Source organism: Miniopterus schreibersii (assembly GCF_964146895.1).
Source record: "Miniopterus schreibersii genome assembly, chromosome: 15".
NCBI classification, from domain to species: Eukaryota; Metazoa; Chordata; class Mammalia; order Chiroptera; family Miniopteridae; genus Miniopterus; species Miniopterus schreibersii.
Window position 1 is genome coordinate 9,876,425 of NC_138115.1, and position 929,750 is coordinate 10,806,174.

The 929,750-nt window shown below is 43.1% G+C and overlaps 2 protein-coding genes and 4 pseudogenes across 13 annotated transcripts; 1 reads left to right on the top strand and 5 right to left on the bottom strand.

Annotated features, from left to right (window-relative positions):
• Window positions 1–33,395: 33,395 nt before the first annotated feature.
• CEP15 (centrosomal protein 15) lies at window positions 33,396–46,432 on the bottom strand. 5 transcript variants are annotated; one of them, XM_081160456.1, is made up of 6 exons: window positions 46,344–46,432; window positions 45,603–45,710; window positions 44,898–44,981; window positions 43,288–43,411; window positions 35,692–35,766; window positions 33,396–33,801 (listed from the first exon to the last, which is right to left on the bottom strand). In XM_081160456.1, the coding sequence occupies exons 3-6, from the start codon at window positions 44,948–44,950 to the stop codon at window positions 33,670–33,672; spliced, it is 384 nt and encodes a 127-aa protein (XP_081016582.1). In that variant the 5' UTR covers window positions 44,951–44,981; window positions 45,603–45,710; window positions 46,344–46,432; the 3' UTR covers window positions 33,396–33,669. The 5 variants fall into 5 exon arrangements, with proteins under 5 accessions (XP_081016582.1, XP_081016583.1, XP_081016585.1 ...); XM_081160457.1 differs by having other exon boundaries at window positions 44,898–44,978; window positions 46,344–46,410; XM_081160459.1 differs by having other exon boundaries at window positions 44,898–44,978; window positions 46,082–46,345.
• A 7,272-nt stretch (window positions 46,433–53,704) lies between these two features.
• On the bottom strand, window positions 53,705–54,162 carry LOC308567740 (large ribosomal subunit protein eL21 pseudogene; annotated as a pseudogene). Its single transcript has one exon. The product of its transcript is annotated as a large ribosomal subunit protein eL21 pseudogene (transcript).
• Window positions 54,163–67,346: 13,184 nt separating this feature from the next.
• PTPRG (protein tyrosine phosphatase receptor type G) lies at window positions 67,347–707,904 on the bottom strand. 4 transcript variants are annotated; one of them, XM_081160464.1, is made up of 30 exons: window positions 707,185–707,904; window positions 545,764–545,868; window positions 336,361–336,540; window positions 323,878–324,026; window positions 259,257–259,352; window positions 211,714–211,780; window positions 194,650–194,807; window positions 184,126–184,318; window positions 164,058–164,242; window positions 161,050–161,158; window positions 155,621–155,670; window positions 153,522–154,293; window positions 140,664–140,793; window positions 129,251–129,337; window positions 117,995–118,086; window positions 107,429–107,520; window positions 100,356–100,452; window positions 96,545–96,627; window positions 96,222–96,356; window positions 95,156–95,290; window positions 93,149–93,321; window positions 91,663–91,798; window positions 90,928–91,074; window positions 89,050–89,143; window positions 88,167–88,243; window positions 87,538–87,666; window positions 84,363–84,509; window positions 83,580–83,722; window positions 72,375–72,510; window positions 70,951–71,815 (listed from the first exon to the last, which is right to left on the bottom strand). In XM_081160464.1, exons 1-30 carry the CDS (start codon window positions 707,267–707,269, stop codon window positions 71,669–71,671), a joined length of 4,329 nt encoding a protein of 1,442 aa, XP_081016590.1. In that variant the 5' UTR covers window positions 707,270–707,904; the 3' UTR covers window positions 70,951–71,668. The 4 variants fall into 4 exon arrangements, with proteins under 4 accessions (XP_081016588.1, XP_081016587.1, XP_081016590.1 ...); XM_081160463.1 differs by having other exon boundaries at window positions 140,664–140,796; XM_081160462.1 differs by lacking the exon at window positions 129,251–129,337 and having other exon boundaries at window positions 67,347–71,815.
• On the bottom strand, window positions 623,206–623,744 carry LOC308567866 (60S ribosome subunit biogenesis protein NIP7 homolog pseudogene; annotated as a pseudogene). Its single transcript has one exon. The product of its transcript is annotated as a 60S ribosome subunit biogenesis protein NIP7 homolog pseudogene (transcript).
• Window positions 707,905–716,500: 8,596 nt separating the features above from the next.
• LOC308568205 (large ribosomal subunit protein eL29 pseudogene) lies at window positions 716,501–719,242 on the top strand (annotated as a pseudogene). The gene is made up of 3 exons: window positions 716,501–716,571; window positions 717,882–717,969; window positions 718,672–719,242. The product of its transcript is annotated as a large ribosomal subunit protein eL29 pseudogene (transcript).
• Window positions 719,243–854,333: 135,091 nt separating this feature from the next.
• Window positions 854,334–858,109, bottom strand: LOC308568206 (F-box only protein 3 pseudogene; annotated as a pseudogene). Its single transcript has 3 exons — window positions 857,991–858,109; window positions 856,351–857,504; window positions 854,334–854,464 (listed from the first exon to the last, which is right to left on the bottom strand). The product of its transcript is annotated as an F-box only protein 3 pseudogene (transcript).
• Window positions 858,110–929,750: the final 71,641 nt, after the last annotated feature.

The following is a 929,750-nucleotide window of genomic DNA, read 5'->3' on the forward strand; positions in this document are numbered from 1 at the left end:
ACGCGGCGCCCGGCGCGCAGCCGGCGGCCAGCGCTCCCCGCGCCGGGCGCTTCCCGGGCGCTCGCTCCCCGCGGGCCCTCGGGCGTTCTCAACCCGCAAGGCCGGGGAGCATCAGCCCCACTGTACGGACCTAAGGAGTCTGGGGCAGAAATAAGCTAAAGGACACGCCGAGGGTGGCGGGGACCACGCGGGCTGGGGTTCGAACCCCAGGCTCCTGGGGAACCGAAACTGCTCGCGGGCCTGGGCGTTGGGAGAGGAAGCTTGAGGCCGGGGCCCGGGAGGGGCGGGCGCTCGGCGGCGGGTGGAAGCCTTGTCCCGGGCACGGCCAGGGGCTGCGCGCCGGCCCCGGCCCCGGCCCCGGCCCCGGTCCAACTCGCGGACCCATTGCGCCGGGAAGGAGAATCGTGGATTTTGTTTGCACAGAGGAAGGCGACAGCTTCCTCAGGCTGTCGCGGGATATTTTTAGTACCTCCGATTCAGAAATAGGAACGTGTGCATTAGAATTCCATTTCCTGAAAGGAGAACGTCCTCGTTTTGTGTCCTCCGCCCCCCCCCCCCCCCAAGTCTGGGAAGACGCAGCCCGCGAGGAGGGGAGGGGGAGCGAGGAGGAATTTAAATGTTAGCTCGTTCTGGCTGCAGTTCGCTGAGGGGGGATTGGGACCCGGAGGGATATGCAGATTTAACTTAGAAATTTCGGTAGATGCCACAAACCCCAGGAAACCCCAGGATGGGCGAGGAGGACTTGGCAGCTAAGGATTTGGAAAGAGCGCCTTGCTCGTCCCAGACACCTACCCCCAAGGCTGGTTCGAGGAGTCAGCGCCTTTCCCGGTTCTCAGAATGGGTTTTGTGAGCCCCGCCTCTCGCGCACACCCCTCCACCGTTTCTGGGAGATCTTGGGGGCCCCTTGACAGTCGTCTCAACCAAAACCTTTTCCTTCTTGCATTCCTGAAAGTATCCTTTGCAGAGGTGCTTATCGGAGACCAGACAATGGTCAGGGCAAGGCCCCCGTCTCTTCGGAATAGTTCCAGAGCTTTGGGCAAGGGGGCAGGCACCACAGAATTTGGTGCAAAGGGGCCCTCTTGGAGAACTGGGTTTAAAAGTTGGCCTGCATGTGGAAATCGTGATCAAGTGCTTCCCTTTCTCGTGAAGTGATAAATAAAAAATAAGTGGGGCGTCCCATCCAGGGAAATAACTTTCTAACCATCAAGTGAGAGAACTTTCTTTAAACAATTCTCTTCACAGGAGAAAGACTGGAAGGGTCCCCATCTCATAAAGCTGGAGAAATGTTTCCAGGTACAGTTCGGAAGAGGAGTGAAGGTGGCGTGCTTGCAAACTAGATAGCAAATGAAATAAAACTAATGGGTGGAGCAGCAGGCGCTTCTCTCCCCGACTGCTCATCTCAGCAGTAAACCTGGGCTCTGGGGCAAGCCTGAGCGGGGTTTTGCTTACTCCAGCCTCCTTGAGGTTGTTTCCTCAACTTGATTGTCACTTAACCTTCACACCAGCTCCTGTCAATCGCTCTCACCTGAGAAGGTGTCATTTCACATCTGGTGGTAATTGTATGTAAACAGAATTATTCTGTATCTATAGGGCTCAGCGCTGCTTTCCACAGGTTCAAAGTCACTCCTCCCAGGTTTAAGATGTCTGTTTCCTTCAGGTGTGGGGTTCAATAAAGGATCCCTTCACCTGAAAAGTAGTTCGAAGAGAAAAGGAACGTTTTGTCTGAATTACTAAATACCTTTCCCAGACAGTGCAGGTTCTGAGGCCAACGCTAAGTGCTCTTAGTAGCCATCTTAACAGGGATCCTTCTTAGTTATTGGCCGTGCATCGGAATTGATGGGTGAAATGTTCTGTTTTCAGATTTTCCCCCTCTTAATATTAAACTGTTTGCATGACTTGTAGTTTCCAATATTAGTAAACTACTTAAACAAGGTAGTCATCAGCTGCATATTAATATTTTAACCTTGATTAAATTGAAGAGGCCACCCTTAAAAAATATTTGAAAAAAATCAAGTTGCGGGGGAGGGGGGATCCTGTCACAGACACAAAAAGACTCCAATTATCTTTTCCCCTACAAGATGTTTGTTCTGTCCATGACTGCTCACACTTCAGCAATCTTGCCAGCAAAACTCAAAAAAAAAAAAAAAAAAAAAAACCCTCTCCTTCCAAAGCCACAGCCTTGTACATAACAGATTGTACAGTCCTATTGCCTTAGGCGGGTTAGAGGTTCCTCTCTGCAAAGAGCGGCACAGAGAAGTTGCCAGCATCCAGACATATCTGGGGGAGCACTGTGCTCCTTCTTGCCTTGGCTGCAGAAATGGGTCTATAAGGTCCCCATTTTGCTGTTTGGCTCACAAGAGGATCCACGGCTGCCTGAACCAGGCCCAAGAGTTGTAGCAACAAGGCATCCAGGTGTGCTGGTGCTGAATGGGCTGGGGAAGGAGAGGGGAGGAGTGAGTGTGAGGGGTGGGGGGCTGCCAAAGAGAGGACAGGAATCTTGAGAAAATGCTGGGAAATAAACAACCTCAAGGCAGCTGCGTTGCCCTTTTCCCTGCACTTCCCTCTCAACCGTCTGAGCAACCAGTTTGCTCCTAGAAACATGTTAATTGCCAACGGAGCTCATTAAGGCATGCACATGCAAAACACAGCAAGAAAGATTAAATGGACAAAAGCGCAATAATGAACTGTCAACAATCGGGCCCATCTACGAGACCAGGATCACTCAAGAATGAGGCATTTAGAGGCAACAAAGGATTGTCTGGGACAGGAAGAAAAGACGACCTAGACTTTTGTTTAGTCAACACAATTGATTACAAATGAGAGATTAACAGGATAGCTTCAGATTTTTTTTTTAAAAGAGGCAGAAAAGAAAAGTCCAATTAAGTCCACCGAATGTTAACTACATTGCGTTCCATGCCTAGCCCCAAAGAAATTCTCATTAAACCATCCCTGGCGATCCCTTTTGGAAAGTAATTTGTCTCCCTGATGGAGCAGAGAAAGAGAATCGTGTAAAAGAAAGCGTTAGTTCTTGGCACAATGAGCTTAGGAGACACACTAGAAAGAGCCAAAGGGGGAGTTAATGAGCATCTGACAAACTGCTTGGATTCAGGCCTAGAGAACAGCGATGAAAAGATGAAATTGGCCAACAACTATTCTTTATATCAAACATAAAAAGGCCAATCTGAAATGGGGCTGCTCAAAACTGGTTGAAAGTACATAGCCCAAGAAAAGGGAGCCGCGGCTGGGCTCCGTGGTGGACACTGGACAGGCAGAGGCAGAACTCAGCAGGCCACCAGCTAGGAAATAGGCAGAAAGGTGGGCTCTCCACCACAGAGCAAACGCCAGCCACCGGCCAGTCTGAGGGGCTGATCTGAAGCTGGTGGAGCCCCCACCCCTACACTTTGGATATTTCTTTCATGATTGAAAAATGTATCAGGCTAGCCTTTGAAGGTTCCCTAAAAGCTCTCGTATTCTGGTCATTTGGCAAACTATTCCTCTCTTCTAGAGCCATAGCTCCCACCCCCAGGGGTACCATATGTCACCAGATCACATTCAGTTCTTCTACTGTCCCTCCTAGCGACCATTCAAAACCCTCACCCCAGGTGACTGTCTTCCTAGTTCTGCCTAGAGCAGAGGAGCCAAGGAAATGAAAACTGATACAGATCACAAATTATTTAAGTTACTTCTCAGAGTTGTTCATCTGGCTATAAGAAACCACCTCATTTTAATGTTTCCTTTTTTGAACACAGTAGCCCAATGGTATATATCTGAGACAAACAGTACATCTTAATTAAACATAAATGCCCAGGCACTCCAACAGCAGAAACATTTGGAAGTTATTTTACAAAGTCAGGTACAGCCAGATGAACAGAACATAGCGGTGTGGTGGGGTTTTCAGCTGAGTCCACCTGCTAAGGAACCCAGAACAAATTCTGTGGTTTTTTAATGCCTCATTTAGTCCATTTGACATGGGACCAGTGCCATCGCAGATACTAGAGCGCAGCATTTAAATCTTGATGCTAGGTTTTGTGCTCTTACTCTCAAATCCTTGGTAACAACTATCACATTTCTGAGGGCTTGGCTTGCGCTTCGGGTTTGCTCCCGCTTCATGGAAAAAAAAATCTATTGGTGTTTAGAACTAAGGAATGCAGAAGAGATGTACCAATTCAAAATAAAAACAGTCATCTCAAACTCAAGGCTAGTTCTGGTTTTCAAAGCACAGAGGTGTTATAAAATCTAGCAAGGTGCGTTTTAGGAACGAGACTTTTCTATTGCAGGTAAACGGGAATCTGCTATACACAGTTCTTTCCCAAGGCATGCTGTCAAGGCCACGTGACCCATACACCGTCATCATTGTTGCTCTCCTTTCATCGATGTTTTTTTTTAGTCTTGGGTCATACTTAGGGCTCCTTTTCCTCCAAGAGCTTCAATGTCTTCATTTTACTCCTGCAAGTGGGTGGAGGTGAATTGTGTAGGAAGAATAACATTATCTGCAAGAAGAAAGTAGGGTGAGTGGTTAGGAGCCTGGTGTCTGGCATCAGAGCAGCTGAGTTCAAGTTCAAATCCTAGCCCAGCCACTTATCCCGGAAAGCTACTTTGTCTCTGTTTCCTCATCAGCCAAACGGGAATATTAAGCGTGCCTGTCTCATAGGGTTGTTTTGGGGCTTAAACAAGTTAGCACATATAATTAGAACAGGGAAACAGCACCGACACATGCACAGTAAGCGCTCCAGAAGGAAGCAGTCATTATTAGAAAAACTCTCCTAGTAAGATTTTAATGTAGCCCTTTCTCAAGAAACTTTACGTGTGTTATTTTATTGCCGTTTCGTTACATATTAATACGCAGGCTTTCTTAGCCCCATTTTAGAGAGGAGCAAACTGAGCTGCTGCAGACGGTAGGACTCCTTTGATTGCACACCGGAACCCGGCCGGGCGGGGACTCGCGCCCCGGTGACCCTGATCGACCGTGGCCCACGGTTCCAACAGGAGCGTGCGGAAGGATCGCGTAAAGGTTTTGCTGAAGATGCACCTGGATCCCATTGACCGAGATGCTGAGTCAATAGATCCGCCCCGTGGCCGGGGAACCTGCATTTTAACCAGAAGCCGTTGGTCCCCCGAGACTATAGTTTGAGAAACGCGGATCAGCGTCTGCGTTCTTTCCACCTCACCGTGATGCTGCCTTTGAGGAGATAAAAATAACACCGTAAGTTCTTCATAAATTCATTAACACGCGTGGTCGTTCATTCAGCAATTGCGCTGCGAGCCCCTCTAACGCGCCGGGCGCCGTGCCGGGTGCTGGAGTTCCAGGGAAGGGAGGGCATGGCCTCTGCCTGAGAGTTGACGGTTTCGTGGGGGAGAAAATCCCACAGAACAAAATCCCCACGTGAGACTTGGCGGTGAAGATGAAACCGGGCACTCGGGCGGGGCGGGGTGCGCGGCGGGCATTCGTCACTTTTGCCTGCTCGTCACCCTCCGCCTGCCGAGGAGCAACACCTCACACGTCCTCGGGAACCCGCTCCCGCTCTGCGGCCACGCGCTTCAGGCGGCCGCTGTTCCCTGCGCCACAGGGGGCACGTGACCCAGGGTGGCCAATCAGAGCACAGCATCTGCCTGGCCACTCAGTACTGGGCACGTGGCCCCTACAGAACCAATAAAAGCCCTCCCCTGGCCTTGGGCCCGCGCAGAAGCCGTTCCTGCGGGGGTCCGGGGGACGCGGGGGGTTAGTCCCGGGAGCCGGAGCGGAGCCGGTGCGGGAGCGTTGGTTAGAGGCGGTGAGGGAGCAGAGCCCAGAGCCCGCCATGAAGGCCCCAGGGGCCCTGCTGCTGCTGCTGCTGCGGAGCCCGGCGCACGCGTGGACTTGTAGCTATTTGCTCTAAATGGAGGCTCTCTGCTCTCGCCCCGAGACTCCTGACTGACCCTGGGCAGAAGGAAGGGAAGTCTGAGATGCCTCTCCGGAGGAGGTGATGCCTGCCCGACTGGACTCCTCAAAAAGCAGGCCATGTTTGCTGTGGAGAAGCCGAGGAAGCGCTCTGGCAAGCGGCCCAAGTGAAAGCCGGTGAGTTGCTCCCGCCTGGGCGGCCTGTGGCGTGGCTGTGTGGGCCTAACGTCCGCGGCTGTGACTTTGAAGCCGAGGCTACTTCTGAGCAGGGGTGGGGAACGCTCGGCCCGCGGCGGGCCGCGTAGACTGCCCATGAAATCATTTGGTCAGGCCCCGCCAACGCCTCACCAAAGGGAAGCAGTTCCAGCCATCACGTTAGGGGTGAGTTAATTGTTTGAACAGGTATAGAAGGCTGATTTTTAAGCCGATCCTTTTGTATGGGCCTCCAGCGATGTTATAAATATCCAAATGGCCGCCGTTGGCAGAAAAAAGGTTCCTCACCCCTGCTAGAGGCTTGCCTTCTCTGAGCCTCAGATTTCTTCTCTGCAGAATGGGTACAAAAATAACATCCGCCGCCCCGGGCTGTTATGATTCAGTGCAATGAGGCAAGTCAAACACCTGATCCAGTGCAGGCATTCAAGTTAATGATTGCAGTTATGACCAGAAGGGGAGGCACCTGAAGAGGGAGTGAAGGGCTGGTGGGCATTCTAAATTTCCTGCGTGGTCCAGGGGAGTGGTCTAGGGAGCTAGAGATGCCTTAGGAAGGGATTAGCACCCTAGCCCTGCATCAGTACCTGCCCAGCTGCTGACGCCTGCCTGACTCTGAGGGACCTGGGACATGCAGGTGGGCTAGCATAGGCTTCAGAGTCACACGAGCCAGCTGATCTCAACACCCACCAGCTGTGTGACCGTGGGTTCTTCCTCTTAACATTCTGACACCCAGTTGCTTCATCTTTTAAACCTTTACAGAATCATTAGGAGGGTTTAAATTAGGTAATATGTGCAAAGCACCTGGCACATAGTAAATGTTTCATAAGTTATGGCTATTCTTACTAATTACTGCTGTTGCAGTTATTACCATGCAAATAATTTTGAGGTCCTTGGTCAGCAGAGCAAGTAGGACTTGCCATTCTTCAGCAAATAAAGCACGGCAAGCAGTGTGAGGGCAGGGACTGTCTTGCTTTGATCGCTGCTGTGTATCCAATGCTCCGCACATAGTAGGTGCACTAAAATGAAGAATTTGAGATCAGCTTCTCCTCCCCATGGGCAAAAGGTTCCCCTGCTCAGTCTTCTGGGCAGCCACTTGCACTTCCACCTGTAGCAATTCAGTCATAAAACAAGTGTTTATTGAAGGCCTGCTGTGTGCCAGGTACTGAGGTGGGGATATAACTGAGCAAGACAGACTTTGACCTTGTGAGCCTTACATCCTAATGGTGGGAGACAGGCGATACACAGCCCCTTAAAGAATGAAATTCAACCAAGTAAATTTGAAGCTCTAATTGGTTTTATTAAATGATTTGTGAATTGGGAAGCATCTCATCTAGCAACTAAGAAGAGACACCTAGGGTTGTACAAAATGGAAGATTTTTATAGGAAGAAGGGTGGGGCAGGGAAGCAGTAACCAAAGAAAGGATTATTTTTAAACCAAAACAATTTCTTTTGAGGGAAGAGAACCCAAGGTGTTTTTTTCATGCAGATTGCCTCTTCTTTCTATGGAGGTGGTAAGGGAAATGGAGATGGTCCATGTGACAGATAGTTGCTGGTGCTTGGCCAGAAAATTCCACACTGGTTGATTGAGATATTTCCAGGAAAAGTTGAAATAGCAATTAGATCAGGTATTAAATCTAGATTTGGTGTCATTGGCTAAATCATCGTGCTGAAGCACAAGTGACACCATTTTGGGCTAGTGGTTTTCTCTTTAACAAAGCCAAGAAATGGGAAATTTCAGATTATGGTAAACACCAGGAAGGACGTAAAAGAGAGTGGCTTTATAGAACATATGTGGGAGAAGACTGCTTGAAATAGGTGGTTAGTACCAGTGTTGGTGTAATTAAAATCCCTGTTGCACCCAGGAGCTAAGAGAACTATCAGTACAACTCAAATCGTCCCCTAGAATTAACCCACTTGGATTTCATTAAAAAGCCTCTCCTCCTCACAGCTCCATATTACCCATTGGTTGGCCCAGCTCAAATCTGCCTGGAACTCAGAAAGGGGGTTTTCCAAGGTATGCTACAGAAAACAAAGTGTACTGCTGGGCACGGGCTGTTCTAGGCCATTGACCCACATACCATTTTCCCACTGAGTGGTAATTGATCAAAGTAAAAAATTTTATAGAAAGAGATACTGCTGCCATGTTTTTAAAGCATGCGTTTCTCAGCCAAGTCTCCAGATGGAATCACCGAAGCAACACATCCTTGACTTAAATGTGACTGCTTAACAGTTATATTGGGTAGGCCATATTTTTCCACAAGGATGTGGTTGCTTGTCTTAGGAACTTGAGACTCTTAACAGACTTTTGGGTAAGAGCTTTCCAGGATACCACTCTGTCTCTCACACTTCCTGAAGTCACAGAAGTCAGAGACCTAGCTGTGGTGTCACGAGAGGGGAATAAGAGAGTGAACTATTTATTGCACAGCGCCGAGAACGATCAGGTTTGTTGGAAGCCTTAGTGCCAGTGATTGCCACTGTTGAACAATTCATAAGCATAGGGATAGTTCTCTTGTTTGTTTTTGCCTGACCATCATCCACTTTCCCTTCTTCTGGTTATCAGCTTTCTGATTTTGCTTTGAGGGAGCTGCTCTTCTCCACTGAGCACAGACCACTGGACTTGTAACGAAGGGCCCCCGTGACATGTCCACTGGCTACTAGACAGACATGGGCATAAGCTGGATCACTCAGATGCTTTCTTTGGGGTTTGATCCTTGAGCAGAGGGTAGGACTACACATACTGACGCTCAGTCGCTCCAAGGAGACTGCATCAGCCTGTTACTTGCACATCTGGAGTTGCCCTAACCCTTATCCTTCTGCACCCGGCATTTCAACCTTCTCTTTGTTCCCTTAGCTCCTCCATAACATTCCAGTGCATTAGTTTTCCACATAAATTGACCAGAGTTTTTTGTGACTTATAACCAAAGATGTTGACTAGTATAGTAATCTTCCAACACATGACCCACCTCCTTATAGTGCTTAGAAACAACATCTGGATTTTCCTGCCCAGCATTTTTATTGTCTACCAGACTCCCTTCTTTTAGTTCTGAGACTCTTTCAAGTAGGCGTGGACTACTTTACTACATGAAAAAATTTTGGAGGAAGAAAACCCTATAACCCTATCCACACCCCACATTTACATTCAGAATAAAAATGTCTTCAGATTGAGGTGGGGCTAAGGCAAGCAACTCGGGCAAGAGGGAAGTTAAAAATACAGCACAACAATGATGAGATTTAGGGTTGATTGGTTTTGTTTTATTTTGCTTAGGAAGAGCTCTGGCTTGGGGGAAAAAGGGGGTGGGGAGATGTTTGTCAAAGGTACAAACTTCCTGTTAGAAAACGCCCAGTTAGAAGACGAATAAGCTCCAGGGAACTACACACAGCATTGTGAATATAATTAACAATACTGTATTTTATACTTAAAAGTTGCTAAGAAAGTAGGCCTTAAATGTTAACCCACAAAAAAAAACAAGGTAATTATGTGATATGATGGAGGTGTTGATTAATGCTACCATGGTAACCATATTGCAATATATGTGTATCCAATCGACAGGTTGTATACCTTAAACTTGTACAGTATGTCAATTATATTTTAATAAAGCTGGGAAATAACCAAAAGCAAAACAAAAATAAAATACACCCCTCATCCCCCCAAAGAGTTTTCAGGATATCATCTGTTATTTTTCCCAGCACTTCCGTGATGTAGGAGCAACTTGTTAAGTGTGGCCTACTAAGAAAGATATCAACGTAGACTTCCCGAAGAGAGTGGGCTGGGGTGGAGCAGGAAGATGGGAAGAGGGCGGCGTTAACTCCGGAGGTCTGAGCCTAGAAGTCCGTGCTTTGTTTATTGAGCACAAGTCCTAAAGCCTGGTGCTTATTGGGGGCAAGAAGCGGTATTTATCTACTTGTCCCTTTTCAAAAACAAATTAATATAAATTCACCCAAGACAGCGTATATTCAATGAGGTGGTCAATATAAATAGAAAAACAGGAAAATATGGCAGCTACGAGGATTGCTGAGAGGGAGGACTGGCTCTGACAGACACTGAGTTTCCTGATAGCTAAGCCAAAAAGGGGAAGACACTGGGTTGTATTATACTGATGCTCTTCAGGAGACACCAGAAAACAAGTAGACCAGCTTCCTTGATCAATTTTCTGGTAGATTTCCTTTTAACCCTTTGCGGTTGTTTGTCTACTCTCAGCCACCAAAGCTTTTTTACCGTTCTGGTCCTATGTCTACTCTCAGCCACCACAGCAAGGAACTGTACAAATCTTAACTCCATTCATATATCAGTTCATAATTTCTCTGAAAGCTCTTAATTCCGACCAGTACGACACCCATGTCCAAATTTAATACAACCACAAAGAGTTAAGTTACCTCTTCAATCTTGAATATTATGAAGTACGTGCTCATAAGCCTGTATATTGATCACGGTCCTGGAGATTAGCACCTAGAAGGTGCCAGCAGCTTCAGTCATAGCACAAGAGTTCCTGGAACAGGAAGTGGAGAAGGCAATGCCCTGACTACTATTGGCGAGTCATGAAAACACAGGAATTTTAGTAAAACTGCCTCCTGGATGGAATTTTCTCTCATATTAATTTCTCATACATTATACATCTGTAATAAAACATGCAGGTTTTCTCTGGGGATGAAGGCAGAGTGGAGTTGGATGTCTTGAGTGAGCCAGAGTAAATGTGGGATATAAACTGTAGGTCTAAGATTAATTTGAGGAAGATGCACAGGGTCTCCATGGTTTTCTTTTGAATCTATAAAATTGACATAAGACCATTGACTATCTACTGCCAGGGATATTGTGTTAGAAAAAGAATGTACTGGTGTTTGCAATTGCATCCTCAAGGGTGCTTCGTAGAACTCACAAGTGGCTGCTCCGAGCTTAAAGTACTCATCACATCACTTCTGGTTAGATCGTGGGAAATCAGTAGCTTTGAAGTCTGTTATACATTCCGTCCTCTGGGGAAAGAAATGCCACAGTGTCTGCTCTGAGAGAGGAGATCTGGGAGGTTTTAATTTCCCCATGAGTTGTTTCTTTTTAATGCCAGCTGATTTGCCCTCCAGTTTGACCCTTCCCAATTGCTGTTTCCTTTACTCAGCCCCTGGAGTGGTGCCTTCTCCCTCCACCTCACTCTGTGCCTTCCTCATCCTCAGAGTAAAGTTTACTTTGGAAAGGTCTTTGTTGGGAAGGAAGGAGTTAAATTATACAGACTAGCTAGCAACCCTCGGGTTTGGCCTACAAAGAGGCTGGTCCTCAGAAGGGGCCTTGATCTCCCCCACTCTTTATTCTAGATATTCTTCCTCTGTTCTCCCTCTCCAATCTCCTCGCTTCTTTTCCTTCATAGTACTTATCACAAGTTACATTCACTTGTTCCTTTCCTGTTTGCTCCCCGAGTACACTGGAAGTGCCAGAGTGTGGGGTCATGTTGTCACCAGTGTGTGTCCGGTGTCCACCTCTGTTCCTGGCATGTAGTATGTGCGCATTGAGTCCAGGTATGAATGAAGTTATGTACCTTCTCTTTGAAAAACGTGTGTGTTGAGCCCTGGACGGTGTGGCCCAGTTGGTTGGAGTGTCATCTCATGCACTGAAGGGTCACAGGTTTGATTCCGGGTCAGGGCACATACCCAGGTTTCGGGCTCATTCCCCTGGTCGGGGAGTATACTGGAGGCAACCGATTGATGTTTTTCTCTTTCTCTCTCTCCACTCTCTCTCTAAAAAACAAACACACAAATCGTGTGTTGAAAATGGTATGCATGGTTCAGACTGTAATTGTCTCTGGTTCCATGCTCTCACTCAAACTGGGAGCAGAAACTCAAACCCACAGAATGTATGTTCTATCTAGCATGTATTTGGCATTTACTATGCACAGGGAATTCTATGAACACTATTTTTAATTCTCTCAAACCTGCAAGGCACATGTCATTTCATTTGGAGAAAAAGCCTCCCAAAGGCTCTGGCTTGGCCCAGCTGTTACTGGCCGAGTAGGCATTTGAGGCTGGATCTGACTCCCGGTCTCTGCCCTTTCCACCTTCCCAGGGTGTCATCTCCCCTTCTGGACATGACTAAATTCCAGGTACCCTCAAAGCTCAATTAAACACTGCTTCCTTTCTCCAAATGTGCCAGATGAGTTCTTCCAGCCTCTCACAGCGTTTTAGCTCTAGCTCTCCTGTGATGTCTGATATTTTTCTACCTTGGGTCACCAGTTTCTTATTCAGATCCCTTTTCCAGGGTTTACTCTTCCAGCCTGGTCTGGTTCCAGCCGACTTCTACAGTCTCATCCTGTGTTACTCTCTCCTTCCTGCTTTGGGGACAAGCTGTGCCAGTTTCTTTCTGTCCTTGCAACAGGCCACATCCTTTCATTTCTTGGGCCCTTGAACATGTAGTTCCCTCTGCCTGATGCACTCTTTTCTCCAGTACTATATTTCACTCGCTTCTTTGCTGTCTTTAAGACCAATCTATAATATCGCCTCCTTAGAGAAGTTGATGCCTTAGCACAGAGAGACATAGCTTCTAGGTCCTTGATTTTGTTTTCATCATCATTCCAACTAGAATTATTTTTGTGAGCAGGTTTACTTTTCTTTCTTTCCTACTTAGACATATGCTCCATGAGGCAGGGACCGTGTCTGGTGTGTTCATTAGTATGTCCCTAGCACCCAAGTATATGGCCTAGCACAATGCTTCCCCCACAGTAGGTGCTCAGCAAATATTTGTTGAAAAACATTGGATTGTGTCACTCCTCCGCTCAAAACCCTCTAACCCTTTACTATTTACCACTCAGAGTAAAAGCCGTACTGTGACTTACAAGGCCTCCACCCCTTGAATTGACAATTCTGTCCTGTCCCTGAGCTGAAAGGAAAGGATGTGGCCTTCTCCCCGTCACTCACTCTACTCCAGCTACACAGGCCTTCTCGATGTTTCTGACATGTGCCGAGCAAGTTCCTGCCTCAGAACCTTTCTGTTTGCTCTGCCTTCCTCTGGAATCATTTTCTCCATTAACACTTTCTTCCTTTAGGTCCTTGCTCAGGTCTTCTTCTCTGAGGGAGGCCTTCCCCTACCAGTCTGTTTGAAATGTGCAGCTTCCCCTCACACACCCACACAACACTCCCACACCTCTGCCCTTCCCTGCTTTATTCATTGTCTCTCCCCCAACTAGGGCAGATGTCTTTATGTATTTCCTCACTGCTGCAGTCCTCGGATCCCAGAATAGCACCTAACACATAGTAGGTGTTCAGTAAATAGGGGAAGGATGGCTGTCTTTCCCCTTCCGCTTTGCCCTGTTCTTCGTTGCCCTCAGAGCTCAGCAAGCCTTCCCCAAATTGCACTTCCAAGAATGAATGAATCTGTCACCAGACACTAAACATTGTCCCTTCAAAGAGTAAACCAGACACATTTGAACAAAGTGCAGATCTTCAGCAAACATTTGCAGGACTTTCAGAAAAATAATACTGAAATAATACTGCAAAGCCTTAGCTTTTTACTCTGTTGGTGAGTGTAGCTGCTCATTAGTGAAAGAAAATGTCTTTTCTTGTCTGTTTCCCCTCTCACTGCTGATGTCTTTTATAGCTTCCCCTCTGCAGACTCGGCTCTTTTCAGTGTAGACCTCAGCTGGAGGGAGCTGGCTTCTGAAGGCGGGGCAGTTAAGCAATCTTTGGGGTGTGTAAACTTGGTTTAGCTCTACGATTGAGAGAAACAAAGAGTTGGAGAGGTTGGATTCATTAAGCGTTTTACACCTTGTTCATCCACAGCTACAAGCTGTAGTTCAAGAGTGACCTTAATGAGTTTGGCTTTTTAGTAACCGCAGCTCACAGGTGTGGGAAGGTGCCGGCTTCCTGCCACCTGGGCTGTTTGAGTCACCATATTGGAGTTGTCTGAGTTTTCTGTTTCTGTTTAAGAAGCAGCCCCTCCTTTTCGTTTAGAAACCTTTTTCCTTTGGCCTGGATCTCAGGACACTTTGCGGCCACCAACTGCCCTCTCCCTTTCTGCTCTGCCACCTGGAGCTGCTCTCCCAGAGAATGCTGCTCAGCCTCTGCCTTACCTGCCCCCTCCTCTCTGCCTCCCTCCCTCACAGGCTTCTTGAGCACAGGGAGAGCAGGGCTTCCCCAAAAGTTCACTGAACAAAGTAATAAATGAATACAAGGTGCTCTCTTCTTTCCCTTTCATTTGCCCTCAATGTGAGTTCACACCTGCACTACTCTTCTCAGATACTTGAAGATAAAATTTCAACTTTTTAGATAGATTCTGCAAATATTTTTGCCTATATTTTATTTCTCTAATCAGCCTGATTAAGAAAAAATGTCAGTGCAATTTAAATGCTTCTGAGGGAGGCCTAATTAGAAATCCCTTCTTTATTTTGTAAAGTACGAAAAGCCACACAAAAAATTTTAAGAACTAAAAAGCCATGAATTTCTGGAAAAGCTCACCTTTTGTTATCACAAATGCCCTTTAAACCAAATAATTTGCAAATCCTGCCCCAGAATTTGCTTCTGTTCTGCAGCACTTACACTGATCAATTTTCAGAAGTTGTAGGAGAGAAAATAAATTCTGTCTCCAAATGATGTTTATAATCTCAAATCTAAATTAAAACATGTCGATTCCACAGCAATAGTCACTATGGAAATAGAAACATATAGGCCTCGATTCTAAATCAAGAGCGTGTTTAGCTGGGTGGTATATATTTTCCATCATGTTTTTGAAAAATCTGTTACAGTGTATGCATTTTCAAAGGCTTGGATTCGATAAGCTTCTAAGAACTAGTACAAGTGTGGGTCAGATTGGAATTAAATGTACTTTGTATATTTTTCAAATGTAGTTTATAATTTTTTGCCCCTATATTAAAGAAAATTCTGTTGAATTCTTAGACTTATTTTATGGGATTTAAAAAAATAAAACAAAAATATATTTGAAATAAATCCATGGAAATGTCTGTAGCAGGCAGATATGTCTACACATTATCTCCGTTCAAAATCTTCTAAAATTCAAATGTTTTATTAAAAACACTAACAAGTAAGTATAGAATAGATTTTAAAGAGTTTAAATAGAATTGCCACTCACATCTCAATTTACACCTAATTATCAAGCTTTATTTAGTTTTAGAAGCTGTTTAAAAATATATTAGCTAGTTTAAAAAATTGTGAGCTTAAAAAAAGCCCAAAGGTAATAATAGAAATAATTTATTCTAAGATATATCATGCAAAAAAGTCTTTAAATTTATTTAGAACTTTTAGAAGTTAAAAGGGTTTTCCCTCTGTTCAGATGAATGAACAATGTATCTTCATCCCTTATTTATTTTCTAGCAAAGTAACCAACATAAATATTCCTTCAGACAGTAATTGGGTGCCTACTATGTGCTAGGTAATGTTCTAAAATTGAATGTTATTTCTCAAATAATATGAAACAAACATATGCTGTGATTATTTGCTTTAAATATCTTCAGCCAAGCATATAACTTCTTTACATAAAATACATAATTATTCTCATTTTAAAATGACATAGTCCTTTCTTTCAAGGAGCTCAAAATGTTTAGAGTTAAAACAGTTACCTTCACATTACCTTCTGGAACTTAAGGGAAACCAAATCGTACCCATCTTTTCTTGCACCGGGCATGCCTTTCAAAAAAATTAAAAATGGAAAGGAGTAATTATACACTCCGTGGTGAAGAGAGAGTGATACATCAATTCTGCCAGTTCCTTGCCCAGTAATCTCTTATCAATTGCATAATGAGTGAGGATGGCCTAGCCTCCCCTTCCCCACAAAAAGATTTTTTTTCCTTCTTTCCCCAGGCATTAGACTAGATCAGCACCTCTCCCTTTGCTGATACTTAACCTCAGACACCTGTTTATATACACTGTGCAGTATCATGTAACCAAACAGTTCAGCCCATCTTGTCTGTGTGTAGAACTTTAGCCATTTGCACATCCTTTTAAGTGTACAGCTTGTCTCGTAATTAGCCAGAATGCTAAGATCTTTCTCAGTGGCAGCTGACACCTTGTAGTCGTGCCTCCAGATGTATTGGGGATAACGGTGTGTGAAACTGAGATGTGCGAGAGGTTTCCCACCTTGTTCTATTAGGGTTAACCTAGGCACCAATTCTCTTGTCTACCTTTTTGCTCTCGCTGTTCTACTTTACCCCATTTGCTAGAGTACCCCTAAACTTCTCAGACTTGCATAGGAGGGTTTTTCCTTGATCCCATACCAATTCATACACTTAGTTTTTGTTTTTGAGCTGAAGTGACCATTTTTTTTGGAGTCACACAGATCCACTCTTGGTTTAAGCTCACAAATTGTTTAACAAAAAATGGATGTGAAGTTTTGCCTGAAATTCAAAAAAGCTACTGCATCATTTAGAGCTCTTAGCTGCTAGTAACATGCACGTGGCTTAAGTGATAAGGAAATCGGTCATTTTCCATTGTAAGAAACCCACAAGTAGGAGCCAAGTCAGTTTCTGTGTGGTTCTTTAGATTGGCTCTCTATGCCGTTTTCCTTGAGGCTGGTACAGAGGTGCTACAGCCTCCTGTGCAGTTCTGACAGTGTCCAAAGAAACAATCTTGTCTCTTGGGAGCAGGAGAAACTTTCCCAGAAACTCTCCTGGCTGACTTGCTCTCCTGTGTCATTGGCCAGTATTTTATTACATGTTCATTCCTAAACCAATCAGTGGCAAGGAGAAGGGGCTGGCATGTCTGGTTTAGGTATAAACTGGAGCATATGCCTTGGAACTACCAGTTGGGGTGGGACAGCTTCCCTGAAGCACTCAAGGCTTAGGGAAAGGTGATATCTGAATAAAATCAAGTTGCAGTTAAGAAGGGTGTGGAGGAAACAGCGATCTGAAAACTAAGACAGTAGTGTCTGGTATATATCATTTTGTAGAAAAAGGCAAGAAAGGTACTCACAAAGTCAGAATGGCATTTTTAGAACAAAAGGACACTTTCCCCCAGGTTAGCTAAAGGTAGAAAGTGATATATTTATCTTTTGGATCATAGGGTTTTTGGGGGGTTTCTTTGTTTTTTTAAAAGATCCACATCTTAGCACAATAAAAACACTGGGTATAGATAAATTTATTTAATGCTGGGAATTCCCACTTAGTACAAAAATAGAATTTGTCTTTTTAAAAAAATTTAGTAGCTTATATAGTTAACTTGCTTTGTAAATTAGCAATTAGAAGTAACAACAGAAATAAAGCACTTAATAACCTCTGTGTCCAAAGTTCAAAATATTATCACTGGAGAGATTTAATTAGCTGAAGTCGTCTGAATACTCCTTATAATTTGTTTTTCTCTAAATGTGATTTGACATTTATATTAAACCCAGATTTTGAAAAAAAAAAGTTTTTGATGCTACTTGGCATATCTTTGCACTACATTATGTGTTGCTGTAGAATTTACAAGATCAGCATTTCGATGTCATCAGGGAGACGTACAGCCTTGCACTGTGATAGACATTACCAGGCGCTCCCAAAGGAGCAGCAGCTATTTACGTTGAACTTAAATAGGCAACTATGGAAATGTCAAGAAGCATTACATTTTGGGAGCTTGGAAACATTGGGGAGAATTAGGTTTTTCATTATTAATTTTCATTCAAGTGACCAAAAAGTGTCTTTTGTGTTGGAATGACTCCATATGGGTGGAGCAAAGACCAAGGTAGCCAGCAGTCTCATGCATCACAAGCCTTTAGTGCATTGAGAAATGAACTTAGGGGGGTCATTACCTGTATTTTTTTTTTTTTCCTTCTATGATTTAGTTAAGAAAAAAATATATCAAAGAGCATTTTATGTAGTAAGAGTAGATTCATTTCATTTGAACTTAATTTTTTAATGAAAAATTTCAAGCATCTATAAAGGTAGAAAGGATACTACACTGAACCCACAGTACCCATCACTCAGATTCAACAATTGTCAAGATTTGTACCATGCCGGCTTCCGCGTTTTTTTCCTCTTTGCTGATTTATTTTAAAGCAGATCCCAGATAATTACTTAATTTCACTCCCATATATTGTAGGATGTATTTTTTTTTAAAGTATAGATGTTTTCTTACATAACCACAATGTAATCACTGTTGTTTCTAATAAAATTAATAATTATTTGATATCCTATAATATCCAATCTCCAAAATATCTAAATGTTCTATTTCCCCCAATGGACTGCTTTTAAAAATAAATCTTGTTACAGTTGCTTTATTTGAAACATAAAACTTTTGTTTATGTGTCTGTTATAATCTGTTTGTGGGAAATTACAATGTGAAATAGATTTCTCAATATGGGTTGTAGTCAAAAACATTCTGGAAAGTCACTGCTGAGGGCACTGACAAGTTTTTGTTGAGGACTCAGGAGCAAATTTTTCTTCTTGTAGATAGGCAGTTTCTATGGATGCCAAAAGATGATATTTATAAACAACAGCTACGGCAAGGGGTTAATATCCAAATTATATAAAGAACTCATAGAACTCAACACCAAAAAACAAAAAATCCAATTAAAAAATGGGCAGAGGACCTGAACAGATACCTCTCCCAAGAAGACATACAAACAGCCAACAAATATATGAAAAGATGCTCAGTTTCACTTGCTATTAGGGAAATGCAAATCAGAACTATAATGAGGTATCATCACCTTACACCTGTTAGAATGGCTACTATCAACAAGACAAGTAATGACAAGTGTTGGAGAGGCTGTGGAGAAAAGGGAGCCCTCATTTACTGCTGGTGGGAATGTAAATTTGTTCAACCACTATGGAAAGCAGTCTGGTGGTTCCTTAAAAAAATTAGGAATAGAGCTACTATATGACACAGCAATCCCCCTTCTGGGTATCTACCTGAAAAACTCTAAAACATTTATTCACAAAGATATCTGCACCCCTGTGTTAATAGCAGCATTATTCACAATGGCCAAGACATGGAGACAACCAAGGTGTCCTTTGACAGATGATTGGATAAAGAAGATCTGGTACATATACGCAATGGAATACTACTCAGTCATAAGAAAATATGAAATACTGCCATTTGTGACAACATGAGAATATTATGCTAAGCAAAATGTCAGAAAAAGCTAAGAACTATGATTTCACTCATGTGGGATGCAAAACTTAAACTCATAGACACTGATAGCAGTATGGTGGTTGCCAGAGGGAATGGACTGGGGGGATAGTAAAGGGTAAAGGGGACCAAGTGTTTGGTGACAGAAGATGGTTTGACTTTGGGTGGTGGGCACACAATTCGATACACAGCTCATGTATCATAGAAATGTACACTTGAAACTTATATCACCCTGTTAACCAATGTCACCCCAATAAATTTAATTTTAAAATATTGCCCAGCAAAGTGGCTACAACTATTTACATTCCTACCGCAGTATACAATAGGACATTTCTCCCATATCTTTCCAACACTTAATGATATCAAACTTGGTTGCTTTTTCCAGTCTGATGGGTGAGAATTTGCATCTTGGTCTAATTCATACTCCCCTGATTATTGTGGAGATCTAGTAGTATTTCTTACCTTGGCCAGCTGTACTATTTTTTGCGAAGCTCTTGCCTCTGGCCACCCTCTCTCCTGCTGCTTTTCTGGGCCTTGGTTCACTGTTGCAGCTTCTCTCCTCTCATTGTTTCTGGATCTTTGCTGGTTTCTCTTGTTTTTGAGCAGGGCTATCTAGGTATTAACTTTTTCCTCTTTTATTCAAAATATATTCATTGAGTGCACTGTGATAGGGGTCGATGGTATAGTGGTGACAAGGCAGAACCTCTGTAGTGGAGCTTGCGTTTCTATGGGGGAATAAACAACATGATAAGTGGTACTTAGTACAACGTCATGTACTACAAAGATAAAGTAGGTATGATGACAGTGGTTCTGGGGCATCCGGGAGGAAGCATCTTATTTTAGAAGTGGTGGTCATGGGAGGCCTCTACTGAGAGATGAGATGTAAGCAGAGACCTGAATGAAGGGAGGGAGAGGAGAGTCTTCTGAGGAGATGCATTAGCAAGTGCAAAAGCACTGGGGTAAAAGTGGGAAACGGGAAGGTTTGTGTGGCTTGAGTTCAGAGATCAAGGGCAGAGTGTACGAAATGATGTTGAAAAATGGCCAGGATCCAGACCATGAAGGCCTTTGAAGGCTAAGATTGTCTTATTTCAGGGGTAATGGGACACTTTGAGGTTTGTGGGCAGTGCCATTTAGATGACTCTGGTTGCTCTGTAGTGAAAAGAGGGACAGTGTAGAAGTATGGAGAATAGTTCAGGGAGTATAGCAGGAGTCCAGACAAGGGTCTCCAGGATCATGGGGAGCAGGGTGGTGAGGAATAGTGCGGCATGGGACGTATTTTTGAAGGTGGATCCAGCATGACTTGCTGATGGATTATATGTGTGTTGGGAGGGGAAAAGAGTTAGGGATGACTCTAAGATTTTGGAGGGGTAGTGATGGCACTTAGAAAGATGGAGAAGACTGTGGGTGGGGGGTAGGTTGGAGCAGAAAAATCTAGAGCTCTGTATTGGACATGTTAAATTTGAGATGCTTGTTAGATATCCAAGTATTGAGTGGGCATTCAGCTCAAGTGAAAAATTAGGACTGAGAATATATATTGGGGGATCATATTTAACACCACGCCCTGGATGATATCACTGAGCGAATCGCTAGAGAAGGAAATAGGGTCAGAGACTGAGCCGAGGGCCGCTCCAGCACCTAGACGTCGGGGTTGAGGAAGAGAGGCCAGGGGACAGGAGGAGTCGGGGCTGCGGAAGCCAAGGCAAAAGCATGGCAAGAATGAGGGGGGGACTGATTGTTAGGTGCTCCCAAAGGATTGAGAAAGGTGTGTGCTTAGGACAAACATTGGATTAAGAGAGACGACACTGGTGACCTCAACTTGAGCAGTCTGGGTCGGGGGGGAGTTGGGGAGAAAAGCAGAGGTGAGGACGGAGATGCCTCATCTGTAAGGTCGGGTGCCTCGGGAGAGCTGGCAGTACCGCATTTCTGCTGTTTTGAAGTTGGAAGTCTCTTGGCTAATTTCTACTCCTCAGAGCTGTTTAAAATGTAGCACTGTTTCCCTTTCTCTCAGATTCCTACCTCCCCATGCTTGTCAGCCTCATTTCCCAGACTGTTAGAAGTCCTGCCTTGGCCCTGGCCAGTGTGGCTCAGTGGGTAGAGTGTTGAGGCCCCTGCACACTGGAGGGTTGCAGTTTGGCTCCTGGTCAAGGGTTAGGCATGTACCTGGGTTGGGTCAGCTCGCTGCCCCGGGTCCAGGTGCCTATGTCTGTCTGTCTGTCTGTCTCCCCCTCCCTCCCCATCTTCCCTCCCCTCCCCTCCCTCCCTCCCTCCCTCCCTCCCACTCTCTCTGAAAAGCAATGGAAAAAATATCCTCAGGTGAGGATTAACACACACACACACACACACACACACACATATAAAATAAATAAAAAACAGTGAATTTTGAATGAAGGTTACTACAAAGGTTTTTGCTCACAAATGATGTTAATTCCATTTTGGACTCAGCCTATTAAGTTTATGAAGTTAAAACACATGCTTCATGAAAGCAGTGTTTTCCTTTCAACCTAATTTTAACTGGTCCTTGCTTCTCCACGGTTCCCCTGGAGAATGTGTTAGTGTGTGTGTGGGGGGGGGATGGGGAGGAATCAGGACCTAGGAATGTCGAGTCTTCAGGTATAAGAGGGAAGCCCTGGTGTGACTTTGACAGTCACTTGTCACACTGCTTCCATTTCACCGTCTATAATTTGATGATTGATAGTATTTGTAATGTATTTTTTCTATAAAGATGCTTTATTACAAATATTAATATTGCTTCCAATGATTAGCAAGGTCCTTTGAGGAAAAACAAACCTTTGATTCCAGTATCCAGCTTCTTTTTATCTTGTAAGAAAACCAGTGCCAAATTTTATCTGGCTTGTGGTCCCATGCTGTTTCATCTTTAATAAGTGTTCTTACCAAATGTGCTTTAAAAGTCTGGTCAAAATGCAAGTCCTACTTTTAATATTCATCCAAAAATATTAATTGAGCATCTAATATCTCCTAGGCATCAGACTTGAACTTGGCATTCTAAAAATGAACACACATCTAAATACAACTCTGAGGTCAACACACTATTCTAAACTGTCACTTACCTTCTGAAGTATTCTGTTGGAAGTAAAGTATGAAAATGTCAGTTAACTATTTAACCTTAAGTCCCCCCACAAATTCAGTAATTAAATATTAGAGTAGATTTTAAAAAGTGGTTGTAAAGTTACTGATTCAGGGAATTACAGGGGCTCTTAGGATTGATTTTCTAGTTTAATGCTGTTCAGTTAAATATAATGGAAGTCCCATATGTAATTTTAAATTTTCTAGTAGCTTCTTCAGAAAAAGTAAACAGAAACAAGTAAAATTAAGGTTACTATACTTAATCCAATATATTAAAAATATTTCAATATGTGAGCAAAAATTATTAATAATTATACAAAAATTATTAATAAAATAAGCTACATTCTTTTGTCATACTGTCTTTAAAGTATAATGAATATTTTACACTTGGATGAATATTTTCCATTTGGATGCTAAATTTTCATTGGATATCTATTTAGATTTCGTAACAGTTAAAGTTGAAAGAGTAGATTCACATGCCCAAGTTATTCCAAACGTACTTAAAACTTTTTCATCTTTCACCTTCCTTTTTTCTTTACCCTCACCCTAGGATACGCCTTTTTATTGAGATTTATTTATTTATTTATAAATATATCTTTATTGATCTCAGAGAGAGGAAGGGAGATGGAGAGAGGGATAGAAACATCAATGATGAGAGAGTCATTGATCAGCTGCCTCCTGCACGCCCTTGACTGGGCTCGACTGAGCCTGCAACCTGGGCATGTGCCCTGACCGGGAATCGAACCCTGATCGCCTGGATCCCAGTTCGATGCTCAACCGCTGAGCCATGCCCAGCCGGGCTTTATTGAATTTTAGAGAGAGGAAAAGGGCGGGGGGGGGGAGAGAGAGAGAAAGAGAGAGAGAGAGAGAGAGAGAGAGGAACATTGATGCAAGAGAGACATCAACCAGCTTCTCCTGATACAAGCCCCAACTGGAGATCACATCTGCAACCCAGGCATGTGCCCTGACCAGGAACTGAATTCTCGACCCTCCGGTGCAAATGGTGTTGCTCCAACCAGCAGAGCCACACTGGCCAGGGCTAAAATTTTTTCAATAATTGAAATTAAATTAAAGTTAAATTTCTCAGTTGCACTAGCTTCATTCAAGTGCTCAATAGCCACGTGGTTGGGGCTGTCATTCTGGACAGTGCAGATACAGAACATTTCTACCACTTAGAAAGTTCTGTTGTGTAAAGCGGTTTAATTCAACTCGCTGAGGAAACCGAGTGGCAGGTAGTAGCAGACCTGGGACTAGAACCCTGTTTGTAAAGAGTTTCATAGACATTAAAAAAAGCACCCAGAACACCAGCCTTTCAGAAAATAGGTGGTCAAATGAATTGAACATGCTGAGTATAATGTATTGTTTAACTGTTGATAGAGAAGTTCCTTAGGAAGAATAAACCTGCTTATATACATGGTTGGTTGTCACACATAAGATTTAAGTCAAATACTTACACCATGGAAGTGTTCAGGTTGTATTCAGTGAGAATTTATTTTGGCAACACATACATAACATATAATCTACCATTTTAACCGTTTTTAAGTGTACGTTCCAGTGGCATTAAACACGATCACATTGTTGTGCAACCATTGTCACCACCCATCTCCAGACCTTTTCCATTTTCCCAGACTGAAACTCTGTGTTCATTAAACAGTCTTCCTCATCCCTCCCCCATCCCCGGCACCATCATTCTACTTGATGTCTCTGAATTTGACTACTTTAGGTTCCTTGTATAAGTAGAATCATACAATATTTTCCTTTTCTGCCTTGCTTATTTCACTTAGCATAATGTCTTCAAGGTTCATTCATGTTGTAGCATGTGTTGGAATGTCTTTCCTTTTGAAGGCTGAATAATATTACATTGAATGTATATGCCACATTCTAAAGATTGAGATAAAATTGACATATAACATTGTGTAAGTTTAAGGTGTATGATGTGTTGACTTGATACATTTATATATTGCAGAATGATTACCACCATAGCTTTAGCTACCATCTTTATACATCACATAATTATTGGGGTTTTTTTTGACATGAGACCATTAAGATCTAGTCTCTTAGTAATTTTGAAGCATATAATTGTTGAATATAATCACTATGCTTGCATTAGATCTCCAGAACTTATTTATGTTCCAGTTGCTGGTTTGCACCCTTTAACAATATCTCCCCAATTTCCCCAGCCCCTCAGGCCCTGGTAACCATCATTCTACTGTTTGGCTTTTTCATATTCCACATGTAAGTGATACCATGCAATATTTCCATGTCTGGCTTATCTCACTAAGTGTAATACCCTTAGGTCCATTCATATTGTTACAAATGGCAAGATTTCCTTCTTTCTCACCATTGAATAATATTTCATTGTATATATAGATATAGAGATATACCACATTTCTTTATCCATTCAACTGTTGATGGACACTCAGGTTGTTTCCATATCTTGCCTGTTGTGAGTAATGCTGCAGTGAACATGGGAGTACAGATATCTTTTTAATATCTTATTTTCAGTAATTTTGGATATATTTATTCCAAAGTGGGATTGCTGGATCAAATGGTAGTTGTGATTTTGGGAGAACCTCCATACTGTTTTCCACAGTGGCTGAATACTTACAACCCCACCAACAATGTACAGGAGTTTCCTTTTCTCCAGATCCTCCCCACCCAACACTTGTTGTCGCTTGTCTTCTGGATGATAGCCATTTTGATTTGCATTTCTCTTATGGTTGATTAGTGATGTTAAGCACTTTTTGATGTACCCATTGGCTATATGGACATTCTTTGGGAAAATGTCTATTCAGTTCCTTTGCCCATTTTTAAATAGGATTGCTTATGAGTATTTATTAATTTATTATTGAGTTGTTTGAGTTCTTTATATATTTCAGATATTAACCCATTGTTTGACATATGGTTCACAAATATTTTTCCCATTCTGTGTGTTGCCCTTTCATTTTGTTTATTTTTTTTACTTTTGCGATACAGAAATGTTTTTGTTTGATGTAGTACCACTTGCTAATTTTTGCTTTTGCTTTTTGTGCTTTGGGTGTTTTATTTAAAAACTCTTTGCCAAGACCAATGTCAAGGAGCTTTTTCCCTATGTTTTCTTCTAGGAGTCTCACCGTGTCAGATCTTATGTTTAAGTCTTTAATCCCTTTTGAGTTAAGTTTTGTGAGTGGTTTAAGATTGGGGTCCAGTTTCATTTTCCTGCCTATGGTTATCCAGTCTTCCCAACACCATTTGTTGAAGAGATTGTTCTTTTCCTATTGAGTGTTTTTGGCTCCCTTGTCGAATATTAGTTGACTAAATCTGCAGGGGGTTATTTCTGGGTTCTCAATTCTCTTCCATTGGACTGTGTGTCTATTTTCTGCCAGTACCATATTGTTTTAATATAGCTTTGCAGCATAGTTTGATATCAGGAAATGTGAGGCCACTGGTTTTCTTCTTTCTCAGGGTTGCTTTGGCTTTTGGAAGTCTTTTGTGGTTCCATACGAAGTTTAGCTTTTTTTCTAATTTTGTGAAAAATGCCATTTGAATTTTGTTAGGGGTTGCATTAAATCTATAGATGGCTTTGGGTATTATGAACCTTTTAACAATATTAATTCTTCAATTGTGGACATTGGGTATCTTTACATTTGTATGTGTCTTTAATTTCTTTCATCAAAGTCTTAGTTTTTATTCAAATCTTTCACTTCCTTTGTTAAATTTATTTCTAAGTATTTTATTGTTTTTGGTGATATTGTGACTGGAATATTTTTCTTCATTTCTTTCTCAGATACTTCATTGTTAGTATATAGAAATATAACTGATTTCCAAATATTGATTTTATATCCTGCAATTTTACTGAATTCATTGATTAGTTCTAACAGTTTTTTTGGTTTTCTTTAGAATTTTCTCTATATAAGATCATATCATCTACAGATAGTGACAATTTTACTTCTTCCTTTCGAATTTGAATGCCTTTTGTTTCTTTGTTTGCTTACTTGCTCCAGCTAGGACTTCCAGTACTATATTGAGTAAGAGAGGTGAGAGTGGGCATCCTTGTCTTGTTCCTGATCTTAGAGGTAAATCTTTTAGCCTTTCACCACTGAGTATGATATTAGCTATGGCTTTGTTATATATGGCCTTTATTACATTGAGGTGTGTTCCTTCTGTACCCAATTTTTGAGGGTTTTTAATCATGGAAAGGTGTTGTATTTTGTAAAATGCTTTCTATGAATCCATTGAAATAATATATGGTTTTTATTTTTCATTCTATTGTGGTGTATCACATTTATTGATTTGTGTATATTGAATCATCCTTGTATCCCATGGGTAAATCCCATTTGGTTATGGTGTATGATTCTTTTAATGTGGTATTAAGTTCAGTTTGCTAATATTCTGCATCTCAGTTAACCAGAGTTAGTGGTCCGTAGTTTTCTTTTAGTGTCTTTATCTGGCTTTGGTATCATGGTAATGCTGGCCTTGTAAAATGAGTTTGGAAATGTTCTCTCCTTTTAGATTTTTGAAAAGAGTTTGAGAAGGATTGATGTTAATTAGTCTTTCAATGTGTGGTAGAATTCACCAGTGAAGCCATCTGGTCCTGGGGGTTTTTTGTGTTGGGAGGTTTTTGACTACAGATTCAATTTCCTTACTGATTACTGGTATGTTCAGATTTTCTATTTCTTTATGATTCAGTTTTGGTAGGTTGCATGTTTCTAGGAATTTATCCATTTCTTCTAGATCATCCAATTTGTTGGTTATATTTGTTCATAGTAGTGTCTCATGATCCTATGGATTTGTGTGGTATCAATTGTAATGTCTCCTTTCATTTCTGATTTCATTTATTTGAGTCTTTTCTCTTTTTTTCTTAGTTTAGCTAATGGTTTGTCAATTTTATTGGTCTTTTGATAAAACCAGTTCTTAATTTTGTTGATCTTTCCTATTTTTTCTGGTCTCCAATCAATTAATCAATTAATTTAATTGATTTTTAGAGAGAGAAACATTGATTTATTATTCCACGTAGTTATGCATTCATTGGTTTATTATTATTTTAAAAATTATCTTTATTGTTCAAAGTATTATAGATGTCCCCTTTTTTCCCCACCATTGACCCCCCTCCACCCCGTACCTGCTGCTCCCCTAGGCCTTCACCGAACTAGTTTCTGTGTCCATGGGTTATGCATATGTGCATATAAGTTCTTTGGTTGATCTCTTCTCGTCCCCCCTCTCCCCCCTTCCCTCTGAGATTCGTCAGTCTGTTCCATGCTTCATTGGTTGATTCTTGTATGTGCCCTGACTGGGAATGGAACCCGCAACCTTGGCGTATAGGGACGATGCTCTAACCAACTGAGCTATCCAGCCAAGGCTCTAATTCATTTATTTTTGTTCTGAGCTTTGTTACTTCATTACTTCTTTTAACTTTTGGGTTGGTTTTTTCGTCTTACTAGTTCCTTGAGGTATAATCTTAGGTTATTTGAGATCTTTCTGTTTTCTTAATATATGCACTTACCACTATCTAGGAACTCCCCACTTTCTGAAAGTTTGCATTGCACCACTTCACTTTTATGAAAGAGCTACATTAAAACAGTAATGGCTTTTTTTGTAAAAGCAAACATCCTTTTTGGATTTCTTTCAGTTAGCGAAAACAGGTCCTCTGAGAACTGTGTTTGCAGCATCCCATAGTTTTGGATATGTGTGCCTATTTTCATTTGTTCCAAGATATATATATTTTATATTTCTTCTTTGACCCATGGGTTGTTCAGGAGTGCGTTGTTCGGTTTCTACATGTTCGTAAATTTTCTAGCTTTTCTCTTGTTGAGTTCTAGTTTCATTCCATTGTGGTTAGAAACAATACTTGATATGATTTCGATCTTTAAATCTTTTGAGATTTGTTTTGTGGCCTATCATATGACCTATCCTGGAGAATGTTTTGACCTATCCTTGACGAATGAATTCTGCTGCCGTTGGGTAGAGTGCTCTTTAAATATGTTAGGTTCATTTGGTCTACTATATGACTCAAGTCCAATGTTTCCATGTTAATTTTCTGCCTGGATGATCTATCCATTGCTGAAAGTGTGATATTGAAGTCCCATACTATTTTTGTATTGTTTTCTATTTCTCCCATCAGATATGTTAGTATTTGCTTAATATATTTAGGTGCTCTGATGTTGGGTACATATATTTGTGATTGTTATATCTTCTTTTGTTTTCTATTTTCTGTCAGTTTATTTTCTTCATTAGAATCCACATATACATGAGATCATGTGATACTTGTCTTTCTCTGACTGCCTTCTTTCACTTAGCATAATAATCTCCAAGTCCCTCCATGCTGTCCCAAAGGATGAGATCCTTCTTTTTTATAGCTGCATAGTATTCCATCGTGTAAACCAGGGGCGGGGAGCCTTTTTCTGCCAAGGGCCATTTGGATATTTATAACATCATTCGTGGGCCATACAAAATTATGAACTTGAAAATTAGCTATGAATAAAAGCTCCTAGATTTATTGAATTTCGAGCCCTGCCTGCAGTTGCCTTGGCAGGGCCAGACCAAATGATTTCTCGGGCCATATATGGCTTGAAGGCCAGAGATTCCCCACCCCTGGGGTAAATATACCACATTGTTTTTATCTACTCATCTACTGATGGGTATATCTTCTTGATGAATCAACCCTTTATCATTATATAATGGCCTTCTTTGTCTCTTGTTACTGTTTTTTGCTTAAAGTCTAGTTTGTGTGATAAAAGCATAGCTACCCTTGCTTTCTTCGGTACACCACATTTTATTTATGCATTCAACCATGTTCTTTCCACCTTTTGGCTATTGTGATTAATGCTGATATGAATGTTGATGCACAAGTATCTGTTGAAGTAGTGAGGATGTATGTGTTCATTATCATAAACCTGTTCATTAAGCTTATGCAGTCTCGAAATTAGTAGCAGTGGGAATATAGCTTCACTGGAAACCCCCCACTCAAGATCTTTGAATAGGAAAAAAAGTCTTTGTTCTAGTCATATTTTCTCAGAAACTATGAAAACTACTTTGTTTTCTTGCAATGAGAAGACATTTTAGATCTTCGTACTGTATTAGACCTTGTGACAGTTTACTACATCAAGTACTACCTTTTGTTTATCACTGCCTTCAACTTCCTCCACCCACTAACCCTTCAGAATGCAAATTCCATGACAACATGGATTTTTGGGGGGTGCTTTGTTTACTGCTGTATTCTTGGTGCTTAGAACTGTGCCCACTACACAGTAGGCAGTAAATAAGATCTGTTGAACGAATGAGTGGTGCTTGAATGATATCCACCTCTGTTTACTGGATAGCATTTTAAAAGGCTCTTGTCTTCTTTTGAACATCTGAGTATTTGTTTAGGGGTAGAGCATTCTACTACAAGGATGTTTATAAGTGTTACAAATCTTATAAATAGTTGGAGACAGTGTATGAAAAATAATTATGTTGCACTGGGAGATGAAAAAAGATAGAGATGGACTAGAGGAAACATATAAATGGAATTTTGTCTCCCTCTAATTTGACTGGATTGTCCCCAAAGTGAAATTGTGTAAAACATTAAAAAACTTGTACATTGATAACCTGGACTTAGGGTCAAAGCATTCTTTATTATTCCTTCCTAACACTGGAGTTTAAATGAACCAATTATCATCAATAAGATAGAAACAAACTAAATCATCACTTTCTAAAATAACACTTCATTGTTTCCTTTCAAAGCCACTATTTATTGATTTGTATTGTAGTCAGTCAAGACACTACTTCAGCAGAGTTTCAGTCTTTGTCTTTGTCTGAGACACAAATTAGAGTTTTTAAAATAGCAAGAACTTGAAAACATTACTATAAGGGAGGAGACCTGGTCCTTTTTCTCACAAGCAAGGAAACTTGAGTCTGAGAGGTAAGATGATGTCCGGAAGCATTTTTTTAGCCTCTGTCTTTGTTGGAGTCATTTTCCTTGTCTTGGGTTTTAGTCAGGATATAATCTCAGGTCCAGGTAGAAAGGGAGGTCACAATGCCAGGTGTCAAATCCACAAACCAATCCTCTCCCTAATTGCTGAAGTTTGACATGTCCCCATGTTTGCCCCAGACAACTCTGAATGTTTTTTTATTATCAGTAGGGAATTAAATTTCTTACTAGACAAAGTAACGCCTAAATTACGAGAAACAAACAAAAACACCACCAGAGAGAGAGAGAGAGAGAGAGAGAGAGAGAGAGAGAGAGAGAGAGACCCCCTTGTTCCAAACTGAAGCTTTCTAAAAGTAGTTTCTCCCCTTGCCCTTCTCCACACTGCCCACACATCTCTGCCCCTCTGAACTCACCCTGTAGTGGTCGCCTCCTCTGAAGAGTGGACTTTGGTCAGCACCCTAATTAAAGTGAAAGAGGCAAAACAGACTGTTGAAGTGTTTTAAGCCACATAGCTTATATTTGGGCAGTTCTTAAAAAGGAGGAAGAAACTTTAGGGAGATTTAAAACTTTGTTTCAAGTAAAATCCTTTTACAAAAATAAAAGGATGTGAATTGGCTGCGAGTAAAAAGACAGATTAATAGAGTAAGGAAAGAAAATAATATATTTTGTAGATAAGCCCAATTCATGGCCTTGGGCATCAAACTTTACACGCTACAGCCCACCCGACAGTGGTTTAAAGTGTAGTGTCTTCCTCTTGTCTAAAACTGGTGATTTCAAACTCTGGTTTTTCACATGCCCCATCCTCACCTCACCCTCAGCCTGTCTCCCATGATCTTACAAGTGACAAATAACCTCCAAATAAGTTTAATTTTGATTTAAAAATGTACCCACTTATCCAGCTTATTTTTGTCTGATGGAAAGGGAGAAAGGCAGAGGAGACAAAACTGTAAAGAGAGTGAAAGATTAGTATTGTCTAAGTTTTAAGTTGAAGTTAAAATGCCTCGTACACAGAGCAGAGAACTGTCTGTTCGCCTTGTATTTCATTCACGCTGCTCCCTACGCATGGGAAGACCAGATGTCTGGCGTCCAGCGTACTAGGCTTTCTCCTTAGTGCTTAGTAAAATTTATTTTTTCAAGTTTGGAGAAAAACTGCAGCTCTTTCTGATCCTTAGCATTTTATAGTTGAATAATTTCATATACTCGAAGTAGTTCAGCAGAAAATGAACTTTGACTATTTAGAGATGTGCAACAATCCAAGAAAGGCTATGGAAACAAATTCTTGAAACAGCCTTTACTTTGAAAACCCATTGTTATAAAAAAAAAAAAAAATGTAGTTTTAATGAAGATTAAATAGTAGGTACAATGTAGCATATGGAAAGGGGAACAAATTGACAAGGGGGAGGTGTGAGTAGTTGACATTTCCTTTTTCTTGTCTGATTCCTACTGATTGTGTACAAAAACGTGCATTAGATATGGTATTTCTTCTCTCCTTAAGAAAATATTTGGAAATTCCTATGTAGAGCTAATTTGCCATGAGGAATAGAAAGACCTTTAGTGGGGTATCCAGGTCCCTATGGGAATTTTTTTTTTAAACACACCATGTGGTGCAATCTGTTACAGTCTCCAAGGAGAGGAGGGGTGGAGAAAGCTCTGTGGGGGCCGGGAATAAAGTCATCTTTGGGAGTTTTTGAGGTATTAACTAGAAATGGGAGAAATGAGACAGCTAACACCTAGAAACACCTTCCCTTCTGCCCCAAATCCTAACCCAGAATATATTAAATTTACACACTCTTTAAAAACTATTCAGTGAGTTAGTTTAGGGGAGAAAAAACCTGAATTTTTGAGATGGTTAAATTGCTATTCATTTTGTATTTTAATCTAACCTACTGGTGATTTAATTTACAGAACTCAAAGGAAGTGTGCGCTCAAATATTTGAGGACGTTAACGTATCAACCACTGTTTAATTTTGGAATGTGCCTACTTGCTTGACACAATATTTTACCATCTCAACAAATGTTTAGCCTTTTTTTTCACTTGACTAAAGAGAAATAAGTTTCACATTGCCTCATTCACCTTCCTATGTGCATATGCTGGGAAAGATTGGATGTTAAAAAAAAACTCCCTCATGTTCCTTTCTCCTGCATCTAAATCTGTTTACGGATTCAGAGCTGCTAGGAAGCACTGCATCCTCCCGCTAACTCAACTGGATGGCTGGGAACCAAACTGTAATGTAACGGGGAAAATTATCGATTTATTTTTGTGGCAGAACATTCTTGAGAAGGTACAGAATTTTTCTGGCCGCGATGCCAGTTTTCTTTTTTCTTCCTTTTTAAAAAGGCTTTCAGCTTTTACGCTGATACTCGAGATAGTTATATAACAGTTCTAATATTTTGTGACATTCTGTATTGTGACACTATAGATGAAATTGTCCTCGGACCGACTCTGTGCTGTTTATTTCTCCATTGCAACTGTTCACACTGGAGAAGTAGGCTAGCCTGCCAGTGCCTGTGATGAAAACAGCATTACTGGCATCCACACCAGCGCCCACTCAGCAAGACATTTCCAAGGTGGGAGTTTGAAGGACCTCGTCAGCACAGTGCATATTTCAATCTAGTGCACTTGTTTAGCTGTCCTATTATCTTCTTTTTAAAAACACAAACCAGTTTGAAATAGAAAATCTTTAATTGTACCGTAGCAAAGACCCCCTTTCTTAGCAGGAGTTGCCTTTTTAGTCAGAAAAGTTACAATTTTTTGTGTATTCAAGCAGCAGTGCATGGAGGAATCTCAGAGCTGTTGAGGGCTGGGACCCAAAGCCTCCTGACTGACAGTGGTTTCAGAAATAATGAAGGTAGAAGGGAGAGGGAAGGGCAAGTCCAAAGACGAAAGGATGAGAGAGGAGCTATTTGCACTCTCGGAGCTGGCAAGTCGACATCCAGCAACCACCCCCGGCTCTAGCGGGTGTCCTCTTTCAGAACCCAGTCTGAGTGCTGCTGAAACTGGCTACTTACCAAACGCTTTATAGTTCAGTTGTTTCCTGCTGAACTTTGAGGGGTATGATTATTGCAGAGGAACAAAATCCTCCGAACCTATTTTCTGATAAATATTGTTATACTAAAGCTAGTGTCACTATATTTTCATTTGTTATAAGAAAATAGTGAGCTACCAACCACTTTGATCCTGTGTCTTGTCTCCATAATAACTGAAAAGTAAAGATTCTAGAAAATGTCAAATCAGAACTAACAATTGGTATTCATTGTTTAAATGAGAATGACTAAATGATTATTTAAAAATAAGACACACACCACTCATTTAGCGATTTCTTTAATAAACAGTCCACTTTTCAATATTAGTTTTTCCTACTTGCATGGGTTTGGTAGAAACAAAGTCATGACCTTGAGAGAGCAGTAGGTCTCTAGGGCTAACCTGAGACCTTCCAGTAGATTCTCATGTCTTTATTGTCTTCGAGGATGTAATGAAGCAATAAGAATATATTGGATTCTTAAAATTCCTGCAATGACCCGCATATTCTTTAATATTCAGCTTTACTAAACACAGTTTTTGAACTAGAATGTGAAGTTATCACTGTGTCGTGTTTCGAATGGCATTTTCTGCTTCATTTTGATTTTCAACACCAATAGGATATGGTGCTCTTCCTAAAAGAAACTGTTCCCATTTGGGAATATATTCTTCTACTGATGCCCAGTAAAGAGTCTAGGAAAAAAACATCCAAAAGTAAGAAAGCATATCAAGCAATTGAACTTGGCTCTTCATAATAGTCTAAATGTTTATTCACTTAACTGTGTGTGTGCGTGTGTGTACACACACACACACACACACACACGTAGAATGCACTTCCTCCACAGAATATTTTATGTTAATTTTAGGAAAAAAATCTGGCTACTTACTAGTGTTAATTTTCAAATTTCTCAGTAAAACCAGAGCCTGGCAGAATTACAGGTTTCAGAACTTTATTGTGATTTTGCACGCCCTCTTGTGGTCAACCTTGTGAATATTACCAGTATTATCATTTATGGCTGCAGTCATTAAATGTTTTTGTTTAATGTTCCAAATCTCATACCAAGTGATTACCCCCACTAAAATTATTACAATAAAATGATTAAACACTAACTGCTTTAAAGTTAACATAAAAAGATTTGACCTGGAATGAAATCAGAAACTCAAATGTAAATGTAACTAGTATGTTATAGTACAGGATTCAGGTGAATTGACCGCTGAATTACACAGGGGAAAACATTAAAAAATGCATCTCCTGTATCTTTTAACAAAGCATTTCATATGACAAATTTTTATTTTCCTTTTTTTTGTATGAAAAAATAATATCAAGATCACTTAACCATTTTTTAATTGAAATGACTTGGAAGTTGAGATGCTGTGTCGCTGGCCTGGCTCTAGCCAGCTGTAACTTATAGAAGCTCATACAACTTCACCATATCATGTGCATGAGCTTTAATGGTTTCTTGGGTGTCTGTCCTAAGAAGGTCAAGAAAAGTAACCTGCCCAAAGCTCTGTGTCACAGGGGAGCATTTTGTATTAGGTCATCACCAGCAGTCACATTCTGGGAAATTCAGCCAGAGTTAAGACAGCATTAAGAACACATAACGATTCACTCTGAGCATTTAAAAGTTCCAGGGGTCCTAGGAATTGAAAATGGTGAGGGATTCTACATATCTCTGCATCTGTGCATGTGGTCTGAGAAACAGCCTGACATACAAACTAAAGGTCATCCTGCTGTGCGGGACTAGTTAAGAAAAAGACCACCGAGGCCTGTGGTTGGGAGCTTCTCCACCATTCACGGCTAGATTAACCCCTATTGTGTGGGCCCTGTATGGGCCAGAGGAAGGTATTGGAGAACTCAACAAAGAAAGACATGCCCAGGGTGCAACTTTGTACCAGGGTTTTTTCTCTCCTTGATCATGGGCTTTTCTTATTACTCCAGATGACACAGAAAATTAAGGGGCAAATTCTCAGCCTTTAAATTTCAGTCTATTCACATCCCTGATTAAGCAGCAAGCAAAACTGTATTTGAAAAAGGTCATTAAAAATATCAAATCAAACTATTCTATATGTAGTAAATTCCCTTTCATCAAAAATACATTCATATGCCAAATACGGTTTATTTTTGCCACCCATCTTCCCAATCTGTTCTTGCACTGAGCAAAATAAAACAGACAAAAGCCACACTATACTGCATAAAATGCATTTAAGTAGCACTGGTTGAGTTTTTGGTGAAGGGCTGAACTGCTTGCTACATGTGACATCAGACAACAGGAAAAGCACTTTGGCTAGGCATGTTGTCATCTTGACAGTAGTGAGTATTGTCTGTCAGAGTTTAACAGGATAGTTGTTTCTAAGTGACTAGGTAGAAAGGCAGGATCTTTATAAAATTTTCACTTGATAAAATATTTTTTAAAATCAAGATACTTATCAATTGCCTACTATGTACAAAGTATGGCTCTGTGGACATAAAGACCAGACATCTTACTTAATTGAATAAATCAATCTTGGAAATACACACATTTAACCACTAGTTAATTTACAATGAGAGGTCCTTCCTTTACCTTTGTTCCTTAAGATTCTCACCTCAAGAGAAATCACCTCAGGCAGTGGAAGTGGGTGACTCCGGGTCTGCAAAGACTTTTCTGCTGCTTCTATATCCTGTAACAGACACCAGCATTTAAAACAAAATGCATTTACCACTTCTACACCACACACAAATGGCACCTGCAGTAGCTTTATCCATATCCCAAATCTCTCGCCTGGACTCTCCTCGGAAACAGTTTGAACTGATGGAGGGGCACTGAAGTAGGAGAGCTGATCATTGCTTAATTATTTAGTTTCAAATGCAGAGTGCAGGGCTTATTTTAAAGTAAAAGGCAGGGGGTACTTCTAAGTTCTGTCTTATTTTAAACAGTGTCAATAATTCTTGCAAAAAAACTTCCTCTAAAACTGCTCAGAGCACCAACTTAGCTCTCAAATCATTAAAAACAGCCAGATGGATAAAACAGTCAAATATTCAGATACTAAAAACAGTCATATACCCAGCCCCATGCTGTGCTAACCTTAAAAGTAAAGAGATCAAGTCCGTCTGGATCATGTAAATGATATTTTATGATATATCTCACTTGTTCAATATTCCACTTTTTAGCATTTTATACTTATGCAAATACTCCTCGTATTTAAAAGGTCACTAAGGTACCTCAGTGCTTTGCAACAAGAACCTTTTCACTCTGTCTAGATTTCCAGTCCTAGATTTCTGTTATCTTGTGGCAGGTTTTATTGCTCGGTAGTGTATCCTTCAGCCGATGGCATTCAAACACTGTGCTTTAATGTGGAGCTGAACTTGTGGATGTGTGTATTTCCTCTTACTATTGCAGCAACACAAGGGTAATTAAACTTAATTCATACCCTGGGAAAGACTTTACCTTGATGCTTGTATGACGTTCATGCCCAGAAATGTAGCACCTCTATAGCAGTTCTGTTTAACATGTGAGTTCTGTTTAAATTAATGCTCCCCATCAGCACCCGAGCTGTCTTGTGCTTCTGTTTGTAAGGTTCACGGAGGCCTTGGCTGAAGTCCGTGTAAATTTTGTCTCTCCTTTGAGCTTAGTGATTTGATAGAAAGGAAAGTTCTCTGATCCATGTACAAGCACTGGAGCAATCTCAGTACAGGGCTGTTGGACAGACGGAGGGAGAGGGCGTGGGAGTGGGTGTGAAGAAGCCAATGCTGAACAGAAGAAAAGGGATGGCAGATGGCAGCGGCGGGGAGCACGGAATGGGTGTGAAATGCAAAAGGGAAAAACAGGAAATTCCCTAAAGGGACTCCCCAAAGTTGCACAGCCATTAATGCACCTGCTGTCTAGAGGAAGGTGATTTGAAGGGGAAAAGCATCAATTTAGGGATAAAAAGCCCATCTATTAGCATGTTGATCCTGTTCCAGAAGTTTACATCTAAGACATGTGCTAAGGAGCTTTTGATGCCGATGTTCCAGCAGATAAGAGACTAACTCTTGTGTGATTATATTGAGATTTTACAAAGTTCTGGAAAAATTACTTTTTACTTTTATAAAACAAATAGAATAAAATCACAACCCTAAGTATATCATTATTGTAAAGAACAGTTAGTTATAAGGTTGTGTTTTTGTTAATCCTTACCTGAGGATATTTTTTCCATTGATTTTTTTTTTTTTTGGGGGGGGAGGGGAAGGAGGGAGAAACAGCAATGTGAGAGAGACACATTGATTGGTTGCCTCCTACATGCACCCCAGCTGGGAGTGGGGATCAAACCTGCAACCCAGGTATGTGCCCTTGACCGGGAATTGAACCCATGACCCTTTGGTGTGCAGGCTGAGCCACACCGGCTAGGGCATAAAATTGTTAATGGTGGATCTGGGTGTCACTAGAATCTGTAGACAAGACTATAAACACTTTTCTTAAAGATCAGAAAACAAGGACACCAAATATCTCTTACAGAAGAGCAGATACATATGGGGACACGTGGCCTGGTAAAGCAGGCCTGGGTGAGGGATTGTCACCTCTGCAGCATTTCCATGGGAGGCGGTCATCCTCCAGAGGACTTCCTCCTGAAGTGAGGTTTCACTTTTTGGATGTCTTGCTTTCCTCTCTGACTCGTCTTCTCAGCTCGTCTTCTTTTATCCTATGTGTGGGCTTTCTTAAGACTTGTGACATCCATTGTCTTTTCACCTTTTTTCCCTCCAACACTGTCTCTTCTCTAGCTTCAACTGTGCATGTAGAGTAGAAGGATGGGTAACTCTTCTTCTTACCCTTACTTCTCAGCCTAATAAAACCAAACATCTTGCTACTGGATGTACTGTATGTATAATAGTGGGGATTCTGTTCACCCAGCCACCCAGTATCTTCAACTCCTCTTATTCCCTGCCGTTAAAAGTTCAAAGCTTCGGGATGTCTCCTCTGGCCTCTCCACCTCCTTCCCAATGCGATGGCCTTATCATTACACCTATCAGTCAACAATATGTACTGAATACTTACTTGGACTTATGCCTAGACGATCTCTCATTTTACTTCATACTGAACATGAAACTGATTAGTTTTGCTAAAAAATACTTTAAATATGTCCTTACCTAGATTAAAAAATAATTGATACCCATGATTTTATTCAAATCATGCATACCCCTTATTAAGAGCATTCCCAAGTATTTTATAATTTTATTGCTAATGGGAATTTCTTAGCCTGACTGAAAAATGTCTTTGACTGTATACTGCCAGAAGGACTAGCAATTATATCTGAAACAATATTTTATATGTAATGAAATTAATTTTACTAACATTTTAATCTATTTCATGTGACTTTATTAAAAGAGTTTACTAGAAAATTTATAATTACATATGGAGCTCACATTATATTTCTGTTGCACTGCACAACTTTGGTTAACAGTTTATAGGAATTCTGGGAATCAGGAACATACCAAATGATACCTCAACAATGTAATTAGCAGTACCTGGACCATGGGAAACTATAGGGTAAATGATCCAATTCCTTCAACAAAGAAATTAAAAGGGCAGGGGGGCTCTTAGAGATTCAGGACTCTAATCAATCACAGATTGGATTTTGTTTGGTTTTTTAAGCAGGATACTTTTTTAAATTTAATTTTTTCCCATCACCAAAATTTATCTGCCATACCCTCTTCTACCTCCACCCACTCTCCCTCCTCCCACAATCACCACATTGTTGTCATGTCAATGATGGATTTTATTTGGATCCTGATTCAAACAAATGTAAAGACATGTTTATAAGTTAATCAGGGAAATTTGAATCCTGACTGGATATTTGAGGAATAATTGTAAATTTCTTAGATTGATGATATTGTGATTTTGCTTAAATAGTCCTTCTCTTTTAGTGATAAACACTGAAGTAATGTAGAGATGATAAAATGAGCAGATGAAACAATGTGTTGTTGAAGATTAGCTTCAAAATAATCTGAGGGGCCCGGCTGACATGGCTCAGGGGTTGAGCATCTACCTAGGATCCAGGAGATCCTGGTTCAATTCCCGGTCAGGGCACATGCCTGGGTTGTGGGCTCAATCTCCAGCAGGGGGGCATGCAGGAGGCAGCTGATCAATGACTCATCATTGATGTTTCTATTTCTCCCTCCCTCTCCCTTGCCCTCTCTCTCTTAAATATTAAAAAAATAATAATCTGAGGTGCTGGGGTTGGAGGTAAGGTGTATGGGTGAAACATGAGTGGCCGTGTTTGATAATTATTGAATCTGGTGGAAGTACATTCTTCTATTCCCTCTTCTACATGGTTTGAAAATTTTCATGACAATTAAAACACAGTTTCCAGTGTGTATGATGGTGTAAGTGTTACACAGTGGCAGGATTCATCAGCCTGTGTAGATTAGCTGACTCATGATGGCGAACAGTGAAACAGGAACACAAAAATTCATGGACAGATCTTTCCCTTCCCCACAGATGTCCCTCTCTCCCAACCCAGCAATATGTATCGCCCTGTAAATGTATAGCGTATATTCTCTCTGAAAAGCAATGAAAAAATATCCTCAGGTGAGGCTTAAAAATAAATAAATAAATATAGCATGAACCAGGCTATGGCTGGGCTGGGCTTAATCTTTTAATCTGCTGAGGTGCAATTTCTGGGATAGAAAAAATAAGATACTAAAGCATGAGGTCCAAGGAACACTTAAACATTCATTAAAGGTATTCTTCATTGAATTGGAGAAAGTGAGAGATGTGAGGAGGAAAGAGCACCGACGTGGACCTGTGAGTCACTGGCCATCTGGGTGGCAGGCAGTTGGTTGAAGGCTCTAACGGTCAACTGCCCTGTGAAGGCTTCCAGGACAGGCCTGCCTGGAAGCCCTCATGCAGGACTAAGCTGCTGTGGCACTCTCCCGTTCACCCTTGCCCTGGAGTGCTAGTCCACCTTCCTCCCGAGATGACGTCCATTACCACAAAACTGCCCTTTTTGGGTAAGAGTAAGTTTTGTGAGGATAAAGGTAGAGAGAGGAACAAAATCTTCTCTCCTACAAATCCATACCAATCATGTTTGTTTGTAAAAGGCAGATAAATTTCATTTTAATACTAACAGGGAAAGCCCACTCAGCCTGTTCTCAAAGTCCACTAGCTGTTACAGTATTTGCTCTTGAAACCTTCACTGTAAGTTTAGGTCACTACTTTAGCTAATATGTTTGAATCTTTGATGGGATTAGTCTCTCATTGCTCCTCTTTAAAAAATATTGATATTCCTGCTAATTAATTTTGCAAATGCATTTAGAGAAATTTTTGGGGGTTTGATACACATTTTGTTGGGATTTTATTAAATCTAAAAATAACTTTATGATAACTGAGTTTAGAAACGTAGTACTCCCCAGTCAGGATTAAGGCGTGTATCTCCATTTAAGTTTCCTCTTGAGTCTTCCACTAAAACATAATAATTGTTTTTATACAAATCATGCATACCCCTTATTAAGAGTATTCCCAAGTATTTTGTAATTTTATTGCTAATGTGAAAGTTATCTCTCATATTTTCCAGCCTAGCTATAGGATTGCTATTGATTTTATGTTTACCTTTTATCCATTAATTTTGCTCAAATCATAATACACTAGTTTTAAAACAATTTTGGCCTTTAGTATATAACCATCCTGTTTTAAAATGCTAGTGTTACACTTCCTTTCCAAAAGTGAAAGCTCACTCCCTTTCAGTGTCTGTCATGTTGGCCAGACCACCTAAATACGGTCAAGCAGTGGTTGGTGAGATAGGTCATCCTTATGTTGCTACCACTGTCTTCACAGGACTGCTTCCACGTTTTAATGGAGCCATGTTTGAAGCATGTTCTGCACTAAGTACACATCCTGATGTAACTTAACCTGTTCTTGACAAGGGGTATTGGGAGTAGTTACGGTTTCCTCATCTCTAAATTAGTGGTTTTCACAGTTCCTTAGAGCCACAGCAGGCAGGCAAAGAAGGGCTAAATGGGTGGGGCTTTGGACCAAAGCTGTCCATTTTTATCTGTTTTACATCTTTGGAAAAGTTCCTATGCTAAAAAAAAAAAAAAAAAAAAAAAATTGAAAACCTGTAAATGACAATCTAATCTATATACTTTTTAAAGTCTCTCCCAACTCAAAATCCTGTAATCAAGTCCTGCTTATTTTACTTTTGCAATAATTTCTATAATAGAGTCATTAAAATTATTTCCAAAGTTAAAAAAATGTGAGAGAAAGCAGGATAAAAAATTGCATACACAATTATTCAAAATATGTAAAACAAAGACAGGGAAAAGACAGTATCTGTATCTGGGATGTAATAGGTGCTCAATAAATGTTTATTAAAAGACTAAGGAAATATACAAAAATATATTAATTCCTAGATGGGCAGGATAAGTAAGTTATTTCATCTTCTTTGTTCTCATGTTTTTTGCAGTAAGAATATATTACTTTGATAATTGGGGGAAATACCATATCACACTGGTTTCTGGTGACTATGAAATGGTTCATTCTTTCCTTCTAGACATGACAGCTTTTTTATAGCTATTAGATCCAATCTTTCATTCTTGAAATCACTTTGTATCTAAATAGCAAATGAATCCTCCTTAAAATATCTTAAAAGGCCACTCATATGTTTCTTACATAAGTCTTTTTCTTTTGTTCAAAGACTTTCAGTACTATGTTATCTCTATGTATCAAGTCTCAACTTACTCATTTGATCTCACAATACATATCCAGCCTTTTCCTGTGACTTTCCAAGCTAGTTATTAGCTCATGGGCCCATGAACATTCATAGGGCCACTCATTCTGTAGGCTCTTCTGCAACCATCCAGCAGAATGCCTTGCCTTCTTCTGCCTGTTTAAACAGCTCCAGCTTAGCTTCCTCTGAGACCTGTTAGAAGATGTGAGCTCTCAAAGATTTTTTACACTTACTCCTTGAATATGAGTGCTGAGTAGTCCACATAACTTAATGTTTGATCCTATAAAGGGTCATATTTTGTGTGTGACAACCTTACACCATCAACTAAGCCTGTTAGCTACTTGAGGTGAAGAACTCTGATTTATATTTATTTTGTTGTTCCCACTTTCTAACCAGAACTAGCTCAATAGTAAGGACCCTCTCTGGGCATTCATCAAATACTTGCTCATTAAAAGATGCTTGAAAACCAAATATTACCTGCCCTTGCTGGAGTGGCAACCAAGCCTTCAAGCCTTCTAATTTAGTTTTTCTGACTTTTCACAGCAAATTCCAGATTATCCTATATATTTCCATTTAAAAATAAATATTGCAGAAACCATTGGGCAAGTAAGACATATGGCAACATAGAATGCTTTGGTAGCACTATGGCTGTGACTTAAATTACTGTGGCTCAAACTGCCAGAAGCTGAGAAGATGACTGAATTTTCCTCTTCCTTCATCCTCTAGTGAGGACAGGAGATAACTATATCATGCCTATCGATGAAAATATTTAACAATAAAAAGCTGAAAACACTGCTTTATAACTTAAATAATATAGCCTTCCTACCAAATGTTTTAGTCATAGGATCTCTTGGAAGCTTGACTGGAAGCAAACTTTTAGGGTTTTAATTATGGATGAAGCCACACAATTCTGGAAGCAAAGTATAGCAAGCAGCCAAAAAATGTTACACATATGATTTTACTCCAAGTGGGCACATTGGCCAAATGGTGAGGCCCTGCGCAATTGCACACTTTGACCACCCCCTCCATCGCCATTGAGAGGGATCCTGAAAGTCTGTTATCTTAGATACGAATTCTATGTGGACTATGGCCCCACTAAGGCGAAATCAAATCATTCTTATTTTTATATTAAACAGTTTTGAGTTGTATCTAAATACAGTATAGGTACTTGATGGTATTTCAAGGTCTCCCTACAAAGAGAAGATAAAAGATGTATTTATTACTTACTACAGATAAGATGACCTTAAAATTCCTTCTGTAGTCATTGATTTTTCCGGTTGATTGAGAACGTTTAGCTTAGGCAAACTTCACTTCTTTCCATTTAAAAAATGAGAATCCATATGATACTTATCTAACTAACATGGGTCTACAAAATAGATGATGCTTCATTAATTCTACTTATTCCCTCAAAGACATTATATAAATCAAAATTATGAACTTCACTTGAAACCTTTTTGAAAAGGTGTGAAAAAACTCTATACTCAAGTCATGGAAACTTACCTTTAAAAGGCTAAGGTTCCTTTTAAAAGCAGTCTCAGCTGCTTGAATCTGAGATGCCTTTTCCTTGTTTTGATCTCCAAATTTATTCTTCATTTGCTGAAGTAACTTTAATCTTTGTGATACTCTAGAAAAAATGAAGATTACTATGTATAAAGTTTTTTTAGAAGGAGACATTTTATTGCTTGACCAGTATAAAACATTCATTTCTTAATTGTACTTCACTTTGTATTCAATTTTGAAAGCCAATTACTATGTCAATTAATAAGACAGTGAAAAACTTAGGTAGTTCAATAAGTCTTAAATCTGGATAAAATGACTGATTTTTATTAACATATATACCATAAGTACATGCTTCTGTCTTTTATAGCCCCTCTGGTCTTATGCAATTATTTTAAAGTGTTGAAAATATGTTTTAATTTTTGGTGAAAATGCAAACTGTAATACACATCCCTTTGTACATACTTTGTATATACTTATATATACCTACACACACACACACACACACACACACACACACACACACACACACATCGATATAACTTGCTATACAAAACCTTCTGCTTAACACTTCAATACCCCTGAAGCTCATGTTACACATTTAGAATTGTGCTAAACTTCCATATGTTTGAAGAAGCAATAAAAATATTTTTTTCCTCTTTTGCCAAGAGAAAGATGATGGTTCCATAGATGAGTGAGAGGCTATATGTATGCATACTCACAAGGTAAATCAGCAATTGAAGGAAGATGTAAAAAGTTGTATGTGAATTATCAAACTATTTGTTACATATAATATACTTCAAAAGTTTCTCACTGGTCCAATGCTCAGTTTCCAAGTTTTTGGTCCTCTTAAATGATTACTAAGTAAATATGTCAGATGAGAAAAAATAGGTAAGTCATATATATATATATATATATATATATATATATATATATATATATATAAAATAAAGTAACCATTTCCCAAATAGTTGTGGAGATTCTCAAGAAACACTGTTTCATTGTTCCACAGAACTGTTATTGAGGATAGAACTAAAATTTGGTATTTGAACAGTCCTTTTTGTAAATAAAGTATCTTAAAAGGCCAAGGAAGAGGGCCTGGTAATGAACCAAAGGAAAGGAAAATGAGAGCCCACAGTCAGAGGTGCAGAAAGGTTGATACCAAGTGTAAGTACAAGGCTGGCTCTATGATCGCAGAGCCCAGTGCAGAATGAAAATGTGAGGCCCCTTGTTAAAAAGTATTAGCGATTTCAAGAGTGCAACATTAGAGAACTAAACCAAATGCAGGGCCTGTGGCTGCACAGGTCACATACCCATGAAGCTGGCTTAGGGTAAGAGGCTTAGAGAAGTCCATTAATTACCAGTGTGAGGCCTAAAAAGGGTGAGAGGAAGGATGAAATTATCTAGATATTAGTAACAAAAGCAAAAACATATACAATGTAATTATACCTTTTAATCCTTGTTATTCTTAAGAGACAATGACATTCCCTAAGACCAAAATCTCTCAAGTATCAGAAAATTGAAATGACACACTTTTAGATTTTTAAGTCTTCCTGTTTCACTAACAGTCAGTACAATTTATACATTTAGATTAGCCTTTTAAAAAAACTTACATTTCTTCATGTCTTTTAGAAAGGCGAATTTCTTGAGCAAACAAGGAAGTCATCTTTAGTTAAAGCTGCCTTATAAGCTTCCTGCTAAATAAAAACATTTAGAGTTACTTCTACCATGTCCTCAGCTTTGCAACATTTGGTCATTTTAGTACCTCAACCCATTGGTTCTCTCAGAAGAGAAAAATAAAACTTGAGATGTAATAATGTATAAAATGAAAGATTTAACTTAAAAACATTTTTACTTACAATGCACAGTTTTTCTTAAGCCAGATGCATCTAAGAATACTATGCACCAGGTAAATGCAACACATTTCACAGCCCCCTGCCCCACATACACATTTTAACCTTAAACAGAATTCAAAACAAACAAGCAGCTGGTACTAACACTAGTAAACATTTTATTGAATCAACAGAAAGAAAAATATCTACTGTGTAAAATTCAACACAGGAACAGCATCTCTCATGCGCGTGCACTCACACACACGCAAACAAGTCTGAGAACCAAGTGGAAATTCATGGTCTTTCCTTTATTGGAAGTCTGCCCAGTCCTACCATCTCTTGTCCAAATAGGAAAGTGTTTTTTACGTGTAACTGGGGGATGGGGGGTGGGTGGCACCATTGGTCCCTTCACCTTACCTTGGCTGCTCAGGGTTCTCATTTGGGAAGTTTGGGAAGCCCATTTTCATGGCACATGAGCAAGCTCACCTTGGCTGCAGAGCCTGGGCGAATACTGAGGTCTAGCGAGATGTTCTGAAAGGCTTGGGGCCTGAAGGCAAATCATCTGATTGGGTGCGAAAGTTGAGGGTGCCAGCCCTAAGGGAGAAACGACAGGAATAAAGTTCCTTCCTGGAATGAAGCACTGGCTTTCCTAAATTTTACGAAATGCAACACAGGTTGCTGATTGCCCAAGTGTCCTTGTGCTGATGGAAAGATTGAGCACACTCCTCCGAGTGTAGGCACGAGCCCAGCCCGGGAATCGCCAACACCGCCCCGCCCCGCAGCGGTTCCTCCGCGGGGACCGCGGTCTTGTCTTCAGCACCGAGGACAGAAACCGCTCGCAGGGTCTCCCCGCACCCTCCAAGGATCGAGTTACAGATATTCCCCCCTAAAATCCCCGCAGGCCAGTTCTCGCTGCCTCCTTCCCAGTTTCCAGGGCGGCATCAGGGGAATGCCTTAAAGCTGACCCGAGGTAACTTCTTTTCTGCGACGCCCGCCATCGGCGCCTCAGACGAACCCCGCGAGGAATCCGGCCTTTTGAACCGAAGATCCTCAGCTCTCGGTCATCAGCCCTCCGCCCACCCCAGGTCCCGCTGAGTCCCAGCGGACTCAGGAACTTTCCCCGCCACCCCCCCTCTTCCCCGTGGACATCGTCCCCACAGGCCCCGGCAGGCGCCAGCGACCCCTCGGAGAGCCCAGCCCCGCCCGCGCTGTGACCCGGGGCCTCACCCGCTGCTCTCCGACCGCTTCCGGAAAAGCTGGGGCGGCTGCGTGGAGGCTGGGCCTCAGCGGGCCTGGGCGTGGCCACGCCGTGGCTCTGCGCATGCGGGGCTCTTAGTGACGTCATCACGGCGTTAACAAGGCTGCGGGAGCCGGAGGTGAGGGCGGCGCCGCTCTGGGAGCCCTGGGGCTGCCGGTTCAGGACCTGGGGAAACTGCGTTTGGCGGTAGCTCAACTTCAAGGCCGTTATAATGGGATGGGACCTGAGTGTGTGCAAAAGGCTTCAGAGAGGGAAGCTGACTTCTTAGAAGTTAGGATGTCACGATATGGATGTGAAGAAAAACTCCCAATAGTCCAGCGCTTTTGAGTGGACCTGGCGGTCAGTGAAAGCGCTTCACTTGAGGCGCTTCACCTGGTGCCCCTTGCTGGGCAGAGGAGCGGAGCCCTGCCCACTCGCAGTCAGACACCCAGGGGAACGGACGGTCCACGCCCTGAGTGTGCGCGTCTGTCGCTGCATCTACGCGGCTCGTCTCGCTCGTCGGGTCCGCTGTGCCGGCTGATAGGCCCGTTATCCTCACTGGGCAGAAGGGGTGACCGGCTTGGGCTTTTATCCAGGTCGCGGCTTGACGCCAGCAGGGCCTTTATGAAGTTTCCCATTGCCCTCAGGGCACACACTTGGGAGTCTCTCCTTCGTGCTGTAACGTGCATTCTTTTTTTCTTTTTTTTTTATAGTATTTTTTTAAAAAATATATCTTTATTGATTTCAGAGAGAGGAAAGGAGAGGGAGGGAGAGAGACAGAAACATCAATGATGAGAGAGTCATTGATGGAGCCCGCAACCCGGGCATGTGCCCTCACCGGAATCGAACCCTGGTCGCGTGGATCCCAGGTCGACGCGGTGGACGCTCAGCCGCTGAGCCACGCTCGGCCGGGCAACGTGCATTCTTAAATGTCCCTTTTCCCCTTGAAATACCTTTGTGAGGTGCGTGCTACCACCCTTAATTACAGGGAAAAACTGAGGCTCAAGAGAGGTAGAGTTGTCTTCTTCCTAAGGTTCGGGTTGGTAAAAGGCAAACAGCTGGGACTCCAACCCAGGGCTCTTTTATTCTTTTTCTCCCTAAATATCTACGTAAGACGCAGCTTGGGGACTGGCTCTTCTTGTTTCCTTCGCATGGAAAGCCCCTTTCCCGGATACTTGCATGGACTCAGTTCCTCTCCTTCAGTGCTGTTTCCTCAAAGAAGCATCCCCTGAACCTCCAGTGTAAGACCACAGCTCCACCTCCTCTCTGCCCTCCTCCTGCTGCTGTTTCTACACAACACAGCACCATTCCACATGTCTGTATTTTTCTTTCTTCTTATTGTTGACACTATTACAGATGTCCCCCTCCCCTCCCAGCTGCCTATCCCGGCCCAGCCCCTGCATATCTTATAGTCACTTGTTCATTTGTTTACCAGTGCACTCCTACAAAAATGTGAATGCCCTGAGAACAGGTATTTTTTTTTAGGAAATTGGGATCTTTATTTTTGCTTTCTTTATTTAAATTAAATCTATTGGGGTGACATTGGTTAATAATATTACATAGGTTTCAAGTGTACAATTCTATGATAACGTCATCTGTGTATTAGATTGTGAGTCCACCGCCCAAAGTGAAATCTTCCATCACCCTATATTTGATCCCCTTTACCACCCCAGCCCCCTTCCTTCTGGTAACCGCCATACTGCTGTCTGTGTCTTTCAGTTTTTGAAGAATAGGTATTTTCGTCTTCTATTTGCTGCTCTGTCCTCAGCAACTAGAATGGCCTGACATGTAAGTGCTCAGTAAATGTATTTTGAATGAATGGATGAAATCAATCCCCAATTGAAATTTCATCATAACATCAGAAAGGTCTTTCTTCAGGTCATAGGTCCTTTAACTTAACTGTTCCATATTTTTTTTTTAGTAAACATGAAAAATAGGCCCTTGATTGGTCCTGTGTTCTAGGAATGAAACAGAGGTTTCAAGGCATTCTTGTTCATCTTTTACTTACGTTTACATTTAAGGATGTTTCTTAAGTTGCTAACGGGTTGCATGAAATTGAGAACTGAAAGAATGCACATTAAATATTTGTATGTTGCTTAAAATAAACTTTGCTCACCTACCTGCCTTGGAAATTTTCATGCAGGTTTTAGGAGAATAGTAATTGAAATACCTCACAGACACTTAGAGGTTATCTACATAGACAGTGATAATTTTACTGCCTCCCAGAAAAGTACTTACTCTCTCCTTAGAGGTCTGTGGTGATAGCTCCCCTCCTCAGGTCATGACCCACAGCTGAGCCATTCTGTGAGGCACGGAACTAGGGAGGAAGACCCTCTGGATAGTGCAGACTATTACTGTACAGCTTCTGTATTGGGTAAATTTGGGTGTTTCCTGGGATGAGATATTCATGATCTACTTTGCAAATTATTGCAAACTTCTCAGTAATTCCTGGCCTGTAATGGGGGTTTCTGTAAATGTGTAGTGAAGTTAATTTTCCTAACCCTGGACTAGTTCTCTGCATCAGCTTGCTATTATTGTCCCCGTAGCCTCATTACTGAGGAAGTACTGGGTCATTTAGTCATAAATTCTATAAGGATATATTTATTAAAATTTGTAAGGTATAAAAATACAACCCTAGAGGATGACAGCTGACAACATAAAAATGACTAATATTTATTGGCTGTTTATTCTGTACTAGGCACTTTGCATGAATTCCTTTGCCTAATCCTCTAACAACCCTGTGAGCAAGGGTACTGAACTCCTATCTTACTATCCCCATTTTTATAGCTGAGAGAACTGAGGCTTAGAGAAATGGCTTAAGATCATACTGCTAGTAAATGAGCCCAAGTTTGTTTGGTGTTAGTAGTCAAGTAATTACAACTGTTATATTGAGAAAGTACAATTAAAAAGTATCACGCAGACTGTGTGGGTGCTAGAGAAAAAAGAGAGCCCTATGAGTTGGAATTGTCTAGACAGCAGTTTAGAAGACTGGGAGGTGGATTTTGAAACAGGGTGGGATTTGGAGGTCTGTTTTTGTAACCCGGTGCATCAGGGGGCAGGGCAGTTGAGCGAGAAGTCTTCTAAGTGAAGGAGGCAGCGTGCACCCAAGTGTGTGCATGAGACTACATCTGGGGTGAGGGCCAGTGGAAAGGAAGCATTGAGAAGAATGTTTTCTCATTTCCCCCAGTTTTGAAGATTTCGTTTCTGGTGTCAGAGATCTTTAAAATCAAGGTTTGACAGTAATGAGGAGTTATTGGAGAAGGTGAGACTGGTAGGTAGAGAACAGAAATGAAGACAGAGAAGGAAGGTTTGAGGATGAAAAAGGAAAGATAATCTTTAGAGAGGAAGAAATAAAAGAACTTCAGAATCTTTGACAATTTCAATGACTCCAAATTACTACCAATAAATTCTGTTATAGTTGAGAGTCTTTTCATAGTCTTTTTAGACTTCCTTTGGGTTTTCTCTGGGTAGACAATTACTAAGAAAATAAAAAACTCATGCTGGAAATGGAGTTAGTTTATCTTCCTGTTGCAGGAAATCCCAGAAGAAACTTGGTAAAGTGGCTCCAATTGCCTGTTCTTCTGCTTTTTTTCACTTTGAAATAAAATCATTAGAATGTTACCTTTTCCATAATTGTAGACTGTCCATTTTGCTATGAAAAAATATTCCACACTGAAAATATATCTGAAATGGTTTAAATTGGCCCTTGATGGGTTTTGACCAAAGAGAATTTACAACCAGATGCCTCTTTAGGATCTTTTGTCAATGAATCAGTTATCAATCTAGGTCCAATCAGATAAAACTCTGCAAAAGAGAAATATTATCACAGCCCTACTTACATTGTAGATATTCTTGGCTGAGAGAGCAAGGCCATACTGATAACCTGCTCAGTCCTAGAGATTTCCAGTGAGAATCTGCAAATGCCTTTCCTCCTTGAGAGAGCAAGTTAAAAACCTCACTGGTTCTAACAGTTGCTAGAGAAAGCATTAGCATTTTAAAATTGAAATCACACATGATAATTCTTAGCGAATCACTTGTATGTTGTATGCACAGTAAATATGTATGCTTTTTTACTTCCCAAATATCAGTAGTTTAAAGCTCACACATCCCTTTGTTTTAAACTGACACCCTTCTGTATGTAATTGATAAAGGCTTTTTTTTTTTTTTTGCAATCTTATCTCCTTGATTTCCCAGCAGCTCTCATTACATTCACTGGTCTCTCTATAACTCTTTAACTCAGTTTTTCTTAAAGTGAGAATTTTCTCTTTCATAGCCTTCCTGCCAGATTCTGTTTTCCTTCCCCCCCCCCCCCTTTTGCTCTTAGAGTCCTGTAATAACCTTATCATTAGTCCACTATTGAGTAAGTAATTAACAACCTTAAATGCACACTTGACTACTTGGTCAGCATTGTATTCTGCCAGCCTCATCTTTTTGTAATGCTCTGCTGAAGTGTGTATTGGAAACACTGAAGACTTTGCAGCAGCCGTTGTTATCATTATTGTTTGCTATACCCGTTATCATTATTTTTGCTATACCCATCTACTTGAAAACTTTTATGTAATTTTCTTTGAAAGAACAAGAATTGCAGTTTTACTGCATTGCAACTTTTTTTTGTCTCAGGATCTAATGATGTGTAAAAATGTTATTAGAAAAGGCTGTTGTGGTTTCATGCATTGGGGACAGATAATTTTTTTAACAATCCATATCCTTATATGAGAACAGCATGAAAAAATGTTTTACCTGACTTTCTTCTTAACTTTTCATGTGAATACATTTCTTCTTTTGCTAGAGCAAAAGGCCTTGTTTTCAAGTTATATTTTATTTTTCTCTTGAGCATCCCTTTGGTATTGTTTTTGAGCAATACCAAATGACTGTCTTAAATCAGAAGTTGAGCTATTGTACTGGTGGTTTATTCTTACAAACCTCAAGTTTGAATAAAAATGACACTTTTAACATGAGACTATCAAAATCTTTAGTTAAATATACATTTGGGATATGGCTAATTTCAATAATCATGTTTTGCAGAGGTAAAAAATGAATTTTTTAGTTATCTTCATATATGGATCTAAGAAAAATACAAAATGACGGCCACAGGAATAAACTGGAAATTAATTTTATTTTAAGTATTTCTTCAAGTCCAAATGTGTATTAGTTTGCTCATTGGCTTGTTTATACATTCAAAAATAATGTTTTCATTAAATTAAGTGTGACCTTCACTTTTTAGTCAACCTAAACTAACTCCAGCGGGTGGAAATGTTAATAGTACTTTGAAAAATTGGACTTCAGACAATTTTGTTGTCTGAAGAAAGTGGGGGTTAAACATGTTTGCTTATATGTTTAAATTTGAAGTAGAGTAGTGGAGGGGAAAAGAAATGGATTCATTTTAACTCTAGATGGCAGTTAAACACAGCTAACAAAGACCAACTTGTTTGAAATACAGAAACACAAAAACAGTAAAACACACACACACATTCTGTTCTACCATCCAGTTAAATTACATTCTCAAAATGAGGTCTTGGATTGGTATTACTAAACAAACATATATAAAATGTAATTACACAAAAGTGGAATAAATAGTGTAGGCCTGTAATTGCAAGGTTCTTTTTAGCTGGTAATATGGCATACACCTGTGCAATGGTTTATATTGCTCATATTTTATTTTGTCATTTTCACTAACATTTAATTCAGTGTAGTTTTATTTTATGTATAATTATTTACCAATATCAATTCAAACCATATGCCATTGGGAAAACTATTACATATTTAATCTCTTGAAAATTTTAAATATAAGCAAAGCCTGTTTTCATGAAGAAATGTTTTCTATACAAATCCACTCCAAAATCTGATATAGATATCCATGCATGTATATTTGAGATTGCTTTTACTTTACTTTGCTTGTACATTAAAAAAGATTTTTACATGTAAGCATTTAACTCATAGTGTTAGCTTGTTGCTTTTTAGGGTACCAAATTATGTTTCTGATAATATTTATAAGGAAAAGGAAAAGCTTGTCAGATCATACTATGTTCTTATCTCATGCTCTCAGGTGTTTGAATAGACTTTCTATAGACTTGTAGAGGGCAACTATCTCTCGTTTATTATTATTCTACATTGATGTGGTGTCTAGCAAATAAGACAAAAAGGACTTAAAGTATACCTAATTAGTCTCTTCTGATTTGTTAGGTGGCTTAGAAAAGGAAAGGATATGATAGTTTAAAAAAATTTTAAAATCCTTTGGAGAGGACTTACTTGATAGACTCTTTTTTTTCTTGTATTTAGCAATTTATGCCCTGAGTCTCTTTCCAAACAATGGATCATTGCATAGGCAGCAGCTGGTGCCCAGGGCAAAAGTCCTGCATGTGAGCACCCAGGCTGCTAATAGTCATTCCTTGGTGTCTGCTGGGATTTGTTCCAGGACCCTGGCAGATACCAAAATCTGCAGCTGCTCAAGTCCCTTCTATATGGTGTAAAATAATGCATGTAGTTGGCCCTCTGCAACCTCAGATTTCTAACCCTGGGTTGGAAATATTGTTTGTATCTGCGATTGGTTGAATCCTGGGAGGTGAAACCCATGGATACAGAGCCGACTGTTGTTCCAACCCCTGTAGGCCTCGCACAGTGGAGTTGTGCCTCTCAGCACAAAGGAGAGGTTCAGGGCAGCCTACTGGAAGGCAGACTTGGGATACCTCAGATCCTGGAACAAGCATTTACCTTTTGAGTCGGTGGAATAAATGTTGAGTAGGCTCTCCCAGAGTTGAAATCCCATTGTAGAGAGTTTCTGCATCCTTAGAGTTGTTCCCTAGACTCCAAACTCCTAATAGCAGGTGCTGGTTTGTGATAGGTCCTTGATAAGTGCCCATTGAATATAAGTTGGCAACAGGATAAATGCTTTGTTTTTTTCTTTTTAAAGCAGCGTAAAAACTGTCCCATGTTACTCAAAAACTGAAGTAAAAGAATTTATCCATTTATTTTAGAGAAGTTTCTACTAGAGTTTTATAATGATTAATGTACTTGCTGCTCATCCTCTAACAGATTGTTGCCTTGCATGAATACAAAGTTGCCAGAGCTGCTGATTTTTCAAGTGAAGACAGAAATTTGGATTTTCACATGAAATTTTCTGATTTTTCAGTGTTAGTAACTAATTCAAATAAAAAACAACAAAACAAAAAATATATATACCAGCAGACTGATGGTTCACAATCTTCAGTTGTACCACTCTCATGGGTTTTTTTTTGTTTTTTAGAACACAAAGTTTTCTTTAATTATTTTTTTGGGGGAAAGGACACCACACTTCTACCCAATTAAGAGAAGCATTTTTATCAGTACAGAGGTCTTTTTTTTTAAACACTTGTCATGCCATGAATTCATAGGGAGTGGGTTCCAGCAGCTCACAAAGTGAGCTTCCCTGGGTGGAGAAGGCTGGCGCTTCCCCTGAACCCAGGTATGTTTCTCTTTGGCTTCCTTCTTTGTCTGATCACTTTCCTTCACATGTTTCAGGAAGCTGCCTCGGCTCTTAGAGCACTTCATATGCTCAATACATACAGTAATTCTCTTGGCAAGAATCTTGGCCTTAACTTATTTGTTCACAACAATGCCCACTGCGTGCTGGGTGACATTGTAGACTCCTCCACTTTTGCCATGGGAACATTTGTGGGGCATTTCTTTTTGAACAGTGCCCATTCCCTTGGTGTCTACAGTATCACCTTTCTTGTAGATGCGCATGTATGTGGCCAAAGGAACAACTCCATGTTTTCTAAAAGGTCTAGAGAACATACAGCGAGCGCCTCTCTTTCCCTTTGTGTTGGTCATTTTGGCAAATTACTGGAAAATGGCGGTTCCGGCCGAAAGGAAGGCACCACTCTCATGCTTTAGTTCATTTTTTATAACATGGTACAGATTTGATTAATTAAATATTTTATTTATGGTTGCAATCCAATCATACTTTTATGAGGTTATACTTTAGTTATATTAAAATTAGATTTTGGATTCTACCTGAAAGTCTTTACTTTCATATCCACCATCAGTCCCTTGAGTAATATCTACAGATACTTGCTCCTATCTTCTGCATTTTGATCCTTCCTAATTTTATTCTTAAAGAATAATCTTAAATTAAGTTTTGGCAGTACCTTGCTATAGGTACAATGTGCCACTTATTTGGGGTCTAAAAATGCAAATACCAAAGTACTGTATGATACCCTCTTCATTAATTTTTCATCTACTTTTCTCCTTTCTGCAATCTTCTTTACAGTCAGAGTGATTTTTTTTCCAAAACATAAATCAGAACTTGTAACCCCTCCTCCTCAAACCCTGCAGTGTCTTCCCATTGCCATTAGAGTAAAATCCACACTCCTTTGCATGGCCCTGCCTGGTCAAGCACTGCTTGCCTCGCCCAACTCACCCTTACTAGGTTCCCCTCATCCCCTTTGGTCTTGCTCATGCACACTAAGCCCCTCCTATCTCAAGAAGTTTTGCATTTGATGTTTCCCTACTCTGGAGCGTCTTCCACAGAGCTTCCATATTCTTCACGTCATTCTCTGAGAGAGTCCTTTCTTGCCCACCTTATCAAAAATAATTTCTTTCACCATCACTTTCTATTTTTTCACATTATTTTTTATAGTACTTACCTCTACCTGGTATGTGTTTGCATGTGTGTGTATACATGTATACATACATATCTGCTATATTTGCTTGCTTTATCATCTTTCCCACTAAGATATAAATTTCATGAGGGCAGGAACCCTGTTTTTCTTGCTGTTTGCTGTATCCTTAATACCTAAAATAGCACCTAGCCCTATTCTGTAGAATAGAATTATAAAATAATAAGATCTAGGTAGATGCTATGACATTGAGTGGTAGAGAGACCTCAAATTTAGAAAGGGCTGCAGAGGCCAAGTTGGAAAGTTATAACTCAGGTACCTCAGTGCTGCACATTTGATATATGTGCCTATCATTGTAACCCATGACCCCAAATCGCTTTATTTCCAATTAAAATATTTTCGAATAAAAAATGGTATGGTAAACATGCTTTGTAGAACGACATTCATATAAATGACGTACTAAATTCATGGTACGATTTTGCATGTGGACTATACTGTAATAATATAAAAATATATTAGAAAGTTATTGTTTCTGAATCTACACTGTAATGTTAACACCCGAAGTTTGCAATATAACCCTGCAGATGTGTTTCATAGTAATAGTTCAAATTGCTATCAGATAATTAAGGATTCAGAGAAATAGAGTTAAATAATTATTTATATAGTATTTTCTTTGTTTTGTATAACCTTAGTGTATTGTAAGTTCTTGGTAGAGAAGTAATTCACAGTAGAGACAACAGAAAATATGTTAACTTGTTCAAGTATTTCAGCATTGTTAAAATCAAGGTTTTTCTTGGGTAGTTTTTTAAAAATGTTTTTATTTATTTTCAGAGAGAGAGGAAGGGAGAGGGATAGAAATAGAAACACTGCTGAAAGAGAAACTTCCTTGATCTACTGCCTCCTGCACACCCCCTACTGGGGATCAAGCCCGAAACCAGGGCATGTGCCCTGACAGGGAATCAAACCAGGGACATCTTGGTTCATAGGTCGACGCTCAACCACTGAGCCACACAGACTGGGCTTCAGTAGTTTTTAAAAAAAGTAATTTTGTTTTGCATGTGAACTTTTAATCTCTTTGCCCAAAATAATTTTTCTAAAAAGATGATTCAGAAGTATGACAATGGAACATTACATTATTTATTTTCCAAAGCTATATGATTTTATGGTTCAGATGAATTTCTGACAGCTGTTAAATACTTTCAAATTCCGTTTAAGATCACTATTTTGTTTCCATTGATAGTGTAAATATAGTCTGTTGAGAGTACTTACATGACTTTATGGGAAGTTCTGTGAAAAAACGCCTTATTTTATATGAATTTATTTCTCTGCCAACTTGGCTATATATAAATATACCCATATAAAATTTTCAGCTTAAGAGTAGACCGCTCTTAGCATACATAGGAAAAGAAATATAAAGTAGTAAACTCATCTTCCTATCCCAGACATAATAGAAATTTTAACCCAGTTGATGCTGTGAATAATCCTAAGAACTCTGACCTTTGCAACTGAAGAGCCCTGGAACTTGCACTGATATTAGCTAGAGAGGCAGTGTGGTGAAATGGTGATGTTGCCAAAATACAGTGCATGGGTTCTAGCTCCACATTTCCTACCCACAAACTCAGGCTCACCATTGACAAGAAAGGGAAAATATTACCTTCTTTCTTTCCTTCACAGGGTACTTGTGAGGGCCAAATAAAATAATGCATACAAAGTCATGTCAGAGTTGATATACACGGAGAAAAGTATGATTTTCACTTTTGAGCAGCATTAATGATAAAGTGATCTATTTTATTAGACTGTATTACACATAGTCTTGTTAAGTGTGGTAAGATCCTTATTATAAATTGTTTAACTTAGAACGTGGCTCTTCCTCATGGACTCAGTTTCCTTGGCAGCATGGCTCTGGTATTTTAGTTCTGGTTTATTCTGTGAATTTCCAGTTCATATCTTTTCAAAGATAGTGTTTTCTCGCATCTCTGAAATAATATGAGCTGACTAGACTGATAATTGCTAAGTTTATTTAGCATATGAATAAAGGTATTTATGCATTTATTTAACATGCAAATAAAGGTTAATTTTTGAAAGTAAATCTTACAAGAGTATCCTTAGCTTTCCTTTTTTTAATAGGCTTTGTGAACTAATGTCCCCAGACTTTTTAGACTCAAAAGAACTGTCTTCATTTTTCATTCTGAAACAAAAATTAATTCTCAAAAGTCACTGATAAGTAAATAATCTAAAGTGAATTTTAAAATGTTTTTAACCCCACAGAGTAGTTTCTCAGGAGAGTAGAATTAACAAATCTATTGGAATTTCAGGTATTGCTTGGAAGCACAAAATTATAATCCTATTGAATCCCCAGATGTATGAAAAAGATTTAGTTATTTCTAAGTGACTATTAAAAAGAGAGCTGTACTATTTGTATTTAAATCTTGTAATAATTTTTAGGGACACTTCTAAGAAAGAGTGAGCCTTATCTAAAGCTGTACAAGGAAATTCTTATCTATTTTTAAGAAGAGATATATGTTTTCAGGAAAATTGAAAAAAACTGGGCTCAGACAAATAGCCTGTTTTGTAATCTTTCATTGGCAGTAACATTATTAGTATAACTGTACCTTCAATGGCAGAGTAAAAACCAAACTCTCTAACTTGATATTTAAGATCTTCCATAGTATAGCTCTCATCTTTTCATCTAAATTTTTAAGATGAATATTTTGTTTATGTAGGACTTTCTACAACATTCACATAAACAGCATGGCTTTTATCACCTACTTCGTCGCTCAAAGTCTATCCACCTTTTAAGGTTCAACTGAAGTATCATTTCCTTCTTGAACTTTTGCTCTGAACTCCCATGGCACTTATTTATGTTCATAATACTAATCTATTTGGGACCTAATAATATACTGTCATATGTTGTTATATTCTTGATGCATGAGTATGTATGTGTGTGTATATAGAGACTATATATATATTTACGTTATTTCTGTCTTCTATAGGGCTTAGACTACAGAGATAGGCATATAAGTATGCTTAATAAATGTTAAAATGGTTATGATAGTTGCTTTCCCTAGTATAATAATTCTTGGTTGGAAGTCTAACTTAACATTTAAAGATGGACTGACCCCCAATCCACTCCTAGAAACTGGGGCATAGACTCTTTGAGCATGGGTACTCTCTATGCAGAACAATACTCTTATTTCTTATTTTTAAAAATTTATCTTTATAGTTGAAAGTGTTACAGATATCCCCACTTTTTTCCCCATTGATCCCCCAAACCCTGCATCCATACCCCCCAGGTCTTCACCACACTATTGTCTGTGTCCATGGGTTATACATATATGCATATAAGTTCTTTGATTAATCTCTTACCACCCACTTCCCCACCCCTGCCTTCCCACTGAGATTCATTAGTCTGCTCCATGCTTCTATGACTCTGGATCTGTTTTTGTTCCTCAGTCTATTTTGTTTATTAGATTCCGTATATGAGTGAGATCATGTAAAACTGAATCAAGAAGAATCAGAAAACCCGAATAGGCCAATAACAACTGATGAAATTGAAACAGTAATAAAGAAACTCCCAGCAAACAAAAGCCCTGGTCCGGATGGCTTCACAGGGGAGCTTTCTAATTCTTTGAGTTGTAGGATTGGATAGTTTACTAAAAATTTTTTTTGCTTTTTGAGATAGGCCTACAGCGCCATGAACTTCCCTCTCAGAACTGCTTCCGCTCTGTCCCATAGATTTTGGGTTGTGTGTTCATTTTCATTTGTTTCCAGGAAGTTTTTGATTTCTTTCTTGATCTTATTGGTAACAAATTCATTGTTTAATAACGTTATTTAGCCTCCATGTGTTTGAGTGTTTTTACTGTAGTTGATTTCTAATTTCATGCCCTTGTGATCTAGATGCTTGATATGATTTCAGTCTTCTTGAACTTGTAGAGACTGGTTTTGTGTCCTAATACATTGTCTCTCTTTGAGCATGACCCATGTGCACTTGAGAGGAATGTATATGCTGCAGCTTTGGGGTGAAATGTTCTGTAAATATCAATTAAATCCGTCTGCTCTAGTGTGTCATTTAGAGTCACTGTTTCTGTGTTGACTTTTTGTCTGGAAGATCTATCCAGTGAAATCAGTGGGGTGTTAAAGTCCACGACTATGACTGTATTGCTGTTGATCTCTCCCTTAAAGTCCTTAAGGTTATTATGGATAGGTCCTTACTTATTGCCATTTTAATTTTTTATGCCTATGATTCTTTCTCTCTTATTACAGCAGTCCCTTTAACATTCCTTGCAATGCTTCCATTTCTACTTCTAATTATAGCAGTCCGTTTAACATTTCCTGCAATGCTGGTTTGGTGGTGATAAACTCCTTTAGCCTTTTTTTGTCTGGGAAGCTCTTTATTTCACCATCTATTTTGAATGATAGCCTTGCTGGATAGAGTAGTCTTGGTTTCAGGTCCTTGTTTTGCATTACCTTGAATACTTCATGCCATTCCTTTCTGGCCTGTAGAGTTTCTGATGAGAAATCAACTGACAGCCTGATGGGAGCTCCTTTGTAGTTAACAGATTGCCTTTAAGATTCTCTGTCTTGAATTTTTGGCATTTTAATTATGATGTGTCCGTGTGTGGGCCTCTTTGGATTCTTCTTGCTTGGGACTCTCTGTGCCTCCTGAACTTGAGTGACTTTTTCCTTGACCAGGTTAGGGAAGTGTTCTGTCATTATTTCTTCAATCAGATTCTCTAACCCTTGCTTACTTTCGACCTCTTCTGGCACTCCTATGATGTGAATATTATTATGTTTCATGTTGTCCCACAGTTCCCTTAGACTGTCCTCCTGTTTTTTAATTGTTTTTTCTTTTTTGATCTCTGATTGAGTGATTTTTCTACCCTGTCTTCTAATTTGCTGATCTGATCTTCAGCTTCCTGCAATCTTCCTTTTATTCTTTCCAATGTATTCTTTATTTCTGCTACATCATTCTTCATTTCTGACTGGTCATTTTTCATAGTTTCCATATCTTTCTTCATGCTGTTGAGCATCCTTACAGTCAGTGTTCTGAACTCTATATCTGATAGATTGCTTATCTCCATTTCATTTAGCTCTTTTTCTGGGGACTTCTCTTGTTCTTTCATTTAGGGCTTGTTTTTTTGTCTCCCCATTTTGGCTGCCTGTTTGGGTTTGTTTCTATGTATTAGGTAGGCCTGCTAGGACTCTCAGTCTTTTTGGAAGGTCTCTGTCGCAGGCCAGTGTTAGACATTGTTTGTGACTGGCCTTGAGTACTCTGTTTGGAGCTATCAACAACCCACGGCTTGAGGTCCCTTCTGTTGGGACTGGGTGCATTTGGACAGGACCAAGATGTACACTAAAGTCTGCTTTTCCAAGGCCTGGGTCCAGAAGAAGATCAGGCAAAGACACAAAGCACTCTGAGTTCGGCCTCTGCCTGCAGGCTCATTAGTCTGATTCTCTTAATGAGCCCCAGGCTGTAGAAACTCCACAGGGTAGGGAGAGTGGTTTTCCATCAGAGTGGGGCAATTGCTTCCCCCTCAGGCAAAAGCTGCTTGGAAGGTAAATGTCTGCCTGAGAATGATGTCCTCTGCAGTATGGAGGAATGACTCAGCACAGGAATCCAGAGGGATGCCCCTCTGAGCTCTACCTCCAGAGCCTACAACCCTAGATGCTCCTCACACAACTCCAGTCCACTCTGCCCTCCCTCTGCTGGAGTCCATGGTGAGTGTCTGCACACGAAACTCTGTGTGTTGGCTTTTTAAGAGGGTGCTTGCATTTCCAGCCATCTCTCCCTGGCAGACAGAAACCCAGCTGCTTTTCACAGCCAGATGTTATATGGGCACCTTTCTCAGTTCTGGTGCTGGGGTTTAGGCCCCGGAGTCCTAAGAGGCAGTCCCCCAAAGCTTAGATCTCCCCCCATACCTTCAGCTGCTGGCTGTGGGAGCCCAGCCAGCCCTTGCGCCTCCACACTTCCTACCGGTCTCTAAGCGGTCTTCACTTTTTCTCCTTGGTCATGAGGATGCTCTCCAGCTCGTCTTCAGTTGCAGTTGATTATTCAGGATGGTTTTTCTATATTTTAGTTGTAATTCCAGTTTGGTCCCAGGAGAGTGTCAGTTTAGCTTCCACTCAGTCCGCCGCCATCTATAATCTCTCATCTTATGGTTTCTGACCAGAAGTTGGCTTTAATTCTTATCTTTCTCCCTTTTAGGTATGTGTGTGTTGTGTTTCTTCTTTAACTTTGGTTTTCAGCAATTTGAATGGGATATGCCTAGGTGTGATTGTGGCTTTTTTGGTGTGTGTATTTTTTTATTCATCCTTGTTCTCTATGCCATTAGGATCTGTGGTTTGCTGTTACTAATACTGGAAAATCTTGGCGTTTATTTCCTGAAATATTTTTTCTTTTTTGTCTCTTTTCCTTCTGGAATTCCAATAATATATATGTAATATTATTTGGTATTGTCCACAGCACCTAGATTCTTTTTGTAGTGTTTTTTTATTCTTTTTCTCTTTACATGTCATTTGGGATCACATCTATTTACCTGTCTTCAAGTTCAGTGATTCTAATAAGTATATTACATTGTGGTTTTAGTTGCATATACTTAATGACTAACGATACCAAGCAATTTTTAATGTATTTACTTGCCATCTGTGTATTTTCTTTGAAGAAGTACCTGTTCAGCTATTTTGCCTATGTTTAAAGTTGGATTGATTCTTATTATCAAGTGGCAGGAAATAAACAGAAACCAAGAAAGCCAGGCTTTTAGCTTGACTAACTGAGTAGATGCTATTGCTATTTATTTAGACGGCAGAAGACTGAGAAAGGAGTAGGGAAAAATCAGAGTTGCTTTTATCATGTTAAGTTTGGGATCCTTATTAGGCATACAAATGGAGATGTTAAATATTCAATTGGGTATTAACCTGGAGTTCAGGTATATAGGTTGGGATTAGAGATATACAGAGGTAGTTATTGGCATATAAAAATATTTAACTCCCTGGGATTGGGTGGAATGACAAAGACTGTAAATGGAGAGAAAAGGAGCTACTTTAACAGAAGCCTGGGGCATGGCAGCATTTAGAGATTGTAGATAGGAAGTGAATCCAACAATGGAGACTTGAAAAACAGCAGATATTGCGTAGGAAAAAAAAATCCTGCCTTCAAACCCTGAGTAGTTTTCACTTTCTGGAAGTACCTAAGGGAGCCACAGTTCCGAAACCCCTAGTGGTTCTCAGAACCTTCTTTATCAGTGAGGTAAGAGAAACAAAGCAAGAAAAATCACAGAGAGAAAGAGATGTTTCAACTCTTAGACCTGACCACTTTATCTCTCATCCCCCATTACTCTCTGTTCCCCTCTCTGGTTTGGTTTTCTTCTTTGCCTTTTTACCTAACACTATATTAAATATTATTTATGTATTTGTTGTCTATCAGCTGTAAGTTCCATGAGGCCCAGGACTTTCTTTTGTAAACTACTTTATCTATTCCTAGCACCTAGAACACCTCCTAGTACATAGTAGTTGGTGTGTAAATATTTGTTTTTCTCTGAAAGCAGAAGGTGGTATGGTCAATTGCTAACAAATTAGTGGAGTTGAGGGTGAAGAACAAGGTATTTGGAGAACTTGATAAGAACTATGGATGATGATGGATGATGATGGAACCCCAACTTAAACTGGTTGAGAGAATGGAAGAAAGGAATGGATCTTGTGACTATAGACAACTCTTATCAAAAAGTGTTATGGTCAGAGTGAAACACCAAAATGAGATGGCAGTCAAAGGAGTCTTGGTATCAAGAGATTTTTCTAAGTTGGTGGTAATAGAGCATATTTATATATGAAAATGAATGATTCAGTAGAGAAAGATAAGTGTCTGATTCAAGTGAGAGGAGGGCTAATTACACAAATGAAGCCCTTGGGAGGACAAGAAGACATGGGCCACCTATAATTAATGGGAGATAGAATGATTGGCCTTATGTAGGAGCGAGGACACTTCAGCTGTAACAAGGGGGAAGTAAAGATTGTGAGTTTCAGATGCAGGGAAGTTGATAAAATTTTAGTTGACTTTTGCCTGAATTGTTGGGATAGGGCAACCCCAAGTCTGTTTTTTTATGAAAACACTTTACCCAGTTATCACAGAAGGTATCATAGTAAACCATAAAGTTCTAGAGACCATCTATATTCCTATTTTGAGTGTTTTTACAGTGTACAAAACCATGCCTTCCATTGGGGTTTATGTTTAATAGAAAAAGTGATAGGGATGCTAAGAATAGACTGCAGCCACTGGCAGCAGAGTAACCATAATTCACTTTCTCTGATGCATACTCTTTTGAGATGTGGGTTACCTATGAATCTAACCTAGAAACATTTTATAGCACTGAACAAAAGAGGAGCTCTTGAAAGAGGTGAGGGTGAGGTTAGCTACTACAGCATTTTATATTTTGCTCAGTTTTTGGAATTATTATTTTATTTTATTGATTTTAGAGAGAGGATGGGAGAGAGAGAGAAAATCGATTGGTTGCCTCCCACATACACACCCTGATGGGATTGAACCTGCAACCTAGGTATATACCCTGACTCGGAATCGAACGTACCACCTTTTGGTGTATGGGATGATGTTCCAGCCAGCTGAGCCACACCAGCCAGGGCGTCAATGTTCAGAATTTGAGGAGATATTTAGGCCTAAATCCTTTTGAGAATAGCAAGGACTCCTTATCATTTTTTTTAAAGTCTGGGAGAATTTTTAAAAGCCAAGGGATGATTTTGGAACTATATAGCCTGGGTGATCGCATGCATGTACCCACATGAGGAATTTAAGAAGTAAGACAAGCCCAGCTGGGCATAGCTCAGTGGTTGAGCATCGACCTAGGATCCAGGAGATAGTGGTTTGATTCCTGGTCAGGGCACATGCCTGGGTTTTGGGCTCGATCCTCATCAGGGACCGTGCAGGAGGCAGCCGATCAATGACTCTCTCATCATTAATGTTTCTCTCTCTCTCTCGCCCCCCCATTCCTTTCCTCTCTCTGAAATCAATAAAGATATATTTAAAAACAACAACAAAAAAACAAAGAAGTAAGACTAAGAGAAGAAATAGGACATGCCTTATGTTGTGGAGACTGTCTGATTATTAGTATGGGGAAAGCTTAAAGTAAAGAATACCATGCAGCCTGCTGGGATGTTCTGACAGAATCCAGTTTACATGTTCTTAAGCAATGTGAGAATTTTGTGTTAACAAAAGGCGTATTAATAAGCAATAGTAATGATACGTTCCATTTAAGTGCACATAATTATTGTCCATCTTTCCATGAAAAATTATTTTTTATATCTAGTATTCTATTACAATAGCCCATCCTGTATTATTTCTTAAATAATCAAGTTTGAAATGTTTATAGGATTCATGAGTCATGAATATGTTAAATATTGGAATATATATTTTAATTTATTGTTAAAATACCATGAGCTCTAAGATAATTAGCTGTAATTTATTTATTCTAATTTATTTATTTCTCTCTTCAACAATCAGTAAAGCTTTGGCAGAGGGAACAGATGATCTTCATGTAGTGAGATGCTCTGAAATAATGTACGTTACGGGCTTTAAGAAGAAGGAATGTTTCTAAATAGGGCATCTCTTCACAGTACGGCAGTGAGTAGCTGAAGAGGCCAAGTAGGCCTAGGGCAAGAGAAGCTGATGGTTGATGATGACAGATACTGAAAGCAGTGAGATGATACAGGAGATAGAAACTGAGGAAAATGAATTGTCACTGTTTATATTAGTTTATAGGGCTTGGGGGTTGAGATAGGGCAATGTAGCTAGCAATAGAAACAAAATTCATCTTTTTCACAGTACTATACAATATCCTGTACTTGGTCTTTGACATTAGTAAATACTTTTCTGAAATTATGATTTCTTTTTAAAAAAACAAAACCTTTCTTGGAATGCACTGAGATATTTGAACCATTAGAAGAGAAATATGGAAGTTTTGGGGCACCGTGTATGTGTGTCCGTTCCATGCTTCTGCCACTCTTGTTTCTGGACAGTAGGAATATGGATTGCTCTGTGTCCACCTTCACCCCAGTCGCCTGCCTTGGGTCTAACTTGGTGCAGTGAGCTTCCTCATCGGTGAAGGAAATATCTCAGTATTACTGTTTAATTGGGCAAGCTAAGATAGTTGACTTTTTGTTTCATGATTGACAAGAGGTCTGCTAAGAACTGAATAACAAACAAGATTATAGGATAGTTATAATGGTAACAGAGACTCCTGAGCTTTGCTTGCATCTTCTCTCACCCCTCACTGTGCTCCTCCCAGAGGTAAACATTTATTTCTCCACTTTCTAGACAATGAAAGTCGCACACCGAGCAGTGAGGCAACTTGCCCCAAATCACCCAGTAAAATACTGGGCAATTCTGCCCCAAATGGCAGAACTGACTGGAACCCATGGCTTCTGACCCCATAGCCCTCATTTTTGAACATTTTTTTCACTTTGGGAAAATGCTTTCTGCATTCCAGTAACAAATTTAATGCAGAATAAACATAGGTTTGTTAGCACAGTCTATGGTTAGGCAACATCGATGGTTACAGGTTTTACTTGTTTGCTCACACTGGTGAACAATCTCTTTTATTCCTTCCCTAAAAATCATCTTGACTATTGTGTCAATTAAATATCTTTGTATAAATTGAAGAACTAATTTTTAAGATTAAATTGTAATCTTTGCCTCATCTGACTTGAAATGCCTCCACCAACCCGTTCACATTCTGTACAGAGTATAACTAACATGTGGCCTGTGTTAGACATTTAACAAATGCTTATGGAATGAATTCTAATGAAATGCTCAAGATAACTACTGTTTAGAATGCTCTCCTGAGCTCTGCAAGGCCTACTGGCTATTGCCACCAAACCTAACTTTACACCTTGCAGAGGTGTAGTGGGGGGGAGGGAAGAGAAGATTTACAGGCCAGTAACTATACAAGTCAAATTATTTTAAATGACCACAGATGAGTTAATTTCTTACTTTTCAATTTTTAAGCAACATAATGTGATTATTAAATTCAGATAAACTGCTGGTGTAACTATCTTTCTGTCAAACTTCATAATCACAAAAGCCAATTTTACCTTGCTGGTACCCACTCTTAGCTCCTGTCTTCTAGTGCCTCATACTATTTCACCAACTCAGGCAGAAATGAAGCCACGTCGTCAATCCTGTCTCTGAATCCAGACATGGTTAGTAGTGACCTGTTGCTAAATCTCAACGTTCTCAACAGTCTAAATTCACTGTTAGAAAATGGAGTTTTGGGTCAGCAGCTCTTTGCACTTGTTTCTTTGCTCCATTCTTGGTAGCAGAAATGAAGCTTCCTTGTTTAGTTATAGGGTGGTGAAAGCCATGGAGAAGAGAATTGACTTGTCAATTATTTTGAACAGTCATAACTGCTGCTTCATGGAACCATCTTGGGTGGACTTAGAAGTTAGGATGTGGGAACCCTGTTCGCTCCATGCTGGCTTCCTAGGACTGTGATGGCAGACCAGTATAAATACTACTGCTCTTTGTTGCTGGTTTACCAGCCTGAGATGGAAGACGGTCCCAAAATTCTCATTCAACTGCTCGTAGAATCCAGGCAGGTTGTTTCAATGACTGATGATGGGCAGATATAAGGTGATAGAAGAGGTGTAACACGACTCTGGTGAGCTGGAGAGTACATGCCTCACCTAAAAAATGCAGCCAGCCGCTGCTCTCCAGCTTGTTACTGCAATGTATTGAGTCCCGATGGGTGCGATTTGAAGACCAGGGTTATATCATCAAAGATTCATTCTTTTGTGCTGAAATTAGTCTTTCTTCCAGATAGCACTGGAAACTATTAAATACATTTTTTCTTAAATCCCGTTACTTAGGAGGAATGAAATATCAGCTCTTTAATCTCTATGGAAAGAAAAACTGGAACCTTGGTAGTAAGAGTTGAATTCCTGAATGTGGGGCCACCTACAGTTAAAAAACAATGGTGGATTAAAGCTGCCAGTTTTGGGGCTCCTATTTGGAAATGTCAGAATTCCTTGTAAGTAGAAGCCATCATATCGGTCCTATATATTATGTAGATTCTCCAAGTCTTTCCAGGATGTATCCTTCATCCTACACAGTAAATATTAATAGGAAGAAGTTGCTACAACTGTAGTCAGTACACTGGAGAAAAGTCATTCTTAGCAAACTCATAGTCACGGTTTACTCTTTAAAGGAGGAAGACCTCAGAAAAGAGACTTTTTGGCTTTTTGACTTTGTAAAGATGACTCCTAATGTTCATTTTACTACCATGGAAACTAAGACGAAGGGCCAGGGGTTGTAACTGTGGCCTGTGAAGGGAGACTAGTTACCTGACTTTATTGGATATAGATATTTTCATAGAAATGCTCATCACTAATGAGTACATCAAAAACCATACTTTATTTTATGTATAGCAATACAATTTACATATTAAATAACACTATAATAGAATGATTTGATATAGTTTTAAACAGAAGAAAAAAGGGAAAAATTTCAGGTTACAAAACCCCTTCCCCTGGAACAAATTAAAAAAAAAACCAAAACACTTTTTCCAAATGGGTCAATGCAGCAAATGTATTCAGTGACTATGTCTAATTCTTATTGCACAAATGATCAATGGAATTAAAGAAAATCCAACTCTCACAATCACTGCCTCAAAGAAATAACACATGTTGGATTCTTTTGGAATGCAAAGATGGTTCTTGCTACCTCAACACACAGAAAGTTGAATTCACATATCCACCACAAAAACCCAATATGAAAATCAAAACCAAAAAAACCTATGATGGAGTTGAAACTAGAAAAAAATTAGCTTTATATGAAAATATAAAATTCTATGATTATATACCATAGATACAAAGTTCCCAGAAGATGCTTATCCAAGCAACAAAATATTTACAGTCTTAATGATGTTAGCTATTTCAAAATGAAGTGAAAGAAACACGAATTAACATGAAGGCTGAGTGTTTTTTTTTGTTTTGTTTGTTTTTAGTTTTTAGAAACAATGGCTGCTTGCTAGTTTCAAATGTCCTAACAAAAGAGTCACTACCCCAAATGTTGGAGAGTTGCGACATTTTATAAAATCAGCTGTCTCCTTTTCTGGAGATGTTTATTTCTTAAAACTCAAGATATTTTTCTTGAAATTAATTATCCTCTGTAGAAAATGCTTCCCTTTGCAAATATTTAACAAAAATACTAAAAACAGTTTAACAGCTAAGACAAAGTAGAGGCCAAATATCATTATTACAATTCCTTCCTATTTGTAGCATGCCTTCTTTCTAGAGATAAGTAAAGCCAGTATTGTATGTTAAATGGCAACTAAGGGCAAGCGCAAAGGGGTAAGTGAAAATACAGTTGTTTAAAAAGAAAAAAGCAGGCATTTTCCCTTCATATAAAAACTCACTGACACCATTGGAACATAAATTTTAGAACATAGGAGTTGAAATGCATTTTCCAGTATAACTGCTAAATTCTTAAGACAAACTACATTTTGATTATTATTTCTTAAATTACGAGTTTGGGTTTCTTTTTCTTATTTTTTGCTTAGAATTAGTAATATGTATCTTTGGTAAATTGGTACTATATTTTAATTTTTAAATACAGTATATATGCATTTAAGAAAAAATTCATAACAAGGCAGTTGTGCTGTGTCATTAAAAATAATTAAGGTTAGTTGTTGAATTAAATATGTCACTCGGGCTAAAAACTCCCAACAGCCAGGCCTCGAACACCGTAACCTCCTCTGACCTTGCTGGACTCAATTGAAATAGACTCTAAAAGCTCCAATGAATAAAAATTAAGAAAACCAATTCAATTGATCTTATTCTTCTTGAAGTTCAGAAATTAACTTTTTTATATGTAACAAAGATACCGTGGCTTTTGGATACAAGAGAGTTCTCCTGGTGGAAATAAGGTGTTTTTTTCTCTGAGGTCCAGCACAGCCACTTGGTCTGATCATTGCAATTCAGTTTTGTATGATGTGTGCATTCTGTTTACCTAGAGCTGAATTCATACACCCAGTAAGCTTATTTTATAAAATAGTGCATATTAATTTGTAAAAGCTACTTCCTTTCCCGAGTGCAGTGGCGATGACCTTGTTATGTAGTTAAGCAATGTGCTTACGTCTCAAAGAAAACACCATCTCTGAAGCTCTGCCTCGGGAAAGCTGTGAGCATGCTTATGCAGTAACAAACGAAGGGGTGAGCATTCACTGGTGACAGTGAGGATCTGCTGCACATCCTGTCCTCAGTGGTGTGCTTGGATTGCTTTGGCAAGATGGGCAAATGGCAACTGCTCCTAGTTCAGTGGGTCAGGATTTGTAGACTTTGGTTTAAGCCTGTGGGGAGACATGGCTGGCTCACAGAGAACTTTTAAATCATCCTTGTAACACTTCTATTCTGTTTACTAGCTGTATCTTTTATCATGATTCTGATGGCCATATGGGAAGGCCACAGAACTGTGTTGGGGGCATGCAATTCCATGAGTTGAGACGTCTGCAAATAGCACAGAAGGGAATACTTTGCAGGGTGTCTTCTAACCAATGCTTGCTTTTATTTTAAGAAAAAAATTACTGAGGGGCCATGAACCCCAACTTGAACATTACTTCTGAAAGTCAAGTCCACTGTGCCAACTACTGGAATTAGCTCATATCAATACTCTATACAACCAAAGCAACCTACTTAATCAACTAAAATGACCTAGCTCTTGCCATGATCTGAAACCTCTCCCTTCCGGACTCCCTTCTGGAAGGTGTAGTGCTCCAGTATTCAAGCTTTTCTCTTAAGGGTTAGATGGAACTTCCTTATGTCACCTCTGATGGAGGCAGAGGGACTGTGAAGGTGTCTGAGTCACCTGGCACATACAATTGAGCACACTTTGCTCATTTTCACTCCTTTCCTCAAGCCTTAGCCTACAGTTTGTCAGCAGTGGACTAGTCTATGTTGGTGAATCCATGTGATAGAAAGGGGAGATTAACGTAGCCCTAGAAAGTTACGTAGTTCATGAAAACCCCACAGACAGGGCCTGTGCATTGGAACTGCTGGGTTCGGCCTGTAGCCTCTCTGCTTAGTGGCTTTGTGCTGTCCTCACAGAAAGCCAATGCAAGAGAAGTAGCAGCTCAGTGCTGGTTCTCATTACTGATCTAAGGCCTACCAAGATAGTGTGATAATAGCCAGTGCGGACTTTCTGTTGAAGTTTATTGACATAAAAAATAACCCAATGCTGTTTTTTTCTCTTAACAGGTCTAGCTCTGCTGGTGATCCTGATGGCCATGATTTTACTCCTGACAGAAGTTGTTCCTCAGAAGCAAATAAGCAGTAGAAAAAACAGATCGCAGTAGGTAGGTCACTTTTCTAATTCCTTATTAACGTTCCTAACTTTCCCATTACGTACTGGAGGTGACTGTGGCTCCAGAGGCTGGACCTTGGGCTCTGTGTGATGGTCATCAGCCTCTTGTACTGAAGTATGTCTGGTCTTGAGGCTAAACTGCACAGAAACATACAAAGCCATCTCTTTCTCTTAAAAACTATTTGAAAATGTAGATAACACCTTTTATACAAGATTCTAATTTTCTCTCTCCAAATCTGATTTGTTCACGTGTGGGAGTCTAGATGGTCCTAAGGCTTTTGCTAATACAGTATTTTCAGTCTAATCCTAAGAAGAAGAATGTGTGTAATTATGAGATTTATCATGAAACATTTGGCAAGAAGGGAAAGAAAAGAATGTTAACTCTATAGGTAGTTTTTATTGGATTGCTATATGAGTAATAGGGGTTTTAGAGGACTAGTTTCAAAATTACACACCTGCAAAAATGTTCCTATTCCACCTGCCATGAGGTATGGTATTATAAACCAAGAAGCGTTAATGGAGAGTCACTAGAGGGTTTTTGAGTTGTGTAAAACATTGCCATCTATCGTAAAAGAGCCGATTTTAGGGTGGAGCTATTTCAGAGAGTCAAATGGAAATAACACACACTGTCCACATAGCTACTGAGAAAACTCTAATACAGAGATATCCTTTATTTTGACACAATTGGGCATTTTTTAAGCTATGAATATAAGTTGGTAACTAATAAGTGATGTTCACATGAAGCAACTCTTAAACCTTCTAATTTCTTAATGGACGTCTTCACCATCATAAGTGGAACTGTTTCAAGGCCATGAGGCTGACAGACCTTCTTGGTAGCTCCCAATAACCAGCCATTCTTTCAAAGAAAACAGTGCTCATCTACTCCATTCAGATATAGAAGGCATACAGTATGAACACTGTCTAAAGAAATAGTGGAGGACGAGTGAGGGAAATAGAGCATTGCCTGCTAGTAGAGTGCAGCTGCTTTAGCAACAACAGTAACAGAACCAAGATTCACTGTCATACAAAGACCTTCACTGTACCGAAGTAAAGAGTAGCTGGATGTTGTTTCGGAATGTCACATCAGGGTTCACTTTCAGGTTAGGTTATAGGCAGTAACACTGATCAGACAGTGCAAACTAGGTAAATTGCGTTTCACTGGGGGAAATGAACAGAGGTGCGAATGCTCAGTAGGATACCATTAAGACATAAAATGGCAAAAAATAAATATCAAAACTTTTATCAGTGTAAAAAAGTAACTGGGTTATTGTATAACCTAGAGTCTGGCAAAAAAGGCCTCGAAAAAGTTCTCAGTCTTCAGAAGTTTTACAAATTAAGTGCCCTGTCAGGATTCCAGTCACACTAGAGATTCCATGCTCTCGGCAGGATCCGACTCATCTGCAATGAGAACAGCACCATTTTTGTCCACTGTCATGGGACCGTTTCCATTTTCCTTAGTGCTGACCAAGCTGAGCATTGCTTTGTAGACAAACTGGTACTGTTCCTGAAACACAAGAGGAAGACGCTGTGAGACAGAGGAGAGCTTAGTCATTTCATCTAAGGTAGGAATGCTGATTATAAATGGAGCTGTGAGCAGCATACTAGAGAAACAGGCCATCTACAAAACCACGTGAATCCTTTACTACCCAGACCTATGCTGCTTCACATCCTTTTGATTTCTGTTAACTTGGAACTAATTCTCAATGTGGAAAGTAAATTAAGAGAACAGTAGATCTGCAAATTATAACTAGAGAATGCTATACCCAGGAAAACAGTCTCTCTCTACCTCAGTACTGTTGATCTCTAGGCCCGATGATTCTTTGTTTGGAAAGTCTGTCTCATGCACTGCAGGATGTGTAGCAGCATCCCTGGACTCAACAGACGCCAGAGTACTTCTCTCCAACTGCAGTGTGACAACCAGCGAAGTCTCTAGACATTGCCAAGCACTCCCTGGGGGTGGGGTGAGGGGCAAAATCACCCCCAGCTCAGAACTACAGCTCCATAGCGTGAGCCTGAGTTTCAGCTGATGTTGTACAGGCCTCATAAATAAGCAGAGTACTTACAATGTCTGTGAATACTCCAGGCCTCATAAGATTGATCATTTTTGCAACCTGGAAAACATCCACAGCATTCTCATTCTCTAGCTGCTGGGACAGGGTGGTGAGGGCACACAGCATGCCTGCTGAAACTGCTCCATACCTTGGGGAACAAAAAAATGTTATTTCAGATTTACTAAGGGACTGAAATTACCCTCATATATTTTCATAGAAGCTAAGTAGATTGTATTGACACTTATTCTACAGCACAAAAAATGAATGAAATACCGGACAGAGGAAGAAATTTGGAGGTAAAATCTTTAGATGAAGATGACATTTGTTTATGAGTGTGAAATCTCTCAAGCTGGTTTTATGAGATACTTAGCTTGATACTTAAGATGAAACGAGAGGTTCAAAATTAGACTTGGGAGAGAGAGAAGATCTGATGTGAGGACAAGTTAGGTGATATTTTAGAGCAATAATGAGAACCTTAATTAAAGGCTATTGAACAAGTAGAAAGGTGAAAGTCTAAAGAATGTTTTTAAACAATGCCAAAAAGCTAAACTGAACTTACAAAGTAGGAATAAAAATGGAAATATATTGCTCAAATGCAGTCAGAGTGTTCTCAAAACAAGTTTCATATTAAGTAAGTATTTTTGGCACTAAACTTTCTAAATGAGGGCACCTTTTATAAAATTCTTGGAAAAATATGGTTCTCTTTGCTTTACCAAAAGTGGGGGGGGGGGGGGGGGGGGAGAAAAGGCTTAGAAGAGGAAGACTTTTTCATCAGACCAGGATGGCAGCTCCATTTTTACAGAAACCCATGATGGCAGTTTCCACATCGATGAAGAGAAAACAGAGGGATTAAATAAAATTGTTCAAGGTGGCATTTCTGGTACAAGTGAGACTAGAACTCAGATACCCTGTGCCTATTGTCCTGTTAAAAACTATTAAGTATGCAGTTTCTGAATTATTCTTACATGAAATTAAAACATTACAGATGTTTTACATCTTTAAGACAAATAAGACCAATGTCTCCCTAACCACCACCCTGACTTTAGAGGTAAACTAGTCAGAGAGAAAAACTGTTGTAATTTTAGATGCAGCCTTCCAGATGTAGGAATGGCAGTGCATTTCTATCCAGCTCATTATTTCATCCACAGGCATAGTACACTCACTCTACTTTCTACAGATGGATGTTTAGGTTATGTACCTTGTGCGCATTAGAAGAGGTGCCATGTGTAGAAGAGTTGGGTCACAGGTTTGCCTGTTTTAGTTTTAAACATATTGCCATATTTCTCTCCCAGGTGGCTGTTACCTGTTTATACTCCTCCCAGCATGAAAATATTTGTTTTTCCTCATAATTTTATTATTTATTGGTTAACCCTCACCTGAGGGTATTTTCTCCATTGATTTTTTTAAATTGTTCAAAATATTACAGATGTCCCTTTTTCCCCATTGACTCCTTCTACCCCCCACCTCAGTCCCTCACGACACCATTGTCTGTGTCCTTGGTTTATGCATATATGCATATAACTTCTTTGGTCAATCTCTCCCTACCCACCCCCACCTTCCCTCAGAGATTCGTCAGTCTGTTCCATGCTTCAATGTCACTAAATCTGTTTTGTTCATCAGTTTATTATGTTCTTTAGAAGTGAGATCATGTGATATTTGTCTTTTTCTTCCTGGCTTATTTCGTGTAGCATAATATTCTCCAGGTCCCTCCATACTGTCCCAAAGGATAAAAGATCCATTTTTACAGCTGCATAGTATTCCATGGTGTAATGTCCCACAGCTCTTTTATCCACTCATCTACTGATGGGCACTTGGGCTGTTTCCAGATCTTAGCTATTGTAAATTGTACTATGAACATAGGGGTGCATATATTCTTTCTGGTTGGTGTTTCAGGATTCTTAGGATATATTCCTAGAAGTGGGATCACTGGGTCAAATGGCAGTTCCATTTTTAATTTTTTGAGGAACCTCCATAGTGGCTGCATCAGCTTGCATTCCCACCAGCAGTGTACTAGGGTTCCCCTTTCTCCATATCCTCGCCAGCATGTGTCATTTGTTGATGGTAGCCATCCTGACAGGTGTGAAGTGATACCTTATTGTGGTTTTAATTTGCATCTCTTTGATGATTATCGATGATGAGCACTTTTAAAAAAAAAAAAAAAATTCTTTATTGATTTCAGAGAGAGGAAAGGAGAGGGAGAGATAGAAACATCAATGATGAGAGAGTCATTGATCGAGCCCGCAACCCGGGCATGTGCCCTGACCGGGAATTGAACCCCGATCGCCTGGATCCCAGGTCCACGCTCAACCACTGAGCCAGGGCCGGCCGGGCAATGAGCACTTTCTCGTATGTCTCTTGGCCATCTATATGTCCTCTTTGGAGATGTGTCTATTTCGGTCCTTTGCCCATTTTTTAATTGGATTTTTTGTCTCTCTTGTTGGGTTGTATGAGTTCTTCGTACACTTTGCAAATTAGCCCCTTAACAGATGCATCCTTGGCAAATACGTTGTCTTATACTGTGGGGTTCCTTTGTATTTTGAGGCGGATTTCTTTTGCTGTGCAGAAGCTTTTTAGTTTGATGTAGTCCCATTTGTTTATTTTGTCCTTTGTTTCTCTTGCCCTAGGAGATGTATCAGTGAAAATTCCACTATGTGAGATGTCTGTGACTTTACTGCCTATGTTTTCTTTCAGGGTTTTTATGGTTTTGCGACTTACATTTAAGTCTTTTATCCATTTTGAATTTATTCTTGTGTATGGAGTAAGTTGGTGATCTAGTTTCATTTTTTTTTGCATGTACCTGTCCAATTTTCCCAGCACCATTTATTGAAGAGATTGTCTTTATTCCATTGTATGCTCTTGCCTCCTTTATCAAATATTAACTTGACCATAATGGTGTGGGTCTATTTCTGGGGTCACTGTTCTATATGCGTGTTGTACCAATACCAGGCTGTTTTGATTACAATGGCTTTGTAAAGTTTGATATCCAGTAAAGTGATTCCTCCAACTCTGTTCTTCTTTCTCAAGATGGCTGTGGCTCTTTGGCGTCTTTTTTGGTTCCATATAAATTTTTGGAATATTTGTTCCAGCTCTGTGAAATATGCTGTTGGTATTTTAATAGGAATTGCATTGAATCTCTAGATTGCTTTGGGTAGTATTCTTCCAATCCATGAACATGGTATATTCTTCCATTGTTTATATCTTCTATTTCTTTTTTCAGTGTCCTGTAGTTTTCTGAGTACAGGTGTTTTACATCCTTGGTTAAATTTATTCCAAGGTATCTTATTTTTTTTAGTTGCAATGGTAAGTGGTATTGTCTTTTTAGTTTCCTTTTCTCCATTGATTTTTAGAGTGTGGAGGGAGAGAGAGACACATCAATTAGTTGCCTACTGAATGCTGGAATCCAGGGTTTGAACCTGCAACCCACATACGTGCCCTTGACCAGGAATCAAGCCTAAGATCCTTTGATGCACAGGCTGACGCTCTGACCACTGAGCAACAGCAGCCAGGGCTTTCCTTATCATTTTGAAGTTAAATGCTTTTGCCAAGCTGGTGGGTGAAAAATACTGTATCTTACTGTTGTTTTAATTTGCATTTCTTGATTATCAGGGAAGTTGAATATCTTTTTGCTTATTGACCATCTGTATTTCCTCTCCTAAAACTATTAATATACTTTGGACATTTTTCTATTAGATTTGTCTCTTTTAAATGGATTAATAAAAGCTATTTTATGTTACCTATACAGCATATGCTGCAAGTATTTGTTTTCCAATCTCTAGTTTCTCTTCACATTGTTTGTGGTTGTTTTTGTTGTACTGAAGTATAGTTTAGATGTAAACAGGTTTATCAAACGGTCATATTTGGCTTTTTGGAATCTTGTTTGAGAATGCTTTCTCTAGCTCAGTATTTTACATGGTTCTCATTTTATTGTTTTACATTTAATGAATTCATCTGAATTTTATTCTCGTTTTGATGTAAGGTCTGATTTTAGTTATTTTTCGAATGGGTAACCAATTGCTCCAGTATTTTTAAAAAAATCCTCACCCACAGATATGTTTTCATTGACTTTTTAGGGAGAAAGGAAGGGAAAGTGAGAGAGAGAGAAACATCAATTGGTTGACTCCCATAAGTGCCCAGACTGGGGATCAAACCTGCAACTTAGGTATGTGCCCTTTTTGGTGTACAGGGGGCAATGCTCTAAGCAACTGAGTCACCCAGTCAGGGCTGCTCCTGCATTTTTTATTGAATAGTCTCATCTTTTCTCGTTGACTTGAGCTGCCTTTTATCATTTACTAAGTCCTCATGTATGCAGGCCTGTTCCTGAACTCTTTCTGCCTTTCAATTGGTTTGTCCACTTTTTAATTTTCCCACATTTGTTTTATATAGGTTTTTAATGTCTTGATATCTGATCAAGCAAGATTCCATGCTAGTTTTGGCTGTCTCTACATTTATTTCATATTAATTGTTTCTAGTGCTTCAAATATATATTATTATTATTTTTCATTTTTCACTTGTACACTCTTTTCCAAATACCCTTACATCCCATCCCATTTCATATTAATTTTTAAACTGGATTGTCAAGGAAGACAAAACATTTTGTTGCCTTGGTCGGGTGGCATGGACTATATCTATCTGCGGAGATGGACATCTTGAGTGTCTTCATGAACATGTCTTTTCTCCATTTATTCAGGTCTTGCGTGGCTTTCAATTAGAGTTTAGAGTTTTCTTCATAGTCTTGACTAACTGCATTCTGGGTTAACTCCTAGGGACTTTCGAGTTTGTTACTAAGAATGGACTCATGGTATTTCCTGCTTGGTTTCAGCTAATAGAAAGTTGATTTTCACTTGGTGACCTTGGATCCAGCCACACAGCAGAACTCTTTAAATTCTAATAATCTGCGGTTTCTCTAGGAAGTCTGCTATATCTTTACCTGCCGGTCATGCCAGTTTTGTGTCTTTTCAACTTTTATACTTCTTACATCTTTGCTTTACTGTGCTTGCTGGGACTTGATAGCTTTGAATCCTAGCACTACAAGAATGCATCACATTGTATTCTTAATGGTAAAGCTTCTAAGTTTTTAATATTAAACAAAAATGTTATAGGTTTCTGATAAATACCATTGATCAAGTTAAAGAGGATGCTTTATACTTTGCTGAGTTTTTTTGGGGGGAGGGGGAATATGAATAGTGCTATTTTATGCTTTTCAACATCTATTAATTTTTTGGAAATTCCTTTAATAATGTTCTGAATTCACTGAGAGTTTTTTTGGTAATGTTTAACCAGCTTTACATTCCCAGGATCAAGCTTACTTTTTCATGATGTATAGTTCCTTTAATATAACACACTGGGTTTTATTTTATAGTATTTAGACTTCTGTATCTATATTCTAACGAGTAAGATTGTCCTATACTTTTGCACTCTGGTGCTAGCCACCCCCCCTTTTTCTTCTTTAAAAATCAAATTAACATTAAATCTGCTCTCTGTGGGTTTTTGTTCAAATGCAGCAGCCTGTGAGAACTTAGTGGCCTTAACAGTTTTGAGAACTCATATTCAGCTCTTAGTAATCACTAATACGTGGTGTGCTCTTACGATGTTGCTAGGCTCTCTTTTAGATATTTTACATGCATCAACTCAATCTTCAAAATAACTTATGGTCTAGGTACTACTATTACCCATTTTGAGGTTGAAGAAACAAGGCACATTCAGGTGAACTGGACAGTCTCAGAGCTCATGACCAGAGCCTATATTTGAGCTGATAGATGTAAATGGCTCTGGACAGAGACAGCATGTCTACCGTATGTTCAAAGAGTATCGCTTTTTATGCTTATGATTGAGGGTTAAAATTTACTAGTATAAGTAGTTTCAAATACTTATTTTATGTCCTTTAAAATATTTCTATTTTTTAACCTTTTATTATAGAAAATATCAAACAAACACAAAAGTACAATAGTACAGTAACCCTCACGTAGTCATTGATAAATTACAACCACCATCAGCTCAAGGGCAATCTTGTTTCATCTCTACTTCCCCAAGTACTCTGAAGCAAATCCCAAGTATTTTATTCATCAATATTTTGTTATAAAACTCTAAAAGATAAGGATTTGAAAAAATAAACATCATCACACCTAAGAATACTGATAATTCTCAAATGTTTTGATGTAACTACAGATAAATGGTAGATTTTTTCCCACCATTTTTCAAAGTTGTATCTTTCGTTAGACTTACTACCTCCTCCCTGCCCCCATTTCATTACTGTTAGCTTTTATCTTTTAATTCTTTGTACTTTTTTTGAATTTATTTTTTTCCTGGTTTCTTGAGTTGAAACATTAGTTTATTTTTAATCTTTTCTGCAATAGATACAGCTTAGGCTAGAATTGTTTTTCTCAGTGTAGTTTGGCAATGCAGTGCCTTCATCATCATTTAGTTTTAAGTATTTTGTAATTTCTATTCTCAATTCCTCTTTAACCCATGAATTATCTATAAGTAATTCTAGATATAAGGACTTCAGTGTCTCATGATTTGGGCTCTCATTTCATTGTTGGTTTTTAATATTAATGCATTGTAACCAATGGAGGTGGAATTGTATGGTATCAGTTTTTTTGAAATTATTGAAATTCCATTTATGGTCAGTTTATCTAAATCATCTTTATCTGAAGAGACTATACGGTCTCTCAACAGTCTCTCAGGTGCATACTTTTATGTATCACTATTAGATTAGCCTTGTTAATTGTGGTATTCAAATCTCTGAATGTTATTGTCCCAATGTATCCTGGTCGTTCAGTTTAAGAATTTATTTTAAATGTCTTTATTGATTTCAGAGAGAGGAAGGGAGAGAGAGAGAGAAACATCAATGATGACAGAGTCATTGATCGGCTGCCTCCTGCACATGCCGCACGGGATCGAGCCCGCAACCCGGGCATGTGCCCTGACCGGAAATTGAACCGTGATCTCCTGGATCCTAGGTCGATGCTCAACTGCTGAGCCACGCCGGCTGGGCAGAACTTCTCTTTATTCAGTTCTCGGAAAACCTCAGCCATTATTTCTTCCTCTTGAATCTCTCCCTGGCATCATCTCTTAGACATTTGTTAAAACATCTGTATCCAGCTTCTATATCCCAGTTTTATTTCAGCTTTGTCCATCCCACTACCGGCACATGTCTTCTTTTTCTATTTCTTAGGCTCTAATTTGTTTCTGATACACAACACATGTTTTTAATTCATTTCACAGTCTTCCTTCAGATCTCTGAGCATATTTTGAAATCCCGTTATGTTTGCTCTTTCCTCAGATGCTAAGTTGTGCTGAGTTTACCGCCTCATTTTAGCACGGTGCTGATGTTTTCCAGGAGGGGGAGAACTTAACCTTTGCTAGTCTGTTTTAGAGAAGTTGTTAGACTCAGGATCTTTCCCCCTCTTCCTTAGCTCTTTATTAAAGCTGTGCACAGCCATTCAGGTAGAAAAGTCAGATGTTATGTATTTATCATGTAGTGTGCAGGCCATGTGGAATGAGTCTGGCCTCCCTTGTTTTTAGCTACTCTTAAATCAGAACCTAAATAAAGGAAGTATCTGCACATGAAGACAAACTAAGTCAACTCAAATGCACAGACCTTCTGAAGTATCTTCTATAAACCAAGCATGAATATGAAAGAATAAAGACAGAGAAAGGCTGTTCTTTTTTAGCAGTTTGGGAATTAAGTAGGAGTCAAGAATGTGTTTGCAAGTTTCACCGATCTGTCTTAAAATTACAGAGCCTTGGTAAGAAGTGACACAGGTCATTCATAAGCTAGATAAATAAGAATAGTGTATAAAGTCCTCTCTTGGATAGTTCGTTTGCACTTCCTCGAAAGCAATGCTCGTTTAACTAGTGCTGTTAAGAAAAAAAATGAAACATACCTTCACCTTTCCCTGCCTATGCCACAAATAAATCCTAGAAGATATGAAAGCCCTTTAAGATACCAATGGAGTGTTTTTAAGTGTTCTGCCTACACACATTTTAAAACACACTGGGATTCCTCCTACAGTCAGTGTGTATAATATTTACATGCCCATTGAATCATTTAACTATTTCACATAACTACTCACAACAACTATAGCTTTGCCTTTAAGTCGTCTTTTTTGAAATGACAACCAAGAACGCCATCCAGAGTTAGAACCCTGTCACTGTGAAGAAAGCGAAGCTCCCTCAGACATTATTAGGGTGAGAAGGAAAACAGAGTTAATGCTTGGAAACATATCAGTCCTGGGGAAAATGGCAATACAAATGCCTTCCATGAGACTCTAAGGAATTAAAACTTTGCAGTGAATTAAGGAAAATCCTGCAGTCTGACCAAAGGGCAGACATGCACGGAGCGCTCACTATGAAAACCAGCGGAATTAAGACGGGTCTGGGTTTGGCTGTGGCAAGGCCCCCAAGCTTTGCTGGATCCCCTACACAGAAGGGTCCTGCACTTAAGTTTAGTATTCTGCTGTTGCCATCAGGATATTCTTAATAATTTTGGGGCACATGTTCCTACATTTTCATTTTACACTGGACCCCACAAATCATGTGGCTGGTCCTGGCTCTGACACTAACTAGATGTGCACACAGGACCTATTTTCCCATATGTGAGGCAGGGATCCTAAAGGTACCCTCCTAGAGGGGCACATTCGAGGATTCAATGAATTAGTGTCTTTGCAGCAGTTGATGTAGAACATACTCCATATATTTCTGCATCTCCTAGACTATCTTAGAACCAAATTAAAAATAGGAAGTTATTGAAAACCTCCAGAGAGCTTTTGCTTATTTGGGCTCTATCAATATCAGAAATCAGAACTGAGAAAACTGTTAAAATTCAAAACCATGCAAGCACACATATTCCCCTAACCATCAGAGTGAGGGTGTCATCCCAAACGACACAGCTGTGGAACACTGAGCGCTCACGGCAGGTCTGAGCAAGGCAAACAGTGCCTGCATTACCATGAAAATAGTTTTGAGCTCTTCCATGTCCTGGAGGGGCCTTGAAAACTCCTTCCCCTACCCCCCAACCAGGTGTCCTTAGATCACACTTTGAGAACCGTTCGGTGAAATCAGGCGATTATGATACCAACAGGTGACAGATATGTCTCCAGTGTGAAGAACATTAGTATTTGCACAGGAAACTGTTCTTTGTTTTGTTTGTGAAGGCCTGTTCTGTTGTCTCACAAGACTGTGCCTATCTTCCAACTTCTGTAGACACATAGGCTCCATTTTTAAAACTTGATAGTAATGATACAGATCAGCCTCTGAACAGAACTGTCCTCAACAGATGAATATAGGATGCTGTGAAGAGAGCAGTTTGCTTTTAAGCTGTGCCTGTCCTTAAATAGAATCAGTTTACTTTTTGTTGAGGAATTGTTCCTTAGATCATTTATTTAGAAACTTCATCCACCTGGTACACAGCTGAGAACCCTGAAGTGGGTGTTTAAAAGATCTCTATGAAGACCAAAGAGATCTCACGAAGACTGTGCACTAAAAGTTAAACTCGGACTTACAGTGGAAGCACTCAGGTCTTCTCTCCAAGTCTGCTCACTTCTAATTTTGAGCTTAAAAAACTTTGTAAATTGGTTTTATAGTTCACAGAAGAATTTACGCAGGCAACATGACAAACACCACAAAAACAAGGTACAAGGCTTAGAAAGGAGGAGTATGTAGCCTTAAAATTTGTAGTTCACAGTCTGAAGCACAGTATCCACTCATGCCAATACTGCCCAGCACCCACTAGGCACCAGCACTGGGCTTCACCCTACAGAGACTGGGATGAGTAAGTTACCACTGCTGGTCTCCAGGCATGTGGACAAGTGGTTACAGTGTACGATGAATAGGAATGGCACTGGTGAGGATGTGATGTTTATTAATGACTTTATCACCTCTGAAATGAGTTAGACAGTTTCAGAGAGAGCCTTTTGAACCGCGTGTTGAGTGACAGGGCACTCTGAGGAAAGGGTATTTGCAGGGAAAGTGGTCTGTGGGATTGGGATGACAACTGGAAAAGTAAATGGCCCAGTAATTTAAAGATATGATTCACTTTAGTGGGGAAGAACCCTCTAAAAACAGCCCTAAATTTATGCTATAACTGCCTACCCTAAAGTTTCATAGCCAATAGCAACTACCCAGTAATTCTGAGGCTCTCTGTGTGCTATTTATACACTGATGGTGGTTTTCACATTTCCAGGGACCTCATTTGGGGTGCCATTTAACCGTTCAACTGCAGTTTCTACCATAATGCTCTTCTAATCTTAATTCTTAATCTGTCAGGCCAATATCTGTAGTAGTCACTGTTTCCTAGGGGAGCCCACAGAACGGTGAGAGCAGCCAGAACCAGGGCCCACTTCAAACAGAAGAGACTATGTGTCTGAGGTTAAGGTGCTGAGCTAGGCCGAAAACCTCTGTGCTCTCTGATATTACTAGTTCAAGGAGAGAAAAAAAAAAGACAGCAATAAGCTTTACTTTCAAATTTATTAAATACCTATGCTATTAGAGTAATTGGTAATTTAATGAACATGATGGATGCTGAGAATTTGCTACCTTGGAATTAAGAGAGAGGTGAGGATGTGTAACGGGCCATACCGGCTACAGGTTTCAGGGGTTCTGAGCAACTGATGCACAGGCTGATTCCAGATGTCTTTACACCAGAAGGTCTGTCTCTGACCCTTCCCTCTTATTAAAGTGGAAGGGGCTGGGCTTGAACATGGTTGGTACCTTAGAATCTGAGCCAGGAGCAGTGTGTTCTCTGAGATTTGCATTCTTTACCTTTAAATCCCAAAGACAGTACTCCAAACTTCAAAACACTGAGCTCTAGTAGTTTAACTTTTTTACTGCTGATCAACTAAACCATATTTAAAAGGTTTCTTTCCTAATAAGTGTTTGCTGAAGTTCAGTGTAGAAGGTGTAACTGTTTAATCCAGGGGGGGATTATTATGAAACAGAAAAGCCCGGAAAGTGTGCGGCGGATCCACTTTGCCAGGCTGAGCTAGGGGACTTTCACCTTTCTAGAGCATGCACTCTCAGCAAACCTGAGGCCCTGCAGAGCTTGACAAATGAAAATGAAGATGGAACCACACCACCTTGCACAGGTGCACATTCGAAAGGACAGATAGTCACAAGGTGAGAGAGTGAAGAGGTTCTAAAATCTGCCTTCCCTTTCCCCTGCCAGAGCAACACAGCAGGAAAACATGCAAATCAGAAACCTCAGAGGCAGGTACATACTCGTCGTGGACGATGGTGGGGCCGTCCCTGGTTAAGGCCTCTTCCTTGATGACGTTGATAAGCTCAAAGGTGCTGCTTATGGGAGCATCGGGGTTGGGCCATTTGGGACACTGGAAGTGCCGAACTTCTAGGACATAGTCATCCTACGGCCAAGACAACAAGAGTTCATTTCACTTTATCATCGATGGCTGGGGCTTGCTCCTGAGAAAGCCAGGGCAGCCAGCGTGCAGCTGGCAAGAAAGAAAGTACAGGGAAGCTGCCTGCCCTTAAAAATGAGCAGCTCAGGACAGAATAGTGGAATCCTATTTTTTTCAGGCAAACATTTCAAGTGACAATTCTTATCTTTAAAATGAAAGAAAAAGGGGTTAGAAGATCAATTACCAATATAAGCCAGCTCCCCTCTTACCTGCCCCATAAGAAGGCAGTCACTACACATCAAAATGCTGTGTAACCCAAACGTCTTAATATTACCATGTCTGCAACACTGCAAGCTATACAGTTCTGATGACAAAGAAAACACTGAGCTCTGGTATATTGTTTTTTATAATTATGTCAACAGACTTATTTGTATGTGTGCTCAATCAGAGGAACTGGTTACATTTCATCTATCCAGCTGGGAAAACAAATATTGGAAGGCAGAAAAAAGGTGAAGTGTACATACTTAAACTTAAGTCATACTTGAGTGCCTGGGCTGGCCTGAAGGTGAATTACTTCAATATCACTTACTTAGGGCGATCTGGGGCCCAGATACAGCTGTTACTCAGGAACTGAGGGTTAGGTTACCTGTGTAGCTTCCAGAATAAAGTCATGGATGATAATTTGTTCTTCATTAGAGAGGCACAGTCTGTCTTTGCTGATAAGGGTGACGGTAAAGGCCTCACAGTTCATGGATTCTTCTCGACTTGGCCAGTACACAAACTCATCTTCTGCCTACGGGAACAAAAAAGCCCTCCGCAGTGCTGTCAACCATTTATTTATGAATTTCTTGCAAAATGATTTCTTATGTTTGCCATACCTCTCAAGTCGTCTTTTAAACTGGGCTCATAGAATTATATCCTCACCTAATCATGCAAAGTTGATTGGTTATTTATTGCATTCTATTGTAAAACATACGTGATAATAACCATTTCTCGCACTTCTTACCTATGTCACTGTAACAGCCAAAATGCATCTATGGGGGATGCATTACCCACAGTTGAGAAGTGCTTTATAATGTAATTGTCATGGAAAAGACGACCAGATTTAGGTCAATTAATTCTAAGCTACTCACAATTGCTTAAGCAACTAAGACATGCTAATTGTTACTTCCTATGGATTATGTTAATAACAGTTCTACAGTTGATTGGCATTTTGCAAAAGGACTTTCATAACATCTGTTATTTAATTTTTACAATATATTACTGAGGTAAGGGATTTTTATCATCTGTCCATGCAGATGCGAGTACTGAGACTCAGAGACGTCTGTAAGTTGTCTAAAATCACACTGATAGATGGTAAGGGAAAGAGGTTGCGCATAAATAAGCATGTTGGCTGTAAGTATATTGTTCTTTAAAAGAAAGTATGTCGATGTTAGGTGTCAAGAGGGGATAACACAAAGTCTTTTAGCCTTGAATCAGGAAGCTTTAAAATGTTCATCTATTTTAAAATTAAAAGTAAATATTCAGGCTTGGTACTTGAATCCTATCCCTGAAAACTTTGGAGGCCTAAAAAGAGTTAATTGTTGCATAGGTTGGAGACTTTGTGAGAAATAAAATTATTTTGACAATAAGCCCTCCCTTTTCTATCAGTTCAAATGGCAAAGTAAAGTTTGCCTGTAATTTATAAGTTTCTATGGGCATTTTCCTGAAAATCTAAGCTACTACCAGCGAAGTCAGAAATAATTCTGAACAGTGTTCAAAACAAAGAGGGTTTTGTTTAATCTTACAATGTTGCATTAGGAATGAGCCAAGAGTCCAATAAGACTTATCACCCTTTCAAGTTTCGATACAGCTATTGCCAAGGACATTTTTATTTTTAAAGCTCGGCATAAGGGGAGGCAGATTAGCGATTGGGTTTAGGCTTTACAAAAGAAGTCTGTAACTGTCACGTGCTTTAATTCATTTTGTCCAAGGAAATGGAAGTAGGGTCTTTTTAACAGATATTAAAAACAAGGTCATTAATGATGGACAGGGCCATCGTTAAACAATATGCACAGATTAAGCATAGGATTTAGGGTTGGCTGTGATCCTGAATAAATCACTCTACCTGAGCCTCCACTCCACGGCTGCAAAGTGGGAATGATGACGCTTATGGTCTCAGAACTTTCATGATGGTAACACGAATAGGAAGTTACCGAGTTGGTCTGAAGACTGCCAAAGGAATTTAGTTATGGTGGAAGAAAGGCAGAGGGAAACTTCTGACTGCAGGTAATGAACTAGGGAATAAGTGATCACCTTGAACGACAAAGGAAAATAAATGCTGCTACTTAATTCAGTAGGCACTCTGGCCTCATGCTTACTTTGCTGACAAATACATTTGTATAGGTCAAAGATGTCTATGCACTTCTAACAATGCTTTCTGAATTAGGAACCAGTGACTTTTGACTTTTGGCCTTTTCACAGAATTGTGGTCTCATGAAGTAGTAATAACCAATAAAGCAAACACAGAAATTGGGGGACATTATTTCTAGGAAAAACCTCAATAAATGAATCTTTCGACCCTGGAGCTGAGAGTGCACCCCCCTAGACCTCAGCAGTGCTGTGATGACGTGGTCCAGGGCAGTTCCTGTATCCTCACTGTCTGCTGACCATGTCTCCACTCATTTGGTCCAGTCTCTCCGTAGCCCCCCCCTCCCAAAACAATGAGCTTGTGGGTAGATGCTTTTGGTGACTGTCCTAAAACAATAACAAAATACTAACTCATCCAACAAGTGAACGTTTTAACAACCCTAAATGCCTCCAAATTCCACATGCCAAGAGAACAGACCCCCTCCTGCCAGCTAATTTGAAAATTTACACTCCAGTTTTCAGCTTCAGATTCTCAACTTTGTTGCCACTCTCTCATGCAGAAGCAGCCTTGGTATTCTGAAGCTGGAGCAAAATGCGACAGTGAAGTTCCTACTGACTGGGCACACAGTCAAATGCATGTCACCAAGACTCAGGGTTCAATCCCACGCTGTTCCTTCCTGATTAAAAACCGCACTAATCTGACACTTGCAGAGGCAGATCCTCAGTGTGTTTTTGTTTTAACTTCATGTGCTTATATGTCCTTACAGTAACTTTTGAATCCAATTAATTCTGAAACAGATCTAAGCAGAAACATTTAAGGTTCCTTTTATAACCCTGCTGACCCTTCTATGTTTAGAGAGCTCAGTAGGGAAGGTGAAAGGGAAGAGAAAGAGATGGCAGCTTAGTCAAGTTCTTAAAAAATACCTTTAAGTGGGAACAAAATAGCCTTTCCTTATCTCCTTCTCTGTAATGTATATGACTTATCTATGGCAGGGGAGAAGTAATTTCCCTCAGTTTCCCCAGCTATTAAATGAGATTAGGAGTACCTATGCCATACAATTGTAAAAGAACTAATACGCTAGAGTAACTAGTGTCTCCCCAATAAGTTCAATAAAAAGGAAAAAATACAGATTGAGTAATTAATAGTTACATTCTCAAATGTTAGCTGCTATTTACTTTTCAAAAGTGACATATAGCAACTAAGAGGTCAGGTAAAGGATATACATTAATGAGGTTAGTAAAAGGACCTTTCTCAAAACCACCTACCGCATTGCCATGGGGTGATATCACCAGCATTAGAGAATCGAGTACCTGAGTCTACAAGGGGAATCTGTACAGACTTAAAGATGAGAGGTCTGAATGCCCTCCCCAGCAGCCACAGACACTCTAGACAGCCCTGTGGCAAGGTCTCAAAGTAACTTATACGTATGGCTTCCCCGGCTCATTAAGATAGAGCGATGTGCTTGACTCACCAAGCTCTGGTTGTCTGGCAGCATGACGATGATCTGTGCGTTGTGATCCCAAATCATTCGCCAGAAATCCTTCGTGGTGTGTGGCAGAGGATGCTGGGTTATAATAAATTCGTTGCTCCTATAATAGCCCTTCAGTTAGGAAGACAAACAACCATTGATTATGAGTGTTTTATTCTAACTTTGCAGTAGTAAAACATATTCATGAAGTAAGACAGCATTGTTTGGACCGTACTGAAATAAATGAAAAAGGCATTTCAGTGCATTTGGCTAATTTTTAGATGCACTTCTGCTAGCACGTGTAGACAATTTTCTCTCCATGTGCAATTCACTTCTAGTTACCCTTGCTGTTTTTACTTAACAGTAATTTCAACATTTACTCCAAGACTAGATGGGTGAAATTAACAATAAAATTAATTCCTTAACAAGCGGTTTTCTTAATGTAAGCATTTTTGTATTCCCAATAATTAGGTGTCTTTTGTTACAGGTTCCAAGACAGGGAAATCTCTATAATTTTGATATTACATATTGAGAAATCCTTTGAAAAATGAAATCAGTCATATAAGTGGTATCTGCTCTTTAGCACCTTTCACTTTAATTGACTTTATTTATAATTAACCATTGACTCTCACCATGATATAAGAAGCATTAATGTAATCTGTTCCTTTCATTCCAGGCAACGGTGCAAGACCCACTCGAGCACGCTCAGCTGTCACATGGAAAAACAAAACACCACATTTGCCTATTACACACCTGGAACCAACATGCTTCCTGAAATTTACCTAGTGAGTAATACATCCCTTGGCTCCCCTTTCTTTTTAAAACGTACCTATATTTTTAACGAAGCTAAAATGTTATTGGCTCAGGCGGAATGTAAAATGAAATTCTACCACACATCCCAGGACCCAGGCAGTGGAGGAACACAGCTTACTCACAGCGATCACTAACACTCTGAGCAGAGGTGACAGGGTTTCAGGTAAAGCTGACTCTGGTTTGATCTTCCTACAATTGCACCACTATCTTACTTTGCCCTTCTGCCATCCCCTTATCCATATCTTTCTCCTCATAAGGGCTTAAAACATGACGGCTTTTCCCAGTAGAGATCATCTCTCCAGTGATCACCCATGCCTGTGTCCACGGCACACACACAGTATCCTCAGCTGTGTCCCCAGTTACTGTACAAAGGCCACAGCCCTTCATTGGTATTGTTACCATTGTACAGATTAACCTGGGAATCCAAGTTTTAAAGTAGTGTTAATGCCGCAGTGATAATGGATACGACTTGACTTTTCTGTAGTTAAGATATGCTAGAAGTAACCTGGTTCTTGAATTTTGAGGGGGACTGAAACTGAATTTCATGTCATGCGGCAGTGACAGCCCTCTGAGATTGAGCAGCCTTTGCGGTCCTGCGCATACATAATGGGGCAGCCACTACCACAGAAAAAGTTAAGTGATACATAACATTCAGTGAAAAAGATACTAACACACTCAGCCAAACTGATTTTAAGGTCTTACATGGCACGACTGAAGAGTTTCTGTTCTTTTCTTTGTTACACTCTTTCTGAGCACTAAAGCACTCCACGTATTTTGCATTACACTGTGTGACCAGCTGAAAGAAAAACAACATTTCAGTCTTCATCCAAAGGTAGAGTTGTGGACATGCTGTGATTATCATTTCACAATATATACGTTCACCAAATCATTACCTTGTACACCTTGAACTTATATAGTGTTATATATCAATAAAGGTAGAAAAAAACAATAAACCAACCAACCAAAAGGGTATAATTGATGGCATGTGCTTGATCTTAGAAAAAATATCAGTAATCAGATTACTGAGGAATAAAGACAATTTTATAGCCCAGAGAATATTTTCTGTCTCTCACTAGTGGTATTTCTCTATTATCTTGGTTGTCTGTATGCTCGTCTTACTCCTTCTGTCAGCTGTTTGGCTTCTTTGTGAGAGGTACTAGGTAAGTAAATGATATTTACTGAATGAAGGTAGATTTTCCCGTTGATGGCACTGCTTTTGTGAAAATTTTTCTTGGAATTCCTCAGGCACAAGAGCTGCGCTGGAAAACACTGCTTCATGGTACTAAGCGCTAACCATGTTTCTTAAAGAATTGACTGAGTTCTCAGTAAATCAATGTTGAACGGAACTGACATTCTTCTAAGGATGTTATAAATCATGAGCCCAGTAGTTTATCAATTCTATAAACAGGAAGAATAACCAAAGTGGTTGAACCGACTTATGTATTTATATGTTTGGGTCCATCTTAATCGAGTGGGAACAGTCTCCTCCAGGTGCCTTAGTTCGGATGTCAAAGGCCCTGGGTGTAGGTAGTAAGTTTCTGATTCTTGGTCTTTTCCTTCTAAAGTGGTGTCTGTAAAAGGACCAATTACCCGGTTCCTAATGGAATGAACTGATTTCGTCAATGAATTAAAAAAAAAAGTATGTGTAAAAGATTATAGAAAAGGCAGCATTGAAGAAATGCTGGTACTTAATTATTTTTTAAGAACTTATTTTAAACATTTACAATTAGACACTAATTAGCTCAAATGGATTTTAGAGTAGTATGGGCGTCATGGAAAGAGAATTAGAAATATGAAATTGTTAGGACTGAACTCAGTGAAATTAATCTTCACTCATATCACTTGCTATTATTCTCTTGGCTGTCTCATTTCTTCAGGGGGCATTCAAATGAAGGTTTCAGAGTCTATGGAAAGTTTTACCACGAAAACTAAAACTGTACAGATTCATCTCATTCTTTCCACCTTGATACAAAATGAGAAATTACAGAACAATGTGCGAAAAAATAGAAATTTAAGACTGAGAGACTAAGGAAAAGAAAAGCACTTAGTGGTTAGATAGACAGACTTTTACAAGCTGTAATAGATAACTCAGCTTTTCTGATCCTAATTACTTTAATAGCCCGTATAGTCTCTCTTTTCAGAGTTACTGCCTTTCAACTTCGTACCCCTATAAAAGAAAAAGAATAAAGATTTAGGAAAAGTTATCTGCTAGGACAGTCTTCAAATTGCTTTATTTTTTTTGGGATAATATGTCAACAATAACCATTCTTAAAAAGGGTAAAATAGGTTCAAAAAAAATGCAGAGGATATGTTTTGGACTGTAAGGACTGATTCCAGAGTATGATGTCATTGTGGTTGGGGGCTGATGTGTGTGTTCAGATGAAAATACAGACCTGCAATATCTACTTGGACACCAACAATATACACAGAGGTGGAACTCTGTATTTCTTTGCATTATGTTTGAAGAGTATGAATAGTAACCCATTTCAGTCTATACATTCATGCAAAAAAAAAGTGACACCAAACTCAAGGCGTTTACTTCCTTGCTTTTTTACCAAAGAAATGTATGCGAAGCACTACCTTGAATTGTTTTTCCAGTCGTGTCTTTCCTCCTACTCCTGGTATGAGGATGCTGTTTACATAGCTATGCAGTTGATTTGAAGATACTTCCGTCTCCTTTCCAAGAATGGCTTCCAACAAGGCATCGTGGATGAAAATGTACTGCTCCTAAAAGGTTCAGCATATGGCAGTCACTGAGGAGAGCTGAGCAGGGGTGGTCACCTCTATCTCATCCCTCAAATCTACCTTTGAGGAGCTCTTCCCCCAACAGGGCCCTCCCTGGTGAATTCCTTCAAGCATTTACAGCTACGTGGTTTGCCCCAATACTTAGCTTATCCAGTAATTTATGTTAGGGTAGAGACTGTGCTGAGTGTAGTTCTATATTCCATACCATGCCCCAAACGACAGGTTCAGCGTAGCCCACGGTGGAGAAATGGGAGTTCAATGAAGGGCTGTGGAACCATTCTCACATACCATATATGTAGTTTTCATTCCCCACAGCATCGAACCCGGCCCTAGATCCAACTGTACTGGCTACATAAGTGCTGGTGTAGTTGTTGAGAATTCCAAATTTAAGGGCCACACAGAAATGGAAAACTGTGAGCCCAAGAGTAATATCATGGGAAGGATAACTTCTAATACAAACCTGTGAATTCTTTCAGGCCCTGAGAGAATGAATCGGTCTCCTCAATATCATTCAATTTCTGGTTAAAGAAGGTGCCAGAGTGTCAGAGAGCCCTGGCAACCTCTGCTTACCTCAGTCTGGACGAGGTAGTTACGCTGTGTCCTGATATGCTTCAGGAACCCCAGGACATTCACTGTGCTTTTGTCTTTGATCTGCTGCAGCATGCTGTCTATTACAATGTAGGTGCCTGTCCTGCCCACGCCCGCGCTGGAAGAAACGAGGACACGCGACTAGTACCTGCTGCACTGTGGACTGGAGCGGTTACCATCTCAGCTGCTAACGAGCGCAGAAACAGCCCTGATGTTCAGACAGGTTATTCAACCTGGATAGCATCGAAAGACCTTCTTAGGACACTGCCCACTTCACAAGTGTGGATGGGGAGCCAAGGCTGCCTTCATACCATGGGGCTGTAGGAGAATGTTACCTCCCAGCCTCCTGGGCAGCAGCCAGTGCCATGCCAGAGCCGCAGCTGCTGAGGCAGTGTGCAGGGGGTTTTCTTTGCGGCATATGCATGGTTCTCCAACTCTCCCATCTATTCTGGGAGTGCCTTTCAGTAAATCCCCTTTCTGCCCAATGCCCCTGTCTGCTCAGTATTAGAAAGTCCCTAATTAAAGGGGTGCTTTCCTTTAATAATCCAGGTATGGAATAAGAATGTCACATCTGGAAAATTTGGCCTTACTCATTTTTCATTATTAAATAAAAATAGGAAGATCTAAGTTCTATGGTCCTGTGCAGCAAGCTGCTTTTGGCAGGATACCCCAGCAAGTCCCCGATACCCAAGCCCTTTGACAGACACTTATCTCTGTTAGTGATTCCTAACTGGGTTAGCAAACATGCAGAGTTCTCATGGGATTGTAAACAGAAGATAGGTCACAATTTCTGCAAAGGACCCTCATAGCATAATGAAAGACCATAAGAAAATGCTGTGCACCTCTGTGATCTAAACCACAGAACAGGCAACATCCGTTTGAACACCAGAGTGGAAAAGACCAGACCAAGAATACAATTACGAACAAAACTCAATGAAAGCAGTTTTTAAACAGCCAGCTAAGGTTGTTCCAGGTAGCTGAGAGAAAATGGCTTTACAGACTTTCCTAGTGATTTTAAAAAGTTTATATAGCATGTGTCCACATTTTGAAAATCCTTTCGTACACACTGTAATTATTACTTCAAGGAACCCACAAGAAAAGCCATATACAAAAACTCGAAAGCTCTAAACTTGTGTTTAAGATCAGATTTTTACATATAAGCAGCCTGCAATTTCCCTATACACAATGGAGATTTTAAGAAGATAATGTTATAAAAACTAGAGGTTTATCCTCTAAGAGTAGATTTTGTTTTAACCTCAAAAGCAGCAGATGGTTTCTCAGTATCATGGGAATATAGTCATTTTACGTAACAGGTCTTACTGGTCCCAGTAAGTTCCATTGTGAATGGAAGGCTCAATTTCTAAATCATACAAAACAGTGACAGGGCCACAGGGGCCCAGATCCACAAGGCCACGCCCCGCATACCGCATGCAGAATCTGGCAGGAGCAAGGAAAGATGCGGCCCTACCTGCAGTGCACCAACACGGGGCCCATTTCGGGCGTGCGGGCGGCCGAGGATCTCCTCACGAAGGTCAGGACCGGGAGGGCGTACTCGGGGACGCCCATGTCGGGCCACTGCGTGTAGTGGTACTGGATCACCACCCTTTCATTCTGCCGGCCCTTGGGATTCCCCTTCTGACCCTAGGAGGAACGTGAAAAAATGCTACACTGAGCGTGAGCATTCTGGATGAAAAGGCTGGCATGTGGGGAAACAGGACCTCTCTCGCCCTCATTGCTGTTTCTGGGCGAGCTTATTTCCTCTCTGTGGCCACCTCATGCCATAAATGGAGAGGTTTTTCCCAGCTGGCCGAGAAGTATCAGACCTCTCTTAGGAGAGAAAATGGTTTAGGATTGTACCAAGAACGAATGTTTAAAATCTGGTTTTTGGATCTGGAACCATATAAAGCACTATTTGCCCGCCAAGCCCCCACTTCCTGCCCCCCTCCCGGCCCCCGTGCTTTGCTTTCCACTACCTGTGGCCATGACCCCCATTCCCCCTCCAATGCCCAGGCAGGCTTTTCAGGAGCCCATGTGCTGGCTCCTGCTGAGTGTTCTCCTGAAGGGCGGGGAAGACCCTAAGTGACACCTGAGTCTCAATCTCTAGAGTCGGAGCCAAAAATAAATTGATCGCTTGTATAAATGAATTTTTCAGAGTCGTCTTCCTTTAAGTGGCTGAACTTTTCACATTTTAACTACTTTAGATGAAAAATTTCCCCAAACAGATCACTTGCTGTGATACCTCTTTTCTTATACACATCTAAGAACTAAAAAAAGTGTGTGATGACTCGGGGCCGTTCATAAATCCACACTGAAGCCTGTCGGGTGCTTGGCCCGGTGCTACAGAGGCCCTGCTGGCTCTGATTTCTTGATCTCTGAACTCTCATTTTCCTCTCATTTTCAGTTACTACCTTACCCTCTTACCATGTGCAAAGCACCTAAGGTTCCTATGTGCTTCCTCCGCTGATTTCAGCTGTGTAAGGGCCATGTTTAATACCTAAAGGGTTTCCACAGGCAACAGGCTTTGTAAGTATAAAGTGACTGCTGGTTAGCCTGAGCCAGCTCAGTTCTATTACAGAGAACAGATAATACAGTGCCTCTGATTTTTACATACTTCTGCCATTCTTGGGAAAACTATACATAGGAAGGGCTAACCCTTGGACCCCAGATGGGCTTCAGAGCAATTGAAATTGTATATAACAATGTGAGTAAATAAATTCTTCTGCAGTAAGGGGCTACAGTTTTATCACATTCCCAAAGATGTCTAAACTAAAAAATCAAGACCCACTGCTACAAATAACTGCTATTTGGAAGTCTCTGTAGAGTAACTAGTTTACGTTCCTAATGAGCATCTGTGCAGAGCTCACAGTACTGCTGTACTGATCTGAGTCTGGACGGGACAGCGGAGTTTGAACAATAGAAACAGATAACCTGAAAGCAGCATTTCCACAGGGTGGGATTCTCCGGATGTTCACGGTTATAGAAAAGGGTTTTACTGTAAAGTCATACTGGGAAACACGAGGCAAAACGAAGCTGACTGGGTTTCTTAACTCTAGCACTGTGGTCGCTCGTGCTCACTGCACGTTTCTAAGGGGGAATGCGTAGTATGTAGCATTAGTTTTACACCCTAGCAGCATCTTGCAGGCTTAGTACTCCTTTAAAACTGTCAAAAAATTGGAATTAAAAAGCTAACTCAGCACATAGATGCTGCCATACCCACCAGTTAGCAAAACCTAGAGGACCTTTTTGAAAATGAAGCTTTCTTCACAAAGACACTAAACTCAGGCCAGTTAGAGTCTATTATGTGCTTTGCCAGTATCTTTCACACAATACATTGCTGTCAGTCAAAAGAGGTATGAAAAAATGTTTTAAAATACTTTTTAAAACCCAAGCTGGTTATGAAAATTGGCCTTGGTTGTACATTTTCATACACGTTTAAAAAGAGACGCCCCGGCAACCCACCCGACTGCTTCAATACCTTCTTTACTTTTGCGTTTCTGACGGAGAAACGACGGACAGTGTAGCAGGCATGTACTTTTGTGCTCTTCAACGTGACGATAATGTTCCCATACTCCTCACTGTTCTCTGTTGGCCAATACTGATCACATTTTCGCTGCAAGAAGAAAAAGCTAAAAATTGCAACAGCAATTTCTGCCATGATTTTACTGTTGATAATGTAACTTCAAGCGACAGTGTTAAAACGCAGGTAATATTGCCACGTTGTTGACATAAAAGGAACTCATGGGCCACACTGCTTACAAGTGGGTATGACCTCAAGAGGTTCCTCTCAGGACAAGTTTGGCTGAGATCATTTGAGAAGTGAGCCTAGTATTCACAACCATCTTTCAACACAGGATATACTATAAAGTGGGCCTGAGAAAGACATCTGTACGTTGAACCCATGAAAAACGTGGGTAGGATATGCTATAAGGGGAGCTTGAGGGAGGCTGGGCTGCATTCCCAGCTTGGGTCACCAAAGGCAACACAGGGACTCTTAAGTCCAAGTGAAGCTACAGTGATTCTGAGCCACAAACCTAGGACTTAGCCCCTATTCCAGCCTAAATGAGCATCATCTATTATAAGCTCATTAGCTAATACACTCTAAAATATTAACTATCATAAAAGGTTCTTTTAATGATGGTCTAGGTATTTAAACAGTCTCTCTACTTCCCTAGTCTGAACTGTTAGTGGTTCTCTGGCTGCAGTGCGTTTCTTCCACCTCCCCTGCTTTTGTTCTTTCTATCCCAACACCTGGCTGCCCTTCCCGTTCTCTTCAGCCTGTGTAATTCTCCCCCTAACTCACTGCTCAAGTCTCACTTCAAATATGGGTTTCTTTAAAAAACATCTTACTAGAAGACACAGTCATCCATTTGCAGCACTGCCCAGTACCCTGCTCATCAATACCACAGCCAGGTGAGGCCAGAGAGCGCTCCTCATTCCTGTAACCCTTTACACCTGGCCGAGCGCCCGCCCTGCGGCAGGGGCTCCGCAAGCAGTTTTCGAACAAGGACACGTGACTAAGATTAAAGCCGAGCAGCTCTTACCCTTCCTTTTTCCACGAGGTTTGTAATCATGACGATGATCCCAGTGTTTTGTTCCCATATCATCCTCCAGAAATCTTCAAATGTCGATTTTAAAGGTCCCTGGGTGGCAATGTAGGCTTTTGCTTTGTTGTAGCCCTTCAAAGATGACACAGCACAAAGTCAGATGAGAGCAGTATCACAGGCCAGTTAGCATATTCAAGCACCGTCCACACCAAACAGGCAATTTTTAGTGAAAGCTCTGTGCAGCATTAAAAACCACTGAAAAGTCTCCGCGGCACTTTTCAACCATCAGAAATGGGTTTATAAGAACATTTTTAACTTACATCGACATAGTTTGCATTAATGTAGTCGCTGTGCTTGGAGTCCTTTCCTGGTAAAGGTCTTAACTTCACCCTACTGTGATCATCTGTGGAGGGTAAGAAAACAAAAAGGCAAAACCAAAATGTAAATTCAGAAACTAGCAGCATTCTGAAGCACAAAACAAGGCAAACAGGTTGTATGGCATCTCCCAGACTGCCTGAGAGGTCTTTCAGAAGAACTAAAAATTAAAAGCCAGCACTTGAACCCATCTCAAAAACAGAGCCTCATGCTCTGACCTGTGAGTGCTCCCTAAATGCAGATCAAGGTCCTTATTAGTTCATGTAAAACCCCTGCAAGTTGCAGCCCTCCAAAATTTCCTTGTCCTATACTTTAAAACCAGTTTCTAAGGCCTTTGATTACCCACGCCCCAATCCCCTCCCCATTAGTACAGATATTGAAAAGTGATTGTTATGTCAAGTCCATAGCATCTGTTTTCAGGAGGTTTCACTGCTAATTAAATCAGAGTCCCCGCCACGCCAACAGAAAAGTTATTGAGGGAGCTAAAGCTGCTTGTAAGAGTAATGTCATTGCAGGAATCTGAAGCCAATGATCAGATTCTAGAATCCACTTAACTTTACCTATGAACAAAAGGGAGGGGGGTGATGCTCTGGGAGAGAAGGCTTTTCCTACATTGTTTTTCGGGCACATTCATGGACTAATTTTACCTGTTCTATGACATTCCATGCTCTTCTTTGCTATATGAAGATATTAATATAGGGGTAAACCAAAGTGACAAGTGATATGCCCAGAATCTGACCAAGTGACCAAGAGAATACCAAAAACCCAACTCTCTGAACTTAGAAAATCAAACCACATGTAATTTGAATTTGTGAAAGTAAAACCACAATGAACCTGTGAAAGTATAAGCACATCTAGCTGGAGACGGTGGTTTTCCAGCAAAACACCAAGATTCTTGCTCACATTACACAGACGATACTTTGATTTCCTCCCTCTTCTTTGCCATGTATGTTTGGCCGAGGCTGTGAGGTTGCTAGAAGCAGAGATTGCTACAGTGGAGAGAATGGTATGTGTGGACACGTGCAAGACACATATATCCCTGCCCGAGACGTGGTTAGAAATGAGCTACATAGATGGACAAATTCTCCCAGAGTCAATCCACCCAGAGACTTGGAAAGAGAAGGGCCTTCCTCTCTCTTGTTCTGTTTTGCCCCCTCATCCTCAGATAACTGAAGCAAATACTCTTTGACGAGAATGACTTGTGGTTCTTTTAGAAGTTTATCTAGAGGGAGAAGTAAAACTATATTCACAAATGACACAATCTTGTATTTAGGAATCCTAAGGAATCCACAAAAAATAACTTAGAACTAATAAATGGGTTCAGCCAAGGTTGTAAGACACAAGATCAATATACAAAAATTAATTGTATTTTTATACATTCAGTGAACAATCTGAACGTAAAATTAAGTAGACAATTCCATTTACAACAGCATTAAAAAGAATAAAATACTTAGCAATAAATTGAACAGAAGTGCAGCGCTTGTAAAATGCAGACTTATAAAACATTGTTGAAAGACATAAAAGATGACCTAGGTAAATGGAAAGACATCCTATCTTCATGAAATGAAAGGTTTAATATTGTCAAGACGGTAGTGCTTCCCAAATTAATTTATAGATTCAGTGCAATCCATATAAAAATCCCAGACTGCATAGTACTGACATAAGGCTAGACATTAATGGAACAGAATTGAGAGTCCAGAAATAAACTCTTTACACCTATGGTCAGTTAATTTTCATTAAGGGTCCTAGGACAACTCAATGGGGGAAAGAAGAGTCTTTTCAACAAATGGTACTGGGACAACTGGACATCGACAAGCAAAGAATGAAGTTGACCCCTACCTCACACCGTATACAAAAATTAATTCAAAATTGATCAGAGACCTGAATGTAAAAGCTAAAACCATAAACCTCTTGACAAGATCAATATTCATGATCTTGGATTAATCAATGGTTTCTTAGCTATGACACCAAAAGCATAGGCAACAAAATAAAAAATAGATACATTGGATTTCACCAAAATTTTAAAAAATAGGTGCATCAAAGGAGGACACCGTTATGAAAGTGAAAAGGCAATGTACAGAAAGAGAAAATATTTGCAAACTGATCAGGGATTTACATCTAGAATGTATGAGGAATTCTTAAACTAGAAAAAAAGGACAAGTAATCCATTTTAAAAATGGAGAAGTATCGATTCACACTGTTTGTCCAAAGAAGATATACAAATGGCCAATACGTACGTGAAAAGATGTTCAACATCACTAATCACTAGGGAAGTGGAAATCAAAACCACAGTGAGATGCCACTTCACATCCATTAGGATGGCTCTTATAAAAAACACACAAAGTAACAAGTTGACGAGGAGACACTGGAACCCTAACATATTGCTGGTGGGAATGTAAAATGGTGCAGCCACTTTGGAAGTTCTTCAAAATATTAAACTCACCACATGACCTGACTATTGCATTCCTAAGTATACTCCCACGAGAATTAAAACATGTCCTCACAAAACCATATATACAAATGTTTATAGCGTTATTCATATTAATCAAAAAGTTGAAATAATTCAAATGCCCATCAAATGATAAATGAGTAAATAAAATATCCATACCATAGAGTGTTATTCAGCTATAGAGGGAATTAAATACTAATACAGCTACAACATGAATAAATCTTGAAAACATAATGCTAAGTAGAAGGAAGCCAGACACAAAAGGCCACATATTGTATGATTCCATTTATATAAAATGTCAAAACAGGAAAATCTAGAGAGACAGAAAGCAGCTAAATGGTTTCTAGGGAGTTTAGGGAGAAAGGGATGAATTGGGAGTGACTGGTTAACAGGGTTTCTTCTTGGGGTGCTAAGAATGTTCTATAACTAGATAGTGGTGATGGTTGTACAACTCTGTGACTATCCTAAAAGGCACTGAAATTTAAACTGGCTTTAAATGGGTGAATTTATATGGTATATGAATTATATCTTACTAAAGTATTATTAAAGACCATAGTAGTGTTCTAATTTAAATGGTCCAATTTAAATGCACTATTACATAAAATTCTATGTAATGTGTTCCTTACCAGCATGTATCTTTACTATAAACATCTGTGCCCTGCCCTTAATATCAAAGCACCTGCCAGTGACCCAAGCACTTATGTCTATGAAAAGTGGCATTCTAGCCACAGAAGTGGCCTGTGCTCCTAGGGTATGCCTTGAGGCACCATAAGAATAACAATTATTTGTCTGAGTCCAGAATCTCCAGGATAATCTTGACCCTGGAAATATGTTGGCTAGGACTACGCACGTGGGCCACAAGGACGGGATGCTCATCACTTAAGGTACAGACCAATTACCTGGTCCAGGAAAGACGGCTTTGGAACTCAGCTTACTTGATTCATTTTCAGAATTTCTATTTGCTTTAAAAGATTGGGCTCTCATTGGTTTAAAACCATGTCAAGGTAGCCACATGACATTAAACTTTTCATTCCCAGCACTGGATATGGAGTCACATCATGTGAAAACAGTGAAGCTCAGAACATTTTCTTTCAACCATCTTATTATTACACATAATGAAAGACGAAGGGGGCAGAAACTGTCCCGTGTCTTCCTGTACACGGTTGAAGACGGGCTAATGACCGGTGACTTGCAACTATAGCTCTTGGCTGGCATCCTGATTCTCACTGCTGGGCTTCAGCTTCCACCCAGCATGAAGACTGAACTTCCTCGCAGTGGAAGAAGATAGCTTAAAGTTTATTACTCACATGCTAAGATGTTGATGTATCTGTTTTTGTGCTTGTTATCTGGATGATTGGAATGTTCTGCGGTGATGTTCATGTCGGCCGTACAGCGCTGGACTTCCTAAGGAGGAAAACGCAAGATTTCAGAGGTTTTAGACACACACTTGAGACGCTGAACAGCAAGCATAGTGTTCACTCACTCCCCAGCCACTGCCGCTGTTACCTCCCCAAACGCGACTTCAGAAATAATTACTGATGTATTCACAGCTAATGCAGGAAGGATGTGAACCAGATAAAAGGATCTCATTTACTAATTCATCAATCGTCTGCTTTATTATAGATTTGGACCTAGAAATGGGGATTACAAAACAGTATCTCTTTTTAAATACGTCACAGTCTAATGAGTGAGAAAAACATGCAAAAAGATAATGACAGTCAAACGTGATTAACAGGAAAGAGGCCTGAAGAAACTAGGACTGGAACACAGAGGAAGGGTTCAGACAGGAGATCATCCACAGGCCCTAAAGGGTGAGCTAGAATTTTCCAAGCAGAGGTCTAATCTCTACCAGGATTTCCAATATGCTTATTGGTTATATAGCCCCCCTTTTAAAAAATCCTTTATTGATTTTAGAAGGGAGGAAGGGAGAGAGAAAGAAAGAGAGAAAGATCCACTTGTTGTTCCACTTATTTATACATTCATTGGTTGCTTCTTATATGTGCCCTGACCAGGGATTGAACCCACAACCTTGGCGTACTTACTGGGATGATGCTCTAACCAACTGAGCCACCCGGCCAGGGCTATAGAGCCTTGTTTTATAACAGATTGCAAATTGACTATAAAAACTCAGTCCTGCAATGATACTAATATGCAGCCCCAATCAGTTGTCATATCTGGCTCAACTATATGTCTCTGATGAATTCTTTGTAAACTCTAATTTTATTTAAATTACCTTGGTAGAAAAACAGCAGAAGCAGCAATTCTCATTGGCTACCTTTGCCCTGGGTATAAACACCATCCATTAGCCTAAAACAAGTTTGCTGAAAAGTCAAAATTTTCTACACTTTATGCTTCAAATGCAAGAAAGTACTGGAGCTAACTAAGAAGGGAAGTCATTAGCAGAGCACAGCTGCTACAAAGAGCAGGAGCAAAGTGACACAAAATAATCAGGAGAAAAGTTTTACACATGGGAGATGTAACAGAGTTTGGGAGCACGCAGACTTTTTGCACAAAGGAGTTGCAGAGCAATGAGTGTTTTCCACAGCACTGACATCAGGCATAATGAATAAAAGGGAACTGGCTGTCTTTTTTTTTTTTTTAACTGCCCTGACCGGGAATCGAACCCTGATCGCTGGGTTCCTAGGTCCACGCTCAACCACTGAGCCACGCCCAGCCGGGCCTGGCTGTCTTTCATATTCATAGACTACTCCCAGTGAGGAGTCTTCTCTCCTCTCCAAGGAGAACTCACTTTAATCAAAGAACCTCATGTAAAAACAAAGGGGCGCCATCTAGTCAAAGAAACCATATTCATGGACTCCTGATTCTTGGACGCGCAGACGGAATTCTTCATAACTGTGGGCCTTCCCACGTGTCCATTAAAAAAGAAAAAAGCCCCACAGGCATTAATTCAACACACCTCTCTGTGTGTGTTTCATGAAAATTCTTACCTTTTTCTTACTCTTATTAAATGTGATAAACTCTGATATATTTTTGATTCTAACGCTTTATAACCTATGGTTTGGCAAATGCTGGTTTAAAGGGACCTAAGGCTGCCCTTGGCTCTTCCCTAAAACGAGATCAAGTGTTGGGCACAAAGTAATAAGTCGGAGATCTTAACATTGACAAGAACACATGCAACACTGGCCGTACTGGGAGTACTTGGGGAACTGGCCTTTCAGAACTGCCTTGAAAGCTGGAGGCATACTCTTTTGAACAGTATCAGGGCAGAAAACCTTTGAAAATGGATTTGTGTTCCGGAGGACATTAATTTAGTCTATGCACAGATCCCTGAAATAAGTTGGCACCCTTTGTTCCTGGGTTTTGAAGGTCACAGCTTTTGCTTGTACCTCTTCAGGGCTGAGTTGCTGAAATATCTTGTGCTGAGAGATTTCAGCCTTTAGCACTTTAGTTCGAGATTTGCTTTGTTTGTTGGTGTTTTTTCCCCACTGTGTAAATCTGACCACCGTAGCTATGGACTGAGGTCGAGCCTCTATCGTAGTATAATGCAATTGACCAAGACTTGGGAGCAGCTGTCTGCAGTTTAAAGCAGTCATTCGATATGGCCAATCAGCCTCTTAGTTATCCAAAACCCTCGGTCTGTCCATAGCTCTATTTCACTTTTCCAATTATGTGAATGACAGAAAACAAAGAATAGTCATAAATAATATTAAATCTGATTTTATGAAAAACCACAGGTTTGCCTAAGGCTTCTGATTCTGTCTTGTTGATAATAATGGCATCTGTAATTCCTTGCAGTACTGCTGGGCTCCTTTAGGTGCTGATAACCTCATCTGATCCGAGAGTGGCTCTTCTCCATCAGAACTGGCATTTCGAAGTTGATGTGATTTTAATAGGTGTTAAAACTTTTAAAGTGACAGTGGTCGACGGAGCGTGTATAGTAAAGTCATCTATTTAGCACTCTGACAAATAGTTTAAGATATAAACTTATTTGTACTTATTTGTATTTTACTGTCTATATAACAAAGCTGGAACTGGCAAAATGGATATTCTTAGTATTATGAGGCACACAACCACAGAAGACAGCTGACTGGAAACAGGAGGTTTAAAATACAAATCTAAAAATTTTTGTTTGTTCGTAAAACAAAGTTGATATTCTTAGAATTCCTAGATGAATAGGCTGGATCACCTTCTGCCTGGAGCGGATGTGGAGAGGCTGGGAAACGGCACGTGGAGACCTACTGTCCTGCCATTCTGTGGCTCACTTTGAACAAGTAACTAAACAAAAATACATCTAGACATCCTTTGGATGACTCAGCTTCACAAGCAAGCTGAGAAGAAAATACTTTGGGCCTGCTAACCAAGTGTCAGACGGAGTATGTGCAGTGTTCTCAGCGCCTGCGTTCAGCCAGGTGCCGTCCCACGGAACCTTCCTGCCTCCACTCTGCCCAGGCTACGAGCTGCTGCCCCACTGATTTCCTTCCCATGCGCTCTAGCCTTGTTCTGTTCTTAGAAACCTCCGGATGGATTCCAGGTTCCTAGCCAGCCTTTCAAGTTCGCATCCCATCTCTCACCAGCCCCCTTCCTAATCCCAGACAGTGTTAACTGTACCCTTTGAAAAGACCGCAGGACTTCCTGCGCTCCGCTTCCCTGCCATCTACCTAGCTCGGGATGCCTGTCCTCTGCCCTCCCCACCCAGACGTCTTCAAGGAGAGCCTCTGCCTTTCCACTCCCGGAAGTGCCAATCATCCTGTTGCAGGTAAGATAAAATGATCTTTTTATGCAATTTGTGGAATTTGGCTAACTCACTTTTGTCTCCCTTCATAAAAACCTCAACTTAATCAACCATGATTTTCTTCATAATTAGGGTTTAAAAATGTTTTTCATTAGGATATTTAAGATCCACACTGGCATTTTGTCACTCAGGAAGATCTGCAGGGTCATTTTCTGCCACCGTGTAGGTGGTGGTCTGCATGCAGCATCACCCCTCTGATCTCATGATGTGTCCCAGGCCACAGGAATTCTGCATCTAACATAAGGTGACTGTGGCCACCGGTCCCTCAGCGCATGGGCTCAGGAGGACACAGCTGTTCTCTTAAGATGAGCAACCGGCTCCAATTTAGCTCAGCTGCAGTTAATTGTGACCGAGGCACTGCCCCAAAGGATCTGGTCAAGGGGCATTGGACCTCTGGCCTCATCTCTGCACCCGGCCTATTAATTCTCTCGACCCCGAGCCTGGAGCTCCCTCTTTTTGAAGATTAGGCTACACTGCGCCTCTGGGAGCCTCCTGGACCCAATGATGGGGGCTGGGAAGGGTGAAGCTGAAGGGAGCTCAGGCAGCCAAGGGACAGAGTCACGGCCATCCCAAGATACAGATTGATGCTATTTTCAGTGACTGCAAAACCTGCTATAGGTATAATGTCGCCAGCTTTAACAGTCTCTAAAATCTATCTGACAAGGACAGAAAGCTTGCTTTCAGCAGCACTCAAATGACCAGTGCATCATTCTTCTCACTGTCCTCCAAGCAGCAAAGTTCTGAGAATATAACAGCTATTCACCAACATTTTCTTCACTATCATCCGTGATTTTTAAACAAGGTGGGGCAAATAGAACTTTCGGTGGACTACCCATCAAAGCTCACAGGGGCCCTTCTCTGCACGCCCCAGAACCTTGTGTCTATGGGGTGCACTCTGGCCTCCGCCCCCCGCCCCAGCAGACTGAACCTGAGGGCACGGTCGGGCTTTAGCTCACCCTTGGACTTTATATTATGTCCAGAGAATATCAGGTACTCGTAACTCGTAGATGAGTTGTTTCATTTCCTCTTAATGGCCAAATACCAACCGTTAAGTGGTATTTTTCTATAATCTTAAGATTAGTTCTCTAATTTTAAGGCTTTATTCAGATGTCATATAAGATTTTTATAAGTCAGATTCTCAGCGATCTGGGAAGGCTCTAGACCAAAAAGATCATGTAATGGGCCCCTAGTATTCTGGCTGCTCCCCCTACCCTGGTTTTTTATCGCCAAGGCAAGTGTTGGCCTGTCAGCAGCATGGTCAGACAATCACTGGCAATCTTGGCTTTCTTCCTCTGACTTCAGCTCCTTACAGGACGGTCACTGAGATTCTGGAGGGTGTCGAGGTTAAACACATGGGCTGGATTCAGAGAGCGCTGGACGTCACACCTATTTCTGTCATTTCTAAACGAAGCCACCCACAGCCTTAGTTTTCTCAAGGGGCAAGTTTCCTCATCTGTAAAATGGGGACAATTAAGCAGCCCCTCCTGGGGTGGTCCTGAGGAGTGAAGTACGTGCTGGCCACCATTTCACATGAAAAGGTCTGGAAATCAGATGTGTTAACTACTCTTAACATAGTGAGGGTTTTCTTTTGCGGTTTTTAAAATCACACCAGATCTCTTTTCCTGACCTTCTGTTTATAGCCTATTACTATCTCCTGTTTACAAAACTGCCTTAATACCTTTTTATATAGCCCATTTCCAGTTTTACTTTTTAGCAGAGCCACCCAAAAGCAATACTATTACTGTTTTTAAGTACCTCACATTCTCCCTACATTCGAAGCTGGGAGTATGTCCGTGAGATCTCACGCTGGGTCCCATTCCCCCTTCGTGTTGCTGCCTTACTGTTCTGAACAGCTCTGATTTTCAGCCTTTCAAACTGGACAGACTGTGAAATGACACGAGTAGAACAATGCCTCCCTCCTCTTTCCCCTCTCCCCTCCCTGCCTCCCGCCCCCACTACCTGCTAATAAGATTTCAGCTCTGAAGTTCAACATAGGCTCTGAAAGCTCCTAGCCTCCATATTTTTTAGGATAGAAATTGGGTGCAGATGCCCAGGACTTGATAGCAGGCATGATTTTGATGCAGCAAAGCCCATTTTAAGTCCGATCGAGTTTACAGAGGCGGAGCAGATTATTTGAATAATTAAATGGTGTCGAAACCAGCTGTGATGAATAGCACTGGGGTCTCAAGTCATAAATAATTGAGAAACTGGAGTTGCATCTGATCATCCTGATCAAATTCTGTTCCCTAGAGGATAAATGTTTGTCCTGAATGCCATCAACACTGTTAAATGCCTCAATATTCTTGCTCAGTCACCCAGCCAACAGCCAATTGAACTAAATCACTTGAACACCACACACAGTTGCTGTCCTCATGAATACAAAATGCCTCACTTTAAACCATGTTCTTTGTAGTCCAATAGGCACCTTTTCTGGTAAGCATTAGGCACGTTACATACTTGACATGTTTTTATTTGTTCCATAAAACACATGACTTTGCAGGGAAAATTGGAGGGTTCCTTCACTCTATCACCTTTGCTTTGGTATTGCCCCAAAACAAAACAAAACAAAACAAGCAAAAACAAAGAGAAGGGCTTTCTCAATATCATTGCCTTGTGATGGCCTTTGGGGACTCCGAATCTGCATAGAGACGGGCTTTGAAAGGTCCTATTTTTATTTCTTGTTCTCCACGCAAAATCCCCGCACCTCCCAGCTGTACGCCCCGGAGCATCTAAGCGCTTACCTTCCATTACTTCACTTGGTCCTCATAGCCCAGTTTGTGAAAAGAGGAGGGCAGGTTAGCACCCTCCTCATTGCTCCCATTTTCAAGCAGAAACGAGACAGAGAAAGGAACCAACTTCCCCAGAAAGCTAGAAGACAGCTGAGCTGCCATGAAAACTTGGCCTCCCCGGCACAACTGCTGCCAGAGCTGCGCGTCGTGGCGCGCAGTGAAGAAAAGGGCAGTCTGTTTAATAGCTCCCCATCGACACCCTGTCACTGCCGCACTGGCAGGCCCGGGCTGGCAGGCTGCTGCGGGCTGCTCCCCACCTTGCTTCCCGCACACCAGCTCCGGGCACCAGCCGGCTGTTAGCCGCCCTCCCTCCGAGGATCAGCAGTCGCGACATCGACCTTGGAGTGGGCTCCACTGGGAGCCCGGCACCTTCAAAGATCAGGTTAAGCATTCATTTCTCCCACCAACTTTAGGGTGTAGGTGACACTGGCCATATTTTGGGAACGAGGACACTGTGGGTCAGAGATGAGTGACTGGCCCAAGGGAAATAAAGCTCAGACTGCACATCTGCGACGCCAGCACGTGGATGTGGCATCCTGGACGTGACGCACAGCAGGAGCCTGTGCTCCGTGCTCCGGCGGCTGTGCAGTCGGACTGAAGTGGACACAGAGCCCCAGCCTGCCTTCCTGGCGCCACGTTGCTCCACAGACGTGCGTGTGTGGGACACGTGCAACCTAATTTTTATTTGGAAAAGAATGCCTGTTGAAATTATACGTTTAAGGGGGAAAAAAAGATAAAACCATCTCCACTTCCCTAATTGAAGTAAATTCATTTCAAGTTTATAAAAATCCCTGTAAAATAGGAGTTAGGCCTCTGGAAGTTTCGTTTTGAAACATACCTCAAAATCCTCGGAGAAGCCGTGCTGGTTATTAGAATAGAGCTCGCCGATGTGTTTCACGAACTGTTTGACGGGGATGGCCTCCATGTCATCTGGGAATAAAATGACAGAGTCACAGTGTACCCCACAGGACAAGCACCAAAGAGGAGGGATCATGGAAGACAAATGTTTGATTTTTGGAAGAAGCGACACAACTGTATCTCCTGAAATAGACGTCTTCGAGACAGGCATCAGATAAGGATTTATCTTACATTAGGGTTGTATTACGATTTTGAATGGCTATGAGCTAGGTTAAAAACGGTACATCATGAAAAATTACTTCTATTTTTATATTCAAGGCAATTTACATAGTTAAATTACCACATCATACTCTTAAAAGTCTGATCTTATCAAGGGTACCTATTTGTCAGGACATTTTACCACAGTGTAGTTTTTAAAAAATTGCTATTCAATGGGGCCCAGCTTGAGTTGGAGCAATTAAGTTCTATCTCCAACCTCTGAGGTCTTAGCCATCTCTATACACAGTTACAGACAGAGGCCCTTGCACAGGCTGCCTTCACGCACAATGCCATCTATGTTTAATGTTCAAAATTTCAGTTCAAGACAGCTGTGTCTACACGATGCCAAGTAGTCAGTTTGGCTGAATTAACTGGATTTTTCGGTGCTGACAGACTAGGTATAGATTCAGGAAGACTCCACCTTCCTGTTTATTACGCTGTCACTTCACGAGGACGCTCTCAGCTCATGAGCCCCAAGTGTGTTTTAAGCACTTTACCCAGATCCGATCTGATACTTGGGTACGGCCGAAAAACTACTACACCCACAAACTGGAGCTCCCCAACCTCTCCCCTCCCCCACAAATATTTCCTTTTAAAAATACTGTGCTGAATTTGAGATAAACAACAGACATGACATTTACTTTATTCAGAGTGAAAGATCTTTGGCAAACGCACAAACATCTAAACTGCCACAGATGCTTTTCTTAGCAAAGGGTATGAAGATCTGTATGTGTAAATGAGGTCCTACTTTGGCAAGAACATTATAGATCCAGGCCTGACAATCTGATTTCCCTTCATCTGGTGACAGTTAACATTGACTATGTCATTCCTTCTCTACTTTCTTCCGAGAGAGCAAAGCTCTGGGGTGGCTTTTTGCATCTATTGACATTTTCAAACTTGAATCATGCTTAAGCAGAAAATAGCATCTCTTATATTTCGTTCGAGGAAGGTGATTTGTACGTTCATAATCCAAACTGCTTAGCACAGAAATGTTACTGATCAAGTAGGCGGTGCTCTGTAAGCACAGATTCTTTTTGTGTGAACAATTAAAGACCTAACCATTCTAATAGGCCACCTTATGAAAAAATTGCCAAGTTATTTACAAATATTTCAGGATTGAAGACGTTCATGAATATGCAATCATTCTGCACGCCCAAGAAATCTATAGCTCCGTGGTGATGTAACTAGCATTAACCAAGTAAGCGGAGCCAAAATGTTTCCCCAGGATATTTAGCAGAGTGCACAGTCGAAAAAATTTTTCCCAAATTATCTGATCAGTTCACTTAAAATGTTCAGAAGTAAACAAATTCTAAAATAGTGATCAAATGGCAAAGAAATGATCTTAGGTTGGAAAAGGGGTTAATGTGTACAAAACTGGAGAGTCTCTAAAAGATTAACCGAGAATAAACTCATCTTCAGACAAGAGACAAAAAGTGAGATGGGACACAACTAGCCCACAAACACTCTGGGACACAGACTGGAGCATTTCTCTTCTGTTTCTCTTGAAATGAAAGACATGATCCTGTTTCCAAGGACAGAGTGTCATTGTTAATAGTGTAATAGGCTGAGGACAACATTTATTCCACAATGACAGTTCAGAATTGAAGGTTCCTAATAAAGTTATGGTGCCATATTGAGCACATGGACTCTAGATCAAAACAAGAAAAACCACGTTAGCTTTAGAGCTATTTTACTCTGCAAAGCAGAAGCCACAGCATTTTAAAGGTCACAGCCCACCTCACATCACTGAAAACATGCTTCACAGTTAACAATTTATTATTTTTCCTACAAAGTGCTCAGCTGTAACATCCAAACTAATGCCATACATGCCCAGAAACCAGTCTGCCCGCTACCCCACAGCGAGATGCAGCAGAAATGCAGCAGAGCTCTGCATGTTAATCATGGCAATATATGACTCACCAGCCTCTCCAATTTGCTTCTTAATCCAAGGAAGTCTAACCACACCCCTCTGGGTTTCCAGGCACCACCAGTAACCCCATAAAACTGGCAGACAGCCGGATACACCCCCCCCCCCCGCTCACTGTACTGACCACCATCAGCTACCCAGATAACACATTATTTGTCTTTTAATCAAGATAAATGAAACCGAGGAGTCATAAATCTTTTTTCTCAATATTAAGATGAATATAAGGCTATGACTAATTAGAGGTCCTAATAGTTTTCTTCTTATACAGTTTTTCTATTAAATTTCTTTCAACATGAGCCAGATAATTATAAAATTGCTATATCTAGCAGAAGGCCAAGCAATTAGGACATCATCATAGACCTGAGCTGCTCAATTTTCATCTGAACAGACCCCATTTTACAAGGAGATATCCATCTGTAAGATGTTATTTCCACCTAAACATCTGAGTTTCATTAATGAAAAGAATCTTAGCAGCATAACCACAGACCAGGCACTTTCTGTGCCCTTTTATGTAGTATATGTATTATCATGTGTGATTTTCATACTCAGAGTTGAGTAACAAGCTCAGAAAGATTAACTGAAGGAGGGAGTAGGGCTGCGAAAAGCTGGCCACGGACCCAGGGTCCAGAGTGTTCTGGCTCGGAGAGAACGGGTATTGCCCGGGGCGTCAATGGGCAGCCCCTGGATGAGGCCCTGACTGAGCACTGAGGACGCAGCCAGACAGTAGTGAGGTGGTCTCTGCCCAAGGCGACCTGTGTCGGAAAGTGAATGCAGGGACAGAGTGAAATCACAGGGTGAAAACAAGTGCCATCAAAGGGATGGAGCTGATGACTCCGGTGAGAACACCAGGCCCTGATGGAGTGGCGATGGGGGAGAAACAAAGGCAGAGCTGAGCTGGAATCCAAGTGAAGATGTTCCCACTAACTGCAGGCGAGACGGGAGACGTTCCAGTAGACGACAGTCAGTATGGAGAGGAGACAGCCACCATTTATTAAGCCCTTATTGGTTGCCAGAGACTGTGCCAAATGCTTTTTCATATATTTATCTTTATAAGAACTAGGGAAAGGAGACATTGCTATCCTCACATCACACATAAGGAAAATGACACAATTACTCAGTGGCAGAGCTGAGATTTGAATCCTGCTGCACTGAACCCCAAGCCTGGACTCCTACTTGCTGAGGTTCATTCTCAAAGCCCCACGGCTTCAAGGAAAAGCAGACATTAGAATATCTCAGTGAATCTGGTAAGTGGTACTTTAGTTCATTTTATTTATTTAACCCTCACCGGAAGATATTTTTTCCATTGCTTTTCAGAGAGAGTGAAAGGGAAAGAGAGAAAACCGTCGATGTGAGAGAGACACATCGATTGGTTGCCTCCTGCACGAGCCTTGACAAGGGCAGGGGATCAAGCCTGCAACAGAGGTACATGCGCTTGGCCAGAATCGAACCCAGGATCCTTCAGTCCACAGGCCAGCGCTCTAACCACTGAGCAAAACCAGCTAGGGCAATGCTACTTTATAATCCTGTGCCCAAAATTTTACTTATACAATTTTCAGATAACAGAGGTATATTAAATTAGGCAAAAATGGGAACACCATAGTCATCACTAAATCACCCCCGTATAAAATATAGTTTGTTGCGTATCAGCACCTGAAAAGTAGGCTTGCTATTAAACAAGATTTGTTCCAAGATTTTAGCCCTTTGCAGTTGGAATTGAATTCTGTAGGTAAGAGGCCTTTTATTTTGGCCAATCCACAGCAGAACACCCTTGTGGACCACCTCTGATGAAGCTCGAAATTAATCTCTGGTTTGTAGGCACCAAAAGCAGCGCATGGAGGAGGGTGACACCTCCTCAGAAGTACCAAAGCTGAGAGGTTCTAAGGAGGAAAAAATGAGCTGAATACTGCTGACTGCAAATGCACCACTGCAAGAAAAAGGAAAAATGTATTTGAAACTGCAAAAAAGTTGTTTCCAGAACCTGCAGTCATGTCTCTGTTGTGCTTACATGTTCAGAGTCATTAAAGGGAAGCACCCAGACTTTTTCTGTGCTTCTAACCTGCTCACATATGCTAAATTTGCTCAGTTAATCTTCAGGAATGACAAACTAAAAGTAAAGCTTAGCTTTCTTGCCTGCAATTTTTGGGTTGGTATTTGAAAGGAAAAAGCAGCCTCGGCTGTCCCTGAACAGCTACCCCAGGGGGGCCTAGGACACCACTCTGGGGGAGGCTCTTTAGCCTGCGAGTCAGTAAAATGATGTGGCTGCCATTCTATCAGCCGCAGCGATGGATACTTCCTGAGAATCAGGCACCCGAGGCAAAGGTGTGAGTGCAACAGCCAGGGCCAGACTGCCTGCTGGTGTGACTTCACCTCTGTGTGACGCCCTTTCTTCATCTCTAAAATGCGGTAATAACAGTACCTAACTCAGAGTGTTACAGAAAGTAAACTAGACAACATAAGTACATATAAGAGCACTTGGCCTTCAGTAAATGTGTAATTGTGATTTATTGTTAGGTGCTAACTGCCTTGTAGGTATGATGCCCATGAGATCTAGGGGCTGTCATTCATTTCATAGATGGGAAAATGGGCTAAGTGACCAAGGAGCTTGGCCAAGGTCCACTGTCATTATCAAGGATGGAACCAAAGCTGGCTTCTTCCACCTTATAGGACCTCTCTGGACCTTCACTTGAAAATACTTGGCTAGCCCTGGCCAGTGTTGCTCAGTGGTTACCCCAATCCTATTCCAAATTCCAACCAAATCTGCCTGTGGGCAAGGAGAGCCTATCAAGTCCCAGCACAATACGTGGCTGAAGTCACTCCTGCTCAGACCCTCCCCTGCAACCCCAAGTCCCAGGACTGGCCTGATCGCAGGTACCGTTAACCACACCTCCAGCGGACAGGCCTGGAATTCAGAAACTCGGTGCCCTTCTTTCTGCCCGCTCAGCCTCCAAGGCCAAGCTCAGCCTCTCTGTGCTAGGTCGTACCTCGGTATCAACTCAGGACGATACAGCAACTATGAAACACAGGACGTTATCGAGGTTTCAGTTTCTGAGTTAGGACACAACAAGTGGATTTTTGTCCAGGCTCTCGGGATGCAAGGAGTGTTGTGGAGATTGGAACATTTATTTCCTGCCATAAAAAGAAATCTCTTTTCATTTATAACAGTGAAGTCAATAAAGAAAGGGCTTCATTATAGTCAAAAGACCAATGAATCTCCTTTGGAGATAATCTCTGTATAAATAAAATATGCCAACAAGATTGGTTTAATCCCAAGGGTTTTAAACTGCATGTTTAAACCCTTTTATGTGCTGGCTCCTTGCTGAAGCCCGTGACCTTCACATTATTAAGGTCTATTTTAACTACTGGAAGGCAGGGATCGTTTCTGGGTTTCTAAGCTACTGGTTAGCTGCACCATTTTGTTTTGTAATGCTCTTATTAGAAAGTGAGATTTTCTAACTTCCAGAGAAAAGCATTTATAAGAACATTTGTGTTTGACACTATGTACCTTGGAAAAGCCCTTTGTACACGCTCCATAAAGAGGTTAATTTCATAAGCTAAGTTCTGATTTTAAAAAGCTATAAATAACGAAAGTCCAAAGGAATAAGTAATATAATACAGTGCATATGACTGGTAGGTGACATATGTATATAAGGCTTCATTAATAACTGCAGCAAAATTATTCAAGTTTGTTGTTTCAAAACAGTATCCCCAGGTTGGGAACACTAGATTCTTAAAAGTCCTTGTTGCCCAGCCAGACGTGGCTCAGTGGTTGAGCATCAATCTAGGACCCAGGAGATGGAGGTTTGATTCCCGGTCAGGGCACATGCCCGGATTGCGGGCTCGATCCTCAGTAGGGGGCGTGCAGGAGGCAGCCGATCAATGACTCTCTCGTCATTGATGTTTCTGTCTCTCTCTCTCTCTCCCCCCCTATCCTCTGAAATCATAAAAATATATTAAAAAATAAAAAAATTACAGCACATGTAGATTTCAGAATGATGTGGATCTTGCAGCATTTTAGAGAATGGGAAGTGGACGAGGGGACTGACGGCGAGGTTACTGCGTGCGATGTGCTCCATCCTCGCCCGCTGGAAACGGGAAACCAGTGACCCGAACACTCCACCCTCAAAACTGCTGGTGGGAAATGAGAGTCAAAGCCCTTTCAGTCTCCTGCAGAAGCCACAGTTTCACTTATCAGAGGTGGGGGGCTCACTCTTCCCAAACACCATAAGGGAGCAGCCACTGCAATTCACGATTTTCGTGATAAAAGAATCCCTGTCCCTTGTACAGTGACTGGCACGTAACCGCGAAGGCCCTGCCTCGCGCTGGGGCACCTCCAGTGCTGCTGACCCGCCGCCGCCCTGAGTGCAGGCGAGTCCAGGAAAACCGCCTGCGCCGCACGAGACTGTGGGCGCTGCAGAGTCTACATTCCTGTGTCAAAATTAGTAAAGTTGATCAACTTAAAATTCCTTAAAAATACCTGTAAACTGCTGTTTCCAAGGGCTATCAAAAGGTTAGCAAAGCTGTCCTTAACCACTTGCCTATTTTATATTACTTTCCTAAAGGCAGTGCAACTTACTGATTCTCTGTATGCTGTGGGATAGAAAGATCAGAGCTTTTAATTTATGAATTTTAACCACAGCAGAATTACCCAAAAGTTGCTGATGTAGTGTCTAAATTTACTCAACATGGGACATGTTTAGGAATCCTCCCCAAGTCATTTAAGTCACATGGGCCGATTTTGCACCGGGAATGAAGTTTTGGGGGCTGAGTCTCTTCCTTAGGAAGCGAGAGAATGAGCATGACTAGAGAGCAAAGCTAATGCGGGAGATTCTTTGATATGCAGGAAACTTTAACAGAAGAATGATGAACTCCAAGAAGATGAAAGAACTTAATGCAGAAGCAAATCGGTCAGTGCTAGTGAAAGAAAGTAATGATAAAGGACAACTCGGAGAAAACTAGAGAGCAGTCACATTTTGAACTTGAAGACGCCTTGTTTGAATGAAGCACTATCCAATGAAGAGCCTCAAGACTTGAGACATCAGAACGGCCCAAACAGCACGCCAAGAGGTGGCAGGGCCATTTCTAAGCATCTGTGCTTTGAAGTCACACAGAATTACAATGCTTGCTTGGCCACTAATCTGTGTCACCTTAAATAACAACTCTGAGCCTCAGTTTCTTCATCTGTAAAATGGGAATATCAACTGCACCAGTCTCTACAGGACTATAGTGAAAATAAACATAAAGCACGAAGTTGGTAAATGCTCAATAAATATTAGACGGTGATGATGTTTTCTGAAACAGGTTAAATGTAAAGTAAGCTCTAGAAACAGTGTATATTCCACATTCTACAACCCTGGCCCAGGAGCTCTGTTTTACAACAGTTTGGTACCTGAATTTCCAATTTTACAGTGTTGCACACATTTTTAACCAGGACGATGGTTTTTAACCAGTTTCCTGGTAGTTGTCTGTAAATACATTTTCACAGATCAGTTATAAAAATGAGGCATTCCAGTGATAAAATAAGTTGATAAATCGGGGCCTATCAGTGGCCCTATCATTAGGTTTTGAACAAGGATTAGGGTGTAACGGACCCAGTGGGCAGAATGATCACTGTACACGGATTCGATAAGGTCCTGTTCTTCCTAAAAACCGGGACAACCGGATCATTCCCAAGGTAAGTCACTTTAAAGTCATCCCAGGGAGGTCTCCACTGCAAAAAGCTGCACTGAGGGTTTGAACAGAGTGAAAATAACTCGCAAACTTATTAACACTGTAGCGTTCTAATAATTAACTTCCCCACGCAGGGGAGCTGGTGCTGTAACAACTGGAGGAAACCATAGGAACAAAGGGAGTGATGGTTAAAGCGCTTCATCGATTACATTTTACAAACATAACTACTAAATAGAGGGGTAAAGGGGTGTTATTTAAGAGAAGGGATCAAGTTGAAAACTCTTTAAAGAAAGGTCCTGTAGGGACCCGCTTCCCAGTTAGGGCACAGTGAGCTTGCCCAGGCACCTCTTCCTAGAAAGGCCATGCTCTCTGTACACACCCGAGAACACAGACAGGAACGTCGCCTGCTTTCACTAGGCAGGTCCTCCGACACCACACTGCATGACAGCTACAGCGATTTGTTTTTACGAATGTGTAACAACTTGTCGAGGACGCTTCTCCTATGCCCGCTGAGGTTCCTCCAAGTGCGCGGATGCTCACGGGTGGAGGATCTGAGGCTTTTTCTCCCCAGGGCCCTCCGAGAGGGGGGAGGGAGGGAGGGGCGTGTAAAGGGAGGCCTCGGGCCGTATTTTACTTGGTAATGGAACAGGCAGCTGGCAAATGCATCAGAGAAGGTTCGAAAGTGCCTCTGGCCTAAGACGGCTCCTTGGGGGGGTGTGGCAGGGTGGCACAGCCGATGGCATTTCTGAGGGTCCGGGTGGTCTGGAAGGCCAGGGCCCAAGTCCACGAGCCTGCAGGCGGCACAGCCAGTGGGTGCGGCTCCGTTGGGGGCTGTCCTACCCGAGCGCCCCGCGAACTCCCGCTCTCCAGGGCTCCCGCAGTGAACAGCACTAGGGTTTGGGCAGAAGCCTAGAGATGACGCCTGGGCTCACTTTCTGGTTCCAAAGGGCTTTCACACGTCACCTCGGGTGAGTTTCAGCGCTGCCCCACGGGCAGGCCAGGCAGGCATCCCGCTCCCGTTACAGACTCTGAAACCAAAGCTCAGAGAGGTGAAGTCCTCGGCCACAGGTGTCACCGTGGGGCGGGTGAGACCTCAGGTTTTCTAATTCCTAACCCAGTGGGAGCCGAAAGTGAAGACAAAGACAGCACAGGAGTCCCTCACCATTTAACTCTTAAAATGGATTTCAACTGCACAGCCACCGACAGCTGTGTGTCACATGAGCCAGTCCAGGGGAGACAGAGGCTCCCAGGCAATTTGCAGAGGTCAGCAGACGTTCTAGGTGACACAAGCGCATCCGTAGGCTGGACACAGATCCCGCAGATTCCACAAGACCGCTCACCCCCTGTGGTGAAGCCTGATGCTTCCTCCCTCAAGGCAAGAGAGCAGTTCCCCCCACCAGGAATGAAGGGCAGGGGACAGGGTAACACCCGACCTATCCCAACGGCCTGGGGATCGTGCAGTGGCCACAAAATGGTCCATCAAGAAGTTAATCAGAGACTTTCCTGCTCCCCTCTTGTTCCTGGGTGACGAGCTTTAGTGAGAGCAGCTGACTAGGTGGGAGACCATGGCCAATTCCAGTATCTCCTGAGTAAACAGCCACACAAAGGGCCAGGCGAGTCCCCAACAGCAGCTGCACCTAGGGAGGGTTTGCAAACAGTAGAAGCCTTCCTTGTGCTCAAAGAATGGCTGCCCGCCTCTGAGCTTCACAGCTGTGGCCTTTCAGTAGCCTTCAGGAGGTTCTCTGACATCCGCATTCTCTCTGTGAGTTAAAGAAAGCCTACCATGTGCCAGGTAGCGAGGCGCCCACCTGCCTCTATGAAGTGCTCCTTCTAGAGTGGGGACACCACACACAGACAAGTGTGACGGTGACGGGTGTTGTGGAGAGTGAGGCAGACGAGTTCGGGAGCCTCGGCTGTGTGGAGGGGGAGCTATAGTAAAAGGAGGACCTCTGTTTACAGAGGAACAGTTACTGTCCAGAGGGATACAGAAGATACCTAAAGATAGGCACAAGCACACAATGAAACCAGAGAAAGAAGTTCAAGTTGGGCAAAAAAGAAAGGACCCCAAATAACGGTGGGGCCACCTTCAAAACCCACACGCTGACTGTCACAGCTCAGCCACCACCAAACTCCTGAAGGGCCCGGCATTTACCGCTGCGCGCCACCAACCCCACGCCTCGCCCGGCCAAGGGCTCCGTCTTTCTCCTAGAGGGCGAACGGAGTACGTTCCCGACCAAGAACACGTCCCAGACCCCCATGCAAACATCGTAAGAACCAACGCTTTCAACTCTCGCATAAATGGCGTTCAGAGTGAGGAATCACAGGAGAAAACTCCACTTTAAAAATGTATCACCAATTATGACTTTTAAAAAAAATCTAAGCACAACCACCTATCAAAATGAGATGCGGTGCAGGCGGACGGCAAATGCGCAGGCTCCTCCGCTTTCCCGCGGCACCCGCCCCCCGCGCGGCACCCACAGGGCGCTGCGTCCTGGCGTCTGTTCCTCCTGAGGGGTCAGCTGCCGGCGCTCGAGGAGCGCAGCTTTCCTGAGCTCGCCCCGAGTTAAGATCCCCGAAACTGGGCAAGCCTTACAAGGCCACACAAATGATAACTCGTCATGGCTGTCACACAGAGCTGAGGACAAAAGAGGGAAACAATCAGCCCGCTGGAAACGGGAGCCGCGCCTCACTTACCCGGAATAGGAATAATAGGGATACTTTCATTGGGGACCACCCGAGGCGAACTGCTGTCTTCCACATAGAAGTGAGCTGTCTGGAAACATTTTCTGTGTAGGAAAGAGAAACACATGCCAACAGTGAGACCAAAGAAACGCACTTTGTCCGAGCTCATAATTTTCCGGTTCTCCCCTGGCAGATCTTCCCGGCTTTAAACACCACACAGCACCCGGCACCGAGCAACAAAGTAACAAGCTCCAAAGCAGGACAACACTGAGCCCATTGGAAGAGCCCCAGACAGCTGATGAGTATTTATCATCCCCACCTATCCTGATAGTCAAGTGGGGAACCATTAGTAACAAACCACTCAGGTACCTGAAAACTTGGCTCAAACCGAGTCAACTTCCTCCACAAACTGCCAGGGTTCACCCCACAGCATTTCTAAATCTGACATGTTCCAGAGGAGTAACCTGCTATTTGCAACCCCCAGCACCACGCTCAGACCCACACTTCACACCCTCCCAAACGCAGTCATCCAGCAGCACATTGCTGGTGCTTTGCAAAGCCCCCCAAAGCCGCAGACAGCTCCCCAAGGGGGCCAGAGGGCTTAAGGGGGCGAGCACTCAAAACCAGAGGCCCGAGCCAGACGGAACGGGATGAAGGCCAAGCCCTCGAGCGTCACCTGCTGGGCTCGGTGCTGTTCTGTTTTTACCTGTACTTGAGGCAGAGCAGGGAGCAGACACTGGTCATCACAGGACAGGCAGAGCACAGAGAAGCCGCCAGCCGCTCGCTCAGCCTCTGCCTGATGCTGGCCGGCCCGGGCTCTCCAGCACCCACGTCACTGCTCATCGCGGCCCTAATGAGCTGCCGGAAGCACAGGCTGAATATTTAATGAGGCTGCTCAGCGTGAATGGCCATTGTGACCAGAGAAGGGTCCCCGTGCATCTGGCGAGGGCTTCACAATAGCGGGCCCTACTGCTGGGTCTTTCACCCGAGCAGGCGGCTTCCTTCTGGTGCTGTGTCCCTGGGACGCCCGCCCTGGCGTCTCACACCGAGCCCCCTTTATCAACACCACAGCGTGGCTTTCCTGTACTCCAGCCACCGGAGTGAGTCGACTTTCCTCCGGGCTGTCTCTGCCCATCTAGTAAAAAGTGTCCTGGGACGATTCTGCTGGGCCACCATGTTTCTATGAAGCCACAGAAGGGAGCTGGGGGGCTGGAAAAATCAAACGACTGTAAAGCAGAGGTGGGAGGGGGGAGTCTCTGAGCGACACAGGTTACTCCACCTTAGCTGTCACAACCACATGCCTTCAGGAAGAGTCACGTCTCAGTGTGAAGTGGTTCCTGAGTGGGGCCTCTGCTGAGAGGGAAGGAGCTCTGACAGATGGTACAGCGGGCCCTGCTCTGGAACAACCTGGGCTGCAGGTCCATGCCCCACGGGGTCCTGGACGTTCACCGCCCCACGGGGTCCTGGATATTCACCCCCACACACATGGGGTGCTGGAGGCTCACTCCCCCACACAAAGGGTCCTGGACGTTCACCTCCCCCACATGGGGTTCTGGACATTCACCCCCCACATGGGGTCCTGGACATACACCCCACTCTTGGCACAGGTCTCAGAGGACTGCTCTTACAGAGCACTGAACGATAACATTTTTCTATGAATTGCCTGGAATTGTTAATATAAATAATAAATCAAGTTTTCATCACTTATTTAGCTGCCTTTACCTGAATTTGGAAAATTGGTCAGGCTAACTTAAGGTCCAGGATATAAATACACAAAACACTAAGTTTCCGGTGGTGATCTGCTGAATGTGAAAGCATAGAAATCCGCATGAAAAACACACCATGGTTTTGATGATTGAGGGAATATCTTGTTTCTAAACTAGTCATAAAGTTTTGTATTCTTGAGCTCCCCGCCCCCAACTTCCAGAATGTAACATTAGAGTTAAAACACTGCTTATGGACTTCACAAATGAACGAACTTGAATGCCCCAGCATCAGAGCTAAGGAAAGCCTGCTCTTGTGGAGACACTGGGCCATTCAAAAGTACTTATTAACCCAAAGAAATGTTCTACGCCACTGAAAGGAACAGCATCAATTTACCAGGCCATACTTCAACTAACTGGAAAAAAAAAGTCTTCAAAATAGAAGCCTTTAGTGCCAAAAATGACTATGCCTATTAAATTTCTAAAATATAAAGCTGTTAGTAAAAGGAATCATTACTGGCCAAGGAACTGTGGATGTCATGTGACTTGGGAAGGACATCGTGGACTGTACATCTTTCTGCAGAAGAGGATAAGCAGGAGTTCCCCCGGCTCTCGGTTACACGTGGAAACAGACTCCACACTCTCTTTGGAAAAAGGCCGTGTATCAAAGGCAATCACAGTCCTGCGCCCCATGTGCTGTTTGTAATGGCTTTTCCCCGGAGCGGAATGACTGTGGTTGCCCGAGAGGAGCACAGCACTGGGGATGAAGGTCAGAGCGGAGCCCGCTCTCCACAGCTGCACCCCCGTGCCCGGCACACGCCTGCCTCCGGGGACACAGGCCGGGGGGCGGGGCAGCTAACTGCACAACCTCAGGGGGACCGTCTTCCCTTAGAATAAAAGTGTCAACGGACTTGGGAAACGTTCACTCGGCGCCCACTGCACAGCACGGTGTGCAGATAATTCTCTGTAACTGCCCAGAAGCCTTGAAACCACTTCCTTAAGTCTGGGTAAGCATTCAAGTAATTTAGAAAGAATTATCTACATCATACATGATCAATGCACAAAACTAAGAAATATAAATGAACACAAAGAAAAAATCCACTGAAATGATCCCAAATCCTCCTCATAGTGATCATCAGTATTAACACTTTGGGATACACTGTCCCACACTATTCCCTATTTACTATTTCTTGATCACTGACGATGAGGTGCTGGGAGCAGACGGATAAGACAGGCAAGGTTCCTGCCCTCACGGTGCTTAAGTCTGTCTGTCTGTCTCTCTCAAACACACACACAGTTTCAGTCAAGCAGTGGCTATCGACCAGCAGTGCATAACTCTCTGGTTTGGGGAACTTTAAAAATAAAAAGGTGAAGGGATCAAGCGGTATAAACTGGTGGTTACGGAAGAGTCACAGAGATGTGGGAAGCCCAGGGAATGCAGCCAATAATACTGTGATAACTAGTGTGGGGCAGGTGGGTACCTGAAGTAGTGGGGGGACCCCTCTGGACAGTCCATGGTTTTCTAACCACTTTGCTGTGCACCTGAAGCTAATACAGAATAATGTTAAATGTCAACTATAATTTAAAAATTTTGAAAATTAAAAAAATACCCATGCTCTATGAGCCCCACTCCTGGTGATTCTAGAGGTCCAGGGTAGGGAACAGGCCTGTGTATTCTAGAAAATTTCCTCAGATTCTGGCGTGCACTGTGTCTGGTTAAGGACAACTGTCATAAAGGGAAAATGGTTCCTGAGAGTCTCCAGTTCTCACCAAGAAAGCCATTAAAGAAATAAGACAGTCTTGAATGGCAGGCAGGCACCGTAAAAGTGTCCATACAATTTATAGGGCCCATATGGAACAGGAATCTGTGGTTAAGAATTCAAGGATGTTGCCCTGGCCGGTGTGGCTTGGCTGAGCGGATTCCGTGCACCGAGAGGTCACCGGTTCGATTCCTACTCAGGGCACATGCCCGGGCTGCAGGCTTGATCCCCAGTAGGGGGCGTGCAGGAGGCAGCTGATGGATGTTTCTCTCTCATCAGTGTTTCTCTCCCTCTCCCTTCCTCTCTCTAAAAATCAACAAAAACTTATTTTAAAAAAAGAATTCAAGGATGTTAACATAATCACCTCAAAAACAAAGAAAAATGGTACTGCACATACTCTGGTCTTCTGCTCCTCCATTTCCGTTAGGACCTTGGTTATTAGAAACAGGATGGAATTCTCTCAACTGGAGCCAAGTGTCCCACCACCCATATGTAAGAAAAGTCTTAGGTCCCCCCAAAAACCTTACATTTCTCAAATGAAAGCTTTTCCTCCTAAAGCTACCTTTTAAAATACTTTTGCAGACTGCTCTACTTTTCTTCCAGCAAAAGAAATTTTAGTTCCTATAAAGGAATTGGATTTGTCAATATTTACTTCAATATTAGGTAGTTCATGATGTTCTGAATTGCAGGTGTCCTGCCACTTGAACGAATTTGAAAACTAGCGAGTTGGATGGCTTTCTAGACCCAGCCCAAGGAGGAAGGGCTAAAATCGAGTCACATCCGACGTTCGCTCCCACATGCGAGCGAGAGAGACCCCCTGTTCGCATGAGAATCCCCCCGTTCAGACCCAGCGGTGATATGGGCCGGAGTGAAATGAAACGGGGCACGTGAGTGTTGTCCCGAGTTGGTAGCACTTCTCATGTGACTCTCACAGAGCAGGCACCTCCCACACTGAACGCGAGCCCGCTGCTGAAAGGTGCGCGCTGCTCATACAGCCCGGCCCCGGGTGCAAGCGGGGCCCCTGCTGCTCGCCGAGGGGCCGACACAGCGCAGCTCCGCGCCTCACACACGCCCTGAGCGAGACGGAGACGAGCTCTCCGTGCCGGCTCCATTCGCTCTTCCTTCCAAAACCACCTGGGCTCCGTGCTTTCAGATTCCACGACAGGCCTGACCGGGGGCAGGAGGGTCATGTGCCATATCCTCTCGGGCAGCTGATCAATCAGCGTGGACGGTGGCCTGCAGCTCCACACCCATGACCGACGGTCCAGGCCCCGGGGCGCCTGAGGCCTTGAGGGAGGAACGTGGCCTCTGTGGACCAGTCTGGCTTCTACAGACCATGTACACTTTATGCTTGCAGCCGTGACTACTTGGTCTTTGACTGAAATTTCTAAAAGTAATTTTCATTCTTTCAATAGGGAGGTATTTTGGAGAGAGACTTTTCCAAAATAAAAAATTCTGCACTTGAGAAAGCACAGCACATGTCAGAGTACGTCCTTTAGTCGGGATGCAGTAAATAGCGACCCAAATCAGTGAAGCCATCAACAGCTCCGCACTGGGACCCAGCACGTGACAGGCCCTGCTGACTAATGACTGACACACACACACACACCCCGCAGCTGCTGACAGTGCTTTCTAAGTATTAGTAAATATTCAGGCTACAGAGGCTTCCTATTCAAACACAGCAAACAACAAAGACAAGCAGGAAACCTCTCGACTCTGCACCCCCTCCTCACTTCCCTCAGGAATCTGCCACACCCTGCAGGCAGAAGCCTCTGGTGACCAAACTTCTATGCAAAGACTCCTTTCTGCTGCTCCTGTTTTCCAGGTAACTGCTCAGATAACTCTGGTTCGTCCTAACAATATTCTTCCTTCTATCTCTTTCTGCCCCTCCAACAAGAATCTGGGAATAATTTAGGTGGCTGATACTTTTCAAAATCAAAGTGCTGGTCTTGAGCCCAGAAAGACTGAGTATTGGGAATGTCTGGAATTCCACTCAGCACCGCTGTGCATCCAACAGGCTCCTCCAAAGGGGGCGTCCAGTCCTGCACACAGGAGGGGTGTCTGAGGTCTGCAGGCATGTGGGTCAAAGTGGACAGCCCTAGGACGAGCCTGAGATGTCACACAGTCCTCACCCAGGTCCTTGGCTTACGATGGCGACACTGCCCTCGACATCACTATGCTGGGCAGGGGCCAGAGCAGGGTCACAACACAATGTTCAGACTCTGATGAAAGCCCCTGATGACGAAATAACCAAGTGTTGATGATATAAGGATTAGAAACCAAGTCACTGTCTTCAAATTAAGCTCAATGATTTATAATCACATCAGGGTGACAAGGAGTTTGTCAGTGTTGTGCAGCTCAAAATGCTAATTGCAGACGAGGACAGGGCAGTGGGCTGCTGTTGAATATTAATTAAGCAATCTTAACTGATTCATAGACTGCCCTCATTTAGATGTACCATGGCACGCCCGCTAATACTCCCATTTATTCTCATGCCGTCGAGTGCAGAAACCACATTAATACTTACTTTTGTAAACGGATCTGTTGTAGTAAGCCATGTATGAATGAGAGCCGCTTACAAAGATGCTGAAAACGCTCCCACGTCTCCAGGGAAGACGACTGAGTTAGGAAGATGTGGCTTGTTTATTAGGGCAAAATGTTTTGAGAAACTGAAGTGATAAAGACAATAGAAGGAAAAGGCTGTGGGCATTGTTGGGCTTTTTTATTTTTATTTTTATTGATTTTAGAGAGAGGAAAGGAGAAGGAGCGGGAGAGGGAGGGAGGGGGGAGACAGAGAACCATCGGCGAGTTGCCTCCCACTCATGCCCTGCCCGGGGATCAACTCTGCAACCTGGGCAGGTGCCCTGACCTGGAACTGAACCCGCACCTTGTGGTGCGTGGACAACACTCTAACCAACTGAGCCACCCAGCCCGGGCTTGCTGGGCTTGTCAAAGAGGAGAAACTGCTTGAAATGACTCGGGGTCCTGCTTGGACAGGAGCCCAATGTGAGTTCTGAGTTGAGGTTTTTTAAGTGCAGCCACTCACTCGCTGTTAAGTTTCCTTTACTGTCAGTTAAATGACGGTCCACAGAACTCAGTGTGTACTTGCAGTATCTCTATCTTTTTCAGGAAGGAGTCATCTACAAAGAAGAATTCAGAACTGCTCTTCTCATCTGCATATGACCCAAACCATAAAAGGGACATGTGACCTGACAAATATGAACGTGCATTTGGGGACAGTCAAGTGGCATATTTCACATGAGGGCTGTGCTGAAGTCCTGGGACATCTGGTCGTCAGACCTTGGACACATGGGCTCGTCAGACGTGAGGAGATAAAGGGGGAAGGGAGAGTGAGCAAAATCAGGCTGGAGATGGATGTGGCACGAGAGGGCGCAGAGGCCAGACGAGGGGACAACGCTGGGGTGCTGGGGCTCACGGGTAGAGGCATGTCCCATTCCACTCTCCTTACGCCGGGCAGTGAGGCAACCTGACCGCCGGTGAGAACTTTACTGCAGGATACAGACTGCCTGCAATTAGCATCTTAGGAAAGTGGGAGAAAACACATTATGTACACATAAGCGGCCTCAGGCAATATACTTTCTTGCTCAGGAAATCCCTGCGGGCATTTCAGGAATGACTGAAGTACTGGTCATACTTCCCAGGAGGTAAAAGAGCAAAGTCATTTCATGAACCACATTTTGGCCAGACAAGCGCCTGAGCAGGGACGTTCTGATGAGACGGCTGCTTTAAGCAGTGAGCTCCGGACAGCTGCTCCCAGTGCTCCCAGCTGTGACCCAGAAAAGGCGGCTTGTAGGCTGGGCTCTGGGGGGCGGCTCACACTCGGTCAGGACCCTGGAGGGCTCTGAATTTCTGACAGAGGCTAGAAGGCTTCTCCAACTCTAACCCCCCACTTATTGGGGAGGTAAATGGGGACATGATGGTACAAACTCCTAATTTTAGGCAGTTGGTAGGAAATGGAAATTCACATTTTATGTACTGCACGCAAGATTCAGCCTCTATATCTTAAAATGGTCTGGTAAAAAGCCGTTTGGCAACTACTTATTTCATTAACATACTGACTGAAATAAGTCAGTCAGACTTTTGCGTAGTGCTATTTTAAGGAGGGATTACGTGCCTCCTCCGAGCAGCCCCAGATTGTAGTACTTTTTAAATACTTGGGACCATCTGGGGGAAAAAACTTGATGCAGACGTCACACTATTAACCAGGTTATATTCCAAATGATTAAATAATTAATATTAAAATTTGAAACCATAAAAGTATCTAAAAGGAAAAAGTAACCTCAGAATAAAGACTTTCTAATGACAAAGAATCCAGAAAAGAAACTACGGATAAACCTGACTCTATAAAAGCAGCAATGTAAACATAGTTAAAAGGGAAACCACAGACTGCGAAAAAACTTTTGCAGTCCATACTGCTGACAATGGGTCTCTCTCCATGACAGACCAACAACGCAGAGGAATGGACAAAAGACAAGCAATTTACAGCCAAAGAAACGCTAACGACCTGAGCATGAGAGCTGCTCTCCCTCCCTCATCATCAAGAGCGAACACATGACAACTACACCAAGGCACCTTTTACTTCCCACCTGTGAGGTTAGCAAAACACCAAAGTTGGCAACGCGCTGTGCTGGGGAAGCTACAGGGAAAGACAGGCTCCTGCGTCGCTGACAGGGCCACCCTGGTGACCTACCCGGGAGGGCAACGTGGCACCATCCACCCCAAGTAAAGTGCACGTAGCTTGTGATACCACCAATTTCTTGAATTTACCCCACAGAGAGACCTATCTACTTGAAAATGACACATAAGGGTATTCACCAGGGTATTGTTTGCAATAACAAAAGGCTCCCACAACCAAAATGACCACCACGGGGGACTGGTTAAGTAAATCACAACACGTCTGTACAGAGGACCACCACGCTCCTGCAGAAATGAACGCGCGACTACAGGTGCACAGAGAAAAACCGCGTTACGTGAAAGTTTGCGGCAGTGTGTGCGGTATTGTACCGTGTAAAGGAGATCAGGGGAGACGGATTTGTACAGCGTGGGTGAAAGCAGGTTTACAGCTGTTCGTATGTTAAGTAATACAATAACTAATAATAATATAAGAATATACTGTTTCTCATACTCGCAACTGTAAACGTGCTTTGGCCCTGCCCTGTATTTGCACGCATGTGCGCGCACACACACACACACACACACAACGTCTGGAAGAACAGACAGCTCGCAGCAGAAGTCACCTATGTGAGAGGAGGCAGGGAGCAGGGAGGCTGGGTGGGTGATGCGGTGGAGATCTGGGGATATAAATATAATTTAAAACTTTTTCATTTTTGAACTGTGTCAAGTACTACCTATTCAAAAGCTAACTTTTTGGAAAATTAAATACTTGGGTGTGACTTTTATTGTTTTTCTTCTGCACTCTGGGCAGATCATCAGCGCTCACTCCTTGCAGCCCCACCCTCCTGCGGCGGGAGAGGGTTAGGCAGGTGAGGTTGACAAAAGGGGCAGAGGGGTCCTGCCCTTGGGTAACTGCGTGGACTTTGCAACAGCCACTGCAAATGCCTGGAGGGCTGCCAGTCAAGTGGCTTTTGAGGCTCTTCTCTTGGTTCTCTGTCACATTTTGGAGGGAGATGCAGACCTGGAGAGGAAGGGAGGGTGGGAAGAGAGAATGCCTCCCCCTGCACCGTGCCTCCCGCACTCCAGCCCCCCTCAGCGCCCGGCAGGGGGGCGGGGGCTGCCTGTCCTCCTGAAGGCTTTTCGCAGAGCAGTGGAGGGCGAAGCTCCTGGGGTACAGTGGGGGGAGGCGAGGGGCAAGTGCCTGGTGGTTGTCAGCACACAGAATCCTCAGGAGGGTAAGGGCTGTGGCTCCGGAGGAAGAGAGTACAGCAGAGCAGCCAGCATGAGGAAGATCGGAAACTCTGAGGATGGATCGTCTCACCCTGGAGCACGTGGAGAAGGGGAACCACGCAGGACACAGACCGCCTGCTGGTGGCCCAGCTGAGGAACTTCTCAAAGCCTACGCTTCCTCACCTCTCAGTGGGGTCATCTATCCCACACCCAGCATTTTACATATACGACCTCACTTAATCTTCACAACAACCCATGAGAAGGAACTATTATTAGACCCATTTTCTAGATGAGGAAACTGAGGCCCAGAGGGCTTCAGTAAGTTGCTCCAGGTCACAGAGCCAGAAGAACTGCAGCTAGATCCCATGTCTCCCAGTCTGTCTGTCTGTCTGTCTTAGCCACTACATTAAAAAAGTAAATTACGTGATTCACAATTAGGTGGGTCCCATAAACACTTGTAGCTTCCCGAGATGGTTCTTGAGTTCTAGACCCACATGAAACTGAATGTGCTTCCCCCAAGCCTCTGGCTCTCAGAGGTAGGAAAGATGCCAGGGGGACTGAGTGCCCTGTAACAAAATACAGCCCCCCTCAGGACAGAGAATATGTCTATAACAAGCCCACTCCTGCTTTTGGGCCAAGCACATAAATTAGTTAACACAGCCCATGGCTAAGGTATCATTTCCAGAGAGTACTTAGAAATTGGGTGTGTGACTGTCCTTGTGCTGTGCATGAGGCTTTTTTGAGTTACAGTAAAAAACTCATATTTGTAACAGACTAGGCATGAAAGTTAGGCATTGAAGTGATGTCCAAGGTTCTCTCCTAAGATAAGATCTTTGAGTCTAAAGCTATACAGAGGGTTTCTATTTCAGCATTCACCCTCGGAGCTTTGAAAACGGATGAGAAATTGAAGACTTCAATAAGTACAAAGAGGTCATAGAAAGAAGAATGGCATTACCAGCGTCGGTGGCTCCTGCCTTTCCCTGCAAGGCCAAAATTGCACCGTGCAGCTTAAAAGAAGATAGATCAGAGAGTTTCTCATTAACCTTCCATAAGTTTGGTACGATCTCACAGGCAGACATGATTTAGTGCATGGACAGTCAAAATGTCACCAATTATCTGATTCACCTACAGATTTTACATGGAGACAGATCATTCCATGTAAAAATTTTAATATAAATCCTACCAATTGGATCATTGAAAGTAAGTAATAAGGGATTACTCACAATATCAATTAGTAAATTACCTTAACTGGCAATTAAACATTAAAATATTAATTACCATATTAATAGTAAGTGAAGTTTGCCTAGATAAGCCCTACAGAAATCTCATCCAGAGGCTCCGGCGTGGCCACTAGGACTGCACAATCACGACTTCTAAAGGTTTAGTATAAATTTTCCAGGACAGTCATTTTTCCAAGCAGTCAAGCTACCCAAAACATGCGCCTTTATTTTATTTTTATGGGAAAACACACGATATCCCCATTTGCTCGCTTCACTCTTACCTTCCTACTCCTTTCCTAATGTCCCTATAAACTTAGGTTTCTAAAGGGTATTTTTTGCTTGTACAGCTAAATGCATGCATAATGTTTTTTTTTTAACTTCCAAACATGCAAACATCTGAAATTTTGAAAAGAAAATGGATGCAACAGACATACAAACAAACAAAGAACACCCCCATTATGTACTTTAGAAACAAAAAATGCCCCCAAAATGGCAAAATAAAGCAAAGCAAGCACGCACAGCACAAACTTCCACTGGTACCCGCTACCCCCAAGCTGCACTGGCATTTGCAAGTCTGACTCTGGGGCTGGGTGGGTTAGAGACAGGTGAGTCTGAGCATGTGCGGTCTAGAGGACTGTAATCCCCATGGCAACAAAGCAAAAACCCCGCCAGCCAGCCCCAGCAGAGACGCCCCGCCCCCGAAGCCTGACTGCCCCTCACCTGCTCCCCTGCTCTCCTCTCTCCCCAGAAGAAGGCACTTCACGGAAACGTCTGGGAAAGCCCTTCGCCTTTACTTTGTTACACCCTCTAAATGAACAAAACAAACAAAACAAAAAAGACAACAGGTGTAGAAGACAGCGCTTTCAGTTGGCCATCAGTTCCAGCAAACGCCTCCCGCCTCGCAGGCCCCCCTCGCCGGCCGCCTCTGGTACGTTCTCCAAAGAAAGCTGGCACACAGACGTGCTGCTTTTACGAAAGCGTTTTATGCTGAGGTAAGAAACACAAAACGGGAACTGCTCTTAAAGAGCCGTCTGTACACATGTGGAAACCTGTATCATGCAGTGTTAGCAGGTTACAGGGTCGCAGACCCAACAAAGACCCTTCTCACGCGTCCACCTGTCTTTCCACCTCTGACACGCTGTCCTGGCCAACAGGACGGCTGGAAATACCACCGGAATGCACAGAACTGAGCAGGCGTCCAGTGGCACCTTCCGAACCTTCTGCCACGCATTTCTCCGCCTCTGACGTCAGTCCTGTGGCCACGCTTTCCTCCCACTGCTGGGCACTTTCCCGCCTCTCGACATGGACTGTGGGAGGCTGGGAGAGACGGCGAGAGAAGGGCGGCGGGCAGCTGCTGTTGCGTTAGCACGAGTCACCGAGTCTGATATTTAGTCTCCCCTTAAAACTTAACTGCCGCAGCTGAGACTTGGCTCCAGCATTCGAGGGATGCCCCCTTTTGTCACAAGAACAAGGGTTTAATTTTATTTGAACCCCTAAGCACCTGGGCTCTAGGATTTCACACTGACATGACCTGTGATTCCCAAACTCCGCCCACAGAACCCCAAAGACAAACAGGGCTACGTGGAGGGTCTCTTTTGGGGCAGCTCTGATGAATCCCGCACAGAGCTCCGTGTTCGGGGGTGCGATCCCCAAGAACACCGGGGCTCCCTGAAGGACTTGGGGGCTCCTTACTTTAGGAATGAGCATCCTCTAATTCTCAGCGGTTAAGTGTTTCTCCTTCCTTAGCCCAGGCCTTCCTTTATTTTGCTAATTATTAGTCCCCACACTGGGTAAAAGCACTTGGCACAGGAACCGCGTGGGGAGAAATCCTAACCTGGAGCCTGACTGCCGAGCGGGAGCGGGCCAGGGGAGCGGGCCAGGGGAGCGCTGTACCAGGACTTCTTGTCTCCCTCTGTTGAGCACATTGGGGAACTACAACTGTCCCCCACACACGCGAACACGCTCAGTGCGGCTACAAACATTGATCGGAAGGAATCACGAGTGTGTTGGAGTGTTTTTGCAAATTTTCATAAAAACTTGAAATTTGCAGCTTCCTAAAATATTTAGACTTCTTCTCAACCCTTAGCCCTACTCCGAATCCTGCCAGATTCACTGTTGCGGGAATTTTGGAGCGGAGCCGGCATCTCCGCAGTTTTCCCTCACACACAATCACAGGCGCTTAAAACTCCCACCCGTAGACTGACAACACTTTGCAGAGAAGCAAATGCCAGCAAACCAATAACTAATACCTCGAATAATCGAGGGGCTACCAGAGCAAACCCACCACAGACAGAAGGAGTCCTGGGAGAGAGGGCATCTCATTCTAAGAAATCCAAAGGAAGGTGTTGGTTATGGGCACTGAACGAGCATATGCGGAGTCTGCGTTTCCTGAGAAGTGAGCTAGGTTTGAAAACGTGTCCATTCACTTCTTCCTTCCCAGAACCAGTCCGTCTTTTAAATGTCGTGGAATATGTTTAAGTGGCAACCTTTAACAGTGACTCTGTCCCTGCTCTTGTCTAATGACTACACGTTAGCCTGTTCCAAGAGCTGTGACTGGTATCTCAGGGCCAACACGGCAGCAGGGGGCCGGTTACTATAACAACTGACAGTTCTCTTGCATTTTGAAAGGCCCCAGAGTAGCCATTTGGGAAACAGTTATTGAGCAAAAAGTTGTCTGGGATCGGTGGCATCAGCAGCCACTTGCCCAGACCTCCCAGCACATGGCTGCAGGGGAAAGGAGAAAAGGTGCCCACCTCCAGGCACAGCTCGGGAAACCAAGGCTCCCCACCCCCCTGCCTTTCGGCGTCGCAGAGAAAGACGGGCAATCATCTGAAGTCAAACCCTGAGACAAGCCACGTTTTGACATCAGGAGATCCACCTTAGCTCTCCCCACTGGCTCTCTGTCAGGTTTGGAAGAGCTGAACTGTAAAAATCATCCCCAATGATTACAAAATTATTGAAATGCAGCCACAGAAAGAGGGCTCCCAGAAAGAGAGGAGTGTCAGGTCCCTCACCGGTTTTAAAAGAAAAAATGATGCCGGAATACCTGTGGTTCTGTGAATAGTCTGTTTGAGGCAAAGATAAAGGTGATCACACAAAACCACCAAAAACTATGACTGAAAGCTCCGACTGTTCTAGACCTGAGAAAAGCTGCACATGAACCTACCTTCCGTTTCTTATTCCCCCCTCGCAGGAGCGGCTGGGCCTGACCCAGCTCCTCGGCACCGGCAGAAGCCCCTGGGAAGAATCCGACTCCACCTGTCAAAGCGGACTTCACTCTGCATGAAGGGCAGTGTGCGGGCGTTCTCTCCCCGACACTCCTGAGCCCACCGCGACTCTGGGTCAGCTCGGACACAGGTCCCTCTGCCCCGAGCATGTTGCCCTCTGTTCTGTGAAAATCACAGCCGCGCACTCTCTCCTCCAAGCCTTTCCTGGCTCCGTCTCCCCCTCCCCACCTGGAGGTGGGCAGACGCCCTCCCAGAGCAGTCTGATTGCCACCCCCCCCACTGTGACTGGAATTTAACTGCCCACAGAGGGAGGCAGGCAGGGACGGCGGGGAGGGCAGAGATGGCCCACTGTCGACAGGGGCTGCCCTGGAAAAGGGCCACCTCGGTGCACTGCGGCCAGCCCTCCGGTGCCACAGGGACGGGATGCGAGAACAGAGTTGCCAGCTCTCCCAATTTACCACCAGAACCCACACAGCTGGGGTTTTATGTAAAATCCTCCGATTTTTAAAATAATCCAGATTTTTAAAAACAATGTCAATCAAATAAAACAGGCTGGAGGCCACCAGTTTTTGATCTCCATTTGGGATAACCGCGGTTTACCTGCTCGTCTCCCCCGTGAGCTGCCAGCTCCTTGTAGACAGGAAGCCGGTCTCCTCACCGAGGCCCCACTGGCTGCACAAACGGGACGGCTAAGAAACATCTCCGAATGACTGAGCAAAGGGAGGAGTAACCGGGTCAGCGTGGAGGGTCTTAGTCAACCAAACCAAACCAAACCGAACCGAACCGAACCCTGGGTGCGAGTGCCCCCAAAACAGGCCAGGTGTGTGACCCTGGGCACGTCATTTCCCTGCTGGGAAGAAGGCGGTGCAGTCCCGCTGCCTTGGCTCTCACACCCGGCTGTCTGAGTAACGTGACGAGGGCTTTGGATTAATTTTACCCTTGTGGGCCGTTGTGATTAGTGATGTTTCCGCTTTGCCGGCTGTTCACAGTCACCTGCATGGAGAAGTCATTCCTCCTGCACCTGTCTCCTCTGTGGCTTTGCTGGGGGGAGGGGAACACGTGTCTGAACCAAACCCGGTCCCCACCGAGTAAGCTGGAGTGTCAGCTGCTGGAGCAGATGGGTGGAGAGTGAGCCCGGCCGCAGCAGCTCCGAGTGTCACCGCTGCTGCCGTGGGAGCACAGGCGGGAGCCGAGCGCCACCGGGACACTGTGGTCAGTCATTGGGGCACTGTGGTCAGTCATTTGAGAGCGAGCGAGCGAGAGGGGCGCTAGCACATGCCCACACGCGACTTTCACATGCCCCCCTCTGCTCGCTGGAGCCTTCATTATGCTAACACAAGCCCCCCCATATGCAGTCTGCACCCCTTCGTATTTTACTGTCTCCCACTGAACATCCAGGAGAGAAAAAAATGGCACTGTAACAAAACTCACTCGTCTGCGTGAACAGCATTCTTAATGAGGAGACACCAACACACGGCAAAAGAGGGGAGTAAAAGAGGCTCCTTTTTCTATCTGCCTCTGAAGCTAAGCTGGTATCGACTAATTTACTACAGAATTTGCTGATGGTGCGGTCATGTGCTGAGTGGGGACATGCATTTCTCAGTCAGAGCTTCCTCTAGGACCAAACTTTAACAAACCTGCGTCAGACGTTACAGTTCCCACTTAGAGTTTCTACTTTTCTGCGCCCGAGTCTGTGCAGTTAGTTCAGCTCCATCTGAGTCTGAGGGGCACAACTGCTCTATCTTTCCAGAAAGTTCTTTTCTAAGCTAGCATTATGGTCAGTAAGACACCCAATTTGTCCTCAAGGGAACCAGCACTGAACAGCTGGGACTAAGATAGAACAAACAGATCATATTACTTGACATCGAAATCTATTCAGCTTCTAAAACACCCGAACATATAGCTGGTCCTCTGAAGTTTTTTCCCATAAACGTTGGCAATTCCAAACCACAGGATCCTTGGACACACAAGTGCTACAGAAGCTGGCTGTGGGAGGAAGTAAATGCTCCCGGGCATGCCGCTCCTCATCCGGGCAAAACAATGCCAGGGTTAAGACAGTGGGCTACGCGGGCAAATTGGCTGGCTTCAAATCCAGGATCCACCAAACACGAACCCTCCGGCTTGGGCATGTCACCAAGCCCCCGTTTTCGGATCTGCCAAATGGAGGTTATAACTCCTAGGATCTGAATGCTGATCAGGTGGGAATGCAGTGTGCTCAGCACATGTCTGGTAAGACAGATACTCAATAACAGAGTCTTGGCTAGTAGGCCTCCAGACATATAAAATCTCAGGGGTGAGACTCTGCTGATCAGAGAGGACTACGTTCAAAGCTTTCCTCAAGACTACAAATAAAAACCCACCCAAGTTAAAAATGTCTTCGCAGTACTCACAGTTTTAAGCGGACGCTCCTGTCTCGCTCACAGTCGCCGAGCTGTCCTCCGGAACAAGTCAGTAAGTAAACAAGCTGCGTGTCCTACCACGCGGACTGGACACCCTGCCCACAGCACTTCTCCCAGCATCTACCGCAAACCGTGCGAATCAAAAGGAAGCCTTCCCCAAAACGTCCCCTTGCGCACGGCTGTCACTGTGCTAGTCCAGTCATCTCAGGAACACCAGCACATTAGTGCGCAAAGCAGCTCGTCCTGCGTATGGCAGGGGAGCCAGGCTCTGGGAATGTACTTCCCAGGGCAGTCATTCAAAGGTGTGTTTTTTTACCATCTTGAGTCGCATGGCCAAAAGGACACACTGCCACAACTATGAAATTGGTTTCTTCTCCCTCATTTCAGTGTAACTACTATAGCTCTGAACCACCGCAGGGCTGACAAGGAATGCGATCGGTGAAAGGCAGACACAAGGTGTGATCTACAAAAGCAGGCAAGCTCTCACTGTTAGCTGATTTTCATTAATTTTATCTTCACTAGCTGCCCCACAACCCCCAACACTCTGCATGCATTTCTTCCTAGCAACTTCTGCACTGTTGTGGGCTCGGTTCCTATGTCTCTTTCAGACACCCCTGCGAGGAGCATCGAGAGAGAGCTACAGCATCCTCCCCGCAACACCTCGGCTAGCAATATTTTAAAATAAACTTCTCCCACGAACCCATGCTGCTGCCTGTAAAAACACTGCTCAAGTCGTCCCTCATGGGCCTCTGTATATCTTTCAGTTGACAAAAAAATCCGAGGTCTCTACCTGTTCTGGCCAAATGTGAAAAAAACGAGACTAAAAATGGACCATCTTCCAAAGGTGTCCCTCTCAGGAACATACTCGACCAAATGACACCAGTGGGTCTGGATATTTCAGGAGACTCTGGCAGTGGCTGCAGAATTCCCGTGTGCTTCCGTCTTACCCTGTGTCCTTAGGGCTGTGTGACCGGCTCTGGCCCATGGGGAGCGAGTGGAACTGAAGGATTCCACTTCTGTGCCATGAAAGTAACAGCTGGGTGCCTCCTGCTGCAGCAACTCGGAAGACACGTGCTCCAGAAAGCCACACGTGGAGGACGGCTGCCCGACCCCATCAGACTTCCCGTGGGTGACGAATAAACTCCGAGTTGTGAGGCCACTGGGGCACTGGGGTGTGTCTGCCGCAGCAGCTAATGAAGCTTATAGTCAGCCCCAAGTCCATGAAGCTGCCCACTGGGCTTCAAAGTTGTCTCGGGAGGGAGGTGAGGGCGGGGGCAGGTCACGTCTTCAGCCTAATGACTGAGGGATGTGCTCCTCTGGATCTCTCTTCAGGCCCACTGGGAGCATCACCCAAAACAATGTCACTAACTTTCCTTTTTTGGCCCAAAGTGCTTCTGCTCAGTTGGTTCACCTACATTTATATTATATTTAGCTCCAAACAAATAACTTTTAACTATTTATAGGATAATACTTTGCACAGCTTAGATCATTCAAAAGAATGAACTCTAGAAAAAAATTTCAAAAGTTACTTCCAAGCCAGCGTTTTAAGCAGTGGAGATTGGGTACAGCTTACGACCTGACTACATTTAAGGGACACATTCATTTAGAGCCACGCCTCGGATTTTCCTTTATTAAAGACTTTCTAGCCACACGAGAATTACATTTATAATTTTCTCTGCAGTCAGGGATAATACCACACCTACCAATGCAGGCCAAGCACTGGGGTGAGCATTTCCCAAAGCTCAGGCATAACCGCACGTGAACCCAAAGGTGCACTTAACTCCATTCTGCGGGTGAGAGCTGCAGGTGACGGAGGCGCCTTGTCTAAGGCGCTGTTTCCCAACTGGGTTTTCCATTGGCACCTCTTCAAGGGGCTCTCATAGACATTTTTTCCCCCCTAACTGCCACCTCCCGGTGAAATTTTAGTGCCAGTCACAAACTCGACATCTGTGTGTATCTGTGCTTTATACACAGAAAGAGTTTTTCACCTCCCAGGAGCCCATTTTGCCCTCTGGGGATGACTGCGTCCTGTTAACACGTGTTCTAAGGTGACCAAGGTAGTAAGCGAGCGGGGAGCTGGGCTCCGGACCCAGGCTGTCCGACCCTGGTCCGTGGGCCTCCTTCACACACACAGTTCTCCTTGTCTTGCCCTCCAGCAGCCTTGGCTCCTTCAATGCCTTTTCACTGTCCTACGGATAAGCCCATATCCCTGCAGGTGGCATCTGTGGCCTTCAGGACCCAGCACCTGCTGTCCTCAGACTTGCTCCTGTGACACTACCCCACATATACTTGCTCACACTAGGCCAGGCTCTCCCTCTCCAGACCCTGCCTCCACGTCCCCCGCACTGGCTCCTGGGCCTCAGGACCCTCCAGGGAGCTTTCCTGGGCCCTGTACGCGGTCACAGCAACCTGGACTTTCTCCTTTCAAACCCGCTCCACAGCCTAGCGTATCGACTCCGCTGTCTCTGCCACCGGACTGAGGGCTTGAAGGAAAGACCCTCACCCCGAGTCACCGGCCTAGCACGGTGGTGGCAGGTGCCCCTAAGCACCAGGTGAGCAGTAGGATCGGCAGGGGGTCCGACGCCCATGCGGCAGGAGAAACAGCTTTTATACAACAGAACAGTTCAGACTGCTCCCTGCACTCTGACCTGCAGTTGGGATGGGACTGCGAGCGACCCCCGCTTTTCCAGTCCACAGCCCACGCAGGACACCAGCGTCCTAGCAGGGACCTGAGGCTGGCCGCGCTGGGCTCGCAGGCCCCTCGTTTCTTTCCCACTGTTCATGCGTGCATTTCCCTGCTAGCCAAGTGGGACTTTCATTTCCTAGTGGAAATCCCTTCCCTCCAGATCCAATGTGCCAGCCGATTTTAGAGGGGACAGAACCATGTCTGCCTGCCTAGTACCTCTTTCCGGGCCTTGGTGGTCCCTTTGGGAAACCACCCCTTATCCAGCTTCAGCGCATGTGGTGCTGACGGCAGTGACCTTGACATTAACTGGAACATTTGGAGATGAATTCCCTTTCTACTGGGATGGGGGCACCAGGTGGGAACAGCGGGCCTGCCTGGCAGAGCAGACCACACAGAAAGCAGGTCCCAGAGGCTGAGACAGAAAACAGAGACGGCCAGAGTCCTGCTGCCCTGGCGCCAGCTTCTGAGTCCATCTGTGCCTGAGGCTCCTGAACTTTTTAATTCCATGAATCACACTTTTTTTCCTTCTTGGGGTTATGACAGTTTTAAATAGATGTTTGTTAATTGCAACAGAAATGGGACCAACACAGGATGAGAACTCTGCATACTGCTTAGCTCACAGTTGGCATCCAACAAATGTTAGTGCCCTCCCTTCCCTGCGCTGGTCAAAGCAAGCAGGTGAACATGACCGTCAGGCACCGGCCCACGCGCCCACGATCCCCACTCCGCTGACTTTGCTGAACACCAGTCACGCTCAGCCTTCACAGTATGTAGGTGTGAGGCCTACATCCTGATAATTAAATAAGCTTTGTGTTCTAGAGCGAGGATGCCCTGTGTCAAGACCAGGTCCACCACCTCCTGCAGTACCCTGGGCAAGTCACTTAACCTTCTGCTCCCTTACCTGAAAATGGGGACAGCAAGAGCCCCTACCACACAGATCTGTGTAACAATCACATGAGATGGTGCCACCCCAATGCTTGGCACGGGGCCTGGTACTAAACGAGAGCTCGGAGGACACTCACGAGCACTAACACCATCGTACCAGGGGAGCTAGTGGAGAAACAACTTGAGAAATCAGGTTTCGTTTTCTACTATTTCACGAACCATGAAACTGCAGTGTCGACAACCCTGTGCGAACACCCTCAGAAACCAGAGTAGTAGCCGCAAAGGGCCAGCCTGTAGGAACGGCCACCACAGCGAGCTGGTTTCAACCCCCGGGCGCCAGGCCAGGCGGCTTGGATCGGCCTCAGCGCCCTGCTTCCGTCACATCTGTCCACCTGCCACCCGCTCTCGCGGGGCCTCCAGTGGAGAAGAGACGCCCTGTCGTCGCCGCTTCAAACCTGCTCCGCCAAAGGGAAGCACACGTCTCTTCTGCATTTACCAGTTTTGTCTGTGAGCTCCCGATGCTTCCTTCTTTCACATGAATGAAAAGAAAAAGGCCGGACAGAAGAAAGGTCCCTGGCCCCGCGAGGCTGCTCCCATGCTCGGCCAGCGCTCGGCGCTGGGGCACATTCTCCACTCGCCTTGCGTGCGCCTTAGGGACCAGGCAGGCTCCAGGCCGAGTGTACTGGATGATGTTTAAAGCTCTGGCTACTTGAAATCAAGCTCCGAATATACATATCTATACGGAACAAAGTACAAAGAGTTGTATTCTTCTCGTTAGAAAATGACGTCTTGAATGGAAGCTCCTGAAGCTCTCTTTAGTGCATTTCACAGCCCCTTCCTATGAGCAGTCTGCAGTCAGCATGCACGCTCAGGCCAGCCTGGTCTGCTCGCCTGCTCCGCCAGAGATCTGTTCTGGGGCAGGCAGGGGACCAAGGTGTGTCCATCAGGAACAAACCTGAGGTTTTTGCCAGAACTGCTTGGAACATGAACTTTTTAACACTGAGGCTGCTAAACTAGGGTCACCCAGCCTGTGGCAGCTGTGGCACCTTGGCTCCTGCCTGGGGGTCTGAGACTAAAACCACACAGCACTGAGCAGAGCAGAGAGCTGCTCGTGCAGACCTTTTCTCTGCTTCCACGTGCTCAGTTAAACCCACATAGCAGCCTCCGTTTACCAATGGGCTCCAAATACTTGTCTATAAACCACTTTGTTTGGAGAAGGGATTACAGAGGTGAGTCTAGCGATCCCAGGCTCACCCAGAAACACAATGCAACTCATAATCTGGCTGCTCTGTAGCATTAACAGTGTTACGGTTACTGTTAGATGCCTGGGGAAGCCCGAGATGACCCTTCCTGTTCCTGGTCCTGTTCCCTTGTTCTATCTGAAAGCAGACCAGAGCACCTACGATCAATCTGTCAGCAGCTTCTGTTGATCTTCAGTCAATTCCCATCACCGGCACTGCTACCCCCATCTAAGCACCATCACTTCCTTCTTGGACTAGTTTAGTAGTCTCCTAACTGGTCTCTCCACTTCTGCCCCTGGTCCAACTCAGTCTCTTTGCAACCCAGCAGCCAAGTAATCATGAAGTCAGATCACAACACTCTGTGTACCAAACCCTACTTATCTTAGAGTAAAAGGCAATGTGTTTACAATGGCCCACAAGGCTATACTTGACCCAGCTCCCCTCCACCTTGTTTCTTCCTGACACCCTCCCCTACCACTCTCCCCATACTCACATGCTCCAGCCACACTGATCCGCTGCTATTCCTCGAACATGCCAGGCATGCTCCTGCCTCAGGGCCTTTGCACCTGCTGTTTCCGCTGCTTGCAACTCGTCCCAGGTGGAACACATTTCCCTTCTCCTCTAGGTCTCTGCTCAAATATCGCTTGCCAGTTAGGCCTTCCTTAACCACTCTGAACACTCATCCCTAGGCCCTAGCATGCCCCTCCCTTTTCAGATTTCATTTTCTCCATTACACACTTAACACCATCTTGGGTATTATATATTTTACTTACTAGCTTTGTTTACTGCCTGTCTCCCTCACTAAAATGTAAGCTCCATGAGAGCAGGGATTTTTGTCTAGTTTGCTTAATTTTATATCACCAGGGCCCAGAAGAGTGTCTGGCCCATAGCAGGGGCTCAAAATGGACTGAATGAACAGAAAGCAGGGAGGGATGGAAATAAGACCTGTTCCTCGCTGACGATGCCTGTTTGATAAAGGGCAGAACCCTTCTACATTTGTCTGAGAGGTGAAAGCAGCCAGGCCAACCAAGTGGGCTGCCTGCCTCACTCAGATAAAACTGACTGGGAGGGTAACTGAGAAAACACCGAACTTCCAAGCAGGAGCTGCCAGCAAGCAGGCTTCCTATGGGAAGCAGTGAGAACTGGTACAGGACAATGGTGATATAAGGATGGCTATCAGCTGCTTTTATCTTACATATATTAAATGCCATATAATATGCTAACTGTGTTCCTATCACTCGATTTTCAGCAATAAGCTATAGAAAAAATGAAGGTTGAAGAGTTCTTATGTGGATATAATAGTGAGGCACTGTCTCAGAGAAACTAGAAATGCTGTGACACTTATTAACTCATTTGGCAGGTTTAGACACTAAAGCTCAAAGTGCAACTGGGATTGTATCCAGCAAGTAGCAGGGCTGGGATGTGAACCTGGATCTCCCTGGTTCCCAATCATAAGCCCGTTGGGTACTTTCCCCCCAGAAGCACATGGTAAGTGCCTTGACCTCAACAGTGGCTCTACCTACCAGCTTCTTCCAGATACAAGCAGCTCTCCCAGGTGTTGACACAAGCAGCACTGCAGCTGCCTTACCTTTCAGAATAAAGGGGCTACGGGTTCTGCTCCCCGCAGGCCCCCCAGGGCAGCGTGCTTCCAGCAGACCCCCTCCCCTCCCCCCAGGCCCTGCCCAGCTCACTCACCTCCAGTAAACGAGCACAGCAATGAGGAGGATGAGGCACACGAAGGTCAAGGCTGACACCACAATCAGCGGGATGATCCACTCCATCCGTCCTGGAGAAGGGCGGCCTGCCATCCCAGAGGTGTTCTTTTCTGCTGCAGAGAGAGACCACGCCAGTTAGAGGACAGCCGGCAGAGAGGGGAGCCAGGGGACCCAGAGTCCTGCTCGGGTTAGGGTCTGGATGGCAGCCCAGCCCAGCAGGGCACCCACAGGGCTGCCATCAGCTCCCAGCACCCAGATCCCTGGAGATCCTGTTTCTCCTCAAATTGGGCCCTACAGCGTTTCCTCTGATTTCATTACCCCCACCCTCACCCTCCTAAAAGCTCTGAGGCAGCCGAAGACAGGACAGGACGCTCTGCCCCCGCACATGCCTGCCTCTGAGCAGCAGCCAGCCGACAGGGGAGCTGTGAACCGCTCAGGGTTCTCTCCGGCCACCACTGCCTCTTACCGGGGCAGCTCCTTCCCGTGTCTCAGGCCCGAGGATCTTCACAAGGCCCCGGAGCCTCAAGGGAGAACCTGCTCTCTTGTAGCCTGGGGTAGGTGCCTGGAAATCTCCAGGTGGCCCAAATCGAGCTCAGGTGTGGTGTGGTGAGGTGCGGTGAGGTGCGGTGTGGGAAAAGCACAGGTGAGCAGAGGCAATCATGGGAGGCAGGTGGTGAGAAAGCCAAGGGTAACTGTGACCGCAGGGAGAAGCCCTTGGAAAGATCCGAAGCTGGCGGCAGGCTGCTGTGCTCGGCGAGGATCCTCCTGCTCTGCAAAAATGAGGCCAGAGCTCTGCCAGCAAGTCCCTCTCCGGATGGACCCGAGGAAGGGCTAATCAGGCCGGTTTCCAAGAGAGAGAAGGTGGGCCAAGCAGAGAAGTGGCCCTGGGAGCAGATTTTAAAGAGGCAAGGCTGAGTAAGGAGGTGTGTCACAGAGCCGTTCACCGGTTCCCTGAAACATAGCTGGTCCTGGTCACCTTTGTTTCGTGCAGGGCCCTGGGGGACAGGCAGGGCCACATCTGTCCCAGGGAGGACAGGCAGACAAGGCAGGCAGGCAGGTACACCCCGATTAAGCCACAGCAGAAAACTTAATGGTTATACAGAGCATTCTCCACAGTGGCAGCCCTTCCTCGGGACCCTTAGCTGCACTGTTTGTTGTTAGACAGCTACCGGCAGACCTCGGAGGCATAACAGGTTCGGGTCCAGGTCACCACAATAAAGCGAGTATCACAATAAAGAGAGTCATAATCTTTCTGCAGGTGGTGGAGAGTCTTGCCTTCAATTTGTAAAAAGCATAACACCTGTGAAGTTCAATAAAGCAAATCACACAAAATAAGGCCTGTGTTGGCCAAGCCCTACTATGTGCCAGGCATGGTGCTAGGGGCTGGGGATCCTCCAGAAACACCCTATGCTAGGCAGGGGGAGGGGTATGAACCACTTAAAGGGGGAGAGGCAGACACAGGAACAAGTAATTAGAATAAAGGGAAGGGGGGAATGGCTGTCTTAGCGCAGGGATTCTGGAGGGAGTCACTCCGACAGCAGTTTGATCTCGACCTTGAATGCAAACTCCCTGACATTAGGGTGAGACCTGGGTGTGAGCCAGGCCAAGTGCAGGAAGGACGTGTTTGGGACAGAGAGCACTAAAGCGGTGGGAGATGAGAACAACGGGGAGGGGACCAAGCTGGAGAGTCAGAGGCCACATCAGCCAGGGCTTTGTTGGCTGAATTAAGAACAGGTTTTAGTCCCAAGGGCAATGGAAACTTCTGCAGGATTGCAAACCAAGGCAGACAAGGATCAGATTGCGTTCTCTCCCTTCACATAAAGCTTTGATAGCAAAGCTCTGGGGACTGGCCAGAGGAGTCAGTTGCAAATGAGAATAATTTGCAGGGCTCCATCAGGGGGCAGCCCAGCCAGGCAAGTACCTCAAAGACCTGCAGCTCCTGCTAATGGAAAATAGGGCAGGAGGGTTGACGAAATAGGCCAAGTGTCCAATGAGCTGAGAATCCACCCTGGGAGGCCCGTGTTCTAGAGGGACTCCCAGTGTCGTCTTTCTCTCCCCACCTCCTTACAGAAAGGGATTCCAGCCTGGGCTACTACAGGACAGACAGGAAGGGGAGGCGGCAGAGTGCAAACTCCACGTCCTGCTCATCTCACCACTGAGAAGGACTCTTGGCCAAAACAGTCCCTTTACATTGACATCTCTACACAGTCACTGGAAACAGCAGCTCCGTGGGATTTCTGCCACCCTAAACCAGTCCACAGTGGCCACTCCAGCATCTGGGCCTCAGAGGGGCTTTGGGAGGGTGAATGGCATATTACCTGGTCCCTGAAACCCCATGCATTGGTCATGTCTGTTCCTCTCCCAGAGAGTGAGGGTAAAGCCTCCATTAGAGTCTCAGAGTTTCAGCAGATAAGACTGAACTGTCGATGTGGACTAATCACTATGGGAGGAGAAACTGAAGGTCTGCAGAGGGTGAGGGTCTGGGTGAAGTCACAGCTAGCCTGGGGCAAGGCTAGGCTCAAACTCAGGTGTCACACCAAGTCAGTCGTCTTTCTGACACGCCCGGGTGCTTGTGTGAGAATTTGGGGGGGGTGAACATCATCTGAAATCCCACTCTGGACAGTCCCCAATGGTTTCTGTGGAGATCACAAGTCGACACCAACTTGCAGGGTGAGCGAGAGACCTGAGGAAGTCACTCCGACTGCCGTTTGATGACCTTGACTAAGAGCAGGCAGTGGGATCTGCCCGGGTCTTTTACAGAAAGGCCAGGCAGAAAGGTGAGTGCTACTGGATTACCATGTGGGGCACGACAGAGTCGGTTTCACTGTCAAATTCACAGTGTTGATTTTGTCTTCATGGTACCGGGACCCTAACGTCATTGTATCCCCACAGGCTCCTGTCCCTCCTGAGGACTTCCACTGCCTTCAGGGACAGCAAGGCCCTTGCCTTGTCCCGCTGCTGCCACCATTGTGTCCCAGCCACACCCAGACAACCAGTGACCATGCTGGGCCACAGTCCCGCCTCTTTGCCTTTGTCCCTGCCAATCCCACTGCCAGGAATGCCTTCCCCTTCCCGCCTCAGAAGCTCCTACTGCTCCCTCCATCTGGCTCAGGTGCTACCTTCTCTGTGGGGCCTCCCCAAGCCCCAGCCTACGGTACCTCTGAAGGGCAGAGTGAAGATCACAGGTTTGAATCCTGGTTCTGCCACTTTCTATGTGACCTTTAACCAATAAATTATATCAGTTTGGGCCTGGAGATCTTCACCTATACAATGGAATAAAAGAACCTACTTCATAGGCATGTGGGAAATTCAGTGAGAGTAGACTGCTCAGAGGTTAGCCTGGCACCAAGGCCATGGCTCAGTAAATACCATCATCATCATCACTTCTCTTAGTGCACACACCACACTCAATTGTCTTTTATTATCGTAAGGTCTCCAAATGGGTGGCTGACTTCCATCTGTAAGTGAAGACCTCTGTCTCCTAGTAGCTACACAACTTCAGGCAAGTTGCTTAACCTCTCTGTGCCTTGGTTCTTCCTCACTTGTAAATGGAGATAACAGCATCGCCTACTACATCTTAGGGTTGAGGGCATTGCATGAGTGAGTACATACAAAACACTCAGAATGCTGCCCAGCACGCAAGCCCCTGGTTAATGCCATCCACTGTGACTGTCATCACTGCACCACCCATAGCATTGCTAACCATCACCATCAGCAGCCTAGCACAGCACCGGTGCACGCAAGGCAATCACACAGGACCTCAGACCTGCTGGGCATTGAGCGCCGGGGCTGCAGGTGAGGAGACTTCTGCGAGGGGCCAGGACCTCAGAGTCTGTGCGCAGACTCAGCACAACACACTTGCCTCCTTCAGAAAAAGCGCCTGTCCTGCTGCCTGGCTCAATCTGTGGCCCAGCAGGCCCTCAGAGGGGGAGGTGTCATAAAAAGTAAACTACTGGAAACCACTAGGAACAGATAACAGCCGCCTGGGCTGGCTATGCTTTCTCTCTCCTCCTGAGCCCTCAGTCCCCAGACCAGAACACACTATAAACTTTGCAGTGCAACCACGGTCCTGCACTCCACAGTCAGGCAGACTTGACTACAGATTCCGGCTCAGGCCTTCTAGCTGTGTGTCTTTAGGTAAGTGACTGCCCGTCTCTGAGCCTCTGGTCTCCCCTCTATCAAGAGAGACAGATGATAAGCTCATCTCTCAGGGGACTTACAAGGATTAAATAAGATAATCCATTGGAAGCTGACTGTAGATTGTGGCTACATAATTTACAGGACCAGATGCAAAATCAAATCACTGTCCTCTTTTTAAAAAATTACTAGAGTTTCTAGATGGCAACAGGAGGAGAGCATGGAAGCAAGCGCAGGGCTCTGGGGCTGCACAGGTCGTGTGCGCACAAGGCCGCCCTGACCTGACCCAGAGGAGGTGCCAGAGAAAGTTCATTTCTCTTCCTTTCAGTGGAACCAAGCAAGTGCTGACAGGGTGATAAAACAGACGCTCCTGCCTGTGAGCAGCACCTTGCTTTCTCTTAGCTTCATTTGTAACCCAGCTGCTCCTGAAAGCTCCAGGAGTACCTGATGCCCAGTCACTGGAGGTTCCCTTCACTCTGGGAGGCCCCCAGTCCTGACACCAGAATGAGCTAATGCAGCCTCCTGTCTCCATCTCTGATTTATCCAGAGGGCTCGGCTTTCCCAGCACGATTAGCCCTCCGACTCCTGCTGCCGTGGGCTGTGTGGACTAGTAGCCCACAGATGTGTCTGGCTTGGTCCCCTCCCCTGCAATTATTACTAACTGTTAGTGGGCTGCCAACACTTAAAAAGCAATAGAGTTCACATAAAAATCAGCAGTGGAATCGAATCGCCTACCGGAAATGTTCAGGTTGCTAACAGGCCTGAGTTTCTGGGGCGGTAACATGAATGGGACCCAGCAGCACTCTTCACACAAGGTGTGTGTCACCAGTTCACCGCAGTCCTCACCGCTCCCCAGTGTCACACACCAGACCTGCTTCCCCACCCCCGACTCCAGCTGCCAGCTCACTCCAGCCAGTCTGACTTGGGGCCGCAGGGTGGCACTCAGACCAGGGAGTCGGCAGAACAACACAAACGTGGGTCTTTTCAAAAGGCCTCATAATCAAAAGCAAAAATCAAGGTCCTGAAGTCACAAACCTGGCTCAAGAAAAGAGGCCATTTCTGTATAACAAAGCTTTCCTAATTCAGTATTGATTTTCAAAGAGGTTTTACCTTTCAACCAATCAGAAACCAACCACGCTCTCACTGCATGGGTGTGACATGGGTATTGCCCTCGGTGAATTGGTGAATCGGGACGTTTCTCTTACTCTTCCCAGAGCTGCATCTTGCTGGTTTGCGTGTGAGGATGAAGTGGGAGGGGGTCACGAGGTCCACCCCGCGGCCCCCACAGAGGGAGAGGCAGATGAGAGGGCTGCTAGGTGGGGAGGTGGTCAGAAGACGCGAGGCCAGGGGGACCGGGAGCCTCAGAAGCGTCTTCCAAATGGAACTGGGAGCGAGGCGCCAGCTAACCCTCCGTGAGCCTGGGCGGGGGCGGTGGCAAGGTGCGATGACCACCCTCCTCCAGACACACAGCTTTTCTTCCCCCAGGTTTTATGTCAGAATCCAGCAGAATCTGAGTCAAGTGCCTCCATTCTGCCTTTTAAAAATTTTTAAAAAAAAGAAAAGAAAAACAGTTTTCAGTGGCATATGTCATCACTGAATTAATGCTGTTTGCCTTTTACTGGCTTGGCTCTCATCCCAGTAGAAGCAAATAAAAACGGAGTACAATGTACTATAAATGCTACAGGCGGCGGTGCGTCAGATGGACCCATCTGAAACGCTGCCCAGCCCGTGGCGAGGGCGCAGCTTCCGCTGCAGGACAGCCGCCCCGACGCTGTCAAGAGGAAAAGGAGCTTGGTGCCGGCAGGCCACTAGCTGGAGAGGAGAAAGCAGGGCTCTTTTCCTTTTTGAGACAGATCCAGAGGGACAATCTGCACACTCGTAGCTCTCTGGCCTGGTTTGATTGCAGGCAACTTGACTGCAATCCGAGTGAAAACCACCCATACCCATGAATTAAGGTGGCTGCTTTTTTAAAAAACTATGGTAAAAACACATCAAATTTTCCATTTTAACCATTTCTAAGAGTCCAGTTTAGAAAAGTATATTCACACTGTTGTGCAACCAATCTCCAGAATGTTTTAATCTGCAAAACTGAGTCTGTCTCCATAAACACCACCTGTCCCTGTCCCCCACTGCCACCACTCCACTTTCTTTCTGTGACTTTCACTGCTCTGGACATCTCAAATAAGTGGAATCATATATATTTGCCTTTTTGTGACTGGCTTATTTCACTTGGTGTAATTTCCTCAAGGTTCATCCACATTGTAGCATGTGCAAGAATGTTCTTTTTCAAGGTTGAATAATATTCCATTATACGTATAGACCATGTTGTGTTTGTCCATTCATGTCAGTGGACATCTGGGTTGTTTCTACCCCTTGGCTACTGCAAATAATGCTGCTAGGAGCATAAGTGTACGAATATCTCTTCAAGGCCCTGCTTTCAATTCTTGTGGGTATATACCCAGAAGTGAGACGGCTGGATCTTACGGTAGTTCTATTTTTAATTTTTTGAGGAACCACCAGTGTTTTCCATAGTGAATGCACCATTCTCCATTCCCACCAACAGTGCCCAAGGGTTCCAATTTTTCCACATCCTTGCCAACACTTATTTTGTTTTGCTGACTTTTGTTTTTTGATAGCAGCCCCTCAACAGGTGTGAAGTGAAAAGGCAGCTGCTTCTTTAAGGGACCATGAAATGTGTCTTTATCATTCTCGGGCCCTGACATTATCTAAACCATTGTTGCAGAAACACGATTGTCAGTTACATATACACACACCTTCCTGCAACGGGACACTGGTTCCGTGTCCCATTTCCTGTCTGAGCTGGATCAGAGCATCACATGTCCATTTCCATCGCCAGCGGCGTTCTTGCAAATACGGACACACTCTTGACTATTCACACAGACTCAAACGATCAAACCACAGTCTATCGTGTCTATTTCAACGAGGTGTTGGAAAACTGAGGGTGTTTGGTAAATTCCAAGCCCCACAAACAGGGCTGGACCTGACCTACCAAACCGCCACCGCAGACACTGAGGACACTGCCATTAGTAGGGATGGAAGCTGTGTGCATACTGCTATATGTCACACACACCGCCCCTGACACCCTGAACTCCTGACTACGACGACCCCCTGAAAACCTGCTTGCTCTCTACGTGTCCGGTTTCCCACATGATGAGATATATATAACCTGCCCTAGTTCAAAGATCACTCAGTAGGGACAGAATCTTCCAAGGTCGCAGATACTTTCTGGGAGGAAACTAAACCACACTGGCCCTGAGTGACCCCAAAGCCACTCCCAGCTGGTTCCTTCTGTCACTCCTAAGAAGCAGTCTCCTGACAAGCGAGCTGGCCAACAAAACCAGCCCAGCCGATACTGCTTCAGGCAGTCACCACCCCAGTTGGCTGGGATTTGTTTTAAACAAAGCAGGCTAGCTTCCCCGCCTGCAGTCCTCCAACGGAGGCTCACACTCCTGATTTCTGCCCTCTCTTCATGAACCTGCACTACTACTTGATTTTGTCCTTAAGTTAATACTGTTTTTCCCCCTCAAGTCAGCTTCTTCGAAAAGGAAACTTTCTGTTAATACTATGAATCAGGCTCTCAGCTACGGCCCCACCAACATTCTGGACCAGGAAATGAGTTTTGGGGACTGTCCCGTAGGGTACAGCAGTCCCCCCCAGGCATGGCCACCGAAACGCTTCCAGATGTTGCTACGGTCCTGGGGGGGAATCATGTAGGGTATACCAAAAAATGTACACATATACTTTGAATAATGATAAAGGCAGTGTTTATTAAAATCAATTTCATTTTCAAAATTGAGCTATCAGCTGTTAAAGTGCGTATACATTTTTTTGGAACACCCTGTAGATGGTTGAGAAACTCTGCCATTAATGGGAAAGTGGTGCCTTTTTTTTAAGGCACATATTCAACTATTCACTTAATAATTAATATTTCATCTGAAATCATCCCATGATGCCCACTCGGGGAATGAGCCTCAAAGCATGGGAAAGGAAGCAACGTGTGGGGTGGCCTCCCTTGAACTGCGGTCAGGGCCCGAGTCAGAGCCCTGCCTTGCCACAAGCTGTGTTGCCCAGGGCACGTTCCTTAACCTCCTGGGCCTCAGTTTCCTCGCTGGCCCAAGAGCAGCAATGGCAGCACAGCCCTCACGAGGCAATGAAGGGTAACTGACATCGCAGTTGGCTTTTAGCACAGGCAACCCCTGCCGGGAACAAATGTTAACTGGTGGTGGTGCTGTTTCCCATAATCAAAGGTCTCCAGCTAGCTTTGAGAGTCCCAAAGAGGTACCTCGGGGTTTGTCCAAAGGAGCGGAGGGGTGGGATGGAGCTCAGCCCCCTCCACTCCGGCTGAAAGCAGAACAGCAGCCCCAGGGCTCTGCCCAGCTCTGCTCAGTGTTAGCTCCTGAGCCAGAAAAAACCTTCCAGGGGCCATATCTGGCCTGGAGACTATAGTTGCTGACCTGAACTGGACCACTCCTTTAGCACCTGGCTCAGGGCGGACCCTGAGGAGGCTTTCAGGGAATGAGTGTTTACACAGGGGTTCTGAGCAGGATTCAGTCTGGGGGGGAAAAAGAGTTTCTTGATTTGTGAAGACAAGAAAGGAAACCCCTGGCACTAAGTGATGAGTTTGTAGACTATGCCCACTTGGAAATGCATTTGCCACGCATTCTGTACTGCACCCTACCCCAAGAACATTTTCCGCATCAAATGGATTCTCGGGGTGTCTCCATCACATTCAGGCTGTGGCTCCTGATGGAGGACAATGTTGGCTATCCATGCAGCACACATCCCACTGAGGGCTTCGCACTAAGTAGATGCTAACAAAAACACTTGGTGAGAGACAGAGTGACTGCATATAGGCCTCCAATCCATCTGATCAGCTTCCAGGGCAGGTGCAAGTATAGCAATCAATGCTATAGTACAGGCCAAGTACCAGTGGTTTCTACCTATCTGTTGGCACATATGAAGAGGAAAAAAAAAATTGTTTAAAAAATTTGAACTCCCTGAAAAATTGCAAGATTATGCTCAAAGACCTAGATTTCTGGCTCACTAGGCATTCTCACTGACTACAATCAGTTGGAACTGAGTGAGGTGGCCCTCTTTAGAAAGGACACCTGCTATCTAGTTTGCTACAGTCCTCACCACTCTCTAACGTCTAGCACCTGGTCCTCTCCTCTCACTGATACTACCTGCCTGGTTTCTGTAGGTGTCTGAGTTTGCCATTTCTTCAACAGAAAAATGCCTCTTTCTCTCCTTCCCTGTGAACGAATATACTAAAGCTTCTACTCCCAGGACTTAGAAAGATGTTATCAAACATCAAGAGAATTTAAACAAACCTCTTGGAGATCCTGGTAAAAACATAGTTTGTAACTTTAAATGTTAACAATTTTTCACAGATAGTAAATATTGACTGAAATAGTTTTTACTTAATGTGAAGAAAAAACAAATGTAGAAGAGATTTTTAAAAAATGTACATACAAAGTCTTTAAAATAAGTCACAACTAAGATAAAAATGATAGTGATTTCATTTAAAATGATAAAAATGATAGTGATTTCATTTAAAAAATAAATACCCAGCTGGTGGAGGTAAGACGAGGGAAAAGATGGGATGGATGGAAGCAAACTGAGTCCTTCTAGGGGATTTGAGGGTTTTATCCTCAAGTTACTCACATCCTTCACTGACAAGTAGGCACAGACATTTCTGCTTAAACTATGGGTCCGCTGGCAAATGACAGAGTGCCGGTCAAATCCGACCACTGTCTGTTTCTGTAAACAGTTTTGTTGGAACGCGATTGCATGTGCTCAGTTACGTGTTGGTTGGTTACTTCTGCTCCACATGGAGGAGCTGAGTATGTGCAACACAGACCTACGGCCCACGAACCTGAAAATGCTGTTGGCTGACTCTGGCTTAAGCAATCACTACCCCCTTCTCAAAGGTAAACTGCCTGGAATTCTAAAGCAAGGTCACCTTCCCCTTGGAAAGAAGCGAACCTGCCCACTGAAATGAAGGTGGTGAGGGAGACGCCCTGATCTGCAGTGTGGGGATGGAGCAGAGTTCTTGGATGTCACTTTTAATGCCAGCTCATTGGGGACCACTGTCTCCTCACGCTCTTTAATAACGTCCAGGATGACTGCAAAAAAAGACCTGCTAGCACCTGGTCCTCTCCTCTCACTGATACTACCTGCCTGGCTCCTCATAGCCATCTTGATTGTGTGGCCTTTGGACTCCTCCCTCCTTGTCATAGACAGCAAGGTGACTCCACTTATCTACACCTCCTCTGCACCAAGGGCTGTTATCACCCCCACTTTGCAGAGGACACTGAGTAAAGACTGGCCTTAGGATGCCGAGTGGGTAAGGGGCAGAGCCTTCTGGGTGATCTGCCAAGATCGCACTCTCAGATGCCTGACGTTTGAAGCTGGGGACCCACGTGCCCCACACCTGGGGTTGGGAGTCCCCAAGATTTACCATCTGTTTCTCTACTTTCTCTGGAATCTGGAACTGGACTCCAGCTGCAATGGCTCATTCCACTCATCTGGAACATGCCCCAGGTCCTGCCCAGTCCAGTCTCTCAAGGTGTAAACACTCCCAACCTAAGTTCTCAGCACTCATCTTTTTCGGGTGTGGGCAAAGCGGTGCTTAAGAGGAGCTGCCTGACCACTGCTTTGCCAGCCCTCAGCCCAGAGCCTGAGCTGCTCAAGCTCGAAGATCAATTCCAGAGCCACCACTTGTCTGGGGAGAACAACACTGGCCCAGCCATCATCACCATCAACTCCTAACTGGGACCTCTGTGTCCACGCTGGCCTCCCCTGTATAATCTCCAAACAGAGGCCTGAGTGACCTCCCCAAAAAGTTCATCAGATGAGTGAGTCTCCTACTGAAATCCATCACTGGTTTACCATCTGTTAGAATCGAATCCTCGGCATGGCTGACAAGCCCCTTCCCGCTCTGAGCTCTGCCCTTCTCTGAACCCATCCCATCCCCCTCCTCCTGGCTCTCTGGGCCACACTGGCCTTCTCACGGCTTCTTGACTGCTCCAAGTTAACCCCCGCTTTGGGGTCTCTGCATCTGCAGCTCCTAGAATGTTCCTACATGATCACCGCATGGGAGCTCCTCATCATTGGGTCTCTGCTCAAACATCATTCCTCCACCACTCGAGGCTTCGCGGTCACTGTGCCCCACTTAGCACTTACCAGTCTTTGAAGCAATGCATTTGTGTGCTGGAATACTCTCAAGCTCCCCACCAGCACATAAACCCCCGAAGAATGAAGGCCTGTTTTGATCTGTGCTCTATTCCCAATGCCTAGTTCAGTGCCTGGTACACACCGGGTAGTCCATAAATATTTCTGTAATATCTTCAAATCTAAGAAATTCACTGTTTTCACAGCAATTCCGAGAGGGAATGTCACTGTTCATGTAGGAATGGCTTCAGACAGCTTTGCCAGCGGCCTGAGAGTCCCTGCACTCACTTCCACAGACGGCTGCTCTGCACTCTCCCTAAAACCAGGACACACGGAGCAACACCCATGGGAAGCCCACACTCCGAAGCGAGTCCACACCAGCTCTCAGGAGCACGTAATTCAAAACATGAAAATTTATTCTAAGTTGTATCTTAACATACGAGATCTCAGCTTTAGATGAATTTTAATGTTTACAAGTGTAAAAGCAAATAAATATTTACCAGTTGCTTTTTTTTTTTTTTTGCACTTTTATAACTCCAAAACAGCTTAGACGCAAAAAATTGTTGTTAAACATCTTGTAGTTTGGCAAAAGGAAGAATTTCTTATTAAGAAAACTCCTCACAACAATAACAGCCCCCGATGCTCAGGGTTCCTCGCAGAAACCATCAGGATGGCTTAGTAACATCTGAACGTACGACAGAGCAAAACTGCCGCTGGCCAGGGTGCTGGCGGTCACATCTCACAGCGGAGGCCGGACCAGCCATGCCCTGGTCTCACCACCTATAAACCGGGGCTCTGGTGGAAGGCCCTATTTCTTGGGATGGGACCGTGGGCTCCTACAGCCCTCATGATGCAAGAGCCTCTCACCCTGTAGGTTTCCATGTCACTTCCCCAGAGTCCCTGCCCTCCTCACGACTCTCTTTGACAGCAGGCTGTCTACGTCCTTTATCACCATTTCATGGCCTCCAACTTCAGTGAGTTGGTTTTCTGGCTTGCCAGCTGACTTTCTTGCTTGCTTTCTAACATCTTGCCCCCGACTTCCTGGCGTGAGCTCGAGCTACCTGCCAGCACCTCTGTCTCCTGCTTATACCGTGAGCTTCCAGACGCGGGGCCAGGCTCCCCTGGGTTAGCACCCAGCCCAGTGCCTCACACCAAGAAATATAGGTGTTGAATAAGCGAACAAGGAATTAAATCTTAATAAATTTAATATCGAGGCCATCTTCACTCATTTACTCCATTGCGTGGTTGAAGTCCTTGGAGTTACTCTGAGGAAAGTATATTTTACCAGGAACAAATATCAAGGCAAGACTTATTCCAGCAACAATAAGAAAGTAGGTTACTTTTCCTGAAATAAAATAGAGAGACACACACATGTGCACATGCACGCATGCACGCCTTCTATACCAGGGACACACACTCCAGGAGCACTAAGCACTTTCTGGATCCGCACCCCCGAACCCAACTACTCAGAGCAGTGTGGAGCCTCAGATGCGGACGAGCCACCTACCTGGATTAACCGTGATAAATTTGCTATCCTCGGAAAATCGGTCCCCTCGGGACACAGGCTTTTTAGACGGCATTTCGGGACTCTTGCGATCACTCGCTTCGTCATGTTCCTCTGTGACGGTGGGGGGCACCTGGGTGGAGGTGACCGAATCGGAGTCCGGGGCGGCACCCCTCCTGTCATCGGGCTGGGCGGTGGGGACGGCAGTGTGGTCCTGCTGGGGCCCAGGTATAGTCCGACGCCCCCCGTCCTGGGCGGTTCTACCGGGAGACGAGGGCCCGGGCGCGGGCTCGGCCTGGCCGCGGCCCGGGGCGGTGTGGGTCACCCCGCTCCTGTCCCTCTTCCCGGAGTCCTTCTCCCCCTCCTCCTCGTGCTCCCGCTCCCCATCCTCACTCTCGCTCTTCTCGTCCTCCCCATCCTCGGTGCCCTCGCCGTCCTTGCTCGGCGCCGCATCGCCATCGGGGCCCGGGGACGCCACGGCCTCCGTGGTGGCCAGGACCGGCCTCACGGCCTGCTTGCTGGCCGCCGCAGCCGTGGGGAGGCGTGTGGGCCACACGGTGCTGGGGAAGGAGGAGATGCCGCCACCGCCGAACCCCAGGCCGGCCAGCAGCGTGCTGGTGACCACCGAGGCTACAGTCGCCTGGCTGCCGCTGGAGGATGGGCCCATCCCAGTCGCCATGGAAACGAATGAGAAGGGGATGCCAGAGGATGTCCAGGTCGAGGACCCCGAGCTGATGGGGGCCATGTCGGCCGAAGAGGCAGGAGATGCTGTGGGCTTGAAAGGGCCACCCAGGTGGTGGAGGGGAGGGACAAAGAAAGAGAAAGCAGAGAAGCGTCAGTCATTCGATTGGGAAGGTTATGGCCTGCAAAGGGCTTTCCTGGTTTTTAATTTTACTCGTGGGGTTTGCCAAAGCTGACCTTAGTGATCATGGGTGACCATCTCTGATTAATGAGATGACCAGCTCATGACAATAATCACTGCTCCATTTAACAATTGCCAACGATGTGCTGGGATTTCCCATGGTACCTGACAAGGTCATCACTCAGTTTTACAGATGGGGAAACTGAGGCACAGAGATGTCAAGGGGCGGAGGCAGGGCAGGTAGCTTATGTTCAAGCCTTAGCTCACTCTTCCCACCGTACCAAACCGGGGCTCAATTGTGGGACTGTGCTAAATACGACAGCTCGGGAAGACAACCAGTGTTGCTCTTAGTTCTGAGCTTAATTTTAGTTCTTAGATCCTGGTGTGGAGAATCCAGAAATCCATCTGATGGTCTACACAGTTCAAAACAGATGGCCAGAACACCTTTATCGCTTTATCGCAAAGTTTTAGTTTGAAACTTTTGTAGTTTAAAGATGATTAAGGTAGCAAATGCTGAGATCTGAAGCTGCTTAATGAAATGCCAGATGCCATACAAGACGAGGCGCTCGGTCCACGAGGGTCAGGCAGCCTCGGCCCCTCATGTGCTCTCTGGGTGATGCTGGGCACATCACCCTAACTCATTGGGCCTCGGTTTCCTGAACCATAAAACAGAAATAATGGGAACACCAATTTTGTGGGATGCTGTGAGGAGTAAGAAAAGTAATAAATAATCTTAAAATAATCTGTGCTTGAAACCCAGGAAATGCTTAGTACGTTTTAGGCTTTTACTGTTATTACCAACTATGTGGTCAATATTATAATTATTAGTTGCACTAGAAATGGTAAAACTTAGATATTGACTGAGGCTTCAGAAATTTTCAGATCCACCTAACTCTGGGCAAATGACAACCTCTGAATTTTAGCATATGCCCAGCGAAGGGCTTGGAGCAGCCCTGTGCAATCCCACATCCTATGACCCTACAGGTAGCAGATCATTAAAAACTTGAGAATTTTTTCCTTGACAAAAATCATACTGTACATAACACTACTGCTTTCACGCTGTTGCGCAGCTTGTTTTCATAACATACTGAATTATAAACAGTGAATGATGTAAATTTTTCTCTATTTTAACGCCTTTACATTAAGCCGTTTAACAACATGATACTGCCACCTCGTGGCGGCCGCTTTAACTACATGCAAATTAACAACCAGGACAAAACAATTGCCCCTCTTCACTTACCACGCCCGTTTTAACGATTCTGGTCCCTTGGAATATTCGAGTGGTGTTAGCTGAGAAACGAAAAAATTACATTGTAAACTATGAATTTTTGTTTTTGTGTTTGTTCCAAAAAAATTTTACCCACAGACGTAAATGTGAATTACATACAACTTTCATGTTATGAAATATTATTCCTTTGTAGATTTCCCCCCCCCCAACCACTTAAGAATGACAAGCCCTTCTTAGATCGTGAGTCATTAAAAAATATGCAAGGCTAGATTTGGTCTGTGGGCTGCAATTTGCTGAATCTTGTCTTAAGCTATTAGTTTAAAATTTTTTTTAATTGTTACTGATTTTGGATTTATTGAGGCAAAACTTAAAGTAAAATGTACAAACCTTAAGTGTATAGTCCAGTTAGTTTTTACCTCTGTAAACACCTGTGCACCTACCACCCATTCTGAGATACAGACATCCTCCCGCTCCCCAGCAGGTCCGCAGGTGCCCCACCCAGTCAATACCCCCCTCCCCTTCCCAAAGGCACCCACCATCCTGGCCTCCGTCAGAGTTCTGTTCTGAACTTCATATAAGTGGAATCATATTATTTCACTATTCCTCTCTATTTGATTTTTGTTTAAAATTTTTCATAGGATCCTTTCAGTGATTACAACAGACATCCTAAATTTACTATAGTTTACCTTAAATTAGCATTTTTAACACTTCCTAAGGATGTAAGAACTATACGATTATTTAACTCTACTCGTCCACCTCACCTTTGGTGTGTTGTCATACATTTTATTTCTTCTTAAGTTTTAACACCCAGCGTTGCTTTAAACGGTCAGATTATTTTATACTAACCACACACTCCTCCTCCTGGTGTTTGGATATTATTATTAAACAATATTACATTATAACTTTAACATAACACAAAACTTACCATCTTAACCACTTTTGCGTACCCAGTTCAGTCAAGGACGCTCACAATGCTGCGCGACGGAGCCCCAGACTTCTCCTCTCGTAAACCCGACGCTCTGTCCCCATTAAACAACTGCCATTCCCGTGCCCCAACGCCCATTCTGCTCTGTTTTCTAGTACTTCATAGAACCGGAATCACACGTTTGTCTTTTGTAACAGGCTTCTTTCACTTAGCACAATGTCCTCACAGTGCCTCCACGTGCCGGAATTTCCTTCCTTTTCAAGGCTGAATAATAACCCCCCGCACGTGTGCGGCACTTCACGTCCTTTCATTCCTGATGGGTGTCTGGGCTGTTGCCACCTTTTCGCTGCCGTGAATAATGCTAAACAGTATAACTTTAGAAAAGGACATCAAATTACGTTTTTGTCGTTATCTCGAAAACCAATAATGCTGCATAAACTAAAGGTCTGCTTCCTCTACATACATGGCACTGAAAAATTGGTAAGAAACGCTAAACAATAAATAGCATTTGTGCCTGCTGTTATTTTCATCTAAACCAGAAGTGGCAGGTGACCAATATAACTTTTGTTGGGCCTGCAGGCTATTTTGAAAAACTGAATTTGCTGCCATTGTACACAGTAGCTTTGTCAACACTGCGTACAAGGCAGCTTTAGCCTAAAAAAAAAAAATCCCAAATTCCAGCTTATCCTGAAAAATCACAGTATTTGGCAAAACTGAGCTCACCTTCCTGCAGGGCAACATTCTGCTGAAGCTAAGTGTCAGTCACCTGCTCTCAGTGGGCACAGGACCTCCACCTTCCCACGGGCAGCCGCCCTCCTTTGTGCATGTCCTCTGCCGGGCCCTGCGCACCAAGTATGCATCTCCTGGCCTAGCCAGATATTCATTCTGGATAGTTGTAAAGTGAAATGTGCAGAGACAAATGCAGGGACAGACCGATCGAGAAGTCAATGCCACCAGGTCACACGAGGCAGCCTATGCAGCAAAGGGCTCTCGGGACTAAGCAGAACCTCAGACCATCCTTTAGTTGTTGAAGGATCCTTGCTGCATGGACTGTCTCAGACAGGTCTGCGTGCCTCCCTTTGTTAAGACAAAAAGAGAAGTTCCCAGGAGACCTGCTCCACCTGCCCTTTCCAAAGGCTCTGATGAAGGCCCCTCCATCCGCAGGCCTGCCTTTCATTAATCTTGAACAATTTCCAGCGGGACAGTTCTGGTCGTGGTGGCAGGAGTGCTGAACCTGGGTCCACGGGCCTAATGGAACTCACGTACAGGGAAGGTGACACCGCTCTGTCCCTGAGTTCTCACTGAGATGCAGCCCTTCCTTCCACCATGAACACAGCAACAGACCTCAGCTTCGTGAACAGGACCTGGGGCTTTGTCTCCAATGGAAACGAGATTTTCTTACTGCCTCATATGTGCAGGTCTTTGGGAATAATTTCTGTTCATCCCTCAGAAATCACAGCAGCCAACAGGCCCACCACTCGTCACTTAATTCTTTAATGAGAACACGCGCATATTACTGCAGTCCAAATTTGTTAGTTTAAAATATTTTGACAACTGCATTTGAACATAATTGGTTTCCTTTCCTATGTATTTTATTTTTTTATGTTAAATCATTTTAAGAGACAGTCCATCAGCTTTGCCTCCAAGGTGCCTAATGGGTTTGTGACTCAAACAAAAACTCAAGAATCCCTATTTTCCAGGACTGTTGAGCGTTACAAAAAGGCGTTGAACACTTAATAAATCAGTACTGTTATCTGTTTGTTGAAGACTGGGGCATGGGGCTAATATTTATTCTTCAGGGTGGTCCACTGCTGTGTAGAAATGACTGGGCTTTGAAATAAGGAATCCAGACCCAGCTTCGTAGCCAAGTGATTTCTCACAGGTACTCACTCACCTGCCTCAAACGCCATTTCCCTTCTGTAAATAACACCTGCATTACCAGCTGCCACGAGGTCAGATAAAATAACTTATGGGCAAACGCTCTGTAACTGTGATTCACTCCACAGCTACTGCTTGCTACTATTACTATTATATTTATCACAGTAAGGTAAATGTGACATATTTATATAGAATGTAAATACTGGTATATTTACTATGATAAGGTAAATATTCCCTATGGCTTCCTCATGCTCCCAAGTCAGAGGTAAAAGTTATCACTCAGAAACCTAATTCTCTAAGCTTTTCTCCTTTCCCCGCTAAAACTTAATTCCTAAGAGTTAGTTTTGTGCCCTGGCCTCTACTGCTCACCAGAAAAGGTAAGCTAGCTTCCTCCACTAAGATTTAGTTTTCACTGGAGGCTGCAGGGCAGATGCTGAAGCCATTGTGGGGAGGAGAAAAGGGTCCGTGCCCTTTGTCAACATATGGGGACAAACACAACACATAAAGTTTGTGAACTCATGTCCACCTCTGAACAAAGGAAGTCTACAGACAAACGAGACACCAGCCATTTTCAACAAGTCCCTGTGATCAGACATTTTAAATATCCCATGCTTAGAATTTATAGCTGACAAGGCCTTTTTGAATTACATTACATTACAAACATTTAATTTTTCAAAGTCCATGCAGAAGCCAGCAAGCTCGGGGGCCCATTAGTCAGGAAAGGCAGTTCTATGGCTCCCAGGCTCCTGGTTGGAGCACACGGGAGACCTGATCATGATATATGTGTCCAGGGCCCTGGCCTCAGCCAGCGCCCACTCTGGCCTCCTGTTCTTGCTCCCCTGGGCTGGCACAGACCTGGCCTCGAGACTGCGGTCCCTCCTCAACGCTGGCAAAGGGGCAGAACATGAGTGGACACGGTGCATGATTTATTTGTGAAAAGCATACAGCATGCTCATTTCAATTAGTTTAAATGGAAGGGTGAGATAATGTGGACATTAGCAAAGAATACTTAAACACTAAATGCAGAATTATAGAGCTGGAAGGGAGCCTTGGAGGGAATCTAGGCTGGAGGGCTTCTTACCCTGGGTTCATCATTTATGACTTTTTAAATCTAACCTAATATAAGGGGATATTTATAGTCGGTGCCAGACACTATGCGAATTGCTTAGCATGCATCACCCCATGCCGTTCTATAAGGACGCTGGGAGGTTGGTACAATTAATATGGCCACATTTTGGACTGTGAAACTGAAGCTTAGGAAAGTTAATAAAAATTCTCAGAACTGCAGAAATACTATGTGCGGCCAGGACTCAAACTTGGGACCCTCATTCCAGGGCCTCAGTTCTCAACCAGGACTTCTGTGTTCATTGTGCCTGCCAGTCACCGGGCTCTCTGGTTAAGACTCAGACTCCTGGGCCCCACCCTCAGAGATGCTGAGGTGACCGATCTGGGGGGCCCTGAATGTGCATTTCTCACAGGCTTCAGATGCAGCTGCTGCTGGAACTACACACTGTAGTAGGGGTCCTGAAGTTGTATGCTCAGTTTTGGCATTTTCTAGGAAAAAGCCTTCACCAGATACATAACTCAAAAGGTGGAGAACCACTGCCTGGTAGGGAGGTTTCCCTGAAACTGAGGACCCAGGAAGAGGAGACCCTCCTCAGGGAGGGCCTCGGTCCTGCAGAGGGAAGCTGACGCCCTGATCCCTCCACGCTGGTCTCAGCACACATCACAAAACCAAGTCCCATAGGCTGGTGGCCTGGTTTTGTAAATAAAATTTCATTGGAACTAGGGCTGGAGTTGGGTTAGCGCAGTGATTTTCAACCTTTTTCATCTCAGGGCACACACAAACTAATTACTAAAATTCTGCAGCACACCAAAAAATGTATTATATTTTTGCCAATCTGACAAGGAAAATCAGCATATTTTTGCTTCATCACACAGGACAGCCACTGCTGGGTTGTTTGTTGTCATCTTTTTATTCGACAATCTAAGGGAAAAGAGGTCAGTGCCCCTGACTAAACAGTCAGGTGCCGCATGATTTAAAAACTCTCCGGCACACCAGTTGGAAGTTGTTGGGTTAGGGCAAGTAAGACAGAGTGGATCCCAACTTTATTTAAAATTCTATTATGTTGTTCATGAATTTTTTTGAATTGACTTTGCTTTTTAAAAATATTCCATTAAAATTTCATATGTCTTGATTATTGAGTTTTTTGCAGCCCTTTAAGTTTTGCACCTAGGTGCCTCACCCTAGTCCTGGCCCTAGAACTTTCTGCCAATCCCCCAAATCAGCAGGAACAAATCCTATTTCTCAAGATGCTGAAGGGTCCTGCCAGCTGGAAGGGGGAGCTGTGTCTGCTGGGCCCTAGTTTTTGGATCACGCTAGAAATCCCAGCGGGGACTCTGTGGTCTGATACAGCGTCAGACAAACAAGTATAGTAACAGTCACCACTCTGCTCTGCCTCCCCTCTTCTGGCCTATGAAACCCCCGACCTAAACAACAGGCCTAAATCCCTGAGGCTCCCATTGTGATTTGAAGCCCCACAGAGCCTTAGCCAAGGCTTGTTTTCTTCTGTCCAAGCACCTGCATGGGAAAAACACACAGACTGGGGGGAGGGGGTCTGCAGCATCCCGGCCTCACCTTGAAAGAGCATGGTCTGGCTGAAGTCGCTGCGCATGTCGTTCCGGCACACGGCCTGGACGCGGAACAGGTAAAGGCTGTCCGGTGAGACGTGGCTGATGGTGGCTTTCTGCAGGTGAAGTGAGAAAAGCAGTGAGCAGGCCCGGAGGCCAGTGCACACCCACCTTCTAAGCCAAATCTAAAGCGATGCAGAGCACCGTTCTCAGGCTTGTGTGGCCACGCACAGCCGACAGGCGTGATGCTCCCGCGGACCAAAGACCTGCTCTGAAAGGAAGGAGCGGTCAGAAAGAACCTGGCCTGGAGTCTGCTTTCAACAGGGAAATATACAGGGTGAGAGGTAACAAAACCAGCCCGGACTCTCCTGGCTGAGGCCTGGACTGCGCCTTCAGCCCTCTTTATACTTGTGAGTCTACCTCTCTTCACTAATCTACCTTCTAGACTGTAATTATTTGCCCTAGACGGCCTCTGGAATTAGCAAGTGCACCAAATTTCCAGAGCCACGCAGAGTTTAAAACATCAGCAGCAAGATCTGCAGTTTAAAGGCCTCGCCATACCTCGACCATGGGTAATATGGGGCACGATGCCAGGAAGGATACCCGGCTGGAGGTCAGGTAAGGTTAGATGCAGCCTTTCCCCCACTCACAGGCTGTGATCCTGAGCCAGGTGCTCAGTGTCTTTGGCCTCTGCTGCCTTCCCGCGTAAAATGGGGAGAGAAACAGCTACCTCGCAGGGTCCTTGTGAAAGCCAGATGACACAGCCTGGCAAATCTGTTCATATGTAGCCCACAACATGCGATGGAAAGAATGGCCCTGGTCTAATACAGGGCCAGCCAGCCCCAGCTCACAGTCCAAATCTGGCCCCGTCTGTTTTTGTAAATAAAGTTTTACTGGGACCCTCATTCCTTTCCATGCTGCCTATGGCAGCTTTCACCCTACCATGGCAGGGCTGAGTTGTTGCCACAGTGACCTTACAGGTCATGTCCCGTAAACCCTAAAATCTTTACTATCTGGCCCTTTCTAGAAAAAGTTTGCCAATCCCCAGTCATTAGACACCTGCTAAATCCAGGCTCTCATTCCTCAAAGCTTTATTCCAAGAGTCTTCAAAACTGAGAAAAGAGAAAGTACCTAAAAAGCAGACCGCGCCTGCTTTGTGCAGAAACAAACAAAAGCAGCCGATTTCAAAGACCCCTAATGGATGAGGTGTCGTCCCTGAAACGGGTTCTGGGCCAAGTATCAAAAGCAGCCTTGGGAGCTCAACCACCGGGCGGGCTCTCCCGCTGCAGCGACTGGAGACCTCTGACCGACGGGCATGAACGGGGCCGTGGCCACGCCTGCGAGGAACGGCTCCGGGGACAGCAGCAGGCGGCCGCACCCTGGCTCACTTTCGGCCTCACCTCTCCCTCTTGGAGAGGCCGCAGTAACGCCCGGCCCGGGCCTGAAGTGAGGATGCGGGAGGGCGCGTGCCCCGCAAACGGCCGCGCCACCGTTAAACATGACTTAGGTTTCCGGGCCACGGTCACCCTCAGCTGGAGGACAGTTTTCGTGCCGCTAAGTGCGCCTGACTTCCTGAGGAATTAAGAAAATTGTGTGTCCCCAGAGAAACTAAGCACCTCTAGACATTCCTACGGAAAAGCACTTGCCGTCAAAGCGCGTTTCCTCTGCATCACTCTCTCTCTGAACCGAATTCATGCCTCGCTCTCTGAACCCCTGACCCCGTCTTCTGTTAGAGCAAAGTCTCCGCGCCATCTGCGCGGGGATTTATTAGGTTCACGGCAAGCCAGCATCTATTCATCTTGGCGTGTTTAATTATTTTTCACTTAGAACAGGAAACCGCCTAAGTGCCTACGCAGTCTCTGCTGATTAACGCGGCAGCCACCTCTCCTCCAGGAAGAAAATCCCTGTGGGCTTCCAGTGGTGACAACCGAAAGGTTAAAATACATCACAACCTTGGGGGATTTTCCGGAGATTCCTCTCGTTTCATGAAGCTCATCATCCCCTAATGTGACCCAGATAACAACGTCTGGTGGGGAAATGGAAGATATAAATGAAAACGAAGCTAAAGGATCTTCATCTAAGGAATACAGAAAGTATTCTTCCATCACCGATTGAATGGGCCCCGGGGGACTCGCCCTGGGAGGGGAAAAAGTGATCGCCGTCATTAAGAACCCCACTCTGCGACTGCATTTCTCATGTGCACACACAATCATGGATTTCATTATTCCAAAGCCTGCCTTTGATTAATGATAAAAGCGCAGGCTTTCAAACCCAAAGGCGCCACTCTGAGTTCTGTGTGAAGACGTGAAGACTAGTGCCTGTTGGAGGGTTTGCTTTCCCAGGGGGGAGACGCTTCTGCAAACATCTGATCTCAATGGCTTTGCTGGGTGTTGGCCACTACACATTTTATGCAAATTTTAAGAAGAAATGTGGAGCTGGGCATGTAGCTCACAGTGAGGTCAGATGTCTGAGGGTCGGGGGACAGGGGTCACAGGGATCCAGCAGGCAGGGATGGGTGAGGCGGATCCGGATCAGATGGGAAAGGGAGTGTGGGGACAGCGGGCAGCTGCCTGGTGGGGGGGACAGTAGCAGCAGGAAGAGAAAGGGGAGGAATAACTGTAGCAATAATAACTGCTGCTCACACAGTGCTTCCCAGGCGCCGGGACCTGTGGCTCATGCACACAGCAGTTAATATTTACAACAATCCTATTGGATGCAAAGGGCTTAACAGAAGCTTTCTGTGTCTATACGAATGAAAGACAAAGGAGTCGATTTTAAAGGGCCCAATTATAAAGAAATTAACCAGCTTTCCCGGGTGGCAATGGCCAGCAGGTGTGAGGGTGGAGGGGGCCCAGGCAGGCTTGGCCACAGCCCACGCCGGGGGCCCCTGCGGGGAGGCAGAGCGGTGGCAGCGTGGCGTTGAGGGGACAGAAAGTCCGCCTGCAGTGCCTGGCAGAGAGACGTGGTGAGGACCCCTCTCCAAACTGCAAGGGGAGCAGGCACCCCGACTTTTACCAAGTCTTTGTCGCTGTCCTTGGTAAACGTCTTCTCCTTCTCGTCTTCGTTCTTGGTCCAGCTGTAGGAGATCATGTAGTTAATGATGGGCGGGTGGTAGATGGTCTCCGGCTGGCTCCAGGACACCTGCAGCGCCGTCTGGTTCAGGGGCTGCACCTTCATGTGGATGGGCGGAGAGCTGCAGACTAAAGACACACAGCGAGCTCAGCGGGCTCCCAGCACAACGCGCCACCCACAGGTCTGCCCCGCGTCCTCAGAGCCCCGCCTCGAACTCCTGACGGAGGCACACAGAACACCCCCACTCCCTTCACCTGAATCTGCCCATCAATGTTTTGCCACCTCTCTCCTCGCTCTCTCTTTGTACACGACACACACACAGCCGTTCTCCTGCTAAGCCTTCAGCAGCAGTCACAGACATCCTGACACTCACTCCTTAATTTTCCACCCTGCATCTCCTAGGAGTAAGGATATTCTCACATCTGAGTGCAAGAGGCTGGATGGTTTGTCCCCCCAAATTCGTATGTTGAAGCCTAATCCCAAATGTCATGGTCTGTGGAGGTGGGGCCTTTGGCAAGGGATTAGGTCATGAGAGTGGAGCCTTCATGAATGGGATCAGTGTCCTTATAAAAGAGCCCCAGCGAGCTCCCTGCCCCTTCTCAGCATGAGGACAGTGGGGAGCCGCACTGCGAACCAGGAGGCGAGCTCTCACCAGGCGGGGAACCTACTGGGCCTTACCTTGGACTTCCCGGCCTCCAGGACTGCGAGAAACAAATTTCTGTTGTTTCTAAGCCACCCAGACTATGGTAGTTTGTTATAGCAACAGGAGCTAAGACAAATACCCTAATTCCACAATCATACATAAGAAAACAAACATTAAATCAATAATACTATCTGATGCACGGTCCATATTCAAATGTCTCCAAATGTCTCCAAAAGATTGTTTAAACACACTGGCCAGGGCGCCTTGAACTAGCACAGCCTAGCACAGACGTCTGGCCTTCTCCCCTTGATGACTTTTTGCAGAAGCCAGGCCATTTGACCTGCAGGGTGTCCCAGTGAACTAAAATTGTAGATCCAATTTTATTGTAAATAGATCAGAGTAAATACAATTTAAAATGAGACATTAAATAAGTTTAAAGCAAAGGCACAAATAAAAGGGATGGCTTTCTCTGACCTGTAATAATTACCTTGATGCGGACATGGAAAAGTCAGGCCCACCCTCCTCTCTATTCCTGTGGCCAGCAGGTTTGAAGGGTCATGTGGTTCTACATCTACCTATGAAAGGGCTGAGAATATCAAATCAGCCTTTAATAGTGACATTTTGCTTCCAAATGTGCTTTCCCAGTAGTTGGGGTTCCTGCTTCCACTGGGCTCAGAGTCCAGGGCCGGGGTTCTCAACCTTGGTACTATTGACTTTTGGGGCCAGATTGTTTGCTCTTGGGGGCTGTCTTGTGCGTTGTAGGGTGTTTAGCAGCATCCCTGGTCTTCACCCGCTAGATGCCAGGAGCACCCCCTGCAAACTATAACAATCAATAATGTCCCCAGTAATGCCAAATATCCCCTGGACCACTGGTCTAAATGGGGAGACGGGATTCACCAAAGGATCCCACATGTGGAGCTGATGTTGCTCGTCTGGATGGGATGGATGGAGGGGAGGAGAGGTACTCGACGCTGTCCAAGCACAGTACCGGAGGGTCAGACCCAGGCCACGGGCCCAGGGAAGACTGAGGAAGGCACCCCTGGGAGGTGAGTCAGGGGAAGAGAGGAGGGCAGGCCAAGGGACCACAGGAGGGAGAGGCCTGAGGGACTGAAGGGAGGCCAGCAGGCCTGGATCGGGCGCAAAAGGCAGGGAGGAAACAGTGCCCAGTGTAGCTGAGGGAGAACGCGGAGGCCCCGCTGAAAATTCTGGTCTTCATCCTAAGGGCACCTGGAGGACGCTGGGACGATCTGAACAGAGAACGACACAAGCAGGCCTGCACTTTACAGAGATCCCTGCGCTTCAGCTGCGCACAGAACCTGGAGGGGCCGGGGTGGAGGGGGGAGGCCTGGGAGGAGGGGCTGAGGCTGCGGCCGACAGACCAGGCAGGTGGGAGCAGGTTCTAGACTGAGGTTGGAGCGATGACGGCACTCAGGCTTTGAGCGGAGGTGAGCCACGCTGCAGGTGAGCCAGGGGCCACGGCGTGGTTGTGCCGTCTCCCAGGAGCCCAGCACGGCCAGCCTCCCCAAGAGCCCCAAGCCCAAGCCGCCCTGGGGAGCAGGATGGCAACCCTGCCTCAAGCACGGGCCCTGCTTTACAGAGCTGGCTGCTGGAGAAAAGAGGAGATTGGTTCTGACAGGGAGGCATCCTTTCGCTCTTCAACTGCCAAATCGCGCCGCAGCCGGAGAGCTCCGCTCTGTGTGACTGAGACGGGAAGGAAGGGATAAATTAATGAGGCATCCCCACTGCCCCAAAGAACCCCGAGGCATGGCGCTGCCTGCCACACAATGCCACCGGAGCAGGGACATCACACACAGAGCGTGCATGGAGGCTTCCGCGGGGAGAGGGGTGAAACGGCACTGCGGACACTAGGTGGCACTAACATACCATTTAAAACGCCCCCAAACGTTGAGTTTCTCAAGATAGCATAGAGCAGGGGGAAAGTCAGAAGACCTGCACCCCCACCTTTCCAGATGTCAATAATGAACAAAGATTTATACACTGGAAGCTCCTGTCCCTCGCAGTGATGGCCGTGTCAGATTTCCCGACCTCTCTGTCCCCTTACCTCCTGCCGTATTCTCACTTACCCCCTCGTTCCGAGGCCTTCATTCCTGTTCCAATTAGTGGAGAGCTGTACCGGGACGCAGGTACCACTAATGGCTGCACGTCACCACATAAATAATTCTGTCACCCACATGCAGAGGCAACCACTTTTATTTAGTCTTTGAAATTAAAATAGCTGGGTTTTCTTTGCTGATTAAGGTGATTCATGCTAATGTTTTGAAAAAGAAACCCAAGTAGTACATAAAAAAGTAAGAAGGAAGTTTTAAAAAATCACCCCAAATTCCAGCACCCAGGGGTAAGTCCTGTGAACCTTCTGGGGAGTCAGCATCCAGGTACCCCTTCCTACATGTGTAAAGGCACAGACATACAACCTGATGTAAGTGGGGTGACGTGTTACAGCCCCACTGAATTTTTATTGCTGCCGTGTGTTCTGCTCAGTAAGTCACGGAGAAATTTCCTTGTCAGTGAACGGAGCCTGGTGCCCCTGCTTTGAATGAAGGGACAGAGTTCCACGGTCTCAGTGTACCAGAAGCACTGAGTTGAGCTCACAAAGGAGGCAGGTCTGGTCTCCCTCTATCAGGACCACATACCAGGATAGGAATTCAGTACCCCAGGGGCCTCCACAGAACCATGTCTGTCCCAGACAGCACATCAGAGCTGCAGGCCAGGGGTCTGAGGCTGAGGAGCCACATCCAGACCTATGGGCCAAGCAGGAAGAACAGAAACTCCTCTCTCTCTCTGCCATCTCCCTCCATCACCTTCTGAGGGAGGAGCTGTCTGGCGGACTTGGAGGAGGCACTGGCGGAGCACTACGAGGACTTAGAGCAGGGCTGGCCAACATTTTCTGTCAAGGGCCAGTAGTAAATATTTCCCGTTTTGTGGGGCATACAGTCTCTGTCACAAATACTCAACTGTGCACAAAGCAGACCAGGCAACGTGTATGCAAAACGGGTGGCTGTGCTCCAACCAAACTTTACTCGTGGGCACTGCACGTCGATTTCATATGCTAGTCACGTGGTATTAAATAGCCCATTGCATCTGATTTGTCCAACTGTTAAAACGTAAAAACCATTCCTAGCAATGGACGTAGACAGTGGTGCTGGTGGGTGAGTCTGGGTGTGCTGACACCAGGCCTCGAACATTAAGGGAAGCCATGCCTTGACCTGACCGTGTGTCATTAGCGCTGAATTCTGCCCTCAGCACCCTGTGGCCCACCCGTGCACGCAGCGCAGACCCTCCCATAGGCTGTGCCTGGAACCACATTCCTGACTTCACTGACCACCCGTAATAAACAACCTAACTGCCCACTAGAAATGGGAGCTTGTGAGGTCGGCCACTTTTGTTGTTTGCTACACGATCCGTGATGCTGAAACAAGACCTGGCACAGAGGGGGCTCTCAACAAATACTGGCTCAGCGTAGGGATGCTGGGTGACAAAACACACTCCTATTCTGGTCCACAGGCCTTGTAGGACGTGACCCCTCCACATCTCGACTTCGTGGCTCTCCATTCTCATTTCTGCATCTCCGCAGCCCACCCGAATCCAAGGCACAATCCGACCTGAATGTCATGCTTCCCCTCAGAGGTCTCCTCTGCGCCCCTCCTCAGAGTGCCCATCACATCGAGTCCTCACTGCCCGTCCACAGCCATTCCCTGACCGAGGTCGGGCACCCCTGGGCGAGCACCAGGCCTTTTCACTCCACCTGCATGGGGCCTCAGATTTCCCTGATGGAATGAGAGAAGACATGTTGCTCTTCCTATCTACACAATCGGTACTACTCAATCCATCCCTGGGCGCACCTTCAGGAGCCTCAAGTCCCTGTGAGGAGCCTGTCCCAGCCTTGACCTCACGCCTTCACCACGGGGACGTTTGCTGGTCAGAGAAAGCATTGGACTTTGAAGGTGACGAAACCCCAGCATGCTCAGTGCTGGGGGAGGAAGGATGACCAGACGTCCCTCAAAGATGTGAAACCAGGTGGACAGCACACCAGCGAGCCTTGTGCTGGCAAGTTCTGCCTACTTTTTCAGTGACGGAAACTCTTCCTTCAAATAAAACTCCCTCAAAATTCCAAACATAAAACAGACAAAAGCACGAGCCATTGGGAAAGCTGGCATAACCTGAGTGGGCTCTGGAGTCAGACTCATACAGACCCCTTGGGCTGTTATCTGTAAAATGGGTGGCTGGTCCCCAGCAATATTCTCCTCACAGGATGCGCTGAGAATGACAGAATTAGTGGGCCTGAGGCTGATGGCACACATAGGGACAGGCTGTTGGGCCCATGCGATGTTTTACAAATTGGTATATTTTACATATGAAGCTGGACTTCTACATCTGCCTGCATCCACGCATGGCAGTGGTTGCCTGCGGTAGCAGAGCAGCTTCGACTGGGAGTGGGTGCTCACATTTGCCTCAGTCTCCACCACTCCCCACTGCCTGCCTTTACCCAGTTCACCTCACCCACAGCTGCCTGGCCCCCATGGCCAGGTGAGCTTTCTCCTGGTCTATATGAGCACCAGGAACCCCGTCACAGGCACACCGCCAGAGCCCAACACCCACTGCAAACTGCATCTAACACAGGCAGCCTGACAGTTACCTTGACATACCCTTTGCACAAAATTGAAGCCTATACTATGTGGGAAGTGCCACACCCAGCAGGCTCTCCAAACAATACCCTCTGCGAGTTGCTCCCAACACCAGCCTTCCCCTTCTCGCGCGGGCTTACATCCCTACTGGTGTCTGACAGCTTTTCTTACAGCCTCTCGGATGATGCCCAGGTAGCCCTGAGAATTTCTGCCGTCATCTGAACCTCCTTCGATTGTGATCCTAGACTTTGTTAAATAATGAAGAGGCTGCTAGCAGGGCACCCAAGGCCCTCTACCTCTAAATCACTGTCAGGGATGTTTTCTCAGTGGCTCCGCAGTACGTGGGAGGTTCCCCCACCCCGCCGCACTCCTCTTCATTTGGGCCAAGGTGGTCCATTCGGTGTGGAGGCAGAGTAATTTCCAAGTGCCTTAAACTATTTGGAGTTGAAGGTCCTCCCGGGCACCCTGCCGCCTCCATTTCACACCTGAGGCAACAGGCCAATTATTGACCAGAAGTCAGAGATAGCACTGCTCAAACACAGCAGTTTGGTGCCAATTCACTATTTCACAATGCTTGTCAACAAAAATGGAACGTGTGTGTTTGTGTGTGACATCATACACCACACAGGGCGGTGGCGGGCCAGCCTGGCCTGAGCCAGCAGACGGGATCGACAGCGAGAGCGGGCAGGGCACCATGCCCTCAGGGCAGCCGGGAACGACTCATGTGCAACAGTCCTCAGCCCTGCCTCAGACAGCTCAAGTCCCTGTCTTTTCTTTATCACCCCAGCTTAGTTCACAAGACCCTTGAATATGGAGTCCTTTACGGGAAACTTCCAAAGAAATGGTAGCAGAGAAGGATTTCTCCCTTTGAAGGGCTGGATCACAGAGGGCTAGGTAAACACGAAATCCCCCAAAGCAGACCACGTAGGCCTTCAAACCCGGAATCGTGGCGCTCTGGGTGTCGCCTCCCTCCCCCGCCTGCCGAGATCTCAGGAGAGGGAATGTGCAGGGCAAGGGCACCAGGTGGGGAGGGAAGAGGTCACAGTGGGACCCCACTCCAGCCTTCTGGGGATTTACAGCACCCAACAGCATCTGGCTAGAGCTTCCAGCTGCCTGGGACATGCCATGGACCAGGCTCCATGTATTTCTCTCAGACGATCCTAGCACACAGAACTGAATCCAGGGGGTGGCTTCAAGAACTCTCCCCATTAAAGATGAGTGAGGACACTGGTGTCCAGAGAGACCGCATCACAGGGCTGACCAAGGGCACAGCGGGGAGGAGGGTTTGGAGCTGGAACCCAGTCTGTCACATTCTACACCAGAGGGGGTAGTGTGCCTTCCATCCACAGACACCTCCCACATCTGTTTTCCTATCTGCAAGGTGGGAGTAAAGCTGTCAGGAGGGTGAGCCAAAGTGCTTACAGAAGGAAGACCATCCCACACAGGGCTATGCATCTACTGCAGCTTTAGGTCCGTGGCTTCTGCGGTGGGTTAACGATCCTTTGCTCAAAAAAGCTTCCTTCCCACTCCCTCTCTGCCCTCCCGAGCCTCTCTGTTCTCAATGACAGATGAGAGCGCAGGGTTTGACGATTTCCAGAACAGCCTTCGACTCCTTCAAGGCCCTCTAAAACTGGACACAGCCTAACCACCATCCTCCCCTATTGGAAATGCAAACTAAGCCCACGGCCACTCAGGCTCTCACGGGGATGCTGGGAATATATGCAGTGGTGCAGGCTGACCACCCCCAAGGCCGTCACGCTGTGCCATTCTGCGCTGACACAGCAATAGTAACAAGTCCCTGAGCCTGGCTCGGGGCTGAGTTAGCACATTTCACAAATTATATCATCAAATCCTCACTGTAATTCAGTGGGGCTGCTGGCTCTGTCATCACGTCTGTTTTAGAGACCGAGATCCAAGAGGGTCATCCATCCACGTATTCACTCGTGCGTCAGACTACTTCAGTTCTGGACATCCCAGCTGCGTGGTCTTGGATAAATGCATGACACGTGAGCTCCTGCTGACTGATGTGTGGGAAGTGTGCTGTAAGAAGTAGCTACTGTTAAATACCTGTTGAGGACCTGCTGCTATATGCCAGGACCCTGCCCAGGGAAGAGCCTTAAAGGTGAGCACAAGTTGACATGGTTCTTGACCTCCTGAAGATTAGAGCCCATAGAGGGAAACCCACCAAGCACTTAATCCCCACCAACCAATTCTCTATCTATAAGCTTGTTTGTTTTTAGATTCCACATATAAAAGAACTCTTACAGTATTTGTCTTTCTCTGCCTGACTTATTTCACTTAGCATAATACCTTCTGGGTCCATCTATGTTGTTGCAAAGGGCATGATTTCATTATTTTTTTTTATCACTGAATAATATGCTATTTTATATACCACAATTTCTTTATCCACCTATCCATCCATCCATCCATCCATCCATCCATCCATCCATGGACAGCTAGGCTATTTCCGTGTCCTGGCTATGGTCACGAATGCTGCAGTGAACATTGGGGTGCAGGTATCTCTGAGTGTTTCTGTGCCCTCCTAATGAACACCCAGAAGTGGAATTTGAAGGATCATATGGTAGTTCTACTTTTAATTTTCTGAGGAACCTCCACACCGTTTTCCACAGTGGCTGCACAATTTGCACTGCCACCAACATCCTTGTCAACACTTGATATTTCTTGTCTTTTTTATGATAGCCATTCTAACAGGCCTGAGGCGATAGCTCACTGTGGTTTTGATTTGCATTTCCCTGATGATTAATGACGTTGAGTATCTTCTTTTCATGTACCTGTTAGCTATTTGTATGTCTTCTCTTATTCTAATATTTGGTCTTTGTCCGCAGTCCCTCACAAAGGGCTCCTAAATCCCTTGTGATTCCTCAGTGATAAGAGCACTAAGGAACATCTTTTGTTTTATGGAGATCATTCTATATAGGCTCCTGGATAGCTTCTGGATTATGCTTGGTCTCTGGAAAAACCAAGCCATGATCAGAAGCTTGGAATTTTCAGCCTCCCCCAGCCCCTCTTCTCTAGAGAGGGGAGAAAGTCTGGAAATGGAGTTAATAATTGATTATGCCTACGTGACGAAGCTTCCATAATAATACCAACAGTATGGGGTTCAGGGAGCTTCCAATCTGGCTGTTCATCTGTATCTTTTAATCAATTGGTAATTGTGTTTCCCTGTGTTCTGTGAGCGATTCTAACAAATTAGTGGAACCAAAAGGGGGACCTGTGGGAGCCTCAGATTTGTACCCAAGTCAACAGAAGTTGCGGGTAACCTGGGGATCTATTACTTGTGATTGGCCTTGGAAGTGGGGTGGGAGGAGTCTTGTAGGACTGAGGCTTTAACCTGTGGGATCTGACACTATCTCCATGTAGATGGTGTCAGAACTGAGTTAAATTGTAGGGCACCCAGCTGGTATTGCAGAGGATTGCTTGGTGGGGGGAAAACCTCACACATCTGGTGACCAGAAGTGTCAGAAGAGAAGTGTTCTGTGTGAAAATAGAGGAAGAAGACACAGGAGATGGACAGGCGGCTATTTCCCTACTCAGGAGGAAGAATGTTTTCCTACCACACTCGTGGAGTTTTCTCTCACCACCCGACGGCATCCGCTCCACTCCATGAACAAGCCCTGGTGTGCAATTCTGTTTCTCAGCCAACGACTGAGTACTAGGTGCTCTGTGTAGTGACTGCCATGGAAGACAGCAAGGTGGAAAACTCCCTTATCCCGTCAGCTGTCTCCACTGTGCATGTAACAGAGCCACACGCTCAAAATCCAACAGCAGCAGCCTGGCTGGGAAGGCAGAAGTGGACATTCCTTTCTCCAGTCCTCTAAACACGCTGTGCTGACTTTCCCACGTGAGACTATTCCTGACCTCTCCCACCTCCTTAAAGTCTTTTTTCCTATGCAATATCCCTCTTCCGCTGAGAATTAATGGCCATGGGAGGTGTCCATGTCCTGTGCAGGAAAATGCATTGTTCGGCTTGGCGCTAAGGGAGGTGGCAAAGTTCAGAATGATGCGTTTTCCCGGCCCTACTTGACGACAGCTGCTTCTGGAATAGTGGGTGGAAGGCTGGGTTCCATGTAACCTAGGGTCCTCCCTCCCCATCAAATTGAAGATGCTGTGATTTCCTGCCAAAAGGGCAAAGTGGATGTCTCCCTCTCTCACTGAACACAGCATCCTTTCCACGTGGTACCTCTTAACTTCCACCTTCTCCCACTCCCTTGCTCTAGACTAGGCTCTAATTCAGGGACTGTACCAGAGACCAGGGCGCAGGTCTAGGGTGGGCAAATACCCAGCACCCTTGTACTGGAGCTGAGTTTTCTCTGGCTGACTCCTATTTCCCACCCCTGAGATGATGTTACAGCCTGTTTATCATGAAGAAACACAGGGGTCACTTGGAGGCTGCCCTCAGGAACTTGAGACTGTTACCTAAACACCACCCCAGATCCAAGGTCCCAGGAGCTGTCTATATCAGTAACCCAATGGCCACACTAAGGATCATCAGTGGCTCACACTGACGGGGTCAGCCAGGCCTCATTAAACCACTGACTGATTATGACACAGAGGTCAGGGTACCCTCGTTGATTTCTATTTGGTCCTTAAAATATTTTTTTCCCTTAGAATTAGGTATCACTGGGGCTTGGTACCTAATATATTGAAAAGGAGTGTCCTGGATCTTGCCTGACATTCAACTTAGTTTTGGCACCTGCCTCCGTTATTAGTTCTAGTTCAGGGAGGCCTCAGGATGAGCTCCATTGTTTGGATTCCAACCTTGGTCTGACCCCCTAGATGTGGAATCTGCACCAGCTGGTCTTTTGGTAAGGATGGTCCTCTACAGTATGGCTCCAGGGTCTCCCACACCTGGGAACTGGTGTCCAGCGGCTCCTCTTGGGCTTGTTAGAGGACCCAGAGGAAAAGTGGGGCCTGCCACTCGTATGCAGAGACCAGGCTATGAACAGCGCCCTAGTGGGGAACCACCTATGCAGCACCTGGGAGGAACCAGTCACTCGCCCTCCGGCGTATGGGTCCATGTGCTCTGAGAAGCGTGGGCTCTGGCTGGCTGGTGAGAGCCCACAGCTTTCAATGGTTATTACCCTCTTCCCTGAGAAGGCTCCTCCCTTCCCGGAAGCCTTTGCAGGTGTAAGCTCAGGAGCATGGAGAGCTCAGGGCACCGTGCACTTGATGATACCCGTCAGCACTTAGTGTCAGACATATGGACAGCGCTTTCAGGACATAGGCATAGATTTTCAACAAGACAGCCAACGCACTCAAAACAGCCAAGCCAGTGCTTTGGAATCACAAAACCAGTCCAGAGAGGGAACAAGGGTGATGCCAGCAACCATGACGACCACTAGCTGTGCCGAGAAGAAGACAAGAAAACTCCACAGGGGATCCCACTTTACAGATGGTCTTTGACTCTCACTTGAATCTCACGCCTCAGGGCAGATGAGACGAGAGTGTTTCTTTATATTCTCTCCTGAGGACATGTTTACTGATTTTGAGACAGACAGACAGACAGACAGACACACACACACACACACACACACACAGAAACACTGATGTGAGAGAAAAACATTGACTGGTTGCCTCCTGTATGTGGCGTGAGCGGGGATCGAACCTAAAACCTTTTGGTGCACAAGACGACGCTCTAACCAACCGAGCCACCCGGCCAGGGCGAGCCTGCTTCTTATGAGAGGAGAGAGGCAAGGGTTCTGCCCCTGAAGAAAAGCAGCCTTAGCTAACGCGTGTCTGGAATAACGGGCAGGAAGCGGGGAGACAGTGTGTCTCCCGCTACGCCCCTCCCGCGATTCCAGGGAGACACGCGCCTTGTGGCCTTGTGCTTCGCGGGCTGCGGGTTCTACTTAGCAAGAGACGGGAAGCGAGTTGCTCTGGGAGCAAGAGTGCTGCTGGCCTCTGCTGATTCCCAGGCTGCTGTTCATGGGCACCAAGAGCCCACAAATAAACGCAATCTAAGGAAGATTTTTCTAGAGCAAAGGAAAGCTGCAGCCGTAGGAAGGTGGCTAAGTCGACCTTGAAGATCAAACTGCCCAACCTGCCTGGAGACAAAGAGGATTAAGTAATTGGGTAATATTTATAGTGTGAAGACGACAGACGGCCCTTGGCGTCTGTTAAAAATATCAGTTCAATAGCTCCCCAGCCGTAAAGCAGGTCCGCCCGGGAGCATCCTGCCACCAGCACCTGCAACGTTCACGCCTCCGTTCTCTACTGTGAGGCGGGGCAGAGTGGCTGTTCCCTGGGATGGAGAGGAAAGCCCTCTCCCCATGCTTTTATGAGATGAATGCTTCCATCCACATGGCTTATGGTGAGAGTGAAGATGGCTTCCCAAATCCCAGGAGTCTCTCTGATCCCTGGGAGTGAGGAGGAATCCTACTCCAAATGCCTGGCCATCCCTCTCCCACAAGAGCACGCAGCCTGGGCTAGATCGCAAATGCCCCAACTGTGCCACCTCTTGTGAAAATAATCTTTTTATTCCTGGCCATGTGGCATGTGTGGGTGAGCTCAGTCCACCTGTCCGCCCATCCCTCCCTTCCTCCCTCCCTCCATCCAATCCAATATTTACTGAGGAGCTAACAGTGAACACTCCCATTCCAACAAAAAAGAACGAGACAGTCTCACCCCTGGTGGAGCTTATGTGTGTGATGGGAGAGCTAGATATTAGAAAAACATCACACAAATGAACGCATATTCCAACTGTGATAAGTGCTGTAAGAGAAAAGCCCTGGTGTTTTGACAAAAGGGGCTGGGCCAAGGCGTCAGGAAACTTCCCTGGGGAAGGGACCCTGGAGCTGAGATGCGAAGGCTGGGGAGCGGCTGTTTAGGCACAGAGGTGGGGCAGGGGCCTTCCAGGCAGAAGTAGCAGCCAGCTGGGACTGAAGGGGACTGGCGGGCTGAAGGGTGGGATGCCAAGGGAAGTAAAGTGCAAGGTGAGGCCAGGGAGGGAGACAGGATGTGCAGACCACGTTAATAATTGTGGATTTCACTGGAAAAGTTTTAACAATTTCTAACAAGCTAGCTGTGCACTTCTACTAGTTAGAGAGCATGGTCCCCTGTTCTGAAAGGTGTTCTCCAAAGATCATGTCACATGTAACAGGTTGTTCTGAACATACAAAGAAGCTACTGCTGACCTACATACAAGAAAGTAGTTATTTGCAGACTACTTTTCATATCCCAGGCTCTGTCATATATGTTCCCTATACTGATTCACTTAAAGGTCCACAAGCCATGGAGGGAGCAGTAATTATTATGTCCATTTTACAGACAAGGAAACCATGAACTTGAGTTCAGGTTTGCTTAACTCCAAAATCTATATTCTTACCCAATGTCTTACATTGTCTCGTCTATCATTCACTCATTCATGCACTCATTCATTCAATGAACAACGACTGTACACCTTCTATGCCCTAGGCATTCTGTTAGGCTCTGTTGATCCAAAGATACAGAAGGTCTTCAGCTAGAAGTTCCCATGGTCCAGATCAAGGGGATGCATTGACCCTCCCAGGGACTGAACCCATGGTCAAGGCCACAGTAGCCTGTGCCCTGAGCACCCAAGTTAACCTGCCAAAAGCAAGCCAAGCAAATAAAGACTTGATTCCTTTTAAAAAGATAAACCTGATCTTTAGGAAGAGCACCCTATCCCCGCAAGAACGTTTAGTTGTAAAGCTCCTTCATTTGGGGAAGGAGTAATAAACTGTGCTGTTTGAGCCACCCGCAGACATCCAAAACAAAGAGGCCACCGTGCTGGATTCATTGGAACTGGCAGTTGCTGGGAAAACTGAAAGAATGCTGCGTTTGGACATAAGAGGTTCTTGGTTCACAACTGAGCTCTGTCACTTCCTGGCTGACAGATTCTGGATAATCACTTGCCCTCTCTGGGTCTCAGACCCCTCATCTGTTAGAGAAACAATAACACTGCATTTCTCTCTTTGCACCCCCATGACCCTCCATCCAAACTGTTAAAAATCTCAGAGGCTCTAGTGTAAAATCCATCCCTAAGGATCACTTCTACCTTGGCCAGGATCACCGGCATCCAACCACTGGCATCCTGCCTGGAATATTTCTATCAGCCTCCTGCTGGTCTTGCAGATTCCACACCAGGTCCTCTGCAAACACTCCTCACATAACAGAGTGAGGGTTTAAAAACCTGTTCAGATCATTCTATAGCTCTGCTCCCCACTGCTGTAAGAATACAACCTTAAATCCTTAGCAAGAAAAGTCTTTCCCATACTTCACCCTTGCTTGTCCATCTCTCTGTGCTGGTTCGCATGCCTCAGGGCCTTTGCAAATGACCTCTCCAAGAATTCTGCAGGGCTGGCTCCCTATACCCACCTGTCCTGTCCAGGGCAGATCCCTTCCCTGCTGTCTCTTACCTTCTATCGCTCTTAGTGCACTATCTAATGTGATCTCAGAACAACACGGAAGTTCTGACATTGGTTGACTTATTTCTTCCTCACCACTAAAATGTAGGCTCACGATGAAGAACTCTTCTCTTTCCCTTGTTTCTAGTGCCATAGTAGACGTTCAACAAATATTTGATAAATGGAAAGTGAGTTCTGCCCTAGCCAGGTGGCTTGGTTGGTTGGAGCATGGTCCTGTACACCAAAAGGTTGGAGGGAGGTTCGTTTCCCGGTCAGCTCACATACCCAGGTTGTGGGTTTGATCCCCTGTCTCTTTCTCTCTCTCCCTCTTCCTCTCTCTCTAAAAATAAATAAATAAATAAATATATCCTCAGGTCAGGATTTTAAAAAAAGTGAGCCTTGACAAAGGTTGTTTTGGGGATTAAGTGAAACATGCACGCAGCAGGAGCTAGCACAGCGTCAGGTACACAAAACCCTCATGCAGTCTCCTAACCAAGGTGCTTCAGGCCAGCGCCCGGAGCCAAGAAATCCTTCAGTGGTGGATGGGGCTGCCTGACAGACGAAAAGAAATTAACCGGCTACAGAACATGAAGCCGAAGCAGTTAATGTCACATGAAGTGTCTATGAAATCAACCTTATGCCAGTCATTAAAGGCAACTTACACCAACCCTTTATATATTTACATAAAAGTATAGTAATCATGGGATGCTAGAGCATGTACAAATGTTGGCTATAATATGGCATGACCTTCAAAACTATGAGGAACCCAGAAATCTGGACAACCTTAAAGCCAGTCCTACTTTTTGCCTTCATTCTAAACCACTCTCAAGGTAAAAAGTAGTAGCTAAATGATAGTTATTTTTAAAAGGGGGAAGTATAAAATACTCCACGGGGGCTGCATTAATGTGTGTTTTTCCTGGCACTTTTCTGTGCTGAAAGTTTCTGCAAGAAACAAGATAACTTCTGGGGTGAGTTTCTGGGAGCAGGTGCCTACAAAGGAATTAAGTGCTCCTATCAGAGCTTCCTTTAGGAGAAAATAACACAGGCTCGTTAATCTGGTGAGTGGGAATGATTATACTGAAAATAGAACAACATTAATATTTCCCCCCAAACAGCAGAAAACCATGATTTCAATGTCAAACTTTGACAAAGCAGCTGCAGGTTTACTTCTTAGCTAATCTGGGTGAAAGCGCAAGGCGCTCCTCAGGGGACGCTGACTTAGGAGGCTCCTTCCTCAGGCTTTCTCCTACGGTGGCCCGGCCTTAAAAACTGCCTTTCACCAAAACATGAATTGCAAATGTGGCAAAAAGGCATCCCTCCATCAACAGAAGCAAAGACCATTTTCCAAGAAGCATGACATTGGCTTAGGAGACCGGAGGGTCCACAGGCAGACTGGTGTCCCCACCACTTCCTCTGCTTTCGGTACATTGTACAGTGAGTGTCACTTTAATTAAGTCATCAAATCAAATGATCAGATCAAGTGGTTTTGATTCCTACAGGTTTTGTTAAATTAATAAACCATATGTTTCATGCTGTTGGAAGGAAAGCTATTTTTCTCTGTTCACTGTTCCAAAAGTCTTCACAACAGACAGTATTCAGCACTTAATCACCAAACGCTTTTCCGTGTGCCTGGGATGTGTTACAGAACGGAAATGGCAGCCCATTAAATCCTAACGTCCATCCACGTTATTTACTGACACAGGGCAGGCTGGCCAACTGGATGGCCCTTGAACAAGCCTAAATACTGTTTCCATTTACTGGAACTAAAGCTTTATACTTTTTTTGGGTGACATCCATTATAAGTCCTTCTTCGACAACAATACAATATGAAGACGACTTTGCCCCCTTTTCCCTGGTGTCTCACATGGCCCTGTGTCTCATTCTTGGCATCGAAAGGCTTGATTCTGTTCTCTCTATTCCAGTACATCCAATCATCCTGACAGAGGGCAGGATGGGGCGCAGTAACTCAGGCACCCCCACAGGGCTGCTCAGTGAACAGCGTTACAGACCGCAGCAGGGGAGCGGGGAGGTGGGGCGCTGCATTCAGGCCCCTGAGGCTCTGCTCACACCTCTGGTGGGAAAGATGACCAGGCGCAAGGTGAATCGCTAAGAGGTTGGTTACCAAGTTACCAGACCTCGAATTGGTCCTAGGGTCTGGTTGTGGAAAGGAAGAGTAAAACCAACCAATGGACACTTTCACAGTCACGGCCACTGTCACCTTTAAGACAGAATATAGTTACTTTAAAGCAAATTTAAGGCTATCCATTAGAGCAGGGGTCATTAAACTGTGGTCCCCAGGCCAAATCCAGCCTGTCACCTATTTTTGTAAGTTACGTTTTAATTTCTACATCCAGTCATTTTTATGTGTTGTCTATGGCTGCTTCATGCTACACTGGCAGAACTAAGTAGTTGCGGCAGAGGCCATAGGACCCACTATCTCTTACTTAGACAAAGAAGTTTACTGACTCCTGTCCTATGTAATTTAATTAATTTTTCTTTCTTCTGTGACAAGAGCCCAATAAACGCATAGCTCCATGCTCAACATCATGGCTCTCCCAGGCACTGAAAACTTCCAGTAATGATCAGATAGAGACTGTCAATCAGATAGGACTGGTTCCTTTTGAATTACCTGAAAATTACAGAATGCCACTCTCCTCTTTTTGAAATCTTTTTTTCAGAAGACCGAAGAGAAGGGAACTCTTCCTGTATTGGCGCTTTGTTCCTCAGCTCTCTAAAGTGAATAATCTAAGTCCTCCGGACCACCTGATGGTTGCCAGCATCTGGGGTTTGCTTTTGGCCTACAGTGCCCTGGAGCTGAGTTTTCTTAGGTGGGAGAAAGGAGAAGCATTTGGGCATGTGGACCATGGTTCCATGGCATGTGCACTTAATGGGAAATCAGGACACCATTAGTTATTAGGGAAGTGCAAATCAAAACCCCCAAGAGATACTACTTCACATCCACTAGGATGGACAAAATAAAAGCCGTATAACAAGTCCTGGGGCGGATGTGGAGGAATCGGAGCCCTCCTACACTGCCGATGGGAAGGGAAACTGGTGCAGCCGCTCTGGACAACAGTTTGGCAGTTCTTCAAAGCAGTAAGCCCAGGGTTACTAAATGACTCAGCAACTCTGCTCCTGGGTTTACATCCAAGGGAACTGAAAACTATGTCCGCACAAAAACTTAAATATGAATGTTCACAACAGCACTATTCGTAGCGGCCAAAAAATAGAAAAAACTCAAATGTCTATCAACTGATAAATGAATAAACAAAGTGTGGCATATCCATACAATGGTATAGTATTAAGTCATAAAATGGAATGAAATTCTGATACATGCTTGAATATAGGTGAACCTTGAAAATATGATGAAACAAGCTAAAGAACAAAAAGCCATGCATTGCAGGATTCCATGTATAGGAACTATCCTGAACAGCCAAATCCAGAGAGACAGAAAGCACATTCGTGGCTTCCTGGGGCTGGGAAGTTGAGGGGATGCAGGGAAAAGGAAAGGAGGGAGAACAGGGTGACAGCCAATGAGTATGGAGTTTCTTTGTGGGGGTGACAAAAATGTTCTGGAAGTAGATAGAGCAGTTGTGATGAGTGTACAACTTTGTAAATATACTAAAAACCAATGAAGTGTACACTTTCAAAGAATGAACTTTATGGCATGTGAATTAAATCTCAATAAAGCTGTTATTAAAAGTATAAAACAAATAGACTATTAGCAATAAAAAGCAATAAGCTACGATACATGCATACACATCATGGATAAATCTTAAACTTCCAACACCAAGTGCAAGATGAAGCAGGTCAGAGGCGGCCTGGAAGAGAGGACAGGAGAAACTGGCTGCAAATGGGCAGGAAGGATCCAAATGGCTGTAAAACTATAAACTTACTAAAAATTATTGACTTGTACGTTCGTAATAGCCAAATTTTATGGTATGTGGAGTATGCCTTTAAAAAAAAGCTGCAAAAACAGGAACTCTCATAGAGTGCTGGTACACACAATCACTTTGGGGAGCTCTAGCCATTTGTAACCAAATCTGAGCATGTATATGTACACTCCTGGGTGAGTACCCTACAGAGATGCGTCTATGTGCTCGTTACAAAACATGTTCAAGAATTTTCATAATCACCAAAACGTGGAAATAATCCACATATTCATGCCTACTGAAAAATATAAACACATTCAGGTACAGTCACACAATGAAATTCAGCAAAAAGAAAGACCAAACTACAACTACATGTAACAACATAGATCTCTGACTCTCAGAACCAGGGAAGAACCCAAGGAGCAAACAGGAAACGACATCCTGCTTGGCTCTGTTTCCATGGAACTTGGCAGCAGCAAAACTAAGGCATGGTCGTGGTCATGGTCGTGGTCATGGTCATGGTCATGAGACCAGGAACAAGGAGACAGAGGTGCTCCTGGGAAAGCGGGTGATGTGAGCTCCCTGATCCGGGTGTTTGTTACTCAAGCGTATTCAGTTTGTGAAAATTCATCACATTGTCCACGTACTATATGCCTGCTTTTCTGCATGTTAACACCCCGATACTATGTTCAAAAAAGCAAGAGGACTGTGCTTACATCTCCCTCTGCTTCTAGAAAGATCACAAAACATTTTAACATTCACACGTCTTAGGAGTCAGCAATGGGCACTGTGATAATTGCCACAAACCTTGCAGAATGAAGAACTGACTCCCTACATTTAAGGGCGGGCCCATGGCTCTGCTCCAGTTCAGAGAGAGCCCTTTCACCGGAGGCTCTTGCCTACTTGGACAATTTAATGCAACGCAAACCATTATCACTTTCTTGAGAACTAAGGGCCATGCATTCTCTTTGCGTCGCTGGTATGTATCATATCCGCAGCCCCTTTTTAAGGAAAGAACTTCGTAACTGTCACAACCTCAGCAATTCTGAGCTACCAGATCTGGTGCTCACTTGTGACATAAACTCCTCACCCGCCACACATCCTCTATAACCGTGTCTCACAAAACAGCCCCGAAGAGCCCTCTGTTTCCCAGACAAGTTCTCTGGGGAAAAAGCTTTTGAGTTCAGTTGTTTTCTTTTATTTTTAGCTTGGTTAAAAAAAAAAAAAAATTAGCCCAAGTAAGGTTTTCTTTGCTGGCCCAACCTAAGATATTTTAAGGTTTGTGTGCTGCTTAGGCCTCCTATTGTTCCAAGCTGACAACTGAAGCCCTTGACAAAGCATCAGCCCCAAATTACTTAAATCCCTGACGGATCCTGGCCAGACCAGCTTCTCCTCCCCATCCTCAAACAAAACCACACAGACGGGAAGGACATGGCCACGTTCTTAAACTCCCTTTCCTCTTCTCTTAGCTCCTCTTCAGACGTATAAGCCTGGAAAATGGGATTGTTCTTATCATCAAAGTGCACTCGATGCGGTTATTTGTGGAACAGAATCTCATTCCCCGTTCCCACAAAGGTCACTGCCAGCAGCCTGTCCTTTAATTGGGGGTGGGGGCACTCTTGAAACAAGCCCTCCCATGTAACTCACCCCACTAAACATTCCAGGGCTGATAAGCGACCCAAGCTCATCTTGGATCACCCCAGTTCACAGTTTTGAAGGAGAGCACTGGCTTGGGAGAGATCATAAAAACACCCTTTCTCCGTCCTGCCTTCCGAGTACCAGGGCTTCGATCAGCCGTACTCCTCTAAGCGCTTCCCAAGCTCTAAGCCACAATTACGACAAGTCACAGAGCTGGAGAGGAGGGCTGCCAGGGTAGAGCCAGACTTTCTAGTTTCCTGGGAGAGAAACTCATGTTCATTTCACATAAGAAAGTAGAAATGGAAAAGATGAGATGCCTGAAAATGATAAACTTAAGCTCATCAGGCATGGGAATGGAGCTGTTAAATAATCGCTGTAAAAGGCCACGTGGTGTCTAGTCGGGGTACAGGTGGATGGAGTCCCTGCCTGGTGTGGGCGTCGGTAAGAACGCTGCCGACCGGGGTCCAGGGCGCAAGTCCAAGGTCCCGGTGTTGAGCTGAGGCAAACTCCTGACCTCGGCAGGGAAGCAGTTAAAAAGTAAGACACTCAAAAGCTTTCTTTAGACACGAACTAACTAGTGTTGATGTCGCAAGGTATAGAATCAGAGAGAACGACTAATGTATTACTAGTCAAAAGGGCAATTTTGAAAGATCGATTTAACTGAAGTTATTCCCACAACTGTTTCTACTTAGCATCTAGACGAGTCTCTTCAGCAGAGAAACATACTCAACACCAAGTTCCGATTCTCAGCTGCTTTTGAACCCCTTTGGATTTAACGTAATTTGTGATTAGGAATCTTCCTCAGGGAAAGGGCACTTTATCCAAATATACCTTTGGAGGCTTCTGTCCCCAGTGGGTTATCGAGGAAGTCGGTCATGTCATGGTTCCAGGCGTCACGGACGGCGGACTTGGACACCACCCTGCCGTTCAGATCCTGCTGTGGCCGGAAGTTATTTCTCAGATACTCCACTGACTTGACATGGTCTTGTTGCTCCGTGGTGAAGATGGAATAAAAAGCCTCGAGCTGAAGAGAGAACAGAGAGAGGAGGAAAAAAGAACATCAGTTAGAAAAGCTCTGTGGTCCAAAGCGGGTGGGGGTGACAAAAACACAAAAATGACAGGATGTGCCTGATGCCAAGTCTGACAAACCCCACAGGACACAGGCTGCTGCTGGCCAGAATCCCGGCCAACAGGCTTGTCCCACCAGATGACTAGGAAAACACTTCATCTGAGGGTGTCAACAACTCTTAGCTTGTGTCTCAGACAGGAGTCCCAGCCCGTCCCCCGCCATGACCTTCAATATTATGGGAACAGAGTTTTAGTGAAACTGGTAGGCTCTGGAGCCAGACTGTTTGGGTGAGAATTCTTGCTCAACCACTCTGACCCTGAGAAAGATGCTTAACTTCTTTAAGCCTCAAAATTTCCCTCAATAAAATGGTGATAATCACAGCAGCATCTACTCAGGAGGGTTCAAGTCAGCATTAAATGAGATAATCCATGTACAGAGCTGAAGACAGTTCCTGGCACATGAGACCTCAATCAATTAGTGACTGATTCGCCCCAAGCATCTTCTTATATGTTGGAGATCCAGGGCATCGACGTCACTAAGTCGCAAAGTTGCTAAATGCATGGTTTGCAAGTTAAACTTCCCACCAAGGTAAGCAATTGCCAGGTGGGTCATCACAGTCAGAGATTCAAGCTTTTTACAACTTGTTTCCTCAGACACAATACTGGTATCTATCTTATCAGGTCATGGAAAAGATTAAAACTGATGTAAATCACTTAGCACCTTGCGAGCCCTCAGTAAAGATCAGGAGCTATCTTTTTTATTAACATTATTAAGAAACATTTTCTGCAAGACTGCTGACCAAACTTTCATGGGAAAGCAAGGAAAAAACCATTCAGACCTCCAGGATCATATTTCTAGGCCCAGAAAGCATTCCCACGGGCCCTCAGCGTTCTGCCCAGGAAACAGGTCATAAGCAGAGCAGGGGCTGTGTGGCAGACTTTAGTTCCCCTTGGGCCGCAAAGTTATTCTTGTCACCAAAGAAATGGACTGTAACCTAACAAGCCAGCCACCAGAAATACTAACTCCTTCATGTGGGGTTAGAGAATGGAGTGAAGAAGAGAGAAACAGAACAAACTCCTCCTGGACCATCTCTTTCTGCAGGAGAGCACAAGGTGTGACGGTGGAAAGGGGCTTCCTGGCAGGCACGGGCGGCCCCCTGGGCTTCGGGGCCGGGGGTGACTAACAGCAATGTTTAAATAAACAAGAGAGTGCTACTTAGGTTTCCGGATGGTCACCTGGAAGCCCGGAACCAAGCCCAGTGTTCCTCAGACAGCTTCCGAGAAGCAGGCAGAAGACAACCTGCTTCGTCTCCAACTCGCCCTCCATCAGCAAGCAATGGGCCCGTGAATAAAGGGCGCAGCGCTTTCGGCCCAGAATCATTCAAGTACGTGGGTTCGCCTATCGCTCCCCCTTCCCTCCAGTTCTGCAAATGCGAAGCCCCAATAAACCTGAAACCTCCTCTGCGTTTTCAAGGCAATGGGACCGGGCGGCCTCCCGACGCCTAAGAGCAAGGGCAGCGAGTCATCCTGGCGTCGCCCCAGGTCCTCACAACCGTCCCTATGAGAATTCACCCGTATGTCCCATTCCTCCCTCAGGCGTTCCTTCTTTATTTACAGCGAGAGCAGAAAGGCACTAAAACCAGGAAACTTTTTTAATATCGGATGCTTTACTCTCTCCAAAGGAGACCCGTGCAGACGAAGATAACGGGAGGGGCTGGAAGGAAAATCGCCAGGCGGGTGCCCGCGCTTGAACGGACAACCAAAATCCCAACTGAAAGGACCCGAAGATGAGAGCTTTCAGATTTTCTCAAAGCAAGGAACTTCTGAAAATCACATGAAGGGAAGCAAAGACCCTCTGGAGGCAGTCTAGGGAAAGCCCAACCTAATGATTAAAGGGTCGGAGAATAAATCCTGTGGACAGGTCAGAGGAAGTGGAGCTTTGCAGCGAATGAGAGTAATTTGATTAAAGGCCTTGCATGTGGAAGATGCTGACGAGCTTTTCTCCAAGCCCGGGGAAGGCCAAGGAAGAAACTGGTTTAAATTAAAGCCTAAGAGACGTGAGTTGAATAGAGGAAGGGGTTCCTTAACTTTTAGACTGATTTAAAAAAAAGAATAGACTGGGCTGCCATACATAGCGCATGAGACCGGAAATTTTCTGGAAAAGACAGCCGTCTGTCCTGAAATAGTTTAATCTCTGAGATGCCAGGAGGGGCTGGCCTGGGAGCTGTCTCAGCGACAGGATCCGAGGCTTGTTTATGCTCTAGAATATTCACTTCTTCCACAAGATAGCATTCAGTTCTCCTGAAAAGTTTATTTCTGATGCCTCGGGAAAGAATTAGTCACATAACTATAAAAACAGGCAGGTTCTGAACTTAACACAAAAATGCTTTTGCTTAAATGGCTTCTTACAGCTTAATGACACGCTATGGCTTAAAAGCTCCGCCACTTCCTTGTCATTAACTCAACTCACCCAAAGATCTCGAAGGGAGTATGTGATGGTTCTCAGAGTGAACTAATGACCTGAACGATATTATATTGTCAACTGGATCACACCTCTGCTTGACGGTCCCCAGGAAAAAGGGGACAAGCCTAGCAGGCTCATCACCTGTCCTTCGGTAGGCCGGCAACATCACTGAAACCCCGTCATTCCTCTCCGCTGAGTGAAAGCTGCCAGTGGCCTCTCTCGGTAACCGGCGCGCCTGCCTGGGGACCGGAAACCTCCAGGGCCCCTGGATGGGCGAGGGGAGCCCATATTCCCACTTTGGCAGGTAAGCAGGGATCACCTGGGTCAGGAATCTCCTGGAACAATGGTCTCCCCCGCTTCCCAGCTATTTCGCTTTCTGAGATTTCGGTTACTTGTGTTCACCTGCAGTCTGAAAATACTAAATAAAAAATTCCAGAAATAAACAATTCGAAGATTTAAATTGTGCACAGTCCTGAGTAGTGGGATGAAATGTGCTGCCCTGCTGTCCTGCCTGGTACATGAATCATCCCTTTGTCCAGCGTCTCCACACTGTAGACGATGCCTGCCTGTGAGTCAATTAGTAGCCTCTCAGGTTATCCGATCAACTCTCAGGGTATTGCAGTGCTTGTGTTCAAGTCGCCCTTATTTTACTTAATAATGGCCCAAAGCACAAGAGAAGTGATGCTGGCAGTTCAGACGTGCCCAAGAGAAGCCATAAAGTGCTTCTTTATGTGAAAAGGTGTGTAGATATAGGAAAAACCCCACTGTATAAGTAGGGTTCAGTGCTATCCGCAGTTTCAGGCATCCACCGTGGGTTGTGGAACACGTCCCCGCAGGTAAGGGGAGACTGCTGCATGTCATTACACAGACACTCCAGGTTGTCCCCTGCCTTGTGACCATACTCACTGAAGGGGAAACTCACCTCCACCTGGGCCTCCAGTTTTTTTGACTCCCAGGGATGCCACTTACAGACCATGAGAAGGTGCCTCCTAGAGCTGTGCAACACAGCCATCCCACATAACGTTGGAGCCACAGAGCAAACTATACAAAGCGGTGTTTCCTGGGCCTTTGACCCGCTTAATCTGTTCCACTCCTCTAGGTCTGGCTAACAGCCACCCAGTGGTCCTTTTAAAATGCGGGAGATCACGCCACCTGTTCGATACCTTCCAACAACCTCCCATTCTCACCCTGGGGCCCTAAGGATCTGGCCTAATCTCCAACCTCAAAACTCCTTCTCTTGCTACCTGGGTTTGAAACACTGTTTGTAATCCCTACTTGTTAAATGTATGACCTTGGTCAAAGTATTTAATGTTTCTGAGCTTCAGTTTTTCTCATTTGTATAACGAAGATGACATTGCCACCTACCTTGTGGTTTTTGTTCCTGTTAAATGAGTTATTACTATACATGATGTGTTCGGCATAATTCCTGGGGCACGGCGGACACTCAGCAAACTTTACTATGACTCTATTACTATGATTACTATTTATGGGGCATGTGGGCATCACAACTGTACTCTAAACTCCCAACAACTCAGACGCTCCGTCTGCTTCCCCTTCCCTTCCTCGTTACAAGGTGTATCTATCACAACCGCTGTCCAGGTGCTTACAAACAGTATTGCACTTTACAAACAGTGTTTTGGTTTCAAACTTGTTTTCAGTTTAAAATAACATTAAAGTAACATTATTAATGATTTTATTAAGACGTCGTTAACACTAGCAGCTAATCCTTACCGAGGGTCTATTACATGCAAGTCACTGTCCTGAGTGTTGGCGCTTTCTCTCCCCGAATCCCGTCAGGGTGGTGGTACTACCATATCATTATTATTTTTGACTGGTGAGGAAGCTGGGCTTAGAGACATTCAATAACTCGCCCAAGATCACACAGGAACCAAGGGGTGCCTCTCTTTTTCCTGCTCTCAGCGGCCGCATGCCGAGCGCGTCGCAGGCCCGCAGCACTGCTCGCTGAAGAGTCCCAGTGCGGAAGACCCTGAATGGGGTGATCGCAGACCCCCAAACAATTTCCGTAAGCTAATCCCCAAATACCACTCCTGCAGGAAGCCCCCGACTGGCCACTAACTGCCTACACTTCGGTGCTCTGCAAAGACCAGCCCGGGCCCAACGCAGGAGGGACAGGGAGGTGAATAGGCCGGTGGCGACGGGGAGACGCGCCCCGCCTCACCCTCCTGCATTTTACTAATTCTCTGCCAGACACAGGTAACAAACACTTGAATTTATCTTCACTTTACTATAACTAATGAAGTCTTTACCAGTGAGTAAAAATAAATGAAAGTTTTTATTTCTATGATATTAAATTGACTTTTTAACTTTGGAGGTGAACATGTAAAACATTTCTTTCCTTTATCCCTGCTCGGGGAGTTGTAATTGCATTTTAACTGGTGCTGTTTCAAGAACAATTTTAACCTTGAATTGCAAATGTGTTAGCTGGAAGTGTATATAAATCACTTCAACTTAGTTTTTATTATAAAAATATTACAGAGAATAATTAGTTTTTAATCTGTTGGTCCGAATGAAAGGACAGCTGAAATGTACCCGAGCCGGCCGCGTCCACGGGGCGCGGAGACCACGGTGGCTGGGGGGGGAATGAGAGAGAATCCCAGTGACACGATGAGCTGCGAAGGCCGATGTGCACAGTATTTTACGGAATGGGTATATGATGGCAATTAGACGATGCCAGTGTCCATTATGAGCAGAATAAGAAGCCCCAGGGTAAGCACGAGGAGCCAAAAGGTCACACCTATGGTCAAGGGCGCACTTTTCACCAGACATTTGAGAGGTGATGGGAGGTGCTGCTTTGTTGGCTCGTTATTAAACAAGACAATATGACGGAATATTAAATTCTCAATAGCCTGGAGCATCAAAGGTTTACTTACTGAAACATGGCTGCAAAAATAAAATCCAAGAAGAGCTAGCTAACGACAGGACCGTGCCCCGCTCCCCCCAATAGCTACAGACAGCTTCTCATGAAGGTGGTTAGAGAAAGGCCTTCTACAGAAAGGAAAGGATTTAACCACAACTCACAAAGAAAGCTATCTGCAGTGGATTAATAATGACACCTTTGCTCACTATTTAAAACACCTCTATTCACATGCACTGCCCATTATGTAGTGCTGGAACGGAAACTTTCTGAATTAAGTGATTCATTGGTTACTGTGGCCTTGAGATAAACATTAGAGCTTCAACAGCTAGTAGCCATGTGTGGCTATTCCACCAGGAATGGGGCTAGCTCCACATGTTGAAATAATAATAATTATTTAGAAAAATTGGGCTAAATAAAAAAAAGTAAAATTAATTTCACCTGTTTCTCTTTAGATTTTTATTGTGGTTACTAGAAATTTTAAATGAGGTACGTGGTTTTTGTTTTATTTATACTGGACAGTGCTGCCCTAGAGCCTTGGTGATCATTCAGTAACAGCAACAAAAGCCCCGCCCAGTACCTCCCGGGCACCTCCTGTGGTGCCAGGTGCCAGTCCCAGCGTTCTGCACACATTCCCATTTAATCTTTGTAATGACTTCATCAAATGGGCATTGGTATCACCCCCATTTACAGATGGAAACCGAGGCAAAGAATAAATTGTCTGAAGACTAGGGCCAGGAGTGGAAACCCAAGCAGCTTGGTTCCAAACGGAACATGGTGTTAGAGTCGCTCCACTGTTTGTGAGAGAGAGAACACTGGTTAAAAAAAATAAAGTCATGCAAATAAACCTTCCCTATCCACTCCAGCTTAATCTTAGGGGGAAAAAAATCAAACATGGAAAAGTAAACAAACTAGACATATTTTGACATTTACTGTCTTTTTGATAGTGTCCCCAAGAAGCACTTAAATAAAATTCATGCCAAGGAAAATTATAGGCATTGTCATATTTTAAACTACAGGAAGCAAACAGTCCTGGAAGGGGAAGGTTGGGATATTCTTGAATGGCCAAAGCACCGTCATTTGAGAGCCACCGTTCTAGAATAAAGCACATCCTAGTTCACTGGGCTCAACAGGACGATGTCCTCTGACTGGCCGTGAACACGGTGTGGCGCCCGTCTCAATGTGCCAGTCCTGCTCCTTTGACCTCTGACACTAGGAATGAGTGTCACCATTTTGTTTGGGTGACAAAGTCATGGCACAATTTTTGCCTGGTATTAACAGTGGATGTTTAATGGAGCCACATAAGCTACCCCGACTGCTGGCCAGTGAAGCCTGCAGGGGGTTCCATTAGCAACAGCGTATTTAGTTCTAGATTATCACCCAAGCCAGAGTCAGGGTTCACTGGCTACAGGGCTGGCTTGAATGTCCAAGCAGACTCACAAAAGAGAAAAAATAAGTAGTTGCTCATATTTACTCTGGAAGGTTTCAAAGAACTCCACATCATACGAGTCAATAGCTTGTGCCAACCACAGTATTTTATGGTGAACATGCTCTCATTTGCACCGCTTCAGGCATGCACACTGGAGGGGGGGAGGGGGGAGGGGGGAGATGGGAGGGGGAGGGCAGAGGAGGGGAAGGGAGGGGAGGCCAGGGCAGGGGAGGAGACAGCAGGAAAGATGAAGGACTGGGCATGTCCTGTTTCTGACAGTCGCCGACACGGAATTGTCTACTTGGCTCTTCCGAACTGGCGACTTGCCTTCCTGAAATGAACATGTTGTGCTAACTTCAGAAAGAATGTTGGCAGGGCCGGAGGGAGGTCTGGAGCGGCACTACTTGGCCGGCTCAGGCCTTCCTACCGGGGCTGACACAGCTGTGACCTCCCGCCGCCAGCCAGCAGGGATCCAGTCTGGCCACACAGAAACGAGCTGCCTTCCTCCCTTGGGAGACAGACAGGAATATATGAAGCTGTCCCTGGTAAAAGGAAAGCTTACCTGAACACGGTTTATAGTAAAGACACAAGGAAGCCAGAATGATTAATTTATCTCTTCACTATTTTCTTAAAGCAATAATTAACAGCTACAGAGAAGTCATCTACTGAAAGTCAAAGAGAAAACGTCATCATTTCTTCTTCTCCTTAGAGTGTATCGGTGGCAGGGAGTTTGAGGGTAAACCAATCTTAACAAAGAAAGGCCCAAATGTCAAAATGCTTCTAACTGACAAACACTTGAAAAGACATCCAAGCCTATGTAGGACCTGAGACTGCAGTAAAACCCAGTATGTGCTAATGGTCCTTACTGCTCCCCAACTTAACAACTACCACTCTTTGTCTCTGCCCTTCACAGGGTCAGGCTTGTATTTCTTTTTTTCCCTTTGAACTTAAACTTTTTAAAAAATTGATCTTTATTATTGAAAGTGTTATCTTTATTGTTAAAAGGGCCCCCTCCCCCCCACCCCCCCGCCCCCAGGCCTTTACCACACAATTGTCTGTGTCCCTGGGTTATGCATATATGCATATAAATTCTTTGGTTAACCCCCCCCCCATTCTTCAGTCTTTATATTTTTGAAGACAAAAGCATTTATCTTAATCCACTAGGAGGATTTCTTTTTAAAGCTCCTCCCCCAAAGCTGAAGATGTAAGCGTGTGGATTGTAATTCTATTTGAGTAAAACAATGCTGGCTTTACTATTAAGAAAACTCGCTTCATAGTTCACTATCTCCTTGAGGCTGGGCGAACCTGTTCAGAAACCAAATTGCTAGCCCTTTTTCCTTTTTTAACATGTCTTCATTGATTTTTAGAGAGAAAGCAAGAAATAGGGGGAGAGAGAGAAACATCCATCGGCTGCCTCTTATACACACCCCAACCAGGGACTGAACCCAAAACCTGGGCATGCGCCTGGCCAGGAAACAAACCAGTGACCTTTTGGTGCACAGGATGGAGCTCAACCAACTGAGCCACACCAGCCAGGGCACTAGTCTTTTTTTGATAAAAGCTGAATTAAAAGAAAAAAACCTGTAGGTCAAATGTTTGCCAACAGCAGTGAGGCCAAATAAATCTGTTTCGCCAGGCCTCACATCACCTAACTTTCTTAGTGAGATAAGGTGTCTCTCCCGCAAGTAGTTCCTTCTGAATAACCTGCTCCATTTACCCCCCAGGGGCAGCCCTGATGTCTCAGGAAGCAACTCTGCTGATTTATTCAAATTGGGCACATGACCCAAGATCAGCCAATTTGTTGGTTGGCCAATGTCTACTGGATCTCTTCTTGAATACTATCTGACAGAAGATCCAGACTGTTGTCAGCTGGTAGCTAACTCTTGAGTTGAAAGGTCAACAGGTACTATAGTAACCATATGGGGGGAGGAACCTGGGAGAGAAGGGACCAGAATTTTGCAAAAGTACACAATCACAAAGCCATGGCAGAAACTCCAAGATTTAAGAGCCCACGTGGCCCCCGAAAGAGTGAAGCATATACCTCACTTTTCAGTTCCATTCCTGGTCACGATGGCTTCAACTCAAGATGTTCCACTATTGTTTCCTGAAAATACTGCCCCTGCATGAGCTCCTTTAAGTGGGTTTCTGTTTCTTATATCCTAAACAGACCTGACCAGCACACCATCGGCCCTATTTCCCCTGCTACCTATTCCACATCCTCTGTTCGTGGTGGGAAAGCCTCTGGACTGTTTTCATAATCTTGTTGCCGGTGTCTTCAGTTCTACTGCTGGTGTTATCACGTCATTCCAAAACCTCCCCGTTCCCTGTACTACATCCCGACCCCTAGCTGTCGAGCTCTGGGGAGGCACTTCTATGCAAGGTTGGAGAGGAGCCTTCCATTTTTAGACACTGAGGTTAAGGGCTCAAATTGCCTTTCTTACAAATCCTACCCAATGTTCCTGGCTCCACTTCCTGCAGTTACGGAGAAGAAATCTACGCTCTGCTACCTCAGTGAACGCTGCATTCTTGGCGACTAAGATAATCCCTGTAAGAACTTTCCTCTTTCATCTATTATTCCTGATGAGGTGATTTCAAGACCCCTAACTAACTCCCCTGGTGGCTCCTCTTCCTCTGACGATACCCCCAACCCCATGTCCATGTCAGCAATTCCTACCCACAGTGATGGGCTCTGCCTAAATGCACCTTTCTTATGAAAGCTGCCCAGGCCACACGCAGAGGTAAGCAGTTCAGTGGAGTGGTTAGCAACATGGGTTTTGAAATCAGACAAACCCGGGCCTGGTTTCTGGCTTCAACATTCATGAACCATGAATCCCTGGGCATGTTACCCAGTCTTTCCACACCTCAATGGCCTTATGTGTCCAATCTCAGTGTCATACCCATCTCTCAGTGTTGTTTTGCAATTAAATTGAATATATGTAGAGTATTTAGTGGTGTGCTTGGGACACAGAGAGAGCTCAATCAAGGGTTTTTTTCTTTTATTTCTTCATGTATATAAATCTCTCTCTTTTCTGACTGTTGGGTAGGTTTAGTGGTTCTGAGCATGATCTTAGGGATCAGACAGCATGGCTTGGTAACAGGTTGTGTGATCTTAGGCAAGTAACTGCACTTCTGTGTCTCTCCTCTACAAAGTGCGGATACAAACAGCCGCCTCATGAGACTGCTGTTCATGAGGATGAACTGTGTTAACACATGTCAGGGGCGTAGATTCCCTGGCACAAGACACCATCATCACTGAGGAGAGCTGTTAGCTCCTGGAGGTCAAATACCTATACAGTCCATGATTTCATGCCTGCTAGTCTCTTTAACAAATTTGTAGCTGATAAACCATGTTTTATATTTTATAATTCTTAGTTTCAAAAACATGTTTGTTGGAAAGAATGAAATTATCAATGAGGATCAGAAGATCCAAAAACATTTTTTAAATCCTGCCGAGCAATGTTAGTGAAGACAACACAACACAAACACACACACACAGAAGCCCCACCGGGGGCTATCTACCTGGTGGTAAGAGATGGGCACAGGCTTCCGGAAGACTATCCACTCCACAATTTCGCTACACGGCGGGGTGGTCAGGGAGCCTGTGTACCGGTAATAGCTGCCCAGGGACGCAGGCAGGAGGTCCCGGAGGACGAAAGGGTCCAGAAAGGTCTCCTTCTCTGTGGGGGGAGAGGCAAAAGAAAGCACAGTGGTGAGTGGCAGGCTGCAGACAGGCCAGCCCCTGCAGGCGGAGCCGCAGCACCGCCTGACGCTGCTCGCGCCCCGGGAGGCGCTAGCACCTGCCGTGGGAAAGCCACAGGAAACAGTGGCCTGTCCCAGGGTGTGTCCGAGGCGCCAGGACCGCACTGTATCTCATGAAAACAGGTTCCAGGATAAACATCGGGCGACACTGCAGTCCCTCCCTCGTTCCCCAGGAAATGGACATAATGCCAGCATAGCATCCTGCAGAGAAGCAATGGGCTTGATTTTATTTCACCCAAACCCTCACAATCTTGATTCACCAGAGAACCCTTCTCTATCTGATACTTAAAAACGAATAACCAGTGGGGCACCCATGAGAGAAGCGGTGTGAAAAAAGCACTGTGAATCAAGGGCAGAGTGCAGCTCCGAAGTTGGTCACATCGCACTTTGGTTTCAGTCAAGGCCTAAGGAGATCGAAGTGAAACCCAACCAAGGAACAGCCCTGAACTTATAAAGTGGCAGCCCTGAAAATAGGCTTCTTTCTTTTACAAAAGTGCAGGGGTCTTCTCTGGAGTAGAAAAAATGGCATTTAAGCTGAGATCCAATGATGATACGTCACAATAACTCTATGAGGAAACAAAGTACAGAAGGGGCTAGTACCTTCCCAAGGGCACAGAGTTTCTAAGTGGCCAAGTGGGGGTCTGAACAGAGGCACCTGGACACCAGAGCTTGCACGGTCTGACTCACCTAAAGGAGTTGAAGTGAACTAGATGAATATTGAACAGTAGGGGCAAAAGAGGAGAAGAACATTTTAGGCCTTGGGAACAGCATGTGTAAAGGCCCTGGAGCAGGAAGGAGTAGGGCAACATAGCCTAGGGCTCTGTGTTACAGTTCTCCCAATTAAGCTCTGTAGATCATTCAGCTAAAAATCAGAGAAAGCTCTCATCTCTACCCAAGCCTCCAAAGGTCTAGTCCTGACCTGACTTCAAGACTGAGACTCCTTCCTCACCCCTTTTAGGTTATTACAATCCTGCTAATGGCTTGCCTGAACTCCTTAATGGCCTCCACCCTACCTGGGCCAGAGCACATTCCTGGGGGACCCAGGTTACATCATGGACACTCCTGTGCCTACAGGAATACTCTTCCCAAGCTTCACGCTCCTCCCTCTTCTTTCTTGCAGAACAGTGTAGGTATTGGGCAAATGCATTTCCCTAAACTCAAGAGCTATGGAACTGGGAATGACACAAAGGCTCCAAAAGAAAGCAACTGTATTAGAATAATTAAAACTGCATTTCCTTTTAGTAGAGACTAGTTGAATAAAACTTTACATTTACTATATGCCAGGCTCTATTCTGAGTATTTACATGTTGAAAACATTTAAACAGTACTTGCTGTATGTGCCAGGTCTGGTTCTGAGACTAATTTTATCTAATATTTAAAATAGCCCCGTGAAGTAGGTCCTATTACTAACAATTTACAGAGCTAGAATGCAAAACCAGGTAGTTCAGAATCCAGCTTTCCCTTCTTCTTCTTTTTTTTTTAAAGGTTTTTAATTGATTTTGAGGGGGGGAGGGGAGAAGGAATATCTATCGGGTGCCTCCTGCACGCCCCTCACTGGGGATTAAGCCCACAACCCAGGCATGTGCCCTGACCGGGAACTGAACCAGCAACTTTTCGGTGTATCAGACAACGCCCAAGCAACTGAGCCACCCGGCCAGGGCAGACTTCCATTATTCTAAACCATCACCGCACACTCACTTCATGACCCCATGAAGTCCATACTTTTAATGCCACAATTTCACACCTGTGAAAACAAGGCATGGAGAGGTTAAGTAACTAAAGCCCAAGGTCACCAGTGAACAGTGAAGTAGCTGCAGTTACCCATGCGGCTCAGAAACCTTGGCTGATTCTTATATAGGTTTTCAATTTGGTTTTTAAAAGGAAATATTAAATATTAACAATAAATGCAAAAGTCCTCAAATTATAGGGCTCTATAATCAAAACGACAAAAGCGGTTTCTGTCTGACAACAGGCTGGACATAATGGATTTGTCCCTGCGCCCACTGGGAAGTCTGGGCTTCAATTTAAGCCTGGTTCCCGGCAGCCTAATGATGGGGGACCTCTGCAAGCGTGCCTGGCTGGGACTGGTCTGGCTAAGAGAGGAAACGTTTTGGCATCTGCTTGCACTTCCTGGGCTGTGTAAATAGTCAACACAAGGCCTGAAGCAACTGAGGGTGCGTAGGGCCTGACATCGCAGACCAGAAAATCACCACCTTCATTTCTCCCTCATGTTGAAAGTGAACTTGGCCTCACAGCGCAGCACACAACCTGCCTCAGGATCAAGGGCTCCAGACTGAAGGAGCAGAAAATCTCTAGTTTTCCCAGAGGGGCCCAACCCAACATTAGGGTTGCAGTTAAGAAGGCCACAGGCAGACAGGAAGTCACCAGTCCTTGCATGTCACACAGAGACAGAGCCCCACAGGAAGCACCCACTCCGGGAAGAGGCCGGGGCTTCACAGAACATAAAAGATACAGCAGAAACGCCTGGGCTGCCAGTCTCAGGAGACTAGGTTTCAGAAGGGAACTGTTTCAACAGGATCTGGAGAGTAAGTTCCTGTATGGGCTCCCTTATTAACATTATTTAAAATGTTAAATAATATTTAACATTATTAAAAATCACTGAGGTTAATTTTTTAAATATGGATCTTCTATAATACGAATGGAATTATTTTGGGGAGAAATGGCATTTCATTTCGTTAAGGTGCAAATGTAAAAACCATTCTTAGCTTAGGGACCATACAAAAACAGGCAGCAGAATTGATTTGGCCCTCAGGCCATATTTTATCTCCCTTATTATTATTATTTTTATCCTTACCTAAGGGTATGTTCACTGATATGAGAGAGAGAGAGAGAGAGAGAGAGAGAGAGAGAGAGAGAGAGAGAGATGTGTGAAAGAGAAACAGATTGCCCCCCGCCCCACCTCAACCAGAGATCAAATCCGAAACCCTTTTGTGCACAAGACCACACTCCAACCAACTGAGCCACCCAGCTAGGGCACCTCCCTTATTTTAAGCCATGCTGGGGGTTGGGGACCAAGGTTAGAAAGTCACCTTGACAGTCATAACCAGAATTGGGGAAGTGTGCTATATGTTCAGGTGTCTCCGTCACTAATGACAGTCTCTTTTGTGAACATACATTACAGAATTAACTCTTGAATTGTTTTCTTTCCTCCTTGAGTTTTAAGTTGAAATTTAACATCAGCTTTTACTGATCTTCCTGAAAATACCATTTCCTGCTCAGTCCCACCGGTAGTGCTCCGCTGACAAGTGGGGCGCTCATGATACTTAATTCTAAGTCAGAAATAATTTTAGAAATGGTAGCCCTACATTTCTAGCACCCTGCCCACAAAGCTCACATAAGCCACGAGGCGCTCAACTGGCTGGACCCCAAACTGGAAGTTCCTGAGTACAGGTACCGGGAAGAAGGAAGAATTCACTTTTCAGCTAAAAACTCAAACTATTCCACTAAGAAAATCCTAATAAACATAGATACTGTAAGACGGGGAGAACTGCTAGGACCAGGCCTCCAAGATTTGAATCCTAACTCGTCTACATAAAGGTCTGACCTAAGACAAGTTATTGAACCTCCCCGGTGACTGAACCCTCATCTGTAAAATGGGATTCTAATACTATCGACTTCATAAGGAGATTCTGAATATTAAACGAATTAACACTAGCTACAGGCTTAGGCACAGGACAAGTGCATATAAGTGCTTATTATGAAAGGGCAGTTGGACTTCAAACCCATCCTGATCAGTCTTCTGCCTCCAATTTTTATCCTAAGTACTAATTTGAATTCAAAACATTCCTATCCCAGCCACTGAACTAGTTGAGAAAAATATTTGAAACCCTCTGCTTACACCACCACTCCTTCCACACCACAATGAGTAGGCACTGTGCACCACCAGATGAGAGAACGGAAAAGAAATGCATCTCATATCCACTCTCAGCCATCCCAGTGCCGTACGTAGACAATATTATAGTTTAATAATTAATTGTTCATCAAAGAGAAAGATGAGGAACAGGGATGCTAAACTCAAAGTTATTCAAATTGCAGAAATGAATAATGAATGACTTTTATATTAAACACACACTGTATTAAGTAGTCTACATTTCACCCAACTCTGTCTTTCACTTTTGAGCATTCTGAACGACAATATGAATAATCCGTTAGGGGACATTTATTTAGAAAAAGAAATACCTATTAGAATGCCAACAGAGTATAACCGAAGATGATTAAATTTTTCTTATCAATTAGAAAATTTTGTCTGAGGGCTTTCAAGTCATGGTCAGCCATTAAGCCTAGCGCAGCTCAGTTATCCTGGCAGTTTCCTTTCAACATTAAATTATATCTGGCTCAATTCTGCTCAATTTCTTATTTCTGATAGCAGTGCCAGGAGGCAATCTTTAATTAAAGAAAATTTGAAAGATTCAAACATGCATAATTGGATTAAAAATGTGATCATTAAAACATTAGATGATAATCATCTGATTGATTGCATTTTTTCAGTGTGTTAATAACCTAATATTTTCAACGCCTTAGTTATATAAGAAAAAAGGAAAAGCCTTTATAAGATATGATGAATAATCAACATACAGACAAGACCTATGCAGCAGTAACCAAGAATTGTGGAATTACTCAAAAGCATACACACACACACACACACACACACACACACATCCCCACAATGAGCAGTGTTACACTGGAAGATGTATGGACAGCATGTGGTGGTCTGCAGGGAAGGACACCTATCCCACCCCCAAACCAAGCAATCAGCCAGTTTTAGGGAAGTGCATAAGATAAACTAACAACAGAAAGCCCAAGCTTCTATTTTTAGCCTAATGATTGCTTATTTACTCAGGATTTCCCAAAACTTTTATAAGAAAAAACTATTAATCTTTCTTAAACACTTAAAATTACTGGGGTAGGGCTGCTTCGTGTCAGGAAGGGTAGGGAGGGGGCGACAATGATAAAAACTGGGTATTAGGTCACCCTAAATTGGGGAAAGTTTATGACAGTGCTACTCAAAGTTAATATATGCATGCAAATCACCCGGGGGGCTTGTTAAATGGAGATGCTTACTCAGTAAGTCTGCGGAGGGGGCTGACATTCTGCATGTTAATAATGCTGACCACACTTGAGTAGCCAGTTTCTACCAGGACTATATCGATGGGCTCCTACACCCTCCCTTTGCAGGCCTCATCCACTGCTACTTTCTGAGTCCTAGGTAGAGCCACACTGGCCTCTTTGCTGTTCCCTATCACGCTACCCCAGGCCCTTTGCACTGGCTCTTCACTCTGCCTGGAACTTTGCTTCACTGCTCTCTGTTCATGGCCGATTTTAGACCAAATGCCTTTCAGCTGCTAACAACTTAGTCATGTTTGAACGACATGTTTCTCAGTGACATCTCCCCTGACTACTGTTTAGAAAATGGCAATTTTAAGGGAAGGATCATTAAGAAGGAATCATTTGATTAAAAACCTGAAGGTGGAAGTGAACCATGCGGCTACCTCAGGAGAACATGACAGACTCTAGGATGAAAAAAATCAGCTGCCGGTTAAGTACCACTGGAATTTGGCTAAAAATTGTGAGGCAGCCGAAACACTAGACATAGAGGCAGCAGCTGTGGGTTAAGTCTGGACCAGCCACGAATGGACTCTGTGACCTGAGAGCAGCAATGGGTCCGACTGGCTGGTGACAACACAGGAGCAGAAACGGGAGGTCAGGATGGAAAGAAAGAGCCTGAGGACCAGACCCAGGGATTTTAGGAGCCTGGCACTAGGAAGCCATCAGGGAGGTCAGAAAGCATTATATTATAATCAGGATGCTGGCAAGGCCTCCCAGCGGGAGCCAAGGAATTAATTTTATGATCTAAATATAAGCACTGATACTAGCTGTACATAACTGGATGCTGACCATCAGGCGCGTCATCTCTGTGATAAATAAGGAGGGTGAAATGGGAAAGACCGGACAATGAAATGGGGCTGGCCCGTGTGCAAGGTACAGCTACTTACAGGACTTCACGAGAGATGATTTTAAGGAACAAGCACTAGACTGACATCATGAGGAGATCCCAGGGAAGTTACCCAAGAACCACAGAGAATGTGGGGCTCCAAAGGGTTTCAAAGGACACTAGTTCCATTTCATTTTACAAATGAGGCAAACGGGGTCCAGAGAGGAAAAGTGATTGCACCAGGATTATACAGTGAGGTCAGGAGTGAATCTGGGTCTTCCAATGCAGAAACTCTCCACCAGTGGGCAGAGATTAAGTACACAGCCCTTGGCCTTCCCTGTGGGAACAGTCCAGAGAAACCCTAGAGGCCCATATTATGGCATGAGTTACTAGAATTATTACAGGGTCGGAGCAAGAGAAGGTCCACCTGATTACTCAGATTCCTGTATTCAAACATACACAGGGGGCTCCAAGGTCATGAAACAGCCACTCCACCCTGGTTTAAAGACATCTAGCCTCCTTGAGTTTATTGGTGGCTTCAGTTGGCCAAATATGGCATTTAAGAGTTGACATTTGAATAAAACATGTGTTGAAATTAATATTTCCAAAGAGAAATTATATGAAGAACAGAGTCTTGTCAACAATTAAGGAAATAAACATGACATTTAAGTGATAGAGTCAAATAGTGACCGCTCAGTGTTATCCCTGAATGGTTCCATTGCCTGCCTCTCTCCCCTGCGTGGTTCTGGTGGCCATAACTGGCACGGTGTGTACATTCCTTTGGCTTCCTTCTGATACTCAGTCAATGATTTAATTCACAGAGGGGAAACTGAGGCACACAAGAGTTAAGTGATTTTGCCAATAATCAGGAAGTTTGTCAATGCTAGAAATAGACACTGGCACAGCAGAGCTAGGAAGAGAGTGCATTTTTGAGTCCAGTAACACTGGGCTCAAATCACTGCTCTGCTGCATGAGCAGGGACAAATTAGCCAATCTCTCTGAACCTCAGTTTACCCATCTTTCCCATGGGATTAGAAATTCCTATCTCACTGTGCTGCTGTGGATTAAAAAGACTGCGTGTATCGAGCACCCTGGCCGGGCCAGGTGCACAGCTAGGGGCTAACAGGAGAGAGGCTGCTGCTCCTTCCTTTCACCCGCTTTCTGGTTCCCCACCCACTAGCCTGTTCTCACAGGGACTCCCTTCACCAAGCCCCAAGTCATCCTTTTTGCCACTGTCTTCACCATTTCGTTTTATTTTTGCACGACCCAACGGAGTCAAGCAGCTCACATCCCATCCCGATAGCCAGGCCGTGACGGAGACAGAGCTCGGAGCTCCACAGTCATCCTGTCTCTACACGGCCTCCCTGCTCGTTAGCAGCAATAGCAGTGCTGGTGGTGGCAGGCGTGCTGTCACGTGCCAGGCACGAGTGTATACAGTGTCACCCACTCCTCAGGACAAACCAGTAAGGTTGCCGTTATTACTACCTCATTACACAGTTGAGGAAACTGAGCCATAAAGGGCTTAGGTGATTTGAGCAGGTTGTACAACTAGTAAAGAGCAGGACTGCCATTCAAACCAGAGCCCGTGCCCTTGGCCACTACACACTGCCACTCTGCCACCACGGAGCAGGTAAGAATGTCACACGGCAGCCTCTGTGCTTTAGCAAGCGCTCTTGCAACAGGTAACCGGACAAACATTTTTACACTCTCTGCTCTCCACATCCCATCGGAACAACCAGGAAAAGCACATTTCCCTGCACTCTTGTAACTCTGTTCAAATAACAAAATATTGACAGAGAAGGCTGGCGAAATAAGAACCAGCCTCAAATTCAAATTTAACCCCAAAGGAATCACCTTTGAAGTCTTTTTCTGTCTCAACACTAGTGTTAACAACACTATTAATGATATAATAGAAGCCAGACAGCATCCCATTTCCTGGCTTTAGCTAAGAAAAGAAATGGAAATAGCTAACATGTATGGTGGAGGTTTGGACACGGCCGAAATCCAGGAAACCGTGGAAATGGCCTAAGTGCGCCTGTTTTGAGAAGATTTTGAGATCAAAAGTGTTCAGATAAGCATCTGCCCTTCCCGGATCCACAACAGACAGAAGCCAATTAGTCAAGACCAAGGTGCTGCGTATTTTTAGCTCACTTCAGGAAAGTTCCATCTAATTCAATGATGCAAACATAAACTTCACACGGGAAACTCTGTCACATGTTAAGATGCTCAAAACTACCAGTGGGCTGTAGATACCACAGCACTACCTTTCTTTAAGGTAAACACTAAAATAGAACCCTCTTGAGTTCAGTTGAAATACATTTCGATCACATGATGACTTGGGCAAAATCAAGTCCATCTCCGTAAAGTCTATCAAATGGTAAGTAAGGACCTGAGGGGGTGTTTACATTGTCCTGACATAAACATACTACTGCGTGAAGACGACAGTATTAGTAGAGCTACTATAATAGCCACTAAGACAAGGCAGGGTTGACACACATTTTGTGTAGAGAGTAAATACTTAAGGCTCTGCAGGCCAGACAGTGTCAGTTTCACAGCTACTCTGCCCTCGCAGCGTGAAAGCAGTCACAGGCAATATGTAAACAAACGAGTGTGGTTGAGTTCCAATAAAACTTTATTTACAACAACAGACTGCAGGCCAGATTTGGCCAGCAGATTGTACTTGCTGACCTGTGATTACAGAAGACAGTGAATGCATGCCAGTAGGTACTTCCCCTGTCTCAAAGCATTTAGCATTAATACCCATGAGGCAGATACTTTTGTTATCCACATGGCGGAACCTCAGGGACAGAGAGGTGCAGCAATCTGTACAGGATCACACAGCCCTGAAGTCAGAGAGCCAGACTTCAAACCCAAGCCAGCCTGGGCTCTCAGGCACTGTTCCAGAGTCCTTGGTCAGTAGCATCAACAAAATTCCATTTCTTTAGAAGCACTCCACCATGCAGACTTTTTATAAAACTCCTTCCCAAGTTCTAACTGCTTATTCCTGTGCACACAAGATTACTCTGCAGGCAAATAATACTAGTCTTCTTGACCTTTAGCACCAAGAATAGCAAGGCAAAATAAAAAATAAAAAAAATCCTCATGAGATTAAAATTTTCCCAAAGGGAGGGGAAATCTTGTTCATCAGCTTCCCCTCACCACCGTGACCAGCACTTACTAGGCTCTGGATGGACAGGAGGGTGCGCAGACGCTGTGATTAAAGGAGCCTCACGTTCACGTACGCAAAACAGGCAAGCACCCCTCGAACCCTTAACTCATCTCTGCTCCATCTTCTCGCTGCCAGACTGCAAAGACGCAGACTACTATTTCTGCCTAATAGTTCAATTTTTTTCCAAAAGTTCCTTGTTCTAGGACTTGACCTTTTCTTCCAAAGTCCATAAAATATATTTTTAAGAAACTTTAGCCATTTAGCCTCAGACAGAAAGTTTACGCCACTATGTTCAAGCCCAGGGACAACGGCAATGTTGCTGGAGTGATGATGACAGAATAAGGGCCATGAATTTCTCAAACACTTGCCCTGTCAACAGCCTATATGACGAGCCTCAGTCAAGACTGAAAGATGTGGTGGTGACTCGGGCAGAGAACGGACAGCGGGTGCCTGGGAGTAATGAGGGCCAGTCCGAAGTCAAAGACCTTGGTTCAAGCCCCCCAGCCTCTGCCTGCTTTCCTTGGCATTCTCTATGACGGGGGCCATGGCAGTGCTATCTCAGAGGGTTCCTGGAGGACTCGGCCTTGCCTGTCCGGCTGATTAGACCCTCACTCAGTACAAAGCCAGCGAACAGCACAGCAGCAGCGAAAGGCTTGTTTTCAGTCCTGTCACCTGACACCCCACCCCCTCAACTTCTGACTTCCTTTCTCTGAATCCTGAAAGGAGGTATTGGCTTCCCAATTCATCTCTTAATGATACAATCCCAAGGCAGCCACAGTTCTTTCTTTGGCCTGAAATCAATTTGTAGAGAGAACAAACAACCTGCCAAGGGTGCTTATGGTAAAAAGTTTATGAGAAAGTGCTGTCACTTTCCTCTTTGCTTGTTACTGGGCCACTTGGTACTTGACGTGTCCCAGAGGGAAGCACCGTTTGAATCTCCTACTCTGTAAGGCTAATCATTGTCTGCTTTGATTCTGAAATTTAACACATGTGCAGAAAGCTGCACAAAACACAAATGTGCTGTGGACAAATAACCAAGTGAGCTCCCGTGTGACCACCTCTCAGGAGGGGAGAAGCCCTGGCCCCTCCCCGGGCCAGGCCAGACCCTCCTCACTTCCCTATCCTGCCTAGAAGTAACCCCAGTCTCTTTTTAAATGATCGGTGCTTTGCATGGCTTTTAGTTTCACCACCTGCATGTGCACTCCTAAACCACAGGGCAGGGCTTCTCAGTGTCTGAGCTTCGGGCTGAGGAACACTCAATGGTTCTCAGTGCTGCCCCCGTGGCAGGCACGTTCTCGCTCTTTTCATGGGGTGAAGTGTTTTGTTGTATGAAGACACTGGGCTGTATTTATCCAGCTTGCTAATGACAGCCATGTGGGGCGGTTCCAGGTTGGGGCACTTGGACAAAACAATGCCACAGACATCTGTGCACATTTCCCATGGCACGCTCGTGTCTGGGTTTCTCTGGGGACACCCAGGAGTGGGACCGCTGAATGAAGATGGCTAGATACCGCCGAACTGTTTTCAGCAAGAATCAGAGACCCGGGCATTCATATGCTCACCCACACTGGAGCTGTCAGGACTTTTCATAGTTAACTATCTAGTGCATGCTGCTAGATTACTTTTGAGCTCTGTGCATGAAGTACCGCTGAGAAGTTAATGTATAATACATATGGGCTATTCCTTAATTTACAAATAGTCAAACGCACAAATCTAAGGGGTATTTTATATTTTTATATTATATTTTTATATTATTCCTATGTAGTCACCTTCCAGATCAAGATATATACTTTTTATTATGACCTAAAAAAAGTTCCCTCATATCCCTCTCTCAGTCAATATATCCCTCCACCCCACTTTCTGACTTTTGTCACCACAGATGAGTTTTGCCTGTTCTTGAACTTTACATAAATGGAAGATTTTATGTAAAACAAATAGTTCATTATTTTCAATTGCTGGGTAATAATATTCCCGGTATGAATATACTATAACCTGTATACCAGGAAACACCTGGGCTGTTCCCAACTGTGGGACTGTTACAAACAAAGCTCCAGGGTACAAGTCCTTCATGGGTATTTTTCCTGGGTATCCACCTACATGTGCAATTGCTGGCTCGGCGGGTAAGATGTATGTAGCTGGCAGAAATGGCCACATGGCCTTCAGAAGGCTGTGCCACCTGCACCCCCACAGCAGTGTGGAGTGCCAGGAGCACCGCCCCTGGGGTGGGTTTCTTTTGACAGAGTGTATCTTTGGCCCGTGATGCAGGGCAGCTGTGTAAGATAAAGCCCACCCTCTGCGTGAGAAGGAATTCAGATTGCTCCAGCCCAGAGTCTCCTCAGGCTGTTCTTGGTTCTAGAAACCTCCACTCTAGCTGGTGGGACAGACAAGGCGCACCCGCACTGATGCCACGTGAGAACACTTGGCCACATAGGCACTTGGCAAATTCACTCCATCTCTTTCCCACCTGGAAGATGTCTGGACTGACTCCAGCTGTTCTAGGACTCTGTCCACAGATTTGGGGAGTTGATGGTGAGCACCCAGGGCAGGAGAGAAACCAGGTGGAAAACACCACAAAAGTGAGCCCAGAGAATAAACCAGTTAGGGAAGCTACTTGGCAAAGAAACTTTTGACCTTGTCATAGTCCATGAGTGTTAACAAGGAAAGCTTCCGAAAGCCTCATTTTGTGACACTCATAGAAGGGTGTTCTCAGGTAGTAATTTACTTGTACTTTCACTGATGGGTTTCTTGGAAGAGCCCAGGGAGCAACGATAGGAAGACGAGTCATCTCACTCCGAATGGTGTCTTGGGCAATTTCTAACTGCCCACACACACATACACCAAAGTGGTACATTCGGGAAGAGGGAAGTGGTGGCGAGGAGGGGGACAGGAAAAGAGGGACAGGTAGTCAAAGCTCAACAACCAGCAATCACTATTAGCAAGTTTCCTTTCAAAAATAAAAACCTGGTCTTTCTTAGCTAACTGATATGAGGAGTGGTTAGTGTTTCGATGCCTTTGGCAGTATCCTAGAATCTGCACACACACAGCCCGCTGGAATTTTTCTGGCTGGACACTATGGGAAAGAACAAAAGTAGGTAATCCAAAAACTTGAAAGAAAAAAGTAAATACTTTTTAATTGACATAGGATATAATGTACATTTCTTAGCACTGGTCAATTGCGTAAAACGATGTATCAGGGAAGGCCACGTTTCCATACCAGTTCACACACAAGCTTGTGGAGGTGGATTATGGACGCAAGTAAAATGGATTTTTAAAAATTAGAACTTGACAAAGTATTTTAGAACATATATATGTGTATGTATGTATATATACACATATACATACATACACATACACACACACACACACACACACACACATATATATAGTTAATCCTCGCCTGAGGATAGTTTTCAATTGTTTTTCAGAGAGAGGAGAAGGGAGGAAGGGAGAGAGAGAAACAATGATGTGAGAGAGAGACATCAACTGGTTGCCTCCTGCATTCGCCCCGACAGGGGGCAGGGAGCAAACCTGCAACCAAGGTTATGTGCCCTTGACCAGGAATCGAACCCTCAACCCTTCGGTGCATGGGCTGATACCAATACTTTTAAGAGGTGCGGCTACTCGCAGGGGCTGGTTCTTGTATATAAAAGCCCTGAAAATGACTCAGTCAATGCAGCAAATAGGGTTCACATTTTCTCCCTAAATCTTTCCTCTGTAATGGATGCTGGTAGTAAGTAAAATACCTGATTAGATACTTTGATGTGCTCCCTTCTATTGCTCAATGGATAGACAGGACCAGAATCCATGGCAAATCACCTCTCTCCATTCTAGTTATATTTCTTCATGGCTCTCGAGTTTGTAAAAGTCACAATTTATATAGAAAAATAAACACGTAAGAAATAGTACTCTGTTTTGCCAAGAGGTATCCCCAGCATTAGAGAAGCAATGTCGCTGAGCTCAGCGCCTCAAACGTGCCACCTCTCACCAGCAGGCACCTTCATCTATGCGGGTCCTGCCTGAGCCCTGTGCTCCCTTCTCTACCTAGACAATCTCTGCGCGCTCTTTAAGTCTCCCTCCTGCCACCACTCCCCTTCTTTAAGTCTTAGTGGTCGCTTTGTCTGAGACTCCTTCCCTAAACCCCCACGTCTGAGTTGAATGTTCTGCTCCCCAATCTTTGATTATATGATTAACTGTATGTCTCTCCCAAGAGTCCATAAGCTCCATGAAGGCTGGTCTATGTCTGTGGCGCCCTCGATACCGGGCTTCATGGTGTACTTGGATTAAGTACTTTATAACCACGCACAAAAGGACCCAGCACTGCTGTATGAACCACTGAGCCTTTTAAAAGCGAGAGGGCCAAGATGTGATTTGGAAAATGTCTTTGAGGAACGTGAACCGCTGTGCCAGGCATGGAAGTGCACCCCTAAGATCTTCCTTCCATGGACAGTTGCCTCGAGGAGCCTTGTTAGCTGACGGCCTGTAGCCTCCGCGCCTCGGGATCCACCACTGTTTCCACGTGGACACCGTGCTCACTGGGTGCTCCAGCCAATGACTAAACATGCTGGGGGACCAGGGCTCAGCCACTCCTCCCCTGGCAGCCTTGCCTGGCCATGACTTTCTTAAAGCTGCCTTCAGCCACACCCCTGGCTCCCCTGACCCCTCTGGGAGGTGTCAGGCCTGGGTAGCGGTCCCCACACTTGCACCACCTGCTCTTAATTCCTCTCTTCTGCGTCCTTTGCAGGAAGTCCCTCCCACCAAAAACTCTCCTGCACTGAAAATTCCATCACAGCGTCTGCCCCACAGAGAACCCTAGTGACCAGGGGCCAAGTGTGCTTGGCTGATGTGACCAGACTGCTCATCCCCATCTCAGCTGAAGGAACAGAGGAGACTCTTCCTATTAATAAAACATTCACTTAATGGGAAATTAATATTCTAAGATATGACTCCCAGAGCTGAAGAAATCAAAGCCAATTCTGAACTACAACAAAAATCCATATTGACTTTTTTCTCTTTACACATCTCTACCATCATTCCCAAGCCAGAGATTCTGTGAAGGGCACAATTATTTATGTCCCATCAAATGAACAGATCATTCAAATCCCTCACAGGACCTCCAGCTGAAAACGCTTCTAGTTCCAACAACAACATACATATTTTTTAGCTATTTCAAATGTGCATTCTCTGCTGCAAGGACAGAGTGAGGAGGGTTACCAACACAGAAGTCAGCAACAGCCCGGGAACTGAGGGCCAGTCCTGCTTCCCAGACATCCTCCCACTCAGTTCTCTTCCCAATCGAAGCAAAACCCGGGGGCTCTTTGGTGTCTCCTCCCTTCTTTGGGTTTTACACTTTGATATCGTCACTTACTTGTACGCTTACTTCGTTCACTCATTTGGTTAATTTTATTGAGCATCCACTTTTTGGCCACACAAACCTGGTTCCTCACCCTCATGAAGCTTACACTTTAGCAGGTAATATATGAGTGATGAACAAACAAGGTCATTTCAGATATTTTTTAAACGCTTTGAAAAAGAAACCTAAGATGACGTGACAGGGAGTGGGGAAAGGGTGGGTAATTTGATGAGGTGATTAAGAAAGAACTTTCTGAGGAGGCAAGGTCTGAACTGAGAACTGAAATAGTAAGACGGTGACACCCTTGCTGTGAGCTAAGGGTCTTCAGGAACCTTCCTGACAGAGGAAACAGAAACAGCAAAGGCACCGGCTGAAAGGGGTGACACCTGGGCAGGATGGACCGAAGGAGGCAGCCCTGCACCTCCTTCCCAGGTCCCCGAGGCTGGCCTGTGTCTGTCCTAACCGATACGCCAACCCTGTGATCTCACGGAGCAGACGTGCAACACGCTTACTGCAGAAGTCAGTGAACCGCCTTTGCGGGTCTCCTCAGAGTTCCCAGTTAGAAGCCAGGGTAGAACTGGGGCTCAGGCGCCCGCACCCTCCCAGTGCCAGATGAAGTCTCCCTAATACTACAGCCTCTTGGAGGGCATGGTAGACAGGAGGAAAGACACCACGCTGCCGGCACACAGCCCATGAACGAGTGATGCCATGCGGTGAGCTCACTGAGATGTGGGGGTCTGAGCGGTAACAGAAGCCTGCTGTTACCTTTAACACACGGAATCTCCTTAACAGTTATCACTGTGGAAATAAGAACACCTGGATCTACTCAAATGCCACAGCTGGTGGGGCACTTCCTCTCTGGCTGAAGAACAGGGCCCTGTTTTGAAGTTTCTAGAACTCTCTGCAGTCTGTCTGTTTTTAAAAAAGAAGACTAGTCTGGAGGAAGGAAGATCTATCCATCATTTACTACGTTTCCAACTCCCAAACTCATAATCTACGCTGTGGACTGGAATTTCAAGGAGCCTGATCAATTGCGTGTTCAAGGGGATCTTCGGGGAAAGGAGCTCAGAAGAATACACAACGCGTTGCCCACGACATCAGCTCTCTCTGCACTGCCGAAGCTGCCCAGAGCACAGTGCGAATTTCCCAGCCCCCAAACTCTACTCTCGATACCAACATCAAAACACAAATGTGCAGACAGAAGCAGTTCTGGCAAAGGTGCCTTGTTCCCTAGGGGACCTGTCATATGACCTACTTTCTAGCTCCGTGAGGTTCGCTTCAAAGACACAACAAACTGAAACTGAGGAAACAATGGAAACTTCCTACAGTGAAAACCTCCATGGGGTATTTTCAGTCACCTTTACTACTGTGACTAGGTTTATTCTTGTCACCTGCTGCATGATACAGGAGCAGAGTAATTAATCCAAAATTTCACTTGCTTCAACCGAACACTGACAACTGGTTTTAATTTCCCTTAAAATAAAGGGGGGGGGGGAGGGGGAGATGTTAAGTTCTGCAGAGTTGGCTAATGTCTAAAGACAATCCTCCCAGAAGGTGCGAAGACATTTAATCACAGCTTGGAGATGAAGGGGAGATTTATTATGATTACTAATGCCATTTCTGTCAATGTCTTTGAAATTCTAATTAGATTATTAAACCTTTGAAAATCATTACATTACATCTAGACTCCGCCCCTCCCTGCGACAAGGGTACTTTTGAAATTAGAGGATCCTGATGTCATAGGTAATGATGTATTGCCAATAATAAAGTTGCAGGAAAATCTCTCCAATAAAAACCAGTTGGGAAAGACAGAACCCATTTATCTTACTTTCTCTCCCAGTTTTATGCCTGAGGACAAGACTTCTGCCGCACAGAACGACAGCCGGGCTTTCTGCATTCAAGGAGCTGGTAGTGCTGTTCACTGCTCACATGTGGCAAAGTTTAATGACTTGTCACGGCTACTTAAATTTTTACCCTCAATCTGAGAGGCAAATCAAGAAATTTATAAATTAAAAGATACTTGAAAGGAGAATATTTTTAAAGAGATATGAGACAAGTGGCAGGTTCAACGCATATGAACGGTAGATACATCTTAGGGCACTTTGATTTATGACATAGGCATTCAAAGTGGTACCTGAAAAGAAATAAATTGCTTACTGTTAACCCAGATCCATTTGTAGGTAATAAATGGGCGTGCTCTTTACCCATCAAATAATGGCTCTAATGCCCTTCAACATCAAGGGATGAGGAATGAGTGTCACCCTCTGTCCTCGGCAAGATAACCCCATTTCTTTAGGTAGAGATCTTAGCCCTTCACCTCCCAGCCAAAGGAAGTGTGCGCGGCTTACTTACCATGATGTACGACGCCCTTCAACCCATGGATAATAGGATCCAGTGCAGAATTGTCCCTTGGACTGACCTACATGTAAAAGAAACATGATTGGTTAAATCTATTCTGGCATCAGACACAACAGTCTCAGTTTAATCTTCTAAAGAGAAGGAGGGAAAAACAGATGTTATCTAGCAAGCTGCTTAGGTCTCACATACACCATGGCTCTCTCCAAACATAGATTTATGGCATAATAAAATCAAGTGAGGAAGTCTAAATCAAAAGAAAGAAACTTCTCAGAATACATGAGAACAGGAGAGAAATACATAGTCCTAGCAAAATTTTAAAAAGCAATGGCAAGACTTTCTCCCCTTGCTTTGTTTTATTAAAAGTAGACAGACACTGATCGGCTAAAGTCGTTGAAAGTCGTCAGAGAGCAATCCATCATTGACTGAATATTTCAATACCTTATTGTGATTGTGTTTATTTCCCTTCTTTTTAGAAAATGATCTGTTCCCTGCCAGCCTACTCTCCTTCTAAGGCCCTGGTGTCTTGTGTCTTATCACATACTCCAAAGGGCATCTCTAAGGGTAGCTCAAAGCAAGAGAGGGGAGAGGGGAGAGGGGAGAGGAGAGAGAAGCTTGAAGAGACAAGTCTCTCCCACCTTCATTTCCTTCTGTATTTTTTTTATATATGTTTTTATTCATATCAGAAAGAGAAAGGGAGAAGAAGAGATAGAAACATCAATAATAAGAGAGAATCATCGGCTGGGTGCCTCCTGCATGCCCCCTACTGGGGATAGAGCCCACAACCCTGGGAATTGTGCCCTGACTGGGAATTGAACGGTGACCTCCTGGTTCATGTGGCAATGCTCAACCACTGAGCCACACCGGCCAGGCCCCCTGGGGTTTTTAATCCCCTTTAAGTCGAGCTGCTTTGATTTTGGTCCTCACTGATTCTTTCCCTTAACTTTCTGATACTACTCATCAGATAAATTCTCCCTCTTGCCCTTTCCAGAAGATTAAAACTCCACCAGCATATTATAATTTTGGTTTTTAGGTAATTTCTTTTAGATGCATATTGAAATATTTACAAGTGAAATGAAATGACTGGAATTTGCTTCAAAATAATGCAGAGAGAATAGCAGGGGAGGCGAGCAGGATATAGATGTAACAAGACTGGCTACTCATCAGTCATTTATGACCTTGGGTGATGAGTATTTGATGGATCATGTTACAATTTTCTCTACTTTTATGTATATTTAACTTTTCCCAAATAAAGAGTTGTGTGTTTTTTTCCCAAAATCCATCATCTGTGATCAGCATAGCGCCTGAATTTTTTTTTTTTTTAGGGATGGTATTTATTTTTAATTATAATGAAGTTGAGATATTGATGAACCTTTCAATGTGTAGCAAGATGCAACTTGATGTTTCCTAGTTATCCAGAGGACTCGAGGGCCATCTTAGGTTAAATTTTAAAGTAACTGAAAAATGTCTACTCTCCTTCCCCACTTACAGTCTCCCTGTTGGGCTGCTGTTCTGTTTGCTCTTCGATAATAACCTGTACCTCACACATTTCTTTTTCTCTTCTGCTTCAGTGTCTCCAGGTTAGAGTAGTGTTTCTCAACTGGAGGCAATTTTACCTATCTCCCACTCCCCATCCCTACAGGGGACATTTGGCCATGTCCACAGACATTGCTGGTTGTCACAAGTAGGGGTGGAAGAGGAGGGGCTATTAGCATCAAGTGGGTAGAGGCAGGGCTGCTGCTAAACATCCCATAACGCTGAGAATAATCCCCGCACCTCCAACAGACGTGTTCAAGATAACAGTGTGGAAGTTGGGGTGGAGCAACCAGGTTAGATGCTCTATGAGTTAACAGTGATTATATATTAATGCCTGGAATTTTGAGTGGTAACTATATTCAGTCTCGGGTGTCATTATGTATGGTGTTATGTTTACAGACTAATAAAATGATGTGGGATTTGGTCCTACATAGTAACTCTCCACTCTTTGAAACTGGGTTTGACCACGTGACTTGTTTTGGCCAATGTGAGGTTAGCCAACCTGAGGCAGGAAGAGGTTTATATAGAACGTAAGTTCAGGAGTTTATACTCTCTTGTTATTCTTTGAAATCCTGAGACCGCCAGGTGAACAATCCCAGGTTAGCCAACTGGAGGATGAGAGACCACATGGAGCAGACACAGGCAGTCTCAGCTGAGGCTGTTCTAGACCCACTAGTCCACTCAAGACCCCCCAGTCTCAGAAGAAACTGCAGTCTGCAGAGACCAGTCAAGCTGGCCCCAACAGGAAGACCTGACCAGCCAACCTATGGAATCATAAAGTAATTGAGTAACTGTTGTTTTAACTAATTGGGATCATTTGTTACAGAGCAAAAATTAGCTGTCAGAGTTTCTACGAATGTGTAGACATAGAGGACAGGAGACAGGCTAAGATATAAATATTTTTCTTAACCAATACACTTTGCTTATGGTCGGTCCTCAAGGCTTCTCAGTGGAATTCCATGCCACAAGACACAACATGTGCTGTCAACCTGATCTTCTCCAAAATTGAATTACCCTTTCTCTCCCATGGGAACATTTCACAGATACTCTGATTTTCGATCCCATCTGCGGGGGAGTGTTTTGTATTTATGGGGACCCCTAAATGCATTTAGTCTTATTTGATAATGTGAAAGCTCAAAAAAAGTGTTCCTAATCCTCCATTACTATGTCAACCGATAACATCTATAGACCAGGCAAGAGGGAAATAAGCAGACAACCTAACCCAAGTTCAATTTCTGGTCACTTCTGACTTCAGTATCTCTGTGTCTGATTACGCAGGCCTGGTCTCATTCAAGATCAAGGGACTGACCCCAGATTCAAAGCAAGCCCATAAAAGGAATGGCTTCTGCAGTCTCCATTCACCTGCATGGCCACCATTGCTAATTTATATGGCCGGGGTTGAGAAAATGTGTGAGGAGAAAGGGAGAGAAAAATGGGGATTATTGGCCAGTGAAAGTAACTTAGTAATAATACTAAACTCATTCTCTAGTTGATGTCTTGGTTGCAAAACTCAGGGTGAGAAACCAAAGAGCATGCTAATAAGTGGATTTGTTCCAGTAAGGCATGACCCTACCTGAAATAATCCGTTCCACTCGCTATTTCAATTAACTTGACACTTTAAAAAATTCATGGACATAAGCTAAGCAATTTGGGCAGCTTTAAAATGTGCCTACAATAAAGAATAAACCTGAGTTTACAAATTCTGGTCTCCATCCAGGGTAGAGGAGGCCAAGGGAGAGGGAAAACATGGAATTCTGAGTCAGAGATGAACCCTTAGAGCTTCAATGTTCTCATCTGTAGAATGGGGATACAATCTCATAATGCTGCTGTGAGATGAAATGTGGAGAGCTCAGAGATAACGCTGAGTACAAATGCAACATTCATAGGGGTAGATGTGACTGGGAAACAACTTGACCCAAACACTCAAATCTGAATCAATGTCAAACAGCAGCAATTTTACCCCTGAACTTCTTCTCAGTGTATTTAGCTCTAAAATACCTGCTTGAGTTCAAATTTCAAAAAAATCCAAATTTATTTTTATTTGACATCTGCTCAATTTCATAATATGCTACTCCTTCTAAAGCCACATGAGGAGTGTTCCTGGCTCTTGATATTTGCTTCCTTCCACTTTAAGATCAAAGGAGTTACGCAGCAATGCCGAGAAGGCAGCAATTGCACAAATGAGCTTCACACAGATGAGAAGAAATGGACACCCCTTTCCCTGCAGTCCCTACTCTCCCTGCAAAACTTAGCTTCTGGCACTTGCATTTCGGAGCAGCTTTCACGACATCAGTCATCTTCAGAAAGGATGGCAAACAAGTGCAACACAGGGCTCTGAGTTAGAGCTTTTAAGTGTCTTTGGACATAACCAAAACACGTACAGACATCAGTAATACAGGGAAGCGTGACACGCAAGTTTGGGTAAAAGGCCAAATTGATATAAATGCTGATGAAATCTAAGCTTCACAAAATTTTCTTTCCAAATAACAGCTCACCATAAGGATTCAACCAACTATCAAATTAATAACCAAGTTATCAACAATCTCTGGTGCTTCTATAATCCATGCTCGAGGAGGGTCTGTGCTCACTCAAGCAAAATGAAACGGAGGCGGAGAGGCCCCGTCAGACTGCGCGTGACTGTGCCCCGAGATGCGCTGCCATTTACTTTTCCCGTCCACTGTGCCATTTGGCCCTTGACTTGGATCCTAATAATCTTCCATCTATCAAGTCCTGGCCATCTGCTACATAGGACGTCCAAGACAACCCACTTGCCTTGAATCCGACATCGCCAGCTGCTCTTATAGTCCTATAAACGTCACACCAGCCAATACCCTCTTGTGGGGGAAGGATTTATGCCTGCTGCGGGTGATGGCTGCACCATTAACCACGGCTGCAGAGGACAGTGACGAGCAGCAGGGCTGGAGGCTCTGCACGGCCTTCCCGAATCGCAGCGATGACGATCTGTCCTCGTTGACGGTGAGCAGGTAGCTGTGCTTTCAGAAGCTACAGCATCTGACCAGGACAAGGGCCAGCACTTCTCATCGGATCTGATTTCAGATCTGACTCTCCTCTCCTTCCACTGCTCTTACCTGAAGAGCCTCGTAGCCAGGATGCTGCAGCTGCTCTCATTCTGACTTCAACACCTTGGCTACCATTCCCCAGATTCGAGTTCAAGTTGCCGCCAAGAACCTCCTGGCACAAAAACCCTTTCAAACTTGGCTATTTGCACACAACTGCGTTTCAGTCAGGCCTTACTTGAGACAGAGCACAGACCAGATTCCTTTAATAATAAACACTTGTCAATAACTTAGGAAACGTGCCCATGTACAAGAAGACAATAACAGCATCAGACTACCAACCACTGACCTATATTGAAAGCATTGCTCTTTTCCTGAATTTCCTTTTTAATGCTCACAAATATGACTTTTCTTGTCTCACTGTTTCTAAAGCACGGATTTCTGTTTTTCCTTTTTGAGACCCAGACAACATTCCTATTCTCTCCTGACTGTCACTGCTGCCGTGGGGTGACATAAAGAAGAATCAGAGGGTGTGGTGCACTAAGCATCCCCAACTGCCCGGAATAAGACCAGAGGAGGGCAAGGTGCATCCAGAGTGAGGCATGGCTCTGGAACGCTGGAGGACTTCTCAGAAACAAAGGGGTTTAGTGTCCCAATCAACTAAAGGCAAGTACCCAAGTGTGGACTCCCGGCCCAGGGGCTTGGTTTAACTTCACTAACGCATTTCCAGAACCATGCTTTCAGCCCAGTCTCACAGATACGCAAACCATGACAGAGGCAGTTCACAGGAGACAAGAGCCGTCAGAGGGACAAGGTACAGCGGATCTTCATCCATTTTCCAGCACTTGACACACACTCTCCTGGGGCTGGTTACCACTCACAGACGAGAAAACTCAAATTCCTCAGGCACGGGATGCGATTAGTATGAAAAGGCAACACAATTATAACTGCTAATAGGATTCGCCCTCCCCCTCTTCAAAGGGAGCCTGAGCACTGACACACTTCCTGTTAATTCATAATATTAGTGGAAACCAGTCAATTCACAAGTTACTCATCTCCAGAGAATTGAGATTTATGGGCAGAGAAGGCCACAGAGGAAATGAATTTAATGTTCCTGGTTTCCTTACACTGACCAGCCTCTATCCCTCTGCCCCCACATTCCCAGCCCACCTGGCCTGGAGGAGCCTATTACTGAAAAAAACCAACGTTGCAGGGTGGCATTGAGGCCCTCTTGCCAAGCAATAGGCCTGCTCGTTGTCAACACAGGCCATTTCTCATTTTCACGAGGATCAAAGCATCCCGTGCTGGGTATACAATGCTATTTCCTCTGGCTTTGGACTCTCTCAGCACTCAATTTCAAAGCCAAAGCAGGAGAGGAGGGAGTGGGCAGGCTGGGGCACCTGGCAAATGACACTATCATAGGGGCCCACAAGGTGATTTTTGGCCTCTTTTGTCTTTCTAAGGCATTGTGCTTCAGAGCCAAGAAGGTGGCAGGGAAGCCAGGTCAAGACAGCGCCCCAGAACCCACCTGCCCCTCCCTGGCCAGTCCACTCAAAGTAAAGGTTGCTCTTGAAATGAAAAGTAGCAAAAAAGAAATTCCAACCTAGTAAACTATGATCTGGAGTCTTAAGCTACAGTGCAAACCATTTCACACAGATATCGTTCATGACCTTTGAATGATAATAAAAAAAAAAAGCCTGTGATGTGGGGAAGCCTGGGGCAAGAGAAGCTTGTTTCAGGTTCAGCGACTCGCCTGCGTTTCTCTCAATTCCGTGTGCAGTGTGGGACACCACGTTGACTTTCTCTTGTTAATAATCCGGCCATGCACTGAACAGCCCCAACAGTATCAAAGGCTTAGGGGAGAAATGGAGCTGAATGTCCGCACGGAGCAAGTGACTTCAACCAAAACACAGTCGATGTGAACTCTCACCCTTGTATTTTCATCGCCCCGAAACAAAACACTGCTCAGGGCATTCCATTTACAAAAGACTCGGGATCCAAAAGCACTGTGTGGGGACTGCTTTAAATCTCCACCACGTATACAGCACGGACAATATCAAGAGACAAGGCATACAGGATCAAAAGGGTCGCCGGACTGATCCTTCTCTTGAAAAATTTTTTTTCTTAGCAGTAGGTAAGGTCATGACTTTGGATACAACTGAAGTTCGGTAACCGAGCATCCAGATGGCATTATGAGGGGTGGGGAAGACCTTTAAGTATTATGTGGGTATCATATATAAAATGTTAAAAGAACCTTGCTTTCTCATAGAGCTGTGTAAAGAGGTGACGGAGAAAATGGTATGGTGTCCTCAATTGAAATCACAAGAAACAGGCTCTTACCACTCATTCATGCAACCAACATGCACAGGATGCCCACAGCATGCTGTGGGGGGCTGACTCTAACAATACTTCCAGTGATCTCCTCCCCTGGAGGGTGGGCTGATCAAGTAGCTTACTTTCAGCCAGCAGAATGTGGCAAAGGCAGAGGGAAATCGCTTTGGTGATCAGGTTACAGAAGAGCCCAACCTCGATCTCACTGCCTACTCGGCTTACACACCTTGGTGAAGTAAATGGCCATGCTAGGGAGGCCCACATGGAAACTGAAGGGGAACCGAGGACCTTGAGCAGCTGAATTCTGCCAAGAGCCTGAGTGAGCATGGAAGTGGACCCTTCTCCACCTGACTTTCAGATGAGACCCAGCCCCAGCTGACACCTGGACTGCAGCCTTGTGAGAAACCGTGACGCAGAGAACCCACAGAAACCGTGGGATGGTAAATGCGTGTTGTTTTAGCTGCTAAGCCTGTAGAAATGTGCTTCACAGCAATAGATAGCCACGTGCCAAAAACTGGGTACTGGGATATGACACTGAACAAATCACGGCGCTCCTCCTTACAGAGCTGACAGTCCAGTTTTAGCTCTCACAGAGGGATGAGGGCCCTGACTTCCACGAATTGCCCATGCCCCACGAATTTCCTTACTCTGGTGTGTCAGCTATTAAAAGTTGGTTCTGATCCTTCTGAATAAACTCTTACCCCTCACAAACCTGAGCTGCTATGCTAATTCCATTTCTAGAGTTTGAGGGGAAACAATGTGTTTAGAATCCAAGTTCCAAGCAGGAAAATTGGCAAAATTAATGAGCAAACCCCAAGTGATGCAAACAGACATCAATAATTCTGGGACAAAGAGTTTTCAGTAGCTTTTATGTTTAAACAAACACAGAAAACCAATAAATCACAGCATCAAACTTTCTTAATGAAAGATATCCCTAGGCAAGGTGTACAGCAAAATGCACTGGCGTGAGCAGCTGCTGCTCCTAATTCACAGCAACCACGCTAGGTGCAAGCTAATTACACAGCCCGATGCCTTTTTTGGGAGGCGTCTCTCCCTGGGCCTCCTCGGACTGCTCCCACACTACCGCCTCTGAAGACTGATCACGTCAGTCCACTCTCCCCGGCAGGACCTCGCAGGGCTTTCTCTATCCTGAGCCACACTCACGTGAGGACTCTGGGGCCTGATATCATTACTGTAAGGGGGATGGCCTTCAGCTCCCTGTCACTGCACTTCTGAAATCAACCCGTTAACTCGTCGAAACATTCTAATTCGTCCACCAACAAACCGGTGAAAAATGTTTCTTCTTAACAGCTTTAAAGCCATCAGAGTATCTGCGACAAGAGCCTGCAGTAAGCAAGGTCGGGGGGGGGGGGGGGTTTACAAAAAGATTGTAAGCAGACAAATGTCTTCAAATCCACAAATTACGGAAATTCCTTTCAGTGAGTGGTAGTCTAAACTAAGGCTGGGGCGTCTCAAGGAGGACACGGATTAATGCTAAGTGAATGGTTCAGCTTTGCATTTAAAACACACCTGAGTTCAACAGGGGATAAAATTAAATCGCAACGCAGACAGACAAAATCTGTCCCAGCAGGCCCTGATTGAGAGAATGTGCCCTTCGTAGCGGAACAAAATGGAAAACCAGAAAGTTTGTTCCCAGCCATCACTGCCTCACTGGGCCAACTTCCTCTCCTTTGAGAAAATAATATGATTTCTTCATAGAGCACATAGTCTACTAACTTGTGCTCAGGATCTTTCAATTCCTTTAACAGCTCAGTTGGAAAAAATGGCCCCAGTGTGGGAAGTGTAGGTAACACTTAAGCAGGAAGGAAGAGGCTTATCTTATAAAAGCTGCCTCTGACAATAATTGAGAATAAGTCTCTCCTTAGAAAACACTGCAGATGGATCTCCTGCAGTTCAGTGTGATGAGCTCATTTTGAACAGTGACTTGGGTCTATAAGACCAGTGTGGTGGTTAAGTGCAGAGTTTTTGAAACCAGGTTAAAATCTCGCTTTTCCACGGAACAGCTGTGTGATCATGGGGAAGTAGGTTGCAATCTCACTGTGCCTCAATTTCCTCATCTGTAAAACAGAGATTACTCCTGCATAACCTCATAATGTTATTAAGAGGAATATATATGTATATATGTATTTTGTTACTCCGCACCTGAGGATATTTTTTCTATTGGTTTTTACAAAGAGTAGAAGGGAGGAGGCAGGGAGAGAGAGAAACATCGATGTGAGAAAGACACATCGATTAGTTGCCTCCTGCACTCGCCCTGATCAGGGCCAGGAATCGAACTTGCCCTTGACGGGGAATTGAACCTTCAACCCTTCCGTGCATGGGCCGACACTTTAATCACTGAGCCATACCAGTCAGGGCAAGAGGATTAAATATTTCTCACAGTGCCTAATACATCCAACTGTCTTTTAAAATTTAGCTATAACCACCTGGTCCCAAAGAGGCAGGCAAGCCCTGCTAGTACCCAGCCAGGCACACACAAACACACAGTAGTAACTACTCTGGTTAAGGGCAGATGAATAGTTTTGGGGTTCTAAGCTAAATTCAGGTAACCAAGGTCCCTACACCCCACCCCAATCTTTCATTTTCCAATCTTTCATTTCAATAAAATGAAATGGTGCCATCTTTCAACGCAGCAGACCAAACTCCAAACCTAGGAATTCTTTTGATTCCTCCCTTTCTTGACACACCCACATATGATGTATCAGAAAGTCCAAAAGATTCTGCCTTCTAACCATACCTCGAAGCTGTCTACCACCTCTCTCCAGCTCCTCCCTACTAACTCTAGCCCAGCCCACACCTCTCTGAACCTAAACGTCCAGCAGCCTGACTTAACTGGCTTCCCTGCTTCCTCTACTGCCTTCTGCTCCCTTCTCCACACAGCAGTTGGACCAGGGAGTCTCCTCCTGGCTGTCCACTAAATGCACCTTTCACCAGCTTTAAAAGAAAAACAAAGGGAGACAATGAAAATGACACAATACTGTTCTGATTAACCTGGGTGTGGACTGGGCATCTGGGTGTTTCCAAGCTTCCGTAGTGATTGTGAGAGAGAACCACTCAGTTAGAATGAGCTTTCAGAACTTAAATTTCACACCTGCCTGCATATACGCTCTCTGGATCCGGGCCCAGGCCACCTGCACATTCTTCCTGCTGTGATCCCCACGGTTCACTACAGTCTGGCCCCGTTGGCCTCCTTCCTTTCTCAAGTAATCTGAGCATTTCACCACCTCCAGACCTTTGCCCAGCGGACCCCTCTGTCTGCCTAGAATGCTCCCCCTTCAGCTCTCTGCAGGGCAGGTTGTCACTCTTCAGATCTCAGCTCCAGGTGACTCCACCAAGAAGCCCTCCCTGACCACGCACCCGAACCGGCCCATCCTACTACGTGCTAGCTTATCACTCTGGATCCCTCCTGGCGCCAGGCTCTGCCTATCAGTACCTGAAGCTCCGGGTACAGCCCAGGGGGTCGGTGCCTCTGAAGGAAATCCAGGCTGGAGGGTCCCAGAGTTTAAGCAGGTCAGAGGTCCTGGTCCCCTCCAGCGTCACCAGGATGCCACCTGTAACATCCTCGGTAGCACTAACCACACCTGACTCCAATCACCCACCTCCCTGACTTCCAACCAGCTGACAGCTCCCGGAAGGCGGGGCTCAAACTTCATTTATTTTACTTTTCTATTCCCAGCGCCCCGTAAGTGTCGGCACAGAGGAGACACTGATGAATGCTTGTTTTAAAACGGAGGGCGGGTGTGACGAGAGGCGCCACATGTCCAGCGGGCGGCCACGGGAAGAGTGCACGGAGGGGAGCTTCAGTTTTACTGCCTTTCAATTCACAACCACAAAGAGCGCAGAGGAGAGAGGCCGTGGCGGGAATAAATAGGAAACATTAAGGGAGCTGCGACAGCAGGCCTCTCGCCTTCCGCCCCAACTAGGTAAACACACAGCTGTCCAAGCTGCGCTGCCTTGGTTTAGATCGAAGTTCCATCGCTGATGATGTGTGACAGGGGTCAGGGAACCACGGCCACTGGGACAATCTTGCCCACTGACTGTGTAAGTAAAGTTTTATTGGAACACAGCTATGACCATGACTTACACATTGTCTTTGGCTGGTTTTTCCCTACGACGGAGTTGGGGCAGAAATCTCATGTCCTTCAAAGCAAAAATATTTACAATCTGGCTCTTTATAGAGTCAGCTTGCCAACCCCAGGTTTGAGCAAATAGATTACCTAACTTCCCTAAGACTCAGTTTCCTCAGTCTATAAAATGGAGGTAAATAACAGCATTCCCTTCAGAGTTGTTGAGAAAGGCAAATGGGATAACCCACATATAATACTTGGCAGAGTGCCAGGGAAATACGACCAATCCAATAAATACTGAATAGTGATTAAATATTTCTGTTAAATGATCAGCAGTAAGTGCCATCCATTCATCCACCCACCTACTAATTCATTCACTCACTCATATATTCCACAAATATTTACTAAGCACCTAATAAGTGCCAATGATTGAACTAGGATATATTTTACTGCAAATATATCTACTAGATGAACAAAAGCCAAAAGAAAAAAAATAAAGTTTTCTGTTCCGAACGTGCTCAGAGCCTACGAGCGACGTGGCAGTGATGAGTCTTAGTGGACACAGGATCAGTACTATGCCATCCACACTCTGGGTTTGGTTTTGTTCGCAGAGACACTGAAACAGGAAGCCCAGTGCATGGCACATAGTAAGCCTTCAAAAAATCTGAACTGAGCTGTGATTTACATATTATGCTAATTTTTAATTCAGGTATATAATATAAAATAGTAAAGTACAGAAATCTTAAGTGTACAGTTGCATGAATTTTCACAGACGCAACCTGAGTCCAGAGGAAGACAAACACTGGCAGGGCCCCAGAAGCCTCCCTATGCCGCGCCCCAGTCACTACCCCCATGTATACAATAACGGAACCACGCGCCAGTCTCCTGTTTTATCTGCTTTCACTCGTCACGGCATCTCTGAGAGTCACGCATGTTCCAGGTAGCAGTGGTTTGTTCTGTTTTATTGCCGTAGAGAATCCCATCATATGAAAATACCATGATTTATTTATCCAACAATTTGCTGTTTTAGTGAGAAAATATTTCTCTTTCTGTCATATAAACCATCACTAACCAATTTGATGCAGTTATGGAAAGGTCTTCAGCCAATAAAGCACATTAGAATGGATGCAACGTTTCAGGAATGCAGGAAGCACAGAAATGATACTGAATTTGAATTTTACTCAAACGTACCGAAAGGCATGACCGACACCATGAGAGACTCTCATTCTGTTCCATGACCAGGAGAATCAGCAGAGCATTATGGGCAAGTGCAAGGGCCTGAAGGGTCAAGCAGACCTTCCGGTTTCAGTTCCATCTACCTGGCTGACTTTGGGCAAGTCGCTTACCTTCTTGAGATTCAATTCTTTCAACTTTGAAATAAAGATAGCACCAATAACCTCTTATAACTGTCATGAAAACTGATACAGTGATCCACTCATTAAAAAACGCCCCCAACCACTGGTTATCACTGTATTAAAACACTACAATACGTACAATACAATATGCTTAGAAAATTGCTTTCAATATATGGGAACCAAGATTGGCTAACTAACAAAATCCCAGTAAGCTTATTTGTTCCCTCCCACTATGAGAATGTGCCTTGGGTCAGTCGACACAGTGCCCGGTACAGCTACACTCTATAACCTAAGTTGGACTTCTCAGGTAATAAAGATAAATTAGTGATACTGACTCCAAGCACATGTGTAAGTGACACGTTAATTCTCTCCTTTGGGCTTAGCTGTCAGTGAAGAGCAAACCTGAGTTTCACAGTCTCCCCTCCATTATCGATCACTTATCACAGAGTAGTAACCCACACTCAAGACGACAGAACAAAACTTTAGTTGGGGATCTGTGCCCAAGATTACTTTTTCAGTCTTCTGAGGGAAAGGGAAATTTTGTGTTTGTGATTTTCAGTTGTTGGCATTAGTGTGCAGAAGATAAACCAACAGGAGGTTTATCTGTGAGTTTTAGATCCTCCATATACCACCTCCCATGAAAGCGGAGGGAGTTAAAACCCCATTTGGTTGGAAGTCGGACCATTGGGATACACAATAATGAGGAGGAAGGACGGTAAGAGAAGAGAAATATGCGATGACGGCCTGAAAATCTGTATTTTCCTGATGGCCTGAAACTCTGCCGGCCTAGACTGAAGCGTTCGGCTGAGGGCCATTTTAGCAAGGTTCTGCTTACTAGTACTAGTCCAAGAGTATAAATTACCATGTTTATTTTCTGTTTAACAAAGTTACCTTTTAAATGAACCTAGTATCTTTAGAGTTCAACATTTCCTTTTGTTTCCTACTGACGTTCTTATGTAACCTGAACAGTTGAAGTGCATGGAGTCGCCGGGCTACTGCAGAGAGGAAGGCCAGTGAGACTCAAGAACAGCACAAGACCTCGTGAGTTTAAACAGTGGCCTCCAAACCTAAACGCCCCCTGCAGATGGGAAACCCGCCAAACGGGCGCAGGCACACTTGGTTCGAGAGTATTGCCCTGGGGTAGCCTATCAAAACTAACACTGGGCATCCTCACCGACCCAGGAAACCTACTTCCAAGAATTTATGTAAAGAAAAGCTTGGATAAGTAAACAGGGGCACGACGTGTGAATACAGCACTCTGGCGTTATTCATTACAGGGGAAAATTGGAAAGACCCCCCAAAAAACCAAAACGAAACCAAGGCATTAATAGCTAAGAAGTTAAATAAATTACAGTATCACCTGTTCAATATAACACTAGCAAGTGGCTGAAAGGGATACGGAAAAGCTCTCTCTACTAACATCAGGGCGTGACTAAGACACATTCTTAGGGTCAAAATCTCTTTATAGTGCAGTTTCATCCCACCCAGGGGATGCAACGTATGAAAGATTTTAAAACTTATGACAGCAGATAGAACAAATATTGGAGATTAAAATCAAGGGCATCTTACTTTACCCTTCTTTTAAAAGTATATATATTTTTAAAGGAAGGGAATAGGGAGAGAGAAACATCAATGATGAGAGGGAATCATTGACAGGCTGCCTCCTGGACGCCCCCTACTGGGGATTGAGCGTGAAACCCAGGCATGTGTCCTGACGGGGAATCGAACTGTGATCTACTGGCTCACAGGTTGATGCTCAATCACTGAGCCACGCCGGCTGGGCTACCCTTCTTCTTAACGGAACCCCGTGCTGTCTGAAATTTGTACAATATAATTATTTTTAGAACCAGAAAAAATTTAATTGCATTTTGCAAAAACACTGTATTCAAATGCTGATAATAGTTGTATGAATCTATTTTGATAATACTTTTATATACATCAAATTTGGTATATTTGTATCAAATATATAAATGACAGATGAATTAATCCGCACATGCCTGTAGTGCAGGGAGCATTCTGGCAAAGACCACCCAGGCCAGGTGAAGGCAACATGACCGTTCCACACCACTAATCTTTAATCCCTTCTTCCAGGTGGGCCTGGGTGCGAAAGAAAATGAGGATAATGAATAGCCGTGTAGACATTAGGGAGCCCAGCCTCACCCTGACGTGGGCAAGGAGAGCAGGAAATGTTTTCCCAAACAGGCCCCAGGGTGAAATCAACTCTCAGGCAGGAATCACTGTTTTGATCCAATGGCTTGAGATGCATGTGATTCTTTGTACTGGAAAAGGGTTTGAGGAGACACGGTCCACACGGAAAGGCAGTTAAGACCCGAAGAACTACACTGAAAGCAACTGCCAGAAGACGGTCATAGCGGAGGGTGACACCAAACCAGAGGAGCAACCTTCACTGAGAGTTGTTTCTTTCCCAGCCCTCAAGGACATGAGCCCCTCCTCACAGACATGAGCACATACACATCGTAGGGATTCAGTAGTATTTCTGGCTTCACCGGGTGTCAGTTCCAGTCCTCCTCCATTTCACCAGCAGGACCTGTGCAAACCCAGTTCAGAATGACTTCTGTCACTGCCTCTGTAACGCCCAGGCAAGGTCCGTGGAAAAACCATCCCAAATGCTGGCCACAATTTAATCTCCTTCAATGTAAGAACAGTTCATATCTCTTAGTATCTACTGGGAGGGTATGATGCACCACACACCACACACCACCGAGTGCTCTACACTTACTTCATTTTGCCTGCAACAGCCCTAAGAGGTAAGATCAAGTAATTCTCATATAACAGATGTGGCAACTAAGGTTTTGTGAAACAAGCAATTTGCCAAAAGTCACAGCTACAAGGCAGCAGTGTAGGTTTCACACCTGAGATCATGTTCTTTCTGGTACAACCTGAGCCGTTGCCTTCATCAACATAATCACGACACCCATGTGCACGGTTCCCCTTCCAGGCCCCACGACCAGGTATCCAGTCCTTCTGATTCTTAAGGATGATGGGAGCTACCAAAAATCCTCTAAAAAACCATACAGGTTCACATCCCGCCCCCCCCCGCCCCCGAAGGCTTTACAGGTAGATATGCATGAACAACAGGTGTCCTAATTATTGTAGGGAAAACAGTATTTCGGTGGAACAATAGATATTTGAGGGTAAAAGTATCCAGGGTGACCAGTGTTTCAGGAACACCATGGTGAAAAGGAGAGGGACAATGTACCGGGAGGCATTTCCCAGGACTCCATGCAGGCCAAGCATCTTCCAGGACCAGTGCTCCTCGAAGCACGTGGGTAAGGCTGATCCAAAGTGCTCAGGAGCATCACCTGCAGCAATGGTTCAGAGCTCCCAAAGGCGAAGGCATTGGCTGTCGATGGTACTTAATGTCTCTTCAAGATAAGGGCACACAATTCCACTGGAGGGTCTCCCTAGAACAATCCGGAAGGACACCTTTGATATTATTCTGTAATGGGTACTCGTATGAAGGGACACCGGGCTCTCAATCTGGCTTCCTGAATGCTGCCGGTGCAACGCTTCCAGAACTAGCATGTCCTCACGCGGAGCCTTGCAATCTCCAAACTAATGACACTCCACAGAGCACTCCGGCATCATCCCGCACAGCTGGCTCCCAGTAATTCATCCAGTAAAAGATATGCCTCCAAAAGCCCCAAAGTGTGCACATGCAGACGCCATTCCAAAGATCCAGTGCCATAAACTATTTTCACTGATTACAGGGGACCTACCAATTTGCAGCCCTTGAAATTCCTACGAGTAGTATTGTGTATGTAGAGAAAATGGGAAACGATTGAGAAGACAAATGAATGCCCAGGCTCTTAGAAACGTGGCTGGAGTGCACAGCACAGAATACCTGTGTTCTGCAGCATTACTCAGTCCAGAAATACGAAGCAATACAAATGTTAATGGGGCTGTGCACCGCAGCGCCAACTCTATGGCACTGCTGGTGAAGTTCGCACACACCCAAGCCCCGTCTCCCTGACACCCGTGCGCAGCAGGGCCGCGGCATCCTTCCGTTTTTAGCACCCACTCCAGTGCCAAGCCTGCCGACGGTGTGAATAAATCTCTGCTGAGTGGATCGATGCCTTCATATTATGGAGGCTAAAGGAGTATGTACTTATTCCGTGCTCAAAGCAGCAATGCTGGTGGGAATATTCAGCAGCCGATTCTGGAACATATGATGTAATCCATCCTGAAATAAAATCAGTTACTGAGCATGTCGAAGAAAATAGGGTGTTGGTCGTGAGCTGGCAGTTCAGAGGCAATTAATTGTTTTGCAAGTGGCTCTTTTCTTGTCCCTACTCTTTCAGCCAAGGTCCAGTCAGGAGACAGAAATCATATCAGTAATTAGAACGTTAAGAATTGCTAACAAGTAAAAGGTGGTCAGCTAACGAGATGGGAGATAAAGAGAGCTCTATGGGGAACAGGAAAAGCAAAGGCAGAAAGTGGCCACTGCCTCAGGGACAGAAAGGAAGCGAGCAAGAATGAAAGAAAGAACTCCAAAGAGGACCCTGCCCCCAACGCTGACATTCAGACCTCTTTAGGGACGGCATGGACATCAGAGGACATGCAACCCAGGGAAAGGGACCTGCCAGAGGAGGTGGGCTGACAGTGATCCAGGGGGCAAGCCTGACCACACTGGACAACTGGTTTGTTTGGTGGTGGAAAGATTTACCAGAAGGCATAGAGAGAACACGTGAAATGCTAAGACTGTAGTTGGGCAGCCTCCCTAGCGGTGAGGAAACTTGCTGGAGTGTGTAGCTGCAGCTTTGTGAGTGTTGCCATTGGGCCTCCTTACTGCTGATCAGTGCCCACCATGCCCATGTGAAACGCAGATGCAGTGCCCACCACTACCCTCTATTGAGAGAGCTTACCCTGTGCCAGCTACCAAAGGAGACATGTTTCCAGGGCTCGGATCAAATATCACAACAATGGGCAAAGAAAGGTAGATTTTAAACTGAGGGGCTATAAATGGCTAAATGGCATACTTCCCATTAGAGCCTGAGTGAGAAGCGAGGGACTGCCATCAATTTATCATCAACAGATGCCAAAAACTCTATGAGGCACAGATTGAAAGTGTTTTGTCTGTAACAGGAGAAGTAAGAAATGGTAAGTACTTACTACAAGGCCTGATACAAGCAGGTGCTCAATGAACGTGTAATCAAGTAAGTGAATAAATGTTCTCAGCGTTTTATCTTTGACCATGACTCTGGCTAGTTTGCCAGATTCTGGAGGGAACGTCAGCATTCAGACGCCAGAAAATGTATTCTGCCCATTTTCTGTTACGAGAGCAGTTAAGAAAACTTCCATATGTAACATATTACTCAGAACTCAATGAACACGGAACAAATCTCGAGAGATGTCTCAATCCATTTTATAAAATGGTACATACAACAGCCAAAATAAACATTTCTTCAAGTTAATACCAGTTGCTGCTTGGAACTTGGAAACATTCTCGTGGAACGTTAAGCAACTGTCTTTCCCACGGTGAGTGAGGTGGCAGTGTTTCGTGCATGGGCCTTTATGGTACAAGCACATCAGTCCACCTTTACTGGCCCTTTTTATGAAAACAAGGGGACATGAAAATCTCAACTGAAGTTTGGAAGTGAGTAACCATTTAATGGAAGTATGTGCTTCCATGTATAAATGCTCTACTATACAAATCGCTGGAACAGCAGACTCTCATGATGCACTAAGAATCTAATGCTAGTAACAAAATTTTTATTGAGACATAATCCGTTACAGGCATGTCCAGTGTGAAAAGGGAGCTATAACCAACCATATGCCTGTAATTTCTATTTCTACAACTAGCTGTTTCACGTTTCTCTTGGTCTTAAAATTAACTGGAACACCTCTAATTTATAGGTAAGAGAGATTAAGGTTTAATACTGTATAGGAAATTAAGTACTTAATGCCGAGAGTAGCTGACGTTGATATTTCTAGTGAAGATAACCAAGAATAGAGACAGCTCTACCGATTCTCTTTTCGACAAAACTCTGATATTATTAGCAACCATTAAATTCTTCTCATAAAACCATGTGAACCCTTAGAAAGGAGACTGGGCGTAAGTTGTACACCCACCCAAAATTCAGTGCTATAAAAACAGATCAAATTAAGAAGATCTTTTCTACATGAAACTACCACATCACAGAGCTTGCTACCAGAAACACATCAGTATGTGTTTCAGTGCACAGCATAATTTTACTAAAGACAGTGTAGGGGACCAGATAAAGTCAGGACTAGGACTAGAAGAGAATCACACGCTGACACTCCAAGGAGACCACACTCGCTCATGGACACTTAATGGAGTCTCCACTGCCTGGTCTCACTTTCCTGCCCAGGGGAGAGCTGTCAGTACTTCTCTATCTAGTGTGTGGTATCTGCTGGAATGGTCCACAAACCTGCTACCTCACTTTGATGCTAGAGTCTACCAAACATTAAAAAAAAAATCACCCACCATGAGCCAGTGATTCGTCCCTGCCCCTCTCTCTAGATTCTATCTCTGTGCCTAGGATGGCAAAACTAAAAAGGTGGTAGAAAATCTGCCCATATCACCTCCTTTTCAGTTTTAAAACAAAGAATGTGATTTTACCTGGGTGAAAAAACATATCCATATACACATATGTATAACAAATATAATTAGATTCAATAGGGTTACCATGTGAATAAAATCTGGGAATTCTCTTTTAGACACATGATGACAAAGATCAGTTACTGTGACACAGCCTCGACATTGATAAGAAAAGTAGCAATAATCCCTAAATTTGTGACTATTACTTCAGAAAGTAATTGTACCAGAAATCCTCACATTAAAGCAGAAATTGCATCTGTCGTGTTCACTGTTATATACTAAGCAGACAATGCAGTGTTCATGGAACATTTATTAAACGAATAAATCTGAGAAGAGACCCAGTTCCAAGTTGATGTGCGAATGATGGATGACTTGCTACTAGAAAAGTAATTAGTCCCATATTATCTCTAGAAGTCATAGGACATGTAACTATAGACCCTCTACCGCCCAAACTGAAAATGTTGAACCCACCCAAATTAAGTCTCTACCAGATGCTCCTTTAAGCTAGTTTCTTGAGACAACCCCACCAGTCCCTTCTCCAGAAAGTCCTCCCAGAACCTCTGGTCTTACACGCCCTTCTGGGCTAGTGAACTAACACATTTCCAAAGGGACTCAGACTGAAAATGAGGCCTTCTACGCTGAGTCTGTATCAGGAAATCTTCCCCCTCCCACTGACAGTGTACAGTTGCTGGTTTTAGTTTTTCATATCGGAAATTCATTTGCAGCATGATAGCTAATGCTAATCCTGAATTTCCTCAAGTTTTATTTGCTGAAAAATAAAGTCATGTCAAAGCCTAATAAAACTATAACAGTAATTAACCCAAATCACACACCAGAACATTAATATAGCCCTTCGGCCAATGCTGCTAATACAGATGCCCCAGAAATACAATGAATTTTCTTGCAGACAATGACTAAGCCATGTTATTTGTTTTAGTGAAACTCTAGCCATAAATTTCTGTGGACACAGTTTCAACCCTCCAATTCCACTATAATAACTAAGTTCCTACATTTATTAATAAGAAATACAGGTACTCCTAACTCCAAAATGATCACAATTCTTTAACTGAGGTGTTTCCCCCTAAACTATAGTTAAAATAATTATTTCTTTATAATAATCACCATTAACTAAGACATATTAATTGCAAAAAAAATTAAAAAATACTTATAGGTAAACTAAGAAAAAAAAAAATCAAAGTTTATCCTATCAATTAGATATAAACAACTTTAATATTTTGATATATAGACTTCCAGTCTTTATTAAATGCAACGTCCAATCATTGTGTGGCAAGTACTGTGCTAAGCTCTTTATGAGAATTATTAATTTTCACAATGACCCTATGCAACTGATAAAGTATTACCATTTCAGAGAAAAGGACATTCAGGTTTATGGATGTTAAGACTTGCCAAGGGTCAATAGAGGTTAGAGTCCCAAGTAACCTCTACATAATTCTGTTTCCCAAATGTATGAAAAATATATGCACAAAAGTTTCATTTTTCAGGTTATTAAATATTCTTCAACGTCTTTTAGTAGCTGCTCACGATTCCACTGCACAGATAGATCATAATGTATGTAGCCCATCCACTACTGGAACACAAAGTTTATTTTTTAATTTTCACTACTATTATTTTTTAGAGTTCAAGTGAACACCTTTACAGCTATGTGCATATTCACGTTAACTTCTAGAGGCACATTTTTCAGATTTAAAAAAGTCAGTAAAGCCCTACAATTTTGGACTCCTGGTCACACTGCCGCTGCACACACTGGTCCAGATTTCACTCACAGAAGCCATGTACGGGAGGGCCCTTTCCCAATGAAGTGTCTGCGTGACCTCTGCTCCCACCGAAAGCAGGCCTAATGAAGCCACAGAGAACCATGCTTCAGTCCACTACTTTAAATGGTCCTCTATGCCACGAACGCACGCTCATCCCCACTTGTCCACTGGATATGAAACAGCTATGAAATAGTGCAACAGTGCCTGGTGCACACCAGGGGTGTCATCATAATTTCCTAAGTGAATGACTGAATCAACAAATGAACAAAGTCAAGACAATCACCATGAGAACGATCACTTGCAGCTAACAAGGCAATGAATGGACTGAAAGGCCTTTAGGTCAGACTCCTCGGGATCATGCAGAGTTGCAACTTAATTTGGCTATTAGAGAGGAAATCTGGAGTTTCCAAAGCTGTAGGATTTCATGCCCAAATCTCACATTTGGCTCACAAAACAAAGCAGCACAGGATGAGAGAAACTGGTGCTCATATACTAATTCCACCATGACACGGCGCCAGAGCCCAGGCGGTGGCTGGGACGGCACCCTAGCCATGTCCTTCTGTAATTTATAATAATAAAAAGAGCCCTGCAAGATTCCAAACCAGGGCTGTCATCAACGGCAACGTAGCGGGGTATGGACTGTGGCGTGGTGCGTGCCCTGAAGTGAAGGGCATCATGCAAATGATAGCCCGAGTGAGACAAATATGCCACCGAGCTTCCTTCCTAGTCCGAAGCAGGCCAGGCGCACTCTCTGCCCACAGGGCCAGGGTACAGCAGCCATGCTGAGTCAGTTTTACTGGGCAGAGTCAGAAGAGCGTTGCTATAATTTGAGAATCTCAGAATGGACTATTGTTGACATTCAAGAGACTCTGCGTAGTTAAATGATATATACACGCAATTATGACAGAAAGAGAGGAGAGGAGGAGACCAGGAGGCCCACAGAAAGACACAGCTGATTACAGAGGAAATTTAAGCTTACTCTTCCTTTCTTTGCCTTGTGTCAGAAAAGCCTAGAATGTCTAAAGGTAAAAACATCAGCTGTTCTATTTTTGCGACTCCTCCCAGAATATCAGCTGGGCAAGAAGTTAAGGGCAGAACTTTGCTGGTGGGTCATTCTAGGTTGGACAGTCTCGCCTGACATGAACGTGACATGCGGGTTTGCTACTGGACAGATGTAGGGAAAAAATTTCAGCCGGCTCTCTACCAAAGCACAGTTCTGAGCTGGGGAATCAAAAGCACACCTAGTATTCTGGAACCTGAGACAACAACATTGGTTAGTTAGAAGGATGGCAGGATGCTGATGGCACCTTTATGTCACTGATGATTTTATTAAAATAGGATCCTGCACCTGATGGTGAAAAAGGGAAGAGAGAGAAAACATGACTCAAATTACAACCAACTCTTGCAAAATGCAGGTTGCTTAAAGGTTCGGGTCTGGCTGAAAAAAATCACATAAGCTTTTTCTCTTGAATTTTAAAAATTATTTATTTTCATCCTCACTTGAGGATATGCTTTCATTTATTTCTTTATGAGAGAGAGGACCGGAGAGAGAAACACCGATTGGTTGCCTCCCATATGCACCTGACTAGGGATTGAACCCGCGACCTAGGTATGTGCCCTGACCAGGAATTGAACCCGCAGCCTTTCAGTGCACAGGATGACGACCCAATCAACTGGCCCACCCGGCCAGGACAAAATCACATAAGCTTCTGAGACCCCAACACAACTCAGCTGGTGAGGTATCCTCTGCCTTGCCCCTGGGACACTATGTCTCTGTGCCTAGATTCTCCAGTGACAGGTGTCATCAAAATGTAGACACGGGGACTATAGCACTTGCCCTGGGCTCGCCACTTTTACTCACCATCTGTCACAAAACGACATCAGAATGGACAGAAGGAGAAAGCATCCCAGGATGGACTGGGGGTAATTAAATATTCCTTTCTGGGGCTGGCTTTTCCAGAAACATTTCAGAGTACGGAAACGGGAAAGACAGTTTTGTAAAAAATGAGACCGGAATCTCAGGTGTTTCAATGGGTGTATCACTCTTATTTTACTCCTTTAGAAGAAATCCGTGTAGACATGTGTGGGAAGAGAGGCAAACTGTGCTGAGCACCGTGGCTGGTGGGGAACGGGGAGAGCCCGGAGTACAGACCCATCAGGAGTCTGAGCTAAAGGACGTTGGCTAAGAACAGTCAGAACGCAAAGGACTGGCTTCCCGTGTTGTGCGAGTTCAACACGCCAGAGACCACAGTCTTTAGAGCGAGCGTGCAACAGCTGGAAATACAAAACAAAGAAAATCTGATGAGAAATCGCTAAGAAACAGGGTTTATGAAACAATCTCTACTTGAAAGAGTGATTTTATAGGACCAAAAATCATGGAGAAAAGAAGGGAAGCAGGATACCACAGAAGATCGACAGTAGGGTTCAACAAAAACACTTGCAATTTAACCCCTACTTTTTAGTACCAAGATTGAGAAATGAAAGAAAAAAAAAAAAAGCCACTGAAACAATCTAGAGCAACAAGCTAAAAAACACCTTCTGAAAACTAGCTAATCACACTAAACCTTCAATATAGACAATGAGCTGAGCGCAAGAGGAATTCCTGTGAGGTACCACATAGTAGGGCCGACCGATTTTCACGTTTTAGCCCCATACACTGCCTTTTCCTACACAGAGCTCCTGGTATAGGGAGCGAGCTTACAGATCAGGATGGTAATTATTCTGAGGGCAGCCACTGCCCTGCCCCCTCAGACCTCTCCGGGGGTCGCCTCTCAGGAGTCGCAATGAAAAATAAAAGGTTTCCTAGCAACGAGTATTACAGAAATTCCTACTCAAAATGGACACAGTTCTATGCTTTTCATTTTTAAAGGAAGGTGTTACAGATATTTAAGGACCTACCCTGCACTAGGCACTAGACCAGGTACCGAGGATGCAAAATGGGTCAGATAACAGGACCCCTCAGGAAGTTTACACTTGAGAATGAAGGATGAACCTGTATCCTGCTGTAAGATATTACTATAGAATATGACAATAATAAAAAAGCAGACGTGAACCAATACTTTTTAAATGGAAAAACAATGAGTGTCAATGGAAATCTGAAAAAATGTCCATCCTCAATGATCATTTTAAAAACAGAGACTTTCGTTTTTTGGGGTTTTTTTTGCCTGTCATATCAGGTGACATTTTTGAAAACTACTAATGTCCACTATTTATTTGCTTAGGGTGACATGGGCACTGTTACACATGTGGTGGGAGTATAAGGTTGACATAACTCTTTCAGAAGATGGTGTGGAAACAAGTCTCAAGAATCTGTTTCCCCATCACCATTTATCCCCCCATGCTCTCTTCCCCTCCACCCACCCTGCAGGCAGCCCAGGCTCTTCTGACTATGTGGTTCCACCTCTAGGAAATGGTCTGTAGTAGAAGAGATCGATCTGCAGGTTTGGGCCACAGTAACACATCTGGATTTTATGTACAGGTACCTAGAGATCCACTGCCAAGTTCTAGGCAAGGACAACCATAAAGGCCAGTTTCGAGGGACCATGTCGGGTGGGGCCTGGAAGGTTGACTGTGAAATCAAAGTGAACACCTCAGATACCTCTACAAAAGTCGAAAGGTAAGATAGATAGTAAGGGTTTGCAAAAGGCTTACAGCTCGAAAGCCAGACTTATACATGTCAAAACCATTAATATTATTATTATTGTAAGATGAGTTGAGTTAAAAACACCAAATTATTCTTTGGCATGGTTTACGCCCCGTATGCAAACAATGTGAGAGACCGTCGGATTTCTTCACATTTCAATTGCTTGCTTTGGAATTCCATAGACTAAAGTTCTATGTACTTGCCCTGGAAATTTCCCTTACAAATTAATTTTGTTTTGTTTCATGATGCAATAAAATTGCTAGGATAGCAGCTAGGTGTCTGCTTCATTTTTTAAATAACTTTTCAACATAAATAAAAGCAGAAATAGCCTAGTGAGCTCCTATGTACCCACCACTCAGCTACATGACCAATCATCTTTCATCTGCATCTTCACACTCCTCTGATTATGTTGAAGTAACTCAATCATATTTTATTGGTGAATATTTTCATATACAGTTTGAAAAGAAAGGGACTCTTTCAAATGTCTTTTAACGGCTCCTTTAGCATCTGAAATGCTCCTTTATCTTTGCTCAGTGGAAAGAGCGCCCCACTGTTTATTCCCTAAGGCCTTCGCTGGTATTTATGCCATAGCTCGAATGCCCAACATTTAGCCCGATCACCTATAAACGTGTGAGATGAGAACTGAGGGGTTATGAATTCAGACTTATACATTCCTATGTGTCCCCTGGGCTTCTGCTTTAGGGCTGGAAAGCAGAAAAGTGTCCAGGCAAATTTGGTATGTGTCCAGATACTAACGTGATGCCAGAGAGGGCTAGAGGAAGCCTGGCCACCGGGGTTCAACTGCACAGAGGCTGGAAGTCACAGAAATGACAGTGTACGGGTGGGTTTCACTCAGTGACAAGGACATTCTGGGAGGTGTAGAAAAGTTTTCTATTTATTAATCTGTTTACACTTGCCTGATGATCTGTAACACAAATACCACACACTCTTTATAAGACACAGAAAAGGCGAGAACACAGGTCACCCAGTGCTGGAGATGGGGTCAGAGACCCTTCCAAACCCCCCCCCCCCACACACACGCAAGGTCACTTGCTATGCACACTGCACTGGAGAGAAAAGGCGTGGTGGCTAAGGTCAGAGGTTCAAATCCTCACTTCTCCACTTGTTAGGTATCTGGACTCGTTTCTGAATCTAAAAATGAAGTTATCAAAGTATTTTCCTCACAAGTACAATGAGTACTTACCTCAAAGTGACTTGATGTATGACAAGTGCTTAGGTGGCTGCTTGGTCATAGTTTCTATGGATGTGCCTGCTATTCTTCATTGCCATGTTCCCTTATGGTATTAACACATTGTATGCGGGAAACGTATTTATACGTTTTACATTGACTGGTAGTAGAGTGCGCGATGAAAACTACCCGCAAACAATGTGTTAACATCATATCAATAATAACATTAACTAATAATGTGCCTTATGTCATTAAAAGTCTCCAAAAAGCAGGATTTTTAATGGCTACATACTATTCCAATTTCAGAATGAGCCTAATTTACTTAATCCTTTCCAAAATGTGGGGAGTTTGGACTTGTTCCGCCAATCGCGCGACCACACGTAATAGTGTAATCAACACTTTTGTGCCCCCAACTTTCCCAATATTTGAATTAGCCACTTTAGATTATTTTTCAGGCTTAAGATGCCATTCTGGAAGACTAGTGTAAGGAGTGATGGGTGATAAGTTTTCAAAAAACTAGATTCTGCAATAAGAGTTTGCTTAAACCAGAATCTGTGGGGAAAGAAGAAAGATGCTTATGGAAATCCCAAACTAATCCAACTTTGGATTCTAGTCACAAGTACAAGCAAATCCTCTTTATACAGTCAAATCCCAGACAAGGACCTCAATTCTAACAACAATTAGGAGAACTCCTAGGTGTGGGAATCTTAGGAGTAAATCTGAAAACACAGCTACATGTATAGGCTGGCGGCCGTCAGAGGTACTCCAGGTCTCAAACAACTCTAACTTTGGATGAAAACTCACCATCTCAGAATTTTTCCAGTGACACCAAAATAAACCCTTTTGTTTCTAAGAGAGCGTATGTTTGAATTCTGCCATCCTTACTATCAGAATACAGTCTGTGGCTCTGACCTTTCAAGTTCATGGATCCAATTGCGTTCTACCATCTGTTAATAATGAGCTATAAGCATGGGAGGTTAGGAACTGCCCAACTTTGCTATCTTTCTGAGAGTAAATATAAAAATAGTTAGCATGCCTTCCAGAATATTCACTTGACCTGTCCACCCATGAAACCCTAGAGAAGGCCAACAGCTACAGATAACATCAGCTTTCCTGGAAGGCAGTAAAAGACACGAGCATAAAAACCAGAGGTCTGGGTGCTAGTTCCAGCTCTGTGAACCTGAGCAAGTCACTTAACTTCTGATCTTTCTTTTCCCCAAGTCTGTTAAGAAAGTGACCAGGAAAAAGCTAGGGCCAGGATGGAGGGTGGGGTGAAATCCACAGTGCCTATCTGTCTACTTGTCTTAAGGCTCAAACAATTTAAGTAAAGGCATGGGATAAACTGCCAAGCACTGTAAAAAGGTGTAAATTGATATTAAACTATTTGTTCTAGTTCTTTTGTCAATTAGCCATGTAATCTCTCAAAAGCTTAGTATCCATAATGAAGATAATTCTCTAATTAGGATTAGTAAATCTCTGAGATAGCAACCATTCAAACCTGGGAAACTATGATGGTGATAATTATTACTCTGAGCTATTTATATCTTACTTTAATGAGTGGAGTTAATTTCCTAGCATTATACTGTGGATTTGAAAATGTTTTAAGAAAAGTGTTTCTGAGGGTGTCAAATGCCTCCTCTTCCCGAGAGGTCTTCGCGAGTTCATGATGCTTGGCCGTGCTGGTCACCCCACTAAAATCTTTCTAAAAACATCAATAATACTTTATCTACCTTATAAGATAATATAAAATTGAAAGAGAACTGAAGAGGAAAATCAACACCATATCTCTGTATTAAAAATGCATCATTTGCCTGGCGGGCATAGCTCAGCGGTTGAGCATCGACCTAGGATCCAGCAGATTGCGGTTCGATTCCCAGTCAGGGCACATGCCCGGGTTGCGGGCTCGATCTCCAGTTGGGTGAGTGCAGGAGGCAGCCAATCATTGATGATTCTTATCATTGATGTTTCTATCTCTCTCCATGAAATCAATAAAGATATATAAAAAAAAAATTAACCCAAGTTTCAAAACAGAAAGATATAATACAATAAAAATTCCACAGAAGAGACTCTTTAAGAAAATGAATTTCTAGTTTTTAGGTATTTTCTGACTATATTATTCCATATTTATTATTTATTAAAAATATAACTTATTATTTTCATTATTATTTAATACATGGGTGCAGTGAATTTAACTACTGGACTATTGGGATTCTTGAAAATTCTATTTTCTGAGCATTCTAGATACAGACAGTACAAAAGACTAAGTGAACTTTATTTCATACAATTCATTCAAGGGATACCATATAGAAATTTATTTTTTGAACAGATCACTACTACGCTATGGTATTTTCTAACTTGGGGGAGGGGTGTAGAGGAATTTTGCCTCTAAAAAGATGAGTACCCCCCATTCCACTTACATACCAGTAACATGAGCATGTAAAAATGCACCATTACTCACTCATGAGTGTTTGTTTACATGGACATGCTCAGACGAGGAGTCCTTTAGAGAACACTCGGTGCTGTTGTGGGTTTATTTAGGTTTGCATTTGCTCAAACAGTCAGCCTGTAGCAATATCACCTTTGGCAGAACATCATGACCTGCGCTTTATAGGAGTCACAGTCTCACTTCTCAGCTGGAAGGTTACATGAGCAAGATCTATCTACAGGACCGGGGAGGGCCGCCCTTTACCAAGTCCATTTTATACCACTGGGTTTTTACAACCAATATCTCCTTTACAGTCCTAACTGGAACAAGGCAATCAGTAACAGAGACAACCTGAGCTCGCCCTTTGCTTGAATTAGCACAGTAACAGTAATGCCCAGATGGGGCCCTTTTTGGTGTTTCTGACAGTGGATTCCTATCCTAATCCTACACTGGCTTGGCCCAATAATTTCCGTTTTAAGATGAATGGCTTTTTGCTTTGTGTTTTTAAGATGACCTGGTAAACTGTGTACGTTTCAAAATCCTGGTGCGCTATCAACGAAACCTACCTGCAACCTCTTAGGAACTGTGCATCTTAACGGGGTATAAAATGTGATCAGCAGTAAAGGGCACACCAGGTGGGGACCATCCACCTAATTTGTTCTTTTATTCTGATCATTATAATCAGGCTTCTGCCTGGTCATCAATCTGTCCTAAAACACAGAGAGTGGAGACATCATGTGATACTATGAAGAATGACTGCAATTGTTATATATTAGGCATCTAAGGACTATTTGCAAACACACTAGTGAAATCCCCAAGAAGTTCGATCTACGGGTTTACCGATTTTACAATATGGCTGCAAAATTAACTTTCACAATGGAAAGTAGTCAGTTGTATTTGCAGAGGCCACAAACAGCAAAAGGTCCACATGAGCTGATCATCATTACCATGCTCCTGTCCAGCCCTCCAAAATTAAAACGGAACCAGAAGACAGGAGGCCCATTCAATGCACGCGTACAATGCACATTACACACGGAAAGAAATAAACACAACAGGAGAAAACATCGAACGCAAAAAGTGAGCACAGAAAAATTGCCAATATCAAAACAAAAATGAGGATGTTGCCACAAACCCGACAGTGAGCAGCATTTATGAAACCCGGTCTGACCTGCTTTCTTACCCCAGAAGTGTTATTTTCATTAGTCACCAAGTTGCTTCAAAACGCACGCTCCCAGAGCCTGAAACTAATTTTCTTCCTCCTACATAAGAACATAAAGTTCCTACAATCTTGGTAATAGAAAGAGATCATTTTTCCCCAGGTCCCAGCTACCACCATCTCTTTTCTTTATGACAAACGGATGGCAGTGTATCCTCCCGGCTTCTCTCCAGCTGCCTCTTCTTACCACATCCTTCCTGATCTGCTCCAAATGCAGCCAAGTTAGTTCCCTGCCCACCCAGTTTTGCAATGGCCTCCCTATAAGAGTCCAGAGTCGATGTCCTTCAAGGCCCTGGAGGGTCCAGCTGCGGCCCTAGTGGCCTCCTTTCAGGTCCCCGGACACGCAGTTCTCCTGCCTTGGGGCCACCTCATATGCTGTTCCCTTCGTGCTGAGAACTTCCTGATCCAGCTAAATGCTGCTCAATCCTGTCTTCTGTAGTCTTTCATGACCCCCAAATTGGGCCTGGTCCCTGTCACATGCTATCGCAGCACTGAATGCCTCTCCCTGTCACTGACGTAACATGTTAATCATATGTGTACTGGCACCTACTCCCCTAACAGACTGTGGTTCCAAGGACCAAGGCCACATGGCTGTGTCCTCACTAGAGCTGCCCAGAGCCTAGCAGAGTGCCTGGCGCACACTTGGCTACAAGAGCTACCTGGTGAATGAATACCGAGAGGCTGGGCTATTCTCTGTGTGGACATGGGGAAGGCCTGGACAGTAACACTCTTCTTTCAATGAGAATGCAGGACAGTCCATGGCCCACTGCACTGCTCTAATGTTCAACCACTGTCATCTGTACCCAGAAGAGCCTTGGAAGTACCCAGTTAGGTGGTGCCTAAGCCAAGTCACAAAAATTTCCTTTTAGACATCCTTCCCTGGCGTCCCTGAAGGCCACACTGGGATGTAGCTGTGGCATTCTTCATAACTGATGGCATCGCTGCCTAAAAGGGCCCTTCTGACACCCGGACTGCCTGCTCAACAACGTGTGATGGTAAACACCTCTCTTGCTTTGCTTTATGGCCCAAGAATTTTTAAATGAAGCTTTTAAAACAAGGATGTAATTGAAGGTAGTTTGCTGGGTACCCGGGCTGATTTTACAGGTCTGTCCGACAGAAAAACGCTGTGCAACATTTCATCATTTATAAAGCCGGAGAGGAGATTATCACACTGAAGCTGGAGCTGTGGCGGGAGTGCAGGGAAGGTAGGTGATCATTCTGTGCGGTGAAGCCCGCGGTGGACAGCAGTGCTCCCGGGCGGCAGGCCACGCCTCCCTGATCCAGAACAGCAAGCCTGCCTCTGGCAGAACACAGCCAGATGTGAGCAGAACTGTTCTGAGCTTCCAGAAAGTTTCAGCAGCAGCCAAGGGGTCCGGCAGCCAACAGAGAACCCCCTGAGCCTCCTGGTCTCAACAAGAAAAATCCCTGTCTTGGCCCAGTGCATTGTTGGGTCCCAGCATCAGCCCCCAGATGGCCTCAGTGAGGATGGCGGGGCGGGCAAGGCTGGGCTCTGCCACTGAGACTTCTAGCAGGTGTTGCCTGAGCTTGGAACATTCTAGCAAAGAACAGCCACATCTTTTACTGAAGCTGCAGGACTGGGAGAGCTGTCTGGCAAAAACCATAGCAACCCAATTGTGATGAACTTGAAGCTGGTTCCACGGGCAGCCCATAAAAGCCCTGTGCTCTGGGAGGCAGGCTAGTAAAAAACATAAAGCTCTCCTAACCTTAGCGCCCTCCCAATTTTAAGGGAGCTGCTGGCAGAAAAAGTGGTTCAAAAGTACAAGTTTCCCAATAAAGACTTTTCCTTAAAGTTCTAATTGCCTTAGGTCCCAAGTACTGTCACCAGGGCACCCACCCCAGGTCCATACCCCTGGGGACAAAAACGGTGCTATGGGTCTAAGGACGGTGGGAGCAAGAGAGACTAGGTAAGGAAGCGGGGCAGAGCCTCCAGAGTAAGAAGCACATGGGTTCAAATGCCACCATTTTCAAGTCGTGTGACTCTGGACAATTTTGAGTATGTCTGTGACTTAGTTTCCCCATCTGTCCGTTAGAAACAGGGGCTCCTGCTGCACGAGTCTGAGGCAACAAAGGAGACAATGGGTATAAACTGGCCCAAAGATGCACAAGAGTCTTCTCTCTAATGTAATAGAAGCAACAGAAGGAACAGGAGCAGGGGGCAGATACAAACTTGCTCCCCTCTCCCCTACATTCCCTCCTGGGCTCACAAAAGTAGGAATTTGTATCAACAAGAATTTAGTAATAGTGCTGGGGAAGTTCTCCCCTCCCTCCAACTCCCAGCTCTGCTCCACTGCCCCCACCCCAAGGCAGGGGGAGCCCCCTTATACCTGGGCCACTCAGAGGAAAGCAAGCCCAGCCCCCTGCTCTGGGGCTGCCTTCCCAGTTCCCCAGCCGCAGCCTACAGAACAGGTGCCCTGGCTTCCAGCCGCCAGCACCGGGCAGACCCAGGGCCAGGCCAAGACCCCAGCGGGGGCCCGCCCCGGGGTCAATAAATGGCTTGGCCTTCGTCTGCTGGCTCATCCTCTGCAGCTAAGAACTGTGGAGACTCAGGTGAGCTCCAGGCCCAGTGGACTCCTCAATCTACCTCACCACCCACAAATCTCCTCCTGGACTTTCTCCTGGCTGAAACTAGGAGGAGGGACAAATGATTAGGCTCCCTGACACCTAGGAGAATGCTACTATTTTGCCTAACACAACAAGGCGGAGTCAGCAACAGATAAGGGCACCTCCTGAAACCTTTCACTACAAAATAAGAATAGAATCCAGGAGGGACTGGAGGACCCTGAGACGAGGAGGCAGGGAGGGTCAGGAGCTAAGAACAGGCTCTTGAAGGAAAGGTGGAACCCCACAGGGTGAGGCCCAAATGAATCAACTGTCTGGGCAGTGAGCTGGTGGGGCAGGGTGGGCGCGGAGGACAGCTGCGGCCTGGCCGTGCTAGCAGGTCTCAAAACTGCGCTGCACTGAAGAATTTCCTGAGCAGCTGCTGAAAATGCTGACGCTCAGGCCACCTCCCAGACGGTGACCTAAATTCTGGGAGTGAGTTCCAAGCATGAGTATTATTTAAAGCTTGCTCAGTGATTGCAACCTGCAGCCACTGTTGAGGACGACTGTTCTAGGCTGTCTCAGCCCAAGGAGTTGAGAGAAGAGAAAATGAAATTGCAGGTGACATGATACAGCCCCGGCTCAGGACAGAACGCCTTGCCTCTCACACAGCCGGGCTAATCACGCCAACTCCCACGTAACTAAGTGTCACTGCACTTGGTAACTGGTGTTTATCAGCATAAATGACAATACCTGCTAATGTTTAAATTTTGAGAGCTCACATTTATTGAGGACTCACTGTGTGCCAGGGGTACGTTCATTTCACCTAATACAAGCCTCACGACAACCCTCCGAAGCTGGGTCTTTCTCCACCTTCCCCAAGAGGAAACTGAGGGATGGAAAGCTTAAGTGAACATGACCGAAGTCTATTACTACTGATGGGAAAACTGGGGTTTCATCCAACAGTATGGAGCTAGTCTCTCTTCTTCACCAAGCGGATTCAGGTGATCGCTTTTGCCGCTGTCATCCAATCTCTCTCTGGTCAGCACTGAGATTATAACACCAAACAAGCAAAGGTCCTGGTCCTAGGGAGCTTACAGGTGTGTGTGTGTGTGCGCGCGCGCACATTCGTGCATGTGTGCGCACGTGTGTGTGTGTATGTGCACACGCACACCAAGTAACCTCCTTGATGAAGGGATGGTGCTTTATTTATTACTTATCCTCTGGACACTGTGCTGACCACTGTGTGTGGGACACCAGAGTGACTCAGTAAAGGGAATGGACATAGAAGTCAACAGAAGGGTATCCAGAGAGGAGGGAGGGTGAGCAGATGGGGTGATCTCATCCCTTTGGATAAGGGGGACACAGTCACAACTGCCAAAGTACAGAAGGGAACGCATCCCCCACTTACAGGCCCAACCTCTGGTCTACACTGACATGGGGACAAGTGACATGAATCGCCAGGACAGGTGATAACTCACCCGCCACATCACTTAAAAACTTCTAACGATCACATTGTTACTGCCGGCACCGCCTCCAACCAGGACGCCACCCGGCAGGGCTCATGAAAGGGAACCCGTTCCCAGCACAGACAAGGCACCAGGGGCTGCCTGGTTTACAGCTCTAACACCGGAAAGGAGCTCACCATCATGAATCAGGCAGTCACTTGGGGTCCAGAAAAAAAGGCGAGGGGACTTTTTACTTCCAAATGGTGTCCCCGCCACATGCAGGCACCTGAGCCCATGTCCATGTGTCACTTCTTTCTCTCCCAGCTGACCAGCTCCTCCAGTTAGGTAACTAGTTATCTCACCATCCAAGGTGCTATGACTAACTGCTTTAGCTTCTCTTCAAAGCGGTGAGAGAAATGCTCCTCGAGAAACCTGAACTTGGTTGCCTCCTCCCTAATTGCCGAGTCACAGCACCAACGACAACACTGACTTCAGAAGCCCGCTTCCCAGCCAAGGCGGGCGGAGAGCTGGAGCTCCGTGGCCGAAACGCCCGTGGACCGGGAGGCGCGTGTTGGATGTACCAAAACAATGTGCTTCTTCTAACGCGTCTGTTCCGGGCCACGCTTATGGGAAAGGAATCATTCAAAACATCCCCGTTTATTTTAGCATTTCAACTCTAGTCGGGAGTAATTATCATCACTTATCAAAACTATTATTATTTCAACACATTTTTCGAGCACGTTGAAGTCTGCTCTAGCCCGCTTCACACACTCGCTTTCGCTAGAAGGCCAAGCGCACTTCAGATATCAGTATTTCCACCTGACGCACAAAGGGATGAAGGCAGAGAGGGGCCAGAAACATTTGTCCCAGAGAACAAGGCGGTAAGCGGCCACTCAGGATTTTAGCACAGAGCTCTTCACGCCAAGCCCCAACCCTTTCCCACGCTTTTCTAGATGTTGATTTCATAATCGAGGGGAGTCTAAGCATCTGGGGAAGGTTCTGGGATCAGAGGCTCCTTCCCAGAGAAGGGCAGGAGCATTAGACAGGATCATGTGTGAGGAGCGCTTGGCAGAGGTGGCAGCAGGCTTGATACATAACCAGTGGAACTATCACCTATGGTTGCTTTTTTTAATTTAAATTATTGTTTATATTCAAAGGAAATCAGAAACTGGAACTCTCTTTTTAGAAGACTTGGGATTTTACCTACCTGTCTGCAGTGTTTACTGGGATGAGGGCATCTTTGACGCACACAATTCAAAATACAGAGGAACCCAGGCTTAAGGCTGATTTCCATGAAAAGGCAAAGAAAAAAAGAGGGAAGCCAAGCTACCAAGTTCAGATGTGACCCTGAACATTCATTTCCTTTCTTGAAGTATTTGGAAGCTGGCTTTGTGTTAGCTAGCTGCTGGCATATCTAAGCCAGCTGGTGCTAAACCTTACGAAGACATACCTCAGGAGAAATTGTGACTTTGGCTTCAGGCCACACAATAAAGTGAGTAATTGCAATAGAGCCTGTCACAAATTTTTTGGTTTTTCAGTACATAGCGAAGTTACATTTACACTATATGGTACTACCAAGTGTGCAAAAGCATTATGTCTAGAAACACAATGTATGTACCTCAATTTAAAAGCTGTGGGGCACTTACACCATGGAATACTAAGCGGCTGTAAAAAAGAAGGATCTCTGACCCTTTGGCACAGCATGGAGGGACCTGGAGGGTATTATGCTAAGTGAAATGAGCCAGTCAGAGAAAAACGAGTGTCACATGATCTCACTCATATGTGGAATCTAATGGGCAAAATAAACTTACAAACAAAATAGATCCAGAGACAGAGAAGTATGGAACAGATTGAGGGATCTCAGAGGGAAGGTGGGGGTGGGGGAGTGGGTGGGGAGAGATTAATCAAAGAACTTTTATGCATATATGCATAACCCATGGACACAGACAAGAGCGCGGTGAAGGCCTGGGGAGGGGTGCAAGTTGGAAGGGGCATGGGGAAAATGGGGGATATTTGTAATACTTTCCACAATAAAGATAAATTTTTAAAAATGCTTTATTGCTAAAAAATTCTAACCATCATCTGAGCCTTCAGTGAGTTGTAATCTTTTTGCTGGTGGAGCGTTTTGCCTCAACATTGATGAAAACGCATTATCAGCGAAACTCAGTACAAGGAGGTATGCCTGTAATCGGTTCAGTTTAACAAAATAGAACTAGCGCCAGGCAGCCACCTTTGGAGAGTGCCTATAAATAGAAATAATTCGTTGAAACCACATTAGAATGGTGTCCAAGGATGCCTAGCTATCAGGGAAACACTGTAAAAAGTCGAGTAAGACCTCAGTAATATGGATTGAGAAATCCCAGGAATTAAATTATCAGAGTCAGAACTGGTTATTGCTTTTGAGATAAATAATTTTATTTCATTATATGTGGTTCACACTAGTAGTGTGATTCTAGGAGTATCCCTCACCAAATCCATTTATATGATATAAGAGTTCTCTGTTATGACCAAAGGACTAATATCAAATGAATACTATATAAAATCAGTTGATTATATCCAACTGATACACACAAACTGAGCAACTCCCTTTCATTGCAATGTGACCTACAGCACTGATGTGCCTAATTAACACTTTCTTAAGTAAAGTAATTCCTGGCTTATTTCAGTTTTGGACAAACCCAAATTCCAAACAAGCAAGATCTAAAATTAATTAGCTTTACTCATCATTTTATATACATAGGAATTTGCAGACACACCAAAATCATATAACTTAGTGCGTATTCAGGAAACACGAGGGGCTGAGAATGGAATCTGCCCTACAGGTGCGCCCAGGCAAGTCAATGCACAGCTACACTTCACGGCTCCCACAAAATCCCAGACAGGAAGATCCCTGCTAATAATTTTCTCAAAAGACACCTGGGCAGGCAAAAGAAAGAAAGAAAATTATATGAGTCCCAACTGCTGTGCCTTTCACTATATCACATTTGTTGTAAGTTAAAAGGAATGAAGGATACAATATTTCTATTATGGAACTTCTCCCAGTCTCTCTATCTCAATCCCTCACAAACACAGGAGTTGCCCTCTTGAAAAATACCACAGTTGGCCGAACAGTCCCCCCAAGATCAAGGTGTTAGAGAAGAAAGGGGTGCTGGGTAAATTATAAAAAGTTTCACATAGATAAGTAAATTAAGTGTCTTCCTATTTTGCTGTCACATCACATAAGAATTATTGAATGGATGTCCCCCAAACAGGAAAGATCTGTGCAAACTGCTCTGTCTTTATAGTTAGGCCATGTGGTGTGCGTGGCACGTGCTTTGGGAGGTCAGAGGTCCACTCAGGAAACTGGCAGGCATCATCTAGAACAAACTGAGGAACAAAAAAGCTCTGGGCTTCGGATGGTACAGAAGTACTGTATACTTTAAGATGCTCTAGACAGAAAAAACCACCAGCAGTTTAGGGTAAACCCTAAACACAGAAGAGAATTGCAAGCTTCTTCCCGTAAGGGCAACTCCAGGCCAGCAGCACCCCGAGTGAGTAGCATCAAGATTCATACAGTTAAAGATGGTTAATCATTTCTGAGACAATGCCTAGATGGCCAGAGAGAAAAAAAAGATTTGGAAAGACACAATAACAAACCTCTAAAATATAACCAGCATGAGTAGCTTTAAAATTCTGCCCTGGGAAATTTCTTCTGCAACATGGCCATGGGAACAGGGGAGTGCAGAGATTTGGGGGAGGAGGGAAGATTTCCCTACAACCGCCAAAGGGGGTTTCATTGATCTTCGGGTTTTTCCAACCAGCTCCCACTGATTTCTAGTTCAAAGGCATCTGAACATGCTCTTATCTTTGTTTACTTTTTTTTATGGCTAAATGAATGTTCTACTAAATTGGTGCTTGTTTCACAAATCACTGCAGAGTCTGGGAACAAATACCCGTAGGAGCTTTAAGGGCCCCAAGATGAAGCTGGAATACCCAGAAAGAGGGCCACCTTCAGCACCTTGGCCTGTAAATTTATATATTTTTCTATTTATTGCCTTTTTTAAAAAAGTAAGTTATAATTTTCAGTTTAAACAACTTGATTTTTTACAATGGCTGCATTTAACAACAGGCTATCAAACTTTCCTGACAATTTAACTAATTCTGTCCCTTAATACTGCTGTTCCAGAATGTTCTAGACTTGACCCTTTTTTGTTTGACTTCAAAAACTCTCCTGATCTCAGCTGACGCGTACATATACACTCATGATTCCATGTTCTTTTCGAGCCCAGGTTTTCCCCGAGATTAAAATTCACACCTGCAAACAGCTACAGAATATCTGTATTTAGAAACTTCACCGGCATCTCGGAATCATCTCCTGCATTACTCCTGCTCCTGTGGTCTTCATTTCATCCTGGGATCCATCTGTACTCTCACACACCCAGTCTGGCACCAAATCTGCTGGATTTATTTGCTGCACGTCTTGAATGTATTGTTGCTGAGGTTCCTACTGCTCTTACCTACCATTCTCGTTCGGGACCCTGAGCCAGAAGGCTAAGAGGTTTTCTGCTCCGCTTCACTCCTCACCTCCACCCCTCTCCTCTTCCCGGTTACCCTCCACATGGCTGCCGGAGATGTCCATTTAAACGGCTTTTAGATCTTTACACCTGATCTCACAGTCCCTGGTTGGCAGGGACTAGGGGACTTCTCAGGCATGAGACTGTTATTTTTATTATTGGTTATTCCGGTCAGCCCATGAACATCCCAAATAGCCCTCGCTGCCTCCCCCAATCTACTGGGATTAAAACGTCTGGGTGCCCTCAAACAGCCGATTACCACGAAGCAGGGCATCCCAACCTCAGCACCGACATTTGGGGCCAGGGCATTTTCTGTTGTAGGGCACCCTGCACATTGTAGGATGCTTAGCAGCATTCCCAGCTGCTATCCATTGGATGCCAGCAGCACTCACCCTCGGGGAACAACCGAGTGTCTTCATTTTCTTTTCTTTTTCTTTTTTTCTAACCCTAACCCTGACCCTGACCTTGACCCAGTGTCTTCAGATATGGCCACCTGTCCCTCGCGAGGCAAAATCCTCAGTTCCCTCCCTCCTCCTCTCCATATGCGCTACTGCCATTAAAAAAGTTACTAAATGACAGTTTAAAGCTTTCCCCCATTCATTCAAGCTGTCCCTATCTAACCACACAACCCATTCAATACTCTTTATGGCCTTTTCATAAAAAAGAGAAAGCAAACGCCTCCCTCCCACCAAAACAAACAAACAAAAACCTGTCTCCAGATCTATAAAATAATTACAGATGCAGAGCCGGAGAGAATTTAGAATAGGAGCAAAATATTTAACTATGGGCAGAAAAAGAGAACAACACCATTTTAAGTTACAAGAAAACAACAACGCAGGTTCCAGCGTAATGGACCAAGTACCTAAAGCACTAGATCCACATGGTGATAACTGGAACCATCAACAGGGACTGAACACGGACTGTTCCAATTCCACGCTCCTCTAGGAGCACACGCCCTGGAGATACACTGTTGAAATCCCATCTCCAACATTTATTGGCCTATGTAATCTTGAGGACTTTATACTGAAAAAAGCTCCAGGCCTCAGCTTCTGCACCTGTAAAATGGACGGAAGACTACCTTTAGAGAGCTACATTAAGTAGGATAATACTTAATGTAGGGACTTCATTTTAGCATTTTACATACTGTTATTAACAATACTTGTATTCTATTTAGAAGCACCTTTTCAACTAGTTTATCTTGGGGAGGGAGGCTGGGGTGAGGGGAGCTGCCAGTCCCCTTGACTCTTGGGATGCAAAGTGCTTTATGGGTAGAGTTCTCCCAAGATGTCCAATAAGCCAAGGCATCCACTAGATCACACTCCAGGGAGGACAGTTGGGAAAAAAAAGGCAACTGGATTGGGAGTCATGAAACTAGAGTCCTCAGCTTGGTAGATCCCAGGACTGAGGGATCGTGGACAACCGCTTAGCCCCTCAGAGAGCCAGGTGTCTCATCTCATTTTAGGGAGATCGCTGTGGAGTTCCTAATATTTTCTCTGAGGCTGTGACAACTAAATTCTAAGACTTGTATTAGAATTAATAGCCAAAACAAGTAAATTCTAAACGAAACGAAGATACTGAACTATCATTTAGTTATGGATGAAGACGAAGGCCGAGTACTTGCTAACTGTCCTTGAAGTGCAATGATTTAATTAAAGAAGATTTTCACACGGTCACATTTAAAGAACTCAAAGTCTCTTAGCTATGTGATGCTTTGGCGATTATCAAATCATCTTCTGTAATGTCCACTAAGAGGAAATTTGAATCGCAGGCCATTTGCGGACAGGAGATGCACTGAAAACACCTGATAGGCTGTAAATTCAATGTTGTACGTCCCACAAATCGGTTCCAGAACTGCACCTGAACATTAAGAATGACTCCGGCCTTCGCTTAATGACAAGTCCTATGAAATCAATTAGCTGTTAAAATAGTTTAATTGGGACATATGTATTTTAATTTCTGTGTGTGTATAAAAAAAAGTCTTCTTAATCAGCCCAAAACATTCTGAAATTACGCTTCTAGGTAATGTAGTGAAAGAATTGAACTTATAACTGGATAAATCCAAGGATGTGGAAAATGTGAGAAAGATGATATTCAAACAGCAGGAGCTGGGAAGAAATAAATTAAGAACCACATCAGTTTACTGCAACTGTCCTGAAAAGCAGTGTAAGATGGAGGTTTTAACAACCTACCACTACTCTCTGGCATAAACTCCTGTTATTCAATTTGAAAATACTTATTGGGTTTTCTGTGGTGGGTGTTTGGTAGATGAACGTAGTTACTATTTCTTTTCTTTTCCCTCCCTCCCTCCCTCTCTCCCCTCCCTTCCTCCCTCTCTCCCCCTTCCTCCCTTCCTCCCTTCCTTTCTATGGAATAGCGATCCTGGTCTCACGTTGCCAAGAGGACCACTCAAAAGTAAAAAGAAAAAAAATTTGACCTACAGTAAAGACAGAAAAAGTATTCTTCATTAAAAAAGACTCCTCAGGATGGTTAAAAAAAAATCAACAAGACCAATTTAGGTCACTGTGGGATGATTTACACTTTGATAGTGGTGCTTTGCTATGTAAAGTATGTTAGACAATGAAGACAAACAGGGAAAGGAGAGTCCAATTCTACAATTTACAAACAGGGACTCCACACTCTCAAAATAAAATATTTATCACTTTGAAATTATACACAATAATTTCAAATAATTCTTGGAATCATTTTTTGATATTTCATCTTCCCCTATCTCCCGATGACAAAATAATGCTACTGTCAATGAAAGAATTCAAAGACTGATGATTCCCCAAAAACTTTGAGGTCAGGCTGCCAGCCGAGGACATATTTGTTACGTTCAGGGAGAGCAGTGCAGAGAAAGTGCTTAATGAATACTGCAGAGTGAGCAAGAAACACACATACAGGTGCGCTGAGGCCCACAGAAACTAATCCATTCGCTTCCACACAGACCCTGGGCAGGAAATACTCAGGGCAGAGGCGAGCCGGAAAGAAAAACAGCAAAATAATCAGTGTCTCCACACACCATCTACGGGATAAAAGCATTTTGATAGAAAACTTAAGACATTCAGAGACACAGGCATATCCAGATTTCTTGGCAATAAAGTCTGAATGCACTACTATTTTAAGACCTTTAAAGCCCTGTTGCTTTCTCACAACTATAGGCATAAAAGGAGATAACAACCCTTTAACAGCATGTTAGCCCCAATGGAGCCCAAGTCAGAAAGTTACTTCGTCAATAAATCAGCCGACCCACGACGTTCAGTTTAACGTCCTTCCTCGGCTATCTCAAGAGTCTTACACTTCTGATAAAACTATCATTTTAGGTGATGCTTACATATCCACCTAGACATATGCTTTTCCAAAATCCAAATCATTAATGTGGCGCCCTGAGGAGTTTCCTATAACTCAGTCCTACTCAGTCCTGAGCCCCAGTTTAGGTTAAGATGCCGATGTGAGGGCTGGAGAAAGGTTGGTGATGGGGTACAAAGGGAAGAGGGACAGGACAGGGACCACAGCCTCCACAGCTCCTAGCGCCTGTTTCTAACGTTCCTCAGCTCATAAGCTAGCAGGTTGTTCCTTTCGAATCAAAACTACAGAACCTAAATATGTTTTCACTGAATTCAGTTAAGTGTTTTTGCACAACCAAGGCCCAGAGTTAGCCACTTGCAAGATATGCAGTGATGACTAAGTTAAGACCCTAAGTTAAGATCATTAAGATCCTCAGTGATCTCAAAGTACAAAGGCAGAAGGCGGCAAGTAAAATTATAGGTTTAATGCAGGATGACAGGCTAAGAGAAACAGGGGGTTAAAGGAAGGACAAATCACATCTATCTTTGGGGGGGAGGGGGAGGGTTAAGGAGAAGGTGAAATGCGGGGAGTGGAGAGAAAGGCCTCCACCCAGCCCTGGACGGATGAGTCATCAAGAAGTCCCCTGGCCAGCTCCAGGTCTATAAATAATCCCAGGTGCTGCCATTTCATCTAATTACTAAGCCGCTCCAGATGGAGCAAAGTAATTAAGCAGTCTGTCCCCGCACGACATAAAGAATGGGGCGGCGACTTGCGAAACATTCCAGTGTTTAAGTTTGCTTTCCACTCTGAAATAAGGGCAGAAGTGAACGGGGGCAAATGGCTGAGTTACACAGACCTGAGGGAAAACCAAATGACTGCAGTCAGCTTCTGGGTAGAAATCCAAATAGAAATTTTAAAAATACTGGTGCAAAGGGGCTCAACTCTCCCAGCAGAAGTAAAACTGTTAACGCTGAATGAAGAAGCCTCAACAGAACTGTTGAAGACAGGTTGTCAAAAGAAATCTGTTACGACAACCTTTAAATAAATCAGGACGCAATTTATTTATTTCTGAAATGTACAAGAAATATGCTACCGACTGGGCCTCTGGACGCAGACATGATGAAAATTTCATATCTTTGAGTCTGATGCAAATACTCAGAAGCGGCAGACAGGTCTAACAAGGAAGCCAAAAGAATATCACAGAAGAAAAGTTTCTAAGTCTAGGTGCTCTTACAGAATCATGCATTTATAACTCCAAAGCTCACCGGAATCAGGAAACATAAAGAAAATTTTAGATATTCAAATAACAATGTCAACTGAGCCACAAAATTAATGAGATGTTGACCTCCAAACCAAAATTCAAAGATGATCATGTGCTTCTTGAAAAAACTACAATAATCAAGCCCGTACAAAGGTGGGGCTGCCCAGCATCTGCGAGCAGCAGCCTGAACGCCATCTAGACGGCTGCTCGGTTCGGAGGCATTTCAGTCCTGGTGGGAAAACGAAGGAAGCGGTCACAAGAAACCGTGAAGGGAAGAGCGTAAAAAAGAAAAACCAAATCAGAGCCCAATTAATTCCGAGGGTGATGACAGAAAATTCTTGGTCTAAAAAAATATAGGCCTAGCTAAAGGTAAGGTCATTGCGCTAGCACTGGGTACTCTTTACTCTATAATCTTATATCAGACTGAATGGAATTTTTTTTAGTTATTTTCAAAGTGAAGTATCCTTCTACAAACTGCCAATCATTCCACTGCTATTTCAACTTTCCTGTAAACATGTTTTCTTATTTATTACTTCTTTAAACCCACACAGAGTATTATCAGAATAGTAAAATAAAGAGCATTTTAATGACTTCTGGTATTTGACATTTTTACAGGAATTCAAATCAGACTAATGATGAAGAACATTGGAGATTCTACCTTAATAAACAGAAAATAATCATTTTAATTTTTGCACTGACATAAATTAGTTAAACAAGCATTTAATCATCTTTTCAGTGGATTAACAACAAATACCTTCATCCCTTGCCAATTTCTTAGCATACTTAATTAATTAAAAAATCCTTTAAAAATCAAACATTACCCTTCCTTTCCCCCCAAATTTTCCAGAGGGCTGCTGGCCCAAAGGTGTGTATGAAACAGGTGTTCCTTCCTCCAGACACACTACTGACACGTGTTGGAAGGTTGTAATAAATATTCCAGTCGGCAGTGGCCATGAAGTCAATGCACCTTGTAGAGCTGTGTGGGCCCAAATGCGCAACCATATGTGGCTGCCACAGATCACTCTTCCACATGTGGAGGTGGTCCGTCCTTCCTTTCCTTCCTTCTTTCCTTCCCTTCCTTCTTTCCTTCCCTTCCTTCTTTCCTTCCCTTCCTTACTTCCCTTCCCTTCCCTTCCCTTCCCTTCCCTTCCCTTCCCTTCCCTTCCCCTCCCCTCCCCTCCCCTCCCCTCCCCTCCCCTCCCCTCCCCTCCCCTCCCCTCCCCTCCTCCCTTCCTTCCCTGGAGTTCACACTAAGCACTCAGGGGAGACCTGGCTCACCTTCTTCCCGCACTGACACTGACCTTCAACTCTGTCTGGAACTGAAAGATATCAGTTACCACTCAAAGTTACTGGGGTCCAGGTCAGGATCCTGATCTTCAGATCATGTTCACATGAAGGCATGAAGACTGTGCTGCAATGGGAAAGCAAACCCCCTTCAAAGTGGACTATAGCCACTACTCAGGTTTTGACTGCTGCTACATCATCTGGACAGTTTACAGAAAATCTGCCATATTTAACTGAAGAGAAGAATTGTAAACACTATGTACGTTCAACAATTAGTCCTGTGAGCCACACAATAGGATCGCTTATAAGCAACCTCTAGTCAAGGTCAAAATATGGTTCTTTGGTCAACCATGCTGTGCCTCTTAGGTCTGTGTTTCTGTGTTCTGGCAACATGAACATCCTCATATCTAAGTCACAGCAAAGGCAATGAGAGAGCTAAAATTACCTGGGAATAATAGGCACATGAAGAGGAAGAAAAAAGAAACAAAGATGATGAAAAACTGAATGTAAAAAATTATTCAAGTGTCAGTCAGGCATCAAGGCTGCAACACCTACGCCGGCCTTGGCCTCGTCTAGACGTGGGCTTGGGGTCACTTGCATCACGCCCCTCTGGATAATGAACATGTGGGCTTGTGGGCACCAAGTTGGAGCACAGCCTCTTCACCAGTGGGGGCGTTTCTCCACGCCCCTCTGTCTAGCCATGATCACGTGGGCTGTGGGGTCCTAGTGGGCAGAGCTATGACATTTATTGTATCTAATGGAGCAACCGGTACTATTCTTGGCTCTGAATCAGTGCTGAAGGGATGGTAAATGCTTCTTCAATACCAACATGTAGGATGCCAGGTTTGAGCTGGGAAATATATACCAAGATTTACCTGACTACTTGGGGGAGAAATACCGAACTCCCAAATTTAACATTCTTACAGGAAGACTCAAAACACAAAGATCTCACAATATGGAATCTAACTAGACTGCGGAATTAAAATAACAAAAATAAAGTTTTCCTTTCCATTGCATGTCACAGTATGAACTGAGATGCATTAATGCATGTGTGCACTTATAAGGAAAACAAAGAAGCAGCCCTATCTACTATCTAAAAAGAATTCTGTCCCATTTCACAGTATCTGCCCTCTACTTTGTGTCTGGAAGACAGCAACCCAAAATTTAGAGACTAACTTACTAGATAAAATGCACCTTCAGTTTCTTTGTGTGTGAGCTACTAGTCCAGCCCTAGAAAACCTTTAAATTTCAAAATCTAGATTTCACACTGAGGTGTTTTGCAGTTTGTACACCAACGTTCCCTGCCTAAGACTAACTGGTCTTATATTTAACAAGAGTTAACAGGGCTAGAAAAAGAAAAAGCTTTTGGGTAGAGCATGCTGTGAACCAGCCCTTTCAGTACTCCTAAAAACATTTTTCAAATGGATCTTCCCATAAGAGAGGTGACCCATAAAGTTGGGCCTGGCCGAGCAGTTCATGGTGGGTACGACAGAGGGGGGGGATTAGCTTTGACGGCAGGGTTACGGGAGTAGAGGTCCAGCTACCTGAAAAGCAGCATGCCAAGAGGACAGCAGCAGAAAACAAGGAATTAACCACGTAAGTGGGACCTGTTTAAGAATGTTTCAAGTGGCCCCAGTATTGTCAAAGGCAAATCAATCATGGTTTAGAAGCAGAAAGGGTCCAGACAGAACCCAAGTGAGCTGCCAACAGGACAGTGTCCAGAACAGTCTTCTGTTCATGCAAAGAAGACACCCACACCGGGGTCTCTATCCCAGTGACAGAGACGGAACAACGTGCTTACATACTATCTGTCATTTCCCAGTGTCAACTATGTGCCAGGATCGATACTAGCCACTTCACGTAATGACTTCTGCAATCTTGATAGCCCAGAAGTTGCTATCCCCACTTCTCAGATAAGGATATTGAGGCTGGAAAGTTTAAATGATTACATCACCATTATGCAGACGTTAAGTAGAAGAGGCGGGGTTCAGAGCAAAGAGTTTTTCCTCCACTGAATTAACTCTTAAAACACTCTACTACGGTTCATGAAAGTCATTAGGAAATAAACACTTGTGGGAGGACTATGGGCACAATGGAGAGACCAGCCCGCTATATAACACAAACAGATGAATTTGAAAATATTTGTCTGTACCTCACAATAACAAATACATTTTATAACATGGCCCAGTACATAGTCACTACGTCTCTGTATATAAATAATTGAAGAAAAGTTCTACAAACATATTTAACCTTACTATGTGTGATATACTAATATTTTCTGATTTTTTTCTATTCTATTTCATTATTTTTAAAATGCTGGTCAGGACTCCTGTAAATTACACCACAGCCCACCAGTAGGCCAGTACCCATAGTTAGAAAACAAGTACCATAACCAATGCTGATGACCACCACTCTTTTTGTTTTTGATGTCTGAGTAGAATATTTATTCAGTTTTTCTGTCTTTCTTTTTTTAAAAAAATATATCTATTGATTTCAGAGAAAGGAAGGGATGGGGGGAGAGAGAGAGAGAGAGATAGAAACATCAATGATGAGGGAGTCATTGATTGGTTGCCTAGCCTGCAACCCGAGCATGTGCCCTGACCAGGAATCGAACCCCGATTGCCTGGATCCTAGGTCGATGCTCAACTGCTGAGCAACGCCCGGCCGGGCTTTGTTCAGCTTTTCAATTTTTCAGATATAATCTCCCATTTATGTGCCTTTGTCCAAGAAAAGGCAAGGGAGAGAGGGTAGTTAAGAGGGAGTGATAAACAGTGGAGAAAATCGTCCACCATATTATTTTTATCACTAAAAAGAGTAATGAAATCAACATACTACAAACAAGAATACTGTAGCTCCATCTCAAGCCCGGCCAGCATGGCTCAGAGGTTGAGCATCGACCTATGATCCAGGAGATTGCCGTTCGATTCCCCATCAGGGCACATGCCTGGGTTGGGGGCTCGATCCCCGGTGGGGGGAGTGCAGGAGGCAGCCGATCAATGACTCTCTCATCACTGATGTTTCTATCTCCCTCTCCCTTCCACTCTCTGAAATCAATAAAGACATAATAATAATAAAAAGAATAGCTCCCTCTCAATGACAAAGGAGTCTGCCCCAAAGGGCAGAGGTTTAAGAACCATGTTGGAAAGGTTCTGATGTCTTTAATATTCCTTTGAGTTATCAGAAACGTAGCTTTTTCTAACAGTTAGTCACTGGTAAAAGGAACACTTTTATGTAGTCTTTGGGTAAATTTTAAGACTGAAAGACCAGTCACATACCTACCACTCAGGTTACCTTCCCCACAAAAAAGCACCAGGTCTCTCTAGGCTACTTGGTCAAGGCACTAGATGATCAATATTACTTTAATTTGATTTGACTTATTAAAAAGTTTGGACAGCATTATCTATGGAAGGATGAAAAGTTTGAATTCTAGGTACAGAATCAATACACGAGCCATTAATGCAGACATAGCCCACATTAAAAGAGAGAAAGGATGGCAAATCATAAACGGACTAACTTAGAAATGGTCTCAATAAATAGTTTAATTGGGAATTTCTGGAAGGGAATAAAAAGGGGTCTCTTTAGAGAAGTGACTGATGCTATTCATTAATCTACTTGCAAGTAATGTCAAATTTTAAAGTTGTTCCAAAAAAAAACACACCACCTTTTTTTTACACCAGCCTCTTAATATGCTGAAGGAACCTGTTCAAAATGCTTCAGCGGTGAAGTAACTTAGATGATAAATGTGTTCTTCAATCTGTGTACCAGTCAAGTAGCAATAAAATCAGAATAATTCATGCAAAAATTTTCATTATGTTTCTAAACATACTTATTTACATTTTAAATCACACATTAGACAATATGAAATATCTTTCATTTAGACAGGTGTGAACTAGAAAACAGATGTGTTCATTATACGTAGAACAATTCAGTGAATTAAAAAAATATACCCAAAGAACTCTCTGGTTGAAGTACTTGGGCCACTGTTAACTTACTTGGAAAAATATGGCCATGGCTCCGATGATTCTGTTCTCAGATATTGCAGTTTGGAAGCTGTCAAAGTCATCCGGATTGTAAAAGAAAATCTGCATCTGTAACAGAACAATTAAAAATGTATTGGCAACATTTTCACACCTACACAAAAGGAGAGAGAACAGTACAATGAACCACTTACTAAGATTAACCATCTACCCATATTTTTCTTTGCTAAATTAGTTGAGAGCAAAGCCCAGACATCACATCATTCTACGTCCACGTACTTCAGCGGGTACCATTAAAACTCACGTCTCCTCACATCACAGCGCCTCATGGCACCAACAGAAACCCACCAGCACTTCCTGCGCTCCAGTGCTCATGGTGTGGTGGGAGCTCCCCATTAGGAAGCACATTGTTTTATGGAGTTATACGCCCTGAAATAGAACACTGAGCTGCGAGGTTCAGTCCACATGTTAAAATTGTAAATGTTCTGTTCACATGGGCACATCTTTCTAAACACCACCCATTCTAACGATGAGAATCTGAAGGGGTTTCTCCGTAGCCTTGGGAAATAGCCTAAATGGAATATCAGGGACTCCACAAAGGACTATAATGGAGATGATAACGACGCCTTACACTTCAGTGTGGGAAAAGCCATCACGTGCGTTATTTCACTCAATCCATCTAACAAAGCCTGTGAAGGGAGGGCAAACATTACACACTCAGTTAGAAATGAGGAACTAGTGCTTCAGAAAGTTGATGTTATCTTGGCTAAGATTAAACATCAGAAGAAGAAGAATGTAAAATCCAGGTGCTCTCATCCCAATCTTAGATAACTTCTCCTATATTTGGCTAGGATTTCTTACTCAAAAAGAATATAGGTAAATCAACTTAAAATCATTATACAATTTTAATGCCTGAACACTGATAATCCACGCAATTCAGAGAACAAAAAGAGGCCACAGAGTATTCTCCTGAGACCACATTTATGATAAAAATAGATCTGGGTTCCCATTCCAGTTTCTTCATTTACTTGCCTATGAGACCTCAGGTAAGCAAGCTAATTTCTTTTTCTTTTTTAAGTTTCTTTTATATATATATATCTTTACTGATTTCAGAGAGGAAGGGAGAGGGAGAGAGAGAGAAATAGAAACATCAATGATGAATCATTGATTGGCTGCCTCCTGCACCAACTGGGAATTGACCGGGAATCGAACCTCGATCTCCTGGATCCTAGGTCAACGCTCAACCGCTGAGCCACACCCAGCAGGGCAGCAAACTAATTTCTGAGCATCAGCTTCCTCATGTACAGAATCAAGTATTTACCCTTGGTAGGAGAGGTATGGGGACCAAACAAGTCAGCGTATGTAGCACCATGCATAGACTTCATCAGTGCTCAACAAATTACTAACACCACACCGTCACCTCTGTCACTGTTACCACCACCACCACCACCACCACCACCACCACCACTACCACCATCACCACCACCACCACCACATCACCACCATCATCATATTATAAAGGTAATATTTGGTAGACATCTTAAAATTTCTAACACTAATGTGATTTCACTTAATCTAGAATAACCCTGCTCCTTACAATAAATCAAATCTCCTGTATCATTAGATCTCTTCTATGACCTCTTTTCCCCCACTTTTCCAAATGCCATGATACTATTTTATGTAACAGACTGAACAACCACACCCCAGATGGAGCCTGGAGATTCGAGGCCGAATGACAAATTCGCAGCAGGAAAAGCGAAGGAACAGAGACTAGCAGAAGTACAGGTCAAAGGTAAACAGTCCTGTCGACTGAATTAACCAAGATGTTGAGAACAAGGTGACATTTCTTCTCTGAGGGGTGAAATCTGGTAACCCAAATCAGAACACTGTCTAGGGCAACTCAGGTGCCCAAGGGGATGCGAGAAGGATGGGCAGGTTCTTTTCGCGGATTTTCTTTCTTAAGGTGAATTATTTTTCTCAGAGTGTGAATTCCCACTGATCCGGCAGCTTCTCACAAATGTGTTGCCTTTACATTTGGACAGCGTCAGACATCATGAATTTACACAGAGAAAAATCCTTTCAATGACGTGCAGATTAAAACAGTTTAATGGGGGGTAAACTGCTTTGCGTACATTGCTACTATCCCAAGGAAGCTACTCCACACAAGTATATTCAGAAAATTACACTGCACTTTCCTTTTAAAACTCAGGCCCTCAAATTAAGTTCACAGAAGGTTTTCCTACTCTTCAGCGCATGAGCAAGAGGGGCGTTGTTTAATGCATTGCCCGAATAGCGTGTGATACAAAATACTTTAAGTCTTCTTCAAGGGCATTTCATTTACAATTGGGTGAGAAATTCACTTTCAGAAAATGTCTGAGTCATGGCTCCGCCCATCAGGATAATACAATCTCTCATAAAAAGAAGTGCAGCACAGTCTGAAATACCAATCTTCCTGGCTATTTCTCTCAAGCTGTAGTCTCCTGAATTAGGTTAACATTTGAAGCTACCTTAAATATGAGAGGAAATAAGTAGATGGGGTTTTGCTGAGAGAAATGGACTTCAAGTTATTTTAGTGTTATTCTTGATGAGCGATATTTCAGCAGAGGCTAGAAAGCTATTTTCCAAAACCACCGGTGGCAGGTGTTGGGGTGGCTACTGAACACCTTGAGTAGCCCATCAATGTTCTGCACCTGTTCTCAACAGCCACACTCGGGGCACCCCCCAGTGAGTTCTTCCTAACAGTGTGAATGTAAGTGACGCCTACTGTATACCCATCACCCTCCTAAAGAAACGCGGCGCACATAAGCCAGGAGGATGTGGAAAACTCAGCAACCAAGAGGTCGACTAACTGCTGCACATACATCTTTCACCCACTACTACCAGCCAGTGACATTTTACCCCCCCCCCGCATCCCCTCTATCTCCCTCCATGCAAGAGTTTTTTCTGAGTAATTTCACAGTAAGTGGGAGAAAATATACCCCTCTACCTATAAATACTTAAGTGTATAATGTTGAAGAATAAGGATGTTCTCTTAAACGTAACTACACTATAATTATTGAAATTAGCAAATTTCACTTCTGATACAACACTACTCTCTCATTTACATGCCTCTGCAAATTCCGGCAGGTGCCCAAGTAAGCCCATGGTAGCTCACTATTTTGGTTCTCAGTCCAGGAATCCAATCTATGATCAAATTTTGCATTTAGTGGTCATGTCTCTACACTGACCCTTCTCACCCCCAGCTTTCACCTGGAGCAGTCCCTGAGCCTCTCCTCACTTTGGTAGTATGAGGTGTGCAGGACAGTTATTATGCAGAATTGGGGCCTGTCTTGTGGTTTTTTATGACTAGATTACGGGGTAGATTTTTAGGCAGGTTACCACGGTGGTAATATTGTGTCTTCACAGTGCAACATATCAGGAAGCACAGAAAATGCGCATTTAACCTGATCACATGCTTAAGGATGATGTCTGCTAGGCTTCTCTACTATAAAGCTATTAATTTTCCTTTTGTAATTAAAAAGTACTTTGTAGGGAGATATTTTGAGATTACATAAATATCCTTTGCCTCATCTCACCCTCATCCATTAGTTTTAGTATCTGTTGATGATTTTCTAGCTGCCATACGACTATAGTCATTAATGACCTTCTAGTGTAAGAAGTAGCCTTCCCTTCTCCACAGTTTATTCACTCACTCATTCACTGGTATCAATAAGGAATCCCTTATTTTTTGTTTTGATTTTACTCAGTGGGTTGTAATCCATCACTACCAGTACTGCTGATGCCCAAACCGTCTCAGATTTGCCCAACAGGAGACTCTTCAAATAGATTCCTTCATCACTGTGCCCCATTCCTACCCTGTCCAGTTTTAAGGCCTCCTCATTAGCTGGCAGGGTTCTGTGCTCACCTTGTATTTTCCCTGCTCTAGTCCTAAAACTGGTCATTTATTGAGTGCACCCTGGTCTCTTTAAGTGAGGAATGGTATCTAAAGCCCAACTATCATTAACTCAGTGTTTTCCACATATGTCTAAGATTAGAACGCTTTGGATCTTCCAGAAAACTATATAGCTTAAGGCTGTGTGAGTCTATTCCAAACAGGACTCTTTGCTCGGGAAGGAAGCTGGGTCAATTTTATGTAAGTGGGTGTCCCTCCACCAGGCAGCGTGCTGTGAGATTTGTAAGTCTCCCTCCTACCAACACAAACCAGCTGCATGAAGCTCAATTACAAAGGCACTGGTAGACTGTTGTGAACCAGGCCACAATCTAGGGACCAGTTCTAAACAACCCTTCAAACGCATGAGCAAGAACCACAGGCCTGGACGCATCGTTCATTTCAACCTTGTGAAATGGCTGCAATGGGAAAAACTCCAGGCATTTCTCCAGCTAGATCAAAGTGACAGACGACGTAGAGTATAACATGGCCTAATCCAAGAGTTGGAAAACAGAATTTTACAGGGGGAAAAGGCCCCGTGACTGGGCAGGACACATGTGCTAAAATACAAATATGGAAACTGCCTGAACAAGTGGCAACATTGCCAAGTAATGAGAAGGAGATGAAACGGGTACTGTGAGCACAGGGCTGCGAGCCACCATGCTCTATTGTTTGGGTACTAATATGATGTAACAGAGTTCTGACAAAACGTCTACTTAGCTTCCCCTTTTGTCTGCCTTACACTTAAAATGACTCTAGTTGTAATTTGATTTAAAAACCATGTATATGCCTGGTTTCCAATTTGTATCACTCTCTATATTGAGCTGAATGAATAGTAAAAGGACAAATCTGAATATTAACGTCGTCTATATTTTTATTAACATTATTTTTCAAACAGTTAGTGAGTTCCTACTGTATGCCAGGCACTGTACTATTTTCTTTAACACTTGCTGAGGTCAGCACCACCACGATCCCCACTGTCAGCCAAAGGAGCCAGGGATTTCTAAACATACAGGCTCATACGCAAGGAGGGTGGGTCGTGACAGAAACCCAATCTTTCCAATCCTGGTTGATCAAGACCGTCATCACTGTGCTTCCTCCCAAAAGGCAAAAATGTTTACTTAATGTGTATTACGTATAAGGCACTATGACAGATAAAGACATGGTCTATGCATGGGAAGACCAAAATATCAACAATGAGACTAGGTTAACTTTTTCCCCCCTTGAATGGCAAAGTTGAGTCAGGTAAATGCATCAGAAAAAAGCATATGGCAGAAATGGCTCATGGTCAGGCAACAGATATATTAAATGAATACCAAAATCCTAATGGCAAAGGGCAAGAGGACCCATTTCATCCAAGGTGGACTTTCTGTCCTCTAATGTTGTATCTGCACGCACTAGTCAGCTCTCACATCTCTGGGAGAATGGTGGCGAGAGGAAACATCCCAACATGAGGGTGGAAAATCCAAAGGGGCCTTCTTCTGTGATTTAGAAGATGCTACATTTTCATTTCCTCTCAAAAAACCTTGTACTTCTTCAACATGCACCCCACACACATCCATGGCCCAAGAAAAAAATCATGACAAAGTAAGAGAGGGAACAGCACGCAGCTAGTTCAGAAGACAGGCAGTCTACTGGCAATTCACGAGACGGTGCCAGGACGCTCTCGGGCATCGTTAACAGAGTGGAAGGACCCACAGGAAAAGCTGCAGGGAAATAACAGATGAGATGCGAACACAATGAAGATGGTAACTGAAAAGGCAACAGCAAGAACTGCAATCACATAGGAGGCAGCAGGTCAGAGAGGAAGAGGCGAGACTTTTTCCCAATCACACCTGGCACTCGCCTGCAGCAGGCCAGTTGAGGACATGGCAGTGGGTGAGAAACAGTTGCCTGAGAAGAGAAATGTGTCCTGAAGGCACAGTGGAAACCCACAGTGAACGACCTGCTGGTCCCACTTTGTTGGATGACTTGCACAGGATAAAGCCAGAATTAAGGTTTTTGTATAGTGGGTTAAGACTACTTAAGTTTTGGATTACATGGTGCCTTTACTACTATTGGCCAGATCACACACTTGACACAGCCCGTTCTAGATATTTAATTCTGCCATTGCCATCAGAAAGGAAGATCAATGCAGGCGGGATATCTATCTGCCTAGTTCAAGGCTGGTCTTGAACAGTGCTCTTCATAGTAAACACTAGTCATTTATTTCTGGAGTCAATAAAATGAGCGGGGGCTCTGGAGTGACTGGAAGCAAGGACTGGCAAGTGATAAAGCCCAACTGCTATAATGAGGTGCTTGCTATCTCTAGGAATACGTCACAAAGTGAGCCGCAAGGAGAGATCAGAATACTAAGAGAAGAAGTGGATTTAAATGCAAGAGAAAATGCTCAAGGAGGTGCAAATATGTGCCAAAGTCACTGGGAAATGGCTGAGTGGCCCCAGGTGTGGTTATGTGAAACCCAGATTATACTTCCTCTGTAACCTACAGGCAATTCAAACAATTTCCTACCCAAGCAACTCTAGCCTGAAATTTTTATGCTCCAACAAAAGGAAACCTATTGATGTATATTATGGAGGAAAAAACACACTCTCTATATTATACAAAAATACGTATATAACCAAACCCTCTGAATTCAGAACTATAACATCAGTATTTTTTATCAGTGACCGGTTTTTACAAGATCATTATTATATTTTTACCCCCATGATGGTTAACTTGATGGTTAATTTCATGTGTCCACTGGCTAGGTTATGGTGCCCCACTGTTTAACCAAACATCGTCCTAGACGTTTAAGTAGACGCTGTAAAGGCTGCAAAGGTATCTGTTAGATGTGATTAGTAAACAGCCGACACTGAGTAAAGCAGATCGCCTCTAATATGTGGTGGCTTCATCCAATCAGGTGAAAGCCTGTGGTCCCCCCTAAGAGAAAGAAATTCTGCCTTGAGACCGCTACACAGAAATTCCCCCTGCGCTTCCAGCCTTCGGCCTTAAGACTGCCATATAAGCCCTTCCTAGAATTCTCCATCTCTCCTGCAAATTTCAGGCTTGCCCACAGCCACAAATGAGTTGGCCAATCCCTCACAATCCCAATCTCTCTTCCTCCCTCCCTCCCTCCCTCTCTCTCTCTCCTTCCTCCTCTCCACTCACCCACCCACACACAATAGACATCTCTCGGCCCCTCCCTCCTACAGATCTATATAACTACAGCTACATCTACAGCTACCTCTGGAGAACCCTGACTTACAGTACACTCCCAAGGTCACCCCTGAGTTTCAGCAAACACACCCTGACATACGTACATGCGTCTGTGCATCGTATTATAAAGCCATTCTTCAACCCACTTACTTTCTGAGCTTCTCTGAGCTCCTGAGCTCTGTCCCTCTCATTCACCTCCTCTAACAGGCTTCCCCCTAGAGAAAGCAGCCCCCGTCACAACCCGTTTCACACCCTTGTGACTTTCAGAAAATGTCCATGAAGTTTCCAGCCCACACGGCCGGGTGATATTAAATGAACATCAAGCAACACAGGCTACAGCAGGAGACCTGGTGAGTCCATGAAGACAATGCAGATGGCCAAGGCTCAGTGTCCCCCCTGCTGTCAAAGGAGGTAAGGCTCACCTCATGCGTGGTTATTATAATCAACATTCACCGCTCACATGCTATGGAAAAGTAACAACAAACGAAACAGCTCTCACTTTTTACTATTACATATCTTCGTTACAGATCTCTTCTGGTCAGGAAGAAAGTAAGTTAAGGAGAAAACAAATTGTTCCACGGGCCAGGCAACATCCCATTGAGTCAGGCCACGAGGTGTAGCCAAGAAACCTGCGTGTGGGCTCCACCCAGCCTTTGCTGGAAGAGCATTTAGAGAGCGGGGCTCTGAAGACCAGCGGGTATGAGCGTCTCTGCAGGCAAGGGGCACTGAGATGAACATTTGGAAACGGTTCCTTTATACAGCATCAGCAATCATAGTGCACGAATCCGTCCTCTTTTCCCCTTTTCCCCTCATCTGTAACATGGAACTGTCTTCAACTACTTTCCAGCAGGAATCGGACACTTTGGGGGAAAACCCCAAGTGCACACCAGGGCTGTGACTCGCACACACTCAGGAGTCTCGATGTTTGGGGATCCCTTTTAAAGGTCTTAGTGGGTAACTTGTTTATGCCCTGATAAGTCTGTTTATTAGTTGTTTTTGGAATTTCTGGCTTGGTGATCCACCTGATTACTCAAATGAAGGTTGAATCCCTGGAGTTCTCCCTTGGTAGGGAAGACTTTGGGCTTTTGCTTATAATAGTTTGAGTCTGTCAGGGATTTACTAGGTCTGATTCATGAGTTATTTCTTACAGCTCAGCATAATAAGTCTGGACACAAACGAGGGAGGTTAGGTACTGGCTGTATGTTAGCTCGACACCCTTATAACGTACTCAGGAAAGAGGGCAGTAAGCTATAGCTCTCCCACTTAATACTGTGGGACCCGGTTGAAGTTGGTCACCCTGAGTCTTAGTAGGTCCAGGAGTAAACTGAGGATAACGAATGCATCGCTGGTCACAGTAAGGATTAACCAAAATAACTCAAGCAAAGACCTCCTAGGTCTGCATGCTGTAGCTTGATTCACATCTTTAAAAATTAGTTAAAGGGGGAAAGGAAAGGAAAAAATACAAATAAATCAGTGAAAGGGCTATTTGCAGTGGCCCCAAATTGGAACCTACCCAAATGCTAATTAATAATGGCTGGATAAAAAACTGTGACAGTCACACAATGGAATGTCTACTGGGATGCAGTACAACCATAGGTAACAATACACGCAGATCTCACAATACTGAGCTAAATAAGCCAGATACAAAAAACAAACAAAAAAAACCCCAGAACAATATGAGTCCCCTGGAATGACATACAAAACCAGGAAAACTCATGCAGCTAGAAGCCCACACAGTGGTCACCATGGGGTGCAGTAACTGGAAGTGGGGTTCTGGGGCTGCCAGTAAGTGCTCTTTTTTGATCTGAGGCCTGGTTACAAGAGTATAAAAATTCATTCATTTGGACACTCAGCATTTATGAATTTTCCTCTCCACATACTATACTTTAATAATATATAAATAAAATTAGCGAAATAGCTGCACTTTTAAAACCTGGATAAACAACAGTATCGTGTCACCTGAAAGCAGAACAGGGCTGAGTGTGCTTCTCTGTCCTGCACCCATTTGATTCGACAGAGGCGACTCTGAACCACCGGGCAGGGCCAGAGAGACCTACCTGCTTGACAGAGCAAATTACAGTGCGTGTATCTAGTATGTAGAATCACGTTGGCCTAGGACCCAACAACTATGGACCAAACCCTGCTTCTTCCCTGCCCTGTACCTTCTGGCAAACACAGCAAATGAGGCCAAGAGGCAGCCTCCTTCATAAAACAATCCAGGAGGGTTGTTTCAGTGTATCCCAATCTACAATCCTTTTCATAAATTAATTCCTTCAATCCTTACTTTCGTTTTTTGGGGTAGCTACTATTCTTTTCCTCATTTTATACAAAAGTTAAGTAAGGCTGAGATTTCTAGGTCTTGCCTAAGAAGTAATAAAGCTGGGATTCAAACTCCGGCATCTGATTGCAGAGCCCACACGTGTAACATCCTCTCCGTACAGCATCCTGACCAGAATTCCCACTGGCAATGAGAACTACCCATCCATTATCTCTGGGACCCTAACACAAAGCTTTTAGAGCCACGGTTCTCAACCAGGGGCAATTTTGGACACCAGGGGACATTTGTCAATGTCTGGAGGCATTTTTGGTTATCATACTGGGCAGGAGATGCCACTGGTATCTAGTGGGCGGAGGCCAGGGAGGCAGCTAAACACCCTTCAATGCACAGGGCAGACCCCTTCCCCACAAAGAAATAATTATCCTGCCCAAACTGTCCATAGTGCTGAGGTGTAGAAACCGTGTCTGTGCCCACGGTCACATGAAGCCTAGTCGATGGACGTGGTACAGGGCTTCACTTTCTTTCCCGTTCTCCCTCCTGGACTTTAAGGGGGCAGGTACTAGGCTGTAATGGGGCCCAAAGGCTGGAAGAGCAGTCTTGCCCACACCTGTAAACCAGTAACTTCAAGACTACTTTTGCCTATTCATACAGTTGCTGTAATAACCTATTTTCTATTGAAACAAGCTTTCCTTGCTGCACAGCCATTTCATACATACAGTTGGTTCTGAAATGCAATGGAGCTCAACACCTTGGACACAGTAGAGAAGGAGGGGTCCCTAGGTGCATCTGGAACTCATTTGTATTTCAAACACACGAAAATAACCACCGCAGTGTTTGTGCTCTTTGTAATATGAAACTTTTTAGAAATTGCTTTGTACTTGGGAGTAACAGCCACATGATTCACCATGAAATGAAGTCTGGAAAATCATTTTGGATAAATGGACCTATAAATTCAATAGAATTTCCATGACAACATAGACTGCAACACTCAACCACAAATAAAAGGTTATAAATCATTCAAAACCAACTAGGAATCAGCAATATGTCGCCCGTTTTAAAATACAAGAAACCCGAAATGTAGTTTATTTGTTACTAACTCACCCTAAGTTCCCATTAGAGTTCTTTTCTCACTTCTGATATTGTATTTCTACCCCATAATCGGTTTTGGGGAAATGATGATGCCAAGAATTTGCAATTAAGCTAGATAAAATTAACACAGGTAGAGAGCCGGTTGCATCCCTCCCTTTCTCCCAACCAGAAGCCCACAGGAGAGTTTGTGCACCAGGATGTGCAGTTTTATCCAGAAAATTGCATTCTCCCTGCACAGCTGGACGTTGCCAAACCAGGCTCCATAAGAAAAGGCTTTATGCAAAACATTTCTGAGAACACACATGCAAGACAACCTGGACACTTCCCAAATGCTGCTTTTTTCCCCTAAACATTTCCAAATGAATGTATTAGTTACTGCCAAATGCTTCGGAGTTCTGTAAATCAAAACCACACCCTGTCGTGTTCTTGGGACAAGCTTCAGATGAGCCAGGCTGAGCGAACTAGAGAGTATCTGTTCTTTAAACAGTTCTCTGCCCCTCAGGTGATGTTTCATTCCGGTGGAGGTTCCCTTAGGATGCCCTCTTCCAGGTACAGTCTGCAGGGCCCTCTCCCACTGGGTGGTGCTGGCCCCAGGACCAAGCACATAGTAGGCACTCATTAAATGACTGTGGAATAAACGCGTGGAAGTAACTTCTCCCATGGGAGGAAATGTGTTGATTCCTCTATTCGGAACTTCTCTCATTATTAAGTCTCCCTTAAAGCCAAGAGCTTTGGGGAGCTCACAGATAGAGGGGGGAAACTTCGTGGAGCTACAGATCTGGCTTCCAGAAGGCTGCACATCCCCTGTAATGCCGCCAAGGGCGTGCATGTGTGTGCTGGACAGTGTCTATCATTTGGCACCAGATGAACTCTCAGGGTCCCACCTATTACCACATGCTGATGACTCGTCACAAAAGATCCGTCAGCCATGAGCTGCAGTCTGTGGCTTTCATCAAAACCTCCAAGGGCTCTGCAAGCCATAAAGGTTAGGACTCGTTGCTACAGAGAACATATGTGAGCATGCCTCTGTGAGCACAGAATGCTTTTGAGACAGACCCTAGATCCTAGACGTGGTTCCAACTGTGCCCTAAAAGGGTCCACACCTTTTGTACTCTAGACAGCAATGCATGAGAACACTAACCCTCCTACACTGTTGTTCCCCATCAGCTTATGGATCCTTTATTTTTACCCATTGAATGGAAACTTCTTTTCTCATTTTTAATTTTCCTAATAACCAATAAGAAGTGAGGATCTGCGTTTATTTTTTCTGATTGTTCTTTTTTATAATTTAAGGAGGCTCTTTATTCAGAAAATTAAGGCTTTGTCACAAGTGTTGCAAATACAAGGACAAATATCCAAGTACATTTGCCCCACCATTGTTGGTACCAGGGGGAAAAAAAGACATACACAGTATAGAGGGGAACTGGTAAAATAACCTATGGAGGGGAGGAAAAAAATTGACAAAAAGGCACTGACATTGAAAGTTCTCAAAGATATATTGCTAATGAAGAAAGTCAAGATGCAAAGTAAACACACATTTGAATGAAAAAAGAAGCCCTACAACAAATGCTACAAGCGCTGTGCATGCAGCTACCCAGAGGCACAGAACTGAGGGAGGGAAAGAAAGGCTCTGGGAAGGAGCACAAGCCAAGAGCAGTTCCCTCTAGGGAGGGGCCTTGGATTGGTTTGGGGCCAAGAAAGGTGGTTTGTTTTACTGTAACTGCTGAAAATTACTTGCTGGTTCTAAATAATAACTCATATGGGGGTGGGGGTGGGGGGAATCACCTTTAAAATGAGAAAAAAAGCAAAACTGAAAAAAAAAAAAGGGCAAACCAAAATCCCCACCACCGCTGCAGAGGGTGCAGGTGAAGCTCATGGGTCCATTTGGGGACCCAACCAGAAGGCCAGTCACCAACAAAGTGCTCCAAGCGATGAATCTCTCAGCTGCTGGCAACAGACAGCACAACATCCCACAGGCTATGGACCTGATCTTCCCTTACTCCTGATCCCACTCAAGACACCATTCACTCTTCTGCTGCAGTGAAGCACACAGCTACTCAAAACTGAGCTACTGTTTCTGCCTACAGACTACTCAACTCATTTAATGCAGCTACTGTGATGAAAAGTATTATTTATTTAGACTAATAATAGTTTCCCACCTACCTAGCCGTAAAATTACAATGTGCACACTCAGTAGACACAAATTGCTAATTTTCCCAGACCATACCTTTGGTCAGAAAAACACCAGTCAATTAGGGAGCAAAATAAGGCTGCCCACAGCTGGGCAAAGCACCAGCTTTGCTGATGGACCGGGTACGACCTCAAAGGACGTAGGGAGAAGCCTTCGGAAGTGGTTGAAGGCCCCAGTGGTGAGGAGGGCAGAGCTCTGCCACCATCGCTGCTTTGACCATAGTTCAAAACACTCTTGGCTAAAAGAGCCTCCTTTTCATGAATTCCCTAGACTATGATTTTAAATGTTAGACTCTTACAATCAGAGCAAACACATGATGGAATAGCAAAGATGTGATCAGAAAATGTAAGTTCAAGTTCAAGCTTCTCCTCACCAGGTATTAAGACCGTGGACAAGTCACTGAATATTTCTCGGTCTCCGTTTCCAAACATGGAAATTCCAGATGCTGTTACTAGGTTAGTTTTGATGACTATGAATTAAGAAAGGTTTGATGATCGAATATAAACTTACAGGTTTGGTGTTAGGATTAAACACCATAGGAAAATAAGAATGTCATGAAACCAGTGAGATATTATCAATATTTTCTCCCTCATTACTACTATAACTATTACAGTTATTATTTAAAACTTCTTTTCAAAAACATTGTTCAACTCCTTACTTGGTACTGACTTCACTGACTTAGATCAAGTGCTTTGTCGACTGGATTTTCCCATTTCCCATTCTGTTTGATTATTTTTTTAAGACTATAATTCTTTTTTTTTCTTTTTCTTTCTTTCTTTTTTAAATCCTCACCAGAGGATATTTTTCCCATTGCTTTTCGGGGGGGGGGGAGGGGGGAATCTTGATTGGTTGCCTCCTGCACACGACCTGACCAGGGCTGGGGAATCAAGCCTGAAACACAGGTACGTGCCCTTGGCAGGCGTGAACCTGGGACCCTTCAGTCCACAGTCCAAGGCTCTAACCACTGAGCAAAACCAGCCAGGGTTCCCATTCTGTTTTATAGTCTTCCCCCTCTGCAACATTTTATTATAAAAATTTTTAAATATAAGATCAAAGTTGAAAGAATTTTACTGTGAACACCTTTATATCACCGCCTAGATGCTACCATTTCTATTTTAATATGCTTGCTTTATCAAACAACAGTCCGTTTTCCTACCCATCCATTTAATCGGGTACTGAGTTTTAGAGAATGAAACCCATCAGCACTCCCCGACGGCCAGCCATCGCCAAACTAGTAACCTCAGCATTTCGAGAAAACTTAGCAATGTGTTCCAGGCTTTGGGCCCAAGCCAGAGAAAGTCTTGCTGGTTTGCAAGTGGGTTAATAGCTCTATTAATGAAAACATCTTGAAATTCTGATAGCTACATCTCAGTGGGGAACTGTTAATAATTTGGAATAAAGACAGAGTTTAAGGAAGGGGACCACAACAACAAAATATCAAAGCGATGGCTTTATGAAGCCCCATCTACAGGAGAGTGTGTCAGCTAACAATTGTGTCATCCACTGGCTCCATTCACAGCGCATGCTGATTAGCTCCTATTGGAACACATTCAGAGAGACTATACATTAAATGCAATTGTGCTCAAACACTTGTTTATCTTGTCTGGAACCTACATATATAATGTAACAGTGAACACACCCAAAAGTCTACCCAGTAAGCCTGGTTCATTATCTCCAAATCTGAGATTCAGCCACCATAGAGAGTCATCCCCACAAAACTCCAACCCAAAATCTTCTTAATGAGTAAGATACTTTAGATCAAAAGAAGGTTAAAATTGGCTGCCGTTAGCTGGGATGCAAGCAGTGTTACTACTAGGGAGATTTACGGAACGCAGAAAGCATTATTTGTAGTAACAAAATACTGTAGACAAGTTCACTGTCAAGTAATACAATGACTAAGTAAGCTGGGTGCACCCATACTGTGGAATATCATGCAGCTCTTAAAAAAGAATGATGTCAGCTCTGTATCTGATATGCAAGGATGCCCATAATATATTACTGAGTTTAAAAAAGGCAAGTTATGAAACACTATGTACACGATCATCTCATTTTTCAAGTACAGGAAAAAAATACAGAAATATATAGGAGGAAAAAGAATTGGAACAACTACAAGAAGTTTAAATGTGGTTACCTCTGAGAACTGAAAATGAAGAGAGAGGGAGGGAACAATGGCTTCAATTTTTATGTCATATAATCAGTATTACTATTTAAAGATTTTTCAATGAGAAGAATTTCTATTGTAAATATTTAAAATAATCAGTAAACAAGAGCAACCTCAAAGAGGAAATAAAATGAAACCAAACAGAGCATATATGACAAGATTTGTTATCAAACTTTAGGAAGTACTGACGCATAAGTACATCAAGGTAAGTGACCTTGATGAAGTTTCAGAGTGATCCCAGAAGCTCCTGTGCTCCTGTCTGGTCACAGTCCTCAATCACGAGTAAGCACCTTCGGATTTCCACCAGCAAAGACTCCTTCTCCTGACCTCATTCTAAACAAGAGATTCTACGATGCTTTAAAGTAGATCCTGTTTTCATACCACGCCTCCTTACAAGGTTGACCAGTTATCTCTTACCTTCTGGTCTGTTTTATGGATGTTGGGGGGCCTGTAGGATTGGTTTCAGAGTCTTTAGAGGGCAATCTATAGAGGTATTTTCAAGGTGACTGCTGGTAAGGAAGATGGAATAGGGTTCCAAGGAACCAGAATTTGAAAAATTCCAAGTCTAAACATCACAGTCTATACTTTTGTGAGCTCCATGTGCTTCACAAAAATTAGGGAATTTTATCTTCATGACAAATCCATGGGGGTGGTGTGACGTCATCCCCATTTTACAGACTGGGAAAGGGAGGCTTAGAAAAGTGAAGGAACCGTGAGCAGTCAGGGACCCAGACTTGTTCCTCCCCAGCAAAGCAGATACCCAGAAATGTGCCCCACTGGGCCAGTCAGACCCTGCAGGATTATTCACTTTGCCCATCAAGAGCAGAGTTCTGCCCTGGAGCCTGCAAATGGCAGGAAACACCCAGCAGACACCACACAGAGCCCTTGCTTGGGGATCAGAGCTCAGCTTCTGCGGGTTCTGATCACTGGGGCTGCTTTCTTTCTTTAGGGAGCCTGGATCTGGTTTCTCTCACAACTGCTTTGGTCAGACTTCAAGCTCTGTCCCATCTTCTAGACGCTGTCAGTGACTCTGGTCCCTTCCCTCTACCAGGGTCACGGCAACCAGCAGCACCTAGGCGTGTACAGACCCACTGCCCTCATACCTGGCATACAAATTCCCCCGAATCATAAACACGGGGCAAGAACAAGGGCAGCAACATCCCTAGAAGATACTAGCTGGACACTGACAAATGGGGGCGAGGGGGCAGGCTTTACAATAAAAGAACAGGGGTATTTAAACTGAGCATCTAGTTGTCATCATCTGTCAAGCTCTCTCCCCACTATCAGGCAACTGAGGCTCACCCCCAAAGTTCCTAGGCAGAGGTTAGGAATGGGGTCGCCTCAGACACTGCACGAGAAAGACACACAGCTTACGGGAAGAACCGTGGGCGGGTGAACACACTTCCCCACCACTTCTGAACTGCAGAGAAAGGCTGGATCCACGGGGATCTGCGGGCTAGGAAAACACATCTGTACATGCATTGTCTGTATTTTCAAAGGGGTGGCCAGTAGGGGTTTTATTTTTATTCAGAGCATTGTATGCCATCTTAATACACCCCATGTCCTGGTCTGAAGGTCGGAGTACCGAGCTGTATTATTTCTTCAAACGCCTACACTGCAAGTGTTTCTAACGCGCTGGCTCAGTAATTCCTCCCCCCAGATTCCTCCCCATGACCGTCTATTTGTGCTTCACGGCGATACCTTGTTTTCTGTTCCCAGCATGGGCATGCAGGGTGGTGCAGAACACACAGCTCTCCGAGTTCCCTGCCTCTTAAGCAGCACATCAGGACCCATCTGGAGTTCGTGGGCATTATCTCCGTGGAACGCTGACAGCACAGCAGATGGGTTTCTTCCTTTCTCAAAACCGTTCCACTGGCCTTCCAGGCGGTGAGCACCGGGCCCTGGGAGCTGGGAGCCGGGAGCCTGTCCGGACACTGCTTTGGCAGCTGTCTTTGTCAGCTGGCTCTCCCTGCTGCGGACCTCCGAGTGCATGTCCCAGTTTTTTGGGCTGTTAGTAGTGTCTACAACCACATAGGGTGGGGGACAAATCAACCCCACACAGAAGCACTTTCCCAAAAAGCAGCACAACACTTCTTTTCTACTGCGCGAGAAGATGGGGAGCACGGACTGAAGGGTGAAGGGTGCGGTGCGCCTTAAGTCAGGGTTTCTGGACAAAGCGCCCACGTCCGCCTGACAGCAGCGAGGCTTCTCACCATGAAGGCGAGGATGAGCTGCACGAGGCGTCCCACAGGTGTAACCAGGTTCCCCGCCCCCCTCCCTGAAACGGAAGGCCCCTTAAAACCCTGATCTTAATTGCATTTCTCTCCCAAAACAGGAAATAAAAACATTAACTTCTGACCTGCCATCAGAGTCATTTGCTTTTCTCTGGAAACACGGATAACCCCTTGCTGTTCAGGTGAAAGATCTTTACTTATATCTCAAATTCATGCCAAAACCATACCGTGCCTTGAAAAATCGCAAACTATACGGACAGCAAGTGTAAGACGCTTTGGTCTTTACCTCTCCGTTTGCTCTGTCACCTTCCACCCCATGTCCACAGATGCCACGGGGCCTCAGCACATCTGAGGGGGCTTGTCTTCCTCACACGCGTCACCTGCAGCCAGCCCACATAAGTGTGAAGTCTAAGCAAGGCTCAGCAAGTGCCAGGCCAGCAGTTGAGCCACGATGCCATTCCTCCCTTTCTAACCAGTGGTTCTCAAACACTGCCCTCGCCCACCCCGGCACTCCTGGGGTATTTGGCAATATTTGGACCATTTTGGGTTGTCATGACTGTGGCAGGGGTGCTACGGGCATCTAGTAGTGGAGGCTCAGGCTGCTAGTTAACACACTCCAGTGTACATGGCACTGCAGAATTATCCAGCCCATCCATGCCAAGGCTGAGAAACTGAGTGCTGTTTAGACTAAACTCGCATGCTGTGTACACAGCACAGGGCAGGGAACTTCCATCTCAGGGGAGAGCAAACACCTCCAGTTCCATGGCAGCTGGACTGCCTCTTCTCCCCAGGGCACATTCCCAGGTCAGCCTGTCCAGACAAGATGTTCGTATCATGAAGTCTGCCTACCGACTGCGGATTAAGAGAGCACAGCGCACTTGGATATGGACACATTCCCTGCGTGAGGGCCCTGCTGTAAGAGCCTTGGGCTGTGGTGTCACATGGAGTTGAGTTTGAATTCTGTCTCTACTGCTTACCAGCTGGGTGAGCTTATACAGTGTTATGGCTTGAATGGTGTCCCATAGAATAGAAAAGAATAGGATAGTCCTAAACACCAGTGCTTGTCAGTGTGACTTTATTTAGAAACAGGGTCTTTGCAGATGATCAAGTTTAGACAGGGTCATCAGAATGGCCCTAATCCAATTCCTTCTAAAAGAAGAAATTCAGCCCGGCCGGGTGTGGCTCAGCGGTTGAGCATCGACCTAGGATCCAGGCGATCGGGGTTCGATTCCCGGTCAAGGCACATGCCTGGGTTGTGGGCTCAATCAATGACTCTCTCATCATTGATGTTTCTATGTCTCTCTCTTCCTCTCTCTGAAATCAATAAAGATATATTTTTTTAAAAAAAGAAATTCAGACACAAAGGCACAGGGAGAACGCTCTGTGAAGAGGAAGGCAGGTGAGGTATCTACCAGCTGAGGGATGCCAATGATTTCCAGAAAATCACCAGAACCTGAGAGAGGAGCCCAGGACAGATTTTCTTCCACAACCCTCAGGAAAAACCAACCCTGCTGACACCTTGATCTCTAACTCCCAGCCTCCAGAAAATTTCTGTTGTGTTAAGCTCTCCTGTTTATTGGCATTGTTACTGCAGCCCTACAAAACAAATACAGAGAACTTTACAAGTGCCTTAATTTACTATTAAATGAAATTAAACATAATAGTATATAGTTCTTAAGGTTGCTTTGGAAAGCAAATGTGAGAGAGCCATGCAGAGTGATTAGCCAGTTTAGATGCTCAACAAGCAACAGCTGTTCTTGCATTGGGACACTGGCCTCAGTGCTCTCAGCCCTTTTAAGGCCACTCCTGCTGTATTGTCGCCTTTTTTCCTAACACATTCTACAATTCTAATAAAAAATGTAAAAATAAAAGTACGGCATCATCTTGAAAATGAGTGTAATGCTGTAATAATAGCCCTTTATTAATTACTGCTTTGAATTTTGTAATGCAGTAAAAGCGTGGACTCAATTCCACTAGTACTTGAAACATAATTGGGCCTTAATTACAGTATTAGCCACAATAGCAATTTATGATGTGAGTGTATCAATTCAGAACCAGAAACAGGAAAGCTGAAGATTAATTCTACCTGGACAACTCCTACTCATCTTTCGAGACTCAAATTAAGTATTAGCTGCTGTGTGAACTATTTCCTCACCAACGAGCAATCACACCCATGATCAGACCCCCAGAGAACCCGAGAGGCAGAGGCTATTTTCTGCTCCCTACATGGGCTGTGATTCAGCCCTAAGAACCCATCTATGAACCTGGTTGGCAGCTGCAGGTCTCTGCTGAGTGAGCACTGGCTGGTCAGAGCCACTTTGTTTTCATCTCTGAAAGCCCTGTCACATGCTGCCGTGTGATCAGGAAGTGAAGGAATCATACAGTTTGTTAATACCATTAAATGTGATTTTTAAAAGGAACAAACATAATAGGAATTCCCGCTTTTACTTCCATTTCCATAAACCTAAAATAATTCAAATGTCCCAAAGAGACGGTGATTAGGTGCTGCTCTGACCCTCACTGTTAATGCTGCCTCTTCCTCCTGGCAACCAGGTGAAGCCGAGAGACATCCGAAAGAGTAGAACTCTCCTGATTCTGTTCTCTTCATCAAGTTACCTGGCATCCCACTACTGTTAGGAAACAGCAAGCTAATCAAACCATCTGATCCTCACAAACGGGTCTGCAGACACTAATATCTTAACACATTACACTGACCTGGTGGCATGTACATTAAAGACCAACCGCATAGAGACCAAATGGAGGGATAAAGCCATAATCCCATATAGTGGCTAACAATGGACACTTCAAATACTACTGAAGGCCTTCCAGAGGATTCTGTAGGTAGACAGGACTTTTCCCTGGCTCAGAGCTATTGAAGTTTGAGTATCTCAAGGACAGGCAAAGGGCGACAGAAGACCAAAGTCAGAATAGCAGTAAGTTTGGGGTAAAGCTGAGGTTCCCAGGGAGGGGCACAAGGGAGAACCACGGGTGATGGAAATGTTACATATCTTATAGGCAGGTGGTTATGTGGGCGCACACATGTGAAATCTATTAAGCTGTATACCTACTACTTGAAAACATTACTACAGGTATGTTATACCTCAAAACTTTAAGGTATAAAGTTTTAAGTGAACCTTTAAAAACTCAGCGCTGTATCAACAGCTGGCTGGACAGACCTACGAAGACAAATTATCTAAGCACCAGTCTGAGCCTCCTGGCCCTTTAAAAGACCTGAGGGTGAGGGAGAGCACAGGGGTGTCTAAATGTTAGTTTACATTTAGACGAAAAGACATCTCAGAACAGACCATTCCCTGAAGACCCAAGCAACAGACCCTGCATATAACTTACTGCACACTTCTGATCCCCAGCACCGCAGGTGTGAACCAGATGTCATGCTTATCTTCCTTACAGCAAACAAATTCATGCCTTCAGAATATTAAGCATCAGCTAGAGAAATTTCAAATATGTAAAAGGCAGTGAAATTCAAAATACAGATAATCGCTTACAAATTACTGATTTCCTCTAGAGAGCAATTACATTTATAAATATGAATACAGTCTATATTAAACCAAGAAAAATGACACTCAAATCTGTCAAAAGTTTGATGTATCCTTAGAAAAAAAGTTTTTCAAAACCAGAGAAAGCACACTAACCCCTCCCTTTGTCAAATGATAATGAAACTGGAAATGCACATGGATTCAAGAGATTCTGATCTAAAGATTAGGTGAAAATTAATGTGTGGCATGAGCTGAGCTTCCTGGCTACTCTGGGTATCTCCCTGTATCCTATCAACAAAACAATATGCAGAGAGGACACAAGCTGGCGGCGTAGGTAACAGCTGCACCCCCCGCCTCCCGCAACCACATCAAAATCACAACTAAAATACAGAACCACCATCACTCAGAGCCTCCTGAGATCTAGCTGAATAGAAGCCCCACAACCAGGGAACCGAAGAAACACTGAGACCCGTAGGAGGTGCGGAGATGCAGATGCAGGCCGATCGGGGCTGGATCCCGGAGACGCTGCCATAGGCCCACTCCCGGTGCCACGGGTTAAAACGGGGGGGGGGGAGGTTTCCCGGAGGAGTGAGGGTCCCAGCCCCTCAACGGGCCCCTAGCCCAGGGCTCCAGGGCCGGGAAGAGACGTCCCCACAACTCCGGGCTGTGAAACCAGCGGGGACTGTCCCTGAGGGTCGCGGAGGCTGCGGGAGCCCCAGCAGCTCCTCCTAAAGGGCCCGGCACGGACTCACTCGGACGCTCCCTCTGAGCCCAGCGCCGGGAGCAGCCTGAAAGGACCCGGGACACTCGGGGAGGAACTAACCTGCCTGAAGTCGGGGCGAGAGCTGGAGGGGCAGCTTCCTCCCAGGCAGAAGGGCTGGCGGAGGCCATGGCTCCTTTGGCAAGTCCGCTCCGCACACAGCCGGCAGGCAGGCGCCATATTTGAATCCCCAGTGCCACACTCACGCCTTTGGCCCCGCCCCGTGATTCCCGGAGGCCCCGCCCCTCCCCACCTGCAGCTCATCCAGGCCATTTCCAGGGGCTTTTCTGTGCAAGTGGCCCCTCGAGCCCCATGCTTAGGACTTTCCTAAAATCTCTCAAACAAGCAGCAGCGGGCCCCATAAGACTTGATAAGCGGCCCCAGGCCTGGCACTAGCGGCAGCTGCATTGGCTCATAGCTTGGCCTCTCCTGGACACCTCCAAGCCCAGCACAAGTAGCAGCCAACTATGGTTTGCTGAGTAGCTCATGCTGGGTGGCCCTGGGAAAGGCACTGGCAGAGGCTGACTTTGCACCTCCTGGGAGCCCCAGAGACAGTGCACCTGGTGGTCAGACTCGACCATGCTGGGTTACAACCCTACCACATCCACGAGTGACACACTCAAGGGGCGCACTTGGTGAACACCAAAGCTCCACTGAAGTAAATCCTGCTCCACAGGGGTGTCTCCAGCACAGCAGCTCTTTGGCTGTAGTTGCAGCTGGTCCTCGCAGCTGATTGACCTGGGGGTCAGTTCCTCCCAGTGATGCCAACAACAACCAAGGCTCAACTACAACAGGACAGTGCACACAGCCCACACAGGGGAGCACCTAGAAGGCCCAGCTCAGGGGACTGGGGAGGCTGAGCCACTGGACCCTACACGACACCTACTACACAAAGCCACTCTACAAATTCCAGGAGATATAGCAGCTCTACCTAATACATAGAAACTAACACCTGGGAGCAGCCAAAATGTGGAGGCAAAGAAACATGTCACAAAGGAAAGAACAGAAGAAAGCTCTAGAAGAGGAACTAAATGAAATAGATCCAAGCAAGCTAACAGATACAGAGTTCAGAATTTTGTTTATAAGGATGCTCAAGGATATTAGTAAGAGTACTACGAAAACAACTGAGAAAAATTGATGACATAATAAAGTAGCAATTTGAAATGAAGGCTACACGAACTGAAATGAAGAATAATTTACAGGGAATCAACAGTACAGTAGAGGACGCTGAGAATCAAATCAGCAATTTGGAACATGAGGAAACAAAAAACACCCAACCAGAAGAGCAAAAAGAAAAAAGAATCCAGAAATATAAAGATAATATAAAGAGCCTCTGGGACAACTTCAAGAGGCCCAATATTCATCTTATTGGGGTGCCAGGAGGAGGAGAAAAGAGGAAGAAATTGAAAACCTATTTTAAAAAATAATTACAGAAAATTTCCCCTACCTGGGGAAAGCAATAGACTTACAAGTCCAGAAAGCACAGAGGGTCCCAAACAAGAGGAACCCAAAGAGGCCCACAGCAAGACACATCATCATTAAAATGCCAAAGGTTAAAGACAAAGAGAGAATCTTAAAAGCAGCAAGAGAAAAGCAGTTAGTTACCTACAAGGGAGCCCCCATACAACTGTCAGCTGACTTCTCAACAGAAACCTTGCAGGCCAGAAGGGAGTGGCAAGAAATATTCAAAGTGATGAAAAACATGGAACTACAACCAAGATTGTTCTACCCAGCAAAGCTATTATTTAGAATTGAAGGTCAGATAAAAAGCTTCACAGATAAGAAAAAGCTAGAGTTCATCACTACCAGACCAGCACTACAGGAAAAGTTGAAGGGTCTTCTTTAAGAAGAAGCTAATGAACAAAAGAATCTGAAGAACTAAATAGATCCAGAGACATTGACACATGCAACAGACGATCATATTTCAGAGGAAAGAGGGAAGGGAGGTGGAGGGTGGGAAGAGATTAACCAAGTAAGTTATATGCATATATGCATAACCCATGGACACAGTCAATAACGGGGTGAAGGCCTAGGGAGGGGGTGGGAGCAAAGTGGAGGGGATCAATTGGAGGGAAAAAATGAGACACCCTGTAACATTTTCAACAATAAAGGTAAGTTTAAAAAAACACTACAACAAAAAAACCGCAATATGCAAATCTGACAGAGTAAAGGCAATTTATGAACATGAAAGTACAGGTGAGGTCTTTTCCTTATGGCTTAAATCTAACCCTAAATGGCAAGTCACTTTTTCTTCCCTTTTGTCTTTTTAAGTTCAAGCAATAAGGAAATAAAAGGCAAACCAATTGCACCAGAACTCGGGAGCCAGTGTTCCAAAGCTTGGCCATGTCTTCCTCTGCAGAGAAGTGATCTGTTTTTCAGATCATGTGCCTACCCCGCTGGTACAAATTTTTGCATGTGTATGCATTCCCACTACTTTTGTTTACTGATAAATTATATCCTTGGATTACAGTACTAAACAACACAATACGTTCTTCTAATACACACAAAAGTAGAAATGAAAAACTGATGCAGTAAGGGGAAGATGAACATTATTTTAAAACATCATGTTACCTTTACTATCTGATAATAATTTACAAAATATATTTTAGGTGAGTTTGATGATTAATGACAAGGGACTTAAAAGCACACATCAAAATTATCTTGATCATTTATAATTTTTGTATCAGAACTGATTAGATCCTCATTAATTTGTATCCATAAGATGGTTGATAGAGGCATGTTAATTAAGCCATTTGTCTATTTTGGGAGTGGAGGCTTAGTTAAAACATAGTATTAACACCTACATTTACTTATGCAGCCACACATAAAATGCAACTGACTGCAATATGCTGAAAGCAATTGAGTGCACATGCAGTTTGGCATTCCCATTCTCTCCACTGATACCTGCACAGAAGAGGTGACCTCCTGGCACACAGACCACCTGAGGGTGCCAGCTGTCATACATATATCAAACATTAATGAAGCTTTCTTTAATTGACAAAACATAAAAGTAACATTCTATCAAACACTCTTCCCTGACCCCAATGGTTCAATGCCATACAGCCCATTCTGGAGAGTAATTTCATCATGTATCAGAAATTCCCAGGGTAGCTTAAAATAGATAGATTCCTAAGCCCAAGATCCGAAATTCCAACAGGCCCAGAGTGGGTCCCTAGAATCTGAAGGGTTTAACATGATAATCCCAAATCAGGTTCGCAGGTATGACAGACATAATCTGCACATGATTAGTAGGAAGGCACTTGCTCACAGTCACTCCTTCCTAACACAGTAGTTCCTCACCTCGGCTGCATGCCAGGTTCTGGGCTCCCAGGCCAGAAATCCTGATCAAGTCAGTCCAAAGCAGCAGAGCCCAACAAATCCCATGGCACCCAGTAGGACCTAGCACCCTACTGCCTCTCCAATCCAAGCTGGAATCAGTTTGGAGTGAGAGTGTTGCTACTTTCTACATCTGGCTCATGGAGTACACTCAATAAATACTTGTTGGATTAACAGTCCCAGTGGAAAGTATGGCCACCTGATGTGGAGTCAGGAAGCCTGGAGGCTTATGTGCTGCCTATGGGACACCTGTGGCTTTAACGCCCTTGGGTAACCAAGTGCCAGTATTCTTTAGGTAACAACTCCTTCCTCATCCTTAGAAGAAAAGCTTCCTGTGAAGCCTTGGGCTACAGGGATGGAAATGTGATCCATTCAGACACAGCAGCAATTTGAACCCAGGAAGATGGAAGCTGGAGCTGCAGGAAGGAACCCCAGAAGACAGGCTGCTTTAGAAAGAGGAGCTAGGCCAAGGAGAGTGTTTATTATCATAAATCAGTCCTACCCCTGGACTTTTCAGATATGTGAACCACTAAAGTTGCACATAGTTCTTAAGTTAGATTGAGATGGATTCTGTAGTTTCCCCTCAAAACAACCCTGACATCCCTGTGCAAACCACATAGCATCCCTGCCTTCTCCATTCCTTCTGTAAAAACAAGGCCGCTGGGCTGCCCAGCCAACCCGGACAAGCCTGTACTTCTATTATATTCTGCATAAGTCAAGAGCCTCTATATCTTATTTTTTTATACATGATAGATTTATTGTTTTACCCTTTTTCTAATGCTGTTGACATTCACTAAAACACCCAACAAGCTTAATTTTTCAATTGATTGACAGCTTTCAAAAACTCCTTGGTGTCACTTTAAGCAGACGCTCAATTCTTTCTAATATTTCCCCAAATTAACACTATATTTTTTATGTTTTTCAGGGTCCAGGAGAAACAATGCTATAGAGAGCCACATGAAAATTACCATTTTACTTTATTAACCATTAACACCATTTTACTTCAACCAACAAATTCTAGCTTTCCTCAGAATTTATCTGAACAGCTCAGATATTTTTCATTCCCTCTGACTTACCGTGCAGGCTGAGGACTGTGGAATTCACAAAGTGTTCCCAGTGCAAGTTTCCCCACAAGTCTGTCCACCAACATGCTATGTACTCAAAACCTATGCAAGTTCAAGAACAAGTTACCTCCCAGCATCACCTGCAACTTATCTAGCCATCCATCCAGTAGGTGATTTTCACGGGCACAAAACAATGAAAATCCTGCCCATCCTTTGGAAAGTTACTGAGTGAGGCACATTTGATTACGGGAAACAACGATCACCTTCAAAGCAAACTTTCATTATACGTGCACTTCCAAGTAAATGCATCAAGTAAGTGAGACATTTTTTACCAGACTGGGACTTTGAAAATTACTTCTGAACAAACACATCATTAATATACTGTACTTGGAAATGGTGAAATTCTATAATCCAAAACTCATTTTCAAATGGAAAAGGCTTGCATTCTCTGGGGTGAAACCTCAAAAAGGCACCCGTGCCGCTCACATTGCCTAGATCTCAAGTGGACAGGTGATAGCCTGAGCACTGAGTTAGCTGCAGGATACAGAGGGGGAAGAAGGAGAGCATTTTCTTTTCCTAGATTATTTTTTAAAAAAACACTTTTTGAGGATCTTCACCTTCTCACTCGGTTTCAAGGTTATCAACTTCAAATTCGCGTTAAAGTCATGTCTCCTTTTTGATAATTCCTCAATCAATTCACAAAATATTCCGTTAAACATGTTATTCCCTTTGAAAAGGCCAGAGAGAAACAGGCAGCAGGCCACTTGTTCAAGCTTATCTCAAACTTCCTTTGCTCAGAGCCTTTAATCAAATGAAAGTTATGTGCCTTCGCTGGACCAATTTTTGGATCACACGTATTCTCCAGCTCTGTTCCTCGCAGGAGGGGGAAGAGAACACATTCACCTTTACAGATGAAATGAAATGTGATGGCCCGGCAGTTACGTAAGGCAGGCAACCTGCATGACTCTAGATGGAGAACTGAGGCCCGCACCACTTTTCTTCCATTTCAGGCTACGGATGTTTTCACAAAAGGATGTCCTTCCTACTGTTAATATGACTGTTTTCCTCCACATCTCCACTTTTCAAGAGGTGATTATTAGCATCGTTGTTTTCCATTAAACAAACAGGATCTACTTTCTACCTTTCTTGTCTACACTTAGCAGTCACAAAATCTGTGTCTTAGGGGAAATAAAGGTACACTCTAGACTGTTTTGTTCCCCTCATCCCGCTCCCTAAGAATCGATGGTGAGGAGGAGAGAAGTTATAAACTGCGGAACAAGTAGGTCACAAAACCCATTACCCACTTGAAAATGATTAGCTTTTTTTGGCTTGTGTTACGTAGACACAGTCTCACGTGGGTGTGTTTTCTCTAATCCTGTGTAATCTCTAATTGTCCCATTCTTCTCTTTCTTTTAAAAACATTTTAAAACAGGCTTTTTATCATCAGTATATATATTCATCCTTTCTCCATAAAACCACATTATTACGTTAACATGTTACATTAACTATGAAACACTCAGAGGTGGCTTACAGGGGTCTGTCTTACTTTCAGCAGGCTTCTAAGAAAAGCAAGTTTAGCTTGCCAATATGAAATACAGTAATTAATGCAGTGTCAGGTCACTAATGCACATGTAAAAAAAAAAAATGAGTGAAATTAGCTATGCATCCCACTGTTTTAAATGCAGACTGGAGCTAAATAACTGTGCTAGCTTTTGTTTTGCATTCACGTACATCTAAACCTGAAATCCACTTTTAAAAGGCGGTGGAAGGCTTGGTAAGGACAGGAAAGGAGAAAAGCTTGCTGCATTTCTGAACTCCAAGGCCTCTGTGTGATTTCTATCTAGGATGAAGCAGTCCCACCATCCTGCGGCATGTGCTATCTCTGAGGTAACAGCTGAATGAGGTAGAAAAGTATTATATAAAGCTTGAACTGTGAGCAAGGCATTCAGGGAAACTAATTAAATAACAGGAAGTTGGGTATGTGAACCAAGGAATCCAAATACTCCCTGCATTCTAGAAGCTACTTTTAAATCAGCGTAAGGCAAATATATAGATGGGCGTGGGGTCGTGTTAGACAGCATATTTTAAAAAGAAAGACTATGATTTAAGTTTGAGATAAAGCTTGTAAATCCAGCAGATATGGGGTCTAATCTTGAGATCCATTTGTGACACTGGCACTTATACACATGGGCAAATAACCCTGTCCAACCCACTTAGAGCATCCATAATATGGGATGGTGATGTTACCTACTTAGCACATTTGTGAGAATTAAGTGACCTAATGTTCATAATTAGCTCAGCACATAATGTTCCACCCAGGTAAGTGTTCAATAAATTATGAGCATATTTTCCCAGTGCATACAGCAGGTTGACGACATCCTTTAAGGAAGGGTCAAAACAATCCAGATAAAGAAACATCTACCACTAAACTTAGGAATAATGTTCCCAAAAGATCTTATTAAAATATTCTTCCTATGAATGAAATCATATGAAGATTTTTGCATGAGAAAATGTGACTAGTTCTGACACAAATTCTGAAAGTTTGATTTTTTTAAAAAATTAGCACAGAATGATAAGAGATAGAATATGAAGAAAGACTTGAACTAAAATCAAAGGTAGCTAATAGGTTTAACCTGGCCTGCAAATGCTGCCTAATTCATGGGGGCTGCTTGGCTCCAATCTAAGAAGGATTAGGAAATCCTCAGTCTCAGGGTAAAGAATTCTAGAATGCATTAGTGAGGTCCAGCAGGGCCCAGGTGTGCTCATACGATTTTTGTTATTCCTTCATTAGAGACTGCTGTTCCTCTCCCTAAGAAAAGGTCATTGGCAGATGGACAATCACATGGAAGGGAGAACAGAAGAAATCCTGAAGGTTCATCCCCACGGGCACCTTCAAAGCATGGTAGGGGGAGAGTGGATGCGAGTACACAAGGATATGCTTTTGGGGAGACAGCCTGGTATCACCAGTCATCATTTTCATCCAATTTATGTCTTGCTCCAATTCCATTCTTACCTAACAGGTTATAACTGGCCCTCTGTAGAAGGTTTACAGAGGGGAGAGGCTACACTGATGAGGTAAATGGAGCATCCCAGTTGACCAGTTGACAGCTATGTCCTTCAACAACGCCTGGGAGAGGTGAATGCTGCTTTATGCAACGGTCTCCTGTGGGAAGGTAAGGGAGCAACCATCTTGGTGAGTCAACCACCTTCTTTTTTTTTAATATATCTTTATTGATTTCAGAGAGAAGAAAGGAGAGGGAGAGAGAGAGATAGAAACATCAATGATGAGAGTCACTGATTGGCTGCCTCCTGCACGCCCTCAACTGGGGATCAAGCCCGCAACCCGGGCATGTGCCCTGACCGAGAATCGAACCCCGATCACCTGGATCCTAGGTCGACGTTCAGCCGCTGAGCCACGCCCGGCCGGAGGAGTCAACCACCTTCTAATGGAAACTCTGACTCTGTGCTGGCCCAGCTGGAGAACTGTCCTTGAGATGCCCTGGCTGAATGGTCACTCAGCCTCTGGTTCTATGGCTTGGTCTCGTTAATTCAGTCTCATTTCAAAAATGCTGTCTATGAATTAAGGCAAAGCTTGCTTAAAGAACAGGTAAAGCTTGAGTACAATTTCAATGGAATACCACTAGGCCTGGGGGGAGGGAGGAGCTCAGGACCATGACTTATAGAGGCTACAGCCGACTGAGACAAGACCTAACATATTTTATTCACGGTAATGACTGCAGAATGATGGTAAGCGCTGAGTGACTGCTCCTACTCTACACGGATTAAGGTATTGTAACTCATTACTAAGGGCACTTGACGTGGTACAGGAAACAAGAGCTTCCAGGGCAATGCAATCTACTTACATGTGCAATGTGTATGCTTCTGATTTGTAGAGCTGTAAATCTAAATGTTGGACAAAATGAGGTTGGACTCTACATAATTCATGTCATTGGAAGAATTTAAAAAAAAAGAAATTAAAAGAAAAAGTCCAGTGAGAAAAAAATGCGTCAGCTTCCTTTCTGTTTCTTGGCTAAGGGCTGTACAGCTAACTCAACACCAGCTTTGGAGCCTCCAAGTGGGTAAATTTAAATTTCCTTCAGATAAATGTTTTCCCAACTGAGAAAATGCTATTTTTAATGAAACCAAATAGCCTTAATTGGTTGTGATGGGAAGTAAACGCAGAGATAAACACTGCATAAATAATTCAAGGCTTTCCATCTGGGGAAACTTCTTCCTGAATTGGATAATGAATATTCGACCAAAGACAGAGTTTGCATCCTTTGAAAAGCAACAACTGAACCTAAGCTACCATCCAAACACACAGCTAGGAGTGAAGGCCGCATCTGAGACACCTCTTGTGAGTTTCGCCAACCGGCTACCTCCATCTCCAAACACCAAACACCGCTCCCCCGCAGTCAGCAAAGAAAACAAATCCCTCATCCCGGCCACACTCCTTTAGCCTCTCCTCTACCACAATGCTGTTCACCGTAAAATAATCATTATGTCAGGCTTGATTAAAGGATGGGTAAGAAATGCTCCCGAGTTTCCAGGACATACATAATAAAATGCATTAAGCATTCAGGGCTGCAATAAACATACAGAAAAATACAGAAGGGTAATTAACTCCGGGGGGTGAAGAGGGAAACCTTAATGGGAGGGTTGACAGATCTGAGATTAGAAGGATATTAACAGTGGTGACAATATGGCTGCATAATGTATGCTACTGATTATTTTTCTTTTTTATTAATAGCCACAGCTAAGATTTCAGGAGTATTTACTGTCACCCTGAACTAATTGCTTTAAACACAATAGTCATTTAATCTTACAATAATCTCAAGAGGTAAGCATCACTATTAACTCAATTTTAAAGAGAGGCAGAGAGAGTACAAAGAGGTTATGTGACTTGCTCACTGCTGCACAGCTAGTAAGGAGCAAAGCTGAGAATCTGCATTTGTGATCAGAGGTCAGCAATTCTGCCTCTGAAAATGGCAAGTATTTGAAATGTGGCCTTAGAGTGGAAAGGTTCCCGAGAGAGACGCGAAGGAAAGTAAGAGGGGCTCATTGCCTGGTAGAGGGTGCCGGCTCCACTGTCACCAGGAACTAATAATCCTCTAAATACCTTATCCAAGAAAACTGAAAATTTCCACCTTAACCTTCCATGTTGCTTCTAGCTTTTTGTACATGTAACCGTCTGCACTGAGCCCTGACAATTTGAAAAAGCTGTCCTGTTTTCCAATGGCCTCTGATAGAGATTTCAAAACTTTATTTCACTGACAATTTTGTATTCTCTTTTATGTGTTCTTTCTAACTAAATTACACCACCCTTGGGCAGGTGGTGGGTCTTTTACTTTTTTTGAGACTCTTGAGAAGCTATCACAATCCCAACAGTAAAAAACTGGCAGAATTTGAGGGGAAAAATTGCGCTTTGACTAAAGTTCATTTTTCTATACCTCCATCCAGACACCCTAAATTCTAAACACATAATGCACTGCCCTGATTTAATAAATTTTCAACACAGGGCCAAAAAAGATTTTTTAAAGCAGAGGACAATATCTTATGTGCCCTTTAAAAATAAAACAAAGCCACTTTCCCTCATTGTTGTCTCGATTCTCTTGTGCAAAGGGTTCTAAGTGATGGCATGAGAGAAAAATTCTAATTCCATTATCCCAAGGCAGATAGGAAATTATTTAAGAAAGTACTGCCACATTATTATCATTCTGAAATAGGCTGAAAAGTCATTTGGTGATAAATAAATGTTGATTTAAAAACCATAATGTGTGCTACTGGAGAGAAAAAATAGCATATGAAAATAAACAATACTGTGTTTTGGAAGACAAAACGATGGAGGTATATATAGACCTGATTCTACAAAATAAATACTGAAGACTAATGAAAAGACATATTGGGCTTCCTTGTATTTGTCGATATAATTTTATGAGATCAAATTAAACGGGATAGGAAAATGAGTTTTGCCTTTCCTTTTGCCTTCCATATGTTAAAAATAAAAATTTCAAATTGATGACCTTACTACCCCCACTTGGCCTAACAACCTCGACACATGTCACTCAACAACAAAAAGTGTACCCTAAAGAATACGTTCCAACTGGAAGGTTTTTTGTTTTTTTTTACTATAGTGGATTAATTGTATGTAAGTAAAGGATTTGACCCTCTTAAGATGTAGGTCAAACAGTAAAAGGTCACAACCCTAATTTCTTATCCTGTGCTCCCTGACTGGGTTCAGATGTGCAAATATGACATGAATTCATTCCAGCCAGATGACTAATACTTACCGAGCACATGCCCTGTGCCAAGGCATGTGGCTGAAGGCTGGGCACAGGGATGAAATGAAAACCACAGGAAGAGTTCGCATCTCTGGAGGCTCATGGTCTCAAGAGAAAGACAGAAGAAAACAGCGCTTCCGTCACAGTGTGACAGAGGCTAAGAAGGGAAGTCACCATAGTTACACCTGGGATGGGCACCGGAGTGCAAAGTTGGAAGTCTAAAGGCTTTTAGGACAAGGCAATTAAGATGACGCCCAGAGGATAATCAACAGTAAGGACTGCCATGTGGTGTGAGGGAGCAGAAGGAAGAAAGCTTCAGGCAAAGAAACATCATGCGTAAGGGCCAGTAATATAGAAAGAGTCCAGGAAGGCTCAATATAGAAAGGGTTCCAGCATCAGCAGGACATACTTTAGAGATCATGTCTTTAAAACAGGGGCAGTGAACCACCCTGGGGCTTGTTGGGAAGGCAAATGGTCACAGGGATCCGGCCTTCCAAGTCCAGGTTTACTCCACACCAGTCCTTGGGCGTGGCTTTAGGAGAGGCCATGCTAGAGCTGGAGACCCTGTCCACATCGCAGCCTCCACACCTGCAGGGGAAGTTCCAGCCCAAATTTGCCCATCTCCAACTTCACTTCAAATCCTAGGAGCTCCAGAAGTAACTGGCATGCCAGACTCTCAGCGACCCTGGGAGGCAGCACACAGAGCAGTCAAGAGCTAGAGCAAGTCTGGTCCTGACCTCGGCTCACCATTTCCTGGGGTAAAGCTTTGGATAAACAAACGCCTGTCCATGCGAGAGGAATGATGATGATGAATTAAGAAGAGGCAATAAGGGTTAAATGAGATAATGCAGGCAAAGTACTTAAAAATGTGCCACTGACACGGTAACAGTCAACACAAGGGAAGTACCACCCTCACTTTCACCAGCATCACCAAAACCAACACAAAGGCCTCATCATCAAAGTCCTCATCACCACCACCGTTGCCATCACCATCACCACCACCATTATCTCCATCCACAGCCACAACCATCACCATCACCATTATCTCCATCCAGTTACAACCATCACCACCACCATTATCTCCACCCGCATCCACAACCATCACCATCACCACCACCATTATCTCCAAGCACAGCCACAACCATCACCATTCACCATTAACTCATCCACAATCACAACCATGACCCTTACAACTATCACCATCCCCATCACTTCTGGGCAGAAAGGGATAGTGGAAGTTTTGCAGGAAGAAATGGGAAATTTCTTTTAGCTCACTGCTTTAATCCAAGAGAATCTCCCAGAATTTTACATGGGGGAGGAGGGAATCAATGCCAAAAGGTTATTTCTAAGCACTGTGGTAGAAATCTGAATATTCCAAGTAAGGAGTAGTAGGTTTTATCTGCAGGGAGAGATTTTGGAGAATTTCCCTGCATTACAAAGGGCAAGATATCCAAGGACATCCTCAATCCCTTGTTAATTTCAGGCCGAGAGTCCTATATATTCCTAGAGTTCTCGAATGGTATCATCTCAACCTTCTGACACCACTCCACTCTGAAGTGGGAAAATATGCTGGTGTTCTTCAGGTGCTACAAGAGAAGCAACAACATCCTGTGCTCTAGATTCATCAAATTCGGCATCCAAAGAGGCTTCTAAGTCTCCAAATCAATCCTTCCCTGAAGTAGCGCTGTAAAGAATTAACTCTGCTATTCAAATACACACACACAAAATAAAGACTAAATATTTAATGAATACTTAATATCTGGGGGTGCTAAGCAGGAAGCTGCATTATGCGTCAGCTCATTTAATTCTCACAACCACAAGAAGGAGATGTCACTACTCACACTTGACAGAGGAAGAGACACATACTGAGAGATTAAGTGTCTTGACTCAGACCTACTCAGCAAAGGGGGCAGAGCCAGGCCTCCAAGCTTGGTCTGTCCAACATCATCACCTGCGCCTAATCTCTACATCTGTCTCCTGCAGCATGGCAACCCCAGAGCTTGCCTAAGGAAGCCTCCCAGTCTGCAAAAGTATCGAAACTAGTAAATATGCAGAGTTCTACACTGCAGAGACTAGAATGAAGCTCTCCCAAAACAGAAGTCAAGGTATGGAGCAGGCTCGACCTGACATCACCGAGCAAGGTCTAAATTGCTGCCTCACTAGCCTATGTCCAATTTAAAACTCCACTCATGAGAGCCATGTGCAACTATGAATAACTGTGAAGACAGATTGACTTATCTGTAATGTCTCCGAGAGCTTCCGTGGGAAAGGAAATGATGTCTTAATCATTACCCACAGCACATTCCCCGTAGTTGCTCAATGCGAAATAAACATCTCTCTTCAAGTGTGCCTTTGTGTCTGGCATCTTACAAGACATTAAAACTGATTTTGGGGGGAAATTGTCTCCAATTTGTGAAGCTCAGAATCCACTTTGGTGTATGAAATATAAATATGCTTAGAAAATAAAAACACTTTCTTCTTATGTTCATTAGGAGGAGTCTTTCAAAATTTAGAGGCAATGCTCATATTATGTTTTATACACAGATGCACCAGGCAGCTATAAAAGCAACTCTTTAAATATTAAAGACTTGAAGCTGGTTGTCAGCTGGAAAAGTAACTACCTATAAAAAATACTTAACACTGAAAACCATCAGAAACCAACAATTTCTTATTTAATCTATTTAATGTCAAGCGTGTCCCACTGAGTAAAACAACTTTCTGAAATATTTAACGCGATGCTCTAATGCTGGGGGAAAGGCAAGCGGCGTAACTGTCACACAGCGACGGCGCCAAGTGTTTACAGCTGCGCTGGCAGCAGACGGCGATCCTTACAGAGCATGCTGAAGGCTCCGCAGCTGCAGGAGTCCCTACGTAGCTGATTGCCCCGAACGCATTCTGAAATCAATTTAACACACAGCCATATTTGTTTAACTATCATCTATGAAATTAATTGCCTAGGATGGAAATAGCAGTTCTGTACAGAGACACTCTTCAGATCTACCAAAACATGGGCCTGAAGTTTAAGTTTATGTAAATACCATGATTTGCCTTAAGTGAAGGAAAATGTGGGACAAATACCAATCTTTGGAAAAACATTTTATGCTTTCATGTTGCTATTACTCATCCTGTTTCCACAATTTTATTAGAGGAAAAGAGATTCCCCCCCCCCCCCCAATTGCATGAAACACTGATTCTTACCAGATATGGTAAGGAACTTTCCAGAAGTTTCTAACTTAATTATTTTTACTTCATTAGTACAAATAAACTTTCCTTTTTTTCTTTCCTTCCCCCTCCCCCCCCCCGCCCCATTTCAATTGTGATAATTTTGGCAACTGAGAAATAAAGCATAATTAGTCACTGGTTAAATTATAATACATTTAATCAAATGCTCTGAAAAAAACTACACCAAGTGCTACAAACTTCCTTTCGTGTGGTTTCCTAATTTTGAAGGGAGGTTGGTCTGTATCACCCACCTAAGGGTACATATGGAGAGACTTTTGAAGAGAAAAAGAAAAACAAAAATCTCTTTCCTGTTAAAAATTGCACATCACAGGATAGATTGTTTCATTTACTCTCCAAAACAAACCAATGAGGCAATTATCCCCATTTAGCAGGTCAGGAATTAGGCTAAGAAAGGTTAAAGAACGTGTCCAAATAATAAGCTCAAACATGAGTAGTCTTGCCTGTCTGACTTCATGCTCACAGTATGATGAACTGAATGTTTGTGTCCCCCCAAAATTCATATGTTGACTCCCTAACACCCACAGAGATGGCACTTGGATCTTGGGAGATAGAGGATTGATGTCATGAGGGTCAGGCTCTCAGTGCCCTTATAAGAGAGGGAGCTCGCGCTCTGTCCAAGGGCATGAAGATGGGGTCACGTGAGCAAACAAACGGCTGCTACCAAGAGCAGAGGCCTCAGAAGGAAACTCATCTTGCCGCTACCTTGACCTTGGACTTCCCAGCCTCCCAAACTGTGAGAAATAAATTTCTGTTGGGTAAGCCATCTGGTCTCTGGTATTTTGTTATGGCAGCCGGTGCTGACTAATACACTCAGTCACGCTGCACAGTTCCCAGATGGATCAGAAACTTGACCAGAGATAAAGACTGATCTGGCACACAAGGGAGGGCAGATCTGTGCAGCCTGAGTTTCTCAACCAGAGGTTCTCAAACAGAAGTAATTCTGCCACCACAGGACACTGAGCAGTATCTGGGCACACTTTTGATTGTCAAAACTTAGAGGGGGTGCTACTGACATCCAGTGACTAGAGGCCAGGGATGCTACTAGACATCCCACAAATCACAGGACTGTGGCTCCCAACACAGAATTACCTGGCTCAAAATGTCAGTGTTGTTGAGTTTGAGAACCCCTGCTCTGGAGCACTACCTGACATATAATAGGTCCTCAATAAACACTGTTGAATAAGTACCTGGATGAATTCCACAGTTACTTACTGAGCACCCACTCTGCCAGACACTGCCAATGTCTACAAAAAAAAATAACAGGTACTAGACATTCTCCAGGTGTGTTCATATTCAGCAAAAGGAAATAATTTCCCCATAAATACTGAGAAAATTATGGCAGGAAAGGGTGACCTATTTTATAAACAGACTTTTAGATAAAAGAGACATCTAAGCAGAAAGGCACATGGGCCAGGAGAGTAGATTAAAGGTAAGAGGTGAGGATTGGAGATGTTAACTAGAACATCAAGAAACAAATTCCATCAACCCTATAATCCTGCTTTATGCCAATAAGAAGGACTTGCCCTCTGCAGCCACACTGCCTGGATTCCCACCCTAATGCCATCACTTAACTAGCTGTAAGTGCTAGGGATCACTGAGATAACCATCCCTGGCCTCAGTTCCCACATCTGCAAACTGAAGATAAAAAGCCGCTGCTCTCTAATCAGGTGAGATGAGATAATGCCCGGAAGACTATTATCCTTAGATAATTACCACTACCAGCTCCAGTACACTAGCGACCCTAAGGGTGCAGTACCGAGGAGGGTGGTGGGAAGTAAGGGCCAATGAAACCGAATTATCTGAGTGCAGGGCTGTGCACTTGCCTGTGTCATCCCACAGCAGAGAGGAATGGAGTGTGCCCTGGAGGCCCAATGACTTGCTCATGGCCATTTAATCAAAGCAAGGTACAAATTACCCAGCATTTGTCTTCTGGCTTGTTCTGAGCACACTGCCTCAGCTGTTTTTCTTGCTGTTTATTTACACTGTTTCTTTTTGGACCAAAATCTCAGTAAAACTGCTCTGGGGACGCTTTTATCTTTTCCTTCCCAAGAAGTTGCATATATAAGTGAACCATTAGAACTGAATCAGGTCAGTGAATCACACTGAGCGCCAATAAAAGTGAGGCAAAGCATGCCCGAAGCCAATACCCTCCATTTGTTTAACTCTTGAATGGATTTCATGACAAAGTATAAAAGTCACACACAGATGTCACATTCTGAATTCTCCCAATTCAGTCCAATTCCCAGTGGAGTGAGGGATGGCAGGAAGGTCAGCCACCATCTCAAAACAATGCCAGGGCATGGACAGGAGGAAAGAGGGCTCAGAAGTTAGAAAGGGGGGGAAAAAAGCATTTTTAGTTTCCAATAACTCAGAATTCTATTAGTCCCCAGTCTGGACTTTTTTGCCAACCTAATCTGGGATTCCCTGTGAGAGTTCTGAGATGTTCCAGGTCAGACTCACCTTCAAGGCTTTCCTTCAATGTCACTTTCTTGATGAGGCTATCAAAGCTGCAACACCAGACCTCCAACAAATCCACAGCCCTCCTGATTTTCCTTCACCTACCTTATTTTCCCCCAAGTACTTTTCATCTTTCTAACATATGATAATTTATAATGTCTTTTGGGTTGAATATCCCTTGCTGGAATGTAAGCTTCATGATGCCAAGAAATTTTATCTATTCACTAATATATCACCCCAAGGCACAGGGGGGCGTCTGCCATACAGAAAGCAAAGGTATTGAATACATGAGTGAATTCACATGGCATGAATCCTTCACTCATAAAGTGTATAGTTAAAAAGTATTAACAGTGCTCCTGCTGTTTCGGTGAAAAGTGTGGGTGGTCTTTCCCCATTGCGAGTGGGAGTGGGGTTCTTGGGGCACTGTTGGAATATGCATTTCTGGAGGCCCCACGGGAAGATGAAATATGGTAGAAAGCTTTATTTCTGTGAAATTATGTTCCTGGAATTCCACTCCATGTTGCAGTCAGGTCCGGCTGGAGCCACTAGTGGACTGGTGGCTCCCTGGGGAGTGTAAAGATTTAGCTTCCTGGTTTCCAAAGTCCCATTTCCTTTAGTCCAGTTATAGAAGTGTAGCTGGGGTTTCAGTAGAGCTACAAGCAAAGCCAGTGTCCAGAGCTTCCATTCCATGTTGCAGTCGGGTCCAGTTCGGCACCAGGCTAGTTGCAGTCCATTACTACACTGCGTGCGGGGTCCACATGGCCATGGGCCCATGTGGGCGAATGTAGGGGAGCCAAGAGAGCGCACCCCAAGCAATGAGAGTCCCAAGAGAGTGAAGAGGAACCAAGAGAGTGAACTCCTTTGTTTAGGAGATTAACTATCCCAAATTTCGTGCCCCTGTAGTGGCCACACCCATTTTGGCTAATGACCTGTTCCCAGGTATGACTGACAGCAAGCACCTTTCCTATGTCACCCCAGCTTTACTGGGCATGCGTCTAATTCTCCACCTTGTCCAGTCCCTTCCCCCAAGGATCTGTGGGGAACAGATCTATGGCTCCCTGGGGAGTATAAAGCTTTAGTTTCCTGGTAAAGCTGCCCAAATGACATGCCTATAATATTTGGGCTTCCCTTTGCTCCTTTCCTCATATTAATAACTAGGTTAATTACAATGGTATCACTGCCAATGGCTGGCCATGCAGTTACAAACGAGGCGAGGCTGCAGCTACCCAGGGCCCCAGAGAACAGCTACTCTCAGCAAGGGCTGCATTTAAAACGAGTCATTTCGCACTGGATGCACCCGCCAACTTTGCACCTAGAAGCTACAGCTCTTCCATTAGAGAATGATAAATGCCATTGTCATAATCAGAAATTTCCCATGGTTTTCAGTGCGCTGGCTTTTATGCTGAGGGCCAAGGCACTAATAAAGCGACTGAAGGAGGAGGGTGCTGAGTCTATGAATGTCAGTGGCCGGAAATCACATGTCACTCTGCAGTAATAAAGGGCTTCAGAGAGAGTGCTGGGACTGGGCAGGGAGGGACTACTTGTATTTTTAATAGAGGACAGTGAAGACAGGACCAAAAGCAAGTAAGTGAGAAAAATGGCAAATTTAATTCGACGTTCCCCTTACTGACGTTACCGATGCTTTAATGTGTTCTTGTTACAATTACTCTGAAGTTTCCTGAGAATCCTGCCCTCCCGCCCCTGCGCCGGCGTTTCCAGGCCAGGGCGCCAGGCCGCAGCCTGTCTGTCGAGCTTCAGGCCGGAGCCGCCTCCGCTTGCAGGCGCTGCTGAGGTTCAGGAGGAGCAGGCCGCCCTTCCAGCTTCCACTTGCACTTGCACTTGGAGGGCTCTTCAAGTGCAGAGCTGAAGACAGTGCCATTTCCAAGCTCCACGCAGAGCCTTGGTGCTCTGATTTCAACTTTAATTTACCCCAGGGCTGTGCTGTTCCCATGGGGTGACGCCGAGGTCCTCAGGGGCCAGGGGCTGCTCAGTGAGCCCAGGACGCCGGCTCCTGATCTGCCTCGGAACCTGAATCAACACGGCGCGTCCTGCTCCCCGAGAAGGCGCCATGGGCCAAGTTCATCTAAAAGGAACAGAACGAGATGGCTCGCCTTCCACTTATGGAACCAGCCCCTCCAGGGACAGGCGCCGCGGGGCCACGTCCACAGACCATCATCGGGATACCCAGCAAGGCCACGGTGTCGATTTTATTTATTTTAAAATCGTTCGTAGTCTTCTTCTGCCGGGATGGATATTTTTGAACTGGCTTTTAGGGGAGGGGGTGCTGACTTCGGGCTGCCCTAATTCCTTTCTCTCAATCACTTGACTACAGGGTCGCCATCACAACAGAAATCGCCACCAGCTGTGAGGAATCTTAATAAAGGCGACTGCTAGGTAAGTGGAAGGGGGACAGGCTGGGAAGGCTGGAAGGGGGGGCTGGAGAGAACCCTACAGGAGACCCCAGCGGGGTGACCCGGGTCTGGAGACTTAACCTCTTTGTGCCTCAGTTTCCGCACGTAATACACATGAAGATGATACTGTCATCACAGGGTGCCCCCTGTGAGAATTAAAATAATCCATATGCTCAGCACCTAATGAGACTTGGTAAACACTAACTAGTATTCTCATTTTCTCCATGACAATTATCTATTAACAAGAAGGGTCCCTGGAAACCTCAAGGGAGGTCAATGTGGTTGTTACTGAATTCTCTCCTTTCCTCCCTACCTCCCTAATTTGCATTTACTCAAAAAACTACAGGGGACAATGAGAGTAACAGCGACACTAGATCTCAGCAGGCCTTGAGAGGAAAGGCTTCCCCCAAAGGTGACAGGTGAGGTGAGACTTTAAAAAAGGGGAGGAGACTGCTCTGAGGTAGGACAAGCCCCAAAATAGATCCACAGGTCCTGGGACAGGAAGAGCCACGGCGTTTGAAGGCAAAGGTCACTGGAACTGGAGCAGTGAGAACAGGGAAAGAGTTTCCAGAAGCAGCCGGGGTGGGAGGCAGGAGTGGGTCACGCACATGGGGTACTTTACAGGTGCCAGCACGTCACAGGGGAACTGAACATCCACTGTGCGATTAGAGCCAGATGGCCTCAGCGTGTCTCTATCTCAGAACCAGGTCAGTCATTCACCTATCCCACTATGATCTTGCGGGAGCGAGTTTATAGAAAAGCCCGAGCAAATTCTGCCACCAGACTGTCCTCAGCACGAACAGTGCTGCCTGACAAAACCAAGACCTGGCCTAACGCTCCACTCCAAGTCTCTTACACATGGAGAGGCATCATGATTTTTCACTGATCTGAAATTAAAATTTCCAGCCATAAAAAATATATTTAGATCCAAGGCTACATGTCACTTCTGAAATCTTGTCATTTAAATCATGTTAGGTGTTGAATGAGATACAGGCAGAATTTAACTTTCACTGCATTTTAGTCTCGATCATGGCGAATTTATAACCCAGGAGTAAATCTTGCTGTCAAGGAAAATGTCTTCACTAAATCAGATTTGTTGCTTCCCTCCTTCCTTCAATACTTTTGTAAAATTGAAATGCTCTTCATAAAATCTAGTTGTTTCATTCCTTCCTGGGCCACAAAAGGCCTATTGGCGTTGCCAATTTAGCCACTGGAGACTTCAGAATTTCCTATAATGATACCAATCAGTATTCAGGTTTGTTCAGCAAATGGATGGAGTGTTGGATATTTCTATTTAAATTTCTATTTATTAAATCTAAATAAAGCAAGTGATTGGGGAAAGGCCACCAGTAAGTTTTCTTGTAGCTGAATTCCTTCACAGACCTTATCCTCAGGTGACTTTGAGGGAACACCTGACGCTTTGACTGCTCCGTCCTCAAAACAAACATGTCTCATGCCCTGTGTGAGCACAGGTCTTCTTTCCACTTCTCTGGCTATTTCACACCTGTCTTCACTGCAGCCCCTCTTCCTCTAGGTGTCTCCTAAAATCTGGTGTGACTGCCGGCTCAGGATGACCGGTTCTCACTCAACCCAACTGTCCCAGCCACTCTCATCATCACAAAGGCATGAATTTCTACACGCATGCTAACGCCTCTGTATTTCCAGTTCAGACTTGTCTCCCGAGCAGCAGATCCATCTAATCGATCGGTTTGTCAGACTTCTCCAATGGATGTTCCCTGTGTCTCCTACAGAATGTATCCCCCCCACACTAGGCTCACTGACTCAACGGAGCACAACCCTGGAAGCAACTGTGTAAACCCCAAACCTCTACACCTTCTATCTTCTGCCCACTCCAGCACTAAGACTTGTCACCTTCATTTCCCAAATGTCCCTCACATCAGTTCACTACTTTCCCTGGCCCTGCCCCTGTCAGGTCTAGGTAAGTAACCATCATCACTTACCTGTGTAACTTCAGGAGCCTCCAGAGGTGACCTGAGACTGTAGGCTGCCTCAACCCATTCCCCTGTCCCCGCAAGAGTCCCAGTCACTGCTGGTAGATAACTCTGATAACATCACTCTCCTGTCAAGGATTCTCATTTCCCTTAGGATAGAAGCCTAACTCAGCACTGCCATATCCTCTGACATCACGAGTCTTCCCTCTTATTATGCTTTATAAAAAATTATTGATTGATTTTTAGCGGGGGGGGGGGAGAGAGAAACACCAGTTTGTTGACTGTAACAAAGGCAGTGGGGTTCCACTTATTTATGCATTCACTGGATGATTCTTGTATGTGCCCTGACCAGGGATCAAACTCACAACCTTGGTGTATCAGGACAATGCTCAAACCAACTGAGCTACCTGGCCAGAGCTCACTTATTATGCTTTATAACTTGGTCCATTAGCTATCCTGAGCATTTTCCACAAATGTGCCATTCACTCCCTAAACTCTGGGCCTTGACATGCTGTTCCCTGTCCCTGGAACACACCCTTCCCCAGGTCCCTTATCCAACCCTTCTACATTGATTAGGTTTCAGAGTATGTTACTCCTCTCAGGAAGTCCCAGAGCTTCTAGGCTAGGGAAACTACTCAGCTCATTTTCTGCCGATGTAGCCTGTAGGTCACCAATTACCCTCTAACTCCCATTAGGGTACTTGTTCTGCCTCGAGCACCTAGCACATAGACTGGCATATACTCAGGGCTCAATACCCCTTTGTTGACTGTAACAAAGGCAGTGGGGCTCCAGCTAAATTCCTGTCTCATTCCAGAAACGAATCAGCCTTCATCCCCAATAAAGCCAACGACAATTCCTTGTCTTGCCCAGATTTTGCACAATTAATCCCATTAGAGACACTCACTCCATATCCTTGGATTTGTCTGTAACCCAACACTCTTCATTTCATACTGTTTGCTGTTTTTTAACTGTTCATGAGTGCACCACACATCCCAAACTGTATTTTATGATTTATGAATCTCCACCACTCCAAGACCTACGCCTCCTCAATACTCATTTGAAAGTCGACCGATTGACCAATGATGGCATTTCCAGTAAAAGCCTGATTCCCTTTACCCGTAATTATGAAACGTGCTCAAGCTAATACCCATTTAACCACAACTCTAATAATAAATCCCTAGGCTGAAAGTCTTAACTTACAGAAATGTTGTACCATTTATTAAAAATATTAATTCATCTTATGTATATTTTGCCCTCATTTCTACCTCTAATAATTCCCTAAAGCAATATTTCAATTAGACTGTCTTTACAAGTAATTTATGAGGATTTTGACAGATTAACATTAGGTTAATATTTAAATATCAATAACAAAAATTTTTTAATAAACTTCTTTTGGTAATGTGTCAAAATGGACTTACATAAAAGTGTTGAAAAAGTGACTTAAGTGAGAAAAATACAGGGAAAAATTTTCCATCCTTTTAGAGCTGTGAATATATTTAGAACACATACCTGCATAAAATAAAACCTGTGTTTGGATACACATGATTTCACTAAAAGCCTCATGCAATTTAAAACTTAAGTCGCTCAGATTGAGGTAAATTGTAAACAATATATTTACTCATCAAACCCATACCCTTTAACAGTAATGTAAGATTAATCATGAAAGCAATTTATAAAGCCATTCAACCACAGCCAGAAAATGCAAGTTGGAAAATCAGATGGGACAGTGCCTTGTGACAAGTGGAAGGTGGCCAGGCAAGAGGAGATGCACTGTGTTATTTAATGAACATTACTCTTGCATGGGAGTCATAATTCACATTTTATCATCGTCCATAATAAAGTCTAAAGTAAATGCAAGGTCTTATGAAAGAAGACCTGATCTCACCAAATAAATGGCAGTAGATATAAGAGTGTGTGTGTGTGTGTGTGCCCGCGCACTGTGTGTGTGTGTGTGTGCCCGCGCACTGTGTGTGTGTGTGCCCACGCACTGTGTGTGTGTGCCCGCGCACTGTGTGTGTGTGTGCCCGCGCACTGTGTGTGTGTGCCCGCGCACTGTGTGTGTGTGTGCCCGCGCACTGTGTGTGTGTGTGTGTGCCCGCGCACTGTGTGTGTGTGTGCCCACGCACTGTGTGTGTGTGCCCGCGCACTGTGTGTGTGTGTGCCCGCGCACTGTGTGTGTGTGCCCGCGCAGTGTGTGTGTGTGCGCACTGTGTGTGTGCCCGCGCACTGTGTGTGCGCGCGCGCAGTGTGTGTGTGTGCGCGCGCGCACTGTGTGTGTGTGCCCGCGCACTGTGTGTGTGTGTGTGCCCGCGCAGTGTGTGCGCGCACTGTGTGTGTGTGTGCCCGCGCACTGTGTGTGTGTGTGTGTGCCCGCGCAGTGTGTGTGCGCACTGTGTGTGTGTGTGCCCGCGCACTGTGTGTGCGCGCGCGCGCGCAGTGTGTGTGTGCCCGCGCACTGTGTGTGTGTGTGTGCGTGCGCGCACGCCCGCGCACGCATCTTCCCTTTCTCACCTCCCCTTTCAGCACAATCAGAATAGCAACTGGCTAGCTGGGAGGAGAGGGGGTTTGAAGGTCACCCACGTTGTAGTCTATTTGCCTTGGATTTTAATTTATGTGTTTTTAAAATGTGGACAGCATCCAGATGGTAAGTTTTCCAATGGAGATGGATAAATTAATAAATAAATAGCCCAGGCATCCCTTCAGAGAACATGCTGCTAATGCGACTCGTTCATAAATAATACCTAGTGTTTTAGGCGGTTTTCAGGGCGTGCTAAGAATGTGAATTGGAGCTAGGACACCGTGGTCACCTTTTGATAATGAGCCTGTCTTTAAATAACAGACGCCGATCTCTTCTGTTCTGGGGGGCAAAGTTGAAATTTCTGAAGATGGGACACGGATCTGTGTGAATGACTCCGAAGAGACTCTAACTCAGACCTGTGAGTCACACTTGCTAAGCCACATCCAGATGACAACAGAGTTTGTGCACAATTAACCCCATTAGAGACACACAGTCTTGCAGAGGTAAAAATGAACAAGTTCTTAGTGTGTGAGAAGGAACATTTTAGAGACTCAGCCAGCTCCCTCCGCTCCGGAAACACCACAAGAGGATGGCAGGTGTAAACCCTGGCCTGCCGTGTTTGTTCTCTACACCATGGCCGGTGCCAACTGGACCAGGTCTGGACCACCTGACCACTGGGCCAACCGGGCGTCTTTCCTGGGTCTTTGGAATCAGGACCAAAGGACTGTTGGTACTAACCCATAATCTAGAAACTCAAAAAGTATCAGGAACCAGAAAGCATCACACTGGCTGCAAGCACTGCTCATAGACAAGATACAAAAGGAGCCGGCAGGAAGACACACACAGCAACTGCAGTAGTGAAAAAGCTTTCTGTCCGCTTGCCAGCCCTTTCTAGCCCCATGCGTGCCCTTGAGTTCCCTGAGACGCTCCTATATCTGTATAAGAAACTATTGTTTCATGTGTAAGCTGACTTGAGTTCTGTTCAATACAACCCACGGGTGCTAACAAAGCGACAGTGTGCAACAGCCTTCTGCTCTCAGACCCTGACGTGACTTCCTTTCCCAACGGCTTCCAGGCAACAGAATGTAGCAGCGAGGCCTGACCGCGCGTAGTAAGGTGTGCGCAGATTTGGAAACGCAATCACAATGCCTCTGCCTCCTGTGCTCTGCTTCAACTAAACAATTTTCTTCTGACTGAATTAACACCAGGCTTTAATGAAACCGCAGATTTCATAATGTGTTTGGTCATGCATTTCCGTTTTGTTTGGAATCAGAAACACTTCTCTCCGAGAATATGACAGATTAAACTATTAAAATGTATAAGCAGCAATTAATGCATCACTGCTAGAAACGCAAGAATGTTTTCCAGTATAATGTGGATGTCACACACAAAGATCGTTTTGAAAGAATGCTCTATAATAATTTTTAAAATGCATATCTTTCAACGGGCTATTAAAAGGGTACCTTTAAAAGTGGTTGTTCTTTCTACGGAGACACCTTTCCTGCCCTCGGAACAGCGCACCATGCACATTCTGACTTCCAGTAAACCACTATCTTTTATCTTCTGTAATTAATGGATGCTTTCATAGCGAGGAATCCTAACGAACATTTTTCAAGCCTTAAATGCAGGCTGGGCTGATTCACACATGGCACATCTAAAAAGATCAGGGGAATAAATAATCACAAGTTGCAAACACTGCCTGGAGCATTTGGGCACCAACCAGGTTTCCAAGAAGAGATGTGATTTTTTATTATAACAAGGAAAATTACTTACTGAAACACGAAAACGTGCCTCTCTTCTAACCCCTGGCCTTGTCCTATAGATGAACGCACATGTTTCCCAACTGATCATTGAGCAAATCCTTTCTTTAAAAATCACACTGGCTCTGGGGCACGTTTTTTTCTGATGGATTTGAAAATCTGTGCTCATGAAGTAAGTTTATTTCTTTGGTGCAGCCTCTGACTAGGTTAAAATCTGATTAAACTAGCCTACAGGTAAATTTTTGTCAGTTGCTTGGCTTAAAATATGAGTCGGCACTGGAAAATATTTGGGGAAATTCGATTTAGCATGGCAGAGCAGCTTTTTCAGGTAAGGGACAAATTATCTTTAAGCAGACACTTGCTTCCAGCCAAGATTCTGCACATCTAAGACCCTGGCTGCTGAATGGGCGTCTGAGGAGCTCGTTTACTTTGACACAAGCCCACTGGGTGGAAACTGCATTTTCCAGGGGAGGGGTGGGGAGATGGTATAAGAAGGCTGAGGCAGGAGAGCAGAGGTGAAGCAGCCTTTCATCTCTCTGACCAGAATCAGAATGAAGTATACAGGCAGAGGAGACCGGTTTAAGGGGGACTGTTCTGGAGAGAGCGAGGGAGCACCATGGAACGCAGACCTCCCTGCCCTCACAATGCTCATTAGGCCCGCAGGGGAGGTTTTCTCTGCCCTATTAACTAGTGATATTTTAATCTTCTGCAGAAAAACAATTTTGAATGAATATAATAAACTTCATTCCCCAATTACCCTATAAAAGAGCCGCTGAGAAATAAACACTGTGAAAAAGGGAAACAGAAACAAAATTTAATCAGTAAGGGGCCCTTTTCCTTAATACCTATGCCCACTCTAAATGATTCCTGTGAATGAGTCTTGTTTTGACTCAGTAATTTTAACAATAAGAGCGGATAGAGTCATTGTTACCATTTATTTGGCCATATATCAGCACCCTGCCAAGTACCAACAACACATATTTGTTTTGTTTTATAAAACAATCTTCTAGGTAGGATTTTCATTCCCATTTTAAAGATGAGAAAGCTGAGGCTTGCAGAAGTAAAATTACCTGCCCAATTCATGCAGGTAGGAGTGAAGGGGCTGGCGTCCAAACCCCGGTACAGGTCAGAGTTCACATCTCATGCACTTAACCACGTATTACTCTTTGTGCCTCTGCGGTGAGCACAGGGAGGTGTCCATGGTCACCATAATACTTTACTGAGCTACAGAAAAGTCAAGATACATGCAGTGCAAGGACTTGCCTAGGAAGTAAAATACATGGATAAGTAGTTAATGTAAAAAAATTTCATGCCTAAAATATTATATTTTCAATCTTTAAGTATGAAGTTTCTAAAACCTCTGCATTCAATAACAACTAAGGCTAATCCAGGCCCAGCCCCAGTGTTTAACACAGTCATCATCAAACCCTTGTGGTGCCCGGCCGGGCGTGGCTCAGCCATTGAGCATCGACCTACGATCCAGGAGATCGGGGTTCGATTCCTGGTCAGGGCACATGCCCGGGTTTCGGGCTCGATCCCCAGCAAGGGGTGTGCAGGAGGAAGCCGATCAATGACTCTCCCATCACTGATATTTCTATCTCTGTCCCCCCCCCCCCCGAAATCAATAAAAATATATTTAAAAAACAAAAACAAAAAACCCCTCTGGTATGTGGTAAAATCTGCTTCGGCCTCAGAGATCAATTCCATCGTGGCTATTTATGCAGCAATGCTAGTAACTATGGGAAATAAACCAGCCTCACTCGTACCATTGATCACCAAGTCTTAAGACAAACGGCACTGCATAGTTTATTGCACGGGTTGCAAACTCATTTCTCTCTTTAACAGCATACCCTTTATTGAAAAAGAAATCATTTAAACATCATGACAATAAAGCACTGCAATTTCTATTAACCTTTTGAAAAACTTGTTATTAGAAATGCATCAGTAAAATATGAGAAAGAATATAAAAATGGCTTTGCCTCCTAAAAGCCAACACGTGAGGAAGACACCACACCTGAGGTTTCCTCTTGTAACTCTGAGAAAAACCAGGTCTTCACTGGTATTTTACATAGCCTATCCCAACCGCTTTTTCTAATCAGATTAATTTCTATTGTGTCTTTATGCTAAAACATCGATAAGTTTTACTTTAGTTCAAAAAAGAGTTATTCTGAAACTTGGTGATTTCTAAGGACAGAGAGAAACTTAAGGGGGAAACCATTAGAATAACTGTAGTCATAAGAAAAGAATTCAAAAGAAAAAAAATGACTCCAGAATGGTTCCATTTTTACATTTGTCAACAAAACAAAATCCTGGGTCCCTTTTGAAACTCTAATAACTTAAAGCCAGGTGGTGTCAATTAAAAAAAAATATCTGAAACTTTGGTTACTATAGTAAAGCATAAACAGTATTAAAAGAACTAGAAAAATAATTTTCCATAGTATTGAATTGAGAATTCATACAAATTAATTATAGATAGAGGAACACAAACGCCAAACATTCGCAGTCCTTCCAAGTCCTTCTGCCAAAGTTGCAAAACTAAGTTCTCAAATGCCAAAGCAAAACCATGAGGCAATGTTCCCCGTAGTAAGGTCAGTACATCCGTATCAAGAGTATGTGTGTTGCTATATATATGCATTGACCTAGTTTTTTAAAAAATCATTTTTTTTTTTTTAAAAATTTTTTCCCCTAACCCTCACCCAAGGATATGTTTTTATGGATTTTAGAGAGAGAGGAAGGGAGAGGAAGAGGAAGAGAGAGAAACATCGATGTGAGAGAGAAAAACCTCAATAGGTTGCCTCCCGCACCCCAACCAGGGATCAAACCTGCAACCTGGGCATGTGCCCCGGTCGGGAATCAAACTCAAGACCCTCTGGTGCACAAGATGACACTCCAAACAACTGAGCCACGCCAGCCAGGGCCAGACCTATTATTTTTCCCTTTACAATTAAGTTCTTCTTAAGCAGAGAGGTGGGTAGTGACAGGTAAGATACCACACATTAAAATTTCTTAGTGCTTCATCCCACTCCCTGTTGGCGCTGCACTCTGACCTCACTGCCCACATATGAAACCTCTGGTCTAACTCCTAGCCTCGGCCCAAGAACTGAAGGGTCTCAGGTTCAATTCCTGGTCAAGGGCATGGACCTGGGTTGAGGGGTTGCTCCCCATGCCCCGAACAGACCATAGGCATTGTTGTTGGTTTTTCTGTTTAAATAAACTATTTAGAACAGGTAACATATGCAGCAATATAGTTAAACTGCAGCCTTTCGAGGTTACACTTAATTAATTAAGGAAGCATCTTCCTAAATAATGTGTCCATTTTGTTTTGAGTTTATTTATCATATTATTTTAATAAACATACAATAAGGTTGAAGAACAAATGTTAAAAAGAGAACAGTCAAAAAAATAAAAGGTTTCAAATAAACACATCACCAAGCAATTAATTGTGTTTTTATTAATTGCTTTATTTTTGCAATGATAATAGTTCTACAGAAAAACCTCATATAGTTTACATGTAAAATACCTTTGAAACACTAGTACGATTAGGTTTTTTATCTTAAGCTGTTGCTGGGTGAATTTCAGACTCAAAGGGCATTTCATTCTAGCTCTTAGCAAATCAATTGGCTAATCCACCCAAGACTCTATCAATCCTGGAGCCAATCCTTCTACCTATCACCAAAAACCAGGGTTCCAGCCCCATTCATAAGAACATTAGGCATGTCAAAGAAATTGAGGGTCCTATTCAAATCCGAGCTCCCTGCCAGTTCTGATCTCCAGCTCTATCTTTCACACCATAATCTACTTAAATTGAACAAAGCCTGTTGGGTAAAACGTGCTGAACTTTCCACCCTCTCCTGAGCCAGCAGAAGGTGAAAAGCTTTGTGCCTGCCAGTCAGTACGTCTAAACAAAATGACCATCAATACTGCTTGTGGTATGCCAAGTGCTGGCACTAGAACTAAGTTTGACTAAAAGATAGAGACATTTTATGAGCTAGTTCTCGTAAACCTAAGCTAAAAGAATCTTAACTAAGTAAAGAGGAGTGGATTCGTTCTTACAAAAAATTTAAATATGTTTCCTACACGGTACTAGCTGCTGTGTGTGACCCTGAGGTTACAGAAGTTAATGGGAGGGCCAGCTTTGGTCTCTGACCATTGAGGCTGGGAGAATAGTCACTTATGGCAGCCTGCATTGTGAGCTTCAGAATTCTAGAAAATTCATGAGACTAGTAACGAGGTTATGCATGACATTTTACGTAAATTTTATATATTCTGTACATTGGAAAGTAAAAAACAAATTAGTCCTATAGAAAAAAAATGGTTTCTTTCCAGATTCTTTACTATTTTGGGGAGTGGGGTGGGGGAAGGAGTATCAGAAAACAATACTAGAGTCTGAAGCATTAAATGCAAAAAAATGAAGAGACTCCTAAATATACAAAACTTTCACATGCAATTTCAGGAGGTTTATTATCCCCATATTAGGAACTCTGCTACCTGGTGGGGAAAAGTAATTATTATTACAGACAGCTTCAGAATTTATATACAAAGCCACCAAATGATACTACATATAATACCAAACCAATTAACTTCATATGGCATCCAGAACATTCATAATTCATGAGGTAAAAACACTGGGAGCTGTAACCCAAGTACCTTTGGCTTTGAGGTTAAACGTCCCGGCTAACTGATCACCAGTTCTAGCCAACCAATCAGTTGTGAAGGCCACGAGAGTGTGTTTTACATAAAGGGTGTTGTACAAAAATAAATACAGAGACTTTGGCTTTCTCAAACAGAGATTTCCAGTTTCTTTTGAAAAAGCCAGAAGTTCTGACTAATGTTGGCTTATGTTCCCAAATGTCAACAAACCAAATAGCATGTGAATTAATTCCTACCTTTCACCTTCATGTCATATGGCTGGTCCCAAGAGAATCGGAGTTTATCACAAATATATACTGTGCATAGCTGTGATGTTTATAACAGAGAAAAGAGGAAGTAGCCAAAATGTCCATCAACAAGGCATTGAGAAAATAAATTGTCTTATCCACACCGTGAGGAGAAGCAAAAATTTCTTGATCACCTACTATGTGACACTAAACTAGGCACTTTCTAAATATTATGCTTTTAATTCCTCCAAAAACTCATCAGGTAGATATTAAATATCAGATAAAGGAACAGGGTAAACAGATGCCCCAAATCTCATAGCTAATAATGAAACTTGCACCCCAGTAATCTGGCTCAGAGCCCAAGCTATGCAGCATTTAAATATCATGAAGTAGATAACTGCTTAATCACAATGGAAGTGTCCATCCTCTGGGAAGTGGAACTGAGCCTATAAAACTATGTGCAGCAAACTGGCATTTCTATGTGTGTTGTGTTTACAGTAATAACAGACTTGGCAGAAAAAACCGCATACTTTCTTCCTAGCGCATACATTGTTTGAATTATTAGATAATTCATAGTCATTATGTAATTATTAGATAATTCATAATTCATAATTCCATAATAAACATATATTACTTTGATAATCCAAAGACTTTGAAACCATTTGCATTTTGAAAAAAAATCATTTTTTATGCTTTCATATGCTACCTTTGTACTTTTTTTTGCTTAGAAAAATAAGGCCTCAGAAATGACACCGGACTCAATGTTCCGTTATTCTTTCCCTAATCTTTCATAAAAATATTTTTTAACTGACTCTAGAGAGCGAGGAAGGAAGAGAGAGAAACATTGATCGGTTGTATGCGCCCTGACTGGGGATCGAACCCGCAACCTTTTGGTGCACAGGATGACGCTCCAACCAACAGAGCCCCGGGGCCAGGGCTCCTCCCTAATCTTAAAGTAAAATGCGTTAACTGTGAAAGATCTGGAGAGTGCAGCAAGATACACGTAAGGAAACGATGTCATTTCTGAAGAAGTGGAGCTCAAGATACGGAAAATATTCTTAAGTGCAGCAATAAAGCGGGCTACGACCAGACTCACTGTGATACTGACTTTTCTTTTATCTCCCCCTAACCCCTGCCAAACATCGGAAGAAAATGGATCGAAATGGTAACAGGGATCACTCTGTGATCAGTACAAAGTGGTATCAGATGCAGCTACTCCAGGCTCCTCAATGATTCCTACCCAAGGCAACTTTAGGCTCCACTGAGATTTCCACGGCGATGACTCTCTCACTTACCTCAGTTTTCTTATCTGACAAATGGAGATACTGGTTACTACCTGCTGTTTTCATGAAAAGATGTTTTTTAAGTGATGACTGAATGACACAGTGTGTGGAATGGTCCAAGTTCACACATAAGTACTTTTTGAAAAGATAGCTATTATTGTTGTCCCCAGTTGTTTCTAATAGAAGCACTACAGGGGAATGTTGTTTACTTTTCGACACCTGATTCAGGAGGTCCCCAGGGGGACTCAGAAAATGAGATTTTGAAAAATCTCCCCAAATTACGTGAAAGGGACATGTCCCTGGTAAGCATCTGCTGCGGGCCTGGGTGCTGTGCCAAAGTTGTAACCAGTTTCTTTAGAGAGTCTACGTTTATAGGTGCTGGTTCCATTCTGGGTCTCCAAAGACTAAGCTGATTCCTTCTCCCACAGGCATCCCTTCAAAACTATCCAGACCCCCCCCCACACACCCTCTCCGCACACCACTGCTCAGTCAGCTATCTGCTCTCCAGGCGAGGCACGAAACGTGGGGCCCTCCTCCCCTGGGGCGCGCCTCAGCCATGCCACGCTGTCCTCCCAATGGTGCTTGTTTCCTGGCGACCACTGGAGCAGGATCTGATGAGTTTTATTAATTTGTTCGATAAAGATAAAACTTTCATTTTGCTCTTTCCCTCCTATTAGCATTTGATGAGGCAGCGATACCTGAATTCAACAGGTAGAATTTCAGGCGTTTTTGGAATTTATTTGGTTGCCCTCAATTAAGCATTCAGATATACTGATCTGGAAAGGGGGGGAGGGGCAACACCCCCGGAGTCTATAAATCTGTTACTTGACTCCAAATCCAGTTCCTGCTTAGATCACGGCATTCTATGAAACTTTGGGAAGAACACAGAGACTGAGCACAGTGGAGAGGCATGGTGCTCACAGCATTTTACTTGGAAGTGGAAAACAGACTGTCAAATGGGTTTCTGTTTTGTGTTTTGTTTTTTTGTTTTCCAATTACCAGTAATAAGGAACGAGTTGAAATTTCTTGAATTTGGTTTTGGGAAATAAATAAAAAATCACTCACAATTCTGATGTAAATTCTGGCTGAGATTCACTCTGATGGCCTCTTAGGTGCCATGAAGCCCAGGAGCTTGTTTTTCCTGTTCACTATGAAACTGAAATGCTGATCACAATGCCTAGCTCTCAGCGAATGCAGAGGAAGGTGATGTCTGGGCTAAGGTGAGGGTGGGGCACAGGAGAATGTGGGAACTTCACTGCTCTGTGTGTATGGGCCCTGGAGAACCTTCCAGTGAATGAACCTGCACAGAAACTGCAAACAATTCTCAGGGCTCCTGCCTTAGCTCATGAATAAAACTCATAATCACAACATAAAATCCCCAAAGGCGTGCCTTTTAACTCCACTTAAGCAACTGCTCATGTACATATTAATGGCTCTCAAAAACCTGGACCTTATAAACAATCGAAACAACCTGTCTTGACATGTAACAGCAATGGCTGTTAACCAAGCTACCCTCTGGAAGCAGAGGCCTTAGAAAGATCACTCTGCTAGCTCATGACAACGCCCGGCCTCAGGATGAATGTGTTTATTTGTGAGTAACCAATTTATTTGGGTCTTTCACATCCTTAGTACAAGAGGTAGTTGTGGGGGAGGATTTGCCTCTTTAAGCGACTCTTTCAGGAACGAATGACAGGTCCTCCTTCTCGGGGATTAGCATGCCTTGCCTTCTAAACCACTGAGACGCCGAGGGGAAGACAGAATGCGTACCGCCGCTTTCCCTTTCTGGGACTGTCGCCATCAGCAGCCAAGATCCAGCAGGGGCCACGGACGGCCCCTCTCTCCTCCAGAAGATTACATGCAGTGTGAGTGCGAGGGAGGAGGGGGCGAGTTAATAAACAGGTAAACAAATCAATAAGTAATTTCAAAAAGTGATGATGGGTGCTATGAAGAAAATGAAACTGGGTACCAGGAAGGAAAGCGGCTGCGTAGGAAAGGGAGAGAGTGGGCAATGTTCTAATGGGCAGGTCTGGAAGGGAAGGAGCCACAAGAAAGGACAAGAGGGCAGAACACCCCGAGCAGAACAGGGGTGACGGGGAGACTCAGGAGCAAGATGAGGGCGGGCCCTGCAGAGCGAGGATGTTTGGATTCACTCAACATGTGATCGGAAATCACTAGAAGATTTTAAGCAGAGGGAAAGTGTAATGCAATTCATGTATTTCAAACTCTGGTTCCTAAGTAAGAAGTAAATTGTGGGGTCAACAGAAACGGTTTAGGGATCTACATGATGCTGATGGCTCGAACCAGGACAGAAACAGTGGAAAGGAAAAGAAAAGAAATGGATGGATGGATGGATGGATGGATGGATGGAAGGAAGGAAGGAAGGAAGGAAGGAAGGAAGGAAGGATGGAAGGATGGATGGATGGATGGATGGATGGATGGATGGATGGAAGGATGGATGGATGGATGGATGGATGGATGGATGGATGGAAGGAAGGATGGGTGGAAGGATGGATGGAAGGATGGGTGGATGGATGGGTGGATGGATGGATGGATGGATGGATGGATGGATGGATGGATGGGTGGAAGGATGGGTGGAAGGATGGGTGGAAGGATGGGTGGATGGATGGGTGGATGGATGGATGGATGGATGGATGGATGGATGGATGGATGGATGGATGGATGGGTGGGTGGATGGGTGGGTGGATGGGTGGGTGGATGGGTGGGTGGGTGGGTGGGTGGAGGATCTGCTGCCAATGGAATGAAGGGTTGCAGAAGTGATGCTGGCAGCTGACACTGAACTTGGAGCACGCCCGGTCCTGCTCGCTGGAAGCACGGTACATCTATTGGAAGTGAGCCTCCAAGAGGGGTTTACGATCACTGTGTTTAATCATTTCGCTATGTCTCGTTCTCTATTAGTGTGCATCATTATGTAAGGAAAATTAATATGTGATACACATTACACAATAAATCCTTAATATTACATAATCAAAAATTTAAAACAAAGTTTTTAAACTGAATGAAATGATATATTATAGATTGGTCAGTTATCCATGATTTTCTCTCCTTGAATTTCAAAAATGAAGAAATACAGGAATTTATCGCCTGAGACAGCACCACTATCATACCTACCTCGATTAGCATGTTCTTCCTTTAAACCAGGGAAGATAACACCAGATAAAGTCATTCACATCTGCTGAGAACACTCCAAGGGCTTCCCATCTCTCCTGGAGTAAAAGCACAGAGCTTCCCATGTCCATAAGGCACTGAATTCCTATCTCTCTGCCCCTTGCTTGCTCTAAAGGCCAGGCAAGCTTCTGCCTCAGGGCCTTAGCACCTGCTGAAATAAAAGTCCCTTGAGACTGAGGCGGAGGCAGTTTGCATCAAGGCTCTGTTAATCCACTGAATGAGCAAACACTGTTGATAATTTAGAAACTGGAGAGGAGTGTAAGGAAGTAATTTAAACATCCTACAGAGCAGCAGAGCATTGAAGAGGGCTCTCCGCTGAACTACAGGGGCAGCACTGTAGTGTATTCCTGCATTTATTCAACATGTGATTAGAAATCACTATGTACTCGCTTCATCATTAGTCTCGGGATACACAAATAGAAAGAATTTTATGGCCAGCTGAGTTTGGGAGATTCCCGGTTAAATGACCATTAAGCAGGCTGCTCTACTGAAATATTTCTTAAAAATTTTACTGTTAGCCCAATATCAAGCTGTAAGAGGAAGACACATTACACAGCATTTCCTAAACATAAATTGACCACAAATCACCTTTTATGCAGAGGATTTAGACCAACTAACAAGAATCCAGAAAATATACCAGGAGCATAGTTTTCTGAGGGTGCTGCCTAAGTATGGTTATGATATCTCCGCCCACACTTACCCTGCCAACAAATAAATTAAATAAAGTGGTGAAAAAGAGAGGGTAGGGGGAGAGTGAAAGAAGACAGGGAGGGAGGGAGGGAGGGAAGAAGCAAGTTCAAAGGCAGAAATGTCAGAAAAATCACAGGATGAATTTTCTTTCATGCCAAGCCTTAGGGTGAACACTGAGGCACAGACTAAGAAAATTCCCCAAAACACTGAACTTTATAAACCAATGCAGTGAAGGTTTTAATAGGGAGATTCAGAAATCAAAGCTCTACGTGTGTGTGGTAAGAGCTGGGATTTAGAAGTTATTTTACTATTAACCCAAATATCTTTCATGTATTAACCTGTTTTAAAGCCCTGTTTTCTAAGACATCCTCAAACATCCATGGGATGAAATTTATATTTTTAAATAAAATGAGGTCTTGGTGAATTTGCCCATCTGATCTCTGTATATCACAGTAAAGGAACCCAGGGCTCAGCACAGGGCTCAGCACAGTGCCAGGCCATGCATCCTGGAGAGCTCCGCTTTGGGAATTTCTCCCCCGTTCCCTTCAGTGGGGCACTATGACATTCTAAGCTGGGGATTTAAAGGGGAGCCAGGAAATAGACTTTCATTCAATCTTAACTTCTTTCTATTCCTTATAAATCTTTCTGGCTGTCCTTTCTGAGTGACGATGATACCAAAGTACTTGCTAAAGGCTTTAGATTTAAGATGGTTTGAAACCTTCCTGCTCAAATTTTGACAGGACAAAAAAACAAGCGGAAGGAGGGGCGGTGTCAGAGCCCTCTGCCCATAAATCCCCTGACCTACCTTACAATGCACCTGATTCGGCCCCCTGAGGAGTGGACGTTCAGGCCACAAAGGGCTCCCCAGCCGGCTTTATTGAGTTCCTCACTTGGAAATGGATTCTCAGAAGAACCGTGTTCAAAGCCCCAGGAACAAAATGTTCAAAAGATAGATAAATAGAACTTCAAGTCATTTATAAAGAATAAAACCTATACCTCATCTAGATAAAGGCTTTTCAACAAGCAAGTCAGATCCCAATACAAAACCTCTGCATTTCTCTGTTGGTGGAGAAGCAGTGTGATAATTACCACAGACGCAGCATAAAAATTCCCCCTAAAGAACCTGTTAGTTTCCAGGCGAGTTTACTCTCTGAATTCCCAGTGTGGCCGGGCACGCGCGGTCTGCCCATTTCGGTACAGTAACCTCTAGCTGCACGCTCCTGAGCGTGTGCAGTGCGGCCGGTCTCAGCGGAGTCTGCGGCAGGACATGCGCCAGACGCCAAGGCAGTACAACCAAGGAAAGTGAAACGCTCCATAATGACTTTTTGTATTGATTACATATGGGAACAGTAATACTTCAGTGTATTAGGGTAAAAATAAATCACTAAAATTAATTAAATTTTAATTGATTTTTGTAATTATTATATAACATAAATTGTATAAAATAAATTATTAAACTCAAATAAAATCACTTGTTTCTTTTCATCTCTTTTAGTGTGGCTAGCAAAAAGTTTAAATTGCAATGGACGGCTCACATTATATTTGCTATCAGACAGTGTTGCTCTGTGTGATTAAAAGCAGAGCAAAGTGCTCAATCCAGACAAATGTGCAGTGTTTCCTACAGATATCTCGGGCCAGGAGCTGAGAGCACTTTCTGTTTCCTTTCCCTCGCTCTCTGTATGTTTTACTACTGGTTCAACCATCTCTGGACAACTAAAGCTCTCTGATTTTTTTTTCTTTCCTGTTATACAATAAACAGCAGTTAAGCTTCCAACAAAATTATTTCCACTGCATTGGTGATTCTAAAAACAACTTAAACCGATATAAAAAGCATGCTGGTTCAGGCTTTGGAGACATTGGAGCCTAGGTTCCAGAGCACTCAGAGCAGCCTCAGCCAAGCCACTTACCTTCCCAGAAGCTCGGCTGCCCATCTCCAAGAGGGATATTGTAAGAGCACCTCTCTAAGGCTGGTGAAAATGTCATGAGGTGACACCTGGAACATTTCTGACATAGCTAATGCTTACCACCCGGGGTCTACAGTATTATATTAGCCTTACAGTCACAACCCCCAGCACCAGCCCTGCCACCCTAAGCCTTCTCTTCGGTTGTCTGAGGGCCCCCCGTTTCTCTATTGAGAATATCTCTAATTTCACCGGTTTTCATTTCAGAGAATGTCATCTGCTTGTTTGCGATCCTCAGTACAGTTCAGTGACCCACGCGCCCCATGTCAGCGACACGCCCCCAAGCAGCCCGAGCCAAGTTCACATTAAGGATCGCAGCGTGTGGGGGACTGTCAGACGTCGCAGAGACTCACCACACCAGGGGCCAGAGCCGCTTCTAACTCATGCAGCCAGTTCTCCAGCTTTGCGGGACCAGGCACTAACCTCCCAGCCTAGCACAGGCTAAGTGACGGCTCTGCAGGTGTCCTTACTTAACATGGGACAGACACAGAAGGTGAGCCACGCAGAAACTAAGTATTTCATGAGCAAAGGGTGGAACATTCCACTCTAAAATGGAATCTTTATTTCAATAAAGTCATCAATTAAATTTCAACCAATTCCCTTGCCACTTGGTGGAAATCACTACAGAGGCCAGCACGATCGACTGCACCCCGGAGAGGTCTCTGACACTCGCAGTGTCCCACGGGGGGCAGGACAGGAACACAGGCGCTGCCATGAGCGCCACCCACAAAGGATCTGTCTGAACAAAGCAAAGCTGCAAGGAGCATGCACATGAAATTCCAGGACTTGAAGTAAAGGACAGGCAGGGGAAAGAAGACGTGATGTTGCAAAAGCTATTTTTAACAGAAAGTGCTCAATCTCCCTTTAATGACAGTTCTAATGACAAAGAGAGAGAGTATCAAGTTCACAAAGACACTAGACAACTGTCCTGTCAACAAGCCCAGCAGGTTTTACAAACTTCAAGATAATTAAAATCCAAATCATCATCGGAGTCGTCTGAAAACATTTACTTGAACAGGACTCCGTTTCTTACATGGAAGATGCACGAAAGGAGGAGGGGAGAAGGTTATGAGCCTCAGTTCCAAACGACTGATACTAACTTGCGTGAAAATAGGAGAGGGACAGTGGTCATGCAAGTCTGGAAACACCGAGTTAAACGAAGATAAACAGAAGTCTTCAATGGAGGACTCAAAGACTTTTAACATGCCAATGTACAAAATAAATCTTCAGGAAGGCATTTAACAAGTCTAAATTTCTTTCCAGCAGACAGAAGAGATACATAAAAAGTGCCAGTTAAACTGAACATGTAGTCCCTGCTCTAGAAGCTCAGGCTACTGAAACCAGGGACCAGAATGGGAGCCCAGCCTCCTGGCCACAGGAGTTGTGCAGTAGCCTGCCACGCCTGCATGTGTGTAGAGAAAGTGACACTGTGTGATACCCCTGTGTGTGTCACAAGGGCATGAGCTTACCTGGGAGGAGGCAGGCAGGTGCAGGTCACTGGAGACACAACCTAGAAATCCAGCGCCTCTGACCAAACCTTACCTTTGCCACACAGACAAATAATTTAATGTGCTTGTGTCATGTTGCAGCGAACCCATGCTCTTTGGGACATAAATCGGTGGTGCCATGCTATGGAACCATTTTTAAAACACGGGTCCATAAATCCTGTATCAGTAATTATGAAATCTCAAAAGCGTCTAAGACCAAAGGTGTTTTGTTAACTGTTATTTATGATATTGGTGCAAAAAGTAACTCGAGGGTAAAACCTGATGTGAAGAGATGTGGAGCTACTTAGAATATTGATATTTCCTACTTAGTGTGAATATTCATCTGTACGTTGCAGAGACATTAATGTCTTCAAGAGGTATAGTCCCAGACCCTACTTTGTGTCCTATGGAATATATATGGCATAGGGCAACATATATGGCATCTGGAAAAAAAAATTCTGAACATCTGGCCTCAAGGGTTTCAGCTAAGGGACCGGAGACCTGTACCATATGGTAATGTGTACTTGGTAGGTATTAGGAAAAAAGTCTGCCTCTATTCACTTACTAAGACGCCCTAAACAGAGCTGAAATGAAGCAGCTGTGAGTCTCACTGGAAAGGGCACGCACAATCAATTTGCATCATTTAAGCTTATTGAGGACTTCAACTCATAAAGCACCAATAAGTCTGAATCAACAACTCCTGCGATCTCTTATTGTAATAAACAAGATTTTAATTACCTCAGACAACAAGCCTGCAATGAACCTGCACTTTAATAGGCCTCTCAGAAGTTTTATCTGGAGATTTCTCTTTGCATCAACTCCAACTTGAGTTATTAGTGGGAATACATGATTCAATCCCTAGTCGTGTCCCGTGAACATTTATTTAAGTTACCAATCGCAGAACAGGAGTATGGGGCAGGGAGAAGATTTAGGGGATAGAAGCCACACTAGGTAACTGTGATTAGACAGATAACACAAAGTCAAGTTGCCAAGCAAGAACTAGAACAGGACGCTGTGACATCACTGTTTTAATCACTGGAATATCCTGAGCCTTCCAACTTCAGGATAAGGAATGACATCTGCAAAGTCTCTTTTGTCATGTAAAGTAAAACATCCATGGTTTTGGGGATTATGGGGTGGGTGTTGTTTCTTTTGGGAGGGGAACATGATCCTGCCCACCAAAACCCCCACTGATTTTTATTCCTTAAATTTACCAAGCATCACTTGCCTCAAGGCTTTTGCATATCTCTGTTCTAAAGGCAAACTCCAATTCATCTCTTCTATCTGAGTAAATATCTTTTAGTAAGTATCTTGTATCTTAATAAACATCTGCCTCCACAGAGGTCTTCTAGCTTGTGACAAAATGTCCACCTTTCAGAGATCACAACTGATATTACACAGCTATTTTCATGACTACTTGTTCAGTTTCTGTGTCAGGAATAGACTGTAAATACCTTAAGGGTAGGGACTGTGTTCTTCTGGTTTACCTTTGTAACCTAGCACCTACAGAACAAAAGGCACTTAAGGAAAAACTGCTGCAAGGCAAGAAATAAAGCTGAATAATAGGAGGTAGGGACATCTGAGAATCCAAATTGGGTCTAGTCTCCTAGGTATGGCTTGCAATCTAATTCCTAATTTCTTTTCTAGCTTTAATTGAGCTGTAAAGAATGTTGGCTATTGGAGGGGCTTTGGTTTTATTTTTACAAGGACATTTATTTTTCTATTAGACTGGATATTTTTAAGTGTAGGAACTACAAGACCAAGTCTAGGATTGCAGCCAGGAAAATGTGGAGAGGTTTAATTTCTGGATGTGTACAAAGTTGTGGATGACCTCAAAAAAATTCCTGGGTAGCAGCAAAACCTACAAAATTGGGTTTGTTGCAATTTACCCTCAGGGAGCAGATCCAGACTCTTGTAGGGCATATGCTTCAAATTCCACCTGCAGAGCCGAGGCACAGAGGCAGCTGTTGAAAACTCAATATCATGACTTTATCTCAGGAGGAATCAAGAGGAACCAGGCGCAGCAATGCTCGTCCCCATAAGGCAAGGTACAGTTCCTCTCTAAACGCCACAGGAGGGTGGAACGACTCTCAGGCTATGAGTCCTCATTATTCAATTGTACCTAAAACAATGCCACACACGTAAAGGCAGGTTCATTTCCACTCAACATACTGCTTCCTCTATTCCAGAGACTCACAACTGTGACATCAGGGCAGGATAATTCTTTGTTGTGGGGGCTGTCCAATGAATTGAAATTTCCAGCAGCATCCCTGGCCTTTAGCCACTAGATGCGAGCACCTTACCATTGCCCACAACAGTGACAACCAACATTGTTCCCAGACAATATGTAATGTCTGGAGGTGAGGTTGGCGTGGAGGGGGAAGGAAGGGGAAGACATTATCTCCAGTTAGGAACAATACTGTATTCTACCAATCCCAGGGCAACCTTCAACAATGACTCTTTTCTGACACCATATACAAAGCAAATAAATATGTCCCCAACGCTGATAATTTACTACTTGATACATTAAAATGTTCTTACTTTTATTTTACTTCCTCAAAAAAACTGTAGTTATATGGAAAGAAATAAACCAAGTCTGAGATGTTAAACAGGGCAAAAATCTCAGGAAAAGCTGGTATTAATAAAGAGCTCAAGTACAGCAATATAACATAAAATATTATAGACGTGTCTTGGGCAAAAGTGAGCAATTTTTCTGTGCATATTTTAAAGTTAAATTTGACCCATTTACCTTTGATCTCTGAAATTCAAGTTCCTCTAAGTATATCCACTAAGTAATTTAACATGTTTATCACATAAGAAAAGCAAGCTATGAACTAGATGGTATTGGATGGGAAACCCAATTAATACAGGCAGCCTTAGCATCTGACATTACTTGAAAGACATAAATTCAAACGAGTTGGTCAAACAGTAAGTCTGGGCGTTGTAGCTGCTATTGTTCATTAGCTTCTGAACTTCATGGCACTCTTTGAGTAACAGAAAATCAAAATATTCATTTAAAGTAATGTTTCCAAAAGAATATGCATTTTTCCTGAACCAAATACAAGGAGGAGACCTGAGTGGATGTGATTAGGAAAAAGGTGAAAGTGGCAGTTCCTGGCTCCAGAGTCCTTCTTTTCCAAGGCAGCCACCAAAATAAGTTTTCAAACTTTTAAGCACAAATCTTTTGTCTGAAACAACAGTAGCTGAACAAATGGCAACTTGATTCTAAGATAAGGAGGCTCTGGAGCAAAGCTGTTGGGTACAAACTATCCCTTCCACTCACACTGCCCATGGGAACCGGTCAGCAAGTGCAGAAGGGAAAACCCAAACTTAAACAATATGATGTAAGCTTGCTTCTAGGAATCAAGCTTTCCAAGCAGAAATAAAGCTAGGATTTCTAAGAAATGACTCACTGAATTTAAAGGGGGGGAGCAGAGTCCATTAAGTAGAAACTCATGAGACTTATATGTTGTTTTAGTAGGACAAGAAGTCCCACAGATAGATGAATCCCAGGAGAGTAAAACTTTGACAGTGAGAATTCTCAGCTAAACTAGGAAAAATATGAAGCATTTCGCAGAGTAGTTATATCTTGTTTCCCCAAGAATCATGGATAAGGAAAGAATCTATATATATTTATATATATATATATATATATATATATATATATATATATATATATATATATATAGGTATCTATAAACAAATAATATTGATTTTCTCATTCTGCAGGGATCTTCACCCAAGGTTAAGGTTACCTAAAGGGCTTGAGGAGCTAAGGTGAGTGATGAAATCCTGTAAGTTATGTGCAAATCTGTGTGTATACACATGTATTTTCTCAATGGAGGGAGGGGTCTCAAGCAGTCATCAGATTATCAAAGTACCTCACGATGTAACAGAAGTTACAAAGCACTAAGCGTTATTCCACGCTTGGGTCTAGCCACAGGCTTGAACAGCCGTTCAGTTTTTCCGCAAACAGGTACAGCTCACCACATGGGGAACCAAACGACCCACAAACATGTTTGTCCCAACACAAGAGTATCACATCCTGATCATTACTAAGGGCAAAATTAAGGTGAGCAATGGGCGGGTATTCTGTCCCCACCCAACGTAATAAAGGAGTTTGGAGACTTGCTCTTTCCCCTCCCTCCTTCACCAAAAGGATGGGCAGAGCCTACTGTGCCCAGACGTTTTGTCTGTCTAGCAGCACGGATCTTTCAGAAGACTGACCCGGGGAGGCAAAATGTCACCATCGATCCCAGCAAAGTTAAAAGGGAGTCATGCCACCAATGGCCACAGCCTCTTTTTTTGAACAGCTGACAGGAGCAAAGAGACCTTAAAACAGCTTTCCTACTAAAAAAAGTTCCTGAGATGGTTTCTCATAGAACCACCAACTTTTCTCTATTCCAAGGGGCAAAAATAGAGTCAGCTGAGTTTCCTACTAAATTTCACCCTTAGAAAGCGGGGCTTCAGAAATAGACAAGAAAAAGAAACTGTCAAATGAAACGTGTGCTTGCAAATCACTGCCCAGGCCCGACCCGACCCGACCCGACCCGACCCGACCCGACCCAACACGACCCGACCCAGTCCAGGCGCCCTCGAAGTCTACGTGCTTCTCGGGTTAAACGGAGTGAGAAAGCGAGGCTGGAGATCCCCCCATCGCGCTCACACGAAGGCGTTCGGAGGCAAAGGCAGGGTGGGTGCGAGTCTGATCTGCAAAGGGCCGGAGGAAGGCCCCGCATCTCACTAAGGTGCCGCCCGCAGCACAGCCCCGCCCGCCCGAGCGGCGCTCCTCACCTCCACCGGGAAGCGCCTGCCGTTGACGCTGTGCTCCGAGCCCGCCGAGCCGTTGCTGTGGCCCCAGTGAAACTCCACCTTCTCGGCCTTGAATCTGCCCGGCAGGCCGGCGCCGCTGACGAAATAGTCGTCTTTGAGAAGGATGGCAACTGTGTAAAACGCAAGGGGAGAGGAACAAAGTGAGTTTCAACACCAAACCCCAAAGGTTTCTTCTGATGCGTCCAATAAAGTTGGTCATTGCGCTTCCTCGCATGCCTGCTGAAAAGCCAAAAACCAGCAGCCTAAATAAATTAGCCCGTTCCAGCTGCAGAGTGCTCTCAGCACCAGCTGGCTCGAGATCGTGAAAATAACCAGGGGATGGTCTCAGAATTTATCCATTTAATGGGTGAAGAAAATGAGGCAATGACAGAGTCAGTTGCTCCGAATTGGGTCTCGTAACACTGCCTGGTGATCACATTATCTGGAGAGTGAGGTTCCTGGGACTACCCACCGCAAGACTCAAGGTCTGGAATGAGATGGAAATATATATAAGCCAGAGGTAAGAGGCACGTTTCTTTAATCAGAAAATAAAATGTGCAGGTTCTTCCAATGATGGCGGCAACCACACTGAAAAGGTAGCTGGGACTGGGGACTGTATTCACTGCATTTGATAAAGGTGCTCAGGAAAGTGCAAACTACGAATTAAGTCACTCAAATCACTGCAGATTAACTTTCCTGTTTCCATTAATTTCCAGGATAAGAAAATTCCCTTTGCCCATCCAGAAAAACACATATGAATGTCCATGTCCACAGGGAGCCTCAATCAACTCACATCCAAAAAACTCTTCCTTGAAACATGGGAAAGGCAGATCGAGACCAAATAACGTGGACTTATACTAACAAAACATTTTTTCCAAAAGGAATGTAATATCCAAATGCATAAAATACAGATTTTATTTTATAAGTGATACATCTCCCCCTTTCTTGATTTCTAAGGTGAACTGATTCATTCACTCCAACGCTGCTAAATAAATGTAAGATGCCAACCAATACCTAATGGTCTATGCGCTAAAGCCAAGCCTGCTGAAGCCAAGGAGGCTCTCACACCCTCACTGTTTCGTCTTCCTCAAGAAGTAGCAGTTCAAGCTTCGTAGACAAAGCCTGCATGAGAAGTCGGTCTTCGTGGAAGCCAGGAACTGGACCAATAGCCCATTTCTAAAACAGTGCAGTTATTTTCAACACTTCTCCACATAAAGGAAGCATTAAAAGCAGGTGAAAGAATCCTGCTCATATAAATCCCTTTTCACTGCATTCAAAAGGCAGTTTCTCTCGAACTTCTGAAAACTACACAATGAATGCTCCATTAGTGGGACTGCAAACTGAATAATAAAATGAGGTAGAACAAGTGTTCCTTACACTGATTACACGCACGCCAGCACTGTCCCACCTTCACCGTGTGCCAGGCCAGGTGCTACGCGTGTTTTAGGCCAAGGGTGCAAAGCTGTTCCTGGAAAGGGTGAGAGGGTAAATATTTAAGGCTTTGTGGGCTCTATGGTCCATGTTGCAACTACTCGACCTCATCTTAGTAGCAGAGACATAGCCAAACATACTACGGAAGTGAATGGGTCAGACTATGTTGAATAAAACCTTATTTATCCACACTGAAATTTGGGTATAATTTCCACATGTCATGGAATACTGTTCTCCTTTCAGATGTATTTCAGCCACGAAAACATGTAAAAAAAAAAAAGGGGGGGGTGTCATTCGGTGATCTCTAAAATATAATACAATCTTTTAGAAGATAAACTATTATAATAAACCAATTATATACATTTAGTTTCAAACCTGAGTACATAGGAATAAGCCCAGTAGTGTCTTAAGTACCACTGATTACTCTCAGTCTGTTATAAACGTTAGAGACAATATTTTACATCCAGAAGACGAAGGCAAAGAATTTTGAGAGCATCTGTTATAGTACACCCAGGGACATCGCAGCATCTTATTAATATTTGATTTTACCTAAATCATTTATGTCTCTGTCAGGGGTCATTTTACTTGTTTTATATGAATAATTAAAAGCATAATTAGGAAACTGTACAATCTGAAACATTAATCTCATTTTTCACTTTACAATATTTCTCACTGGCGCACACAGCATGCTACACGCATGCACTGCCCTCCCGAAAGAGGCTTATATTTTTGTTCACATATAAAACTGGGAACAGAACTTTCCCAGCGATCATGGAACAATTCTCTGATGACCACTGATGACACGACCGTTTTGAAACAAAATGCACCAAAGGTAGTGACTTCAGAACACAGATGTGTTACCACCATGAGCTCATGAGATGGGCAAACCTGGGCGGGAATCCAATCCTGTCGTGTAACGCTGGTGTGACCCCGGCAAGTTACCCCACTTCTCGGTGCCTCAGCTTCCACTGCTGCTCAAACAGCAGCTACCTGGCAATCACATGTGTAGGAAATCACACCTGATGGAAACCACGCCCGAGGGAAACCCCACTCGGGAAGCATTAACGCAGCGGCAGAAGCTCAGCATGTACACACCCGATGGCGGTTCCCGTCAAGCTCATTTCGAGAGACAGGGACAGAGCTGGAGCGCAGCAGAGACGCGCGGCCACACAGGTGTAATCTTCATTCTGAGAGAACTGAATGTTAAAGCAAAACTGCTTTTCCCATAAAATAACAAATGTACTGGGCAGGGACAAAGCAAGGTGGGTGTGGCCCAAACAATGGGAGGAGACCTGAGTGCTAAGTAGATGTTTTGAGATCAGAAAAACGCAGAGAAAAATGATTTTCCTTTTCTTGCTTATTTCTATCCTCTAGTCACATCCAGGAAAATAAAACCCAAATTTGGTTCTAATATGCCCTTCTCATTAGCCTGACACTCATTCATCCACCCTTCACCCAAGAGCATTCTGCTAGAATTCAATAACTTTGGTAAATACGGTTTAATTTCATAGATTACAGACCTACTTTTTACATAAGTCTATCCATGTCATATAGCACAGGTTTTCCCATTATGGTGTTGATAAAAATTTTTCCCTTAAAACCAATTGGTTTATTTAAAATAAAGTGAGTCAATTGAAAGAAACATTGAAATTTTAAAACAGTAGCAGTTAAGAGTTGAATTTGGATAAGGTGACAGTTGGGAAGGTGACAAGGAACAGCTCCAGACTGAAGAACAACAGGACAGGAGGGAGGAAGGAGAGGTAGCCAGGAGTGAACTTTCTAGAACTAGGCCCTCCAGCTGTTAAACTGCTGACAGGGATTGTGATGAAATCAAAGCACATGATGGAGGGAGTGGAAAGAGCTGGGGCCTCAGATTCAAGGCTCTTTAACCAAGAGACCAGAGTCCATATCAGTAGCCACCCATGAAGCCGGTTCTGCACCCTCCTGATACAGAATGTAAAATTCTGAGCGTGTGTGTGTGTGTGTGTGTGTGTGTGTGTGTAAAGAGAGCGCACGTGCTAGACTCTAGAGCCAGTGAGCCTGAATTGGAATCTAGATTGACCACTGTCCAGTTGTGGCGAAAGTGTTGCAGTCCCTGGTGCCTCAGGTCTAGCTCTGTAAGAGAAAAAAGTTCTGTAAGGGGAAAAATAATACAATAGTAACCTCAGGAATTTGTTATGAGATCACAAGGGTTGATATAGGAAGACTGTTCAGAACAGTAATTCTCACAGGCCTTTATAGCATAAACAATGCATTTGCTGTGTTGCTTAGAAAGTAAGAGGAGCCGCAGCTTTCCCATGTCCCCTGTGCCCGGGGCCCCGTCATGTGAAACTGCTGTGCGCAGGGGCAGGGGCGGGGCAGGGGCTAGAGGAGGTCGAGTCACACCATGGAAAAGAAATGAGTTGTCTCCTGAGCTTAAAGGGATGACCAAGGACCCGGCATTCATGGCATTCTTTGCAGGTCATCCACCAACTGTTTACACATTTAACTCAACATGTCTATGTAATGCTGGGCTAAACAAACGTCCACAAAAAATCTGAGTAAACAGCAATAGGTGTCAAAAGTTAAATACAAATTCATGAGACAGAAAATCCTACCTCCACGGCCTCCGACCAATTTTTGACATTTTCTAAGATGGGAAAAGACAACCATTATTGAATCTTAATGGTGGGACCCAGACCACCGGCAATACCAGTGTCCCTAGTGAAAAGGGAATCACTGTGGCCTGAAAGGCAAGACACCTGAGTGCTAGTTCCAGCCTTCTCCTAACTTCTGGGTAGGCACTGACATTTACTTTTCAAATATTTACCAAGTAATTATAGGGAACCAAAGGTAAGGAAATCAGACCCAGCTTCTGCCCTCATGCAGTATATGGTCAGCAGGCGGGAAGGACAGGCCCCAGCAACTCAACCGACAGAAGCAAACCTGCAAGTGGGACAAGTGGAACAGGTGAGCTTCCAACCCCAGGCAGGAGGATGACTGAGGGAATCTCCTGAGTGCGGACAAGAGGGGGCACAGCGGAGTGGGGTAGGAGGGTAGGAAGCTCATGCAAAGGCCCTGTGGTAGGGGAAGTAAGAAGGAAGCCAGGGTGAACGGTGCCCACAGAGTGAACTAGAGACTAGAGAATGAGGCAGGGACAGTGAGCAGTCGACCTTTATCCCCAAGAGAAATGGCTGGGAGGAAAACCTTGATATGATAGGAAGAGAGGGAACAAAACTAAAAACAAAAGCGGGGCAGAGGTGTGTGACTAGATTAAAAATGAGAAGCGCATTCTCGCACCTGGCAGAGAAGGCCTGGGAGGAAAGCAGCCCTGGTGAGGAGGTTACCGCAGTCACCTGGTAAAGAGAAACGGCATGCCGAGCTGGAACGAGCTCAGATTCTAAGAGAGGTCAAGCCAGGGGATTATCCTGGGTCTCGGTGACCTCGCTGCTAATCTGAACAAGCTGGACAAAGTGGACTAGCTGACCCTTTAATCATACAAGATATGACAGATGACAATCTAGCAGAGGGCTCTGTGCCCCCCAAAACAAAGATGGGCTTTAAGAATGACCCTCAAATTCAAAGCTTACATAAGTCTCTCTGGGTGATAAAGCACTTGTCCTCCCATTATGTAACTGGTAAATCAGACTTCCCTCTGCCCAGAAACTAGTTTCTGTCATGTGAACCAGGACCTGGGACTGTGGGGATGGGAGAAAGGAAATGACCTCAGCGAACATGAAACAGAGCTCGGAGTGTGTCTTGCCAACATGAGACCCAGGGAAGTAGCTCCGACTGAGATTCCAGGGTTCAGGCAGGACTAAACAGTAATAAGACGAAGAGACCTAAGAATTGGGGCATTTAAAACGGAAACTTACGCCCAGCCGGGCTTGGCTCAGCGGTTAAGGGTCGACCCAGGATCCAGGAGATCGAGGTTCGATTCCCGGTCAGGGCACATGCCCGGGTTGCGGGCTCGATCTCCATGACTCTCTCATCATTGGTGTTTCTCTCTCTCTCCCTCTCCTTCCTCTCTCTGAATCAATAAAGGTATATTTAAAAATAATAATAAAACAGGGAAATTTAAAAAATGAAGACCCAAGGACACTTAGCATGCTCCCAAAGAAGAGCAGATCTTTCAAAATTAAATTTAAATGTTTCTTTTGGGAAACCTTGAGCTGCTTCCGCGTATTATAAAGTTAGAGGTGGGAATGCCTAATGTAAATGGTGCTGAACACACAGATGTTTCCAAACATCTGTCTACTTGACCGATTGTGTACTTTTACTCGAAAAGCTTGGCAGCCCCTTTGTGAGCGAAATGGCCATTTCATTAAGTGACAGACACAAAACTCAGAGCTAAAAAAAACCGTGATCCAGAAATGAGGACCCGGGTCAAGTCCAACATCAGTGCCCACATTTACACCTGTGAAGGATCACTCAGAATCGAGGTGTGGGCTAGGGGGACGACTGAATAAAAATAAGTTGATGGCTTGGCATCAAGCACATTTGGACACTCGGAGAACATACACTTGGGGGCTCACTGTGTATTTCACTTGCCCGGGCCCTCGCCATCAATATATCACGGATAGAGAGGTTTCACTGAAATGAGAACATACTCAGGTTTTCATCATCAACATCAAAATCTCTAGTCCATAGGTACAAGAAATGAAAACACTTTTAAAACTTTGGTTCTCATCTGTGGCCAGCTGAAAGGAAGGACGACTGGAATGGGGGGAGGGGGGGAGACCAAAGAGGGGAACAGAGAGTGAAAACCGATTAACAGAAGATAGACAGAGACATGCCACAGGGGAGGGAAATTCAAGATGAGACATTAGAGGATGGTTGAGAGAGGGAAACAGCAAGAAAGTGGATGCTCGTGGAGAGATACAAGGAGAAACACACATTTAGACCATCAAAGAATAAAAACAGAGACAGCCCAATGGAAAGACAAACACACACACCCAAAGATTTCCTAAGCAGCAACGTTCAACCTTTTTCCTCTCAGGACATACATATAAACTAATTACTAAAATTCTGTGGCACACCACAAAATATAGTCTATTTTTTGCCCATCTGACAAAAAAAAAAAAAAAAAGGTACAATTTTTTTTTATAAATATGTCTTTATTGATTTCAGAGAGAAGAAAGGAGAGGGTGGGGAGAGAGAGAGAAACATCAATGATGAGAGTCACTGATCGGCTGCCTCCTGCACGCCCCCGACTGGGGATCAAGCCCGCAGCCCGGGCATGTGCCCTGACCGGGAATCGAACCTCGATCGCCTGGATCCTAGGTCGACGCTCAACCGCTGAGCCACGCCCAGCCGGGCAAGGTACAATTTTGACTCACTCACATTGAATGGCTATTATTGTGTAGGCTGTTGTCATTTTTTTTATTTGGCAACCTAAGGGAAAACAAGTCTGTGCCCCTCACTAAATAGTCAGTAATTGCATGTTTTATAAATTCTTGGGGCACCACCAGTTGAAAATCGCTGTCCTGGACTCCTCTCCTTACCAATATCAAGATTGCTAAAGGCTTTTCCATGTGCTACCCTTGGGCTAGCATTCAATGCCTGAGAAATCAAACATCATGGAGACGGCCACTGACTGCCCCGTAAGGTGCTCGCAATGGCCTCAGGGGCTGAAACTCAGACCTGGGGCAGTTTCCCGCCAACCCTGGGACAGAACATTGATCTTCAGGGCAGCTCAGAGACAACTGTCAGCTGGAGCTGGGAGCTGGGAGCTGCAGGGACCCACAGAACCAGGACTCGCAGTTTCTTTTAATGTCAGACACCTGCTTGGCCCCGGGGGAGCCTTGCCCGGCGTGGGCGGGCAGAGGCGCAGGGCCAAATGCTCCTTTTCCACGAGCAGGGGCCACATGCCCAACTAGGCAAGCAGCACGTGGAAACTGAGGTTAAGATTTTATAACTCTCTTTATACCAGCCAGCAATGACTTTCTTTTCTTAGTTTAAGTCTGTGGGTTCTTAGGGGGCTGCTGCACTATAAAAGTTCCAAGGGCCAGCCCTGGCCAGTGTGGCTCAGTTGGCTGGAGCCTTGTCCTGTGCACCGAGGGATCACTGGTTAGATTCCGGGACAGGGCACAGGCCCAGGTTGCAGGTTCTATCTCGGGTTGGGGCACCTACAGAAGTCAACCAATCGATGTTTCTCTCTCACTTTGATCTCTCGATCTCTCTCTCTTAGCCCCTTTCCCTCTCCATTCCTCTCTCTCTAGAATCAATGAGAAACCCATCTTCAGGTGAGGATTTTGTTTCAAAGCCAGGTAAAATAAAGTGAATGTGACAGCCCCCTAAACCTTATCTAAATTTTTATGGGCTCACAACACACTAGGACATGATTCCTGACCTACTGATCCACGCCTAGTTTCCCCACCATCGATCTACTTTTATTAATTTAAACAACTATTTCTTGAATCCATCTAAGCCAGACACTGTGGTAATGGTATTTGTCCAACAGGAGAGAATGCAGGCTCTGTGTGTGTGTGTGTGTGTGTTGTGGATATTAGCAACCCCCACCTTTAATTTATATATATATATACATATTAAACAAATATAAAGTGCAAAAGTGGAAGTAACATGCATTATGACAAATGCATTTACTACTTGCTCTTGATGTGGGATGAAAGAAAAAGTAGTAAAATGAAACAAAAACCCAAAGCCCTCAAATGGTTAAAAGTCATAGGAGACCATGGCTTATAACATACACCAGAAGCACCACCTGAGCCTTAAATTATGCTCACTTTGCTATAAGGTAATGCTAGAAACAGCAAGATTATCTTGAATTGTTGTTGATGAATGTATTATCTTTTCATTCCACAAAAATGGAAGGGAAATAACTTTAGATGAAATCGAATGAGAACTGGCACAATAGACAGTTATGGCTCCTCAGGAAGAAATAGAGAGATGCTATCTGTCTTGTAAAGATATTTTAGACAACTTTTGAGAAGTGGGCTACGTACAACCAACCTGCTCTATTGATTAAGCTGGATTGGATATATAGCGCTCTCCGGGGGTGAAGACAGATATAAGCACTAAAGCTGTTTTATGGGAAAGTTACTGTCTGCATGAACTGAGCCACTTTAAATATTAACTTTCTACATTCATATTTTAATATCCAAAAGACAGTCTATTTTACAGATAAGTGGCCTATAAATTTCCATCAGGAAAAAAAACAAATACTACTTCCTGAATTTATTTTCTAAAAGTACAAGTTTCAGGAAAAGACTTTGAAAAGAAAAATGTGTTGCTTGAAAAAATCAATGATTAAAGTTTTTTCTTCATCTAAACAAGCAACTTAGACATCAAAGGAATGCCAGTAACAAAGACAGGCCATGTGGCTTATGACATGATGTTTTGTTCATTAAGGTTTCAATTTTTCTGATAATTGTAGACTCACAAGCAGTTGTAAGAAATAATACAGGAGCTCTAAGTCCCCTTTACCTAGTTTCTCCAATGGTACCATCTTACAAAACTATACTACAATAATAGGACTGTGTGTTTTTAAGTGATATTCTCCAGGCTGCCTATCAACCGCTATCTATCCACTGTGGATACCAGCAACCCCCACCTTTAATTTGGACACACTGCACCTTGCTCTGCACATGTACTGTTTAAACTTATATGATCCATACACAACAGGCAAAGCGACTAAATCTTTGTTTCTCTAAAATACTGGAAAATTTATGAACTCACCAGGGACTTTAAAGATTACAAAATGAGAGAAGTTTCTAAGGTTTGTGCTTATCAAATAAATACAAAGAGCAACACAGGTTGATTTCTGCACCCAAGTTTCTAAACCACCATCTACTGAAATCTTTCTAGGAAAACAATTCCATGTCCTCATTTAAGACTGCCTATAAATGGTTGCCACCTTTAAAAAACGAGTCCTGTAGAATCACCTTAGATCATTTATGAGATATTGGCCTGTCTAGTACGATGTCATGAATTTCATAGTAGTAAGTACTGTTTGGGAAGTAACAAGGATTTTTCTCCTTCTCAGAGCCGTGCTTCTTCTGAAGTTTATGAGACTGTGTTTGTATTTGGACTGTTATGTCTAAAATCAGATCAAGCGCAGGCACTCGCAGATATGCAACACGTTGTGGCTCACGCCGGGATGTCAGCAGAGCGACAGTTTGATAATCAGCTCCTGGAAGAGCAAGGTCATGAATCAACTTGCATTGAATGAACCCTCTACTCCTCTAAAACCTGTCATTGGGGGATACCAAGCAGAAAGCTGTCACTGGAGTGTGTTATCTTTGCAGAAGGCTGTCAAGCATTGCAAGTCAAGAAGAAAACCCCATCAGAGAGCCCAGTGAATTGCCCTTGGCAGGCTTCCAAGATTTGGCCCTCAGGTAATACTCGGTTCCAAGATCTGATTACACATCCACCACATTCAGGTAGTCTAGGGGGTCATACTCCCATCGCAGGTCTCCAAAGGACACTCCTATCTGGAACACAAAGCAGGACTCCTGGTAGAGAAATTCTGAATGGTGACAGTAAGCACGAATCTCCATTGGGAGAGTGGAGGGGGTGGCTCTGAAGAGTTGTGCACAAATAACATACAAGTACACATGTTGGTGCTTAAAGCTATTCAAATGGGTGAATCAAGGACAGGACAGGGTAGGCTGCGAGAGGAGCACGAATGAGGCTTGCTTATGGGGACGTTATGAAAAAGCGCCCACAGCCACGAATCACTGTGCTGAGTGAGGGGAAGAAGCAATTCTATGAACAAATCAGGCCAACCCAAAGCAATCAGCCATGAAAAATCCCAGACAAATGCTGCTTTGTAGAAAGAAAATGGATCCCAAAAGCTGCACGTGCAGCCAGTTAGGTTAAAAGAAAAGGCAACTCTTGTGGCCCACAACATGAATGGGACCAAAGGGCTGATGGTGAAGTCACTTTAGCCCAGCATGAGGGCTCCAGGCAGCCAGGGCTCCTAAAGGGGTAAGAACAAAGGAATCAGAGAGAGAGAGGGGGGGGGGGGGGAGGGAGGGAGGGAGGGAGGGAGGGAGGGAGAGAGGGAGAGAGAATGTTTGATTTAATGAGTTAGGGTTATAAGAGCTCAGAATTAAGATATGAAATATATCTTAAGTATCAACAGAAGCCCGGTGGCACTAGGCAGAGATGTCTCATAACATCCCAATGTCCATTTTCAGCCCAGACAGTGGGGCACAGCAAAGCACTCTCTGCTGCTTCAGCCTATAATAGTTGCACAATAGTGACTAAGAGGGAGGCAGCTCTTTGCATTAGCAACGGTGAAAACATAACGTTTCACAGTCACGTATCCCAAAGCCCAATTCACAGAGGAGGGTAAAAGCGGACAATCAAACTGCTGGTCTGAGGGCTAAGACCAGAGAAATGAGGGCATGTCCGTCTGCATTCTAACGTAGTAAGAATTACTAACAAAGCAAAATCTCGAGGAAGGTAAGAACTTTACTTTTAACTTGTGCATCTGCACAGCACAGTCCCGCAGAGACTCCTGCAATAACAGAAGGCCCTCTGTCTGTCCTGTCTGAGATGGTGGCTGCCACCCGTGTGGCTACCAAGCCCTCGAAATGCGGCTAGTGAAATACTAGTCAAAGGGATATACAGATTCAATGCAACCCGTATCAAAATCCTAATGGCATTATTCGAGAAGTAGTAAAATCAATCCTAAAATGCCTATGGAACCACAGATGATCCCAAGCAGCCAAAACAGTCCTGACAAAAAAAGAACAGAGCTGGAGGTAAACTAGCTGCAGTAATCAAACAGTACGGTGCTCGCACAGAAACAGACGCAAAAACCAACAGCACAGAATCTAGACCCCACAAATAAACCCACAAATAAAGCCAATTAATATTTGACAAGAGAGCCAAGACTACTCAATGTGGAAAGGATAGTTTCTTCAATAAAGGGTGGTGCAAAAACCAGGATTTGCACATATAAGGAATGAAATTGGACCCCTACCGACACAACTCACAAAAGTTAACTTAAAATTAAAGCCTTAGGGTTGGGGGGTGGGTAAAAAAGATGACGAGATTAAGAAGTACAAATTAATAGTTACAAAATAGTCACAGGGAAATAAGGTTCAGCATAGGGAATATAATGAATAATATTGTGATAACTATTTATGGTGCCAGGTGGGTACTAGACTTACTGGGAGGATCACTTTGTAAATTACATAAACGTCTGCCACTATACTGTACACCTGAAACTAATATAAAATCATATTGAATGTAAACAGTAATTAAAAAATTTTTTTAAAGAAAAAAAGTGGATTAAAGCCCTAAACCTAAGACCTGAAACTGCAAAATTCAGAGGCGGTGGGGGGGTAAACATAGGAAAAGCCTCCTTGACATTGGTCTTGTTAATGATAATTTGAAGATGACACTAAAAGTATAAGTAACAAAAGCAAAAATAAACAAGTGAGACTACATCAAACTAAAAAGCTCTGCATAGCAAAAGAAATCATCAACAAAATAAAAAGGCATAATATTATACGTCAGTTATATTTCAATAAACCTGGAAAAAATATATAAGTGAAGCGACCCCCCCACACACAATAACCCCACAGAGATCTAAATGTGCACCTTCTGTGCTTTCAAACATTGCAAATAGACAATCTAACAAAGCTGGATGAGGGGAAGGCTGGTAAAACCGAGGGAGTGAATTTTAATCTTACTTCATTTTAATTAATTAAAATTTAAATATCCACATGTAGCCATTGGCCACCATATTGGACAAAAAAATTTGAAAAGCCATTCTATATACTTTACATATATTGACTCATTTAATCCTTACAACCCTGTGAGGTTGATACAATTTTATCCACATGTATCATATTTTTAAAATCTGAGGCACAGAGTGGTTAATAAAATTGCCCAAAACCACACAGCTAGTAAAGCAAGAAGCGGTTTCTCACTAAGGGCTGATTGCAAAGCGCTCACTCAGCCAGGCATTTTTGTAGCTCTGTGCAGTACCTAACAGGTAAGTCATGGTTAAGGCAAACACCAGGGACATCCAGAAATGTGTCATGTTGTTTGTGGACAGGTAAAGAAGACACAGCCTACCTGTTTTCCCTGTGTTTTTCATCCAGGTTTTGTTAGAAGACTCATTGTCGAAGCCGTCAAGCTGCAGCTCCTGGTACTCCTCGCCGACCCGAGCATGCTGGTCTGAAATGTCTATCGGAGACTGGTGGTGGCCCCCGCAGCTGACACTAGAGGTCACCCAGTGCTCAGGCCCATAGGCACCTGTTGAAAGAAAACAATACTTCAGTCCTCAGGGCTCAAGGGTCAGGGATGGAATAAATTAGAAGTAGGAAGACAAGCCCTGCACCTCCCAGGTACATTTTCCTACATGTCCCCACTCCCAAGACGTCAGTGCACTGGGAACGGATTGTGGCTCCAAGCCCTGTGCTCGACACGGCAGGAAGATTTGAGAAAAGACAGATTACTTAAGATAGTTGGCTTTGTGATTTGTAATCAAACATTTGCTAACTTTATTGCTAATCAGATTAAAAGAGCTGATTTTGAAGGGTTGTCAGAGTTGTTCATATTTTTTTTAAGTTTCCTAAAATAAGCAAAGCATTTATTCACCAGAAAATGCCTTCCCCAATTTAGCATGTTTTGCTATTGTGAACAGTATTCAACACACAACTTTTTTCTTGGTTTCTAGGAGTTAGTGAACTGGAAAAAGAAAAAATTAAAAACGAAAGCAACACAACACTGGACAAGAGTCATCACCAATAATGTCAGCAAGGAGGCCGGGTGTTCCTTTGGCAGACTGGGAGCAATTCGTCAATGTGGCCCGAGTTTGGACCCTTGTGAACTAAGGAACACACTCTCCTTCCCTCTCTGACATGGGAGACAGGGACATAAAGTTACCTTTGCACTGGGCTCATATAAAGACTCTTTGGGGACACATGCCACAGAAATAAAGAAGAGACTGCAGCTGTAACGCAGGCCCTAACGGGTGCCCGTCAGAGCAGGAAAACACGCTGTGGATGTTCCTCCGCCCTCTTTGGAAATGAACTCCTCTGGGGGCGGCGATGTCTAATAAGTTGATTACTAGTTCTGAGATTTTTCCGTCTCCAACCTTTAACTTTCTTGACATGACAAGCAGGACTATCTTGTTGGAAAAAAAATAAGATGCTTTCCTAGAAAGATTAAGATAAATCTCTTTTTGAGAGTTTGATATAGTGTTGTCTAAAGTTTACAACTTTTAGAAGATAGCACTTGGGCTATCTCAATAAAGTGTAGTGTGTATATATACATACACACACCTACACATGTGCTCCTAGGTTTTTAAGCCTCACATTTCTTCACATATCAGACCAAAGGGATTTTAGGAGACAAGACCAACCCATCCAACACCCCATATATTTGTGCCTTGCTGTATACCAGCCTTGTACAATGGACAACAAAAATACCTTACGGCAAGTCTCTTTCCTACTAAATAAGAGCCCAAACCTGTGCCCAACGCACCATCACATACTTATTTGCCACGGGTTTCCCCATCCCCCTAAGTCTGATTGAGCTCACCGCTGTTAAAAGCAATGGAACAACCAAAAAAGAGGCAGACTCAGAAAATATTTTCAGTCCTGCTAATGGAAGCTTCATGATCGCAAGAACAATTGACATAGCTCCCTAAAAATGATTCACAGTCTTGCTATCTGGCAAATAACCTGATCCAAACAGTAAGATAAAAGACACGATTAGGAAAAAACTGTTCACCAATTGGCAAACATTTAGCAACCTTGGGGCATCTTTCAAAATCATTTACAAGTGCCATAACACCCACTAGAAAAAGTTAACATCGCCATTTAGCTGCTGTAAGGACTCCAACTAAATGCGGAATGATCAAGGTCTTTCCACTCATGTTGCTTCGCCTCTTGGTCAAATTCCCTGTAGAGGGTGATGAGTCATATAGGAACAGAGCGTGTTTGCCTGTGTTCCAGACCAACTTGATTTTCATGATGCATCAATATATTTGAAGAAAAAAAAGGAGGGGACAGAGGACTTAACGAGCGGCTCCAATTGTCCTGACCACTCTTTAAATTTTCTTCCAGATGGCAAAAAAACACATTGAAAAAGTGGATAAAGTGATTGTTGATATACTTGGTGGCTAACCAAAATGTAAATTTGGTTAGCTACAATTGGGCATGTATTTTTGAAATATGGAAATTAATGTTTTAAATATTGTGTGTGTGTATGTGTGTAATGCCTTTTGGAAACTCACTAGTACAATGAAATTACACTCTGTGGGGAAAAAAATGCATGATAACATAAATCTAAACATGTTTGGCCCCAAAGAAGCACAAATGCAGCCCATCACCTGTAAACACACATAGACACCTGACAATTAACAAACTAATAAAAAAGGATCCTTTGCAACCTCTGAAAAGTCCTTAATGCTCATCTTACTTCTCATAACCTTAGCACTCTATAAAACTATAACCAGGGCTCCTACCAGTGGGATTCATTTATTCACTGGTAACAATCTGAAGATTTAAGTCGACTACATGCTTGCTTTCACACTACCACCCAATATACGCCCAAATTCAATTTTAATTGAAACTGATCTTCCACTTCAGATTTTAAATTAATTCTTCTTCGCAGGGCTTCATGCTCCAGACACCCTTGCCTTGCAGAAACCCCAGCATCATGAGTGGAGGAAACAGAACACCTTTCCCAAGCGTGGGAGTATTGATTACCTACTCTCACATCGAGGCTCCACGGCCAGTCCACACTGCATAAATCTCTTCGGTGTTAAGACACTTTATAAAGGACTGGGAATTATGTCATTAATCATTTGCCGTTGCACAAGTCTCACAGTATTGAATGCTTTGTTTTTCAAAGTGTTGAATAAATGCTTTTAAGTTAAAAACACAACACTAAATAAAGACTGTGGTTAACTTAAACCTAGTTTTTTTGGGGGGGGTACAAACCAGCAAGAAGCCTTCCTCTCCCAGGTATGACATTACCCATCAAAACAAGACAGAAAAGTCATTTGCACTTTAGATTCCTTATTGACTGCTGCTTGAAGGAGCAGGAAATTCGCATTTTGGCAGCTGGACCCAACAAACTCCAAGATAGCAGCCGCCTAACCTACAAGGCTCCGCTCTCAAAGGGGGTGGGTGAGGCACAGGGTGGAGCCCACAGGGCAGTCTGGGCTCTGCCCAAGGTAGCTTCCCCTGCTGAGAATCTTGCAGGAATGAAGCCTTGATGGAGACATGCTGCCAACACATCAGTACCAAAGAGTCTAACGGTTTAGAGTGAGTTTCTCACTCAACTATGTTGAGAAATATTTTCTTCTTAACAAATTCAACAAATGCATCTGCAACCCCTGGATCAAGGTCTGATCTCAGAGTAAATGTCCCCTTGTCCGGGAGGCTTCCCGGGGACATGGACAGGGGTCCTGCACAGTCCCAGCAATGGGCTCTCGGTTTCCTCTGGTTATTACTGTGTCATGTACTGTTTATTTGTCAGTGTCTGTCTTCACCACAAGGCGGTTACTTTATGAGAGCAGGTTCCTTCTCCATCTGTTCAGATTTATCCCAGCCTAGCACAGGGCCTTAGATAAAAATACTTTTTTTTGTGTGTGGCACAAATAAATGAACTGGAAGATGAGATTAAAGACTTGCGTAGTTCTGTCCTCTAATGATAATACAGCATGTTATCTGTGCATTGTTTTGGTTTTAATTTTATACTTTTAGCTTCTGATGTCTTACTAACTCTTTCTCACTCCCTTCATCTCAAGTTTCAGGACATCAAACAGAAAATTAAATATTCTCATCCCTATTTGTTAACACAATGAACAGCGATAAGGTAAAATAAGCTGAAAATATGCACTGTGCGTGCTGGAATCTGTGTGCCAGTGTAACAAGCAAGCCCAAGGGCGACTATAATTTGTAAAAGAAAGGAATGTGATAGAACTTTGCTTTCAATGCCTTTTGTGAAGCATAATTATTTTTAAAGTTCTCTCTCTTTTTTTCTCTGTTTTAACAGAGCTCCCTAATCAAAGAAGGTCAATCAAAATGAAAACTTAAGTCTTGTTAATCAATTCATCACTGTATTCATTTAAAGATTGATTCGACACTTGCTCATTGCCAGCCCCATGGCTGAGAAATGGGCGCCAGGGAGCAGGGCTGTCCCAGTTCCCTCGGGCAGCAAACGCTGCCTGCGGCTCTGTCTTCTCATCTGTACAACACGAAGAGTTAACGGTCCACCTCAAAGGATGTTGTGAAGATTATATGAGATAATCCATGTAGTTTTTATATATATATATGTCTTTATTGATCTCAGAGAGAGGAAGGGAGAGAGAGAGAGAGAGAAACATCAATGATGAGAGAGTCATTGATCGCTGCCTCCTGCACGCTCCCAACAGGGGATCAGGCCCGCAACCCGGGCACGTGCCCAGACCGGGAATCGAACTGCGATCTCCTGGATCCCAGGTCGATGCTCAACCGCTGAGCCATGCCTGGCTGGGCCATGTAAAGTACTTTTAACAGAGGCAAACAATAAAACTCAGTAAGGGGTGGCTGCTACAATTACGGTCATTGTCATGGTTATAAAAAGTGCTTAAGTCCTGGAGAGCCTGACTGTACCATGGAGGGAACAAACGTGCAGTCCAACCAAGGGCTAAGGCAGGTGGGGGCAGGCATTTTGCGGGATACAAAGAGAGAGGGGGGTCTCCCTGAGGAAAGGACTTACAGAGGAGGGGACACTAGAGGCCACCCACTCCCTGAGTGCCGAGAACTTTACTAGGCCCTGGTGCTTCCCACTTGGGCAGAGGGCAAGAGTCAAAGATACAACTGACCGCTCCGTGAGGTGGAGTTAATCCAGCATCAGCTGGACTTAGTGACCCGCTTCCAAAGAAGAGGGCAGGAAAGAGAAAGTCAGCAACTTCCAGAGGAGAAGGCTGGTGAATAGATGCCACCGTAGCCAAGCCGGGAAGGTTCACGTCGCGTGCGCTATCACGGACCATCGTGGTAAGAAGGGCAGGGCACTTGGCCTCCATGGGATTCTCTCTCAAAATCCATGATCCTAGTCCAGTCACCAGGGAGCCCCCCGAGACACACCCAAACCAGAGAACATTCCACAAAACACTTGGCCAACGCTCCTCAAAAATGCCACATCCATGAAAAACAAGGAAAGACTAAAAGAACTGTCACAGACCAAAGACGACTAAGGAATCACGACAGAAACTGCAATGTGCTATTCTAGATTTGCGGGGCCAAACAGACACACTGGCGGAAACCTCCAGAGCTCTGAGCGGAGCCTGGAGTTCAGTTAACGGCCACACAAGATTGTTGGCTTCCTCACTGACCCTGTTCTATATGGTCATTTTTGGTGGTTACTTTGTCAATAAGATGAAGACATATTTATAAAACTAGACAGAAGCTAAATGAAATCTAAGTTTGGTTAAATGGGTTATATTTTAAAATCCAAGTTTTACTGGGCTCACTGTTAGATGCCTGGGGGCAGACCTAAAGCCTACGAGATGAAGGAGACCATCACTGGTGCACAGATAATGCCGGGGCGGTGGTCCTACCCTCTTTGATAACGCCGGGGTGGTGGTCCTACCCTCTTTGATAACGCCGGGGTGGTGGTCCTACCCTCTTTGATAACGCCGGGGTGGTGGTCCTACCCTCTTTGATAACGCCGGGGTGGTGGTCCTACCCTCTTTGATAACGCCGGGGTGGTGGTCCTACCCTCTTTGATAACGCCGGGGTGGTGGTCCTACCCTCTTTGCATAACAACATGTGCACAGAGCAAAGCCCAAGGAAAAGAGGCTGGCTACAGAGAACACAGCCAGCTGGGGGCTGATATTTCATTAGATAAAGTTACATAAAAACCGTACAAAGTTGGAGAAATTCACTTTTAAAAATTATAGTTAAGCAACAATGTTGTTACCTTAATTTATGGCTCATTCGTACATTAAAAGAACCCAATTCACCTCCTTGGGGTACCATTAACCAGTCGCTGTATTTTTCCCATTTTCAGGTGCTCCGATTCAGTAGGCCGGCAACGGGAAGACATGTTCCTACGGTATGGAGACGAAATCACACGGCTGGAGGTTAACTCTAACGGGCCCGTTCAGGCTGGAGAATTCCCCACGTGCAAATTATGGCAAATACCGTAAATCTGGGCTCGAGTCTGACACCCCACTTGCTGTTCGGTGTTTCTTTAAAGAAGATTTAGCCCAAAGAACTTGGGTGACATGCATACATTTTGAACCAAATTAGTTATTTTGTTCAAAGAAAAAGAAAATAAAAATCTGAGAAACATTTCATTTTGCCTACCACCTCGAGCACTACCGCTTGAAAAGTCCAAATATGAACAAATATAACTGGCTGGCAAAAGGCTTCTCTACAATCTGACAGTCTCACTTTAATATAGTTAGCTTTTAATACCTACCCTGAGAAAAGAGATAAAAGGGCTACTTTTAGAGCATATAAATCACACTTTTGTCTAAAAGCAAGGAATTTCAAACATCTACCTATGATTTGTGTCCCAAACAATGGTTTCTTTAAATACATAAGAGGTTCTTTGCAGAAAATATGCACACACCTTGAATTTATTTTGCCACAATACATTTAAATAGTGGTTTCTATTTACTAATGAAAAGCCATTAAAAATAATGAATTCCGTCTAAATCTAATTAAAAACCAAACTAATATACACGTTATGTGTTGTTTCTAGTCAAATATGCCTATTAATGCCTCCCTCAAGGAATTTATATTGAAAATATTACCTAGATCCAGGGTTATTACCCTGCATCTTGTTGTCTACTTTTAACCAACAGAAACAGTCCAAAAATATGTGTTCATTTTGTTGCTTAATAGTATAATTAATGCTTTTTCTTCCAAATCAAAAACACATCTTTAAACAATTCCATTTTTTAATTAAAAAGCTTTATGGGATTTAGCTTAGAATTCTTTTACATTATCCACTACTGGTAACTTAATTAACTTTTGTACATTAATTGTCATATATGAAAAGAAAAAGTGTTAAAAAGCATCTGTATTGCTGATCTCTACTGTTTTCGTTTGTTCGTGTATAATAAGGAAGTTTTTCAGTGTTGTTGGTAGGAAAAAAACTAATTTTTAAGCCAGTTAAGGTACATTTTACCCTGCCAAATAATAAAATAGTTTGGTAAATTTTTCATTTCTAAATTTTAGGGATAAACACTTAATTCCCCCCTTTCACGTTAATGGTGTGTTTTAAGTTACTTAATCATAATACCAGAAATGCATCAGACAGTAACACCAGAAATGGGAACTACTTTGTTGATTTTTTGAAATAACAACTATTATTTGTTTCATTTCCCAGGGTCGCTATTTTAGGACTGAATGTTAAAACTAATTTCAGGTCAAATGTGAAACAGCACAAATCTCAAGACTGGGATTCTCCAATTCTAACCCTGATGCTGAAGATCTCTCTGGAGCCTGTTTTACTGTTCTAAAAACTGAGAGTATTATAAAGAGTGAAGATGCCAATAATAAGTACCTGGGAGGTCAGAGCCATAGACCTTCAGGCTGATTGATAGTGACATCTGCATGGGTGTCAGATGACAGTAGTCAAATTTGCACCCTGCGCATGCAATTCACAGCCTGGAGGATCTTAAATTAAAGACAAAGTCCTGTGCATGTTTAGATGTATCTGAGATTTACAAGGTTTATCTCTCCAGTTGAACCTACCCACATCCAAACATGCAATCAAAATTTCTACTACTAATTGGAATGGCTTATTCACTCAAAATCTAACTAATATTATTTAAAGTTGGGTCAACTTTAATTTTGCTTCTTTGTGCATGTTACATGGAATTGTTTACAAAAAGCATCTGAGCTATAAACAAAAAAGTCACAGTTTTTATTGTCCAATGCCTAACATCTGAGGTGTTTATAAAATGTTTGTTCCGGACCTGAAGTTTTCAACCTTCAAGTCAAGTTTATGTTCAAAGCAGCCAACACTCTCCATGTGACAAAGATCTGTTCTTTCAGAATACTGACTGTCCCCATGAAACCGGACATAAACTATCATCCAGGGACTAAAAAGGTCCCAAGGCAAAGTAGAAAGAACACTGAGTAAGAAGATTAGCACCTTGAATTCTAGTTCAAGGATGTAAATAAGCTTTAACTCACACATTAGTGCTAAATGACTACATGATGATTTATCCATAACGACAAGGTAATTAGCATCCTCCATCAAGGGTACCAGAGGACCAAGTGGTGACAGCCAAGCCACAAATCTGCTCCTTCCATTCCAGCTTCAACTCTGGAAGGTGGAGCTGAATGAGGCAGTGTCGATCTTTGTAACGATTCAATTTCCTTACACACAGATTATAAGATTATATTATATCATCTCTAAAACTCAAAACAGTTCTACATTCGATGGAACGCTCCTTACAGCATCTGGAAGAATCAAATAGGCACAGAACACATTTTGTTAATATTCTAGCAGACATTCAACCCCACTGGATACATTCCTAAAAGTACCCACAGGGACCTGGTGAGGAAGGACTGAGAAACTGTAAGAAACAGAGCACGTCCAACAGTACTCTGCACATACTGACTGTTCAATCAACAGGATTCGCTCCACCATCCCCTGGAGACCACAGCCAGCCCCTCAGTTCTGGATGGCATAACCCTGCTCCTGGGATCCAGAAACAGCTCCCCACTGGTACTTGGCAATCAGTTTTGTTCTTTCCTCCTAGATAAAGAAATTGACTCGGAAGGGATGTTAATCCAGGACTGAGCCAGTTAGGTCGGTACTTTGCGAAACAAAACAGCAGACTTTTTGTTCAGAGCCTGAGGGAAGACCCCACCTCCCTCCCCAAAGGTAAATAAAGGAAGAAAGTGGACTGAAGGGAAACTGGAGCCAAGGCTGACAAGTAAAAAAGACTGGAGGGGGCAAAAAAAAGGGGGGGGGGGATACAGGGAGGACCTGATCAAGCCATTCCTGAAATTTAAATTTTATCTTTAGACTTTTCCATTTTAAGTCTTTGTATTTAAAATAGCTCGAGTAGGCTTTCTGCTATTTGCAACTTAAAAATATAAGATATAATCAGGATGTTGGTATAAAAAGACCAACACTAAATTATTCAATTCTTTCTACATTCATCACGGGGCCAAACATGTCACATTATAAAGATAAAAATCGAGAGTGCACGCGGGATGAAACACAGACGGATAACATCTCCCCCGTCCCCTTTCTTCCGGCCCTTCCCCTAGAGAAGAGGAATGAACTGGGTAAGGTTTAAAGATCTCATTTAGACAAAAGGAGAGGGAACAGCTCTGAAGTCCCCGGCTGTACAAGTCTTCCTCCTGGTGACACCGGAGTCACAGGACAGGAATCCCTAAAAGGCTTCATGGGAACCGCTGCCTCCACCAGTCTCCTGCCTCCGAGCAGAGCCTCAGCACAAGTTTGCACGCAGGGAAGGCTGGCCCAGGGGACCGAGGGGACCGTGCTCTACTCCCCAAGGTCAACGCTGTACCCGAGGCAGGGAGGGCGCAGGGGGGTGACCAACACCCTCCCGAGGCGCCTGCAGGAGGAGGGCAGGCTCCCAGCGCACCGAGTGCCAGCAGAAATGCTCTCGGGGGCGCCGTGTACACATAAAGTGCCACGTTTCTGAGGTGAGGCCAAGACCACGCGACGGATCCTGTGCCCGTCACACTGGGACTAGTTGCCTTTAGCTGGCACTTTCCTCTATTTCAATAGGTTTATAGTGTAAGTGACTTACAGTGAAGGGGGTCCAGAAAGAAGACTGGAGAGATTTAGCAGAAGTAATGTGACGAGAGAACATTAACTCCCTTCATTCAACTTACCCCTGGACCCTTCACTAACCTGCTCCTATCTCTGCTCCCCTTCCTCGGCCTCAGGCACTTCTCTTCCCAGGGGCTAGGATTAGGGTGAGGCATTCACCAAGAACTCAGTTACAAAGACAAATAACATTTTAATGTAATATTTTAACGTTTAAAATGATTTACCCCCCCTAAAAAATCCATGATGAACAAAATATTTAAAAATTAAAGATATTATCGGTAAGAGTGTTGCTATACAAAGTCATAGTGAAGTCTGAGGCAAAAGGAAAAATCAGTGGTCAAAAATATTGCATTAAAATAGTTTATTTTGATCGATGAGTTTTTTGACACCTAGTCCCAGCCCTACGATAAGTGACTGAGTGACATTTAATAGCGCACATCAAGAAAATGACACCGGTAAGGCATCATCCACTGGAAGAAAATTCACTATGTGCCAGACATCGTGATGAAAACTTTCTACATTTTATCTTCTTAAATCTTTCAACAACTCATGTCAAGTATGTACTAGTTTCCCCATTTCACACATGAAAAAGTTGAGGTTCTGAAGCTAGAAAACTTGCCCTCACACAGTCAAGGACAGACAAAAAAGTGAATTCTGTCCCTATGAAACTAACCCACACCCTAAAACAGGAGTCTGCAAACTACGGCATGGGAGTCAAACCAACCTCACCACCTATTTTGTAAATAATAAAGTTTTATTGAAACACCAACGCATCCATTCTATGGCTGCTTTCATGCTATAACACCAGAATTAAATAGCTGTGAAAGAGACAAAACCTGAAATATAATAGGAAAGAACTGGCAATCATGTAAATATCCATCAGTAGGAACTTGTTAAACAAACTATATCCATTACTTACTACCATACAATGGTTCCAAAGTAGATCATCCTAAGCCCTGGCCCATGTGGCCCAATGAGCATCTCCTGAGCACCGAAAGGTCGGGTTTGGGAATGATTCCAGGTCAGGTTGAGACAGGTCAGTAAACCCAGAGAAGCAGAATAGGGAAACTGAGGCAGGTAGCTGAACAAACTGACGGTGCATTTTACAGCAGATACAGGTCACCTCCCTAGAAATAACATCTAGGCCTCAGTTGTATTTCATCTCCAGACCCAGAAAAGCAGCAAAACCATGTGGGTGACACCAGGAACAGCTGCAACACTCACAGTGACCAATCAGTGAAGACCACAACCCTCAAGGAGCACACCTAGAAAAACTGACTAATGTTCTGTTGAAACCCTCCCCTAAGATTCCCACCTACAGGAGAGAAATAAAAGCCTCAAGGCAAAGGACTCAGTGCATTGGGTCCCTCTGGGGAGCATCCCCCCAACACACACCATTCCTTTTCCCCTCTTCTTCCCCCACATGCATACATCTCCTAAACCCTAAGGGACCCATGGGACTTGCAACCTGGGGAGTAATGGGCAGCAGCAGCTCCTTACAGGCTAGTCCCCTGAACCTGACCCCAAGGCCCTCTTTTCTTTAACTTCCCAGAGACCTAGGGCAGCCCAGCCTGGCTCTCCTGTTGCTTCTTTTATACTAAGTACTTTTTTGTTTTATGTCCCCAACTTTAATAAATATTCCCTCATAGTCACCTGGACTTATGAATTTTTTCCTGAACGAAGTCAAGAACCCACACACTACTGGCCAGCCCTAGGCAGACCTGAGCAGGGCCAGGTCCCCTTTCTGCTAACAAGGTCACATGCCCAGGTTGCAGGTTTGGTCCCGATCGGGGTGGGTACTGGAGGCAACTGATCCACGTTTTTCTCTCACATCACATCGATGTTTCTCTCTCCCTCTCCCTTCCTTTCTCTCTACAATCAATATTTCTAACAACTATAAAAAAAAAAAAAATAGCAGATAATCCTACTCTAGATAAATTCCAAGTGAATCCAAATTTAAATATTTAAAATAAATAAAATACAAAAAGTGCAACCACGCAGAAACCTTATTTTCTTTAATCTGGCTTTTTACTTTGATTTTTTCCCTTGGACTCAAACCGGCCTCACCTAGAACCCTGACTCACCCACTTCCCTCTCCCTTGCTTAATTGTTAAGCCCTCAGGGCAATGAGGTTCTGGTCAACAACCAGTAGGTTTAGAAACAAGGTCCTGGGTCTACTGACTATTGAGACAGAGTTTTCAGTCAAACTAAACTTAGTATTTTTGCCTCAGTTGTGTTTTAGCTCCAGACCCAGGAAAGTGAAAGGATCCCACAGAACAAATCCTTGTGAAACTGGACAGAACAGCTCCATCGCTGATCAGGACCAAGTGCAGTGATCATTACCCCTACCCTGGCACCAGCCAACCAGCAGAGGCCAGGACCTAGCCCTACTGGTCACCATGATTAATGATTTTTTCTCTATATATCCATCCTCTGGAAGCCATCAGGGAAGCCAGGTCTTTGAGCATGAGCTACCTATGACTCCAGGCAAGGCACAATGTCCTTAAAAAATCCTTACTTTCTTGGCTGCAAACTCCTATCGGTGTCTTATTGGGCTTAGAAACACGATGGCAAATGGGCCCCTTCAGTTTTGTAACAAAAGCAATTGTGAAAAAATTTGGAGTTGGGAAAGCATTTTTACATATCACATTAAAAAAAACAACGGAAAACCCAAAGGCAGAAAACACGGACAACATCAAATACTTTAAAGAAATATTTAATTTTCTGATTGCAGAAAGCACCATCAAAAACATCAAACAAAAGTCAGCAAAAACATTTGCAACTCATACCACACAAGGGAAAGTTCTTTAATATATCAAGAGATTCTAGGAATTGATAAACCCAAAACACTACATAAAAATGGGCAAGGGATACGAACCAAGAGTTCAAAAAAGGAAGTTCAAAAGGTTCCTTAATGTAGGAAAGCTGCTGTACCTCACTAATAACGAGAAACACAAATTAAAATGGTATAGATGCATTCTTTCATATACTGAATGCAAACATCAAGGTGTTTGATTGATTACACACTATTAGCAGAGATGTATTCAAATTACTTTCATTGAAGGCTACTGAGAGACTGATATAATCTTTACGAAAGAAAATTTGGCAACAACTATTGAAATTACAAACGTGCCCTCCTGTGAGCCTGGTGTTAATTATACAGACACACCTGCAGTCACGCAAGGTTAAGGTGAGTCATGGCAGCATCCGGGGAACATCCAAGGCTGGAAACAAGGTAAATACCCCTCACCAAAGGGCTAATTACCTGAATTATGGCAAACCGATGTAACGGAACAGTGTAAAACTGGAAAATAAAAAGAAACCCCCTGAAGCTAAAATGGTAAAACTTCAAAGTTATATATTTTAGTGTAAAACCCAATATACATAATAATATGCTACCATGTGTTCAAAACATCCAAGATAAATGACCGTCTGTGTACTTACTGTATGGCCATAATGCACCTCCGCAAGCACACAAAAGAGGCCGTACCATTAGCAGATGAAGGTGGGGGAAAGGGAGGGGGGATTTTCAATGCTTACTTTCTTTTGCTCTTTGAACTTTAAACCATATTAATATATTATTTATTTAAAAGCTAAATTTTAAAAATTCAAAGAAATTTTAAATGGAGGAAGAAACATCTGATACTATTCGGGGGGGGGGTAGTTGCAAAGCAACTATTAGGACATTACATCGTATCACATGAGAAAAAAATTACATACAAGTCAAACCAGAGATGGAAAAGACACAGAGATTAATAAGAAACTTGCTAAACTGTTAATGGTGCTTATCTTTGGGATGGGAGATCCAAAGATGTTAGTATGATCTAGGAAGATATTAATTTTGTGAATGCATACACACAGCACTTCTGTAATTAACAGCAACAATGTACTTTTAATAAGTGGACACATACAGTTCTAAGTCTTGACTGGGAGCATTCTCCATGCACTCCAGACCCCCGAGGCCCTCATGAGTCACGGCAGGCACGCTCCACGTGTGGAATGCTGCCCAGCAGAGTGGAAGCTGGCGCTTGAGGGCAAAATGTTACTCTTTTTTATCTTTAAAGCACAGATATACATAGAGTCCATGATCAGATATAGAACCTACCTACGGTATTCAACTGTCATGGGCTAGGGGAATGATTAGGGGAGAAAATGTCTAAAAAGGCACCTCTGGGGAAGGGGCAATAATAGAAAACAAGGTTGAGAAAAAATGGAATATGGAATTAGGTGGGCAAAAAAAATCCTCGGGTCTTTTTCATGTGACTGTTACGTCAGACCCCTATTAAGGCAGATATTCTATTTTAATCTTAAATCAGACAAAGATTTTAAAAAGCCAACATTACTAAGACATCATTATGTTCCTCACTGAAATTTTGTATTTTACCCAATATGAAAACCCTGTAAGTGAATAATACACCTATTACTACAAATGGAAAACTGAGACTCAACTTGGAGCAAACACTGAGCTGTGGTTTGCACCAGACTGCACAACTCTACCATTTGGATGCCCTTCCTGCTGCTTCTCCACTAAATCATATTTAATTTTCACCTGCCACTTAGGAACTGGGGAGATCCTGTTTTTGTCACCTAATTTCACACCTATGCCTCCCAGCGACCTGCCCTTCCCAAATTTAATAAAGCCATGTCCTTTGTTCCATTGGTTGCTAAAAAGGCTCAGAAGGCCTCGGGCAGTGACAGAGCTCCCCAGGAAGCGGTTCTCAACCTGGTCCGAATCCCCTTTTCTTCGTTGCACCTCTGAGACTATGGAGAGACACTGACACTGGGTCCAGGTTACCTGTGAAACCCAGACACCCATGTTGGTTGCACTGGAAATTTTCATCATGTTTTCAACACATGGCAGAACTCTAAAATGGGGGGGAGGAGGGGGCGTGCAAAGAACCTACTGGAAGAACACACCCGTCAGTGCAGGCACCGGATAAATAAGGGTTGCGTGAAATAAATGAGCCAGAAGGGAAATATAAAAAAACAAATCTGTGAAAACACCCAAAGGGCCAGCTTTCTTCTTTTTCATTCCGTCAAAAAATTTGTGGTGAAATAAAATGTTTGATAAAACCCTTCATAAATCTTAAGGTCACGATTATATTTTTAGGGACTCAGTAGATCACTGGAGAAACAATGCAACTGTAAGACTTACAAATGGCATCTATTTGCATTGACAGCAAAGAAAGTGGCACCATAAACAAAAAAAGGCATCCTGTAGAAAGAGACCAGGAATTTTTTTGGTAAGTGAAGCTCTCTTCCGTTTCAGGATTTAAGTGGCAAGATGTGCCCATGGACAATGACAACATTGGCTCCCAGATGCTGAGCCAACTGGAGAACTTGATTAAAAATAAAATCCACGTTCCTGAGCACAGTTGCAGCATCTCCAAGAGTGGGGTGGGGGAGCTGGGTTTGGGGAGCAAAGAAAACAGCCATGAACAGTGAGTACCAAGAGCTGAAGTGGTGCACTCAGTGCTTTGCAGGAATCGCCTCGCACGGTTCTCTCACATCACGAGCTTCACTGTTATCCCTGTTACACAGATGAAGGGAGGCAGGGGTCAGAAGGTACCCTGTCCACGGCCACTCTCTAAGCAAGCAGCTTGGAACCCTCCGCTTCTGGCCCACTCCCTATATACACTAACATTTACAGGCCACTGACAATGAACCAAAGGCCATGGATGACCTTGTTTGCTCCTGACAGTGCTACCCCATTTTAGGGAGGAAGATAGTACAGCCTAGAAAGGTTAAATTATTTGGTATTTAGATCACACCACTAAGCAAGTAGTGGAGTGAGGCTTCAAACTCAGATAGTTGGCTCGAGAAACGCCCGTTGAAATACCTGCTAGAGTAAAAGCTAAATGGGTAGATACTTCTGGGCAGTTCTGGTATCAGCCAAATCTGGAGATCAGTATCAACTTGGACTGCACATCTAGGCCAGACAGCTGCTCCACAAAGAACCGAGTCTCTCAGCCAAGGTGATACACTGGGGAAACGGCCTGGGGGGGCACAAAGCTAAGTGGGCGGATAAAGGAACATGACCGAGTGACCATCTGCTTTTGTTGTCTAAAGACAGCTATTCACAGAAAGACACAACGTCCGGTAATTACCACACTAAATTTGAGAAGACCCATGTCATAAACTTTGCAAAACTGAGATGGAAGGAAAAACTGAGGGAAAAATTACATGTATACCTACTGAAAATCACACAGCTTTGTGTTCTGAAGAGTGTCTACCCTAACAAAGGTAATGAAAGACTTAAAAGTATTTAAAAACAGTATCGATTCACTCTAAAGAAAACGGTGGTGAGGCAACAGAGGCGAGAAGCCCAGGAAACACTAAGAGGAAAAGAAAAATTTTTGGCTGAAGGTGGGGCTGGGTGGGACTGGCTCAGGAAGTCATTACCTAGCTGATTAACTATCACTAATACCAGGAGAAAAAAATACCCCCGACCACATGCGTAACACATTCTTAAGACGGAGCACACGTTGACAGTTAAATGGGGGACTCCTCTATGTCTGGAACTCTGAAAAAAAGAGGAAACTACCCACTTTTTCAGAAAGTACAATGAAGAATCCAGTTTGGGGCGAAATGCATGAAAAAACAGAATTCATGAGAAAACAAAAGTTGGGATCCATAGCTTGTGACTAAGCGGGAGACGGAACGTAACACTTTTTTCCTGGATTCTAGAACAACACACTGAAGCTGCAGCATATTGGACTCCTGCTCCCCACACTAATGACTTAGGGGCGATCGTTCAGTTCAGGGGCTCACATCCCACAGGAAGCGTTTTGTGATTTCCAAAGCAGTAGGATCCTGGTTGTAAAAAACAATCTCTGTAATTAGCAAATTAGAAATCCCTTCCTTGAAGATAAAGCTGCTAATGCAGACAAAGCGTCACCATAAAATCATCATTTTCAGAAGACACTGGGCAGAGGGGGGGGAAGCCTGCTGCAATCAGCTTTCATTCTTTTTTGCAGCCTTTGCACTCGACTGTGGGATCACTGCTGAAGGGGGGTACACCTTCCCAGGTGGGAGAGGTTGTTTTCATTTTTTAGCATTACATTTTCTCCCCAACTCCCTCCAAAAACACCAAACTCAGAAAAACAAAGGGAAAAGCCCCACCATTTGATAAAGAATAAACATTTCTTTAAGCAGCAGACTCTTAACCATCCCTACAGGGTCGCATGAAGAGGCATGTAAACCACTGCGGTTCCAGGCATCACTTAAAGCACTGTTCTTACTATTTCATTCTGAATTTGCTTTATAATGGGTCAAACTAGGGCCATCCCTTCTCTTTGGGTAAAGCACCAAAGAGAAGCAGGTTGCAGGACACCAGGAGAAATCGAACTACTCCAATGCCTATTTGCACTCTATCAAAGAGAATGGTGAGAAAAACTGATTCCCCACGTTGCTCTCGGCCTGAGGACTTCATCTGTGCACAAGGGCCTGGGTCCCCAGGGGCGTGCCCTGCAAGCCTGGTCGGCTGCTGCTCTGAAAGGGATGTTGATTCCCCACCTTGGGGCTATTACCAACACAGTAGCCAGTGATCTCGCTAAAACATAAGTCAGGCCGTGCCACTGGCCTTCTTAAAACCCTCCATGGTCGCCCGGCCGGGCGTGGCCCAGTGGTTGAGCATCGACCTAGGATCCAGGAGATCGGGGTTCGATTCCCGGTCAGGGCACATGCCCGGGTTGCTGGCTAGGCAGCCGATCAATGACTCTCTCATCATTGATGTTTCTATCTCTCTCTCTTCCCGTCCTTTCCTCTCTCTAAAATCAATAAAGATATGTTTTAAAAAAACAACAACCCTCCATGGCATCCTTCATCATTCAGAGGAAAAGCCAGGGCCCTGGAAAATAGTCTGCCAGGCTGAACACACCTGCTCCCGGCCCCCATTACTTCCCTGATCGCAGCTCCTACTTCTTTCAGCCTCTATCCCCCGTAGGAGCCAAACAGCCCGCCTTGCTTGCTGCCCTGGAGCGTGTCACGCATTTCCCTGCTGTCCTACCCAGGGTAACAAGTCACCCCTCACTCGCCTCCTTGAGGTGGTTGACCCCACGCCACTTTTTCGAGACCTGCTCTGCCACTCACATTACACCCATCCCAATGTGCTTTCTTCCTCTTCATGTTTTCCCCCACAGCGCTCACCTTCTACAATTTTACATACTTATTTGTTTTGTACATTGTCTGTTGTCTATCCAGGGCACCCAGCGACCGGAATGCAATCTCTGAAGGACAGCGACATGCCCCCGACGTGCACTGCTGTATACACGGAGCTCAACGAAACGTAACTCCGACAAACACGAACGAGAAGGAGGCCTCGTGTAAAACAGGGAGGCTTTAAACATCTCCACTGAGATACAACATATGTGCTTAAATTCAATCATTTCAAGTGCACAATCGAGCGAGTTTTAGGAAATTTGTAAAGTACAACCCTAGCGACAATTCGGTTTCAGACGCTTCCATTACACCAGCTGGTCCAGAGAGGAGTTTTTAACTGGAAAGGTACCTACATCACATTTCCTAGCTGGCTGTACACCAATGCAATCAAACTTCTAGGGACACATTTGTTTTTTAAGTACTTGCTCAGAGACGGCTGTTAGTCATCAATCTATGATTTCCTTTTGTTTCAAGACATATTTTTTAGTTCATACGCAGTACTCAGCCCTGAGACAGCAATGGGAAGAAGATGAGTGGAATCTGAATCCTGCTCTTTTACCAGAAACATTAAGCAACATACACAGGAAATCAACAAATACTGATTTCCTAGCACTGGCTCGACACCCCAGGAAAAGATTTTCTCCGCGGGATGGCTTGAAACAGCCCCAGCGGGCCCAGCTTGGGCAGCTGCCTCCGGGCCGGCTGTGCCCGCTCTGTCCTTCCCTGACGGTGAGCCTACAACAGCACCCGGACTTCTGGAAACCAAATGCCCCTTGAAGCTACGATTCACTAATATTCAAACCACCCTTTGATGTTAATGAACTAATGGGAGAACAGAGAGTAAAAAAAAAAGCGAATCAACCTCTCACGGTTGACCTTAGGTTGTGGAAGGCTTCAGGGAACTTGGAGTAAGGGGCAGGTATAACTGCCCGCATCCGAGCTACTTGGCTCAAATTCCCTTACGGGGCGTTTCTTTCCTAACTTGCCACTGCGCAAGTACCAAGTTCAAGGCCAGGAGTTCAATATGACTTCAAGATGCAGAGCCAGATGACAGAATTTTCTTTGAGAGTTCAAAATAAATCCTGAACACCTGCCATAAAAATCACAATGAGGACACTACTACTAATCTACCTTTACTATTAATGTGTCAAAAAAGTCCTAATCCCAAAGGTGCTTTTTCCCTTCCAAATTTATGGATAATTTGTTACACATTAACAAGTAGAATCTCAAAGCAAAAACACACACTGGCTATCTGTCCTTTCAAGTATTACTTAAGTTTGTAGACAAAGCTATTAAATTAGCTTCCAAAAGCGTAAACGGTTAACACCAAATTTGTTTCTCTCTACTTTAAAAATTTTTATTGATAATTTTTAAAAACAAAAAGGAAAAGTTAAAAATTATTTTCTTCCTAACACTAAAACACAGACAGAAATCAGGAGATGACAAAAGAATTAAAAATCACCTTTTCCTTTTCCTCATGAAAGATGGAGTTTCTCAACGCCATCCAGAAGTCACCCCGATACTCTATGTTGGTGAAACAAATTAGCTCAAATTGACATTATTAATGCCAACAACCAGAAGAAATACTTCACATGGCTCCAAATAATGGCATTTCATTACACCGCTTACAAATATTTATGATTGAAGCCAAGTGAACAATCATCTGGGCTAACGAGAAATAACAGGAGCCTACAGCTGGAGACAGACCTGCCGCAAAATTATCTCAAACTTATTTTGAAATGCAATCTTAAAAACCACCGCAGAGATTTCAGATTAATTTGCACACCCATGTAGATAAATCTGTCCTGCAGATATAACTGGCAAAGCACAGGGGCGTGCCAACCTTCTCGCTGCAGCTTTCCAAGGGAGAAAATGAATCCCTTATCTCTCCCCCATCCCAGCCCCGACCCGAGGCCTACCCACGCTGGGCTGTGTGTGTGCAGCTGAAACACGCAACAAGTTTCAGTCCCGAGTGGTCAGATGTCCTACCTGAGTCCACAAATGACGTGCAAAATGGGAAAAATGAAGGACTCGGTCTGCAGTTTATGATAGGAAAATCACGCTAAAAAGAGGAGTTTGGGGAGCCCAGATCCACCCACCTCACCCTGGTCCCTGAGCACCACCCCCAGCCAACCTGCCCACGCCCTGCCCCTCTAAGTGATGCCTTCCCCGACCTCTTGAAGTATGTTTTCGGAGAAAGGTAATGTCCATCACACAGCTAGGTAGTCGATTCCTGTGTGCCAACTGTTACTTTTTAATTCATGTATTTCATTAATATTCCCTAGGAAGAAGAATTAATTCATTATAGCACACTGATAATCCTTTACTGATATATTGATAATTCATTCAAGGTGTTTTTTTCAGGGCTCGTTGTTACTGAGCTCTGCATCCAGTATACTCTGGACCACCACGGAGGGACAAGGCATGCGACCACTGCCACTCTTGCTGTGGCTGCAATGAACCTTTAATGAACCATTCGTCCAATCAGCCAATTGGCCTGTAATATTTTATTTCACTTCACATCCCATCCTGTGTCAAATACAGTATTGCATTCCCACTCTACAGAGGTGGAAACCAGCGCCTGGAGAAGTGAAGCCACATGGGGTGGGGATGCAAACTCTGGTGAATCTGAGATTCATTTGTACTCTCAAGGTTTAGTCAGACGTGACATCAAGTTCTCAGTAAAATGTGCAGAGAATAGACTTCCTGTCTCAGAGGAACTTAAGGGTTTAAAGGAAGGTGAGCTATGTGATGTTTTTCTGTGTATGTGTTTCTCTCTCTCTCCCTTCCTCTCTCTAAAATCAATAAATATATCCTTGTGAGAGGATTTTATTTTATTTTTAAATATGGTTTTATTGACTTCAGAGAGAGGAAGGGAAAGGGAAAGAGAGAGGGAAACATCAATGATGAGAGTCATTGATCGGCTGCCTCCTGCACGCCCCCTGCTGGGGATCAAGCACACAACCCGGGCATGTGCCCTGACCGGGAATTGAACCCTGACCTTCCGGTTCATGTGGCAATGCTCAACCACTGAGCCAGACTGGCTGGGCTGGGAGAGGATTTTTAAAAGAAGAAAGAGAAGAAAAACAGATGAAGTTAAAAATCCACTGTGATTATAACAACCACCACAACCACAGAGGGTTGTTAGTGAAATGCAGAATTTACTCATGATCAGAATGGCATCAGCCATTTAGCTTAATGTCAGAAGCAATTATTTCATGGAAAAATACGATATCCTTGTGAGGAATTTCTCTTATTCAGACTCAGCTTTAGTAAGGCATGCCCAATATGTTTCAACACATGCAGTCCCCACTCCTGCCTTGTGAACACATATGTGTATGTATATGCATATACATGCACATATGTATTCACAAAACAGCCTTTTGTTTACATATACATCTTTTAAAACACCCATTCACTTTGAGCCAGGAATTACACTCCAAAGAATGTTTTCCTACAGCAAGAGTCAGAGACAGACAGCTGTCTTAACCAGCATGAAAAGCATTTGTTTAAATGAAATAAATTAATAACCAGTGTTCAGTGACAGTCACGATCACTAAATCTGGGAGCGCGTCACTCGTTTCTTACCAGGAGGCCATGACTGTCAGTTATTGCCATCAGCCCTTTTCCGCTTCTAGCTATCTACCCTTTTCTTCTCAGGAAGGGGATGCATTTAGACATCTAAAACACAGCTAACATAGGGCTAGGGGTTCTGATGCATTTTGAAAGGAGGCTGGAGACCATTACTATGGTAGACTAACATTTCTTACTTCTTGGGACAAGAAGAACAGAGATCAGGGAGTTGAAAAGGCTGACAAGCACTGAAGACCTTGCTGATACAAAGCGTAATAGTAATATTTTTCTAATGGAGGTTTTAAACACTTCATTCTGCCTAGTTTGTTGAAAAGGCTTTACAGTTCCACGTGGGAGATCAAATCACAGACAATCAGAATCCCCACTGACACCTGCGCAGGCCATGGGTCTGGTGTCAGAATGGCCAGGCCAGGCCTGGGCTCTGTGCCACCTATTCAAATTGCGGCAGAAAATCACTTTTTCAAGAATTGGGTCCTTGTGCCCCCATTCTAGGTCAATGCACTTTCTCATAAGCTTCAAACAGCCACGTCGCTTTCCTCCAGGACGACAAATCTTAGTTTTATTCATTTCCTTCAAAGAACTTGAGCCTATGTTTTTGTCAACTCCTATTTTCCACCAGCCCAAGAATAAGTTTCATGGCAGCTCCAACAAATAGCTAGGAGAGAACTTTGGCCATGGACCTCCCCAAAGTTACCTAAATAAACCTACAAGTTAAGTAAAAGCAAAGCACATGCTACGTAAGTATTGCTGTAAGACGGATCCCAATAGCTCCAACTCGCACCCAGACTGCAGTGACTGAATCTTCTGTAGAAATTCTAGAGCCCGCCTGTCTCTTTTGGTCTCCAATGTTCCCATAGTATAGCAAAAGTACCTGGCACATCATAGCACCCAGTAAATCTTTCTTGAGTGAATGAAGTGAGAAATGAACTAACAAATGAATGGGAACTAAGTCAGTGGCTCCATACATCTTAATGCATGCTGTCCCTACGGAACTGATGTGGCATTATAAATTCTGAATCCCTGTTACATAACTCCACTGGTGCCACAAGCAGGCAACCTCACAGCAGCACACAGACCTAAAACAACGGATAGGGTCACAGGCTAAACATCCCATCAGAACAAAGCCATGCTGGCCTTCTTGACATCCCTGTTTCCTACTGAGCAGGATGACTCAGGAACAGCCCAATCTCAGGTGTCCTCCTATTGCCTGCCCATGGCCACCCGCCTGTAGCACCGCTTGCACGGCTCCAAGGGCTCCCACACTTTCCAGGGCATCGGGAAATTCACAGGCAGGCAGTTAAGCCTGCGAGCCGCTTCCCCAGCTGAACTCGGTAACCAAATGCCACATGTAAGTGTGAGTCACTATGGAAGGCCTTGCTGACACTGACACACAAGCCACATGTCAGGTGAGGAGGCATGGGGGCTATAATTAAATCTCACTCCTTTGAACTCCATTCGGGTCCTGCGGTAATGCAGACAGAACACGAAGAAAGACTTGCTTCTTGCCATGGAAAAAAGGTTTGGTTTGCGAGTGCCGAAAATAGAGCTGTATGGATCAGGTCCGCCTAGGTGACAAGCTCAAAAAGGAAAGACGCCAAACATACATACTTGCATACATACACAGCCCAGTGATGAAAACCATTCATTCTAGAACCTGGCCGCTGAATCTCGCCTTTGCCATTTGGTAGGTGAGTGACCCTGGGCAAATCACCTGACCCCCTCTGGGCTTCAGTTTCCTTGTTTGTACAACGGGGGTAGTAACAGTACCTAACTCTTACCCCTACGATGAAATAAAGTGCTCAAAACAAAGCCCTGCCGATGACGAACACACCACGTGTGACACAGCAGCGGTGAGTGCTCTGAACACACGGACGCCCACGAGATGGCTGGCTGGCTGCATGCACCTGCAGCTTGATTTCTGCCCGCACTTGAGGAGGAAAACTTACAAACGGCTCAGACACTCTCCGCTCATGAATGTGGGCCGCTCCTAAAAGCTTCCACTTAACAATGTACGTATTCCCAGTGGGTCTTTATTAACTACACAATTATTTCATTTTTTTGGTAGGATATAAAAAAAAAAGCTGAATAATGCAGAGAGACACTAATCTAGACTGCATTTTCTTCTATAAGTCAAGGTCAATGAGACAATATGCGGTCAAGTGACAATGGTGGGTTGGAATAATCCAGCGACTCATCAAATGGCTTTCAAAAGCAGAGAGAACACAGTCTCCAGCTCAGGCAGTCAGGACAGACAAAGGAACTGCTGCAGTGAAGAGTGGAACGGGGCTGCGGTAATAAAGACCAGAGGAGATGCACACGGGTGGAGACCCACTGGCTTTATGGGTGCCTGGAGGAACACAGAACCGTCCCCTGCAGCGAAGGGCAGTTCAGCAATTTGAAGTCAACGTTGGACGTGGGGTTTTCATCTCCAAATAACATGTTGCTGTGGCAGAGGCAGTGGAGTTGGGGGGGGGGGGGGAATTAGCTCACAGCCCCACAATGAATACACACAGGTGCAATGTTGCCCAGGACTGGGCACCATGGTGGGAACCATCCAAAAAGTTCCCCAAATGTTCAAGCAGGGACCTTTCCAGGGTATTTCCCACCTCAGTCACCACTTGATGCCTCAGTGCAGGGAGCTGATTAATTTTAGCCTCTCCAAGTCACGGTTTCTGTTACACAGTCACTCTGCCAATATCTATGGGAAAGTCTCCAAACCACGTTAGTGATTATAGGATAAAATCATTCTCTCTGTCCTGTCAACTTAGTTTTACATTCTTGAAGAGATAACACGTTAACCGCCGTGGTCTACATCTCCTGAAGCCAATTCCACATGATACCTGCAATTCTGTTTACACTAATAAAGTTTGCTTTCCAGCTAGTTCCTGGAAGCACTGAATGAGCTACCCTCTCCAAAGTACCAGATAGGATACTATCTGAACAAATAAGTGAAACCGCAACATTCATTAATTCATATGCTGTTTACTGCCTCTTCTCCACGTCACCATAAACTCATGGGTCTTGTCTGAATAGCTCTGTGCTGTTGCAGCTTCTAGACTAGTGCCTGATACATATATTGTGCACAAGAAAAACTAACTAAAAATAATTCACATCCTTTATTATGATTTGATACGATTCATAATTTTATACGATTTATTACATACACATAAATATAGTTAAATAAATGACAATCAACAAATAAGTTCACCAAGTTTGACTATATTCCTAAGGTCTGTGTTCATTCTTCAGAAAAGCTTGATAAATTTGATTCTGACTATGAAACATGAACCTTAAAGAACAAGTTTCCTATATGCACACCACACGACTCTCACCCTTTCTTTTCAAGTGAGGTTGTAGTATACCCATTTCACAGGTGAGGAGAACTGTGTTCAGAGAGGTTAAAGAGGTTCATTCATGCCAGTCAGTTTCAGGAGCAAAGATGAGGTTTTGCAACCAGGTGCACCTGATTTTAAACTGCAACCAGTTTTCTGGTGCCCTTAGAAAGAGCTGATCCCCTTACAGCTTAAGGAATAAAATAATACATTCCCTTTAGACAGTCTGTTATCCAGATCTTGTCTTGAGAGTCAACACAGCTGTCAACAGTTGTCCATAATGTTAAACATACTCTGAGAGGCACATCCTCTCAAAGTATATTTCTTACTCAGGCTTACAGAAGCTTAGGGGACTTAAAAGCTTAAGGTGTCAGATCTATTTGAGGCAGAACACACATACAACCCAACCCTAAAATCCACACCAGTCCCCAGGCTAAAATACCTCCAGGTACCAGGGAGGTAACTTCACTCAGTGATAGGGCTGGGGATATGATAACAGGGAAGGCACAAGCTCTGTCCCAAAAGGTGCTCCTCGACTCTAGGTGTGACTCTAGGTAGGGGAGCACCTCCAGAGGGGACTAAGAGGCCTCTGCACTACCCTCAGGCTTTCTCATTTAGAAGCCTTGAGGTGAGACATGGAAATCTGCATTTCTTATAAGCTCCCAGGTGACACTGGAGCTGCCGGTCCAGAGACCACACTTTGGGAACAATTGGTGTAAGGAGAGCAATTTCCACTCAATGCCAGCCCACGGCTGCAACTGAGAAACCTAGATCCAAAGAAACCCTAATATTTTGCAAGCGGAGCTGCATTTTTCCCATCCTATTTTCATTTTTGTAATAGTATATAGAGCAAATAGATCAAGACCAATACGCCCAACCTTTATTATTTAGGGGCCGAAACAAAGCATTAGGGCCACACTTTCCCAATCCAATGTGGGCGATAAAATGAAGTAAAATGGCTTGTCTTTGCTGAGCTTAGTCAAGCAGAGTTTAGAATTTTAAGATGTCCATATGCACCTCAGCCACAGACACCCCCGCTGAGGGTAGCTGTGGCCATGCCCTTCTCCACACCCAGCCCCTGGAGATACCATTCGGAACAAGGGGGCGAGCTGGATTCGGGGCAATAAACAACGAATGAACACGTTTAGCAGTGTTTATCTTACCCAAGGTAATGTGTACAAATAACACCTTTCTCCCTTCCTGGCCTCCTTCCAGGTCACACCCGTGGCACCTTTTAAGGGTCTCCTGGAGAGATGAAGGTGAAGAAGAGAATGTGACGGCACATACTCAGTGCTGAACTGTCGTCTGGCTCTGTGCTGAGAGTATACAGCATCCTCATGAACCCTTTCCAGATCCCTGCATAGATGATACTATTGTTAAGCCCATTGTACAAATGAGGAGTGGAAGCTAATGGATCAGTTAACTCGCTCAAAATAATACAGGCCCGCGTGTTTCACCGTGCACTTCACAGATGCTGTATCTCTTATAAGTTGAAGGCAAGACCCCCCCCCCCGCCCCCGCCAGCAAAATGACCGTGGCTCGCTCTGCTGCAGTGGTCGGGACCCAAACCCGCGCCATGTCTGAGGTATGCCGGGAGAGCTGACCAGTGCAGGGGCTGGACTCCTCACCCAGTCTTCAGTGTGCAAGCTTTCACCCCTGCCATTAGCTGCCCTTAACTGTAGGAATTGTAGAAGCTGGGGTCCCTGTGTGTAAGAGACACTAGTCGGAACATAGGGATGTATGATCCCTCCCATGTCCCACTATAAAGCTGTAATTTTTACTACCAAAGTAACAAGCTAAAACCCATCCTGTCCTCTGATCCAGAAGCAAAGCGGACAGAACTGCCTACCTTGCTGATCGAAAACAAACAAAAAACCACCCTTGTCACAGATGGATGATTAGTCCTGCATTTGGGGAACAAAAACAAGGACTCCCGCAGCTGTCAAACAGAGTCTATTACCTTTCTTGTTCCTGACACAGATCTCATGACCTGTGTTACTTAGTCTTGGTCTCTACAGTTGACTTCATAACCTGGTTTGATCAAATGATGCAGAAAAACAACCCAGACGCCAGGTGATTCTACTATGCACATCGCAGAGTGCTACGTGCCTGGTGGGGCAGCTGACTACACAGACAGGGAATGTATCACCCTGGTACAGGCGGCCCGAGGCGGGGTTCAGCTTCAGTCCCTCAAGAAGAGGCTGTGTCACGCCTCTGGGAGGTGTATGACAGTCAGACAAGACATTTATGGGAACCCTACTGAACACCAAGCACTGGGGTCCAAGGTGAACAAAGCAGAGCTGGCCCAAACCTCGGGGAGCTTGCATTCTAGCAGCAGAGAAAAGCATAAAAAAAGAAACATGAACAAATGTGTGCAGCTGCACCTGGTGAAAGAGAACATGAAATAGCTGAAGGTAGAGTAAAACGATCAGGGGGATTCTGTAAAATACAGGGGCTCCTGAGGAGGTGACATTTAAGCTGAGCCCTGATGGATACAAAAGGTGAGGGAGAGCCATTCCAGGCACATGGAACAGCATGAACAAAAGCTATAACACAGAAGACAAGGGTAAGACTAGCACAGAAAGCTGGGGGGGCAGGGCAGGGCTCGGCTCTAGTGGTCCAGGAAGAGAAAAGCATCTATAGACAGAGACAGACTGACAGACGCTGGGACCCGGGCACGGCAGCATCATCAGTCCAAGAGTGGGGCAGGGTCTCCAGGACTTTCCCCCAAATGGCCCTTTCCAGCCCTGAGTCCTGGCTGACAGTGCTTCCAGCCTTCAGCCTCGGACACACCTGTATTCTCCAAATAAATCCCTGCCTTTGCCTACAGAAAGTTCACGTGGATTTCCATTCTTCCGCCCAATGATCCTTGACTGATACAACGAGGGTTCCGAGGGTATTTAGTCTAGAGCATTTGACTGTCTCCAATTTAACAGGTAATTATCAAGTGCATATTCCGTGTTCCGCAGACCAGAGCAAGGATGAGGAAGACTGGGCTCCCGTCTCCGCAGACTCTGCCATCCGGTAGCCAGACGATCATTAAGGCAACTTGCGCAAGGCAGGCTCATAAAAGAAAACAACAAATGAAACCCGTAACTATGGAAGCATACAAAAGAGGGTAATTAGTTTAGGCGAAGAGAACCAGAGACGGCTTCAGAGGAGGGGCACCGTCAAGAAGCCCTGACCCTCCTCTGTCCTCAGGCACCGGCAACAGCACTAGGTTGCCATTATTTTACCTGATTCAAGAAAATCCCTTGAATATTTGTACCAGCCCAGTGACGTGCAGAATAGAATAGCAATAATAATAAGGTCTGCAATGGTCTGCTCGGGAAAATGGAAAGTGTATCCGACAAACCAGCGAAACACATAAACTTCATTAAGGCAAATCCTCCAAGCCCGATAAGGAAAGGAAAGTACAAGAGTCACAGGTTATTAACTGGCTACAGACATCTGCTTTCAGATTAAAAAAGGGGTGGCCTCGCCGCCTAAGTGCCATTGTTTCAGCCCAAAGACCCTATCTGAGGCTTGCAGGTGGGCTGATTCGAGAGTGCAAAACTGGCTGCTGAAAAGTCCATTAAAATGGAGTTGCACGCCCGGCCGGGTGTGGCTCAGCCGTTGAGCGTCGACCTAGGATCCAGGCGATCGGGGTTCGATTCCCAGTGAGGGCACATGCCCGGGTTGTGGGCTCGATCAATGACTCTCTCATCATTGATGTTTCTATCTCTCTCTCCCTCTCCTTTCCTCTCTCTGAAATCAATGAAAGATATATATATATAAAAAAAATGAAGTTGCACAAAAATTGGGGCTCCCTCCTCACTAACAGATGCAAAGGAAAAACACTAAAATTGCCCGGGAGAGGCAAGGTGCAATTCCTTTGGCCAGGCACTCCAGGAACCTGTGGAGTGAATTTCCTCCACTTTCCGACAGAGAACCTACAGAATGACACCTGCAGGAAGCACGGGGGGACACGGCATCAGGCTGCAGGCCTAATGTTCACCTAGCTGTTCCAGGAGATGGCAAAGAACCGGCAGTGGCCTGTACCCGCGGACCATGCTCGGTGTCGGCGCGTCCGCACGCTCTCCATGCAAGCGCTGCCTCCAAGGCAGCGGGCCTGTGCAGCGCATTATGCAGCACCGTGCATCACTCACCCAGAGCTGCACAGCCAGCGAAGCGCGGCAGATGGCAAGTGAGAAAGAAATATTGATCACCGTGAATAATTTTTACTAAAAAGCATATAAAAAGTGGATTTTAAAATATTTCAAACTAATTTATTCAATGTGGTCTCACTGTTTTACATTTCTGTTTATAAATATTTACAATGCACTACCTTCATAAAATAATTATTATTCAGTGTTCACAGTCGAGAGAAAGGCCTCGGAGACTGACTAGTGAGGATGCCTCTACTAATCTGTGTGACAATATTTTAATTTAGCATTAATTCTCAACTCTTCCAAGTTAAACATATACGGCTCTATTTGCTCTGTTTCAGGTGATATTTATAGACAAACAGCATGCGTCACAGTACCAGTTTTTATTTGTAGTGATTTAGTGATACAAGGGAGAGACTTCAAGTTAATATTAATGTGGAATACTAATGAGCTTTCAACCCAACTTCCTTAAGCAAGTCAACAGAATGAAAAAAGCAGATCACAGGGCTGGGTATGACACGAAGCAACTTCATTGATGAATGCTTAAAAGGAGCCCGAGGCACAGTGAGGTACTCTTGGATGACAGAGACAGGTACAGAGCCGGTAACTAAAAACCCCTCCTGAAGGTCATAACCAGTCAGATCAGCAATGCCAATAACCCTGAAATGGCTCTGAAAGGAAAGGTATGCAATTATACCCTTCCACTTTGGACAAGTAAAAAATCTCAACATATGGATGGATATGGCAGCCTTAGTATATTCTTTCATTTTAACACATCAATAGCAACCCTTCTTACTCAGCTTCACCCTCCCAGGTCATTAGCTTTCAATTTCTACACTTGCCCTCCAAATGCTGAGTTGAATATTGAACTCAATTTGAGAACAGGGATTGGTAAATGATCAGTCTCTCTAGATCTCTCTAAACTAACCAGACTGTGATCTATGAGATCCTCATTAATACTTTTTTTAATAAACAGCAACGCTGAGGGGCAATGATAGTTAAGTCTGACCAAAAGTTGCAGTAAGAAGGTTCTGACATGATTGTGTGTAGTTGGAATGTTAGTATCAGTACCTGCGTCTTCTATTACTGCCCTGAAAGATAAATTTGTCAGTATGCAGTGAGCATGGGCACATGTGTATGCAGGCTGGGTGTCGCAGTGATACATGCAATACACATAATTAGGGAAACAAAAATATAAGATAACTCGTCCAGGCACTGTTTGGAGGACGGGAACCACATGTCTGTTGGAAATAAAGACAGACAAGACAACTCTAAGACAGAAAATTCCATCTTTTAATAAAAACATTTCATTAGTTCACATGCTCTTTCATTTTCAGGTTAAACTAAGGGGTTGAGATTTGTTTCTTTCCCCAGAAGTAATGAACTTGGCAACCCTCTCTATGAAACTGGAATTCTGTTCTTTAATTGAGAATATTATGTTGTTACCTATTTTAGGAGTGAAGAAAAAATAAAAATTCTGTGACACTACATAGTAATATGAAACAAGGCATTTTTATTTTATTTCAGACACTATTAAAATCATCTCTTGTTAAAGGAGAGCTTTCGCAATTGCGTCTGTATATGCACATAGATATGTGTGTGCCTGGGAAGGCTATTATGTCAGTGGAACTGAGACATTATATAAATCTTTAATTCCCCAGAGTAACACAGTATGATAATCACCAAGCACATTCCCTGCCAAAGTAAATTTAGGACAAGGATATTTTTAATAATGGGTAACCGTAGGGAAATTTGACATTTAGTTATAATTGAGCAGGCAGGTTTCTAGCCAGATACCTACCTATGCTGCTCAGATTCCAAATGTGCACATAAATATATTTAAGCCACAGTTGCATTTTTAATCCATTTTTTTCCTGGTGTCTAATGCACATACATTTATGTAGATATTCATAAGTTTTTCCTAAGTCTAAAATAAAACAGCATAGTATTACAGGTTATAAATATTATTTTAAAATTAAAAACAATTTCAACATTAACATCATCATTAGCTAATGGTTTTCATCTCCCTCTGGAAACAATAAAAGCATTAAAATTCAATTTATACTAAACATTTACTTCTCATAAAAAATGATCATTAACATTTTTTCAGTTAAAACATCTAACATCCTACTGGGCCACAAATAATAAAGGAGATGAAGGTCTGAAAAAGACTGAAGTGGAACAACAAAAATCAAGTTGAAGGAGATGACATATAGGACACAGGTCGTGTGCAGCCAGTAATTCCCATCCATCATGTTTTCAGGCTAAACTATAGTTTACATCCAAGAACTAAGGTGGGGGTTAATGTTAGATTAATTGCTGGGAGATGCTATTATGCATGGTCATTAAATTGAAATAATACTGTGATTTTAAGAGTGTATCACAAGTAGATTCAATCAGACCATTACTAGAAGTTTCCCAGGAAATGTGGGTGTTGTTCAATCGAACTCCAACGCAGGCCTCCCCTTCACCTGAATTGATTTCCCTGCAAGCGCCCCCTTGCCCATCTGATTTGTTAAGCCCTCTGCTCCACATCTCATTGAGATGTCCTCTCCAATACATCTCCGGATCTTTCTAATTTATGCTGCAGAATTCCCATCATTTCACCACAAGATATTTCCAGCAGACCTCTGCTATAACTTAGCTCAAGGAAGAAAAATGGGATTTCGTAAAGAATAAAAGGAAGTATGTTACGCGTGTCAGCATCCGAGAAATCTTCGCCTTAAATTCTCTGCCTGCATCTCTTGAGTCCACTCTCCCCTCTCCAATCTCGCCTGCCCAAGCTGGGCCATTCTTCAGGGTTGTAAGAATCATCCTCCCCATGAATCTCTGTGGGCCCCTATTGCTTACTTCATTAAATAGAAAAGCTCTACAAGCTTTGCTTTCCCCAGCGATCCAACCCATCACTGTTTGTCCCGGGAGCACTAAATACAAGTTGGCTTACAACTTGGCCTTGTGTAGGAACTAGACATGTCTTTAAATTCAGAATCATGTGAGAGTCACTGTATGAACACATTGCAATCTCTGAGAGCAGCGGATTCATACATCACCCCTCCGATTTTCTCTGGAGTGTATGTGCTTTAGAGGCCAGTGGTTTGTACAACTACATGCACTATTTACTTGCAAGGGCCTTGGTTTCCTCTCCCCCCACTTTCACTCAGTGCAGCTGAATGTGATGAGTTAAAGTGTATGCTGGTGAGAAAGTAAACCCTTAGGAGGTTGCTTGGGTTCCAGAAGTGTTCAGGTTCCTGAAGAGTGAGACTAGGGATTCTACTCAGGTTTTGGAAGGGTTTTTTAGAGCATTTTTAGGTTCATAGCAAAACAGAGAAGAAGGTGCAGACATTTCCCATATACCCCGTCCCCACAGGTGCATAGCTTCTCCTGATACCAACCCCCCACACAAGGGTGGTGAGTTTCTTATAACTAATGGGCATATATCAACTCATCGTCGTCACCCAAAAGCCACAGTTCACCTTAGGGCTCACTCTTGGTGCTATATAGTTTATGGGTTTGGTGTAACAATAGGTGCAATAATAGGCAATAACAGTAGCACACAGAGTATTTTTACTGTCGTAAAAAGCCTCTGTGCTCTGCCTATCCATCCCTTCCCCACCCTCCAACCTGTCAACTACTGAACCGTCCCTTTAATGTCTCTAATAGTTCTACCTTTTCCAGAATGTCATGCAGTATGTTGCCTCTTCAGGTTATGCTCAGGGTTTTAAATATCAAAAGACAACGTGAATAACAGAAAGTCAATTACCCTCGATTCCTTTTCTAAACATTCCTTCCGCCTGAAAGCCTATGCCAGCACCTCTTTGCTCTTTTTTCTGCCCCTCTCCAGTAATCCTTAACCAGCAGTAGCAGAACAAAGGTGGTGCAAGATGTTGGGGGAGCGAGGAAGGCTCTGCCTTTACTGTGACAGAAGCCTCCCAAAGGACACAGTTTAAGCTCAGTCCTAATGCATGAGGTAGGACCTCGCCACTGACGGTGGAAGGCAAGGCTGGGAGGACCAGAACATCTTCAAGTTCACGCGACTGTAGATGTAGAGCTTCCTGGGAAAATTGTGGACTTGATGTGGGGCAAGGGAGGAAAGCAGGGCCAGATCTAGAAGAAAAGCCATTTCTGGGTGACTTTTTAAATCCTCTCCCGAGGAGTGAGGATATCTTTCGATTAATTTTTAGAAAGCGTGGAAGGGAGGGGGGAGGAAGACAGAAACATCGATGTGAGAGAGAGACATCGATTGGTTGCCTCCCACACATGCCCCCACCGGGGCTGGGGATCGAACCTGAAACCCAGGTATGTGCCCTGGGCCAGGAATCAAACCTGTGACCCTCTGGTACGCAGGCCGATGCTCTAACTGCTGTGCAAAAGGGTCATTTCTGGATCTTGGATTGTATCCTCAGACCAATGGAAACCCAACAAAAGGTTGTCAAGAAGTAACACAATAATATTTCTATTTTTAAAAGATGCTCCAGATTTCTGTGCAAGAGTGAGGTCACAAGAAAGTACACCGTACAGAGATGTTCTGAGGCTTCCACAGTCACTTAGGCAAGAAATTAGGGTGGGGGCAGTGAATATGGGGAGCAAAACCGGATTCAAGAGACATTCAGAGGCAAAGCTAACATAAGCCAGCTAATGGTTAATGTAGATGGAGGGACACAGGAGTCCCAGGATTGGCACTAATACAAACAAACTTATAGTTCTGCCATTCATTGGGACGGGAGCGACAGAGAGGGCAATAGGTCAGAGGTAAAAAAGTGGCGGGCGCCCGGCTGGCGTGGCTCAGCATCTACCTAGGATCCAGGAGATTGCAGTTCGATTCCCGGTCAGGGCACATGCCCTGGTTTCGGGCTGGATCCCCAGTAGGGGGCGTGCAGGAGGCAGCCGATCAATGACTCTCACCATTGATGTTTCTGTCTCTCTCTTCCTCTCTCCCTTCCTCTCTCTGAAATCAATGAAGACACATTTTTAAAAAAAACCAAAAACAAAAAACAGTGGAAGGCATGGATACTGAGCTCAGTTTCAAGGTCCCCTGAGGAACCTCCATGGTCCCATGTCAAGAAGGAAGTAGGCTACCCAGGCCTTAAGATCAAAAGGGAGATCGCAGCCAGAAACATCCGTTTGAGAGTGCTCTTAGAAGAGATGGTAATTTAAGCCATCATGAGGCTGCCTGGCAAGATAGTGTACAGAGTGAGCTGAGAAGGGGCCTCCAGATGGGTCCTTAGAGGAATTCCAACAGTTAACTGAGTTTAACCAATGACAATGATTCAACCCTTTTATCATTCGGAGCCTTGATGTGTCTAAATGTGGCTAGTCACTCACAGATCACAAAACTGCAAAGAATCCCCCTTCCCCACTCAAAGCAAAACTGTCCACAGAAACGTTTAACTGCTGGCTGATAAGCCAGGGGCCAAGAGGGTCCTAGGAGGTCGGTGGTGGCTTCCCGGGGCCCCAGGCTTGAAGTCCTCTCTCAGGCTGCGACGCATGAGCTGCCTGTCCAAGAGTCTGAAAAACAGTGGGATTCTGATTCTACCACTTTTGATTGGGGTTTGAGTAACAGCAGTCAGACAAAGAGGACTTCAAAGAAACAAACAACTCCGTGAGTAACAGAGAACATACTTTCTACACTTAGGGGAAGACCAGACGTTAGAAGGTGCTGCCTAGAAGAAATTCATGCACACACGTCCCCTGCAGACACATCCTATGGATGCCTCCAGGCAGGCACCGAAAGGGGCGCTAGGGACAGGCCGGACACCCACTGAGTCCCCTGCGCTCCGGAGGGCAAGGACTGTGAGTGGGGTGCATCCTGCTGCTGCGTGGTCCAGGTACAAACACGTGAAGGGTCCCTACCGCCACAGAGGAAGGATGTTTCCAAAAAGGCTGCCTGAAGACAACGTGCTGCCTCGATGGGATTTCAAGCACTAAGTGAGAGGATGTGTTTCTAAAATAAGTTCAAGAAACAGGAATCCCAAGCAAATTTTGAAAAGAGAGGATTATCATGAAACCAAGAACACTAAAAGCTATAGTCTGAAGAGCCCAATAAGAAACCAGTAGGAAACGGCACCACACTTCCTACACAGTTATAAAAGAGGCCTCGTAATAAACGCTGGACAGACTCAATTAGTGATGACTGTCATTTCCAAGCCTAGTAGCTACGATGGAGTTCAACTGGGAGGGGAGAGGACTCTCCAACAGCAAAGATCAGAAAGAGCTGAGAAAGACTCAAGCCTTCCTATCTCCCGCATTATCACATCTGATGGCGATTACTGTCCCTCGGAGCTAAGGGACAACCCACAGCCTCTTGCACTACTCAGGAAAATGCTTTTTTATCTAGATCCAAGTTCCTTCGATGTGAGTTCTGCAAAGACAGCGGCCTGGAAGGGAGAGGTGGCATGGCTGGGAGACTCAGGTTCCCCCGCACGGAAAGTACTACCCACACCACAGGACACAGAAACGGTGCAAAGCCCCCGGGTTTGTCCCAGGACGCCCCATTCTTAGACATGAGGATGTTCGTGAAGACCGCATACTAGGAGCACCAGAACCCTTTTCAGTTTTGAATCCTGGTATTAATAGTTTGAACTTCTCAATCTACAATGAACTGACTTCACATTTCCTGTGGCAGGCATAAATACGGTGCAATAATTATGAGGGCTGATTCGGCCGGTTCAGGTATGAACCAAGGTCTCCCAGGTGAATGGAGACTTTCTCACCCAATTACAGCAGCCTCCCCATATCAGCCGGGGACACGCTCCAGGATTCCCGGTGGGCACCTAAAGCCACAGAGAGTACTGAAGCCGATATATGCTACCTGTGTTTTTTCCTATACATACATACTTACGATGACCTTTAATTTATAAATAAGGCATTTCATGGATAGAAGATTTGTTCTTCCCAATGGATCTTAGCAACTTCTACACACTACATACTACATTTCTTCTTTCCTTATTAAGTCGAGAACTTCCACCTTTTCACTTAAAGGAAGCACTTCACGGCTTCTCTTTGGCATGTCTGACCTGCCAGCATCACTAGTCTAGCACTTTAAGGCCATTATTAAGTAAAATAAAGGTGACTCGAACACAAGCACCGTGATGCCTCAACGGCAGATCTGATAACTGAGGCAGCTCCAAGTGACTCCGGGCAGTGAACATGGCGGGGAGGCACTGGACAAAGGGATGACCCAGTCCCAGACGGGACACAGCCGGACAGCACGAGGCTTCATCGCGCTACTAAGAACAGTGCACAATTTCAAACTTAGGAATTGTTCATTTCTAGAATATTTTTCCATTTAATATTTTTGGACCATGGTCGACCACGGGTAACTGAAACCATGGGCCAGGAAACTGGATAAATGGGGGGGGGGGGGACGGGACGGGACTGCCATACCCGAGGAGCAGGAAAGCAAAAGCAACCTGTTCCTAACACAACCATACGAAACAAAACAAACAACCAAAAAAACCTGTACTTGGTGATTTTAAAAACGTATTAATAACAACCATTTAAGGGATGATCGCTGCTCCTCAAGTTCTTCTTCGGGCTCAAATCTGAAAAGAAATACTAAGAATTATTAGCCCCCTCAAACCTACCCTTTACACTTTTTCTTTCAGCATGCACTTCATTAATCCCTACTCTGTGAAAATAAATGACAAGATACAACTTCTACAAGACAAACTCCCAGAAGTTTCACAGCCAAGCAATAGAAAAATACAACCGGAGGCACGGTCCTCCCCCAGAGGCGTGAGCGAGACCGCGCAGGAAACGGTGAAAGTGAGCGTCAGGAGAGGCAGCGCAACTCAGTGCAGGCCGGGCCGCCTCCAGGAGCAGCTCAGAAGGGACTCTGTGATCCCCGCAAAGTAACTGAAGCCTCTACCGGAGGGGCCACGCGGAGCCATTCAGGGACTGTGGGGCAGGGTCCTGACCAGCTTCCCAAGGGCTAGCAGATGATTTGAGACAGTCAGGGTGGGGGCTCAAAACCGAAGGCTTGGGGAAAAGAAACATCCTGGGTTTCACTGCCCGAGCTGCCATCTGCCAGCCTTGGGAACCTACTTCCTTAACCTCCCTGTCACACACGAGGAACATTAGGACAACACTGGTTCCCCGCGGCCTGAGCTGTGCGAGAGGCAAGGAGCACGCAAGGAACGGTGCACAAAGCATCTCCTGCCCTCCCCCACAACAGCACCCGGACCTGGCTCCCTTCCACATCCTTAATTTCTGAAGCTACCCTCCTTCCTCAGACGGCCTGATTCAGGTCCTCCCCTTCGTATCTGTACCCCTCAAAAAATAAACAGCTACAGGATCTTCACTGTGTTACTACCAATAGGAAAAACTGTGTTATTTTAATTTTCTACCGCCTCATTTAAATCCCACTTTTTTTTGCCATTACAAAAAGCCCCATCACACCATTTTTTGTGGTTTTTAAAGTCATCAGGTCATACTCTAAACAAGAATGGCCAAGGGGGGAAGGAGAAAAAAAAAAAATCAGGCCTTTGGCGAGCTCACTGGGGCCCTCCCGTTAAAAGCACCACACGATATGGTCTCGTGGCGTTGTTTCTCTTATTTATTTTGTTGAGTGCCTTTGAGTCTCTGGAGCGTTAGCAAGTTGAGCTCTGTTACTGAAAGTGAAAAAGAAATGCCTGTTTCTTTCCCTGACAGCTGTATTCCCACTGTGACAAAGATAATCATAGACATTAACAGTGGTAACAAGCTATTAGATCATCGGCTCGGTGCTTCTTCCAGGGCGGGCAAAGCATCGAAAATAACACAGTATCATGACTGCATTCTCAAAGGTAAATACATTAAATCTCACTCCCAATTAACAAAAAGGCTCTTTACACACACAAACTAAATCCCTCTGTGCTTTATAAAATACTCCAGGTGTCTACTAGCAGCCTCCTCTTCGGAGGCAGTCAAACCTCTCTCAATCCTTTCTCTCTGATACACTCAATCTCCTGTTCCCTTGATGATTTTTGCCGCTCCAGAACCAGTCAATCCCTCTGCCCTTCACTATATCTATAGCAGCCACCATTTCCTTTCTGGAGAATATATCCCATTCTTAACCCCTCCGACAATAGCCTGATGATGTAATAAGCTAAATGAAGAAATGGGTTTGGGGGTGTTCCATGCATTGTTGAACTCCCAACACCTAGAATGATGCCTAGATATAATAGGTGCTCAATAAATCTATGCTGAAAGGATGAGTGAACAAGTGGATTAACGAGTGAATGAATGAATGAATGAATGAACCATAGTTTCCTTCCTAAGTCCTTACACGTCAGGTGCTGTTCTTGCCTAGCCACACTGATCACATGCAGACTTCCTTCCTTTTGGGGAACATTCACCTCAATCCATGCTCAGTCTTTCTGAAAAAGGCAAACAAGGCGTCAGAACCTCTGAAGACAGAGGGAGGCAGAAATCCAGACCTAACAATTAGACCCAGTATCCCTCCAGATGCAGGAGAGACTGGCCCAAGGATCAGAACTTCACAGGAAATGATAGGGAAGGAGCTCTGTTCCACTGGTGTTGAAAGCCATAAGGACAACTTCGATCAACCTGTGGACGCTGGAGACCACCACAAAAGGACCCACCCGGAAAGGAAGCCAACCCAGGCGGACACACACAGCACCCAGCCAAGCTGAGACCCAGAATCAGCCCCCGACTTTTAAGCTACTTCAGCCCATAAAATCCAATTTCTGCTTCAGTGCAGTTTGCTCTGGATTTCCCGTTACATGCTCCTGAACGAGTCCTAAAGGATATATGTAACTCCTCGCCTTCATCTGGACACGCTCCACCAGAAGACTTCCTAAATGTCACTGACATTCCTCCACCGCATACCTCTGTGCTCCGCCTCAATCTGTCGTTCCCACATTGCCCGGGGACAGCTCGGAACCATCACTGCTGAGATTAATCCACCTTTGTACCACAGACTTCATATGTATAATCCCTCAGGCATAAACTCACCAATGTCCATTCCACCGGGAGATGTGAATTTTTGAACAGTCATTCCATATACTTTGAAGAGATGCTCATTACAGAGGCCAACCACAGAACTGACCTTCAGTCCACAAAAGTTAATCTCCTTCTGCAGGCCCTCAGATAAGCATGGGATCAAAAGCCCAAAGGCTGACACACTTAAGCTGCACTAATTATTGCAGTTAATAAAAGCATTGTCATTCTGGTCAGTCTGCTTTGGTGATTTTTAAAAGGGACCTGGGCCTTTTCTACAAAGGAATGAATCTCTGCTGGAAACCTCTGAACTCTTCCTGACTCAAGCAGAGCACACCCCCCCCCCCCCCAAGAACAGATGTTGGCAGAACACACGTTCTTTTATTAGGAGCTGTCATTTCTCATCAGACCATGTCTAAATTTGTTCAGATGTTTTCACTAATTTGCAATCATTTGGTAAAAATGTTCTAGAAGAGATAAGATACCGAAAGGAACTCTAATGGAAGAACCTGTTCGTGCCCTGCATATTTAGTGTGCTTGAAAAGTCTTTCAGGGTTGAAAGTAAACAGATGTCTTCAAATTTCTGCAACAGAAGAGAGTGGTACCAAAATAACACACTGACGCAATAAGCGGTACTAATTACTGAGCACAGGTATTTTTGGCCTCTCATTTACAAAATCAAGACAGAGCTAAATCCACGGTAATGGAATATACCTGCGCGTGGCTTACCTGCAGATCCGCATCCCACTGGGAATAAAATCTCCTGCAATTCATGCGGTAGGAAGAACACTCCTGAGGGCGGCAGCAGACCCGTATTAAGTGGTCCCCCAGAACAGCATGGGGTTGTGGACCTGACGCTCTGCCTGCCTTCTTCTTAATTATAACCTAAGTCTCTTATGAAATCATTTCTAAATTAGACATTTCTCTGCTCCCGAAATTAATTCCTTTTCTGTTCCCCATTCCAAGCTTCTCAAACATAGTAGAAATTAACATTTTTATTTATCACACTGAAACGTATATTTTGCTTCTTAACTTCTGCCAATTGTGGAGTTCCTCTCAGAGCCCAGCCTTGATTACACATCTGGCAGACAGAAAATTTGAAATTTATCCTGTGTGATTTTATTTACTGCTAGTGAAAGGGTGGAGCCGATTTTGGGATTACATGAGGAAGACACAAAATACTAATCCCCAGCTGAACCTTAAGGACCTTCCAACAAAAAGAGTTTTTAATTCTGTGCTGTCTGAATATTTAGTAACTAAACCATAAGTCCACTACTCTAAGTAACAATTCAGTTTCATACAAGGGAAGAAACAATGGTAAAAATACAACCAATGAATTAAAAAAAATTGGCTAGATGGAGGAAAGCTCATTTCAATAGTGATGTTTATTAAACTGATCGTCCGGGATAGAAACAGTAACCATGTCGACCGCTGGGCCCACCCTCATGGTCTCAGTTTTAATTTAGAGTCCTGAGGGACATAGCCAGGGTACACATTACGTGCTCAATCAAAGGTAGTCCTTTTTAACTTTATGAAATTAGCAAAATTACTTGAATAGAGGAAATAAGTGTACGATTACAGCCTGCGGCCAAGGTATACCAGAGAAACCTGCAGATGAAATTGCTGTGGCTCAGATGAGTTCCTGCGATCTCCCAGATGGGCCTCAACTTAACATCTCCTTTTAAGGACTTTCAGTGTCAGCTGGATCAAATGTCTCAATAGATGTCTGTCATCAAAGTATACAACACTTCCCACTAGATTAAGATGTTTCTGGTACTTGGTTTATAATTTATTGCCCAAGACTATATACCTTAAAACATGTGCTGATTTTATGTTTAATAGCCACAAGCTCAGCTCTGCTGCTTGGCGATCCACTGCAGGCACACTTCTCAGGATGGCCAGGTCTCCATGATATACACTGTGACTTACTACAATCCCTGTCTTCCTCAGCAAAACCACTGCAGTCTGTAGGACAGAGCTCAGAGAGAACTTGACAAAATACTACCTCTAACAGCATAGGGAACTTTAGGAAGGGGTGGGGGGGAGCCAGCTGGCCAAAGATGCCACCTGCTGCCATAGCTGAAACCATACAGATACATGTGAGACCACGCAAGTAAGCCAGTCTACTGCGGGTAATAGTACATTCCAGGGGAAAAGACTGTAGATTAAAATTGAAAAAAAATTGTTTCAAGATTATACGTTGGCAAGGCAAAGCCTGACAACTACCCCAGCCATTCCCTGATGAATTCAAAAGGCTCGAAATCAGACAATTTTATTATAGTGTAGCATGAGGCTGTCTGGCCCTTTGGAAAAGGGAGATTCAGTCTGTCATAAAGTCAACCTGAGAGGGACTTAAATTCACCTTAATGGGTCTCTAGACTCACTGCAGCCAGATGACTGTGAGCTCCGAGCACAGAGCTAGAGGAAATGGTAATGACGGCAGAAGCCCTGAAGTCACCTAACCTGCGATGCCACCCAAACACCAGCCCTGCCAATCCTAATTACAGGAGGTCATCAGTCACAGATGCATTCTAAGTACGGGGGCACTAACACGTGAAAACCGCGCCTCATAAAACTCAGCAGCTCTCAACCCAAAGTGATTTTGTTCCCCAGGGACATCTGCACAAGGTCTACACAGACTGTCACAAGTGGGAGGGGATACTCCTGGCATCTAGCGGATAGAGGCCAAGGACGGTGTTAAACTCCTACAATGCACAGGACAGCCCCCCAAGATGTCAGCAGTGCTGAGACTGAGAAACCCTGATACTACTGATGAAATATGGTTATTTTGTTTACTACTGTATCCCAGGCATCAAGTACTTGCTCAATATACATCAAATTAAAAAATTAAATTACTTCTAGTGTAAGAGAACTAAAGGAAGTATGGAGAGAGCCCCAGGTTTGAAACTGCCCCAATACCTGCTCTGGCTCGCTCTGTTCCCAGACCTGGGACCGGTGATGATCTCCACCCGTCAGGTAAACATCAGCCACCCAGTCCTCTGAGAGCGTAACTCCTCTCGTTTCACCCACGTGTTCTTTAGGGCCCACACTAAGTGACTGGCATGAACAATGTGAACTATCCCATCAAGAGAATAAAATATTTTAGGGCATGATGATGACAGTGGCAAACTAACGACATGATGAAATCTACTCTACCTTAAACATTTATCAATTGTTCAGTGTTCTTCAGAACTGCACAGGCATTGTAACCCTACACTGTAAAAATAATATGTATTTTTACTAGCATTTATATATCAGCATTTTCAGAAAGAAGGCTCAGAAAAATAAAATGATACAGCCAAAGTCCCAAACAAGACTGTGGTTAGGCCCCAAACCCCAAAACTCTGGCCCCCAATTCAATACTCTTCAAACTACAAATAATCATTTTTAAATTTAATTTATTGGGGTGACAATGGGCAATATGAACATACAGGTTTCAGGTGTGGGTTCCTATGTTACAAGGTCTGATGTATCTGCTTTTTCATGAGGACACCTCTGCATCTGGAACCTAAACATCCAGGGATGAAACCTGTCCTGGAAACACAGTGACTTATACACAAATCACTTGACCTTCACAATGACCCACTGGCATAGCTGGGGCATTTGATGTCGCAAAGCAAAGTCAACCTTCTGCAGCTGGAGAGCAGACCTGCTCCAGCCACGTGACACAAATCTGTGTACACCGATCCCCACAAGCTAACTATGGACGCTGCCTTTCTTACTACTGGTAAACAGAATTCCAGAAGTCTGAGCTGTCTACTTGAAGGAGATTCTACTCTTATCATAATTTATGTTTTGGAAGAAAGCTTATTCTAGGTTTTATGTTTTTTACATAACATTTTCTATATGTAGAAATAGTTAAAAAATATATATTTAATAGAGAAGTAATATTTTCCTGGTTACTTTGCACATTTAAATGAAAACTGACCATATCTTTGTTTCAAGATTTGGGACAGAGTTTCTATGGTGTAGCAGAGATGAAAATAACCAAAAACTGCCCAAGTCTGGGTGAAATGCCCAGCTCTTCTACGTCACGGCTGTGTAACTGAGGCTGACTCACAGAACTTTCAGAGCCTCAGTTTCATCTCTTAAAAAAGCTGAAAAAGTGATAATGACCATTACTATCTCAAAGACAGGCTGGGAGAATTAAATGAAACATGTGAATGAACCTAGCACAGTACTTAGCATGGGTGGACAATAAATATCTGTTGAGTCTGATTGGACCTGTACTAATGAAGTTTGCAAGCTCAGAATGACCACAGGCCAGGCAGTAACAGAGTCAAGGAAACTACTAAGCAATCTTGGTCTAATTTTTGTGTTAACTTATTTAATGGTTATATAAACAAAGCAGGCATCTCACTTCTTAGTTCTGCTATTTGGAACTCAACAGCAAATGTGTGGTGACAAAAGCAATTCACATCTGATCTCTGAGTTGGAAGGCAGCAGGGACAGGGGCAGGACACAGCTAACGCAAGAGCACCCAGCCCCGTGAAGGAACGGAACAGCACCAACTTGGCTCTGGCTGGTTTTGTCATGATGCAAAATGTCCTGATTTTTTCAGGAAAAATAAAATTAAAAAAATAGGTTTCTACGTGTTAGGTAGCACATCAAACATTTCTTTAAAAATGTTATGTAAACCAACAAAGTGTGAGCCAAACTGCTCCACACCACCCTGTCACCTGGAAAATTATTTACTCAGTATTGGCCTATGGAATAACTATTGATGTGCTCACTTCGGCAGCATACACATGAAATATTGGAACAATACAGAGAAGACTGGCATGGCCCTGCAAAAGGATGGCACGCAAATCCGTGAGGCATTCCATAAAAAAGATTAGTGATAAAGGCAAGACTTGAACCCAGGCCAGACTTCTTTCCATTCAATCTGAAAGGTCTCAGCACTTCTTTTGCTCTGTCTCTCCATCTGCCAGGGTGGACACCCGATCAGCTGCATTCTGGTCAGAAGGTAGCCCATGGAGCTGCACATATGGTTACTTCTAGGCTCAGAAACTCCTCTTCATGAGAGGGCAAGCTAGAGTTTCCTTTGGCTTTCCAAAGGAGATAATTATTATTTCATAAACAAAAAGCCAGCATCATATAGACCCTCGGATCAAAGCAAGAGTATAAACACACCTCCTCTCCAAGGTGTCATGTACTGTTAACAAAAATGGAAGCCCATGATTTCAAAAATAAAGTATGATTTACTTTCTCCAAAATGCAGCACCTCAAAAAACTCTTAGGCAATTTCTCTGTATTTCCTTAAAATTTGCTATGACAATACATGAAGCCATATCTCTTCATTCACACTGTGGTTTCACCAAGCATTGGCTTTTTCTATGGGTTTCAAGCGCATGGCTTTTTATGAGCTCTACAGGTACTCACTCAATTTTGGCACGCAAGGATCCTCATTCTAAACCTACTGGACGTAAGGAGCATGTCTGAGGTCTGCTCAGGGGCACCTTATGTCAAGTTATTCCACTGAGATCTGCGATCCTAGTATGAATACATATAGAGCTGCTTTGCCTCAGTAAACAACATTTTATTTTTAAAAGCACCCCCCTTCAAAAAAAAAAATGCTTCCAAACACTGCAAATGGGACTATTAGTTTTGTCTAACTGGCACAGTATCCAAACAACTGGCAAAACCAGGACTGTGGACACTGCAGCTGTACTAACTTTGGTTTTTCCGGTAGGCTCGGTAATTTCTACATATAAATGAATGAAATGACACATTCACAGTCAAGTTCAGCGGGCCATCTCAAGTAATTATTATTGATGTCTGAATTTAGTTTCCATTCATTGAAAAAGAGCTGTTTTTGCATTAATGACTTTGGGGATTAATACCCCTTACAAAATTTTTGACACCCAAAGCAAAAATCTGGACATCAACGACGCTGGACATTAAATGTTGAAAATGTTAACCAAGGCTAACACCTATTCTCAGTCCAGAAGGTCTAACTGTTCATTTCTTCTAGAAAAATAGACCATTGTAATAATAATTGCTATTTTCTACTTTATATTCAGTTTTGTATAAAGTTGTAGAGCAACAGTAAATAGCCTAATTGACCACACCCTAAGTGAAAAACTGGTTAACAGCTTTCATTTGCAGGTTCTTCTGAAAGGTTATTAATAAAATAAACCTAATATGAGTGGGGCCTTTACACATTTCAAACACAATATGCACTATAGAGTGCTGAAAGCTAAATCAATTTCCCTTCCCTACTGGCATTTACACTATTCCTCAAGAACACCCAAAATAGAACCTGATTCATAATAAATTTCGATTTACATAAAACTCCAGGGAAATAGATGAGGCATATCAAAAGCCTTTTTCCAGATCAGAAAATCTCTAATTTGCAGAGTAAGATGATGCAAATACTTTCTTTAAATCTATTTTCAAATTTTATGGCCATACAAAAAAGTTTATACACCCATACCAGGTGGTTATCCAAGCAAATCTGAGGGAAAAATTTAAATGTAAAAAAGAAAATAAAAAGATTGGAAATGGGAGGAGGGTTTGAACATCCAGGAAAAAAATATATATTGAAGCTTTGCTAAAATGAGTCCTTCAGGTTTGGTGAACTATAGAAAAAAGAAATTTAAATTAAAAGGAAGAGCTTTTATTAAGATAAGATAGATAACTTCAAAGGCAGCCTTAGAACAGTGGGAAACCTTAAGTCCAGACAGAAGGAAAAGGTGATGTTATGGTTTAAAATTCCAATAAAAGCACTCACGGCAAAACTATTCTAAGATAATTCACAGGAGAGAAAAAGAAAAAAAACCCCAAGATCAAATAAATGCAGGATTGTTTTTCCTTTTCATTTACAGCTTAAAAGCTTCTTGGCAGCACCAGTAATCTGTCAGAGAAGGTGAAAAATTATGCTTGATAGATAATTTTAAGACTTTACTCAAAAGATGTTAATAAATAGACTGGAGCTGGTGGCCGGGAGCAGCAGCAGCAGTTCGATGAGCACAATGTTCTCCCTTTGCCGTCACCTGCTATAAATCTAAAAATGTGATCGCTCCAACTGCATGTTTCTTGCCTCTAAAATAAGCAAGAAGCTGTGAAAATGTTAACAAGTTTCCAGGCCTCAAAGAAGAGAACAGAGAACTCACAAAGGGAGGTTTCTTCCGAGGCCTTGTCAAAAGGCAAGTTGGTTTGGCCTTTTGAAGTGTTTGCTCGGGATAATGGACACGCGATGAGCTTTAAACCCGTCATGAGGATACGGGTTTCTCCGATGGTTCCTCAGACCCTGCATCTAGTGATGAGTATCTGAGGGTGGCCTGGCCCAGGGTCCAAGTGCAGTTTACAGCAGCTGGCGCTTAGCGTGGCCACGATGTGAGAATGCAGCAAGCCTTGCACCAGCTCCCTTGGGATTCAAGAGGCCCACCTGCAACAGCGACGACAGGAGGGCAGAAATGAAATGGCCAGTAATTTTCCACGAAAAGGACCGGCAAGGAAGCCAAGTGTGTTGGGCAAATTCAATCCCTCTACTTTCTGACTCTTGCAGGTTAGGTCTCCTCCAAGACTCAGGTAGCTCAAGGAAAGACACAGCTGAAATATCCTGAGTGCTTTCTTTTGATTCTATTTCTCAGCTAAGTGACTGGGCAGTGATGCACTGTCTTTTTTTAAATTTTTTAAAAAAATAGCTCATTGACTTTTAGAGAGAGGAAGGGAGACGGAGAGAGAGAGAAACAAGGATGTGAGAGCGTAACATGGATCAGCTGCCTCCTGCATGCCCCCTACTGGGGTGCAAGCCCACAATCCAGGCATGTGCCCTGACCAGGAATCTTACCCGCAACCTTTCGGTGTAAGGTGCCCGGGATGATGCCCAGCCAACTGAGTCACACGGGCCAGGGCGATGCACTGTCTTTAGAGATGAAGTTTCCTATTTTGGCTCAGAACATGCCGAGGGATGTCTAGAAAGAAAGCCTCAGTGGGCGTGGGCACTGGATGTGTTTGCCAGATACCTGAGAGGCTTAGGCAAGAATTTCTGAAGTGTACCCCACTTTTCTGAAGTTCTTAAAGGATCAAGGTGGGCTTCTAAGACAAAAATCCTATTGCTCTGTATGGCTTTGTTAAGGGGATACTTTTGCAGTTGTTTTTTTATAAAGAAAAACCACAGAAGGTATTCCTTCCCCGTTATCACTGCTGATAATTCGCTTAACGTGTCAACTATATATGTAAGACACAATTCCCACATCCAGAACTTACGGGTCTGAGATGTACCCTAGAGCCCTCGCCGTGTTAGCAGAAGTTAAGTGTGATTATCCCCCCTTTGCTGCAGACACATTAAGAAAAAGTAAAAACGCCTGATTTGAGCGATGCAGCGGCGATGGAAATAAGATCTTCTCAACACACACCTCTCTCCACTGAGGCCCTCATTTGTTCCTCTAGCAGACTGGGCACAGTTCTGATCTGACGGTATACACATGCTCTTGTGGGGTGCATGTGTGGGGAGGGTGGGGTGCTGTATCTATTTTCTGGCTTTCAATTATAATTTATCTAATGCAAACTAAACTATGATGCAAGCCATGGGTTGCCCGGGTAAAAGCCGAGCTTCAAAGTCACAGTGAATACAGTAGAGCTTAATGACTGCTCAAGATCGTAAAGTCTGGACTCGGACCTCCTGGTACCGAGTCTCATCTCTGAATAGCAAAATTGGGGGAGGTACTTGAATAACCTAACCTCAATTTTCCTGAAGAGAATGAAAATGGTACCTACTCTGAAGGGCTATTAAATATTCTAAATGAAGTGTTTAGAGAAAAATGCCCAGGTCAGAGAAAGGGTTAGGCGAGGGTGGCCAAGAGTAATGTAATTTTTAGATATACATACTTGATATAATCAGTGTCTCCTTGAATTTCAGACATCTTGCAAATGGGTAGAAAATATAACATTAAAAAGGGGGGTGAGGGCATCTGAGAATGATGGTGGGCAAAAAGAGATAATATCAGCGGCAAACCCAGTGGTCCAGACAAACCCCTACACTGGTGCTACCACACTGAGAGTGGTGCAAAACGCTCCACTGACCCAGCTACTCAATGTGCCTGGACTCTCTGCACACTACGTGGGCAGTGCTTCTTCCCGCTTCTAGAGAAGGGTCAGGAAAGCTCATTCCTTATTGCATGTGTATTTCTGGTAGGGCAACATGTGGGTATGTATGCACATGCATATCTTTGCCACGCTGTGCCACTCAGAAAAGAAGCTGCAGGCATGAGTTTGGAGAAGAAAGGGTGCCCATGAAAAGCTCATGAAGCAGACTGCTTTCTGTCCATCTGTTAAGGGCAAAACTGAGAAACAGTGCTCCATTCTGTAGATCACACTATTAAATGAGAAGTGAGCAAAACTGGAAGGTGCTTGGAGGTGAGAGACAAGTATGGGGAACAGCCTCAGCTTACAAAAAGGTACAACCATTAAAAGATTTTGGGTTCTGAGCCTGGTGGTGGCAAGGTAGGAAGAGTTGCAGTTGGCAACTGTCTTCAAAGCAATAAAGGCAGCATACTTGGAATGGGGAATGGGGTTGTTCTGTACATCCCTGGAATAGAAAGAGCAATAAGAGGGAGGTGAAAGAGAATTGCGTGGAATTCAGAAACTTCCAAAGATGAGACAGGCTCCATTTATTCATTCATTCAAGCAATGCACTGATGATGTGCTAGCCATTTATCTGAGCATTCAAAAGGACAAATAGGCTCCTCATGCTGAGATAATACACTATGTTCACTTAATTGAAAAAACTGAGTAATAGAACCCCAACAGCCACCCAAATGGCATTTCCCAGCTTCCCTTGCAGCTATGGATGCATATGTGAATAAATTCTGATCAATAGGACAAGAGTGGGAGCAGCATGTACAGTTTAAGGTACTTGTACTCAAAGAAAATGGGACATATCCTGCACTTCCCCTTTATACATTTCAGCCAGCTAGAGAGCATCTATGATGGCAGGAGCTAGGGCTCCAACTTGAGATCATCAGACATGCTGTGGCTAGGGAGTAACAAGACAGAAGGAGCCTGGGACTCTACACTTCTACAACATTAGCACTACATTACTTGGGTGTAGACTATTACATGAAAACAAAATTCACCAAATTCTTTAAGCCACTATTACTTGGTCTATTGTTGTAGCAGATGGTCAGGATTCCAAATACACATGCCTATAAAAGATACTTTGATTTTTGTGAATGGCAGATCAGTATTAGAAAATCTAAGTCTCGGAGCAAATGCAAGAATATTCCACTCTGTAGATCACTTAAGCAAGTAACTCCAGGGGCATTCTGACATTCATCAGAATACACAATGTCAGTGATTCTAATGCTAATTCATATATTATATATGATGAGAGCTGTGTATAGGACTGACACCTCTCTTTTTACTCTAACTAGGAAATATAACTTGGATACACTGAGAATCAAAACACCTACCACTGAGAATCAAAACACCCAGTAAAAGAAGCTAATGTTTTCACAAAGCAAGGAAACGACAACTGCATCTTTGAGTCCATAAAATATGCAGGAATGAAAACACAGGTGCAGGAGTGAAAGTCAGGCCCCCCAGCCCGATCCACATGTGGCTCACTCGGAGAGAGGAAATTTCCTTTCCCTGGGCTTGATGGCACAGATATCTAATGGGATGAATTTCTAAAATGGAGACTATTTTCAAACTGGCTGATCAACTGATTACATATTTGAATATAAATGCCAAATAAAGAAAAGACTGGTATCAATGAGGCGACAAGAGGAAAATCTATGAGATTATCTCATTGCTACTGGTGAGATACAGAGTCTAAAAAGCACTCTAGAAGATGTAGAGAAACAATGGGATTAAAAGAGCAGCAGAGCCCTAGTCAGTTTTGCCCAGTGGTTAGAGCGTAGGCCCAAGGACTGAAGGGTCTCGGGTTGATTCTGGCCAAGGGCATGTACTGCGGTTGTAAGCTCGATCCCTGGCCCCTGTTGGGGCATGTGCAGGAGGCAACCAATCAATGTGTCTCTCTCACATCGATACCCCCCCCACTCTCTCTAAAAAACAATGGAAAAAATATCCTTAGGTGAGGAGTAACAAAAAATTTTTTTAAATAAAAATAAAATAAAAGAGCAGCAGGAGAACACTAGAGATGCGAGGGAAATAGGTGGATATTACACTCACCTCCTTCCAGGACCAAACTAAAATTTTAACTGAAATACAAATCAACCAACCTGAATAATCAAGTGAAAAGTGGCAAAACAGAAGTCTTATGACCAGTGATTTACACCAGAAGCCACAATAAGATGCGTAAGAAGGGCAAAGATGCAAAAAGGGCTGGGCCTGCACCCATGGGCTGCAGCTGAGATTCTAGAAGGATATCTCAGCTGCACAGGTTCCCCCATGAAGTGTGGGGTCTCAACCGCACCTGGACTACCTAGCCCAGAGCACTACAGCCAGAGAGAGGGGCCCATATAACATCTGGCTATGAAAATCAGTGGGGATTTTCTGTCTGTTCGGGAGAGATGGGAGTCTGCTAGAGACACAGGTGTCCTCTTAAAGAGCCAGCACACAAAATCTCTTTCACAGCAGCTCAACCTGGGATCTGATGGAGGAAGGGTGGAGTGGACTAGAATCCTGTGAGGAGACACTGGAATTTGTAGCGCTCTCTCTCTCTCAAGAGCTGAAGGGACAGTTGCTAGGATCCCTGTGCTGAGTCCCTTTCCCACACTGCAGATGCCATCATTCTTGGGTGGAGCACTCCCCTGCATACAGCATTAGCCCAATGGAATGCAATAGCTCCACACTTCCTTAAGATCAGGAACAAAACAGGGATGTCCAGTTTCACAACTCTTATTCAACGAAGTACTAGAAGTCCTAGCCACGGCAATAAAAAAAAATAAAAGGCATCCAAATTAGAAAGAAGTAAAACTGTTATTATTTGTTGATGACATGACACTGTATGTAAGAACACTAGAGTTTCCACCAAAAAAACTACTGAAACTGATAAATAAATTCAGTAAATAGCAGGAAATAAAATAAATATGCAGAAATCTGTTGCATTTTTATAAGCCAATAATGAACTATCAGAAAGGGAAACTAAGAAACAATCCTTTACAACTGCATAAAAAAATACCACCTAGAAATAAATTTAACCAAGGAGGTAAAAGACCTGTATTTAGAAAATTAAAAAACACTGAAGAAAGAAAACAAAGAAGATAGAAATAAATGAAAACATATACCGTGTTCATGGATAGGAAAAATTAACATCATTGAAATGTCCATACTACCCAAAGCAATCCATAGATTCAATGCAATTCCTATCAAAATACCAATGGCATATTTCACAGAACCAGAACAAATAATCCAAAAATTTATATGGAACCATAAAATACCACAAATAACCACAGCAATCTTGAAAAAGAAGAACAAAGTTGGAGATACCAAGCTACCTGATATCAAACTACACTACAAGGCCACAGTAATCAAAACAGCATGGTACTGGCATGAAAACAGACATATAGATCAATGGAACAAAAATAGAGATCCAGAAATAAACCCACAACTTTATGGTCAATTAATATTTGACAAAGGAGGCAAGGGCATACAGTGGGGTACAGACAGACACTATAAGCAAAGTGTACTTTAAGAATCTCACTTTATGTCTCAAAAATCCTGAGCTGTGAAGTGTTATCATGACCATTTTACAGAAGAGAAAACTAATGCCTGCAATTTATGCAAAACATATTTAATGAGTGGCAACAGAGTACCAGGTACAATTATTAATTGAGGTCAGAGAAGAGCCCTAACAGACTAACACCGTAACTGCAGAGGGCACGCTCTCATATCCCGGCAACATTCTGATCGGCTGCCAAGTTTTAAGACTTTACTATTGTTCTTTTCTTAACCTGAAGGGGAGAGAGCATGAGCTTTTGATAAACTCTGTGTGGCACAGGGTGGCAAAGGTCTGTAGGGAGCGTGTAGGCCCAGGCGCCACCATTTCCTACTGTCGTCTACCTCCCCGGTTTGACGTATTTATAACTCCTGACTGGCTTCCTACAGATACTGGCTTTTGAGAAAGAAAAAAAAGTTTTTCTCAAACAGCTTTGCTTGTCTGACCACAAATTCTTAGCCATATGGGTTTCCTAATTGGCAGTCGCCTCTCCAGACGGCAAACATAATAACCTTTCTGGGCTTGAGCTTCTTTAGCTCAAAGTAGTAAGTGGGGGGTTTCACTGCTTTCCTCTAGTTCAAATCTTAGTCAGGACGTGCCTCTGAAGGACTGCTGGCTCTCTAGAGACACTAAGATGGGGGAGAGAACGGGACACGCAACCCCTGGAAGTATGCAAGGGAACGCAAAGATCAGAGAAACGGTGGGACAGTGAATTGTCTGACCCTGGGACCAAGATTTCTGTGGTGGTCACAAGTTTTGGAGTCAAAGGATATGGGTTCAAATCCCACCTCCTTCCGTTCCTGTGTGATTGTGCCAAGTCTCACGACCTCTCAGGGCCTCCATTCTCCCAGTTGAAAAGTGAAACTTTAAGACACCACAATGCTGAAGACTAGCTGGGATACAGCAAATGAAACCACGAAAACAGTGCCTTGCACACACATGGTAAGAACTCAGCAAATGACAGAATTAGATGTTTTTATATTTGACCCTTTTAAAGGCTAGTAGTGCCAAAGGCACTCCGTAAACTCATGCTGGGAAACTCATAATGCATTTAAGTATTCATATTTTCCTACATCCCTCTCCCAGCTAAGATGCCCGGGGCTGCCAGAAATAATCACACTATTTGTGATCCTATGTTTATGCAACAGAAACGAAATGGAATTTTATGGTCTGCTGTGTTCAACACCGATGCCCACACGGGGATAATTCCATGCAGTGCTGGGTAACAAGAATTTATGCAATATCCAATCCAAAGATGCAGCTCCCAGGCCAGCAAGGCTCTCCCAAACTAGCGGCTTAAGAGGGGCCCACCAGCCCCACATCTGCAGACCTCATCTTGCATGCACTTGGTGGGTAAATTTGATCTTCTGGTGGGAAAAATATGTTTCAAATAACAAAAAATAAGTGAAAAAATGTAAATGCAAATGAAGAATAACTGCTGTATTTAGTGTAAAATAAATGGTGCTGGTTGATGAGAAAGAAAGAGTAATGTTTCAAACATAATCTTAGAAAATACTTGAGGCCCAAAGGTCTTCCTTTGGAGCTAAGGGCAGGAACAGCATATTGTTGATAAAGATGAGAGCTTGTTAGGCCATCCATCCAATGGCTCTCAAGGACTAAACATTGAAAAATGTTAACGTGAAAATCCCTCTTGAACAATCTCCTGGCACTGTTTTTGTAATTTTCTTTTTGACGGAGGGCATAGTCTTTTTGTTTTTAAGCTCCCACAAAGCAAGCAGACTTGAGTCCATTGCTAGGCTGGCTCTCCTCAAACCATGTAATCAGGGTGGATCACTCCCTGCACTGAGGGCCATGAGGAGGCAGCGTGGTCAGAGGTGGCTGGGAAGGCAGCTGTCGGAGAGAGAGGGCTTGTGCTCTGAGCCATAACCCAGTTGGGGCCAGGCCCACACAGTGCCTTCCAGAAGATCCAGTGAGTTTAGCACGGAGGACAGAGTGGTCACAGCTTGGAAAGGAAGGAATCTAATGACTGTGGACATGCCAGCACCTGGTTAGCATAAGATGAAATGGAAAAGCAATGTGTACTAAACAACAGTCTATTTATCAAATACTGTCAAGCAGAATTCCAGAAAAATGGATGTCTGCTCCTTTAAACATTAAATTTGCAATCTCATAAATTATTTGGGGTAAAAAATATTTCATCCATTCAACAAATATTTACTGAGTGCTCAATCCATGGGTAAGGGGTAGGAGAGAGTAGAGCATAGGGGAATGGGGAAGGACAAGCTCTCCCCGTACAGGATTTACATTCCAGAGGTGGAAATTGTAATAAATCATCCTAGAGCAACTGAGACGTCAACAAGATCACCTGCAGTTAGCCCGAACGGGGAATGCACTTCTAAGCAGAGACACTGAGGGTGAAAATAAACCAGGAGGAGAGCCTCCCAGGCACAGGGAGCAGAGAACAGAAAGGAAGGTGAGAACACTGCGATGTGAAGCAGGAGAGAGTGTGACAGACAGACAGACAGAAAAAGACAGAGCGAGACAGAGGCAGAGAGGGAGAGCACATCACAATTCTGATCTTCAGAAAATCACCAACATTCTTCGGGGTGAAATTCTTTGGACTAATACTCTGGTGTCCCTGGGTCAAAATTTCTTTCAAAGTCACTCTTGAAAATAAAAAGCCACACAAAGTACAAAAGCCAATTTATATAAATACAAATGTTTCATATTCAAATCTTCCTAAAGACAAGCACATCTGATACTGTCAAGGAGACTGTAGTCATCCTGTTCTGTGCGCACGGCTGTATTTATAGACACAGTGTAGGTAGACCCATCTTTCTCCTCTATAAATACGTGTGCTGGCAATTTGTCAACCTGATCGTGAAGAATTCGTAGGACTCAAATAAGACCACGTTCTCTGCTATTATATCATTGAGTATGTACCCAATATCCAAGAACCTAGGGCAAGAAAGGGCACCGCTAAAAACTTGGAAACCTGAGGCTTCACTGCTGACAATTCAATGCCTTTTATTTATTACAAACTGGTATATATGAATCTGTATTCACATGACACAAGCCAAAAGAAAATAAAAATTCAGGAGCTGAAACTGTACACGTAAAACTTTAATACAGTTCAAGGTCAAAAGGACATCACTTTGCAAAGAAACCAGCAATTGCTCTTCCTACTCAATTGGCACTGGCCACAGGGATGGCGCATGGAGCGATGGCCGCACTGAGTCTGAGGGTGAGGCTCACATGGTCTCTGGGAAACAACCTGTGCTTCATTTATCAAACACATTTGTGTTAATCTCAGGTCAAAACTAAAATGAGTTTAACAGTCTAATTCATCACCTTTTGGGCAGTGATCCACAATGAAAAACTCACATCCAAAGGACAATTTGGCTCAATTAATGGGCTTTTCTCTAAGGAAGCTCATGATGAAAACCATACGGAAGCAGAACGAGCTATTCATTTTACAATTAAATGCTGAGTTCCAGTCTAGGAAAGAAACCTTAGGACTAAAGAGGGGATCATTTGAAAATCACTGAATTAAAACAGAATACTTCTTCAATAAACTAGGATTTTATAATGTGAAATAGATCCTGGCTCTTCATTCGCACAATCAATCTCGAGGAAAAAACTGAGCTCAGTAAGCTCACATTTATTTTAAAAAACAGTGCTTTTTGCATGGGATAAATGCATTTCAGACAAGTTTATGGTCATGTGTTAAAGGTCACATGAAATAAATGCTGAGAGGCACAACGTTTGGTTTGGGTTATGCCAGTCCAGGGCTTCTCAACAGTAGCACCACTGACTATACGGGCCACACAACTCACTGCGTGGAAGGCTGTCATGGGCACTGCAGGATGGTTAGCAGCATCCCTGGCCTCTGCCCACTAGATGCCAGCAGCAACATTTCTCCCTGTTGTGACAAGCACTAAGTCTCCAGACATTGCCTAATGTCCCAGGAGGGGACACAAAAGCCACCTTCGGTTGAGAACCACTTAGCCACCAGAGGCTGTCACCATATAGTCAATGCCTTCGTATAAATATATCAAATCTGAAAAGAGCTAAGACACTTGCAGCCTCCTTATCGCCAACATTTTTGTAATTTTGAAAATAAACCTAAAATGAAAAAAAAAAAAATTAAGCCACCAGTGCCTCGGTCTTCTCAGAGTCATATTATCACAGGGGTATAAAAGCTTTAGTTTTATGGACACTTCCAAACAATGTCCCATAATTTAAAAGCTCATAAACTTCAGAAACTTATTCTGGGAAATGCTCGTCCCATCCATGGAAGATACATAAATCCCCTCCTCACGCAGTCTGACAACTGCTATGGTTTTTCTTTCAGCAAATTCACGTTACTGACTCTTACCGGTGGAAAGCAGGGGGTACAAAAAGAATGAGCAGGGAGGCAAAGTAAAGTTTGATTTGAAACTGTGCCTGGTTTTCATTCGACGTCCGCTGGAGACTGAAAATGGTCGCACTCCGCGTGGTTAACAGACACGCTCGAGGCACGTTGGTGTCTTGTGAGCTCTCGTGGTGGGGACGCCTCCGCTGCCACACTGCGAGGCTTCTCAGGCAGGTTCCCAGGCCAGAAAGGGAGAAAGAACCATGAGGGACCCCCTGAGCAGCTGGGTGTGGACATCCGAGGAAGCTCGAGGGGCCGCAGGACCCTGCTGTGTCCCCCCGTTGACAAATGAAGTGACTGTCTGTCAGTGCCTCAACCTCTTGCCTCCTACTCCTTTAGCTGAAGGAAGGTGGCAGATAATCCATCACCTGGCTAATTTATCTTTCTCCACACTTCATGAAAACTCTCCTTCAGATGCAGATGGGTGGCCGACAGGCTAAAAAGCACCCAAGTTATAAATGGCCCCCGACAACCCCTTTCCCTCCCAGCGACCCCACCGCCCGGCCTTTAGATGTGAGCGTACTTCCCTTGAAGAAGGGAGAACACCCACCCCTACCGAACAAACAATTACAAAATCTTTACAGGGGAACCTTATCTCCAGTTTCTACTAAACATTAAACTGCCACCGTTACAAGAGGAAGATAATCCGATTTATAAACCACAGAAAGGACACAACTTTAAAGAAGGCCTCAATTTTATAAAGCAAGAAAATCCTATAGCGAGCTTTTAAACCTTACAACAAACCACACCAAATACAGCCCCAGGCTTATTTTGTCCCGGCCATGCTTAAAAAGGCATCATTTTTGCAGACTCAGAAGGTTAGCAGCAAACCACAGCGAGTTCCCAAATGGAATCATGCACTTCTCAGAACCCGGCCAGCACAGCCGCATAAATGGGATAGAGGGCTTCTGGCCGACACTCATGGCCAAGTTCATCCTGTTTCAACAGGACAGGATATAACCATTCTCCAAACAGCCAAGTAGGAGACCTGCCCAGCTGGCAAGAACAGCCTTCAACAGGCCTCTCCCCAAATTTAGCTCCCAAGAGCACACCGGTTATTGAAATTCCAAGGGACACTTGAGAGCTCTGCCTTAGGACGTGCAGCAAGTCTCGCAAAGATAACTACAGGCACAGACCTGTTGCTTGGGACCTGAAGATGTACCATGAGACCAACCACATTTCCTGTTAGCTGGGCGTTTAGTTCTTGGAAAAGCCCTCAGTTCTGAGTAGAAGACAGACGAAAGAAAAAAATACTCATGCTTTGGAAGCTAATGTGTCTACTGAAGGAAAAGATCGAATGAGCAGGACAAAAAATAGAAACTGAATTCTGAAATGGAATTTGGTTGCTTAACTGTAGAGTTTCCTGTGGTCAAAAATAGAATCCAGACACTTGACAGTCATATGCACTCCTGCAGTTGCCCATCGTGGGTGACGGCACGTTATGCTCAAATAAGAAAGGGTCGCCCTGGCCGGTGTGGCTGTGGTTAGAGCGTCGACCCTCGGACTGAAGGGTCCTAGGTTCGATTTCGGCCACGGGCACGTACCTGGGTTGCAGGCTTGATCCCCGGCCCCGGTCGGGGCAAGTGCAGGAGGCAACCAATCGATGTGTCTCTCTCGAATCAAAGTTTTTCTCTCTCTTCCTCTCTCTCTTTCCTTCTCTCTCCCCCTTCCACTGTGCCTGAAAAGCAATGGAAAAATATATCCTCAAGTAAGGATTAAAAAAGGAAAAAAGAAAAAGCCAGGGTCATGTCACCTGAATGCACTATAATATGAATATGGGTAAAAAGAACAATGTTTACAGACTTTGCCTTCTTCCTCTGGACTGTTCCACCCCTCCCCCCTGCCCCATAACATCATGAACACTGCTAGGACTTGCTGGGGGGGGAAAGCAATGGAGTGGGTCCTCTAAGGAACTGTGGTCCACTGTGAACACTGAACACCAGGAAATGAAGACTTTAAATGTGAAATATCATTACGAACTGGAATTGATAACAGCATTATATGAATGAGTCAGGAAGGGGCTACCAGTCCACTCTCTCTCCAAGTCTCTGTGTAATCATCCTTAAGCTGGCCTTCCATGACCCTGGAAGCACCCCTTCAACTTTACTGTCTCTGCAGATCACCTGAGGATCTTGTAAAAATGCAGACTGGGTTCTGATTTGGTGGTTCTGGGCAGGCTGTGAGGTTGCGCTCTTCCAACAAGCGCCCAGGTGATGGACTGGGCTGGTCAGGGGACCAAGCTGAGAGGAGCCAGGAGCTCGTTCCTATGGAAACACTGTAGGCCACCAAACCAACAGCCTTCTCCTTTCTTCTCCATCAAGGATCCTTGATTTCATTGGAACAGCAATGTACTCCACCCAAAGGGTGACTCACGCTGGAGCCAAGCCATCCTGGGGGTGCTCTCAACTCCTCTCCAGTGTCGGGGAGGGAAGATGATCCAACTTTGGCAAATGATTTGTAAAGAGAAGTGAGCTGGACTTCCTGGGATGAAAAAGGCCTTTCCCCTCCCTCCTTAGCTCTGGTTTTGCCTCTACCATGAGAGGTTGGGCTACAGGAGGCTCTACGAGTCATCCTGGAACCACAAGGTGACAAGGAGGAGGGAGGAAGGGCAAAAAGAGGACACTAGAGTGACAGTAGAAAAAGAGCCAAGATCAGGGGCCAGCAAGCTGTGACCCACAGGCCAAATGAACACTGCCAGCTGTTTTTGTAAATAAAGTTTTATTGGAGCAGGGCCACATTCATTTGTTTACTGACTGTATGTGGCTGTGTTTGTGCTATGGTTGCAAAAATGAGTATCTGCGGCAGAGACCATATGGCTCTTGAAGCCTAAAATATGTACTCTCTGGCCCTTCTCATAACTTTGCTGACCCTTAGCCAAGATCATTAAATCGCCTATCCATATGCTTTCTTCCACCCTCCAGTTCACCTTCGTAGCAGTTCAGCAGCAGGAGTTACTTCTTCAATACCTGTCTCCCATGTTGGGCAGTCGACTCCTTAGCTACTTTGCTCACTAGTATACGCCAGTCTTTAGCACAGTACCCGGCACAATAAATCAAACAAATCATAATTAAGGCCATACGTTTTAATGCAGATGTTTTGAAGTTTCCGTTTCCTTCTCTGGCTCTTCAATGCAAGGCATTTAGAATATGCTAAAAATGACAGTTCTTAATATAACCTGCTATTAATAACAACCTGCCTTTCATCGTCCACAAGCTCCATTTCCTTCCTCCCAGGCCTCGTAAGGCAGGGCAGGCTGGAGTTTCCAAATGTGGCCTGGCCTCTTCCAGCAGCAGGAGCCCAGAGGCCTGGAAGCCCACGTCGGAGGTCGCATGACCACCAGGCCCCTGGCAAAGGGCCAACCTGACTCGCCACCAGAGACAACACACAACAGCGGGCAGCTTCTGTGAGCCCAACAGGAAACATAAACTTTGAATAAACGTAAAAAAGATGTGGAAGGGCAAGAATGATAAAAGCCTCAGCTTCCTACAGCAGCGATTTTTACTTCTTCCATCTCATGGCACAGACACTAATTACTAAAATTCTGCAGCACCCCAAAAGATGTAATTTTGATTCATTCACACTAGATGGCTGTTGTTGTGTTGGCTGTTGTCATTTTTGTATTTGACAATCTAAGGGCAAAGAGGCCAATGCCCAACTCAATAGTCAGGAATTGCAAGTTTCAAACATTCTCGCGGTGCACCAGCTGAAAAATCCGTGGCCTACATCATTAGAGCAACTACAGTTATCTTAAAAAGACCTCTACAATTATTTTTAAATTGTCTTATAGCCTTTCCCCTTACACTACTGTGACATCAAACCCTTCTTTTCTATATCGCAACCCCCCCCATATTATTTACCTATGCCTGAACAAGATATTACAAGTAATTTATAAGCTGATCATTAATAATCGACTGCAGGCTGGGTCTGAATCTTCCGCTCAAGGAAACCTGAACGAGAAACCAACGGTTTCAACATGCGGCCTTGCCTTCTGGGGAACCCCGGGTGACTTCGCTCAGGGGGAAGAGTAAGTATGATACATTTTTAAATCCACCCTTAGCACTACTCTAGAGTCGTTATTTAGCATGATGGAGCTCCGGGCCTCCAACTACACACCTGCAAAACACATTTTAGTTTTGTGATGTTTGGAAGGGAGGGAGGGAAGGGGGAATAGAGGTGAAAAGAGAAAAAGAAGAAATCAACTCAATTATTTATGATAACAAGACCCTCTTAGTGTGCTGTGACATAAAGTTACCTGCTATAAGCCAAGATTCGTGGTGCTCAATGGAAGAAAAGAAAGCTTTTTTTCCCAGGGGGTGGGATGTGGAAGGGGGCTTATAAATTGAACAGAAGAAACCAAAGAAAAACATCATAATTCACCAAATCTAAAATGCCATCAGTTCAAAATTCACCTTTATTAACTCTATCATTATAATTCTTAAAATACTGCCAATGCTTTAATGAACAGCACATCAATATTTTAAAAATGCACGTATTTTTAAAATGTTAAAATGTACACCTAATTTTTTTCCTGTTATTCATATTATAGCTGAAAGTTTGTACCCTTTATCAACCTCTCCCTATTTCTAGCTTGAAATGCCTTAACTGTCTTAATAGATCTAACTTAAAATGGAATACATCTATCAAAACACTCAGCAAATATACTTATTAAAATGGCCAAAATCGCCAGGCCGGGCGTGGCTCAGCGGTTGAGCGTCGACCTAGGATCCAGGCGATCGGGGTTTGGTTCCCAGTCACGGCACATGCCCAGGTTGGGGGCTCGATCAATGACTCTCATCATTGATGTTTCTGTCTCTCTCTCTCTCCTTTCCTCTCTCTGAAATCAATAAAGATACATTTAAAAAATAAATAAATAAATAAAATAAAATGGCCAAAATTGAAACACTGGTAACAACAAATACTGACAGGGATGTGGAGCAACAGGACCCCTCATTCATTGCTGGTGGGAATGCAAAATAATTCAGCCAATTTGGAAGGCATTTGGGCAGTTTCTTACAAAACTAAACATACTCTTACCATAAGATCCAACTATCACACTGACTGATACTTTACCCAAAATTCGAAAAACTTATGTCCACACGAAAACCTGCACACGGATGTTTATAACAACGTTATTCATAATCACTAAATCCTGGAAGCAACCAGGATGTCCTTCAGTGGGTAAATGGATAAATAAACTGTAATACGTTCAGACAATGAAATAATATTCAGCACTAAAAACAAATGAACTATCAAGCCATGAAAAAATATGGAGGAGCCTTAAATGCATATTCCTAAGTGAAAGAAGCCACTCTGAAAAGGTGATATAGTGTACAATTCCAACCACATGACATTCTGGAAAAGGCAAAGCTATGGAGACAGTAAAAACGATGAGAAGCTGCTAGGGCTTGGGAGGGAGGGAGGGTGCACAGGAGGAGCACAGAGGACTTAGGGCAGTGAAGCTCCTCCGCGTGACACTAGAATATAGGTGAATACACGTCACCATGCATTTGTAGAAACCCAAAGAACGCAGAGCACCAAGAGTGCGCCCTGATGTAAACTGGACTTTGGGTGACTACGATGTGCCCATGTAGGCTGGTCATTTGTAACAAACGTTCCACTCCGCTGGGCAATGTGGATAATGAAGGAGGCTACGTTTATGTGGGAACAGTTGGTACACGAGAAATGTCTGTACCTTCCTTTCAATTTTGCTGCTCCAAGAAGAAGAAAGTCTTCAAAAAATTTTAAAAATACTCAGCAGAACCTCATCCGTGTACAAACTATGACATTCACACACTTGAGAGGAGCTTGCAAATGATGAAGGACATCGAGTATTTCTGGACACCGCCTCCCATACACACAGAGCTGGAAATACTCTGGAAAGCGTATCTGACAAGTGAGGCTGGGCTTGTTCCAGGACTGAGATGTGGGGACAGGCCCAGGCATGCATGATCGCCTCACTGAGAAAAACCTCTCCTCATCTGAGGACCGGCGCCTCTCCCGCAGCCGAGTTCACACACACAGCACCTCCTGATACGGGCGAAAAGCAGGAGAAATCCCGAAGTGGTGCCTGCATCCCAGCACCTGCGTGTCATCATTTCTTCTCCTGACAGGTAACTAACAAGATTAACAGAGAGCAGCTACAGTGACTGCTCCGAAGGCAGGCGCTGTGACGATGACTGTGCCCTAGCGCAGGCTGCACAGCTGCCACGGGGTGGGTGAAGGGAAGCAGGGCAACAATCTTTTCACCAGTAACTGAAGCATTTGTTTTTAAACTGCTGCTTTCTCCCACTAGGTGGACAGGTAGTGTTCAAAGATAAACTGAGGCATATTAAAAATGTTAAGAGTTTATTTGAGCAAAAGTCGATTTGACTGGGGACCAAACGGAAAGCAGTTACCAGCAACCCACCAACAGAAGCTGGGGAGACAGTTTTATAGGAAAAAGGTGGAAGCACCTTTATAGAGGTAAGGAAACTATTTCTTGGCTGCAGCTTAAAGGCTAGTTGGCTGTCTGCGACTGGCTGACCTTAAGTTTCAGTTTTGTAACCTTGAGGCATCTACAGGCTTAGATTCTGGGTCGGTCCATAGGCGGCCAAGGCATCAGAGCCACCTCACCGTAACGACCTCCTTGTCGGCAAGTGAACATGATATTGTCTGGCTTTTTATTTGCTTTCTACTTGTTGCAACATAAACAAAGAGTAACCATTTGACCACTCTCTTGGTTTAAGGAAGGCCCCAAACACTCCCCAAATTAATCCATGCGCATCTCCAACGCTCCACGCAGCGCCTGCAATGAAGCAAGAGCTAAGCGACTACCTGATGGGTGTAGACGCCACATAAAAACCACACTCCTTTTGCAGCTCAAGAACTGTGCTTACCAAGGACAGCACCAGTCCACTGTAGCTCAGGGCTCTGACTTCAAACGCAGGGGACCACGAGAAGTCATGCACCACTGCCCTGACCTTCCGGGAGCGTTTCCACCACTGGGAACCAACTTAAAAACCACCTCGCCCACTGCAGTGTGGGAGCTGACTGCAGAGATTCCCCAGTCCCATAATCACAACCACTGGACTCTCCTCCAGAGGCCATTAACAGCATTTACAGAGAAATAAAAGGATATTTACAGAACCAGGCTTTCCCCAGGAAATGAGGTGGCCTTTTTGGCTCACAGTGTAAAAGAAATCAATGAGGATCCGTTGGCCGGCGATATGAAACGTATGTGAGACAAAAAAGAACAAGAGGTACAGAGAAACGGTTTCAATCACTGCTGCATTCAGCTAGTGGTGAGGGCATTTCCCATCTCCCGCCCCCAGCCCAGTCTTGGTGTCTGATTCAAACACAGGCCTTTCAAAATCTTAAAAGGACAGAGGAAGCTATTCCAGGCACCTTCCTTGTGAATGTGATTTCTGAGCTAACAGTTTCAATAAAAAACAGACAACATTTATGGATTCTACTAAACGCAGGTGGTATTTACATACTATTTCCTATCCTCACTACTATTTGTACAGGGGGATGTTAAACTGATTTTGAGATAAAGCTCTGAAGGGTTCACTGGCATGCCTGTCTCTAGTTGGTATGTCACACAACTAGAAAACACTGGAGCTGAATGTCAAATCCAGGTCGGGAACCCAAAGGTTTTCCAAGAGTACGACAATGCATCTTAGGGTAATTAAAAATAAATTTTAAAAAAGATATCTCCCCTCAATAATGGACTGGTTTTCTTATTTATGGCCTGCTGAGTCCAAATGTACCTGTGTCCTTACGACATCAGTTTAGAACAGCTGATTGTTTCTATCTGGGCGAGTCTCCCAAGAACGCTACACTTTCACACAGACACCAAAATTTCTGCTCATAAATCTACCACCATATCTAGAAACCAACATTCTATCCGAGACTCAATGAAGCACTCTCGGTTTAGCATCTTTCTCAGATCATCTCCCCATCACACTATCCTTCCCCCCACTTCCTCCCCTTTCACATTTATTACTGGCCAAGTCACAGAGAGGAAAATTCAGTAAAAGCGTTCTATTTGACTGCTTCCTACTTTAAACCTTTATTTTACAGATCTCTGTGCTGCAGGACATCTTTGTTGCAAGATGCGGCTACCTCTTTTATCTACGCTTGTTTGGGTTCTTGACTTCAATCTGAAAACAAACCTTAATTGAATGTCCCTTGTTAGCAAGATATGTAACCGAGCTTCTGAGAAGTGTTTGTCAAGCTCTCAGGAGCCTCTAAATACTGACACATCAAAAGAAAGCTTGGGTGAGAAAGGCGTGTCACCAAACTTCATATATGGCTCACACCAAGGCAGGGTGTCATTTTAGCAAGATGCACAAAGAACCTGCAAGACAAAAATGAGTTAGACATGGAGCAACCGCCAGGCAACATGGCATGTTCATCGCTTAAACACTCCATTTCATTCCAAGGTACCAAAACGATAATAGACTTTATTCTAATTGGATTGTCTGCAATGAGCCAATTTAAGTGCTAAATGCTGCGAATTATTCAGCCTGACATAGCAATGCACTGATGTGAGCCGCTGCAGGGCAGGAGGTTTGAGCAAAGTGTGAGCTCCCGAGCCGTAATGAGGAGCCGAGAGTTTAACTTGGCAGACCTCCACGGCACAGACTCGTATTGTCTCAACAGCTGGGGGGGACGCAAAACGCACTGGCTGCCACCTTGACCCAAAATGCAACTGCCACCAGCCAGCCAGGACAGCGATTCCGTAGCGTTCCAGCGCCCACCTCACTGGGACGAAGACAGGTCGAAGGTGTCATAGGAGAATGGCTCAGAACACAGGAAAAAAATCACCCACAGCACAGACTTCATTCGCCATTGCTCGGGTTCCCTTATTTTGACACTTTCAGACTGTTACAATTTTTAAACTTATAAAGACACTGCTAGAGGCCAGAGTTTCACAAATAGTGATTAAAAGCTTGCGATCTGGAATGGAAATGCACTGACAACATTTAACCACAGTTAACTGATCCCAAAGCAAGTTATTTAATATTCCTACATCTCAGCATGTTCATTTTCAAAATGGGCGTGATACAGTGCCTATGTCACACGACTATTATGACAATTAAATGCATATAATTTAATTGGGACTATGTATATGTATGGAGCCCAATACAAGTTAATGACTAAAAATATATAATAAATAAAATGTATAGATAAACATAATAAAAATAATGTATACTTACAAGTTTTCTTCCAAAACAAATTTAAAGAGACCTAATTATACAGGCACCTACGGAACTCTACCTGTGACCTAAATTATCACCATCTCATATTAGCGTCACATAAAAAGGTGCCTGATTTGAAAGTGAGATTTTATTCACAGCGCAATTCTGCCCCAGCCTCACTTCCAGAAATCAATTTTAAAAAACACAGGGGGTCAAATAGATGGTCTCTTGGGTGCCATCTAGCACTAAAATTAGGATTTTCAAGATTAATTTATAACTGTGATAACCTTATTACTAAAATAATTCTCAATGCTGCTCTGTTTCTAAATCAAATTATATTTTCATTAGATACTATGGCTCTCTGTATAATGCCAAAAATCAGTCTAGAACACTATGAAAACCTCAATTTACAAATGCCAACAAAGAAAAATATTGAGCCAAGTTTTAATGGCTCAAGAGGAGAATGTTTCTTCAGCTTCCTGACTAAAAGGTAAATTAAAATCTCTCCCGTGTCAAATGCAGCAACTCCGTTTGGGCTGAGGAATTAAAGTGCCAAGTGCTCACATCTGACTTCACAGTGCTCTGCATATTTCCTATTCATAAGAGTTAACAACAGTTGAATAGTTTACTTGACTTTTCCCTCCTGTGCATTAAGCCACACAGGCCCAGACACGTTAATTCAACAATGAGCTGCAATTACTCGTGCTGTTCGGCCGAGAGTCATAGACGTAACCCAGGCTGTCCTATGACACTGTTATTCTGGGTTTCCTATATTACTCGGGTCGGGTATTTGACTTCAACTCAAGTGATGATATGACGCTTTGTATTCTAATAATACCCCGTAAAATTTAGTGCTCTTGCTGAAAATTTAATTTCCATTTACATAGAATATCTGAAAACTAACCAGGTAATCAGACACAAGTGTTTCCTGGACTTTGGGGAGGTTGGGATGGGCACAGACACACTCCTATGAGGGGTCCCTAAGCCTTGGCAGAGGCTCCTGCTACAGCTGCTGAAGGGCTCACGCACTTCGTCCTGCCCGTCTGCAGGACAGGCCAGGGAGCCGGACGGTGACAAGGTCCACTCCGCAGCTCTGTCTGCAGAGCAGCGCTGCCTTCCTCCAACGTGGAGCTTCCCCTTGCTGAAAGCGGGAAAGAAACAGAAATGCTTCCACACAGACCAGAGTCTCAGCGCCACTGCCCCGGCCATGCTGAAGCCACCGGGGAGAGGGAGAGGCGCCTGGAACAGTCAGAAACGACCGGGCAGAGTGGCCGAGCAAGGTCGCCTTGTCGGAACGCGTCCGAAGGAAAGGGACCGCAGGATGACCGACGGAGACATTAAGGTCAAAGTGATTTTTTAAATTTTGCCCATGTGAAAAATGATTCTGTAAATGAAACAGATTCTCATTTTCAATGAGTCGAACAATATAGTAACTTTGGTGAAACAAAATACATCCCTGAGAAAGCGGGTCTGTCCCTGCCCATCCCTCCCGGGAACTACTGGGTTTACGCCTATGCGCCCTTTCGGGTCCCTTTCTACACTGACTCGCGTGCCAGGCAATCATGCCCCTCTTTAGGGACAGCCTTCTACCTCCTTGGTGATAAGCTCAGAGGAAAATGGAGCTAATGAAACCAGGGAGAGATTTCACCCTCAAAAGAAAACACTGATGTCATTTCAGAACACATCTTTATTCATAAAGACAAAGACTGTTCTGACTTATAAAGAATACTTTCAGATGCTTAAACCTGGAACAGGGAAACCAGAGAGAAGCGAATACCCCTGCTTCCACTGCTGTCTTCACAGCGTGAAGGGGACATGGACAGTGATGACCGCCGGGCAGCAAGGAGCTGCCCACCGTGGCAGAGAGTCCCAAAACACTTCTCTAAAACTGAGCAGGAGGCAGAAATGTGAAGTCCCCAGAGGGCACTGATTTGCCCTGGGTCTTAAAGTAAAAGGCCTGTCTCCAAGAACAATGAACGTTATACCTGATGCCAGCAGCCAGCATGGAATCCTAAAGAAATGTTCTGTCGAGTAAAAATTAACCATTTCCAACTCAGGAAAGGTGGGTAGGAAGAAAAACAGACCGGGATCAGTGGAATCTCTCTCTTGACCTCATCAGATTTCTGATCTGGAGTCAATCACAGGACCATCTACCTGAAGTCCTGTTCCACTCCAGGGAGGGACTCAGGTGCTTCGGATGAGACGAAAGGCAACTCCATGACCCAACGTGTCCCTTCGGATGGGAAATAAACCAGAGCTTCATTCCCAGTGATCCCACTGTGACACACACTCAATTAGGCTGAAAAGCGAGGAGTGCTCTTTTGTTATAGCACAGACACAAAAGAAAGCTCTTTAGGAAATTCGTGCTAATCTCTGAGAGCTGAGCTCTTTGCTAAAACTATGCCTCTCAGTTTACATGGCTTTGGAAAATCTGACCTTCCCACTGGTGAGAAGAAAGCAGCAGAAAGAACTAAAAGCCGGGGAGAATTCCCTCAGAGCTTCAGGAACACAATGGGGCACACCCACCTGAGGTTAAATGAACAGGGTAACAACGACTCAGCCAAGGGTGCTGACTTCGTGAGGTATATGCTATAAATAAGAAAGTAAGGGGGAAAAAAGGCCCAGACAACTGGATATCTCCTTTTGACTATCACAAAAGCAAAGCTATACAAAGACAAAGGATATTCACGTAGAAACACAAAACCTAGAAGACCCTCAGCACCTACTTTGGTCCCACACCCACAGCGAAGGCTATGTGTGCTCTGGAAAGCGGCCACCATTAGCCCTTGGCCAGTGCTCTCGCACAGTGAGCATCTTCCCCAGCCGTCCACGGCAGCCCTTCACCTGTGAAAGGTCACGTTATCTTCCGCATGAGAAACACCAGCAAGAAGAAGAGAAACTGGAAGAAAAAATATTTTCAAGTGGTGCAAAAAGTAACGTAGAACCTAAGCATCAAGCTATGACTTGCTTCAAATCCATGAAGTCCGACTCCTCCCAATAAACACAAATACCCTTATCAAACCACTCTGGAAATAATTCTAGGCTCTGCATAATTTAAATGCTTTAGAGAAAACCCCTAACTGCATGGGGAAGAAATGCCAGCCTCCCAATCCTAGCTCCCAAATGAAGGGGGACAAGGGGATTAAAGACCAAAACTGTAGATTATTCAAGTATACCAAAAAAAAGGGCAAAAAGATTTAAAAAAATAAACCACAAACGTTTGGAGAAAGGTTGCTAGTCCTCTGCGCAAAAGAATCAATCATAATGACAAATGCTGATGGATTTTTTTCCTTTGCTTTTTTTTTTTTTTGTGCATTAAAGGGTAATTGAGTCACGCTTAAGTGGACACTTGCAGTTTGAGTTCAGTAAGCAAAGTCTAATTCTAAATGATGCTGAGACACTATGGAATGCAAATCCATAAATAACTTTAAAATTTTAAAAGGAACCAAGAAAATACACTCCATTACACAAATTTCTGTCTTTTCTGTGGAAATATTTCTCAGCCAAATGAAGAAAAGTGTTACTGGTGTGGTTTGGTTTTAAGAGTGCTAAGGGGCCATTACTACATTTAAATGGGATTTATTTATAAAGAAGAAGTATTTCTAAAGCTGACTCTATATTGTTGCATATTTTCTAAGACTATCAAAGATTACAAGCAAATTCTGCGAAGCTTCAAAAATACTCCATAAAGTAGGAAGCTGGATAATATCCTGACTACCTGGTCCTTATGCCACTCACAGAAAGCAAAAGTTTCACTGCATTCGAACATGGAGGAGGGGAGAGGAAACTGAGGGCGTAAACCATCGCGATGTAAAATGCACAGATGTGCCAGCAGAGAAAGAAATGTGAACTGAAACAACTTCAAGTTACACTTTGGAGCTATTAAAACACAAAGAAGTTATAAAACTCAATTTTGGTGGAGCTCTGGATAAACAGGTACAGTCTGCCTCGCAATGAAACCAACTTCAATCTTTCTAAACAATCTCTCAGCCTTTAATAAGAGCTGTTCAAAAGCAGTAATTCCAAAGAAATAACTTAGGGGGAAAGGAAATTAATTTATACCAAGAAATATTATATTTCATTATAAAGTAATGAAACTGGAAACAACCTAATGCTTCAAAACAAGGAAACAATTATACAAACCAGGACCAAGCAGCACAGTATATGCTACTTATGCCAGTAATATGCACACACATCACTATTAAAAATAAACCTGTAGACAATGCTAACACAGAGGAATGTATTTAAATATATTTATTTGATCAACAAAAAATGCAAATAAATGTATTTATATAGTGAATGTAAAAGGCAGAATCAAAAGTAGGTCCAAATGGACTAATGATCCCAATGTTTATTGAAAACGTGCATACACATTTATCTCTCTGTCAACTAATATTAATTGCATTTCTGTGTATCAAGTGCTTAAGCTAGAAGCTCGGGGTACAGTAGAGAGAAACAAAGATGCAGTTACTGACCAAATGCCTCTGCTCCCACCCTTTTATTAAACAAAAATTTATTAAATATTGTAAGTATAGAAAGTTTCAAAGAAGGAAGCAGAAGTGGACATGGGAACACAGAGAGATCTAACGTCAGGTGAAGGTGCTATGAGAAATGAAGAGTAGACATTACCCAGGTAAAGGGGGGCAGCGATGGAGCAGAGGGAACAGCATGTGCTGGGCCCGAGAGGCATCGGAAAGGTAAGGAAGAAATCTTTTGTGGCTGGAACACAGAGCACAGGGATGACCAGAGTCAAGGATCAAGCCAAGGTTGGGCGTGAGATCCAGCAAAGATCCAGGCCTTTCTGCTGAATGCCAAAGGAAGCCCTTGACGGTTTCAAGCAAAGCAATGACCCGGCAGGGTTTGCTTGTGTTTTCTTGGCTACATTGCAGGGAGGCTGGACCTTATGTGGGAAAAGCAAGCGGGGAACAAATGCACAGGAACAAGCAAGACTTTAGCTGCTAAAAGGCAAAAACAAATGTAAGGAGTAAATGCAGGGGGTATTTCACAGTGACAAGGTCTGTCCCAAGGGCTCACTTCATGCTCAACTTCTTCAGCAGTTAAGAAAACAGTAACCACTCCAAGGAAAGGAAAGGAAACAAACTTTAGAACAGAAACAGATTTGAATAGGCAATTTCTAGGAAGGAAAAATCTAATGGTTAAAGATACAGAATGATCTTCAACCTCACTAGCAACAAGAGAAAAGGTGAATTAAAAGAGCAAGTTACCCACTGGGTTGGCAAAACTAGAATATCAGGTTGTGCAAATTATTGGTAAGCTCATGTGAATCCATATACAACCAATGGCAGTGTACAATTCTACATTCACTCCAGCAAGTGACAGAGCTGATCTGGGTGAAATTCAGCAGGAAGCAAATTTGCGAAATGTGCAAAACTCATTTCACCAAAAATTCAAGAAACCCATTTTCCGATGGATGGATGGATGGATGGATGGATGGATGGATGGATGGATGGATGAATACCCATACATTCACACCTTTATATATAAAGATGCTAAAGGCAACAGGTTATAGACAACCAAGGTGTCCTTCCAGGTGGGAATAAATGGAATGCGACTGATGGATGAGTGGAAATCTACACAGCAATCGAAAGCAATTAAGAAGATGTACATAAAACACAGTGAACAGATTTTCAGACTGTGTTCATTAAAAATGGATAATAACAGAGTAAGGCCTATAGTATAAAAACATGCAGGGGAATTAAAAACATTACAAGTGAGGATCTTTAAAGAAAAAAGAATGAAATCAGAGTGAAAGAGAAAAATAATTAAGATGATACAAACCACAAGAGGTCTCTTCACAAACCCAAAATGGTAATATACCTGGAAGTATATAATAACCTCTGAATCTTATGGCCAAATTTTTATAATAAAATTCCTAAATGATTTTGAAACAAATTTAATCTTATGATAAAAAAGACCACCTTCCCTTGATATTTTATCATATACAAATATCACAGCCGCAATAATAGCAATTATCTTTTCTAACAAATATCAATTCTAGCTGATTTTTTTTTTTAATGATTTTGCTGTCTTTCACATTTGAACTGCGCTGTCCTAAAGGTTGGAAACCTGAGTTGACAGATTCCTGTCAGCTGGCTGGAAAGGGTACACTGAGCCTCGAAAACAGCTTTTATCATCCAAGAAACATTTATGTTACTTGTGTCATTTTCATGACCTCTTGTAACAAGAAAGCTGGAATTCTTGGTAACTCATCTTTGAATCTTCTACTCAAGAGCGGCCACTGAGCATGTGGGCTCCAACATGCTCAAAATAATCACAATATTAGCCAAGAAATGAAGTAAAAAATAGCCTTACTATTAAAAGTACCTGGTTATCAAAAAGGGGAGGGGAAACCCAGTCTATTTCTATTCTTTGAAACACAAAAGCCTTTTTAGTCTTTCTGAGAAAAGATGGTATTATTTAGTGAAAGGGTAACATAGTGGAAGGAAATTTCACTCGGGAGAGGCGGGGCAGTGTTTCAGACCCTCCACCAGCCCGGCTTCTACATAATGTCCAACAAATTCAGGGCTGGAGACCCTTAAATGTAAGCATAGCGCTTGAAATGATGTAAGTTTGCAATCACAACATAACTAACGCCCTTTCGTTCAATGTCAGTATTTCTCATTTTTATGCAGGTAACTTTTGCCACACCAACAGATTCTCATTATGTCTGCTTAAGCACATAAAATAAAATTAACTCGTGTTTGCTTTCTTCCGACCTGCCCTTAATTCCTGCAGAGAAGAAACACAGGAGCAGAAGGTTCCAGGTTTTATTACTGCGCTAAGTCACTAAATTACACAGGATTTTTTAACTGTTGATCCTAAATTACTGAAAACTCCAGCCAGAGTGGACACATAGAACTGGAGCCAAATGTAGCCAGTGACCTCACAGCATACACAGGGAGGGGCAAAGGAGGTTTACAGTTTAGTTATTCGTATGGAAAATAATACAATTAATAAATAGGACAAGAATAGCCCGGCCGGACATGGCTCAGCGGTTGAGCGTCGACCTGGGATCCAGGGGACCGGGGTGCGATTCCTGGTCAGGGCACATGCCCGGGTTGGGGGCTCGATCAATGACTCTTTCATCATTGATGTTTCTATCTCTCCCCCTATCCTTTCCTCTCTCTGAAATCAATAAAGATATACTTAAAAAACAACAACTGTAAAACTTGTAAAAATAAAAAAAATAAAAAAGAATAAACTCTATTTCACATACCGACGATTGTAAACCTACTTTTGGCCCATACACTCTCTATCACAACTAATTTTCCATTTTAAAAATAATGATTTTAAACACAGGTTCAAACCTGTATCTTGGTTCTCACTCAAAACTTATAGAGAAAACAAGTTTTCTAGCTCTACCACAATTGAGAAAGAAGTTCCAGTGACAGTCTGATTTTAGATAAAATCAAAGCAACTCAGGATCTTCCTGGGCGGACAGTGATCATCTGTGTCCTCTTAACTACAAGAGCTTTTATCTGCACTTCGCTTATGGTTCTACCTGGTGTTGGAATAACCTTCTGAACCAAAAATATAAATTTCTAAAGTAAAAAAACTTCTTCAGTACCTCCCTTCAGCACAGGGTGTTGCCCACAAAAGGACCTTCAAAAAAGACACCCTCATTCAAAAAGGAGAGACAAAGCTCCTGCTGGCACGCCTGCTGGAGGCAGCTGGCAGAGCAGTGGGGAGAGGGCTCAGGAGGGCGCTCCGGGCCCTGCCAGGGATACTGGCAATGGGGTGTCCCCCATGAGCATGGAGACAGGTGAGGCACCTGTGATCCACATTAAGGCTGTCTAATTGTTGGGCTCTCAAATAGTCTTAGATTTGAGAGTCACCCTTAATCTTTTCTTAACAGCAATACAAAGCAGGCATATCGTAAAACAATGTTTTTTTAATGTAAACAAGGAGGGAAACTGGGAAGGAAGGTCTGGTTGCACACAGTAACGCAAAATGTTACCCCAAAAGACAACTGCTCAGGAAAATTCTTTATAATTTCAATATTGTATGTTTTAAGTTGTCCAAATGAAAACTGCAATAATTTCATTTAATGGTTCAATTAATTCCATTTTCTATTAAGGAAGAGAAATCGAGCTCTTTGCCATAAAGAAAGCTACACATTTTTCTAAATGCATTAGCTAGGAGCAACAGTAAGCATATAGAACTTTAAAACCAAAACTCAAATATGTCAGGTGTCTATAATATAAACACAGTCCCATGGCTGTTAAGTAGCAGGTGTTCAAATGTTTTCATTGCATGTGGCTTCCCTTTCTCCACGGCAAAAAAGAATGTGTCCAACTTTAATGATTACATTCGCTGCTCTGCAGCTAAATGAAAACCTAAAAATAAGGCTAAACACATTCATGGGCCTCTAAAACGAAACACATTAATGGAAAAATTAATATTTCCATAATTATTTCTGGAGCATATTTTCTCCAAAACACAAGGGAACTTTTTCCTAGACACACAATGAATCTGAAGCGAGCATTAAATAGTGAATATTCTTGATTCCCTCCAGAGAAGTGTTTGGAAAGTCACATGGGCAGAGGTGAGGAGTGAAGAAACTTTGCCCTTGCTTTGTTATTGATTCAGTTGAAAATTTTCTAATATCACCATGGTTTATTCCACCAGAGTAAGACCAAAGATCTGCCAACTCGGGCTAGTACCTGATCCTGCCCAGTGTGATTTCAGAAGTTCTCCCTTGAATGTGTAGATCTTTCATTCAGAGACCAGCGAAAACTGAGAACCTTCTGGGGATACACTGAAGTCCTCTGAGTCCTAGGATTTGTGTCAAGTGTATAACAAACAGAAGGGAGAACCAGTAAACGATGCCAAGGCACTGCTGAAAGACCGCCTCCACCCGAGGACATGAACGTGCAATCCTGGGAACGAAGCTCGGAAGGAGCCCTGAGGACTGATAAACGGTGCCCAAAGTCAAGGCCTCCCGGCCATCAGATCTGTTCTGAGCCATCGGATGCCTACGTGACTCCCAGAACGTGTATGCGGGCCACCCATGGGCGGGGAACCGAATCTCGGAATCCTGGCCTCACGACACACTGGCCGTAAGATCAAGGGCCCTCTCTAACCTCAGTTTACCTCCACTGAAGTACACGTACCCTGCCTGGCTCTCATGGAGTAACACGTATGTGAGTATAATATAAACTACATGGGTCAGGGAAGTCAAATGATCAAAATAGCCTAATTATTACATCTGGTTTTCAAATATCTAATTATATATAGTGCGGCAATCTTTACAGCAGGGAGGAGCTTGCTCACTGGGGAAAAAAGCAGCTTCTCTGAGGTCTTCCGTGTGCCAAGAAAAGACCTTCCTTCATCAAATGTTGGAAAAGGCAAGACAGCAGGAACCAAATGTAAAATGTTTTACCCATTCACAAATTTGCTCTTGAGCATCAAAAAGAAAGTCTTTCTGGCTAAAATCAAAGATCACCTGACACTTTGGTAATATTTAACAATTTACTTTCCTGGGATGAAAACCCAGTCTAAAATTACTAGGCTGAATTTTGTCAACTGGAAAAATATATGTGAACTGCCAATATAAAAATACCAAATGTACTCATATACATGCCTTTCGAGGCTTTTACAGACTGGATTTGCACCTTTTTAAACAGCCTAGGGGGATGGCATTTTGAAAAGACATTAAATTCTCAGTAACAATTTAAATGCAGTGAAAAATGCAGCTGTATGCTTGTAGATTATGTAAGAGGTGGAAAGCTGACCACAAACCTAGCTAGATATGAGCCAGCCAGGAAGCCTGTGGGCATCGAAAGGAAGGTTTTAAATCCTGTAAAGAGGCCGTCTATAGTCATCTCACAAACAGTAAAACCTGTATCACTCCCAAAGTACCCTGGGGGCTGGTCCAGCACTGCCCACATTTGCTCAGGCCTGTAGGGAGATGGTTAATGAAATGACATAAAAAAACACCAAGTGGAAACCACTGGCCCTGCTTTAAAGGCAGAAACAGAGGGTGTTTGCACTTCTTTCTCTTGGCACAAAAGTTTTCCTTTTCATGAGACTTTCACAGTCTCTTGAGTCCTGAGAGAAAAAAATCTGCTCCCTCTGGATGGAGACTTAGAATCAGAGCAGGGCCCAGTTTCAAGTGGTGGGTACTGGCACGTCGAAGCGGATGAAGGGCCCCACAGCTGCACTTGGGTGTTGAAAACGAGCAGGAACAGGATGAGGTTATGCAGAGCAGAGGAGCAGAGCAGCACAGGCTGTGTCTGTCCTGGATGTGGAAAAACACCCAAGCTCATCAGATTCCCTCAGCCTGAGCTGGAGAAACTCAACCCCCAGATGTGAAAAAGACTATTTACAGAAGCTTCTTCTCCTGCCAATACCTGAGTGACATCCATCTTTCTGGCTGACAAGTTTAAGTGGATCCAGAAATGTGAGAAGATAGAAAAGACACATATTAAAAGGAAAGGGGTGGGGAGAGCCTTCATATTTCAATGACATGCTTCCCGTTAATAAAATATAAAAATAATTAAGTGCAGGGCCATCGTATGACCTAACTGGAAGGCTCTGGACTTAATTTGTTTAAAATAGAGAATATGAGTTTGTATAATTCAATGTGACTTGCTGATATGCATTAATAAAAACATGTATCTCTGGCCTGCAATTATTGTTGACTGGGTTTCCCTTAAGGAGCCTTATTCACTATAGTACTGTATTCAGAGAGGACATCAAGTAGCAAATGCACAAGAGTACAGTGAGGAAGGCCCATGGCAATAAGTGATATCGGACGGAAGGCCTAGGAAAGGCATCAGGAAAGAGGCAGCTACTGGGATGGCTGCGAAGCTGCATGTTCACGGCTGAGGGAAAGAAACACCAGATGGAGAGCAAAAAAGGGGTAAGTGGGGAGGAGGGCATGGCGTGGTTTATTTGAGAGATCTGGGATAAGCCATCAGCTTAGCCAGAGTGCAAGGTACACAGAAGATGCTGGAGGGTAAGGAGCTGGGCAGATCTTCTACATATATGCTGCTGACACACACATTCAGTCCCAACCACAGGGCCAAGAAAAGCAGCTCTTTCTGGTGGGAAAGGAGAGCTGAGCTCAGGGGCAATTCTGCAGGTTACTTATTATGTCCACAGGGTTTGAGACAAACTCCACCAGAACTAGGGTTTATGTCTACTTTGTTCTCTGATACATAGAACAGTGCCAGCTATGTGTTATGTGTGCAAAAAAAAATGTTTTGATTGCCCTGGCCAGTGCGGCTCACTTGGTTGGGAGCTGTCCCATGCACCAAAGGGTTGCTGGTTCGATTCCTGGTCAGGGGCACATGCTTGGGTTGCAGGCTCGATCCCCAGTGGGGGCATGCAGAAGGCAGCCAAGTGAGGTTCTGCTCTCACTTTGATGTTTCTCTCTCTCTCCCTCTCACTTTCTCTCTCTCTAAAAATCCTTTAAAAAAATATGCAATTACTCACAGTTCATATACCATAATAATTGAAATTTGAAAGCTATATAGGGATTGGTATTATTTAACTAATCCTGGTAACTGAAATTCATGTAAGTTGGAACTATTCAAAGAAAGGACTGTCTGAATATTTTTATACTTGAAAATCTTGTATTAATCACCTCAAACTTCTCTGCAATGAAAATGTACATAAATTATAATTTTAACTGTTTTATGTCCTTGATTCTTAAGTAGTAAATAAAATTAAAAAAAGATGGGCTTATTAACATTACTGTAATTATTATAATTTATCAAACAATATAAGTCAAGTAAAAATTTACCAAAAGTTATTTCAATCTGACAAAAAAAAAAAAAAAAAGACTTGGAAGAAAACAGCACTGGGAAAAAGGAAGAAGAAAGGTAATGAGTACTGAGCACTCACTATGTGTTAAGACACGGCTCATATGTTACAGGTACTAGCTATTATGGTCATTACAAACCTGTGATCGCTTCCATACTATACAGCTCGCATCTTTATCTCTGAAATCAGGAGAGAGCCAACACTGATGGCATCCTTAGCAATACATGAAATTTCTTCCTTAGTGGTACATTAAAAAGTGGTAAGTTTTACAAACAACTGTGAAATAAAAGTATAAGTAATAATCAACTTGATGAAAGAAAAGAATTAGTAATCTCAGGTGATAGAAACGAAGGTTCTGTGAATTTAAGGCGGCTCCCTTGGACCTCTACGCATCTGTCTCCACTCAGCTCCACAGCATCAACAGCTACATGGAGGAAAGTTGCTGTCTGGATGTTGTCCCACCTAACCCTTTCCTCACGTGCAGGCGGAAAGAAAGACGCACCGAGGACACCCTGACAGCCATGCAATCCCTCTTCAGTCCCAGTCAGCCTGGGGACAGAGCAGAGCGGCTCTCTCCCGGCCTCCAGAGCATGCGAACTGGTCTGCACATGGACCACCACACGGAGGGACAGAGGGACAGTCCACACTGGGTCATAACCAACCAATCTGTGTACCCTTAATATTTCAGTCTCTCCAAACTGTGCAAAATAAAGTACCTTCTCACCCAATCTGCTCTTTATTGCCATGTTTCATTACAAGATAACAATCTTCGTGGAGAAAGAAAAAGGCATAAAAATAGGCAATCATAACGATGAGATGTTACTTTAAAACGTCATTTTTACTAAACAGATTCTTTTTGCCTTTTTAATGGTGCAAATATGTGGCAAAAATATCGATGTTAAAAAAACACACACAGAAAAAAGGCATTCTACAAAACTAGGATCCTGAAATTGTCTGAAATAGGATGGTGCAGACCCCAGGAACAGGTGGTCACCCTAGGAAAGCAGTTGGCAAATTGGCTTATCTCAGAGGCAGTGTGAAAAGGCTCTCAGCTCCTGGACTGCAGGCTCTGCGATGCTATTAACACTTTCTGCAGGCTCAGGGGGCAGTGCAAAAGGGGACCGCTTCTCGGGGGGTTGAGGGACCTCCACTTGAAGTGGGGGAGCATAAAAATTGTGTACGTATCATGCAGCTTTATCTTCTTATTCACAACTTCCGAGGCACCTAAAACACGATCTTAAAAGTTTTTCTTATTTATTTCCAATTCTACCTGACCTTGGGGTAGGGATTGGTATTATTTAACTAATCCTGGTAACTGAAATTCATGTAAATTGGAACTATTCAAAGAAAGGACTGTCTGAATATTTTTATACTTGAAAATCTTGTATTAATCACCTCAAACTTCTCTGCAATGAAAATGTACATAAATTATAATTTTAACTGTTTTATGTCCTTGATTCTTAAGTAGTAAATAAAATTTAAAAAATTAATAAAATTAAATTAAAAAATTACCCAGAGTGAGCAATTAATCCACTTTGCCTTCATGGGCAGTCAATAGACAGACACGTCCACCAACTCAGATGGAGGCAGCTCTCTACTTACCAACCCAACCTTCAAGCTCACTGTCCTACAAAAACACATTGTGAAACACCACCGAGCAGCACTTTGTGTGGCTTTATCTGTACAAAAACTACAAACATACACTGGCATGGTAGCAAAATATAAAAGAAAGAGAAATTAAATTAAAGAGAAAATCCCACAAAATGTAAACAACACGTAGATAAATTTATTGGTTTCTGGGTTTAATGATATTTAAATGCAGGCTGCTATAACCTCTCATGCCCACATTCATTCACCTGCTCTGCTTTCGGTTTCTACAAGGCACCGCTGCCTTTATCAGCAGATTAGACTGCTCAGCTAGGTGGACACTTCATATGAGCCAATCCCCCAACTAAGAATTTTCTGTGCTCATTTCCATTGCCCTTCATAGCATCCCTAGACTGGAGACTAGTGAGGTTTGATCTGTCCCCCAAGGCCACAACGGGGCTAGGATATGCATCAGGCCAGACAAACTCTAGAACAATTAGTCAATACTGCCACTGTCATTTTTTTAAACTACAGGGCATGAATATACTAACAACTGCCTAAAATAATGTGCTCTGAATACCTATGGACTCTACCTTCTAATGCAGGGGTGGGGAAGCTTTTTTCTGACAAGGGCCATTTGGATATTTACATGATCATTCGCGGGCCATTCAAAAATTATCAACTTAAAAATTAGCCTGCTATATTTGGTCAAACATTTAATTAACTTACCCCTAATGTGATGGCTGGAACTGCTTCTCTTTGGTGAGGGCTTGGCAGGGCCAAACCAAATGATTTCTTGGGCCCGACGTTCCCCACCCCTGCTCGAACCTGTCTGACCGTTGCTGTCACCTCAAGGATCCCATCACCAATTTTTGAAGCAGAAAATGAATTTATAAGCTGGAGATCCTAAACTTAACTGGTACCTCTGCCTGAATGGGCCACCACGTCTTAGCACAGGAGAAAGGGTGGGCAGCCTGGGAGCTGAAGGGCTGCGTACTTGAAGGGGAGCGCTTTCTGGGACCCCCTGCTTGGGATGGATGAAAGACAGGAGAACACACCTTCCATCAGGGACCAGAATGACACTGTCCTTGCCGACTCCGCAGGTGTGCATCCATTTACAGACTTCTAACAGAAAGCAGATGTGTCTGTGGCAGAAGGAGCAGGCCTTTAATTGAGAGATTGGGGGAGGGAAGATGAACAGCACAGCAGCCATGGTAGAAGTCATTTATTTTTCTAATTAAATTCTCAAATTGGTGGGAGTAGCCTATTAAAAATACAAAACAAACCAAATGGGAAAATGTGGATTTTAGAGGTTAGCGTCAGCATTATTTTTTTAATGATGATACAGATAAAAAAAAAAAAAGCCATTACAACCTTGTGTTGTTTGCTTAATGCCTCCAACTTTGGGTCCTGGCCATCATGATACCAGATTATCTGATGCCTGTAATTTGAGCTGATGCAACTAACAAGACTATTTGTGTTTAAACATGTGTTAGAAAATTACATTTCTTTAAAAAGGCATTTATAGAGTAATTTCTATTTGCAAAATACTTTCCAGTTATTTTTATAAAAGTAATCCCTAACAACAGTAATTCTTAACAATCACCATGTAAAGTAGGTCAGAGTTTTTATCGGTTATGCCTCCTTTCTCAAAAGGCTGCGGCGAGGAAGCACACAAAGGTTAAGTGATTTTCCTGGGCCTGCGCACAAAATCGGCGGCAGCGCTTAAAATGCTACTACAGCTGTTAAACCTCAGATGGTGACTTCATCCCACTGGTGCCCATTCCTCTTCTGGCTCCATTTCAGAACCTCCTGGGGTCTTTGTCTCAGTGAACATGTAGAGAGTCCTGGGCCCCGCTCCAGACCTGCTGACTTAGCATCCAGGAAACGGGTCCTGGGCTCTACTCCTGTAACAGCTGTTCCCCAGATGAGTCTGCAGGCCTCTCCAGGTTGGAACCTGCCACTGGTGGGTCTTCTGGCAGGCTCGACCCGCTGTCCCCAGGCTCGGCCCAGTGCGCTGTCCCCAGGCTCAGCCCGCTGTCCCCAGGCCCGGCCGGCTGTCCCCAGGCCCGGCCGGCTCTCCCCAGGCTCGGCCCGCTGTCCCCAGGCCCGGCCGGCTCTCCCCAGGCTCAGCCCGCTGTCCCCAGGCCCGGCCGGCTCTCCCCAGGCTCGGCCGGCTGTCCCCAGGCCTGGCCCGCTGTCCCCAGGCCTGGCCCGCTGTCCCCAGGCCTGGACCGCTCTCCAGCAGGCAGCTGAGGGCAGACAGCATTGTTGGACCCAGGCTGAGACCTCAGCACACCAGAAGCTGCTAGCTCTGTCCCAAGCATCAGCCTTTAAAAATCATTCGAAATCACTTTCCCTTCACAGTTTCCACCATGTTCCCTCTCAAGCACAGTGGTTTCTGGCATTGTGGCCTTTATCCTGAAAAATGTTCCTGTAGGTTCCTTTTACCCCCAAACAGCAGCAGTTGCATTTCAGCATTCATTTCACAGCCACCTTCTACGTGCTGTTCTTCCTCGCTAACATTACTCACCGTTCTGTGTGTGGACAGCACACCAGGACCAGAGCCCACCGACCACGACTCGTGGACAGCACGCTGGCTCCCGGGCGCCCGGCAGGGCGGGGGGCCTGTATTACTTAGTCATTTAACCCACCTCCAGAGAGATGTCCCCATTTCACAGATTACACAATTTATAAGGAATTGAGCCAGTTGCCCAAGAACACACTAATACTAATTCTCAAAAGCCACGTCCAAGATATATTTAGTCTGACCTCAGAATCAACAGAATCAATGTTTTTGGTGTTGATATTTTGGTTCTTTATTTCCCTGTATTCAATCACTTCAACAGCGAGCCATAAGAAACAGACCCCTCTGCATGTAAAGTCCTTCCCCACAGGCTCCGGCCAATGTTAAAAGAAAATCCGCTGCAAACTCGGGGTGAGGAGGGGCAATGCCTGGGAGAGCAGAGCAACGGCACGCACAGCAGCGACGTCCGCCGCCAAGCCCGAGGGGCGGGGCGTGAGTATGAGCGCAGGTGACCCAGGCGCACCAGAGAGCAGCACCTGCGCCAGCAGGCACGGCCCGGCGTCTGAAGCGTAACTTGTAGAGCCATTAACAAGAGCAACAAAGGTAAAGCCAGAAGAAGAGGGCAACAGAGACGGGCAGGAGGGCAAACAGGAGCAAGTTCGCCTCTGGGCAACGTTTAAAGGGCTCCGCCTTTCCTTTCCCAAGCCCAGGGTCATGAAAACAAAATGTAAAACCAGAGGATTAAAAGAAGAAGGGAAAGATGTGGGCTACGCAGTCCTCCATACCCACCATCTAAATAGGAAAAACCGTGTGATCGTATCAATGCCTTATAGAAAAAGCATTTGAGAAAATCCAATATTCATTCATGATAGAAACTCTCAGGAACTTAGAAATAAAGAGGAATTACCTCAATGTGATAAAAAGCATCTGAAAACGCATCTGTAAAAAACCTACAGCTAACATCATATTTCACACAAAAATGAATGTCTTCCCTCTAAGATGGGAAAAAGGCGAACATGGCTGTTCTCCTCACTCCCGTTCGACATAGTACTGGAAGTTCTGGCCACAAAAATAAAGAAAGAAAAGGAAGAAATAAAACTATATTTGCAGACATGACTGTCCACATAGGAAATCCCAAGGAAATCTACAAAAATCTCCTAGAACTAGTGAGTTCGGTAAGGTATCAGAGAAAAAAAGATCAGCACGCGAAAATAATTCACATTTCCATACAGCAACCATGGACAAACAGAAACAAGAACGATACCATTTCCAATTACTCCAAAGAAAATGAAATACTTAGGCATACACAAGACAAAACATGTACAGGGTCTGCCTGCTGAAAATTCCAATGGCGTTGAAGGAAATCAGAGACCCCAATAAATGGAGACACGCTGCGTGGTTCATGGACAGCGTGACACAACATACTAAAAACGTCGATGCTCCACACGCTGATCTACAGTGTTCATGAAATTCCCGTAAAAATCTCAGCAAAGCTTTTGTAGACACAAAGAGACTTCTTATAAAATTTATATGGAAAGGCACAACCCTAGTATCGCTAAAACAATCTTAGTAATGAAGAATAAAGAGGGAGGTGTGCTCTGCCTGATGCAGAGACTTACTACAGTCACAGGAATCGAGACAGTGCGGTGTTGGGGGAGCGACCGGCACACAATCCAGTGGAACAGGAAAGAGAGCCCAGAAAGAGACCAGCACAAATATGCTCGACTCTTTCTAAGGAAGATTTAGAATTAATGAAGGGAGGCTAGCCTTTTCAACAGATGGTGCAAAAGTAACCAGGCATGCACGGGGAAAAGAAAAACACACACCAACCTTACAAAAAAATTAACACAAAAGGGATCACGGATTTACACGTAAAATGTAAAACTCTAAAACTTTTCAGAAAAAACACAGGAGAAAATTCTTGGGATCTAGGAGGTAAGCAAGGAGTTCTCAGACTTGAAACCAACAGCATGATCTACAAAGGAAATGCTGGCAAACTGAAGGTAAGCAAACTTAAAAACTTCTGCTCTCTGGAAGCCCACATGAAAATAATAAAAAGACCAACTACAGACCAGGAAAAACATCTGCAAACCAAAAGCCTGACTATACCGAACACTCAAAATCCAGAAGTGAAAAACAAAAAACAAAAAACATAGTCCGATAAGAAGAGAAAATGGGCAGAAGACAAGAAAAGATGTTTCACTAGAAAGAATACACGGATGAAAATTAAGCGCACGGAAAGACGGTCGACATCATCAGCCACCAAAACGAAAATTAAATCTGCAACGAGATTACCACTATATACCTAACAGAAGGAAAACTGGGAGGCACGCAGGGAGCCCGGTACGAGCCCTCAGCGCTGCGCTATGTGAGACGGTACAGCTGCCCTGGAGAACCGCCCCAGCTCCCTAGGAAAGGACACGGCGACTGCCACGCAACCCAGCAGCGCACTCTTGGGCACTTATCCCAGGGAAATGGAAGCAGGGTCACACGAAAGCCTGGACATGCGAGAACGTTCACGGCAGCTTTCTTTGTAGCAGCGCAAACTGGAGTCAGCCCAGACGCCCTTCCGCAGGGAAGAGGCTGAACTGTGGCACACACACCTCGGAGTACCACTCAGCGGTGAAAAGGGACAAACCAGTGATAAGGTAACAACGTAGATGAAGCCCCCCAAATTACCGATGAAAAAGTCAGTCCCTAAAGATATACACTGTATGAATCCATTTGCATAACACTTTCGCAGGGAAAACCTTTGTAGAAATGGAGGGCATAGTAGGAGTTTCCAGGAGCTGGGGACGGAGGTAAGAGAGGTGGGCATGGCCATAGAAGAGGCTCGCGAGGGATCCTGATGGTGTTGGACCATTCAGTATCGTGATGTGCGGGTGGACACATGAACCTACACAAGCAGCACAATTGTATAGAACTTAATACACACACACACACAAATAAGCATAAATTAACCTCAAGAAAGCTAAATAAGATCAATGGGGTTTATATGTATAATAGATCCTATAATATACTATAGTTTTATTAACTGTTCCCATGGGGTAACTGGGAAAAGTATGTAAGAGATTACATATAAGAGATTATTCTGTATTATTTTGTACAACTATATGTGAATCTAATACCTCAATAAAATATTTTCTTTTAAAAAGGAGGCTTCTGACCAGGACAGAGATTTCTGAATGGCAGTGACCCTAAAATATATATGATGTCACTTTTAAATTGATCAAAGGCAAGCCCAAAGCAGTATTTTGAAACACAAACGATGCCTTTTTTTGATGCCTTTTTTTGAAGAGCGCGAGGGTGAAACATCAACTTGTTCCACTTATTCGTGCATGCGTCGGTTATTTCTTGTATGTGCCCTGACCAAAGATGGAACCTGCAACCTTGGTGGCATATGGAGACGATGCTCTAACCAACTGAGCTACCTGGCCAGGGGGCAAATGATGCCTTTTTAAAGTGAATGACCACCTCTCAATGCAAAGCCTTCTAAACTGAGATTTTGATAGAAGACACTGAATACTGAACAGTAACAAACCCACCCAGAGAACCAACTCTTGCTTACCTGTAGCAACAGGACAGGAGCGCCACCTAAAAACTAAATCGCATCGCTAAATCCCAAACTTCGTTTTCATCAACTGTTCCAGCCCCTATTCACAATAAAACACTGCCTTAAAACTGCTACCAAGAAGCTCAATAAACAGATATTTAGAAACGCAAAACTTGACTTCCTAAAATAAAATGCCTTCCTGGTGATATTTTCAAAGTCAAAAGGTGGCCCCCTCTGTCTTAAGATATGCAGATAACTGCTCCTTGGTTTATAAGGTCAAAATCCTACACATTTACATGCACAGCATACGATTTTACAAGCTGGGAAACCGAGAGCAAATCATGAGCTGAACTGTAAACTTAACCGCCGGCAAAACAGGCCAGGAGATCAGAGGAAGATGAAAAAGTAAGAAAGGGAAGCAAATAAATACCCACAAAGGTACTACACTCTGTTGCTCAGTAGAGAGCATAGCTGGCTTTTACAAAAGCACGGGGAGCTTCATTTCCTGTGGTTATGTCCTCTAGAAGTGCGGTCCAGCAAATAACCCAGGTCAGTCACGCTGCAGCTTTCCTTGGCTCCTGCCCAGGCCTTCTAAGCCAGAGTAATGCTGAAAAAGAAACACTGTGAACCAGACTCACACACAGGAAGTTCCAGAACCCCTGCTAAAGTAATTACGCGCTTACAGTTCATTGCTATCTTCATCACAGAGAGTAGTCTGCAGACACTTCGGCTGTTACGGGCAGGGAGAGGAATGAGGCGGCTGTGCTGCTGGCCTCTAGTGGGCAGAGACCAGGGGTGCTGCTGAATGACCTACAATGCACAGGACAGTCACGAGACATAGAATCACCGGGCCCAAAGCGTCACTGGTGCTGAGGTTGAAGCTCCCTGACATAGAGGTTATTTGCATTGGATTTAACAAGAGGAATCCTCACATACTATAAAAATATGGAATAAACTTAGTAACTGGGAGCTACTAGGTGGAGGTGACCTCCAAGGGCACAGGTAGATCTTAGGCCTTCACCCTAATCAGGCTGGTTCCGCCCAGGTACGAGGATTCGCTTGGTGGTCACGGTGCTTTAAGAGCATCAATTCCAGAGCCACAAAGCCCACGTCAGAATCCGCATTTTGCCGCTTAATATCTGGGTGACTTGAGAGTAGGTAATTACCCTTGGTGAGTATCAGTTCATTATCTGTAAAGGGGAATTCACAATGGCTCTTCCGTCTCAGAGCTGGTAGGAAATTGAAAATAAATAAGATATGGCCGTCTTGGAGACTCTGCATCGATCCCCAACAAGAAATGCTTTTTATTGTTGTTAATGAACTCTCACCCTTTCTCAACCCCATCTTTTTAACTTCTCAACTGCCAACGATGTGAACCATTTCTGATTCTACATCTTTTTCAGGTTAAATTTCATTACTCTGTAAACTAGTTTCCTCTCCTCTAACACTAGGTAAGGGCTGGCCATTTCTAACCCATCTGTAAACTCGGTGCCAGCTCTGTGGACAACCTGCCCAGCTTCTTCATCAGCCCCTTAATTCACTTCCCCAGGACTCTCAGCCAAGGGATACCCTGCGTTCTAAGGAAACCACCTTACCTATCATCTAAGCCGCAATTTACCACATTGACACCAAAGAAATGTTTGGCAGACATATTCCTTAAGAGTTGTCTGCATAATCAAAATGTTTCTCTGGGTCCTTAACCACACAAACTAGATGCCTTAGATCAGGCATGTGAGTCTGGCCAACAAATGCTTCCTGCACAGCACTGAGACCCTGGCTGTGCTGGGCACTAAGAAGAAAGTGGTGACCACACAAGCTCTTTCAAGGTTCAGAAGGAATTGTCTGTACCTACAGACTCCAAAACACACCGGAGCCTAATCAGATGAAGGAAAACCTTTCTGTTAAAGGAAATATTATCCAATCTTCAAATGGATCTTTGCAGGAGCCATCAAGCCTCTCTGTGGACAACCTACAATCCATATACTCTAACCCGCCGGGTCCTACTTGCTCAGAATGTTGATAAGAGGGACAGCAGTAACTACCTCATGGGGTTCTTACGAAGATTAAGTTAGTTCAATGCAGGTGAACAGCACCTAGTGCTGAAGTAGAAGTGCTTTCATAATCCTCAGGAGCAAAGGAATTTCAATTTTGCCACCTTGCACCTCCGAGTTCTTGATTCTCCAGCGTGTCTACCATAACGTTTCTCAGCAGCCTGCAGACACACTTGCCACCTCCTAAAACCCTGGTAAGTTCTTAAATTTTCCGCGCTCAGAGCACTCGGATTAGAAGGCCCTCCCCGCCGCACGGGGCTCCTGGCAGCCTTCGTCTGCACCTCAGCAGCAGCTGCCGATAACGACGCGCCACCTATCGAGGTGACAGTCTAAAGGCAGAAACATCTGTGCCGTCTCTGTGCTGGAAGCTGGGAATGGGGGCTCTGAACACATCCAGTTTGATTTTTACTCTGCATTACAACTTCTGCTTGGTTACAAGCCAGCCTATACCCTAAGACCGTCTTATTAAAAACTGAACAATGTATCCCTAATTTATTACCCCCGTTCATTAATAACATGTAGAGATTGATGACCAGCTAGAGGGCTCCAGGCACCTATCTACATACAGTGAATTTCTATCACTTCAGCTTCAGCTAGGTGGATTAGGGAATGTTCCCCAAGCTGAGATACAGTTTCGCGTCTATAAAACAGAGATCACAATAGTAACTACTTCAAAAAGCCGCTGAGGGCACTGAATGAAATTCTTAAAACCAGCACAAAGCCGAGGCACATTATCATGACTCAGTAAAACTACGCTATTATCATTTTCATACTGACGGCTAGGAAATTACTTTTTAAATCAGCTAAATTCATTTATACGGAAAAAATGATCAGTGTGTGTTAGAAACTTAGCAAAATCACACAACTGCTCTTTGCAAAGCGCTAACTTCCAGAGGATTGACACTCGTGGGGGAGACTGTGTTGCATGAAGTGAGATACTGAATGTCTCCCCACCACAAGGTAAAGGGTCAGAAAAGTATCAGTAAGTACCTGGTGTACAGTGGCGTCCCAATCACACCTGCCTGTGCTAAAACCATCTCTTTAACGCTTGAGATTCTAGATGACGTGCATTTTCTATTTTAAAACCAATCTCTAGTCATCACCACTGCTCTCAGTCACCCATGTGCTTCCAGAAGGCAAGTGTCTACATAAAAACACGTCTTGATCTATAACTTTATTCTTCGAGTAATGTATCTACCCACCAACATTAGGCAATTGCCAGGTCGACTCGCCAAAAAAATGTGTAAGACTGAAAGGATTCTTTTAAGTCTGCAGAGCTGTGTTTCCACTAAAAGACAGAATTAAACGGGTTTCACGTGGAACCTCCGTGTGGCCTCGTGTCACTCAGGAGTCAGAAAAAGGTCTCTCAGGGCATAGATGTGAGTCAGCTGAGATCAAATGCAGAGTGAGATGAAGGAAGAGAAAGGTTACTGAAATATTAAATTTTAAAATTTCTAAACAGTTAAAACAGGCACCAGAAACCAACAGTTCCTATTCATAAAAACAGTCATTTTTCAAGAACCAATGAAATGATATTAAACGGGTCAAAGTTTGTGAAAGTGCATTACTAATTACCAAACGAAGAGCTATCTTTTTATACTGATTTAAGAGTTTAAACAATATTTGTAGAACATGCCTCAGCTCCTCCCACACTGACATAAGCAACATGTTTCATCAGAATCTCAGAGCTCAGGTTGGGTTTGGATTTAAAAAGCCAATTTTTATAGCAAACACCCTTTCTCAAATTCCAGAGTTCGAGATGAAGACTTGGTTTCAACCCTCGGCACACTTAGAGCAAAACAGCTATTTCAAGGAATGCCTGTAATTCCACTGTTGCTAGAGCAGCCAGATGTCTGCACACAAAGACTATAGAGCTACTGAGTTAAAAGCCGGAAAGAAAATTGACAAGACCTTTTCTGACTAAGTAAAGGCCCAAAAGCAAAGAACAAAGACAAAAAAAACTCACAAACATTTCCATCACCCAACGCCTTGTGCGGGAAATGCTGGGCTTGGTGAACCCAAAAGTCTCAGACAGGTGATCACAGAAAAGGGAGGCAGGAAGAACCAAAGGGTTAAATCTGGCAATGCAGTTAACCTGAAATATCAAGCTATGCATTATTTTCCACCCAATAAACACCTTAAGGATATTAATGGAGCTTCAAGTCTGACCTTCAGACTGCAAGATGCATCCTACTCCACTACTAAAAGGGATGCAACAGCTGTCCCCATGTAACCGGCAGGAAAGCTCAAGTGGGAAAACGGAAAATAACTTCCTTCAAAATGTATGAGAAAACTTAGGTGCAGAATCTCATGATTCGCCTCCTGACAGAACACTTGCTAGGAGGATTCCAGGTATTTCACGGAGAATCCTCCCCGCCCTCCGTTTCTCTGACACTGATTCTTGACTTGTGTGTAGGTATGGCTCTGTACTCTAAGTCTCTGTTTTTAATTAAACCCAGATTATGAATACGGGCCGCTGCAGCAGTGACAAGGGAAATAAGCTAAATATTAAAATGACAAGAAAATTCTCACTAAATCGTATCTGCAGTCATTATGCAAATAGTTCAGCAGGGCATGGCTGCATGGCCGACTCCTGGGGCAGAATGGGATGCCATCCCTCTGAGAATCAGCCACTCAATGGAAGATTCCATTTTAAGACAATATTAATTAACTGTAAGTAAAATGTAATGTTGAGACCAGCTAACAATTCAAACATATGCACCAGAAATAATAACAGCCTTTGGTATGAGGGACATAAAAATATTGATAGAAGAAACAGAGTATCATTATAGCTGTTCATTATTCACATTGTGGAGCATATAAATATTACACTGTTGTGTTACGATTTAACTTGGCTACCCAAGTTAGACATAATAGGGAAGTGTACAAATGACCCAGGAATCAGCTGGAAGGGATCCCACTAGCCAAATCGGGGACAATTTATTTGAACACCAAAATAATGAGAGTAATATATTATAACCCACTGGATAATGCAATGCGTACAAATGATAAACATCAACGAGTGAATAAATATATAATTGGGAGAGAGAAAAAAGTACTTCCTTCCAGTGAAATGCCAACTAATGTAGAGAAATAGTGTAAAGGAATCACAGAGTTAGAAAATCACCCTTTGACAATCACCATAGTACCGCCAACAATTATCAATGGGTGTTAAAACTCGTGGGTAAAAGTTTGATGAAAAAAAAGCATATTTACCCAGATGCAAGTCACATCGTCAAATACGTATTAATAACCTGAGAAAATAGTAGCTTTATAATTGAGAAATCTGATGGATTTCACCTGACATCCAAGGCACTGAGGAACACACAGCATCACCCGGGATAATTCCAGCCAAAAATGCATAACCGAAGTGTACTCATAAGGAAATATCAGAGAAACCTAACTTGAGGGACATGGTAAAAAACAAAAAACTAGCCTTTACTCCTCAAGACACCAATTTCATAAAATGCAAAGACAGACTGAGAAACTGTTCCAGAGGACAGCAGACTAAAACCAGGAACAACTAAATGCAACACGCCGCCCCCTGGAGTGACAACCACGGAAAGGACATGCCAGAAACGAAGGGCAGAATCCGAATATGGAACCTGGACTTGGTAAGAGAATCGAGCCAAGGCTGAACTTCCTCATTCAGATACTTTACTGTTGTTACGTAAGAAAGTATCATTTTCCTAAGATTCAGACAGTGAAACACTTATAAGCAGTGGGAAACAGTGTTCAAAGCTTTATAAAATACACACACACACAGAAAAAAATAATTATAAAGTCGGTGAATCCGGGTCAAAGGTACACAGACGGCTTTGTTTTACTCTTTCAACTTTTTTTTGATGTTTGAAATTATATAAAAACACAAAGGTGCCCCAAAATATTCTTGAGGATAGAGAAAGACATGAATAATTGACTTGATCATGAAACACATTATTTGAGTATCTTCTGTCTCTTTCACTCTGTTTTTTTTTTGTTTGTTTATTTGTTTTTAACACATCTCCCTTATTTGATATTACCTTAACCCATTTTTGTATTTCCTGGAATTTTCTGATTGAATCTGTAACATTGTCCCGATGAAGAATTAAGATTTTGAGTACTCTTCCTCTAATATCATTGCATTTCCAGGAATGTGACCTCAGCGATATTTACGTAAGTGATGTATTAATTTTTGTTTAGGAGTAAAGGATAAGTGAAAAGATACTGAGAGGTCCTCTTTTTTGCCCTAAATAAATATAGATGATTTAACGGCCGGCGCTTTTTCTTCCCCTCCTATTTGTTAGCCGACTGAAGGCCATCACCCACAACGCCTGCTAAGATATGGCTTGGACTCTGCAAAACGGCAGCAGCCCCGCCATGTACTGCGGTCACTGTGCGAAGCCACCGCACAGCAACCAACCCTCAACACCGGTTCCCACGCAGAGCTCCAAGAACTTCATTAACTGGGAAATAAATGTCCCTCCCGGTGTGTGTATGTTTTATTTTTTCCGAGCCTGAAGATATCTAAATACTCTTCGAGAGAGAGGACATGCCTGTAAATAGTGCACTGGGAAATCTCCAAGTGAGAAAATCTTCTAAGTTTTGCTGGACTCTTTATTCTTAGCATGCATTCCTCCCTGCGTCTAGAGGTCTTGTTAAAACTGGTTTAATGGCTCTTGGTTAGAAATACGAAATGGCTGCCAGGGGTTTAGAAATCACAGTAGAGTCTCATCCCGGAGATTGGTTTCCAGCTCTCCTTCCTCTCCTCAGGAAGGGCTGGATTTGTTTCTCCCAGCTGAAATGAGTATTTAATGAAGGCACTTAAAAAAAAAGATGTTCCAGTTATTTATACTTGAGAGATAGTATTTACAGACTATGTTTAAGTGGAAGACAATCAGAAAATTGGAAGCAGAGAGTTTTTTCCTCTTATTAGGGAGGCACACAGGATGCTTCGCTGCTCTGCTTGGTCGTCCGCGGACACCGAGCGCTGTTTGACTTCGGGCCTAATCAAAACCTCACTTAAAAAAAGAGAAGCCCAGTCCTCTTACCGATCAACTGCCCAACAGCAGAAAAATGCCACGATACTCAGAGCCGGTGCGGCGAACATGTAATCAATTGTGTACGCTCAATTAAGCAGGAAATAAAAACCCTTCTATTTCAAAGAAGACACAGACCTGAAAAGAAATAGAAAAAGGAAGGGCTGCTTGGTGCAGCTCACGACGGTCTGGGGTCATGACTCAGCAGGAAGTATTCGTCCAGCAACAGGTCCTGGATCAAACCACCCTTCCCTTCAGCTTCCTGACGGCCTGATTCAAACGGTCCACCTTCCCCCCGAGACTCCTGGGCGCCCTAACAGCCCCCGTGGGCCGCAGGGGGCGCCAGGCGCGTGGGGCCAGGTGCAGAGCAGCCAACATCAGGCACCAGTGGCCTCAGACACTACCCTGCCTACTCCAGCGCACCCATCTTCGCAATGGTCTCCTTGGCACCTCACACCAAAATAAAACAAACACAATTACCTTTCCCCATAAAAAGGCATAAGAATAGGAATCAGGTAGCCATTAAACAAGACATCAAGATTTGAAAATTCCAAGAGGAAATGCTTCCTTTTATGTGTCTCCTCAAAGGGCCATGGGAGGAAATGGTTTTATACTCCATCGCGTATAAGAGATAATAACTTTTCCATATCAATCCCCCCACCCACTTCTCGCCCGAGGAAGGAGATGATTTTTCTGATTTGTGCCAGAAGGAGGAACCCGATAGGTACATTACAGTATCTCACAGGCTCTCTAAATTCAGGGACAGCTTGTCCATGAGAAGTTCTTCCCTCTCCCCTCTTCTCTCTCTTTCTCCCTCGCCCTGGCATGGGACATGCCACTGCAGGGTAGTGTCCTTGCTCTGTAACTGCTCTGGGTCTGCCTTACACACCCTGTCTCCCCGGGGAGAGGTCCCAGGAAAAGGAACGCAGCTGCTCCACTGCTGATCCCCGCGGTGCCGTTCAACTCAGCATCGCCACTGCTGACACGGACGGTCGGATCCGACACCTGGTCTCCCCTCCACCGCGGACGCGTGCCAGGGGAAGGGTGGGACCTGACCAAGGGTGAGCGCCGCACACACACGAGTTCTGCGCAAATTACTATGAATGTGCACCTACAGAAAAAACCAAAACAATCATTCTAATAGCTAGCTCTTAGTGGCAAAAGAACCAGTAACCTTTTTTTTTTTTGCTTCTTTAGGCTTTACTATATTTCCTAAATATTCCATAGTATTAAAAAGAAAAAACTCGCACACGTGTTTTTTGAAAGCAAACGGCAGAACGGAGATTTACAGGCAAAAACTCAGAACCAATTTTACCCAGTCTGGGTCTAAGCAAAGCTGTCAGAGTTTACCCTGTTATATGATCTATGAAATTTATAAATTGGTGGAAGAGACAGCGAAAACCCCACCTCCGCACCTCATCTACTTGTATTTTCATAAAAGAACATGGTTTTCAAATTGGCAGAGTGAAATAAGTGACATTTTGCTCCAGCCAACAATGAAAGCAAACACCACATGTCAAGATTATTTACTGACTACAAATCCAGGACAGCTCTCCGAGCGGCCGTGGGCAGAGGAGCAGGTATTCTGATTAAACCTGAAGCATGCCACTTTCCCAAGCTTTAACCGTGCTGGTCTCTGGGGTTTTCCGTTGCTAGGGGCATTTTCAGTCTGTCGAGAGTCACACCTGAAGATCCCTCCCCAGGGCACGGTGGAAGCGGAGCGTGGGAACCCGAGGCCCCGCCGAGCCCTATACAAACACCTGCTTTTTCAAATCAAAGGTACGAAGCTCATGCCTTTAAAGAATTTCAACATTTCCAAGGAAAAAACTCAAATTATTAATCCAGATTCATAGAGATGGCTCATTTCTTCAAACCTATCAGGGCAACGCCAGCCCTGAGGCTCTGTAAACTGCTCCCTCGCCGGAGACAACGCCCCCAACCCGCCTCAACAGCCAAGAAACACCTGTCCCCTCGCTTTTCCAGGGGGCAGCTTAACCGCGACCCTAAAAATATCTCCCGCAGCCTCCGTTCAGGAGAGGCCAACCGTCTCAGACCGGTGTGTCCTCCGCAGGACTTGGCACAGCCTCTGACCGGTTAGCGCCCTGGTTTCCTACCGTCCGCGGCCCCCGGACTAGACTCAGCCCTCAGCCCCCGTGGGCACACTGGGCATCTCCCGTAATCTTCGCGCCCATCAGGCCTCGCCGGCGCCCGCGGGCTTTATGCCAGGCCAACAGCACCAACTTCAGCGCAATTAGGCAATCAGTATTCCGTCCCCCGCAGCGCTTGCTGGCGGTGACACGGGGATCGGGGATCAGTTAGCAAGCACGCAGGTAAGTTTCAAAGGGGGGAGGGAAAAGGCAGGAGAGAACTACGGGACATGCAGGGAAAATTAGGAGGCGACAGGAAAAGGGCTGCAAACGTCCCAAAGATGTCTCACAGTTTTTAGTGTTTTCTGCTGTTTTAATCGCTAAAAGCTTATAAGTGAAAAAAGAATACGACTAAGACAGATGAAGGTGGTCAAAAGGAACAAACTTCCAGTTGCGAGTGTAAATGGAGGGACCTGGAGAGTATTACGCTGAGTGAAATAAGCCAGGCAGAGAAAGACAAACATCACATGATCTCGCTTATACGTGGAATCTAAAGAACTTAATAAGCTGATGAGCAGAACAGATTCAATGACATGGAAGCATAGATGAGACTAAAGAATATCAGAGGGATGGAGGAGGGCGGGAGGGTGGAGGGGGAGAGAGTAACCGAAGAATTTGTTTACAGATATGCACAACCCGAGGACACGGACAGTGGTGGGGAGAGGGACTGGGGAGGGGGTGGGGTGGGGTAGAACGGGTCATTGGGGAGAAAAAGGGACATCTGTAATATTTTGAACAAAAATTTTAAAAAAAAAGTACTGGGGGTGTCAGGTTCAAAATGACGATACAGCCGACACTACAGTGTGACACAGAGGACAGTTGTTAAGAGAACAGATCTGAAGTGTTTTCATCATAGGGGATGAAGTATTTCTTTTCTATATGAAACGACAGATGTGAACTAATTATTGCACGTGGTAATTACTGCATGTAAGTCAAATCATTATGCTGTGCAACCTACACTTATATAGTGCTATATGTTGATTCTATCTCAATAAAACTGGAAAAATTAAATAAAAAACGAAGCAGCAAAAAAATACAAGCCAAGTACTTCAAACTTTATAACACACGTTTTTATATTAAACTCATTTCTGTGTTTTCTGTCCTAACCCTCAGGGATACTGGTTTTTGCCTTCATGGAATTCTTATTGAATCTTACATAGCCCTATAAATTAATCTTAATTTCTTTTCTGGAATGACCTGAGTTTTGAATTACTAAATGAGAAGAAATGCTATTTTAGAGGTATTTTAAAAGGACATTCTAGCAGGAGAAATTATCCTGCCTGGAGAAACCACGCAAAGGTTTCCAGGTGACAGGATTTGTGGAATGGACGGAGAAGCACAGGGAAGGACACACAGAGGGGAACACAGGACCCTCTGCAGCACACAAGTGTTAAAGCGCCTGATACACTAACGTGAACAGAAAGAAGTTGAGGGGTGATTTAGTTAGAAGACAGGATATGTTGTTCAGCACATAAGTTTTATATAATTTTTCTCTTATTCTCCAAGGCATTCTTACCTTTACAGAGGTTATTAAAATTCTTTTGGAAATCCCCAGCAAGGATATACAACCTGGCGGCCCAGCCTCAGAAACCCTGTCAGTATGAACTGCCAAGGCATTAAACTGCTGAGGACACTTGCAGACATGGGCAGCCTTCCTGAGAAGTTCAGACACCAGAGTGGAAGGTTACCAAGTGAGCTCTGTCTGCTAAGAGGGAGAGTGGCATTGGAGTGACCATCAAGCAGCTACTAGAATTGCCCAGCCAGGATGGCAGGGACCTGAGGTGGCAGGAGAGGAAACCGAAGACGGTGGGTAAGTACTGAAAGTGGTTTGGAAGGAAGAACTAGGACCTCGGGCCACTCATGTCATCAGCAGCCATTTCCTGCGTGTCATCTACTTTCTTTAGGGGCATGCACGATATAGAAATAGACAAAAACAAGAGCTTAGCACTACACAATCCAGCAAAAAATACAAGTGAACAGGCAACTGCAACACAGTGTAACAGGGATTCTGACAGAGGTAAACCCCGAGCACCCTGAATTCGTAGAACAATACTCTAAAGATTAAGATGTTGCCCTGGTCAGCGTGGATCATTTGGTTGGGTGTCATCCCATGCACCAAAAGGTCTCCGATTCGATTCCTGGTCTGGGTACATGCCTAGGTTGCAGGCTCGATCCCAGGAAAAAGGGGAACAGGAGGCAGCTGATGGATGTTTCCCTCTCACATCGATGTTTCTCTCTCTCTCCCTCCCTCTCCCTTCCTCTCTCTCTAAAAATCAATAAAATCTTTAAAGTAATTAAAATTAAGATGCCAACTGGCATGAGGTAGAAAGTATCTAGATGCATAATTCTATGACAACGAATTTTAATATTCATAAGAGTGTGTGGGACTTGTGGGAAAATACAGATGAGTGAAATGGCGTAGACCTTAAAAACCCAGAGTTACCTCCTCCTCACCGTGTTACCAAGATCGGGCCAAGCCAAATCCTCACCTCCAAGATCAGTAAGTCATCTACCCAGTGCAATTAGGAGTAAGCCCATATAGTAAGTGCATTAATGCAACTTCAAAGTATGTCATATCAGAGAAGTACAGTTTCCAGGACATTTTGGCTCCCAAAGTATGTAAACCTATTTTACCAAACCCAGTCTTTCAGAAAGTGCATCCATCTGAGTGAGCCATTCGGTTCAAGAAAAGCAGCTTTCCGTCTAGTTACTGGCGCTGTGTAAAAAGCACATGCAGTGACTGACCCGCAGTTTATGAGTTACCCAGATGCTCTTTAATTATGTTTCAAAATGCCAAATGATTTTTCCATTCGGAAACTTGTTCCCAGCTATGTTCTCAGGAAATGAAAGATTTGGCGTGTACTTTATTGAGAAGGAGGGACACTATCAGAACTGATGTCATGTAAGTGGGAGTTAATCAAACATGGAATTCCCATCCCACAGAGCTCTCACGCCCAGCATGAGACTCCAAGAAGAAAGCAGCAATTCTTTTACACGTGTGTGTTGTTGTGTGTGTGGTGAGTAGGGTGAGGGTAGGGGTTTGCAGAATATATTTCATAGGAGTGGGTACCAGGAGAGGTGATTAAAACCCTAAAATGATCATTTATTTCAAAGGAGTTACAGAAATATTTAGAAACAGCCTATGCAAAAATAAAAATAAATCAGAAATAAACATACTAGCAAACAATCAAGATAATGTATTGTAGTGTTTATACACCATCTCCATATTTTAAACTGCTACAGGCTTTGTCTACATTTACTTTCATTAGTCCTATGAGAAAGGCTAATAAAACCATTTTACCAATAAATCATATAGGAGTCTAATACATCAGTCTCCAAAGTTGACGCTTTAGCACTAAAAACTGGTAAGTTTCTGAGGTGTATACTTAAGACTGGAAAGACATACCACACTAATATAGACCGAGTACTTCTAACCAGGGCCAATTTTCACACAAACACACACACACACACACACACACACACACACACACACACACACACACACACACACACACACACACCCCTCCACCCCCATCACCACCCCCAGGCACATTTGCAATATCTGGAAACAGTTTCCATTGTCACAATTTGGGGAGAGAAATGATACTGGCACCGAGTGGGTAACGAGGCCAGTAATGCTGCTAAACACCCTAAAATATAGAGGCCAGCCCGCACATCAGTGAGCGATATGGCCCCAAATGTGAATAGTGCCAAGGCTGAGAAACGCCACTGAAGAGAAACGCAGATCTCCAGGGGGATCAGAGCCAGTGATTGTCCTGCTCTGTCCCTGGTCCTTCGGGGTCCATCAGGAACTAACAATGAACAGGAAGCCAAGAGGACCAGATCCGGACTAAGATTCTCTCTCAGCTTCTGTGCATTGGGGGTAGAAGGGGAGAAAGAGATATTTTGTAAAAATATTTGAGTGAAATGTTCTGTGACTAAAAGTAATAAATCTAGTCAACTAGAACCTTCCTTTAAAGAAAGAAACTATCGCTTTTTCTTTCACTAACTTCCTTCCTGTCCTGCTCAAATAGCTAGAAAAATCCCCTGTAAAATGGTAAGGCAAGGACACAAATGACATAAGGCTGCAAAAAAGGTAACAAATGAGCATAACAGGCCAAATGGATACAATAGGGAATGGTAGGGACTGTGGCAATAAAGAGGTCAGTGGCTACCAGGTCTAACCTGTTCCAGTGAAAGAAACACTGGAAATCTCCTGGTATTGAGACTATAATCTCTCTCAGTCCAACCTCCACCTACTGGCCACCAGTCTGCATGCTGATCAACATGCTACTGTGTCCAAAGGACAAATATTTGCAACTAGTATCATGTAATTTCCTTCCTCTTCCATATTCCAAGATTCTTGGCTAAACATCATGCAGTTACTCCCGGCTCTTTGGCTCTTCTCGTATCACATGGTTTCAGGGCTTCTCACCCTGCCATATGTCTGTTTCTGAATGCATTATAAAATAGGAATTCTAGAAAAGGTGGTGGGGAGGAGACAGTCTAAATAAATTTTATATTTATTAATTTAGTTGTTCACTTGTCTGCCTCTAGCAACTAGACTCTAATTTTCGTATGAACAGCTACTTCGGAACACCAGTTACACCCGGTGTTTGGTAAGCACTCAATAAATATCTGGTGAAGGAATGAATTAAAATATCCTTATTAGTTCCCCTGATGTGACCATTCTATTAATAGAGCCGGAGAAGGTGAAGCTCCTTTTCACACTACAATGCACTGAAGATGCAGAAAAGAAACCGTCACCGGGTCAATTTTCTTGTAAACACCTAACAAGCCAAGTCCAGGAAAAGGTCAGCGTTTTGCAGCAGAAGCCCCCCCCCCCTCCTGCCACACCCTCAACTACAAAACACACTGCAGTTTGTTTCATTATGATGTCAAGACTTAAAGCATCATCACGTAAGATTGTATACACAGTTCAAGGTGAAGAAAATGCACCTTGAAAAATATTAAAAGGCCAAGGATGTCCGGTCTCAACACTTGTAGTCAACCCTGTACTAGAAGCTCTGACAAGGGCGATTAGGCAACAACAAGAAATAAAAACCATCCAGATCAGAAATGAGTATGTCAAACTGTCTCCACTAGCAGATGGAGTGATCTTATCTATAGAAAATCCTACAGGAAACCACCAAAATACGAACAGGAGCTAAAAAACAAATTCAGCAGGTTTGCAGGTTAGATCAATATACAGAACTCAGTGGTTTTTCTATCAATTAGCAATGAACAACCCAAAAATAAAATTAAGAAAAAAATCAAAAGAAATAAAATATGTAAGAATGAATTTTACCAAAAAAGTTCAAGACTTGCACACTGAAAACTACAAAGTATAATGGAAAGACATTAAAGACCTAAACAAATGGAAAGACATCCCATGTTTACAGAACAGAAGATTAAAAGTGTTCCAGCTTTCCAGTCTCAACTAACTGATCCTGAGCACTCGGATATGAACAGCCCAGACGCCAACAAAAAAATCTGTCCATCCATCGAGGTTTCACTGCCTTATTAATCAACATTCATGTCTGATCATCCTGTAAAGTAAATAGCTTTATGGACATCAGCTCACACTTTCCAATTATTTTTGTAAAACATTTTTAGAACTTTAATTTATTTCTTATCAAAAAAGGAAATGAGGTAAATTCCACAGGATTTATTCCTGATGAACTTATGTTGATTTTTAATGACTACTGTTCAGTTTTGTATAGTCTTGATCAGCTTTTTTTTTCTATTACTATATAAATAGTTGAAAAGACCAAAGAACCCTAATATGCACAGGTTAGTGATCTTATGGCATAACATGCATTACCAGTTAAACCATGTCACTGGTACATCAACAAACTGTCAAATCGTATTAAAATATCCTGCACTCCACCTCCAAAGGTTGTAGAAGGGTTCAATTGTGTTTTACAAACACAAGGAAAGGTCAAGACATGACCAAAACAGAAATGCAAGCCAAAGAAAACTGGTGTCCACATTTTATATTTCCTAACCTGACTCAGCAATTAGCAATTATAGAAAACCAACCCCCAGAGATAAAAGAATTAAATCCAGCTGGCTCACATTTACTACCCAAGTCACTGAACAAGGCAGCTCTGCTGGGCAAAAGGATCTATCACTCAGAAGACTTGATTTCTTTCCACGTGATGCAGTAAATTCCCAATATTCATAAAAGGCCCCATCCATAAAACAGAAAATGTTAAGTGTTTCGCTGAGTTTTAGTGATAAATGCCAGAATACGCTCAACAATTCAGATACCCTGACACTTCTAGTGAAAATGATCTCATACAGAAAGTCCCAAATTTAACAACAGAGATCTCAGGAAGTACTTCTCTCACTTAATAAGCTTTGGCAGCATTTCAAATTAAATACTCTATTGTGCAAAGAGGTAATTAAGGTTAAACTCAAAAAATGATGAGGACATTTACTATACTTTCAGTAATTATGCAGTCCTTCTATATTTAAGAACACAATTTCTTTGCAATTTTGAAAAGTGTCACCAATAACCCAATAAATTGCACAACACACACAGCTTGTTCAGAGTTTGAATATTTTGGAACTGAAAACATAATTTTCTTTCACCAACAAGCATTCATATTATATTTTCTCCTCAGTGCCATCACTTTCGTTATTAGTGCCATCCCATTGTATCAGGTGTTTCTCTATGTAAACATGTTAGCATCCCACAAGCATGTTTGTGGCACGCAATGAAATAGTTACTGCTGCTTCTACTAAGGCCTGCGCACAAACACTGAAGTTTATTCTGTTTAGAACATCTTTATTAACCACTCAAATATGCTAAATTTCTACAAATTGTTCAGTCAGTTTTTCCCCTATTTCTGGTCTAATGATAAACTACAAAGAAACCAAAACTAGGCACCTGTGTGGCTTCACTGTGGTTGACTTACTAACCCCCTGCTGGGGGCCGAATCATTTGCTGCAAAGTTTAAAAACACAAAATTAACTTCTGATGGATGGGCCTGCATTCGGATAAACCTCTCCACTGCTGCAGAACACTCATGTTCTCAATACTCAGGGAGTAAGTATCCAAACTCTGAAGTCAGCTCTGGGCTCCCTGCATGTTCACATTGGTCTAAAAATTGCACACAAGCTGGAAATTGCAGAATTTAAATATGACTTCTAAGCAGGTTAAATGTAAAACATTTCCATATGTGAACCCGGACATTTGATGTCTCAGAAATTACACTTTAGATATAAAATAATTTAAACAGATTGCAAAGGCAAGGACTCCATATTCTCTTTCTGATACAAAAATGTAGGCCCAAATTAAAAGCTATATTTGTTCATATCAAAAAAGAGGAATACACAGAGATGTTCAACACTTTGATTTCCGAGGCAGTTGAAATTTTCATAAATAAGTAGTTAAATATATTATGACACAAAAAAAGGAATGTTTTCCAGCAGGTAAATGACATAAGGTAGAGATGTATGTACTGAAGAAAGTGATGAATTACTGATGGGTGGGGAGGAGGGAGGCAAGTTTTAGAAAGGCTTACACAGAATGATCACACTGAGTAATAGATATCACCAAGACTCGTGTTTGTGAACTTGAATTCCTGGACAGTGGGGGGTGGTAAGGTGATAATGTGAGAGGCAGTGAGGATAGGAATTTACCAGAAGGAAAACACTACCTTATATTACTCAATTTTTCACTATTACTTTTACTGTAAGTCTATTACTTTCAGAATAATATTTTAAAATGCCAAGCACTAACCTCAAAAAGCTTACTAATGTAAATCCCCTCAATTTAGTAAATTAATTTGCCATTTAATATTTGGATCCAACACTCATGGTTTTGTAACTCATAAAACACATTTTTGAACGATTTATGTGAAATGCTATTGAGATTGCTATCTAGGTTGGAAAAATAACAGAAACTGTTTGTTTTGTTATACAACCTTTTAAAAACAACCAATTTGTATCGAACTAATTTTAGAACTACAGAAAAGTTGTAAAATTGCATAGTCTCACATACCCCTCTCCCAGCTTCCCAAATGCTGTCATGTTACATAACCATGATACAATGATTAAAACCAGGGCAGGAACATTGGCATGATATTACTGACCTGAAAGACAGAGCGTATTTGAATTATACCAGGTTTTCTCTTAATGTCCTTTCCCAATTCCAGGATCCCGTACTGCATTTACTTATTTCTTCTCCTGGTCTTTCATGATATTAACAAGAGTCCTTCCTGATCAGTTTCTGTAGAATGTTCCTCAGCTGGCCTGTCTGATGTCATCCCAGGAGTGGCGTGAGGTTAGGCATATTTGGCAAGAATACCATAAAAGTGATGCTGTGTCCTCCCAAATTGCTGTTTTTAATTGTAAAAATGCCTTTCATTGACACTGAGCTATCAAATAATGGAATTTTTAAGCAGCATTTGTAGTGATTTTTTTTTTTTTTTAAACTGCTTTTAGTCAGTCATGATTAAGACTTGAAAAAGTAGGGATTGGATTTCAATTACAAGGTTTCCCTGCTGCCAGCTGTGCCCTGAACCTTGGGTTCTTACCAAAGGGGTCAAGAACCAAATGGAATCTGACCTATGTTTCATCTTGCATCTACGCTTCTAGAAGGTAGGAGTGAGAAAAAATTCAACTATCTCTGCGAGCTTTGTTTCCAGTTACACCTCTGCAAGGAACAGTGGCATTTAAAAAAATAAGGATAGAAAGACTGATGGTCTAACAAAGTGTGTGTGTGTGTGTGTGTGTGTGTGTCTGGGCCACAAATCCAAGCAGACAGCCCTGTGTGTGCGTGTGTGTGTGTGTGTGTGTGTGTGTGTGTGTCTGGGCCACAAATCCAAGCAGACAGCCCTCCATCTGATAGCTGTCTGAACTGCTAGCTACCCACGTCCCAAAATCTAAACACAGAGCAAACAGTCTTTCAAGCCACTACGTCCCTTATACATAAGGGGAACACCTCCCAGTTCCCCTTATATATAAAGGTGGGAGCTTACTGACTCATCAAGTAGCCTGCATAACTAACATTAAAAACATTATGATTCCTTTAAAAAAAAGGATCCTCTCTCTCTCTCTCTCTCTCTCTCTCTCACACACACACACACACACACAAGCCTTTTGCCCTGAGGATGGAGTTCAAGTGCTTCTGAAGCCACGCCAGGCACTCCCCTGGCCCTTCTAGAAGGGCGCCCCGAATTCTGTCAACAGGAAACACTTCAGGCGGCAGTGCTGACCCAGGATGCAGCCGACTTATTAACACTCCATAGTCAACACCGGCCTGCACTTTGACAAATGATTTTAACACAAAGAAAAGGAAGAAATGAGAAGAAATCAAAAGCCAAAGCAACAGGTTTCATCAGATCTCCATGTACTGTGAGCCCTCCTTCCTCAGAGATGGCCCGTGGCAGTGGGAGAATTCTCCAGAAGCGGAGGGAGAATCTCCAACGTAAGGACTGTCTATTCCTGCCCACCCTGCCCACCCGTTAGTCCCAGGACATGCGGGAGGGAACCGGTTTGCTGCTCGTCTGACCTGCTTTGTCTCTCAGCTCTACGTAAGAGTAAGTCTTTGACGCCAGGTAAATTTTACACTGAAATGACACTAATGCGATGAGGCCTCGAAACTCCAGCTGTGGGCCTCACCTACAACTCTCATGAGGCCAAGCGCAGGCTTTCTGACCTCAGCACTAGGGCCGTTTGGGGCTAAGCCAGCCTTTGTGGCAGGGGAATTCCTGGGCACTGGAGGGTGTTCAGGAGCATCCCGGGCCTGACCCACCGCAGGCAGAGCACAGCCTCTGCCTCACAATAGAAACCATCTCAGACGTGGCCACAGGCCTCCCAGGGAGCAGCGCTCCCCGCTGCGAACCCACCACCGTCCTAGACCAAGCCCTACAAACCTAAAGTGAGTGTGTGAGAATAAAGAGAAGAATAGGAACAAGCACTATGTGCATTTAAGGGAAAGGGGAGGTGGTTACCTCTCTGACCCAAAAGGCACTGCCATCCCAGGAGTGCCCACAAGTTTGGCATTATCCTGGTGCCTTGAAATACCCACTCCATCAGCAACACTGAAAGCATATTTGCACAAGCTAGATAAAACCCTGGAGAGAAATGCATCTGATGAAACTTTAAATTTATGACAGCCCTAGGGAGAGCCTAGGGGAGGAGCCCGGCCTGTGGGCAGAGCTCCCGGGGAGTCACCTGCCGGGGCACACGGGGCTTGCACAGTCTGCCTTGGGCCACAGACCCAGGCTGTGAGTTTGAGCCTCGCCTGAGCACAGACCTCCACGTGGTGTGTCCCTGCTGCACGTACAAGACTGCAGCCCTTTCTTTTTTCCCCGAATAAATCTTTCTTGGTGAAGGAACACCTGGGAGAGTTTTACAGCGGACAGGACGCGCTCCAACTTGAGAGCATGAGCTTCCTAGAGTTGGCTAAGGGAATCCAGAGGAGGTTGCCGGGCCACCCCGAGGTCCGGGGGTGCACGGGAGGGAAGGTGGGGCGGCGCCTGTTTGCTATGCCCCCCTGCCCGCCCAGGAGAGCCCGAGCTGCAGCGCGGAGCGGGGGTGCGGGAGGTGCTGCGCCCTGGCCCGCGTGTGGGGTTCCTTTCCCCGCAGCGAACTCGAACAAGAGCTAGCACGCAGTCTGTGTCCAATACTGTCTGACATTTGAATCAAAAGCCATCCCATCCCCTGCCTACCGCCCTGGAAACTGTTTGACAGGCAACAGGGCAGAAGAAGTCTGGCCCTGGCGCCCCATCCCCGCAGCCCCACTGTGCGCGGGATTCCAGACGGCCACCCAGGGAGGCAGAGTCACCTCACCGCCTGCTGACCTGTCCCTCGGCTCCTCTCACATTAGCTAATGCAGGGAAAATGTCCTCATGGGAAGCAGACCATGGGGTCCCCTCCCACAAAAACATAGCCACATTCACACAACACGCTCCATGGGCCGCACGTTATAGATTTATTTTCCTCAAGGAAATAATATTTTATAACATAAAAACAGATACCAAATTCAAGCCATAACGCATCCTGCTGTATTTTCTTTTTTTCTACCAGCCATAGGAAACTAAGAAATGTTTCAAACGCCCAGAAACGATATAACTGACAGTCACACAGCCACTACTATTATTTAATAGATTTACTGTTTTGCTATACTTGCTTGAGATGTTTTAATATTAAAGATATAAGATATAGAATTTATAGGTAAAGCTAAAATTCTGTCCACCTTGATTTGTTGGACTTATTATTTTAGCAGCTACATGGTCCCCACCCAAGGGAGGAACACAACACATATATTAACCTATCGCCTGGTGAAAGTCATTCGGGTGGTAGCCGGTTTCGCCATCTCACAGACTTACGAACATTCTTGTACATGTCACCCAGGCTGCAAATATCAAGAGTTTCTCTGAGCTACAAATGAAATTATCTGATCGTAAAGCATAGAAATGTTGAACTTTACTGAATTACTAAACAGCTTGCCCAAAGGGCTGTAATCAGTTGACTCCCACTCAATGGCTCTGCTAAAAGAAAGAAAAGCCACACCCTCCAACTCCATTATTTCACTTTGTGACTCATCTTTCCAGCGAAGGATGGTCCTGACTGCAAACCACCTCCTCGATTTCTAAGGATGGATCTTGACTGAGAAATACAGTGTCAAGGGAAGCATCGCCTTTTCCAAATGTAGTGATTTTAGCAGGCGGTGTACTTCGGCTCAATTTCTGGATTTCTCTGGGAATACAAAGACTGGATATGCAGAAGGCCTCACATACAAACCAGCCCAGAGTCTGTTCACGTCTCGAGGACAGCACACGATAGCTCGCTGAGGCAGACAGCTTGAAAAACTCCCAGGAGAAATGACTGTGACCCTTTCTATAAATATATATGATGATGCACCTCACAGACGTCAAGAAAAGTGTGGTTCCTGCGGAGTGAGCACTGAGGGCCCAGCAAGCTCTGCCTGCACCACCCAGCCATCCTCACAAGGAAGGGTGGTCCATTTTAGAGATGGGAAACTTGGGGCTTAGAGACAATAAGTAACTTGCCCAAGTTCACAAGGCTAATGAGCCCCAGAGCCAAACACCAGAAAAGCAACTCTTTCTACCTCCAGAACCAACACTCCTGTAAGGCTACGCTCCAGCAACTGCCCTGTACAAGTGCCTTCTTTTCCACAAGAAATACATTTATTTGGCCCGATCCTCTGCATAACAAGACACTTTGAAAAGTGTTTGCCCTTCTGAGGCTCCAACAGTAAATGGAGTACGTGAAAAAAGCTCCGTTACCCCCGAATCAGCAGCTTCCACGTTGGTTGAATACAGTGAGCTGCTGAGTTTGAGTTTGGCTTTGGAAATGTTGGGCAAGAACACCCAGCTTTAAAATACAGACCCTCTGGTTCCTTAATGCTTATGGCCTTTAAAGTTAAACAGTCTTGCTGAGAGAGAGAGAGAGAGAGAGAGGGGGGGGGGGGGGATTTATCCCCTTCAAAAGGGAAGGCGTGCAGGTGAGGTTGCCTGGGAGCCGCATTTCCGGAAGGCCCTGGTGACGACTAAAGCTACCACCCCCAGAATCAATGGGAAGTGGGACCCACGATGAATTCGAAATATAAGGCTAGAGAGAAACAGGTTAGTTACGTGGATCCTAACAGAACAGTTAGGTCCTGGAGATAAAATAAAACTATTTTTAAAAATCAACAAAATTCTCTTCTTTTCACAGAAGTTACTACAGATTCTGTCAAACAATATACCTCAGGATCCAACAGGGCCCAGAGGAGGAAATCTTTGTACCAGAATCAAATTGCGAGTGGACGGTCAGCATTCCTATGCTTTTTGACAGTAAAAGGGACTATGGAGACAGTGGAGTGCCGGAAGGGACCTTCAGGATACTCTACTGATTGACCTGCTCTGGAAACAAGAAAACTGAAGCAGAGACAGACTGACAATCTAAATAAACTATTCTCAGTTTTTCCTAAAACCCCTGAATTGAATTTTCATCTAAACCTCTATTCTGCTGCTGATTTCTAAACAGTGATTAAAAAAAAAAAAATTCCTAGTCACATTCATTAATTGAGCTTTTGGTAAATGCCCTAATTTATGTCACAAACAGAATCCTAACCCAACCCCAGTTATTATGATGATGACTGCCTCTATTTCAGCCAACACTTCAGTAGAACTTTATGGTTTGTACAGCACTTTTAGAGACCTTATATAATCATCTGATGCTCAAAACTGGAAGGTAAGAATCATTTTCCCACTTTGCAAAAGAAAATTTGGCATCAGCAAAGTGTACTATGCACAAAAACTATTTATATATATTCTCAACAAAAGGCAAGAAAACGAAGATATTTGTACAATAGCCTATATGCACTTTTTGTTCTAAAATGATGGGAACAGTGCTGGGCATTTTTACTTTATGTATATCTTTGCTTGGATGACTTTAAATCAGAGTATTATATTTTAATGAACTAAGACAATACGTATCATCACTGTTTACTCCCTCATTTAAAAAGATACTTGCAATATTTCCAGAATTACATATTAAAGGGTATTTATCTTAAAGTCTCAATATGCATATATCCGGAATAAACCTAACTCTTCCACAGTGGCTCTTAAACACGCCTCCAATATAAATATTCCGATCTCCTCTACTAGAAATAATACTAACGTACATATCAAAATGAAATAAAAATATATACGTGCACGAAAAATAACATTTGCATTTATATTTAAGTTCGCAGCAGCTGGATTTACTCCAGCCTCATAACAACCCAAAATGCCCAACGACAGAAGGAGAAAAATAAATTGTGGTACCAACATACAATGGAACAGGACACAGCAAAGAGAACAAACTGGTGTTACATCAACGACACAGATGAATCTCAGGGATATGCTGAGAAAAATCCAGGCACAGTAACGTACATATTGTACGAGTCCAATTTTAGGAAGACTGAGAAGAGACTACACTTGTGGGTGGTCACAGAAATTAGAAGAGCAGTGGCCTCTGGGAGAGGGCAGTCGGTAGGTAAGAAAAGTGCACGACGGATATGTGTGAGGTGCTGGAGACAGGCTCTGAGTCCACGCAGACAGAGGCCCTATGGGAATCGGCACGTGCTCACTGAGCCGATCACTGAAGGAGAGTGACGATATGCACACCTATGCACACCTTCAGAAAAGAGAAACAGCACTCACATGCGTAAATATGCAGTGAGTGGCATATTCTTACTACACTGCCTGACTGCTCCCTCACGTGAGGCACAGGTGACGAGTCTGTGCTCCGTGAACGGATACACTCTCTCAGAAGATCTGTAAACAGTCAAAACATCTCTTTGATCAACATACACTTCGATCTATACAAAGGCTAATAAATACGTAGGTCTGTGTTTTTATTCAATAACATACATAAGTGATATTCTATGTGCTAACTAGCATTTCAATAATTAAAAGTCAAAAGGAAAGGCTAAATAAAAGTTTTATGTAATCGTTACTGATCAATTAGAAACCTAGATTACTTTCTATGGAACATTATTCATTCACTCAACAAAGCCTTTCCTATATAATGTTATTTAATTCTTACAATAACCCTAGGAATATATTAGTAAGTATATTTTCCTAGGAGAAAAGAATTAAGGCCCAAATGAGTTAATAAGCAGTCCAACAGGTCTCTTGTGAGGTGCACAGAGAGACTTTAGAATTGGACTGTGGGGTTCAAATCTTACTCTGGGTACTTACAAGCTACCTTTGCCTAGATAAGTCACTTCTCCAAGCCAGAGGTCAGCAAACTACAGACTGTTACCAAGCAGAGCCTCCTTCACTCATTTCGTGCTATCTCACGGCTACTTCTCTGCTGTAGCAGCAGAGGTGAGTAACTGCAAACAAAACCGGGGACCACAGAGACTCACACATTCTCCATCTAGCCCTTTCCAGGGAAGGGTTAGCAATCCCTCTAAACAGCATGGCACACACCTGAGAAGATGTTGAGAAGGTGCTCAAACAGAGGGCCTGGGGAAGCTCAATCAGCAGTGGTGACAATCAGAAGGGGCAGAGGAGCAGGAGGGCAGGGGTCCTGGTGGCAAGAAGAGCAGAGGAGGAGGGGAGAGTCACAAGGGATATTTAAGGGACATGGTCAAGAATGGGCCCCAGGGCTTTGGAGCACACTGCAGACAACTTTGGGATGTTCACAGATGAACACACTAAAGACTCTACTGGTGTAATCTGAAAACCATGCAGTCACTTGACTAGAGAGCAAATATTCATTCTGAGTTTTGACATTTTTTAGTCGTGCAGCCAAAATACTGATACATGATTTAATTTTTCACAAATATCTGCCCACAGACTGACCTCAAGATGTTCTTTTTGTTCTGTGCTTTTCACAAAAAAAGACCCAGGGATTTGTGCAAGGACACCCCAAAAGAGGAAATAAATTCTGAATTCCATGCAGATACTTCAAAGAAGTGGGAAACGGCTGTGTAGAGAGATCTGGGCATATTTATCACGTGATCCAGGCCATCACAGACAGCATCATCGCTCGGGACTAATGGTCAATGGACCAATGACAGGTATCTGAGAACACCAGTAAAATCAGTGGCAGGAAAGTGACTACAAGTGAAATTCCGTCCCCCTCATATCTGCAAAGCAGGGAGGCAGGCCACAGAGAACAGATTTTTCTTTTACCAAAAAAGTTTTCAGAGATGACCAATCCAAAAGCCAGAAACCCCATACTCTGCTGAAATCTAAAAAAACATTTCTGAGCAAGTCATCAAACAGGACCTTGTTATAAATGGGCATGTTGAATTAAATATGAGGATATTTCAGGTACAAAGGCCCATGCCTGAAGGAACTCAAAATAATAAGAGATCTAGAGAGCCTAGCCCTAAAAACCGCAAAAGCTGTAAGAAACTGTATTTGACCTTGGCCCTGGGTTGTTTGCCTTGCCTGTGCTCACTCAAACAATAAGAACATCACTTTACAAACAATTTTCTGTTACAAATTAACCTCATGGTAGTTCTATAAGCCAAATGTGCTCCCTCTGCCCAGCAAAACCTTCAAAATCAGTCACACAAGGAGGAGAGAGCCGGGAAGGGGAGAGAGGGCACTGAAAGAAGAGCCCAGGTAGGATGTGCACAGCATGCCAAGGGACAGCGGAGAGCCACGGTGCCGGGGCAGGTGGCAGGAAGTGAAGTCAATGAGATAACAGGGCAAGGTTCTAGACGGCCTTTCTTCTGGAACGCAGGGATCCTGAAATGGATTTTCAGAGAGACGCAGGATCACAAGAGGGCTGTGAGCAGAGAAGTAACAAAAGATACGTCACGCTCTCCGGTCTTGGGGCTCTCCCGCAGCAAGATCGGAACACAGCCCACTGCACGGAGGCTTTATGAGAGTGACGTGAGATAGCTAAGATCTGAAATGCCCAGTCCAGAGCCTGGCACAAAGCCAGGTCTCAAGACACGTTCCCGCTCTTCTTTGTACTTTTTCACTGGTTAAGGGAGAATTCCAGAGGCGGAGAGAAGAGGCTTGAGTGAACAGGAGGCCTTACGCATAGGTCCCGCTTATTAAAGCGCATCTACAGGACAGCCACAGAGAAAGGAAGCCACACCAGCTTCTGGTGCTCCGGGGTTGCCTGGAGAAAGGTGCTCAGCCCAGCATGGCCCCAAGGGCTCAGGCTCCCTGTGGAAGCAAGACCACAGCCTCAGGATTGACACCCCACCCCCCCCCCCCAGGATCTCAAGGCCCCAGGCTCAGGCAGGAACTCCAAGGGTTAGAAGCATTTGCTTGTCCTCAGCTCAATGTCAAGTTTCTTAAGGGGTGGCCTTGTCCGCTAGCTCTGGAACTCCATCCCCAGCCTGACACAGGATGGACGCTCAAAGAATCCCTAAGGAAAGAAGGCAGAGAGAGCTGGGACGTGGCGAGGGAGATGGAGAAGAGGTACAGAGTGCAGAGTCTGACCTTAGACTCAGACCTGCCCCGAGGCCCCTCTTCTGCCTCTTACCAAAATGGGTGACCTTGAGCACTTGGTTTTATTTCTCTGGGCTTCAAGTGCCTTAGTTTTAATATAAAAATAAGTCATGAAAGGATCAAATAAGTAATGGATAAAAAAAGCTTAGTGTATGGCTCAAAAAAGCATTTAATTATTGGATTTATTAGTATTATGAAACAAAAAAGGGAGAAAGAAGAGAAGGGGATACACTCACAGGCTTCTGATTCTGGAAATGTCACCACCGTCAGCCCCGCCATCTACGCACCACCTAAGAGGCTGGGTGACCTAACCAGTTACCCAGCAGGCTCCCCTTCTCTTGGCTTTTGGCTTCCATCAATTACCCATTTAACTATTCTCACTTCAGGCAAGCAAGTCAGCTCTGCGGGGGCCGCTGCTATGTCTCCACGCCCAGTCGCTCCTTGGCCACGGAGGGGGGCTGCAGGGGGGCAGCAGGAGGTAGGGGGGATGCCAGGCACCCAGCAGGGGCGCCATCAAAGCCTGCTGCCGCTGAATCGCAGCGACGAGAAAACTCCTGGAGCCAGGAGGCCATCTGGTACTGCTCCCTTTCCAATCCTAGCTCAAAGGTTGACGCCCTACCCAGTCAACAAGAATCCTTGACTCTCCCGTCAAACTCTTCTCTGAACTCGCTCCATCACTCCCCCGTGTTTCTCTTCCATACAAACAGGATCTGCTGGAATAAAAGAGCCACCAGTTCAAGGAGGCGAAAACTCTGCATAATTGTTAATTTTTATAGAAAGGAGCTACATCTCTCCCCCGCCTCCCACCAGGGGTCCTAAAATGGGGACATGTTCTGCCTTTTTCCTGCTGGTCTTCAGCTACACCACAGTCCCCCACCGGGGCAGTGGTCTCAGAAGCTTCCCAGCTGACCAACATCGTCTTCTGCTCTTTTATGAGTCTAGAGTTAAAGAAAATGATCATGGTCAAGTGCAAAGAAAAGTGTGTGTTACTGTGGGCAAAATGAACAGCTTTTTTCCGTGTGTGTCAAGACTGGGTGGTGGTGGTGGGGGGGGGGGTGGTATGCAGGTGTTTAATAGGCAACACAGAGTAACAAAATGATACCCAGTGAAAGTAATTGGAGGAAGTGTCCGGAAATCGTGGACAGATCAAAGGCAGCCCGTTACCGGATGCAGCAAAATGATATTTGCATGAATTATCCACGCCACATGTAAGCAGGCACAGAGGAGCCTCCTGGTTCTTTCATAAAACTGTCGCTAGGGAGCCTTCCCAATATCCTTACGAAACAAACAGAGCCCCTGTGGCTGACTCACCTCTGCAAACTTGTTATGGCAGCAGCCCAGAGGATGATAATTAGATGCCAGGGCCTTTGGAACAGCTGCTGGGCCTCAGCACTGCCTAGAAGGGCACAGAGAAAGCCGAGCAGTGTGACACCCCAGGCCTCCTGCGGCTGCTCTGGCTACAGGAGCACCACAGGAAATACATTTGATCCTTGGGGCAGTGGGCTCAGAAACCTGGTTCCACTGGCAGAAAAGAAGGGGAACGGAGTAAATGAAGGCAAATGGGCTCTGCCAAGCTCCCGTAGTGGGCGCAGCTCACTGCCACCTGGCCGGTCAGCAAGGGGGCTGCCCAAGTCCAAACTAGGATGATTTTATTATGATGGAGTGAGATCATCCCTACTAGGAAGGAAACCCTTCCCCCACCAACTCCACACCTGAGTGACAGTCAGGGAACGATGCACAGAGTGCAAACTTGGGTACCCGGTCAAGATGTCTGAGTTCAAGTCCTGGCTTCACCACTTACTAGACATGTGTTTGGACTGAGACCTCTGGCACGTACGTTTCTCAGCTAGAAAACAGGGAAACAACAGTGCTTTCCCACGGGACTCCTTAGAGAATGAAATGAGAGGACTGAGCGGTGCCGCTCTCTAACGGAGCTGCTGTGTTTATTAGCTGCCATCACTACGGTGGTGGCTGAAGGGACAGAGCTGAGAACAGACACTGAATAGTAGCACCCTCATGTGCACTGTCCTGACCCCACAAAGACACTGGCCATAGACACAAGGCAGCTCCCCAGTCTGCCTCTGGACAAAAGCACCATCATCCCCACCGATCAGCAAAAAGGGCCAGGTCTCTGGAAGCCCAGACATCGCCAAATGCTCCCGAAGGAGTGAGGCAGGGAACAGCCTAGAGCACGTGAGCAAGGGAATGGCTGATGGGCCCCTGTGACAGTGGCATGCTACAAGGAGGGTCCTTCTAGGACACCTTAGCCTCAGCGCAGAGCTTCCACAAGGCCCATTTAAACAGCAGCGCAGAGAGGAGCGCTGTGCGGCAATCTGGAGAGGGAGAGAAGACAGATCCCAAGGAGACAGACCCCGGGCCCTGCCTGCCTCCCTCGCAGTTATTCCAAAACCCTGGTCTCCTCGCAATTTGCAGAGCACAGATGTTAAAGTGAAACCTTAAAACGCCCGGGTTATTGAACACTCTGGGTGGCTGGTGAAGCAGTTAAAGGCGGCAATGGCAGCCGGAGGAGTCTAGCTACAAGGTGAGAAACCAAGAGCTGGAACAAATTCAGTTCACCATGCAAAGCTGAACTTGGGAGTTCATTAGCGAAAGATCAAGAGACAAGCAAATGACTCTGGTTCCCTGATGCCCCTGGGGTTTGCCTGCATTCTCCCAGGAACCTCAGCTGCTTTGCTTACAACTGGGCTGCATTAGAAGGTTTGGAGCCTCCACACCCAGGGACCAGGAGTCCCGGGAAGCACTATCCTCTCACCTATTTATCAGACAAAGAGGGACATCCTTACAGATCACTGCCACAAGACAAAGTGCCTAGGATGCTGTGAGAATAGAATACCATTGTCTCCTTGGGAACTGAATTAAACCTGGGTGGATAAATAAAGGGGTAAAATGATAGAAAAGATCTTCATTAAATGGGTAGCAGGACGAATTCTACCACCCAGGTAACACTTTATGAGTATTGCCAATGACATGTGCAAAGAAATATTAAAGAGATTGATTTGGTTCTCATAATAATTCCCGTGTGGTAGATAACGTTACTATCCCCAATTTACATAAAGAGCTGAGGATTCAAAGAAATCACAGGACCTGCCAAAAGATAACTTAGGAGAGGGTAAGTCTAAGATTTGGACCCGAGCTCTGTCTGGTTCAACTGCCATTTTCCTTAACCAGCACACACCTGATGTAGAGCAACCTGCTCAAAGCTGTTACAGATACGTAAATGCTGCTGACCACGTAAGAAAGCTCCGAGGTTCATTGCAGGTAATCCTCTTAATATGCTGAACTGCCTCTTTTCCAGTAAAAGTGAAAAAAAGATGAACTACATATTCACTATTCATGCAAAGCTGGCCTTCCCATTTACCAGTTTAAATGATATGCTCAGAATTTTAAGGCAACCCAGGGAAAAAACTGCACTCATCCAGGACGTGGAAAGAGCAGGAGGGATCAGAGTTCTGACTTAGGAGCCCAGAGTCACGCTGCCCCAGGAAACACAGAAGCTCCCCAGCCCCACAGCAAAAAGCTGGACAAAGTGCCCTACAGAGCAGACACACAGAGCAGGGAGAGGGAACGTGGGTGAAGACTCGTCACAAATTCCTGCCCTACAGGCACTTGTTGCTCCAGAGGATTACCCTGAAGAGCCTACAGGGGTCAGAAACGAAGTCTATGCTACTGGAACCTGCAGCGAAACACACACTCTGATTTGCTCCCAAGGTTCAACCAATAAGTTCCCACTAGATTTTCCCCCTCCATATTACCAAGAAAATGTTCAAACGTACAACAAAGTTAAAAGAATTTTGTAGTCAGCACCTATATGCTCACCACCTAAGTGCTTTCATTGACCCCACCAGGGCAGGCATACAGGCGAGGCAGGTGAAACTCATCCTCGCTGAAGGAGAAGACTGAAGAAAGGTGACTACGGTACCAGGCCATCCACTGTCAACCTTTCCTCAAAGCAGGTGAAGCCCTGGCCTACGCCTGGCCCTGAGCACTGGAACCCCAGGAGACCCGGCTCCATTCATTACCCAGGCAGCTGCCGAGCCTGCAGAGGAAATGCCAGGACTCAGCGCTGCCTCCAGTCTCGCATCAGAAAAAGGCACCTGGTCTTAGACCAGGGGTGGGGAACCTTTTTTCTGCCAAGGGCCATTTGGATATTTACAACATCGTTCTCGGGCCATACAAAATTATCAACTTGAAACTTAGCCTGCTATATTTGGTCAAACACTTAATTAACTCACCCCTAAAGTGATGGCTGGAACTGCTTCTCTTTGGTGAGGCCTTGGCAGGGCCAAACGATTTCAGCCCCCGGGGCCGGACATTCCCCACCCTTGTCTTCTTAGACTTTATACTCATGGATTTCACTGACTGCTAAAACTGAAGGGGAGGTTGGGGGTCACCTAGTGAAACCTAATCTTTTATTTTTCACTTGAGGCAAGTAAGGTCCAAGAGGTTAAACATCATGCCCAGAGTCACATGTTAGGAGGGAACTTAGAAGCTTCCAATAAACCACCTTGAGTCTTCCCAGAAATACTACTTGGAAGACGACAGACAGAAACTAAGAAAACAGGAAGAGAATTCCTTGAAACAGATTTTCACAAGTGGGCCTAGAAAACGAAGTCCAGATAAGTACAAAGTAACTGCATTTTGCCACTTTAAGTCTGGGAAACACCTACATGACCCTTCACTGCTAATTATGGTTCCCTGGCCAACATTCCAGGGAGACCATTCTTCTAGGTGACATTATCAAAAAGTTTTAACACCTCATGATACAACTTCAAAGTATGATAACTTTTACCCTCTGCTTGTGCCATATCCTAATTCTGCCCCCATAAGATTTTTTCATTCTAATTTAACAACTCAAGTACATCTAAAATCCAGGGCAGGCCCACCACACATGGCAGAAAATTTAAGTAGCACAATAAAACCCACAGGTATCCCCACGCAATGAGGGCCCTCCTGCAGCAATGACTGCGGAGCAGAGCCCCAGCTACTGAGGTGCTGCAATGATTATGCCAACAATGTGCTCCCTGCCCTGTCCCTAATTAGCACCAGCCCGGGCCTCCCCACGGCTTGTGAAAACCACTGTGACTGCTCTGGGTTCACCTGGAGCTGTAAATTACTTTGCCGATAGCACAGAATAATATTTTCCACGTAAAACAACAGCAAAGACGAGCCTCTAGGGTGGCCCCTGTGCCGTTTTCTTTTATGTGGAGCGTTTCTCTGAAGCTCTGAGGACAAAGGACAGGACTCCACTAACAGCAAACCAGTAACGGAAGACAGCGTTTTTCTGCCCCGCAGGACCTCCGCCTACAATACCTTTGATGGAAGTCTTCCTGGCATTTTGTTTCCAGCCCCCAGTTTGACAAAAGCTTCTAGGGACCAATGTCTGTGCCCATTTTTTATTTACTTATTTTGTTACTTGAAAGAAGCTACTTAGCGCAAAGTCCAGAGAACAACAATTGCTGCAAACAACCTGCCTTCAGCACCTCAGGTCACTGAAAATACCGTAATAAAAGCCTGGCTCCTGAAGCACTGTCTTAACGTGGCCTCGCATATTTTAGCTGGCAAGTAAAAACAACAAACAAACAAAAAAACCACTTATTCATATACTCTAACAATATATGGATGATTCACCAGAAAATCAGGCTGAATGGAGAAAAGCCAATTCCAAAAGGTTACTTACTGTATGATTCTCTTCTATTAAGTATCTTGGCTACAGTGGTAAAAACGGGTGATAAAACTGTATAGAATGCAATACATCCATACGTGTGCATGTGTGGTGCACGCACACACACACATGACCAAGAAAACTGTCCAGCCGGGGTGGCTCAGTGGTTGTGTGTCGACCCATGAACCAGGAGGCCAGAGGTTCAATTCCCAGTCAGGGCACATGCCAGGTTGTGAGCTCGATCCCCAGTAGGGGCGTGCAGGAGGCAGCCAATTGATGATGTTTCTCTCTCATCAATGTTTCTATCTCTATCCCTCTGCCTTCCTCTCTCTGAAAATCAATTAAAAATAAAAAGAAAACTAGGGAAATCTGCATCTGAATAAAATAGGTAAGTTGTATTAATGTCAATATCCTGGTTGTGATATTACACTATACTTCTAAAATGTTACCATTGGAGGAGTTGCCCAGTTAACTAGCAAAGGTATATAACTACATGCAAAGCACCAGTTACCTCAAAAGTTTTAATTTTAAAAAAAGAGCTACACTTCTATGCCGGGGTGGGGGGCGGGGGAAGAGGAGCTATTTTTCATTTTTCTCCCTGATGGCAGAAAAGGAATCATCTAAGAATCTATCACAGCTGAAAGGACAAGCACAACTGCCAACAGATGGAATGTGGTGATTGGGGAACATTAAAATGTAGGGAAAGGATTTCCTTTGCAGTCTAGCACTCTTATCAACTTTCTCGATTTCACATCCTACCTTGAGGCAGAGCTTTTCACTTTGAAATGTACACAGGTTTCCTTCCCTGTATCTCAACATCTCCAGTAACATGACAAAACACTCACACGAGATTTTACGCATTGATATACAAATTGGAATCCCTCAGCATTTTTCCAGAGTTTACTAAATTTTAAAAGGAAATCATCAAGGAAATAAAAAGGAAACAAAAGGCTTTATTTCCCGATGGCGCTGATTTTTTCCTGATGTGACATTCTATGATTTTAGATAAAGGGTAATTTAAAACCAGACATGGAGCTGAATCTCAGCTCTATGATGTAGTAACACTGTGATATGAGCTACTTAATAATCGTCCCTGTGACTCAATTTCCTCGTCCCTATAAATGTATATAGATTATTAATTACAATGAGAAAATCTCCTTAAGGTCTTAAACAATGCCTGGCACATAGTAAATATATAATAAATTATCAAAAGTATAAATGATAAAAATGTTCTGATAATAAAGAACCCAAGTATCTTTAAATATTTAAAAACATTATTATTAAAATGTATTTAAAATAGAATCATTTTGAAAAAGTAGATTATCATTCTTTTTGTTCAATAGGTTAACCTTTATTCCACTTGAAGTTTTTAAAAATCAACCTCTAAAAAAGTCATAAGACAGAACCATAAATATATAAACATTCATTCAGGAAATTTCTGACCCCATCTTCTAATTCTTTCATCAAAACCTGGATATGCAAATCACTGGAAGTGATGTTTAGTAAATCAGGAAAAGCAAGCGACAAGGTTTATGTTTAAATTTACTAGTGGACAATATATTAAAAGGAGTTTGTAATGAACTACTCTGCCATGCTAGATATAAACATTGTCATTATAACCTTTAAAATTCAATTTATAGTCTTCTCCAAAGGCACATGAAGGCAGCATAATTAAAAGTGTAGGATATTTACTTTTCCCGGTAAAGTAGGAACTGGGCTGCCATAATTTCAGCTCCCCCCAACTGGTATCTCACGACCTGTTTTTAACAGAAGCCATACATAATAATAGTGAGCTTCTTAACCAAAGTACTAATAGTCAAAATTCACCTACCTCCTCAAAAAGACACGTGGAACGCCTAATATCCCAGGAAAGGTTTTTTTAAAAAAATTCTTATTCTGTACCACACTGAGAAAATAATTGACACATTAAAGTTACTTGGTTTACTCCCATGAAGATATACTCTTTGTATTATAAACACTGTATTGATTATAGGTTTTTTACACTAAATGGCAAGTTTGTACTTATTTTTAAGAATAAAATTGGCTGTAGAAGCACTGTTAAAGTAGAATATCCCTTAAAAAGAAATAAAAGAGTTTGTAATATTGTTAATAAAAATGGATTGCAGCGCATTCCCTCGGAAAAGCACCTCCCCGTCAGCATTCTGCAGGAGCTCCTGACAGCAGTGTGCCACCTATTGTTGCAAAAGCAGCTTCTGTGTTTGTGGTTTTCCTACTCAGTCCTGCTGGGAAGCAAAGTGTCCCACTGTCTTTCTAAAGATAGAGTGTTTATTTTCCTTCCTGCTTTCTTGGCACTTCTAACACCTGAAATACAAATGGACCACAGAGAAAATAACCTTTAAAAATTTATTACAGCCCATTTAAAGCATGCCCCAGTTTAATCCAGCGGGTTTTACACCTTGGTGATTTTGCCCCTGAGGTATCTGGCAATGTCTGGAGAAATTCACAGTTGTCACGAATGAGGTATGTGTGCTACCAGCTTCTGGTAGGTAGAAGTCAGGGATGCTGTTCAACATCCTTCAATGCACAGGGCAGCACCCACGACAAAGAATTACCCAGTCTGTCCATAGTGCTGAGGTTGAGGCAGCCAGGGTTAACTAAAACCCAGATCATTTCTTTTAATGGAAAGAGAAGGCGATATTTGATTGCAGAAAAAATAAAGCCAATTTCAGAAGCCCAACATTCAACAGCAATATTCTAGTTAAAAGAGTATAAAGCATTAGGAACTACATCAGTCTTCCCAAGATTAGTACGAAGACACCAGTGCAGCACCAATTAGCAACTTATAATTCAACCACTTAAAGAGACATTAAAGCAACACTAAAGCAATGTTAGAGAAGCAGTCTCACAGCCTTCCCACTCATAAGACCTCACCCTGAGTTTGTGACTACACCCCGCGTTGACTCTTAGAACCCTGGGAATAGAATTCTCCAGCCATACTCAAGAAATGTCACTGTCAGCCCGGCCGGGGTGGTTCAGTGGTTGAGCATCCACTCATGAACCAAGAGGTCACTGGTTCGATTCCTGGTCAGGGCACATGCCCGGGTTGCGGGCTCCATCCCCAGTGGGGGGAGTGCAGGAGGCAGCTGATTAATGTTTCTCTCTCAACAACGTTTCTATCTCTCCATTCCTGTCCCTTCCTCTCTCTCTAAATAAAGAGGACTGTGACTGTCAGTATGCTGCGATGGAGCACACGTATCACCACTTGGTCATCTCCTCTCTGCCTCTTACAGCAGACATAATCAACCAGAGTCAGAATCTTCCTCACATGGTATTCCAGGGGACGGAATTGGCACGGGGAATGTTGTTGATCTGGCCACGGTGGGATATGACTTCAGGAGGGGTGGGTTCAAGTCCTGCGGTGTCCACTGGAGGGCTGTGTCAATGTGAGCAAGTCACTTATCTCTTCTGGGTCTGGGCCCCTTCTGGGTCTGGGCCCCTCATGATATAACACGCACTAAGGGATCTTAAAAGGGTCTTTTAATTCTAATTCCAAACAGATGTTGTACTCTAAGACCTCTGGAGTGATGAGGTTTTGTACTTCAACTGCAAAGCTGCCAAATGCTCAAGGCGTGAATGTACATGAAGGGAGTGAAGAAGATGAGACGCACAGGAATATGCCAGAAGGGCAGGAACTGGCCAGAAAAAAGAAAGAGCCAAAAAAGGGGGAGAGGGGCTTTATCTTTAAAAATAAAGGAACAGCACGCAACAGAGAAAATGTACTGGAATTCCTTCGTGAGACCTCGTGTGAGTCACAGCGTCGCAGAGCAGCACTGAGTCTGTGATTTCAGGCACACGACTTAACCCCTCTGAGGTTCAGGGTCCTAACATACAAAAGGGGCTAACTCTTCCTGCCTGACCCTCCTCACAGGACTCCCTCTAGGTTAATTACTAAATCTTCAGGGGCCCCAAGAGCAGCGTGACTGAGTCATTTCTGGACTCCCCATGCCACCAAGTATCACAGGAATCCAGAGTCACAGTTGGTCACGATCCGCAGGGCTGGGCAGAGTATGTTCGCAAGAAGCTGGTCGCGGAGGGAAGTGTACACTACATCCCAGACTCACAGGCAATAAGAGAAGGAACCAAAGATATATGAATGCATATGTGTGCATGAAATGAGGGGAAAGGTCTGGAAGGACACACCCCAAAGTGTTTAGCACCGCGGCTGCGGCCGGGTGGGAAGCAGGCAGGAGTGGAAAACAGGAATGGAACTGGGCTAGACTGTGGGCTTCATTTCAGCGTTACCTGCCCTTTGGGCTTATTCTTACGGCCCAGCTTAGAAGGCAAATCCTACCATTTTGAAGCACTATAAAAAGTTATTGATCTTAGAAAGAAGATTGGAGACTGCCTGGGAGTGGGGGGAGCAGGCCTGGAGAGCGGCTGCTAAGCATGAAGTTTCCACGGGGGGTGAGGGAAAAGCTCTGGAACCAGACAGGGGTGCTCGTTGCATCAAACTGTGAATGTACTAAGTGTCACTGATTTGTACAATTTAAAATGGTTAAAATGTTAAATATATGTTTGTTACGTGTATTTAAAGTTTTTTTAAATTCTTGGTCTTAATGTTCTATATAAGTAAAGAGACTAAGACCATGATCACTAGCACTCCACCAGCAGACATTAGAGCAACAAAGAAAACTGCTGGAAGGAAAGGAAGGGAACTCTGAGAGCTCTTCCAGGGGTAGGAAGGGGTGGACTGAGGTGTGCCCAGAGAGAACACACATCTGCTTCTCCCTGGCTCCAGGGAACCCCTTCCCCAGGCTCCACGCCGACCTGATGTCCAGCAGTTGCCTTGCCCTGAGCTTCCTTGGTTTTACGTCTGTCAACCCCAAGGTCCCCAAACCCCCAGCAGGACAGCGTTCAATCACTCTGAAGTTTTCACCCCAGCAACCTTCCTGTCGGGAGGCCTGAAGCACTATTCAAATCACGAACATGGAAAATAAAAGTAAGAAATTACAATAATTTCATATGAGCTTTATTTTTAAAAGGTCTACCCTATTATATTATTTCATATCCCTATCTAAAACCTTACAGAGCTAGAAAATGTACTTGACACAAACTTTTTAAAGCTATGTCAAGTCTTTCTTCAAAATGAGTTTTGAAGTTTTATGTGGAAGACCAAAATACAGAAAAGAAACATTCGTAATGCTCTAAGGAAACACAGAATTCTAGAACACACTTTGAAAACCAAAGACCTGGATAAGAACCTGCTGTTTTAGAGGGAATTGTTTACAAAAGGCTGAAGGTGGAAGTTGCAATGAGTTGACCTCAAAACCAGTGGTTCTCAGGAAATCACTTGGGAAAATTCCAACAGGGAAAAAAGGGGCAGAGATAAAAGATGAGAGTCCAACTGTCCAGCTGTGAAATCTTTATATCACAATGCTGCCCCTCCACCCCCCATCCCGCTCACGGAGTAAGTCAGCAGCTGCAATGACAGAGAGCTCAGCAATCTGTTTAGGGCCCTAAAAACGGACCTAGGCACAGAATAGACAAGACAAGGCTTACTGTCAAATGTGAGAACCGTACGGTAACTACGCTCCTTCTAGTACAATGAAAATAAAAGAAATAAACAAATCACAGCCATCTCCAAAACACTTCATACCTCTATAAACCGGCAGCTCCCCAGCTTCACTAGAGAAATTAATGCAAAAATTTAATTCAGTCAGAAAAAAAAACACAAGTGGAATTTTGAATCTTAAATTCAAAAGGGTAACATGCAGATATAGCTACAACTTTCTTGATGAACCAGAAATATAAAACATCCCTCCCTGCAACACTGTCCCTACTGTCTTCCTGTACACACCCCACATCCCAGAGGGTCAGGACACGCGGTTGTCCAGGGAGTGGGACCCGACACCTGGTTTAAACCCCAGGTCAATAGCTCATAGTGCAGGAAAAGACCTGCTTGGGGCTTATCAGTGTCAGTCCACTAGAACAGCTCAAAAAGCCTGCAAATATATATACATACACACACACACATACACGCAAGCATGCACATACACACACACACACACACACACATATATATACACACACACACATATACACACACACATATATTCAAGAGGCACAGGCTTAAGAGAAAATAAACCTCAGTGCTTTGAAATGGAGTCTACGGTTGGGGAAGGGAGAAATAAATGAACAGAGGGACCAGAGAAATGTCTTACATACCTTCCCTCATTAACGTCTCATGACACATAAACTAAAATAGGTGAAATCAGACCCATTTGACAGAAGGAAAAAAACAAAATGAAACAAACCCACCTCACAGTGGCTTAAAGAAGACAAAACTAAGGGTGAAAGGGGCTTGCTGGCTCCCCTAACTGGTGTTCAGGGCCCACCTGTGCACATGTTACAGGACCGCTGACCCGGCTCTCAGTCGCTCACCACAGTGCTCTCGCTTCCTCCAACTCGCTCCCGCTTTCCAGGGCGGCTCCACTCTCCAGCAGGCCTTCCTTTCTTGATGAGCCCTAGGAGCTCCTACTTATGGTCCAACGATCACAGAAACCGCAGCACAGAAAGGGCTTCTGGTCATGGGAGCTTGACGAAAAATATGGAACTGAGTCTCCAGTCAAAGCAGTAAGACCCTGAATGCCCAGGCCTGGGTCACACAGCCACCCCCAGAGCCCCGAGAGAAAATGGCTCACCCAGAACACATCAACCTGGAGGACAGGACAGGGCACAGTTATTTCTCCAGAGCCTCTTTATGTGAGAGCCTTCCCACCACCCTATGTTGCTCATCAACTGCTGTGTAACAAAAACCCCAAAACTCAGTAGCTTAAAAACATCAATAAACATTTATTATCTGTCGCAGTCTCCATAAGGTATTTGGCAATGGCTCAGCTGGCTCGTTCTGGCTCCAGGTTTCTAGTGAGGTTGCAACCAAGATGTCAGCTGGGCCTGCAACCACCAGAGACCTAACGTGGGCTGGACGGTCCATTTCCAAAGTGGCTCACCCACGTGTCTGGCGAACAGTGCTGGAGGTTGGCAGGAGCCGCACTCCTTGCCCAATGTCCCCTGCCTGGTGGTCAGCGTGCTCCGCAGCACACAGGAGCCGGTGCTCAGTAGGCCTGGCCTTAGACGGGAGGGACAGGGAAGGAAACGTGGCCAATTCCTATTCCTTGAAGCTTACGCTCTGCTGAGGGCAACAGACAATCAGTAAGATGAAAGAATAAAATAAGCCGTGGTAAGTTCGACAGAGAAAAAGTTAAAGCAGAAGCTATGAGAAAACTGAAATTTTAAATAAGGCGCGTGCCAGCCCAGCAATGCCCCCACCCGGTCCTCACTTTCCGGCTTTCACACACTTTTCTGGTATCTTCCCACAGTGAGTCAGAGCTGGTCGGTGTGATCAGTAGAAGATGGCAGAAGTGACAGAGTGTGACTTCCAAGAGGATGAACGCAACGCTCTTCCCCTCACCTCTGTGGGACTCGGCTGTCAGTGCTCATAAGACGCAACATATTTATACCAAGGAACTCATCTCTACAATTATAGCATCGCCGAGGCGAGAGGTGACAGTTGTCTGACTAGGATTTTCCAAACACTGTTCAGCTAAGAAAATCAGGATTGTGCAAGTGGTGGCATCTGACCACAGGCCTGCATCTGAATGTCAGGCTCCATTTTTAATTATTTTCCCAGGTACTGGGCCCACCTTTTAATCTCGGTAGGACGTGCTTGAAATAAAATCCACCAGGACGGAGTCTCTCGAGAAGTCAACGTAACCCTCGGTACAATGTCAGAATTCACCATAAAGCCAGGCCTCTTGGAAAAGCACAGTGACAAAAAGCAAAATGCATCCCTTTCCAAGGTTTTGTTTAGGGAAGGGTGGAGGCGGAGAGAGAAGAACAGTACCTAGTGTTGTCTTTAAACATCTTAAAAAGAAGAAGGCTGTTAACAGAGGGTTTTGTTAAACTCTCTAAAATCTAGTCACAAAATTATCAGAAATCTTTTCCACTGACCAAAAGTATAGCCCAATTGTGTCCATCCTGTATCTGTTGTTAATTATTACATAACAAATTACCTCGAAATTTAGTGGCTGGAAACCATGAACATTCACTACATCACAGTATCGGAGAGAGTCAGCCAATCTAAATAACCGTAATCAGAAAACATTAGTAATCATGTGGCTCCACTGTAAGGTGACCATTTCTTAACCATGCCTTCCAAGTTTTCACTTTCAACACGATGCTATCAAAGGCCAAAGAGAAGAGAACTGATTGTGGAGCCACACCAGAGCCCCAATGAGAATGCTTTTCTGTCACTGTAAATAAGAACAGTCTGGTAGTTCCAGGCCTCCTAGTGCCAATTCTCAGGTATTTTGAAATTCAAATGTTTTACATACACTTCACCTTAATCTAATTTTTTGAAAATAGATATGATATTTAATTCAACAACCAGTTCCCCACCGTGTGAGTAAACATGTATTAGATGTGAAAACCAATTTGAAAATGATAGGTATTGATAAAACACGCTGCGAGATACAAGGCTAAATGTATTCAGGGGCAGCGGATACTGTGCTTTCTGGCCGTGCAGCAGCTATATTCCCCCTCTGCTCAAAGCAGCTGGATTCCTTTTGCGTTACTAGGTTTTCCTGACTAGATCTTTTCTTAATGGACCATTTAAGCAAGGTATGTATTCCCTTTCCCCTTGACTAGGCCCATGATATAACCAGGAGACTTTTAAACACCAGCAGTGAAAATAGGTTGGGAGCAGACCCATCCCTGAATCTAACCCTTCCTGAGCTGGTTTTTCAGCTTTCTCAGGGATTTCACCAACTCCCCCATCTTCCTGCACCAAAGTCCATCTCTGCTCACGCTCAGGCAGAGTACACTCTGCTGTCCGTGACACTGACTGATCGGGCGCTAAGTTGGTCTGGAATTATCTGCGGACTCGATGGAAGTACCAGGCAGCAGCTGTCCACGGCCAGGGCACTGTGCTGTCAGTGAGCAGGCAGGGAGGGGACAGTGCTGTTCACATGCGGACAGGAGTCCACCTAACATGCCACCGAGTCCTTGGTGCCCTGAGCTCTGAAATGCCTACAAAGCACGCCTCCACGTCAGCTTCCTTTTGTTAGGCCTATCACGGGAAAGCCAAACTGACAGCTACTTTTACTTCTATCCTATTTCAAACACAAGTTTTGCTTTCCAAGAAGGGTCCCTAACACATGTGCTCAGAGGCGGTGTTCTCCTTTTTGCAGCGTCTGTTAAAATGTTAACTGTACAAGGAAACAGAAATGTTGCAAAAAGATGTTTAGTCAAGTATCAACCTTAATGTCAACAAAATATAAAAAATCTAAACATCTAGTAATAAGTAAAGAATCACAGAAGAGCCACAGTAAGAAAGCACTAGCAGCCGTTTAAAACACGAAGCAAATATACAGGAGCTAACATGAAAAACATGCTCAAAGCACAAATGGGGCAAACATCCGTTTTTAAAAGTATAATATTTATACACACATACACAGGTACCTGGGACCTGCTCTATAAATAGTTTTGGCTACTGCGCTGTAACAAGTGCAGCCACTTTTTGATTACTGTGTAGGCCTCCCTCATACATCGCTGTGTCCCATTAAGTTCATCACATTCTCTCCGGTAGCAATCAGCAGGACAGTGGCACCTCGTTTTTTTAATGTGATCCCTTCCGGAAGCCCGTTCGAATTCTGAAGCATTTGGAAATCGAGGGATCACAGCCGACAGCCGGGTCTCAGGACCTCGCCCTCAGCAGAAGCCGCGTGGCCTGTTCGACTTCCGAGGCGTGTTCGAAAACCGAAGCATTTACTCCCAGGTTTACGGTGTTTGTAAACTGAAATGTTCGGCAACGGAGACATTCGAAAACCGAGGTGCCACTCTGTACACCTTCAGGAAGCCACAGGAAGCTGTTCTTATCACTTAAGGTGCAGAGCCTTGTTTGATTTCAAATCCATTTTCCAGGGAAAGTTCTCAAATTGTTTAAATCATATAGTGCTCTTTCCCCTCAACTGTACATATCTTTTCGCTACATTTCTAGTTTATAAAGTAAAGCCCTATAAAATTATTCACCAACTTCCTATGTGGCAGGTTCCAGTAATTTATTCAGTTAAGAAACACACAAATCAAACCATCAGCCCCTGTGCCCAATCTGAAAGCACTAATTGCAGCAGTGGTTTTAGGGAGAATGTTATCTACTCCCATCCTGTACACACTCAGGAGAAACCGTGGTTTCCTGTTCCAGGGTGTTGTCCAAAAACGACTCCACAGAAGTCTGCGAAAATAATCCCTGGCGTTTTGTTTCCAGGGGAATATTGGAGCGTTTCCCGCTGAGAAAGGAAATGGGCTCGTCCAGACTGCCAAAGGCCCCGTGTGCTCCCAAGACTGCGAGAACAAACACAACTCTGGCTTGAACAATGCTGCACACAATCGCTCTTCCTGGGGCCCCCTAGGAGGGGGCTGACGGACTCCCAGTTCCTCCGATTCCTCAAATGGTTAAAATGGCACGATACCCGCCTCTTTATGAGATTTACTGTAAGGATTAAAGTGAATGCCTCGCACGCAGTAGGGCACCATGCTGGTTTTATATAACACACAAACATGCACAGATATGTAACTTTTCATAAGTGGAGTTTGAGATCGAGGGCAACTCGAGACACTGAGCTATTCAGGGAAGAGCGGCTCTCGATGCCCCACATTCAGCTTAACATAACGCCTAATGAATAAAATAATCTGAAATGCCTCTAACAGGGAAAGATGAAATAATTGTTCAAGATCCTATCAGTTGCTATAAAAAATATATTAAAGATACTCTACAGTATAACGCCACTTTCAAACGGACATCCTTCACTTGAAAAGGTAAAAACTGCAAACGTCCCTGCAGCATTTTCCCTTTCGTGCCGACCCGCTGAAGGCCACGTTTGCCAGCACGGGCATTTCAGGGCTGAGAGGAGCGGCTCGGGGTCAGGTGCACGAGAGTTCCGTCTCGACCAGGGACTGTGAGAGCCCGCCTAGCATCCAAGGCAAGGCCTCTTGAAAAACGGGCAAAGGCTGCAGAAAGGATGGTAACTTCCCCCATCAGAGGTCACAACCCCCGCCAGCAACTTCAAATCCCCACCCAGGAGGAGGGGCAGTGCCCGCAGGGAGGTGTTCACCTCTCCGCCAGCCTGCGAGGCTTGCCGCTGCCAGCCTGGGTCCTGAGCCACTCCGGGACAGGTTCTCTGGCATCCGCTCTCCAGCCAAAAGAACGGGTGCAAAGAGCTCCGTAACGTGCCCTTGGCCGCGGCTGGGAACTACGAGCCCTGCACATCCTGAAACCGCTGGAAAAGTAGAGCAGCGAAGCCTCATCTGCCCATCGCCTGACAGCTCACCGAGTGGCGCACGGAGGCCCTGCAAACACTTTTGTATATTCTGCAGAAGAAAACAAGGGGAGAAGCAGAGCCGGATACAAAGGGAAGCTCTATATATAGAATGTAATTATGTTAAGAGTTGAACTGTGGAAGCAGAAGCAGAAACTCATCCTGCACAGAAGACAAGGCTCTTGGCCACTGTCTCCACCTCCTCCAGAACAGCAAGTCCCCACGAACATTTGGCTGTGTGACCAGCCCAGTTTTAAGGCAGAGTTTTGTTTTTTTTTCTTTCCTTTAAATAATTTATGTGTTTTGCCCTGGGTTTCAGGACAACGAACATGCTTCATATAACTCATTCAACCTTTCATACTTCTTTTTAGCTTAAGCTGTCAAAGCTACGAGCAGCCTTAAACGCTCCCAAAGGTGCTGTCCGAGGGGACTTCCTGCGGTGAGAGCAACGTCCGATACCTTCGGCACCCAATGCAGCAGCCACCAGCCACACGTGGCTACTCAGAACTCTGACACACGGCCAGGGACACGGCTAGCTGTGCCACGGCTGCATACCACAACGCGGGTGACTTAAAAAACTGAAATTTCTTATCTCACAATTCCAGAGGCTAGCAGTCCCAGATCAAAGTGTGGACAGGGTGGTTCTTCTGAGGGCCGTGAGGAAATCTGTTCCACGCCTCTTTCTGAGTTTCTGGTGGTTTGCAGGCAATCCTTGGCACACCTTGGCTTGAAGGAGCGTCACACTAATATCCACCTTCATGTTCCAACGTTCTCCCCGTGTGCATGTCTGTGTCTAAATTTCCCCTTTTATACAGCCACTAGTCAAACTGGATTAGGGGCTCATCCTACTCCTATATGATCTCCTCTTCACTAATTCCATCTGCAATGATGCTATCTCCAAATAAGATCACATTCTGAACTACTGGGGGTTAGGACTTTAACATATGAATTTTACGGGAACAGAATTCAAAACAAAAGACTGGGGAACTTATTTTTACTTCATTCTAATTAATCTGAAATTAAGTGGCCGCAGGTGGCTGGCAGCTACGCATTCACCAAGGGCTCACTGTGGCCCAGGCACTGCGTGAAGCTCTGTGCGTACTCTGCCATCAGTTACCCAAGGAGGAAGTCTCCGTTCACAGAGAGTAAGCACTTGTGTTTTGTTCAAGGCCAAAGAGCCTCTAAGTCAGGACATGAATCGGGGCATGGAGACTTTTTACTCCAAAGCCTACCCAGCAGTGTTTCCTTTACGATGTAACTTCTGGGTCTGTCCTGAATGCAGTCCCAAGGATGACTGCACTCCTAGCTGCCTCTATGGGAATTCATCGCTCAGATATTAATTGCTATTATAGGGATTAATTACTTGCTACTGTACCACATCGGCTCTTAATAATGTTACAATAATTATCCTGTAAAGAATACATGTATAAATAACATAACAACTGAAATTTTTACAGCATTTATCAGATGTTAGACACTGAAGTGAGCGCTTTATACAGATATTCTTCAATCCTGACACTAATTACTATTATTATCTGTATTTAATAGATGAGCAAACGGAGGCTTTGAAAGGTTAAGCAATTTGCTTCAGATAACAAAGCACATGAGTGGGCCCCAACTTATACACCTGCCTGGATTCCAAAACTCTCTCCCAGACCCACTCTGCCTCGTGAGCTCATACAATTTATTAATATACGTGCTTACGTAACAATAAAAATAATGGCAAGTGAGTTATATGACATGAAGGTTTTCACAGTCTCCATGCCATGTTAACACAGAAAATCCAAACATTTTCTTTCCTAATATTCCACAACATATACCCCTACACTGAGTGTGTTCCTTATAGATATTTCTGGTGAGAAAGGTTTGGCTCAGGTAATAGGTTTGCATGAGAGTTTAAGGATAAAGCATGTGATTTTAAATAACAACATCATGGCTTTTCAAGGGGAAAATTGAAATGTTATTTCAAGTCCTCAGATAATAAGATCAATAGACAACTTCCCAGTGGAGGCATCTGCCTTTGACTGACTGAAGCAAGTCTCTGCAGTCGCCTCAAAAGGCCACCCCACAGTTTAATCACCCTCACTGTTAGGTCTTCCTCATCTACAGTCTACAATTCTTTCTGTTAAATTTCAACAGGGTAACCGCAAGCTGTTCTCCCAAATAATCACTTCCCCTCAGTGCTGTGGGGAGCCCCTCCCAGTTACCTATAAGGCGCCTTTCAAATCGCTCATAATTCCAAAACACAAAAGAAGAACATGAAACAACCTCCACTGACAAGATGCTTAAAACGGGATGCTAGGAAAAATGTGACAAACCTTAAAAAACCCCAGAATGAATGGATCAGTTCTCCCTTTATTCCTATACAATCAAATAAGAAATGGATACTGGGCACATACTATGTGACAATCATTGTACTAAGACTAGGAACAGAGCAACAGGTAAGTCAGATGTAGCCTTACTCAGCACATAGAGACTTAAAAATCTTTCAGTGTTATAATATTTACTGTAGTTATCCCCAAACAAACCATTTAATATCTTTTTTGAGTTATATAATGATACAGTTCCAGAAACTACAGTTGCCAGGTTTAGCAAATAAACATCAAGTGACCAGTTTAATGTGAACTTCAGATAAATCATATTTAGTACAAGTATGTCTTATATTTTACCTGGCAAACACAGCATATATTCTTGTCATTAATATTAAGTTGCAGAAAAAATATGAAACATATATTTTTGTATCCAAGCTCTAAGAGTTAACAACTTCGGGCAAATTATCGCATAACAATCCTCATGTTAAAGTGTGGCAACCAAGAGAACCTGGACCACCATGCGATTCCAGGACAGTTGTGAATGGCAGCCCCTAAGTGAACAAAAAAATGGAAGGTTTAGCTAAAGTACTGCTTATTGTGGTTTCTGGATTTACTTGATAAATATAGTTACAGGAAACAATGCAGTGTTGAGCAGGGTGAGAGATAAATAAACGTGTCTTTGAGTGTGCTATCACACTCTATACCACATTTAATCCAAAAAAGTCAAGGTTAGCAACCGGCCCTTCAAGACATCCATCAATTCCATGTGCACCCATCACTCAGTAGCAGGAAAATTTCTTGTTTCTAGAGGCAAAGCCAGGCACTCAAAAGTGGTGGATTCATTGGGACGCATACGCATACGCACACACAAACACATTCTCTCACCAGCCTGGTGAGCAGCATTCCTTGACTCGAGTCTTCAGTCTTGACCCCAGTCAGCATCAGAAATGTCCCCATGGAAGGATGGTCCAAATCTACCTTTACTACGTGTCACTTGTATTCCACAGGCAATATTCTGAGGGCCCACGTTAAAGCAACCTGATTTATAGTTAATATGTGCAGGGTGCTTATCTAAATGCTGCCGGAAAGACTTATACTGCTACAGTAAAACTTGTTTCTTTTTCTTCTTGATGACACGAGTATAGTGACACTCCCAAAGTTCCTAATTCCAGGGCAGGATTACAAAACAGAAACCATGTAGATCAATGGGATGTGGCAAGTGACATGTACCAATTCTAGGCCCAACTCAAGCTAGATGGGGATCTGGAGCTACAAGATGGAAGGAGCCTGGCTCAGTGAATGACAACCTGCACCTGCATGACTTACCTTTGCATGAGTTAAAAGCAAACTGTTTTATCATGTCCAACCAATGCGATTTAAGAACCTGTTTCAGTCACCATTGTTATTAATATGTGCCCAAGCCATTGCCATGCAAATGAAAATTCTAATTACATTTAATGAAATGAAATTTAATGAAATCTCTCCAGAGAAAAACTTTTTATCTCAGTTTGATGTTGACTCATTCTGCAAAGAAAATCCAAGTAATGCTGAATATATCAATTTAAACTTTCATAAACTACACTACCATAATATGTGAAAGTGGCTAAGTTTATATAAAGTTCATCTAGAACAAGAATCATCAGAAAAAATGTGAAAGAAGAAAAATAAATACTGAGGGTTTGTATTACAAGAAAAAGCATACCCTCCATTGTGGTGCTACCAAAACAATAGAGAAAAACAAAATATACAAGCAGGGCCTAGAAACAGACCCATGTACAAATGGAAACTAAGAGAGATATAAATGAATATGAGATAGCACCTGCTCTCAGAGAGTGTTTCGAGACAACTCACAGTAGGAAAAATTAATTGAAATGTTTTATTGAAGATGCTAAAATGCTGGTTAAACTTGTATGTAACATATTTTTAAAACTTTGGCAGTTCCCAAATTCTTCAGTCCTTTCCAAATCCAAGAGGTATATATCCCTGGGGCAATTTTCCTCTCTTTTCTTATTACTATACCAAAAATATTTATTTTATATGCAGAATTCCACTGACTAGAAAAGGCTTTCTTTACCACTCTGAAATCTTAGCTTGAATCCTCCTCTAATAGGGCTAAAGTGAAATTCATTATTAGTTGATGCCAATACCTGATACCTGAGGTACTCTCGCAGAAAATCTCGTAAAAATGGAGTGCCTCTTTAAAAAAATAAAATTCTCCAAGTTATCAATTCCTTGCACTTAAAATGCTGCAAAACTCAGGCAAAAAATAACATTGTAGTTTATGTTCATGTCATATATAGCTTAGAAAATTCATATCCTCGGCTACTAAAAGGAATCTTTCCAAACCTTCCTTCCACACATAACCTCAAAGAAGTTAGGAGATCTAAGTACTCCTCATTTTCATTTTCAATCAACTTAAGGTACAATTTATATTAAAAATCCACTCATTTTAAGTGCACAATTTGATTATTTACTAAAATATAACTGGCACCACAATCAAGTTATAGAACATTTACATATCCCCAACATGCTCCCTCAAGCCCCTCTGAGTCCATTTCTTCCCTGATACTTAAAGACTACCAATCTGATTTTCATCAGTATAGTTTTATTTTCCCCCAAATTTTACAAAAATGGAATCACACATCATCTTTTATGTCTCGCTTCTTTCACTCAACATGTTTTTTAGATTCATCCAAGTATTGCATGTGTCTGTAGTACATTTCTGTCTACTGCTGACTTGACTTTCACTGTATGAATGTATCACCAGTTCAAGGATGTTTGAGTTGCGTCGTTTTTGCCACCTTTGTGGACCTCATTGCTGTGGTGACTGTAGCCATAGAGTAAGTTTTGAAATCAGATCATTTCAATCCTCTAACTCTCCTTTTTCAAATCTGTTTGGCTATCCTAGGCTCTGTGTACTTCCAGCACATTTTAGAATCGGGTTGCCAATTTCTATTAAAAAGGCATGGCTATATTTTAATTGGGTTTGCCTAAAATCTATATACCAATTTCTAACTCCAGTTTTAAGAGCTTCCATCCAGTACGTGGGTTCCCAGTATAACCTGTCTTCCATCCCGCGCCTGTCCACTCTGACACGACGCTCAGACAGGGCTCCTAATCCAGCAGGCCGCCGTGTCGTAAAAGTAGCCCTGAGCGTCCCAGAAGGCTACACCCTTCTTCCAGTTCCCACTGCGGCTCCTACCCTTCTCCTGTACCTCCCCTGCTACACAGCCTTTGCCAGCCCACATTCTCTCCTTGGTGCCGCAAAAAATACTCGATTTACCCCAGCTGTGCCTCAGGAAAACTCCAAGGGGTTCAGGCTTCCGCTGCCTCCAGCACCTCAGAGGAGCTTCCCAGGGAGATCAGGCCTCCGAAGTCAGCCTCACACGGAGCTCCCGTCACACCATTCATGGTCATTTGCTTACACGCTTACCTGGACCCCAGCAACTTTACCATTCCATGCTATTCGCTTTGTCTCCTGCTTTTAGTTAATTTCATTGAGTAAACTGCCAATGGATAGAACGACATAATTGTCCCTTTTTGTTGCTATTTCCTAAGCATGGAAACGTTTCTTGGAAACAGAAGGGTGCGGGAGTAGGACTACGTTTAATCACACCTCCTTCCACCAGACCCTACAGTCAAAAGGATTCAATAAAAAGAGTCCATCTTGTACCTCCAGTTAGTTCAATGCCCCACTAGTCCAAGTAATGACTTTATAGTTACAGGACGAGGTTTGTTTTCTCTTTAAAAAAAATAAAAAAGAAACCTCACAAAACTAAAATCACTGTAAAAAAAAGCAATAGGCTCTAACTTTCTCCTCTTAAGAGCATGCACTGAAGCCCTAAATTTAACTCTTATTTTTTCAATAAGCACCTGGCTTGGAAAGCCACATAAAAGGTTTTTCCCAGATCTCTACAATATGGTTATCTTAAATATATATAGAACACCCCCTGAATATTTTTTGTTTTAACTTCAATAACAGTAACACTGTATGAGCTGGTGGTTTTTTTTGTTTTTTCTCTTTGTTGTATTTGATAAAATAATCAATGAAAGTATCAAAAGTATTAGAGAAAAACCAGAGATACCTGTCTGAAATTACCTAGAGCCTGTATATCTGTTTACTTACATAGTATCTCAACACCAACCCTCCCTCCTTCAATGTAAACTCTAAATAGTAAAACACAGTCTCCGTCCCATTCGCCTGTGCCCAGAACGTGCCTGGTCAGGAGGAGACACACAATGATTCTTTGATGAAAACAAGAACATTTATCTCAGGCTTAAATCATCACGGCCAAAGCAAACCTAGTTATACAATTAATACTCCGACATCATTTATTATAAAACCTAAATCATCCTCATTGCACAATTATTAATTGCTTATTAAGTCACTTAGTTTAAGAGATAAAAGCCTCACGTTTTGTCGCCTTAGAACAATAACATTCATTTGCCCAAATCATAATTCAATATGTGAGACATTCACTTTTTAGATAATATGGGTTTACAACCCTCAATATTTTAAACGTTAAAGGTTTAATAATTGGAAGAATACAATTCAAAATAGGTCCTGGATATTCAGACAGAGAATTAACAAAGAATATTCTTAAGAAAGTCAATTCTATTTAATCAAAAAATTAAAAGCAGCCTAAACAACGAAAGCAAAACCATATCAATTAAGGCACAACTGCACAAAGTAATATGATTTAGCCTTTAAGTGCCAAACCCTTCATACAGCAAGGAAATGCTTAAGATACAATATCCAGGGGGGAAACGAAAGCACGCGTCTAAATATACATGTGCATATAAACTACAAATGTACACATAAATATATGCGAGAGGGGTGAGTTTTATAGTGAATAAAATGCTGTGCAGGTACAAGGGTGAGAGTGGAGAGAGAACCCAGTGGGAGAACAGTACTGGATAAAATCCACAAAATGTCAAAATAATTCCTTTTCTTTAATATAATTAATAATATTTCTCTCTTTTCTTAATTTTGTAACTTCTTTATATTGAGCACACATTGCCTCTACAATCTTAAACTTCATCAAAACCATTTTTAAAGTTTTTTTTCAAACAAGCAAGTAATGTTGCTACATAAAGCTGCATTCGGCGAATTCCTATCTTTTCAGCCCAAGCCTCAGTTCTGTCACGCGCGGTTTGAAACATTTCAGGCCAAGCTTTTGGAGCTGGTCCATCCTAGAAATTCTACACTTTTCTGGCACCTGGAGAGTATTTACCATTTTACTTTAGTTTGTTTTTGCATTTATCTTCCTTGATGACCTGGGGCGTCCAGGAGCAGCTGGACACATTTTTAAAGAAACAGAACAATATCACAGAACAATATCACAGAAAGTCCTACTTTCTACAGAGGCCAAACTCATATCTATCTAACAATAAGTATTTTTCAGGTGTAATCAACTCAAGGGCTATTTAATATAGTTAACACATCAAATAAGCTTTTCCTGTCACCAATAAAAATGAAAACTTCCTGTGAAACAAAAATCCTTATTTATTTTCTCAGTGGCGTTTCTTATTACAATTCAGCTTTTTAAAACCCATGAATGAAAGTTACTTATAATCTTACAGGAGATATATGTTGTTGGTTTTGGATTTGCTTACAACATTAAAAATTCTGATAATAACACACAAATCAGAAACCTGCTTCCTTCTCTCAACGCTCAGTGAATTCATAAAACACTAGTTTTCCAGACATTTTAATTAATATGTGCTAACTTCACACGATTGTTCACTTAAAGGCTAGCCCATTAAGTATGAAAAGCTTGGATTTTATATAGCTCCTTTTTAAATGCAATCTCTCAGAATCCTGGTAACAAAAGACACTGATAACATGCTATCAATTTTATTTACAGAAACACAAAACAAGAACCAATTACAAATGACAGTTTTAGCAAGAGAAAGTAAATGAAGAAAAAGCTTAGGGAGAACTGCAAGAATACTCAATTTTGACCAGTCATTTCACACAGAATATTAAGGTACTATTGAAATAAAACTTACTAATTTTTAAGTATTTCTAAGTTGGTATTTGGTTCAAAAGGTCCAGTACACACACGGGAATGTAACTCATCACTTACTTAAGGAATCTTCTTACTCAAGAAATTCACAGCCATAAACTATAATGCAGAGGTTTAAAGAGAAAGGCTGGTTTTAATCACCAGGAAGCCGGACTAGGACATCGCAGACACTCTGGCTTGTCTGTTTTAGGCCAGGTTCACAGGGGCAGTCAAACTGACTGAGTCGAAAACAGAAAATTGAAAGGCATGCTAAAACGTACTAACAGGTTAAATTGGACAACCTTATTTTGTAATTAAATCTAAAATGGTCCTTTCAAAGAAAGAAAAAGTATGTATTCCTTTGTAGTTTTGGTGGCTTTTACTTACAGTCAGGGCCAAGCTCTAGAATTAATCATTTAAAATAAAAATAACTCTCCAATTGATCTGAAGTAGGCCACCCCACAGCACAACCCTCCCTAGTGAACTGCTCCTCACAAACTAAGCTTAAGACAAGCCCATGGTTGTCTGGATTCTTGGTCTAGTTCCCTCCCACTCACCATATCTGGAATCTCAGGTCAGTCATTGGACATCCCCTGCTGTTACGGACTGAACTGTGTCCCCCCAAAATCCGCATTTTGAAGCCCTAATTCCCAACGTGATGGTGTTTGAAGGCAGGGCCTTAAAAGAGATAATGAAGTGATAAACAAGGTCAAACGGGTGCAGCCCTAATCCAATAGGACTATAGGAAAAGGAGACACACGGGACGGCCCATTTGAGGACACAGAGAGAAGGTGGCAGCCTGCAAGCCCAGGAGGGAGGCCCCAGGAGCACCCAAACCTGCACACACATTGACCTGGGACTTCAGGCTCCCAAACTGTGAGAAAACAAAATCTGCTATTTAAGCGACCCAGTCGGCAGTATTTTGTTACTGCAGCCCTAGCAGACTAATACACCTGCCTTCAGCTTCTTCACCTATTTTTGATGATCCCTCAAAACTCAACACTGAAAGCGCCTTGCAGCTGAAAATTAAAAAGGAGTGAATGAAGCAGGGTGTCGGGAAGACAGAGCACAGTAAATAGTGGCACCCTGAGTAAAGGCGGGAAAGGAGAACACCTAGTAGCTTGTTCTGGGACTGAGCCTACCTGCCCTGCACACCAACACCACCAGGCCCCAGAACACTGCAGCCTCAAATGCATTCATCCCAACCATTTATTTCCAAGGTGGAGAGTGAGGCGTGGCTGTACTGGAGAGGACAGAGGCTGGAGAATGAGACAGGTGAGAGGTGCATGCCACCACAGAGCCATCCACAAAGAACCAGAAGAGGCTGGGAAGGTGAGGACTCAGCCGTGGTTCCCACTTACAGCTCTGAGAACAAGGCCCGAAAACACCCAAAGAGCCATCAATTCGCAGTGAGGCCCAGGTATCTGCATTTTGAACAAATGCTCAAAGTAATCCTGATGGGAAGCCAGGGGTGAGCCACTGATGTGGACTTCAGGCTGCCAACAAGGCCAGACCATCAATGACTTGCTTGGTAACAATGAGAGGACCCAACCGAGGAAGAAAACTGACTTCAGCACAGAACACTGGTCGCAGGAACGGCTGACTGGAAGCCGATGCAGCAACCTAAGCCCCTTTTGTGGAAGAAAACCTTAAGGACTAGTCACTGTACACGAGCCACCAAAGGCAAGATGGCCTGCCTCTCACCCCAAGCGAGAGGGAACTGGAAACTCCCAAACGTGACAGCATCATTCTGAAAACAAATGCAAATAATCTTTCAGTAAATCTGACATTTAGGATGCTGGACCTGAGGTGTACTTCTCTACTTAGCTGAATTAAAGATGGAAAACAGTCAAAGAAAATGTCAATATGAAACAAAGCCCAAAGTATAAATAAATAAGCCTACAAAGTAAGGCTTCATTGGCTACGAATGATGATCTGGCCGAAATAAAGTCCAACTGTCTCAGCCCTGAATGGCACTCCTGGTATGTCCACTTTAAAAACACCTTCAGGATGAGAAATCAACATCAGCATCATCGCACATCAGAGCCAGATTCTTAAATGAATTAAGCCCAACCGAAAGGAAAGTTTTGTATTGTAAATTGTCCCCAGGGAGAATACAGTTGAGAGAAAAATAATCTCAAGGTCAAAAAAAGAAAAATTCATGAACAAACTTGACAATAAAAATCTTCCAGATGATTCTATACCAATTTTTATCAAAGCTCATTCCAACAATGTAACTGCAGAAGGTGTGTGTGTGTGTATGTGTGTGTGTGAAGAAATGACTTGAGAGAGGCAACCTGTCAAAAGATGCTATAACAAATCATTTCCTTTCGAGGCAAATCTCTTTTTTGACAAATATGGTAAAAGAAAGAACATAAGAATCAGCTCTCGGAAATGTTTACCTGCCCTAGAAAAATACCTCCTGAAATCCTAAAGCTGACCTTCACTTCATTAATCACATTAAGTTACTGTGCTGGGACTAATTGAAGCAGCCATGTACATAAGAAAGAAAACCCATAACCTTCAGGATAATAATACCTAACATTTAGACAGAGTTCTCCTCTCACAGATGAGCCTGCATGCGAAACACTTCAGCACTGAAGTCATGAAATACAGAGAAATGCAGGAGAAGGGGCGGGGGATGAAGGTACACATCTGGGAATGGGTACACGGGTTCGGTACAATCCCGCAGGTCTCTCTATTACGTCTAGAATAACTGCAAACACTACTTCAGGCATAAAATCTGAACTTCTGAAATTAAGTAGATTAAACCAGTATAAGCTCTTGTGATTTCTTCTGTGAGTTTCTAAGTAGATTTTCAAAAATCAAAAGTCCGCATGCCAAATTTTGATAGGTGTAAGCAAACTACCCTGCAAAATTGTGTTAAAGTACATGCCCTACAGAATATGTAGGAACGCATGTAGAATTCATTTAAAAACTTTCCATCATGAGACTCAGGCTAATTCTACTCCATCTGGCCAACAGAAAAAGAGCAGGAAAATAAAACAGAGGATAAGATAAGAGTACCAACTCTCTAGTCCTGGGGAATTACTCTGGGCCTCAGTTTTCTCAGCTGTAAAATGAAGACAAGACCGACTGGGGAGAAGGACTGGGGGAAATAGGTGAGATGTGTGAAGTAAGGGCCTGATTCCCTGAAGGTAGTTCATCACAGTGGTTCACAGTGCTAGCTCCAAAGTCAAAAGGCCTGGGTTCAAGTCCACCCAGTCTCTTACCAGCTGGGTGACCCTGGCTCAAAGGCTTAACCTCTCTGTGCCTCAAGATTTCCATCAAAAATGAGATTGTACCAGCACCTAGCTCTTAGGATTGTTAATAGAATTAAATGAGTTAGCAAAGACAAAGGCTTCTGAGCAATGCCTAGCATGTAGTAACATTGTTTTAAAAAAAGAAAGGGGGCGAGAGAGAGAGAGAGAGATCATCATTATTTTCGGCAGCAAATTCAGTATTCCAAACCCTATTTGCAAATCCAGTAATTTTGAAAGTGGAGCTTCTATCATCGTGTCAAAACTAAAAGAACAGCTGTGGAGAGAATATGCCGTCACAGCTAGATGGAAATGTGAATTCATCTGCATGGAATCGTGCATGCAGAGTGCCTCCTCCTTGTTAGGCTAAGAAACATGATTACACTTATTTTGGCTGATATAATTTCCTGATTGACTCTTTCTGGGGGATTTTATAAGATACAAATGTAGAAATCAATGTATGAATAAAATTCTTCATCTAGAAGTATTATTTAAATACTGAATTTTAAAAAATAATTCCATCTAGAATACTTAAAAACAATTAAGATGTGAGTTTATTCTCTTTTCTCACTGAATAAGTAATTTTTTAGTCTTCTATCTGAGGCAATTAAAAAAATTTACCACCATAAATATACATCATGTTGATGTATATATATTGTGTGTCTATGTGTATAGCTATATGTATATACACAGTTAGCACCAACAATTCCTACTAAAATTATATCTTCACTTTGCAATGGGGGAAACGTCTCAAAAATATCATCTCTCATAAGAGAGAAGTCAAAAAAACACCCAAAATCTGGTAGTACTTTGTCTGTTTTAATGGTCACTGGCATTATCCCAACTCATCCATTCTTGAAATTCCCAAATGAGAAACACATAGATGGAGCAAGTAAATTAATGTAGTAAAAAGATAACAGATGGGTGGAATTCATGAAAGAAAAGTGAAGAGCCAAGAAAGAATGAATGGAGCTTGAGTCTAATTTCACTTTCACCTGGGTTAAGCATCAAGCAAAGGAAATGGTATGAGATAAAAAAGACAGGTGTCACCTGAATTAAAAAATGAAATAAAAAGTTTGTACTGGGCAAAAATTACCCTAATGAATTTTTGCAAATTATATGGCTTGATCTTGTTCACATCACTGCTTTATTTTTTAACAACTTCTCCCTTCTCTTCACCATAAATGCATATTGTGTTCTCTCACAAATTTTGTGAGACAGATGTTTACACACATTATTAATATATTTCAGTGAAAAAGTTTGCAACAACAGCTAGGAGCCTGCTGAGCTGTGCCTGAATCTGATCCCTCCATAAAAATGATAGATAACCATATGGCATTCCTCAGCCTTAAGCATAGAGATGACTGAAGAAACGTACCTCACAGCTAAATGTCCACCTCTCTCCTGCTACGTCTCAGAAACTAGAGAACAACAGACTGTGCAAGCTAGGGCTTCAAAGGGCGAACTGGAGTATTTGTTACTTAAACGTGGCCATTAGGTTTTTTTTGTTGTTTTTTAATTTATCTTTATTGTTGAAAGTCTTACAGATGTCCTCTTTATCCCCACATTGACCCACTCATCAAGTTTTAATGACAGGAAGCCACTAAGCAAAAACAAAGCCCAAACTTCACTTTGGCCCTACAAAGCTTGAAATGCTGTTAGCTCCTGATGAGAAACATCACCAGTTTTAACCAACGCAGCCACAGTGCAGAGAAAATTATCAACAAACCTGTCCAGGATCAGCCAACGTAGAAAAGACCCAAAAGTCTGCTTTCCATTAAAAGAATTAATATACATATACGTATATATAGCATACATGCCCGTTTCATATATGTATGTTTGTATATGAGATATTTACAGAAATTTTATTTTATAGTTGATATACAATCACACAAATAAATTAAACATGACCAACTTAAAAAGACGACAGCATCCTTCAATACAAGAGAGTGAGACAGCTCACACCGTGTAATTCTAAAGCACAGCAAAATTCACAGTGAAGTTTCCAAAAATACGGCGACTGTGATTTGCTACACAGGTTTCAGAACTGGCAGTGTTCCTAGGGTTATGCCAGATGACATCACAGCATTTGTCAGAGCCAGCTGTTAAAAACATTTTTAAGTGAATAAATTTGACCAGCATTTGATGTAAATCTCACTTTTATGAATAACTACTGTGTGGAACCAAGGTGCCGTCTTCAAGCTGCAGTATTATAATCACCCCATGCAAAGGCTTTGTCTTCCTGTCCCTGGGAAATGCACCATCTGGAGGGTGAGAGAACCTCGCAGCACTAACAGGCTACGACGGGTGACCCGGTCCTCAGGCGCAGGCTGAACAACAGAGCCAAACAGACCCCAGCAATCCAGTCTTGTACTCCAAGTTCAGTACCATGATAAACCAGCAAGTTAAGATTACTGAGTGATTTTGTGGACCGCAGGCCACTTACATGAAGATTGATAGAAATTTTTGGTGCCAAAAAAAAAAAAAAAAGGTAAATTTGCCATACACAAACAGAACAAAACCCTGCCGGAGTCATCAATGTTGGAAAAACACTTTTTTTTTTGGTGGATTTATACAGTCTCCCTGACAATACTGTCAAACTCTAGTAGAGTAAAATTCGGGGGGGGGGGGCACAGAGGCAGCAGGGAGGATCTGACGGGATTTGCCTCTGACAGTTAACCCACGAAGGCTTTCTCTGAAACGGATCCCTTAAGCAGGAGTACACCCCTGGTGGCGTCCTTTAAGGCAGTGGCTGGCTAAGTGACGCGTGGTGAATGACCCCCAGCCTGCACAGGGGCGACAGAGGTCCTCTGGCCCTGGCCAGGGCAACAGAAAGGTCACTCGCTCCCCAGCGCGCACCCCACGTGCAGGCCGGTGATGAGGAAGGGCCGCTGCGGGCTCCGCGCTCTGGGCCTCAAGGCGCTGCGGCCGGAGGCCCCGCGGGGCTCTCTACCGTGTTTAGTGCTTGGTGTTTGTGTGGATGCCAGAGACACTGCCTTCTCCTTGGCTGGGAGGCATGTGTCTGAACAAAGGCTGATGTCCTCACTTCTCAGAGTGCACACCGGGTCTCTCCCTCCTCTCCCCCTTGTACACACACATGCGCGCACACACTGCGTGTGCCACCGACGCGTGTCTGTATCGATGCAAGTCGGTACCAACAAAACACAACGATGAAAATACTGGAGAAACGGTCTGCGGCACGCTTTGTTTCTTTCGGAGCAGAGGATCAGTCACATAGGTAAGCACCTTACACCCACGACCAAGAGAAAAAAGAAACAAAAGATGTTGGTCCAAATAGAGAGATCTCTCAGGGAAAAGAAAACCACAGCTCACCTATTTCACACAGTCCTTGCCACTGTGCCTTCTTCCACAAGCTGCTGTCACTGGGAGTGAGACAGGCCCCTCTCCCCGAGTCCTCACCTAGCCAATTCCCACTGGCCTGAGGCCCAAAGCACCCTATTTGAAGCCTTCCCAACACACTCACCCCACCACGCACATTCTGTCACCCCCTCCTTGGAGACTGGATGCAGACCCGCTGGGCGCACAGCAGGTGTCGGCGACAGGTCCACGCACTCACTCAACCACTACCTGCTGTTAACACACGCCAGGCAGTGTGCAAATAAGGAAGAGGTCACACCATGCCCAACACACGCCCTGTCCACCGTGTTCCAGCCTGGTGTTCTCCTCCCCACGGAGCAGGGAGGACTTGTGGCTTCTTCCGTGGAGTCCCAGATGCCACTGACTACGCCTCCACGTGCCCACTTGACTATGTGAAAGGATGCACCATGTATACACAGACCTAAACACCTTTCCTACCATGTCACCAGGTGTGATTATTGCACGTGGGAACGTGACTTACCCCTCTCCCAGGCAAGGATCTTAAACCTTTAAAATGTGAATGGCAATTATTTTATTTCATAGAAATGCTTCGAATGTACCATTCATACAACCTGAGTAGATATGCTGAAAAGAAAGGGCACATAGAGGGTAAAATCATATACTTACCATAAAAATGCAGCAATGGCTCAGTACTAAAAGTTTTGTACAAATTAAGCCCAAAAAGCATAACTGCTTTGATCTAATAATCTTGAGTTGATTTAAGGAAATGATTTAAGGAAAAATCTACAGTAATGATAAGAAAAGGACCTACTATGTCCAAATAAATAAAGTAAGTATCTCCTCAAGTAGTACACGAGATAATGTGATATTTTATTATCTCTTAACATACACATTAAGGCACTTATAATGAGCACAACACATACTCTATTCTTGAAATAATTCCATATGTAGATAATATTTCTTTGGACCTCCAAGCTAGCTATATAAAGAAAGGACTACTAGTGACAACCAGGTCTTTAGAAAATCTTTGTATTTTACCTACTTAACACATAGATAGATCCTTCTAGATACAAAAAGAATTTTTTATATATAAACATATACATATACACATATATATGTAAAGAAACTATCCCTATAGCCAGGGGCATTTCCACGGACTGAAGGACAGACAGGTCAGGGCTGTCACTGGATGCCAAGAAGCCAGGAGACGAGTCTTCAACAGTTAGATGGGACCTAGAAAACGCCTGTCCTTGAACCTCCGAGTGAGACTGGAACCCCTAGGCTCTGTCCACCCATGTGATGTGGGCTGCCAGGCGGGGGAGAAGATGGAGCCCAGTTAGGAACAAAGTGTAGAAAGATCACAATGGGAACCAGGAATTAAACCTTTTCTCTAAAATGTGTATTGAATTGTATTAAATACTAAAAATGGAAGGTTTCATTTTGATCCGTATTTCTCAGGGTAAACTAAGTTATGCTGCAGAAACAAACAGTCCTCCAAAGCAGAAACTTAAAAAAGGTGTTTTCTTGCTGCTGCTGCTGCTGCTGCAAATGCACCCTCTGGGACACTGGGTTCAGCATTTCCCTCACTCGGGTGCTCGGGCTGAGGGAAGCCTGACCTTCACACTTGCCAGATTACAGAGGGCTGAAAAGGGGGTACATAGCAAAGCATGAGCCCACCCTTAGAGCTTCCACCTAAAGGTAGCACCACTCACACCCACTCATATTCCAGCTGCTCGATCCAAGTCTCAGGGCCACGTCCAACTCAGAAGAGGGCAGGAAGTGTGGTGCTACTATCTGCCTAGAGGTGCAGAGCTAAAAATATTTCTTGAAGTGTAATAATTGCTACTTCAGTCACCAAATGATTTTAGAACCAAGTTTTTAAAACTTTGCATTTTCAGAACATTTTACATTTGAGCATTGCGTCTCAGGGACTTTAGGCCTATAGCAGTTAACAGACGAAGAATGGAGAAGTCACTCATCTTTGCTTAGATAAAAAGTTAAACAGGCTGGTGGAATAATCAAGTTGGTAGGGTGAGAAACAAGTGTTTTTATCACCATAAAAAAGAAAACAGACTTAATTCCACTAACATAAACATTAAACATCTAACGTTTCTTAAGTTTTTAACAAATTAGCAGCTGCCAAAAGTGGGAAGGGAAAAGAGTACAGATATTCAAGTTTTTAGTCCTGGAAGATGGGGAGAAACAGACTGGGGAACATCAAGATTACTGTCAAAAACGTTTGTGTGGATGGGAGGGTCAAGTGAAGAACAAATGCACTGCCCAGAGATCCCCAGTGACCGGCATTAATCACCAATAACCTCCATGTCACTATCACGTTGGACCCACTTAGCATCGCTGCAGGTTGTTCTCCTGGTGCCTCCAGGATTGCAATGTATTTGCAGTGACATCCACCATATGCAACACACCATGGGGGGGAGAGGTCCCTTTCCCAGAAAAAGATGAATGTTTTAGCAGATAAGACTCTGAATCTCTGGGGGGGGGGACTTCTCCAGGCCACAAGCATCCAAAATCCACACTCACCAATTTTTTAGTTCTTAATAATAATTAAGGCCAAAAATTAGGTGCCATGCACACTGCTACGTAATTTACGTGCATTATTCCTCTGAGTCTTATGAAATTGTTTTTATTATCCTCATTTTATTAACAAGGGATCTCCAGTGATAGGACTGTGATCAAACCTTGGTCTTACTTCAATTCTATAAAATTTAGCTACCATGCAATGTTATCTCTTTTTCAAAAATTAACTATAATGAACATCATAAAAGGACCAATTCAATAGATATGGAATATTTAAATGTCCTTTGTACGTTCCAGTTCTTACTATTCCCACAGATTACGACCGGAAGCAACTCATCGCTTAAGCGACCACGAGCCCCTCCTTGCATTTCTCTTGTTGATCTATTTATTCTGTGCCAATCTTCTACTTGCAGCATTAAACTTACGGGTTTCAGGGTTACACCCGAGAGGATGGGAAGCCCACCGGGCTCCTCTGAACTGGTGATCTGTGTGATGCGTGATGTTATGGAGGTCTGACAAATAGCCCAGAAAGTCTCTCCAGACCAAAGTTTTCTGGCGCATCTTCAGTGTCCCGACCCTTCTCACAAATTCCCCTCCCCGCAGCCACAGGAGCCAGGTTGGAACGTCTCCTTCAGCTTGCTGCCGCCCACCTCTCAGGACAGGCCCGAGCCACGCCTGATAAATCGATTAAATGTCAAGCACATTTCCCCCACTGCCCTGGGCTCTGTCTTAAGTGGGTCAGGAAACCAAAGGAAGCCAGCTGAACCCTATATGGCTTATGAACATGAGAAGCAGCTAGTTAAGGGGTATTAGTTTACCTCTTGCAAAATTGTCTTGATTGTGTAAAATCAACAGCATCATAGTTTTACTTTATCACAGAAAGTAAGATGATCTTGCCCTATGCGTTCCCTGCCACAGGGGAAGCCATCGTCTACGTAAACGTCAGTGTCCTTCTACACGACTATCGCCTGAGCAGCCAGCGCTGCCCTACTATGGGGTTTGTGACCGAAAGCTGCTTACTGTTTTCTGAAGCACAATCTTACCAGCCAAGGGAGCAAACAGATACTCAAACTGGCTGCCCAGGCAGAATGAACAAGGTCATCTAGAAATAGAACAAGTATTTTCTGTGGAAAAGTCTACAAAATATTTTAAAATAACTCAGCAGGAATACTTGTTACTAGTCTGCTTTGTGAAACTATTCAAGGTATCTGACCCAAATCTCCCAATGTCAACAAATTTTTCAAAATCATGAAAACACTGATATAGTATATGTATATCAAATCATCATGACACATACTTTAGATATCTTATGATTTTATTTATCAATTATACCTCAATAAAGTTGAAATTAAAAGAATAAAAAACTTTAAATCACACAGATTTTAAATTTGTTGGGTAGACAAACCCAAGAAGTGAAGATATTTCTCTGTTGCTCTACTTTATCAACTTCTACTTGGATTGTGATTCCATCTGAATTTTATCTCCAAAAGGAACAGATTTTGGAGTGGGTTTTCTGGTGGTTTCTGTTTATTTTCCTTTGTTTCACCTAATTTCTAGCTTACAAAATAAAAATAATATAAACGACCACAGTATCTTTGCTTTCCATTGCTTCTATTAAGTTAAAATTTATTTCATTTTAATTACAGATTTCTTACACCAAAAATGCATACCACAGTTAATTTCTACTTACTCTTTTGCACTGAGCAGTATCATTTCACTAATTAATAACTTTTGTGCAACTGGTGCATTAGCTCCAGCTCCATCCATCTCCCCATGTAACCAAACTCCCAGGTGCAAAGTGCACTGAATGGGATCAGGTAATGGGTGGAAAATATTCATCAAATGCCTCAAGAACTCCCAGTTGGAAAATACAACACAAAGACTATCTCAGGGATGTTGGTCCTCAACTGCCAGAGAGAATGGACACTCACCCTTGTTCTTCTCTTTCCCTTGAAGAGAACAGCGAAAGTGCTCTCAGCCACCCTCAGCCTGGCCATATAAAGGACCTGTCTAAAACAAATACTGCCTTTCCCGGGTCTTCTTTGGGGGAAGACGGGGGAAGCTCTGAGAAAAGTCTCCTACTATGTGTGGCTGGAAGAGGATAGATTGCTACACCAAGGACCAGCAATTATTTTCACACCAAAAATACCCCGTTAGTGGCCACGTAAAACATAATCTCATATTGGAAAATTCTTCATTGCTTAAACTGGGAAGTAAACCTCTAGGCTATTAGAATTTTTACAAATGTAGCATTCTCAAGATGTAGCTCCTTTCCTTCAAGTGCCTGATTTATTTTTCTCGTCTATTTGGTTTTTCCCAACAGGAAGGATCCCTGTGAGAACACAAAAGATTTTTTTCTTTCCCTTTGGACAAAAGGTTGCTGTTCCACACTCATTACCAGGGCTGGCTGTGAGCGCTTCCATCGGTGAATTATTAGCGAATCAAGTTCAGGGACAACATTAACGTGTGACTCCTCATTAGCAGAAAAGTTAGGTCGAAAGCCAGGGACAAGAAAGCAATTCTCTAAGCATCAAGCCAAGATTCCCAACAGGCCAGATTACTTTCAGGCTGCCTTTTATTTTCTCCAATTAAACTGTGGAGCCCAGCGGTGACTTCCTTTACGCTTGGGAACGCGGGCGGGAAGCGAACTGGGGAACAATACGAGGCGGGCGCGGGAGCCAAAGAGACAGGGCTGAAAAGACAAGAATGTCGCCTTAGAGGAGCTATTCCAAAACCAAACTCCCCGAACGAGCTCATCAGGCTTCCCGGTCAGAAAACAGAGAGTCTTTTCTTGGCTCTGCCACTGACGGAAACGTTAAGCGCTTAGGGCACTTACTTAGCCCGTTGGGGGTCCCGTTACCTAAGCCCTGGGGGAAGAGGGGGACACATCACCCTGATGGTGGGGCGCAGGTGATTATCACTGGGTCTGGGTCGTGGTCCTGCACGGACCCGGCTAAGCCTGCCCTGTGCGAGTTGCATAATATCCCGGAGGCTCTATTTACTCATCTGTAAAATGGAGCCCATGATGACGACCGCCTCAGAAAAGTGCTGCGAAATCCAGCGGCGCACAACCACAAAGCTCCCAGCACACTTCCTGGGAGAATGCTCTAGATCAGTTATGATCATTGGCAGAGTCATTATTCCTACTGTTGTGCACATACCTCAACACAGCCCCCTATTGTTTGTACCTCTAGAGCCTTCCTGTCTCCCCCTCTTCTTACGCCTCTTTCTCGCACCCTTAGGGTCAGCCTGTTTTTCCCTCTTTAGCTCTTAACTAGGAACAAGTCCCTCATCCTTTCCGCCCCTGTTTTCTGGCATTCGAAAGGAAAGAAAGAGGGCCATAAAGGGTGAAAAGATGCAGAAAGTGTAAAGCGTCTCTGGTTTCCTTCAACCTGAGAAGAGCATACAAATGAGAACTGATTAAAAACAAATGAGAACAGAACAGGGATGATTTTGTTGTTGTTGTTATTGTTAATACTATTTAAAAATTAAAGAGTCTTATGGCTAAGATTAGTTATCAATAGTTGGAGTAAATCTGCATGGAGCTGGATACTAGAAAAGGTAGACAAGGTCCATGAGAAACATGGCGTTTAAAAAATTTGACTATGAAAGTAATCTTTTAAAATTTTGGTGTACAAAAAGGAATAAGCTTATAAATGTGCACAGTGACGCAAAAAAAAAAAAAAAAAAAAAAAAGCCATGTGTTATAAAGGTGTTAGAAGTAACAAGTAATTGAGTCCTTAAAGGGCCCGGAACCCTAGGAAATCACACTCACATACGATTTCTCACTCCCCTAACAGAAGAAGTGCAAAAAGGAACCCCTGCAGATGAATACTGCAGACGGCACTGGAACAATCCCCAGCGACTGGGAGCCTCGAGGAACTGAACAGCGAAGCCTGCATTTTCCATTTTGACGACCACAGTGGTTCAACACCAATGAATTACTGTCTGATCACCTATGGCCAAGGGGACAAAAGGAACGCAGGAACAGGAAATAAAAAATGTGCTTTCTATTGTGAAGATTAATTTTATGTGTCGACTGTACAGGTTTTGGTAAAACATTACTCCTAGGTGTGTGTGTCTGTTACGGTGTTTCTACCTGAGATTAGCATTTAAATGGACAGATTGAGAAAATCGGACAGCCCTGCCCAACATGGGTGGGCATCCTGCAATCTGTCCGGGACCTGGATAGAGCTAAAAGGCAGAGGGATAAAGTCAATCTGACTACTGGGCTTAGACACTGCTCTTCCTAGGCCTTGGGACTCCGATGGGACGTACACCACCGGCTCTTCTGGATCTCACGGGATTCTTCAGCCTCCAAAATCACCTGAGCCTGTTCCATGTAACAAATCTTTCACACTGATGTTCTTGGTTTGCTTTACTTTGATTTATATGTATCCTCTTGGTTCTGTGTCTCTGGTGAACTCTAACACACACACTAAAATTTCAAGTGAGTTATTCAGCATCCGTGTTCTCTATTTTGTTATTCAAACCTTTTTCCCTTAATTTATGATTTTTAATTATTACTAATAAAAGCCAAAACATCTTAAAACTATGAATTACCAATTCCTAACCATCCAATATTCACATTTTCCCAATTACATTATTGTTTTTTTCTATTTACAATTTGGTTGCTTGATTCATGTCCCACAAAAGGCCCATACATTAAGGTAAACTGATGTGCTCCTAAATCCTTTTAATCTACTTTCCCTTTTCATTTCCTTTACCCCCTATGCTTTAAAACTAAATCTCCTGCATTGTAAAGTTTCCCGTGGTCTGATTTCGCCTGTTTTGCTGATTACAGCCCCAACTATTTCCTGTAAGTTGAAAGACCCAGAGGCCTGATCAGACCTAAAGCTCCATATCTTTCTGACAAGACCACTTCATAGGCAGTGCTGTGTCCACGCACCTACAAAGAAGGGCATCATGTCGAGGTGTCTCCGTGTCTGTAATGCTAGTGGCATTTAGTTATTACTGCCAAGGCCCATGCATTTATCCGGGGTGGTAAATCACTTTCACCACTGGTGTAATCTTCCCTGAATCCACCAGAAACTACAGTTAGGATCACAAAGATAAAACTGAATAAAGCTAATAATGCTGAAATGCTTCTACAAGGAGAAAGATCTTTCGTCAACCATTTAGTGACCTGCCTGTACTCAGATCGTCCACGCTTCCTCCCTAAGTGTTAAGGTTGTTGGAAGCGGACTCTGCATTAAATTCTACAAGAAGAGCTCACAGGAAAAACATTTCCTGATTTTTGCAACATTCACACCAATTTGCCTGCTAGTTTATATTTGAAGATCAGTTTGGCTGGTTTTAACTTTCATGGCTAACACTCTCTTTCCATGATTATCTTAAATGAGATACTCCACTGTGTTTTTGGCATAAAGCATGCTGTCCAAAAAGTGTCATGAGATTCTAATTTTCATTCCCTAATTTAGTGATAAAGTCTTTCTTCCTGGATGCTCAAAGGTTTTTTTTTTTCCTTTCATTAAAGACAATACTTTGACTATACTATGACCACACTAAAGACTGTACTTTGAGGATACAGTGATTCCTTGATATTACTTTCTGAGGAACGAAGTGGACCTTTCAATACGTAGCTTCAAGTACTCTTGTTTCAATAAATTTTATATGGCTTTTAAATTGTTTCGTTGTTTAATTTCAATTTCTTCCAGCAGAACTCCTAGTATATATGTTTGGTTTACTTTCAGGTAGTTCCTATACAACTTTTCCTCAAATATTTTTAATTTCTATATTTTTCTTTGATTATTAAAATGTTCCATCTCCCACTCTACTTTTAAGCATTAACATCTGTGTTTACTTCCTCTTGCATTTTTTCTACTTTACTCTTACTTTCTGAAATCACAGTTTTACTTCTAAATTTTTTCCTGAATTCTACCAGCTTTCTTTTCAAATCTTCCTTCCTCAGTTTCTCTAATACTTATGTATAATGCTCCTTCATACCTCCTACCACATGTTCTTAATAGTTTTGTTGTTTTAAAATACCAAGTATATAGTTTTCGACTCTTGTGGGTACTGTTCCTCATTTTCTCTTTAATTATAATGACTTTGTATGGAGTTATACTATAAATCCTATTGCTCATTTTTTATGTAAAATAAATATGCCCAACCATTGGGAGGAGTGGGGTTTGTAGTTGAGATTTTCCCATTCAGGGGTCTAGATCCTTTGCTTTTATTGTCCTCACCAAGTGACTCTAAACACTGTGTCTGTGCTTTCACAGGTCCATCCTCCCAGCTGCCACGTCTTTCCGAGCCTTGTCTTTCCTTGACCCTCACTGCTCCATCTTGCTCAATCTGGGTCCGACTCCCAGGACTTCCTCCGGCTGCGAATTCTGCCATGAAAGGGCCATTCTGTTTGTTAGTCTGTAACATGGTGGAGCCCAGACATCACCAGACCTTGCTCCACTACGGCCTGCTGTCCTCACTCAGGAACTGGACAGCCTGTGACACCGTCTCAGCTTCGGACGCTCGCTCCCGTGGGCCCGGACTCCCTCCTGTGGGACCCTGATTGGGGAGGCTCAGATCTTCCCTTGATTCCCTCCAGGGTCAAGTCCACACAGGTCTCAGCTGTTCGGTGGTTTCCACCCTTCCACACATAATCTGAGACTGAATAGGATACCTAGTAACCTAGTTTTAATGCAGATAGTTTGTGACTTTGTAGTTTAGTTTTCCCAGTTGCTCTATTGTTTTCATGGACAAATTTGAGATTTAAACTCTGTCACCACTGGTGTTCTCTTACCAGAGTTCATGCAAATTAAAATTATAATGATTCTCAAGCCAAAAGAATCTTTTTGTATTTCCTATAAATATTAATAAGTACATAAAAACATTTCATCTGTCCCTCAAAATAAAATACTCTCATCTACCAATGTATTCCATAAATTTTTTTCAATCACTTTTAAAATTTTTTTATGAAATAATTTTAGTGATTTAAAAGAAAAAGCTTTAGAATTACTTTTTTTAGATTATCATAAAACATATACACAAAAAAGAAAATCAATTAGTGAAACCCTTTTACCTTTATGTACCTATCACCAAGTTTCACAGCATTAAATTTAAATTAATGTTATCAAAAAATCACCTGCCCCCAAAAGCTCCATTTCCACATGGATTTATAAGTGAAACTGTTCTAACCCACACAGGAGATATCAACTGTGTCTCACCAAAGCCTTCAAATCTGGTCACTTCTCTGTATGTCCTCCATGATCACCCTCAACCAAACTTTCGTCATCTCTCACCAAGGCCACTGCAAAACAGCCATCGATGGCCCTCTTCAATTCATTTGCAAATAATGTATAAACAATCTGAATGTATGTGATCAGGGTATTTTTCTGAGGACAAGGAGACCTTGGCCCCAAAACCATAAGGACCAATAGAGCTATAACTGTCTAGTATCTAGATGGGATACAGTGAACAGCCCACCTTTTTTTCTGGGCCTATGAATTCTCTTTGGGAATGCCAAGGCACAGACTAGCAGCGAGTCTGAAGCGCTACTTTGAACTAAGTTACCTGGCCATATGAACTTCACCTCTGTGGGGCTCAATTTCTTCACCTAACAAATACAAGAGCTTGACTAGATGATCTTGAAGTCATCTTACAGATTTCATAACAAAGGTAAAACAGTTACTTGACAGCAGGCAAGGTATCTCCCACAAACTAAAGGCATCAGTTTTGCTATCAAAAAAAATCATCATTTGCAGTGATATTTTCAGGGGTTAAAGATGGCCAGTAACCAGTGATTTTTATGACATAAAATGAAAATAATGCAAAAAGTCTCTTCTAGAATTTCTAAACACTAGTTATGTTTCTAGGGAAAACCAGGAAACTCACCTGCTTTGTGCACTGGGTCTCCCCAGTGCCTATGACAGTCCAGGCAGGAGACAGGGGCTTGATAAATATTTGTTGGGTAGATGCATGGGCCTCCCTTAACCTTATAAACAGCCACCGTATCTTTCATCTTGCCTGGTAATGACTGAGACCATAGAGCAATACGGTTCTCAATAAGCACTGGCAATAAAGAAGGTATAAACCACTTCTGCTCAGTAAAACAATGAAGCCCATCATCCAGGTCCCTACAATCTTGCCAATATATAAGCTCGTATTCTCCTATTACCTCAAATGAGAGATGACACCGGAAAATGGTTATCCCCATTATAATGTATTCCATCTCTAGGCTGCATTGGAAACAGGACTACAGCCAGTAAAATGGGATTTCTTTTAATAATAAATGAAAGTAAATCTGAGAAAGAGGCACCGTTAACAACCAACTTGCAGGCAGGTCACACAGAACCTGAATCTGAGAGAGAGCCCTGCAGAGGGGGAAAGCACTGGATTCACAACAAGGCAGATGAGAATCTGAATCCTGTCTCCACTATTGGCCACCTTAAGCTTCAGCATCTTTATTTATAAAATAGAAATAAAAACTGTACTTCTCTGACAGGGCTGTGCCCCAGGTAAATGAGATCAGGCACATAACGCACAGGTATGCAACGTACTTGGCACAAAGCAGTAATGCAATGAAATGCATCCTCCAGAGCCCCTCCCAGACCCTCTTTGAGCTAATAGGCGAATAAATTGAGAGAGAGAAACACAGACAGAGACAGAGACAGAGAGACAGACACCCATAAGGCCACCCCAGTGTTTACATATGTTTTTTTCTCCTAGGTAGCTAATCCTAAATTTATACAATTTTAAGCAGCCTCCCATGTAACTTGAAGTTCCCTGAGGTCAGAGAAGCTTTTTAAGAGCAGATTTTAAATTACAAAGAACAACAAGTAGAACACATAGGAGGCTACTAGACAGAGGCCGAATTATGCCGAATCTCAACAAAGCAGTTACTGGCAGACACAGATCTCCGGGTGGATTTCAGATCTGCTCTCTGTTAGGAACACGCAAAGCTTGTCTTTAATAAAATCCGTTCTTCTACACAAGATCCGTGGGATAGTCAGGGCTGCTGAACACAAGCTCAGAAGCAAGAAAGTCCAACTGCACACCCAAGGGCCACCGCCAGGCTGGCAAGGTTAACACGGGGCACAGTTAAGAAGCCCCGGGAGGAAGTGGAGGCCCAAGTTCAAATCCTCCACCACTTACTGAATGTGGCCTTTGGACAGGTGCCTTAACTTTCCCTTCAATTTCCTCACCTGTAAAAATAATCTCTCTGAAGAGTTGTGCAAGGATCAAAGTCATAGCTAAAAGGCACTCAGAAGTATGCTTGGCACATATAAAAACACTACATAAATGACTGAGACACTAGTTTCTTTCTTCCCTGTCATGTGAAAAAATTAACAGCCCCTTCACCATAGGATGGCTGGAAAAAAATGACCAAGATATTCCCTGTAAAGAATATAGCACTGGGCCAGGAACACAGTATGCCTTCAATAAAGGACTATTAATACTATAACTACAACTACTAACGGCATCTAGAACTCTTCAAGCCACGATGGCTGGAAAACAAACAGGACGATCACACACACACACACAAGCAGATTTTATTTCTTATATTCCTCACTCTCTCGAAAACGACGGTCCCCATCCTCTGCCATTAAGCTGAGCCCCATGCAATTCTTCATGCTGGAGATTTTTCCTGTGTTCTACCTCACTACCTGTCCTAGTATCTCAAGACCCAGGTCTTTGCTAAACAATAGTGGATGGGAAGCTGTTTAAGATACTCTAAGCAATTATTCATTGCATATAACAATACTGATCATGGGATTTAAAATTTAAATGTGCCCGTAAACTATGGGGCATTTAAGAGCCTAAGACAGGTATGCACAATTAAATGAATCCAGCATCCTGAACCAGTGGGTGTACATTAAATATTCATCAAAAACAGCAAAACAGTTGCTGACCGCCTTTTCTCTGCCTCAATGCTATCAAACACTTCCTCCACTCCTATTCCCATCACTGGATTTAACTGGGGGCTGGACCAACATGGGCAGGACCCAGGGTGGGTATCAGAGGAACCCTAAGGGCACAGTAACTGTTTAAAGACCCAGAACCATTTTGCTGCTATTGTTGCCACTTTAGAATCTCTACTGCGGAAAGCAGCTAATTGAGGAGCTACCTGGAAACCTAGGAGATCTAATGATCAATCTGAGTTTTAAGTCGGTTAAGTAAAGGTTTAAATTATTAAATTATTTCTGTTTGTTTAGAATAATCCTCAATCTATAGTGTAGAAAGCCGCTGAGGCACTATGTGGAAACTTAGGATATTTAATAACATATCTGGGTTTTAAATGATGATTTCTCACTGTACTGTGAAATATACATATCCATTTTGAATAATCTTCAGCCTCGTATGAAAGATTATTACGTACAGAAGGAAAACTGATCGTGCCCTGAAAAGAAAGCAGAGAATAAGTATGTGTTGAATGGCTGACAGGTGGATTGACAAAGTGAATAAAGAATGTCAGTACAGTTGCTCAATTACCTGAGACAGTAAATCTAAAATCACGGTTTCGACACCCTCAAAAACAACTGAAGCTACCCGAAAGGAGCTGCCAGAAAAGCTGTTCTTTGCAGCAAGGTTGTGCCGTCAGGGTGCAGGAACCTCTTCATGCCACAAAACCACTTGGTTCCCAAACCTGTTCCACCCGAACGAGTCTCCTTCTGAAACACTGAGGGTAGGCTCGCGGTTTCCCCACGCTGTCCTCAAGCAGTTTGAAGTGAAAGCTCCCTTTGAAGAAGGGCCCACTAATAAATTAAATTATTTCTGGTATGCCACAACCGATGAAGAGAAAGCGCTGCCCTCCAGGTGAACAATAATCTATCCCCGATCTGATGGGCAGGCTGGGGCTACTCCGCGCTGGCAAGGAGCAAAACCAAGGTGTGCTGCCAGCCCCGAGGGAGTCTGAGTATTTTAGGCCTGTGGGAATCTGGAAAAGGTCTCCGGTAGAATTTTTCCCTTATCTGACTCACCCAGCCATTACACCTTCAAATTCAGTCTAAAACTGCGTCTCGCCTTTGTTAATCAGAGTATGAAAGCTGAAGGTCTTCTGCGAGGGGAGGAGGTCACTTCGCAACACTGGTCGCGGCCTGACTGAACAGGGCGTTCCCTGGAATCCGGCGCTGGTCAAACAGGGCGGTTATGTGACCCCAGAAGGGACGGACTCATTTCCCACACTGCTGACCACTCTGGCTCCTTCCTCAGTTTCGGGAAGAGCAGATCCAGCAGTCACCTTGGCTGCCGTACAGGTCAAATTTCTGCTATAATAATACTGTGTGACACCTCCGCCCCCAAAAGAAAAGAAAACAAAAGAAAATGTTGGTGGTGACAACAGTAAGGTGTGCTGGGTGACAGCTTGAGGCTGCGGGTTAGGCCGGGCCCTTCCACACACCTCGCATTCTGGGGCCGCAGCAACCTGGGCGCTGGGACACGCTACCTCGTGGCGGGTGGCAGAGCCGAGGCCGCCACGTGCAGCCCTGCAAGCACAGGCCAGCCCTCTACTCACGTGCTTCTGCCAACCACGTGCTTCCCAGGACCAAACCACAGAGCTCAGCCCAAAGTCCACGCGGCAGCCAGGTACCTACCCTCCAGGGACACACCCGAGGCACAGGGCAAAGGCTCGGCCTGGCTATGGCAGCGAGGGACTATCAAATCTGCCCCATAATCAGGTCGACCACCCGTGAGCCACCAAGTTCACCCCCACCTGCCTTCCCGCTGACAGCCTCTCAGTCCCCACCGCAGGGAGGTGGAAACAGGCTAAGGGGAGACTTGGCCTGCAGGAAAGATCATTCGTAGGCCGGCAGGTGACCGGTCAGATACTCATTCTCTCTGGGGCGTCACCTTGACAGTAGAACACTAAAGATCCACAAAAACTTCAAGAGCCCTGTTTATAGCCTTCTTGGGGACGACATTTCTCCACTGTCCTTGAATTCCTTATCATGCATTATAATAAATGCCTGTTTCATTCTGGTTGGTTTGATTTAAGTGAGTCTCTGTCACTTGCCAGGCGAGTGGCCACGGTGGAGACAACTGAATGTCTACACTGATGGAGCTGAGAGGAGAAATCTGTCCAGAGGAGCTGAGCGTGGGGGTGGCAGCCAAACCTAAGACTCCTCTTCACCATTTGCTGTGTGACAGACACGGCACTATTTCCACTGAGTCACATGGCCCAGAGGAGACGGGGCTAATGGACAATGCAGAAGGGGCTGGTTTTTTAAAATGTTAAATAAGACATCACTGGCACTGCTTATGACAGACCCCAAAATAGAAATCATTCTGCTCAGCTTGTTATTTGGTTCTTGCCCCACGGTGAAGAATGCTTCTGGAAAAGGTCTGACGCTGACAGAAAGAGGGGTGAGGAGAGAAACTGTTCTTTCCCTGCTATCTGTCCAGGAAAGCTAACGAAATCACGAGGACAGAGCTCGATGCCTGCGCACCTGCTCGAAAGGCGGCCGTGGTTCCCAACTGTCAAGTGAGTAAAACCTACTCTCCCCAGCTCAGTATTAAAATGCCGTCGTCATGCGAATCGCCAAGCGATGCCTTTCTACCCCCTTCAGGCCAACAGAGAATAATTCTATGACTGGCCGCTGGTGCTGAGAGCTGACGAGGTGCCAAGCTGCCCGCTAAGCACATGACATGTAGCGCCCACCTACTGCGCACCCATTTTACAAAGGCGCCAAGACCAGGGCGCCCGCGCCAGCTCCTCTCCATAAGGCCCCATCCCCTTCAGCCGTATTTCCCGGGGCCTCTGTGTGTGCCCGACACCACTGCCCCACATCCCCGCCTCTCCCGTTCCTTCTGTGCTCTCTGAAGATGCAGCCAAAAGCCCTCAGCCATCACCTCCTCCTCCCCAAAAGGGCAGTCACTTCTCTCTTCTTCCCTCCGGCCTGCGGTCCTCCCTGCTTGTGCTATGGCGCTTTAATCACGCCTCTGCCAAACCTCAGGCTGCGAGCTCTTAGGGAGGTAAGATCCGAGGCTCATCCACCTGCGACTCCCCCGCCCCTGGTGGAAATGACGACAGACAGCGGCGAGCGAGCCCTGCGCACGGCCTTTGACCGATTCCGGCCGTAACTTTACGATTTCTGTTACCCTCGGGCTACGGGGGGGAAACACAGTGAGGCAAGACTGAGTCACTACCTAAGGTCACACACCTAATAGGCAGCAAAAGCAGGTTCAAATCCAAGAGGTCCAGTAAGAAAGAACGAACAGCCCTGGCAGGACTGACTCAGGGGTTAAAGCCTCGGCCCGCGGCCTCAAGGGTCCCGGGTTCGATTCCGGCCACAGGCACGTACCTCGGTTGCAGGCTCCATCCCCGGCCCTGGTTGGGGTGTGTGCAGAGGCAACCAACTGATGTGTTTCTCTCACATCAAGGTTTCTCTCTCTCGCTCTCTCCCTTCCACTCTCTCTGAAACGCATTGGAAAAAATATCCTCAAGTGAGGATTAAATATAATAATAATAATAAAAGAAAAGAAATAACGAATAAAATTTAAATGTTATGCTACTCCGTTTCCATCAGCTAAAATACAAAAGGTCTAACTCTAAAGCACTTGGATCAAGTCTCCACCAGGCGTGGACCCAAGTTTAAAAGCCCTTTTCGCTGCCAGATTTGAACAACAGGCTTGGATTTGAGAGAAAGCTTCACTGCTGGACCCTGGCCAGCTTCTACGTGGGAGGGCAGGAAAGGGGCCCTTTCGTTCAGTGTTATCTAGGCAGCGGATCTGTGCCCGACGCACTGCACGTTCCAGAGACTTTAGGCATAACTTAGTCTTGTGTTTTGTGAACAGGACGGTGTGTCTTGCATAAGTAAATGTGCTTTAAGGCCCAGGATCACATCATGGAATTTAAATGACTTACATTCAAAGAAACTGATTCCTCCTTGGGAAGGTTATGATGCGGTTGACAACCTATTTTAGGAGTTTCCAAAGTGGACCAAGGGACCACTTGAATAAGAATTGTCTGGGGTGCTTGAAAAGAATACTTGATATCACAGTTACAGAATAGGGTAAGTGCACTTAGAAAGGGCCCCGGGGGTTTCTGATGAGTTGTAAAACTTGAGAACCACTGAATTCAAGTTCAGTCCACACCTCAAGTGCCAAGATTTTGGTAACTTAGTTTAAAAATAGCCCAACAAAAAGTCAGTGGGTTCTCTCATGGTTTTTGTCCTTAGTCTCCAAAGGCTGCAATTCTGAAGTGCTCCAGACTGCGCTTGTTACATCTCCTCCACATTTGGTGGCATCCACACAAAAGGCCTGGTCCTGAGGAGCCCACTCTCTGGGTTTTGGCGGTGCCTGTCCAGAGTTCTGCTCGTACAGCGATATCAGAACGGCATCCAGCAGGATTACATCAACTCGGGAGGAGGAAACACGTTCTGAGGAAAGCAGCTTGACTTTCAATAATCTGATAAACAGGCATTAACAGAAGCACCGCAAGTGCAGGACGCCTGAGCCTGCACCTTTGCAGAGCCATATGTCAGGGCGTTCCAGCTCCACAAAGGATGAAAAGTGCAGCCTCCCAGAGGAAGTCATTCTCTGAGCTTCCTGCCGGGATCCAAGGGGAAGAAAGGGCCTTGCTTATAAGAATGACACATCTCAATATGCAGTTCAGAGTTAGAAAGAATAAACAGCCTGATAACATTCAATAGTATACATATGCACACATACATATGTACACACATATTTGATTCTGTTACCAATATGATTTTTATCAATATGGTACTTACATGTGTGTGTATGTGTATGCTTATAGGATTTACATACATGCATACATACATATACTAGTTATTTCCTGGCAGTCTTAGACTACTTCAACTTGAATCAGTGTAGATAAAAAATAAACGAAAAAATAAAATAATACAATAAAGTTAACCACCGGGTCTTACACTGCTCAGGATTTGTGAAACAGAACTGATCACAACTGAAAGATATCTGCTAGCTCCTAAATGATGAAAGAGAAATGGGAAGAGAGTGAAAGATAAATCCACAGTTCTCAAGGTCAAATCTAAGTTTTGGCAATGTCACTGGAATAACATAGACTTCTGTCCCAGGGACAGAGTGGAATCGGCAAACTTGAGTAATAACAAGTAACTTTAATTAAACTCTCCATCAACTTATAAGCTTAATGAAGTTTAAAATGCACTTGCTCACCAAGTCAGGGGCTCTTCCGAGCAGTAACCCTTTCTTATTAATCTTTGACAAACTATTAAATTTCCCGTTTTCCCCCTGACCAATGGTAGAATGCCCTCTCCCCTATGGTTTACAAACAGTCCCAGAAATTAGAACATGATGTACAGCTCATGCAATTCATTTTAATAGGAATCTGAATGACTTCTCTTTCCCTTTTTCAAAATACAATATCCTGAATTGTCCTCTCCGTGCATGTGATAAACAACCTGGGTGCAGAAAATGAAGAATTGTAAATGGCAAGATAAAAGGCAAGATTTTGTATTCTCTGTTTATGAAGGGCCTGTGCTCTGAAGTGATGAAAGCTGCGGCCCTGCTGTGTTTCCACCTGCAAAACTCTATTAAATCTAATAGAACGTACCGGGTACACAAGCCACTGAGAACAAAACCTAATTTCCATCTCGGTTCATTTGATTTCCTAAAATTACATCAACAGAAAAATCAGGTAGAGGGTGGACACTGGTTTTATGGGGCTTCTAATAGGTAAAACCCTCTTTTATATTTAAAGAATGATTCCCTTCTGTGGTTCACCCAGGACCTATCGGAACCTATGCCGTCCCCTCCTTTTCCTTCCTTTGCCCACAGACGTAACCAGCGCAACCTGCTAACTCCTCTATCACATTTTAAAGATAATTAAGAAGAGAAAAATGATATCCATTAAGATGTGCTGTAAACCCAGAAGTACAAAAATTAGTACAAGAATTTCCATGACTCAGAAATCAAAGGGCCTTAATCATTCAACTCAAATTTTCCACTCATTGCATCTAAAATGAGTCGCGAAGCAGAGGGACGCGTGTACGTAGAAGCTGGATGATGAAGACTGTGAAACAAAGGCTTCAGCCCACCCTTCCTGATACCCTTTCAACTATTCTGGGGAGACAGTGTCTAGAGAAGACACACTTGTACATGGGCCCACCAACTTCTGAAACCAACTGCTTCTAACCGGTACCATGATTGCCCACAAAGTCCATGCTAAGGTTATTTAATCAGGTGTGTTTGCTATAATGGATTCTCCCTCCCTCCCTCCCTGCACTCGGAGAGACGCAAGTGGTACTGCTGAAAGATCGCTCCCGTTACCCCTGCCCCAGGAGCTCGGCTAAACACGGCAGGTGAGCGCTAGCAGAGACCTGGGCACACAGGACTGTATTCAGCACACTGGATACTTGTCCATCCAAAGGAAACTAGCTCCGAAGGCCTGGCCCAGAACTTAAGCAATCATCCCACCAAATTTTGTCACCGTGTACTAACATCCACAAAAAGGCCTGTGTTTTCTTTTTCTTAAATGGCAAAGAGGGAACATGATCGACGGCTTAATAGAAAACATAGTCCACAATATAAGAAACAAAAGGTCATGTCATACTTTGCAAAGTACAAGATTTGTAAATTCATTTCCCCCTTCTCACTACCCAGCATCTACCCTTCAAAAGAAATCACATCAAAATGAAAGATGTGAGTGTTCCTCTGGTGAAGATAACTAACGAGCACTCCTTTAGTTTCTTCTCCTTACAAAGTAAATACACCGTGAGACTTAACTGCAGTTCATATGGTCGTACATCCCAGCAGGGTAGCCCATCTGGGGACTGACTCTGTGACACCCTTTAACACAGACTTCACAACCTTCTGGGTCTGTTAATTACCCCAACCCAGGAAACAGTCCTCCGAGGGAGATATCATCGGTGGGTAACTCGTACCGTGGGACCACTTTGATTTTTTTTTTCTTTCCTTTTTGCAGAAAGAGCAGACTTTGGATTTTCTTGAAGAGGCAATTTGTTATGAATACAGTTGGTGGCTTTTCATTTGTTGGCTTTGTTTTTTAAATATATATTTACTGATTTCAGATACAGGAAGGGAGAGGGAGAGAGATAGATAGAAACATCAATGATGAGAGAGTCACTGATCAGCTGCCTCCTGCACACCCCCGACTGGGGATCGAGCCCGCAACCCGGGCATGTGCCCTGACCGGGAATCAAACCGCAATCTCCTGGATCCTAGGTGGATGCTCAACTGCTGAGCCACACCCAGCTGGGCTGGCATATTTTTTAAAGGGGAAAAAAAAGAGAGAGAAGGGAAACACACTGGCCACAGCTCAATCCTAGAAACCAAACCATCCTTTAATGAAGGGTTTCTTCACACCGGTGATAATTTAGGCCGGATAATTTTTTGTTGTGGAGGCTGTCTTATACACTGCAGGGTGTTTAGCAACATCCCTGGCCTCGATCCTTTAGAGGCTGGGAGCTCTGGCCCTATCATAACAACCAAAACTATCTCCAGACACGGTCAAGTGTCCCCTTGAAGATAAAATTGCCCCCAGTTGAGAACCACTGTTTTAGACCACAAGAGAGAGCCCACTTAACATGACTAAGGTAAGAGCTGCATTGTTGGTGGAGGAGCGCTGTGGGTCTGTCCAGCCTCTGTGGGTTTCCAGCGTCTGGGTCCCCATCACCAATGAAGCTGGGAGCTACCATCACCAGCAAATATTTCTACAGACCTTTGTCTCAAGAGATCTGTCAAACCCTTCATAATGTGCTATCATAAAACTAAAACCCAGAAGGGAAAAATGCCTGTGTCTGCAAAGGGGGGAGGAGAATTAGCATTTATACACCAGGAAAGGGAAGAATCCTAGGCGTCAAAACTGCTGCTTTAGCAAATGCCTGATGCTATGAGACCTATTTTTAAAAGCTGGGGCGGGGGGAGGGTTGAAGCAAAGAATCAGAAAAGTCAAAGTATGTTTATAACATCTTTTGATCTTTTTGACATATCAATGAAGGGTTTTTTTAGAGAGACAGGAAAAAAAGTGAGTAAGTCCTGGAGTAAAAATAAAGAATGAGAGTATGAAGAAGTAGAGCTAGCCATCAGCACTTTTAAGCTACCCTTAAACAAAAGGACTCTGAGGAAGCCGATTTATTTTAACCCCTTGGTAGAAGAGGTTGCTGAATACAGCCTACCTATCACAAGGTCCCACTGGGAGAAAGGAGGTTCCAGTACAGTTTGGGGATTTAAAAGCAAAACCAAGTTTGGCAGCTTGAAAACTAAAACCTGAGATTATATTCCTTGCCCAAGAAACTGGGTTACTCGTGCCCCAGTAAAAAGGGTGCTAAGCTAGTTCTAACCATTAAGTTAGCAACTTTCTAACAGGAAAAGAGGGGTGCTCTGGGCAGTCGGTCTTATACATCAAATCCTGAGGCAGTGGAAACATGGGACTAATCCAAAAATACTTTTAACAGTGACTTGGGCCCAGGGTAATTAACACTCCTCCCCTGCTCTTATAAGCAAGATGCTAGAAAACCAATCCACACATCACCAGTTTGTGGTTACAGAAAGTTCATGGGAATTTAAGTGACCAAATGCTTCTTCCCAGGGGCCTTGGAAAATGTCATTTTTCTTTACTTCCAAACTGCATTCCAATCTTTCTCTGTGAAAAAACATGGTCATGTTTGCACCAAGCATTTTCCAGAACTTCCCCCTGAACCGTAAATCAACTCTAAGGGAAAGGTAGTGATTAATACAACAAATGGATTTAGCCACAGTAGATTTTTCATACCTGACAGCTATGTCCTAGAGGAAGTACAAAAGACCCAGGCATTGCAACTTTTAACTTTCCAAATGCTTGGCAATTATTCTAACAGACCCAGAAGATCCACGGCAAACAGGTGGGAAGAGGCAACTGGCGAGGACCAGGAAGCTGGAGCCTAAACACGCCATCCAGTGAGAGGGCCGAGCTGACTGACCACCAGACGTTCACATCCCAACACCCAGGAGGCAACTAAGAAAATCCTTTGGGCAAAAAAATTGCCATCGGGTGTGCGATAAAACGTGAACATGAGTTGAAATGGCAGTGTACCGTGAGCTGTAGTATTCTCGGAGAAATGCTTCAGGCATACCTTTTAGAGCCACATTGTCCAATACAGCAGCTATTAGCCACATGTGGCCGATTAGACACTTGAAGTGTGGCTGAGAACTGAGATGGGCTTACAGTGTATAATACACACTGGATTTCAAAGACTTAGCAAAAAAAGAGAATGTAAAATATTGCACTAATAATTTTTTATTGATGAGATGTTGAAATAATATTTTGGAGACACTGAGTTGAATGAAATATATTATTAAATTTAATTTCACCTGTTTCTTTTCTACTTTTTCAATGTGGCCACTAAAAAAATTTAGATTACATATGTAAATCACGTTTATGACTCATATGATATTTCTAACGGCAGAACTGTTCTAGAAGAGAAGTCAGCAAACTTTCTGAAAGGGCCTGATAATAAATACTTTAGGCTCTGTCTCTGGTGCTAAAGCAGCCATGGGTGTGGCTGTGTTCCAGTAACATCTGATTGACAAAACAGGCAGATGAATGTGGCCTGTGAGCCCTAGTTTGTCTTCTTGGGTCCAGATAATTAACAGCTCCCTGCAAGAGAAAGATAAATACCAGGGGCCCATGGTATGAATTCAGCCTGAGGTAAGTTTTTGCACCCAGCTGGGGTTTTTGGCAAATCTGAACTTGAATGCTTTTAGGCTGGGCGTGGAAGATCCACTCCACAGTCCCCCATCACCCTCGAGGGTAACTGGCCTTCTTCCTGCAATGGCCAAGTGCATTTACATTCCTGCTGTAAAACTGGCGTCACACAAGGAGCCAGGCAGTAATGCAATCAGATAATGGGAGTTTCTATCAGGGGCCAAGTTGGTTGACCATATAATTTATCATCCAAACAAAATCAATTCTGAGAATGAAAGGAGACATAATTAATAATTATATCTGGATAACAGGCATGCACCAGAATGTACACAGTTATCCTACTGGTAAAGGAAGCTAGGCCTACAATAAAAAAAAGAGTCAACTTTCTCCAAAATGCAGACATAACAAGGATGGGAACAGTTGGTGGCACTTCCCCTAAAGTACAGTGCGTCAAAGGAGCCTGCCAAGCGTACCCAACAGGCCTGCCTCCCTTCATGCCCACCGAATGAACACTGGCGGGCTTCACCTGCTCTCGGCTCCGCGCCCCCACTCTATTTCAGCATCTCTGGGTAACAATCCTGGTTTTAGTCTAGAGGTCACACCTTCCCTCTCCAAGTCATGGACTAGTGATTTTAAAAAGCTCCACCCAGGCTGGGTAATGAGTATATGGGGCTTGTTAGACCACTCGCTCTACTTTAGTTGTGACAAATATGCCATACTAACATAAGAGGTCAGTAACAGCAAAAACAGGACACAGGGTTATGGGAACGCTCTGTACCATCTTCACAATTTTTCTAACAAAAAGTGTTTATTGAACATAAATAATTTTTTTAAAAAACTGTTTTTATCCCTAGTGGTCGGAGGGAAGGTGTAAAAGACCAAGAATCAAAGCTTCCAGATCCAGCAATGATGACAGTTCAGCTCAGGAGCGGAGGCTGGCTCTGTGCTATGGAGCTCGGCCTCTGGACAGGCAGGCACCCAACACTCAGCGTGCCTCTACTGTGTCCACTGACCACTCCGTTCACTAGCTGCTGCTCATCCATAAAAGCATATTATTGAATTCACTAGGCAGTCCTTGCATTGTACCACTCTTGAGCTGTCAAACTGGCTATTTTTGAACCAATTATTAACCAAAAAGATTTTACAAATTTAAAAAGAAAAACTTCATTAAGGAGCCCTTTCCAAAGGTAAAAATGAAAACATTCAAAATCTTACAAACGTTAAAACACACACACACAACACTAACTAAAAAAACCCACCCCAAAACACCACCACTTTGAATGCCTTAAGAAAATTGGAGCCCGGCTGGGCGTGGTTCAGTGGTTGAGTGATGACCTAGGATCCAGGCAATCGGGGTTCGATTCCTGGTCAGGGCACATGCCCGGGTTGCGGGCTCGATCCCCAGTCGGGGGTGTGCAGGAGGCAGCCGATCAATGACTCTCTCATCACTGATGTTTCTATCTCTCTCTCTCCCTCTCCCTTCCTCTCTCTGAAATCAATAAAGATATATTTTTAAAAAAAAAAGGAAACTGGAGCTGAAATCATGGAACCCAGAAGTGGAAATGCAGAGCCCTCTTATGACCCCTTCTCCCACCAGGCTTGCAGGTGTCAGCGCTGAATGACCCTGACAGCCGCCTCCAGACCCAGGCCTTGCCTTCACAACTGAGCACAGAGCTCCAAGGAGCCACTGGCAGTCAGTGGCACTAGAGAGGAAACCTATTTGCCAACCCAGAAACCAAAAACCTGACTTACAAAGAAGGGCAGAGGGTGGTAAAATGACTACTAATTAATAACACTAGAATGAAAAGACCCAACCTCCCAGTTCCCAAGCCTGGGCTTCATCCACAGGAAGGCGACTTCTTTCTTGGAGTGATGCCTGTACTGAAACAAACATTTATTATACACCTAAACTGACACACCTCCCATCATTACATTTCATGAAGTCAAAGACTTCAGTGATGTTCAACTGTGAAAAAACAAAAACCCCAAAACAATCTTTAAACACTACAAAACGAAAATTACATCCTGATTTTAGAGATGCTAAAATGTGAAGAAGAAAAAAATCTCAGCATCAATGAAATCTACATCATTTAATCCTCAGGGGAAGCCAACAACACGGTGAGCATTTCACAGAAGAAATGGAAACCAGATGTAAAGAGTCAAGTAAAGAGTCGACGATGGCCATCTTAGCCCCTGGGGTGCAACATGCACATGACAACTGGCCTTTAATAACCTGACAGATCCGGGATGTGCCTTCCACCTTTTCCTACAGTCCTTCACTTGATCTCTTATTTCCATACATATAAAGTTGGGTCCAAAAACTAACCTGTCCTCAGGGAGAAAACAATGCTTATGTGGAAAAAAGCAACGATTGATGTTTGCTCTCTAAAGAGTTTTGACTGCTCAGTATGTCCCACCAGGCCCTGTGTTGAGCCCGAGTAGATAGAAAACACCCTACACCTTGGTGTCTAGTAAGAGAGACAAAACCAATAAAAAGTTCTGAGCAAGAACACAAAGAAGGTGACATACTAAGGCAAAAGTGCTCTCTGGAGGGGCCACACTTAAGAACAAACATTAACCCTGTAACTTGAACAGAGAGGATTCAACCATGAAACGAAGAAAACAAAGGGCATTATGCACCCAAAGGTCCAAAGTTGTGGTCAAGAGGATGCAGGAACAACTCCAAGCTGACCTCTAACTGTTGCCAAAATGTGCATCTTGCACACAGAGGCTATGCGGGTGATCGTCCTCTCGAAGCAACTACATAGCTTCATTTGCCCAAGGAAACAAGTTCTGCCCCTTCAGGCTCTTGTACTAGCAACCGTCAGATCTCCTGGCTGCTGGGTTCAATGATAGCCCCAAGGATCAGAGTCACTACTTAGTCCTCTTGTTTTGAGTCACGTAAGAGGGGAAAATATTAATAATCTTTGCTCCAGGACAGGTTTCTACAATCTCCTTTTCTATTTCTGCAGCTAACATAAAAGGGCCACCACACATGCTCTGAAAACCTCACACGAGTTACCTGAGTGTGAGCTATGGGATTATTAACACCAACCATCGGCCTCCCGAGTCTTCTGTCTCTTTAATCTTGTTCAGTGGTTAACATTCGGGGAAACACTCCCTTGTCTTCAAGAGACATTATTTTCAATTATAAGCTATGGGGACGTCCCCTCTGGTCATCAAATTTAATGTGATTATTATTAAAGGGAATGTGCTATTATTAATGCCCACTTTCAACCTGAGCTCCTGAGCTACAAATTCCTCCTCATTTTAGCTGGGGAGGAATGAGCCAAGGACGAAACCTGAACAGATTTAAGAGGAAATCTGTTGCTGTTCAAGTTTTTTGCTATATCATGTAAGACAGGGGTAGTGATGCATTATCTATCCACAGATATGACTACACTCAAAGCCATAATGAACTTTACTATCCAAAGGTTTCTTCATCATGGGGGCTGGGGGGTATATCAAATATGCACAAAATTCTACACTGTAACACTAATCAATAGCCTTAATAATAACCATAGTTGGTATTTACTGAGCACTGACCAACCAGGCATTTGTACTTTGTCATTAAACTTCTCAACACTTTGAATGTAGATACTGTTCCCATCTACTCTTTACTGACGAAAAAAACTAAGATCTAGTGATTTTAAGTCCTCTTGACCTTCAGAGCATATTCTCCTAAGGCCGATGCCACAAAGAAATGCAATTCAGAGGGTAAATCACGAACAATGGACTCAGACCACCAAGGCTGAAATCCCAGCTCCACTACTTATTAGTTGTATGACTTAGGAAAGCTAGTTAACCATTCCTCAGCCTCAGACTCCTCACCTGTAAAACGGGATCATCACAGGGATGAACACATAGAGTGGGGTGAACGACTAAATGCAACACCTGGCACGCTGTCAGGAACACAGCAGGCATACAATGAATGCTGGCTCTTAGTACAAGCCGCTACTAGTACTAAGAGTGACGTCATGTTTCCTACTTGACTTGAGAACACCAATAACTTACTATTTGTTTATTTTAGTCTTTCATATTATGACAAAATGACTCCAAATACCCTCATCAATACAACATGAACCAGAATTATAGAGTATAAAACACACCCAATTCGTTTCTCATTCCCATGGAGAAGCCTAAGGTCCCGTTGTTGTAATAAACTAATTCAGAGAATAGAAACATGACTTTTTAGACATGCCCCAGATGCCACAAAAATCTTATTATAACCTGATTAATGTAACTCACTTTTCAGAGTACACAACCTGTAGATTATGGTTAAAATGCAAAAGGGAACGCTCCATGTTTTAAAGACTTTTGCATATTCAGTTTGCAGGCAGCAATCTGCTCTATAAGCAAAACATGCTATCACTGACGTCTTACATTTCAATTTTCTTTACACCCAAACAACCAAATATTTAAACAGTTAACATCTGCTCAAAGACCTAAGAGATGAAAAGCATAGGCAGTGTGTTGACTACGAAAAAAGTGAAATTGCATGGGGGCCAGATTTCTGAAAGCCTGACCCACTGTGTCAGAAAAGGAGAGCCCCGTGCCAGAAATGCATGGAGGACTGAAACCATAAGCCAGCTGAGCAAATGCAAACGGACAGATGGCAACAGGAAACTAAAGACAAGGAGAAGTTTAAAAATAACAGGAAATCTAGTGCATCCTTTAAAATAAGAGAGATCTCCCAAACACAAGTTCATAATTACTGATCATAATCAATTTTACTCTGATTTTTTAAAAAGTACAGTGAGGACAGGGGTAGGAAACGGGAATGTAGTGGAAAAGACAAGATTTAGGTCAAAACCTGAATCCAAAATCATCTTCTGTGCTCATACAGTCTTGAGACTCTTGAGAAACCAAACACAAAAATGAGCCTCCAGCACAAAGCCATCGACCAGCACTGCGTCAGCACCCACTTTCTGGATCCACCTCCTCGACCAGCACTGCGTCAGCACCCACTTTCTGGATCCACCACCTCCACGGAAACCAGTTTACTCACCGAGATCACTGTGCAAACAACCTCAACGTGTCACTGAGAACATCAGTTTTGCTATAATTGAATAGTTGAAAGAAGATGTTTATTTCTGTATGGCAGAAAGAAACAGAGCAGATTAATAGGCCCTGTTTCCCTTTTACAACCTAGCCAAATTTGGGGATTAATTTCAATCCTTTCATCTAACAGGAAACCAGGGGAGAGGGGGTGTGGGCAGGGGCTGGGGGAACACAGAGGAGACAAGGAGCAGCATCCAGAAAGCTGCCCCTGGACTCCTGTGCATCTGCAGGTGGCCCTGCCTCGTAAGAGTAGCTTGGTGTTCTGTTTTTTAAATCAGTGACTTTTTGTGCCCCTCTCCCAGTATATTAGTTGAATGTCTTTTGACTGAAAAGGACCTAAATCTAAGTAAATAAAGAAGAGATAAAAAATTAAATGACTTAAATAATTGGAAAGTTTAAAGCATGAGGCTTCAGGTGCAGCTAGTTCCAAGGACTGCAAAGGTATTATGTCTCTGTTTCTCTCTCTAATTTTCAGGCCAACAAGTTGCCATCACAAGGCTACATCTGCAACACACTCCCACTGGGTGAGAAGCACGTCCGAAAGAAGAGAAACTCTCTGTTGGTGATGGTTCATCTAGCAAACTGAAAGAAGACACTCACTGGTCTTGCTTAGGGGACATGACCATTCTTGAAACCACCACTATGGCTGGGTAGTCTGACAGCCTGGGTGACATACCCATCCACGAGAGAGACCAGGCTGGGCAGGCTGCCCACGCCTGTTCGAATCACTGTGAACAGCCCTACAAGAGCCGTGTCAAGTCGGGATGGGAGGGAACCCGGGGGACGGATAGAGTGGACCAAGGGACACTAACCTCGAGATGCCTCCAATGCTCATGACGGCTCCATCTCATAGATCTTTCCTCCACTTGTTTACATTTCTGTGCCAGCCTCAAAGCCTTTCAGTTTTTTAATTTTATAAATAAATACTAAGCTATGGGCTGGGAGAAAAACAGAGATATAAAAACATTCCGTGGGGAAAAGATTGAGGAAAATGTGAAAAGTACACCTGAGATTTGAACCCAAACTCCTGAATTCATTGGTGGGAAGTGGCCAAGAACTGAGAGAAATATGGTTTGTGCCAACATGAGGCCATAAAGATTTGTGTGCTGAGGAAGGGGAGGGCTCAGCGCCATGTGCTGGCCAGAGGCCCCATGGTGACACTGTGGCGGCTATTAGATTATTATAGCCCTTTCACCCTCCCCCCTCTCTCAAAAAGCTCTGTTTTCTGAGGTCACAGCAACCCCAGCAGAAAGATGAGCTCAAATAATTGAGGAATTCCAGCTTCCCAAAATCAAGGTTCTACTTATTATTCATGAGGATGCATTAAATATGTACCTTTCTGCCTTCCTGTCCTCTTAAAGCTCTGCAAATAGTTAACAACATCCAAAAAGTTAGATGAGATTAAAGTAATTCATTAATAATAATACCTCTGAGTGCAGAGAGCACCTTAAAAAGTGACCTAACTAGCACAGAGATTTGCAGTTTGTAGAATAATCACTGAATAAGGGTTACAAATAAATTTATTATAACTACAGCAGTCTTGGGCACCTGAAACTTACAGATACCCGCCCAATCTCTGCCTCAAGCAAATTACCTACATAACAGGATCATCTTTGTTCCTCAAGTTACTTGGGGATGTTAAATCAAAGCCCGGGACAAGTCTCAAGGAGCTCTGCTTTCCAACACGAAATGATTTCCCAGCCTCTGTGAAAGCAAGCCTGAATGACATCGAAGAAGCAGAATATCCTAATGTACTCGGTAAATGCTGACTTCATTTGTCCTGCCCTAACAGATATGCTTTCTGATTTCCTGAAACCATCCTCAATGTTTCAAATGTAATAGCTCAGGATTAAGTAGTTATATACAAAGATATACACGGAAGTAAAGTCAAATAAAAATTACATCATATTTCTTCCCACTTCATAAATAATTTAGCAACAGGGCAACAACTGATTGCATTGTTGCTGTTTTAAAGTGATGACCCATGTCTCATCTTAACAGTCAAAGAAAAAACAGAGGTTCTGATTTATAGTTTGTTTTAACCAAGCATTCCTTTGGTTATATATAACAGATCCAAAGATCAGATTTCACATATACTTTATCTTATTGACATGCAAAGACTGAACAAATCAATCATCGTACCTACTCATGGCAGAGATGACTGACTTATTCAGACATGCTTACCTAGAAAAAAATAATTAAATCACAATGTGAATTTCAGGGGAAAAAAATTTACGGGAAAAAAAAAATATCAGAGAAGCCAAAGAATTTTAGAGATGGAAGAGATTCTGAGACTAGGAAGTTGCCTCTGCGAAGCTAACTAAAACCAACAGCAAAGCAAGTAGCTATAAAGGTGCTTCTGTTCAGTACTTCATCACATGTAATGTAAGGAAAGTGTATATTCGTGAACTTACAAAAGAATGTTTTACACAGGAAGGTCCGTAACACACCATGAGCAATTCTGTCGCTCATGATCCTTCTTACTCTACCTGAAAAAGCTGAAATAAACTGATGTTTTCAGTAAAATTGCATCTGCTCTCAGTTTTGTCATGGTGTGATTTTAATCCAAATCACTGAACTAAAACACTTTCCATTCAACTGCAAGTTCATGGTAAGTAGGCTGTTGGGATGGCTATGAGGGCAGGGCGGCTCTGACAGGTCCCCCGTGCTTGGGGAGCAGACGAGAAGAGTGCAGGGAAGACGCCAGCAAACCCTAACGGTCCCCGTCCAGCAGGAAGCCCAGCAATTTTAGGGCAGGAGGACTTTCTAAATCAGTAGAGACACAACCGGCCCTCAGGCTTCCCCCAGTGCACGTGTGAGACCCCCGGGGAGAGGGCCGCCACCCTCAGGCCTCCGCTGCCCATGACAGACGGGTTGCCATGGGTATTGCCGCACCAGTGCAGGCCACTGAGCTCAAACTCGGGTGACACCATCCACCGCAAACACAGCAAACAGTGCCCACCCGCCAGCTGACCCTGATGGCACCAGGAAAGGGTTTCGGAAAGTTAAGTCCTAAATGAGGTGCTGGACAGGATCTCAAAGGGGAAGCACAGGCCACTCGCGGAAATTCACTCCTCGCACAAAACTCACCCTCCAGATTCAAGGACTGCGCTTCGGGCATTACCTCTACACCTCACACCACACTTAAAACAGAAGCCTATGACAAAGGGGGCAGGTATGTGGCGACGGGTGAATGCTGGGCTTTTAGTGGGAAGCCTGCTACAGAGTGTACAGATCCTGAATTGCGATGTTGTGTACTTGAAAGTTACATAATGTTAATAAGCAATGTTACCTCAATTTTTAAAAAGCAGATTGTAGCAGATTGAATGCAGAATAAATATGAGAATCCAGCTATTTTCTCCTAAGCTAAACATTGAAGAGATTTGCTGAGATGTAATATAATGTCATTCTTCTCGCTAAATATGTTTTTGTGATAAGCATTTATGTTAACATGTAATGATTATAATTTCAATGAAGTAAATATATATACACATATTTTAAAAAACAAAAGCCTAAAATAAAAACCAACTCTTGAAAAAAGCACAACCAAAGTAATATGTTATCACTATCTGAAAAAAACTTCCACTGCCATAATCCAATCACTTATGATTTCTGAACTCTCTGCCCTTTTCAAATAAAATACTTACTTAAATATAGACACGGTCATGAAAAGAATTAAAAAGCATCTACATAAAGTATTGCGTGCAAAGCAAGCTTAGAGGTTTCCTCAAGGGGGAATGTGGCATTATTTTTGTCTTCTTCCTGGATCCAGTAACATTTTATGCTCAACTCTGTAGCAATTATAACATTATATTTGAAGTCATTCATTTATGTGCTGCTCTCCCCAACTAGCATGACGTTCTGTAAGGGCTGAAAGCATGTGTTAATCACCTTTGTATTGACCACTCTGTAAATTATATTACTTCCTAACCACTATGCTGTACACCTGAGACTAATACATACAAAATAATAGTGAATGCAAACTGTAATTGAAAAATAAAATTTTTTAAGTCATCTTTGTATTGTAAGAAACCAGACATACTAGTACTACCAAAACATATACCGATTAAACTGAATTGAATATATAAGTAGTATAAGACACAGCATCCAAACATGAGAAATAAGAAAGACACATGAAAATTACAGAGTGTGGTATTAGTGATTAAGTCTCAAAGTGAGCCTTTGTCACCCAGGGTGGGGATTGAGTCTTGGCACCAAGAGCCATCTTCTAGAAAAGGGGTCAACAAACTATGGCCCATGGGCCAAGCCCAGCCCTCTGTTTATATAAAGTTTTATTGGAACAGAGCTGCCCCAACCATTCCTTTGGGTACTGTCTATGGCTGCTTTCATGGGGCAGAGTTGAGTATTTGCTACAGGAACTATATACCTCCTACAAAGCCAAAAGTATTTATTATATGGCTCTTTACAGAAAAAAAAAAAATAGGTCTAGAAAAAACTGTAGCTAAAATTCCAGTGATCTATAAACTTGAAACAGAAAAAAAAATAATAATTTCTATTCAACAATGTCAAACTGGTTGTTGAATTCAGCATTTCCTTCAATTTAAAAACATGGGCAAAACCATAGCACTCTTAACAGTACCTGACAATATATAATCATCAGAATTCGCTCACATTACAGTTGTTGCAAATATCTCAAAATATCCTATGCATTCATGACAACTTCAATATTGCAATAGTTGTTACACCCGCTACTAGATCTTATTACGTAATAGGTTAATAAAATGTTCAAGTACTGCAAATCACACATTTTAATATTTTAATAACATTTAACTGTCTTAATATAATCAGTTTCCTCTGTAATCCAACGTACTCTGATTTATGCAGTTTAAAATAATGATTATAAAAAGAGTAGTCCTAGGAACGAAATGCGATCCTCTGCCTTAGACGGCCCCGTGCAGAACACTGGATGCAAAACATAAGTCTGAACCATGTGAACAAATTGCTATTAAACTGGGAAAGGGAAAGAAGTTGGCTAACAAGGCAAGTTTCAGGACAGAGAAGTAAGCAGTAGGAGGCTCTGAACCTGGGAGCTGCTCTCTTAGGATAGTGCTACAGATCCTTTCTTTTTCTCAGGCAAGCTCACAGGTTCGTAGTCTCCCCCACATCAGGAGTCATCTTCAAGACAAAAGTACAACAGGAAAGACAGTGTCCTCGGGGAACAAAACCTAATTTCAAGACTTTTAACAGAACCCCACTGGGTAATGAGGGGTATTACTACAACCATCATGGGCACGAAAGCCTACCAAAAAGAAGGTAATTCTTGTAACAGACAGAAATAGCTTTACAGCCCATCGAGTCAATAAATTGACCTTTTAAGGAGTTTCTAAGAACAAATTGACTTTAACAATTCCATAGGAACCACTGTGATATAATTGTGTCCATCACACCAAAATTAAAGGCTTCTAATAAGCCATGAACATTAAGGTCCTCTGCCTTGATCAAAGGGAGACATTCATGGTCCATGGGGTCAGTGATGAAGCATTACCAACGAGCTCCCCAGAAGGGCCTAATAAAGCAGACGGTTACTGCCTTGCTGTCCTGCTTCACGTAAGGGCCTCTGGCTCACTGAAAATCCAAACAGAAATGATACCACTCAGAATCCTTACAGTTTCGAACACCAATGACATAACCTGTCCACTGAAACTAAACGCAGGATAGTTTTTTCAAACAAAGACAAAATGATCCTGTCAAAGCTGCCGGAGGTCCATCAGGAACAACAGCATAAATTAAATAATTCCTCATAGGAAGGTTACCTTGTTTCTGGATTCTTTCCAAAGTAACTTTCCTTAACTTTAATCATCAAAAGGAAATGTAACTGAACACTGAACAGCCACTAAGAATTACTCATCACTGAGAGTCCCCCTGTGACAGTCTCCTCATTGGAGGTGAAGGGTGGGGAGTGAACACACTGAAAAGTTCAGTTAAACGAGCAACTTGTTTCTCAAGTTAAACAATTCACTTTTTCACTTTTCCATATAAATAATCCAGCTACTAAGAAAGGATTGGAGATTCTTTTTGGCCTATGTCATAAAACACTTTGAAGACGCACATAAGATCACCTAAAAACGGAAACTGTCCTTTGCTTCAAAAAGCCGGCAGTGAGACGTGAAGCCCTCGGTGGTAAAAGAGAAAGAATTCAGAACACGTCTATTTCCTCTCTGTCGATTCCGCAGAGCTACGTGAGCAAGGTTCCCATCCCCCCGGGGCCTTTCAAAGACACTGTGCTAATTTTCCTCAGATTTAACGTATTTTAAATCTGCATGATCTAATCAGAGAGAATAATCATTTTTAAATATATTAGTTCCAAAACTTGACAGGCATATGGCATTTCTGATGGTTAAAAAAATCATTAGACACAAATCTAAAAACAGAAGGGCCACAAAGGTAAAAAAGTAGGCCTTTGCTCTACAATTAATACTCCTGCCTAATCCCGACATGACCAACGACATATACCCCTTTTAGTAGGAGTTTTTCTCCTCTCCTGATGCTCCAACCACCCTTGAATTCCTCCAACAATTATGACAAGCAGCCTAGCCACTTACAACTTTTTCTTCAAGTTCTCTGAAGATAAAGGACCCTGACTCATGACCAGCTGATAATGAAATGCATCAGAAGGTTAGACAGCAAGTCAACCCAGGGCCAGACACTGTGCTGAAAACTAAGTTTGGTTCTACCATAATCCCTCTCATCAGGAGGGGAGCCCAAGCTACCATCTGTGCTCTTTCCTCCCGCTGAAAGCTAGGGAAAATCAAGACAAAAGAAAATAAAAGGAATTTTCAGAAGCTAAAATACAGTGCCAACTGCCCAAGAAAAGCCTTCCTCTTTTAATTTCTGAATGACCACTGTGACGGGCACCTCTGACACCACCTTCTGCACCTCTCTCGGGTAACAGGACGGGGGAGGTATGTTTTTTAAATTCCATAGAGAGTGTGGGGGGGGGACCACCAGAGGCACACAGGATTTGGGGAACCTACATGCGATGTTCAGTTATAAATCTAGTTCATGGTTGTCACTTAGTTTCAAGAGGCCTTAGGGGAAGAGGGCAATGGATAGTGGGAATGGGAAGGAGTGGTTCCTTCCAGGCCAGAGGAGTGTGAAAATCAAAGGAAGGGAAATGGTGGCACAGAACTGGCTCTGCTCGGGGGGGTGTGTGTGTGTGTGTGTGTGTGTGTGTGTGTGTGTGTGAGAGAGAGAGAGAGAGAGAGAGAGAGAAAGGGGGGGGGGGGGAAACAAGCTGTTCACTACAGTATCATTATCATGACCCAACATATGTGTTCAACACTGTTCACATGATTCCTAATGACTTCTCTACCGTCCTACATGTATTTCTGAATATAAAGATGCTGATTCCAAGATCTGTCTCTATGAGTGCCAGCATGCTTTCAATTTGATGTACCATGTTTTTTATTCTCTATTTTATTTTCTCCCTGAAGGACACCTGTTTATCAAGTGGGCACTGCCAACTGAAGCCAGATCTATACCAGCAAAACAAAGCAAGGCTAACATGAATTATATAGCTAACTGAACACCAAAAAATCTGCTTTTACCGGAAACATGCAGCTAAAGAAAGTCTGAGGATTTGGGAAGGACTTTAATTAACTTGAATTATCTGGATTACATTGATTTTTGCTAAAAGTAAATCCATTCTTAACCGGTAACGTAAATTATAGAAATATGCATCTCTTCTATAATTTTCTAGATTTTTCAAATGAAAGGGTTCTTCATTTCATTTTTCTTGGTAAGTAATAAATTCCCCACTTAATTTTACAATTGTATAAACAAATCCCTGGTGTGGACATGACCTAAAAAGGGACATATATTCCCTGAATTGCCCTCCCTCTAATTACATCATTCTAAAAACCAAATACGAAGGTTAATGTGCAGAAACTATACCTAATTCACAAATGTGGCTTGGAAAAATGTTTAGCAGTTGCTGTTAGAAGCACAGCCATGAAGATTTCTGTCGCATTTCTGCATGTAATTAGCCTCTTTTTTCCCCCTCAACTATTTATAAATGCATAAACATACCAGTGCTCTACGTAATAATGGCAGACAGTGACAACATACTGATGTACAGTGCCACTCCGTAGTACTTGGAAATGAATATTTCATTAGCTGGGTTATCACTGCTGGGTTGTGACCTTCAACTCTCTAATTTTAAATTCATCCCTTTTCAGACTATTAAGCTGTTCTTGAGCACACCACAGAAATTACAGATGTAGAGGTAAATTTTCAAGATAATTTTTAATTCCAAAAAAGGTCAAGGATATGCATACTAAATTCTTTAAAAGAATTGTATCTCATAATGAGAGCAAATGGGTCATTCCGGTTGTTAATGATATTTGCTTCTACGTGTAAAACTGGAAAGGCAGAAGAAACAGATCATGATCACTGAATGAACTTACCAGGCTCCTAATTTCCCAGTACAACCCACAAGAACTTGAAAAAGCTTAACTACCCAGAAGAGCAACTAACTAGATGTAGCGTGTGCCTCAAAGAAGATGAGAGTAAAACACAGATGTTAGTTTCTAAGTCAACCTCAACTGCCTCATTCCCAGTACCTCTCCCAGGAATAAGTAACTTCTGTGATTCCTTTAACACACACACATACCTCTGAGGTTATAAATATGTCTTTTCAGACTCAAAAATATTTATATATTATGGTATACATTAAGGAAACTATTAGTTGAAGGACAGCAACTTCTTGCCCAGTCAAACCTCCACCCACCCCAATCAGCATGTGGCTTCCCTGTTCAGAGAAGCAGCTAAGAACAGGCTGTCGAGCTCCTGAGAGTGAAGCCCCATTGACAGGATCCATTATTCTCAAAACTATGGAAGCAGTTTCTGGCTCATTCCACACTCTTAACTTCACTGTGCACTTTCCACCATTCCTAGCCTTCCTTTTCTGGGTTCCTCTCGTTTACAGGCTCTTTAAAAATTGGCATTTCTCAAGAGGATGTTGCTCCATAAATTCTGCAATTCAACTCAGCTAATCCCAAATCTTCCTTCCACTCCAAACCTGAGACTCAAAAAGTTAACGACCACTAGACTTTACCAACAGGATACCCCCTGCACAGATCCCTTTAACGGCTCTCCATTTCCAAGTTCAAAACATGGCACAAAGGATCTCAAGGATGGGGCCGCTGTTGGCAATCCATGCTCCTCTATCTCCACGGCCTGCCCTCAAGTTCCTTCCAGGGCTCAGGATCTGCCCGTGGTTGCCCGGCAGGAGCCAGGCCAGTGCAGACCTCCACACCCGCCTTGCACTCTGTCCACTGCCCCAACATGCTGCCACCGGCCTCCACCCCCCCAAACATCTGTCTCTACCCTCAATACACCTTCCTCACCCGAATTACTCTATTCATTCCTTATGATTCAGCACAAGTGTCACCACCACCCCCCCATAAAAACGACCCATTCCACCAAACCCCATCTTAGGATGATTATAGCTAAGTCCCACAACTGCATCTACATCCCCTGTTTCTGCAGTTCTCACAAGATGGTCATTATGTGAACTGTCATCTGTGTCTCTCCCACCCCAACTACAATGAACACCCTTTAAGTGCATTGGTACTCAGGATAGGGCTTAGCACAAAGTGGATTATCAGTCAGTATACTCGAGAAAGTGAATTACAAAATGATATAAACAATAACACTCATGTAATGACTACCTTGGAAAAAGGAGCAGGCCCTGGCTATAACCCTCAGCCTAAATATCACATCAGCAAGGAAGGGCTCAATGATGCCCCAGGTCATATCAGTTACAAATTCCTCTTCAACCTCTTTGGCCCTGGTCTCTCTAGACCACTGCCTCAATTAATACCATCAATTACTCCCCTCCAAAATTTCACAGCTCTGCCTCACTCAACAACTATGTTTAGTGCACACTGAATTTCTTCTTTGCATACACCACACTTTTAAATCAATGAGTGGTGAAATTATTTGTCTCCTACCTGTCTTTCATACCAATTGAGTGTGAAAGCAGGGATCATCAGCATGGCTGACAGTTCACACTCAGTTTACTGACTGATTTAACACATGACTCAATTGATGAATAAAGCACTGTCCTCATCTATTACTAAGTGAGCACTGACTGGTTTGTCAAATAAGCCTACGGATATTTGAAAAGTAAACAGCACCTGACATTGGGGAGATGGTGAGACAGGTATATTTGTTGGGGGCAGAAATATTAATCATGTTCTGTTAACTGTGATTGTGAAAGGGGGAGGGTACCTAATAGGAATGTCTTAGGATCATAGCTGTTTAAGGATTATTCCCCTTACTAACTCTAGGTATGAGGTTTTTCCTGCAGACCCTGGGAAAGTGCAAGGTGTGCTTCCCCGTGGCCTGCAGCCCTATATAACCAGCCATTTAATTAGGGAAGGGCAAGCAGATTTTATGTGGACAAATCCCACTGCTCTCCCATTTGCCGGCAAAAATGGAATAAATGCTCAAATCATTCAACCTTGTCTCTGCTTAACTGGCTGAAGTAGCCACAGGCAGCCCAGACCCATTGCGTCCGCTTTCACATTTGCCTCACTTAAACCAAGTTCAAGCAGCGCTCACGGTCTCAATGGGCTGGGCGTCGTCCCCTGCAACAAAAGGTCGCCGGTTCAACTCCAGGTCAGGGCACAGGCCCGTTTCCCGTTTTATCCTCAGGTGGGGTGTGCGGGACGCAGCCAATGTTTTGGTCTCACACTGCCCCTCAGTAAGATTGCACACTGGTCAATGCGTGCTGAGCAGAACCTCAGGAAGGTTTAAATCACACTTATTAAGAAAAATGGGAAGAGTAATTACTGCTTAATAAATTCAGTTACTTCAAGTAATCCACATTCTCATAATAATGTAATTAAAAATATATTGTCTGTCTATATTTAAAGTTGGATGGAGAAATTGTACTGAGAAAAAGCCCACCTTGATCATGGATAAAACTGTCCTCAGCAGAGAGGTCAGGAGATGGGAAGAGATGACATGTGTCTAAATACATTGTTCAAAAAAATGTAACATTTCAAATAATTATCATCCAATGATAATCATCAAACTGAAGTTACATTTTTTTCCTATCATTTATTCCTAGAAAAACGTTCAATCTGAAAAGCACACACACGAAAACTTATTTTACAAGTTTCATTTCATGGGTTCTTCTACTCCCAAAGGTTTATGAACTTTTTAAATGTGGGAGAAAGGAGAGGAATCGATAATGAATATCCCAGCAGATACAGTCACAGGACATCTTTCTGCCTACAGAGGTCATCACTGAAAATTTCCTACCCAAATCCTTTTAATATCCACTTGTTCCCTCAATCTTTGGCAGATACTCAGGTCATCTGAAATTAGCTAACATAACTACAGAGACCCAAGTCAGATACTCTAAGAGCTACATAATTACAAAAATTCCTCCCATTCCCCCTGGAGGCACGTTCTGGGAGACCTCTGAGCTAATCGATATTTTGTTAACAAAATCCCATTAACTTATAATATCACAGCATCAAGTAAATCATGTTCTAAAACAAAGAGGATGGACACAGGCACACATTTTAATTTCATAGATCTTTTATCTTCATATGTAAAGCTAATTGGCAGGAGGGCCTAAGAATTAAGTTTTCAAATAGTTAATGAACTGAAAACAAATTCTTAGATCATGGATGCAAATTCAACTGTCTCATGGGGTCAGGCACATAATATAAATGGCAGAGTGCAAGGAATTATTGAGCAGCAGGGTAGAAGGAAGCTGTTCTCAGCAGGAATTCAGGCCCAGTATTGCCAGACAGCCTGATTTTACAGTTTTGTTTAGAGTGTGTGACCTGTGATTTTAATTTAAGGAAGATATTAACATTGATCTTTTAAATTAAAATCCCCAATTTCCAAATGTTGGAAACTACTTCAAATACATTACAAACACCATGTAAACAAAAACAATATCTGTAGAACAAATGCAGCCCAAATAGAGACAAATCTAGTTGGCCTCTGATTTAGTCACATGCAAGAAACACACAATAGTTTCATGAAGCATTCCAACATTTTTACTCAGGGCCAAAGTGTCTGCCTGTCCCCCATTCAAGATTCTATTTGCCAACTTATGTAAGGTCCTTCCTGGAAAACAAAAAAATAAAGTCTGACGGTCATTACCTAGAGTTTCTGAAGATTAAATGACTAATTTCAAGCAACTTGATTATACTTATTAATAACCCTGACTTTGTCTTACTCAGGGAAACATACTTGGCTTTTATACGTGACTTCCATGTCTGGTAATGAAGCTTTGTGGTGATTAACTTGTTAAGCCAACTTTTCTTAAAGTAGAGTGTCTTAGTTTGGGGGTTGTTTATTGTAAGAATATGGAATAAAATACATATAATATACAGAATATTAAGTGTTAATCAACTGTTTACATTATCAGTAAAGGCTTCTGGTCAACAGTAGGCTATTAGTAGTTAAGTTTGGGCGGAGTCAAAAATTATACATGGATTTTCGGCTGGGCTGGGGATTAGTCCCCCTAACCCCTAGATTGTTCAAGGGCCAACTGTACTAGTACTTTATATGGGAGGTGACCCAGGGGCAATTAAGGGAGTAGGACCAGATAGAGAAGTATTATCCAACGCCAATCAATCAGTGCGTTAAAGCTGCTGGCTAAGTAGCGGGAACTTGCCCACCCCTTTCCAAATGCCAGGTGCAAGTTTTTACAGCCACAGAGAATCTTCAAGCAAAGACCTGCAGGAGGCAGCAGGTACCCAACAGGCCAGTGGGCAAAAAAAAAAAGTCTTTGAAAAGGAGAAGAGGAAATATGGGCAGAGTACCAGCAGCATCTATGCTACCAAAACTTCTTGGCATTACCCTATTGATAATGAGAGTAAAGGCCAAAACAAGAAAAGTTAATAAATAAATTTTCCCAAAGCTAGAAGGTTTGGTGGAAATTGCACACTCTGAACTGGCTCATGCCCACCTACCTACAAAAGACCCTTTAAGTAACCCAGATCCCTCAGCCTCTCCTATCCGGATCTCCACGGCCTGGAGGGCTACAGAAAAAGGTTCATCCTTGGGAGCTATTTCAGTCTCATCTCTCCAGGGATCAGTCATCTGTGATGTACAGTGCCAAGCACCAGGCCGTGAGCCCCCAACACCAGCGTGTGTAATTAGGAAGGCAATTAGGAGCAATCACACTCTTCTGGCCAATTACTACCTCTCGCAGCGGGCTCACTCTCAAAATTAGACCTGGAGTTGAAACCTACTTGTGCAGCATTAAGTTCTCCATGTCTGTCTCCCCAAGGATCCATCAGATGTTCCCCGAGTTTACTTAGCTCCAAGCACACACAAGAGATCACAGAACTCTGTGCAGCTTCTTAATGGATTTTAATCTATGGCCAAGAGAAGGAGGGTATTTCGAATAACAGTGCGATTGACCATAAGAAATGTTCAGTAACTTGTAAGATGAACGAAAACTTCACAAATTTCCGGCCCCTAGAGTGTGTGTGTGTGTGTGTGTGTGTGTGTGTGTGTGTATGTGTGTAAGTAAATCTTCCTTTATAAATGTAAATATCGCTCACCTTTAATGATTGCTCGTGATCCTGAGGATCTTTGAGAGATCCTACGCGATTCTGTAGAATCTGGTTCCTGCTCTCCTCCTTCCTTCCTCACCATCCAGTCGAAAATAGATCCCTCCTGCTGCTATCTATTACAGGCCCATTCATTTCCTTTCTCCAGTTTTAGGGATGTCTTGCCTGACTACCCCCCTAGATGGGTCTCATGGGAGCGAGGACCAAAGGGGTCGCACTCTCCATAGAGCCACAGTGCCTGGCATGGAGCAGGCCACGAAATACTTGCTGTATGAATAAATGGATGGACGGATGAATGAATGAATGAATGAATGAATGAATGAATGAATGAATGAATGAATGAATGAAAGTTTCCCACACACCTTCTGCATGACAGGTATTGTGCTGGGCACTGGAGATTCAACTTTAAGCTAAATATACCTGACAACTAAAACCCTGAATATTTAAATGTCAGGGCTGAGAGTCCAAAAAATGGACAAAGTAACGCAACTGAAAAGCCCTGTCCTTTGTAGGGCACTTTCTTCAGATACAGTTAACAAACACATCACTTGATTACCATCTACCATGTTTCATGTATCTAGAAACATATCTACGCTAATGCCCTCCCACCATGCCCCACAAAATATGCTCACCTCAAGTGATCCTTGACCACTCCAGTCTCGCCCCTGATTCCATTGTTTGGGTTACAAACAGTCCCTGGCTTTATACCACCCTTTTCTATATGTCCCTAATTCTCTGATCACACTGACAGCATCACACATACCGTCCTGGATTAATGAGTAATGGGATCTTACCAGTCTCTGCAGTACTGTGAAAGCTTTCCCAGTCCTGGAATCAACAAATTCTTCTTGGTATCCCCAGGGCTTAGACAATGTACTGTCACCTAACAAGTGCTTAATAAAGATTGCTTAAAGGAAAGAGGAAAAGACCCAGATTAAAGCAACTTATTTCCCTGACTGTGCTGTCCAATACAAGTGGTGGCTATTGAAGTTTAAACTAATTAAAATTAAATAAAATTTAAAATTCAGTTTCTAGGCCATAATTTAAATCATCAATGGCCATGTGTGCTTAATGGCTACTGTGATAGCACAGAACAGAACACTTCCATCATTATAAACAACTCTATTAAATAGACAGCACTGGTATGGCTCTTTACAAAATAAAGCTAAAGGTAAACACTTTGTTATTTATTAACTAGAAGAAATGCTGTTTCTTTGCTACACAGAGACATGTAATTCAATAAAACACATCAAATCATTTAGGAATGTCTCTATGTGTGGTACCAAGTTAGGCACAGCAGGAATTCAAAGAGTATTGAAACTTGTGGCTTGGCCCTCAAGAATTTCACAAACCAGGCCCTGGATGGTATGGCTCAATTCGCTGGAGTCTCGTCCCATACACCAAAAAGTGGTGGGTCGGATGTTGGGTCAGGTTGCAGGTTCAATCACCAGTCAGGATGCTTGGGGGAGGCAGCTAATCAATGTTTCTCTATCACATTGATGTTCACCTCTTTCTCTCCCCGCCCCCCCTCCTTTCTCTTTCTAAAAGTCAATATAATAAAGACAAAAAGTCCTGGCCGGTGTGGTTAAGTGGTCAGAGCACTGGCCTGTGCACTGAAGGGTCATGAGTTTGATTTCCAGTCAAGGGCACGTACCTGGGTTGCAGGTTTGCTCCCCACCCTGGTTGAGGAGAGTGGGGGAGGCAATCAATCGATGCGTCTCTCTTTCTCACATCAATGCTTCTTTCCCCCCACCACTTCTTCCCTCCCTTCCACTCTATCTAAAAGCAACGGAAAAATACCCTCAGGTGAAGATTTAAAAAAGAAAAAGAGAAAGAAAAATAATTTCACAAACCAGTATGCAAAGAAAAGGAGACCAGTAAGCTGAAATTCAGTGCAAAAATAATACACAAGGAAAGTTATAGAGGCACACAATAATTAATTCAAATTGGGTGGTAGAGCAAAATTAAAAATCTGGCAACATTTAGGCAAAGAAGTGGTTTTTGAGATACATCTTCAAGACAGAGAGGATTTTAACAGAAAACAAGAGGCCATCCCAGATTCAAAATCTGTGTAAATTAGGATTCAGGTGCAGGAAAAATTAGAGAAAGCTCAAGAATGACAAATGTTGTTGGTGCTGAAGTGTGAAGTATCCGACAGAAAATGGAAAAATAGAAGGCTACAGATCATGGCAATCGGAGAACATCAAGAACCTGCAGCCTCCAGTCCAAGGAAGGAATTTCTTTTGTAGAAAATGCTGAGCAGCCCAGGAAGGCCCAACAGTAAAAGGCACCTTGGGTCTCACTGCTGATGGGAGAAGCTTCTCCTTTTGTTCCTGAAGCTGAGGAACTAGTCTGATCCAAAGAAAATAAGAGGAAACACACACAAACTGGTTCTTTCCATAACCATCCACTGAAACAGGAGATCTCTACTCATGTTTGGCAAAGAGGCAGGCAACTGTGTTGACATCAATCTGTTTGATAAAACTAAATGTAAAATTCCAATAATGATGGGGACATGGGGCCCCCCAAAATTAATCTAACCCTGGAAGGAATTCAACTTCATGGCCCTAACTCATCCAAGGAAAAAACCGGCAAAACACTTTTAGATTGGACAGCAGTTCCATTCTCTTAGCAAATAGTATCCCTTGGCCCCCAAATCACTCCTCATAATAAAGATAAAAAACAGGAGGTGCAGAGTTGTGAGGTATTAGGACCTTCAACTCCCTGGCCAGGACCTTAGTGTTTATTTTATATACACATAAGCCACTTACTATGTGAAGCTACTTTCAAGAGTGCTGAACATTTAATAAGACAGTTTATCTTTTTATATCAACTAAATCATCAAAAGCATGATTTCCTTTATGAGGCAAACATTTCTCTTCCAACATTATTTGAATGCTATTAAAAAGATACACCCATACTCAGAAAATAGGGCAGGCCATAAAGTATATCTCTATTGACCTCAGAGAGAGGAAGGGAGAGGGAGAGAGAGAAACATCAATGGTGAGAGAGTCATTAATCAGTTGCCTCCTGCACGCCCCCCACTGGGGATCAAGCCCGAAAACTGGGCATGTGCCCTGGCCAGGAATCGAACCTCGATCTCCTGGATCCTAGGTCCATGGTGAGCTCTTCTTTATTCCTGCAAGTTTCAAATATTAAAAATTTTTTCTTTAAGGGACAAAATGTCACAAACAATCACAAGCTGGTAAAAACCATTAATTGGGGGTCAGAGGAGAGGATACACCCTGCAACTGAGAACTATAGAAGGCACAGGAAAGGGGCCCAACCTGGAACTGGAGGGAGTAGGGACAGGGCATGCACAGTGCAGTCCCTGGGTCACTTAGGCATCCATTTCAATCTTATTTTAAACAATAACCTTTTTAGGATTGTACTTTCGTAATAATCTCAGGAACTGCTCAACAGCCACATGCAAATGGGGAGTGAGGCAGAGGCCAGAGCAGGCTCCTATCCACTCTCTGCTGCCTGCATTCACAAATCCATTCATTTCTCAGTGTCGGTTATATTCATGCTAATTATAAAATAATTTCAACTTTAAAACCTCCCAAGAGAGTGGTCAAGGCACACCTACCTTATAAACAGAAACAAACTGAACCAGACTTGAGATCTGCATCAAAGCGAGGCAGCCAGGAATTGTGTGCCCTGATCTCACACAACAGCGCCAGTACCAACGCATATCACTTATATGAAAAGCCAGATTTTCAAGTGCCAGGAAACGAAGTCCAAATGGGATATTTATATCCATACTAATTTCTGCAACAAATAAATAGTTGAAGCATATAAATGAATAACTACGCAATCTGGTCCCGGGCACTTTCCCAGTGTACTGGCCAGATTAGCATGAGTATCTCACATTATGGAGACCCCTCCATCACCAAGCTCATTCAGACTGTGCCCTTGTGAATTAACTAGGTTTTAGAGAAAAATCTTCCTCCAGCATCATGTTTTACTGTGCTCAAGTTTGCAGAAGGATTGCAATCTCTTAAATGCTCTCAAAGTCTGGTATAAATGAACAAGTTGACAGGTAGAAGTTTTGAAGTTTTTCATTCATGAACAAATTTTTATTAAGCACATACTATATGCTAGGTCCTTTTTTTGGATGTCAGGATACAGCACTGAGAAAAGGGCATGGTACTTAACTACGTTCCTTGACTTTCACAGTTATAAGTAACAATAATAACCGCACCCTCTTCTCAGGATTGATGGTAAAAAAAAAATAAGGTATTATTCACCTAGCCGGCCAGGCGTGGCTCAGCAGTAGAGCATCAACCTAGGATCCAGGAGATCACAGTTCGATTCCCGGTCAGGGCACATACCCAGGTTGCGGGTTTGATACCCCCAGTCAGGGGCATGTAGCAGGCAGCTGAACAGTGACAACTCTCTCATCAACCATGTTTCTATCTCTCTCTCTCTTCCTCTCTGAAATCAATAAAGATTTTTTTTTTAAAGGATATTATTCACCTAAAATACCTTTATACAAAGGAAATGCTCAACAAATTATTATTTATCCAATAACAACATTCAATCCCACAAGTCTCTCATTTGGCCACATGTATCAAACTTCCAAATCTGCAGCATCCCTGGAACTTTCTTCCATTTCTTTCCCCAAAACTGGGGTCCTTTATTATTTTGCCAACACTGGTCAATAGTTAGCTATTCGTCTTCCTCCTTCCTCCCTCCTCTTCCGCTCGAGCAAATAACATTTTGCAAACCTATGAACAATATATATCAAAGCAAGCAAACTGGATAACTTTTATTTCTCAAATATTATATCTGGCAAAATTCCACCTCCTAAGTCTCTAATTAATAAGTAATTGTTATTGTGTGGCCTTTGTCAATTTTCTTGTGAATAGTTTGAACTTGACTACTTTTACTAGAAAACCTTCCAAAAATTATACAGATACAGGATAGATTCAATTTCCCCACACACAAACCTACCACTACACCACCAGCCCTCAAAACACATACTTGTTAAGAAATGCATCAGCATGTTTTGATTTTAAACTCTGCAAACCAACATCTGATGTATTAAATGTCTTTGCCTATAAAAGCAATTCCTTTATGGTTGATCAATTCATTTATTTTCAGTCTATATATTATGGAGCTGTTCCTTTCATTTCGCCCATTCTTTGTGATGAAGAAATAATCAAAGCTAAAAAGCCTTAAACTAAGGAAACAGGAAAAAGAAACACCATCTTCTTTGATCTAGCAGCCCCATTTTTGACAATTCCTTCCACAAAAATAAAAGCGCGCCAGAACACAAGGATGAATACTAGAGCACTTTGGAAGGGTCAAAAGCTGGATACAATACAAATGTCCACCACTGCGAAATGTCTGAGTAGGTTATGGTGTACCTACCTACACTATGGAATGACAAGCAGTTATTAAAAAAATCATGGATCTGTATGTATTGGTTCAGATGAGTATCTACTCTACGATGTTAAAAGAATGATATTACCAAAAATAAAATGGTTTTAAAAAAGATGTCTGTGTATGTATGTGTACATGTGTGTTTATGAACAAAGGTTAGACTAGTTATCACAGTTTTCATATCAGTTCAAACAACCCCAACACTACTTATGGTTCAGGAAAGAAAAGAGAAGGAGACAGGGGAGTGGGGACATCATCTTAACACTATTCCAGAAACATTTCACTGAAACAGGAAGACACTAAGCCAAGGTATAAAATACAAATTGCATATGCATAATAATTATTTTTGGTACTGGATTTACCTCTCATCTCCATGGTAATTAATCTTCAAAAGAAAAATAACAAAGCTAAAGGACTCAAGTAATAACCCTAAACTTCTTAATGACCTTTAAGTGTGAGTTAACACATAGACCAAAGGCACACGTAAAGGTCAGCTCTATGGTCTAAATGAAACTCAAAGAACTACCAGAATAAATTTAAAAAAAAAAAAAAAAAAAAAAAGACAAAAAGGTAAAGCACTCAGGTTTCTACAACCCCTCTTTCTCTCCTCTTTTAGGTGCCAGAGCAAACTCGAACACGGAGTAAGAAGTTTGGCACATTTTCTGGCCTCCACTCAACATTATGGAAATTAAAAGCTTAATTATGAAAGTGTCAAAGTTTCATCATAATGCATCTTATTTTCTCCGTGTTCTAACTTTTTTTAAGGCACTGTACAGTGTAAAGGAGATGAGGCCACTTTCTTTTCACTGAACTTGACTCCACCTCCACCAACCTTGCCAGATATGAAATACACACAAAAGGAGAAATAAAGGAGGCCATGACAAGGCGTGAGTTCAGCTGGCCCAGAAACAAAGCCAGAGGGAGAAATGCCTACTCTAGGTCCAATGGAAGGGAAAGAAGGGAGGGGAAATTCTGCCAAACAGAATTTAAAAGCTCAGGACATACAGAGAAAAGGTAAAAAGAGGTGTGACAAAGGGCACCACTGTCCATGCCAAAATATATATATTGCTTCGCAGGTACAAGACAGGTTAAAAAAAAAACAGACCTTTTCTGCTTTGAAATTTTAAAAAGCACTTTTAAATACATTAAAATATGAAGTTGAAAATAATATTAAGAGTTATTAAGCTATAATTCTAGGTAAAATTCTGAGCTGGATAAATGCAATTTCTATTTTTTAAAAGAAGATCTCAAATCACAGCTCATTTTAAAGTTATTCTGAAGCCATTTCCACAGAAATTAGAGATGATCTGAATAAAACAAAATTGAATTCAGGGAGAAAAAGTATATGCGAAGTTAAGAAAATCATTCAAAGAATGATAAATTCCATGCAAGCCCATTTGTTATAAAAAATGGTTAAAAAACAACACTTAAAATCACCCACTTACAATAAGGAAACTTTTACAATTACCTGTGAGCTAAAACATCACAGTCAACCTTACTGTCTAATGTGTCTACACTACTATGTACTATTACTACCTATTATTATATGTCTTACATGCTCTATAGCGGTGATTTCCAACCAAGAGCAATTTTGCCCTTCCTCCCCTGAGGGGACACGTTGCACTGTCTGGAAACATGTTAATTGTCCTGATTGAGGGAGGTGTTACTCTTTACAGTCAGAAAAAATAAAAGGACAGTGAGAGAATTGTGTAATCATTTTTCTTTCTCTCTCTGTGACAGTGGGGAATGCAACCCTCCCCACCATTTTTTGACATTGCTTCTGTAAATGCTGACTCTGACTAATATGTAGCTTGTAGATAAACAGCATGTTTGTATAAGAATCCTAGGAACTAACTTCAGAAGGTACAGACTCTGACCTTCATTCCAGCTCTAGGAGAATTGCTGACCTTCAACCATAGAACCAAGGTAACGTAAAACCAGGATGACAAAGACCAAGATGACATACATAAGACCATCTCCTGACCAGTTTTGAGGTCCTTTTCAGAATGGACTATACTGGTGTGCATGTAGAGAACTTCTCAATCCCCTCCCATTTATCTTTGTTCTCCTTTCCCTCTCCCTCCTTATAAAAACCTCTGCCTACACTGTGATGTTAAGATGGGCTTTATGACAAAAGTCCCCCATCTTCTCAGGTTACCAGCACTTGAATGAACCTCTTTCCTTTTTCACCAGTACCTGTTTCATGAGCTTGGCTTTCATGTCAGCAGACAGGGGACCTTGGTTTCGGTTACAACTCCATGCTCTCCAATCCCAGTTCATTCCCTCTTCTCTCTAAAAATTTAACTTTCAGCCTTAACCTTTCCAGGTACCCTCACTGCTGAGGCCCAAGCACAGGCAGTCTGGCTAGACTAAAATCTTCCTTGTTGTGGCAAATTCAGTTCTTGGTGGGTTTATTCCTTTCATCTAATCATTTGTTGGTGACAATTCTATCATTCCGAAATTCAATGACATAAAACCATCCCACACTTCTTTAGGAAGGTATTCTATAAAACACATGTCCATACATTTAAATGTAGTTGCTGCTAGTAAATATTTTCATTCATGGTAACTTAAATACATATTTTCATCACATTAAACTAAATGGGATTTCATCCCCCAAGGAATTCTTTCATTCACAAATGTGCCATTTCTAATAAATAAGGAAGAGTGAGGAAAACATTTCTGATGTACACTGGCAGGGTTTTTCCCTTTAATGAAGCATATCTTTGCATTTTACTTCATCACTGATGTGTGAATCATGTGAAACTCATCGTTTCAGACTAAAATTTTCCTGTACCCCATACTCTCCAAGACCAACATAGACAACCCAAGGCTGTTAGAAAATAATGACAACAGAAGACACTAACTCAGCTCATGATAACCACTCTTAACCACACGGCCCCCTTTACTCTTTTCTTGTCCCTTCCCTCCCTAATGCAGTGTATGAGTGCACAATGGAAGTGAAGTGCCCACTTCGCTATTAAGAGTAGAATGTTGAAAGGCTCTGAAAGTCCTGCAGTAAAGAAACCTGCATTAATATGTTTACCTCTGCGATTCCCAGTCATCCCTGGCCACAGGACCTCCTGCCATAAAAAGCCTACTAACAGCCTACTGAACTGGTGTTCCTGGTCAACTTTGGGACAAAACTCTTTGAGCAACCATCTTTTACTTAGCCCCTTGTCAATGCTTGAACAATTCTGGACGAATCATGTTTTTTTGTCCATAGAAACTCTACTCCCAGAGGCTAACATCAAGAAATCAGTGAAGTTATTTAAATCTTTAGGTAACTGCCCGGCCGGGCGTGGCTCAGCGGTTGAGCGTCGACCTGGGATCCAGGCAATCAGGGTTCAATTCCCAGTCAGGGCACATGCCTGGGTTGAGGACTCGATCAATGACTCTCTCATCATTGACGTTTCTGCCTCTCTCTCTCCCTCTCCTTTCCTCTCTCTGAAATCAATAAAGATATATTTAAATAAAAATTTAAAAAAGTTTTAAATCTTTAGGTAACTAACAGTTAAAATGGCTGTAAAAGTCTCCTAATGTCTAAAATTAATCCCTGTAGTAAATGTCCCTACCCCTCCCCAAAAAAACATATATATCACAACTGTGAGTTACAGAGATATAATTCACAATTCCTTGTGATAAATGGAAGGACTAGTGCTGCTTTTCTGATGAATAAATAACTGTCTCAATCAAATTCTAATGCCATAAACATGGACTATAATAACCATATTCATGACTAGTATTTTACAGGCAAAAATCTGAAATCAATTGATATATTTCTAATTATTTTATTTTCTGTCATCTGAATGCATAAAACTATTCTGCTCTGTAATGAGAGCTCAAAATCAAATATCAAATATTTATCTGAACTTGAATTTTAAGAATTCTGCAATCTACTGTAGTGCCTTTAAACCCTGAATGCATATATTTTCCACTTTTATATTATAACTGTACCTAATTAATTAAAATTACCAAAAACATCTAAATGCCAAGCAATTACTATGAAAGAATACTTTAAATGCTCTTAGCATCCTATAAAACATATTCTGCAAAAGGCAGCACTCAGATGGAGCTACCTTTAGACAAATTACTTAAATGAGATATACAAATGTTGGAGTTATCTATTTGAGGAAAATTAGAAAAAAGTGTTTACTACAGTGAAATCATTATATATTTGAATAAGACAAACGCAAATAAAGTAAATGAGCCTGGTGTGCCTTTTCTACCACTAAAAAAAAAAAAAAAAAAAACTTTATTAAAAAATGGAGTGTGGCAATCCTCCTATTCTAAGTAACATTTTAATAATGAATGCCTGTTTTATAACAAGAAGTTTTAATTAGGAAAACCTATTTTAATAGAATGGTGTTAAATAATACATTTGTGATAGGAACATACTTATTTTTGTAATGCAGTCTGTATTTCCACCAGAGAAACTGGAAATCCCAAATCTACTCCTTTCATATACAGATGGAGACTGTAAAATGTGGTATCAATCAGAGATGTCAGACTTAAAACCAAAGAGAAAAAAACCTAAAAGAAAAAAATACTCCAAAAATAAAGTATCTTGTCAACAGCAATGACTGAAGAAAGTCCTTTGGAATTAATATGGAATGCAAAAAAAAAAAAGATTGCTGCAATAATTCCAACATCCCTTTGTGAGGGAAAGTGGGTCTCACATGACCTTGCTCATCAAGAGGAGTGTAGATTGGAGCTCCAAAACTATAGGGACCCAGTGAACTAGAACAGCACACATCTGAACACAATTTAAATAGATATGTCAATACTTTGGTAAGACGTTATCATTCCAATGTAAAGAAAGAGTATTTCTGAGCCAGACTTTTCAAACTCTTAGTAGACCTACAACAAGCATATCAGAAGAAATGTATTAGATCTTGGTATATTTAACCTTCAAAGTCACTGACTATCATTGATAATGAAATTGTTTTCAAAACCGAAAGAAAAGAGCATACTGGGGGCAGGGACCACATGAATCTGCTTTATATCCACACAAGTACAAGACGAGCTGGGACAGAGCAAGCACATAATAATCATCTGCTCTCCAGAAAGTTAAGGGCACCATGACACGTGGAGATAAATACACATGCATTTATACCACACACAGTGCAATTTTGGTTTAATCACTACACAGAAAGAAGGTGAAGAATCCATTCTGGGGGAACCTGTGACCATTATCATAACATTTACATAAGTCATATCAAATATTAAGTTGCTAACACTTGAGAGAAAGCTGGATCATGGTGACCTGTCAGTCACACTCATAGCTCCATTTTCTTTTCCACTCTTTTTGTTTAAAATGACCGCTTAAGAAAGTGTGCTATGCTCTGCCCAGCTTTTAAGTGGCTTGTCGGGGTTCACACCGGATAACTATGAATTTTCTATGGTGCTGCCGTGGCTTGATAGGCTATTCTAGAGTCCTTCATGGTAAGCAATACTAAGAAAAATATTTTTTCATAGCAGCCTCTTAGAGCAAAGGGTTGACCCATGGAGTAGCTAGCAAAGACCTCGAAAATAAAATAATAATAATAAAAACAATCTCATCACCTCTTTACTGGGGCAAGGCTCATTCATCGCCTTCACACAACATGAGAGGTGGGCTTTTCACCACCACCAGAGCTGTGATTCTTTCCCTTCTGATTTGTGCATAACACCAGGAATGGGCAAGCTGCCAAGCTTTCAATTTCTCCTCTCCAATTTCCAAAGAGGTCTGACCACCATGCCACTCACTTGATTCTGTAATACCTTAGTTACCCTGCAAACACAGCCTGCTGTGCTCCTGCCGTAGATGCTCGATCAATTAAAGATTTGGATCAACAACCGGTTAGAAAGCTGGGACTCTCACAGCATCATGGTGACAGACTGTGCAAAAGCAATGAACTCTGGTGAACCTCTAGCACAGGGCTTTCTCAGCCTTGACACTACTGACATTTGGGGCCAGGTAATTCTTTACTGTGGGTGCTGTTATGTGCACTGTAACAGGCTGTACAGCATCTGGGCCAATCAAGGTTGCAGAGTAAGATCAAATAAAATTAGCAGAGTGATTTCAGGTTCAGTTCATCATTTCATCTTTCTGAGTTCCATTGTCTCCTCTCTTCCCTGTGACTGGAAGGCCTGCCCCCATCTCCACAGGGCTAAGTCTCTCATTAGATCCAGGTCTCTCCTCAAATATCATCTCATCAGAGGACTTTTCTGGCTTAAAATATCACCTCACTCCCCTTCATCCCTCTGGGTTGCCTTATCATACTTTACTTTTTCCCATAGCATTATCTGATGATATTTTATATTATTTTGTGTACGTTTCACTGTGAGTCTCCACCAGGTAGCAGGGGAATTTTGTTTGTTGTGGTCTCTTTTGTAGTGCAGGTGTCTAGAACTGAGCCTGCCTCACAGCCAGTGTTTGATAAATACTCTTTCAGTGAATGACTGAAGACTGGCAAGAGGAACACACACACACACAAACACAAACACACACACACCTTGCTCACTGTTAAATCCCTGATTTATTTAGCCAAAGATACAGAACCTTGGCCAAAATGAAGCTCAGTAGCTAGAGCAGCACAACCTCTGGAGACCACCAAAGGGAAGAGGGGCCTACACGGGGTCTTCCTGGATTTGCGAAGCTTGTACACTTGGAGCACATGCAAGTTTTTCAAAAAGATCTTAAATCAACATCTGCCCCTAAGGCTTTCTACTTCAATGAATGTTTGCAAATATCAGGTTGTCTCACTTTCAAACTGAGCTCAGGTGGCTAGGAGGGTGGGGGGCAAGCAGACAGGTGTCAGTACTCAGGAGAGGTCTCTAACTTGCTCCCAAGGGAGCCCCTACTCCACAAAAAAGGTTTCCCTTTCTGCAAAAGGAGCCTATCTCAGAGGGCTGGTGTGAGAGGCAATTACATGGACAAAGCAACGAGCCCAGGGCCTGAGACACAGTCAGTGCTCAATAAATGCAACCTGCTGACTTCCCTGTAAGGTCTAAATCCTCTGAACAGCCCTGGAGAATAGAGTAGAGGCTCTGCTGCAGGAATGGGAAAGTTCTAAGCTTATAAAATGGTGGCCATTAGCCATCTGCAGCTACTAAAAATTTGAAATCTGGCTAATGTAACTTTATTTAATTTTAATTATTTAAATGTAAATAGCCATGTATGACCAGTGGTGGCAGGACAATGCAACCCTGAATACTATAAAGAATCCCATATTCATGGAGCTTTATTATTTTATTTGCAACCATGTCAAGCGTCTATCAAATTTTCATTTCAAAAGTAATTTCTTTCCTATAACTTCTTGTGTTATTAAGCCATGAGGTTGCTTACCTGAAAAAGATAGCAAGGACAGCAGGCACCATGGGCTACTAATCCAAATCCTGATTTGGGGAAATCCTGATTGATCTAAACCAATCATGCTAATCCCATTTCCCTTGCCAGTGACTGGATTAGACATGCATAGGAGAGCCAGTTCTGACCACTGAAATAGAGGGGTTGATTGGCCAGAGGTAGGGTCCTCCGAGGAACATTTTATTTGCTCTTAAATAGAGATACAAGAAAGGGAAGGGATGCTCTCTCTTCTTTCTCCGGACTTCATACCCCAGCATTTGACTTCAGGAACTGCTGAGATATCAAAGCCATGAGAAAAGTGGTTCTAAGATCAAGCTGCTGACCATGGCGGGTAAAGTGGGAACAACAGGCATGCTCCTTAAAGATGGCAGAGGCGCGCAGATGCTGCCCGGAGGTGCCCTGCCTCCGGATGGCACCACAAAATGATAAATCACCCTCATCATTAAGCCAGGAGGGCCAGGAGGTCTCTTCCAGAGACAAAACATGGTAACTGGTGCAAAACAAATCCTTATACTCAAACGTGCTCCTGGGAATGACTTCTGTATGAATCTGGGGAGGAAATCCTGGCATTCCTGCGACCAGGAGTGCTGTTATCACAAAGGGGCGCAAACCCTGAGCAATTCCTTCCAGCACAGCAGGTCCCTGGCCCAACCGGCCCAGGGTGTCGAAACTTCCTGTTCGCGCCCCAGTGCATGGTGAGAGAAAGGACAATCTTTACACGGGAAAGTGTTGTAAGATAGCTCATTAGGAGGTGGTGTAAAAATATAAAAGCCACAGGACCTTCAAAAAGTGTCAAAATCTCTCCCCAACAGTAGCGTGGACTGTATAGGAGAAAATACCTCCCATTATCACAGCAAGCCCCGGAGCAGAAACACACTAGAAGAGGCTCCTCTCATTTTTGCAGGTACTAGGCAAACAGCCTAGTCGTAGAGGCTCATATTTCATTTTCCTGCAAAAATTTCTCAATCAATCGATACCAAATGTACTAATGGCATGCACACCCTGCTAGAGGAAGAGCAGAGCCCTACCACTTGGAACTAGGGGGAAGGGTGGGACAGAGAAAAACGGGTTCCAGGAGGGAGAGACGCCAACAATAATTGGGGCAAAGCAACGAAATGATACCTTTGGGAGCAGCAAATATTCATGCAACTTCAAGAAGGAGCTTGTTTTCCTCCCAGGGAATGGCCTCCAAACTGGAAGAATGTCGATCAGCATAAACAGGAAATCTGGGTCAAGTGGCTTCCCAAGCCCAAGGATGACCTCAAGGTCAACTAAACCCACGAACTGGGCCACAGAGCACAATACATACCCTACAGGCCTGCCACAGCCGGCCCTGGTCCTCTCTAAAATTCCCTCCATCGTGATTCGCAGAGATAATATTTAAAACACTCAACAAATCAGAGGCAATAACCACTAACAGTGGACAGTGGAGCATGAGTTAGAGGCCCACTATCCAATCCTGGGAAGGTCCCAAAACAGGAGGAGTGGCCGGGGGGGGGGGGGGGGGCAAGAATTCAGGGATTTGGGCCAGTGTCTACTTTAAGATTTGTAATAATCTATATGGCTGTCACAGAAACAGGACATACAATGAGCCATATTCTTTAAAATTAGGACACAGAATAAATTTCCTTAATTCTTAAACCATTCAAGGAAAAAAACGTCATACCCTTTGCAAGTGTTCACGTAGCAGAGGTAAGATCATTGTATGGCACATAAGAGGCATTTCAATCCTTCTATGGTGGTTATCATGCCTCCAAGAGATAAAGACTTATGTTTCCATATTGGAATGCCAGCTGTACAATTGCTGAGTTAAATTTTTTCTTTAAACTGAATCACTTTTTATAAAATCTTAAACATATAATTAATAGGACACTTAACACGCTAAAATGGAAAATTAGCATGGCCTGCAAGATGTGAAGGTTACCAACAAACAATGAGAACCACAAGATCAAATTCTAAAAATACTTTACCAGAAGTCTCTGGGTAAGACCTATCTCTGTTAAAAGAGATACTGGCAAGTGACAGAAGTGTTATCCTATTAGCACCAAGCTGTGAGTTTCTCCTTGATGAAGAACGGAACACAAAATGACTTTATTATGTTAAAGTCAAGTCCCTAAATCAGAGTAGAGTCATTTTTTATATGACATAAAATCATATTCAACACTACACTCAGGGAAAACATTACTATACACTATAGCATTATTAATGAAAAGTAAATTACTAGGAAGCATCTAATAAAGTTTCTAAAGTTACTAGACAGAATCTCTAAAGGAGGCAATGTTCTACATTATGTACATACCACTGATTTGTTTTTTAACCTAAACAAGGTTCTAGTTATGTAACAGAAAATGGGGTTTAATATAAATGAAACAGAGGACAGGCTAAATTTTAATAACAAAAGAGACAACCAAGAAGATACACTACCCTTAATGCTACTGATCTCAAACACAGCAATGGGAGATTACCCACCAGGAGATGGAGGGGGGATTAATTTCAGGATCACTTAAGAAAGCACTGAAGACTAACATCACCACTCTACACTGTCATTAGGCTGGAAGAACACTCAAGGTGGACTGACCACAAGAGGACTATATAAGACATAAACTTTTGCTCAGGTACAAGATCACACTTAACTTTGTAAACTGAGTTCCCCCCTTTGCATTTAAACAGAGAGAAAATTCATCTTTACACACATTAGACACTTATTCCAGCTATGTACTGGCATTACTAAAAATTCACAATCCAGAGACACAGTTCTCCCATAGCTTGTATTGTTACCAGGCCCATCCCATCAAGAGAAGAGACAAGATAAGCAGTAAGAGTCTACACTTCAACTTAATATTTTCAACAAGGGAAAGGTCAATGAAGTGCTACTCAACATGATACATACCAATCATATTTTATTTGCCAAAAAAAATTCCACGTAACACAACTTAACAATATCCAAAGGGAAAGATAGAATGTTCCCCTGTTTTATACAGTCAGAGAATGGGTTTTATGAACCAAATCAAATACAATAAATGAGTACATTTTGTTAGGTTAGAAAGGAAGACGAATAGCCTTGAAGTAAATCACAAAGCACATGCAAATCATCGCTTTCCAATTATAGGCATGTATGGGGCTGGGTATATTCTCCCTTTGAACCTTTGGATTAATCATGCCCCTCCACCCACACTCCCTCCACCCTGTCCCCAAGAAGATAGTTCCAAAGGAGATAGCATCATCCTTCAAAATTTATGACCAGGAAAAAAGATGTTTGATTTAGATCTATCACAGATATGAAAAATACATACTTATAGATAACTCTGTAAGCCTTCTGTAGATCCACTAAATTTATAGGTTACTGAATATTAGGATTTATGGTATATCAAAGCAAATATTGACCTTATCTCTGCCTAGGTCCCATATTTACTGCTTTGTTCAATAAATCTTGATGTTCATTTTCAAGCTGAGTCAATATCAGTTCATTAACTTCTGCATGGTTCATATCAGCATTTTATAAAACTTGAAATGCCAGTGAAAATGTTTTACCTAAAACAATTTAGATACAGCCAATTAAAGAAACAAAAGGCTTTTGCTTTCCTTTTGGCTTTCTCTTCTCTCGAAACTATTACAAAGAAAACTGCATGAATTCTATACAATTCAGCCATTTATTCGAAAATTTTAAAAAATTACTTAGAAAATATTATGAATGTACTGGCATAAGCAACTGAAATATTCTAAATATAATCCTATCTGATATTAAAATGTTATAGAAATATAAATGGAAAAAGGCAATATCTCATTTCTCACTGATAACCACAAAGAACTTTTGTGTAGAGCCTCCAGATTTCTTATCTCTCTTCATGAACAGGACCTTATTACCCCTATTATTTTACTATATCCTACAGCTCAACCTGTTTCATTTTGGTAGACATTTAGTAAGCATTTTATCATGAGGATGTACCTACCGATGGTCATTTAGGCTGTCAACCACAATGCCACTCTGGGGATATATACAAGAGTTTCTGAAAGACCAATTCCTAGAAGTAGAGGTGCTAGATCAAAGAATATCAATATTTAACATTTTTACAGATATTGGAAAGGAGCGCTCCAAAAAGGCTCCACCAATAAAGAAGATGTGGTACATATATACAGTGAAATATTAGCCATAAAAAAAGAATAAAATCTTGCCACTTGTGACAACATGAATGGACCTAGAGGGTAGTATGCTAAGTGAAATAAGTCAGAGAAAGACAAATACCATATGATTTGGCTTAATGTGGAATCTAAAATGCATAACAAAACAGAAACAAACCCTTAGATAGAATAAACTGATGGTTGCCAGATAAGGGAGCATGGGCAAAAAAGGTGACGGATTCAAAAGTAGAAACTAGCAGTCATAAAATTAGTCATGGGGATGTAAGGAACAGCATGGGGGATTCAGTCAGTACTGTCCTTATTGCCGTGTATGGTGCCAGATGAGTACTCGGCTTACTGGGGGGCTCACTTCATAAGGTATATAAATGTCTAATCACCTTGTTGTACACCTGATACTATTGTGTTACTGTATATCAACTATAATTTAAAAATAAAATTTTTGAAAGATCAAAACGGCTCCATCAACTCACTACCATCAGAGCCGATTTAAAATCGAAAGTCTTAGCCTTCCGCTTACCCATGTTTTAAATGTCCCATCATAGCAACTGAAATTCTTACCCGATATTTACCGCTTAATATCAGGCCAACATTGAACACTAGTTCGTCTCTCTAATATGCTTTTCCAAGGGTCGCAAGGACCCTAAGAAATTTACTGATATCCTCTTATAACACCTTTTATAACATCCAATGGCATCCATTAACTTCACAAACACTGGTGAAACTGTCTCGAGAGAGAAAATGCCAAGAAACTTTAGAGCTCAGGCAGCAAGGATTAAAATAAATTTTTATAAGAAAAAAGAAAGACATCTCTAAGATGTAAAAATAATTTCTTTCCAACAGCGCAGGGGGGAAAAAAAATTCAGCCAAGTATTGAAAAATGCTCAAGGTATCCTAAGCATATGGCAACACATTTTTCTCTTTTATACAAAGTCCTGATTAGTGTGTAACCATGTGCGTTTTTCTCACCTTTTCTCACCGATCAAATGTACAGGGAAAAAGAGCACCTATAGGAAAAAACAGTTTGTTCCACGATGCATTCTCTACCTTGAGGCCCTCCTGCTCCAAAACATTTAAGTAAGAACAAAGAAACACAAAGAGTAATTACACACAAAGGTGCTGCTCAAAGACTGTAAAGTTTAAAGGGTGTAAGAAATATGAATAAAACACTACACCACATCTTAACAGATCAAGTCCAACTTTTTTGTCTCTGTATAAACCACACCACCATTCTTCATTTACTCATTTTAAACTGAGATCGGTGCCATGTCCAATCGTCCTTGGGATCATTCTAGAAAATTCATTTTATTTTCTCTGCCATGTACTAGTGGTAATGAATTCCCCTGGGCTCTTGGCTTTTCTCTCTCAAATCCTTGATGATACAACCGCATCATTTTCTATCCTGCCCTCTCCCTCACTGACCATCCCCTAACCCTGCAATGAATGGCTTCACTCAAACATAAAACCCACTTAGCCCACTCCCACCAGGAAACCCTTCACTCCCTATCATCCTCGGAAAGGTGTTCCAGCACACGAGGAGATGTCAGGACCCTTCATGGGCCAACACCAACACTGTAATGCCCTTCACTCTCTCCACCCTACCAAATGCTCCTAGGCCAACCGAGCTGCCTCCAGGTCCCTGGTCACTGCCAGATCATTTCATGCCTCAAAGCCTTGCATGTCCTCGAAAACACCTGCCCATCGTTAATGTCTCGGATCTGGCGGCAGCAATTCTGAGGAGCTCCTCTGGCCCCTCCCATTACAGCACACCTGGCATATGGTACGCAATTAATAAGTATGTTGAATGAATAAGTAAGTAACTTCTGTTAACGAACTGTAAATAGGCTAATAGCGAAGTGTAGAGTCCAGACAAAATTTAATTGTAAAAAATAAAGTGGAGGCTAATGAATTAGGAGAGAGGGGCCAAGCTAAGCATGAAGGTGGGAGCACCTTTGAGCTGGGGCTTGGGAAGATGAATCTTAAGGCTGATTCCCCCCCAACCGTGCGGTTACATCAGATCAGGTCTCTTTGCAAAGGAAATGTCTCTAGGAAAATGACCCCCTTAGGAGACTGTGGAGAAGGTATAGGAGAGGGGCAAATAATAAGACTATTAATACAAAACTTTGAGGTTCTAAAGTGCCTTCCATTCCTCTAATGACAAAAGTCGACTTCTGCAGGCATGTGTATTTTGCTTTACCCCGTATAAATATTATTAAAAATAGCCATGGAAATGTTATTTTAGGAATTTAATTATATCTTAAGTTCACCAGAGGAGCTCATTACTTAAAAGGGTCCAACGGTGAAACCTTTCATAAATCACCCACTAATTTACCTGAATGTCATGGCAGGAACCCCTTAGTGAGTTCCTAAGAACAGACTCTGGCATGAGTCCATTTATCCATTCATCCACTCACTCATCCACTTGAAAAATACGCACCAAATATGCACAAAATGAAATACTATGGCACACAGTAGGAAAAACAAAAAAATTATAAGCTATACAAATCCTTGTCCTCAAGGTTTCCACATTTAGCTGGGGAAATGAGACATACACCTACCTACACACACAACGCAGGCGTGTGTTATAGAGCAAGATGCTTACGTGAATAGAGTGCAGTGGCATATGGCTGAGAGCCAGATGAGTAATACCTATTCCTCTCCAGAGTAGAGGCCAAGAATCACACCAGGTGATTACATACATTACCTCCGCTCCTCAAAGCCACCCTGCCAGGTATGTCCTTTTATCTCCATTTTACAGCCGGGCAAGTCATCAAGCCCCGGGACAAGTAGAAAGGACCTTGCATATATCTCCTCCCATGATTTCCTGGCCACAGTAGGAATGCCTCTTAGAATAATCCTACTTGACCTTCACCCAGCCAACACCGGGCACTTCTTGCAAGACACTTCAGTCACTGCATGTCTCAGTTTTGGGTTCCTCTAACCATAAGAAATGTTCCCCTTGTTTCAATTCATAGAATCTTTCTAGACAGAAGGAACGTGAGATAGGACATGCAGAAAACCAAGTAGAATACGTAAAAAAGGGGTGGTAGAAACCACAGCCTGTTTTTCTCCAAGTCTTTGAGGGGGAAGAGAGAGAACAAAGAACTTTATGAAAATGCCTTAACTTTCCACTTGAACTTGCTCCAGATTTGTTTCCCATTTCCCTTTCTGCCAATGATGACCTACCTAAGATGTGTTAGTTTTGTGCAACAGTTAGAGAAGTTCTGGGCAAAAGCCAAAAGTTCATGAGCTGTCATAACCTCAGGTAATACAGAAAACTGTCTGTATCTTAGTCGAATAAAATTAACAGAAAAGAAATGAGTTTAGTGCCTGGCTGGGAGTGGCTCAGCAGTTGAGCATCCACCTAGGATCCAGGAGATCAAGGTTCGATTCCCGGTCAGGGCACATGCCCGGGTTGCGGGCTCCATACCCAGTCAGGGGCGTGCAGGAGGCAGCTGATCAATGACTCTCATCATTAATGTTTCTATCTCTCTCTCTCTCTCTCTCTCTCTCTCGCCCTTCCTCTCTGAAATCAATAAAGATATATATATATTTTTAATTAGTATTTACAATAAGATACTCTTATTTGAACTATTGTCCCCCCTTTTTTAGTGTAATTCTGCATGAAACACATAAAAAGGTCTTTCCCCTTTTTTCCATATCTTGGTATAAGGAAAATAAATCCAAACACATAAAGCAATCTTGAAATTACATTGCTATTATTATGTTAACAACAATATCTTACATTTATGTTCTGCTTCATGTCTCTGATGAATGTTATTTTCCCACTGAACTCAGATACTAAGACCCACCTTTTTTCAGTAGACAAATTCACAACGGGACTAGAACACATATATCTGGGCTCCTCCATTCCTCTACGCTAAAGCTGTAGGTGTTCGCAATGGCACTGTGTGATAAGCCTCTGGAAGTCAAATTTGTTGGCACTTCGCAAACAAATAGGATGTGTGCATTATCCAGAATGATGCAACTTGTCCAGTTCTAAAGTGCAAAGTTACACTAATATTAATGAATTACTACTGTAACAATACCCTACAAACAAGCTATCCACAGCTCAAATACTTCTGCAACTCTCAAGTAACTGGGGTGGAAGGCGCCTGGAATAACCAGACCAGCACCATTCACCAAACCCCATGCACAGGAAGGCAGCCTAAGGAGCAGGGGGCAGGAATATGGGCACCCAGGAGGGCTACCGCCCACTCATCGCCCTGATCCATCCCCTCGCCATCCCACTCCCTCGTCTTTGTTCCTCCCAAGTCCTCCCCAAAAGCAGGACCACCAGAATCACTATGAATGCTAACTGAACGTTTCTCAAAAATATTCCAGCTCAAGGGAAATGCAAGGCCCGAGAGGGAGGCCGGGGGTAGACGTGTTCCAAATCTCTGAACGTCCTGGGTCAGGCTAACGTCTGCTCCAAAACCCGGGCTGTATCAGTGTGAGCAGAAGTTGACAAGTCTTTTCTGTAAAGGGCCGGAAAATCCTATGCTAAACATTTCGGTCAAAGGTGTATATAAACTACTCAACTCTTCAGTGTCAGCATGAAACCAGTGAAATGCAACACACAAAGGAATAGGCATGGCTGTGTTCCAATAAAACTTTACTCTCAAAAATCCATGGTGGCTTGTAGTTTGCCAACCAACCCCTGAACTTGAGGATGGTTGGTTTGCATAGCCCTCATTCTCAAATCCCAAATGGGAAATTCTGGTGAAATACAAATGACAGAATACCACCAAAGAACCGACAGCACTGCCTCAGGAGGAACAAAGACAAATCTGTGAATTAGAGGCATGAGATTAAAATCTATACCATTAAACCAATCTTTCAGAAGTGGCCTGCTTTGCTCTTGCTGAATGTAAAAGCATTTCCCTCTACAAACAATGAGTCTTTCTTTTGTCAGCCTCATTTTTCAAGGAACATTTCTACCTAGAGGTATATACCTGCAGCTGAGAGTCCAACATCTGGTTTACCATAGTTTCAAGGCCCTGGTCTGGCTATGGCCGGGTAGCTCAGTTGGTCAGAGTGTCATCCTGATACACCAGGGTGGCAGGTTCAGTCCCTAGTCAGGGCATATACAGGAATCAACTAAGAAATGTGTGAATGAGTGGAACAAGTCAACGTTTCTCTCTCTCAAGTCAAAAAAACTTTTTTTTTAAATTAATAAATAAAATAAAGGCCCTGGTCTGATGTGCCAAAAGCAGTAGGCAACAACCCTTACTGCTTCCTGCCCTTCTTTGTCTACTTGCCAAATGCTAAGGAATATCTCTGACAGACCCCAGGTCCGGACATGAGAACCAATATTCCACCACCTCGGTGTCAGGGGAAGCAGAACCTGCTAGCCCGAAATATATCTTTTGGGATATTGATTATTTTAAGCTGGTTATTTTTAAGAAACAAAGACTCAGGAAAAAACTTTGACCTTCCCCCTAACTGCCTAGAAGAATTGAGACAGAGGGCCTGCCCCAAGAAGAAAGATATCCTCGCATACAACTATAGTTAAATATGAACCAGACTGTGAAAGACAGGGAGGAGCCTAGCAAGGCCCATTTAAGCTGAGTCCTCCCTGTGTTCCATTGTTTCAAGATGGCCCAACAAACATTTGTTTACTAAACATTAACTCTTTTCATCCCCTTACTTCCCTTTGAAGTCCGAGACCGACCCCTAACTCCTCCTACTTCCTTAGTCCAGATTGACATATATACTGCATTTTGTCTTATTGTCTTTAAAATGTTGGTGCTTATGTGAATTCCCATGTACTGGTATTAAAACTTGATTTTCTCCGGTTAATCTGCCTTATGTTATTTTGATTATCAGTCCAGCCAGAAACACTTTCTAGGGTAGAGGAAATTCTATCTTTCCTCCCCCACAGGTGGGAAGCAGCCTCTGCTGGAGCCAGCACTGTGTACTTCTCAGGAAAAACTGATTAAAGCCTGAGGACTGCATACCATCTACAGATGCCACTCTCATTCTCCCCCCCTCCTTTTATTTTCTGAATTATGACTAGCAAGTGGCCTCACTGGTTCTCCCAAATGAGTCCAAATGTTTCTGGGCATCCACATGTGACTGTCCCATCCCAATTCCAGAAAAAAAATCAATTAGAACAGGTTTGAGGAACTATATAGCTTGTGGGCCCTATCCAACAGGCCAACTATTTCAGTATGGCCTACAAAGTAAGAATGGTTTCTATATATAATCTATGTGTATATGTATATTTTTTCCTTCCCTTCTTTCCTCCCTCCCTCCCTCCCTCCCTCCCTTCCTTCCTTCCTTCCTTCCTTTCCTTCCAATTGTTAATCCTCACCAAAGTTCTTTTTTCCAATGATTTTTTTTTAGGGGGAGGAAAAGAGGAAGGGAGAGAGGAGAGAGAGAGAAAGAGAGAAGGAGAGGAACACTGATGTGAGAGAAGAAACACATAGATTGACTGCCTCCTGCACATGCCCCAAATGGGGTGGAGATCGAGCCTGCAACCCAGGTACATGTCCGTAACCAGGAATCGACCTCTTGACCCTTTGTTTCGTGGGCTGATACTCTAAGCACTGAGCCACATCGGCTAGGGCTGGTTTCTATATTTTTAAATGGTTGAGGGGAAAAAATTAAAAAGAAGTATAAGACTTCCTTACACATGAGTATTATATAAAATTCAAATTTAAGGGTTCATAAATAAAATTTTATGGGAACACAGCCAGTTTGTCCAGTATTATCTATCACTGCTTTCTGCACTAAAATGGCAGAGCTTAATAGCTGAAACAGATACCACATGCCTGGAAAAGCCTAAGATATTTACTATCTGCATCTATCCAGAAAAGCATGAACCCCCTGAAGTTAAACTACCAGACATTCCATCAGTAGAAGATGTTCCGAAATCCAGATATAATGCATTCTAGAAATAAAAAATGGAGACTCATTAAGTCCACCAAAGTTAACAAAATCAACAATTACATCATCCCGAAGACCACAGCACTGTGTCCACTCTAAGTAATGAGAAGAGTGTATAAGCCTTTCATTCCCTCACTGCCATTTTCAACTGGAGATGCTGATGGGATGTAACTTACAATTTTCAACTAGCACCGTCAGTATTCTAAATTGATGAACTGTAAATAGCAGGCCACTTTTTGCCTCTTCTTAACTAAATTGGAGCCACGGAGTACAAAAAGATAAATTTTCTTTGGATTTCTTGGCAAGAAGCTATATATATATATGTAATTTTGGCTTTCACCTCCCAATTTCCTTCATTTATCAAAAATGTTGACAAAAAACGCTCTAATTAGATCATTCTAATCACAAGAAACTGGGTGTGATGGAAGACTTCAGAATCACTATCTGTTCTTTGCAAAACAAAACAGATAGGCTATTCTCTCTGTAGGGGCAGGAGATTTATCAAGAGACAAAAGGATGCAAAAAGCCAATAGATAAGGTGTAATTAAAGATCAGGCCTATAAATTTTACACTGACATAGATTTAAGAGGATTTGCAGGTAGAAATTCAGGATTTAAAACCTGAGTATCATTATGAAAATAATACCATTCAGTTCTATATGCAACAACATTGCATAATATATAGATTTATTATTAAGACTAATACTCCATGCCTCCAAGCTCTTTTTCAAACAAAGAATGTGAATTATTCAGTGCCAAAGGAATTTCCAAAGCAGTCTATCTTCTTCAAGTATTCCTCTTCAATTAGCTACATTATCTATGTATTGAGCATCAAAATCTATTTTAGAAACAGAAATCACCTATCATATTTTTGTTAGTTGTCAGAGGCATAATTTAGAAAGGTCTGTGTATTCTTATATGTCTTTGTTATTTTTCCCCCTAATAATGTAATAAAATTATTTCCAATGTAATATTCAACCTGGTTATAATACAGGGTGGGGCAAAATTAGTTTTACAGTTGTTTGTGTAGAAAATAATACAATAATTACTAAATTATAATGCAAGAATAAACCCTGTGTTTCACGTACTCACTGGGGTGAACCTACTTTTGCCCCATCCTGTAGTGTTCTCTCTTCACTGGTTCAAAGGTCAAAAGCAAAAATAAAAATGAAAAGAACTACAGAATACCATACAGTAGAGAGTTGAAGTATATTTAACGAGGATCTGGTTTAAAACTAAAGTTTATAAACGAAAAGGGGCGACATGCTAACCTCACAAGCTCAGGGGAGGCCTGCATGGCAGCCTTGCAAACTCAGAGACCTAAAGTAACCACAAAGGATGGTCTGAAATTAAAACTTTTTTAACTAAAAGCAGTTTATGCTGGGTAGTCATGTGCTGGGCCGGTATCTTCCCTGACAAAGGTAAATCTTTACCTTAACTGAGCCTGTCTATTGTCATTTTGCATCTAGGATAAGATATCTTTAGAATGTCAAAGTAATTTTCCTTTTTTCGGACCTCTCATTGTCACTGAGTTAACTGTTGACTGTTTACTATCCTGCACCCACCTAAGTCAAAGAAGTGTGTGTCTATCATTTTACATTTTATCCAATCCCAGAGGTTTCCCCACTTTCCTTTCTCCCGCCTCCCTAATCTATCACCAGTGGATTTCATGTAACCCACTTGTGTCTCCTCTTTCGATTGTGATGCATAAACTAAGGTGCAAAACTGCCATTCTCCGGAGCAGTATCTCAATCCACTGAGACTGTGCTTCCTGGTCAGTACTTGTCGGCAGTTTTGGGTCAAATTCACAAAAATTCTTCACAGTTTTGAATGTTTCTTATGTTGACAAGTTGCATTTCTTAAAGCATCAAAGATCATTTTGATATGTGATGCTCTGTAATATTTAACAGACATTTAGCAGCTCACGACCAGCCTTATATTTTCTGCTCTCTGAAATCACAGCCACTGGAAAGACAGAAAAGAAAAGGCTGCACCTTTTGGAAAATGACAAGTTTGGTACAATAACTCATTAACAAGTTCAGAAAATAAATTTCGAGGGAAAAACAGGTTGAGAAAACAGATGCGAGAGATAAATTAAGGTACTTTAATAACCTCGAGGCAAAATAAGGTTGAATATTTTAACTTTTCCGGAACTACAAGAGGTTTGAACAAACAAAAGTCACGCGTGAAGGTCATTCAAAGTGAACCTTCCAGTGAGTTTAATAGGATGTTAACTGACCTGTGTGACCAGGGTCAGAACAGGTCACTTACCGGAGTAGGCCCAGTACGGGTCCCCTGAGGCCTTGCGCCTGCGGATCTGCGCTGAGCTGCTGTGTCTGGTGTCCTGAAGGGAGCCAACATAGCCTTCTGTCAATGCTGGAAGACAGGGAGAGCCACTGTGAGACAAAGTCATCACCCACCAAACTCAGGAAGGTGTCACATGCACACTGTTAAGTGACTTCCTGGAAGCACAGGCCTTGGAAAAACTGAATAGAACCTCTTGGTTTTACAGAAAAACTACTACAGGAGCTAAAGAAATTACCGTGGTTACTACTAATATCAATCACAGCTTACAGTGAGCCTTTATTTTGTGCCAAGAAGCACAATGCACTAGGAACTTTATACACACTCTCCTATTTAATCTGCAAGGCAGGAGATACAATGGTCCCAACAATGGGAACATTCCGTAGATAGGCAAATTGGAGCTTAGAGAAGTTAACTTGAACTTGCCCAAGGTTATACAACTAGTAGACATGGAACCTGCGGTTTGGGTTCCAACTACATGTATAAGCCTATGTCCTAGGTGCAAAGAGCCTCTAGCCTTATTTCATCTTCAAAGAGCAAGGGTCATTCCATCTCTTTTACAGATGAAAGAATTTAGGCTCCGAGTCCCAGGTCACCAAGACAAGTGTGCAGCCGATCAGGCACCCGAACATCAGCATGCCTACATCAAAGCCAGGGCTGCTGCCATCCACGCCCAGCACAGTCTGAGGCCAGGGGACTCTCAGTGTTGAGTGTCAGACTTCCACATCCTTTGGACCCCAAATAGTCAGTCACCTGTTATACTTGAGGATATGAAATGTAAAGTCCTCCAAGGACAACAGAAAAGAAACACTGCCCTGGCTGGGTGGCTCAGTTGGTTGGAGTGTGTCCTATATACCACCAGGTTGCGAGTTCCATTTCCAATCAGGACACATACCCAGGTTGCTGGCTCGATCCCTGGTCAGGGTGCACATGGGAGGAAACCGACCCATGTTTCTCTCACATCCATGTTTCTCTCTCTCTCCCGTCCTCTCTAAAAAAAATAATAATAAACATATCCTCAGGCCCAGCCAGCGGGGCTCAGCGGTTGGACATCTACCTATGATGCAAGTGATTGTAGTTCAATTCCCGATCAGGGCACATGCCCAGGTTCCAGGCTCGATCCCCAGTGGGGGACATTGCAGGAGGCAGCCGATCAGTGACTCTCTCATCATTGATGTTCTCTCTCTCTCTCTCTCTCTCCCTCTCCTTTCCTCTCTCTGAAATCAATAAAGAAATATTAAATGTGTGTGTGTGTGTGTGTGTGTGTGTGTGTGTATTTCCTCAGATAAGAATGGAAGAAAGAGAAAGAAAAGGAAGGAAGGAAGGAAGGAAGGAAGGAAGGGAGGGAGGGAGGGAGGGAGGGAGGGAGGGAGGGAGGGAGGGAGGGAGGCAGGCTGCTTAATGGTGTATTTTTTGAAAGCTCAAACTGAATCCAATCTTCTTCCCCACTGAGGAGGGCTCCCATCTGCCAGCTACAGTGTTCAAAGCCTGCCCCTCCCATCCCATCATGGATGCAAATTTCTTTTGTTGTGAGCCCACACCTAAGTGCACTGATGTGTAAAAAGACAAATTTCACAGGTGCCCAGAATCCAAAATGAAATGGAATTACACTTCAAACAATACATCCCATCTGTCTATGTTAACATTTAAATGCATCCAAACAAAATCAAATGTGCTTTTAAAAGCAAAGAAAGTGGTCAGGGGAACTATACAGTCAATTAAAGATTAAGATGGCAACAGGAAAACACATTTTCTATTCCAAATTAGTCAGAATAATAATAATAATCTCACCATGATGACATTAGCTTTGCAGACACTGAGACAGTCACGAAGAAAATTAGGAAACGTAAAATACTTTATGCTTACACGTCAATCGCAAAGACTGGCTTTAAGAGAAGTAATGCTTGAGAAAAGAACAAAGATATTCCATTGATATGAACCCTTCCGAGAGAAATAACAATCTTTTAAAAATCTAAAACACATCTAAAAAGCAAACCTGGTGCCATTTATGCCTGCTCAATGGTCCTTTATGACGAAGTCAAAATCAAAGTCACTACCTATTTTTAAAGTAGGATGAAATGAAGATTTAGGTTCCTACCACCCACTCCATACTACTTTTTACAGGGAAGCCATACGAAGCCCCAGGAAGCTGACCATTCTAAGCGTGGAGGGATCAAAAATAAAATTTCCCATCTCCTAGTCTCCTAATCTATTTTTTCGCATACACCAAAGCACACTGAATGAGTAAGTGTCAGGGGGTGATTGAGGGTCAAGCAAGGCATCAGCAGAGGAGCTCAAAATGGAACCAAGCCTGACAAAGCAAAATCTATGGATGATTTCTGTTGACAAATTTTAAGCCAGGGACAAAGCCAATTTAAAACCACCCCCATGGAAGCTTTATATTCACATGAACCAATTATCTGCCAAAGTTTACTTTTCTCTCTTTTATAAGCAAAAGATCCACAAATGAAAAAAACTGTGACCTGTGATTTTCAAACAAGTCACTTCATCATCAAGTTCTCCATCCATAAAGACCACTAATAAACCACAGCTCTGACTCTCAACTCTGGCTGCTCTAAGAAATAGAAAAAATTAAAGAACTCTATACCCTGACCCCTATCTGCAGATACTGGGATTTAATTAATCTAGGGGGAGACCCAGATATCAGTATTTTTTAAGTTATCCAGAGATAAGCAGCACAAACCTCCCTGATGAGGCAGACCTAAGGTCCTGTTCAGCTGACATTCTCAGCTCCTACCCTGACACCTGTAACTTCACATGACAACTTTTAACATGAGTAAAGAGCTGGCCGAGCAGAAACAAACAGCATGCTGCAGAAATCACTCCAGTGTGGTGTCAACCTCAGGATTCAGAGCAACAAACCTGAACTGAGCCAGACTTCTAGCCCGAAAACTGACCAACAAATGCACCAGGTATCACAGTAAAGGGAATGAGGTTATCCTTAAGGATAGTAACTCCTAGGCCTTCTACAGGAGATGTTGTCTAGTATTGCAATCTCCACAACCAGTCCCCCTCCTGAAAAAGAGACGCTTTGCATGTCCCAGAATCTTTGAGGACGTCCGGGTGAGGCAAAGAGGGTCAGAGGCTGCCAGCATGTCCCTCATTTGCGTGGCTTCCACACTGGCTGGCAGATGCATTACCCATCCTGCCTGGAAAGCAAAGCGACGGGGCCAGAGGTTCATGGGGTAAGCGTGACAACCTGCTGGCACTGAGAAGTAGACCTTAACGCCAAAAGTCTTTAACTACACTGCACAGAGGCCGTCGGTTTGGGGTTCCAACACCTGCCAGCTCCCCAACCTACTAAAATATTAGTGAAAAAGGAGAACTGCAAAGATGTATTTAATTCAAGAAACTAGGGAGGAACGTGTCAGAAGGTCTTCCCTGGCTCTGCAAATCCAAAGGGCAGATACTTCCCAGCCGTCCGCACACATCACACTGTGGTGGGAGCAGTGGACCTGCCTGTCTAAAGGTAGTTCAACTGGGGACAGAAGTAAGAGGTGTGGTTTTGCTGTATACTGACCAAAGAACAGGGCGTAACACAGGGGACAGGGCCATCTCGAGGAAGGCGGGTTACCCCTGGTGGGTTTCTGAAGTGCAGCGTGGGTTGGACGCGGCCAGGGAAGCGCGGGCAGGAAGCCCGGCCCGCGCGGCTAGGATGCTGCACCAAAGGGCTGCGGGGTCAGTCCCCAGCTGGGGCGCCTAGGGAAGGCAATCTACTGATGTTTCTCTCTCACAAGGATGTCTCTCTCGCTCTCTCTCTCGCAGCATGTCCTAGGATGGGGATTTAAAAAAAAAAAAAAAGGCAGGGAAATCTGCCTCCGAAGAGCGTGCTGCATGGCCCGTGGAGGGCTCTGAGCTCCCTGGGGACGAGGGACTCCCAACCCGCCACGCACGGTGGGACTCGGCAAGTGGAAGGTGTTGAATAAATACATGAAAACTCGGGAGGCTGATGGTGTCTGTGCTGGGAGGAAGATCATGCGCTTCCGCGGGTATATGCGTGTATATAAGCCATAAGCAAAAACACCACCTCTCATCCACTATCTCACTTTCTAGGCACTGGCCCCCTAGAGAAACAACAAACATCTGCCACGCGAAGCTGGATGGAATGACCCCAGGACCTCACAAGCAATTCTTTGGGGAGGTGGCTCAGAATGAACAGGGTAGCAAAGGACTGGACCGCCCTGGCACCAGATTTGTCTTGAGCACATAAACTATGCATTAAAGATGTGCTCCCTTTTGCTTCATCTATGTCGGTAATGTGTGGTTTCTTTTTCCCTAAATAAAAACATAATCATGGGCTACTGGCACTTGCATATTTAAAACAAAACAAACTCTTAGTCCCAAATGTATTTTAATCACATAACAAAGTTTTCATTTTTAAAAACATTTTAAAATTATTATGTGAACAGCAGTCAAAAAGGTATATGCAGTATATTAAGGCACTTAATACGTACTGGCAAGAAGCAGAGATTCGCAAAAAGAAACAATCTGTGGTTCCCAAGTAGATACAGACTCAGCACACCAAATTCAATCAATTTTAATACTCTTTGTAGTCTTCTAAACTCTAACAGCCAACCAACAGCGGCATGGCAATGATATGTATGGTAAGGCTATGAATCATGCTATTGATTTTCAATATCGCCTGTGCAGAAAATTAAATTATGCAAATGCTTGCCTTTACGGATCCTTACCTTAATGTAAAATTGCATCCCTGTTTATGTCAGCAACTTAATTACACAATTAGAAAGGGAGAATGCTTATGAAAATATGTAGTTTCATTCTTTAGAACAGACAATAAGTGTAAATCTGCCCTTAATTATCATGTGTCTAACAAAGAGGAGGAGCTGGTGTTATGCAAACATATATTCTACCAGGTTCTACAGCTCCAAGCCCACTGCCGGGGCTGAAGCTGTCGGTCAGCAGAAAGCGCAGAGGGGCGTTTAGTGGGGTTACCACCCTTTGAAGAACTGGGACCGCAGTGACTTGGCAAAGGTAGAAGGCACAAAGGACGTTCAGGCCTGTACACTGACGTGGACTCCTCTGCAAAGAGGTCGTGTCTGGCGTGAGTTTAACAATACACACACATGCGTGCACACACAGGTGCACACATGCATGCACGCGCACACACACTCGGGGCATGAATGCACACGCACCCGGTCTGGGCATGAGGAATATTAAATTTGGGCCGCCTTCAAGGGTCTGGATACTGTAATACTGAAGTGAGTTTAGAAAGGAAAAACCCAGTACTCCCACCATCCAGGACAATTTGAGTCTCTCAATTCTGACAGGGTGAGAGTGGAGATTGCAAAACCAAGAGCATGAACTACCCACCGCTGCTTAGGTCTCAGTCAGCAGGGGAATCTGGCCCCTCTGCACAGAGCTAAGGAGTAGCAAGTATTGTTGTTAGGACGTTTTCATAAACTCTGTCACCTCTGAGAACTTCTACCAAGCATACCTCATTTCCAGCCTGGAGCGAAAAAGATTAAAAAGTTTCCAGATGCAAAGGCCAAATCCTTTCCTATAAAAATATCCTACGAGTTACCTACCACTGAAGATATCAACAAAAGTGTTTCCTAAGTGCATGATTTAATTTCCCAGAGCACCGGACATAGTTTATAACCAGAAATGTTTTTATTCTGCGAATATAAACGCAGATGTGTACCCCATCTGCCTCAACCGTAATCTCAGGAAGATTCTGTGTAATCCTTACTCTCAGGGTTTCAGAGAAGCTTTGACTTGGGGGGAAAGAAGAGCTAGTTTCACGTTGTGTTAACTCTGTGTGTTAATCTGCAGGCTGAACATTTTTCATACGGAGAAACCAGCTCCTCTAAACACTACATAAGACAATGTTCATGACATAAATGTATTTTCTTAGGTTTTACTGTCAAAGAGAAGGGTCACTGAATCTACGTGGGATAAAAATAAAACATATTTTCCCCCACGAGTGCCAATGCATGAATTGAAATTACTGAGTACAACAACTGTCTTAGTGTTCTTAAAAAAGCTGGTACGTCTACATGTGTGCTCCTGTATGCCTGAAAACGAGTGGGAGTCTCAGGTGCCCACCAAGAAAGGAAGACATGTGGTCAGGACAAGCTTTTCAGAATAACCACAGCCATTCCTCCACCTGAGGTTTCCTACCATCTTGAACCTACAATGTCCACCGGCCCCAGCTATGCCATGATCTCCCACAGGGTAAAGTAGATGGCAGATGATCCGGAGAGGTGAAACCAGTAAGTTTATGATGCAAACAGCCTACAGTCCCAGCTTACAACCTGGTCGCACAGCTTATACTCAAAGCAAAACAGTGTAGTGACACTTGAGGGTATTTCCACGTCTAACTGTATGTCCAATTCTAGGCCGTTCCAAAGAACGTAGATGCCTGGGAGAACTGGTCAGCTTCCATCCAAAATTGAAAACATCAATATAAAGAAATTCTGGTTCCCTGGTGCCAGAATGAAAATTACTTAGGCTGATGGATGGATGGCTCCCATATAAAAAGAGTCCTAGTTCAGTGCCAGAGTCACTGCCAGAAACCAGCCCACTAAAAATAAGTAATAGGCACTCGCGCTTTCCAATCCAGAATGCATGCGTCCAGGATGGCAGACAAGCAGTTAAGCAGGCTGTTTATACCTATTATAACTGCTCATACTACAAACTAATTAAAGATCCCTCAAGGATGGCGAAATTGCTATCAAGCATAATTTTCTCTAAATTTTAAAGAGCATTTAAGAAAATTTAAAAACGCACAATAGTCTAAAATGAATAAATCTTTATCTTTTTTGTGTGCCTACAACGGGCAAAAGTATCAGATTATAGTTAGAGTAATTAAATATTCCAATCAGCTTCTCCTCTCCTTTGAGCCTGTATTTCAATTAATTGTAGTAAAATGTACTTAGTGTCCCAAAAGGTAAAATCAAAAAGCGCATTCCTCTGTAACCACTTCATTACAAATAGCCCTTCAGTTATTTGTGATACTGAGTTGACCTCAAATATAATAGATTATACTTCAGTAAATTACCTATTTTATCACATTCAAATGCACTTATTATCCCACTATAAAAATATTTTTTTTCATCATCTGAAGTGAAAATTTACCTCATAGAGCTGTGATTTTTTTTTTTTAAACTATATCTTTATTGATTTCAGAAAGAGAAAGGGGGGAGGGGGGAAGAGAGATAGAAACATCAATGATGAGAGAGTCACTGATCAGCTGCCTCCTGCACGCCTCCGACTGGGGATCGAACCCACAATCCAGGCATAAGCCCTGACTGGGAATCGACCACGATCTCCTGGATCCTAGGTCAATGCTCAACCTCTGAGCCACACTGGCCGGGCGAGCCATGACTTATTAAAACAGACAACTGAAGCTTACAGGCAATTCAAGGGAAAGAGGAATCACACCCCCAATGTAGCATCCTAGCGAAAAAAAGAACACAAAATGGGCTTGTAAAAATTACTTAAGTCAGGGGGAGAAGCAAAATACTGAAATTCTCTCTTCATTATTTTATTCTAAAGTAACACTGATTCCAAAGGTAGAATTTATCTTTGTTTTTAATCAGACAGGACTAAAAGAGACAAAAAATCAGAGCCATACCTCTGCTATTTAACATCACAGTTTAAAAACTTCAGAAATAAACATACATGCTTCCCAACAGGTCCAAGAAAAGGTACACTAAAAAACGAATTTATACAGGGGCTCAGAGGCACCCTCCTAAAAAAGAATTATACACCTGACTTCAAATATTTTATAATATTGGATAAAAATAAATCAATGAACTCTTTCAATCCACTTTAATACTGTTTGGTTATCAAAGAATCATCTCTCTTGATTTTATAAGATTCCTAGGAAAATGATTAGTCATGGATAGTGTTCTGCTAATGTCAACTGTCACAAAGTCATACTTCCAGTTTGACAAATGCACCATCTCTTTGAATCCTTAACAATCAACAGAACTGGAAAATACAGATCATACAGATCCCAGGTTGCATACTGGTGGCCCCCATGCTAAATAGAGGCATTAATCCAGATATTTTGTTTCACCCACCTTACATGTACATGTGTGTTTAATTAATTGCCACCATGGGAAAATCCAAGAGAGAGCTCCGATACCTGTATTTTTTAAATAGGAGAGCTGTTCTTTGTTTCCAAAAAGCAACAGTATGCCAGGTGAATGGCGGCCAGCTTTTTAGAGAAGAATCATGACCCCGTCCAGTCCCATTTGATCATGTGTATTTCCTGTCTAGTCCTTCTGGCATTTCAGTTTGCCACCCATGGCCTGGCCCAATAATAACTTACTTACTAAATCAATTATTGCCTGTGAGGTAGGCACTATTAAATGTACCATTGCCCAGCCGGTCATAGCTCAGCGGTTGAGCATCGACCTAGGATCCAGGAGATCGCGGTTCGATTCCTGGTCAAGGCACATGCCCGGGTTGTGGGCTCGATACAGGTGGGGGCGTGCGGGAGGCAGCCTTTTGGTGACTCTCTCATCATTGATGTTTCAACTCTCTCTCCTTCTCTCTGAAATCAATAAAGATTTTTTTTTTTTTTTTAAAAAAAGGCCCATTAATACAATGGCTCATGTAATTCTTCACATAATTTTGTGGGTTAGGTACAATTATTCAGAAACGGTATATAAATGCCCAAGAACACACAGCCCTGAACTATGTATTAGCATCAAACCTATATAATTGACATTATACTACAACAATTCTAAGCAAAACTGAATTTTAGAAATTATAAAAATCTGTGTTATTAGCTACTCCACATGCTCAAAAGTAAACATCAGTTTACAAGTAAAAAACAGTTTATGTTGGTCTCAGAAAACTAATGTAACAAATTCAAGTCTACTGTTCCCAACACTATTGGAAATTGTCTAATATAAAATCATGGTACAATAGGACTAACAGAAAAATAGAGAGTGATTTTTGTAACATGATGTGAAGAATATATAATTAGAATTATACAAACATTGGTTATTTTCTATCAAACAGAAAGTCACTTGTACGCAAGAAAAAACATTAAGTTACAACTAGAGGTAGAGAAACAAAATGATACATTAATTAATAAATTCTTTTTATTTAAATTTCCTTGCCCAGGCCAGTGTGACTCAGTTGGTTGGGTGTCATCCCATGCACCCAAAGGTTGTTTGGTTTGATTCCTGGTCAAAGGCACATGCTCAGGTTGATGGCTTGATCCCCGGTAGGGGGCATGCAGGAGGCAGCCAACCAATGTTACCCTCTCACAGTGATGTTTCTCTCTCCCTCTCCCTTCCTCTCTCTCTCTAAAAATCAATCAACTATCCTTTAAAAATAAAAATAAAAAATTTGCAATCGTGACAGCCTAATAAATTTTTATCCCTGAGAAATAAAAGATAAGCTTTATAACTTGGGCTTCTTATACTATAGTTGAGTCATTTATACATACATAGTCCCTGTGAAATAATGAATGAACAATATTTAATAAAATAGGTATATTTTTATATAACAAAAAGAAATGGACAAAAACAAAAACAAAAACCTAGTTAAATGTTGCTGGATGCCCATTTCCAAGCCATGGCACATCTACCAACCCCAGCAAAATGTGCCTGCACTGAGCACATGACTCATGTTTCAGAACTCAGACGTAATGCGCTTCATGGTGACAAAAATACCCACACCAAGATAATTCCCAAACCATAGGAGATGGTAGAAAACACATTGCAGGCACAAGCCCTAAGGCCCTGATTTTGGGGATCAAATACAGAGGGCACTCCAACTATGGCACCCCTTTGCTCAATATACCAAGCACAATTGTGGATAGACCTGAGTGGCTTAGTAAACCCAGAAACCTGTGACCTCTAGGGCGAGATCAGGGACACCACAGTGAAGGATGACATGACTGGAGCCATATGACAACAGAGCCGGAGGAGCCTCTTCAGAGGAACTGCCCTGCACACCTGTTTCCTTCACCCTCCTAACTGGACCAAACCACCAACATTCCGCGACGTCAGTAAGAATGAGAGTATCCTATTTGTAAGGCCCGATGAAAACTGGGCTTTGCTGATGACCAAATCGTCGTTAACTGATCAATGAAGTGCAAACGTAGCCTTTCGAGTCTCAAGCCAGTCTGTGAAGTAGACATCTAGCCTTACCTCACCTAGCACCAGTGGGCTCTCCTTTAACACAGCTCACCTCACCTTCCTCCTCTCTTCCCATAAAATCCCAGAGTCCCTCTCCTGGGGGGGGGGGGGGTACCACTCTTTGGGTGTCTGCCTGAACCTGTACTCCCTGAATTGCAATTCCTTTAATCCCAAATAAACGCTTTATGTTCAGTTATTGCCTCCTAGATTTTTAGGTTGACACCACTTAAATCCTGGCCCCCCAGTGGCCTATAATTGTCTGTCTATTCCCCAGAACTCTGAGTGTTTGGTCAGCAAAGCATCTGCACCTTCAAGTTCAATAGTTCCTAACTCCTTCTGGCCAAAAAGAGAATTCCTTGGGAGTTTGGTAAGACGTATAAAACTATTCATGGTCGGATGCTACTCCACCAAGGCCTTCAGGGGCGCTTATCCCCACAGGGCTCCTTGTCCTCTCAGACCTGCAGCCCACGAGGCGGGTCAGCTAATAGCTACATAAATTATAATTTCTACACATGGTGAAACAAACATGAAAATTAAATGAAACAAACATGATAGAGCCACAGAGAATACAAGCAGGCGAGAAATGTACTTGGAGACAATAGTCAGGGAAGATGTCCTTTTAATTGGAGGCACAGGCAGGATGAGACGAAAGAAAAGCACACGTGAGGAGGTCTGGGCAGGAAAGGTGTGGCGCAAGGAGGCCAACCTGGGGAGGCGGGGTGAGCCGGCTGGTGGACAGGGGACAGTAGGGGACCTTCCGGGCCTTGAAATGAACTTGAAGGACTCCAAGAGGAGTCAGTAGGTCCAATTTCCGCTTTCCTTTAAAGCAGCTTTATTGAGATACAATGGTTTGTAGTATATTTACAGAGTTGTGCAACCATAACAACAATCTAATTTTAGAACATCTGTATCAAAGCATGCTTTAAAAAGGTGATCTGCAAACCAAGGGAACAGACTGAAGGGAGGCAGGAGAGCAGGAAACAGTAGGTCGTCACCCTGGGCCCAAGGTCAGTTAAGACAAACCATTCATTACATGTGTACTTGCACCTGTGTGCAGGGGGCCGCTGCTCCTCCAGGCAAACTTTGGAGAGCAAACAAATAGTCTGACGTTCACCTGACCAAATGCCTACTCACCTTGTTTTTAGTTTTATTTGCTATTATTTTCTACAATTTCCCCTTTGGCCTTTATCACCTGAATTAGGATCTGCACTAGTTAAATCAGGGAATTAATTACTCATACACTTCAATAAAAAAAGTCAATGAGAGACAAATAAGATACAACTATTTGCAAAAACAGACATTATCAATACATTTTCTGTTATAGCTATATAGTAAAGAAAACTATACCCTTAATATCATGCAAAAAAAAAAGAAAAATTACCTGCCTGTATGATACCTACTATGGATGTTGGAGAAGCTTAGGTTGGTGATTTTTTTTTTAAATAACAATATTTTTCATTGTTTAAATATAGACATCTGCATGGCTTTAAACCCAACTCTGCCTCTCCAAATGATCCTTTATAAATAACAAAAAAAGCAAAAACTCTCTCTTCCACAGGTAGATGTGAGCAATGGAAGAGTAAGTGACCTAACTAAAGGGTAATTAATAAATCAAATCTATGGTAATTCACCTCTGAATGATGACAAAGATTTTGTCTTTAGCAACTCTTCCGAGCTGTCTCTAATCATGAAAATGTATTCAGAAACAAATATGCTCTGTGGCTGGCAGAGAGATAAATTACCAAATATACCTCTCTCTGTAATTCGAAGCCCATAGGACCATTTCTCCCTCCTGAAAACACCGAAAACAGGCCTCCCACAGGCTTTGTTTAATTCAATCAACACAGACCTGTCCGAAATGTAAAAGAAAGAAAATAATAATAACCCAAGGAGTTGGGTAGAATTGCCCAGGCAACCACTTCAGTGCTGCTGGTGAGAAGAGCCCAGGGCTACGGGCTCAGTTTTGTTATATCCCTTTTCATCAGGTGTTAGCTTTGCTTGCTTTCCAGAAAGAATGAGGTTTGCTTTGTTCTCTAGTTTCAGACAAAAATCTTCAGAGGAAACACCCTGCATGCTGCTTTGCTTGAAGAGGAATTATTCACCTGAAATAACCAATGCAAGTCTCGACAAAAATAACCTAAAAGGGATATTAAAATCTTAAATAAAATGATGTCATTAAAATTCTAACTGCATAAAAACTTTCGCCAGCCCTGGCCAGTGCTGCCCAGTGGTCAGAACGTCGGCCCACGCACCAAAGGGTCGAAGGTTCGACTCCGGCTGGGTCATGGCATGTGCAGGTGGCAACCAATCGATGTGTCTCTCTCACACAGATGTTTCTCTCCCCATCCCTCTTTCTCTCCCCCCCCTTCCTCCTTCCACTCTGTCTGTAAATCAATGGAAAATATATCCTGGGAGTGATGATTAACAACAACAAAACCAACAAAAACTTTCACCAGATCACATCAAGATGGCCAAAGCATTTATATCTAAGTCTGCTTTAGCTCTAAAAGCAGCAGTTTCTTAAACTAATCATATGGAGGTAAGCATGGGAGTGGAGGGTATTTTTTTTTTCTCCTTTTTTGCAAAAAGAGCTATTTCACCGAAAGTCCTCTCCTGCTGAAGAAACGGCAGCTATTAAATAAGCAGAGTTTTTCGTTTGTGCTTGTGCTTTTTCTAAACCTTCCGATGGACCAATCATACCCCAAAACATCTGAAGAGTCAAATGGAAGAGCAGTTTTATGACTTTAGAAGGCGCAAAATCCAAAACTGAAAGTTTCAGTTCAATTCTTCTTTTTGTTCCTCTGTTACAAGAATTTGAATGAAATCAATGGCAAGGAGTCTTTTCAACTCTGAATTTTTCTTCTATAACTCTGCAATACAAATGGGATCCGAAGAGGGATGAAAAGACATTTTCCTTTACTTATTTTAAAAAATGTAACGATGCTGAAAGGAAATTTTGTGTCTTTCGAAGCTTCCCTATCAGGCAAAACTGAATGAAACAATGGTTGGTCTGATTTTTAGACAGCAGATGACAGAGATGCAGCGGATCTGCAGTGGGTCCTCTGGAACAAATCGGTACAATACACGTACCAAAGCTATAGGGACCACAGATTACAGACATCCTGAGCGAATTCTGAAAAATACACTCCTTTAAACAGAACTTACAAAGGCTTATTAGACACATTTGCTCCTTAAGTATCAACTCTGTGCAGTCAGTGAGTGAGAAGGGTGGCCTTAGAAGCAGGGGAGACCCCAGGGTTTCCTTTGTGCATGGCCGTGCCCAGGCTAATGCATATTTGCTATTTTACACAACCGAATCAAAAAGGCTGCAGATTTGCCCCGACTGGCGTGGCTCAGTTGGTTGGGCGTCGCCCCATGCTCCGAAAGGTTACGGCTTCTACTCCCAGTCAGGGCCCGTGCTTCATTCCTAAAATTCCTCTTGCCCTGCTTCAGTTTCTCAAACTATCAAATATAATTAATAAAGATGCTGAGGATAGCTAGTTTGTCTTCAGCACTTACTGTGTGCAGAGCTCCGACGCTAGATTATCTCATCTAATCCTCACTGGTCAACGTTGAGGGGTAAACAAATCTTCTCAATCTCCCATTTCCCCAGGCTCAGAACAGATAACTGAGCACCATGCCAGTCACATCACATTGTACAAGACACGGAAAGGAAGGGTTAGGATTACCCACTGAGCTTCCCTAAAAAGTCTGAGAGCCTGAAATATGGAAATGGATGGCATGTATTCAGGTTCTTTTAAAAACATATATAAAGACCCAAATATAAAACATTACCACAGAATATATTTGCACTGATTCAAAGGGACCTTTGCACCAGGACTCCCACAGACTGTTGTAATTTTTACATATTCTATCTCAAGGACCCACTAGGTACTTAGATGTCCCAGTCCTGTGTCCCCAAAAGAAACAGTGGGCTTTCGATTGTCCTTTAAAGAGATTTCACACTGAAAGAATCCCCACTGTAAAACCTCTCTAGTTATAACTAAAAATACTACAATAAAAGTGATAATTCCTGAAAATTATAATAAGGCTTGCAAAGAGAATTCTAACACTGCAGCCTACAGAGGAAGGCATTACGCTAACACCAACTAACTGCTGGGAAAACAATTTCCTTTCTCTAAACAGAAGAAAAGAATGCTCCATGCAGGCATCTGTTCACATTTTAGCTGAGAACTGGGGATTACAAGAAGCCTTTAAAACTGCTCCGTCCAATGCAGTAGCCGCTGGCCACACAGGGCTACCCTGAGCCGAGATGTGCTGTGAGTGTAAAATACACACAGGATTTCAAATACTTAACGAGAAAAATGACTGTAAAATAGCTCCTTAGTATTTTCCATTTTGATTACATGTTAAAATGATACTTTGGATATACTGGATGAAATAAAAAACCAAATCTCCATGTAAAGTGCCTGAAACACCTTACGTTAGCACTATGGAAGTCAGCTTCTTTGTCTTTTTTGTGACATACTTCCTATAACGCTCCTGGCACCAGGTACAAAATGTGACCTAGAATATACTTTAGTGAACCCCCCTTCCTTCTGTCTACCCCCTTCTCACAAATCAAGGGAGCTCAACTTCTTCTGTTTTCCTTCTTCTGTAGGAGAGACTAACTCAGTGGGGAGAGGCATAACTCTGATGGAGGCATATGGCCCACTGGTCTCCTCTCTTCACTGCTTCAGCTATGAAATGTAAGGCTCATAAATCAACAGGAGGCCTAATGGCTCGGCACTGAAGAATTCAGGAACATCGTCATAGTGCTTGGCGTGTGAGCCATTCTATTTTTCAGAAGGGCCTAAGTTAGGGGGACACAGCATATACAGAGAACAGTTTGATTTTAGACATTACTATTTCTGGGGGGGAAAAACAAATAAATCATTATGTTGAACCTGAAAATATAGTTCCTTTTCTCACAATGACCATGAACATTTTCCAGGTAACATGACTTTAGGACCTTTTCCAAATTTCATATCCAAAGGCAAACTTTCGAAGAAGCCTAGGTATTCCTGGGGTGCCCAGTTCCCCACACAACCACTCTTCCTACTGTCTGCTTTCAAACTCCATGCCTGCCTGTCTGAAAGAGAACAGGATATGCCCTGGAGCACAAGGCCCAAATACCCAAATGACTGATTAAAGTGCTGGTGCAGGAATACACCCCTAAGATCGTGAATTTCTGGCCTACAGTGAGGCTTCAGAATAAATTTTTTAAAAATTCCTTCTGGGATCAGATGCAGGTGGTCAACAGATCACATTCTGAGCAACACTAATTTGCTCAAATCATCAACAATGAAAATCCACAGTTAATGGAAGACAAGGAAAATGAAAATCTTTTATAAAGTAAGTTTAGAAAAATATTTTTAATTAAGCCCTCTAAACTGATGTGTCTGCAGAAAGCCTGGAGATAAAAAGGTGTTTTGCATTTCTTTCTGCTCTGGGTTTTGAAGGTCACGGGACTCACGACAGATGTGGCCTGGTTTGAACCATAAAGGTCTGCATGGCTAAGAACACTTAGTGTAAAAGGGTAACAGCTGAGGAGCTGTGGCTGCAACAGTTGGTTAGCTCCAGCCCAGCAGGATAAGCCCCTGGCTCTGCCAAAACAGACCGTATCCCTTGCAGGCCAGATGCCCAGGGGTGGGACCAGCAACTTCCATGCCCTGCGGTTGTCACAAACCCCATTACATCAAAGAAGTCCCTACAGACGTAAGGAAGAGCCATCTAAACATATTTCAATGGCACAGTAAGATGCACCATCATTCTGCCGGAACAAATGAATAATGAACCATTACTCTGCTGGCAACAATCTTGGGGCCATGAAACTGATCAATAATCATATCACACATCTAGGCATTTCCACTATAAATTCTTTTTTTAATAGCATTTACTGCTTTTTCTGATTATAAAAGCAATAAATATTCATTGTGGAAGTCCATTAGGTAAAGTACATTAATGAGCAGAGCACATTAAACAGACAGGAGAGTACATAAAAAGCATAAAAAAGAAAATAAAAATAACCATAACCCTGTTAAAATGTGGGTGTATTTTCCTCCTCTGTCCAATAATCAATGGTGTTTGTTTTTTAAACCTCACCTGAGGATATTTTTTCCATTGCGTTTTCAGAGAGAGAGAAAGAGAGAGAGAGAGAAACAGCGATGTGATAGAGGCACATCGACTAGTTGCCTCCTGCATGCGCCCCAACCAAGGCGAAGGATCCAGCCTGCAACCGACGCACATGCCCTTGGCTGGAATCAAACCCAAGACCTGTCAGTCCGTGGGCCGAAGCTCTAGCCACAGAGCCAAACCGTCTAGGGAAATAGAGTCTTTTTTTAATGTATGGTGACTCTTTCAAAAATGACTCTGTGTTTAAGTTCATTAACTCTCATAGTGGAAGAATATGCAAAAGTAAAGCTCATTTCCATGAGAATTAAAAGTACCATCACTAACAGGCCATGTGACTCTGCCCAAGTCCAACTGTTTTGTCTGTAAAAAGGAGGGATTGGGGAAATGACTGCTACGGTCACTTCCAGTTCTGACATGGTCTAATGTGAACAACTCTGCACTTCTTATTGAATTTTCTAAATCAACCAAGACCGAACATAGCAAACTGGTGGCCCTCTACCTGAACCCCATAAACATAACATGTCATGTCAATCAGTTGCCAACATTTGACAACATGTGAAAATCCAGACTTTAGTATTCTCTTTAAAAATTTTTACTATCGAGCCATACGGAACCATATGGCAACAATTGGCTCGAAATGCACAATTTTTGGTCACCTTCATTCAGCATGAACTTTACCACCATCCCTGCCAATCACTAATCTGTCCCCAGGTATCAGCTGTCAGCTGACCCTGCCTCTAAGCTTAATTTTATAAGTTACTTCAGTTATTTATGGTGTGCCTCCCTGGTCCTTAAACAAGTGGGTCTGCAACCCTTTAGAGAACATCTACTATGTAAATAACAAGATCATATATGTGTGTGTGTGTGTGTGTGTATCTTAGAAATAATCTTAAGTGAAACTTACTATATGCTAGTCACCATTTTAATCCTTTAATTTAATCTTTTAATCCTCATGACATCCCTACAAAGTAAATACCATTGTTGAACCCATTTTAGGTGAGGGAAATGGGGGTTTGGAGGTTCACTAATTCACTCAAGGTCACAGAGGCAGGGTGTGGCAGAGTCCTGCCCTAGCTCAGAGCACCAAAGTCAGTAACTAGTTGGGGACTCCTTATTTACTTCAGTCTTCTCCAGCCATAGATCCTGCTCTGCCAGCACGCTGGGACAGGGATGCAAAAGTGCCAAATGCCAATAGAGAGGGAGAAAAGCAAAGAAAATATCACCAATAGTTCAACTGCAAGCTGGTAAACAGCTTCACCTTGGAGACAGGTAGATACGCTATCAACATTAGACAAAAGCAAAACTGTAAAGTTGGTGAAATTCAGCAACTGTAGGTCTCCATGAAGCTTCACAAACTCCTGATAAGGAAAATGATCCCAAACAAGGAAATACGGTAAAGAGAATGCAGCATTTTCTGTCAATACCATATTGGGTCAAATTTAACAAAGTCAACTAAAAATTGTTTAATCACCTAGGGGAACGCACCATACTTTGACTTGCTGTTCACTAAGACTAAATGCCAGACCTGGTGAAGTTAAACATCAACCTGTATGTATATTGATGTCCACTTTCAAAAAAGAAAACAAGAGTTTTTGTAACTCTGCAGGATATTAACCAGTGTTGTATGTAACCTAGCAACTATATTCTGGCATTTTATTAACTAAAAGCACCCAGTTCTTCAACCCAGCTTTACTATATTATTATTTGCTTTATTAATGATTTAAATTCGGTATGTATTAATTGTGTAAGAGTCACAAATTTTGTGACAATTACTATTTGCCTGCACTTACGCGAACCCCTCCTCCCGAACAATTTGGGCTCCAGGCCTGTATCTCTCCTCTCTTCCATTTTCAAACGACTGCACTAAGAAACATGCCACAGAAAATCAAAATTCAATTCTACAGCTCAATCTTAGTAAGTAGGAACAACTTAACGCATCACACACTCCGGGGAACAATCTAATATAGAAGATTTCTGGGGGTGCAAATATACAGTAATAACCACCCTTAACGCTGAAACTTCAGGCATCAAGGCAGGTCACTGAGAAGGCAGGCATTAAAGGAAATACAACTCAACTACCCGTCTTCAGTGGGTTATCAAATGGTCGTGTCTTCAGCAGAATAGGATCTACTTTCAATTATTCTGGTGTTTCCCATTTAATGATACTGTATTTTCATTATAAACATTCTTAATGCAGTGAGATTTGGTAATATAGTCCCCAAATAATTATTCACCCGATGCTTCCAGATATACTCTAACATCCAAATCCCATATGTTTTCGACCATTAACCCATGTCCATTCCCACCCACGGTGGGGGAAAAAAATCCCACCAAGTCACAAATCAGGAGATCCTTTCACTTGAAAGGGAGAGTAAACAGTAGACGTCAGGAGGACCAGAGCCCAGAAGACAATGTGGCTACAGGGAAACCACAGTGATAAGATAAGGACTGATTGCAGCTCCTCTGGATTTATGCTGCAAGGTCACACAGCCTGAGGACCCACTGGAAATGCTTAAACTAGAGAGGTTACAGATTCAATGGACGGGGAAGGTCAGTCCTCCAACACCCATCCCAGCCGGTCATAAACGCCTGGCTGTTCTCCAGCTAAACCTCAACAGTGCCTTATTTGAGAACAGTGAGAAAAACACCCAGCCCTCACCCGGCGGCTCAGCTGACTGGAGCGCCCTCCCATACACCAAAAGGTCGTGGGTTCGATTCCCTGTCCGGGCACATACCTAGGTTTTGGGTTCAATCCCTGGTCAGGGTGCCTGCAGGAGGCAACCAATCGATGTTCCTCTCTCACATCAATCCCCCGCCCCTCTCTCAAATCAATAAAAAAAAATGTCCTCCTCAGGTGAGGGTAAAAAAAAAAAATAGAAAGACACCCAGGATGCTTCCACCATGCGCTTATCCTAAACCCAAGGCTGGTGTCTGTGAAATGTCTCGGCACTCTCCTGCTGAGCCAGGCCTCTGTCCTCTCAAGGCTGCTCAAGCTTGGATCCCAGAAAGAGAGTAAAACAAAACCGATCACGAGCAGACATCACCAGTCTCGTGGAGCTGAGCCTCAGGACAAAATGTGCCACGTTAAAGTGAAGGCTTCTCAAGGGGCACTGAGGTCATCTGCACTGAACACAGCGATCACTCCACGCAACAACAACAAAACCGTAAGGTGGAGGGTGGGGGTGGGGGTGGGGGTGGGGGAGAAGTGGGGGAATTAAGTCTCCAAAAGAAAAGGCCATCAGAAGGAGAGAATGCAGCGAGGGGAACCCCTCTACCCCACTTTAGGACTTGTTATAAAGCTACGGTAATCAAGACTGTGAGGTATTAGCAGACAGAAAGAAACCCAGATCAATGGAACAGTAGAGAATTCCTGCGGAGATTGAGACAATGCAGCCAACTGATTGTGACAAAGGTATACAAAAGCAGTTCAATGGAGGAAGGAAGATCTTTCAAGAAATGGTGCTCGGTAGGGCAACTGGATATCCAAGGGGGAAAACAGAGAAAGAATCTTGACCTATACCTCATGCCTTATAGAAATATTAATGCAAAATGGCTCATAAACTTAAATGTAAAATGTAGAGCTGTAAAACTTTTAGGGGATAGAAAAAAAAGAAAGTCTGCTGGACCAGAGGCTTGGTGCAGTTCTTAGGCATGACTCCAAAAGCATGACCCAGGAGAAGAAATGAATAAATTAGACGGCTCGGAAATTAAGAACTTTTTATGAAGGGCCTTGTTGAGAGGAAGAGGGGACAAGCTACAGAGTAAAAAAAAAACCAAAAAACATACTTGCAAACCACATATCCGACAGGGAATTACTATCTAGATTGTGTGGATAACTCTCAAAACTCAACAGTAAAAAAACAAGCAATCTAATTAGAAAGTGAGCAAGGGACAAGAAGAGACATTTGACCAGAGAGGATGGCAAATGGGCACAGGAAAGGATAGTCAACCTTAGCCATTAGGAAAATGCAGGGCACGCCCACAGCGAGGTGTCACTGCACACAAAGCCGGCGGGAATGTGGAGCGGTACAGGAATTCTGGAAAACCCTTTGACGTTTCTTAAGAAAACCAAACATACATTGAGCATACAATGTAGCAATTGTACTCCAGTCCCAGAAAAGTAAAAACTAATGTCCACACAAAAACCTGTCCGTGATTGTTAATAATTGACTGTTTTGAAGCAACCAGGGACTAGAGGGAAAAAACCACCTGCCTCACAGGTGAATGGTTAACAGACTGGTGCAGCCATGCCCCCAGCACTGCCCCACAGTGCGGCCAGCGAGCTGGTGACACAGCAGCCTGGAGGACACCAGGGACACTGTTCCAGTGGAACGAGCCGACCTCAAAAGGCCACGTACTGTATAATTCCATGCACAGAACATTCTCGAAATGACAAAATTATACAGATGTCAAACAGCTTAGTGGATGTCAAGAATTGCGGATGGTGGGGGGAGGAGTGATTGTAAAGGGGGAGAGGATGAGGGAGATCTGTGTGCTGATGGAACCAGGCTGTATCTTGGTTTCAGTGGTGGTTACACCAATCTACCCATGTGAAGCGACAGCCGAGAACTGCACCCAAGTCAAACTCCTGGTTTTGATACAGTACTATAATTATGGAAGACAAACCCCATGAAGAAAACCGGGTAAACGGTACGTGGAACTCTCTGTACTATTTTGCACCTTTCTGTGAATCTACAATTATTTCAAAATTAAAAGTTAAGAGTATCCCTGACACTCTAAGGATGGCCGTGATTTTTGCTTTCTAGCCAATTCATTTTGGTAGCTCCACATAAAAATAAGGAAGTCGCACAAGGAGAAACATGCATGTTTAAAGACAGTAAGACCATTAGAGTTTCCCCTTTTCTTGTTCTCACCCCATTTAACACATATTCCATTTACAATAGTAATATTGGGAGGGGGCGCACAGTAGGTGAAACTTAGCAACTTCTTGGGAAGATATTCCACAAATAATATGACCATAAAAATGAATGGTGTTGTATAAGGAAGAAAATAGAAAAGCCACCGTTACTTTAACTTTGTAATTGCCTGTTGATCATCTGATAAAATAGTAGGAAATAAAATAAAAGTTTGTTAACATATTACCAGGCCTTGAAACAATGTACAATTAAGGGATGGATTATGTAATTTCTGAAACAAAGACATTTCCTGAAAAGAAAGAAGAAAGGAAATAAGCATAGTCCCAAATATTTGGCCTAGGTTGAACACCGAATACTTCTAACCCAGAGACGAGTTATAAAACCAACTCCTTCAAATTAATCATCCACATCTGTCCTCCCCACAAGCCCACTCCCCAAGTTCCATTTCTCTCTCAAATCGTTCCAACTGAAACGTTCCTGTCATAACTCTAAAACGTGCACTGGCACCTTCATACAATTCTTAACAGAAAATAAAACATGTATCCATATACTCATGATTAAATAACTGTATAGTAAACATTTGCGTTACACAGTACAGTAAGTCTTTTTTTTTTAAAGCAACCTAAGTTTAAAATTTTAACGAAAATAAACAGACTTAACATTTAAAAACTGACCATTATTAATTCCCCAATTATACTGTATCACTTTGAGGTTGCAATAATGAAATTAAGGGAAAACAGCAATATAAATCTGACACTGACTTTCACATTTCACATACTTGCTTAGAATTTGAAACTTACAGGGGAGACTTCTGCATTAGCAAATCTCCAAAAGCCGAGTTCAAATTCCAGCAAGTGGGCAGGACACGCCCACCCTGTATCTGTTCCCCACTGTCACCAGGCTGCTTCTTCCTCCAGATGGGAACCCACACTCAGTCCAGACCCTCCCTCCACCACTCAGCTGTGAGCCTCAATCAGGCTGCTCAGTTCACAGCACCTGTTAGATGGTACAGATTGGTCTAACCCCCTTTCTGCTGGTCTCAATGTGACACTTTATGTAGCTCAGCTCCATTTTGGCACCTTGAGGAGAAACAGTGATGACGAATCTGATATACAGATGACAAAGCAAAAGACTGGAAACAGCCGTAGTTCCCAGCGAAGTTGGCTGGCCACTGATTACCTGGAAATCCACGACCTCTGGATCTCTATTAGGGACAATAACATTTCTTTTTCCTCATTGCTCAGAGCTGGGTCTCGCCTCACTTGCAGCTGAGAGCATCCTAAGTGATACAGGGGTATTACTCATATGGCAGCCTGACCCAGGGGATGTCCTCTGTGGTTTCTAAGGGAATCAAGTACTCTAGGCATTTCCTGACTTAGGAAAATATACAGGGCATGGTGTAAAACATGAGAAATAAAACACAAAATCTGTTCTAAAATGTAATACAAATCTTTTTTAATGATTGTATAATATTCCATCATATAGATAGTCAAACCCTACCATCAGCTGATACGGTGACTTTGTGTGAGTTAGAGAAGGTATCTCCTCTCCACACTTCCTGGCCATCTGCTGGAATAAAGACCCAATAATTTTACTCATCAATTACACAGTGCTTCTGTAGTGAACGGCACATCCTTGAGTTTTTAGACATCTCTGCAGCTAAAAACAGCTCTAAACCAAACTTCTAGGAAGCACCTGCATCCTTAAACTCATCAAATCTCAGATGGTTAGCTAGCAGTGCAATCAACTCTGAGGACACTCTACTACTTCAAGCACTAAAATAATTCAGGTTGCAATTCTAATGTGGGCATTCAGCTGGAACAGTAAGCGAAGTTACAAAGTAGGCAGTGTGCCTACTGGTCACAAAGTAGGCAGTGACCAGTAACAGAAATGTACAACTACTCCAGCAAGGAAAGAATCAAGTCCAAAGGGTAAAATTTGGTGGAAATTTATGATGCTTGGCTGATTTACAATGTAATGGAAAGGGAAGAAGTTAACAGATGACATGACACTGTATACAGAGAACCCTAAAGATTCACCAAATAACTACGAGAACTGACTAATGAATTCAGTAAAGGAGCAGGAGACAAAATAAAAACCCACAAATGAGTTGTATTTTTTTACACCAATAAGGAACTATCAAAAAGGAAAATTAAGAAAATCCCATTTACAATTGCATCCAAAAATAAAATAAAATAAAATACCTAAGAATGAACTTAACCAACAATGTATAAAGACTTGCACTTGGAAAATTATAAAGCACTGAAGAAAGAAACTGAACAAGATACAAATAAGTGGAAGCACATACCATGTTCATGGATAGGAAGAATTACATCATTAAATGTCTATACTACTGAAAGCAATCTATAGATTCAATGCAATTCCTATCAAGATACCAATGGCATATTTCACAGAACTAAAACAAATACTCTGAAAATTTATATGGAACCACAAAAGGCCCTGAATAGCCACATTGATCTTTAGAAGGAACAAAGTTAGAGGAATCACGCTACCTGATATCAAACTATATTACAAGGCCATAATAATCAAAACAGCATGGTAGTGGCATAAAAGCAAACATATAAATCAATGCAAGAGAATAGAAAGCCCAGAAATAAAGTGACGCTTTTACACAGCAATCAATTAATATTTGACATATTAATATCAACTAATATTTGACAAAGGAGGCAAAAACATACAATAGGGTAAAGACAGTCTATTCAATAAATCGTTTTGGAAAAATGAAACTAAACAACCTTCTTATACAATACACAAGAATAAACTCAAAGTGGGTTAAAGACTGTAATGTTAGATTCAGAACCATAAAAATCCTAGAAGAAAACATAGGCAGTAAAATCTCAGACACTTCTTGTAGCAATATTTTTTCTGATATATCTCCTGGGGCAAGGGAAACAATAAACAAATGGAACTACATCAAACTAAAAAGCTTTTTGCACAGCAAAGGAAACCATCAACAAAATGAAAAGACAGCCCACTGAATGGGAAAACATATTTGCCAATGATATATCTAATAAGGGATTAATACCCAATATTTATAAAGAACTTATAAAACTCAACACCAGAAAAACAATCCAATTTAAAAATGGGCAAAGGACCTGAACTGACACTTCTCCAAAGAGGACATATAGATGGCCAATAGACATATAAAAAGATGCTCAACGTCACTAACCATCAGAGAGATGCAAATTAAAACCTCCATGAGATATCACCTCACAACTGTCAGAATGGCAATCATCAATAAATCAACAAATGTCAAGTGTTGGTGAGGATGTGGGAAAAGGGGAACCTCTTGCACTATTGGTGGGAATTCAGTTTGGTGCAGCCACTGTGGAAAACAGTATGGAAGTTCCTCAAAAAATTAAAAATGGAACTGCCTTATGACTCAGTGATTCCACTTCTGGGAATATATCTGAAGAAATCTGAAACACTGATTCAAAAAAATATATGCATTCCTATGTTCACTGCAGTGCTTTTTACAAGAGCGAAGATTTGAAGCAGCCGAAGTGCCCATCAGTAGATGGGTAGATAAAAAAGCTGTAGTACATTTACACAAGGAAATACTACTTGGCCTTAAAAAAAAAAGGAAATCTTACCTTTTGTGACAGCATGGATGGGCCTGGAGAGTATTATGCTAAGTGAAATAAGCCAGTCAGAGAAAGACAAGTACCATATGATCTCACTTATATGTGGAATCTAATGAACAAAATAAACAATCAAAATAGGAACAGACTCATAGATACTGAAAGCAGACTACAGGTGTGTGAGTGGAGGAGGTGCGTACCTGGTGAAACAGGTGAAGAAATTAAGCAATCAACAAACAAAGAACTCACAGACAGACAATAGTATGGTGATTCCTAGATGAAAATGGGGATGGGGGGAGGAAAGGGTAAAGGGGAGGACAATGGTGATCGAGGAAACTTGACTGAGGATGGTGAAAACACAATACAATATACAGATGATGTCTTATAGAATTGTATACCTAAAACCTATATAATGTTATTAAACAATGTCACCCCAATAAATTCAATTTAAAAAAATGTGCATCCCTTACAGATTCCGTGTATAAACTGGAGTTTTACTAGAGTTACATGTCATAATTTCTTCAAGGTGACCCTTGCTGTTCAACTTTGAGCATCATGCAAAGAACATGTGACTTTTGAAATAAAAACTGTAAGTTCGTATTTTTCAAAACCTTGTTTTATCCCATGTAAAGCAAATTATTGCAATATTATTTCTTTTTAAAATGCATTTAATATATTATATAAAAGGGGGGTAACCTGCAAAACATCGTTGAAGGAAATTAAAGCTCTAAATAAATGGAAAAAGTAAGACATCACCAGAGGGATAACTAAGTGCTAGCAAATAGAACAGGCAATAAATTAAAATTACAAACAAGAAGAGAGAGTACAGGTAAAATGCTTAAATAATCAAGGTCAACAGAGAGGAAACAAGTGACAAATCTAACTGGCTAAGTTATAGCAGCCAGTGTCTTACAACCAGATACTTCAAAAGCCTCTAATTGCATTTTCCAATGACTGGGATTAATTCACAAAAGATATAACCTTTAGTCTTGTCCAGGTGCTCAGTTGCCTGGAGCACTGTCTCGTACACTGAAAGGTTGCAGGTTCAATACCCAGTCGGGGAGCATATGGAAGGCAACTGATCAATGTTTCTCTCTCGCATTGATGTTTCTCTCTCTCAATCAATTTAAAAAAAGAGAGAGATCAGCTTTAGAAGTCCACCTACATCAGATGTACAGGTTTCACTTCCAATATTGTTTTAATTCACTCAACCAGTGTTTGCTTCATGCCTGCCGTGACCTCTGGATATAGCACTGAAAGAAACAAACAGAAGTCCCTATCATCGGAATCTCAACCATGATGTCAGAAGTCAGACCCTTAAAGTGGGAAAGTGACTAGAAGGGGACATGAGGGGGCCTTCTGTAGTGCTAGTGACATGCTGTTTCTTGACCTGGGGCTGTTTCTATGGCTGTGCTCAGATTGTGAACCTTCATCCAGCTGTTCACTGCAATGTGTGTGCACCTTTCCACAAGCACGTTACCATTCAATAAAAATCCCTTTGCCTTTACAGTGCTTCCAATCTAAGGTGGGGGCAGGGAAGAGAGCATAAGTGAGATAAATTAAAGTAAAATATCTAGAATGCCACATGGTGCTCTAGAGGAAAAAAATAAGTCTGGGAGAGGAGACAGAACAAGTTGTGAGTGGGCTGTAGTCTGAGACAGAGCGGCCAGAGGAGCCTTACAAAAATGGGACATCTGTGCAGAGATCCAAAGGACTCAGGGAAAAGAACATTCCAGGCAAAGTGAAAAGCACACACGAAATGCTGAGGCCGGAGGGTGCCTGGGAAAATGTGCGGCACAGCGAGAAGGCCCATGTGACTGGAGCAGAGTAAGGGAGGGGTAGAGAAGTAGATGGACTCAAAGGGGGCATGGGGACCAGATGTCATGGGAGCTAGAGGCTCCCGACAGAACTCTTGCTTGGGAAGAGGGCGTCCCTCAGAGGAGTGGCAAGATCTGAGAGTTAATGGCTTAACAATACTCAGCCTGCTACTGGTTCCAGATATACAGAAATCCTTTTTTTTTTTTTAAATAATGCACTTCAACTTTCACAGGGATAGCTCGGTACACATGCGAGTGCTTACAAGAGACACAGAGGCTCCGAATTCAGAATCATTCACTCAACCCACATGTTTGATAAGTGAGAGGCAGAGAACAAACACCAAGGCACATTTTCTTACTCTGAGTTTCTATTTTTTCCACTATAATGCGGTTTGTAATTAAGCAGTGTTGACTTTCAGTCTTCCTTGAGTTGTCATTTCACAAGTATAGGGTGTCCCTCAAAAATGTATACACACTTTAACAGCTGATGAGCTCAATTCTTAAAAGTAAATGTATTTTAATAAACATTGCCTTTATAATTATTCGAAGTGTGTGTGTGTACATTTTTGGGACACCCTATATTTACAGAGGTACTACTATGTGTCCAGCAAAAGTGAATTATTGGATGGGAGGGGCTGACCCTCAAAGTCAAAAACAAGCCACTGTGATTCAAGGAGTTAAGTTACCAGAGCAATAGGTGCCTAGGAGGGGCATGTGACTGTGACTTGGAGGCTTAAAGTAAAGGTTCCTGGAAAAAGTGACAGCCAAGGTGAGCCCCACAGGAGAAATTGCTTGGAGCAACAGAGACCAGAAAAAGAACACAGCACCTGGCCTGGCACAAAATAACTGATCAACCTAAGTGATCACAGCTACTAGCTGGACCACCAGGTAACTTCAAAATCTCTGCCTTACTCACCAGCCCACATAATGCTAGTAAACTACACTGTGGATTATCAAAGCATCTTTCTCTAAATGATTTATAATTGCCATGTCTCCCAAGGAATAAAATCTCTAATTCTGATTCCATTGCTTTGGAATGTGTGATCCTTTGGGGCAGCAATTAGTTTGGCCTTGTCTAGAAAAAGAGTTTGCTATCCAAATTTTTTTAAAATGATTAGGTGGTTTAGGAAACCAGACTGATTCACTTCAGATGAACAAATCAGCAAGTGATGCACATGCTAGGCGAGACAGGAGCCTATGCTGGCCAGGGAGATGGCTCAGGAAAGCAGGGCTTCTGCACCTGGGCATGAGTGACGTTTGGGCCAGGACAGTAATTTTCGGGGGGGGGGGGGGGATGTGCACTGTAGGATGTTTAGCAGTGTTGCTGGCCTCTACCCACTAGATGCCATGAGCAAGACCCTTCCCCAAATGTCTCCAGACATTTCCAAATGTCCCGAGTAAAAAATTGCCCCCTAGTTGAGAAACACTGCAATAGACAGGAAACTGCAGCCCTTTTGGAGTTTCTGAAGGAATACTTGGGAGAGTGGAAGCAAGGATGGAGAGAAGGGGCTGCTCCTCCTGACCCAGGACCCTTTTGTGTCATTCAACAGAGAACCAAAGTGGTGATGGTCAGAGAAAACCAGTCCCCCGTTAGCCCCACTTTTCCCAAGCCTTATACAACATAGACTCAACTCAGGCAAGACTTCAGATTTGAGGTGATGAAGAGATCACTGCTACCAGGAGGAATTGGGATGAGGGGCTGAGAGGAGTAAAAAGAGGAAGGAATCAAAATGGGCAAGGGTGAGCTGCCACACAGGTTTATTCTACCTCATCCAGGTTCCTTTCTTTGCTATTACTGAGCCTGCCACCCTACATCAGGCTGCACCGCAAGAGGACCGAAAGCTTGTAGAAGAGCCTACAGCAATCAGGAAGAACAGAGAGAAAGGTCCTGAACTCTGAGGATGCCACTCCCCAGACACCGCTGTAGTTCTCCATAGCTCAGTCATCCCCTCATCTCCAAGGTCAAACGGCCCTTGAGAAATGCTCGAGACTATCTGGAGTTGTTTGCTCTCTTAAAGAAACTGATCCCAGGACCACACTTCAATTATATCTTCATGTACAACTCAAGTCAACAAACAAATTCTTTCCCCCAAATTTCTGCAATTCACATTCAACTGTCCTCTTTCTCTCTCTGAGGTTAAGATTTTATGGTTTGGTAGTAGGCAAAGCAACACAATGTTTTAAATATGGAATCCCTGTTGCTTGTGAAAGCTTCGGCAAGAATAGAAGTGGACATCCTTGCCTAAAATGAGGTTCAGGGATTTCTATGGCTTTTAGTAAGACAGCTAACGGCTGGTATCTGTACCATTCTTGAGGGATCGTTGGGGACAACTTATGAAGCCAATAAAGCAATTAACAGGTAAAAATTCAATGCAGATTATTTATCCCCTTTCAACTTAAGACACAGACTTCAAATGCACTGTGCATATCACAATTCAATGACTGCACGAAATCAATAGCATTGAATGCCATGCTTCTATTACAAATGGGAAAGGGTGAGAGGGGGCGGGACACCAAGACGAAAGGTTATCAAAACCTTGCTGAAAATCTGGCTCTCCACGGTGCACTCATCCTCATGTCCTATGAGCCCCCAGGTCCCTTCAGTGTCCTCTGCCTCCCAAAGGCCCTGGTTTCTAATTGCCAAAGAGAAGCACGTAAGTCACAGGGGCACTCAACTTAGTACCCAAGATGTTCAGAGCACAATGAATTTTCTTGACTTGTTTCAAAGCAACAGAGATACTGGCAAATTTCCGTCTTCCCTGTTTCTTCCTCAAGCCCAATAACAAAAAAGAGTCCAGGATTTTAAAGCTAAAGGACAGTATCAAAACATCATACCGCCCAGCCGGGCATGGCTCAGCGGTTGAGCGTCGACCTGGGATCCAGGCGATCAGGGTTTGATTCCCGGTCAGGGCACATGCCCGGTTGTGGGCTTGATCAATGACTCTCTTGTCGTTGATGTTTCTGCCTCTCTCTCTCCCCCTCCTTTCCTCTCTCTGAAATCAATAAAGATATATTTAAAAAAAAAAAAAAAATCATACCATTTTAATTCACTAAAGCCAAAAAATGCATTCAAGTGGATTCACCCCTTCTCCAGCATGCAGCACGAATCCACTTGGCAATTTTCAGTTCACTACCACAGCCCATTACAGTGGGATAAAGTGAAAAGAAGCCCATGATATGGAAAAAAATAATTTAATAAAATAAATAATGCACCCAGCCAGCATGGCACAGTGGTTGAGCGTCAACCCATGAACCAGATCACAGTTCGACTGCCAGTCAGGGCACATGCCCAGGTTGTGGGCTCGATGCCCAGGAAAGGGTGTGCAGGAGGCAGCCGATCGACGATTCTCTCTCATCATTGATGTTTCTATCTCTCTTTTCTCCCTTCCTTTTTCTGAAATGAATAAAAACATATTTTAAAAATATACAAATAAATAAATAATGCCATTAATATAACAAATTCTTCCCTAAATGTAATGTGTCAACAGGAAGAGAAGGAAGTTGGAGTTTCTAAATCTGTTACGGCTCTCTGAGTCTTATTTTTCATAAGCTGTATTTGGGCCAGACAGGAGCTTAGTATACATTCTAATACCTATAATAAAACACAAATCATTCCATACAATTATACTTACTGCTTCTCCATCAAGCATAAAAGTATATATCAATTTACTATTTGTGGAAAAATGGAAGAGTGGTTTTGATTTCCCACTGAACAAGTTTTGAAGCAGACATCTCCCAAGGGCTGGGTCTGTTTGCCTCTGGCCTTGAGAATTTGGGCCTTAATTTCCACATCTGTAAAACGGGAATAGAAGTATATACCTCAGTGGGTTGCGGTCAGAATTATGCATTGCATTTAGGAAGCACTTAATAAATTGTGACCATTACAATTATTACCACTATTCTACTTTCCGCTGGGCATTCAGGGACTAATAGCAGGAGGCACAGAAATAGCTAGCATAGACTGTTCAACTGAAGGGGCACACAACTTTTTACATGTGATTCCAAGAAATATTTATAAAAATTGAACAAGAGCATCAATATATTTCTTGCAATAAGGGCTAGAAGAGCTTAAGACAATATAGCCACCAACAAAGGTTATGGAGTTAATGTCCCCAGGAATTTTTATAAAAATACTAGGGAAATATTTTTAGAAGATTGTTTAAGCACAGGTTTGTTTTTTAGCCCTCAAATACTGTGAATATAGGCTACTTCATAACCCCACAACAAGAGTAGATGGAGAGAAAACATATAAAGAGAGCAATAAATATACCATTTTCTTTATTAGAAGGGACAATAATTTGTTTATATATCCATGGGTTTCTGACTCAGATAATAATAGTCCAATATGCTTATGAAACACACTGCTTTCCCATACTGTAGATGATCTCATGTTTTGCTGTGTTTTGTAATAAGAAATTGATTTCTCTCTTCTAGTGAAGACATATCCTTGATAAATACCAAAGTTCACTGTCTTACAAAGATATTCGGGCTCTACAGATAAATTATTCATATAGAAAAACCATAAAACTACCACAAAATAGAACTTCAGAGGCAGAAACATACCTCTGCAGGGTTCAGATGACGTTAGACCCTTCAGAGTTGACACATAAGCCCCAATTCTGGGGGGAAAAAGCAAATAAACCTTCCTAAAGAGTTATAAAGGAAAGGGCATGGCAGGTGGCCTGCAAAGCCATTTCTGCAGCTTCCATGTGACCCTGGATGTCATTATATAAAAGGCATTACAGATGCCAAGGCTATGTCACCACAGGGAGGACCCTCTCTATCAGTGTCACTGTGCCCCTCCCACATCTAGCACACTGCCCTGAGCACAGTAGACAGTCAGTAGGATCTGCTATGCAACCAACCAAAAATCCAAAGGAACACTTACACAGAAAAACAGTGATACATTATCAGGTTAGGTCCAGGTACCAGTAATAGAAATGCCAAAACAACAGTGGCTAAAAGAAGATTAAGGGTTACTGCCCAGCCAGGTAGTTGGGACAACCATGGGAGGCAATGGATTGATGTTTCTCTCTCATATCTCTCTCCCTCTCACCTCTCTCTCTCTAAAAAAAATAAAATAAAAATTAATCAATAAACATATCCTTGGGCGAGGAATTTTTTAAGAAGATTAAGGGTTACTTCTCTCTCCCATTGATGAAGTTCAGGGGTTGAGAGGTCTGGGATGGTGAAGTACTCTATAGTAACAGGGCTCATGGAGTAACTTAGAATAAATTAGGAAAGGTACCCCTCTGGGTGAAAGCAGCCTTGTGTGAGTACACGGCTTAGTACAGACACAACCCTTTCGTGGAAAGTAAAAGGCCCAACCTTTGTCCAAGTACATAACTTGGGAAGCAGAGCGTAAGCTGAATTTTGGGCCCTTAACCTCTCAGCCAGAGGCCCTTCTCTAAGAAACAATCGGCACAACTCTATCTATAATGCGGCCCAGACTCTCCCGGCCTTCTGCACATAATACCAACTGCTCAAACTCAGCCATCATATTGACACCTTCCGGCCAACAGCAAGAACAGATTAAGGACCTGCCTCTTTCCCTTTAAGGAAACTTCCTAGAAATTGCATGTCATTTCGAATTCTATTCCATCAGCTTAAATTTAAATCACACCTAACTCGGAGGCTGAAAGCTGGTCTTTATTCCATGCAGCTTTGCATCCACCTAGAAAAAATAGAGCTTCTAATATTGAGAAAAGAGGAAAATCAGAAATCTCTAGTCCATGATCCAAGGTTCCACTGAAACACTGGCATATGACAAAAGGCAGGCTGTGGCTTCTCCTTGAGGCTTCCAGAAGTGCGACACAGTTGAAGTCTCACAAAATATATTAATAGTTGTAGAGCTCATACTTTGGAAAAATCAGAAAGAACCTATAAGAAAGGATTTTAGAGATCATTCAGTTCAACTCTCTCATTTGAATATTAATGTTTCATAACATATACCACTTTGCACAGACATACAATGCTGTATTTTAAAAATATGGCATTATCATTCATTTGTAACCTGCCAGTCCTTTGTTAATTATTACAACAAATGCTTTAATGCCTTTTTAACATTTAAATCACCCATGCAATTAGCACAATGTTTAATCACAAATGAAAATGAGCACATAACTTTTGCAGGCCATTTAAAAAGAGCGGGGATGCCTCATTGCCGCATAATAGATAAGGTGACCACTTTCTACAAACCAAAAGTGGGACACACTGCCTGCCACACATAGGAGTGACTGTAACCACAGCTGACTGCTGAGGCCAGCATGTAAAATCTGACTCTATATAACTACAAATATTCCTTTCAGATTCGTAGTACACTAAATGGAAGGGGGGATGAGATAGAGAATCACCTAAATATAAGCTCGATGGGGAAGGTTATTTATCTCTCATTCTCTGCTGTCCCCAGCCCCCTCGCCTATCAAGTACCTGAAGGGTACCTACGGGAGACTTAAAATATATTTGTTGCTTCAAGGAATCTGTGAAAACTGTGATAGGAACTTAAAGATCCAAAGACAAGCATTCAAAGAATCTGCAAGGAAGTGGAAAATCAAAACAAAACAACAAAATGCCTAGAGGATGGAAGGCGGGACTTGGAGTGCTCGAAAGGGATTCCTAAATTTGGTAAAATGTTACCAATACACGGCATACAAAAACCCCAGGAACATCATTCTCTAATCTTATCTCCCATGGAGATAATTTTAGTCAATAAATTGTCAGCACAAAATTTATTATAATTGCTGAAGTTCCCATATGATTTCCCGGGCACGTGTTTGTAGTTTTGCTGCATATATATATTATCTGTATGCTTATGCAAAACAAGGTGTTACGTTGGGTAGGAAAGGGTATAGATGTTTAAGGATTTTGCAATTCACTAGTGTTTTCCCTCTTCTATTTAATTTATTTAATTTTTTATTGATTTCAGAAAGGGAAAGAGAGGAAAGGAGAGGGGGTTGAAACATCAACTCGCTGTCCCACTTACTCATGCACTCACTGGTTGATTCTTGCATGTGCCCTGGGTGGGGATCGAACCTGAAACCTTGGCATGTGGGGACAACACTCTAACCAACTGAGCTAGCTGGTCTCATTCCCCTGGCTCTGTGCTTCCCCTGGCATGGTCCCAGGAACAGCAGCATCAGCCCTTGGGAGACCGTTCGCAATGCCACTGCTCTGGTCCCACTCCAGCCCTCCAGGATGAGGCCCAGCTCTCTGAGTTGGAAGGAGCACTCCACAGGATTCTGACCCAGACTAAGGCTTGAGAGCTGCTGGCCTGACTGACTCTCCCATATAAGAGAAGATGTCTTTTCAATTATAGGTAGTTAAGGAGTAATCCTTAAGAGCAGAGATTGCAAAAATGTTTCCATAATGGTGGAACAGTGGACACCTTAGGCTAGCCTGCAAAAACCTCCAGGTAGGTAACCATTTAAATGCAACCATTTAAAAATGTAAAAACCACTCCTGGCTGAGGGCTGTCCACAGGCAGTTGGCTGGCCACACTTGCTTATACTGGTCTAGAGTTTGGGGTCCACATTCAGATAACAAGTATTTTCTGGCTTCCCCTCTTACTAGTTGTATGTCCCGCATGCAGGCTGCTTCCCGCTCCCTCAGTGGGCTCATCTGCCAAATGGAGGTAACAGCGGCTCTGAGTCCGGGGGGTGGAAAGCAGCCCCAAGGGAGTGGACTTAAAGCCCAAAGAGCCAGCCCTACGTGCTCATGGTGCTGAAGCGGCCTGCCTGCTGCTGGCTGCCTCCCTTCCACGGTGGTCTCACTACCACTGTCAACTTCCTTCTGACACTTAGAATCCAAACTGGACAGATCTCGTGACAATTTTTTATTTTTACTTTTTTTCAATATGTCTTTACTGATTTCAGAGAGAGGAAGGGAAAGGGAGAGAGAGACAGAAACATCAATGATGAGAGAGTCACCCAGAGGCTGCCTCCCACACGCCCCCCCACTGGTATCGAGCCCGCAACCCAGGCATGTGCCCCAACTGGAATTGAACCCCGATCACCTGGATCATAGGTCGACGCTCAACTGCTGAGCCACACCAGCTGGGTTCATGACAATTTTTTAAATTATCCTGTCTGATGTGTGTTCCTGGGTAAGTCCCTCAAAGGTGGATTGGAAGTAGCCACATGAAAAATAATCCATTTTTTTCCCTGGCCAGGTGGCTCAGTTGGTCAGAGCATTGTCCTATACACAGAAAGGCTGCAGGTTCAATTCCCAGCCAGGGCACATGCCTAGGTTTTGGGTTGGATCCCAGGTCAGGGCACAAATAGAGGCAACTGATCAATGTTTCTCTCCCACATTGACGTTTCTCTCTCTCTCTCTCTTTCTCTCTCTCTCTTCCCTCCCCGTCTCTAAATAAAAATAAAAATAAATTAATAAACATATCCTCAGGTAAGGATTTAAAACAAATAAAAGAAAAATAACCTATTTCCAAAAACATCTTGAAGAAACCCACACTGATATTCTTCATTCAGAATTACATTTTTATACAATGCTTAACTGAAGTAAGAGCCAGCTCCTTAGGAAAGACCTAACAAGCCAAGGTTTTGGTGTATTAAAGGGACTCAGGGTCCCTGGGCTTCTGCAGCAGCTCCTAGAGGCAAGTCACTGCTCCAGTGCTGATTTAAACCACAGTGCTCCCCTCACTCATAGAGAAGATTGACAATATTTAGGTCATCCCATTGTAGTGACTCAGCATCTTTTAATGGGTTTCGATCACCAAATGCCTGGGACATGCAGAATGGAGGGCAGTCTTTCTCTGATGATGGGAGTAACACAAAAACTGAGAAAGCATTTTGGGGGAAACAAAGTATGCATTTAAATAAAAAATACCCGTTAATAATAACCAATCTATGTATTTAATCAGATAAAAATTCACATGTGCGTGAGGATGTATGTACTAAGTTTTATTTCTTTACTGCAGCATTTTTTTTTTTGCAATAGCATACAACTAAGAATAGCTATGTGCTCTATGAACTATGGAATAGTTCTCCTATGGACTACTATGCAGCAGTTAAGAAGGGTGAGGACATTATTTCTGGAATGACCTGCACAGATCTCCAAGATATATTAATGGGGAAAAACAGGCTAACAGTACACATATATCTTTTATGTAATATGAAAATTAGGTATTTTCTATATGTAAAAGTGCAGCAAATGCACAAAACTCACAACATTTACCTTTCAGAGGCGTCAGGAATTCATATATTGCTTAACAAAATAAAAATAAAAAATATCAATGGCAGAGTAAGATAAAAATTAAAGAAATTGAGTTAATGTAGTTTTTACACTCATTCTCTAAAGCCAGAAATTAGGGTCTCCCTTGCTGATAGCTTTACAGATACTGTATCACTATATACTGTCCAATTATGAGTAAAAGAAACAGGTCAGGGCCTTGATTAAGATTGAAGATGGAACTCATATTGAGTACTTAGTCGATGGCACAGTTCCCAGCACAATCATATGCATTCTCCCAGATTTTAACAAAGGTGGGGAGGTTTGTTGTTGTGGTTCTAGTCAAAGGTAGTCTCCAGTTCTAAAAGATCTCTTTAAACCATCGTGCTAAAGCATTTCAGAATGTCAACAGACTGCAAGCATTTAATCTCGTCCGCATGAGCAAGGATCACACTCCCCCCTTTCAATCAGCCACCCCTCTTCAGACTTAGGGTGGGGAGGTCACTGGGCGACTCGCTCTTCTACAACGTAACTGTCCCTTAGGAGATAAGTAAACAGCATGAAAAAGCAGAGTGAGAAATGCAACATCTTGGGAAGTGAGAAGACACGTGTGTTGCTACAATCTTGCCGGCCACTTAGGGAAAGGCCAGAAGCAGAGGGTGGGGAGAGAAGGGCAGGAAAACATAGGGGCACCACAAAGCCCCTGCTCCACCACCATCCTGGCCAAGCATGGCAAATGTGGGATACCACCGTGCATTAATTCGGTGGTCATTCAACAATGTGCATCAAGCTCCTACTACGTGCAGTAAAATAAATGTGGTGCGCTAAGGTAACATCTGCTCCTGGCCCTGGAGAAAGAAGAAAAAATAAGGACCAGTGGCAACCTTCCATAACCCCAAATGTAGTCCACATGAGCAACTCCTCTTTGTCCTATGGTGTGGTCCTCCTGCTTCTTTGGTGACAAAACATCTTTCCTTTTATACAGTGACAGTCACAGTAAATATCTTTTTCTTTAAACATCCTATTGGACAACCTTACAGGGAGTTACTTTATATCAGCCCTCCCGTTTTATTTCAAACTGGTCCACAAAATCCAAAGCTGGAAGGCAAATGACATCCATCCTCGAATGAAGGAAGGGAGAATTAAGAATCAGAATCTATGTACCCTCTTTTCCAACCTCCAGCTTCCTCCCCCAGCAACCAAACCCCCCAGAAGCTGCTCCGTCCCTCTCCCATTTCCCGTTTCCACGTGCTTCCTCAGCGGCGTTATTTCCCAGTTGTTCACGCCCATCGCAGGCATCCTCACCGACTCAACTCCAAGCCTCAGGTGCCCAAACACAGCTTCTTCTTAGTTGATACCTCTGAGGTGTGTGGCCATTAACAGGTGAGAAGAAAATATTAAGGACTTGTGTCTCAGTCACCCAAAACCCTTCCTGCGTATCTTTGATCACCATCAGCTAAGCTCACCACTGCCTGGCACCTGTGCCCACACCCCCAGCAGGCTATTGCTCTTGGCAGGGATGCCTGGCTTGATCATGACTTAGCAGGTCTGCTCTGAGCAAGGACCAGAAAACAGCCTGTTTGCAGGGTGCCGGGAAGCTGGGCTGCAAATGGCCTGGGAGGAGAAACCACCGCTTGGCAGGGGCCGGGGGCAGCTCAGGAAGCAGGTGGGTGATAATCCTACCTGAATGCAGCTCATCTCAAAGAGCCCATCAATAATTCAGCAAGCAGGGAACAGACTTTTGTTACCTGGGCTTTGTTAGCTTTTTGCTTTTGTTTCTATCTGAAGAGCATCAGGTGGAAAATTATGGCTTAGTCACGGGAGTTTTTCTTTAAGGCAACAGTCCCCAACAGTTTTTCCACAGCATTTAGACAACTGAATTTAATATACTACCGCTGGAGGGGAGGGGGGTGGCCCTTGGCCTCCTCCATGGGACATTTGACAATGCCTAGATACATTTTTGGCGGGTAAAACTGAAGTAATCTAGGGGGTAGAAGCCAAGGATGATCCTAAACATCCTATAACGCACAAGACAGTCTTCCCAAAGCAATGATCTGGTCCAGAGCGTCAACAGTGCCAAGGCTGAGTAACCCGGCACTGACTCATTTAAAGCCCCACCAATTCTCAACGCTGGGTACAGTTACTATACTCTCTTTGCAGATAGACAAACTTGCACAGAGAGGGTTAAATAACTGGCCCATGCAGATCTGAGACTCCAATCTGGTCTACCTCTGTCTCCCTCCAGAACATGCCCTCTTCAACAGTATTACACTACCTGGCCTCCCACACATCCAAGGTTTGCCTCTCCTCTCCAGCAGCCATTCACCAAGTCACATCCCATCCCCTCACGGTGAACCCTAGGAGGGCAGGGCTGGGGTTCACTTCTCCACCCTCACAGCACAAGGCAGCCTCAGAGTGGCAGCCCACAAGGAAGTTACTCAACATGTGACCAACCTAGCATCAAGCTCACTTTTGTGACTGCGGAGCAACATTTTATTTTGGCTATGACAGTATATACTGGCATCCAGACAATAAACCTGATGCAATAAAAAGATTTCCACTGCAAAATGCAGAGAGGTGAACTTTTATCTAATATTAAAGTTGGAAATATCCTTTATAATCAAGGAATCCTGAGCAAATGTGCATGAACAAGCTGGTATGAAATTTGACACAAATCTGTATTTGATTTTCAAAGGACAGAGTCACCCTTCGAATTACCAAAGGGATTGGAAAAACCATGAAAACATTAAGAAGCCCTGATGCAATCCCTCACACATCCGCTTTTGAAATTGAACAAATCAAGGCATGAGAACACAAGGTCACACGACCAATTAGCGGGAAGGGAGCCTAAGAAAGATGATGTCAATTCCAACTGTGGAAGTTCTTAGAAACATGTTTCTGGTTTCTGAAATTGGATCACCCAAGCTTTAGTAACAAGGCCTAATAATAAATAAAATAAAGTCAAAACAGAAGAAGCGTCAGCCAGGTTAAACACCGTTACTCTCAATCCCAATCTTGTGGAATCTGACATTATTGTAACTGAAACTTCTCTACAAAGTTTTAAGCGAGCAGTAATGATAAGATGCATTCTTATCAGTGCCCTTCATCTATTTTACAAAAAGGCATGGGGCTGAAAGCAAACTAAAAATGAAGGGCAGTTTAATGGTCTGGCACCTGATAAGTGGGCCAAACACAAGTTGCTAAGAAACATCTGGTGATATTGTGCTTGTAATAAAGAATGTTTCTTCTTTGTCTCAGTTCTTGACATTGAACTCCTAAAACCAAAGGACTGTCTTATTTATAACATGCCCCTTTCAAGCACACCTGGGTTTATGTTGATGAGGTGACTTTTGAAAAGCCTCAATGAAAATCCCAGAAGTACGCGTTCAGAGTTTTCAGGTTGGTTAACCAGAATGACACCCCCCGCAAAGCTACACAGGGACAGAAGGCCCTATGCTCAAGACCCAGGCCCCGTCCTATGTATCCCTTCGTCTGGCAGTTCACGTATGTCCTTTAATACATCGTTTGTAATAAACTAGTAACCCTGTATTTCCTCCAAGTTCTGTGAGCTATTCTAGAAAATGATGGAATCTGAGGAAGGGGTTCTGGCCAAGTTGAACAAAAGTTCTGGGTAAACCTGGGGACCTACCATACAACTGCCATGGGGGGGGGTATGTTTGTATGTGCGCACGGGGGTGGGGACAGATAAAGGACCAAGGCTCAGGTCCAAGCTCTGCACCCACTTTCTGGTTCCTTTCTGGTAGGTACCCAAGGAAATGGCCTACGAATGTGCACCAACACGCATATACACAAGTGCTCTCAATAGTTTATTCCTGAACATCTAAGAGCCTGAAACTTGAAAGAACTGTAAGGTCTACCCCTAAGAAAGAGGGTCAACTGTGGTTAGGTTTCACATAATCAATGAAAACTAAAGAACGAGCACCCCACACAACAACATGAGTGAATCTCACAGACAAGTCAGACACAGAAGAGTATATAACTGGGTGGTGGTTCCATTTCCTCGAAGTTCTAAAACAGGCAAAAGTCTCTGGTGAGTGAAATCCTAACAGTGGTTATTCTGCTGGGAGGGGAAGACATGGCTGATGTGGACGGGAGGCTGGACATGGTCTGAGTTGACCCTTAAGGGGATCACCCAGATGAAAACAGTCACACACCTATGTAAGCGTATCCAACCACACACTTAAGATTTGTGCATATATATATTAAATATTGTCAGTAGTCTTTAATATTATATTTACATATTATACATTTATAAATATATTTATAATTCATTGTTCTACATATAGTATTTTAATGTAGTAAATACTATGATTATAATTAAATTACATGTTAATATATATGTAAACTGTTTTATGTATGAATTTATGATATAACTCAATTACCAAAAAGCTTTCAGTTGTTTTTTTTAAAAAAGTAAATTTAAAAATTCCAACTCTGACACTCATTAGCTGAGATACTTAAGGCCAGATATTTAACTTCCTGGGCCTCAAATTCCTCTTCTCTAAAATGGAGAGAAAATAACCCCTATTCTCATCAAGTTGTAGTAAAATAGTAAACAAGGTAAGGTCGGGTGAAACCTTAGCACAGCACTTCAAAACCTGTAGGCAGCTATTATTTCTGCCATCATCATGATAATAACCACTCTTAAAAATGCATCTGCACTCATTTCTCTTCATTCATATAGTATAGAGGTCAGAACTAGCCACTGAGTGTATGGGCCAGGAAGGAAAGAAGGGAGGGAGGGAGGGAGGGAGGGAGGGAGGGAGGGAGGGAGGGAGGGAGGAAGGAAGGAAGGAAGGAAGGAAGGAAGGAAGGAAGGAAGGAAGGAAGGAAGGAAGGAAGGAAGGAAGGAAGGAAGGAAGGAAGGGAGAGAGAAAAAGAGAGAAAGAAACATGGACCAGTTGCCTCCCCCACACACCCCGACCGGGATGAAACCCGAAACCTTTAGGTCTATGGGCCAACAGTCCAACCAACTGAGCAACATGGGGCAGGGGGCACTTTGCTGTTTTTTTTAACCCTCACCTTCTAGTCCACAAAAGCCACAGAAAAATACAATAAATAGTATTAAAAGGGTGGGCAAAAGTAAGTTTACTGTTTTGACTACATGAAACAGTTTATTCTTGTATTATTCATAAATCATTGTATTAATTTTTCATCCAAACAACTGTAAACCTACTTTTGCCTACCCTGTATGACAATAACCTGCAACTAGAGACATGACATAAATTAGAAAATGTGACCTGGGCGTCCTCAAACTCAGGCCTACCAGAGATCTGAAAATGAAACGGCCCTCGGCCCGTTGCAACCTGCGTCCCGCATCCCACATCCCAGGTGCTGGGGAGGAGCTGTCAGGGATGAGATGTATCATACTGCTCCTCTGCATGTTCTGACAAGACCAGAGGAAACAGTCCCCAGAGAAGCAGACAGCCCAGCATGCAGCCTGATTAACCACCGAGGGAGAAGCCCATATGGTGTGGCGGTGGGGTCTCCGTGAACGCACAGGAAGAAATACGTAGCTGGCAGGACACAGGACACAGGGTCAAGCGAGGGGACGGGGTGGGGGGAATGGCAACTACTGAATCTCCCACCACATACGTGTTTGGAAAACCAGGAGTCTTACCCTCCCAGGCTTTTCACTTGGTTGCTAACTGTGCGGGCTCCTTACAAGGCAGGGTCTTCTGAACTGGATGGAGGTCAAGCTCACTTACATCACCTCGGGCAGCTCTAATGAGACGGACACACGTTCACCTTTATCGGAGCTGTTGGGCTGTTTTGCGAGTACTTGCTGCGCAGTGCGGACGCGGGCAGTTCCAGGGTCAGAGGCCCCAGGCGAGCGCACTAACGGGGACCCTGCGCACACAGAGTGCAGGCGACCCAGCTGAACACGAGTCTGAGGAATGGGGTTACTCACCCTTCCTCTCTCAGAAGAGAAAACCCAAAATGTGAACGTTCTGGGACGAGGTAAGACTCTTTCAGTACTGGGCTTTTTGTTTGTTTGAGGGTCTTTTGGTTTTTGTTTGTTTGCATTTTAGGGAGAAGCCCTAGAGTTCAACCTCCAAACGATACCATTATACTTAACTAGTTATTAATAACAGGAAAGGAGTAAAAGGAAGGCCAAATATTACAGGCATGTCATTTGGGCAGCTCTGCCAGGAAGATGCAGTTCAACACTCCCCAGGGAGCCACAGGGCTATTCCCTGCAGATCACTGGGGGAAAGGACAGGGAAAAGAACAGATGCATGCCCAGGGAAGTTGGGGTGACACAGGGAAGGTACTTGCCTGTCAGTCACACCTGGGAACAGGTCATTGGCCAGAATGTGTGTGGCCACTGCAAGCGTGTGGAAATTTGGGATACTTAATTCCCTAAACAAAGAAACTTACTCTCTTGTGCTCCTGGTTCCTCTTATGTTCTTGGGACTCTCTTGGCTCCCCCGTGTTCACCCACATGGCCCATGGCCACGTGGACACACACACACGATGGACTCATAGACTGTCAACCAGCCTGGTGCTGAACAGGGCTCGGCTGCAGCATGGAACAGAAACTCTGGGCACTGGCTTTGCTTTTAGCTTTACTGAAACCCCACAGACACTTCTTCTCGACGACTGGAATGGGACTTTGGAAATCCAGGGATGTAATTCCACACAAATAAGGATCGCTCACCCTCCTGTGCGAGCCTCAGAAAATTCTTTTTCTCAAGATATCATAAGGACCTCCACCCCCAGCACCTAGTGGAAAAGAGGACTCCCCAATTTCTCGGATAACACAAAGGCAGTCAAGTTCACTGCACCATCTTCCAAATACATCGTCACATCCTCACCAAAGATATCACTGCTATTAAGAGGTAAATTAAACATAAATATGTTATGATGGGTAATAAAAGTAAGCAACCAGGGAATTCATGGAGCCCAATTTAGTTATAAATTTCCCTTAAAGTTAAGCTAAATATAAAGAAAAGGCAATTAGGTACAAGCTTTTAGCACTCTGCTGAATTACTTTAATATTCATTTCTACCTAGTTGAGGCTACAAGAAATCTTGCTGTTGAACATTCTCAGCTTATTTGCAGTTTTATCCCCCAAGCTATTTACTCACAGGCATCTGTGAACAAAACAGACTTGGATAAAGTTATTTTGCCTCTCTTTCATGAGGAAAAGCTCACACATATGGATTTTTATTAGGAGCTCACAGTATGGTTTTAGCGATGTGTGACTCAAATTTTTTTTACTTGTTTTAAAAGTCACATCCTTAGAAGAATATGGAAATCCTTGGGGGGCACAGAGTGCACAGAGGAGTCAGGACACCTTGGGTATAGAAAACGCCAAGGTTTCCTGAGCTCCCTGTTCACTGAATAAAAATCATTTCCAAGGAGAGCACGGAGACAGTCGTCCCCCCCCCAAAGAATCCAGAGTTCCAGGTATCTCTGCCCTAGAGTTCAAGGGCCCTCAATACTGAAGTATGAAACATTTGTTCTTGAAAATCCTGAAAAGTTATTTCAAAAGCAGCCACACTAAGGTTGGGTCTCCGTTTATATTTAATCTTATTTTCTTGGAGCTTTTCAAGTGTTTCTGTTTTATGCAAATCATTCTTTTAGGCTTCTTTGTCATCGGAGGCACTTTCCTGTCTTGAAGCTCCCTTCTTTTGTTCCCCTGTGCTCCAGTGAATTCAGACTACCTCCTGGCTTTTGTTTCTCAGCCGTAGTGGAATTCTATTGTGATGCAGTGGCAGACAATTTAAGCTAAGGTGACACTCACTTCAGAAAATAAAGCAAACCCGCTTTCATAAACTCCTACCACATAACTAAATATGCCTTCTGCAGCAGGGGGAAGGGAAAACATGGCAACCTTCACTTCTAGCTCAGAATACTTGCATATCTTAGGTGAAAGCAGCTGGCATAAAGAAACACCTAGCCTAATCTCACTTAGTGACGAGCTGTTATTCTCAAAGAGTGGTCCAGAGATGCCGGAGGGTCCCCAAGGTATTTTTGATACCTTTGTAATTAACTAATTATTAATAATAGGAAAGGAGCAAAGGAAAGGCCAGACATTATAGGCATGTTCCCTGCAAAACATAGGGGGAAGAGACTGGACAAAGGGAAGATGATGCATGCCCGGTAAGGTTGGGATGACTAGGGAAGGTGCTTGCTGTCAGTCACACCTGGGGACAGAGATGTCTGCCCAGAATGGGCATGGCCACTGCAAGTGTGTGGGATTTGGGGATATTTAATCCACTGAGCAAAGGAATTAGCCCTCTTGTGCTTTCTGGACCCTTGGGACTCGTTACTTGGGGCACACATTCCTGCATTTGCCCACATGGCCCATGGCCATGTGGACCCCCCCCCCAATGGACTAAAGGACTGTAACTAGCCTGGTGCTGAACTGAACCTGTCTCAACATGGAAAGGAAACTCTGGGCACTGGCTTTGCTTTTAGCTTTACTGAAACCCCAGCTACACTTCATCTATGACTGGACAAAGGGAAATTGGACTTTGGAAACACAGGGATGTAATTCCATAAAAATAAACCTTTCTGCCCGGCCGGGCGTGGCTCAGCGGTTGAGCATCGACCTAGGATCCAGGCGATCGGGGTCCAATTCCCGGTCAGGGCACATGCCCGGGTTGCGGGCTCGATCCCCAGAGATAGAAACATCAGTTTCTATCTCTCTCTCCCTCTCCCTTCCTCTCTCTGAAATCAATAAAGATATAAAAATAAATAAATAAATAAATAAATAAATAAATAATAAAGCTTTCTACGATATCTCATCCTCACGTGGGGGCCTCCAGAAATGCTTACTTCAGTGGTACCCCAAGAGCCCCACTTCCAACAGTGATAGTTTCCCAGAGACTACATGACCTGGAACATCACAACAGATTGGATGCGAAAGCAGTTAGGAAAATCCAGCTGTCTTCTGTTGAACCTGACATTAAAGGTATTTGCAAAAAATGTAAAGCAATGTTACTCTTCCTACTAACATCTCGTTTTGAAAAATAGTTACTTTTCATTAAAGTGTTATGTTAACATGCTCTGGTTTTATTAGTTATTTTTAATTCATTAATAGGTTTTGAATCTCAGTTTACAGTAAATATCAATAGATATAACCCACATAAATAAAAGCTCTTTGTGGGGGGGGGGGGTCCTCCCTCGATTTTTATGAGCATAAAGGAGACCTGCAATTAAAAGATTTGAGAACCACTACTACAGAAAAGACATTGGCAGACGACATCCCAAGGGCTAAGTCCAACCTGCCTGGTTTTGTAAGTAAGGTTTTATTGGCACACAGCTACGTTTGTTTGCATATTGTGTATGGGCCAATTCCAGCTTTTATAAATGGTTTTATTAAGAAAGTTTTACTAGGAACAAGTCACACCCATTCATTTACGTATCACCTATGGCTACTTTCCTGCTCCCTAAGTTGTGGCAGAGACTGCACGACCTGCCCAAAATATTCGTATCTCCCTCTTTACAGAAAAAGAGGGTGATGATGATGATGACGATGATGATGAATCTTAACTGACCATCTCCCGTAAGCCAGACACTGTGCCATGAGCACTTTATGTGGTTCAAATCAATCACCTCAGTAATCCCATGAGGGCAACCTATCACCATCCTCATTACGCAGAGAGAAAATGGGAAGCTCCAAGTTCAAGGGACTTTCCAGGCCTACAACTGTATCAGTGGGTCAGGCAGCATTCAGACCCAGAAGCAACCACTGCCCGGCTGAAGCATGAAAAACAAGTATGCCAACTTTTCAAAAGACCTACAGGAAAAAAGCAAAAAAATATCATGGCAGGCTGCCCTACCCTGGCAAAGGCGGAGAAAGCATTTCTCCAGTGACAGACGCACAGGACTCCAGTCACTTCCAGCACACACTGGCTCTCAGGCTAGTCTCCTGCTTACTGGTGCACCGGCCCCACCTGGCACAGACACGCAGCTGTCTTCATGCAGCCCATCAGCGAGCGCGCCTTATAAAACCCAGGATACGTCTGCATTACCTATGAGCAGGTGCCTTTCTGTGTATCGATCACACCTTAACAAAGCTGTAAAAATAATGACAATGCAAATCCTATTATCCTTTCTGATCTCAGAGGAAGGACTATGACGTCGGCCACTGAGTGTGATGCTTGCTGTAGATTTCTGGCAGGTACTGTTTATCGAGTTAATAAAATTTCATCCTATTGCTGAAGAAGAAACGAAGTGAGCACATGGTTAGAATTTTATAAGTGGCTATGCATTTAAGATGGGAATAACAACAAAATATACTAAGCATGACCACCTAGAGGGAATTTATGGGCACACACGGTGAGAAGAAGGGTGTGTTGATGAGGTTTGTTCTCAAGGCAACACCGTCAAAATCTTGGTTTTAAGAACCTGTAGTTATATGCCAATCAGCTCAACCCCATATTAATGGTGCCACAGAACGTTCTCAAAACGTTTCCTTAAATCTCTGACTCTCGCCATCCCTCTTGCCAAAATATATACTCATTCACTCATTCTTTCTAACATTTTTGAACTAGGGATGTGTTTATTAAAAATTAATGTACATTTAATAGTGTTTTTATATGAAAACTGATTGACTCTAAATATCATATAATCAATATCACCTTCTCAGGTACACAACCACAACCTGGGAGCCTAAAGCCAATGCAAGAAGCTTTATTTTTATTTTTTAAATATATCTTTATTGATTTCAGAGAGAGGAGAGAGACAGAAACATCAATGATGAGAGAGTCATTGATCGAGCTCACAACCCGGGCAAGTGTCCTGACCAGGAATCGAACCCCAATCGCCTGGATCCTAGGCCGACTCAACCGCTGAGCCACGCCCGGCTGGGCAGGAAGCTTTATTTTTAAATTTTGAAAAAACGGAGACTATGTAACAAAAATCTGGATTGTTCAACACAATGCATACAGTGAAAAGTAGCCCACTCCCCAGAAGATACCTTTGGCAACAGCCCTTCCACATCCTTTCAAAGACTGTGTGTGAGTGTGTGTGTGTGTGCATGCATGTGTGCATGCGCATGCCTGCCTGTGTGAATAAATAAGACAGAGAGAAAGACAGAGAGCAAGAATGGCCCTCTCTTCCACGCCTCACTGTGGAAAAAACTTAGAATACCACACAAATTCTACATGTGGCCTGTTTTCACACAGTATCTAGATCAGAAATCCTTCTAAACCAACATATACACAGTCGCTTCCTATAAATGGCTACATGGTGATCCATGATACAAATATGTCACAAGAATTGAACTACGAATATTAAGGTTTGTTTCAAGTTTCATGCTATCTCACTAGTCGTTCCATTTACTATCCTATACATAAACCTGGGTACGGATGTGTAGAGAAACTTGCACAAGTGGGACTTGGGGTCAAAAGAAATGCAAATTCTTACTTTCTATGGAAACTTATATTGCCTTCCAAAGATTTCTAAATGAAATATATATTCCCATTGACATTACTTTAAGCTAGTAGATATTACAGTACTTTTATCCCTAATCTTACTGATATGATGTTTTATCAAACATGCAGATCTTTACCAATCAATACAAGATAAACGATATTATCTCACTATGGTTTTATACGTAGGGGACCCTATAAAACCTATTCCTATAATGGTCCCTTACTATCATCTTTTTTAATGTTAAATAATATTAAAGACCAAAGCAGTAAAAAAAATCATGTTAAGCACTTTTGGCCTTTTTTATTAACCAAAACATGTGGAATATTTACTACATTAAAAAGAAATCCTTCACCCGGCCGGCGTGGCTCAGCAGTTGAGCATTGACCTATGATCCAGATCAAGGTTCGATTCCCAGTCAGGGCACATGCCTGGGTTGCGGGCTCCATCCTCAGTCGGGGGCGTGCAGGAGGCAGCTGATCAATGACTCTCTCACCATTGATGTTTCCATCTCTCTCTCTCTACCCCTCTCCCTTCCTCTCTCTGAAATCAATAAAGACGTATTTTAAAACGGGAGGGGAGGGGAGGGGAGGGGAGGGGAGGGGAGGGGAGGGGAGGGGAGGGGAGGGGAGGGGAGGGGAGGGGAGGGGAGGGGAGGGGAGGGGAGGGGAGGGGAGGGGAGGGGAGGAATCCTTCAGGCATTAGATTCCCCAGGTTTCATCACCCACCGGTCATTTTTGGATCAGAAAAATGAGAAAGTCCCTGGCAGGTGCGGCTCAGAGGTGAGAGTGTCGGCCCCAAGCACGGAAGGGTCTTGGGTTTGATTCGAGGTCAAGTCTATGTACATGGGTTGCAGGTTTGATCCCGCATGCGGGAGGCAATCAATCTATGTGTCTCTCTCACATCAATGTTTCCCTCTCTAGCCCCCCTCCCTCCCTTCCAACCTCTCTCTAAAAATCAATGGAAAAAACATCCTTGAGTGGAGTAAAAAAAAAAAAAAAAAAAAGATGAGAGAGAATGAAGTCAGAGAAAGTGGAGTTGAAATAAATGAGCTGTAGGTAAATGTGTGTAGGCAGGGGTGTGGGTGTGTGTGTGTGTGTGTAAGTGGAAAATGAATCATTAAATTGATTGCTAGCTTAAAAATATCCTACCTTCTCATGGCTTCATTCTGTTCTCTCCAGCCTTCGACATGTTCTAAAACATGTTCATATTAATTATTGAAAGCAATATTTATGTGATTAGACTTCATTAAAAATTATAATAATATGTTTAAACAGTATGGTAAGACTCAACTTTAGTCGAAAGGAAGAAAAATCTCTCATTCCTTTTAAATAACCAATTTGGAGAGGGAGAGACTACAAATCAACAGTGTATCATGTCAGGAGAGGGTAGAGTAAGGAATACGGAAAATTAGATCTACCTAGCAATTCTATTTAAGCTTTCTTGGGGTAAAACTGACATATAAGATTACAAGATATCTCAAGTTTGTGTCATGGTGATTGGTAAAAGGATTTCTCACCCCATCTCCACCTACTTAATTAACACATCCATCACTTTACATATTTCTCTCTCTCTTCTTTCTTTTTTGGTAAGAACATATTTAGTTCTACCCTTTAAGAAAAGTTCAATCGTACAGTACCAATACAGTGCTATCAACTACAGTCTCCATGTTTTACGTTAAATCCTCACGCCTTTAAAAGACTCACGGGCCCTTCACAAATTGGCCTCCTGCCTACCTTATTCCACTCTTGTGTCTCTTACAGCCTCAGCACTTCCTAAAGGACTAACTGGCATTTTTACACCCACATGTCTTAACACATGCTCTTCTCTCTGCTTCTCTGAAAGATCATTCCCTACTCAACTCAAACACAGCCCTGCGTCTCTCACCTCCTCTCACCTGACACAGGAGCCCAGAGTCGGATTTCCTTGCATTTTCTTCTCCCTACCTATCCCCCAACACAAATACCTTTTAATATCTTTGTTCTTAGCAGATTATACCTCTGTCTCTTCCCCTGGAGTATTTGAGCATATGGTTTGAGAGCAAGGACTGAACCATCTTTCGGTGATTAGCACTACGCCCACCACCTAATGGGCAGAAACTACCTGTGAAATCTACTGGATGCTGTCTAATGGACAACATGGATATGACTTACTCAATTATAACACATTACCTGGGCATGTAACCATACGTGTTCCGAGTTTAACAGCAAAAAATACACACACACATATATATATATGTATAGTGCTAAGTTTAAGGAAATCTCATAGGTAATAAGTGGAAGCATCTGAATATTCCCGTACATAAAATATATTTCCCATCACAAAACCCAATAGAAACATAAAAATCATTTATTCTAACAAGTCCTGGACAGGTATTAAACTCAAACTTTCTCACATATTAATCATTTATACATCTTGCTAAATAGTTGGATACTAAAATTATGCCTACCTCTCCATAACACCAAATTGTCTGATATAATGAATGGGCAAATTGCATTTTTTATATTCTTCCATTGTTAATCTTTTTTCATTTTTATTCCAAGGAATACCAGCCAATTAATATAAGTTCTTATTCTCACATCATCTCCAATAGCTATAAAAACAACTGTTAATAGAAGTGCTGGGAAGATACTGAACAAAATGTACAACACACTCAAAAGTGTTATACTTGTTTATGCAGATTTTTCACTTCTGACCATTTCCACTGTATAGTACATAGTAACAGCAGGTAAAAACTATCAAACTGTCGTTAGGTTATTTTGGTCACTATTTCATTTAATACCCATCATCCACTGTTTATAGCTGCTGACTACCCCGAGCGGAAAGCTTCAGAGAAGGGTGTATTACTACCAGGTGGCACAATGGAAATTTGAACGCTGGGTTGTCCAGTTCCAGGGGGCAGGCCTTTACCACCATGTACATCTCTGCTCCGCGTGTCTTCCAAATGACCGTCTATGTTTTGAATTTCAAAAAATGTCATTTGCAACTTACATGCAACACAAAACTCTTCATCAGGCCATTAATTGGCACCACACATACTAAAGGGCAACTGAATCCTTAAAGAGGGAAGGACACACAGTAGTAGCAGAAAACTCATCACTTATCAGCTATTATGTACAGTTTACACTGGAAGTATACCAAGAAGAATACTGCCGAATACTGCCTGAAATGCTCACTCTTCATCCTACATACCTCACACACTCTCCAGAGCCTAACCTGTATTTACTTATCTCCTACCTGTGTGTCATTTAGCACCCTGTCTGTGCCCCCATCAATAAGCTCATGAGCCAGGGCGCAAACATAATACCTCTTTACTCAATGTGACTCCACTAAACCTACCAGCCCTTGGAAAAGCCCCATCTGCCTTTCCTGGTATTAAAATTTTACCAAAATACTTGATGCTATATATCTGTTCTTGCTGGAAATCCCAGTGGTGACCTCAGACAACATACTGTCTGCACTGATCTTGTTGGGATATTTTCCAGAACTTGTATGTCCACTTGTAAAAACAAGCTCTCGTATGAGATCAGGATGAGATCAGGACGGGCTGTACATCCAAACAAAACAGGACGGTCACCCTGTGTCCCCTTCCACCCAATACTACTCCATGCCCCTAAGGGAACAGAGTTTTGTTTATAGCTTTTTAGTCTTTTTTTCTAAGTGAATACATGTACGTTCACAAAGATGCATGTACAGAATAGGCAGGTTCTTACACTCCTTTAAAAAACACAAGTAGGATCACACTCCATGCTGCTCCAAATCGTGTTTTTACCACACAAGAGTCAACATTTTTTCACGTCAGTATACATAGACTTATGTCATTTGAAGGGGCCTGATGTTCCACAGTTTTGCTGTGCCATATTGTATTTAACCATTCCTGTATTGACAGATAATGTTATTTTATTTTGTCTATGTAAAAACATAGCAATTCTCTCCAAAAATCAATCATCCTCTAAGCGGTTTCATCTGAGAGATGTAAAGATAATCTAACCTGCCTTTCAAGGAAGGCTGCTGAGATCCAAAACTGTCTGGCATGGCGTGTATCATTCATTCTATTAATTTCCTTGAAAAAGAGAGAGAAATAGAAGGACACTCTCTAGCAAAAGCCTGACACAAACTCAAAAGCCAACAGAAGATTCACCAGAACAAAGCTTTCGAATAACAGCAGAGTTAGAAGGGCATTTCTGGTAGGAGTCAACTACCAGAAACCATCTGAGTGAATGGTTTTCTCTTGGGATGTGGAATCTGTACAAGGCCCAATGCTGGGCTCAATATGCAATCATGGGGGAGGAGGGTACATTTACCCCTTCATGGAGCTTCAGGGTAAAAACACAATGAGCCCTGGCCAGGTGGTTCAGTTGGCTGGAGCATCACCCTAGACACCAAAAGGTTGGGATTCGATTCCTAGTCAGGGCACATACCTAGGTTTTGGGTTTGATCCCTGGTAGGGGCACCTACGAACCATTCGATCTCTCTCTCTCTCTCCCCCTCCTCCTCTCTCTCTAAATATCGATAAAAACATATCCTCAGGTAAGAATTTAAAAATGTTTTAAAAGCACTGAGCATTTAAGGGTCCCGGGGTTTCCCTGAGTTTGTGTGTGTGTGTTCAATCCGTCTTCGGCTCTTGTGCACATTCCCTCCACTTAGCCTATATCATGTCAAAGAGATGGAAAACAAGGCAGACAGTGACCTGAACAGGTGTTGTATGTAACACATGTCCCCATCAAGCATGGGGACAATTAAGCACTTGCCTTTTATCCTGGAGAGAATCAGTAAGCGAGTTGGCCTGAAACAAACACTCAGAGAGGGATCTGACTCTGCCCCTTCGTGGCCTCTCTCCCTCCTGGGTTTAGTGGCCCGAAAGAACCAGGAAGCCCTTGCTCTTCCAAGAAGGGACAGCAACCACTGGGAGTTGCTGGTTTGCATTCCAAGCCATCTGCTCTGAACGATGAGAGCTGGTGCCACTGCCATAAGTCAGACCCACTGTCTGACTGTGGGCTAATGCCAGAACAAAGTCCGGCGAGGCTCTCCCCCATCGCCGAACCGGGGGAGAACCAGGACTGTGCCCAGAGGAAGGGGAACAATGGAAGCAGGACCACTGTATGGGAAGAACAATGACACCTGCTGGAAGGTTTGCCCCTCGCCTGAGTGAAGGGCCTTCGCCGACGGGCTTTCACCAAGAGGAACACCATTTCTAACTCTACTAAAGCTTCGTTAAGCTGGAGAATTTTCAGAACCCAAACTGAGATCCCCGAAACACTTCAGTATAAAATAAAACGACGCTGGTTAAACGCTCGGTTTCTCTGATGAACTAATCTCAGTGATGGAACAGGCACAGTCTAAACAACAAGACAGGCTTCTTTCTCCTCTGTCGTCACTACGATCATCATACCAGTTTGTTCGCCTCCACTTCTTGAGAAAATTATGCACTATCAATAAACAGAAACACTAGAATTTTTGGTGCTAGGAAGTGCCCACGGGAAGCAGATCTGATGCAGATCCATGCCTGCGACTCACACTGGCCCTTCGCCACATTAGCTCTGGCGCCTAAATTCCCAAGGCCACCCTGGTCGGTTACAGCTGCCCCAGAGGAGGGTGATTACCTATTTACCTATTTGAGGTGCTCTCCCGAGGCCCCCTCCAAAGTGAATTTCATATATGCCGTACAGTCTACATTGAAGTCGGGCCATCATAAATATGCATCTAGTCTTGTTGAAAATCTAGTTTCTGTAAATCCAGTAAACGCACTATCGTGTGTGAACACATGTGTGAACATATACATGTAATTTCAACTTTTTATTATGGATGACAATAGGGGAGCAGTTGGTTATATGAATCATGCCCCAAATAAGTCCCTCCAATCGCCCAGTCACTCTGGCTGGCATTAAGGGGTCTTGTTTATAGCAGTCTCAAATATGAACTGCAAAATGCTCTCTTTAGGCTAACGGTAAACATAATTTTTACTCCTAGAAATAAAACCCAGAGAGATGGAGTATTATGGTAAAAGGAGTCCTCAAACAATAAGTCATCAGGCTTGGGCTAAGTCACGTCTGATTTGCCAGCATGGTAGCCGATTGCAATTCCATCGCCAAACCTCAAGCTCAGCCCTCTCTGTCAAGCGAAAGATTGCAGGAGACACAGGACAGTTTCCTTGGTGCCCTGAGAAGAGCAGTCCACAAAAGCAGCAGGCAAGTCAAAGTCAACCTGCCCTGTCTAAGGTTCTGCTAGTGACAAGCCTTGCCCAAGAGAACCTAGAAAGAGAAAGCTGGACATGGCAGTGTTTTCCATCTGCCAGCCAATGACCCAGAAACAGGAAAAGGACTCCGAATTTAAAGTAGAAGCTGGCAAGGGCACAAACAATTTAATTTTGCAAATGTAGGCGTTAAATCCTTTGGTATGGAAGACACATGGGGCAGGATGGACACAGGCTCCTTTCTTTTACTCAGAGTTGCCACATCCTGCTCAGTGAGGGGCCAGATTAGACTGCTCCAATCCACCAAAGGGCTCCAGGACCAGGAAAATGCTAAGAGCCTTCCTGCAGCGCTGCTAATCACCTACAAAGCTCAAGACGTGCTTCCACAGCTGGTGGCCTCTGAGTCTCTGGAAAGATGGTGGCAGCCGGAAAGAGGGCCTCTGATGAGCTCATGCTTTATCTAGCTCCGATTCCTCAAAGGTCCCCAGCTGCGATGGCAAATGCCTGGATACAGTGTCTAGGCTGCCACTGGGAAGCCTGCTCTCTAGGCTGGTTAGCAGACAGCCCCTTTTGTGGCTTGAGGACAGAAAACAATTTCCCAGAGCAACACTGAGGTCTATAAATCCCGGTCCCTGCCTAATCCCATGCAAATAATATAAATCTGGTTAGAAACATGGATTACTCCAGGGGAGGCCTCTCTCCCCGTCTGTCTCTGGAGACAACATTCCTACCTGGCAGCAAACCTTCTCTGACAATCACCTCTATGGACTGAGGTAGAGCAGGGGATGTCAGCCACCACGCAGGAAGGTCAGATGCCCTTAGAAGAAGGGGGGCAGTGGGCACATCCCTGCCTCATGTAATTACTGAGGAGCTGCACTTACGTGACTTCTGCCAAGAAGCTGCCTTTAAAAGCCCAGCACCCAATTCCACCTCTGGAAGCTGGTGTGAGCTTCCCACACCCATATGAACATAATGGCATGTGATTTAAACTGTCTTATTTTGTTAGCCCTTTAGCAGATGTGGAAACATAAAAAGTCATAATCCTACCTACCATAAAGCTGTTATAATTTGAGAAAAGTTTAGCATATTGATTTCCGGAAAAGGAGCAGAAATCCTTGCACATTACACACCACCCCCACAAAAGTTTCTCTAAGCGAATGCAAATGGGCCTCTAAAGAATTCGTCTGATGTGTTAAATAGAGATTTCTAAGACCGTCCATTGAAGCTACAAAGTCCCACTTAAGAAATAATTTATGCTCTCCTAACTTACTCTTTTTCATACTTTTGTATAAATATGAAAGGCAACAGATTCATTTTCATTGCAATCACTTTCTGAGAAAAAAAGATAAAAGAGTATTAACCAAAACGGTCCCAGAGCTACATTTATAATCAGGTCAGGTCAGGTCTCCTAATGCCCACCCCCCGGGTGGCGTCCATTTAAAGCCTTGAAAAATCCATCAGAGGGTGGACTCCCCTGCACCGCCCACAAGAATCATTAACTGTCATTACATGAATAGATGGCTGTCACCCTGAGCAGAGCTAACACAGAGCACACGTGCCCTCCACTTCGAATCTGGGTTGGTGGGGGATGGACAATAAATGGCTAAGTACAAATTTACGTGCCGCTGAAGGCCCCCTAATGCAAATTCCAGATAAGCCAGATGGCAAGATCTTCAAGTTACAGTGTTCCCAACATTTCCTCCAAATCTGGTGAAAATCCACGTGGTATTTTCCTCTCAACAGGAAAAAAACAGATATTTTGTTTTATTTCCATGTAGGCACCGTCTAACTAGTAAACTTTATACGATCGCTTCTCCTTGTTCCTAATGGCCAATGGACAATTCATTTTTGCTAAGTAGGCTTTGGGGATGTATTGAATGTTCTGAACTGATAGTGCATAGATCATAACAAAGTCAAAGGTAAAACAGGATGGACAGTGAAAACTACATCTTCCCTCACCTCTTCCAGAAACCGCCCAAGGCAGCGCCATTACCACAGGAGTGATACTCCTGTATGTGTCCCAGAAAAAGGTGGCCTACCTAGATACTGTTGTGCACCTTACCCCCTCCCACCAATAAACAAGATATGCAGGGAAATATAGGTACAGATAGAGTCAAACATATGTACCAGTTCAGATAGAGCTGCTTCACTGATACAACACATATAACAACTGTATACATGCCATTACTTAGCATACCATCATTTATTACAACAACCCTATTAATAATGGACCATCGGGTTGTTTCTGATCCTTCCCAAATCCAAACTCTGCTGTAATGAATAACCCTGACATAAGTCATTTGCACTTGTGGAAGTTCATCTGTAGGATACGCCTCTGCAGGCAGAGCTGCAGGATCGAAGGGCATGTGAGTAGGTAATTGTGAAGGAGTGGCCTGGTACTTTCACAGGAACTGTAACAATTACAAGTCCCCAAGAGCAATGCCTAAGATTACCCAATTCCCCCCAGTCTCACCAACTATTTACAGCACAGGCCAATTTTTAAAGGCCTTTACCCCTGGCACCTTGAACAATGAGAGTTAGAAGGTGGCTGGTGTGGGCAAACTCCTCCTTACATTGGTTACCGCAGGTTCCCTCTACCTGCCCCATGGCAGCAGAGCAATTAAGATCATAGGTTTGGTGCACAGAAGAGCAGAAGCCCCAACTCTGCCACTCCAGAATTCAGTGACCCTGGAGAGTCCTAACATCTAAGGTCTCTAAAGCTCAGTTTCCTCAACCATAAAGTGGACTGCATGTGTGCATGCTTCTGGAAAAATATAAGCTAGTCCCTCCCCATGCAGGAATGCAGGAAAGATGAACTGAGATAACCACAATGCGTGGCCCCATGAATGCTTAGCAAATGTTTACAATGACTGCATTCCCACATAATCTGACAAGAGGGAAGTAACCTTTACAAAGCCAAACAAGATCGTAGCAATAAGACACCTGACTCCTTGTATGCTGGGCTGCCAGGAAACGCCCTCCTCCGGTCCACTGGTGTGCTGGTGTGCTGGCAGACAGTTAAAGTGTACACATTTTTATTACAGTTGATGATAAATTGCTGTGAAGGAAATAGACAAGATGGGAAATAAGACAGGACAGGGGCCCCAATTTAGGTGGTAGAAAAGCCTGGCTGGGAGGTGAAGGGCATCACTCAGATCTTGACGCTCAGCTGCAAGGAACCTTCAGTATCCAAGCAGCTTTGGGACCAAGGCAATGCTCTCATGAAACAGTCCCCAGACAAGGGCTGCAAAAGGTGTGGGGGTAAACCTTTGCTCCGCAGCTTCCCGCTGTCTTGGCTGAGACTGTGTCAGATCTGCAATGTGTTCTGAGGTTCCCCGTGTCCAGTCCTGCCTCTTCCCCCATATCTGCCTCAGGCATTAACCCTCAATAAGCTCCTTGCACCACTAACTCAGCATCTGTATCCCTGAACTGACATGGACAGGGTACCCTGTTGGGATCATCAAGAGCACTCCTAACCCTAACCAAACCCCATCACTTCCCTCATCAGGCCTTCCTTTCCAAGCAAGGTAATCGGCAGTCCACAAGAGGGATTAGTGTAGCCCCTCACCTCCCAGCCTCCCTAGCTTGCATCTTTCTCTGCCCGCACTGATAACTCCAAGTTCTCAATTAATAAGGGCAGGCACTGTGCCCAACTCTTCACAGGAACTGTCCCAAACAGTCCTCCTGAATGTTACCTCACAGGGTGGGTAGGTAGGCACTCATGTAGTTAAAAGAAAGAAGGGGAAAGGTGGGGGAGAGGGGTGTCATTGCCAAGAGACTAGACTTAGGTAAAATAATTGGTCCCAAGGTCAGTCAATGCCAGAGAAGGACTCACCCAGGTGCCTGTTATCATAGATCATGGTTGTGTTCCCCACCCTACACTGATTCTTTTTAAACCTGGTTCCCAAACTCAACTACTCCAGCAAGCCTCTCCCCTAAATTATAAAATTTAAATCTCCTAGTCCCTTGGAATATTAGAGGCAAGCTTTAATCTGTATTTATTGACTCTTGGTTTCGAAACCGTTCCAAGTGATTTCACATGACCCACTTTGGCTCCCAATCGAAGCTGTAAATGTCCCGGGATCAGAGGCCACCACTTTCACAACTTTTGTGCTTCCTGCAGCACTTGGGGTGAGACTTCCCACACTCACAGCCACAGCAGGTTCGGCAGTTCCTGTCACATGCTGAGAGGCCCCCTGGGCTTGGACGCGTTTCTCCCAGTATCACTGGTGGGTGGCAAGTACTGGCTCAGAGAAAACCCACACAAAGATGACTGCATTTCCAAAGGGCTTTCAATGCTCAGACAAGACACTCAGAGGAAAATCCAACCATGCACTCACTTGAAAGAGCTGTCAACAATAAATGAAAAAATTTTGAAAAGAAAGAAGAGCTGACCACTCCTGAAAGAACACAGAGGCACATCCCGGTACCCAGACAATACATCCTGCAGAAGGCCTAGCGGCAATGTATGTGCAGAGACACAACAGGGAAAACACATCCCCCTCACCACACACACACACTCAGAGGTGTGAAACAGAGCATGCTGTGACTGCCTTACAACCGGAAGGCAACACTTATGTCTGAGCCACTCTTAAAAACACAGAAAACATCTCCGGTAACCTCAGGAAACAAAGGAGAAAACAGTGGCAAACGGAGGCCTGACTTTCCCATCGCCGTGTTGTCTCCGGGGAACGGCAAGTGCGAGGCCACGGTGCGTCCTGCCTCCTCCTGCTGGTGCCGTGGGGCTGCCTCGCCTGAGCCACAGAGGAAGCCACGCGTTTCTAAATGTTACCATTAGAGCAACACGTTCCAATCACAGCCCCGAGATAGTAATCACGTAATTTCCACTTTCTGCATAAAGGCTGTTATTAAATGCCTAGACTCAAAGGGGAAGTCTCCTTTACAACTAAATTTACCGTGTTTTTAAAATGTGGGTTTAATTATTTGCTGTGCTCCTAATGCCAAACTGTAGCCTCAAGTCTTTCACCGATGTTTTTCAAGAAGGCTTCCAAAACTGAAGTGAAGGTTAAGTTCAGTCTAGAGAGGGCTCCCACAGCCCCACACGAGAGAGCTAAATATAACACACGGGAGAAGGGAACACTGTGTCCTGTGAGGAGGACAATCCAAAAGGATTTCCAGTTTAGTTTGGCTACCGTAACCAGGGTTTCAGAAAAGGCCACATACTCAAAAGTTCTCCTGAGACAGCCAAATAACCCAAGGATAAAGGAGCTCTCAGTGCCAATTTGCAGGGGAGAATTTGGATATTTGGTTAACCAAACAGCACGGGAACCACACATTTCCTAAAAGGGAAAAAATATATCCTTGACTTGGAATTGAAAATTACAGTTCCGCAGAGAATTGACTACTAATTCTAGGCCAATCCATAGCAACAGCTGTTGCCACTGCTTCATTTACATGTAACCCATTCAGAAAACTGTCCTGGGCCTGAGTGACTGATGCCATTCCCATTCTGCCCTGGCCTCACCCAGGGTTCCAGGCTGGGGCTGCCGTCCATGATCAGCCCACCTGTCTGCAGCCACTGTGCTGATCTTCACAGCCTTTTTCAAAGCTGCCTGCAAAGAGCAATTCAACTGTAAGGAAAATAAAACAGCACTCTTCAGGCCAGGTGTGACATCCCTGTAATTAGTCAGCGAGACACCTCGAGCTTTGCTACACTAAGAACAAATCCATTTGTCTGCCATAGAGGAGCTATTCGTGCCACATGGAAAATTAAGTAAGAAGGAGAGAGAGAAAAAGTTTTCCACTTAAAGACAATTTGGCTAATAGATCACATATGTTCAGCTTTGTCTTCCTGTTGCATTTTTCCGGCTTTCAATTTTATTACCCTGGGGCATTTGCACCAAACAGAATCTCCTCCGTTGCTTAGAAATTAATCCGCCCCTGCTGTTTATTCCTCATTTGAGTCATAATCTTCCTTTTGTGACATCACAATTAGCCACTCGTGGTGATGATTATAATGTCATGAACAAAGGATTATGACTGGGAGTTGGAAAGGAAACAGCAGGAGCACTAACTGCTGGGCAATGAAGTTCCTCTTTTCCAATAGCCGTGCCCAGCAATTGGAACTGGAGCGTGGGAAAGGAGAGTGGGCGGGGAGGACTCGAAGGGAGAGAAAGAACCTTCGGCTGGGAAACTGAGAGAACCCAACCAGCGGTTCCACCTGGTTTCACAGAACATTTACCAGCTACATTTTTTCTCACCAGCCCACTTTTATAAAAAAAATAATTATTTTGAATAATACAAAGATTCCTATAATCCTTCACCCACACCCATCACCGTCAGCATTTAGCTGCATTTGCTTTACGATTCCCTATGCGCACATTTGTTCCCCATCCACCTGAAAGTTGCAGGCATCGTGCCTCTTTAACTACAAATACTTCAGCAAATTTCTTAAGACCAAGGACGTTCTCTTACATAACTATAGGACACAATTATCAAATTCAGGAAATTCAGCATTGCTATAACATACTCTAACTCAACTCACAGTCCATATTCAAATTACACCACCAATTAGCCCCCAAATTTCTGTCATTTGTTTTCATTACTAGCTCATTTTACAATAATCAAGAAAATGAAGCCAATATATTTTTTCAACTCTCTTCAATGGTCAACAAAATTACTTATCCAAAATTCAGGGTTTTTAAAAATTTAAATCCAGAGTAAGAAAAATCATAATGGTTACCAATTGTTTGGTGCTTAGTAAGTTGTCATCAAGCATTTTAAACGAACTATCTCATTTAAATCTCATAAGAATTCCATGGGGGGGTTCCTAGCATCCACATTTTATAAAAGAGAAATGGAAACCGGTCCCCAGGAATGAAGAATCGACTGGAAACTACATCAAAGTAAAACACACATCCCAGACTTCTCCCTATGACAATGCTTCCCCTGAAGAACTGGTTTCACGCTGGGCCTGGCAGGCAGTCTGACAAGAATCCAGTCAACCTTCAGGACAAACTGAAAGCAGATCACCCTGTATGTGAAGACTGTAGTTGAGAATGCAGATTACAGGGCCACGGCTGGCTGCAAGGCTTCAGCATTGGATCACTGCAGGATATTCCAGCACATGTCTTGTCCTCTGAACAAGTTTTATGGTTGGCTATACAGTGGGCAGCTTCTACGGCATTATTAACTGCCTATTTAACAGATCCAAGAATGCCATTTATTCTAAACACAGAGGGAAGGTTTTAAAAGCAAGAAAAGCAGCTTTTCACAGGCTAAAAGCTTTTAGGATGAGATGGACCTTAAATCGCCTATTTCACAGAGACAGAAATGGCTCCAAGGGAAGCTTGGACATTATTACGTGTTTTTTTTGGTTTTTTTTACGGGAACATAAAGATATAAGATTAACTCGACCTGACTCAAAACCAAAGCTATTCATCTAAACTGGTTACAGAAAGGAACTAAATTCATGACCTAAAAGCCATGACCACATTTGAAAATAATCTCTATACCACTCATTTCCCATTAAACGCATCCCATGGTGCACTTGACTTATGTCACGTACAGATTTCCATCACCCACCAAGCTGTAGTGTAGACACCAAACATCAAGCAGGTACCAATTATTCTACTGCATCCTCAATCCCTAGTCATCCCTGCCCAGCAACCTGGACTGGAACAGCCAGAGGGAAAGTTTGCTCAGCAATGTATCCCCCAGCCCATACCTGAGCTAGTATCTCGAAGTATTCCTTTCTTCCCCTTTATCACCTGTGGTGTGTTTTTAAAAAAAAAGAATAGAGAAATTCCTTCGAAAGCAGCCAAATGATCACCCACATACTTTGCCTGCTCCCACAGTATTCATTATAAAGGCTACATTTTTAAATTGGGACAGTCACCTACAAATCCATATTTCTGCCTTCTTTTGAGACTCACTATAGGCATTACTGGTGGATCAGAGAGCCAGCCACCGCGAGATGAGGGCCTGCCCATCACCCACCCTGCTTCATCATTCCTGTGTGGCCTCATAATTAACTGTCTAAATGGGACTTTCTGAGAGAGAAGGGGGAGCACTGTTAATAATTACACCAGGACAAAGGGCATTAATGGGACACGTGGTTACCAGCGTTGGCTCCAGCTTCAAATCTCTCAGGTACAGCTTTGTTCTCTCCTAGCCCAGCTGCTTTGGTTTGCTGTGTTCATCAGCTTTGCCTTGGGATTGAGAGGATGGAAATTTTAATGTCTAATTAGTAAGTTGCTTAAGGGGACGATCAAAATTGAGAAAGAGAAAATGTGCCACTATCGGGCATTTGAGGGAAAGTAGGGCAAGGTGTCAGGGGTTTTACTTCTCTGGGGGGATCATCCCTCACTTTCCATGAATTTCACTGACCCTCGTAAACCCTCTGCTCACTGGAGGTTGCATCAGCTGGAATCTAACGAGGAGACGTGGGGACCACACTGTCAAGGTTTTCCAAGGGCTTACCAGAGACACTCGGGCCTGGCTGGTGGTAGGGGTGCTAAATGTCTGCCACTTTTTAAGGAAAACAATACAAGTTCCTCTGAAACTGAGCAACTACTCAAAATCCTCACATGCCTTCTGTCCTCCTGAAGAGCCATCAAGATCTCCTTTTAAAATGAACCCAATGTGCGGTTGGGGTCGTTGCCAAATGTGGCACCATTAGTTTGAAAACAGTTTGAAATGTTCAAGCTTTGGAGTCACATAATCAAAATCAATTAATGTACCGTTTGGGGCTTTGTATATATGTCCAAACCCGAGGCAGCCAGCTTTCCAAGTCATCCCATTTGACTGTGGCACAGTCTTGCAGCGTTTCTACCGGTCTCCCAATCACAACAGGCCGGCGTTCTCTCCTTCTCTTAGTGAAATAAACTTAACTTAGAGATAACTGTCTTAAGAAAAATAAAATTAAGAACCACTACTCCAAGTTTAAGAGAAAAAAAAAAGGGAAGTAAATGTATCTCCTACAGAGATCCTTATTGAGGGGTGGACATTCAAAGGCACCCCAAAATTAAGGGGTGGGGATGCGATCTGGGAGAGTGCACTGGGTGTTACAACGGGCATTTACCTTTAGAAAGCAAAAAAAAAAGATGCAGTCAACCAATCAACAGAGAAAGTGGGTAAGTTTGGGTTATTTGTAGTAGTTATTAACAGGACATGGTTAAAACAAGATTATTAAATAGCTCAGGGAATTCTGTTCTAGCACCGTGGGATGCCAAGCCGAGAAACCTGGAAGCCAGGATGGCAAATTCGCTTTGGGTTCACAGCCAGTACCATTTTATCAAGGAGGTGACCACCTTGTCTGGTGGTACTCCAAGCTGGAGGGACCAAGATGCAAAGACAGAGGGAGAGGCTATGCTGGACTGCACATCTTTGGAAATGAGAAGGGAAATATCATCAGGTTGTACCTGACAATTCCAATCCCACCTGCTCCCCCATTCTTGACACTCCCTTCAGGTTTTCAGCCATTACTTGTAAAGACTAGGCCTCTAAGCAGATGTTTTAAAAGACACGTGGACTATTTCTTCCCCAAGCCAAACAGAAACATCTATCCCTTCATTTGGGAAAACTCATCAGGCTATTCCCTTCAGGTATTCCAAATGGTTTCATCAGCTGTTGGGTTTTGAGGGTTTTTCAAAAAGACATTTACATTCATCATCCGTGACCCTTTAGCTTGGGCAGCACGTCTTCACCCAGGCCTTGACTTGCTCATGAGACTACAACAGGAGCTGAGGGAGGTGAGCCCAGGGATCCCAGCCACAGCCCCTCCTTACTGCGTCGCCAACACCACTGTCTAACGATGATAAAGCATCCAAAACTACTAGGCATCCGACTCAGCTCAGGCTCTGCGCAGAGCATGCTGTGTTTACAAACGAGGTGTCTGTACCTCTGGGTATCAAATTTCCCAAAGAGCTTTCATAAATTTTAATTCATGAGAGAGAGCTGTACAGAAGCTACCTCTCAAAACTGCCGGTCACTTCCATCCCACCAGCATTCTTTATAACCGGCTCGTGCTCTAGGTCTCCCACATCAAAGGGGGCTGCCAGTTTTCAGAAATTGCTAACTTAAAAATATATATATTAAATAAGCAAGCCACTCTATCGCTCTGGGACCCTGCACATTGGAAATTGGGTTTATTCCAAATCAAATTAAGAGAGACTGAAAATGGAAAATCGGGAAAATTTACTGAGGCATATATAAGAAAGACACTTTCAGACACATAAAATGGGCAGATTTTAATCACAGCCCTATATCTAGGGCTTCCATTTGCATATAATATAATTACTAAGTAAATACACTTCCACTAAAAATTCACCACTCATCCTTTGGGATCTTTATCCAAGCTACACAATGGATTGACCATGGTGTCCAAAAATCTAAAGTCAGCATGTAAATTTCACTGAACAGCTTACTTTCTCTCTCTAGGCCTTACTCCCTTCCTTGTAAAATGGGAGGGATACTATAAACTGTCTCTGTAGGTTGCTGTAAGGATTCAATCAGATAAAGTAGGTACCAGGTATATAATACGGAACCTATGCCATACTTACACTCACGAAAGACGTAGTGATTAAAATTAAATGTATTTTTCTTACTCAAATTAACCTGAAGCTCAGAGAACGACGATACTCCTCACTCAGGATTCTCGATCTAATGAACTGAGGGTGCAGGCAAGAAAGAAATTGTTGATCATGTTCACAGTTACCCAGTCAGTCTGGCTCCACTGCCCCCTGACCAGGGAAAGACCTAGAAAGCCCTCAGCTGAGAAATGGGACTCAGGAGCTTGTGATGAGTAAAAACAGGAAGATGACAGAACATGCATGAACTACCCAATCTCCACATACACAACAGACGTCTCCAGAAGAGTCAAATGCAACTGCGTCATAAGTTAAAATATATCATTGCACTAAGACATCTGGCAATAAAAATTATTTGATGGGTTAAAGAATGTGTGTGTGAAACTACGATTCATTTGAATTACAACTCAGCATTCAGATAATACACTGATTTTACTTTGATAATTTTTCCAATTAAAGATTTCTGGTTCTCATCTCTTCAGTTATCATAACTCAAGATTCCATGTTGAATCATTAAAGAAATAAAAATTTAACCAACAAAGACTTAAGAAGATGACCAAACAGGTTTGCATCCATTTGCAAAAATGATCTAAAATACTGAGAGCAGAGACATCCAATAATAGGGTCTTGGTTAAATTATGGCCATGCTACAATGGCACTACATGTGCCTCCTAAGAATGATTACATCGATGTTGATCGGGAGACCTGAGAAGATATTTATGACTAACTGACACAAAAATAAACTTTCTATTAAGGAAAATTAAAAATTTATGCAAAATCAAGAGTATAGTGAATCCTCGTGTACCTATTACCTAGCAGAAGCTTTCAAAAATTTAAGACTAAAACCTTGTTTCAGATAAAACGCTAGCCATAACCTCACCTCTCCTCTCAATTATTTGGAAACCAATACCAGATACTGTATCAATCATGATTTACTATTATATGGGGGAAAAGATAAATAAGACTGCCTATAAAGCATATTCCTGTTTACTTAAAAAAGTCAAAAGTATACACATATTAGGGGGAAGTCTATACACCTGAAAGGTAACAGTGATGCCTGTGGGTGAAGAGAATACAGGGGTACCTTTCTGCCAGATGTGTTTTTAATCAATTATTTCTACAGTGAACCAACCATACATTACTTGTATTATAAAGACAAAGTATGGGGTGCGGGAGGGTGACGTGGGTAAAGGAGATCAAATATGGTAACGGAAGGAAACTAGACTTCAGGTGGTGAACACACATAGAGTAGACAGATGTCAAATTATAATGCTACACACCTGAAATCTATATAACGCTATTAACCACTGTTAAACCAATAAATTTAATTTAAATAAAAGGAAATAGCTTTTAGGGAAAATTCTTTTTAAAAAGATAAACTCAAACTCATCCTGTCCTTAAGAACATTTTAGTACTAAAAAGGAAACAATCTCAATTTTTACTAAAAATACTCAATTTTATTGCTACACCTTATGTTTCTACTTTTTGTTTTCCCAAACTTTACCACTCTAGACTAGTCCCCTGCAAAAAAATGATCCACGTCAACAATGTAAAGTTATAAGAGGAAAAAAAATGTACACACACACATACACATGCGCGCACACACACACACCTACATGTGAAGTATAAAGAACACTGTTTGCTATACATCACATGTCAGTTTTACTAGAAAAAAAATAGTTATTTAGAAAAATGTTAAGAGTTGATGCAAATTTCTAGGGCAACAGTGCTGAGTGACAGACATCTGCGGTGGGGTAATGCTGGGCTGTTTCTCGCTTTGTTGATTCAACAATCAGCACTGAATGTCTTCTCTTCTAATTTATTTTAACTTCTGCTTAATTAAATGCATAAAAGAACTAATGTGTTGGATTTGGGGATTTAAAATGACTTTCACCCAGCTGTTTTTAAATGCACTAGAAAATTTCTTCAATACAATTGTTCTTTTAGAGGCAAAAAAAGCAGACTGTAACCATGACATTCACACAGAGGGAAATTATCACCTAGTGACACTATCTGACAACTTACAAACAGTAATTCCCATCCAGAGTTTAAAAGACATTCCAGAACTTCTCCAGCTACCTCATAAGGTGATGTAAAAATTGCAAAAAGGAAAGCTCTATATAAAATTATTATTTTTAATATGTTTTTATTGATTTCAGAGGGAGGAAGGGAGAGGAAGAGAGAGAGAGAGAAACATCCATGATAAACATGGATCGGCTGCTTCCTGCCGAAACCTGGGCATGTGCCCTGACCAGGAACTGAACTAGCGACCTCATGATGTATGGGATGACATTCAACAAACGGGGCCACATCAGCCAGGCAAAATTATTTTAAATTCATTTTCAACCAATTCAACAAATAGGTGCTCAATAACATCTGCTACCTCAAACAGAATCAAGCAAGCACATCAATCTAACTTTTTGGAGAACTGAGGACTCTTCTCCTCCTACTTCCCGTTTTGTTTTGTTTGTTTGTTTTTTAAATAGGGCAGTTATGGAGTTCCATTGTGGCTTTAAATATGTTAGGTAATAGCCCGCGGCCGGGCGTGGCTCAGCGGCTGGACCAAGGATCCTAGGCGATCGGGGTTCAATTCCCGGTCAGGGTACATGCCCGGGTTGCGGGCTCGATCAATGACTCTCTCATCATTGATGTTTCCATCTCTCTCTCTCCCTCTCCTTTCCTCTCTCTGAAATCAATAAAGATATATTTAAAAAATATATATATGTTAGGCAATAGTAAAATTCAAAAATGAGAGAGAGGGAGGGTGGCGATCAATGCCCAGATCTTCATACTCAAGCCAACTCGTACGCGTCTCTCTCGGAGATGCTCTATCGGTTTTTCTCTTGCAAACCATGTTTCTTTTTCCTATGAGATGTAGTTGACATAAAAACATTATATCACACTGGCATTATATTCAGGTGTACAACAAATGCAAAATGATCACTACACTATGTCTAGTTAACATCCATCACCACATGTGTCCTGTGATGAGAACTTTTAAGATATACTTTCTTAACAAATTTCAAATATCCAACACAGTATTATTAACTATAGTTACCATGTTGGACATCACATCCCTGGGACTTATTTATTTTATGTGTTAGTTTGTAACTGTCAGTTATGGGTTTTTTTTCTTTAAAAGACCCTGAACATCTTAACATAGAGAATTTTCATTCTACTTGCTCCAACTCTCCCATCCAAGTGTTGTTCAGAGTTCCATATTTCAAAAGGAGAACATGTAGGGAAACATTTTCTACTCGATCTCATGCCTAATGCAGAGTTTGCCCTCATTAATAGAGCTGAATTACAGTAGCATGTATAATGTAGTATCCTCACTTTACAAACTGAAATATCACAATGAGAGCCCAATATTGTAATGTCTCAATCTGGTATTTTATCCCACGGGAACATTCAGGTTCTTGGTTATTTACCAAAAAACTCTAAGCCAGAGTTTTAGAAAGAACCATGGTCGAGCTGTAAATCCACAGAAATCCCAGTTACATCAGAAAGCACAAAGAGCTGGCTGACATGCGGGGTGACTTTTGTTTTACACATGACAACTTTTAACTTTTTAGACTCCAAAATATGAGGGGCCCTAAGAAAGTTTTCTCTGCAAAGCATTCACACCGTATTGGGGGAAATTCTAAGACCTCAAACACAATAATTAAGCCACAGGAAGAGTTTTTTATCATAGACATAGAACTTTTTTCCCCCCACCGGTCTATCCTGGACCCATTTCAGCCTGGAGACGGACATGTTCTCAATTGTATCATGTTATCACTGAAGCTAACTAAGCATTGTCTTACCCGGCCTAATTCTTATGGTTTTACAATATTTCTACTTTAGCCACCCCCAAGCTGGGGCAAGCCCACTCTGTAGAGGGCTGGATTCAATGAATACAAAGGAAACAAAAAAATATCAGTAAGAAGGTCTTTTCTAAGGTTTTACTTAATTATTTCTCAAAGAACTAAGTAATAATTTTCAAATGACAACAAAAACTGGACCATGACAAATTCCTGCACATAATGAAAACTTGTACTAGGGCAAATGAATGCAGTGGGGTTGCCAGTGATTTTAAACACAGTGCCTCCCAAGGCTAGTTCCCTTCTGGAAAGTTTCTGCTTCATGTCGCAGAGGTTAATGAGTTAGCGGGTCTCCTCTGGGTCTAGCTTTGGAGTCTGACCGTATGGGAAGCCGAGATAAGCAAATAAAAAGATGTGGCGCTGATCAATAATGGGGCAGGTAACGCCATTCTGAACACAGATTACAAGTCTGCCATGCTCCGTAATACAATTTAAACAAATATTACAAAATGGACTCCTACCAGGCAAAGAGCTCTTAAGAATAACTTAGGTATGTCTGACAGGCATAGTGACATTTTCAGAGCCCTAGGAACTAGTTAATTCCCTAACATCTTTAGATGGCCTCTTGCATCCTGAAAAAATTGACAAATTTTCAAAAAGAACCTGGTTTAAAAAGTAAGTCAATCCCCTCCTGTGTCTTCCCAAGTTTTGGAACATTAGCCACTGACCTACAGACTGAGTCCCAACGCAATTCAATTCAGAGAATTTCCTGTATTCCATGCCGGGTGTTGGCTTTTCAACACCTTCCAGAGAGGCTTTTATGTATGAAACAGGTATTTATCCCCATGAAAGAGACAAGGAGACTGCTATGGTCTAAATGTTTAGTGTCCCCCAAAATTCGTATGTTGAAATCCTAACCTTTAAGGTGATGGTATTAGGAGTTAGGAGGTAGGGCCTTGGGAGGTGATTAAGTCATGAGGGTGGGGCTCTCAGGATTGGGGTAAGTGCCCTAATAAAAAAGATCCCACAGAGCTAACTTGCCCCTTCCACCATATGAGAAGACAACCAGAAGGCACCGTCTATGAACCAGAAAATGGCCCTCACCAAACATCAAGACTGCCAGCACTCTGAGCTTGGACTCCCTAGCCTCCAGACCTGAGACATAAATTTATCTGTCGGACACCCAGTTTACAGTATTTTTGTTACCAGTAGCCTGAAGGGGCTAAAACAAAGACTTAAGCTCAAATGGGTTGAATAAAGTTGTTCAAGGTCAACCAGTGAGTCAAAATTTTCACAGAAGTCTAGGTCAGCTGGACGCCCTATCAAGTGGCCTCTTGGGCAAAAAGACCAGGCCCCCCTCACTGCACTCGCTGACAGCACACCTTCCAGCCTTTGGGACTTCTCAGTCCCATCTGCCACCTCCTTGCTGCCCTACTAGTTGTCCACAATGCCAGGATATGCCACAATCCCTTCTCAATCTATGCCAGCCTGTCTTGGATACAACTGATTTTTTGTGGCAATGGAGGTCACATGCCTCAAAAAGTAATGTGTGCCCCAGAGAACATTAAGATAAACCTGTGTGATGTGATTCCAAGCAGGGAATTACGTGTGTGCTTCAAACGAGAAGCAAAAAGCAAAACATTTCTTCATTCAATAATACATCGTAGGCACTGGGTCCCATAGTCAACTTACACGAACGCTCTACCTGAAACAGACAGAACTGTAACCAACGGTACGGGTAAGTCTGTGAAGAGCAGAGAGGAAGGGCGGGAGGAGCTGCTCCTACAGCCCGCGGGGGCCCGGGGTGTGCCCATGCGGCCATCGCTGCCGCAGGCGCTGTGCTGCACCCAGCCCCACCGAAACCGGCGCCCGGGCCTCCCCGCGGCTTGCAGTCGGCCCTGCCCCCAGTGCTGGGACTCGGTGAGTAACGCGTGCCATCTCGAGCCCCAGCCACAATAGCTACCCGTCAACCCCGCAGCAAATGAGGCGCCGAAAAACCTCTGCCCGAAGCCGATCCTGGAGAGGGCGGCCGGCATCCTTCACTCACGAGCACCTCGAGGGAGGAACCGATGATAAAAACGCACAGCGCGGGCTTTACCTCCAGCTGCCGGGCCCCAGCTGCCGGCGCGATGCACGCTGGGAAAGCGGCAGAGGGCGCGATGCACGCTGGGAACAGGGCACCAGGCCCAAGATGGCAGCCGCAGGATCCGCAAATGCGGGGAAAAACTCCGGTCACATCCCGGTGACGAAGATGACTCACGGACGGCAAGGGCTTATTGTTCCTGACAACCCTCCCTACGGTGAGAGGGCTTCAGAGCTGAAACCGTCTTTCCAGCCGCGTGCCCATTCCAACCACCAAAGACCGCATTTCAAACGCAGCTCTGTCACCGCAACATAGGGGAAAGGGGCGGGTGTGTCCGCCAGGAATTCGTGCTGGAAACTGGAGGTCGGCAGCCAAACCGGGCCAAGCGGCCCAGCCCCTCGTGGCACGCGGTGAACGACCCCCGGCCCGCGCTGGCTTCGGGCTGACCCGCCTGAAGAATAGTCTACGGGCCGTAAAAGATCCTGTGAGAGCGCCGGCGCGTCTGCGGAGAAACGCGGAGCAAAGCGGCCTGCGGGCCGACGTCCGCCGTGACGCCCGGGGAGCGTGAGCGGGCCCCGAGCGGCGCACGCACACCCGCCGCGGGCCCGGGGCGGGCGCTGTTACTAACCTCCAGTCTCCTTAATCAGAAGTGGTCTTAGGTAACCTGTCCAGCAAGGATTAACGTTTTAGGGTGTTCTTTAAAAAAAAAACACAAAAAAACAGAATAAGTATAAAGCATTTGTATATTAACTAAAGCTCAGCATAATAAGCGAGCCTAAAAAACGAGGCCACTGTGGATTTAATACATAGTAACGAGGCCTCCCGTGAATGAGGCGCGAGCCAAGAGCCTTGTTACAACCCATAGCAATTTCAGATTAAAAGGGGCTTGTGAGGTGGAGTGAATCTTCCTAATAAATGACAGCCTAGTGCAACATACTTTTATTAGCCCACAATAAATACCATCTCTTGAAAATATCAAAGAATCACATTTGTTGTGATTTTACTCGAATCACTTTCAATAACTTCTCGAAGTATCTACAATGTTCATTCAGCAGAGGCTAATGCTCACAAAGTGACCTTATAAAGAACACCATAAAACCAATGAAAGGCTTGCACATTTCCTCTAAGTCTGTAAAACTCACATACTTTCTTTGACAAAAGAAACTCATTTCTTGCCCCCCCACCCCCAAACTTGATGTTAAGCCATTGTGTTGTAAGGAGCCATCCCCCGTTGCCATTTGCTTTCCATAAAAATGGGCCTGTCCATTTCTATTTCGAAGCTGTTGCAGAAGAGCAGGAAGAAGAATGAAAATGTGGAGTGCTGTTTTCAAGTGCTACGCTTTGTGGAGTAATACCGTCCACACTCAGTTTCCTTCTCTGCAGCTCTCTCCCATTTTCATGTGTTTACCTTCATCTGCAATTTTTTCCCTCTAACAAAAGAAATTGTTAAGAATGTCCTGAGGCAGAGGTGAGTCCTATAAATGTTTTCATATCCACTATAACACTGAGAATGAGGCAAATACTTGCACCCTCAATGTGTGAGATGAAGGTTAAATAAACCGTATTTATAAGTTTAGGGAAATATAATTATTTTTCTTTCCCTACCTTTCTGAACCACACATATGGATGAGAATGGTCTTATGCAACGGTGAGCAAAGAGTAAAGAGCCAGATAGTAAATATTTTAGGCTTGGCTGACAACCCCTCAACTGTTACGACCACTCAACTCTGCTATTGTAGCAAGAACAGCCACAGACAGTAAGTCAACAAACAGCATGGCTGTGCTCCAATAAAACATTTACAAAAGTAGGCACTGGGCCAGATGTTTGTCCATGGGCTCTGGTTTAAGAACCATTGGGTCTCAGGATCAGGCAGCCACTTATTAGCTGGGTAATTCTAGGCAAGTCATTTTAACCTTTTGCTTCAGTGTCCTTGTCCAGAAAATGCAGAGGGAGGTGCGGGCATAATGGAACCCATTGCACAGGAGAAGCAAGTGAATTCCCATTGTTCTGTTCTCAAGTGAATTAATATGGGAACAGTAGCTGGCACATTTTAAGTACCACAAAGTTTGCAATAAGTATTATTTTTAATACGACTAATGTCAGTATCTCAGAACCAGTACCAATATACATATTTTTATTTCTAGTATACTTATGTCAAAGATGCCAAACATTCTAGTTAAAGTTATAAAGAAATTTTCTCTCCATCCCTGTGTCAATGTCTACGCATGTCAGAAACAAATTTTAAAAGAGATTTATAGAAGTTAAAATGTCAAATCAAAAACATAACCTATGCAATCCAAATTTAGCTTGTTGGAAGCACATTTAAGTTTTGAACTTATTCCTAAGCTTTTTGTGGTTCTCTTAGGATCTGAGTTCTTTTATGAGTGTCAGGACACCACTGCTCTCTTGTTTTCAATGTCCATCCTAAGGCAACTGATGCTGATTCTAGGGCAACAGGAAGGAGCAGATAGCTGAGCCTAAGTTTCAGAAACAACACCTTTTAAATCATTAATTCAATAAATGGGTAAGAAAAGGGAGGGAAAGTCAATACCATTATATAATTTATTTATTAAGGAAAAGATAATATTAAATTGAAGTCATTCATTCCAAGTACTGTTCCACACCATTTCTGATCAAACAAGAAACCTGACATCAGGCTTCATTAAGTACCTTTCTAACAGTGGTCAGGGGCAAAATTTGGAGACATCCTTGGTATCACAAGTAGGGGGCTGGGGTGCTACTGGCATCTAGGGATATAAATCAGCAATGTTGCTAAACATCCTACAGTGCACAGGGCAGTCCCCCACAACAAAGAATTACCCAGCCCCAAGCAGCAATAGTGCTGAGATGGAGAAACCCTGCCTTAGACCTAGAGAAACCCAGTAACAGTAAAACCACCTGCCAGGCCCACTGTGTTTATCATCTCGTTTCACCTACAAACAACTCTCTAAAGCTGGTTTTCCTTCTGTCCGCTGACGACAAAAAAAGATGGCACAGGGAGGTCCGGCTGCCTGCTCTAGGCCCCACGGCCTCAAAGAACTGAACACAGTCTTGTTGGGTTTAACACACAGGCTTCCCAGAAGTGGAAATTATTTGGCAAATGAAGACTGGTAGGTTTAACTTAAAGAAAATAAGATATCCCTGTCTCTGAGCTACTATCAAAAGAGAGTCCCGTCTCCGTTGAGCCAAGAAGTAATTCAGACAGATAGCAGGAGAGGAGAAATCTCATCACCTTCACACCAGTAAGGAGCCTTCCTGGCTTCGCAGCAGTGCCCTTGATCTTGACCAGCCAACATAAGAGGAACAGGGGTTTTTATCGAGCACCTGGGAGTTTATTACACTCTGTAGCTCTTTCTCCTTTATAGGATTTTCTGCCTAAATTCTACAGCCACCAGCATTCTGGAGAGGTTAACATCATTCTTTATTTACCAAGTAACACAGCCACCTATCTCTGGTTCCCAGTGTAATTAGCCATTTTCTTTGCCAAAAAAAAAAAAGTAAAGCTTTAAGAGCTAGGCTTCTAGTTCTTCCTAAAATAATCCTTTTTTCTTTTTTAAATTAAATTTATTGGGGTGACATTGGTTAATAAGATCATAGTAGGTTTCAAGTGTACATTTCTATGATACATGATTTATATGTTACATTGTGTGCCCACCATCCAAAGTCAAATCATAATCTTATTTTATTTCATTTTCAGGACTTCTCAAATTCACATGCAAAATTACCACTGAAAGAATTTCATGTGCGCACTTCATTTTTTGAAAAATAGTGTCTTTCCTTTATATGTATAGATATATATAGGGAAGTATTTATTGCAAAAGGCAAGACAAGCTCTTCTAGGTCTCAGGTTCTGAAAAGTGGAAAAGCAGAAGCTCATGTGGTCACGAGGTCCCAACCTACTACACAAGATTTCCTTTCCCCAGAATCTCACCCCACCCAACAACAGCACAATTCGAAAACAGCAGAACAAAACCTGATCTCAAATATGAACTCCCTCGTGAGAGTCTCCATTCAAACAGGAGTCAGATTAATAGTAGCACTAAAATTTATCAGAAAACTGTATTTGTCTAACACAAAAATAGAGTATGCCCAATTGGTTAAAGTTCACATAACCCTTTAGACAGAAAATTCCTACTCAGTAGCTTCCCATAGTGCCCCTTTTAAGCCCCAAACTATCGTTCATAAGTATTATTTACAGCACAAAGATAGAATTGCTTTGAATGAATATCCAGATCTACACTAGGTCCCTTTATTGAAACAATCTCAATGAAAAGAAAAATAATCTGAAAAGCTCTTGCACCGAAAATTACAAGAAGAGAAGGGATGGTCATCAGTATCAAGGTCTCTGCCACCCCGATACCCCACGGGTGAGTCCTAGGAATGTGGCTTCCTGCCGGATAACTATGACTCACCATTGCAACATTATCATCTTGGAAAGGAGAGGGGTGTGACATCAGCTTGACAATAAGAGGCATGTAGAGTGGGAACTTGGAGAAAATCCACTTAATACATATGATCCAGAAATGAAGCCTAATCCAACAGTTCACTTTCTGAATTCATCACTGACAATTTAGAAACTGAACTTCCCAGACCAATTCTACCAAAACAGAAAGTGCAACATGACCGAAATCTCATATTTATTCCCTGACCAAGACAATCGGGATTAATTCTAAGGATTCTGAGAAATAGGTGCCCCCCTCTTGTACACCAGACAATTTAGCATGTGCTTTAAACACACTATCTCCAAGCTTTACACTAACCTTGTAAAATGGAGGTTATTTATCCCCATTATACAGAGCAGGATACTGAGGCTCAAAAATCGCATGATGTTCACTCATTCCCTCATTCACTCAACAAGTATCTACTGAGAGCCTTCCATGTTCCACAACAACAGGCACTTGGAAGTGAATGACAGACACATCTCAGCCTTTGTGGAGACTACAATCTCTAAGCGGCAAAGTTGGATTTCAAACCCAAATGTGAGTGTAATGCCAATGCCTTTGCTCTTCCCAATGGTTTTGAAAACTAAACAACTGAGTCACAGTGAAAGCTACTCAACTTGGAGATGAGTCAGAAGCAATTTTCTGCATTCTACAGCTACATCACCTACAGTCCTCTAAGATGAGGAGACATCAGATCTTCAGAACTCAGGTTTATTCACCACAAATCTAGACTTAAGAGGTAAGTTTAGAATTGGTTTCTACTGGTGGGTCTGCTAACCGATCTAGTAAATGGGTCAGCTACACAGAAGTGTGAAAATCACACTTGATGAGGCATGAGGCCTAATACTTATTAAAATTGAAATTATCAATATTTGAAAAGAAACTGTAAGAAACTGGTTTTGCTGATGCAGTGTTCCTAAATCATTATTCTCTTTTCCACAATCACATTTCAAAACTTGTCTCATAGGTGCTGGGTTTTTATGTGTCTAGGGCTGTATTTTTTATATAAGAATGTTAATATCTATGCAAAAAATTAATATCTTTCCTTTTACTAACTCTCTAAAAAGGAAAAAAAAACTAGGTGATTTACAAAGTCCTTTATCCATGGCTAAATAAAGAGGGTAGAATTTATAAACAAAAATGAAACAAACTTATTATTTAATTTCTAGTGTTTCTGATATTTATTGCATGATAAAATGCCTCAGGCTAGAAAGTCATTCACCAAAGATGCCATAATTCTAAGAAATAGTCAGTTGAATAAATGTTTACATATTTTAAGCTCCCTCAGGCAGCCAGATAAATAAGATATACACAAGCACAAGAAAGAGCATGAAATAACATATTCACCAAAGTCAAGATTTGCTACTTCTCCATCAGAAATAACTTTTCTTTAAAAAACAGGAAAAGCCTGGTCAGAGTGGCTCCATTGGTTGGAGTGCTGCCCTGTGCACCGAAAGGCTATTGGTTCGATTCCCAGTCAGGGCACACACCTTGGTTGCAGGTTCAATTCCTGGTCGGGGCAGGTACAGAAGGCAACCAATCAATGTTTCTGTCTCACATCAATGTTTCTCTCTCTCTTTCACATGCCCTCAGGTGAGAAATAAATAAATAAATAAATAAACAAACAAACAAATAAAAAAGAAATAAAAAGGCAACTTCCATTTAAAAAAAAAAAATACCTAAGACCAGACTTCAGCGGAGTCTCAGCAATCAGTAAGGCCAGCCACCTCCTTCTTAAAACGGGGAGGGGGCAATATTCAAACCTGTTCAATGGATTAAGGTTTCCTATGTCCAATAACCAACACTACCGTCAACACCCGGACACTGTGCTGTACTGAACCCAACGCTGCTCTGGAGACACCCTCTACATCGAGCCCTTAACCCTCCTGGCGGCAGCATGAGGCAGGTATGGCTGTGCTCCCATCTCAGTGAAGAGGAAACCAGGCTCAGGGAAGTTAATAACGTTACCACGCATCAGTTACTTGAACACTCGGCAATTCAGCTTCAGCGCCCACACTTTTTTTTTTTTTGGTAGTTAAAAAGAGTTTTATTTTTAGAGATGCCACCTTTGGAATTTAAAATAAATGGTATATTCATTAGCGACACTGTTTTTCAATACAGGTAGTTTTAAAAACACTTCTCTGAAATGTTTTTCATTTAAAAAAATATTTTAATAATTCTAAAAATGATTTTGGGAAGCGTGGAGAAGAACAAAGGAGGAAAATCATTTCAGGGTCTCTGGTTAGTGCTTTTTGTCCAGTCCACTAAGGTAAGTAAAGGTTCATGAGGAAAATGTTTTAGGAAACAAAGGTGATGAAAATAACATTCAACCTGAGATACCACCATCCAGGAAAAAGGCAGATTGAGAAAACAGCTTGGAAAACCAAAAATAATATCATCAAATTATATGCATTAGATCCTGCTCTTAGCAGCAGAAACACCCACTATATGCAACATAAAAATAATTCATATCATTTGTTCCACACCTGTCATTTGCCAGAAACTGTGCTAGGTGCTTTACAATCATGATTTCTAATTCCAAAAACCATTCTTAGGTAGATGTTTAAAGCTGTTTTTTGAAACAGAAGAAAATGAAACTCATTAAAGCCTAATAATTCATCTAAAGCATCACAGAGCTGGTAGGTATTAGAACTAGGGTTAAAATCTAAGTTTTCTTCCACACCACACAGCACTTACCATAAGGAAAATTAGAATAAATAGCTTTTAATATTTTATCCAAATTTCATTTGTAAAATCCTAGACATGGCCTACTATTCTCATACTGCAACATCTATCTTGCATTGTATTAATAAGAAAACCTGTTGTGTTCTTATCATGAGTTTGGAAAACAGTGTCATCACAGATAACAATAAGCTATCTTGTCAATTCCAATGATTTAGAACCTTTTCCTGAAAATAAGAAGCCGTTCTGATTGAAATATAAAATACGATATTCTATTTAGTAACAAATACAAAACTCCATTTTTGACCCATTTCTGCGTAATAAGAATCCAGTCTGCATTTTTCCATAATAGAGAAAATATTAAACTAAGAAGTCCCCGGAGAGGTCACAGTGTTGACACAATTGAACATGATGGTGGAGCCTACACAGACACAGGAAACAAAGCTGGGCCCTTCCACACAGCCTTAAGTCCTTGCTATGATTTCTTTTAAGTCAGTGTGTCTTCATGTCGCACATATTCCCCAATGACTGCTTGACGAAACACCACAATCACCATGGGGTCTGCTTTCCTGCAGTCCTGTGTAGACTTTGCCACCACCCCAAAACCCGACGGGACGCCTGCCATGGAGCACAGGCCCACTCCTGGTACCGAGAAGTACTTTCAGCGATTCGACCCAGTCCAGGTTTCAACCCATGGTTCCCATACAGGGGGGACTGCTCTGCTCCAGGCTTTATCCACACTTTGTACTGGGCATAAGGCAAAAGGTAATCCAGATGTGCAAGCGGAATTTATGGGTCTTGGTGAATTTCGCAAAGCAGGTCCCCGGCGACACCAGCTTATCACCGGAGCCTGACGTCGGCGGCCACCTTCAGTCTCTTTTCACTCACGTAGTACCCCCGGGCGCTGTGCAGCCTGAAACAGGGGGCGCCGTCCGGCCTGCCGACCAGCAGCTGAAGGTTCTCCCCGATGTATTTTGCCATCTTCTCGAACATGACATGGGTCTCCTCTTCGGTCAAAGCCGGCATTTCCCTGCTGCTGGGATACCGCATTCTAGTGCCTCAGGTGCCGGAAGCGGAAGTCAGCCGCCGGAAGCGGAAGCCGCAGGCCCACACGTTTGCCCGCCCTTCCGTACTGCTGCTCACACCCAGTACACATAAGGCCCCCCTCGGAGAGCGCTTGGGAGGCTTTGGCTCAGAACGACCGCCTGCGGAGAAACTGACTACGCAGCATCTCTGCCTTCGGAACGCGTTTCACCTGCGTTGAAAACCCCAAAGCAATCTTGCCAGGCAGGCTAACATTCCTCTACTAAAATGTTCCAGAATGTCTTTCTCTCGCATACTATGTTCATGGTTTCTGCCACAGCCACATGCCCCCTACACCCTAATCGACTCTTATTTTAAAAATCAACTCAGTTCTTCCAATTCAATGAACTTGTTTTTAAAGGAAACTTTACATTAAATGTAAAATGAAAAAATTGGTATCATCTAGTTTAGGTAAACAGATCCCCCCAATAATAAGTGGATCATTACACGTTCCCGCTGGAAACACACGACTTCAGGATCCATCTCAACACACGTGTTGTAAGCAGCCTCTGCCTCTCAGTCACCACCGACACCAAAATGAAATCTACTGGCCACACCACGTGGAATCTCAACTTCTCTCTGGACAGAGGAGGAGCTTGACACTGAAAAGTTTTGGGTTTTTTTAAACGTCTATCCGCCTAAGCTTTTTAGAGTAGCGAATGCTAAAAATCAGGACCCAGCCCTCTCTTTTCTGACTCTCCTTCATGCCTGAATAAAGCATCTGCAAAGGCTTTGTCACTCTGAGAAGCATGCACAGCCCTGGCCAGGTAGTTCAGTTGGTTAGAGCGTCACCAATGACTGCATAAGTAAGTGGAATAATAAATCAATGTTTGTCTGCCTCTCTCTCCCCCTTGAAATCAGTATATTTAAACAAACAAAAAAACCAGGAAGCATACACAGCACCATCAAAACACCCTCCTCTCCGCTGAAACACAATGCAATCTCCTTCAAGAGCTACCGAAAATTGAACTCAAAAATACTCAATTGAACAGCACTGTTTGGACTTGCACAATCATAGCCTTTGTCAACGAAAGAAAAAATACATTTTATAGGCCTATACGAAACCCCAAGATCATCTATTCAAATTGACAGTTGTGGAGCTAAAAAAATAAAACAACCAGCATCCTGTCTTTGATGTTCATCAAGGGCCAGGCCTTGGGCATTGTCAGAGAAAGGGGAACAGGGAAAGGGGCAGAGGCAGGAGAAAACACAGCAGAGCTCATGCTCCTGAGTAGAGGGCTGTCAGCAACAATTCCCAAAGACATCCCCCAAAGCCAGCCACAGAACAAATGTTTAATTTTTGGTCTAAAAAGACTCAGAAGTTAAGTGCGAAGGGCACAGTGGGCAGAATCCATGATGTCTACAATACATCTACTGAGTTCCTACTCGGAGACCTTTTCTTGGAAGCAGCAAAGAAATACGGTCCAAGGGGCAAAAGATAATGACCACAAGCCTCTAGCAAACGTATTGCTTCATTCTGCAAATACTTCATCTCTTAGGTGCTGGGTGCTGGGATAAAACAGTGACAAAAAAAGAATCAACTTCCTGACTCTCAAAGAATTAGTATCGTAGGTTGGGAAATAAAAAGCAAAACAAAAACTTACCTCAGTATAAGAGATAGAAGGAAAACAGTATCTGAAAGCACAAATGTGGTGAGGGTGACGTGGGGCAAATAAAGCCAGGGTGGCTCAGGTTGACATTTGACCCCTATTTTAGAGACGGAGAAATAAATTTAAATTTTCATCCAACTTTGCTAATGTCGCACAAAATAGTTAATGTCAGAGCTAGTACCTGAACCCTTAACGACCTTACTGTAGGGCCAATCTAAGCGCTTGATCCTGACGGTACATTGCCCCCTCTAACTCCTGCATCTGCTCCTGAGACCTCACCTACTCACTCTCCTGGGGCACCCCCTTGTCAGGGCCACATGGACTCACAATGTCCACTGGCAATTCAGAGGCACTGATACCTGCTTGGTCCGGGCTGGAACACTCCTGTTCTGAAGCCCCTGAAAGTCTGGTCCTCCTTCCATCCCACCCCAGGGCCTGAAACTCTTGTATTTCCCAAACATCTTCATGGAGCTCTCTGTCCATGGGGTGAGCACGCAGTGTGTGCCCTGGAAAGCACAGTGACCGCTGTGTAAATGCACACTCACCAAGAGCAGCAAGGCCAGGACAAATGGACCCCAGCTGCTCAGCAGCCCACTTTCCAACAAGCAAAGCACACACATCTTCCCAGCTGATGGCTGTTATCAATCAACTTAATGACAAAGACGGCACAGCGCTCTCAGCAGCCCCATGAACAGCACTCTTTCAAAGGGAAAATCCAAATGCTCCTTGTGAATAACTGCTTTAAAGCCTCTGATGTTCATTTCATTTTTAATTTAATAATTTCATTGTGAGCTAGGAAAGTTGGAGGGATGGGGCGCAGTACATACAGGAAGCATGAGAGTACAATGAATCCCAAGAAAATAAGTCAAAGGCATATGCAATGAGTTAGCTACAAGCACATGCATACTACAGTGAAAGCTCCATGTGGGCAGGGATCTGTTTTGTTCACCATTCTATCCTCAGGGACTGGGAACAGGGGTGCCTGGAATACAGTAGGTGTGAATAGTACCCAGGCAGTAAATAAGAATTCTTTACAATAGCAAAAAATAAAAACAAAGGCTATGAGACCAGAAAGCAAACATCAAGAAACTAAGGAAATCTAAGGAAAAATAAGATGGAAATGCCTCAAAAAATTAAAAAATAGAACTGCCATACAACCAGCAATTCCACTTGTGGGTATTTATCCGTAAAAAACAAAAGCACTAATTCAAAAAGGTATATGCACCCCTGTGTTCATTGTAGCATTACTAGTAATGGCCAAGACAAGGAAGCAACCTGATGTCCATCAACAGATCAACGGATATAGGTGTGGTACATACTCACAATGGAGAGTCTTTCAGCAATAAAACAGAAATCTTGCCATTCACAACAACCTGGATAAACCTACATGCTCAGTGAAATAAATCAGAGAAAAACAAACACCATATGATCTCACTTACACATGGAATCTGAAAGCAACAAAACAAATGGATAAACGAAACAAAACAGAAGCAGACTCATAGATACAAGGAACGAGCTGATGACTGACAAAGGGGGTGTGGACAGAGGAATGGAGATTTTAAAGAAAAGAAACTAAGGAAAACGATTTCAATATTCAAGAATTTTGGACAAGACTCAGCCAACCCATCTCCTACTTTGTGGGACAGTCAGCTCTTAGTCGCATGTAAACTGTGGGCTATAGAAGCATTTCAACTCTACATTTGCTAATAAAGAAGACTAAGGCCATTTCTGTGTCACCTCAACTTTTGCATCAGGTAAGAGATGCTCAAGAAACACAAACTCAAAAGGAAGAAAACCGTTTCATGAAATAAATGATACCAATACTTAAAAGTGAAATAGCCAAATTATGCAACTATGCATTAGCACATAGCAACCTGAATATACCTTCGACAGAAACAACTGCATATAACTAACGTTCCTTCTCTTTTTTTTTTAGCCTCACCTGAGGATATTTTTTCCATCGATTGTTTTTATTCCCAGAGTGAAAGGGAGGGATTGGGGTGGAGGGGTGGGGGGGCGGGGGCGGACACTGGACATCAATTGGCTGCCTCTGGCATGAGCCCCAACCCCGGCTGGGGATCAAACCCGCAACCGTTGGGGCTCCAACCTGCAACCAAGGTACATGCCCTTGACCAGGAATCGAACCTGTGACCTTTTGGTCAATGGGCCAACACTCTAACCACTGAGACAAACAGGCCAGGGCTGACATTCCTTCTTGACTGAGGTGTTTCAGCAACAAAATTCGTTCAATCTATATTTTTAAGCACCTACTACGTGCCAGCACTGTTCCAGGACCGTATAAGAATAACTAAAACTAATACAGTTCCTGTTGATCTCACTTTAATCTACAGAGTAATGGAAAACAATGAACAGAACAACAAATGAATGAAAATGTAACTTGCAAATGTAGCTGAATGTTGGGAAAGCAATAATCAGTAATAAAATGAAGATAAATGGGAGAGAGAAAAAATACCTATTCCCTGTTACTGAGATGCAGTGCTGTGCCCATGTGCAACTCTGGACCTACCTGGCATGGGACAAATACTCAACCATCGCACTTTCAGGATGACTCACTAAGCGACCAGCGTCCCTTCTGCCCACATCGTGACCAGCTGATAACAAAGCATGAGGAACCCTCCATGAAGTCACTAGCAGGAAGTTTAAACCATGCAAGAACCCCGGATAGCCCTGGCCGGTTGGTTGGCATCGTCCCCGTGCACCGAAAGGTTGCTGGTTAGATCTGGATCAGGGCACATGCCTGGGTTGCAGGCTCGATCGCGGGCAGGGGGCATGCAGGAGGCAGCCCACAGAAGTTTCGCTCTCACGTTGATGTTTCTCTTTCTCTCTCCCTCTCCTTTCCTCTCTCTAAAAATCAATTTTAAAATCTTTAAAACAAACAAACAAAAGAACAGGATAGAATGGTGAACAGACCAGAAAGATATTATAAATGTATACCCATCTAACAACCAAACCCCAAAATACATGAGGCAAGAACTACAGAAGTCGACCTGCATCTATCCCCTAAGTGTGCTAAAGACCTGAGATCACATGTCAAGTTCCTGGCGGGCACCTAGCGGGTGCTCAGAGTGACTCAAAGGGCTCTCAAAGGTGGGGTGGCAAAAAGAGCAGTCTCCATTCTCGAGTGAGCACCGCTTCCTAGACCCCATGCCAAATGCTGCTCACACACCAGATCCACTTCTCAAAACAACTCTCTGCGGCACAGAAGGAAAGTGAAGTCCAAAGATATCAGCAACTTGCCAAGGCCCAAGACTTAGGAAGGGCACACAGCCTCACCCCCTTTACGCCCCCTCCCGCACCGCACCCCGCTTCCCATGAGGCCAGCCGTGAAAAACATGACGAGAAAGACACCATTCTGTCAAATTCTCTGTGTAACAGATTAAATTCCTTAATTAGCCTTACATGTTCCCAGTCAACAAAGCTCACACATGCTGTTTCTAGGAGATTCTGGGCCCGTGCTGATTTCACTAGAAACTGGGAGCCGTCTGAGCCAAGGTTAACTCTAATTTAGAGGCAAGCAGATTCTAGAGTTTCCCTCTCATAGAGGCTGGCTCCTTACGCTGGGAAGAGGTTGCCTGGATGAGCAAGGAAAGTTGGAGCAAAAGGAGACAACATACACAACAGCAGGGCACCGTGATTCCCAGCAAAACAACCCAGACATTCACAATGACAGGGCTACCAGGCTGGAGCTGGGCTGTGAGGTCCTCGAGCACAGGGCTCTGCTCTGCTCACCTGCTCTATCCTGGCTACCAGAAACCGGAGCGTTTGAAACACAACACATCATAAAGAAGTATTTGAAGAGTAAATCAAAGCATTAAAAAATGGAAAGAAATGAAATGTGCAACATCGAAACAATAGAAAAATAGACATTGGTCAATTAATAGAGGGCTGCTATTGCAGTTGTTAAAAAAATTATGTGGAATAGCAGACAATAGGCACTGTCCATTATGAACCAGGATGGAAAAGGGGCCTTAAAGGAATGGGAAATGCTCACAATATAAAGTGAAAAAGTAGACTGCGGAACATCATGGACAGCGGTATCCTTTCTGTCCCTGGACGGATGCCCTGTCTTTCCTATATACAGTAAGTATAGATTAAAAAAACCTACAAGGATGGAGAGCAAAACGTCAAGTCACAGCTATCTCGAGATTATGAGATGATTTTCCCACCTTTTTTAACTTTTACCTTTCAATTACAGTTTACATTTAATATTATTTTATATTGGTTTCAGGTATAGAGCACAGTGGTGGACAGTCATACACTTTACAGAGTGATTCCCCCCAATAAATCTCATACCCATCTGGCACATACATGGTTATTACAATATTATTGACTGTATTCCCTATGCTGTTCTTTACATCCCAATGACTATTCTGTAACTACCGATTTGTACTGCTCAATCCCTTCACCTTTGTAACAAGCCCCACAGCCCCCTACCCTCTGGCCTCCATCAGTCTGTTCTCTTTTAGATTATGAGATGAAATTTTTATGTTCTTTCTTTTTTTGTTTATAAGTTTCTTTTTCATATAAGTTTCAGGTGCAAGATACTACATTTCGGCAATCTATCAGGGGTTTTTGTTGTTGTTGCTTGGAGAGAGAGAGAGAAAGGGGGGGGGGGAGAGAGAAACATTGATGTGAGAGAGAAACATCAATCAGTTGCCTCCCACACACCCCCCGACCTGATATCTAACCTGCAACCTGGGTATGTGCCCGGACTGGGAGCTGAACCTGCGAGTCTCCGGTACACAGGACAACACTACAACCAACTGAGCACGTGGCTCAGTCCTTTTAAAAACTGCCTTTTCCCTATCTTACATGTATTCATAAAATATTCCACAACAAATAGGAATTTGTTGGTTGACATAATTTCTACCTCGGTGACATCCAGCCGTTGTATTGTAAATCTCCCTTCCTTTGACAAGGAGATTCTGCCGCCAGCCAAAGACGCTTCTGACCCTTTACCCGGTGACAAACAGCTGGCAGTCACTTTAGAAGAGTGGTTCTCATCTGGGCTGGGGTGAGGAGTGGAGGAATTTGTCCTCCAGAAAACATTTGGCAATGTTGGAGATACTTCGGGTTGTCCCAACTGAGGCAGGGTGCTAGTGGGATCTACTGAGCAGAGGTCAGGGAGGCTGCTGAAGCCCCTACAATGCACAGGACAGCCCCCGAAACACCAGTAGTGCCTTAGAGCATCAGAATGAAAAGCATACTGTGGGGAGCCGCAAAGCCTAAACTAAATATAAATAATAGAAGAAGAATTAACAGTCCTTAAAATGTTTTCAGAAGCACAGAGATGGGGAACATTTGTTCTTCCGAGGACCCCCTAACCCTAGCACTGTGCATGCATGGCACAGAGCAGCAGCTTAGCAAGTGTCACGTCCAGCAGGGAACTCGGAGCTAAACCAGGGAGGAAATTCCGACTGCAGAGTCAGGCAGAGATAAAGCTGAAGATCAGCCCTGCCAATGGCTAACACTTGGCACCTGCAAAAATGAAGTTTATAGTGCTATTTATTTAATTATGGTATGACTGACACAGGACAATGTATATGAGCCTTTTAACACTGTCCAAGACACACCAGAGCCACAGTATTAGGAGGTGGCCTGCTAAGTACAATGTATACATTCAAAAAACTCCCAACGTGTTGGTAGGTACATGGCAACTGTTCAGCGTCAAGCTCACTGCCAGTGAAGCCAGGGAAGGTCAAGACCCGTGTGGACCAGTTACCATCTTCTGGAGAAAGCTGTGTCCCATGAACTAAGCCTAGTCCTCCAGCCTCATCAGGCCTGTTCAGGACACGCTAGGGCCAGTCAACTGGTAACTGCATGCGCATATAAATAAGCAGCTAGTACCATCTACCACCAATACTTTTGTCAAAGTTCTATAAAAAGATCAACAATATGACAAAGTATAAACAATTTTTTTAAAGTAAAAATCCAAAGGGGTAATACCTCTGCTGAGAGTGGAAATCAGTACACAAGAACTTAATCAACTTAAACCCTACCAAGACACCAGATGGTCTGTTAAGTATTTTGGGATTTTTATCTTATAGCCAACACATCCATCTGGTAGCATATAGAAATTATGTTTTTCTTTTTAAAAAAATGAGACAGAGAATGTCCAAATACACCCGTGTAACTGAGGTTGATGAACAGGGTTCTAAAAGTGCAGGCGATGCAGAAAGAAATATCAATGTTCACACCGATAAATGTGTAATTTGTGTGAGCCATTAGTCAACAGAATCATATAAACTTTTTACTAGACAACTCCACAGCGGAAAATATAGGTTCAAGTTGCTGAATCATTGTTCAGATGTAAAGAGGATTCCTAAAAGTTTTATTGGTAGTTAAAATTAGTTTACAACACAAAGTAAACAAGAAAAGCAAGCCATAAAGCCCCTTCCAGACCTCACATCCGACAAAGCCGTGCATTTGCAAATCAAGAGTTAAAACAACACAAAGCAGTTGCAATGACTGCATTAAGAAATCCCCAAATAAAACTCGACTGTGCATTCGATGATGAAATGTTTATTTAAGCTGAATGAATGTTCACAGTACTGCTCAGAAACATTTATTCCGCAGAAAAGAACACTGCCGGCTGGAAGCGCATGGACTCCAACCCAAATTTCTTCCTCTCTCAGTCGCCGCCCCCAGGTTCACGGTCTCCCCCGTGAGAACTGCAGATGCATCCAAGGGCTGGCTAACTATTGCATCCTATTAATTCAGGTGCCAAATTTGCCTGCTCCTGGCCAGGCCTCAATCATTCCTCAGCCCTCTTTTGGCTGCTTCTCAGCAGTTTTGTGCAGAACTCTCCACTCTGCTCTTCACACATGAGTCTCACTCCGCAAAAATCTTGTATGGCACAGCCCCGCTCGTGTTCCCAGGTACGTGGCCGTTTCCCTAAGACTCTGCTGGCGCCCGAAGATTTGGGGCTACGGTACATGCAGCCCCCACCCTTGGCTTCCTCCATTCAGCTGCGGAACTCTCCAGCATCAAAAGATCATTTCTCAACAGCAGTGCACAGCTCTGTTTTTCATACTTTCACTGGGTAGCACTTCATTTCCACAGGGAAAAACAAAATTACAGGCGTTGTAATCCCTGGTGCTTAGAGGGTTTATTTCCCTTTCGGTTAAAAAAGAGAAGCAAAGACATTAAGAAATGGAGAGAAACCAGAGATGCCCCTTATTAAGCCCAGTAGGAAAGCCCAGAGCCCTGTTTATTAGGACCTTCAGGCTACTATTTCTAAAGAGTGTTCTTTATTCATAGTCGGGCCTGACAAGGCCTAACAGGGAATGCTGGCTAAAATAACCGGCTTAGGGACATGAAGCAGGATGCAAACCCAAGCCCAGACTCTCCCAATTACAAGCTGTCACCAGCCATATGATCTTTAGCCAAAAAAAAAGTGTAAAACTTTCTTAAGTGTCACTTTACTCACATAGAATATAGGACCATCTACTTCTGAGACAAAGATACAAGCAAAGAACTTTGCACTACACTTAACATAATAAAAAGCCTTGTTGTTATTCTGGTCAAGCCCCCAAAGTGACACTGGTTTCTTTTAAACTCGCATCTGAGTGCTCCCTGCACAGCACTACACTGTAAGGAACCCGCGTGCGTTTCTCAACTTGTGGGCTTGCTGAGGCAGTTCCAGGGCGACATCCTTTATTTTCTCGTTTAAATAAATAATTGCTTCAGCCAAGATCAGAATGTTCAAAGCGGAGATTCACTACCCAGTCCCGCCCCACATCCCACCACCAACCATTCCTCCTCTTCTCATTTGGAGTCTGAAATCCACAAAGAGCGCAGGAAACATTCTCTTGGGAAACATTCGAGCAATGCGCCATTCCTCCTCCAAGGGTAATGCAACCTAATAGGGAGCCTAATGGGATGATTTCTACCCCCTCTCTTTGGAAGCGTATTCCAGATGGCGGCCAAGTGAGTGTGTCAGGAGTGTGTGTTCTGCAGCAGAAAGCCTAGGAGGTGCAGGCATTCCCTTGGTACATTAGCCTGGGTTCACCCCAATCACACACCATTTAGCTACTGGCACAAAATGAAATGCTTTTTGTCTCAGGACAGAATAATTGAGGTATTTCAAGATGTGTATTCCAGAAGAAAATGTCTCTCATACTGCAAGAAGTTGGGAGTATTTCATTCTTTCCCCGGATCCTCGCTAGCTGCCCCGTTTTCTTCTTGTGGAGACCATGTGTACCTGCATAGGGGTAGGCTAAGTGTCTTATAGCTGCATCCTTGGAGCCTAGGACTATGCCTGACACATATGATGGCATTCAAGGATGGGAAGGATGGGTTCCTTGGAGATGTCAGAGAATCTTTAGTGGTTAGTTGCTGTGGAGTTTAGCTAAGATTCAGTATGAGGGCCTGGCCATGGAAAAAGGCTGGCGTGGGTAACAAACCTACTGCTACATGCATCTGTTGGGATTATTTTAATCTCAGAAAGTCTTCATACGCAGTGTGTTCCATTATACCCTACAACAGTTTCCTTTACTACTTCCACTGTTAGAATATTCTCAGGTGACATGCCCAGGATAGGTTTAGTCAAACATTGAGCTCCCCATACAAAAAACACACAACAACAACAAGCCATGATCAGAACCGGGATACTTGATAAGGGAGCACCTCAAGGCGTCCAGTGCATACAGTGGCATTTAAAAGGCAGTCTAGCAGGGCGGCTAACAGCGCTAGCTCCAAAGACAGTCCGAGTGTGAACTGCTATAGCATCTTAAAGACCTGGATGAACTTGAAAAGTTAATTCCACACTTTGTGGCTCAGTTTCCCTCTCTACAGAAATAATGGTACTGACCCTCCTTTGGGGAGTTATCAGGATTAAATTAGATAGTATGGTGTTTGGTATATCTGGCATATGGGAGAACTGCAATTACTGCTTAAGGAAAATTAACCCCCATTATGGTTTGAATGAGAGTAAAATGAAAGGCAGGAAGAACTGTTCAAAAACTACCATCCCAAGTCATCTGTGCCTAAGTTAAGAAAAATAGTTTGGCAGATGAACAAAAAAGTGCACTTACCACATGACCCAGCAATTGCACTCTTGGGCATACATCTCAGAAAAATGAAAACTCAGGTTCACTCAGAAACTCATGAATATTCATAGAAGTTTTATGTGTAAAAGCCCAAGACTGGAAAAACCCAGATGTCCTTCCACAGATGAATGGTCAAGCAACTACATCCATACCACAGAATACTACTTAGCAAAGAAAAGGTGCCAACAACTTGGATGAGTCAGGGGAATTATGCTGAGCGAAGAAAGCCCAAAAAGTTACATACCGCGTGATTGCAATCATAAACACCCTTGAAATGACAACGGATCAGTGAGAACCGGGGGTAAAGGAGGGAGAGGGCTCACTGTGGCTATAAAGGGGGAGCACATGGGATCTTTGTGGTGATGAAACAGTCCTGTATCTTGATTATGGTGGTGGTTACATGAATTGACATGTATGATAAAAATGCATATCACTACACACACACAACACACATATAATTGAGTGCATGTAAAACTGGTGAAATCTGAATAAAGTTTGTGAACTTGACAGTGCCAGTTTCCTGGTTTTGATATGGTCCTACAGAATGCACCACTGTGGGAGACTGGTTAAGGAGGCCACAGCACCCCCATTGGAAAAAAAATCTTTCAAATGGAAGTATTTCCAGATGTGAAATTCCAAGAAGAGTTTTGAACAAAGAGGCTAAAGTTCAGTCAAGAATTAAGTGATCTACAGCAGATAATCAGGAGTAAGCCATATTACCCCAAAAGAGCTGCCCCTTCTTTAGAGGTAGGTGCAGCCCCTACCTGTGTCTATATAAAGCAGGTGGGGTTTTATGGCCCCTACTCACAGTAATGTAGGACTAAGGAGTCTGGAAGTAGGAATGAGTATCCTAGAGGCAAGCAAAATAAACATACTCTGCCTGAGTCAAGAAAAACTATTTATTGAAAAGTATTAGGTAGCTCAGCTTCCAGGATCACTAGGTAGGAGAGATCAGAGCCAAAACCACATATTGTCTATGGCTGCTCTCACAATGTAAAAGCAGAGTTGAGCAATTCCAAAAGAAGACTGCATGACCCACAGAGCCTGTACAATTTTCTATTGGGCCTTTTACAGAAAAAATTTTGCCAGCACCTGGCTAGATAACCAAGTTCAGGAACCAGACCAGGTTAGGCACTGAAAGCCTTCCACTACCACCACTGTCCTTATCAACAGGAAGTTGCAGCCACTGCCAAAAAGGCTTTTCCTCTGTCCCTGTGTCTTTGCAAAACTAGCAACAGATCCAAAGTCTGGCACAGATGAACGTGACTGATGGAGTCCAGGTCATATGCCCCAGGAACTAGCTGCAAGGGAGGCTGGAAACCTGAACATCAGACAGACTGCCTCCACCAGGACTCACAGAGCAGAAAGGCCCAACCCAGAAAGGTGGTTCAGACAGCAGGGAGCCAAACACAACATAGAAGGGACATGTGGAGTGTGGACAAAGCCATCAACCACAACCCAACTGGATAGTTTTTATTTTCTGTGGTTCAACCCAAACACTGGTTTTTCTGCCAACTTAACCAAAAAGAGGTGTTAATCGTTGTCAATATTTGCTAAGCCTGGGGTTCTATTTGTTTACTTTCATCTTCAGTTTTCCCTTATATCTTTGATACTATATTTTTATCCCTGGTCTGGAAATGCTTCAATACTTTTAAATGCTCTTAGTTTGGTAGAAGAAAATGCAATACTCAAGCTCAGGATCCTCTTCAATTGTGTGCATTTATGAAGCTAATTTTAAAAGACAAAGCAAGCCTGGCAGCCCTAATGCTCTAACAACTTCCTAGCAGAAAATGGATTCTGTCAACCATAAAGCAACGCCACCTTCTCTCCTTGGATTGACTTGAAGACAAATGAGTATCTTGCCTGTTCAAAGCAGGAGGCAAAAAGTTCCAGCAATCTAAAGCTTACAAGTAATGAGAGATAAAAAGGAGGGAAAGGGGGGTATTTTCAATCATTATCTCATTCAAAATATCCCTTTTGATTTTATATAGTTCCATAAATCTTGGATATCATGGATCATTCCTAGCATGCTGACTTGCACCCAGGATTTCCAACTCCAAGATTTTTTATAGTTTAAGAAGGACAGCCCAGCCGGCGTGGCTCAGTGGTTGAGCGTTGACCCATGAACCGGGAGGTCACAGTTCGATTCCCAGTCAGGGCACATGCCAGAGCTGCAGGCTCGATCCCTGGTGGGGGGTGTGCAGGAGGCAGCCGATCGATGACTTTCTCTCATCGTTGATGTTTCTACCTTCCTCTCCCTCTCCCTTCCCCTCTCTGAAATCAATATTAAAAAAAAACAACACAGATTAAAAAAAAAAAAAGGCCAAACTATTACCAACTGAGAGAGAGTTTGAACAATTGGGGTGAAAGGCATGGGGTGAGGGGGGTGGGGTGGGCATATCCATAGTGCTGAAGCTAAATCTTGCAAGATCCAAGTTCAAGGCCCACCAAAAGCAGTCATCTCACAAAAACCCACTGGGCTTTAGAACCACTATTGAATTCCCTTCCGCAGCTTTTAGTTCTTCCCTGGATTACATAGTTCACTTAGTTCTATCCCCTAAATGAAGGCCAACCCCTTCTTTGGAAATAGTATTCCACCCCCTTCTTTGGAAATAGTACAAGGAATTTCTACCTTACAGCAAGTCACATCGGTTTCACAGAAAGGTTTCACAATGCACAAAAAATAAAACCGAGACTTGTGGGAGACAATGTTTGAAATCTAACGCTCAAAAGTTAACTTCAGCACATCTGCCACGAATGATTTTCCAGAGCTGAACAGAGGCCTGGCACAGAAGGTGACACCTCTTTATCAGCTCCAAGAACTCCAGGGCATGTAATTAGCACCCAATTAGTAATTAATAACTTAATATCCACACATCTGCTGAAACTCTGTAGGTGCGCAGTATGATTTAAATGTGATTGTGATCATTTCTGTCAGAGTAGGTGCTATATACATATGGATTTGATTCCACAGAGCCCAAAACGGAAAAATCAGAAGCCTAATCTGTTCCTTTTTCTAGAGGGTGTGAATGGTCAACTCAGAAAAAAAGGGCACCCTAGTTTACCTGAAAGAGTTAATTAAACTTACCTATTAGAGTACACATACTGACCAGGTAACAAGCATTTGCTGACTGCCTATTAATGCAATCACTGTGCTAGATTAGATAGATGCCTTAAAATGCTGCTAAGAAGGCTAGCATATCAAAAATTATTATTTATAAAGCCATTATTACATACCAGGAACTGCTGAATCGCTTTAAACACACGTATTACTTCATTTATTATATTATTTACTCCTCGCGGCCACCCTGTGAGGTAGATCCAGTTACTATTCACCATTTCACAAATGGTGAAACTGAGACACAAGTTCATGTAATTTGCCAAAGATCACAAAACTGCATGTAGCACAGTTTTCAAACACGGTTCTGTCCACAGTACAGCCTTTGCTTTTAACCAGTAAACTGGAGTTAACAGCTTTCCTCTAAGGCTTTGTACATCGGTGGGCTGTAAGACTAAGGAGGGGTCCCGAGTACCTCCGTTAGCGGGGCTACCCTCACAGGGCCTGGGCGCGAGTCTCGTTTTCATCATTAACACTGACTTCAGATGAGCTGCTTCATCTCCGCATCATATTGTTTCTCATTTTAAGAGCAGAACTCGTATTTCTGTTATCTGTAGGCACAGAGAGACCTCTCCCAATACCCCCTACCTACTCACCTCCAAAATCAAACAACTCAGTCTGTAGTTCCTGAAAGTTCTCTTACCCAGAGATGGGACATGTGCAGGCCTTGTGTGGAATTTGCAAACACAATGTCACGCCCATCCCGGGGAGGATGGCTCCAGGGCTCCAGGGCGTCACCACCCTCGGGAAGGAAAGGGGCAAGGGATGGAGAGGTGGGGGAGCAGAGCCCAGCCTCCTGCTACAAATGCAGTCTCTAGACAACCCTAGCAGGTGGCTGCACCCAACTCTGCCAGCCCAAAGCATTTTAAAACACTACTAAGGACAATATTAAGTTATTTTCCCAGACGTGCATAGAACACGAACACTCACAGTCATCTTCTATTGAATTTGCAGTGGTCTCTGCTTACAAGGAAATTTTTACCTTCAGACTAATAAATGTCAAGAGCATAGGGTGGGATCACCATGTTTAGCTTGATGAAAATGTTACACAGTCATTGTATTTTACAGATGCTACATGGCCACACCTAAGGTATAAAGATGGCAACTTTACTATATCTATGTATTTAATATATCTATAAGCAAAAGCTACCTAAAATATTGGAGATGGGTATTTCCTTGGCACTTCCAAGGAATTTATTTAAAGAAAGAAGGATATGTGTTAAGATTCAGTGAGCAGGATTTTCATCTTGGCACTCATCATAAGATCCAAAGTTGTAAGCACCCATGTATTTAACAATACGGAAATAGGTAAATAAAACCACAGTGCAAGCATTAAATCAAACATTTCTCTACTGTCAATTCTAAAAGTTTCAGAAGAGTATTTAATGGCCTAGGACACATGCAAAATAAACAGTTCCATGAGAAGAGCAGATTACAACAGACTACAATATATTCATTTTCATCCCAAAAAAACCTGACCTATATATGTACACACATATAAACAGGTATTCAAGGTAACTAACTCAAAGAAAAACTTAGCTTACCCGTACTTACTGTAATGAACATATGTGGCTTTTATATTAGAAAAGGCTTTTTCAGAGATACCTTCCCATAGCTCCCCTTTTTGTTTCTAATTATGGAAAATTTCTAACAAATATTAAAATAAACAGAAGCCCTACCCCTACCCACTCACTGCCCAGGGCCAGTATTACTTCACAATGCCCACCCACATTCTCTCCTTGTACGTTATTTGAAACCAATCTTAATTACATTATTTCATCCATAAATATTTCAAAATACAGGATTCTTTTTAAAAAAACCCATAAAACTATCATCACTCTTATGAAAAGTTTAAATGGTTCCCTAATACTGTCCTATTTCCAATCAGGGTTAAATTTTCCAAACTGAATCAGGATTAAAACACAGTTCATACAGAGATTGGCTGGCAGGTCTTTTAAAATCTTTAATCTATAGGTTTTCCTCCCCATTTCTCTTTATTTCCCACTTGCAATTTTTCCATTAAAAACTCCAGATCTTTGGCCAGTCTGGTATTTGCCTACTATATTCCTATGGTGCTATTTTTACCAAGTTTTTCACTCCTTTGTAATTACTGAAAATTGGTTCTTAGACACTTGAAGAGACTCAGGTCTTTTTTGGTTTTGGTTTTGTTTGGGAGATGAGGGTGTGGAATTTGCAAGACTACTCCCTAGGAGGTAAAATGCTGTAGCCTCAGGAGCTCATAATATCTGGTTGCCCCTTTTTGCAACGCCATTAAGTGCTAAGTGTTGATGTCCTACGCCTACATCCCGGAATTCCTTAGTGGAGTGCAAAACATCCATCTTTTATTTTCATCACTCAGTCTTCATTTTTAGTTACAATTCATGGAGTGAAAAACCTCCCTTCGCCCCATCTACTCAGTTACTCAGTACTGAAAGCTATTCTCAATTTTTAAAACCCATACACATTTAGACATCTAAGCTTCCACCACATAGGGAATCACGGCAAGTCCCAACCAAAAGCTTCCTTACTGTCAAGTCAAACCTGGAGTTCAAGGTCTCCAAAAGGTCAGGGTGGCCGCACCTGGGTTTCCCTCCACTCAGCTACAAAGGGCACCAAAGGGCGGCCATGTGGGCTGGGACAGGTGCCCCCCACAGCAGGGGGCAGGATCTGGCTAGTAGGACGCTCCAGGCTGTGAAAAAGGGCCAGAAGAGCCGAGTTCATAACCCAGGGTGGGCACTTGGGTTTCTGCCTCGGCCCTTTGATTTTTATAAACTAACAATCCCGGAGAGTGGGGAGAAGGGGAACAGCTCTGCAGGTGAGCCCTGCCACGGCCTCGCCGGCGACCGGGTTTGCTTCTGGGACTTGCAGACCAGGAGGCTGGGCATGACCTCCTATGGCCAACAAGGTCTCCTCTGAAGGTATTCATTAGCTAAATGTGCACCAGCCCACAGGAAAGGGCCCTGAGCCATTAAACACAAATGCAGATCCAAATTAGACCCATCCATCCTAGATCTCGGATCTTTGCAGCAGGCAAGGTTTCCTGCTTTTAATTTTTCTAAAAGGCAGAAGCACTGAAATTGCAGCCTAGGACTACACTTCTGCATTTGGGCCCCACCCCTCCCAAACCAAACAAAGGAATTGGTTTTTTCTCTTCATCGCTGTCAGATTTCATAAAGCATCTGTTGACATTCCTACACCCGGATTAAGTTTCTAGGCAAGTACTAATGGCCCATCTCTTAAACAGAAGCAAAGCCCACCTGTAGTGGGACAAAACACAAAAGCAGATAAGCCCTTAAATGAATTAGAAACATTACCTAAATGAGTCACAACGAACTCAGTGATTTTCCTTTAAAGACACTGAGTGGGGGAAAAGCAGGTTTACAGTTTCTTTGGAAAATAATACAATAATTAATAAATAATAATAAAAGAATAAACTCTGTGTTTTGTGTACTCGCAACTGTAAACCTACTTCTGCCCCATCCTGTATCTTAATAAAAAGAATGGCTCAGAAGGAGAAATAAACGTGCAAAATTTCTCCCCCCCAGATTAATAAAAATAACTACTGCCAATGACCTACCCACCAAGTAGCTGTGGTCCGCAGGATGATAACCATGTGTGGTGGCTGCCTGCCCTCCTGAGGTTTCCTCTGTCCCACATATAAGGGCCCAAAGGGACAAGGGTTTTCATCATTTGTTTCTGTTCCCTGCTGTATCTCCAACACCAAGAATAATGTTTCACGGTGAGAGTTCTATACATATTTGAGGAAGGGAGGGAAGGTAGGGTGAAAAAGGAAAAGAGACAGGAATTTTACTCATTTCACTAGAACCTGGGGTACCTCAGAGCTGACAGGACGCTCCAAACAGATGACCAAAGAGTAAAGCTTAGATTCTTCTCGGTAAATATGCCCCTGATTTCACACCAGCAGGAATCAGCCTGCCTGGATCTCCTCTGGCCAAAGCTGGCGGAGCTCTTCCTGGCCTCCTCGTATCTCCACGCTGAGGTCCTCCGAGGCCTCCCGAACCTCCCCTCTGCTCTTCAGACACCTTCCCACTGACGAAAGAGAGAACAAACTCGAAAGACTGGGGATCTGTTCATTCCAGATCCATTATATTCTGAGCATGAACCAAGAAGAAACCAGAAGAGCCATGAAATCTCCAAAGACAAGAACACCTTGAGTCAGGCAAGACACTGCCTTTAAAATAAGTGCAGTTTCCTTAAAACCCAAAAGCCCGTTTTGCAGGATGAGCGAAGGGGCAGGATGGTTTAACAGTAAAACTCAGGCTCCGGGTCAGTCCAGACAGGTGCTAGCCACGGGAATTTAAACAGGTAACTGCTTTCCTCTGAGGCTCGCTTGCCATTAACTGGGGTGATAACAGTGTGTAGCTCCCTTCGGGGGTTGTGTGAGGATTAACTAGAGTAATGCGCAAAAGGTACCTGGCACAGGGTCTCACCCCTCGAATGTGCTCAACAAGCTGTGAACGTGAGGAGAGAGCGAGCTACAGATGACCAAGCGTATCATACCTCGGGGAGAAGGCCCACCTAGGGTTGGGAATGCCAGGTGACATGCCCACGTCCTACTCTGATTTCTCCGGAGGGCAGCTTGCTTTCTGGGGAAAGAGAAGACAACTATGGCTGTTCCTCGCCCACCTACTTCATTAGCTTCATTTCCTCCCATAAGGCTGCTGTGAATTTTCACGTGCACACAAAGTGCTCACCCAGGAAACGGAGCTGTCGAATGTGGACTGTGGGCAGGAATCCCCGAGGGGACAGGCGAGTGAGGAAACGTCTGGGTGGCTAGCGGGTGGCAAGGGTTCAAAGTAGAAGGCCACGCAGTGAGCGTCTCCAGTGGAACACAAACCCAATTAAAGGCAGACCCAACATTTCTAATGCTTTGAAGGGTATCGCCCCATGTCTACCCTGTGCCTAGTGTATGCTAAGTTTTTATTGAATGAAAAACAGAGAATGATGCCTAGCTCTCTGGGAGGAAAAGTGCCAGCTCTCGAGAGAGAGCGATATTCTTCTGCTGAGCATCCTGAATTGTGCATTTATGCTTTTGTCAGCTAAAGCAGTCTAGAGCTTTAGGTTCCAGTAGTGCCCCCCAAAAGATAAGTCTATATCCAAATGTGCAGAACTTGTGAATATCACCTTATATGGTAAAGAATAAATATTACTTTACATGGCAAAAGGTGTGATTAACTTAAGGATTCTGAGAGGAGGTGTTTATCCTCGATTATCCAGATGGATCCTAAATCCAGTGACAAGCATCCTTACAAGAGTGAGCCCCAGGGCGATTTGACAGGCAGGAGAAGAGAAGGCAGTGGGACCATAGAGACAAACATGGAGCCACAAGTCAAGGTATGCGAACAGCCACCAGAAGCCAGAAGAGGCAAAGAACAGATCTTCCCTCAGAGCTTCAGAGAGATCATGCCCTGCCAGATTTGACTGCTGGTTTCCACGGCTGTGAAAGAATAAGTTTCTGTAATTTTAAGTTTTGCTGTGGCAGCCCTAGGAAGCTAATAGTTTCCTCATTCACCGGTAAGTACACACCCAGGTAACAGTTGAGTCAGCACCTCCTCCTGCATAAGTGGTCCAGGGGCCACAGACGGAACCAAACCAGGCAGGTCCCAAGTAAGAAGCCACGTCAGGAACTGACAAACCAACAGTGCAGCTCAAGGCAGCGGGAGCAAGGCAAGGAGGCAGGCAGAGCAGTCATCACGTACGCGTGGAAACGTGGCTGTCAGCTGTAACTAGGACTGCCTGACACTTACAGATGATAAGTCAAATATGTATTTAAGTTATACGTACATATACATACACACATAATTTTTTTTAATTACCTGCGGCCTGGCGGGTGTGGCTCAGCAGTTGAGCATGAACCTATGGTCCAGGAGATTGCAGTTTGATTCCCGGTCGGGGCACATGCCCGGGTTTCGGGCTCCATCCCAAGTAGGGGGTGTGCAGGAGGCAGCCGATCAATGACTCTCTCATTACTGATGTTTCTATCTCCTATCTCTCCCTCTCCCTTCCTCCCTCTGAGATCAATAAAGACATATTTAAATAAAAATAAAAAATAAATTTAATAAATAAATAAATAAATTACCCGCAAACTTGCAACCAAACAAAATCTCAGAAGAAGAGATCGCGTCTTATAGCCTGACCCAGAATTTCATGAATATACAACCTGCAACCTTCTAGAAATAATCAGAGCCCCTCACTTCCTAACAGTTGGCTCACAAGGTTTCTCAAAATGAGATTAGAAAACCACTTGAGTATTCTCCAAAGTCACCAAGTTCAAGGTTTTTTATATCTATGATAAACTAAGAATAAAATATTATCATTTATGAACACCAAACCAGGCACAAACCCTGATAACTGGCAGTCAAAAGACACTTTCATGCAATAAAACGTAAGTATCTTATGTTTGTGGGGCTTGGATAAATTCACAGGGTTCTTGCAAAATGTTTCCCCCTTTGTTAAGGTGTCTATACATAAATCTGAGAAATATACCCTACGCGATGGTCCTGACATTCTGCTCAACATAAAAGTAAGAAAACAACTATATACAAATAACTACATGTAAATATGAACTTAAATAGCCTTCAACTTGAATACAGAAAACATCAGAATCGTTTCCATAACAGCATCTGAAAAGAATTAACAATGAGGATGCCTGTCTTCCCTCAGCCTTTTTAGTTTTTCTAAGGCCTCAAAGGGCTGGGCTGTGGAATATCTTCAAATAATAACTTGGTACCACAACTTTAAACATAGTGGCCAAAGTTTTGACAAATCAAAGGACAAAAACAAAAAACAAAAACAAAACTGTAAAGGGCTCCAACCAGGAATGTTTTCTTTAAATTATCTCCTTAAAGTCCCATAAGACTGATTCATAGCTCCAAGTGATAAGTGAAATCTGATTATGATGTGGAGATTACACACAGTTCTCTTAAGATGATTCCAGTCTGAGTAAGTAATAATTCCCGGACTTGAATGATGACTATCCTCAGCACCATCACCGTCACCATCACCATCACCATCACTGGGTAGGCAGATCCTCAAAGGGCTGGACTGTGTTCATGTGCAGGAGTTTTGTCTGCATGGTGACCAGCCGGGTTTCAGAGGTGACTGACATCTGTCTTTGTGGTTCATGGCCAACAATGACAAGCACACACATGAAAATGTCAGAAAAAACTGCTGAGGAAGGGCAGTGCGGAACCTGGTCAACTCCTGAGAAATCTAAAGTTCTACAGGTGTGTGCTCCAACATCACAGCTTCGTTTCCTTCAAAAACAGATGCCTTCTCAAGAAGGCTCGGAAGGAACAGGAAGGGTTGTGCTTGGTCTGTGGAGCTCCAGCTCTGGCACCTAAAAGGTCAAACACAATTCTCTGGCACAGAGCAAGTCTCTTCCTTGAAATACAGCCCTTAACAACATGCCCTGCACACGATCAGTAGTCTGCACGAATTTCTTCATTCAGTCCTCTCAGTAACTTTGTGAAGTGTGTGCTACTATTGTCCTCATTTTCCAGATGAGAAAATTAACCAAGTGAAGCTTCCACTATCTTGCCTAAAGTCAATCTGATAATAAGTGGTGCAATAGCCAGAATTCAAATTCTGATCTGAGTTGGAACATGAAACAACTAACTAACCTAACTAGAGATGAGAAATTGGCATGTAAAACCAGAACATCTTGGTACCGGCAGAAATAAAAGGATGTTTTAATAACCTGAAATACTTCATATTAACATAAAAATGTGTTAGTCCCCTAACTGTACATAGACCAGTGGCAAGGAGGAGATGGCCTTGCCTCTTCCATAGTAACAAGCCTTGTGGTAGAGAAGACACCCCCACCCCGTACAGTATTTTGATCTGTAATATGGATGAAGACAGAGACAGGAGATTTAACCAACTGGCAAGGTATACAAAGGTTGGAATGAACAGATCACGCAATCTATCAAAAAAACAAAATTTCAGACATCCAGCAAGGTGGGTCCAGACTAAAACCAACCATATAAGATTTTACCATGTAAAATACCATATTCAGATTAATCAACAAGTAAATACGGTATAGGAGCAGGGAGAAACCAGACTGTTCAGTCAACAAGGCATTTGGAACAAAACAAATGTGCATCCCAGCATTATTCATAATAGCCAAAAAGCAGAATTTACTCAAATGTCCATTAAATGATGAATGGATAATCACAATGTGGTATATGCTCATAAATGGACTATTTTTGTCCATAAAAAAGGAATGAAGCCTGGTCGGGCGTGGCTCAGAGGTTGAGCATTGACCTGGGATCCAGGAGATCACAGTTCGATTCCCAGTCAGGGCGCATGCCGGGGTTGCGGGCTCGATCCCCGGTCGGGGGCGTGCAGGAGGCAGCCGATCAATGACTTTTTCATCACTGATGTTTCTCTCTCCTTCCCTCTCCCTTCCTCTCTCTGAAATTGGTGAAGATGTATTTAAAAAAAAAAAAAAGCAACACAGTTCTGACACATGCAACAAGATAAATGAACCTTGAAAGCATTATGTTAAGTTAAAAAAAAGCCAGTCACAAAAGGCCACATACTGTAACATTTCATTTTGATAGTGTCCTAAATAGGCAAATTTATTGAAGAAAAAAAAAGATTAGGGGGTATGAAGGAGGAATTGGGAGGTGACTACTAAAGGGTACGGGGTTTCTTTTGAGGGCGATGAAAATGTTCTAAAATTGATTGTGATGGTTGCACAACTCTATGAACATAAGAAAACACTTTAGAATGTAAAAACACTGCATGGTATTGAATTCTATCTCAATAAAGCTGTTAACAAAAAAACCTGGATCATTTAGTTGCCTGCATGTTTAAATAAAGATAGCAATATACTATAATTGCTAGGAAATCTAACCTGACCTTCAAATTGGCTCAAAATAAGAAATAACTTATCCAACAATGAAAAAGATTGCCAGCATGACTACCTGACTTTTTGGTCGAGACCAAAAGGATTTATTTCAACTGTTAGCGGAAAGCTTGAAAAAAACCATCTCAAAGATACTAAAATCCTAATATTTGTGATGAATAACACTTGAGTGACTAAAGAATTAGTCACCGAATTAGGAAGTGCTTAAAAGTAAGTACACAATGTGGAGGTGGGATGCCTAGAATTAAATCCATATTCCACCATTTAACAGTATGGCCTCAGGGAAGCAATCAGCCCAAAACTCAGCTTTTATTCTGTAAAATGGAGTAAATAATTATAGTAATATAAATCAATACTTTATAGGCTAATTGGCAATAACTAAAGAACATAATGACGAGGCCCTTCTCAGAGCATCTCTGTGGATTTTGAGCCATATGAGCCATAGCCATAGCATCTCAGCATTTTTAGTAACCAGAGATGAACTATAGTATAAAAATTTCCAACTAAAACTAAAATACCATCCAACAGCATTCAGCAATTAAAAGGGGCAGGATCCCCTCCTAAAAAGAGATTCAAGCGTGTATGTTGTTTTCCAATAAAGATCCAAAGTTCTAAGAAATATTAGTGCTATTTAATGCCTTAATGAAGGCATGGTGTAATATTGGACAGTAGAAGTCTCCCAACAAAGAAACTCATAGGCTTCAAACTATTGAACTTGCTAAATTAACACTGCAATTTTTGGATATCCTACCTTTTCCTTCACTCATGCTCGACAGCTTGTTTTTCACCAACTCACTTTATGGGATGTTAATTTAACATCAAACATAGAAGTCCTGTGCAACCAAACCGTGCCTGTAATACGGCTGTTGAACAAGGCGCCCACGAGAAGTCTTTCTTACAGGCCCGGGAAGTCCGTATGTGTATTTTACAAGGTCTCGGCACTCCTCAGAACCTTGTCTATTATAAATACCAGCTTTAGATATATTCTCACTTTGAGATCACTTACACCGCTGACTATTTGCAGGGCAACAAATGCAATCAAACACTAAAGCTTCAAGGAGATTAGAGAACTGCCAAGGTCTGAACTATATCAACAGCCCGCAATCAGCTCATTCAGCAGCGCTTTGAGAGCATTACACCTGCAAAACAAACAGGCGACGCGAGCACATCAGATACGGCGTCGCGTCCCGGCACTTCGTTTCTGAGACTTACAGGGAACATCTGTCTTTAGAGGTGTCCCCAGAGGACAATCGCAGGCATCTTCTGGGACAGGTCACCTGCACAGGCTGCTCCAGGCAGTCAAGAGTGCTCACAGAGGAAAGGAGGGCACCCCGAAACCTCTGCTCAGTGGGGGTCAAAAAGAAGAGTCTGGCCTTGCAATCTGTGCTTTAAAAAGAAGAAATCGTATCTAAAAGTTTCGTTTTCCACAGAAAAGCCATTTTACAAAATCCAGCATTCTCCGGTAATAAAAACACTCAACAAACTAGGAATAAAAGGAACTTCGTCAGCCTGATAAAGGGCATCTTATGACAAACGCACAGCTAACATCGGACTCCAAGGTAAAAGGCTGCACGCTTCCCACTAAGATCAAGATCAAGATCAAGGCGTCTGCTCTCCCCACTTCTATTCACTTCTACACTCAAAGTTCTAGCCGGGGCAATTTCGCACGAAAAAGAAGTAAAAGACGCCCACATTTGAAAGGAAGAGGTAAAACCACTCCTATCTGCAGGTGTCATGATCTGGTGTACAGGATAGGCTAAGGAATCTTCACACACATGAAAGAAAAACCTCTTAGAGGTAATAAAAGAATTCAACAAGGCTGAATAATAAATACATAAAAATCAGTCACATTTCTATACATTAGCAAGGAACAAACCAAAAATGAAGTTAAAAGTTTGTGTTTCACCATCGTATGGCATATAAACGTCAAATCACCACGTTGCACACCTGAAGCTAATATAATATTGTATGCCAATTATATTTTAATATAGAAATATTTTTAAGTTTGTGTTTCACATAGGCTTGTCCCAAATAAATTCTAGATTTCCAAGCTATAAGCTGGAAATTGCAAAGTCATTCCAAGCATTCTCTTTTCTGGCGCTTGGAAATCAAGCAATTAAAGGTTCATTTGTTCATTTAATAAATACCTATTAAATGCTTCCTATATTCCTAGAAACTAGGGAAACAGCCGTGAAAAGATATCCCTCCACACCCCCCCCCCCATCATGAAACTCACATTGTAGTCGGGAACACAAGACAACCAACAGATGAGTTACAAATTCTGACTTCTGATAGTGCGAAGTGTCACAACAAAAGCAGCACAGAGAGGAGATGGAGCTAATGGGAAGGCGGGGTGCGCTTCAGAGGCAGAGGTCAGGGAAGCCTCCCGGAGGAGGTGGTATTCTAACCATGAACAGAATCAAGAGGGGGGCTTCCTATGCAACTAGAGTGTAGGAACGCTGGGGAGGAAATAAGCCTGGCGTGTTCCTGACTCAGGCAGCACAGAGTAAGCAAGGGGGCCTGTCCAAGGCTAGTCCTGGGGGGAGCATGGGAGGCGACCACAGGGGTTTTGCAGGCCATGGTCCAGAGTGAAAGCTTCACCTTAATATGTGAGGGGAAGCCACGGCGGGAGGACAGGAGGGATGAAGGGGCGTGATTTGATGTGATCCCTCTGGTTCTTTGTGGAATAAATGGTCAGAAATGCTGAACTCAAACATATGCTGTGCGATCACACGCGGAGCGGCCCTGGGTATGTCGCCCTACCTCTCTGGGCCAAAACCTAATGTATCTCGATTGCCTCCCACATTTTCTGTGGGACTAGCAGAAAGCTCTTTGTAAATTGAAATTTGTAAAACTACAACCATTAGTTTTGATTCCTCAATCCCAATAACAGTTCCAGACCCCAAATAGTCAAGATTTGAATTTTAGTTAATCCTAAAGATATAATTTCCTTCTATATTGAAATATATTTGACATACAACATTGTGTTCATTTAAGGCATACAACATGTTAGTTCTATTTATATATTATAATGTGATTATGACTGAGGTGATAATTAGTACCTGTATTATATTACATAATTATCCTTTTTTATTGATTGAAATCATTAATTTCTAGTTTCTTAGCGAGTTTATTGATTATAATGCAATACTGTCTATATTCACTATACTGTGCATTGGATCTCTAGGGTTTACAGTATTTACAACTCGTAAATTTTTACCCTTCAACAACCTCTGTCCCCTGGTAATCTCCGGGTAACCATCATTTTACTTTCTGCTTTTGAGTTTGTTTTATTTATTTAAATAATACAATATGGGAGATTATTTTATTTAAGAACACCGATTAATTAATTTGATTTCATGTAGGACTGGACAACTAATTTAAAATCTAATGGCTTCCATAAAATGATTAAAATTCAAGTCAAATTCTTATTGTGTGATCTCTACCCCACAGAAATAATGCAAACTGAAATCAGCTTTTGTATTTTTTTGAAAATATATTTTTATTGACTTTTTAGAGAGGAAGGGAGAGGGAGAGATGGCTGCCTCCTGTATGCCCCCTACTGTGGATCAAGCCCGAAATCCAGGCATGTGCCCTGACTAGGAATCTAACCGGGACCTCTTGGTTCATGGGTGGATGCTCAGCCACCAAGCGACATCAGCTGGGTGGTTTTTGTATTTTTGATAAACACATCAAAGTACCTAAAGACTCAAAGCAGAACATAGGAATCTGATGTTCCTTTTTCCTTTCAAAGGTAAAAGTCTGCCATTCTGCTTCCTCCTCTGGATTCAAAACAGCTGGTTAGCAATTTTGGAGAGGACGACAAAGCCTGGAGTATATTTCTGTCATCTCTTTTCATACTCCTTTCTCTCTGTGTGGGAATCCGTTTCACACCTGATGGTCACTAGTTCATCACTCTTCATACTGAAAACTTATTAGCAACTTGTCTTGAGAAATAAATAATCTAGAGTAAGGTGTTGATTTAACATGATTTTATGTGTCAGCGGATACATGAGTGTTTCCCAAATTGTGGTCCAGGAATATCAACATCAACTTGATCTCGTTAGAAATGCAAATTCATGGACCCCGCCCCAGACCTGGAGGGTGGGTCTCAGCAGTCTGTGTTTGAAGGAGTCGCCATGTTTCCAATGTGTGAAGTTTGAGAACCACTGTGCTATAAAGATTTTTAAAAAGGCATCTCACATGCCACAGAACTTACAGACTTTAAAATAATTTTGAAAACATCTGTGTTTCAGTGGAACCAAGTGCAAGATTCAAGGGTCCTAAGGGGGAAAAGAACTCGCTTTTTTTTTTTTTTAATATGTTTTTATTGATTTCAGAGAGAGGAAGGGAGAGGGAGAGAGAGATAGAATCATCAATGATGAGAGAGAGTCATTGATCGGCTGCCTCCTGCACGCCCCCTACTGGGGACTGAGCCCGAAACCAGGGCATGTACCCTGACCGGAATCGAACCCGTGACCTCCTGGTTCATGGGTCGATGCTCAACCACTGAGCAACACCAGCTGGGTGAACCTATTTTTTCTGAAGAGATAGGAAAGGCTTCAAAAAGGAGAAGCCTACATAAACTTCCATTAAAACCTGAGAGTAGGAGCCTCCCCACACCCAAAAAAACAAGTGAAACAGGCATTTTAGGTAGAACCAGAATGAGAAGACTCACACTGTAATCAGGCAGAGTTTGTGGTAGCTGACGCTTTAAATCATCCATAGAATCCTCTGCTCTCGATCCGGTTTTCATAACTTCACGGTTCAGTCCTTACCCCGTCTGAAAAATACGCTGGGGACTATCCCAAAAACAAAGCAGAGAAACCACAGCCCATAGGACAGGAGCCTAAAACAGGGTTCAGGGTTTGAGTCAGATCAAGAACTGGCACCAGTGTTAATTTTTCTGTACCTGCTTCTTCATACTTGGGTATTGTTAATACTTTTGTGTCCACAAACAAGTTGCTTCATTTCTACGGTTTAGTTACACGTTCAGTAGAGGTGACAGTGCCTACTCCATAGGGCTGTTGCCTGTTGGGATGATTAATTAAGACAAAGAGTTTGACTTTTTTACATTCTACATATAAGTTACATAATATAGTACCGGTCTTCCTCTGTCTGACTTAACCGAGCGTGCTCAGGGTCCATCCACGTTGTCACAAATGGCAGGAAGTCCTCCTTTCTCATTAAACATACATGCTCTATATCTAAGTGGTTGACAATTACTATAGCCCTTAGGGGAAATTACACTAATATTTCTTTCTACCCTTGTTGTCCAAGAAACTTGAAATGATAAATATTTTGAACCATGCCAAACCACAAACACACTGCAAAAAACGTCAGCTGGCCCTGGCCGGCCTGGCTCAGCGGTTAGAGGCAACCAATCGACGTGTCTCTCTCACATTTGTTTCTCTCTCTCGGTCCCCCTCCCCCCTCCCTTCCACTCTCTCTGAAAATCAAGGGAAGAAAATATCCTCGGGTGAAGGTTAAGAAAAAAAGTCAATTGAACTGGAAAATTCCTTTGGCTTTAGAAAGATCCTCCAATGGACTCTCCAAAGAGACGGTCACTTTTTTTTCTGATTGGGGGTAGACGAAAGGACAAAACATCTTTGACTCAGAAAAGACTCACTACTAATAAGAAAGCACAGAATGCCCAAGTGTAGAACCTAAAACACTGGAGGAAACATAAAGGTCTTATTTCTGTGTGGCTTTCGTGTTCATATAAGGTGGACAGCCAGAACAGTGGACTCTGCTCCTATTAAGTGAGTTCGCTCAAGTAAACTACTGCAGAATGAAGGTCATGACCACCTCCTTAAATGAACCCTGCTCTGGCCGGCTTCACGAAAGATCTGGTATGAGGTCCAGGAAGCACGGCTACGGCTCCTCCCATCACTTCATTTCCTACCGGTAAGACTGGCCGCCTAAAGCACGCCCCCAGCTGACCAAGTCCCACCGCCCCGGGCCCGGTAACTCCAGGTAAAGGCGCATCTCGCTCACTAGCTAAGCCCAGTCTTCGGGCACCTTACCGCGGCCGGAGGACCGTCTCCAATTCTGTGATTTACTGTCCATTGCTCGAAAAGCTGTGCTCCATCCACCTTCTGTTTTCAGGTGTTTTGCCCCAACACCAGACATCCTTCCTGGCACAGTGCCCCTCCCAGAAGAGCCCTGAGGGCCAAGGAACCCCGGACACACGTACCCCCAGTTAACCCAGAGAGCTTCCCGGTCAACGGGAACCCGCCACTTGTTACTGCTCGGCAAGGTCCACGTGCCTCCAAAAGAACCTGCAGTGCACCTTCGCGCTTTTCCCCTCCTCTGGTCTGAGCCCCAGGACGCTGGGCTGCGCTCTGGGAGGCCGGCTTCCCTGCCCACGCGGGCTCGTGGGCCGCCCTGCTCACGAGGGTCTCTACAGGACATCCCAAAGACCTTTCAGCGCAAGGGTCAAGCAAAGCGGCAAGGCCGACAAAGGCCAGCCAAGCAGTTTCAGAGTGACCAACCCTACCGGTGTCTGTCTGTCCCTCCTGTGCCCCTTTCATACGGAAAACAGCTGAAGTGTAGATGTAATTTAGGCAACCTTGAAGCTCGTGCAGGTGTCCAAAGTGAACTGATTCAAAACACAAATGCCTGACTCCCAAGTGCCCTCCTCTCTGCCCCTCAGCTTCCCACATGGAACCAGTGAGATGCAACATCATGGTGAAAATAGATGGCCAGTGTTTCCCTGGAAACATACATGGCCAGCGTATGGCCCTGACCCAGTTACTCAAGCGCTCTGGGCTTCCTTTCCTTCCTTGTAAAAATGGGAATGATTCTCACCTTGCAGGATTTTTTAGTGGAATAAATTAAATGTTTCTTCCTGCACATAAATAGTAGCTATTCACCCCACCCTCCCTCACCCCACTTCCGAACTGCTTCAACTTAATTACGCCTTTCTCCCACATCCAAAAAATTCACCATCACCATGGGCATTACCTCATTAGAGGCTGAGAGGGCAATGTTGCCAGAAAAAGAGAAAGGTAATAAAGACAAGAGAACGGGGGCGGGGGGGGGGGGGTTGGCAAGGGGGAGGTTTACAAGTGGGAGCATGAGGCGGTTCACATTCAAGTTCAACAAAATAGTAAAACCTGTAAGTCTGGCTGCCTTGCTCCTCAGTGACCGGCACAGAGCTGAATACACAGTGGGGACTCCAAAGAAATCCTTGCAGCATGAGATAAAGATGCAAAAATTGAAGTAATGGCTCAACACTGAAAGTGGGGGTAGGTCTGTCAGCAAATCCTGGCTTATCTCAACTATCTAAACCTAAGGGCTAAGGTATGACCCCAAAAGACCTTGGCCATGTTCCATGCAGCGCCTGCTCTCTTCACACAGTAATGTTTGGCAAAAGGGGAGAAAGATTTTTTGTTTGGCTCAGTTTACAATGAAGGAGCAAAACATTAGACTGCACCTCATTTGACCCTAATAAGCTCAGGACCCAAGAGAACAGATTTATTCATTTCCTCCAAGTTCTCCAATTACATTCTTTCATATTTTAAACTTCTTTTAATGACTTTCTACTGCATTCAGCAAATAAAGAATCCTCCCCCCTTTGATAATTAAACACCTGCTAATTCCTACAAAGGCAACATTCAAAAACAAAAGGGACTGATGAATTAAACATCCCGTCATTCCACAGGGTTGAGTTCAAATAAAGGAAAATGGGTCATCAAATTAAACTTGTCAATTATTTGAGACTTGGTGGCTGAGGTTAGTGACCATATTTCTATTTAGCTTACTTTTAGGTAAAAGGTTATACAGTATATTAAAATATTTATTATCCCAAGAATATTTAAAAAGTAGGTCTTGTAAAGTCAGCAGTCATCATAAAGAATAGAACACAGGTAGGTCATTATTATTTTTGAATTTTCTACTATGAAAATGTCAAACTTTCAAAACTAGAAGAGTCCTCACATACCTGTCTCCTATCTTCAACAACTATCATATATGGAAAATCTTATTTCTTTTTACCTGACCCACTCTCTACTGGAGTAACATAAAGCAAATCCCAGACATATAATTCCCCCATAACTAAATCAGTATCTATCACTAAAAGATAAGGGCTCTTTAAAATATAATTCCAACACTATTATCTTGTCTATACCTAAAAAATAACAATAATGCCATAAATCAGATAACATCCAGTATCCAAATTTCCCCATCTCAAAAAAACGTTGAAAAGTGATTTGATCAAATCAGGATCTAAAGCCTGCACACTGCATTTATTTGATGTCTCTCTAATCTTTTAATCCAAAAGTTCCTCTTTGCCTCTTTAAACTGTTTAATATATTTGCTGAATAAATGGGTCACTTGAGGTAGAAATGAAATTCCCCTCACTCGGGGTTTTGCTGATTGCACTCCAAGTGTGTTGTTTTACATTAGGCTCTATCCCCAGCATTTGATCGAGAGGCTTGATCTGATTCGAAGTATGGTCCTTTTTTCCAAAAACACATTATAGGCGGTGAGATGGGCCACGTAAATTAAATTGGATAACAGTTGAATGATTTGCCAAGCAGACTTCCTCACCCCACCCCCGCCAGCATTTACTCCTGACCTTGCTGGGAGGCTGGCAGCCAGCAGCAGGCTCCGAGGGCACCAGTTAAAGACTGGGTGGGGATCTTCCTTCCTTGGCCGAGTTCCTGACTCTGGAAGGTTAATAATTTGGTGGGTGCAGAGGACTAACCCTAATATCATCTGTTTTCTGTCTCACATGTAAACATTTCCAAATTCCTAGCATTACACAGGTTTTGAACAGTAAGTAACACTCTAAATGAAAAAGACTACATTCAAGTCACCTCTCCATTCCACAATCTGCCAGTATGGAAAATAACCCCTTGTGTCTTATATTAAATAAAAAATTAAATTCAGACTACAAAATCCCTTTTTAATGGCACACCAGTAGGTAAATATAGATTTTCAAGCAATAAGTAATTTTTATTATCACCTCTAAAGGGGGAGGAGGGGGCAGCCTTTCTATTTTGCCGCTGTCAGGATGGACGACTAGAGCGTAGGGAAATGCATTTTTAGTTTTTAAAAAAGCTTTATCAGGAAATAGGCCACCATAAAGTAATTCATCTATAGAGCTCTAAGGGCTGTCACCAACTTTACCTTACACTCGAATCACACTCTTCATCCCTGCTCAGCTGTACTTCAATTATGTCTTTTATTTGAAGACAAGTCCCTACAAACACATAATGTCACCTAAAAGTGATCATGAAAAAAACCCTGTCAGGACAGGTAAGTTATTATTTAATGCATAAACTACTCTGCTTCATTCCAGAGGTAATGGTCTCAATGCATAAAATATTTGCAAAGGAAAGCAGCTGTACAAACACTGGGTTAACATTTTCCCCCCAGACTTAAAAAGAGTTGAGAATAGTGGAAATTTCAGCATTTTAAAATTCTTACATTTGGAACATGATGTAAGCAAGTACCAGCCTACTGAACTTACTGGGGAGGCTGAGCTTTATAGGAATTATTGTCGCAGATACTTTAGCTTGAGGCAGCGTGCCCTGGGGTCACTGCTAGGGTGAACTGTCATGAACTCACCAGGAGCACCAAAAGGCCCACAACAGGTATGACTGTGACCACACTGATAGTTATTCTAAGGAATTCTAAAGAATGTGGAATAACCAATAGTACATTCTTGTGTTTCTCAGTCACAGGCTTGAATCTGTCCCAAGTCAATACCCATATCCAAGAGAACAGATAGTCACCGCCCTAAAACTACAGCTGATGGTCCCCTCACAAGACCTGATTCATTCTGGAATCTAGAAGTCTAAGTTAACAGTCATTTGCAAAAAAGAACACTGTTCTTTTTTTTGGGGGGGGGGTCAGTTTTCCCTAAAGAAGTATTTTATTTTCTTATGAAAATTTGTTGTTGCCCTGTTGCCCTGGTCAGCATGGCTCAGTGATTAGATGATCAGCCCAAGTACCAAAGGGTATCAGGTTCAATTCCCTTTCAAGGGCACATACCTGGGTTGCATGTTCCATCCCTTGGCCCAGTTCAATGTGTCTCTCTCACATCAATGTTTCTCTCTCTCTCTCTCTTCCCCTCTCCTCCTCCCTTCTATTCTCTCTGAAAATTCAATGGAAAAAACATCCTCAGGTGAGAATTAACAAAACAACAACAACAAAAATTTGTTGTCATCAGAAAAAGGGTGAGACTAAAATTTCATTGGTAATATGTTGTATGTGTACTGTTACGGGTTGAACTGCATCCCCCCACAAAAGGATATATTGAAGTCCTAATTCCCGGTACCTCAGAAAGTGGCCCGGTTTACAAATAGCGTTTACAGAGATAATCAAGTTACAACGGCCTCCTTAGAGTGAGCCCTAATCCAATATGACTGATTTGACTGGTGTCCTTCTAAAAGGGGAAATTTGGACAGACAGATATAAAGGGAAGTTGATGCGAAGACATGGAGAGAAGAAGGCCTCAGTAAGCCCAGGAGAGAGGCCTGGAAGATCCTTCCCTCGCACCCCTCAGAAGGAACCATTCCCGTCAACATCCTGATCTAGGACTCTGGACACCAGAACTGCCAGATGGTAAATTTCTGCTGTTTGGGCCATCCAGTTTGCAATATAGCAATGTAGGGAACTAACACAAATAACAAATATACTATGTGATCACGGCAACTGTAACTTCAAAAGAAAAGTAGCAGCTGCCAGTCATGATGTCATTAAACCCTTAGCCTGACCCCACAAAGCATAAACATTTCATCCACATTTTGCAGGTGGAGAATCTAAGATTTGTTATCAGATGCTATCAGAGATCCATTACAGGGCTTAAACACATATGGGTTGGCGTCTTTCCAATACAAGGCTGGAGATAGGTTGCTGTACTCGACACTCAGCAGCTCAGATACCTCAGTCTCTGCAGTTCTCTTGGCCTTCCCCTCACGGTCCCAAAATGGCTGCTGTAGGTCCAACCTTCACATCTGTATTTCACATCTATCCTCCTGGGTGTGTATTTGCATGATATGTATAATTCTCAAACAGATGAATCCTTTAACAGGTAGCCCTTTACTTGGCTTCTACAAACAGCAACGGAAGTTTTATGCACCTCGTCTTTAATGGCTCCTTTCCGGTTACAGAAAGCCTGTATTTATACGCATTTGCTCCATTTCATTGTCAATACAATCTCTGCTAAATGAAAGAGATTTTCTTTCCCAATTTTAGACAGCATTGTTATCGGTGAAAGTGGGGTTCTTGAGGTGCCGCTGGAATAAGAATCTCCAGAGGCCCCCCTGGGAGGATGAGGTATTGCAGAAAGCTTTATTGCTATGGAATCACACACCTGGGTTTCCAAAATCCCGTTTCCCTTTGTCCCACCAAGGAAGAAGGCCCATTTTGCTTTCAGCAGAGCTAAAATCAAAGCCAGTGTCCAGCATTCTCACTCCAAGTTAAGGCATAGTCCAATCCAGCATCAGGCTAGCTTAGTTTGTGCTTGCAGCTGCAGTCCATTAGTCCACCGTGTGTGGGGTCTGCACGGCCACATGGCTATGGAGGGAACACGGGCAGGAGCAAAGCCAAAGGAACCAGAGAGCCAAGAGAGAGCCACAAGCCAAGTGAGCAAGTTCTTTTGTCTAGGGGATTATGTATTCTCAAATTTCCACAGGCTTCCATTGGCCCTGCTCCCTCTGGCCAATTATCTCTGTTCCCAGGTTTGACTGGCAGCAAGCATCTTCCTGTCAGCACTCCTACTCACTGTGCATGTGCCCATCTTCCCCTTTGTTCAGTCCCTTCCCCCAGTGATCTGTGAGGAATGGGCTGGTGGTTCCCTGGAGAGTGCGAAGTTGCAGCTTCCTGGTGCAGCTGCCCAAATGGCATGCCTATAATATGCCTGGCCTTCCTTTTGCTCCTTTCCTATTACTAATAATTGGCTAATTACAACAGTATCAGCATCGCTCAGGAACAACATTTGCTAACCTGATGCTAAGGTGAGGAAAATTAGCCTGAGCTCCCACAACTGTAGCAACTTCTGAGAAAGCCACTCACTCATCAGGGCTTTCTTGATGAATTCGGAGGCCCTGACTGCTCCAGCACTTGGTAATTCAGTCTCTGAATGAAACCAAGTAACAGATAACCTGAAGAGAATGTTCTCTCCAGCTGCAGTTAACCCCATGGTCCTTTCCTCCCACTTCTCCAGTTTATAACCCTCCAATTTACCTCTCTATGATCCATTCAGGCATCCAATCTTTCCCAGACAAGCCAACCAGAATCTCCCCCAGAGACAACCTAGCTCTTTTTATTTTTTTTTCAACCTAGCTCTTGAGTGGAGTGTCATCTCTAAAAACAAGACATGATAGGAGTCAACTCGTTCCAACACCACTTGGCCATTAACTCCTTCTGTCCTGATCCCTGCCCTATCCAAGTTGGTTATCCCACTTTTCCTTCATCCTGAGAATAAATCTACAGTACCCTTCCAAAGCCAAGTTTTGACTTAAATCAGAATCCATCCAATTGCTAGCAATCAAGGAAACCCTCTTGCATCAGCTTGATATGCATATGAGATATTTCCCTAATTTTAAGACACATAGTGGAAAATTAGTCTCTCCTTCAACTTCAGGGGTGATGCCTAAAATTCCAGATCAGGAATATAAGGATATTATTACTTTTAGTTAAAGTAGCAAAATAATAATCTCCCTTCATTGTACTTAGTGTACAAATATGCCTTCCTGAAGACAACCTGTAAAAAAGGAAGCAACTAAGGCACTTAATCTGATTCATTAAGAGGCAGTTTGCTAACTGGAAATAACCAAAATATAATGGCCTTCATCTTAGCTCAGTAAGCCACACAATTTATATCTCTTGCCTATTAAGGTAAGCCTGTTACAGAATGAACAAAACCAGGAAAAGGAGTCTAAAAGACATGAAAATTTCATTTTGTTCACTTATAGGATTTACAATTATTTGCATAATAAATCAGAGAAAAACACTTGCAGTAGCAAGAGGAAAGTAATTTAGAAGATTCTTAAGTCCCTGTTATTTAGTAAAATTAGGTCTTTACCTGCAATGTGTAAAATTCCAACAACATAATCTTTCAAATCAAAATGGGTGGCAGCTCTTAAAATATGTTCTGTAATCTGTCACTTCAAAAATAATAGCAAAAAAAAATTATCATCCAATGCGACTGACAATGGAAAATTACAGACAGAAGTGTACTAACTTCTGTTAGGCACTAATTACAATTAGCAAAATCTCCTTTCTAAATTCCTTCCAGCTCCCCCTTCCTCTAATTCCAAAGCAAGTATTCTGACTCAACCAAAAGCCGTCTTCTAATCTGACACAAAAATGTCTTTTACCCTAACAACTAAGACTTAGTTCTTTGATTATATACTCACTCAGCATGGCGTTGGGGAGGGAGGCAAAAAAAGGCAACAAACCACAAAATAAAGTTAAGACTTGGTTTCCACCCTCCAAAACCAAATTTACTGGTAAATAAGCATAGAAACGTGCCCAGCAAATACTGTACCACTTGCCATTTTGGTATCTAAGAGCTCTGAGGTTGGGGAAAACAGTGTTGACTGGGGTGAGTGAAGACTTTCGAGAAATACATTCAAGGATCCCAAGAAGGACGGGACCACTGAGATAATTACACCATAACTGAATGGGCATTTGGCCCTGTGCTTTACAAGCACTCTCCTTAATCTGATAGGGAACTACGTGTACATGGTTAGCAATGATCCCCATTTCACAGATAAGAAAACAGAACCAGAGGAATGTACTTGCCCACCAAAATCACCTAACCAATAGTTTAGACTAAGAGTTAAATCTATTGCTTCTTTCATTCACTCATTCAAATACTACAATTATTCTAACTTCAAACCCCATACAGAAAGAAGACCTCAGAGAAGAAACATATATGGAAAACACTGTGTCCCAGTTTTCCATGGCACAAAAAAAAAGAGAAAAAAAAGGGGGGAGGGAAGGAGGGAGGGAAACAAAGAAGGAAAATTATTGAGATAAATCAAGAACTTCTAAGGCTCAGCATCCAGATAAAACTTGAGATGTCAGCTTTAGTTGACATACTCTATTTCTATCCTACACTTCACACCTTGGGCAGAGAACCACTTCTCAATGTTTAGTATATTAATCCAATCCCATCTGCAGCTCACGCCACACACAGTCAAGGTTCAAGATTAAGGACCACTATATACTGAGATGCCTGCAACATGGAAGGAAAGAAGCCCAATCTTCTCCATCACCTGACACTGCCCATCACCTGGCAGTGTAACCTAAGGCGACACTTGTCATTTCCAGCACTGAGCACCCACAGGCGCATAAGATGATTCCTTGGGGATGAGAAAAATACTTAACCTTCCATCATAATAGTTTTTACCTCATGCTTTGCATTTTTTATGTTTTATAATTCGTATAATATTTTAGTATAAAACCACATATACCAAATTGATAAAAAATAAATATACATGTATTGGGGGCACAAATCCAAATTTTACTGATAGGACATGAATGAGGTCAGTGAAAACCACTGATACACACACTTATTAAAAGGGGTCCACTGTTAACTTCCGGTACCTTCAATAGCCAAATTAACTGTCACTTTGCAATCGCTCCATTAGCTAGAGAAAAAAACAACAAATTCAAGTTTCATTTCTGTCTCTCTTTGAAAGGTCTTTGATTCCTAGCTGATTCTGGGCACAAACAAGGTTTGAGCATTACAAATCTGTGGGGCCACCTCATTACGACTTCATACTGCAACCAAATCCCATTTTCCCTCTGCAAATTCAATTCCCATCAATAGCACCATATATCACTGGCTACTGCTGTTGGCTGCCTGATTTTGAAACATAAAATTTTTTTTGAAAGATTACTGCCAACACATAATAGGCAAACTGCAATTTCAATTCCCTACACATGTGCTTGAAGGAGGGGGGGCTACACAAGCTACGAAATGTAAATGCAGCCTGTTGTTATCAGCTGTTTATAAGCCCCATGACATCCTCCTCTCTCATTCCCCCAGTCACACAAGGCAGAAAAAACACATCAAAGTGCCGCCATTCAAGGAAGTCCTTTTATTATTCTACTCAATACTAGTTCCCCGGTCTCTTAAATTTCTGAGCTGTGCACACAAAATGCAACAAAATTAAGCAGTGGTGGCTCCACACAGCCGATCTTCATTAGGCAGAAGCAGTGGGAAGGAGTAGCACAGCTGTGTGATGTTGTTTATTAAGAGGTTTTTATCACCAATTTTTTATGAATCCATCACCTCCTAGTGCTAACACTTAAGGACAACATCTACTCTAACAAAGGTAGACTTCCTGGGAAGGGGGGGACAAAGCAATTCAAGTTCCCCAAAGCCCGAAGCAAATCCACTACCTGGTCTGTGGCAAACTCTGGGTCTGTCCAAGGTACCACCTCCTAACACACTGCCGGGCCATGACTCCCAGGTGCCACCTCCTAACACACTGCTGGGCCATCCCTCCCAGGTACCACCTCCTAACACACTGCCGGGCCATGGCTCCCAGGTACCTACCACCTCCTAACACACTGCTGGGCCATGGCTCCCAGGTACCATCTCCTAACATACTCCTGGGCCATGGCTCCCAGGTACCATCTCCTAACACACTGCTGGGCCATCGCTCACCTCTGGCTTTTGGTTGAATGCTTCCGTGTTTCATTTCATACACTACCCACTGGTACTGTGATGGGAAGATAAAATACAGGAGGTCCATGGCGAATCCACGCCCATTTTTACAGTGGGAGACAAAGGGAGGCACAATGAGGTCACTGTTGAGGGCTAGACTTCTCAACAGCCTCACCATTGACATTTTGGACCAGATAATTCTTTCCTCTAGGCAGCTGTCCTATGCTGTAGGATATTTAGCACCATCCCTGACCTGTACCAACCAGTGACAGCACCACCTCCCAGTCCTGACAATCAAAACTGTTTCCAGAGACTTCCAAATGTCCGTGGGAGCAGGTCGGGGAAGGGGCAGGGTGAGCCCCTAGTTGCAACCCACTGGTCTGGTGGGTTTACATACCCATCAGCAGGCAGAACTTTTATGGATATGGTTCGTATAAGCAGGGAGCAATGTAGAGAAACGCACTGCACACCCAGGCAACAGTCGATCATGCCCATAAACCTTTATGGGACACTGAACAAAGTCAAGTTTGCCTACCAAACAGAAGGCTATGCTGAGGTTCTAATTTGGATCATTAAAAGTTTACTAATAATATAATAATAAAATAATAATAGTCACTTCTGCCACTTTATTATTTCATTTGCTCAATAACTATCCAGAACAACACCTGGGAAATACCTGTCATGGGTTTTCCATATTCATCAACAGAAGGCCTCTAGAAAGTTCACTTTTATGGGCCAAAATTCTTCATCTAATCAATTGTCAAAAAAAGCCTTAAGAAAAAGTTCTTCAGCGTCAAACCCCCTGAATGGATATGCTGTGATATATAGTTCAATGGAAAAAAAGGCGAAAGGGTTTTTTCCCCCTAAACAACCACCGCTGAGCTTTTGCAAACCAATACTTAAAAAGACAATTTTTATTTAACAGTTAAGGAAACCAGCTTCCAAAAGCTCAATTGCCATCTGCAATTATAATCAGGCCTAATTTAGAACACCCCACCATGTTTTAGTCTTAATTAAAAATGGCACATCCTTGCAAGGGAATGCCATGTGAATGCATAATTCAAATGTGAGCACAACATATAGACAGACAGACAGACACACACACACACACACACACACACACATACACACACACCCCTAACACTGCAGTCTGGGCTTGGGAGACTTTATTTTACCAGTTTTTAATAGATATAAATAACTTCAGTATATACTTTAACTTTCATATTTTAAGTAAGAACGGTATGTGGATCATGTTAAGACAATTTGTCAAAACTACAAATGGACTTCTAAATCTGCCACCTTTCCCATAGCGCATGGCTGGGTCCAGGGTTCCAGCCACTGCCGTGTTTATTCTATATAAGTACACTTCTGATGCACAACAGTTTTTCCACCACACTAAATAATAAGATTTACCAAGTACCACTTGGCCTCATTGTAAGCTTAATAATTAGTTACAATAATGTGTCCCTGCATGTTGATAATTCAGTCTAATTTTTACATTACAATTCCTTAATATGGTCTCCAGTACAATCAGCCTTTTGCATACGGAATATTAACGCAGACGTTACCTGAAAACCACTATACAAGCTCCTGCTGTCAGTCAAAGCCTTTAAAATAAGACAAATACAAAGAAGACATAGAATAGAGAACCTAAGAACAACAAAAGCACACCTCTAACCTGCAAGATTAAAGAGAAGTGTTCTCCCAGCTACCCACTCTGTGATGACTCCTTATAAAAATCCACTTCTTCCAAAATTCGTTGGTATTAGATGCAGGTTGCGCTGCTGGAACGGAGCCTCTAGCAAGGAAGGCAAGAGGGGGTGGAAAGCTGTAAACAATGAATGTGCCTCCCAAGCAAGCCTGTAGAATTAAGCCTCTCTCAGTTGGACAATTAGCTTTATATAGTTAATCAGAAAGAAAGAAATGAAGGCCATCTGGTTCTTGGAAGTAGTTCCTTATCTGATTAACAGTATAATCTTGAAAGTAAACTTTCTATGTACAAGAGGGCAGGAGAAAGCCAGAGACGAACACCCTTTTAAATTGCCTACACACCCTCATAAACCCCCATGGGGATCAAGACTGTGACTGTGTTATCCAAAAACAACAGAACAGAGATTAAACACCAACGCCCGAACTGAACAGACCTAATTTGATTCTTAGCTCTGCAGCTTAACAACCGGTTAGTCTTTGGCAAACAATCTGACCTCTCCAAAGTAGACTGGACCATTGTCCCTGTATCCAGGTCCTTTGCCAGGCAACCTGCAATTCCTCCCACAGGGTACTTCCCTGTCTCTTGATTTCGCAGTTGGCCACGTGACTTGCTAATTTGGTAGCTTGACTGCAGCTCTCCCGCATTCACACAGCGGCATGCCCTCCGCAGCAGCAGCCCCGCAGTCCCAAAGTGGGACACAGGCGGATTAGGAGTCCACCATCGACCCATGCAGTGTCGCCAGGGCTAGTCACCGTGTTGCCCCATAAAGTTGGGTACTTGATGTACAGCACATGGGTCAATCAGCAGAAGTGAAACCCAGCCCATAGAACCCTCTTGCCAAGCCGAGTGGCTTGGCATGGGGCTGCTCTCTGGCAGGAGGAAGAGGTACCATTTGCTTTGCACAAAAGCATCATTTGTCCAGAAGGGGCACCCAAGTATGCTTCTGTATGTGGCGGGGAGAAGGGCATGGTGTGAAGTACTGACATCTTAATAGAGTTGAGGAGGGCGTCTGCATGGAACAGTGGCCCAACATGGAGTGGAACCGATTGAATAAATATATATGTTCGAGATAGTAGAAGCCAGGTTACTCACTGTCAGACAAGGGAGCTAAAAATACAGAAAGGAGAAAAACTAAATTTAACTACCTAGTGTTGAAATATTTGGAATTAAAGGTAGTGAATTCATGATTTTTAATACATGAGTTAAAAAAGTAAGAACATGCTCAAATAATGATGGTGACACATGTCAAAAGGATGCAGGAACCAGCTGGAAGAAACTCCCACTATCTAAAACTGGAGGGAATTTGAGCATCAAAATAATAGTAGTAATAGTTTATAACTCAATAAATAAAAGAGAAATTCATGAGTCCCATCGGATGTAATAAACAAGATGACAGTTAAGGAGAATGGTCTTAAAATACCTGTCCACAAAATACGTATTACAAAGAGCGGGGGGAAATGAGTAGCCTTACAATGGAGAAGCCAGGCAGATGCTTCCTCCATCAAGTGATCAAAGTTGACATCCTCAGCAATGGGACACAGGAAAATCAGGTGATCAGATGCAATGAAAGGAACAGACTATCACTTCTGTGATATTTCTCCCCTGATGCATAATCTGAATCTAATGAGGGTGCCTCCAACAAACCCAAGTTGACAGTCTACAAATAACTGGTTTCTTGTCTTCAAAATTACCAAGGTCATAAAAGTCCAGGAAAGCCTGAGAAATTGCTCCAGAAACAAACGAGACTAACAAATAGCAGATGATCCCAAATGGCTTTTTTTTTTAATTAGGACAATCAGGGCAAATTTGAATGGGTCTGAGAATTAGATAGCAGTGTTGTATCAAAGTTAATATCCCGGCTTTGATGTGATATTATAGGAGAACGTCCTTGTTTGTAGGAAATACACATACAAGTGTTCAGAAATGACAGGCACCAGTTTGGCAATGAATTCAAACTGGTTGAGGGAAGGGGAGCTTCCTTATTTGTTGTCGCAATCTTTTCTATGTTTAAAAAAAATTTTTTTTAACTTATAGGTACAGTGCAGGGTGGCTATGTTAAGAGTTGGGCCCTTTCAGAAGGTAGACGGGGAAGATCACTCAGAAAAGACACTGGAGCTGAGACTGTACAAGAGAAGGAGCTGCCATGTAAAAACCCAAAGGGTATAGATAATCATGATGTTCATTTTAAAACAAACAGCACCATCATCTAACTCTTGTACAGGGCTTACTGACTACAAAGCAATGGTCTAAGTGCTTTCCATATTAAAACTCATTTATTCCTCACAACCACCTATGTAGATTATTATTGAGTATTATCAAGTAGAATTGTTACTACGCCCAACTTAAAAATGAGGAAACTGAGAAACAAAAAGGTTTCAGTAAGTCATCCAGGCTACAGCGAGTGAGTGAAGCTGCTCATGTTCGAAGCGGAGGCAGGTCCACTGTGAGAGTCTGGAAAATGGGGAAGATGTTTCAGAAGGCAGAGAGACCAACTGAGAAGGCCGTCACCATATTTTAACTGAGACAGGATGATGGCCTAGACCAACTCAGTAGCAGAAGAGATGAAAAGTACTGGCCAGAGAGATTCAAGGTTTATTTTGGAGATAAAGCCATCAGGACTTGGGTGACTGTTCTAGAAAGCCAGGCCATGAAACCACCTTTTAAGTAAAACTGTATTAGTCACCATCCAAATCCCTCAGATCAGACGGCATACGGAGAGGTCATCGTATATTGCTGGTGGTTTTCAATTCTGGTAGCCTGACGATTCTCACAAATAGCAAAGAACCTACCCCTACCCTCTTCTTTCTGAGGCCTTCAGTAACTCAGTAATGCTCACGTATTAGTGAGACTACACCATGCTCAATGTATGACCTTTTTTAAAAAAATATATCTTTATTGATTTCAGAGAGAGGAAAGGAGAGGGAGAGAGAGAGAGAAACATCAATGATGAGAGAGTCGTTGATCGGCTGCCTCATGCAGGCCCCTGGCTGGGGATCGAGCCCGCAACCCGGGCATGTGCCCTGACTGGGAATCGAACCCCGAGCGCCTGGATCCTAGGTCAACACTCAACTGGTGAGCCACGCCCAGCCAGGCTGTACGACCATTTTCACACAATAACAAACAATGTCCAGTTCATTCTGATTTCACAGCGCTCCTCCACATGAAGAGAATGTCTCTCCCACTGGTTAAGTCACTTGTCCTCCCTGAATCTCATCAAAGATTGTACCTGGCGCTGTAATTGGGAGGGTTTAAAATAGATAATTTAACCTTGAGAGGATGTTCATTCAGCTCAACCCATCTTTCCAATCTAAGAAACACACAAATTCCCTTTCACCTCAGCATGTCTTGCTTTAATTGTGACAGCAGTGCCGAGAATTCCATTTTCAAAGGGCTGATTGAGCCACAAGGGAACATTAATACCTAAATATTGAAGCAATCCTCATGCTTTGCTTAAAGGGAAGCTGAATTTGCTAGATGAAAAGGTTCCAAATGTCTCTGGTCTATGCCATCAAAAAAACAACACCACATGTCATTAGCATATTTTATCTCTCTGCATTAAGTCAGAAAGTATAAGGCACAGTTTATTTCTCTTAAAAATGAAAAAAAAAAAAAAAAAAAAAAGGCTCTTTGCTTTCTATTGCCAGTAATTGCATTTGCTAAGACTGCTGCTAGGTTTCTGAGTGTCGTCGTCTAACGGGTGTGATTTTCTTCACTTTTGAATATGGAATAAATGTCCTTTCAACTCTTTGACAGTCTAAGTGTATTTTCTTCTGCAGTGCTGGCTATGGCTGTAGAAAGCGTTCCACATCGCAGGTCTGAAATTATACAGGGTCGGCTCGACCAGCTCGGCCTGGAGGGACGGTGAGGGACACAGCTGACCTGTTCTTTGTCAGCCTCTCATTCATCGCAAAGGCTGTTCCATCAAATGAACACAAGTATTAAAAAAAATTAATTCCAGAAACCAGAGAATTCAAAATGGGAGTAACAGGATCCCAAGCTGATATCATCAAATTCTCTCACATGATTTATAACCTGGCAATCTATCTCTTTCCATTGATTATCCTGCTAGCATGGGATTTAACTGCTCCCTGCCCATTCCCAGAACCCTGAAGTGTTGCACTGAGAATACACTAATGCACCTTTAACAAAGAGAAGGCAGGGGGACAAATGGGCTGCACAGGGCGTAAACTGAAGTTCCTTTCAAAAGCACTGGAGGAGTTAACAGCGTCTCAGGGAGGCAATCAGGCAGTTCATGCCCAGCAGTGACCTGGGCTCACAGCATCAACAGTTCTAACTGGAAATAGCCCAAGAAACGTGCCTGGACCTGATGAAATTGCAGAGTCACGACAAATGTTACAGAAGGATGCTTCGGATCCCAAGACACTGGCCAGACCAGCTCTGCTGCATGGATTATTCATAATACAAGGTTTATCAAGACCTAATGCCAGGGTTGGCAAACTCCATTCCACTGTCTTCTTGTATGGTCTTCAAATTAAGAATGATTTTTACACTTTTAAATGATTAGAAGAGTATTTGAGACAAATGAAAAGTATATGCCATTCAAATTTCAGGGCCCATAAGTAAAGTCTCATTGGAACACAGCCATCCCCATCCACTGGCTGCCGTCTACGGCTACTTCCAAGCTGCAACTCAATGAGAAGGTCCAACTGCGATACATCACCTGCGAAGCCAACAAGGTCTATCTATCTGGTTCTTTACAGAAAAAGTTTGCCAATCCCTGTCTTTTCTTTCCTTTTCAATTTTTTCACCCTCACCTGAGGATATGTTTACTAATTTGAGAGAGACAGGAAGGGGAGGAGAGAGAGAGAAAGAGAGAAACATCAATAGATTGCCTCCCATATGCGCCCCAACCAGGGATCGAACCCACAACCTTTTGGTGTACAGGACCGATGCTCCAACCAACTGAGACACCTGGCCAGGATGCCAATTCCTATCTTAATTCATTCACAAATTTCAGGAAAACAGCTCCAAATGAACTGAAAGCCCACTAGAAAAATGTAGTTAACTAAGAGAGAACATTTTTTTTACCTTCTGTACAGGCTCCCTTCTCAGAAAACTCAACAGAAATTGCACAACATACATAAAATCCCCCCAAAAGCTTTCAAGTTTCTCACCTTGGTAGCCAAGATGGTGGTTAAAAATAAAACAGGGAAAAAATGACAATAAAAAGTGATGAGGAAGGCCTGTGCTGGTCACTTTGCCTGCATGATTCCACTTTATGTTCTGAGAATGTCATCCCCATTTTACAGAGGAGGAGACTAAGCCCAAGAGAGGCTGTCAACGGTCCTCACAAATCACAGCAGTACATGGTGTCTTCAGAGCTCAAGCCCAGTTTTCATTGGCTCAAACCCTGTACTTTTAAACTACTGCAAGATGATTAGGACTCCTGTTCAAAAACTCATACTGCTTTTGCCACTCGGAAAAAGAAAATAACATCGTAAGAGAATAAATAACATTTAAGTGAATGACCCGAGAGAACCACCTACCTCTGAAAGCAACGGTCATCTAACAGAATGTTCGTCTTATTAAATGCTACATGCTTTGGTGTTTGAGCTCTTAAGTAACAATCAGTTCCTGTACTTACTGTCACCCTGAGTACAGCCAAATCCATCTAGGCAAACACACTATATAATCTCTTTATCCATCTGCTGTGAGGATGGCTGGCTTCAGCCCAGCATCCTTGCCCCATGGACACTCCTTCCCCCACGCTTGCCTCCCACGGCAATTTTTTACATACAGCAAATAAATCACTTGTAATCTCAGAGACAGTGACACTACATCTACCAAATGATTCAAGTCTTTCAAAACCTCTTAACAGAGCCTGATGCCACAGCCAGCAGTAGCCTTGCAGATTTTATTACCACTGTGCCTCGCAGTGAGCGCACACAGCATCTACCGTGTGCCAGACGCTCTTCCAAGCACTTTAAGTGGACTCGTGTATTAAATCGTTAATCGTCACATCCCTACAAGGTCAGCACTGTAATCACTTTTATTTTACACATCAGGAAATTGAGGCACAAAGAAATTAAACAATTTGCCAAGGTCTGACTGCCAGAAGGTTACAGAGTTGGGATCCACACCCAGGCAGTGTGGCATGGGAACTCACTCTCCTCTCCACTTTAGATCAAATCCAAGCATTTCAATGTGAAAATCAGTTGTGTATGAGCAAGCCTGCCTATGCTATTAATAGTAAAATGGCAGTCTTTAATTGTTACAATCGAAGAAAGGCTGGGAAAAATAACCTGCATAAATGGATAAAAATAAGAAAACATTTTAAAACGCAATGTTATTTCTTCTTAAGAAGAGACACCTGGGATGTTTAGAGATGGTGTGATGATTCCAGTTGATTGACCTTCACAGCAAAGGTCAGGCAAGGACCCCTTTCTGTTTTGTACGTCTCTAAGGTCCTGAAACTTTTTGGATTATACTAAACACAAATCAGTCTTTACCAGAAGGATGAGGCTCTTTCCATAATGAAGGCATCAACCAGAAGAATAATTTCCATAAAAGTTTTGATTTAATAGTTTAATTATTATGGATTTAATATCTAACCCTTTACAGACGCCAGAGGCCTCAGTACATGTTCAGGCTGAACCTGATCACAAGCATTAATGGCAAACACGTGGTACACCAGCCACTCCTCACTCGGAGCCCCCATGGCAGATGTAACTGATGATATTCCCCTTCCCCATGAAGTCCATCCTTTGCAACAGAAACACGGGAGGATTACCCAAGATAATTATGCAAAGAACCAATAGCAAGGGATCAGAGTAAAGACATAAGATGAAATCGCTCCATCGCCTAACCCTAAATCAGTGACAGCCCAGCATCAAGGAAGGCTTTCTTTTTTGCCAATAGTTCATGGGGTATAGAAATAGACTGGGGTTTCTCCCCTAGTCTGCTTCTCAGGCCAACTCATCCTGTCTTCACCAATAAAGAATGACTCATCTCACACAAAAGAACATCCAATGGAGGGACAGGCTTTGGGAATGGTTGATTCGACAGCTCAAGAATACGAAAGGAATCCAGATTCTTCACCTTCGGGCTGGCAGTGTGACGGCTGCAGCAGTGGTGGGTGGCGCATCCCAACAGCCCCCAGAGCAAGTAGAAAGACCACAGCCTCCCCCGTTTCAAGGTAAGATGCAACTTTCCCCGGGAGGGCCCAGCCCACACATCTCCTCATTCTACTGGACAGAGTCAGATCACACGGCCAGTCCTGAACCACTCACCAAGAAGGAATGCAAACCATATAAAGCCAACCCTGAAGCCAGGGTCTGGCCTCATAGAGGAGGGTGGCACCTCTGTAAAACTGAGGCTCTATTCGGAAGGAGACAGATGCTGCAAAGGCATCAAACAGCATCCTCAACAGGTCTTCCAACCTGAGCAAGATGCAGACCAGAGATGAAAACTGGACACCCAGAGGACAAGCGTAGCCAAAAGACAATTACTTCAGCCCTCATAGTGCAACAACAATGGAAGTCGTTAACAAAATTTTTAAATTGGGAGTACTTAGGTGAAATTTAAGATCTCTACTTTCTCTTGAAACATTGAAATGGTCTAATACTGACTCAAAGTCCCCCAACGCAACAGTCAGCCCAAGCCAAATAAAGCTGGCCTTGGAGAAGAGACAAGGGTGACTAGTTCTCCAGTCTCGCCAGTCCCTGTGGCTCACCTACCTGGCTCCTTTCCTCAGCTGCTGAGCCCAGAGGGCATTTAGTTTACTACCTCAATATTGGTCATCACAGAAACCAGCTGAAGAAAGTGGGCCCACAAACTGGGAAAACCCAACAGGGGAACGTCTACGTATAGGCATTTTCAGAGAATTTAATTTCAAGTAGAAACAGAAAGGAGAGTCAATTAATAATCAAAAAATTTTAGCTAAATTCTCAGATCCCTCTACCTCCCAAAAAAGTCATGTCAGATTTAAAGAGTTTGTGGAGCTGCATTTTTGTGGTAAAGGAAAAAAACCCTATCAAATGAGAGCATCAGAGAGACCCGGCTTGGTGCAGCCTCAGACTTAATGCAGCGTTTGATGCATCTGCCTAGCATTTGGCCCCAGGCGTTTCAGTTTTAATGAATCCCAAAGAACATAGTTTGATCCGACTTCTGAATTCTCACAGCATTCTCTCAGGACCATATTCATAAGTCTTTAAAGGAGACCCATTTCAAGAAGACAGAGGATTTACACTAAAATGAAAACCTAGCAGGGACTGCAACCTACCCAAAGCTTTTACCTCACGTATGGCTGCCCACACCACTTGTTTCAACCAGCTACAGTGTTGAAGGAGGGATAAGAAATACCAATTCTAGACCCCTGAAATTATTCCCAAGATGATCCATTTAGGCTGTACCTAGCATTCCAGGTTCCAAAGTGGGCATCTGTTGTTTCTACCTGTGCGACAATCTTGGAAAAGATCGCTCTTCCCTAAAAGAAAGCCATTCCAGAGGTTATGGCAGGAGCTTTCACTCCTACATCAATGACAGTGTGGGGACATTACCTAAACCTGTCCAGTTATTGGTTCAGCCAAATGTGACCCAAGTCTTGATAAGAGTAAGGCATAATATCTAGACTTAAAGAGAGGTTCTTTCCTTAGAAATAAGGAGCTCTGTATATCATGTAAGTATACAGGTGTCAGGGAGGTGACCTGGATCTAGCCATAACTCGCCCTACTACACTCCTGCATTATACCACCAGTAAGTTCTATCTGCTTCAGCTGCTTTGTATTGATTTCTCCCCCTTTCAGCTGAAAATTGAATGCAATATTCCCTAGGTCTAGTTCTGAGACCTGAGCTGTTAATATCTACTCACAACCCATCCCTTAACAGAGTCCTAAGCACACCATCAGGGCTCTCTCAACACTTACTAACTGAATGAGAAAATAAATGTATGCATGATTAACACCTCAACCAACAAGAAGGATCAGGAATGGGATGTGCCCACTTATCAGATGTGGGATTTGTTGAAGAACAGAGTCTAGTAGGGCCCAACAAGAAGGGTCTTTAGGTCTAGAGAGACCTGGACCCCTCTCTTAACTGTCTCTGTGATCCTGGCCAGTGAACCAAGTTCACCTAAGTTTCCATCTTCTCATCTACACAGACAGGAAGGTGGCCCTGTGAAGACGCAGAAACAGGGCGACCACCATGTGAAGATGAAGGTAGAAATTGCAGTGATGTACCTACTAGCCAAAGAACACCAAGGACTGACGGCAAGGCCAGAAACTAGGAAGTGGCAGGGAACAGATTCGCCCTCAGAGCCTCCAAAAAGGAACCAGTTCTGCCAGCATCTTGATCTTGGACTTCTAGACTCCAGAACCATGAGACAATATAGCTTTGTTGTTTTAAACCACGTAGTTTGTGGAACTTTGTTATGGCAGTCCTAGCAAACTAATCTGGAGGTTGGCCCCAGTCAGTGAATGGATTCGTCGTTTACCATCCAGCTCTGGGAGGAGCCAGGGTTGTAATTTGCTGATTACCATGGAGTGAATAGTCCCACCACAGCTAACTTCAAACTACCAATGTACCATCACTACATGGGAAGTAGGAAAAAGCTGCGTGGTAGCTCACTGTCATATTAGCATTTCCACCGAACAGATTAACAGACAAAGGCTCAAGAGCATCGGTAACAGTGAAATGTATTAAGATAATCAGAAAGTGATGCACTTGGGGTATTTACTACTTCTTAAGTATAACTTAATTATAAATTTACATAAATTTGTGTTTAATAACCAGCTCAATCAATTCCTGAAAATCTAACAACCAGTCCTCACCAGCCTGCACAAGCAGCCCCCTGGCCCAGGAAAGGGTGATTGCAGCAGAGAAAGCACACAGGGCACAGATCCTCCGGCCTCACGGGTCTAAACCACTCACAGCCCTGGGAGTATGGTCTTCCAAACTGAGCCCCTCTGCAGAAGAGGGGTCGGGTCACGCCTGCTGTCAGATGGTAATAGACAGTGTCCGGTTAATTAAGCAGGTTTTAGTGCAGCTAAAACCCTGGGCCTATCTTCTCCCTGTTCCCATAAAGCATTCGTGGCAGTTTGGTTTTTAAGCAATACAGGAGTAATTTGAAATCAATTTCTCCTCTCCTTGATGAACAAGGGACTATTTAGTGTGACCCACAGAGAAAATTAGAAGCAGTGTACGTGCGGCAGCTAACGGGAGCCCCAGCTGCAGCGCGCTTCATGATTCCAGCTCAAAGCCGAGGCTTGACGCTGGTCTTACTCCTCTCGGAACTGTGGTGTCTATCAGCCCTGGCTCGGGATTCTGATCCTCTCTCTCAATTACAAGGGCGGAGGAACCATATTTATCCTTCTAATTCAATCAACACAGGTATAATGAGCAATACTGTGAGCTAGGGGCTCTGGAGAGCCCAGTGAGCAAGGCCGACAGAGCCTCAGCCCTCTCGCACACACAGGCTGGCAAGGGCTGGGAGGGCGTGAAACCGAAGCTTAAGACGGTCCCCATTAAACACTGTCACAGAGAGACATTTGTCCAATTAGCCAGCTGCATTTCTCAGCCAAAGGCTGGAATTCCACCACTATTGCCTAGACACTTGATCCTGGACAACTTTAGTCTGAGCTTAACGTTGATCACAACAGTACCTCCTCTCACAGGGTTACTATGGAGTCCAAATGAGATCATGCAGGAGTGAGGTGTCTGTCCCCTCTGTCCCCTGGTACCACATGCTAAACTTTACCTCCCTCACACCTTTACTCCATGGCAACTTTACCCGATGAGGTCTATTTAAAATAGGTGACATCCACCCGACTTCCCATTTCCCTTAACCTTCTTTCCTTTTACCTCACGCTCATTACCTTCTTACATGTTAGTTCCCCCCACACCCCTCACTATACACAATAAAACAAGTCCCAAAAAGGCACTGATTTGAGCCCTCTACATGAAAAAAACCTCTCATCACATGGCAAACATGTTCACATGGAGACACCTCAGTGTCTTTTCTAACTATGCTCTGGTGGACAGAACTCAAGCAAGGAAGGGGGCAGGGAGGTTGACCAGAAGGCTCCATCCTGATTCAATGAGATCTTATGAAAAATCTCTTTTATATAGTATTAGGGTATCAAGTAAGATTTGTGCTGTTGTTGTTTTGAACAGAACATTTTTCTCTACAAGCGTTTGTAAAAAGTATTTATGCCTTTTTTTTTTTTTTAATCCTTACCCAAGGATATATTTATTGATTTCAGACTGAGGAAGGGGGGAAGAGAGAGAGAAAAAAGAGAGAGAGAGAGAGAGAGACAGGGGCATGGATGTGAGAGAGAAACATCGATTGGCTGCCTCCCCTATGTGCTCTGATTGGCAATGGAACCAGAAATCTAGGTACGTGCCCTGACCAGGAATTGAACCCGAAACCTTTTTGGTATACAGGACGATACTCCAACCAACTGAGCCACCCAACTGGAGCTCTAGATGCTTTTTAAAACTGAGGTATAATTGACATACTTGTATGTTGGCTCTTAAAAAAAACAACAAAACAAAAAACAAAAAAAACAAGCTCATAGATACAGAGAACAGACTGGTAGTTGCCAGAGGCAGAGGGTGGAGTGGGCAAAATGTGTTGAAGGGGGTCAAAAGGCACAAACTTACATTATAAGATAAATGAGTCATGAAGATGTACCATACAACATGGCAACAATAGTTAATAATATTATATTTACAGTGAGAGGAAAGGTAGGTTTACAGTTGTTCGTATAGAAAAAGATGTGCAGGTTATGATTATTCTAATAGCTTATTAACTCAAAAGAATGTCACAATGACACTTACAAGATTGTACCTAAGTGCACTGTGCCAGGTGAGGGGAGATTAGAATTACTATACCCTTCAATACCCAGAAGAAAACAGAAGATGGGCAGAAGGCTCTAAAGTGTTCCTGCTCATCTACAGGGATTACTCTGTTATAAAGTCACTACAACCTTCATAAACATAAATACATTTGTTGTGATAAGGAACACAGGGTATGTGAAAGCACCTAGAAAAAAACTGTAGAACACGGATGTTTACTAATTTTGAATCTGCAGGATGCTTGATTGAAACCACACCTAAGTTGAGATTTTAGAGACACAAAACCAGCCACTTATCCATCTATTATGAGTTGAATTGTGTCCCCCTAACACAATATGACTAATATCCTTATAAAACGGGGGAAATCTGCACACAGACATGCACACAGGGAGAACATCACGTGAAGATGCAGGCAGAGATCAGGGTGATGCTTCTACAAGCCAACAAACACCGAAGATTGGAAGCATACCACCAGAAGCCAGGAAGAGAGGCATGGCACAGATTCTCCCACAGAGCCCTCGGACGGAACCAGTCCTGTCCACACCCTGATCTCAGTCTTCTGGCATCCAGAACTGCGAGGTAAGTTTCTGCTGTTTAAGCTACCCAGACTGTGGTGCCCTGTTAGAGCAGCGCTAGCACGCTAATAGGACACCCAAGCTCACCCTGCACCCAAGCTCCTGGGCACTGGTCTCGTGCCTTTCAGTGCAGTTACAGCTTAGCTGATTCCTGAGTTGAATGAGTGGATCACACGCATCTCCACTCTATCATCAACTAATAAACCGTAAAATAGGAGACAGCAAAGGGGCCGCACAGGATGACCAGCCACACATCTTGGTTCACGGATAGGAGAAAAGGAGTCTCCTCGATAAAAAGACAGACACTAGCTGTCTCATTCAAGCAAGAAAAGCCGCTCTCAATTTCTCTCCTTTGTTGGCCCACTCCTCTCCCTGGTAAATAAAAACGCCCAAGGGGAAATGCGGCCTTATTCATCAACATTCCTAGCCAGACAGTGAGCTGCTTAATGGCTTTATCGATTCCTTGTTTCGCTCCACATTATGTGTTACATTGGCTCAAGCAGTCTGTACATGAAGAACCAAGATGGTGTTGGCAAAAAGGCACTATTTCATTTTAAGCTTGTTACCACCGACACCAGTCAACTCTAACAGAAGTAGCCGAGTTTCTAAACAGGCATGTGCAAAATTCCTATTCACTCCATGCCAATAGCTCCTTCCCATGGCCAGTGTCCCTTGATTTCAAAGCCCTATCTTAGCTGGTAAAGAAAAACAAACTGTGGCAATAACTGTGCCCTTTAAGTGGATTTTGCATGCTAGAATAATGTTTTGTTTTCTTTTATACTCCAAGATAATGGTTCCAAATGCTTTAAGGGGATAAACTTCATATTAGTGAAATGAGTCTAATTACAACTAACACAACTCTGTCTATCCATTTCATATAAATATCAATACATGGCAAAAATAAAACGACTCTCAAAACCCATCAAAGAAATACAGGATCGTCAATGTCCTTGCCAATTCATCCATTTTAATTGGTTATATTAAGCATGATATAAGCAAACAACACATAGGATGTTAAAACAAATCTACTGAGTTTAGGACAATGACAGAACCCCAAACTCAACATGGTAAAAAGATTAAATCAGACCCTTTAACAAATGAACTTGCCACTTTAACAATGCTGGCAGTTTGGCAGTACCCTAGAGCTAACAGACCCAGGAAAGTGAAATTTGACATTAAGTGTTCTCTACCATTTATTTTAATCATATATACAGTGACTAAAAGTTGGGTTAAATGGAATTAAAACCTTGAGAAAATTACTCAATTCAGAAAAGCAGTTAAGAATCCAAACTCTTGCATGCAATTACCATTTTCGTTTGTCATTCGTTCTGTCAAAGAGGAAATGATCAGTAACCAGCAACTGAGAGATGTAGATTTCAAGCCCACTTCTACCACCGACTCTCCACCTTGAATAGGGCCCAGGCTCCCCAAACCTCAGGGTTCTCATCAGGAATGAGAGAAGGGCTGGACTCCATTTAAAACACTTTGTTTTAAAGCCTCATGCAAGGGCCTCATGTGCTGGTGAAATTTCTTTTGTTTTGTTTTTCAAAATAATCCTATTACTTATAGAAATGAATGTCTACATTGTTTCACACTCACACAAGAAACATGATGTAAACATCAAGTAAAATTCCACTTATTTTTAAGCTAAACGCAGATATCCGGTGGTTTAATATACAAAGGGAAAACAAAGCTGAGATTAATTTTAGGGGATTCAAGAATATGGAGTTGACTATAAATATATTTTTTGCCTTAATCTAAGCTTTTCGAAATAAGCAACTATTGAAGAATACTTTGTCTTAAAATACCTTTGGCCAAAGTTACTGAAAACTAATATAAAAAGTATCTATTTTCCATACCTGCTGAAACCACATACAAATTGATAGTGTTCAAATTGATTTTCAAATCTTGTTGTCCTCCTGCCTAAATAGCTTTTGCCTTGAAGGTGGGCTATGTATACATTAAATGGGGAGGGGGGGGGAAGCTTTCTTTTCGAAAGTATTTTCAATTTTTCAAGTTTTGCTAAAGAATACAATGGTAGTGATTGCTGTTGGGAGGCTCAGCACCATGGTCCTGGGGGCAAGCTGGTCACAGGCTAGTGACTGTGAGTGGCAGCCGGGGAGGCAGGGTGAGGAGATGACCCTGAAGGCCCCGGTGGCAGCAAACGGCATCAGTGTTTTTCTGTCCTAAGTCCTCATTTATCAGCTACGGAAATGGAACCAAAAAAAGTCAACTTGAGTAAGAAGCTGAGCACTGGGGGCTGGGGGCTCAGCCACCCTATCCAGGCAAGGCCAAGTACAGCAGCCTCTGCCCCATCAGCCATGGGGAGCACCGAGGAGTTCGGGAGGACCCTTCTCTGCATGGGCCCTGCTCAGTGACCTCTGCTGAACCAAAGGCCTGTGTGTTGCAGAACCCCCGGACATCATGCACATCCAGGACCTGCCAGCCAGCAGTCGGCGTGGAATTAAGCTCTCCAGAGTGTTCTTGTCATCAAGAGGAGATGACGGAGGAGAACAGGATGACTGTGTGTGTGATGAAGAAAGTTCTAGAAGACCCCACAGGGAGTGATGACAACTTTGGACCACTGAAAAGGAAGCTCTGCACCTTCAAAGAACATTATGATGACATTTCCAGTCAGATCAATTTTGTCATATGCCTGGGGGGAGACAGGACCCTGCTTTTCCAGGGCAGCCCGCCTCTGGGCATGGCCTTCTACCTGGACCCTTGCCCTTCCTGACCCCTTCAACTGAGAGCTTTCGGTCCCAAGTTATTCAGGTGATACAGGGGAATGAAGCTGTTGTTCTTCACAGCCAGCTGAAGGTCAGGGTCACGAAGGAGCTCAGCGGGAGGAAGGTGGCTGTACCCAACCAGATCAGCAGGAGCAGGGTGCTGGCTGCAACCTGGACAAGGTGGTCAGAAAGCAGATCACGCAGTACCATGTCTTGAACAGGTGGTGATGAATGGAGGAATCTCCTTGTACTTATCCAACGTGGGCGTCTTCCTGGCCTGGCATCTCATCACCACGGTGCATGGCAACAATGTGGTCATCTCCACCCAATGGGCGGCATGGTGCATGCGCCCACAGCCAGAGCCTCCATGAGTCACTCAACGTGTTGGCCATCATGACCATGTCCATCTTCTCCCCATCCTCGCTGTCATTCCAGTTCACTGTGGTCCCCACAGGGGATGAACTAAGTATCATGCTGTTCCTGGAAGCAAGAAACACTGGGTGGGTGTCCTTCAACTGACGAAAAAGACAAGCAACCCTCCAAGGAGAGAGCACCCGTATCTCTACCTCTTGCAACCTGCTCCCCTCCATCTGCGTCTGAGACCCTACAAGGAACTAGTGTCTGCACTGGAACATGTGGGAAAACGCAGGGTCACTTCACGGAGGGGAAAGCAAGGAGCGCTAGGCCTGCACTCCTGCTGCCACCACGTGGGGACCTCAGAGCCCCAAAGCCTCTCTGGGGTCCTCTTTTCCTTTTCCGCCTTTCTTCCCACTTGCTTTGAGGGGTACAGGCTGCCCCAAACACATGTGCACCTATCAGACATCAGGGCACTACTGTCTGCAGCCAGAAGAGAGCCTGGAATCTGCCTGCTGTCGTCCAGATCGGCCATTTTTAACATTTAAAATCTGACTTCTTTTTTGCATTTCTTAATAAGCCAACCCAGCAACGGCCAGAGCTCTGAGCAACAGCAGCACACCTGAGTTGTTGGTCAGGGACAGCCAAGCTGGACAGGTTCTTTGTAATTCCCTGTCAGGAAGCTTTTCCATCAATCAGTCTACTTGAAATTCAGAGGGGATCAGAATGGAGTGATCTATCCTTTGTTTCTGAAAAGAAATCTCTCATGGCCAGTAATGTTTAAAAAAATAATAAAATGCTGCTAACACATCAGTCCGTGGCTGCCCCAAACTTTGTTTAAAGGATCAGAAGTATGAAAAGAAATATGACATTAAATTTCTAATCTTTTACCTTGGTGTGAACATTAGCTAGACTTCTAGCCCGTTATGTAAACCAGTTACCCAAACCTACAAAAACAAGAGACTCTAAGATCCAAATCCAGTGAGTCACATGGAAATCTTAGACCCAGGTCCACCCAGAGCCTGACCGCTGCGGTGTGTACGTGAATGGTACTCTGCCTACAGGCGCATGAATATGACAGTAATTATTTCATTTAGTAGAAGGGCCAAAGCCTTCCCCTCAAGTAGCCATAAGAAATGCCCCTTTACCCCAATCTGCCAACTAGCCCCTTTCCTGGAACTGCTACACTATTGACACATCTTAGAGAACACCCAAACTTTGAGGACACATTCCCAGCCCTAAGAAAAGACACCTTGGGGTTTCCATAGTTTTAGTTCAATCAACTTGTTTGAGCATGTAAGTAATACTATAGAATCAGACTTTTCTCTCCATCTGCAAAATTAATAAATTTCTTAAAATGTGAGTAAGACTATGCTGGTCCCACATCCACCTACAGTGGAAGCAAATGGTTCATGGCCTGATGGCAGAGCTGCGACATTTGTGCGCAAAGGTTCTTTCTGTCCAGGGAGGTGGGAGATCATCAGGGCTCAGTCACGTGCAGCAGGTCCAGATGGAAAGCAAAAAGTGGAGACTGTCATCTGTGTGTTTTGACTAAACTGCAACATCTGTAAACAGACAGGCTTTCTCACTTTTCACCCGGATAAAGAAAAACTCCTTCATTTTCCCACAACAGATTAAGAATGGTTTAAATAATTGTAACAATCCCGTCAATCTCAGACCTTAGCTATGCACAAATCAGGCCAGTTTTGTTGTAACATCGTGTTTCTTCCTGTAAGCGATTTCCCCAAACACAACTGTGCAGATTTCTCTGTCATGCTCACTTGATGAAAGTCAGGCTTGAAAGCAGGGCTGCCAGATCATTAGCATAGTATAAGTTACGGACATGCAAAGTGCTGATGGATGTTGGCTCCACTGGCACAAACAATCAAACAGCAGATTTGAGACTTAAACTGCTATACCCAAGACCTGGCACAAAGTAGATACTTAAAAAATACTTGCCAAACTGAGTAACACTCTACCTAACAAACACAAAACATCATCAAGTCCTGGGTGCGTGCTTTAGCAGAAATAATTGATTTGGATGGGGACTGGGGAGGGGGGATGCTCGGGCAGCCCTGGGAGGCAGCTCTTGTCCTCTAAACAGACAGCATTTGTAATCACTGCCTCTCTTCTACCAGGACTCCCGACATCTGACGGCTACAATGAAGGCCTATCAGCACGTTAGCCACCATGTGAATTCATACTTGGTCTGCTCAGAATGGAAGAAATGCCCATGCCCATGTAACTAACAGCCCACAGCTGCACTCTGCCCAGGCAGAGATGCAGGCCCCTGTGCTGTAAGCCTCCAATGCCCTCCTCCCGGATGTTCATTCTCTCTTTGTGTTTAAATCCATTCTGATGAGTCTGTGCTGGGCAGAGAACAGGCTTCCAAAGACTTATTGATTCCATCCAAATACTCAGGAAAAGGCTGAATACTCAGTTAAGAACCATGCCTACTACATAGTTTAGACTCTGGTTTCAAAATCATATATATTTTTAACGCAATTCTATCAATCAACACACATTCATTACATGCCACAGTGAACATTCTGAGCTGCGTTTAATTTTTTTAAACACAGCTGTCCATCTGCTGCTTACATTGCTGATAAAGCTCTAAGTGATTAAGGAAAAAAGAGAATTCGTTTGCTGTGATAATACACAGATCTGTGTATCTTTCCAACTGCCTTCAAGGTTGAAAGAAATGAGGTTTTGATGAGTACCAGCTAGCTATTAATTAGATTTAGTCACAACAAAATATTACTTTTCAAGCACTTTAAAGAACTGAGAAAACCTAAAGCTCAGCAGAATTTTTCTTTCTGTGTTTTGGTTTCCCTGACCCCCTTTTAAAATTCCTCTCCTCATTAAAAATGCCTCCATCTAAAAGGAAATGAAGACAAGAGCTGAAGAGTAAAGCAAGTGATGATTATAAAAACCTCATTCATCTATCTCTAGTTTTCAAAACCCATTTCATTTTGTTTTGCTAAGAAAAGGAGAGCTCTGTACACAGCTTCCTTTTAAGAAGGGCTTTGAGCCTTAAGCAGAATTTCCAAGCATGAAACCACAGCTGTTTTGACTGAGGAAAACGTAGACCACCATCTGCCCTTTTTTAACCTATTTTCACATAGTTACAAAGGAAATGCTGATTCCTGGGCTGAAAACAGAGGCCTCCTTAAAAGCTGTCAACCAACGGTCACTGGCAGCAATTCAACATCAACAGGAATCCCCAATTTGGGTGTGGTGAAGAGCACTTTACTCGGTGCAAAACAGCTCGAGATGCAGCAGGCCTCTCTGGCTGGACAGCCCTGCGCCTCACCGGTCTGCTCTGCTCCTTGGAGCTCTGCTTTGCCCTGCTCTGCCCTGCCCTGGTCTGCCCTACTCTGCTCCCATGAGGCAGCTTTGCTGGTTCAGCTCAGCTGCAGACACAGAGCGTTCAGTGGTAAGAGAAAGTGCTCCTAGAACCTACGGGGGGGGGGGGGGGGGGGCTGGCTTATATAGACATAAGTCCCCGCCCCTGGTCCATGATTGGTCCTTCCTCATGCAAATGAGGACTCCAAAACCTTTTGATTGGTCCAAACGCACTATCCTGATTGGTCAGAATGGAGTCCCTCTGGTCACTAAAGATACTGATGGGGATACAGTTGCACTGCTCTGAGAGTAGGAAAAAGCTTCAGCCCTATTGGTGGAAACAACTCCAGGAGCTCAGCCGGCAGGAGCACAGGGCGGGCAGGCAGGCAGGGCGGGTATCCGTGCAGGCCGCTCTCTGAAGTGCAGTGTGCATGACAGGCCCTTGTGTAGAAACGGCTGCTAGCCTCTGTTTTTATTTTATTTTACTTTTAATTTGAGCCCAGTTAGCCATCAGGAGCCCTTTTTGGTGGATTATCTTCTTTGTTAGGGTTCACAAGCAATTCACCACAGTAGGGCTTTTCTTCACATACAGTTTTAGAGTTCCAAAGGTGTCTGTCCTGATGGGGACAGTGGTGCCTGGGGTATATGTGAGGAAATACTGCAAAGAGGGGTTGTACAGGTGTGAACCAAGTTGCCAGGACTTTGTCATAGGCGGGCGCGTCTCAAATTTCCATGTGCATAAGAATCACTGGGGAATTGTTTAGTACAGACCCAGAGTGGGGTCTGCAATTCTGAGATTCTGAATTTCCAACAACCCAGGTGATGCTGATGCGGCTGGTCAGAGGATGACACTTTGAATAGTAAAATATAAAATATCCTACAATTGCCGGGCCGGGCTTGGCTCAGCGGTTGAGCGTCGACCTGGGATTCAGGCGATCGGGGTTCGATTCCCAGTCAGGGCACATGCCCGGGTTGCGGGCTCGATCAATGACTCTCTCACCATTGATGTTTCTATCTCTCTCTCTCCCTCACCTTTCCTCTCTCTGAAATCAATAAAGATATATTTTTTAAAAATAATTAAAAAATAAAGATTTTTTAAAAAGAAAATAACTATATTAAAATTAATTAATTAATTAATTAAATATCCTACAATAAAACCCTAGATCCATTCAGAGCTTGCTGTTTTTGCCAGTCCAGCATCCACTGTGGGACTGCAGAGAACCAACCAGACTTCAGGGAGGTAAGAGGGTGATTTTTCCCTTTTACCCCAGCTTCACCAGGGTGTAAATAAGGAAGATACAGTGATTTTCAAAGACGGCATGAGTATCCAGTTCACAAGTCGGGCAGAGCCACATCTTTCCCCCAGAATTGGTATTTCTTACAATTACTACTTAGAAAACAACTAAAATCATTGTTAGGCATAAAGTTTATATAAAAACAAAAACAGTATGCTGCAATATCCACTTGCTCTAGCACGGTTTAGGCTCCAGAGAAAGGGAAGCTTCCTCCATGGTTGTTTCCTCCAGTGCCTCTTACTGAGGAAACCAAGCACTTTCATCTGTCCCTCTTAATTTGTACTTCGGGAATGTTTTATGATGTACTACCATGCTGACGCCCTATGTACATCTATGCTATGTAATGAATTCTGTTCCCCCAAAATACATATGTTGACGGCCTAACCCCCAGTGTGATGGTATAAGTGCACTTTTTTTTTAGAGAAAGAGGAAGGGAGAGGGATAGCAAGATAGAAACATGGATGAGAAACATCATCGATCGACTGTCTCCTGCCTCCTGCACGCCCCCTACTGGGGATCAAGCCAGCAACCCAGGCATGTACCCTGACCGGGAATCGAACCAGTGACCTCATGGTTCATGGGTCGACACTCAACCACTGAGCCACACTTACCAGGCAAGAGTAGTGCTCGTATAAGAAGACACACAAGAGAGATCTCTCTCTCTACCTTGTGAGGACGCAGCAAGAAGATGGCCATTGCCAGCCAGGAAGAGAGTCCTCATCAAGAACCAAATTGGCCAGGCCAGCGTGGCTCTGTGGTTGAGCGTCGACCCATGAACCTGGAGGTCACAATTCCAGGTCAGGGAACGTGCCCAAATTGCAGGCTCGATCCCCAGTAAGAGGCATGCAGGAGGCAGCTGATTGATGATGTTTCTCTCACATCGATGTTTCTATCTCACTATCCCTTGCCTTTCCTCTCTCTGAAATCAATAAAAACATATTTATTTATTTTTATTTTTTAAATTTGTCTTTTAGTTGAAAGTATTACAAATGCCCCCATTTCCCCCATTGATTCCCTCCACCCTGCACCCACCCCCCCTCCAGGCCCTCACCACACTATTGTCTGTGTCCATGGGTTATGCATATATGCATTAGGTTCTTAGGTTAATCTCTCCCCACCCCCCCATCCCCCTTCCCTCTGAGATTAGGTCTATTCCATGCTTCTATGTCTCTAGATCTATTTTGTTCATCCGTTTATTTTGTTCATTAGATTCCACATATGAGTAAGATCATGTGATACTTGTCTTTCTCCTACTAGCTTATTTCGCTTAGCATAATACTCTCCAAAGGGTAAGGGACACTTCTTTTTTACAGCTGCATAGCATTTGAAAGTGCAAATGTCCGAGAAGATACTTGATATGATTTCAATCCTCTTGAACTTGTAGAGACTTGTTTTCTGTTCTAACATGTGGTCTATCTTTGAGAATGTCCCATGTGCACTTGAGAGGAATGTATATTCTGCAGCCCTGGGGTGAAATGTTCTATAAATGTCAACTAAAAGAACCAAATTGACCAGCACCTTGATGTTGGACTTCCCAGACTCCAGAACTGTTGTTTAAGGCACCCAGTCTATGGTCTTTTGTTAAAGTAGCAGGAACTGATTAATATAATATATAATTTAATGCGAAATAGGTGTGCATATTCAAGACTTTCTCCCCCAAGTAAAAATACCAGATCAAAAGGAGTTGAGGCATAATGCTGGGCGTGGGGGGATGACTTGAGGCAAGTTCTGCATGCTCCTTCTCAGAAACAGGACACAAAGAGAATAATCTAAACCTAATCACGAGAAAACATCACACAAATCCAATGGGAGGGAAATTTTACAAAGTAAGTGGCCTACATTCTTCAAAGGGCAAGCTCATGAAAGACAAAGGAAGTTCCAGACTTAAGAAGACTACAGAGACAGGGTAACCCCATGCAACATGCGATCATGTATTGGGATCCTGACCAGGAAAAACTTTTTTAAATACTTAAAATTTTTCACTTTCCTATAAAGGACATTAGTGGGGTAACTGACTAAATCTGAACAAGGTCTATAAATAATAAGAACTATATCTATGTTAATTTCCTGTTGATGAATGTATTACGCTCATGTAAGAGCGTTCTTGTTTTGAGGAGATACACTTTGATGCAATTAAAGGTAAAGAAGGATCATGTCTGCTGCTTTCTTTCAAATTGTCCAGAAAAAAATTAGTGTGCGGGGACGGGGTGGGGGTGGGGGTGCGCAGAGAAAGAGAAAGCAAATGTAGTAAACTTAGTATTTGGGGAATCTTGGCAGAAAGGGATGCAGAAATTATTTGTACTATTTTTGCAACCTCTCTGGGAATCAGAAAGTATTTAAAATTAAAAAATTAAAGGACCAAGAATAAATGATAGCTACAAGTTCCGTGTTAAAAGCTCTTACGTAGAAAGCATGCCTACTTGCTGTTTCTATTTTACAAAATAATGGAAGGTGATATTTGCCATTAGCGCTTCAAGTAAGCTGCAATCAAGACTGTGTCTGATGTCACCATAGGACCTAAGATCAAAAGGAATCAAAACACTTCCCCTACCCATGTAACAGGGGCCCTATCAGTGGCCCATAAACAGGCAACCTCTCTGCCCTTGGCACCTAAGAGAAGAATCACATTCCCTCTACATCCCTCCTACTGGCAAAGGACTGATACTGGGGTACAGACATACAGGGGTGATACTTTGTCCTACAAATGATAAGAAACAGAAAGAAACAGGTTACCCAGTCTGTTTCTTGATGTCCTACCATTTCTATATCAACACTAGTGAAGGAATCCAAGTAGACTCTTCCCAGGGAAGGGAGAGGCCCCAAGACAGTTGGGGCATCCGGACCAAAGGGATTGTCAAGAAAGGGTCCCACACCTCTCCCATGTTTGCTGACTGTGGCGACCCTCCTGGCCTCATCACCATGGCCAGTTCCTCCGCAGGAAGGCAGCCTCTCTCAAGGGTACCAACTTTTTAGTACTATTCACCCCGTAGACAGGTTAACTTTAGAAACTATTAGTTCGAATGAACAGAAGGAACTGCAGAAGTTCAGTAACAGAAGAAGTTCAGTTTCCTACCAGTGACCTGTGGCAACCCAAGATGACAAGATCTAAAACCAGCCCCAATTCCCCTGCACTGGGAAGGTGCTCACTGGTTGCCATATCATCTCCACACACCACAGTCCAATCCCAAAACCACTACATGAAAATGACCTGCTAATTGGGTCCCCAGCGCCTCCATCATAAATAGATACTACAACTGGCAGTGTAATTAGCAAGATCCCGCTGCCAAGACAACCACCTTTTTTACTCCTACTGAAGGTGTCCTTTCTGACCTTAAGTTTCAAACCCTAGATATTTTCAGAGGGAAAGGTCTGCTCAATCGGAGGAATCTATCACCTAATGAAAGCAATTCAAGTAGCAATTATTCAAAATTCCTATTAGCAAAGCAAGGCATAAAATAAAATCAAGCAAAAAGCAAGCCATGCTAATAACTCCCTTTGTCTCAACTGTCCAGAAGACAAATATTAGGATTCAAAAGCCCAGTGCCTTAATTTGCGTCTTCCTCTGAGATTACAGACTTAAGGGCCCCACAGCAGGTTGCAGTAGCTGGCACACAACAGGTCCCTAACAAATGATACAGGTTCGGAAGAAAGGAAGGTCTCTTCCTCAAGAATCTTCTGTCATTAACCCCTTGCCCAAAAAACTGGGATCTTAATCTTTCATCTCCTAAGAATTAAGCTTTATGCTGAATAAAGATGTTTTAATATCTTTCACAATATGATTCTAGTAGATTTTTTAATGTTCCAACGACACACCAAAAAGCTACAGACCAACATGTAAGTCATTAGTTATGTTTGGTGTTGGGATTACAGATGATTTTATTTTCATCTATGTACCTTTTTGAATTCCTCTATTTTTTACAAAAAATATGTTACATATGTACATATGTTACATGTTACACTTCAATAAAAAAAAATATGAAAAACAAGGAGATTAAAATAACATTCCCATTCAAACACAGAAAGCGGTCTCCAAACTCCAAGGTGCTCAGATCACCTGGGCATCTTGTTGAAAAGCAAATTCTGGTTCCATTGGTCTGGGGTGAGGCCAAAGTCCCACATCGCTAACAGGCTCCCATGTGACAGCCGGACAAATCCAGTGGTATTTCTATTGCCAAATATCTATAAAACACAAAAGTAATTCAGACGCCTACAATCCCAGTTTTAAGGAGATGATGATGGTAAGTAACATGGTCTTAAAGCAAAGCAAGGCAACATCAGCAAAGTCTTACACTGGAAAAAATTAATGCATTCTGGGCCCCAGCCAGAAAGGAAAAAACAAAACAAAACTGAACTTTACTGGAAAGTACAGTGCTCTGTTGGAAGCACTTACCTTCACAGTTAAAAACAAATGAAATTGCTTCTTATTGATTTTAATTTAGGTTGGAACACTTGCTGTCCAATAACGCCAGCAAAGGAAACTGCAAGTGGGGACAAGATATGATGAGAGAGAGGAACTCTGGAGGCCATCAGACACTCTGCCGACCTCCAGTCGAAGCAGTAGTTAAAGCGTGACAGACAGGCTCCGGTGTGGGCAAAATATACGGCCAGACGCATGGCTCTGCATTAAACTCACCCTCCAGGGCCTCTTACCATTATGGACTCTTTTTTTTTATCCCGGCTCTAAATGTTGTTCAATTAAGTTTACTTGTCTCCTTACAGATCCTCAGGATTCTCGTTTACAAATAAAATCAAGAGCAGCCGTTAAGGCTAAGCATTATCCGCGTGTCTCCTCAAGAGAGGCCGTCCCTAGCTCCAAAACAAAAGTCCTGGTCTTCCTGGAGCTAAAAAGCTTAAAATGAATGAACTCGAAAAACCAAACGGGAATAAAACCATTATTAAATGACTATTTTGGGCAGGCAGGGGAGATGGTTCCTGTCCTTCTCAATACACCCAGTTACCTACCCTTTCATGTGCTTCCAGATGATCCTGGTGCCCTTTGTTTGAAAACGATCGAATCAGCCCTTGGTTAACACAGGCAGAAAAAGAAGGCATTGAAAGGGTCTTGGACATTTCAAAGAATCCAATCAACAGCCGAACAGCCCAGCCTCTGAAAGGGCAAGGATCACAGTGGCTCTGGGGAGGCAGGCAACAAGAACAGAGAGAGATGTCAATCCTTGCGTCGCTGGACTCGAGCCTCCAATTCCAGGGAGAAAAAGTGTGACCAGCCTCGCCTGGGTTTTGCACGTCAAATAGGGGTGGACAGAGCCCCTTGATCAGCAGAAGGCCCAGTTAAGACCATGGATGAGGGATCACCACCCAAAGAGTAGCTAAGATGCTCTTAGCCAAACATGGTAACAGGATGCTGGGCGTGCGGAACGAGAACAATATGGTAATAACACCACCAATAGCTGCGTGATTGCCAGCGACCAGTGCCTTACTTACATTCACATTTAATTTCACATCAACTCTAAGAGAGAGCAACCATCATCTCATCTATGGATGAGAAAACTGGGGACTGAGGTCACAAAGCTAGTCCATAACAAAGCAAGAAGGCACTAGTTAGTACAAGACCACTGTGAAAAGGTCACTGGGCCTTTCCCTGTGCTACCTGACAGCCTCGGTGGACAACAAAATCAAGCTCAGATGTCTCAGTCTGGCATTCAAGGGCAGTCGATGCATCCACCATTGGTCCCCAGGCCTCTCAAACCTCTGCAGTGTCCACCTGCAAAACGCCAGTCACTACAGGCTGGATGCCATGAGGAAGCAGCTAAGATACAAGGCAGACATGGGTCCATGGCTTCGCCCTTGGAATGAGCCCATTTACCCACCGGTCAACCACCTTAACAGGCGCATTATTGCCTCTGCTTACTAGTTCCTCCTATTCCATGTGTACCTATAAAATACCAGCTAGGAATTCAAAGGTTTATAGAGCAATGACTCCCAGGTAGGCATGTTTCTCAAAACACTATTGCTCCTGAACACTTAGTAACGGAATCAGTATTTCAGCATTTTATTATATCTTCAGCCTTTCACAGGTAGGCAAGCTGTTTTAGGGGGCTTTATCTCATTTCTCCAATTCACTCACATTTTTAGAACCCCCCATACATCAAGCAAGTGCTAAACACATGGACTTTCCGCTAATATTTGAATGGAACTCATTACTAGCCTTTAAAACTGGGCTTTGGTTGAAAGACAACCGATGTGACCTTCTTTCTCACCCCTACGCTCCTGCACTTGTTGTCTGATCAGTTAGTGTCTGGAACTAATTAGCAGGTGTAGCAAGAAAGAAAGAAGAAAACAAACCTTGGCAACTTTCTCTCAGGGAACTTGATGACTCTAGATTTACAGCAGTTCCTCTAGGACCGAACTAACTAAGAGCTCAGAGAAGTGGGTTCATTATTCAAAGTATCCACCTATCCAGCCTTGGGGACATATCCACCACCAAGAAAGAAAAGGTACAAATTCATCCCCAACTACCTGGTTTCTTCCTGGGCTGTAGATGGTGCCCAAAACATCATCGACAAAAACACAGGAGTGAACCAAGCCCCAGAGTCTTGGAAAAGTCAGAGGTGGAGAGCGTGTGTTTGCTATGCTCTGGGACTAATACAGCAGTGAGGGAAACACAAATATTTTCCCTGCACCAAAGACATTACTTCTCTGTAACCACCTGGAAACCTACATAAACCAGTAGAAACCACACAGTGCCTTGAAAACATGTCCTCTGGATTATATCTCATTACCCAAGGTAATTCATGAAGTGCTCCTAAAAGGTTTCTGCAGCCAAAAGGAAATACAATAGTTCCCCCCTTATCCACGGGAAATATGTTCCAAGACCCCCAGCGGATGCCTGAAACCGCAGATAGTACTGAACCCTATATATACTGTTTTTTCCTATACATACATACCTATAATAAAGTTTAATTTATAAATTAGGCACGGTAAGAGAGTAACAACAATAACTAATAAAAATAGAACAAAGTATAATATACTGTAATAAAAGCTATGTCAATGTGGTCTCTCTCTAAAAATATCTAACGGCTAATCTGATAACCAAGACAGCTACTAAGTGACTAACAGGGAGGTCACGTAAACAGCGTGCATAAGCTGGACAGAGGGATGATTCACACAAGATGCTGCGAGATTTCACCACCCTACTCAGAACAGCACACAATTTTAAACTGACAAATTGTTTCTGGAATTTTCCAGTTAATATTTTTGAACCCCAGCTGACCGTGGGTAACTGAAACCACAGAAAACAAAACCGCAGATAAGGGGGTACGGCTGTAATAATCTTTTAAGTCCTTTTACTTTATTCTTACCCAGGAAGGCTTTTTTTGGTTACCTTATTAATGTTTCATTTATTGGATTTAAAATCATTCTAGCATTTCATCGACCCCATGTCAGAATACATACAAAGAACTGACCCTATTCTGTGGATCCCTACCATAGTCCAGTGGGGGGAAATTAAGAGATCTCTTCCAGTTAGCCTTCAGGCCTCACTTACCTGGCCTTCCCCCTTTTCAGAACTCAGCTATCAGCCTTCAAGTACCCAGAGTTCAATCCACTGAGTGCAACGCACAAGACGTGCAGAGCTGGTCTTCTGCGTATCAACAGAAGCACTATGTTGTTAAGGAAAAGAACACTGGCTTTGGAGTCAGAAGCCTGATTCTACAACTTTTAAAACTATCCCAGCTGGGCAAGTTTCTTAACGGAGCAAAAATTCTTTTTGCCCACCTGGTTAATACAAGGATGAATTTGAGTTAAGTCCTGTCCAGCCCCTAGCGTGAGGCCTGCTGTGCTCATAGTAGGTGTTCAATCTACGGTGCTGTATGTTAGCCCTGCCACGTTGTAAAAAGGCCTATAGGAGGAGTAACGCCAGAATTTCCAGCTACCCTGCCTCACCCCTGCAAGACTGGCTGGGGAGGGAGGTGTTCCTCCTAGAAATCCGGGCTCACTGTGGGGACTACTACACAGGAACAAAACCCCCAGATCCAGCGGAAGGACAGGGAGGAGGCAGCGGTCAGTACACGCAGGTGACCAACCAGGTGATCAGGCCATCCCTAAAAAGGGGCCTGCCTTGACAACTTGGCAAGGGGAACACTAAAGCTCTGTGGACAGACAGGCCGGAGGACTATCTTCCTTTCAGAGTCACTTCTGAGATCTGGCTCTGCTGCAGGGCACAAGAAAGTCCTCGAACTTTTCCTCCCCTTCCCATGTGGGCCAGGCACAGCTGCTCTCATCGCCCCTCCCCTGGGTTTCCAAGGCAGGCTGGGGTGGGGACTGGGGACCCAGGGGCTCCTTCAACACCCCAAGTCTTGAAGATTTCAACAACCTTGTTTATCCTCGCAGAAGAACTCACAACTGAAACTCAGATTCTTATCACCTGCATGGAACAAAAGGCATGTGTCCAGCCTGCCAAGGAAGCATCCCCATCCAGAACCTGAAAACAACTACTGGGGGTGCGTCTTCCAGGCTGGCCCGCCACCTCCTCCCTGGCATCGCCACCCTTGCCCAAGTTCTCTGCCTGCAGGTGCAAACCGAGGCACAGGACCCAATGCCAGAAACCCTTCTGGGCAGTCCTGACCTTTCGGGTCAAAGTGTGTTTTGCCAGTCTCACAATCTCGTTTTCCATTTCAAATTAAGTAGCAGGTTGGCGAGTAAGGAGTATTTACTCCACGTGGAAGAGCAACCCTGTTTAACATTTCGTTGGAAAAATGAACCAAACATCCTCAGAGGGCTGTCTGCACACCTCTCCACTGTACGGATGCAGATGCCACCACCCGATCCATGTCACCAAGTCCACAGCTGTGGCCAAGCCTGCCCCACTGGTAACAACCTGCAGCCCAGCGCTCGGATCTGGTATTGGCTTGGCTGTTAACTAGAAATGGGAACTCGGGCCTCAATAAAGCAAAACACCCAGGAGAGCAAATGCAAGGGCCCGGAGTGCCGTGTGAGGCAGGGTTCTAGCCTCCTCCGCGAGGCAGGAGGGAACCAGGGCCGCAGTGGGTTAGCACTTTCAAGGAGCTTCTGCAGACGGTCCAGGGATCTCTGAAGATCTCCAGGGTCCCTTCTACCCTTCAGGGTGCTGGGGAAGAGCTCAATCAGAATGCTCATGGTATTCTACACCGCTCTGGATTTCCCAGCAGCCGAGGCCAGCGTTTTAAAAGTTTGCAACCCTCCATGAGTCCCACACAGTTCACTGGAACAGGGAGAAATCAAAGCCAGGAACTCTACTAAATGCCCACTCAGGAGCCAGTAAAATAACAACAACGGCTATTATTTTCAGGAGCTTGCTATTTGCCAGGCTTGTGCCAAATGCCCAACGTGGCTTACCTCATTTACTCCTTAAACAACCTCACGAAGCAGGGACTGTTACTCCATTTCACAGAGGGGCAAACTAGCCCACAAAGCTAATGACCCCAACTCTCTATCCTGACACCTGGACTCCAGTGCTTCCTAGTGAGGTGCCTTCCAGAAGGCAACCCTCCGCATCAATGGCAAGTCTCTCCTGGACTATGCTTTGAAAGGACCAGAGGAAATCATTGTCAGAGGGGATGACAGCAGTGAAAGGTTCTTCTGGAAGGTGAGAAGAGGTCAGAAGGAGGGATAAAAATGCAATGCAAGCTGCGTCTGTAATTTTAAATTGTATGGTATTCACATCAAACAGTAAAAAAAATGTGATAATAATTTTAATACGTTCCACTTATACCGATATGCCTAAAATATTGTTATTTCAATAGACAATCAATATAAAAATTAATGAGACAGTTTACATACTTTTTTCATGTCTCTAAAATCCAGTGTGTATTTTACACTTAAAGCCCATCTCAATTTGGAGAGGCTACACCTCCAGTGCTCATTAGCCACATGGCTACCACACTGGACAGCACAGCTCCACAGGCTTTTCACAGTAAGCTAAGGCTCAACATCAGAAGGTACCCCTAAGAGAAAACTTTCATATCGACGAAAAAAAATGAGATTACTTGATGTCATCCAAGTACTTGGAGTATTAACCAAACACCACAAATTTACCTGGTATCAACTTCACAGCGGAATTCCTTTCACCTTTTATCCCTACTCTCCAATTTCCTTAACAAAAATAACACTAATCAGAGGACCACTCAAATTCTGAGAAACGAGCTACCTACCCTAAGGTTACAATGAATTTATTCAGTGTAAACACAAGATACTTGTTGTTTATACCAGGTATAAACAACAGGGGGAAAGGATCCATTTAGTCAGTCACAGTTTTAAAAACTGCTGTCACCAAGCCCATACTTAACACTTACGTAAATAACTAAGAATTCAGAAAGGTGTCACTTTGGAACAGAAACAGTCTTACAAGAGCCATAATCTGATGCAAAACCTCTGGGCTTTGAAGAAAGGAAAAATGAACCACTAATTTTAGATCCCTAAACCTCCATTAGTAGAGCTCACCTATTAGCATATGACGCTCAAGAGGCTGGATTTCCTCCCCCATATAAATGGATGAGTCAACTATGAGCCCAAATCAGTTTCATGGATCAGGAAACCTTTGCACATGGTACTTGCTATTGATATCTGCTCTTTCAAATCAATTGCAAAAGAGCTCTGTGGTTCAAAAACTGTCCATGTAGCAGCAAACCTATTTGCAAGGACGTAAAAGCCCCATGGAAGCTCTCCTTATATTTTCAAAGGTTGGCTAATGTGTCTCGGGATAGCAAGAGACGGCACAGAAGTCCTCTCCCAGGCCAACTCCCAGGCAAGGCGTTCGAAGACACAGTGCAGGTGTTAGCAGGAAAGAGCTCTGTGATCATTAGCAATGTCTGCCAAGGCTATGGGAACGGGAACCTTCATTTCAAATGTTAATCTCCAATCCCTAGAGTAGAAAAACTATAAAATAACACAGGGGCAAGAAGACAAAATTTGTGCTGCAGATGTTCACTGAATGTCTTCATCTATATGCACACAAGGGACGTGACGGGTCCCATGTTAGCACAGAAATATATGGCAAGACGTATACTTTGTACCCACACAGGCAATTTCAATAATGAGACTATCAAAAGTAGCTCTAAACCTGTTCTTTCAAGCTGGGGGCATACAGAGCAAAGTAGAACCTAACAGCCATCTTCAGTAAATCTGTCAATAGAAAACGTCCCCGAGTGGCCACATGCACCTTACGTTCATCCACCACCCGCTCTGCTGAGAAACATGACAGCATCCAGAAAGCCAAGTTCATGTATCAGCTCCACCTTTCATTAACTGTGGGGTTGCCACTCTCCCTGAGCTCCAGCTCTATCTCCTCACAGAGTTGCATGGCATTAACTGAGAGCATACATTTGCAAGCACTGGTTTCATATATGTTAAGCAACAGCTATTAAAAACAGGTACCATTTGTAACATCCTGCATACCTAATGCTATTCTGGTGCTTTGCACACGCCATCTCATTTAATCTTCCCAAGGGAGCTAGGAGGTCCAAATTCCCCATTTTACAGACGAGAAAGCCAATAAAGTTAAGTAACTGGTCCAAGTTAGTGAAAGACAAAGCTCGGATTCACTAACTTGGGCTGGGTGCTTCATTTGATTGACAGATCTGTGCAATTCAAAGAACATGCATTTGCCACAGCCTCTTTCATCAGAATCCTGCCTCAAGTCTCATTTCCTCAAAACCCTATTAAAGTCCCAAGGCATAAAAGAGTTATTTCCATAAACTCCTTTGTTTAGTCAGAGTGCTTACATTTCGCTCAGATTCTCCAGAAATCAATTTTCCTTCCACTTGGCATAATGAGTGAAGGCAGAAACCTCAAGAACCAGCAAAGCAATTCCCTTACATCAGTTAAGATGCTTCAATAACAACAGAGAAGTTTTTCTTTTAAAAATCACGTCCTAAAAATGTTCAGAAAGAACTATAAGGCCAGAGTTATACACCCTCTACCATATGCCAGATAATTTCAGCAGCGTCTGCACAAACCGACCAACAGAGAAAATGGGGGGCTGATGCCTAAATCTGTCAAGTGATTTTCTGCACCCTCCACTCATGGCTTTTGTACACATATAAGCAGAGAAAATGACTAGTTTATAAAACAACTGGATGGGAGAGAAATAAAACAGGCATCTACTAGCAACGTGTTCTAGAAAACAGCTCCATGATGAACCAGCCAACATCTGTCAAATTGAGGGCATTAGGCAAGGTGGTCAACCAATACTTGTCAAGCAAGCAAAAGCGGTAGGTTCAGGCAAGCCCTCCTCCTCGACCAACCTGCCCAAAGCCTTTACTAGGCAATAGATCAATGTTCATCTTCACACTCTACAATCAGCTCAAGCAAGCTCTGCTGCCCTTTATGACACCTCATGTCACAATCTCTACAACCACCAAAGCACAAGTGAAAATGCCTGCTTCTCCTGGATCAGCCCTAAAGCCAAGCCACTTCTGATGCAATGAAACCCAGATTCACAAAATTTAGCCTAAATTATTTCCTAAGAGAATAAAAAGGGTTTGAACCATGGAAACATAACCCAGCTGCCTCATTTGAACTCTATTAGAATGTACCTTACTTTCAACAATAGATGCCTTTATGACCAGCAACTGAGGGTAAAAATTCAGCTTCTCCCACTTCAAAGATGGATTTCAAACACCATGACAAAATAGACACTCTGAATTCTCTTAAGGAAGATGTTAACCTTCACTGTCATCTCTCTTAAGAGGATGCAATACACAAATGTGAGGTTTCTGGGAACCGCACACAAGGATATCAGAGTCTTATAAAATGTCCTGTACTTGTCTCAGAGAGCATTATCTGCTCATTCTATCAGTCCTCAAATAGGACCACCTCCACCTAGATACAGAAGGCACAGCAGGTGGAGGGAGGAATGAGCTCCTACCCTGTCTAATTAGAGCACTGCCTAATTAGGCTCTGGATCATATGTGAGGAATCCATGAACATACCATATACTTTATAGTGACCACTTAAAAAACACACAATTAGGGTGAATCTTTGATCTGTCCATGCCAAGAACTGGTCACTCTATCAACTCAAAGTTCAGGTTTTCATATGTTATTTTGGGGAAAATTAAGATATGTGATATTTTCACCATATATTAGAAACCCATGCATGGATTTCATATGCAAAAAAAAATTAGTGGGTCGGGGATGTGATGGAAAAAATTAAGATCTTTGGCAAGGGATCAACTCTCATATGACATCTCTAATATTAATCTACTCAAATCCTACTCCACTGGCCAGTGTCCTCTCTTTTCTCCCCATCATCACCCTCTTCTTGGGTAATTTGATAACAAGAAAGTTACCAAGGGAGCTATTTCTTAAATCAAATAAAAGATTTTTCAAAACACAGCCAACAGCCACGGAAGTCACCACATTATTGTGAAATATACAAGCAGCGGACGTCTGCAAAGCCAAAAAAAGGACACCACCAGGATAACTGGGCATCAGACTGAGAGGAATGAAGTCATTTCATCAGCCAGTGATTCACGTGCTCGCAGTAGCACATGCGCACAGACCCATTTACACATACCCAACCCAGACAAAGCCCCAAACAAGAAAAAAAAAAATCTGTCCCTAGGGCCCAAATGTAGAAATCACCTGTATGCGGGTGGCAAACACCTCCAGGGACCAGCTGAGTATTGTAAATAACCACTGTGGGCCAGGCGAGCGCCCATCTCAGGGGGCAGCCACCATTTAACTCCAGCGAGCTGCTGCTGGCGGGCAAGAACACAGGCCCTCGGCTGCAGCACCTTCTAACTTCTCCAGGAGCAGCTCGGACTTCTACGGGAAGCCCCGACCAGGGCAGGAGTCTCCATCTGTTTTGGTCATCACTGTCCACCCCAGTGCCAAGCATAGTGCCTGGCACACTGTGAGTATGCAAGTTGACAGCAATATGAAATGCCCTGATTTTTAATTCACTTTTTTCTTTTCAACACAGGATGGCCAAAGACAGCATCTGCAGGCCAGATGCCCCCTGCAGAACTCCAGGCAAGTCAAATGACTACTTCATCATTTCTCTTGACCAGCGTAAGACAGAAGATCCAAAACTAGCCTCTTTTTGGGTTAACAAATTCTGCCACCACTATCCCGATCGTAAGTCACATTCGTTTTAAAGGCCGACATAACTTTGTTGGCATGAGCAAACCTCCATTTTCTACCTGCACTCCAGGTGAAATAAGGTTTAATGTTAAAAAAGTAACTTAAAGGAATTCCACTAACCAAGATCCACTCACAACCCTGTTTGCTGCTCCCCGGGGCTATTCTGCAGGAAGGTTAGCAAGATAATCGAAGGGTTCTTAGTGCCCTAGGAAGGAAACTCTCAGAAGAAAGTCAAGGCGTACACGTCACAAATCATAATCTAATATGCACTGGGCATCTGACTTGCATGTTGCAGAAAGGTCACAAGCCTTCCAAACTGCCCTGCCTGGAACCAGCAATCCTAAATTCCAGTAGAATTTGAGAAGCCACTTAGTTCAGGGTAAAGAAATCAACCCCAAAGGAACTGAGGGTCTTGCCCAGCCAGATCCCACAACTGGCTTGGCTGGTTCCCACCGCAAGTTCTAAACTCCAAAGGAAAAATCCAGAACCCAAACCACTCCGGCAAGTACAACTGCCCCAGACCTTTTTCCGAATGGTGATTCAGAGCCTGCAGCCCACACTTAAATGATATATGGGATAATAATACCACCACAGTATTATAATGTAACCATTTTCAATGCCCCAAACAAAAGTTCGCAAATTATAAACTAAGTCAATTTAGATCATTTTAAAGAGGAGTCAGAAAAACCACCAACAAACTCACTCTATCCACAGTTATTATCAGCCTATTCAGAAGCTAACATGGTTTGCTGAAAGGTCATCCCTTCAATGTAACCAAATAAAATCCTACATAATTGCATTACTTTGTTATTTAATTGTAGCAAGTAGGAAGACACCTGTACTTCACCCAGTTAAATGGTACTTGCTTACATGCAACAAGACCAGACCAGACGTGGGGTGAAATAGCCTAGGCTGAGTGTCTGTCTTTTCATTGGCCTTCCTGTAAAGGAGGGGAAAAAAGCTTCCAAACAGCAACCAGTCTGAAATTCAAAATAATCCTGAGGGAGGCATATTATAGCCACCCCCACTTACTGCAGAGGTGACCTTGCACAAGTGACACCCCCCCTCAGTTTTAGTTTTCTCACCCATGGTCTAGGCACAGCACCTAGACAATGGCAAGTACTTGGTGAGTGTGGGCTGTTAGAACCACTGTTCCCATTTTAGAGATTAAAAACACAAGGCCCATTTGCCCCAGAACACTGCTGCAACAGATCAAGAATTTCAACCTGGGCCCGGCCGGGCGTGGCTCAGCGGTTGAGCATCGACCTAGGATCCAGGCGATCGGGGTTCCATTCCCGGTCGGGGCACATGCCCGGGTTGCGGGCTGCAGCCGATCAATGACTCTCTCATCATTGATGTTTCTATCTCTGTCTCTCCCTCTCCTTTCCTCTCTCTGAAAGATATATATATTTTAAAAAAAAAAAAAAAAGAATTTCAACCTGGGCCTGAATAACACATGTGTGTATATCTGGGACTGCCAGGCCCCCAACCCCACCCAACCCCACTTCCACAAGGTGCTGGGTAATTTGTCCGAGGTAGCCCAGCTACCCAGTGGCGTAGCCAAGGCTGGTTCTGAGCCTTCACACTCAACTGAATCCAAACACTTCAGGACAAGTGATATATATTTTTAAATGAATAGAACTCTTTTATGAATAACTACTGCTTTTTAAATAAATCCTTTGGACAATTCAGAACTAACCTGACTCTTGAAAAGTCAATGACGTTTCCTCACTAATTTGGACTATGCTTTTGTATTTTGTAAATCGCTTACGGCTCGAGTGCCCCTTATCCACATCATTCCAAAGGGATGAGTTTATCTGATTTAAGTGCACTGTGGAATTTCTGGGGCTGCAGTGGTGTGAAAACTCCTCTTGCATTCATATAATAACTGGTATAAACAAATTCCTCAAAAGTATACCCTCTGCAGTATCAATCGACAACCTGCTTCACTCTTCTCAGAAAAATAGTACCACATAGTGGGTGTTAGGGGAATGGAGGAATTGAACAAAAAAGAGAAAAACTCATGGGCATGGACAATAGTGTGATGAGTGGGGGGTGGAGGTGGCAGAGGGTGTGAGGGGTGGGGTACGGTGATGGAAAACAATAAATTTCATTAAATTTTAAAACAATAAGCCAAAGAGAAATGTATCATTGACCCAAAAATAAGACCAGTTGTCCCATTTTCTTACATGGGAGTGTTACATATTCCATGAACTGTGCTTTCATTTCTTCTTTTTTAGTTGCTAGATTTCTGCAGCCAACTGTGTCACTTTGCCACAAAAATAGCTAAGTCGAGTAATTTAAAATCACACATTGTTATTTGGCCAGAAACCCATCATTTTGATTTCAGTTTGCAAAAAACTGATTAGAGGGCAGGCACTCTGCACGGTGTGAGGTTCTCTCATATGCTCTGCAAGTCTGACTCCACGAAGGTATGGAGACAGGGACATTAGTGTGTTCACCAGCCACACTGTACAAAATTAAAGCAACACCCAAGTACTACTGTTTCCTTCCCACTAGAGCCACGAAATGAAAACCCAGAAAGGACAGTAACAGGGAGACCCATTCTCCTTGGCTACCACACCATCCGGAAGGCCTCTGGGGAGGAACGGGCACCCCGGGGTGCAGGGCCAAGCAACCCCTGCTAGGAAGGGAGCCGAGACTCACCTGGCGCACTGGAGCCTGTGGGAACACCTTTCCCACTTGAAGCTGGAAGGTGGACTTCCCCTGGGCTTTCTCACTTCTTTAAACTTCAAAACGTAATCTTTCTAATTTTACGTGGGATGCCTTCAGGCCAGTCCCCATTCCTCCTCACCCTCAACAGCAAAGCCACGTACAAGAAACATCCTTTACGTGTATATAAAAGATGGTTAAGTGTTTCTGTTTTGTATACAGTTGTCCTTTTCATTTTCTTCTTCCCACACACTCCTATTCAAATCTGTAGTACACATAAAATAAAAATGGTTAATTTATTGAGCACCTACTATTTACCGTGCACAGTGCTGAATCCTTTAGCAGGCACCTCATTCAACCCTCAGAAAACTAGGAATCGGGGTACAATCACGAGACCATTTCACAGAGAGAAAAAATAAAAAGAGGTGGCGTGCAGAGGTTAAGTAATCCGTCTAAGGCAACAAAGCAAGTAATGGCAGAGGCAAGCTGGCTCCAGAGACCACATTCTTAGACATACTTCAATATATTCTGTACAACTTTCCATATCTACCTGATTTTGAAAGAAAAAAAAAGTACTAAGAAGTTCTTGGCTCCTAAAAGACTTTTTTTTAACCTCACCCCAGGATATTTTTTTCCTTTGCTTTTCAGAGAGTGGGGGGGGGGGGGGCGACAGGGGACATCAATGTGAGAGATGGAGCCTGCAACTGAGGTACGTGCCTTTGGCTGGAATCAAACCCAGGACCTTTCAGTCGCAGGCCAACCCTCTAAGGACTGAGCCAAACCGGCTAGGGCCTAAAAGACTTCTCCTTGTTATATGCTTATAAAACAGTACAGTCACTCATAAACTGGTTGACAGGTATCAAAGTTCTTCAATGTGAGCCCAGCCAGGCGAGGCTCAGTGGTTGAGCGTCGACCTAGGATCCAGGTGATCAGGGTTCGATTCCCGGTCAGGGCACATACCCGAGTTGTGGGCTCGATTAATGACTTCTCTCATCATTGATGTTTCTATCTCTCTCCCCCTCTCCTTTCTTTTCTCTGAAATCAATAAAGATATATTTTTTAAAAAAAAGTTCTTCAATGTGAAAGTTACCTCCCACCTCCCATCCCCACCCTAGGCACATCGGTACCACCACCCAATTCAGTTACAGGGGTTTCTAAAAGAGAAACCAGGCATATCTGGAACCTGGTCAGCTGGCCCTAAAAGCACTTTGTATGGTTTTCTAAATGGTCTTATCAAGTGCTGTAGTCAAACTTCTGTTATATATTTTAATCATGGAGACTCTTCTGAAAATGAAATTCACCAACATTACTTCCAGATCTATGTTTTAAAAGAGACAATTCTGTGGTCTTGGAAATTTGAGACAAAGAGGAATTATAGGGAAAAGCAGGGGGAAACGAGGGTGTTTAAAAGGCATCTTTTTTGGAGTGGTTTTTTGGTTACAATTCACATAAACACAATACCAAAAAAAAAAAGTTCAAGTCAGATGTGCATTTGATCTTGTAAGTACACAGAACACTGCCATCGTCCTGTGTTTGGTTCTTTGCAAGCGCGCTGGGTCACTCCCATTTCTCAGGCAGGGAAACCCAGATATCAGATGTTTTAATCATTTGCAAACGTTTACTGAAGGCCTAACAGTGTGCCCAGGCAACCTCATTCCCGAACAAATTCAGTTACTGCTGCGGATTTCTCAGTGCCTGTTGGGGGCAGGCTCTTCCACTTTCCTGAGCCCCGCCTCAGTAGCTACCAGCTTTGCCTGGATCAAGCTCCAGTAAAGACCTAAGAGCGGGGCACACTTTCCCTGGCTTTGTTTGTATCATTACATATGCAGACCTTTTATTCTCTACACAGATAGTCAAAAATGCAGTTTCAGTGATTACAGCCTGTCATCTGATAGTAACCTGGAACCAAAGCACAGACAGAGCTTATTTGGGGGGACATCAAGTATATTTGAGATAATTTTAGGTACTCTGAATTTCTCCCATAAGCTCAGATTTGTGAAATTGACCACATGAAAGATGTGCCCCAGGATGAAAGTGTTAATCATCAATTTTTTTACGCTTGCAATTCTGAATGCACACCCACGCCGCATGCTCCAAGTTAAATGCTGAATGAAAATTCAGAATTTTTTTTAAAAAACCACCTTTCACCATGGAAGGAGAGGTTAAAGCAACCAGTCACTAGCAACACTTTAAATTTGCTTTCTTTCACATAGCTAAGTGTCCAGACTGTCCTTTCGATCATGGAGTTTCCAGGAAAATGGGGAAAGGAGGGTGGATAGTAAAAATTGCTCTGGGACATCTTAAATGTTCTTACATGAATGACAAGAAAGTTCATTCCATTCGGTGTACTGATAGGTAACTGATTACACCACACTAAACTTGGGCGTTTTTCAGAACAGAAGGATGAATCTATCTGAAAGGGTTTTTGTTTTGTTTGGCTGCATGAAGTCATCAGCATTCCCTGTACCACTTCCATATAAACAACAACATAATCTTTTATTCAGTGAAAACAGGTCCATAACTAAGGGGAGATGCTCAGCGCTTCACTCTGGGGCGGTTCTTTTTCTCATTTCAGCCACCCTTTCCTATAACCCTTCTGCCACGGGCAACAGCAACTTCCTCTATTTCCAAAAAGTCCCGTTATGTAGTTATGCTCTAATTTCATCAGCTCTGTAATGTGAACACTGTTTGGAAGAAAGCATAAGATTTTATTCCTTAACTGAATCAGAGAAACCAATTTAAAGTCTGGTTAAACAGTCTTTATTTTCACCCTGGCCGGTGCGGCCCAGTGGTTAGAGCCTCAGCCTGCTCAGCGCAGGGTTTGATTCCAGGTCAAGGGCACCTACCTGGATTGCAGGTTCCTTCCCCACCCCACCCATGTGAGTCTTTCACATCCATGTTTTTCTCTCCCCCATGTTCCTCACACACACACATACACACCCTGTCCCCTCTCTCTGAAAAGCAATGGAAAAAATATCCTCACGTGAATATTCACAAAAGAAAAAAAGATTATTTTCAAACAAGACACTTATGGGGGGGGGGGAGGCTGCATGATTTCTCCCCCCATCCCTAAGAGTAAGACAGCTGACTTACAAATATTTCTTTCACATTTTTCTAAGAAGGCCATAAAGGATGTCTGTCAGGACTGAAGCTGTGCATGCAAACCCACAGAGGCAGCTAGAGGGAGAGGCAGCTGACATCAATCATGGATCCTCAGAGTCTGACACCTCCAAAAGTACACCGCGGAGCTTATCCATCTAAAGTGTTTCCAACGTCAGCCTCCTGGATGTAATCTAATTAGGGTACAAAACATATCAGAATGAGAGAGAAGGGTTTCACTCTGAGGACGGAAAGAGAGAAGAAATCAAAAAAAAAATTTTTTTTAACTTTCTGCTGCAGAGCTTAAGCATGTAAAATACACAAAATGTTAACCCTCTCAAGTAACATTTTATATCCTGTAGGAGGCACTTACATTCTCAGTGATAAGCGAAAAATACCAAATGCTTAATGACTAGGCGTGAGATGTGCTTTAGAATAAGGTGTTGGGAGGGGCGGGGTATGGAAAAGGGAAGACGGAGCTGAGCGCCGCAGCCGGGCAGGGGGTCCCCAGAGGTCCATTCCACTTTCCTATTTTCATACACTTCTCCCTAACAGTATTTTTTAAGAGACGTACGAAGAGAGCGTACAATGTATGCGCTGTATCATGTTTAATAACACCAGCTCTGGGAAGTGGAAACACCACTTGAAACACTAACTGCAGCGCGGGTCCCACCCCTGCCGTACTTTCCCGTCGCGTTCCAGGTCCGCGGGGATAAAACCAAGCCAGGGCTGATCCCCAAACCCTCCCACATCACAGCTCCCCTGGATCCTCAAGAGCAGCCGGGAACTCAAGCTGGTGCGATTCTGAGAAACACAATAACTAACAAGAGATTTCGGTTAAAACCTCCCAAGAAGGACGCTGATCCAACAGCAGAAGCATTTGTATCCCTCGTGTCAAGCACGTAAACGCCTCCCGGATGATGGCAAGCGAAGGGGGGGAGGGGTCCCCAAACGAACTCGCGCCCGCACGGGGCTGAGCGCGCGCCGGGAGCGGAGCGCGGAGCCGAGGCCCCCGCCCCGCCGCGCCTCCCCCGCAGCCCCGGGCTCCGCGTCCCGGCTCCCGCCGCGGCCCCGCCGCACCGAAGTGGCAGGAGCCCGACCAGCGGTTCGGGGGCGCCCCCTGAGGTCCAGCGGCGTCACCGCACCTTCGGAACACGGCAAGCTGGCGGCTCCCAAGGCTCTGACATTTTAACTTTGCCTGGTTCCCGGCGCGGCGGCACCCTCTCCCGCTGCACTTTCCCAAACCGCGTGCCCCGCTCCCCTGCCGCTCGCGCTCTGCCCTGCCCCCTCCCGACACCTCTCCGCTCCCGAGCCAGGGGATGCGCTCTTTACCTCGCGGCGTGGGCACGAAAAGAAAATGTGGAAGACGGAAACTGTCCAAGCCCCACTAAGCGGCCTCACTCGCGGTCCCATTTTGGATTTCAAGCTTCCTCAGAGCACGAAAAAAAAATTTATTTATTTTTTTTAAATTACGGCTGGCCCACTCGCTGACTGCATGCCGAGCGCAAGGAGAAGCCAGAGTGGAATTAGGAACCCCTCCTATTTCGCAAGGCTGCTCACCTGCTGCCTCCCGCTGCCCCCAGGAACGCGTGACCCGCACAAAACTCGACCCCAGGGTGCGCCTGAGCTCCCTCAGCCGGCAAGTCCGCAGCGGAGACGGCTAGAAAGAGCAGATGCCTAACACCATACCGAGCAGTGCTCTTTCACGGGGGGGGAAGGGTACTATTAAGGGGAACGGTCCACGCCGCCCCCAGCCCGGCCCCACGGAGGCAGGGCTCTGCTGGGCAGCCCGCAGGCCTCGGGGTGCGTGCGGACGCAGGTCCTCGCTCGGCATCGAGCTGCGTTTCTGGGCTGTGGTTCCAGAGGCAGGAGAATCCGCAGAGGGAAAGAGGGTGCCGGAGAGAGGAGACGATGCTTTGCCTCTCCGCCCCTCGAGGCCGCCCCAGAGCCTGCAAAGGAGACACTCGATACCGGTCCCCGAGGGCAGCAAAAGCGCCGGAGCCCTCCCGCGGGGCGCACGGCAGAGCTGAAGGACCCTCTGCACCAAAACCCAGCTCTCGGGGCGCCCGGGGGCAGGCGACTGTGACCGGGGAAAGCAAAAAACACTGAGGCACGTTTCCTTTTTTTTAATTTCAGATAACCCCCGCCTCCGGGTATCGTGGAGCTGCTGGGTGAGAAAGCAGAAAACCGGGATTCTCCGTCCTGAGGGAGATAAAAGGCCTCCTAAGGACAGAGTACCCCTTCTCCAGCTAGGGCACAGGACGTGGCCTCCTCCCCCGGGGAGCTCGGGGCTGCAGCCCAGAGGGCCTGCACTGGTGGGAGAGGTAGGCGGCTGGCCTCTTGCCCTCCTCGGGGGGGGGGGGGAGTCTGCCGGTGGAGGGCTAGAAGTGGAAGGTCGCCGAGCAAACACCCTGCTACGTGCGGCTACTTATTATCGTCACCAATGGCCATTACTGTCCTGGTCTTAACCCAGCCAGAAAGGAGCGGGTCTGGGTCTGCCTGCCGGGAACATCCTGCAAAGGGCAAAGATGAAGGTAGGCAGGCGCGCGCGAAAGGAAAAAATCCGCCCCTACAAGAACGGCAACCCAGAGGCGGACGCGCCCCCGGCGCCCAGACCCGAGAAGCCCAGCCGAGCAGAGTTTCGGGGTGAAGGGGCCGCGTGACGGGGCTGGGGAAGCCAGAGATCTCCCTAAACCGTCCGCTCCCTGCCCTCCCACCGTGCCCAGGTCCCCGCGCCCGGAAAGGCTGCCTCTCGCTGGCACCGGAACGAAGCCCCGCGCTCTAGCTCCGAGCGGGGGGTCGCCCCTGGAGCACGCGAGCAGAATGCAGACTGCTCCCAACATCCCCAATCGTCCGCGGACAGCCTCCAGCTTCCCTCCCCCGGGACCCAGCCTCTCCAGAGAAAGGGTCGGGGAGCAGCAAAGCAAGTCCCTCCCTTCTGAGCTCCTTAAAACCCTCCCTAGCGAGGGGCGCACCATGGGCCCCTCAAACCCACAGAGGCATTCTCCCATGGTCCCAGTATCCCCCAACAGCCCCAGAGCTCGAGCTCTCACGAACGGCGGCGGATCTGCAGAACAAGTCCCCCTTTGCTCCCGACTCTGGCTCCCCAGGCCTCCCAAACCCGAGCGAGAGCAGACTCCTACGGCCCCTGTCCCCCTTTCCCCGCCAGCCCCTTCTTCCACCCTCCCCAACCATAAGCCTCCCTAAACGCCATCAGAACCAGCGGAGTGGGTCCCTCTCTCCTCCCCGGGCGTCCGGCCCCCCTCCACTGTCTCCGGGGTCCCCGGGACGGGCGCTCGAGCTCCGTGCCCCGGCTACAACTCCGCATCCCCCGCGCGCGCCGGCCAGGGCCGCGTCCCCTCGGCGGCCGGCACTCACCCGGGAAGCACACGACATAATGGAGCACGGAACTGGAGATTTTCAGGAACAAAATCCACCAACACGGTTCCAGTAACCTCCGCATGTCCGAAAACGCACATCGAAAAGAGAAAAGCAGGGGGGTAAACTTGTTGAATAAGTTCTTGCCTCCGTGTGAGCCTCCACTAAACCCGGGCTCTTCCCCTGCTCGCCCGTCCTACGGGCCCCCCGCGCTCAGCGGTCCCCCTGGAATCCGGGAAGCCGAGCGTCCTTAGGAAAACCTCAAAAAGTGACCAGGAACGCGGAGCCACGCTGGGGTCGATCCTCGGCTGAGGAGGGCTGCTTTCCGTTCAAAAAGGAGCGAGGCGAGCGAACGAGGCGAGGAGGCGGCGGGCGGCGGCGACGCCTGGGGCCCGGGGCGGGCAGGGACCGCGGGCGGCAGCGGCGAGCAGCCGAGGATACCCAACTTGAGTCGGCAGCGCAGCGCAGCCCGAGAGCCGGCGGGCGGCGGCAGGCGGAGCGCGGCGCGGCGTCTCCGGGCTTCAGGCAGGCAGCTCCTTCCAGGGCCCCGGGAAGGAAGGAGGCATGTTTGCGAGCGGGGAAGGGGAGGGGAGAGGCGGGGGGAGCGCAGAGCCCCCCAAAATAGAAACGGCAGGAGGAAAACACAAAGGATCTCAGAGGGACGCTGGGGCCGGGGCGCCTTCAGTCCATGCTCCTGAAAGTTGTGGCTCCGGCGCGAGCTGGGGAGGAACGGAGAGCGCGGGGCTGGAAACTGGCCATGCCTCCATACAGGAAGTAACATGTGAGCATGGATCCTGGCAGAGACTTTAAAGCCGGCGAGCGAGCGAGCAGGGGGCGCGCGGCGGCGGCGGCGGCGGGGGCGCGCGAGCAGGGGCGCGCGGCAGGGGCGGGGGCGCGCAGCCACAGCGGCGGGCGCGCGCCCTCCGCGCTCTTAAAGCGGCCACGTTCTGCTACCACCCAGGAAGGGTCCCCCAGCCCAGTTCTCCCCGCGCGCTGCCCCGGGGTCTGCGGGCTCGCCTGGGGCAGGCTAGGGGCGGCTCTGGCCCGGTCTTGGAGAAAGGGGGAAGGGAGGCTGCCTTCTGGGGCTGGCGAGTCTTTGCCAGATTCCCGTTCTGCAAGCTCTTAAAGACGCCGCGCTTTGCGCGGGCTTAGCGAGGTCTCCCCCGGTCCTCGTTGCTCGCGGATCCGGGACTCGGGGGACCTTAGTTGGGGTCTGAGGAGAGAAGGGCGGCAGGCTGCCTTCTTTGGGCTCCAGGGTATCCCGTTGGGTTCCATCGCCCTGGCCGCACCGCGGCGGGGCGCGCCCTGCTCGCGCCCCCAGCCGGGCCCATTCCCCCTCCTGGAAACAAAGCCGAGCGGCCTTTGCACTCGAGCTGCAAGAGGATTTATTTTTTTTTTTTATTTTCGGGCTTCCGTTGGCCCGGTCCACGGCTGGTGAGTGGGGGTGGGGTGGGGGGAGGAGGACTATCGATCCTTGACTGGCAAAACCCAGCCCTCGGAGCCCCACACCCCACTTCCCCGCGCCTCGGTGGATGGTGGCAGAGTTCTCCCAACTCGCGGCCCCACCGGAGGGGGAAGGTCCCCGCACTCGGGCCTGGCGGCGGGCAGGGCGCCGCGGGGCGCCTCTCGCCCCCGCCGGGTGAAAGCAGCCCCGCGGGGCAGCACCGATTTCCTGGCAGCTTCCCGGGGCGCGGCGGCTTCTATAGCAGTCGGAGAGAGGCGTCCGGGGGAAGTGGGAGGACTGGGCTTATCTGTAATGAGTTTTGTCCCTTGGCTCTTGGTGAGAAGATCTTTATCGCTTAGGCTTCTATGCGCCCTATTTTTCTCTTACTCTAGTGCTAAAAGGGGGGGAGGCGAGCTTTTGATTAAACATGTAATTGAGCCAAGGTAATTAGCCATTTATAATTTTTGCCTAATTTTTCTGCCTCTATTTAAAACTATCTTGACATGTTTTTAACGGCGCCTGCTGTTTCATCTCACCATGCAGGGTCCCCCCACCCACCCAAACATCCCAACCGGATGCTAAGTTTTCAAATAATATACAGATGTTCGGAGATCCTCCCGCAAGATGTGATTAGGGAAGCAGTTTCACACCCACACTCTCAAAAGAAAAGCCTTTGAAAAGTTACCTTTGGGATTATAAACTAATAAAAGCCAGGAAGTTCCCGGGGAGGGCCCTCCTCTATCTTTAGCAGACCGGAGTGAACACCCTGCCCCCCCCCCCCAGGGTAGGTAATGAGTCGACTTTGTTTGCTTTGGAATTTGGCCCTTCCTGGTTTTGTTGAAATCCTTACTCCCGCATAAATGCTTGCCAGGGTCAGTTTTCTTGGGGAGGGTTGTATGCAAGGGATGTCCATCCTCAGTGAGAGCTTTGAGTGCGTTTAGAATGACCCTTGTGTGTCTGACTACCTTATTAAAATTGAGTGATAAAGGGGAAATCTGTGGAATTTGAATGAGAACAGAACACCTGGGTAGACATCCCCAGGTGAGTTTCTTCCTTTGCAAAATGTACATCATAAAAACTGCCATTTGTGGAATGTTTACTCTCTACCAGGCATTGTGCTCAATTCTTTCCATCAGCTGTTCATTCAGCAGATTTACTGAGCACTTACTGTGTGCCGGGCATACTGGGGACACAGGCATAAACTAAAAGGACAAGGCCTGTGACCTTTGTGGAGCTTACCTTCCAAAATAAAGGACACATTCTCTCATGGAGTTCTGTCAGTGCTAAGAATTATTACCCCTGTTTTATAGACAAGAAAACCTGCTCAGAGGAGCAAAATAATGGATCTCCAGCTAGTGAGTAGCAGAGTTAGGATTCTGAAGCCTGTGTGCCTCCCCAATTGTGAAAGGAATGATGGTTTGTTCGAAAAGACACTGAAATGTGGATGGGAAAAATGGCTTAGGAGTGGGGGAAACCTCACATGAGTTTGGGGAGTGAATTACTACTACTCTTACAGTATAGGAGGCTCACACTAAAAATAAACGTCAAGTTGGGTCTGGCCTGGCCACTGTCCTAGGGCCCTAGGCTGACGTTTAAGGCAAACTGCTCTTGCAAGCACCTCCCACAACCTCGGCCTACCATTTTGCATAACAAAATAGGATTTTACAGGAATACGACACAGGATGCATTTTCATTCATTCTACAGCCAATTACAGAACAGCTCCTACACACGAGACACTGTATCAAGTTTTTGCTGCACAAAATGAGCCCACAGTTGTGCCTGTCCTGCTCCCACCTGGTGATTACCACCCCCAGGGGATGTGGGGGCTGCACAATACAATGAGCACCCCTGGAGAGTTGGTGTGAGGGGCCTGGGAGTGCCAAAGAAAGAGGGGCTACCCTGATGCCAAGATAAGGCTGCAAATGGAAGGTTCTGGTACTATAATAAAGCACCCCCAAGCTCAGTGCCTTACAATACACATTTATGGTCTCACAGCTCTGTGGGTCAGACGTTGAGACACAGTGTCTGGGTCTCCGTAGGCTGAGATCAAGGTGTCGGCCAGGCATTCTCATCTAGAACTTGGGGTCCTCTTCAAAGCTCCTTCAGATTCTTGACAGAATTGAGTCCTTTGTTGCTGTGGGACAGATCCCTATTTTCTTGCCGCTGTTGGCCAGGGGTCAATCTCAGCTGGAGGCCACCCTCAAGTTTAGGCCACGTGGCCCTTTCACAACGTGGCAACTTACCTCTTCAAAGGCAACAAGAGGCTCCCTGCAGTCAGCTACAAAGGAGCCTTGCGAGTGACAATATCATCCGTTTTGTCATATAATGTAACCTAAGGAAGAGAGTCCCTTCCTCATCACATTCACAGGTCTTACCTGCTCTCAGAAGAGGGGATTTTACCCCTGGGGTAGGAATCTTGGGGACCATCTTAGAATTCTGCCTACCATTGCTCCCGTGGTCTATTTTGAGTATAGACTAGTGGTTACAGGGAACAGCAACGGAGCCAGTATAGCTGGGTTCTGATTGACTATGGACAACTTAACCACTTTGTGTTTCAGTTTCCTAATTTGTAAAGAAGGAACACTAGCTGTATCTACTCCTCACTTGAGAAAATTAAAAAGGAGTTAAAAAAGAGTAAAGTACTTAGGACAGTGCCAGGCACCTGATAAGCTTTTAATAAATGCAAGCTATTACTGTTACTTGCTCAAAAAAGCCTATGCAACGTGAAGCGGATGTGTTATTTTCTCCCTGCTCAGCTTCCATTTATTTTCTCCTAGTGCTAGCACTCCAGCTTTCCTTTGTGTTCATCCCCCCCTGATGGCCTTGGTGAGCCAGCCACCGTCCTCCATCACTACCCTCTGCCTCTTCCTCTCCACCTCCCTGGCTTTGAATGGACATGTGTCCCAGCCCTGACTATTTGGAGCATCTCAGCCTTCTGGCCTGCTTGACTTAGGGATGGCCTCATGATTTTCCACATGATTCAGTGAGAGTCAGACTTCTTCCTGGGTTTGCCATGTTGGATAAACTTAAGACTTGAGAAGCAAGGAGGGTTCCACTTGGCAAGAGCCTGCTTGAGGATGAAGTTGACACACAGAGGGAAACAGAGGAGAGAGATGGAGCAACATCTGATACCATCACTCGAGTCCTTGGATTATGTTGTACCTGAAGCCAGACTAGACCCTGCAGTTTTTAGTTACTTAGGCTGATAAATTCCTTTTCTTCCTCTTGCCTCTTTGAGTTGGGTTTTTATTAAGTTGAAACTAAAAACTTGAAACCTGTAACTGATGGTGAGAGATAAGCAAAATACTGTATTCATATTTTACAAAGAAAGAAGCAGGAGCTCTTTGAATTAGTGAATTAGCGGGGGTGATTGAGATAGTAAGCAACGGAAGACTCAAGCTTCTGACACCAGGTCCACTGTACCAATTATTTATTGTCATCTAACAAATCATTCCAAAACTTAGTAGCTTGAAACAACAACCATTTCATTTGTTCTTGATTCTGTAGGCCAGCAATTTGGGCTGGGCTCAGCTAGGTATTCTTTTCTTTCTCTCTCTTTTTTTAATTTACTGGTTTTAGAGAGAGAGGAAAGGAGAAGAGAAACATTGATTTGTTGCTCCACTTACTTATGCATTCATTGGTTGAATCTTGTATGTACCCTGACCTGGGATCGAACCCACAACCTTGGTGTATCAGGACGACACTCTAACCAACCGAGCTCCCCAGCCAGAGTCAGCTAAGCATTCTTTCGCTAGTCTTACTGGCAATCACTCATGCAGCTGTAGCACCAACTTCTAGAGGCTCATCTGGGATTGTACAGTCTAAGGTGGTGTCACTCACATGCCTGGAAATTAGTGCTGGCTCTTGGCTTGGGCACCTCAGTTTTCATCGCTGACATCTCCAGCAGCCTATCTCAGACTTATTCACAAAGAGGTCGCAGGCCAATAGGAAAGAGTGAGACATAGACTAAGCAGTGGCATAACATCACTTCCACTGCATTTTATTAGTCAAAGCAAGTCTAAAAGCCCAGATTCAAGGGGATTGAGAAATAGACTTTAGTTCTTTAGGGGAGGAGCAGAAAAGTTGCATTGCAAAGAGGCATTAAAACAAGGGTGGGACAAATTGTGGCCTTTGCAAACAATCTACTTCATATTAAAATTAAACAGTGCCTATATGGATGGAATTGTGTCCCTCAAAAAAGATACACTGAAGTACTAATCTTTAGTTAATCTCAATCAGTGACCTTATTTGGAAATAGGTTCTTGGCAGAGGTAATCAAGTTAAAATGAGGTTATCAGGGTGGGCCCTAATCCAATTTAATTGGTGTCCTTATAAAAAGGGGAAATCCAGACATAGATACAGACAAGCACAGCAGGAAGACAGTGTGCAAACACCAGCGAGGGAGATGGCCGTGCAACAGGAGGGATGCATCTATAAGCCAAGGGTTCATGGCAAACACCGGAAGCTAGGAAGAGGCAACGAAGATTTCCACTCCATGTTTCAGAGGGAGTATGGCCCTGCCAACACTTTGGTTTTTGACTCCTAGCCTCCAGAACTGTGAGACAATAAATTTCTGCTGTTTTAAGCCACTCAGTCTGTGGTACTTTGTAACAGCAACCCTAGGAAACTAAGAGAGCTCATTAACCTTTTGCCCTACATGGTTTTGATGTGTAGGTAAACCACACTAGTGACGTTTTCAACCTCACGAGTGAACGATTGCAGAACAGTAACAACAGCAAAGCTATTCTAGTCAGTATAGAATATACTGTCAGTTTGGGGCAATGTTTATTTTAGGATAAAAGAAATTAAGACTAACAAAACACGTTTATTCTGAAACATGGAACAAAGAAAAACCTCAAAGTCCTGTAAAAATGGTATTTGTCATTGCATGAAACCCTCTATTCAGTGGCCTAAAGCGAATGAATGCGTAAATACACTTTTTAAAAAGTAGGATTAAATACTAGTAGCAAACATGACTGATAAGGCTCTCTTGGTTGCAAGTAACAGGAGCCCAAAGTAAGCCAACTGGAACACAAAGAGGAAGTTTTTGATCATATCCTGCTGGAAAGTCCAAGGCTTTAACACTGGATCCAGGGGGTCCAGTGCTGACTCCATATTCGTTCTCAAGCTCCTGTGGCTCTGCTTTTCTCTCCTTTGACTTCCTTGTCAGGCTCCTGGTGATTCCTGTTCTCAGAAGGATATCTTTCCCAGTGTCCAAATTGATTCTCCAAAATGTATTTGGATTACCCTTGATTGGGTCCTATACCTCTACCTGGACCAGGGTATTGGACTTGACCAACCTGGTGATGGAGTCACTCCTGATTTTCAGCACATTAGAAGAAAGGGGAGTAGGAGAAGGAATGGCAGGTAAAAATAGCTAAAAATATCATTTAATCCTTGAGGTAACTATTATTACCTCTATTTTAAAGAAGTGAAAACTAGCCCTAGCCGGTTTTGCTCAGTGGTTAGAGTGTTGGCCAGGTTCGATTCTGGTCAAGGGCATGTACCTCGGTTGCAGGCTCCATCCCTGGCCCTGGCCAGGGCATGTGCGGGAGGCAACCAATATCTCTCTCTCTCTCTCTCTCCCCCCCCCCTTCCACTCTCTCTGAAAAGCAATGGGGGAAAAAGCCTCTGGTGAGAATTAAAAATAATAAGAAAAATTGTCATTTAAAAAAAAAAGTGAAAACTAAGACATTGTGAGTTTAAGTAATTTGAATGAAGCTACCATGGACTAGAGAATAAGGCTGGGACTCAGGTGATGAAGTACCCTAGGCTCAGAAATAAGTCCTGAAACATAGTTATAAGACCTAAATCCTAAAGTCAAAGCATCACAGTAACATGACTTACAAGCATTGTAGGCCCATAGTAATCAGAGATGATGACAATAATTTATGAACAAGAATCTTCATCACAGTATTTCCAGATAAAAAGTGGAAAAACTTAAATATTCAAAGATAGGGGATCAATTAAATAATTACATAGCCATTTAGTGAAATACTATGCTGTTATTCACAATGATGTTTTTGAAATTCAACATGTTAAAAACCTAAAATCATTTTCCTGCAGCTATAATAATGTTATCACAATTGCAGAAAACAAGAGGACTTCAAATAAATATGAAATGTGCGAAAGCACTGGATTTACGTTTTCTGTTTATAATTTTATGTCAGTGAAGAAGGCTTCAGGATCTACTGAAATAGCTTATTTTTTTCATTTACTACACAATTCCCTAAAAAGCAAACAAAAACAAAAAAAGAATATTCACATGCAAAATATTCCTTGGTAATACTAACTGCTGGTATACACCAGTACTCATTTGCTGCCCTTGGAATGCAAATTGGTATCAATGTTCTGAAAAACAACTTGTCAGTATGTATCAAGAACCTCAAAAACATTTGTATCTTTTGGCCTAGAAATTAAACTTTTTACAGTCTCTCAAAACAGAGACAATCAGAAACGGAAATCCCTCAAAAAATATCTATGAGGGTGGGATGATATATTCGAAGTCATGAAAGAAAAAACTTCCAACCAAGAATATTTTATCTGAAAAAGCTGTCCAGAAATAAAAGAGAGATAAAGACTTTCCCAGACAAACAAAAGCTGAGGCAATTCATCGCCACTAGACTTGCCTTACGAGAAATGCTGAAAGGACTTCTTCAAGCTGACATGAAAGAGTGCTAATTAGTAACATGAAAATATACAACACATTGGTAAAAAATAAGTATATAGTCAGATTCAGAACACTAACATTGTCATCTAGTGGAGTATTAAACACTTAACTCTAGAATAAAAATAACCATAGTTACAATCATTTGTTAATGAATACACAATATAAAAGAGGTAAATTCATAATTCAAATAAAAAACATAAAAGGGGAATAAAAGGATAGAGTATTAGCATGTGATTGAAGTTATTATCAAGCATGAAATCAACCGTTATAGCTTATGTTTTCTATACACCTCATGGTGACCACAAAGCAAAAGCATACAGTAGAGCCACAAAAGACAAAGGGAAGAGAGTCAAAGCATTCCACTACAGAAATCAATCAAATCACAAAGAAATGTAGTAAAAAAGGAAGCGAGGAACAAAGGAAATACAAGACAGCGGAAACAATAAGATGGCATTAATAAGTCTTTACTAATCAATACTTAGTCTAAATGTAAGTGGATCGAATTCTTCAATCGAAAGACATAGAATGGCTGGATGAATTAAAAAACAAAACAAGCCCAGCCGGGCGTAACTCAATGGTTGAGCATCGTCCAGGATCTAGAAGATTGGGATTCGATTCCTGGTCAGGGCCCATGCCCGGGTTGTGGGCTCCATCCCAAGTTGGGAGCATGCAGGAGGCAGCCGATCAATGATTCTCTCATCATTGATATTTTTGTCTCTCTCCCTCTCCCTTCCTCTCTCTGAAATCAATAAAAATATATTTTTAAAACACACACGCACACAAAAAAACAACTATATGCTGCCTACAGCAAACTCATTTTAGCTTTAAGGACACATATAAGCTCAAAGTGAAGGGGTAGAAAAAATATTCCGTGCAAGTGGAAACCAAAAGAGAAGAGGGGTAGCTATATGTATATCAGGCAAATAGACGTTAAGCCAAAAATGGTAACAAGAGACAAAGAAAGTCGTTATATTATGACAAAGGGCTCAATTCATTAGAAAATATGACAATCGTAAATATACATACACCCAACTAAAGAGCACCTAAATATGTTAAACAAATAATAATAGATCTGAAGGGAGAAACAGACAACAGTACAATAATAATAGGGTACTTTAATACCCTACTTTCAACAATGGATAGATCATCCACATAGAAAATCAGCAAGGAAATACTGGACTTGAACCATACTTTAGGCCAAATGGACCTAAAAGACGTGTACAGAACATTTGATCAAAGCAGCAGAATACATATTCTTCTCAAGTGCACATCGTACGTTCTCCAAGATAGATTACGTGATAGGTCTTAAAACAAGTCTTGGGAAAATTAAGAAGATGGAAATCATACCAAGTATCTTTTCTGACCACAGTGTTATAAAACAAGAAATCAGTAGGAGGAGGAAAGCTGGAAAATTCGCAAATATGTGGAAATTAAACATTACACTCTGAACAACCAATGGGTCCAAGAATAAGTAAAAATTTAAATAAAAATAATCTTGAAAAAAATGGAAACACAACATACCAAAACCTATAGGATGCTGCAAAAAATAGTTCTAAGAGGCTAGTTTACTGTGATAAACACCTACATTGAGGAAAAAGAAAGATCTCAAATAAATAAACTTGCACCTCAAGGAACTAGAAATAGAAGCCCAAACTAAGCCCAAAGTTAGCAGAAAGAAGGAAATAACAAAGATCAGAGTAGAAATAAATGAAACAGAGACACAAAAACCAGAGAAAAAATCAATGAAAGTAAGAGCTGTTTATTTTGAACAGATAGACAAAATTGACAAATCTTCATTTAGACTAAAAACAATAGAGGGAAGACTCAGACAGATAATAGCAGACATACCAAATACCATAAGAAACTACTACATGCTGACAAACTGGATAACCTAGAAGAAAATGATAAATTTCTAGAAACATGCAACCTGCTAAGATTGAATCACACGAAAAATAGAAAATATGAACAGACTAATAATAAGTAAGGAGAATGAATCAGTAATTAAAAACCTCCCAACAAAGAAAAGCCATGACCAGAAGGTTTTCCTGGTGAATTATACCAAATATTTAAAGAAGCATTAATATAAATCCCTTTCAAACTCTTCCCAGAAAATGAAGAGGTAGGAAAACTCCCAAGCTCATTTTATGAGGCCAGCATTATCCTGATACCAAAGACAGAGAAGGACAGTAGAAGAAAATAAAACCACAGGCTAACATTCCTGAGGAATACAGATGCTTGAAAATTCTCAACAAAATATTAGCAAACCAAATTCAGCAGCACATTAAAAGGATTATACAGCATAATCAAGTGAGATTTACCCCTGGGATGCAAGGGCGGTTCAACATACGCAAATTAATAAATGTGTTACACCACATCGACAGAATGAAAGATAAAAATTACATGAACATCCCTATAGATGCAGAAAAGCATTTGACAAAATACAATATCCTTTCATGATAAAAACTCTCAACAAGTTGGTCATAGAAGGAACATGCATCAACAAATAAAGGCCCTATATAACAAGCCCACAGCTAACATCACACTCAACTGTGAAAGTTTGAAAGCTTTTCTTCTAAGATCAGGAAGAAGACAAAGGTGCCCACCCTCATCACTCCTATTCGACATAGTACTGGAAGCCCTAACCAGAGCAATCAGGAAAGAAAAAGAAACGTAAGGCATCCAAACTGGAAATGAAAAGCAAGATTGTCTTTGTTTACAGATGAGATGATTTTATGTGTAGAAAATTCTAAAGACTACACCCAGAAACTGTTAGAACTAATCAACTAATTCAGTTAAGTTCCAGGATTCAAATTCAACATACAGAATTTTATTTCTATATATTAACAAAATATCTGAAAGGAAACTAAAACAATCCCACTCAAGATAGCATCAAAAACAATAAAATACTTGGGAATAAATTCAACCAAGGAGGTGAAAGATCTGTACGTGAAACTACAAGACTTTGATAAAAGAAATTGCAGACACAAATGGAAAGATATCTCATGTTCATGAACTGAAAGAATTAATATTGTTAAAATGTCCATACTACCCAAAGCCATCCAGAGATTTAATGCACTCCCTGTAAAAATTCCAGTAACATTTTTTTCACAGAAATAGAAAAAACAAAATCCTAAAATTTGTATGGAACCCCAAAAAGACCCTGAATAGTCGCTGCAATCCAAGAAAGGAAAACAAAGCTGGAGACATCACACTACCTGATTTCAAAATTTATTACAAAGCTGTAGTAATAAATCAGCATGGTACTGGCGTAAAAGTAGACACGTAGACCAATGGAACAGAATCCAGAGCCCAGAAACAAACCCTTGCATATTTGGTTAGCTAACACTTGACTATGGAGTGAATACTCAATAGGAAAGAACAGCCTCTTTGATAAATGGTGTAAAGGCTTCAGGAGCCGCGGGCTTGGGTGCAGAGACGGCCAAGTGCAAGAACCACACCGGGCACAACCAGTTCCAAAAATGGCACAGACATGGCATCAAGAAATCCCGATCACAAAGATCCGAATCTCTTAAGGGAGTAGACCCCAAGTTCCTAAGGAACATGCGCTGCCAAGAAGCACAACAACAAGGGCCTGAAGAAGACGCAGGCCAACACTGCCAGGGCCACGAGTGCACGCGCAGAGGCTACCGAGGCCCTCGGAAAGCCCGAGGGGGTCAAGCCCAGGATTCCAAAGGGCGGCAGCCACAAGCTCAGTCGACCGGCCTACATCACTCACCCCAAGCTTGGGAAACATACTCGTGTCCACATCGCCAAGGGTCTCAGGCTCTGCCCGCCAAAGGCCAAGGCCAAGGCCAAGGCTCCAACCAAGCCCCAAGCTGCGGGTGCAGGTGCAGCTCCAGCTTCGGTTCAGGCTCCAGCTCCCAAAAGTGCCCAGGCACCTGCTCCCAAAGGTGCCCAGGCCCCCACGAAGCCTCCACAGTAGAGGCCTCTGTCTGCAGATATGAGGACAGAAGGACTTGTGTGACCCCTGGGCTGCTGTCTGCATGGAGCTCGTGTCTTCCTGTGCTATTTGTACAAATAAACCTGAGTCAGGAAAAAGAATTAATTAATTAATTAATTAATTAATTAATTTAAAATTATGTAAATTGCCCAGCCAAGTGGCTCAGTTGGTTCGAGTGTCATCCTATGCACCAAAAAAGGTAGGTTTGATTCCTGGTCAGGGCATGTACCTTGGCTGTGGTCCATCCCCGGTTGGAGCATGTCCGGGAGGCAAAGGCAACAGATCCATGTTACTCTCTCACATCAGTGTCCCCCCCACTCCATGTCCTCGAGTAAGGACTAAAAAGAAAAAAATTAAAGGAAACAAAACCTCCATTAATCAAGTCACTATGTTATTAGTGGAGGTATAGCCACACACAGCAATGAAATAGAATAGAAAGCTCAGAAACTGATACACATAAATATGGCCAATTTTTATAAAAATGCAAACAAATTTTATATAGTAAGGATAGTTTTTGTAACAAATGGTATTGGAACAATTGGAAATTCATATGCAAAAAAAATAATAATAATGCTCAGCCAATACCTCACAGCTTTTTCAACAATTAACTCCTAATAGATCATAAATCTGAATGTAAAACATAAAGCAATTAAAAATTTTAGAATAAGTCACCGGGAGAAAATCTTTGTGATCTTGAGTTAGATAGAGTTCTTCAATAAGATACCCAAAACAAAATTTATTAAAAAGAAGAATGACAAATATGACTTCATCAAAATTAAAAAAAAAAAAATTGTTTGCTCTGCAAAAGTTACTGTTAAGAGAATGAAAAGCAAGCTACAGATTCTGAGCAAATATCTGCAAATCACATATCCAACAAAGGGCCTGTATCTAGAATGTTTAAAGAACTGAAAGCTACACAATAAGAAACTAATCAAAAACAGGCAAACAAATATGAACAGACACTTCACCAAAGAATATATATGAATGACAAATAAATACATGAGAAACTGTTCAACATCGTAATCCATTATAGAAATACAAATTAAATCACAATAAAATATCACTACACACCTATTAGAATGACTTTTTAAAAAGAGGCTGACACCACCAAGTGCTGTGTAGGAGGCATGGTAAATGGAACTTTCTTTCATTGTTGGTTAGGATATGAAATGATGTTGCCACCATGGAAAACGTTATAAAGTTCAACACATACTCACAGTATGACCCAGTCATTTTACTGTAGGTATTTACCCAAGTGAAATGAAACTCGCCTTCACACAAAACTCTATATATGAATGTTCGTAGCAGTTGTTCATAAACACTAAAAACTGGAAACAACCCAAATGCCCCTCAGTGGGAAATGGGAAAACAAATTATGGTACATCGTGTCAATGGAATAGTACTCAGTGACATAAAGGTATGAACTCTTAATACTCGCTACAGCTTGGGTGAGTTTCAAAGGCTTTACCCTGAGTGAAAGAAACCAGCCTCAAAAAGGTATGTTTGTATGGTCCCACTTAGATAACGTTCCGGAAAGGGTAAGACTATAGCGATAAAGAAGAGATCAGTGGTTGCCAGGTATTAGGGGTATAGAGAGGGTTTGACTATAAAGGGGCATCATGAGGGAGGGGGTTTTGGGGGGGCAATGAAATTGTTCTGTATCCTGAGTGTCATGGTAGGTATACATATTCATATGCATGTGTTAAAACTCATAGAACTGTGCACCAACAAATACATCAATTTTATTGTATATAAATTTTTAAAAATAGTGGTTCAGGAAACACTGACTTCCGGAATCAGGTTCCTAAACAATGTCAGCAAGAGTTAGCTCCTCTCCAATTCTTGCCTCTGTTACTGCAGGCTGGATTTACTCTGACCCTCCTTTCTCTTTGGTGGGACCGACTCCCGTTGGATCAGCTGGGGTCTTGTGTCCATCCTGGAATCAGGAACGATGCCGCCCTGCGGTCAGAGGAATATAATGTGCTGATTGGCTGGGCCTGGGTTATGTGCCCACCCTGGCTGGCTGAGGGTCTAACTGATCCAATCCACAGGGACTGAAAAGGAGGGAAATGTTGTTCCTTGAAAAAAAATAAAGTTGCTGTTACTGGAATGAAGAGAATATACGCTAGCCCTGGCCAGTGGGGCTCAGTTGATTGCCTGTTCGAGTCCCAGTCTGGGCACGTGCCAGGTTTCGGGCTTGATCCCCAGTTGGGGGCTGCAGGAGGCAGCTGATTGATGTTTCTCTCTCTCTCTGTCTCCCTCTCGCTCTTAAGAAAGACGTTTCTCTCTCTCTGTCTCCCTAAGAGGGAGAGGGAGACAGAAAGAAAGAGGGAGAAAATATATGCTAGACAGTCAGAAACTATAGATGTCTGTGGCTCCCACCTGGCACTTCTTTAATTCTGGATTATATTAAACTCTGTTCACTATGTGCTATCTTATCTATAAACCACACATTTCTTAAAACCAAGGGCTCTGACTTATTTTTCTTTTAGCTCCCAGTACCATACACATTTTCTTACACATAGTAGGTGAGAACAGAGTTAGCAGAATGCACGAATGATAGAATGAGCGATGACTACCTGTTTGTGAGTCTGTTTATAAAATGATACACTGTGTGTGCATCAAAACCTGTAAAGGCACATGATTTCATGCTTCGCTGCAGCCACATTAATAGGCACGTTCCCGTTCAATCTCGCTTCTCTTCACCGAGGTTTTAACATGTACAGCTCAGTTTTCCAACAAGGGCCAATCAGTCATTACATCATCATCCATCACGCCTGAGCTCTCGGAATGAAGGTGTCTTTCTTTCCACATTAGCAATCTGGGTGGGCAAAAGAGCCTAACGATGCCTGAGAGAAGACTGAAGGATTGGATTAAACAAGGTTAAACAAGATTCCATCTTCTGGGTCCCTCTTTGCTGCAGGAATTTTGTTGATCTACAAAATGAAGGAGCCAATTGTTGGGAAGTTTTTTCTTCTAGCTCTCAGAAGAAAATCGTACTGAAATCTTTTTTTGCTCTCTTATTGGAATAGCAGAGAGCTGGGGAAAGCAACCCAAGACAATAAGTTCTTTATTTTGAAGCTATTAAAGGAAATATTTTATCTACCTAAAAATCATAATTTGTAGCAGCTGTGGGGTTCAGGTTAATTGCTCGAAAGTGCCCCAACTTAGGGGCCCTCATCGCCACAGCCACAAGGCCCAGTATGACTTGGTCTCCGTCTCCCTCATCGCTGTCCACTTCCCAGGCCTCAGAATATTTCATCCACACCGGCCTTTTGTCTATTTCTCAGGCTTAACATTTACTTCCCACTTCAGGGGCTTTGGGGCTTCCCATCCCTCTGGCTCAGGGTTTCTTAACGTGGGCACTATCAACACTCTGGGCTGGATAATTCTTTGTTGTGAGGGGGCCGTCCTGTGCATTGTAGGATATGCAGCTGAATGGATTAAGTCAGAAGCTCTGGGGGAAGGACCCTGGCATCTGTAATTTGTAAGCTCCCAGGTGTTTCCCAGGTGGAGCTCCAACGAGCGTCTCCAGGACCCAAGTCTCATCAATTCTCCAGCAATAAATGCCAGTTTGTGTGAAATATGGGGGTTGAAGAACAAATGAAATAAGATCATCGGCCAGATCAGGGAGTGACAACCTAGTTTCCCCAACAAACACACCGATGGCATTAAAAAGGAAGAATCCAATATTGTACTTTCTCTATTTGGGGGTACGGATCTGCACTTTCTTTTTAAGTTAAAAATCTTTGGGGGTGAAGCCCAGGAATACACATTTTAACCCTGTCTTCAGGGGTTCCTGATGCATAATTAAACTTGGAAGACTCCTGCTCTGGAGCAGGGAATCCTTTATGCCCCTGGGCTTTTTCCTTCCCACTCAAGCGGGTTCAGGTACTAAAAGTGTAGTGCCTTATTTATTTATTTATTTATTTACTTATTTATTTAGAGAGAGGGGGAGAGAGAGAGATATCAATCTGAGCAAGAGACATCAATCAGTTGCCTCCCACATGCACCATAACCAGGGATCGAACCTGCACCCTAGATATGTGCCCAGAGCAGGAATCGAACCCGCCACCTTTTGGTGTACCAAATGACACTCCAAACAACTGAGCCACGCAGGTCAGAGCAAAAACACAGTTGTTTTCCGTCTGCCAACAGCATTTGGATGGCAAAGTTTTTCCTGGGGTTGGTCTGCCCAATACAGAAGCCACCAGCCACATGTGGCTGATCCCAAATTATGTCCTGTATAGGTGTAAAAGATACACCAGATTGCAAAGCCTGTACTAGGGAAAAAATGTAAAATATCCCATCAATGATTTTTATATTGATTCCATCGCAAAATATAATATTTCAGATATACTGGGTTAAATAAAATTTATTCAAATTGATTTCTGTTTCTTTTTTTGTAAGCTAGCTACTAGACATTTTAAATTACATATGTGGCCTCATATTATATGGCTATTTAACAACTTAACTCTAGGGCTTTGCTACTGAAAATGTAGTCCACTGACCAGCAGCGAGCGTCCTCTGGGAGCCTGTTAGAAATGCAGGGTTGAGCCCCACTTAGGAGTAGGGTCAGGCTCCGCATTTGACACGATCCTCGCGCCTCCGCCTGCCTCTCGGGCCTCACCTTTCACATTTTGCTCTGTCTGAGACTCTGTGGCTCGGAGAGGCTCGGCTGACTCAGTTAGCCCATTCCCCTGTCCCAGGCAGCTGTTGCACTCGAATTCTCTAAGTACATCATCATCATCATCAAGTTATCCACCTTTCTGTGCAGAGCCAGGAAACCGAATTTCCTCCTCTTTTGACCCCTTTCCTGCAATTTAAGTCTTTTAATAGCCAGCTCTGTTCTCAATGACTATAGAATGCCAGTTACTTTTTTTCCTTTCTCATTAATACTTCCTCTTCCAGGCCTTCTTTAGATTGTTTTTCTTTTCTCAGCTCATTTCATATTTGTCTCAGAGGACCCATTTCCCAGCCCTTCCAATCATCCCTAGCCCCCTCCCGGCGGACCCTGTCCCCCTTAAACAAATTCACTGAATGCTGGGGTGTCACCAGCCTGTTCTTTCTGGTAAATCTGGAAATGGCTGGTGCCAGTTAAAGAATCTGCAGAGAGCACTTTGATGAATGCTCTTGCCTTTGGAAGGTCAGATGAAAGAAAAGAAGGCCAGGGAGGGGCTGAGCTCCGCCGAGACCAAACAGGACGCAGTAAAGTGAAGGGCTTTCGCCTGCACTGAGTGGGTTCACTGGAGCAAGGAGAGTAGGCAGGAACTTAGTGATTCTAATTTTGGCTCTTTCATTAGCTTTCATGACAAACTCAGGAAAAGTCACCAAGCCCAATGGCCTCAATTTCCTCCAGTCGGTGGGGACAATGCAGACAATGCTACCCTTCTGCCCTACAGGGGACTTTAAAAGGCTGGGATAAAAAATAATATATAAAAATGACCCAGCTTCCTAATCCATGAGCAACATTTACTTCAACATGGGCCATGACAATTATTTCCCCATTTGGAGTATCTATGTGCATTTTATTTTAGGTCAGATGGACAGTGCGTCCATTTTGAAGAGTGAAATAGTTCTTTGAGCAAGCCCTTATTCTAGAACACCTTGCTGATATAAGCCAGTTCATAAACTCATTACATTGACTTGGTGACCCAGGGACCCTCACTTCCACAAGTGAAAGGAGCAATTTAATACCCTTCGTGACAAAGAGAAAATTTAGGTGCCGTGATGCCCATATCAAAACTAGAACTATTCAGTAGTGGAAACCTTGGGAAAGTGGAAACAAAACTCAGTTTTTACTAAAGGGATCTCATGGAGAAAGCAGTCGTTTAAAATTCCTTGTGCCTTTTTTCCTCTGATATTTAAAAACTTACCTTCTCTCTCAAGGCTCTTAGCTGTGCTCAAAATTAACCCAGGTCTCTGAAAACTAAACCTCATCACATCTAATGTTTTCCTGCAAAAAAAAAAAAAAAAAAGTGCCAGAACAGATACATTCCCTCTATAGTGTGCTAAAACTCCATTGCACTTAATGTTCATATTTGACCCTTTAAAAATTACCCATATTCTGCATTTCCAAAAGACTTTACTTTTACTAATTAATATCACAGCTGGGAAAGTGACTTTCATGCTTTTCTCCAGGCAAATACGTTAAGAGTTTAAGTGATTCACCCTTTCTGAGCGAGGAGGCCAGAGTCGGAATTTCAGGATTTGAGCCTGTACGAAGACCATTAAGGCAATTTTTCGGGAACTTAAAAATACCTACTTGGCGATGTTCAACCACCTTTGAAGATAACAGCTGTTGGCCAAATTTGAGGCCTACTAGGAACCCCATGGATTTTAAGGGTATGGAAAATCTACATGAAGCAGGTTGACTTCTCTCCCAAGAGGTGCCATATGGAAGGCAAGTGGCCCCTTGATAACAATAAGCTGACATTTCTTAAGCAGTGACAATATGCACAGGGCTTTACTTGTGTGATCCCATTATCTCTCCGATACGTTGAGTTGTGTATCCTATTATTTCTGTTTTACAAATTAAAAAATACAAACCTCGGAGAGATGTCATAACTTGCTTCAGGTCAAAGGTTAAAATTTGAACCAAGAAGCTGAAGTTAAAAACTCACGTTCTAACAGATATCCTCCTGATGTTAACTCTGTAATTAAATCTGCAGAAGTCATTCACCTTCTTAAAGCAAATATCCACACGCGCTCTGCTTCATTTACAGGATGTCAGTAAATGACTTCTTATTGAAGCTTGAAAGCCTGGTAGACTAAATCTTTCTGACTTCAAAGTTCACATGATTAAATCTAGACATGCTACATCATTTCTTCTAGTTCTCAGTTGTAAACTGTGTCTTAGAACAGAATAAACAATTTGGAAATAAAATGACTGACAAGGGCATAGATTAATTAAGAGTATTGATAGCTCTTATTTTGAAATCACCAAAAGCAAAAAGCTGAGTTTAGGGCATATCTGTATCTCCATATCTTTATTTCTATCTATCTATCTATCTATCTATCTATCTATCTATCTATCTATCTATCTATCATCTATCTATCTATCTATCTATCTATCTATCTATCTATATCTATCATCTATCTATCTATCTACCTATCTATCATCTATCATCTATCTATCACTTGTTTTTTTAAATACCGTAATTGCTTTCTTTTCAGTAAGAGGAAAGGGCAAAAAGTTATCCAGGATATTGTGTGCTTGACTGTAAATTCATTTTATTTAAACACAGACAGGTCCAATTTCCTCCACTATATAATTTTTTTTCTACTCTATTTCTCAGAGATTTTGTTCTAAGCCTTAAAAAATTACTAACACCATTTAAAGATATATGTACCTATTAGTATGTAAGCTTATCAGTAACTAAGATAATAGCAGAACTTTCTGTAAATTTTTTTGTCTGTTTGGTTTTGTTGTTGCTGTTGTTAATTCTTACCTGAGGATATTTTTTCCATTGAATTTTAGAGGGAGTAGAAGTGAGGGAGGGGTGGGGAGAGAGAAAGAATTGATGCGAGAGAGACACACCAATTGGTTGCCTCCTGCATGTGCCCCGACCGTGGCTGGGGATCAAACCTGTAACCCAGTTACGTGTCCTTGACCGGGAATTGAACTCATGACCCTTTGGTGCCCGGGCTGATACTCTAACCACTGAGCACCGCCGGCCAGGGTTATCTATTTGAATTTATACATGAAGGTCTCATCTTTCAGCCCTTAGTGGAAGTATTACTCTAGCATTTAGACCTTGATTACCATTTCCCTACTTTTGCTCACACCATCCTGAAATCATCAGGGTTTTGTTTTTTATTAAAAACTTAGACTTTGTAAAATGGTGAATATTGGTTGAATTAGGCCCACTGACTTTTTTTTCTCGTAGTGTTTTGGTAACATTTGACCTAATTAGTAACTTTCAAATTCTGGAAATTTTACACATGTACATATTTCCACCTTCTCTTGACAAATCAGAAGGTCTGGATACGCTGGGCCTGTATTCCCCACCCAGCTTTGCAGCGAATGCCCTTTCCCACAGGCTAAGTCCCCGCCACGAGTCCCCACTATTCTGTATTCTCACACCTGGCAGCTCCCTTCAGGGGCACTTCGGTTTGGCGTTGACTGGCAGCTCCTCCACCTGCGTCGCCCCTTCCCTCACCTCATTGGCTTTGTTCAGAGCTCTGTTCCTAACATCTATAGCAAAGCCTTGCACATAGCAGGTGCTTGATAAATGCTATATGGACAGAACAAATTCCATTTGACTTGCAAAGAGGAAGACCAAGGAAGTGCCTTGTGGAGGTTTCAAATATCCACAAATTATTTGTTCTTCTTTTTATAAAAGATGGAGACTAACCCCTCTCCCCTTTCCATGTGGGACAGACTTAATCACTCACTTTTAATGTGTGGCGGGGAAAGTTTGTGCTATTCTTGAGTCTGGATCGTGCGATATCTTGAGTCAAGATATTGCCACTTTCACCTTGCTGTCGTTTGGATCACTCACTCTGGGGAAAGGCAGCCTCAGTATCCTGAGGACACTCAAACAGTCACACGGAGAGAGTCATATGGTAATGAACTGAGGCCTCCTGCCACCAGCCGTCACCACCCTGCCAGGCATGTGCGTGAGCCACCTGGGAAGCGGACCCAGCAGCCCCAGTCAAGCCTTCAGGTGACTGCAGCTCTGGCTGACAGCTTCACCTCACTAGAACCACCCAGCCAAGCCACACCTGAATTCCTGACCCAGGGAAACTGAGAAAATCAATGCTTATTTTCTTAAGCCACTTTGTTATACAGCAACAGATAACTAATACATGCCTCGACTGAACCCAAGTAAATGTGCTAGTTCACAACTCGTGTGTTCTTTTCGATTGTCATTGAGGACCTCCATGATGAGGGTAGGTGAGGACCCTAGGTCCCCTTCCTGGCGATATTACTGAATGAAGAAACAAAGGCAAGTCTCAGATCTAAGTCGGCCATGCAAACAAGCAGACATCAAACCATCACACAGCCAGTCTGTGACCTCAGCAAAGTCCCTGTTCTTTGTCAGTTTAGGTCCTTCAATAGCATTGTGCATGAAAGGTTTATTCCAAGACAAATGTGACGGTTCTGTGACAGCAGGACCTACTAACCTTCTCGTTGGATCGGAGGAAAGAATCCTCCGGTAAGCCAGCTGAGCTGACTCAGAATTGAACTGAGGTGTGACCTTTGGGTGTCACTCAGGAGGTGCTGGGCTTCTGGCTCAATAGATAATTATATTTCATCCACGCCACAGGGAAGGTGCCTGCACAAAATTCCCTGCTAACTTCACATCATTTCACACAGGAAAACTTTTAAAATATCTCTTATGCTAATTAATTCAGCTCGTGGTGCAGATGTAGATAGGGATATGTGAAGCTCTGGGGAAGGGGCTCCTCTGGTGTGTTGATTCCTGATTAAGAGCCTTCAGATGCTGACTGAGCATGGATTCTTGATTAGGGCACCTTGAATGTTAAGATGGGGCACATACACAAAACGTACCTGAATGTCTCCCCTGATGTATTGCGAACAAGTTACAGACAATATAAAAATAGATGTTGTGATGCAATGATAGCACCTGATGCAATGATAGCCTCCAGATAAACGGGCAAACTCAGAGATTACTTAACTGAAAAGCTCACAAACCAAATAAGATGTTCAGATCATATGGGTTATTGAAGCACCTTAAAACACACAGTGCAAAGCAAGCGGGAAGAGATGGGATACATTAACATACTTAACGTAGGGTGCCGAAGGGTGAAAGGCCCACAGTGTCTGAATTCTGAGGTTGTTTACATATTCTCTCTCTCTCTCCCTCCCTCTCTCTCTCTTTCCCTCCTCACATCAGTGTTCCTGGTGATGGTATGTCTATGAGAACCAGAAGTGAGGTTTGAGCAAGGTACCCAAAGATGGCACCTGAGACCATAACACACACTGGCTCTACTGAGACACCTACAAGCACTGCTGGTCAACATCTGAGCTTGCCAAAAAGCCAGATGAACAGTTGTTGGTGTTTCTTGGGCAGAAACCCTGGGACCAGGATGAGTGTCACCAATAGGAGCTAATTTAAGACCTCATAGATTGACTACTGTGTGATTCATGTACTTGGAGGCAACCATTGCATTAATATAATTTCCTACACAACATCCTTAAAAAGAAATCTTGTCTTTAACACATGCAGCAGGCCTATCTGTGCCTGTTGGTTTCCCATCCTTCCTACGTGTGGCACGTGGATTCCTCTGCTTAGTTTATCTGTGTCTAATGTATCTCACAAGCTAAGGGGCTTCTATGTTTGGTGTCATCTCTTCTCTCTATTTGCTTTTCTTATTTTCCTTGCAGAGTTGAATAATCTTAAATAACATAGCAAACACACATTACAAGAGATTATCATAAAATTAAGAGATTTTGGGGAAAAAATGTTGGTTTTAGAAATGATGATGGAACCTATTTTACAAAATAGGGCTGAGGATATCATCTATCTTTGGAAATAGCCAAGGACAAAAACCTTTCTGCTGGCGGTTTGTTTATCTAGGGATTTTACCTCTAAAAGGAGAGGGCAGTGAGGAAAACAGAGATTGCAGAATTAAATTCTAAGTAGGTTTGTGCAAATGAAAACTGGAAGCTGGCTAATTCAATTAATTTCTATTTGTACCATCAGTGAAGTAGAAGCTGCTCAGATTCAAGAAATCAAGTGAAATAGAAACTGATCAGACTCAGGAAACCAAATGGCTTTCCCAGGATTCCAGCTTGCGCAGCCCGAGAATATTCTTGGTTGAGCGTGTCAATCAGCTCAGCATCGAGACCTTTGCACGGTTCATTTATGAGGCCGGATCTGCCATAGAGCACATGCCACAAGGGGGAGCCGATTTGCCTAACTGAGTTATTTCACTTCATAAATCACTCTGCTGGCATTTCACCTGTTTTTCTTGAAACCGGGAGCTTTTCAGTCACCTCTGACAATTGTGAATTGAATATAAAAACAGTCTCCCTTGGAGTGAAAGAGAACAGTAAGAGTGGAAAGAAGTTATAAAGAAGTTTTATTAATACAGAATCTCATAAATGGGTTCTCATTATGAGATTCGACTGGGCAGTTTATTCTGCACACTCTTGGCCTCATCCCAGACCTAACCTACTGAATTAAAATCTCAGGAACTGGGGTCCAGGAATCTGCAATTTTCCTAAGTGGCACAAAAGGCGCTTCTGCACACTGAATTGTAATCAATAGAGCTAAGGAATTATTTTAACAACACTCACAAGGACGGAGTAGTCTTGTTTGGATTTGTGTAGAAGTTAAGCCTTTTCTTGTAAGTTTGCAATTAAAACCACAGTGGGTATAGCTGAAGTGCAATGAATATTTTTCCATTTTTGTTAATAAAGATAATAAGACAGTGGACCAATTAAAAAAACTCATCAGACCCTGCTCTGTGTGCTCAGTGGTTAGAGCATCAGCCCACGCACCGAAGGGTCTTGGGCTCAATTCCCGGTCAAGGGCAGGTACCTAGGTTGCAGGTTCAGTCCCAGCCCCCTGTAGGGTGCATGTGGGAGGCAACCAGTCGATGTGTCTACCTTACATCGATGTTTCTCTCTCTCCCCCTCTCCACCCCTCCCTTCCACTCTGAAAAAACAATGGAAAAAATATCCTCAGCCCTCTACACCACAGTTGTGGGTTCGATCTCCAGTCAGGGCTCATAATAGAAGCAATCAATAAATGCATGAATAAGTGATACAGCGAATTGATCTCTCTCTCACCCCCTTCCTTCTCTCTCTAAAATCAAACAATCAATCAATCAATAAAAATATCCTCAGGTGAGGGTTAACACCCCCCCCCCCCAAACCTCATCAGGTGACACCAGTAGAAAATTTAGGATATTTGGGCTTTGATAACTCTTCTTGGTTAAGTTGAAATGGTAGTAGAAGCTGGAAGCTAATTTCCTTTAGAGTAGGTTTTTCTCCTCTTAGCTCAAAGCCTAATGATTTTTAAAAGGCCTGAGATAACATTTCCAAATTGAGATTGGATTCACTTAAATGCCAATTTCAAGCTCAGGCTCCTTCCTATCTCTTCAGCTCCCATTTGCCTCATTACATACTTGATTCCTCACCAAGTTACTCACCTGTTTGGGTGTTGGCATGCTCATCTGTAAAATGGGATAATAGCAGTGCATTCCAGCTACTGTTTTCATGACGATTAACATTAGCAACTACAACGTGGCCCCTCATCCGCAGTCTTGAATTTCCTTCTTACGTTGTAGCCACTAAGGGTGCAACTCCTCCTCACCAATGTCTAGGCAATTGGCCGGAAGATTTTTCTTTGGAGAATATCCATTTGTCTCAAGAGATAATATGTATGCCAGCAATTTGCCCACCCAGGTAACACCTACTTTAATGGCCCTCCAAACATTAAAACAAGAACTGCCCTCGGGGCAGGGTTTTTCAAATGAAAGGGCTCAGAAGAATCACCTAAGGCATTTTTTTAAAAAATACAAATGTTAGATCTATTTTTAGATAATCTGATTTAGTATGTCTAGGAAGAGAGGATGCAAGCTTAGAATTTTAGATGAGGCCCCAGCCGGGTAGCTCAGTTGGTTATAGGGGTGTCCTGATGCACCAAGTTTGCAGGTTTGATCCCCGGTCAGGGCACATACAAGAAGCAACCAATGATGCATAAAAAGGTGAACAACAGACTGACCTTTCCCTCTCTCTCCCTCTCTCTCTCCCCTCCTTTCCTCTCTTCTTAAAGATCAATAAATAAAAATAAAATAAGAAAAAGAATTTTAGATGAGATTCCCTGGGGTACCTCGGCAGGGTTAGGTTGGGGGTGTTGCCTTAGGGTATTGTTGCCCTTATTAATCACATAACTGATTTTCTTGCCCTGGCTGGGTACTCAGTTGGTTAGAGCATCATCCCGATATGCCAAGGTTGTCGGTTTGATCCCCGGTCAGGGCACATACAAAAATCAACCAATGAATGCATAAATGAGTGGAACAACAAATTGATGTTTCTCCCCACCTCCACCTCTGCCTAAAATCAATAAAAAGCTGTCCATTTCAAAAAAAAACAACCTGATTTCCTTGGTAAAAATATCCAGCAGTTTTCTTCTCTTGAGACCAACTGGTTTGAAGGGGATTGGGCAGCCAGGGGGCTGACTTTTATTTGACTTTGACCCCTGCTTGGATGATCCCTTCCTTGTCATGTCCTCAGCTGTGAAAATAAGGGTAAGGTGGCCCCATGCAAGACTGTGAGGAGGTTGAGCTAAGAGTAGGCACTTAGGAATAGAACTGCATAGGATTATAAGTGCTTTTGAGCATTACAGTTTCTCAGAGTTTCTTTCTAAAGGAGCGCTTCCTTCTGTCCCTGATCTGGCCGCCAGGCTTGTCTGCGCTGCTCCTATGTTCCAGGATTAACCTACATTAAGTGCAGGTCGGATGGGCTGAGTGAGTCCCTCTCACCCACTGTGCTTGCTGTCACCCTCTCTGTGTCAGCTCACCGCTAGAGATTAATAATGACATTAATCATGGCCTGTTGGTAAACTACATTCCAGAACTTGTCTTGACCTTTTCTTGTGTTCTTTGATGTTGGATGACCTTGGCGAAACTGTTTGGGGAACCACACATGTCTTCTGCAGCGCTTCCCAGACTTATTTGGCAGGTGGCAGCTCTGGGCACCGTTCCCACTGACACTCATTCTCGAACATTGTCTCAGACACTCCACGTTGCCTGCTGGGCATTGTGAAGGACACGCTGACCTTTTCCAAGCTGACAGAGGGTGGCCACAGAAAGAACACTTGGGTGCAGACACCTGGTTCCAGTGGCTCTCCTGTGATCTTGTGTGTGTGCTGGGGAGGTTTCCGAGCCTCACAGCACCCTCACCTGTGAAAGAGGGAATGTGGGGCTCCCCTCACAGGGCTCTGAAGAGTCAATGCGATGAGAAAGGCCAAGAGCACCTAGAGGACTGCCTTGCCAGTGGAAAACACTACAAGTTCCATTCTTCTTACTATTACTGATTTTTTGTTGTTAACCCTCACCTGAGGATATTTTTTCCATTGATTTTTAGAGAGAGTGGAAGGGAGGGAGGGAGAGAGAGACATGGATGTGAGAGAATGAGAGACACATTGATCGGTTGCGGCCGCTCCAACCACTGAGCCACACGGGCCACAGCACTATTTACCAATTTTATCAATTCTTAGATACACATAGCTTTTCACATTTTAATCTCTTCAGAAATGAGGATGTGTCCCCCAATTGGTGGTGTGTCACAGTTTAATTGGCAGTGCGCTCTCTTGGTGGCACATTAAAAGTGGCGTGTTCTAAATTGACGTTGTTTTAGGTTAGATGAGAAATCGCGGGGCCGTCGTCAGAACAGCGCTTGGATTATCTTACCAGGGACCATGTGTGCTCTACGATGGAACCACTTAGCAACGTGCAGGTAATTTTTTCAGTTCAGTTTTTGGAATTATGGCTGGACAGACAGTTTCTGTCTCTCTTTGACCTAACGGATACGTCTGCAGAATGACCCAGAATCCCTAATTCCCGGCGCCTGCTTCAAGAGAATGCTTTCCACACACTGAAGTGCTTACGTTTCTTTCTCAAAAAAGCAGCCTGCTCTTTCTGCCGGCAGGGACGTGAGCTAAAGTCTTTCTTGGGTTTCAGGACTGCAGCGTGACACCGGATCCCTTGTGGAGCCCCCAGCTGAGGCCTACGAAGGCTTGAATAAGACCCAGCTGGGACGGACCCTGTGGCGAAGGAGGAAAGAGGGAGTTGGTTGTGGCACAGACTGATCACCACGCAGTGCCACTGTTGTACCCTCCTGGAAAATCAGAAAGCCCCCAAGGCCTGAGCACTGGTGCCTGTCTGTTCTTCCTGAGTTAACCATGTGGACATTCTTGGTCCCACGGTTAGTAAGAGGCTACCTTTACTAAGCACCTACTGATCTCACCTCCGTTTATATCATGTCATTAAGCATCTTCATGATTTCACTTAACTCTCCCAACAGCCGTGTGAGACAGGATGTATTGTAACGAGCATTATATGGAGCAGCCCTAGAGATCTGGGTTCAAATCCTGACTTCCTTACTTACTAGCTGTATAGCTCTGGGTAAATTACTAAACCTGTCTGGGTCTCAGATTCCTATCTTTAAAACAGAGGTAAAAATAATACTTGCCTCTGAGAACTGGTACAAGGATTAAATGTTGTTGTTCCTGTGGGCTTCTAAGCACCGTGCTGGCACACTGTCAACACTCAATCACGATTTCCCAAAAGCGGTCACCACAGTTTCCCCAGCACCCTGAATGCTGCCTGGCACACAGTGGGTGCTTAATAAAAGTCAATCTCAGAGAGAAAGAGAGAGAGAGAGAGAATGAAGGGAGGCAATGCATCTGTTGATCGCTAAGAATGAAGTACCTCCTCTTAAGCTTTAAGCCTGTGCTGGGAACTGCAGAGGCCCAGGCAAATAATAACAGCACTTTGTATCTACGCAGTAGTTTATAGCTTATGAAGCACATTCATATGTTTCCCTTTAAACCTCCCAACAAAACCGAGGCAGAAGGGTATTCTTACTGTTGTTTCCTGAGGCCCAGAGAGGTTAGAGGACAGAGGAGCACCTAAGTGCCCTCAAAAGCCAGGAGAATGGTTACAGAGCAGGGGTTGTGGGTTTAGCCATAAGTAGGCCCTTGGTGACCTCCCAGTGTGGTGGGGAGGGTCTCGCCACACCTTGCTGACCGAGGAAGGTAAGGAGAGAGAGGAAAACAGGATCAACCTCTCGGCAGCAAAGTAAAGGAGAGAAATGAGATGCAGGTAGGATCCTGTAATGGCTTTTTCAGAATATGGGTGCCCTGTGTACGGTTATCCCTTGGAAATGCCTGGTGCAGGCGGATCTGTGATGACCCGAACTTAGAAAGGGGTAAATCATGGCAGCTGAAGAATCACTTTGAAAAATGATTCTCTGTTTTGCAAAAGGATTCTCAATAGACTGGAAAGAAAATCACAGTGGTCAGTAAACACAAAAAAATACACTCTGCCTCCCTTATAATAAAACAAGTCAGCTAAAGTAAGAATGAGAGGCCATTTTTTCACCAAAGGAATGAAGCGGTTTGATAATATGAAGAGGAGGTGAGAACGTGGGGACACGGGGACTGTCATACACTGCTGTTGGGAGTGGGAGTTGGTGTGCTTTTGGGGGGAATATGTTTTGAGAATATTTACCAAATTTAAGATGCACAAACTCTTCCACCCGGAAATTTCACTTGGAAACTATTCTATAGACATGCTTGCATATATGTGCAAAGATGTTCACTGGAGCTTTGGTTGGGGGGTGGAGGTGGGAAATCACCTAAATTTCCATAAGTAGTGGGATAGTTCTGTAGATCATAGATATATGGTACATATATTTATGATGTATATTTATGTACCATACATATATGGTACATCCATTCAGCAGCTGCAAGAAAGAGGGGGCTCTCTGTCTCCTAACATGGAGGGGAGTCTATCATGTAATTATAAGTGAAAAAAAGAAAGGCAACTAAAACCATGCTGGAACGTACAACAGAAACGGCTGGTAGACTAGAGACGACTAAATTGAAGAGAAGCGACTTTTTTTTTTTTTTAATATATCTTTATCGATTTCAGAGAGAGGAAAGGAGAAGGAGAGAGAGAGGTAGAAACATCAATGATGAGTCATTGATCGAGCCCACAACCTGGGCATGTGCCCTGACCGGGAATCGAACCCTGATCGCCTGGATCCCAGGTTGATGCTCAACCACTGAGCCATGCCTGGCCCGGCAAGAGGAGCAACTTTTACCTTTCCTATTATTTTCCTCTCTACTATGTGTGAATTTATTTTTAAACTGTGAGCATGTGTTTCTCATAGCATTTAAAATAAAATACTGATTTGAAAAATGCCCTACAAGATCCCTTTAAATCTCTAGGTCTCCTAGGACACTTTAAAAAACTCCATTTATAAAAATTTGATTTATCCACTCTTTTTTCTAGAACACATTTACTGCATTAAGATACACCAATACAGTCCAATGACCCATCACCAATGGGTTTCTATAAAGACTTTTTTCTCCACTGGCCATTTCCTCTGCTATGGAGACTAAAATTGCCAGGGAGATAGAGTCTCCCAGCCCAAGTGATTAGAAACCTTTCAACACCCTCAGTGCAATCAGGCTCCGGTGAAAGGAGCTTGATTACAAAAGATTGTGGAGGCCTCTGCCCCATTCCGGCTTAGCAGATGGAGTCTCCCAAATCTGGCTGATCATTGTAAGCTCTGGCTGCTTTAAAAAAAAAAAAGATAGAGTCTTGTATTTCTCCTCCCCATTCTGACCTAAGAAGTCAAGTTTAGTGCCCTGAATCTTCTTGTTTTAATTCTCAAGAGCCTTGTTAGGGAACTCCTCCTGTCTTGCACTGTTTGGAAATTCATTCTTTTCTTCTTAGAAATTCTTATGCAATGGTGCAAGTCGTTTTCTCTAGAACAGGAGTGTCCCTATTTATTGGCTCAGCAACAGGGAACATGTTTACAGTTGCCAGAAGTCTATTGACATGCAGAGGGAATGTGCTAGGGAAGACAGGTTTCCTTAAGCTTCTCCAAGAGAGAGTGTCAGCCACGGAGAACGCCTTCTAAGAGATCACAGCTATGACATCTGCAGAGCCAAGACTGTAGGAGGCAGGACTGGTGAGAGCTGTTTAAAGCAGCACTTGCCAACAATCAAAAGACACGCAGAGCTTGTCAAGGTGGTCTAGGTAAAAGCAGGCGCCATTGCTGAGATGATTTTCCCTAATGCCTACCTTTGTCCAAGCCTCGCCTATGGCTCACTGAATACAGGTGGGTATCAGTCTTGGAAGAAACTCAGTTTGGTCCTGAATGTAGATCTCTTCCCCCACCCCGCCCTCTACCCAGCACTATCAGAAACATTATCCAGAATCCAGAGGTTGGCCCAAACTGGACTTGGCATTAAGAGAGCTGCCTATCGAGACCTTTGATAGCCCCCCCGCCCTACCCCATGGAAACTTGGTCTGTTTTTCCCTGGCTGGTACTCATTTAAAACAAACATTGTGCTGGCCCCGCCGGTCTCTCCAGATCAGCCTCTCACTGCCCTCGCCGTTCTTGCACCCTTAGCTCTGTCCTGAACTGCTTGCAGTTCCTTGGGTGCTCCAAGCTACTCCACGCTCTGTGCCTTTTCCCATGCTGTTCCTATGGCCTTCCTTGCCTTTTTGACTCGGTTAATTCCTACCCTTCAACTCGAAAGGCTGCCTATAGGGTGGCCTTTTCTGACCCGGCACTAGGTTAGGTCCCCTGGGAGCACAGGCGTATGTCTTTTCACCTCTCTGATCTCATCTTCAAGAATTATCATTTTATTCTCTAAAATTCTATTTTTCTATTTATTTATATTTGCACAGACTATCTCTGGGCAATGTACTAGAAATCAATAACACTTGTTTGGGCAGCTGAATGGCTGGGAGACAGGAGTGGGAGGAAGATGCTTCATTGTATATACACTTTTTGTTCCTTTTGAACTTTGGAATTATGTAAATTTATACCTATTTCAATCAATACAATTCAAATTTAAAGACAATGACAAATCTCAGCTGCAGAAAAAATTCTCTTCTCTTTTCAGATTAACATTTTGTAGGCATATTTCCAAATCTGTCTCTTTTTTAAAAAATCTATAATTTTAATTTCACAAATAATATGTAAGTTCTCTTCATTATAAATGCCAATGCAAATTAGTCTTTCTGCTACCAGGCTTCTCTAACATGATGCTCATGTAATTTCCATCCTACTCTTAAATATGTTTTAAGTTGAGTGGTTTTTGTTTTGTTTTTTAAGTATCTGGTGTATACTCTAAACCTGAAGAGAGTCATGTGTTTTAAAAATGTGGACTTGAGCTTAGTAATGTTGGGTTTTGCTGAAAGGGTTCATTAGAGTGACCAGCTGCCCCAGTTTCCCCAGAACTGGAATGGTTTCTAGGATGCTGGACTTTTGGTGTTAAAAGTGGGGAAGTCCCACGCAAACAGTCCCACATCCAACCCGTCAGACTGAACCCGGGCCCAAAGAGAAGGGACGCTTGAGGGAGCGCACTATGTGTGGGCACCTGGCAACTGCTTGCCAGCCCGGCTTTATAGCTCTTTCCTCATCTTTCCAGAAGAATTGTTCATCAATTCGATGACATTTTTAAAAAGACCTTAAATTCTACTTTAAATTTCATAATGAAATAAATGGCATACAGAAAGAATTTCTATGACATTTGATGCTGTTATGCTGGGAGATTTATCACCTTTAATGGTGCATATAAAGTAAATCTTATTTTTAACTTTAGACCCAGAAAGCAAATATACCATTCTGACACTTTTTTTCTGAAATACTCTGAGACTTATTAAATCAAGAATCCCTGAATACAATTGTATAGTATGGTAGAAATAAGTAATTAAAAAGTAAATTAGCAGATCAAAATAATGAATTTGTGAGGGAGAGAGGCAGAAAGACCTATAAAAAGCCCTCAAGCTGAGAAAAAAGTGAAGATTTATTTCAGTTAGAAGTTGATATAGAGAGCTGGCTGCATTTTCAACCTAAAACTGAAATGCATATGGAATACGGCCGTTCAGGCTTCATTAACCAGTAATCTACGTGCGTAAGAATGGCAATGAGCAACTAAATGTGGTGGAGTAAAATAAATAAGTTTTCCAAAATAAATGTGTTTTAACAGCAGTTCACTAATTAGTGAGAAAACTGAACAAGAGTTTTCCTCTTTGATGTTTTCCCCCTACTCACAATTTCTTTTTCTTAAATATGTCTTTATTGATTTTAGAGAGAGGAAGGGAGAGAGACAGGGAGAGAGAGAGAAACACCAATGATGAAAGTCATTGATCAGCTGCCCCTCGCTGGGGATCGAGCCCGCAGCCCGGGCCTGTGCCCTGACTGGGAATTGAACCGCGATCTCCTGGATCCTAGGTCGATGCTCAACCGCTGAGCCACGCTGGCCAGGCTCCACTCACAGTTCAGGAACCTACGAGTAAAGGGAGCAATTTCACATATTCTGTGGATCTTTGTAAAAAGATGGAAACTACAGGCTGGAGGCCTTGTTCTCAGACAGGTGAGTCAGATCACTTTAAAATGGTTTACTTTGGTAGCTACAGATGGTCTGGGGCACCCAGGGTAGGAATTCTTCACCTGGAAAAATTTCTGGACCTACAAAACCATCTGAAAGTTAGAAACCACTTGCACAATTTTGTGTTTTCCTGCAGAAAAAGTCTTTAGTTTTCTTTAAGTTTTCAAAGGGGTCTGTCGGCCCCAAAACGTTTAGTAAAAATTGAAGTGCTAGAGAAAAGCTCTCTCTGTGTCTCTTTCTCTAATCTTTTGGCAAAAGGACTTGGTAGGGCTCTCTGTTTGCTTTACTCGTAAAGGGCAAAACCCCAGCTCTGTAGGCAGAGGAAAGGATAGAACTCTTATTGTTCACCCACTGGTGACACAGATAATATACCCCACAGACAAGGAGATAGACAGACCCTGAATACAGATGGCATGTTGGTTGCTGGGAGGAGGTGGGCAAATTTGCAGAAGGGGTAAGAAATCTTCAGGGAGGGAAGAAATCTAGACCCCAGTACTTTCCTTTTGCAGTTTAATACAACATTTCTAGTGGGATGGAGAGGCCCTGAATGAGGCCAGCTGACTGGGGGGAAAAAAAAGGCAGCCCTCTCCAAAGGATAAAGTATCCCTCAGTAAGGGTGAAGTTGAAACTGGTAACTTGGACTCTATATGATGTCAGGAAAAAAATATCCAAAACTTAGAAATAGGGAAATGCTTGCTGGGTGCTCTTCAGAGCACTGCTGGGTTGCCTCTCTATTGTCAGGGCTATTTTATAACTCATGGGAGGCAGACGTTAACTTACAGATTTTTGTCTGGTTTTAGCCAGAAGAAATTCAATTATATATGGTAGAAACGATAACCACAAAGGTTGCAATTTATGATCATGCTGGACATTAACAAATTCTTTTAAAAACTGGGGTAAAATTCACAAACATAAAATTAACTATTTTGAAGTATACAATTTACTGACATTTAGTACATTCAGAATGTACATTCCCTTTATCCACTCTAAAACGTTTTCTAGAGAGAGAGAGAAAGAGAAAGAAACGCTGATTTGTTGTTCTACTTATTTATACATTGGTTGGTTGTTTCTTGTATTCACCCTGACCGGGGACTGAACCTTGGCACATGGGGACCACGATCTAACCAACTGAGCTACCTGGCTAGGGCGCACTCTAAAACATTTCCATCAACCCAAAGGAAACTTTGTTCCCATTAAGCAGCTACTCCCATTATACCATACTCCTAGCTCCTGGCATCCACTAATTTACTTTCAGTCTTTATGGATTTGTTTCTTCTGGATGTGTTATGTAAATGGATTTTACAATATGTGGCCTATTGTATCTGGCTCCTTTCATTCAGCATAATGTTTTTGAGGTTCACCTATGTTGTAGCATGTATCAATACTTCTTCATTACTTTTTATGGCTGAGTAATATTCCACTGTATGGATATACCACATTTGTTTTTCCTTTAATCTGTTGATGGACGTTTAGGTTGTTTCCACCTTTTGGGTCTTGTGAACAATTGATACTATGACCATTTCCATAAATATTTGTTTTAATAAATGTTTTCAATTCCTTTGGATATATATTTAGGAGTGGAATAGCTGGGTCATATAGTAATTTTATGTTTAACTTTTTGAGGTAGTGCCAAACTGGTTTACACATGGCTGCCCTATTTTACATCCCAACAGCAACATACAAGGATTCCAATTTCTTTAATCCTTGTCAACCCTTATTTTTCATTTTAGGAGGTTATAGTGAACCTAGTGGGTGTGATCTCATTGTGGTTTTGATTTGCATTTCCCTAATGACACTGAGCATCTTTTTATATGTTTGTTGGCCATTTGTATGTCTCTTTGGAGAAATGCCTCTTTAAGTCCTTTGCCCATTTTTAAATTGGGTTGTTTTTCTTTTTGATGTCAAGTTATATGAATTCTTTATATATTCTGGATATTAAATAAACCTTTATCAAATATGTAATCAGAATATTTTCTCTTATTATGTGGGTTGTCTTTTCATTCTCTTGATATTCTCTTTTCATTCTCTTTCATTCTTTTTCTTTTGTTGCTTGTCCTTTTGGTGTCATATCTAAGAAACCACTAACAAATCTGAGGTCGGGAAGGTTTACTTCTACGTTTTCTTCTAAGTTTTATAGTTTCAGCTCTTTTGGTCTCTGATCCATTTTGAGTTAATTTTTGTATATGGTACGAGTTAAGGGTCCAACTTCATTCTTTTACATGTGGATAACCAGTTGTTCCAGGACCATTTGTTAAAAAGACTGTTCTTACTTCGCTGAATGGCCTTGGCATTCTTGTAAAAAATCACCTGACTACAAATGTATGGGTTTGTTTCTGGACTCTTCAATTGCATCGAGATATATGTATTTGTGTGTGTGTGTGTGTGCATGTGTGCACGTGCACCAGTCTCACGATGCTTTGATTACTATAGCTTTGTAATAATTTTTAGAATCAGCAAGTATGAGTCTTCCAACTATGTTCTTCTTTTTCAAAATTGTTTTGCCTACTCATGGTCCCTTGCAATTCCATGTGAATTTTAGGATCTGTTTTTCTATTTCTGCAAAAAAGACATTGTGATTTTTATAGGAATTGACATTGAAAATTATCTTTTAGAAACGAGGTCATAAATTATTTTGGGGAAGTGTTTTTCAGTCACATTGGAGCAAGTTGGGAAGTTTACACAATACTGTTGGGTTCCACCTCCAGAGATTCTGGTGTAATGATCGGGGGCATAATGTGGACTTTTTTTTTTTTTTTTACAGTTTCCCAATGAGTCTAACTCCACCCAGGTGGAGACTCGCTGTCTTAGGGGAAGCTCTAGTGAAACCACTTCTGATCTAATCTCATTGGTGCTTCAGGATCTTCACTGGGAAAAGTGGCTGTGAGTGGGTATCATTGAACAGATGTGATGAGTTCTGTTGACCGTGGGTACCCTTATGTGAGAGAAACACTAGGGAAAAGGGATATTTTTCTTCTATATCTTCCCATCCCTGTGACTCCTCAGAAAGCTGAAACTGAGTCCTCGTCATATGACAAATAAGACAGGAACTTAAAGTGCAACTCCATCAGGTGGTAAATGCGTTATTAAACAAACCAAGAAAAAGTAAGGAAGGAGTGGATAGAGTAAAAATAGGAGCTTTGGGAGAAGAGGTTGGTAACCTTGGCAGGCTAGCAAGGGAGACGTTTGGGCTACAGTGATGACTTCTGTGCTTTTGCAGAAAAAAGGTGAAAATGCAGGGGGATTGGAATGATATGAAGACATAGGGACAGTCTCTTACAGTGTTAATCGTTTTCCTGGTGTTCCTTCTTACACTCGTGGCCTCTTTCTCTCTTCCTGCACGTCTGTCATTCGGTTTAATTCCTCTCCTCTGTCTCTTCCCTTAGTCTCCGAATAAAGGTTATTTCTAAGAGGCAGTTTTGTGTAGGGACGGGGCACACAGACTTTGGAGCCAAACTTTCAGGGATTGTAGCCCAGCTCTACTACCTACAATCTATGGGATTCTGAGAAAGTTACTTAGCACCTTAGTTTGCTCACCTGTGAAATGGGGGAAATTATAATATTTTCTTTATAGAATTATTGTGAGTTAATACATGAAAGCACTTAACATAGCTCCTCTCACAGAATGAGTGCTCTGTAAATGGTAGCTATTTCATTGTTATATTATTATTATTGCCCTGGAGATAGAGTCCTCGGCTGGAGTAACAAGGAGGCACCGGAGTGAAGTCCTCAGGGCCCTGGAGGAGGAAGTCTCTGAAGAAGGGTTCTTGGGGGAAGCGTGTAGGACACATGGTCTTGATGTTAACAGAGAGAAATTCTGCACAAAGAATGATTTGCACAGGAGGCAGATTGGATGGATCTGGCACCTGCTTTAAACAACCAGGCAGGAAGGTTCTGTCTCACTGCTGATTGGCCTGGCAAATGCAGTTCTTCCCGGTAAATGTGGTTCTGTCTAGGGGAGAGGCAACAGGCTCCCCAAGGGGATTTCGTTCTCCGCTTTCAGCTACCATGGCTCCAGTACCTTCCCAGACCACAGTGGTTGACCCACAAGCTTTCCTGGTTCACATGCTGTGGCCATTCTCTTCACTATGCCAAAGATGTGGATGACACCCGACCCCTTCTCTTTCCCCCCAATTGCTGCTCAACCCTTCCATGGACTGAGGCAAAGAAGACAGAGTACAGAAGTAAGTGATTCCAAAGTGAGGCCCCCAGCTGATTGATGGGCCCAGATTCTTTCCTTCTTTCTGCTCTGCCATCCACAGGTATCAGTGACATGTATTCCTTCGGTGTTAAAGTCGGCTGCTGCAGCAGTAAAAATCGACAACATCCAAAGCAGGAAGGGAGGGAGAAAGAGATTTATCTCATTCATTTCTCCGTTTATCCCAGGAAACTGCCCCCTCAAATCCCACTGAACATAATTGGGTCTCATGCCTACCCCTAACTCCAAGGAGGCTAAGAAACTGAGTGTCCGGATTTTCAGCTTTCTTTGGAAGGTTCTGCTAGCAACAAAGAAGGGTAGGAATGGCTGTTAGGTTGGCAACTAAAAGTGTCTGCTACACAATACCACTTTCTGTTATGTGACCAGACTTGAGCAGGCTGGCGTATCTTGTTGGGACAAAATGGATTTGCTTAAAGAAGCTACTGACTGCAAGCAAATCCTGTGTCTCTCACGGGCCACCTCATCAAACTGAGTCCTGATTCAATGTTGCTGTGGCTAGGGAGCCCTATGTGCCTTCTTTCCTCTAGGCTTCTGTAGAATTTGTGATCCCCTAAGAGTCAATTTAATTTAATTAATCTAATAAAGGACAGCACAGTAGAAAGCTGCTATTGTGCTGCAATGCTCAGGAGATAGCTCTGTATTTGCTTATTTTTTAAAAGTTTGATTAAAAATCCAATAAAACAAACAGGCGACAATGTATAATTATCATTAATCTCAGAACAGATTATCTTCACTCACTTATGAGAAAAATACTTCCGAATTCTTACCCAGTCTCGCATTTAGAGGTGAACTCACAGAGCTGTTCCTCTCTGCTTTGCTTCAAGCTTCTGCTCTGTGTCAATATCAGAGTTTAACTTTTTTTGTGTGTGTGCATATTTTCCATCTTTTTGATTTATTTTTTTCGCCCAAGTTTTTAAAAAATGATTATTGTTCAACAATACAAATTGGTTGCAAAAGAATATACAAATAATATAAAACTATAGAAAGTCCAAAGAGAAGGGGTCCTGTTCTCGTTCCCACCCACTCCCTAGCCAGTTCTCTATCTTGAAACACCCCTCTCTGAGTTGTCCACAGTTAATTTCATCCTTGGTCTAGGCCCACACAAATATATATACATACATATGCACATAGAGACTTGTGAGCTTTGTAAAAACCACACGTACAGTACATTACATGCAGTATTGTTCTATAACTTTTCTTTTTCATTTAATAATATATTGTAGTCAACTTTCCATATGCTCGTATATATGTATTTATTTTTAACATATTATATTTCACATAATTTACCTTTTGTAATTTGCAGTACATTTTTATTTTGCTTTCCATTTTCCCACACACACACAAAAAGCTCCCCTTGACTAACACTATAATGACCATTTAAAGAGTTTTTAAAAACAGTTCTAATAAACTTTAGGAATATTTAAGTGTTTATAGAATACAACTTGCTCTAGCATGGAATTGGGTAGAAGAGGACTCTGTGATTTTATAATGATGATGATTATGATAACCCCTACTTGTGTTTATACATTTTAAGACGATTTTCTATAAAGGATCTCATTTAAACCCTGTAAGGCTATTTTGTTCTGGAAGTGCCTGCAGATTCTCCTGATAAAACTATTTTTATTGTAATAAAGTCTTACAGCTTGAGCTGGGAACAGCATGATAATGCTGTTATTACTACCATGCAATCAGTATTTAATATAGATGAAAATTAATGGCTCTGCCATTACTTCATGCCCAGCCTTACTCAGCTCTCAGCATGGGTTTCCTGACTATATCCTGCTGTTTCCTCCTTTCAAGCTTCAAAATACATGAGGAAAACCCGACAGGATTAAAGGGAGAAAGACAATTGCACAATTATAGTGCTAGATTTTGATACTCCATCACAAGAATTAATAGAAAAACCAGACCAAAAAAATTAGTAAAGACCTGAAAATTCTGAACAACACTATCAACCACCTTGACTGAGTGATATTTACAAGATACAATACCAGGAACAGAATACATACTTTTTAAGGTTTCATGATAGATCATAAAAATAAGTGTGTCATAAAGCAATTCTCAATAAAGTTCAAAAGAAGTCACACAAGTATGCTTTCTAACTGTAGAGGAATTAAATTAAAAATTACTAACAATACAATATCTAGGAAACCTTGAATATTTAGAACTTACACAACATATTTCTAAATAATTCATGAACCAAGGAAGAAATCACAGGGGAAATTAGAAAATATTTTGAACAATATGGTAAAGAATGTATAAGATGTCAGAATCTGTGGGATAGCGCTACAACAGCATTTAGAAGGAAAGATAAATTTTTAAATGCTTATATCAGTGACCAAAGATTACATATTTACAAGAAGCTAGAATAAGAGGAACAAAGTAAATCCAAATAAGAAAAAGGAAAAATAATAAAGATAAAAGCAGATCAATAAAATGCAAACTGGTAAACAATAAGGAAAGTTGCCCAATCAAAAAGTTGCTTCTTTGAAATGATCAACAAAACTGACAAAACACCTCGCTAGAGAGATCAAGGGAAAAATAAAACACAAATCACTTACGTCAGGAATTAAATAGGTGTTTTTATTACAGATTTTACAGGCATCCAAAAGATGATATAATATTACAAACAACTTAATGCCAAAAAGCAATAAGCTTTTTTATTCAACAAGCCAGATAAAACTGACAAATCTCTTGAAAAATACAATCTACCTAAACCAATAGCAGGTGAAACAGAAAATCTCAATAGCCCTATATCTAGCAGAGAAATTAAATTTATTATCAAAAACCTTCCCCCACAAAAAACAGCAGGTCCAGATGGTTTCACTGGTGAATTCGATCAAGTCCTTAGGTAAAATATAAAGCCACTGTCACGTAATCTTCATCGGGACAGAAAGGAGAGAATACGTGTTAGTTCCTTTTCCAAGGCCGCAAAACCCCACACCCACCCCTGAGGAAGACTTTTAAGAAGTTAGTTACGGGTCGATGTCCCTCAGGAACTTTGATGCAGAATCCTTAGCAAAAAATCAGCAAATCAAATGCAACAATATAAAAAGGCTGAGGTACCACGACCAAGTAGGGTTTATTCCAGGAATACAAGATTGACTTAACATTATAAACGCAATTAATGCCCCTTTTTTCTTGCCAGCCCTGATACTGCATTTCTGCCAAGAGAGACCAGGGCAGGCGTGTGGAGGCCTCCAAGAGAGCCTCGGTGACGTCAGGAGGCCTGGTCCCAGAGCAAATGCTTTTCCCCATTGGCTCAAAAAAGTGTGCTCCTTCAGGACAGGAACCATGTCTTAATTATCTCTGTCTTTTTTTTTTTTTTAATCCTAACCTGAGGATATTTTTTCCATCGCTTTTCAGAGAAAGTGGGAGGGAGAGAAAGAGAGAGATCGGTGTGAGAGGGACACATGGACTGCTTGCCTCCCACATGCACCCCACCCCAGGCCGGGGATGGAGCCTGCACTGAGGTCCGTGCCCTTGGTTAGAATCAAACCAGGGACCCTTCAGCCCAAGGGCTGATGCTCTAACCACTGAGCCAAACCAGCTAGGGCGTAACTCTGTCTTTTTAAATTTTAATTTATCTTTATTGTTGAAAGTATTACAGATGTCCTCTTTTCCCGCCATTGACGCCTTCTACCCTGCACCGCCCCCCCAGGCCTTTACCACACTATTGTCTGTGTCCTTGGGCTATGCATATATGCAGATCAATTCTTTAGTTAATCTCTCTGCACCCACCCACTCCCACCTTCCCTCCGAGATTCCTCAGTCTGTTTCATGCTTCTGTGTCTCTGGATCTATTTTGTCCATCAGTATATTCTGTTCTTTAGATTCCATATATGAGTGAGATCATCTGATACTTGTCTTTCTCTGACTGACTTATTTCGCTCAGCATAATACTCTCCAGGTCCCTTCATGATGTCCTAAAGGGTATGAGATCCTTCCTCTTTACAGCTGCATAGTGTTCCATGGTGTGAATGTCCCACAGCTTTTCATCCGCTCATCTACTGATGGGCACTTGGGCCGTTTCCAGATCTTAGCTATTGTAAACTGCGCTGCTATGAACATAGGGGAGCATATATGCTTTTTGATCGGTATTTCGGGTTTCTTAGGATATATTCCTAGAAGTGGGATCACTGGGTCAAATGGCAGCTCCATTTTTAATCTTTTGAGGAACCTCCACACTGTTTTCCACAGTGGCTGCCCCCATCTGCATTCCCCCCAGCAGCGCACTAGGGCTCCCCTTTCTCCACACCCTCGCCAGCACTTGTCATTTGTTGATTTGTTGATGGAGCCATTCTGACAGGTGTGAGGTGATGTCTCATTGTTGTTTTAATTTGCATCTCTCTGATGATTAGCGAAGTTGAGCATCTTTTCATATGTCTCTTGGCCATCCGTATGTCCTCTTGGGAGAAGTGTCTATTTAGGTCCTTTGCCCATTTTTTAATTGGATTGTTTGTCTTCCTTTTGTTGAGATGTATGAGTTCCTTATATATTTTGGATATTAGCCCTTTATCCGATGTTTCATTGGCAAATATGTTCTCCCATACAGTGGGTTCCCTTTTCATCTTGATGCTGGTTTCTTTTGCTGTGCAGAAGCTTTTTATTTTGATGTTGTCCCATTTGTTTATTTTCTCCTTCATTTCTCTTGCCCTAGGAGATGTATCTGCAAACATATTGCTATGAGAGATGTCTGTGATTTTACTGCCAATCTTTTCTTCTAGGATTTTTATGGTTTCATGACTTACGTTCAAGTCTTTTATCCATCTTGAGTTCATTCTTGTGTATGGTATAAGCTGGTGGTATAGTTTCATTTTTTTTGCATGCACCTGTCCAATTTTCTCAACACCACTTATTGAACGGACTGTCTTTACTCCATTGTATGTCTTGCCTCCTTTGTCAAATATTAATTGAGTGTAATGGCTTGGGTAGATTTCTGGGGTCTTTATTCTGTTCCATTGATCTATATGCCTGTTCTTGTGCCAGTAGCAGGCTGTTTTGATTACAGCGACTTTGTAGTATAACTTGATACCTGGTATTGTGATCCCTCCAGCTTTGTTCTTTCTCAATCAAGATTGCTGCGGCTATTTGGGATCTTTTTTTGTTCCATATACATTTTTGGAGTATTTGTTCCAGATCTGTGAAATGTGCCATTGGTATTTTAATAGGGATTGTGTTGACTCTATAGACTGCTTTAGGTAGTATAGACATGTTTTTTTAATCCTTACCCGAGGATATTTTTTTCTCAGAGAGATTGGAAGGGAGAGAGAGACAGAAACATAGATTGGTTGCCTCCTGTATGTGCCCTGATCAAGCCTGGGGATAGAGCCTGCAACCGAGGTACATGCCCTTGGCCAAAATCAAACCCAGGACCCTTCACTCCATGGGCCAATGCTCTGACCACTGAACCAAACCTACTAGAGCAGTAAAATGGACATTTTAATGATGTTAATTCTTCCAATCCATGAACACTATATATACTTCCATTTGTGTCTATCTTCTTCTATTTCTTTTTTCAATGTCCTGTAGTTTTCTGAGTATAGGTCTTTTACCTCCTTGGTTAAGTTTACTCCAAGGTATCTTAATTTTTTTGTTGCAATGGCGAATGGGATTGTTTTTTCAATTTCTCTTTCAGAGAGATCACTATTAGTATATAAAAATGCCATTGATTTCTGGATGTTAATTTTGTATCCTGCTACTTTGTCGAATTCACTTATTAAATCTAGTAGTTTTTTGGTGGAGTCTTTAGGGTTTCCTATGTACAATATCATGTCACCTGCAAATAATGACAGTTTTACCTCCTCCTTCCCAATTTGGATGCCTTTTATTTTTTCTTTTTGTCTGACCACTGTGGCTAGGACTTCCAGAACTATGTTGAATGAGTGGTGAAAGCAGACATCCCTGTCTTGTTCCTGTTCTTAGGGGAAATGGTTTTAGTTTTTGCCCATTGAGTATGATGTTGGCTGTAGGTTTGCCATATATGGCCTTTATTATGTTGAGGTATGATCCCTCTATTCCCACTTTACTGAGAGTTTTTATAAAAAATGAGTGTAATTATCTCTGTCTTAATCATCTGTTTTAACACAGAACAAATGTTTTTAGTAAAATGTACTGAGCTGGTTAACATATGATGACTATTTTGTATTTAAATGACTTTAATTTGAGAAAAACAAAAGACTGGGCATCATCTAAATCACTGAGCATTTGAACATGACTCTCTGGTGGTAACTTCAGAAATGTAGCCAGCTTTTTCTCTTTCCAGGAGCAAGGTCCAGAATCTTGGGACTCTGGTTTCCATTTAACACATGGGAAACTTCCTGGAAGTTATTCAGTGAGTTTGGTTTTACATCAAAGATTGGAGTCTGGCTTCAGTCAATTCTAGATTTCATTATTCATGGCAAATATAGCTTGCTAATTGACATCTTTGAATCTGATAATTCCTATATTTGATTGCATGTGGCTTCTCTCTCTTCAGCATTGTGTATCACTCAATCCTTCAAGGTGAAATAGGTGAACCCTTTTAACATTTAAGGTAAAATCCTTGGTTCTAGGCAACATCAGTCAATGGATTTTATATCTTGCCAATTCTCAAATACTTTGTTCTTAATTCACAGCCCTGTGGACTTTTATAAATAGCTTTGATAAATCCAAAAGGACATTCACTTTCTCTTCACAGAAGTGCAAATTGGTATTGGTCCATATTTGCATATTTCCAACCATTCTTCCTAGCCAAAGTTGTTTATTTGCAAGGATAGAAGTCATTTTCCTTCTTACATGTTGTAAATGTTACATACTAAAATTTTTGTTTATTTTAAATATTGAAACATCAATTGGGGCTGACAGTATTCAGTAGTTGAACACTGGGTTTCAATAATCCCCTTCTCTGCTGTTTTTCTGATGTTCTTATTTCTAAAACCTAATTCTCTTGGGGAATGTGTTACTCCCTTAAAGCAGCCGAACAGTTTTTATAATTTGAATATTCAAGAATTTGAGGCAGCTGTGGGGTGGGAAGACTGTAGGGAGAGCTGCTATTATCTTGGGGACACCTTATTAAGAGGAAATTGGATTCTTCATTCCCTTCTGGAAAAAGGAACTGGAACTAATATTTTTTTGAGCACCCATTAGCATCCATGCTTTGAGCAACCATGCTGGGCACTTTGTACATATTATTGCATTTAATTCTTATGGGACAAAGATAACAGAAAATATATTTGCTTATAAGAGATTGCAAGCATTTTCCTCCCTTCATTTCTGAAGAGGAAGGAGTCTCACTGCTGCATTAATCAAGGAGCCACCTTTGTTGTGCAGGATCCAGGAGTTCTTAAATGCAAAGAAAATCAAGAGATGGAGAGACTTAATTTGTTTACAGCATCTGCACCTTGGTATTTTGTGCCCAATAATTCTTCATACTGGGAGCTGGCCTGTGCACTGTGGGATGTTTAGAGTATCCTTGGCCCCACTTGAGAATCACAGATATATATGTTTAAAAAGTGTTGAGGCTTGGAGGGGAGAGGCAAACTAGAGTAGAGAGGTGATGGAGCTGGGTATTGAGGACAACTTTGGGGCTGGCGGGGAAAGAGGTCACTGGTTCGATTCCCGTCCAGGACACCTGCTGGGTTGCAGGCTTGATCCCCAGTAGGGGACATGCAGGAGGCAGATGATGGATGTTTCTTTCTCACTGATGTTTCTTTCTCATCAATGTTTCTATCTCGCTCTCCTTCTCCCTTCTTCTCTCTTAAAAAAAGAAAAAAAAAAGAGATCAATAAAAACATATTCAAAAGAAAGAAAGGAGAATTTTTTGCACTACTCCTACAGGCAGAGAATGAATGAAGCTCCAAAGGATTTTAAAGAAGGTGTCTATTAAGAGTTAATTTTTCCCCTTTATCATTTTCTTGAGTTTGAATCAAGATTTGAGTTGGTCTGAATTGTGCTTTTCTATCTGGTTTCTTTGAATGTGATTCTGTGTTGAAGCTCAAGTACATGTAGGGGTTTGTGTAGACTTTATATGAGCTTCGCTCACAACAGTCTTTTGCATTCGTGTTGTTCCTGTGGCATGGACAATGCCCTGGCCTCTTGTACATTGTACCACTATGTCTCCTTTCTCCCCTTTGCCTTTGCAGAAGGGACCATGTTTAGTTTTCTCAAGATTCCAAAAAGACTAGTATGAAAAGACACTTCCTTTAAAAAAAAAAAAAAGTGACAGGCTATCTTTCACTCAGAGGTAATTTAACATCTATCATGTGACTCAGGACATCTGTCTGCAAGTTTCTCATTGCTGTTGTGAAAAATTACCACAAATGTAGTGGTTTAAAATAACAAAAACTTACTATCTTACAGCTCTGGAGATCCCGAATCAGTGTCAGTGGGCAAAACTCACGGTGCCAGGCGGGCGCAGGGGAAGCCTGTGCCCTGGCCTCTTCCAGCTTCTGGAGGCCGCGTGCATCCCCGACTCACCGCCTCGCATCCCATCCCTTTAACCTGTTTCCTTCATTGAACCCACTTCTCTCTTTGACCTGCGTAAGGACACTTGAGATTGCTTTGGGCCCACCCGAGTAACCCCGGCCAAGCTCTCCATTTCAGGGTACGGAATGGACTTAATCACATCTGTGAAGCCCCTCTTGCCATGTGCACAGGTTCAGGAGATTAGCACGTGGACGCCTGCCGGGGCCTTTAGTCTGCCTCCCGTAGCCGGGGTGCGAGAACATGCAGTATGTGTGGCCTCATTCCGGCAACACGCTCGAATTCTCCTGTCTTGACATGATTTTTTTTAAGTGTGAAATTCATAGGCTTAGCTGACATTTAATTTTCACATTAGAAAAGCGATAAAGATTAATCAAATTGTAATAATATTAATGGAGATACTGACAACATTTTAAAAACAAACTCGAGTTCCTCTTTTAACGTCATTCCTAGTAGCTAATTACCAGGCGGCCCAGAAGAACAAAGCAATGGCTATAACATAGCCAATGGGCTTCCTAAAACATACAGCACATCTAATAGTTAAATATGGGGCATAAATCCCCTTTCAACAGATTCAAAAGTGTCACATACCTAGCACAGTGCCCGGCACAGAGTAGTGTTCCACAAATGTTGGTTAAATGATCAAAAGACCACACGGTCTCATCAGGTTTTATTCATGTTGGAATATGTTGGTGGGAGATGAGACTGAAAGCTATTCCATCACATGAAGAAAAGCTATAATACTAAGCAATACAGAGCAGCCACAAACTATGGGGCACCGACAAGAGGCAGCTCTGGGAGCTCACAGTAGGGAACCTAGAGCGCTTGTGGAAAATGCCATCTAGTCTGGATCTTAACAACAAGGAGCCATCAGAGACTCCAAGGAAATGGGTGGGGTTTTCCACATTAGCAAGACATCCTAAGCAAAAAAGGGAGGAGAGGAGTCTTCAGGCAAGGGGCACAAGAGGTTTAGTTTCCATGTGTCCTCTTTGATTCATTGACCCGTAATGGTACTAGGTTGAGAATCCTGAGATAAAGAGCTGTGCGTTTGCGTAGGAATCGCCTAAATAAATGGAACTGCCTTATGACCCACCGATTCCACTTCTGGCTATTTGTCTGAAGAAACCTAAAACACCAATCAGAAAGAATATATGCGTCCCTATGTGCATTGCAGCGTTATTTATAATAGCCAAGCTATGGAAGCAACCCAAGTGCCCATCAATAGACAAGTGGGGAAAAAGCTGTGACACATATCTACAATGGGATATTACTCAGCCATAAAAAAGAATGAAATCTTACCGTTTGTGACAGCATGGACCTAGAGGGTATTATGCTAAGTGAAATAAGTCAGTCAAAGAAAGACAAATAGCATATGATTTTACTTATATGTGGAATCTAAAGAACAAAACAAACAAAATTGAAACAGACTCATAGGCACAGAGAGTGGACTGGTGATTGCCACAGGGAAGGAGTTTGGGGGACTGGGTGAAAGAGGTGAAGGGATTAAGAAGTACAAATTGGTAGTTACAAAATAGTCTAGGGGATCTAAAGGACAGCATAGGGAATATAGTCAATAATGTTGAGAGAAGTATGTCTGGTGCCAGGTGGGTACTGGAAATATCGAGGGGAACACTTTGTAAAGCATATGATTTTCTAACCACTATGTTGTACACCTGAAATCAATACAAAATAATATTGAAAGTAAACTGTAATTGAAAAATTAAAAAATAAATTAATTTAAAAAGAATTGCCTAAATGACTGAGACTGCATAATTCAAGTAAAAGAGAGCACAGGCAGAATTTGATTAGAAAGGCATTGAAACTGCCCTTGGGGTTTCTTAACCTCTCATAAGATGTGAGTTAGTGATGAAAATAGCAACAGAGGTAGAATGTTACACCTGATCCTGAAAACAGTCTCGTGATTTCTCAGTAAGTTAAACATTAATTTAGCATGTGACCCAGCAATTCTACTGCTAGATATATACCCCAAAGAATTGAAAGTAGGTCTCCCAATAAAAATTTGTACATGAACATTCATAACGGCATCATTCTCAATAGCCAAAAGGTGGAAAAAAAACCAAATGCCCGTCAACTAATGGAAAAAATGTGATATAGCCCTGGCTAGGGTGGCTAAGCGGTTAAAGCATTGGCCTGAACACCAAAGAGTTGTGGGTTCGATTCCCGGTCAAGGACATATACCTGGGTTGTGGGTTCAATCCCCACCCCGGTCTGACTGCATGCAGGGGGCAACCAATGGATGTGTCTCTCTCACATCTATGTTTTTCTCTCTCCCCTTCCCTCCCTCCCTTCCAATCCCTCTAAAAATCAATGGAAAAAATATTCTCAGGTGAGGATCAACAATCACAACAAAAGTGGTCTATCCATGCAGTAGATATTATTCAACCACAAGAAGGAATGAGGGACTGATATATGCTACGACATGGACCGATCTCTAAAACATTATGCCAAGTGAATGAAGCCAGGCACGAAATGCCACAGATTGTATGATTCCGTTTATATGAAATGTCCATAATAGGCAAATCCAGAAAGCAGATTCCTGGTTGCCAGGGAGTGGATACTGAATAGGTGTAGAATTTCCTTCTGAGTTAATGAAAATGCTTTTGGAACTAGATAGAGGTGGTGGTTGTACAACACAGGGAATGTAATAAATGGTACTAAACTGTATACTTTAAAATGACTCAAATGGCCCTGGCTGGTGTGGCTTAGTTGGTTGGAGGTGGTGGGGTCGATTCCTGGTCAGGTACACACCCAGGATTCCAGTTTGATCACTGGTTGGGAACCTATGGGAGGAAGTCGATCGATGTTTCTCTCTCACATCGATGTCTCTCTCTCTCTCTCTCTCTCATCAGTAAAGAAACATATCCTTGGGTGAGAAATTAAAAAAATAAAACAAAATGGTTAAAATGGTAAATTTTATAGTATGTGTATTTTACCACAATTAAAAACAAACAAACATGGGGTGATCTGAAGGTCTTCTTCTGAATTTTAGGGTACATGGATGTAAGGAAGTACAGGGATATTTGCATAAACATCAGGCAAGGCTTGGGTTGTAAGGTACGCAAATCAGAAGTTAAAAATTTCAAGAATAATGCCCTTAGTGTCCCTTCAATTTATTTTTTCTATTAAAGTCAGATAAAATAAAATTTAATATTTTATTTAAAAGCCATCTAACATATCTGACTTTAGTAAAGTATTTCTATCCACCAATCTAATCTAATTATCAAACAACTTATCTATGTCGCCAAACTTCTCTCTGTACAGATATAGGAAAATTTCCATAATAAGGTCCATCTGATATAAACAATAGTAATTTCTGGATGGTAGAATTTGTGGTAATTTAAATAAACTTCCTTTTATTTTTCTGCAGTGCTTGGTTTCTTTATATTGAAATATGTCATTTTTATGAACATCATGGTGTCATTTTCTTAAATCAACCAACTAGCCTAACAAGCAAACATAGACTACGGAGGCAAATAAAACAAGATGTAATGGCAATTAATTCTGGGGTAAATATAGTTAACCATTATTTTTTTCCCTTGTATTTTTGGGGGTACATTTAAAATTCCCAAAGTAATATTTTAAAAATTCATAAGACTTAGAAAACCATTAGAAAATTGTCCAATGTCACAAAGCTGTTAAGGGTGGAGCTGACAGGGTTTCAAATCAGATTTGCTTTCTTCTACAGCTCAGTTTTCAGCCTTGAGTTCATCTTGCCATAAGCAATATGGTTTTATTTTTCAAAAATTCAACCTAAATACATTCCCCCCCTGGATTCTACACTGACTCCTACATCTGTCCTTCAAAATGCCAAGACTGCAGAGGAGGATACTGTGTTACATCTCAGGAACACGACGAACTCACTGCATTTCCAGGAAAGTATCCACCTACTATCAAAATGCCCAGAGATGAAGCATCTGCTGTGTACAGGGCACAAATAAGAAGCATTGTTCAGAGAATCTGAGTTTGAAGTTGTCATGAATGAAGATGCCCCCTGCAAAGGGGACTTGGTGGTAACCAGACAGTCATTTGTTCATTTACCCATTTCCTCAGTGGTTATTGAGTCCTTGGGAACTCTGTGTTGAGCCTTGATTGTCACTAGGGTGCTTCTTAAGAGTTTTTGGTTGCAAGAAACAGAACCCAACTTAAACTAAAGAAAAGGGGAAACTTTATGACAGAAATATTGGGTGATTTTGCAGGATTCGAACAGAGAGATGCATCTGAATCTTAGACACACAGTGGCACCAGATTTGGAATTTGGTGGTTTAGACAAATGCTCTGAAGACACATTGTTTGAGTTTGACTCTTCGTTCTGACATGAGCCTTCTGATCTTGGACGATTTACTTAACCATTCAGGGTGCTCCTCTGTTAAATGGGTGTAATGACATGAGCCTTGGCATTGGTGGTTCTGAGCATTAAGCAGTAATGCATGTAGGGACTTGTCACAGGCCTACTACTTAGTAAGCACTCGGTAACTACCAGTTCTTTGTATTGTTTTTCTGATTATAATATGTCACTGCAGACTTGATTTCTTAACTTTCTAGTCCACATGGCTAAAGATGACCACTCAGTCCTACTGATTTTATATGTTCCTGGTCCAGCCACGGTGAACAAATTAACTTGACATTCTCTTGGTTCCAAATCCAAATTTCTAGGGACGAGATTGCTTGGTTTAGCGAAATAGCCATCTATCCCTGGTCGAACAAGCCGAATCCAGGAGGCGGGGACCTATTGACTAATATGACAGCCAGGAACCCAATGCTGTAACCACGTGGACAGAAGGAAGAAGGACAGGCCGTGGGCGCCGGCCGGACAGACTTAGAAGCATCTGTCCAAAGAAACCTCCACGGGTGCAGCTTCCCGGGGGTATTCAGCAGGAACAAGGAAAAACGAGAAAAGAAAAACCCCCACCAGTCTTTGGTTTATCTTGAATGTATCTCTGTGAATTCTCATCTTTCTTCCTAAAAACAAAACAAAAAAATGATGCTCTTGGATAAAGCGTTTCATGATGGTAACTGTGCAAAGTGCCATGGAGATCCTGGAGAAAATGACACCCTGGTTCATTTTCCCTCACAGCCTGTGCAGGGCACTGGCCGAGCTCTTAGCCGCAGCTCTTTCCCACAGTGAACTGTCTTGACAAAATCTGCCACTGTATCAGCAATAACACACTTCTCCACGTGTTCATGTTAAACTCCTTTTATTGTAATCGGTTGGACTTTTTACTAAACACCAGGCTACATTTTCTTGTCGAGTCAGATGCCCTACACTGTTGAAGCTGTGACTTGCTAAGATACCTGTATAATTTTATTCAAGTCTGGTTTTTAAAGGATGTTCATCTTCTAATCTGGTTCCAGCCTCTATTAGTAATTAACTAGGTTGTAAGCATTTTTTACTTATAGTCATTTGGTTATAAGTGACAGAAAACCCAGCTTAAACTACCTTAACCAGCAGGGGAAAATCAGATTATTTAACTGAAGAGCCCAGTGGCAGGGCAGGCTTCAAGGCACAGACTGATTTAGTGGCTCAGCACTTATCACTAGGGCTCCAGTTTCTGTTTCTCCACATTGTCTTTCCCATTATCAGTTTCATTTAAAGATTGGCTTTTTTTTTTTTTTTCCAATGGCCAGAAAAGGCTGGCAGCAGGAATAAGAACCACACTTTTTTGTTTTACCAGAGAGAAGAAAGTATTATTTTGGTAGCTTTTACAGAAAAGAGAGGACACTTCTTGCTCAGAATTCTTCCGAAAGGACATTCACTCTGACTGCAGGAAGATTCAGGCCCTGGGTGACATAGCTAGTCAGGGCCTGCCTTTGGATGCTTGGAGAGCCCCATGCCAGCCAAACCTTAAGACTGAGAAGTTTGAGATCCTGCTAAAAAGAGAGAGTCTACAAGGTTTGTAGCGAGACAACCAACAAATAATGTCTCCAAAATGCTTCTTTTTATTTCAAGGTATACTCGTTTTATGTTCTTCCCTAAATTGCAATGCAATATAATCTTTTTTTGCCAATTTTTGGTGAGTGTGGCTGGATGACTGACTTTTGTTAGCAAACAATCATCTACCTATTGACTACGGGCTGCCTTAGAAATCAACGGAGAGGGTGAGCTCCAGCTTTTCCTATTGAAGACTCCCACCAGAAAGACGAGACCAGTTTGGATTTACTAAAGCAGTGCCTTTATGTTTAATGACATACTATGCAGACCTATTTTCATAATTTGAAGGGAATCATGAGGAGACATTTTGATTTTGGATTTCAAAGAGATCCAGCCTGACTACTAAGCCCAATTCTCACAATAGAGCTACTAATTATTTAGGGCATTGGTGAGCATTAGCCTCATCTCATTGTCTGCCAACAGCTAAATTTATGGTAATGCTGAAATTACTTGAAATTATATCTAGTAGGGATGTCTGCAAGAAGAAATGCTGAAGGGCGGGCAAATTGTACAGCACAGGAAAGAAATTAATTTGGATGAAATTTGGTGCCTATTTGAATGATGTACTTTATGGCCTTAATTGGTTCCCTTTGAACAAATAAAGCAAATTTGAACATCTGGAAGAGTGAGGTTGACTACCAACGGAAAACATTGATATATCAAGATAATTGTTCCCCTTACACTGCTTTCCCCTGGCGACCTGGGTGTTTACCGGGATCTAACTTCTTTTCCTCTTTCCCATTTGTCTTTTAAAGACTTTTGAGGTCCTCAGTGTTAAATGCTTGACTAAGTCCCATGGTATCCAGCGGAAGTCTAATACCATTTCTGGTGAGCTTGAATATTGATATAATTAAGGAAAGCTACTGGCTATCATTAATTTAGCACATTAACAAGGAGCATCATATTATTTTGTTTCAAAATATCTCCACAAGCTTTATCTAATTTTTCTCATATGAACTTCGCCCCCAAAACAAAACAAAAACAAAACAGAAAGTGAAAAAACCCCAGAGTTAAGCAAATAGTTAAAACAAGTAATTTTTTACATTAAGCTACTTGCAAACATTTTGCTTCTATAGTTACCTTTGTTTGCTGTTCTTAAAACTCTCTATATTTTCATTCATTCAAATGCACACAAAGAGTTTGTTGAAAATTGTTCATATTATTTCTTCTTTTTGTATTTTCTGTTTTCAGTTTTTAAAAACATATGATAGTTATCTATGTAATAAAGTTTTTAAAAAAAATTGTTATAATTATGGATGGAAAGACACAACCTTGAAGTTACCCTGTCCTGTTTTGTGTCAAATTTTATTCTGGAAGTGTTGTGGGATCACACAGGTGGAATTCAGACTGTAAACCTGGGTGAAGCCTGGCTTGTAGTTACAAATTCTCAGGGCAGGTTCCCCCCCCTCCCCCCACTTCACTTAGAGCTGCTTCCTTGTGATTGCTTTCAGTACAGGAGGTTTATTTCTCCTTGCTCTTAGTAGCCTTTTTGGGTCTCTAGTTTATGTGGGAATACCAAATTAGAACCTTTGTGTGCTCCCCATAAACCCACCCCTCATGCGCAGCTCTGAGCAGCTGTCAGTGCCAGAGTTCAAGGTCTCTTGTCTCAGAAGAATGTCTCCAGAAAGCCTGCTTTTCGGTTCCTGGCCTCCAGAGAATCCTTTCATCCCAGCCCAGCGGAGCACTTAAACAGATGTTTTTATAGTTTTAATCCAGCTCTTCACTTCTGTTATTCAGCAGTGTTGTTTATCTAGTGTCTGCCCTGCTAAAGGAAAGTGCTGAATTGCTTTCCAAAATGGTCTTTCAAAGATTTGTTTACAAATAACATGACTTGGATTTGTGAGGTTATACATTTAGGAACACTTTCTAAATCTGTCTTAAATCTCTCTCTCTTTTTTATTTATTTTCCAAAACAATATCAGGCGGCCCCCATAACCATCCCACATCAGCATTGTTGAAGTTGGTGCTGGTTCAGTAATTCATTCTTCAAATTAAAATACAGGAGCACATGTCCTGTAACGAGAGATTTAATAAGGACTCAGATATAAGGCACATCTCTTCTTTCTGGTGGATAAATGTCTGAGAAAATTAGAACTTACCGCATATTCAGGCATACGTGGTGTTCTAACACGAGCCCCCGTAGCTGGTTTGTACGGGCCTTATCGCCTCTCAGGCCTTCGTGTCTTGGGGTCAGGGATCGTCTTACTTACTACGCTGTCTCTCACCACAGCCGCACAGCTGGGCCTCGCATCCAGCTGGCTCAGGAAATGACTGAATGAAAGAACTGCTTGCCTTAGAGTTGGTGCTGTCTCTCTATCATGTTTTGTATATTCTTGACTATTTCCACGTCCCTCTTCATCAATTTTGGCCATGGTTGGAGCCAGAGTTTCCATCCACTCAGGGAGCCGTGTGTTTCCCCTCATCTATGCAGACGCGTGAGAGAAAACTGACAGAAGGGGTACAAAGATGCGCCTCGCTTAGCCAACTATAACTTTTTCCTTTCTGCCGACAGAGGTAGAATAATCTCCTGTTGCTACTCTCTGTGCGGCTCCCGTCCCATCTTTCCCAGGGCCCCCGTTTCGGGGGTGAACGGACTCACAGTTACACGTACATTGCTGAGGGCGCTAAGTCCCACCCTCACCTTGTCCCTAGTTGGGGCCAGTCGCAGTGCAAGGCCGGTTGTGTTAGTCTCCTGAGCAGCATGCAGTTCAGAGCCTCGGCCACAGAATTCACTCTCGATTTAGAATCAATCGACCCACAGACAGAGAGAGAGAGAGAGGGAGAGAAAGAAGGAAACAAAAAGGGAAAGAATTGGGTTCAAAAGTCCTGGCAGCTCTACCAAAAAATTTTAATCTCAGTATCATTGTAGAAGATCATATTGTGGTTTTACTCGTCTTCATTAAGGGCAATATTATTGTTGTTATGTTTGAATGCTTCTGATTGATGTGGTGAGCACTTGAGATATGTCTCAAGTTGGGTCCTTCAGCAGCAGATGCTCAGATGGAGTTGGGTGCAAGATGCTCATTAGGGACCAACGCTAAAGGGAAGGAGATGGAAGAAGGACTGGGGGAAAGAACCCCTGAAAAATCCTTAGCCAACCGGGGATGGACTTCTCTGCTGAGTGCTGGCCATTGAGGTGACCTGCACTAGGCTGAAATAGCTGAGCCCTTACAGTCGGTTCTCAGTCGCAAGGCCAGGCTGCCCCGGGCAGGGCGTGCAGGTGGCGGGGGTGACTCGGGGCACTGACAGCTGGAGCGGCTGCAGCCTGCAGCCCTGCGGCTGGACAGTCAGTCTTCCCTTGAAGGGGCCGTGGGTGGCCCACCTCCATGTTTGCTGTGGCATACATTAGTGGATTTAATCAGCACAGCATCTCTATAAGCTGGATACTGTTAATCTTCTCATTTTTCAGATGAAGAAATTGTGGCTTAGAGGGGTAAAGGAACACGTCCAACGGATGGAACCAGGATATCTATCTAGATCTGCCTGACTCCCAGAGCTGGGGCTTCATCACACTGGATTACATTAGCCCACAGACTGAATATTTATTAGATGCTTAAAACCTCAGATTGGGAGAGAACCATATGTTTCCTTACTAAGTCAAATTCTAAGACTTAAACTGTTTTTGCCCATGGAGGCCCAGGTGGGTGATTAAAATTGGGGGGTGAGGTTAAGAAAAAGATATTAGAAATAAATGCATCAAAATGAACTTTTAGGGGAGGGAATATGTATTAAAAATTTCAATCAGAATGACACAGTTCATAAAAGTCTTATTTCTGTGTATTCTCCATCATTTCAAAAACACGAATTGAGCGCCAATTCCACACCATTTGTTATTCCGGATTTTGACAATGCCACTGTGAACAAAGGAACAAAGCCCCCGCCCTCATGGGTCTTTTTTTTTTTTTTTCTAGTTTGAAAGGCAGATGTTAAATAATTAGAAGATGGATAAATTTGTTGAAAATCTTAACTTCCTACCATGGCCTATGAGGCACCACGCGGTCTGGCCTCCATGCATCTCTTGCTGTGTCTGGAACCATCCTCCCTGCTCTTACCAGCACAGCTGTGGTTATTCTTACTCGGGGTCTTTGCATTTGCTTCTTCCTCTGCTCTCGCTCCACAACATCACTTGACAGATCTTTTCCTGTTATCTGGGTCTCAGCACACATGTCAACGCCTTGGAGAAGACTTCCTTGACCACACTGTCCCATCACCCTGTTGTAGGTGTTCATTGCTGCGCGAAGTCTGTTTCTCTGTTCACATAGCTTCATGAGAACAGAGGCTCTGCTCATTTTATGCAGGCTTCCATCTCCAACACCTACAAAAATGCCTGGCACATAGTAGGCATGCAATACAGTCTTAATGAATGAAGGAAGGATTACATGACAGGGAAGTGCTGTAAGCTATGGGAATCCTTAGAAGGGCCACTACCTAATTAGGGGGTCAGGTGCATAGTGGACATACTGTGTGCACATGAAATTTTCTTCAAGTCAACTATAAACTCCCGAAAGGCAGGAAGCTTACTGTATATTTCTCTGAATCTTCTGCCAGCATATATCACTGTACTTTAAACTCTGAAGATGCTCATTAAACTAAGGCTACCCAGCTTTCAGAATCTGGAACAGAAGCTCCATAACTTTTGAGTCCTTCAAAAGTTGAACATATTACACCTTATGCCAAATTTTAGTTACAAATCTGTATCCTTCTTTTGTCAGTGAGCCCCTTGAAATCTTCTTCTGCTGTGTATCTTAGACCTTAGCACAGAAATGAGTGAAGGAATGAGTGAATGAATGCATGCCTCTTGGGACTCCCTGTTTTCAGCTTCTTTGCCAAGGAAGTCAGTCATAATATACCAGCTACAAAGTATGCAGCACCTGGAGATGCTTCACAGCTACTGAAGGAGTGAACTGGGCAACCTGGCACGGCCTGGCGAATTCGCATGATGCAGCCACAGCGAATGCTCACAGTGCTGTTTTGGTGACAGGAGGAATCCTGGGTTCTAGTCTGGCTCTACTGCAGAGCGGCTGAGTGACTCCCAGCACCCTCCCACCCCTCTTCTCAGTTTCCTCATCGTGAAATTATGTGCCTAAGCTGAGGGCTGATTTGTCAGGTTGTCTGGATTCTGGTCTTGGTTCCACCTTTACAGGCACCTGTAAGCCTTGGGCAAGAGCGACCACTCTGACTTCCAGTGTCCTCATCTCTAAAGAGAGGAAAATAATAGTCTTAACCTTTTAAGGCTGTTACCAGGAATAGGGTACAAGATGTAAGGAGATGCCCCAAAACTCAGCAATCAAGATAAATAACATTTAATTATGTATTTTCTAAAAACAAAGATTAATGCAAAAATTTCATGATGAACAAAATATCAACATTTTCAATGAGGACGGATCAGTAAGAGTGCTCTGCCAAGCCACACCGGAGTCAAAAAAGAATAAATGAGACCATGCTCTCAAGGCACTTAGCACAATGCCCTCCACACAGTAAGCACACAGTAAGTATAAAACAGTATTAGTAAGGAACCTCCAAGCTTTCTTCTAGTTACGAAATTGCTTAGCTGCCAATTATCCCCACAATTAGGAATCTTTTAAAAAATGGCAACTGCTGATTTAATTTTATGCAAAAACGCTGTTACAGGCTTGGCGCAATGCCTACCCACCGTCCTCCCGTAATATTGAAAAACTAGTGCTAGGGAGAAATAAAATAAACCACACTTGAACCTTCTCCTATGTGTACTTAGGATACAGCTAAACGCACTGTACAGTTAAAATAATTTCACGACAAAGGTAAGTCTATATGCGATCGGAATCAAGTCAGATGAAGTACAAACAGGCGCCAATTGCTCGTGGTCACCCGGATCCCCCCCAGGAAGCCCACTTAGAAGGCCCCTGGAGCGAACCGAGCCAGGGACTGGGCACCCCAGGGGGAGGGGGCTGCAGATGCTGCCCTGGGGCTGCTCCAAGGGGCGCAGGGGCCTGCGGAGAACACAGGGGGCCGGGCAGGCGAGGCTACCTCTCAGAAAAAAGGCCACTACCATGCAAAGACTGGGAACGAGCAGTATTTCCATCCGAATTGTTTCAAAATTCAGAATCTAGATACATACTCGGAGCCTAGCCATTCAACACTTTTTATCCATTAACACTGACCTAAAACACATTAAAAACAACAGCAACACTTAAAAGGCATTATGTAAATACTGAAGGAATAATAGAAGGCCTTGTGCATTTGTACCTTGGGGTATTGACCTTTGGCGGGGTGGAGGGATGACAGGGACACAGTAAGATTTGCACAAAACAGCAGGGCCACAAAACTGCTGGGCCCTGCAGTGAGGGGGCGGTGAGAGGGAGGAGGGAGCGGAAAGCGCTGCCCAAAGCCACCTCTTTCAGCTCTCCCACATCAGCTCCACATCTTTGTTGGGGAGGCAAATGCAGGTAGGGGGCGGGAAGGAAGAGTTTAATAAAAGGCCAAGGGGAGGTCTTGCCTCCAGTGTATCCTTCAAACAATAAGGAAGGAATAAGGCATCGACTGCTCTTTATGTTCAGTTTTAGAGTTGTGTGTTGAAGTCTCCTGAGGCTTGTGATGAGATGGGTGTGGGGAGAGGGATGTGGGGTGGTCTCCCTGACACGTCTGGAGAGCTGAGGCTCACCTCTCAGCTGTTCCCACTATGCACAGGCATTCTACCAGAAATTCTTCCTGGTGAATCCAATTCTCCTTTTTGTTACACTGTCAGGAAAGTTAACATGACCAGAGCGACACAGAGAGGTGCCTACTGAGCCTATTGCTCACCTCCACCCCAAGTTTCAAGAGCTGAGTTAAATACCCTAATTTTTGTGCTTTAGAATCTTACATGAGCCACCTCATGTGTTTTGATGTCTGTGATTGATTTTATTTTTAAAAACTTTAAAAAAATATATCTTTATTGATTTCAGAGAGGAAAGGAGAGGGAGAGAGAGAGAGAAACATCAATGATGAGAGTCATTGATCGGCTGCCTCCTGCACGCCCCCGACTGGGGATCAATCCCGCAACCCGGGCATGTGCCCTGACCAGGAATCGAACCTCAATCTTCCAGATCCTAGGTCGACGCTCAACTGCTGAGCCACACCCAGCCAGGCTGTGATTGATTTTAAATTATGCCAGCAAGGTTGTATGACCTAAATATGTGGTTGATTAGTTTTATGCTACACCCTAGGAGCAGTCAGTGTATCTGATTGGAAATATGGCCAGTTTGCATTTATTCATAAGACCACATTCCAGATGAAGTTAGCTACAAATTCTTACTATATTTATCCTTGACAGATAACCAAGGTCTTGTTAATTAGCATACTAAATGTTAGTTGTGATAAAGACATTAGGAAAGTACCTGGGTGTTAGAGGACAGAGTCACTGCCTTGCGCTGAGAATGATTGGGAGCAGCCTCACCACGTAAGTGGCTTTTGAGCTGGTTCCTAGGCAGTGGGTAGGACTTGGATACACACTTACATTTGTTCCTTTTTATTAAAAGTACAGGTGAGAGATATGAAGTTGTTGATGTGCTTTTTTCCAAAAAGGCCATTTAATATAGTCACATATGTAATAGAGCAACTGCTCATTTCTCCATTAGAGGGAAAAACCTCTTGTGAAAATCCAGATGGTGGGGAGAACCACGGACGGCAACACAGTATACTTGTTAAGGCTGGTGAACATGTGATTTCACTTATATGGGGAATCTAGTGAACCAAATAAACAAACAAACAAAATAGGAACAGACTCATAGATACAGAAAATAGACAGCTGTGTGGTGGGGGTTGGAGGACTGGGTGAAATAGGTGATGGGATTAAGTAAATCAGCCAACCAACCAACCAACCAACCAACCACGCAGACACCAACGACAGTATGCTGACTACTACACTGAAAAAGGGGCAGGAGCTGGCAGAAGACAGTACAGGGGGGATAAATGGTGACAGAGGAGACTAGACTTTGGATGGTGAACACACAATACTATATACAAACGATGTATCATAGAAATGTACACTTGAAACCTATATAATTTTATTAACCAATGTAACCCCAATAAATTCAATAAAAAATTAAAAATAAAACTTTTTTGGAGAGAAATCTGACAGTGTATCCATCAGGTTATACTGCAGTGACTAACAACCCCCAAATGATGGTGGCCTAAAACAACAAATGTTTCTCATTCACGCTGTGGGTCGGCTGAGGCTCTGTCCTGAATTGTCCTCGATTCAGGACTCAGGCTGGTGGAGCAGCCATTATCTGGAATATTGCTGGTCACTGTGGCAGAAGATAAAGGCGGCTCTGGCAGGTTTCAAACTGGCAATTAAATGGTGACGACATATGTTCCCTGTACTCACAATTTATTGGCCAAGTCACCTGGCCTTTCTATAGGCAAAGGGGCCAGCAGGTGCAGCCCTATGAGGCCCCTGAAGGCAGAAAGCTAGAAATATGCTGGGGGCTGAATAGATGACTGCCTTGGGCCACAACTATTAAAATAAAAAATGTCTATACCTGTTGACACACAATTCCATTTTCTGAATTCATCCTAAGATACTCCCATAAATACCCAAACCTGTATGTTCATGGATTTTCCCTCCAGCATTGAAAAGCTAGAAACCATCAATAGTGAAACGATTAAACAAATTATGGGAAACGGACGCACTGGAACTCTATAAAGTCATTAAAAAAATAAGATGGATGTTCCAGATAAATCAAATGACTTAAAATATTATAAAAGCTTATGCATAGAATGATACCAAATGTTAAAAATCATGTTATGTTAAAAAAATGATGACCACATTTGCACCGAGGAATGATAACGCAGCTTCAACAGTATTACCAGAGCCCAGCGGCAGCGGCTAGGTTGGTGGAGCATCATCTATCGTCCTGCGCCCCGAAAGTTTGCAGTTCGATTCCCTGTCAGGGCACGTACCTGGGATGCAGGTTTGATCCCTGGTTAGTGCGTGTACGGAAGGTAACTGATTGATGCTACTGATCTGCGTTTCACTCTCCCATCAATGTTTCTCTCTCTCTCTCTCTTTCTCCTGACTCGAACAAGGATTAAAAAAATAAAACAATGGTACAAACATAGCTATTATTTCCTGAGCATTTACTACGGCCAGGCATTGTAGTAAGTGTTAAATGTTTTATAAACATGGTTTCCAGCTGAAGTAACTGGAATTATCACTCCCATTTTACAGATGAAGATTCAAAGGCTCAGAGAAGTTAAGTGGCTTGTCTGAGATCACACATGTAAGCAGTTCTGTTGCTAGAGGCCCAGGCTACCTCTGGGGGTGGGGGTTGCTGGTGGGACACAGAAGGGAGGAATTTTACAGTCCATTTATGGAGTTTAATGAGCTTCTATTTGTTTTTCTTACAACAAGCCTGTATTTCTTTTGCAAAGATAATTTTAAAATTAAACCTTTTTTTTGTTAAAGTGAAATGATACAAGCAAAAACAAAAAATAGAAATTGTGTACACAAGATGCAGAGAGCCATGGATAAACAGAAGTTGAGGATTCTTGGGGGGGAAAATCTACAAATGTACGAAGTATTTGAGTTCCAGTGGAGGTAGAAGGAAATCTTATATCAAGATGACTGAATGTCTAAAACAAAGACAGGGTGAAGATCCTGGCGAGAGGCCCTGGGAGTAAGGGTCTCTCATCGAGGTGGGGTGGCCTGGCAAGTGGCTGTCAAGTGTTTCTGACAGCCTCCTGGAGGAAACCATGAAGGCATCTTGAGAATTCTTCTGAGGACTCTGGATCGCTGAAAACAAGCAGCAGGGTTTTTCCAGAATAACTCATGTCAGCAATCTGACAGTCCTTTAAAAAATAAAATTATGAGGTTGGTGAGTAAAAGAGTCAATAAGGTTCCTCTGCAATGGGAGCTCAGCAGGACTGTCTCAAGAATCCCTCCCATGTAATTTTTTCAAATGGGCTCCTGCTGGCGACAGGGGCGTGGATTTACAGATAGATGGAAGATAGTTACACCTTCAAAGACACACTTCAAGGATGTTCATCCCAGCACTGTGTGTAACAGGGAAAAACTGGAAACCATCTAAATGTCTCCAATTGGGGATTCATTAAAAACATTTTGAAATATCCATGGAACAAATTATTATGCACTTGTTTCAATCAGAAGTTGGCAATCTATAGCCCATGGGCCAAAACTGCACTGAGTTAAGAATGATTTTTATAGTTTTAAATGATTAAAAAAGTTGAAAGATGAATAATATTTCACAACACATGAAAATCATATAAAATTCAAATTCCTGTGTTCATAAATTAAAAAAAATTTTTTCTTAACACATCCATGCCAATTTGTGGTGTTGTTGGCGGCTGCTTTTATACTGCAACCTAACTGTGGCAGGGACCGTGTGGCCGGGAAAGCCTAGATTTACTCTCAGGCTCTTTACAGAAAACGATTACTGACCCCTGTTCTGAGGTAGATTATTAAACGAGATCCTTAAGAACAGCAGATTCATTTTAATCCATGCCCTTCCCTTTTTATCCTGTTTCAGCTTTCTTTAACCGGTTCATTTGTACTTACTTGTTTTGTGTTTTTGCTTGTTTAGCTGTTGCAGATCATTCATTATACTAAAAGCAAAAAAGTTATTTTGGTATTAGTTGGGTAATACCTAACCATTATTTTAAAACAATCAAACAATGTGTAAGCATATATGATGCCGATGCCAGTCTCTGCCATTGGGATGGAAACGAGAGGACAGCGACTGTTTCCTCCTCCCACCCCCAGCACGCGGCAGGCACACGTAGGCCCTCAGTAAGCACATTTTAATGAATGATTCTACGAAATATCTGTATGGCGCCTTTTATGCAGCATGCTGCCTGCGTGCGCTTTTTCCTCCATGATGGTACCTGCGGAGCATCAATGCCCCGAGACAATGCTGCCCACGCCGCGAGGCAGAGCGTTTTCCTTCTTGGGAACCGGAAACTCAGCCCAGGCGCTTGCAGGAACCTTCTCCGCGGGGCCCAGCTGTAGCCGCGGGCAGGAGGGATCAGTCTGGAAGCCTTTCGTTAACCCGATTTAGGGCGACACCCCGGGAGGGAGGCCGGAAGACCAGCGTGGAGCACCTCCCGGGCGGTCTCAGGAGGGTACCGGCGCTTCCGTGCTCCGCCAAACCCGCTGCCCCGCCCTGCTCAGCCGCCCTGCCTGTGTCTGCCTCCGGCCCGGCTGCCGTCCTCTCCGCCCCGCTTTCCCGAGGCGCTGAGCCTGCGCACGCTGTAACACCGCATTCCGCGCGGGGCGTGGGCATCTTCTTTCTTGCCTCGGACTTACGGGTTATGCTGAGCAAGTTTCATTCCCCCTATTTTACGGATGAGGAAACTGGCCCAAAGCAGGGCTCTAACCACTTCACTCGGCGGCCTTTCCTGCACCCATCGTGCGCCTCCCACTCCCGCGCGGCTCTCCACTCCTGCGAAATTCTGTCACTCCCGCGATATTCTGCCACTCCCGCGCGATTCTCCCACTCCCACGGGATCCTGCCACTCCCGCGCGATTCTCCCACTCCTGCGCGATCCTGCCACGCCCGCGCTATTCTGCCACTCCCGCGATATTCTGCCACTCCCGCGGGATTTTCCCACTCCCACCCTAATCTGTGCTGCGCTGACGGCTGTGTTCGCCTCCGCCCTGCGCGCGGCGCCCGGGAGCTGAGGCAGGTAGGCCGGCTGGGAGGGTGCGCGGGAAGCAGGTTCTCGCGCCTCCCCGGTGCCCCGCGAGTGGCTGCGTGAGGAGCGAGTCCGCCGAGTGCTGGCGGCGGGGCGGGGCGCGCCTGGTTGGAGCTTTCCTGGAGGGCGCCTTGGCGACATGTAGCAAAGTGGTCTGACCACTGGGACCAGCGGTTTCTAGGAGTTTGTCTTAAGGAAATAATCACAAGTGTGTGTGTAAAGATGTATATTTAATAATGTTCCTTGCAGTGTTATTTTTAGTAACGAAAAATAGGCAAAAGTCTAAATGCCTAACAATAAAGAATTAAGTATAGTATGATTCATGTCGATGAGGGAACATTATGCAGCCAGGAAAAAATTACACTGAAGCTGCAGAGGGGAGAAGAGACTGTTGCCGGAGGCGCGGCGGGGGCGGCGCTGCCGGGGGGGGGGGGGGGGGGGGGGGGGGGGGGCGGCTCCCGGCGGCTCCCGTCTGAGCGGGTGGCGGGCGCAGGCCGCTCACGGTGCTGCTCCGTATGCCTCTGTGTGTCTGGAAATATGGAGTAATTAACTGAGAAATAAATTTAAAAGTTATGTTTAGAATGCTTAATGATGTGGAATAATAATAATGAAATATTACCTTTGGACAAACGGGTTGTCATAATCATAACAAAATCCCAACTTCCTAAGTCAGTGCGGACGTACTGTTCATTGTATTTGTCCTTGGGCAGTGTGGTCGCAGGCGGCTTCTGTTCCTACAATGAACCGGTATTATTTGTAGGAAAAGGACTACTTTTAAATTTACCAGCTCTGAACCGTGGTACTTTCTTTCTTATGTCTAACTTCTTAAGCAAGAAACTCTAGCACAATCCCCAACTTGTCCTTTTCTTTGTACTCACACGTTCGGTTTTTGCTAGATTTTATGATTTTTTCTTTCACATTTTCTCAGTCTTTTTTTTTTTTTTTGGTCTTTAGTCATTCTCTGCAAGGTTTAGACTTGGTTTTCGTCATATATCTAAAGCAGAGGATCTTCGGGTGACCCCACCTGGGCCCAGTGGTGTTGAAAACCTGTGTGCTTCCTTTTAAGCAATGTGAGTTTTAGTTTTAAGCTCCTGTGGGCAGAGATCACGGGGTTTGGCAATAAATGACTTGTGGGGAGTGGAGGAGGGTGTGAGAAGCTGCAGATTGACTTTATCCCTTCACCCTGGCGAGGCCTGTTGGGCGCTCGTGGTTTGCACACTGGGGTGCGTCCAGGAGGCAGCCCTGACCTGTCGTCTTTGAGGCTCTCTCTCTCTCTGATTCATTCTGATGGAGAAGTTGCTTAAAGTATTGGATGGTGGTGCTAGGAAGGTGTTCTTCCTTTTTTTTTTTTTTTTAAATCTATCTTTATTGATTTCAAAGAAAGGAAAGGCGAGGGAGACAGAGACATAGAAACATCAATGATGAGAGAGTCATTGATCGGCTGCAGCCCGCAACCCGGGCATGTGCCCTGACCGGGAATCGAACCCTGATCGCCTGGATCCTAGGTCGACGCTCAACTGCTGAGCCACGCCCGGCTGGGCTGTTCTTCCTTCTTAAAGAAATCACAGCTGAAAGAAAGGCATCAAGGTCACAGGAGAGGCCACACAAAATGAAATGGCTTCCATAAGAACGGGAAACAGCAGAAGTCAAGTTCATTTGGAACGTCTCAGCATATGTTCTGAATTTGAAAACATTGTGCAGAAGGGAGGCAAGGAAACAAGATTTGCCGCATAGCTTAGGAAATGTGTGGGAATGTGTTTGTAGCAGGAGAATCCAATCGTAAGAGCTTCCTGTCCTCCTCTTACGCTGCATCACTTTCCCTCCTAGAACAGAAAGGGTAGTTCCAGATGCTGGATCAACCACCTCAATCAAATAATCTTTGTGGGGGTCAGCCGACTGCTTCCCATGTGTATTACTCATTATTTTTGTGGTTGCAAGTGACAGAAACCCAATTTAAAAATAACTTAAGCAAAACCAAAAGGACTTTATTGGCCAATGTAATTGAAAAGTCCAGTGGTTAGTGCTAGCTCAGTCATGGCTGGATTCAAAGGCTTGCAGAGGGACCTGTCTTGACTTCGCTTTTCTCTAAGTTGGTTCAGTTGTTAAATTGGCTCTCTTTTAATGGTGGCAAAAATGGCCTGGATCTAGGTAGCTTAACAAACTCAGCAGAAAGTACCTTCTCATAGCTCCAGCAAAAGGCTAGGTGTGAGTTTCACCGGTCTGGCTTGACTCCTGTCCACCTCAGATCCATTATGGTGGCAGGAAGACTGAATACCCTGACTAGCCAGGCCTAGGTTCTGTGCCTACCCCTGGAGCTAAGGAGGTGGTGCCAACCCCACTGATGCTACCCAGACTATGATTGGGAAACGGAGGTCCCCCAGAGGTATCCTGGAATGCCGTCCTCAGAGAAGGGGGATAATGACACTGGTCAGTCAAAAGTCTCAGAGGTCCACTCCCCACTGGAAGTTTATTATTCTGAAGATCAAGCTAACTGTAGCATTTAGAACTAGCTTGTTAACAACACTGTCTAGGATTGCCTTAACTGGGAAGAAATGGTCACAGCCCTTCTTCTGTTCTGCTGCAGTTTGTTCTGCGATGACTAACTCTTTAGCCAGAAATTTGTGAACCAGAGGCTTATTACCATAGAAACTTCCTTCGAGTGGACAATTAGCATCCATTTGTTATCACTGGAATGTCATCATTTCATCAGGAGTTTCTAATTGCACTCTTTCCGGTTTTCCATGCTCCACTGTGGACCTTCACATTGCATTCCGTTCTTTGAGGTCAGTGGCCCACATCAGCACACTATTAGGCAGCTCATTAGTGGCCTGTTAGGTGTTCACTTGGTTCTACCAACTCTTCTTCTACTTGCAGGCTGACAGAGGCTCCTGAGATGCACAAATAAAGAAAAGCCAATGAAGGTAATTCCAAGTTTGCCAGCCTAACACAGCACTTTGGAGCTCAAATAGTGAAAAAGGACCCTTATTACATGTAGAGTCTACAGGCATGGGGTGCAGAAGAAGAGTAAGTATATACAGGGTGGGGCAAAGGGAGGTTTATGGTTGTATGTAAAACACAGAGCTTATTCTCCTGTTATTATTTACTAATTATTGTGTTTTTCATATGAACAACTGTAAATCTATGTTTGCCTCACCCTGTATTGTGAAAACAGGGTCGTCTTATGCTTTTGAAGAGATTTGACAAGTTTACTTACGTGGGAATGATGGCTGGAGATAGCTAGTAGTGGTAACATGTCCTTTCCCCAAGTGGTCAAGTAGGGAAGCACTGAAAATTAGAGGCAGTATTTTCAAAAGTTGGCCTTTGGATCTCTTGCGTTAGAGTTGCCTGAGGTATCCTGGAATATCTCCTTGGTTGCAAACATGGGAATCTGACCAACTAACTTGAGCCAAGAGGTATTTGTTGAAAAGATTTTTGGACAAGTTGGATAGGGAGAGAGGGAAGGAAGGAGAGAGAGAGAAAGAGAGAGAGAGATATCAGTTTTTTGTTCCACTTATTTATGCATTCATTGGTTGGTTCTTTTATGTGCCTGACTGAAGATCGAATCCACAACCTTGGTGTATCAGGATGACACTCAAACCAACTGAACTACCTTGTCAGGGTCAGAACCAATCTTACTGAATCAGAATCCCAGAATGTGAAACCCTGGCATTCCTGTTTTTAACAAGCTCCTCAGGTGAGAATTACATACACCAAAGGTGGAGAACCGCTGGACCTCATAGGAAGGGATACCTGGGCATCACATCTGAAAAAATTGTAGCAGTTGCTGACACATTAGCTTGAATGGGTGAGTGGGAAAAGAAGAGAAAAGCTGGTGCAGTTAGTAATCAAAGTTCTAAATAAGGATTCCCCCTTCCTCCATATTTATTAGGGAGCACAAACATTTAAGAATTGCAAAAATCCCTTGAGTGCTCGGCATGCAGTGCCTACGGTCAGTCTATGATGTCACAGAGGAGGCTTGTTGAGGATGAGATTTGGAAGGGGTTTCATTCCCCACACGTACATTCCCGGCATCTATACTCAGTCATTTAAAAGGTAGCAGAGCTTTCAGTGGTTAAGAGCTTGGGGTTAAAGTCAGACAGAACTGGGTTCAAATTCTGCTCTGCCAGTGACTAGTTTGGTGATCATGGACAAGTTCCTTTACATCTCTCACTGCCTCACTTTCCTCACGTGTAAAATGGGACTAGTAATGCCAAGCTCACATGGTGGTTCTGAGAATTGAAATGAGATAATGGATGTGAAATTCTTAGCACACACGCTTTCTGACATACGGTCTCTACTAATTTAATAGTGGCTGTTACAATTAAGTAACTAATACCAGGTATTTATGGATTTCTTACAGGGATGACCAAGAGAAGTGGTCTATTCTCAAAAGAGTCTAGGGAAGGAGAAAAAAAAAAAGATAACTTTGTGGTCTGTAAAGAGTCCACCAGAATTGGAGGTGGAGAACCTTCTCATTGGTCTCCCTCCTTCTTTCCTTCCATTCATGGTCCTGACATCAGGTCCCTGAGCTTCGGGGTACTGCTTCCTTCAGTCCAGGTGGTAATGGCATGTTCTTCCTGTGCTCTGCGTGAGGGAGCTTTCTCTTCCTGCATGTTCCTCATACTGACCAAAGCAGCACCTCTAAGAAAGGCAGACCTTCTGGTTTTCACATTGATATTTCCTCTGACAATGTCTACTCTTTTTACTGTTTTGCAAAGACTGTATCTCACAAAACCGACTCCGGGAGAAAAGGAAAGGATGGGGGTGGGGTGAGACAATCACACCAGGCCCCAGGCTCGGGAAAGGAGCTCCTCTGCCAGAGCCGAGTTAGGGTACAAAGTGGTGGTGGGAATCATTGCTAGTTAATAAAAATAAGACTGAAAAGAAAGCTGATACTAAATGTGGGAGAAGATGTGGCATAACTAGAACTCACCAGCATTGCTGGTGGGGATGTATAAGATACAACAATTTTGAAAAGTAGTTAGGCAGTTTCTTAACATAAACACACATGTACCATACAACCCATCCAGCCCACTCCCAGGTATCTAGTCCGGGGAATAAAAGCTATATCCCCACAGACTCCTGTGCAGGAATGTGTATTGTGGATTGCTTTCTAATAGCTCAAAACTGGAGACAACCATGTGTCCATTAGCAGGTGAATGGCTAAACAGCTTGTGTTATACCCATACAGTGGAATACTAGTAAGCAGTAAAAAGCATGAACTATGGATACACACAACACGGACAGATCTCAAACTAAATGAGTAAAAGAAGCCAGCCAAAGAGAGTACACACTATATTATTCCATTTCTATAAAATTGTGAAAATGCAAACTTATAGTGATAGAAAGCAAATCAGTGGTTGTCTAGGAACGGAGGTATAGGGAGGGATAATAGAAATATTTATATTTATTGCAGTGATGGTTACACAGGTGAATCTGTCAAAATGAATCAATTGTACACTTTAAACATGTGATTTAGTATATTTCAGTTATGCCTCGATAAAATTGTTTTAATTTAAAAAGAACATTGGATTAGGATTCAGAAGGCAAGGGTGCCAGTCCTGGCTCCTATACAAAGTGTGTGTGTGCCCTTGGACAAGTCTTTTTTACTTCTATGTGTGTTCATCCTTTCTACTAAAATTGAAAGTGATAGATCAATTTATGTCGAAGGTCTCACCCAGTTGGAAAATTCTGATTGTTAAATGGCCTTTTGGCCAATAGGAATCAGTTCCTTCAATTGATCTTCTTACTCTGGATTAATTTTTTAATCAATTTACTGAATTATCAGATCCCCAACACAACACACAAATAGAATGAAATTTTTTAAGCTTTGAAAAGGGATCGATATAAGTCTAAAGTCTTCATGTTAAGTCTGTTATCAGCACCTGCAGATTCATAAGCAGCTGTCAGATGAGGGGTGTGTGTTAACCATGATTCTTGAGGGTGACAATCACAAGAGAAATATGATCACCTTTCCTTAATACGACCTTAGTAGACTACAAAGTAGCTGACCAGCTCACACACTGTCTCTGCTCTCAGACCTTCCTGGTACTCTTCTGTGTGACTAGCCTCTCTTTCCTGGAATCCAGAAGTACTTTGCCCTCATTCTTACTGTCCTAACGTCATCTGGGGAAATTATATAATGTCTCCATGCTTCTCTATAAAATGGGTATAATAACAGAGCTACTGTGGGGATTAGAGGAGCTATTACATGCAAAATATTTTAGAACAGCTCCTGGCACAATGTAAGTTCTCAAATAAATGCTAATTGCAGATGTTCTAGTTAATAATATCACTGGATAATATAGTCATTAAAGTACATGTGTCATCTCCTTGAGGGAGCAGCAACTGCTTCAGATTCATCTTTGAGGCCCCTTGGGCTGGGCACACAGTAGGTATTCAATGAATGCTTTTTGGATGAAGGCACAAATGATGACTAATAGCAAATGTAGGGACTCGGGATGTTAATTTCTTTATTGGACACACAGCCTCTGTACAAATCTTGCTGACTGCAAAGGAAATGTCACCAACTGTCAGAAATACAGCAACACATTGCTCAAGCATATGTGCTAGGGAAGCCAGAACTTGTTATTGTATGTGTGAGAAATCCATAACCAACAGCCGAAGAAATGCTCTTGGACTCCAGTGGACTCCAACAGTGTATGCATATACATTTCACTCTCATGAGTGCACAAGGATCATTTATCACTGTGCACCTTTGGGGCAGGGTTATGGGGCAGGATTCTAACTCCCAAGTTGGAGGTGTGCCGCCCCCTGTGATTTCTTTCTTATTCTCTGAGGGCCATTTTCTTCCCTCAGGCTTGACTCATTCACTTTGGAAGCTGCAGCAAAACTTTAATCCTCAGAGAAAGTGGCTTCTGCCCCAAAGATTTTAGATGCATGTTTTGGTAAATTTTTCTACTTCCCAGAATTTGGTAAGCCTCTGGTTAGGGAAGAGGGGAGAGGAGACGGGGGCACCACTCAGACCAGAAGCTGACGCAGTTCCAAGGTCAGCTTTGGTGCTACCCAGGGGAAACCACTAACTGCGAGTAGCTGGCCATCTGCCTGTGTCCAGCTTAAAGTGATAGTGGTGGGTGCCCTGGTTCTCTGGCTGGTTCTACTCACAACTCACTGCTTATAGGTAACTTCCATGTTTCTGCTCTAGGAGGCCCTTCAAACACTTCAAATAAAGGGTATGAGGCATTGGCCCATTGTGATCTGAAGGTGGTGGCTACATTGGTAAAGCTTTGATCAAGGTGGGACAGTATAGAACCTGCTGAAATGTACCCCCTGAGCCACAGCACCCGGGACGCATCGTGCTTGTTAGTAGTGAGAGTCTAGAATCAGACTGCTCTCACCCAGCTCTACCATTTTCTAGCTGTTTGACCTTGGAGACATTTCTCAACTCATTTTGTCACCTTTTCAACGACAATTAGTATTCTTAAGTTGTAAACAACAGAAACTGATTCTACCTTAAGCAAAAATTATTTATTAGAGGGCTATCAAGGACTCATGAATTTGAAGACAGCATATATAGGATGTTAGGAAGAAGGAAACCCTGCTGGTCTCCTGATTAGAGGAGTCTGGTCTGAATGTAGTCCCTTTCAGTCCCAATATTCAGACTCCAGGGAGGGAGCACTTGCATGGCCTAGAAGCCTGGGTTACACCTTGACATTTGGTGGAGAGGGCAGAGCCTGTGTCTAACAGTCCCAAATAGAGACTATCTCCTGGGAATATCGTTTCTCAAGGGAAACAGTGGTGGTTAAGAATTGTGGATTCTGGGAAGTCCTCAAACAAAAATGCCCATTATGCTAACTTACATGATTTTTGTAAGTATTAAAATGAAATCATGCATTTCAAGCTCTTAGCACAGTGTTTGGAACAAAAGTATACACTTAGTATATACTAGCTGTTACTCACTGGATTGTTGGTCCCCATGAAGCCAAATGTTGTGTCTATGTTTGTCCCCCACTGCTGGGCAATATTAGTGAGTCACTAGGTAGTTGTTGAAAAAGATGAGTTAATATCAATACATAATTAATGTGTTTTATTGTACATTTATAAGTTACATAGTATATCCAAAACCAGACAAAAGATGTGAAAAGTGGAACTTACCATTTCCCTTGGTTTATTTTTCTTTTTAAAAATATATCTTTATTGATTTCAGAGAGGAAGGGAGAAGGAGAGAGAGATAGAAACATCAATGATGAGAGAGTCATTGATCAGCTGCCTCTTGCACGCCCCCTACTGGGGATGGAGCCCGCAACCCGAGCATGTGCCCTGACCAGGAATTGAACCCCGATCGCCTGGATCCTAGGTCGTCGCTCAATCACTGAGCCATGCCCGGCTGGCCCTCTTGGTTTGTTTAAAGATAAGGAAACATTTAATGAAAAGGTCTGTATGCTTGGCCCCTGAAGTAAATTCCACAGTGACAATCTCTGGATATTTAACATCAATGCTTTTAATTATACTTGGAAGCATCTGCTGGTCACTGCAGTTGGGCATATGTGGTGCTGATTTAGTGACCTCTAGGTGGGTTATTTTTTAGAATGAGATAGGATATGTTAAGTGATCTTAGCACCTATTGTTTGTTTGAGAGTCATTATTATTGTTTTTACTACAGGGAAGCCAGGACACACTTGATGTGTTTGTTTTTTCTTTTAATGAAAGTGCATTTTTTTTTTTTTTCCGAGGGAGGAAGGGAGGGGGCCACAGAGAGCAAGAGAAACACTGATCAGTTGCCTCCCACAGGTGCCCCAGCCGGGGATCGAACCCACAACCTGGGTATGTGCCCTGATCAGGAATTGAACCCACCACCTCTTGGTATACGGGACGACGTTCTAACCAGCTGAGCCACACACTAGCTGGGGCTCGATGTGCTTATTCTTTGTGTGTGTTTTTTAAATCCTCACCCAAGGACATTTTTTCCATTGCTTTTCAGAGAGAGTGGGACAGAGAGAGAGAGAGAGAAATAGCGATGTGGGAGAGAGACATCGATTGGTTGCCTCCCGCACGCATCCCACCAGAGTCGGGGATGGAGCCTGCAACCATGATACATGCTGTTGGCCGGAAGCGAACCTGGGACCCTTCAGGCTGTGGGTGGACGCTCTAACCACTGAGCCAAACCGGCTAGAGCTGATGTGTTTACTCTTTATCAGAGGCTTCATCCTTGTGATCTTTAAGTCCTTCAGCTGTGATCTTTAGTAATATTTAGTTGTTAGACTTACCCTCTCGAAGGAGATTTTTTTGTACCAGTCACTTATTCATTCTTTCATTCATCCAACAGGTATTTATTGAGTGTCTACTTAGTACTGTGGACAGTCCTAAGGTCCAGAGAGTTATATGATGAACAAAAGTAAACATATTCAGGTTCACGTGGAACTTAGCATTTTGGGGTACAGATTGACGTGTCAGATATTCACAAATACATGTAAAACCATCTATGATGAGTGTTATTAATGAGAGAGATGTTTTGTCTATAAAAGGGACCTAGCGTTGTCTGGACATCAGGAATGTCTTCCCTACTAAATGATGCTTGAGCTGAGTGTTGATGGATGAGTTGGCATTAACTAGGCAAAAAAAGAGAGGAAAGAGAGTTCTGGGGAGCAGGAGCTGAAAGTACACATGTTCTGAGGCCAGAAGGAATTTGGTGGAGACTCGCTAGGAAAGGCCAGAATGGCTGGAGCAGGGAACTGGGGAAGCACAGTCTAGACTGGCTGGAGAGTTAGGTTGAGTGTCAGTTCACATAGGGTCTTGCAGGTTATGTTAAAGAGTTTGGTCAGCAATGGATTTTAATCATAGACCCAACACTATTTGCATTTAAAAAGACTACTGAAATCCAAAATGCTAATTAAAAAGATACATGCATTTCTATGTTCATTGTAGCATTATTCACAATAGCCAGGATATGGTAGCAACATAAGTGTTCATCAGCAGATGATTGGTTAGATAAAGAAAGGTAATATGTTCAATGGAATATTACTCGGCCATAAAAAGAATGAAATCTTTCCATTTGCAAAATATGGATGGACCTAGAGGTATGCTAAGTGAAATAAGTCAGAAAAGATCATCCCATATGATCTCACTTGCATGTGGAATCTACAAAGTAAAAGAGCAGGCCCCAGCTGAGTGGCTCGGTTGGAGCATCGTTCCGTACATCAAAAAGGTTGTAGGTTCAATTCCTGGTCAGGGCACATACCTGGGTTATGGGGTTGATCCCTGGTCAGCATGTACAGGAGGGAGCAGATTGACATTTCTATCTCTCCCTCCCTCTGTCTAAAAAAAAAATCAATAAAAACATATCCTCAGTGAGGATTAAAAGAAAACAAAACAAAAAACACACAAATAAATGAACAAACAAAACAGAAAGAGACTCATAGATAACAAACCACTGGTAGCCAGACAGGAGGGCATTGGGTGGCTGGGTGAAAAAGGTGAAAGGATTAAGAAGTACAAATAATTGGTACTTACAAAACAGTCATGGGGATGTAAAGCACAGCATAGGGAATATAGTCCATAATATTATAATAGCTGTGTATGATGTTGGGTACTAACTTATGGGGGGAGCACTTAGTAAGTTATGTGAATGTCTAACCACAATGCTGTACACCTGAAACTGATGTAATATTGAATGTCAACTGTAATTGAAAAATTAAAATAAAAAAAAAGACTGCTGAAGTGGTGGTTTGGAAGAGGGACTGGAGGGGGCTGGAGTGATGGCAACACTCCAGTGTATTAATTGTGACTCAACTCTACAGAGACATATCTTGGGTTGGTGTGTTTAGCAGATGACAACTGTGGTGAGAACTATTCCACCAGGCATGTTGTCTCCCTTTTATTACCAACATCTGATAACTGACAACTCAAATACTGTTTAATGCTGGCTTCCACAGAGGCCTCATTAGCAATTAGAATTCGACATCATCTCTCAAATAGATCACAGTAACTTCCATAAAAAGAAATGTGAAAGAAAAAGACATAAAACAGATGATACTTTATCTCTGCCCCAGTGAGCTTTTGTCCTTTCCATGTTTGTTTAAAACAAACAAAACTGTTGTAACCTTTCTACCACTCTTCCATTCAGTTATTTTTCACTCACCGAACAGTTGATGCTTACTGTGGCCACTCTTGCTCTAGGTGTTGGTAAATCAAATATGAATAAAAGTCTCTTCCTCCTTCAGAGAAAGCACATTCTAACAGGAGGGGAGATCAAAATGTCAACACTGAACTTACACACTGTGATGGGTTCTGTGATAGATACACGTGTCTTGGAAAAGGAGTGGTGATTGTTTCTACAGAGGGGACAGGGAAAGCTTTCCTGACTTGGTAATAATAGATGATAGCTATGATTGAAGAAAAGGGGAATTTGTACTGGAGGAATATTTTAGGTTAAGTATTAAGTATGTGAGATGTATTTGATTAGTTGGTATATAAATATATCATGTGTGTTTTGGATATATGCTGGGAAATATCCTCTAAGTTACATTGGTGGAAATAGAATGTTCGACCCCTGTGTATGTCCAGTGTGGTAGTCACCAGTCACATTCAGCTATTTACTTTCAAATTAATTAAACAAAAATAAAAAATATCAGTTCCTCAGGAACTAGCCACATTTCAAGGGCTCAGTAGCCATCTGTGGCTAGGGAGTACCACATTGGACGGCACAGGTTCAGAATATTCCATCGCAGAAAGTTCTGTGGAAAAGAGCTGTATTAACCTAGCTGGCTTTAGGAGAACTGAATTGATCAGAGTAGTTACAGGAAGACCTCAGTAAGGATCAGAAAGGAAGAGGTTGTCGAGGGTCTAGATTCTTTGACCACAGAGTGAAATGAGCCAGTTGGCAATAAACTCAGTGAAGCAGAGGATTTGGCGGAGGCCCTTCTGATTGTCCTGACTAGAGGGGTTTTCATCTCATGCTGATGACATTATAAGGAGGCCATGTGCAAATAAGATAAACAGGAATTGTGGGTGGTCTGGCTAGTTTCATTGTGGGGGAAGTTGGGGAGGCATTGGAGGGGTCGTGTGCCAGAGAAATAAGGGTGAAATGTCAAGGGGATGCTGGAGCTGTAAACAATGGTTGATCCGAGCCTCAGCTTGTGAACTTAGAGGGCATCGCAGACCCGGGTGGGTGGTTCTGACATGGTCGCAGCCACCAGTCACCAAGTAGGTGGTTGTAAAAGAGTGCAGCGCTGCCTGTTGACCTGTCAGCCTCTGCCCGGAGGAAACAGCTGAGACAGGAGTGCTCTTTCTCTGGGAACTGGCTGGGGTAGCTACGTTTTGTTAGCGTGTTTCTCAGTACGTCCCACCTTTGCTACCAACAAAAATCCTACCCGAAAGTGTTAAGTCAGGTGGAAGAGAAAAGGGTGGCTTGGATGTACTTTAAAGCAGCAGGAAAAATTTGTTCAAAGCATGAAGGAGGGAAATACATGGCATACTTGGGAAATAATCCTGTGAACTGAAACACAAAGAATATGAAGACTGTAGTGGCAAATGAGGCCGGTAATTTAGGGTGGGCCAGACTTCCAAGCGTCTGATGGAATGTCCTGATAACGAGGCACAATGGAAAGATCCTGGTCTTTGGGGCCAGAGGTGTCCTATCTACTGGCTCTGTGAACTTGGGCGAGTTACTTTTTTGAGCTTCAGTTTCCTCATGATTATACCCTGTAAGTAGGGGTTTCTGCTTAAATGAGCATCAACATTTTAAATAGTATAGTTTAGATGTGCCAAAAATCATAGCTTGTTTATTTCCCATAATTTATCTAAACATTTTGCGTGCCCATCCCCTTAACTTTTCTTAGACATTTGGGTAGATCTTCCGTTCTGTTGCTCTTAAAGGGTTGCTTTTCTTCTTCCTCCTGAGCTGGTGCCTGTGTATACAGGTGACATGTATTGTTATGGACTGGGGCCTGGACTGTTGGTCCACAAGGCTGGTCCGTTGGGGTCTTTGCTGGCCTCAAAAAGATACCCTTCCTTTTACTTGGTAAATGCCACTCAAGTTTACAGATGGTAAAACTTTTGTCGTCTTTTCTTGATTAGTTTTCTTTGGTGTTTTTTTCTTCCTTCCTATGCTATTGTGGGCCTTTTTGCTACAGATTCCACGAATCTCAGCTGTAACTTGCATCTGAGCCCAAGATCTGGTCCTCCGCTAGCCTCTACTACATAGTCACCTCTCAGAGGGGTGCTGACTCTCACCCTGATACTTACCTTTTTGTATTCCTCACTGAGTGCGTATGGAAACATCTGGATACCTTCCAGGCCTTTTCTTTCTTTTCTAAAAAATTTTTTTTTATTTGATTTTTTTTAAGAAAAGAAGGGAGAGAGGGAGAGAGAAACATCCATGTGAGAGAGAAACATTGATCAGGTGCCTTCTGCACACCCCCTACTGGAGATCAAGCCTGAAACCTGGCATGTGCCCTAATGGGAAATCAACCCGGACTTTATGGTGCACAGACGATGCTCAACCAACAGCCACACCAGCCAGGGCTCTTCCATGCCAAAGCAACCCTTTAAAAGCAACAGAACCAAAGATCTACCCAAATGGCTAAGCATGCCAAAAATATGCCATGCTTCCTTTTCCTCTATTGTTGTCTATTTGTTAGAGGCACCCTAAAAGTAGTGTTCTAGAATTCAAGTGAAAAGTTGGTCCCAAATCCCTGAGGTTTTCAGCTCCCATCTCATCTCTACTGCCTTTCACTCAGCTTCACCTAAGCTCTTGACTCTGAAGGGAAGTCAGTGCCATTGTGCCTGACCTCTGACCTCTTATCTTCTTCTTCCATGCCCCCCCTCCCCCCACTTCCTTACAATGCAGATACCCTCCACTTTCCGTCTGGGCAGCTGGGACATTTTCTTATGTCGTACCTTGATTTCCAGGCTCCTCTGGCTTGTGGTAAAAAATGTACATTCAGATCCTAAAAATCTTTACTTTTGCTCTGTTCACGGGAGTTCTTAGAACTGCTTTTCCTTTCTCAACTAAAGCTAGCTTCCAAAGGCACTGTTTCACTGGTGCGTCACTGTCCTAGGGATGGTGATTCATGGAAACCCAACAGATGAAGTTGGAGGATGTAAGACTCTTAAATGGCAAGGGACGCAAGAACAGACTGCTGGTTAGAGCAGACTTTGTTTCTGCATGTTCTCAGGGGAATGGCTTCTCAGGTCCCTCGAGTTCTTCATAATGACCTACAGTTGTGAATGCTCTTACCTGTGCTGAGTAAGGAGTTTGCCAGGTATGAGGTGCTCCTTGGCCATTCTAACTTTTAAAAATTCTTCTGACCTCTTATCCTGTCTGATTTAGACTCTGGCCCACCACCTTGGCTGTATATATTTTACAATATAGTCCCAACTCCTTCCTTAGTGTTTGCTGGTACCCTCTATGAGGCAAAGGTCAATTCCCACAGCTTCTGAGGTCCAATCCTGTACCATGAGACTCCAAACCCGAATTTTGTGGTCATAAGTGAGCACTATTTTTTATTGTCTTAGCATAGGGTTTCTCAACCTTGGCACTAGTCACATTTGGGGTTGGATCATTCTTAAATGTGGAAGGTGGTCATGTGCATGTAGGATGTTGAGCAGCATCCTTAGCTTTTACCCACTAGACAGCAGTCATCCTTTCCTAGTTGTGAAAGTCAAAATGTCTCTAGACATTGCCAAATGTCCCCTGGGGAACAGATTGTTCCTGGATGGAAACCACTGTTCTGTGAATCTGCCTACTTAGGAAAAATGGAAACCACTTACTCAACAGACAGACAGCCACAGGGCACATCATTTAAGAGAAATTTTTAAAAATCTTTGTTTAATAATTTATAAAGCATCATAGTTGTTCTGCTATTAAATGAAATGTTTATAAAAGGCCCAATATATAGGTTTTCTTAATGGTTATTATGAGGATTTTGGACTTAGTTCAGTAGGAAAGTGTTTGTCACTGAAGAGTTTTAAAACAGGATCCTGACAATATCAGATTTATATTTTAGAAAGATATCTCTGATGGTACTTTGGAGGATTGATCCAAGGAGGTAAGGTTGTTGACAGCAAGATTAGTCAGAGTTTAGAAGGAGAATTCTGACTTCCCCATCACTGGTAGGAGAATCCAGGCTGGATATGTGTATATACAGGTGGGGCAAAAGTTGGTTTATAGTTGTGAGTATGCACAACATAATTTATTCTTGTATTATTGTTTATTAATTATTGTATTATTTTCCATACGAACAACTGTAAACTTGCTTTTGTCCTACCCTATATACTGGTTGGAGCTGAGATAATTAGTGGCAATCAGGAGTTATTCAGACATTTTTTTCCAGAAAGACTGGGAGGCCAGTGGCGGGATCACCTACCTGTCAATGGGTTTTGTTGTAGGACACTAGCATACAAGATTGTGAACATACTGTAACGTAAAGAAGCCTTCTATTTTTCACCCCCTTTGTGAACCAGACTTCAGTCATAAATATTTCAAATGTGTTAATATAAGAATCCATTTCTTGAAGATGGCTTTCTACAGGTATAGAAACATCATTTACAAGGACCAGAAGTCTCCTCTTTGTTAGAATGGAGTAACTCATTGGCAAAATCCTTTTGAAAGTTTCCAGGGAGAAATGATGGATTGTTTGTGTTCAGTTTTAGCACTGGTACCCTCTTCTATTCCATAATTTACCTGCTTTCGCAGAATGCTTGGCTCCTGAGCATCCTAGGACATAGTTCCATTTTGCCACCTTGTACATTTTGTATATGTTGCATTCTAACAGATGAGAAATGGCCATGGCACTGCAAACATGAATTTAGAACTTGAATGACACGTGGGTCGTAATCTGTCTTTAAGAGAAGGAGCAGCAAGCTACGGAGTTCTGGAAGCAAGCAGTAGTCTTTCTGACCAATTATGGGCTAAACCTGTTGTTTCCATTTTGAACTGGTAACATTGATAAGACTAGCTGTTTATCCACCGTCAGTGTTTATGCCATGCTCTCATTGGTTTTTGCAGTGTAGTTTTCAACAAAAGACATTTATGCACTTCCCCTCTCCTTTTGTGTTAGGAAACAGGAGAGATTTACCCCCCCGGGGTTCTGCCATGTCCTTCTCCAACCTGCAATCATTATTACTCTCCCCTCAATAATTAGAAAAATGAGCTTTTATGATAAATTTGCTCTTAAATTAACTTGAAGAATGTTCCTATACAGATTGCAGTGTTAAATGTCTTCCTAAAAATCAATTAAACCCTTGAAAAGTTTCAGTGCACTGAGATATGGTTCAAAGAAAAATCTGCAGCATTTTCGTCCAGAGTGGGGTGTTTGCAGAGCTCCCTCTTCCTTTGTACTGCACATACCAAATCTCTTAGGTTTGCTTATGCTGTACTGATCTGCCACTTCTGATTTTTTTATTGAATCCCAAACTAGCTACTGATATCCCGCTGCTCAACCCATGTAGTTTCTCTGATTCAATGCCAGACAACCCCTCTCAATACAAAAGTCGTGTCTATAGTCCCTTGGCAAAAACCCAAAGTGGGTTTTTGATATCTTGGAGTTGTTTTATTGTACAGACACAGCCTCTGGCTTCAGAAAACACAAGTTTCATAACAGTTGTAATTGCTAGGTCCATTTTTAAAATACAGTTGGTCAAGGTTTTCTGGAATATGTTACTTTTCCCATATTAATGGGCTCCCTTTCTCCTCCAGCTCTCATCCTCGGACTCCCTTCTACCTCATACCCTCAGCTAGGGAATGTATTGGAAACTCAACTATAGTAGAATAACCTTTTTCTCAAGGAGAAAATAAGGCTCATCCCTGCTTAAAAAGAGAGCAGGACAGATGGCATTTGCATTCCAGAATGGTAATGATGATGTTGGCAGTGATGGTGATGATAATGGTGATGATTATGCTCCTGTTAATGGGAACAGCTAATATTTGTTGAGGGCTTACCAAGGGCCATGCTTGATGCCGTGCTTTACATATTCGACATTACTGAGTCCCCACAACGGTTGTACAAAGCACTGTTGCTATTCCCATTTTACAGATGAGGGAACCAAGAGTTATTAATTAGTGGTAATTATAAATAAAGAGAAGAAATAAAATTTGTCCTGGATGTCAGTGGTCAAAGGCAATATCTGGTGACATCAATTCATTCATTTATTAATTAATAAAATGTTAATTGTTACTTATATACCAGGCCCTAAGCCAAGTGCTAGGCTGTAACACTCTCCTAGGTAATCCTTAGTGTGCCTAAAGTGATGATTATTTCAGACACTCATCAAAACCCTGCAATATACAGGAATTCTCTGTTGACATCTAAATGACGATTTACCACTTTGGAACCTTGGTGACTTGAAAGTATAAAGGACACAAGTCCTTGGTAGGATATTGAACAAAGTAGGAAAGAAATTTTGCCCTCTAATAGTATTTAATCTTTTTTTAAAAATTAAATTTCCTGCCATTATAATAAATATTTTAGGTGTGTTTAATATAGAGAGTGAAAACCTTTTGACTCATTAATTTTTATTGATGTGATCGGATCTTTTTTAAAAGTATCATAATCTATTTTTTTAATGTATAGTAGTGAACTCTGTTTTGAATACAGTATGTCCCTATAAGTTTGTTAAGTTTTACATGTATGTTGAGTTAAGAATGGATTTATCTAATCCTGAAATATTGGGATGAGGGGGTCACTGAAATATAAGTGGGACAAAAGGATATCTATTTTTTTTACACGAGTACTAAGCTAATGGAACCCATTTTCTGAGGGATGGTATAACACAAACATATAAATTATTTAAAGAATCTATATCAACGTTTATACATGGACCTCAGGAAAACTGCTTTTTGAATTTGATATCATGGAGGCTACACTCTCTTGGAGATATTAATAGTCATCATTTGTTGAGCAATATTGTATGTATATACTGTGCCATGCAGCTGTTTGAAATTATACATATACTTTCATCCAAGCTCCCTTGTCAGTAGTGTTATGGAAATGAAAAGCTGCATAATCATAGATATTAAGGATCATTTCTTTAATATGAAATAAAAACACACACAGGTGTACTCATCAGTGTAGCTATAAGGATGTTCATTGTGTTGTTTTGAATGGCTGGAAATTAGAAATCACAGAAATGTCCAACAGCAGATAATTTTTTAAATAAATAATTGTATTGGTCAGGATTCTTGAGAGAAACAGATCCAATAGGATCTATATAAATGTATAAGGGGAGATTTATTGTGGGAGAAGACCTGAGAACCAGGGGAACTGATGGTGCAACTCCCAGTTCAAAACCGAAGGTCCAAGAACCAGTAACTCTGATGTCCCAGGGCAGGAGAAGACGAATGTTTCAGCCTACGAAGAGAGAATTTGCCCTTCCTCTGCCTTTTTGTTCTGTTTGGGCCCTCAACAGACGGGATGTTGTCCAGCTGCCTTGGTGAGAGTGGATCTTCTTTACTCAGTTTATTGATTCAAATGATGTTAATCTCTTCCAGAAACACCCTCACAGATAAACCCAGAAATAGTGTTTACCTGCTATGCGGGCATCCCTTAGCCCAGTCAAGTTGACATAAAATTAATCATCACAATGATACAGAATGTAGTCATTAAAATGGCAGTGAGGAAGAGTAATGAAGACATGGGGAAATGCTCACAAGCAAATTCCTAACAGTATATACAGCGAGATTCCATTTTGTAAAGTTTTATGTGTGCACAGAAGATTGATTGGAAAAGACACATTCTAAATGTTATCAGTGACAAAAATTAATGTTAGCCTTGGCTATCTTGTATAGTAAAGCGATGGTGATTTTATGTTCACATTTATTCTTACCTTTAGTTTTAAATTATTCTACAATAAACATGTATTACTTTGGTAATTTTGCAAAACTGGTAAAAGATACAAAAAAAGAAGGAAAGGAGAAACATACACACAGACAGAGAGTGAGGAAGAGACGAAAAAACTAAAAATAAAAAGAGAGTAAAAGAAAGAAAAAAACCCAAACATTAGTTAGAGGATTTTAAGACAGGTGAGGAGCACAAGAAACATAAAAACCTGACATAGTGTGAGTAGGTCAGTGGCTGAAAAAAATGGAGAACCATATTGTACTATGTGATTTAAGCTTTACTTTCTCTTGTATTTCTTTTGTGGACCCAATTGTTTTGAACAGAGATTTAGGTTTGACAACTAAATATTGTGGTTTGCCCTATGCTATAAATTTCTTGACTCTTAAGTTGCTCTGCTATCGGGATAGTGAAACATTTTCTAAACGTTTTCGCTGTAATTCTCACTCCAGCCAGGTGATCCAGCATCAGGCACCGTCTTTGAAACCCTGGTCACAATTTATGAACTTGACTGAATCCACTTCCTGTGCCATTCCCCTCCCAGCGTACATGCGAAATACATAAATAAATGCGAACAACTGGCGAGGACAGTGATTAAATCACATGAGAAATAAATTGTAGCTATTTTACTTGAACCCTGAAGAAACTTTATTTTGTTATAAAGGTGGGATAGTGTGCTTTTAACTACAGATAAATTATGTTGGAATTAAAACATAGAGGCTGTTATAATATCACTTTCTCTAATATTAATAGGCTGGGGTGGTCAAAGATGATAATGTAGATATGGAATGTGGTTAGAGAAGAACATAATTTGTTGGGTTGAGGAGGCTGTGTGGTTGGTACCACGAGAGGCTACATAATTTTTGGGTCCCAGTGCAGAGTGAAAATTCAGGGCCCCTTGTTCAAAATGTATTAAGAATCTCAAGATTGTGATAACAGCATTAAACCAAGAGCAGAGTCCTTCTAAGCAGGCCCTGTGCAACTGTGAGGTTGTACACCCAGGAAGCCAGCCTACATGGCAGTGAGCTGAGACAGGGTACCATGGACTGGTCCAGTGTGACCAGCCAGTCTCTCATTCCCTCTAAACTTCATGTTTCTCATCTTTAAAATCAAGAGGTTTTTCTGGGGAAACCCTTTAGTGTAAGTGATAGAGATCTAACTCCCACTAGCTTTTTTTTGGACTCACCTACCAGGTCAGGGCTGACACTGGCCTTATTCTAGGGCAGGAATCAGTGAACTTTTTCTGTAAATAGCCAGAGATCAATATTTTCAGCTTAGTGCACCTGTAGTCTCTGTCACAACTACTCAACAATGTCGTTGAAGCACAAACGAAGCCACAGCCACAGACCAGATGCAAATGAATGAGCATGGCAGTTTTCCAGTAACACTTTATTTATGGACACTATGTATCAGGTTCATGCAATTTTCATGTATCATGAAATATTCTTCCTTTGATTTTTCCAACCGCATAAAAATGTAAGTCATACTTATTTCTCAGGCCATATAAAAACAGGTGGAGGGCTGGATCTGACCTTCGGATGTTTGATGACCCATGTCTAGACATAGAAGTCATTATTAGGTGTTTGTGTCTCTGTGTGTTTATTTCTCACATGGTTCTGTTTCTCTTTCGGTGTCGGTCTAATTCTTTTCCAGTATAGATGGATTTCCTCCACATGAACATGTGAGTGGAGGGGGGATGGGGAATGATCCACAAGAACTCGAGCCTGACCACCCCAACTTAGCTACCTCAGAGGAAAGAGTGGCTCCCTGTCTCCCAGTACCTACAAATACAGGGTGTCCCAAAAACATGTATGCACACTTTAACAGCTGATAGCTCAATTGATGTTTCTTTCTTTTCAGCCAGACTAAGCTTTGAACAAAGGAAAGTCATCCTAAAATGCTACTGGAAGTTTGAAAACGCAGTTGCAGTACAAACGCTGCCTTTATAATTATTCAGCGTGTGTATGCATTTTTGGGGACACACTGTGTCAAACAGGATTATATAGGGTGTCCCCCCAAAAATGTATACACACTTTAACAACTGATAACTTACTTAGTTTTCACTCCTTTTCATGTTTGATTTGAAATAATGGGCGAAGCCAGGCTAAGCTTTGAACAAGGGGGATTTATCCACTAGACTTTCTTATGGGGATACATAAACGATAAAGTTTATGGTACAAAACCGGCAACAGTTGATGAATTGAGCGTGCACAAATACTGAATGAAATGATTCTTCCTTGATGTTTGCGATTCTATTGCTTTACGTTATCAGCAGTTCCTGGACCAGAATGGTCATCAGTTTGAAAAAGGCATTGACAAAATAAATTATTCATTTCTGTAGGTTCTTTTAAATTTTGAAAATGAACTTATGTTAATAAAAACTGACTTTATATTCATTCAGAGTATGTATACATTTTTCTGGGACACCCTAAGTAATCCTGTTTGACTCGATTGATTTGGCTTATACCATTATCATGGGTCAACCACTGCGGAGAAATGGGTAGAATATTCTGATTCGCCAGCCAGTCCAAAGCCTTGTGGCCACACACTCCTGTGGCCGTTGTGAAGAGCAGATCCCATAAATCCGACATCCCCAAAGAACCACACAACTTCCCACGACCCTCTCGCCCTTTCAGATCACCACTAACAAGAGCTTGAAAGCTGCCTTCGTTGTCGCCAGCTTGACTCCCTCCCCTTCCAGCCGCTCTTCAGCGGGCGGCAGCCTGCACACCACGCCGCCTCTGCTGCGGAGGAGGCTTCCCTGGGCACGAGGACTCCAAATTGCTGCGTCTCTAAGTTCTTACATACTGTGCCTGATTTTAAATATCTGAGCTTGCCCTCCAGCTTTATCCCTCTTTTATTGGCTCTCATAATTCTATAAAGACAGCACATAGCGGTTTATGATCACTTCATTATCCCACCTAATCCTTACAGCAAATATGAATGTAGAAAGGATAGGTCCTGTTGCCCCCACTTTAGAGATGACATTCAGAAACATTAAGTGACTTGTTCTAGATCCTTGATATCTGGCAGAGCTAGGACTTGAAGGCTGGTCTTCTGACTTTCTGCCCAGTGTGCATGTCGACACCTCACAGCAGTCAGCACATTCTCTCCTTGTTCCTCTACCTCCTCTCCGTCTCCCTGGCTAGGTCCTGTTCTTCCTCTCTCAGGCAACCTGAAGGTCATCATCAGGAGTCTTTACCGTCTCTGGCTTATCTTCGTGGACAGTAATTTCCACTTGAGCTAATTCTTAGGAGGGTTTCCCAGTCCCTGTTGTTGACATGAACCATCACTTCATCTGTCCCTTGCTCCCAGCACTTCTAAAAAAAAAATCCTTATATGGCTTTAATCAGATAATGCCTCTCATGTGCTTCACTCTCTGATGGAGAGGATCTCTGTCACCCATTTTAGCCTTTCTTCCTGACCACAATGCTGTGTACCCAGTTGATAAACATTTATTTTTACTAAAATGCAACCAAACTTAAAAACTTTTGCGCATCAAAAGATACTATCAACAGTAAAAAGGCTACCCGCAGAATAGGAGAAAATATTTGCAAATCATGTATCTGATAAGAGATTAATACCGAGAATATATAAAGATCTCCTATAACTCAACAACAACAATATAACCCAATTAAAAAATGAACAATGAACTTGAATAGAGATTTCTCCAGAGAAAATACATAGGTAATGAATAAGCCCATGAAAAGATGCTCGGCATCGCTAATCATCGGGAGTGCAATTCAAAACCACAATGAGATGCCACTTCACGCTCATTAAGATGGCTATTTTAAAAAGCCACCCTTCCCTCAGAAAAGAACACATGTTGATGAGTGTGTTGAAATTCTTGTGAACTGCTGATGGAAATGTAAAATGGGAAACAGTATGGTGGTCCTTCAAAAAATTAAACATAGAGCTCCCATATGATTTAGGAACTTCACTTCTGGGTATATCCCCAGAAGAACTGAAAGCAGAGACTTGGACAGATATTTACACATGGATGTTCATAGCATTATTCACAATAGCCAAACAGTAGGAAGAACCTAAATGTCCATCAATAGATGAATGGATAAGCACAATGTAATACATATGTGCAGTCGAATATCATTCACCCTGAAAAAAGGAATGAAATTCTGATATATGCTGCAAAGTAAATGAAACTTGAAGACATTATGCTAAATAAAATATCCAGATACAAAAGAATAATTATTGTATGTTTTTGCTTTTATGAGGTACACAGGATAAACAGATTCATAGAGATGGAAAGTAGAATAGTGGCTGTCAGGAGGCAGAGGAATGGTGAGTTATTGCTAAATGGGTACTGGTTTTAGTTTGGAAGGGTGAAAAAGTTCTGGAGATGGATAGTGGTGATGGTTGTACAACATGGTGAATGTAATTAATGCCACTGAATTATACTCCTAAAATGATTATAATGGTAAATTTTGTTATGTATATTTTACCACAATAAAAAAATGAAAAGAAATGCAATGGAACCAAGTTGCACCCCAGAGGACATCCTTGATGTTCTGCACAGTCTCTTGTAGCCGGGGGATAACACATGGTGGGTGAGTACCTCATCCCTGAGACAGCTCACTGGCCATAACACTGGACCCCAGCCTCATCCTGTGTGAGTTGTATGCTTCTCTGTGCCTCGCTCTGGGATCTGCATGATTAAGAACAGCAGCAGCCTGTGGGTGGTGGTGAGGGTGAGATAAAGAATGCAGCGTGCTTAGCAAAGCGCCTGGGCTACCGCAAGCCTTCTGTGACTTGAACAGATCAGTATGATTTCACACATTTTAGATATGCTAAATAATGAGGACGATTTATGGAGTTTCTCAATGAGTTCTTTGCCTCCCAGGCTATCACTTGGGGTGGAATCTCTGTGCAGTTACTCATTTTCATGGACATTAGGAGTCTGAATATCTTCAGTGTGCTTTAGCCTCCCTCCCCCATCATCTGCCTAATGGACTCAGGCTGAGCAGGGATGAGTGATCCAGACAGGTGAGGCTTGTCAGTCATTCTTGGCAGAGATCCACGGCCGGGTGTCCCTTAGCAGCTCTTTCCGGGCTGCACGCTTTCGCCTCGACTGCGGAGCTGGTCTTCATATGTCTGTGTACTTTGGGGCTAATGATGCTTGGGGTGTTCTTTGTGATATGATTAAGCCAGAGGCTACACAGGGTATTGTTTAATTAGTACAGCTGTGATTCCATGCTATTTAAGAGGCTGTTTCTTGTCTTACTATATAATTCCACAGAGCATATAGGAGGGCAGAGTTCCCTTTGAACTCTGCGGGAGGTTGTTCTTAGGTAAGAATCGCAGCCCTCGGGACACGAGCAGAACGTAGGCTTTTTAGTGTTCATTAACTAGTGTGTTAAAAAAAAGCTATGTCATGATAGAGTAGCAAAGTGGAAAAGCTTGTCTTAAATATGAAGAAAAATATGTTGATTTGCCTTTGCTCATTAGGAATTTGGGCAAATTTAACCATTCTTCTGCTTACCTTTGTACCAGCAATGAAGTATGGGGTTATAAAGTAAATGAGTCACATAAATAAGACAGTTCAGGTAAATGTTTAACTCATTATTGAGAATCAGCTGTTTTTAAGGATTTAGCTGAACCAGTTTCCAAGAATTCTCTAAAATCCTTTATTCTGATGAGATTTCATTCATTTCTCCCATCCCCTACAATCCCCACTACCCAGTTTATTTTCTTCCATGCCATTTTATTATATGCTTTTGTCCATTAGGTAGAAAAGCCTGTTCTTCCTCCTCTAATGCAGACTAATTCATAGAATATGGACAGAACACCCAGCATGTGTCAGAGCCTATGTCAAGCACTGGAGACAGAAATGAGAAATGGAGGTGATGACTGTAGCAGCTAAGAGAATGAATGTTGATGTTAGAGGGACATGGATTTGAGTCCTGGCTAGATCACTGAATAGCTGGGTCACTGGACCAAGTTCTTAATCTTTGTGAGCTTAAGATTTCTGAGGAATAAAATGTAGAGAACTACAATATCTTCCACAGAGAACTGTTATAGTAATCAAATAAAATAGTGTATGTCTATTAAGCAGATACTGTATTCCCAGTTGCAAGGGTCAGAAACAGAACCCCAATACAGAATAAAAGGCTGTAATGGCTCATGTAACTGAAAAGTCTAGGAGTGGATTTCAGGTATAGCTGAGTCCAGGGGACTTAGTTTTATCAAGAATCGGCCCCTTTTTCCATCTCCCGATTTTGCTTTCTTCTGTGTTCTTTCATTCCCAAGACTCCTCCAGTTTTACACTATCATGCTTATAGCTGATTGCCACAGCAGAAAGAGACCGCCTGCCTCCCAGCAGTTCTAGCAAAATAGGGACTAATTCTCATTGGATCAATTTGGGTCATCTTGACCAATGACCGTAGGAATATTTTGAGGTTTTGCCTGGGTCACCTAAACCAAAACCGTTAATAAGTGTGCTTGTGTGTAGAGGTGGGGAGTGGGAAGAGATCCTCAAAGTAAAATCTGAATGCTATTTCCAAAAGAAAGGGAAATGGATGCCAGTAGGCAAAAATCAGGAGTCCGCCAGAGCGGGTTAGCACAGGCTGGCATGTAGGAACGTTTGCTATTACTATAATTATTGCTTTGAAAGTGATTAAAATGAAAATCAATTAAAATTGAATCATGGTTGGAGTAATAGCATGAAAATGATTAAAATGAAAGTGAAATGGGAAGTGGCCTGGTCCCCATTATAGGGGAGAGGGTAAACAGTAAACTGGAGGTGCTGGGGTTGCTCCATGAGGCCGGCCAGCAGCAGTGGGGGAAGACCGAGTCAGAGCGGCCGGTGATACCTTAAGGACTTGCCTGCTCCTTGGCACTTCCTAAAGTGTCATTGAATGACAGTACAGGCTCTCAGCAAATGCCCCAAATAATCACCCCTTATGAAATAGGTTATTTTATAATGTGGGATGGGTCTCTGACTATTTTAGAAATATTTGACCGTCTAATTCAGTAGGCTGCTCAATAAATTAATTGCTCCTCTAAGAAAGCCAGATTTATGAAGTTCTCTTTTATTTCTTTGGTGTCCTCCCCAGCATTTTGCACAAGGGCAGGCATGAGGTAAGGAGCTCAATAAATACTTGTTGATTAATACAGGTAAAAAAAGCAATTAAAGCACATTTATTTATTCATTTAGTCCTTACCAGAGGATATGCTTATTGATTTCAGAGCGAGGGGAAGGGGTGGGGGAGGAGAGAGACATTGATGTGAAAGAGGGAACGTGGACTGGTTGCCTTTCGGACATGGCCCAGCGGGGGTCGCACCTCGGCCCGGGTACGTGCCTGACCAGGAGCATAACCCATAGCCTTGCAGCAGACGGGTGGCACTGCAGCCAGCTGGGCCACCTGGCCAGGGCCAGAGCACATTTCACATGAGCCTCAGTTACCAACGAAACCAGTCCTAGCATCAGGTCTAGTACCTCATTAGCCGTTTTTTTCTTTTTTAAATTTCAGGGGTATGTACTAGAAAAACAACATTAATTTTTATTTCCAAATATTTTCCAGTTCATATTTTACTAGTTTACATTGGCTTTATCATTAATCCAAATTATTGCCATTTTACTGTATACACATTCTTTAGTAATTATTCTTCCATTTCTACACTATTTAAAAGCTATTTTCTTGCTTTAGTTTTCCAGAAATGTGATTATTTCCAACTCTTCCATTTTAAATTCAGGTATCTTTTAAGTGGACCAAGATAAAGACAAATATCTTGCATAGAAACCCTTAAAGACAGACACCTCAGTTCCAGACTTTATTTTGTTTACAGCCCTCCTCCCCTCCACAAAATAACATCAGTATCAAAATCTCATTACTTATAACCCCATTATGTGCCTAAGACATTGGGCCAAGAAATGTTTTGGACTGATTGATGGGTTCCCCCCCTCCCCGATTTTTTTTCTATTAATGCAGGAAGATCAGTATCCCAGCTTCTGAAAAATGTGTTTCAAGATCTGTTTCACTTAGGAAGATCATATGATAAACAGGAATTATAAACAGTTTATCATCAAAATCATTTCATTTTTGCAATGAACTTTTAATAAGTTCAACCCATTGTTTTCCATCATGACTTGAGGAACATGTTCTGTGTGATTTATGATACACAAGTTTATTATTTTCCTAAGTTATAATCAATACCTCTCTAGTGCTCTGGTTAATTAGGAAGCATTTTATCATTTGACTCTGCATTTAAGAATCTTTTTTTTTTCCTGTTCATTTTTAGATACCGTGGGCAGTGCCTTTGGATTTTTGCTATCTTTTGGCACTCTTTTTTTTTTTCTTTTTTCCCCCCCTCTATCTGACTCTGGGCTCTGCTCTGTTGCCTTAAAAAATTTCATTAACTAGTAGCTCCTATCACTAACCTTGCTGTCTATGACTGCTCTTTATAATGTGAGGGTTCACCATAGGGATTAATCAGATATTTACTGGCTTAATTTTATCATCAGAGGAAAACATCTTAGAGGTACACCATACATATATTTATATATACATTAAAAAAATTAAAAAACTAGATAATCAGCTTGTCTAGGGAATCCACAATGTGTTTTAAAAAATAAGTCAGTTTTATTGAAATCATACCTGGCATAACTTATGATCCATCTAGGAGATTGGGCAAAAGCCAAGCATTTTTTCTTTTTTTTTAGAGCACAAGTCTCTTTGGGAAAGGGTGATTCCTTACTTCAAATCATGTATTCAAGCATCCCGTGAATGGCAAGGATGGAGTTATGGTTACTTGAGTGTATAGATTAATTTTTTATTAAACTGGATAAATATAAAATATGTAGTTATATCTTTATTTTTTAAATTGTTATTTACTGAACATTATCCTCCCTTTACCACTCAGGAGAGAGGAGGATACTGGTCGCCGAGAGATATTTAGACTATTCTTTGTCTTTATGTCATCTGCAGCCTTAACCCCAACCACATGGAAAGGTTATGTTAAGGAGATGATAGAAGTATCACAGCATGCTTTGGTGAAGATGGTAACATTAAGCACTCTCCAAACAGTGATACTACATTCTATATTGAGCAGTTACATCATAGTTTTTATGGATACCCAAAATGACCAGCTGGCTCTATTTTCTGGAGCAAATAGTCCATATAACAACAGTGTGTGATCCCTCCCCAAACGAGTAAATTGTTTGTATGGCAGGGAGTGGTTTTGCTGGTCATCCAGGTCATGAAGGGCAAGAAGAGGCTGTCACAGCCAAGGCACCGTAGCTTCTGCTGCTGGTGATATCTGGACACATTTCTGTTACTTGCTATCGCCCAAAATGAATGGGTTAACTACTCTGATTCTGCTAGGATAATTTTTTGCATAAGCCAGATTGCAAGTAGGATGGGGAACGTAACAGTGGATTGGGTGCAAATTTGTTCAGAAAGCAGAGGGAGATAAAATTAAAAGTCAGCCAAAGGGGTTTGGTTAGCTATGATAACATATATGGCTATTTTTAGTCTCACAGATTTTCAAAAACAGCATTATTGAGGTATAATTTACAAACCATAAAATTCACTCATTTTAAATGTACAATTCAATGATTTTTAGTAATTTTACAGGTGTGTGACCATCACAGTCTAATTTTTGAATATTTTAGTCACTCCCAAAGAAATGCCCATTTGCAGTCTCTTCCTGTTTCCCACTCCACCCTCAGGCAACCATTCATCTACTTTCTGTCTCTGTAGACTTGCCTTTTCTGAACATTGCACATAAATAAAATCCACAATATGTGGTCATTTGTATTTGGATATTTTCATTCAGCATAATGTAGTTTTTTTTGGGTATATCCACGTTGTAACATTTATCAATACTTAGTTCATTTATATATTATTCTTTCTTATGATAACACGTTTTGTTTACTCTCCAGTTGATAGAGGTGTCAATTATTTCCACTCTTTGCCTGTCATAACTTGTGCTGTTGTGGACATTTATGTGCAAGCCATTATATGGACATATGTTTTCAGTTCTCCTGGTTAAGATACCTAGGAGTCATTTTGCTGTGTTATATGGTAAGTTTATATTTAACATTTAAAAAAATTTTCAAACTGTTTTTCAAAGAGGCTGCACCAATTTATCTTCTCACTAGCGATGTATGAGGGTTCCAGTTTCTCTGCATTCTTGTCAACACTTGTTATTGTGTGTCATCATGATTATAGATATTCCTGCATGTGTGATGCGGTATCTCATAGGGTTTGGTGGAAATTCATTCTCATCCATTCATCATCCAACCATTCATCAGATAATTACTGAATATCTTCTATTACCAGCCCCTATTCCAGGCGCCAAGTGTACAATGAAGAATAAAGCAGCATCTCTAACGCCAAGAAGTTCATAGGCTATTCAAGTACAAAAGTACTAGATGTGTTTCATTGTCTACCCCACGCTTGAAGCAGCCTAGGTGATAGGTCCCCTCCTTCCTTGCCTTAGCCACTGCAGGTTGGACTAGAGATGCACACCTGACTCCGAGGTGGCCCCTCCATTGGTTGGCCACCTCTCTTTGACTTCTAAGGCACCACCAAAAGTCAGGTGACTTTGGCTGCTCAGATACCCTCTCAGAGAGGTCGTCATAGAAGATGAACAATAGAATGAACAACTCACATCGCCTGGGGTCTGAGGATATCACTGCTGGACTGTGCCCAAGATGAGTAGGTGGAGGAAGAAGCTGGTTTTAAGATGACGAAATGAGGAGTCATATAAAGAAATCTTGGTGGTTGTCCTCTCTATGTTCTGGTTTGCATAACTCTTCTTGGATTCTGTAAGATTGCTGTAGCATTAAAGTAACTCCAACTTCCATTTTCACTTGAGCTACTTTGAGTAGGTTTCTTTTGTGTATAATCAAAAGAGCTCTGAGGAGAACACCTATAATGCTAACTCATGATCATTTTGTGAGTGTTTTCACTCTTAGGTCCTTGAAAACAGGCCTTTCCAATTCAGCATTATTTATCATTTTTTTCTTTCTGACTATGGACCCACAGGCAGTGCTTAATTCTCCATATTAGTAAAGGTAAACAATGAAATGTGTAAGCTGAATCTTCTTGTATCTGCTGAGTACTTCACTATTCTTCATTCAGCAAACAGTTGTTGACTGCCTTCCTATTCCAGACACTCTCCATAACTGGAAAGATGTGGTCCGGGCTCTCTGTGAGCTTTCTGTTGGATGTTGCTGTATGCTGAGTAACACAGACGGATTAAAAATATATGTGGATTGTTCACAAAATGGATACAAGAAAAGGGATATTATTGTGCCTTATCAGGCACGTTATGGTATCTCCTTTGTAAATGGTGCTGCAGTGAAGATGGCTGTCTGAGAGCTAACCCACAGCCAGTCCCTTCTGTAGGCCTGAGGTATAAATTATGGTAAAAATCAACAAAAGTAATTCAACTACAGCAACCAAACAAACAGAGGAGCTTCACTGAAGGCAGTAATACCCCATGAATGGTGGCCCCAGAGGAAAAAAAACAAAAGCAAAAAAACCACTCCCCAAAACAAAACAAAAAACAACCCTCCAAGATCTCAGAGTGACTGGAAAGATGAAGTGGGGTGTGTATGTCTTGCCCCTAATGCTGTCTGACTCCTCAGAAGTTGACTGGAGAGTCCACAAAATCTGAGACTTCTCATGGACACTCCCAGCTGCAGACAGACCCCAAGAGGTCTTTTGTTGCTCCCCTGACTAATGCGCTTTGGAAATGGCCCTGGGAAACAGATGCATTGGCTGTGACTGACCCAGTTGCCTTCCTTAAGAAGTGAGAGTGCCACCGTGGGATGGGAGGAAACAGCAGCCTGAGTGCACCCACTCCTGGGGTGGCCACGCTCCTCCAGCAGGTGCTGTGAAGTGGGCTCAGGTAGTTGGACGGCATCAGAGGAGCGCACATCTCAGGATTCTAAGGGGAACACGGGAGGGAACACGGGGGCCTGAGTGAGGACGTCCCCTCAGGGGCCTTGAAGGGAAAGCCTTGAAAGCTCCTAGCTGGGGGCAGACCTCACCAGTTCTGGGACAATGGAAAAACCTGGAGCTTCTGAATTTGCTGACCTGTTTGAGCTGAGGTGGGAGGGAAAAGCAAAGGCTCTTAGTAAACGATGCTCCTTAATCTCCGGTGTGTTACTCAACCACAAATGAGTGGAATTGCAGTCTTCGGGCCGTTTAGTGAGCTTTTTTATAGCAGGCCTGGCTCCTGCCAGCGGACCATCAGCCTGAAAACGCGCTAGGAGCAATTACACACTCAGTAACCCCTTATTAAGGAGCCGTTTTACCCAGCCTTCCCCATTTCCTCCTGAGTGGGAGAGTGAAGGGAGAGGTGAACTCACACACGTCGTGGGGCGCCAGCTGCTGCGCAGGGGCCGTGCGGAGAGGCAGGGCGGCCCAGCGTGGAAGTTGGGGTGGGGGGTTTTGTTTCCACCACCTACTCACGGTTCAGATCTGTCTGAATTCCCAGAGCTGCCGAGAAACGGGGAGGAGTGGGAGGGAAGCAACGGCGTGCTGGCACCGTCCCCATTTCAGGCGGCACGTGTGTGTGTGTGTGGCACTGATACTGTTTCGGAGTTGGGGTCTTAACCCACAGCTAGAAACCACTGAGAATCAGCTTGGCAAGGTCTCTTGGGGAGGGGCTATCAGCTGTTTCTCAATTCTTGTTTCTCTTAATTCTTGATGGGAAGAGTCTTTAAATTTTCTGAACAGACCTAAATTAATTTATGACAGATGATACCTGTAATAGGTGCCGAAACAAATGCATACAGATAAGTAGGGAGATAAAATGGACCCAGAAGCAGAAGACCCCAGAATGATGCGTTTAAAGTGTTTTTACTGACATCTCTCTTTACCGCGTAATGATTCCAAATTACCTAACAACAAATGGGTTTCCCCACTAAGCCCTTTCTCTACTTTTCCTGGCCAGTGAAAACAGTGAGTAGTGTAAATAAATAATATTCCTAGAATCCCTCCCCTTTTACTTGCTGCTCTGTCTTAAAGTATTTTCATGCAGGTTTTGATATATGTTGCCAAATTAGGGGTTATGCTCCTAACTGGATTTTCCCGTGGATGTGTGCTATTCCAGAATGCTGTCTTAATCTCTTCAGTTCGCCTTTGCCCTGTTTTCTTTTAGACTTCTTCAGTGGTCTCTTTGTTTTTTTCCTTTTGCCAGACGGTAGGTGGAGGGGACAGGCAGTTAATCAGGGCTGGCTGGAAACAAAATAACCCAGCTGGCACCCAGCCCCTGCTTTTGCCTCCACTAATTTACACTGGTGGTATCATAGGCTCTGAGAACATTCTAGGTTCCCTAGTTGGGAGAAACACTGTAGCCAAAGCCTCACAACTCAGTGTTGAGTCACACTTCTTGCTCATCTCCAAGCTTCACTTCTTGTTTATTTTGATGTGATCTTGTCACCAGTTTGAGTAGCAGGTTCCTACCTTTGCCCGCTGCCTGTGAGTCCCTGCTTTGGTTCTCAGTTTAGCAACCCTGCATCCTTGACCAATTTTCTAGATTCTACTTCTACTCTCGGGTTCAATCTGGCTGCCTCTTTTGCACTGTGGGCGTCAGGCTCATCTCCAGGTCCCAATCAGCTTCTGTCTGGCTGATTCTGCCAAACCCAATTCTGACATGAAAGAAAAAGAAAACAGCCAAGTCACGTCTTATCTCCTTGTTCTGATTATCCACTGCTGTATAACCAATCACCCTGAGACTTAGTGACTTAAAACCACAATAAATTTCCTTATCTCTCATAGTTTCTGTGGGTCAGTAGTTTGGGAAGGGCTCAGCTGGGCAGTTGTTATTTGGGTGCCCAGTGCAGCTGCAGTCCGAAGGTGGCTAGAGCTAGAGCAGCTGGGGGTAGCCAGACATTTCTCTCTCTCTGTAGTCTCAGGGCTTGTCTAGCAGCCTTTGTTGGGTGATGCAGTATGAAGGGGCCTTTGTATGGTCCCCTCAGGGAAATGGGGTGCTTACATGATAGTTCAGCCTCTAGCAGGAGTGTGCAGGTGAAAGAGGCGGGAGTGAAATTTTATGACCTAATCTTACAAATAGCGTTGTGTCTGCCATATTCTGTTGGTTGAAACAGCCACAAAAGATAGCTCACATTCCAGAAGAGGGGATTAGACTCCAACTTTTGATGAGAGGTGGCTGTCTTTGGAAAACGAGTTCTCCACATCCTTCTACCAGGTCCTCTTCAGTTTTTTTCCAATGTAATATGCTAAGCTCTTTGGAGAAGTGGGTGGGCAAAACAGCCTCCTTCCTGTGTCCCCCCACCCAGTGAAGGGGTTCCTGCTCACTGTGAGACCAGACCAGACCTCCTCTACCCTCTGAGGCTTCCGCAGTTCTCCACAGTGCTGTCTCCTCTCCTGACCTATAAAGTAACAATAATAGAAATAGTGCCTTACATTTTACAAATCACAGTGCCAAATATTCCACTTCCTATCTTCATCATATTGTATTAGTGTGTATGTTTCCCCTACCTGTACACAGGAGTCCTGTGTTATGAATCTTGGTGTTCTCTTTCACCCCACCAGCACCCTAGCATCAAGACCCAAAGTAGTTCCTCAGGAGTATCTGCTGAATGAATGAATGAATGAATGAATGAATGAAAATAAAAGACAGGACCAAGGCATAAAGAGTTGTGCTGAAAGAAATTATAATTCACTAAGTAAACTGAATTTAAAGAATGCCTGTCACCTGGCTGAGTGTGGCTCAGTGGTTGAACATTGACCTAGGATCTAGGAGATCGAGGTTCGATTCCCAGTCAGGGCACATGCCCCGGTTGTGGGCTCCATCCCCAGTCGGGGATGTGCAGGAGGTAGCCGGTCGATGACTCTCTCATCATTGATGTTTCAACTCTCTCTCCCTCTTCCTTCCTCTCTCTGAAATCAATAAAGATATATTTAAAAAAAAGATTAGCTGCTACCATGCTTCCCTAAATGCTGCCTTTACTAACTGTTAGTTATGATGAAAAAAAAAAAAGCCTGCCTTTGAAATTGCTCTGCGCTTCAGATGTCTTTCTTGGGGGTGGTTAGTGGCCTAGTCACAAAGTTCTAAGTCCCCTCAAAGGTAGGAGTTCACCAAACATACCTGTTATTAACTCTGAGCATCCCCTGGCCTGTGCCGCCTTCTGTGCTCAACAAACCAGTTAAAAGCAGAGTTGTTGACAGACCAAAGTGTAAATTAAAGGGCTGGGATGCATCATTAGACATATGGTCTCCAAGAAATTGAGAGCTTTTTGTAGTAGGTGGAATTTGTAACACTCTGGCCTCTAAGACCATATGGTTGTATTTAGAGGTGCCAGCAGAAATAAATACTTGACTTCTAGTGCAAGATTCTTTTTTTGCTGGCCCTCCCCTACAGCTATAGAGAGGTAGCCTGTGTAAAATTTAAAAGCATAAAATTAACATTTGGTTCAAATCGTTTATTGATTTGTAAGTGATAATTTCACCCTGTGTTTGGAGTGGGTTAGACGAGGGCCATCCCTGCTGAAGGTCAGTGACCCTAGGCGAATCCTGAAGTGGGCAGGGGCATGGTCTCTACTGTATGACTCTGGACTCTTAGCTACAGCAGATAGACTGGGTTGGTTCCTCATGTAGGACAACTACTCAGGCCAGTGCCTTAAGAGATAGTCTGCCTTTATAGGATCTTCCCTAAATAGAAATAAAACAAAAGAAACCCCATTAGCAACGAACATTAATAAATTAAAATTGAAGCCCTGGCTGGTTTGGCTCAGTGGTTGGAGCATCTGCCCTTGGACTAAAGACTCCCAGGTTCGATTTCAGCCAAAGATGTGTACTTCGGTTGCAGGCTTAATCCCTGGCCCCAGTGATGGAGGCGTGTGCAGGAGGCAAACAATCAATGTGTCTCTCTCACATCAATGTTCACTCTCTCTCTCCCTCCCTCCCTTACACTCTCTCTGAAAAGCAATGGAAAAAATATCCTTGGGTGAGGATTGAAAAAAAAAAAAGAAATTAAAATTACAAAAACAATGCTATTTACAACACTATCAGAAAAATGAGATTCTTAGAGGGATAAATGTGACAAAAGATGTTCAAGACCTGTACACTGAAAACTATAAAACATTACTGAGAGAAACTGAAGATGTTATAAATAAATGGAAAGGTATTTGTGGATTGAAAAACTAGTTATTAAAGTGTTGATTCTCCCCAAATTAAACTACGGAGTCCATGTAATCCCCCCAAATTTGAATAGACTGTTTCTTAAAGAGCCAAATTAAAACAAACCTTTGAAAAACACGAAAGGAGTTGGACAACTACCACCACCTAATTTCAAGACTTACGTACTGTAAAGCTATAGTAGTCAATTCAGCAGGGTATTGGTGTCAAGATAGACAAATAGGTCAGTGGTAAAGAAGAGAGAGTGCAGAAATTTACCCACACATATCTAGTCTATATATTTTTGACAAAGGCCATTCGAAAGGCAATTCAGTGGAAAAAGAATAGTTTTCCCAACATAGGGTGCTAGAACGATTGTATTGTATATTCATTCATATGCAACAAAATGAACTTCAATCCATACCTCACACCGTATTAAAAAAATTGGCTCAAAATCGACCACAGACCTAAATGTAAAAACCCCAAACTCTAAAGCTTCTATAAGAAAATAGGAAATCTCTATGATCTTGACTAAGGCAAGATGTTTTAGATACAACACCAAAAGCACAAAACATGATGGAATCAATAAACTGGACTTTATAAAAATTAAAAAATCTTGCCATTTAAAAAACACAGTTAAGCCCTGGCCATTGCTGCTCAATGGATAGAGCCGTCACCCACACACCAAAGGGCTCCAGTTTGATTCCCTGTCAAGGGCATGTAACTGGGTTGCAGGTTCAATCCCTGGCCCTGGCCGGGGCACGTGCAGGAGGCAACCAATCGATATGTCTCTCTCACATTGATGTTTCTCTCTCTCTTTCTCCCCCCTCCCTCCTTCCCTCCATCCCTCCATCCCTTCCACTCTCTCTAAAAATGGGAAAAAAATCCTCGAGGATTAACCAAAAAACAAAACAAACAAATAAACCACAGTTAAGAGAATAAAACTTGGAGACTGGGAGAAAGTATTTGCAAATCACATATATGAGAAATAATTTTTATCCAAAATACATAAGGAATTCTCAAAGTATAATAAGGAAAATAAACCTGATTAAAAAAAAGTAGGCAAAGGATTAGAACACATACTTCATCAGCGAAGATGTATGGGTGGCAAATAAGCACATGAAAAGGTGCCTATTATCTATTATACATTGTTATTCATTAGAGAAATGCAAACTAAAGCCACAAGTAAATAAATGCCATCACTCCTGTTAGAATGGCTAAAGTTAAAAAGATGGACACACCAAGTGTTGGTGGGGATGTGGAACAACAGAAACTCTCATACTTTGCTGGTGGGAATGTAAAATGGTACAACCACTTGGGAAAACTGCGGTCTTTTAAAAATTTTAAATGCACTTACTAGGAGAAAACACACATCTGTACAGAAACTTGTAACAAATACTCATACCACCTTTATTTATAATAGTCAAACACTGAAAATTCAAATAGCCATCAACCGGTAAACAGAGAAACAGATAGTGGTATATCCCTACAGCAGAGCACTGCTTAGCAGTAAAAAAGGCTGGGCTATTGATACAACGTCATAGACGAGTCTCAAGATAAGTATGGTGAGTAAAAGAAACCAGACAAAAGGAGTGCATATTGTGTGATTCCACTCGTAAAAAGTTCTTGGAAATACAACCTAATCTAGTGACAGAAAGGATATGAGCAATTGTCTGGAGATAGGGAGTGGGAGTGGGGAGGGGCAGAGGTGACAGATGAGTTCACTCTTTTGATTGTGGTGATGAATTTGCAGGTGTGTACACATGTAAAACTTATCAAACTGTGAATAATAAATATGTCAGTTATACCTCAGTGAAGGGAAGGAAGGAAAAAAGAGAGGAAAGGAAGGAGAGAGAGAGAGAAAGGGAAGGGAAGGGGAGGAAGGAGAAAAGATAGGAAGGGAAGGAAGTAAGTAAAGAGAAGCAGAGACCAAGAGTGGCTGAGTCTTGCTGAGAGCAGAGCACTAGGGACCGGCCTCCACCCGCTCCCACTGAGGAGGCCACAAGGTAACCAGATGGCTAAGCTGCCTTGGATCCTGAAGGAGCCTCAGTTCAGTCCCCACGAGGGCCAACAATCAGATCTACTGTTCTTTCTGAGATTCCTGTCTCCCTCACTGCCACACGTATCCCTACAATCTCCTCAAATTAGTGAAAACAGCTTCCATACAACCTAATGGGAGTGAGTGCCAGGTAGTCAGCCTCACCACTGCCATATAGACTTGAGTTTTGTTTTTATTGAGTTTAAAAACAATTTTCATTTCTTCCCTCTCTCCTTATTTAAACTGTATCTTTGTCTTTCTGGCTTGTCTAGCCAGTTTCCAGACTGGGATATTTATGACTCTTCACTGAGTTTATGGATCAGCCAATACATATGGGGAGGGAAGGAGGGAGAGGAAGACAGATGATGGATGGATGGATGGATGGATGGATGGATGGATGGATGGATGGATGGATGATAGATACTTAGGGAGCATGCAGGCTGGCGCCCTGCTTCCTCTGGATGGATGTTCATACTCCAAAGCTGGCTGTTCTCCCACCGTGTCTGCTCGCTATTGTAAAGATGGGTAGTGCCAAACTGCAAGTTACTGGAGGGCAGGGACTGCGTTTTTATTTACCTTTGTGTTTAGCACATTGACAACCATTGGTAGGTGCTCAGTAAGTGCTTATGGAATAGATGTGTGAAATTGGGAGAGAAATTGCCTCATGTTAGGCCACAAGGAAACTTTTTATTGTGACTCTCTAGCTGGGCCTTTTCTATGAGGGTCAAAAGCATATCCATAGAAACCATTTGGGACAGTTTTAGTTGCAAGTTCTCTTATTCATTCATTTCACAGATAATACCGTATTCATTGAACTAGTTCGTTTCAGGGTCATTCCAGGTACCATTCAAGGGATAGCTGTGAACAAATAGGCAAAAACTCTTCCTTTATGGAATTTACATTTTAGTTGGGGAGACAGGAAATAAATAAGACAAATAAGTTTAATATATAGTGTGTTAGTAAGTGCTCAGGAAAATAAGTAAGGGGAGGGGCTTAGGGAGTGCAGGGGTATGGTGGGGCATAAATTTTATTAAGAATGAATAGGAGAGGCCTATAGAGAATTTGAAGGTCCATACTTCCAACTTGAATGGGTTTATGCTACAAAGGCAATTTATTGCTTCACGCAAGTGTAAGAAGCCCATCCCTAGGCACAGCTGGATGCAGTGTCTAAAAAGATGATTCCTAGAATCTGCTTCTTTTCATCCCTTGGCTTTGCTTTGCTTCTCCTTGGCTTCAGTATTTGGCCGGTAGCCTTCTGGTGACAAGACGGCTGCTAGGTTTACACCCGCTCAGCTGAGGAGCCCTGGGGGAAAGAGAGATGTCTTCTCCAGTGGTCCCAACAACTGTCCTGATACTGGGTCTTGCTGGTGTAGCTTGTGTCCCATGTACCAGGGAATATGCTGACTATCCAGGCTCAGCCAGGTGCCTGCCCTGGGACAGAGCTAGGGAAGTGAGTTCTGCAGACCCAAGGCCCGGGTACTGGAGGATGGGGGTGAAGGGCTTCTAGCAAAAGGAGACCTGCTGCTATCAGCAAGGGGAGGATAAGTGCCAGACAGTCAGTTGCAACAGATGACTACCCCCAGCCCTCACTTGGGGAGAAGAGGCTGCCAACCCAGGCTCACCAAGGATCTGCCCTGCGTAAAAGCATAGAGCAGTCACAGGGGGGAACTCGGGCTTGGTACAGAGCACCGCTCTGATGCGCATTCGCCCGAGTGTGCATGCGGAGGACCCTTCCTCACGTGCGGACGTGATATTCTAAGAATGCTTAATCCTCAGGACCTCAGAGCATTCCCAGGTGATGCTGTATGAATGAGACTTAGGTATTTGAGGGAAGGGATGCAGGTTATAGACTCTACGTCAGGGATAGACTGTTTATAATTCGTTCCCTATAGAATTCTCCAGGATGATTTCCAGGTGGTGAAGTGACTAGTGTACAGGTAAGGATGAGAGGTGAGAGGGCTGGACTCCCATAGTTCTTCTCAACTTCTGTTCCAGAGAGGCAGGAGAGTACAGTGGTTAAGGGCGTGGTTCAGGGGGGAAAAAAATCTAGATTAAAAGCCAAGTTCTACCACTTCTATTGACCTTGAATAAGTTGGTTTACCTCCACTCCTGTTTTCTCATCTATAAAATGGAATGATCTTAATATCTACATCATACTGTTCTTATTCCATGTAAAGTCTTAATTGATGTGATCATCATTGTGTGTGGCCCTACAGAGGGCTAATCAGGGATTGTCTGTGGGGTATAATTTGGGGACAGTAGAAAGCATGTACTCAAAAACATCAGACCTACCTTTGGTTCTAAGGTTCCCATGTTCCTTCAAACCTTTGGTTTAAGGAAGACTTTGTTACATTTTCTGGAAGTTTTAAAAGTTCCAAGGATGTGTTTCAGCCACTAGGAAGGGGAGGGGAGGCTAGCGGAGGGGAGGGGATTAGATGATCTAGTCCCACACCTCCGTCTAGGAGTTTTACTTCTATTTTACATACTGACTTTCTCATGAGAGCTTTTTTGTTGAAGTGTTCTGTGGCTGAAGAAGCAGTTCAGAAATGGCTGCACCAAAGCATCAGAGCTCTGTACTAAACATCATTATGACATCTGGTGAGGGATCGAGGGTGCTTGGCTTGAAGAAGAAAAACACCACAGGAGGATGCTGCTGACTCTTCATGTTTCTGAAGGGCCTCCACGTGGGTCCAGAGAATCAACAAGAGCCCATTTCAGTTTAGTGCAGAGCAGGAGGAAGACGTTTCTAGCAATTCACGTTCTTTCAGCGACCCGTTTTTGGGGCAGTGGCACACTGCTGTCCCAGCAAAGGCTTTATAGGCTGTCAGGGACAATACTAAGGGCATTCCCTCAAGAATATAATGATGGACTCTGATTGCCAGGATTACATCCAAACTATAAATTCTGTGATTCTGAATAACAGCACACTATTAATATGTTACATGCCCAGTGAACTTCTTGGTAACATTTTTTCACCTTATTAGATTCTAAGAGTATTGCTTTAAAAGAATGTGCCATAGGACAGTTGTACTTTGAACTAATTTTAGACTTACAGAAAAGTTTTAAAAGTAGTCCAAAGTTTCATTATCCCTCACTCAGCTCCTCCTAATGTTAATATTTTACATAACCGTATGCAGTGATCAGAGCCAGAAAATTAACATTGGTATGATAAAACATTGGTATTGATAACTGCATTAAAGACCTTACTTAAGTCCTTTTTTCTAACAGTAAAAAACCTGGATTTTATTAATGTACTATTTAGTTATTTGATCAATGTTAGTAGAAACTACATAAGGTGGTTTTAAAATTATTCACCTATACCCCTAAACAAACCATTTCCTGGCTAAATCACAGCTGTATCATCCAGAAGCACAATTTTTAGAGTTTGACTGCAATCTTAGCAGTCACAGTTCATCTTCCTCCTCTTGAGGGAATCGTCTCAATACTGTCCCTGATGCCCATCTTGGGGATCTCTTGGCATGGTTCTTCATTCAAAACTATGTCGCATTTATATGCATATATGCAGAACTCAAGGACACAAACGGTGGGGAGAGGGACTGTGGAGGGGGAGGGGACGGGGTGGAATGGCTCATTGGGGAGAAAAAGGGACATCTGTAATATTTTAAACAAAAATAAAATAAACAAAAACCAAAAACTGTGTTGCCAGTCATTCAGCAGATATGCATTTAGCACCTATGTAAAGGTGTGTGAGACACTAGAGATACAGAAATAATAGACATGACTCATGCCTTCTAGAAACTTGTAGACAACTATAGTGGAGCAGGATGTGAGATAGAGAAGAGAAAGCCAATACTAATTACAATACATGATGTGAGTGCCATGGTAGGATAAGTACTGTGGGAGCAGGGTGGGCACCTCACTCATTGTCTGGTATCAGAAGGACTTACTAGAAGATGCTGATGGATGAGCTGAGTCCAGAGGGATTGGATCCCTAGATTCAATTCCTCCATCGTCTCCTCTGGATCCTGCAACTTCAAGAAATTTAATTCTGAAAGTGACCAGAGGATTTATGTTTCTATCCAGTGAGCTAATGTGTTACATTTGTAAGGCTCTTCACTAAGTGTTACTGCTTGTTATTTCGTTGATTCTTCGTAACCTTGGCAGGTCTATAGAACAGGTATTTGACTGCTGTATGGAGAAAACTACAAGAAGGCAAGAATGGAAGTCATGGTCCAGGTCAGAGATGATGCAGCTTTGACATAAGGAATGAGAAGTTAGACCAGTGTCAGCTGGATCCCTTACTAGCTGTGGAATTTGGTCAAGTTACTTAACTTCTCTGGGCCTCAGTTCACTCATCTATCAAATAGGGATTAAGAATACCTATTTCGTGGAATAAATGGGCGGATTAGGAATAATATATAAAGTGAGGTTGTGCGTAAATGTACGGCTGTTATGTTCATTACATATGTCTGCCACGGTCCCAGCAGGGAACAGATTGTGCACTCAAATTATAATAATTCAGGGTGTAATTATGGGACACTTTTCAAAGATATGGGCAGGGTTTATGGAAATCCGCAAAGAATAGTGTAGTACCCCAGAAGTCTTTACCATCTCTAGGCCTAAAAAGACAAGTAGCGCCCGGCCAGGCGTGGCTCAGCGGTTGAGCGTCGACCCAGGATCCAGGCGATCGGGGTTCGATTCCCGGTCAGGGCACATGCCCGGGTTGTGGGCTCGATCACCAGTCGGGGTATGCAGGAGGCAGCCGATCAATGACTCTCTCATCACTGATGTTTCTCTCTCACTCTCCCTCTCCTTTCCTCTCTCTGAAATCAATAAAGATATATTAAAAAAAAAAAAAGACAAGTAGGGAGTGATTAGCAGGGCCAGGAAGGAAAGTGGAGTATAGAGGGCAGCGTAAAAGGGGAGCTGATGCACAGCACGGTGACAGAAGGTAACAGTCCTGCATTGTACACTTCAGAGTCGCTGAGAGAGTAGATCTTACATGTTACCACCACCACCACCACCACAGAGGGAAATTATGTGAGGTGAAAGATGTCAATCTTATCGTGGCAATGTATCTTTCACAATATATAGTGTGTCACATCATCATAGTGTACACCTTAAACTGACAGTGTCACACATCAGTTATATCTCCATAAAGCTGGGGAAATGAGGGGCTCTGATGGTTGCTTGAGGGATATAACTGGACTGAAAGGACCCCTCCCTCCCTCCCTGAGATTCCAGCTGGTGTTCCCCACTCACCAAACCCAGCCGAAAGCTACGGGGCCCAGGAACTATTCCTCTTGTCTATTTAATTCAGCCTTCTCTGATGGAAAGCAGGGTTAGAAGGGGCCAGACTGGCTCTAGAAAGGTAAGTGGAAGGTATTTGGCTCAACCTAGGAGGCAGATGGAGAAATTCTCAGAGAAGGGTAATTGGCTGAGAAGATACCCCCAGAAGGGTCCACTGTACTTCCCAGCTTGTCAGATTGCCTACCTACTGCCCTCTCTCTTGGCCCAGCTTTTAAGTGTAATCTTCAGTGGACATATGTGATTTTCCCTGCCAGCCTCCACTGTCTTATTTTCTAGCAACAATACCTTCCCCTCCTGTTGGTCTTATTAATCCCTTGGTGGGATTCCGTCCTTCCTGCTGGGGCGAGCATGTGACCCAGACCCGAGGTAATCGACATGCCTGATCCTGCTGGCTGGGGTGGTTGGCCCAGGACAGAGAACATGACTCAGTTAGAACCTGAGAGCCACAGTGAGTCTTCTGCTAAGAATTTGGGGAGAGAGATGGGAGGAGTGGCTGCTCCCATGTTTCCATCAGGAGACAACTTGGAAACTGAAAATGAAACCAATCTGCCAGAAAACTGGCCTGAGAGCCTAGAATCCAGATGTGCCTGAAGGCAGCACCACCTTTGAACTTTGCAGTTAGGAAAGTGCAAAACCGTATTTTCATATGTGCTGTTTTGAGTTGGACTTTCTGTCACTTATACCAAAAAAAGTTCCAATGTAGAAAATGACCCTGTGCACTAGTTCCTCTTCTCTAGATGATAATTTCAATATTAGCCAGTGTCATCATTGTTAGAGGCTGTTCCCTGTATCCTGTATGTTACACTGTACTCCTTGAAAGAAGTGTCAGTGATATTCCAGTATAGCATCAAAGCAATTCATGTGGTAATCAGCTATAAATGTAATAATAGGGTAGTTGAGATTTGTGTTCTAAAACACGTTCTTGCACAGTTGAATTCCCTGTTAAATTCATACCAAAAGCTGTGGTTGGAAATCAAGATAGATATCACATATACCTGCTAAGTAGCTGGCTGGGCAGAAAATCGTGCTGGAAGTTAAAGTCCACTATTTGACTGAATTGACAAACTAGTAAAATTCCAATTGATTTAATTCCGAGTGGCTGGTGCTTTTATAATTTTTCTTAACAAAAACTATGATTTGGGAATTATGAGGCTCTCTAAATCATTGATCAGCTGTTCTTGTTTAAATGCCTCTATTTCGATACAACTCTTAAATTTTAGCTAATTGACATTTAGAATGTAAGGAGCATTTTAAAGAACATGGCTTTGAAATTGAGAATTGTAAAAGTCAGCTCTTAAACTTGTTTTTACTTAGGAATGTAGAACTTGTTTTCTCCTAAGACATAATAAGAGGATTTTTTAAAAACAGCTTTATTGAAATATAATTCCAAGGCCATAAAAGTCACCCACATCAATTGTTTAATTAATTGATTTTCAATATATTAGCTAAGTTGTGCAACCATAACCACTATCTAATTCTAAAACATTCTCATCTTCTCATAAAGAAACCCATTAGTAGTCACCTCCATTCTCTTCTCACCCAGCCCCTAGCAACCACTAATCTACTTTCTATCTCTTTTGGTTTGCCTGTTCTGGACTTTTCATATAAAAAGAATCATATAACATGAGGGCGGTTGTGACTGGCTTCTTTAACGTAGCGTGGTATGTTTAAGGTTCATCCATGTTGTAGCACAGGCTATCTTTTGCCTGAGTTTTCAAGGAACACTGAGGATCTTGATATAGATAAGATGCTGGTCTCCCTACATCCCCCCTGTCCTGATTTGCCAATTCATTCTCTGCACCACAGCCAGAATGCTTTCTTACACCTACATCTGTTGCTATCTCTTCCATCTGCCCTCAACAAGCCCCAACAGGCCGTGCCCGGCTGCCCTGGCCTACCTCCCCAGCTCCACCAAGCTCCTCTCTTCTCTTTATTCAGTCCCTGACATACACCCCCAGCCGAGGGCATCTGCTCACGCCATCCCCTCCGCCTTCGGCTGCTCTTCTGTCTCTTGTAGTTAATTTCTTAGACCCCTTCTTCAGATCTCAACTCAGGTGTCACTTGCTCAAGTTTAGGTCATGTTCCCTAATTACTTTCCTCCGTAGCATTTATTCATTTTATAATTATACCCCCATCAGTGTGACTATTTCATTAATTTTTATGTCTAACCTACTAGATCATAAACTTTCAGAGAACAGAGATCACAGCTGTGTGGCTCATTTAAAAAAACCTCACAGTTCCTGGCTGATAGGAGGTGCTCCCTTTGCCTCAAAGAATTTCTAAAATATTTTTGCATAGTTTTCATGTTCGGTGTGTTTATGAATAGTAGAATACTTAGAATATTGGAAACTCTGTCAACTAGAATATTGGATTGACCTTTGTCTGACCAGACTGTGTAATAGAGTTCACTGTTCTTTGTTTAATGTTGACCACACTGGTCAATAACGGTGGGTTAGAATCATGCAAAGAGCAGAGGAAATGAGGAATTAACATAAAAAGATCCCCAATTTTTCTAGTAAAACAATCCTCTCCCTTTCCCTCCCCCCCCCCCGTTTCTCTTACAGCCAGAGGAAAGCATCTTTCAAATTAAATTATAGACCTCTCTCCTTTCCAAATGAGAATCAGCGCATATATATATATATATTTTTAAAAACCCTACATTTTTATGGAACAATAAATGACAGGATCTCATCTTTTTATGGAGTAATTATATTAGAAAGTCTCTTAAAAGTTTTACATACAGTTGATTTAAATACCTTTAAAAACATATGATAAACTGGCCGATTCCCTCTTAGAGTAATTGATGTCCCAAGGGACCGAGTGGCATGTTGTGGGAATTCCTGCCTTCACAGTATTTTGAAGTTCAAAACATACTGAACATCAGTCTATATCAGTGCTTTAAAGTGGGGGTGGTTTTGTCCCCCCTTCCCTGCAGGGGGTACATGGCAATGTTCGGAAACATTTTTGGTTGTCACAGGTTTGGAGAGCTACTGGCGTCTAGTGGATAGAGAGACCAGCGATGCTGCTAAACAGCCTGTAATGGACAGAACAGCCTCTGCAACAGAGACTTCTCCAGCCCAAATGTCAGTAGTGCCAAAGCTGAGAAAACCTAGTCTATGTAAAATTAGCGTTTCAAGATGTCATTTTGAAAATAGATGATGGTCCTTTCTTCCTTTGTTAGTGAACAGTTTGTGGAAATCCTTGAATAATAAAACACGTCTTTCTTTGTTCACACAAGCAGCCTTTCTTTAGCACCTACTTCATGCCAGGGACTGGGCTAAGCACAACAGATACATGGTTTGAAAGACATGACATTCAGCATTCGGGTGCTTACAGTCGGAGAAACAGACACCCCACCTGGGATTGGGAGAGGCTTCATGGAAGACCTGAACTGCCTGGAATGCGTCCTGAGGCTGATGAAAGTCAGGAAGAGGGAAAAGACATTCCTGGCAGAGAGACCAACACAGCAGAGGAAGAGAAGCATGAGCAAGGGTCCGCAAGCTGTTTGATGTTAGTAGTGAGGCACTGAAAGCAAGGAGAGGCAAGAGACAAGGCTCAAGGGGGGGGTAGGGCTGGGGATGGAGGTTCTTGTGTGCAGACTGAGGAGCTAGAGGGAAGGGGAAGCAAAGTCTGGGCTTCAGACAGCAGGTCAACGTAATCAAATTTGCATCTTATGTAAATATAGCTACCCTGGAAATGATGATTTTAAGAGGTCAAGATTGGATGCAGGGGGACCAGTTAGTAAACTGTTGCAATAGTCCAGGTAGAGATAATGAGTGCATGGACTTAAGCATTGGCAGTAGGCTGGAAAGAAGGACTTGGGTTGAGAGATTAATGGAGAGAATCATCAGGGTGGTGAGGGAGTGGGTGTGAAGGCTGAGGGTGAAGGAACAGTGGGAGGGAGCTCCCGGGCTTCCAGCTTGGGTGTCACTGGCATGTGTGCAACCTCATCTTGACTGCATCTGCAAAGACCCTATTTCCAAATAAGGTCACATTCACAGGTTTTGGGGTTAGGACTTCAATGTATCTTTCTGAGGGACAAAATTCAACCCATAATAATATGCTTTACTTTTAATTATTTTAAAATGTCAACAAGGTTACACAAGCTTAGGCAGGGTGCATCCTAATCGAGTAACTTGTCTTTTTTTTAATCCTCACTAGAGGATATGCTTTTTTCATTGATTCTAAAGAGAGAGGAAGGAAGAGGGAGAGAGAGAGAAATATCAATTGATTGCCTCCTGTATGCACCTGACCAGGGATCAAACCCTCAACCCTTTGGTGCAGGGACTATAACCACTGAGCCACACCGGCCAAGGCTCAAATAACTTGTGTCTTTATAAAATAAGGAAAATTTGGACACACGCGCAGAGGGGAATTACCATGTGAAGACAGAGACGCAGGGAGAATGTCATGCGAAAACAGAGACAGAGATTGGAGTGATGAGTCTACAAGCCAAAGAATGTCCAGGATTGCCAGCAAGGGCGGGAAGCTGGGAGGAAGGCAAGGAAGAGCCCCTTCCCCAGAGCCTCCCAAAAGGAGCCAACCCTGCTGACACCTTGATGTTGGAGTTGTAGCCTCCGGAACTGTGAGAGAATAAATTATTGTTTAATCCACCTAGTTTGTGATAATTTGTTATAGTTGCCCGAGGAAACTAATGCACATATCCATGGCTAGGATATTTAATGAAAGATTTTAAGACAGCAAACTGTAAGTGAAACACCTTGTTTTTTTGTGTGTGTTTTTTCATTTCATTGGATATTTTGGGAGTCCATCAACATCAGCACATACGGAGCTACCTTTCTTTTAAGCTGCTGCCTAGTGGGAGTACCAGTGTTTGGTGGTCGGTCGGGCAGAGGAGAAGCCACAGAGAGGTAGGAGGGAGGACTGGCTAAGAGTAGCATCTTGAAAGGGCAAGTTTCAAGGACGCTAAGTCATCAGCTGGCCTGACGGAGAAACAGACCCAGCAAAATCCGGACTGAAGAACATTTTGGTTATGAGCATTGTGGAAGTCCTAGGCAATCAGTGTAGGACCCTTTCAGTGGAGGGAGTAGCAGAAGCTAGTGTTAAGTGAAAGACCCCCATTCTCCAGGTGCCCTTCTCTGAGATAGGACAAGATAACGGATAGGACAAATAACTCTGCAGAACGATGCATAGGTGGGTGTGAGGTACAATGGTAGAACTGGGGCTGGAAGTAATTATAAAAGGTATAAAAAGGCAATATTATATTTGAGTGTGGCTTCAGAAGTCAGCATAGGAATGCACCCTCCTTGGACTCTGTCTAAAAGGCGTCAGATAATAAGACTTCTAGACCAGTGTATTTCACCTTTCAAAAAGTTGCCCGCTGGCTGGGTCAAGAACCATGTTTTATAATTATGTAACCATACCCTCCTAACATTGAGCGCTGATAACACTCTGAGCATTGTGTCTGAAGCATTACCTCATTTAATTCTTACAGCGTCCCATGAGGTAGGTTCCTTTAGTATCCATATTTTATAGATCAGGCAACTAAGGCCCACATTAAATTCTTTCTTCCTAAGGGCGCTCAGAAAGAAGAGTGCTGGAATACAGATTCTAGGCTCAGAACCCAGGCTGTAACCACTAGGCAACAAGCTTAGTGGGTGGAGGGGGGAAGGAGAGGGCACTCCCCTCTTACTGTTTCACAGAGAATTGCTGATAACTGGAACCAAGTTCTAGCTGCATTGTGTCCCCCAAACAGCACTGTCCAGCCAGACTGAGCTGGTAGGGGTAACGGAGAAGTAAGGGTGCCTTTGGGCCAGGTAAAAAGGGTGCCTTTGCGGGTAAAAGAACAGTAGAGGCTTCCTGGAACATGGTAAAATTTAAATTTGTGTCTTATTACGTAATACTATATAACGATCTTATTGCTTCCCAAAAATGTAAGCCATTGACGGAGGAAGTGAGTTTGGTTCTCAGGCTCAGCATAGAGGACAGACTCTCAGCCACGTTAGTCTAAGACATGAACTTGGTGAGAAAGACTGTGGAGGTCAGACCTGGGGGGCCCTGGAGGAGGGACCCTGATGCAGCGGTCTCCTCCCCTTTACCAGCCAGATGACATGCTTTATAGACACCTGCTTATCTTGTAAAAATCTGTATAATATACATGTTATATATGTCTGTATATTACATACATATGCACATAGGTACAACATATATATACATATACACACACGTGTGCACTCAGGCCTGTGTGTAATTTCAAGCGTATGCAGAAGTACAGAGGATAACATGGCAAACGTTTATGTCGGGTGGTGTGTGAATGTTTACCAGGCAGCAGTCATGAGACAGTCAGGAGAAGGCTGGTCGAGAGCAAGTGCGGGGCTCCTGCTTGGCACAGCTGACAGCAGCTCTGCCCACCCGTCTCCTCGGGAAACGGTTCCCTTCACCTCGAGGGAAGGAGCCCCATGGAGGGTGAGCTAGTGTGTTCATAAGCAACACTTTTATAAGAAAATGTTTAAAATAAATTTTTATAAGATTTCTTTAATCTGCCTGGTCTCTTAGCATTCAATAAATGTTACTCATTTATGTTTCTAATAAGACGCGGACTAAGCAATGCTTACATTAGCCTTAAATTGAATAGAAACACAAGCTCTGTCTACACGGGGCAGTTTCTATTTATCACACTGTTTCATCCAAGATGTTCCTGTCCTCTCCTCTTGATTTTTGATCTTCTAGAGGCCAGAAATAGGGTTAAATAAGAGAAAGAGGTAAGAAGAGAGTAAGAAATGATAAGGCAGTGCCTCTGCTGCACGTAGCATTGGGGTCTGCCCTTTATAGTTATGCCCTGTGCTGGCAAGCCAGAAGTGGTTTTTCTGCAAATCTCCACTTCGATACAGCAGAACAAATGTGTTTATTGCTAATTTTGCTGGTGGAATATTTATAAGGGAAAGCCAACTCCCAAGTTAAGAAAGAGTGTCCCTCATAAGACATACTCGTTAATTCATTTTTCCAGTTCTTGTGAGTCACCAGGTACGGCCATAATGCAAGAAGTACTTCTCTCCAGATCCATGAACCCTATCTTAAAACACTAGTGGCGAGAGTGGTAGATAAATCTTGGAGATAATGAAAGCTGACTTACCTGCCTCATAGGTTTCTTGGGAGATAAAATGAAATAATGGATGTGAGTGTGTTTTTAAAAAGCAAAAAGTGCTATAAAATTCAAGGTAGTATTTTTTTGTGCCTTGGTTGCAAAATTGTTTTCTATGACATTCATTGTTTATCAGCTCATCTCCTCATATATATACATATGAAAAAAGCACTCATGATCCTTTTTCTCTGTCTTCAAAATATTAGAATTTTTTTCTGTTCCTTTATGAAGGTGATATCACTTAGATTTTCATGAAATTCTCAGTCCCTCATTTACTGTTTTTACACTGTCCAGGGTGAGTTCAGGATACGTACATAGTTCATTCTCTGAGGCCTGGTAATCTTTGACCAAATCTAAACAGCACAAATGAAAGTATCTCTCTGGGAGCAGCATCTCCAGTCCAATTTGAACATCTATGGATCAATCTGTTGATAAATTAATACTGTGATGTACCAACAGATTATGTCAGCCACATGGATAATAACATAACCACAGTTAACTTACAGATGTCTCTTTTTTTTTTTCTGAAATGGAGGCCATAACCATTTCAGACTCCCCATTCAAATGTATCTTGTTAGTCTTTCTTCTAAGGCATCATTAATTTTTTTTTATCTTTGCTAGTAATTTCTTTAACTCCAATAGCTGTCCATTTATAAAAAGGGAGATTGGAGAAATAATGTAATAATACATATTTGAATGGTTTTTATTATCTAAGAATGTGTAGCTTTTTATAAATAAAACCAAAGACATGAAACTAGAAATAAAATGAAAATGTGAGCTGTATATATTTGTCTCTGAATGCTGCTTGGATAAGGAATGAGTCCCCAGATGAAAGCAGTGTGAGTCATTTCAAATCTAACAACCTCAGATTATCATAAAATTGCATTGATGTGTTTGTAAAAATCCATGAAGAATTCTATAAGGAACTTTTGATCTTGGCAGGGTCCAGGGGTAGAGATGAAGACTGAAGAGGGAATATTTGTGTGTTTTTATCCAGTGGATTTTGCAACATAGTCACATTTAATTTGCTAATAAAAGAGGTATCAGATTTTTAGGCGAAAGTAATAAGAATGAGATTTGCAGACAAAAATAATTGCATTTTCCTGCATAGAATGTTAGAACTAAAAGAGGCTTAGCAGCTAGTTTAGGTATAGCTCTTTCTACATTCCTCTTACATTGCTAATTAGGCCCTGCATTTCTTCTTGCTAAACCTTTAGATCTCAGAATCCTTCTCAACACAGACCTCCGTAGCCATTACTAGGCAATTACAGGTGGCATATGAGCGACATTTTTATCAATCCCTCTACAGAGCATTTCAGATAATCTTTAATTTCCTTCAAAAATATGTTACAAATATTTCTTATGCATTACTGTATCCAGACATTGGACATGTACACAAATAAAGAGGTCTCACCCTCAATGAGCTTATAGTTTAGAGAGGGAAAAGTGAAGTTGGCAGGTGATCAAAACACAGTGTACTAAGAGCAAAGGTGGAGGTGCACATAGGGAGCCTCATAACACACCCTGAGGTGGGGCTCGACACTCTTAGTAAGAGATGATGCCTGCCTTTATCTTGAATAACAAACAGGAGTTATCCAGGCAGTGCTCACATGTTCTAGGACAGCAGTTCTCAACCTTTTTTTTGTTTTGTTTTTTGTCTCAGATTCCTTTATAATCGTGAATGTTATTGAGGATTCCTCAAAAAGTGAAACATAGAATTATATGAGCCTGCAGTTCCACTTCTGGGTAAAACTCCAGGTCCCTCTATGCTGTCACAAGGGGTATGAGATCCTTCTTTACAGCTGCGTAGTATTCCATGGTGTGAATGTCCCACAGCTTTTTATCCACTCATCTACTGATGGGCACTTGGGCTGTTTCCAGATCTTAGCTATTGTAAATTGCGCTGCTATGAGCATAGGGGAGCATATATTCTTTCTGATTAGTGCTTCAGGTTTCTTAAGATATTTCCTAGACGTAGGATCACTGGGTCAAATGGCAGTTCCATATTTAATTTTTTGAGGAACCTCCACACTGTTTTCCACAGTGGCTGCACCAGTCTGCATTCCCACCAGGAGTGTACCAGGGCTCCCCTTTCTCCACACCCTCGCCAGAATGTGTCATTTGTTGATTTGTTGATGGCAGCCATTCTGACAGGTGTGAAGTGATACCTCATTGTCATTTTAATTTGCATCTCTGATGACTAGTGAAGTTGAGCATTTTTTCATATGTTTCTTGGCCATCTGTATGTCCTCTTTGGAGAAGTATCTGTTCAGGTCTTTTGCCTATTTTTTAATTGGGTTGTTTGTCTTCCTGGTGTTGGGTTGTGTGAGTTCTTTACATATTTTTGAAATTAGCTCATCAGATGTATCATTGGCAGATCTGTTCTCCCATATACTGGTTTCCTTTTCATTTTGTTGATGGTTTCTTTTACTGTGCAGAAGCTTTTTATTTTGATGTAGTCTTATTTGTTTATTTTCTCCTTTGTATCTCTTGCCCTAGGAGATGTATTGGTTAAAATTCTGCTACGTGAGATGTTTGCTATTTTACCGCCTATGTTTTCTTCCAGGATTTTTATGGTTTTTGTGACTTACATTTAAGTGTGATGTACTGTGATGGGGAATGTTGGGGTATTAGCATGTATAATATGGGAAATCATAAAGTCTGTTTGGGACATTTAAGTCACTTTTTTGAATGTGTATTATGAAATTTAGGGAATGACCCTCTGATATCCGAAAAGAAATTTATTATTGTAGTTTCTTTTATGCTAGAGTGTACTTATGGAGTAGGCAGGGAGTGCTCACCGGCTACACCACCATCAGAAGAGAATTTATCATGTGGTCCTCGACTTCTGTTTGATTATGAGTAAAGATTTTGACATTTTCAGAAATTAGTAATGTAACTCATAGTCCAATTAAGTGTCATAAGTTTGTCTGAGGAGGAAATAAAGGGTACATGATGTGCTGTCAGTTATGGGAAAGGACAGTAGTGACACTGACTGTGCCTCACCCGCCATGGCTACCGTATGGTTCCATTACTGGAAGAGCACCAGAAAAGTAAAATAGCAGCCAAAGCAGGAAGAGTGGGAATCATCCTAGATGTGGATAGCTCTCTCTCTCCAGTATGTGATAAGGTTTTCTTGGAAAAATCTAATAGTTTATGTCTCAGTTCATCCAGTTGTCTTGTTAGAACCTTTGTGAGATAAGATGACAAACTTCAAGATCTTGTTATCTTTTGAAAGTGGGTATAAGCCCAGTTAATGTATTTTAAAAATTCAATTAACTTATTAAAATTTTGCCACAGTGAAAATCTTCCTACCCATTTCATGCCTAAATCCAGTTTTCCCCTAACACTGTTCACCAGATACCACGAATTTCTGGTGTCTTTCCAGAGTTTCCGTAATGCACTTGCAACAAGTATCAATATAGATTTATTTTATCTCCTTTTTATACAATAGAAGTAAATTATTCACACCCTGCTTTCTCACTTAAAAAATATATCTTGACATATTTTTCTAGCTGCATATTAGTCCCTTGTATAAATGAACCATGCACTATCATTTATGTAACCAGTTTTTTACTGATGGACATTTAGATATGTAAAAACACTCTGCTGTTAAAATTAATGCTGCGATGAGTGGCCTTGTACATAAATCATTCATCTGGAAGATAAGTTCCAACAGGTGGAGTTGCTATATCAAACAATATTTGCATTTGTAAGTTGTTAGATACTGCTAAGTTGTCCTCCACTGGCAATCCCAGATATTTCAAGATCTTTACTCAAAATTTTATTTCGGAAGTTTTCATTTTTAAGTCCTTGAGGGTGTTTTACTTGCTGCAAGAACTTTTCTTTGGACCAGAGGAAGGAAGAAGAGAAATAACATTTTTTTGGAGGCTATTTTCATCTGCAACTTAAAATTCTTTATGAAACAAAGAAGGATATAAAAGGGAAAAAATCATTTAAGGTTTTACATCTGTGTGTTATCCTTGGTTATTTATGTAGATGAATCCTCACCACCATTTCGCTTTATCCAGAGGTTAAAAACTCAGGCCCAGAGGGTTAACAGTCCCAGCCAAGCCTGTGCCAGTGGCTCTCCAACAGTACCCAGGTGCTTTCCTCCCTCTTAAGAGGGATGCATCTGATATTGGAAGGTTGTGTTTTTTATCACAACCAAGCTCCATATACCCTTTTAAATTTTTTTAAATTTTATTTTTAATCTTGTTGAAAGTATTACAGGTGTCCCCCTGTTTTTCATATGCCCTTTGATGGTAAATCCATCTCATCCCTGATTCTTGCGTTAGAATGACCTGCTGAGACACATATGCTGACCACTGAGTTCCGAAGCACCCAAAACTTGGTTAAACTATGAAACTCACTGTTAGAAAATGGCACAAAATTAAATTCTCTAGGATAGATTTTTTTTTCATAGTTCTGTAGAATATCTTATCTTACAATAGAATTTTTAGTTACACACTCTTTAATACAGCAATCAGAGCTTTTGCTTAAGGATATAAATTAATTGCTGGCCGAAGTCAGTCCAGAGAAAGAAGGTATGTTTTGACCAGAGCCCAGTGACCAGGGAGTCTGAATTCAGGCAGGCCAGTGATTCCTACTTGATCTGAGACAAGATGTTTAACCATGACTGTTCAGCATTCTATCTGTGAAATGGGGGCGGGGGTCATTATTGATTAATAACAATCACTAACAACATAGTTGGCGTGAAATTAGTCATGATTTCTGATGCAACGTGAAAAGTGAACTGGATAAGAGGACAGACCTGGGTTTGAACCTCCCTCCGTTCTTTGCTGGGTGTGTGACTTTGAGAACTTCAGTAATTAAAAAAAAAAATTTATTTGCCATAGCTGGTTTGGTTCAGTGGTTAGAGCATCGGCCTGTGGACTGAAGGGTCCCAGATTTGATGCTGGCCAAGGACACGTACCTCGGTTACAGGCTCGATCCCTTGCCCTGGTCAGGGCGAGTGTGGGAGGCAACCAATCGATGTGTCTGTCTCACATCGATGTTTCTCTCTCTCTCTCCCACTCTCTCTGAAAAAGCAATGGAAAAAATGTCCTCGTGTGAGGATTAGAAAAACAAACAAAAAAACCAAAATAAAAAATAAAAAAATAAATAAACAAACATTTATTTTATTGTTGAGAGTATTACAGGCGTCCCCCATTTTCTCCCCTCCGCCCCCCTCCACCCATCTCCCTTCCCACCCCAGGCCTTCACCTGTCTATTGTCTGTGTCCATGGGCTATGTATTTATGAGTATAAGTTCTTTGGTTAATCTCTTCTGCCCTCCTTCCCGCCTTCCCTCTGAGATCTGTCTGTCTTTTTCATGTTTCCGTGTCTGTGGTCCTGTCTTGTTCATCAGCTTATTTTGTTCCTTAGATTCCACATAAGTGAGATCATGTGATATATGTCTTTCTCTGCCTGGCTGTCCCAAAGGATAAGAGATCCTCCTTCTTTACAGCTGCGTAGTATTCCATGTGTGTGAATGTCCCACAGCTTTTTTATCCACTCATCTACTGCTGGGCACTTGGGCTGTTTCCAGATCTTAGCTATTGTGAATTGCACTGTTATGAACATAGGGGTGCATATATTCTTTCTGATTTCTGTTTCAGTATTCTTAGGATATATTCCTATAAGTGGGATCACTGGGTCAAATGGCAGCTCCATTTTTAATTTTTTGAGGAATCTCCATACTGTTTCCCACCGTGGCTGCACCAGTCTGCATTCCCACCAGCAGTGCACTAGGGCTCCCTTTCTCCATGTCCTTGCCAGCATGTGTCATTTGTTGATGGCAGCTATTCTAGCAGATGTGAGGTGATAAATATCTCATTGTAGTTTTAATTTGCATCTCTCTGATGATGAACAATGTTGAGCATTTTCTCATGTGTCTCTTGGCCATCCGTATGTCCTCTTCGAAGAAGTGTCTATTCAGGTCCTTTGCCCATTTTTGAAATAGGATTATTTGTCTTCCTCTTGTTGAGTTGTATAAGTTCTTTGTATACTTTGGAAATTAACCCCTTGTCAGATGTATCCTTGGCAAATATGTTCTCCCATAGAGTGGGTTCCCTTTGCATTTTGAGGGTGCTATCTTTTGCCGTGCAGAAGCTCTTTATTTTGATACAGTCCCATTTGTTTATTTTTTCCTTTGTTTCTCTTGCCCTAGGAGATGTATTGGTGAAAATTCTATGTGAGAGGTCTGTAATTTTACTGCCTATGTTTTCTTCTAGGATTTTTATGGTTTTGTGACTTACATTTAAGTCTTTTGTCCATTTTGAATTTATTCTTGTATATGGTATAAGTTGATGGTCTAGCTTCATTTTTTTGCATCTATATGACCATTTCCCAACACCATTTATTGAAGAGATCTTCAGTAATTTCAGTAATTTTTTTACACCTTTTTTCTTTATCTGAAAAATAATGATATCAGTGGTACCTCCCTTAATAATAGTTGTTGTAAAAATTAAATGAAATCACATGGATAAAATGTTTAGTACAGGGCCTGGACATAATAAGTACTCATTAGCCCTGGTTGGTGTGGCTCAGTGGTTAAAGCATCGGCCCGTACCCCAAAGCATCACGGGTGTGATTCCTGGTCAAGGGCATGTACCTGGGTTGCAGGTTCAATCCCCAGCCCCTTGTCTGGCGTCTGCGGGAGGCAACCAATTGATCTCTCTCACGTTGATCTTCCTCTCCCCCCTCTCCTTCCACACGCTCTCAAAAAAACAATGGAAACAATATCCTCAGGTGAGGATTAACAACAACAAAAAGTAAGTACTCATTAAATGCTAACTGCCATTATTATGATGATTATGATTATTTCATTTTACTGCTCATTCCCATGCTGGGCTTTCTTTAGCACGGATTGTTGGGGCAGATTTCTGTGCTGTGGGAACCGGCTTTGTGTGTTGAACATGGCTCTGTGCTCAGCTAAGTGAGAACACCGAGGTAAAGATCTCCCCGACCTTGTCAGTGATTAGCTTTTGCCCATTCATGCATGATACTTGATGATCTTTATCATTGTCTTCGCTTGTGTTACCTACATATCATAAAATTATCCCAACCTTTTAATATCCTGTCACAAACAGTTATCTTTTTGACCTCTGATGGAATTGTGAAAAGCTTGCCTGCTCTTGAATACATCTATCTCATGTAATGTAAAATTACCAGTATTTAAGTTCAATATTTACAACATGGTCATTAAATGCCATGAGCCCTGATTCCTCCTTGCCACTAGATAGCACTGTAATTGAACAATTTGTTACAGTTATCTTTTACTATCTAGGAAGACGTGCCATAGAATTAGGAGCTAAAGCGTCGTCGTCACATATGAAACTGAAATTGGGAGGGTTAGGAATCGGGACATTTTACAAGTTGAAGAATTTAGGGTTTGAGAATTATGTGGTTTGCCTTCTTCCAGAAGCATTTCCGGAGACAAGGAATGTGTGTGTGTTCATTTGAGAGGTGACCTTGGGGGTAGGAATGAGAGAGCAGGAAGACAGAGATTGGAAAGGAGAAAAAGTAGAAACATAAGGGTGGTATTTCAAGACCGTCACTGTGAGCAACAGCGCTAAATCCTACTGAAGTGTCCTAAGAAGCACATAGAATGCCTCCCAGAATTGTCCCCCTAATGGTTAGGATGCAGGAATGTTTATCCATTAGCTCTTGTTCGTTGGTCAAGATTGCCCCTGATCTGCCCTTGCACATATGTAAGGGCCCAGAAAAGTCCTGCTAATGCCCAAGATAGCAGTGGGGCAGAAAGTAAAGAGACTGTGTGGGCTACAGGTGGGATGCCATCAGGTGAAGCAAATCTAAGCTTGCACTGAATTACCTATTCCAACCTGGCTAAAATCAGATGTAAAGCAGGCAGATGTGACTCAGGGCGCCAGATGTGTTTGCTGCAGCCACTAATAAATCGTGTATTCTGTAAATTCTTCCATTTGAAATAAACAAAGAGTCCTAATGAACCATCTGCATCTTCGTATCCTTAGGGACTACCCAGGATACGTTTAGTGCATAAAAATATAAATGGTTACTTTATGAAATGCACAGAGAGGAGATCTCTTGCCATTTATATCCCAATATGGAAGGATTCCAAGATCTTTTAATCCTTGTGTACTAGGACATAGCAGTAGGAGGTGTTTATTGTTGCAGGGGAAAAAGGTGGGTTGGGTAGTATGTAGAGGGGGAATTGTATTGGGCTGGGAGTTAAGAGAGTTCAGAATCTACGTGTGATGTTGGATAAATAATGTAGGTCAGTCACCCTAAACTAACTTTTGGGACCTGAATATCTTTATTGTATGGCTGACTTCAATCGTCTTAAGGTTTCTTTTAGTCCTAAGAGACTATGAAAATTATACATGTAGAAAAACATTTGACTTTTTTTTAATCCTCACCTGAGGATATTTTTCCCATTGCTTTTTCAGAGAGAGTGGAAGGGAGAGAGAGAGAGAGAGAGAGAGAGAAACACCAATGTGAGAGGGACACATCCACTAGTTGCCTCTTGCACACTCCCTGACTGGGGCTGGGGACTGAGCCAGCAACTGAGGCACAGGCCCCTGACCAGAATCGAACCTGAGACCCTTCAGTCTGCAGGCTGACCCTCTAACCACTGAGCCAAACCACAGGGCCAATTGACTTTTTTTTTAGTTTATTGATTTAAGGGGGTGTGGGGAGAAACATCGATTTGTTGTTCTACTTATTTATGCATTCATTGGTTGATTCTCATATGTGCCCTCACCAGAGGGATTGAACCCGCAACCTTCGTGTGTGGGGACCACACTCTAACCAACAGAGCTACCTGGCCAGGATGCAAATGAGCATATTTTACTCATATGTATATGTATGTTTATATGATGCTCCTATGAGTTTTTAGACATTGGAAGTGATTATCCACTCAAAGATGTGGAAATCTCTTTGATCTTTAAACATAGAAACTTCATGTACAAATGATATATATGAAATCTCTGTTCTTTTTTATTGTTTAGCGTATGGGATTCTTTACTCTTAAAAACTGGTTAAATAATACTTATTTTAATGAATGCAGGAAGAATGATGAAATTACCTTTAGAGGTAAAGGAATCATATAATTTATTGAACATACTGAACACTTTTTTAAAAAAAATATCTTTATTGATTTCAGAGAAAAGAAGGGAGAGGGAGAGAAAGGGATAGAAACATCAATGATGAGAGAGTCATTGATCAGCTGCCTCCTGCACGCCCCCAACTGGGGATCGAGCCCACAACCCGGGCATGTGCCCTGACCGGGAATTGAACCGCAATCTCCCGGATCCTAGGTCGATGCTCAACCGCTGAGCCACGCCTGACCAGGCCATACTGAATACTTTTGAGAGTGAAACAAGGCACTAGTAATATTTATTCTAGGATAAAAGTCATAAATCAGAACTATCCCAGGCAAACAGGGATATAGTATCATTCTATTCAAATGTTGATTTCAACTTCCTTAGTGGTTGAGCAAGCAGTAAGATGAATTAAAACCCAGTTCTCTAGTATTAGACTAATCTTCTCCACTGAGAACAACCATAAAGTCTCAGTAAAATACAAAATAACAACTGTTTGAAGCCATCAGACAATAACCAAGGTGCCCAAATGTTGAAGGACCGGCATCTCAAGAAGGGAAAAGCATAATGTGAATCCTACATTTACTGGTGCTTTTGCGTGTGGGCCATTTGTTAATTTGCCTTGCAAGGCATAGAGACTGAAGAGAAAGCAGAAGTCTGTGGCTTGCAGCAATATCACTGTAATGGGGAACCCAACTTTAACTTCAAGGCTATTAAAGCAGTCAAGACTTAAGGGCCAAGATCCTGAAGAAATGGGAACTTCAAAGAAGTGATGCCACAGTTCTCTATACAATTTCTCTTCAAGGCACTAGCAAATTCCTAAGCTGGGCATGAGTAGGGTGAGAGGCTAGGAAATCAAGAGAAAAGTAGTTGTTAAGGGGCTAAAAAGCTAACCAGAGCTTTTGGCAGTCTCACAGTGCTAAAGAGGGACAAAAATTATAATTTAGAACCTGCCAAGGACAGGAAATACCAGTAAATTCCGTAGGCTTTTAAAATAGACCCAGTCAAAGAAAGACAAATACCGTATGATTTCACTCATATGTGGAATTTAATGAGCAAACAAGCAAAATAGAGACAGACTAATAAACAGCAGGCAAACAGCTCTGTTGGGGAGTGTTGTTGAGGAGGGGTGGAGGGATTGAGCAAAAAAGAAAAAAAGAGAAAACTCATGGACGTGGTCAACAATGTGGTGATTTCTGGGAAAAGGGGGTGGGTGGAAGTGGAAGAGGGTATGGGAGGATAAATGGTGATGGAAAAAATAAAATAGACCTCTGAAGTGTTATGCTGATGATAAGGATAAATCAGTGATAGATCAGCCCTCTCAATGTCTTAAAAATAGCCTCCAGTTATTTCAGTTTCTCACTGGATCAAGGTTTCCTGCCTGTCAGGCAGAAGAAAATAAAATATTCCCTGGAGAAATATAACATCATTCATAGTCTCTATAATCATCATGCATAATGTCATCAGTCAATCCAAAATTACTAGCTATGCCAGCAAACAGGACCAAATAACAAAGCTAAGAGAAAAAATGACAATAAAAATATGCCTATAGGTCATGTATGATATTGGGGTTAACAGAAATATAATTTAAAAATAAATATGATTAATATGTTAAAGAAAGTAGATAAAAAAAATGGATGTCACCAGAAAATTAGAATTTATGAAAGTATAATCAAATAGAAGTTCTAGAGTAGAAATAATTAAGAAATCAAAAGATGAGTTTAACTGCAGATTAGACACGGCAAAATAGAGAATTAGGGAGCTGAAGGTAGGTAAGTAGAAAATATTAAGTTTGAAGATCAGAAAGGAAAAATAAATGAAAAATTAAGATAGGAGCATAGTACACATATAAGACTTGGTAAAAATGTCTAATATGTGTAATTGGAGTACAAGAAGGAAAGGAGAGGGAAAATGGTGCCGAATAAATATTTAAAGATGCACTGGTCAAATAATTTGCAAAATGAATGAAAGATATCAAACCACAGATTCACAAAACTATCATAGCAAAAAGTGCTAACACAGTGAGAAAATCTGAATCATATGCAGAGCAAAAGGACAAATTGCTTTTGAAAAGAGCAACAATAAACTAACAGTTGATCTTTCAAATAATGATAGCTAGTAGATAATGGAATATCTGTCTATAAACTGCTGAAAGAAAATAACTGCCAAAGAATTCTATGCCCAGTGAAAATATTCCTGGAAAATGAAGGTGAGCCCTGGCCAGTAGCTTGGTGGTTAGAATGTTGGCCTGTGGACTGAAGGGTCCTGGGTTTGATTCTGGTCAAGGGCACACACCTCGGTTGCAGGTTCAATCCTCGGCCCAGGTTAGGGTGCGCACGGGAGGCAGCCCCAATCCATGTGTCTCTCACATCGAGGTTTCTCTCTCTCTCCCTCCCACTCTTTTTGAAAAGCAATGGAAAAAATATCCTTGGGTGAAGATTAAAAAAAAGTGAAATAAAGACATTTTCATTCAAATAAAAATGAAGAGAAATTGCTGATAGAAAACCCACACTAAAATAAGCAGTAAAGGGAATTCTTTAGCAGAAAGTTAATGATCTTAGATGAAAGTGTGGAAATGCAGGAAGGAATGAAGTACAGCAGAGAAGACGAATATATGGGTAAGTCTAAGTAAATATTGACTCTTTTGCCCGGCTGGGCGTGGCTCAGTGGTTGAGCGTCGGCCTAGGATCCAGGCGATCGGGGTTCGATTCCCAGTCAGGGCACATGTCCGGGTTGTGGGCTCGATCAATGACTCTCTCATCACTGATGTTTCTATCTCTCTCCCTCTCCTTTCCTCTCTCTGAAATCAATAAAGATATATTTAATAAATAAATAAATAAATAAATAAATAAATAAATAAATAAATAAATAAATATTGACTCATTAAACCAACAATAATATGATCTAATGGGTTTAAATTGCATACAGAATTAAAATGCATGACAATTGCACGAAAGGCAGGAGAGGTATAATTGGACTTAAAGTGTTGTGAGATAATTGCACTGAGAAGTGGTACAGTGACTAACTTAAGGCAAATTACTAAGTCCTGGATGTATGTTGCAATATCTAGGGTAAATACTAAATTAACAAAATAATGTATAAATAAGAATCTAATAAAAAGGCGACAATGAAATGATAAAGTAATTACTTGATTAATCAAAAAGAATGCAAGAAAGGAGAAAAAAGGAACATGAAAGGTATGGGACAAATGGAAAACCATAAAGTGGTAAATTTAAACTCAAATATATTAGTAATTATATTAAGTGTAAATGGGTGCAACATTTCAATTAAAGGAGAATTTTAAAAAATTATCTTTATTGTTGAAAGTATTACGGATGTCCCCCTTTCCCCCCCACTGACCCCCTCAACCTGCTCGCCCTCCCAGGCCTTCACCGCACTATTGTCTGTGTCCATGGGTTATGCATATGTGCACATATTGTTAAACTGAGTTTAAAAAACAACCAAATATATACTGCTAAAAAAAAAGCATGCCTTAAACATAAGGTAACAGGAAAGTTGAAATTAAAAAGATGGGAAGTGATATGGCATGCAAACGCTAAGCAAAAGAAAGGTGGTTTATCTATAGCAGTCGTAGACAAAATAAACTTTGATGTAAGAACTATTACTCGACATAAAAAGGGTCATTTCCTAATGATTAAAGGGACAATTCAACAGGAAGATTTATCTTTTCTCTTAAATTTTATGCACCTGATGGCATAGACTCAAATATATAAGAACAAAAGCAGATATAAATAAAAGCAGAACGAGACAAATCCACAATCATAATAGTGAGAGATTTTCACACATCTCTCTCAGACAGGAAACGTAGTAGAGACACAGCACATTTGAGCAATATAATTAATGAACTTGCATGCGCTCGCGCGTGTGTGTTGTGTAACACTGCACCCCCAAAATGCAAAATACACACCTTCTTTTTCAGGTGCTCGTGGCACACTAATTAAAAGCTATCCTTGGAGTCATGAAGCAAGTGTTGACAAATGTCAAATTATTCTTTCCCAAACCCATAATCCCTATCAAATCATAGGAAATCCATCAGACAAATTCAAATTGAGGGACATTTAACAAAACACCCGATTGATACTACTTAAGCTCTCAGGATTTTTAAAAGCAAGAAATGGCTGAGTAACGTACAGACCAGAGGAGACTAAAGAATCATAATGACTACATGTGATGTGCTACCCTGGTTTGGACTCTGAAAGGGAAAAAGAACATTACAGTGGAAAAATTGGAGAAATCAATCCTGAAGTTTAGTTAATAGTAACGTGCCAGCGTGGGTTTGTTTCTAAGGTCTGACAAGTCCTGGTAATGTCAGGTGCTGACATCAGTGAAAGTGGGTGAGGGGCCACAGGAAGGCCTTGTACCATCTTTACAACCTTCCTGTAATCTAAAATTATCATCCCCCCACCCATGTAGTAAAAATAAAAAAGGAAAGCAAAAGTGGATGCTCTGTACCAAGATGGGCAAAAACTCGGAAGGAACTTAAGAAAGATGATATTCAAATGTCCAGGACAGGCAAGAAAAGGTGGTCAACTTAGTCACAAGAAAAATGCAGCTGAAAGCCGCAGTGCGTTGCCGTCGCACTCTCCCCAGCGTGACTGCGATGGAGAAGGTGGTGAGCATTGTACTGAATTTTTTGGTGGTGTTGACTAAGGACACATGCGTGCTCAAAAAGGACAAGAGGAGGGCATGGGGGGATAAATGGTGATGGGAAAAGCGTAAAATAGAGAATAAAAAGGCATGGACAAGAATGCTGAGTCACTTTATTCACAATAGTCTCAGACAGACGACCTCAGTGTCCATAGATAGATAATTTGTGACACGTGCATACAATGAAGTACTACATATTGATGGGAAATATGGACCACTGTTACAAACAAAAATATGGATGCATCTCCCAGACTTCATGTTGAAGAGGAAATTTAAACTTTATGATTCCATTTACTTAAAGTTTGAAAGTAGCTGAAATTCATCAGCGGGGGTGCAGGAGTAGTGGTTATCTGTGGGAAGGTCAAGATGACGGAGGCTGGGGAGCCCTCTGGGATGCTGGGGTGGCCGAAATCTTGCTCTCCGTGCTGGTTGCAGGAATGTGTTCACTCTCACAGTTATTTGTGCCCTTAAGTGTGAGAATGTTACATATCAATAAAAAAGTCCTAACAAAATGCCCTGGAAACCTGAATCTCAGTCGGAAACCCTTTTTCATTGCTCTGTTGTATCACTGTACATTTATATTTTATTATTGTATATGCAGTTGTATTGACTGCAGCGTAATGTTTTAACAAAGTCCTACATGGTGAGAAATGGAAAACCCAGCTATTACATTATTAGATATGTATGACAGTGGAAAGAATCAGTTTGGTGTCAATTCTTGTGTGCGTGTATGTATCCTTTAAAAATCAAACATCTATAGAATGTTCTTAGTAGAAAACATTAGCGCAATACTTCGATAACTAATGAATTGGTCTTCTGTGGTTTGGGATTAATTTTAGTCACGGCATGCATGGATTCAGGGAGACCAGTTACAGTTATCGTACCAACTAAGGTCAAATTAAGCAATAGACAGCCTTGATGTTCTGATATTTTGAAATGTAGAGAGAACTGTTTGAATGTCTAATAATGATTTTACAAAATTTGGGGACCTCAAGATCAAAGCAAGTAAAGATTAATACTGATGGAAGATTTAACTACAGAAAACGAGACGTGAGTCAATATTCCTGAGAGGACATAAGGAGTGGAGAGCGTGGCAGCAGGGGGTTTAGAGCTGCGGGCTGCCTCTGCTAAAGTTAGAAGTAACACCAGCAGGGTACAGTTTTGGAGCATTTGCTTCATGGCGGGCAGTGTGGTAGGGCTCTCTCTCATCCTATGGGGACAAAGTTGGTAGGAACTAGTTAGCCTGTCAATGTACCATGTTTTCTGAAGATCTCTTGGTTCCCTTGCTAAATGCAAAATTGCCACAGACATTTTTTCTTTTTAGACAGTAGTTTTCCCCCTTTATACAAAGAATGTATATTTAATATACAAAAATTGAAAAGAATGAAAAGTAAAACTATAAAAATAAATACATTTTAATTCTAAAGAAAATTACAGTTAACATTTTCGATTATTGCATATCAACTTTTTTCTCTCCTATGGAATATATATATATATATATATATATATATATATATATATTTTTTTTTTTTTTTTTTTCTTCTTCTTGCTAACAAACAAAACCATATATAGAGTTTGTATTGTCTTTTCTAAGGTAGTATCATAGATATTCCTCATCATTGAATATTTTCCCTTCTTAGTTACTTTTCATTGGCATCTACAAATATATTTGAAGGCCCTGACCAGGTAGCTCAGTTGGTTAGAGCATCACCCAAGATTGCGGGTTTGATCCTCAGTCAGGGCACATACAAGAATCAACCAATGAAGGCATAAATAAGTGGAACAACAAATTGATGTTTCTCTCTCCCCCTTCCTCTCCCTCTCTAAAAATCAATAAAAATATATTTGAAGAGAATTAGAAAACTCTAACACTCAATTGTGATTTTATTATCTTCTGACTTAATTTTTAAAGCTTATTTATTGATTTATTTATTTTTCAAATACGATGTGCCCACCACATGCACATCACAGGTCCACTATTTGGACTTTTGTGGGCAGGAACTTTGGTCTTATTCACCTTTATTCCTAGTGCCTGGAATTGTGCTTGGTATGTGGAGATGCTCGACAGATAGTATTGGATGAGTGATCATTGAGTGAACACTTATTAGTACTTCTACTAGTGCCCACCTCAACCAACAGGTGATGTTTTTAAAAAAATAAGCCGCTTCCCTGCCATGAATGTGTCTTTTAGGCAATTCTGGGCTTGGATTCCGACGTGGGGGCCTTGACCCGGTGGATGCCTTCTTTTTGTTCAAGGTCTGGGAAAGAGGGCTTGCTGAGATCCAGACTCAACTTGTTTTATGGTCTTGGGCTGTGGAAAGAGGCTCACACACATGACGTTTGTGTGTGTTTGTATGTGTGTATCTAGAAAAGTACTTCAAGAAAGTTCTTCGCATACACATTTATTCTTTGAACTGCAGTGCTTTTGCATTCGGTCTGCTGAGACCTCTCCAGTGACTTGCATCACCCACCTGTAAGTTCTCCCATCAGCCTCCCCTACTTACTCGGAACACAGTGCCCTCTCAGCAGAGCACTTCACGTGTAAACTCAGGCTGGAGCTAGGCAGACACTGCACTTTCTATCTGAGAGGTAATTTCCTCTCTGTGATTCTAAAATTTAAAAATAATTGGGGCTCAGGAAAGGTCTCTCCTACAAGAAAAATGACTTTTTCCTTTGTGATATTTTCTTGTAGAAGGTTAAAAGTAGGAGTTGGCTGGGAATGTGTGTAGTGGGAGCAGGCAGGGGAATGGGACCCACTCCTAAACTTGTTTAGATCAATTCATAGACATAACCAACACCTCGGAAGTCCTAGAGCAGCAGACGAAGACTGTCTTATGGATCCTGGCAATATTTTTGATTCTCTCAACCCCATCTCCGTGCCAGTAAAATATGCCTATTAAGCTGTGACCTTTGTGTTTGTGCAATGGGGATGGACGTAACTTTGTTAACTCTGTATTATATTTTCAGGGCTAAATACAGAAAGAGGAATGCCAGCTCTCCTGATATACACAAAAGTTGGGGAAATGGCCCAATAGCCACTGTGTTGAGTGTTAATAATATTTTAAAAATGTTTTAATATATTTTATCAGACTTAGCGTGAAATGCAGTTGTCCCCTGCTTGACCCCTCCCCACCACCAGAGGGAGACTCTTAAGCATTTCCTTATTCAGGTGATCACTTCAGTGTCTCTAAGTGATGTTCATTTCCCACTACCTTTTAATTTATCCGCTTTAGGTTGTTGGCTGCAGACTCCTCAAAAAGATCTCCAGGAAAACCTGTTGCTCAAGCAAAGCTAAGTTTATTGGGTGTACTGCAGTATGCCGAGTAACTTCGCACACTCTCACTAGCGTCTCAGAAGGGGAGGTTAGAGGATCTTTATCGTTTTGGGTGATTTAAAGACAAGCCTTGCGAGGCAGGAGCTGGTTGGCATTGGGCTGAGTTCGTGGGCTGCTAATTTGGGGTGGGTGGCACAGGGTGATATTTTGAAGCGAATGCTGAATGGAGAAGCCAGGTAGTTGGTTCAGTCTTATCTTCCAGGAGGGGCATTCCCTGGGGTTATGTACAGTTCAGCCGCAGCGCCGTTTAGCACAGAAGCAGAAAACAGGTGGTTGTGGGCTCTCGGGACAGGAGTGAAGTAGATCGTTTACATCACCTCCTTGCCCCATTCCTCACAACTAGTCCCTCCGGTGCCCTGCTCCACTTTACAGAAGAAAATTAAACTTCCTATTTTTTGTTCCAGCACCAGACAGCATCTCTTTGTTATCCTTTCTCATGTCCCTTAACTTCGTAGTATGAATTTATTCTATGATTCTTCTTGGTTACAAGGAAACATATTTCTTTAGTTTGCCACAATAAACTGCATCCAACCCAGACCTCAACATCTAGTTGGCATGATGTGTAATAAGCATTATCATTATTTTTTATTGATTTGAGGGAGTGAGAGAGAGAGAAACATCGATTTGTTATTCCATTTATTTATGCATTCATTGGTTGATTCATGTATGTGCCCTGACAGGGGATTGAACCATCAACCTTGGAATATTGGGATGATACTCTAACCAACTGAGCTACCCAGGCAGGTCTAATCAGCGTTATTTTGGGCACCCCTCCTCCCAGGGCTGGAAATGGTCCCAGGGACTTATGAGTGTCCAAAAAAATCAGTTGGTGGCTCTTCTCTTTCTCCCTAACCTGGGTTCATTTGAGGGAGGGTAGTTCTGAAGCCACCCTCTTCCGTTTGTTTCCTGCCAGTCTTGGCTACTGGGGCTTCGTACCATCTTTCAACACCATTAAGCTTGTGCTTAGTCCCCCAGAAGTCCACATACTCACCCCATCAAAGCTCTTCCAACCCAGGGGTTCAGTGTGGGTGCGGGGCACGGATCTACATCTTCATTGAGTCCTTCCATTTCCCAGGTTTTATGGGAGTCCAGCTTCCTAAGGGGTTGGGCTACTTTCCTTCCACCAGGTCCTGGCATTTTACTACATGCAGCAGTTTAAGTAGCAGGCTCTGCCCGGTTGAAATCGTTACCCCGTTCAGAGCTGTGTATGCCTCCCAGCTCTCAGCCTCGGTTTCCTAGATAATGGAAATGACAATAAATTCTACTGCATAGGGTTGTGGTGAGCATGGAGTAGTTTAATTGTCATGAAACATGCTTTGCACTGTGTCTGGCACTTCATAAACCTTCAGTAAATGTCAGCTATTATTATAATTATTATCATATTGCTCTGTGACTTGAGGGTTTTAAAAAACAAAGTCTTTAACTCTACCCTGGGACAAGAGAAGCTGAGTTCTCCAGGATGCAAAGCCTTGGCTTCACCCTCGGGAACAGAGGGTAAAAATACCATGAAAAGTAGGGACAGATTATTTCTCCACCTGCATCTACCCTACCACTTTGGAAGGCTTGGTTTTAAGATAGTACAGCATGCCCTAGACCAGGAATTGGCAAATTGGTCTGGTGGGCCCCTTTCCTGATTTTATAAAAAAAGTTTTATTGGAACACAGCCACAGCCATTTGTCTAAGTTATATTGTAGCTTGAAAGCAGCCATAGACTATATAAATATGTGACCCACAGGCCTAAAATGTGTAATCTGTCCCTTTAAGAAAAAGTTTTGCTGATTCCTACCTCAGACCACTTAGGTTGTGTTCGGTTTAAGTTAAGAACATTGAATTCTTTACCCAGGTGCTTGGGTGAGTAGGGTGGGAGTCAAGGGAACTAATCTAGTTGGCAGTGCTGAGCCTTCAAACAGGAGGAGGACACTGATAGGTCTTTCATCGTCCCTGAGTGCCAAAGGGAAATACTGAGTGTCCAGGAGCTCCCGGCTGCCTTGTCCATGTGCTGTAGTGGGCCTCCCAATGTTTCTTCTGGTTCCACCCAAAGACACAGGTAGGAGAAAAACCCAAGTTTTAACAGACATATGACAAAGTTTTCTTTTCACTCTTGTAAGAAAAAATGAACAAACAAGAAAACAAACAAAAACTCATAGACATAGACTTCAGTATGGTGGTTACCAGAGTGGGGGCCAGAAAAGGGTAAAGGGGGTTAAATATGTGGCGATGGAAGGAGATTTGACTTTGGGTGGTAAACACACAAGGCAATATGCAGGCGATGTATCCTAGAATTGTACACTTGAAACCAATGTGATTTTCTTAACCACTGTCACTCAACAAATTTAATTTAAAAATAAATCAATTAATTAACTAAAAAAGAAAGTTGAGTAAAAAATTGAGTGTACGGTAACTAAGGAAGAATGACCTTTGAATCTTTGTGCCCCTCACTCCCCCCAAGCCTGAAGATGCTGGACTGAAGGCTTGGAAGTGTGGGAGGTGTGGGATGGGGAACAAAAATTGCAGCCTCTGTGCTTTTGTTTCAAGTTGGCAGCCCTGAGTCATTATACACAGATGTCTAGACAGACTGGGTTCCTCAGATAACTGGGTGGTATAGTTTTGGGCTTTTTAAAAACAGCTTTTTGAGATATATTCACATACCACACAAATCACTCATTTAAAGTGTATACTCCAGTGGTTTTTCATATATCCACAGTTATCAACCATCACCGCAATCAATTTTAGAACATTCCGTCTTACCAAAAAGAAGCCCATACCTAATTATATTAGTGATTGCCGACCCCCTCAGTCCTAGGCAATCACTAATATAATTTCTGTTCCTAGAGCTTTTTTTTTTTTTTTTTTGAGCTTTGTCTATTTTAGACATTTTATATAAATGGATCACACAGTGTGTGGTATCTTGTGAATGACTTCTTTCACTTAGCATGATGTTTTTCAAGGCTCATTTGTGTCATAGCGTGTATTAGTACTTTACTCCTTGTTGTCAGGCATTCCGTTGTCCATTGATCAGTTGATGAACATTGGGTTTTGTTTCCACTTTTTGTCTACTAAGAATAATGTTTCTGTGTGAATATCTATGTAAAAATTTTTGGGTGGACATGTATTTTCACTTCTCTTGGCTCCCTAGGAGTAGAATTTGTAGGTCATATGATAACTCCATGTTTGACTTTTTGAGGAAGTTCCAAACTTTTTTCCAAAGTGGCTGCACCATTTTACATTCACACCTGAAATATATGAGAATTTTCATCTCTCCACATCCTTGTCAATACTTACTATTGTCTGTGTTTTTTGGTTATAACCGTTCTAGTGGGTATGAAGCGGTATCTCATGGTGCCTTTGATTTACATTTCCCTAATGAGTAATGATGTTGAGCATTTTTTTAAGTGCTTATTGGTTATTTGTATATCTTTTTGGAAAAATGTTACTTTGAATCTTTGCCCATTTTAAAATTAGGTTATTTGTCTTTTTATAGTTGAATTGTAAGAGTTCTTTATATCTTCTGGATATAAGTCCCTTATCAGATACAAGGTTTGCAAATATTTTCTTCTATTCTGTGGGTTTTCATTTTCTTGATGGTGTCCTTTGAAGCAAAAAAGGTCTGAATTTTTGATGGTCTAATTTATCTTTTTTTTTTTTTTTTTTTTTGTCATTTGTGCTTATGGTGTTGTATCTAAGAAGGCTTTGCCAAAGATTTACTCCTATGTTTTCTTCTAATATTTTTATAGTTATACCTCTTAAATTTAGGTCTATGATCCATTTTTGAGTCAAATTTTCTATATGTGGTAGATATTAAACATCATTCTTTTGTTTGTAGCGATCCCAACACCATTTGTTGAAAAGGCTACTATTTGCCCATCAAATTGTCTTGGCACTCTTGTAGAAAATCAATTGACTATAAATGTTACGATTATATTTCTGAACTTTAAAGGATATTTCATTGATCTCTATGTCTATTCCTATGGACATATACCACACTGTCTTCATTACTGTAATTTTATTTTTCAATCCTCACCTGAGGATATATATTTTTTAAAATTGATTTTTAGAGCAGAAAGGAAGAGAGAGAGAGAGAGAAACATCGATGTGAAAGAGAAACATCGATTGGTCGCAACTGGGGACTGAGTCTGCAACCTAGGTATTTGCCCTCACCAGGAATCGAACCCACAACCTTTTGGTGTACATGACGAGGCTCCAACCATCCAAGCCACCCAGCCAGGGCTGATTACTGTAACCTTGCAGTTAGTTTTGAAATTAGTATGTATGAGTCTTCCAACTTCGCTCTTCTTTTTTCAAAGTTGTTTTGGCTGTTCCGAATCCCTTATATTTCCATGTGAATTGTTGGATCAGCTTGTCAGATTCTGCAAAAAAAGCCAGCTGAGATTTTAATATGGGTTGCACTGAATCTGTTGATTTATTTATGAAATATTACCATCTTAACAATATTGTCTTCTAGTCCATGAATATGAAATATCTTTCCATTTATTTAGGTTTTCTTTAATTTCTTTCAAAAATGTTTTATATTTTTTAGAATATACATTTTACACCTCTTTTGTTAAATTTATGCCTCAGTTTTTTATTATTTTTGATGCTACTATGAATGGAATTGTTTTCTTAATTTTGATTTTGGATTGTTCAGTCTTAGTGTCTATAAATACAATTGATTTTTATTTATCGATATTGTATCCTGCAACTTTGCTGAATTTGCTCATGAATTCTAACAGTTTTTTAGTCCAGTTACCACTGATAGGTCCTGAGCTGAAGCCAAGGTCTAGCTTCCATCCTGCCCTGCTCAGTGTATTGTGCTACCCGTGGGCCTTTAAAATCTAGGCTGGGGGAAAGTCTAAGATATTGGGTTGCAGGGCTTTGAGAGAGAGCCTGGAGGGGATAGGTCAGTTTATAACTTCTGAGTATTTCAACATGCTATGTAGTCTCCATTTGTATTCTTTCCCCGGGTCCCACAATAATTTTCTATCTACAACTCTACTGCCTCAGTACTCCCCAAATTACTCACTTGCCTCTAGTTTAATGGCATAATATTCTATTACCTTGATATTCATTCTCTTGGGCAAAGGCATTATTCCTTTAAGGTTCCCCTTTATCACTGATAGGCTGTTGAAATGAGGCAAGGTGACTGACGACTTGTCAGGCATGGTGTGAAGTAAATGCGATTCAGCTGAGAATGTGTCTCTTTTTGGGGGGAGGGGAGCCAGGCATTAGTCACTGGAGCTCTAATGCCTGTCCCAGTTTAAACAGAAGAAGTAAAAGGTAAACTGTATTTCTTAACATCTTAATTCAGGAGAAACGTAGACTTTTCTCCAAAATGTCTTTTTTCCCTACCCATTTTATTTTCCTCTCTTTGTTATTTTTATGATGTATTAAATAGAACCATTTACTTGCAGTGTGCTAGTTAAGACAATTTCCTTAGCATTTTCTGAATGATTTGGCAGGCTAGACACCCTAGAGCTAAATTGTAAAATCCCATTAAAACCTAGTCATATAAAAATAAAAGATGCTGCCTGGTGCACTCCATGACATGTTATGGTGAGGCCTTCTCACATTACAACAGCAAACACCAAAAAGAAGTGACTGCTGTGCAGTGGATATGAAGAAGAGAGAGGAGTAGATTAGGGACTCAGCCAGCTGCATTTAATTAAACTCCATGTCCAAATTACTTCCCCGGTTGGCATGTTTCCTATGACAGTTCAAGTAGCACAATTGTTGTTCTAGCACATAGGCCTTTTGGCCTCTTTGTTGTTGTTATGTCTTCAAATTTCTTGCCACCTCAAGGATAAAGTAGGTATTACTGAAGTCACTCATCTCTCTAGTGAAGAAACAGATTCGCATGGAGTAGGTAGCTTGCCCAAGTCACCAGCTAGTAAAGAGCAGAGCTAGTATACAAACTTAGGTCAAGAAGATTCCAGAGTATCTGTTCTTTCATCTATGCCGAGGGTTGGCCAACTACAGCCCGTAGGCCACGTCTGGCCACTGTCTGTTTTTTGTACAGCTCAAGAGCTAAGAATCATTCTATTTTTAAATGGTTGAAAAAATCAAAAGAAGAACAATATTTCATGACGTGAAAATGATATGAAATTCAAATTTCATTGTCCGTATGTAATGTTTTATTGGAACATGGCCACGCCCATTCATTTATGTGTTGTCTGTGGCTGCTTTTGCACTACAGTCAAAGAGTACAATAGAGATTATATGGCTGGCCAAGACCAAAAGATTTATTTTTGGCCCTTTATAGAAAAAGTTTGTCTGCAACACCCCTCACATCCTAAATTAAACATTCCTCTGCAGGCTGGGGACCAGGGATTCATGTATTTTTAATAAGTTTCCAATAGCATTGTTAATACTTCTCAAAGCAGTTATTTTTACTGTCATACATGATGATTATTTGTGCATTTCCTCCCCTTCCCCATCAATCCTTAAGGGTTAGGTCCATGCTGAAGTACCTTTGAATGAATAAATGAGGGTACAGTTCATCCGTGTGTTATTTCATTAGACATATACTTCTGAGTTTCTACTCTATGCCAGGTATTCCTCAGTGATAAAACAGAATACCTGCAGTCGGAGGACATAAGTAAAAGGGCTGTGATAAAGCTACATAGGAGAAGCCCATGTTAATTGAATAGAATAAGACTTACTATTTATAATGGCAACTCATTAGACCCTTCTAATTTCAAAGATGAAATTATTTTGGTCCCTTGGTAGTGTTAGATATATCTTATAGAATTCAAGGGTTTATGCATTGGAAGTGCAGAAGTAAGCTATCATGGATAGGTATCATTGGGATTGGGAGGCCAGGCAGTAGAGTGTTAACTGTACTTGGAATGGATTGGTGAAGTGGTGTGAATCCTTAGGACTGATTTGTACAGCTGTTGTCTGGCTATTAGAATAAAAACAGATGGATGTTGCTATACCATAGGTGGAACTAGATAGAGCTCATTTTAACTTCAATGGGAAGTTAAAGATCAATTTTAGCACTTAGTATCATTATGATATGAACAATGTTGTGTTGAAAAAAATCTAATGGATTTTTTAAAGTATTTTTAAAACTGAGTTAATTATAAGTTTCTAGGAACTGTTTAAAGCTCTCTGTCAGTATGCTAGGGTACCATAGTAGAATGGGTAAAGAAATTTTCCATTGTAATATTACCTCTATCCTTCGGTCATGGAAGGAGCAACTGTTATCACATTGCCAAAGCACAGTCATTAAAAAAAATTATTGATTGATTTAGAGAGAGAGAAAGGGGGAGAGAGAGAAACATTGGTTTGTTGTTCTACTTATTTATATATTCATTGATTGATTCTTGTATGGGCCTTGACCAGAGATGGAACCCACGACCTTGGCATATCAGGATGAAATTCTAAGCAACTGAGCTACCCAGCCAGGGTAGAGCAGGGTCAGTTTTTGAGAGACACTAGCACATTCCATGAAGAGCAGAAAGAAAAAATTGACAACGCCATTAGAAAAACCAAAACCAAAACCTGACAACTTAAAAACCCCACTTTCTATAGATTTCTGTATTAGTTATCTATGGCTGTGTAATAAATTATACAAATTTATCAGCTCAAAACGACACACAATTTTTATCTCATAGTTTCTAAATGTCAGCAATCCAGGCACAGATTGGGTGGGTAACTCTGGCTCAGCATCTCACAAGATTATATGGCCAGCAGTGCACTTACCTCTAGACTCAACTGAGGCTGGAGAATCTACTTCCAAGCTCATTCGTATGGTTGGTGACAGGATCCAATTCCCCATGGGCCAGTGGATTCTCGACCTCAGTTTCTCCCTGACTATTGGCCAGAGGCATCCCTCAGTTCCTGGCCACATGGACCCTTCAGGAGGTAGCTCACAACATGGCAGCCAGCTTCCATCAGAAGGAGCAAATGAGAGAGCGATAGAGGGCAAGACAGAAATCCTAGTTATTCTGTAACCTAGTCTCAAAAGTGATACTCCATTACTTTCATTGTATTCTTTTTATTAAAAGTGAGCCACTAGGTTCAGCCCAGCCTAGCCTTAAGGAAAGGCACTTACAGAGGGGCATGACTACCAAGAGGCAGTCAACCACAATTTCTTTTTTTCCGATTAAAAATGTAATACATGCATAAAAATTCAACCATTGAGAAATACCATTTGCTGCTAAATATGTATTGAGTATGTACCATGTGCCAGGCCTGAGGGATGCAATAATATTCAAAACAAGCCAGCACCCTGCCTTCCTGTAGCTTACGTTCTGGAGGGACTAGAGCACATAGAAGCTCACTGCAGTGTTTGCACACAAGGAAGCTCTCAAAAGATGTTAGTTATTTTTATTTTTGCAGAGTAAACATCCTGTCACAGAAATGGAGCCAAGCCACCCAGTCTGTGGCATCTCTAATCCTATTGTAGACAAATATGATTTGCTTAACCAGAGCACAAATAGCCTTTCTTTCACTTATGCTTGAAAGAGGCAATTCATAATAGTTTGCAACACTACACACTTGTTACTGACTTTCTCATATTTGTGTTTTTAAAGTGTCTTTTGCCAGAAAAAAACTATAAAAGCACTGAAGAGTCCAACGAAGGGAGCTGTGCTAGTAGTTTTCCTGGAGTGTCCTCCTGACCACTTTTCCTTTGGTGCGACACTCACCAGGCTGACCTACTGTCTTCCAGCTCTGAATTATTTTAATTGCTTTCGTTTCTGGATGTATCTTTTCAGTCTCTCAAGTGCTCTTTTAAAAATGGCTTCTTGAACTACAGACAAGATTTCAGATGTGTGCCCAGTTATGCTAGTATTCTGTAGTTGTTTCACTAATTAATATTCCAAATCTCAGAAACTGTCTCTAGATTTTAATTGACTTTTATCACCCCCATCTCATTCAAGTGCAGCGCTGGCCCTCCGTGCGCATTATTAATAAACCAGGCATACTGTGCTTTTCCCTCCCTGCGTGATGTTTAGTTCTTTCTTGAACTTTGTTTTGAATGACAATTGCAGGATAATTTATTGTACTGGGCTTCTACAGCTAGTACAGTCAGCCATCGTTTGCTTTACTAATTAGGACAAAACTGTCAATCAAGGCACTTACTCACTTGTGAGAATAGACATAGCTTATTTGCCTTGTATATAAATTCCTTCATATAGTGTAGAACTCACACCCCACACAGTGGAGAGAAATATACTAACAAGTCCGAGTTACAAAATGGTTTTATAGAATTGTTGGTTTTGTCTCCCTGGTTTAGAAATACATTGCTAAAATATAGTAAAAGGATCAGAATTTTAATGATTAGAGTATTTGTTCACCAAAATGGATTTTTTAAAAAGCATTCTTTAAAACATTTGGCTTTACAAAGTTCTTCTGTTCGTCATTCTTCGTTGTTAACGTCATGGATTCTGCTGAGTTAAACTTTCTCCTGCATCCATCCCAAGGAATTTCACAGGGTTGCTACCAATTGAACATCACCGATGCAGTGGTACATGCTCGTCCGAAGCCTGTTGATCTTTCCTGTGGATTGACCTACTCACAGGGCTTGTAGGCATGGGACATCTATTTGTGGCCATGTTGACCTCTCCCTGGTCACACAGAGCATCTTCTAATGGTCGTTCTAGGTTTGTGGAGCCCTCTGAAAGGGGGAGCGTAGCCAACTTCTACTTGGATCACCCAGGTGCATGGAAATGACATCACAGGCAGTTATTTTCACTACTAAATGACAAGAAAACACGGTTCAAGGACTTTAGCCCAGTAAGGAAGAATCAGAGGGAGGCACACCTAATACCTTTAGGATTATTTCCCCTCCAATTATCAGATCAGAACATTGGAGTTTAAAGATAGAATAGTCACAAGAATAAATATTTGGGATTTATTATCTTTCAAGTGAGGTGCTTATAGCCAGAGGAAAGTGGGTGCATTTTAAGGAAATTAACCGGATGTCTTAGGGTATGTGAGGCTGGTCTTCTTCCCACTCCAAACACACACTGGGCCACCCAGTAAGGATATTTTTCTGTGGCCTCTGACATATTCTCCGTGTTCTTGCTGCTATCCCATACTTCTTTTAGGAAGTCTTGACTCCAAATCCAAGGCATGACCGCTGCAGACGGCATTTCCCAGGCTCATTTGAAAAGTGACTTCTGGCTGGGTTTGGCCACTGGGAGGCACTGGAAGGGGAATGGAGGGACGGAAGAAGGGAGAAGCCGATGTATTTTCTCTTTCTTTCTACCTGGGGTTGGGAGTCCATCACTGACTGCATCTCCTTCATGGTTCATGCTGTCTGTGGGACAGTCCCCCTCTCTTTGGTCCAGTCTCCCATCGAGCAGCTCCAGCCTTTGGGCTCTGGGAACATCCCCTCCTCTCGGTGTGCTGCCAGTCCTAGGGTAGTCACCACTTCCTGCTATTGCAAAGCTTTGGGTGGCCTCACTGTTTATCTTTTCAGCTCATCCAACCTTTTGTAACTGGTTCTCTGTATTAAAGTTTTCTTTTTTTTAAAAAAAAAATTACCTGACAAGAATGCCCTAGCTGGTGTGGCTCAGTGGTTAGAGGGTCTCAGGTTCGATTGCAGTCAAGGTCACGTATCTGGGTTGCAGGTTCAATCCAGGCCTCAGCTGGGGCCCCTGCAGGAGGCAGTCTCACATCGATGTTTCTCTCTCTCTCCTCCTCCTCCCTCCCACTCTCTAAAAAAAAAAATTCAATGGAAAAATATACTTGGGTGAAGATTAACCAAAAAAAAAAAAAAAAATTAAAAAATTTACCTGATATGAAGACTTCTGCTTCTGGGAAGATGGACTAGACCAGCACTATACTATTCCTTCTGCTAAGTGTAAATGAAAGCCCTGGAAATAATATAAAAAATTATGATATAATATCATAATTATATAATATATAACATAATAATTACATATAATATAGTTTATAAATATGTTATATATAATTATTACAATACAGTATATAATATATAATAATTATTATATAATATATATATCAAACAAATATAAGAAGATTGTGCAAGGTGGAGGGAAGGCAGATTGGCTCGGACTCCATGACCCAAATAACAAAATGTCAGTGGGTCCCCTGGGTTTTCTTTTTGTCTTATATGTCCCAGACTGGTTACTAAAGAAACTGGCAACGCCAAGCCACCAAATGGGTGCAGATAAAATGAACCTCAACCAAAGCCTACTGTCTTTAACCAAAAGGTAAAGGAAAGGGCAACCTAGTAAGACACAAAACTTTTAGAAAACAACTGCTGTACAGAAGAAATTATTGTGCCACCCTTATCCCCACCTGCAAAGATGGATTGGGAAGCAAGCCCCGTCCTTGCCAGGCTGTAATGGGGGTGCCAGACAGCAGGGGTGAGTCCACAGTTACAGCTGCAGACCGAACGGATAGAGCACCCGGACGGAAACGGGCGAGGGTGCAGGGCTCAGCAACATCGTCGGCCAGCAGAACCTATTCTGCGTTTATACAACTGCCTATTGGGCCATAAAACAGACCTCAACTAATTCAAACTTTTAAAAGGACTGAAACCACCCAGAGGTTGTTCTCTGGCCACAAATCAGACTAGAAAAGAATATCAGAAAGATAACAGAAGAATCTCCCAACACCTGGAAACTAAACAACACACTTCAAAATAATCCAAGGGAAATGAACACACACACACACACACACACACACACACACACACACACACCCATACACCCATTACCAAATTTATGGAGCATGGGAAAACTGGTGGTGAGAAGAAAACTTATAGCATTAATGCTTACACTGAAAAGAGGAAAGGCCTCAGTTCATAATCTCAGCTCTCACTCAGCAGCGAGGCTGAAGAGAGCTCAGTGGAGTGACTGGTGATGAAGGTGAGGGCAGGGAGAGAGGAAACTAACGGGGTGGTGACGCACCTCAAGCTCAGCAGTGTGGGAAGCACTCCCCCCTGTAGGCCTGAAGGCACAGGCACAGGGAGTTTCTGCTGGAACCTGGTGGGACCTGCAGCTGTAGGATAAGGTGGCCTGGAAGGGACTTCGCATTTGTTACAGAAAGGCAGCCACTGCCAACTTGTGGGAAAGGAGTCAGGGGAATAAATACCCTGACTTCTCTCTCTTTCTGTCCTCTGACCTCCTATGGTGTTGCCCTGTGACTGAATCCAAAAGGAAGCCCGAGGGCAAGGAAGGCTGGTCCATAGAGGCCTCCCAGGACATAGAGCAGGGTGTATGACAAGAACATTCAGCACAGTTTCTTCCAGCGTTATTTAAGAACTTCAAGTATAAGCCAAGTATTTTCTAGAAAAAATATCTAGATTAATAAGAGAGCTATTCATAATCATCAAATGTGTAGGGATTTGAATAGAGGTGTTAAATTTTAGAGAGCCTGATCTACTTGAAAATAATCGCCTCACTCATATTAATACCTGCCCTTTCCCCAACTACTATACAAATCAACAGTCTATGAAGAAATATTGCTAAGCAGTGTTGACATTAGCTTGCGTCTAGGAATATCAGAATAGTGTGTCACGCTTGGCTCTGCCCTTTTCTCACTGGGTGACCTTGGGCAAGTACTTAACCTCTCTGAGCTTCTGTTTACTTATCTACAAAATAGGTGTGATAATATCTACTTCCCGGAATTGTTGTGTAGCTAAGAGAATTAAATGAAAGATGCATGTGAAGGCACCTGGTAGGAACTCAATACATGTTGATTGAATTTGAATCACAAATTCCAAATTAGTGGCTTTGCTACTCATGAGGGAAGGCCACAAGTTAGAATTAAGAGTGAATTTTTAAAAAGAGAAGAAAATCTGTGTTTAGACTATTAATGTCATCTATCACTCAATTATGATAATATGATCAGCAAACTTCTCTATTGATGGATTTTCACTACATTTTGATTGCAAATGTGAAATCCTATCAGAATTTAGCTCATATTAAGAATTCACTGAATGTCTTAATTATCTGATAACCTGCAAAAAAAAGCAAGTCCTTTGGTGTAGGATGTGAGTTACATCAAAAGTTTATGCTTTAACCATTTATTCAAAATTGAACATTATTGATGAGTATTAGCTATAAAGAAGCCTAAGGTGCATCTTTTTTGCAGCCCCTCTCAAACAGGTTGCCATGGTAATACTGACAGTCACAAATTCTTAATAGAGACTACTGATGGCTTGAGAAAGAAAGAAATATTGCAGGTAGAATTTCAACTCAGAAATATTTTAATTCTTGTGGTATTAGCCAGGTTTCCTTTTCAGTTGCAAGCTCAGATCTGGGTATTATGAATGTTGATCAATTTTAGCATCTTTCTTTCTTTTAATTATCCATCTATCGGTATGCTTTTCAAGAACAAGCCAGCTGTAGTATTCTAATAGGAAGGTGTATTTTATCCATGAGAATTATCCTGGTGGGTTAGAACCACGCTCTTTGTGACTTGCCTGTGACAGAGGTCCTAGAATTATATCAATTGCTTCCCCTTTCAAAGCAATTAATTGATGCAAGGCTCTGCTACTAGATTTTTTTAAACAAAGGAATAGATGTAAGGGAACATCTATATTTAAATGGTCAAAAATTTTAGCAGCAGAACATTGCCCCTCTTGGTGCATGTATGTGTGTACACACATACACACACACAATATTTTGTAAAATTCATCATATAATTAATTATAAGCACCATGACTGCAGGAGCCTCCCTAGTTCTGTTTACACTGTATCCCTAGTGCCTACATTGGTGGCTGGCATATAGTAGATAAACGCAGTATGGGATGGTGGTTGAGAGCATGGCTCAGCACACTTTTTCTATAAAACACCAGGTAGTAAATATTTTAGGGTTTTCAGGCTTATGATCTCTGCCACAACTACTCAACTGCTGTTGTAGCAAATGCAGGCATAGACAACACATAAGTGAACGAGTGTAGCTGTTCCAATAAAACTTTATTTACAAAAACAGGCGAAGGATCAATTTGGCCCAATCTCCAGTTTAGAGCTGGACTGCCTGGGTATTTACCCTGGACTGCCCCCCTCATTAGCTGTGTGACCTTGCTACTAAGTTATTAATATGGGGAGTCATTAAGTTCCCTGTGGCTCAGTTTCTTCACTTGTGAAAAGCGGGGCAATAATAGAGTTTTTCTGCAACTGTCAGGTTTCACGATGAGTATGTGTGTGATGAGCTTTAGGACAAAGATTTGCCTTGTGTGTCTATATTCATTATTATTATCATTGGCTAAATCACCATTAAATAGACAAATCAGTCTTAAGAGTACAAAACACAAGTATGCCATTAAATATATAGCATGTTACTTTTTTTTAAAGAGAGTCAGTGACAAGCTGGGGAACACAAATGTGAAATGCAGATGTTGGATTTGGATAATTGTTACAGTTTTCTATTGGTCCCAGCATGCCATTACTTTTGTCCTGTTTGTACAGTGTTAGGAAGCACCTAATAATGGTTTCAAATAGTGACGGTGTTGCCCTGGCTGGGTAGATCAGTTGGTTAGAGTGTCATCCTGATACACCAAGGTTTCGGGTTTGATCCTAGGTCAGGGCACATACAAGCATCAACCAATGCATGCATAAATAAGTGGAAAAACAAATCGATGCTTCTCTCTCTCTCCCTCCCTTCTTCTCTCTCTCTAAATCAATCAATAAAAATTTTTTAAAAAGTTAATATTAAAATAAATAGCCCTGGCTGGGTGGCTTAGTTGGTTGGAGTGTTACCCCAGACACCAAAAGGTTGGGGATTCGATTGCTAGTCTGGACACATACCTAGGTTGTGGGTTCAGTGCCTGGTTGGGGCATGCAACAGGAGGCAACCAGTTGATGTTTCTCTCTCTCCCTCGCCCCCTTCTTATCTCTCTCTAAAAATCAATAAAAGCATATCCTCTAATGAGGATTAAAAAAAGAGAGATAATATTAAAATAAAAAAAAATAAAAAAATAGTGATGGTGTTAATCATCTCATCATGCAGTCTCAGGAGACTCTTCAAATACGCAGATATGGCAAAGGAATTTTACATCTCAGGTTTATAATATGAAAAGGAATTAATCCGGCTGCACAAATTAATACATTGGATATCAGTTGGGAATATGATATATCTGTGTGTACATATTGTTTTTTTTACATTTTGTTTTAAAATATGTGTATATTAATATGCACATATGAAATGTGAGTCAGTTTTATGTGGGTTCTCCAGATGCCTTATAAATGTACACAGAGGTATTTGCACACACACATGCCTGCACATGCAGTGTGCATCAGTTATGTGTCAGTTATCTGGGGGCGGTCCTGGAATCCTTGCATTCGTCCAGTTGGCCCTGTTGGTGTCTGTGATGTGTCATGGTGGGGTATAGTTGTGACTTGTTCTGATGTCGCCTGCCTGCCTCTTACCTGTTCCCCACATGATAGCCTGAGTGATGTTAAATGTCTCAGCTCCTGTCACTCCCTTGCTGAATATGCTTCCTTGGCCTCCCAGGGTAAGGGCATCAGATCTAAGCCCTGAGCACGGCCTAAAAGGTCTGTGTGACCTGGTTTCCGACTGACTCTCAACTTCCCCTGGCACCTGTCCTCTCACTATCCTCGGCTCTGTGCCCACCACTCAGGTGAAGTAACTGACACTCTTTCTGGCCCTTCAGCAGGGCCTCCTCTCTTGGTCAGTTGCCCTTGTTACCGCTTCCTTGGCCTGAGCCCCTCTCCAGAGTCCCACCAGCCTGGCTTCTCCTCTGCCTCAGGCCTCGTTTAAGTGTCACCTCTTGGAGGTGACCACCCCATGTAAAGTAGCGCCCCTTCCACCCCCATTTACTTGATCATGTCACCCCATTTACTTTCTTCATTGCACCCATCATAATCTGTAATGACCTTATTGTTATCTTGAGTTGTTAATTTTCTCCCCTAGTGGAATGGCAGCTCCACAACAGTGGGGACTTGAACATCTTGTGATGATCCCCTCTGCCTAATGCAGTGCCTGGTACACACTGTGGAAGTCTTTGTAGGATAGATGCCTCCGGGCAGGGCCCGCTACATTATTTGCAAAGCCCAGAGCAAAATGAAAATGCAGGTCCCCTTGCTTAATAGTTATTAAGAATTTCAAGATGATGATACTAGAGTATTGAACCAAGTGCAGGTCCTTTCTAAAGTTGCACTCCCACAAAGCTCACCTGGCCTCCTGGTAAGTTACTTAGTCTCCCTAGATGCAGATTCCTCCTCTGTGAAATGGTAAAGGTAGTAATAACCAGCTCATCGGGTGCTTGTGGGCATTAAGTGTGATCATGAGAGCATCAGGCTGAGCAGCAGCGGCCTGCCCCTGTCATCTCTCCCCCATGTCAGCGTTATAATTAATTATCAGCCTCGTCCACGTGAGGCGATGCCTCCGAAGCACGAATTTTCTGGCATTCCTCCTCTAAATAACCTCCCTGTCAACTCTGCAAGTGACTAACCCAACTCCGTGGAATAGGGTGGGGATGTGGGTGTCGCTTGCAAATTATTTTGACACATTCAAGGTGTATGGACCGACAGCATGTTTGGCTTGCTGAAAGCAGTGTGTCAAATGGAGTTAGGCTCTTAGGAAAACTCGTCTGACAATAGGCAAGTCATGTCACCCTTCTGAGCCCACCAGTGACACTGGAGTGATAAATATCTGCCACCCACCTTCCTGACAAGAGCGAGGCGAGCATGAATTGGACTACGCAGCAGACAGTCGAACACTTTGATTTGCTTGGAGAGGGGCCACTCGGGCCCTGCCTGCTGGGGCACGTGCGTGTCGGCAGGCTCCCTGCTCACTTAGTCGGTGGCTCTGGTCGCCGTGTGCACTGTGTAACAAATCAATTGCACCTGGGGTGGAAACCGTTCACAGGCTCTCACATTTTGATTTATTTTCATTGTACAGCCAGCGATTCAGGTTAGTTTAGAAATGCAGAGAGGAAAAGCAGCATCTTTTACATTTATATTGTATTCTCTAGGGGCGCGCGGAGCTGTGTGGACTGAGATGTGGTCTGACTCCCTGGGACGGGGCCTTAGTTATTTGCTGGAGGGAGCGCCCTGTGTGGGGAAGATCTGGACGCTGATTTAATCAGTGGTTTCTCTCTGCAGTTGAGGCTAAAATGAAGTGAAAAAAATAACACCTGTGGAACATATATTATACAGTGTACAGCACTGTCTGTGTTTTACTGGCTCTGACAGATTGCATAGTATAGTGACTAAAAGTATACGCTCTGATTTGGCAATTATACCTCAATAAAGCCGAAAAGATAAGAGTTTATGCTCTGGACCAGACAAGTGACTTAACCTGTCCAGCCTCAGTTTCCTCATCCGTACAATGGAGTGTGTTGGAAATCTTCTCTCCGTGCCTCCAAATCTACTCTCCACACTCTCTACCCTGATTTCTGCTCCAAGAGGCTTGTTGTATGGGTATCATCAGCAGGCTACGGGCCTGTACTTCCCGTTCAGGTTGGCCAGTAGGGAGCCCACACCATCGCTGAGAAGGGGAGAGTGAGTTATGGTATTTATTTCCCTAGCTCTCTTTCTACAGAGTTGCTTTGGGTTAACTGAGCCCCTGGCCAAATTTCAGTATCTCACTACAACTCACTTTGTCTTTCAGCTTCTGGTAGCTCCTCCCTCCCCTTGCCTCTGCACTCTCTCTTCTACTTCCCTACACCCAGCCTACATCTTTGTAAATAACCCCTTTACAGATAAGCCCTGCTCAAAGCACTTTACTGTGAGTGACTATTTGTTTTCTGTTAGGATCCTGATTGATACCTGGGGATAATCAGAGCAGCTACCTCCTGCAGTTGGAATTTACATAAACGTAGAGCTGATAGGACAGTATCTAGCACATATCTGAGACTTGGGTCAAATAACTTGCTGAAAGGCCCAGGTGTGGTGAACATCTGGTGGTTGTCTCACCAGCATCAATTCATCTTTCCCCATCTCTTCTATTCCAGGTTTCAACTGGGAATTGATAGGAATTTGGGGAAGCTGATTCCACTTCGGGAATCAGCCTATAACTTAAGCTATTCAGCATATTCCACCACTTTGCTGGCTGTGATTTGGTTTAAGTGTAGGCACATGACTTAATCTAGTCCAGTCAATGTGGCTCTCAGGACTTTTGCAGAAATTCTGGAGTACAGATGTGCTGAGTGCCAACCGCTGGGTGTGGGTGCAGTTAGCCTAGCTAGGAGGAGCATTTCATCACTAACCTTGCTTCAAATTGCCACTGCATTGTAAGGAAATTAATAGACCCACTTTTGCTGGTCTTATTATTGTTTTAAAATTCTCTATAGATAATGCTCCTCCTATTGTCTGTGCCCAGGATAGAAGGCTCCCCTCTCCTCGCCTTTGGACACCACTGCACCCATGCTGTATGCTAGCGTGGTGGGATGGACCCACACAAAGCTGCTATGGAAAGCAGTCCGAGGGTGGAGCTCTGCAGAACAGAGCAGAACCTAGAAAGCAGCAACAGATAGGAGCCTGGCTCAAACCACACTCACAGCTCTCCCTACCACTGGACTTATGCCAACCAATGATTTTCTTCTTTCCTTTCTTTCTATTTTTTTTACAGTGTCAGAACCAACATTTATTTTTTCAATGTGAGTTTTTGACACTTGGAGGACTTCATTCCTTTATGTAATTACCCAAAAAAATTCATGTTTCAGGAAAACATACTTAATCTTAAAATTCATTTTATTTATCACAAAGTTAGTTAAGTGTATAAAGGAGAAACAAAACAGAAGAAGTTTTTACAAATGTAGACTACATGAGACACTGTGAATAATTTTTTGTTAATAAACAACACAATACACACTTTTACACTCAACATTTCAAAACCTATGCATCTGTGAACAATATGGTATAAGTCATAGTGTTGAAGATTTTAAATTAAATTCGAGGTTGGGAGAGTTGACCACTAAATTTAAAGTCAAGGTCATAGTGGTAAAGACTTTAAATTCAAGGTTCTGGTGATAAAAACTTGAAATTCAAAGATAGATTCTCTAAGAAAAGACAAAATAACTAGCATTCGAGCTACTTAGTTAGTTCCCTGTGAGTACAAAATATATAGGAATCACTAAATGGATTAGCCTGATTACAAATTATGTGCATTTCTAAATAACTCACAACTGCAAGAGGTCTTTTCACAGAATTCCTCAGTCACATAGTTTCTCTCTACCCTTGGGTAGGTCTATCTTCTACCCTATTTCAAATCCTCATTCAAAACAATTCCTTCCTACTTCCCATATCTGTATGAGTATAAAATAGTTTTAAACAAAGAGATGTCTGTTCCTTAACTAGAGAACTGTTCCCCCATTGACTTCTAGAAGAGAGAAAAAGATTCTGATTTCGTTTTCTACCTCAACACAAAGTAACCCGAACCGTCCAGTTCCTAACGAAGGGCTGCATAGATCCCAGATAATGTTCTAGCTGTGTGCTGAGAACAGTTTAGTCATTTCCATTGTTCAGAAATCCGTTGTACAGGCTGGATTCACCCCAGTGCTTCCACCAGCAGAGGTGGCCGAAAGCGCGAGAATGGCAGCGCCTGCCCGTGGGAACATCCCAGCCTCCCGGGCCTCTCCCCGGCCTCTCCCCTGCCTCTCCCCGGCCTCTCCCCTGCCTCTCCCCGGCCTCTCCCCGGCCTCTCCCCTGCCTCTCCCCGGCCTCTCCCCGGCCTCTCCCCGGCTTCTCCCCGGCCTCTCCCCGGCCTCTCCCCTGCCTCTCCCCGGCTTCTCCCCGGCCTCTCCCCTGCCTCTCCCCGGCCTCTCCCCGGCCTCTCCCCTGCCTCTCCCCGGCCTCTCCCCGGCCTCTCCCCGGCCTCTCCCCTGCCTCTCCCCGGCCTCTCCCCTGCCTCTCCCCGGCCTCTCCCCGGCCTCTCCCCTGCCTCTCCCCGGCCTCTCCCCTGCCTCTCCCCGGCTTCTCCCCGGCCTCTCCCCTGCCTCTCCCCGGCCTCTCCCCGGCCTCTCCCCTGCCTCTCCCCTGCCTCTCCCCGGCCTCTCCCCTGCCTCTCCCCGGCCTCTCCCCGGCCTCTCCCCTGCCTCTCCCCGGCTTCTCCCCGGCCTCTCCCCTGCCTCTCCCCGGCCTCTCCCCTGCCTCTCCCCGGCCTCTCCCCTGCCTCTCCCCGGCCTCTCCCCTGCCTCTCCCCGGCCTCTCCCCTGCCTCTCCCCGGCCTCTCCCCTGCCTCTCCCCTGCCTCTCCCCGGCCTCTCCCCGGCTTCTCCTCGGCCTCTCCCCTGCCTCTCCCCGGCCTCTCCCCTGCCTCTCCCCTGCCTCTCCCCGGCCTCTCCCCGGCCTCTCCCCGGCCTCTCCCCTGCCTCTCCCCGGCCTCTCCCCGGCTTCTCCTCCTCCACATCTTCAGCAGACTCTGCTGCGTCATGACCGTCACTTTCCTCCCCTCCTTCTCCCTCTCCCAGCTTTTCACATTCATCGGGACCCACTTCCAGTCCAGCTGCGGACACCCTGACCGTGGGACATGCACCGGGAATCGGGGAATGACGGCGCTGAAGATCTCTCTTTAAAGTAGAGAATGTGGAAGGTGCAGTCTCTCTCCACGTATCCCGATGTTGTAGAGGGTGTGGTACGGCTTGTGTATTTGTGTACCCAACCAAGCCTGAGGAGTGGAAATCCACCGATGCCCCGGGTCCTTGAACTTGGTCTCGGCCACCTTTAACACGTGTTACCTTCCAGTAGCAGCTGCCCGAGCGCCAGGCTTCTTGGGGTGCGCCCTGGGCGTTTCAGCCCTGACTCGGCGGGGCGGGTGGACAGGGCTAGGCTCTAGCAGAAGCGATGTGGAAGCGGAACCGGTAACGTTCCCAGTTGCTGCTACACACTCTGGATCATGAACATACCTGAAAATTTGGTCCCTGACAATAGGGAAAGCACCTGATACAACATTGTTGACGTAGAAGTAAACGAGTCAGTAACAGTAGCACCTATGATAAACATGCCAATAGCAGCTGGATTCTGAGCCATTTGGTCAGGACATCGGTAGAAAACTTCATTTTTGTTTCGGCCCCCTGCAGCTTTTACTGCTTATGTACTGACTCAAACCAGTTAGTATGCAAAAAGTTAAAGGGAGACAGTATTTCAGTCCTGTCTCTATTGGAAGCCTCCAGAAGCTGTATCGAAATCTAATAAATCCTCAAGAGGGTAGTGATTAGACAGTGCCATACTTTCCAACAACCCAGGAACCACTCACTTCTGCCCATTATGGATATGATATGAACACCGACGATCATCAGAAAGCTTGCAACCGACCTGAGCTTCCACAGCACTTAGGTCTTCCTCTCAAGCACCCTCTTACAGAACAAAACTATCTGAGGACGTCTGGGCTCCAAATATTTTTTGAGATCATCCCAGGCCTTTTTAATAGCAGCATAATGGTCATTGTATCTTCCTACATCACGGTAAGTCTCAATGAAGAGAGATTTCCAACACTGATTCTTTTGTTTTCTCTTCCCCTTGTGTGTGTCTCCTTTACTTTCACACAAAACATTTCTCTTCTGACACTTCCAGTCACCAAATCTGTGGGGTTTCCCTCACTGAGTAACTCTCTGCGACACCAGCTGGGTGTCCTACAATATAACTCAGTTCTGACACCATCTACCTGGAGATGGTGTCAGATCTCACAGGTTAAAGCCTCAGTCCCACAAGACTCCTCCCACCCATGTGGGACGCTAATCACAAGTAATAGATCCCCAGGTTACCCACCCCTTCTGTAGGACTTGGCTACAAATCCGAGGCTACCACTATCCCCTCCTTGGGTTTTATTAATTTGTTAGAGTGGCTCAGAGAACTCAGGGAAACACTTATGTTTACTGGTTTATTAAAAGATGTAATAAAGGATACAGACAGCCAGATGAAGACATACATAGAGTGAGGTCTGGGAGGGTCCTGAGCCCAGGAGCTTCTGTCCCTGTGGCATTGGAGTGTGTCACCTTCCCAGAAACTCCCTGGACCCTGTACTATTGGGATTGGTATGGAGGCTTCATCACCGAGGCATGATCTATCATTAGCTCCATTTTCAGCTCTTCTTCCTTCTCAGGAGAATGAGGGGTGGCTGAAAATTCCAAGCTTCTAATCATGTTGTTCTTTCCAGTGACCAGCCCCCAACCAGGAGCCATCCAGGAGCTCACCCAGAGTTAGCTCATAAGACAAAAAAAAATTCTATTACTCAGGAAATTACAAGGCTTTTAGGAGCTTTGTGTCAGGAACCACTGGGGGCAGAGACCAATATATATATTTTCTATTATCTCACAGTACTGCACTGTAATGATCTGTTTGTCTCTTCCCCAAATTCCCAAGAGAAAGGATCAGGCCTTTCTTTTTATGCCCAGTGCTTGTAAGATGTCAGGCACTTAGTAGATATTAAATAAATGTGTGAACGAAGGATGGAAGGAGCATGTGGGAAACATAATACCAAGCACAGAGGAGGATTTGAAGAAATTCTATTGAATTAGATGTACAGGGGCCCCATTCCATCCTTTGTTATGCATGTGGTTGTGAAAATCATGTGTAATCAAAGCCTGATATGAGACTTTGAAGCAGACTAGTCCTTCATTATCTAACAAGCATTTATCAATTGACCGTTTTACATTTTTGAGGGTGGAGTCCTTATCTTTTTCACATTTGCATCCCTAACGCAGCATCTGATAGTGGAAAAGTACATGATAATATTTTTTCCTCTATTAAATTGAACACAGGTACAGATCAGTGCTGTGTGTTTTCAGAGGAAGGAGGGGACTGAGAAAAGAATCACAGAGGACAGGGCGTGGGCGCTGGGTGAACAGGGATGGCGGGGCCGGGACTGCAGCACCAGCACGTGCATGGGCGACGCTGTGAAGACGGACAGGCAGAAAGAGGGGTGGCTGGTCCTGTTTGATGGGATTCAGGAAGAGCGAGATGAGTCAGTTTGAGGAAATCTTAGACTAGTAAGCCACTCGGTGCGCTGTCAGTCTTGTGATCTGTGTGGGGGTTGCTACTTGTCTTCCCAGTGTCGGTTCTCTCCATTCAGTAGCAACACCTTGATTTTAGCTCATGTGCATGTGAATGAGGTCTGGTCAATGAGATGTAAACAGAAGAGTCACCTGGGGCTCTAGGAAATCTATTTAAAAGGATGGGTGTGCTCCTCCTGCCCTTTCCTCCATCCTGCTGTTGGAATGAGAATTTATAGGGATGGGGTGGGGGGGTGGGGGGCTGCCCTCTAGGCATCTCCCTGAGGATGGATAGGAGGAGCCTGGGCCTGGATGACATCATAAAGCTGCCAGAACAATCCTCAAACGACTTCCCCCTACACCAGAATTCTGCATGAGGAATAAGCTCATTTTCCTCTACGCCAGTGTTTTTTGGTGGTTTCCTGCTTTATGTAGCTAAACCTAATCCTAATTGCTACAGAACCCAACTTTAGTGTTATGGGTGTTGGGGAACCAAGGTGAATTTTCCAGAGAGTTAACTGTTAGTCCTGGACACTCTCCCCATGCCTGGCTGCTTTCTCTTTACAAAGCCACACAGTCCGTTTCGGGTCTTCTCTTCCTAGACTGACTGTGGAATGGGACCAAGGGTCCCAGCCATCCCCACTCGTTTCCTGTGTCTGAAAATAAGCATATGATCCCTTCCTATTGTGGATGTTTATAGATAATCACCCTCAGGAAATGAGGCAGGAAGTAACAAACAAGGCAGTTATAAGTGGTCTTAAACCATTTTCATAGCTGCAGTTCCTCTTTATTGTCCTTATTTCACTGGAAGTTATCAGGGGATGTATTAGTTATTTATTGCTGCATAACAAATTACCCTAAAACCTGGCATCTTAAGACAATAAATATTTATTATTTCACAGTTTCTGTGGGTCAGGAATACAGGCATGGATTAGCTGGGTGCTTCTGGCTCAGGTCTCTCATGAGGCTCCCGTCCATCTGTTAGCTACAGTCATTTCAAGGCCAAACGGGGGTCTGGAGAATCCATTTCCAAACTCACTTGTATGTCTGTAGGCAGGCCTCTGAAGATCTATTTCCAAGCTCCCTTTTTCCGTTGCTGGCAGGCCTCAGTTTTTCTCCTTGTGGGCCTCTCCATAGGCTGCCTGAGTATTCACATGACACATGACACATGACATGAATGTGGTCATCTAAATGGGGGGGATGGATGGGAGCCAGAAAGAGAGAAATACAGAAGACTAATCCAGATTAGATTTATAATCTAATCTTGGAGGTGACATCCCATCACTTCTTCCATATACTATTTATTTAAAAGCAAACCTGTAAGTGTGGCCTGCAGTCATGAGAGGGGATTACACAGGGTGTGATTATCAGGAGAAGATCTTTGGGGGTCATCTTAGAGGTTGGCGACTACAGGGAAATTCACTTATATTCCTGCTCCATCTAATTCCTGAAGGTAATAGCTCTTCCGACATTCTTACCTCCTAAGAAGGTTTCTTTTCTGAGTTGGTAAACCCAATGGTATATTCATTCACTTAAATATTCATGGAACATCAGTGTGCCAGGGCCTGGGGATAGATTGGTCAGTGTAATAGACGTCACTGCTCTAAAGTCCAGGGCGGTGCCTTGGGCACCACAGTAGATGGGAACTCATTATACTGTATTTCCCCATGGATATGAGGAACTCGAGACAGTCACACATCTTGTCTCTGTACCTCCAGCCTTAGTCATTCGTCTCCTCCAACTTGTCATTAAGGGTGCCCTGGACTCAAGTGATTGATTAGGAATTTTTCCTCCAGCCCAGACACCTCCCACCAGAAATGTAGTGAACAGCAGTTGGTAGGGAGGGAACTTTCTGGAAAAGCCTTGCATTCCAGTCTCAGCTTTACCCCTTGCTAATTAAATGCTGTTGTTAACTCCATTTCTCTAAACCTCATTTTACTTACCAATGAAATGGGGACAAAAATAGTGCCTACTCGTAGGGTTGTTTTGAGGGTTAACTGAGAAAATGTGTGCAAAGTACTTGGCAAAAACTCTGGCACATGGCAGACAGTGGAAGGATGTGAGTGATTCTGAATCATTATGTTATTAATTTCACTATTATTCATTTGGAAGTAGCAATCAGCATAGGAGAGAAAAGGTTCCTGGATAATCCAGTCTTTCAAGTTGTGTTTGAGCTACCTCAAATCCTCTTGCCACAGGCAGGGCTGGGTATAAATAGATTAGCTAATGAGGAAAAAGGGCTGTGTATTTTGACTTGGTATAATTGCAATCCCTTCTGCAATTGGGAAATCATCTTTTGGTAAATAGAGAAGGTGGAACATGTTCAGAATATAGCGTTTAGTCAAAATGCCCAAATATTTAGTATGCCTGATAGCAGCGCTCGTCAACCTTGAGAGCTCACAGACTACGCCCTCCCCGTGTAGCGTGCATCTGGCTTCTAAACGTGCGCCCAGCTCCCTGCTTTAACTGTAGTTTTCCGCACAGGCACACACGCTGGGAATGATGAACAGCAGTTGTGAGAACACATCGTAGAAATGCCAGTTTCCAGATGGATTTGTTTTGCTACAGAGTGAGTTAACATTTGATTCCTGATGTAGTGGGTGGAGATGGAGAGTGGGTGCTTATACCCACAGAAGGTGAGACCCGCCAAGGCATGGATGGCCTGAAGGAACTGAGAAAGCTGAAGCAAGCACTCGGCTTATTTTCTGAAGGTAGCTCATCAAAGCTACAGAGAAAAGGGGAAAGGCTAAAACCAAAAACGCATGCAAGCTGGTGGGTAAATGTTAACCCCCTTTGCATTAAAGCTGTAAAATAAAGCTGTGACTTGGTTCTGTCTGAGACTGCCTGTTTTGCTCCTGATTGTTTAAGTGTGTAGTTAAACAAAAGCCTTGAATCTGTTAGACTTTCCCTTCCCTTTCTTCCTTTCATCTTTTCTTTTTTTTTTTTAAAGTAACATCTCTTAGAAAAGGCATGACCCAAGAACACATGAAGACATTAAGAGGGAATCCTTATCTAGCAGACACATTCTGAATTTAGACATGCTCTAACTTAAACCCTGAAGCTGTGGCTATGTAGCTGCTCTGAACAGTAACTTATTGGCTCACTTTCCCTAGGACATGCTCAATAGAAATGTTGAAATAGTGAATAAAAGGGCCCTGGCCAAGTGAGTCAGTTGGTTGGAGCATTGTCTCCTACACCAAGAAGGTTTCAGGTTTGATCCCCAGTTGGGGTGTGTGAGGGAAGCAACCTATTGATGTTTCTCTTTCTCATTGATGTCTCTCTCTCTTTAAAATAAATAAAAACATATCCTCAGGTGAGGATAAAAAAGAAAAAGAAATAGTGAATGAATGGTGCCTGGGAATCAGTCTGGCTATGGCATTCATTCATTTATTTTATAAATATTTATTGAGCACCTACTATGTGCCAGGCCTCATCCCAACATTGGAGATACAGAGGAGACCAAAATAAAATTCCTGCTTATCAACACAAAAATAAATGTCTACGCTGTGTAAGAATTTCTTTACAGTAGATATCTGGGAGCAGAATTAATTGCTGTCATCTATTTAACTTGACTAAATCACTCTTCATAATGTCTGCACCTGCCTACCCTCCCCTCCCCCCCGGCAAATGAGGATGCCTTATATCTGTATCTCCACCAACTCTTAGCATCATCCAACTTTGTGATTTTTTTCGGGGCTCAGAGATTTTGTTTCATATTTTTCCTAATTAGCAAAGATTTTGAGCATCTCTTTGTATCCTAGAAGTGTTTCCTCTACTGTAAATTGCGTATTCATATTCTTTGCCAATTTTCCTATGAAAATTGATATTAGAAGTTACTGTTGCTGATTTGAAGGAATTCCTTGTGTGTTTTAGACCTGTGGTGTCCAACATGGTAACTACTAGCCATGTGTGGCCTTTGAGCAGTTAAAATGTGGCTGGTCTGAATTAAGATATGCTGCAAATTTAAATGCATGTGGGATTTTGTAGACTTAGTATAGAAATGTATAGTATTTCAACAATAATATGTACAATAAAAGATTGATACAAGTAAAATACATGGTTCAAATTAATATTGTTCCTATTCTTTGATTCTTTTGTAGCGATACCATCAGTGATCTTGCTGTGTGGTTGGCACTTTCGAAGTTTTGTTCAACAAGGCTTCCAGGCCTAGTCACAAAGATCTTTCCCTACATTTTCTCCTGTTGCTTTTATTGTGTTACCTTTCACATCCTTATATGAGGTGTCATCTCAGGATTCGGTTTTATTTTTCTCTGTGTGATAAGCCACTTTCCCCAACACCATCTGCTAAGCTGTCGATATTTCCCCCATTGATTTGTGGTGTCCCCCATGGTTGTATGTTATTGTATGTTAAGTTCCCCTATACATGATTCGATTACATTAGTTGACAACATTGAAAAATTGGGGAGTTTCATATAAGAGTTTGGATTTCTAGTTGCTCTTGAAAAATTGGAAGACCTGGCAACACTGGGCTTGCTCCCCCAGGCAGCCCATGGCTGGCCCTTCAGAGGGGCAGGAAGGAGTCCATCATTTTCCGACAGTCCCCAACTATCCCAGTGGCTCCTGACACTGAAGCTGGGGTCAGCTGCCATTTATCATGGCATGTGCTTTCCTGTTTTCCCTGAGGTCAAATTAAGAGGAAATAGAAATAGCTTTGCCCCCTGCATCTCTCCACAGTGGGGGAAAGAGACTGAGAAAGCCTGCTTGTGTCCTTTCTGCTTGTGACCTTCCCAGCTCCATAGGTATTTGAGTTTACCTCTTAATCTAGACTAACATTTTAAGTACTATATAAAAATCCTTTTCTAATGAAATTTTATGTGGAACCCCATGTGGAACTGTTCTGGTGGAAATGGACAGGGCCACCTTCCTGGGTGTATGAACTGTGCAGTCCACAAGGTCCTGTGTTCAGAGGGCCCCAGGACTTAAAGGTCTGCTGCCACCACCCTGAAATTCTTATTAATGTTATTTTTGAACTTCTGTTTTTTAAGTGAAGTCTGAGGGGACAGTGGAGCACATGTGTGAGCAGAGGAGACAGGCAGAAGACTCCGTTTCTTGCTGTTCATTTGCACATAGCATCTGACGATGCTCCGTGAGCACACAGTGCTAGTGATCCAGGATGCATGGGAGCTCAGCAAGGCTCAAGGCCATTCCCAGATAAATGGGTTATATCTGTGACTCAGTAAGTAGGGGCTGAGGTCATATTTTTCATTCAAACCATAACTTGCTTCTAACACAGAAAGAAGGCAATCCTAAGAAACACGCATGACCAAGGAACTCTGTAGTATCCTTTCGTACTCATGTTACTCCCTGTATCTGTCAACCACTTCTGCTGGAAATGATTGAGAGAGAGAGAGAGAGAGAGACAGAAAGAAAGAAAAGAAAGAAAGGAGGGAGGGAGGGAGGGAGGGAGGGAGGGAGGGAGGGAGGGAGGGAGGGAGGGAGGAAGAAAGAAAAGAAAGAAAGAAAGAAAGAAAGAAAGAAAGAAAGAAAGAAAGAAAGAAAGAAAGAAAGAAAGAAAGAAAGAGGAGGGAAGGAGGGAAGAAAGGAAGGAAGAACGGAAGGAAAAGATAAAGCAATCCGTAGTATTGGTAGAAGATGTGAAAATCAAGAAGTAAAATAAAAAACCATTGAGTTCGTTTTGTGCAGCCATTCCTTTGCTCTTGTAAGAATAAAATACATTTGCATGTATGAGCTACAAAATGCAAATTGTGTAATTTCGGGTATTTTCCACAAATGCTCTTATATTTGCCCTTAAAACTGCATTGCACAGTATGAAGGCAAATGGTACAAGTCATGCTAATAATTTAAATTTCTTATTTTTCTTTACATAAAACAGCACTAAAAAGCAAATAAAAATCACTAAGACAAGTCAAAAGAGAAACCTCAGAAGAAAGAAAAGAGTTTTATGTTTTAATACTGTTAGGAAAATTTTGACTTTACACTATTAGGTTCAGTGCTTGGAGGCCTGCAAGTTAAACTGACAACAGACAGGTTAGCACGAGAAAAGAAAGATTTTTATTCATGTACCTACTTGAGTACTCTTCACAGAATAGGGTGGCTGGAAGTAGCTAGAATTTGGGGCTATATACCCGCTTAACAAGGGAAGGGGGTTAGGATTTCAAGGGACCATAAATGGTGAGTAATGACAAAAATATGCGGGAGGGAGGGGACTAATGGAAGCTAAGGTTTGTTTTACTAAAAAGCCTGTTTATGCAGTGTGTCTGTGTGTCCCCCCCCCCCCCCAGATTCTCCCCTTTGGTGACAGAAATAGCTCTCCCTCCCCCCTCCCCTATGCAGAAGCCCCCTGGAGGGAGATTCACAAGAAGTTCTGATTTTAGGCAGAAAAGGGGAGCACATAAAAAACCTCTCCCTGCATCTGTTCATTCTTAAGTGTCTTCAGCTCAAAATAATTTTTATGCTGTAGTGGTATATTTTGGGTTCTTTCAGATAACTTGCATGTTTTCCCTGCTTTTTGAACAAGGGGTCTCACATTTTCATTTTGCACTGAACCCTGCAAACTATGTAGCTGGCCATAGGAGTGGGGCTGGAGGAGGCTAGAAAAGTCCAAAATCCCACTTTTTAAGCCTGTTTCCAACAGATGCCCAGGATGCATCTTGGTGAAATCCTAGGTTTCTACTGATCTAGACCAATAAAGTGGTTGGATTTTCCCTGGCATTTATTTATATTTACTTATTATTTATTTATTTATTTATTATTTATTTATTTTTAAGGCAAGCACCCTAAGTTCTAGAAGGAAGAGAACTTTGTCTCCAGGGCTGTAGGTTGCACAACTCCAGGGGGGTCATTTACATGGACTGTGATACGAAAGGTGCCCCTAAAGGTCGTGTAATGGCCCTGTACGGTGTGCGCGTCTACTGTGAGGCCATAAGAAGGGAATGGTTGCGAATACGGTGACTGACATCAGTGTGACTTCAGTTCTCCTCCTTCACTGACCAGCTCTAATGCCCCCTCCTCCAGCTCCACCCCCTGATTTCCATTTGCTTCTCAACTGACATTCTCTCCCTCTTAAATTTCTCTATTTTTTGCCTTTTTAAAAAAATTATTTTTTGCCTTTTGGCATATTGATTATTTTAAGCTGTTTTTGTTTGTTTGTGTTTTAGAAAATAAAGACTCAGAAAGGAGCTTTGACCTTGCACCTGACTGCCTGAAAGAATTTAGATACTAGGCCTGGTCCTGGAGGGGTGCTGTCATCACAGGTAACTATGGTTTAATATAAACTAGTGCAGTGATAGAGCGGGAGGGACGTAGCAAGGCCCCTTTGATCAAAGTCCCTCTGTGTCCCATTGTTAAAGAAGGCCTAATAAATATTTATTTGCCAAACATTTGCTTTTCAGTCTTCACGTGAAGGTTCTTACTTCCCTGTGAAATCTCAAATCACAATCCCCTTTCCCCCTTCTCCTTAGCTCGAGATGACATATAAACCTTACCTGCCCCATCTGTTCTTGGGGTCTCATATTCTTATGGGACCCCTGTGTGTACATACGTAACATTTGGGCATTTTCTCCTGTTAATCTGTTTCATAATTTGTTTATTAGTCCAGCCAGAAGAATTTAGAAAGGTGGAGGAAAATCATTTTTGCTCTCCTATGTTTAAATAATGGAGTGAGATTGTATATACTATTTGGTTAGCTGAATTTTTCTTAATAATATTTCAACAGTTTTCTAAGTTCTTAAATATTTTCTTCAACATCTTTTATAATGATTGCAAACTATTCCATCATTATTAATAAGTACTTTAAAAAAAGTATCATTCTTAACTACTCCCTGTTTAAGACATTTTTTTCATTACAATAATAGTGTGGACCAAAAGGGGGCCACATGCTAACCTGACAAGCTCAGGGGAGGCCTGTGTGGCAGCCTTGCAAACTCAGAGACCTAAAATAACACAAAGGATGATCTGAAATGAAAACTTTAACTAAAAACAGTTTATGGCAGGTACTCATATCCTAGGCTAGAATCTTCCCTGACAAAGATCAATTTTCACCTTAATTAAGTCTGTTGTTTTTCTCCATCTACGATAACATACCTTTGGAATGTCAAAATAATTCCCTTTTTCCAGATGCCGCAGAGCATAGGCACTGCTCTGCGGGGGCCACAAATCCCCTCATTATTATTAATTGTTGACTTAACTGTCCTGTACACACCTGTGTAAAAGAAGTGTGTCTATCATTTACTTTCTATCCAATCCCAGAGGTTTCCCCGCTTGCTTTCTCCCACCTCCCTAATATCACCAATGGATTTCATGTAACCCACTTACACCTCCTCTTTTGATTGTAATGTATAAAATAAGGTGCAAAACTGCCATTCTCTAGACTCTCAAGTCTAGAGCATTTTCTCAATTTCTTTAGATTTTGCTTCCCGGAATTGTCGACAGTTTGATTCAAATAAACTCACAAAAACTCTCTACAGGTTTGAATGTTTCTTACGTTGACAATACTTCCATAAAATCCCTGTAAGCAGCTTTTTTTCACACATCTGTGATTATTTCTGAAAGTCTGTCTTGTTTAGTCTTGTACATGCACAAGTCATTTCTCTGATTAACCAAACTCGGAGCTTCTTGAGCTCAGCATTCGGGTCAATCCATGTCTATTTTCTTCAGAGTGCTTTCAAATAAGGAGGCCTTCCGAAATGCTTATCAAATACAACAATTCATTTGTATGCATTCTTCCTTAAAATAAAAGGGTAGGAAATTAGGAAAAGAGTCCAGACAGTTTACAGCTGACTTAGAAACGCCCTGTCTCAGTGGCCTGTTGCGTGGGCTATCTGTGGATGCTCCCCTCTCCCATCATCCTGAGTCAGAAGCGTCTGGCTGCGTTTTAAATTGATTCACACAATTTATTTCACCAGCCTCTAGGCCCCATGCCTGAGCATGGGAGAATGTAATCTACCCTTGAATCATTATGTTCAAATGATGCTCCACTTTGAATTGTTTAGGGTGAAATAGAATTGTTTGCCTTCCATTTACTCTTTACTTTGTTAATTAGAGTGACCTCCAGCTTGAATCCACCAACTGTTGGATTTTATTATATCTTTCCAGGCATCCCTCCTGTAATAAGGTTAACTTTAAATACCGCATTTCCTCGAGGATGACATAAAATTCACTCTTCTTTAGAGAAAAAAATTGCAAGTCTTCCATAAATGACTCCAGACAGAATTCTAGGAATATTGGAGTCATGTAATTTTGGACTCTCTTCCCTTTGTTGCTGCATATAAATATTGCTTAAAGCAGCCCTGCCAACCTTCCAGGAGGTTCTGGGGTTAGGACCTGTCCCCAGGGGAAGTCAGGACATTGTTTACTTGATGAAACTTTACTTACTAAAGAGGCCTTTTAAATGTGATTTCTTTCGAGTGCAGAACTAATGTGTCCCTGCCTTTCTGTACTCTTCCCATAAAAGAACCAGAACACAGTGGTGGGTCAGATGTTTGGGGGCCTTGTTACATGGGTTGGCAAATACACTTGGTCTTTGAATTTCTGCCTCTGGATTCAGCTTCCCCTGCTCCCCAGCATTCCAGTTCAATGAAATGGTGAAGTCCTGGATAAAGTGGCCAAAATAATTATTGGGACTCTTTCCCACCCCCACCCCCACCCCCAGTTTCCGAAAGGTCAGAGAGCTTCTGCTTTGTAATTGATGTCTCCAGCTACCACCAGGTCTTTGCTCCTTGAATTGGTGTCTCGTGCTCACTTGACCTCTTGACTCTTGAAACCTCTGTCCTTGTCTGTAAGCGCCGGTTCCTTCCCCACTGCTGCCTTGGAGAGAGATGATCCTGGTGGTGACTCTCACGGTTCTGAAGTCCTGTACAAACAGAAGCATCGCCTTGTCTTGAGACGTGGTCTTCCCTCCCCTCCGCCCTTCATTTTCCTGCTCTACTCGCACTTGAGTGATTTAAGCCAAGGGCCAGGGGCCATTTGTGTGTGTCCCTCCCTCTGCCTGGAATGTTCTCCCCAGTTCTCCCAGTGCTGAGAGAATTCTTTCTCTGTGCTTTTGGACTTCGCCTAAGTGTCATCTCCTTAGAGAGGAGTGATGTTGTACATACTTAACTCCTTAGGCATAGGTACCAGCAAATCAGATCAGACTCCAGTGTTAACAAGTCGTATCTTTGTCCTGGGGCTAACCAGGTGATAGCAGGGCTCGCTGACCCACCTGATTATTTGATTCACAGCAGCGATTACGACGTGTAAATATTTATTTGCTCTTTATGTGCATATTCCCTGGTAGAATGCAGTTTCCATGGGAGCAAGAAGTTTTCTGTTTGCCACCATCAGGGAAGAAAACCTTCTCTACACTCTTATGTCCAGGGACCAAGGGCCTGTGAATTAAAATGGCAAAGATTAGCACGAAAAAAGACAGAATTTTATTCACTCTTGGGTGTGAGAGTTAATATAAAAATGCAACTCACCAAACAGCCAAATATAAGGGCTTATATGTTGTTTACTTAATGGGGAAAATGAAGAGGGGAAAAAATGCTTTTATGGGAAAAACAAGTGAATTTCTTTAGGAAAGAGAAATGGGCTTTTAGGAGAATAAATTGGGAGATGAGAGTTTGTGGTTATGCTTGTTTATGCAGGTGCAAGTCCTGGGCTCCCTCGTCTGTCTGCCCTGAGAGGAGAGTTATGGAAATTTTACTCTCTTTCCTTCCTGGCAGTAAAGCTGCCCCAAAGAGGGGATTTAGGGCAGCCTCATTCCCAGAAGTTTCTGCCTTTAGTCAGATCATGGAACCTCCAAAAAGGCTTCTTTCTGGATCTGGTGAATCATAAATGTTCCTTAGCTTAAAATAATCTTCATATCAACCCAGTGGGTTCCCACATCACCTCCCAGTACTCAGTAAATTCTTGTTGGAACATGAATGAATGAAGTGGTGAGTAGAGTGCTCCCCATTTGCTCACGATGGACAGTCTTTCATTGTGGTTGCTTGACCCACGTAGAAGAGAGAGAGGGGGGGAGAGAGGTCATTTATGTGAAAGCTCAGGGAAAAATACAATGCCCTGGAGAAAATGGATTCCTTAATTTTATAATTTAAAATACATGTTTCTTTTGTTGGAAGGTTGGTAAGTCCCATGTTGTGATGCAGATGCAGCTTGTAGGTAAGATTCTTGATGATATGAGTGGTCTCTGGCATTTTGCTTTTGGTCCTGAAGGGTGGAACACTTTTCTGTACATAGTGGTCCAGAAAGAGCTGCTTTTCATCTCTCTCAACTCTTGAGGTCACCACAGTGGGCAGCTGCTGATAGTAAAGGCTCTAGGAATTTTCTAAGGGACAAGGAAGGTGAAATCCTTATTGGTGGGCAGTTGTGTATGTGGAAGGCGAGGTCTTCTCAGCAGCTTTGTGGAATAAACCGAGGGGGCAGCTTCTCTGTATGGCCCTGTCCCTCTAAAGTGTTAATAAATACGATGGAAGCTGCTGTCCCGTTATCTACTGGGATGACTTTAAAAAATTTTTTTTCTTTATTGGGAAACTTCAAGCATACACAGCATACACAGAGTAGAAAGATTTGTCCTGCACCTGTATACACCATCACCTGTCTCTAACAGTTATTTACATTTGGACAATCTTGTTTCATCTCCAGCCCATCTTCCCTTTTCCTCACATTCCTCACCCCTTCCCTCACTGGATTAGTTTAAAGTAAACCTCAGGCGGCATGCTCTTTCATCTGTTAACACTTCAGATCTTATTTCTAACAGATGAGCACCATTTAAAAATTATTATTTTACTTATTTATTTTTGGTGATTTTGTTGGCTTACTGTTTGATTTTTAGTCTAGTAAAATAGCAAATTTACCATTCTAACCGTTTTAAGTATATAATTCAGTGGCATTAAATACATCCACAGGGTTGGGCAACCGTCACCACCATCCATCTCCAGAACTTCATCATCTTCCCAAATTGAAACTCGGTACCCATTAAACAATAACTCCCCAGGTCCCCCAACTCCCAGTGCCTGGAAAACACCATTCTACTTTTTGTATGATTTTTTTTGGTATGAATCTGACTACTCTAGGTACCTCATATAAGTGGAATCATACAACATCTGTAGTGTTTCACTTGGCATAATGTCTTTGACTTTCATCCAGGTTGTAGCATGTGTCAGAATTTCCTTCCTTTTTAAGGCTGAATAATATTCCATTTGTATGTATTCATCACATTTTATTAATCCATTTATCCTTTGATGGACACTTGGATTGCTTCCACCTTTTGGCTCTGGGTGTACAAGAATCTGTTTGAGTCCCTGCAGTCATTTCTTTTGGGTTATATACATAGAAGTGGAATTGCCGGGTCATATGGTAATTCTATGTTTAATTTTTTGAGGTGAGCACACATTTAAAAAAAATCAACCACAGTTGTATTACACACCTAAAATTTTAACAATAATTTCTTTGTCGAATAAGCTTTACAGCTACCCAAGAGACTGCACAGAGTCTTTAAGCCTGGCTATCTGAGACCTTGGGCAGGTCACTGAAATATTCTGTGCCTCAGGTTCCTCATATGTAAATGGGGAAACAGGCTAAATGAGTTAATATGCATGAAGTACTATAGGCAGTGCCTGTCCATTTTAAGTCCATTTGTACATGTTGGCTCTACTATACACTTGTCAGGTATCAGTGCTGCCCATGAGAATGCTCACCTAAGTCCAGTTCTTGTTCTGTGTGGGTAGCCTAAGGCTGAATCCAAGATTTAGGAGCCTAAAATTTAAAAAGACTGCAAAATGACACACACACGTGCAAAACTTGGTATGAAATTTATGTAGAATCAGGGGGAAAAAATCACAGCAAACAACCAGAGTTTTGGAGATCCAAGCTTCTGTCTCCTGTGAGACCTCTTTACCCAGTTGATCTGACATGCTTATGGGGAACCTTGCTTATTTCAGTCTGGCTTCCCCTCTCCCCTAGGGTTGTTGTGAGGTTTGAATGAGTTATTATTATATGTCATGCGTTTAGAACAGTGCCTGCATAGAGTAAGAACTCTGTAAGTGTTAATTATGATGGTTGGTAGGCCCATTCTCCGAAAGAGAATGGAGGAGGAGGAGTTTGGGGGGTGGGAGTCTGGGGAGAGTATAATCAGCCCAGTTTGGGGCAAGAGTTTGCAATGCCTTTGAACCATCTGAGAAGTGATGTCAGGTAGCGCTCAGTGTTTGATGGTGGTGATGATGGTGATGGTGGTGATGGTGATGGTGGTGATGGTGATGATGGTGATGGTGGTGGTGGTGATGATGGTGGTGATGGTGGTGATGATGGTGATGGTGATGATGGTGATGGTGATGATGATGATGGTGATGATGGTGATGATGGTGGTGGTGGTGGTGATGGTGGTGATGGTGATGGTGGTGATGGTGATGCTGGTGATGCTGGTGACGGTGGTGGTGGTGGTGATGGTGGTGATGATGATGAAGGCAACAATATCAATGACAACTACAATGACTATGGAATTGACTCTGGCCCAGATGGGTTTCTATACTGTTAGCCATAGAATAAGATAGTCTGCCTGGAGCTCTGAGTATGAGAGCAAGGATTACTGCTTACCTGATTTCACTTCATGGAGGGAAAGAATTCAGCATGGAAGGAGCTGGATTCTCAGCTGGAGGCTCCCAAATGCCAGGAGATGGAGGTGTGTACCGGAGGAGAGCCTGCACCCACCCCAGCATTCCTTCCTCTTTAGGCAGTTACCCAGCTTCTCTAGACAAGAGTCCTGTGGTTTTTCGGCCTAGGGGTAAAATGGGGGTAGGTCTTGGCAGTATAGCAAGACCCAGCTTTGCTTGCTTGGGGGTGGGGGAACGGGGAGGGCAGTGTGGGGGCCACAGCTGTTCCATAAACCAAGCAGTGCAGTGTTTGCAGCAGGACTGGGGAGGGGAAGGCGAGGGAGGGGGCTGATGGAATAGTCCTTTCAGTGGTCATTTCAGTTAACCTCGTCTTCATTCCTAGCCTCTGCTGACTCTGCCCATCTTGACTGTGGTTTCTCTTGGGCTCCCCTTCACCACTTGTCTCCTATGGCGTCTCCTCCTACCTACTCTACAGCTGCTTCCTTGCTCCCTCTCCGTCATCCAGCACTACACATCCACCCCATCCATCCATCCATCCATCTGGAACGCGCTGAGGTGCCTCATTCACTGATGACCCCCCTTCTGTGCTGGTCTTGGTTATGGGTTCATCCTTTTACTATCATTTATTGGGTCTTGGCAGGAAGAGATGACAGATGCTTACAGTCAACCCTTTGTTTTTAGACATTTCTACAGATGTCTAAAAATACCTTTCACTTGAATATTCCATTTCTAAGAAAACAATCTATTCTTTGGTGTCAAAAGTGAAAGGCAAGGCTATACTGCTGGCAAAGAATTATCTAAGTCAAATATGAGCAGTGACAGTGTCCAGGGCAGGTTTCCGTTATCGTTAAATTTTCTTCCTTGCTGCTTTTGTTTATGATTTGAGCACATACGGGCTCTAATTCCAGCCTAGTTCAGGCCACTGAAGATATTTCAGTTTGCTCTCTGCCTGCTGATCTCACCAGCCTAAGACAAAGTTTTCTCTCTTTAAAGTAAGTTGATTAAAAATGCCCACGTTTTCCAAATACACAGTTAACCAGTTTTGCTTCCAACTTTTATCACTTTGTTTTAGAATGGCCAAGAACCTGAAATAGACTCAAGTCATCCATGGCCAACATAGCACCCGTCCTCCAGACTGTGGGAACTGCCACAAAAAAGGTAGAAAACCCTGACCCCCAATGTCAGACACTTACTTCTTTATTTGGAAGGCAATATGAACTATGAGCGGAAACACAATGTAGGCTGAAGCCAGCGTTAACTGAAGTCATTGCTTTTGTGGAATCAATTTCCAGCTTTCTCTCAGTTTCAATTAAACATACAGTAAGTCCTCACTTAATGTCGATTCATTCTTGGAAACTTCGACTTCAAGCAAAATGACATTTGACAAAATCAATTTTACCATAGGCTAATTGACATAAACAAGAGTTAAGCTCCCATGGTGTATTTCTGGTCACAAAAATATCACCAAACTGCTAAATAAAGCCTCCAAACACCGCTAACAGCTTAGGGTACAAGGCAGGACTCAACCCTGGAGGGTATACCGTTTCATCACAGGGTGCATCACACACACACCACACTCACTCAGATTTGAACAATTTATATATATGTATATATTTTAATTCTCACCTGAGGATATTTTTTCCATTGCTTTTCAAAGAGAGTAGAAGGGAAGGAGGGAGGGGGAGAGAGAGAGATGTGAGAGAGACACATGGATTGGTTGCCTCCCACACATGCCCAGACCAGGGCCAGGGATTGTGCCTGCAACTGGAGTCAAACCCGGGACCCTTCCGTCTGCGGGCCAAGGCTCTAACCATTGAGCTGAACTGGCTAGGGCCAGATTGGGACAGTTTAGACGCGCCAATTAACCCAACTTGCACATCTTTGAGATGTGAGGGGAAACCAGAGTACCCAGAGAAACCCACGCAGACGTGGGGAGAACATGCAAACTCCACTCGCACAGTGGTCCTGGCCGGGAATCAGGTTCTTCATCTATGCTGGAGTGTCATTCAAGGACCTGCTGTCATCGGGAGTGTCTCTTCCTGGGTTTGGATGTTATTTCTACATTAGTATTAAAGAGCAGGAACCAAGGGAGGGGAAGCCTAATAAGGAATAAATAATGGGAAAGGGTGAAAAAAAATCTTTGTTTGTAAGTGTACCAGACCTTATAAACTTACATAATCCACGGATCATTTCCGTGGTAGACTGTTATGGCTCCAAGGAGCCATTGTGCTAATGTAGCAGCTGATGCTCGTAGGCAGAGACTTTGCATACTAAATGCCCTTCTGAAATTGGGAATGAAATATGGGAACTGAACATAGCCAATAACCATTTTTAAAAATAATGAAGTACTCTACCACCTCACTCTCTCCCAGCTCCCGCCAAAAGCATGAAGAGCTGAGTCAATGTAATGAGCTAATTGCCTGAAAATGTAATTAAAAAAAAAACAGCAAAAAAAGAATTCTGTATGTGTAGCAGGACAAAACCAAAACGAAAATAGGGTTTATATTTTGAAGCATAAAACATATTTTTGCACTCGGAAAAAATGGATGAGCCTGTGCCACGTTTCATTTCAGCAGCTGATGTTTAAGCTACTGAAATTAAATCATAGACACCCTGGGTTTTAGAGGAGGGATGTAGGTGGAGACTTGGCTTTGCCAAAGCACTTTGGGCTTAGGTAGCAACACCCTGCTTGGTCATGCTGGAGAATAGACTGCCAATTGTGTCAAATTATATGACGCTTTTGAGATGTGCACAAATAGCCCATTACACTTCTCACAGTGTTCCTTCATTAAGCCTGCAGGATTGTTTCTTTATGTTTTCCCCATAATAGCCTCCGAAAGGTCAAGAACTGCTTACTTGACTTTCCTGTGCCCTTTGGGGAATAATGCCATTAACCATTTGTGGTATCTGCTCCTTCCAGATGACATTTGTCCAAGGTCTCCCATTGGTTGCCAAGACTGGGTCACCTCTCTCCTTCAACACACACACACACACACACACACACACACACACACACACACACACACAGAGTTGGGGTTAAGGAGTACAAGGAGGATCCTGGAATCCTTGCCAGTTGAGATTTTGTTTGATTTTCTCTTGGAGTTGATGTTGAGCTCTGTTCCCATTTGGAAAGCAGTAGAGGGTGCTGGTTTTCAGAGTGGATCAGAAAACCTGAGTTCAAATCCAGATCTTCTTCTGTGCTGGGTGGCCAAGGGCAAGTCATGCCAGCTCTCAAAGCTTGGTTTCCAAATGTGTAAAATGGGGCTAACAGTAGTACCACCTCATATAGTGCTTTCCTGGCATAGAATAAGCATTAAAATGTTGACTCAAAACAAAAACAGCTAGCTTTGGAGGCCGCAAAGGGTAGGCCTTGATTGGCAGCACTGCGTCCACACAGACTTCCGTTACCAGCCTGAAGGCTCAGTCCCGGCTTCACTCGGATCTGTAAGGAGGCAGTAACATTGATCAAATGACTTCTGTTTGCCAAGGGCTTACATATGCGTCTCATTTAGTTCTTTATATAGTCCTGTAAAATAGGTATTCTGATTTGCCAATAACCATTTGTTAAGTGTTTACTATGTGCCAGGCACTAGCTTAGACATTTTCATCTATCTTCTTGTCAACGGGCATTTCAGTTGTCCCCCCCTCTTTTTTTGGCTGTTACGCAGAGTGCTCCCATGGACCTTCTCAAACATGTCTTCATGCACACATGAACGGGATTTTCTCTTGGGACTACGCACACGGGACTAGAACTGCTGGGTTAAAGGTATGTGAATGCTCAGCTTTGCCAGATAATAGGAAATTATTTTCCAAAGTGACTTGTCCTCCCACCAGCATGTGGAAACCTTCCTGTTGAACCGCACCCTCCCCTACATTTGACATTCTTATTTTTCCTAAGCTAATGGGTATAAAATGGTATAATGACCTTGATCTGCATTTCTCTGATTACTAATGAAATGGATAATCTTTTAATATTAATTGGCCATAGATGTATTTTTTTCCTGTGAATTATTCCTGTTTCTTCCCCTAGCCCAGGGAGTGGTACCCTGTCAAGAACTGTCCCTCTAATGGTCCCAGTCCCATGGGATTCAGGAACACAAGCTCCCCTGGGCAATCAAGGGGCATCTCCTGGATGTAGCCACAAAAACGGAGTCACCAGATGTAAAAACTGGGCCCCCAAACGTGGAGAAGTTCCCTCTGGGAAATACTGGCACTCTAGAGCCTGGCAGAGAGGAGTGCAAAAGTGGCACCTACTGGAAAAAAAGGGGGAGGGAGAAAGAAAAGAGAAATGTAGAAAAGGGGGGGGGGAGAAAAGAAGAAAGGGAAAGAAAAAGAGAAACAAGGGCGCCCGGGGGCTTGGCATCAGAGGGGGCGCAGGAAGAGGGCGCCCCTGGCCTCCAGCCCTGCCCGGGAGGAAGGAGTCTCATTCGCACTAAATCGGGGAGCTTTGCAAAGGGCTGCGTGTGGCTGGGCCTCCTAAGAGCCCTTTCTCTGTTCCCCTCGCCCTGCAGGTCCCCTGGGCCTGGGCCCCTAGTCTTCTCAGCCAGGTGTTTAGGTGGCTCCTCGCTCGGGTGTTGGCCTGACAGGTGGGGCAGCCGGCGTGGGCCATGAACGCCTTGCTCCTGAGGCAGAAGCCCAGATTTTGAGCTCCCTCCCTGTTGCGGGTGGTTGTGTGTTACTGCGAGACTGTGGTTGTGTCTCAGCCTTCCCCACCCACTCTGATGTGATTCCTCTCTCCTTTGCCTGATGTGAAGGGGTCGCTCCTCTGGGTTTAGTTTTGTTTCAGAGAAAACTGTTCCATACATAGCTATAGATGTGGCTTGTCTGTGGGAAGAGGCAGGTTGGTTCAGGATCTTCTCAGGTTGCAGTTTTGAACTCGACCCAGGACATCCATCTTCTGCTCTCAGCCCCCTGTGCTCCCAGTTCTCCGTTTCCAGGCTCCGAAATTCAGGCTCCGACTGAATTGTCACCAGCTTTCCAGAGTCTCCAGCTTGCAGAGGGCAGATTGTGGGAATTTGCAGCCCCCATGATCACGTGAGCCGATTCCTATAATAGTATACATCAAATATATACATGATGTATACATATGTGTCTCCTTTCTGTTGGAGGACCCTGACTAACAAACACAGTGGTGGTACCTTGCAAATGTTTTCTCCTTGCTTGTGACTTGCCAAGAATTGCAGAGTTGCCAAGAGTATTAATAGATTTACCTAAAAGCCTAAGAAATACTTGCCAATATTTGTTTTTTAATTTTAATCAGTCTTTGTTTTATTACAAAAGTAATATGAGTTTCTTATAAATTTTTGAACAGCACAGAAGGGTATAGTACAGGACAGGTAAAAACTAGAAGTACCTTCCCTCCAAATGTATCCTGTTTTCCTACAAATCAGTCTCACTTTCCTGGAGAAACACTAAATTCTCAGGACATATATTATTAAGAAAACTCTAAGGTTCTGTGACAGGGAAAAATCCTTGAGGTCCTGTATAAACATATAACAGATAAACTAAAAATGTCCAGAACATTTTGTTTCATTAAGATAGATTTTATTTTAAAGTTTTTCTATTTTCAAACAACTTTTTGAATTAAGAAGGTTATTAGAGTCTGTCTTAAAACTAACAGTAAACATTTGGTTATGGCTATTTATTTTTTAAATTTTTTTGTTATAATAGTAATGCATTCTTACAAAAATGTCAAACAATAGGTATATAGAGTAAAAAATGAAATTCCTTTTTCACACTTCCCCGATCCCACTCCCCAGAAATAAGCACTTGAGACAGTTTTGATGTCTCAACTTTCATATTCTTTACCCACAAGACTTGAAAAAGTCTCAGCTTAATTGCAAGGTTCCACTCTTTTCATAACAGTATTAATTTTGCTTTGGTTTGCTTGGGGCAGCATCCATTCATTTATTCATCCCTTTATTAAGCATATACTAATAGGTTCCTGCTCTGGGCCAGGTACCAATGAGGGTGCTAGAGACTCTTGAAACGTCAGGTCTAGTGTGCTCATCCCTTACACAGATAATTATAATACTGTGTCTTAAGTGCTTCATTATAGTCAATTAGTGCAGAATGCTGTGACTCAATAAGGAAGGCACACTAAACCCGGGTGATCTGGGAAGACTTCCTGGAGGAAGTGTTTTCTTGGTTGAGAGCTGAAAGCTGAATAGGTGGTAGGTTGGTACAGTGGCCAGAGCTGTGGCACAGCAGCATACTGGGGGGTGGTGAGAAGATGGAATGAAGAGCACAGCTGTATAGCAGCGAGAGCTGAGGGTATAGGAGAGGGGAGGGGGGGGACAGAAGCAGAAAGGGGTTAAATCATGAAGGGCTTTGCAGGACAGGCTAAGACGAATGAGATCTGAGGGGGGGTGACATTCCATGTCTCCATCTGCCTGCAGCAGGGAGGAAGACTGGAATAGGTGAGCTAGGAGGCAGAGCCAACGGGCAGTGACTGTAATAACCCAAGTGAGAAGGGATGGTGGTCTGAAGTGGCCGTGGGAGTGGGAGGGGGGTTCACTCGGGAACAGAGGAGGTCTTCATCCCAGGGCGATTGATACCCAGAAGGAGTCGCTGGAAGTGCAAGCCGTTTAACCCAGGGACCAGCTTTTCAAGAAAATAGCAAGGGCAGAAGACGTGGGTAAGACTCTAACTTGAATAATTAAACTTAGATTAGTTTTTAAATCCCCATTTTAATATTATAAATAATTATTTGGTTTATAATCATAGTTATGAGCTAACGTTTAGAATGAAGAATGAATCAGGGGTTCGGGAGACATAACTGTTCAACACAGCTTTACGGTAGTATGACCGTGGCACCTTTCCCTTCATGTTGAGGTTTTGTAGCAAGATCATAATAATTATTTTGAGGGAAATAGCTGGTGTTTGTCAGTTTTCCTAAGGGCATCTTCTTTTGATATTCAGATCATTTTTTTTCAGAGGTGCTATTATGTCACCCATCTTAGGGGTACAATTGACATATCACATTATACCAATTTCAGGTGTACAAAATAATAATTCTATATTTGTATATATTGCAAAATGTTCACCACTAAAAGCCTAGTCAACATCTGTCACCATACATAGTGATAAATTTTCTTTTCCTGTGGTAGAACTTTTAAGATCTGTTCTTTTAGCAGCTTTCAGATATGCAACATGGTTTATTAACTATAGGCACCGTGCTGTACATTACATCCCCAGGACTTAGCTATTTTATAACTGGAAGTTTGTATTTTTTGATCCGCTTCACTCACTCATCATTTAATTTTTTTCTTCCCTCCCTCCCTCCCTCCCTCCCTCCCTCCCTCCCTCCCTCCCTCCCTCCCTCCCTCCCTCCCTCCCTCCCTCCCTCCCTCCCTCCCTCCCTCCCTCCCTCCCTCCCTCCCGCTGTTAACTGGTTTAACTAGGCCAGTTTGTCATTTGCCACAGGCTTTGCTGGTACTTGGAGCACTTCTTCCAGATCACTTTTATTGACTTCCTGAAAAACTCTGTATCCTTTAAAACATTTTCGATTGATCTTAACAGTTGGTTTGTTTTGAAGTCATAGTTTCATATGGGTTTTTGTAACTGACAGGTATTACTGTCAAGGGTAATATTAGAAATGGTATGTTCATTAGTAAACATTTTTGTGTTATGGTGACTTTTACCTTTCTCTGCAACCTGTTGCCTGTGGAGACTGGGATCATGAAAACTTGGATAATAGAAAACCCTATTATTATTTGTCATGTGCTCACCAGGATCGTGCCCCAAAAGGGAAACATGGAACAGAGCTCTTGGTGAGAAGGAAAGGAGTGAAGTCTTATTTTTCAGGATAAATCCTTTGTGTACATCAAAGACGCAACAGAGGGGTACAAGAGATGCCTTCTGCAAATATCTCTTCCACACTTGCTCAACGGAAGGTACTTTCTCAGCAGTGCTCACGTCAAAGGCCACAAGATTTACTGGAAGCATCTTCGTCACTCTCTGGAAGGAAGCCCGTATCTCATTACCAATGAGAGAGCATCATCTTACCCACTGATGTTTTTTGAAGGGAAATAAAAAAACCCCTTTTTCTATTTCCTTGATGGGAACATAATGTTCTCTCCACCGCTCCCCAGCCCCTCGGTCCATCCCCAACCACAGGATCCAAGGAGATCCTGAATTACGTAATGTCTTCATTCTCATAAACATTTAATTCACTGGGTTCTGTGCATTGATCCTGATTTTACACCATTGTTAAAAGCTTTTGATTGATAGTGCATTGATCAATTATCTAACGATCTAATTCTCTCCCTCCCTCTTTTTCTTCCTGATAATCTTTTATAAATATGTGTTGGGTACCACTGTGTGCCAGGCACTAACTATGCTGGGCGCTGAGGCTCCAGCGCAGACATCGTCTCGATATGATGGGGAGCCTCATAAGGGAGTGATTGGCTCTAACTCCAAATCGTTCTTCCTGCCTTGCAAGGCACACGTTGTAAATAAGTAGTGGTTTTTAGAGAAAAACCCCAGCAAGGCATTTTATTCCACCTTTGCTGTTTGACTTCTCATTTACTGTCCTTAGTTTGATAGGGATCTTCTTGAGTAACAGCGGTTCCCAGGAGGAGCTCAGATTGGAGCCACAGAAGTGACTCTGAAACCATGGTCCTATGTGCATGGTCTCAGGAGCCTGGGAGGCAAATGGGCCCAGTCTACGCCTGGGAAAAGCTCAGGGGATTTTATATCAAACCACCCAGCATTCCTTTTTCCAAAAGTAATTCTCAATACCCAGATATTTTCCACCTTCTCCTCTGCTCACCATTTTTCCTTTCCATTCTTTTATTATTTAGACCACAGATATGCCACAGGTGTGCCAGTCCAGCCTTCTCTGCTCCTGGATCTTCCCCTTCCTCACACACATTTCTCTCTATATCTTTAGGAAAGCCATTCAGCTCTGACCTGGATGCTCCAGTCTTGCATGCCTACATCCAGCATTTAATAACATAATCAGATAGGTTAAAAAAACCCCAAACTCAAACCATTGCACTATAGACAGTGGCCCTGTGCATAGCCAACAAAAGACACTCTAGTTCATAACCTTGGCCCTAGTGTCTCCTCTGCATGCACACATTCATTCATTCATTCATTCATTCACTCACTCACTGATATTGTGTAGTGGTATCAATACCCGTAAAAGTAGAGCCTGAAACAAAGGCTTGGGTGCCAGGAGTCTATTTGGGAGGTGATCTTAGAAAGCAGAAGCGAGGAAGTGAGGAGAGTGAGCCAGAGCAAAAGCCTTAAATCACCATTATTGAGCTGGTTATTGCAGTGGACACCTAGAGAAACATGTAGAACCATGTAGAACACCTGGCAGAATTGTCCTTAAGAAGGATGAGAGGGTGGGACATTTACCCACCAGCTCTCATCCCCCTCTGGTTGAGGGTTAGGGTTAGGGGCAGTCACACCACTCCCTTCAGGGCTGCCCTATCCTGAACTGACCAAGCTCCCCGAATGGGAAATCTGGGCCCCAGGGAAGCGGCCATGGGCGCAGGAGCTGTCCCCGCAGCTGCGGCTGGAGCCGGAGAAGGGCACAGGGCCGTTAGCCTGGGGCACCAGCCGCAGCTGCTACCAAAGCATCCGTCTCGGCTGTGTTGTCACCATTCCTCCTGGCTTGGTCTCTTCCATGGAATAATGAACCCCCAAGGTCCAGGACAGCTGCCTCCCGTTTGCCTCCACGCAGTGCCCAGTGAGGTGCCACTCACACGGGACCCTTCAGGCCTCATTTGCTGAAGGAATAAAGGAGCGAATGAAGGAACAGTGGACTGAAACCAGAACCCCGAGTTTAGTCCCTGCCGAGTCAATAGTTACACCTTGAATGGATCAGAGCCTTGCAGCTAAGGGCCTGCTTACTTATGAAATTACAAACTTGTATTAAAAATAAGTCTATGCGTCCAAATATTATTGCAAAAGGAGATCGTTTCCCAGCAGTGACTAACCTAAGGAAATGCTGCTCTCTGTCCTCACGGCTCTCTCGGACTCTGGGTCAGGCCTCTCCGAGGCGTGCAGATCCCCCTCTCAAAGCTGGCGAACCGAACTGGTTTTGCATTCTGTAGGATCCCAGGCGTGGGAGACCGTCGCTAACGCTCCCGTGTGGAGAGTGACAGAATGCTAATTTCCACAGATTCATTATCAGGTTCATTATCACCGGGAAATGAAATCTGGGGACGCAGCCGAGGCGAATGTAATGTGCAAATGTAGAATTCAACAATTCGAGTTTCAGCTGCCTCGTGTTTTTACACCTGTGTCAACAAGACCCTCATTAAAGACTTTTCCCTAGTGTGCTACTTGAAAAGAAAACAGAAGAGATTATTATAATGTCCAGGGTGAAGGGATGCTCTTTCCAGTTAACGCTTTATGAAGGGAGTCCATCTGTGTATACATTCCTAATTGTTTTTTAACTGATCACAAATATTTATTGTGCTTGGTCCTGTGATAGGTCTTGGGGATACAGTCCTAGAAAACTCATACTCAGTCTCAGGACTATACTAATCATTTAAAATGAATATCAAATTACATGCTGAAATAAACACTTCTGGAAAGGAAATGTGATTTTATTGGAGCAAAATACAACGGAAATCATGTGGTCTGGAAGGTTAAAGTAGGTTTTCTCACAGAAGTAGGATTTGAGTGGAAAGCTACAGAATGAATAAGTAAATGAAAGGCAAGGTGGCATGTGCAAAGGCCCGGCAGCAGGGGCAACAGGGTAACCTGCGAGAATTGAGAGGAGGCCTGCAGAGCTGGCTTGCACAGAGTGAGGAGGAATGTGATGTGAGTGAGGCTGGAAAGGTGAGCACAGGCCAAACTGGGCAGGCCTGGGGCAAGCTGAAGGGCCTGGTGTAAGAACAATGGGAAGTCATTAAACAGTTCAGCATGGCGGCTTACTCAGATCTACTTTTTTTTTTTTTTTAATTTTTTTTGGTTTAAAATATTACAGATGTCCCTTTTTCTCCCCAATGACCCGTTCCACCCTGTCCCACCCCCCTCCCCAGTCCCTCTCCCCACCATTGTCCATGTCCTTGGGTTGTGCGTATATGCATATAAATTCTTTGGTTACTCTCTCCCCCTCCACCCACCTGCCCTCCTCCATCCCTCTGACATTCCTCAGTCTGATCTATGCTTCCATGTCACTGAATCTATTCTATTCATCAGTTTATTAAGTTCTTTAGATTCCACGTATAAGTGAGATCATGTGATGTTTGTTTTTCTCTGCCTGGCTTATTTCGCTTAGCATAATATTCTTCAGGTCCATCCATACTGTCCCAAAGGGTACGAGAGTCTTCTTTACAGCTGAGTAGTATTCCATGGTGTGAATGTCCCACAGCTTTTTATCCACTCAGCTACTGATGGGCACTGGGGCTGCTTCCAGATCTTAGCTATTGTAAACTGCACTGCTATGAACATCGGGGTGCATATATTCTTTCTGATTATTGTTTCAAGATTCTTAGGATACATTCCTAGGAGTGGAATCACTGGGTCAAAAGGCAGCTCCATTTTTAATTTTTTGAGGAACTTCCACACTGTTTCCCATGGTGGCTGCCCCAGTCTGCATTCCCCCCAGCAGTGCACTAGGGTTCCCCTTTCTCCACACCCTCGCCAGCACAAGTCATTCTTTGATTTGTTGATGGAGCCATTCTGGCAGGTGTGAGGTGACACCTCATTGTGGTTTTAATTTGCATCTCTCTCATGATTAGCGACATCGAGCATTTTCTCATGTGTCTCTTGGCCATCCGTATGTCTTCTTTGGAGAAGTGTCTATTTAAGTCCTTTGCCCATTTCTTCATTGGGTTGTTTGTCTTCCTCTTGCTGAGTAGTATGAGTTCTTTGTATACTTTGGAAATTAGCCCCTTATCAGATGCATCCTTGGCAAATATGTTTTCCCAGACCGTGGAGTTCCTTTGTATTTTGAGGCTGTTTTCTTCTGCTGTGCAGAAGCTTTTTAGTTTGATACAGTCCCATATGTTTATTTTTTCTTTTGTTTCTCTTGCCCTAGGAGATGTATCAGTGAAAATTCCACTACGTGGTATTTCAATAGGAATTGCATTGAATTTATAAATTGCTTTGAGTAGTATGGACATTTTAATGACATTTCTACATATTCTTAAAGGGGCCTTTGTTTACTGCCTATGTTTTCTTCCAGGATTTTTATGGTTTTGTGACTTACGTTTAAGTCTTTTATCCATTTTGAATTTATTCTTGTGTATGGTGAAAGTCGGTGGTCTAGCTTCATTTTTTTGCATGTATCTGTCCAATTTTCCCAGCACCACTTATTGAAGAGACTGTCTTTACTCCATTGGATACTCTTGACTCCTTTGTCAAATATTAACTGACCATAATGGCGTGGGTCTATTTCTGGGGTCCCTGTTCTGTTCCATTGATCTATATGTCTGTTTTGTACCAATACCAGGCTGTTTTGATTACAATGGCTTTGTAATACAGTTTGAAATCCGGTAATGTGATCCCTCCCACTCTGTTCTTTTTTCTCAAGTTGGCTGCAGCTATTCGGGGTATTTCTTGTTCCATATAAATTTTTGAAATGTTTGTTCTAGGTCTGTGAAATATGCTGTTGGTATTTTAATAGGAATTGCATTGAATTTATAAATTGCTTTGGGTCGTATGGACATTTTAATGATATTTCTACATATTCTTAAAGGGGCCTTTGTTTTCATATCCTTTTATATTTTGCATTATTATATGAGCAAATCAAGGAAAAACATTCATTTTTGCCTGAATTTTTCTGGTAATTGCAGATAAATGTGTGCATACACATACACACATACACAGACACACACGCACACAAAGGTATCAGGCAGTTGGCTCCAGTATTACCTATATTTCTCATTATCATTTGGGTAAAATTTAGTTTGCACTTCTGAGTGCTGACTACATTTATCCAATAGCTAACTTTCATGCTGAGAGATCATGGGGAATAAATGGTAAGTCCTATCCCCACATATTAAGTGTGTGAGTAAAATTGCCCTTTTTTGTTGGAAAGGGTAAGGACAACAGCCATTGCATCAAAAGATGAGTCCAAAATAAATTGCCTGGTGGTATCTGCAGGGTACCCTAAACCATGTCTGTAACATTCATAACCTTCCCCAAATATCTTAGCATATCCAAAAATGGATTAAGTTGCTTTGACAGGCTTTATTTTTTATGAACCTCTTTGGCTATTACTTACTATGTTATTTTCCTCAAGGTGCTCATGGACTGATTTATGATTTCATTTAGGGGCTGACTGGTAGTTTGGATACGCTAACTAGCCCACCTTTTCCCGGATCTGCTTTTGGCTGCTTTATCTCCAACACTAAATCAGCCTGCTTAAATTTCCCTGGTACATAAGTCTTCATGACAAACACTAGTGTTGGAGGTACGTCCTGCCTTAGCCGGTTCATTGAGTATGTTCAAATGAATCTCATCCAGCTCTGCTGATTTATAAATATTTAAATTGTATAAATATTCTTTTACCTGCCTCTTATTAATTCTGTTTCTTGATATTCCCAGAGACTCATTAATATTTATCTTACCAAGCGCCTGCTTCCTTCATTCTTTGTGTTAAAGGCAGAGACAAAATAGTAGTTTCCTATTCACTCTTCTCTGCATCTTGCACAATATGTTCTCACCGCTGGTTTAGCAAAAGTAGCCATTGTTTTCTTGGGCATAACATCCTATTGTGTTTTTAGAAGGCTTTGGCAGAATTTCTTGCTTCTCTAATTCTGCCCTTTGAGCTATATCCTGGAGTTGTATTTTCTTCATACTGTGTAATCTTTCCCCAAACTCTCCACAATTGGATTTTTGCTTTTTTCCCCCCAAAAGGAAACATTTATACTTTAAACCTTGTTACCAGAATATGCTCGTTGGCTATGTAATAGCACCCACCAGCCACTTGTGTGTTCTTTTTCTACAGGATGTACTTTGGTGCCCACACCCAGGTTTTCCTTTCAGTAGAATGACACAAGTAGCAATCATTTAGCTCCTGAAGGATGGTTGGATACAGTTCATTAATCTCAGAGCATGTCCCGAAAATCGACCTGAAGCAAATAGCAGGTGAGTATAGAACCCAAACGAGGGATTTCCAATTACAAGCAAAAAATAAAACAAAACCGGGAAGAGTCCAGGAATATACTTCAACAGAAACACCCTGGAAATCTTATGTGTTTTCAAAAAGAGTATGTACTGTTCACAGCAATTTAAAAAAAGAGTATATATTGTACCATTTTGTGAGTTGCAGGAATAGGCAAAACTGAACTATGGAGATAGAAGTCAGAGCAGTGGTTACCTCTGGGGGTGAGTATTGACTGGAAAGGGCCTGAGGATGCTGGAAATGTTCTCAATCTTGATCTGGGTGTTGGGTACATAAGTGTGTACATATGTACATGTAAAAATTCAGCAAGCTGTACATTGTGGTTAGTGCACTTAAAAAATTAGCACACTTTACTGTGTTATACCGCAATAAAAAGTAAAGCAAAACAATTAATGTGTTTATAAAGCCAGTTGCTACCAGGTATAATATATACTTGCATTAATTGTAGACTATATCTGAGGCTATCCGAAATACAATTATTTTTAAATTTTGATATATACCCACATATATTTGTTATTGGACAAAATTTCCTGCTCAGGAGGTTGGCAGAATGCGAGTGATCGTGGTTACCATTTCCTGAGTGCTTGCAGTGTGACAGCACTGTACCCGCAGTTTGTCATCTCAGTATAGGGAAAGTGATATCATTCCCATTTTCCAGATGAGAACCTGAAGCCAGAAAGATCTTAAGTCGTTACCAAAGAACACACAGCCAAAGAGAAGGAGTCAGAGATTTCAACTCAGGTTTCTAAAAATCCAGAGCTTATGTGCTTTCTCCCTTTTTATGTGGCATCCAGGTATCCTAAATGATGATGAATTAGTATTTTAATTAGTCTTTTCTACTAAAGTACTCTGCTATGGGCAGCGATTACATATTCCCATCTCTTCGTTTAGGAAATAAGTGAATGTATTTTTTTAGTATTTTTTTCTTTCTTTATTTTCCCCCCTTTTTATTGAATTTATTGGGGTGACATTGGTTAATACAATTATATAGGTTTCAGGTGTACAATTCTATAATATATCATCTGCATATTGCATTGTGTGTTCACCACCCCAAGGAAATAAATGAATGTAGATAAATGAGTTATCAGATAAGTAATATTAGCTGATGTTTATTAGGTATCTAGAATATGCCTGGTCTTATGCCAAAGCATCACCTTAAATTAGCAGAGGAAGTCTGGGAGATTCAAAGTATTCCCTTTTCCCACTATATGGGTGAGGCAGCTAAAACGCAAGAGATCAGATAGCTGCAAAATCTCAACCTCTGGTAGCCTGACTCCAGGGCACACCCCCTTCACCAGTCCATTATGTTGTGTATTAATGATTTTTGAAGACTGCAACTAAAAGAAGAAATAGATGAATCAGTTTTTTTAAATCTGAAAACAATTTGCAAGAACAATAGACACGAGTATAAGGAATATTTGTCAGATTTGCATCCATTATTAATATGATTTTGAGAAACAATATTGGCTTATTGGATCTTTCTGCTGCTTAGAAAGCTTATGAGTTTAGCAATTGCATAGTATTAGGCATTTTTGCAGGAGATCATGCAGTTGATGCTAGTGCTACAAGAGCAGCTGAAAGCTGAGGTTCCCGGTTCTGCCATTCATCTGTCTGTGGACTTGTCACTTAAGAAGACAGGTCTAAGATACCTGTTCCTCTCTCTTGTCTTGTTTTAATAACTATTTCTAGTGCTTCTGTAGCTGTCTTGGATCATTTCACTCCAGTTCCATTATTCTAAAGGTATTTTTTATGTGCAATAAAATCTACTCATATATTTAGGGTCAAATATTATCTCTATGGAAACTCATCTTATGTGTATGCTTTTGGTCCCAAAAGAATTTTTGCACAATTTCATACACCCTCAGATCATCATATTCTCCTGTTACCCAATTACCACATCTTTATTTTTTGCCATTTCTCTCCCTACAGATTTGAAGCTTGAAGCTCTTTATCATAAAGGACTTCACACCACCGCTTTTTATTCCTAACAGATAGGTTTCGCAAGAGTAGCACAACATCACCTTTATACCTTTCACCTAGATTCATCAATTGTTAACATCTTACCACATTTGCTTTCTCTCTCTCTAATATATACATATGTGTATAAATGCATCTGCATGTGTGTGCAACGTATGTATATAAAAACACACACATAATTTTTCTGAGCCATTTGAGAATTAGTTGTAGACACTGCAACAAATCCTTTAAATAGTCATCTCTTGAGAACAATAAAATTCTGTGTAATCACAATATGACTATATTTGGGGCATTTGAACTTAATTTAACATCATTCAATGTTCAAATTTCTGCTCATATTCAAATTTCTTCAATTGTCCCGATAATGTCCTTATAACCACTATTTCTTTCTAATCCAAGATTCAACTGAGGATCCCACATTGTATTGTTATCATGTCTCTTTGGTTTCCTTTAGTCTAGAACAGTTCCTCAGACTTTTTAGTGTTTCATGAATGAAGGTCTTTGTTTTAAACATCTTCATTGAGCCTTCTGAGTTCCAAGCATGGTTCTTGGTGCAGTCACTCATCAAATCCCTGATCTACTTCATGGATTATTCCATTTGAGCCATGGAATATTTTGAAAGTAAAATATTAAAGCAGTTCTTACGCACTTTGGAAAAGATGGAAATAATTCTGATATACGTCTGGGAATTTCAATGATTCTTTGTCTCTCATCCAGTAAACATGTTAGTGAGACCAAAGGACACAGAAGAGAGAGCTTCCATCTCAGCTTTTGAGATGCTCAGTGTCTGATTGCAAATGGATGTAAAATACCTTTTAAGGAACAAGATGATTTTGGTGTTCTTTGCCAGCCTGGGTTTTAGAAAGAAAGCAGAGTTCCACCCAGTTCCTTTATCGCTAGAGTCTGAGGCACCGTGGGAAATCAGGGCCACTGCACATGCACGCTGAGCAGGAAAACAAATTGAAATGCTGAGCGTGACTAATAAAATATTTTTCTTCCAGAAGTTATTGTTGTGAACGTTTCTGTCACCGTCATACACGATTTCCTTTGATACCAGGATGAGCCCTCTGAGAAAGCAACTCGGGGCCTTACAAAGTGAGGAAATTAGCAATTGTTCAGTGACTAAAAAGACAGTTGTGTGAGAAGTTGCCTTACGACATGATGAAGCTGTCCCTGTGGCTTAATTTCAGTCCCATTGAATTGGGCTTGACATCGTGTTTTAAAATGAGTCAGTATTTTAGAAGTTTTGAAGAAAAGATGTAAATATGAATTGTATGGACTGAGTTCCCTTCTGCATGCAAGTCTGCCGGTAGGAGACTTTCCCATTTCCTCTCCTCATTTCTCCATCAAAGGGAAGTATTTTTCTATGAAGCAGAGCTTAAAAGCTGTTTCTGGAAATCTGCTTTCATCGCACAGAGAATTTGACAAACTATCAGGTTACACATTGCCATTAAGCAAATCAATATTGAGTCTATCATCCATGAACAAATTAGTAGAATTTCTGAGTGTGTCTTCTCCAAATGTTGAAGGCAGTGGCAGTCATGATCATTTTTGAAGATGCATCATTTTATTGGCTAAAATAAAAACCACCTTTACGATAAGATTTTTCTATTACTGTTTTTGGGAAAATAGTATAATAGTACTTATTGAGTTCTTTGGGTTATACTGTAAGGGTGACATCTTTTATGTCATTCTTGCATTCGATCGCCCACAGCCAAACTATGAGGTAGGATTTTATATCACTACTGTCACTTACCGATGAGGAACCCGAGGCCCAGAAAGGTTAAATAACACACGTGGGGAGTGTTGGAGTTGGGATCCAATCCCGGCTGCTGCCTGCGTTGGGGTTCTATTCGGCAGATGTAGGGTAGGGCCTGAGAGTCTAAATTTTTTATTATTTTTTATCTTTATTGTTGAGAGCATTACAGATGTCTCCCCTCTTTCCCCTTGCCCCATGCCACCTGGTTCCTGCCCCCCAGGCCTTCACCGCTCTGTTGTCTGGGTCTGTGGGCTGTGCATATATGCATGTAAGTTCTTTGGTTAATCTCTTCCCGCCCCCCCTTCCCTCTGAGATCCCGCAGTCTGTTCCGTGTTTCCATGCCTCTGGTTCTGTTTTATTCATCAGTTTACTGTGTTCATTAGATTCTACATATAAGCAAGATCATGCGATATTTGTCTTTCTCTGACTGGCTTATTTTGCTTAGCATAAAAGTCTAAATTTTTAATAAACCCCCTAGAGGTGCCGATGCTGCTGGTCCAGGGACCATACTTTGAGTAGCAACGGTTTGATCTACTACACAGTGGTTCCCATACTTGAGTATTTTATTTGTACAGGAAAAAGTAGTGGGCCCCCAGCAACACATCTGAGGATTGTAAGTGCAGAAACAGTAGACATAGAATCTAATTCTGTTAACAGTCTTTCAATTAGGAAATAGCACACAAAAGTTAAGTTTTATTTTTATAATTGGTAAAAAAATTTTTAGGTTATAATTTACGTGAAAATATAAAATAGTTGTATAACTCATGAACTGCAACGTAAAGTCTATGAACTCTTGGGGTGCTCATGAAACTCAAATTGAGAGGCTGTACATTACATGTTACATGGCAGTTTGTAAATCTGTTGCACTGACTAATCCATGTGTATAAAGTAGCTGTTCTCCCAGATTCCCCAGTTGTTGCTACATTAGTAAAAAGAAAGACTATTATTTAGAAAAGCCTCCATAGATAACTTCTTTCCAAGCAGTTATATTGGATTACTTGCAAAACAAACTTACATAATCTCCATTTTACATGCTTCCGTTCATAAGTATATAAATAGATACCACTACAGATACGACTAGAAGGCAAGTTTTTCCATTCTTTATATTCTATTTAGAATGATTCATAGAAAATTCTGAAAAAAGTTCTTATGGCTTTCCTGATTTGTCAGCTTAGAGACCATGGCACTCTCTAAATGTAGGACGAAGCTTTATATGATAAAGGCTGGTGCACTAACTTATTTGATTGGTATTTTAACCTAAGTGACCGTTTCATTTGGTGAGAATGTTTATGTGAGGAAAAGAGCCTGGGAAGGAGAGAAAGGACGGGGCCCTGAGCTCTCGTGTAGGAGTGTGTGCATCTCAATCTTTTTTACCATGCCCTCTTGAAGCAGTTTAGTATTTTAGTTTCAGAGATTGGCTCTGGAATTAGACAAACCTAGATTTGAATCTTGACTCAAGCACTGATCAACTGTATGGACTTGGGCAAGTCACACTGGCCTCACTGACCTCTTTGGAAAGAAGAGGAACTAGGTCCCTAGCAGACAGTTAGTGCTCCCAGGCCCCACCCCACCCCAGCTGCCAGTGGCATTTCTCTCCCCCCACACAGCACCTGCATCTCTGACTCCATGTTCCTTCAGCCCAGCCACCCAGCCTTGAACCAGTGATGGAGAGATGTGGGATCTAACTATTCTGGCTCTCTGGCCCAATTAGGACAACTGAGGTGCGCTACACCTACACTTTAGTGTGCATCAGAATCCCAAGAGGGTTTGTTAAAAATACAACACGCTGGGCTCCTCCCCAGAGTTTCTTATTGAGCAGGTGGGGCCCGAGAATTTTCACTTCTAACAAATTCCCAGGTGATGCTAATACTGGTGGTCTGGGGACCACCCTTTGAGAACCACTGACAGTCTCCAGAGTTCCCTGGGATTGAGCCAGTTTCCTAAAAAGCCTTTGCTTATGGGGCACTCCTGTTTAACTCCCTCCCCTCCCCTCCCCTGCTTTCTCACTTCCCCTCCTCACCCTCACCTGTCATGGGAACACTTCTGAACACTTCCACACAAATTCTTAGTTTGGGAACCCAAACCTCACAGGGGTGTCCTGCGGAGCAAATACATTAGCTCTTGTTATCAACACTCCTTGCCTTTGAAAGTCACCCATCTTGCTCACCTTCCCAGCACCCAAGGTGATCTCATTGTCTTTCACATAGGTCATGTTATAAATCAATATGTAAAGTGTGCTGCTCCAAATAAAAATAGTATGTATATATTTCAAACTACCTCTATAGTAAAAATATCTCCATATATGTAAATGTAAATATTACATAATTTATGTATAGCCAACGACCTCTTCCTCTAAGTGTGATATCTCTTCCTAGGGAGCTGTCCCAGCCCGCACCCCAGCCCTTGTTGGCAGTCACTGCCGCAGAGGCCTGGGTCGTAGGAGGAAGAGCGGCCCCGTGGTCACTGCGCTGCAGGTGTGTGCCTGAAAGGGAATAGCGTCCACCTGGAGACGGGGGAGAAGGTGCGGAGTGGTTGTCTTCTCTCCCATGTGGGAAACGGGAACATCAGGGCGTGACAAGGTTTGGCCTGTCTGGGTCTTTGTGGTTTGGAGAGTAAGTTACACCATAGCTGGGACCATCTTTGAACACTCAGAACTTCCTGTTGACAACTGCGTATTAAGGAAATATTCTGCAGTAGTGAAAAGCATGGGCTCTGGAGTCAGACTGCCTGGATCACAGTCCTGCCTTGACCACATACTTGTTCTGGGATCTTGGGTAACTTCAAAACCGTCCTGTGTCCATTTCTTCATCTGTGAAATGGAGATAATGCATGTCCTCTTATCTGTAAAATGGTAACTTGAGAGGTGTGTTTTTTTTCACTTCACTCGTCCATGTAAAGAAGTGAGTACATTCTCTAAGAAGTAAGAAGTCAGTAATGTTAGCACTATTGTCTTATTTATTATTTTCATCATTGCTATTATTGGGTTTGTTGCTATTATTAGGACTAATGGGGTGCCAGTCACTAGGCCGCGAGATGGTTACAAAGTCGAACCATAAATCCCAGCACTGAAACGAATGCCTAAAATGGGGTGCTGACATCTGACTTGAGTAGTCAGGCAAGTTGGGGCTGAAGAAACTGCTGGATGTGGCTACCGGTGGAGTGTCCTGCTCTCAGGCTCCAAATTGTAGCCCCACGTGACCAAAGTCAGGAACCTCTGCCCTGCAGCAGGGCTGGCGTTGGCATCCCCGTGCCCTTGCAAGCTCTGCATGGGTGCACTTCCTGCAAAGTGATCTTTACCAGCTCACCTGGCTTTACTGAGTGATAAGTGCATCACCAATTGAGGACTTTATTCTTGTTTGCAGTTTGTAAATCAATCTGTTGTATCGGGCGTGACTCTACCTACAGTCCCACAAGTGAGAAAAATGATTGCACTTCTTAATTTTCTTAAATCTTTGCTTAAGTTTTCTCATCCTGACAGAACGAGCCCAGTTTCAGCCTTGGTCGTGATTAGGACACTTTTCTTCTCTATCTTCTCTCCTCCCACCCTTCACCAAGGGTGCTGTGCAAAAGCCTCCTGAGTCTCACATGGTCCCCAAGAAAGCACAGGGTACCCTTCTACCACACTGAACGGCCTTCTTGGGCTTGGGGCACTGGAATTGGGGCAGAGGTTGAACGGGGGGCTTGGCTCTTTGAGCCCGTTTGAGCGTCCTAGAGTAGTCCCCTCTGAGGTCTTGGTGCCCCAGAGCACTGCCAGGTTAGGCCTTAGGTCCTGGCTCTTCAGAGGGTCCCCAGTATTTACAGTCTTCCCATATTCCCTGTGAAAGGCCTCCCTTTCCCCTCCTGTGGCCTCTGAAGGCAGTCCTGTCTCCCCCCCACCCCCCCCAGCCAGCTCCAGAAAACCCATAATAATCATTTCAGTGGCTTTGGGTTTCCACATAAGACAGGAATTGCTGTTGACTTCAGACTTCCCCTGAAAAAAGGACACCCCAAAGGACACCCCATGATTCTATTCGAAATGAGAATCATGAAATTATAAGAAGAATCTACAAAAGTGAATACCATCCTCAAATTATCTTTCATTTTTCGGGGGATTGGGCAGCTTCCTTCGTTAGCTTGATTTATTGAGCTTCCAGTGTGTGCCAGGCAGTGTGTTGGGCACCGGGAGTACAGGAGCGAACCAGACATAGATCCTGCTGTCGTGGACCATTTAGAAGCAGAGGAAACCCTGGACTGCGCCCAAATCCCACAGGTGCTGGAGACCAGAGCCAGCTGCCATTGCCAACTTGGCCGTATTATTACCTAATGGTGATGAAACTCACGGTTGCTTTTATTTCTTGGGTGCCACTTGTAGAGGCAAAAAGCTTGTGAAGACAACCACTTGGAAAGTCACAACAGGTTATTATCAGGGCTTTATTGAGCTGGAAGTTCCCGGCTGAAGTATGCCACTTTTGAAAGGTGGCATTAACTGATTTTCACTACCTCTTGGCAGGAGTCCAGCTTTTCTTAGAGCTTTCATGAAGGAGCTAGAAGATTGAGGCCAATTATTAATCAGCATTGTCTTTCTCACCCAGAGGCCCCTGAAACACTTATTGTCGGTGCTTCATTATGTTTGAATGATTTTTTTGCCTTTACTGGTTCATCAAGGAGAATTTTTAATTTTTGTTGTTGTTAATCCTGACCTGAGGATATTTTTTCTATTGATTTTCAGAGAGAGAGTGGAAGGGAGGGAGGGAAGGAGGGCAGGATTGAGAGAGAGGGAGGGAGAGAGAAACATTGATGTGAGAGAGACACATCGGTTGGTTGCCTCCTGCATACACCCCGACCTGGCCAGAGATTGAACCTGCAACCCAGGTATGTGCCCTTGGAACTGGGAATCAAACCTTAGACCCTTGAGTCCGAGGGCGGACACTAACCACTGAGCCTCATTGTCCAGGGCGTCTAGGAGAGTTTTCTTTCTCTAGTGAGAGCCCGAGCTTCTTGAGAGCATAGAGCACATTGTGTCCTCGATTCACTCTTACCTGAATGCTTAAGGAGTGGAACTATTTGCATTGATTTGCAGTTTAGACTTTGGGTGAATGCAATTTTTAAATTAAATTTATTGGGTTAACACTGGTTAATAACGTTTCATGTTTCTGGTGTACAATTTTATAATACGTCATCTGTACATTGTATTGTGTGTTCACCACCCGAAGTCTAGTCTCCTTCCGTCACCAAGCGTTTCACCCCCTTTACCTTCTTCCTCCCCGCCCACCCCTTCCGCTCTCGTAACCACCACACTGTTGTCTGTGTCTATGAGTTCGTGTGTTTTGTTTGTTAATTTTTTGCTGTTTTCTTTAAATTCCACATAAGGGTGAAATCATATGGTTCTTGTGCTTTTCTCTCTGACTTATTTCACTTAGCATGATACTCTCAAGATCCATCCATGTTGCCACAAATGGCAGTATTTCATCTTTTTTATGGCTGAGTAGTATTCCATCGTATATATGTACCGCATCTTCTTTATCCAATCGTCAGTCGGAGACACTTAAGTTTTTTCCATGTCTTGGCTATTGAGAATAATGCTGCAGTGAACATGGGGGTACATATATCTTTACAAGTAAGTGTTTTCAATTTTTTGGATTGCTGGGTCATGTGGTAGCTTTATTCCTAATTTCCTGAGGAACCTCCCTGCTGTTCTCCACAGAGGCTGCATTTACTTTCCCACCAGAAGTAGTTCAGTTTTCTTCACATCGTTCTCAACACTTGTTATTTATTTCTTGTCTTGCTGATAGTAGCTATTCTGACAGGTGTGAGGTGGTATCTCATTGTGGGTTTGATTTGCATTTCCTTGTAGCTAGTGAAGTTGAGCATCTTTTTATATATCCGTTAGCCGTCTGTATGTCTTTTTGGGAAAAGCATCTGCTCAGAGCCTCTGCCCATTTTTAATTCGCTTGTTTTGTCGTTGTTGCTCTTGCTGAGTTGTAGGAGTTCTTCATACATTTTGGATATTAGCCCCTTACTGAAAGTATTGTTTGCTCAACCTTCTCCCACTAAGTTGGTTGCCATTGTGTTTTGTTGATGGTTTCTTTTGCTGTGCAGAAGCTTTTTGTGGTGATAATTTGTACACCTTTCCATGTACAGTATCCCATATCATGTATGTCACATTTAGCCCTCTTGATCAACATGGCCTGTTCGGGCTGTTTATATCTAAATTGCCTTTCTGTGACTGAATGATTACTTTATTTTCAGTAACTGTTCAAGGAAATACATAAGGAAGTGACTTAATATAATTGGCACACAGTAGATGGCTTGGCTGGGTTTCTTTCTTTCTTTTTTTTAAAAAAAATATATCTTTATTGATTTCAGAGAGAGGAAAGGAGAGGGAGACAGACAGAAACGTCAATGATGAGAGTCATTGATCGGCTGCAGCCCGCAACCCGGGCATGTGCCCTGACCGGGAATCAAATCCCGATCGCCTGGATCCTAGGTCGACACTCAACCGCTGAGCCATGCCCGGCCGGGCTTGACTGGGTTTCTTAAGTGGGAAAACAGAAGAGAGAGAGGTAGGGAGCAGACCAGCAACAACCCTCAGCTTGTCACCTCCTCTATTTGTGCCCCAAATAGCACAATTTATTTGTAGCACACAATTGGTATGTGCCTGAGAATTAGTGAAAGAAAACAGAGATGCAGTCTGCCACGGTGTGCGTGAGCATGGGCTTTGGGGGTCTGTGGACCTGGCTCTGAGTCACTCTTCTGCCTCTTCCTTTCTGGGTGCTCTTAGGCTCGTCACTTCTCCCTTATGGTCTTCAGTTTCCTCACCTGTGAAATGAAGATATATTACTATCTCCATCAGAGGGCTGTTAGGAAGATAAATAAATTAATGCATGGAAAATGTCTAGGCCTCAATCATTATTAGCTATTATTATCCATTAAGCTATCTTTCTGCCACCTCCCAGACACTTCACAAGGTTCCCAGAGCAAAGCTATGGGAGTCAGGATACTCAGTGTGGACCCGCCCGGTGCTTTGGGCACATAAGGAGATATGTAAACCAGCTGATTAAAAGGAAACAGACCTAAGCTAATATGCACAATATTAAGCTTTCTGCCCTTCCCTCTCTCGCCCTTGACGTGTGGGAGCTAAAAAAAATATTAATACTTTTCCTTTTACCTTCTAAGTTCTTCTAGCTAAGCTAATAATCAAATTAACAGAGACAGATTAACAGGAGAAAATCAAATTTTAAGACATGTGCACAGGGAATTCACAAAGCATGAAAATTCCAAAGACCGTGAGATAAAATTGGGCGTGTAAGTTATTTTGGACAAAGGTGGGGGTGGGGCACTGATGGGATTTCAAAGGCAGGAGACAATTCACAGGCAGTTGAGGAAGAATATAACGTACATGGCAGGTAAACTTTTGCTAGGCAACCCAGAAAGAACGATACACAGGGCTAATCTAGTAAACAGGCCTCTGCTAGGCGCCCTCCCCTCCACCACACTCAATTAAAATTAGGCTGCCGGGCCTAATCCTCAGATTCCCTTCCTGAAGTAGGTCTTTCCTTCTGAATCTCTGAAGCAGGAAAGGGGAGAGGGCCGAAGTTTCTTTCTGAGTCTGTTTCTTAATAAGCAGCTTAAATATCAATATCCCAAAAGGCAAAACTTTCGGCCCCCATCAGACTCAAGCTGCAACGTCACCTCTTCCCTGGGTCATGCCTGCTTAGCCTCAGATTTTGGACTCGCCAGCCCCCAGACAGATGGGAGCCAATTTCTTAAGAGTCAGTCTCTCCATGTATACATCCTGTTGGTTCTGTTTCTCTGGAGAACCCTGAATAATACACCACCACCTCCACCGCTACCTCTTTTAAAAGTCTGATCCCAACTTGGTTAGGCGGGCTGTTTGTGAATCAGTTGGGCAAGTATTCCCCTCCCCTTCCCCCAAATAGGGCCTCTTCTCTGCGCCCATGCAATTGAATTTTCGCTTTGGTTTCAGAACTGTGTGTGCTGCCCAGTCATCCAAGATGATAGATTCTCAAGGGAAGGTAAAGTTCAGTACACTCCCCTTAAAAAGACATTTTGGTAAGAATTTCAAGAACAAGGATTGAAGCCAAGATTAGATTAACCAGAATGTGGCGTTCCTGAAGCTATCTGGTTAAGCCATTCCTTAATATGCAGGGTTGCGCAAAAGTAGGTTTACAGTTACTCATATGGAAAATAATACAATAATTAATAAATAACAATACAGGAATAAACTCTGTGTTTTGCATACTCACAACTGTAAACCTGCTTTTGCCCCGGCCTATATTTTGAAAACTATTCACAAGAGACTTTGGGAATGTTTAAAGAAAATTCTAATTTTGAAAGCGCAAAAGCTAAGCTACACACACAAGTTTTTCAGTATGATCATGTTGATTCAATTTTCTAAAATTGAATTTCTGGCCAATTTCTTCTATTTCAGATTTTATTCTAATCGCACTAATCTATCACTTGTTTTTAAGACTAATTTTCCAGCTGGCATTCTCCACAAACAATTTAAACTTCCATTGGAACGGCTTGCATTTCAAGGGGCATAATTGCCTAATATTTTCTTCGGAGGCGACGTTTGTGCTTGAGTAAGCTTCTTGAACCTCTACACATTTTAAACCATCCAACACCCACCTACTTTGGTTTTACACAGTGTGGTTAGCGCTTTGACTAACATATTTTTTAGCTCCTTAAGAAATTATGTGTTTTTGATGTCTAACATATTATAATAGGGTTCGTTTTACATTAAATTAACATAGCTTAATAGGATATGATATTTGCTGAGAAAAAAAGGAATCTTGCTCATCTCTTAATTTCTTGTTGAGCTGCGCATGGTGTTTCAACAAAATACTTTGAAACCTACTTGGAGAAGAAACACTCCTTTAGAGGCTGCATTTATTCTCAGGAAGGTCACCTGAGTATCGCTGAATGCAGTGGCCATCATGGGCCGCCTTGACGGCTCTTACTTGTTACTGACTTTCATCAGTATTTTCTGCATGGGCTCTTCTCAGAATGGTTTTCAGACTTCAGGTGCAAATAGGATGAAGCTAATATCTGCTTGGCTGGTGGCTGTGGGTAGAGTTGAAAGAAACGCTGGCTGGTGTGTGTGTCCTAATCACAGAGGCAGCAGTGGTGAAAAGCAAGTGGAGGAAACAGAAGGACTGTCCCATGTTAACAGAAACAACTCAGTGAGGTGCTGGTGGCCTGAATACAGGTTCTGCTGGGTGATAGCAGGAAGGTCAAGGGGCAACCGAAGTCACGCGTTTTGACAGAGCAAGGATACGTTTCACGTTCCCAGCCCTCTAGGATTATTTATTTTAGGATAACATGCTTTTTATGAAAGCCTTGGCTCTGGGTACAAAACAAACTACAGTTCCCCTGCATCTCTGTTCCAGGCAGCCCTTCCAATCCCCTTTGGCAGCTAAAGCGCTGGTTTTCCTAAGCACTTGGCTCAGTGAAGGAGCGAGGTAAAACTGGCAAGAACAAGGGAGATGGTAAAATGCTGTGCCACAGTGAAGGGTTATGGAAAGAAAAACCTTAGGTTTAGGTTTTGAAGTTGTAAGGCATTGAGTATAAACAAGAAAAGAGGTGGCTCTTCCAACAGACACTGAGCTAGGCATCTCCTTGGTGCTCTTGACAGACTCTAGTTGGCTTCTCTTTAAAAACTAGGTTGAATTATAGAAACTAATTCATTAAAACACATAGAGGCCTTTTGTTTGCTTTACATATTTGAATTTGTTTTTCTCTATTAATAAGGAAGTAAATAATGATTTTTGGCTAAAGGGAAAAAAATGTGTTTCGGGCCTAGTGCGATTGGTTACACCTCATCGCCTGCTTTGCAGACCCACTGCAGTCATATTTTCACATGTAACGAGTGACCTGTTGGTGAGGAGAAGGGCTATGGTGTTAGGCATGGGAAATGAGGAGTCCCTGGCAAGTTGGCAGTTTGTGTTATTTCACATTAGACACAACTTTTTCCTCATTGTTTCTCCCCACTACTTTCTTCTGTTAAATTATGAAACTGAATTTTTATCTCCACTTTCAGGATGGAGATGATACTATGTGGGGATTAAGACTCACTTTCCTCAAATCAAACAACCTTAGTTTCTGTTTTTCAACTTTACCATTGATTATTTTATAAACATTGCATTAAGACATTGTTTATCTTGTGGATGAAAAGGGGCCACATACTAAGTCTGACAAGCTCAAGGGGGACCTGCATGGTGGCCTTACAAACTCAGAGACCTAAAGTAACCACAGAGGACGGTCCGAATATAAAAACTCCTAACTAAAGGCGAGTCATGGTGGGTAGTCTTGTTCTAGGCTGGTATCTTCCTTGACAAAGGTCAATCTTGACCTTAACTGAGTCTGTCGTCTCTTGTATCTACGATAACATGCCCTTGGAATGTGAGAGTGATCCCCTTTCAGACCCCTAGGGCACAGTCTCCCACCAGAACGTGAGACCACAGAGCCCCTCACTGTTACCTTGTTCTCCAAACACCATCTCTCTGCGCTGCAAGGGTTGTTGTAACTGCCCTGTACCCACCAATGTAAAAGAAGTGTGGGTCTCTCTGTTTTACTTTTTATCCAATCCCGGAGTTTGCCCCACTTTGCTTTCTCCTGCCTCCCTCATCTATCACCAGTGGATTTCATGTAACCCCCCTATGTCTTCCCTTTGGTTCTGATGTATAAAATGAGGTGCCAAACTGCCATTTACCGGAGCATTTTCTCAGTCCATTGAGATTTTGCTTCCTGGCAATTGTTGTCAGTTTGGCTCAAATAATCTCATAAAAATTGTCTGCAAGTTTGGATCTTTCTTTCGTTGACAATCTCGATATTGAGTTTTTTGGCACTTCTTTAAATTTTGCTCCTAAAAGGAGTGCCTCCTCTACCAAACCCTAGACTTACTATGTCTCTGCTTGTTAACGGCCCTTGGGAAGAAAGCTCCATGTGGTGAATGGGCCTGTTTACTCACCAGCTACTTTATGCATTGGTTGAGGTTTCCCCCAGGGGTGTTAAATTCCCAGCATTTCTAATGCCTTGCTCAAGGGCTGGGGAGGCTCCCCTGGTGTGGGAGAAAACTGCCAGAAGTAGAGAGGCTGGGCACAGCAGGTGGGACCTGTTGGCATGTATGGGGACTGTGCCCTGAAGCCGAGGTGGACCAAGAAAATGCGGAATGAGGGTGAACAGACTGAGGAGATGGAGTGGCCAGTGACCAATATCTAGATTACTGTCTCATTTAATCTCCCCAATAGGTAGGTATAGTGAGAGTTGAGACCAGGCTGCGGTGAGGTGAATGAGTGCCAAAAAAGCCAGTAATCAAGATAAACAATACTTTAATACAGTACTTCCAAACCCCATATTAATACAAAACACCGTGCTAAATACCAACATTCTAAATAAAGACAGAACCAACCCGAGCTTGCATGACTCCGCCTCACTCATTCACCTGACTGGAAACTCTGGTTCCAATAAAACTTTGTTTACAAAAATACATGGCTGTCAATTGTCAATTTGATTTCCTAAAATAGAGTCTTAAAGTATGATTGACGACTGAGTTTTTGGCACAGTTAACTTTTGCTCTTGAGGCTAGTGCCTCACTTGCCACACTCTACTGCCAGCTTTGGTACTAATATTATCTCCATCTTCCAGATGAAGAAACTGAGGCTCAGGCACATGAAGCCCATGGCTCTAAGTCACATGGTGACCCCAGATGACTCTAGAGTAAGCCTAACCACCAGTGCAGACCTCCCTTCCAACCACTGACTTCTGGTGGCCATGTCAAGAAAGTGTAGAAGGGGTGTATGGCTCCCCTCTTTGGGCCACCTTCCTAAATTCTCTCCTACTTTGGGTAAATTTGTGGCTAGTAGGTGCATAGCTCTGGTGAACAAAGTACGGTAGAGTTAAACTGGCTGCTTACCACGCTACACGTATGTAGATGTATCAAACTGAAAACTTGCCAGTTATACAGAGGTTTATTGACAGGTCGCAGCGGCATGTGTTAATTTCACAACTGTAGAGTAAACCTGGGAGCATGTGTGTGCCAGAAAAAGAAAAGTTGGACATTTTATAATTTTTCAATATCTCATAATTACTTATGAACATACCTGATTTTCCATTAGCTAAATGGGATTGCCAAAAAGAAGTAATAAATATTGCATGGTTGAGTTCTGTCACTTTTTAAAGGAGAGACTGGACGTGAAACCATTTCTTTTAATACAGAGACAAAGACAAGTGACTTTTGAATTGAATGAAAGGCACCAGATTGGACAGCTTGCTTCTGTAGCCTCGCCTCCTCTCCACATGGACTTGCAGAAGGTTCTCAATATGGGTTGATGGCTTGATTGACAGCCTAACTGATGGCTTGGTGAGCACAGAGCTTTAAAATACAAAGCAGGTAAATTGAATAGGTTGGTTCAGTGCACCTTATGACATACCTAGCTCTTTTGTTTTGGGGTCCTCAGAAATAGTAAGTGTGGACCAAGTTTTTTTTCCCCATTGAAATGTCACAGATGTGGACATGAAATTCTGGCCGACTTGGAGAGAACTCTTCTGGAATTTCTGGTTTGGCTGTTTTCATGGCAAGACTTACTATTGGTGGTCACCAGCTCTCTTCTTGATTAAGGACCATGCCATGCCTTTGTTTCCCTGTTGACGGGTGTGAAAACACTTCCCTCTTAATATTTTCATGTTGCCCATTTGGATAGGGGTTTACTTGCCCCTTTACTTGAAATGATTCTACAGGCTCATAAGACAATTGCTTTTGTTAGGTCTCTACTGTAGATGCCAAAGTGGACAGATGTCCACTGGATGACTACAAGTTGTGTTTGAGTCCCAACTGCTTAAAAGTGGGACAGCCTGCAGTCATTATCCGTTGAGTTTCTAAAATTAATTTGAAATGTTGGCCGTTAAAGGGACAGAGAATAAGTGAATCCTAATGCATTTTAGTAGCATAAAATTAGAATGGTATCGCTTGATTGACAGCAGTCTAATGTTATTAGCAATTCTTATCTCGTTAAAAAAGGAAGGGGGGCATGTTTCTTCAAAGTCACAATCTTCATTTTTGTACTTTGTAAATTATTAACCACTCTATTAGAAAAATAATGAGGAGCTGCAGATTAAATGGCAAAGGCATAGTTAGTAAAAAATGTCTTTTGATAATTTTGACCTTAGGAATGTAATGGGTATGGATCAGAAATGGTCTGGTTGGTTCCTCAACTTTGTTCTTTTTACTGCAACATGAGCGTAGGCCTGGAACGCAACTCAGTACAAGAACAGTAAGCCTATGCCGTAGCCTGGAATTGAGGACATTATACATGAATGGGAAATGTCAGGATCAATTTACTTATCTGCTGACTGACTGACTACTGTGGGAAGAATATTGTGCTATGATCTTAAGAACAAAGGAAATACAAGAGCTTGTCATTGCCACTGGGGAACCAAACAAAAGTGTACAGTAGATGTGCAATTCTGTGTAGCTGCAATAAGATGAAGTGCTAAATTGAATGCTGGAGATCATTTGAGAATAATGGTATTTTTAAAAGGTGCTACTTGTGTCTATGATTAATTAATGGAGTTTAAGTGGAAAGAGTAATTGTAGCCAATCAGGAAATATGGAATATGATACGATACGCTTGCGATGTGTAGGGCACACACCACTACCGTCTGACAACTCCTTCTCTAGCCCCTTCCAGCTTTCATCTTTCACCATTAAATATTGGAGTTCCTAAGTCCTCTCCTTTTCTCAGTCTTTACTTTCTCTCTCTGGAAAATCCCATGCGTGCCCGTGGCTTCCGTGACCTCTTATTAGCAGCTCTTTCACAAATTTACGTGTTCAGCCCAGGTCACTCCTCTCGCTCCAGACCCACATAGCCAACTGCTCCGTGGATATTGCTTCTTGGCTGTGTCAACGGCTAAAGAAACACATGCACGGAACAGGGATTCTGATTTCATTTCCTTCCAGACTCAGCCTCCTTCCAGTGTTCCTTAGCTTGAGAAATGGCCCCAACATCTGCCTGACTTACTCGAGGCAGATGCGAGCCAGAGCCCTGGAGGTCCTCGCGGACGCTGCTGTCCCCTCATCCTCAGGGCTCTGCCCAGGTCCTCACCAAGGCCTGTCCCTGTTTCCTCCGAAATAGCTCGCAGATCTCACTGCTTCCCTCCACTGCACTGCACTTCACGTCCTGTCCCTTTGTTACGTACTTTCATGGAATTGCGTGTTCTCCATTCGTAGCACCCAGTGGGTAGTTAGTGGTTAGTTGCATCAGTCACAGCTGGCTGTTTACCTTTTTCTTTAGAAACAAAACGTGAATTTTGTTCAGACGTCTGCCCCACCCTGTGTGACTCAGGAGAGGGAGACCTTATTTCCATCTCACAGAAAAATCTCCTTGCCAGTCGTTGGTTAGGGATTCGGCCCACCCATGAAACAAAAAGGGCTGTGGGCCAGGTGGCTGTGGGGATGGTATTTCTTGCCCTTAAGTTGAGGATTCAGAAGGAAACGGTCCGTTTTCTGCCTCTGCTGACCAACAGGAGCGCCTGGACCAGCCCCAGCCATCCCGTCACCAGCCCGAGGACAGAGACCACAGGAGGAGGTGGGCAGCACTGAGACACCTGCGGGCAAGCGGAGTCACCTACAGCCGGACTTCCTGCGAGGGGGCAACCCCCATGTTTCTGCCAATTTGAGGCCAAGATCGTCTGTTGCTTGAAGCTGGAGCTGTCTTAATGGACACAGTTATTTCATTCTCAACTGTATGATTATTTGATTAACAAAAGATGGGTTCCCGCCCTCCTCCCCAGCTACACTGGATCTGTCTGATTTGCTCACAGTTCAGGTCTCTCTACGGAGGACTACGCCTGCACATGGTAGGACTTCGGGGAATATTTGAGGGTGAATGAATGCCCTAGCCATGGGAATGGAAGGTGAACATAGCACAAGAAAAGTAACGACACAAAGTGACGTTTGATCGGTGCCAGCTGCTGGCAGGAGGAGCACGGAAGGGCGTGGTCTGGGGGCCGAGGAGCGACGTTCTGAGGCCTGCGGTCTGTAATCACTGGCCGGATCTGGACGGACAGGCAGACTCAGAAATGCTGGCAGTGGGGGAAGGGTGCACAAGGAAAGGATCCAAGGGCAAAAAAGTAGAGGACTAAGCACTCTTTGGCCAGCACCTCAGCTTGAAACTTGAAAGACATTGTGAATTGATGACAGATGTCCCTGAGAGCTACGTGTAAAGACTGTGGACTCATTCTAAGAGAAATGGTGAATCCTTAAGGATTTTTGAGCAGGGGTATGACCGGATATTATGTATTTTGCTGGTACTTTATTCCAGGATGGGGGCAGCCCTCACTTTGTAATCCCCGATTATTAGAGAAAGAGAAGGGCCCTGTGTCCATGATTGTATAATTATACATACGAGGAGGGGTACTGTGATTTAATAAAAATACCTTTCGTGTTAAGCTTTAAAAAGCGCATCTCTCTAGTTGAAGTTGAAAAAATAATTGCTTACATGGTATGTTACCTGTAGGCAGATTTCAGAGTCATTCATTTTCAAATATCTGATGTCAGTAATTTAAGTAGGACTTCCAACACATTCCTCTGTGCTGTAAGGTCGGCGCTCAATAATTTCAAATTGATTTCATTGCTGTACCTAATGGAAAAAACCATCTTAAGTACTCCACCCATTTCCCCTAGGGGAAAACGCTTGGGGAGCCCACCTTTCAGCCGTTCCCCTGATGTCATGATTTGATCTACATGCATCTTTGACAGGTTTTTAAGGGATTTGAAGTCCAGCTTTAAACATATTCAAATGCTAGTTATGAAAACCCAGTATCTTCGGAAGTTAAATTACTTTGTGCCTTAAAAACAAAAATTTCACAAATAATTGTTTTGGAATGATTCATTTGAAGTAGTTGCAAATGATCGTTACCCTTTTGTGCCAGTTTTAGATCTTTTTAATATTTGCAATTTGGCATATCCGCTTTCAGAAACACTGTATACCTATGTGCCTACGTGCGTATACGTGGGTATGGTTATATTCTTAGCCATACTTCTTTCTGTTGTTAATTGTCACCTGAGGATATTTTTCCATTGATGTTTTAGAGAGAGTGGAAGGGAGGGAGCGAGGGAGGGAGGGAGGGAGGGAGGGAGAGAGAAACATCAATGTGAGAGAGACACATGGATTGGTTCCCTCCCAGCCAGAGTCAGGGATTGAACCTGCAACCCAGGTAGGTGCCCTTGACCGGGAATGGAACCTGTGACCCTTTGGTTCGAGGGTACAACTCTCTAACCACTGAGCCACACCGGCCAGGGCCTAGCCATACTTCTTAATCAAAAAGTAGTTTGAACCATAGAAACTATGCCCTGATTATTTTAACTCCTAACTATTTCTCAGACCTTTATTAGTTGCAGAATGGGAATTTGTCTGATTTAAGCCAAAAAAGGGGAGGATAGGTCTCAGAATCCAGGGGAAAAGTGAAGCCTCAGGAAGGGCAAGCAGGGGTGTAGAAGGGTAAATAAGGGGGTTCAGAGGATACAGAGGACAGGAAAGAGTGAGATCCCCTGAGGACACTGCCATGGGATAAAGAGGCTCCATTTGTCTTCCGTCTGTTTGTCCTTTGGCCCGTGATTCAAGTCCAGGGAGAGAGAAAGGATGAGCATGGTTAACCTAGCTCGAGTCTCCGGCCCACATTTTCCCATCAAGCCTGAAGACACTGGGGAAGGGTCTCCCCCAAGGGAAATCCAGGTGTTCTTTTCAAAGGAAGGGGGCCACTCATGGATGCAGCCCAGGCTGAAACACCAGATGCTACTTATGGCACCCTACCCCTGGACCCTTAGATGTCATTTATCTCCCAATTTGTTTCTTTCAAATTCAGTCTCCACACTGGCTGCCAGACCGATCCCCATAAAACCTTAAGCCAGACCCAGTGGCTCAGTTGGTTGAGCGTTGTCCTGTGCACTGAAAGGCTCCCGGTTTGATTCCTGGTCAGAGCACATACCTGGGTCTCAGGTTTGATCCCTGACTGGGGCATGAAGACAACTGATTGATGTTTCTCTCTCTCTCTCTCTCTTTCTCTCTCTTTCCCTTCCTCTCTCTAAGGAAGTCCTCAGGTGAAGATTAAAAACAACAGCCTTAAATGTACTCTTATCCTTCCTGGCTTAACACTCTTCAGCGACTTCTTAAGAACCTGATGATTTGTGGTGTCACTTCTCCCCTCTCTCTACCCGGACCAGATGCTGCAGCCTCCCAAACTGCTTAGGGCACCCTCGGCCTTAGCTCTTCACTGCTCCCCCTGCCCTGAGATCCGGGCTCTTATCCTCTGGGTTCTTGCTTGGATATATGTCTGTCACTGGGTTTGCCACATGGGGTTACAATCGTCAGCTTAAGAGCCTGTTTCTTGCTCTCATTCATTTTTGTATCTATAGGCATTGCGCAACACTTGGCTTCATTATTATTTATATTCTCAATACATTTTGCTGAAAGAGTAAATGAGTGATTGCAATGTCTTTTTCCGTGATGCTTCCTTATAGGTAGCTATGGTAAAGCCAGATGTCTGTAGTCACCATCATCTTTAAAAAGCTAACTAGCGCCTAACAGTGCTGTTATTGTTCACCCAGATTCCTTAAACTAGAAGACAGTTTTTATTAGGGAGCCTATTTCCACTGTGAAAAGAGTCCTGCGTATTTCCATTTGCGCAGGCTTATTTCTTATGTTTCCTTGCTATTTCAGGGGTACGGAGATGAAGATGTACATTTTTATAGTGAGGGATGTATTGCTAGATACTTTTCTAAAGTAGAAATTGGAAAATTATAGGGTGACTTGGAATAATTTAGATTACCGCGTGTGTTATTCTGCTCTCTCAGTACCAGCAATTTCATATTACTCCTCTTTAGGAACATTCACCTCTCCTACCCTTTTTTTCTGCTAGCTCCAGCAGCACATTGTAAGCTCCTGTGAATTTGTTATTGACTTTCACCCCCAAATCCTCTTAAGCCTTTTTGGTCTTTAGAAGAATTCTCAGTTTATGTCTATGCTTCATCGTATTTTTCCCGAAGTGTATTGTTTTATGTTCTTGTAAATTGAACTCATCACACTTAAACGTGTATGCCTCTCCAAGGTCTCTAGATTATTCTGTTGGTCTATTTTTCACTCGTTATGATTTTCTGCAAATAAGAATAATGCACAATTTACTTTGTGCTTCAGGTCATTAATAAAGATATTAAATAGCATGTACTTCAGCGTTTGCCTTCCGGCACCCTGCTTTTCCCAATTTGACTCTGGCTTGTTAATACTTATTTTTTATTCTGTCAGGTTTTTTTCTTGTTAAAATATTGTTATAATGTACTTTTATACAAAACAGAAAGTAACCCAGCTGACATGGCTCAGTGGTTGAGCATCAGCCATGAACCAAGAGTTTCCTGGTTCGAATCCTGGTCAGGGCACGTGCCCGGGTTGCGGGCTTGATCCCCAGTAGGGGGGGGTACAGGAGGCAGCCGATCAATGTTTCTCTCATCATCGATGTTTCTCTCTCTCTCCCTCTCCCTTCCTCTCTCTCTAAAAACTAAACAAAACAGACTGTAGTTGCCCTGGCTGGTGTGGTTCAGTGGTTAGAGCATTGGCCCTGGCACAGAAGGGTCATGGGTTCGATTCCCAGTCAAGGGCACCGACCTGGGTTGTAGGTTCAATTCCTGGCCCTGGTCAGGGGGCTTGTGGGAGGCAACCGATTGATGTGTTTCTCTCACATCCATGTATCTCTCTCTCCCTCTCCCTCCCTCCCTTCCACTTTCTCTAGAAATCAATGGAAAAAATATCCTCAGGTAAGGATTAACAAAAAACAAAACAACAAAAATGACAGAAAGTAGATTGTAACCCTCCTTATTTTCAGCACCAAGGGGCAGATAACCAAGATAAATGATGTCACAGACATTTTTTATTTTCCCCCTGGAGTATGTGTTTGGGGAAAATGTTAACTGATTATTATAATATTTATTGAGATTATATTAATAATAGTAGCTAACACTTATATAGTACTTGAAGTGTTACAGAACTGTCCCAGGTATTATACATGGAATAGCTCATTTAGTACTCACAACTGTATGAGGGAGGTACAGGTATTTTCTCAATTTCGCAGATGAGGAAACTGAGGCATGAAGGGCCTGGTAAAGAGCCTAAGTCACATAGTTAGTAAGTGGCAGAGCTGGGACTCAAACCCAGGAGGCTTGGCTTTGGAATCTGGGTTTTAACCATCACACTGTATTAAATTTAACCAAGTGACAGATACTGAAATGAACCAGACGTGGATCCCACCCCCAGATGTTTGCAACATAATACAGGATTTGCACATAGGCAGCCTGGGTCACCTTCTTCCTTCTTTACTTCCCCCTCCTCAGTCATCAGCAATCAGCTTTTACTCTGTTACATTTCTTCTCTCCTTCCCCATTACCACAGCCTTGGTTCAGGACATAATTACCACATGCTGAGATTTCTAAGCAATCTCCCCACTTGTCTCCCTGATTCCATCTTGGGCCTCTAAAACCCATTCTCCACAATGCAGACTGAGTTACCTGATAAAAACATAAATATGGTCTCATGTTTTTCCTGCCTGAAGCCCTCAGATGGCTCCCAGGAAAAATTCCAAACTCCTCAGCAGGCATCCGAGGCCCCATCCCTCACCTTTTCCCATTTCTTCCCCTGAATTCCATACTCCATGGGATTCAGTCTGTGCTCACCTGAGTCAGGAAAACACAGTAGATGTCTATCATCAACCACCATGGGCATACAATAGGCACTCAATAAATGACTTACCTTATTAAGGGTAATGAGCATGTAATAGACGTCATAAGGGCTTTTTATTTAAAAATCTCTAATTACCTTAACTAATGTATAAATTTGATTAACTTCTTTTGAATAATTTGAATAACTTCCTTAACTAGTGAGTTGAATTTTACTTCATACATAGAGAAAGTTATCTAAGAAGACTTTAAGCGATTGAAAATCATTAAAATGTCTGTAAGAAAGAAATTTGAATTTTCTTTGCAACAGAACATCTCTGAAGCAGTGCATTATTCATATAGAATATTATAACTCCGGAAAGATTCTTAAAATCACTTCTTAGCCAAGGGACAAGTATGGCTCCCCTGCTTATCTACTTGAGGATTTATCATTATGATGAGACAAGTGTCATGAGTGAACTGGACCCAGAACTGTAAAATTCAGTCAGCGTGTTTTGCCCGAGTTCATTCTAACACCATGTGGAGGTTATCTAAATGGATGCAGTCAAGGTGCTTTGTCATTTATCATTTGAAGATGCTCACTCATCTTGGGAAGTTCTTAGCTTCATTGGCAAATCAAGTGAGAACCAAAGCTCACTGAATCTATCTGTGCCTCCCACATTTATGCTGGACACATTTAGGTTTGGGGCTTTCAGTGTTCTATAACAATCAGTTTCAGGGATGAACCATGGACCATTAACTAAGTTTTATCATAAACTCTGCCGTCTCTACATGTGCCTAGGTTATTAGCCTTAGAAATGGTTGTGCTTTGGGGACAATACAAAAAACACCACCAAAGACTTCATTCTGACCTTGAACAATAATAGAGATAGAGAATGAAAAATGTTGAGAGAAAAGAACAGACATGAATATAATTTCTATCCTCAAGTGAGGTATTTCTATGTAGTCAATATTCTCAGACCCTTGCGCATGTCTTGAACGATGGCGTCTTCTGTACTGATTTCTCGTTAAAGCACCATTTGTTCAGCTTTCATGAATAATCAATTGTATTGGCTGATAAAGAGACCAATTATTGTTCTTGAAGTTATTGGCATCTCGGCCCAATCTTTTCTGGCCCAGACTAAACTCTAGGTATTGGTATCAATGGACTATTGTGAGAACCCAGAATTATCAGAGCAGATGGGAAAGATACCAAATGCTTTTTAAGGAATAAAGGTAAATTGCTGATCCTAGATTTTGTAGACATTAAAAGGAAGAAGCATTGTATCTATTTTTTCATAATTTGAGTAAAAGAGTATTATGTTTATTATTACTTTGTAACAAATTGCCCCAAAACTCCAGAGGCTAAAATAACCAGTTTATTTTGCTCACCATTGAGTGGGTCAGGAAATAGGGAAGGGCTTAGTTGGGCAGTTCTCAGCTGGGGTCTCATGTGGTTACAGTCAGGTGCTGGCTGAAGCTGCAGGTATCTGGAGGCTTGACTGGGCAGGACACCCAAGATGATTCCCTCACATGGCTGCTGTTGGCTGGGAGCTCAGCAGCCTGCACATGGCGTCTCCAGCATGGTGGCCTCAGAGCAGTCAGATTTCTTGGCACTTGGCTTTCCCCAGAGTGAGCTTCTCAAGAGAGCAAAGCAGAAGCTACATGGCCTTTTCTGACCTAGCCTCAGAATTATGCAGCTCCCTTCCCCTGCCTTCTTGTGGTGACAAGTCACTAAGACCAGTCCAGATTCAGAGGGAAGGGACATAGACTCCCATCTCTCAAGGGAGGAGTGTCAAAAGAGTTGTACACATGTTTTAAAACCATCTCAAAAGGTCTTCAGTGTGCGCTTGGAAATATCTTCCTTTTGTTGCTCAAGGTAATTTCTAGGAGTATCCACTGTCCAGATATTTCAACATTCTTCATAATACTGGGAATTATGGAAACGTGATTTTGCCTCAGTGTTCCTCATTGAAGCCCAGGATCAAATACCAATGTATTGTTTCTCTTCTGAAGCAGATCTAATAATTTTATCCTATCTGCTGCAGGGGGAGAAGAACTGGGAAGCATTTGGATCTGACTCAAGAAATTGGGACCTTAAATCCACCTGTAATGCAAAACCAATCTTACCCAGAGCTCTGTAAATTCTCTACTGAGTTTGACAAGATTTTATTTTTAACCCAGCAAATGAAAAGCCCATTTGAACTACCTCATTCTTGAATAGCCACATTATTAAAGATAAATATGAGGCCATGAATGATATGTTGTCTGCTTTGTAAAATCAAGAGAATACGAATTGTGCAGCCTTTTTTTTTTTTTTTTAAATAAGCAATTTCCTTTTATAGGCCTTTAATACTAGCAAATCTGTAAAGGTTTCTAGCTGACCTAGATTATCCTATAGAAAAATGAAATCTTTTCAAAGTCAACATTAAAATTCACATTATTCAGGGCTTTCTTTTTCATGGTTTATCTGAGAGCATGCCTATAGGAGCTGTTTGGCTGTACATATAATAGTAGCATTGCTGGCGTTAGCTTGGTCGGCCCTGTGGTGTTATCTATTATACAGAGTTTGCTAGTTCATTAATGAACTGATAAGGGCTCCAATGCCTGCCCTCAATTTCATTTCTCTCCTCTGAGAGACAGTCTTTCAGAGATGATACGGTTTGTTAATGCTATTTTACATATGACGGTGAGACAACAATTATAGTGGTGCACTTTTTCTAGCTCTAAGGGGACATCTCAGAATAGACGTATACAGGCTTTATTTTAATGGCATCCTAATGAATAACGGGCCTTATATTTCAAGCAGGCAAATTAAAGTATGCTGTTGCATTTGTACCTGCTGAAAGAAAACAATTCTCCTTGACTTAGTTCAAGTGGAAATTAAGATAACCATGAAAATTATGTAATATTGCTTTTATTCTCTGGTTCTTGGGCTAAAATAAGGCTGGCAGGTTCTTTCTAAGGCGCTCCTATTAATGTACTCCTACTACCAGGCTGGTTGAAAAGTAAAGCAAAACAAAGCAGTCCTGTCCTTATTGTTTTTATGTTTCCATTTAAAAAAGACGGAATTAAAAAATGTGGCATTTGGGCGGGAAGAGATTAGCCGAAGAATTTATATGCATATGTGCATAACCCATGGACACAGACAATAGTGTGGTGAGGGACTGTGGGGGTGGGGTGGGGTAGGAGGAGGGTAGAAGGGGTCAATGGGGGAACAAAAGCGGACATCTGTAATACTTTCAACAATAAAGATAAATTTTTAAAAAATGATGATTTTCTGCTTGCAAGGGTAACACTTTATGCAAAAAGAGACAAGAATATAAATATAACCTCTTATCTCACTGCCCTAAGATTATGTTTATATCCTTTAAATTAATTTTTGTTACACATACATACACATGAATTATATTTGAAAAAGTAATGCTGTCTTAGGTATGGTTCAAAATTCAAAAGGTAAAAAGGTTATGAAATAAAAAGTCTCCCTCCTTCAGAACCTCGGCTGTCCAATTTCTTTTCATATAGTCCCCCAATGTTCTCTGTTCGCTCTTGCAGAGATATTTTAGGAAGATTCAAACAATTATATGTACATTTTTTTCCTCCCCCCGTAGCTTAAAATTCAAATTATTCTGTGTTTGCTTTTTCATTATAAATCTGTCATGGAAATATTTTCATATTAATACAAAAAGCATCTTCTTTTAAAAATGATGTATAACATTTAATATATAAGTATGTATAAATATAACAAATATGTATAACTATGTAAATAACTTCAATATAATCTTAATTTATTTAACCAGTTTCCTATTAATGGTTATTTAGGTGGTTTTCACTCTTCTGTTTTTGCAATATTACAATTAGTAACCTTGTATATTCGTTTACTAGATCTTCCATAACAAAGTACCACACACTGGGTGGCTTAAACAACAGAGATCTATTGTCTCACAGTCCTGAGGCTAGAAATCTAAAATGAGGAGCCTTCAGCATTGGTTTCTTTTGAGGGCTGCAAGGGAAGGCTCTTGTTCCACAGGTCTGTGCCTGGTTATCTTTTCCCTGTGTCTCTTCACAGTCATCTTCCCTTTGTGTGTGTGCCTCTGTGTTCAAATGTCCCCTTTTTACAAGGACACCAGTCATAGCAGATTAAGGCCCATCCTAGTGATCTCATTTTGACTTGATTACCTTATGAAAACTCTATCTCCAAATAACATCACAATTTGAGGTACTGGGGTTTAGAATGTCAAATATAGGAATTTTGAGGGGGGAGACACAGTTCAACCCATAAAACCTAATGCATATGTCATTTTGCAAATAATAAAGCGAATCTTGGAATGAACTGCTAGAAATTGAATAGCTGAACCAGGTTATGTGCATTTGTAACTTTTATTTTGCCAAGTTACCCTTCATAAAAGTTGCACTAACTTACAGTTCTCATGAGCAATGGGTAAGCATATTCTGTCCCTTAACCACTTATATACGTAATGTGTTACTGAAATTTGGGTCTTTGGAAATGTAATAAATGAAAATAGTTCTTGATGTAGTTTCAATTTGAATTTCTCATAAATGCATGAGATGGAGTATTTTTTCACATTTTAAGTATACATCTTTTGAAAAATAGGGCATCAAACTGCAAATACCACTTTATAACTTTTTTCTATATAAGCAACTTATGATGACATAACTTCAATATTATGCCACTTCTTTCTACAGTAGGACTTATATGGTGTTACACTGTTCTATTGTATATCTGTATGAAAAATTATTTAACTCCCTATTATTGTATATGTATGTTGTTTTCAACTTTTTTGCTGCTAAAATAATGCTCAGATAACCATAGAGATAAATCTTTGTGCAAGGCTGGGATAGAAATTAACCGTGTTTTTTTTTTTAAGATAGATTTTAAAGCTGAATTAATAAGTCAATGGATTCCTATCAATACCCCACCTCTTCAGTCTCCTATTTCCCCTATAAAATGTGCCTCCTTATGCCGTTAAGAAAGTTACTTCTCAGGAGCTGAGGTTGGGCTTAGATGTTCTTTCTGTACTACATCCCAATCTTCTTGTAATGAAATTCATTTGTCTCTGAAATCAGCTGTGCCATACACTATACCATGTTACTACTATGGCAGAACAGTGGGTAACATATTTTTTCACAGTTGGGGTCCTGTAGCTCTCTATTTATAGCCTATGTGCATATGTAGGGTTACACGGAAAATCAAGAACCAGTACTGAGTGAGTGCTCGAAATGGATTAATTAATCTAATCTCTTCAACAAAGGTGGGAGAATTAGTGGGAGGCCACTGCAGGAGCCAGCTGCTGCGGCCATAGCGCGCGCGCCGAGCTTCCTTAACTCAGTGCCTTACAGGAAGCATCTCATTCTGTTTTGTTCATGAATCTACACTTGGCTAGGGTTCCGCTGTGCTTGGCTAACATCAACTGAACTTGATTCCAATCTGCATGTTGAGTCTAGAGTTGCTCCACGTTTCCCTCAACCCCCGTCAAGCCAGCAGCTATCTGCAGAATGTTCCTCTGACAAATAACAACAATGTAAGAGGCAAGCCAGCCCATAGAAGCACATCCATGGCCTTCATTCACATTTCACTGGCCAAAGCAAGTGTGCCAGTGACCAAGTCTGATATCAACAAGGCAGAGAAGTATGTTTCGCTCATAATGGGAGAGAACTGTGAAATTACATGTGTAATTACACCACAAGAGAGTGAAGAATTGGAACCAGTCATTTAATCTTCCATAGATCCCTTTGAAGAATAGATAAGTGATATATTTCAAAAGTTTCATAGACCAAAGATACAGCTTTTTTGTTAACATCGTGTTTGGAATTCTGTAGGGCTAAAAGTTCCATAAAAGATCTTCTTAATTTCAGAGATATTTAACTTGAGAGATTCATTTAGGACCTAAAGAAGATCCAAATATTTGAAAGAAAGCCCTGCTTGTACACTGATTGTAATGTACTAGAGAGGAAAATAAGGCATTTGTATAAATAATTCTATAGCAAGAGATAAGATGGTAAGTGTCCTTCAAAGACCAATTTCAAGTAAAAGGGCAGAGAGATTTAATATATAATAATTGAGTTTTCTTGATTTGATCTCCCAAAGTTCTATAATGAAAACTGTAGAATAAATTGCTAAATAGCTGAATTGGTAAAATTATTTCCCAGAAATACTACAGATGTACTGTTTATTATGCATATTTTAAGAGAAGACTTTAGGAGTGCCACAGTTTTAGAAAAACAGATTAATGTGTTTCTTAAGCCTTCTGTCTTTCAACAAATTGAACAGTCTGGAGTGTCAAATTAAAAGGAAGAAAAAGTTTGCTACCATGAAGAATCGTATCAATAAAATTTTAAGACAATGAGACTGATTGTTGAGGAATTTAAAAATCCCTTTAGGCTTTGACTGAATTAAAAAAATGTGAAGTTGCAGAAACAAACACAATAATGTAGCTCTCTGGAAATAATTCATTTTGGGTCACTTCCTTTACAAATTAGAGTAAATCGTTTACCTGTGAATGTAAAAAACCATTGTTAACTGTTAGTCTTGATATGAAAATGATTATAGCAATTTGAGAAAAAATTTTTAAACAATAATATCAAATTTTATTGTTATTTTAACCTAAATTATCTGAAAGATCATTTTGATGGTGAAAAAAAAAGAAAATTCACACCATCTATTGAGGCAGAGATTGAGTGCGTTTCCACATAGCTTATTCAGAAATTGAGACAGATTTTTATAGAAACATTATTTTACCTTTAATGATATAGATGTTTGAATTAATTTTCCCCAACAACTTGCTAAGATTTTTATAGCTATGTGAGAGTAATAGAGAATGAAATTAGTAAGCAATGGTACCAGTAAACTCATTATAATAGAAAAGAATTGCACCACAGGAGGGACATTTGGGGCACATCTGAGATGTAGTTTTCACATCAATTAGATATATACTAACGTGTTAAAAAGAATGCAAAAATAACCTAAGTGAATGAAGACAATAATACATTAATTTAGGTTCTTGATTACCGTGTTGTTGGAAGACTGAGAGGTATCTTGACTGAGAGGTATCTTAAACATGTAAGATACATGTTTAAGTTCAAAGGCCACATATGTTTACTGGATTATTCTTTGAGGTAGAAACTTTAAAGAACCTTTTGTGGTCACACAGAAAGAGCATAAATTTAGTCTTCCAAAATATGGTTTTGAGGTCTAGCTTTGCCATTTATTAATAAGTTACTCAACTTCTTTGAGAGACTTCTCTCCTCTATTAAATGGGGATATAAATGTTAATTGCAAAAGATGAGCATGGAATGGAATAATTTTATAGTATCGTGATAAATAAAATAATATATGATATATAAATATAATGTGGTTTGTAATGTATAAATGCATATTTTATAACATGAATATAATTGCCTCACGTAAGGGCAGTCAGTAAATGATTTGTAGTTATTATGAACATTTTCCATCAGGAGATGGCACAGTGGCCCCTGGGTTTCGAGTGTGACCTGTTCCCGGAGCCCGGCCGGGCCCCAGGACCTGCCCTCGGGGGCCGCGGGGCCTGTTCGCCTCCCGAGGCAGGTTCCAAACCGGAGCAGTTACTCTGGGTTCATGGCGTTCGGAACCCAAAATGCTCGTCCACGGAGACGTTCGGAAACCGAGGCGCCACTGGACTCTAAAAGCATTTGTCTTGTGCTGGCTGGTGCGGCTCGGCTGGTTGGGGCGTCGTCCTGCACCCCGAAAGCTTGAGGGTTAATCCCTAGTCAGCGCGCACCCAGGCTGCGGGTTTGCTCCCCAGCTGGGGTGCATACTGGAGGCGACCGATGGATGTTTCTCTCTCTCTCCCTGTCTCCCCCCTCCCCATTCCTCTCTCCCCCCCCCAAAAAAAATCAATAAACATATCTTTGGGTGAGGATTAATATAAGTAAATAAAAATATTCTTCATTCATGGGTTTAGTGTCCACATGGCTTATTCTTTAGTTATGGGAGTCCTTTTTTGTTAATCCTCACAGAGGATGTATTTTTCATTGATTTTTAGAGAGAAGGGAGGGGGGGAGAGAGAGAGAGAAACATGGATATGAGAGAGGCAGGCCCTGCAACCCAGGTACCTGCCCTTGATCGAACCCGTGACCCTTCGTGGAGGGCCGGCATGCTAAGCCCTGGGTCACAGCGGCCGGGGCAGTTAGAGGGGTTCTTTAAAGTCAGTATTCGGGTGGTACTCAAGGGTGGTGGTTCTGTAATTTAGTTGTATTCCTGATGTGGTCATAGGAGGAGGCAAGCATAGTCTTTACCTACTCCACCATCTTGCCTGGAAGTTCCCCCAAATATTTTTATTTTTAATAAAAAAAAACAACAGTGATTACTATATATTTTTGAGTCAATTAAATGTTGCACAGGTATTCTGTGCAATAATCAACTTTTATAATCAGAGGGGCTTACAGATATGTAAGTGTAAGATAGCAGTTACCTATGTGAGATCAAGTAGAGAAAAGGGCGATACACCTGTGATAATCAGTATATTAATTATCCATTGAAGCTTAACAAATTATCTCAGAATGTATTAACTTCAAACAAAAAAATATTTATCATATCACACTTTCAGAGGGTTTGAGATTAGGGAGCCGCTTAGCTGGGGGCTCTGGCTCAGGGTCTTTCGTGATGTTTCAGTTCCAGGGCTGCAGTCATTTGAAAGCTTCAGTTGGGCTGGAAGAACCTTGTCTTCCGAGATGGTTCATTTACATGGTTGTTGGCAGGAGGCCTCAGTTCCTTCTCACGTAGACCTGTCCATAGGGCTCCTTGAGTGTCTGTGACATGACAGCTGGGTATCCCCCAGAGGAAGTGGTCCCAGAGGCAGCCAGTGGAAGCTGCAATGTCCTTGATGACCTGACTTTGAAAGTTACACACAGACACTGCTGCATATTTTATGTTGGAAATGAGGCCCTAAGTCCAACCCACATTCAAAGGAGGAAGACATTGTGGACATAATTTTAAAACCACAACAGTCTGTGGAAAGTGTAACTTGACGCTGTTTTTTCTCTTTCAGTTTACTGTTATTTTGACATGCAATCAGTAAGGAAAGCACGACTTGGGGTTTAAAGGGCAATGAGAATTTAGTGGAGCTGATAAGAGTTGCTTCGTAGAAAGCGGGAAACTAAGAAAAGGGTGGGGACTAGAGTTTCAATTTGTTGGAACAACCAAGACTTCAGTCTCTAAGATTTGAGAATGAGTAAGTTATTTATTCACTCACAGATATTTAATAAGTCAATTTTAGTGAGACAGGATGTTTCTTTATTGTTGACTAAAAATAAAACCCAAAACTGTTAAGTGAGGACCAGTGAAGCCCTAGAAAGGAAAGGCTGAAAATATCACCTCCAGGAGAAAGAGGAGATTTTCTGTCACATCTAGGGTGGTTTTGCAATATCGTATTTGAGAGCAAGGAAAGGAAATCTATGGCTTAAATGTCTCAAAGAAATACAAATCAAATACTGATCATCTGTACTAATTGAGGGTGTTTTTAGATTATCCGCTCTCCCCCCATTTGGACCAGGATATTATGATTTAGAGAAATCAGTTTTTTTCTTGTTTGAAATGTTCTCTGGAACTATTATCAGGAGATCGCTCCCGTGGTTGTGTATGAATGAAGGGGTTGGAGCAGGGGTGGAGGGATGCGATGGGACACAGGGAAGCCAGCCTGTGCTTTCTGCTCACTTTGGATTTGCAGTTGTCATCATTCTGTTCTCCATCAGTTGCTATTGGAGAAGCACAGTGATACGTGTAGGGTCTAAGGCCCCAAACCTTTCGACATCATGAAACACTATTCCATAACCATATTGACAAAATAAACACCCTGGGAATATCCGGAAAGGAAAAAACAGACATTCTAAAGAGAAGATTTAATTGTATGACTTTGAAAAAGGGTGTAATTTCACACATCCCCCAAGTTGTCTTCAGAGAGCAAAAACAGGAAGAAAACTGCCATTCTGGATTAATTGGTTTTTGAAATTTAAAAAAAAGTATATATCAGGAGGTTATAATAAAATGATGGGGCCTAGGGTTGCTAAGAAGGGAAAGGTAGATGCCATCCTACACTAATCTTGGTCTATTGATTTTTCCTACAACTGTCTTCATCTGCAGGCAGGGCGACCCTGCCTGGGACTTCGATAGTGGGTCTGTTAGCCACAAATTTAATGCATAAAGACATCCAGTGGGAGGTAAGATCTAGTTTTGCGGTGGTAAAGCATTTGCGTTGGCGTGCCCTAATTGTGTTTGCAGTAAAATTGAAGACAATTACAAGAGTGGGAAATCAGCTGAATGACCATAAATAATTGGTCAAATGAGTGGCAGTGCCGCCCAGCCAACATTTTTTTTTTTTTTTTTTTTTGCGGTCAGTGGTGTTTAGGGAGCGCCCGCTGGGTGCCTGGCATGAGTGAAGCAGAGGCCACGGTTCTGAGAGAATTACTAGGATTGATTTCCTCAGGGCTCCATTGTGCGTTTGCTCAGGGAGCACCCGATTCCTTTGTGCCACTGCTACTGCAAAAATGATCTGCCCGGCTCCTGGTCCACCCCCTGTTTCCTTCTCTCCTTAGCCGAGAAGCTCAATCCCCCTGAGAGCTAACCTTCAGTGTGTGGGGCTAGTTCTGTCCTTGGTTGGTGGGAATGGGAGGTACTGAAGGTCACTGCTGGGCTGTCTCAGCCTTACACTTTGACCCACCTCGGTCAGGGCACGTGAGTCACTGCACAGTCCTGCCGCTGGCTGGGGGCCGCCGGGAGACTGCCGGTGCGCACCGGAGGCTCAGACCTAACGGTCACCTTCTGTGTTCCTCTTCCTTTCACACCCGCACCCAGCCCATCAGCAGGTTGCCCCTACCTTCCAAACAGGTTCCAAGTCTGGCTACTTCTCCCCATCTCCAGGGTTACTCTCCTGCCTTTTGCAAGGATTATTGGAATAGCCTCTACTTTCACTTTGAACCTCTTACACACTGTCCACCGCACAGTGGGTAGGATGAGTTTTTTAATATATATGTTGTGCCACTCTTGCTGCTTTAAAAAGAACTTGAATAAACTGCAGACTCATTATCTGGCCTGTAGTTTCCTTTGGTAGGCAGACTCCCTCTCACGTAATCTTTATACTCCAGTCACATGTGTGTATGTGTTTGTTGCTGGACTGAATGGGCCAAGCTGTAGTCCACCTCAGATCTTTACTAGGGCGACTCTGCCTGCCTAGAATGCTCTTTTCTCATCTCTTGCATGGCAGGTACATCTGATCACTGTTCATGTGTCACTTTCTCAGAAAAAAGGCTTTTTTTTTTTTAACCACACTATTAAATAACATTTACATGCTGTCATTTTATATACCCTTACTCTGCCTTAATTTCTTCATAGCATTCATAAGTATTGTCGATATAAGAATGTCCAAACCTATAGATAATTTGTATGAGTTTATCTGAGCCAAACTGATGACATGCCAGGAAGCAAGATCTCAAATGTTCTGGCAAGTGACAATTTTGCAGGTTTTTTTATACATTTGGAATTAGTAGGAAATGTAGGGAAGATTACAAGAAGGTGGGAGAAAGCAAGAGGGGGGCATCTCTATAACTGGATTACATGATAGGTACTAAGATTGTATGTTCCTTTGTTACCTTTCCGGGGGGTCTGAAAAAGAGGATTTTTCTGGTATTTCAAAGGTGTATTAACCTAGATGCACAAGAGCAATGGACAGGGCTTGCTTAAGGCAAAGATAAGCCTTTTACTCAAGAAGTTATAGCCCTGGGGTATGACTACTCACCATGACCTGCCCAGTTAAGAATTTATGATCAGATCACCCTGTGAGGTTACTTTTGGTTACTGACTTACTGTAAAGGTCACACTACCCAATGAGGTATTAAACGTTTGTTTATTGTCTGTCTCCCCCACTAGGATACGGTTACCATGAGGTCAAGGACTCAGTTTTGTTCACCACTGTATCCCTAGAACCCAGAACGGTATACGTCACATATCGTGGGCACTCGAAAATTATCTGTTGGAAGTATAAATGAACAAATAATTCCTACCATAAAGTTGCTATATCGATCACAGGCCAACTGTTTCAGGCTGTACTTCCCCAAAATGCCCACTAGACTCTTCCATTCCACATGATCTTTTTACACTGTCTACAACTTCCCTCACTGAGAGGCGGGGTTTATATTCCCTCTCTTGAATTTGGGCAGGTTTGTGCCCATAGTAGAAGTGATGCTATTTATGACCTCTGATGCTAGGTCATAAAAAGCTTCCATTGGGTTCTCTTTGGTTCATTATTTCTTATAACCCAGCCATGATTCAATTAGGAATCCCAAGCAGCCACATGGAGAGGCCACATGGAGGTGTCCTGGCTGACGACAACCTCAGCTGAGATCCCAGCCAGTCATCAACATGAGCCTTCAGACATGTGCGTTAGGAATCCTTTGAGATGGCTGCAGCCCTCAGCCGCTGAGTCTCCCCCAACCTTGGAATCTTACCCGATGAGGTCCCTGTTGATGTAAGAAATGTCCAAACCTGTGGAGAATTTTTATAAGATTTTATTTGAGCCCAAACTGATGACAATTGCTGGGAACCAGATCTCAGATGCTTCAGAGAATGACAGTTTGCAGTTTCTTTTTGCATTTGGAATTGAGGAGGGTCTTTAAGGAAGATTACAAGAAGGTAGGAGAAAGAAAGTGGGGATCGGATTACAGGGTAGTTAACAAGATTAGTGCTCTTTTGAGGGTGGTTATTTCAAGGGCGTGTTAACCAGAAACAATGGACTGGGCTTGCTTAAGGCAAAAATAAACTGTTTACTTACTACCAGCTCAGTTAGGAATTTATGATCAGATCCCCCTGTGAGGTTACTTTCCATAGAACCTCTTTTTCGCCCACGCCTCGGATGTTGTAGAACAGAGATAGGCCGCAGGAACCATGAGAGATGATTGTTTTATGTCACTACTTTTTTTGGCTTATTACCCAAAAAGAGTTTGCCGGAACAATGAATGAACAATAATTACCAACCTTTTTTCTCCCTTCCCTTCCTACCTCCCCTTTGGCTGAGTGTGGATGAGACGGAAGAGGCGGCGGCCACCATGGACTCAGACTTGGAAGCTACCGCTTGATTATGGCAAAGTAACAAGACACGCGGAGTCTGGGTCCCTGAAACCACAGAGCTGCCTTATCAGTTCTGAGTGAGCAAAAACAAAATTCTGTTTTATTGGAGCCTTCGTTCTACTTGGGTGTTTGTCATTCACTGCAGCAGCTAAAGCCTAGATCCTGTCGCATGCAGAAACCATCGGCATCCTGGGTGCCAGGCACTGTTCTTTACACATGGTTATCTCATTTAATACTCATCATACCGGTAAGGAGGCAGGTCCTCGCTATGGCCATGTTCTCGAAGGTTAGAGCTCAGAGAAGGTGTGTAAGTTAACCAGGGAGTCACAGCTGGAAAGGAGCAGAGTTTGGAAGTGAAGGCAACTCGACGGGCCTTCGGAGCCTGAGCAATGTTAGTTCACCTTTCTGCTCACACGAGCGCAGCTCAAGCTCCCTCTCGGGGAAATGGGGAGCAGGCCTGCAGGGGAAGAGGCGGAGGGGCGCCGTCAGCAGCAGCTGCTGGGCCAGCGGAAAGGGCAGCTCGTAGGTGCTCAGACGCACCGTTTTTTTTCTTGGTCATAGTTGGATATATGAATGACCATGTCTTCTTCAAACCAGAACAAAAAAATATAAATATACAAGTAACGGGCCTCAGTGTAAATACTTCTTCTTTTCTTTACCACATGCTTTGTTGGTGCTTTGCATATATGCAAATATGGGTATATGCAAATATATTTTTTTACATATGTGTACATACATGAATAATTCTGCAGATGTCCTCTCATAGTGTTGCCTGTTGCAGCTTGGGATGCTGAACTCAGTGGCTGCTTGTAATTCAAAATCTAAAAACAATTCAACCGAGACCTTTTATAAAATGCTTATTTTAGGTAATGAGGCACAAAGGAAATAATATGAACTCTTTTTGAAAAAGAAAATCCAAAGACTCCTATTCATGTCTGGGAGGTATTACAAATAATACTACCTATGTTTTTGGGAAGGAGTCTCATTGTCTCGGTTAGTCCTTGGAACAGTCCTAGGGTAGGAACTGTGATCCTAGTTCAGATTAGAAAGCAAAGGCAGAGAAAGATTCAAGGGTTTTCTAAGGGTCACACAGCCAGGTGTCCTTCCTTGTGACTGCAACAGAAGGATGATTGTTTGCTTTTCAGTATGAATGAATTCATTGTATCGACTCATATTTTATTTGTTTTCTAGAGGAAAACATTGGAGATATCTTAATTCCAGTTAAGATATGAGGTCAGAGATTTCTTGCCATTTCTTTTTAAAGGAGTTAAAAGCTGCTTATGTTTTAGTTAGATGAAATCCACATGATAATGCTATCTTCCAATGTTTGAAAGTTGTAAATTATATGGAAGTAGTACAAGGAATATCAAAGTTAATTGTAGAATGATATAAAATAAAGACCAGTCGTGCTCTGGAAGGAAATTCTTAATTGCCGCACCAATTAGGTAGCCTGGAAAGTAAGAGCTATGAGAGCTGGGTGGTCGAGGGGAAGTCAAATGCAACTAGACTTTATGGTAAGTGAGAAAGAGTTGCAAGGTCCAGTCCTTCCTCAGATGTGCAATGGGTCAACTCCGTGGCCATCCTGGCTCTTCGTTGTCAGCTTTTGTGGTTCTATCCAAGGCATAAATTTCATGTGAATCTTTTCTTACGTTTGGTTAGTATGAAATATTTTTATTTTCTACCTTTTAACAAAGGGATCTGTGAAGACTACCCCAGATTCTTCTGTTTTCATTCTCACTGGGCATGCAGTGTATTCCAGAGGCTACAGATTCCCTCTATTTTTCATTGAGCCCTGGGGTGAAGAGAACATGAGTTGGTTTTTAAAAGCCTGAGATGTGTGTGTGTATTTATGGGATTATCTCAGTAACAAAGTACATAGAGACCAGACACCGTTGTCTGTGGACTCAGGTTTAAATGGCCGGACCCTCTTTATTGTCTTCTTGCTTAGTTCAGGCTACCGTACAGAGCACCATAAACTCAGGGGCTTATAAGCAACAGAAATTTGTTTCACGCTGTTCTGAAGGCGGGAAGTCTGAGATCGGGGTGCAGCATGGTCAGGTTCTGGTGAGGCTTACTTCTAGGGTGCAGACTGCTGACTTCCTGTATCCTCACAAGACAGAGAGGGCTGGAGAGATTTTTGGGTCCCTTTTATAAGAACACTAATTCCATTCATGAGGGTTTCTAAATACTTCTCGAAGGCCCCACTTCCTCATAAATCACATTGAAAGTTAGGATTTTGACGTATAAATTTTGGGGTGACTCAACCATTCAGTCCATTGCCTTCTGTTTCTCCTTGGCTCTAACATGTCCAAGTATTGAGGGGACCAATCAGTTGTTTACAACAATAAAGTACAGTTACAGATGCGGTGAAAAGATAAAATTTTCTGGTATTTACTATTGCATCATACAATTGGTACAATATCCTATAAAAATTTGAATTTCATCAACTTTAGGCTTTAAATCAAGGGCAAAATAGTCCAAAGTAAAATGGAAAGCTGGAAGAAAATTGCTACCCACAAATTACCTAAGGTACTGAAATGAATTTGGAGAAAAATATTTTGCTGAAACCTTTTCTATAGTTAAACATTTTTAGGTCCACACTCTCCCGAAGTTTGTTCTATAAAAAAAAAATAAGTTGCAGGTTTAAAATTCTACAATTTGGTGTCACGTTGGATTCATGGGCTTCTACAGCACATCAGATCACTAAAGTATACTTAAAGCAATACAAGTCCTTAAAGTAGCATAAAGCACTAAATTCATTTCTTTTCAAACAAATCTTTATCCTGAACTGTTGTATTTTATAACCCTTTAGTGGGACCCCACTAGGACGTGTCTGAACTACTTTGCCAGGTTTTCCAGTCTCCTTTCTACCTTTCCAGCTTGCACTATATATTTACTGAACACAGACCATGTGCTACATGCAATAAGAGCCTTAAATATTAAGCCATGACTCCAGCCCTCAAGAAATATTCAGCTCTTTAAATAAAAAAAAAAATAAAATCAAAACTGTTAGTTATCTGTTGCTGTGTAACAATTATAATTTAGTAGCTTAAAATAACGAACATTTATTAGCTCATAGTTTTTGTGTGATAGGAATCCAGGCACAGTTTAGTGGGGTAGTTTGGCTCAGGGTGTCTCATGGAGTTAGAGTAAGGTGTCAGCCAGGGCTGCAGCCGGCTGAAGGCTTCACTGGGGCTGGAGCATCTGCTTCCAACCTCGCTCATGTGGTGGTGGTTTCTTGTCAACTGTTGGCTGGATGCCTCAGTTTCTCAACATGTGGAGCCATCTATAGGCTGAGTACCCTTACAACCGGGTAGCTGGCTTCTCCTAGAGTGAGTGCTCATCTCTGAAGTTCTGTCCCATCACTTCTGCTTCTGCAGTATTATATACAACATCCAACACTGGCCAACTTGTGCATGAAGAATGGAAATACTCAGGGGTGCAAATACCAGGAAGTTGGGATTATTGGGGGCCACCGTAGACAATAGCTACCAAACAGGTTTTCTGAATATGCATTGTTTTGAATAGTACCACCGCTATCACCCAGTTTCTAAATGCAAAAACCGGATTCATTTTCAAGAAGCTCTTTCTTGTTCACTAATGCTATCCTATCGACCCTGTCAGTCACATTACAGAATCTACCATCTTCATCTCCTTCGCATCTCTAATCTTCTTACTGATTGTTATTGCTGTAGATCTGGCCCTTAGCATTCATTGCAAAGATGTTTTTCAATGGCAGTCTTTTGTTTTATTTTATTTCTCTTTTAAGCAGGTTGTACTCATGGAATTGTCATTTTTGGAGTCAATTTCAGCAGTGTATTAGTCAGCTTGGGCTGCCATAACAAAATATCATAGTCTAGGTGGCTTAGACAACAGAGACTTAATGTTTCACAGTCTGCAGGCTAGAAGTGATGATTAGGTGCTGCGATGATACAGTTCTGGGGACTCTTCCTGACTTGCAGATGACCACGATCTCGCTGTGCTCCCATGACCTCTTCTTTGTGCACACACCTCCAAATACCATCACTTTGGGGGTTAGGGCTTCAGCATATAAATTTTGAGGGGACAAAATTCAGTCCATAGCAGGCAATTTCAAGCGGTTTACACTTCTTTTCCTTTTCACATGCTGTTCTGTTGTGAATGCCTTTCTTCTTGTGCTTCACACTAAAAGCCTGTTTAGAGAACAGGAGTGCCACTGTGACCAGCACTGTACTAGGTCTTCCTATTGTTGTCCCCATGCAGACGTGTGCTAGCCCTTCACGTGGCAACTACACTTCTGTTCTCTTTAAAACCCCTTACATCATGATGTGCCTCTGACAATAATTTTATGTAAGTAGCTGTCATATAATTTTTGTTGATTCTCCCTGCAGTGGTGTTTACGCTGTCCTTCATAGATTCCAAAGGATAGCTTTCAGTCCCCCTTTGCCTGATTCTTCTCAAACATTTCTGGAAGGCTCCTTGAACTTCTATAAAACTTGCATTTCAGTGTCTAGCATGGTGCTGTTATTTTGTTATGTTTTGTTGAGCATTGAGTGTCAAAAATGCTTTTGAGGACAAAAAATAAATTACCAGCATTCAAAATAATGGCAGAAAGAGAAGCAGAAACATGTACTCTCAACTCAGAGTTGAATGGTAGAGGACAATAATAGGGACTCAGTCATTGGCGGCGAGTGTTTGGTATTCATTGTTGTGTTAATGCTTATTGGTTATATCATATATATAGAAAAACACTCAAGGCATGGGAATTTAAAATTTTATTTATAGTATTCTTTAGTATATTGTCATTATACATGTGTTTACATATCTTTAAAGAAACTATTACAGGGACAAAGAGTTTCTTAAAGAATCAGAGTTAAAAGCAGCATTGTTCAACATGGTATGTATAATGCAAACCAAGTCCTATTTGTATTTAAAACTGTGCAGGTATCGTTCCCTCTAGGAAATTTTTTCTTTTGACACTTCTCTTTCTCTGTGATTCCTTTTATGTGATTCATTTGTGATCTGCTGAAAGGTTGAAGTGATTTATGACATATTTCAAATATCACCATCATGACCACACTTTGATTGAATCAGGGGATCATAGAGTTGGATGGGATCACAGATGTCACTTTGTCCAACTTCTCACTCTGCTGAGGAAGTGGTGTTGCTAGTATAGGGTCACATTATGTCTGCTAGCATGGCTTTTATTGTTAGAAAAGTTATCCCTCGTGTCGTATAGAAAATTTCAGCGACAGCACTTGTGAGTCTGAATTTTAACGCTGTAGAATGAATACAACCCCCTCACGCCTTTGAGTCCAGCAAGCACATCCTGCCTTCGCTTTTTCAGGCTCAACATCTCCAGGTTCTCAGATGACTGAGGCACAGTTTTGAGGCTGGCACAGCAGAGGCTGGTGTGGCTCCAGGTTTTGAGAATTCCCAAGTTATAACTGAATGAAAGAGTATTATCCCTTTCATTTCACTTTCCTATTCTGAGCAGTTAAAGAGTTTATCTGTCAGCTGAACTTTATGGGTTAGTCATAATTCAAAAGACTCCTTTTGGCTGCAAGTAACAAAAACCTAATTCAAACCAACTTAAGAAAAGGCTCATTTAACTGGCAAAATCTAAGGGGTGGCTTCAGACGAGGAGGTTGGGTTCTGGAATGCAGTTCCAGTTGGGTCCTGTTCCCCTCTTCATCTCTCAGCTCTGCTCGCCCCTGTTTGACTTAATTCCAAAGTGGGCAACGCAGCCAGCAGCCCCACACTTGTATCCTCATTGCAGCTTGTGACTGTAGAAAAAGAGGGACTGTCTTTCTTGGTCTCTCTGACAAAACACCGAGGAGACTGGCTCAGCTTGGGTCCAGTGCCCATCCTGGAACCAATCATGTGGCCAAGTAGCTTGGAGTGCTTTGGTAAAGCTTGTTTTCTGTGAAACGCACCCCTCTCCCCACCGCCGCTTTAGGCAGGAATAAATGTGATCAGCTCCGTCAGAGCCACTTGGATTGAGAAAGATTGTTGTGGAATGAGGTCAGGGTTGGTTATCCAAGGAAGTGATCCTGGAAAGATAAGCAGACATCTATCAAGTTACTTAACGATCTGTTCTAGAAAGGCCATGTCCTAAATATTTGAAGTCCAAAATGCAGAAATGATATGGCTGGACAAAAACAGATGCAGTGGTCAGATGGAGCACCGTTTTATAATATGCAGGCCCTTTTTAACTCAGTTTTCCCGAAGGTACCTTACATAGTGTCAGGACTCAAACCATATTTTATTGTAATATTGAGAGGCTGCCTACAATGTGCTTAGGTTAATATTTTTAAAAAGTCACTTTCCCTCAGGAGCACAGTGTATTGGTTTATAGCCATAATGCTCACTTGCTTATGTGTCTGAGTTACACTTCATTGCTTGAAGCAAGGTCATACATTCTGTTCCATTTCTAAACCTATTCCGGTCTGAAAGAGTCCCTGTTGTGAGACTCTTCTTTATGATATTTAAAAACTACATGGAGAGATGAAGGCTGAGCTAGATTAAAGTTGTACAAATCTGATTAACATCATCTGCTCTGTTTCAAAGGTCAGGTGCATTCAACGAATTT

Coding starts and splice junctions, on each gene's coding strand:
- CEP15 (XM_081160456.1), bottom strand. CDS start 44,950: ATGACTTCCTTGTTTGCTCAAGAAATTCGCCTTTCTAAAAGACATGAA. Junction 35,767..43,287: donor GGAACCTTAGCCTTTTAAAG/GTAAGTTTCCAT, acceptor TGTCTGTTACAG/GATATAGAAGCAGCAGAAAA. Junction 33,802..35,691: donor CTGAGGTGATTTCTCTTGAG/GTGAGAATCTTA, acceptor TTTTTTTCCTAG/ACTCTTTACTGGGCATCAGT.
- PTPRG (XM_081160463.1), bottom strand. CDS start 707,269: ATGCGGAGGTTACTGGAACCGTGTTGGTGGATTTTGTTCCTGAAAATC. Junction 324,027..336,360: donor GAAAAACACAGGGAAAACAG/GTAGGCTGTGTC, acceptor CGTTTTACACAG/TTGCCATCCTTCTCAAAGAC. Junction 96,357..96,544: donor TTAATGCAAACTATGTCGAT/GTAAGTTAAAAA, acceptor TCATCTTTGAAG/GGCTACAACAAAGCAAAAGC.